Source organism: Schistocerca serialis, chromosome 12, assembly GCF_023864345.2.
Source record: "Schistocerca serialis cubense isolate TAMUIC-IGC-003099 chromosome 12, iqSchSeri2.2, whole genome shotgun sequence".
In the NCBI taxonomy this organism is placed as follows: Eukaryota; Metazoa; Arthropoda; class Insecta; order Orthoptera; family Acrididae; genus Schistocerca; species Schistocerca serialis.
The window spans coordinates 147,599,518-148,752,950 of record NC_064649.1 but is presented as its reverse complement, the minus strand read 5'-3'; the positions used below and the strand labels follow the sequence as shown (position 1 = coordinate 148,752,950).

Below are 1,153,433 nucleotides of genomic sequence, written 5' to 3'. Positions count from 1 at the left end.
GTCGGTAGGGTCGGCCCTTGCCGTGTGCTCAGTGGCAGAGGCAATTATCGGAAGGGCTCGCTGTCCAGGGAGCGCAGGGCCAAACAATTGGCGCCGGGACTTGGCCGTTCCTTTGTGATGTAGCCCGCAGGGTTCCGAGCGAATACATGCGTCCATCTCCCGTGGCGCGTCCTCTTTGCTAAAACGTGGCCCAATATGTGGGTACAAGAGGGAAATGGAGTGAGAAGCAGTGGCGTAGTGTGGTTTTTTTTTTAAAGGTTGGGGAGACTCTACACTTATTATAGGGAGACTAAATAGTGCAATAAACGATAATTTAAACAAATGAAACAAAATGCATCCAATAAAACAACAACTGCAACTTCTACTACTACTACCACAACCACTACCACCGCCACTAATAATAATAATAATAATAACAATGTCAGTAATTACAGAGGAGTGTCACTTCTGCCAGTGGCATACAAAATATTATCAAAAATTCCCCTCAACAGAGTGGTAGATACTTTAGACAAACAACTAGGAGAATATCAGGGTGGTTTTCGAAAGGGAAGATCCTGTGCAGAACAAATTTTTAATTTAAAGTCAATAATTCGCCATAGAATGTTAATCAGCGAACCAGTCATTTATAGATTTCAAGAAAGCATTTGAATGTATAGACAGAGAAACGATAGACAAGGTCATTAGAGGATTTGGTGTTAAATCAAAACTAGCAAACATAATTCGTGAAACGCTAACAGGTACAGTATCTAAAGTCAAATTTATGGGAGAAGTATCTCAGCCTTTTGAAATAAAAACTGGTGTTAGACAAGGTGATGGTTTATCACCTTTACTGTTTAACTGTGTTCTAGAAAAAATTGTAAGGATCTGGAATTCGGAGCTAAAAAATAAAAAAAATTGAACCAATAACTCTGGGTAGGAAAACAAATGGAATTAAGGTAAACTGCTTGGCATTTGCGGGTGATTTCGCAATACTTTCAGAAAACCTGACAGAAGCAGTTACTCAAATAAACATTCTGGAAAAATTAACAAACAGAAGTGGTCTCAAAATTTCAGCTGAAAAAACTAAATTCATGACAAATATAAGAAATGCACCAAAATACATAGAAACACAAATAGGTACAATAGAGCGAGTAAATAAATTTAAATATCTTGGAGAAACTATACGACAGAATGGACTAGAAAAATCTGCAATAGATGTAAGAACGAACAAAATGGAAAGAGCATATGGTTTGACGAAAAATATTTACAACAAGAAATGTATATCTAGAAAAACAAAACTAAAACACTACACCACAGTGGTACGACCAGAATTTTTATATGGATCTGAATGCCTAACGATGAACTATAAGATGGACAAACTAGAGGTACTAGAAAGAAGGATTATTAGAAAAATAATGGGTGCAATGAAAACTGCAGATGGTTGGAAAATAATAAATAATGAGGAGATCTACAAAAATATAGAGAAAATATCTGAAGTAATGGCCAAACGAAGATTATCCTTTTTTGGACATTTCTACCGAATCGATGGAAATAGACTAACAAAACAAATACTCCTATATTTCTGGAAGAAGAAATCGACAATAGCATGGATTACAGAAGTAAGAAAAGATCTTGAAGGAAACAACATAAAAAAACCAGAAATAGCAGAAAGAAACCGTTTTAAAAACAAAATACTAAATTTGGAAGGCTTTCAAAGCAGAAGAAATAAAAAATCGGGAACCGCATGGACAGAAGAAAGGAAGAGACTTCATGGGGAGAAAATGAGGGAATACTGGAAAAATAGGAAACAACAACAAAGGAAGAAGAGGAACTGAAGTTGTTAACGTGATCCTAGTTGGTCAATAGGACTGTAAAAAAAAAATAATAATTAACTTGTTCAAGAAACGATAGCAAATTGGTAAACTCCAGCAGCAAGAGAAGAATCACTTATATTTGCTTGTACACAAGTGCAATGCTCCTGTCTTTTCTTTCCACGAATAAGTCTATGACTCGGTCTACAAAGATCACTGGACAGCTCTCCAAGTAGTGTCTTTTCTATTGCTAACGTTCTGAAACACGACAGCCGGTTGTTGGACATTGAACTCCTTAAAGAATTCTTCACTCGTTTAAGAGTACTCGTGCTTCCTTCACTGCTTGCTGTAGTTGCGGGTAGGGTCAAAACCAAACGCAGGAACTTCGTTGTTTCTTCATAAACAGAGTCTACGCCATTGTTGACAATGTACTTTAAGAGGATTCTCGGAGATAAGCGTTTTTTCTAATCAGCGTATGTGTTACACAGTTCATTTTCAAGTGGTTCCTGTTTAAGGGTACTCTTCTAATAACTGAAGCAGTTTCATCTTTGGGAATTCTTTTTGATAGTTCGGAAAACACTTTTCGTTCAAAAGTTCAACAACATGAATTTGGGGAAAGTCTGAAAACTTCTTTCTATCTGAACAATTTGCAAATCCAGTATCTCGTAAGTTAGTGCCCTGAGAGATGTCTTTTGACTGTCACAGAATGATAAGTTGCCATTCAAGCACAAGCTGCATTTAATGCATTCATCAACGAATGTTTCTCTTCTTAATTGTTGTAAGTTTCTCAAAACAGTTCTTATTTCGTCGTGGCAAACAGTTATACTGACAGATTTAGACTGAAGAACATTAAAGAGATGATCAACATAAACAAAGCACCCTCGGTAGAAGCAAAGCAAGCGGACAAACGTAGGATCATCCATCCGTCGTTTCATTCCCACAGCACAGCTCAAAGATTTTGGTTCCTACTGAGAGTCTGTATCATTAATTATATAATTCAAAACACTATATAGTTCTGAGAAATGGCTAGATATTGTTGAAACTGCCCTGGCGAGTGTTGCTTGCATATGGCAGTTTAAATCCTTTCTCAGTTAGCAATACAGTTCGTTTTGATGATTTGCTGAAAAACGAATGGAATGCAGTAAGATCACTTACAAACATGCGTACTTTTCGTATGATCTTGGAGGTATATAACAGTACTAAATTCAGTTGGTGTGCGTAACAATGAATAAACAGCGCATAGGGACAGAACTGCTTCGCCAATTGTTGTAGTCCTCTTTCTCTGCCCGCGTTACTGAAGCGCTATCATATGTTTTACTAACCACTTTTCCTTTCACATTCCATTCTTTCAATACTGCATGAATAATGTTTGATAAACCTTCAGCAGTTTTATCTCCAGAAACATCGTAAAACCCAACGAATCTTTCCTCAACTTTATCTGCAATACAGTACCTGAATATTATACTCATTTGACTCTTGCATGACACGTCTAATGTTTCATCAGCCTGAATCGAAATGAAATTGCAGTTCTGAATTTCATATTTTATTTTCTCACTAACGGCCAGAGTTATCATTTCTATTACATCATTCCATATATGTGGAGAAGTTCCTTTGAAGGTTGAAGATGGTGACAGATGGTCTCGAATTAGCTGCTCTCCTTGAGCTAGTTACCTTTGTTGCTGGAGGATTGGTCTTCTCGATGGCTGCGACAGGGTAGTTCCTGTTTACAAAGAAATACAATTGCCTGCATAAGACGAGCCAGTACACTCTTGTAGGATGCAACTTGTTCGTTGTATTTTATTGCTGTCAATCGAGCGGCTTGTGGAAGGGTGTGCTCAATTCTACTTTTGCGCAATAACTGAAATGATTCTTTGTTCTGCAGGTGACGTTTTGATATCTGATGCTTTTGTGCTTTCCTGTCAAAGTTCTTTATTGTACATATGCCCTCATTGCATCATTCCTTTTCACCACCAAACAGAAGACATATATAACAATATAATCTGTTATTACTGCATTTTCAGTCAGCCTCGAATACTTTTCGTACCAGGCTGTCTGAAAAGTGCGTTTTTGGTTGGCTTCACTTAAAACTACACTTGAGTTTAGGAGTAGTTCGTTTGTCCTTCAATTCGCACTTTTTTTTGTACGTTAGTGTAGAAAAAGGCCTTATTAATAAAATTTCTATAAGGTGTTCAGTTGCTGGCTCACTCATGTTGGCGACACAACGAAAATATGCACTAAAATCGCACAAGAATGACTATGAACACAAACCGCAATACTGTTCACTTCCATGTTAAAAGCCAGCATAGAAGCGGCAGAGACTAGTCTCGTTACCTGCTAGAAAGTGCGGCGCACCGGCCTTCGTGGAAGAGGGAAAGTGGAGGGGAGCCGAGAATGCCACTAACACAGCCAGGTACGGGAAAGGAGGCAGAGACAGAGCAGTCAAGTCACAAGCACGGAAATACACCAATACTCAGGGTGTGGCGCGGGCTACAAAATTGATGTCTTCGCACATTTAGAGCTCTTAGGGGAAAGTTATTTATATTTTTGTTATGAACCACTATTGCATCTATTTTAAACACGAATACAGGGGAGACTAAGTCTGAAAGTCTCCCCTCACGCCACGCCACTGGTGAGAAGCCCCAACCTTCTTTAGCAGAAGGCACTGCTGTACTCACTCGTAGAAAGTTCACTGTTTTCCAGAAAGTAGAAATTAAAGATGAGCTAAACTGCGACTTCTCGACATCAGTAATTTCTGTGAATGCTACTATTCGGTAACGGCGATTTTTAGATGCGATTTGTCACAGTTCAAAATCGCGGTCAAGGAATTCACAACTTGCATCCTTCCGAACTCTACCATTGCTACGCTACACTCTAATAAGACAAAAACAACGAGACACCACCAAGGCATTATGTGAATGGGTCGGAAATCGGTAGATGTGATGTACACATGGAGGCAAACTAATCGTTACAATTTCAAGAAAAATTGGATGATTTATACCAGAGAAACTGCTACATAAGTTGAATAAGGCAAATGACGTGTTGAGATTAGATTAGATTAGTTTTTCGTTTCATAGATCAGTGCTGAGGAGATCCTCGTGGATGTGGAACATGTCAACTTTTTTTTGTTTTAAGCTGAAGTAACAATACTAATAGTATGAGTATATACAATATATCATTTTTAAGCTGAAATAACAATACTAATAGTATGAGTATATACAATACATAATTTGTTTCTATTAAAAAATTCGTCAATGGAGTAGAAGGAGTTGGCCCCTAGTAAGTCTTTCAGGCTCCTTTTAAACTGATCTGTATTTGTAACTAAATTCGCAACTGCTCCACCTCTGACCCTTACGCAAGCAGTTATTCGGCTTAGCATTGACTGGTAGAGTTGTTTGATGTCCTCCTGAGGGATATCGTGTCGAACTCTGTCCAACTGGCGCGTTAGATCGTAAAAATCCCGAGCTGGTTAGAGGGCCCTACCAATAATGCCCCAAACGTTCTCAGTAGGTGAGACGTCCGGCGACTTTGCTCGCCAGTGTAAGGTTTGGCAAACACGAACACAAGCGGTAGAAACTCACATCATGTGCGGGAGGGCATTATCTTACTGATATGAAAGCCCGGGATGGCTTGCTACGAAGGGCAACTAAACTAGGTCTATAATATTGTTGAGGGCATGCAGCTTTAATGTATGGTTAAATGATGATGCCGTCCTCTTGGGTAAAACATTCCGGAGGTAAAATACTCCCCCATTCGGATCTCCGGGCGGGGACTACTCATGAGGATGTCGTTATCAGGAGAAAGAAAACCGGCATTCTACGGATCGGAGCGTGGAATGTCAGGTAGGTTAGAAAATTTAAATGGGAAATGGATAGCATAAAGTTAGATATAGTGGGACTTAGTGAAGTCCGATGGCAGGAGGAAAAAGACTTCTGGTCAGGTGACTACAAGGTTATAAACACAAAATCAAATAGGGGTAATGCAGGAGTAGGTTTAATAATGAATAGGAAAATAGGAATGCGGGTAAGCTACTACAAACAGCATAGTGAACGAATTATTGTGGCCAAGATAGATATGAAGCCCATGCCTACGACATTAGTACAAGTTTATATGCCTACTAGCTCTGCGGATGACGAAGAAATTGAAGAAATGTATAATGAAATAAAAGAAATTATCAGATAGTGAAGGGAGACGAAAATTTAATAGTCATGGGTGACTGGAATTCGTCAGCAGGAAAAGGGAGAGAAGGAAACGTAGTAGTTGAATATGGATTGGGGGTAAGAAACGAAAGAGGAAGCCGCCTGGTAGAATTTTGCACAGAGCACAACCTAATCACAGCTAACACTTGGTTCAAGAATCATAAAAGAAGATTGTATACATGGAAGAAGCCTGGAGATACTGACAGGTTTCAGATAGATTATATAATGGTAAGACAGAGATTTAGGAACCAGGTTTTAACTTGTAAGACATTTCCAGGGGAAGATGTGGACTCTGACAACAACCTGTTGGTTATGAACTGTAGCTTAAAATGTACTTGAGGACAATATTATGGAAATGGAAGAGGATGTACATGAAGTTGAAATGGGAGATACTATACTGCGTGAAGAGTTTGACAGAGCACTGAAAGACCTGAGTCGAAACAAAGCTCCAGGAGTAGACAACACTCCATTAGAACTACTGACAGTCTTGGGAGAGCCAGTCCTGACAAAACTCGACCATCTGGTGAGCAAGATGTATGAGACAGGCGAAATACCCTCAGACTTCAAGAAGAATATAATAATTCCAATCCCATAGAAAGCAGGTGTTGACAGATGTGAAAATTACGGAACTATCTGTTTAATAAGTCACAACTGCAAAAATTCTAACGCGAATTCTTTATAGACGAATGGAAAAACTGGTAGAAGCCAACCTCGGCGAAGATCAGTTTGGATTCCGCAGAAATGTTGGAACACGTGAGGCAATACTGACCCTACGACTCATCTTAGAAAATAGATTAAGGAAAGGCAAACCTACATTTCTAGCAGTTGTAGACTTAGAGAATGCTTTTGACAATGTTGACTGGAATACTCTCTTTCAAATTCTAAAGGTGGCAGGGGTAAAACACAGGGAGCGAAAGGCTATTTACAATTTGTACAGAAACCAGATGGCAGTTATTAGAGTCGATGGGTATGAAAGGGAAGCTGTGGTTGGGAAGGGAGTGAGACAGGGTTGTAGCATATTCGCGATGTTATTCAATCTGTATATTGAGCAAGCAGTGAAGGAAACGAAAGAAATATTTGGAGTAGGTATTAAAATCCACGGAGAAGAAATAAAAACTTTGAGGTTCCCCGATGACATTGTAATTCTGTCAGAGACAGCAAAGGACTTGGAAGAGCAGTTGAACGGAATGGATAGTGTCTTGAAAGGAGGATATAAGATGAACATCAACAAGAGCAAAACAAAGGATAATGGAATGTAGTCGAATTAAGTCGGGTGATGCTGAGGGAATTAGATTAGGAAATGAGACACTTAAAGTAGTAAAGGAGTTTTGCTATTTGGGGAGCAAAATAACTGATGATGGTGGAAGTAGAGAGGATATAAAATGTAGACTGGCAATGGCAAGGAAAGCATTTCTGAAGAAGAGAAATTTGTTAACATCGAGTATAGGTTTAAGTGTCAGGAAGTCGTTTCTGAAAGTATTTGTATGGAGTGTAGCCTGGTATGGAAGTGAAACATGGACGATAAATAGTTTGTACAAGAAGAGAATAGAAGCTTTCGAAATGTGGTGCTACAGAAGAATGCTGAAGATTAGATGGGTAGATCACATAACTAATGAGGAGGTACTGAATAGGATAGGGCTAAGAGGAGTTTGTGGCACAACTTGACCAGAAGAAGGGATCGGTTTGTAGGACATGTTCTGAGGCATCAAGAGATCGCCAATTTAGTATTGGAGAGGGCAGCGTAGAGGGTAAAAATCGTAGGGGGAGACCAAGAGATGAATACACTAAGCAGATTCAGAAGGATGTAGGTTGCAGTAGGTACTGGGAAATGAAGAAGCTTGCACAGGATAGAGTAGCATGGAGAGCTGCATCAAACCAGTCTGTGGACTGAAGACCACAACAACAACAGTATTGTTGACGTACCTTTGTGCAGTAAGGGTGCCGTGGATGACAACCGTAGGGTGTTCTGCTGCCAAAGAATGGCACAGTTCCCACTTTCATTACTAGCTGGTTAACATATCCGTTCACATGTAGGAAAGGTAATCGTGAAGATTCAAGACGACTCTTGAAGAACTCGTTCCTTAAAAGAGCCATAATTGATACAATACGTGTGCGAAATGAGGTCTGGAGGACTGTGTCACTGAAGTCATAATGGGATTTGATAGATCGATAAATGGAAATATGCAATGAGTGAATAATGAAAATTCCATTTACCGCCGGCCGTTGGTGGCCGAGCGGTTCTAGGCGCTTCAGTCTGGAACCGCGTGACCTCTACGGTCGCAGGTTCGAATCCTGCCTCGGGCGTGGATGTTTGTGATATCTTTACGTTAGTTAGGTTTAAGTAGTTCTAAGTTCTAGGGAACTGATGGCCTCAGATGTTAAGTCCCATAGTGCTCAGAGCAATTTGAACCATTTTTTTCCCATTTACCCCTTGTTCAAGCTGTCTCATACCCCATGTAGTTATTGATGGAGACTTGCCAGGGTGACATATTGGACCATCCTCCCACTGCCCCCGCCTATCTTGGTTGTGATGGTACAGGGACCTGTAGTGTAACCCAAGGTTGGGTTGGAACATTGCGGGTTTGAGGCTGACGATGTGCAAGTGGAAAGTACTGGTCTTCCAGTTAAAATTTGACATCGAGAATACATACAAAGGAATAGCGTACCGGTGTACCGTGGTGTAGAAAAAAAAATTGGTAAAAGTTACATTGTGGACTGCTGATTGCCTTTTTAGTAGTTTATGTGTGAGATATGTCTACGACATGCACCAAAATACTCATCAGAGCATAGTACAGGATGTTTCACAATTCATGTTACTCGTGTTACACACTTCTAGAGTGATGTAGAGGGGACCTAGCACATCACATTTTACAGAGGAACCCATGTCCAGAAACGTCATCCAATGACGCTGCAGAGCGTCAGAGTTAAAAACGCCGTCGCCTATAAATGTACCGTGTGATCAAAAAGTCAGCATAAATTTGAAAACTGAATAAATCACGGAATAATGTAGATAGAGAGGTACAAATTGACACACATGCTTGGAATGACATGGGGTTTTATTAGAATGAAAAAAAATAAAAAAGTTCAAAAACTGTCCGACAGGTTGCGCTTCATCTGATCAGAACAGCAATAATTAGCATAACAAAGTAAGACAAAGCAAAGATGATGTTCTTTACAGGGAATGCTCAATATGTCCACCATCGTTCCTCAACAATAGCTGTAGTCGAGGAATAATGTTGTGAACAGCACTGTAAAGCATGTCCAGAGTTATGGTGAGGCATTGGCGTCGGATGTTGTCTTTCAGCATCCCTAGAGATGTCGGTCGATCACGATACACTTGCGACTTCAGGTAACCCCAGAGCCAATAATCGCACGGACTGAGGTGTGGGGACCTGGGAGGCCAAGCGTGACGAAAATGGCGGCTGGGCACACGATCATCACCACACAACGCACGCAAGAGATCTTTAACGCGTCTAGCAATATGGGGTGTGGTTTTTTTTTGGTTCTAATAAAACCCCATGTCATTTCAAACATGTGTGTCAATTTTTACGTCTCTATGTACATTATTCCGTGCTTTATTAACTTTTCAAATTTATACTGACTTTTTGATCACCTGGTATGTACGGGGTGGTTCCCTCATGATGTTACGAACTTTCAAGATGATTGAGAAGCATGAATGTGTTTGTCTGAGGTAAATGGAAATGCCGTATGGCTAGGGCCTCCCGTCGGGTAGACCGTTCGCCTGGTGCAAGTGTTTCGAGTTGGCGCCACTTCGGCTACTTGCGTGTCGATGGAAATGAAATGATGGTGATAAGGAGAACACAACACCCAGTCCCTGAGTGGAGGAAATCTCCTATCCAACCGGCAATCGACCCTGGGCCGTTAGGTATGACATTCCGTCGCGCTGACCACTCAGCTACCAGGAGGGGACAGTCTGAGGGAAGGGTCCCTGTACCGAGAATGGACGAGTCGGAAGTTACAAGCAAACACCTTTCTGATGCCTCTGAGAGTGGAATACGTGTACGGATACTTTTGTTGCTTAGATTGTACGGAACGAAACTTACAGAAGTGGTCGTGTGGATCAAAACAAGAAAAAGTGTCCGGTAAACATATGCTCTAAATGCATACCTGAGGAGCTGTGAGCTCACTCGTCTTTGCGAATTTCATTGTCATCTTGTTAAAACGATTTCATGACATCTGACCCTTCTACAGACGTTTTAGTTGGCGTTACTTTGATATGGCTTGTGAAATGACAGCATGGCTGCCATACCGTGAAAGGTGGCTACACTGAGCCACTGCGCCAGAGATTGCGCCAAAGAGTATTATTAAGCCGCCTCCACAGTGCTTGTCGAGAGCTCGTAGTAGTCAGTGCCTGTTAAGAACTCGTAGCAGTCAGTGCTTGGAGAGAGCTCGTAGTAGTCAGTGCCTGTTAAGAACTCATGGTAGTCAGTGCGTGGGCAGAGCTCGTAGTAGACAGTTCGTGTTGAGATGTGCGAGTGGGCAAGGCTTGTCGAGATGCTGTAGTAAGGAGTGTTTGTTCCATGTTTTATACAGTTATTTGATGGGAGAGATAGCAGATGATATTCTAATGAAGATATTGTAATGATCAGAGTGCATTTCGTCAATATATATGAAGGTAAAATATTGCGTGTTTTTTTTTCATTATTTCCATGTTTTAAATAATGCGTCATTACAGGTTCAGTCAACAAAGCATCTGGCTTGTGTTCTTGTATTAGAGTGTAATTCTACTTTCCTTCAGCAATTATAGTATTTCTAATTTTCTTTTATCACGTCAGTATAATTGGTATCTAAAAATTCTTGTCTTGTTGGAGAAGAACCGTGCCAGATGTGTACGTTGAGTCACACTCCCACATACAGAACAGTTATACTTGTGCTTTGGTTTAGTAGGTTTTATAGTTGCTGGGGACTTAATTAATTAATTGTGTTAACGAAAATTTTCATTTCATTCTTTGTTGTTGTTCTTTGCAGTCAGATAGCGTAATAATACTAGTCAGGGCCAACCGTTTACGAGACACAGCGTAATCGGACATACAGTTACGAAAACTAAAAATATTTTCAATCATATTTAATTAAGCCCCCATGCAACCGTCATACACACTACTGACATTTAAAATTGCTACACCACGAAGATGACGTGCTACAGACGCGAAATTTAAACGAAAGGAAGAAGATGCTGTGATATGCAAATGTTTAGCTTTTCAGAGCAGTCACATAAGGTTGGCGCCGGTGGTGACACCTACAACGTGTTAACATGAGGAAAGTTTTCAACCGATTTCTCATACACAAACAGCAGTTGACCGGCGTTGCCTCGTGAAACGTTGTTGTGATGCCTCGTGTAAGGAGGAGAAATGCGTACCATCACGTTTCCGACTTTGATAAAGGTCGGATTGTAGACTATCGCGATTGCCATTTATCGTATCGCGACATTGCTGCTCGCGTTGGTCGAGATCCAATGCCTATTAGCAAAGTATGGAATGGGTGGCTTCAGGAGGGTAATACGGAACGCCGTGCTGGATCTCAACGGCCTCGTATCACTAGCAGTCGAGATGACAAGCGTCTTACCCGCATGGCTGTAACGGATCGTGCAGCCACGTCTCGATCCCTGAGTTAACAGATGGGGACGTTTGCAAGACATCAACCATATGCACGAACAGTTCGAAGACGTTTGCAGCAGCATGGACTATCAGCTCGGAGACCGTGGCTGCGGTCGCCCTTGACGCTGCATCACAGACAGGAGCGCCTGCGATGCTGTACTTGACGACGAACCTGGGTGCACGAATGTCAAAACGTCATTTTTTCTGATGAATCCAGGTTCTGTTTATAGCATCATGATGGTCTCATCCGTGTTTGGCGACATCGCGGTGAACGCACATTGGAAGCGTGTATTCTTCATCGCCATACTGGCGTATTACTCGGCGTGATGGTATGGGATGCCATTGGTTACAAGTCTCGGTCACCTCTTGTCCGCATTGCCGGCACTTTGAACAGTGGATGTTACGACCCGTGGCTCTATCCTTCATTCGATCCCTGCGAAACCCTACATTTCAGCAGGATAATGCACGACCGCATGTTTGCAGGTCCTGTACGGGCCTTTCTGGATACAGAAGATATTCGACTGCTGCCCCGGCCAGCACATTCTCCTTACCTCTCAGCAATTGAAAACGTCTGGTCAATGGTGGCCGAGCAACTGGCTCGTCACAATACGTCAGTCAGTACTCTTGATGAACTGTGGTATCGTGTTGAAGCTGCATGGGCAGCTGTACCTGTACACGCCATCCAAGCTCTGTTTGACTCAATGCCCAAGCGTTCAAGGCTGTTATTGCGGCCAGAGGTGGTTGTTCTGGGTGCTGATTCCTCAGGACCTGCGCACCCAAATTGCGTGAAAATGTAATCACATGTCAGTTCTAGTATAATATATTTCTCCAATGAATAGCGGTACCCGTTTATCATCTGCATTTCTTCTTGGTGTAGCAATTTTAGTGGCCAGTAGTGTAAATAAAGCTGTGTATAATGGAAAGTATGGCCATCCTTTTCCCCTGCCTTTGCCACCGTCCGCAGTTCAGGATTGGCTGCAACCGCGTTATGTGACTTTGGCAGCCATTGTAGGCCCAAGCGTTACGTGTGAAGCATAGGAAGTGTTGTGTATCTTCCAAGTTTTAAGTAGAATAATGCCTCAGTGCTGTGCTTTTTGCTGTTCGTTTCGAGGCGAAAAGAGAGGAAAACTGTACAGAATTCCTTCCGAAGGGAGAGCTGCAACAAGAAGGAGAATGTTGGTCGCAATGGGAAAGGTTGCAGAAACTCGACTTAATTTTATTCATTTCTGGCCTTTTGTCTTTGTCTCCTTTCTACATTTCTGTCATGTACTTTCCACATCCATTCGAACAGTAAAAAAAGTCAGAAGAGCTAATAGGATGGTTTAATGGTAATTTAACTACAAAATAGAAATGCTAGAGTTGAAACTGCCACTGTTAGCACATAAAACGAAAAATAGTGAGTCGTACTAGTTATCATGACTGGTAAAAAATTTGACCTCATTGTTCAGTATGGTTTAAACTTATTTTACGATGCCCACAATAATAAATTGTACTTTGTTCCACACAATATAATGTACAAAAAAAAATTACACTAGGAAAGGTGCCGAACCTACGACACTTCATTCAGTAACTTTTAACCTTACCAGGAAACTATTATTACTGTTGCAACGTGGTCGCTAATCTACATTGTTTTAATACAAACACAGTTGTTACTCTTTCCCACAGCCTACTTTTGATCCAACACATTTTAAAAATATTGTATTCTCTTGTACTTTCGTAACCATTCTCCTGATGCCATAGAACAATTTACAGACAAAATTTTATGGGATAGATCTGACAAAAATGTAAAGCATGCGTAATCATATAGGCACTTTATCAATTCTATTTACCTAGGTACCGCGCATAATATTTGAATCCAATGCTTCATTTCGTATAACAAATGAGACATAGGGAAAATTTTCGTAGTGCCGAGTAGCAGGAACAAGAAGTAAGTTGATATAGAGCTTTAAATTAGCGATGGTTTTTTTTTTGCACTTGCGAACTAATATTGGTTCACTTTTGTCCTGCTGACTATTGGGGACGACCAGTTTAACGCTAGTTACGAAAACAGGTGTTCAAACTCGATACCGCAAGAGGAACTACGAAATCTGCTTCCGTTGTTAATAAAGGATAGCAAGGGAAAAACTGTTTCATTCTCGCCATAGCAAACGATTTTCGACTCATTTAGCTTAAATTTGTTCCTAAATATCCGACGTGTTCCGTTTCAAGCCACTGATCAGTTTTAGCAGTGCATTAGACTGTTGAGTGCACTTCTTTAGTATACACGGCTAAATGTGCTGCGGAAGCAAATGTATCATCAGCGGCGGTGTGGGCCCAAAATGGCAGTCACTGACAAGTTGGCTGTACTTTCCCTATACTTAGAAATAGAGAGCCTGTATAGGGAGAGAGTGGCCATAGGTGAAGTTGCCCGTGATTGGTTGATTAGCTTTGGCGCAATTTTTCTGCCAAACGTCTCTCGCGCTTCCCATGTCCGCCGTGCTTTTGAGTTGAATTGAAGTTCAGAGAACTTTTGGAAACGATTAAAAGGTATTTGAATTATTGGGAGACTGGTTATGCGTTGTGCATGCATTTTCGATTTAGTTGCATATCGTTTTCAGTACGTAATTAGCGTTTACGATCTTAAATACGAGTTGAAATAATGTAACTTCTTGCCGCAGTTTGAAATGCCCAGTCAGGGAGGCATGAGCAACTCTTGTAATAAAGTCCAGGTACAACCTTCTTAATGGTATATGTTATCCGAAATACACTCCTGGAAATTGAAATAAGAACACCGTGAATTCATTGTCCCAGGAAGGGGAAACTTTATTGACACATTCCTGGGGTCAGATACATCACATGATCACACTGACAGAACCACAGGCACATAGACACAGGCAACAGAGCATGCACAATGTCGGCACTAGTACAGTGTATATCCACCTTTCGCAGCAATACAGGCTGCTATTCTCCCATGGAGACGATCGTAGAGATGCTGGATGTAGTCCTGTGGAACGGCTTGCCATGCCATTTCCACCTGGCGCCTCAGTTGGACCAGCGTTCGTGCTGGACGTGCAGACCGCGTGAGACGACGCTTCATCCAGTCCCAAACATGCTCAATGGGGGACAGATCCGGAGATCTTGCTGGCCAGAGTAGTTGACTTACACCTTCTAGAGCACGTTGGGTGGCACGGGATACAGGCGGACGTGCATTGTCCTGTTGGAACAGCAAGTTCCCTTGCCGGTCTAGGAATGGTAAAACGATGGGTTCGATGACGGTTTGGATGTACCGTGCACTATTCAGTGTCCCCTCGACGATCACCAGTGGTGTACGGCCAGTGTAGGAGATCGCTCCCCACACCATGATGCCGGGTGTTGGCCCTGTGTGCCTCGGTCGTATGCAGTCCTGATTGTGGCGCTCACCTGCACGGCGCCAAACACGCATACGACCATCATTGGCACCAAGGCAGAAGCGACTCTCATCGCTGAAGACGACACGTCTCCATTCGTCCCTCCATTCACGCCTGTCGCGACACCACTGGAGGCGGGCTGCACGATGTTGGGGCGTGAGCGGAAGACGGCCTAACGGTGTGCGGGACCGTAGCCCAGCTTCATGGAGACGGTTGCGAATGGTCCTCGCCGATACCCCAGGAGCAACAGTGTCCCTAATTTGCTGGGAAGTGGCGGTGCGGTCCCCTACGGCACTGCGTAGGATCCTACGGTCTTGGCGTGCATCCGTGCGTCGCTGCGGTCCGGTCCCAGGTCGACGGGCACGTGCACCTTCCGCCGACCACTGGCGACAACATCGATGTACTGTGGAGACCTCACGCCCCACGTGTTGAGCAATTCGGCGGTACGTCCACCCGGCCTCCCGCATGCCCACTATACGCCCTCGCTCAAAGTCCGTCAACTGCACATACGGTTCACGTCCACGCTGTCGCGGCATGCTACCAGTGTTAAAAGACTGCGATGGAGCTCCGTATGCCACGGCAAACTGGCTGACATGACGGCGGCGGTGCACAAATGCTGCGCAGCTAGCGCCATTCGACGGCCAACACCGCGGCTCCTGGTGTGTCCGCTGTGCCGTGCGTGTGATCATTGCTTGTACAGCCCTCTCGCAGTGTCCGGAGCAAGTATGGTGGGTCTGACACACCGGTGTCAATGTGTTCTTTTTTCCATTTCCAGGAGTGTATTTATTTAGTTACGCCTATAAAAATGTTTGGTTCTTCACTTTGCTCAGAGAACTGTGATTTTAAGGTGTCAGTTTTTTAAGTATTTTTAGTCACGCAAAACAGGTAGGCCTATTACAATTTACTGCATTTTTAAGCTCTTATATCTTTAACAGTTCGTGCATACTGGTAGCATCACAAGCTTTTCTGGAGCCAATATCTGACAGTGCTTGCTGGAAACGGAACGTTCCTGTAATTGTTCTGCCATGCTCATTCGAGTTTATAGCGGGAAACTTTATTTCGTTCCGAATCAGAACACTGGGCATTATTTTGGTTTCAGTATTATTGCCTGACTGTTGACGCAGGCAAGATGTAAGCAAGTTTTCCGCAGTAGTGGTTGCTGAAACATTATTCGTAGTAAGTAATTGTACGTACTCTTGAGGACAGTTTCTAATAGGCCTACTTACTGTGAGGTAGAAGGAATACGGTAGTTTTTTTCTTATATTTCGTCGTTATTACAGTAGCCTACATTTAACATTACCTTATTTTTGTAATCTTTTTCGTTTGTTATCTACGAGAGGTATTGTATATTTATGAAAGTCGTAAGCAGTTGTTTACTTGTGACATGCAAAAAGTTTGAAGGCGTGACAAGAAGTACTAATACGTTTCACACTTTTTGCGTGTCAAGAGTAAACAACTGCTTACGACTTTCATTCACCTGACGTAATACAGGTACGTTAAATCTTTAGCGTTGTGCACTTCTGATACAAAACAAATGTCATACACTATATTTTTTTATTTACGTTACTTTCATTGCAATATGTCTAGTAAACGAACTTTAAAGGAGATAAATGCAAGTAACGAATAATTTTTACAGCCACTGTACCAAATTTTCCTGTAGACTACTATGAGTATATGATACCTGTAAAGAAAGGCATTTAACGAATGATTTCGTGACACTGTCTTGTGCTTTTGATTCGGTGAGTGTGTACTCCACTACTGGCCATTCGAAAGTTCCGCCCGCAGTTTGGCAGAAAAATGGCAGCCGTTTCGTCCGGTGGGCCACTCTCTCCCTATACAGGCTCTCTACCTAGAAATAGTGTGCAGCGCAAGATTTGTACCTGGAGGCCAAAAGTGGAACAAATTTTTTCCATCGTAAATCGGTTTCACATTAGCCCACCAGCATGTCTACCAAGTTTCGCTGCCACACGATAACTACACCCCAAACTGGACTTCCGTGTATAGCACCCTGTGGTGCATGAATTTCGCTGCAGTGGACAACTTTTAATGGTCAATTCTCTGCCGGTTTCAATCAGTCATGAGGCTGCAAATGCATGCAGGACACAACACCAGTAGGGACTGCCCAATGCAGTGAACAGTGTGCATTTGCAGCCTCAGGACTGATTGAAAATGACAAAGAAACGACCATTAACAGGTGTCCACTGTGGTGGACGCTATGCGCTACAGTGTTAAATTGTAACCACCCGGTTGTAAGAAACGTGGTAATGCGAAGGTTCCTTGTGGAAAACGTTCGATCAGAAGTCACTTAACCTCCATCTCTGATTCTACGCCCATATTTCAGACTTCGTAGTGCATCTACTGTGTGTGTCTCTGTCTCCATCTTGATCTGCCTCCAGACTTCCATACCGAGGTCCACCTGCGATGATACCATATTGATGGTCCGCCTGTGGTAGCTGAGTGGTCAGCGTGACGGAATGTCGATTCAAAGGACCCGGGTTCGATTCCCGGCTGGGTCGGAGATTTTCTCCGCTCAGGGACTGGGTGTTGTGTTGTCCCAGTCATCATCATTTCATCCCCATCGACGCGCAAGTCGCCGAAGTGGCGTCAAATCGAAAGACTTGCACCAGGCGTACGGTCTACCCGACGGGCGGTCCTCCTCACACGACATTTTTACCATATTGATGGCTTGGCAATACCTTGGGCTCATCTGCACTTAGCTGTTGGTTCTGTGGACGCGTGCATCTGTACCCACCTCAGCCTCCAACTGTAATACAATGGCGAGATCAAGCCAGAACTGTGTGATAAGGCGGGGGAACCTTAATAACGTATGTGCCTGCCATTGTACCATTTTCTAGTGATTCAGTTACGCCGAGCTTCACTCTGGAGATTCGTATTTTAACACCATTGCAGAGTTTACTTTCAACTTCGTTCACAGGTGTGATGTACTCTCTTCTGTAATGCTTTCTGTTTCCATTAACACCACGACAATCACTGGGGCTTTTGTGAGTTCAGATAATCCATTGGATGACTGTTAGTATGTTTCCCACATAACACCTCTCTCAGCACTATGGGTCTTTTTTATGAGGTCATCAGTCCCCTAAAACTTATAACTACTTAAACCTAACTAACCTAAGGACAACACACATCCATGCTCGAGGCAGGATTCGAACCAGCGACCGTAGCGGTCGCGCGTTCCAGACTGTAGCGCCTAGAACCGCTCGGCCACACCGGCCGGCTATATCTCAGATATTCCCAGGCCATATTATAGTAATGTCGTCATTATTTTGCATTTATCTGTCAATATTTTTATAAAATTTGTTGTTTGTTGTGGTCTTCAGTCCACAGACTGGTTTGATGCAACTCTCCATGCTGCTCTATCCTGTGCAAGCTGCTTCATCTCCCAGTACTTACTTCAACCTACATCCTTCTGAATCTAATTAGGGTATTCATCACTTGGTCTCCCTCTACGAATTTTACCCTCCACGCTGCCCTCCAATACTAAATTGGTGACCCGTTGATGCCTCATAACATGTCCTACCAACCGATCCCTTCTTCTGGTCAAGTTGTGCCACAAACTCCTCTTCTCCCCAATTCTATTCAATACCTCCTCATTAGTTATGTGATCTACCCATCTAATCTTCAGCATTCTTCTGTAACACCACATTTCGAAAGCTTCTATTCTCTTCTTGTCTAAACAATTTATCGTTCACGTTTCACTGTCAAACATGACTACATTCCATACAAATACTTTCAGAAACGACTTCCTGACATTTAAACCTATACTCGATGTTAACAAATTTCTCTTGTTCAGAAACGCTTTCCTTGCCATTGCCAGTCTACATTTTATATCCTCTCTACTTCGACCATCATCAGTTATTTTGCTCCCCAAATAGCAAAACTCTTTTACTACTTTAAGTGTCTCATTTCCTAATCGAATTCCCTCAGCATCACCCGACTTAATTCGACTACATTCCATTATTCTCGTTTTGTTTTTGTTGATGTTCATCGTATATCCTCCTTTCAAGACACTGTCCATTCCGTTCAACAGCTCTTCCAAGCCCTCTGCTGTCTCTGACAGAATTACAATGTCATCGGCGAACCTCAACGTTTTTATTTCTTCTTCATGGACTTTAATACCTACTCCGAATTTTTCTTTTGTTTCCTTTACTGCTTGCTCAATATACAGATTGAATAACATCGAGGATATGCTACAGCCCTGTCTCACTCCTTTCCCAACCACAGCTTCCCTTTCATACCCATCGACTCTAATAACTGCCATCTGGTTTCTGTACAAATTGTAAATAGCCTTTCGCTCCCTGTATTTTACCCCTGCCACCTTTAGAATTTGAAAGAGAGTATTCCAGTCAACATTGTCAAAAGCATTCTCTAAGTCTACAAATGCTAGAAATGTAGGTTTGCCTTTCCTTAATATATTTTCTAAGATGAGTCGTAGGGTCAGTATTGCCTCACGTGTTCCAACATTTCTGCGAAATCCAAACTGATCTTCCCCAAGGTTGGCTTCTACCAGTTTTTCCATTCGTCTGTAAAGAATTCGAGTTAGAATTTTTGCAGCTGTGACTTATTAAACAGATAGTTCTGTAATTTTCACATCTGTCAACACCTGCTTTCTTTGGGATTGGAATTATTATATTCTTCTTGAAGTCTGAGGGTATTTCGCCTGTCTCATACATCTTGCTCACCAGATGGTCGAGTTTTGTCAGGACTGGCTCTCGCAAGGCTGTCAGTAGTTCTAATGGAATGTTGTCTACTCCCGGGGTCTTGTTTCGACTCAGGTCTCTCAGTGCTCTGTCAAACTCTTGACGCAGTATCATATCTCCCATTTCATCTTCATCTACATCCTCTTCCATTTCCATAATATTGTCCTCAAGTACATCGCCCTTGTATAGACCCTCTAATACTCGTTCCACCTTTCTGCTTTCCCTTCTTTGCTTAGAACTGGGTTTCATTCTGAGCTCTTGATATTCGTGCAATTGGTTCTCTTTTCTCCAAAGATCTCTTTAATTTTCCTGAAGGCAGTAGCTATCTTACCTCTCGAGAGATAAGCCTCTACATCCTTACATTTGTCCTCTAGCCATCCCTGCTTAGCCATTTTGCACTTCCTGTCGATTTCATTTTTGAGACGTTTGTAATCCATTTGGCTGTTCATTTACTACATTTTTATATTTTCTGCTTTCATCAATTAAATTCAATATCTCTTCTGGTACCCAAGGATTTCTATTAGCCCTCGTCTTTTTACCTACTTGATCCTCTGCTGCCTTCAGTATTTCATCTCTCAGAGCTACTCATTCTTCTTCTACTGTATTTCTTTCCCCCATTCTTGTGACTCGTTCCCTAATGCTCTCTGAAACTCTCTACAACCTCTGGTTAAGTCAGTTTATCCAAGTCCCATCTCCTTAAATTCCCGCCTTTTTGCACTTTCTTCAATTTTAATCTACAGTTCATAACCAATAGATTGTGGTCAGAGTCCACATCTGCCCCTGGAAATGTCTTACAATTTAAAACTGGTTCCTAAATCTCTGTCTTACCATTATATAATCTATCTGATACCTTTTAGTATCTCCAGGGTTCTTCCATGTATACAACCTTCTTTCATGATTCTTGAACTAAGTGTTAGTTATGATTATGTTGTGCTCTGTGCAAAATTCGACCAGGCGGCTTCCTCTTTCATTTCTTAGCCCCAATCCATATTCACCTACTATGTTTCCTTCTCTCCGTTTTCCTACTCTCGAATTCCAGTCACCCATGACTATTAAATTTTCGTCTCCCTTCACTATCTAAATAATTTCTTTTATCTCATTATACATTTCATCAATTTCTTCATCATCTGCAGAGCTAGTTGGCATATAAACCTGTACTACTGTAGTAGGCATGGGCTTTGTGTCTATCTTGGACACAATAATGCGTTCACTATGCTGTTTGTAGTAGCTAACCCGCACTCCTATTTTTTTATTCATTATTAAACCTATTCCTGTATTACCCCTACTTGATTTTGTATTTATGATCCTGTATTCGCCTGACCAGAAGTCTTGTACCTCCTGCCACCGAACTTCACTAATTCCCACTATATCTAACTTTAACCTATCCATTTCCCTTTTTAAATATTCTAACCTACCTGCCCGATTAAGGGATCTGACATTCCACGCTCCGATCCGTAGAACGCCAGTTTTCTTTCTCCTGATAACGACGTCCTCTTGAGTAGTCCCCGCCCGGAGATCCAAATGGTGGACTATTTTACCTGCGGAATATTTTACCCAAGAGGACGCCATCATCATTTAACCATACAGTAAAGCTGCATGCCCTCGGGAAAAATTACGGCTGTAGTATCGCCTTGCTTTCAGCCGTTCGCAGTACCAGCACAGCAAGGCCGTTTTGGTTTGTGTTACAAGGCCAGGTCAATCATCATCCAGACTGTTGCTCCTGCAACTACTGAAAAGGCTGCTGCCCCTCTTCAGGAACCACACGTTTGTCTGGCCTCTCAACAGATACCCCTCCGTTGTGGTTGCACCTACGGTACGGCTATCTGTATCGCTGAGGCACGCAAGCCTCCCCACCAATGGCAAGGTCCATGGTTCATGGGGAGGGGGGGGGGGGTTATAAAAGTAAAGCATAGTAATTGCGATATGTGTGTCATTTAATTTTCCGCAGTCATTGGTTTGGAGGGTAACTTTACATGTTTAAACGACGCCTGCCAAGAGACGATGCTTCTTTAACCCTCGTAGCCTACCACAATTTTATCGACTTATTTCATTAACCTGGAGCTTCAGCTAACAGAATATTCTTTAAGGGGGGTACGACGTCAAACGGGCCGACTTGAAACAGGAGAGGCACCACAGGACATTTTAATTTCCACTGTCTATACTTTTACAAATAAAATCTTAAAAATTGGTCAACATGACCAGGAAGGATTCCGGATTCACACTCATAGCAGTGGAAGTTCAAAAACATAGCAAAATATAATTTTTTTTACATGTGAAATTTCATCATTTTTTCACTTACTGTTGGCTGCATTTGATGCTATCGGTACACTTTTTTTATAAGTAAGAGAAAGTCTTCGATCTTGCACAGCATACAAACCATACTTACAGGTGTATGAAACTCTAGAATTTATTTAATATATCAAAAAATGAATGAGCTGTTACGTTTCAAACTTCATGATTAGAAGAAACTCAAATTTTATGGTTAATTATCGCAATTTTTAATAGATTTGGAAACGTCTAGAGTTTTGCATTAATGAGTTGTATTTAATTAGCATACCAAGTTTGAAAGTAATATGATACTTATTTTGGACGTTACATGTACCTAAGTGTGGAAATTTGTGTTTTGGGGAAAATGGCTGTTAAAGTTTCTGCTTGGATTCGGCATTCTTTTAGAACTGTCCAGCACCATAAGCAGGCTTTTTTTCATTAGGTAAATCAGTTTTCTTCATTTTCACATTCCTATGATGGACTCATCTTGATTTGTTGTAAATCAGTTTTCTTCCTTTTCACATTCCTATGATGGACTCATCTTGATTTTGTCTCCTCCAAAAATGATTTATCTGCTTCCACTACACGCTCTCTGTCTGTCGCATACAAAGCTTTGACGCAGTTCACTCCGGGCTTAATTCCCATTTTCTCTAAAACGTATTTCCTACTTTGCACACCATCATTAAAACATGAAACTGCATCATAAACACCAACAACAAGCGCATTTCTTCCCACAAAAATGGTTTCTGGCTATCTTTTCCATACACATAGGTTAAAACTTTCATTCGGGTTTTGGGTACCGCCATGAAGACATTTCTTCAATAAGTCTTTATTTGCAAGGTCGCTGAAATAGGTTTGATGGGTTCCATTACAGCAAATGGTAGAGAATTCCTGTGATGATATTCTTCACTTACGTATGAAAAAATAATGCTGTGCAAAGGGTGTGGCGCTGCATCTTTGTATACTTCACACCAAATAACGTGCCTTATAATCCCTCAAATATATATATGTTTTATACATCAAACTATTCAGGAAGATGTGCGCTACAAAATATGCATATTACTGAAAAATCGAATTTTTTAAAATTTATGACGCCCTACCCCCCTCAACCCTTGTTCCTATTGACCTAAGGCCGTTGGCATACGGACCGTGCTGTCGACCGTCAGCGTTGGACGTGCAGGTTCAGTGTGCTGCTGATCCTCAGAAACGGTGAGACTTGTGCATATGGTACGTGTACCTCTACATGGTATTGACGATCGCAGCGCACTCCAACGGCAGTTGTCGGCTGTCTCTGGCTCGCAAATATTGTTTACGAAGTTCACGGTCGTAAAATTCCTACATCGGCTCTATTGGAACAGACATTTCCTCACTCGTCATTATGCTAGTCATGTTGTTCTGTCTGTAGAATACATAAATACAAGTTTCAGTATTGATGAACATGGTGTACGGCTAAAACGAAAGTATATGAGGATAGTATCTGTTATCTCGGACGTGTCCGAAAGAACAGATAAACAGATACCGCGTTCATACATATACATATACATACATATATATATATATATATATATATATATATATATATATATATATATATATATATATATATACAGGGTGGTCATTGATCGTGACCGGGCCAAATATCTCACGAAATAAGCGTCAAACGAAAAAACTACAAAGAACAAAACTTGTCTAGCTTGAAGGGGGAAACCAGATGGCGCTATGGTTGGTCCGCTAGATGGTGCTGCCATAGGTCAAACGGATATCAATTGCGTTTTTTTAAAATAGGATCTCCCATATTTTATTACATATTTGTGTAATGCGTAAAGAAATATGAATGATTTAGTTGGACCACTTTTTTTCGCTTTGCGATAGATGGCGCTGTAATAGTCAAAAACGTATGGCTCACAATTTTAGACGAACAGTTGGTAACATGTAGGTTTTTTTAAATTAAAAAACAGAACGTAGGTACGTTTGAACATTTTATTTCGGTTGTTCCAATGTGATACATGTACCTTTGTGAACTTATCAATTCTGAGAACGCATGCTGTTAGAGTGTGATTACCTGTAAATACCACATTAATCCAATAAATGCTCAAAATGATGTCCGTCAACCTCAATGCATTTGACAATGCGTGTAACGACATTCCTCTCAACAGCGAGTAGTTCGCCTTCCGTAATGTTCGCACATGCATTGACAATGCGCTGACGCATGTTGTCAGGCGTTGTCGGTGGATCACGATAGCAAATATCCTTCAACTTTCCCCACAGAAAGAAATCCGGGGACGTCAGGTCCGGTGAACGTACGGGCCACGGTATGGTGCTTCGACGACCAATCCACCTGTCATGAAATATGCTATTCAATACCGCTTCAACCGCACGCGAGCTATGTGCCGGACATCAATCATGTTGGAAGTACATCGCCATTCTGTCATGCAGTGAAACATCTTGTAGTAACATCGGTAGAACATTACGTAGGAAATCACCATACATTGCACCATTTAGATTGCCATCGATAAAATGGGGGCCAATTATCCTGCCTCCCATAATACCGCACCATACATTAACCCGCCAAGGTCGCTGATGTACCACTTGTCGCAGCCATCGTGGAGTTTCCGTTGCCCAACAGTGCATATTATGCCGGTTTACGTTACCGCTGTTGGTGGATGACGCTTTGTCGCTAAATAGAACGCGTGCAAAAATCTGCCATCGTCCCGTAATTTCTCTTGTGCCCAGTGGCAGAACTGTACACGACGTTCAAAGTCGTCGCCATGCAATTCCTGGTGCACAGAAATATGGTACCGGTGCAATCGATGTTGATGTAGCATTCTCAACCCCGACGTTTTTGAGATTCCCGATTCTCGCGCAATTGGTCAGCTACTGATGTGCGGATTAGCCGCGACAGCATCTAAAACACCTACTTGGGCATCATCATTTGACGTGTCACATGTGGCTGAACACTTCCTGTTTCCTTAAATAACGTGACTATCCGACGAACGGTCCGGACACTTGGATGATGTCGTCCAGGATACCGAGCAGCATACATAGCACACGCCCGTTGGGCACTTTGATCACAATAGTCATACATCAACACGATATCGACCTTTACCGCAATTGGTAAACGGTCCATTTAAACACGGATAATGTTTCGCGAAGTAAATACTGTGCGCCCTGGCGGAATGCTACGTGATACCACGTACTTACACGTTTGTAACTATTACAGCGCCATCTGTCACAAAGCGAAGAAAGTGGTCCAACTAAAACATTCATATTTCTTTGCATACCACACGAATATGTATTAAAAACGGCAGTTCCTGTTTTAAAAAAAAGTTGATATCTATTTGACCTATGGCAGCACTATCTGGCGGGCCAACCATAGCGCCATCTGGTTTCCCCCTTCAAGCTAGACAAGTTTCGTTCTCTGTAGTTTTTTCGTTTGACGCTTATTTCGTGAGATATTTAGCCCGGTCACGATCAATGGACCACCCTATATATATATATATATAAGGCTCACCGGCCATTAGACCCTATTCTTCTTTGCGGATGCACAAACAGTGCCGGAACTCACGAGAATCGGCAAAAAGCTGCGAGTAATGTGTATAATGGGCAGGGGCACTATGAATATAGTGCGAGACACTAAGTTGCGAATGTGGGTCTCACGGGAGGCGTGCCAGAGATAAGTCCCTGCAGTCGCACTATCCTCTGTGTCCTCTGTGGCTCAGATGGGTAGAGCGTCTGCCGTGTAAGCAGGAGATCCCGGGCTCGAGTCCCGGTCGGGGCACAAATTTTCAACTGTCCCTATTGACTTATATCAACGCCTGTATGCAGCTAGGGGTATTCATTTAATTGTAATTTAAAAAAGGAAAGTACCATATGCTGTGAATATGAGCATTGGTTTATAAACGTTCCAATACCAATGTTGCAATGCAAATTTGTAATAGTTCTCCACATGAGATACGTATTATCTCATCATTCTCAATTTTTGACTAAACCCTAACGTCATTCTTACCCGATCACTATTCCTATTCGGTAGCAGAATCTTTACAACATGTGAAACATGAAACATGAAACAAGCAGGTGAAAAATATGTTGTGGCAAGTAGTGCACACTGCCTTTTAGATAGAGCCTGTCCATCAGACTCACTCCTCAAGACGAGTTACTTATGTTTATGTAATATCAAGTACACTGAAGTACAAAGAAACTGGTATAGGCATGAGTTGTCAAATACAGAGATATGTAGGCGCAGAATACAGCGCTGCCATCGGCAGTGCCTATACAGGGTGTTACAAGAAAGTACGGCCAAACCTTCAGGAAACATTCCTCACACACAAAGAAAGAAAATATGTTATGTGGACATGTCTCCGGAAACGCTTACTTTCCATGTTAGAGCTCATTTTATTACTTCTCTTCAAATCACATTAATCATGGAATGGAAACACACAGCAACAGAACGTACCAGCGTGACTTCAAACACTTTGTTACAGGAAATGTTCAAAATGTCCTCCGTTAGCGAGGATACAAGCATCCACCCTCCGTCGCATGGAATCCCTGATGCGCTGATGCAGCCCTGGAGAATGGCGTATTGTATCACAGCCGTCCACAATACGAGCACGAAGAGTCTCTACATTTGGTACCGGGGTTGCGTAGACGAGAGCTTTCAAATGCCCCCATAAATGAAAGCCATGAGGGTTGAGGTCAGGAGAGCGTGGAGGCCACGGAATTGGTCCGCCTCTACCAATCCATCGACTCTGTTGTTGAGAAGCGTACGAACACTTGGACTGATATGTGCAGGAGCTCCATCGTGCATGAACCACATGTTGTGTCGTAAAGGCACATGTTCTAGCAGCACAGGTAGAGTATCCCGTATGAAATCGTGATAACGTGCTCCATTGAGCGTAGGTGGAAGAACATGGGGCCCAATCGAGACATCACCAACAATGCCTCCCCAAACGTTCACAGAAAATCTGTGTTGATGACGTGATTGCACAATTGCGTGCGGATTCTCGTCAGCCCACACATGTTGATTGTGAAAATTTACAATTTGATCACGTTGGAGTGAAGCCTCATCCGTAAAGAGAACATTTGCACTGAAATGAGAATTGACACATTGTCGGATGAACCATTCGCTGAAGTGTACCAGTGGAGGCCAATCAGCTGCTGATAGTGCCTGCACACGCTGTACATGGTACGGAAACAACTGGTTCTCCCGTAGCACTCTCCATACAATGCCGTGGTCAACGTTACCTTGTGCAGCAGCAACTTCTCTGACGCTGACATTAGGGTTATCGTCAACTGCACGAAGAATTGCCTCGTCCATTGCAGGTGTCCTCGTCGTTCTAGGTCTTCCCCAGTCGCGAGTCATAGGCTGGAATGTTCCGTGCTCCCTGAGACGCCGATCGATTGCTTCGAACGTCTTCCTGTCGGGACACTTTCGTTCTGGAAATCTGTCTCGATACAAACGTACCGCGCCACGGCTATTGCCCCGTGCTAATCCGTACATCAAATGGACATCTGCCAACCCCGAATTTGTAAACATTGCACTGACTGCAAAACCACGTTCGTGATGAACACTAACCTGTTGATGGTACGTACTCATATGCTTGATGCTAATACTGTAGAGCAATGAGTCGCATGTCAACACAAGCACCGAAGTCAACATTACCTTCCTTCAACTGGGCCAACAGGCGGTGAATCGAGGAAGTACAGTACATACTGACGAACCTAAAATGAGCTCTAACATGGAAATTAAGCGTTTCCGGACACATGTCCACATAACATCTTTTCTTTACTTGTGTGTGAGGAATGTTTCCTGAAAGTTTGGCCGTACGCTTTTGTAGCACCCTGTATAAGACTGCAAGTGTCTCGCACGGGTCAGAGAACATCTAACTACATTCCTAGCAGCAGCAGATGACGACGCCAACGACGCACCTGCCTTCTCAACCGAGGAGGCAGTGAAGGCCATCAAATCACTGCCCACAAAGAAAGCCCCAGGTCACGACCTACTCACCAATGAACTGCTTAAACACCTGTCCCAGCTAGTGATAGAAAAAATGACGGAAATCTTTAACGAAATCACGCGAACACAAAAATTCCCGAAGCAGTGGAAACACGCGGAAGTGGTCTTGATCGATAAGCCTGGAAAAGATCCCATCTTCACCCAGCGCCACCGCCCCATACGTTTACTTCCAACCCTCAGTACACTATACGAGCGCCTCCTACTGGTTCACATCAAACAGCACAGACACAGAGAAGAAATGCTCCCCAGTTCCAGTTCGGATTTCGCAACAGACACTCAGCACCACAAGAACTTATGAGAGTAGTCGAAGCCGCCACAGAAGCCTTCAACCGGAATGGCTACTGTGGCCTAGTGCTGCCAGACTTAGCCAAGGCTTTCCACAGTGTGTGACACACAGGACTGTTATACAAACTTTACACGCTAGGGTTCAGATGGTTCAAATGGCTCTGAGCACTATGGGATTTAACTTCTCAGGTCATCAGTCCCCTAGAACTTAGAACCACTTAAACCTAACTAACCTAAGGACATCACACACATCCATGCCCAAGGCAGGATTCGAAACTGCGACCGCAGCGGTCGCGCGATTCCAGACTGTAGCGCCTAGAACCGCTCGGCCACCCCGGCCGGCTTAGGGTTCCCTGGTCAAGTCGTTAAACTGCTGAGCATGTGAGTGTGGGGTTGATCTGCTATTCTGTTAGTCTGCGCAACGCATTAATATGAGATGTACCCTTTACCCTGTGGCTCCTGCAAGATGCAATTCCCACCCACACACTACTACAGAAGTCAGACAGACGCTCCTAACGTTCTAAAGAGAAATGCCTGAAAAACGTTCAGCAATAAATATCTTCTGCAGTCGTCCGCTGTAAGGAAATGACACAAAAATTCACAAAATTTCTTACGTAACTAGTGGGATACTTGGGTACTGGAGTAGTGCTAGTTAGTGTAAGAAAAACATGAAGCTAACGAAAATTATTATTTAATTTGCAAAAATTCTGAGAAATCACAATGGCACTTTTAATTATGAATTGAACAAGTTATATCCTGGTTCTTTTCGGAATGTGAAGTTACCTCTCAAGGATAGGATTCGCTAATGAAATTTCTATACAAAGTTTAAGATTATTATTGACTTGGCAGAATGGGTGAGAGGCGCGCCTACTCAACTTGAATAATTGTCCTTTAGAATGTTGCTAGGTATGGTCAAGGCTGTCGCGTATGAAATGCAGTGAAGTGTACTGTTGTGGAGCAAATATGGGGCTCGCATTAGCTGTAGCGCAGAATACCGTAAGCTGCGATGACTGCTGTCTGCGCCGCTCGCTGCTGACAAATAAGATAACTCTCGTTCTGTCTGGATTGACCTTCGCCAATCAAACTCTCCCCACGCCTTGATGAAGTCGAGGACTCCTATTCGTCCCTAGTCTAACTATTGGCGTGGTACACCGGTCAGAAAACCAGTCTACCACGATGCCACTCAAAAATTCGCTCGCAGGCGTTTAACTATAACTCTGTCCGTTTACACCGCACAATAAGTGTGTCGGCCAACACAGTGAACAACGGTTAATCGCAAAGACTCAATATACAGTCGCACTTCGATTCGCTCTCGACAGAGGTGGTCTCCCAGTGAAGTACTGAGGAGAAACTTGTTCCTCGCTCCAAGAGCGACAACGGAACGGCGCCTGTCCACGCCATACGTGAAGGGGTATATCTTTCGGTCTCTTCCATTATCCCTTCAGCTCAGAGCGTCAGAAATATCGTCTGCCAATCAGCATTGCTCTTCTAAAACGGGAGAATGACGTTTCGTTGAAGGCGACCAATCCAGAAACCTATACTATCGGCGTTTGGCGTTTGCTGTCTCCCTGTGAAAATCTCCGAAACTGCGTGCTATGTGTAAAGAATGCGTAGGTTGGACGCTCCCACACAATGTAGTGGAATATGGTTTTAAGCCGAACACGCTGTCTGCTCCAGGGGCGGCCGAGGTTGACTCGTCCCGTGAAGGGACCGGCCTCCCGGTGTGTGGTCTGCCTCTCCCGAACTAAAAGCTCCTGTGACTGTCGTGTCTCGAACGTGTGTGTGTACGCCAGCCTCGAGTATCTCAACCCCAGTGCACACTTGTTATTTGCGTATCGTTTACATGAATTCATACAACATTGACTTTATCTTATCGAGTTTGGGTTCGAATGAAGAGTCTTGATGTGCGGTATATGATTGTGAGGGCGGAATATGTAAGCAATGAAGGTCAGGAGACCACGACGTTTTACAAGCAATTACCTAGCCAGTCGTACATTCTGTGTCAAAGTCGGTGCAGGGAAGTCGTCCATACGGGGCATACTGGCTGACGTCCCACAGCGATCAGTGTTAGGACCAGTACTGTACAACTTGTAGACAGCCGACACACCGACTGCCCCACAGACGCTCACAGCTCACTATGCCGACGACACAGCATTCTTCGCCACTAGCTCCAACAGGCGCATAGTCACGCAAAGACTGCAGAACATCTTAAACAAAACAGAAACCTGGACCAGGAAATGGCGAATCACTATCAACAGCCACAAGACCCAAGCGCTGATGCTTACATAGACGATCCCCAGCACACCGTCGGCAGGAAAACGTCACCCTTAGGCTACACAGACGCGAAATTCCGTGGAGAGTATAACGGTACTTTGCGGGCAGGCGTGCCAATTAGTATCATATTAATTAAAATGGGGGATAAATAGACTTTATTTTGGAAGAATTAAAAAGGGGAAACTAATACGAAACTTTAATAACTGCACAGTCTTACTAAGAAGCAATTTAATGAAAAGTAATAAAAAGCAAAGTAGCAAAGACCAAGCGGGACAGATAGATATACGGGCGCGTTTGTTTTTTAGTACATATAAAACAACATGTAACACATTATTAAGCTCTCTACCGTCAGTTATCGCGATCGGGCTAGTCGATGAAAAAGTGGTACGCGACTGCGAAATTCGTTAAGGAGATTATTTAAAGACTCTTCAAGCACGTTTAAAATAGATTACGTGTGACGAAGTGATCAGAAACGTTTATTGTCGGGTGAAGTGAAAATGATTCCGACAACATAATTCGAACTTTGTGTTAGCTGGGAAAAATACTCGTGGGAATCTACACTCCTGGAAATTGAAATAAGAACACCGTGAATTCATTGTCCCAGGAAGGGGAAACTTTATTGACACATTCCTGGGGTTAGATACATCACATGATCACACTGACAGAACCACAGGCACATAGACACAGGCAACAGAGCATGCACAATGTCGGCACTAGTGCAGTGTATATCCACCTTTCGCAGCAATGCAGGCTGCTATTCTCCCATGGAGACGATCGTAGAGATGCTGGATGTAGTCCTGTGGAACGGCTTGCCATGCCATTTCCACCTGGCGCCTCAGTTGGACCAGCGTTCGTGCTGGACGTGCAGACCGCGTGAGACGACGCTTCATCCAGTCCCAAACATGCTCAATGGGGGACAGATCCGGAGATCTTGCTGGCCAGGGTAGTTGACTTACACCTTCTAGAGCACGTTGGGTGGCACGGGATACATGCGGACGTGCATTGTCCTGTTGGAACAGCAAGTTCCCTTGCCGGTCTAGGAATGGTAGAACGATGGGTTCGATGACGGTTTGGATGTACCGTGCACTATTCAGTGTCCCCTCGACGATCACCAGTGGTGTACGGCCAGTGTAGGAGATCGCTCCCCACACCATGATGCCGGGTGTTGGCTCTGTGTGCCTCGGTCGTATGCAGTCCTGATTGTGGCGCTCACCTGCACGGCGCCAAACACGCATACGACCATCATTGGCACCAAGGCAGAAGCGACTCTCATCGCTGAAGACGACACGTCTCCATTCGTCCCTTCATTCACGCCTGTCGCGACACCACTGGAGGCGGGCTGCACGATGTTGGGGCGTGAGCGGAAGACGGCCTAACGGTGTGCGGGACCGTAGCCCAGCTTCATGGAGACGGTTGCGAATGGTCCTCGCCGATACCCCAGGAGCAACAGTGTCCCTAATTTGCTGGGAAGTGGCGGTGCGGTCCCCTACGGCACTGCGTAGGATCCTACGGTCTTGGCGTGCATCCGTGCGTCGCTGCGGTCCGGTCCCAGGTCGACGGGCACGTGCACCTTCCGCCGACCACTGGCGACAACATCGATGTACTGTGGAGACCTCACGCCCCACGTGTTGAGCAATTCGGCGGTACGTCCACCCGGCCTCCCGCATGCCCACTATACGCCCTCGCTCAAAGTCCGTCAACTGCACATACGGTTCACGTCCACGCTGTCGCGGCATGCTACCAGTGTTAAAGACTGCGATGGAGCTCCGTATGCCACGGCAAACTGGCTGACACTGACGGCGGCGGTGCACAAATGCTGCGCAGCTAGCGCCATTCGACGGCCAACACCGCGGTTCCTGGTGTGTCCGCTGTGCCGTGCGTGTGATCATTGCTTGTACAGCCCTCTCGCAGTGTCCGGAGCAAGTATGGTGGGTCTGACACACCGGTGTCAATGTGTTCTTTTTTCCATTTCCAGGAGTGTATTATGGTTGTGGAACCCACGAAAGTTGTACACAACGGAAAACTATAGTTTACGTAATTCTGCATTTTATGAAATTGTGAAACGCGTGTGCGCCGAACATTAAGAGAATCTTATCCTTGGACGATTGCGTGGGTAACTGATACAAACAACGCGCCAGCATAAAAATAGCTCGCTTGGTAACTACCAGATATTAATTAACGGGGACCTAAATTACTAAAAACAGTGCGTACACCGTTAAATTGAACCCTGCGTGAGAAAGACAATCACATCGAACATTTTGAGAGCGAAGAACAGACATTTAAGTGCCGAATTGAGAGCCTGCGTCGAGTCGATATTTGGACATTATATGACACGCGTTATTCAGAACACGATATCGACCATTCTAATACTGAATAGAAGGACGGGATCATCACCTCCAATCCCGATTCATATTTCATATTTAGTTAGAGGAAAAGAAAAGTGTCAATAAACAAACTACATTTCAATTTTATCCACGATCTTGGCTTCATTACGTAGTCTTGACTACATGATAAACAATATCTGTGGAAGTTGTACGCAACGTATCGTCATAATATTTATCCAACCAGTATTGTGGGACACCAAAAATGTAAATGCATGTAATTGTTCTTACAGCGGATGTATAATGTGTGAGTGCGACGAACTATATTAAGAAACTAAACATCCATTACGTACTTGCATGTTTATCTGCGAAAATGGTCCTTGTCGTTACATCAGCATAGAGTTCGAATAGAATCGCTGGAACATTGCAAACCATTCAGATTAATCGAACATCTAAATACGCATAATGCTTGTATCACCAGGATGCGTTGTTTCTCCTCACCCCCGTGGCAGTAATTGAATTAAGAGTCAGCCGGGAATAACATTAAAATCAATTGGCGACCATTGAGCTAGCGTCACGAATTTTCGAACGTCCACTGCCATGTATGAGGGCGAGTGACACCACGAGTGCTAACGTCGATCGAGCGGTGACGTCGTGATCGTATTGAATGACACTGAGCGGTCACAAGAGGGACGGCTAAATACCTCGACCAACGCCTGACCTGGAGAGCACACATCGATGAACTCCGAAAGAAATCCAGCGCCAGGTTAAGGGAATTATACCCCCTGCTAAACAGCAGCGGCAGTGGAGGAAGGCTCTACTGCGCACTAGTGCGACCGATATTCGAGTACGCCTGTCCTGTGTGCGGATACGCAGCTCAGACGCACATTGCGCGGCTTCAAAAAAACACAAAACAGGGCACTGCGACGGGCATTACAGTCCCCTCCCTGTTTCCCACGGCCAACACACACGAGGCCGCGCGAATGAAAACACTTACGCAAAGGTTCTGAGAACTCGTGGCCGCCTTCTGCCATACCGCGACCACATCAGAGAACCCACTCATAAACAGCTTAGGGTATTATCCCGCCCATTAAAATAATTACAGGAGACCCAAATCCATCCTGCAGTAAACAAAAACTAATGTCTATAAACGACTGCTGCATTAGAAGTTAGGCTCCACGCAAAAAGTCAGGAGCATGCCAAGCATGCGAAGTATTATTCATATTAAGAACCTTCAACATCGCAGAGCGTCAGCAATCGTTTGTTAATATATTAAAAACTAGAAACTCACCTCGATTGCGAAAAAAGCACCTAGTGTTAACCTAGGTTTCGGCGTAGATAACTACACCTTCTTCAGAACAATAAAACCCACAAGTGCCTAAGAAAACCTTTGTCAATGATTAAAAGAACACCACAGCTATACATTTATAAACGAAAAAAAGGAAAACACAAACAGTACATACGTACGAAGTCTAAACCGTTACTTAACTTAATGGTGTAACCTCCACCTCACACCGGCCTATGTTCGATGGGCCATGACCTGCCATAAACTGTAGCTACAAATGGTCGCTCACTTACACGCCCGACCCCCTACCTATGCACATGCGCAAGACAAGGGAAGTTACTTGAATGCGCATGCGCATACGAATACGTGAAAGTTTATACATGGCTCGTGGCTAAATAGCCCTTATATTCCCAACCGTGGATCAACGTATATCAAAAAATAGAATGGATAGAATAAGTGACAAGCTGAATAGGAGATGAAGCTTAAAAATAACAGCACACGGTTGCTTATGCTAGGAAAAAATGGTTCAAATGGCTCTGAGCACTGTGGGACTCAACTGCTGAGGTCATTAGTTCCCTAGAACTTAGAACTAGCTAAACCTAACTAACCTAAGGACATAACACACATCCATGCCCGAGGCAGGATTCGAATCTGCGACCGTAGCGGTCTCGCGGTTCCAGATTGCAGCGCCAGAACCGCGCGGCCACTTCGGCCGGCTATGCTAGGAAAGAAACATATATGTAGCTACCTATGACAGCAGGAGGAACTCTTAAAAACTATACCTAAAGCCAATAGTTAGCCTGAGGGGGGGGGGGGGGGGGAGAGAGAGAGGAGCTGAGGGGACGTAATCTAAAGACGTCGTGGTAATAAAGATATAGGGATAAAATGTGAGGTGTTCAACGGGCTAAAATCACCTACATCATAAAGGAAATGAGGAAGAAAGAAAATAAATGAACAGCTTCACCAACCGCGCTCGCCAATCAGAGTACGCATGTGAAAATTCCCAGATCATCAGATTTACAAGTATGAAGAACAAATTAAAGGTGCGAAACCTTCAAAAAATTTTCTGTTTATTAGTAGGAGTTGGTCGTTAAGGATTTTGTCTTTATCATGTTGCAGATGCTTAAAGATCTGCATTTCTTCCAAAACATCCAGTTTTAAGCCCTTAACCTCGGCATGAAGTAACTCGATATTAACTGGAGGGCTCGGCGCATGAGCCGTTTGCACAAGGTGTTCCGCATAAGTAGAGCCCTTAGCACCGTCACCGCTTCTAGTAGGAATATGCTCTTTATACCTGAGATCCAGAGCTCGTCCCGTTTGCCCGATGTAAAATTTTGGACAATCCCTGCATGTAATTTTATATACTCCTGATTGGGAAAGTTTATCGCTCTTATTGTGCTAGGAGTGGATTAAATTCCTATGTAAACTATTATTAGTAGAATAGGCGACTCTGAAATTATGGGCTCTGAGTAAAAGCCCCAATTTGTAACTCATATTGCCTATGTAAGGGATAGATATCGTTGCCACTTGTTTGTCATCTAACGCATCCCCTAGGGTGGTAGAATTATTATTATTATTATTTATTTTCTTGTTATACATGCGTCTTACCATCTGAGGCCTATAGCCATTATTTGTAGCAATATTCTCAAGTGTGACCAGTTCAGTTTCTACCGCATCTGGTGCAAGAGGGATAGCTGTAACTCTGTGAATATTAGAGTGAAAAAAGGCCATCTTATGGGCGTACGGATGGGCCGAGTCTGCAGGTATTTTTTTCCTTTTTTTCGTTTATAAATGTATAGCTGTGGTGTTCTTTTAATCATTGACAAAGGTCTTCTTAGGCACTTGTGGGTTTTATTGTTCTGAAGAAGGTGTAGTTACCTACGCCGAATCCTAGGTTAACACTAGGTGGTTTTTTCGCAATCGAGGCGGGTTTCTAGTTTTTAATATATTATTCATATTGCTTAGAAGGAAATGTCCATCGACAATACCCTTCACAGCAAACATCTCGCCAATGCGAGGAAATGAAATACGCAGAGAGAGAGAGAGCGCGGTTGTTAGATCGGTTGCCCAAACTGCTGCAGATTTCAATGCTGGGCCATCAGTAAGTATCAGCGTGCGAACCATTCAACGAAACGTCGACATGGGCTTTGGGAGCCGAAGACCCACTCGTGTGCCTTTGTTGACTGCACGACACCTCGCCTGGGTCCGTCAACACCGACAATGGACTGTTGATGACTGGCAACATGTTGCCTGGTCGGACGAGTCTCGTTTTCTAATTGTATCTAGCGGATGGACGTGTACGGCTGCGGAGGAAACCCCGTGAATCCATACTCCCTGCTCGTCAGCAAGGGACTGTTGAAGCTGGTGGAGGCTCTGCAAAGGTGTGGGGCGTGTGCAACTGGAGTGATATGGGACCCCTGATACGTCTAGATACGGATCTGACAGGTGCCACGTACGTAAACATTCTGTCTGATCACCTGCATCCATCCGTGTCAATTGTGCATTACGGCGGATTTGGACAATTCCAGCAAGACAATGCGACACCCCAAGTATCCAGAACTGCTACACTGTGGTTCCTGGAACAATTTTCTGAGTTTAAAATCTTATGCTGGCCACCGAACTCCCCAGACGTGAACATTATTGAGCATTCTGGGATGCCTTGCAACGCGCTCTTCAGAAGAGATCTCCACCTCCTCGTACTCTTACGAATTTATGGACAATCCTGCAGTACTAATGGTGCCAGTTCCCTCCAGCACTACTTCAGACATTAGTCGAGTCCATGCCACGTCTTGATGCGGCACTTCTTCGTGCTTGCGAGGGCCCTACACGATATCAGGCAGATGTATCAGTTTCTTGGGCTCTTCAGTGCATTAGCAATTTAGAACAAAGTCATTGTGATTTAAAAACTGTGAAGTTACTATTTAAAACATGCTTATGGGTGGACGCATATATTACAGTGTGCCTAGGGGCGCAAAATTTTAAATCCACCACTGGGTGTGTTCTTTTTCAACCATGTCGATCGCCCCAGAACACGGCACGTGTACCTTACAAAACTGGGGGAGCTGTGGTGAAACCTTGAGCTGTTCTTTATTTTGCACAATTCGCTAGTAGTTTCGGTCAGTGACGATTATCAAGCTTAGCTTGCATAAACGGCGCAAAGTTATAATTTGAACAAAGATAATTTGATATTTTGAGTCCACCATAGCACGTAAAAATTTTTCGCAATAACAACAGTGTACAACAGTTTTAGTGAGGAAGCAAGCACACGTAGACAGCTAGTAAGACACTGAAATTCGCACTGGTGGACTTGCTTTCCTTCCGTTTATGCTAGCTAAGTTTGATAATGGTCACTGACCAAAACTAGTGCAGTCTGTCGGTAAACTGAAGAGCGAGCGAGCGAGTCCCCACTCTGCCTACACAGCTACGTCACAGGGCGCTTCTACAGGCTGTTTCACAACGCAGTACCGGCCCTGCCGCGGCGCGCGTTTCAAATCTGTGTTGACGCCGTGTACAGATACGTCCGAGCTGTGTTTATTTTTAGAGAAACGCGTTAAGAGTATAACGAAAACAAAAGACGATCGTTTCTTCGAAACAAATCATTATAGAGTAAATAATATTAACATAAGAACGGAAGTCAGGATTGTACTGCAAACATAGAACCGAATGCCTATTCATGTGAATGTATGTTCCTCTGTTCGTAAGACGAACCAGATATAGTGCAATCGATCTGTAGATTTAAGGCTTGTTCTTATTTTGTGTTTTTACTAAAAGGTAGAAGTTTTCTTTAAAGGGTTGCATTGAAACTTAACAATTCTTGCAACACGAAGAGTGTTTAAAAAGTAAGCAGAAATTTATAATTCCGTGTTTTGTATTAGTTCGATTCGCACTGCTTTTTTTTGTCACTGTCTTCGTAAACATGTCTGAAAAGTATCTGTGCAATGTTTTGCATGTTGAGTATTTACCCTGTTGTCGGTTGTCAAAAAAGTTATATGTGTTTTGGTTGCTTCAACTATTATTTGTTTTGTGTAAAAATAGATTAGAGAATCTGTACTAAATTTTGTTATAAGAATGGAATAAAGTCTATCAAATATTTTGGAATGTTAAATATTGCTTTTAGTGAGTCTCTTATGAGTAAACCAAGAACATACAAGTGGTATAAACATTTCAGAGTAGGCCTTAAAGGACAGAAGTTTTACAAGGATGGATGAGATTAAAAATGCAGTCAAAAGGCCTATGAACTATCCCAAGGAAACAATTCCTAAAGTGTTTTGGGAATTGGAAAAAGCCCTGGCATAAGTGTATAGCATGTACTGGGGAATATTTTGAATAGTGTGGTGTCACCGCCAGACACCGCACTTGCTAGGTGGTAGCCTTTAAATCGGCCGCGGTCCGGTAGTATACGTCGGACCCGCGTGTCGCCACTGTCAGTGATTGCAGACCGAGTGCCGCCACACGGCAGGTCTAGAGAGACTTCCTAGCACTCGCCCCAGTTGTACAGCCGACTTTGCTAGCGATGGTTCACTGACAAATTACGCTCTCATTTGCCGAGACGATAGTTAGCATAGCCTTCAGCTATGTCATTTGCTACGACCTAGCAAGGCGCCATTATCATTTGCTATTTATCTTGTGATGCATGTACCGTCAGACCGATGTTCACCAATTATGGATTAAAGTTAAGTATTCAAGAAGCTACGTACTATATAAGACCTTGTCATTTTCCAGACCTCACGCCAGCCTGCGTGAGCTTTAACGCGTGCCTTTCGGCTTCACCTCGTAGTGGCTTGGCTGTCTTGCCAAGTCACAACAAATAGGATAACATTGTTGTAGATTAGCAAGTAAAGTTCTTACCAAAAAATAAAAATTAATATGTGAACGCACCTTGTATGTCAATATTTTTACATAGAAGTCCAGAATCGGTACACATGTTTCGAAAGAAATTTCAGCAGTGTTTAGAATAGCTATTGCACACATGTTTTAAGCAATATTCCTTAGGATCATGTGAATAGTAACCGAGATAGAGTTTTAGTGACAGAATACAATCAAATGCTGCTGTTCTCTAAGCATCAAATGTTTTACGTGATTAGATCACGTTCTACTAGCGAAAAGTTAATTGATTTTAACATGAAGTTCTCAAGTGATAATGGTATTTATTGCTTTGGACCACATTTGACTGTATCTTGGAAAATCTTTTACTACCATGTAGTACATTTCTACCAAAAGAAACTTCATAGTGTATGAGCAGAGTCAGGCTTGAAAGGACACACAACATATTTTTCAAAAAAATATTCATTGCCTGTTTACATACATCGTATTTTAGAGGTCATCATCAACATTGTCACTGTCATTACTGTCGTCGTCGTCGTCGTCATCACTTTCTAAATTAATAACTATAGCGTCTATTATATCTTCCACAACCCCTTCCTTAACCCAGTACTCTCTTTCAAGTTTCTTCACGTGGAGGCAGTATGCACTCCAGTCATCTTGAGTTATCGTTTCAAAACCTGTAACAATTGGGACAAGTGTTTGTATACGCTCTCTTTCCGTTACGGCAAAATTTAGTTCGGAATAAAAAATGGAAGCTCAGAAAATGGATACATACCTTCTTTCACCAGCTGCAGCAACTTCGTCATGCAAATATCTCCAACAATATTTCTTCGTCTGACAAAATTCTTGAGCTTTGCCCACGCCATTTCAATTGGATTTAAGTCACAGTTGCACGGTGGAAGTCGCAGCACAGTGTGTCCATGAGATTCAAGTATTTTATTAATTTCAAATACTTTGTCTTCCGGTTTATGTTGTTCAATTAAATCAAATAATTTTGTTTTTCTCATTGTCAAATCAGCTTCCACCTTATTTTTTAATAACCATTCAATCATTTCATTTTTATTTGAGGACCTAGTTGGAGCTTTGTTGTGCTCCTTGTTGTGATATGAAGCATTGTCCATAACAATATTACAGTTCGGTGGCAGATTAGGAATTACTTTATTCGATATGCAATTAGAAAAATTTTCGTAGTTCATTTGCCCATGGTAGTCTCCTGTTGCACATCCCACTTTATAAATCAACTGTGCATTGGGTAAGAACCCATCTTTTGATCCAATATTCACCACTATAATCCTATTGCTTCCGCTAACATTGTTCACAATGCCATCAACGCCAGGGCCCTGCCAACATTTTCTGTAAATAATGTTGTTGTCCACCCAAGTTTCATCAATATAAAAGATTTTCTGCCTAGTTCCCTTAATTTCCTCACTTGGATCAGGTACTTACATCGCCAGTCAATTATATCCGTTCTTTCTACGAGAATCTTTCGTTTACTTACAGATCTTTTCCAGGTAAATCCCATTTCACTCAATGTCTTGTGTAAAACATCTTTCTGCCAAGGAAAATGTATTTTTTGTTTCACGGCAGTAAGTAATTTCCGTAATGTCGGCACTAGTTTTTGGTTTATGTAAAAGTTCTCCATCGTTTGTCGAACGACTGATTTTGTGAAACTGTCAATAACGATGGGTTTCCTCCCTAAATTATTAGTTTTTCTTCGCGGCGATTCCAGTAAACCATGCGGCTTGTTTTCGCGTTCCTTCCTAATGCGTCCTATTGTGGCGAGGCTGATGTTTGCTTATACTGCAGCCCTTTGATCGGGACTGGAAATATTAGCCAACAGTTCTTTTTGTGTCGCCTCCTTAACACACGCTGTAATAACGTTAGAGACGATCGAACGCTCGTTACTCCTCAAATACCTCCTCCTCTTCGTATTCTGCACATTTTCTTGCAATGCAGGGCGATTATCCATCACTTAGGGATACTGAAGTATATCAGTGAGTACACGAAGTCAACTGACTGACACTGGCAACGAAGATCCCACAAACAGAAACGACGTATATCAGTATATCACTGCAGGCCGATTTACACCTCTAGACAAGTAACAGGGCAACAGATTTTGGGTGGCCCTGTAGGCCGGTGGCAGCGTTCTTCTGGGAAAGGCCACTTCCCCCACCAAAGGCGCTGCTCGCTCTTGAGTTTACAGACAGACTATAGCGAACTGCGCAAAATAAAGGACAGCTGAATGTTTGGCCATGAATTTTATTAACAGATCCCCATCTGTAATCATACATAAATTTTTGATAAATACCTCAGCAATGTTGGTGACTATGCCGGAAAATAGCCAGTGAATCTACGAGTCTGAAAATATTCCAATAAACACTTCTTATTCAGCGATGTTTTTATTGTCTTCATCAGTCATCGGAACTTACGGATGCACCTAGTACGACCGATGCTGACCGTATTTCTGTCCTGGATTACCTCGGGGTCGTGGGAGACAATTATTCCCATGGACTCAAACCAGATGTATTTTTTTTTTTTTTTGCTTCTAAATATTCAGTGTGATACCTTATAATATGTAAGTTCAAAATATGTTCAGCGTCGAGCTTCTAGCAGTAAGCATGGTTCGGTCAACATTCAGTTTCCTTTAGACTGGTCACTTAACCCTACCTTGAATTACTTGTAAACTCCAGCCCAATTGTCTTGAGACTGGGGTTACACGTATTACTTGAACTTTGGTATTGTAGTGAGGTGTTGTATCATACACTACTGGCCTTTGAAATTGCTACGCCACAAAGATGACGTGATACGCTCGCGAAATTTAACCGACAGGAAGAAGGTGCTGTGATATGCAAATGACAAGCTCTTCAGAGCATTCACACAAGGTTAGCGCCGGTGGCGACACCTACAACGTGCTGACATGACGAAAGTTTCCAACCGATTTCTCATACAGAAACAGCAGTTGACCGGTATTGCCTGGTGAAACGCTGTTATGATGCCTCGTGTCAGGAGGAGAAATGCGTACCATCACGTTTCCGACTTTGATAAAGGTCGAATTGTAGCCTATCGCGACTGCGGCTTATCGTATCGCGACATTCTCGACATTGCTAATCGTGTTGGTCGAGATCCAATGACTGTTAGCAGAATATGGAATCGGTGGGTTCAGGAGGGTAATACGGAACGGCGTGCTGGATCCCAATGGCGTGGTATCACTAGCAGTCGAGATGACGGGCATCTTATCCACTTGGCTATAACGGATTGTGCAGCCGCGTCTCGATCCCTGAGTCAACAGATGGGGACGTTTGCAAGACAACAACCATCTGCACGAACAGTTCAAAGACGTTTGCAGCAGCTTGGACTATCAGCTCGGAGACCGTGGCTGCGGTTGCCCTTGACGCTGCATCACAGACAGGGGCGCCTGCGATGGTGTACTCGACGACGAACCTGATTGCACGAATGGCAAAACGTCATTTATTCTGGATGAATCCAGGTCCTGTTTACAGCATTATGATGGTCGCATCCATGTTTGGCGACATCGAGGTGTACGCGCTCTGGAAGCGTGTATTTGTCATCGCCATACTGGCGTATCACCCGGCGTGATGGTATGGGGTGCCATTTGTTACACCTCTCGGTCACCTCTTGTTGCATTGACGGCACTTTGAACAGTGGACGTTACGTTTCAGATGTGTTACGACCCGTGGCTCTACCCTTCATTCGATCCCTGCGAAACCCTACATTTCAGCTGGATACTGCACGACCGCATGTTGCAGGTCCTGTACGGGCCTTTCTGGATACAGAATATGTTCGATTGCTGCCTTGTCCAGGTCTGGTCAATGGTGGCCGAGCAACTGGCTCGTCACAATACGCCAGTCACTACTCTTGATGAACTGTGGTATCGCGTTGAAGCTCCACGGGCAGCTGTACCTGTACACACCATCCAAGCTCTGTTTGACTCAATGCCCAGGCGTACCAAGGCCGTTATTACGACCATAGGTTGTTGTTCTGGGTAGTGATTTCTCAGGATGTATGCACCCAAATTGCGGGAAAATGTAATCACATGTCAGTTCTAGTATAATACATTTGTCCAATGAATACCCGTTTATCATCTGCATTTCTTCTTGGTGTAGCAATTTTAATGGCGACATAATGAGTTGTACCTTGCTACGCTTAAGAATATTGGGAGCCAGCAAGGGCTCTCCAAGGTTCGGAAATGAAATACACAATGCAGAGAGCAGGCGAAAGTCGTAGTGTTTAGGTTACCAGAGATAAAAACGAGAGTTGCCCAGAAAGTAATGCACCGCATTTTTTTCTTCAACAGTTTTTTACTGGACATAACGAGAACTAGAAACCCGAAAGAATAGTGTTTTATGTACACACCCAATTTTTCCATGTAATCTCCATCCCTTTCGGTGGCCTTCGTCCAGTGGGAAACAAGGGTGTGTATGTTGTGTCAGTGCCAATCCCTGTCCCCGTGGTGGAACCAGTGCTTCACTGTGTGAAACACCTCCTCAGTGTCCTCAAAATGTCTTGCACGAATAGCATCCGTTACTGGCCCAAACGAGTGGAACTCTGAGGTGGCTGGGTCAGGTCTCTCGGGTGATAGGGTAACACTGTCCAACCTGTGTACAGCAGTCCTCAGACTTCTGTGGGACTGGGTGTCATCATGTTGCAGCCAAACATCTCCCGGGTTGCTGTGGCGCCGAAGTCGCTGCAAGTGCGTCTTGAGTTTTGTTAATATGTCAACATATGCTTCTGAATGAATGGTGCCGCTTCCTGGCATCACATCTTCGCAGTCCCAGAACACTGTGATCATAACCTTACCGGCGGAAGCAGTTGCTTTGAAGTTTTTCTTATGTGGGGAGTGGGAATGGCGTCATTCCATCGACTGTGGTTTTGTTTCGGGGTCAAAATGGTAAACCCAGGTTTCATCACCTGTCACCATCCGGGACAAGAAGGCCTCTGTGGTGTCACCGCCAGACACCACACTTGCTAGGTGGTAGCCTTTAAATCGGCCGCGGTCCGTTAGTACACGTCGGACCCGCGTGTCGCCACTATCAGTGATTGCTGACCGAGCGCCGCCACATGGCAGGTCTAGTCTAGAGAGACTCCCTAGCACTCGCCCCAGTTGTACAGCCGACTTTGCTAGCGATCGTTCACTGACTACAGACGCTCTCATTTGCAGAGACGACAGTTTAGCATAGCCTTCAGCTACGTCATTTGCTAGGATCTAGCAAGGCGCCATATTCAGTTACTGTGAATGTATTCAGAACAGATAATATTGTGAATCATGTTCCGTCAAGAGCGACTTTCATCATTACTGGATTAAATTTGGCTCTTCTGCCAACACAACAGCCTCCCCCTCAGCTTCAAAACGTTGCAACAAATCGAAACAAATGTTTTTTCTGTTCGATTTGTGGTCCATCGATAGAAATCGCGGGATACATCTTGCACACACTTTTGAATATGCACGAGTGCAGATAATTGCATCCACACTTCCTTTGCTGACTGACAGATGCAGCGCCAACTTCTGAGTCGTATTACGTCTGTCCTCGTGAACGACAACATCAGTTCGTTCAACATGTCAGGTGTGACAACCGTGGATGGTCTCCCCGACCGCCGCAAATCGTGGGGTTCCTTCGAACCGCCTTGCGATGACGTCACCCTCCGTGCCCAGCGACTAACTGTACTTCTGTCGACAGCAGATGCTCCATAGACTTTGCACAATCGTTTCTGAATATTGCTCGCAGTGAGAAATTCAATGATGGCACATTGCTTGTAACGTACATCACCTGCAGACGCCATTTTGAAACTGTCCTGCAGTTACGCCATCTGTCGGAAGTGACGGAAACTTGGCGGACTCACTCGAGACACTTCAAATAATATTTGCGTAATGTTTCAATTTCGTAGCATTGTTTCTGTTGTGTACATAGTTCCGCGTAGTCAGCGCGTACACAACTTTCCCACTAGAGCGCGCCCCGCTAAGCACAATAGCGCAGGCGCAGCGCTCGGCCGTCTCCGCACTACGAGATGGCGAGGCCATAGAGACAGACCAAATTCTGCTTCCGCCGATCTGCGTATTAATATGTAACGCAGCTAATGAGATTGCTGCTAATGTAGAACCTTTACTCCTCGTGGATCACACTCGCGCAGTGATACATGAACAAGCGAGGTATTATAACGAGTGTACAGACCTCCGATTAGTCAGTCTGTATTTGTTTGCACCAGTCTGTACCAGTCTGCATCAGTCTGCAGCAGTCTACAGTCAAGTTTCAGTCTGCGCCTAATAAGACTACCATATTCCTGTACATAGCCATGAAGATAAATGTGTAGACACTTTTGTCAAGTATCAGAGATATGTGAGAATAAGATTAACGTACCAATGCCAAAGGAACTTCAGATTGTCAATTTTAAGTAGCATCCATGTAGAGACTTGGCAAGACAGCCAAGCCACTCGGAGGTAGCCGAAAGGCACGCGTTTAAGATCACGCAGACTGGCGTGAGGTCTGGAACAATTAAAGGAGTTTATAGCAGCAAATAAAGTACGTAGTTGATGTAATACTTAACTTTAATCCATAATTGGTGTACATCGCTCTTGACGGTACATTAATAACAATCTCAATATAAACTGGTAATGGCGCCTTGCTAGGTCGTAGCAAATGACGTAGCTGAAGGCTATGCTAACTATCGTCTCGGCAAAACGAGAGCGTATTTGTCAGTGATCCATTCCTAGCAACGTCGGCTGTACAACTGGGCGAGTGCTAGGACGTCTCTCTAGACCTGCCGTGTGGCGGCTCTCGGTCTGCAATCACTGACAGTGGCGACACGCGGGTCCGACGTATACTAACGGACCGCGGCCGATTTAAAGGCTACCACCTAGCAAGTGTGGTGTCTGGCGGTGACACCACAACCCAGAACCAAGTTAAGTAATTTTTATGCTTGTTATTATTTTAATAAATGTGTGTGAAAATTAATGAGGTTCTTTTTAAAGTTGATCATTGTAAATCTGCTACTCTAAGCGTGCAAGTGGCATTTCTATCATCTGACGTAATGGCAGAAGATAAACACGCCACGATAAGACCACGAGACATATTGCTGACACTCGCCTACTTCGTCAGAGCGACAATTCAAATAATCTGATGGTGTGTGTACCGAAGGTCTTACAGTATGCTCACCACAGTTTCCGGCCGAGAAAAATAATGCGGTGCATTACTTTCTGGGCAGTCCTTGTAGTAACCCTAGAGCCATACAGACTGCAGACACTTTGGGCAGTTGTCCCAGGGGAGAAGTTCCGCTTCATAGAATTAACTGGTCACTCTATCCATCACCTAGACGGTGTCGTAAGACGTCGCTGGAGCTGGTGGCCACGTCATAGTAGAGGCAGCAAGCTCGATTCTTGCTCCTGAGACTTGCAGCGTCAGCAGCTTTACACGGGTCAGAGTGTTACTGCAGCAGCCCATACTCACAGCAGGACTGAGAGCAGGGCCGAGTGAATAAAAACACTGTTGTTGCTGGCCGAAATAGAATTGGCAGTGACATTTCGCTTGCGAGGTGCCGGGGCTAGCAGTGTATTTAACACTAAATTCTTCTAGAATCTTCACATGGAAATGATGCTCTAAGCCTCCCCATATTCTAACTCCGACTTTTGCTGTTGCACATGGATTAAAAGGAAACGCGAACTGACTGTAATAGACCCTGCAAGTGGAGTAGGAAAGAGTTTGGCACCTGCAATAATTTAGTTTGATAAATAAGTTAAATAAAGGAAAATTTCATTAACGTAGTGAGAAATGAAAGGGTTGCTCTACCCGTCAACAGAATGAAAGTTCTCTCCAAAATAACAATATGATTTATTATGACTAAACTCAAAATAATAAACAAAACTCATGAAACATTTACAATACATCAAATTGGATACTCAAATGCTGTGAAGTTGAAGTTGTCCATAAACTAGATTGTGACATTTATGACCAAGTGGTATGTGGAACCAATTCCTTGCAACTCAAATCTTAAGAGAAACACCCAGCCAACCCAACATTAATATCTGCTACAGTAGTGAGAACTCAGACAATGAACACCCGAGACGGAACCACGTTAGAAAAGACGAGAAGAGACGCGCTCTGCTGAACTCTGATTGTCACATAGCAAAATTCACTAATCTCCCAGTGTTGCGGACATACATTACCAAGCTGTCTTTTTAACTGCAAGGACACAATCTGGCGTACCGGAGGCGATGGCTGGTTGCTTCGACGTCCCGTCGTGTTGATGATAATGTCGCGAGTATAGCCCGAAACAAATCATTGTGGTCTGGTTGTTCCAGACTAAAGACTTCCTAGCAATACAAATGCGCCTCTGAGGGAGACGAAGAAGGCTCGCCACACAATCACTGACGGTACAGTGATTGATTTTAACAAGCAAAGTCACACAGTAACTCCGATACAGTCAACTTTCGCCAAAACTGCTCAAGACGGACAACATAGGCCACTTGTACGCAGAACGCTCAATTTCCAACTGTACTCGGAAAGTTACGTTGAAGTGGAAACTTCAGTAACTTCGTCAAACAGTTACAATTAAATGAAAGTATATGAGACAGCCAACGGAAGGCAGGCTGTCCAGAGCAGCGAGAGCTCAGTCTTGTAACCTACTCCGACCAAAAGGCGAGAGCCGACTCTCTCAAGAGCACCCGTACAAGTCGAACACAGAACATCGCCGCCCCCACGACAGTGGTTGTGGTTAAATGTTCCAATCAGCTACTCGAAAACCGGCGGAAAATTCCCCTCTATTGCCGACGCAGTACTATTCCACCAATGGAGATACTTGGCGCCAATTTCTGCGCCGATTTTGCTACGTCACGGAGCTATTCCCTGAGCAAGCCAATCACAGTTATGATTTTGCAGAAAACTCGGGAATTTGCCCGCCAAGACTGCCTGGGAACACAAGTCATTCCCACGCCTCGCTGGTAGCCCGCCAGAAAGTGTTTTCAGCAAGTTTCTGCGAAGTAACAGAATCTCTAGCCCAGCCGCTCCGTCAGACCCCTGTGGGCATGTCAGCCCCGCTCTTATGACAATGTCGGCGTCTGAAAAGCATTCACTTGACTCTCTCACACCCGTTGGCTTAACCCTCTCAAGATCAGGATTACCTGCCTGTCACCGGACCACCTGGGTGATGGGAGACGCTGTGTGGCAAGTCTGCGTATGAAGGAATAGCAACTTTTCACCGCATGCAATTAGAGAGGAAAATCGAATTAAGAGAAAGATAGAAATATGAGAGGGGGCTCATGCCACCTCTCAAGCTTTCAGCCGAACGCTCTTGATACCATACGTGGAGTCTGTTAATGAAAAATCCAGACGCATCCCTACCTACCGAGTAGGTGTCGGGGAGGAATCTAAACGTGGTTGGCCAGAGGCGCCCTGGAGGCTCAGAGCAACTCGCCAGATTGCCCGAAGCTCGTTAAGTACCGCTGGATTGGTGGGTCGGCTATAGGGAGGGAGAAGTGGGGCGCAGCCACGATTGCTTAAAAACCCATGTTTTTGTACTGAGATTGCTGGGGCGCCGCCTCCGTGTCGCTCGTGGCCAGCCTCGGTTAGCTCCGACATTTCTGTTTTCCCTCACTCTGAGTGCTGCTCTCAATTTTGCACTTTACGTCCTGCCAGTGTTCGCTACTTCCCTTTGTATCGGTTTTCGTGGCTTCAGATGCTTCTGTTATGCAACCAGTTGCCTCCTTTGCTTTTTCTAATGTTTAAAATTAGCCTTCTACATCAACGTCTACATCTACATACATACTCTGCAGTCCACCATACGGTGCGTGGCGGAGGGTGCCTCGTACCACAACTAGCATCTTCTCTCCCTGTTCCACTCCCAAACAGAACGATGGAAAAATGACTGCCTATATGCCTCTGTACGAGCCCCAATCTCTCTTATCTTATCTTTGTGGTCTTTCCGCGAAATATAAGTTGGCGGCAATAAAATTGTACTGCAGTCAGCCTCAAATGCTGGTTCTTTAAATTTCCTCAGTAGCGATTCACGAAAAGAACGCCTCCTTTCCTCCAGAGACTCCCAGCCGATTTCCTGAAGCATTTCCGTAACACTTGCATGATGATCAAACCTACCAGTAACAAATCTAGCAGTCTGCCTCTGAATTGCTGCTATGTCTTCCCTCAATCCCACCTGATAGGGATCCCAAACGCTCGAGCAGTACTCAAGAATAGGTCGTATTAGTGTTTTATAAGCGGTCTGCTTTACAGATGAACCACATCTTCCCAAAATTCTACCAATGACCCGACGACTATCCGCCTTGCTCACAACTGCCATTACATGCTTGTCCCTCCTCACATCGCTCTGCAATGTTACGCCCAAATATTTAATCGACATGTCTGTGTCAAGCGCTACGCTACTAATGAAGTATTCAAACATTACAGGATTCTTTTTCCTATTCATCTGCATTGTTGTTGTTGTTGTTGTTGTGGTCTTCAGTCCTGAGACTGGTTTGATGCAGCTCTCCATGCTACTCTATCCTGTGCAAGCTTGTTCATCTCGCAGTACCTACTGCAACCTACATTCTTCTGAATTTGTTTAGTGTATTCATCTCTTGGTCTCCCTCTACGATTTTTACGCTCCACGCTGCCCTCCAATACTAAATTGGTGATCCCTTGATCCCTCAGAACATGTCCTACCAACCAATCCCTTCTTCTAGTCAAGTTGTGCCACAAACTTCTCTTCTCTCCAATCCTATTCAATACCTCCTCATTAGTTATGTGATCTACTGATCTAATCTTCAACATTCTTCTGTAGCACCACATTTCGAAAGCTTCTATTCTCTTCTTGTCCAAACTATTTATCGTCCATGTTTCACTTCCATACATGGCTACACTCCATACAAATACTTTCAGAAACGACTTCCTGACAGTTAAATCTATACTCGATGTTAACAAATTTCTCTTGTTCAGAAACGCTTTCCTTGCCATGGCCAGTCTACATTTTATATCCTCTCTGCTTCGACCATCGTCAGTTACTTTGCTCCCCAAATAGCAAAACCCCTTTACTACTTTAAGTGTCTCATTTCCTAATCTGATTCCCTCAGCATCACCCGACTTAATTCGACTACATTCCAATATCATCGTTTTGCTTTTGTTGATGTTCATCTTATATCCTCCTTTCAGGACACTATCCATTCCGTTCAGCTGCCTTTCTAGGTCCTTTGCTGTATCTGACAGAATTGCAATGTCATCGGCAAACCTCAAAGTTTTTATTTCTTCTCCATGGATTTTAATACCTACTCCGAAATTTTTTTTTGTTTCCTTCACTGCTTGCTCAATATACAGATTGAATAACGTCGGGGAGAGGCTACAACCCTGTCTCACTCTCTTCGCAACCACAGCTTCCCTTTCATACCCATCGACTCTAATAACTGCCATCTGGTTTCTGTACAAATTGTAAATAGCCTTTCGCTCCCTGTATTTTACCGCTGCCACTTTTAGAATTTGAAAGAGAGTATTCCAGTCAAATTAACAGAATCTTCCGTCGGTTCTTGGTAGAACAACATTATAATAATAAATGAAAAGCACCAGTTTGCTTTTGTTCTACAATATTGTAGAACAAAAGCAAACTGGTGCTTTTCATTTATTATTATTCCAGTCAACATTGTCAAAAGCTTTCTCTAAGTCTACAAATGCTAGAAACGTAGGTTTGCCATTCCTTAATCTAGCTTCTAAGATAAGTCGTAGGGTCAGTATTGCCTCACGTGTTCCAACATTTCAACGGAATCCAAACAGATCTTCCCCGAGGTCGGCTTCTACCAGTTTTTCCATTCGTCTGTAAAGAATTCGCCTTAGTATTTTGCAGCCGTGACTTATTAAACTGAGAGTTCGGTAATGTTCATATCTGTCAACACCTGCTTTCTTTGGGATTGGAATTATTATTTTCTTCTTGAAGTCTGAGGGTATTTCGCCTGTCTCATACATCTTGCTCACCAGATGATAGAGTTTCGTCAGGACTGGCTCTCCCAAGGCTGTCATGTGCATTAATTTACATTTATCTATATTTAAAGTTAGCTGCTATTCTTTACAGTAATCACAAATCCTATCCAAGTCATCTTGTATCCTCCTACAGTAACTATTACACTTTAGTGTAATAGTTAGTCTGATCGCTAATAAATAGATTTAACCAGATCACTGAATTCCATTAGTTTCCTGATGCAAGGATCCCGTTGAGTCCTAAAACTTTAGGTGCCCTGTGACGATGTTAGGCGCTGATACAAGTCATCAACTTGTCTTCACTGGGAATTTGTCCTTCTGCATTTGCTCCTCACCGCTCGGAAATTGCGGACTGACCACAAACGCCATGTTTTCCCCTCTATCCTCTGCTGAGCCGGTAGCAAGCTGACAGGCCGTAGCGAAGCAGTCGAGCTTATCCCGTGACATTCCGGGATCGCGAAGAAGAGCGATAGCGGGAATCGATAGGAGGGCAATAGCCGGCCCGCGGCGAGCTCTCGAGATGCGAGCCCTCGTGTGGAGGGCGGCTCCCACTCGGGGGTCGAGCGCCCTGCTCCGGGCACAAGTTTGCAAAGGCAAGCGCCGAGCGCGGGGCAAGAGGGCAGGCCGGCACCCTCACTGCAGGGACCCGGCAGCTGCTGCGCACCATACACTCAGTTCCACAACAAAGTGTGCTTCGCTGACTGTGTGAAATAAATGACACTATTACAAACACACGTTTACGTGAAAATACTTGTTATTACGACACTACTGGCCATTAAAATTGCTAAACCACCAAGATGTGCTACAGACGCGAAATGTAACCGACAGGAAGAAGATGCTGTGATATGCAAATGATTAGCTTTTCACAGCATTCACAGAAGGTTGACACCGGTGGCGATACCTACAACGTGCTGACATGAGGAAAGTTTCCAACCGATTTCTCATACACAAACAGCAGTTGACCGGCGTTGCCTGGTGAAACGTTGTTGTGATGCCTCGTGTAAAGAGGAGAAATGCGTACCATCACGTTTCCGACTTTGATAAAGGTCGGACTGTAGCCTATCGCGATTGCGGTTTATCGTATCGCGACATTGCTGCTCGCGTTGGTCGAGATCCAATGACTGTTAGCAGAATATGGAATCGGTGGGCTCAGCAGGGTAATACGGAACGCCGTGCTGGATCCCAACGGCCTCGTATCACTAGCAGTCGAGATGACGGGCATCTTATCCGCACGGCTGTAACGGATCGTGCAGCCACGTCTCGATCCCTGAGCCAACAGATGGGGACGTTTGCAAGACAACAACCATCTGCACGAACAGTTCGACGACGTTTGCAGCAGCATGGACTATCAGCTCGGAGACCGTGGCTGCGGTTACCCTTGACGCTGCATCACAGACAGGAGCGCCTGCGATGGTGTACTCGTCGACGAACCTGATTGCACGAATGGCAAAACGTCATTTTTTCGGATGAATCCAGGTTCTGTTTACAGCATCATGATGGTCGCATCCGTGTTTGGCGACATCGCGGTGAACTCACATTGGAAGCGTGTATTCGTCATCGCCATACTGGGTTATCACCCGGCGTGGTGGTATGGGGTGCCATTGGTTACACGTTTCGGTCACCTCTTGTTCACATTGACTGCACTTTGAACAGTGGACGTTACATTTCAGATGTGTTACGACCCGTGGCTCTACCCTTCATTCGATTCCTGCGAAACCCTACATTTCAGCATGATAACGTACGACCGTATGTTACGGGTCCTGTACGGGCCTTTCTGGGTACAGATAATGTTCGACTGCTGCCCTGGCCAGCATATTCTCCAGAATTCTCACCAACTGAAAACGTCTGGTCTATGGTGGCTGGGCAACTGGCTCGTCACAATACGCCAGTTACTACTCTTGATGAACTGTGGTATCGTGTTGAAGCTGCATAGGCAGCTGTACCTGTACACGTCATCCAAGCTCTGTTTGACTCAATTCCCAGGCGTATCAAGTCCGTTATTACTGCAAGAGGTGGTTGTTCTGGGTACTGATTTCTCAGGATCTATGCACCCAAATTGCGTGAAAATGTAATCACATGTCAGTTCTAGTTTAATATATTTGTTCAATGAATACTCGTTTATCATCTGCATTTCTTGTTAATGGCCAGTAGTGTAGGTCAGTGATTAGTAACAAAAACATGGTGAATCAAATTTTATGTTTTAACATAATGATTAATCAAAAAATTAATTTTGAATTAATAATTCACACTTGTAAAATTCTAATTAGGCTGTTCGTAACCTGTTGGCAGCGGGCGTTGGGTGTATTGGATAGTAATGGGCTAAACTGACCATCCTACGGCGTACAAGTTTCTTGAAGTACGGACCAATTAAGTGTTTTTCGGGTCGTTTTAACGTCCATAACACAGCCTAGCAGCCGTAATATTTCGGCAGTCGTCATCCGAGGCTGTTGTGCAACGATTTCCAGGCGAGGCTTCGCCTGCTCCGTCCGAGTGCTGCCTCTTTCACCTGATGGTTGCGGGATGTGTCCTCTCGTTCCCACTCGCTGTAGAAGTAGCGCGCCAAAGGTCAAACCACCTTTTGCGCTTCCCACAGTACAAAACGTAACACATGTCCTACAGATTGTTCCTAAGCGTGTAGCATTTCACACAAATGACAACTTGGACAAATATACACTACTGGCCATTAAAATTGCTACACCAACAAGAAATGCAAATGACAAGCGGGTATTTATTGGACAAATATATTATACCAGAACTGGCATGTGATTACATTTTTCACACAGTTTGGGTGCATAGATCCTGAGAAATCAGTACCCAGAATAAATTGTTCAAATGGCTTTGAGCACTATGGGACTCAACATCTTAGGTCAGAAGTCCCCTATAACTTAGAACTACTTAAACCTAACTAACCTAAGGACGTCACACACACCCATGCCCGAGGCAGGATTCGAAACTGCGACCGTAGCGGTCCCGCGGTTCCGGACTGCAGCGCCAGAACCGCACGGCCACGGCGGCCGGCTACCCAGAACAACCACCTCTGGCCGCAATAACGGCCTTGATACGCCTGGGCATTGAGTCAAACAGAGTTTGTATGGCGTGTACAGGTACAGCTACCCGTGCAGCTTCAACACGATACCACAGTTCATCAACAGTAGTCACTGGCGTATTGTGACGAGCCAGTTGCTCGGCCACCATTGACCAGACGTTTTCAATTGGTGAGAGATCTGGAGAATGTGCTGGCCAGGGCAGCAGTCGAACTTTTTCTGTATCCAGAAAGGCCCGTACAGGACCTGCAACATGCGGTCAACAGTTATCCTGCTGAAATGTAGGGATTCGCAGGGATCGAATGAAGGGTAGAGCCACGGGTCGTAACACATCTGAAATGTAACGTCCACTGTTCAAAGTGCCGTCAATGCGAACAAGAGGTGACCGAAACTTGTAACCAATGGCACCGCATACCACCACGCCGGGGGATACGCCAGTATGGCGATGACGAATACACAGTTCCAATGTGCGTTCACCGCGATGTCGCGAAACACGGATGCGACCATCATGATGCTGTAAACAGAACCTGAATTCATCCGAAAAAATGACGTTTTGCCATTCGTGCACCCAGGTTCGTCGTCGAGTACACCATCGCAGGCGCTCCTGTCTGTGATGCAGCGTCAAGTGTAACCGCAGCCACGGTCTGCGAGCCGATAGTCCGTGCTGCTGCAAACGACGTCGAACTGTTCGTGCAGATGGTTGTTGTCTTGCGAATGTCCCCATCTGTTGACTCAGAGATTGAGACGTGGCTGCACGATCCGTTACAGCCGTGCGGATAAGATGCCTGTCACCTCGACTGCTAGTGATACGTGGCCGCTGGGATCCAGCACGGCGTTCCGTATTACCCTCCTGAGCCCACCGATTCCATATTCTGCTAACAGTCATTTGATCTGGACCAACGCGAGTAGCAATGTCGCGATACGATAAACCGCAATCGCGATAGGCTACAATCCGATCTTTGTCAAAGTCGGAAACGTGATGGTACGCATTTCTGCTCCTTACAAGAGGCATCACAACAACGTTTCACCAGGCAACGCCGGTCAACTGCTGTTTGTGTATGAGAAATCGGTTGGAAACTTTCCTCATGTCAGCACGTTGTAGGTGTCACCACCGGCGCCAGCCTTGTGTGAATGCTCTGAAAAGCTAAGCATTTGCATATCACAGCATCTTCTTCCTGTCGGTTAAATTCCGCGTCTGTAGCACGTCATCTTCGTGGAGTAGCAATTTTAATGGCCAGTGGTGTATAAAATTACACATATGAACATTTTCATTTCATTAATCTATGACAAAATATTGTTTAGTAAATTATACATTTCATGTCATTCTTCAGTTTCTCCCGGCGTATTTGTTGCTCGAACAGCCCACAGGTACACTGCCGGTTCATAGTATCCAACGGGCACAATACTTCGGCGATCAGACATGTCGCCATCGTCAGGTGCGCTGACGAACTGAGCTCCTGAGGGTGGGCAGCCGTTTTATATCACCTTCCCCCGCGGCCCGTTCTCTTCGCCGTCCGCTTCCGCGCGCCGGCGGTCGCGAAGAAGGGAGGCTATCGGAATTCGCACCAGGGAAGATCTTATCAACCGAGATTGCGGCTACAATCTCAGCAAGGCTTGGGTCCCGGCATTGGATGTAATTAAGAAGAGTCTCAGCCAGAAGTACGAATTGGCGACCAGGGCGGACGTAGCAAGCACATCGACGCTACGACAGATTCCGACGCCCACGTCTTCGCGACCGCCGGCGCGCGGGCGCGGACGACGAAGAGACCGGCCGCCCGCCCTCAGGAGCTCAGTTCGTCAGCGCACCTGACGATGGCGACATGCCTCATCGCCGAAATATTGTGCCCGTTGGACACAACGAACCGGCAGTATACCCGTGGACTGTTCGAGTATACATTTCATGTTTTTTTTACGTAAGTTACAAATAAACATTAGCAAAAAATCATTCTAACATCACATAAATCATACTTTTCAAATAGTCTTTGCATATCACACTTATATTACAACAAATTTTAAAAGCAAAATTTTTTTCTGTAACTTTAGATGAATAATTGAATAATGTTGTGGGCGTACACACACTTTCCACATGCTGCCGGGTCTGTGATGGCAGTACAAGAAAACGGGACGCGAGGGTTCTCTATCTCTAAAGGGAGATTAATTGTTAAAACAAATTTGCAGTAGTCTTGGGAAACACTACAGAGATCAATGTTAAGCAACACAAGTGACCCTTAGTCCATAAACGCAAATACGCCAAACAAGAATAAACAAATGGCGTGCAATTTTGTCCTAGAGAGAACGAGCCGTCGAATAGAAAGGAACCCTACCTCCACAGTTCTCAGACTCGCCATACTCGCGGAAATGTAGCAGGTTGGAGGGAAGCCAGTATCCCACTGACGTAACAGCGGCGTCTCCGTTTGTAGTGTGCGCAGCCATCAATGCTGAATTCGTACCTCGCTACGACTTCTACAACTGTATCTACATCTGCATACACATGCCGCAAGCCACCGTATGATGCCTAGCGGAGAGGGGGATGGTTACCTTGTACACGACTAGTTATTTCCTTTCGTCTTTTTTTTGGGAGGGGAGGTGGTCATCAGTCTACTGACTGGTTTGATGCGGCCCGCCACAAATTCCTCTCCTGTGCCAACCTCTTCATCTCAGAGTAGCATTTGCAGCCTACGTCCTCAATTATTTGCTTGACGTATTCCAATCTCTGTCTTCCTCTACAGTTTTTGCCCTCTACAGCTCCCTCTAGTACCATGGAAGTCATTCCCTCATGCCTTAGCAGACGTCCTATCATCCTGTCCCTTCTCCTTATCAGTTTTTTCCACATATTCCTTTCCTCTCCGATTCTGCGTAGAACCTCCTCATTCCTTACCTTATCAGTCCACCTAATTTTCAACATTCGTCTATAGCATCACATCTCAAATGCTTCGATTCTCTTCTGTTCCGGTTTTCCCACAGTCCATGTTTCACTACCATACAATGCTGTACTCCAGACGTACGTTCTCAGAAATTTCTTTCTCAAATTAAGGCCTATGTTTGATACTAATAGACTTCTCTTGGGCAGGAATGCCTTTTTCCATTGCTAGTCTGCTTTTGATGTCCTCCTTGCTACTTCCATCATAGTTTCTTTTACTGCCTATGTAGCTGATTCCTTAACTTCATCTACTTCGTGACCATCAATCCTCATGCTTGGCCATTGTATATATTTTATACTACCCATCTCATCCTATAGCTTACCCGTATTTTTCTCAGAATTTCGGTCATTTTGCACCATTTTATATTGTCGAACGCTTTTTCCACGTCGACAAATCCTATGAAAGTGTCCTGATTTTTCCTTAGCCTTGCTTCCATTATTAGCCGTAACGTCAGAATTGCCTCTCTCGTCCCTTTACTTTTCCTAAAGCCAAACTGATCGTCACCTAGCGCATTCTCAATTTTCTTTTCCATTCTTCTGTATATTATTCTTGTAAGCAGCATCGATGCATGAGCTGTTAAGCTGATTGTGCGATAGTGCTCGCACTCGTCAGCTCTTGTACTTTTCGAAATTGTGTGGATCATATTTTTGTGAAAGTCAGATAGTATGTCGCCAGACTCATACATTCTACACAGCAACGTGAATAGCCGTTTTGTTGCCATTTCCCTACATGATTTTAGAAATTCTGATGGAATGTTATCTATCCCTTCTGCCTTATTTGATCTTAAGTCCTCCAAAGCTCTCTTAAATTCCGATTCTAATACTGGATCCCCTATCTCTTCTAAATCGACTCCTGTTTCTTGTTCTATCACACAAGGCAAATCTACCCCTTCATAGAGGCTTTCGATGTATCCTTTCCACCTATCTGCTCTCTCCTCTGCATTTAACAGTGGAATTGTCGTTGCACTCTTAATGTTACCACCGTTGCTTTTAATGTCACCAAAGTTTGTTTTGACTTTCCTGTATGCTGATCTGTCCTTCCGATAACCATTTCTTTTTCGATGTCTTCACATTTTTCCTGCAGCCATTTCGACTTAGCTTCCCTGCACTTCCTATTTATTTATTTATTGCTCAGCGACTTGTATTTCTCTATTCCTTAGTTTCCTGGAACATTTTTGTACTTCCTCCTTTTATCGACCAAATGAAGTATATCTTCTGTTACCCATGGTTTCTTCGCCATTACCTTCTTTGTATCTATGTTTTTCATTCCAACTTCTGTGATGGCTATTTTTAGAGATGTCCATTCCTCTTCAACTGTACTGCCTACTAAGCTATTCCTTATTGCAGTATCTATAGCCTTAGAGAACTTCAAGCGTATCTCGTCATTCCTTAGTACTTCTGTATCCTACTTCTTTGCGTATTGATTCTTCCTGATTAATATCTTGAACTTCAGCCTACTCTTCAACACTACTATATTGTGATCTGAGTCTATGTCTGCTCCTGGGTACACCTTACAATCCAGTATCTGATTTCGGGATCTCTGTCTGACCATGATGTAATCAAACTGAAATTCTCCGGATGCTTGAACAGAGTATTCGCTATTACTAGCTGAAACTTGTTACAGAACTCATTTAGTCTTTCTCCTCTCTCATTCCGTGTCCCAACCCATACTCTCCTGCAACCTTCTCTTCTACTCCTTCCCCTACAACTTCATTCCAGTCTCCCATTACTATTAGATTATCGTCTCCCTTTACGTACTGTATTACCCTTTCAACATCCTCATACACTTTCTCTATCTCTTCATCTTCAGCTTACGACGTTGTCATATATATCTGAACCATCGTTGTAGGCATTGGTCTGCTGTCGATTATGATAAGAACAACCCTATCACTGATCTGTTCGCAGTAACACTCTCTCTGCCTCAATTTCCTACTCGTAACGAATTCTACTCCCGTTATACCATTTTCTGCTTCTGTTGATATTACCCTATACTCATCTGATCAGAAATCCTTGTCTTCTCTCCATTTCACTTCACTGATCCCTACTACATCTAGGTTGCGCCTTTGCATTTCCCTTTTGAGATTTTCTATTTTCCCTACCACGTTCAAGCTCCCGACATTCCGATTGTAGAACGTTATCCATATTCTCATGGTCACCTTCCCCTCTGCAGTCCCCTCCCGGAGATCCCCCTAATTTTCTCATCTTATGTTGGTAGTCTTTATGCGAAATGTTAAACTGGCGTCAGTAGAATCGTTCTGCAGTCAGCCTCATATTCCAGTTCTCTAAATTTTCTGGACAGTGTTCCAAAAAAAGAACGCCGCCTTCCCTCCAGGTCTTCACATTTAATTCCACAAAGCATTTCCGTAATGACTGCAAGTTGATCGATGCTAGCAGCTCACCTCTGAATTGCTTCGATGTCTTCGTTTTCTCCGAGCTGGTGGAGATCCCAAATATTCGAGCAGTAGTCAAGAAGGGGTCACACCAATTTCTGCATACAGTCTCCTTTATCAATCACCAGCAGCTCCTAAAATTCGCCCCACAGACTCATCATTCGCCTTCCCTACTAACGCCCTTACGTGCTTGTTCCTTTTTATATCAGTTTGTAGATTTACGGCTAGATATTTAACAGACGTGACTGGTCAAGCAGTACGCTACTAATGCAGTATTCTTACAGGCGGGAAGGAGCGCCTGGTCCCCGGCACGAATCCGCCCGGCGGATTTGTGTCGAGGTCCGGTGAGCCAGCCAGTCTGCGGATGGTTTTAAGGCGGTTTATCCATCTGCCTCGGCAAATGCGGGCTGGTTCCCCATATTCCGCCTCAGTTACATTACGTCGGCGATTGCTGCGCAAACAAGTTCTCCACGTAAGCGTACACCACCGTTACTCTACCACGCAAACATAGGGGTTACACTCGTCTGGTGTGAGACGTTCCCTGGGGGGTCCACCGGGGGCCGAACCGCACAATAACCCTGGGTTCGGTGTGGGGCGGCGGAGGGGTGAAGTGGACTGCGGTAGTCGTCGTGGGGTTGCGGACCACTGCAGCTGCGGCGGGGACGTAGCCTCTCTGTCGTTTCTAGGTCCCCGGTTAACATACAATACAATACAGTGCTGCATTCGAATATTATGCAATCATCCGCATTAACTTAAATTTTCCAACATTTAGAGCAAGTTGCCATTCATCACACCAAGCAGAAATTTTGGGTAAGTCATCTTGTATCCTCCTACAGTCACACAACCTCGACACCTTACCGTACACCACAGCGTCATTAGCAAACAGCCGCACATTGCAGCTCACCTTCTCCGTCAGATCGTTTGTGTACACAGGGTGTTCAGATATTCATTGCCCAAACAAACAGGGATGATGACGGAGACAAAAGCAGCTGTATTTCGTAAGGCAACCGGGTATCGGAAAAGCATATTGTTGGAGTACTGAGTGCCCTGGAGGCTATAGTGTGCGATTGAGAATAAAACGGCGTTAAACGTTTTTCATTGCTTCATTGTTCTGATCACTGTTACATTGCAAGACATGTTCAAAAGGACCAACATTAACTTGAGTGCAGAGCCGGTATTGACGTAGCAGTGAGTCACGTGTTCGCTGGAAAATACGTGGTGAAACTTCCTGGCAGATTAAAACTGTGTGTCGGACCGAGACTCGAACTCGGGACCTTTGCCTTTCGCGGGCAAGTGCTCTACCAACTGAGCTACCCAAGCACGGCTCACGCCCCGTCCTCACAGATTTACTTCTACCAGTACCTCGTCTCCTACTTTCCAGTTTCATATCAGCGCACGCTCCGCTGCAGAGTGAAAATTTCATTCTGGAAACATCCCCCAAGGCTGTGGTTAAGCCATGTCTCCGCAATATCCTTTCTTCCAGGAGTGCTACTTCGGCAAGGTCCGCAGGAGAGCTTCTGTGAAGTGTGGAAGGTTGGAAACGAGGTACTGGCGGAAGTAAATTGTCCAACCACTATACTGAATTATATTCCCCAAAATAACTGAACAGAACAGAAAACACACTCCACTGGCATCAATATTTACTACTACACAAGAAAATGGCGCCGAGTGAGCTAATCGCTGATTGGTCAAGATGAGGTACGGGACAAAACGCGCAAGATACCGCGGATCATGAGACATTTGAATCTAACCATGAAGTTTAACACAGGTTTTCTCAAGGATCTTGTGCCAAATGTGAATAACTGTTTCGTGAATTATGTTCTATGCATAAAGCTATATGAAAATACGTCCGCATCTCAATTTTCATTATTTTGGAGCATGTGAGTTATGACTCTAACCAACACATTTATTCCATATTTAAGGTATAATAACCAGTACACTGTTTTTGTTCTGCTGATCGGAAGAACGAAAACAGCGTACGAGTTATTCAGCTTTAAATTTGTGAAAAACGACAGCGGTCCTATCACTCTTTCCTGGGACACTACCGATGATACCCTTGTCTTTGATGAACATTCACCGTTGAGGATAACATTCTGGGCTCTGCTGATTAACGAATCTTCGCACTACTCGCATACCGGGTGGTTATAATTAAACTTTCCCTATTTATCACGTTATAACAGGGAAAGTAATTACCGTACGAGGACCAAACTTGGTAGCATTAATGTCAAGGACACGGGGAACAGAAATCATGCAGAATCAATTCAACTGAATCACTTTAAATGTGCTGCTACGGTACATCGTACCATTACATACCGGTACGACGTGTGAATGTTCCCCTCATAAAACCTGCCCCACAAACAGAAACTACAAGAAGTGAGATCAGTTTATCGTACCGGCCAGGCATTCGAAAACGATCGGCTGATAGTTCGACCGTTTCCAAATGTGTCTGATAAGCAGGTGAACTTCACGAGCAATGTGTGGTGCGGCCCTATCTTGCATGAAAACTTGAGTTCAAAGCGTCTCTCTCCTGTAGGGTGGGTACGACGTGCTGGCGAAGCATATCGCAATAACGCCGGCCAGTCACACTGCACGTCTTTGATCGTTGAGCGCCAACCTGTTCAAAAAAGAATGGGCCATTGATGAATGTAGCCGTGAAGCCGTACCGTATGGTGACACATTCATCATACAGAGGAACTTCATTGACACTGCCTGGAGGTGAGGACGCGCCACACTCGATAATTCTGTGTTCGCCTCACCTGACAGAAAAATGAGCTTCGTCTGTGTGGTGTCACCGCCAGACACCACACTTCCTAGGTGGTAGCCTTTAAATCGGCCGCGGTCCGTTAGTATACATCGCACTCGCGTGTCGCCACTATCAGTGATTGCAGACCGAGCGCCGCCACACGGCAGGTCTAGAGTGACTTCCTAGCACTCGCCCCAGTTGTACAGCTGACTTTGCTAGCGATGGTTCACTGACTACATACGCTCTCATTTGCCGAGACGATAGTTAGCATAGCCTTCAGCTACGTCATTTGCTACGACCTAGCAAGGCGCCATTACGTTACTATCGATGCTGTAAAACATGTACCGTCAAGAGCGATGTTCACCAATTATGGATTAAAGTTAAGTATTCCAACAGATACGTACTATTTTTGCTAGTCTCATATCCCTGACCTGATCCAGACCTCACGCCAGCCTGCGTGAGCTTAAACGCGTGCCTTTCGGCTTCCTGTCATAGTGGATTGGCTGTCTTGCCAGTCCACAACAGTCTGTCCATAGGATGGTCCAACTTCAGTCGTTGCGAGGAAGTGGAGAGCGAAATCAACGCGCCGTTGTGCGTCATGTACTGTACTGTGCGATATGGTTCATGTACGGGTACGATTTGAGAATGGTTCGAAACACGTTCCGTACAGTGGACCACGGGATGTTCAACTGTCATGACACAGCACGCGCACTGCCTGACGACCGGGAAATTCGCGCAGCCTTGTCTGCCATAACAACAGCGATTTCATCGACCACCTGTGGTGCAATGGGTTGTCGGCCTCTTCCCGGAGCTGCCCGGAAACTGCGTATTTGTGTTGTCCTCGTCATTTCATCATCATCATCATTTGTGACAGTGGTTAGATTGGATTGTGACAATAATTGGATTGTGTAAAAATTTGGTCTTTCTACACGCTGACGGCAGTTGAGCGCCCCACAAACCAAACATCACGATCACCATCTTCCCGGAGCGACGCCCAGTGTTCCAGTCGATTCGAACTTCTTCACCACGCTCCGTACAGCAGGTGGAGAAAGAGGACCCTTCCATAATCCTTTCAGCCGGCGATATTCTCGAAGTGCAGCTGCAGCATTACTGTTATTTTGATAACAGAGCTTCAGCAGTAATGCCCTGCCCCATTAGTCCAAGTTGGCACGTCAACAAGTGCAGTGGGCCTGGTCAGGTGTGTTAGGCTGTGGATCACGACGACTGATCACGGCAGCTGGTGGCCATAGTTGGAACTAGACGGTGGCGCTGTGATGACGCATGGAAAACGTGCATCCCATACTCCATCCATTAATGTTACCAAAATGGCTCTGAGCACTATGGGACTTAACAGCTGTGGTCATCAGTCCCCTAGAACTTAGAACTACTTAAACCTAACTAACCTAAGGACATCACACACATCCATGCCCGAGGCAGGATTCGAACCTGCGACCGGACTGCGCGCCTAGAACCGCGAGACCACCGCGGCCGGCTAATGTTACCAAGTTTGGTACTCGTACGGTAGTTAGTTTCCGTGTTATAACGTGTTAAACAGAAAAAGTTTAATAATAACCACCCGGTGTAAGGGAACCTACTCAGCATTCTCGGACCTTCAGCGGTGGCGCGCCATGTCAAACGCTTTCCGTATAATCTAGGAATGTAGAACCTGCCTGTTGCGTTCATGTTCGCATTTCCTTTGTAGTTATTTACATTAGTTGTTGCAAAAAAGGCTAAAGCTAGTTAAACAAAAATGGAATATTAAAGGGAACAGCTGCATGAAGATGAAAATGTTTGTTCGAAGCCGCCAATGGAGACTTTTTATGTAAGTAAATATCATTATTAATAGTATTTGGTTGATGTTTTCTTCTTTGCCACAATCATCCTGTAAGAACTTGCTTATTGACGCTTGTAACCAGTCTGTTTCCTGATGCGGCACTTAAAACGTTCTTAAGAAAGTATTTACACACTCCACTCCATTAATGTGACCACCACGTATGTTCGACAGCAAGTGGCAACACTAGCAGTGGAGGGTAAATAAAGGGTTTTGGGAGACGCGAAAAACAGTGCTGTCCTTGTAATTTTGAGACAATGATTTATCCGACGTCCAAAGGGGCATGACCCTTGGATGTCGGGCCAAGGGTGGAAGCTTTTCCGTAGAGGCTAAGTTTGTGAAAAGTTCGCGTTCCGCCGTGGTTGAAGTATATTGTGCATGGCAAAATGGCGCTATGCAAAACCGGCGCCGAGGCATCTGTGGTGGACGACAGGCCATGGATGACACGGGTTGACGACGCCTGTGAAGATGTGTACGGGCGAACAGACGTGCAGCTCTTGAGCAGCTGATTAGCCAGATGGACCGAGGGGCTACCGACAGTGTCTCCTCCACGACCTCTCAGCGCACGTCGCTGCATACGAGCCTCCGCAGTAGGTGCCAGGTTCATGCGCCCATGCTGACTGCTGTTCATGTGTGACGGAGGCTGGAATTTGCACGCCAATACCGCAACTAGACGTCCACAGAGTGGCCAAAGGTGGCCTTTTCAGACGAACCAAGTTTCATGCTCCATCGGACAATGGCCGTTGGCGTGTACGCCGGTGAAATGTCTGAAAGCAAACCTCGTACAGTCTTTCTGGAAGGCACCATGGATCAACACAAGTGTGGATATATCCTTGGGGACCATGTCCAATCCTACCTGTAGGTTTTTGTTTTTCCCTCAGCAAGATGGCATCTACCAGCAAGACAACGCAACGAGTCACACAGCACGCAGTGTACGTGTGTGATTCGGAAAGCGCAACGATGAGTTTACCGCTCTCCTCTGGCCATCAAACTTGCCGGATTTAAAACCCAATGGCGAGTCTGTAGGAGCATCTCGATCGGGCTGTTTGTACCATGGACCCTCGTCCCATAAATCTGGTGCAGCTGGACGCGGCACTGGGATCGGTGTGGCTGCACAGCCCTGTCCGTACCTCCCATAAATTCACAGACTCTTCCTACACGTCTCTCAGTGGTCAGCGCTGCAAAAGGTAGCTATTTAGGCTTTTGACAGATGCTCACATTAACGTGACTGGGCGGTGTATGTTTTAATTTGTCTCATTTTTTTTCGGTGATACGGAGAGCAACATACTTCTGCAGTGTCAGAATATCAATTTTTTTCCCAAATCATCTATGTACAAACAGAGAAAAAACACTGTTTTCTCATTCTCTGATTTGGCACCTAGACTGTTACCCATTTCCTCTCTACATAGGTTATGTGGTGCTATCGAAGAACGTTAGAAAACGCTATAAGGTATAGAAGGATGATGTCGTAAGAAAAATAGATTAGAAAATTATCTGTGTGTAACCTGAACCAAACCGCTGCTACACTACTGAAGAATAACTGAGTGAGAAGTAGAACGAGCAGAGGAGTGGAAAAAAAGAAGAAATGGACAAGGAACATAAATATGAAAAAGACATTACTGAGGTTACTGGTTGCAGCACACCCAACTACCGACCGAGTACATCATCAAACGATTCGAAACAGTGATTAAAAGAAAAAAAGTACAATTTTGAGCATTTGGAGCGGAACATTCCTTATCGCGTATGTGAGAGTAGTGCAGAATCTAAATACAGTAGCCCGTTATCGGTATCTGAAAGCGACGCCTACCCCAAGTGGGCCCAGCATTCGTGACACCAGTAGCATTCGTGTTTAACGACCCCTGTACCTAAAAATATACAGCAGCGATTGTTAAGGGAAATGTAGCAAGTCGGATAAGACCGATTGCTTCGAAATTCTCGGAATTGTTGCTGTAAATGAGTGCTGACACGCAAATACAAGTGCCGTGTGCCGATAAGCTACCGGATTTGTACCTCTAAGACCCTCGCCAGAGATAAAGCAGTCGGACAATAAACTCCGAAAAACAGTGTGCTTTCCGCACCATGACAGCGGCTTTCAGTATTAGACACTTCCTGCCCATCACTGGTATATCTCACCACTAATTACAACAATCACACAGGTGTCTAAGCAGTCACTCCTCGCGTGCCACACACGCGACTAGAACGGGGAGAAAGCCTAACATTAGGTAGCATGCTAAGTGCCCTCTGCCATGCACTTCGCAGTGTTTTACGGAATGGCTCACGTTGTCACTGTTCGAACGCCCTTTAAGTTCATCAGTTACAGGGGTATCGTCAGGAGTGTCCCAGGGAAGTGTGACTGCACCGCTGTTATAGTCTCAACTGAATGGTAAAAAATTCACTGTCCAAACTAACAGCGGTGCTACAGCAGACAAAAACAAATATGAGATTTTCACTCTGCAGCGGAGCGTGCGCTGATATGAAACTTCCTGGCAGATTAAAACTGTGTGTCGGACCGAGACTCGAACTCGGGACTTTTGGCTTTTCCCGGCAAGTGCTCTACCATCAAATTAAACTGATTCCTGTTATTGGCTTGATTTGCTCCTCCACGTAAGAATGTATACGACTCTTTCTTTGGAACTTAACAGTAAGGAATCGTAAATTCAATATTTTAAGTCCATTTTCGAAAAATAAACAGAATCTCACATCATAATAGGTACAAACCTTTAGTGCTGCCCCAGTATCCGACATGTCAACACCGTGGAGGAGCATTTAATTGCTGTTCATTTTCTATGAACGATATTAAAACTTTCATGATTTTTTTTATAAAACACCGGAAAGACATTATAAGAATCAGTTCATATTGAAGTATGTGGAAATTCGCAACGTTATCAGACGTCGACCTAGAAAAGACAAATCAAATCAAAACCAAAAGTCGCAGCTGCTTAGAACGACGAAATGTTTTATACGAAGCTCACAGAAAAATAAAGTTCCAGTTTGCATGTCAACCTTTATAAATATATTGGGAGTGCCACGATTCAGAATAAATAATATCACTAAACAGTTTGATCAGCAAGGTTTTGTACAAGACCGGAGAGGCGGCTTCTGGAGGGCGGCAGAGTATGAACCCAAGAGAGACTGTGTCATGAAGTTTATCAATAGTCTAAAGTGTGTAGAGACACATTACTGCAGAGGACGAACAGAAAGACAGTATCTGCCTGCGAGTAGGAACTGTAAAATGTTATGGAAAACATCCCAATGAAGCTATCTTACTTCAGGTACATCTTTCACACAAAATACAACGTAGGCTTTGGTGTTCTACATGCTTAAGCCTAGCTGAAAAGTTAAAACATGAGAGAGACCCTAACAAGAAAACTCAATTAAGTACTGAAAAAAGGTTTCATAAGTTAAAGTATACGGCATTTTTAACACCCTGAGAACAAAGACGTTGAGACGTTAATTCTTTCATTTGATTGTGAGAAGAATATTCCATTGCTCAAAGTTCCAGATCAGTCATGCTATTATAGCAGACAAATTTATGTCCAGAATTTTACCATTGTTAAAGGACACAGTAAATCTGAGTTAAACCGTTCCACTGTCACTTCTTATTGTTGGACAGAAAATGAATTCAGTGGAGATTCAAACACTATAGCCTCATGTGTGTTTGATACATAAACTCCCTAGACATATCCCATTACAAACAAATTCGATTGGTATGTGATGGGTGTGCTGTACAAAATAAGAATTCTACTTTGGTTGCGATGTGTATGTTTTGGCTTTCCGTGAAGTCTCCCCCCACATATCGATGGAATTCGAATGATTTTTTCAGTCACCAGTCATAGTTACATTCCTCCAGACCGTTTGTTCGGAAGTATGGAAAGGAAAATGAAAACAGTGGAAGTAATGGTACAGTCTGAGATAATTTCGTGTCAGTCAACATTGAAACTGGTAAGAAGAGACTCCAGTGTTGCCGACTTCAAGAATTGTGTTAAAATTGCATTACGAAATCCGGGATCATTTATCAATTGCAAGATGTAAGCGCATTTACATAAAGCGCGGAGTGGGAAATAAAATTCTTGTGTGTGGTGAAAAAACGTACAGAAATGACCTTGGAGTGTTTAGATCTGTGTTTAAATCTGGAGTAAATGCACTTACACATCCCGATCTCATCCAACCAAAGAATTCAATCTCTTTAGAGAAAATGAGGGATGTTGAAAAACTTCTGACTGCCCATTATGGGGAAAAGTGGAGAGAAATTGAGGAGCTCAAGTTCTATAAGCATGTCATTGATGAGAATACATGGGATCAAACTGATCATGAGTGTATGTGTGACATGATTCAAGAGGAACTTAATGTTGTGATATACACATAGAAGAGTAAAATTATTTTCAGTTTTAGAAGTGAATCTCCTTCAAATCTTCAGTTTTATTTTAGTAGCTTATTTTCTTTTGGTATTTGATAGTTTCTTTCTTCTCAAAAAATGCTTAACAAGTTTGAAGTATTTTCCTGATTATAATATTCTACTTTTCTTTGTGATCAATAATTAGTTCCCATCAATGGAAAATTTGTAAATTTCTTTGATCATTAAACTGAAGAAATGTGCACGGTAGACATTTCTTTTATGAAATTGCTAATGGTATTCCAAACTAGAGAATATCTTTTGTAAACTAACACAAGTAAAGTCCATAAAAGATGATTAATTGGTATTTATCACGATTAACATCGGAGTGTAATATTATATATACACTGTAGAAGAGAATGTGGCTTGCAATCGGAACCAAAAAGTGTTGCATATCGAGTCGCAACACGATAGTTCCCGCGAAACCAACATCGTCCAAAAAGCTCAGTACCAAAACTCACAAGATCCAAAATGCGGATTGTCAAAACTTACATGTTCCATAGCTCATTAACAAAACTCGCATGATCCATAATATAACCTTAAATAATTGTAATTTCTCAATAAGTAAACATAATCTGAAATATACATAATGATTTATAGCCATTGTTTTTGCACATACTGATGTCAATATATGGGACATGCGCACGACGCATGTAAAACACGTTTTTAGTCATTTGTGAAAATTTATGTTTTTGGAGCATGTGAGTTATGCTTCTAACCTACTCAATTGTTCTACCAAGAAATAATGGAAGAATCCATAAATAAGATTTTCATATACAGAAATGATTTGGTGGACAGGGTGGAAAGCAATCTGCGGTTGTTTAGTGATGATGTTGTGGTGTGCGCTAAGGTGTCGATGTTGAGTGACTGCAGGAGGATACAAGATGACTTAGACAAAATTTCTAGTTGGTGTGATGAATTCCGGCTAGTTCTAAATCTGGAAAGATGTAAGTTAATGCAGTGGAGTAGGAAAAACTAACCTGTAGTGTTTGCCAAGCAAGACACTGCTAATGCTATAGTCAGAGTCACGTCGTTTAAATATCTAGGCCTAACGTTGCACAGCGATATTAAATGAAACGATCGTGTGAGGAGTATGCTAGGAAACACGAATGGACAACTTCGGTTTATTGGGAGAATTGTAGAAAAGCGCAGTTCATATATAAAAACTAGAATACTAGACGCAAACATTCTTGAGTAGTGCTGGATGGTTTAGTGGTACAAAGTACCCTCCGCCATGTAGCAGTGAGTGATATGGGATCCCTGATACGTCTAGACAGGACTTTGACTGGTGACACGTACGTAAGCATCCTGTCTGACCACCTGCATCCATTCATGTCCATTGTGCATTCCGACGGACTTGCGAGAGTTCCAGCACGACAATGCAACACCTCACACTTCCAGAATTGCTACAGAGTGGCTCCAGGAACACTCTTCTGAGTTTAAATACTTCCGCTGGCCACCAAACTCTCCAGACAGGAACATTATTGAGCACATCTGGGATGCCTTGAAACGTGCTGTTCAGAAGAGATCTCCACCCCTCGTACTCTTACGGATTTATGGACATCCCTGCAGGATTCATGGTGTCAGCTCCCTCCAGCACTACTTCATACATTAGTCGATTCAATGACACGTCGTGTTGCGGCACTTCTGCGTGCTCGTGGGGGCCCTACACGATATTAGGCAGCTGTACAAGTTTCTTTGGTTCTTCAGGATAGAATAACCACATGTGGAAATATTTCCCAAAATATGACTTGTTTTTTTTTTAAGTGAATTCTTTCATATCTTTATCACAAGAATAATCATTATTGCCCTGAAAAAAGAATAATCATTATTGCCCTTTCCAGAAGCTGTTTCGCTATGATAAGCGCTACTTAGGAACATCATTCAAAGTCATCAGATAAATGTGTTAGAAACAGTTTGTATCCATAAACGACAGTTCGAAATACGAAATCAGATGACTGCCTTAAAGCACCCCTGCACAGATTGAGTAAATATGAGATTGGCTCACTGTTTATCTCGTTTGCTGCGAACTCATCAGCATTAACCATAAGTGCTTTACATTTGTCGCATCCATTTACCCGTTTTAATAAACAATGTGAAACGTATCCTCCAATAAGTCATTCTGAAAGTTTTCTGTCGTTTTGCAAGTTCATAAACATGACCCAAACGCCGAATATACACTTGTTTATCGCACGATCCCCAAGCAATGCCCATCTTTCAGTTTGTTTTTGATGCAAAGGCCTGCAAAACCGACATATTTGCTGACATGCACCCAACATCTGTCTGTAGCTACTGAACCTAGTCTCTAGAGGAATTGTTTGGAGCTCAACTAAGAAATAATATTTGCAGCGTACAATAGTGCTGGAACTGTATTCAGTTAAACGAATGATCGATGTTGTTGTATGTTGCATAGAAGAAACTGTACCAGGTGTTAAATTTCGAGGATGTTCAGAGACAGGTACAGTTGGTGGTTAGTTTTTGTGGAGCATTAGGACAACAAAATCTGTCTGAGATTGCAATGAAATTCAGACCTTTAGCTGCTGACAGGCGTTGATAAATACAGGGTTATTACAAATGACTGAAGCGATTTCACAGCTCTACAATAACTTTATTATTTGAGATATTTTCACAATGCTTTGCACACACATACTAAAACTCAAAAAGTTTTTTTAGGCATTCACAAATGTTCGATATGTGCCCCTTTAGTGATTCGGCAGACATCAAGCTGTTAATCAAGTTCCTCCCACACTCGGTGCAGCATGTCCCCATCAATGAGCTCGAAAGCATCGTTGATGCGAGCTCGCAGTTCTGGCACATTGTGTCTGTTCACTTCACCATTAAGAAAAAATGTTGCTTCATCACTGAAAACAAGTTTCGCACTGAACGCATCCTCTTCCATGAGCTGTTGCAACCGCGCCGAAAATTCAAAGCGTTTGACTTTGTCATTGGGTGTCAGGGCTTGTAGCAATTGTAAACGGTAAGGCTTCTGCTTTAGCCTTTTCCGTAAGATTTTCCAAACCGTCGGCTGTGATACGTTTAGCTCCCTGCTTGCTTTATTCGTCGACTGCCGCGGGCTACGCGTGAAACTTGCCCGCACGCGTTCAACCGTTTCTTCGCTCACTGCAGGCCGATCCGTTGATTTCCCCTTACAGAGGCATCCAGAAGCTTTAAACTGAGCATCCCATCGCCAAATGGAGTTAACAGTTGGTGGATCTTTGTTGAACTTCGTCCTGAAGTGTCGTTGCACTGTTATGACTGACTCATGTGAGTGCATTTCAAGCACGACATAACGCTTTCTCGGCTCCTGTCGCCATTTTGTCTCACTGCGCTCTCGAGCGCTCTGGCGGCAGAAACCTGAAGAGCGGCTTCAGCCGAACAAAACTTTATGAGTTTTTCTACGTATCTGTAGTGTGTCGTGACCATATGTCAATGAATGGAGCTACAGTGAATTTATGAAATCGCTTCAATCATTTGTAATAGCCCTGTACACTACTGGCCATTAAAATTGATACACCAAGAAGAAATGCAGATGATAAACGGGTATTCATTGGACAAATATATTATACTAGAACTGACATGTGATTATATTCTCACGCAATTTGGGTGCATAGATCCTGAGAAATAAGTACACAGAATAACCACCTCCGGCAATAATAACGGCCTTGATATGCCTGGGCATTGAGTCAAACAGAGCTTGGATGGCGTGTACAGGTACAGCTACCCATGCAGCTTCAACACGATACCATAGTTCATCAAGAGTAGTGACTGGTGTATTGTGACGAGCCAGTTGCTCGGCCACCATTGACCAGACGTTTTCAATTGGTGATAGATCTGGAGAATGTGCTGGCCAGGGCAGCAGTCGAACATTTTCTGTATCCAGAAAGTCCCGTACAGGACCTGCAACGTGCGGTCGTGCATAATCCTGCTGCAGTGTAGTGTTTCGCAGGGATCGAATGAAGGGTAGAGCCACGGGTCGTAACACATCTGAAATGTAACGTCCACTGTTCAAAGTGCCGTCAATGCAACAAGAGGTGACCGAGAGGTGTAACAAATGGCACCCCATACCATCACGCCAGGTGATACGCCAGTATGGCGATGACGAATACACGCTTCCAGAGCGCGTACACCTCGATGTCGCCAAACACGGATGCGACCACCATAATGCTGTAAACAGAACCTGGATTCATCCAGAATAAATGACGTTTTGCCATTCGTGCACCCAGGTTCGTCGTCGAGTACACCATCGCAGGCGCTCTTGTCTGTGATACAGCGTCAAGTGTAACCGCATCCACGGTCTCCGAGCTGATAGTCCATGCTGCTGGAAACGTCTTCGAACTGTTCGTGCAGATGGTTGTTGTCTTGCAAACGTCCCCATCTGTTGACTCAGGGGTCGAGACGTGGCTGCACGATCCGTTACAGCCGTGCGGATAAGGTGCCTGTCATCTCGACTGCTAGTGGACCACGCCGTTGGGATCCAGCACATCGTTCCGTATTACCCTCCTGAACCCACCGATTCCATATTCTGCTAACAGTCATTGGATATCGGCCTACGCGAGCAGCAATGTCGCGGTACGAATAACCGCAATCGCGATAGGCTACAATCCTACCTTTATCAAAGTCGGAAACGTGACGGTACGCATTTCTCCTCCTTACACGAGGCATCACAACAACGTTTCACCAGGTAACGCCGGTCAACTGCTGTTTGTGTATGAGAAATCGGTTGGAAACTTTCCTCATGTCAACACGTTGTAAGTGTCGCCACCGGCGCCAACCTTGTGTGAACGCTCTGAAAAGCTAATCATTTGCATTTCACGGCATCTTCTTCCTGTCGGTTAAATTTCGCGTCTGTAGCACGTCATCTTCGTGGTGCAGCAATTTTAATGGCCAGTATTGTATCAACGGTGACAGTTGAAAGTGTGTGCCCCGACTGAGACTCGAACCCAGGATCTCCTGCTTACATGACAGACGCTCTAGCCGTCTGAGCTACGGAGGACACAGACGAAAGTGCGACTGCAGAGACTTATCTCTCATACGCTTACCGTAAGACCCAGATTCCTAACTTACTGTGCACGCTCTACATTTGTAGTGTCCCTGCCCACCACATTCATTACTCGCAGCAGTCAATCTACAGATTGCCGTAAGAGTTCGGGCAATGTGAGTGCATCCACACTGAAGAAGATCATTGACCAGTAAGCCTATTCTATATGAAGATGGTACCTGTTCCTTCGGACATGTCCGAAAGAACAGGTACCATCTTAATGCAAAATCTGTCGTGTTCTTTCCTTTGGCGATTTTTTTATTCAGTAGAAACATGAACTGTCATGGAATAAGATTGTCCTGAAAAGAAAGAAGGAAGATAATGTGATGTCAGCTTGAGAATTGTCCTACGAACTGTTAGGAAAGACCATCTCTTCTTCTCATTTTAGTTACTGTGACTGTACCGAGCGAGGTGGTGCAGTGGTTAGACACTGGACTCGCATTCGGGAGGACGACGGTTCAATCCCGCGTCCGGCCATCCTGATTTAGGTTCGCTCCAGGCAAATGCCGGACAGTTCCTTTGAAAGGGCACGGCCGACATCCTTCCCTAATCCGATGAGACCGATGACCTCTCAGTTTGGTCTCTTCCCCCAAACAACTCCCCAACTGTGACTGTATACTTTACTGTGAAATGTACAGCACAAATTGTAGCGTTTCTCGCAGGCGCAAAACCTGCACAGTGAATCGCTGTAACAACTTAGTCCGAAGTCTGCTTATTCTGGAAAGGAAAACATTGAAAGATCGCCGTCTTTGGTCATTGTAATTTATAGCACAATCTGGTACATCGCAGGTAGGATTCATTTCCAGTACATAGAATAAGTAACGGAATTTCATCATTGCCGCCATGTCTTAGGAATCGTGATCCTTTCGTTATAAAAAATAAACAAACATCTTCTGGACCACAAATTTTTGTTTACTGGCTACTAATTCTCCTGTAATGCAGATCATCTTCATGTTTAGGTTGGAACAAAGGCAAAGATGGTAAAACAGAAGTGCTATGTTGCGAATGCTTGTCTCGTGTGTAGTGCAAGTAACAACACAATACTATGAAATCAACACAGTCCTGTCGTCGCAAACTGCACTTATCTATATCTACATCTACGTCTACAGTTGCATACGTACTCGGCAAGCCACTTTACGGTGCGTGGTAGAGGTCACTTCTATCACTATTAGTCATTTCCTTTCTCATTCCACTCGCAAACAGAACGAGGGAAGAACGAGTGTCTATGTATATGCCTCCATTCCCCATATCTTTCCTTCGTGCTCCTTATGATAAATACAGGGTATAAACGGTATAAGGCGCCAAAATTATACAGATGGTACATCTCGGTGTGCTTGACAAAAAAGTCTAATGACATTTTCTTGTATCATGTACTTTATTTTTGTATTATTAAAACCTAATGTTCGTAGGACAGGTAGTACACGGATTTCTGTTTACGTAGTCAACCGACAGTACACGGCGTACCGAGCTTATTGCCTACAATCACGGGGCGGCCAGGGAAAGGCAACGAGCCGACCAGAGGATTGGAATCATCAGACGTGTACAACGACGTGGTGTGATAATCAGGTGGTACCGAAAAAAAGAATGTAAACGGTTTTTGGGTTGTCAAGAATGTGTAATTCGCTTTACGTGAATTGAACACAACCAGTCTGTTTCTCAACGAGTCGATAACGAAGGTCGTAGTTGTAATGACAAGCTAATATCAAACACAATGTATTTCCATTAGTACAAATTCAGTCAATCACCAAGTAGATAGTTGTGCATTAATTACAATCAACTGTTTCACCTTTTTACGGCAATGTCGTAACGAATACTAAATTCGCATTATTTTCCTTCTGTATAACAACATCGTAACGAAAAGAAAACCCGTTACTTCGTTTCCTCTTACACCAATACTACAATAAATGTTCGAAGTGACCACCATTCGCTTCTACACACGCTTCATTACGGCGAACCCAGTTTCGTCGCACTCCTTCACACACATGCACATTGGCCTTTATGGTATTGGCAGCATCTAAAATCTTCTGCGTCAGTTCATATTATTTACTGGCTCAGCATAAAGAAGTTCCTTCATACGGCCCCAAAAGTAAAAATCCAGTGGATTTAAATCAGGGCTGCGTGCTGGCCATCGACGTGGACCCGAACGCCCGATCCATCGTCCTGGAAATCGACTATCCAAAAATCTGCGTACTCTGTGACCGATGTGGGGTGGAGCACCATTGTGGAGGAACCACATGTTATGACGTATGCCTAACAGAATGTCTTCTAACAACGTTGGTAACAATGTTTCCTCTAGAAACGTTCGGTAATAGTTACCAGTCAAACGTGCAGGTAAAACATAGAGCACAATAATGTAATTATCGAGCATACCCGCCCACACATTTACCGAAAATCGTCCCTGAAAATGTGTTGCCACTACGTGGCGAGGATTGTGTACACTCCGCGTGTGCACGTTATGGAAATTAGTTATTCTGTGGCGAGTGAAACACGCTTCATCTGTGACGAGTATTTTGTTGACAAAATCATGCTGCGCAGCCGGCCGCGCTGCAGTCCGGAGCCGCGGGACTGCTACGGTCGCAGGTTCGAATCCTGCCTCGGGCATGGATATGTGTGATGTCGTTAGGTTAGTTAGGTTTAAGTAGTTCTAAGTTCTAGGGGACTGATGACCACAGCTGTTAAGTCCCATAGTGCTCAGAGCCATTTGAACCATTTGAACCATGCTGCGCACTGTGTAAGAAAAACCACTCTGAGAATTCATGTCGCGCAGGGAAATCTTGTTCTTCCAATGCTTGTACGCATTGAATGTGGTAAGGCTTCAGACGCTCCTCTTGCAAAGTGCGATGAACGACAGTGTGCGATATACCAATGTGGCGGGCGATGCTTCTAGTACTCTGAGAAGGATCCTCCTAGATGCGGTCCAGAATTCTTTCCTCAGCTTCCAATGTAGGATTGGCACGTTGTGGGCTTCTGCCTTCTGCGCGGGGCAGTAAAGAGCCAGTATCTCTCAATCTAAGGAAATTAAATACGTACTCGTCAGTTGCATTGTGCCATCATGTAACAAAAACGGAAAGCATATCACAACAGAAGATACGTTTCGTATACGGACGAAAATTTACAAAGGTGCAGATAACTACCGTACTTTATTAAGATGTAAATGCATAATAATCGCATACAAGTAGAGAATTACAATGACACAAACGTTTGGGCTACAGCAGCAAATATCTTTTTTGCAGGAAGTCGTCGTTGTGGGAAGCGTTCTCGATAAATTCGTACAGCTGCCCTCGCAACGCCTTTTGCCTCGCCATAAATTAAATGCATATCGCATAGCTCAGCTATAGTAAATGTCCTTTCCATCCTAACAGTTAACAGAGTTGCAGTAACATGTGGACAGGTTACTCGCCTACTGTGGTCGCTCGGTGTATTACTATGACTCAGCTACTCAGGCCGCAGTTGCCTGTGTGTTTACGATTTACGCTCGCGATGTCAATACGCGCAGCGGGCAATAACAGGAACCGTTTGCTTACGTACGTGCACGACCAAGTATCTACTTTTCCAAAACCATTATCCTGAGAGCCGGCTGTGGTGGCCGTGCGGTTCTAGGCACTAGCATTCCGCCTCTGAATTGCTTCGACATTTTCCTTCTATCCGACCTGGTACGGATCACAGAGACCCGAGCAGTACTCAACAATAGATTCCATGTATGTCCTGCTCGTATATGCTATCTCCTTTACAGGTGAAACTTACTTCCCCAAAATTCTGCCAGTAAACCTAAACCGACCATTCGCCTTCCCTGCCACAGTTCTCACGTGCTCGTTCCATTGCATATCGCTTTGGAATGTTACACCCAGATATTTAAACGACTTGACTGTGTAAACCAGTACACTAGTATTACTATATCCTAACTTTACCGGTTTGATCTTTCTAGTCATCCGCATTAATTTACATTTTTCCACATTTAGGGATAGCTGGCATTCATTACATCTGTGGTGTCACAGCCACACACCACACTTGCCAGGTGGTAGCCTTTAAATCGGCCGCGGTCCGTTAGTATACGTCGGACCAGCGTGTCGCCACTATCAGTGATTGCAGACCGAGCGCCGCCACACGGCAGGTCTAGTCTAGAGAGACTCCCTAGCACTCGCCCCAGTTGTACAGCCGACTTTGCTAGCGGTGGTTCACTGTCTACATACGCTCTCATTTGCAGAGACGACAGTTTAGCATAGCCTTCAGCTACGTCATTTGCTACGACCTAGCAAGGCGCCATATTCAGTTACTATGAATGTACTCTGAACAGATAATATTGTGAATCGTGTACTGTCAAGAGCGACGTTCATCATTAAGGGATTAAAGTTAAGTATCAAACTAATTACGTCCGCTTTCTGAATTCTAATTCCTTGTCATATTCCAGACCTCACGTCACTATAGTTCTTCCCTCCTCACGCCCGTAACACGGTGTTGGCTCTTCTGCCAACACTACAACATCCACCAGAAATTTTGTCTTTCTTGTATCCTTTTACAGTCACTCAACTTCGACATCTTCCCATATACTACGACATTACCAGCGTGGTCACGCGCTGTCTACCACATAACGACACGCTAGATGTGTGTAAAAACAATAATAAAAGAAAAACCACATGGGAGAGATTGTCTATAATAGAACGTACAGTCACCAGTGAACTTTATGTTACAATTATTATTGCCTACTTTGGCCCATATGATCAGATACTCGTCTACATTGAGCTTCTTCCTTCTTCTTGTAGGCAGAGTAAACGGCTTGTCAGGCACCAAAGTCCCATAAGGAACTTCAGCAATGGGTCCGGGACTCTCTGCTATACTCCATGTCTTCCAACTCAAGATGTTAGCGTCTGGAAAAGCTTCAAGGCCACCATAGTCTGCGTGGTTGCTCCATACAACTGCCAAGGTAAGCCATGTACTGCCTCCTAAAAACAGCTTGACCATCGCAAGTTACCTCTATTCGTAGTCCACGAAACGCTTTAGGACTAGCCATCATTTGTTGTTTATTGAACTGTCCAGCCAGATCAATATCAATTGCTGAGGCACGGTAACACACAGGCTCTGCCACGTGGATATCGTCGCCGCTGGCGGGGCAGTGTTCCTATTTACAAGACATTGTAAATGTATGTGTTCAAAAAAAAAATGGTTCAAATGGTTCTGAGCACTATGGGACTCAACATCTGTCGTCATCAGTCCCTTAGAACTTAGAACTACTTAAACATAACTAACCTAAGGACATCACACACATCCACACCCGAGGCAGGATTCGAACCTGCGACCGTAGCGGTCGCGCGGTTCCGGACTGCGCGCCTAGAACCGCTAGACCACCGCGGCCGGCAAATGTATGTGTTCCTTGCAAACGAAATCACTATGTCCAGTCGAAAGGAAGGTATGGTTTGTCGTGGAGTGCTGTGACAGCAAAGGGAAGAGTGTGCCAAGTCATAAGAATGGTACAGACATTTCTATTTCCAGAGCCACAGCCGTCAACAGGGTGTACTTCCGATACCTCGCTCAGTGTTGAATGTCGTCCAATTGAGACTGCGATTGTAACATTTAATTGTAAATATAGCGACCAAATATGTTTGTGACTGCTTTCATACGATGGCCTGTGGCGTGAATGATTCATGTTTCTGGCTAACGGTAGAAGCTGTCCAACTAGAGAGGCATGTTGGGATGCAGGAATTTAGCTGATTTAGCTGACTTAACCGTGTCGTCCTATAGACGGCCGAACAGCGATCTAACACATAGTATGTGTTGGATAGCTTTCGTGATCGCATGGAAATTTGAGAAGATTCAGTATGGACGTGTATTTGCGCTATACCATTATTTCCTCCCATGTAAACTGTCCGCTTGATGCTTCAGTTTAATAAGTCACTGCTGCAAAATACTAACGCTAATTCTTTACAGACAAATGGAAAAACTAATAGAAGCCGACCTCGGGGAAGATCAGTTTCGATTCCGTAAAAATATTGGAACACGTGAGGCAATACTGACCCTACGACTTATGTTAGAAGCTAGATTAAGGAAAGGCAAACCTACGTTTCTAGCATTTGTAGACTTAGAGAAAGTTTTTGACAATGTTGACTGGAATACTCTCTTTCAAATTTTGAGGGTGGCGGGGATAAAATACAGGGATCGAAAGGCTATTTACAGTTTGTACAGAAACCAGATGGCAGTTTTAAGAGTCGAGGGACACGAAAGGGAAGCATTGGCTGGGAAGGGAGTCAGACAGGGTTGTAGCCTCTCCCCGATGTTATTCAATCTGTATATTGAGCAAGCAGTGAAGGAAACAAAAAATTCGGAGTAGGAATTAAAATCCATGGAGAAGAAATAAAAACTTTGAGGTTCGCCGATGACATTGTAATTCTGTCAGAAAGAGGAAAGGATTTGGAAGACCAGTTGAACGGAATGGACAGTGTCATGAAAGGAGGGTATAAGATGAACATCAACAAAAGCAAAACGAGAATAATGGAATGTAGTCGAATTAAGTTGGATGGTGCTGACGGAATTAGATTAGGAAATGAGACACTTAAAGTAGTAAAGGATTTTTGCTATTTGGGGAGCAAAATAACTGATGATGGTCGAATTAGAGAGGATATAAAATGTAGATTGGCAATGGCAAGGAAAGCGTTTCTGAAGAAGAGAAATTTGTTAACATCGAGTATAGATTTAAGTGTCAGAAGTCGTTTCTGAAAGTATTTGTATTGAATGTAGCCATATATGGAAGTGAAACGTGGACGATGACTAGTTTTTACAAGAAGAGAATAGAAGCTTTCGAGATGTGGTGCTACAGAAGAATGCTGGAGATTAGATGGGTAGATCACATGACTAATGAGGAGGTACTGAATAGAATTGGGGAGAAGAGGGGTTTTTGGCACAACTTGACAAGATGAAGGGATCGGTTGGTAGGACATGTTCTGAGGCATCAGGGGATCACAAATTTAGCATTGGAGGGCAGCGTGGAGGGTAAAAATTGCAGAGGGAGACCAAGATATGCCTACACTAAGCAGATTCAGAAGGATGTAGGTTGCAGTAGGTACTGGGAGATGAAGAAGCTTGCACAGGATAGAGTAGCATGGAGAGCTGCATCAAACCAGTCTCAGGTTGAAGGCCACAACAACAACAACGATGCTTCTACACATTTCGCGCTTTTGTTTAGTTGAGAGAACATCAATTGTGGCGTGTGCATCTAATAGGTGAAAGATGGGTAGAAGACACGACTTCAGATTCTCTAGACATGAGAAACACCTTAATTGTCTTTGTTAATTATTGGGATGATTTGGAATCTGCTACATCACCGACATCAGTATTCACAAGTGGAAATATCATTTTCTTCTATTTTTTTCTAGTTTTCACGTAAAGGTCTCTGCAGACGGGGTTAGTTACCTAATGGTTTACATCTCGCTAAGTTTTAGGTTTCTAGAGAAATGATTTCTAGTCTATATCATTGGAATTATGTTGTGTGAGTGATCGGTAGCATGCTGCTATGTGCTTGATGTCGAGAAGTATGGCGTAAATGGTATAATATTCTGGCAAACCCTGTGAAAATACATGTGTTCTTATACTCTCAGAGTCTGGAGATGTGTGTAGAGAGCAAGCAAGCAAGCAAATAGATCGGGGCCAGAAACACTGACGCCTTTGTGCCAAGGGAGAAAAACCCAGCCTTTGTACAACAGTCTTCACGGTATATGTGCTAGTGTCTGGTGGTCGCTACTGCGTGTCCTATCGTGAGGGAGCCATAGCTTCAGCACATCGATAGGCATAAGGGGAATGAAAAAAAAATTATGTGGGAAATTATGTGCGCCACAGACACTGAGATTCGTTACAGAACCACTGTCGTAAAGAGCAGACATATACAGTACATTGCTTGGTGTCAGACTGCGGCAGCAATCCTAGTATTTAATTGTAGTTACACTATAAATGTATTCGGGAGGACAACGGTTCAATCCCGCTTCCGACCATCCTGATTTAGGTTTTCCGTGATTTTCCTAAATCACTCCAGGCAAATGTCGAGATGGTTCCTTTGAAAGGGCACGGCCGACTTCCTTCCCCATCCTTCCCTAAGCCGATGAGACCGATGACCTCGCTGTTTGGTCTCTTCCCCCAAACAACCCAACCCCAAATGATAAATATGTGTCAGGTTCCCAATATTCTTGTGAGTCTGGAGATGGTTGTAGAAATTGTAGCAGCAAGCAAGCATGCTATCTTTTGTACACCGGTTCAGAGAGTCAAGTGGTTCAAATGGCTCTGAGCACTATGGGACTTAATATCTGAGGTCATCAGTCCCCTAGAACTTAGAACTACTTAAACCTAACTAACCTAAGGACATCACACACATCCATGCCCGAGGCAGGATTCGAACCTGCGACGGTAGCGCCGGCCGGTGTGGCCGTGCGGTTAAAGGCGCTTCAGTCCGGAACCGCGTGACCACTACGGTCGCAGGCTCGAATCCTGCCTCGGGCATGGATGTGTGTGATGTCCTTAGGTTAGTTAGGTTTAAGTAGTTCTAAGTTCTAGGGGACTGATGACCACAGATGTTAAGTCCCATAGTGCTCAGAGCCATTTTTTTGCGACGGTAGCGGTCGCTCGGTTCCAGACTGTAGCGCCTAGAACCGCTCGGCCTAACACCGGCCGGCGTTTCAGAGAGTCGCAGAAAGCTTTCGACTTACGATGATTTGGCTCGCAGCTCCCCTTGGATGGGTAAATAGTGAACTAATACCCGGTTTATACTGAGTTATCTTCGGGACCGCGTGTGTAATGTGTGTACTCTGCAGAAATTAGAGAAGATTCAAAACAACGAGTGTTTGGGCTAGGAGTATTGACAGCATTTGAACTCCTACTACTGAGATCCACCTGCTGTAAGGGGTCGCCCACGCCCAGTTGGACTCTCTTTGGTTGACACGCGCTTCCGTGGCTGCGGTCACAGGCTGCGTTTACGGTGGCACTGTCCTCCGTCAGCGCTGCGCTGCAGCATGGTGAGTATGTGGGATGTATCTGATGATCTGTAGGCAAATTTTGCAGGATTTAACTGTCAATGCAATATGGCGAACTGTACAGAATAGTTTTTTGCCGCTGAAAGTCTCGTCTGGAGAAAGAAAAAGGTGGACAGTGCTTCCACACCGGCAGCATCAGTAATTCGGCGGGTAAATTCAGTAGGAGCCGATCAGAATGCTCCATTCATTCGCAAGACATCCTTTGTGCTGGTACATAGGAGCCTCTGTGTAGTGGTGAGGACGTCTGCATTTTGGAGATGTTTGTTGAAAGCAGGACTTAACGATTTCCAGGAATGGCATCATATGGTGGATGGGGTGCCACGTTAGGACCATCAGGAGGAATGCATTTGGCGTTATTTTGAGCTATTTTCGTAAACAGGTTCTGTTTGGACAAGAATTTCCCCGCGAACAAGCTGAGACATCACGAAAGCTCCTACAAAAGTGACTTAACTATTTCTGCAACACTTTACAATTTCCGAGAGGTCGACTTGGCCCTTGTTTACATAGCTATGTGACGTGCATATTGTGGTGTCACCGCCAGACACTACACTTGCTAGTTGGTAGCCTTTAAATCGGCCGCGGTCCGTTAGTATACATCGGACCCGCGTGTCGCCACTATCAGTGATTGCAGACCGAGCGCCGCCACACGGCAGGTCTAGTTGAGAGAGACTCCCTAGCACTCGCCGCAGTTGTACAGCCGACTTTGCTAGCGATGGTTCACTGACACAATACGCTCTCATTTGCAGAGACGACAGTTTAGCATAGCCTTCAGCTACGTCATTTGCTACGACCTAGCAAGGCGCTATATTCTTCAAGAATGTATTCTGAACTGATAATACTGTGAATCATGTACCGTCAAGAGCGACGTTCATCATTAATCGATTAAAGTTAAGTATCAAACTAATTACGTCCGCTTTCTGAATTCAAATTCCTGGCCATGTTCCAGACCTCACGTCAGTATAGTTCTTCCCTCCTCACGCAAGCCCGGGTGAGCTAAAACGCGTGCATTTCGACCTCCGTTCGTAATACTGTGTTGGCTCTTCTGTCAACACAAAACATATAACACAGAGAACGTATTAGATGCGCCTGCGATGGCGAGTCGCTACCCGAACATTTCGCGACGATGCATCAGCCGCAGTAAATGCATGCACAGCGAGACTCAGCTTGCATGTCCCATTCGGAATGCAGCCTGTGGTATTCTGGGAAGCATTGGAACAGATTTCTATAGCGCGACCTGTGACGTCAGTATCCACAGGTAGAGAGGTATCGCGGCAGCAATAGTAAACAGGCGCGCGTGGCCAAGAGGTGTCTTGCATACTGGACTGGTGTGAGCGCATTGCCCGGCGTGCGCGCCTTGGAGATCTGTAGGGCAGCTGTTCGCCGATACGTCTCAGGTGGTGGTAGTTCGAAAGTGTTTCTTACGTGCAATGAGTGTTTGTGCACTGCATTATTTTTGGCTGTTTAAGCGTTGTGAACTTATTTACATAGCGTTACACACGTATTGTCTTTTGCCAATTTATGAGTTGTTTTCATGACTGTTGCATTATTTTGTGAACATGTGCGCAGGCTGTGCAAGCATGATTTTGACAGTTGACGATTAGCAAGCATGTTTGCAGAGCCTTTTGCATGCATTATTTTGACAATTTATTAGTTGTTTGCGTCTCTGCACATCAGTATATGTATTATTTCGGTGATTTACGAGTAGCTTGGAGGTCTGTAGACTATTTACTGCGACCTCAACCACCCCAGGGTGAGTCTTTTCGATTAGTCCAGTAAATAAACTACGTGAAATCCGTCCCTAAATAAGTTGTTCCAAAAACAAATAATGTACACTCTGTGCCGTTCCCCCCCCCCCCCCCTCCAGACCGCCATCTTGGATTTGTCATAGGAGGGATGACAGCACCCTCTGGTGGCAGTACTGAGTACTACATCAGTTGGACTCTGCACCTCATGATGGACACACTGAAAGGAGCTTCTACGTCAAATTGTTTAAATAAAGACTGTTTAGATACTTATGACCATCCTATGCAGCACAGGCTGTCCTTTTCCCGCCAATTCCTAGGAAGAGCTGGTGGTCAGATGAGTCAGATTAGTGGAGGTAGCCCAAGTGACCTATTTTCCCGCCATTTTTTTGGGTTAGTGTAGGTAGCCATGGCGTGTTGCATTGTCCTGCTGGAATTTCAACTTCCTACCATTTTCTGTGGGAGGGGAGGGGTTAAATTAGTGGAGGTATCCCAATTGTTTTATTTGCCCGCCAAAATTTGGATTTCCCGCCATGACATCATTGTGATATTGCCGTATGTATTGCGGCCATCTTGGATCCGCCATCTTGAATAAATTTGGCAACAATGGAGAGTGGGGTGACGCTCCTGGTGTTCCACTACTGGCGCTATGGTCCACTGCCGGCCGGAGTGGTCGTGCGGTTCTGGGCGCTACAGTCTGGAGCCGAGCGTCCGCTATGGTCGCAGGTTCAAATCCTGCCTCGGGTATGGATGTGTGTGATATCCTTAGGTTAGTTAGGTTTAGGTAGTTGTAAGTTCTAGGGGACTGATGACCTCAGATGTTAAGTCCCATAGTGCTCAGAACCATTTGAACCATGTAAGGTGCTGTGAACGTGCAGGCCATGGAATGGCGCTTCTACGACCAATCTACCTGTCATTAAATGTTCTATTTCATACCGCACGCGAGCTATGTGTCGTACATCCATCATGTTGAAAGTACATCGCCATTCTGTCATGATGTGAAACATCTTGTAGTAACATCGGTAGAACATTACGTAGGAAATCAGCATACATTGCACCATTTAGACTGCCATCGATAAAATGGGAACCAATTATCCTTCCTCCCATAATGCCGCACCATACATTAACCCGCCAAGGTCAAAGGTCACTGATGTTCCAGTTGTCGCAGCCATCGTGGATTTTCCGTTGCCCAATAGTGCATATTATGCCGGTTTACGTTACCGCTCCCCCCCCCCCCCCCCCGACCGCCCCCCCCCTCCCCACTATGAACCATGGACCTTGCCGTTGGTGCGGAGGCTTGCGTGCCTCAGCGATACAGATAGCCGTACCTTAGGTGCAACCACAACGGAGGGGTATCTGTTGAGAGGCCAGACAAACGTGTGGTTCCTGAAGAGGGGCAGCAGCCTTTTTAGTAGTTGCAGGGGCAACAGTCTGGATGATTGACTGATCTGGCCTTGTAACACTAACCAAAACGGCCTTGTTGTGCTGGTACTGCGAAAGGCTGAAAGCAAGGGGAAACTACGGCCGTAATTTTTCCCGAGGCCATGCAGCTTTACTGTATGGTTAAACGATGATGGCGTCCTCTTGGGTAAAATGTTCCGGAGGTAAAATAGTCCCCCATTCGGATCTCCGGGCGGGGACTACTCAAGAGGATGTTGTTATCAGGAGGAAGAAAACTGGCGTTCTACGGATCGGAACGTGGAATGTCAGATCTCTTAATCGGGCAGTTAGGTCAGAAAAGTTAAAAAGTGAAATGGATAGGTTACAGTTAGATATAGTGGGAATTAGTGAAGTTCGGTGGAAGGAGGAACAAGACTTCTGGTCAGGTGACTACAGGGTTATAAACACAAATTAAATTGGGGTAATGCATGAGTAAGTTTAATAATGAATAGGAACATAGGAATGCGGGAAGCTACTACAAACAGCATAGTGATCGCATTATTGTGGCCAAGATAGATACGAAGCCCACGCCTACTACTGTAGTACAAGTTTATATGCCAACTAGCTCTGCAGATGACGAAGAAATTGAAGACATGTATGATGAAATAAAAGAAATTATTCAGATTGTGAAGGGAGACGAAAATTTAATAGTCATGGGTGCCTGGAATTCGGCAGTAGGAAAAGGGAGAGAAGGAAACGTAGTAGGTGAATATGGATTGGGGGTAAGAAATGAAAGAGGAAGCCGCCTGGAAGAATTTTGCACAGAGCACAACTTAATAATAGCTAACACTTGGTTCAAGAATCATGAAAGAAGGTTGTGTACATGGAAGAAGCCTGGAGATACTGACAGGTTTCAGATAGATTACATAATGGTAAGACAGAGATTTAGGAACCAGATGTGGATTCTGACCACAATCTATTGGTTATGACCTGTAGATTAAAACTGAAGAAACTGCAGAAAGGTGGGAATTTAAGAAGATGGCACCTGGATAAACTGACTAGACCAGAGGTTGTAGAGAGTTTCAGGGAGAGCATAAGGGAACAATTGACAGGAATGGGGGAAAGAAATACAGTAGAAGAAGAAAGGGTAGCTTTGAGGGATGAAATAGTGAAGGCAGCAGAGGATCAAGTAGGTAAAAAGACGAGGGCTAGTAGAAATCCTTGGGTGACAGAAGAAATACTGAATTTAATTGATGAAAGGAGAAAATATAAAAATGCAGAAATGAAGCAGTCAAAAAGGAATACAAAAGTCTCAAAAATGAGATCGATAGGAAGTGCAAAATGGCTAAGCAGGCATGGCTAGAGGACAAATGTAAGGATGTAGAGGCTTATCTCACTAGGGGTAAGATAGATACAGCCTATAGGAAAATTAAAGACAGCTTCAGAGAAAAGAGAACCACTTGTATGAATATAAAAAGCTCAGATGGAAACCCAGTTCTAAGCAAAGAAGGGAAAGCAGAAAGGTGGAAGGAGTATATAGAGGGTCTATACAAGGGCGATGTACTTGAGGACAGTATTATGGAAATGGAAGAGGATGTAGATGAAGATGAAATGGGAGATATAATACTGCGTGAAGAGTTTGACAGAGCACTGAAAGACCTGAGACAAAAGAAGGCCACGGGAGTAGACAACATTCCATTAGAACTACTAACAGCCTTGGGAGAGACATTCTTGACGAAACTCTACCATCTGGTGAGCAAGATGTATGAAACAGGCGAAATACCATCAGACTTCAAGACGAATATAATAATTCCAATCCCAAAGAAAGCAGATGTTGACAAATGTGAAAATTACCGAAATATCAGTCACGGCTGCAAAATACTAACGCGTATTCTTTACAAACGAATGGAAAAACTAGTAGAAGCCGACCTCGGGGAAGATCAGTTTCGATTCCTTAGACATGTTGGAACACGTGAGGCAATACTGACCCTACGATTTATCTTAGAAGCTAGGTTAAGGAAAGGCAAACCTACGTTTCTAGCATTTGCAGACTTAGAGAAAGCTTTTGACAATGTTGACTGGAATACGCTCTTTCAAATTCTGAAGGTGGCAGGGGTAAAATACAGGGAGCGAAAGGCTATTTACAATTTGTAAAGAAACCAGATGGCAGTTTCAAGAGTCGTGGGACATGAAAGGGAAGCAGTGGTTGGGAAGGGAGTGGGACAGGGTTGTAGTCTCTCCCCGATGTTATTAAATCTGTATATTGAGCAAGCAGTGAAGGAAACAAAAGAAAAATTCGGAGTAGGTATTAAAATCCATGGAGAAGAAATAAAAACTTTGAGGTTCGCCGATGAGATTGCAGTTCTGTCAGAGACAGCAAAGGACTTGGAAGAGCAGTTGAATGGAATGGATATTGTCTTGAAAAGAGGGTAGAAGATGAACATCAACAAAAGCTAAACGAGGATAATGGAATGTAGTCGAATTAAGTCGGGTGATGCTGAGGGTATTAGATTAGGAAATGAGACACTTAAAGTAGTAAAGGAATTTTGCTATTTGGGGAGCAAAATAACTGATGATTTTCGAAGTACGGAGCATATAAAATGTAGACTGGCAATGGCAAGGAAAGCGTTTCTGAAGAAGAGAAATTTGTTAACATCGAGTATAGATTTAAGTGTCAGGAAGTCGTTTCTGAAAGTATTTGTATGGAGTGTACCCATGTATGGAAGTGACACATGGACGATAAATAGTTTGGACAAGAAGAGAATAGAAGCTTTCAAAATGTGGTGCTACAGAAGAATGCTGGAGATTAGATGGGTAGATCACATAATTAATGAGGAGATATTGAATAGAATTGGGGAGAAGAGGAGTTTGTGGCACAACTTGACAAGAAGAAGGGATCGGTTGGTAGGACATGTTCTGAGGCATCAGGGGATCACAAATTTAGCATTGGAGGGCAGCGTGGAGGGTAAAAATTGCAGAGGGAGACCAAGATATGCCTACACTAAGCAGATTGAGAAGGATGTAGGTTGCAGTAGGTACTTGAAAATGAAGAAGCTTGCACAGGATAGAGTAGCATGGAGAGCTGCATCAAACCAGTCTAAGGACTGAAGATCACAACAACAACAACAACGTTACCGCTGTTGGTGAATGACGCTTCGTCGCAAAATAGAACGCGTGAAAGAAATCTGTCATCGTCCCGTAATTTGTCTTGTGCCCAGTGGTATAACTGTACACGACGTTTAAAATCATCGCCATGTAATTCCTGGTGCATAGTGCGATGTCGCGTCATACGACCACAGCGCCGCCTAAGAGATATATCAGCCGGATGCGATTCTCTCGATAAACGGAACAGAATAACGGCTGTGTTAGCCAAAGAGTACAGAGCCAGTCGCAGTACTTATGCTCCCCGCGAGGCGCCGCTAGGCCACTTCGTGTGTAGCAGGGGTGTAGTGCAGTTGTGCCAGTCTACAGTTCGTAGACGCGCTCAGTGGTCAGCCAGAGCCGATGTTAGTCACTCATCGTCTGCAGGTCAGTCACTCCTGCCATCAAGTCTTTGTAGCCCAGTTGCAAGTCCAGATTCACCGGATTAGACATTCAAGATTACGAGAGATTAATTCGTCACTGCAAGATTTGTGACTCGTAAATTATGTCATGCTACAGATGCTTAGTCCAGTGACGTCTCCTATAATTGTCAACCAGCTGATCAAGGAGTACAGCAAAGTTAATCAATAAATACTTTCTTATTTTGTACTCCTGCTAATTAATTGTGTTTTCCTGTTGTGCTACTAAGCAGTCTTGGCATAGTAGAACTCACGTTTCCACCTCCTTGGCTACCTCATATTTGCCACCTGATGTTGATGGACTCGATTATGGTGGAAGATCGAGAGCCATCACATAGAAATATGGTAAGAGTGAAATCTTTGCAGATGACGCTGTCGTTTATCAACAAATAAAGTCATCAAAAGATCAAAACAAACTGCAAAACGATTTAGAAGAAATATGGGAATGGTGCGAAAAGTGGCAGTTGACCCTAAATAACGAAAAGTGAGGTCATCCACATGAGTGCTAAAAGGAACTTCGGTTACACAAAAAATCAGTCTAATCTAAAAGCCGTAAATTCAACTAAATACCTAGGTAATACAATTACGAACAACATAAATTGGAAGGAACACATAGAAAATGTTGTGGGGAAGGCTAACCAAAGACTGCGTTTTATTGGCAGGACACCTAGAAAATGTAACAGATCTACTAGAGAGACTGCCTACACTACGCTTGTCCGTCCACTTTTACAATACTGCTGCGCGGTGTGGGATCCTTACCAGATGGGACTGACGGAGTACGGTACAAAGAAGGGCTGCACGTTTCGTATTATCGCGAAATATGGGAGAGAGTGCCACAAAAATAATACAGGATTTGGGATGGACATCTTTAAAAGAAATCTTGTCACGAAATTCCAATCACCAACTTTCTCCTCTGAATGCGAAAATATTTTATTGACACCGACCTACATAGGGAGGAACGATCACCACGATAAAATAAGGGAAATCAGAGCTCGTACGGAAAGATATAGGTGTTCATTCTTTCCGCGCGCTATACGGGGATGGAATAATAGACAATTGTGGAGGTGGTTCGATGAACCTTCTGCCAGGCACTTACATGTGATTTCCAGAGTATCCATGTAGATCTAGATGTAAATGTGGAATTCTCAAACCCGGCGTTTTTTAAATTCCCGATTCTCGCTCAATTTGCCTGCTACTGATGTGCGGATTAGCTTCAACTGCAACTAAAACACTTATTTTGGTATCTTCATTTGTTGCAGTTCTTAGTTGCTTCTTCTTCTTCTTTGGCTGGACACTTACAGTTTCTTTAAATACATTATCTGACGAAAGGTCCGGACACTTGGATGCTGTCTGTCAGGATAACGATCAACATACATAGCACAAGCTTTTTGGGCATTTTGATCACAATAGCCATAAATAAACACCATATCTACCTAGTCTGCGAGTGTTAAACGTTCCATTGTAACAAGATTATGTCTTCCGCTTAAGTATTATGACTGCACAAACGTTTTTTTTTTCTTTATTGGCAGCTTAGTACGCCGCTCTTCAGGCTACAGAAATTTTAAAAACATTTTAAGAAGATAATAAATACTCTTAAATAGTAAAATGGCGGAAAATTGTGGAAGTTGCGATATAAAACAAGAGCTGGCGATGTTAATTAAAACACACAGTAAGCAGACAGGTACAAAAGTAGACAAACAATTAAAAGAAAGCACTGCGACAGTCTGGTTTCTGATCGCGGCGGATAAAAAAAAATCACACCTAGCGACGGTATGGGTTCTGTTTGCTACACTTCGTAAAAGATGCACAACACTTGACACTCACTTAAACACTGCACTAAAAAGTTGGGCACAAAGATGAGACACAAAAGCCTAAGGCAGATGTGTGGATGGGGGGGGGGGGGGGGGGGGGGACGACGACACCCGGACAGATGAGAGGAAAAAAAAGAAGCACCAGTGTGTTATCGTACCTAATTTAAGAAATAAATTGCGCACAGTGCTGTCGGCTGCGTTGCTAAATTTTTGAGAATGTTACAGCGTCATCCATCACAAAGCGAAACAAATGTTCCATATCAAATGGTTCAAATGGCTCTGAGCACTATGGGACTTAACATCTGTGGTCATCAGTCCCCTAGAACTTAGAACTACTTAAACCTAACTAACCTAAGGACATCACACACATCCATGCCCGAGGCAGGATTCGAACCTGCGACCGTAGCAGTCCCGCGGTGTTCCATATCAAACATTCGTATTTATTTACGTACTAGATATACATGATTACTTTGGAATTCACACTTAAGTGCCTGGCAGAGGGTTCATCGAACCATTTTCATACTACTTCTCCACCATTCTACTCTCGAATGGCGCGCGGGAAAAAGGAACACCAAACTCTTTCCGTTCGAGCTCTGAGTTCTCCTTTTTTTTATTATGATGATCATTTCTCCCTACGTAGGTGGGTGTCAACAAAATATTTTCGCATTCGGCAGGGAAAGTTGCTGATTGAAATTTCGTAAATATATCTCGCCGCAAAGAAAACCGCCTTTGTTTCTGTGACAGCCACCCCAACACGCGTATCATGTCAGTGACACTCCCACCCCTATTGCGCGATAACGCGAAACGAGCTCCCCTTCTTTTTCGATGTCCTCCACCAATCCTACCTGGTAAGGGTCCTAAAGCGCGCAGCAATATTCCAGCAGAAGACGGACAAGTGTAATGTAGGTTGTCTCTTTAGTGGGTTTGTCGCACCTTCTAAGTGTTCTGCCAACAAAGCGCAGTATTTGTTTCGCCTTCCCCACAATATTATCTATGTGGTCTTTCCAATTTAAGTTGCTCGTAATTGTAATTCCTTGGTATTCAGTCGAATGGACAGCCCTTAGATTTGTGCGATTTATCGTATACCCAAAATTTATCGGATTTCTTTTAGTACCCATGTGGATGACCTCGCTCTTTTCTTCGTTTAGTGCCAATTGCCACTTTTCGCACCATACAGAAATTCTCTCTAGATCATTTTGTAATTGTAATTAATCGCCTGATGATTTTACTAGACGGTAAATTAAGCGTCATTCGCAAACAGTTTAAGGGGGCTACTATACGAATATGTAATAAAAAATGGGGTACCTATTTTTTAAAAAAATCAGTTTCAATCATTTTAACCTATGGCAGCGGCATCTTGTGGGCCATCCACAGCGCCATTTGTTTACCTCCGTCACGCTGGAACAGATTTGTTCTTATTTTTTCGTTTGATGCTAATTTGGCCTGGTCACTACCAATGGACCACTCTGTATATAGAATGAAACAGGTTCTACCACACTTCCGTGGGGGCTCCTGACGATATCCTTATCTGATGAACACTCGCCGTCGATGAGAACATACTGGGTTCTATTACTGAAGAAGTCCTCGCGCCACTTACATATCTGGGAACTTATTCCATACGCTCGTAGCTTCGTTAACAGTCTGCAGTGTGGCACCGTGTCAAATGGGATGTGGAGTCTGCCTGTTGCCCTTCATCCATATTTCTCTGTATATCATGGGAAAAAATGGAAATCTGAATTTCCCACGAGCGATGCTTTCTAAATCCATGCTGATTCGTGGACATAAGCTTTTCGTAAAATTATTTAAAAGTGGTCTTGATCGCAGCCGTTTTAACTTCTGACCGATTTCGGCCCTTTAATTACGGGCCATCATCAGAGTTTGCACTGTAATAACAAAAGTCCTATATTACACGGAGAAGCCAGTTTTCTAAAAGTATACTCTACAACGACGCATCATTAGCGATCCGGATTCCGCCTGACCCGCTGTGGATGCTTCAGTCACTGTAACTGAGGATGATGGATAGGCAGCCACGCGTTACACAGAGTAGAGAGAGGTCGCTCCAGAGCATCAGGCATCTCCGTCAGCCAGGAAACGAGTTCATCTACGGTTCATAATCTATGTGTAATTCGTTAACTGAGGTTCAGAGCGTCGTCTGGACGAAATAATTAGCATTGTAAGGTCGTTAGTTCTATAGCTACTGCTATTTGTTCGTAATGGTTTCATTCACGAAACGTAAGCTGTACAAACCCATTCCTTTTTCTGCTTGCTGGTTCCAGTGAGAATTCCAAGGGTAGAAACTGTAGACGATTGGCAGTTCTCCCTCTCTCTTTATTCCTGTCAGTGTTGGAGCAGTCCACCACCAGCAATGGAGCATGAGACTTCGACAATGGCAGCCTCTCGTGCTGCGAAACGTCAGAAAAACCATTAGACAGACCTTCTCTAAAGAACCCGACACAGAAGCCAACAGCCAGTTGGTCAGTACCAGTTTCATTAAGATCAAGCACAAATTGGTTTGTAATGTCCTAGAGTCAACATGCGCACCAGGATATTGAAATGAACTGTTGCGACAAGTGAAATTACATTTTCGACCGTGTGCAGGCTCGTCACGATTGGGGAACTCTCCATCCACTTCATGCAATATGCTCCCAAAATTGTTATAGGTTTAGCTGAAATGAGAAGAGACGAATATTGGGTTCACAGTCACCCTGGATTTACAGATGAGTCTCGAATTTATTTCCAATGTATTTTTCAATCATCTTCATAATTTAACAAAAGTATTAATTATGTAGTCTTAGTCCCTACATTTCAAATGTAAGTTAACAAAATGCCTCTGAGCACTATGGGACTCAACTGCTGAGGTCATTAGTCCCCTAGAACTTAGAACTAGTTAAACCTAACTAACCTAAGGACATCACAAACATCCATGCCAGAGGCAGGATTCGAACCTGCGACCGTAGCGGTCTTGTGATTCCAGACTGCAGCGCCTTTAACCGCACGGCCACTTCGGCCGGCTTGTAAGTTAACATAAAGACTAATGTAATAACTACTTCTTTATCATTAAGCTCCAACACAAGAACATAGCAAGACACATAATGCACACAAATCACTTAACACACAGTTAACGTCGAATCGTCATTGTCTTTTGCCAGTAGTTTGACAATTCACAAGAACATAGGTATGGAGAGTTGAATGAGTTCTTCAAACTCATAGAAAAGGTGGTATTACATGTCAGACTGCCAATACTCGCCTTCGCTCAATATGCATTGAGAATACTAACAATATGTTGGTCAGCGTTAATACTGTTCGTTAGTATTTTTAGTATTGATGATATGGCACTTCTCACTGTCAGGTGGTCATTATACTGACGTACTGATAATACACTACTCTCTGGAAAAAGTGAAACACCAAGACCGAGAGATATGAAACTAAACTAAACTCCGCTCGAACAGGCCATGAAGGTCCGGTACCGACCGACCGCCGTGTCATCCTCATCCCATAGGCGTCAGTGGATGCGGATATGGAGGGGCATGTGGTCAGCACACCGCTCTCCCAGCCGTATGTCAGTTTACGGGACCGGAGCCGCTACTTCTCAGTCAAGTAGCTCCTCAGTTTGCCTCACAGGGGCTGAGTGCACCCCGCTTGCCAACAGCGCTAGGCAGACCGGATGGTCCCTCGTCCGAGTGCTAGCCCAGCCCGACAGCGCTTAACTTCGGTGATCTGACGGGAACCGGTGTTACCACTGCGGCAAGGCCGTTGGCTGAGAGATGTGATCGCAATGAAATTTTTTCCACCAATTAGGAACATAAATTATTAGCATTACAGAGATACATGCACCGTGACTGTGGAAATTCAGTATGGAGTAACGCCACCACGTGCTGCAGTCAGAGCCACTAGATGTCAGGGCATGAAATCAAAGAGTGCCTGAATATGCTGCTGGGGAAGAATTTGCCACAAGTTTTGTAGGCGTGTCTACAAAGCAGCAACTGTGGCTGGAGGAGGACCTAAATGAACAAGAGGCCGACTAACCACATCGCAGAGTTGTTCGACAGGCGATGTGTCAGGCAGATGGGTAGATCAGGGGAGCAGTGGTGCCTGTCATTCTTCAAAGAAGTCTCGCACGTACCTCGCCACGTGCGGCTGGGTGTTTCCTGCTGATATATGCCGTATGGAACAGCCTACAGGAGGGGCAGTGCCCCGGACTTAACACATCCCTGATGTAGCAGAAGCTGTTCAGACTATTGTCAAGAGATAGGAGGTGAGCTCACTTGATATATTCAATGGGACCCCAAACCATCACATTTGGCTTTTGTCTACTGTGCTGCTCGACAATACCATCTGTCTGATCAAGTTCATCACTGTGACATCGAACGCATATGCTGCCATGACTGTAGGACTGTGCCCATCACAGTCTGCGGCATTGGTGGTTCTCGTCAATGGACCCCGACACAGTGGCATGTGAGACACCAGTTCAGCTCACAGAGGACGACGTCGAACTGCTGACAAATACATGTCCACACCCATTGAGCGATCCAACATCATGCCAACAGTGTGGGACCGAGCGAAGTGATGCAGTGGTTAGCACACTGGTCTCGTTTCGGGTGGACGAAGGTTCAAACTCGTGGCTGGCCATCCTGATACAGGTTTTCTATGATTTCCCTAAATTGCTTCAGGCAAGTGTTGGGATGGTTCCTTTGAAAGGGCATGGCCGACTTCCTTACCCATCCTTACCTAAACCTATGGGACCGATGACCTCACTGTTTTGTCCCCTTCCCCCAACTCAACCAGCCAACCAACCAAAACTGTGAACGAAGCTGTTCTGTCCATTACGACTAAGCGGACAAGATGGCGGTCATCTCATGCTGTGGTCACATTGTGTCGTCCATTATCCTGTTGGCGCCCCACGAATTTCTTCTGTGGGCTGGACTGCAACCAATCACGGACCAGATCTGGCTGATGGGTCACCAGTTGTCCACCCATGGTCTGACTGCTGGTTCAGAACTGTTCGAGTGTCTACAGCATGTCGTGTTTTGGGCCTGTTGTTGGAAGAGCATAAGATGGAAGCCGTGTAGTGCACGGTTAACAGTGCTGTCTGTGGCAGCTGTCCACGCTATTGGTGGATGCATACGACGCACTGGAGAAAGTGGCACGGAAGCTGGAAAAGGTCGTGATTTATGAGCGCCTTCTGGTGCTGAGAGGCGCCAGGCAAGTGGTTATGCGTGTGTGGTGGCGGCGCCTCAAGTTCAAGGTATTTGTTGTGTGTCTCCTGTTTGCTCCAAAAAATTGTTTAACATTTGTTGAAACACACCAGATGCTTTTAATATGAATCATTGAATGTGTGGTGTCACCGCCAGGCATTTCAGTGCGTGTGTTTGTTTGTGTGTGAATTCTCAAGGCATCAAACTGCTGATGTCATTGCTCCCTAGACCTACACTACTTAAACTAACTTATGCTAAGAACAACACACACACACACCCATGCCCGCCCTCCGGCGGGAGAGGCCGCGCAATCCGTGACATGGTGCCTCAAACCGCGCGGTCATACCGCGCGGCCAGTGCGTATGTAGCAGAAAAACAATACAAGAGCGTGCACGAATTCGCCCATTAACCGACACCAACAGAAAGCTGCTTTAAGCGTGAAGCTTAAAATATGTGCTTGAGAATGAACCAAGGTTGAAACTGGCCAATTGCATGGATAATAAAAAGAATACACCCTAGTTGGACTACTGTTTTCATTCTAAAAGAAAAAAAATCAAATTTTTGTTGCCTCTAGAAGCCGTTATGTAGGCACCCTGCAGCTTGGATCATCAACTACTAACGACGATTAAGGATAGCTGGTTAGTAATGTAGATGTCTATAGCAAGAAACCGTGCTACCCACGATTAAGCAGAGAGCGCTTGTACATACTGACTGTACTTGTCTAGCTTCACCGTCGTTAATGGAATTCGGAAATGTATAAAGACGGCCGACGGTCTTCAGATGATTGATAGAAGCTACTGACAGCATGAATCAAGCACCGGGATTAGTCGTCTCTGCACTAGCTTGGTGACGTCACGCGGGCTACCTGTGTGTTGTCTTCAGGTCCTGTACTGCGAAGGCTCCTACACGACTCCAACACTAGAGGAGTTTACGTCACAGTTATGGTTCTGCTCGATGTTTCGAACGTCCCGTGATTTAGCGACTGCTGTTGGTATTGAAACTTCCTGGTAGATTAAAACTGTGTGCCGGGCCGAGACTCGAACTCGGGACCTTTGCTTTTCGCGGGCAAGTGCTCTACAAACTGAGCCACCCAAGCACGACCCACGGCTCGTCTTCACAGCTTTACTTCCGCTAGTACCTTGTCTCCACCTTCCAAACTTCATAGAAGCTCTCATGGAATAAAAGTAACTGTGAAATACGGAGTCCATTATCTTGTTGTGTCATACGTGACAAGAGAAACTAATAAATACACTGAGGAGCCAAAACATCATGACCACGTGATTAATAGCTTGTTTGTCCGTCTTTGGAACGAAATACGTTACTGATACAGCGTACCAGGTTTGTGGAGGTATGTGGCATTAGAAGGTCGTATATTTCGAATAAATAACGGCCGCTGATGTGCATACGCGGTGATGGCGCCAGATAGCGACTCAGCTGGGTTCCATAGGATTTACATCAGGCGAATTTGGTCGCCGAGACATTAACGCGAGTTCACTATGATGCTGCTGAAACCACTGTAGCACGCTTCTGGCACCGAGCCGCCGCCAGTCACCGGGAGTACCGGTATGAAATGAGCGTTAAGATACAAATGTGTCGATGGGGAACATTTGTCGTGAACGGCGCCTTTTTTTGTTTGTTTGGCTGGTATGACATCTGTCAATGATATTTAGCATACATCAAGTCATGGAACAAACATCATATGTTTTCATCGTGTTAACAATGTCGAATTTTGTACCAGAAAGTGATGATTTGCGGAAAGCATTAATTTTTTGTTTCCATTTGAAAAAAAAAAATGCTGCAGAGTCGCATCGAATGCTTGTCGAGGCATATGGTGATCATGCTCTATCAGAAGCAACATGCAAAAGATAGTTTCAACGGTTCAGAAATAATGATTTTGATGTAAGAAATGATGAACGTGGACGACCACCAAAAAAGTTCGAAGACGCCGAATTGCAAGCAATATTGGATGAAGATGGTACTTTGAGTCAGAAGCAAATGGCAGCAATGCTAAATGTTGCGCAACAAACAATTTGTGACAGTTTAAAACCTATGGGAAAGATCCAAAAGTGTGGAAAATCGGTGCCACATGAATTGAATGAAAGACAGATGGAAAATCGAAAAACGATTTGTCAAATTTTGCTTCAAACACATGAAAGAAAATCAGTTTTGCTGAGAATTGTTACTGGCGATGAAAAATGGATTTATTTTAAGAATCCTAAACGGGAAAAATCATGGGTTTATCCGGGACAACCATCAACATCGACTGCAAAACCAGATCGATTCGACAAGAAGACAATGCTCTGTGTTTGGTGGGATCAGAAAGGTGTGATGTATCATGATCTTCTAAAACCCGGTGAAACTGTGAATACTAATCGCTACAGAAAACAAATCATCAATTTGAACTACGCATTGATCGAAAAAAGACCAGAATGGGCCAGAAGACATGCCAAAGTAATTTTTTTACACGACAATGCACCTGCACACAAAGCAAAACTGGTTCAGGATACAGTCAAAACACTTGGCTGGGACCTGCTACCCCACCCGCCGTATTCACCAGACTTGGCCCCTTCCAACTACCATTTGTTTTCATCAATTGGACACGCATTGGCCGAGGAACACTTCGATCCCTACGAAGAAGTCGAAAATTGGGTGACTGATTGGTTTGCTTCAAAAGACGAACATTTCTATTTGCGTGGTGGCCACAAATTGCCAGAAAGGTGGTCAAAATGTGTAGAAATCAATGGTCAGTACTTCCATAAAATGTTTTTAGTTTTCAATTCAAAATTAGTGTTTCATTTTCACAAAAAAAGGCTCATTTCATACCGGTACACCTGGTATACTGTTGAAAGATGACATCGCCGTCGTGGAAGACATTAAGCGTGAAGGGATGCAGGTGGTTCGCACCTGTCAGCGTGTTTTCGATTACTGCCACGGGTCCCACGCGGGCACAGGAGAGTGTCTCCCATAGCGTAACACTGTTCCCACGAGCCTGCGTCTGTGGCGCGCTGCACGTTTCGTGGCGCCGTTCTGCTCGATGACGGCGTTTTTGGAGACGACCATTGACGTAGTGTAGCAAACATGCGATCCATCCAAAAAGCCGACACTTTTTCATTGATCGACGCTCGAACCCCGATGGTTCCGTGCCCAATGTAACTGCAATTGGCCGTGTTGCTGAGTCAACACGTGATCATGTAGGAGTGGTCTGCTGCGGAGCAGTGTCTTCCAAACAAATGTCCGTGCACCAGCTTTGTGCTCATTCGGCAGATGCCACAGATCGCCGTCCATCCTACTTTACAGAGCAGACAAGTCTCCAAGCCCCACGTTCGGACAAGAGTTGTGGACGTCCAGCCATTTAGCGTCTAGAGGTAGTTCCACTGACCTTTTCCCTCTTTCCTTAGATGCTCACGACAGTAGCACGTGAACATTAGACTAGTTTCACCGTTTTCGAAATACTAGGTCACAGGCTCTGCGTAATAAGAATCTGAAGTATGTCAAAGTCTCTTGTCTCAGTGTATTTCCCCATTTGCAGCCCATATCTTGGCTAGGGTGATCCCCCGTCTGTGTCTGCTCGTCTTACATACTTTAGTTACCGCCTCACGTCCCGACAACGCCGCGAGGCGGCATCCAGCGTCGCGTTGAGTACAAGTCATTACGTTCTGACTTATCAGTGTAAATAAAAAGATCCCAGTCACGATTCAGTCGCATTTTCCATTTTCGCTCGTCTCGCGAGCTAGCACCATCACTACAACGGGGTATGAAACTGTAATATATTCTCACAACAATACTTAAAATCAGTTTAATATGGCTTATTTCGTTCATACTTCAATAACGTTCTTTTTTGTTTCATTTGCATGTTACCACCTTGACACTTCCTGGGTGATTAAAACTGTGTGCCCGACCGAGACTCGAACTCGGGACCTTTGCCTTTTGCGGGCAAGTGCGTCGTGCTTCGGTAGCTCAGATGGTAGAGCACTTGCCCGCGAAAGGCAAAGGTCCCGAGTTCGAGTCTCGGTCGGGCACACAGTTTTAATCTGCCAGGAAGTTTCATATCAGCACGCACTCCGCTGCAGAGTGAAATCTCATTATGTTACCACCTTGTTTCCAAGCATTTATACGTTATACTAAAATGTGAACAGGGATCGAAATATTCATTTGCAGCCCAATTGGCTAATCATTACAGTCTCTGATAACCATATAAACTGTTGTGTCAGCTTGAGAATTAGTAATATTATTGGAAGAACAACATTTCTGCCTTTGAATGCTAGCTTTACTTTAAAATTATCATAATTTGTCCCAAATGGTGAGGCAGATAAGACAGACCACCCCGGATACATACAGAATGAACAAATGTATCGATGTGCGGTTTTCATCAAGTTATAGGACAATATGGCCAGTTTCCTAGTTTCACAGGTAATTTTCATCATTTATAGTCGCCGAATAGCATCATGCATTTTTTTTCTAATGCAACTAGGGGGTGTTCAAGAAGTCTCTCTGCAGTGCCGTATGATTGTTAGACGCAACGATTGTTCGCCTGCGTGGGTAACTTCCCTTCAAGTGGACTCTCCCAGCATTCCACTGTTTCATTTATCTCAGCCAGCGTCAGCAGTATCGTTGGTGTGTGTCGTTACGTCCTGACGTGAACGTTTAAGTTTACTTTCTTAGTTCGTTTGTTTCGTTTTTGTCACGGTTAAAATGCTAACCATTGAAGAACGTGTGTTTTTAGTCGAACAAGTTTTCAGAACTCGCGGTAAATACACGGTTTCAGTTCGTCAAACATTTAATTCAGTTTTCCCGGAGACAGCACTCCCACATCGCGATACCGTGCGACATTTGATTAACAAAATTCGTAGAACGGGCTCAGTGACAGATGAATCGAGAAGTGGTCGTCCTAGCGTTTTGTCTGAGGATAAACTACTCGATATTTTCGATGAAATGTCCATGAGTCCGAACGAGTCAGTAAGAAAACTCGCCAGGAAATCGATGTTAGTGTCGGAACGGCCCACACAGCTGTAAGGAAAAAATTAGAAATTTTTCCATACAAAGTGACAGTCGTGCAAGAACTGAAAAATACTGATCATGGCAAGAAACTGCATTATTGTCAATGGTTCAAAAATTTCGTTCAACAAACTGGAAGAGATATTCTTAATGAAACGTTTCTCACTGATGAGGCGTGGTTTCATTTATCCGGGTACAGAAACTCGCAAAATTCATGTATGTGGAGTACTGCAAATCCATTGTGTATTCATGAGGAACGGCTTCATTATGTGAAAATAGGAGTTTGGATTGCAATTTCTAGACGTCGGATTGTGGGTCCCATATTTTTCAACGAGACAATAAACGCACAACGATACTGCAGTGAGTTTCATTTCGGTATATTCACTGCGGCATACGGAACGTGCGGCTAACAATTATACGGCACTGCGGAAAGACTTTTTGACACCCCGTATATGCTTCTTCTGTGGCATTTGAAAGAGCGTCTAGGAGAACGTCAACGACATATCATGCGTGGGGCTTGATAAATAGTACAAGATGACAGCGCGGCAAATCACTTTGCCGCTGTCCGGAGTAAAGGTTCCACAAATGCCTGCCCTGCTATACCAAATGTAAGCAGACACGTAACTCAGGTACGGTTCGTTTGTTTATTATCACAACTGACATACCAAGTGCTCAAAATGTTGACTTTTAGAGTTGCTACATGCTATAAAGCGAGTGTGGAGAAACAATACTGCTTGTTGAATTTCATCTGCATTTTATCTACATGCCATTGTCATAGAGTCGTCTGTGTTTCCTAATAAAAGCACTCAGTCTTCAGGCCACGAGTGGCCTACCGGTACCATCTGACCGCCGTGTCATCCTCAGTGGAGGATGCGGATAGGAGGGGCGTGGGGTCAGCACAAAGCTCTCCCGGTCGTTATGATGGTTTTCTGTGACCGGAGCCGCTACTATTCGGTCGAGTAGCTCCTCAATTGGCATCACGAGGCTGAGTGCACCCCGAAAAAGATCTGTTAATTTAATTTCCGCCACGGATAAAAGTATACAGGTATTCCTTTCGTGAGTGTCCAGACCATTTTGCGTGTCCCGAATCCCTGAACGTCCATTCCAATACTCGCCAAATGTTTCCCTGAGAGGATCTGTTATTACACGATGGGATGGACACCAGTCATGTTGCCTTATATCCAGAGGAATGTCTAGTCAGTGAAGTAGGGACCAATGATGCGGGTCTCGAAACACTCAACAAACGCTAATAGACCAAGAGTGTTGTTTTCCCCCCTCATGGTTGACTTAACGTGGATTTTCAACTAACCGTTACTGAGTATTGCGAGCATTGAGTTGCACATAGCTTAAACAAAATTTTGTATAGCTATGAGCCATCACTTTGCACTTTCTGTGGATGACATTTGGGGAAACGGAACCAATTTTGGAAGTCACTGAAACGAAGCTGCAGATGAGGGCGAAATGTGAAGAGGAGAAATGGCTTGGCTCTGAGCACTATGGGGCATCTGAGGCCATCAGTACCCTAGAAGCCGCGCGGGATTAGCCGAGCGGTCTAAGGCGCAGTAGTCCTGGACTGTGCGGCTGTTCCCGCCGGAGGTTCGAGTACTCCCTCGGGCATGGGTGTGTCTGTGTTTGTCCTTAGGACAATTTAGGTTAAGTAGTGTGTAACCTTAGGGACTGATGACCTTAGCATTTTAGTCCCATAAGATTTCACACATATTAAAAAAAAAAGTCCCCTAGAACTTAGAACTACTTAAACCTAACTAACCTAAGGACATCACACACATCCATGCCAGAGGCAGGATTCGAACCTGCGACCGTAGCGGTCACGCGGTTCCAGACTGAAGCGCCTAGAACCGCCCGGCCACACCGGCCGGCAGAGGATAAATGCGGTAGTGAGTAATGTTCGCAGAACACTCGTGTGGTTGGTCCGCTTCGTACTTCCGAGGACCCTCTTAATGACGCCTGCATTGTGTGTTACTGCAGCTAAAATGTTAGTTTCATATCCTTCATCGGTTGCTCGTCTTTTTCTGTGGCGTATTTTATTCTCCGCCGAGCGGTGTAGACGCACGGTCTTGGGCGCCCTGTCACGGTTCGCGTGGCTCCCATCCGTTGGAGGTTCGAGTCCTCCCTCGGGCGTGGGTGTGCGCGTTGTCCCTAGTTTGTTTAAGTAGTGTGTAAGCCTAGGGACCGATGACCTCAGCGGTTCGGCCCCATAGGAACTGAGCACAAATTTCCAAAATTTTATTCTCAGTACTTTCATTTTCTTGGACTGTTAATTGTAATGTTTGCAAAGACAGTGAGGGCTTGGCATGACTGAATGTTTTAACTGACGAGATTTGCCTTAAACGATATTGAGTTTTTAGACTGCCGTATACATTGTATCTCAAAAGCTTCACAAGAAAGTGATCTGATTGCTACAACAGCAGAACAGACTGTTGACCTTCGAGCACACGTGTAAACAAAGGAACTATGCCCGAGTTACGGGTTTCCTTGCATTTGGTATACCAGGGTAGACGTTTGTGGAACCTCATCTCCTAACAGCGGGGGCAGTCGTTTGCGACGCTGTTATGTTGATAGCATTTGGTTAAGTTCAAATGGCTCGAATGGCTCTGAGCACTATGGGACTTAACATCTGAGGTCATCAGTCCCCTAGAACTTAGAACTACTTAAACGTAACTAACCTAAGGACATCACACACATCCATGCCAGAGGAAGGATTCGAACCTGCGACCGTAACGGTCGTGCGGTTCCGGACTGAGCGCCTAGAACCGCCCAGCTACCGCGGCCGGCTTGATTAAGTCTCATATGTGCTATGTCGTTGACGTTCTGCTAGAAGCATCCTTTCAAATTTCACAGAATAAAGTATACTTCCATTAGAAGGAAAAGTCGGTGTCGCAATTCGGCGACTATAAACGTCCTTGCGAACGTCAGTAAATTCGCCATATTGTCCGCAATAGCTTGGCGGAAATCCCTCCTCGATATATTTTTTCATTCTGGATTTATCTCGTGTGGTTTCTCTTAGCTCCTTCACCTGTAAAAGCAATTATGCTAATTTTTAAGTAAGAGGCAGAAATGTTGCCCCAGTAACTCTCAGCTTGTTGCAAAAATTTGTTTGTTTTTCAGAGACTGCAATGATTAACCAGTTGGAGTGCAAATGGACATTTCGATCCCTGTTCATATTTTGATATAATGCGTAAATACTTGGAAACTAGGTGGTAACATTCAGATGGAACTAGCAAGAAAGTTAATCAAGTATAAACGAAATAAGTCATATTATACTGACTTTAAGCACTGTCGTGATAGTAAATTACAGTTGCAACCTCGTTGCAGAGTCGCTATTAACAGACATCACTAGAATGTGAGTCAAGCGAAACTGGAAAATAGGATTGAATCGTGGTTGGGACCTTTTTACCTATTTATGTTTCTGTTGTCACATATGACACAAGAAGATATGAAATCCATATTTCACAGTTTTATTATTTAAATCTATAGGATATTCATACATCCTGATAGTGTCTGAGGAGTACTTTTGAAAATACATACAATGGTAGTATGTGCGATTGTACGATTTAATGCTATTTCCTCCTGTGTTTCATGAAGTTGTCAAACTGTAAACTCCTTAAATTAAATTTTCCATGAGATAATTAGTTTATTATCTACCATAACGTTGGAAGCTGAAGAAGTGAACTAAAATTGATGTTGGGCCTGGGACTCGAACCAAGGGCTTCTTGCTTATTAGGCAGATATGCTGACGATTACACTACCACAGCATTATGGTCAACATAGCTGCACGAACAACCCAAGCCAAGTACCCTACCCACCACAAAAAGTAATTCACATCTCGTGCGGTCTAGGGCTCCTTGCCACGGTTCGCGCAGCTTCCCCCGTCGGAGGTTCGAGTCCTCCCTCGGGCATGGGTGTGTGTGTGTTGTCCTTAGCGAAAGTTAGCTTAAGTTAGATTAGGTATTGTGTAAGCCTAGGGACCGATGTCCCATACAACTTACCAGAGATTTTCTAATCCACATCTCGCCTTATATTGTCACTATTACCAGGGCTCTCCGACATTGGAACAGCACCCCAGCATTGGACGTAATGGTGAAGTGCTGTACTGCATGTGATCGTATCTTCCAACGGGTTCGAGTCCCGACCGCAGCACAAATTTTAATTCACTACTTCAGCTTCCAACGTTATCGTAGAGTTATTACTTGTTGTTTCTCGCTTATCCCTGTCAGTCGCACCACCCTGTTAAAATGTTTCGTCATTGTCGGAGCAGCCTCGTTATTATATCAACTGCTGCTGCATATCGGGAAATGTCGAGCCCGTTCGGCCGCGAATGTCGTTTGTCAGAAGTTGGGCGAGTGTGAAGACAGTGTTGCAGGTTGCATCTATTAAAAATCAAGGCGCCACTGTTCCGTCATTACTATACCGCCTTCCTTTCTTCGCGCTCTATCTCAGAGAGAATAACGACGCAACAAGCTGGTGTTGTAGTCGCTTCATGCTCGTCGATTCGTTCCCTAATACTAAAGCCTAGAGGAGTATAAGAGCGGCAAGAGGCACAGGAGTTGAGTGCGCCGTCTTACTGATGTAGTGTACCACTGACAAAGCGAAAATGACCAACTCACAGGATGAAACTGGTGGAGAGTGTGAGACGAAAACCAGGTAATGTAGTGTACACAATTGCAAAATTTGCTCCATTAGAGTAAAAATCATTTATGGGAAAAGTTCGACGCTATACTTCACTGTTCAGATAAAAAACATAGAACGTTCGTCAACTGAAAACACTAATTAATTTACAGCAGTCTTCTAAATTATATATATATATATATATATATATATATATTAATGTATACGTGAATATACATCCATACACACAAACATAAGTACCTACACACACAATATATATACAGAGTGGTCCATTGATCGTGACCGGGCCAAATATCTCACGGAATAAGCGTCAAACGAAAAAACTACAAAGAACGAAACTCGTCTAGCTTGAAGGGGGAAACCAGATGGCGCTATGGTTGGCCCGCTACATGGCGCTGCCATAGGTCAAACGGATATCAACTGCGTTTTTTAAAATAGGAACTCCCATTTTTTATTACATATTCTTGTAGTACGTAAAGAAATATGAATGTTTTAGTTGGACCACTTTTTTCGCTTTGTGATAGATGGCGTTGTAATAGTCACAAACATATGGCTCACAATTTTAGACGAACAGTTGGTAACACGCAGGTTTTTTAAATTAAAATACGGAACGTAGGTACGTTTGAACATTTTATTTCGGTTGTTCCAATGTGATACATGTACCTTTGTGAACTTATCATTTCTGAGAATGCATGCTGTTACCGCGTGATTACCTGTAAATACCACATTAATGCAATAAATGCTCAAAATGATGTCCGTCAACCTCAATGCATTTGGCAATACGTGTAACGACATTCCTCTCTACAGCTAGTAGTTCGCCTTTTGTAATGTTCGCACATGCATTGACAATGCGCTAACGCGTGTTGTCAGGCGTTGTCGGTGGATCACGATAGCAAATATCCTTCAACTTTCCCCACAGAAAGAAATCCGGGGACGTCAGGTCCGGTGAACGTGCGGGCCACGGTTCGGTGCTTCGACGACCAATCCACCTGCCATGAAATGTGCTTCTCAATACCGCTTGAACCGCAGCGAGCTATGTGCCGGACATCCATCATGTTGGAAGTACACAGCCATTCTCTCATGCAGTGAAACATCTTGTAGTAACATCGGTAGAACATTATTTAGGAAATCAGGATACATTGCACCATTTAGATTTCCATCGATACAATGGGTGCCAATTAACCTTTCTCCCATAATTCCGCACCATACATTAACCTGCCAATGTCGCTGATGTTCCACTTGTCGCAGCCATTGTGGATTTTCGGTTGCCCAATAGTGCATATTATGCCGGTTTACGTTATCGCTGTTGGTGAATGACGCTTCGTCGCTAAATAGAACGCGTGCGAAAAATCTGTCATCGTCCCGTAATTTCTGTTCTGCCCAGTGGCAGAACTGTACACGATGTTCAAAGTCGTCGCCATGCAACTCCTGGTGCATAGAAATATGGTACGGGTGCAATCGATGTCGATGTAGCATTCTCAACACCGACGTTTTTGACATTCCCGATTCTCGCGCAGTTTGTCTGCTACTGATGTGCGGATTAGCCGCGTCGGCATCTATAACACCTACTTGGGCATCATCATTTGACGTGTCACATGTGGCTGAACACTTCCTGTTTCCTTAAATAACGTGACTATCCGACGAACGTTCCGGACACTTGGATGATGTCGTCCAGGATACCGAGCAGCATACATAGCACACGCCCGTTGGGCATTTTGATCACAATAGCCACACATCAACACGATATCGACCTTTTCCGCAATTGGTAAACGGTCCATTTTAACACGGGAAATGTATCAGGTAGCAAATACCGTCCGCACTGGCGGAATGTTACGTGATACCACGTACTTATACGTTTGTGACTATTACAGCATCATCTGTCACAAAGCGAAAAAAGTGGACCAACTAAAACATTCATATTTCTTTACGTACTACACGAATATGTAATAAAAAATGGGGGTTCCTATTTTAAAAAAACGCAGTCGATGTCCGTTTGACCATAGCGCCATCTGGTCTCCCCCTTCAAGCTTGACAAGTTTCGTTCTTTGTAGTTTTTCCGTTTAGTGCTTGTTTCGTGAGATATTTGGACCACCCATATATCAACACGTTTTTACATACCTACACATGTACATACACATTCTTACATAGAACGTGATTCTTATCAAATGTGGGGAAATATCCCAAAAGTGGCTGACAAGTGTTGAACACGTAAGGTCACCAGATGAGCTACCTCAGTACACGTGAAACCGTTAAGCCTGTCGCTCATACATTTACAGGTAGGGGCTGTGGTACAGATCACTGCACAACGATGCCAATTTCGAACACCTTTTTGTAAGTGTCATATGTTGTGAACGGAGAAGTTACAGAATTGCTGTCCTCGCTGTAACCAAGTAAAAGCTGTTGTTATTTTGTGTTTCCTTCCTTTCGTCTCTTCTATTTTTGCCTAGACATTACTTAGTAAGGACAGTGTAGGTCATTCAGCGGCATAGAGTTAATTCTGGAGCTTATGCTCATTTACTTTTGGCGCAATACGGTAGTTCTTTGTTGTGCTGCACTTTGCAATAAACCAGCGGAAACTGCGAGACCGGTAAATAAAATAACGAATGTTACCTCAGTGTAAACACTGAACTGACTAAGGCAACGAAAAAAATACTGCCTGCCACACACAAGACTCGAACCCTGAGCCCCACGCGCTCAAGTGGCGCACGTGAGCACTTTATCCGTATATTTTCTTTTTTTATATTTTTTATCTTTTTTTTTTCCGGGGCGGGATTCGAATGCGGATTTCCTGCTTACCGCGAGCGGTCGCCTTACAATTTTTATTTTTATTTTTGTATTTTATTTAATCAAAGACGCTACCATTCTGTTTGTTTTATTGCTTCTTTTTTTGCAGATGCCTTTACCACTTTTTTTTAATTTACTGCAAAGAATATAAAATAGCGACTGTCTTCCACTTCGGACGTTGGCCCCTATCACGCCATTCTACGCTCAAAAACACGAAAAACAAAGCTAGTGCCACCTCCACTTTCACCCTAAAAACTAGTTACGACGGTTGTTTGCCACCATTTCAGGCTCCGCCCACGAATAAAAATTAAATACGCCTCTGTACCTTTAGTCACAAAAAGTAAACGAAAAAGGAAAGGGTACAATATTTTTTTAAATATTCTTCCGGGGGTGTCCGCAGCAGCCACACGGCAGGATGTCCAGGTCGTCTTCACGTTCAGCGAGGGTGAAACACCCTATAATTACCTTTGATTTCTCTCGTATCCCAATGGTCTGGAGGCCGCGCGAACAACGACCCCAGGTAATTCGCAAAGAGCGAACCATAGCGATGCCTTGTGCCGTAAAACTGTGTAGTTGCTCGTTAAATAATGCCAAAAATCTAAGAACCGTCCATCGCTCTCACTAAAAAAGTATGACAATATCATACCCTTAACCGACACCGTGGCGTTGTGACGAGCAGCAGGGAAGTAAGCGACGTCGGGATGGATGAGTCCGGTGGGCTCTACCAACGCCACCCAGACTACAGGCGTGCGCGCAAGCTTGTGAGTCACATACTGGTGGCCGGGTCTGTATCGGAACGCTCCTTGTTGAGCCCTCTGCAGCTGTACGAACTTTACGAGTTTTAGAACTGAGACCGCATAGGGATTCTCGTGCTTTTCCTCTTCTACATGGCCTTGTAATGAAAGTACGGAAATTTATATCATTGCGTAAAGTAACTGAACAAAACTGCTCTATGTTATTTCAAGATGTAGAATTATTTTGACAATTTGCCTTAAATACGCGTTTCTAGACTCGAATAGAAACTGTAATTTTAAATTCCGTCTTTTACCTCAGGAGCTACGTTTTCTTGCAGTAACAACTCGGCAATGTGCAACAACAAGCAGACGTTTTCGGTTTTAAATAAAGCAGCTGCAGCTCCTACAGAATTTAAGAATTTGTTTCCCCGGTTATTTTCGTTAATTTTCCTCTCCACTTCAAAATATGCTGACCTCACACGACACTCAAATCATTCGACGAAATTGAGCACCGCCTGACGCAATGTTTAATAAATCAAAAAACCCGAAAAAATATTTTATTTCTCTTTTTCTCCAGAACTTTAGAACCTTAAACATGGAAAAATTGTTTCTCCTTTATCCTTGACTGAAATTCGTGTCACAGAGTGATGTTAATTTAATCACAATGCACTTTCATCGAAATTCTGCTTTCTATACTGCTTAATCTGTCGAACACTGAATTCATTAAAGCAATTTTCTAAGGTAGTTTACTCAAATTGAAATTATTTCCTAATAGCTGTATATGTAAAACTGAACAAAATCATTCTGTAGCTCTTCCAAATAAAAGTACTGGAAACTCAATAATCTGGAAGGAATGATGAGGAATACTAAACATTCTCGAGCCGCACTAATTAATATAAGTATTCTGTGTGACAACAGTTGCTTCGTATTAACCTCGCAGCAATGCTCCAGAATTTAGAAACAAATTATACTGGTACATGATACATTACTGCTTTTAAAAACAATTGGCAAATGTGGTGCAACGGAAACAAATAACACGCTATAAATCGTTTCAATAAAGACATGTTGCTGCTCAATAATACATCGGCTGACGTGACAGTCTTCGCCATTCCACTTTCGCAACAACTTCGTTGGAAAGAAGCCTGCTGCCACATCTTTGCGCTGGCGTTTGTCCTCACCATGGCAACCACTAGTTCGACTATCGACTTTACAACTTCAATGCAAAGAAACCTGCTGCCTCATCTTTGCAACGGCGTCTAACTTCACAATGGCAACCAGTGGTTCCAAATGGTTCACCAACAGACCTTGAGAGGGCAACCCATGTACTGCCAAATCGAAGTTCATTTTTCCTACATATTTAAATATTTTTAACGCTTCTTAATTGACAATAGCTGTTTAATAAGCTATGTTTAGTGTATATTTATTTTTAATTCTTGACAATGTTCTTTTAACTAAGAAATTTTAAATTGTAATTCGACTTATAACTCATTGGTGAGTAATGACATCATGCAGTCAGAAGTGGGTGGAGCCTCCATTACATATAGTAAGACGTGCACTGGTTTCTCCAGTAGTGATTCTCCAGCAGAAAGAGGTTCCTACTCGATGGTAATTCATCGTTTTATAGCTTTATAAATTTATATATTTTCTTTAATGCATGTAGCCCTCTAGTTAAAGCTTTGTATACAGCTTGTAGGTCTGAAGATAACCACAGTAGTGGTCGAAACCGGTCACCTTGATAAATAAATCGTGATCAAGACTGTTTTTAATAGTAATAACATTTTTTTGTCATTTACTTACCCTTGAATGATGCGGAGACACGAATTCCTGTCTCGGAATAGCTGTAATCCAGCCATTTCTCAACTTCACACATTTGGAAAATCGAAACATGTGCACTTCCATGCCTTTTTGGGATTTATAATTTCCCTGGCAAAAGGGAACGCAACACTTGTATCTCATACTTCGCAGAACTGTAGGCGAATACTGTATGAAATATATATCAGTTGCGCGTGGCACACACTTTCAACACAACATACAAGTCAACAGGACTGCCGACTAAAGATAAGATGGCCAACAGTTTGTGACGTCACGTACCAATATGGCCGCTGTGTGTAGGCCTTTTATCTCCACGGACTGACGCGTCCGTCGCAGCCACAATGCCGACATGCGCCATGTGAGGAGCCAACAGTCGGCAGCCGCACCACAAACGAATCGGTGCATGCTGGTGTCGACAGCCGGGCTCTGCGGCCGAGCGGTTCTAGGCGCTTCAGTCCGGAACCGCACGACCGCCACGGCCGCAGGTTCGAATCCTCCCTAGGGCATGGATGTGTGTGATGTCCTTAGGTTAGTTACGTTTAAGTGGTTCTAAGTTCTAGGAGACTGATGACCACAGATGTTAAGTCCCATAGTGCTCAGAGCCATTCGAACCATTCGATTTCGGTGTCGACAGCGGCGCATCTATAGCAGAGAGAATCCTCGGCAGGATGTATAATGTGTAAACGTTGTCGGGTGGGGAATTTTTCAGTCGTTGTTGTTGTTGTGGTCTTCAGTCCTGAGACTGGTTTGATGCAGCTCTCCATGCTACTCTATCCTGTGCAAGCTTCTTCATCTCCCAGTACCTACTGCAACCTACATCCTTCTGAATCTGCTTAGTGTATTCATCTCTTGGTCTCCCTCTATGATTTTTACCCTCCACGCTGCCCTCCAATACTAAATTGGTGATCCCTTGATGCCTCAGAACATGTCCTACCAACTGATCCCTTCTTCTAGTCAAGTTGTGCCACAAACTTCTCTTCTCCCCAATCCTATTCAATACCTCCTGATTAGTTATGTGATCTACCCATCTAATCTTCAGCATTCTTCTGTAGCACCACATTTCGAAAGCTTCTATTCTCTTCTTGTGTAAACTATTTATCGCCCATGTTTCACTTCCATACATGGCCTACACTCCATACATATACTTTCAGAAACGACTTCGTGACACTTAAATCTAAAATCGATGTTTACAAATTCTCTTGTTCAGAAATGCTTTCCTCGGCATTCCAGTCTACATTTTATATCCTCTCTACTTCGACCATCCTCAGTTATTTTGTTCCCCAAATAGCAAAACTCGTTTACTACTTTAAGTGTCTCATTTCCTAATCTAATTCCCTCAGCATCACCCGACTTAATTCGACTACATTCCATTATCCTCGTTTTGCTTTTGTTGATGTTCATCTTACATCCTCCTTTCAAGACACTGTCCATTCCATTCAACTACTCTTCCAAGTCCTTTGCTGTCTCTGACAGAATTACAATGTCATCGGCAAATCTCAAAGTTTTAATTTCTTCTCCACGGTTTTTAATACTTACTCCGAATTTTTCTTTTGTTTCCTTTACTTCTTGCTCAATATACAGATTGAATAACATCGGGGAGAGCCTAAACCCTGTCTCACTCCCTTCCCAACCGCTGCTTCCCTTTCATGTCCCTCGACTCTTATAACTGCCATCTGGTTTCTGTACAAATTGTATTTTACCCTGCCGCCTTCAGAATTTGAAAGAGAGTATTCCAGTCAACATTGTCAAAAGCTTTCTTTAAGTCTACAAATGCTACATACGTAGGTTTGCCTTTCCTTTATCTTTCTTCTAAGATAAGTCGTAGGGTCAGTATTGCCCCACGTGTTCCAACATTTCTACGGAATGCAAACTGATCTTCCCCGAGGTCGGCTTCTACCAGTTTTTCCATTTGTCAGTAAAGAATTCGCGTTAGTATTTTGCAGCTGTGACTTATTAAACTGATAGTTCGGTAATTTTCACATGTGCCAACACGTGCTTTTTTTGGGATTGGAATTATTATATTCTTCTTGAAGTCTGAGGGTATTTCGCCTGTTTCATACATCTTGCTCACCAGATGGTAGATTTTTGTCAGGGCTGGCTCTTCCAAGAGTATCAGTAGTTCCAGTGGAATGTTGTCTACTCCCGGGGCCTTGTTTCGACTTGGGTCTTTCAGTGCTCTGTCAAACTCTTCACGCAGTATCGTATCTGCCATTTCATCTTCATCTACCTCCTCTTCCATTTCCATAATATTGTCCTCAAGAACATCGCCCTTGTGTAGATCCTCTATATACTCCTTCCACATTTGCGGTTTCCCTTCTTTGCTTAGAACTGGTTTTCCATCTGAGCTCTTGATATTCATGCAAGTGGTTGTCTTTTCTCCAAAGGTCTCTTTAATTTTCCAGTAGGCAGTATTTGTCTTACCCCTAGTGAGACAAGCCTCTACATCCTTACATTTGTCCTCTAGCCATCCCTGCTTAGCCATTTTGTACTTCCTGTCGATCTAATTTTTGAGATGTTTGTATTCCTTTTTACCTGCTTCACTTGCTGCATTTTGTATTTTCTGCTTTCATCAATTAAATTGAGTATCTCTTCTGTTACGCAAGGATTTCTACTAGCCCTCATCTTTTTACCTACTTGATCCTCTGCTGCCTTCACTATTGCATTCCTCAAAGCTACCCATTCTTCTTCTACTGTATTTCTTTCCCCCATTCCTGTCAATTGTTCCCTTACGCTCTCCCTGACACTCTGTACAACCTAATGTATAATGTGTAAACGGTGTCGGGTAGGTAATTTTTCAGTCGTTATCATATACCACAGCGCCCTCACCGCCGTGGGAAGGAAAGGCGAGTGTATGTTACTCCACACCCGCCGCCAGCCAACTGCCGGATGTCGGCCTTCAATCGTATTAACAGGCAGTGTCAGTTGAAAGTAGCGGTAGAAGTTCTTGGTTCTAGGAGCTCGCGTAATGGGTAGCCATCCAACATTTAACTCATGACTACCAGATAAGTGCGAATGTGACACAGTGCTGGCGCGTTGTGTCCAATAGGGTTCGACGGCCGGAGAGACTGAGGCGCCGCCTCCTCAGTGTACCAGGCAGGGAGTCCTTGTCCGAAGGACGTAGGCGATGCATCGTCCGCACGAAGAGGGCGCGCGCCCTGTTGCGTACGTTTATCATTCCGATGCCGCCTGCACGTGCGGGCAACGTCAGTGCCTCGTAATGGTTCTTGAACACATTGGCAGTGAGCCACACCGACGTGGAATACTTTACTTTGATTGGTGTCGTGTCCCGAGAGGGAGTGAGAATGACACGAATGATAATCAGGGGCTTTGTGTTGGCATAAGAGCCAACACCGTGTTACTAGTGGAGGCCGAAATGCACGCGTTTTAGCTCACGCAGGCTGGCGTGAGGAGGGAAGAACTATACTGACGCGAGGTCTGGAACATGACAAGGAATGAGAATTCAGAAAGGGGACGTAATTAGTTTGATAACTTTAATCCATTAATGATGAACGTCGCTCTTGACGGTACATGATTCACAATATTATCAGTCCAGAATACATTCTTGAAGAATATGGTGCCTTGCTAGGCCGTAGCAAATGACGTACCTGAAGGCTATGCTAACTATCGTCTCGGCAAATGAGAGCGTATTTTATCAGTGAACCATCGCTAGCAAAGTCGGCTGTACAACTGGGGCGAGTGCTAGGAAGTCTCTCTAGACTAGACCTGCCGTGTGGCAGCGCTCGGTCTGCAATCACTGATAGTGGCGACACGCGGGTCCGACGTATACTAACGGACCGCGGCCGATTTAAAGGCTACCACCTAGCAAGTGTGGTGTCTGGCGGTGACACCACGGGGGTCTTACCTCGTAGAAGTAGGCGTGGGCAGGTTCTGCAACTGCGACAGCTAGAAGGAGGAAGCTAATGCTAAGGTGCAGCATACGGAACTCGGTGAGTAGTAGTTACTGCTGCAGGGCAGAATTCATAAGATCCCTATAGGTTGATAACTGAAAATTCCCTACTGGCACTATCTCGCCCTAATTTCCACCAGCAGAAATTCATAGTCTGGAATCTATCTCCCCGGTTGTAGAAGAGCCGAGGTATAGCGAATCTTTCTAAGTCCCCACGTCTGCCGTTGAACGACAGAGGCTGTGTCGGTTGTCGACTTCACTGCGACTGGTTGAATGGTCCTCCTGACCCCTTATTTATACCACCTTCCTGCATCACGGAAAGCTTCTAGAATGTTGTGGAATGTCCTATATCTCCGACTCAGAGGCTGACCAAACTTATGGGTACGTTTCCATCATCATGAGACGTGTGACAGCTATTTGGTTCCCTGTTATCGTCACATAAGCTTATTTGACTGTTGGCGCCGCTTGAGCCGGCGCTTGGGTAAACACTATCATCAAATACGCCCCCAGCGCTTCCGTTCTGGAACGTCCTGCTTCGTTGCTTTAAGAGCTCAATTATTCTTACTGCTGTTATTTTGTACTTGTTGTTAAGCTAGATTCGCAACATTGGGGTGAACCGGTGCGACAGATCTATAGTTCGCTGTGGTGTGCGTACTGAAGACCTTCGGTACACACACCATCAGATTATTTGACTTGTCGCTCTAACGAAGTAGGCGAGTGTCAGCAATATGTCTCGTGGTCTTATCGTGGCGTGTTTATCTTCTGCCGTTAGGTCAGACGATAGAAATGCCACTTGCACGCTTGGAGTAGCAGATTGACGATGACCAACTTTAAAAAGAACTTGATTAATTTTCACACACATATATTAAAATAATAACAAGCATAAAAATTATTTAACTTGGTTTTGGATGCTATTTACAATTGACAATCTGAAGTTCCTTTGGTCTTGGTACGTTAATCTTATTCTCCACTTGACAAAGTGTCTATTCATTCATCTTCATGGCTATGTACAATAATATGATAATCTTATTAGGCGCAGACTGAAACTTGACTATAGACTGGTACAGACTAATGCAGACTGATGCAGACTGGTATAGACAGGTGCAGATAAATGCAGACTGACCAGTCGGAGGTCTGTACACTCGTATTAATACCTCGTGCATTCATTTATCACTGCACGAGTGTGATCCGCGAGGAGAAAAGGTTCTAAGTTAGCAGCAATCTCATTGGCTGCGTTACATATTAATACGCGGATCGGCGGAAGCAGAATTTGGTCCGTCTCTATGACAGCGCCATCTCGTAGTGCGGAGACGGACGAGCACTGCGCCTGCACTGTTGTGCTTAGCGGGGCGCGCTCCAGTGGGAAAGTTCTGTACGCGCTGACTGCGTGGAACTATGTACACAACAGTCGCCATCTGGTGTCGTGACATGTTCAACATTACTCATCCTCTTTTGGGGTATTTCCTGACATTCGCTGCCCCTCATGTGTTGTATTAAAATACTTGTTGCATCGGCGTCTACGTTGCTTCTGAGATTTATAATCGTTAGACATTTTTCGTTCCGTATCTTCTCATAAATCAATCCCTAGAGTCTGAACACGGTGGAAAAAATCACCCCATCGAGTGATGTCTCGTGACTCAGGAGTGTAGCTCTGCCAGGGAGAGCCGCGATATTTTGTCTTTTAAAAATCAGCCCGGTTATACACTACTGGCCATTAAAATTGCTACACCACGAAGATGACGTGCTACAGACGCGAAATTTAACCGACAGGAAGAAGATGCTGTGATATGCAAATGATTAGCTTTTCAGAGCATTCACACAAGGTTGCCGCCGGTGGCGACAGCTACAACATGCTGACATGAGGAGTTTCCAACCAATTTCTCATACACAAACAGCAGTTGACCGGCGTTGTCTGGTAAAACATTGTTGTGATGCCTCGTGTAAGAAGCAAAAATGCGTACCATCACGTTTCCGACTTTGATAAAGGTCGGATTGTAGCCCACCGCGATTGCGGTTTATCGTATCGCGATATTGCTGCTCGCGTTGCTAGAGATCCAATGGATGTTAGCAGAATATGGAATCGGTTTGTTTAGGAGGGTAATACGGAACGCCGTGCTGGATCCCAACGGCCTTGTATCACTAGCAGTCGATATGACAGGCGTCTTATCCGCAAGGCTGTAACGGATCGTGCAGCTACGTCTCGATCCCTGGGTCAACAGATGGGGACGTTTGCAAGACAACAACCAACTGCACGAATAGTTCGATGACGTTTGCAGCAGCACGGACTATCAGCTCGGAGACTGTGTCTGCAGTTACCCTTGACGCTGCGATGATGTACTCGACGACGAACTTGGGTGCATGAATGGCAAAACGTCATTTTTTCGGATCAATCCAGGTTCTGTTTACAGCATCATGATGGTCGCATCCGTGTTTGGCGACATCGCGGTTAACGCACATTGGAGGCGTGTATTCGTCATCGCCATACTGACGTATCACATGGCGTGATGGTCTGGGGTGCCATTGGTTACACGTTTCGGTCACCTCTTGTTCGCATTGACGGCAGTTTCAACAGCGGACGTTACATTTTAGATGTGTTACGACCCGTGGCTCTACCCTTCATTCGATCCCTACAATACGCTACATTTCAGGAGGATAATGCACGACCGCATGTTGCAGGTCGTGTTGGACTGCTGCCCTATCCTGCACATTCTAGAATTCTCTCACCAATTGAAAACGTCTGATCAATGGTGGCCGAGCAACTGCCTCGTCTCAATACGCCAGTCACTACTCTTGATGAACTGTGGTATCGTGTTGAAGCTGCTTGGGCAACTGTACCTGTACTCGCCATCCAAGCTCTGTTTGACTCAATGCCCAGGCGTATCACGGCCATTATTACAGCCAGAGGTGGTTGTTCTGGGTACTTATTTCTCAGGTTCTATGCACCCAAATTGCGTGAAAATGTGATCACATGTCAGTTATAGTATAATATATTTGTCCAATAAATACCCGTTTATCATCTCCATTTCTGTTGTAGCAATTTTAATGGCCAGTAGTGTATTTTAGCCGAGCCTCGTATAGTCATTGGCAGTCGCAGCAGTGTTAAATTGCAGTTCAGCAGAGTCGCTGAGATGTGAGAGAATTCTGTAATGAATACAAAGTGTGCTCCCCCTCCTCCCTCCCGATGCATGTGATGCCTGGGGCGAGGTGCACCCCGTCACACCGGCGGTTCGCCCCTGGAGCAGCGGCGGCTGCGCGCTGGCAACCCCCACCACCCGCTCTTCCCCCCACCACCCGCCTTTCCCCCCACCACCGCGGCCTTCCCCCACTCCCCGCCGTCCCGACGCCCGGCGTCGCGACTTGGGCCCTCCGTCGCCAGAGCTAGGCCGCCCTTCGTCGCTGTCGGACGTCTCCGCACAGCCCGGCTTGCGTCTCTCTCAGACACGCTCCTCCCACACCTCCAACTCCGGCACGCAGTCTTGCAGTCGGGCCGAAAACACGACCCATGTGCGAACCACGGCGGTGAAGGCTGCGGCGCCGACGATGACGGCGTGGACGACGCGCGGCAGCGACGGCGGTGACGACCCTGACGTCGACTACAGAGGGGCGTTCGCTGTGCGACACATGTGCTGAACAGGCTCGCACCAGCGGTCTCTTGTCCTGCCACTACAGTGATCGTAAACAAAACAGCGCTGAAAACTTCCCGACACTTCACAACTTTCCTCCCTGTATTTTTTCCGGCAGCTACGTCGCCTCTGTGGGACAACCAACTGCAGTGCGACTGGCACAAACCAAAATCCAAAGTTGTGGAACACCGTAGGACCGCGTATAAGAGGCGAATCGGCCTTTCCTATTGTAGGGCCCGAAGCATTACTGTTGTTTACTACCACTCAATCTGGATGTCAATTGCTCTGTGCCATTGAAGCTGTACTGGTGGAAGGCAGATAAGTAAAAGTACACATCACATTCACGGAAACTTATTGTATCACTTTTTGAGTTACAGCAAAGAGAAGTCTCGGTAGTGAATGACCATATATATTTGTGCTATTTTTGTCAGCCAAATAAGTGTCACATTGCAGGCGGTTTGTTGATATAGTGCAGTGTGGGAGTATAACGACTGTTGTGTTTTCTTTAGGAGTTGTTGGCACAGACTGGAACAATTCTATGGTACACAGCTTTAACAAAAAATTGACTCTTTCCATGTTATTGAGAATCAATATCTTGGTTAGACGTGCCATAGCAACGTTAATACAAGGTTTACTAAACGTAAATTTCATCCTCTTGAAGATAACCTTCCAAGCGGCAGTTCTCTCTCTGAGGTAGACAAAGACCAGGAGATTTTCTGCGGAGTCAATAATTTGTTCGAGGTTGCCTTTAATCTGCCGTCGAATTTCTGCTTTTCTCGGAGCATTTCTAACAATTCTGTCGTTCTGGCAGTCTATCCAGGGCATTTCTGGATTTTGTTCTAAAAAGCAACGGACGTAGGTCGGAGTTATACAATCATTCGTGACGGAAAATCTCGGTGAAGTGTCATTTGCAGGAAGGACACAATAAATTTTAAATGCAAGTTTTGTCGCGGTCTTTTTGCTGAAAAGCGGATACGCTCGTGAGGGATTCATCTGCCGCTCGCACAAAAATATCTAGAGCGAAATTTTTTGCTTCGGGGTCACCGCCCACCGCGAAGACAATATAGAAGAATTTTCGTCTCCCGCATCGATTTGCGGCTGTGAAGCAGTAGACGCGTGCCGCAGCGTTTAGGGCACTGTGCGCCGAGGAAAATTCGCCAGAGTCGGAAAAGCGGGTGTCGTCGTACCAGCGGGCATTTCCCGGAGCGGGCCGCAATAGTTTTTCCGGGCAGCAGCGCAAGTTGCGGCCACCTGTTGCTGCGTCTGGAGTCCCGACCCGGCGCCAGCGTACGGTCGCCGGCGGACCTTGGGAGTCGACCGCCCACGCATTCGCACTCCCACGCAGCGTAAAGGGAAGCTGCCGACTCGCCGCCCGCAGCTGCGTGCAGACCGAGTGAGTAGCGCCCACCATCCGCTTACGTTTGCGTCGTCTCATGTTGTTGATGCTGTTGTTGTTGTTTGTAATGTTATGTGAGCCTCACTGCCCCTTTTTTTCTAACTAATTTGTGTCTGATTTTATTCTGAGAAGCTCAGTAATGTATGTAAATACCGTAAATGTAAATTTGATTCAAAAAGTTGTTGTTGTGGTCTTCTGTCCTGAGACTGGTTTGATGCAGCTCTCCAGGCTATCCTATCATGTGCAAGCTTCTTCATCTTCCAGTACCTACTGCAGCCTACATCCTTCTGAATCTGTTTAGTGTATTCATCTCTTGATCTCCCTCTACGATTTTTACCCTCCAATACTAAATTTGTGATCCCTTGATGCCTCAGAACATGTCCTACCAACCGGTCCCTTCTTCTCGTCAAGTTGTGCCACAAACTCCTCTTCTCCGCAATTCTATTCAATACCTCCTCGTTAGTTATGTGATCTACCCATCTAATCTTCAGCATTCTTCTGTAGCACCACATTTCTAAAGCTTCTAATCTCTTCTTATCCAAACTATTTATCGTCCACGTTTCACATCCATACACTCCATACAAACACTTTCAGAAACGACTTTTTGATACTTAAATAAATACTCGATGTCAACAAATTTCTCTTCTTCAGAAACGCTTTCCTTGCCATTGCCAGTCTACATTTTATATCCTCTCTACTTCGACCATGATCAGTTATTTTGCTCCCCACATAGCAAACTCCTTTACTACTTTAAGTGTCTCATTTCCTAATCTAATTCCCTCGGCATCACCCGACTGAATTCGACTACATTCTATTATCCTCGTTTTGCTTTTGTTGATGTTCATCTTATATCCTCTTTTCAAGACATTGTCCATTCCGTTTAACTGCACTTCCAAGTCCTTTGCTGTCTCTGACAGAATTACAATGTCATGTGCGGACTTCAAGGTTTTTGTCTCTTCTCCATAGATTTTAATACCTACTCTGAATTTTTCTTTTGTTTCCTTTACTGCTTGCTCAATATACAGATTGAATAACATTGGGGAGAGGCTACAACCCTGTCTCACTCCCTTTCCAACCACTGCTTCCCTTTCGTGTCCCTCGACTCTTATAATTGCCATCTGCTTTCTGTACAAATTGTAAATAGCCTTTCGCTCCCTGTATTTTACCCCTGCCACCTTCAGAATTTGAAAGAGAGTATTCCAGTCAACATTGTCAAAAGCTTTCTCTAAGTTTACAAAGGGTAGACACGTAGGTTTGCCTTTCCTTAATCTTTCTTCTAAGATAAGTCGTAAGGTCAGTATTGCCTCACGTGCTCCAATATTTCTACGGAATCCAAACTGATCTTCCCCGAGGTCGGCTTCTACCAGTTTTTCCATTCATCTGTAATGAATTCGTGTTAGTATTTTGCAGCTGTGACTTATTAAACTGATAGTTCGGTGATTTTCACATCTGTCAACACTTGCTTTCTTTGGCATTGGAATTGTTATATTCTTCTTGAAGTCTGAGGGAATTTCGCCTGTCTCATACATCTCGCGGGCCTGGCTCTCCCAAGGCTGTCAGTAGTTCTAATGGAATGTTTTCTACTCCGGGGGCCGTGTTTCGACTTAGGTGTTTCAGTGCTCTGTCGAACTCTTCACGCAGTATCATATCTCCCATTTCATCTTCATCTACATTCTCTTCCATTTCCATACTATTGTCCTGAAGTACATCGCCCTTGTATAGACCCTCTATATACTCCTTCCACCTTTTTGCTTTTTTCTCTTCGTTGCTTAGAACTGGGCTTCCATCTGAGCTCTTGATATTCATACAAGTGGCTCTCTTTTCTCCAAAGGTCTCTTTAATTTTCCTGTAGGCTGTATCTATCTTACCCCTAGTGAGATAAGCCTCTACATCCTTACATTTGTCCTCTAGCCATCATTCAAAAAGTACTTGAAGTGAAGCGCAGCTGGTCAGCAACAAACTCTTTACCGCGCAATCCCCGGAACGATAGTAATTGTGAATCTTTGGGTGTGGACTCTAAAAAAAATATAATTGATCTATTAAAAAAAAGAAGAGAACTGTTAATCTGTATCTTGTGGAAAGGGAGCGTGTAGCTAGGCCGTCGCTCAGAACGTATTGTTACATTTAATGAAAATATGTTAGTGATAAATCGAGTACAGTTGCCAAACATTTATGTATACAAATTTTCTGGATTATGTTCGTGTACAATAGTATGGTGCTGAAGTCCACTGACCAATTTTGATGCCGCAGGACGTGTAGTTTGAGGGAAGTTTGTGTGCCAAGCAGTCTCCTTTTCTCACGAAAAGCAGATTGCTATTTTATCTTATTTACTTACAACAGTGGTCCCTTAGGTATGTAAAGCTACGAAAACTTGGGCTCAAAGATATCCGCAATACGGCCAAGTAACTAACAGACTCGTATTTTCAACCTTAAAGAACAATAACTTCCTCCAAATTGCAATACGTCAACAACTGGTGCAGAAGCTATCCATTGAAGGAGGCAGCAACCAAAATTCTGGTACCAGTTGCGACTTAAAGTAAAAATCTCAATCAAAAATCAATCTACAAAACTGTTAAGGCTTTCGTGGCCACTTGTTGACAAACTGCCTATTGGCTTCTGTCTCGGGTTCTTCGGCCGACGTTCATCTAATGATTTTTCTGACGTTTCGCCATGGTGGAGGGTGAAGCTTTGACAATGCCAGCTACTCGTGCTGGCGAAACGTCAGAAAAATCATTAGATGAACGTCGGCCGAAGAACCCGAGACAGAAGCCAATAGGCAGTTTGTCAAAAATCAATCTCTCTCTCACTTTCTCTCTCCAAACACATATATAAATATTCACATAAAAATGGACATTTTATATTTTGTTGTTGTCTTCAGCCCGAAGGCTGGTTGGACGTACCTCCCCCACGATACTCTGTCCTGTGCAAGCCTCTTCATCCCCACATAACTATTGAAACCTTCTTGCATTTGAGTCTGCTCCCATTGTTTTCCTCCTTGGTGTTCCTCTACAACAGTGGTTCCCAACTTGGGGGTAATTACCCACTGAGGGGTAAAATCAAATTTTCTGACGCCTAAAAACTAAACGATTCGATTCTGTTTTAGTCACGAAACTAAATTATTTTAAAAAAATTGTTATTTTTACCACAGTTTTGTAAGACTCTATATATTAGTTATCAATAATTACCTTTTCTCAATTAATAGCATTAATATGATGGAGGTCACAGGTTGCTAACATAGTCCACTCACTACAGACATATGTTGTGCTTTGCCCCGTACATCACTGATGGTAATAGTGAGACACATACGTAAAAAATACTATATATGTGTAGAAAACGTCTTCTCCAAGTTCTAGATAGTGCTTGCAGCAGTACAGAAATTGCTTCATTACTCACTACAAAACAGATTGACAGCACGACACAGCAGTAACTACATAGGGGCTACTGTTTCGACGCTACTATGAGCGTCGTGTTCAGAATTAAACTAACAGTTCTAAAACATAATAGGTATATAAGACATTAATAAACTAAAGTGTGTACTGACTGGAAAGAGATGCATGAGGAAATCTGAATCAAAGATGAAGCAATGGCTTTATACAGTCGAAAAAGTTTTTATTTCACAGCTGCAGCTGTTCGTTGAGAATGAGGCCATCGTGACGAGTGAGATGTTTGAAAATCTCCAATTCCTCTAGAACATCTAACCTACGCCCCTTCCTTTCGGTATACTATTTCGACTGTATAAAGCCGTTGCTTGATCTTTGGTTCAGATTTCCTCATGCAGTTTGCCGAAATGCTCTTCTCCTGTTACGTCTTTGCTATTTTTTTGTACGTCATAACTGACGCTTTTTACGTTACAAAATGTATCTTTGTTTAAAACAGATAAATAACTAACTTCATCTTATTATTATTAGTGTTTACGTTATGCCTGAATCAGCTTCATTACGGTTTCATGTGTCTAATTTCGAACGTACAGTAGCCTAGTTGTTTCTGCGGCTACTAGATGGCGCTCGTAGCAACACCATGTTTACTTGTCCACACTTTCTAACGTGGGCACCTCAGTCTTGTTGCAACCCGTGTTCACTCAGGTACGAGCAGCCCTTAGCGGCTCACCACCTTATCTTATTTACAACTTTTCATGACGTCGCCTTTCTGGATTAGATAATTTTTCTTTTTTTTACAATGTGACTTGTAAGTACTGCATCTCTTTCCAGTCAGTACACACTTAGGTTTATTAATCTCTTATATACCTTTTATGTTTTAGAACGGTTTGTTTAATTCTGAAGACGATGCTCATAGTAGCGTCGATACCTGGTCAGTTTTGACTTAATATTTGTGACCGAGGGCATATTTGTTCTAATATAATTCTAACACGGTCACTGAACCTTAGCAGCTATGTTCAAAGTTTTATAATTATTTGTGATTAGGCACAAAGTATTAACAGCATGAAGTCTTCCAATTTCTGCCAGCTCATATGTAAGGAGCGCAGTAATGAAGTTATTTACGAATAATAAGTATAGTTCGTAAATAACTTCATTACTGAACTCATACTGCATAATAAGTATAGTTCATTCTTTACAGACGAATGGAAAAACTGGTGGAAGCTGACCTCGGGAATGATCAGTTTGGATTCCGTAGAAATATTGGAACAAGTGAAGGAAAACTGACCCGACGACTTATCTTAGAAGATAGACTACGGAAAGGCAAACCTACGTTTCTAGCATTTGTAGACTAAGAGAAACCTTTTGACAATGTTGACTGGAATACTCTCTTTCAAATTCTAAAGGTGGCAGGGGTAAAATACAGGGAGCGAAAGGCTATTTACAATTTGTACAGAAATCAGATGGCAGTTAGAAGAGACGAGGGGCATGAAAGGGAAGCAGTGGTTGGAAAGGGAGTGAGGCAGGGTTGTAGCCCCTCCCCGATGTTATTCAATCTGTATATTGAGCAAGCAGTATAGGAAACAGAAGAAAAATTTGGCGTAGGTATTAAAATCCATGGAACAGAAATAAAAACTTTGAGATTTGCCGATGATATTGTAATTCTGTCAGAGACAGCAAAGGACCTGGAAGAGCAGTTGAATGGAATGGAGAGTGTCTTGAAAGGAGGATATAAGATGAACATCAACAAAAGCAAAACGAGGATAATGGAATGTAGTGGAATTAAATCGTGTGATGCTGAGGGAATTAGATTAGCAAATGAGACACTTAAAGTAGTAAAGGAGTTTTGCTCTTTGGGGAGGAAAATAACTGATGATGGTCGAAGCAGAGAGGATATAAAATGTAGACTGGCAATGGCAAGGAAAGCGTTTCTGAAGAAGAGAAATTTAACTTCGAGTATAGATTTAAGTGTCAGGAAGTCGTTTCTGAACGTATTTGTATGGAGTGTAGCCATGTAGGAAGTGAAACATGGACTATAAATAGTTTGGACCAGAAGAGAATAGAAGCTTTCGAAATGTGGTGCTACAGAAGAATGCTGAAGATTAGATGGATAGATCGCATAACTAACGAGGAAGTATTGAATAGAATCGGAGAGAGGTATGTGGCACAACTTGACCAGAAGAAGGGATCGGGTGGTAGGACATGTTCTGAGGCATCAAGGGATCACCAATTTAATATTGGAGGGCAGCGTGGAGGGTAAAAATCGTAGAGGGAGACCAAGAGATGAATACACTAAGCAGATTCAGAAGGATGTAGATTGCAGTAGGTACTGGGAGATGAAGAAGCTTGCACAGGATAGAGTAGCATGGAGAGCTGCATCAAAGCAGTCTCTGGACTAAAGACCACAACAACAACAAGTATAGTTCACCCATCTGAACTTGTTTGATTTAAATTGGCGTTGCAGTGTGCGGCTCAAGTAAGTGCCGCAATGGCGAGGAGTAATGCCTGGGGAAGTGTGTTTTGTGACAAGTGTCTACTCCCACTGTGGATAGTTACCTTTCTTGTCTGAGAAGGAGTTGTGGATAGCATTTGCCATGCACCATGAATTGTTTCCTCATTTGTTCTAAGACACAGACACACAAAATATCATTCATGTTTCATCATTTTAAAAATAAAAGTGTTCCACGAAAAGTCTTTCATTCTACAGTTTAGTTAGGTGCTAAGGTTTGTGACGATGCGGGGGAGGAGGAGAGAGGGCGGGGGTATTAGGCAATGCCTGATTGCACTCAGGGGTGATGGTCTAAGAAACGTTGCGAACCGCTGCTCTAGGATAGTTTCTGGTTACTCCCCCCAACATTTCACTCTATTACCAAACTGACAGTCCCTTGATAAGTTGAGACGTGTCCTATCCCAAGTTGTGCCATAAATGTCTTTCCTCCTGAACTCTTTTCACTACTTCCGCATTAATTACGTGATCTATCCTTTTAGCTTTCAACGTTCCTTTATAGTACCAGACTTCGAGAGCTTGTATTCTCTTCTTGCCTGAACTGCTTGGTCCATAGTACTGCAAATTTTATGTGTGATAAGGAGCGAGAATCAAGTTCACTCCCATACATTTTATTCTTGTAAATTAATTTTATCCTATACTTTTATCTTGAAACTCTTCCACGGGTTCGTGTTTGCATAAAAACAGCAGTATGAGATTGTGGGTCCGCCTTAATGCAAGACACTTTTTTATTTATTTCCATACTAGTTTCAGTGACAATAGTGCCTTCATCACAAGGTTCTTTAATAAACGGCACATTTATAAACAATGTAAAACATTATTACATGCGTACTGCTTGTTTCCGTAATTTTTCAGTGAATAGTTGCAGAACTCGTTATTTACCTTACGTCACAGCATGGTTTATACGATTGTTGCCGCTGTTTCCGTAAAAATCATGCTGTGGTGTATAGTAAGTAAGGTTCAAATGGTTCAAATGGCTCTGAGCACTATGGGACTCAACTGGTGAGGTCATTAGTCCCCTAGAACTTAGAACTAGTTAAACCTAACCAACCTAAGGACATCACAAACATCCATGCCCGAGGCAGGATTCGAACCTGCGACCGTAGCGGTCTTGCGGTTCCAGACTGCAGCGCCTTTAACCGCACGGCCACTTCGGCCGGCTTAGTAAGTAAGGTATTATGAAACTGTTAACAGAAAACAAAATTTCAAACCAAGCAGTACACCTGGAACATATTATACAATGTTTATAAGCATTCTATTTTTGCATGTTTTAGAATGAAAGAACCTTCTGATGATGGCGCTGTTGGCTCTGAAACTATTTTGGAAATAAATAAATAAAAAAATTGGTTTGTATCAAGGTGAACCTACAGTTCACATTGTTGTAAATTTATTCGTGAACCCTGTCTTGACGTATATAATCTATTTTAGCAGTGCAAAATATGATCGAATAGTTACTTTTTACACCTTTATCGAAATCATTTTAGGCGCCTTGTATTTATCGTTATATACAATATGCTACGTATCTACGTTCCCCATTTTAGGGCTTGCAGAGAATACAAATCCTGTAGTTACGAGCCGGTGTCTTGCGATTTATTGTCCAAATTTGTTGTGCTGTTGGCTGTGTCATTATCGTTCAGTTTGTGCCTTCAGTGTTTTGTCATCACTTGCAATGTATACCCAAAGAAAGGCATATGTAAGATTGCTGTTGCCGCGATGTGTATGAGTACCCAAGCCAGTGGGAAACCTTTACAGAAGATAAAATATATATTTTTATGGCACCCTGTTACAGATGAATTTTCCTATCCTGTCCTCTTGCGGATTACGAATCTATCATCACCTAGAAAGCTGTATATTGTCAACAAATGTATAGTGTTGTGACATGCGGCTTACAACTGTTATTGCTGTAATGCACTGTCTCTTATTAGCGCACAGGCAGTCTCAAGTTGTGAATGCGTTTTCACGCCAACGACCTTAGCTTGCATGTGAACAGCATGCTATAACATTGACTTGTAGCGATTTACGAGAATGATGATAACATTGCAACATCTCACATAATTTACATCATATCACAATGCACTGCGCTTCGTACATATACATGTCAGAGTATTTTAAAATCTGACATGTGCTGAAGCAAAATGTATCTGATGTATTATTTTCACTATTTTTGTAATGTACTACTGTCTACTTGATATGTTTGTATAGCTCTGTACATTCGAGTACACCCTGTGCCTCAATTGCGTACTCTTTCACCTTTTGCAGTACCACTTGAAAATGGCCCAAATGCGAAAATTGCAACTGTGAAATCACTTACAGCCAGGGACGAATATGATGTCCTTCAAAAACAGACCATGAAAAGTTAATTATATGTACAACTCTACAACATATAAATATCTCGAGAAAAGACTTCCTAACACTTATGTCAGATTTAACAAATTCGCCTTTTTCAGATAGGTTTATTTTTTTTATTTTTTATTTTTTTATTTTTTTTTTCTACAGAGTAAGAGAGTGCCACCATATACACTACTGGCCATTAAAATTGCTACAGCAAGAAGAAATGATAAACGGATAAACGGGTATTCATTGGACAAGTATATTATACTAGAACTGACATGTGATTACATTTTCAAGCAATTTGGGTGCATAGATCGTGAGAAATCAGTACCCACAACAACCATCTCTGGCCATAATAACTGCCTTGATACGCCTGGGCATTGAGTCAGACAGAGCTTGGATGGCGTGTACAGGTACAGCTGCCCATGCAGCTTCAACAATGATACCACAGTTCATCAAGAGTAGTGACTGGCGTATTGTGACGAGCCAGTTGCTCGGCCACCATTGACCAGACGTTTTCAATTGGAGAATGTGCTGGCCAGGGCGGTAGTCGATCATTTTCTGTATCCAGAAAGGCCCGTACAGGACTTGCAACATGCGGTCGTGCATTATCCTGCTGAAATGTAGGGTTTCGCAGGGATCGAATGAAGGGTAGAGCCACGGGTCGTAACACATCTGAAATGTAACGTCCACTGTTCAAGGTGCAGTCAATGCGAACAAGAGGTGAGCGAGACGTGTAACCAATGGTACCCCATACCATCACGCCGGGTGATACGCCAGGTTGGCTATGACGAATACACGCATGCAATGTGCGTTCACCGCGATGCCGCCAAACATGGATGCGACCATCATGATCCTGTAAACAGAACCTGGATTCATCCGAAAAAATGAATTTTTGCCATTCGTGCACCCAGGTTGGTCGTTGAGTACACCATCGCAGGTGCTCCTGTCTGTGATGCAGTGTCGAGGGTAACCGCAGCCGTGGTCTCCGAGCTGATAGTCCATGCTGCTGCAAACGTCGTCGAACTCTTCGTGCAGATGGTTGTTGTCTTGCGAACGTCCCGATCTGTTGACCCAGGGATCGAGACGTGGCTACACGATCCGTTACAGCCATGCGGATAAGATGCCTGTCATCTCGACTGCTAGTGATATGAGGGAGTTGGGATCCAGCACGGCGTTCCATATTACCCTCCTGAACCCACCGATTCCATATTCTGCTAACAGTCATTCGATCTCGACCAACGCGAGCAGCAATGTTGCGATACGATAAACCGCAATCGCGATAGGCTACAATCCGACCTTCATCAAAGTCGGAAAAGTGATGGTACGCATTTCTGCTCCTTACACGAGGCATCACAACAACGTTTCACCAGGCAACGCCGGTCAACTGCTGTTTGTGTATGAGAAATCGGTTGGAAACTTTCCTCATGTCAGCACGTTGTAGGTGTCGCCATCGGCGCCAACCTTGTGTGAATGCTCTGAAAAGCTAGTCATTTGCATATCACAGCATCTTCTTCCTGTCGGTTAAATTTCGCGTCTGTAGCACGTCATCTTCGTGGTGAAGCAATTTTAATGGCCTGTAGTGTAGCATTCCACATAGTAACTTGCCTTGTGCTCGGACTAATCATATTAGTAGTTACTCTTTTATACACAGTCCTGGTTTTTTTAGCTCTTTTACCATTTTCTCAGTAAAAATAATTTTTCTTCTTTTAGACGCAAGAAAATGTTAAAACGGGGATCTATAACTGCATAGTCCGCCGACCAATAATTTTAGCGAAATTTATCGCTTTTCGTTCTTCACTGTAATGTGGACAATATTCACTGAATAATATATCTTGAGTAGGAGCGATGGGTACACTTATTGTCTTTCAGCATCGCGAGTATATTTTAGGCAGTACAAAGCTGGCATTGTGTATTACTGTTTATCACGTAGGTCGCAACTGGTGATGCGGTTTTAGGCCGCGAAACCGGTTGTGTATCAATAAAACAATTATATCACCCGTTGTGTGCAGAATTGTTCTTGATATTTTGTTGCTATTGTCTGTCTTTTTTTTTATGGCCATCGTCAGTTACTTTACTGCCCAAATAGCAGAACACATTTACTACTTCCCGTGTCTCATTTCCTAGTCTAATTTTCTCAGCATCGCCGGACTTAATTCGGTTACGTTTCACTAATCTCGTTATCTAAAACAGCATACCGTAGATATCACACATTAGGAGAGCAGGAAATGGATAAATAACGTATCAAACGATCAGAATGAGCTCTAGTTTTGTTCGGAAAAAAAAATAAAAAGACTTAATTTCTTGAAAATAGTCAGGATCGTTAAGAAAACTTATTTAGTGATTTGATGGAAATTGAAATATTTCACGAAGAGCTGCTGCTAGCTTTGTAAATGAAACGTCATAAAGTTCATCGTTTCATGTCCTAGCCATTTTTTTTTGGAGTAAAAATTACATAACTTTGATATTTAAATATCAAGAAAAGAAACAGGTCAAGCGTTCTTTAAAATGAGTTGTGTAAATATATGAAATAAAGCAGAGAAAGATTTGCCACGCCTTTTAATGATGCTCGAAATTTTGTACAACAGTTGATATGGCGTCCGAGTACTTGAAGTCCAATATGTAAGTTGGGATCTTAGAATTTTGAAAAGTTTTAGAGGATATTTGCTGTACCTAAGTTCGAGGATCATTCAAAGGAGCGTCAAGTGTTCCTCTGGCCCATTTTATTCGATACTTTGAGACAAATCATTTCACAAAACATTTGACCGTTTTTCTTTCAAAAATTTTGGTTTGCTTTACAGCCGGCTCAACGTACAGAGAGAGTAACTTCTGGGATAGGCTACAACCCTGTTTCACCCGTTTCTCAATAGTTATTTCCCTTCCATGGCCTTCGGTTATTAAAACTGCAGTCCTGTTTGTGTTCAACTTGTGAATAGCCTTCCTCTCTCTGTATGGTACCCCTGCCACATTCAGAATTTCAAATAAGTGCACTGCAGTCAACTTTGTCAAAAGCTTTCTCTAGATGATATAAACGTGAGTATGCTTTCCTTACCCTGTATTCTAAGAGAAATCGTAGGGTCAATATTGCCTCGCGCGTCCCTAAGTTTGTCTGGAAACCAAACTGACCTTCTCTAACATCACGTTCTTCAAATTTTTTCAATCCATTGGGTCATAGAGTCAAAATATTATTAAGACGCTTAGCCATTATGTATATCTATATCAGCCTACACGTTTTTAAATTTATTTTTAATACCGGTTTCAGTTGAAACCACATAAAGTTGTCACCTAATGATACACACTACTGGCCATTGAAATTGCTACACCGCGAAGATGACGTGCTACAGACGCGACATTTAACCGACAGGAAAGATGCTGTGATATGCAAATGATTAGCTTTTCAGAGCATTGACACATGGTTGGCGACGGTGGCGACACCTACAACGTGCTGACAGGAGGAAAGTTTCCAACCGATTTCTCATACACAAACAGCAGTTGACCGGCGTTGTCTGGTGAAACGTTGTTGTGATGCCTCGTGTAAGGAGGAGAAATGCGTACCATCACGTTTCCGACCTTGATGAAGGTCGGATTGTAGCCTTCGCGATTGCGGTTTATCGTATCGCGACATTGCTGCTCGCGGTGGTCGAGATCCAATGACTGTTAGCAGAATATGGAATCGGTGGGTTCAGGAGGGTAATATGGAACGTCGTGCTGGATCACAACGGCCTCGTATGACTAGCAGTCGATGTGACAGGCATCTTATCCGCATGGCTGTAACGGATCGTGCAGCCACGTCTCGATCCCTGAGTCAACAGATGGGGACGTTTGCAAGACAACAACCATCTGCACGAACAGTTCGACGACGTTTTCAGCAGCATGGACTATGAGCTCGGAGACCACGGCTGCGGTTACCCTTGACGCTGCATCACAGACAGGAGCGCCTGCGATGGTGTACTCAATTACGAACCTGGGTGCACGAATGGCAAAACGTCATTTCTTCGGATGAATCCACGTTCTGTTTACAGCATCATGATGGTCGCATCCGTGTTTGGCGACATCGCGGTGAATGCACATGGGAAGCGTGTATTCGTCATCACCATATTGGCGTATCACCCGGCGTGATGGTATGGGGCGCCATCGGTTACACATCTCGGTCACCTCTTGTTCGCATTGACGGCGCTTTGAACAGTGGACGTTACATTTCATATTTGTTACGACCCGTGGCTCTACCCTTCATTCGATCGCTGCGAAACCCTACATTTCAGCAGCATAATGCACGACCGCATGAGGGAGGTTGTATACGGGCCTTTCTGGATACAGAAAATGTTCGACTGCTGCCCTGGCCAGCACATTCTCCAGATGCCTCACCAATTGAAAACGTCTGGTCAATGGTGGCCGAGCAACTGGCTCGTCACAATACGCCAGTCACTACTCTTGATGAACTGTGGCATCGTGTTGGAACTGGATGGGCAGCTGTACCTGTACACGCCATCCAAGCTCTGTCTGACTCAATGCCCAGGCGAATCAGGACCGTTATTACGTCCAGAGGTGGTTGTTCTGGGTACTGATTTCTCTGGATCTATGTACCCAAATTGCGTGCAAATGTAATCACATGTCAGTTCTAGCATAATATATTTGTCCAATGAATACCCGTTTATCTTGTGCATTTCTTCTTGGTGTAGCAATTTTAATGGCCAGTAGTGTAAGTAGAACATTTATATGACTTGATTGCAATATATGAAACATAATGTAGCGTATAACCAAATAAGATAATAACAAGGGAAGAACTGTATGTGATAATTAAGGTGAGTACAGCATTTCAATAAAGGCACACATTTTTCATATGATATCTAATTATATAGGTTTCATGTTGAGGAATGTACATAACGAAGCATAAGGGAAGCTTGTAAAATTGTGACTTTCCCTACAAGAAAGATGGATGAAGTGGTATATACCACTGTGGCATGGTATATACGACTGTGGAACTGGATATTTTAGTGAAACTAAGACCTACTCTACAAGAAAAACAAGCTTAATTTTTTAAAACATTCTGTAGCGAAATTGCTCTAGGTTGATTACATTTATCGGCTTATCGTATGCAGCGAAACTTGGTAGATACTCAGTGCGTTGATGTGGAACCGATTTACGCTGCGAAACACTTAGTTCAACTTTGGCCACCAGGTGCAAATCTGGCGCTGTGAATGCAAGAAAGACGTAGAGAACTGTTTCAGGTGTTACGGATTAGGCAGAAAATGCCAAACAAATGAGAAATCCACAAAGTCGATTTTATCATTAACCGCCACTTAGAGAAGTCTTTCAATATGAGCACTGGAGACGTCGATGAGATGGTGCAACCGTAAAACGACGTGATCGAGATTTTCTCAGTTCCGATGGAATCTAAGCAGCGTGGTCTTGTATACCGGCCTTGAGACCAGGTAGAGACGGAACATGTCGCTGGTAGACGCATTGGTGTGGGAATCCTCAGAGCCGAAAGTCACGTGGAGTCAGGTCAAGTGAGCTTGCAGGCCGTGCATCTGGAAAAGCTCTGCACACAACACGTTCATGGGAGACTGCATTAAGCAGATGTTTCACCAGACGAGCAACATCGTGTGTTGCCCCCGTCTTGCGTGAAAACAGCTCCGCTATTCCAAAGCAGGAATCACACGCTGTACAGGGAGGTCTCGATGAAGTACACCTCACAGCCCCTCTGACAAGGGGAGGCGAGGACGTTTGGAACGCGGATTTACTTCAAACTTCGTACAGTCCACGAGGACAACAAAATGTGTTAGCAGTAGCGCGTACTTCTCAAGCCTTATTGAGAAAATCGCAAGATGATTTCGGTCGTCAAATATATATACCTGTGCGTGGCCATTTTTACCACGAAGCTGCGACAGCCGAGTGGCAGAATCGCATCTGAAAATTAATTAAACAAATTTTGAAAGGGAAGGATTCTGATAGCAAACATGGTAGCTCAGCGTGTTCGGTCAGAGAGCTGCTTAGCCTCTGTAATAAAAAACTGAGTGGAAGGATCAACAAACGAACTTTAACGGACGTCATGCGACGTCCGCAACGAACAAGCACAACGATAAACAACGAACAAAAGGCAAAAAAAAAAGTGCTTAGCGTTCAAGCCCCGTAATCGCTGGATCGGTGAATCGAGTCCCGTTCGTCTTTTTTTTAAATTTCTAACACAGTAATTTTCTTTACTATTTATATTACAATTGATATAATGGGAAAAATACGTGTAATCGGATCAACTTTTATTAAATATACAATATTATTTGACAGTCTACAAATTTTTATTACCTCAAATAAAATAATATTCATAACTACCGACTAGTAAACGGCCAAACGCATAAAGTGATACTGAAAATGTATGCTTGTCCGTGATTTGAGAAATCCCTTTATACCTGGAACGAGCCCGAAACGACTTGTTACCTCCAAGTTTTGACCGCCACAAACGGCTTCGAATGATGTACGGTCAATCGTCGCATTCGACTTTACGGGTACAAGTTGCAGGATGGTATTTTTCGTAAAAACATGGAAAACATAGGGTTAAACGGCACCAGCTGCATTCATTAAATGCTATGTTTCCGCATAACCAAAGTCTTTTGAGGCTTTCCGTGGAAAAACAAACATCGTTAACGTTTTCAAAAACCTCTGTTTCAGACGATAATTTGGAAGCAAACCATGCATAACGCAGCATTTCCTTAAATATCGGCGCTGATAATTAGTCATGCAGTATCGACTGTATTTTAATAGCGCCTTCACGAGAAGCAATTTCTCGTTCTCTTTCGGTTAAATACGAACAATTTTGAAGACAAGCGTACGTTTTCAGTATCACTTAATGTGTTTGGTCGTTTACTAGTCGATAGTTATGAATATTATATTATTTGTGATAGTAAAAATTAGTGACTGCCAAATAACATTGTAAATTTAATAAAAGTTCATCCGATTACACGTATTTTTCCCATTATATTAATGGTAATATAAATAGTAAAGAAAACTACTGTGTTAGGAATTAAAAAAGAAAAGAAACTGACGAACAGGACTCGATTCATCGATCCAGCGATAACGGGGCTTGAACGTTAACCACTTTTTTTTTTGCCTTTTGTTCGTTGTTCATCGTTGTGCTTGTTCGTTGCGGACGTCGCATGATGTCCGTTAAAGTTCGTTTGTTGATCCTTCCACTCAGCTTTTTATTACAGAGGCCAAGTAGCTCTCTGACCGAACACGCTGAGCTACCATGTCGGCTATCAAAAATCCTTCCCTTTCAAAATTTGTTTAATTTTCAGATGCGATTCTGCCACTGAGCTGCCGCCGCCTCACGGTAAAAATGGCCACGCACAGGTACATATATTTGGCGACCGAAATTATCTTGCGATTTTCTCAATAACGCTCGAGAAGTACGCGCTACTGCTTAAACATTTTGTTGTCCTCATGGAGTACTACGAGTGTACGAAGTCTGCAGTAAATCCGCGTTCCAAACGTCGTGGTCTCCCTCTGTGAGTGTATTGTCTTCAAAGGAGAACGGACTGCCAATAAAAGTGCTTGCGAATCCATATCGCACAGTGATTACAACGCCGGCCGCGGTGGTCTCGCGGTTCTAGGCGCTCAGTCCGAAGCCGCGCGACTGCTACGGTCGCAGGTTCGAATCCTGCCTCGGGCATGGATGTGTGTGATGTCCTTAGGTTAGTTAGCTTTAAGTAGTTCTAAGTTCTAGGGGACTGATGACCTAAGATGTTAAGTCCCATAGTGCTCAGAGCCATTTGAACCATTTGAAGTGATTACAACGAGAGCGATGGCTCTTCGTGCACAACACGCGGTTCTGTGTATTCCCTCTAATCTGCAGCGTACAGTGTGTCTCGACACACCATGGAATGTTGCCCAGCCAATCGTCATCAACTTAGATCTGTGCCAGAAACTGAAGAGCAAATTCAGAACGTCGCTGCGGATCATGAGGTTTCAGTTGCTGCGCCATCTGGACCTTGTGCAGGTACCAGTATATAAAAGACCGCAACACTGTTGACCATGGGATGGACGATTCTCTTGACGCTGTAAGAGTGTTAGCACTACCTTCGGCACGTACTGCATGGTCAGTTACAGCAACAGCAACCTCGTCAGTAACTTCCTCCGGCCCAGGACGACTTCGTCTTCGAGGTGCCACACCAGGCTCCCGCACCTCTTGCTTTCGAATTTCATCATCATCTTCCTCAAATCATTTTATGACATCGAGCCTCTCCTCAGACTTTTCTGTGGGCGATAGTGCACAGCGCCAGATTTGCAACTGGTGGCAAAAATTGAAACAATTTTTTTTTTCAGCGAAAATCGGTTTCGGATTAACGCATTAGCACATCAACCAAGTTTTGCTACCGTGCGATAATTAGAGCCCCCACTGCACTTCCATTGTACCCATCCACTGTATATGTGTCGTCCTCTTCAACAAAGTATAAATCACAATTTGGAGAAAGTACCGGGTGATCAAAAAGTCAGTATGAATTTGAAAACTGAATAAATCACGGGATAATGTAGATAGAGAGGTAAAAATTGACACACATGCTTGGAATGACATGGGGTTTTATTATAACAAAAAAGTTCACAAGATGCCCAACAGATGGCGCTGGACAGCAAAACGTCAGTGACTGCGCATGACAATCGTGTATAAAAGGAGCTGTAATGAGAGAGAGAATCAGATGCGCCAGCAGTCGCAGCATGTTGACGTTACCTGAAAAGGCGCTTTTAGTGAAGCTGTATTATCAGAATGGGGAATGTGCTAGTTCAGCGTTACGATCCTGTCGCCATAGGAAGGGGATTCGAACGGGTAAAGATCCGTTGACAAATGCAGCTGTGACGAGAATGATTTCGAAGTTCGAAGCCACGGGTTGTTTAGACGATAGACCCCGTAGTGGCCGACCAAGCACAAGGCGTAATGCTGCTGAGACAGTTCAGGAAGAAATGGAGACTGTAGCGGGTTCATCTACGCACGGGGAAGTCAGCGCTCGTGCAGTCGCACGTCGCACCGGCATTCCATACATTACTGTTTGATTGGAACTTAGGCGTACCCTCGGATGCTATCCGTACAAAATCCATCGGCATCATGAACTGTTACCTGGCGATTTAGTGAAGCGGAGGTGTCGTGTCCCACTGACGTGTCCTGAGAGGGAGTGGAAGGACTGCGGTGCTGCGCGTCAGAGAACTTACTTGGCATGAGGTCTCGGTGGTGTGGGCCGCCAACTCCTCACTGCTCCGTTGTAGAGAAGGCTGCAAGGTGAGCTAGAGTACGGAACCCGGATAGGATCTTAGGGAAGCTTTCATACATGGACACTCGATGTATAGAACGATTATACTGGAAGTACCCCTGGCACTTGTGATTTAAATAAGATTCTATATACAGTCTCCAATGATTGTCTATCTGGCTATGCAGTTGCCATCCCTAACTTCCCAAACCTAAGTCGTAATACAGCAGAGGCGAGCGCACCAGACTAAGTGTCAGCTGTGTCGATTCAGCCTAAGTCCCTATCTGTTGCTGTGCTCAATACTCTCCTGCAACTCTTGCAGCATCCCGACGCAGACTGACGTGGACCGGCTTCCTAAGTACCTCACTCCATCACTGTCTTTCGATCTAGCGGCTATCCGCTTTTATAGGGGTTAGTGCACCCGGCACCACTTGTTCTAGAAGGTTCTAGCACCCCGAACTTTGAGCCCTGAGTAGGCTAGTCACGCGGCAGCATGTGATGCCTACGTGATGAACTAGCCATTCTCCACTGTTCGCTGTGTCCACGGGTTGCCACTAACTGTGTTTGAGCCTCGTGATACTGCATACTCCGCTCTGGTTAGTCGAGTACACATTACACATTACACATGAGATAGTCTTGTCACGTCCGCCTCGCTTGATCTGTAGCGATAATTTTCCAGCCTACAGCCTACATGATTTTAATTCTATCTTCTACTATTCGCGACACCATCTTCTACTATTCGCGACACCATCTTCTACTATTCGCGACACCTCCCCATCCCCAGGGGAAAATTTTGTAAGCTCGGTCCCTCGAGATTACAAAATTTTCGTTTTCTACTCGCGGTGCCAGTAAAACTTACCAGTCTTTATTGCCATCAAGACTTGACGTTGTAAACATGAAAAATACATGGCACAAAAATAAAAAAACACAAGAAGTTATAAGATACAGTTGAGTGCCGTCCATAATGTGCATAGAACAAATAAAATTCATGTCACATATTCAAAAAATGCTGCAAATTTTTACCAAGAGCATACAGAATAGTTACATACATACAAAAGATCTGATTTGTCATCAATTTAGGATACATCAGGAGGGTAAGATTATCAATAAACATACAATTGTGTTATCTCCTGTCTGTTTTGGAGGTTAACAGCTCCATTGCTCTGGCACGGGGCTCTGAGAGTTGTGGCGTTTGACTCTGTTCTCTCCATTGTACCCTATCGGAGAGAGGAGTGCGACGTGTACAACTTAATTCATACTGTCCACCTTCTGCTGCCGCTTCACATTGCTCGGTTTGTCGGGCAGGGGTGTACTGAACACTTCGTTCCCAGCGGCCATCCGCTACCACTGTATTTGTCACACACACTTTAGCACAACAATGTCCTCCGATTTCACACAGTCTTTTGCCACACATACGGCAACACTTACAATAGATGCATAAACAACATGATATAATTAAGACAACTAACACTACTGAACCCGTATACCCCCATATGGAATATACGCTCTTAGACCATCCACTAAAGGCGGTTCGCTGCTGATATTCTATTTCACTCTGCAGTTCATCCACTTTGTGACTGGCTACCTTGAGGTCATCTAACTGTCTAACAATATGTTCTAAGGGTAGATCTATAGGTATACGTGTGACCTCTTGCTTTGTTTCGTCTATGATACAACAATCTATATTTAAGTTTAGCATAGGTACTATATCATTCTTACTTACATTAGTACTAATTATATGGTCAGCTTGTAACATGACCTGCGCACCGTATCCTTTACACTGACTCGTAAAGGTTAACTTTCCGGTACCCCTTACAATAAGGTCATTTGGGGGTAATCCGTTACATAATATTGTCAGTCCTTCATGCTTGGGAGCGACATACAGCCACTCATTGTCCTGTATCTGCGTCCAGATACTTTCGTTCAGTATGACATACTTTTGATTGCAATCTTTCGGAATTTCCCTTATAGGCTGTAGCATTCGAGCTTCACATCGCTCGTGATCATAGGTCGACATCAGAACGAACCGTTGTTTACAAATTTGATTTCTCGCCGTAACCGTTTTACACTGCAATTGGTCACGAGACAGTAGTGCGTACTGTCGTTTCGCATCGTCAATAAGTAGAAAGTTTCGTTCAGGCTCGATATACGCAAATAACTTCTTAGCTGTATCATATTCTGCGGGTAATGGCCATATTCTATATAAAGTGTATACACTACTATCTACTAAAGGTATATTTAGTACATAACTTAAGGTACTGCCGGCAAGAACTACATCTATATCTATTATACGAAGTAACAGATACCCTTGGTCCTTCGTGAGTTCAACGGGAAATTTCTTGTCTTTTAAGTCCTCCTTTATCAGTTCGAGATACGTGACTACTTGTACAGGGTTAATCAAGTGTGGTTCCAATAGCCCTTTCTGCGCATTAACTATGGCAGAGATCAATAGATCATATTCCCTTTCGAGCTCATTGAACATATTAGAGATTTGCATCAGTTGTTCCGTAATAGTCAAAACAATCAGGGTGTGTTGTATCTTCCTGTTGGTACTATTTTCGTAATCCTCGACATGTTTACTCAATTTCCTTATCCCATCCGCAATTATTTGAGTATTCCTGGTGACTGCATTAATTGTTTGGTTCACCCCCGTCAGTGACGCCCTCACAATGGTTACTTGTTCCTTGGACAATCGCAATAATTCCCTTTGCTGTTCCTCTAAAACATCTATCTTAGCTTTAAAGAATTCCGCATCATCCTCATCTAGTGTACCAAACAATACCTTGCTTGTTACCCCAATAAAGTTCAATATCCCCCTTTTGGTTCTGGGCCGTTCATGTCTAGCCAACTGGTCAATCAAGTCCTTTGATTTAGAAATCTCTCCCACCTGCCATTTTACAGTTTGTTGTACATTTTCACATTCTCCGGCATCTAACTTTGCTTGATTCATCGTACTTATACAATGTGCTATCGCTCTATTGGCCCCCACCTGTGTCTCTTCAAATTTGTAATGCAATTCCTTGAGGTTGAAATAGGTCACCACTCTCCACGTTGTGCTGTATAGTTTCACGCTGCCCTGGTTGTCGTAATACATTCCTGGTGCAGACTGGAATTTTTGCACTCTTACATCTTGTGGGTTTGCCTCGCGTCCTGCGAGTCCGACCTGCCATATACTCCCGAATATCGCTGTCATCCACAAAGTCCTCGTCAGTGGCATCTGTAATAGGAACGCACGTGTCCCTCTCATGTTTTGCTATCGCCTGCAATCTGTTCACTTCCTCTACCACGAACAACTAAAAGATATTCTTGCCTGCTTAGTAAAATTCCTTCAGCCTATTCGCGTGCACTTTTATACATTTATTTCCTTTCAGTCTAATTATCACGTTCGGTCCCTGTACATCTACTACCGTAAACGGTCCTCGCCACTGGCTGTCTAACTTCCTTGAGCGTCCCCGACGCACGCTTTCATCATACAGTAATACGCGATCGTCTTTTTTAAATTCCCTCGGGTTCTGGGTTTTATCGTAATCGCTTTTATTCCTGATTTTGCTTTCCTGTGTTGCCTTACGGGCCTCTTGTTGTACTAACTGCAGTCGCTGTCGGATTTCCGTCACGTAATCATCATAATTATAGATCACGTTGGCTAGCTTCTTCTGTAACCACCCAGGCAGATTACACTTCCTGCCGAAGAATAACTGGAATGGAGTGTATCCCGTGGTACTGTGTGGTGTTGTGTTGTACACAAAACATGCGAACGATACCCATTCGTCCCAAGCCGTCTGGTCCCGGTTCACGTAATGTCGTAACATCTCTGTTAGCGTGCGGTGCGTACGTTCTAATGCTCCGTTCGACTCCGGATGATACGCCGTTGTTTGTATCTTCTCTATTCTCAGTAATTTGCAGACTCGTCTCATCGTATCACCAATAAAATTACTCCCCATGTCACTTAATAGGGCGGTCGGAACGCCGAACTTCAAAATAATGTTTTCTACTAACTTTCGAGCGACTGTATCCGCGTCCTGTCGAGGTATCGGTTCAGCTATTACAAACTTCGTAAGAGAGTCTTGAAAGGTCAAAATATACTTGTGGCCAACTCGGGTAACTGGTAAGGGACCTACTATATCGATGTCACATCGCTCAAATATGAATTCGGGAGTCGGCGTTAGTTCCATCGGTTGCTTCGTTTTGGCTTGGGTTATCTTATTCTTTTGACAACTTTCACACATTCTTATGAATTTTTCTATATCGGCTCTCATACCCGGCCAGGTACAGTACTGCTTTATTCGCGCATATGTTCTTCCCATTCCCTGATGGCCTCCTATGGGAGATATGTGCATCTGTTTTAGGATTTCCAATTTGTCCTCTGCGCTTAGAACGTCTTCTTCGTTTATCGGCGGTGCGCCTCCGTCTTCACTTATCTCGGTCGCGTCAGCTGTTTCCTCGGGGTCTGTTATCTCAGCTGTCGCCACCGCTTCTGTCGCTGCTTCGTTATCTACTTCTCGGTTCTCGTCCCGCTGCGCGGCGTCCGCCTTTATTTCCTGCGGTACTTCCTTATCGCTGTCTTGTACACTTCGAATCCGTGATAATGCATCAGCTACGCGGTTTTGTTTCCCTTCCTTGTACAGGATTTGGTAATCATATTCCTCCAATTTTAGCCGAAGTTTCATTAATCGAGACGATCGATCTGTGATACTGCCTAACCACATCAGGGGTTTGTGGTCCGTGAGTATTTTGAATTTCCTCCCAAACAGATAAGGACGAAAATATTTAACAGCCCACACTATAGCAGTTAACTCTCGCTCTATTGTACTATGGTTTATCTCTGCTTTATTGAGAGTGCGCGATATATACGCAACCGGTAAATCTTTTCCTATAGGACCTTGACTCAGATACGCTCCTACCGCGTATTTGCTGGCGTCTGTGGTTACCAAAAATTCCTTAGTGAAATCCGGGTACTGTAGTATTGGAGGTTTGGTTAACTTCTCTTTCAAGGTCTGGAAAGCTTCCTGTTGCACTTCGCCCCATTCGTACGGAACTCCCTTTTTTAGTAGTTCGTGTAGAGGCTTGGCAATTTTATTCAAATTGCTCAGAAACCGTCGGTAATATCCGACCATTCCCAGGTAACATTTCAATTCCGTAGTTGTCTTTGGCGGCGGGTAATTTTCTATTGCCGTTACTTTCGTGGGATCGGGTTTCAAACCTTCTGCCGTTAAAACGTGTCCTAAGAACGTAACTTCTGTCCGCAAGAATTCGCATTTGTCGACCTGCAACTTCAGGTTCGCTTTTCTTAAATGTTCAAATACTTCTTCAAGGCGTGCGTTATGCTCCTCAAGCGACGCACCTACGATGACGATGTCATCTAGATAAATGAACACTTTATTCCCTTGCACGCCCGTCAGCACGGTGTTCATTAGCCGTTGAAATGTAGATGGGGCCGTTTTTAAGCCCATGGCCATTCTATTATATTCGTAATGTCCCGTCGGCGTACTAAATGCCGTTTTTTCCCGATCCTTCTCATCTATTAATACTTGGTAGTATCCCTTCGCGAGATCTAACGTTGAAAAATATTTTGCCTTTCCTAGACTATCTAGAATTTCGTCAATTCTAGGTAACGGGTAAACCATATTTATCGAGACATCATTTAGTTTCCTATAATCAACAACTACTCTCCATTTGGGTTTACCACTAGCATCAAGTTTCTTTGGCAATAATAACAAGGGGAAATTAAATGGACTGGTACTCGGCGAGATTATGCCGTCTCTCAACATGCCCTGAATTTCCGTTTGCAGTGCATCCTGCTGAGCTTGTGGGATGCGATACGGTCTTTGATTTATAACTGTTCCCTCAGCTTCCGGCGTTAGTGGGATCTGGTGCTTCACTACGGTAGTGTAGGTGAGCACGTCCCCTGGTAAGTGAAACACGTCGTTATACGCCAACCACAATTCCCGTATGGCGTTGTGCTCCTCCCGATTTAAGTGGTCTATACGCATATTTTCCGTTAACAACTTTTGCCGCGTTTTCCTCTCGATCCTCCTGTTCTGGGGTGCACGTCTAACTTTGTAGCTACTGGGCGGTGGGACCTCTTCTGCTAGTACTTCCGGCACCCTAAACCGCACTTCTTGGGTTCGGGTATTCATTACGCTCGTTATACATGTCCCATCTTGGACGGCCACTATGGCTTCTGGTATATAGACCCCTGGTCTAATCTCTTGTTTGGGAATTACTGCCTCCCTACCTATTTTTCGCGTCACGCGGACTCTTATAAACCTCTCTTGCCGGGGTCCTATCCTGACTTCTTCCAGATCCTCCGGGGCTAGCGACTTGTCACGCCTACTCGTCGTGATATTACAGGGCTTCTTTGCTCGTTCTGGCAGCTCTTCGTTTCGAATAACTTCACTGTCATCTGGCGTCGCACAATTCTTACAAGTTGGCGCAACCGGCACTCGGCTGTCTCGCCTCGTCGGGTATTTGGAGTAACCGCCACCCTTACTATCTGTATAACTTGGACCGCTATCTCTTATTTGTTTCCCAGCGACTGCGCGCGCACGCGTCGTAACCTCGACCGGCGCCTTATCTCCTCGCGCTACATCTGCGTAACTGGCTCTTACCTCCGTCCCAATCTTACCACTTTGCGCAACTAATCGATTTGCAGTGTCCTCTTCGCACGCTTCTCGTAATTCTACCCATTCGTCTTGCACATACATTCTCCGTCGCCCATAATCCAGCACGACTTTATGTTCGTCCATGAACTCCCGTCCAAGTAACCCATCAAACGGCAGATCAAGACATTCATTTACAACTTGAAACTGAGTAACCCATTTTCTTCCTATACCGCTACTTAATTCGATTAATACAGGACCCTCCGTCCTGACCTCTTCATTGACGATACTCTTTATTGTCACTGCCCTGTTGGTTTCCTTCTTTACACCATCCCTCAAAACCCTGGATTTAATGAGGTTAATGTGGGCCCCACTATCTATTAGTAATCTCGTCTCAGTTCCTTTTACATCTTTGCTCCTCACACATATATAGTCATTTTTGCCCGTGCATTCGTCAGCTCTTATTATTCCTGACGCAGCGTAATGGAACTGCGACATTACGCCCTCTTCTCGTTTCCCTGCATATTCTTCCCACGGATGTTAACCCATTTACTTCCGTGGCAATCGCGAGCATAGTGTCCGTGTCGGTGACACGTGAAGCATGTCACTGGTTTGGCTTTGGTACACGGGGCTGTGTGTCCCGGTAGGTTACATGCTGTACACCGTACGGGTGGAGGACACTGAGCTCGTCCCCCATTTCCCCTAAATTCCCGCACGTCAATTTCCTTGACTGGTAATCAATTTCGGTCTGTCCCCGGGGAGCCGCCCTTTACCACGTCTGTTTTTCGGACGGTATACTTTGTTCTACATTCACGCGCTACATGCCCTTCTTTTCCGCAACTAAAGCATTTCATACTACTTTTCCGTCCTGTCCTGCTTGCAGTCGCAACGCGGCGTTTATCTCGCTCGGACGTTATCGCACATTCCTCCGTTGCGGATAAGTCAATAGCCTCTGACAGGGTTATCCGTTCGCCTTGTGCCCGTATTACTGTTTTTATTCTCTCGTCGTATAATCCCTGTATGAACACGGCCCGTCCTAGCTTCCCTATCAGCGCATTGCATCCTGCAATCTCGTCCTCATCCATGACCCTCTTCATTGCCTCTCGAAAGTGGAACTGCATAGAATCAACGAGAGAGCCCCATTGAGCCACACTTTCACCGTTTCCCTGCCTACTATTAAACATAGTACAAGCATAGTAGTCAATTGTGGGTTTGCTCTCATAATTTTCCAACAATATAGACCTCACGGCAGACCAAGTCTCTGTATGATCCCTAACCAATAGTTTACTACGGGCTGAGCCCGTTATCTGACCAATAATGAACTTCAGAAACACTTGCTTATAACTAGGATGTACTAAATGGTAAGCATTATCGCAATTATCGATAAATTCGGACAATCTTTCTCTGTCCCCATCAAATTTATGGGGTACCAACTTGGTAGCCTCACTATAACTTAAATATAGCCTGCTTCCACTGGAGAGTGTCTGCGAGCCTTCGCCCGAATCTACTTCATTGGAGGTTGACATCTCCACTAACCTTGACTCCTGCTGGCTGGTGCTGAATGTGGCGCGTCGCGGTGGCGGCGCGTAGACCAGCTCGAGATGAGCGCGGTGCGAGACGGTGCAGCTGCTGGGACGGCGCGGACCGGCGCCTCTCTACCCCGGCGGCGGCGCGATGCGACGCTGGTGCTGCGTTGGCGTGAATCAGCACCTTCTGCTTTGACGTGCCGCGGCGACCCCCGGGACCCGCGACGGTGCGCTGCGTCGACCCTCTGGCTCCGCAGCTGCGCGATGTGTCGACCCTCTCGTTCTGCGACGGCGCGATGTGTCGACCCTCTCGTTCTGCGACGGCGCGATGTGTCGACCCTCTCGTTCTGCGACGGCGCGATGTGTCGACCCTCTCGTTCTGCGACGGCGCGATGTGTCGACCCTCTCGTTCTGCGACGGCGCGATGTGTCGACCCTCTCGTTCTGCGACGGCGCGATGTGTCGACCCTCTCGTTCTGCGACGGCGCGATGTGTCGACCCTATCGTTCTGCGACGGCGCGATGTGTCGACCCTATCGTTCTGCGACGGCGCGATGTGTCGACCCTCTCGTTCTGCGACGGCGCGATGTGTCGACCATCTCGTTCTGTGATGCTGGTGCTGCTTAACGCCCCTCTGCCTATTCCAGTACTCTATACTGTCGCTTCTTCACCCGTAGATACCTCACCTATACCCCACACCTGGCACCAGAAAAATGGTCTAAACCTCTGTCGTGTCCCACTGACGTGTCCTGAGAGGGAGTGGAAGGACTGCGTTGGTGCGCGTCAGAGAACTTACTTGGCATGAGGTCTCGGTGGTGTGGGCCGCCAACTCCTCACTGCTCCGTTGTAGAGAAGGCTGCAAGGTGAGCTAGAGTACGGAACTCGGATAGGATCTTCGGGAAGCTTTCATATATGAACACTCGATGTATAGAACGATTATACTGGAAGTACCCCTGGCACTTGTGATTTAAATAAGATTCTATATACAGTCTCCAATGATTGTCTATCTGGCTATGCAGTTGCCATCCCTAACTTCCCAAACCTAAGTCCTAATACAGCAGAGGCGAGCGCACCAGACTAAGTGTCAGCTGTGTCGATTCAGCCTAAGTCCCTACTTGTTGCTGTACTCAATACTCTCCTGCAACTCTTGCAGCATCCCGACGCAGACTGACGTGGACCGGCTTCCTAAGTACCTCACTCCATCACTGTCCTTCGATCTAGCGGCTATCCGCTTTTATAGGGGTTAGTGCACCCGGCACCACTTGTTCTAGAAGGTTCTAGCACCCCGAACTTTGAGCCCTGAGTAGGCTAGTCACGCGGCAGCATGTGATGCCTACGTGATGAACTAGCCATTCTCCACTGTTCGCTGTGTCCACGGGTTGCCACTAACTGTGTTTGAGCCTCGTGATACTGCATACTCCGCTCTGGTTAGTCGAGTACACATTACACATTACACATGAGATAGTCTGGTCACGTCCGCCTCGCTTGATCTGTAGCAATAATTTTCCAGCCTACAGCCTACATGATTTTAATTCTATCTTCTACTATTCGCGACACCATCTTCTACTATTCGCGACAGAGGGCATTTGCGGTGTGGGCGTTTCAAAAGATGGAGGAAGATGACGATTGGTCGAGTAACGTGTTGTGGACCAACGAAGCACATTCCATGCTCCGAGGGTCTGTGAACGCCCAAAACTCCAGAATTTGGGCTACCGAAAATCCTAGAACTGTCGTGGAAACTCCATTGCACGGCGAGAAAGTTACGGTATGGGTTGGATTTACCACATTTACCGTTATCGGGCCTTTTTTCTTCGAGGAAATGCGTGCCTCTGGTTTTGTAACTGCTACCGTGACGGGTGAGAGGTACGCCGATATGTTACAGAATCGCATCATCCCCAGCCTGGCTGATAAACACCTGCTGGAACGTACGATGTTTAAGCAGCATGGCGCTCCACCCCACATTGCTAGACGTTTGAAAGATCTCTTGCGCGCGTCGTTTGGTAATGGTCGTGCGCTCAGCCGCCATTTTCGTCATGCTTGGCCTCTCTGGTCCCCAGACCTCAGTCCGTGCGATTATTGGCTTTGGGGTTACCTGAAGTTGCAAGTGTATCGTGATCGACCGACATCTCTAGGGATGCTGAAAGACAACATCCGACGCCAATGACTCACCATAACTCCGGACATGCTTTACACTGCTGTTCACAACATTATTCCTCGACTACAGCTATTGTTGAGGAATGATGGTGCTGATATTGAGCATTTCCTGTAAAGAACATCAGCTTTGCTTTGTCTTACTTTGTTATGCTAGTTGTTGCTATTCTGATAAGATGAAGCGCCATCTGTCGGACATTTTTTGAACTTTTGTATTTTTTTCATTCTAATAAAGCCCCATGGCATTTCAAGCATGTGTGTCAATTTGTGCGTCTCTATCTACATTATTCCGTGATTTATTCAGTTTTCAAATTTATTCTGGCTTTTTTATCACCCGGTATTAACTGTAACAAATGTCTCGTTTAATTCGTCTTCATCTGACATGATTTTTACTAATAATTGAAACAGTTTCTCTTCTCGTGAGCGCCGATTTGAGAAACAAAGGGTGGCGTGGAATCTGTTGCCGAATCTGCCAGTGTCATGTGCCTTTTGCGTTGCGGTCCATGTCCGCTTTGTCCATTCCGTTTTTCGTTGTGTGCTACGAAAGTCACCGTGTGGTAGGTAGATGCTTAACCATTTTAGGGGTTGGTCTGCAACACCGACATATCCGGCTATCCACTGTATGATCGATCAGCTCACGCAGCCGTTTTACTCTATTGAGACTTCTCTGGACATCGCTTTCCGCGGGATTTGGGGTTTTTCCTTCCGCTGCTATCGTAACGGGATGTAGGGCGTTCGTCGAGGCAGTACCTACATCTATCCGGGCGGGAAGGAGCGCCGGTCCCCGGCACGAAACCGCCCGGCGGATTTGTGTCGAGTTCTGGTGAGCCGGTCAGTCTGTGGATGGTTTTTAGGCGGTTTTCCATCTGCCTCGGGAAATACGGGCCGGTTCTCCTTATTCCACCTCAGCTACACTATGTGGGCGATTGCTGCGCAAACAAGTTCTCCACGTACGCATACACCACCATTACTCTACCACGCAAACATTGGGGCTATACTCGTCTGGTGTGAGACGTTCCCTGCGGGGGGGGGGGGGGGGGGGGGGGGGAGGGGGGAGGGGCAACCGGAGGCCGAACCGCGGAATAATCCTAGGTTCGGTGTGGGGCGCCGGAGGGGTGAGGTGGACTGCGGTAGTCGTCGTGGGGTTGTGGACCACTGCGGCTGCGGCGGGGACGGAGCCTCTCCGTCGTTTCTAGGTCCCCAGTTAACATAGCATAACATAACCTACATCTACATCTACATTTATACTCCGCTACCCACCAAGCGGTGTGTGGCGGAGGGCACAATTCGCGCGAAAGTCATATTTCCTCTCCTCTATTCCACTCGCAGATCGCGCGAGGGAAAAACGACTGTCTGAACGCCTCAGTACGAGCTCTAATTTCCCTTATCTTTCAGTGGTGATCATTGCGCGATTTGAAAGTTGGTGGTAACAATATTTGCTCTACATCCTCGGTGAAGGTCGGATTTCGGAATTTAGTGAGCAGCCCCTTCCGCTTAGCGCCCCGTCTATCTGCAAGTGTGTTCCGCTTCAAACATTCTTTGAGATTACGGTATATTGATAATTTATACTTATGGACCGTCTGACAGCAACTGAATAAAACACAATTTTAGTGCCACACGCGTTTCGCCTTTATTTTCTGTAAGGCATCATCAGTGACCTGGAATATGTACATATATTAGCTATTTTATTTACATTTTTGTCACTGTGCCTATAGGTTATAAACAGTTCTGGTGATTGGTATTTCCTATTAAGTAGTAATGTTTTGAACTGTACTTACAGGTTGCGTGGACAGTTTCTTACATATTATGCTCTTGTTGCATTTTTGGTGTTGTTCTTCTTCTTATGAACGCCAATTTGCGGTTTTTTCCACATTCCACAGCACTATGCACTGAACGCTTGTTTTAATGCAATGTTTTGGCTTCTGTTGCCGACTGTCAAATGTTTTTGCCAAAGATCGAATCTTATTGCTAACCTTATGAGTGTAACTATTGAAGTATCTGTGGTCTGTTCGTGTATGCATTTGTGTGTGTGTGTGTGTGTGTGTGTGTGTGTGTGTGTGTGTGTGTGTGTGTGGGGAAGAGTTTTTTTTGTTTTATGTTATCATTTCCTTTATTTAGTGTAGTAGGGAGCCTGTGCTGATGTGTGTTTGTTCATTTATCACATGTTTGTTTTCTGCTATGGCTTTCTGGATGTGGAAGTTTTCTTGCATTTGTATAAGATGTTTGTCATTGTTGAAATTTGTAACGCTCTCGCGATGGCTAAATGTACCAGTCACGAATCTTGCCGCTCTTGTTTGGACCTTCTCAGTCTCTTGAATCAGACCCAACCGGTAAGGGTCCCATACGAACAATACTCCAAGACTGGACGAACTAACGTATTGCAAGCAGTTTCCTTTGTTGAAGGACTGCACCGCTTCAGGATTCTACCAATAAACCGCAGTCTAGAGTTCGCATTACCCGTTACTTGTGTAATCTGATCATTCCATTTCAGGCTGAATTTATCAACTCGTAAATGGACTGGTAAAGGTCCAACACCTCCGCGCTTAATACCGATGCCACCTACATTTACATGAACGTCAGTACTCCGTGAGACACTTAACGGTGTGTTGTGGAGGGTACTTCTGGCAGAACTAACTGATCCACCCCACGCTGCTCCGCTCGCGAATGGCGCGCAGGAAGAATGGTTGTCGGTAAGTCTTCGTGTCAGCTCTAATTTGTCGAAATTTCTCGTCGTGGTGGTTTCGCGAGATGTGCATGTGAGGAAGTACACTACTGGCCATTAAAATTGCTACACAAAGAAGAAATGGAGATGATAAACGGGTATTCATTGGACAAATACATTATACTAGAACTGACATGTGATTACATTTTTACGGAATATGGGTGCATAGATCCTGAGAAATCAGTTCCCAGAACCACCACCTCTAGTCATAATAACGGCCTTGATACGCATAGGCATTGGCTGGCGTGTACAGGTACAGCTGCCTATGCAGCTTCAACACGATACCACAGTTCATCAAGAGTAGTGACTGGCGTATTGTGACGAGCCAGCTGCTCGGCCACCATTGACCAGGCGTTTTCAGTTGGTGAGAGATCTGGAAAATGTGCTGGCCAGGGCAGCAGTCGAACATTTTTTGTATCCAGAAAGGCCCGTACAGGACCTGCAACATGCGGTCGTCCGTTCAAAGTGCCGTCAATGCGAACAAGAGGTGACCGAGACGTGTAACCAATGGCACCCCATACCATCACGCCCGGTGATACGCCAGTATGTCGATGACGAATACACGCTTCCAATGTGCGTTCACCGCGACGTCGCCAAACACGGATGCGACCATCATGATGCTGTAAACAGAACCTGGAGTCATCCTAAAAAATGACGTTTTGCCATTTGTGCACACAGGTTCGTCGTTGAGTACACCATCGCAGGCACTCCTGTCTGTGATGCAGCGTCAAGGGTAACCGCAGCCATGGTCTCCGAGCTGATAGTCCATGCTGCTGCAAACGTCGTCAAACTGTTCGTGCAGATGGTTGTAGTCTTGCAAACGTCCCCATCTGTTGACTCAAGGATCGAGACGTGGCTGCACGATCCGTTACAGCCGTGCGGATAAGATACCTGTCATCTCGACTGTTAGTGGTACGAGGCCGTTGGGATCCAGCACGGCGTTCCATATTACCCTCCTGAACCCACCGATTCCATATTCTGCTAACAGTCATTGGGTCTCGACCAACGCGAGCAGCAATGTCGCGATACGATAAACCGCAATCACGATAGGCTACAGATGATCAAAGTCGGAAACGTGATGGTACGCATTTCTCTTCCTCACACGAGGCATCACAACACCGTTTCACCAGGCCGTGTTTGGCGAAATTGCGGTGAACTCACATTGGAGGCGTGTATTCGTCATCGCCATACTGGCGTATCACCCGGTGTGATGGTATGGGGTGCCATTGGTTACACGTCTCGGTCACCTCCTGTTCGCACTGACGGCACTTTGAACAGTGGACGTTACATTTCAGATGTGTTACGACCCGTGGCTCTACCCTTCATTCGATCCCTGCGAAATCCTACATTTCAGCAGGATAATGCACGACCGCATGTTGTAGGTCCTGTAGGGCCTTTCTGGATGCAGAAAATGTTAGACTGCTGCCCTGGCCAGAACATTCTCCAGATCTCTCACCAATTGAAAACGTCTGGTCAATGGTGGCCGAGCGACTGGCTCGTCACAATACGCCAGTCACTACTCATGATGAACTGTGGTATCGTGTTGATGCTGCATGGGCAGCTGTATCTGTACATTCCATCCAAGCTCTGTTTGACTCAATTCCCAGGCGTATCAAGGCCGTTATTACGGTAAGAGGTGGTTGTTCTGTGTACTGATTTCTCAGGATCTATGCACCCAAATTGCGTGAAAATGTAATCACATGTCAGTTCTAGTATAATATATTTGTCCAATGAATACCCGTTTATGATCTGCATTTCTTCTTGGTGTAGCACTTTTAATGGCAAGTAGTGTAGTTGTCGGACCTTCAATATACTTAAGGGACCTCACATTATGAATAACTTTGGAAAAAACTCCATTTTGTGTATGGAGTGAGTGACTGATTCTTTTTAAATTTTTTTGTTTATTTATAGACACAATCACATGTTTATGAAACAGTCAAAATCGGTTTCGGCCATAGAATGACCATCTTCAGATGCTAAAGGCCGAAACAGATTTTGACTGTCATAAACATGTGATTGTGTCTATAAATAAAAAAAAATTACAAAAGAATCAGTCACTCACTCCATACACAAAATGGAGTTTTTTCCAAAGTTTTTCATAATGTGAGGTCCCTTAAGTATATTGAAGGTCCGACAACTACACTATAAATAAACAAAACAAATTTTTACATTATCAATACCACTGACAAAAATTGTCAGTTGACAACAAGATTTTACAAAATTTAGATGTCGGCCACCTAAAAGAAAGCGTATGCTGCACTTATATTTGCTATAGCTTACTAGCAACAAATAACAAGGAAAAAGAGGAGATGGGTCATAGATTGGTTGAAAAAAGCAGTAACTGTTCACATGTTAATTTACTGACTGAAATCGGAGACTTCTTAAATTATTTTTCGACAAATTATTTGTGTTGATACGGTATAAAATACATAAACACAATACGTTAATCAGAGAAGCAATCGCAGTCGACAAGAGATTAGGAGTAAGTTTGCGATATCTGGCGACAGACAGGTCGTTCTAAAGCTCGAAGTTTAGTTCTGTAATATCAGCACGCACAATTGGTAACACTATAGAAGCCTGTGAAGTATGTGAAGCATGTAGTATCAAGAATTTGATCTACAATTTGTATTGTAGGAATTATTATATTCATTGTAATCATATGAGAAAGAATGATTACAAACCGGCAGCGACCTCTTCAGGCAACTGATGTAAAATATTTTTTAAAGCTTTGTGGTAATGTGGAGAAATCGACGTGCATTTCGCAGACCTCTTACTAGTCATGCAGATATATGACGTATTTTTCGAAATGGGAACGTTTTTGAAAACTGCTAAGTAATACAGCAATCTGTACTATATTTTCAAATTAATGAAGTAAGCAATGTCACAGAGAATCCTGCGTTAATCATAAAGTAGCATATATATTGCTTACCCTTGCATGTTAGTGTTATTACGGTCTTCAGTCATGAGACTGGTTTGATGCAGCTGTCCATGCTACTCTATCCTGTGCAAGCTTCTTCAGCTCCCAGTACCTACAGCAGCCTACGTCCTTCTGAATCTGCTTAGTTCATCTCTTGGTCTCCCTCTACGATTTTTACCCCCCCCCCCCCCCCCCCACGCTTCTCTCGGGTATTAAATTAGCGATCCTTTGATGCCTCAGAACGTGTCCGACCAATCGATCCCTTCTTTTAGTCAGGTTGTGCCACAAATTCCTCTTCTCCCCAATTCTATTCAGCACCTCCTCATTACTTACGTGATGTACCCATCTCATCTTCAGCACTACTGCGTAGCGCCACATTTCACAAGCTTCTATCCTCTTCTTGTCTAAGATATTTATCGTCCATGTTTCACTTCCGAACATGGCTACACTCCGTACAAATACTTCCATAAATAACTTCCTGACACATAAATCTTTACTCAATGTTAAAAAATTTCTCTTGTGCAGAAACGCTTTTCTTACCATTGCCAGTCTACATTTTTTATCCTCTCTACTTCGACCATGATCATTGTTTACCAAATAGCAAAACTCATTTACTACTTTAAAGTGTCTCTTCCTAATCTGATTTCTTCAGCAATAGCTGATTTAATTCGACTACATTCCCTTATCCTCGTTTTGCTTTTGTTGATGTTCATCTTGTATCTTCCTTTCAATATACTGTCCATTACGTTCATAGTGCTATAAAAACTGTTTTGTATTAAAAGATTTCTTAAAACCGTATCTGAGGTAAGGTATACACGGCGATGAATTGAAAAAAAATAAAAAATAAAAAATGAAATAAACTAAAACAGTGCACACTACCACCATGTGGATGGTATATAAATATCTGCCAACATCTGAACGGAGAATGTTGTCAAACCATTAATAATTGACCTCAAACATTCAGTATGCGTTGACATACTGAGAATATTGTTTTGTAAATAAAAGAAAGTCTTCTCTTGTTGCACTATTTTATTCTCTTAAAAGCGTTCGCCTTTTTTCACTTTAAGGCATGATCAGTGGGATCTATAATGATACAGTTATCATACACTTTTGTTTTGATGTGATTTATTCGAAGATAATAAAATAGTTCACTTGTCGATTTTTACTTAAATAAAAGATTTATTACAGTTCATAGAGTTTTTAGTTGGCATCGGCGTTTCGTCTAATCTGGTCACAGGCAGGTCGCACTGCCACTCTATTTACAAAAGCACTCCGTCTTCAGGCCGGGACCATCCGACCGCCGTGTCATCCTCGGTGGAGGATGCGGATAGGAGGGGCGTGGGGTCAGCACACCGCTCTCCCGGTCGTTATGATGGTATTCTTGACCGAAGCCGCTATTATTCGGTCGAGTAGCTCGTCAAACGGCATCAGGAGGCTGAGTGCACCCCGAAAAATGGCAACAGCGCATGGCGGCCTGGATGGTCACCCATCCAAGTGCCGACCACACCCGACAGCGCTTAATTTCGGTGATCTCACGGGAACCGGTGTATCCACTGCGGCAAGGCCGTTGCCCCTCTATTTACAAAACGTGGGTTTGTTTTTGTGTTTCCAACATTTTTCTTCCAGCTTTTCATTTTGTTTGCCCTCGTTCTTGTGATGCTGTATCAGTCCTTTGCCACTAATCTCGACATAACACCAATATAAACAAAACTACTTTGAGTTCACTGTGCACCTCATGTTGTTTGGTCTGTGTATGCACACGTACAAGTTTCCAACCTAACGAAGTAGGTTGGCCACATGTACTTCACATTAGCACGGTGAATAATGATGATCTCCACATAGCGCTACAGTCCAAAGAGCGTCTAATGTGTCGCAAGTTAATACGCTTAGCCAGAACATTATCTCCGCCTACCTTACAGCCAGCATGTCCACCCCTGGCACGGATAACAGCGGAGGTGCGTAGTGGCACGGTTGGTTGCTGGAGGTAGTTGGCACCACATCGGCTCTCACCATTCACCTAAATTCCGAGGAGGCAGCGATGGGCTCTGATGCCACATACGAGGGTAAAGTCAATTATTATCCGCAAAGTAGTTATAAAATTTTATTGTAATCAAATAGGAAACTCACAAGAACATCATTTTTCGACATAGTCTCCTTGCGTTTCAACGCACTTGGTCCATCGTCGTACAAGCTTCCTGATCTCCTCATAAAAGAAGATTCACGGTTGAGCTGCGAGCCAGGAATGCACCGCTTCTTTCACTGCGTCGCCCAAGGCAAATCAACGGCCCCTTAATGCCTGTTTGAGTGGACCAAACAAATGATAGAGCGGACAAGATCGGGACTATATGGAGGATGATCCAGTACAAATTTTAGTTTCTGGAGTGTTTCAGCAGTGTGGGCAGCAGTATGCGGACGGGCATTGTCGTGCAACAACACAACACCTTTTGACAGCAATCCTCCGCGTTTGCTTCGAATTGCAGGCTTTAGCCAGGCAGTAAGCATCTCACTGTAACGTACACTGTTTATTGCTGTGCCCCTTTCCCCATAATGTTCCAGTACTGGATTTTGTGCGTCCCAAAAAACCGTAAGCATCTGTTTTCCTGTGGACGGTTGGGTCTTGAACTTTTCTTGCACGGCGAATTTCGATGTTTGCATTCCATACTCTGCCGTTTACTCTCCGGCTCGTAATGATGGATCCATGCTTCGTCACCAGTAATGATCCTGTCTAAGAAGTTGTCCCCTTCGTTACCATAGCGATCAAAATGTTTTTTTTTTTTTTTTTTTGCAGATGTCCAAGCCCGTTTCTTTATGCAACTGTGTGAGTTGTTTTGGAACCCGTCTTGTACAAACTTTATGAAACCCAAGTCTGTTGTGGAGTATTTCGTAGGCAGAGCCGTGACTACTTTGCAGACGATGTGCCACTTCGTCAATAGTTAATCATCTGTCTAAGAGAATCATTTCAGGTGAACGCTAAATGGTTTCTTCATTTGTGGCGGTAAACGGTCGTCCGGCTCCTTCGTCGTGCGTAACACTTGTGCGACCATTTAGGAATTTTTCAATCCATTCGTAGACATTCCGTTGTGGCAAAACACTGTTCCCGTACTGAACCGAAAGTCTTCTACGATTTGCGGCACCTGATACGCCTTCAGACCACAAAAAAGGGATCACTGAACGTTGCTCTTCTTTGGTGCAAATAGCGGAGCAGCCATGATTAACAGCACGGCAGCGATAATGAAACTAACCTAGCAGCTTGAAAAATGCAAAGATATAACAACAAACAAAAACATGCCTGAACAACGTAAAACGACAGTACTACCACAATAAACAAAAATATGTTGAGTGGAATACTCTCTTTCAAATTCTAAAGGTGGCAGGGGTAAAATACAGGGAGCGAAAGGCTATTTACAATTTGTACAGAAACCAGATGGCAGTTATATGAGTCGAGGGGCATGAAAGGGAAGCAGTGGTTGGGAAGGGAGTAAGACAGGGTTGTAGCCGCTCCCCGATGTTATTCAATCTGTATATTGAGCAAGCAGTAAAGGAAACAAAAGAAAAATTCGGAGTAGGTATTAAAATCCATGGAGAAGAAATAAAAACTTTGAGGTTCGCCGATGACATTGTAATTCTGTCAGAGACAGCAAAGGACCTGGAAGAGCAGTTGGACGGAAAAAACAGTGTCTTGAAAGGAGGGTGTAAGATGAACATCAACAAAAGCAAAACGAGGGTAATGGGATGTAGTCGAATTAAGTCGGGTGATGCTGAGGGAATTAGATTAGGAAATGAGACACTTAAAGTAGTAAAGGAGTTTTGCTGTTTGGGGAGCAAAATAACTGATGATGGTCGAAGTAGAGAGGATATAAAATGTAGACTGGCAATGACAAGGAAAGCGTTTCTGAGGAAGAGAAATTTGTTAACATCGAGTATAGATTTAAATGTCAGGAAGTCGTTTCTGAAAGTATTTGTATGTAGTGTAGCCATGTATGGAAGTGAAACATGGACGATAACTAGTTTGGACAAGAGGAGAATATAAGCTTTCGAAATGTGGTGCTACAGAAGAATGCTGAAGATTAGATGGGTAGATCACATAACTAATGAGGTGGTACTGAATAGGATAGGGGAGAAGAGGAGTTTGTGGCACAACTTGACCAGAAGAAGGGATCGGTTTGTAGGACATGTTCTGAGGCATCAAGAGATCGCCAATTTAGTATTGGAGAGGGCAGCGTGGAGGGTAAAAATCGTAGGGGGAGACCAAGAGATGAATACACTAAGCAGATTCAGAAGGATGTAGGTTGCAGTAGGTACTGGGAGATGAAGAAGCTTGCACAGGATAGAGTAGCATGGAGAGCTGCATCAAACCAGTCTTAGGACTGAAGACCACAACAACAACAACAATGACTATCTTGCGGATAATAATTGAATTACTCTCGTACATCACATCCCAGATGTGTTCGATTGCGTTCAGATGTGGCGAGTTGGGGGGCTAGTACATAAGTTGCATCAAGTGAAAATTGCCATTGTGTTCCTCGAACCACTCATCACGCTCCTGGCGTTGTGACATAGCGCGCTGTCTTGTTGAGAAAGGCCACTGCCTTCGGCAAACATGGTCGTCATGAAGGGCTGTACGAGGTCTGCAACCAGTGAACGACACTCCTTGGCCATCACAGTGCCTTGCACAAGCTCCATTGGACCCACGGATGCTCACTTGAATGTTCCCCCAGAGCATAATGGAGGCGTCCCCACCATGTCTCTGCCCTGCAGTACAGGTGTCAAGGAGCTGTTCCTTCGGATTCGCGCCCCCTCCCCCCCCCCCCCCCCCCCCCCACAACGACACGATGAAGTAGGTATCGCGATTCATCAGACCGTGCAAAGCTCTGTCGCTGCGCAAACGTCCAGTGGCGATGGTGACGTGCCCGCTTCAGTCGTAGGTGCCGATGTCGTGGTGTTAACGTTGGCACATGCGCGGGCCATCGATTGTGGAGGCCCACCGTTAGGAGCGTTCGGTGCACTGTGTGTTCGGACACACGTTTGCTCTGCCCTGTATTAAAAGTCTGATGCTAGTTCCGCCCCAGTTCGCCGCCTGTCTTGTTTTACCAGTCTGCACAACCTACAACGTCCGACATCTGTACTGAGAGATGGCCGCCCAACCTCACGATGTCTGGTTTCACGTAGGTTTCGCCACGTACTCAAGACACTCACTACAGCACTCCTCGAATACCCGAAAAGTCGCGCAGTTTCCGAAATCCCCGTGCTGAGCTACCGGGCCGTCAAAGTCTGCCCCCGGTCAAACTCAGACAGATCGCCCCGCCTTCCGCATTCTACACGCGGACAACACGCCCACAGATGCTACGTGCACTGTGCTTGTGTCTGACCAGCAGCCATTGCTCGCCAGTCGACGCTGCAATCGTCTGGATGGGTTTATGTACATAGTAGGTCGGTGGTCATTATGGTTGGTTGGTTGGGTTGTTTGGGGAAGGAGACCAGACAGCGAGGTCATCGGTCTCATCGGATTAGGGAAGGACGGGGAAGGAAGTCGGCCGTGCCGTGACGCGGGAGTGAGCCGTCCTGTGTCTAACCACTGCGCCACCTCGCTCGCCGGTGGTCATTATGTTCTGGCTGGTTAGTGTAAGTTACAGTTGAGCAAAACATTCTCACATTATCTCAATCTCCTATGATTCACACTTCACTCTGTTCATTTACACATATGCACACTTATACATCACATGTGGACTATACACAGAAGCGGAATTTAGTCCGCACCTCGTGGTCGTGCGGTAGCGTTCTCGCTTCCCACGCCCGGGTTCCCGGGTTCGATTCCCGGCGGGGTCAGGGATTTTCTCTGCCTCGTGATGACTGGGTGTTGTGTGATGTCCTTAGGTTAGTTAGGTTTAAGTAGTTCTAAGTTCTAGGGGACTGATGACCATAGCTGTTGAGTCCCATAGTGCTCAGAGCCATCATAGCCATCACAAGCGGAATTTAAATTTTTGGCTGCAACAAGGGCCCTAACAAAAGGTGATGCTCCAGAAATAAATTAATATGTGTCCCATCTTCCGTTTCAGACCTAGGTATTCAGGAGGCTTGCCTTGGATGTGTGGCGATGACCGATTCTGGTAATCCCGTGCCATTGATTCACATCTGGGATCCCACTATCAGCTTCTCTGATAATTGGCTCAATAGTACCACGACTCCTTAATCGGCGGAATCTCGAATAGTGGAGGAACAAAGAGATTCCACATTAATTGAAACGTCATTGCCCCTGCGCACACACCGCAGGAAGCACGTCCTAAGTTTACCAATAAATAAAACACAGACACAGTACATTGTGTAGCCTGATCTGCCGGAATATTGTAAACACAGTCCTACTTTCGACGTAAACCCGTCCAAACGATAGCAGCGTCACTTCGCGAGGAATGATTGCTAATCAGATACACACTGGGTACATGTACTGCCGGCCGCTGTGGCCGAGCGGTTCTAGGCGCTGCTGCTACAGTCGCATGCTGAAATCCTGCCTCGGGCATGGATGTGTGTGATGTCCTTAGGTTAGTTAGGTTTAAGTAGTTCTAAGTCTTGCGGACTGATGACCTCAGACATTAAGTCCCATAGTGCTCAGAGCCATTTGAACCATTTTGATACATGTACTATCAGTGACCACGCTGTATGTGTGTAGAATGGGGAAGGCTTGTGATCTTGTGATGGCCAAGAAGCTCGGCAGTAACATTCCGCAAACTGCACGACTTGTCGGACGTTCCAGGAGTGCTGTGGTGATTGTGTTTAACACTTGGCGAAACTGGGGTGAAACCACGTCCAGACAGCGTGGGGTTGGATAGCCACCACTCCCTACAGATGTCGGTGTCGTAGGCTGGACAGATTGGTGAAACAGGACAGGCGGCGAACTGTGGCGGAACTAACGTCAGACTTTAACGCAGAGTACAAGGGTGTCTCAACACACAGCGCACCAAACACTACTAATGGTGGTGCTCCCCTGCCGACGACCGTGCATGTCCCAATGTTAACACTACGACATCGGCACTGGACGTTCGTGCAGCTCTGATGAATCCCGATACCTTCTTCATCATGACGATGGGATGGCGCGAATCCGTCATCTTCCAGGAGAACAGCTCCTTGATACCTGTACTGCGTGACAGAGACAAGGTGGCGGCGGCACCACTATACTCTGGGGAACACTCAGGTGAGCATGCACGGGTTCAGTGGAGCTCGTGCAAGGCACCAAGACAGCCAAGGAGTGTCGCCCATTGATGGCAGACTACGTACACTGCTTCATGCCGATCACGTTTCCCGACGGCAGCCGCAATTCTCAACATGATAATGCGCACTGAAAGACCTGAGTCAAAACAAGGCCCAGGGAGTAGACAACATTCCATTAGAACTGCTGACAGCCTTGGGAGAGCCAGTCGTGACAAAACTCTACCATCTGGTGAGCAAGATGTATGAGACAGGCGAAATACCCTCAGACTTCAAGAAGAATGTGATAATTCCAATCCCAAAGAAAGCAGGCGTTGACAGATGTGAAAATTACCGAACTATCAGTTTAATAAGCCACAGCTGCAAAATACTTATGCGAATTCTTTACAGACGAATGGAAAAACTGGTAGAAGCTGACCTCAGTTTGGATTCCATAGAAATGTTGGAACACGTGAGGCAATACTGACCCTACGACTTATCTTAGAAGCTAGCTTAAGGAAAGGCAAACCTACATTTCTAGCATTTGTAGACTTAGAGAAAGCTTTTGACAACGTTGACTGGAATACTCTCTTTCAAATTCTAAAGGTGGCAGGGGTAAAATACAGGGAGCGAAAGACTATTTACAATTTGTACAGAAACCAGATGGCAGTTATAAGAGTCGAGGGACATGAAAGGGAAACAGTGGTTGGGAAGGGAGTGAGACAGGATTCTAGCCTCTCCCCGATGTCATTCAATCTGTATATTGAGCAAGCAGTGAAGGAAACAAAAAAAAAAAAAGAAAAGTTCTTAGCAGGTATTAAAATCCATGGAGAAGAAATAAAAACTTTGAGGTTCGCCGATGACATTGTAATTCTGTCAGAGACAGCAAAGGACTTGGAAGAGCAGTTGAACGGAATGGACAGTGTCTTGAAAGGAGGATATAAGATGAACATCAACAAAAGCAAAACGAGGATAATGGAATGTAGTCGAATTAAGTCGGGTGATGATGAGGGAATTAGATTAGGAAATGAGACACTTAAAGTAGTAAAGGAGTTTTGCTATTTGGGGAGCAAAATAACTGATGATGGTCGAAGTAGAGATGATATAAAATGTAGACTGGCAATGGCAAGGAAAGCGTTTCTGAAGAAGAGAAATTTGTTAACATCGAATATAGATTTAAGTGTCAGGAAGTCGTTTCTGAAAGTATTTGTATGGAGTGTAGCCATGTATGGAAGTGAAACGTGGACGATAAATAGTTTGGACAAGAAGCGAATAGAAGCTTTCGAAATGTGGTGCTACAGAAGAATGCTAAGGATTAGATGGGTAGATCATATAACTAATGAGGAGGTATTGAATACGATTGGGGGGAGGAGAAGTTTGTGGCACAACTTGACCAGAAGAAGGGATCGGTTAGTAGGACATGTTCTGAGGCATCAAGGGATCACCAATTTATTATTGGAGGGCAGAGTGGAGGGTAAACATCGTAGAGGGAGACCAAGAGATGAATACACTAAGCAGATTCAGAAGGATGTAGGTTGCAGTAGGTACTGGGAGATGAAGAAGCTTGCACAGGATAGAGTAGCATGGAGAGCTGCATCAAACCAGTGCCCATGCCACGTCGTGTTGCGGCACTTCTGCGTGCTGTTGGGGCCGGTACACGATATTAAGCAGGTGTACCAGTTTCTTTAGCCCCTTAGTGTATAATCGCAAGCAGCGCAAAAATGCTCCGCACAGAGATGGGGAATATATTCCCCTTTAAAGGCTCCGATAGAAAAGTGGGGAACCAGTTACCTCAGTCCTCATTCAGCCTTCTCTCCAAATATTTGCGAACACACTCGTACTGTTTTAACACAGGACGGTGTAAATCTTTGTACGCAATTCCTCTTTGTAGTTAAGCCGCCAAATCCAGCACCTCTTCTCACTGCCACCGTCTATACAGCGTGATTTTTTTCCACCTTGTAAAACTCTAAGGACTGATCGATGAGAGAATCCGGAACAAAAAAGGTCTAATGAACTTACGTCCAGAAGTGCGTGGTTTCCATGGTAGATGCCATTTATTCAATCGTACATTGTTACAGAGACTGCGGTCTAACACGCGCTGTACCATGCAGCCACAGTTACAATTTCTGTTGAAAATGGTTTCCATGTGCCTCAACTCATGCATAAAAGCACCGTAGCATGTTCCGTCTCACACGTTCACATCGGCCATCATCCGTAACAAAGGCAGCATGAAATCGTTGCCGCAGTTTCTCCACATCTGGTATGGGCTCTGCGCACACGATATTTTTGAGATGGTTCCATTACCAGAAATCGCACGAGTTGAGATCTGGTGAACGAGCAGACCACGAAACTGGACCATCTCTTCCGATCGATCAACCAGGGAAGATAGAATTAAATGCGTCCGAAAGTTAAGGCGAAGTCCGCTGGAGCTCCATCATGGAGCAGCCACGTAACCCTTCAGTTCATCAGTGGCATTTCTTCCAGCAGGGAAGGCAAAGTCATCCGCAAGAAACGCCGAAAGTTCCAGCCTGTTAGGAGACATCGAAGCAAAGCTGGTCCCAAAATACGGTCGCCAGTTATCCCGACCCACACATTCTGGCTGCACCTACACTGATGATTCGCTGTCACCGTACCGTGGGGGCTCTCGACAAAAAGGCTCTAAGCACTATGGGACTTAATATCTGAGGTCATCAGCCCCCTAGAACTTAGAACTACTTAAACCTAACTAACCTAAAGATATCACACACATCGATGACCGAGGCAGGATTCGAACCTGCGACCGTAGCAGCAGCGCGGTTCCGGACTGAAGCGCCTAGAACCTCTTGGCCACAGCGGCCGGCTGGTTCTGCATACTGGTGGTGGTGGTGGTGGTGTGTTGGGGCTTATGGGCGCTCAACATCGAGGTCATCAGCGCCCTGACACACATTAAAAGGAACGAATGTGGACAGACCTAAGAAAACTAAAGCACACACTCAAAGAAAGCAGGAGAAGAAGGAAAATATTACATAAGAAAGTAAAACCTAAGGAAAGGGGAAACGTAGCAACAAGAATGTCACAGGAAATTTATTGGCTGGCCACTTACATAAAATATGGGCGAGCTTGTCACACAGCGAGCAAATTAAAATCATCTCCCTAAAATCTTTGTAAAAACATTTGACAGGGCACATAACTTTAAAACTTTAACCACATTCGTCCGAGTGTGATTTGAATGCGGGGCCATCAACAAGTGTCAGCGTGCGAACCATCATCGATATCGCCTTTCGCAGCTGAAGGCCCACTAGTGCGCCCTTGATGACTGCACGACACTGAGTTTACGCCTGACCTGGGCTCATCATTACTGACATTGGACTGTTGATGAATTGAAACGTGTAGCCTGGTCGGACGAGTCTCGTTTCTAATTGTATCGAGCGGATACACACGTGCTGTTACAAAGACAACCTCATGAATCCATGGACCTCGCATGTCAGCAGGTGACTGTCGAAGGTGGTGGACGCCCTGTAATGGTGTGGGGCGTGTGCAGTTGGAGTGGTATGGGACCCAGAGCCGGCCGGAGTGGCCGACCGGTTCTACACGCTTCAGTCTGGAACCGCGTGACCGCTACGGTCGCAGGTTCGAATCCTGCCTCAGGCATGGATGTGTGTGATGTCCTTAGGTTAGTTAGGTTTAAGTAGTTCTACGTTCTAGGGGACTGATGACCTCAGATGTTAAGTCCCATAGTGCTCAGAGCTATTTATTTGGACCCCTGCGACGTGTAGATACGACTCTGAAAGGTGACACTTACTTAAGCATCCTGTCTTATCACCTGCATCCATTCATGTCCATCGTGTCTTCCGATGGGCCTGGGAATGCCCACGAAGTTAGAGGCGCCATGTCACTGATTGCGCGGCCTCTCGCGCCGGAGGTTCGAGTCCTCCCTCGGGCATGGGTGTGTGTGTGTGTTGTTCTTAGCATAAGTTAGTTTAAGTAGTGTGTAAGGGACCGATGACCTCAGCAGTCAGCAGCTTGGTCCTATAGGAATTCGCACACATTTGACCACTTTGCGACGGACTGGGCCAATTTCCAGCAGTACAACGCGATGCCCCACACCTCCAGAATTGCTCCAGGAATACTCTTCTGAGTTGAAACACTTCCGCTGGCCACCAAACTCCCCAGGCATGAAAATATCTGGCATGCTGTGTAACTTGCCGTTCAGAAGAGATCTCCACCGGCTCGTATTCTTACAGGTTTATGGACAGCCCTGCATTATTCATGGCGTTCCTTCCAGCACTATCTCAGAAAAAAATGTGTGTGACATCTTATGGGACGTAACTGCTAAGTTCATCAGTCCCAAAGCTCACACACTACTTAACCTAAATTATCCTAAGGACAAACACACACACCCAAGCCCGAGGGAGGAACCTCCGCCGGGACCAGCCTCACAGTCCGTGACTGTGGTGTCCTAGACCGCTCGGCTAATCCCGCGCGGTGCTATCTGAGACATTAGTCGAGTCCATGCCTCGTCGTCTTGCGGCACTTCTGCTTGCTCTTGGGGGAGGGGGGGGGGGGGCTATACGATTTTACGCAGGTGTACCAATTTCTTTCGCTCTTCAGTGTATACAGGTGTTACAAAAAGTTACGGCCAAACTTTCAGGAAACATTCCTCACACACAAAGAAAGAAAATATGTTATGTGGACATGTGTCCGCAAACGCCTACTTTCCATGTTAGAGCACATTTTATTACTTCTCTTCAAATTACCGTAATCATGGAATGGATACACACAGCAACAGAACGTACCAGCGTGACTTCACTTTGTTACAGGAAATGTTCAAAATGTCCTCCGTTAGCGAGGATACATGCATCCACCATCCGTCGCATGGAATCGCTGATGCAGCCCTGGAGAATGGCGTATTGAATCACAGCCGTCCACAATACGAGCATGAAGAGTCTCTCCATTTGGTGCCGGGGTTGCGTAGACAAGAGCTTTCAAATGCCCCCATAAATGAAAGTCAAGAGGGTTGAGGTCAGGAGAGCGTGGAAGCCACGGAATTGGTCCGCCTCTACCAATCCGTCGGTCACCGAATCTGTTGTTGGGAAGCGTACGAACGCTTCGACTGAAATGTGCAGGAGCTCCATCGTGCACGAACCACACGTTGTGTAGTACTTGTAAAGGCAAATGTTCTAGCAGCACAAGGTAGAGTATCCCGTATGAAATCGTGATAACGTGCCCCATTGAGCGTAGGTGGAAGAACATGGGGCCCAATCGAGACATCCCCAACAATGCCTGCCCAAACGCTCACAGAAAATCTGTGTCGATGACGTGATTGCACAATTGCGTGCGAATTCTCGTCAGCCCACACATGCTGATTGTGAAAATTTACAATTTAATCACGTTGGAATGAAGCCTCATCCGTAAAGAGAACATTTGCACTGAAATGAGGATTGACACATTGTCGGATGAACCATTCGCAGAAGTGTACCCGTGGAGGCCAATCAGCTGCTGATAGTGCCTGCACACGCAGTACATGTTACGTTTTGTGGACTGGCAAGACAGCCAATCCACTAGGACAGTTGGCCGAAGGGCACGCGTTTAAGCTCACGCAGGATGGCATGAGGTGTGGAGCAGGACAAGGTCTTTATAGTAGCAAAAATAGTACGTAGCTTCTGGAATACTTAACTTTAATCCATAATTGGTGAACATCGGTCTGACGGTACATGCATCACAAGATAAATAGCAATTGATAATGGCGCCTTGCTAGGTCGTAGCAAATGACATAGCTGAATGCTATGCTAACTATCGTCTCGGCAAATGAGAGCGTAATTTGTCAGTGAACCATCGCTAGCAAAGTCGACTGTACAACTGGGGCGAGTGCTAGGAAGTCTCTCTAGACCTGCCGTGTGGCGGCGCTCGGTCTGCAATCACTGACAGTGGCGACACGCGGGTCCGACGTATACTACCGGACCGCGGCCGATTTAAAGGCTACCACGTAGCAAGTGTGGTGTCTGGCGGTGACACCACATTCCTCCCCCGCAAATCGGCGTACGGTTGAGTTATGAGGCTTCCGCCCGCCGCGGGGAGGACCCATGTTGACGTATGCTACGAGGTGGGTAGCCTAACAACAGGCGAGGCTGTGCAACCCGCACCCTGCCATTCAGTCCGAGGGGAGGTAGGAAACGCCTGAAAACCTACTCCAGGGTACACGGCAACATGCGGTGTATGCGCCCGTAGAGAGAGAGGCCGAAGGGTCGACCTCCATCGGGGGCACCCGACGGGCGAAGACGACAGATGTTCCGGAGCGGGCAAGAGTTCCATGGCGGAGGACAACTGGTCACGGGAAGCGATCGGCGGCGCGTGACCCATGGAGGCGCCCGGCGGTGGCAGCGACGCGTCCACCGCGTGCGTCGCCGGCGGGAGAACAGGCGGCGGCGGCGGCGGCGGCTGCGGCGGCGCGTCGCCATGGGGCAAAATGGAAGGCATCGTCGGTAACACCTGGGGCTGAGGCGGGCCAGTAGATGGGTCCCCAGGGCGCTGACCGGACGGCACCGCCGCTGAAAGTGAACGGGGAGCGGCAGATCCTGTGCGACGACAGAGGCGCAGCTGATTGAGATGCCGACACACCTCACCAGAGGCCCCCAAAAACAGATACATAGCGCGGCCGAGGCAGCGAAGAATGCGCCCTCCGAGCCAACGCCGTGAACCTCGATAGTCGCGATAGTATACAACGTCGCCTGGAGCAAAAGCAGGTGGCTGCCGCTGCACAGGAACCTGATGCGGCGGGTGTAGCAAAGACATCAAGGTTCGATGAGGGCGACCGTGAAGCAACTCAGCCGGCGAATGACCATCTCGGGGCTGAGAGCGATACAAGGACAAAAAAGCAATAACGCGTCTTCCCGAAAATGCGACTCTTTCAACTTCAACATCTGTGACTTGAAACTCCTGACCAAAAGTTCAGCGCCACCGTTTGACTGAGGCGAAAACGGCGCGGACGTCAGATGTTGAATACCATTGGCCTTGCAGAATGACTGAAATTCTGCGGACATGAATTGTGGGCCATTGTCGGAAACAATAGTCTGTGGAAGACCTTCAATGCAAAAGATAGCGGATAACGCTTGGATGGTGGCAGAAGACGTCGTGGAAGACATCCGGACAACAAAAGGGAAATTACTGAATGAATCGACAACAACCAACCATCGAGCATTCCAGAATGGACCAGCAAAATCGATGTGTAAGCGTTGCCAAGGGGAAGTGGCTTTTGGCCATGCAAAGAATTTCCGCGGTGGTGCGGATTGTTGTTCGGCACACGCCATGCAAGAAGAACACATATTCGTAATCGCAGCATCGATTCCGAACCAAGTACAGTGCTGACGAGCAAGTTGTTTCGTTCGCACTATACCCCAATGTCCTTGGTGGAGAAGCCGTAAGACAGAGGACTGTAACGAACGTGGGACCCTGGACTGATCATTATCAGAACACAACAGCAAAACACCACGTCGTACAAAAAGTCTCTCCTTGTGAGCAAAAAATCGGCGAACCAACGGATCCCCGATCCGGGACTTTGACAAGGGCCATTGCGTAGCAACAAAACGCAGAACGGAAGCAAGGACAGGGTCGGCAGCTGTGGCCGTAGCGACCCGACGAAAATCAATCGGAAACGGTTCAACCACACCATTGGTTTCCGAATCAATGAACATGCAAGCAAGTTCGGAGGAATCGAATGCTCTATCCTCAGCAACAGGCAAACGGGACAACGCATCGGCGTTTCCGTGCTTAGCAGTGGACCGATACAAGATATCGTAGCGGTACTGCGAGAGGAAAATAGACCAGCGAATGAATTTCTGCGCTGTACGTGGAGGTACAGGCTTGTTCGGATGAAAAAGCTATGTCAAAGGTTTGTGGTCTGTGATGATGGTAAAGTGACGACCATACAAGAAATCATGAAACTTTGTAACACCAAATACGAAAGCCAATGCTTCTTTCTCGATCTGTGAATAATTTCTTTGCGCAGACGAGAGCAATTTGGATGCAAAGGCAATAGGGCGATCGTGCGAACCATCTTTGTGCGCAAGCACAGCACCGATCCCGAAATCCGATGCATCTACCATCAACAAAAGGGGCTTCTGGGGATCGAATGGCGTAAGGCAAGTATTGGAAAGCAACGCCGATTTCAACTGGCGAAAGGCGCGTTCGCATTCCGTCGTCCAGACGAACGGAAACCTTTACGGCGTAAGCGATGAAGCGGAGCTGAAATGGAAGAGGCGTGGCGCACATAGCGATGGTAGTAGTTTATTTTACCCAGCACACTCTGTAGCTGCTTCAAATTCTGCGGGCACAGTTTGTCAAAAAGATCTTCCGGGCGGGGTAAAGGAAAAGTTGCAGTCACTAGTTGTGGATTCACTGTTGCCTTGAAGTCCACATAAAGTCTCAATTTTCCTGAAGGTTTTTGCAAAATTACTAAGGGTGATGCCCAGAGAGAAGCCTGCACACGTTCAATTACACCTTGTGATTCCAAATCGTATAATGTTCTTGCGACCTCATCACGCAATGCGTGGGGAACATTGCACGCTCTGAAAAATTTCGGTTGCGCTTTTACTTTCAGTTCCAAATGTGCTTTATAGTTCTTATCACAACCAAGGCCCGGTGCAAAAATGTCTGCAAATTCTTCACATAGACGAGAAACACTGGCTGAAGGCACAGTCTGGTTCACTGATAGAACCTGATTTACTATAGACAAGTGAAACAATTGAAATACATCTAAACCAAACAAGTTCACTGCAGAAGAAGAACGAAGGACGTAAAATGACACAAGTTTTGTTTGTCCCTTGTATGTTGCAAGAAGGATGCACTGTCCTAACACAGGGATATTCTGACCAGAATAGCTAGTTAACTTAACATTTGTGAAACTGCAGCTCCGGTATCGAGCTGGAATGGTATGACCTTGCCATGAATGTCCAAGTCTACAAAATTTTATTGTCCTGCTGACGACAAGAGCGACTGTCTCGTGCAACGTGAACTGACACTGGTACAGAATCACTTGCGACCTGACGGGATTTCCTCGACGTCGACGCACGCTATTTGTGGGATGAACACAGTCACCGTTAGAGAGAGTGGCATGAACTACATGAACTTCCATAGGCGAAGTTTCACGAGCCTGAGTATGCTTGGTTCGATTCTGATTCCGGCGCGAAGCAAAGGGCCTGGAATGGTTTTGAGCGTCCGATCGGAGCTTTTTCTGGCAAACACTTTGAACATGTCTTCTTTTATTACAGAAAAAGCAAATAGCCTGGCGTGATGGGCAATTCTCACGCGAATGTCTAGTAGCACACCGCGGGCATGATTTTAGCACTGCATTTGCATGCTGGCGCGGCACACGTTTTGGAGAGCTTGGCGGCAGCTGCGCGGACGAGCGCGAGGGCTGTTTACTGTTCCGTGCAGCTCGCCCGGTGGGCCGGTTAACCCGACACACGGGTGGCGAAGTTTCAAATGATTCCTGAGCAAAGTCAAGTGTGTCCTGCCGATCCAATATGTCCATCATCTGTTGAAGGGAGGGACTGACTAGTTTCAAAATCTGTTCCCTTATACGAACATCAGAAACGTTCTGTGCAATTGCATCACGCACCATAGTATCTGAATAAGGGAGTCCACATTGACACTCAAAAGCACAATCCCCAGTAAGGCCTTGCAAGGTTGCAACCCACTCCCTATTAGTCTGACCTGCCGTACGTTTTGTACGAAAGAAGGTATACCGTTTGGCAACTACATTGACTGATTCTTTGAAATAAGCATCTAATGCAGACAAAATTTCTTCGTAGGACAGAGTTGCTATGTCGCGTCGGGGAAACAATTTGACTATCACACGGTACGTGGACACTCCGACACACGATAATAAGAAAGGCTGCCGCTCGTTACCTTGAATTCTGTAGGCGGCGAGATGGAATCCAAATTGGCGTGACCACTCCGTCCAGCTTTCCAGTGCAGCATCAAAAGGACGAAAAGTTGGTGCAACAGCGTGTTGTGGCTGTGGTAGCGGTGAAGCGGCGGCTGCGGCATCGTTTTGCATTGCACGTTGACCCTGGATGAGCTGTCCAACGGCATCCAGTAAGGCCAGCGTCTGCTGATTCTGCAAGCGATAAAATTCGGACAGTACATCTGGAGATTGTGGCGAAGCCATGACACAAGTAAATCAGGGCAATATCAATACGAACGCAAAATCCTCGTCGTCAACTGTTGTGGCTTGGCAAGACAGCCAAGCCACTATGAGGAAGCCGAAAGGGCACGCGTTTAAGCTCACGCAGGATGGCGCGAGGTCTGGAACAGGACAAGGTCTTTATAGTAGCAAAAATAGTACGTAGCTTCTGGAATACTTAACTTTAATCCATAATTGGTGAACATCGGTCTGACGGTACATGCATCACAAGATAAATAGCAAATGATAAGGGCGCCTTGCTAGGTCGTAGCAAATGACGTAGCTGAAGGCTGTGCTAACTATCGTCTCGGTAAATGAGAGCGTAATTTGTCAGTGAACCATCGCTAGCAAAGTCGCCTGTACAACTGGGGCGAGTGCTAGGAAGTCTCTCTAGACCTGCCGTGTGGCGGCGCTAGGTCTGGAATCACTGACAGTGGCGACACGCAGGTCCGACGTAAACTAACGGACCGCGGCCGATTTAAAGGCTACCACCTAGCAAGTGTGGTGTCTGGCGGTGACACCACAGTACGGAAACAACTCTCCATACAGTGACGTGGTCGACGTTACCTTGTACAGCAGCAACTTCTCTGACGCTGACATTAGGGTTATCGTCAACTGCACGAAGAATTGCCTCGTCCATTGCAGGTGTCCTCGTCGTTCTAGGTCTTCCCCAGTCGCGAGTCATAGGCCGGAATGTTCTGTGCTCCCTAAGACGCCGATCAATTGCTTCGAACGTCTTCCTGTCGGGACACCTTCGTTCTCGAAATCTGTCTCGATACAAACGTACCGCGAGACGGCTATTGCCACGTGCTAATCCGTACATCAAATTGGCATCTGCCAACTCCGCATTTGTAAACATAGCACTGACTGCAAAACCACTTTCGTGATGAACACGAACCTGTTGATGCTACGTACTGATGTACTTGATGCTACTACTGTAGAGCAATAAGTCGCATATCAACACAAGCACCGAAGTCAACATTACCTTCCTTCAATAGGGCCAACTGGCGGTGAATCGAGGAAGTACAGTACACACTGACGAAACTAAAATGAGCTCTAACATGTAATTAAGCGTTTCCAGACACATGTCCACATAACATGTTTTCTTTATTTGTGTGTGAGGAATGTTTGCCCGCATCTCGTGGTCGTGCGGTAGCGTTCTCGCTTCCCACGCCCGGGTTCCCGGGTTCGATTCCCGGCGGGGTCAGGGATTTTCTCTGCCTCGTGATGGCTGGGTGTTGTGTGACGTCCTTAGGTTAGTTAGGTTTAAGTAGTTCTAAGTTCTAGGGGACTGATGACCATTGATGTTAAGTCCCATAGTGCTCAGAGCCATTTGAACCATTTTTTTTTTTTGAATGTTTCCTGAAAGTTTGGCCGTACCTTTTTGTAACACCCTGTGTATTGACAGGTGTGCGGCTGTGACGTCTAGTGTTGAATTGGACGTTAGACAGGGATGTCCGGATACCGCCCATCAGCAGTGCAGCTAGAGGGACTGCCGCAACGTCACGTCTGCAGTGAGTGCACGGCTGTTGAGCTTTCTGCTGACGCACGCGGCGCGGAGGAATTGTCGGCCGGCTGTTTACCGCCAAGTGGCATAACAAGCCGCGCCAGCTGTGGCCGCTGCTCCAGAGGCGTAATTCGTCCGGCGGACGGGCGGATGTGATGATGTGATGCGACTTGATTGGTACTTTAGGACCCTAAACTGTGAGTTCATCAGCACCTTTACGTGACATAACTATTGACGACGCTCGTGAAAAACTGTTGTTGTTGTTGTCTTCATTCCTGAGACTGGTTTGATGCAGCTCTCCATGCTGCTCTATCCTGTGCAAGCTTCTTCATCTCCCAGAACCTACTGCAGCCTACATCCTTCTGAATCTGGTTAGTGTGTTCATCTCTTGGTCTCCCTCTACGATTTTTAACCCCCCCCCCCCCCCCCCGCGCCTCACCACTACTAAATTAGTCATCCTTTGCTGCCTCAGAACGTGTCCTAACAAACGATCCCTCCTTTTAGTCAGGTTGTGCCACAAATTCCTCGTCTCCCCAATTCTATTCAGCATCTCCTCATTAGTTACGTGATCTACCCATCTAATATTCAGCATTATTGCTGCTCCAATCTTCCCTCCAATACTAAATTGGTGATCTCTTGATGCCTTAAAGCATGTCCTGCACACTGATGCCTTCTTCTAGTCATGTTCTTCCACAAACTCCTCTTCTCCCAAATTCTGTTCAATACCTCCTCATTAGTTATGTGATCTACCCATCTAATCTATAGCATTCTTCTGTATTACCACATTTCGAAAGCTTCTATCCTCTTCTTGTCCAAACTATTTATCGTTCATGTTCCACTTCCATACATGGCTACAGACCGTACAAATACTTTCAGAAACGACTCTCCTGACACTTAAATCTATACTCGATGTTAACAAATTTCTCTTCTTCAGAAACGCTTTCCTGGCCATTGCCAGTCTACATTTTATATCCTCTCTACTTCGACCATCATCAGTTAGTTTGCTCTCCAAATAGCAGAACTCCTTTACTACTTTAAGTGTCTCATTTCCTAATCTAATTCCCTCAGTATCACCCGACTCAATTCGATTACATTCCATTATCCTCATTTTGCTTATGTTGATGTTCATCTTATATGCTCCTGTCAAGACACTGTCCACTCCGTTCAACTGCTCCTCCAAGTTCTTTGCTGCCTCTGCAAGAATTACACTCCTGGAAATTGAAATAAGAACACCGTGAATTCATTGTCCCAGGAAGGTGAAACTTTATTGACACATTCCTGGGGTCAGATACATCACATGATCACACTGACAGAACCACAGGCACATAGACACAGGCAACAGAGCATGCACAATGTCGGCACTAGTACAGTGTATATCCACCTTTCGCAGCAATGCAGGCTACTATTCTCCCATGGAGACGATCGTAGAGATGCTGGATGTAGTCCTGTGGAACGGCTTGCCATGCCATTTCCACCTGGCGCCTCAGTTGGACCAGCGTTCGTGCTGGACGTGCAGACCGCGTGAGACGACGCTTCATCCAGTCCCAAACATGCTCAATGGGGGACAGATCCGGAGATCTTGCTGGCCAGGGTAGTTGACTTACACCTTCTAGAGCACGTTGGGTGTCACGGGATACATGCGGACGTGCATTGTCCTGTTGGAACAGCAAGTTCCCTTGCCGGTCTAGGAATGGTAGAACGATGGGTTCGATGACGGTTTGGATGTACCGTGCACTATTCAGTGTCCCCTCGACGATCACCAGTGGTGTACGGCCAGTGTAGGAGATCGCTCCCCACACCATGATGCCGGGTGTTGGCCCTGTGTGCCTCGGTCGTATGCAGTCCTGATTGTGGCGCTCACCTGCACGGCGCCAAACACGCATACGACCATCATTGGCACCAATACAGAAGCGACTCTCATCGCTGAAGACGACACGTCTCCATTCGTCCCTCCATTCACGCCTGTCGCGACACCACTGGAGGCGGGCTGCACGATGTTGGGGCGTGAGCGGAAGACGGCCTAATGGTGTGCGGGACCGTAGCCCAGCTTCATGGAGACGGTTGCGAATGGTCCTCGCGGATACCCCAGGAGCAACAGTGTCCCTAATTTGTTGGGAAGTGTCGGTGCGGTCCCCTACGGCACTGCGTAGGATCAAATGGCTCTGAGCACTATGGGACTTAACTACTGTGGTCATCAGTCCCCTAGAACTTAGAACTACTTAAACCTAACTAACCTAAGGACATCACACACATCCATGCCCGAGGCAGGATTCGAACCTGCGACCGTAACAGTCGCGCGGTTCCGGACTGCGCGCCTAGAACCGCTAGACCACCGCGGCCGGCTGCGTAGGATCCTACGGTCTTGGCGTGCATCCGTGCGTCGCTGCGGTCCGGTCCCAGGTCGACGGGCACGTGCACCTTCCGCCGACCGCTGGCGACAACATCGATGTACTGTGGAGATCTCACGCCCCACGTGTTGAGCAATTCGACGGTACGTCCACCCGGCCTCCCGCATGCCCACTATACGCCCTCGCTCAAAGTCCGTCAACTGCACATACGGTTCACGTCCACGCTGTCGCGGCATGCTACCAGTGTTAAAGACTGCGATGGAGCTGCGTATGCCACGGCAAACTGGCTGACACTGACGGCGGCGGTGCACAAATGCTGCGCAGCTAGCGCCATTCGACGGCCAACACCGCGGTTCCTGGTGTGTCCGCTGTGCCGTGCGTGTGATCATTGCTTGTACAGCCCTCTCGCAGTGTCCGGAGCAAGTATGGTGGGTCTGACACACCGGTGTCAATGTGTTCTTTTTTCCATTTCCAGGAGTGTAGAATGTCATCGGCGAACCTCAAAATTTTTATTTCTTCTCCATGGATTTTAATACCTACTCCAAATTTTGTTTTGTTTCCTTTACTGCTTGCTCAATATACAGATTGAATAACGTCGGGGAGAGGTACAACCCTATCTCACTCCCTTCCCAACCACTGCTTCCCTTTCATGCCCCTCGACTCTTATAACTGTCATCTGGGTTCTGTACAAATTGTAAATAGCCATTCGCTCCCTGTATTTTACCCCTACCACCTTCAGAATTTGAAAGAGAGTATTCCAGTCAACATTATCAAAAGCTTTCTGTAAGTCTACAAACTCTAGAAACGTAGGTTTGCCTTTCCTTAATCTATCTTCTAAGAGAAGTCGTAGGGTCAGTATTGCCTCATGTCGTCCAATATTTCTACGGAATCCAAACTGATCTTCCCCGAGGTCGACTTCTACCAGTTTGAAAATCTGTTATAAATGACAATAAAGTTTGTATCCAAGTAATATCAACAAACAGGTATTTGAAGTACAACATCAGGAGGGAAATACAAGGCATGCCAATATTCAGACAGAACATAGCACAAATTCTTTGGTATGCACTATGTGATCAAAAGTATCCAGACACCCACAAAACATACGTTCTTCATATTAGGTGCATTGTTCTGTCACGTACTGCCAGGAACTGCATATCAGCGACCTCAGTAGTCATTAGACATCGTGAGAGAGCAGAATGGGGCGCTCTGCGGGACTCACGGGCTTCGAACGTGGTCAGGTGATTGCGTGCCACTTGTGTCATACGTCTGTACGCGAGATTTTCACACCACTAAACATCCCTAGGTCCACTGTTTCCGACGTGATAGTGGAAACGTGAAGGGACACGTACAGCACAAAAGCGTACAGGCCGTCCTCGTCTGTTGACTGACAGAGACAGTTGAAGAGGGTTGTAATGTCTAATAGGCAGACATCTATTGAGACCATCACACACGATTTCCAGGATCCACTGCAAGTACTATGACAGTTAGGCAGAAAGTGAGAAAACTTGGATTTCATGATCTAGCGGCTGCTTATAAGCCACCAAACGACGCCTGGCTTGCTGTAAGCAGCGTAAGCATTGGACCATTAAACAATGGAAAAACATTGTGTGGAGTGACGAATCACGGTACACAATGTGGCGATCCGATCCAATGGCAGGGTGCGGGTACGTCGAATGCCCAGTGAACGTTATCTGCCAGCGTGTGTAGTGCCAACAGTAAAATTCATAGGCGCTGGTGCTACGGTGTGGTCGTGTTCTTTATGGAGGGGGCTTGGACCCCTTGTCGTTTTGCGTGGCACTATCACAGCACAGGCCTACATTGATGTTTTAAGCACCTTCTTGCTTCCCACTGTTGAAGAGCAATTCGCTGATGTCGACTGCATCTTTCAACGCGATGGAGCACCTGTTCATAATGCACGGCCTGTGGCGGAGTGGTTACAGTGCAATACCATCCCTGTAATGGACTGGCCTGCACAGAGTCCTAACCTGAATCCTATAGAACACCTTTGGGATGTTTTCGAACGCCGACTTCGTGCCAGGTCTCACCGACCGACATCGACACCTCTCCTCAGTGCAGCACTCCGTGAAGAATGGGCTGTCATTCCCCAAGAAACCTTCCAGCACCTGATTGAACGTATGCCTGCGAGAGTGGAAGCTAAGCGTGGGCCAACGCCATACTGAATTCCAGCATTACCGATGGAGGGCGCCACGAACTTGTGTGCCATTTTCAGCCAGGTGTCCGGATACTTTTGATCACATAGTGTACATGAAGCAGAATGTGATAGTGTATTTCCAGTATCTCATCCCAAACATCTGAATCGATTTCAACCAAATTTTGCAGACAAACAGAACGCCTCAAGAATGTCAGGGCTGTTCGAATAGAGTAAAAAGGTGTTTCTTCAAGCCCATGTCATATAGGCTGCCCTGCACAACAGCCATATTGTGTGGAAACAGCATCAAGGTGCCAAAGCAAGCTGCTTTGCAGGGGAGCCTACATGTCATTGCCAAGTGGCAGTTTCCCTGGCGCCGACATTTAGACTGCCTTGCATGACAGGTGGGAACATGTTGGGATCGATAGAGGGGGGATGGACAGAATGAAGGGGAGGAGAAAATTGATGGAGATAGGTTAGAAGTGGAAGTGCATGAGATAGATGCTAGATGTAGAGGCATAGTGGGCAGGCAGAAAAGGAAGAAGTGGAGGAGGTTATGAGAGAGAGAGAGGGGGGGGGGGGCGACTATATGGTCAGAGAGAGAGGGGTAGGAGTATATGGCCAGAGAGAAGGGAGGACATAGACAGTGAGAGGCTGAGGACAGGGAGACTTAGGAGGCAGCTGGAAGTTGTAGTGGACAAGTGGAATATGAGTGAAGAGGATGACGAGATGGATAGAGAGAGGGTGACATATACACTACTGGCCATTAAAATTGCTACACCAAGAAGAAATGCAGATGATAAACGGGTATTCATTCGACAGATATATTATACTATAACTGACATTTTCACGCAATTCGGGTGCATAGATCCTGAGAAATCAGTACCCAGAGCAAACACCTCTGGCCGTAATAACGGCCTTGATACGTCTGGGCATTGAATCAAACAGAGCTTGGATGGCGTGTACAGGTACAGCGCCCCATGCAGCTTCAACACAATAACACAGTTCATCAAGAGTAGTGACTGGCGTATTGTGACGAGCCAGTTGCTTGGCCACCATTGACCAGACGTTTTCGTTAGTGAGAGATCTGGAGAATGTGCTGGCCAGGGCAGCAGTCGAATATTTTCTGTATCCAGATAGGCCCGAACAGGACCTGCAACATGCGGCCGTGCATTATCCTGCTGAAATGTAGGGTTTCGCAGGGATCGAATGAAGGGTAGATCCACGGGTCGTAACACATTTGAAATATAACGTCCACTGTTCAAAGTGCCGTCAATGCGAACAAGAGGTGAGCGAGACGTGTAACCAATGGCACCCCATACCATCACGCCGGGTGATACGCCAGTATGGCGATGACGAATACACGTTGCCAATGTCCATTCACCGCGATGTCGTCAAACACGGATACGACCATCGTGATGCTGTAAACAGAACCTGGATTCATCCGAAAAAACGACGGTTTGCCATTCGTGCACCCAGGTTCGTCGCTGAGTACACCATCGCAGGCGCTCCTGTCTGTTATGCAGCGTCAAGGGTAACCGCAGCCATGGTCTCCGAGCTGGTAGTCCGTGCTGCTGCAAACGTCGTCGAACTGTTCGTGCAGATGGTTGTTGTCTTGCAAACGTCGCCATCTGTTGACTCAGGGATCGAGACGTGGCTGCACGACCCGTTATAGCCATGCGGATAAGATGCCTGTCATCTCCACTGCTAGTGATACGAGGCCGTTGGGATCCAGCATGGCGTTCCGTATTACCCTCCTGAACGTACCGATTCCATATTCTGCTAACAGTCACTAGATCTCGACCAACGCGAGTAGCAATGTCGCGATACGATAAACCGCAATCGCGATAGGCTACTTTTATCAAAGTCGGAAACGTGATGGTACGCATTTCTCCTCCTTACACGAGGCATCACAACAACGTTTCACCAGGTAACGCCGGTCAACTAGTGTTTGTGTATGAGAAATCGGTTGGAAACTTTCCTCATGTCAGCTCGTTTTAGGTGCCACCACCGGCACCAACCTTGTGTGAATGCTATGAAAAGCTAATCATTTCCATATGACAGCATCTTCTTCCTGTCAGTTAAATTTCGCGTCTGTAGCACATCATCTTCGTGGTGTAGCGATTTTAATGGCCAGTAGTGTATGTGTCGATGGCCAACGCAAGCGAAGTTGGGAAAAATAGTTGTAACCCAAAATCGAGGATAAAGTAATAGCACATAGATTTAGAAAGTGGGTCTGCTTGGAAAAGATGGGTGGCCGAACCATTCTCCGACATACTATCGCACTCCCAGTATTGTGCGGAGGAGCCCTGGCGTCACACAAATGCGCGAACCACACTCGCCTTATTATCTGTTAGAATAGAGGGCAGGTACAGTGACAGACCAGGATCTGTCCTCGCGTAGTCGTACAAAACACAGCTGTGATACGTAAGAGAAAGCCATGTGTCAGTGTTCAGTGTCCCACAGTCCACCTCGTAAGGGTTTCGTATTCATCTCGTCACTGTCGGAAGGATGTAAGCCGCGGTTGCGCAGAGGATTTCAACGACCGCATATTACTGCTCTGCACTGCCAGCCACTGAACAACGCGGAGACGTGGCCCACTGATAGCGCGTCCGCCGAACAATACCGAGAATTAATTGGACGCCTGGCGTTCGTATTACCGTCCGGAATTGGGGGCAGTATTTGTTCCCTGCATACAAATTGCCGCCTGTCGCTCGATGTAGAGGCCAGTGTAAATGCCACGCGAATCTGGAAAGGAGGCTTTATAAACGAGCTATTGAAGTACAGTGGACCCAAAGTAGTAACAGCAGCAGCACAAATATTTTTAATAAAGTGAATAAAGGAGGTGAAGCACCCCAGTAAAAGATGATATCGTATACCAGTATGAAAGCTGCCCCTATTATAGCACAAAAAAGGGAATATGTCCTGGACAGAGTTAGGGATGTAAAATAAGAGAACTAGCTTTTCAACTTATCTGGGAACTTCAAAGACATTTGAAGTGAAGCACCTTGACATATTCCCGCGTTTTTAGTTGTTAGTGTTAGTACCCATGCATGTAATATAAGCATCGTTTCAGGAAGTGTAACATACTACGTGTAATACAACATTCCATTTGTCGCGTATTGCAATGTGACACAACTTATTAAAAATTAGGTCTTAGGCATCCCAAACTGGGATACTCTCTATTGAGGATGCACCCCCACTCTTGCTGTTGTAGATGGAGCCTGCTCTCACACTTAAATGTGTGTCTGTTTGCTCTTACTCAGCTTACCATACATGTAACAGGAAGTGAGTTTGGGGCAGAAATGGTCCCCTCTGGTAAAAATTAACCGCGTTCCCATCCAGAACTCTTTTTAGGGTTTCCTCCAGGAAATTCGATAGCTTTCGCCCATAAAAACTTCTTTAGCTATTACGGTATGCTCTTCAGCCATATTATGCATTGTTTACTGTCGCTGGCGAATCTTCTGGATTTGGGGAAAGGATCAGGGGCTTGAGGCTATACATTGCAAGATGTAGGCGTGCCAAGACATCGAAGCTAAGAGAGCACATTGCGGCGGGGAAGTAGGGGTTAACCCTAAAACAACGCGAATGTGTAAAGACGCTTTGATTTAAACGTATCTGAAGCTGCCAAATAAGTTGTAAAGCTGGGTCCTTTCATGTACATCCCAAACTCTATCCAGAGCATATTCGCCTCCTTTTGTGCTACGATAGGATAATTTTCCATTATGGTTGTTAACTTTTACTCTACCAAAATTTTGACATTACACCGCCATAATGTGGCAACTGATGTAGATTTTTGATGACGTCTGATCCGGTAGAAGTTTTTTAATTGTCTTTCTAACCATGATGCCTACATCGTGGCAAAGGACAAGGCTTTCACAAGAGAATATGAAGACCATTAGCGATATGAAGTGAGACAAGCATGAAATGGCAGTTGTGGGGAAGGCGGATAGTCGTCTTCGGTTCATTGGTAGAATTTTGGGAAGATGTGGTTCATCTGTAAAGGAGACCGCTTATAAAACACTAATACGACCTATTCTTGAGTACTGCTCGAGCGTTTGGGATCCCTATCAGGTCGGATTGAGGGAGGACATAGAAGCAATTCAGAGGCGGGCTCCTAGATTTGTTACTGGTAGGTTTGATCTCACGCGAGAGTTACGGTAATGCTTCAGGAACTCGGGTGGGAGTCTCTGGAGCAAAGGAGGCGTTCTTTTCGTGAATCGCTACTGAGGAAATTTAGAGAACCAGCACTTAAGGTTGACTGCAGTACAATTTTGCTGCCGCCAACTTATATTTCGTGGAAAGACCACAAAGATAAGATGAGAGAGATTAGGGCTCGTACAGAGGCATATAGGCAGTCATTTTTCCCTCGTTGTGTTTGGGAGTGGAACAGGGAGAGAAGATGCTAGTTGTGGTACGAGGTACCCTCCGCCACGCACCGTATGGTGGATTGCGGAGTATGTATGTAGATGTAGATGTAGATCTATTTGTCTGCCTTACAAAATTTAAAGATACGTAGAAGTGGAGTAAGAAAAAAACTCGTAAAAAACGTGTCTTTTGCACGTAAATTCCGAGCAGTGTACATGATGGCACCATTAACTGAGCATTTATTTTAGCCTGGCTAAAATGTTTTGCAAAAGGAATAAAAGCGATTTCGATAATTTGTCTGGACGCTGGTTGTGATTCGTTTTTCAAACCCTGTTTAATGTATTGTAACACAGCTGCAGTAATGGCTATACAAATGGCCGCTGCTCCAGGCCAAACCAAAAACTTTTTACGCTATGTGTGGTGTCACCGCCAGACACCACATTTGTAGGTGGTAGCCTTTAAATCGGCCGCGGTCCGCTAATATACGTCGGACCCGCGTGTCGCCACTATCAGTGATTGCAGACCGAGCGCCGCCACACGGGAGGTCTTGAGAGACGTCCTAGCACTCGCCCCAGTTGTACAACCGACTTTGCTAGCGATGGTTCACTGACAAATTACGCTCTCATTTGCCGAGACAATAGTTAGCATAGGCTTCAGCTACGTGATTTGCTACGACCTAGCAAGGCGCCATTACCAGTCACTATTGATGCTGTAAAACATGTACCGTCAAGAGCGATGTTCACCAATTGTGGATTAAAGTTAAGTATTCCAGCAGCTACGTACGTTATTGGCTATATTAATTACCTTGTCCTGTTCCAGACCTCACGCCAGCCTGCGTGAGCTTAAGCGCGTGCCTTTCGGCTTCCTCTCATAGTGGATTGGCGTTCTTGCCAGTCCACTACAGTATGTTCTTGTCTCACAAAGGAACGAAGCACCAAGACCCCCACAAAATGCGATTCTACACACCGCCTTTTCACACATATTTGTTACAGCACGTTCGCGCTGTAACGATTATCGCCATATACTGGGTGAATATTAATATAACCGAAAAACTGCAGGGACGGATTTGTGACCCGGAATGGAGGAAAGAAGGCCCTATGAACATATATGTGGAAATGGACGGTGTGCGTGCAACGGCAACAGATCGTCCCGGAACTCAGTACAGAGCTGCATCGCATCCACGTCACAACAGATGTCTAAAGTGGCCTCAATGGGATTTCAGGTGACAGGGATAGTAGCGGTTGTCATGCAGGATACAGATAATCGTACTTTGGCTTACACATGCCTGGAGCTTGTACTGGGGTTCGCCTTAATGTCCTGTAGAAGCCAGTCCGCCGCCTCCCTGCACATTCGACCGCCTGAAAGGACCCACGATCTCACAAACGACCAGAAAGGGCACCAGATGTTGTGTAATGTGGTTGGTGTGTGTGAAGGTACTTGTTTTGGTACAGCCGTGCTGCCTCTCGATCGTTTCCGTCTGCTTGGCCGTACACAAACACCATCTCGGCTTGTTCCCGACACGAATACCGGACCATCCTCCTACTTACAGTAAGCTGCGTCAATGACACAGCCTGCAACACTCAAGGGACACACGTCACATGCCATCTACGGTAGCAGCGATACATTTCCGGACCCATGTTCATAGGAACTTTTTTCCTCCATTTGCAGTCTGGAATCCGTCCCTGCAGTTGTTAATGTTCCCCTGCATAACCAATGGAGCAGGGGGGTTCCGACTTCTTGCACAGAAATGAGTGTAATTGTTGCGGTTAGCAGTTGTGGAACAATAAAGAACAAATTGGAAAAGATTGTGTGGTGTCACCGCCAGACACCACACTTCCTAGGCGGTAGCCTTTAAATCGGCCGCGGTCCGTTAGTATACGTCGGACCCGCGTGTCGCCACTATCAGTGACTGCAGACCGAGCGCCGCCACACGGCAGGTCTAAAGAGACTTCCTAGCACTCGCGCCAGTTGTACAGCCGACTTTGCTAGCGATGGTTCACTGACCAATTACGCTCTCATTTGCCGAGACGATACTTAGCATAGCCTTCAACTACGTCATTTGCTACGACCTGGCAAGGCGCCATTATCATTTGCTATTTATCTTGTGATGCATGTAGCGTCAGACCGATGTTTACCAATTATGGATTAAAGTTAAGTATTCCAGCAGCTACGTACTTTATTTGCTAGTCTCAATTACTTTAACTGTTCCAGACCTCACGCCAGCCTGCGTGAGCTTAAACGCGTGGCTTTCGGCTACCTCCTAGTGGCTTGGCTGTCTTGCCAAGTCACAACAGGTTGCACATGTATCTCAGGAAGAGTCGGGTTTTGCTGCTCTGTTGTTAACATCTTTCACGCCTGATGTGTCAGAAAATGGTCACAAAGAATGAAGACCTCCATTTGGTGTTGATTTAGGAAAGGTCAAGGAAGTTATTATGGACAGTGTTGGAAAACGTTAGTAGATGGTACATTTATAGAGATGGCGGATAGGTTGTACCACCAAACCGAGGCAGTTGTGAAGCTAGGTAGTAAGATATCGGAAAGTTTTAAAACAAGGGAAGTATTACGACAAGGACGAACTAGGTCACCATCTTTATTTAAGTTGTATTTAGAAGTTGTTCTTGATTACTGGAATAGACAGTGCATAAATTGGGGTGTAGCAGCACAGCATCTACATCGAGGGACAGGGGGCAATTTGTATGCAGGGAACAAATACTGCCCCCGATTCCGGACGGTAAATTCAATCCTGTTTACCGACAATCAAGCGCTTATGCTCTGGATAAGAATCATGTCACATATGAAGTCAGAACGTTAACGGATGCTAACAGACAATATGGATAAAAGAGAGAATCTTGTTGCTGGTAGTGGGCAGGATGACGATTTGGAGTTTGAATTTGGCCAGGCAAATGAATATGGAAGTGTTCAAGTATTTGGGTTTACTAGTCGATAGCTCGGGTCAATGTGACGTGCAAGTTTCACACAGGATAAACGAGAATGGCAATTAGATAAATAAATGGTGCCTTTTGGAGTCGGCACATATGCAGACGAACAAGGAAAGCATTCAGACTTATCGCCCAATGTTGGACACTCAACCAGAGACAGAAGGCGAAAATTCAGGCTGTCGAAATGCACGGGTTACGGGGCAGCATGAGAGGGACCCGCTTGACTCAGCTTGGGATGAATGGTTCAAATCACTCTGAGCACTATGGAACTTAACATCTATGGTCATCAGTCCGGAATCGGGGGCAGTATTTGTTCCCTGCATACAAATTTCCCCCTGTCCCTCGATGTAGATGCTGTGCTGCTACACCCCAATTTATGCACTGTCTATTCCAGTAATCAAGAACAACTTCTAAATACAACTTAAATAAAGATGGTGACCTAGTTCGTCCTTCTGAAACCTAACTACCCTAAGGACATCACACAACACCCAGTCATCACGAGGCAGAGAAAATCCCTGACCCCGCCGGCAATCGAACCCGGGAACCCGGGCGTGGGAAGCGAGAACGCTACCGCACGACCACGAGCTGCGGACTTGGGATGAATGTATACAATGAAGAGCCAAAGAAACAAGTACACATGCCTAATATCGTGTAAGGCCGTCGCGAGCACGCAGAAATGGCGCAACAAGACATGGCATGGACTCGGCTAATGTCTGAAGCAGTGCTGGAGGGAACTGACACCACGAATCCCGCAGGGCTGTCCATAAATCCGTAAGAGTACGAGGGGGTGGAGATCTCTTCTGAACAGCACGTTGTAAGGCATCCAAGATAAGCTCAATAATGTTCATGTCTGGGGAGTTTAGTGGCCAGCGGAAGAGATATGTAAACAGGCAACGCCAGCGGAAGTGTTTAAACTCAGAAGAGTGTTCCTGGAGCCACTCTGTAGCAATTCTGGACGTGTGGGGTGTTGCGTTGTCATCCTGGAATTGACCAAGTGCGTCGGGATGCACAATCGACGTGAATGGATGCAGGTGATCAGACAGGATGCTTACGAACGTGTCACCTGTCAGAATCGTATCTAGACGTATCAGAGGTCCCGTATCACTCCAAATACCCACGGCCCACACCATCACAGAGCCTCCACCAGCTTGAACAGTCCCCTGCTGACATGGAGGGTCCATGGATTCATGAGCTTGTCTCCATATCCGTACACGTGCATCCTCTCGATACAGTTTGAAACGAGACTCGTCCGACCAGACAGCATGTTTCCAATCATCAACAGTCCAATGTCGGCGTTGACGGATCCAGGCGAGGCGTAAACTTAGTGTTGTGCAGTCATCAAGGTTCCACGAGTGAGCCTTCGACTCCGAAAGCCCATATCGATAATGTTTCGTTGAATGGTTCGCACATTGACTCTTGTCGTTGGCCCAATATTTACATCTGCAGCAATTTGAACGATTCTCTTCAGTCGTCGTTGGCCCCGTTGTTCCGGCCGCAGCGATGTCGGAGATTTGATGTTTTGCTGGATTCGTGATATTCACGGTAAACTCGTGAAATGGTCGTACGGGAAAATCCTCACTTCACCGCTGCGTCCCATCGGTAGTGCGCCGACTATAGCACCACGTTCAAACTGACTTGATAACCAGCCATTGTAGCTGCAGTAACGCTTTAACAACGGCGCCAGCCACTTGTCTTATATAGGCGTTGCCGACTGCAGCGCAGTATTCTACCTGTTTACATACCTGTGTATTTGAATACGCATGGCTTTACCAGTTTCTTTGGCGCTGCTGGGTATGGAATGGAGATGGATGGTGTGGAGCTAGGTCAGGAGCGCGCGCACGTTTTCACAGGCAAAACATTGTCCAGTATAGAGGGCTATTCAAAAAGAAGGGACATTCAATGTGAGCACTCGACAAATATCAAAACGGTGGCTCATTTCCTGCCACACGCTAAGCAGTTGGTCTCTCATTATCGAAGTCACAGCTTCAACAGTGCGATGTAGCTGACTTTCAAGAGTGTCAGGCATAGGGGGAGAAAAACGCATGGTGCTCACATTAACTGCATAAAAATTTGAACTTTTATCTTTCCACAAAGGTTGGAATTGTGTTTATATATTTTGTAGTTTTGAAACACTAAATGTTTGAAATCTGTTCCTTTTTGAAACTTCGTAGCAGGTTAAAATTGTGTGACGGACCGCGACTCTATCTCAGGACTTTTGTATCTCGTGGACAAGTGCTCTACCGACCGAACTACCCAATCACGACGCACGACCCGTCCTCGCAGCTTCAATTCGGGCAGTACCTGATCTCCCACTTTCCATTGATTTTTGGACAACTTGGTTGTGGAGATGAGGCAGCGATTAGTATGATTAATGAATTATTCAAAAACAGTCTTAATCACATTTACTATTATTATTCCGCCAACCGGTTTCAACCTAACGTGGGGGTCATCTTCTGGCCGTTTACACCATTGGTCGACTGCTGGTGGTGTCACTCCTGTCTACATAACGGCAGGAAACTATTCGATACTTTCATGCCGTTATGTTGGGTTGAAACCAGTTGGAGGAATAATAATAGTAAATGCGATTAAGACTGTTTTTGAATAATTGTCCTACCTTCCAACTTCACATGAGCTCTCCTGCTGTTCCGTTTTTCGGAAAGCCTTGTATATAATTGGACCAGTCACATTAATCTTACAACCGCCTATGTTGGAAGTCACCGTGCAGTGACAACTCGCATACAACAGGTGGCAGCACTAACAGTGGAGGCTATATAAAGGTTGTTGGGAGGATGCGTGAAACAGTGAGGTCATTGTCGAAGTGTGGAAACAGAGCGATTTATTTGACATCCAAAAGGGCACGATCATTGATTTTAGGGCCATGGGTAGTAACAGTTTCGAAACGTTCCTGTGCCGCTGTGGTTAAAGTATATCGTGCGTGGCAAAATGGCGTTATCTAAAACCGGCACCGAGGCATGGGCCATAGGTGACAGGGGTGAACGATGGGTACGGAAATGTGTATGGGCTAACAGATGTGCGAGTAATGATGGAAACTCAGCACGCCTGTCTAGCCGCGCGTCTAACGCGCTGCTTCCCGAGCGGGATGGCGTGCCGGTCCCCGGCACGAATCGGTCCGGTGGATTAGTGTCGAGGTCCGGTGTGCCGGCCAGCCTGTGGATGATATTTAAGGTGGTTTTCTATCGGCGAATGCGGGCCGGTTCCCTTTATTCGGCCTCAGTTACACTGTGTCGGCAATTGCTGCACAAACACCATTTCCACATACGCGTACACCATAATTATTCTACCATGTAAACATCTGGGGTTACACTCGTATGCTATGAGACGTTCCTGTGGAGCGGCGGGGGGTCCACTGGGGGCCGAACCACGCAATAACTCTGTGTTCCGCCATGGTCGCAGGTTCGAATCCTACCTCGGGCATGGATATGTGTGGTGTCCTTAGGTTAGTTAGGATTAAGTAGTTCTAAGTTCTAGGGCAGTGATGACCTCAGATGTTAAGTCCCATAGGCCTCATAGCCATTTAAACCATTTTTTGAACCCTGGGTTCGGTGTGAGGCGGCGGTGGGGTGGGTGGACTGCTGTAGCCTGTTGTGAGGTTGTGAACCACTGAGGGCTACGGCGGGGACGAAGCCTCTCCATCGTTTCTAGGTCCCCAGTTTAATGCATACATACAATGAATACATACATGATGGAAGCTCAGTAAATGAATTAAAATTTATGCCGTGGCTGGGAGTCGAACCCAAGTCTACTTGCTAACTAGGCAGGAATGCTGACCATTACACCACCGCAGCAGTATGCACATTGCTGCACGAACTACTCAAGTCCAATGGCCTCCCCAACACAAACTTATTTTTCACCTAAATCATCACTATAACTTAGGTTCTTCGGCATTCGAATAGCACCCAAGTGTTGGAACGTAATGGGGAAATCCTGTACCTCAGGTGATCATATAGATCTTATAATTAAATTTTGCTCGAGACATGTAAGTCTCATCCTTATCTACTATAATGATGGAAGCTGAATAAATGCCCTGGTAATAGTGACGATTTAGGGGAAAAGTAAGCTGAAGATATGAATTGAAGTTTGCGTTGGGAAGAGCATTTTACTAGTCTACATCTGCATCTACATGGTTACTCTGGAATTCACACTTAAGTGCCTGGCAGAGGGTTCATCGAACCATTTTCATACTACTACTCTACCATTCCACTCTCGAATGGCGCGTGGGGGAAAAGGAACATTCAAATGTTTCCGGTCGAGCTCTGATTTCTCTTATTTTATTATGATAATCATTTCTCCCTACGCAGGTGGTTGTCAAAAAAATATTTTCACATTCCTAAGAGAAAGTTGGCGATTGAAATTTCGTAAATAGATCTCGCCGCAAAGAAAACCGCCTTTGTTTCAGTGACTGCCACCCCAACTCGCGTATCATATCAGTGACACTCCCACCCCTATTGCGCGATAACACGAAACGAGCTGCCCCTCTTTGCACTTTTCCATGTCCTCCGTAAATCCTACGTGGTAAGGATCCCACACCGCGCAGCAATATTCAAGCAGAGGACGGACAAGTGTAATGTCGGCTGTCTCTTTAGTGGGTTTGTCGTATCTTCTAAGTATTCTGCCAACAAAGCGCAGTCTTTGTTTCGCCTTCCCCACGATACTATGTATGTGGTCTTTCCAATTTAAGTTGGTCGTAATTGTAATTCCTGGGTATTTAGTCGAACTGACAGCGCTTAGATTTGTGCGATTTATCGTATACTCAAAATTTATCGGATGCCTTTTAGTACCTATGTGAATGACCTCGCAATTTTCTTTGTTTAATGCCGATTGCCACTTTTCGCACCATACAGAAATTCTCTCTAGATAATATTGTAATTGGAATTGATGGTATGATGATTTTACTAGACGGTAAATTGCAGCATCATCTGCAAACAATCTAAGAGGGCTGCTCAGATTATCACCTAGATCATTTATGTAAATCAGGAACAGCAGAGAGCCTACGACACTACCTTGCGGAACGCCAGATAACACTTCCACTCGATGATTTACCGTCTATCACTACGAACTGTGACGTCTCTGAGAGGAAATTATGAATCCAGTCACACAATTGATAGTCCATATGCACGCAATTTGATTAATAGTCGCTTGAGAGGAACGGTATCAAACGCCTTCTGGAAATATAGGAATATGAAATCGATCTGAGATCCCTTGTCAACAGCACTCATTACTTCATGGGAATAAAGAACTAGCCACGTTGCAAATTGAGATCAGTGATAGGGGTCTGTAATTCAGTGGGTTACTCCTATTTCCTTTCTTGAATAATGGTGTGACCTGTGCTACTTTGCAGTCTTTTTGGAACCGACCTTTCGTCAAGTGAGCGGTTGTATATGACTGCTAAGAAAGGCGCTACTGTGTCTGTATACTCTCAAAGTCCAAGCAGCAATGTTTGGATTGTTGCTGTGCGAGGTGCCAGGGCTAGTAGTGTATTTAACACTAAATTCTTCTAGAATGTTCATATGTAAATGATGCTCTAAGCCACCCCATATTCTAACTCCGACTTTTGCTGTTGCACATGGATTAAAAGGAAACGCGAACTGACTGTAATCGACCCTGCAAGTGGAGTAGGAAAGAGTTTGGCACCTGCAATAATTTAGTTTGATAAATAAGTTAAATAAAGGAAAGTTTCATTAACATAGTGAGAAATGAAAGGGTTGCTCTACCCGTCAACAGAATGAAAGTTCTCTCCAAAATAATAATTTGATTTATTATGACTAAACTCAAAATAATAAACAAAACACATGAAACATTTACAATACATCAAATTGGATACTCAAATGCTGTGAAGTTGAAGTTGTCCATAAACTAGATTGTGACATTTATGACCAAGTGGTATGTGGAGCCAATTCCTTGCAACTCAAATCTTAAGAGAAACACCCAGGCAACCCAACATTAATTTCTGCTACAGTAGTGAGAACTCAGACAATGAACACCCGAGACGGAACCACGTTAGAAAAGACGGGAAGAGGCGTGCTCTGCTGAACTCTGATTGTCACATAGCAAAATTCCCTAATCTCCCGGTGTTGCGGACATACATTACCAAGCTGTCTTTTTAACTGCAAGGACACAATCCGGCGTACTGGAGGCGATGGCTGGTTGCTTCGACGTCCCGTCGTGTTGATGATGATGTCGCGAGTATAGCCCGAAACAAATCATCGTGGTCTGGTTGTTCCACACTAAAGACTTCCTAGCAATACACATGCGCCTCTGAGGGAGACGAAGAAGGCTCGCCACACAATCACTGACGGTACAGTGATTGATTTTAACAAGTGAAGTCACACATTAACTCGGATACAGTCAACTTTAGTCAAAACTACTCAAGATGGACAACATAGGCAGCTTGTACGCAGAACGCTAAATTGCCAAATTTACTCGGAAAGTTACATTGAAGTCGAAACTTCAGCAACTTTGTCAAACAGTTACAATTAAATAAAAGTAATTTAGACAGCCAATGGAAGGCAGGCTGTCCAGATCAGCGATAGCTCAGTCTTGTAACGTACCCCGACAGAAAGGCGAGAGCTGACTCCCACAAGAGCACTCGTACAAGCCGAACACAGAACATTCCCACACCCACGACAGTGGCCGTGGTTAAACGTTCCAATCAGCAACTCGAAAACCGGCGGAAAATTCCACTCTATTGCCGAACCACTACCATTCCACCAATGGAGATTCTTGGCGCCAATTTCTGCGCCGATTTTGCTACGTACGGAGCTATCCCCTGAGCAAGTCAATCACAGTTATGATTTTGCAGAAAACGCGGTAATTTGCCAGCCAAGACTGCCTGGGAACACAAGTCATTCCCACGCCTCGCTGGTAGCCCGCCAGAAAGTGTTTTCACTAAGTTTCTGTGAAGTAACGGAGTCTGTAGCCCAGCCGCTCCTTCAGGCCCCTATGGGCGCGTCTCCGCCGCTCTTATGACAATGTCGGTGTCTGGAAAGCATTCACTCGACTCCCTCACACCTGTCAGCTTAACCCTTTCAAGATCAGCAGAACCCACCTGTCACCGGACCACCCGGGTGACGAGAGATGCTGCGTGGGAAGTCCGTGTGTGAAGCAATAGCGACCTTTCACGGAATGCAATTAGAGAGGAAGATCGAATTACTCAGATTAAGATAGAAATATGAGAGGGGCCTCATGCAAGCTGTCAGCTGCCATGGTGTAATGGTCAGCATTACTGCCTAGTCAGCAAGTCGGCATAAATCTTAATTCATTTATTCAGCTTACATCACTATCGTAGATAAAGAGGAGACTTAAATGTCTCGAGGAATATTTAATTGTAAGATGTAGACATGCAACTGTTGAGCAGCTCACGGCCCAGAACTGGATGCTGCCAGTGTCTCCTGAACGACCGTTGCTGCGTATAGGTTTCATCAGCAGGCGCCTGGTTCATGCACTTAAGCTGATTACTGTTCATCGGCGAGGAAGGCTGGAAACTTGCAGCTCAGTACCACAGCTGGACGTCCACCGAGTGGCGACAGGTGGTCTTTCCAGATGAACCACGTTGTGTGCTCCAGCTAACTAATGGTCGTTCCTCCAGTGGTTCGTAATTCACGTTTTATAGCTTCATGAACACGTTTCTGTATTACAGGCATTTGTATCACTGAAAGGTGGTTTTGGAATTCCAACACGCAGTTCTACGTCCATGGAGCTCTTTTCGTGTAGTTGTCATGCTGACTTCGTTCGCGAGTGCGACATTCAGTTCTGCTGTGACTTTTCAAGCTGTCGTCCTCTTTATTTTTCGTCAAAATGCCACGGAATGATCGTCTGTCATGCTCACTCTCCACACACTTTCCATCGCGTTGTGACCTGGGCAATGATGTTTCTACACTTTCCCTGAGTGCGATGTAGATCTTCCATACGGTGCCTCTTGAGACACGTAGCTCCGTAATCCAAAGCACTTAGCAACTTCCAACAAAGTTTACGCATGATATGAAACATTTTCGAAACGTTTACTCGCTGACTCCTTCACAAAACAACGTAACGGAGGAAGTTTATCGTTCACTGAATTTTCGCTGTTCATGCAGTAAAATTTCAGTGTTAGGCATGACGTTTTAATTTATTATTCCAAAACACTTTGCAGATAGTATTCTCGTACGCAACTCTATGCAAAATTATATCATTGTGCGCTACAAAGTTCAGACGATATGGCGCCATGAACATTGCGATCCGTGAAAAACTAGCATTTCTTAAGACGGGGTGCAAATTGTCCAGACTATATAACTATGTAGGCTTCCGCGGCCCCTATCATGATTATTAAAATTCTTCTGGCTGTTGTATCGCGTAATTGTATAAAATTCCTTAATTATACGAGGGTCGTTCAATAAATAATACCCCACATTTTTTTCCTCAGAACATATAATTTATTGTTGAGAGTTGTTGTCGTTTGGTGACAATATACATCAACATGTCTTGTCCGTGCCCTATTTGTCTACGTAGTCTCCACCGCCTTCCATGGCCGTACGCCAACTTTGTGGAAGAGCATGTAATCCATGCTGGTAAAAGCTCTTGTCCTGTAGGCGTAGCCATGCTTTCACTGCATGACTGACACTCTCGTCATCTTCAAAGTGTGTTCCCCATAGAGAAACTTTAAGCGGCCCAAACAGATGGAAGTCCGAGGGTGCCGGGTCTGGACTGTAGGGTGGATGAGGCAATGATGTACAACCCAATTTGGCGATGTGTTCCCGGGTTCTCAGACTTGTGTGTGCGCGTGCATTATCGTGTTGGAGCAAGATTTCTGCTTGATTCTTGTCCGATCGAACACGTCGAAAACGGTTCTTGAGTTTATTCAGTCTTCAAGTATGCCTGTGAATTCATGGTTGACCCTCTTGGCACCAAATCCACGAGAATAGCGCCATCACAATCCCAGAAGACTGTGACTTTTCCGGCAGATGGGGTTGTCTCGAGTTTCTTCTTTTGTGGTGAATGAGGATGATGCCACTCCATGGGCTGCGTTTTTGTTTCCGGAGCAAAGTGGTGCACACAGCTTTCGTCCCCTGTAACGATCCGTGTCAGAAAGGCCTCTCCGTCGGTCTCAAAACGCTCCAACAATTCAGATGAGATGGCCTTTCTTTGAATCTTGCGGTCCGCTATGAGCATTCGTGAAACCCACCGTGAGCATCTTTTTAGATATCCGAGAGCCTCGATCGTTGCAGACGCACTTCCAATGCTGACCGACAACTGTAGAGACAATGGGATCCGTACGATTCAGCATGTCTGGAGCAGTGGCTGTGACAGGACGTCCCGAGCGTGGCTGATCATGGATCTGTGTTTATGTATTTCCTGAGGCTGTGACTTTCTTTACCCATCGCCCAACTGTACTTCTATCAACTGCAGCATCGCCATACACCGCACACAAACGTTTGTGGATGTTCGCCACGGTTTCCTTTTTTGCAGACAAGACTCCAATAACAGCATGTTGCTTGTAACGTGAGTTGTATGAGGACGCCATTTTCAAGCTGTACTACGGCTCTGCCATTTGCCAGAAGGGTTCGAAATTTCTCCAGCGCATAGAACAAACATCAAATGTGAAGCACCAACAAGGACATTAGCCTATGTATATTAACGGCTTTTTAAAAAAATGTGGGCATTACTTATTGAACGACCCTCATACATCATTGTTAGGAAGATATAGCCCCGTAAACATTGCGACCAGTGCAAAATTGGCTTTTCTTAAAACGGGGCGCAAATTGTGCAGACTATGTAGGCTTCCGCCGCCCCTTTCATGACGATTAAAATTCTTCTGAGTGGTGTACGGCGTAATTGTATAAAATCCTTAGTTATAAAATGAACCCCAACGTTTCGATCGCACTATAACGGCATTGCTCAGGTTTATGTTGCCTTGAGGAAGGCCGTTGTAGCACAGTCGAACCGTTGTTTACCGTTTATAACTAAAGCACACTGACGGAAAAAAATCGCAGCGCTAAGGAAGGATTGTGCGAAACAAACGAGAGTTGGTAGGCTTATATCTACATCTGAAAGACGTCTATTCAGATTTCGCGCCAGTCACGTTAGAGTATCTCTAGTGGCGCCACTGTGAGAATACAAATCAGGTTTGCTTTAAATACACGCTGTAACGGTCGTGAGCCGTAGTTACGTTTGAGACAGGACGTGGTTGATGTCAGTCAAGAATGACTTTAAAGCGATAAAGACGCTGAGTTTCGACGAGTTCATGTAATAGGGCTACGAGAAGGTGGTGTTCCTTTTGTGATATTGCAGAGGGACTTGGCAAGATTGTAGCCACTGCACATGCTTGCTGCAGAGCTAGTCAGGAAAATGTTCGGTCCCAAGAAGACAGGGCTCGGTATGGCCACGTGACACTACCGAGACGGAAGACCATCGTGTTCGGCTATGGCTGTGGCGCATCATATTGCGTATGCAGCTCCAGTCTGAGCAAAAGATGGCACTACAGTGGCACAATGAACTGTTAAAAATCGGTTACTTCAAGGACAGCTCCGATCCAGTCGCCCTGTAGCGTGTATTCCACCGACCCCAATGTGCGGCTGGTCTCGGCGGAGGTTCGAGTCCTCCCTCGGGAACGGGGGTGTGTGTTTGTCCTTAGGATAATTTAGGTTAAGTAGTGTGTAAGCTTAGCGACTGATGACCTTAGCAGTTAAGTCCCATAAGAATTCACACACATTTGAAAATTTTGAACCGACGTCAAACAACCGCCCTTTGCGACTTCAGCGGTGTCAAGCGAGACCTAACAGGAGGGCAGGAGTGTTGTGTTTTGCCGGCGGTTGTAGGCGCTTCAGTCCGGAACCGCGCGACTGCTACGGTCGCAGGTTCGAATCCTGCCTCGGGCATGGATGTGTGTGACGTCCTTAGGTTAGTTAGGTTTAAGTAGTTCTAAGTTTTAGGGGACTGATGACTTCAGATGTTAAGTCCCATAGTGCTGAGAGCCATTTGAACCATATCTTTGTTGTGTTTTCTGACGAAAGCTGGTTCCGCCTCGGTGTTAGTCATGGCCGTGTGTTTGTTAGGAGGAAGCCAGTTGAGTGCTTGGAAGCAACCTGTCCGCACGATTGCCACACTGCACCTACACCTCAGTTATGGTCTGCGGAGCGATATCGTATGACGGCAGGAGCACTCTTGTGGTTATCCCACGCAGTCTCACTGCAAGTTTATACGGAAATTTAGCGATTCGCCATGTTGTGGAGCCATTCACGAACACTATTCAAGAAGAATATAATAATTCTAATGCCAAAGAAAGCAGGTGTTGACAGATGTGAAAATTACCGAACTATCAGTTTAATAAGTCACGGCTGCAAAATACTAACGCGAATTCTTTACAGAAGAAACTGGTAGAAGCCGACCTCGGCGAAGATCAGTTTGGATTCCGTAGAAATATTGGAACACGTCAGGCAATACTGACCTTACGACTTACCTTAGAAGCAAGATTAAGGAAAGGCAAACCAACGTTTCTATTATTTGTAGTCTTAGAGAAAGCTTTTGATAATGTTGACTGGAATACTCCCTTTCAAATTCTGAAGGTGGCAGGGGTCAAATACAGGGAGCGAAAGGGTATTTACACTTTGTATAGAAACGAAATGGCAGTTATAAGGGTTGAGGGGCATGAAAGGGAAGCAGTGGTTGGGAAGAGAGTGAGACAGGGTTGTAGCCTCTCCCCGATGTTATTCAATCTATATATTGAGCAAGCAGTGAAGGAAACAAAAGAAAATTTCGGAGTATGTAGTAAAATCCATGGAGAAGAAATAAAAACTTTGAGGTTCGCCGATGACATTGTAATTCTGTCAGAGACAGCAAAGGACTTGGAAGAGCAGTTGAACGGAATGGATAGTGTCTTGAAAGGAGGATATAAGATGAACATCAACAAAAGCAAAACGAGGATAATGGAATGTAGTCGTATTAACTCGGGTGATGCTGAGGGAGACGAGACACTTAAAGTAGTAACGGAGTTTTGCTATTTGGGGAGCAAAATAACAGATGATGGTCGAAGTAGAGAGGATATAAAATGTAGACTAGCAATGGGAAGGAAAGCGTTTCTGAAGAAGAGAAATTTGTTAACATCGAGTATAGATTTAAGTGTCAGGAAGTCGTTTCTGAAAGTATTTGTATGGAGTGTAGTCATCTATGGAAGTGAAACATGGACGATAAATAGTTTAGACAAGAAGAGAATAGAAGCTTTCGAAATGTGGTGCTACAGAAGAATGCTGAAGATTGGATAAGTAGATCACATAACTAATGAGGAGGTATTGAATAGGATTGGGGAGAAGAGAAGTTTGTGGCACAACTTGACAAGAAGAAGGGATCGGTTGGTAGGACATGTTCTGAGGCATCAAGGGATCACCAATTTAGTACTGGCGGGCAGCGTGGAAGGTAAAAATCGTAGAGGGAGACCAAGAGATGAATACACTAAGCAGATTCAGAAGGATGTAGGTTGCAGTAGTTACTGGGAGATGAAGAAGCTTGCACAAGATAGAGTAGCATGGAGAGCTGCATCAAACCAGTCTCAGGACTGAAGACCACAACAACAACAATTCCAGGGGGTGTTTTCCAACATGACAACTCTTGGCCACATACTGCTCTTGTAACCCAACATGCTCTACAGAGTGTTGACATATTGGCTTGGCCTCTCGATCACCAGTTGTGTCTCCAACCGTGCACATTTGGGACATCGTTGGAGAACGACTCCAGCGTCGTCCACAAAGAGCGTGAACCGTCCCTGTATTGACTGCAGCAGGCATGGAAATCCTGCCCACAAACTGACAACCGAAAACTGTACAACACAATGCATGCACGTTTGCACGCTTGCATGCAAGTCTCTTGCAGTTACACCGGTCATTAATGTAGCAGCATTTCACGTTTGCAATGGCTTTTCTCTCGGTTACGTTAACGTGTCATCTTGCAGTTTTAACCAGTGAGTATATTACCAAGACAAATATATTCCAGAAAATTCATGGCGTTGAGATTTTTTCCGTCAGTGTAGTTTATATACAGGGTGGTCCATTGATTCTGACCGGGCCAAATATCTCACGAAATAAGCATCAAACGAAAAAACTACAAAGAACGAAACTTGTCTAGCTTGAAGGAGGAAACCAGATGGCGCTATGGTTGGCCCGCTACATGGCGCTGCCATAGGTCAAACGGATATCAACTGCGTTTTTTAAAATAGGAACCCTCATTTTTATTACATATTCGTGTAGTACGTAAAGAAATATGAATGTTTTAGTTGGACCACTTTTTTCGCTTTGTGATAGGTGGCGGTGTAATAGTCACAAACATATGGATCACAATTTTTGACGAACAGTTGGCAACAGGTAGGTTTTTTTATTAAAATACAGAACGTAGGTACGTAAACATTTTATTTCGGTTGTTCCAATGTGATACATGTACGTTTGTGAACTTATCATTTCTGAGAACGCATGCTGTTACAGCGTGATTACCTGTAAATACCACAATAATGTAATAAATGCTCAAAATGATGTCCGTCAACCTGAATGCATTTGGCAATACGTGTAACGACATTCCTCTCAACAGCGAGTAGTTCGACTTCCGTAATGTTCGCACATGCATTGACAGTGCGCTGATGCATATTGTCAGGCGTTGTCGGTGGATCAAGATAGTAAATATCCTTCAACTTTCCCCACAGAAAGAAATGCGGGGACGTCAGATCCGGTGAACGTGCGGGCCATGGTATGGTGCTTAGATGACCAATCCAACTGTCACGAAATATGCTGTTCAATAACGCTTCAACCGCACGCGAGCTATGTGCCGGACATCCATCGTGTTGGAAGTACTTCGCCATTCTGGCATGCAGTGAAACATCTTGTACTAACATCGGTAGAATATTACGTAGGAAATCAGCATACATTGCACCATTTAGATTGCCATCGATAAAATGGGCTCCAGTTATCCTTCCTCCTATAATGCCTCACCATACATTAACCCGCCAAGGTCGCTGATGTTCCACTTGTCGCAGCCATCGTGGACTTTCCGTTGTCCAATAGTGCATATTATGCCGGTTTACGTTACCGCTGTTGGTGAATGACGCTTCGTCGCTAAATAGAACGCGTGCAAAAAATTTGTCATCGTCCCGTAATTTCTCTTCTTACCTGTGGCAGAACTGTACATGACGTTCAAAGTCGTCGCTATGCAGTTTCTGGTGCATAAAAACATGGTACGGGTGCAATCGATGTTGATGTAGCATTCTCAACATCGACGTTTTTGAGATTCCCGATTCTCGCGCAATTTGTCTGCTATCGATGTGCGGATTAGCCGCGTCAGCAGCTGAAACACCTACTTGGGCATCATCATTTGTTGCAGGTCGTGGTTGACGTTTCACACGTGGTTGAACACTTCCTGTTTCCTTAAATAACGTAACTGTCCGGCGAACGGTCCGGACACTTGGATGATGTCGTCCAGGATACCGAGCAGCATACATAGCACACGCCCGTTGGGCATTTCGATCACAATAACCATACATCAACACGATATCGACCTTTTCCGCAATTGGTAAACGGTCCAATTTTAACACGGGTAATTTATCACGAAGCAAATACCGTCCGCACTGGCGGAATGTTACGTGATACCACGTACGTATACGTTTGTGACCATTACAGCGCCATCTAGCTCAAATGGAAAAAAATACATTCATATATCTTTAAGTACTACACTAATATGTGATAAAAAATTGGGGTTCCTATTTAAAAAATAGCGCAGTTGATATCCGTTTGACCTATGGCAGTGCCATGTAGCGGGCCAACGATAGTGCCATCTGGTTTCCCCCTTCAAGCTAGACGAGTTTCGTTCTTTGTAGTTTTCTCATTTGATGTTTATTGCGTGAGATATTTGGCCCGGTCACTATCAATGGACCACCGTGTATACTGACGCGGTAAAATACCAGTAAGAATATACTCATCCAGTTGTTTTGAGCATAGGAGTCCGAATTTTAAAAGAAGCTGGTGTGGTGATTTACAGGTAGATCGTAAATAAGGCGCCGGTCTCAGTTGTCGTGACCGAGGTCACCAACGCCGTGCACAAACACCGAGGTTTGTTTTGATGTGTGTTTTTTTTCGTCCCTGTCCAGACATCACGAGTCTGTTATTGAGTTCTAAATCAAGGTGGAAAGTTTGTTACGAATTCGTTACGAATTTTCCTACAGTTACTCGAGCGTGACTCTGTGCTGTGCACAACAACATCATTAGCGATCGTTCAGAGTTTGCCTGCCGCATTGAATATGTATTTCTTGGCCGTGTCTGTTCAGTTAACTCTCATCGATACCAATCGTCGCAGTGTGGGATAATGCTGCGGCTCAGTGAGCTGAATAGTCTGCTAGGCGGTAACGTATCGCATTTCTGTATCTGCTCCGTGTACTGACATCGCTCTTGCCTGTCTGGGCTGTGGAGCGGCTTTCGAGAACTTAGCAGCGAGGAGGCTGTCTCTTCATTTTAAACGCAAGTAAGTGTCCTCCACTTAGATAATCTACATTTATATCTACAACTACAAACACACTCCACATGTAAGATGGTATCTTGTACTACAACTAGGAATTCCTTCTCCTGTTCCACTCGCAAATGGACTGCCTCCATTAGGCTGACCAGACGTCCCGATTTTCATATAGATCTCCCGGTACCCCGAGAAAATCATTCGGGATACATAATTGTCCTGGCTATTAATCGAGAGACAAAATACGCGCAGCAATTCTCATTTCATTAAATATTAGTGAAAAATAAGTTTCCTAGAAGTAGAACGTTTACCAATATATATTTCCACAGTACCCACTATAGGCCTTCTGTATTTGGCTTAACTCGTCTTATACCTAAAGAAAGAATAATTTGCCGACTTTCCACTTTATGGCTCTTGGGACAAGTAAAACCAAAACCAAAGGAGGTACAAGGGAGCATCATTTAAATCGTTTCTCCTAAGGGGACTGCAGCCTTATGGAAGTTAATTTTCTGAAAAATCTGAGCGATACGGCGTGTATTAGCAGTGCTTACTGAATATTGCTGAGCATGTATGCACGCTTGCTGTAACAGCCTGTAGTCAAACGAAATCTTAAATTTTAGTAAAAATGGTTCAAATGGCTCTGAGCACTACGGGGCTTAACTTCTGAGGTCATCAGTCCCCTAGAACTTTAGAACTACTTAAACCTAACTAACCTAAGGACATCACACACGTCCATGCCCGAGGCAGGATTCGAATCTGCGACCGTAGTAGCCGCGTGGTTCCGGACTAGAGCGCCTAGAACCGCTCGGCCACCGCGGCTGGCAAATTTTAGTACAAAATGTATAAGTTGTATCCGATTACTAATTAATAATGTTACCCAGTTATTAGGACTAATAAATTTTACCTAAGTAGCTAGTGAGTGACTGAACGTTGCAGAAAATATATCCAGGCTATTACAGTAAAAAGTAGCTATGTCTGTTTCATTTCTGAAGAAAAGAATTATATTTGTATGTAATGTACCCATATGTTCCATTCCAAATCACAAAAGCAACATACATTCTTGCTATGGATTTTTCAGCTGCTGCATCGTCGTAAGCCTGTTATCAATTTCAAAATATTGTGATAACTGACACGAAAGATAAGCGTAAGTGTATTAATGAACTTAGCCATCAAGTATATACCCACGTGTCCCGGTTTTTTCTCTGTGAAATCTGGTTAGCCCAGTCTGAATGCTTCCATTGTTGTTGTTGTTGTTGTTGTTGTTGTTGCTCTTCTTCCTCTTCTTCTTCTTGTCTTCATTTCGAAGACTGGTTTCATGTAGCTCTACACTCTATCCTGTCAAACCTCTTCATCTCCAAGTAACTAGTGCAAACTACATACTTCTGAATTTGCTTACTGCATTTATCTCTTGGTCTCCCTCTGCTATTTTTACCACCATACTTACCTCCAGTACTAAACTGGTGATACTTTGATGTCTGAGAATGTGTCCTATCAACCGATTCCTTCAATTGGTCAAGTTATGCCACTGATTCCATGTCTCATCAAATCTATTCAAAACGTCCTCATTAGTTACGTGATTGACTCATCTTATCTTCAGCATTCTTCTGTAGCACCACATTTCCAAAACTTCTGTTCTCTTCTTGTCGCTACTGTTTATTGTCCATGTTTGACTTCCGTACTTCTCTTTACTCCAGACAAACACTTTCAGAAAAGGCTTCCCAACACTTAAGTCTGTATTCGATGGCAATAAATTTCTCTTCTTCAGAAACGCTTTCTTGCCATTGCCAGTCTAAATTTCATATCTCGTATACTTCGCCCAACATCATTTATTTTGCTGCCCAAATAGCACAATCATCTACTTCTTTGTCTCGTTTTCTAATCTGATTCTCTCAGCGTCATCACGTTTAATTCGACTGTACATTGCATTGTCCTTGCTTTGCTTTTCTTGATGTAATATCCTCCTCTCAAGACACTGTTCATTCCGTTCAGCTGCTCTCCAAGTCCTTTGCTGTCTCTGCGACAGCTAAAATGTCATCGTCAAACCTCAGCTTTGATTTGTTCTCCCTAATGTTTAATTAGCACCCCAAATTTTTCTTTGGTTTTCATTACTGCTTGCTCAATGTGCAGTCGAATATCATCGTGTATAGACTACAACCCTGTCTCACTCCTTTCTCAACCATTGCTTCCCTTTCAAGCTCGTCGATCCTCGTAAATGTCGCCTGGTTTCTGTGCAAGCTGTACATAATCATGCGCTCTCTGTGTTTTACCCCCAGTACCTTCAGAATTTCTACCAGTGTATTCTAGTCCATATTGACAAAAAGCTTTCTGTAAATCTACAAAAGCTAAAAACGTCGGTATACCTTTCGAGAAGCTTTCTTCTAAAATTAGTCGCAGGGTCAGTATTGCTTCGCGTATTACCACATATTTGCGGCATCCAAATTGATGTTGCCCGTGTTCGGCTTCTATCAGTTTTTCGTATAAGTATTATACAGCTATGATTTATTAAAGTGATAGTTCGGTAGCATACGCATCTGTTTGCACCTGCTTTAATCGGAATTGGCATTTGAGGGTGTATCGCCAGTGTTATACATCCTGAAAATCAGATTGAGTAGGTAGTTCAGTTATTGCTGGCTCTCCCAATTAACATTTTGCAGTTTTATGCTACCATTGCCAGTTTGATAGATGGCAGTCATTCTTGTCAACATTGTTCTCCGTTTTAATGACACGCTCTTGACTACAGCACAATCGTCATTCGCAAATGCCTCGACTCAGATTCCTCAAGAACGATCCACGTGTCCCATATTTTACTCTCCCTCACGCGGGTTACCAATGCTTACTAAAATTATGAAGCTGGTGGTCAATTATACCTCTGGGGGTGCCAACGTAGACAGGTAGGACACAAAGACCAACTGTAGAAAAGCTAATTATATCACGGAATGGTATTTCTTGTCTACAGAGGGGTCCAGAAAAATATACACGCTCTTTGATACTTAATATCTTTGGAACAAATATCTACATCTACATCTACATCCATACTCCGCAAGCCACCTCACGGTGTCTGGCGGAGGGTACCTTGAGTACCTCTATCGGTTCTCCCTTCTATTCCAGTCTCGTATTGTTCGTGGAAAGAAGGATTGTCGGTATGCCTCTGTGTGGGCTCTAATCTCTCTGATTTTATCCTCACGGTCTCTTCGCGAGATATAGGTAGGAGGGAGCAATATACTGCTCGACTCCTCGGTGAAGGTATGATCTGGAAACTTCGACAAAAGCCCGTACCGAGCTACTGAGCGTCTCTCTTGCAGAGTCTTCCACTGGAGTTTATCTATCATCTCCGTAACACTTTCGCGATTACTAAATGATCCTGTAACGAAGCGCGCTGCTCTCCGTTGGATCTTCTCTATCTCTTCTATCAACCCTATCTGGTACGGATCCCACACTGCTGAACAGTATTCAAGCAGTGGGCGAACAAGCGTACTGTAACCTACTTCCTTTGTTTTCGGATTGCATTTCCTTAGGGTTCTTCCAATGAATCTCAGTCTGGCATCTTCTTTACCGACGATCAACATTATATGATCAATCCATTTTAAATCACTCCTAATGCGTACTCCCAGATAATTTATGGTATTAACTGCTTCCAGTTGCTGACCTGCTATTTTGTAGCTAAATGATAAAGGATCTATCTTTCTGTGTATTCGCAGCACATTACACTTGTCTACATTGAGATTCAATTGACATTTCCTGCACCATGCGTCAATTCGCTGCAGATCCTCCTGCATTTCAGTACAATTTTCCACTGTTACAACCTCTCGATACACCACAGAATCATCTGCAAAAAGCCTCAGTGAACTTCCGATGTCATCCACAAGGTCATTTATGTATATTGTGAATAGCAGCGGTCCTATGACACTCCCCTGCGGCACACCTGAAATCACTCTTACTTCGGAAGACTTCTCTCCACTGAGAATGAGATGCTGCGTTCTGTTATCTAGGAACTCTTCAATCCAATCACACAATTGATCTGATAGTCCATATGCTCTTACTTTGTTCATTAAACGACTGTGGGGAACTGTATCGAATGCCTTGCGGAAGTCAAGAAACACGGCATCTACCTGTGAACCCGTGTCTGTGACCCTCTGAGTCTCGCGGACGAATAGCGCCAGCTGGGTTTCACGCGATCGTCTTTTTCGAAACCCATGCTGATTCCTACTGAGTAGATTTCTAGTCTCCAGAAAAGTCATTATACTCGAACATAATACGTGTTCCAAAATTCTACAACTATCGTTGCAGTGTTCCATCATTCTCTGAACAGATCTTTGCGCGCGTTTTCCCGGAGATGACAGTACAGCAATGAATGAAGCAAGATTGTCGTCTGAGCAGCGCAATGCCGTATTGAAGTGGTAACGGAAGTAAGAAAACATGACGGACATACGATACCGATGCCGTAATGTGTACGGATCTCAGCCACCAACACGTACAATAGCTTATCGTATTCGGGATGGATCTAAAGCCGACGGTACTGTTCGGGATGTGCATAAGGGAAGGTCTGGCCGACGAACAACAAGTCGAGCTCACGGCGCTGCCGCGCTGCAACATTTTATCAGGTCACCTGAAAAGTCTGTGAACCAGGCCGCACGTGAAAGTGGGGTAAGCCGGTCAAGCGTACGACGAATTCCGACGGCTGCCAACTGGGGAGTGTACACTCCAAGATCGCTCAAGCTATGAGCGAGGACGACACGAATCGAAGGATGGAGTACTGCGAGTACTTTTAAGGCACGCTTCGCGAGGATGAACGGTTATCAGGGATGGTTATCTGGTCTGACGAGGCGCAGTTCAAACTGAACGGTACTGTAAACCGCCACAGTTAAGTGCACTGGGCTCCACATTCACGTGGATAAAGATGTTAGCCTGCCGGGTGTTAATGTGTCGTGTGGTCTATCATCGCGCGGTTTGATTGGTCCATTCTTCTTTGAAGGTACCGTAGCTGGTGAGGTGTATCTTCATACGCTGCAAACATCGAATCTACCTGTCATTCGAGAGCTGTTTGAAAATGGAATATTTTACCTACAACAAGATGGCTCTTGCCTCACTACCACAGAGATGTTAGAGCCTGTTATTGGGGTCTTCAGTCCTGAGACTGGTTTGATGCAGCTCTCCATGTACTCTATCCTGTGCAAGCTTCTTCATCTCCCAGTACGTACAGCAACCTAAATCTTTCTGAATCTGCTTAGTGTATTCATCTCTTGGTCTCCCTCTACGATTTTTAGCCTCCACGCTGCCCTCCAATACTAAACTGGCGATCCCTTGATTCCTCAGAATATGTCCTACCAACCGATCCCTTCTTCTAGTCAAGTTGTGCCACAAACTTTTCTTCTCCCCAATCGTATTCAATACCTCCTCATTAGTTACATGATCTACCCATCTAATCTTTAGCATTCTTCTGTAGCACCACATTTCGAAAGCTTCTATTCGCTTCTTGTCCAAACTATTTATCGTCCACATTTCACTTCCATACATGGCTACACTCCATACAAATACTTTCAGAAATGACTTCCTGACACTTAAATCAATATTCGATGTCAAGAAGTTTCTCTTCTTCAGAAACGCTTTCCTTGCCATTGCCAGTCTACATTTTATATCCTCTCTACTTCGACCATCATCATCAGTTATTCTGCTCCCCAAATAGCAAAACTCCTTTACTACTTTAAGTGTCTCATTTCCTAATCTAATTCCCTCAGCATCATCCGACTTAATTCGACCACATTCCATTATCCTCGTTTTGCTTTTGTTGATGTTCATCTTATATCCTCCTTTCAAGACACTATCCATTCCGTTCAACTGCTCTTCCAAGTCCTTTGCTGTCTCTGACAGAATTACAATGTCATCGGCGAACCTCAAAGTTTTTATTTCTTCTCCATGGATTTTAATACCTACTCCGAGTTTTTCTTTTGTTTCCTTCACTGCTTGCTCAATATACAGATTGAATAACATCGGGGAGAGGCTACAACCCTGTCTCACTCCCCTCCCAACCGCTGCTTCCCTTTTCATGTCTCTCGACTCTTTATAACTGCCATCTGCTTTCTGTACAAATTGTAAATAGCCTTTCGCTCCCTGTATTTTACTCCGGCCACCTTCAGAGTTTGAGAGTATTCCAGTGAACATTGTCAAAAGCTTTCTCTAACTCTACAAATGCTAGAAACGTGGGTAAGGTCAGTATTTCCTCACGTGTTAGAGCCTACTTGGCGTGAAATTTACCTATACGATGGATAGGTTGAAGAGGAGTTGTTGAGTACTTACCACGGCCTCCAGACCCTACACCTCTCGACTTCTACAAATGGAGGATCTTGAAAAATGAATTTCAGCAGCAGAAGCCAGCTACACTAAACGAGCCATCACCAAGGCGTCCTGTGTGGCTGTCACACCGGCAACGCTGTCAGCTGTGGTTCGATCAACAGTTCAGCTCATGGGGGTCTGTTTGACTACACAAAATCTTTCTCTCCGTGCAAGAATTGTATTGGTACATCATATTGTTGCATTAATATTAACTATAGAAGAGTCTACATTATTCTTTAGCCATCTGTATTTCACACACATCACAGGGTCTTCCTAAATAGCTGCACACGAGTTCTGTGAATCATATAAATTATTCAAGGTACGACCACATGACTACTTCAAACAATGGATGAGGCCCAGTTTACTGGCGGACGCTGTGGCCGATCGGTTCTAGGCGCTTCAGTCTGCTACGGTCGCAGGTTCGAATCCTGCCTCGGGCATGGATGTGTGTGATGTCCTTAGGTTAGTTACGTTTAAGTAGTTCCAAGTTCTAAGGGACTGATGACCTCAGATGCTAAGTCCCATAGTGCTCAGAGCCACTTGAACCCATTTATTTATCCAGAAATGCAAAAGTTAACTGTATTAAGCTTAGAGCTCATCTAAGATCTGTTGTGCTTAAGGCACCAAAAGATGGTGAGAAGCTCCATGATTGCACCAAAAGCCGAAAAATCCTAATTTCTGAGTTTAATACTGAGACTTAGAACAAACGGTGATCGTAACGAGGTTTAAACAATCAGTCGCCTTTAAGACAGTGGATTAAACACAAATAACATAATACGTCATTCCTACTGTCTTCGAATCTTTGTATGATGCAGACTATTCACTGGTTCCATGCTCACCCCCTGCAGTCCCGAGAACGAGTAACCAAAAGAAGGCGACCACCACCAGCGGTCGCTCTGCTTTCTCTGCAGGGGAGGCGCATCCGCTGAAGATGCATCTTTCACTGAAGTCACTCAAGCATTTAGACTGGCACCAGAAACTCAACAGCTAATCTAGATTCGATAATCTATCACCCAGCAGACGACAATTCCCACGCGAAAACTCAACATTTAATAATACATAGCAACATAGAGGCATAAATGTGATCTATGTATACAGAAGGCAGTGTCTTGATTGACTGACTTATCATCGCCGGTCCCAAACCGGTAAGGATAGAAACTTAAATCTGGTGAAGGTGTGGATCTTATACTGTAGGAGTCGTTTAAGAGGGCATATTTCGAAATTCCAACCCTAGGGGGGTGAAAGGGGATGTCGTTATTAAGCTAGACCTACGAAAACTGGTAGTTCTCGATCAGAAATGTTTCAGCATTTTTGTAAATTTATCCAAATGGGGGTGAAATAGTGGGTGGTAGCTTTTTTGTAACACATATCACTATTAAAGAACTACTACAATATTTTTAAAGCTACATCTACGAACACCAGTATTTGGTATCTCGGTTAGAAATAAAAGTACAGGTGTTTCAGCATTTCTGGGAATACAGTGCGGTAAGCGATGAAAATTTTTAAGAAACTGTTTCGTTTCATTAAAAAAAATTTAAAACTAAATTCATGGAAATTGATATTCACTTCCCGGTTAGATATAAATAAGTACTTGTTACAGAATGAAAGTTGCTATGGAAACATGTCGACAAGAGTGCAAAACGCATGATTAACAAAGACTTTGGACTCCAGCTACCACAATCGCTTCTTGGTCAGAACTACATTCGGAAAAGACTATGCTTATGTGGCCTTAATTAGAAACAAAAGCTTATAAGCTGCTGCATTTTGTGCAAACATAAAAATTCGATAAAATAAAAACAAAATAATCTGTGCAGTCCATATAGTCTACGCGAGCGGAGCGGCGGGCGTAAAGCTAGTATATAATAAAGATACAGAGTGATGCCCCTTCCTTCACAAGAGGCTCACAGAATAACAAGTGAACGGCAGGCGATGGCCTTGCCGCAGTGGTAACTCCGGTTCCCGTCAGATCATCGGAATTAAGCGCTGTCGGGCTGGGCTAGGACTCGGATGGGTGACCATCCAGTCAGCCGAACGCTGTTGGCAAGCGGGGTACACTTAGCCCGTGTGAGGCGAAGTGAGGAGCTACTTGGTTGAGAAGTAGCGGCTTCGGTCTCGGAAGCTGACATACGGCCGGGAGAGCGGTGTGCTGACCACATGCCCCTCTATGTCCGCATCCAATGACGCCTGTGGTCTGATGATGACACGGCGGTCGGTCGGTGCCGTTAGGCCTTTCCCGGTCTTTTCGGACGGAGTTTAGTTTGGTTCACATCTCTCGGTCTTGGTGTTTCACTTTCTCCAAAGAGTAGTGTATTATCAATACGTCATTGTAATGACCACGTGAGAGTGAGTAGTGTCGTATCGTCAATACTACACTACCGGCCATTAAAATTGCTGCACCACGAAGATGACGTGCTACAGACGCGAAATTTAACCGACAGGAAGAAGATGCTGTGTTATGCAAATGATCAGCTTTTCAGAGCATTCACACAAGGTTGGCGCCGGTGGCGACACCTACAACGTGCTGACATGAGGAAAGTTTCCAACCGATTTCTCATACACAAACAGCAGTTGACCGGCGTTGCCTGGTGAAACATTGTTGTGGTGCCTCGTGTAAGGAGGAGAAATGCGTACCATCACGAAAATGGTTCAAATGGCTCTGAGCACTATGGGACTTAACTACTGTGGTCTTCAGTCCCCTAGAAGTTGGAACTACTTAAACCTAACTAACCTAACGACATCACACACATCCATGCCCTAGGCAGGGTTCGAACCTACGAACGTAGCAGTCGCGCGGTTCCAGACTGATGCGCCTAGAACCACTCGGCCACACTGGTCGGCAGAGGTGGTTGTTCTGGGTACTGATTTCTCAGGATCTATGCACCCAAATTGCGTGAAAATGTAATCACATGTCAGTTCTAGTATAATATATTTGTCCAATGAATACCCGTTTATCATCTGCATTTCTTCGTGGTGTAGCAATTTTAATGGCCAGAAGCGTAGCTATCGATACCACACTGCATACAACGTAACTATTCTAAGAATAGGGAAAATGTCTTAATTTTGAATGAAAGGTGGAAATACTGGCAAAACTTCTGTATATTCTGAAACTTGAGATGTGCACGTTCACTGCCAACCCCGTGCTAATCCTGTTTGCTCAAACCGTATCATTCACGTTAGCAAGTTTATGGTAACGTATTCCCCGAATTCTGAACAACTTCTAAGCACGGATTCTTCTTAAATGAATATTCTCGCCATGCTATTAAGTTGATCAGTGTCTAATGCACTCACGTTTTAGCCACCGATCTGCTCAATATGGCACTCGGAATTACTGTCTTTTCTCGCACACAAAATAGCTTAAAAAATCAGTAATTTCTAAAAAACAAACCGGAATAAATATGCCTTCAGTTTAAAACACTTTTGGAACATGTACCACAACAAAAACCGGCAAATTACAGCTTCCTTCGGAGCTCATACTGCACCGAGTCTCTAGACTGCTGTATCTCCAAGGGAAAAGATGCACGAAGAATACTCCGTTCTGATTGATCAGTTTCCCTTAAGGCCAATAGAAAAACATTATTCTCCCGCTTTAGTCCGTGCTTTTCATCACTAACCAATCAACAAATAACACATTTTCGAACTGTACTTTCTCCCAAAATGAATATTTAACATTCTGATGTTTTGTTTATTATTAACTATTTTCATTTGCACTCGAATTAGCGTTCCTTTTACCATAAACGTACTTAACATATTATGATGCAAAATTCCCCGTCGTATGACGTTCGCCAGTAGCACAGTGATCCACATATTTACTTTAGACCACATTCACGCATCATTCACACTAAAGTCTATTCACCGAGAACTGCGGCGAAACAAACAGTGTCACGTGGGCGGCTACGCTCGTTTCCAGAGAAAGCATTCGGTGTTCACGTGATACGTAGGGGTGTGGAAAATCCTTGGCGCACGCTTTGCAGCTGGCGGCGGTGGCTGGCTGCCGAGCTATCACAGCGGACCGTGAGAAACCTTGGCAACAATGTACGAAATAAATTTAACACTAATGTTAAACTGAGTTCATTCTGTCGAAGCAGATTAATTTTCATTCAGGTTGCTAGCAAAACGCTCCATTCAAACACAGTTAATTGTTAATTTTAATAACAATACCAGTAATAATAATGATAAAGGACGAAACATGGTTCACTCTGTCGAACTTGAACTGTTTTCATTGAGGTTTATAACAAACCGCTCCTCTCTCTCCTCTATAATGCAGTCTAATTTCCACATTTGAGTTTCCACTTTTTCTACGACATGGAGGACGCACTTCTCCTCTGTGGTCACTGTTCTTACTGCTTCTTCTAGCAGTACTTCAACTTCCGGCATTTTGTATGTTTTGTTTTTCGCTGCAACATAGCCTTTGATTCTGGCCCACACTAACTCGATGGCGTTTAATTCACAGTGGTACGGAGGAATTCTGAGAACGGTTTTGCCTGCATTCTTCGCCATTTTATCTGTTGCGTATTCGTTGTGCGCTGTTCTGTGATTTTTACCTATATATAAAAGTTCTTTCTTCAACATACCGTCATCGAAATCGATGTTTTTAGATTTTAGCCACTCTGATATTTCGTGCTTATTGGAATTCGCATTGGGGACTTTTTCTTTTCTCCGAGAATGGTACGGCACGTTATTAAGAACAATAACTGCATTTTCCTAAAGCTGAGGAAGAACATCTTTAAACCACTTCTCGAAGGTTTCGGCGCGCATCTCCTCATGATAATCTCCACTTTTCTTGGATTCGAAAGTCCACAAACATCCTTCAACGAACCCTGCTTTGCTGCCAATGTGTGCGATAATCAGACTTTCCCTTTAACTGATGGGCCCTTGCTTCCGGTGGATAATGCGGACAGAAACGCTTGCTTTGAGGAATTTATAGTGTCATCTACCCAGACGTAACTTCGGGTATGACCTGCGTTCACCCACGTCTGGTCCAAATAGTAAATGGGTCTGCCTTCATCTCTCAATGGTGCGAAGATAACGCTGCCTCCATAAAATGATGTCATCCCTGTCTATTAACATGCTATCGCGCCCACGCCGGACATATTTGAAATTCATTTCGCTCAATAACTTGTAAAACGTAGTTCTCCGAAAACTGCCCAGATCTGCATCTTCGTTCACGACTGTAAGCACTTTGTCAATTATTGGCAATTCGTTACGAAAAAAAATTCGTGTACTTTCCTTCGTATCGCATTTCTATCGAAGTCATCAACACTTTCAGAAAGTTTCCGTCGTAATTTTCCTTTCTTGGGAGACTCCAAAGAGTGTGTGGCCTTGTACTCACTTATCACACGATACACTGAAGAACGTCCAACACCTGTAGCTGCAGATGTTTTCCAAACAATGTCACTCATCGACTGCTCTGGATGTAACAGTTCCGTTTTATACACATTAAGCACCATGTACTTCTCAGAAGAGCTTAATGATTTCTTCTTTGCTCGCTTCTTTGGTGGACTCAGAACTGACACGTCGACCTCGCTCGCTGAATCCGTGAATGACATAATGAGGACAGCCATATGTGATACTAATGAAATAGGTGAATATATGAAATAAGAAACCATGCGATGCTATTGGATGCGCACATAAACAGTGAATGCTCAGCGTGACTACAAACAACTAGTCTTTCAAGCGTCTTTACAGATGAACTAAATCGCCGCTGTACAGCACCCACTAACGAGCTCACACCTGCGACTGAGACGGCCACACTGACCGAGCGCCGCGCCTGCGAACCGCACAGTGCATCGCTCATAAAGGACAAACGGTTGCACCCATCGCATTCCAACAAACTACGAAATTAAATTCAAACCTTTCTAAAACTTTTTTTCGCTTACACCCCCCACAAAAAAATTTAATGGGGAAAGGTGGTTCATGGTTCATGTTGTGGGTTCCTGTAGTCATGTCCTAGTTGATAAATCACGGGCAACGTATGAGTGGCCAAGTAAGTGGTCCCGACAGTCGGGATACCAGTTACTTTGGAATAAGGCTGGGCATCTCGGACATATTCTGAGTCGTGGTCACCTTTGTGCTCATACGGCAAAGACTACCAAATCCACCGGTTAGTCCCTCAACTGTTAGGGGTAAAACTCAATGGGACTCGGGGCAAGTAAGGCTAGCAACCTACTTCCCTGGTACTTTAAATATGATGCTGGCAACAATCAGAGTAAAATGCCTCGGACCTTTGGAGGTGACGGAGTCCCACCTCTAACTGACAAACCAGGGACTCCTAAGATACGACTTGGCAAACAAATGGTAATGAGATGGGGAGCTATTAATATCAATGGGGGCTACTCTGGGAAGAAGGTAGAGCTGGCAGAGGTTGCAAGTAAGATGGGGCTGAACATTTTAGCTGTTAGTGACATTCGGGTAAGGGGTGAGAAAGAAGAGGAAGTGGGAGAATACAAGGTCTACGTCAGCAGTCAAAGCAGGAATAGCACAATGGGGTGTAGGGCTTTGGTGTAGGGCTTTACATCAGGAAAGAAATGGAACCCAGCATAGTTGCAATAAGGCATGTAAACGAACGACTGATGTGGATAGATTTGACAGTGTCTAGCAAGAAAATTAGGATTGTGTCAGTATATTCGCATTGTGAAGGGACAGATCAAGATAAGATGGATAGTTTTTATGAGGCACTCAGTGATGTAGTTGTTAGAGTAAAGGACAAGGACAGTGTTCTGCTCATGTGTGATTTTAATGCCAGGGTTGGAAATCGAACAGAAGGGTATGAAAAGGTTATGGGTAAATTTGGAGAGAATATGGAGGCCAACAGGAACGGGAAACAACTCTTGGATTTCTGTGCCAGTATGGGCTTAGTGATCACAAACTGCTTTTTTAAACATAAGAACATTCACCGGTATACTTGGGAAGGCAGGGGAACCAGATCTGTCATTGACTATATAATAACAGATCAGGAATTCAGGAAGGCTGTGAGGGACACACGTGTATTCAGGGGATACTTTGATGACACTGATCATTATTTATTCTGCAGTGAAATTGGGATTGTGAGGCCGAAAGTGCAGGAGGTCAGGTCCATATGTAGGAGGATAAGAGTGGAAAAACTTCAGGATAAGGAAATCGGGCACAAGTACATAACAGCGATCTCAGAAAGGTACCAGTTAGTTGAATGTAGTCAATTACAGTCATTGGAAAAGGAATGGACAAGGTACAGGGACACAGTACTAGAAGTGGCTAAAGAATGTCTTGGAACAGTAGTGTGTAAAAGTAGGATGAAGCAAACAGCTTGGTGGAATGACACAGTCAAGGCAGCCTGTAAAAGGAAAAAGAAGGCGTATCAAAAATGGCTACATACTAGAACTCAAGTAGACAGAGAAAGTTATGATGAAGAAAGAAACAAAGCCAAACAGATAATTGCAGCATCCAAGAAGAAATCTTGGGAAGACTTTGGAAACAGTTTGGAGACTATGGGTCAAGCTGTTGGAAAACCATTCTGGAGTGTAATTAGCAGTCTTCGAAAGGGAGGTAAGAAGGAAATGACAAGTATTTTGGACAGGTCAGGAATACTGCTGGTGAATCCTGTGGATGCCTTGGGCAGATGGAGGGAATATTTTGAAGAGTTGCTCAATGTAGGTGAAAATACGATCAGTAATGTTTCAGATTTCGAGGTAGAATGGGATAGGAATGATGATGGAAATAGGATCACATTTGAGGAAGTGGAGAAAATGGTCAATAGATTGCAGTGCAATAAAGCAGGTGGGGTGGATGAAATTAAGTCGGAACTCATCAAATACAGTGGAATGTCAGGTCTTAAATGGCTACACAGGATAATTGAAATGGCCTGGGAGTCGGGACAGGTTCCATCAGACTGGACAAAAGCAGTAATCACACCAATCTTTAAACATGGAAACAGAAAAGATTGTAACAATTACAGAGGAATCTCTGTAATCAGCGTTGTTGGTAAAATCTTCTCAGGTATTGTTGAAAGGAAAGTGCGAGTATTAGTTGAGGACCAACCGGATGAAAATCAGTGTGGGTTTAGGCCTCTTAGAGGTTGTCAGGACCAGATCTTTAGCTTACGACAAATAATGGAGAAATGTTATGAGTGGAACAAAATGGTTCAAATAGCTCTGAGCACTATGTGACTCAACTTCTGAGGTAATAAGTCGCCTAGAACTTAGAACTAAGTAAACCTAACTAACCTAAGGACATCACACACATCCATGCCCGAGGCAGGATTCGAACCTGCGACCGTAGCGGTCGCTCGGCTCCAGACTGTAGCGCCTAGAACCGCACGGCCACTCCGGCCGGCCTATGAGTGGAACAGGGAATTGTATCTATGCTTTATAGGTCTAGAAAAGGCATATGACCGGGTTCCTAGGAGGAAGTTATTGTCGGTTCTACGAGATTATGGAATAAGAGGCAAACTTTTGCAAGCAATTAAAGCGCTTTACATGGATAGTCAGGGCGCAGTTAGAGTTGATGGTAAACTGAGTTCATGGTTCAGAGTAGTTTCAGGGGTAAGACAAGGCTGCAACCTGTCTCCACTGTTGTTCATATTATTTATGGATCATATGTTGAAAACAATAGACTGGCTGGGTGAGATTAAGATATGTGAACTCAAAATAAGCAGTCTTGCATATGCGGATGACTTAGTTGTGATGGCAGATTCGATTGAAAGTTTGCAAAGTAATATTTCAGAGCTAGATCAGAAATGTAAGGACTACGGTATGAAGATTAGCATCTCCAAAACGAAAGTAATGTCAGTGGGAAAGAAATATAAACGGATTGAGTGCCAAATAGGAGGAACAAAGTTAGAACAGGTGGACGGTTTCAAGTACTTAGGATGCATATTCTCACAGGATGGCAACATAGTGAAAGAACTGGAAGCGAGGTGTAGCAAAGCTAATGCAGTGAGCGCTCAGCTACGATCTACTCTCTTCTGCAAGAAGGAAGTCGGTACCAAGACTAAGTTATCTGTGCACCGTTCAATCTTTCGACCAACTTTGTTGTATGGGAGCGAAAGCTGGGTGGATTCAGGTTACCTTATCAATAAGGTTGAGGTTACGGATATGAAAGTAGCTAGGATGATTGCAGGTACTAGTAGATGGGAACAATGGCAGGAGGGTGTCCACAATGAGGAAATCAAAGAAAAACTGGGAATGAACTCTATAGACGTAGCAGTCAGGGCGAACAGGTTTAGATGGTGGGGTCATGTCACACCCATGGGAGAAGCAAGGTTACCCAAGAGACTCGTGGGTTCAGCAGTAGAGGGTAGGAGGAGTCGGGGTAGACCAAGGAGAAGGTACCTGGATTCGGTTAAGAAGGATTTTGAAGTAATAGGCGTAACATCTGAAGAGGCACCAATGTTAGCACTGAATAGGGGATCATGGAGAAATTTTATAAGGGGGCTATGCTCCAGACTGAACGCTGAAAGGCATAATCAGTCTCAAATGATGATGATGATGATGATGATGAGGTTTGTCGCTTACTATATTTCAGATGATTATTTGGTAAAAGTTCTGCATCAGACGTGAGATTTTAATGTATTACTTCACTATTACTGACTCTATTTGCAGACAACATATACTACTGAAGGCAATTATAAAATTATTAAGCTGTGAGACACGCAGTTTAGCAGATATGGCGTGGTAAATATAGAGTAACGCGAAAAAACAACTTTTCCTGGAAGCTTAAATATTTCTCATTTTCAGTGACACTAAATTTTAATGTAATGTAAAAAAAGGTGTCGGAAGGTATTTCTCGGATCACTTTATCATGTTCAGGTGCCAAATTAAAAAAAAAAACACGACTTTAATTTTTTAATTTCTGACGCCCCAGCCAGCCTTGTACACCCCTCGACGGCAGCGCTGTGGTCACGCGCCTTGCGGTGTTTACAGTGCGTCTCTTGTTTCGGTGATGGAGTATACTAAAAGCATATACAAAACTGTACAAACATAAATTAACAAAAAAAAAAAACCTTCAAGAAATAAACAAGACAATTCACAAAAACATTCTCTTGGCCTGTTTCTTGAATGTCTCTGTCCCCTGCTGTCCTCTAGCAGGTGAAAACTTGAACCAAGTACTCGACTGAACCCACTTCAGACCATCTGTCATTGTGCACGCACGAGTCATTCTCCCGATACACAGGTTCTACACAGGAGCGATATAAGGCGCCACGCCTCAACTGTCCTTATACACCTTGTGTACCCGGTACTACTTCCATCTGTATGTGTGCATATCGCTATTCCATGACGTTGTCACCTTGCTGTATATGATGCAGGTAATAGGACAAGAAGTACGAACAGCACGGGTGTTTGACACAACAGATTAACACTCAACTGCTATAAAATGCGGTGCATATATTTTCTGACGTACAAGTTAAATGTTATTGTTCCTAGGTGGTCAAACTGTCAGGGCTGAGGGTAGGCGGAAGGGTATCTCGTGCGTAAACTGAACGCTGTTGAAGTCACTACAAGAATGATGTGACACTGAAACACGAACACCGTTACATCGTATGGTGTAGCACAGAGCCCGGACGAGTGGATACGATTGGACGTGAACGTACGCATACAACGACACCCTGTGACGCACACACTACGCGTGCGCCCGCCACGGCATCCCCACAGGTTCAGAGCACAGTGCGGGCTGTGTCAGTGTGAGTGGAGCACTTCAGAGGGGACGGTGGCACTCACAGCGGAGTAGCCGGCCTTGGCAGTGGAAAGTTACGTCACAACGAAGTCGTGAAAACGGTGTGGTGAGCTGTTTGCTGAGAAGTTTAATGGTGACAAAGAGTCCGATGCAACGCTTAGTCCGGACATGGCTTCAGACAAGATCTGTGTTAAACAAGTCCAACAGTATTCTGAAACGTGCCCAGACACCAGAAAATGTAGCTCCAGTTCACCAGAAAATGCTTCAGAGTCCTACCAAGTCAACCCTAAGCCTGTCGAAAGTGACCGACATCGATCGTGCGGACGAATACCCCACCTGGACCTGCACATACATCCCTAGCTAGTGTCTCTTGTTCGTGCCGGCCGAAGTGGCCGAGCGGTTCTAGGCGCTACAGTCCGGAAACGCGCTGTTGCTACGGTCGCAGGTTCGAATCCTGCCTCGGGCATGGATGTGTGTGATGTCCTTAGGTTAGTTAGGTTTAAGTAGTTCTAAGTTCTAGGGCACTGATGACCTCAGAAGTTAAGTCCCATAGTGCTCCGTGGTTTCACCTGAGTGCTCAGAGCGACAGAATGTCAATCCTAAGGGCCCTGGTTCCATTCCCGGCTGGGTCGGAGATTTTCTCCGCTCAGGGACTGGGTGTTGTGTTGTCCCAAACATCATCATTTTATCCCCAGTCGCCGAAGTGGCGTCAAATCGAAAGACTTGCACCCGGCGAACGGTCTACTCGACGAGAGACACTAGTCAAACGACATTAAAACCTGAGTTGTTATGTCAACTCGCACAATCATATGTTCTGGGCAGCGGAGAATCTGCATAACTTCCGTGAAACGACATTGAACGATCGAATATTTCCGGTTTGATGTGCACTGTGCACGTCGCATTTTTGGTCCCAAGTTCTTTCATCAGATTCTGTCGTAGGCGCGTTACATTGCCAACATTTTGAAGCCATTTGTGGCAGCATTAACGGAGGAGGAAAAGACGCGTAACCCGCCGAACCTCGGAGCACATTGATGTAATTATCGGGCCTGACAGTTGTTAGCACAGGCCAGTCTGGTTGCGGCTGTAGCTGGCCACCCAGGTCACCTCATCTGCCAGTGTGCGATTACTTTGTGTAGCGAGCCGTGAAGCCTAAGTCGTATTGGAAGAACGCTCATAGTCTTCAAGAAATGCGGCGGAACATTTCGGATGAGACTGCACCAATTCCGGCAGTCGAGCTCCGATCCGCCTTCAGCAACTTCCTGACCAGGGCACAAAATTGCCAAGAGATGAATGGTGGTCACTTTCAGCATCTGCTGTAGTCAGGTTAATGGTGTATTTCCTTTCCTCTGCTGTGTTTCCTTGTACTCTGGAATTCTGTTCCCCAGGCCAGTTTTATTTGCCCCACCCTGTATGTTGGGCAAACTCTGTGCTGTGTGCTGTTACCAAAAATATTCTCAGCCTATACACTACTTAATCAAAAGTATCCGGACACTCTCAAACACATATGTTTTTCATATTAGGTACACTGTGCTGCCATCTGCTGTCAGGTACTCCATATCAGCGACCTCAGTAGTCATTAGACATCGTGAGAGAGCAGAATGGGGTGCTCCACGGAACTCAAGGACTTCGAACGTGGTCGGGTGATTGGGTTTCACTTGCGTCATAGCTCTGTACGCGAGAGTTCCACACTCCTAAACATCCCAAGGTCCACTGTTTCCGATGTGATAGTGAAATGGAAACGTGAAGGGACACGTGCAGCACAAAGCGTACAGGCCGACCTCGTCTGTTTATTGACAGAGACCGATGACAGTTAAAAAAGTTCGCAATGTGTAATAGGTACACTTCACCCACACCATCATACAGGAATTCCAAACTGCATCAGTATGCACTGCAAGTTCTATGACAGTTAGGCGGGAGGTGAGAAAACTTCGATTTCATGGTCGAGCGGTTGCTCATAAGCCACACATCACACCAGTAAATGCCGAACGATGCCTCGCTTGGTGTAATGAGCGTGATCATTAGACAATTGAAGAGCGGAAAAACGTTGCGTGGAATGACGAATCACGGTACACAATGTGGCGATCCGATGGCAGGATGTGGGTATGGCGAATGCCCGGTGAACGTCATCTGCCAGCGTGTGTAGTGCCAACAGTAAAATTCGGAGGCGGTGATGTTATGGTCTGGTCGTGTTGTTCATGGAGGAGGTTTACACCCCTTATTTTCGGGGCACTATCACAGCACAGACCTACATTGATGTTTTAAGCACCTTCTTGCTTCCCACTGTTGATGAACAATTCGGGGATGGCGATTGCATCTCTCAACACGATGGAGCACCTGTTCATAATGCACGGCCTGTGGCGGAGTGGTTGCAGTGCAATACCATCCCTGTAATGGACTGACCTGCACAGAGTCCTGACCTGAATCCTACAGAACACCTTTGGGATCAGCAAATAATCGTGGGAGCAAGTCATATTTACTTTTGAATACATTATGGGAGTGACAGTGATGAATATGTTACAGATATTTTCTATTAAAAACAGTTTTGATCACAATTTATTTAGTACGGTGACCGGTTTCGACCACTACTGTGGTCATCTTCAGACCCATGAGTAAGAAACTCCTACTAGAGAATCACTACTAGTAATCGGTCACCGTACTAAATACATTGTGATCAAGACTGTTTTTAATAGTAAACACACGTCATATTTAGTACGAGCAGGCTTACGTTTTTCTAAATTACCTACGTAAGTCTGTTTTTACTAAATATCACGTGCCCTAGCATTTCATCAATATTTTTCTTAATTTGTGGCCAACTTTGAACTATACATCATCTTAAGTGTCCTGCAATATATGTTAAAGGCATAAAATCAAATATTTCAGAATGGCATAAAAGGCCGAATGTTGGGTTATACTAAAATAAACAATCGAACATGCAAATGGCGGTGTGTTCTTTTAAAAAATCCACAATTTATCTCCAAGTTATTTGCTGTCATTCCCTGTCAAGAAATATCTCATGGGTCAGCTGTGAGCTCGGATATATTGAAGCGCTTACTATCTCTAAAAGTGGCCACTTGCGGTTTGTTTTCTGGACATTGTAATGAATAGTTCATGCGGTTTTTGGACCCCGAGCAAATTTTCCACTGCTTCAGATTGACAGCCGCGGGGTTTCTTCGCGGAAGATATAGACTTGTTCCTTAGTTTCCGTTACTGCAAGTTTGTTATGAAACCTGGCGTGCCGCTATGCGTCCGGGCAGGCAGTAAGCCTCTGGCGGCTGCACTGTCATCGCTTTTTAGACGAGTTAATTACAGACAGTGTGGGGTGTGCGCGGTGCGGCCTGGGAGGTGGCAAACTACCCTCAAGTTAGTAACGACCCAAGTTGGGGCGTAATTCAGCGCGCCGTGAAATACTGCCTCTATAATGGAGCACCGGCACCGGCCCATCGCCGCAGCGCCGGCGCTTTTGTAATGAGAAGCATTGCCGTCCCGCGACTGATTGTAATTTGTAGACAAGAGCGGGTGCTACACATAGTTGCAGACCGTTTATTTGAGACTGCTGATAAACACTGCAAATAAAACTTGTCAAGTTACCTGGAACATGAATCACCTACTCTAGACTCATACCCATTCTGTTCTCAGGAGTGAGGCCTGAGCGAAACGTAAAGGAAAAACTTTATTTCTTTGGAATAATTTCATTTATTCCTCTACATTGTTGTTATCCCCTGAGGAATAGTTCCAATTAAGAGGTCGTGCTGAAAAGTAATGACTCCAAATTTTGCATGTGAAAACACTAACAGATTTGTAAATAAAACAGACGTTATTGACATTATACAACTTTGTTCTTCATTTCCCCTATTTGCAGCCGTCTGCCGCTAAAGGGCACCGGATTGTAGCGTTTAACGTGGTTGCTTCTTTGATTTGGGGGAGGGGAACAAACAGCGAGGTTATCTGTGACAACGGATTAGACAGGGATGGGTAAGGAAGTAGGCAGCGCCCTTTCAAGGGAACCATTCCGGCATTTGCCTAATGCGGTTGTGAGCGTGTGGCTGCTATTCTGTCATTCTGCGCAACGAATTAGTCTGAGATGTACCCTTTACCCTGTGGCTCCTGCAAGATGCAATTTCCACCCCCACACTACTACAGAAGTCAGACACACGCTCCTAACGTTCTAAAGAGAAATGCCTGAAAAACTTTCAGCAATAAATATCTTCTGGAGTCGTCCGCTGTAAGGAAATGACACAAAAATTCACAAAATTTCTTACGTAACTAGTGGGATATTTGGGTACTGGAGTAGTGATACTCAGTGTAAGAAAAGCATGAAACTAACGAAAATTATTATTTATTTTGCAAAAATTCTGAGAAATCACAATGGCTCTTTTAATTATGAACTGAACAAGCTATTTCCGGGTTCTTCTTGGAATGTGAAGTTACTTCTTAAGGATAGGATTCGCTAATGAAATTTCTATATAAAGTTTAAGATTGTTATTGACTTGGCAGAATGGCTGAGAGCCGCACCTACTCAACTTGAAAAATTATCCTTTAGAATGTTGCTAGATATGGTCGAGACTGTCGCGTGCGAGATGCAGTGAAGTGTACTGTTGTGGAGGAAATATGGGGCTCGCGAGAGCTGTAGCGCAGAATACCGTAAGCTGTGATGACTGCTGTCTGCGCCGCTCGCTGCTGACAAATAAGATAAATTCGCCAATCAAACTCTCCCTATGCCTTGATGAAGTCGAGGACTCCTATTCGTCCCTAGTCTAACTATTGGCATGGTACACCGGTCAGTGAACCCGTCCACCACTATGCCACTCAAAAATTCGCTCGCAGCTGTCCGTTCACACCACACAATAAGTGTGGCGGCCAACACATGAACAACACTTAATAGCAAGGACTCAATATAGAATCGCACTCCGATTCGCTCTCGACACAGGTGCTCTCCCAGTGAAGTACTGAGGAGAGACTTGTTCCTCGCTCCAAGAGCGACAATAGAACGCCCCCTCTCCATGCCAGACGTGAAGGGGTATATCTTTTGGTCTCTTCCATTACTCCTTCAGCTCGAGGCGTCGGGAATATCGTCTGCCAATCAGCATTGCTCTTCTAAAAAGGGAGAATGACATTTCGTTTAAGGCGGCCAATCCGGAAATCTGTAGCATCGGCATTTGGCGTTTGCTGTCTCCCTGTGAAAACTTTTGGAACTGCGTGCTATGTTTGTAAAGAATGCGTAGGCTTAGCACTCCCACACAATGTAGTGGACTTTGCTTTTAAGCCGAACACGTGGTCGTTCTCCCTTTTACTCAGGCAAATGCTGTCTGCAGGCAATCGGCGGCTGACGTAGATAGGCTGGGTCGTCCTCTGAAGGGACCGGCCTCCTAGCATGTGGTTTGCCTCTCCTGAACTAAAAGCTTTTGTGACCCTCGTGTCTTGAATGTGTGTGTGTACGCCAGCCTTGAGTATCTCAACCCCAGTGCACACTTGTTATTTGCGTATCGTTTACATGAATTCATACAACACTGACTTTATCTTATCGAGTTTGGGTTCGAATGAAGCGTCTTGATGTGCGGTATATGATTGTGAGGGCGGAATATGTAAGCAATGAAGGTCAGGAGACCACGACGTCTTACACGATTTAGCGAAATCACTATAAATCAGGATGGCCGGACGCGGGTTTGAACCGTCGTCCTCCCGAATGCGAGTCCAGTGTGCTAACCACTGCGCAACCTCGCTCGGTCGTGGCAGTAACTGTGTCGGTGTATTGCGAGACCCACAGAAAAGATAAAACACGAATTCAAAGGGTTCGCCGCCGTCTCCTTCAGAATGACAATGACAGATCACACACGACATCTGCAACAGTCAAACGCCTTGGGTTCTCTCTCATCCATCAATCGCCATACAGTGCCGACTTAGCCCCTTCCGATGTTCATCTGTTTCCAGATCTTAAAGGACGCCTTCGAGGACTTCACTTTTATAATGTAAGCAGAGGTGAGGTTGTTGCTTCGTCAACAAACATTCTAAAGTGACACTATCAGCAAACTGGTCTCTCGGTGGGAGAACTGTGTTCGTCGACAGGTTGACTGTTGATGAATAAATACACAACTGGCCATTAAAATTGCTATACCACGAACATGACGTGCTACAGACGCGAAATTTAACAGACAGGAAGAAGATGCTGTGATATGCAAATGATTAGCTTTTCAGAGCATTCACACAAGGTTGGCGCCGGTGGCGACACTTACAACGTGCTGACATGAGGAAAGTTTCCAACCGATTTCTCATACACAAACACCAGTTCACCGGCGTTGCGAGGTGAAACGTTGTTGTGATGCCTCGTGTAAGGAGGAGAAATGCGATCCATCACGTTTCCAACTATGATAAAGGTCGGATTGTAGACTATCAAGATTGCGGTTTATCGTATCGCGACATTGCTGCTCGCGTTGGTCGAGATCCAATGACTGCTAGCAGAATATGGAATCGGTGGATTCAGGAACGTCGTGCTGCATCCCAACGGCCTCGTATCACTGGCAGTCGAGATGACGGGCATCTTATCCGCACGGCTGTAACGGATCGTGCAGCCACGTCTCGATCCCTGAGTCAACAGATGGGGACGTTTGCAAGACAACAACCATCTGCACGAACAGCAGCATGGACTATCAGCTCGGAGACCATGGCTGCGGTTACCCTTGACGCTGCATCACAGACAGGAGCGCCTGCAATGGTGTACTCAACGACGAACCTGGGTGCACGAATGACGAAACGTCATTTTTTCGGATGAATCCAGGTTCTGTTTACAGCATCACGATGGTCGCATCCGTGTTTGGCGACATCGCGGTGAACGCACATTGGAAGTGTGTATTCGTCATTGCCATACTGGCGTATCACCCGGCGTGATGGTGTGGGGTGCCATTGGTTACACGTCTCGGTCACGTCTTGTCCGCATTGGCGGCACTTTGAACAGTCGACGTTACATTTCAGATGTGTTACGACCCGTGGCTCTACCCTTTATTCGATCCCTGGAAAACCCTACATTTCAGCAGGATAATGCACGACCGCATGTTGCAGGTCCTGTACGGACCTTTCTGGATAAAGAAAATATTCGACTGCTGCCCTGGCCAGCACATTCTCCAGATCTCTCACCAGTTGGAAACGTCTGGTCAATGGTGGCGGAGCAACTGCCTCGTCACAATATGCCAGTCACTACTCTTGATGAACTATGGTATCGTGTTGAAGCTGCATGGGCAGCTGTACCTGTACACGCCATCCAAGCTCTGTTTGACTCAATGCCCAGGCGTATGAAGACCGTTATTACGGTCAGAGGTGGTTGTTCTGGGTACTGATTTCTCAGGATCTATGTACCCAAATTGCGTGAAAATGTAATCACATGTTAGTTCTAGTATATTATATTTGTCCAATGAATACCCGTTTATCATCTGCATTTCTTCTTGGTGTAGCAATGTTAATGGCTAGTTGTGTATGTAGACACGACGAATAATGTAGAAAGTCAATAAAGTTTGTTTCATTTAAAAAGCTTGAAGAGTTTTCAGATAAGAACTTCGGCGGCATTACTGTTCACCATGCTCCAGATAGACATGGAAAACTTATGCTAGCGCGTTTTCCAATCGTCGAAACAGTTCTGCAACTTTTTATGTACACTCATGCTCATGAATTAAGGATAACTGCAGAATGTGGTGCCACACAACGTGGCACTACACAAAACTCGCGCTAATAGCATAGGCACATAGGGAACACACACGACACACATCTGTATTTCCACGATATTGGTGATAAGTTGAGAAAACCGTCCCGATACACATGTGCTACAAAACGCCACTTTTTCCTGTGCATGTATACCGATATCAATATGGGATATGATCACCGTGCACACGTACACAGGCCGCACAACGGGTTGGCATACTCTGGATCAGGTTGTCGACCAGCTACTGGGGTATAGCCTCCCATTCTTGCACCAGTGCCTGTCGGAGCTCCTGAAGTGTCCTAGGGGTTTGAAGACGTGCAGCGATACGTCGACAGCATCGTCGAGAGTATCCCAGACGTGCTCGATGGGGTTTAGGTCTGGAGAACAGGCAGGCCACTCCATTCGCCTGATATCTTCTGTTTCCAGGTACTCCTCCACGATGGCAGCTCGGTGGGGCCGTGCGTTATCATTCATCAGGAAGAAGGTGGGGCCCACTGCATCCCTGAAAACGCGGACATACTGGTGCAAATTGACATTCCGATACACCTGACCTGTTACAGTTCCTCTGTCAAAGACATGCAGGGGTGCACGTGCACCAGTCATAATCCCACCCCACACCATCAAACCACGACCTCCATACAGGTCCCTTTCAAGGACATTAAGGGGTTGGTATCTGGTTCCTGGTTCACTCCTATTCAGACTACACCTGGACTCGTCCGTGAACATAACCTGGGACCACTGTTCCAATGACCATGTACTGTGTTCTTCACACCAGGCTTTACGGGCTCTCCCTTGACCAGGGGTCAGCTGAATGCATCTTGTAGGTCTCCGGGCGAATAAACCATGTCTGTTCAGTGGTCTGTAGACTGTGTGTCTGGAGACAACTGTTCCAGTGGCTGCGGTAAGGCGCGAGCAAGGCTACCTGCAGTACTCCGTGGCCGTCTGCGGGCACTGATGGTAAGATATCGGTCGTCTTGTGGTGTTTTACATCGTAGACGTCCCGTACTGTAGCGCCTGGACATGTTTCCTGTCTGCTGGAATCCTTGCCGTAATCCTGAGATCACACTTTGTGGCACACGGAGGTCCCCTGCTACGAACTGCTGTGTCTGACCAGCCTCCAGTCGCCCTAGTATTCTACCCCTCATAACGTCATCAATATGTGTTCTTTGAACCATTTTCAAGAAACAGTCACCATTAGCACGTCTGAAAACGTCTGCACATTTACTGGCTGTACGGTACTCTGACATGCACCAACACACAAATGTGGACAGCTGCCAGCGCCACCGTGCGACGACCGCAGGTCAAATGCACCGTATGGTCATACCCCGAGGTGATTTAAACCCGCAAACCGCCCACCAGAGCGTTGTTTCACCATGTATCAGCATTATCCTTAATTTACGAGCATGAGTGTATTTTTCTGCTCCCTCAGTGATGAATTTTTAATGACATTTATGCTGTAAAACGACAGTCTTGTAGAGTTTTGTTACGATTTTATGTATATAGCCTGAAGTGGCGAGTGAAAATTTTTAGCGAGGCTCGGACTCGAAGCTCGAACGATAATCCCTTTTTTTACCTTGAGATTAAGAGTCTCATGCTTTACCGACTTTTTTTCTAATTGCCCTTCGCGGGCAAGTGCTCTACCAACATTTTTCCCTTCGTTAGCCACTTTTTTTAAATTTTAATACGTGACCTTCGCTATACGGAAACAATTGCAGCCTAGTGACCGCTTTAAGTTTGTCTTCTCGAAGAGTTGGATTCCACTGAGTCCACAATCGTGTCCTGATTCTTCTGTGCATCGTTTGCCAGATTTAGTTTACTATTTTGGCTCCTCGTATCTTGGAACGCGCCACTCGCCCGACGGTGCACTCTTGAAGTTGCATCGTCATTGCTCCAGATAATGATGAAGGTTCTGTCCTATTCTTTTTAAAATTTTTTGGTTGCAAGAATTTAACTGAAACAGAAATGATGGTTTCGGGCATACCTGTTGTCTGAGAGCTAAATGTGCCTTTACACTTTTCCAAAACACAAAACTTTATTCTAAAGGCACTAACCCTGCGCCGCGCACTTATCAATAAACAAAGTTTCTGAAAATTAAAGCATAGACTTTATGTGAATATAAAGAACCTCTTTCATATAGAATAACAATGCATGCAGCTTTACTGTATGATTAAATGATGATGGCGTCCTCTTGGGTAAAATATTCCGGAGGTAAAATAGTCCCCCATTCGGATCTCCGGGCAGGGACTACTCAAGAGGACGTCGTTATCAGGAGAAAGAAAACTGGTGTTCTACGGATCGGAGCGTGGAATGTCAGATCCCTTAATCGGGCAGGTAGGTTAGAAAATTTAAAAAGGGAAATGGATAGGTTAAAGTTAGATATAGTGAGAATTAGTGAAGTTCGGTGGCAGGAGGAACAAGACTTTTGATCAGGTGATTACAGGGTTATAAATACAAAATCAAATAGGGGTAATGCAGGAGTAGGTTTAATAATGAATAAAAAAATAGGAGTGCGGGTTAGCTACTAAAAACAGCATAGTGAACGCATTATTGTGGCCAAGATAGACACAAAGCCCATGCCTACTACAGTAGTACAAGTTTATATGCCAACTAGCTCTGAAGACGATGAAGAAATAGATGAAATGTATGACGAGATAAAAGAAATTATTCAGGTAGTGAAGGGAGACGAAAATTTAATAGTCATGGGTGACTGGAATTCGTCAGTAGGAAAAGGGAGAGAAGGAAACATAGTAGGTGAATATGGATTGGGGGGAAGGAATGAAAGAGGAAGCCGCCTTGTAGAATTTTGCACAGAGCATAACTTAATCATAGCTAACACTTGGTTCAAGAATCATAAAAGAAGATTGTATACCTGGAAGAATCCTGGAGATACTAAAAGGTATCAGATAGATTATATAATGGTAAGACAGAGATTTAGGAACCAGGTTTTAAATTGTAAGACATTTCCTGGGGCAGATGTGGATTCTGACCACAATCTATTGGTTATGAACTGCAGATTGAAACTGAAGAAACTGCAAAAAGGTAGGAATTTAAGGAGATGGGACCTGGATAAACTGAAAGAACCAGGGGTTGTAGAGAGTTTCAGGGAGAGCATAAGGGAACAATTGACAGGAATGGGGGAAAGAAATACAGTAGAAGAAGAATGGGTAGCTCTGAGGGATGAAGTGGTGAAGGCAGCAGACGATCAAGTAGGTAAAAAGACGAGGGCTAATAGAAATCCTTGGGTAACAGAAGAAATATTGAATTTAATTGATGAAAGGAGAAAATATAAAAATGCACTAAATGAAGTAGGCAAAAAGGAATACAAACGTCTCAAAAATGATATCGACAGGAAGTGCAAAATGGCTAAGCAGGGATGGCTAGAGGACAAATGTAAGGATGTAGAGGCTTGTTTCACAAGGGGTAAGATAGATACTGCCTACAGGAAAATTAAAGAGACCTTTGGAGAGAAGAGAACCACTTTTATGAATATTAAGAGCTCAGATGGCACCCCGGTTCTAAGCAAAGAAGGGAAGGCAGAAAGGTGGAAGGAGTATATAGAGGGTTTATACAAGGGCGATGTACTTGAGGACAATATTATGGAAAAGGAAGAGGATGTCGATGAAGACGAAATGGGAGATAAGATACTGCGTGAAGAGTTTGACAGAGCACTGAAAGACCTGAGTCGAAACAAGGCCCCGGGAGTAGACAACAATCCATTAGAACTACTGATGGCCTCGGGAGAGCCAGTCATGACAAAACTCTACCATCTGGTGAGCACGATGTATGAGACAGGCGAAATACTCTCAGACTTCAAGAAGAACATAATAATTCCAATCCCAAAGAAAGCAGGTGTTGACAGATGTCAAAATTACCGAACTATCAGTTTAATCAGTCACAGCTGCAAAATACTAACGCGAATTATTTACAGACGAATGGAAAAACTGGTAAAAGCGGACCTCGGGGAAGATCAGTTTGGATTCCGTAGAAATGTTGGAACACGTGAGGCAATACTAACCTTACGACTTATCTTAGAAGAAAGATTAAGAAAAGGCAAACCTACGTTTCTAACATTTGTAGACCTAGAGAAAGCTTTTGACAATGTTAACTGGAATACTCTCTTTCAAATTCTGAAGGTGGCAGGGGTAAAATACAGGGAGCGAAAGGCCATTTACAATTTGTACAGAAACCAGATGGCAGTTATTAGAGTCGAGGGGCATGAAAGGGAAGCACTGGTTGGGAAAGGAGTGAGACAGGGTTGTAGCCTCTCCCCGATGTTATTCAATCTGTATATTGAGCAAGCAGTAAAGGAAACAAAAGAAAAATTCGGAGTAGGTATTAAAATTCATGGAGAAGAAGTAAAAACTTTGAGGTTCGCCGATGACATTGTAATTCTGTCAGAGACAGCAAAGGTCTTGGAAGAGCAGTTGAGCGGAATGGACAGTATCTTGAAAGGAGGATATAAGATGAACTTCAACAAAAGCAAAACGAGGATAATGGAATGTAGTCGAATTAATTCGGGTGATGCTGAGGAAATTAGATTAGGAAATGAGACACTTAAAGTAGTAAAGGAGTTTTGCTATTTAGGGAGTAAAATAACTGATGATGGTAGAAGTAGAGAGGATATAAAATGTAGACTTTGCAATGGCAAGGAAAGCGTTTCTGAAGAAGAGAAATTTGTTAACATCGAGTATAGATTTAAGTGTCAGGAAGTCGTTTCTGAAAGTATTTGTATGGAGTGTAGCCATGTATGGAAGTGAAACATGGACGATATCTAGCTTGGACAAGAAGAGAATAGAAGCTTTCGAAATGTGGTGCTACAGAAGAATGCTGAAGATAAGGTGGGTAGATCACATAACTAATGAGGAGGTATTGAACAGGATTGGGGAGAAGAGAAGTTTGTGGCACAACTTGACTAGAAGAAGGGATCGGTTGGTAGGACATGTTTTGAGGCATCAAGGGATCACAAATTTAGCATTGGAGGGCACCGTGGAGGATAAAAATCGTAGAGGGAGACCAAGAGATGAATACACTAAGCAGATTCAGAAGGATGTAGGTTGCAGTAGGTACTCGTAGATGAAGAAGCTTGCACAGGATAGAGTAGCATGGAGAGCTGCATCAAACCAGTCTCAGGACTGAAGACCACAACAACAACAACAACAACAATGCATGCGTTAAAACAAAATCCTTGTGTAATGCGAGAAGTCAGTAAGACACAACTACATACGCAGACGGCGCTTTTTGCTTTGTCACGCTGTGTTCAAAACTGTCTGGAAATAGCCGCCCATCTTGGCTTTGCATTTTCTTTGCTGGAAAATTTTCGTGTACTCATGAATGAGGTCGTATTGAAATTCGACTAAGATTGGTCTTCCGCGCCAAGCTGAACTCTGCGATCTTACCCATTAGCCAATAGGTTGAAAGTCGTTTCTGGTTTGCATAACGCCATCCGGTGGGAGCGAACAGTTCTTACAGAACTGTATCGCCATCAGTTGCGCGGTTCGTGGTGGCCAGTTGATGTCGTGTCCATTGCCACACGTCGTTAGCGGTGAAGTAGAGTATCAGTTTTCTGACAGTTCAAGCATTGGTCGATGTTTGACGAGCCGATCTTAGCCACTGAGCCGTCTTGGCACAGCATTTCACACAAGTTCACGGATTACCTTGGCACGCCTTCCCCCTTGGTTCAGATGGCTCTGAGCACTATGGGACTCAACTTCTGAGGTCATCAGTCCCCTAGAACTTAGAACTAATTAAACCTAGCTAACGTAAGGACATCACACCTCACGGAAGTCATTCTCACTGCTGCTGAATATTCCATCCCTCACACTACTTCTTCTCCACGTCGCGTACCGGTCCCCTGGTGGACCGCAGCATGTAGAGACGCTTTACGTGCTCGTCGACGTGCTTTACGCACCTTTAAACGCCACCCTACAGTGGCGAATTGTGTCAATTATAAACGATTACGTGCTCAGTGTCGTCGTATTACTAAAGAAAGCAAGAAAGCCAGCTGGGCTGCTTTCACAAGCACCTTCAACAGTTTTACTCCTTCTTCTGCTGTCTGGGGTAGCCTGCGCCGGCTATCTGGCACTAAGGTCCACTCCCCAGTTTCTGGCTTGACGGTCGCGAATGCCGTCCTTGTGGCCCCTGAGGATGTCTCCAATGCTTACGGCCGCTTTTCCGCAGAGGTTTCGAGCTCCGCTCATTACCACCCTGCCTTCCTCCCCCGCAAACAGGCAGAGGAGGCTAGGCCACCTAACTTCCGCTCCTCGAATCGTGAAAGTTATAATGCCCCATTCACCATGCGGGAACTCGAAAATGCACTTGCCCGGTCACGGTCCTCCGCTCCAGGGCCTGATTCTATTCATATTCAGATGCTGAAGAACCTTTCTCCTGCGGGTAAAGGTTTCCTTCTTCGTACTTATAATCGCATCTGGATTGAGGGGCATGTCCCCGCAAGCTGGCGCGAGTCTATTGTTGTACCGATTCCTAAGCCGGGGAAGGACAAGCGCTTGCCTTCCAGTTATCGACCCACCTCGCTTACCAGCTGTGTCTGTAAGGCTGCTCGAATCTCGACGCCTACTTACCTCCCCCTCACTTATCGACCTTAATGACAGTGAAAAATTAAACCGCGTGTACCTAATGGAAATTTGGGAAAAGCAATCGTCACCGAAGTTAATCTGTCGGTAAAGAGGGAGGAAAGGGTTACATCTAAATGAAAGGAAAAATGCAAATGAAACTGGTGGAAATTAATTTTGAAAAGGGGTAAAGTTAATAAAGAAAGTAAATGTGCGGCCGTTACGTTAACAATTAACTAGCGGTAATTAGATATTTCAGATTTGGGGGAAATTACGGTCGCCAGTCCTATGGACAATTACTATAGTAACTGAAAAAGAAAGGTTATTACACATATAATTAGCACTAGAAGCGTGGCAACTGAAGGTTGACACGTGTAGTGTGAAAACTGAAAGTTTGTCAGAAGTAATAAATTTCGCTACACTCTGACTTAATTTAGCAAAAGAATTAATAAAACCGGAAAATCGAAAGTTAATTTAGTGACTGAAGTTAATAGTGAGCTTTCTTTCTGAAGCACATCGAAATTCAGTAAAATACGGTTAGTCTTGGACTACCTCAACAATCATTTCAAAAGCTACTTGAATCTACGCAATTTAGAAATAAGAGATTTAACTTTGAACTTGAATTAAATGATTCTGAACAATTAACAATAGTAAAATTTAGTACGTACCAACCTGAACTGCAGTCACAGGTAAGCTAAAATACGGTAACAAAACTCGCACTCTTAAGTTGTGCTTGTGTAATCTAAATATTGTAGCCAGCTATGAATTCCTTAACTGAACTTTGAAATTAAAGCAGTGAAATCGAATGCTTTTACTTTAATGCTTGTGTTTGAATTTCACCGACACTCGAGTTCATTCCGGAGAAGGAAGGGACCCTGCTTGGTAATGCAATTGGGACAATGAGCAACAAATGTTCATGCTAAGTTGCTGTAATTATAGTTACGAAAATGGAACAGTTTGAAAAGCTGAGGTCTGCCATACAGTTCTAAAACTTAACGTGCTTCCAGTCTTCCTTGTTGGTTGATTGAAGGTTTGAAGCCGTCGATCGAGGAGGTGGCGACAGTCACTCATTGTCGGCCGTCGCTGTTGCAGAAGCTGGATGTTGGCGCGCCTTCTTCTCGACATGGTCACCAGACGAAACGGGCTCTTGATGTGCGCCAGCTAATGATTCCCGTCCGCGACACCATGTCAGAAACTATCATAGCAAGTCGAGCGCAATTACATGCTGCCCAACCCCGAAAGCGCGGCAACTCGCGGGAGCGTCACACAACACACCTGCTCCATTCGCTACTCCAGCCAGACTCCTACAGCTCTGCCCGCGCTCCACGCGGCAGAGTTAACACTACCAAAGATCCTAAACACTTTGGTTCTCCACACGACCTATCGATGTATTCGTTCGATAGCATAGTTATCCCTAGGCCAGACCCAGCGTATAAATACAAATAATATTCACAAAACAAATCAACATAAATGCATATATATATATATATATATATATATATATATATATATATATATACACAAACAGTAAAACAATTACAATATATAAAGACACAGAAATGTCATATCTTCAGGTAACAAAATGAAAAAAATTTGCAGTGCAATATATGGAAATAGGAGGATATGCATTTCCAGCGTTACACAATGTGGATTTCTTAGGCGCCGCTCTGCTGTTGACCATCTGGCTACCTTGTCGACCTTCATTATGAATAACTTCTTGCGGAAGCGCCCGACCGCGGCTGTGTTCTTTGATTTGGAGAAGGCTTACGACACCTGTTGGAGGGCGGGCATTCTCCGCACCATGCATACATGGGGCCTTCGCGGTCGCCTCCCTCTTTTTATTTGTTCCTTTTTAATGGATCGACAGTTAAGGGTACGTGTGGGTTCTGTCCTGTCAGACACCTTTCGCCAGGAGAATGGGGTGCCACAGGGCTCAGTTTTGAGCCTCGCTCTCTTCGCCATAGCGATCAATCCAATAATGGATTGCCTCCCAGCTGATGTATTAGGCTCCCTTTTCGTGGACGATTTTACTATCTATTGCAGCGCGCAGCGTACATGTTTCCTGGAGCGCTTTCTTCAGAGTTCTCTTGACCGTCTTTACTCCTGGAGTGTCGCCAATGGCTTCCGTTTTTCTGCCGAGAAGACGGTCTGTATTAACTTCTGGCGCTACAAAGAGTTTCTCCCACCGTCCTTACCGCTCGGTCCCGTTGTTCTCCCATTCGTGGAGACAACAAAATTTTTAGGTCTTACATTTGACAAGAAACTTAGCTGGTCTCCACATGTGCTGCCCGTTGTACCCGTTCTCTAAATGTCCTCCGTGTTCTCAGTGGTATGTCGTGGGGAGCGGATCGAACCGTCCTACTTCGCCTATATCGGTTGGTCGTCCGCTCCAAGCTGGATTATGGGAGCTTCGTATACTCCTCTGCACGGCCGTCCATCTTACGCCGCCTCAACTCCATACAACATCGGGGTTTACGTCTTGCGATCGGAGCGTTCTATACTAGTCCCGTCGAAAGTCTTCATGCTGAAGCCGGTGAATTGCCACTAACCTACCGGCGCGATATACTGCTTTGTCGGTATGCCTGTCGGCTACTGGCAATGCCCGACCACCCGTCTTAACGTTCCTTTTTTGACGACTCTCTCGACCGTCAATACGGGTTGTATGTCTCTGCCCTGCTACCCCCTGGAGTTCGCTTTCGTCGCCTCCTTCAGCACCTTGATTTTTTACTCCCTGCAACCTTTCGAGTGGGCGAGAGCCACACGCCACCTTGGCTCCAGGCTCAGGTTCGCGTTCACCTTGACCTCAGCTCGCTGCCAAAGGAGGTTACCCCCCGTTCGGTATACCGCTCCCGTTTTGTCGAACTTCGCTCGAAGTTCATCCATATGACCTTCATTTATACAGGTGGCTCTAAGACCAATGGCGGTGTCGGGTGTTCTTTTATTGTCGGGGCACACAGTTTCAAATACCGGCTCCGTGGCCATTGTTCGGTCTTCACAGCTGAGCTATTTGCCCTCTACCGGGCTGTTCTTTACATCTGCCGCCGCCGACATTCTGCTTACGTCATCTGCTCCGATTCCCTGAGCGCCATCCAGAGCCTCAGTGATCCGTATCCGGTTCACACTTTCGTGCACCGGATCCGACGCTCTCTTCCGCAGCTGGTGGACGACGGTTCTCCGGTTACCTTTATGTGGGTTCCTGGCCATGTCGGTATCCCTGGGAACGAAGCTGCAGATGCCGCGGCCAAGGCTGCGGTCCTCCAGCCTCGGACAGCTTCTTGTTGTGTCCCTTCATCAGATTGTAGCAGGGTCATTTGTCAGCGCATTTTATCGCTGTGGCATGCCGATTGGGCTGCACTTACGGACAACAAGCTTCGGGCCTTGAAACCTCTTCCCGCGGCTTGGACGTACTCCTCACGCCCTTCTCGGCGGGAGGAGGTAGTTTTGGCCCGGTTACGAATTGGACACTGCCGGTTCAGCCACCGCCATCTGCTGACGGCTGCGCCGGCGCCGTTCTGCCCATGTGGGCAATTGCTGACGGTCCGCCACATTTTAACGTCCTGTCCGAATTTTAATACACTGCGCGTTGATCTTGGCCTGCCATGTACTCTGGATGCCATTTTAGCGGATGAGCCAGGAGCAGCTGCTCGCGTTCTTCGTTTTACCAACTTGACAAACCTGTCTAAGGACATTTGATTATGCTGTTCTTTTTAATCCTCTGCCTGTCTATGTTTTTTATAGTATTGTCCGTTTTAGTTGCTGTTTTAACCTTGTGCCTCGCGGTGCATTCCTAACTTAGTCTGGGCGCTAATGACCATTGTAGTTGTGCGCCCTAAAACCACAAAAAAAACAACATCCATGCCCGAGGCAGGATTCGAACCTGCGACCGTAGCAATCTCGCGGTTCCAGACTGTAGCACCTAGAACCGCACGGCCACTCCGGCCGCCCCCCCCCCCCCCCCCTTGATCCAAATTCTCGCTGCCTCCCCAGTCTACTTTAAATTCCCCTTAACACACGAACAGAATTGCCGAGGATCCCCATGTTCTGGAACATCGAATGTACCGGATGATCAAAAAGTCAGTAAAAATTTGAAAACTTTATAAACCTCGGAATAATGTAGATAGCGATGTAAAAAGTGACACACATGCTTGGAATGACATGGGGTTTTATTAGAACACAAAAAGAAATATCTCTTGCGCGCATCGTTTGGTGATGATTGTGTGCTCAGCCGCCACTTTCGTCACGCTTGGCCTCCCAGGTCCCCAGACTTCAGTCCGTGCGATTAATGGCTTTGGGGGTTACCTGAAGTCGCAAGTGTATCGTGATCGACCGTCATCTCTAGGGATGCTGAAAGACAACATCCTACGCCAATGCCTCAACATAACTCTGGACATGCTTTACAGTGCTGTTCACAACATTATTCCTCGACTACAGCTATTGTTGAAGAATGATGGTGGAGATATTGAGCATTTCCTGTAAAGAACATCAGTTTTGCTTTGTCTTACTTTGTTATGCTAATTACTGCTATTCTGATCAGATGAAACGCCATCTGTCGGACATTTTTTGAACTTTTGTATTTTTTTGGTTCTAATAAAACCCCATGTCATTCCAAGCATGTGTGTCAATTTGTACCTCTATATCTACAATATTCCGTGATTTATTCAGTTTTCAAATTTATACTGACTTTTTGATCACTCGGTACATGTCGCATGCAGCCAGAAACGCAGGTGCTGATGCTTATACAAATGAAGTGACACGGGTTCAGAGACTTCACTGGTCTCGTACAGATTTCTTTCACTTTTTCAGCGATATCACCGTCTGAGGGTACGGTGTCCTCACATGCCACGTTTGCCCTCTTCATTAATTAAAACTTCCGGGCTGAATTGCCTTGGTCCATATATAAAACTACTACTCCTTCCTGACGTTTCGTTGCCTACTGCGGGCAACACCTTCCGAGGTGAGTCGGCGACTGGCTGCTATGCGCTGGAGGTCCCGCTTATATAGAGCGCTTAGATGGCGCTACCACTCATCAAGTGCTTTCGACTTTAAAACTATCTCTGGCTAGTGCCATCTCTCTCGATTACAGGTAATCGATTGTCACTTTGTTGGTACAAAGTCGACCGCCATATCTTGTCTAGTTTTAATCCATCTTCTTTTTTATTAAAATTATTTTCGTGCTTGTAGATCTCTATAGCTTCTCTATACATGCGGGTATAATAATGTGAGATCCTAGCTATCACGTTTGTCTCACTAAATTTTATTTCGTGATCACCGTCTTTGGAAACGTGTTCCGCTACAGCTGATTTGTCAATTTGTCCCAATCTACAGTTCCTTTTGTGTTCCGTTAGGCGGGTATTAATACTCCTTTTAGTTGTTCCAATATAAACCATGCGACAGCTACACGGAATTTTATACACACCTGGGGTAGCTAAGAGGTGTCATGGGTCTTTCACCGATCTTAAACTTTCACTAATTTTCTTGGTAGGTCGAAAGATTGTCTCCTCTTGAAACTTGGCCAAAACTTTCACACTACGGTCCGTTATGAATAAATGGAAGAAAAACTTTTCCAGCCGACGGTTGTTGTCGTCGTCTATTTTCGGACACTTTTCTTCTAAGGTGGAGTGCTCGATCTATCTCGTTGTCAGTGTACCAATTTCTCTTGAAAGTCGTTCGCAAATGGCTTAATTCATCTTGCAAATAAATTGGCTCATAGACGTTACTAGCCCTGTCCACTAAAGTTTTTATGGCTCCTCTCTTCTGCCTAGGATGATGATTCGAATCTTTATGTAGGTAACGATCGGTGTGTGTTTCTTTCCTATATACCTTGTACCCTAAAGTCCCATCTGCCCTTTTAATATCCAATACATCCAAAAAATTTTGTTGTCCATTACTCTCTTCCTCCATGGTGAATTGTATCTTTGGATTGAAACTGTTTACGTGCACCAAAAAATCACTCAGTTCCTCTTCAGCATGATTCCATATTACAAAGGTGCCATCCACGTTCGATACCATTTCAAAGGACTTTTTTTGGCCGACTGCAACACTTGTTGTTCGAAAAATTCCATAAATAGGTTAGCAATAGCTGGGCTCAGAGGGCTACCCCTGGCCACCCCATCAATTCGTTCATAAAACTCGTTGTTATATTGAAAATAAGTCGAGGATAGACAATGTCGAAACAAAGCTATAATGTCAGTAGGAAACATGTCAGCCATGTAAGAAAGAGCTTAGTCAACAGGGACCATGGTGAACAGGGATACTACATCGAAACCGACAAGGATGTCACTTGGACTAACTGTGATCTCCCTCAGTTTTTCGATAAAATGCATGGAATTTTTAATAGGAGTGTCAGTTTTACCAATATACGGTTGCAACAAAGAAGCAAGATATCTAGCCAGCTCTTGAGTACGAGGCCCAATGGCACTTACTATCGGTCTCAATGGGACATTGGGCTTGTGGATCTTAGGTAACCCATACAGTCTAGGAGGGTAAGCTTCCGTTTTGCGAAGGTATTTTTAATCTTCTGTAGGAATGGAAGAGCTTTTTATTAATCGCTGGGTAGCACTTCACACTTTCGTTGTAGGGTCCTTTTTCAGTTTTTTATAGGTGGTAGGATCCAAGAGGTCACTGAACTTTCTATGATAATTCTCCCTCTTCAGCACAACAGTAGCATTACCCTTATCAGCAGTAAGTACAATAATATTCCTGTCCGCATTAATCTCCCGTAACGTCCTCCTTTCTCCTAGGGATAAATTACTGCTGGGTGGCTTGGCTTTACGTAATATCCTGGCTGTTTCCATCCTGAGAAGCTATAGAGATCTACAAGCACGAAAATAATTTTAATAGAAAAGAAGAAGGATTAAAACTAGACAAGATATGGCGGTCGACTCTGTACCACCGAAGTGACTATCGATTACCTATAATCGAGAGAGGTGGCACTAGCCAGAGATAGTTTTAAAGTCGAAAGCACGTGATGAATGGTGGCACCATCTAAGCACTCTATGTAAGCGGGACCTCCAGCGCCTAACAGACCAAACCTTCGCCCTTCCCATTAATTTCGTCCGTCTGATCGGCTCCTTTCTCTCCCACCGTCCTTCCCACGTCACCATCCATAACACGGATTCCTACACCTTTTTTCCCTCCGCCGGTGTGCCCCAAGGCTCCGTCTTCTCTCCCCTTCTGTACCTTTTATATACGGCAGACATGCTGCCGCCGTCACCCCCCGTCCACCTTTTCCAGTTTGCCGATGACACCGCCTTCCTTGCCCTCGCCCCCACCCTGCAGCGCTCCCAACACCTTCTCGAATCCCATCTTGACCAGTTCACCGCTTGGTGCAACCAGTGGCTGCTCAAGGTCAATCCCTCCAAAACCCAGGCGATCATTGTAGGCAAAACCACCCCTTCCTTCCGCCTCCTTGATTTCTATCTCACCATCTATGGCCGTCTTATCGCCCTCACCCCCACCCTTAAGTACCTTGATGTCACCCTCGACCGTCGCCTCTTCTGGACTCCCCATCTCCGGACAATCCAAGCCGAGGCACGCTCCCGACTCAGTCTCCTCAAGCTCCTCTCCAGCCGTACATGGGGTCTGGACCCCTCCACCATACTCCACACCTATAAATCCCTCATCTGCCATATCCTTTGTTACGCCCATCTGGCCTGGATCTCCGCCCCCCCCCCTACCTTTTATAAATCCCTTCAAATCCTTGAACGCCATGCTCTCCGCCTCGCCTATCGCATCTGTCTCCTTTCGCCCACGTGGATCCTGTACGATCTCATTCCATTCCCCAACCTCCTCCTTTTCCTTGAAAGGATACAGATCCTGTACATCTCCCGCAAACTCGATCCTCCTCACCCACTTGTCTCGCCCATCCTCTCCCGCCCCCGCCTGCTGCCGCGCCTGTATTCCCACGTCCCACCCGGTCTCCATCTCTCCACCCTCCTTACTCTCTCCCAAGGTGGCTTCCGCCAGCTCCCCCTCCCTGATGATGCCCTCCTCCCCTCCATCTACCCCTCCTACCAACTTTGATCCTCCCTCCCTCTTCCTGTGTCTGTTCCTTTGGGCACCCTCCCTCCCTCCTCCCTTTCTCCCCACTCCTCCCCCGGGCCTCCACTCCCCTGTCCCTCTACTCCTCCTCCCATCTTCTCCGCCACTGGTATCTCTGCTCTCCCCTCTCCCTCCCCCTCTCCCTTCTTCCCCTCTTGGCAGGTCCCCGGACTCGCACACGTTAAGTGACGTTAAGTGAACATTCTCGCGCCGGATATCATCGCCATCAGTGTCTCGTGTGTGTGACGTCGTTTTGTGTTTTTAGTGTCCGCCGTCACGCTTCTACGTTCACTTGTGCCGTCAGATTCATCAGTGTTATGTGCGCCGTGTCAACGTGTTTTCAGTGTCTTTCTCATCGTGTGTGAACGGCTCCGTGTTTTTTGTGTTTCTGTGACCACTATTTTTTTGCCCGTCACTCTGTTCATTCTGATTCTCCATTCTGTGTTCTGTTATTGTCAACACTATGGCTGAAGAGCGGCGTAGCATGCCGCTGACAGCCTACCTGCTTGTTCATGTATTCAAATAACAATAAAGGGGAAAAAAACGCCTAACAGCCAGTCGCCGACCCACCTCAGAAGATGTTGCCCGCAGTAGGCAACGAAACGTCCAGAAGGAGAAGTTTTATATATGGACCACGGCAATTCAGCCCGGAACTTTTAATTAATGAAGACGCCGGCCGTGAAAGCTTACATGTTATAATTTCCCTCTGTTAATAATAGGAGGTTCTCATTTCCGAGATCTAAAGTCTCTTCACAGATTGTCAGGCAAAGGTGGGCCATGGGACGAACTTGCCGACAACACGTTGCATTCCGAATGCCGTGTCAGGATTTCATGACATGTTAAGAGTCGTCTGCAATTTTCGATTGGCAAGCACAGTTTCGTTGAGATGAGCGTCGTCGGTAGACGTCGGAGGGCGCCCGTTCGGCCATTCTTAAGCCGTGTGAACCATTTGTAACACCGAGTACAGCTTAAGCACTCATCAGCGTAGGCTTCCTGCATCATTTTTTGTCTCTCTGTGAAGGTCTCCGTGAGTTCCACGCAAAATTCAATGCAGACGCGGTGCTCCTCTGCCGTCTCGAAATTCGTAAACTACACAACACAATGTTTACTCAATGTACCACTGAACAATAACTATATACGCATGCTGTTACAGCGCGATTACCTGTAATTCCACGTTAATGTAATAAATGCTCAAAATGGTGTCCGTCTACCTCAATGCATTTGGCAATACTTGTAACGACATTCCTCTCAACAGCGAGTAGTTCGCCTTCCGTAATGCTCGCACATGCATTGACAATGCGCTGACGCATGTTGTCAGGCGTTGTCGGTGGATCACGATAGGAAATATCCTTCAACTTTCCCCACACACGTCAGATGCGGTGAACGTGCTTCGACGACCAATCCACCTGTCATGAAATATGCTATTCAATAGCGCTTCAACCGCACGCGAGCTATGTGCCGGACATCCATCATGTTGGAAGTAAGCCGCCATTCTGTCATGCAGTGAAACATCTTGTAGTAACATCGGTAGGAAATCAGCATACATTGAACCGTTTAGATTGCCATGGATAAAATGAGAAAATGGGAGCCAATTATCCTTCCTCTCCTAATGCCGCACCTTACACTAACCCGCCAAGGTCGCTGATGTTCCACTTGTCGCAGTCATCGTGGATTTTCCGTTGCTCATATAGTTCATATTATGCCGGTTTACGTTACCGCTGTTGGTGAATGACGCTTCGTCGCTAAATAGAACGCGTGCAAAAAATCTGTCATCGTCCCGTAATTTGTCTTGTGCCCAGTGGCAGAACTGTACACGACTTTCAAAGTCGTCGTCATGCAATTCCTGGTGCATAGAAATATGGTACGGGTGCAATCGATGTTGATGTAGCATACTCAACACTGACGTTTTTGAGATTCCCGATTCTCGCGCAATTTGTCTGCCGTTGATTTTAGCATTAGCCGCGACAGCAGCTGAAACACCTACTTGGACATCATCATTTGTTGCAGGTCGTGGTTGACGTTTCACATGTGGCTGAACACTTCCTGTGTCCTTAAATAACGTAACTGTCCGGCGAACGGTCCGGACACTTGGATGATGTCGTCCAGGATACCGAGCAGCATACATAGCACACGCCCGTTGGCCATTTTCATCACAATAGCCATACATCAACACGATATCGACCTTTCCTGCAATTGGTAAACGGTCCATTTTAACACGGGTAATGTATCACGAAGCAGATACCGTCCGCAGTGGCGGAATGTTACGTGATACCACGTACTTATACGTTTGTGAGTATTACAGCGCCATCTATCGCGAAGCGAAAAAAGTGGTCCAACTAAAACATTCATATTTCCTTACGTACTACAGAAATATGTACTAAAAATGGTGGTTCCTATTAAAAAAAAACGCATTTGATATCCCTTTGACCTATGGCAGCGCCATCTAGCGGGCGAACCATGGCGCCATCTGGTTTTCCCCTTGAAGCTAGACGACTTTCGTTCTTTGTAGTTTTTTTTAGTTTGATGCTTATTTCGTGAGATATTTGGCCCGGTCACTATCATTGGACGACCCTGTATACAACAATGAAACTTCCGGTAGTTTCACATTAAACACAGGTGATTGCAGGATGTGTTTCGGTGAAACACACCATAGGCGCGAAATTACGGATGTTTGGGAATTTCTGAACAGACCTCGTAGATACAGTTATCGCTGAAGTTCCCCTTTGTGCGTATTGTAGCCGTAGCTACCAGTATAAGTTAGTCTTTGCTTGTTGACAATACTCTGGAGACCAGGTGGTGTTGTGGTGCGAGCTAGTTGCAGTTGGGCCCTCGGCCAAGACGGGGTGATTCGAGCTTGTATGTGCTTATGTCGATACTGGTCGGTAGCCTCTTAATGCTTTCCTTGCGTGTCCGCGCCGCGATCGGTATTTGCTCGAGTTTCAGTGTGGAACCAAATTGTGGCATGCAGATTAAAGAGCTGAATGTTATCATAGTGTTGATGTCTATTGAGTGTTTCAATAAACTGTAATTCGTGACCCCTTAACAGTCGATGTTCTGACTTGAAACACTCATAATAGCATCCCTGGAGGAATTATGGAATGAGATTAGCTGCATGGAAAGTTTGTCGGAAAAACAGGGACAGCGAGCGATCTAATACAGTGGGCCTAGAGGAAGACCGACCAGGCCGTTGTAACTTAACACTGCCCGCAGACCTTTGTTTTGCTCAGAGCAGTCTCATTTTATCGCCGCTTCCCTTTAAATGAATTAAACTTATGCAAAATAACAAATGAAAATATCAACTTCCTGTAAATTCTGACTCGAAATTGTTAGCAATGACGGCACCGTTAAAGAAAACTGGGGTCCCTCTTCATGAAGTATACTTCCTTCAATTATTCAAGTTATTTCTTTTACGTAAACTATTACATAATTTCAGTAGCCGCTTCAAAATAGCTACGGCCCACAGTTAGCTTAGAAGGTAGTTCTTTTGCTAATCTATAAACTGGCCGGGAAACTTAATGCTGCTTCCTTTCGGAAAAGAGTATACAGTTTACAATCGGACTTCGCAATGTAAAAATGATTGGAATCGGAATTTAAAGACAAGATAGCTGTGCATGAAATGGAGTGAAATTATACGGACCAAAAGAAAAGCTTCCTTATTTATTTCACAATGACCAACCATGTAAGGAAAGGACTGATACTTTAAATGAAGTATAAAATTTATTTAACAATATATTTTTAAGGTAATTGACACACACATTTACATTTGGCCATCACAGCGACTAATCGTTAGTTATGACGGAAAAATAAAAAAAATGTTGTCTGTGAACGTAGTACTCCATCCCTTTACAAAACTCGAGGCCCGTTGCTCCGCTCGCGTACACTGTATGGCCTGCAGATTTTTTAAAATATTTTTATGTCGTTCACAAATTGCAATACCAAAGCTTTTCACGCTAATTAAGGCCATATAAGCGTGGTCTTTTCCGAATGTACTTCTGACCAAAAAGCGATTCTGGTGACTGGATACCAAAGCTTTTGTTAATCATGCCTTTTTGAATTCTTGTTGAGGTACGTCAACAGCTACTTTCATCCCCCGAGAAAGGTGGTGCAGTGGTCAGCACACTGGACTCGCATTCGGTAGGACGACGGTTCAGTCCCGCGTCCGGCCATCTTGATTTAGGTTTCCCGTGATTTCCCTCAATCGCTCCAGGCGAATGCCGGGATGGTTCCTCTGAAAGGGCGCGGCCGACTTCCTTCCCCGTCCTTCCATAATCCGATGAGACCGATGACCTCGCTGTCTGGTCTCCTTCCCCAAAACAACCCAAATAATTCTTTATGTCTAACCGAGAAATGAAATACCAGTTACCATGAATTTAGAAGCTTTATAATTTTTTAAGGTAACGAAATATTTTCTTAAAAATTTTCATCCCCTATTGCACTCCCTTAGGGGTTGAATTTCTAGAAACACTGAAACACATATTTTTTAAGTTTCTAACCGGGAAGTGAAATACCAACTGTCATAGATGCAGCCTTGAAAAACCCTTAGTAGTTCTTTAGTAATTATTTATTTCCTAGAAAAGTATCACCGACTATTTAGCCACTTAGTGGTTGAATTTCCAAAAACAGTGAAACATGTATTTTTTTCATTTATAACCGAGAAGTCAAATGCCAGTGTTCATAGATGTAGCTTTAAAAATGTTTAAGTAGTTCGCTAATAATGATATATTTTCAAAAAAAGCTTTCGTTCATTATTTCATCCCCATAGAGTAGTATTTCCAAAAAGGCCGAAATACGTATATTTTTTTTATTTTCTGAGTGAGAAATCTAATACCAGTTTTCGTACCGTAGGTCTGATTTCCAAATTTCCTTAACAGCGAAATTTTTCAAGAAACCCTTCATCACGAATTTCACCCTCTTACAATTGTAATTTCGAAAAATCTTTTCTTAAACGACGCCTACAGTATAAGGTCCACACCTTCCGCAAATTTCAAGTTTCAGTTTGGACTGGACGCCGATCTGTCACTCAGCTAGCCAATCAGTCAGGACATTGCCTTTTATATGTATGGATTTTTTCCGGAATCTGATCAATCATTTATTCTCCAGATAAGAATTAAAGCTGAGCACTCAGCTAAATTAACATCAGTGCAAAGCTAGCGCAATTCAGAATCGATCGAGCTAACAAAACGAGCGAGAAAAATAAGCAGACGGTGAGACCAAAAAGTGAGTGCGTGGACCCTTGTACAATGGTTTATATATATATCTCTTATCTCAATGATATTCGTCCATTTAGAAATTACATTTACGTTTACAGCTTTGGTATCTCTGCTGCGGTTCATATACCCCTAAAATTTTATACTTCCCGTTTGCACACTTTACTGTGGCTGTTTCCACACGTTTTACATTAATAACATTCTGAGGAAAACTTTCCTCCGTGACACTACATCACGAAAAGCAAGATCTTACATTTATAAATCTTTGCTGCATTTATCCCGATCTTTTAGCAAAATTTAGTAGGAGAGTGTGCTGTATGTTGGAATACTCCACAGACATTCGCGCGTATCCGACCTTGTAATAGAAGTCTAAGATACTGCTTATTCCATTTTGAAATGGTAGCACTCACATCACCCGCGCTGCAGTCTTTTTCCGAAATCACAGAAATAAGGCTCCAGAATAGAAAAGCGTTTTCAAATGTGAAAGGCTGTTCAAACGTACAACATGATCATGTACGTAGGAATAAATATTCTATTCACCTCATCGGAGGTGAGGGTATCAGCTGGAGTGCCGCAGGGAAGTGTGGTAGGTCCGCTGTCATTTTCTATCTACATAAATGATCTTTCGGATAGGGTGGATAGTAATGTGCGGCTGTTTGCTGATGATGCTGTGGTGTACGGGAAGGTGTCGTCGTTGAGTGACTGTGGGAGGATACAAGATGACTTGGACAGGATTTGTGATTGGTGTAAGGAATGGCAGCTAACTCTAAATATAGATAAATGTAAATTAATGCAGATGAATAGGAAAAAGAGTCCCGTAATGTTTGAATACTCCATTAGTAGTGTAGCGCTTGACACAGTCACGTAGATTAAATATTTGGGCGTAACATAGCAGAGCGATATGAAGTGGGACAAGCATGTAATGGCAGTTGTGGGGAAGGCGGATAGTCGTCTTCGGTTCATTGGTAGAATTTTGGGAAGATGTGGTTCATCTGTAAAGGAGACCGCTTATAAAACACTAATACGACCTATTCTTGAGTACTGCTCGAGCGTTTGGTGTCCCTATCAGGTCGGATTGAGGGAGGACATAGAAGCAATTCAGAGGCGGGCTGCTAGATTTGTTACTGGTAGGTTTGATCATAACGCGAGTGTTGCGGAAATGCTTCAGGAAATCGGGTGAGAGTCTCTAGAGGAAAGGAGGCGTTCTTTTCGTGAATCGCTACAGAGGAAATTTAGAGAACCAGCATTTGAGGCTGACTGCAGTACAATTTTACTGCCGCCAACTTATATTTCGCGAAAAGACCATAAAGATAAGATAAAAAGAGATTAGGGTTCGTACAGAGGCGTATAGGCAGTCATTTTTCCGTCGTTCTGCTTGGGAATGGAACAGGGAGAGAAGATGCTAGTTGTGGTACGAGGTACCCTCCGCCACGCACCGTATGGTGGATTGCGGAGTACGTATGTAGATGTAGACATTTAAAAGTGTCCCAATCGACAAAATCGTGTCGGTACTGTATTTAGTACTCTGTATTATTGATTACCGGTGAGTAGTGGAGTAATAACGTAAGTGAAATTAAATTAAGGAGAAGTGTTGTCAAAAAGCAGTTACAAGTTAGAAACATTTTCAAATAGAAGCGCTTGGGAACTAATACAAATTATCAATTTAAAAAGACAAAGAAATTTGTTACGTCCTCAACGAAAGTCCGTTCATTTGCAAGTCTAAGGTGGTATGCAGCTAATGAAGTAAGGCTTAACCGTGCGAACGTTATGTGACTAGTTTTAAGAATACACAGAATTTTACTTACTATAAAACTCGGTAAATGAATAATGAACTGAGTCCCCCAAATTCGTTTAATACATTACACAACTCTTACATACGTAGAACTCGTATTATTTACAAGCGCAGCACAGAACACACCTGCGCTGTCGCACAACAAAAAAGGCAGAAAATCCTGGAAAGTGTTTGTGGTGGTCTCCACTGTGCATTCGAGCATGTGATTCCAAAATAAGTCGCCAGATGGAAACACCGACCAGAAAACATGTGTTGCTAGGCACTCTATCCTCTGGGTACAACTCTCTCAGCTGCAAATTCACTGATTCATTTTAATACGAAAGAAATAACTGCCGATACCACTAAAACACGTGTGACCTTTCTGGCAGCTGGCAAGAGGAGAAATTATTTTTTTTATTGAATTTAAAAATTTTACTTTCAAATACATAACCGGCGCTCCGACTTAGACATTTGTCGGAGCGTTATACCAAATTTCCAACACCATCGGCATAGAAGGCAGCCGCCTGTGCTTTCCGATAATTCTCTACGCTGGTCTACAGCGCGTAGCCTGCGCCCACCTGTTGTCTCCGTATCCAGAGCTTCATGTGAACAGAGGTGATACTCAGGACGAGCCAATTAGGGCCGTGTTGTGGGCGATCGAACACTTCCCATCGAAAAGGCTGCGGGAGCGCCTTCACTGCCCCTGCAGAGTGCGGCTGAGAATTGCCATGATGAAGGAAGTGCGTGGCAGTTGTGTTACGTGGACTGTTTTCATTCATCATCATCATCAGCATCATCATCTTGGACAGTTTCCAGCCACTGGCTGGGCCTGTCGGGAACACAAGCCTCTCCATCGTGTTCTGTCTTTCCACCATTCCCCCTCTTCCACCTTCGTCCAGTTCTCTCCTCTTCTCGTCACACATTCCTGCACTCCCTTCGCCCATCTATCTCTTGATCTTCCTCTGGGCCTCTTCCCCTCCAGTTGCAGATCAAACATCCTCTTTGGAATTCTTCCCTCATCCATTCTCTTCATGTGTCCATACCACTGCAGTCTTGATTTTTCTGTCCTGTCCTGTACTGGTTCCTCCTTTAGTCTTTCCCTCACATACACATTTCGCAATCTGTCTCGTCTTGTTACACTCAACCTGCTCCTCTGGAACTTCATTTCACTAGCCTGTATTCTACTTTTGTCGCTTTTGTGCATTACCCATGTCTCACTTCCGTATGCCAATATGGGGACAAAGTAGGTTCGGTATATAATTCCCTTGGATTTCTGTGGCACCTCCTTGCTCCAAATAAGCCCCCTAATGCATTTGTAGAACTGCCCTGCTTTTCTGCACCTTTCATTTATTTCCATTGCATTTCCCCCTTTACTTTCAATCATGCTTCCCAGGTACTTGAAGTTCTCTACCACTTGTAGTTTTTTCCCCTCCACAAGTTATATCCACATTTGGCCTATTCTTCTTCCTTGTTGTGACAATTATTTCACTTTTCTTTGCAGAGAAATGCATTCCATATTGTGCTGCCGTTGCCTCCCATACATCTAACTGCTCTTGCACCTCCTTCTCGCAATTTCCCCATAACATCAGGTCATCGGCAAAAAGCACTGCTTTCATTTTATGATCTCCAATTGCATCTGATACTTGCTGTAGGATTTCATCCATAACAATAATAAACAATAAAGGCGAAAGTGCACTTCCCTGTCGCAGCCCATTTTCCAGCTTGAACCATGCAGTACGTTCCCTCCCCACTTTCACACAACTCTCACTTCCCTCATACATTTTTCTGACTTTTCGTGTTATCTCTTCATCTATCCCTTTTGCGTTCAGCACATCCCAGAGCATGTCCCTATAGATACTGTCATACGCCTTCTCAATATCTAAAAAGGCCATGATTAAGTCCTTCCCGTACTCATAGTGCCTTTCCTGCAGTTGCCTTACCGCAAATATGAGGTCCGTTGTTGATCTTCCCGGTCTGAAACCATACTGCTCCTCTTGCAGTCTACTTTCAATACTGCTTCTTATTCTCTTCTCCAGGATCTTTTCATAGATTTTTCCACAGTGGCATAGCAGGGTGATTCCTCTGTAGTTCTCACATCTCCTTTTATCCCCTTTCTTGAAGGTCGGGACTATAATTCCTTTCTTCCAATCCTCAGGAATTCTGTTCTCCTTCCACACCACCCTCAGCACTCTGTATAGCCACTGGGTTCCTACTTCTCCTGCTGCTCGTATCATATCCATTGTTACTTCGTCCCAACCTGGTGCCTTGCCCCCTTTCATCCTCTTTATGGCTTCTTCCACTTCATTCCAAGTTAGATCATCAATTTCCCCACTATTATAATCGTCTGCTGCCTTAGGCTCTCCGTCGCTGTTAGTTACCCGCTTGGTGGCATTCAACAGACCTTCAAAGTACTCCTTCCAAATCTTTTTGAGCTCATGCATTTCCTCCACAACTCTTCCATTATTATCCATGATCCTCAGGCACTCGCTTCTGTCGTTCCTCTTATTCCTTACCGTGGTGTAAAGTACTTTTTTGTTCCCTTCACTGTCCTCTTCTAACATTCTTGTCCATTTTTCCATCCACTTCTTCTTCTCCGCCCTTACTATGGTCTGTGCCGCTTTCTTGCTTTCCTTATATTTTACCCTAGCTTCCTCTGTTCGGGTCTGGAACGATTCTCTGAAGGCTTTGTTCTTTCGAAGTACTGCCTCTTTACATATGTTGTTCCACCATGGGGTTTCCTTACTTCTCCTCTTTGTGCTAGTTCTTCCGCACACAGTCTCTTCCTGATCAGTGTCTGGTACTGGGTCCTCCGTTCATCCTCTTTCAGCATCCATGTCTTCAACCTTTTCTCCTGCATGTCTCTTGCCCTCCTATCTTTTTTCTCTCTCAGGGTGGCTACCAACAGCCGATGGTCACTGTCTAAGGCCTCAGATGGAATGACCTTAACATCTGTGAGGCTGCTCATCATCTGCCCATCCACTAGTACATAGTCTACTACTGAAGTTTGGGACCAGTCTCCACTGTACCAAGTTATTTTGTGGCTACTTCTCTTCTTGTACCAGGAATTTGCGATCGCCAGCCCATTCCTCTTGCAGAATTTCAGCAACAATTTTCCTTCTCTATTTCGGTTCCCCCAGCCCTCTGGTCCCATTATCTCCTCGAATCCTTTCCTGTCTGTGCCAACATGTGCATTGAGGTCCCCTATTATAATCTGATTACCTCCATTTAGCTGCTTTTGCATGTCATCTTCAAATTCCTCCTTCTTTTTTGTACACCCCACCTGTGGGGCATGTGCTTGGATGATTTCAATGCTTTTTCCTTTCACTCGTACTCTGGCTTTTATCATTCGATCATTGATACCATCCACCTCCTCCTGCAGACCCTCTCTGACCACTATTGCCACTCCATTTCTTCCCCTCTCATTCCCTATCCAGTACAGTTTACATCCTTTACTTAGTGGTTTTTCACCAACTCCTCTCCACCTAGTCTCAGCAAGTCCCAAGATGTCCAATTTCCTCCTTTCCATCATTTCTACAATTTCTTCTAACTTCCCAGTTAGAGTCCTTACGTTTAAGGTGCCCAGTCGTAAACCATCTCGTAATCCTTTTCCATTGCTTGGTCGGTTTCCTTTAAATCCGTTCCGTTATCCGAGGCATGTTCCCTTTTTGAAAGCAGTTGATTTATCCACTACTGGCTTGCTAGGCCTATCGCAGCTTCACCAGAGCCCCGTTAGCCGTCCGTCACGTTTCAGGGTTCCCATAGGGCCTTCCCAGCTACCGTAGCTGTCCTGGGGCACACGAAGTCCCCGCTGTACATCGCCCCTATAGGCAGTCCCCTACTTTGTGCCGTTGCCCATCTCCCACGACTTGGACGAGGGGTTGGACTTATGGGAGACACTGTTTTCATTAAATTTATGTTTTCATTAAATTTATGAAAATTAGTATTTCACTTCCCTGTTAGATATAAATAAAAATTTGTTAGGGAATGAAAGTTGCTATGAAAATATTTCCACAAGAACACAAAACGCGTGATTAACACAATCTTTGGACTCCAGCTACCAAAATCGCTTCCGCAAAGACCATGCTTATACGGTCTTAGTTAATGTGATAAGCTTAGAAAATATTACAGTTTATGAGCAACATAAAAATTGGATTAAATTAATACAAAAAAATCTGTGCAGGCCATACCGTCTACGTGAGCGAAACAGCGGGAGCGAAGTTAGTTTACTGGTATTACTACACACATCATAAAAAGTTTTGCATCACCTCGGTTCCGAGAGTTCCGGGACCTGTACAGAAGATTGGAATAGAGATCAACATAAACATGATTTCCGCCATTTTTATTGCTCATAAATACCACACATTGCATGTTGTACCACGATACAGCGAGACCTCCAGAGGTGGTCGTCCAGTTTGCTCTACACACCGGTACCTCTAATACCCAGTAGCACGTCCTCTTGCATTGATGCATGCCTGTATTCGTCGTGGCATACTATTCACAAGTTCATCAAAGCACTGTTGGTCTAGATTGTCCCACTCCTCAACGCCGATTCGGCGTAGACCCCTCAGAATGGCTGGTGGGTCACGTCGTCCATAAACAGCCGTTCCCAATCCATCCCAGGCATATTCGATAGATTTCATATCTGGACAACTTGCTGGCCACTTAGTCGAGCGATGTCGTTATCCTGAAGGAAATCAGTCAGAATATGTGCACGATAGGAGTGCAAATTGTCGTCCATGAAGACGAATGCCTCGCCAATATGCTGCCAATATGATTGCACTATCGGTCGGAGGATGGCACTCGCGTATCGTACAGCCGTTACGGCGCCTTCCGTGACCACCAGCGGCGTACGTCGGCCCCACATAATGCCACCCCATAACAGCAGGGAACCTCCACCTTGCTGCAGTCGCTGGACAGTGTGTCCAAGGCGTTCAGTCTGACCTGGTTGCCTCCAAACACGTCTCCGACGATTGTCTGGTTGAGGACATATGCGACACTCATCGGTGAAGAGAAAGTGATGCCAATCCTGAGAGGCATGTTGTTGGGCCCATCTGTACCGCGCTGCACGGTGTCGTGTTTGCAAAGACGGACCTCGCCATGGACGTCGGGAGTGAAGTTGCGCGTCATGCACCCTATTGCGCACAGTCTGAGTCGTAACACGACGTCCTGTGGCTGCACGGAAAGCATTATTCAACACGGTGGCGTTGCTGTCAAGGTTCCTCAGAGCCGTAATCCGTAGGCAGCGGTCATCCACTGCACTTGTAGCCCTTGGGCGGCGCGAGCGTGCCATGTTGTAGGGAAGCAGCCTACTCACGCCGTATCAAATTCACATCAGTCTTTTCGTTGTGTGCCAGCCTAGTCCGCGGTAACTAGCTCTGACGTCATAAAGGTTGCGCAATACTTTAAAAATCAAATAAATAACCTAAAATGTTTCTAGCATGTCAGGAGTAATACTAAATCAACCTGTGTTGAATGTCAGTTCAATAACTTGAACCATTTTCGAAATTTGGACGTTTTTCTGTAAACATCATTGGCGCAACAGAAAAGAGCCAGAGATTTAAAAATTTATACTTAGATTCCTTTTCAATAATAATTTAATAGAAACAGTACTTTGGATCTCACAAATTAAGATTTTAGTTGAAATTCATAATTTTCTGGTTTTTGTCTTGAAACTTAAGGAAGCAAGATAGATTAAGCAGGCTAATAAATAAGGCTAGGATGTTTAGATTTAAGTAGAATAGAGATCCGCTATAACCATAAAGATGTGAGAAGTTTCATTTGAATAACTATAAAACTATAGCGATAGCGTATCTCAAAAGGGCAAGTTCAGAGCTCGTCTACTGTGTGCAGTGTAATTAAATTAATTCTCTCGCCCAAAATATTTAACTTAGCCACGTCTAACTTTTATTATGATTACTTACCTGTGTGTTGAATGCACATTTAAACTGAGATTTTCATCGGCCATCAGCAAAAGAAGCTATAATTTATTCGGTAACTTAAAGTGGTGCATTACCAGCCCAGCGGCTAGTCGGGAGAGCCGATTTGATCAGGCATTCCCTTAGCCGTCCGCACCGCGGCTTTATATATGAGAACGCTGCGCGAGGAAAAAAGGCCCCAGTTCTCTCCAGACGCTGAATAGCACACCATCTGTGTCGGGAGTCGCGTCGCGTCGGTATCATTGCTATAAACAGCCTCGGATGCCGTATTAAGTTACTCGGGATACGCGTAACCATGAGATCATTTTCGAGTGAAGTGTTAATTCTGGGATGACTTTAATTATCTATCTTCAGTTTGCGTATGTCGTATTTTCACGTGCCGCCGCGGGACAGACATTCTACCATTATTTAGCGTGGCGTTTGATGTACATTATCATCAAATGATGGCGAGCATTCATTTAAACATTTAATTTGGACAGTTATAGTTGCATCAGCGCATTAGACTCTGAACTGCTTTGTTAGTCAGATTGTGTGGATTCTTCTTTTTTTTCATCTGTGACTTTCAGAATATACTGACCTATTTTTAATCAAAATCGTTTTTGATTATGAATCCCAGACAATCTCCTAATTTCTCAGAGCTATAAGCTGTAGCTATAAGTGTATTTCTCAGATGAAGTGGGCACTAGGAATTCTAATTACAGGCTTCACGTTTTGCTAATCACTTCCTGGTTGCCAAAATTGTAGTTAGATAGCCAGTGTTGAGAACGGCAAAACAACAGCATAAATAATAGGAACACTTGTATAACAATTAATTCCACCCACCGCCCCACATATGGTTAATCGGCTGAGGAGTGTTTCAACATTCAAACATTTATAGAACAGTAAGTAAATTTTCTCCTCCATGTCCGAACATAATTGGTTCACTGCGAGGCGCATGGACACTTCCCTTGTTAAGAAACTTTCCTGGCACAAAATAACAATGTGGACGCGATTGAACCGCGGTATTGCCCGTCTAGGCATGGTCGAACTGCAGAGTCGTGTACCTCCTTCCTGGTGGAATGACTGGAACAGATTGGCTGTCGAACCCCTTCCGTCTAATAAGCGCTGCTCATGCATGGTTGTTTACATCTCTGGGCGGGTTTAGTGACATCTCTGAACAGTAAAAGGGACTGCGTCTGTGATACAAAATCCACAGTCAACGTCTGTCTTCAGGAGTTCTGGGAAGCAGGGTGATGGAAAATTTTTTTTGATGTGTGTATAACAGGAAAAGCAAGGAAAGGGATCTTCAAATGAAACGCGGCTACTTGACATGAACTTAACATAATTATTCAACAAAAGCGTGCAAGTGTCACACACCGTATCTCGATAACGGAGGACAAAGGAGAAATGGAGCGAACAAGTCGCGTTCCGTTTTCTTATATCGTTAAACAAACGAAAGCACCCACTGCATTTTGTTTCACGGAGTTTTCTTGACACATTTTGGCTCATCGATATTTTTTACAAAATAATTCATGAGTAATTAAAAATACGTCATCTCATTAGTACATTCTTTCTTTCAATCAATATACAAATTTATTTTATATGTAAAAATTTTTAGTAAGATTTTCAGGAGGTAATTAAAATTGGGGCTACTTTTTATTCATTTATAAAGTAACAAAGGAAATTCTCGAACCCGTTCGAACGCGAGTACCATATCCCCAGCCCTAGTGTCAGGATACTTGTGATAACATAGTGTACTTGCGCAGAATTCAATATACATTTTTTTTCCTAAATTAATCGAGAGTCTAATGGGATATGACCATTGATTAACAGTATGAAAACATTACTAACAATTTCTTCGGATGCTCACCCCGAGTTAATTATAATACTTGTCATCTGTAAAAGAACTATGCTTGACGTATAGTATATGGAATGTGTCAGACTTTCTGGGGTATGTAGTGTTTCATGATTTCCAAAAAGCGTTTGGTTTAATGTGTATAGTGTTGATTTGTCTTTTGATTCTGTTGTGGTATGTGTATGTAGTTTGATGGTTGTTTTCTTGTCGAGTGTGCGCGTGCGGTAGTGCGTGGCCTGGGCCTACTATGCGAAAAGAGAATGTTTTGTGTGGGGGGGGAATCAAATTTCTTTAATCATTTGCGATGGCAGATTAAGTTATTATCTAGTCAGTTTATGTTCTACATCTCCGTTGTTATTTTAGTGTCTAACATGATAAGTGAGTTATTTATCTTGATTTGTTTCTTTCTTACATTTTTGCTCAGTGAAACGGTACTTTGCATGTGAAAGCTTTCCTGTAGGCTAATGTTAGGAGCTTTCTCTTTATATTTTAATAATTTTCACATTCTTTTTCCATGTTAGGTGGTTTATACCCGTGGTATCTAAACGTCTCAGCAGCTTCCATTACTTAAATGTTCTTCTAACCACTTATAGTGATATAACTCAGTGGACTAGAGAAAGGACACAGGCATGAAATATAGCCCCTCATGCGAACTTGCAGGTATTTAAGAATTCTCTAACAACGTTGAGGATACACTACTCGCTCGTACGACGAGTTATTACATATGTGTCCGAAATACGGACGATGATTGAAGCGGATATAGAAAGGGCATTTGCAAGAAAATTTTGGCGAAAAATTTACGGGGTTGTCAGAGAGCATGACATACAGAAGGTTACAGTAAGGGAAGATACAGTAAAATCAATAATCTCAGAAGGTACGCTGGCTAGGAGGCAACAGCACTTCCACACATCCCTCCATTTTTTAAAGAATCAAGCTCTCATGTATGAAACGGCTACAAACGTCCGAATCGTTTACATGTAAGTTAACGTGTTAAATATTTGACGTTAAACATGGTTTAAGACGAAAAACCCTAATTATGTTGGTATTATTAGTTCCCATAGAGTAATGAAATAGTTTAGAAGAGGTTTGAAATTACATTTAAAGTTCGTTGGAAATCGTTGAATTCTCTTCCCAGTTGAAACTGGTAAGCAACGTTTGTGTGCGTGCAAGAGCAATCAAACTGCGTGTATACGAGTATCGTCTCAGTTCTGCGACTGCATTCGTGATTTCCTGTCAGAAAGGAAGTCATTGAGTAAAACAGAAGTGGTTGTGGCATTCCCTAAGCAAGCATTACAGGTGCTGTGCTGTTTCTAGTCTATTACACTGACCAGCTGGAACATTATGACCATCTACTATCGCTGTAAACCCATCCAGGCGATAGCAGCGTCACCTGGCGAGGAGTGACTGCTAGTCAGACACATGCTCGGTGCATGTAGAATCAGTGAGCGTGCTGTCCGTGTGTAGAATAGGGAAGGCGTTTGACCGACGGAGATTGTGGTGTCCTGGAGACTCGGCACTCGTTTCGGAAACTGCATGATTTGTCGGGTGTTCTAAGAGTGCCGTGGTGAGTGTCTTCAATACGTGGCGAAACAAAGGCGAAACCATGTCGAGACGTCGTGAGGTTGGACGGCCACCCCTCATAATAGATGTCGGACGTCGTAGACTGGGCACACCGGTAGAACAGGACAGGCGGCCAACTGTGGCGGAACTAACATCAGACTTTAATGCTGGGCTGAGTACAAGTGCGTCTGAGCGCACAATGCAACGAACACTCCTAACGATGGGCCTCCACAATCGACAACTCGTGCCTGTGCTAATGTGACGTTGGTCAGTCAGCAGAGCATTGGACGGTCTGATGAATACCAATACCTTCTTCATTGTGCCGATGGGACGGCGCGAATCCGTCATCTTCCAGGAGAACATCTCCTCGACACCTGTACTGTGTGACGGAAATAAGCTGGCGGCGGCTCCGTTATGCTCTGGGGAACATTTACGTAGGCATCCGTGGGTCCAGTGGAGCTGGTCTAAGGCACCGTTAATGCGCCGTGTCACAAGGGCAGCAGTGTGATGGGGTGGTGAGTTCCAGTTGGCTCACTAGATCTGAACCTGATCGAACACGTCTGGGACGTGATTGAGTGTGGCGTCAGAGCTTATTGCCCCCCTCCCTGGGATTTACGGGAATTGGGTGACTTGCACGTGGAGATGAGGAGCCAGCTGCCTCCAGAGACCTACCGAGGCCTCATTGCTTTCATATCTGTGCCAGAGAGGGACATACCATACCAGCTGATCAGTGTAAACACTTTTGGAGAGCATCTGAGCACCCCTCTTAGTTTGTTTTCAGATGATGCAGTGAAGTCAGCAGAAGTTATTACTTAGAAAAGAGACCTGTATGTTGCGAAAAGTAGCAACTGACCCTAAATAATGAAAAGTGTGAGGTCCTCAACATGAGCACCTAAAGAAATCCTCTAAGTTTCGGTTATGTGATGAATCACACAATCTAAAGGATGTTAGTAGAACAGTCATTCGACATACCAACATATCCTATTCATCACAAACTTGGTACATGTGCTAATGCGTTAATGCGGAAACGATTTACTCTGAAAAAATTACTTTCATTTGCCGACACCAGGAATAATCCTGACGCTATATAGCCTACTGTTTGCTTCACGGTATGACATCTACACCATGCACTCTTAATTAAACTGTTTTATGTGAACAGTAACAATTCTAGTGATGAACTGAGAGAGCACTGCCGACTGAAAGGCCTCAGGAAAGGTCCGATGTCATTAAATGGTTTAAAGATGATGGTGATGATGATGATGATGATGATGATGGTGATGAAATTCGAAAACGCGCATCAGCTTGGTGTGGCACATGGAGGAGGAAGCCGTCCTATCGCCATGCAAATTATTGACGAGACTGCTGTTGCTGTAACTGACCAGGGAGCACGTACCCCGGATAGCGCTACTGCTTGGGCAGTGTCACGAGAATTATCCATCCCATGGTCAACAGCATGGAAAGTTTCGCAGTGTGTTTTACACTGGTACACGAACGAGATCCAGACGCTGCGGCAACGGAAACCTCATGATTCGCAGTAACGTTTTGAATTTGCTTTCCAGTTTCTGGCCGTGCTTTGGCTTGCGCAGTATGCTTGTAGATGTAGATACAGACCTTGGATGGAAAGTCGTTCACAGACATAGAAGTAACTTCAGGTGTGCCACAGACAAATGTGTTTGGATCCTTCTTCATTTTGCTTGTTAATGACATCACAGAGAATGTTGCTACTAACTTCAGAGTGTAAGGGATATAATGGAGTTATCGGCAATGAAGTACTGTCTGAGCAACGCTACACGAATATTCAGTGAGACACTGGTAAGATTTCAAAGTGGTGCAAAGCCTAGCAACTTTTTTAAAATGTTCAGAAATGTAAAATCGTGCACTTCACGAAAAGAAAAATACAGTATGCTATGACTATAGTAAACAAAGAATCACAACTGGAAGCAGTCACCTCCTACAAATAACTGAGAGTAACAGTTTGTACCAATATGAAAAGGAATGATTACAGTCAGTCATAAAAGGATAAAACGCTGCAGTCAGGGACTGTGCAGCTGGCCCTGGCGGAGGTTCGAGTCCTCCCTCGGGCACAGGTGTATGTGTTTGTCCTTAGGATAATTTAGGTTAGGTAGCGTGTAAGCTTAGGGACTAATGACCTTAGCAGTTAAGTCCAATAAGATTTCACACACATTTGAACATTTTTTCATAAAAGAAGGTGGCAAACTTCGGTTGTTTCATAGGCCAGTAGGAAAATGCATCAGTCTGCAAAAGACGGGTTCGACATGTCTTTGAATACAGGTAGTGGGTGTGGGACCTGTCCCAAATTCGAATAACAACGAATCCTGGGCGTTTACGAAGTGTCATCCTCTGCCAGTGGTACCATTGGATGGAGTATGTAGGGTCACATGCTCCGCTCACAGGTCTCCCAGCTCTTGTCGGGTTTCTTGATCTTGGAGCCGCTTGTACTCGGTCCAGGAGCTCCTCAGTTCGCTTTGCAAGGCTGCGTGCACTCCGTACCAAGGAAAGGTTTCTGGCTGCATCAGCAATTGGACGCAGATCCTGCACAGGCAGCCAGGCACTCTGACCACTGAGGTACGGAGCTGGACACACAGCATACTCAAGAACGTTGGAAATAGCTCACCCAGGCGGAAGAAAGGTACCAGCGTGTAACTGCAAACAAGTAGAATGGGATCCATCATGCGAATTATCCTAGTTTGGTGCCAGTGCATGTGCCCACAGACCCTGCAGTGGCGCTCCAATGGGTCAGAGGCCCTGTTTAAACATTGCATAGTGAACGAGTCATACACGTGACGATCACATCCCGACCTTAGGAGGACGTTAGTAGGTACAGGTAGACGTGTTAGGCGACGTTTCGTACTGTTAAGCGAGTTTCAGAGGGGCCTAGTGATTGGCAGGAAAACCCTAGTCCGGTCGACACGCCGTGTACCTCGCTAGCTCGATTGTGAGAGTGTTTAGATGATGTTGAGAGCAATGGACAGGAGATGGCACCAATGTGCGACGCACTGGGTACGGAGGGACTGGGAAGATGGCGAGGCCAGAGGATTGAAAGATCATGTGGCGAGCTATCAGGGATCCTGCAGTGACTGGCTCCACGATACAAGCAGATCTACATGTGCCAATTGTCCGACAAACCATTTGTAAACGCCTCGCAGATGCAAATTTCCAACGTTCTTGCGTATGCTCTGTGTCCAGCTCCGTACCTCAGTGGTCAGAGTGCCTGGCTGCCTGTGCAGGATCTGCGTCCAATTGCTGATGCTGCCAGGGACCTTTCCTTGGTACGGAGAGCACGCAGCCTTGCAAAGCGAACTGAGGAGCTACTCGACCGAGTACAAGCGGCTCCAAGATCAAGAAACCCGACAAGAGCTGGGAGACCTGTGAGTGGAGCACGTGACCCTACATACTCCATCCAATGGTACCACTGGCAGAGGATGACACTTCGTAAACGCCCAGGATTCGTTGTTATTCGAATTTGGGACAGGTCCCACACCGACTACCTGTATTCAAAGACATGTCGAACCCGTCTTTCGTAAGTAATCTGTTTTGCAGGCTTATGCATTTTCCTACTGGCCTACGAATGAACTGAAATTTGCCACCTCCTTTTATGACTGAGACTTCGTAATCGTTCATTTTCATATTGGTATATACTGTTACACTCAGTTATTTGTAACAGATGACTGCTTCCAATTGTGATCGTTTGTTTACTATAGCCATAGCATACTGTATTTTTCTTTTTGTGAAGTGCATAGTTTTACATTTCTGAACATTTAAAGGAAGTTGCTAGTCTTTGCACCAATTTGAAATCCTACCAGTCATGTACTGTCGTTAACAATGAGACATTAGTGAATCCATCTACAGTGATACCAAACCAGAACGATGTTGATTGTGTCATAGGTTAGTAAAACATGGTGGTTAGTGATGAAGCGTGATTCGCTTTGGGGATGGATGATAAATGCATGCAGGTATGCAGGCAACACAATGAGTTCCACCTGTACTGTAGCACGCCGCACTGCCTGCACAGCCAGCATAATTTTTGAGGCAGTCATGGCCTACAATAGTCAATCCAGAATTGTTGTATGTGGCCAGTCCTGTGTTCATCACGTCCTTTGATCTCACATGGGACCTCTCCTATCTGGTCTACGAGTGCACTTCTCCAGCAAACCAGTGCTCATCTGCATACAGCTCGAGTTGCTCAAGACTTCCTACATCCTGTTCAGACTCTTGCATGACTGGCTTGCTTCCTAAGCTTACACCTGATGCTAATCAACTCGACACTGGATCGTTCACACATATATTTCAACAAGAGGCGGTTCAACACATTGTTAATATTGTACTGTACTTGTCTGCTTGTACTCACTGTATTTGTTTACACGTCTTGATTTTCAGATCAAGTGAATCATTTGTACAATTATGACTGATAATGCAGAATGAGATTTTCACTCTCCAGCGGAGTGTGTGCTGCTATGAAACTTCCTGGCAGATTAAAACTGTGTGCCACGCCGAGACTCGAACTCGGGACCCTTGCTTTTGCGGGCAAGTGCTCTACCACTTTTTTTTTTTTCAGGAGGGCGGGGAGGGCAGAGTGATCAGGGGTCATAACCCGAGGCCTGGTCATAGTGTCCATCTCACCCGTCAAGGAATCAAGGAATCAGGGATGGTAAGGGGAAATCTTTTGTGGAAATTTTTATTTATTTTTATTTACTGTTTTTAATATACACTTCATTTGGTTTTACTTTATACCACAACAAAAATAAATGTACCCAGCACCGCATCGTGCTCCGAGTAAGGAAAACAATATCTCGGTACGTTCCTACACCGAGGTAATGCATATGGGGAAAACGAAAAAAAAAGTGGTGTGTACATGATGCAGAAGGGTGCGTCGCTACTCTCCTTGTGCTGCATCATCCAGATATGTCTTCACGTATGTCGTATGTTATTCCACCTAGAATCGAACTTAGTCTTGTTAGCTCACTCCCTAAGTAATTAGAAAAAGTCTGTATTTTGGGTTCTGTACGATCTTGTAATGACGTTCTTGTAGGTAGTTCCAAAAGTCGAATGCATCTTTAGGTCCATCGTGAAATAAGTAGTGTACCACATGTGCACGGATCCATGTGACAGCGTTGGTCTTGGTGCGCGGGAAATACTGTTGATCCGGAAATAGTAGAAACAGAGGTATAATGTGTTCCGGAGTCACTCGTAGAAAATAGGACAAAATTTGTCGCACCGAGCGCCATAAGTCTTCTGCTGCACCACATGTGAGACGGTGTTCGTCCGTGTCTTGTGTCCCGCAGTCTACACATAGAGGCGATTCCGCCATGTTTATCTTGTGGAGGCGTGATCGGACGTCTGTGTCCAGTGTAACCATGTGAATCATCTTCCACACCACCTTCCAATTAATCTGAGGGCTTTTGGCCTCCACGATGTTTGGTGGGCGCCTCTGTTGTAGGACATGATATATATCCGGCGCCGACGCCTGTTTCGTCGGTGGTACTGCGATACGGACATAGCTGTGTTCAATGTAAAAGTTCCCGAAGTAGTAGAAGGGTGGGGGTATGTCTTGCATCGTCAGTGGGGTCGGAGCTAAGGACTCCAACAGCCAACCTGTCAAACGTTCCGGGTGGTGGCGCCACAGCTTGATGTGTGAGCTGACATACAGGGCCACAGCTCTGTCGTGGACGTGGACTAGACCAAGACCTCCCCTTTCTGGGGGAAGGGTCAGTGACTCTGACTTTGAAGAGCATGCCTGTACTGACGTAGGCTTCGAATGCCGCTAATAGACGTCGAGCCATCAGTAACGGTATTGGAAGGACACGCGCTATGTGCGGAAGGTGCGATGCGAGGTAAACATTGACGAAGTGTGTCCTTTGGAGAATGTCGAGGGTCCACAGACGAAGGCTGAAGATCTGGACCCGAATTTGTTGTAATAGGCGGCGGTAGTTAAGAGCCGCAGTGCGCTGTATGTCGTCGTGAAATCCGGAGACATTTGATAGTGCCACGAAGCTGTAGGGGTTCGACACACGCTGGGGTCAGCACGTCTCCTACGGCCATGGCGACTGATTGAGCGACGTTGAGACAGCTGTCGGAATCCACCTGAGCTACCCAAGCACGACTCACGCCCCGTCCTCACTGCTTTACTTCTTCGCGAAAGGCGAGGGTCCCGAGTTCGAGTCTCGGTCCGGCACACAGTTTTAATTTCATTTCGATCTGACGGTCCCCTCTCGGAGCGCCGTCTACAGTGCGCCCGCGCGCTAACGCGGCCCCGGTGACGCCGGTGTTGCAGGAGGAGATGCGCCGGCTAGTGCTGTGGCTGGCCGCGGCGGCGCTGGCGGCGGTGGGCGGGGCGCAGGCGCGCGCCTTCCCGCACGCGGGCCACCACAACAGCTCGCCCGGCCGCTCGCACCACGGCCACGGCCACGCCAGCGCCAACGCCTCGGGCGCGGACGCCGCGGCCGACCCCCTGGTCGTCGCCACGACCAGCGGGCTCGTGCGCGGCCGCTCCGTCACCGTGCTGGGCAGGGAGGTCAGTAGCGCGCCAACGCCGGTTCTGTCCCATCGGGCTGCTCACCAGCCTGGAGGGACTGCCACAAGCTCTACGTGTACGATGATACAGCATAACATTATGAGCCCTCGGGTTGGTCTAACTTTGGAACCCTGTGGTGTGTACTGTAAGACCTTCGGTACACACACCATCAGATTATTTGAATTGTTGCTCTAACGAAGTAGGCGAGTGTCAGCAATACGTCTCGTGGTCTTATCGTGGCGTGTTTATCTTCTGCCGTTAGGTCAGACGATAGAAATGCCACTTGCATGCTTAGAGTAGCAGATTGACGGTGACCTACTTTAAACAGAACTTGATTAATTTTCAAACACATTTATTAAAATAATAACAATCTTAAAAATAACTTAACTTGGTTCTGGATGGTATTTACATATGACAACCTCAAGTTCCTTTGGTATTGGTACGTTAATCGTATTCTCACATATATCTCTGATACTTGACAAAAGTGTCTATAAATTCATCTTCATGGCTATGTACAGGAATATGGTAATCTTATTAGGCGCAGACTGAAACTTGACTATAGACTGGTACAGACTAATCCAGACTGGTGCAGACAAATGTAGATGCACTAATCGGAGATCTGTACACTCGTTATAATACCTCGCGCGTTCAGGTATCACTGCGCGAGTGTGATCCGCGAGGAGAAAAGATTCTACGTTAGCAGCAATCTCATTGGATGCGTTACATATTAATACGTGGATCGGCGGAAACAGAATTTGGTCCGTCTCTACGGCAGTGCCATCTCGTAGTGCGGAGGTGGATGAGTGCTGCGCATGCGCTGTTGTGCTTAGTGGGGCGCGCTCTAGTGGGAAAGTTGTGTACGTGCTAACTATGCAGAACTATGTGCACAACAAACCCAATACAGGATAGACTCTTAAGTCGCATGGTCGGTAGGTACGCAGAGAGCGCACAGGATAAGGTTACGGTTGTGGATGGGGCTTTAAACGGTTACTGTGAGTTGCACAAAGAAACACACAACTATGAACCACTTATTTACACATTGCTTTAAAAGATCACAATCAAACAATATGGTTGAAGGCTTAGTTAAGGAAAACTTGAGGTGATTTCTGGGCTGAAGGCCCAAAACCACACCAAAGACGAGAACAGCTGAAGGCCTGGCTTAGAAATCAAAAGCAATTAAAAATACAACATAAAATTTAAAAAAAAACATGCAATTGAAAACAATTAGCGGCTGAAGGCCTACACTACACGTCTGAAGGACAACTATAATTAAAACACATTAATAAACAATTTTTCTAACCAAGAAATTTCTTTTTAATCTTACAATAGAATGACCGGAAACCTAATTAAAGGAATATTAACTTGCTGCATGGCTGAAGGCCACAAATAAATTTGAATCAATGGCTGAGGGCCTAGACAACAAGTCAGACAAGCAATTTTAAATAAACCCCTTCCTTCTTATAAAAACCTTCCTTTAAAGAATAAACGCTGCTGAAGGCCTTATTAAAATGGTTGACATAAATGCTCAGCTGAAGGCCACACATAACACATCGAACAACTAATGGCTTAGGGCATGCATTACAAACAACTTCAGATAGAACAAATTTTAAGAAAAAAATTTTTAAAATAAAATCAATCTTCAAATTTTAGTTTAACACGGCTGAAGGCCTTTACGAAAAATTTAAAAGGAACTGAATTAATACACAGCCAAAGGCCTCACACAGTACTTCAAACTAAAATGAAAATCACAATCTAAAACAGACAGAAGAAGTGGTGCTCAGAAGTGTTCCAAGGGTCAGCCGGAGAAGGTAGCTCAAACACTGTGAGGTGAGAAAGGCAGCAAAAATCGGATGGCAACTCAAACTAGGGATGGCCCAAGGACCGACCAACAATTTAACCAATTCCCTTCTGTCCGACCAATGGCGCAATGACGGAAAATATTGGCTGAGTACGAGGATACGAGCAGCACTACGTCTTCAGAAACTGGCGTCTAAAAACAGCCAAGGGAACAATAACCACTCTAAGCAAAATATGAACCAAACAACTTAAAAGGCTGTCAAACTACACGCCGTGCCGCACAGCACCAACACAATGAGGAAAGGCACACTGCCAGAAAACTACGCTATGGACCAGGTCAGGTAACTGGGGCGTTAACGGCCACAGGGCAGAAAATACCGTTGGTGCACTTTACTGGCAAGTAACGGTCAATTTAATAATTAATCACAATATAGGAAGATGGCTGCAAAATTTCGCCGACTCCAATACACCATATGTTGCTGCTAGCTGGAGCAGCCCAGGAAGCAACAACTGGCAATGAACACAGTTGAGGTTTCATAACAGGTTAAATGATCACTCAACTTCATCATCCAGGTTCGATGGGCAACAAACGTTGTCGCTCTTGCAGCTGGCACCTCACGAACTGACAGCGCGTGCACGCCACCAGCAGTCCCGGCCTGGCCTAACGCCGCGGAGACTTCCTCACTGCTGTGTCCCAACCAGCTGACTCAATCCAGCTCGCAGACAGCATTAAAATAGGTGCTAAGTCAAAACCACACAAGCTACACACAGTTCCACGAAACACTTCAACAAGCAACTCGAACAATACTAAAACCAGTCACTGTAGAACAACTAGGAGGAATCAGAAGTCGATACACACAGAGAACCTGGAAGCAGTTGACGGCCAAATACATGTCGTCCAATGGAACGACTGACCGATCGACCAACCAAGGTCGTTCCCACCGAAATCATGCGTGCCGGGAACAGTCGGGCGAGTCATGGCTGTCCGGACCTCACTGCTGCTCCATCCCCACTGAACTCCCGATACATGACCCAGAAATACTGGGGTCACTCCAAAGATAGTATGACAGTGCTCTTATCGATAAGCGCTGATGCTGCCACTCATAGGCAGGCAAGCCAGCAACTTAGTGACACCAGTAAATCGAATAAGAAACAGGACAGCAGTACCGCAAAGACAAGATGTCAAGTTAATAAATGGCACAAACACAAGCTGTGAACAGCTCACCACTGTAGCACTATTCTGGTCCTCTATGCAGGAGAGTTATCCTACTGGAAAATGGCATCACCACTAGGGATGCGGTCCAGCATGGTGACATGTAATTGTTCTGGAGTATTTTTCACACAGTCCACAGCTGTTGTAATACTTTCATTACTACCACGGGTTCCAGGAAATAACAGGTGAATGTTCCCCATATCATAGAACTACACCTGACTGGCAATACATATTGGGCAATGCCTGTTTTGAGTAACCCTCCATCTGAGCCCGTCAGGTTAATCGTGTGGTCTAACGCACTGCTTTCTGGGAGGGAAGACATGCCAGTCCCCGGCACAAATCTGCCCAGTGGGTTAGTATCGAGGTCTGTCATGCTGGCCAGTCTGTGGATGGTTTCTAAGGCGGTTTTCCATCTGCCTCGGCAAATGTGGGCTAGTTCCTCTTATTCCGCCTCAGTTACACTATGTCGGCGATTGCTCCACAAACACTTTCTCCACGTACGCGTACGCCATTTTTACCCTATCACGCAAACAGAGGGGCTACTCTTGTCTCATGTGAGACGTTTCCTGGGGTCCATTGGGGGCTGAACTGCATAATAACACTGTGTTTGGTGTAGGTCGGTGGTTCGGTGACTGGACTGCTGTCGCCTGTTATGAACCACTGAGGGCTTTGGCGGGGACGTATCCTCTGTCGTTTCTAGGTGCCCAGTTCCATACAGTACAATACAAAAACCTTCCATCTGCATGATAGTGTATCTGGATACGACCTTCGACCTGATGTAACAGGAAACATAATTGATATGACTATGGAACACATTCCCATGGTGGGGTCTTGAACCTGTTTCCATTGCATGATCTGTCTGAGTCAATATGGGGATGCATAAGGGCGTCTGCTGTGGAGCCCCATGTTCAACAATGTGCTCTGGACAGTGTGCTCAGAAACACAAGGTCGTGCACCATCCTTTTACTCATAAGATATGTTCTCTTATACAGATCAGGCAAACCTTCGAGCTCCACATTCTGTGATGAGGAGTGGACCTTGTCGGCTACTTGCGCTTCCACTGTGCCTCAACCATTTTCCATAGATGCTCATGTGAGCAACATCTGATGAGCCAACCAGCTTCGCTCCTTCCAGGTTCCAAGCTATGAGATCTGCCGTTTGTTAAAATCACTGGACTTTTCCATCTGAGATCAGTATCATCGCTACAGTGATCCTCGTCTGGCTTGGTTATACTCTTTCATTAAGCTGTCTTTACACACATGTTTCTGAGTGAGAAGCACACCATACGTGATGTCCGTTGTGGTTGTTGCACGCTTTGAAACGACCTCTCTACGTCTCACAGGACACAACTTGCTCCCCATTGTGACCTCAGCGCTCTCGTGGCCGATAAATCACACTTTCTTTAGGGAAATAGACGTGCCTAAAATACACTGGACATCAGAAATGTAGAGACACTTCTTCGAAACCCTGTACTTACTTCACACTGCGACGTATAGCTTCTGAAATTGGCTCAAGAGGTGCCCACGGCCTTAATATCTAATGATAAAAAGGCGTGGCTCCTTACGACGTCATCCTTGAGGTCGGCGACGCCTCAAACAGTGAAGTCCCGACACACCCAAAAAAAAACATCAGAGCTTAGAAGTTCAAAGGATCTGAGAGGGGAGTTAATTGTGTCACGTGTGCGCCAAATATCACCAGGTTTATGCCCAACACCATCACGGATGTGTCACTGGATGGGAATGTCGTCGAACCTCTCTTACTCACATTTACCTCCTTCACACCTCCATGACAGAGGCTATAACAGAGACGCCCTGCGTTGAAATCACACTGTTTTCTTATCTATGGTCGAGGAAAATATTTCAGATACTCTCTCGTTCAGAATAGACACAGAAAGGCCTTCAGTGGTGGCATAAAAGCCCGCTTCCCTTGAGGTGTTGATCCCCACAGATTTTGAGGTCGAAAGCGATTATAGAATAATTGGATAAGCAACAGGGCGACGTCCTTTACAATTTTTGACACTGATGACTAGTGCACTGAGTGGAACTACAAGACACCATTTAAAACCATTCGACGAAATGCTTTGTCAGCCATCTTTGTTTGCACCATATTGTGATGTGATCGCAGAAGAATGCTACATCGACACATGCGTGAATTAAACGGCAAAGGTCCCTATAAGATCTCCAGTTCGCCAACACCTTCAATGTCACTCACCCACGTTTGTTTAGCTCCTTGAAAATGTATCTGCAGACACGACTTGTGACGAGAGTCCTAGGCGCCTGCAGGTAGGCAACAACTTGACACCTCTTACTTCTCGCGTGCATACCAGCAGGCGACTAGGGCTCTCACCACAGGTTTTCCCTGTACAGTAGATTTTTAAAGTGCTCAACAAACATACGCAGTTGGCTCTGGGGGATGATGCTGAGGTGGGGTTCTCATAGGGAGCTTTTGCCATTTTCGCAAACTTGGAGGCCTGGGAAAGCCTAAGCACCACTTGCTCTTTCGCATCGCGATTGGATGTCGTCGAACGGTTTTGAATGGCCTCGAGTAGTTCTACCCTGTGAACCAGAGCAAAAACTGAGGTCGCACTACATTCCAAAGGGGTGCAATCAGTCTGAATGCAGTTGTTGGACTATGGCGTCTTTAGAGAAGGCTGTTCAAAACATGCAACGCACCACAGACAAAGGACTTTGGAGGGAGTAGGCCTGTTCGGTTGTGTTCACAATGTGCGCCGGACCAGGATGGGAAAAAGGGTTTGAAAATCCGCTTCACTCATTTTCATATTGTAAAAACTCTTGGCTGTGCATAAGAAAAACAAAAACACCTCCTTCTCGGTTGGCGTGAGTTTTTAGTTTCCTAACGTTTATCAGTCGATTTTTGAAGGAAGTATGTGTGGTATCAACGATCGATACCACACTTGTTAGGGGTTGCAGATATCGACCGCGGTCCGTAATATATATCGCTGGACCCGCGAGTCGCGACTAGAGCCGCTAGCGCTTCCCCGCGGCTTGTGACAACTATCTAGCGAGCTCTCGTCCACTCTTGCTCGGGACGTGAACTAGGAATGTAGCATAGCCTTCAGCTGACATGAAGCAACCTCTATCGAGAAGCTTAATCAAGTATGGCATAAGTCATGCCTCTCTAGATATCTGTTTGTACGCGGCATATGAAGAAGCCAGTAACACAACTTAAGTACAATATATACAGGGCTATTACAAATGATTGAAGCGATTTCATAAATTCACTGTAGCTCCATTCATTGACATATGGTCACGACACACTACAGATACGTAGAAAAACTCATAAAGTTTAGTTCGGCTGAAGCCGCACTTCAGGTTTCTGCCGCAAGAGCGCTCGAGAGCGCAGTGAGACAAAATGGCGACAGGAGCCGAGAAAGCGAATGTCGTGCTTGAAATGCACTCACATCAGTCAGTCATTACAGTGCAACGACACTTCAGGACGAAGTTCAACAAAGATCCACCAACTGCTAACTCCATTTGGCGATGGTATGCGCAGTTTAAAGCTTCTGGATGCCTCTGTAAGCGGAAATCAACGGGTCGGCCTGCATTGAGCGAAGAAACGGTTGAACGCGTGCGGGCAAGTTTCACGCGTAGCCCGCGGAAGTCGACGAATAAAGCAAGCAGGGAGCTAAACGTACCACAGCCGGCGGTTTGGAAAATCTTACGGAAAAGGCTAATGCAGAAGCCTTACCGTTTACAATTGCTACAAGCCCTGACACCCGATGATAAAGTCAAACGCTTTGAATTTTCGGCGCGGTTGCAACAGCTCATGGAAGAGGATGCGTTCAGTGCGAAACTTGTTTTCAGTGATGAAGCAACATTTTTTCTTAATGGTGAAGTGAACAGACACAATGTGCGAATCTGGGCGGTAGAGAATACTCACGCATTCGTGCAGCAAATTCGCAGTTCACCAAAAGTTAACGTGTTTTGTGCAATCTCACGGTTTAAAGTTTACAGCCCCTTTTTCTTCTGCGAAGAAAACGTTACAGGACACGTGTATCTGGACATGCTGGAAAATTGGCTCATGCCACAACTGGAGACCGACAGCGCCGACCTCATCTTTCAACAGGATGGTGCTCCACCGCACATCCATCATGATGTTCGGCATTTCTTAAATTGGAGATTGGAAAACCGATGGACCGGTCGTGGTGGAGATCATGATCAGCGATTCATATCATGGCCTCCACGCTCTCCCGACTTAACCCCATGCGATTTTTTTCTGTGGGGTTATGAAAAGATTCAGTGTTTAAACCTCCTCTACCAAGAAACGTGCCAGAACTGCGAGCTCGCATCAACGATGCTTTCGAACTCATTGATGGGGACATGCTGCGTCGAGTGTGGGAGGAACTTGATTATCGGCTTGATGTCTGCCGAATCACTAAAGGGGCACATATCGAACATTTGTGAATGCCTAAAAAAACTTTTTGAGTTTTTGTATGTGTGTGCAAAGCATTGTGAAAATATCTCAAATAATAAAGTTATTGTAGAGCTGTGAAATCGCTTCAATCATTTGTAATAACCCTGTATTATTTTCACCAACGACTAATAATTATTTCAGTCGTTGCAGATACAGACTATGCAGCCAGCTCCCTACCGACTTCACTGCCAAACCTACAACATATGTTGTTTCTATTTAGCATTGGCCACCTGTCGTCATAACAACTGACGCCGAGAATCATAACAGTATGCAATTAAAAAATCTGATTTTTTAACACGTGCTAGTGTAGCATCTTAGCTTCTTAATTAACCATTTCCCTTTTTATAGTTCAAAACGGTATTGGTGAAATGACGTTATTTGTCAAGTACATCCACTTGATTTACAGTCTTATAGCGCAAACGCTTGATAGCTGGTAGCTCACAGTCGCATACATTCTGCACCACTCTTTATTACCGGTGAACTGTAGCTAAGAGTACAACAAAGTTTTTGAAACGCAGTCGCACTGGTATCGGTCGCTGTACCACGAGTAAACGCGAGTTTCTCTGTGGTGTCGCAGTTGCCATCGAAAGCCCATAGAATTCGCACGGGTTTAGCGTGATGTCAAACGCCGCAGCACTGAATAAACGGTTTACTAGCGGACTGTATCGGCCTGCTGTCGGCGCCTTGTGCTATTTTAATGATCCATGTAAAGGAAAATCCAAATCTAAGACAAAAAAAGGGCTCACCACTAAACAATTATCCGAATGTGATGGAAACTGGTTCATGTGGTGTACTAAGTGCGAGAATAGAGTAATTAGACTGATTTTATTTGCAATGTATGCCAACCTTGCAGGCTTGCGTAGACACAATATCTTTGACCTTGGTCTATAAGTTGCTTCTAGTCCAAGCGGCACATCGGTGCAAGTGCTCAGCCGTGAGTTGTGCTGTAATAAGTTAACATGTGTTTGTGTCTCTCGCCACAGAAATGGAACTGCATAATATTGCGCAACGGTACGCCATTTCTTTTTGCTTTAAATTGGGTGAAAAGGCGACGACAACTTACGGTAAGCTTCAGAAGGCTTTCAGGGAGTAGGTTATGTCAAGAGCTCAAGTTTTTCGTTGACATAAAATGTTTAGTAAAGCCAGAACGAATGCTGAAGACAACAGTGGACTTCACGGACGCATGTAAACTGTTCATAAAGAGTGGGTGCCTCCTGGACAAACAGTTAACCATTATTACTACAAAGAAATTTTAGAAAGACTTCATAAAAGAGTTCTTTGTGTCCATGCCAACATTGCTGATAATTGGATTCTGCATCACGAAAATGCGCCATCCCATACTGCTCTGTCAGCACAGAAATTTTTAATCTCAAAACAAATTTCAGTACTACCACAACCACCAGATATCGCTCTGTGCGACTTTTTCTATTTCCAACGGTCAAAACGGCGGTCAAGGGACACCATTTTCAAACAACGCAAGATGTCCAAAAAGCTGTGACGAGGGTCTTGGAGGATATAACAGAAGATGAGTTCCAGAAATATTACCACAAATGGCAGAAGCGATGGATCAAGTGTGTGCAATCATAAGGGAACTACTTTGAAGGAGGCAACACTAAACTTGACTAAAAAGGTAAGCACAAACAAATGATTACAGTTTCAGATAGACTGGATGATTAATTCAAGAGGAAGAGCTTCACAAACTGAGCAAGTCAATAACACGTTGGTACACCTCTGGCCCTTGTGGCAGCAGTTATTTGACGTGGCATTGATTGATAGAATCTGTGGATGTCCTCCTGAGGAATATCACGCCAAATTCTGTCCATCTGGCGCCTTAGATCGTCAAAATCCTGGGCTGCTTAGAGGGCCCTGCCGATAATGTTCCAAACTGGATGGAGATCTACCGAACTTTCTGGCCAAGGTATGGTTTGGCAAGCACGAAGACAGCAGTACCTTGCTGAAATGTAAATTCAGGATGGCTTGCCAAGAAAGGCAACAAAATGGGGCATAGAATATCGTCAACGTATTCCTGTGTTTAACGGTGCCAGGGAACAACCGAAGTGTCACCACTTTGAAATGAAATGCCACCCCATAGGTCACTTCTGGTTGTTGGGCAGTATGGTGGACGACAGTGTATTCCACTGTTGTCCGGGGTGTTTCCACATACGTCTTCATTGGTCATGAGGGTGCAGTTCGAAGCCAGAATGATCACTGAAAACAGTGCCAGTGGAGTTACTGAGATCCACGCCGAAGACATATCTGGTGAGTCCCCTCACAGCGGAGGGATACCAACACGACTGTCGCCCACCATACGGCCTGACAACGAAGAGTAATGGTCTGGGATGGCAGTTATTTTCACCGCAGGATCACTTTGGTTGTCATTCACAGCACCGTTACAGCTGAGGGAGACGTCGACGATATTCTTGGGCCCGTTTTGTTGCCCTCAGGAGAAGCCATCCTGGGCTTACGCTTCAGCAAAATAACGCCCGGCCGCACACGCTGAGAGTTTCTGCTGCTTGTCTTCGTGGTTGTCAAACCCTGTCCTGGCCAGCAACGTCATCATATCTCTCTCCAGCTGAGAACGTCTGGAGTGTTATTGGCAGGTTACACCAGGCAGCTTCGGACTTTGACGGTCTAATGCGCCAGTTGAACAGAATTTGGCATGATTTCCCTCAGAAGGACATCCAACAAAACTATCAATCAATGCCAACGTAAATAACTGCTTGCCTGAGGGCCAGAGGGGGCACAACATGGTACTGACTTGCTCAATTTATGGAGCTCTTTCTCTTGAATGAATCATCCAATTTTTCTGAAAACTGTATTCATTTGTTTGTCTGTACATGTACATGCTGTCTATCCATTTCTGTCCCATCTGGATGATTTATTTGTGGTGCGTTTTTTTTTTCTTACAGTGCATATACTATATTTCCCCTTGGCAGCGACGAATACACTGGCTGTTTTTTTTTTTTTTTTTTTACAATAGTCCGCACTTGACATTTTAAAAGGCAAAGAGTTATTTGTAGTCAACATCGTGCAGTTAGTGCAATGTACATTTCATATTTGGCTCTAGGCGAGAATGATAATCAACATACGATGAGACTTTTCTGGGGTGGCCTGTCATAAAAACTTGCGACATGCTGTGCAAATTTATGTACATGTACATATAAATAGCAATAATAATAAAGGGTACATAAATAAAAATATTAATGGAAATCAATTATTTTCAATTAATGCCCAAATTTTTGATTTTTGTAGTTCCTTTCCTTTGAGTCCGTTTAAGGTGAACTTACTTCTGATGTCCTTGGTTATTTTCATCTCCTTCCGCCATGAACATTTATCTGCTGACCGTGTCTGTAACAGTTCTTAATCGGGCTCCTTCTTCCGAATGCAGGCCGCTTGTGGACCTGACATTGAGATGATGCGCGGAAGAAAAGAAAACTTTCGTGGTTTTGCAGAAATTATAATTATTACTCAAACAACACAAATGGCTACCACTCACATCTTACAAAAATACGTCTTTTCCATTCGAGAACTCAAGACAGAGTCTCTCTAATAATTGACCAAAAATAGAATGGAATTTTCATCTTCTGTTATCCGCCTTTCGGCGTAGCAAAATGAATGCCGGACATTTGCCACACCGGACATTTGCCACGCCGGACATTTGCCACACTTGCCCCTTCGCCAGGTATCTGATCCCTCAGGTAAGGGACGCCCTTCCTCGTACTACTTCTGTCAGCTTTCAAACCGCCGTCTCCACATCTTACTCGATACAACCAGTACGTAAGGGACCTTCTTCTTCGACATCTTGGCCAAATATAGAGCTTCCTTTCCGAAATCGAAATATTTATAGCTTTTGGGAAACGAAAGCAATTTCGACGATTATGCCAGTATATAATTAGTTCTGCCAAGTATAAATATAGATCCCTTTGCCTGTACGGTAGCTCCCTTTCACGCTTACTGATTGCGATAGAAACAATCCATCGGCATGGGAACAACAAGAAAGGAACGATGAAACGAGAATGCAAATGTACGCTAATCATTTCTTTTTTATCACAGCATTTGTGCCTACTTTAATTACTACAACTGCATACCCAAAAGGCAATAGGGAAAGAATAAATGGGTTTGTGAATGTTTGAAAAGAAGAACGACATACTCCATATTAATTTACTCTCTAAAAACATTAGTTAATAAAGAGTAGCGGGACAATATTCAAAACATAGCTGTAAACACGTTCACTAAATAGAGATAAGAACATCTATGATTGACATGTCATCTAAAGTCGACTTACAGTTTTAAAATGTTAGAAATAAGGAAATGAAGTAATACAGAATGCTACGCTTGTAACATACGTTCTTGTTCTACATTGTTTAGCTCTGGTGTTTACAGGGTCACAGAGAAAGCATCTTAGGTTCTGGAGGGAAAAGCCGTAATTGAAATTATCTGCACTACAACAGAAACAAGAAGGACAACTTAAGGAAAAATAATGTAAGCTCACAATCGACTTTGAAGCAGGTAGTTCCTGTGACTTAGTATGGGCAGAGGTTATATTCGACAACTGGAATAAATTAATAACTGGCTCCTTTTACCGACCCCCGGTCTCAGATGAAACAGTTGCTGAGCAGTTCAAAGAAAAGAAAACTCGAGTCTCATCACAAATAGGTACCCTACTCATACAATTATAGTTGGCAGTTACTTCAATCTACTTTCCGCATGTTGACAAAAATGCATTTTCATACCCTGTTGTAAATAGAAAACAACTTCCGTAATTGTTCTAAATGCTTTTTTTAAAATTATTTTGAACAGTTAGTTGACGAGGCCATTCAAATTGTAAATGGTTACGAAAACACACTTGACCTCTTAGCCACAAATAATCCTGAGCATCACGACGGATACAGGGATTAGTGAACACGCAGTCGTAGAGAGGCTCACTTCCGTAACAAAGAAATTCACCAAAACTAAACGCGAAATATATCTATTTATAAAAGCAGCTAAAAATTCGGTTGACGTCTTTCTAAGAGATAGTCTCCAATCCTTCCAAACTATGTAAATGAAGACCATATGTGGCTTAAGTTCAAAGAAATAGTATCAACAGCACTCGAGATATTCATACCAAATAAATTAATGAGAGACGGAACTGGTCCCCCATGGTACACAAAACACGACAGAAAGCTGTTGCAGGAACACCGCAAAAGGCACGTATAATTTAGACGAACGCAAAATCTCCAAGATTGGTGAAGTTTTACTGAGGCTCGAAATTTGGTGCGTATTTCAATCCGAGATGGATTTAATAGTTTCCACAACGAAACTCACTCTAGAAATGAGGCGGAAAATCCAAAGAGATACTGGTCCCATGTTAAGTAAACCAGCGGAAAGGCTCAGTAAGTACCTTTACTGCGCGACAGCGACGGTAATGTTACTGATGACAGTGCCACTAAAGTGGAGTTAGTAAATGCATTTTACGAAATTCCTCCACCAAAGAAGTCAAGTAAATATTCCAGAATTCGAAATGAGAACAGCTGCAAACATAATGTAGAAGTAGATATCCCTGGTGTTGCAAAGCAACTGAAATTACACTGTCAGTGACAGAGGAAATGATCAAATATCTTTTCAAAAAGTCTCTAATGTATAAGAAAAGTAGGTCTAATACATTTGTTTCTGATGTTCTTTAGTAACAATTAATTTTCAGTAGTAAGCTCCTTGCTTTTACTGACTTGTTTAAAGATAATCAACAATTTAATAAGAAATTTAAATTTTTAAAGGACTATATCTAAATGTTCTTAAGTACATTTACATTTACTATAAATGTTTGCAGCTAAACTTAAATAAAAAATATTTGAGATGCCACAATTGTCAACCTTAGCATCAGATCAGTTTTGGGATGTCAATTTTAGGTTCAATTCAAAGGTTCAGTTCCCATTTTCTTTTACGAAAGCGTGTACTATCAGCTTAACAAAGCATGGTATTTTAGGTGATAGTTGCGATTCTGAAGCTTCAGAAAATTATTTTAGAACTCACAATTATTTAGTAGTATGGCCATAATATTGGAAGGCAGAAAAAAGTTATCTTAACGTGACAACAATAGGGATACTTTTGTGAGGCTTGAAAGACTTTTTAATTTTTACATTAAAGGCTGATTCGCATCACACTTTGCACAGGCTTTGGACCGTGAAAATGATAAATGACCATCTACCATTCTGGCGTGTGTAAAATCAGCCTAAACACGCTGAACTAATGCATACTGTATTTACAATTACAACTCAATATTAGCTGCGATAATGCTGCTTCAAAGTTTTAATAATTTTATCTCAGTAACCTGTGAGGACTCGGTGGTCTTCATAGTTTTTAATACATGATTTTTAACGTATTTTAGTCCAGTTTCTGAATATGGGCAATGGCTTTCAAGCAAGGCCTAATGTTGCCAGTCTCTTCATAATTCTTTATGATGCTCTCTATCCTCTCGTCCAGCTTCAAGTACTTCTTCTTCCTCTTCTTACCTTCAAGATTCAAAAAAATGGTTCAAATGGCTCTGAGCACTATGGGACTCAACTGCTGAGGTCATTAGTCCCCTAGAACTTAGAACTAGTTAAACCTAACTAACCTAAGGGCACCTGCCTCGGGCATGGATGTGTGTGATGTCCTTAGGTTAGTTAGGTTTAAGTAGTTCTAAGTTCTAGGGGACTGATAACCACAGTAGTTAAGTCCCATAGTGCTCAGAGCCATTTGAACCATTTTTAACCTAAGGACATCACAAACATCCATGCCCGAGGCAGGATTCAAACCTGCGACCGTAGCGGTCTTGCGGTTCCAGACTGCAGCGGTTTTAACCGCACGGCCACTTCGGCCGGCAAAAGGAAGGGAGCCAACAGCACCCGTTCAAGATTCATTTCCAATTTCATGTACATGCAGTTTGTGAGCTCTGCTTCCTTTTTCAAGCACTCCACCAAATAGTTGATTTTAGGGTGAGGGTTTCCAATAATACTATTTATTTTGTTGTGCCTATCCTTCAACAGCATTCGTCGTTCGGTGCCTTTTCCCGTAACAGTCCCACATTTCTATTGCGATATCCTCATTCTCTAGCCAGTTATCCACAAAGTAGTCAAAAAATTGAGAGAACCTTCCGTTATCAGGAGCTTCTGCGTGAATCTCAATCCATCCATTGCTTATGGCCTCCGGTTTTACAACTGTCAGCGCTGCACACATGCTGACGTGAAGTCTTAAATCCTCGTTCTAGCGGTACTCCTCAGTTAGACCGAGAACCTCGAGTTCTTCTCCATAAACTCTTCTTCATATGGAAATTGAATCCATTTATTTCAGTTGTGGGAAAAACTTGACGAATGGCCGATATCGCAGCTGCCTCAAAGTCCATCTACACTTGTTTAGGACACCACTGAGAGACTGCCTGTTTTATCAAACGAAACAGACGAACGTATGTGTCTTTCTTCTTATTAGGGAGCAGTGCAAATACAGTAGGAAGAATGTTTGTTTCTTTAATCGGGCCTCCTAAGTCTACGTGTATGGTGTAGATCTGTGCAAACTGCTTGCTGCATCTCTTAAATGTTCCACCCATAAAAAAATAGGAACATGTTTTTAAACTTTCTTTTCCTTTGCTTCCACTAAAAATCATTATTCTCACCTCTAATCTATCGTCTTCCAGAAGAAAACTACTGCCATCTCCCATTTTTAATAGATCTTCATGAAGATCAATTTCATAAGAGTTCTTAGGCTCTTGTCGGTTCCCCCACTCTTGACTCCATCGTCGACGCACGGTTCTCTTCATATATTCCGAATTAGGCATCACTGTAACAAAGTCATAAACTTTATTATGTAGATTTCCCATTTCATTCGCGTATATCTCCGATAACTGTGTAGTTTCTCCTCGAGACCTCCTCTTCGCTCTTTCCACTTGCTTTCTCACTTTCAGAGCTGCATCGTCAGGTGGTCCGCAGAGATGTTCTAATACGCTCAACACTTCTCCGTTCCTCGAAAGCAGCTTTCCCTTGCAACGATCCGCTTTTCGGCGTAAGCACATCCATGTAACAACACCTTCTTTAGATTCCGTCTGTTTAAGATACGCGTAACCTTTCTAATGAGCAGGAGGCGTGCCCTTGTTCGTTGTAATAACTTCCATACTGATGGTCACGTTAGGAACTTCGAAAGCAAACTGGGTGGGTGGGAGAGGAGGAGGAAGAGGTGGAGGAGGGACGGAGGCAAGGGACCCAACCCTCGGAGCAGGTAAAACCGTGGCAAATGTCCGGCGCGGCAAATGTCCGGACACCAGCAAAATATATCTTTATCGGCGCTGACAGCGGCCGCGCTATTGATTATTTTCATTGGTTTTAAATTTTTGCCGTTGCTTGTTGGGGCTTCTCCTTACGTACCAACACAGTGCTCCCTAACTGCTTTTTAGTTGGTGATGAAAAATGGCAGAGGTCAAGAAATAGAATTAAATTCATAGATGTTTCTACATCTAAATTAAGTAACATACGAGATGTATCGTTTTAAAATTTTCACTTTCGTATTTCTGTGAGTGGTTAGTACCGAAAGTAGTAAATAACTACATTGACACTATCTCATCTCTTAGGAAAAATATTTATTTTAAGAAATTCTTGTGATGAAACCAATGACAAGTGGAATTGCGTGTCAGTGTACATTTACCTGAATTGCTTGGTCATACTTCACCAAAATTTTAAACTCTGATCTTCCACCTTAAGCTTTCCATTTCGTTCTTTACATTTTAACAGGGAGAAGAAAGGAAGATTAGTATTAAATATCCTGTCGAAGTACAGGTCACTCGAGATAGTTAACAAAAAGAATAATGGACAGGTTCGGCGTACCCTCAAACACTACAGGGCAAGTAAACAAATTACTGTCGATCGATGCGGATGTGTGCATCTTTCTTTTTCCTTTGTCCCTTTGGCGGGCTGAACTGAACAGGCCAGGGAGTCCCTATTCTTCGACAGTTGACATTAAAGTTCGTAGACAATAAAGATGCTTTCGTTCAGAATAATTACTGAATTGGTATCGTTTTGAAGCACAGAAGATATAGGATGTGGTGGACTCACCCCGTAAATACGGATGCCATTTAGGAGAACGTTTTACTTTACATAAAGCAGCAGAAAGTTCCCTGAAATAACTTATTCGTATTACAGAATGAGTTATAATACGTTTTGTCATATGCTGCTTAACTTTCAAGACATGAGACACATCAGGAAGAAGTTACCGTCGTCCTCTTTAGTAATGTATGGCTGCGCTTTCATCAAAGGTATTTGTCCTTTTCGAGTTGCATATTTTCTTCTACGTTTTTCCCACTAGTTTTTTCTTTCTTTTTTCTTAATGATGCAGTAGTTGGCAGTGGCGATGGTTTATCGATTGGAGTCAGCAGCTGACCACACACCAGCGCTTTTCCATCGCCGACCAGTTCCGTGCTGTAAACGTGGTGCAGACTTCAATGTGAGATGCTTTCAATAGCTTCCGCAATGAAACTGTCTCGAAAGCTGACGGAAAGTCCAAAAAGATTCTGGTCGTATGCGAAGTACACCAGCGGCAAAACAAAAAAAAAAAAAAACAAAAACAAAAATACCGGTATCAATGGTAATATTACCGAAGACAGCAGCAGTAAAGTGGAGTTATTAGAGACAGTTTTCCGAATTTACTTCACCATACAACAGGAATTAAATATTCCAGAATTCGAATTGAGAACGACTGCCAAGATTAACTTAGGAATGGATATCCTCTTTGTAGCAAAGCAGCTTAAAGGACTTCATAATGGCAATTCCAGGTAACGTAAGAATAAGGTTCATATCAGAGTATGCTGATATAACAGCCCTATATGAAGGAATCTTGTGCAGTTGCCTGTTCGACGAAACATCCATACGAAAAGATTTGAATGCTGCAGAGAGCACACCAATACTCAAGAAAGGAAATAGGAATAATCTGCTGAATTTCAGACCCAATTGAATAATGTCGATTTCCAGCAGGGTTTTCGAACATAGACCGTGTGCGAACATTGACACACAATCAGCACGGATTCAGAAAATATCGTTCTTGTGAAATACAGGTATCACTTTATTCTCACCAAGTAATGAGTGCTGTCGACGGAGGATCTGAGTTTGATTTCATACTTTTGGATTTCCACAAGGCTTTTGATATTGTTCCTCACAAGTAACTTCTGATCAAACTACCTGCCTCTCGGGTGTCGCTTCAGTAGTGCGACTGGGTTCGTGAGTTCCCATCAGGAAGGTCTCAGTTCGTATATAATGACGGACAACAATCCAGTATAACAGAAGTGATATCCGTCATTGCCCAAGGAAATGTTATAGGCCCTCAACTGTTACTAATCTGTAGAAATGACTCAGTAGACGATCTGAGCAGATGATGCTCTTATTTACCGTCTATTAAGGTCATCAGATTTTTAAAAAGTTGCAAATTGGCTTAAACGTGATATCTGTATGTTTCGACAAGTGGCAGTTGTGTGTCAGGAAGGAAAAGTGTGAAGTCATCCACATCAGTACTAAAAGAACGCCGTTAAATTTTGTTAACATGATAAATCACACAAATTTAAAGGTTGTCTATTCGACATACCTAGGAATTACAATTACGAACAACTTAACAACTTTCACACAGATAATGTTGCGGGTGAAGCAAACTAAAGCCCGCGTTTTATTGGCAGAACACTTAGAACATGCAACAGATGCACCAGATTTACTTGACTGTCTGCATCACGCCTTTTAGTCCTCTACTAGAGTATTGTTGTAAAACAGGAGGTCGCTCACCAGATAGGATATCGAAACAGTGCAAAAAAGGGGAGCTGGTTTTGTGTTATCACGAAATAAGCGAGAGTGTTTACGGGTATGATAAGCGAGTTGGTGTGGGAATCATTAGAGTAAAGACGTATTTAGTTTTAGTGAGATCGTTCTACGAAATTACAATCACCAGCTTTCTCATTCGAATAAGAAAACATTTTACTCTCGTCAACCTATACAGGAAAAACTTGCAATCATCTCTATATATAATAGGCAATGTCCCAACTGACTGACTCATTGACCCACCATCGCTCAACCCAAACAGCTGAGGATAGAAACTTGAAATCTGATCTTATTCTGTACGAATCGTTCTGTAAGGAAGTGTTCGAAATTCAGCCCATAAAGAAGTGAACTACGCGATAAAATGTTTTTTGAAAATATGTCGTTATTAAGGCAGTTTTTGATTTCTCTATCAAAAATTCCCCCCCCCCCTTCCCCCCATGAATCATGGACCTTGCCGTTGGCGGGGAGGCTTGCGTGCCTCAGCGATACAGATGGCCGTACCGTAGGTGCAACCGCAACGGAGGGGTATCTGTTGAGAGGCCAGACAAACGTGTGGTTCCTGAAGAGGGGCAGCAGCCTTTTCAGTAGTTGCAGGGGCAACAGTCTGGATGATTGACTGATCTGGCCTTGTAACAATAACCAAAACGGCCTTGCTGTGCTGGTACTGCGAACGGCTGAAAGCAAGGGGAAACTACAGCCGTAATTTTTCCCGAGGTCATGCAGCTTTACTGTATGATTAAATGATGATGGCATCCTCTTGGGTAAAATATTCCGGAGGTAAAATAGTCTCCCATTCGGATCTCCGTGCGGGGACTACTCAAGAGGATGTCGGTATCAGGAGAAAGAAAAATGGCGTTTTACGGATCGGAGCGTGGAATGTCAGATCCTTTAATCGGGCAGGTAGGTTAGAAAATTTAAAAAGGGAAATGGATAGGTTAAAGTTAGATATAGTGGGACTTAGTGAAGTGCGGTGGCAGGAGGAACAAGACTTCTGGTCAGGTGAATACAGGGTTATAAACACAAAATCAAACAGAGGTAATGCAGGCGTAGGTTTAATAATGAATAGGGAAATAGGAGTGCGGGTAAGCTACTACAAACAGCATAGTGAAGGCATTATTGTAGCCAAGATAGATACGAACCCCACGCCTACCACAGTAGTACAAGTTTATATGCCACTTTGCTCTGCAGATGATGAAGAAATTGAAGAAATGTATGATGAAATAAAAGAAATTATTCAGATAGTTAAGGGAGACGAAAATTTAATAGTCATGGGTGACTGGAATTCGTCAGTAGGAAAAGGGAGAGAAGGAAACGTAGTAGGTGAATATGGATTGGGGGTAAGAAACGAAAGAGGAAGCTGCCTGGCAGAATTTTGCGCAGAGCACAACTTAATCATAGCTAACACTTGGTTCAAGAATCATAAAAGAAGACTGTATACATGGAAGAAGCCTGGAGGTACTGACAGGTTTCAGATAGATTATATAATGGTAAGACAGAGATTTAGGAACTAGGTTTAAAATTGTAAGACATTTCCAGGGGCAGATGTGGACTCTCACCACAATGTATTGGTTATGAACTGTAGATTAAAACTGAAGAAACTGCAAAAAGGTGGGAATATAAGGAGATGGGACCTGGATAAACTGAAAGAACCAGAGGTTGTAGAGAGCTTCAGGGAGAGCATAAGGGAACAATTGACAAGAATGGGGGAAAGAAATACAGTCGAAGAAGAATGGGTAGCTTTGAGGGATGAAGTAGTGGAGGAAGCAGAGGATAAAGTCGGAAAAAAGACGAGGGCTAGTAGAAATCCTTGGGTAACAGAAGAAATATTGAATTTAATTGATGAAAAGAGAAAATATAAAAAAGCAGTAAATGAAGCAGGCTAAAAGGAATACAAACGTCTCAAAAATGAGATCGACAGGAAGTCCAAAATGGCTAAGCAGGGATGGCTGGAGGACAAATGTAAGGATGTAGAGGCTTATCTCACTAGGGGTCGGATAGATACTGCCTACAGGAAAATTAAAGAGACCTTTGGAGAAAAGAGAACCACTTGTATGAATATCAAGAGCTCGGTTGGAAACCTAGTTCTAAGCAAAGAAGGGAAAGCAGAAAGGTGGAAGGAGTATATAGAGGGTCTATACGAGGGCGATGTACTTGAGGACAATATTTTGGAAATGGAGGGGGATGAAGATGAAATGGGAGATGTGATACTGCGTGAAGAGTTTGACAGAACACTGAAAGATCTGAGTCGAAACAAAGCCCCGGGAGTAGACAGCATTCCGTTAGAACTACTGACAGCCTTGGGAGAGCCGGACCTGACAAAACTCTACCATCTGGTGAGCAAGATGTATGAGACAGGCGAAATACCCTCAGACTTCAAGAAGAATATAATAATTCCAATCCCAGGTGTTGACAGATGTGAAAATTACCAAACTATTAGTTTAATAAGTCATAGCTGCAAAATACTAACGCGAATTCTTTACAGACGAATGGAAAAACTAGTAGAAGCCGACCTCGGGGAAGATCAGTTTGGATTCCGTAGAAATATCGGAACACGTGAGGCAATACTGACCCTACGACTTATCTTAGAAGCTAGATTAAGGAAAGGCAAACCTACATTTCTAGCATTTGTAGACTTAGAGAAAGCTTTTGAAAATGTTGACTGGAATACTCTCTTTCAAATTGTGAAGGTGGCAGGGGTAAAATACAGGGAGCGAAAGGCTATTTACAATTTGTACGGAAACCAGATGGCAGTTATAAGAGTCGAGGGACATGAAAGGGAAGCAGTGGTTGGGAAAGGAGTGAGACAAGGTTGTAGCCTCTCCCCGATGTTATTCAATCTGTATATTGAGCAAGCAGTGAAGGAAACGAAAGAAAAATTCGGAGTAGGTATTAAAATCCATAGAGAAGAAATAAAAACTTTGATGTTCGCTGATGACAGTGTAATTCTGTCAGGGACAGCAAACGACCTGGAAGAGCAGTTGAACGGAATGGGTAGTGTCTTGAAAGGGGGATATAAGATGAACATCAACAAAAGCACAACTAGGATAATGGAATGTAGTCGAATTAAGTTGTGTGATGCTGAGGGAATTAGATTAGGAAATGAGACACTTAAAGCAGTAAAGGAGTTTTGCTATTTGGGGAGCAAAATAACTGATGACGGTCAAAGTAGAGAGGTTATAAAATGTAGACTGGCAATGGCAAGGAAAGCGTTTCTGAAGAAGAGAAATTTGTTAACATCGAGTATAGATTTAAGCGTCAGGAAGTCATTTCTGAAAGTATTTGTATCGAGTGTACCATGTATGGAAGTGAAACATGGACGATAACTAGTTTGGACAAAAAGAGAATAGAATCTTTCGAAATGTGGTGCTACAGAAGAGTGCTGAAGATTAGATGGGTAGATCACATAACTGATGAGAAAGTGTTGAATAGGATTGGGGAGGAGAGAAGTTTGCGGCACAACTTGACTAGGAGAAGGGATCGGTTGGTAAGCTAAATGTATGAAAATTTGTATTTGGCATCTAAATAAATCTGTTAGAGGAAGAAAATTTCTATGGAAATAGCACCACAAAAACCTAAAAGGCGAGATTAAAAAAGTCTCTGAATCTAGCTGCCGGAATCACTTCTTGGTTAGACGTAAATTCGGAAAAGACGATGCTTCTATGGCTTTAATTAGCGTGCGGAGTTTAGAAGATGTTCCAGTTTGTGAACAACATAAAAATTCGGCTAAATGAAAACAAAAAAAGTCTCTGCAGACTATATAGTGAATGCAAGCGAAGTAGCGGGCGCTAAGCTAGTAGTAAAATAAGAGAAATCAGAGCTTGTACAGAAGGATTTAAATGTTCGTTTTACACATGGGCCTTTAGAGAGTAGACCAGTAGAGAAATAGTCAGGGTGGTTAGAAGAACCCTCCGCCATGCACTAAACTGTGAATTGCAGAGTAGTCATGTAGAAGTAGACCTGGGCAGCCGATAAGAGGCCCCTCATTTTCCATTAACGTGCAGTCCCCTCTCGCGGAACGAGTCGGACCGTCTGTGTGTGTGTCGGGGAGGGGGGGGGGGGGGGTGGACGGATATTCGGAATGCATGCGACGGATTTCAGGAGTGATGACTGTGTCTCACAGCAGGTGCGTTGTACGCTGCGACGTTTTATAGGCATTTTATTTATTGTAGTTAATTTTGCCACTTTGAAAGTAGTTCATATGTTCGAGAGAAAGTATAGACGAAGGAAGGAACACAGCTGAGGCCGTCACCGGCTGTTTAACCCTTTAAGTACAGTAATTGGTCATACCTGTAAAATAATGCACATAGAAGAGTTATCGGTAATAGTCTCCAACGATGAATGTAGTGCAAGCAAAATTTTATTGGCGCTCACTCTAGTGTCGGTTTATACAACTAATTCATCTTCCGCCACCCCTTTTTACGCTTCTCTTAGGAACGTACACCTTTCTGAGATTATTGAAGGTATTTTGAATGCGTCTGTGCAGCTACAATAAAACGCGTATTTTTGTTACCGAACGCATTTCGTTTTATTAAAATGATGCATCATCAGTGTCTGTGATGAAACATACTTGCGATCTGGCTGGCTTTTAGCATCTAAAAACAGTTGGTTACAAAAGACGTTGAGGTTACTTACAATATACTCGGTCGAGTCACGTTAATGTGAAGACATGTTGAAAGCCTGAACGACCACCTTTTGGAGCGCGGGTGTGATGAAGGCAGCCATCGAGGTTGTGGAGGGAACCGAGGGGAGTGTGGAGTCGTGCCGGCTGCAATGCCGTTGCCAGGTTTCTGAGTTGAGGATCCACGGTGCAAACAGCCCGGCCGAGCTGGTCCCACAGGTTCTCGGTTGCGCTTAAAACCAGGGATACGTTAAAAAAAGGGTGTCCACAATGAGACTCCAACATTTGAACTCACAAAATCTGACAGGAAACACAATTTATTGACGAACAAATACAGGGAAATCATACAGCAGCTCATCAAGTTTTCATACACAGGTGGACGGTTCAGCACACTTGAAAATAGGAGCCGCGGGTAGCGCGAAGAATAAGTCTATAATCGATTTCGTGCCATGTGTTGCGGAGCATCTGTTCTGTGACACAGTTGATGACAATTCTTATGCGCTGTTTCAAGTCTTGCAGGTCCTTTACTGGTGTAGCTTATACCCTGTCTTTCACATAACCCCACAAGAACAAATCGAGGGGTGTTATGTCGGGCGAACGTGGCGGCCAAGGAATTGGACTTCCACGGCCAATCCATCGTTGCGGGAATGTGTCATTTAAAATTTTTCGGTCATCAAGGCTCCAATGGGGTGGTGCACCGTCCTGTTGAAACATCACATTTGGCTGCAGGTCTGTTACCTGAGGCACGGCAAATTATTCCAACGTGTCCAGGTAGATAGCTCCATCCATAGTCGGCTCGTGAAATAAAAACGGCCCAACAATGCGGTTTGTCATCAAACCATACAACACATTAACTTTCGGACTGTCGCGCATGTGTTCCCTAGGTACATGTGGATTTTCGGACCCCCAGATGCGCACATTGTTACGATTGACAGCCCCTGACACGTGAAAGGTTGCCTCGTCAGTAAACATCGCGCGTGATAAAAATGTCTCGTCCGCGGCAATGCCATCTAACACGACACGTGCAAATTCTTCTCGCTTTGGTCTATCATCAGGCTTGATTTCTTGCACACACGTAATCGCTGATGAACCACTTTGTGCACCGTTGAACGTTTCATATGAAGTTCTCGTGCTGCCTGTCGCACTGACTTCTGTGGACTTTGTTCGAATGACCGCCACACTTGTTCCACACGATGTTCGCTGATCCCAGGCTTACCACCACCTTGCCCTTTCGCAACACTCCCAGTAGCCAAAAACTGATCACACCATTTTTTTATAGTTTTGAACGACGGGGGCGCTTTGTTGTAAACTCGACGAAAGTTTCTTTGCACTTGGGTCGCCGATTTTGTCTCTGCATACCACTTGTGCACGATCCTTCATATCCTCCATTTTGCTAAAACAATTTATCGCAGCTCCAATACGGACACTTGGCGTATCAGATTTGCACACCACGAACTTGTTGAGTAGCTCTGTCTGCCCCTTCAGGATTCACAGGTGCACCATCTGAAATGAGAAAGATATAGGATTTTTAAATGTTGGAGTCTTATTGTGGACACCCTGTATATTCGCAGTTGCTTATGTGGACAAGCATCAGCTGTAGAATGGAATGACGACAGTGAAAATTTGTTTCGACCGGGACTCGAACTCAGATTTCCCGATTATCGCGAGCGGTCGCCTTACAGTGTGGCTATCCGATCCACGACTGACGGCCAGACCCAAACGTATAGGCAAGTGGTAAGGCGACCGCAGGAAATCTAGGTTTGAGTCCCGGTCCATCTCAAATTTTCACTGTCGTCATCCCATTCTACAGCTGATGGTTGTCCATATCCCCAATTGTGGATACATTTAATGTATTTCTTAACGGATGTAGTCACCACAGTGCCTGCTCCTTTGGATATGCATGCATGTACGAAGAAAATTTGCACCGCAATTCATATATATATATATATATATATATATATATATATATATATATATATATATATATATACTGAAGCTCTTCGAACAACGCACGTACACTGCTAGTTGTCTGACACTTTTCATGCCCCGCTGGTAGATGCCAGTCTGCCGAAGTAAAACCAGACTGCAAGATGGGAGTGGGCATGGTTCCCAAGGATAGGTACATACTTGTGTTCATCCAATGTTTCTTCCAGAATGATGAGATAACCCAGTGAATGCCACGAAAACATTCCACAGACCACAATGGTCCATTGTCGAGCCTGGGCGCTGACGACGACTGTTCAGGATGTTTGCTTTCAAATGGCTGTAAGCAGTATGGCATTTACAATCTGAGGTCATCAGTTCCCTAGACTTAGAACTACATAAACCTAACTAACCAAAGGACAACGCATACATTCGTGCCCAAGGCAGGATTCGAACCTGCGACTGTAGCAGCAACGCGGTTTCGGTCTGAAGCGCCTAGAACCGCTCGGCCACAGCGGCCAGCGTGTTTGCTTTCAGACGTTTCATGCCGAGGGGGCATAGAGGTGGTCCATCTGAAAAGGCCACGTCTCCACAGTCAGTGGACGCCCAGTAGTGGTATCGGCGTGCGGACTGCAGCCTTCATCGCCGACGAGCATGAGTCGGCGTGGGTGCGTGACCAGGCGCCTGCTGCAGAGATCTATAAGCAGGAAGGCTCGCTGCTGGTAGGCGCTTGATTCATCTGGCCGGTCAGTTGCCCAACAGCTGCACCCTGTAACACCTCGGTTCAGTTTACAGTGATAAAAGCTATAGAAAGAATAATTTAAAATTAAGAATAGAAATAGTGTATAATCAGAGTTCGGTAATTGCAGATCCAAATTATTGTATATCAGCAAGTAGTTATACGTCTAAGTACACCAAAGCCACGGAAGCTCCGGCATGGAGAAGGCAGTGACGTTAAACTCTTGTGATGAAAAATCAATAAAAAGGCCTGATCGTCATTATTGCCGTCTTTTTTTCTTGATTGTTTCGTTAAAGGGCGGGGAACCCATGTCAGTCAGCGTGACAATAATTAGATTGGACATTATCGTGTTAAGATTTTTTTTTTCCTTTATTGGATTTCAATTCCCCCCGAAGGGGGCGCGCTGGCAGCAGCTTAGTACGCTGCTCTACAGCCTACAGACTTTTATTTTAAAAAATGGAAGAAGAAAAGAAACAGGAAAAACAGGCGATAAAACGGTGACGTAAAGTGTAAAATGGCGGAAAAATGCGGAAAGTTAAAACAGAAAGCAAAAGGGGTTGGCAATGTTAATAATAGACACAGGAATCAGACAAGTAACATAGTACACACACAATTAAAAAAACACGGCGACAGTCTGGTTTCTGTTCACAAGAGATAAATAGCACACCCAGCGACAGTATGATCGCCGTGTGCAACACTTCCCAGAAAACACAACACGGAACACTCACTGTAAAACACTGCACGAAAATGCGGCACAAAGATGACACTCCCGAGCCAAAGGCAGATTGGGGGGGGGGGGGACCTGGAGGAGGGGGAAGATCAAGGAAGGAGGAAGGAAGGAAAAAAAACGAAAAGGGGGGGGGCAAGGAGGGAGACAACTCATAAAGGGGGAGAGGGGCAGGGCAGACGCGAGAGGGAATGAGAGGAGGCAGAGGAGGGAAATGGAAAAGGACTCGGTGGAGAGAAGGGGGCAGAGAGAGGGGAGGTGGGGAAAAAAGACGATGGAAGGGGGGCAGAGGGAGCCCGGGAAAAGGACAGAGGAAAAGACGGGGAGCCGTGTTAAGATTCACGATAAACTGTTAGAATATTATGGAGATTAAAAGTGATGTAGGGTACGATCTCTGACTGTTGGTAGCAACGGAGTATTAAGGGGATTTTAGGACTTTAGTGCTAGATTGGAACTTTACTGACATATAGACGACAGAATCTCAAATTATCTGCTGATACGAGTGAATTCAGAGGTACCGGTATTCAGTTATTAACGTGTGGACTTTTGAAAGTGTCGTGTGGCGTTAGTTGCGAATCTGGACGTAGAGCGCGTGCATATCGGCATTTGCGGACTATTTACATTCCTCCAGGCCAGGAACCTTTTAAATAGGCCATCATCCATCACCATCTTAATCCTTGAATATAGAGTGAAAGTGAAATACAAGAGTCTTGTACTTATTTCATTTACCTAGTACTAATCAGTGAAGGTTCTACGGAACCAAAGCTATTGAGCAGTAAGTCAGCGCCATCTAGCGGAAAGCGTAGGCATTGACTAACACGCTAACTGAAGTGAACGTTTACGTGTTTTTCGGACTGCTTAATATGAACTTTTGTGGCTCTTTGACGTCCCCACTCCCTCCGAAATGTGGCGCACAATGTCTTAATCATAAAAGGGGAGAGTTTTAGCCGGGAAAATTACCAAATAAAAGCGATATTTCCAAGACTCGCAGTAATAGCAAAACCCAAGGCCCGCGCCTCATCGGAGAGTCGTCGCTGTCATGTCGGGAAGTAAAGCCGGACGATACATATCTACGAGCAGACGTCGACGTGGAGTACCTAAAAAGTGAACCACAACAGAGTTGGGGATGCTTCATCCTCTGTTCGCCCCGTCACATCTCTGCAGCCGTCCTTCACGCCTGTCTATGGCCCGACCTGGATTTCGCCACGCACGGTATGCTTTAACCATGCGGCACGCGAACAGTTAATAGACTTTGGAGAATCGGAAATGCTTCCACCCTTGACCCGAAAGCAAATGATGATGCCTGTCTCGATGTCAGATAAATCGCTCCGTTCCCGCATTACGAGAACTACTGCACTATTTACTCATTTCCCCGATTTGCTTTTATGTGCCCTCCGCTGCCAGTGCTGCCACTCGCCGTCTGTGAGTCGTTATTGCACATAAACGTCGAACATTGGCGGTGGTCACATAATATGACTGGATCATGTATTATGTCCGATTTCCTCTTACATCAAGAAAGCTTGGCTGCTTACATGTTTTGAGATATTTCGTCGTTTTCCAGTATTGTTAACACACTAAGTGGACAAAAGTCTCCGGACACCTGGCTGAAAATGACTTAAAAGTTCGTCGCGTCCTCCAACGGTAATGCTGGAATTCAATATGGCGTTGGCCCACCCTTAGCCTTGGCGACAGCTTCCACTCTCGCCGGCATACGTTCAATCAGGTGCTGGCGGGTTTCTTGGGGAATGGCAGCCCATTCTTCGCGGAGTGCTGCACTGAGGAGAGGTATCGATGTCGGTCGGTGACGCCTAGCACGAAGTCGGCGTTGCAAAACATCCCAAAGATGTTCTATAGCATTCAGGTCAGGGCTCTGTGCAGGCCAGTCCATTACAGGGATGGTATTGCACTGTAACCACTCCGCCACAGGCCGTGCATTATAAACAGGTGCTCGATCTTGATGAAAGATACAATCGCCATCCCCGAATTGTTCTTCAACAGTGGGAAGCAAGAAGGTACTTAAAACATCAATGTAGGCCTGTGCTGTGATAGTGCCACGCAAAACGACAAGGGGTGCAAGCCCCCTCCATGAACAACACTACCACACCATAACACCACTGCCTCCAATTTTTGCTGCTGGCACTATGCACGCTGGCAGATGACGTTTATCGGGCATTCGCCTACCCACATCCTGCCATCGGATGGCCAAATTGTCTACTGTGATTCTTCACTCCAGCCGAGCGGGATTAGCCGAGCGGTCTTAGGCGCTGTAGTCATGGACTGTGCGGCTGGTCTCGGCGGAGGTTAGAATCCTCCCTCTGGCATGGGTGTGTGTGTTTGTCCTTAGGATACTTTAGGTTAAGTAGTGTGTAACCTTAGGGACTGATGACCTTAGCTGTTAAGTCCCATAAGATTTCACACACATTTCAAAATCTTTCTCTTCACTCCACACAACGTTTTTCCACTGTTCAATCGTCCAATGTTTACGCTCCTTACACCGAGCGAGGAGTCGTTTGGCATTTACCGTCGTGATGTGTGGCTCATGAGCAGCCGTTCGACCATGAAACCCAAGTTCTCACCTGCCGACTAACTCTCATAATACTTTCAGTAGATCCTGATGCAGTATGCAATTCCTGCCACATCGGAAACAGTGGACCTAGGGATGTTTAAGGGTGTGGAAATCTCGCGTACTGACGTATGACACAAGTGACACCCAATCACCTGACCACGTTCGAAGTCCGTGACTTCCGCGGAGGGCCCCATTCTGCTCTCCCACGATGTCTAATGACTACTGAGGTCGCTGATATGACCTGGCAGTCGGTGGCAGCAATATGCACCTAAAATCAAAAACGTATGTTATTGGTGGTGTCCGGATACTTTTGACGACATAATGTATCTCTGTGGTGCTCATTTGGAATACTGTACAGAAATTTTTCAACCATATCTTTGTGTGCCCTATTTTTTATGCAGTGTCAGTTTTTACATACAAGGTATTTCACACTACAATTGTATAAATTTTTCGATGTGGTCATTGATCCACCCCTTCACTATACTTGTAGCAACTAAAACTTGCTGTCACCTGAAAACCACTCATTCATCAGTGGCAGGTTTCAATTATACCTACATCTCTCTGGTTACAATGTTAAAATTTCCTTTTGTCGGTAAAACAAAGTGGAGTTTAGACACTGATACCTCGCTAACATCCTAATATACCGGGTGATCAAAAAGTCAGTATAAATTTGAAAACGGAATAAATCACGGAATAATGTAGATAGAGAGATACAAATTGACACACATGCTTGGAATGACATGGGGTTTTATTAGAACAAAAAAAAAAAAAAAAATACAAAAGTTCACAAAATGTCCGACAGATGGCTCTTCATCTGATCAGAATAGCAGTAATTAGCATAACAAAGTAGGACAAAGCAAAGATGATGTTCCTTACAGGAAATGCTCAATATGTCCACCATCATTCCTCAACAATAGCTGTAGTCGAGGAATAATGTTCTGAACAGCACTGTAAAGCATGTCCGGAGTTATGGTGAGTCATTGGCGTCGGATGTTGTCTTTCAGCATCCCTAGAGATGTCGGTCGATCACGATGCATTTGCGACTTCAGGTAGCCCCGAAGCATGTCGGAAGTGGCGGCTGAGCACACGATCATCACCAAACGACGCGCGCAAGAGATCTTTCACGCGTCTAGCAATATGGGGTGGAGCGCCACCCTGCATAAACATCGTACGTTCCAGCAGGTGTTTATCAGCCAGGCTGGGGATGATGCGATTCTGTAACATATCGGCGTACCTCTCACCCGTCACGGTAGCAGTTTTGCTGTCCAGCGCCATTTGTCGCACATTTTGTGAACTTTGTTTTTTTTTGTTCTAATAAAATCCCATGTCATTCCAAGCATGTGTGTCAATTTTTACCTCTCTATCTACATTATTACGTGGTTTATTAAGTTTTCTAATTCATACTGACTTTTTGATCACCCGGTGGATGCAATTACGATAGAATACTGAGACAGCGGTTTATTAAACTTGGAACCGAGCAGAAATCATGTCGAAAACTTGTGAACAAGCACAATACCAGTATATATATAAAAGTGTAATGTCTTTACTTATCTTGTTGCAAAGCCATACTAGTTCACATTTCACTAGCTATCGATGACTGTTAAACAATTACATGATTCCTTTCCAAAAGTCTGCAGTTACTCATATACCAAAGTGGATAAGAAAGTTTCACGTGTTAACCATATGGCAAAATACTGTCCTCTTTGCGTGCTATCATTTGCCAAAATCTCGTTACGACATCTCAAACCGTTTGTGAGATATGACGGGTGTTTCGAGCATTTTGTTGTAGTGTTATCAGTGGAACGCGTGATACCAAATGTGTGGTCGGTATAACATAAGTTTTCTCTAAACTGGTGGTCGAGACCTCCTCTCAAGTCTTAAGAAAAATTCAATGTGTTAGCTAAATTTCGTACACTGCCATATATGGTCGAACTAATTTAGCGCCCGCTGCTTCGCTCGCATAGACTGTATGGCCCGCAGAGATTTTATTTGTTTTTATTTCATCGAATTTTTATGTTGTGACCAAATTGTAACACCTGCTAAGCTTTTCACGCCAATTAAGACCATATAAGCATTGTCTTTTCCGAGTGTACTTTTGACCAAAAAGCGATTCTGGTCACTGGAGTCCAAAGTTTTTGTTAATCATGCTTTTTGCGTTCTTGTGGAGATATTTCCATAGCAACTTTCATCCCCTAACAAATATTTATTTATATCTAACCGAGAAGTGAAATACCAATTTTCATAAATTGAGCTTTAAAATTTTCTTAACGTAACGAAGTATTTTCGTAAAAATTTTCATCCCTTATTGCATTCCCTTAGGGGTCGAAAGTCTAGAAACACAGAAACACTTTTTTTTTTAATTTCTCACCAACGAGTGAAATAGCAACTGTCATCGGTGAAGCCTTAAAAAAGGCTTTAGTAGTTCTTTACTAATTCTTTATTTTACACAAATTTTTTCCCTCTAAGTTACCCCCTTAGTGGCCGAATTTCAAAAATGCTGAAACACTTTTTTTTTTTCTGACCGAGAAACCAAGTACCAGTATCCGTAGTCCCAGCTTCAAAATGTACTTAATAGCGACATACTATAAAAAAACCTGAAGTATGAGATCCACACCCTATCCAAACTTCAAGTTTCTATCCTTAGCAGTTTAGGCTGGGCCATGATAAGTCAGTCGTCAGTCGGTCAGGACCTTGCCTTTTACACTGGAGTCCAAAATTAAAGCAACAAATGGAAATTTTCCAAGGCTGTGTTTATTTTGCTACAAAATACACTGAAGCGCCAAGTAAACTGGTATAAGCATGCGTATTCAAATACAGAGAGGCGAGGTACTGGCAGAATTAAAGCTGTGAGGACGGGTCGTGAGTCGTGGTTGGGTAGCTCAGTTGGTAGAGCATTTGCCCGCGAAAGGCAAAGTTCCCAAGTTCGAGTCTCGGTCCGGCACATAGTTTTAGACTGTATATAAGACAATAAGTGTCTGGAGCAGTGGTTAGATCGGTTACTGCTTCTACAATGGCAGGCTATCAAGATTTAAGTGAGTCTGAACGTGATGTAGAAGTCGACGCATGAGTGATGGGACAAAGCATATCGGAGGTAGCGATGAAGTCTGGGTTTCTCACGTACGACCATTTCACGAGCGTACCGTGAAAATCAGGCATCCGGTATGGAGACTACCTCGTGAATCCAGCACCCTTCATGTCAGCAGGGGAGTCTTGTAGCTGATGGAGGCTCTGTAATGGTGTGGGGCGTGTGCAGTTGGAGTGATATGGGACCCCTGATACGTCTAGACAGGTGACACGTACATAAGCATCCTGTCTGATCACTTGCGTCCTTTCATGTCCATTGTGCTCTCCGACGGACTTGGGTCATTCCAGCACGACACTGCGACACCCCATACGTCCAGTATTGCTAGAGAGACACTCCAGGAACACTCTTCTGAGCTTAAACACTTCCGCTGGCTACCGAACTCCCCAGACTTGAACATTAATGAGCACATCTGGGATGCCTTGCAACGTGCTGCCCAGAAGAGATCTCCATCCCCTCGTACTCTTACGGATTTACGGACAGCCCGTCAATTCCCTCCAGCACTACTTCAGACATTAGTCGAGTCCATGCCACGTCGTGTTGCGATACTTCTGCGTTCTTGCGAGGGCCCTACACGATATTAGGCAGGCGTACTGGTTTTTTTTGGCTCTTCACTGTAAACTGCCTCTAAAAGTGGAAGAACCAGCAATGATCAACTACATGAAGATGCAGAAGGCAACGGAAACCATTGCCTTAAAGACACGTAACGTGTATCCACAGGACATGTGGCCTGTAATTGAAAAACTTTCACGATGATCGCTCCGTTGTCAAAAGATTTGGGAATAGTCCCCTATTCAGATCTCTGGGAGGCGGTTGCCAAGGGGGACCATGAGAAAGGGGTTGAATAATAAACGAAAGGATAACGTTCTACGAGTAGGAGCGTGCAATGTCAGAAGCTTGAACGTGGTAGGGAAACTAGAAAATCTGGAAAGGAAAATGCAAAGGCTCAATCTAGATATAGTAGGGGTCAGTGAAGTGAAGTGGAAGGAAGACAAGGATTTCTGGTCAGATGAGTATCGGGTAATATCAACAGCAGCAGAAAATGGTATAACGGGAGTAGGATTCGTTATGAATAGGAAGGTGGGGCAGAGGGTGTGTTACTGCGAACAGTTCAGTGATAGGGTTGTTCTTATCAGAATCGACAGCAGACCAACACCGACAACGATAGTTCAAGAATACATGCCGAGTCGCAGAGTCGCAAGCTGAAGAGATAGAGAAAGTATATGAGGATACTGAAAGGGTAATATAGTATGTAACAAAAAAAATAAAAAATAAAAAAAACACTTCCTCCCGAACAAGCCATGAAGGCTCAGTAGTACCGACCGGCCGTCGTGTCATCCTCAGACCACAGGCGTCACTGGATGCGGATACGGAGGGGCACGTGGTCAGCACACCGCTCTCCAGGCCGTATGTCAGCTGACGAGACCGGAGCCGCTACTTCTCAGTCAAGTAGCTCCTCAGTTTGCCTCACAAGGGCTGAGTGCACCCCGCTTGCCAACAGCGCTAGGTAGACCGGATGGTCACCCATCCAAGTGCTAGCCCAGCCCGACAGCGCTTAACTTCGGTGATCTGACGGGAACCGGTGTTACCACTGCGGCAAGATGAAAATCTAATAGTCGTGGGGGGCTGGAATGCAGTTATAGTGGAAGGAGTAGAAGAAAAAATTACAGGAGAATATGGGCTTGGAACAAAGAATGAGAGAGGAGAATAACTGAGTTAAGTAATAAATTTCAGCTAGTAATAGCGAATACTCTGTTCAAGAGTCACAAGAGGAGGAGGTATATTTGGAAAAGGGCGGGTGATAGAGGATGATTTCAGTAAGATTACATCATGGTCAGACAAAGATTCCGAAATCATATACTGGATTCTATGGCGTACCCAGCAGCAGATACAAACCCATATCACAATGTAGTAGTGATGAGTAGTAGGCTGACGTTTAAGGCATTACTCAGGAAGAATCAATACGCAAAGAAGTGGGATACAGAAGCACTAAAGAATGACGAGATACGCTTGAAGTTCTCTAATGCTATAGATACAGCAATAAGGAATAGCTCAGTAGGCTGTGCAGTTGAACAGGAATGGCGAAAACAGAAGTTGGGGAGGAAAATATAGGTTAAACAAAGTAGCTAACTGCGAAGAAACTATGGGTAACAGAAAATTTACTTCAGTTGATGGATGAAACAAGGAAGTACAAAATTGTTTCGGGAGACTCAGGAATACAGTAATACAAGTCGCTGAGGAATGAAATAAATAGGAAGTGCAGGGAAGCTGAGACGAAATGGCTCCAAGAAAAATGTGAAGAAGTCGAAAAAGAAATTACTGTCGGAAGTACCGACTCAGCATACAAAAGTCAAAACAACCTTCGGTGACATTAAAAGCAAGGATGGTAACATTAAGAGTGCAACGGGAATTCCACTGTTAAATGTAGAGGAGAGAGCAGATAGGAGGAAAGAGTACATTGAAAGCCTCTATTAGGGTGAATATTTGTCTGATGTGATAGAAGGAGAAACAGGAGTCGATTTAGAAGAGGTAGGGGATCTAGTATTAGAATCAGAATTTAAAAGAGCTTTGGAGGACTTAAGATCAAATAAGGCAGAAGGCATAGGTAACATTCCATCAGAATTTCTAAAATCATTAGTGGAAGTGACAACAAAACGGCTATTCATGTTAGTGTGTGGAATGTATGTGTCTGGCGACATACCATATGACTTTCGGAAAAGAGAATTATCGCACAATCAGCTTAACAGCTCATGCACCTAAGTTGGTGACAAGAATAATATACAGAAGAATGGGAAACAAAATCGAGGATATCATAGATGACGATCAGTTTGGCTTTAGAAAAAGTAAAGGCACGAGAGAGGCAATTCTGACGTTCGGTTAACAATGGAAGCAAGACTAAAGAAAATCAAGACACGTTCATTGGATTTGTCGACCTGGAAAATGCCTTCGACAATGTAAAATGGTGCAAAATGATCGAAATTCTGAGAAAAATAAGGGTAATATACAATATGTACAAGAGACAGCAGGGAATAATAAGAGTGGACGACCAAGAACGAAGTGCTCGGATTAAAAAGGGTGTAAGACAGGGATGTAGTCTTTCGCCCGTACTGTTCAATCCGTACATCGAAAAAGCAATGATGGAAATAAAAGAAAAGTTCAGGAGTACAATTAGAATTCAAGGTGAAAGGATGTCAATGATACGATTCACTGATGACATTGTTATCCTGAGTGAAAGTGAAGAAGAATTACATAATCTGCTTCAGCAGATGAAGAATCTAATGAGTACAGAATATGGATTGAGATGAAATCAAAGGAAGACGAAAGTAATGAGAAGTAGCAGAAATGAGAACAGCGAGACACTTAACATCAGGATTAATGGTCTCTAAGTAGATGAGATTAAGGAATTCTGCTACCTAGGCAGCAAAATAGCCAATGACAGACGGAGCAGGGAAGATATCAAAAGCAGACTAGCACTGGCAAAAATAGAATTCCTGGTCAAGAGAAGTCTACTAGTATCAACCATAGGCCTTAATTTGAGGAAGAAATTTCTGAGATTGAAAGCTTGGAGCACAGCATTGTATGAAGGTTAAACATGGACTGTGGTGAAACCGGAACAGAAGAGAATAGAAGCATTTGAGATGTGGTGGTACGGACGAATGTTGAAAATTATATGGAGTGATAAGGTAAGGAATGAGGAGATTCTGCGCAGAATCGGAGAGGCAAGAAACATGTAGAAAAGACTGACAAGGAGAAGGGACAGGATGATAGGATACCTGTTAAGACGTCAGGGAACGACTTCCATGGCACTACAGGGAGCTGTAGAGGGCAGGAACTGTAGAGGAAGACAGATTGGAATACATCCAGCAAACAACTGAGGACGTAGGTTGCAGTTGCTACTCGGAGAGAAGAGATTGGCACAGGAGAGGAATTCGCGGTGTGTTGATGATTTCCCGCCCCCTCCCCCTCCAAAAAAAGGGGGTGTGATCACCTCTGGCATCAAACATAGACCAAACAACGACGCGGTTTGCTGTGAAAGATGACATCAGTCTCATATTGAGGCAATAAGGCTCATTCTTCCTGCAGAGCTGCTCGAAAGTCTTGGAGGGTGGTTGGTGGAAGCTGACGTCACGCAACCCGTCTCCCTAGTGCATCCCAGACACGCTCTATGGGATTCAAATCGGGAGAGCGAGCAGGCCGTGCCATGCATGCAAGATCTTCCATTTCCAAAAAAACGTTAACCATCTGTGCTGTATGAGGTTGTGCATTATTGCGCATCAGTACGAAGTCTGGACCCACAGCAGGCGCAACAACCGCACATGAGTTCCTCACGATACCTGATACCAGTAAAAGCTTCCCCATTCGCAATCGGGGAAAAAACATTGGCTCACTGTTCGAACATCCAGGTGGCATGTTGACGACTCCACTCTAGACGTTCCCTTCTGAGAAGATGCGTTAGAGGTAGATATACAGCTTGTCTCCAACAATAAAGGCAACTGTGCCGAATGACAATTACATGCATAGCTGTTCGAGTGGTCAACATAATCCCTGCCGACACCATCACAGATACTCCCAGATATCGGTCTCCTTACACAATGTTTGGATCCTGAAATCGTGTTCCAAATTCCGTCCAGATACGAATCCGTCGAGAATCACTCTCTAGACCAAATCGGGACTCATCTGTGAAAAATAACATTGGCTCACTGTTCGAACGTCCAGTTGGCATGTGGACGACTAGACGTTCCCTTCTGGAAAGACGCGTCAGAGGTAGACATACAGCAGGTCTCCAACAACAAAGGCCACTCTTCCGAAACTTTCTGCATACTGTTCGCCTCGCCACAACACGTCCAGTGTATGCTGCGAGGTCAGATGCCTGCTGTTGTGCAGTACTAAGGCGGTACTTCTCTCCCTGATGTCACACGTCGTCGGCCCTGCTCTGGTCTTCGTGATACAGTTTCGGTGTTCATAAACTGTCGCCACATCCGAGAGTGAACAGAACGGTTCACATTAAGCCCCCAGGCGACACAGGCTAGCGACTGTCCTGCTTCCATGCTTCCTATGCCTCTCAACCGCAAAGTGTGTGGTAGGCGTCTTCTCTGTGCCATACTGTACGGTCTGTACTGTGTACACAGCGATTGCGGATGTGGAACTACCTGACAAATACTACCCCGTTTGATGGGTGTCCTGACGTCATCGCTGGCCTGGTTGTCTGTTGACCAGAACGCTATCTTCCATGCGGAACACGATCTTACGGACACATGTTGACAGCTGGTATGGCTATATTTTGACTAACAAGAGGACGGCACGACCGTGGGGTCGGGGATTTGTCCGAAATTTCGTGTGGTGAAAGAGGACCCGTAACAGCTAACGTGGTTAAAATATTAGGACGCACTACCCGGAAAATCCCGTGAAAAATCGATCCAAAGTTTCTTAGGTGCCGTATGAGTATAAAATGTTAGTCCATTGCCGAGCCGCCCTCTGGTCTAGATGTTTAGAGGGCTCGGACCCTTATGCCAGAGATCTCTGGTTCTATTCCTCCTCTGGCACTTTTTTTCTTCTGTTTCATTTTCTTTTGTTATTCCACCAATTATTCAGAAAGTTTCCCAAACCTACATTATCTTCAACAAATTAGTTACATTATTGAATAAAAATTATTTTCTTTTTGTCCAACAACACAATTCATGGCGGTGGGTTTTCCATTTTTTATTGTAAATTATATGAGGAGAAACATTGGGTTTTTAATCAGAATAACAAAGGCGATTGAGAAACATTCAGTTTTTATACATATAATAATTATAAACAAGAACCGCAGTGGTAATTATCGTAAAAACGAACAAAGCAATAATTTTTGCGAAATCTTGCGCAACATATGAAAGCGGATTTTTTACAATCACAGGGCGTTTGCAATAAGTCTCTATAAAGACATGCCCCATTAACATTTACGAAAATGTTTTGCGTTTCTGATAATTTTGAGGCAAACCAGGCATATTGAATCATGTCTCGGAATGTTGGTGACGATAATAGATGGTGAATTATAGAATGAATTTTTATACAATCTTCCCGGGAATTAATTTCACGATTCTCCTGTAACAATGCGCTGCACTTTTGCAAGCAACAGAAGAAAAAAAAAAGTGCCGACGAGGAATCGAACCCGAGACCTCTGCCGTAAGGGTCTGAGCGCTAACCATGTTTTTTTAAATCTGATTTTGTTCGCTTTTGTTCGTTGCATCTGCTCGGGGCGGACGTCGTAAGACATCCGTTTAAGTTCGTTGTTGATCGATTAACTCAGTTTTTTATTACAGAGGGCAGCTAACCCTCTGCCCGAACACGCTGAGCTACCATGCCGGCGAAAAAGTGACGAACGCGACTCGATCCGACGACCTGCGATTACGGGGCTTGGACGCTAACCACTTTTTTTTTTAATCTGCTCGGGGCGGACGTCGCAAGACACTTGTTTCAGTTCGTCGTTGATCCATTAACTCAGTTTTTTTTTATTACAGAGGGCAGCTAACCCTCTGACCGAACACGCTGAGTTACAGTGCCGGCATAAAGGCCAGACGGCGGGTCGGCAATGGACTAACATTTTATACTCATAAGGCATGTAAGAAACTTTGGATTGATTTTTCCCGGGATTTTCCGAGTAGTGCGTCCTAGTATTTTAACCACGTGAGGTGTTAGGGGTCCTCCTTCACCACACAAAATTTCGGACAAATCCCGGACCCCACTGTCGTGCCGTCCCCTTGTAAGACGAACAGGACGCGGAAACAGCGGTTTGTTGCTTTAATTTTGGACACCGGTAAATATGAATTTTCTAACGTGCTAATTAGTTTGATCTGCTGAGCTTATTTGTTATTTGGTCCGCTCCTGGTAGCTGAGTGGTCAGGGCGACGGAATGTCATACCTAACGGCCCGAGTTCGATTCCCGGCTGAGTCGGAGGTTTCCTCCGCTCAGCGACAGCGTGTTGTGTGGTCCTTATCATCGTCATTTCATCCCCGTCGACACGCAAATCGCCGAAGTGACGTCAGCTGGAAAGACTTGCACCAGGCGAACGGTCTACCCGACGGGAGGTCCTAGCCATACGGCATTTCCATTACCAGAAAAGATGTATTTATGGCAAATCGGTTTACGTTTAAAGTACTTCTGCGGGATCAGAATCGAATCAAATGTTGTAATCTTACCAATTTCTGGATTAAATCTACGCTAGATACCGCAATTGAAGCTGTTATCCTCATAGATCCATCAGCTGCAGAGGTCTCCCTCATAAGCCATATACTAACGACCGTAACTTGTTTGCCCATTAATTTTAAGCATCTTCAGTTCCCAATCACGGATTGGTTGACAATAAACCACAATCAGTATCAGTGGCACGGGGGGGGGGGGGGGAGGGAGGGGTGAACAAATGGTTCAAACGGCTCTGAGCACTATGGGACTTCAGACCAAGTCTATGGGACTGCTGTGGTCATCAGTCCCCTAGACTTGGAACTACTTAAACCTAAGGACATCACACACATCCATGCCCGAGGCAGGATTCGAACCTGCGACAGCAGCAGCAGCAGCAGCGCGGTTCCGGACTGAAGCGCCTAGAACCTCTCGGCCACAGCGGCCGGCGTCCGAGTTGCAAAGTCAGAAGCGTGCTAAAATGGTTTGAGGGGCATTGCAGTGAACTCACATTGATGTCTTGCCCAGAAAATGTGCCTCATCTGTACCCTCTGGAACACATATCGTAATCCAGCTGCTCGACCGTAAAACAGCATCCCGTGATTTGCGGGGACTGGCTGTCCGGTGCGTAGGCATGTGGTTCCACATTCTTCTGAAATCCTGTCGAGGGCTTGTAGAATCCATGTCAAGCACAATCTGCGCTGTGCTGCGTCTCAGAAGAGGAACAACACGCTATTAAATACGTGGTCACAATGTTTCGGATCATCGTTGTATGTGCTGTTTTGGTTTCTTCCTTGCAGTCAGTTTAACCAGAAAAGATCCGCCCCTGGTAGCTGAATGGTCAGCGCGACGGAATGTCGTACCTAACGGCCCGGGTTCGATTCCCGGCTGGGTCCGACATTTTCTCCGCTCAGGGACTGGGTGCTGTGTTGTCCTAATCATCATCATTTCATCCCCGTCGACACGCAAGTCGCCGAAGTGGCGTCAACTCGAAAGACTTGCACCAGGCGAACGGTCTACCCGACGGGAGGCCCTAGCCACTCGGCATTTCCGTTTGTTTGTTGTTAGCTATATTCCAGTTTTTGAGCCGTTGCTACTTTGCTGAAAGCAGTGTCGGCGTTTCGGTTGCAGGTGCACATCTTCACGGGCATCCCGTTCGCGAAGCCGCCGCTGGGCCCGCTGCGCTACCGCCGGCCCGTCCCCGTGGACCCGTGGCACGGCGTGCTCGACGCCACCGCCATGCCCAACTCCTGCTTCCAGGAGCGCTACGAGTACTTCCCCGGTGAGTACACGCACCACAAACTTGTCTCAGCTCGCTCACTCACAAACTTCTAACAAGGGAACCTCCCCATCGCACCCCCCTCAGATTTAGTTGTAAGTTGGCACAGTGGGTAGGCCTTGAAAAACTGAACACAGATCAATCGAGAAAACAGGAAGAAGTTGTGTGGAACTATGAAAAAATAAGCAAAATATACAAACTGAGTAGTCCATGCGCAGCATAAGGAACATCAAGGATAATGTGAGATCAGGAGCGCCGTGGTCCCGTGGTTAGCGTGAGCAGCTGCGGAACGAGAGGTCCTTGGTTCAAGTCTCCCCTAAAGTGACCCCACTGCTAGTGCGGCGTGTACCACGCCCTGACCATCCTTAAAAAAAAAGAACAATTACTGTATATATTAATGCGTTGTGTGACAGTGTACAATTTTGTGAATTAAAAAAAAGCATGGATAAAACAAAACAAAAAAAGTGGAAACATGCTTGCCTCCCATGCAGCAGTCCCGGGTTCGTTTCCCGGCCGGCTTCGAGATTTAGAAAAAAAAAAAGAGTGAAAAGTTTACTTTCTTTATTTTCACAAAGTTATGATCTGTCCGTTCGTTCATTGACGTCTCTGTTCACTGTAATAAGTTTAGTGTCTGTTTTGCGACCGCACCGCAAAACCGTGCGATTAGTAGACGGAAGGACAGCCTCTCCAATGGGAACCGAAAACATTTGATCGCAAGGTCATAGGTCAACCGATTGCTCCAGAGGAAAACACGTCTGATATATTCTATACGACACTGGTGACGGCATCTGTGTCACATGACAGGAATATGTCGTCGACCCACTTAACTTGTACACTTGGCGAATGGGTAAAAAGATTCTTCTACCTTCCCCGATTTAGATTTTCTTGTGGATGTGATAATCACTCCTAAAAAAGTGATGAAAACATAGGAGTTTGTCACATAAACTGCAACAAATGAATGCAACAGTTTCACAGTCGCACAGTTTTCTCTGTGCTCTGTCAAAAAATGTGTTTTTAACGTTTTGAAATTTTTTCGAGTGCAGACCGTCAAATCCTGCATATGGCCAAGCAAATCTGTACATGTCCTGGAATTTTGGGGAGCGAAGTTGATTATGTGTGAGTGCCTGAACTTTGATAATTGTCTGAAAATAAAAAATTAAACTTTCCACTCGAGGGAAGACTTGAACGAAGGACCTCTCGTTCCACAGCTGCTCACGCTAACCACGGGATCACGGCGCTCCTTGACTCCCATTGTCCTTGGTGTTGCCCATTTGGCGCATGGACTACTCAGTTTGTATATCTTGCTTATTTTTTTTTCATAGTTCCACACAACTTCTTCCTGTTTTCTCGATTGATCTGTGTTCAGTTTTTCAAGTTCTATCCACTGTGGCAACTTATAACTAAATCTGAGGGGGTTGCGATGGGGAAGTTCCCTTGTAAGCTCTAAAGCCATCCACACACGGTGCGTGCATCTGAACCTACGCTTGCAGCTCGTCGACTTTCGCAACGTGACACCTGCACTCCGCGAAACCACCGTACGGTATTTGGCGGAGGGTACTTTCTGTACCTCTGTCACTTTCCCACCTTCCAGTTCCAGCATGCAGGAAGAACAACCGCTGGTTAGCCTCTTTGTGAGCTTCAATCCCTATAATTGTACTGTCACGTTCTTTTCGCGTGATATACGTAGGAGGAAGCAACGTATTGTTTGAGTCGTCTACGAACATACGCTCTCGCGACTTTTACAGGAAACTACACTGTGATGCAAAATGCCTCTCTTATAGCGATTGATACCGGAACTCGATAGGCATCACACCAATCCCGTTTTGTTTGGATCCCAGACTGGTGAACAGTATTAAAGTCCTGATCAAAAGACCTTTAACTAATGTGACTGCATGCAGTGAGTGTTCTGCACACCTGTAATCACATATTAATACGTTTTTCTGTCTGCTTAAAGGCAATACATAATATTTGTTTATGGTGAGGATGAACTGCCAAGCCCTGTGCCAGGAGTCGATCTGCAGGTTTTCCTGCATTCTGCCACAGTTTTCTAACATTGCCACTTCTCTGCATACAACTGCATCATCAGTGAAAAGTCTTTCGGAACTTTTGTCGTTACCCACTTGGTAGTATATAAAGTAGCATCCCCTCCCAAATCCCTGGATCGTTTTCAATCAAATCTGGTATGCAAACAGGAAACTTGGCCAGTATTAGCACTGTGGGGCTTAGAAACTCCTACCTTGAATAGGAGCAGATATACTGGTAAATATATGTTTTTTCAACCGCAGCCATGTAGGCTGTCGTCCATGACAGTAGGTGTTGGAGTAGTTTTGGTCTGCCTTATCGACCTGCTTTGTAGGGCAGCCGGCTCATTTGGTCCAAGAAACAGTTCTCCAGCCCTCGGCATGTAGGCTGCCCTGCACAAGCATTTTGTGTTCCTGTAGCATTTATCTGCTTTTTAACTTGTTTCGCAGTGAGTACATGTGCAGATGGGCAAGGCTGGGGGAAGAGTGAGATGGTTAGATGGTGGGATGATGGAGGGAGCATGAGGGGATAGGTTGGGAGAGAGGTAGTGTAAGGGGAGGGATGCAGAAATGTGGCAGGAGCAGATGAACAAAGGGGCCAGGAGCATATTGATACGGAGGGGTGGGGAGGAGGGGGAGGGGGAGAAGGAGGAGCAGAGGAGATCTGTAGGGAGCTGAGGGTAGCAGGAGGTGGAGGGAGGAAGAGAAATACAGTGAGGGGGAAGAGGAGATGTACACAGTGAGAGAAGAATGGATGAAGAGGACAGCGAAAAAGGAAAGAGTAGCACGTGGACAGGAAAAGAGGAAGGAGTGGTAGATGGAGAGAGGGGGGATAAGGAAATGATGGGTGGAGAGATGGTGGAGGAGAAGATGGAGAGAGAGGGAGCATGAGTAAATTGACAAAGCGGGGGTGGAGGAGATGGGAAGAGAGTGTTAGATGAAAAGGCAGAGAGAGTGGCTGGAATATACAAAAATGACCTGGTGGATAACATCGGAAGTTCACTGAGGCTCTTTGTGGATGATGCTGTGGTATATCGAGAGGTTGTAACAATGGAAAATTGCACTGAAATGCAGGAGGATCTGCAGCGAATTGATGCATGGTGCAGGGAATGGCAACTGAATCTCAATGTAGACAAGTGCAATGTGCTGCGAATACATAGAAAGAAAGATCCCTTATCATTTAGCTACCATATAGCAAGTCAGCAACTGGAAGCAATTAATTCTATAAATTATCTAGGAGTAGGCATTAGGAGTGATTTAAAATGGAATGGTCATATAAAGTTGATCGTCGGTAAAGCAGACGCCAAACTGAGATTCATTGGAAGAATCCCAAGGAAATGCAATCCGAAGACAAAGGAAGTAGAATACAGTAGGCTTGTTCGCCCACTGCTTGAATACTGCTCAGCAGTGTGGGATCCGTACCAGATAGGGTCGATAGAAGAGAGAGAGAAGATCCAACGGAGAGCAGCGCACTTCGTTACAGGATCATTTAGTAATCGCGAAAGCGTTACGGAGATGATAGGTAAACTCCAGTGGAAGACTCTGCAGGAGAGACGCTCAGTAGCTCGATACGGGCTTTTGTAGAAGTTTCGAGAACATACCTTCACCGAGGAGTCAAGCAGTATATTGCTCCCTCCTACGTATATCTCGCGAAGAGACCATGAGGATAAAATCAGAGAGATTAGAGCCCACACAGAAGCATACCGACAATCCTTCTTTCCACGAACAATACGAGACTGGAATAGAAGGGAGAACCGGTAGAGGTACTCAAGGTGCGCTCCGCCACACACCGTCAGGTGGCTTGCGGGGTATGGATGTAGATGTAGACGTAGAAGGAGTGGACAGATTAGTTTGAGGACGAGGTGGACAGAAAGATGTCGGGAGGAAAAGGTGGGCATAAAGATGATGGATCAGGTGAGATCTGCAATACATGTGTCGAATACATAAGTGAGAAAAGACGCAGGAATAGTTAATATATAAGTTAAAGGTCTTACAACATTCACTTAGAGCTCACAAAAGTTACCCTCACCTCTGAAAACATATATCCGTTAGAGTGATGCGTTGTCATTGTTCTCTTCTTGCTAGGAGCTGTCACTCGGATGATTTGGTATTTGGTACCCTCGTATTTTTTTCACTAGGCGACGAAGTGGAACTGTATCGAACGGCTTCTGGAAGTGAATGAGCATGACATCAATCTCAGGCTAGTTTATAGAGCCTGCTGGGTTTCTTTGGACGAACAAAGTGAAGTAGCCGGCTGCGGTGGTCTTGCGGTTCTAGGCGCTCAGTCCGGAACCGCGCGACTGCTACGGTCACAGGTTCGAATCCTGCCTCGGGCATGAATGTGTGTGATGTCCTTAGGTTAGTTAGGTTTAAGTAGTTCTAAGTTCTAGGGGACTGATGACCATAGATGTTTAGTCCCCTAGTGCTCAGAGCCATTTGAACCATTTTTGAAAGTGAAGTAGATTCCACACGATCGCTGTTTACGGAAGCTATGTTCATTTCTACAGAGGAGAATTTCGGTATCCGGAAATGTCTCAATGCGCGAGCGAAAAACGTGTTCTAAAATTGTTCCGACTGGCGTCACAGATACACGCGTGTCGTTTGTACATGTGTTGGACGAGGTATTGTAAAGCCGGGACTGGCCTGTGCTTTTTTTCCAGTTGCTTGGAACACTTCGCTCTGTCAGCGGCCAATGACACACTGATGCTAAAAGTTTAGCAACTTCATTCGGATATTGTATCTCAAAAGTGATATGTGAGATCACTGAAACCTCAAGATAAAGGCTGGGGTAGGAAAAGACTCACGTAGAAGGATGGGTCCACAATTATTGCATCATCTTCCAGTGATCACATTTATTTACAGTGCGCTTGATAGCACAGAATAAAATACAGTAATCACCAAATACCTTTGAACATAAGCGGCTGTTAAACAAGAATATGCCTTTTTAAATTTTAACCATAGACTGACATGACAAAAGTTTCAGTTATTGCTACCCCAAGGAATCAGTGCCAGCAACAACTAAAAAATACACGAGAACAAAACACCTCTTAAACAATAAGTAAGTAAGGGATAATTCTTTCACAATCATCTTAAACAGTCACAGTTGTTGAGAACTGGTAATTTAGAATAAACCCTCGAACATGGCAGATGTGACAAATGTTCTTACATCCATAGAACGGATACAATGACAAATTAAACTAAAGCAAAGAATGGCGCGTCATAATTAAAAATAGAAATCTAAGGAAATGACAGTCATAACGGAAATTACTTTAAAATTTTCCTCAGCGAAAATTTTCGTCCTCAGACTAACGACGAGTTTTCGAACTAGTGCAAGCAAACTGACATTCATGGCGTACTAGTATCAAACATCGGCATTAATTTGCGGAAGAACTCTGTGAGAATGTATATTTGGAGCACAGCGCTGTAAGGTAGTGGATGACGGCTCGTTGCACAAACACAAAAGAGAAAATTCGAAGCATTTGAGATGTGATGCTGTAGAAGTATGTTGAAAATTAGGTGGACTGATTTGTTAAGAGACGTGGAGGTTCCCTGCAGAATGGGTGAGGAGAGGAACGTATCGAAAACACTGAAAAGAAGAAGGGACAGCATGACAAGACATCAGGGAATGATTTCCAGGGAGCAGTAAAGGCTTAATTAATTTGTTTGTTTTATGTTCCGTGGGTCATTTCCCCAGAAATCATAGTGATGTGGAACGATTCATTTTACATGCACATCACAAATTACTTCGTAAATACATCTACATACATACTCCGCAATCCACCATTCGGTGCGTGGCGGAGGGTACCTCGTACCACAACTAGCATCTTCTCTCCCTGTTCCACTCCCAAACAGAACGACGGAAAAATGACTGCCTATATGCCTCTGTACGAGCCCTAATCTCTTTTATCTTATCTTTATGGTCTTTCCGCGAAATGTAAGTCGGCGGCAGTAAAATTGTACTGCAGTCAGCCTCAAATGCTGGTTCTCTAAATTTCCTCTGTAGCGATTCACGAAAAGAACGCCTCCTTTCCTCCAGGGACTCCCACCCGACTTCCTGAAGCATTTCCGTAACACTCGCGTGATGATCAAACCTACCAGTAACAAATCTAGCAGCCCGCCTCCGAATTGCTTCTATGTCCTCCCTCAAGACCTGTAGGGATCCCAAACGCTCGAGCAGTACTCAAGAATAGGTCGTATTAGTGTTTTATAAGCGGTCTCCTTTACAGATGAACCACATCTTCCCAAAATTCTACCAATGAACCGAAGATGACTGTCCGCCTTCTCCACAACTTCCATTACATGCTCGTCCCACATCATATCGCTCTGCACTGTTACGCCCAAATATTTTATCGACGTGACTGTGTATCGCTACACTATTAATGGAGTATTCAAACATTACGAGATTCTTTTTCCTATTCATCTACATTAATTTACATTTATCTACATTTAGAGTTAGCTACCATTCTTTACACCAATCACAAATCGTGTCCAAGTCATCTTGTATCCTCCTACAGTCACTCAACGACGACACCTTCCCGTACACCACAACATCATCAGCAAGCAGCCGCACATTGCTATCCACCCTATCCAAAAGATCATTTATGTAGATAGAAAACGACAGCGGACCTACCACACTTCCCTGGGGCACTCCAGATGTACCCTCACCTCCGATGAACACTCACCATCGAAGACAACGTACTGGGTTCTATTACTTAAGAAGTACGACTACATGCTGATCGTTGCCTGTATAAAGAAGGCATACAGACGTGAGTACTCATCACCTTTTACACATTATAGTAATAGAAATTCTTGTATGGAATAGAAGAAGTTGTAAAGGAAAACTTTGCAGTCTGGTACCAAATTTGACTTCGTTGTCAGTCAGGTATTCTGTATCACTGGGCTTCGTTTGGTTTAGTTTGTGCAGCATGTACTGAAGACAGAGACTGTAATACAGAAGTAATTCAGGACTTATGATGAACAAAAAATGTCGCAGCAGTACACCAACAAGGACACTACTACGACCAACTTCATGTTGCAAGAGCGCAAAGCTGGTGTGTGTCGTAGTCACGCCTACTGCCTTTATTGAGGCTGTGGAAGGGACAGGTACGCACCGAGGTCGGCTTTGTGCTGGGTATAACGTCAGCGGTTTTGTGGCGGGTGGCAGATGGGGAAGGGGAGGTGGCTGGCCGTTGTATCGGGGGCCGCGAGGCAGCTCCGCGCACGCTGCTAGAATATTTCCGCGCGGCGACCAAAATAGACCCTCACGGTCGAGCACGCTACGCGGCTGGGGCTAGCGCTCGCCTAGGACAGCCCTGTGAAGCTGACGTGCCAGGTGTGGGGTCGGCTAACCATGTGTTTGTATCTCATCGTAAAAGGATGTACACCGCCGCACATGAAAACTACCTTATTTGTAAATGGTATTAAAAAATGACCTAATCAGATATAGATACTTCCGGTTTGTGGCATCTACATGGGCTTTCTTTAATCCAGAGACTGTCTAGAGGCTAGACGGTGTTTTACAGCCCATTCGCACCAAAGCATGTCTACGATGATGGAGGGTATAACAGCTACAGTTCTGCTGTTGAGATCGCCAAAGTCATGTAAAGACGAGGCATACAGAGTGTCTGTAATGTAACCCCACAGGAAGAGTCCGCAGCTCGCCTAGGTTCGATTCCCGTCCGAGTTGGGGATTTTCTCTGCCCGGGGACTGGGTGTTGGTGTTGTCCTCATCATTTCATCATCATCATTTGTGATTGGACTGCGAAGAAAGTGGACTGTGTAAACAATTGAGACTTTGTACGGGCGCTGATGACCGCGCATTTGAGTGCCCCTCAAACCAAACATCATCACCTACGGGAAGAAATTAGAGGGGGTTATTAATTGGCAACCAATGCTGTACAGTCGCAATAAAGTCATGAGATGTTCAATAGACTATTTTATTAGAACCTGTTACGCGTTTCGTAATTACACCCATCTTCAGACATCTGTTACAAAAAAGTACAAAACATAAGTGAACAGCATGTAATGTCTCTTGCAGCGGACTCTCCGCGATATTTTCAGAAATTTTATAAATTATATAACTCAGTACATATCTCGAAATATCTCTTCTTATCTTACCGATTCCTAAACTTTTATATACGATGATTATCAAAGCAAAATAATGTCGAGCCCTATTATTCCTTGGAGCCCGCATTCACTCCATGGAATAGCTTCTCAGCTTTCTATGTTTTCTCTTATGAAAAGAAGGATTCAGATCTTGCCGATTAGCCGTGAAAGAAGGAAGATGTATATGTATGTATTGTTGAGCTAATCTTGATGAGATTCTGTATGAGAAGCAATTTAATACATGAACTAAACTAAAGTAAGTGTGTTCGCGTATTATTTAACTGATTATTATTGACAGTGTCTGCTTACTACGCTGTGTTGCACGGGATCAGTGGGGAACGTCTGATTTACACTGGACGAACCTGCCATTTTGTACGCTCAACATATCCAGTTTATTACTGTCAATAAATGGACTAACACGGTCTTACTAGCAGATCTCCGGTCTTTCCCATGGGATTACCGAAAGTTAATAATTATTACAAATGTTTTCAGGAGATCGACTGACAAATTTCGTCGCACCGAGACTTCGAAATTGCTTCACTGCCTTATGGAACTTAAGTTAAGCTCAATTTAATCAGGATAGAACAGTATGGAACTGTGTGAATGTGATAAGCCTGCTTTGTGAATGAATATTCCCTTAATATACGCATGTTTTTTACTATCCTGATCAGTGAAGCTAAATCAAGCAGGTGTAAGAGAGGTTTTTAAATTTTAGATCTCACAAAAAAAAAAAAATATTAAAAGCACACTCAACACGTCTCAACGTTACAGATAAAGATATCGGGTCATGTGAGTTACATACCACAAACTTCAACTCCTTCCTAACCAACCAGGCGCACAGCCTTGACAAGTGTCCAGTAACATATGACTACTACTGCGACACAGGCAGTCTTAGCGATACTGACGACAAACAAATCATCTAGCAGCGAAGCGCCCTCGGTAGGGGCGCTGCATGGTCATGTGCTCCATGCGTTCACATGTTACTTAATAATAATATACTCAAGGTATAACATCTAACAGGATGTAATTACGACTAGCAACCGGAATGGTACTTCCGTACACGTTAACGCTAAAGGATTTTAAAAAATTTTTTTAAGAAAAACTCCAAAATTTTTACATTGACATACTATACCTATAGCCAGTAGTGGCACTAAACACAACTCAAACCATATGTTAATGTAAAATAAATAATGGTGGTGGGGGCGGGGGGGGGGGGGGGGAGTTTCTTCATGAATAAACCTTTCAACTTCCCAAATCTCTAAAAGAATACCACCAAATTAAATATAACCAACATTATCCATGGTAAACTAAAACCCTCTGATCAGTTCGCGTAAGCAAACGTCTTACGTGCCTTCTGTTAAAGTTAACGGCAACCACGTCGGTGGCAGCTATCCGCCTATCAAATTACAGCCAAGTGGTATTCATGGTGCATGATTGCCCAAACAGAAGCCTTAAAACGACAACTTACACCGCCGTCCAGGGTGGCCGAGCGGTTCTAGGCGCTACAGTTTGGAACCGCGCGGCCGCTACGGTCGCAGGTTCGAATCCTGCCTCGGGCATGGATGTGTGTGATGTCCTTAGGTTAGTTAGCTTTAAATAGTTCTAAGTTCTAGGGGACTGATGACCTCAGAAGTTAAGTCCCATAGTGCTCAGAGCCATTTCAACCATTTGAACAACTTATACCCCTCTACCACATGGATAAACGTTCAATGGTGAGAGGAACAACATTTTCCTAGAATCCCAAAACACACACGTGGGTCATACCTCATACATTCCTTATATAAACTAGTGGCACGACAACTGCCCGAGCCCTACCTATGCTATTTGGATACTGGGGAGCTCTAGATTCTAAAAAAAAACAAGGAAGAAAATATTAAAAGTATTAAAACTTTAAAATTAATAAAATAAACCATTGTGTCACCAAGGACAACCCCAAGGGTACGGTGGTGAACGAATCCCTATGTGCCAACCTATCTACCCATCTAACTTTCCCCATATGACGTTAAACTAGCCAAAAGGGAAGATTTTATATAACCTCGAAGATCTGGAGATCTATGCGCGTATACAGCACGATGCCCACCCAGTCTTTAACGAACAGGCTTCCAGTGGGAACGATTGGTTTTTTGGCTTGTTTGAACGGATACTATTTTGAGTTTGGTGACTGTTAGCCCCTAATAATAAATTATGAAAGTGTATTTTATAAGAGCTCGTGGTGTTCTATGCACCTACCGTTATGATAGACTAGGTTTTTCGCTGTGTGGTTGCCTAGTTTAACATAACTCATATGACCCGATCTCTTTTTTTGTGATGTTGAGACGTGTTGACTGTGCTGTTCTCTTATGTTTTGTACTTTTTTGTAACAGACTTCTGATGGATGTAATCCCGAGTGTGAAATCTTATGGGACTTAACTGCTAAGGTCATCGGTCCCTAAGCTTACACACTACTTAATCTAAATTATCCTAAGGAGAAACACACGCACCCATTCCCGAGGGAGGACTCGAACCTCCGCCGGGACCAGCCGGACAATGCATGACTGTAGCGCCATAGACCGCTCGGCTAATCCCGCGCGGCGTGTAATCCCGAAACGCGTAACATGTTCTAATAAAAGAGTCAATTGAACATCTCACGACTTTATTGCGATATTACAGCATTGGTTGCCAATTATTAACATAAAAATGATCACAGGCCTCAGACGGGGTTTAATGTCCTGTATATCAAATGGGATTATGTCTGGAGACCACGGTGGCTGGTTGGTTGGACCATTTTATCCTATCCGTCGCTGTAGAAATGTTTGGTTCTGGACGTGCCGGATATGTAAATGTGGTTCGTGTGTCGATACCACCCCACGGGCCTCATATTGTTGCCACTGGAACTGCAAGTTTCTGTCTCACGCGAAAAGTGGTCGTGTGGAGTCCAGGGGATCCAGTGGTGCGCGCCCGCTGAGCCACGGCTCCAGCGGCTCCGTACCACGAGCGCGCTCTGGTGCGGCAGTGTAGAGGGGCTGGACCAATGAGTTAAAATTTCATAGAGTGGCTATAGGTCCGCCATGTTTGAAGCAAATTGAAGTTCTGGCCGCCATGTTTTCTTTAGTCAAGGCATTCGTCTGCTGTGTCCCGCCCCCTTGCAACTGCGTTTGACTTACTTGAAATAGCCCATACTAGCTTTATTTTTTCTAAAACAAGCAATAGACAGCAGTGATTTCAGTGTACACTGACAGCAAAAAGGGATGTTTTTGTCGAAATATGGCTAAACTTTTCGATGTAGATAACACTACAAGACAACTCAAATAAGTCTGTCCATCCACTATAACGTTACTTGTTGCCCATAAATTAATGCAATTAGAGCAGGTACCACCAGAATATTACGGTGAAACTTCCAAACATGCTGTGGTTAACTATTAGAAACAGTAACGGGCGCAGAAATGCGATATTTTTGTCGCTATGCCTTGGCAGAATAAAAGTGTAGGGTCAGGGCAAATTTCCTTATTTGCTGAGAATAATGGCATACTTTAGCACTGCACTTAAGTTCCAATAGCTCCTTCAACAAACCAACTACATGTTCACTGTTTAACATATCAGAAACTGAACTACATAGTCTTCTTCTCAAACCAGCAACTAAAGTCTGTAACTGCACTATTCTTCTTTTGTGTCGTACACTAAGTTGCTTCATTTGCTTTATCCGCTTCTTTAGTCGCACATTCTCTGCTTGTACTCTGTTATATTGTGTTTTCAATTTCTTAGGGCTTGGTAGACAGTAATTGGGGTCATCAGAAACAGATGTGGGTCCGACAGGCACTGAAAGAATGTAGTTACATCATAAGTTTAAAACAGAGTTACACCATAAGATTATAATAGAAAGTATGTAATTCAAAGTAATAAGAACACGGAGTAAAATTAAATTATTGACTTACTTTGTGCTAATGATGTCACTGTAATAGCACTATCTTGCAAATTGTCGAAAGATCGCTTTCTGGGTTGTGGTCGTAATACTTTATCTTGCTTTTGTAAATGTGGTGGAAAGTTAAAGATAGTCGGTACTGGTTTTGACAAAAGGCGCCTCTGGACATTTGTGTGGTACATATATTTCTCTTCAAAATGAGCTGAACAGAGGTAACTGACTGTAGTAGGAAACCAGTTTTCTCGCTTCATATTTATAACCCATCTTTTTGTAATTTCCTTATCTTTTAAAGGAAATCTGTAATCAACGATAAATAAATTACTTCCTGCATTTGTCTTAAGCATAATTACAGTTCCAATGCAAATGACTCTTTAATAAACATTAAAAAACGTGTGTCGTATTTCGGTACTAATATACTTACTTATAATATGAAATATTTGTTGTTTTATCGCTGCGATTTGTGCAGTTGAACGCTGAACACACTACAGGCATGTTGACTTTATATTTTGTAACAAAAAAGTTAAATATTGCAGTAACATCACAACAGCTGACACACTTCCAACACAAACAACAGTAACGCTTTCCTAATGTTTTGACTAAGGAGAACATGGCGGCCGAGTTAGCGTTGGTTGCCGCTAGGAGCGCTGTAACTAGTATCTCAGCCACTCTATGAAATTTTAACTCGTTGGGCTGGACACAGCCGCTCAGCCCGCTCCTCATTGGTCCCTCTCCACTGCGCAGCACTACACAGACGCAGACTAGTCACTGCCAGACAGTCTCATCCCTACTCACTCTGAGAACGGGTCTCTATTTCTTCCTACCGAGCGAGGTGGCGCAGTGGTTAGCACCCTGGACTCGCATTCGGGAGGACGACGGTTCAGTCCCGCGTCCGGCCATCCTGATTTAGGTTTTCCGTGATTTCCCTAAATCGCTCCAGGCAAATGCCGGGATGGTTCCTTTGAAAGGGCACAGCCGACTTCCTTCCCTGTCCTTCCCTAATCCGATGAGACCGATGACCTCGCTGTTTGGTCTCTTCCCCCAGACAACCTCGACCTCTATTTCTTGCTGCTTCATTTGTAATGAGTCTTCGTTCGCGTGACGAAACAGAAGTTAAGTCAAACTTCTGTTTGTTAAATGTGATTATTTCTGTTCCTGTCTAGCTTTCCTACGAAGACAGTTGCCACACGACTCTGTAGCCAACCTTCCCTCAGTATTGCGCACAAATCTGCGTGCGACAGTGAACGCCAGTGTGGTGGTGCGCTGTTCTGCTGGAAGATCACATCCGGATGAAGAGGGAGATACAGAGGGGCAGCATAATGCCGACACATGTTCAGATAACGGTTCGTGTTGCTGCTTGCTCGATGAAGGAAAGTCGTCCAACTGTATTTTCCGTCTCTGAAATATTCCTGAAAACTGTGGGGATTCCTGACACCAATACAGCAATACTGTGCCAGTTAACATCCACACATGTGTATGGGACTGCTTTGTCAGATAAAACGATATTTCCTACAGAACTGCCTAGCGGTTCTAGGCGCTTCAGTCTGGAACTACGCGACTGCTACGGCCGCAGGTTCCAATCCTGCCTCGTGCATGGATGTGTGTGATGTCCTTAGGTTAGTTAGGTTTAAGTAGTTCTAAGTTCTAGGCGACTGATGACCTCAGATGTTAAGTCCCATAGTGCCCAGAGCCAGTTGAACCTACAGAACTCGCATTTTGCCCAATCTAGTCAAACATCTCCTTAGCAAAAGCTTGATGAAGCTGCAAGCCGTTCCGTTTCAATGCTTCTATCATTTAAACTTCGTAAGCGTGCAAGTGGAGTCGTTTGTGCCTCTGCTTATCAATTTAAACATTTTTGGAAGATGACTGACAACAGCTATTAAGTAATGTATAAAATGCATATTTTATACCCGTATTATACCAGTTTCGGTCTTGGACCATCCTCATGGTTGAAAGGCTAAAAGCCGCCATATTACGTTAGTCATTCCTTAAAATGTGTAGTGCGTTTCATGAATATAAATATATAACACAGCACTTAAAAAGCAATTGTCCAAATACAAATTGTATACAGAGTCAATCTGAAGAAAAGGGATTAATACACTACCGGCCATTAAAATTACTACACCAGGAAGAAATGCAGATGATAAACGGGTATTCGTTGGACAAGTATATTATACTAGAACTGACATGTCATTACATTTTCACGCAGTTTGGGTGTATGGATCCTGAAAAATCAGTACCCAGAACAATCACCTCTGGCCGTAATAACAACTTTGATACGCCTGGCCATTGAGTCAAACAGAGCTTGGATGGCGTGTACAGGTACAGCTGCCCATGCAGCTTCAACACGATACCACAGTTCATTAAGAGTAGTGACTGGTGTATTGTGACGATCCAGTTGCTCGGCCACAATTGATCAGACGTTTTCAATTGGTGAGAGATCTAGAGAATGTGCTGCCAGGGCAGCAGTCCAACATTTTCTGTATCCAGAAAGGCCCGTACAGGACCTGCAACATGCGGTCGTGCATTATCCTGCTGAAATGTAGGGTTTCGCAGGGATCGAATGAAGGGTAGAGCCACGGGTCGTAACACATCTGAAATGTAACGTCCACTGTTCAAAGTGCCGTCAATGCGAACAACAGGTGACCGAGACGTGTAACCAATGACACCCCATACCATCACGGCGGGTGATACGCCAGTATGACGATGAGGAATAAACGCTTCCAATGTGCGTTCACCGTGATTTCGTCAAAGACGGATGCGACCATCATGATGCTGTAATCAGAACCTGGATTCATCCGAGAAAATGACGTTTTGCCATTCGTGCACCCAGGTTCGCCGTCGAGTACACCATAGCAGGCGCTCCTGTCTGTGATGGAGCTTCGAGGGTAACCGCAGCCATGGTCTCCGAGCTGATAGTCTATGCAGCTGCAAACGTCGTCGAACTGTTGGTGCAGATGCTTGTTGTCTTGCAAACGTCCCCATCTATTGACCCAGGGATCTAGACATGGCTGCACGATCCGTTACAGCCAAGCGGATAAGATGCCTGTCATCTCGACTGCTAGTGATACGAGGCCGTTGGGATCCAGCACGGCGTTCCGTATTACCCTCCTGAACCCACCGATTCCATATTCTGCTAACAGTCATTGGATCTCGACCAACGCGAGAAGCAATGTCGCGATACGATAAACCGCAATCGCGATAGGCTACAATCCGATCTTTATCAAAGAGGGAAACGTGATGGTACGCATTTCTCCTCCTTACACGAGGCATTACAACACCGTTTCACCAGGCAACGCCGGTCAACTGCTGTTTGTGTATGAGAAATCGGTTGGAAACTTTCCTCATGTCACCACGTTGTAGGTGTCGCCACCGGCGTCAACATTGTGTGAATGCTCTGAAAAGCTAATTATTTGCATATGCATATCACAGCATCTTCTTCCTTTCGGTTAAATTTTGCGTCTGTACGCCATCTTCGTGGTGTAGTAATTTCAATGGCCAGTAGTGTAGATGCAGGTCTCAATACAACAGGGAATGTTCTCTACAATCCAGTTTAGCTGCTGGCACATGCAGATGATACCGATGTAAATGCAAGAACGACAAGAACTCTGAAAGAAGGCCCTGGAAGTGTTGAAAACACTGCTAGAAGGATTAAGCGACAGATGTACAGGGTGCGGCGCTTAAATGCTGACCAATTTCAGTTTGAATTTCCCGCCATATCGTAGTTCCGCCAGAAGTCGAGATTGACGTTCTTGAAAGCCATAGGCATCTGGTAAACAGTCAGAACTTCAAAATGGCCGACATGTTACGGACAAGTGCGGAGTACAACAGAAGACCAGCGATCATAGAAAGTCTTCCCGCTGGGCGTTCGCCGAGTGAAATACATACATCAAAAAATTTTGCATCACCTCGGTTCCTAGAGTTCCGGAACCTGTACAGAAAATAGAATAGAGAGCAACATAAACATCATTTGCGCCCCTTTTACTGCTCATGGAAACCACACATTGCATGTTGTACCACTACACAGCGAGACTTTCAAAGGTGGTGGTCCAGATTGCTGTACACATCGGTACCTCTAATACCCGGTAGCACGTCCTCTTGCATTGATGGATGCCCGTGTTCCTCATGACATACTACCCACAAGTTCATCAAGCCACTGTTGGTCTAGATTGTCCCACTCCTCAACGGCGATTCGGCGTAGATCGCTCAGAGTGGTTGGTTGGTCACGTCATCCATAAACAGCCCTTCTCAACCTATCCCAGGCATGTTCAATAGGATTCATGTCTGGAGAACATACTGGCCACTCTAGTAGAGCAGTCGTTATCCTGAAGGAAGTCATTCACAAGATGTGCACGATGGGGATGCGAACTGTCGTCCATAAAGACGAATGCCTCGCCATTATGCTGCCGATATGGTTGCACTGTCGGTCGGAAGATGCCATTCACGTATCGTACAGCTGCTACGGCACCTTCCATGACCACCAGCGGCGTACGTCGACCCCACATAATGCCACCCCATAACAGCAGGGAACCTCCACCTTGCTGCCCTCGCTGGTCAGTGTGTCTGAGGCGTTCAGCCTGACTGGGTTGCCTCCAAACACGTCTCCGACGATTCTCTGGTTGAAGGCGTATGCGACACTCATCAGTGAAGAGAACGTGATGCCAATCCTGAGGGGTCCATTCGGCATGTTGTTGGGCCCACCTGTACCGCGCTGTATGCTGTCGTGGCTGCAAAGGTCGACCTCCTCATGGACGTCGGGAGTGAAGTTGCGCATCATGCAGCCCACTGCGCACAGTTTAAGTCGTAACACGACGTCCTATGGCTGCACGAGAAGCATTATTCAACATGGTGGCTTTGCTGTCAGTCTTACTCTGAGCCATAATACGTAGGTAGCGGTCATCCACTGGAGTAGTTATCCTTGGGCGGCCTGAGCGAGGCACGTCATCGACAGTTCCTGTCTCTTTGTATCTCCTGCATGTCCGAACAACATCGCTTTGGTTCACTCAGAGACGCCTGGACACTTCCCTTGTCGAGAGCCCTTCCCGGCACAATGCGGACGCGATCCAACCGAGGTATTGTCTGTCTAGCCATGGTTGAACTACAGACAACACGAGCCGTGTACCTCCTTCCTGGTGGAATGACTGGAACAGACTGGCTGTCGGCTGCTCATGCATTGTTGCTTACATCTTTGGGCGGGTTAGTGACGTCTCCGAAGAGTTAAAGGGACTGTGTCTGTGATACAATATCCATGGGATATGTTCAGGAGTTCTGGGAACCGGGGTGATGCAAAACTTTTTTGATGTGTGTAGGTGCTGCCACCTACTGCCAGATACCAGCAACCTCAGTAGTCATTAGCAGAATGGGGCCCTCCGCGGAATTCACGAACTTCAAACGTGCTCAGATGATTGGGTGTCACTTCAGTCATACGTCCGTACGTGAGATTTCAACACTCCCAAACATCCCTAATTTCACTGTTTCCGATGCGATAGTGAAGTGGAAACGTGAAGGGACGCGTACAGCTCAAAAGCGTACAGGCCGACCTCGTCTGTTGACTGACAGAGACTGCCGACAGTTGAAGAAGGATGTGATGTGTAATAGGCAGACATCCAGCCAGACCATCATACAGAAATTTCAGACTGCATCAGGATCCACTGCAAGTACTATGACAGTTAGGCAGGAGGTGAGAAAACTAGGATTTCATTGTCGAACGGCTGCTGAAAAGTCACACATCACGCCGGTAAATGCCAAACGACGCCTCGCTTGGTGTAAAGAGCGTAATCTTAGACGATTGAACAGTCGAAAAACGTTGTGTAGAGTGACGAATCACGGTACAGAATGTGGCGATCCGATGGCAGGGTGAGGATATGGCGAATGCCCGGTAAACGTCGTCTGCCAGTTGAGTAGTGCCAACAGTAAAATTGGGAGGCGGCGGTGTTATGGTGTGGTCGTGCTTCCGGAGAGGGGCTTGCACCCCTTGTTGTTTTGCTGGGCACTATCGTAACACAGGCCTACATTAATGATTTAAGCACCTTCTTGCTTCCCACTGTTGAAGAACAATTCGGGGCTGGCGACTGGATCTTTCAACACAGTCGAGTGCCTGTTCATAATGCACGGCCTGTGGCGGAGTGGCTACACGACAATAACATATCTGTAATGGGCTAAGGGTGGGCCAACCATATTTAATTCCAGCATTACCGAAGGAGGGCTACACGAACTTGTAAGTCATTTTCAACCAGGTGTCCGGATACTTTTGATCACATGGCGTAGGTCTGTCATGCAACATGGTGGTGGTGGAGGTGGTGGTGACACTAATCAGTATAAGACATTTCTCATTGATGTGTCTAGGAATCCTGCCTACTTGATTCGCTAGACAAACAATGAAGTCCTCTTAATTTCTCACTACTGCGTCTTGCTACTGCAGATGTTGCAGTGTAGGTATGGGCGTTGACCCGCTGACCCGCAGCTGCTGCAGCCTGATCACACTTCTGGTCTGCATTCTATGCCATTACAGTTTATCCCATTGCAATGGATTGGGTGGACAACATTGCCGTTACATCTCCACATAACCAGAAGCTCAATGCGTCCAGGTCCTATGGAATGGAGGGCTGTGTTACAAGGCCTCCTCGATGAACTCACTGCCCGTGAAACGTTACCGTCACATGGTCTGTAGAAAACAGGATGTTGCGCCATTATGCATAAATAACAGTCTGCTATTGTAGTGTTCTGCAATAGCGCTGGTAATTCGTCACGACAAAATCCTTGATACAGGATACCTGTAATTCTCTTTTGGAAAGTGTATGGCCCTACGAGTTCGTCACCGAAAATTCCTGCCTATACACTGATACTAATTCGATGCCTCATCTCTATCATTGCTAAAGCATTTGCAAATCCCAAACGTGTTTACTGTAGTAATTTTACAATGCCAAACTGTGAATCCTGCCTTAACTGTCGATAAAATGCAGGCTCATCTCAAGTAAAATGTATCTCAACTCATTTCGGTTTCGAGACACATACTCAGGTTCAGAGAAGACAGAACATATTGAACGGCTAGAGACAGAACGTTGATATTCAGCGCACTTGTGCCTTAATATGTTCTGCAGAGATGATGTGAATTTCAGTCACTTCGGTTCAGCATGTGTCCTGTTGCCTAGTAGGCATAGGGTCTGCCATGTGCCCCGATGACTTGTCTTATGCGTGTCTTCCGTCCTGAGACTGCTTTGATGCAGCTCTCCATGCTACTCTATCCTGTGCAAGCTGCTTTATGTGTCAGTACGTACTGCAGCCTACATCCTTCTGAATCTGCTTAGTGTATTCATCTCTTGGTCTCCCTCTACGATTTTTACCCTCCACACTGCCCTCCTGTACTAAATTGGTGATCCCTTGATGCCTCTGAATATGTCCTACCAACCGATCCCTTCTTCTTGTCAAGTTGTGCCACAAACTCCTCTTCTCCCAATTCTATTCAATACCTCTTCATTAGTTATGTGATGTACCCAAGTAATCTTCAGCATTATTCTGTAGCACTACATTTCCAAAGCTTCTATTCTCTTCTTGTCTAAACTATTTATGGTCCATGTTTCACTTCCATACATGGCTACACTCCATACAAATACTTTCAGAAACGACTTCCTGGCATTTAAATCTATACTCGATGTTAACAAATTTCTCTTCTTCAGAAACGCTTTCCTTGCCATTGCCAGCCTACATTTTATATCCTCTCTACTTCGACCATCATCAGTTATTTTGCTCCCCAAATAGCAAAACTCGTTTACTACTTTAAGCGTCTCATTTCCTAATCTAATTCCCTCAGCACCACTCGACTTAATTCGACTACATACCATTATCCTCGTTTTGCTTTTGTTGATGTTCATCTTGTATCCTCCTTTCAAGACACTGTCCATTCCGTTCAACTGCTCTTGCAAGTCCTTTGCTGTCTCTGACAGAATTACAATGTCATCATCGAACCTCAAAGTTTTTATTTCTTCTCCATGGATTTTAATACCTACTCCGAATTTTTCTTTTGTTTCCTTTACTGCTTGCTCAATATACAGACTGAATAACATTGGGGAGAGGCTACAACCCTATCTCACTCCCTTCCCAACCACTGCTTCCCTTTCATGCCCCTCGACTCTTATAACTGCCATCTGGTTTCTGTACAAATTGTAAATAGCCTTTCGCTCCCTGTATTTTACACCTGCCACCTTCAGAATCTGAAAGAGAGTATTGCAGTCAACATTGTCAAAAGCTTTCTCTAAGTCTACAAATGCTAGAAACGTAGGTTTGCCTTTCCTTAATCTAGCTTCTAAGATAAGTCGTAGGGTCGGTATTGCCTCACGTGTTCTAATATTTGTACGGAATCCAAACTGATCTTCCCCGAGGTCGGCTTCTATCAGTTTTTCCATTCGTCTGTAAAGAATTCGTGTTCGTATTTTGCAGCCGTGAATTGTTAAAGTGATAGTTCAGTAATTTTCACATCTGTCAACACCTGCTTTCTTTGGGATTGGAATTATTATATTCTTCTTGAAGTCTGAGGGTATTTCGCATGTCTCATATATCTTGCTCACCAGATGGTAGAGTTTTGTCAGGACTGGCTCTCCCAAGGCTGTCAGTAGTTCTAATGGAATGTTGTCGACTATCGGGGCATTGTTTCGACTCAGGTCTTTCAGTGCTCTGCCAAACTCTTGACGCAGTATCATATCTCCCATTTCATCTTCATCTACATCCTCTTCCATTTCCATAATATTATCCTCGCCATTATATAGACCCTCTATATACCCCTTCCACCTTTCTGCTTTCCCTTCTTTGCTTAGATGCTATCGACGCCTATAAGGCGCGAATGGCGTCCTGTGGTACAGCCATCCAAACTGCACTCACCTGGTTGCGAGGTTCATCTGTGGAGGTCCACACCGGGTCACAGCACTGCACCCGTCGTTTCACCACATCACACGCATTTGAGATTGGAGGCAAGTCTGGTGATCTGGCGGATCGAGGCCAAAGGCTGACATTCTATGATGCCAGGAAGGCGCACGTCCGCGCAGCAGCATGTGACCGTGCATTGTCTTGCTGAAAAATGGTGTCTGGGGTGTTGTGCAGAAATTGTATGGCTACGGGTCGCAAGATGTCATGCACCTAGGTCGGACTGGACGCGCACCATCTGTGATTTGTGGTTGTATCCAACAGCAACTCACACCATAAAGTCTTGAGTTAGTGCTGTAGCTCTTGTGCGAATGCAGTCACTGCGATGCCGCTCCCGCTGTCTGTGGCGAACCAAAATGCGGCCATCATTTTCCAACAATGTCGTCCGAAAACACTGTCTGACGCCATTTCCTGTCCGGAGTAACGTCGTTTCCTGCACGACCGCTGTCTAGCATGTTCTGCACATTCGACTAAGGTGGGCTGAGAAGTGGACGACGCGCAAGTAACCCATGCCGTAATAAATGGTGACGGACCGTCGCGCCTGATAATGTGTGATGTCCTACACTGTTGCAAGAGCCGAGGAGTACGCAGATCCGTTACCGCAATGCCATTCGGGTGAGGTGTTGATCTTGTCGGGGGTGATCTGGATGGTGGGACCTGACCCACCTGGTCGTGTCCTGCGGCCTTCCGTGAACCACTCTGCACACACCCGTTGCACTGCCGGAACACTTCACCGCACACGAGCAGCAGTTTCCCGGACGGATGCTGCCAATAATGTGCCCTGTTGCACACACTGAGTTGACAGTACAGGTCTAGGGTATGTCTACGAGGCATGCTGCACGCCTGCTCGACTCACACTGATCCATCACCTTCGGTTTGTAGCGACAGCGAGAGCCGCAGGCACATTTTACCGGTAGGTGCTGTCGCGCTCCCATATCGATGTTGCCGGCCGGGGTGGCCGAGCGGTTCTAGGCGCTACAGTCTGGAACCGCGCGATCGCTACGGTCGCAGGTTCGAATCCTGCCTCTGGCATGATGTCCTTACGTTAGTTAGGTTTAACTAGTTCTAAGTTCTAGGGGACTGATGACCTTAGAAGTTAAGTCCCATAGTGCTCAGAGCCATATCGATGTTGACCTTGAACTCACGTAACGACGTAGTTAAAATATCAATAATTTCTGCAGAACATACTAATGTACACGTCCTGTTAATATGAACGGCCTATCTCTATTCGTCCAAGGTGATCTGTTACTTTCTATACTATCTCCTGCATAAGTATGGCAATTTTTTTGATATCACGTTGTCCTCCGTCTCACAAGATGACACATTCATGGACAGTAGTGTGGTGGACTCGTAGTGAAACCTGAAAGGTAAGACTGATTTTTCTGTGATGACGGAGAGGGTTTCTTTCTTGTCCTCCACACTTTCGTAAGACATACGACTGATTTTTCTGTGATGACGGAGAGGGTTTCTTTCTTGTCCTCCACACTTTCGTAAGACATACGTTAGAAAAATATTTTTGTGTTTTAGAAACAATTTCATTCATTCATCTACGTCGATGACACCACCTTCAATGTAGCTCCCATTAGATATTATAAACTGACGTCAGCGCTTCTTCCAATATCCGGAGCACCTCTCGAACTCTATTTTTGCGATAACTTTAATCTCCCTCTGCGATGTGGTTTTCGTTTCGCCTATACTTGTAAAACTAGGACCCTTTAAGATTTTCTTTACTTTTGGCTGCACAAAAAATTACATGGAGGCATGTTGGGCCAATATGGAGGCGGGGTCAAAATTTCAGTATTCAGTTTCGACTTAAAAAATTTGCAAACAAGCAACGCAGTGTGAGGAGGTGCATTGACAGCAAATAGCGAGAAATCTGGACTACGAATACTCCACCAGAAGTACGATATATTATTGACTCTCTACAGGCACCTAAGGGCTTTGAACTCCCCACTTCATCAGTAGAAGCATATAAATCGCATACGAACGAGACACAGAGCCTGCACAAACAGAGTAAGCAGCCCGCCCCTAGCTGTGACTGTGGAGCGCGGAGCCAGACCGTCTGCCACATTGTCGTGCAGAGTAAACTGACAGCTTACCTGCGACACCCAAACAAGTTCTTCATGACCACAGCAACAAGCCTTGACTGCATAAGGCGACAGGACATCAGCATAGAATACCAGTTTTTAATATGTTCCCTGAATTTACACTGAAGCGCCAAAGAAACTGGTATAAGCATGCGCAATCAAATACATAAGTAAACAGAACACGGAGCTGAGGGCGGCACGCCTATATAAGACAACAAGCGTCTGGCGCAGTTGTTAGATAGGTCACTACTGCTACAATGGCAGGTTATCTAGATTTAAGTGAGTTTGAACGTGTTGTTGTAGTCGACGCACCAGCGATGGCACACAGCATCTACGAGGCAGTGATGAAGTGGGGATTTTCCCGTACGACCATTTCACGAGTGTAACTTGAGTGTCAGGAATGCACCAAAACATCAAACCTCCGATATCGCAGCGGCCGGAAAGAGATCCTACAACAACGGGACCAACGGCAGCTGAAGACAATCGTTCAACGTGACAGAAGTGCAACCCTTCTGCAAATTGCTGCAGATTCCAATGCTGTGCCATAAGCAAGTGTCAGACTGCGAACCATTTAACGAAACATCATCGATATGGGCTTTCGGAGTCGAAGGCGGACTCGTGTACCTTTGATGACTGTGGAACACAAAGCTTTATGCCTCGCCTGGACTCGTCAACACTGACAGTGGTGTGTTGATGACTGGAAATATGTTACCTGGTCGGACTAGTCTCGTTTCAGATTGTATGGATCGCATGGACGTGTACGAGTATGGACACAACCTCATGAATCGATGGACGCTCCATGTCAACAGGGGGCTGTTCAAGCTGGTAGAGGCTCTGTAATGGTGTGGGGCGTGTGCAGTTGGAGTGATACGCGATCCTTGATACGTCTCTAGATACGGCTCTGGCAGGCGACACGTACGTAAGCATCCTTTGTGATCGACTGCATCCATTGACGTCCTTTGTGCATTCCTACGGACTTGGGCAATTCCAGCAGGACCATGCGACACCTCACACATCCAGAATTGCTACAGAATGTCTCCAGGAACACTCTTCTGAGTTTAAACACTTCCGCTGATCACCAAACTCTCCAGACATGAACATTACTGAGCATATCTAGGATACCTTCCAACGTGCTGTTCCCCCACCTTGTACTCTTACGAATTTATGGACAGCCCTGCAGAATTTATGGTGTCAATTTCCTCCAGCACTACTGGATTCCTGACGTTGACTGTACACTCGTGAAATGCTCGCACGAGAAAATTACCCATTTCATCACTACCTCGGAGATGCTGTGTCCTATGCGCCGAATATAACAGCAGGTTCAAACTCACTTAAATCTCGACAACCTGCCATTGTAGTAGCAGTCACCGAACTAAGAGCTCAGACAGACGCCTGTTGTCTTTTGGAGGCGTTACACGTTTTCTTTTTATATCCGACTGCAATGGACAGTTGGTAATATGATATATATCGAAGTTGGGCAACTGTGGAAGATAAAATTCGTGGTGCAGTGGTGGTGTGCAGCAGAAGTGATGTAGAAATAATGAAACACTGCACGAGACACATTTTTTCTCATTCGTAGCACGACGAGTTCAGGAGATTCGTTGCCCTATGAAGTGGAGACAATCATTCTGGTGTTTTATGTGAGGCCTGCATGTGCGTTGCTGTGGTTGTCTTACTCTGCATTCGTCTTTTCCTGGTTTTAATGTACGCAGAAGCCATCAGCCAGTCAGTTTGGGTGAAATGATAAGTGATACAAAGATGTTAAGACAGTTTTGCTTCGCAAAGTGTTTGTATATAATCTAAGATGTCCCCTTTTCCGTGAATTACCTTACTTACATCAGGTTGTCACCTGTGACTTCTGTCAGTCATACCACCGATTACTTGAAACTACCAAACATGGTTTATGTTCTACTTTATGAAGGAATGAATTTATTTATGGATTTCCTATAGTTATTTGTACGCAGAAGAAACTTTTAAAAGAGTTAACCATTGCACTGTCTGCCTTGTCATCGAGAATTTTTTCTCCTGCTTTTCTGTGGCGTACAAAAGTTTTCATCTCGTCCCTTACGCCCATTCAATGTGATTTCCGGAAGCAATATACTGTCTTAAGATCTTTTGCTTAATAGGGTCTCTTTGGAGGAATGGTGTACATTCACGGACATGACAGGCACGATCATTCGAACCAAAAATGACCACGAGACATTGGCTCTACGCTGGTGAACCAGAGCATTATGAGCAATGGCCAGCGCGATTCTGCGGCCGCTGGCGGCTTTGCGGGCACGTGACGCCGTAACAAAAGTATGTAAGCGAAGCGGACACGGGCGGGGGATCACCCTAGCGAACTTGTTTAATTTTAAATGGGGTTGCAGTGCAGGTGAGGCAAGTGGGGTTGCAGTGCAGGTGAATCAAGTGGCACAATACAGAGGAGTAGTAAAGGATAAGTGAGTTTTGAAATTTTCAAATGTGCGTGAAATCTTATGGGACCTAACTGCTAAGGTCATCAGTCCCCAAGCTTACACACTACTTAACCTAAATTATCCTAAGGACAAACACACACACACCCATGCCCGAGGGAGGACTCGAACCTCCGCCGGGACCAGTCGCACAGTCCATGACTGCAGCGCCTAGACCCCACGGCTAATCCCACGCGGCTAAGTGAGTTTTGAAACAAGTGTCCACCCTCACAGTGGACAGCTAGCTGAGAAGGAGTTGTGGGTAGCAATTCCTTTATCATTCGTTCTACTAACATACCCACCCACCCACACCCACAGCCACACACCAACCCACCCAACCACCCACTCACCCCCCCCCCCCCCCCACACACACGCAACTAAATTTCATTCGTCTTTCATCGTTTTAAAAAACAAGTGCTCCAATAAAAATCTTTCATTCGATTCGACAGTTTAGTTAGGTGCTAAAGTTGGTGGTAATGTAGGGGAGAGGGGGGGGGGCGACAGGTGGCAGGGGGGGAGAGGGATACCCAAGGGTAATGGTCCAGGGAGGATGGGAACCACTGCTCTACGTCCTGCAAAATTTTTGCACAATCTTGTGGAAGCCGGCCGCTGTGACCGAGCGGATCTAGGCGCTTCAATCCAGAACCGCGCTGCTGCTACGGTCGCAGGTTCGAATCCTGCCTCGGGCATGGACGTGTGTGGTGTCCTTAGGTTGGTTACGTTTAAGTAGTTCTAAGTCTAGGGGACTGATGACTTCAGATGTTAAGTCCCATAGTGCTCAGAGCCATTTTTTGTTATGGAGACACGCTGTACGTAGCTCTATCCAGTAATAAAGTCAGTACTTGGAAGTGGGCCTTTTGATTTGACTGCGCCTTGCATAGAGCTTGTTATCATTTACGTATCGTAAGCCCAACAATTATCAATTCGTTTTGTTTGGTTTGTTCCGTTTGCTACATTACATTACTATTGAAACTGCCTTGTTATAGCTAGGTTTCTGTGCCCTTTTTTGTCATTTTTGACAGCATGTCATCAGCAAAGTAGTCATAAAGAAAATTCTTTTGCATTTGTGAAGGTTCATTAAAGTTTTAACAACAAAACATTGCACAGTCACGCATTTTTCATGTATAGTAAAACGCGTTTCAGGAATTTATTCCCACTATAAAGTGCATCTGTTTACACTGGTATTTAATGTGACGTCTGCGTGGGTGGTGTTCTTGCTCCCTTCACCTGTGTTTTTAAGGTACTGTGTTTCCTTTATTGTGCACAAATTCACGCATACGCAAACCTTCACTGTCACAGTTTGGGTGCAAAGACAATACGGTAGAAAGATACAAAAATGGCTTCCCTAACAGTTTGTATACACTGAACGTCTCAGCTCTTACAGACATAACCAACTTATTCAGTCAGCCGTAGGAATGGACACTCATTCACAGACAGCCTGCAGGGTTTCCCAGGTGGAATGGTCAGTATTCAGGGATGTGGCAAGGACGGTCATTCGAAGCAAAACTACGTACCTTAACAGCTGTGAGCGGTTGTTCAGTAGAAAGGATGTATTTCACAGAATCGAAAATGAAGTGCTTATGACTCTTCCAGCAGAAGAGCTTTGTTTCACAATACCGAAGATAAAGTTCACATACACTGATGAGTCAAAACATTACGATAGTATAGTGTGAACTCAGTAGCGCCGTGGTCCTGTGGTTAGCGTGAGCAGCTGCGGAATGAGAGGTCCATGGTTCATGTCTTACCTCGAGTGAAAGTTTAATTTTTTATTTTCAGTTTATGTGACAAACTCTTATGTTTTCATCACTTTTTTGGGAGTGTTTATCACATCCACAAGAAAACCTAAATCGGGCAAGGTAGAAGAATCTTTTTACCCATTCACCAAGTGTACAAGTTAGGTGGGTTGACAACATATTCCTGTCATGTGACGCACATGCCGTCACCAGTGTCGTATAGAATATATCAGACGTGTTTTCCTGTGGAGGAATCGGTTGACCTATGACCTTGCGATCAAATGTTTCCGTTCCCATTTTAGAGGCACGTCCTTTCGTCTACTAATCACATGGTTTTGCGATGCGGTCGCAAAACACAGACACTAAACTTACTACAGTGAACAGAGACGTCAATGAACGAACGGACAGATCATAACTTTGCGAAAATAAAGAAAGTAAACTTTTCACTCCATGGGAGACTTGAACCAAGGACCTCTCGTTCCGCAGCTGCTCACGCTAACCACACGACCACGACGCTCTGGTGCTGGTATTATCCTTGATGTTGCCTATCTTCCGCATGGACTACTCAGTTTGTATATTTTGCTTATTTTTTCATAGTTCCACACAACTTCTTCCTGATTCCTCGATTGATCTGTGTTCAGTTTTTCAAGGCCTATCCACTGTGCCTACTTATAACTAAATCTGAGGGGGGTGCGATTGGGAGGTTTCCTTGTGAGTGCCCCAAAACGTGGAAATCACAGCGACTCAGGACTGTACGTGGTGAGGTGTAGTACTTCCCACTTCCGCGACGCAAAAAGATGCTGTTGTGTCTGTTTGGTAGCTCGAGACCGGGCACGGTCGTGTAGGGTACCCCAGAGTTTATTCTCGGTTGCTGGCCACAGGCAGCGGAGGGCGTCGCAGTAATTATTGCAGTTCATCGCCCCTCCTTTGGGGAGGAAGTCCACTAGGGGAGGCCCCTGCTCATCGAAGAACAGTCACCATGACCTTGGCAGCTGATGATGTGGATTTTATTGGCTTTAGGCGACCCTGCATGCTTCCACTCCGTACTGTCACATTTGAGTGCCGGCTGAATCAGTGAGTCTACGGATTCATCTCTGGCAATGATCTTGGAAAGGGAATCATCACCCTTGTTCTGATATCGTGTCAAACGGCTCAGTGATACTCCCATTCTGTTGTGTCGCTGTTCCCCGGACAAACATTTGGGGACCCACTGAGCAGAAACCTTCCCACCAAATGTGTTGCGCACAATGGTACGCACACTGCCATGGGACACGTGTACTTGGCACTAATGACATCCAGTCAGTGTCTCTCTGCCATCACGATAACGCTGAGACGACTTCCTCACTGTTTTGTCTGAGACACACTTCACACCATACTCACTCCGCTCCGGGAGGAAGCGAATCACGCCTCACTCTTCTTCCTCGGTAACGTCTGTCGCCGGCTCCTCCGTTGGCGTGTCCGCCCAACACCGACTCAGAGGAAGGGAAGGCCTCGGCGCTCGTTGGTGACGTCACGTCAGCTAGGCACGGAGAACGCCAGGTCTGTCGCAGGCATACTCATAATGGTGGTGTCTCCCTCCCTGACACAGGAGAATGTGAGACTATTGGCGGTAGTTGGCCAACACACATTGTTCTGAGAGATTTCTGCAATCAATTAATTGTGCAATTCATTACACTTCTTAACAAATAGTGTACTCCTGAACTTAAATTTCCACCTCTTTTAACAAAACAACTTCATGGTCCAGCAGCAACGGAATTCGTGCTTCCTTACCTTATTTGTAAATCTGAGGAAGTTACTTTTGTACTGGGTTGCTTTTACAAGAAACTGTGAACATATTGGTGCTCTTCTTTAGGTATCTTGGTTGACTATGGGATGAGGAGCACTCAATGTTAGTGAAATATCTTGCGATTGTACACGTTGGGGGAGGGGGTGGGGGACAGAAGAAGAGGCAAAAGAGAGATACTTGTTTAATCAAATAAAATTTTTTATCTTATAAAGTTTCTCCTTTCAGTTGCAAGAGGGGAATATTTATCTTTTCTAATGTGCATGTTTAAAAAAGTTTAAACTCAGCAGTATTTTCGATGTATGAAGCTATTTTGGTTGCTCTTTAGAATTCCTTTCGTTGAAAACGACTGTAATCTAATGACTGGCAGCAGTTGGACATTTACACATGTAAATTAGTTCACATTACCAGTGACGATGTTAAACGAAAATAAATAGAAGAAAGGAGTTCATTGTAAGGGGGTTGGGGTAAGTTTCGATAGCAAAATGTATCAAGTAAATATAGTTACTTGAATTAAAAAATTCTGAAGCTTGCAATGGGGCAAAGCATCTTCTCATATTGATCTACGTTTGTTTCGACAGGATTCAGTAATACAGAACTATGATCTTCATTTGTAGCTTTACGATAGTAAGAAAATCTTTCATCTAAATAAAACTGCAGAATCCAAAACAATATCAAACATTTTGTCCAAAAATAAGACATTTATAGTGATAAGCACGGCCAGCCGTTTGTGCCTGCAACAGACGTGGCGTTCGCCGTACCTAGCTGACGTGACGTCACGAACAAGCGCCGAGGCCTTCCTTTGAGTCGGTGTTGTCCGCCCCGATAGCGCGGTAGCTCAGTGTGTTCCGTCAGAGAGCCGGTTGGCCTCTGTAATAAAAAACTGAGTGGAAGGATCAACCACCGAACTTGAACAGGATGTCTTGCGACGTCCGCAACGACCAAACACAACGATCAACAACGAGCAAAATAAAAAATATTAAAAAAATGTGGTCAGCGTGACGGAGTGCCGTCCTAAGGGCCCGGGTTCGATTCCCGGCTGGGTCGGGGTTTCTCCGTTCGGGGAGCGGCTGTTGTGTTTTCCTCATCATCATTTCGTCGTAATCCGGCGCGCAGGTCGCCCAATGTGGCGTCGAATGTAATAAGACCTGCACCAAGGCGGCCGGACCTGCCCCGTAAGTGGCCTCCTGGTCAATGACGCCAAACGCTCATTTCCATTTTTACCTCCATTGACGACACGACGCCACATTTTACCTGGAGGATAGAAATGAAATAATTGTGTGGCTTTGATGGCCGGGACCCCATCCTGGGAACTTCGGCCACTGAGTTGCAAGCCTTATTTCAGGTGACGCCACATTGGGCGACTTGCGTGATGAAATGACGGTGAAAACAACACGACACCCAGTCCAAGAGTGGAGAAGATCTCCAACCTGGCCGTGAATCGAACCCAGGGCTGCAGCGTAGTAGGCAAACACATTGCCACTCAGCTAAGCAATCTCTGCTAACGTGCCACGCCACACTCATGAGCTACAGAAGTAAAATTTGTTGTGGCCTGTACATAGATGGATATGAACAGTATACTGGAATAACATCTCCCCCAGCACATTGTCCGGATGTCTGCAATTGGAGGTTTCAATTTCACTAGCCTATATTACACTACTGCCCATTAAAATTGCTACACCACGAAGATGACGCGCCACAGACGCGAAATTTAACCGACAGGAAGAAGATGCTGTCATATGCAAATGATTAGCTTTTCAGAGCATACGCACAAGCTCGGCGCCGGTGGCGACACCTACAATGTGCTGACACGAGGAAAGTTTCCAACCGATTTCTCATACACAAACAGCAGTTGAACGGCGTTGCCTGGTGAAACGTTGTTGTGATGCCTCGTGTAAGGAGGAGAAATGCGTACCATCACGTTTCCGACTTTGATAAAGGTCGGATTTTAGCCTATCGCAATTGGGGTTTACCGTATCTCGACATTGCTGCTCGCGTTGGCCGAGATCCAATGACTGTTAGCAGAATATGGAATCGGTAGGTTCAGGAGGGTAATACGGAACGCCGTGCTGGATCCCAACGGCCTCGTATCACTAGCAGTCGAGATGACAGGCATCTTATCTGCATGGCTGTAACGGATCGTGCAGCCACGTCTGGGTCTCTGAGTCAACAGAAGGGGACGTTTGCAAGACAACAACTATCTGCACGAACAGTTCGACGACGTTTGCAGCAGCATGGACTATCAGCTCGGAGACCATGGCTGCGATTACCCTCGACGCTCCATCACAGACAGGAGCGCCTGCGATGGTGTACTCGACGACGAACCTGGGTGCACGAATGGGAAAACATAATTTTTTAGGATGAATCCAGGTTCTATTTACAGCATCATGATGGTCGCATCCGTGTTTGGCAACATCTTGCTGAACGCACATTGGAAGCGTGTATTCGTCATCGCCATACTGGCGTATCACCCGGCGTGATGCTATGGGGTGCCACTGGTTACACGCCTCGATCGTCTCTTGTTCGCATTTGGGGCACTTTGAACAGTGGACGTTTCATTTCAGATGTGTTACGACCCGTGGCTCTACCCTTCATTCGATTCCTGCGAAACCCTACATTTCAGCAGGATAATGCACGACCGCATGTTGCAGGTTTTGTACGGACCTTTCTGTATACAGAAAATGTTCGACTGCTGCTCGGGTCAGCACATTCACCAGATCTCTCACCAACTGAAAACTTCTGGTCAATGGTGGCCGAGCAACTGGCTCGTCACAATACGCCAGTCACTACTCTTGATGAACTGTGGTATCGTGTTGAAGCTGCACGGGCAGCTGTACCTGTTCACGCCATCTTAGCTCTGTTTGATTCAATGTCCAGGCGTATCATGGCCGTTATTACGGCCAGAGGTGGTTGTTCTGGATACTGATTTCTCCGGATGTATGCACCCAAATTTCGTGAAAATGTAATCACAAGTCAGTTCTAGTATAATGTGTTTCTCCAATGAGTACGCGTTTATCAGCTGCATTTCTTCTTGGTGTAGCAATTTTAATGGCCAGTAGTGTATTCTTCGCAGAAATAAAATTTGACACGTAGAAGCTGACGTATAGGTGCCGAAACATGTATCGTTGAGTAAAAACTTACTCGTTCTCCAGAGACTACAAGAACCACTGCCGAACTGCACAATAGAAAATGCTTAGGACAATCTATGGCAGGATAGATCGATATCATGCAACAGAACACGTCTGCGTTGCTGCTCCAGGTGTACCCAGCGTATTGGGGGGTGGGGGGATTCTGGAAAAGTACCACCAAATCTCACAAGGGGGGAAGACGCAATGAAAATGTCATGTAAGCTTTTCAATTCAGAGAACATACATTACGACAGCAGATTACACTTTGTTTTACACAATTAACCCCAGGCAAAGACTCTACAACGTACTCACTAATCTTAATGGACTCTCGGAACTGAACTGAAAGCTGTACATGTGTGCAAACCCAGAACTCCCCGATCTGAAACATAATCGGCATAACTATTCTCCACCGCGCCGATCGAAATCACTGCTACGCGTAGAAGACCGATGTTATAGTGTTTAACATCAATTTGTACCACAACTTTTATAGTGTGAATATTACACGGCATGCGGGCAAATCGAAACAGATGTCCGAGCAAGAAGTTGATCGTTTGTGGAAGGAAGCTAGGCTGAAATTCGCCGACAAGCATTGCCTCAGCGATCATATAAAAAACGAGATTGAGATCCTAGATAATCACACAGTCCAAAGGAATATACAAACAATGTTGTCTTTCCATCTGCAAAGTAAGTAGAGATTCTATGACACTTAAGTATACAACATAAAAGTAAAGGATCAATTTTCAGGGATATTTCACGTATATAATATATCAATAAAAGGTCAACTTTTTTGGGATCCTTCAAAACGGTTAATACTAACACTAGAAGGCTTTCGTACTCAAACAAATGTCACATTTAATAAGAAACTATGTACGAAAGTTAATCCACCAGCAATAGAGAGTTTTTTAAACCTTGTCAAGGAACAAGAGTGGCAGGATTTTTATAGTGCTGATAATATAGGTGATAACTATAGTGCTGTCCATAACACACATCCCATGCTTTCCATTAGAACATTCTAAACGGGTTGCTAGCAGTAATAGGCAGCCCGGGTGGCTGACTAGTGGGATAAGGATATCATGTAGAACGATGAGGGAATCATATCAAAATGTTAGAAGTAGTCATAACCAAGTTACAGTAGCCCATTACAAGTACTATTTTAAGGTGCTGAAAATGTTATTAGGAAGGCAAACAGTATGTGCTATGGAAATAGAATAGCTAATCCACAGGATAAAATTAAAACCATTTGGTCAGTTGTGATGGAATTGTCTGGTCAGCAGCACAAGATCAACGATGTGAAGTCAGTTCGCTGTAAAAATATTTCTGTTACTGATAAATCAGATACATGTACAGCATTTAACAATCATTTTCTGAGCATTGCTGGTGAATTAAATCAAAATTTAGTTGCTACACGGAATCATATAACTTTCGTGGCAAATAACTTTCCGACATTGATGTCTGATACCGACAAGAGTGAGACTGAGTCAATAATTAAATTACTGAAGACTAAGGAATCTCATGGATAGATGGAGTGCCTAGCAGAATATTAAAGTACTGTGCTGCCCATGTTAGCCATGTATTTAGCCATATTTGTAATTTTTCCTTTAAGAATGGTCAGTTTCCTGAACGATTAAAGTACTCAGTAGTAAAGCCGCATTATAAAATGGGAGAAAGGGATAATGTAGACAATTTTAGACCTATTTTTATGCCATCATTGTTTGATAAATTTATTGAAAAGGCTTTCTATGTAAGGATAATTGATCATTTTATATCACACGATTTGTTATCAAATGTACAGTTTGGCTTTAGAAGTCGTTTAACAACTGAAAATGCTAGATTCTCTTTTCTCTGTGAGGTACTGGATAGGTTAAACAAAAGGTTTTGAAAGCTAGGCATATTTTTTGATTTAACTATGGCATTCGATTGTGATGATCACAAAATATTGCTCCAGAAGTTGGACCATTACGGAATACGGGGAGTAGCTCACAATTGGTTCACCTCTTAGTGTAGCAATAGACAGCAAAAGGTCATTATTCACAATGATGAGAACGGCTGTGATGTGGGGTTTGAATGAGGTACAGTCAAGTGGGGGGGGGGGGGGGGGGGGGGGATGCCCCAGGGATCAGTGTTGGGGCCACTCCTGTTCCTTATTTATATAAATGATACGCCCTCTAGTATTACGGGGAACTCTAAAATATTTCTGTTTGCTGATGACACTAGCTTGGTAGTAAAGGATGTTGTGTGCAACATTGGCTCGGTTTCAAACACTGCAGTTCATAAATTCGTGGCTTGTAGAAAACAAACTAACGCTAAATCACAGTAAGACTTAGTTTTTACAGTTTGCAACAAAATATTCAACAAAAGCTGACGTTTGAATTTCACAGAATGGGCATGTTAGTGAAACTGAACAGTTCAGATTTCTAGGTGTTCAGATAGTAAACTGTCGCGGAAAGCCCATATTCACGATCTTATTCAAAGACTTAATGCTACCGTTTTTACTGTACGAACAGTATCAGAAGTGAATGATTGATCGACACGAAAATTAGTCTACTGTGCTTATTTTCATTCGCATATGTTGTATGGTATTGTACTTTGGGGTAACTCTTCACATTCTAAAACGGTATTTTTGGCTCAGAAACTGGCGGTTCCGCCAATAAGTAATGGAAGTTCATGAACCTCTTGTCGATTTCTATTCACGAGTCTAGGTATTTTGGCATTGTCGTCTCAACATATATACATTCCTTACTGTCATTTCTTGGTAACAGTATTAGCTTACTCCCAAGAATAAGCAGCTTTCACTCAGTTAATACTCGGCAGAAATCAAACCTGCTTCTGGGTCTGACTTCATTAACTCTTGTGCAGAAAGGTGTGCAGTATACTGCTGCATCAATTTTCAATAAGCTACTACAAGAATTCAAAAATCTTAGCAGTAATCCACGCACTTTCAAATCGAAACCGAAGTGTTTCCTCATGGGTCACTCCTTCTATTCTGCCGAGGAGTTCCTTGAAAAATTAACTTGATTCTTGTTGTATTGTTGATTGCGTTTACTTAAACTTATGGCTTGACTTTTTTCGGGTTCATAAACGTTTATTTTTATCTGTTATTACCTTTATGTTGTAATTTCATGTACTGGCCCGTTCCGTGACCTAGGACATAAATGCTCAGTTTAGTTCTGTGGAACTTGACGTGTAAATAAAAGTAAAAAAAAAAAATATTTTCGTAGAGCCTTTTTATCCGTTCTCTCTCTCTCTCTCTCTCTCTCTCTCTCTCTCTCTCCGTGTGTGTGTGTGTGTGTGTGTGTGTGTGTGTGTGTGTGTGTGTGTGTGTGTCCGTCAGAATATTACTTACGGTTGGAATGTTTAAAGTAAAATGTTTTTAATCAAGTGTTACAAACACTTTATACGCTTTATAAATGAAACATGATATTAGTAAAGTGTTGTAATAAACGTTTGAAACAAATTTAAATATTTTCAGTTGTACGTGTTTTTACCATATTACGGCGTGGGGGAGAGGGGTCCAATCACATCTCACTAAATCTCACGAATCAAGGGGCCCAAATTAAAAAAAAACTCACGTAATTAGTGGATGTCCTTGCCTCTGGCAGCTGCAAGTGTGATTTTGCAAGAAGACCCCAGGGCCTTAGACTGCATTAGCCGGTTTGGTAATACAGACTGCGCATGAAATGGAATCCAGGACTCGGCTGAACAGCCAGAATGAGACCAGTAATCGACAGACTGATGAAGAAGCAGTGTAGCCTGAGGGCGGTGCGACGCCCACCGCCGTGACGTCAAACGAAGCGCAGAGTGAATTTCGTCCCGCCGCAGTGTTTTGTGGTCGGCCAGCCCGCTGCTTCTTCTCCCCCGCTATGCACGTGCCCCCACCCCCCACCCCCTGCACGCCTGCCTCTGTGCCACAGGCCGCCCCCGCACACGAGAGGTTGTTAGAGTTATTTTTACGACCATTGTATTCCGGACGGGTCGGCCGCCGGTAACGATTTTGCGCTTGTGACGCCCCTCACCAGCTGCTGCTGGCGGGGCTCCCCAACTCCCCCTACTTCTCCCTCCCCTTTCATTCAACTCCGTTTCTTTTCCTCTCCTTTCCAGTGTAACGCTCCACTTCCCCCAACTTCTTGTCGCCCATTTCCTAACCTTGAACACCCCCCCCCCCCCCCCCCCCGCGCCATCCCACACCTCGACACGCATAACAATCAATTCCGTGTACCACCGCTACACCCAGAATACGTCACCTTCCCTTCACTCATCATAATCGACGATTTATGAAAACCTGTAACTGTGTCATTAAGGTTTGAATTGTTCTGAAAATCCACATTAAGCTACACATACGTTAAACGTTCCCAGAAATTGAACTTTTATTTTTTTATTATAGACAATATGTGATCAAAAGTATCCGGACCACGCCCCCCCCCCCCTCCCCCCCCCCAAAAAAAAATTCGTTTTTCATATTATATTAGAACAAATAAGCCTTCGGTCACAAATATTAAGTCAAAAATTGACCAGGTTTCGACGCTACTATGAGCGTCGTCTTCAGAATTAAACTAACTGTTCTAAAGCATAATAGGTATATAAGACATTAATAAATTAAAGTGTGTACTGACTGGAAAGAGATGCAGTACTTACAAGTCACACTCTAAAAAAATCTAAGCCGGATTCAGATTGTTGTTAGTAAAGAAGAGAAACTTCATAATTTTAAATCTATTCGCTTTCCTACAGAAAGTTCTGGCGTTTATAAGATAATCTGTGATACCTGCTCCTCCTATTATATGGGGCAAACCGGACGTGCTTTCACCATCAGATATAAAGAACATCTTTTTTTTGAGAAAGAACGGCACCAGTCCACTAAATTCATCCTTTGCCGATCATCTCTTAATTACTGGACACGTGCCTAAAGCCATAGGCGATAGCAATATTCTGCATACCGAAAAGAAGGGGGTAGGTTGGATGTTTCAGAGGGATTGGAGATTTTGAAACATCTATCTCGTCATGATGGCCTCGTACTCAACGAATAGCTGCAGCTGCGAAATAAAAACTTTTTCGACTGTATAAACCATTGCTTGATCTTTAATTCAGATATCCTCATGCAGTTTGCTGAAATGTTCCTGTTACGTCTTTGCTGTTTTCTTGTATGTCATAACCAACTTTTTTTTACGTTACAAAATGTATCTCTGTTTAAAGCAGATAAATATTTAACTTCATCTTATTATTATTAGTGCTTACATTATGCCTGAATGAGCTTCATTACAATTTCATGTGTCTAATTTTGAATGTACACTAGCCTAGTTGTCTCTGTTGCTACTAGATGGCGCTCGTAGCAACACCATGTTTATTTGCCCTCACTTTCTAACGTGGGCACCTCAGTCTTGTTGCAACCCGTGTTCACTCAGGTATGACCAGCCCTTAGCGGCTAGCCATTTCATGTTATTTACAACTTTTCATGACGTCGCCTTTCCGGCTTAGACTTTTTTAGAATGTGACTTGTAAGTACTGCATCTCTTTCCATTCAGTACACACTCTAATTTATTAATGTCTTATATACCTGTTTGTTTCAGAACAGTTAGTTTAACTCTGAAGACGACGCTCCTAGTAGTGTCGGAATCTGGTCAGTTTTTGACTTAATATTTGTGACCGAGGGCTTATTTGCTCTGATATAATTCTGACACGGTCACTGAACCTTAGCAGCTATGTTCAAAGTTTTCTTCATATTAGGTGCATTGTGCTGCCACCTACTGCCAGGTACTCCATATCAGGGACCTCAGTAGTCATTAGACATCGTGAGAGAGCAGAATGGGGCACACCGCGCAACCTACAGACCTCGAATGTGGTCAGGTGATTGGGTGTCACTTGTGTGATACGTCTGTACACGAGACTTCCACGCTCCTTAACATCCCAAGGTCCACTGTTTCCGATGTGATAGTGGATACGTGAAGCGGCACGTACAGCACAAAAGGGTACAGGCCGACCTCGTCTGTTGACTCACAGATACTGCCGACTGGTGAAGAGGGTCGTAATGTGTAATAGGCAGACATCTATGCAGACCATCACACAGGAATTCCAAACTGCGTCAGGATCCACTGCAAGTACTATGACAGTTAGGCGGGAGATGAGAAAACTAGGATTTCATTGTCGAGTGGCTGCTCGTAAGCCACACATCATGCCGGTAAATGCCAAACGACGCCTCGCTTGGTGTAAGGAACGTAAACATTGGACGACTGAACAGTGGAAAAACGTTGCGTGGAGTGACGAATCACGGTACACAATGTGGCGATCCGATGGCAGGGTGTGGGAATGGCGAATGCCTGGTGAACGTCATATGACAGCCTGTGCAGTGGGAAGAATAAAATTCGGAGGCTGTGGTGTCATGGCGTGGTCGTGTTTCTCATGGATCCCTTGTTGTTTTGCGTGGCACTATCACAGCACAGGCCTACATTGATGTTTTAAGCATCTTCTTGCTTCCCACTGTAGAAGAGCAACTCGGCGACGGCGATTGCGTCTTTCAGCAAGATCGAGGGCCTGTGGTGGAGTCGATACGCAACAATAACATACCTGTAATGGACTGGCCTGCACAGTCCTGACCTGAATCCTATAGAACACCTTTGGGAAGTTTTGGAAAGCCGACTTCGTGCCAGCCTCAACGACCTACATCGACACCTCTCCCCAGTGCAGCACGCCGTCAGGAATGGGCTACCATTCACCAAGGAACCTTCCAGCACCTGACTGAACGTATGCCTGCGAGAGTGGAAGCTGTCATCAAGGCTAAGGGTGGGCCGACACCGTACTGAATTCCAGCGTTACCGATGGCGGGACAAGCTCGTGTCGCCCTCTATGTTCAGCCCTGTGTCCGGGTACTTTTGATCACATTATGTACGTTAACGCCATTATACCTTCACTTTGCGGGTGAAAGACAACATTGCTTGTACTTTCCTCTGAACCGTGTGATTATGTAGCTTTTCAGTCTCGCTTTCTATATGAACACTAAGATAATTCTTGTCTGTGATTTGAGTTTACCTTCCTTCCAGAGTCGATCATCTTCTTCGTCGTACACATGCCGCTTAGTATACCTACTATAAAAGTTGCATTACAGATTTTTGTTAAACACTGTAACATCGATTTTATATGCATTGCAGTCATTTTGATTGGTGCTGTAGAGAACAATTATGTAGCTTCTGTTCTGGCTTTGCACACTTGTACAGCTTTCAGTTCAGTTCAGAGAGGCCATGAAGATTAGTGAGCACTTTGTACTGTCTATGCCTGGGGTTAATTGTGTAAAACAAAGTGTGATCAGCTGTAATAATGTATGTTCTCTGGATTGAAAAGCTTATATAACATTTTCATTGCCTCCCCTTAGCAGATTATGTGATATTTTGCCAAACAACCCCCCCCCCTCCCTTGTTTTCTTTTCAACTCACATAATTAGAGGACGTCCCCCAACAAACATTTTATTTTCAGAACTTCATACAATACTGGAAAAAATACGACACCGACTAGAACAAAGTCATTTTATTGACTAGTGAGCTGAACAAGGTAGGTCATTATTGTAAAAGCATATGAAAACAAATTTGGACCAAATAAAAGACACATATCACAGTAAAGGGTGACCAGACAGCTGCATCAATACACAGTGCATTCCTGCGGCGGCATCGCAGACGTACTGTCGCATGAAATCTATCTCTGCTGCGATAGCCTGTCCTAAGCAACTTCTTTGGTGCAGTTTGGGAATGGTTCTTGCAGGCTCTGGAGAACGACTAAGTTTACACTTCATCATGTTCCATACATGATCAGTTGGCGAAAGGTTTGGTGATCTGGTTGGCCAAGGCAGTTGTTGTAAACCACAAACAGCACGTTGTGTCGCAGTTGCCCTGTATGAATGTGCATTGTCCTGCTGAAAAAGCCCATCAGCTGCCTGTAGATGAAATGGCAGTAGCATGGGGATAGCAACCTGAACATTGTAGCAGGCACAAGTCACATTGCCTGCCCGAGTGGCCGAGCAGTTGTAGGCGCTACAGTCTGGAACCGCGCGACCGCTACAGTCGCAGGTTCGAATCCTGCCTCGGGCATGGTTGTGTGTGATGTCCTTAGGTTAGTTAGGTTTAAGTAGTTCTAAGTTCTAGGGGACTAATGACCTCAGAAGTTAAGTCCCATAGTGCCCAGAGCCATCTGAACCATTTGAACCACAAGTTACTTTACCATGCAGACACACCATATGTCGCTGCGTGTTGTAACTGATCCCACCCTACACCATGAAGCTTGGGACGGGACCCGTGTGTCGCGAGCGAATGCACTCTGGACGGGTACGTCTATCACTCGCGTGCAGGCAGAATCTGCTCTCATCGGAGAAGACAACAGTGCTTGTAGTGATACGTCACCATTCCTCGTTATGAGAGTTATCACATCCTTAAATACAGGGCTATTACAAATGATTGAAGCGATTTCATAAATTCACTGTAGCTCCATTCATTGACATATGGTCACGACACACTACAGATACGTAGAAAAACTCATAAAGTTTTGTTCGGCTGAAGCCGCACTTCAGGTTTCTGCCGCCAGAGCGCTCGAGAGCGCAGTGAGACAAAATGGCGACAGGAGCCGAGAACGCGAATGTCGTGCTCGAAATGCACTCACATCAGTCAGTCATAACAGTGCAACGACACTTCAGGACGAAGTTCAACAAAGATCCGCCAACTGCCAGCTCCATTCGGCGATGGTATGCGCAGTTTAAAGCTTCTGGATGCCTCTGTAAGTGGAAATCAACGGGTCGGCCTGCAGTGAGCGAAGAAACGGTTGAACGCGTGCGGGCAAGTTTCACGCGTAGCCCGCGGAAGTCGACGGATAAAGCAAGCAGGGAGCTAAACGTACCACAGCCGACGGTTTGGAAGATCTTACGGAAAAGGCTAAAGCAGAAGCCTTACCGTTTACAATTGCTACAAGCCCTGACACCCGATGACAAAGTCAAACGCTTTGAATTTTCGGCGCTGTTGCAACAGCTCATGGAAGAGGATGCGTTCAGTGCGAAACTTGTTTTCAGTGATGAAGCAACATTTTTTCTTAATGGTGAAGTGAACAGACACAATGTGCGAATCTGGGCGGTAGAGAATCCTCACGCATTCGTGCAGCAAATTCGCAATTCACCAAAAGTTAACGTGTTTTGTGCAATCTCACGGTTTAAAGTTTACGGCCCCTTTTTCTTCTGCGAAAAAAACGTTACAGGACACGTGTATCTGGACATGCTGGAAAATTGGCTCATGCCACAACTGGAGACCGACAGCGCCGACTTCATCTTTCAACAGGATGGTGCTCCACCGCACTTCCATCATGATGTTCGGCATTTCTGAAACAGGAGACTGGAAAACCGATGGATCGGTCGTGGTGGAGATCATGATCAGCAATTCATGTCATGGCCTCCACGCTCTCCCGACTTAACCCCATGCGATTTCTTTCTGTGGAGTTATGTGAAAGATTCAGTGTTTAAACCTCCTCTACCAAGAAACGTGCCAGAACTGCGAGCTCGCATCAGCGATGCTTTCGAACTCATTGATGGGGACATGCTGCGCCGAGTGTGGGAGGAAGTTGATTATCGACTTGATGTCTGCCGAATCACTAAAGGGGCACATATCGAACATTTGTGAATGCCTAAAAAGCTTTTTGAGTTTTTGTATGTGTGTGCAAAGCATTGTGAAAATATCTCAAATAATAAAGTTATTGTAGAGCTGTGAAATCGCCTGTACATATATCAGGGAAGACATGTTCGTGACTGAGGGTAGTCGATAAGTGGTTGGTTGGTTGATTTAGAGGAAGGGACCAAACAGCGAGGTCATCGATCCCTTCGGATTAGGGAAGGATGGGGAAGGAAATGGGCCCTGCCGTTTCGAAGGAATCATCCCAGAATTTTCCCAAAGCGATTTAGGGGAATAAAGGAAAAACCGAAATCAGGATGGTCGGACGCAGGTATGAACTGTTTTCCTTCTGAATGCGAATCCAGTGTGCTAAGCTCGGTCGTTGAGTGGTGAGCACCCCACTTTTGGGAGGTGTTTCAAATCGTACGAGCTGACGATCCAGTGGCTGTACGGAAATGGGTAACAGTCAGACGACTCTACCTGCTGAGGTGGAGACAGGAGTTCTACGGAGTGGGCGGTGCAGAAGAAAGAGCTCTGTGAACTCCAAGAACGCGAGATGTCGAAGATAGTAAATGTGCTGTTATTGTTAATTATCAAGTTGGATATCAAATAGTTTATTTGCGCAATACAGAGAGGCGGATACAAGTTGGGAGCTGTCTTCATTTATCAGGTGTAATTTTGAATACAAAATTTTGTACATGGCTGCACGTTCAGAGACCGTCATAGTTAAAATTGAAAGAAAACAACCCTCGGTCACTATTTTTAACGAATTAACTGGGTTTCCACACTGCTAGGAGTGTCTTCGTCAGAATTTAAATCAAAGAATGGTCTATAACATGGTCACAGAATTATTACTAAAAACGTATGATACAGAGTATAAGTACGGAATCATCGTGAAAGACTGGCAGTACTTATATGTCATTTTTTAAAAAAAAAGTATATGCCAAAAGGGCATTAGTCACAGAGATATTTAAGATAAAGAAAACTGTGATGGTGAGCCACTAAGGGCTGGTCGTTACTTGCGTGGTGCAGGTTGCAACCTCTGTATCATACATTTTTAGTCATAATTCTGTGACCATGTTATAGACCATTCTATGATTTAAATTCTGTGGAAGACACTCCTAGCAGTGTTGAAACCCGGTTAGTTCGTTAAAAATAGTGATAGAGGGCTGTTTTCTTTCAGTTGTAAATTTTGAAGATACGAGTAATATGTGGTAGAGTAAGTGAGAATTACAAGTTAATTTTCAGCAGCTTTATCTGCAGCCTGTATGGAGGCGAATTCTGAGCCAAGTTGGGGGAAGAAGACACCGAGATGCATGACATAGACCAGCTGGACTCTATTAATAATACCTAAAGGCGACCGAATATTCAATATGCAACATTCATTGTTTACGAGGGTTATTCGGAAAGTAAGGAACGATCGGTCCCGAAATGGAAAATACAGTGAAAATCTGATAAAGCTTTGCTCAGATGTGTTGGGCACTGTGTCCAGTACGCCTGTCGATCGCATCATGTCGCTCTTTTCAGATCTGAGTTCACAGCTAGAAATTAGCGTCTCCTGCGAAGTATGGGGGCCTGGCGAAAGATTTCGCCTGAAGCTATGCAATCCACACAACATAACTGTCATGCGGTTCGCTCTACACGGCAAATCTCGGTCGCACTCTGCAGGGGCAATGAAGACGCTCCTGCAGCGTTTTCGATGGGAAGTGTTTGATCACCCACAATAGAGCCCGTAATTGGCTACCCCTGAGGTTCATCTCTGCTCAGATGAATCACTGGCTATGAAGACAATATTTTGACACAGACAACGAGCTGCAGTCCAGAGTATAAAATTGTCGAAAAGCACTGGCGGCTGTCTTCTATAACGAGGGAATTGGAAAGTTGGTACAACGCTACGACAGATGTCTAAGTCTGACCGACCGGCGAATGTGTACAGAAGTAACCGGAAGTTGTAGCTAACAGTTGCAAATAAAACAGTTTATAATGCTTATCCATTATGGATATATTAGAACCATGACTGTATATTGAATGTAAATAAGTTATACAGAACTGCAACGAGTCACTTTTTTGAATAATTATGTTTTATTCCATGAACCGGTTTTCGAACCTCTTCAGGTTCATCTTCAGATGGTTTCAGGAAGTTACAGCATTATGCTAGGAAAAATACAAATTACAAATAAAACAGTACTGATTTTCACTGTCGTTTCCATTACGCGACCTGTCGTTCCTTACTATCCGAATCGCCCTCATATAAAAGCAGTGTTCAGGTGTCAACTTATCTAAGTGTTTGGTGCATGAGGCGAAGTATAAAAAACCAGCACGCAGTCAACCTGAAACACTGCAAGCTCCGTCCCACTCTCCAGTCCACTGTTTCTACAGTTGCGTAGCCATGCCTGGTGGTGTCAGCCTGGCCAGAGGCACACGTGATCTTAGTCCTGCTGCGAGAAGACAGTTCCGAATGCTCCCCGATCACAGAGTAGGTACAAATGTTCCTACATTTCATCCCTGCATCACTGCTCGCACAGTGCAACTGAGGAGCTACTCGACCGAATAGTAGCGGCTCCGATCAAAGAAAACCATCATAACGACCGAGAGAGCGGTGTGCTGACCACACGCCCCTCCTATCCGCATCCTCAACTGAGGATGACACGCCGGCCGGATGGTCCCGATGGGCCACTTGTGACCTGAAGACGGAGAGCTTTACTCCACCTGTACATTATGCCCCACGTGTGCAGCACTCCGTCGATACATTCCTGCAGGTCCACAACGCCACCCTTCTCAAGTAGCCGAAGCTGTTCAGTAGAACACTAACAGAAAAAACATCGCAACACCAAGAACGAGTTGTAAGACATAAACGAAAGTTGGTGTGTGTTTCTACGCATGAAAGACCAACTATAGTCAGATTTCATGCCAACTGGATAGAAGTCGCGCTAGTATGAGGGTGCAAAATGGTTCAAAATGGCTCTGAGCACTATGGGACGTAACTTCTGAGGTCATCAGTCCCCTAGAACTTAGAACTACTTAAACCTAACTAATCTAAGGACATCACATGCATCCATGCCCGAGGCAGGACTCGAACCTGCGACCGTAGCAGTCGTGTGGTTCCGGACTGAAGCGCCTAGAACCGCAAGACCACCGCGGCCGGCTATGAGGGTGCAAATCAGGTTTTCTTAAATACACGCTGTGACGATCGTAAGCGTTAGTTAGCTTTGAGACTGGACGTGGTGAGTTGATGTTAGTAAGAATTGCTTTAAGGCGACAAGAAATTATCAGCACCTCACTGAGATTGTGTAAGAGAGCCACGAGAAGCTGGATGTTCCTTCTGCGATACTGCGGAAAGAATTGTCAGGAATGTAGTCACTGTACATGGCTACTGGCAGCGGTGGTCATCAGAATGTACAGTCGTAAGAAAACCGGCTTCCGGACGCCCACGTGACACCACCGAGAGCGAAGACCTTCGCGTTCAGCTTGTGGCTCTGGTGCATCGTACTGCATCTGCAGCAGCAACTTGAGCAGCAGTTGGCGCCAGAGTGGTACAACGAACTGGTACAGATCGGTTACGTCAAGGAGAGTTCCCAGTCAGACGCTGTATGGCTTGAATTCCACTGACCCGAAACCACCGCCATTTGCGACTACAGCGGTGTCAAGCCAGAGTCCATTAGGGGACAGGGTGCAGCTCTGTTGTGTTTTCCGATGAAAGTTTGTTCTGCCTCTGTGCCAGTGATGGCTCTGTCTTCGATAGGAGAAAGTCGGGTGAGGGCCTGGAACCAACCTATCTGCGTTCTGGACACACTGGACTTACATCTGGAGTTATGGTATGGACTGCGATTTCGTTTGACAGCAGGACCACCCTCGTGGTTACCCCACGCATCTTCACTGCAAAACTGTACTTCTTTTGTGCTGCCATTCCTGAACGGCATTCCAGGGAGTGTTTTCCTACACGATAACGCTCGACCACGTAGTGATGATGCAGCCCAACATGCTCTACGAAGTGTCGACGTGTTACCTTGGCCTGCTCCATCACCAGATCTGTCTCCAGTCGGGCACATGTTGGACATAGTCGGACAATAGCTCCAGTGTCATCAACATCTAGCATCAACCGTCCCTGTATTGACCGACCAAGTTGCTACAGGCATGGAACACTATCCGGCAAACTGACTTCTGGCACGTGTGCAACACAATGGTTTCGATTTAGCATGCTTGCATTCAACCTTCTACCGGTTACACCGGTTATTAATGTACTAGCATATCACATTCGCAAAGGCTTTTCTCTCGATTACATTCATCTGTGATCTTGAAATGTTAATCACTTAAACATATAACTTACACAAATGTATTTCCGCAATTTCATTACTCTACATCGATTAGTTTTTGAAATTGCGTTTTTTCCCTCAGTGTATTTGTCGTGTTCACCTCTAAACTGAGCACAGTTAATGCCTGCTAAGCCAAAACAGAGGACGCACACACAGCCCTCCTCAGTGCCATCTTGAACTCAATGACCATGACAAATGAACCAGTAACACTACTACCATTCAGAATGACCGGCTACCACTGAACACAGTCCTTGAAGGTGCTGTAGTTGTTTTTTCTGGCAGCATGTAGTTATTGACCTGATGGTAATACACTACTGGCCATTAAAATTGCAACACCACAAAGATGACGTGCTACAGACGCGAAATTTAACCGACAGGAGGAAGATGCTGTGATATGGAAATGATTAGCTTTTCAGACCATTCACACAAGGTTGGCGCCGGTGGCGACACCTACAACGTGCTGACATGAGGAAAGTTTCCAACCGATTCCTAATACACAAACAGCAGTTGACCGGCGTTGCCTGCTGAAACGTTACCGACTTTGATATACGTCGGATTGTAGGCTATCGTATCGCGGCATTGCTGCTCGCGTTGGTCGAGATCCAATGACTGTTAGCAGAATATGGAATCGGTGGGTTCAGGAGGGTAATACGGAACGCCGTGCTGGATTCCAACGGCCTCGTATCACTAGCAGTCGAGATGAGAGGCATCTTATCCGCATGTCTGTAACGGATCGTGCAGCCACGTCTCGATCCGTGAGTCAACAGATGGGGACGTTTGCAAGACAACAACCATCTGCACGAACAGTTCGACGACGTCTGCAGCAGCATGGACTATCAGCTCAGAGACCATGGCTGCGGTTACACTTGACGCTGCATCACAGACAGGAGCGCCTGCGATAGTGTTCTCAACGACAAATCTGGGTGCACGAATGGCAAAACGTCATTTTTTTCGTATGAATCCAGGTTCTGTTTACAGCATCATGATGGTCGCCTCCGTGTTTGGCGACATCGCGGTGAACGCACATTGGAAGCGTGTATTCGTCACCGCTGTACTGGCGTATCACCCGGCATGATGGTATGGGTGCCATTGGTTACACGTCTGAGTCACCTCTTGTTCGCATTGACGGCACTTTGAACAGTGGACGTTACATTTCAGATGTGTTACGACCCGTGGCTCTACCCTTCATTCGATCCCTGCGAAACCCTACATTTCAGCAGGACAATCCACGGCCACATGTTGCAGGTCCTGTACAGGCTTTTCTGGATACAGAAAATGTTCGACTGCTGCCCTGGCCAGCATAATCTCCAGATCTCTCACCAACTGAAAACGTTTGGTCAATGGTCGAGCAATTGGCTCGTCGCAATACGCCAGTCAGTACCCTTGATGAAGTGTGGTATCGTGTTGAAGCTGCATGGGCAGCTGTATCTGTACACGCCATCCAAGCTCTGTTTGACTCAATGTCCAGGCGTATCAAGACCGTTATTACGTTCAGGGGTGGTTGTTCTGGTACTGATTTCCCTGGATCTACGTACCCCAATTGCGTGAAAATGTAATCACATGTCAGTTCTAGTATAATATATTTGTCCAATGAATACCCGTTTATCATCTGCATTTCTTCTTGGTGTAGCAATTTTAATGGCCAGTAGCGTATTTTAAATTCTGTCATCATCTACTCTACAACAGGCGTAATCATACGTAGAAAGGTTCTACAAAAAGGTAAGCATTGAAGTTAAAACGGTTATATGTCGGGACGCACCATATCCCAGAGCACGCAAATTAGACATGATTTATTTATGCATTACTTCCGAATAACGGCACTTAGCGACTTCGATCAAATTTTACATGTAATTTCAAACCTTTTAGAAACTTTTTTTCTCGCCGACACGGTCCCCTACCCCGATAAACTAATAAAAAGAAAAAAGTACATCGCTTACTATGTTTTTGCTGTTCATGCAGTAAAACTGCAGCATCGTGCATGACGTTATAATTTATTACTTCTTTACTGCCAGCTCTATTCGCAACTATTTTTGTAGACGGTATACCACTGAATGTACCTTCAGAAGTACGTCAGTGCACGACAGACGTTCGAGAAGTGTCACGTAATGAGCATCCACATGAAGTTTTTGTACTGCGCAAAGGAACTAAACGGTCACTTTTTTTGAAACACCGTGATTTTCTCTCATTACGACGCTGAATTGTGAAACTCAAATCGAAGGTGCCGAAAACCCTCCCCCTTAATGGTATAAAAGTATAGCGCCCTGCGATGCACCCTGGGGCTCGACGACGTTTCAAACTGCGAGGTCTAGACACGTGCCAAAGACAAGGCAAGAGCACCGGTAGGTGGGCTAATGTTGTCATGCCGGCACCAAGTGTTCCGAGGGAGGTGGGGGACTGCTTAGCACACTGGGCTCGCAATCGGGAGGACGACGGTTCAGACCCGCGTCCGGCCATCTGATTTAGGTTTTCCGTGATATCCCTAAAATCGCTCCAGCCAAATTCTGGAGTGGTTCGTTTGAAAGGGCACTGCTGATTTCCTTCCCCATACTTCCCTAATCCGACCTTCTGCTCAGTCTCTAATGACCTCGTTGTGGACGGGTCATAAAACATTAATCTCGCTGCTCTTCCTGATCGGAACCAAATGTGACCACAATTCTGTCCGACGGCACATGATGGGGACGTCACCACAGCCCTATTACCCATAGCCGGCCGGTGTGGCCGTGCGGTTCTAGGCGCTACAGTCTGGAACCGCGCGACCGTTAAGGTCGCAGGTTCGAATCCTGCCTCGGGCATGGATGTGTGTGATGTCCTTAGATTAGTTAGGTTCAAGTAGTTCTAAGTTCTAGGGGACTGATGACCTCAGAAGTTACGTCCAATAGTGCTCAGAGACATTTGAATCATTTATTACTCATACTTCACCTTTGACGCCTCTGCGATGGTGGTCAGAACCGAGACACCCAGCGTTGAATGCAGACAACCTCGTAGCTGGGACAACGACAGCCACCCTATCTGATCAAAAGAATCCGAACACCCCCAAAAACATACGTTTTTCATATTAGGTGCATTGTGCTGTCATCTACTGCCAAGTACTCCATATCAGTAATTACACATCGTGAGAGAGGTGAATGGGGCGCTTCGCGGAACTCACGAACTTAGAACGTGGTCAGGTGATTGGGTGTTACTCGTGTCATACGTCTGTGCCCGAGATTACCACGCTGCTAAACATCCCTAGATCCACTGTTTTTGATGCGATAGTGAAGTGAAAACGTGTAGGGACACGTACAGCACATAAGCATACAGGCCGACCTCGTGTGTTAACTGACAGAGATCGCTGGCAGTTGAAGAGCGTCGTAATGCGTAATAGGCAGACATCTATCCAGACCATCACATAGGAATTCCAAACTGCATCAGGATCCAGTGCATATACTATGGCAGTTAGGCGGGAGGTGAGAAAACGTGGATTTCATGGTCGCCGGCTGGAGTGGCCGAGCGGTTCTAGGTGCTACAGTCTGCAACCGCGCGACCGCTACGGTCGCAGGTTCGAATCCTGCCTCGGGCATGGATGTGTGTGATGTCGTTAGGTTAGTTAGGTTTAAGTAGTTCTAAGTTCTAGGGGACTGATGACCTCAGCAGTTAAGTCCCATAGTGCTCAGTGCCATTTCATGGTCGAGCAGCTGCTCATAAGCCACACATCACGGCGGTAAATGCCAAACGACGCCTCGCTTGATGTAAGGAGCATAAACATTGGATGACTGAACAGTGGAGAAACGTTGTGTGGAGTGAAGAATCACGGTACACAATGTGGCGATACGACAGCAGGATGTGGGTATGGCGAATGCCCGGTGAACGTCACCTGCCAGCGTGTGTAGTGCCAACAGTAAAATTCGGAGGCGGCCGTGTTGTGTGGTCGTGTTTTTTCATGGAGGGGGCTTGCATCCCTTGTTGTTTTGCGCGGCGCTATCACAGCACAGGCCTACGTTTATGTTTTAAGCACCTTCTTGCTTCCCACTGTTGAGAGCAATTTGGGGATGGCGACTCCATCTTTCAACACGATCGAGCACCTGTGGCGGAGTGGTTACACGACAATAACATCCCTGTAATCGACTGGCCTGCACAGAGTCCTGACCTTTACTAAGGTGCCGTGACCAGGGCATAATTCCGAAGTTTGCCAGATTAGTACATTTTATAAAATCGACGTCCATGAATAAGATTTTAACAAAAGCTGGTTCTGGAATGTTAAGTAGAGGATCCTCTTTACTCGGCAAAAATCTGACCTGGTTTGTGAAGAACATTATCGGCTGCACCTGAAGATGTCTGTAGTGATACCCTACGATTCTTGGAATTGGATTGATGGTACACTCCCGACTCTGCCTCCTCAAGCTCCTCTCTGGCCACACATGGGACCCGGACCCTCCGCCATCCTCCACACCTATAAATCCCTCATCCGCCCTATCCTGTGCTACGCCTACCCCGCCTGGATCTCCACCCCTCCTACTTTTACAAATCCCTTCAAATCCTAGAACGCCATGCTCTCCACCTCGCCTATCGCATCCGTCTCCCCTCCCCCACGCGGATCCTGTACGACCTTATTGTGTTCCCACACCTTGTCCTTTTCCTCCCGTAAACTTGATCCTCCTCACCTGCTTGTCTCTCCCATCCTCTTCCACTCCTGTCCGCTGCCGTGCCTGCATTCCCACGTCCCACCTGCTCTCCATCTCTTCACTCTCCATACCCTCGCCCAAGGTGGCTTCCACCAACTACCCCTCCCAGATGATGCCCTCATCCCCTCATCTACCCGCCCTACCAACTTTGATCCTCCCCTACCACACTGTGTTTTTTCTCAAGGGCACCCTCTCTCCCTTCTCTCCCTCCTCCCTCCCTCCTCCGCTGGGATTCCCCTACCCCCATACCTTCTTTCCTCCCCCTCCCATCTCCTCTGCACTGGCACCTCCACTCTCCCCTCTCCCTCCTCCCCCCCGTCTTCTCCTTTGGCAGGTCCCCGGACTCGTAGACGTACAGTGAACTGTCGCGCACCAGAGATCATCGCCATCGGTTCTTTGTGTGTGCCATCGTGTTGGTTGTTTAGTGTTTTACCGCCCACGCTCCATCATTCACATGTCTCATTTCAGTTGGCAGTGTTCGTGTACAAGTGCTGAACTTTTTTATTTTACTATACCGGTGAATGGCTCCCTGATTTTTACTCATGTGTCTACTGTTTTTTGTCCATCATTGTTTCGTTTTTCTATGTCTTCCTTGTTTGTCTATGTATTATCTGTGGCCGAAGAGCGGCGTAATATTGCCGCTGCCGGCCTACCTTTGTATAAGGTGTTAAAATAACAATGAAGAAAAAAACTGGAGCGGCAGTCTTGCGGCTCACTCTGAATATGGCTGAATGTTATACGGCCAAAATATTAGAAGAAGAAGGAGAATTCTTGCGGCTGCACACCCGAAACTTAATGGAACAATTTAGTATATTGTGAGCAACTGTTCACAGGGACAGTGTTAATCAATGATTGCCACTGCTGTAGCATTACGAGACGTTAGTTGTAAGAGGCGGCCTGGCCGGTGTGCCCGCAGGTTTCGAGGGCGAGGAGATGTGGAACCCGAACACGAACGTGTCGGAGGACTGCCTGTACCTGAACATCTGGGTGCCGCAGCGGCTGCGGCTGCGCCACGCCGCGCCCCCGGCCCCCGGCGCCGCACCCGGCGTGCCCATGCTGGTGTGGATCTACGGCGGCGGCTACATGAGCGGCACCTCCACCCTGGAGGTGTACAGCGCGGACCTGGTGGCCGCCACCAGCGACGTCATCGTCGCCTCCATGCAGTACCGCGTCGGCGCCTTCGGCTTCCTCTACCTGCCCGACATCGGCGACGGCGAGGAGGCGCCCGGCAACGTCGGCCTCTGGGACCAGGTGCGCCAAACGTCTGAGCACCACGAATGGTCGCAATTCTGTCTAGCACTAACAAAATCAAACTTTCTGGCAGATTAAAACTGTGTGCCGGACCGAGACTCGAACTCTGGACGTTTGCCTTTCGCGGGCAAGTGCTCTACCTATTTTTTTTTATTTTTATTTTTATTTTTTTTTTGCAGTTAAAATTTTTTGATGTTAGGTTCCCCAGTTATGCAAAACACCGTTTTTTCCACGTTCCCAAAGATGCTTCAGCCCCTCTGTACCATCATCAGTGGGTTTGTGTTTTATTCAGTCTGTAATGTGAACATTTTCACCAAATGATTGCAAAATTACGGAAATATTTACTTGAAACAATAATTTGTTTCTCTTAGTTAATACTTTTACATTCGGTTTGCATGGTTTTGCAGGACCACTTGCGTATTATTTGTTACAAGTGGCTTGTCATTTGCAACGAAACCATGTTGATGAGAAATTTTCCCGACGGAGGTTCGAGTCCTCCCTCGGGCATGGGTGTGTGTGTTTCTCCTTAGGATAATTCAGGTTAAGTAGTGTGTAAGCTTAGGGACTGATGACCTTAGTAGTTAAGTCCAATAAGATTTCACACATATTTGAACATTTTTTGAGAAAATTTGTTGGGAGTTAACCTGTCATTTAATGCTTTAAACGTAAATTAGTTAGTCGCGATATGTCGCCCATCTATTAGTTTTTAATTAAGTTTTTATTTAGCAAACCGTTTTTGTCAGCATCCTGATTAGGTGTTGTGAAGCACACGTAAATATAACCTATATTTTCCGAAATTTTCTCGATGTCTTTGTCCCATCAGTTTGGTGGTCTTCCTCTAGGCCTCCGGTGCTCTCTCGGACTCCACGCCAGTACTAGCTTCGTCCATCTGTTGTCTTTTCTTCTTGCGACGTGGCCAGCCCACTGCCATTTAAAGGAACCTACTGTCTCTAAGAAGTCGCTAACCTTCGTCACAGACCGGATGTCATCTGCCCTTTTCCTGTCCTTTCTTGTATAGCCCAGCATTGATCTCTCCATGGCTCTCTGTGCTGTCCTAAGTTTCCCTTTTGTAAATGAGTTCAGTGCCCATGTCTCGCAGCCATACGTCATCACAGCGAGAATGCATTGATGAAATACCGCTATTCAGATTTACTAGCATTTTTGATCTGAATACTGTTGAATTCTTCCCAAATGCTTGCCAGCCAAGCTTGATGCGTCGATAGATTTCTGGCCTTATGTCTCCCTTCATATTTATAATCTGGGCAAGGTAGACATATTCACTGACCTCTTCTAATAGACTGTCCTTGACTTTCACATCTCCAGCTGGGACCCATTTGTTGGACGTTACTTTTGTTTTGGAAAGGTTCATGTTCAAGCCAACCGGCTGACATTCCGATGCAAGATCTGTAACTAAGTTTTGAAGCTCTGTGTAGTCTTTGGGCAGTAAGGCAATATCATCAGCAAATCTCAAGTTGGTAAGCCTTCTTCCATTAATTCTAATTCCCTTACCTTCCCAGCTCAGCTTTGACATAGCCATTTCCAATACAGCAGAGAACAGTTTTGGGAAGATGGGATCGCCTTGCTTGACACCCCTCATGATGCAGAATTCTTTAGTTGATTCGCCGATGTTAACATAAGCTGAAGAATTCTCGTAGATTTTCCTGAGCACTTCAATGTATGCTGCTGCCACTCCTTGCTCACTCAAAGCTTGGAGGACAGCTACATGGCTAACGGAGTCAAATGCCTTTTCAAAGTCAACAAAGGCAATGCAGAGAGGCAGTTGGTATTCATTCGCTCTGCTTATCACTTCACTAACGGTCAGAATGTGGTCAATAGCGCTAAAATTGCTTCGGAATCCTGCTTGTTCTGTAGGTCGGGCTGAGTCTAGGGTGAAACTAACTCGGTTTAACAAAATCTTGGTGAAAATTTTGTGCAAAATTGAGAGCAAACTGATAGGACGTCAGTTTTTAATATTGTCAATACTTCCTTTCTTGTGTATCAAAATAATCTTAACCTTGTTCCACGATAGTGGGATTGAAGCATAGTGCAGGCAGGAAGTAACTACTTTTGCCAAGTGATTTATTGTTTGTTGCCTCTCCTGCCAGTTTGAGGATGTCAACACTGAGCTCATCACCACCCGGCACTGTTCCTTTCTTCATGCTATCTAGGGCACACTTGACTTGCGACGGGAGTATATATACACTACACTCTGCAAAGACTCGCCATTTTACACGCTAAAGGAACACCACGTAAAAGGCAACGCAAATGTCTAAGAAGCTTAGAGAACACACTCACGCACACACACAAAGATAAAATGTAAACAAAACCTAAATTTGGCGCCAAACTCACTGGTGAACAAATGAACACTGACTGGGCTGGGACACACAATAACCACGCTTACAGCGTGGTCAGGTGAAGTCGTAGGTGCTTTTTACGACCAAATTTCGGAAAATATGTGTTATATTTACGTGTGCTTCGCAACACCTCATCAGGATTCTGACAAAAGAGAGCTTGCCACACAAAAACGTAAGTAAAAAGTAAGGCATGGGCGAAATATCGCGACAAACTAATTTACATTTAAAGCATTATATGATAGGTTAACTCCCAACAAAACTTCTCATCAACATAATTTGGTTGCAGATGACCTCTAACAAATAATACGCAAGTGGTCCTGCAAAGCCATGCAAACCGAATGGAAAAGTTTTAACTAAAAGATACAAATTGTTGTTTGAAGTAAATATTTCCGTAATTTTGTAATCATTTGGTAAAAATGTTCACATTACACGTTAAATAAAACTCAGACCCACTCATGATGGCACAGAGGTGCTGAAGCATGTTTGGGAACTTTTAAAAAACGGTGCTTTGCATAACTGGCGGACTTTACGTTCTCTGGCTTGTTAATCTTGTAAATGACGTGGAAATTGATGCTTGTCACGAAGTGTGTATACTAGCTTCTAATTAACATCACTAACGAAGACAAACCATGTTTTTAAAAACAATTTGTGCGCTAGGAGTGAAGCTATGCAACAAAATAGCTGTACGCATTGAAGATTTTACTCCAGAACTAACTCCAGATATCTCGCCACATTCAGTATATTCTTGTTTGTGACAGGTACATAACGACCACCAAAATGCTATGAACTTCTGCTAAACTTAACTATTTGATGATGAGTCCCTAGGAGACTTCAAACTGCTAATGGCAAAAATTAAATATTCTACCATTACGAAAGCGCCTAATTACAAGTTACTTAAGACACGAAACAAAAGGAGAGCTAATGTGAATCGGAAAAGTCATGCATGCTCAGACACACCACAGAGTTCACGTTAGTACTGCATGACATCGATAATATAGAGGATGTATGAGACAAATTTTATTCCAGTATTATATTTTGACATGTCCTAAAACACATTGTGTTTATTCCATCTGCTAAGCTTTTCATTGAGATATAAGGTGTCGAAAGAAATGGCTTTTTTCTTTTTTTTAAATGTAATTTTTGTAGCAGAGTGTATAGTCAGATTATGTATCAATCTGTGTTGTTAAATGCTTTAATTGGCTTCTCAGTTTTTTACACGTCATGTGGTCATTGTCAAAATAAATAAAGTAATTTCGACACTCAAAATGCCTGTCAAGATATAATCAATAGATATGTACATGTAGCAAACATATTTGTAATTACTGTTCGTCAGAAAATTTTGTTTTCTGTATTATCCCGCGAGAATGTAGATTGAGAAGTATAGGAAGGCATGCCGAAAAGTAATACCTCCTAATTTGTTATGTGTAAATTCTTAAAGATTTTCCAATGATACAAACGTTATTGACATTCCACATCTTTATCGTTTATGTCTACATATTTGTTTCTCAACATAATCTCCCTGGCGACGAACACATTTCTTCCAATGTGGTACCCTCACTGACTTTGTTGACGGAGTGACAACCTCACCTCTGTCTGCACCGCTTCGCCACTCTCAAAGTGAAGTCCTCGAAGGTATTCTTCAAGTTTTGGAAACAGATGAAATTACGATGGTGCAAACTGGGAGCTCTATTATGGAGAGTGATTGATGACAGTGAACCCAAGATATCGGGTTGTTCCAAATGTCGCAGCGCTCATGTGTGGTCTGGCGTTTTCATGCTGAAGAAGAGGGCGACCCACGTGCGGACGAACTTTTAGAATTCGAAACTCGATAACAGCGTGATGTTTTCTACCCACCGACGTAGTTATGTTACAGGTTGTCACGTAAGACGCTACAGCTCGGAGCATTCTAGCGGTGGACGGGTGCAAACATGCACACATGAAGTATAAAGGCCGGCCGGAGTGGCCGTGCGGTTCTAGGCGCTACAGTCTGGAGCCAAGCGACCGCTACGGTCGCAGGTTCGAATCCTGCCTCGGGCATGGATGTGTGTCATGCCCTTAGGTTAGTTCGGTTTAAAGTAGCTCAAGGGTCTAGGAGACTGATGATCTCAGAAGTTGAGTCGCATAGTGCTCAGAGCCATTTGAGCCATTTGAAGTATAAAGGTGTACAATGTTAATAACGTTTGTTTTATTTAAAAAGTCTTAGGAGTTTTCACATAAGACATTCCGAGGCGTTACCTTAGATCACGCCCTTTTAATATTACCCACGTATAAATATCAAATGTAATTTTCTAATGTGTATAATTCCGTCCTCCCGTATTGTTTGTGGCGTTTGAGCGTATAAACTATAGGGTGCAAGGGAAGTAGGGACGGATATTAAAGAGCTATAGAACAAGCAAAATTTATTGAAAATTTAATTGTTTTTTTTCCCTTTTTTTACAAACACATTAAGTATCTTCTCCCATTTATATGCAAAAAATTAAAACCTCCGTATGACCACCCAAGGCCGCGCCGCAACGAGCAATGAGTTCATTGAAGTTACAATGAAATGAACACCCTTAGATGCTTACAGGCGTTGACATACGTCAACGGGGATAGATGAAAATGTGCGCCCCGACCGGGACTCGAACCCGGGATCTCCTGCTTACATGGCAGACGCTCTATCCATCTGAGCCACCGAGGACACACAGCATAGAGCGACTGCAGGGAATTATCTCTGGCACGCCTCCCGCGAAACCCACATTCTCAACGTATTGTCCCGCACTACATTCGTAGTGCCCCCGCCCATTATACTCATTACTCGCGGCGCGTTGCCGATTCCCGTAAGAGTTCGGGCACTGTTTGTGCATTCGCATAGACGAAGAAGATGGTCAAGCGGCCGGTGAGCCTTAACTATATATATATACTAAGATGGTATCTGTCCTTTCGGACATGTCCGAAAGAACAGATACCATCTGAGTATATTCATTAAAGTTCTCTATGACGCGTTCTCAAACATCTGGTGGAGTGCCGTTAACAAATCTTTTAATTTCATCCTTCAGTTGGTGCATCGCTTGTGGTTCGTTCACGTACACTTTTGATTTTACAAATCCCCACAAAAAAGTCCCAAGGCGTAAGATCCCATGATTGCTGGTTGCCATGCAGAGAGGCAATTTTTTGAGGAAACTTTCATTCAGCAGAGCAATGGTTCCACGGGACATATGACATGTCGCACCATCTTGTTAAAACCAAAAATCGTCATTTTGATCAATAAGAGGGAAAACCAATCTAAAAACATGTTTCGGTAACGGTCTCCGTTCACATTGTCGGCAGCTGCCTCATCATTTTCAAGAAAGTTCGGGCCGAACGCTCTCCCTGCCCAGACCCCACACCACACAGTCGTGCGTTGGGGATGCATCTCATCTTCCACAGTCACATGCGGATTTTCATTACCCCAAATTCCGCACTTCTGCTTATTCACGTACACACTGAGGTGGAAGAGCGCCTCATTTGACAAAATGAATTCCTTTTGTGAAGTCCTCGTTCTCCGCCTGTAGAGCCAAGACCCACTGAGCTAATCGATGTCTCTTTCCATGACCGGCAGGCTTCAATTCTTGTTGAAGATTAATCTTGTACCCACGTATTTTCAGATCTTTCGAAAGAATTTCATGCAGTGAATTGGGTGATAAATTCGATTGTTGAGCTCGTTGGCGAACCAATTTTCTGCGGCTTACGGTCAAACTGTCACACAGGACAGCAATGTTTTCTCGCGTACGAGCAGAGCGTGGTCGTCCTGTTTCATTAACGTCTGAAACAGAACTCTTGGTCTCAGATTGCCGGATCAACTTTCGAAGTGATGATCCGCTTGGAGCATCATTACGTCCGAGCGTCTCATGTGATTCAAGAAGGGTTGCCGTGGGACTTTCATTGTTCTTGTAACAACTTTTTATCACTTGGAGACTTTGCTCAGTTGTCATCTGCTCCATGACGAAGATAAACATCAAACAACAATGCTGACCACACAAAAGCTAAAAGGCTAGTAATGGGAACGATCGGAGACAACAAACATGAGAAAAACCACCGCTGTCAACCGTCACATGACAAAATGGTGCAACATTAAAATTCGTCCTTACTTCCTGGACACTCCATATTGCAGTAGCCATTACTTGACAAACAGTACTGAAGATGTACACGGCAAATTTCGTTATTATACACTCATAGTCATAAATTAAAGATAATATTGATACATGGCGAAACAACGCTCTGGTGGGCGGTTTGCTGGTTTAAATCACCTCGGGGTATGACCGTGCGGTGCATTTGACCTGCGGTCGTCGCACGGTGGCGCTGGCAGCAGTCCACATACGCAGAGGTGTGTTGGTGCATGTCAGACTACGGTGCAGCGAGTAAGTGTGCATACGTTTCCAGACGTGCTAATCGTGACTGCTTGTTGAAAATGGCTCAAAGAACAGATATTGATGACGTTATGAGGCGTAGAATACTAGGGCGACTGGAGGCTGGTCAAACACAGCAGGTCGTAGCACGGGCGCTCCGTGTGCCACAAAGTGTGATTTCAAGATTATGGCAACGATTCCAGCAGATAGGAAACGTGTCCAGGCGCTACAGTACGGGACGTCCACCGTGTACAACACCACAAGAAGACCGATATCTCACCATCAGTGACCGCAGACGGCCACAGAGAACTGCAGGTAGCCTTGCTCGGGACCTTACCGCAGCCGCTGGAAAAGTTGTCTCCAGACACACAGTCCACAGACTACTGAACATACATGGTTTATTCGCCCGGAGACCTACAAGATGCATTCCGCTGACCCCTGGTCAAGGGAGAGCCCGTAAAGCCTGGTGTGAAGAACACAGTACATGGTCATTGGAACAGTGGTCCCAGGTTATGTTCACGGACGACTCCAGGTATAGTCTGAATGATTCTCGCCCGGTTTTCATCTGGCGTGAACCAGGAACCACATACCAACCCCTTGATGGCCTTGAAAGATACCTGTATGGAGGTCGTGGTTTGATGGTGTGGGGTGGGATTATGATTGGTGCACGTACAGCCCTGTATGTCTTTGACAGAGGAACTGTAACAGGTCAGGTTTATCGGGACGTCATTTTGCTCCGGTATGCCAGCCTTTTCAGGGGTGCAGTGGGTCCCACCTTGAGTACCTTGAAACAGAAGATATCAGACGAATGGAGTAGCCTGCCTGTTCTCCAGACCTAAACCTCACCTAGCACGTCTGGGATGCTCTCGGTCGACGTATCGCTGCATGCCTTCAAACCCGTAGGACGCTTGAGGAGCTCCGACAGGCACTGGTGCAAGAATGGGAGGCTATACCCCAGCAGCTGCTCGACCACCTGATCCACAGTATGCCAACCCGTTGTGCGGCCTGTGTACGTGTGCATGGTGATCATATCCCATAGTGGTGTCGGGGTACATGCGCAGGAAACAGTGGCGTTTTGTAGCACATGTGTTTCGGGACGGTTTTCTCAACTTATCACCAATACCGTGGACTTACAGATCTATGTCGTGTGTGTTCGCTATGTGCCCTTGTTATTAGCGCCAGTTTTGTGTAGTGCCACGTTGTATGGCACCAGCTTCTGCGATTATCCTTAATTTATGAGCATGAGTGTAATATCCGGTACATGGTCTGAAACGCTGTGGACAGGAGGATAGGGGTTGTGAGTTTAGGCAGTTTGTGCTACAATGAGATCCTGTGTTGAGTGCTAAAAGGAAAATGTGAAATGGGCACAGAGGGGACTGGTGGCAGCCACTTGTAGAAAATCTCTGTCTGTGTTTCAATTTCACGGTGGACTAATGACCAGTCCCTCCCCCAAGGCACCGAAGGCTTCGTGTATGCAGATGATTGCGCCATTACCGCTCAAGCAGACAGCTTTGAAACTGTTGAACAGAACCTGTCAGAAGCCCTCGAACTGCTTGCCACCTACTATAAGGGGAACCATCTCGAACACAACCCAGGGGAAACCCAAACCTGCGTCTTCCACCTAAAGAACAGACAATCTGCAAGAAGACTACAACTTAACTGGAAAGGAGTGCCGCTGGAACATAGCGAAACACCAAAATACTTAGGCGTCACCTCGGGTAGAGCACTCACCTATAAAAAGCACTGCATGAACACTAAACACAAAGTAGCCGCGAGAAACAACATTGTGCGCAAACTAACGGGCACTAATGGGGGGCACAGCTGGAATAGTGAGAACCGCAGCTCTTGCTTTGTGCTGTTCAACACCGGAGTACGCGTGCCCCGTGTGGTACAATTCTAGTCACGCCCAGCAAGTGGACATACCGCTTAATGAATCCTTCCGCATCATCAAAGGTTGTCTGAGACCAACCCCGACTGATAAATTGCCGGCCGGTGTGGCCGTGCGTTTCTAAGCGCGTCAGTTTGGAACCGCGTGACCGCTACGGTCACAGGTTCGAATCCTGCCTCGGGCATGGATGTGTGTGATGTCCTTACGTTAGTTAGGTTTAAGTAGTTCTAAGTTCTAGGGGACTGATGACCTCAGTAGTTAAGTCCCATAGTGCTCAGAGCCATTTTTTCAACTGATAAACTGTACTGCCTGGCAGGCGTGGCCCCACCAGATATTAGGAGGAAAGTAGCGGCCAGGAAGGAAAAGACAAAGGCGTTGACTTCACCTGCCCACCCGCTGTACAAACACCAGCCAGCCCGCCGTCGACTAAAATCCAGAAGAAGCTTCGTGCACACAGCAGAAAACATCGTCGGGAGACCGCAGCAAGTGAGGCTGGCAATGTGGCGAGAAGAAAACGCGCACCTCGGGGAATGGTTAGTCGCAAACGAAGAACTCCCTCCCGGCCATATGGAACGATGGACGACATGGAAATCTCTTAACAGGCTGTGCTCTGGTGTCACACGATCCAAAGAGAATATGCGCAAATGGGGCCTCTCAAATGACTCGGCGCTGTGTGACTGTGCACACACTCAAACCACCATCCACGTCACGTAGTGTGTACTGTGCCCAAGCACCTGCACCATGAAGGATTTGATGAACGCCACACCGGAAGCGCTGGACGTGGCCAGGTTCTGGTTCAAGACTTCATAAAATAAGAAACTACTTGACCCTGCTTATACAGGGTGAGTCACCTAACGTTACCTCTGGATGTATTTCGTAAACCACATCAAATACTGACGAACCGATTCGACAGACCGAACGTGAGGAGAGGGGCTAGTGTAATTGTTTTTTAACACAAACCTACGTTTTTTTAAATGGAACCCCGTTAGTTTTGTTAGCACATCTGAACATACAAACAAATACGTAATCGGTGCCGTTTGTTGCATTGTAAAATGTTAATTACATCCGAAGATATTGTAACCTAAAGTTGACGCTTGAAACCTCCGACGTTCAGTTGCGTGTTGTAACAAACACGGGCCACGGTCGGCGAGCAGCATCTGCAGGGACATGTTTACGATGACGACCGTGTTTACGAGTGTGGCTGTAGTGCACTGTTGTGGTTTGGTCTAGCTGTCGCAGTGTCCGCATGTAGCGCTTGCTGCTATTGTTATTCTGCATTCGTCTCCGCACGCAGACCAACTGTAGTACACCGTGTTACCAGACGTCTGTGATAGTGTAGTGTTGTAGGAACTGTGACCATGGTGTATTCGAACTCTGAAAAGGCGGAGATGATACTCATCTATGGCGAGTGTCGACGAAATGCAGCTGAAGCCTGCAGGGTGTATGCAGAACCGTACCCGGACAGAGAGCATCCAATGTGCCGCACATTGCAAAACATCTACCGCCAACTGTATGCAACAGGTATGGTCGTAGCCCGCAAACGGATCCGTAACAGGCCCGTCAGAGGAGAAGCGGGTGCAGTTGGTGTGTTAGCTGCTGTTGGCATGAACCCACACATGAGTACACGGGACATTGCGAGAGCCGGTGGACTGAGTCAAAGTAGTGTCATGCGCATACTGCATCGTCACCGCTTTCACCCGTTTCATGTGTCGCTACATCAGAAATTACATGGTGATGACTTTAATCGTCGAGTGCAATCCTGTCAATGGGCATTAACAGAGAATGCGTTGCAGTTCTACCTGTTTACCGATGAAGCGGGTTTCACAAACCACGGGGCAGTGAATCTACCGAACTTGCATTACTGGTCCGTGGACAATCTTCGCTGGCTCAGACAGGTAGAGCGACAGCGACCGTCGACTGTAAATGTATGGTGCGGAATTATTGGCGACCACCTCATTGGTCCTCACTTCATTGCAGGGGCCCAAACAGCTGCAACATACATCGCGTTTCTATAGAATGATCTGCCAACGTTGCTCGAAAATGTCCCACTGGAAACGCGTCGACGTATGTGGTATCAGCATGATGGTGCAGCTGCACATCCCGCAATTAACACTAGGCTGACCCTAGACAGAACGTTCGACGGGCGTTTCATAGGACGTGGAGGACGCATAAATTGGCCAGCCCGTTCTCCTGATCTTACACCTCAGGACTTCTTTCTGTGGAGTACGTGTACCGTGATGTGCCTATAACCCCAGAGGATATGAAACAACGTATTGTGGCAGCCTGCGGCGACATTACACCAGATGTACTGCGGCGTGTACGACATTTATTACGCCAGAGTTTGCAATTGTGTGCAGCAAATGATGGCCACCACATTGAACATCTATTGGCCTGACATGTCGGGACACACTCTATTCCGTAATTGAAAACGGAAACCACGTGTGTACGTGTACCTCACCCCTCATGGTAATGTACATGTGCGTCAGTGAAAAAGACCAATAAAAAGGTGTTAGCATGTGGACGTAATGTGCTGTTCCAGTCTCTTTGTACCCAAGGTCCATCACCGTTCCCTTTGGATCCCTACGTAATTCGGTGCTCTTCGATACACACGATCGAACAGCGGAGGAGTGGTACTCAAGCGTCAACTTTAGGTTGCAATATCTCCGGATGTAATTAACATTTTACAATGTAACAAACGGCACTGATTACGTATTTGTTTATATCTTCAGATGTGCTAACAAAACTAACGGGGTTCCATTTAAAAAAGCGTAGGTTTGTGTTAAAAAACATACTTCCGTGCGTTTTTGTATGGCTTGTATTAACCAATTACACTAGCCCCTCTCCTTACGTTCGGTCTGTGGATTCGATTCGTCAGTATTTGATGTGGTTTACGAAATATATCCAGCGGTAATGTTAGGTGACTCACCCTGTGTATCTGTATACTTTTATACTCTTTTTGTATTTGTTATATACTTGATATGAATGTGTTAATCATTCTGATTTCATGTACGATGGTTCTGACACGATTAAATAAACAGTGGATGGGAGTTTGAAGGGAGTGTGACTGGGTGTGGGGTTGCAGGCGCTGGCGATCCGGTGGCTGCGCGACAACGCGCAGGCGTTCGGGGGTTCCCCGGAGCTGATCACGCTGTTTGGCGAGTCTGCGGGCGGCGGCGCCGTCTCGCTGCACCTGCTGTCGCCCGTCACCCGGGGGCTGGTGCGGCGAGGGATCCTCCAGTCCGGCACGCTCAACGCGCCCTGGAGCTACATGACCGCCGACAAGGCCAAGGAGGTCCGTCTCTTTCTAACTCTCTCTGTCTCTCTCTCTCTCTCTCTCTCTCTCTCTCTCTCTGTGTGTGTGTGTGTGTGTGTGTGTGTGTGTGTGTCTGTGTGTCTGTGTGTGTGTGTGTGTGTCATTTCTCACCCGTCTGATACGACCAACCACAGTTACTGTCTTGCTCCATCCAAGACTATACTCCGTTCATAAGAATAAACCTGATGTAAACAACCAAACGCGATGATTGGTCAGAAGCCGTAGAACACGTACACTGGTGTTGTTACGCTCGTCGAAGTACGTCCTACTGAAACGTCCCCTCAGAAAAGTCAGTGAATTACTGTGCTGATAAACCCCTTACGTTATTTGATTTTCAAACAGCTGAGCAAAACTGAACGTACTCAGACATTTCTCTCTTTCCGTATTCTGATCAACATCCATCTGGACGTGTGTCTATCAGAAAGAGTAAAACTCCGCCATCTCTTTCACCACATCCACCACTGCTGGCGGCTCACCTCCAACTGCGCAACGCTACGCGCTGTTCACATCCAACTGCCCAACACTACAATAGCATATACTCCAACAATGCAAACCAACCACGGCCTTCACACAGCAGTCAGTGATTTTCATACAGAGCGCTGTGTGGCGTTACCAACATAAAAACCTAAAAGGCCTACTTACACTACTTATGTATTAGACTATTACTGAGCTACTTAAAATGAAACTTTAAGATACTCAGATGTATTAGCAGCCGTCAATGTTTTTCTCAATCACGCTTTACGTGCGTAGTTTTTCTTCCAAAAATCGTGAACAGTCACAGCCTCTGCGCTGATGTGCTCTAATTCTCGCGCTGTTAATACGCAGTATGAAAATAGCTGAGCCTGCTGGCTGTTCCGTAGCAAAACACGCGTGCGGAACACGGATAAAACGTGCCGAGAATTAGGCTGTTATTAATGTTTTTCATAAATTTACACAGATAACCGGTTTTGAAGTTATCCGAGGGCTTGTGTAAGATACAATTGACACGTATATACAGGGTGTTACAAAAAGGTACGGCCGAACTTCAGGAAAAATTCTTCACACACAAACAAAGAAAATATGTTATGTGGACATGTGTCCGGAAACGCTTACTTTCCATGTTAGAGCTCATTTTATTACTTCTCTTGAAATCACATTAATCATGAAATGGAAACACACAGCAACAGAACGTACCAGCGTGACTTCAAACACTTTGTTACAGGAAACGTTCAAAATGTTCTCCGTTACCGAGGATACATGCATGCAACCTCCGTCGCACAGAATCCCTGATGCGCTGATGCAGCCCTGGAGAATGGCGTATTGTATCACAACCGTCCACAATACGAGCAATCCCAATCGAGACATCACCAACAATGCCTGCCCAAACTTTCACAGAAAATCTGTGTCGATGACGTGATTGCACAATTGCGTGCGGATTCTCGTCACCCACACATGTTGATTGTGAAAATTTACAATTTGATCACGTTGGAATGAAGCCTCATCCGTAAAGAGAACATTTGCACTGAAATGAGGATTGACACATTGTTGGATGAACCATTCGCATAAGTGTACCCGTGGAGGCCAATCAGCTGCTGATAGTGCCTGCACACGCTGTACACGGTACGGAAACAACTGGTTCTCCCGTAGCACTCTCCATACAGTGACGTGGTAAACATTACCTTGTACAGCAGCAACTACTCTGACGCTGACGTTAGGGTTATCGTCAACTGCACGAAGAATTGCCTCGTCCATTGCAAGTTTCCTCGTCGTTCTAGGTCTTCCCCAGTCGCGAGTCGTAGGCTGGAATGTTCCGTGCTCCCTAAGACGCCGATCAATTGCTTCGAACGTCTTCCTGTTGGGACACCTTCGTTCTGGAAATCTGTCTCGATACAAACGTACCGCGCCACGGCTATTGCCCCGTGCTAATCCATGCATCAAATGGGCATCTGCCAACTCCGCATTTGTAAACATTGCACTGACTGCAAAACCTGTTGATGCTACGTACTAATGTGCTTGATGCTAGTACTGTAGAGCAATGAGTCGCATGTCAACACAAGCACCGAAGTCAACATTACCTTCCTTCAATTGGGCCAACTGGCGGTGAATCGAGGAAGTACAGTACATACTGACGAAACTAAAATGAGCTCTAACATGTAAATTAAGCGTTTCCGGACACATGTCCACATAACATCTTTTTTTTATTTGTGTGTGAGGAATGTTTCCTGAAAGTTTGGCCGTAGCTTTTTGTAACAGCCTGTATATAACGTTTAATCGACCTACAAATAATTTTTTCCACCTATGGCGAAGCCTTAACGTCCGCAAATCGAGCGCCATGGCTGTAGTTGCGGGACCTCTTGCGGCCAGATCTGCTCCTTTGCGTGTAGCGGACACACTGCGATTCTTAGGACTCTATTTCGCAAGTAATCTGCGACGGACAGTTGCCCTCAAGTGCCGACGTCTACTTTCCCAACTACGAGCTGGGCTCTTAGATCACTGTTTACGGCCACTCGATCTTCTGAAACGTACACAATACGTAAATGTATGTTTGGCGTCACGTATCCCCCACGTGACACAGACACTTCCTACTCTGTCGTCCATGGCCCGGCGCATGCTAGCTGCACTTGGTTCCTTTGTTTGCCACGGCTTGCTATTGAAGTTCGAGACCCCCCCCCCCCCTCCAATTCTGCGATGCAGGGGCGGTTTAGGTCTGTACGTCGGTACTTTTAGGCCTGGCAGTGCGGCAGCCCTTTTCATTGCCTCTGACATGACGTTGCGACGCCGTTGTCCTACGTGCCCTACCAGCCTATTGCTGGAGGCTCTTGCGCCACACTCTCTCTCAGCATCTATCCAGCTTTCAGAAGTCCCGCCGCTCTTCTTTTACTTCCGCCACTTTTTCCTTGAACCGAGGTACGTCCGTAGTGTGATACTGCCCGCACACTTGACATCCACGAAGCCGATCTATGGTTTCCTTCAGCCGCACAGGTCACCGAATGTGGTTGATGGGAAGTTTCCCCAAGTCGATTGGCGTGCCGTTTCGCAATCGGTGTGGGCTTCTTATGTAGTGTTGGCAGAAGAGCCAACACTGTGTTTCTAGAGGAGGCCGAAATGCACGCGTTTAATTACACGCTGACTGGCGCGAGGTCTGGAACAGTTAAAGGAATTAATAGTAGCAAATAAAGTAAGTAGTTGATATAATACTTAACTTTAATCCACAATTGTAGAACATCGCTCTTTATTATACATGCTTCACATAATAAATATCAATTGAATACGGCGCCTTGCTAGGTCGTAGCAAATGTAGCTGAAGGCTATGCTAACTATCGTCTCGGCAAATGAGAGCGTATTTGTCAGTGAACCTTTCCTTGCAAAGTCAGCTGTACAACTGGCGCGAGTGCCAGGACGTCTCTGTAGACCTGCCGTGTGGCGACGCTCGGTCTGCAATTACTGACAGTGGCGACACGCGGGTCCGACGTATACTAATGGACCGCGGCCGATTTAAAGGCTACCACCTAGCAAGTGTGGTGTCTGGCGGTGACACCACATCTTATCTTGATACTGACGTCCAGTCAGCACCGTACCTTACTGTCAATGGGAAGCAAGTATGCCGGTCACGTCTTTACAGGATTCACCTCGCAGACACTCCATTCTGTGTCGAGTGTGACGTTATGGACACAGACCAGCACAGCATGATGTGCAGGTCGGCGAGAGGTGTCTGGTTCTTGGTGTGAAAGATGTTGTCCCTAATCAACCGTACGACTCCTCATCAGATTCCTACTCAACTACTCCTGTTTCCGGACGCTCGACACTTACCGCGAGCAAAGACGAATTCTGTGAGGTGGATTTGTGGAGCTCCACAGCTCACTACTTGTTTGCTGATGGCGAAAAATGTGTCCCTGACTTTTGGAAGTTCCTTAATGAACGACATTGTGCAGTTGTCCGCAATTCAGAATACAATCTTTCTCCAATTTCCTGTGCAGTGTGTTCCTTAACGCATCCTAGAGCTGGGGTATTGCTGTCATGAAGAGTTGATCCCCGTCTATTCCACACTTACAACCAATATATTCATTGGTAATCGGAATGTTCTTCTTAGTGTAACGTCTTGGTACGTCCTCTTCCTCACGTGACTCCGGTTTCCTGACATTTTCGGTGGTATTAATGAGAAAAATAACTAAATAAATAAAAATAACAAAAGAGAACGGAAAGAATGATAAATAAATAAACTATGTTCATTGAATCTGTACTCCACATTCCCTATGCTTTCGTTCGTTCCTGGAGGCTGAAACGGGACATGGTGGCCAGGCCTCGGGTTGCAACCCCTGCCCACTTTGCCCCACCGCTACCTTTGGGCACCGGGAAGGTTCCATTCAATAGTAAAAAAGAAAAACAATCGGTAGCGTTGTAGCCTGATAACTCCTTGCAGTACACAGTTCGCCGGCCGTGGTGGCCGTGAGGTTCTAGGCGCTACAGTCCGGAACCGCGCGACTGCTACGGTCGCAGGTTGGAATCCTGCCTCGGGCATGGATGTGTGCGATGTCCTTAGGTTAGGTTTAAGTAGTTCTAAGTTCTAGGGGACTGATGCCCTCAGATGTTAAGTTCCATAGTGCTCAGAGCCATTTGAACCATTTTTTTTACACAGTTCGACGATTCAAGTCTCACTGGAGACAACTTTTTTCCTTGTTCAATTTCAAATAAGTACATCTCGTAATTAGAAAATTCATTACCATTTTTTATGAATAATGCACCTCTTTTTGCTTTTTAATCACACATTGCACGCGAAATTTCTGTTTTCATTTCAAATATAAATTCTCCATTATCAATATTTTATGGTAAACTGTCAATAAATGTTGCTTAAAGTAAGAAAACATAACAATTTAATTTTTAAGGCAAAAATGAAAAACCAAGTAGTCTTTATTTTTACTGTGTCCATTGTGTTATACTACAGATGTAGATGCGTGTCGTGGAAACACGAAAAACAATCATTTTCACAGCATGGAGCACACCACGCAAATGCTGCATTTTTACATTTTTCCACTGGCACCATTAGAATATGAACCCAACAGAACTGATCTGGAGCCGAGTTAAGGGATTTGGCCCGAGAAATGACGTACTGGAACTGACGCACCCAGCTTATTCACGTGTCACTGCCGAACGTTGGCGGGACATAGAATGACACGTCGTAAGAGAAGCGGAGAAAATGCGTCGCCTGGCTGGCTTCCCGGATTCCATCGCTTATCGACTCGTTATCAACGTAGCAGATGACAGTTCCAGAACTGAGACGTACTTCTCGGATTCGAATAAGTAAGGAGGTAAGAGATTACCAGGCGACTGACTGTAATTAATACCTTCAGTGGCTTCAGTATTGCTGGCCGGCGTGGACGAGCGGTTCTAGGCGCTCCAGTCTGGAACCGCGCGACTGCTTCGGTCGCAGGTTCGAATCCTGCCTCGGGCATGCATGTATGTGATGTCCTAAGGTTCAAATGGCTCTGAGCACTATGGGACTTAACATCTATGGTCATCAGTCCCCCAGAACTTAGAACTACTTAAACCTAACTAACCTAAGGACATCACACAACACCCAGCCATCACGAGGCAGAGAAAATCCCTGACCCCGCCGGGAATCGATCCCGGGAACCCGGGCGTGGGAAGCGAGAACGCTACCGCACGACCACGAGATGCGGGCAATGTCCTAAGGTTAGTTAGGTTTAAGTAGTTCTGAGATCAACGGTACTGATGGTCTCAGATGTTAAGTCCCATAGTGGTCAAGAGCCATTTGCGCTTCGGTATTCAATCTTCGCATCACACACAGCTCGCTCAAAAAAATTACCCTGTCTTTGAGTCAGAAATTTGCATCAATCTTGTTTGTAATTAGAATACTATGCCAGGTGAGAAAGAGAGCATGTTATGCTTCCTTCTGATCACCTACGAAGCGCGCGGTACTGCTGGACTTTTGCCGAAAATTATTTCATTCTCTTTCAAAATTAGATGACGTTCGGGACTGTATAGCTTCTCTGCCCGTCTCTTTCTACGTTTGAACTGACATTGCTCACACCATTGAAGTTTAGTTGGACCGCTGGCTGGTCAGTGCTCTCCAAGATTAATGCGCCGGTAAAGCTGTTGTCGTGCACATTATCGCTCAGTGTATGTGCGTGTAACACAGCATAAAACGTATCCTAATGGTCGTACTTTACTGAACACAGCTGGGCTTCCGCTCCACGTGAAACGAAATCCAATGAGATTCAAGCAAACGCGAAAGAATGCATGGCGTAATGTTTACATCAGGTTTATTCTTATGATGAACACAGTATAACGACCGAGCGAGGTGGCTCAGTGGTTACACACTGGACTCGCATTCGGAAGGACGACGGTTCAATCCCGCGTCCGGCCATCCTGATTTAGGTTTTCCGTGATTTCCCTAAATCACTCCAGGCAAATGCCGGGATGGTTCCTCCGAAAGGGCACGGCCGACTTCCTTCCCCATCCTTCCCTAATCCGATGAGACCGATGACCACGCTGTCTGGTCTCCTTCCCCAAACCAACCAACCAACCAACACAGTATAACGCTTACACCCTACATTTGTAATTAGAGGGGCTTTGGTTCAAATGGCTCTGAGCACTATGGGACTTAACATCTATGGTCATCAGTCCTCTAGAACTTAGAACTACTTAAACCTAACTAACCTAAGGACATCACACACATCCATGCCCGAGGCAGGATTCGAACCTGCGACCGTAGCAGTCGCGCGGCTCCGGACTGAGCGCCTAGAACCGCTAGACCACCGCGGCCGGCAGAGGGGCTTTATAGCTGTCAAATAATTGTGAAACTTCACTATAGATTACTATTAGCTGCTTACTTTTATGAACTTCCAGCATGCTGGAGTAACTGTGGGTCAGCGACTTTTGTTAATCATTGCAACTGATGCCCTGTAGGTACTCGTTGCACATTTTTGACATAGTTTTCTTCAGAAATACATTTTTAACTATGTTACGATGGTTTGAAAACTGGGGCTCGGCCCGAAACTAGTCAGCAAGTGAATTTTAAAAAAAGTTAAATTTGCAAATAAACTGGTTTTTCGTTCTTGTTGAATCCTGCCTAGCTGTCAAAGATGGGATCTGCAACATGTGTGTTAGCTGCGTTGCATCTATCGCTTGCAGCTGTGGCGCCTGAGCAAGGTGTGTGCGGGGTGGGTTGCTCACATCGGAAGAGACAAATGCAATAAACAGACAAGGCAAGCAACAAAAATAAGCACACAAGCAAAGAATATTTCTGCTGCGCCCACCTGAAAACAGTGAATAGCGAAAACACTAAACGAGATATTATTAAAGCAAGTAAACACACCCCTGCAATGAAAAAGACAAAACAGAATTACGGCGCCAGCAAAACAGAAAAGAAAATCCATGGCCCCCACGCACTGGGTTCTTCTTAATACTCGTCACAAAAGCTGACTACTGTCTAGCTGTCAAAGATGCGATGTCTAGGAAACCTGCTTCTCTGATCTCTTGACAATAGTTCAAGCAAATCGGCCGCGCAGGATAGCCGCGCGGTCTAAGCGTGTGGTCACGGTTCGCCGGGCTCCTCGGAGGTTCGAGTCCTCCCTCGGGCATGGGTGCGTGTGTGTGTGTTGTCCTTAGTGTAAGTTAGTTAGATTAAGTAGTGCGTAAGCTTAGGGACCGATGACCTCAGCTGTTTGGTCCCATAGTACTTACCACAATTCCAAAGCAAATCGTATTAATAAGATTTATTAGGAAAAGTACATGACAGTAATTAACTTTGAGTTAAACAGATGTGTCGCAAGTAAAGGGCGACAGACAAAATAAATAATGTGCTACACCATACACAATTCCTAAGACGCTGGTCTTGAAGTGCCTAATCTTGATGCTGCTGTACAACTGGACCGCGGCTAGTCGCACGTGGCATTTACGTCCCCTTCGCATAGGGGCCGCTGCGGCCGTGTTGTCGTCTTGGAGAGAGGTCGGTCAGATTGCAATTGGCTGACGTCTTCTTCACACCACTCTCTGCTCTCTCGTTTCCGACTGGCGTGCCGGCAATTCACTTTACGCTTAACAGTTGTACTGTTTTTTATCCTTAGTGCTATCGGTTTCGATCAGGAGACCATTAGCCGAAGTGAAGCGTAACCAGCTTGTTACTAGAACACTTGAAATGAACAATTTCGATGTAGATAGAAAAAAATAGCTACTGTTACAATAAATAATGTCTGACAGACACGTATATGTACGACACGCATCATATACACACATCAAAAAAAGCTTTGCATCACCCCAGTTCCCAGAATTCCTGAAGATAGACGTTGACTGTGGATATTGTACCACAGACACAGTCCCTTTGACTGCTCAGAGATGTCACTAAACCCGCAAAGAGGTGTAAATAACCATGCATGAGCAGCGCCTATTAGACGGAGGGGGTCCGACAGCCGATCAGTTCCAGTCATTCCATCAGGAAGGAGGTACACGGTTCGTGTTGTCTGTAGTTCATCCATGCCTAGGCAGTCAATACCGCGGTTCGATCGCGTCCGCATTGTTACTTTGTGCCAGGAAGAGCTCTCAACAAGGGAAGTGTCCAGCCGTCTCGGAGCGAATCAAAGCGATGTTGTTGGAACATGGAGAAGATACAGAGAGACAGGAACTGTCGATGACATGCGGTTGGGTTGTTTGGGGAAGGAGACCAGACAGCGAGGTCATCGGTCTCATCGGATTAGGGAAAGATGGGGAAGGAATTCGGCCGTGCCCTTTCAGAGGAACCATCCCGGCATTTGCCTGGAGTGTCGATCACATGCCTCGCTCAGGCTACCCAAGGGCTACTACGGCATTGGATGACCGCTACCTACGGATAATGGCTCGGAGGAACCCTGACAGCAACGCCACAATGTTGAATAACGCTTTTCGTGCAGCCATAGGACGTCGTGTTACAACTCAAACAGTGCGCAATAGGCTGCATGATACGCAACTTCACTCCCGATGTTCACTGCAAGGTCCATCTTTGCAACCACGACACCATGCAGCGCGGTACAGATGGGCCCAACAACATGCAGAATGGACCGCTCAAGATTGGCATCACGTTCTTTTCACCGATAAGTGTCGTATATGCCTTCAACCAGACTATCGTCAGAGACGTGTTTGGAGGCAAACGGGTCAGGCTGAACGCTTCAGACACACTGTCGACCGAGTGCAGCAAGGTGGCGCTACAGTCTGGAGCCGCGTGACCTCTACGGTCGCAGGTTCGAATCCTGCCTCGGGCATGGATGTGTGTGATGTCCTTAGGTTAGTTAGGTTTAAATAGTTCTAAGTTCTAGCGGACTGATGACCACAGCAGTTAAGTCCCATAGTGCTCAGAGCCATTTGAACCATTTTGCAGCAAGGTGGAGGTTCCCTGCTGTTTTGGGGTGGCATTACATGGGGCAGATGTACGTCGCTGGTGGTCACGGAAGTCGCCGTAACGGCTGTACGATACTGAGTACCATTCTCCACCGTTAGTGCAACCACATCGGCAGCGTATTGACGAGGCATTCGTCTTTATGGACGACAATTCGCACCCCCATCGTGCACATCTTGTGAATGACTTCCTTCAGGATAATAACATCGCTCTAGTAGAGTGGCCAGTATGTTCTCCAGACATGAATCCTATTGAACATGCCTGGGATAGGTTGAGAAGGGCTGTTTATGGACGACGTGACCCACCAACCACTCTGAGGGATCTACGCTGAATAGCCGTTGAGGAGTGGGACAATTTAGACCAACAGTGCCTTGGCGAACTTGTGGATAGTATGCCACGACAAATACAGGCCTGCATCAATGCAAGAGGACGTGCTACTGGGTATTAGAATTGCTGGTGTGTGCAGCAATCTGGGCCACCACTTCTGAAGGTGTCGCTGTATGATCGTTACTATGTGCAATATGCGGTTTTCATGAGCAGAAGAAAGGGTGGAATTGATGTTTATGTTGATCTCTATTCTAATTTTCTGTACAGGATGCGGAACTCTCGGAACCTAGGTCATGCAAAAGTTTTTTTGATGTGTGTATTTCAAACTGTTACCTACATCAAATTTGTTCATTTCAAATGTTCCAGTGACAAGCTGGGTACACTTTGCTTCGGCTTTCTGGATGTCTTGCGATCTCTGTCGTCCTCTGCAGTTTTCACGCGCTCCATGTAGGTTCCTCTAGCGCCATAGAAGCCATACCTTCACCTCCATCTGCAAGCCACTGTATGTTGCGTGGTGGACGGTAGCTTGTACCATTACTTGTCATTTCCTTTCCTGATCCACTCACAAATCGAGCGAGGGAAACAAGACTATCTGTATGCCTCCGTTTGAGCCCTAAAATCTCTTCCTACTACTTACGCGAAATCAGTTTCTTTCTGTAGGGCACCACAGTCGTATAGTTGCTAAGGGACATTTTGACTTACTTCAACTCGGCTGTTTATTCACAAATATTCAATTTATTATAGTGAACGACAGGCTGTTTTCAAGCAGAGTGTAGAGACAAACAAATACAACGAGTTTATGCCTGGCTTACCGGGATACAAAAAATGTTTACAACGGACAGCCTGGAATTGTACGTAAATATGTTGGCGTTGCAAATTTTCCTGTTAACAAAGAGTGATATAGCCGATCTGAAGACGATCACATAATCCCCAAGCGTCAAGGTTAAGACCAGAAAGCTTACTGCATGCACTAATAGTTACCTTTAAAACTAATATCAAATTATAGGGCACTGTGTTTGCTCGTGTCGTTGTCGAACATCAACTGTCGCTTCTGTCCACCTCTAGAGCTTGGACTGAATAGAAGCAGAATATTTCCACTTGCCTGATGTGATGTCATGTGTACTTCCAGTGATTGAAACCGGCAAAGATCTCTCATCTCAACTTCCGTCGCAACGCATTCTCGGTCATTTGTCTAAATGACCTTTTTCGCTCTTTGTCCTGTCACATGGTTCCCAATAGGTTGTCCCCATTCAGCAAAATCGCCTTGAACGTATATGGGAGCTGTATACCAGCGCCAGAGACCGCTCTAGTTACCCTTATTTTCAGGAAGTCTGCGGAACACACTATCGATGCCAGGAGCTATCCTCCTTCCCTCTCGGCACAGGCTTGTTACTTGCAGACCACTACAGCAAGTATCGTCCATTTACATCGCTCCTCTCTATCTCTGCATCTCTTCTTCCCTTCCTCTGTCCATTTCCTTCTCGCTGTCTCTCTGCCAATCTGCACCTCCGCCCTCTCTTCTGGCCCCTCTCTCTCCCTCCTCCTATCCTCCTATCCTCTTTTTCTCTTTCTCAGACCATACCCTCCTCCCAGTCTCTCTGTCCATCTCCTTGTCAAAATGGTTGAAATGGCTCTGAGCACTATGGGACTTAACATCTGTGGTCATCAGTCCCCTAGAACTTAGAACTACTTAAACCTAACTAACCTAAGGACATCACACACATCCATGCCCGAGGCAGGATTCGAACCTGCGACCGTAGCAGTCGCGCGGTTCCGGACTGAGCGCCTAGAACCACGAGACCACCGCGGCCGGCATCTCCTTGTCCTCCCCCTGTCTCCATTCATTTTGCAAGAACACTCCACTTGTACTAAACCTCCAGAAATGTCTCACTTTAGCTGGCAAGTCAGTAGACGGCGGTATAAGGGACGTACGTTATAGCAGACCATGGTTTCCTACTCGCGTTTTGGGATAATTAAGTCGATCCGTCCTTCAATTGAGTTAGAGCCGTCGCGAGGAGTTCTTCCAACCTGTTACGTGGACATGCTCTCCAAGTTTTATGTCCCCTCACAGAGCCATTGGACACCGACACAATAGTTCAGTGCGTTGGATCAGCGGGTTAGCTGCGTTGTGTAACAAGAAACGTGAATGAATGGCTCAATGATGAACTTGAACGGGTGTCGTGGGATGTCCGCTGAGAACAAATGCAAGGAACAATAAAAAAAAAAGAAAGAGATCCTGAAAGTGGAATGATCTGATTATGTTTTACGTTATGAAGTCCGGAGGAAGCTTTTTACACCGATGCCATTATGGTGGGTTTATTTAAGAAACATTGTAAAATGTTAGATCCTCCGTAGTCATCAAATATGGCGCGTCAAGGAAAATTGCTTTCTCGGATCGCAAGACAACATTCAAACAAATCGTATCAATGAATTTTATTACGAAATGAACAAATACAAAACTTTGCGTTATACAGGTGTGTCGCAAGCAAAGGGCGACATGCTAAATAAGGAATGTTCTTCAGTATAAATTCGAAATTCTGACACTTATAGGGTTCAGGCGAAGTAATGAGCTTTGACGCTTCTATGCAAGTTGCTAGTCTTGAGGCTGCTGTTGGATTGGGGCGGGACCAGTGGGTCGCGGAGCTGATGTCCTCTTCGCATGGAGGCGTTGTCATCCTGGAGCGGGGTCGGTTACGGTGCTCACGTCTTCTCACAGCCGTCTGTGTTGTATCACTCCAGACTGACTTTGTTTGTGCCGGCGCTTGACTTTACGCCGTAACAGCCGACTATTAACAGTACGAGAGCACGGCCTACCGCACGGCTAGATCTAAAGGCATTCTATCGACGACTGTAGACTGTGGCGCACAGTTTGTAACGTGAGCGTACCATCGGTATAGTAAGTGTAAGATAGTACATCTTCGGTTGTGCCAAAGTTATTCATTTATTTATTAAAATCAACGTTTGCTGGCACTGTAAAATTACTGAAAAATTGCTGTTTATGACCTGTGGAGTCCTCCTAATGTCCGAGTGGCAAAGGCAACCTTTATTAATAAATATTTAACAATATCAATTACTTGATTCGCGCCAGAGTAAATGTACTTATATCTTTGATGACGTGATGAGAGATTTCTGGATCGGCATCAGATCCCACTGGCTCTGAAAGGGCCAGACGGCCAACCGCCTCTGCCGGCCAGCGTGGGAACCTACCAATCGCTTCTCACTCCTTACGTAGTGCAGTATTGATACAGTCACTTCACGTATGTGAAGCGGCAAACCTGGAAATAAAGTAAAATGCGCTTTTATATGCAAGTGAGGGGTACCTTACAATCTCGTCCTCTTCCCTTTCGCTGTCATCTTCCACCTCTATCTGTGCACCTTCCACCTCCCTCCCCCCATCACATCTGTGTCCACGTTCTCCTTCCCCCCTGCCCACTCCCCTCTGTGTCTGTTTCTCTTTCGGCTCCCCCTCTCTCTCTCCACATATTGTGAAATAGGAAATGTGGAAATAAAATGCGCTCTAATCTGCAATTAAAGGGTCAATCGCCTCGTCTTCTCTGACGCTGTCCATTTTCCCCTCATCTATCTGTCCATCTCCTCTTCCCCCCCCCCCCCCCCCCACTGTGCTTGTATCTCTCCAGGCTCCCCCTTGTCTCCCCACGGTATCACCTTGGCTCTTACCACTACATTATTTACAACTTCCGGGTACCAGAGACAGGTGTGCGACTGGTTGCGTGCCCGGCAGGTGGCGCGCCAGCTGGTGGAGGACTGCGGCTGCAACGCATCCCGCGTCGACTCGGCGCCGCTGCAGGCGATGGCGTGCATGCGCGCCGTGGACGCGCGCACCATCTCGGTGCAGCAGTGGAACTCCTACTGGGGCATCCTGGGCTTTCCCTCCGCGCCCACCATCGACGGCGTCTTCCTGCCCAAGCACCCGCTCGACATGATCGACGACGCCGAGGACCTCACCGACACCGAGATCCTCATCGGCTCCAACCAGGACGAGGGTGAGTACGCCTACCCCGCAGAGCTGCTCGTCTCGACCCCAGTGCAACGCCACAAAACTGTCGACACTGCTGTTAACAGCGCAGTCACAGATAGAGTCTGATTCGTCTTAATGGACTCAATATGTCTCCTCCGTCCGCTTCGTACTACAACCGTGCGGACCGCGACACCTACAGGACGAACCAAAGAGGTGTATCATCAAGATAGACAGACTATCTACGCGGTAACAGCGCTTTCGGAGAGAGCAGTAACCAACACCGGCCGCGATATTTTGTCACGTCAAGCACATCAGATATTTCAGAAGGGCGGCCCAAGACGTTGGGCTCACGGATTTACTTCCAGCTTTGTACACCTTCAGTAGGCCACCAGAACAAGGTGTACTGCACTCGCGATTCCGAGAAAATCTCCAGGAAAGCTCCACGCGTCTGTTACGTAACTGATGTACACTACTGGCCATTAAAATTGCTACTCCGTCTTCAGGCCACGACTGCCCTAACGGGACCATCCGACCGCCGTGTCATCCTCAGTGGAGGATGCGAAGAGGACGGGCGTCGGGTCAGCACACCGCTCGACCTGTCTTTATAATGGTATTCTTGACAGACGCCGCTACTATTCGGTCGAGTAGCTCCTCAATTGGCATCACGAGGCTGAGTGCACCCCGAAAAATGGCAACAGCGCATGGCGGCCTGGATGGTCACCCAGTGCCGTCCACGCCCGACAGCGCTTAACTTCGGTGATCTCATTGTAACCGGTGTATCCACTGCGACAAGGCCGTTGCCCATTAAAATTGCTACACTAAAAATGCTACACCAAGAAGAAATAGCAGTTGATAAACGGGTATTCATTGGACAAATATATTATACTACAACTGATATGTGATTACATTTTCAAGCAATTTGGATGCATAGATCCTGAGAAATCGGTACCCAGAACAACCACCTCTGGCCGTAATAACGGCCTCGATACGCCTGGGCATTGAGTCAAACAGAGCTTGGATGGCGTATACAGGTACAGCTGCCCATGCACCTTCAACACGATACCACAGTTCATCAAGAGTAGTGACTGGCGTATTGTGACGAGCCAGTTGCTCGGCCACCATTGACCAGATGTTTTCAATTCGTAAGACATCTGGAGAATGTGCTGGCCAGGGCAGCAGTCGAACATTTTCTGTATCCAGAAAGGCCCGTACACGTCCTGCAGCATGCGGTCGTGCATTATCCTGCTGAAATGTAGGGTTCTGCAGGGATCGAATCAAGGGTACAGCCGCGGGTCGTTAACACATCTGAAATGTAACGTCCACTGTTCAAAGTGCCGTGAATGCGAACAAGAGGTGACCGAGTCGTGTAACCAATGGAACCCCATACCATCACGCCGGGTGATACGCCAGTGTGACGATGACGAATACACACTTCCAATGTGCGTTCACCGCGATGTCGCCGAACGCGGATGCGACCATCATAATGCTGTAAACAGAACCTTGATCCATCCGAAAAAATGACGTTTTGGCATTCGCGCAGCCAGGTTCGTCGTCGAGTACACCATCGCAGGCGCTCCTGTCTGTGATGCAGCGTCAAGGGTAACCGCAGCCACGGTCTCCGAGCTGATGGTCCGTGCTGCTGCAAACGTCGTCGAACTGTTCGTGCAGATGGTTGTTGTCTTGCAAACGTCCCCATCTTTTGACTCGGGGATCGAGACGTGACTGCACGATCCGTTACAGCCATGCGGATAAGATGCCTGTCATCTCGACTGCTAGTGATACGAGGCCGTTGGGATCCAGCACGGCGTTCCGTATTGCCCTCCTGAATCCACCGATTCCATATTCTGCTAGCAGTCATTGGATCTCGACCAACGCAAGCAGCAATGTCGCGATACGATAAACCGCAATCGCGGTAGGCTACAGTCCGATCTTTATCAAAGTCGGAAACGTGATGGTACGCATTTCTTCTCCTTACACCGCCAAGCAACGCCGGTCAACTGCTGTTTGTGTATGAGACATCGGTTGGAAACTTTCCTCATGTTAGCACTTTGTAGGTGTCGCCACCGGCCCCAGCCTCGTCTGAATGCTGTGAAAAGTTAATCATGTGCATATCACAGCATTTGCTTCGTGTCGGTTAAATTTCGCGTCTGTAGCACGTCATCTTCGTGGTGTAGCAATTTTAATGGCCAGTAGTGTATCTGTGGGAAGGCGCCAGTTCTACCAGGTCATTGTGGTCTGCTGGGCGGCGGCACGGTAGCTCGGCGTTTACCGTGCGACTCCTCGTCAGGTAGCTGCTCAGCTGCTCCTGTTTCCGGACGCGGCACACTTCCCGCAACCAAAGAGGACCTCTGTGAAGTGGATGTGTGGACACGCAGCACACTACTTGTTTGCTGATGGTGGGAAATGTGTCCCTGACTTTTGGAAGTTCCTTAACGAACGGCACTGTGTAGCTGTCCGCAGTCCAAAATATAGACAATTTTTCTCCAATTTCCTTAGCAGTGTGTTCCTTAACTCGCCCTAGAGCTGGGGTTTTTCTGTCACGAACAGTTGATCCCCGTCTCTTCCCCACTTACAACCGATATATTCATTGGTAATCGGAGTGTTCTTCTTAGTCTAACGTCTTAGTGCGTCGTCCTCCTCACGTAACGGCGGTTTCCTGACATTTTCGGTGGTATTAATGATAAAAATAACTAAATAAATGAAAATAACAAAAGAGAACGAAAAGAATAATAAATAAATAAACGCTGCTTATTGTACGTGTACTCCACATTCCCTAAGCTTTCGTTGGTTCCTCAAGGCTGGGAACGGGATATGGTGGTCAGGCCTCCCGTTGCAACCCCTACCCACTTTGCCCCCATCCCTCTCTTTGGGTGCCGGGAAGGTGGGGGCTGACATAACTAAAAAAAAAAAAAAAAAAAAAAAAAAAAAAACTGAGTGAACGGATCAATCGTGAACTTGAACAGGTGTCATGGGGCGTCGGCACCGGACAAAATGTAAGGAGCAATAACGGACAAAATGAGATAAAAAAAGTGGTTAAGCGTTCGCGCTATGCGGGAATGTCCTGGATGAGGCAGTACTTCGAATCCCGCTGACGCTTACTTCCTATCTATATTTTTTTCACCACTGGTCACATTTTTTTTGTTTACATTACATTTGAGGGATAATATAATAAAAAAAGTGCATTTTTATGAAGTTGTAGTGAATTTTATATGTTATTTGACTATTGAATATTTGTAATTTTCAAGGACGAGGGACTGGCTTTCAGACCTCGATAAATAATTATGACGTCACTCAGTAATAGAGGAAGCCACAATGTGTCAGACCACAAGAGTAACGTACAATTACTCGTAGGATGTTCTATCGACATCACGCATTGCAGGACAGTTTTTGTCATGCAGACACGGACATCATAAATTGAAACTTCGTGCAAATACTTCCTGCAAATACATGTGAAGGTAGGAGACGATATACTGGCAGAAGTAAAGCTGTGAGGCCGGGGTGTGAGTCGTCCTTGGGTAGCTCAGTTGTAGAGCACTTGCTCGCGGAAGGCAAAGGTCCCGAGTTCGAGTCTCGGTCCGGCACACAGTTTTAATCTGTCAGAAGTTTCATATCACCGCACACTCCGCTCCAGAGTGAAAATCTCATTCTAGAGGCAACACATGCTGCAAAATCTTATTTCTTGAGGTCGAAATATAAGTTAAAAGTTTTTCTGTTGCTCATTCAACATGTCCAGTGTATGTGCAGTGTACTGTTGTTGATACAGCCGGAATTTCGTATTTCAGCCAGGCACCACCATGGTTTCGCACGTAACATTTTTATAGGTATCTCGTATTTTCTGGACCTTGATGGGCATCAGGAATGTCAGGCAGGTACTTTATAGAAGTGTGCCTCTCTACTGCATTTAGTGTGTCTTACTGTATCGATAATACATGTGTTTGGGGTGAGCAAAATTACGTGTTAAACGATATCTACAATAGGCATATGAACTGTGCATGTATATAAACTCTCATTAAGCTAGGCTTTGTTTTTTTGTACAGAATTTCATTGAAAAACAACCAGCTAGCGCAATACCAGGCAGTAACAAGTGGCAGTCTACTGAGAATGGCTATATACGCTCATCTTATGGCTTCTGATAAATGCTCTTCTCCGAAAAAAAACTAAAAACCTAACGCAATATGAGATTAAATATCGGAGCCCTACCTTGCATTACAACTACAACTGCTGACAGCTATACAGCACGCTAGAACAAAAAGCGCCGGCCGGAGTGGCCGAGCGGTTCTAGGCGCTACAGTCTGGAACCGCACGACCGCTACGGTCGCAGGTTCGAGTCCTCCCTCGAGCATGGATGTGTCTGATGTCCTTAGGTTAGTTAGGTTTAAGCAGTTCTAAGTTCTAGGGGACTTATGACGACAGCAGTTGAGTCCCATAGTGCTCAGAGCCATTTGAAGAACAAAAAGCTCTACTTCACATATCTGGAATTGTCGTCAACAGCAACGAAAATAGGCTTCCCATGCGCACACTAAACTGTTTACTGATGAGTATTATCGTCTGGTTTCTCTATAAATACCAGTTTCTTTGGTAGATACGTAAATTTTTATTAACATGGCTGTCAATCAGCGACTGTTGTGTAATACAATATTGCTACGGAATCCAAACTGATCTTCCCCAAGGTCGGCTTCTACCAGTTTTTCCATTCGTCCGTAAAGAATTCGCGTTAGTATTATGCAGCTGTCACATATTAAACTGACAGTTCGGTAATTTTCACACCCGTCAACACCTGCTTTCTTTCGGATTGGAATTCTTATATTGTTGTTGAAGTCTATGGGTATATCGTCTGTCTCATACATCTTGCTCACCATACGGTAGATTTTTGTCAGGAATGGCTCTCCCAAGCCTATCAATAGTTCATCTTCATCTATGTCCTCCTCCATTTCCATATTACACAGATCAGAAAATGTTTTGCATCACCCCGGTTCCCAGAGCTCCTGAACATAGACGTTGATTGTGGATATTGTATCACAGACACAGTCTGTTTCACTGTTCAGAGATGTCACTAAACCCGCCCAAACATGTAAACTATGAATGAGCAGCGCCTATTACACAGAGGGGGTCCGACAGCCGATGAGTTCCAGTCATTCCACCAGGAAAGAGGTACACGGCTCGTGTTGACTCAAATTCAACCATCGCTAGACGGTCAATACCGCGGTTCGATGGCGTCCGCATCGTTACTTTATCCCAGGAAGGGCTCTCAACAAGGGAAGTGTCCAGGCGTCTCGGAGTGAACCAAAGCGATGATGTTCGGACATGGAGGAGACACAGAGAGACAGGAACTGTCGATGACAGGCCTCGTTCAGGCCGCCCAAGGGCTACTATGGATGACAGATGCCTACGGATTATGGCTCAGAGTAACTCTGACGGCAACGCCACCATGTTGATAATGCTTCTCGTGCAGCCATAGGACGTCGTGTTACGACTCAAACTGTGCGCAATAGGCTGCATGATGCGCAACTTCTCTCCCGACGTCCGTGGCGAGTTCCGTCTTTGCAACCACGAGACCATGCAGCGCTGTACGGATGAGCCGAAAAACATGCAGAATGGACCGCTCAAGATTGGCATCAAGTTCTCTTCACCGATGAGTGTCGCATATCATATGCATACCAGACAATCGTCGGAGACGTGTTGGAGGCAACCCGGTCAGGCTGAACGCCTTAGACACACTGTCCAGCGAGTGCATCAAGGTGGAGGTTCCCTGCTGGTTTTGGGTGGCATTATGTCTGGCCGACGTACGCCGCTGGTGGTCATGGAAGGCGCCGTAACGGCTGTACGATACGTGAATGCCATCCTCCGACTGATGGTGCAACCACATCGGCAGCATACTGTCTTCATGGACGACAATTCGCCCCCCCCCCCCCCCCCCGTCCCCCATCGTGCACATCTTGTGAATGACTTCCGTCAGGATAACAACATCGCTCTACTAGAGTGGCCAGCATGTTTTCCAGACATGAACCCTATCGAACATGCCTGGGATAGATCGAAAAGGGCTGTTTATTGACGATGTGACCGACGTACCAGTTTGAGGGATGTACATCGAATCGCCGTTGAGGAGTGGGACAAGCTGGACCAACAGCGCGTTGGTGGACTTGAGAATAGTATGCCACGAAGAATACAGGCATGAATCAGTGCAAGAGGACGTGCTGCTGGGTATTAGAGGTACCGATGTGTACAACAATATGCCGCGCGGGATTAGCCGAGCGTTCTAAGGCGCTGCAGTCTTGCACTGTGGGGCATGGGTGTGTGTGTTTGTATTAGGTTAATTTAGGTTAAGTAGTGTGTAAACTTAGGGACTGATGACCTTATCAGTTAAGCCCCATAAGATTTCACACACATTTGAACATTTTGTACAGCAATATGGACCACCAACTCTGAAGGTCTCGCTGTATCGTGGTACAACATGCAATGTGTCGTTTTCATGAGCAGTAAAAATGGCGGAAATGATGTTTATGTTGATCTCTATTCCAATTTTCTGTACAGGTTCCGGAACTCGGAAGAAGAGGTGATACAAAACTTTTTTAATTTGTGTATTATGGGCAATGTTTTGGAAGTGGGAGAGAACTTGGAGGCTATAGATTTAAATAGCAGCATAGCTTGGTCCGTAAGTCCAGAGGTGGCTCGATAGCTTGGCTAGGAGCGCCTGCACAGCTGTGAGCTGCGGTCCCGCTGCGGAGTGGTTAGCCGCGCGGCCAGCGAGACGGTCTGAGCTGACGTAAGCTGGGGGCGGTAATGTTATTCGTCGGCGCCGTATTTCTGCCGCTTCCTGCCGCTCGCTTAGCGCTGAGTTAGCGCCCACTTGTTGCCGGCGCATTCACGGCGCCGGATAATTGCGCGAAAACCGACCTAAAAGTCCGCCAGCTCTTCAGCTGTTAACGCGAGAGCTGCGGCTTAATCTGCCCCGTTCCACTGCGAGACTGCTCCACAAAGCACGACACGGAAGTCTGAGCGAGCGTACTGTAAGCCCCACTCACAACTCTATTTGTGTGGTCGTCATTCTTCACCAACGCGATTCAACTACAGAAGCGACTTATATCACTAACATTTATTACCTTATGTAAGTCTGCAGTTAAAACCTTCTGGGTTGTTACTACGCGTCATATTTCCTCTAAATATTTTAGGTACCTATATATAAAGCTTTCGACAATGTTGACTGGAATACTCTGTTTCAAATTCTGAAGGTGGCAGGGGTCAAATACAGGGAACAAAAGGCTATTTACAATTTGTACAGAAAGCAGATGGCAGTTATTAGAGTCGAGGGGCACGAAAGGGAAGCAATGGTTGGGAAGGAAGTAAGACAGGGTTGTAGTGTCTCCCCGATGTTATTCAATCCGTATATTGAGCAAGCAGTAAAGGAAGCAAAAGAAACATTCGGAGTAGGAATTAAAATCCATAGACAAGAAATAAAAACTTTGAGGTTCGCCGATGACAGTGTATTTCTGTCAGAGACAGCAAACGACCTGGAAGAGCAGTTGAACGGAATGGGTAGTGTCTTGAAAGGAGGATATAAGATGAACATCAACAAAAGCAAAACGAGGATAATGGAATGTAGTCGAATTGAGTCGGGTGATGATGAGGGAATTAGATTAGGAAATGAGACACTTAAAGTAGTAAAGGACTTTTGCTATTTGGGGAGGAAAATAACTGACGATGGTCGAAGTAGAGAGGATATAAAATGTAGACTGGCAATGGCAAGGGAAGCGTTTCTGAAGAAGAGAAATTTGTTAACATCGAGTATAGATTTAAGTGTCAGGAAGTCGTTTCTGAAAGTATTTGTATGGAGTGTAGCCATGTAAGGAAGTGAAACATGGACGATAAGTAGTTTGGACAAGAAGAGAATAGACGCTTTCGAAATGTGGTGCTAGCGAAGAATACTGAAGATAACTAATGAGGAGGTATCGAATAGAATTGGGGAGAAGAGGAGTTTGTGGCACAACTTGACCAGAAGAAAGGATCGGTTGGTAGGACATGTGTTGAGGCATCAAGGGATCAGAAATATAGCATTGGAGGGCAGCGTGGAGGGTAAAAATCGCAGAGGGAGACCAAGAGATGAATACACTAAGCAGATTCAGAAGGATGTGTGTTGCAGTAAGTACTGGGAGATGAAGAAGCTAGCACAGGGTAGAGTAGCACGGAGAGCTGCATCAAATCAGTCTCAGGACTGAAGACCACAACAACAACAACAACACGGGAATTAGGTGACGTGTGTGCAGATGTGGTGCCAACTCTCTCCAGCGACCTACCATGGCGTCATTGCTTCCATGCCATGACGCGTCGCCGCTGTTACCTAAGTCAAAGGTGGAGATACCGGTTATTTGTAGGTGACCATAATGTTCTCGCTGATCAGTGAAGTAAGGAAATAGGTACCTAAGAACACGTATCCGAATAAAATTTGAAAGTGATTTGTGAAGAAATTTTGGAGAATATTTACATTTTTACTTGTAGAGATGAATCGTACAGCTCTGGCCAGCCGCTTCGTTTGAGATCCTGGAAGTACGGAGATGTGTAGGAGGGCCGGTCCGCAGGGTGTACAAGGCGAGAGCGTACGCTGTCGGTGAATGGCGCTCGCCCGGTCCTGCTTGGCTGCGTTATTGTCGAGACGCGGACACAGCACGGGCGCTGCTGTATATTCTGGCCCCGGCGCGCCGCCTGATGGAGCTCCGCTGTCGGCGTGCAGTTTTAATTAAGCCGGCCTGCTCTGCACTCCACGGGGCCCGCCAGCCTGCCGCCGGCTCTCCGGCTGTGTCTACTTCTAGCCGCGCCGCTGCCTCCGGAAATCGATTTTCGTGCGGGCGCCGCCCCCACAGTGCCTCAATTATTGTTCCGGCGCGACCCCCACCCGCCAAAACCTCCCCGCCTCTCCTGCGGCTCTCTGCTGTGACAGACTCCGCCTCGCTGCCTAGCCAACACCCGTAGGATTTTTCAATCTCTCTCGATACAGCTGTGCTTGTTTTGGTCATATCGGCCTTGTTGTATTCACCAAATGCACTTGCAGTCCAACATAAATATGCCAAGAAGAAAACCCTCTCCCAGTGCGTTCCTGTTCTCGTGTGGCTTCCTGGCACAAAACGAACATACAACTTCGTCACAGCTGGGTTAAGCAACAACTATGAGAAAAATGCATTCTGAGACATAAAAAAGCAATTACACCAATGGGACGGAAATGGTGAGATGTATTGTATGTTAACTGGGTGGCTAGAAACGACGGAGAGGCTCCGTCCCCGCCGCAGCCGCAGTGATCCGCAACCCCACGACGACTACCGCAGTCCACTTCACCCCTCGGCCGCCCCACACCGAATCCAGGATTATTGTGCGGTTCGGCCCCCGGTGGACCCCCCATGGAACGTTGCACACTAGACGAGTGTAACCCCTATGTATGCGTGGTAGAGTAATGGTGGTGTACGCGTACGTGGAGAACTTGTTTGCGCAGCAATCGTGGGTATAGTGCAACTGAGGCGGAATAAGGGGAACCAGCCCGCATTCGCCGAGGCAGATGGATAACCGCCTAAAAACCATGAACAGACTGGCCGGTTCACCGGACCTCGACACAAATCCGCTGGGCGGATTCGTGCCGGGGACCAGGCGCTCCTTCCCTCCCAGAAAGCCGTGTGTTAGACCACACGGCCAATCGGGTGGGCTATGGGGAGATATGGTGTACATGTACAAACAAACGACTGTAGTTTCAGAAAAACTGGATGATTTATTCAAGGGAAAGAGCTTTACAAATTGAGCAAGTCAGTAACGCTTTGACGCATTTCCAGCGCTTACGTAAGCAGTTATTCGGCAAGGCATTGACTGATAAGAGTTGTTGGTTGCCCTCCTGAGGGATGTAGTGCCAAATTCAGTCCAATTGGCCCGTTAGAACGTCAAAATACCGTCCCCATAGTGATCCCAACGCTCTGAACTGCGATGAAATGGGGGGACCATGCTGGCCAAGCTATTTGGTGAGCACGAAGACAAATAGAAACTCTCGCCGTGTGCGGTCGGGCATTATCTTGCTGAAATGTAAGCCCAGCGTGGCTTGCTATGAAGGACAACAAAATGGGACGTGGAACATCGTAGATGTGCCGCTATGCTGTGAGGGTGGCGCGGATGACAACCAAAGGCTCCTGCTATGAAAGGAAGTGGCGCTCCAGAGCATCACTGGCCGACTGCTGTGGCCGAGCGGTTCTAGCCACTTCAGTCCGGAACAGCGCTGCTGCTACGGACGCAGGTTCCAATCCCGCCTCGGGCATGGATGTGTGTGATGTCCTTAGGTTAGTTAGGATTAAGTAGTTCTAAGTTCTAGGGGACTGATGGCCTCCGATGGTAAGTCCCATAGTGCTCAGAGCCATTCGAACCATTTTGAAGATGCTGGTTGTGGGAGGTGACAGTCAGGCTGGCATCTCAACGCTGTCCGCTGCGTCTCCAAACACTTCTCCGGCCTCTAATCTCACTGACTGGAGTAAACGTGTCTTCTGTGATGATTCCTGCTTCGAACTGAGTCTGCATTACCAGCCCCTCTAGTGGTTTCAGCAGTTTCACTTAATCTGGGACAACCGACTGACACCCGTCTTTGACTGTTACGTCAGTTGTACGAAGGTTTTCACGCACAAACTACTTTAGCCTTTCTCGATTTATGTGAACCATGACTAGCATTGAGAAACTTTTTACAGGCAAATCAGGTATCTTAGAGGAAGGGTAAATAAGAAGAGTGTTACTGTAAAGAAAGTTGAAAGATTTCAGGCTGTAGTTAATCTGTTGGACACCGTCCCGCATTGCCGTTTAATGAATTACTGAGTATCGCAGCTGTCTTGCGATTGGATTCAAGGCTTTATTGCATGTAGAACTCAACGCGTCGCTCTTAACGGAACTAAATCGACAGATGTAAAGGTACTATCCGTAGTACCACAGGGAAGTGTGATAGGACCGTAGCTGTTAACAATATATATATATATATATATATATATATATATATATATATATATATATTTATATACAGTGTTATTACAAATGATTGAAGCGATTTCACAGCTCTACAATAACTTCATTATTTGAGATATTTTCACAATGCTTTGCACACACATACAAAAACTCAAAAAGTTTTTTTAGGCATTCAGAAATGTTCGATATGTGCCCCTTTAGTGATTCGGCAGACATCAAGCCGATAATCAAGTTCCTCCCACACTCGGCGCAGCATGTCCCCATCAATGAGTTCGAAAGCATCGTTGATGCGAGCTCGCAGTTCTGGCACATTTCTTGGTAGAGGAGGTTTAAACACTGAATCTTTCACGTAACCCCACAGAAAAAAATCGCATGGGGTTAAGTCGGGAGAGCGTGGAGGCCATGACACGAATTGCTGATCATGATCTCCACCACGACCGATCCATCGGTTTTCCAATCTCCTGTTTAAGAAATGCCGAACATCATAATGGAAGTGCGGTGGAGCACCATCCTGTTGAAAGATGAAGTCGGCGCTGTCGGTCTCCAGTTGTGGCATGAGCCAATTATCCAGGATGTCCAGATACACGTGTCCTGTGACGTTTTTTTCGCAGAAGAAAAAGGGGCCGTAAACTTTAAACCGTGAGATTGCACAAAACACGTTAACTTTTGGTGAATTGCGAATTTGCTGCACAAATGCGTGAGGATTCTCTACCGCCCAGATTCGCACATTGTGTCTGTTCACTTCACCATTAAGAAAAAATGTTGCTTCATCACTGAAAACAAGTTTCGCACTGAACGCATCCTCTTCCATGAGCTGTTGCAACCGCGCCGAAAATTCAAAGCGTTTGACTTTGTAATCGGGTGTCAGGGCTTGTAGCAATTGTAAACGGTAAGTCTTCTGCTTTAGCCTTTTCTGTAAGATTTTCCAAACCGTCGGCTGTGGTACGTTTAGCTCCCTGCTTGCTTTATTCGTCGACTTCCGCGGGCTACGCGTGAAACTTGCCCGCACGCGTTCAACCGTTTCTTCGCTCACTGCAGGCCGACCCGTTGATTTCCCCTTACAGAGGCATCCAGAAGCTTTAAACTGCGCATACCATCGCCGAATGGAGTTAGCAGTTGGTGGATCTTTGTTGAACTTCGTCCTGAAGTGTCGTTGCACTGTTATGACTGACTGATGTGGGTGCATTTCAAGCACGACATACGCTTTCTCGGCTCCTGTCGCCATTTTGTCTCACTGGGCTCTCGAGCGCTCTGGCGGCAGAAACGTGAAGTGCGGCTTCAGCCGAACAAAACTTTGAGATTTCTACGTATCTGTAGTGTGTCGTGACCATATGTCAATGAATCAATGAATGGAGCTACAGTGAATTTATGAAATCGCTTCAATTATTTGTAATAGCCCTGTATATATATATATATATTACGTAGTAAAAAGCGGTGGATACTCTTTAACGCTATTCGCAGGTGATGCAGTTGTCTATACCAAAGTAGCAACGCCACAACATAGTAAGAATTCGCAGAACGACCTGCAGAGAACTGATGACTGCTGCGGACACTGGCAGTTGACCCTGAACGTAAATAAATGTAACATGTTGCGCATTCATAGGAAAATAAATCGACTACTGGACAGCTACACTATTGATGACAAACATCTGGAGACAGCGTCTGCCGTAAAATATCTACGCGTAACCATCCAAAGGGACCTTAAGTGAAATGACGACATACAACAGATAGTGGGAAAAGCAGATACCAGACTCAGATTCATCGGAAGAATCTTAAAGAAATGTAACTCGTCCACGAAAGCAGTGGCTTATAAGGCGCTTGTTCGCCCGATTCTTGAGTATTGTTCACCTATGTAGAATCCGTGTCAGGACTGATAAAGCAGATAGAGAACATTCAACGAAGAGCGGCGCGTTTCGTCACGGCATCGTTTAGTTGGCGAGACAGCGTTACGGAGATGCTGAACAAACTCCACTGGCAGACATTACAAGAGAGGCGTTGTGCATCACGCAGAGAGTTTCTACTGAAATTTCGGGACAGCACTTTCCAGGAGGAGTCAGACAACATATTACTTGCCCCCACATACATCTCGCGTATTGACCACGAGGAGAAAGCTCGAGAAATTAGAGCCAATGCAGAGGCCTAACGGCAGTCATTCTTCCCACGCACTATTCGCGAGTGGAGCAGAGTTGGAGGGATCAGATAGTGGTACCGAAAGTACCCTCCGCCACACACCATTAGGTCGCTTGCGGTGTATGATGTAGACAACCGTAGATGTAGAACAGAAGAATTTCGTGGACCAAGACCTTACACCCCGAAAGGTTTAGCAGCAGTAATGTCATCCGGTCGTGGAAGCTTTCATTCTACAACGACTAATCCAGTTAACATGCAAAACTAGAACTAACTTCTATAATGATGTAAAAGACCGCTTGAACTGTCTGATAAAAATTTATTTACGATCCAAGTAGTTTGATGGCATTGGAGCCACATATTCAGGGATACGTATATATTTTATGACTGTACACAGATAACCGGTAGATGACCCATCATTCTTTGTCAGTTGAGATAACAATGAGATAACAATGTTTAACTGTGGAGAGGTCAGTGATCCAAGTTAAAATACGGCAGAAAGTCTCACGTTATCACGACGATGTTGCAGCTTTGTTTTCCCGCATCGGGATGACGATCTGCCTTGTTTAAACATGGACTACCGACCTCTCCACCATTGAACATTTTTATCATAACTCACAGAAAATCTTCGGTCATCTACTGGTTACACTCAAAGTAAGTCATGAAATAAATACCTGTATGTATCCCTGAAGATGTAAGCTTTAACGCCATGGAACTAGTTCGACCAGGCCTCTCCACTGGTCTTTTTCATCAGGATGCAACTCTACGGCTGTGGATGCCCACAAGTACAAAATTTGCTACAACTGACTTTATCGACTGTTTAAGTTTGCTACTCTCACAAACTTATTTGACCCGAAAGTGTGAGGTCATCCACATGAGTGCTAAAAGGAACCCTTTAAACTTTGGTTACACGATAAATCAGTCTAATCTAAATGCCGTAAATTCAACTAAATACCTAGGAATTACACAATTACGACCAACTTAAATTGGAAAGAACACACAGAGAATGTCGTGGGGAAGGCTAAACAAAGACTGCGTTTTATTGGCAGGACACACAGAAAATGTAACAGATCTACTAAGGACACTGCCTACACTACGCTTGTCCGTTATGTTTTAGAATACTCTTGCGCGGTGTGGGATCCTTACCAGATAGGACTGACGGAGTACATCGAAAAAGTCCAAAGAAAGGCAGCACGTTTTGTATCATCGCAAACTAGGGGAGATATTGTCACTGAAATGATACAAGATTTTTGATGGACATCATTGAAATAAAGGCGTTTTTCGTTGCCGAGAAATCTTCTCACGAAATTCCTCCGAGTGCGAAAATATTTTGTTGAGACCGACCTACATAGGGAGAAACGATCACCAAGATGAAATAAGAGAAATCAGAACTCGTACGGATAGATCTAGGTGTTCGTTCATTCCGCGCGCTATACGAAATTGAATAATAGAGAATAGTGAAGATCGTTCGACGAACCCTCTGCCAGACACTTATCTGTGATTTGCAGAGCGTCCATGAAGATGTAGATGTAGATGAAAAGAGTGAGTGAATAATTCAACCGACACGTAAAAGTTAAGAAAAAAGAGTCAACTGTTTTCCACCAGCCGAGTGAATCAATTGTTTTCATTCCGTCGTTACCATCAAATGCTCAATGGACAGACTCAATAACATTGGGGATAAGCTACGGTCGTGTCGCAGTCCATTCTCAACTACTGCACACCTTTAATGCATTTCCCTTCACTGCAGTATGGGTTTTGTCAGCAACTACTGTACTGATATTTCTCTACATGTGCGTAACCTGTTACGCAGATGGTCCCGGCGGAGGTTCGAGTCCTCCCTCGGGCATGGGTGAGTGTGTTTGTCCTTGGGACAATTTAGGTTAAGTAGTGTGTAAGCTTAGGGACTGATGACCTTAGCAGTTAAGTCCCATAAAATTTCACACACATTTGAACATTTTTGTTACACTGATGGTACGGTTGCAATCCGCTACTCTTTAGACACTTTGGGTGATTTCTCACTATATATATTTTCCAGTTCCTCTTTTTCCAGCCTGCGCTAATCTCTTGGACAAGAGAGTAAATACTTCCGTGACTCGGGAAGTTAGCGAATCGGGAGCCCAGGCAATTTGCACCGTCGATTTCAGAAAGGGTGACTTAGAGCTGAGGAAACGCGCAGACGTAGCGTGACCGACGGCGTTACTTGAGGAGCAGCCTGTAAGGGCGCTGCGGTGATAGGTGGTGGGGGGAGGGGGCGGCAGTGGGGGTGGGAAACTCAGTCTGAGCCACTCGCCGGGCGGGTTTATCCAAGCGCTGCGCCCGCCAAGTTTCTCTCGCGGAGAGAAGTTGGTGGAGTTGCCGAGTGCCGGAGTTAGGAGCTCCCAATGCCTGTCTGTGTACCCGCGACGCCGTAATAAGCCAGCAGAGAACGTGCCGCGGTTGCTACACTACTTCTAGAATTTACACGTGTTATTCCGTGGCAGAGCGTGTGCTTATGCTATAATTCTTCCTTTCATGCCATCCTAAATTCAGGAAATACTTTTTTTGCCATATATATATTATTAAACGAGTAAAGCGGTAACCCATTGGGAGTTGCAGGTTGCCTGTCTAACCGGTCAGGGGCAACAAAATTAATTTTTAATAATTCATACAATAATTCGCTGAATTTAAAAGCCGAAAATGCTGTCGTAAACTACTTATAAAGAGGTATAATTTTACAGTGAAGATTTAACGGTACAAGTCGACTACCAAAATTAGAAACTGTGCACTCACGGCGCGGAAATCACCCAAACTATATTCGTCCAGTATTTGAGAATGCGAGTTCTTAGCGTTTTCCAAGAAACTTTGTCGCGTACTACAGTTTCGTTGTTCATGCAGTGAAACGTCACCACCAGGCGTGACGTTTTAATTTATTCCTTCTTTACTACTAACTCCATTTGCAACTAATTTTGCAGACATTATCCGCATCACCATTGAATATACCTGCAAAATAATATGATTTATTAGGTATGACGTCATAAATACAGAGATGCATCAAAAATCAAATCGTTTGTAAACTAATCAGATATTTGAATCTGTTCGAAACGTGAGAATTGAATTGTTTTAGGAATTGGTGGGGGAAGGTGAGGGAATTACTGCTATATAGATGGTCCATCGATCGCGACTGGGCCAAATATTTCACGAAATAAGCATCAAACGAAAAAACTACAAAGAATGTTTTAGTAGGACCACTTTTTTCGCTTTGTGATAGATGACGCTGCAATAGTCACAAACGTGTGGCTCACAATTTTAGACCAACAGTTGGTAACAGATAGGTTTTTAAATTAAAATACAGAACGTAGGTACGTTTGAACATTTTATTTCGGTTGTTTCAATGTGATACATGTACCTTTGTGAACTTATCATTTCTGAGAACGCATGCTGTTACAGTGTGATTACCTGTAAATACCACATTAATTCAAGGAATGCTCAAAATGATGTCCGTCAACATCAACGCATTTGGCAATACGTGTAACGACATTCCTCTCACCAGCATGTTTGCACATGCATTGACAATGCGCTGACGCATGTTGTCAGACGTTGACGGTGGATCACGATGGCAAATATCCTTCAACTTTCCCCACAGAAAAAAATCCGGGGACGTCAGATCCGGTGAACGTGCGGACCATGGTACGGTGCTTCGACGACCAATACACCTGCCATGAAATGTGCTTTTCAATACCGCTTCAACCGCACGCGAGCTATGTGCCGGACATCCGTCATGTTGGAAGTACATCGCCATTCCGTCACGCAGTGAAACATCTTGTACTAACATCAGTAGAACATTACGTAGGAAATCAGCATAAATTGCACCATTTGGATTGCCATCGATAAAATGGAGGCCAGTTATCCTTCCTCCCATAATGCCGCACCATACACTAACCCGCCAAGGTCGGTGATGTTCCACTTGACGCAGCCATCTTGTTGGATTTTGCGTTGCCCAATAGTGCATATAATGCCGGTTTACGTTACCGCTGTTGGTGAATGACGCTTTGTCTCTAAATAGAACGAGTGCAAAGAATCTGTCATGGTCCCGTAATTTCTCTTGTGCTCACTGGCAGAACTGTACACGACGTTCAAAGTCGTCGCCATGCAATTCCTGGTACATAGAAATATGGTACGGGTGCAGTCGATGTTGATGTAGCATTCTCAACACCGACATTCCCGATTCTCGCGCAATTTGTCTGCTACTGATATGCGGACTAGCCGCGACAGGAGCTAAAACACTTACTTGGGCATCATCATTTGTTGTAGGTCGTGGTTGACGTTTCACTTGTGGCTGAACACTTCCTGTTTCCTTAAATAACGTAACTATCCGGCGAAAGGTCCGGACACTTAGATGATGTCGTCCAGGATACCGAGCAGCATACATAGCACACGTCCGTTGAGCATTTTGATCACAATAGCCATAAATCAACACGATATTTACCTTTTCCGCAATTGGTAAACGGTCCATTTTAACACGGGTAATGTATCACGAAGCAAATACCGTCCGCACTGACGGAATGTTACGTGATACCACGTACTTATACGTTTGTGACTGTTACAGCGGCATGTATCACAAAGTGAAAAAAGTGGTCCAACTAAAACATTCATATTTCTTTACATACTACACGAATATGTATTAAAAATGGGCGTTCATGTTTCAAACAACGCAGTTGACATCCGTTTGACCCATGGCAGCGCCATCTAGCGGGCCAACCATAGCGACATCTTGTTTCCCCCTCAAGCCAGACGAGTTTCGTTCTTTTTAGTTTTTTCGTTTGATGCTTATTTCGTGAGATATTTGGCCCGGTCACTATCGATGGATCACCCTGTATATATATACCGGGTGGAGTAAAATTGAGTCACGAAATTTTAATGCTGGATAGTTGATGCCAGAAGGAACCAAAATTACTAATGTTGTATAGATCGACAACACACCATTTTTAAACTAGGAGAACTTGGCGCCACGTGCTCTGTTTGGCCGCGGGACTGTACTGTAGCCGGATGCTCTGGACAACGCATGACTGAGAATGCTTTGCCTACCAGAGAGGCGATGTTTCCAAGGCTGCCCGGACGCTCGATGGTATCGCGCCAGCCTTCCGCTCTGGGTACCGACAAATTTATTGTAGTTTCATGATAAGTCGCACCGGAAACAAACTTGTCAACTGCTGTTAGTTCGAGTGCAGATAGTCTGTTACAAATTGTTTCGGTCCTATTGACGGCCTTATTTGTAGCTGGGACATTGTTTAGTTAAGCATGTGCTTGAAGTGGCGACCCTCTGTTGCAGCTCAAGCCAGGTAACGTCGAACGATATTTTGCCGAACTGCTGTCACTGCCCTGATGTGACTGGTGGCACGTTGAATGCGGTCCATTAATTCCTTTTCGCTTCTAAGTAGTTCGCTGCCAGGTGGGTGAACGAGACCCCTGAAGAATCCCCACAGGTAAAAGGCCAGTGGCGTGAGGTCTGGCGATCCCAGGGGGGGGGGGGGGGGGGGGCGGGCATGTCCTACGTGCACATTTGCCAATTACCCGGCCGTCGAAGACTTCATTTAAATCTCTGCGCGCAACACGACTGTTATGTGTAGGCGCCCCATCAGGCTGCAACCACATGCGAAATGGTTCAAATGGCTCCGAGCAGTATGGGACTTAACAGCTGAGGTCATCAGTCCCCTACAACTTAGGACTACATAAACCTAACTAACCTAAGGATAGCACACACATCCATGCCCGAGGCAGGATTCTAACCTGTGACCGTAGCGGTCGGGCGGTTCCAGACTGAAGCGCCTAGAACCGATCGGCCAGAAATTGAAGGTAATTTGCCGCGGTAAGTCCAGAAGGTAGACGGACCAGCCCAGTCAGATGGTCACCTACAATGCCTACCCAAATGTTGAGCGAATGCCGTTCCTGGTGGACGTACGTGACGTGAGGATTTCCCATTGCCCAGTAATGAACGTTTGCAGTGCTGTGAAGGCCATCCCCATGGAAGGTGCACTCGTCGGTAAACAACACAATAGTGAGGAAGTCGGGATCCCGTGCAACACGTCGCAGAAACCACCGGCAAAACCCTAGCCTGTGTTCATAGTCTGCCACAGGATTTAGGTCTCGGACAGGGTGGAAAATAAATGGATGCTGGTCGTCATCCCTCAAAACCTTCCAGACTAACCAATGAGTGATCACAACGTCGTGTGCAAGCACTGGAGTATTTGTCGTAGGTGCTTCCTCGAAGCGCTCGAGAACAGTCTGTTCAAATGCATCGGTTTGTTGTAGAATCATGGAACATATTTTGTGTTCAGACATAATGACCTTTCTAGTCTCTGAGAAGCTCATCTGCAGAAACCAGCAAGGTTTTAGGAAACAGCGGTCATGCGAGACACAGCTGGCCCTCTTTGTGCATGATATACAACAGGCTCTAGATACCGGCTCTCAGGTTCATACTATATTTCTCGACATTCGAAAGGCGTTCGACTCAGCTCCGCACTGTCGCTTGCTACAAAAATTGCGCGCTTACGGTCTATCTGATGACATATGCGGTTGGACAGAAAGTTTTCTAACAGACAGAGAGCAGTACGTCATCCTGAACGGGGTAACTTCAACAGAAACAAGAGTAACTTGAGGTGTGCCCCAGGGTAGCGTAATAGGACCTCTGCTTTTTACGATTTACATAAACGATCTGGTTGATGGTATTGACAGTGGCCTTAGACTGTTTGCCGATGATGCTGTAGTCTACAGGAAAGTAGTATCACACGAAAGTTGTGAACAAATCAATGAGGATTTGCAGAAAATATGTGCGTGGTGTAATGACTGGCAGTTATCTCTCAACATTAGTAAGTGTAACCTACTGCGTATAGCAAGGCGAAAATCCCCATTAATGTATGGGTACAAAATAAATGCCCAGTCTTTGGAAGAGGTCAAGTATCTGGGTGTGACTATTCGAAATGATCTCAAATGCAATGATCAGATTACACAAGTAATGGGTAAGGCGAACTCTAGATTGCGGTTTATTGGTAGAATCCTGAAGAGATGCAGTCCTTCAACAAAAGGAAATAGCTTACAATACGTTAGTTCGTCCAGTCTTAGAGTATTGTTCGTCTGTATGGGACTCTTACCAGTTGGGTCTGATTCAAGAGAATGAGAAGGTCCAAAGAAGAGCGGCAAGATTCGTGACTGGTACATTTAGCCATCGCAAGAGCGTTACAAATCTCATAGAAAGTTTGAAGCGGGACACACTTGCAGATAGACGACGCGCTAAACAGAAGGGGCTGCTCACTAAATTCCGAAATCCAATCTTCACCGAAGATGTAGAGCATATATTATTACCACCAACTTTCAATCGCGTAATGACCATCATTCAAAGATAAGGGAAATAAGAGCTCGTACTGAGGCGTTCAGACAGTCTTTTTTCCCTCGTGCGATCCGCGAGTGGAACAGAGGGGGGAAATATGACTTTGGCGCGAATTGTGCCCTCCGCCACACACCGCTTGGTGGCTAGCGGAGTATATATGTAAATGTAGATGGAGCATCCCGTCATGTTTGAGGTCTTCCAGCAGCACTACGATATCCCACTAACGAGGCTTTTTCGCCAAGTCGGCGGTGAACTGCAGTAAACGTTTGTGGGTGTTGGTGGAATAATCTTGCTGGGTTCCGTTCCTCATACATCCGTCGAGCTTCATGCGCATTACCGACGGCTAGTCCATAAACAAAAACCATATCTCGTTGTTCTTCAGACGAATACTGAGCCGCCACGTGTACTGTATGACTAAATGGCGGGTGACGTGTGTGTGCTCCGGAGCGAAGCTTCCGTGTGACTGCCTCTGACGTGAGATGAAGACAAACAGCAAGATCTATTCGACACGTGTGTGTATTACGTCGGGTCAGTGATGGGGCGAGGGACGTTTGTATGTGTGAACCGACAACCATAGCGCTGCCCGTCAACTGACGAATAGCAGCAGGGCAATCCCACGGCCAATCGGAGCGTGTGGCGCCAAGTTTCCATAGTTTAAAAATGGTGCATTGTCGACCTACACAACATTAGTAATTTTAGTTCCTACTGGCATCAACTATCCAGGGTTAAAGTTTCGTGACACAATTTTTCTCCACCCTGTATATATGCACAGGCTGCCCCACTTAAACGTTTCAGCACAAATATCTCTGGAAAAAATAGACATTGTAAAACTAGTTTTACGGTTATGAAGGTAAGTGTAGTGGACTGGCCAGACAGCCAATCCACTATGACCGGTAGTCGAAAGGCACGCGTTAAGCTCACGCAGACTGGCGTGAGGTCTGAAATAGTTAAGGGAATTTTTAGTAGCAAATAAAGTACGTAGTTGATGTAATACTTAACTTTAATCCATAATTGTAGAACATCGGTCTGACGGTACAGGCATCACAAGTTAAATATCTATTGATAATGGCGCCTTGCTAGGTCGTAGCAAATGACGTAGCTGAAGGCTATGCTCACTATCGTCTCGGCAAATGAGAGCGTAATTTGTCAGTGACCCATGGCTAGCAACGTCGGCTGTACAATGGGGCGAGTGCTAGGGAGTCTCTCTAGACTAGACCTGCCGTGTGGTGGGGCTCGGTCTGCAATCACTGACAGTGGCGACACGCGGGTCCGACGTATACTAGCGGACCGCGGCCGATTTAAAGGCTACCACCTAGCAAGTGTGGTGTCTGGCGGTGACACCACAGTAAGGAAGGGGCTCTGCGAGTCTCTTCGTCTCTTCATAACTCATGCAACCTACACGCATCTGAACCTGCTTACTGTATTCAAGCAGTGATTTGCTTCTACAATTTTTTTACCCTCTCACACTTCCTCCGATTACGAAACTAACAATATCTTCATGCCTCAGGATTTGGCCTACAAAAGTGGTCCCTTCTTTCAATTAAGTTTTTGTCATAAATTTCGATTTTCCATAGCTAAATTCATTTGTTATTCGATCTACGTATCTAATCTCCAGCATTATTCTAAAGCATCACATTTGGAAAGTTCCTATCATCCTCTAGTATGAATTGCCAATCGTCTTTGTTTCAGTTCCATACAAGCCTACACTTCAGAAGAGACTTCCTAATACTTAAATTTATATCAGATTTTAACAAATATCCTCTTTCTCCGAAATTCTTTCTCTTACTACAGGGAGTCTACACTTTATACCCATACGTCCTTGACGTCGACCATGATCAGTTATTTTGCTGACCACATAACAGAACTCATCTACTACTTTTCCTAACACTCTTACTAATCTAATACCCTCAGCTTTGCGTTGAGCACATTCCATTTTCCTCGTTTTACTTTTACAGATGTTCACCTTATAACCTCTTTTCAAGACACTATACATGTATTGAGTGGAAATTCATGATGGTGTATTTTAGATATGTCATTTTTAGTTTTAGTTTTAGGTTTTTAGTTTTAAAAGGTAGTTTTTGTGATTGGTCACTTGATGCAAAATGAGCGGGAATCCTCAATCCTTCCTGGTCAAATTTTCGGAGTAAATTTACTTTTAGAGTTTTGCCATTCTTTCTTATTCTGTTTCTATGTAACTTGATTGATAAGTTGATAATGCTATCGTTACTGTTTTATGCATACAGGCCTGAAGATGACACACTGAATCGTTGAAACTGGTTGCAACAAAATAAAATAAAATCATAAGAACGGCTGTAGGTGTTTTCTTTTGTCACAGTAGTAAACGGCCGTCGTCCCAGAGACCTCCTGCCAAAAGGATGGACATACAAAAACTATACATTTCGTTCAGTCAGTTGCCGACCGCAGCGCCGTATTCTGGCTGTTTACATATCACTGTATTGGAATACGCATGCCTATATCAGTTTCTTTGACGCGTCACTGTAGTATGCTGCAGAAATCAACGTTTCGACCACGGTTACAGTGGTCTACTGGGGTGTTTTAGCTGTGCGGATTCACTTAAGTTTTGTTATTACTGCTCGCTGGGAATGACGTTATGTCACAGTGTTAAAAGATAGTTTTTGTGATTGGTCACTTGATGCAGAAGGAGCGGGAATCCTGAATCCTTTCCTGGTCAGGCTGACAAATTTTTATGAATTTATTTGTAAAAGCATAGATAGTGGAAATTAAAATGCCCTGTGGAGCCTCTCCTGCTCCAAGTCGGCCCATTTGACGTCCTACCCCCCTTAATAACCCGTTATGTTCTGCACAGCACGGATGGATTGACCAAAGTAACTGCTTTCGCATTCCGCATGTTAGAAATCCCAAGGATCCTGTCCTTAACAGGGCGTACCATCTATCTTCCTAGGAGGTAGCAGAAGTTCTCAATGCAAAAGCAGTTACATCGGTCGGGACATCCTTACCGTTTCCAACGGCCGTGCAGAACGTCAACGCCACATGAAATATCGAAAACAGCTGATATCTTCAGTTGCTGAGCACAACCTCATAGACGAAACTAAAGCGTTGCGCAGGCTCCTACATACTTCGATTCTCTGATAAAAAGAGGCTATAGAAATAAGAACGTGCGAGAAGAAGGACTTCGAACGCGACAGCGGATATAATCTCAGCAGTGCGCAGAAGTGAGCTCTCGATGCAGAGAAGAACCGGAGTGATTCGTCGCAATTTTTACGCTTGTACGGAAGCAGTGGCGCCACTAGCGCACGCGTTAATACCATCTGCGAAAGCGTTACGTAATTACCGGCCCTTGACGAAGTACATGGAGGTAATTGCGGAAAGCTCGAGGTTTTACCCTGAACTAACGCTGCAAGAACTGCGAGAATGTTTCATACAACAGTGCCGTCGCAAAAGATTTCGTTCTCAAAAATGTATATTTTTCACTTTTTTGTCTGAGTGCTAAAAATTCTACAAATTTTCCCTAGATGGAACGTGTGACAAATACACTAAATTTTACTCACGTAAATCCGCAGTGCAAAAGAGACGTAATGATTTAGTAAGTCTCCTTGTCCACACTGTATAACAGTTCGCCTCCGTTCACAGTATGCTGATGCAACAGCTCCATACTTAACAATCATATAGCCCTACAATCGGTCGCTGGACGAAAGATCCGTACCCAAAGACTGAAAAGTTGCGGAAGTCACTCCAATATTCAAGAAAGGCAATTGGAGTAATCAACTAAATTACAGGCTCGTATCATTAACGTTAATACGCAGCAGGATTTTGCAACATACATTGTGTTTGAACATTATGAATTACGTTGAAAGACAACCGACTATTGACACACTGTCAACATGCAGTTAGAAAACATTGTTCCTGTGAAACACAACTAGCGTTTTACTCACGCGAAGTGTTGAGTTCTATTGACAAGAGATTTCGAATTGATTCCGCGTTTCTAGATTTCCAGAAGACTTTTGACACAAGCGGCTTGTAATGAAATTGCGTGCTTATGGAATATTGTCTCAGTTATGCGACTGGATTCGTGATTTCCTGTCAAGAGGTCACAGTTCGTAGTAATTGACGGAATGTCATAGAATAAAGCAGAAGTGATTTCTGGCGTTCCCCAAGGTAGTGTTACGTGTCCTCTCTCGTGCCTTATCTGTATAAACGGTTTGGAAGACAATCTGAGCAGCCGTCTTCGGTTTTTTGCAGATGACGCTGTCGTTTATCGTCTAATAAAGTCATCAGAAGATCGAAACAAACTGCAAAACGGTTTAGAAAAGACATCTGTATGGTGCGGAAATTAGCAGTTGACCCTAAATTACGAAAAGTGTGAGGTCATCCACGTGAGTGCTAAAAGGAATCCGTTAGACTACGATTATACGATAAGTAGATCAAATCTAAAGGTCGTAAATGCAACTAAATACCTGGGAATACAATTACGAACAACTCAAATTAGAAAGAACACACAGAAAATGTTGTGGGAAAGATGAACCAAAGATCACGTTTTACGCCAGAACACTTAGAAAATGTAACTGATCTACTAAAGAGACTGCCTACACTACGCCTGTCCGTCCTTTTCTGGAGTACTGTTTCGGGCTGTGAGATCCTTACCAGATAGGATTAAAGGAGTACCTCGAGAACCTTCAAAGAAGAGCAGCACGTTTCGTATTATTGCGAAATAGGGCAGAGAGTATCATGGACATTACACAGTATTTGGGGTGGACATCATTAAAACAAAGGCGTTTTTCGTTGCGGCAGAATCTTCCCACGAAATTTCAGTTACCAATTTTGTTCTCTGAATGCGAAAAAGTTTTGTTGATGCCGATCTACATAGGAAGAAACAATGATCATATTAAATTAAGGGAAATTAGAGCTCGCACGAGAAGATGTAATTTATGAAGTGCATATTTAAACTCACATGATGCAATTCTCGTCACAGTTACTTCAGCCTAATAGTGCGTCGCGATTTTTTGTTACCTCAGCGAGTGTTCGTTGTGAGAGATGGTCGAAAATTGTGTTTAAGACTAACACATAGCAAAAATAGAGACTTTCAAACGTCGTTGTTGTCTACACCATGCCGACAACTATTGCTATATTTGTGGGAAACCCACGCCAACATGTCAAAGAAAACCAGTCTCTGATTTCGTTAAGAACACATATAAACTCTATTTTGGTTTCCTGTTAGTGATTAAGTTAAAAAGTTTGCCCCTCGTATTGCCTGAGTAACCTGAACTATTACTTTGACCGAATGGTTAATAGGAAAATGTCGAGCCATGCCATTCGCTGTTCCAATAGTGTTGTGTGGGTCTGAAGACCGTTTTTGAGACTGTTACTTCTGTGTCACAAATGTTTCAGGGCATTCGATCAAAGCTACACGTAAAATAAAGTATGCAAATGTATCATCATTTTCCTGTGCCCCTAGATGAAGGCTAGCCACAGGTTTACAGGATAGGTTCACAAAATACGCTTTTTTTATGTCTGTGAGACAGCCGTGATACCAAGAACTGCTAGACAGCCAAAGAATGGCCTATAAGGAAATAATACTTCCCTAGAAAGGAAAATGTGAAAAAGCACTGTGTTGGTTGAACTTGATAAACTTATTTTGCCTCCTCTTTATCTCAAGTTTCACTTACGAAGAACGTTATAAAAGCTGTGGATAAAGGTCGTCGAGCTTTAAATCATTTCGCAGAAGTGTTTCCTAATCTCAGTGAACCAAAACTGAAAGAAAATAAGAAAACTGATGAAACATTCAGCCTTTGATACAGAGCTCCCAAATATGGAATTAACTGCCTGGACCTCTCTCGAAGGAACTGTTAAGGGAATTTAGGGAAACAGAAGAAATTAAAACTGTGTTTTCACTGTGAATGATGTGTACGAGGGTCGTTGAACAAGTAATGCCCACGTTTTTCCTCAGAACATATTTATTGTTAAGAGTCAGAATTTGGTGACAATGTAGAGAAACACGTCTTAGCCACCTCCTATTTTTCTACGTAGTCTCCATCACGTTCTATAGTCGTACACCAACGTTGTGGAAGAGCATGTATTCCCTGCTGCTAAAGCTCTTGTTCTGTAGGCGTAGCCATGCTTTCACTGCACGACTGACGCTCTCGTCAGCTTCACAGTGTGTTCTCCACAGAGAATCTTTGAGCGGCCCAGAGACATGGAAGTCCGAGGGTGCCAGGTGTGGACTGTAGGGTGGATGCGGCAATGATGTACAACCCAATTTGGCAAAGTGTTGCCGGGTTCTCAGAATTGTATGTGGGCGTGCATTATCGTATTGGAACAAGATTTCTGCAGGACTCTTGACCGATGGAACACGTCGCAAAACGGTTATCGAGTTTATTCACAGTTTTCACATATGACTGAGTTGATGGTTGACCCTATTGGTATGACATTCACGAGAATGACGCCATCACAATCCCAGAACACTGTCACCGTGACTTTTCCGGCAGAGGGGGTTGTTCCGAATTTCTTCTTTTTGGGTGAATGAGGATGATGCCACCCCGTGGACTGCCTTTTTGTTTCCGGCGCAAAGTGGTGCACCCAGCTTTTGTCCCCTGTAACGGTCCGTAACAGAAAGGCCTCTCCGTCGTTCTCAAAACGCTCCAGCGATTCAGATGAAATGGCCTTTCTTTGAATCTTGTGGTCCGCTGTGGGCATTCGAGGAACCCATCGTGAGCACCTCTTTGAATAACGCAGAGTCTCGAACATTGCAGACGCACACTTCCAATGCTGACCGACGAGTGTAGAGCCAGCTGCAGCATCGCCATGCACCGCACACATACGTTTATGGGTGTTCACCACGGTTTCTTCTTCCGCACACAAGGATTCAATAACAGCACGCTGCTTGTAACGTGAGTCGTATGTTGACGCCATTTTGATGCTGTACTAAGGCTCTGCCATCTGCCAAGTGGCGCACAAAACAAACATCACATGTGAAGCACCAACAAGGACGTTTGTCTATGCGTATTAATGGCTTTCTTTAAAAAAATGTGGGGCATTACTTATTGAACGAGGCTCGTAGACATCTACGAGAAGAAGTGGTATAGAACGCCGCTCAAAATTCACTTTTTACATTCCCGCCTTGAATTCTTTCCGGAAAATTTGGGAAACGTAAGCGATGAGCGCTTTCGGCGAGACACCGATATCAGGGTAACTGGAAAACCCTTCGAAGGTTGGCGACCACTGCTGGGGTCTTCATATGGAGAATGATGGAACGGCAAACGAAAGGAGAGTATTGTTGTCACATTTTTCCAATACGAAAGGACATGAAAGTTGAAAATATCTTGTGAACTGAGTGTCTACTGACACTGAGGAGCCAAAACATTCCTACCATCTGCTTAACAGCTTGTTTGTGTGTTCAAATGGTCCAAATGGCTCTATGCACTGTGGGACTTAACATCTGAGGTCATCAGTCCCCTAGATCTAAGTGACCTAAGGACATCACACACAGTCAAACCCGAGGCAGGATGGGAACCTGTGACCGTAGCAGCAGTGCGGTTCCGGACTGAAGCCCCTAGAACCGCTCGGCCACAGTGGCCGGACTGTTTGTCCGTCTTCGGAACGAAATACATCACTCATTCTGCGTATCAGGGATCTTACAGTTTGTTGGTAGGTTTGTGGAGGTATGTGGCATTAGATGTCTATGCATAGGCCACGTAATTCGCGCAAAAAACAGGCAGCTGAAACTCCCTGGCAGATTAATACTGTGTGCCGGACCGAGACTCGAACTCGGGACCTTTGCCTTTCGCGGGCAAGTGCTCTACCAACTGAGCTAAAGCACGACTCACGCCCTGTCCTCATAGGTTTACTTCTGCCAGTACCTCTTCTCCTACTTTTCAAAGTTTACGGAAGGTCCCGAGTTCGAGTCTCGGTGCGGCACACAGTTTTAATCTGCCAGGAAGTTTCGTATCAGCACACACTCCGCTGCAGAGTGAAAATCTCATTCTGGAAAGAGGCAGCTGTTTTGCGTACGCAGTGATAGCGTCCCGTAACGACCCTGATGGGTTCCATAGAATTTACATCAGGCAAATTTGCTGGCTGAGGCGTTAACGTGAGTTCACTATAATGCTCCTCAGACCACTTAAGCACGGTTCTGGCTCGGACACACGGAAAAGTTATACCGCTGAATGTTGATATCTATGCTGGGGAAGGCATCAGGCATTAAGGGATGCAGGTGGTTCGCGTCTGTCATCATGTCTTACTCAAGCGCAGGAGAATTTCTCCCATAGAACAATACTGCTCCCACCAGCCCGCGTCCCTGGCGATCTGCACGTATAGAGTCGCCGTTCGCCTCGATGACGGTGTTTGTGCAGACAGCCATCCACGTAATGCAACAAAAATATGATTCACCCGAAGAGCCGACACGTTTCCATTGATCGACGGTCAAATCCCGGTGGTGCTGTGCCCACTACAATCGCAATTGACGATGTCGTTGGGTCAACATGTGCACACGCAGGGATGGTCTGCTCCGGGGCTCCGTGTTCAGCGATGCGCGATGAACGGTTTCCTTCGAAACCGTCGTGCGTGCTCCAGTATTGCGTTCTTTTGGCAGAGATGCCACAGATCGGCACCTATCCTACTTTACAGAGCAGACAAGTCTCCGAACCCTACTTTCTGTGCAGAGTCATGGACGTCACCCGCTGTGTGAATGATTTTTATTAAATTTGCGACCGGTCTCGCACCACGTACCAGTGCGTCCTTGGGCAATATACGCTATTTATAACATACTAACGTTGCACATTGCCCTGTAGCCACTCCCGACCATTGACGTCCAATATACCGTCATCTGGTGAAAGCGATAGTTAAAATTTAAAAATCTTTTTAAAATGTCTTTAAATGATGGGACCGGCAAAGACCGTGTATGCTGAGAGGAGCCGCGCGGCAGTGGACACGGCCTGACTGCAGTGATAGTAGTTTTACTGCCCTTGTACCTCTTTTTGTAGATGCTCACGACAGTAGCACGTCAACATTCGACCAGCTTCTCCATTTTCGAGATACTCGTTCACAGACTCTGCGTAATAATAATCTGCCCTTTGCCAATGACTCGTACCTCAGTGGATTTCCCTATTTGCAGCCTATTTCTTCGCCAGGGTGATGCCCCGTCTGTACCTGCTTCGCTTACAGACTTCTGTTACCGCGTCACGTGCCCGAGAAGCCGCTAAGCGCGATCTTAATGTTTTGGCTCATCAGTGTGAAGTGTACATTTGATGATCCAAGCGAATTAGTGTAAGCTCATACAGCTCATATCACAGCTGGTAAAACATCATAGTACCATTAAAAATACATTTATTTTAGGTGACTGCAATGAAATAAGCAAAAGACACCACAGACACCGAGAGACCTTATACCTTAGCATGCGGCATACATTAAAATTTAATATATCTACCATTTCCTGAGAACAAGGGCTTTTTACACTCGGTAGAGAGGCAGAGAGAGACACAGAGACAGGCGACCGGACAATGAAGTGATCCCGTAAGCGTTGCGTTTTTGCCAATTAACGCACGAAACCGTAAAAATTAGTTAAAATCTTCTACATCTTCACTCTAAAATTATTTTTAGGTTTTTATTCAATTGTAAAACCGCAAATGTATACTAGGATACAACAAAAATGTTCTCGCAGAGTGTCGCCAGTTACTGACGAACCGGATCGACCACGAATAGCTTCTCTTCTATCCTGTCCCTTTCGGCATTCTCTTAGTGATGTTTTTGTTATATTTCTTTTTTCCCAAACTAAATTCAGTACCTCCGCATTTGTTATTCGATCTGCCTACTTAATTTTCAGCATTATTCTACAGCGTCACATTTGAGAAGCTTCTAGCTTCTACCTTCTTCTTGTATCAATTGCCAGTCATCCGCCTTTCACTTCCATACAAGGGTACGCTTCAGAGCAGACTTCCTTATACTCACACTACTGGCCATTAAAATTGCTACACCAAGAAGAAATGCAGATGATAAACGGGTATTCATTGGACAAATATATTATACTAGAACTGACATGTGATTACATTTTCACGCTATTTGGGTGCACAGATCGTGTGAAATCAGTACCCAGAACAACCACCTCTGGCCGTAATAACGGCCTTGATACGACAGGGCATCGAGTGAAACAGAGCTTGGATGGACTATACAGGTACAGCTGCCCATCCGGCTTCAACACGATACCACAGTTCATCAAGAGTAGTGACTGGCGTATTGTGACGAGCCAGTTGCTCGGCCACCATTGACCAGACGTTTTCAGTTGGTGAGAGGTCTGCAGAATGTGCTGGCCAGGGCAGCAGTCGAACATTTTCTTTATCCAGAAAGGCCCGTACAGGACCTGCAACATGCGGTCGTGCATTATCCTGCTGAAATGGAGGGTTTCGCAGGGATCGAATGAAGGGTAGAGCCACGGGTCGTAACACATCTGACATGTAACGTCCACTGTTCAAAGTGCCGTCAATGCGGACAAGAGGTGCCCGAGACGTGTAAGCAATGGCAGCCCATACCATCACGACAGGTGATACGCCAGTATGGCGATGACGAATACACTCTTCCCATGTGCGTTCACCGCGATGTCGGCAAACACGGATGCGACCATCATGATGCTGTAAACAGAACCTGGATTCATCCGAAAAAATGACGTTTTGCCATTCGTGCACCCAGGTCCGTCGTCGAGTACACCATCGCAGGCGCTCCTGTCTGTGATGCAGCGTCAAGGGTAACTGCAGCCACAGTCTCCGAGCTGATAGTTCATGTAACTGCAAACGTCGTCGAAGTGTTCGTGCAGGTGGTTGTTGTCCTGGGAACGTCCCCATTCGTTGACTCAGGGATCGAGATGTGGCTGCACGATCCGTTACAGCCGTGCGGATAAGATGCCTGTCATCTCGACTGCTAGTGATACGAGGCCGTTGGGATCCAGCACGGCGTTCCATATTACCCTGCTGAACCCACCCATTCCATACTCTGCTAACAGTCATTGGATCTGGACCAACGCGAGCAGCAATGTCGCGATACGATTAACCGCAATCGCGATAGGCTACAATCCGACCTTTATCAAAGTCGGAATAGTGATGTGAAACGTCCCCTTAGAAAAATTATACATGACTGTGCTTAAACTGACACACAATATTTTTTAGCGCAACGCAATCTCACTTCCAATAATCCCTACAAAAGAATGGCCCTGACTAACATTAACCTATACCTTTCACAAATCACTTACCTCACAAAAATCTTCGTTACTCGAACTACTGCAATACAGCGAGCGCCACTACTGGCAGCTAAATAAAAGATTCTAACTACTGAAGGCACTAAATACTAATAGGCATTGTTAGCAAATGAAAGATTTTGATAGAGAACAAACAATGTATTTACCTTAATAGTGTTGAAAAGTCATAGTATATATAGCAGTTCATGACATCCATTTTTACAAATGTACTTTTTCTAATGGACACACGTCCAGATCATCCGCTCTCAAAATTCCGCCATTTCTCTCCCCACATCCACCACTGCTGGCGGCTCACCTCCAACTGCGCAACGCTACGCGCTGTTCACATCCAGCTGCCCAACACGACAATAGCCAACAACAATGCAAACCAGCCACAGACTGCACACAGCACAGCCAGTGATTTTCATACAGAGTGCTACATGGCGTTACCAATAAAAAAACCTAAACAGCCTACTTACAGATGGTTAGCATTTCTCCTCCTTACACGAGGCATCACAACAACGTTTCACCGGGTAACGCCGGTTAACTGCTGTTTGTGTATGAGAGATCGGTTGGAAACTTTCCTCATGTCAGCACGTTGTAGGTGTCGCCACCGGCGCCAACCTTGTGTGAATGCTCTGAAAAGCTAATCATTTGCATATCACAGTATCTTCTTCCTGTCGGTTAAATTTCGCGTCTGTAGCACGTCATCTTCGTAGTGTAGCAATTTTAATGGCCGGTAGTGTACATTTAATCAGATTTTAACAAATACCTCTTTCTCAGAAAGTCTTTCTCTTACTATCGGCCGTCTGCATTTCATACTCGTACCTTCCTAACTTCGTCCATGATCAGTTATTTTGCTCGTGCGACGACTGTAACACCACGTTCAGACTCTCTTAAATCTCGATAACCTGCCATTGTAGCAGCAGTAACTGATCTAACAACTGCGCCAGGCACTTGTCTAATATAGGCGTTGCCAACCACATTGCCGTATTCTGTCTGTTTACAGGTCTCTGTATTTAAATACGCATGTCCTTTGGCGCTTCAGTGTATTTACGAGTGCCTGTTAGCTGTCAGAACTTTTGTGCTAAATAACAGAAGGTACATTTTAACGTTGGTGGACTGCGGAAAGATACTGGATTGAATTTGTAAAACATTGATTTAAAATCGCAACCAGACACCAAAAAGTAACATTCAGAGAGTCACTGTTACTGGGAAGTCACAGTTTAGCAAGTGTCCGACAAATCGCAAGAGGTCAACGAAAAGTAACATTCAGAGATTCACTTTTACTGGGCAGTCACAGTTTAGCAAGTGTCCGACAAATGGCAACAAGTCAACGAAAAGTAACATTCAGAGAGTCACTGTTAACTGGGAAGTCACAGTTTAGCAAGTGTCTGACAAATCGCAACCTGTCACCGAAAAGTAACATTTAGAGAGACACTGTTAGTGGGAAGTCGCAGTTTAGCAAATGTCTGACAAATTGCAACCGGTCACTGAAAAGTAACATTCAGAGAATCACTGTTACTGGGAAGTCACAGTTTCGCAAGTGTCTGACAAATCGCAACCGGACACCGAAAAGTAACATTCAAAGAGTCACTTTTTCTGGGAAGTCACAGTTTAGCAAGTGTCTGACAAATCGCAACCAGACACCGAAAAGTAACATTTAGAGAGTCACTGTTACTGGGAAGTCACAGTTTAGCAAGTGTCTGACAAGTCGCAACCGGTAACCGAAATGTAACATTCAGAGAATCACTGTTAGTGGGAAGTCACAGTTTAGCAAGTGTCTGACAAATCGCAACCGGACACCGAAAAGTAACATTTAGAGAGACACTGTTAGTGGGGAGTCGCAATTTAGCAAATGTCTGACGAATTCCAACCGGTCACTGAAAAGTAACATTTAGAGAATCACTGTTACTGGGAAGCCACAGTTTAGCAAGTGTCTGACTAATCGCAACCGGACACCGAAAATAACATTCAGAGAATCACTGTTACTGGGAAGTCACAGTTTAGCAAGTGTCTGAGAAATCGCAACGGGCCACCTAAAATAACATTCAGAGAATCAATATTACTGGGAAGTCACAGTTTAGCAAGTGTCTGACAAGTCGCAAGCGGTCACCGAAAAGTAACATTCAGAGGATCACTGGTACTGGGAAGTAATAGTTTAGCAATTGTATGACAAATCACAACCAGAGACCGAAAAGTAACATTCAGAGAATCACTGTTTCTGGGAAGTCACAGTTTAGCAAGTGTCTGACAGATCTCACCCAGTCACCGAAAAGTAACATTCAGAGAATATCTGTTACTGGGAAGTCACAGTTTAGCCGAGATCTTCCAGAGGCTATTCAGCGGTCTAGAGGCGACGGAGCGGAAGAGGGCTCTGCTCTGACGTCACATCAGGCTCGCCGGTTCCCGGAATTGTCCGGCCAGCGCAGAGCGGCAGCAGGCCGCCCGCTTTACGGCCTATTCCGGTGAATCATTCAGCGAGTTTGCCGGCCGGTCGGCGGCTGGCGTGACCGTGGCGCGCCGGGCCACACGTGGGCGGTCCAGAGTTTGGTCGTCCTCCATTATGTATCGCGAGCGCTGGCGTGACTGGCCCGTGGAGGGAGGGGGTTGACAACTTGCGCGCTGGTCACTCCACACTGCCCGCTGGCCTCAGAAGTGCGTCTGCTGGGTGTGGGCTAAAGTGTTGCTTTGCGATAACAGTGTACGATGTTAATGTTACTTTTCGGTAACTGCTATTTTTAGCTGTAGTACTTTATAACAGTTTTAAACCACTTTTTACGATAATGATAGAAGCTGAAGAAATGGGTTAAAATTTGTGCCCCAGCCGGGTCCTGAACCTAGGCCTCCTTGCTTCCAATGCACAACAGCAGTATAGCAAAGATGTCGTCACGGTCTGATGTAGTCCATTGCCACTCCCAACACTAACTTCAATTCACGTCGTCAGCTTATTTTCCCCTTCATAAATCGTCAAGGAAAATGTGATTATATCATAATTTTACGAATTCACATTCTGTATCCCTCATCCTCCCCTTAAACATCAAAATGTTCCCACCCTTACCGCTCTTCAGTACCGATAACCTAAGCAGTTTGGTCCCAAAATGTCTTACCACAAATTTACAAAATATGACTTTTCAGTAACTAGTATTTTTGGTTATAGCGTTTTATTACGGTTTTAAACCATATTTTACGAGTTGACAGCCTATATCCCTGTGCACTATTCCTATGCCAAAACCTTCCTGTCATTATCACTGTGGCTGTTATTCTGCAATGACTCATAAGTAACAGGCACTACAAACTGATTTATCTGTCTAGATGGACTGTGTCAGAGTAACGGGAGTGATATTTATCTCCTGCAAAAGTTCAAATAAAGCAATTATCTGCGTCCGTCACTCTTTTTATTTGATCCCACGATGCGTTTCGAGAGCTTACATTCTCATCTTCATGAGCAGAAAAGATATTATGTTACAATTTTCGGACATTTCGTCACGTGATAAGCCATAAATACATGTTTCCTCTTTTTTGTAAAGCCAATATCGAGGAGGAAAAGAAATCAGTACAGTGTTTTGTATACAATTTTTGTTTCAAAATACATACAAGGAGGAAGAAGATATGTGTGAGCAACAATTTATCTAAACGTTAACACTGCCTCATATCGTAACTGAAACTGACTGAGAGACGGAAATCTAAACCTCACATTGCCACGGAACAGAACAAAATTTTCTTTCCCGTTATGCGTTTCAACAGAAAATGTGTACATTATGGTTTTTAAAAAAAATTATAGCTTGCCATCTGAAAGTTTATTGGTGTATCGGATGACAGTCTCAGAGAGACTGATCAAGATTTTTACTAGATTTTTGGGAGCTACGTAGATCATATAAACCAGTAAGAATATTTTCACGAATATGATGTTCAAAAGTCAAAGGGTAAATATCTTTCTCGAAGAATAAATATTCTTCCCAATTCGTGCAATGTTTTTCAGGTCAATCAATATCTTGTAATACACGTTTTCTAAACTGACCTATGTTGTTCCTCGGTGTTCAGTCTATATTTACTCCAAATTTCGTCCAAATCGGTTTAGGCCTATGCCGTTCAGTTTTGAAAAGATGACAGAGTTAATTTCTCATGTATGATATTAGTATGGAAGTAGTGGCTAGTGTGGCTCATTATCTTAGTTCCACTTAGAAACTAAAAAAGTACACACTCCGAAATTAACTGAAAATATATTTTCCCTTCAGTTTAGATCTGCTAGTAAGTTAGTTAGAACTACTGACTATTGAGGACAAATACAATGATAAATTGTGTAAAGAAAATTGCAGGCACTGCCCCTCGTAATATTGGCTCTCTAAACTTCTTTGAAAAGTACTGAATGATAACAGGAATAGCTGGCGCACATATACGTCAGTCAGTCCGTAACAGGTAGAAGACTAAGAATGACGAATACATTTTCTAAAATTTTTCTCGTTTCGGCACTGCAACAGCTAATTGCGAACTCAGCTGTGTGGGCTATCATCCTGCGCCTTCAGCGTATGCATTCCCCGGTACTCTAAGCTGCGTGCGAGCTCCCAAGTTCTTAGTTGATTGCTTGAACCATACGATGACTGCAGTCATGAGACAATCTGTACAATTAAGTGACATTGTCAGTAGGGAAGCGATCTCTGAATTTGAAAAATGTAATCTTCTTACTAGACACGTTTTATTTGCTGAGATCCCAATAAATACATATGTAAACAAGAAGTGTCGGCAGATTAAATTATCATCTTCAAATCAGAAAAACGGGTACAATATTTTTTTATATTTTAAGTCTAATAATTGATATTATGAAAAAAAATTACAAATACGTGTATTACACACCATGCGCATAGATTAAGCTTTATGTAACGGTCATCTAGCCATAAATATATTTGGGTGCAACTGTAAGATGGTAAACAAAGTTATGGAAAATCCAACGTCAGGATTATAAATAAAACATGCCAGAATTACAGATACCTTGCTGAAGAAGGCTGTAATCTAACCCTCGCTCTTTGTTTGTTGTCGCTACTGTCCACGATGGTAAAATCTTTTCAGAAGATTCGAGAGAATATCACGGTATAAGTGTATATTTTTATTTTTATAATTATATATTTTATGATCTTGGATGGGGTGGCTTTAAATATTGTGGGCTAGCATGAGAATTTTAATTAACTTATGCCGCGATAACACTCGTACGGACATCGGCTGCCCCGAAGTACGTACGATATAATATTTTTTAAACACAGCGCGCGACTCACCGCCTTCTAATAAATAGTTTGCGTGAGCGCTGGTATTTAAAAAAGAAAATATGCGTATTCTGACGCAAACTGTAATTATTAATATGGGTCTCAGGGGCTACCGGTTATTTATGTACCAAATTACACAAAGATTAACTGAGATATTGCGGAATGCAGTGCTTTTCAATATTTCTTGTTCATTATTTGCCAGGCAAAACTGGAGAGAATTTCGTCTGCCGTTAGGCGGCCAAAATGAAACATACTGAACTCATTCAGTGCTGTGAATTTTGGTAACTGAAATTAATTTTAACTTCGAAATTAATGAAAGATCAAAATTGAGAAGTCTCTCGCGTTTACATTTAATATTATGACTTGAAATTTTAATTAAATAATACAATCAGCGTAATGGCCGGCTAAATCCTGCTATGGGAGATGAACTGGCTGCACTACGAAGTTCTGTAAAAATTTTGTTAAATATAATTAATGGTTGCAATCATGAGAGGTGACAACTAAGTCAATAATAGACACTTTCTAATAACAGTTTCTACTATATTTTTCAAAACTACAGATAAAAGTTACGTTAATTATCAGACAGCACTACAATGGCGGCCTACCGCTAGACGAAACAAAACAGGAGAGATCGTTCAATCAAAGCATTGTCTTTGATCTTCATGGCCTATGTTACACAGAGATTATACCAAAATAAACTGTGATTTGTTAATTACATCGATATTTGTGTTTTGATAATAATAACTTACGTTCTTTACTATTTGTTATACATCGCGCACACGTACACAGTCTTGAAATAATTTATAATTCACACATCTCATAACAAAAAACTTCCTTTTCATTTCTCCAAATGTCAATTTATGTGACGTACCGTCACAAGGACTAATTCTTGATTTCTAGGGATCTGATTCTTTAAGCTGAAATTCTCCCATTTTAGTTTCTCATGGTTCAGGTGATCTAAATAATTCTGAAGAAAATCTTTGCAGAATTTTTGCTTTCACGATGATGTATTGTGTCACATTTTACTACATCACAGTGTCTTTTGAATTTTCACATTAACAAAGCCGAAATTACATTGGTCGTCCAAAATACAAAAATACGTCCGATCATAAAAGAGGCATGCTTACTATTACTTCACTCTGCGATTAATAACAATATTCCAAATGATTACATTTTTTCTTGACAAATGAATTTCTATTGGTTTACGTTTACATTATTATTTTGTAAATGAATCCAGAAATAAACATAATAAACAGTACTAGATTGCGTAATTAATAATAGAAATTTTAAGTGTGCTAAATATTTCGTAGTTCACATGTTTCTAAAACAAAGCTGTAACTGTACATTAGAGCTAGTACACATCGACTGTAACAACGAAAATAAAGTAATTCCTGTTCATAAATTTTAGCTTGAAATATAACATATTGTGTATAAAATTATATGAAATTTTTCATAAAAACAGCTAAAATTATATTGGCCTGTCCAAAATTCGAAAAATATTACTGGTATCGAAACTACTGTCGAGGATAAGTAATGCTAGACGAGGATGTCAATTTACAAGGCGCACCAGTGTAACGTCATAGATCATGATAAAACGATACTTGTGGTGAAATTCACAAAAGTTTCTGGTGAAACACATTTGGTTTGCAGCGTTCCTGTGCGTACAAGCACAGTATGTGCTTCCATGTGTTATGCTTAAATATAAGGCAATGTTGTGCCAAGGAGTGATACAAACCGCTCTCTGACGTGCGTCTTGTGGTCACCAGTTTAGTCCACATTATTTCTTGCCTTTAATCGTAGAATTTTGTGAAATGTTTTTAAAATGGTTCAAATGGCTCTGAGCACTATGGGACAAAACTTCTGAGGTCATTAGTCCCCTAGAACTTAGAACTAGCTAAACCTAACTAACCTAAGGACATCACTAACATCCATGCTCGAGGCAGGATTCGAACCTGCAACCGTAGCGGTCTCGCGGTTCCAAACTGCAGCGCCTAGAACCGCTCTGCCACTTCGGCCGGCGAAATGTTTTTATGTTGTTGCTATAAATTATTTGTTTAATTTGAATCGTATACACAACGCTCCTGAGCTGCAAGCCTCTTGCAGCTGACTAGTATTGAAATCGTTGTAAATTTTAGTTGTAGATAAACGTACCTGTGTACTTACCATACAAAGACGAAAAATACACTACTGGACATTAAAATTCCTACACCACGAAGATGATGTGCTACAGACGCGAAATTTAACCAACAGGAAGAAGACGCTGTGATATGCAAATGATTAGCTTTTCAGAGCATTCACGCAAGGTTGGCGCCGGTGGCGACACCTACAACGTGCTGACATGAGGCAAGTTTCCAACCGATTTCTCGTACACAAACAGCAGTAGACCGGCGTTGCCTGGTGAAACGTTGTTGTGATGCCTCGTGTAATGACTCTTAGCAGAATATGGAATCGTTGGGTTCAGGAGGGGAATACGGAACGCCGTACTGGATCCCAACGGCCCCGTATCACTAACAGTCGAGATGACAGGCATCTCATCCACATGGCTGTAACGGATCGTGCAGCAACGTCTCGATCCCTGAGTCAACAGATGGGGACGCTTGCAAGACAACAACCATCTGCACGAACAGTTCGACGACGTTTGCAGCAGCATGGACTTTCAGCTCGGAGACCACAGCTGCGGTTACCCTTGACGCTGCATCACAGACAGGAGCACCTGCGATGCTGTACTCAACGACGGACCAGGGTCTACGAACGGCGAAACGTCATTTTTGTGATGAAGCACCATGATGGTCGCATCCGCGTTTCGCGACATCGCGGTGAACGCACATTGGAAGTGTGTATTCGTCATCGCCGTAGTGGCGTATCACCCGGAGTGATGGTATGGGGTGCCATTGGTTACACGTCTCGGTCACCTCTTGTTCGCATTGACGGCTCTTTGAACAGTGGACGTTACATTTCAGATGTGTTACGACCCGTGGCTCTACCCTTTATTCGATCCCTGGAAAACCCTACATTTCAGCAGAATAATGCACGACCGCATGTTGCAGGTCCTGTACGGGCCTTTCTGGATAAAGAAAATGTTCGACTGCTGCCCTGGCCAGCACATTCTCCAGCTGTCTCACCAATTGAAAATGTCTGGTCAATGGTGGCCTGGCAAATGGCTCGTCACAATACGCCAGTCACTACTCTTGATGAACTGTGGTATCGTGTTGAAGCTGCATGGACAGCTGTACCCGTACACGCCATCCAAGCTCTGTTTGACTCAATGCCCAGGCGTATCGAGGTCGTATTACGGCCAGAGGTGGTTGTTCTGGGTACTGATTTCTCAGGATCTATGCACGCAAATTGCGTGGAAATGTAGTCACATGTCAGTTGTAGTATAATATATTTGTCCAATGAATACCCGTTTATCATCTGCATTTCTTGTTGGTGTAGCAGTTTTAATTTCCAGTAGTGTATGTACACTGAGGTGACGCAGGCTATTGGATGCCTCCCAACATCACATCGGACCTTCTTTTGCCCGGCGTAGTGCACCAACTCTACGTGGTATGGTCTCTACAAGGCAGAAATATTGAAACTTGTTACCTATATAGCCGTTCATGATTGCGAAAGTATTGAAGGATTTTCCGCCTGAATTGACCTTCCATTGTGTCACATCAACGTGCGACAGGATTCATATCGGGCTATCAGGTTAGCCAAGTCATTCACTCGAACTATCCAGAATGTCCTTCACGCCAATCGCCGTGACAATTCCATCGTTGTTTAGCCGGCCGCGGTGGCCGAGCGGTTCTAGACGCTACAGTCCGGAACCGCGCAACTGCTACGGTCGCAGGTTCAAATTCTGCCTCGAGCATCGATGTGTGTGATGTCCTTAGGTTAGTTAGGTTCCAGTAGTTTTAAGTTCTAGGGGACTGATGACATCGGATGTGAAGTCCCATAGTGCTCAGAGACATTTGAACCATTTTTTCCATCGTTGTTTGGGAACATGAAGTACATGAATGGCTGTATATGACCTCCAAATAGCCCAACAACCCATTTCCAGCCAGTGATCGGTCTAGAGGGACCATAGACTCAGTCCATTCCATGTAAAGACAGACCATACCATTATGGAGCCACAACCAGCTTGCACAGTGGTTTGTTGAGAACGTCGGTCCATGGTTTCGTGGGGTCTGTGCCACACTCGAACCCTGCCATCGGCTGTTACCAACTGAAATCGTGACTCTTCCGACCAGGTCACGGTCCTCCAGTTGTCTAGGGTCCAACTGATACAGTCATGAGCACTGGAGAAGCGCTGAAGGCGATGTCGTGCTGTTGGCAAAGGCAGCTACGTCCGTCGCCTGCTACCATAGTCCACCAACATCAAATTGCGCCGCACTGTCCTAATGGACAAGTTCGTCGTACGTCTCACATTGATTTCTCTGGTTATTTTGCGCAGTGTTGCTTGTCTGATAGCACTGACAACGGCGCTGCTCTCGGTCGTTAAGTGAAGGCTGTCGCCCACTGCGTTGACCGTGATGAGGGACGATGCCTGAAGTCTGGTACTCTCGCACACTCTAGACACTGTGGATCTTGCAATATTAGATTCCCTAACAATTTCCGAAATGGAAAGACATCTAGCTCCAACTACCATTCCGCATTCAAACTCTATTAAATCCTGTCGTGCGGCAATAATCAAGTCGGAATCATTTTCTCATGGATCGCCTGAGTACAACTGATTGATTCGCAAAGAAACCGCCTTTTTACACTTCGTGTGCGCAATACTACTGCCATCTGTGTATATGCATATCGCTATCCGATCCCTTTTGCCACTTGAATGTATGTACTATGTTCCTAAGGGATTATTCTTTAGAAGACTACTGCTATTGGTGGTACCTTTCCATAACAAACAGTCCATTTGACCATTGCTCGGCTGTGTGCCGTCAGCTTTCGGTGTGAGTACGACAAAGAATACTCTACGGACCAAATGTGTCTTATCAGAAATTTTTGTGTTTATCACAAGAATGGTTTTATTATAAGGCAGTAGAGGTTACACTAATGCATCTTCTTCAACGAGGAATAAGTACCTCTAGCGTGTTCTGTTTGTAATCTTGATGTTGGATTTTCCTTAACTGTATTTGCCTATATTACACTTGCTCCCAAGTGACTTACGTTTATGCTTCTGGACTGCACTGAGTGATACGAGGGTTGATGTAGGTGGATGGTATGTAATACGCGCACTCGAAAAAAAAATCGTTAACGAAAATCGATTATTAGACTGTTTAGATTTTAAAAAGTTGTAACGCTTTTTTTCAGGTCAGAAGACAATTCAAATTACTGGAACTAGTTCTCTACACAGGATGTTCAAAAAAAGTGTAGAATACTTTGAGAGCTGGTAGTACTCATCGAAAAAAGAAAAATAAGTCCATTACATATTTCTTTCTTTTCTTTTGCTACTGCCTTTATCCCGCATTGCGCGCGGGGTTGGCAGGGTTAAGTACGGATCTGGTACGGTGAATTTTAAGGGGTGGCCGGAGCCCTTCCTGCCACCACTCCATACCCCCGGGACGGAATTAGCGTACCCCAGCCTTCTGCGTCTAGTGTAAATCGTGAAATAGTGTGAATGTGTTTCAAATGTCTGCGATTCGTGTAACTGACGCGGGACGTGGGGACGAGCCCGGTATTCACCTAGTAGGATGTGGAAAACCGCCTAAAAACCACATCCAGGCTGGCCGGCACACCGGCCCTCGTCGTTAATCCTCCAGGCGGATTCGATCCGGGGCCGGCGCGCCTACCCGAGTCCAGGAAGCAGTGCGTTAGCGCTCTCGGCTATCCTGGCGGGTTAAAAATAAGTCAATTACATGTGGGTCTGGAAACGCATAGTTTCCGACATAAACATGTGTTTATAGGAAGGGCTATGGAACCCTTTATTGCGGATACTAGCAGAGTCGTTGCATTGGCGCTCCGTCAAATGTGTCGGCAGGGTATTATGATGTCTTACTGACAGTACTCAATCTGCCAGTAGGCGGTCTGCCGTCAGGTCTGTGGTTCGAGTCGTGCTGTAGGCTACTTTAGTTTTCGTCGTGTTTGTGTGCTTTATTCTACGGTACTGTCAACACTGGGTACGTATCATGGAGTTTCACCTACTTCCAAACACGGATTCTCTCACCTGTTCACTGTTATTGCGCTGTTTCTACGTACAAATGGTGTAGTACATTTACGTTTTCTCTCTTCCCCCACTTGTTAGCAATGGAAGCCAACAACTCGACACGTGAAATGGCGGATATGATATGGTTTGGCAAATGGGTATAGCCTGTAAGCCCGTGCCCTCTACGCTGAAAAATATCCACAGCGCAGAGTGCCCTCTGATAAGCTGCTCGGCAGACTTTTCGAGCGTCTGAGGGACACTGGTGCCCTGGCACCACGGAACACTGGCAGTGGTGGGCCCGCACAGTCCGCTCGCTTGACGTGGAGGAGCGTGTGCTACGGTCTGTGGAAGAAACCCCTGGACCAGTGTGCGACGATTAGCAGCAGCAGAAGGCGTGTCTCACTCTCTGATCTGGGGCGAGGGCGGGAGCGGGGGGACTTAATGAACAATTGCTGTACCCATATCATCTACAGCGCGTTCAGGCCCTAAGGCCACAGGATCATCATGGCTGTTCATGGCTGTTGCAGAAGTGTGCTGCAGATCGACCTCATCCAAGATTTTATTTACCGATGAGACATTGTTCACAAAAGATGGTGTTATGAATTTCCATTACCAGCATGTATGGGCAGATATAGCGTAAAACCTTTCGCTTCAACAAAGTTAAAAAAAGCCACACTAGTTAAAACACAAATAACCAACAAAAGAAAGTTTAAAATAAACATAAATACGAGGGCTATCCACAAAGTACATTACGTTTTGGAATGAAAAATAATAAAATATTGGAAATTTTTTTTATTATATACAAATGAAAGCCACACTTAAATACTACTTTTCTACATAGTTGCCATTTAAATTAAGGCACTTATCATAGCGATGAACGAGCTTGGAAATTGCTTCGTCGTAAAATTCGGCCGCCTGCGCCTTCAACCACGTGGTTACCCCTTCTTTTGGGACAGAAAAGGTGTGATTTTTGTGGATTTCCTGGAAAGAGGCACTACAGTAAACTCTCGAAGGTATTGCAAAACTCTGCACAACCTCAGAAGAGCAATACAAAACAAGCGCAGGGGAAAGTTGGGCTCAAAGATCTTGCCGATTCACGACAACGCCCGGGCCCACACGGCAAATGCCACTCGTCAAGTTCTCGAATCTTTTAAGTGGGAGTTGTTTCCTCATCCGCCGTACAGCCCCGACCTGGCACCGAGTGACTTCCACTTATTCCCAGCAATGAAGAAGTGGTTGGCTATGCAGCGTTTTGATGACGACGCACAGCTTCAAGAAGAGGTAACCACGTGGTTGAAGGCGCAGGCGCCAGAATTTTACGACGAAGGAATTTCCGAGCTCGTCCATCACTACGATAAGTGCCTTAATTTAAATGGCAACTATGTAGAAAAGTAGTATTTAAGTGTGGCTTTCATCTGTATATAATAAAAAAATTTTCAATACTTTATTTATTTTTAATTCCAAAACGTAATGTACGTTGTGGATAGCCCTCGTAAATCATAAAGTATCAATACTAATTCTAGAAAAAATCTACATTAATGAATTCTAAATTCAACACATTAATCTGTCAAAATAGTAAATTAATTAATATAAATCAATAACATAAAAAATATTTTAACCATATGGTCCTTTGTAATAATATGGGTTAATAATCTTAGGATAGAAACCGACCTGGCTCACGCCGGTCTCAACTCAGATCATGTAAGAAGTTAAAGGTCGAACAGACCTAATCAACGGGCTCCTGCACCCAAAATCTTTCTTAAACCTTCGCGAGTAGCTCGTCTCCTACCTTCCACACTTCACAGAAGCTCTCCTGCGAACCTTGCAGAACTAGCACTCCTGGAAGAAGGGATATTGCGGAGACTTGGCTTAGCCACAGTCTGGAGGATGTTTCCAGAATGAGATTTTCACTCTGCAGAGGAGTGTGAAGTTTGGAAGGTAGGAGACGACGTACTGGCAGAAGTAAAGTTGTGAGTACCGGCCGTGAGTCGTGCTTGGGTAGCTCAGTTGGTACAGCACTTGCCCGCGTAGCGCAAAGCTGCCGAGTTCGAATCTCGGTCCGGCACACAGTTTTAATCTGTCAGGAAGTTTCATATCAGCGCACACTCTGCTGCAGAGTAAAAATGTCATTATGCAGGCGCTATATGAGTATTGATTGCGATCTGGGCAAACAAAAATGTTGTTAAACATTGCGTTTTTCACAGTCTTTACACTTACACAGAGTCATATTCGTCGCATCAGTTACTAACTAATAACTGATGAACTTTGCAGTTTCGAAGCTCTCGCAGCTTGCCAGGAACGAATCAGAGCGTAGGATCACTCTACAGGTGCCGCCTCATTTAAATGAAGGACCCCATGTGAGAGCAGTGCCGTGTTAAACAGCGATATCGGTAGCTTTTTCTCGACCGCACACATCGATCAATGCTTACTCCTGAGGTCGACTGTCTGTTACACCGCGTGGGGTGCTTCGAATAACGATGAGGGTCCCTTGGCCCGTACTGGCAGTTATTGGTTCAAAGTTAACATATATCGTGAGGAGGCGCGTTTCCCCTGCGCAAGCGTAATATTTATTCCTTGACTTAGCATTGCTCCATTGCGAGCGAGGAAATGTAAGAAAGTCGGTATGTGACCGGACCTTTGTTGCGAGACGGTGTATGAAATGTGTGCAATGAAACAGTCGTTGTTAGCCGCCATATTGTATGATTTGTGTTTTTTGAGATTCACAAGCGATATGTAACGTTAATGTGGAGTTTAGTAATAGCCATAATACAGTCTGGTGTATTTCAAAGGTAATTTCACGTACTCATTTATGATCAACAGATTCTGTGATGAACTGTAATGTACGAGAAGCTAGTACAGGACTTCGACATTTGGTGGTCGATGTTTGATGTAGAACCGGCTTCAATAACACAGTCAAAAGCATAGAGAAAGTTTTCTCTGCTAAAACGAACTCATTTCATTCGCAAACAATCATCGAAGGACCAAATGCAATTGGCAGTAACCGAATTCGAGAAGTTGCTGTAGAATTTTTCCCTTCTCTTAGATTTCAGGAATTTTACAGGCCGTGTCGGAAGCTGCTTTTGCACCACGAGAGTATCTTGTCTATGTGTACAAAATTACGTACGCTGTGGGAGAAGTTGACGTCGCTCTGGAAATTGATATTGTCCTTCACAGACATACAAACGGAGACACTACACACACTAGTTCAATAACAACGAGTTTAATATTACCAGCTTAAAAGCGTTAATTTCCTCTTTTGAGGCATAGTATTATAAAAATGGCGACCGTGACAGGACACAGTATAAGGATGAAAGTCCCAGGCGCCGTTTAGAACCAACGACATGTGGTGCGCGGCTTGGTTTAGGACGGTAGTTATGTCAGCTGGTGGAGGGGACGGAGACCGCTCGCCTGATTTCCCAGGTGGGTAAACGTCTCGGCACTCGCCAGGATTGCTTTCCAGGCGGCGACCCTTCAACAGCAACAGCTCTCACGTAATTTTCTTATTACCGCTACTGTAATGCTGAAAATGAAAATGGCGACAGCGTGACGGAAGTGTGGGATATGAGATTTATAGAATGCCCAAAGAGGCGTGTTTCATGGGGCAGTTGCTGGTCTGAAATATTGCCGGAATCGTTGAAAAAAATTTTTATGAGGTTAAATATACAAATGAAATGGTCGTAGGGTGTTATTCGCTGGGAGATTTTACAAAGGGTATTTTACATCGTTGGCCCCTTAGGTTAGTTAGGTTTAAGTAGTTCTAAGTCCAAGGGACTGATGACCTCCGATGTTAAGTCTCATAGTGCTCAGAGCCAGTTGAAGCATTTGGGAAGCTCATGTCCACGAGTCAGCATTGTTTTAGAAGGCATCGCTCGTGCGAAACTCAACTTGCCATTTTCTCACATGATATACTGAGAACTATGGATGAAGGGCAACAGGCAGATTCCATATTTCTAGATTTCCAGAAAGAATTTGACAGGGGAAGATGCGAGCATATGGAATAATTTCTCAGATGTGTGACTTCTTAAGTAATGGAACCAGCGTGTTGTCCTCGACGGCCAGTGCTTAGGAGAGGGAAGAGTGTTGTCAGGAGTGCCCCAGGGAAGTGTGACAGGACCAATCTGCGGTTGTTTGCTGATGATGATGTGGTGTACGGTAAGGTGTCGAATTTGGGTGACTGTATTAAGATGGAAATTGACTTAGACAAAATTTCTAGCTGGTGTCATGAATGGCAGCTAGCTCTAAATGTGGAAAAATCGAAAAGTTAATGCGGATGATTGCGGAAGATAGTCCAGTAGCGTTAGTAGTGTGCTGCTGGACACCAGCCAAGTCGCTTAAATATTTGGCTGCAACGTTGCAAAGTGATGTGAAAGGGAACGAGTGTGTGAGGACTGTGGGAGGTGTGATATTCCTGGCTGTCTCCGCCAGTATTTTATTTTGCTAGAAGGTCGGCTTGATACACAAGAAGAAGGGACAGTGTGACAGGACATCTGCTAAGATATCAGGGAATAACTCCCATGGTACTAGGAGGAGCTATGGAGGATAGAAACAGTAGAGAACGACAGAGATTGGATACATCCAGCAAGTAATTGAGGACGTAGGTTGCAAGTGCTACTCTTAAGATGAAGAGGCTGGTGTAGCAAAGGAATTCGTGGTGGACAGTCAGAAGACAGATAAAAAAAAAGCGTAATTGTATAATTGTGTAAAACAGACATATATATATAAGGAGATGAACAGACAGGGAAGTGGATAGACAGAGGGAGATGGAGGAGATGGATATAGAGAGAGGTGGAGGTATGGTTAGGTACAGACATGGAGGTAGATGAATAGACAGAGAGCTAGAGAGATAGATAGATGCATGGAGGGAGATGGATAGGGAGACGGATGGAGAGAGATGGATGGCAGTAGATTAGGTAGCACTAGAGATTGTTGCTGAGGGATAGACTGAGATATGGAGGGAGATGGGTAGATAGTGGAGGGAGATGGATAGGTAGATAGGTGGAGGAAGATGGATAAGCAGTAGATCAGGTAGCGCTAGAAATTGTTGTGGAGGGAGATGGAAAGACAGAGAGATGGAGGGAGATGGATAGACAGTGGTAGATAGAGAAGTGGAGGGAGATGGATAGGTAGAGAGATGGAGGAAGATGGACGGCAGTAGATGAGGTAACGGTAGAAATTGTTGTGGAGGGAGATGGAAAAACAGGGATGGAGATGGATAGACAGAGAGATGGCTAGATAGAGAAGTGGAGGGAGAGGATAGGTAAAGAGATGGAGGAAGTTGGATGGCAGTAGATCAGGTAGCGCTAGAAATTGTTGTGGTGGAAAGACAGAGAGATAGAAGGATAGATAGGTATCGTGTGACGTCCTTAGGTTAGTTAGGTTTAAGTAGGTCTAAGTTCTAGGGGACTGATGACCATAGATGTTAAGTCCCATAGTGCTCAGAGCCATTTGAACCATTTTTAGAAGGATAGATAGAGAGATGGCTAGGTAGAGAGATGGAGGAAGATGGATAGACAGAGAGATGGGTAAATAAAGAAGTGGAGGGAGATGGATAGGTAGAGAGATGGAGGAAAATGGATGACAATAGGTCAGGTAGCGCTAGAAATTATTGTGGAGGGAGATGGATAGACAGAGAGATGGAGATGGATAGACAGAGAGATGGAGATGGATAGACAGACAGATGGAGGGAAATGGATAGGTAGAGATAGAGGAAGATGGATGGGTAAAGAGATGGAGGAAGATGGACTGCAGTACATAGTGCTAGAAATTGTTATGGATTGAGATGGACAGATAGATGAAGGGCAGTAGATTAGGTAGCGGTAGAAATTGTAGTGGAGGATGATGTGTCGACAGAAGTGCCGACACAGTGTGGTTTGAGGAGACCGAAATGCACGCTATAAGCTCACGCAGGATGGCGTGAGGTCTGAAACAGGATACGTAATGAATGCTATAAAGAAAAGTACGTAGCTTCTGGAATACTTAACTTTAATCCATCATTTGTATACATCGTTCTTGATGAGACATGCTTCATACGAAAACTATCAATTGCTATGGCGCCTTGCTAGGTCGTAGCCATTGACTTAGCTGAAGGCCATTCTATCTATCTTCTCTGCAAATAAACGAGGCTTCGTCCGTTGCATCGCTAGCAAAGTCGTCCGTACAACTGGGGCGAGTGCTAGTATGTCTCTCGAGACCTGCCGTGTGGTGGCGCTCGGTCTGCGATCACTGACAGTGGCGACACGCGGGTCCGACATGCACTAATGGACCGCGGCCGATTTAAAGGCTACCACCTAGCAAGTGTGGTGTCTGGCGGTGACACCACAGAGGAAGTGTTGGAGATCGCTATAATGAGAGTCAGACTGCCATGAATAAATTACGTGGCAGCTTCGAGATTGAGCCTGGTTCGCCTGATATCTGCACACTAATTTGCCTCTACGTCTACATCGCCAAGCAGACCCCGACTGAATGGAGCATCCGTAGCCGCCATTACGGGCCGACTACGCCGCGGTGCGCTATCGCGCGGACCATCAGCGGCGCACAAAGATGCGGCTCCTCTCTGGTCTGGCAAAGGTCAGAGGTGAGATGGCCGCCGCCAGACAGCGACAATTAATATGAATTAGTGAGCGGCCGGTGCTGCGGACCTCTCGGCCAGGCCCGGCCCGGCCGGCGTGATGGCGTGCATTATTGACAGCGCCGGCCCCAGAATAGAGCCAGAGCCGGAGTCTGGCAGCCAGCGGCGGCCCGCGCGCTCACACACGTATATCCCTCCCTACACGGCCAAAACAGCTGACACGTCCAACACTCGCTGACCTTTTTTAACTTCGTCGTTTCCGTACTGTGTCTTCCGCCTAAAGCCGAGTGTCCATCTACAGCAGGGCCGGCCAGGGTGTGACAAACTGCGCGCGTGCAATGTGTGCGGGCCAAGTACCGGCTATCAGTTGGATTTGCTCGCGAGGTACAGCGCGACGTTTCATTGACTACTGCCGTGTCGCATTATTCGGTCGGCATAACTCTCTTGAGTTAGACAGAATCGTCGTGTCAGCATCTGTTCGCGCTTCACTATTCATTCGTGCTATGAAGAACGACACATCAAGCGGCTGTTGGATCAAAAAGAATCAGTCTAGCGATTTATTCCCACAATCCTTTTAAAATGAATGGGAATGGTAGAAGAGTTGTTGTTGTTGTGGTCTTCAGTCCTGAGACTGGTTTAATGCAGCTCTCCATGCTGCTCTATCCTGTGGAAGCTTCTTCATCGCCCAGTGCCTACTGCAACTTACATCCTTCTGATTCTGCTTAGTGTATTCATCTCTTTGTCTCCCTCTACGATTTTTACCCTCCACGCTGCCCTCCAATACTAAATTGGTGATCCCTCGATGTCTCAGAACATGTCCTACCAACTGATTCCTTCTTCTAGTCAAGTTGTGCCACAAGCTCCTCTTCTCCCCAATCCTATTCAATACCTCCTCATTATGTGATCTACCCATCTAATCTTCAGCATTCTTCTGTAGCAGAGAGGAATGAGAATTTCCAGTGAACAGGATGATTTTTTTCTACAGTATACAAACTCTAGGGACTGATCGATGAGAGGACACGGAACAAAAAAAATTCTATTTAACATATGTCCGAGAATGCATGGTTTCCATGCTAGAGACCATTTATTCAGACATACATTGTTACAAAGACTTCAGTCTACGCTGTGCCATGAAGTTACAGTATATGTTGAAAATGGCCACGCGGGATTAGCCGAGCGGTCTAGGGCGCTGCAGTTATGGACTCTGCCGCTGATCCCGGCGGAGGTTCGAGTCCTCCCTCGGGCATGGGTGTGTGTGTGTTTGTCCTTAGGATAACTTAGGTTAAGTAGTGTGTATGCTTAGGGACTGATGACCGTAGCAGTTAAGTCCCATAAGATTTCACACATTTTTTGGTTGAAAATGGTTTCCATGTGCCTCAACGCAAGCGTGTACGCACCGTATCCTGTTCTGCCTCACACGTTCACATCAGCCAGGCTGTATCCGGACAGTGTCAAAGGCGGCACGAATACGCTGCTCCAGTCTCTCCACATCTGGGATGGGCCGTGCATACACGACACTTTTGAGATGGTCCCGTAAACAGAAACCGCACGAGTTGAGATCTGGTGAACGAGCAGACCACGGAACTGGGCCATCTCGTCCGATCGCTCAACCAGGGAAGATGCGTCCGGACGTCAAAGCCGAAGTTCGCTGGAGCTCCATCATGTAGCAGCCACGTGACCCTTCAGTTCATCAGTGGCATTTCTTCCAGCGGGGAAGGCAAAGTCGCCCGCAAGAAACGCCGAAAGTTCCAGCCTGTTAGGCGACACCGAAGCAAAGCTGGTCCCAAAATACGGTCGCCAGTTATCCCGGCCCACACATTCCGGCTTCACCTACACTGATGATCCGCTCCCGGGTTCCCGGGTTCGATTCCCGGCGGGGTCAGGGATTTTCTCTGCCTCGTGATGACTGGGTGTTGTGTGATGTCCTTAGGTTAGTTAGGTTTAAGTAGTTCTAAGTTCTAGGGGACTGATGACCATAGATGTTAAGTCCCATAGTGCTCAGAGCCATTTGAACCATTTGATGATCCGCTGTCACCGTACCGTGGGGGTTCTGCATACTATCCCACTGATGACTGTTATGAAAGTTGAAGATACCACTCCACGTAAAGGTGGCCTCATCTGTAAATAGGATGAATGACACAAAATCGAGAATCGTCGTTGCCTGGTGAAGAAACCAGTCACAAAACTGCTCCCAATGTGGAAAGTCTGTAGCTAGTAAGCCTTGCACATGCTGTAAGTGTGAAGGGCAGCAACAGTTGTCATGGAGAATGTTCGACAAAAATGGTTCAAATGGCTCTGAGCACTATGGGACTTAACTTCTAAGGTCATTAGTCCCCTAGAACTTAGAACAACTTAAACCTAACTAACCTAAGGACATCACACACATCCATGCCCGAGGGAGGATTCGAACCTGCGACTGTAGCGGTCGCGCGGCTCCAGACTCTGGTTCCTAGAACCGCTCGGCCACCTCGGCCAGCAATGTTCCACACGGTCATCTGGCTTACCCTGAGTTGGCGGGCCAACTGCCTGGTGCTGACACGGCGGTCGCCTTCCATAGTGTTAATCACGTTTCCCTCCAAGCCTGGTGTCCGAACATTTCGAGTACGTCCTTCGTGATTTCCTACGCCCTAAAACGAACCTGTCCCAGACAAACGGCGAAATCTATTGCAAACATTGAATGCTGTGGTTGTGGTCGGCGGGTATAGGGCTCCCAATACAACCTTGCTGCTCGCCTCCCGTTGCCATTTGCCTCTCCGTAAGTAACACCATGTCGGCAAGCTCTGGATTAGAACCATTGTATGCAACGCTGTATCACATCCACTACAAGGTGGGTCAGCAGCAGAAGTGAGTCGGACAAAACATTACCAATTACTATGGCTGGAGAGAGGGCTACAGCATGACGTATGAGGAACAGTACCACCCTCTAGGATGAAGCCATACGTACTGTAACTGTAGCTGTACGGTACAGCGCGTATGAGACCGCAGTCTCTGTAGTAAAGCGTGACTGAATAAATAGTCTGTAGGATGGAGACCATGCATTTCCGGACATAAGTTCATTACACCTTTTTTCTTCCGCATCCTCCCATCGATCAATCCCTAGAGTTTGTACGCAGTGTAAAAAATCACCCTGTAATTTATACAGTCGTATAAGCGACGGGTAATGTAAATTTGCTCTGGAACAACATTACAGTACCGTATATAAATAATTTAAAGATTTAGTTGAGAATGAGAGACCAGAAAATTACAAAGATTGACAGACAGCATTCATTATCTTGTACCTCAAGAAGCACTTCGTGCTAAATTTGCAGGCATGCAGCATGTGAAGAAATTGGTAGTACGAACAGTAAAATTTCTGACCTCGCACGTATTTTCCGACAATCAGCTGCAACAGTTTTCGGTTTCATTCAACGAAGAGTACAGAGACTTTATATATTACTGCAAAGTTGGTTAAGTTAAGGGGAATGCCTGGAATGATTTAAAGCTCGCAGTTGTTGAATATATGTAGTAAAAAGGAGTGCAAGAACGAAAATTGGAACATTCGGAATGGATTGCAGACCTCGCACTTTAAGTAGACGTGACTGCAGACTTCCCACAGTGCAAGCTGAGAAACAATTTCTCTCTCATTTGGTGGGGGATGAATGTAAAAAGAGAATCGCGTTGTAGGAAGGACACATTCTGATGAACGCTGTCCAGTTCCGTAAGCTCACCGACATTAAAGAAAACGTCAGATTCCAAGAACTGATTGTGGCTTGAAAGAATTGCAAGGACGGTTTCGTAAACGTTTTGAGGTCAATGTAAATCTTATAACTGTTTTCAATCTGTTTTCGAAACCACTGGCAGTTTCTGTTGAAACTGCCCCTCTGTAACCGGTTGAACTTCAGTGAAAGACAAATAATTTTATGTTAAAACTGTAGAGGACGTCTACACTGTTTCCCTCAGGTAGGGTCTTGGTGTTTCCATAATGAGGCTGTAAACGTGCTATAATATTTCGAGTAATATTGTGGTGTCACCGCCAGACACCACACTTGCTAGGTGGTAGCCTTTAAATCGGCCGCGGTCCGTTAGTATACGTCGGACCCGCGTGTCGCCACTATCAGTGATTGCAGACCGAGCGCCGCCACACGGCAGGTCTAGTCTAGAGAGACTCCCTAGCACTCGCCCCAGTTGTACAGCCGACTTTGCTAGCGATCGTTCACTGACTACAGACGCTCTCATTTGCAGAGACGACAGTTTAGCATAGCCTTCAGCTACATCATTTGCTACGACCTAGCAAGGCGCCATTATCAGTTGCTGTTGATATTGTAAATAATGTACAGACAAGAGCTACGTTCAACATTAATGGATTAAAGTTAAGTATTCCACCATCTGCGTCCGTTTTTCTAAGTTCTAATTTCCTTGTCCTGTTCCAGACCACACGCCAGCCTGCGTGAGCTTAAACGCGCGCGCGCCTTTCGGCTTCCTCTAACATTCGTGGGTTGGCTTTCCTGCCAATCCACAACAAATATATGTGTGTGAAACACGCTTTTTCCATCATTAAACTGAAAGAGTTGCGATTACGTGTGTGAAAATCTGTCAAATTGCCCGTGTATAACTGTACGCTGTAAGTTAAGGCCGCCTGGTTAGCCGCGCGGTCTAACGCGCTGATTCCCAAGCGGTCCCCAGCACGAATCCGGTGTGCCGGCCAGCCTGTGGGTGGTTTCTAAGGCGGTTTTCCATCTGCCTCGGCGAATGTGGGCTAATTCCCCTTATTCCGCCTCAGTTGCACTATGTCGGCGCCGGCCGGGGTGGCCGAACGGTTCTAGGTGCTACAGTCTGGAACTGCGCGGCCGCTACCGTCGCAGATTCGAATCCTGCCTCGGGCATGGATGTGTGTGATGTCCGTAGATTAATTAGGTTTAAGTAGTTCTAAGTTCTAGGGGACTGATGACTTGAGACTTTAAGTTTCATAGTGCACAGAGACATTTGAACCATTTTTGAACCCTATGTCGGCGACTGATGCGCAAACACTGCGTCCACGTACGCGTACAGCACGATTACTGTACCACGCAAACATTTGGGGTTACAGGCTACACTCGTCTGATATGAGACGTTCCCCGGAGGGGGGGGGGGGGTTCCCACCAGGGGCTGAATCGCACAGTAACGTTGAGTTTGGTGTGGGGTGAGTGGACTGCTGAAGCCTGTTGTGGGGGGTTGTGTAACACTGAGGGCTACGGCGCGGACGAAGCCACTCTGTCGTTTCTGTGCCCCCAGTTCAAAAATGGCTCTGAGCACTATGTGACTTAACATCTGTGGTCATTAGTCTCCTAGAACGTAGAACTACTTAAACCTAACTAACCTAAGGACATCACACACACCCATGCCCGAGTCCCCAATACACAATACACACAATGCTGAAAGTTTGTCCCAGATCAAACTTGTAATGTCTTCAGTGCACCAAAATCAATTAAATGATACTGATAATGTGTTTTGTTTTTGATCCATGTTGTTGAGCAATATCAACTATAAAATCAAGTCGTATGCAGTTGGACTGCATTACCATTTAAATGGGGCGCATTCACTATTTACCCCCCCGCCCCCCGCAACCCGCCCCACCTTCGCAATCAGACAGTGCGTTGCAGTAGTGGGGGAAGTGTGCCAGCCAGACTGAGTGCTATGGCACTCATACCAAGGCATGGCTGGCGAGCCAAATTCTTCTCCACCCACGATCTACAGGGTTGGCGAGAGGTCTCCACACCACTGCAAGCGTGTTTAGCACCGAATGCTATTTGCAGGTTGAATGGTATGTTACTTCTTATCAACACTGTAGATAGCAATGGCACCACATCATCTTTTCAGATGAGTCCCAGTTCTTCATATAGGATTATGATGAAAGTACTCATGCCTGGACATTTCGCAGAGAGCTAACAGTACCATATTGACTCGTCGTCATCATATTGCCCCAGCACCTGGTGTGGTCCTCTGGTTCACACAACTACTGATATGAACATCAGATGTTACACTTCAGACATATTACTGCCAGCCCACTGCACCATTGTTAACAAGATAATGTATGACTGCATGTTGCCTGTGCTCATCTGACCTACATGGCACAGAGGCTGGTCAACAGCTGCCTTGGCCAGCAGATACTCCAGATATCTCTCCCAACATCTTGGCTATAGACTGGGACACCTCCACTCGTAAGATATCACAACTGACGCACTCTAGCAGCTTGGAATGACGTTCCTGCATGTTATCTTAGTTCACTTCAGGCTGTTTTCCAGCTGTGTTGGAGCTGCTATTGTTCCAAGACATGGCACCCTGTGTACTAAATTTTGCATCCTGTATATCCCCAAGTCACTTACATATCTGCTCTTGAATGCTTCCTCCAATAAACTCCCTGTATACATACACTACCTGAATCCCAATGTTGCTTGGGTAGCTGTTTGTTCTGAACTTCTGTTAGTGTATCTCCTCCTGTCCCTCTTTTTGTCCATCAACTCCTGCACCCTCCCTCTGTCCACCTCTTTCCCACCAACTTTGTGTCCATTTGCTCCACCTTCTCTGACCTCCTCCTCCCCTCTCTCTTCCATCCCCTCCTCAACACTCTCTGTCCATCCTATTCTCCCGTATCTTTCTACACATCTCCCCCTCTCGATGTCTCTGCCCATCTCCTACACACACCTCTATTTGCCTATTTCCTCTTGCCCGTGACCACCTCTTCCTCCCTCAACCTCCTCCCACCTCTGTCTGTCTCCTCCTCCTCCTCCTGATTCTCTCTCTCTGTCTCTTCTCCTCCTCTTCTCTTTGTCCATTTCTTTCATGCCCTCTATCTGGCCATATCTTCCTCCTCCCAAACTCTGACCATATCCTCCACCCCTTCTCTCTTTCCATCTCTGCCTCCCCCTTTCTCACCTGCCTCATGCTCTCCACCCCACCCCTCTCTGTCCATTTACCCCTGCCATTCACTCTGTCCACCTCCTCTATCCATTTCAACCTGTCCCCAGTCATGCTCATTAACAGATGTAGACCCTGTAATACAGTTCAAAAAAGCAGGCCAGTGCTGCTCCCACAACATACCTGTCGTGGAGGGCAAACTACACATCAAGGACTTGAAAAATCTGGTATCTGTCTCTGATGTACAGAACACCATGCGAAGCAGTTCAATTTAGCAGGCCGATACTACACCAACACAACGCACTTGTCATGCACAGCACTGCCAGAAAATGCCCATGACATGTATGCTGCCCTGCAGAGCACACTGATCTGGCAAGACGATACTTTTCCAACATAACATGCCTCTAGTGGAAGGGAGCATATACACCAGGGGCTGGGAAAAAGTACATTTTTGGCTTATCTCTCTGCTCTTATTGCAGCAAGGGGGTTATAAACCCTGACCTGCTAATACTTGTGAAACCTGCTGTTTCTGTATCAAATTTGGCTGAAATCTATACAGGGGTTTGGCCTCAAACCGACCAACACTCATATTACACACACACACACACACACACACACACACACACACACACACACACACACATATATATATATATATATATATATATATATATATATATATATATATATATATATATATATATAATGGGAATTAGTATGCGCTGTATGGTTTGATGGTTTGGTTTAGTGACGAAGCCCACATTCATTTGTATCGGTTTGTCAATAAGCAAAATTGGCACATTTGGGGCACAAAATCCACATTTCGCGATCGAGAAGTCTCTTCACCATCAGTGGGTGACCGTGTGCTGTGCGATATCGGAAAATACCTCAAAAGTGGATGACAGACGTCGAACATGTGATGTCACCAGACGATGTACCTCGCCGCGCCTCGCCGGTAGGGGGCATTGTTCCGCTAGGCTAATCTGTTTTCGAACACCTTTGGTAAATGTGATCTGTTCTAAACGTAAACGTTATAAAACTTTTGCCCTCGTGGTTATAAAGCAAAAAACTGTTATTATTTTCTATTTGTCTCCATTTGTTCCTTTGTTTTTTATTTGCAGACTTTATTGAGTAAAAAAAACAGGTAAATCTTTTACTGATAACGAAACAGTTCGCAAGCTAATACTTATTTACTTGTTACCCGGTATGGTAGGTTTTCGATGTGCTGTAGTTTTCCATTATCCAGCGGAAACCGCGAGACCGGTAAATGAAATAAAAGATCTGCTCTCAGCAGTATTAACACGCAACTGTCTAACCCAATGCGAAAAAAAAGTACTGCGTGGCGCACGCAGGAGTCGAACCCAGAGCCGTGGGCGCTAATGTGTCCGACGGAGGCCCGGACCCGCGCCGACCTTAACACTTGACTTGGGTTGGGATGATGTGCGACAGACTGATAGCCTCCCTCGCTGCACGAGCGGTGAGGCACGCCAGTTGGTGACGCCACACGTTCAACATTTCTCGTCTATTTATGGGGTATTATCCGATATTTGCATTAAATTAGCTATCTCAGCGTCGTCTACATACCTTTGGACGTTTTTTTGCCGGTGACATTGTAATTCTGTCAGAGACAGCAAAGGACTTGCAAGAGCAGTTGAATGGAATGGACAGTGTCTTGAAAGGCGGATATAAGATGAACATCAACAAAAGCAAAACGAGGATAATGGAATGTAGTCGAATTAAGTCGGTTGATGCTGAGGGAATTAGATTAGGAAATGAGACAGTTAAAGTAGTAAAGGAGTTTTGCTATTTGGGGAGCAAAATAACTGATGATGGTCGATATAGAGAGGATATAAAATGTAGACTGGCAATGGCAAGGAAAGCGTTTCTGAAGAAGTGGAATTTGTTAACATGAAGTATAGATTCAAGTGTCAGGAAGTCGTTTCTGAAAGTATTTGTATGGAGTGTAGCCATGTATGGAAGTGAAGCGTGGACGATAAATAGTTTGGACAAGAAGAGAATAGAAGCTTTGGAAATGTGGTGCTACAGAAGAATGCTGAAGATTAGGTCGGTAGATCACGTAGCTAATGAGGAGGTGTGGAATAGATCTGGGGAGAAGAAAAATTTGTGGCACAACCTGACTAGAAGAAGGGATCGGTTGATAGGACACGGTCTGAGGCATCAAGGGGTCACCAATTTAGTACTGGAGGGCAGCGTGGTGGCTAATAATCATAGAGGGAGACCAAGAGATGAATACACTAAGCAGATTCAGAAGGATGTAGGTTGTGGTAGGTACTGGGAGATGATGAAGCTTGCACAGGATAGAGTAGCATGGAGAGCTGCATAAAAAACCAGTCTCAGGACTGAAGACCACAACACAACATATACCTCATAATCTAATTTTCCCTGAAACATTTAAGTTTCATCTTTATCCTATTAGAGTTGGAAGCTGAAGAAATCAATTGAAATATGAGTTGTGGTTGGGACTGGAACCCTGGTCTTCTTGCTTGCTGGGCAGAAGCGCTGACCATTACACCACCACAGTATTATGGTCAATATTGCTGTACGAACTACACAAGTCTAATGGCCTCCCCAACACAAACTTCAGCTCATATCTCCAGCTCATTTTTCCTCTAGTTCGGGCAGCAAAGCTGATGATAGTTCTGCGGTGGTGTACTGGTCAGCATTTCTGCCTAGTAAGTAGGAAGATCCACCTTCGAGTCGCGGCCGCGTCACAAATTTTAATTCATATCTACAGCCTCCAATATCATCGGTACTAAGAATCACTCTGTGATGTCCTTATGACCTTAGGTTAGTTATTTTTAAGTAGTTGTAAGCGTAGGGGACTGATGACCTCAGATGTTAAGTTTCATAGTGCTCAGAGCCATTTGAACCATCCATTTGAACTCTGTATGCGTGTATATCTTCATGTCTACGAGTGCGACGGTGTTTGAGTGTGGATGGTCATTGTGTCCAGACTCATGTGGGAATCAGGCGAGCTGCCAGGAGGAGGCGAATTGACAGCGAATCTACTTGCGTACGCCAAGGTGGAAATTTGGGTCGAGTGGCAAGTGTACCATGACAGCCGAAGTGCTTAAGGTGACCCCTCGCGTTAACTGGGAAATCCGGGTTCGAATCGCGGTCAGGGACAAATTTTACACCTGTCGTCTTTCAATTTATTTCAGATCCCGCATGCGACTGATTTCATCGGTTTCCGTTAATTCATATTTGTCCTTGTCTCTGACGTCTACTAGATCGGACTGATGGTGGAAATACAGTAGTCTGTATGCCTGATTTTTCTCATTATGGGAGTACTGAAGAGCGGTCCATTTTAATCGTTAAAAAACGTTCAAAAACCAAGAACGCACAAATATTTTTTATTCAAGAGAACCGGTTTCAACACTTTTACCTGTCGTCTTTCAGGTCTTAAACATCTTTTGGTAGCACAATACCTGTCAGTTGTACGTTGTACGCCATCTAAAGAGGATTTGCACTGTGTAGTATGTCTTCAGCATATGTGCTAAATATTATCCACTTGACATCTTGTCCACGAGGTCAGTGTAAAATGAACATGTTTTACAGCAAAAAAAATTTTAAGACCTGAAGATGGCAGCTAAGACTGTTGAAACCGGTTGTCTTAAACAAAAAAAATATTTGTGCGATCTTGGATTTTAAGTAGTTTTTAGAAATTTCTATGAATATCCGAGTGTTTCTTCACAGGTTTATTTAGTAAGCTGTGAAGCATCACAGAGATGGTCATCCACCTCTAGCTGGATCATTTTTACATTGTTATTGGGCATTAATCTTTACCGATCTATTAAACTGTTTCATGGACTTGGCAACTACCGTTTCCGTCATTATCTGTCCCAAACAATCTTCTTACGGCAAGTAACCATACAATAATGATACACCGTTTGTATGTACGTGCATGGGGTGTTGCTAGCAAGAAAACAGAGTACCGGAAATCATTAGGAAAAAAAATGTGTGTGAAATGTTATGGGACTTAACTGCTAAGGTCATCAGTCCCTAAGCTTACACACTATTTAACCTAAATTATCCTAAGGACAAACACACACGCCCATGCCCCAGAGAGGACTCGAACTTCCGCTTGGCAAATCATTAGAGCTCTAGCTGTTGATCTGATTCAGTCTTAGGGAACGACGCAGCCCGATACTGTGACCCGCACACTGAGAGGTGAAGTTATGCAGATACGTAATAATGTCCGCGGGCTGCGAAATCTCCAAGATTGGCGATCTTTTACAGGAGCTGGAAATTTAGAGCGGACATCAATGCGATATGCTCGTAACAGTTTCCACAACGAAACTTTCTCTCGAAACCTGCCAGAAAATCGAAGAGATTCTGGTCGTATGCAAAGTATGCTAGCGGCGAGACACCATGTGTGTGATGCCAATGGAAATACTATCAACGACAGTGCTGCCAAGCTAGAGATAGTAACACACCTTCCGAAATTCATTCACTAAAGAGAAAGAAATAAATATTAGAGAATTCAAATCAAGAACAGCTGCCAAAATTAATTACGTAGAAGTAGATATCCTCAGAGTCGTGAAGCAACTTAAATAAAGAAAATCCTCCTGTGTAAACTGTGTATCAGTTAGGTTCCTTTCACAGTAAGCTGATGCAATAGCTCCATACTTAATCATATACAACCACTCGTTACCCGAAATATCCGTACCTAAAGACCGGAAAGTTGCATAGGTTACACCAATATTCAAGAAAGGTAGTAGGAGAAATACAGTAATCCACAGGCCCACATCATTAACGTCGATATGCAGCAGTATTTTGGAGCATATATTTTGTTCGAACATTACAAATTACATCGAGGAGAGCGGAGTGTTGACATACAGTCATCATGGATTTACAAAACATTGTTCTTGTGAAACGCAAATAGCTCTTTACACACAATAAATGTCGAGCGCTATTGACAAGGGATTTCAAACTGATTCCGTATTTCTACACTTCTTCTGTTTTGACGCTGTACCACACAAGCGACTTGTAGCGGAATTGCGTGTTTACACACTGTCTTCTCAGTTATGTGACTGGATTCGTGATTTTCTGTCAGAGATATCACAGTTCGTATCATTTGACGGAAATTCATCGAGTAAAACAGAAGTTATTTCTGGCGTTTCCCAAGGTAGTATTATAGGCCCTCTGCTGTTCCTTATCTATATAAACGATTTAGTAGACAATCTGACGAGCCATCGTAGCTGTTTCCAGATGATGTTCTCGTTTATCATCTAGTAAAATTCGTCAGAAGATCAAAACAAATTGCAAAAAGATATACAAAGGATATCTGCCGACAGTTAGTAGTTGACTTTAAATAAGGAAAAGTGTGAGGTCATCCACATGAGTGCTAAAAGGAATCAGTTAAATTTCGGTTACATGATAAAGTTGATCAAATCTGAAGGTCGTAAATTCAACTAAATACGTAGGAATTGCAATTAGGAACACCTTGAATCGGAAAGAACACATAGAAGATATTGGGGGGGAAGGCGTACCAAAGACTGCGTTTTATTGTCACAATACTTGCTAAAGAGACTGCTTACACTACGCTTGTCCGTTCTCTTTTGCAGTACTGCTGCGCTGTCTGCGATCCTTACCAGATAGGATTAACGGAGTACATCGAGAAAGTTCAAAGAAGAGCAGCACGTTTTGTATTATCGCGAAAAATGGGAGAGAGTGTCACAGAAATGATGCAGGATTTGGGGTAAACGTACTTAAAACAAGGGCGTTTCTCGATGCGGCGGGATCTGCTCACTAAATTTTAATCACCTACTTTCTCTTCCGAATGCGAAAATATTTTGTTGACGCCGACTTACGTAGGGAGAACCGACCATCATAATGAACAAGAGAAATCGCACGGAAAGATATATGTGTTCGTTTTCTCCGCGCGCTGTTCGAGACTGCAATAATAGAGAGTTATTGTTAAGGTGGTTCGATAAACCCTCTGCCAGGTACCTAAGTGTGAGTTGCAGAGTATCCGTGCAGTCCGTCATGTGTTGTCCACGTAACTTTAGAAGGCAGAGACACAATATGGAGAACAGTTTCGAACAGTGAGAATGATAAAGAACGCTGCTGAAACTTCTTTAATACAAAGTGAAGGGCCCTTGTTTCATTGCGTCGACAATGTTTCCAAACTGTCGCACGTAATTTCGTTTCAACTGTGTGGCTGCAGTAATTGAGTAAGTTTTCTTTTCATTAGAAAGTTTGTACTTGAATTAATACAGATTTACTGTACGTCCACAGTGGAGAGAAATTTGAATAACCTGATTTAGTGTGTGCAGAAGGGTTTTGGTTATCTTGTGGAAATGTGTTTGAGGCCCGAGTTTCGCTGTGTGACCTGGAAATATCTTACCCTTCACTGCTGAAGTGACCCTCAGACTGAATGAAGGTAACTTTAGATTGATCACTGCTAGCTCAGAGGCGCACAACCTGTAGTTATTCTTACTGTCGCTTATTGAGTGGGATAGGAGAAATCTTTAAAATACAGTCTGCTTCAGAGAGAATACTAAATACTTCAGGAGGTGGTGTTATTGTCTGATTCGATAAAACCATTCCTATAACACGTATCCAAGTGTACTGGTTACAGAGAAGCTGTTGCTTACAGATTTAAGTATCCATTTCGTGTATTCATAATCCAGTTCCTATGACTTTCTTTATCGTATCCACTGATGTTTCTGCGTTCAGTTTGTACTCAAGTTTACGCAACTGAATTTTATCAGCACTGTTTGTAATTGTGATTCCTTGGCTAATTCTACTGTATTGCTGAAGCATGAATTTTGTATTTACGAATTCTGGGTACGCCGATATGGTATCTGAGTATGGGTTTTGTAATTAGAGCGCTACTGCTGCTTGTAGCTATGTCCTAACCGCAGAGTAGCAGAGTCAAAAGTCTTCACTTGGACTGAGACTAAACTTTGTGCACTCCGCGGCAGCCATACTTTATGTGTCCTACCAATACACTGAAGTGATAAAAGTCATGGGGTAGCAATGTGCACAAATTACACATGGCGGCAGTATTGCGTGAACAAGGTATAAAAGGGCAGTGCGTTGGTGGAGCTGTCATTTGCAGTCAGGTGACTCTTGTGGAAAGGTCGACGGGAAGTAATAGACTTTGAAAGCAGCAAGGTAGTCCGCCAGGGTAGCCGAGAGCGCTAATGCGCTGCTTCCTGGACTAGGGTAGGCGCGCCGGCCCCCGATCGAATTCGCCCGGCGGATTAACGACGAGGGCCGGTGTGCCGGCCAGTCTGGATGTGGTTTTTAAGCGGTTTTCCACAGCCCACTAGGTGCATACCGGGCTGCTCCCGCCTCTGTTACACGACTCGCAGACATTTGAAACACGTTCGCGCTGTCTCATGGTTTACACTAGACACAGACAGCTGGGCTACAGTGATTCCGTCCTGGTGGTGGAGGGGGGGGGGGAGGGGAGTTACAGGGTGGCGACAGGAAGGCATCCTGCCACCCCTTCAATTAACCATGCCAAAGCCTATGATAACCATGCTGACCCTGCGAAAACTGTGGGACAAAAGCACAAGCAAAAGAAGAAGAAAGCAGCGTGGTAATTGGAGATAGATGCATGGCATATTCCATTTCGGAAATCGTCGGGGAACTCAATATTCCGAGATCCACAGTGCCATGAGTGTGCTGAGAATATCATACGTCAGACATTACCTCTCAGCACGGACAACACAGTGGCCGATGGTCGTCACTTAACGACCTAGAGCAGAGACGTTTACGTAGAGTTGTCAGTGCTGACAGACAAGCAATACGGTGTGAAGTAACCGCAAAATCAATGTGGAATGTACGACCAACGCATCCGTTAGGGCACTGTGGCGAAGTCTGACGTTAGTGGGTTATGGTAACAGACGACTGATGTGAGTGTCCTTGCTAACAGCACGACATCGCCTGGGTGCCTCTCCAGGGCTCTTTACCATATCGATTGGACCCTAGACGACTGGAAAACCGTGGCCTGTCCAGATCAGTCCCGATTAGGTGGCAGCTGTCATTTGCAGTGTGTGGCACAGACCTCACGAATCCGTGAACCAAGGTTGACTACAAGGCACTAGCTATGCAAGCTGGTGGTGGCTCCACAGTGGCGTGGGCTGTGTTTACATAAAATGGACCCTGCATGTCAGCAGAGGACTGTTGGAGCTGGTGGAGGCTCTGTAATGGTGTGGGGCGTGTGCAGTTGGGGTGATATTGGACCCCTTATGCGTACGTAAGCATCCTGTCTGATCACCTGCATCCATTCATGTCCACTGTGCTTTCCGACGGACTTGACCAATTCCAGCAGGACAGTGCGACACTTCACACGCCCAGAATTGCCACAGAGTGGCGCGAGGAACACTCTTCTGAGCCTATACACTTCCGCTGGCACCCACGCTCCCCAACATGAACATTATTGAGCATTTCTGGGATGCCTTGCAACGTGCTGTTCAGAAGAGATCTCCACCCCTTTTATGAACAGCCCTCGTACGGACAGCCCTCGTGCACTTACGGATTTATGGACAGCCCTGCAAGATTCATGGTGTCAATTCCCTCCAGCACTACTTCAGACATTAGTCGAGTCAGTGGCGTGTTGTGTTGGAGGGCACTTCTGCATGTTCAGCATGGCCCTACACGATACTAGCAGGTGTACCAGTTTCTTTGGCTCTTCAGTGCATTTACTCGGATAATCCTTTTGGAAGATACGATAAATCAAATTCGATTTTGCTTCTTTGTCTTTAATTTTCGTTGCTCTCAGATTTCCTTCATTCTTAGAAAGCGTCGTTCCTTTTTTCCCTCTCACAGACTTCATTTCTTTTTAAATTTTAGCTTTTGTGATGCTTCTCTAAGAGCTATTCTGTTCTCTATTCTGTCGATTCCAATTCCAGTGCTTTTCATATCTTTGTCAGTTTCGGTGAACCATGTGGGTTTATATTTGTAGCTGTTTAGTAAGTTGAAGATATGCTTGGTTAATCTTATTATCCATTTGGCATATGCGTCCATAAAACTGTATTCTCCTTTTCCTCAGTACATCAGTTACCTTTTCTAAAAGTCTTTGTATTTTCCTTAGAATTCTTCTTCCTACTTTTTCTAGTTTCTCAAAGATCCCCAAATCTTGTTAGTTAAAGTGCTTTTGCTGCATACGTTACTTCAGGCCTTACAGCTGTCTTAAGTTCTGTGATCGAGGTAAACTTGTTTTTGTTATATATTTTTTGACATTCAGAATGCCCTTTCCATTTTAGAGTTGAGTTTTATTGGTTCTGGTAATCATATAGTAGACAAATAGTACATTCTGATATAGGACAAATCAATGTATAACAAAATATAACATTAAATTTGCATTAATTTCATTATTTCTTCATTTAATGATCACTGAGTTACAATATACAGAGAAAATAAAGAGTCGATATTTTAAAGCAGAAAGAGCATGTACTATACTGCCAGATTAATATTTGTATTACAGCAAAATTTACATGGTAAATCATTAAAGTTCTAGTAACATTTATATGATACATCTCTAAGGCAAAGACACAAATCGTTAGTGAACTTCTTGAAGGAGCTCGTGGAGGCTCTAGAAGCAGTGATGAGTGAAATATGCTTTAGAAGTTGACTTGAAATTTTCCATGTCATTTATTGATTTAATATGTATGGGAAGTTTGTTATAGATAACTTTTCCATAATACAGGGGTCCTTTTTATTCAGGGTGGTACTGATGGGCTCTAAAAGAAAGTTTCCCTTTTGCCTGTTGTTATAGGAGTGGATATTTTCATTTTTCTGGAAGAGAGTGGGATTCTCCATTGAATATTTTTTCACAAACATAGTTATCTCATACACATATACACATGGGAGTTGGAGGATTTCTAGCTTTTTAAAGAGTGGTCTACAGGTTTTGTTCCGTTTTACACCTTCCATTATTCTTATAATTATTTTTTGTAGCCTAAAGAGCTTTTGGCTAAGTGAAGAGCTACCCCAAAAATAATTCCATATTTCAGTTGTGAGTATATATAGGCAAAATACACAGTTTTCAGATAATCTTTGTTGCAGTATCCCTCTAATATTCTCATTCAGTAGCATGTCGTGCTTAATATCTTACAGACGTTTTCAATATGTGTTCCGCATTTAAGATTACCTTGGAGTCATACTCTCAAGAAGTTAATGTTGTCTACATTTTGAAGGTCTTTGTCAGATATATGAATCTGAACAGTTTTCTCACCTTTATTCACATAATGTAAATTTAGTCCCACTGTCTTACTTGCATTTATTACCAATTTGTTGTGACTGAACCAATTTTAAATATGGTCCAGTGTCTCTGTTGTAGACTTCCGAAGCATTTCCATTTCTTTCCCACTCACTATCACAGTTGTGTCGTCAGCAAACTGGATGATGTTCTCACAGAATTTGTTTAGGTCATTCACATATTACAGAAATAGAAGAGGTCCAAGAACTGAACCTTGTGGCACTCCATTTTTAATGGTTTCATAGTCTGAATAGTGTTGAGTGAGTTTTATGAAATTTTGATGTTGCACTTCAACCAAAAGTTTTCGACTGCTTAGATATGACTTTATCCAATTGTTAGATGTTCCTCTACTCCCCATGTTGTCAACTGTAGGCAACAATTTTGTGTGATCTATTGTATCAAAAGCCTTAAAGAGATCTACACATATTCCAGTGACATTTTCGCCATTACCTAGTTTCTGAAATACTTCACTTAACAGTTCAAAAATTGCTGTACCAGTTGATCGGCCTTCCTGAAACCATGTTGTGCTGTGGATAGTATTTTGTACTCTTCCAGAAAATCTACTGCTCTTTTTTCAAAAAAAATTTCTATGATTTTTGAGAATACAGATAGTAGAGCAATGGGCCTGTAGTTAGCCACTCCATCCTTTTTACCTTTTTTGAATAGTGGTTAGAGCTTAGCTGTTTTTTGGCATGATGGGAAAATTCAGGTTTGAAAGTAATTATTGTAATGGTGTGCTAATGGTTCAATGATGAGATTTCAACATTTCTTTAATAAGGCTGTCTGAGATGCCATCTATTCCAATGGAATGATTCACTTTTAAAGTTCTGATAACTGACAGGACTTCTTTCTGGGTTTGCTGGAAAGAGAAACAGTGTAGTAGGATTTATGTTGGTATTTACAGATAATACTGGGCAGTTTATATGGCAAGGTTTGATTTCAGCTATTAATGGCTTACCTATATTGCAAAAATAAGGTATTGCACACATTTGCTATTTGTTTAGGATCATTAATTTCTTTGCAATTACAATTTAATTTAATATTGGAATTTTGAGGAGAAACATTGTTTCACTATACTTCATATAACTTTCATTTTGTTATTGGAGTTATTTATATGGCAGTCATTTGTCATTAATTTAGCTCCTGTGGTGACTATCTTAAGTATCATTTTATAATTCTTGAAATATGCAAGGAATTCATTGGATACTATGGAAGACTTGCAGATCTCATATAATCTTCGTTTTTCAGCACGTGACTTATTTGTACCTGTTGTCAACCAGCAATTTTTTCTGTTTAGCCTATTACACTTGATTTCTCTGATTTTTAGCTGGAAATGTCACGTTAAAATAATGTGTAAATATATCCAAAAAATGTGGGACTTCTCATCCGTGTTTTGTGTCTGTACATTTCAGTCCATGTTACCTTCTTTAGTAAATTCCTAATGAATCCAATGTTTTTATGGCTGATGGTTCTTCCTATTTATTGTTTCTGTTCGTTTAGTTAAGTTCAGCATCGAAGATTTCTCACGAATCTGTGCATAGTGGTCACTGAAACCTGTGTTGAAGTTTCTAGCTGCATATTCATGACTTCCCTTGTTTATCAGTATCATATCAATAGTGGTGCTGGATACACTTGTCACTCTGGCAGGGGAATTTACAATTGGGGCACGTTGTATGTTGCACAAATAACCATAAGATCATCTCTATCTCTTGAGACTTTGTTAAGTCAATGTTAAAGTCTCCACATATTATAACTGTTTTCTACATCTACATTTCTACATCTACATTTATACTCCACAAGCCACCCAACGGTGTGTGGCGGAGGGCACTTTACGTGCCACAGCCATTACCTCCCTTTTCTGTTCCAGTCGTGTATGGTTCGCGGGAAGGTCCCCGATACTATCAAGACTACCTTCAAGTTGGTTAAAGAATATTTTTATGTTTGAGTTTGGACTTCTGTACAGGGAAATGAAGATTGTTTTTATTGAGGTTAATTCTACAGAAGAAATTTCAAAATCACCTTTTTTTTCCTAACTTCGAAAGATTGTACCAGCTGGTACTGTGTTTCACAGATGTAGATGTTCCTCCATGTGTTGATATTTTTCTAGAGAAACGAGACGTCATAACGTAACCCTGTATACTTGTGATTGCTAACATCTCATCAGTTATCCAATGTTCACTAAAACGCATTACAGATACTTCTTTTAACTGATCTGATAGTAATACCTCTAGCTCATTTATTTTGTTTCGCAATGACTGCACATTCTGGTGGATAATTATGAGCTTGGGGTTTCTGCTTGGCATATCTGATTCATCTCTTACCCTTGTGTGTCTCTGCCTTCTTTTCGTTTTAATCTGAAGAACACTTCTGGGATAAACTATGGAGGTGCTGTCTTCATCTGTGGCCAGTAGAAAACCTCAGTTCTTGATGGTAGTTGTCTTGCTCTAGCAGGTTGTGTCCCATCGCTGTTGTTGGAAGCTCATAGATAGTTCAGTTCCTTAGAGAGCTTTCTTTAGTTATTTCACTAACACGATCACAAACAAACCTTTTCCCTTCATAGTTCAAATGCATTCCATGCTTCGTGTGCAGGTTTCGATGCAGCTTGCTTATATCCAGTACATCGCACGTAGGGTACTGAGAACACAGTTTCCTTATTTTAATGTTTGTTTTCCGAATTTCTTTGTTCACACAAGAACTAAAATTAGATCGTGCCTATGAGACAGTGTGGCATCTACGGTGTTTCTGCATTTTATGCAGTCTATTTTCTGTTGCTATCTTTCCTCTTTTGTTGCTTGTTATCCAATCTCCTAAGTATTTAAAACAGTTCATTTTAGATATTGTGGTGTTATGAATTTTGAGGTATCGAGGAGCATCGTTGATATTTGTCATGAAATGTGCTTCTTAAAATGATATTTTGTCTGCTTGTTTCGTAATACTGTGATTTGTTCTTTGGCACATCCAATGAGCCGATAATTAATGCCATGTTATCTCGAAAAGCTAGACAATCAACGGCGGTTTTATTTGAGTTTCTACTTATTCGAACGCCCTTAGTATTAATGGGTTTTCTCCGTTGTTTCACTACCCTCTCTAATGCGCAGTTAAAAGCAGGAGCTATAAACCAACTCCCTGTCTCACTCCTGATTTGATTTCAAAATAATTTGACAATTTTCCCACAAATTTGCTTTTTATGTTGTGTTAGTTACAGCTCATTTAATTATTTCTGTTGTTTTATTGTCGAGTCCGAATTCCTCTATAATGATGATTAATTTGTTACTGTTAATTGACTTATACACCATTTTAAAATCTACAAAAGTTATCATATATCTCAAGTTTCTCATTTTCGTCATTTCTGTTACATTGTTTAGATTTAGTATTTGCTCTGCAGAAGATCTTCCCTTCCTAAATCCTGCTTGATACTCTCGTAGTTGTCGGTCGTGTATTCTTTCAGCTCCGTTCGGAAGTGTCATGTACAAGATTTTATGTGTCACTGGCAAGAGGAAGATCGCTTTATAATTATTAGTATAAGTTTTGTTTCCGTTTTTACGTGGTGGATGTGTTACTACCGATAGCCAGTCCAATAGTAAGCTGTCTGTTGTCCAAATTTCATTAATGATATCTTTTATAATAATGTTATTACTAGAAACTTTCCGCAACTCAGCAACTACACTGCCTTTTCCTGATACTTTGTTATTTTTAAGTTTTTTTATGATTTCTCTGAAATCGTCTATTGTTGGTGGCTTTGAACCTCGCTGAATTTCGATTACATTACCAAAACGAAATTCTTCTTGTAAAGGATCGCAGTTATATAGTTCTCTGAAGCAGTCCACAAGTTTTCTGCAGTTCTCACTGTTGTTATTTACAGTTTTCTATGTTTTTGGATGTAGAAACTGTAAAATTAGTGGTTTTACTTTTTTTAACTATTTTTAATGTTTTATAAAATTTCCTTGTGTTGTTCTGTTTAAAGTGTCACTCGATTGACGTTAGTTGATTTTTATATGTTGTACATTCATCTTTTTGAGACCGTTTGATGCAAATTTCCTTGCTTCCATAAAATTTTTCCTGCTCTTACCATGTTTTATTTGCGATCCAGATAGTACAAACTCTTTGTATCTCTATAATTAACTCGTCATAATCATCATTCCGGCAAACATGTTACCATTTCTTTTTAAGAGGGATAGTTTCTGCTGCAGTCTCAATGACATTTTGTAGTTATTCCCAAAATTTAGGTATTATTTTCTGCAACTGCATTTTGCAACCATTTTCTCTAGATAATTCTCGTGTGTTACTCGATATTGTAATGACTGAAATAACGTCACATAGCTTCTCAACCCGTGAAGTTTCGTTTCACTTCCTTCCTCTCCGTCTCGACGCTTCACAATTATTGACAGGCAGTGTTCATTTGATGTTGACACGGCAGAATGACTACAGGAGCGTAAGTGATCCTTTAGAAAGTCTTTAAACATAAAACTCGAGGAAAAAGAAACAGAGGCGGATAAAGGCGAATTACTGTTCCTTCCAACAGCTTTTCTGCAACGTCAGATTTGAGTTGACGAAGTCACACTCGATCTTTTTCTTTTTTCTGCGATTGTCGCGAACTTGGGCCACTCTCAGCTGTCGAACGCTCTACTTCCCCCCCCCCCCCCCCCCCCTCCTACCTACTCCTTCACAACTCCTTTTATTGGCCAAGAAAGGGACTCCGAGTTCTATGGCCGAAGTTTGCGGCAATATATCAAAACTCTGCCCGGAAACGACCGGGACAATGGGCACTCGACAATGTGGCACGTGTCAGCCAAGTTCGTGGGTAACTTCGGGCAGGCGCGGAGTCGGCCGCGTTCACTAGCTGAATGATTAACGCAGTGTGAAGTGAAGCGAAGGACACATATTCGAACTCTTTTAACGCAGAACAGTATAAATCCATTTATCCACTCTCTCTTTGTAGTTATGCCTTCATACTCCGAATCTGCCTCCAGATTCCTCTCGCTATCTCTCTTTCTCAATGTCACCTTTGTCCCCTATTGGCTTACGGTGTTTCCCACTCCACTGTTTACTGCCTCATTTAAGCTGCCTCCTTTTGTCTTTCTTTCCCACTGCTACTGTTTCAACTATATCTCACCAGCTCAGAAATACTGTCGGATCGAAATTACGTTTCCCCCTATTTCTACACATTTAAAATTTCTGTTCAAAATGCGCCCTTCCCTGTATCTACATATATCTACGTTGCTGATTATCTTGCATATATTAACGACCTTGTACACAATATTAGTAGTAAAATCAGGCATTTTGCAGACGATGCAGTTATCTGTAATGAAGTACTATCTGAAAGAAGTTGCATAAATATTCATTCGGATGTTGATGAAGTTTCAACGTCGTGCAGAGGTTAGCAACTGGCTCTAAATGTTCATAAAGGTAAAATTTTGCAATTCACGAAAGGAGAGAAATTGTATCCTATGACTAGAATATCAGCGAGTCGCATATGGAATCGGCCAACTCATACTAATCACTTTGTAAGGATATGGAATGGAATGATCACATAGGATCAGTCATGGGTAAAGCAGGTGGTATATTTCGGTTTATTGGTAAAATACTGGGGACGTTCAATCAATCTACAAAGCAGATTGCTTACAAATCATGCGTGTGACCAGTTGTTCAGTATTGCTCAAGTGTGTGAGTCCCTTACTAGGTAGGACTGACAGGGGATACTGAATGTATAGGAAGAAGGGCAGCACGAGTGGCGACAGGTCTGCTTAATCCGTGGGAGAGTATCACACAAGTACTGAAGGAACTGAATTGGAAGACTCTTGAACATAGCCGTAAACTACGACGGTCGTTTGAAAAGTTCTGGGAACGGAATGGGAAAAAGGTACTTACATGACTGAAACTTCTTTTATTTTTCGATGTAGTCTTATCGTAGAATAATGCACTTGGTCCAACGATGTTCCAGTGTCTTAATCCTATCTCTAAAATGAGTTTCCTCCAGGCATGCAAAATAGTTGTCAACTCCGGCTATCAATTCTTCGTTTGAAGTGAATCTTCGCCCACCATGAAAATTCTTTAGGTTTTCGAAGAGATGGAAGTCTGACGGAGCCATATCAGGTGAATAAGGCGGGTGTGGCAACAATTGATACCTTAGTTGGTATAATTTTGTCAAGTCGAAGGCACATGTGTGCGGGCGCGTATTGTCTTGATGGAAGATCACTTTCTTCCTTTTTAAACCTGCCCTTTTTTCGCTTATCTTTTGTTGCAGTTTGTCCAGGAGGTTAGCATAGTCTTCTCCAGCAACCGTTTGTCCAGTGGGGAGGTAATCTACAAACAGAACGCTGATGCCATGACCTTTCCCGCTGGAGGAATTGTCTTTTCTTTCTTTGATGGCGGAGAATCAGCTTGTTTCCACTGCTTTGACTGTTGTTTTGTCTCTGATTTATAGTAGTGCACCCAAGTTTCATCTGTGGTCACAAACCGGCCCAAAAATACTTGTTAGTTTCTCCTTAAACGGGCCAAACATTGTTCCGCTATGCCCATTCTCATGCGTTTTTGATCCAGCGTCAAGAGTTGCGGCACCTGCTCAGTTTGTCTGTTTTAAGTTTAAAGTTTGGCCCTTGTACTGTAGGTTATCTGCAGAATTCCTGTTCTTCCGATGGGATGGTCAGTGGGCCAAGGGCTGTCCGAAACAGTTGACCCGCTGTCTCTTAGATCTCATTAACTCACGCTGCTTGTTGAAAGATATTGGTACCGTTCATTGTCATGCGTGGACCAGTTTTGTCACCCGACTCTGTAATTCCTTGCCGGCCGCGGTGGTCTAGCGGTTCTAGGCGCTCAGTCCGGAACCGAGCGACTGCTACGGTCGCAGGTTCGAATCCTGCCTCGGGCACGGATGTGTGTGATGTCCTTAGGTTAGTTAGGTTTAACTAGTTCTAAGGTCTAGGGGACTGATTACCTCTGCAGTTAAGTCCCATAGTGCTCAGAGCCATTTGAACCATTTTTGAGACAGCGATTACTGCAGACATCACCTGCGACTGTTTATTATCATTGTTTTAAATTGAAATCTGCAGATGCCAGTCCTTGAACGCCGTTCCGTATTTTGACTGGACCAGAGGTGACAATCTTCCTACACGTCGGTCAGAAGGCTGAAGGTGGCGTAATATATCGCCAAACTTGCAGCCCAATAAAATTACAATTTAGAAATTCAGACTACTGAAAGGTGTTTGATTTGACATTCTGAACTGAACAGCCGAGGCCCCGCATCCATCTGTGAAAAGACGGACATACTGAAAAAAAAAAAGTGTAACAACAAATTGTCAGTTTTAGATGCAGATTTTTCGCAGCACTCCTGAGCGACGTCAGTACGTGGATGGATATCCCGTTGCTCGGACGCGTGCTTGAAACCATGTAGCATACCATTGACGAGATCATCGATCCTGTCCTGGTCCGAATAGTCCAACTGTTCAGTGGCGACTGCCTAACACCCGTCCAGAAACTGCTCGTTTCAGTCGGTCTCACACATCTGCGTTTGGGTTCGAGTCCGAGGAGAAGGTAGGCGACTCCATTCTGGTGATGCTACAGGGTCGTGTTCACGAGGACAACACGATGAGTTTTCATCCATGACGATGAAACTGTCACCAAAACGTTGGCGATTGGGTCCGACTGCCGGCTGCGGAATCTCGTCCGTGTACCGCAGAGCAGTGAGTCTGCCGTCAACAGCCACAAGAGGTGTACGGTGGCTGCGTGAATGGCAGCCGAGCACAACACTCCACCACCACCACCACCACCACCACCTTACTGCACAGGTGGGACACAGTGCTTGAAGCGTCCGAGATTACCGGATGGTCGCAAACGTGCTGTCTGCATTTATCAGGGTAGGACCTATGAAACGTCCCCTTAGAAAAATTAACGAATTACTGTGCTTGGATACCCCTTACGTTATTTGATTTTTCAAACAGCTGAGCAGAACTGAACGTACTCGGACATTTCGCTCTTTACTTATCCTGATCAACACTAAACTGACACAGAATATTTTTAGCCCAACGCAATCTGACTTTCAATAATCCCTACAAAAGAATGGCCCTGACTAACAATAACCTATACCTTTCATGAATCACTTACCTGATATCCAGTATTACAAATTTACTCTTTCTGGCGGACACACGTCGAGATTGTCTGCTCTTAAAATTCTCCCATCTCTCTCCCCCCACATCCACCACTGCTGGCGGCTCACCTCCAACTGCGCAACGCTACACAAGCGAATATTTCAGCAATGCCAACGAGCCACAGACTGCACACAGCACAGTAAGTGCTACGTGGTGTTACCAACATAAAAACCTAAACAGCCTACTTACAAAACAAATCTGAGTTCCGTCCGTAAAGAATCCTGGGGTGTGCACGGTGCATGATATCTCGCCCGTCTCTAACAGACTCTAAGGTGCTGTGATTCATGGCGTGCTGCTCGTCATGGACTCAGGGGAAGGAGATACGCACCGTGCAGTTGTCTCCTAACAGTTTGATTCCATACGTGACATCCTGTAGCCTCGTGGCACGCGGAATGCAGTTCTTGTGCCCTCAGCGCGCGGTTCCTTTGACTGTTATTGTAGATATCGATCATCCGGTGCACCTGTGCAACGTGGACAGCCTTCAGCTAACAAGCGGAGGCCGCCAATTGTGAAAAAAAATGGTTCAAATGGCTCTGAGCACTATGGCACTCAACTGCTGTGGTTATAAGTCCCCTAGAACTTAGAACTACTTAAACCTAACTAACCTAAGGACATCACACACATTCATGCCCGAGGCAGGATTCGAACCTGCGACCGTAGCGGTCACGCGGTTCCAGACTGTAGCGCCTTTAACCGCTCGGCCACTCCGGCCGGCGCCAATTGTGAAATTCAGATTCGATTCATACTGCACATAATAAAAGTTCATGGCCAGAGGTGTAATGTGGCAAAGCACCAAGATGCACTTCTCAGCCGAGAAAATCGACAGTTAAAAGAAACCGTTGCCGTGAAATACTGTCTACGATTAATAATTTTGTACAGCGTCGTGGCGCAGCGGTAAGCGCAAAGGTTCGTAATCCGGAAGTCGCCGGATCGAATCTCGCGCCATGCAATTTCTTTTTATTATTAGTTTTTTGTAATTCAAATATATATATAAACAATTAATGAATTGCTTATGCATGTTGGTGAAGGCGGATCGCTCTCCAATTGTACCGCCTCCATTTTTCCGTTTTTTTTTTAACACGGTGATTTCCGACGATGTTATAAGTTGCGCTAGGGACCGCGACCGCATCTACCTTCTTTCGAAGTTAGCAGGCAACTACGCTGTTATGCAGCGGCTCGTTTCGGCCCATTCAACATCTGTCCAAGTGTAACGAGCGAGTAACGGAGTTTATATTTCATACCTGCCGCAGCAAGTTTGTGTTCGTGGGGTCTCTATTCTAATTCGAACGTTTGACTTACGCTATACGTATTCGTTTCGGAATACCGTTTCTACGTCTTCCGTTAACTATACGTGGTTAACATTATGAAGACAATTAATAACATTTGTTAAAAATACCAACTTTGTTTGCGGAAAACATAATGATGTTCGAAGTCGCCAGTTTTTCCACGACAAACGACTTTCAACAACTTATTATATGCATAATTGTTGCAACTGATTGCCGGGAATTGTATATATATATATATATATATATATATATATATATATATATATATATGCGCTAGGGACATATATATATATATATATATATATATATATATATATATATATATATATAAATATTTGAATTACAAAAAACAAATACTAAAAAAAAGGGTTGCATGGCGCGAGATTCGATCCGGCGACCTTCGGATTACGAACCCGAGCGCTTACCGCTGTGCCACGACGCTGTAGAAAAATATTAATCGTAGACAGTATTTCACGGCAACGGTTTCTTTTAACTGTCGATTTTCTCGACAACGGCTGAGAAGTGCATCTTGGTGCTTTGCCACATTACACCTCTGGCCATGAGCTTTTAGTATGCGCAGTATGAATCGAATCTGAGTTTCACAATTGGCGGCCTCCCCTTGTAAAACCAATTCCACGTCCGCACCACGTCATTATGGTGCATAACGTCCAGCATCTTTCCTGTTTCAGAAGCTTTTTGTGCGTAACGTGATAATGTGGACTGTATCATGGTTTCCACTACCGTTCGTGGCATGATGGATGTTCGCTCCACTGTTCCACGGACGTCGCTAATGCCTCCCTATTGGTTCTTTACTTTCAGCTGAAATGGTGCAGTCCATTGGAGTGTGTCTATACTCGTATACTTATAAAACAACGTCAAGGGTGACCTTCCAATCAGCACCGCAGCGGTTATGTTGGAAAAATATTTTTGTCGAAACAGGGTACAGCGCGTGATGGTTTGTTGTGGGAATTTGGTGAGGCAGATGGGAATCGAGTGTCTAACTGCTCGATACTGGCCAGCTGTAAACTTAATCCACTTGAACCTGTTGACTATGTTCGAACTTTGCCTCCCTCTATTATTTTCACTCCCCGCCTCTATCCACACCCCCACACACGTTTACTTCCATTACCAAACTGACGTTTCTTTGATGCCTCTAGATGTGTTGTATCAATATAGCCTATATAGTTTTTTAATATGTATGATAAATAAATAGGTATATAATACGATAATTGAAAACATTCTTAACAAAAGTCTCGAAAAGTTCTTCACCGTTTTACTTCAGACTGTTACACGATACTGTACTACAATCAGAGAGACATAGGCTACATATTTTATAAACAGAGATGTACAGCTTTTCTGTTAAAACTAACCGCAAAGAAGAAGATGATGTGCTGTGAAAGTGCGCTGTTTAGTTTCCTTTCTCGCATATACACTACTGGCCATTAAAATTGCTACACCACGAATATGACGTGCTACAGACGCGAAATTTAACCAACATGAAGAAGATGCTGATATATGCAACTGTTTAGCTTTTCAGAGCATTCACACAATGTTGGCGCCGGTGGCGACATCTACAAAGTGCTGACATGAGGAAAGTTTCCAACAGAATTTCTCATACACAAACAGCAGCTGAGCGACGTTGCCTGCTGTAACGCTCTTGTCATGCCTCGCGTAAGGAGGAGAAATGCGTACCATCACGTTTCCGACTTTGATAAAGGTCGGATTGTGGCCTATCGCGATTGTGTTTTATCGTATCTCGACTTTGCTACTCGCGTTGGTCGAGATTCAATGACTGTTAGCAGAATATGGAATCGGTGCTTTCAGGATGGTAATACGGAACGCCGTGTTCGATCCCAACGGCCTCGTATCACTAGCAGTCGAGATGACAGGCATCTTATCCGCATGGGTGTAACGGATCGTGCAGCCACGTGTCGATCCCTGAGTCAACATATGGGGACGTTTGCAAGACAACAACCATCTACACGAACAGTTCGACGACGTTTGGAGCAGCATGGACTATCAGCTCGGAGACCGTGGCTACGGTCACCCTTGACGCTGCATCACAGACAGGAGCGTCTGCGATGGTGTACACGACGACGAACCTGGGTGCACGAATGGCAAAACGGCATTTCTTCGGATGAATCCACGGTTCTGTTTACAGCATCATGATGGTCGCATCCGTGTTTGACGACATCGCGGTGAACGCACTTGGAAGCGTGTATTCGTCATCGCCATACTGGCGTATCACCCGGCGTGATGGTATGGGGTGCCATTCGTTACACGTCTCGGTCACCTCTTGTTCGCATTGACGGCAGTTTCAACAGTGGACGTTACATTTCAGATATGTTACGACCCGTGGCTCTAGCCTTGATTCGATAACTGCGAAACCCTACATTTCAGCAAGATAATGCACGACCGCATGTTGCAGGCCCTGTACGGGCATTTCTGGATACAGAATGTTGTGTCTAGACAAGACAACCTAGACACAATGAGAGGAAGCCGAAAGGCACGCGCTTAAACTCACGCAAGGTGGCGTGAGGTCTGAAACAGGATACGTAATGAATGCTATAAAGAAAAGTAGGTAGCTTCTGGAATACTTAACTTTAATCCACATTTGTAGAACATCGCTCTTGATGATACATTAATAGAATCTCAATATCAATTGAATACGGCGCCTTGCTAGGTCGTAGCAAATGTAGCTGAAGGCTATGCTAACTATCGTCTCGGCAAATGAGAACGTATTTGTCAGTGATCCATCTCTGGCTAAGTCGGCTGTACAACTGGGGCGAGTGCTAGTAAGTCTCTCTAGACCTGCCGTGTGGGGTGCGCTCGGTCTGCTATCACTGACAGTGGCGACACGCGGGTCCGACGTATACTAACGGACCGCGGCCGATTTGAAGGCTACCACCTAGCAAGTGTGATGTCTGGCGGTGACACCACATTCCTCCCCCGCAAATCGGCGAACGGTCGTGTTATAAGGCTTCCGCCCGCCGTGGGGAGGACCCCATGTTGACGTAAGCGACGAGGTGGGGAGCCTAATAACAGGCGAGGCTGTGCCACCCGCACCCGGCCGTTCTGTCCGAGGGGAGCTAGGAAACGCCTGAAAACCTAGTCCAGGGTGCACGTCAACATGCGGTGTATGCGCCCGTAAAGAGACAGGAGGGGCCGAAGGGTCGACCTCCATCAGAACGGGGCAGCCGACGGGCGAAGACGACATCTGGTCCGGAGCGGGCAAGAGTTCCCTGTCGGAGGACAGCCGCTCACGGGAAGCGATCGGCGGCGAGTGACCCAGGGAGGCGCTTGGCAGCTGCAGCGAAGCGTCCACTGTGGGCGTCGCCGGCGGGAGAACAGGCGGCGGCGGCGGCGGCGGCGCGTCGCTGCGGGGCAAAATGGAAGGCAGCGTCGGTAACACCTGGGGATGAGGCGAGCCAGTAGATGGGTCCCCAGGGCGCTGACCGGACGGCACCGTCGCTGAAAGCAGACGGGGAGAGGCAGAACCCGTGCGACGACAGAGGCGCAGCTGATTGAGATGCCGACGCACCTCACCAGAGGCCCCCGAAACCAAATACATCGCGCGGCCGAGGCAGCGAAGAATGCGCCCTGCGAGCCAACGCCGTGAACCGCGATAGTTGCGATAAAATACAACGTCGCCTGGAGCAAAAGCAGGAGTCTGCCGCTGCACAGGAACCTGATGCGGCGGATGTAGCAAAGACATCAAGGTGCGATGAGGACGACCGTGGAGCAACTCAGCCGGCGAGCGACCATCTCGGGGCTGAGAGCGATACGAAGACAAGAAGAGCAATAACGCGTCCTCCCGAGAATGCGACTCTTTCAACTTCAACATCTGTGACTTGAAAGTCCGGACCAATCGTTCAGCGGCACCGTTTGACTGTGGCGAAAACGGCGCGGATGTCAGATGTTGAACACCATTGGCCTGGCAGAATGACTGAAATTCTGCGGACATGAATTGTGGGCCATTGTCGGAAACAATAGTCTGTGGAAGACCTTCAATGCAAAAGATAGCGGATAACGCTTGGATGGTGGCAGATGACATCGTGGAAGACATCCTGACAACAAAAGGAAAATTACTGAAAGAATCGACAACAACCAACCATCGAGCATTCCAGAATGGACCAAAAAAATCGATGTGCAAGCGTTGCCAAGGGGAAGTGGCTTTTCGCCATGCAAAGAATTTCTGCGGTGGTGCGGATTGTTGTTCGGCACACGCCATGCAAGAAGAGCACATATTCGTAATCGCAGCATCGATTCCGAACCAAATACAGTGCTGACGAGCAAGTTGTTTCGTTCGCACTATACCCCAATGGCCTTGGTGGAGAAGCCGTAAGACAGAGGACTGTAACGACCGTGGGACCACGACCCTGGACTGATCATTATCAGAACGCAACAGCAAAACACCACGTCGAACAAAAAGTCTCTCCTTGTGAGCAAAAAATCGGCGAACCAACGGATCCTCGATCCGTGATGTTGACAAGGGCCATTGTGTAGCAACAAAACGCAAAACGGTAGCAAGGACAGGGTCAGCAGCTGTGGCTGTAGCTACACGACGAAAGTCAATCGGAAACGATTCAACCACGTCATCTGTTTCCGCATCAATGAACATGCAAGCCAGTTCGGAAGAATCGAATGCTCTATCCTCAGCAACAGGCAAACGGGACAACGCATCGGCGTTTCCGTGCTTAGCAGTGGACCGATACAAGATTCGTAGCGGTACTGCGAGAGGAAAATAGACCAGCGAATGAATTTCTGCGCTGTACATGGAGGTACAGGCTTGTTCGGATGAAAAAGCGATGTCAAAGGTTTGTGGTCTGCGATGATGGTAAAGTGACGACCATACAAGAAATCATGAAACTTTGTAACAACAAATACGAGAGCGAAAGCTTCTTTCTCAATCCGTGAATAATTGCTTTGCGCAGACGAGAGCAATTTGGACGCAAAGGCAATAGGGCGATCATGCGATCCATCTTTGTGAGCAAGCACAGCACCGATCCCGAAATCCAATGAATCTACGATCAACAAAAGGGGTTTCTGGGGATCGAATGGCGTAAAGCAAGTATTTGAAAGCAACGCCGATTTCAACTGGCGAAAGGCGCGTTCGCATTCCGTCGTCCAGACGAACGGAACACCTTTACGGCGTAAGCGATGAAGCGGAGCTGAAATGGAAGAGGCATGTGGGATATATTTATGATAATAGGTAATTTTTCCCAGCACACTCTGTAGCTGCTTCATATTCTGCGGCGAAGGCAAGTCTTGTATGGCACGGAGGTGCTCAGGACTGGGATGTATGCCTTGGGCATTGATTACATGTCCCAAATATGGTAAGTCACGAGCAAAAAACACACATTTGTCCTTCCGCAAGCGAAGACCATTTTGACGCAAGACCTGAAATAATGTTCTGAGATTGGCTAAATGTTCTTCTTCCGTCTTTCCGGAGATCACTATATCGTCCAGATAGTTTGCTGCAGTAGGGACCGACGCACAAACAGTTTGCAGATATTGCTGAAACAATACAGGGGTGGATGCACACCCGAATCGCAGTCTTTTGAATCGGTACAAACTAAGATGCGTGTTAACCACCAAGACACGCTGGGATTCTTCGTCCACTGGTATTTGCAAGTACGCATTTGCTAGGTCCAACTTCGAAAAATATTTACCCGGGCGCAGTTTGTCAAAAAGATCTTCCGGGCGGGGTAAAGGATAAGTTGCAATCACTAGTTGTGCATTCACCGTAGCCTTGAAGTCCACACAAAGTCTCAAATTTCTGGAAGGTTTTGGCAAAATTACTAAGGGTGATGCCCAGAGAGAAGTCTGCACATGTTCAATCACACCTTGTGATTCCAAATCATTTAATGTTCTTGCGACCTCATCACGCAATGCGTGGGGAACATTGTGCGCCCGGAAAAATGTCGGTAGCGCGTTGACTTTCAGTTCCAAATGTGCTTCATAGTTCTTAACGTAACCAAGGCCCGGTGCAAAAATGTCTGCAAATTCTTCACATAGACGAGAAACACTGGCCGAAGGCACAGTCTTGTTCACTGATAGGACCTGATTGACTATAGACAAGTTAAACAACTGAAATAAATCTAAACCAAACAAGTTCACTGCAGAAGAAGAATGAAGGACGTAAAATGACACAAGTTTTGTTTGTCCCTTGTATGTGGCAAGAAGGCTGCACTGTCCTAACACAGGGATATTCTGACCTGAATATGTAGTGAACGTAACATTTGCGGCACGCAAGCGAGGTGTGCCCAGTTGTTTGTACGTGTCTTTATTGATCAATGAAACTGCAGCTCCGGTATCGAGTTGGAATGGTATCACGGTGCCATGAATGTCCAAGTCGACAAAAAGTTTATTGTCTTGCTGACGACAAGAGCGACTGTCTCGTGCAATGTGAACAGGCACTGGTACAGAATCACTTGCTAATTGACGTGATTTACGACGACGTCGACGCACACTTTTTGTGGGACGAACACAGTCACTGTTAGAGTGGCACTGGGCGGAGTGGAATTAACTACATGAATGTCCACGGGCGAAGGTCCATGAGCCTGAGTGTCCTTGGTTCGATTCCAGCGCGAAGCAAAGGGCCTGGAATGGTTTTTAGTGTCCGATCTGAGCTTTTTCTGGCAAACACTCTGAACATGTCCTTTTTTATTACAGAAAAAGCAAATAGCTTGGCGTGATGGGCAATTGTCACGCGAATGTCTAGTAGCACATCGCGGGCATGATTTTAGCACTGCATTTGCATGCTGGCGCGGCACACGTTTTGGAGAGCTTGGCGGCAGCTGCGCGGACGAGCGCGAGGGCTGTTTACTGTTCCGTGCAGCGCGCCCGGCGGGCCAGTTAATGTGACACACGGCTGGTGATGTTGCAAATGATTCCTGAGCAAAGTCAAGTGTGTCTTGCCTATCTAATTTGTCTATCACTTGTTGAAGGGAGGGATTGACTAGTTTCAAAATTTGCTTCCGTATGCGAACATCAGAAACGTTCTGTGCAATTGCATCACGTACCATTGTATCTGAATAAGGGAGTCCACATTCACACACAAAAGAACAATCCCTAGTAAGGCCTTGCAAAGTGGCAACCCACTCCCAATTAGTTTGACTGGCCGTACGTTTTGTACGAGAGAAAGTATACCTCTTTGCAACGACATTGACTGATTCCTTGAAATATGCATCTAATGCAGACAAAATTTCTTCATAGGACAGAGTTGCGACGTCGCGGCGGGGAAATAATTTCACTATCACACGGTACGTCTGCACCCCTACGCACGCCAATAAGTGAGGCTGCCGCTCGTTACCTTGAATTCTGTAGGCAGCGAGATGGAATCCAAATTGGCGTGACCACTCAGTCCAGCTTTCCATCGCCGCATCGAATTGACGAAAAGGTGGTGCAACTGCGTGTTGTGGCTGCGATAGCGGTGGAGCGGCGGCTGCCGCATCGTTTTACATTGCACGTTGACCCTGGATGAGCTGTCCAAGGGCATCTAATAACGCCTGCGTCTGCTGATTCTGCAAGCGATAAAATTCGGACAGTACATCTGGAGATTGTGGCGAAGCCATGACACAAGTAAATTAGGGCAATACGAACGCTAAATCCTCTTTTGAGACTCGTCGCCAAATATGTTGTGTCTAGACAAGACAGCCTAGTCACAATGAGAGGAAGCCGAAAGGCACGCGCCTAAACTCATGCAGGCTGGCGTGAGGTCTGAAACAGGATACGTAATGAATGCTATAAAGAAAAGTACGTAGCTTCTGGAATACTTAACTTTAATCCACATTTGAAGAACATCGCTCTTGATGATACATTAATAGAATCTCAATATCAATTGAATACGGTGCCTTGCTAGGTCGTAGCAATTGTAGCTGAAGGCTATGCTAACTATCGTCTCGGCAAATGAGAGCGTATTTGTCAGTGAACCATTGCTATGAACGTCGGCTGTACAACTGGGGCGAGTGCCAGTACGTCTCTCTAGACCTGCCGTGTGGTGGCGCTCGGTCTGCTATCACTGACAGTGGCGACACGCGGGTCCTACGTATACTAATGGACCGCGGCCGATTTAAAGGCTACCACCTAGCAAGTGTGGTGTCTGGCGGTGACACCACACAGAAAATGCTCGATTGCTGCCCTAGCCAGCACATTCTCCAGATTTCTCAGCAATTGAAAACGTCTGGTCAATGGTGGCCGAGCAACTGGCTCGTCACAATACGCCAGTCACTTGATGAACTGTGGTATCGTGTTGAAGCTGCATGGGCAGCTATACCTGTACACGCCATGCAAGCTCTCTTTGACTCAATACCCAGGCGTATCAAGGCCGTTATTACGGCCAGAGGTGGTTGTTCTGGGTACTGATTTCTCAGGATCTGTGCACCCAAATTGCTTGAAAATGTAATCACACGTCAGTTCTAGTATAATATATTTGTCCAATGAATACTCGTTTATCATCTGCATTTCTTCTTGGTGTAGCAATTTTAATGGCCAGTAGTGTAGTTTTAACTCAGATAACGGAACATTTAAACCATTAGACACGGTTTCTTCGAATCTTCCTTACATAAAATTTTTGATTGCGTGCTTTTTTTCCGTTTTATTCGCAGTCGATTTTAAGAGAAAAGAAGAACGTTGTGCCTATGGCTTATCGACTTATGTTGATAATACATCTGTTGTGGGATCCTACCCACTCGTGTAATTAGAGTGCGTAGGAAGCTGCTGTCTCGGATAGGTAAAGAAGAATTCAAGTAAATCTTATTAATGGGGTTTATTACGGTAAACTGGATTGACAACACTAAACTTTGCCTTTTCACAAACAAGTGTCGCAAGCAGTTGGCGACATGCAAATAATCAGCGTTCTTCGATATATACAGGGTGTTACAAAAAGGTACGGCCAAACTTTCAGGAAACATTCCTCACACACAAAGAAAGAAAATATGTTATGTGGACATGTGTCCGCAAACGCTTACTTTCATGTTAGAGCTCATTTTATTACTTCTCTTCAAATCACATTAATCATGGAATGGAAACACACAGCAACAGAACGTACCAGAGTGACTTCAAACACTTGGTTACAGGAAATGTTCAAAATGTCCTCAGTTAGCGAGGATACATGCATCCACCTCCGTCGCACGGAATCCCCGATGCACTGTTGCAGCCCTGGAGAATGGCGTATTGTATCACAGCCGTCCACAATACGAGCACAAAGAGTCTCTACATTTGGTATCGGGGTTGCGTAGACAAGAGCTTTCAAATGCCCCCATAAATGAAAGTCAAGAGGGTTGAGGTCAGGAGAGCGTGGAGGCCACGGAATTGGTCCGCCTCTACCAATCCATCGGTCACCGAATCTGTTGTTGAGAAGCGTACGAACACTTGGACTGGAATGTGCAGGAGCTCCATCGTGCATGAACCACATGTTGTGTCGTACTTGTTAAGGCATATGTTCTAGCAGCACAGGTAGAGTATCCCGTATGAAATCGTGATAACGTGCTCCATTGAGCGTAGGTGGAAGAACATGGGGCCCAATCAAGACATCACCAACAATGCCTGCCCAAACGTTCACAGAAAATCTGTGTTGAGGACGTGATTGTACAACTACGTGCGGATTTTCGTCAGCCCACACATGTTGATTGTGAAAATTTACAGTTTGATCACTTTGTACAGTACATATTGACGAAACTAAAATGAGCTCTAACACGGAAATTAGGCGTTTCCGGACACATGTCCACATAACATGTTTTCTTTATTTTTGTGAGAGGAGTGTTTCGTGAAAGTTTGGCCGTACCTTTTTGTAACACCCTGTATAATTTCCATACAAGCAAAGTCACGACTAAAGAGTTAGGATGGCGGCTCGTCTTCCAGTGCGGCTCTTACAGTGCGACTCTTCTAGTGTTGCCGAGTCTGGTTGTGGCGGCGCTTACATTCTCTTCGTGTAGGTGCCGCTCCTGTCGTGGTGTCGTCCCAGTCAGCGCTCTACTGGCGGACGTCGTCTCTCAGCCTTCTCCGCTGTTACGTTTCTGGCCGACGTGCCGGCGCTTCATGTTACGCCGAAAGAAATATGAAATCTGAATCATCCTACACTTTTCAGTCATACCCATTCATAGATTAATACTATGAGAAATACTCCCATTGAAGCTGCTGTTCTCATAGATTCAGCAGCTGGACAGGTCCCTCCCATACCCATTGTATTGATGAACCCACCCGATTTACCCATTCGTTTTATGTGACATCGTTTCCCAAACGATGTTTCGTTTACAATAACAACAGACATGGCTCAGCGTTAGAGAGAGAGAGAGAGAGAGAGAGAGAGAGAGAGAGGGAGGGGGAGAGAGACGGAGAGAGATGGACAGAGAGGGCAGTGGGAGAAAATCGACAGAGAGATGGGCAGAAAGAGGGCTGAGGAGAAAATGAGAGTGGGGAGAGGAGGATTTCGGCTAGGAGAGAGGGAGGAAGATGAGGACAAGGACAAAGAGAGGGGGAAAAGAGGAGGAGATGGACCAAGGAAGGAGGAGGAACAGATGGACAGGGAAAGGGGCAAGAATAAGATGTGTATGCAATTCCCACTGCAACGCACTGGCGGGTTCGCTAGTGAGATTATATAACAGAGCGTGTTTGTTCACAATCCATTCATGTAAGAAATATGGGTCATTTTAAACATGCCAAAGGAGCTCTTGGGTTAAATCCTCTACTTTTCACCGATTTTGCTGTGTTAATTTTTAATTACTGTACGTGCTTTGAAATGATTCTTTGAGATACACAAGTCTGACTGCTATCAGTTTTCGCCCGCCTAGAATGTTAGTGGTGTACCTATCTCTTGACTTAATGCCACGGCCCCGCCTCCTTAGATTTCCTTAACAAGGACAAGGCGAACTATAGATACACGGACTTGATACTGTATTTAAACTGAGTTGTTTTAAAGAATCCCAACATGATTCACGGGACCAAAGTCCTGCACTGCGCTTGCTGACGTTTCTATCCGTTTGTTCTACGTAACAGAAATCGTTATTTGACGTCATCAAATATTAAGTTTGAGATTTTCAGTTGCTTTAATTAGAAAGACAAGACAATCAATATCATAAAGAGAGGGAGAATGCTATTGATATTTAAAAATATTCAAGTTTGTATGAAAATTGTTTCGCTCCACATTTTGTATTCGTTGATTGACACCCCGACGACTATTTACACTTCTTTGTTGTTCATTTCTTCATTTTTCTTTCCTTTTATTCTTTCCTATGCGCGTTTTTGTACGTTCTATTGCTCTCATATGCAGGAGAAAACATGTCATGACTTTACTTATTAAGGAAAGTACTATGTGCTGACGAGTAAAAATATGATATATAACTTTCTACAGTTAGAAAAAAGTCATGTGACTAGGGCGTCCCGGTGGGTAGACCGTTCGCCGGGTGCAAGTCTGTCGGTTTGACGCCGCTTCGGCGACTGGCGCGTCGATGGGAATGAAACGATGATGATTAGGACAACACAGCACCCAGTCCCTGAGCGGAGAAAATTACGACCCAGCCGGGAATCGAACCCGGGCCCTTAGGATTGACATCTGTCGCGCTGACCACTTTCTCTTTTTTTTTTTTTTTTTTTTTTTTTTTTTTTTTTTTTTTTTTTTTTTTTTTTTTTTCTCAGCTACCGGTGGCAGACTTTCTACAGCTGTAACTGGAAGTAAAAGAAGAAACTTATCTGCCGACACAGTTGCCGTGTTATAGAATAAGACACAACAGAACCAATTTATGAAGCGTTAGTCTAACGTTTACATGAATAAAGTTCTGATTAAAAGTCGTGAGTTTACAAATACTCAAGTACAGCTTTAAGTTTTTCAGCAGGACGGAAAATATTTGACATAACCAGAAGTGTGTTATAAATTGGTTCCTTGAGGAAAGTTGGGGAGCAAGCGCTTTGTCAACAATTGGTTCCAAGTAACACAAAATTTCTTACTGATTAGACAATTTCAACTGATAAAATTTTCACTAGATCTCGTTTAGGAGTTGTGCATTTTAGCGTAGTTGGTTTCTCATTACATCAGAGAATATACCACTAAACAAAACGATCATTATGTCGTTTTACCCACATTTTTCCGGATGGTATGTATTCCAAAACTGCGTGGATTCCAAATCAGAATGATATACTTCTCTGTTTTAAAGCGTCGGTAAACTAATACAACATCAAATAAGAGGAGAATGGAAAAACGTGTACAGTACGTAGTTGGAAGATGAGATTATGAAGTTTACCACGTGTACTGTTTTTGACAAGTATTGACTTTATTACATCTTGCACGATGACAAGTTTCAGTGGTAACGTTGAAGCGTCAGAACTGAACCCAGAAGTCGAAGACTACTATCACTTTGTGGTTTCAGTTCTGCCGCTCGCTAACGGTGTACTCCTCCGTTTTATAACCGGATAATTGTACAACACATTGACACCTACTGTGATTCAAAATGGCCTGTAACATGTAATAACGTGAATTCTTGTCAAAGACTGCTGAAGTGAAAGACTTCAACTTGTTCTTCAACAAATACACTACTGGCCATTAAAATTGCTACACCAAGAAGAAATCCAGATGATAAATGGGTATTCATTTGACAAATGTATTATACCAGAACTGACATGCGATTACATTTTCAAGCAATTTCGGTGCGTAGATCCTGAGAAATCAGTACCCAGAACAACCACCTCTCGCCGTAATAATGGCTTCGATACGCCTGGGCATTGAGTCAAACAGATCTCGGATGGCGTGTACAGGTATAGCTGCCCATGCAGCTTCAACACGATACCACAGTTCATCAAGAGTAGTGACTGGCGTATTGTGACGAGACAGTTGCTCGGCCACCACTGAACAGACGTTTTCAATTGGTGAGACATCTGGAGAATGTGCTGGCCAGGGCAGCAGTCGAACATTTTCTGTATCTAGAAAGGACCGTACAGGACCTGCAACATGCGGTCGTGCATTATCCTGCTGAAATGTAGGGTTTCGCAGGGATCGAATGAAGGGTAGAGCCACGGGTCGTAACACATCCTAAATGTAACGTCCACTGTTCAAAGTGCGGTGAATGCGAACAAGAGGTGACAGACGTGTAACCAATGGCGCCCCATACCATTACGCCGGGTGATACGCCAGTATGGCGATGACGAATACACGCTTCCAATGTGCGCTCACCGCGATGGTCGCATCCGTGTTTGGCGACACAGTAGCTGGATTCATCCGAAAAAATGACGTTTTACCATCCGTGCACCCAGGTTCGTCGTTGAATACGCCATCGCAGGCGCTCCTGTCTGTGATGCAGCGTCAAGGGTAACCATAGCCGTGGTCTCCGAGCTGATAGTCCCTGCTGCTGCAAACGTCGTCGAACTGTTCGTGCAGATGGTTGTTGTCCTGCAAACGTCCCCATGTGTTGCCTCACGGATCGAGACGTGGCTGCACAATCCGTTACAGCCATGCGGATAAGATGCCTGTCATCTCGACTGCTAGTGTTACTAGGCCGTTGGGATCCAGCACGGCGTTCCGTATTGCCCTCCTGAACCCACCGATTCCATATTCTGGTAGCAGTCATTGGATCTCGACCAACGAGAGCAGCAATGTCGCGATACGATAAACCGCAATCGCGATAGGCTACAAGCCGACCTTTATCAAAGTCGGAAACGTGATGGTACGCATTTCTCCTCCTTACACGAGGCATCACAACAACGTTTCACCAGGCAACATCAGCCTACTGCTGTTTGTGGATGAGAAATCGGTTGGAAACTTTCCTCATGTCAGCACGTTGTAGGTGTCGCCACCGGTGCCAGCCTTGTGTGAATGCTTTGAAAAGCTAATCATTTGCATAACACAGCATCTTCTTCCTGTCGGTTAAATTTCGCGTCTGTAGCACGTCATCTTCGTGGTGTAACAATTTTAATGGCCAGTAGTGTATATGGCTGTGCCACTGCACATGAAGAAAATGACGGAGTAGCGGTACGACAGTAGCACATCCGCAACCTAGTATCGAGTACTACACTAAACGTACCGATGGAGTTCTGCGCTAGTGTGTCACGTTACTGTCTGAGAGCTGTGTTTCTCCATGTAAAAGCTGATCTTGTTCCTACACAACTACGCCGCAGCAGTGGTCCATAGTCACCCACGCGCCTTGTTGGCCCTGCATGCAATCCATCTCTTATGCATGAGTTGTAATTGTATGACAACGTCAGGAGCGACGCGTCTACCTGAGAGTTTCTCACGGAATCGGTAACTACTGTACTCCGGCCAACTACTCAGTCCATTCGGACCCCTGTGGCCGGCCTCCATTTGTGTGGGGAGAACTTGGCCTGGACTTGGGTTCCGCAGTGTGAGAGGGGGCGTGCCGGCCATACATACTGCAGTCCCCGCCGCCACCGCGGGCACACACAGCGCAGGAGACAGACGACCTGTGCGTTATTCACAGAGCCTCTGCCTTCACACCAGTGCCCTGCCGTGCCAGCAGCCTACAGCCTTATCGACACAATACGATACGATGCAAAGTTCATTTGGATATGCATGCCTGTCCGAATGAAAGGGCACTGCGGTGACTACAGCCTGTAACAACCGTGACACTGCACTCGTTAAAGCCTGTACTACGGTAAGTGAGCGGGATTCACCTTATGAGAAAGGATTTTCGTATAGTTATCGACCGCGTGTGCCTGAATGTTGGCAAATCAGACTTACATCCACTCTGTAATAACAATGATCCGTCAAGTAAGTTCGAAATGCAGTTACACGTCAGGATGGATCAAAAGCAACCCAGAGGATGCTACCAGTCAGATAATAATACGGTCGCCAGCCTAATTAGGCATTAACTGAGTTTCTTCGCTGTACAAGTTGGTATATATTCATGCAAAACAACAAGTTGTAACACTGTATAATATAGTAGAATTTTAGAACCAGAAAATCTAATGGACCTGTAGTTTTACGTTCTGTACTGATATGGAAAACCATGAATACATAACACTACACTGTAATGTATACTACCAAACTTTATACTGTCTGTTAATCTGATTAAAATCGGGTATAGGTTAGCCTAGAAATTGCACTTTCGTGCCACACACGAAATGTCAATTTTGATAAAGATAAAAGACTGATAAATTTTGACTTTTATTTTGACTTTAACTTTTTCTGGTCAAGCCAATTTAGAACACTTCAGAATTCAAATGACTTAGGGTGGACCTCGAAACTGTTGTGATCGCTGTATTTAAAAAAATGATTACTGAATTTATTATGCGTTCAAGATTTCCAGTATATAAGTTACTACTCTTTTCATCTTATTTACTGCTCATTTAAATGCCTTTAAATCTGTCTCGAAATAATAAACTTCATTACTATATCAATACTAAAGTTACCTTTCAACTTCGTTATACCTTCGTTACTCATTTACTGGTTCATTAACAAAACATTTCTCTAAACACCATTCTAATATAGCTAGTTCTGCAAATAATTATTATTAACACAAATTTTAATTTTTATTTTATTTCGGGACACTCGGATCCCACAACATTTGGAAAGGACCCTGTCTAGGTTAGTTGTGAGGATAACTAAATGATGGAAAAGTTCAGATAAAATTTAGGTTATTATTGCACCAAACAAACACAGTTCACTCTCTGATCCACACGAATACAGTACTAAAAGTTTCAACCTGCTAGTATCGATGCGGCGGTTGGCGGGCGGCGAGATGGCGAGGCACAGAGCACACAGCTATGGCTCTTGACGTATCGGCACTTTAATTCCTCGTAGCGTCGCAATACTTTTCCATTTAGTGCCTGTGGAATTTTGCCATGCTGTGTGGGCGTTGGAACGGCTCTTCCAGGAGAGCCTCCTCGCTCCAGAAGGTGTTGCTCAGACCAGTGCCAAACTCCAACTACTACTGCTGAGCCCGTTATGCCGTGCCGCGCCCGTGTGCATTTTCCCGCGCTCGCCTGCCATCCACCTTTTACCGCTCCCTTACAGACAGGGTATTCAACCGAGGTTTTGCATTGTACATACCCTAGCACATTGCCTACGTATGGACCAGACGCACAGTTACAATTTTAAATATCTTACAACAGTTTCAACATTTGCTACATTTCAATTCTGTTACAATATTACTTGACATTTGACACAAACATTAATATTCACATTGAAACTTGTTTACAGTTTTCTTAACACAATGGCATGAAACAAAAAACAAAATTCAAATCACAACATCAATTACACAAGTTTATCGAAAAATCAGATGGGAAGGATTACTTGTTGTTGTTGTTGTTGTTGTTGTGGTCTTCGGTCCTGAGACTGGTTTGATGCAGCTCTCCATGCTACTCTATCCTGTGCAAGCTTCTTCATCTCCCAGTACCTACTGCAACCTACATCCTTCTGAATCTGCTTAGTGTATTCATCTCTTGGCCTCCCTCTACGATTTTTACCCTCCATGCTGCCCTCCAATACTAAATTGGTGATCCCTTGATGCCTCAGAACATGTCCTACCGACCGATCCTTTCTTCTGGTCAAGTTGTGCCACAAACTTCTCTTCTCACCAATCTTATTCAGTACCTCCTCATTAGTTACGTGATCTACCCACCTTATCTTCAGCATTCTTCTGTAGCACCACATTTCGAAAGCTTCTATTCTCTTCTTGTCCAAACCGGTTATCGTCCATGTTTCCTTCCATACATGGCTACACTCCATACAAATACTTTCAGAAATGACTTCCTGACACTTAAATCTATACTCGATGTTAACAAATTTCTCTTCTTCAGAAACGCTTTCCTTGCCATTGCCAGTCTGCATTTTATATCCTCTCTACTTCGACCATCATCAGTTATTTTGCTCCCCAAATAGCAAAACTCCTTTACTACTTTAAGTGTCTCATTTCCTAATCTAATTCCCTCAGCATCACCCGATTTAATTAGACTACATTCCATTATCCTCGTTTTGCTTTTGTTGATGTTCATCTTATATCCTCCTTTCAAGACACTGTCCATTCCATTCAACTGCTCTTCCAAGTCCTTTGCTGTCTCTGACAGAATTACAATGTCATCGGCGAACCTCAATGTTTTTATTTCTTCTCCATGAATTTTAATACCTACTCCGAATTTTTCTTTTGTTTCCTTCACTGCTTGCTCAATATACAGATTGAACAACATCGGGGAGAGGCTACAACCCTGTCTTACTCCCTTCCCAACCACTGCTTCCCTTTCATGCCCCTCGACTCTTATAACTGCCATCTGGTTTCTGTACAAGTTGTAAATAGCCTTTCGCTCCCTGTATTTTACCCCTGCCATCTTCAGAATTTGAAAGAGAGTATTCCAGTCAACATTGTCAAAAGCTTTCTCTAAGTCGTATGTACAATATTACAGAGTCGTTGTTGTTACAAGCCGTTATGAAACACATTAAATTTATTGGCAGTTGCGAAGTATGGAGAACGGAATGATGACAGTGAGAATTTGTGCCGGAGCGGGACTCGGAGCCGCATTCCCCGCTTATCGCGAGGCGAGCGGTCGTCTTAGCACTGGGCTATCCGCGCTCGACTCTCGGCCAGACCCAGACTCCCACATCTCGTCAACCGTGTGTCTCCAATCCGTACTCGCACGCCCGTTACGTATATTCCGTCACAGGTGAGACATTTTACGTGAAAGACACTTGCTCGGTGTCGGCGAATAAATGCGATATTGGAGTGTCTATTCTGCTGTTGGTGGTTATCCATATTCGCAATTGCAAATAAATTTAATGCACTTCATAACCATTCTAGTCGCTGCAGTGCATTGCAGTTCAGAATAACACAGCCACTGCCATATCGTATTTATCCGCCGACACTGGGCAAGCGACTTTCAAGTAAAATGCCTCATCTGTACAGAAATATACCGGGTGATCAAAAAGTCAGTATAAATTTGAAAACTGAATAAATCACCGAATAATGTAGATAGAGAGGGACAAATTGACACACATGCTTGGAATGACATGGGGTTTTATTAGAACGAAAAAAATACAAACGTTGAAAAAATGTCCGACAGATGGCACTTCATCTGATCAGAATAGCAATAATTAGCATAACAAAGTAAGAAAAAAAGCAAAGATGATGTTCTTTACAGGAAATGCTCAAGATGTCCACCATCATTCCTCAGCAGTAGCTGTAGTCGAGGTATAATGTTGTGAACAGCACTCTAAAGCATGTCCAGAGTTGTGGTGAAGCATTGGTGTCGGATGTTGTCTTTCAGCATCCCTAGAGATGTCTGTCGATCACGATACACTTGCGACTTCAGGTAACCCCAAAGCCAATAATCGCACGGACTGAGGTCTGGGGACCTGGGAGGCCAAGCATGACGAAAGTGGCGGCTGAGCACACGATCATCGCCAAACGACGCGCGCAAGAGATCTTTAACGCGTCTAGCAATGTGGGGTGGAGCGCCATCCTGCATAAACATCGCATTTTCCAGCAGGTGTTTATCAGCCAGGCTGGGGATGATGCGATTCTGTAACATATCGGCGTACCTCTCACTCGTCACGGTAGCAGTTACAAAACCAGAATCACGCATTTCCTCGAAGAAAAAAGGCCCGATAACGGTAGATGTGGCCCTGCGGTTCTAGGCGCTTCAGTCTGGAATCGCGTGACCGCTACCGTCGCAGGTTCGAATCTTGCCTCGGGCATGGATGTGTGTGTGTTAGGTTTAAGTACTTCTAAATTCTAGGGGACTGATGACCACTGATGTTAAATCCCATAGTGCTCGGAGACATTTGAACCATTTTGAACGGTATATGTGGTAAATCCAACCCATACCGTGACTTTCTCGTCGTGCAATAGAATTTACACGACAGTTCTAGGATTTTAGGTAGCCCAGATTCTGCACTTGTGGGCGTTGACAGACCCTCGGAGCGAGAAATGAGCTTCGTCGGTCCACAACACGTTACTCAACCAATCGTCATCTTCCGCCATCTTTTGAAACGCCCACACCGCAAATGCCCTCCGCTTCACTAAATCGCCAAGTAACAGTTCATGATGCCGATGGATTTTGTACGGATAGCATCGGAGGGTACGCCTCAGTGCCAACAAAACAGTAGTGTATGGAATGCCGGTGCGACGTGCGACTGCACGAGCGCTGACTTCCCCGTGCATAGACGAACCCGCTACAGTCTCCGTTTCTTCCTGAACTGTCTCAGCAGCATTACGCCTCGTGCTCGGTTGGCCACTACGGGGTCTATCGTCTAAACAACCCGTGGCTTCGAACTTCGAAATCATTCTCACCATAGTTGCATTTGTCAACAGACCTTCACCCGTTCGAATCCCCTTCCTATGGCGATAGGACCGTAACGCTGAACTAGCACATTCCCCATTCTGATAATACAGCTTCACTAAAAGCGCCTTTTCAGTTAACGTCAACATGCTGCGACTGCTGGCGCATCTGATTCTCTCTCTTTTTTTTCTTCTCTTTATTGTGATTTTAAACGCCTTATACAAAGGCGGGCTGTCAGCAGCACAATATGCCGCTCTTCAGCCACGAGTTTGACAAGTAGTACATAAAGGGGGCACAGAGAAGACAGTCAAATCGGCGGGCTAAAAATGTAGACACTAAAAATCGAAAAAACATGGAGCCGTTCAGGCTGGACGAGAAACATCACTAACACTAGGTGACACGGTGCCCATAACATGGATGATGGCGACGGCACGTGAACGGTGGTGGCGTGAAGGCGAACGACACTACACACAAACGAAGGCACACACACGAGACACTGACGGCGACGATCTCCGGCGCGCGAAAGATTCTCTCTCTCATTACAGCTCCTTTTATACACGATTGTCATGCGCAATCACTGACGTTTTGCTGTCCAGCGCCATCTGTCGGACATTTTGTGAACTTCTTTTTTTTTTTTTTTTTTGTTCTAATAAAACCCCATGACATTCCAAGTATGTGTGTCAATTTTTACCTCTCTATCTACATTATTCTGTGGTTTATTAAGTTTTCAAATTTATACTGACTTCTTGATTACCCGGTATATAGTGGGATATACTACGGGCTAGAGATACATGGCTGACGACATATGGAAATTTTGCTGTGGCCGTGACTTGTGCACGGATAGATAAATGGTAAGGCGACCGCTCTGGATAAGCGAGAAATCCGGGTTCGAGTCCCAGCCCGTTAAAAATTTTCATAGTCGTTCCATTCGAGAGCTGATGGTTGTCCATATTCGCAATTGCGGATACATTTAATGTCCGGGATTGACGGTCTTTGTGTGTGTGTGTGTGTGTGTGTGTGTGTGTGTGTGTGTGTGTGTGTGTGTGTGTGTGTGTTCCTCATCTTCTCCTAAACCATTGGACCGATTTTATCCAAACTCGGTTCAGTTATCACTTACTGTGCGCCTACGTCTGAAACGGATGGAGGAAGGGGTGAAAATGAACCGGAGCTCATGACATACAAATAAGCGGAATATATTCACCCAATATTTGAGAATGAGGAGCTCTTACACTTGCGACAAACATTGCACATAATCTCAAACCCTCAGCCTCTACGCGACATTTTCTAGCTCACTCCTTTCTCCCTTCCAACCCCAACCCGTCCGCAGCTCGTGGTGTTGTGGTTAGCGTTGCTCCATCTCGATCACGTGGTCCAGGGTTCGATTCCTCGTCGGGGTCGGGATTTTTTTCACCTAGGGACTGGGTGTTGGTATTATCATTTCATCATCATTCGGGAAAAGTGGCGAGAGTGGGCAGTGAAAAGACTATGAATTTGCACCGGCGCTGATAACCGTGCAGCTGAGCGCCCCACAAACCAATATCATCATCGTCATTATCATCATCATCATCATCATCATCATCTAACCCCACCCCAAAAAAATATGATGAAAGGGAAAAAAACGTTTATCGCTCTCTACATTTCCGCTATTCATGGAGTGAAACTGCAGCCTCAGACCTGAAATTTATTACTTCATTACTAGTAACTCTATTGGCAATGTGCCTGTAAAATGTATATTATTCTTTAACAAATAGTTTCGGGGACATGACGTCTTAAACGCTGATATACGTGAATAACAGCCGCATAATGCATGACGTTTTAATTTATTTTATGTTTTAGTGCTACACTGAACCGCCAAAGAAACTGGTATAGGCATGCGCATTCAAATACAGAGATACGTAAACAGGCAAAATACGGCGGTGCGGTCGGCAACACGTATATAAGACAACACGTGTCTTGCGCAGTTGTTAGATTAGTCACTGCTGCCACAATGGCAAATTATCAAGATTTAAGTGAGGTTGAACGTGGTGTTATAGTCGGCACACGAACGATGGGACACAGCGTCCCCGAGGTTGCGATGAAGTGGGGATTTTCCCGTACGACAATTTCAAGAATACCGCAAATATAAGAAATCCGATAAAACATCAAATCTCCAACATCGCTGCTGTCGCAAAAAGATCCTGCAAGAAAGGGACCAACGACGACTGGAGAGAATCGTTGAATGTGACAGAAGTGCAATCCTTCAACAAACTGCTGCAGATTTCAATGCTATCAACAAGTGTCAGCGCGGGAACCATTCAACGACCAGTCACCCGTATAGGATTTCGGAGCCGAAGGCCCGCTCGTGTACTGTTGGTGACTGCACGACACAGACGTTTACGCCTCGCCTGGGCCCGTCAATACCGATATTGGAATGTTGATGACTGGAAACATGTTGCCTGGTCGGACGAGTCTCGTTTCAAATTGTATCGAGCGCATCGCCGTGTAAGGGTATAGAGACAAGCTCATGAATCCATGGACTCTGCATTTCAGCAGTGGACTGTTCTAGCTGGTGGAGGCTCTGTAATGGTGTGGGGCGTGTGCAGTTGGGGTGATATGGGACTCCTGATACGTCTAGAAACGACTCTGACACGTGACGCGCACGTAAGCATCCTGTCTGATCACCTGCATCATTTCATGCTCATTGTTGCATTCCGACGGACTTGGGCAATTCCAGGATGACAATATGACAACTCACACGTCCAGAATTGCTGCAGAGTGGCTCCAGGAACACTCTTCTGAGTTTAAACACTCCCGAGACACGAAAATTATTCAGGCTATCTTTGGTGCCTTGCAATGTGCTGTTCAGAAGAGATCTCTACCCCTCGTACTCTAACGGATTTATGGACAGTCCTGCAGGATTCGTTGTGTCATTTCCCTCCATTACTACTTTCAGACATTAGTCGAGTTCATGCCTCGTCGTGTTGCTCGCCCCTATACGATATTCTGTAGGTGTACCAGCTTTTTTGGCTCTTCAGTGTATATTCGAAACACATTTCGCAGACAGCGTCTACATAAACCGTCGGACGTATCAGTAATATTATACAGCAGATAGTTCAGGAGATATGACGTCGAAAACACTGAGCTGCGTGAAAAAGAAACAACAGCGCGAAATTCGCTACTAGTACATGTGAAATAACTGTAGAAATACGTGTGGTATACTTTCATTACGTGTGAAATACCTATGTGACATATGCGTATGCGCGAAAAGCCGCGCGTAGAAAGTTGCTTCTGAACCCAGGGATCGATTTTAACCTAAGTTGGTACACATGTTACTATCTGGGAAGAAATACTGTGGGGGTGGCAGTGATAAGGTGGAGAGACAAGGGGAGGGGGTAAGGAGAGATGGATGGACAGAGAAGGGGATGGAGGAGATGGATGGAGAGATGGTCGGACGAGATGGAGGGGTTGACGAGGAGATAGAGGGGGGAGGAGTAAATGGAGAGAGAGGGAAGGAGCACATGGTCAGAGAGAGAGGGATGGAGGAAGTGAACAGAGAGGAAGAGGGAGAAGAAAAATGACAGAGGGGAGGGGGGGAAGTGGATGGACTAACAGAATTGGGATAAACACACACACGGGTGACGCTGGCTACTCGGCTACTCATACTAATAATAATGAAAATCAATAATTGAAAAGAAAAATAAGATAATATAGTGAAGTTAGACCACTGATATAATGTATACAGGGTGTTACAAAAAGGTACGGCCAAACTTTCAGGAAACATTCCTCACACACAAAGAAAGAAAATATGTTATGTGGACATGTGTCCGGAAACGATGTTAGAGCTCGTTTTATTACTTCTCTTCAAATCACATTAATCATGGAATGGAAACACACAGCAACAGAACGTACCAGCGTGACTTCAAACACTTTGTTACAGGAAATGTTCAAAATGTCCTCCGTTAGCGAGGATACATGCATCCACCCTCCGTGCATGGAATCCCTGATGCGCTGATGCAGCCTTGGAGAATGGCGTATTGTATCACAGCCGTCCACAATACGAGCACGAAGAGTCTCTACGTTTGGGACCGGGGTCGCGTAGACAAGAGCTTTCAAATGCCCCCATAAATGAAAGTAAAGAGGGTTGAGGTCAGGAGAGCGTGGAGGCCACGGAATTGGTTCGCCTCTACCAAACCGTCGGTCACCGAATGTGTTGTTGGGAAGCGTACGAACACTTCGACTGAAATGTGCAGGAGCTCCATCGTGCACGAACCACATGTTGTGTCGTACTTGTAAAGGCACAAGTTCTAGCAGCACAGGTAGAGTATCCCGTATGAAATCATGATAACGTGCTCCATTGAGCGTAGGTGGACGAAACTGAAATGAGCTCTAACATGGAAATTAAGCGTTTCCGGACACATGTCCACATAACATCTTTTCTTTATTTGTGTGTGAGGAATGTTTCCTGAAAGTTTGGTCGTACCTTTTTGAAACACCCTGTATAGAAGGTATTAATTGAGGATTGCAGCTGCCTAACGTAGACTTCTTGCGACGATATTTCAGCTGACAGCCATTCAGCTGTCGTCGGATGAGTGTTATGCACTGGAAACTGCTGGTTCACGTCAATATCTTTATACCCAAAAATTTGTGCGAAGACGCATGTGCAAGAAGTCGACGTCATTCAGCTGCAATCCCGAAACTTCACTGAACACTCTTTACGTTGGAAACTTTCCAGAATGACACATACAAGGTGTTTAAAAAAAGTGTCACATCTTCCTACATGAGGGCCGGCCGGTGTGGCTGAGCTGTTCTAGGCGCTTCAGTCTGGAACCGCGTTGATGCTACGGTCGGAGGTTCGAATCCTGCCTCGGGCATGGATGTGTGTGATGTCCTTAGGTTAGTTAGGTTTAAGTAGTTCTGAGTTCTATGGGACTGATGACCTCAGATGTTAAGTCCCATAGTGTTCAGAGTCATTTTGAACCTACATGAGACTGTATTAGTCGAAACTAGAAGTGCCTGTAATCGTCTCTAGAAACCAATACTTGTTGAGTTATGGAGAACTCTGTCTCCCTGTTCCCGTCTGCCTGTTACGTAGAGGCAGACACTATAGGGAGTGCTGTATGCGGTTACGTCCTTCAGCCCTTCTTCATAGCGTATCACGCACTCTTTCAAATGCACCTGGCTCCATTCGGATTGAGTGACATGCATTGGTCGCATGCCTGCACGTTGTCGATGGACTGGACATACACGATTGTCTCTAATTGTCGCCACAGGAAGAAATCAAACGGTTGTGGGTCGAGCGAATGCGCGTCTTAGACCAGTGCATCGTCCACGAAACGTTGCAGTGGGATACGGTCACACCATGCGGAGGAGATGGAGTTGTAGCCCATCGTGGATAAACCACAGTCTTCGTCCTGCTGCAAGGGTAACGTTCGACAACAACTCTGCTGATTCTTCGCTCAGGTGTTAGTCATACACAGCACCTCTTAATCTGTTTGCTTAATGTTTGGCGCTAGGAGTCCGTCACCGAAAATTCCTGCCCATACATTGATACTAAAGCTATCTTTGATCTGTCACGTCCACGACTGCTTAAGGACTTGTATTACACAAATGTAAGTATTGCTCTGACTTAATATGTCATCTCTTGTCAGTCCTCCGTCGTCTGTAAATAAAATTCAGGTTGCGAACAGCACATCATCAACGGCCTATTTTCGGACACGTATTTAAACGAATTTTTCTTCTTCTGTTGACCAGTACTGTTTCCTCTAGGAATATATGACAATGTTTTTAAACGTAGTGTATAGCTTATCAATCTTAAATGTGAATAAATGTACGTTCATGGAAATAGAAACTGGTGTGAATGCTATGCAGTTTGACTCAGATCTATTAAATATCCAGGCGGAATATTGCAAAGCGGTGTGAAGTTGAAGGAGCAAGTAAGAACCGGCTGCCAGGGAGACAAATGGTCGACGTCGGTTTACTCGGAAAATCCGAGGTGTATGTGCGTGTGCGTGTGCGTGTGCGTGTGTGTATCTATATAGGAGGTGACGTACAGAACACTGGTGCCACTTGATCTTGAGTACTGCTCGAGTCTTTGAGATTCTCGCCACGTCGAATTATGTGATATCATCTTAGCATTACACAGGCGGGGTGCTAGGTTTCTTATCGGTCGGCTAAATCAACACTAGAGATACAGAAATGCTGCATGTGCTCAGATGGCAGTTATCACAGCGAAGAAGACGATTGAAATCTGTGTTCGCACGACAGAGCGGATCAGATTGTGGAAAGAGGCCAAGGTCAATTACTGTTAGTTATACAAGAACACACACAACTTTATTCCTCAAACCGATGCACAGTTTGCTCTTTAAAACAACAAAGATCAATTCACGGCAGAGGGCCCAAGTAACTACTCCAGAATAAGTTAAAATGATTGCTTTTAAAACACCAGGATGTAAAGTAACGGCTGAAGGCCTTACTTAAGTAAAATTACAATATCTTCTTGGCTAAAGGCCGAAATAATATTTCAGGTCAGCTAAGGAAATTATTTAAAAGCCAAGCATTTACAAATTCCAGCTAAAGGCCATATTAAGGAAAATTCAAGTTAATTCTTCGGCTGAAAGCCCAATAAAAAAATAATTTCTTTACATAATAAAAGAGAGGCTTTAAAGATAAGCTTTAACACAGTACAACAGAAAAACATCTTAAGAAAACTTGAAGTATCTTGTCGGCTGAAGGCCCAAAACAATTTAATTAAAGACAACGTTAAGATAAAAATTTCCATAATACGGCTGAAGCCCGTTTCAAGAAACCAAGATAATTAAAGAGAAACATTCGGGCAAGGATTTACGTATTAAAGCCACAGATCCAGAAACAACGCGGCTGAAGGCATAAGTACAGAGCAACAAGAATTTTAAATCAAACACGACTGGGTGTTGTGTGCAGTCCTTAGGTTAGTTAGGTTTAAGTAGTTCTAAGTTCTAGGGGACTGATGACCATAGATGTTAAGTCCCATAGTGCTGACGGCCGCGGTGGTCTCGCGGTTCTAGGCGCGCAGTCTGGAACCGCACGACTGCTACGGTCGCAGGTTCGAATCCTGCCTCGGGCATGGATGTGTGTGATGTCCTTAGATTAGTTAGGTTTAAGTAGTTCTAAGTTCTAGCGGACTGATGACCTCAGATGTTAAGTCCCATAGTGCTCAGAGCCATTTGAACCAACCCCATAGTGCTCAGAGCCATTTCAAACACGGCTGAAGGCCGAATCTTAAAATAGTTGACATGAAGTTCGGCTGAAGGCCATATACTAAACATAAAACAGACAATATTAATACACGGCTGAAGGGCTAGCACAGTACCTGCGACCAAATAAAATGACAGCCCCCCCCCCCCCCCCCCAAAAAAAAAAAATGTTCAAATGGCTCTGAGCGCTATGGGACTTAACATCTGTGGTCATCAGTCCCCTAGAACTAAGAATTACTTAAACCTAACTAACCTAAGGACATCACAGACAACTATGCTCGAGGCAGGATTCGAACCTGCGACCGTAGCGGTCGCGCGGTTCCAGACTGTAGCGCCTAGAACCTCTTTTTTATTTTTTTTTTATTTTTTTTTCGTCTTCGTTCGTTTCATCTGCTTTGGGCGAACGTCGCAAGACACCCGTTTCAATTCGTCGTTGATCCATTAACTCAGTTTTTTTATTACAGAGGGCAGCTAACCCTCTGACCGAACACGCTGAGCTCCCGTGCCGGCATAACCTCTCGGCCACTCCGGCCGGCAAATCCCAAAGAACAAACAGTGGTGCTCAGAAGTGTTCGGTCTGGGAAGGAACCACTAAGCACAGCTTAGGTGAGACAGGCAGCCGAGAGTAACACTAAAGAATCGGGTGGCAACGCGACCTAGGGACGGCTGAAGAACCAACCAACAGCCTAATCGATTCCCTTCCAACCGACACACTCGCTGTTCTGTTACAACCGTCTCCAGTACGCATTCATCTGCTCAGCGGGCACACACGGTTGCACGTAAGCACAATTGCACAAGATCTGGAACAATCGTAAAAGCAATCACTGTGGAACAACAAGAACGAATCAGTTGGACACGCAGTTTCCACAAGCGGTCGGCGACCAAATACACGTCGCCCGATGAGACGACCGACCGAGCGACCAACCAGTGTCGTCCCCTCTCAAGTCGTGAGTGTCGGCAACGGTCGGGCGAGTCTTGGCTGTCCGGAGCTCACTGCAGCTCCAACCGGACTCCGGCGACCCGGGCACACTGGCTCGGACCCAACCATGCAGAGGTAACGCTTGCCCATTGGGCACGACATCTGCACAAGGAAGGAACCGACCCACGTCCGGCAAGGTGACCAACTGACAAGGCCCAGAAACGGTCAAAAGACCAAATACACGTCGCCCGATCAGACGACCAACCAACGGTCTTGCCGCTCTATTCTCCTTCCGTCGGACAGACGTCCCCAACCTCCGTCCCGACTGCTGCTCCTTGCCTAAATGAGCTCCCAACTGAACTCCAGACAGATGACGACTGGGAAGTACTAGCGGTCGCTCCAGAGATGGTAGGAGAGTGCACATATCGATAAACGCTGCTGCTGCCACTGACGGGCAAGGAAACCAGCAACCTAGTGACGCCAGTAAATCGAATTAAAGAAAAAACGAGGCGACAGAACCACAGAAACAAAATGAAGATCAATAAACGGCATGAGCGCGAGCCACGCGTGGCTCAACGATCTGTCGCGAAACGCTATTTAGAAAGTTTAGAGATCCTCAGAATGGGGTTGGGTTGTGTTGGGGAAGGAGACCAGACAGCGAGGTCATCGCTCTCATCGGATTAGGGAAGGAAGTTGGCCGTGCCCCTTGAGAGGAACCATCCCGGCATTTGCCTGGAGCGATTTAGGGAAATGATGGAAAACCTAAAGGCCTGGCCAGACAGAATCCGGCCTGCCGCTCCGACGGACGGCGCAGCTGTAGGCCGGACCCGTCAGCGGCCAGGGGCGCCACACAGGCAACGGCCGGCCGCAGCGACTCTCGATGCGTCAGGCTGTTACACTGTGGAAGGCGCCGAACCCCATTATTAAGCTTGAATGCGTAGCGCGATTGTCTTGGCGTTAGACGATTTGGAATCTTCATGCGGGTCACGTTATCTTTGTGCGAATTCGTTGTTTTTAAATTGCAGAAATGAGTAGCTCGCACTAACTATACGAAATGGCACCAAGAAGAGATGTTGGGTGCACGACATTGATAGCAAGAGAGAAAGCTTAGGAGAATACCATCGTCTGTGTATTGATCTAGAGTCTGACGAAGATAGGTTCTTCAAATATTTTCGTATGTCGCGAGAATGTTTCGAGAAACTGCATCGCCTGATAGAAAAAGGTAGCACCGAGAAGTGCACAAGGAACTGGAGAAAGCCAATTGATACAAGGCACACAGACTAGCCTTATGTTTGAGGTGAGTTTTACCGTTTGTGGCCTCTTTGTGCTTGACATAGAAGTCATATAAATTATTCCATTTCAGTTTTGCTGTATCATATGAAAGGTTCGGCGGAAGAAGTTACAAGAGGAGTGATAAATTTGTCTGCAGTGTTTACGAATACAGCAAACGGTAGTAACATCTAGTTCCGTATGTCCCGCTAGAGAGAACTTTCTACTTAATGGATTCTTTTGTTTCATTGTATTCATAACATTGTCATTGAATTTAAACAAACATATCTTTGCTCGTTAACTTATCTATTCGTTCTATTGGCGTGATTTATTTTAATCTTTTTCAGATACTAATGGCGGCAGTCACCAGAGCATAGCTTTTTCTTTTCGGTTAGGACGTTCAAGAATCTCAGAAATTTTGAAAGAAATGTGCCAGGCAATATGGACTGTTCTACATCCCAAGTATTTACCTACTCCTACAACAGAGATGTGGAAGAACTCTGAAGAAGGATTTCTAAAACTTTGGGGGTTTCCGAACTGCCTTGGAAGCATACACGGAAAACATATCAGGTTAAAATGCCCAAAGGATAGTGGATCCCAGTTCTTATGTTAGAAACAATTCTTTTCGCTAGTTCTCCTGGCGATTGTTGATCCACACTACGAGTTTACAGTAGTTGACGTCACAGTGACAACACTATTTCTGAGAATTCAGCTTTCTATCAAGAGTATATCGAGGGCAAAAGTATTCTTCCTCCAAATCAGGATCGCGTGTATCGTACAAAAAGTTGTATTGTGTCACCTCCTCTATAAGTCTTTCTGTGACCACGATGCGTGCACTACGAGCTGCAAGACAGAAACCGCCTCACGCCGCTGCTTCCAGTGTGACCACAGAGCAGCTGAGTGCGCCAACAGAGGCAGGCAGCCGCTCCGCTTGCGGCGAATCTGTGACCTGTGACAACCCGGCGGCGGCCGGTGCGGCAGGCTGGCTGCCGGTGCGTCAGAGCCGCTCTCTGGGTGACCGCCGCCATACAGTAACGAGCGATTCAACAGTGCGCCCTGCCGGCTGCGGTTCAAGGCCACAGGCCGGACGGCCAGGCCGCATTCTGTCTGGCCAGGCCTTAAATGAGGATGGCCGGACGCGGGATTGAACCGTCGTCCTCCCGAATGCGAGTCCAGTGTCTAACCACTGCACCACCTCGCTCGGTTCCTTGGAATGGACACCAAGTGTTTGTAGTCGTGCTGGAGCACTTGACCTCTTAGGGTTCGAGATGTTCCGCTCTAGAAGATTTCAGCTGCATCTCGTCTTTCACTCTGCAGTCGTTTCGCTTCCGGGCAGTATGAACATCTGTACGGCTTGGGGAGAAATACGGAATCACCAAGAAGAGATAACCGTGCCTACCACGGTGAAGTCATCCTGTTGTCATTCAAAACAGTTTCAATCATGTTGCAATGGACAGTCCTGTATAGATTTCAAGGGAATCCTACACCATTCTTCCTGCAAAGTAATGGCAGATCAGGTGACGATTATGAAGGTGAATAGCGATCAAGCATCCTCTCCAAAGGAGGCTCAAAAATGGTTCAAATGGCTCTGAGCACTATGCGACTTAACTTCAGAGGTCATCAGTCGTCTAGAACTTAGAACTAATTAAACCTAACTAACCTAAGGACATCACACACATCCATGCCCGAGGCAGGATTCGAGGTGGTGGTGGTTGGTGGTGGTTAGTGTTTAACGTCCCGTCAACAACGAGGTCATTAGAGACGGAGCGCAAGCTCGGGTTAAGGAAGGAGTGGGAAGGAAATCGGCCGTGCCCTTTCAAAGGAACCATCCCGGCATTTGCCTGAAACGATTTAGGGAAATCACGGAAAACCTAAATCAGGATGGCCGGAGACGGGATTGAACCGTCGTCCTCCCGAATGCGAGTCCAGTGTGCTAACCACTGCGCCACCTCGCTCGGTGGTGCAGGATTCGAACCTGCGACCGTAGCGGTCACGCGGTTCCAGACTGAAGCGCCTTTAACCGCACGGCCACACCGGCCGGCTCCCAAAGTAGGCCTCGAGGCTCAATAATATTGCGATCTGTTAACTGTGGGAAATACGAGAATGTGGTGTCACCGCCAGACACCACACTTGCTAGGTGGTAACCTTTTAAATCGGCCGCGGTCCGCTAGTATACGACGGACCCGCGTGTCGCCACTATCAGTGATTGCAGACCAAGCGCCGCCACGCGGCAGGTCTAGAGAGACTGACTGGCACTCGCCCCAGTTGTACAGCCGACTTTGCTAGGAAAGGTTCACTGAGAATTACGCTCTCATTTGCCGAGACGATAGTTAGCATAGCCTTCAGCTAAGTCAATTGCTACGACCTTTATCCTTTGCTATGTATCTAATGAAGCATGTACAGTAACAAGACCAATGTTCACCAATTGTGGATTAAAGTTAAGTATTCGAGCAGCTACGTACTTTTCTTTATAGCATTCATTACGTATCCTGTTTCAGACCTCACGCCAGCCTGCGTGAGTTTAAGCGCGTGCCTTTCGGTTACCCGTCACTGTTGACTGGCTGTCTTGTCAGTCCACTACAGAGAATTCGTATTCATGCTCACAAAACCAGTTCTGGACGGTGCGTGCTGTGTAAACAGGGGCACTCTCGTCTCGCCATTTTAGAACAAACACTGTCTACCGTATCTTCCTTCGTCGTCGGCGTTGTCGTTGTTGCCGTGAGGCACCGTTATACCAAGTGGAAAGGCGTCGGTCTTAGAGCACGAGATACGGTAACCTTGACTCACTGACAACACACAAGGGTCACGGTAGCACCTGATTCCAGAATAGCTGCAGTAGTTGGGATCTACGAGCTACCCCCTCTTGACCAGGTCCCCAAAACTTAACTCGTAACGAGATCCCTTCGAAGCAAATTGTCATAACGATCGTCTATAAAGGCTTCGTACAACGATAAGAAATGTTACAGTTTATGGAATAATAACACATACGACCAAACTGTCTTGTTTCTTCTGTTTTACTTAACGTAACTTTATTCACAGTTTTATTTCGCATTCACCACTCATTCACACTCTGATGTGGAGTATATGCGAGTGCCCGAACCCTAACTCCCAAGTTCCATCGAAACCCTTTGATGAACAGTTTTGGTTACTCGACATCAACAGTCAATGATAATGATACAGTGCCGGCCGTGGTGGCCGTGCGGTTCTGGCGCTGCTGTCCGGAACCGCGAGGCTGCTACGGTCGCAGGTTCGAATCCTACCTGGGGCATGGGTGTCAGTGATGTCCTTAGGTTAGTTAGGTTTAAGTAGTTCTAAGTTCTAGCGGACTTATGACCTAAGATGTTGAGTCCCATAGTGCTCAGAGCCATTTGAACCATTTTTTTGAATGATACAGTATTTTGTAACTGACTCTTCTAGTTTAGCCACCGCCTCCACGAATGTTTGTTAGGCGTAAGACAATTACATACTTTTCTCTCCGATCCGCAATTATTAAGAGTTTGCGTAAAAGTTAATGTTTTTCTCCTTTTCATAAATTGGAGCCCGCTCTCCGCGATATAATTAAAAAAAAAAAGTCTCAATACCGCGTCCCTCGTGAGATGCGTATAGATTTATCCCAGAATTGACCGCCCTGTAGGTGAACTCAATTTAATGACCACACTTCGCTATCCGCGATTTCGTGTAACTAAATGTCCTTTTGTTACTCTGATCGTATACCGTAGTTATTAGAACTCGACTCTGTATTTTTTCACTACGCATAATTAGCACTTCTTTACTTGTTTATTTCTAAGAGTAAACGAGAAAAATGACGCCGTATCATCGGCTTCGTCGATATAAAGCAAAACACGTCAATATGCCCAATTTTACCTCTTCTTATAGGATCGGCTATCTTACTCATTAATTTACTACATATTATTTCCAACAACACTAAACAGGTATCGCTGTAACATTTTATTTGTATTCAAAAGCATGTTATTATTATTACGACCGACCACATCGAAACAACTCGCGCGGCGTGCGTTTTTAACGATAGCTTTACACTCGCCCAGCCTTTATTCGTGCAATATTATATATAAATATACAGACAGGACCGAAAGATCGATCTCTCTACCGTAACCAATAGAGGCAAATACGCTATTCAAGTTCCGTTACATCTATTTTGACTCGTATTGTTACAACTGTACCGTGGGATGGACTGGATCAGCCATAATTGCCACATAATCCATGGTAGTGATGCGGCCTTGCAGAGTAACCATGAGACTCGTCGATTAGCACTGAACACAGGCTCTTGGGACGTAAACACCGCCAGAAGTTGAAAACAGTGCGAAACAAGGCATATCCTCCACGGTCCAGGTTTTTGTAACTTCGGCACCACATTTTCCTGTTAAGGGCATTTGCATCACTGACAAGTGGTTTTGGAATTTCAGCTCGCCCTGCTTTTGGAAATCCCTTCGTATTGTTTCGGAGCTGAAATGGTTCGTGAGTGCGACATTCAATTCTGCAGTCACTTTTGTAGCTGTCGTCCTCTTATTTTTCGCCATAATCCTTATCAGTGACCAACCGTCACGATGACTCAACACATACATTCATCCGTGTTCTGACTTAGGGGATGATGTTCTCTTTTCGCTTTTTCTGTATGCGGTATAAATCTTGAAACAGCAAACACTTCGCCTGCGTTGGTATTGGAAACACCGACCACAGGAGCAGCAACAATTTTCCCACGTTTGAAATCACGGCGTAACCACAACTGACACTCGCAACGTACTGAGAACACTGCGCAGGTGCCGTTCGTGGGCAAATACAACAGCGCAGACAGCAGGTTTGGCTAGCGACTCCATTTATGCTGAAGCATGCATTTCTGTAGAGGTGCAAAACAGATTTAATGTATTATAGCTGGAGGACAAAAGCTCACAAGAGATGTGCACAGAAGTAGCTAATACTGTCAAGGAGGCCGCAGGGAAACACATTCCCAAGGAAAGGAACAGCAAGAAGGCTAGATGGCTATCAGTTGAGGCACTGCAAGTTGCAGAAGAACGAAGGAAAGCAAAAATCAAAGGAGATAGATCAGCTATGTTTGAATTAAATAAGGATTTTCAGAAATTAGCTAGAAGAGATAAAAATATTTTCTTTAATGAACAGTGCAAGGAAGATAGTAACAGAATGGGGAAGACAAGAGATCTTCATAAGAAAATTAGAGAAATTAAAGGAAAATTCCGAGCAAAAATTGGAATGATCAAAGATAGAAACGGGAAAGATCTGAGTGAAGCAGAGGATGTTAAGGAAAGATGGACAGAATATGTAGAAGACCTATACAAGAAAGAACTGCATAATGACAGGGCTGCCACTGCTGATGTTAATGTTAATTTAGAACTAGAGCCAGATATTTTGGAGAGCGAAATCCAGTGGGCCCTTGAAAATATGGCTGATAACAAAACTAGTGGACATGATGAAATACCAGCAAAATTGTTTAAAGTCACTGAAAAGGATGCAGTGCAAGTGCTGCACTCAATGTGTCAAAAAATATGGATCACGCAGCAGTGGCCAGAAGACTGGAAAAGATCAGTATTCATCCCCATTCCAAAGAAGAGAAGTTCTAAAGAATGCTCAGATTACCGAACAATCGCACTTATCTCACATGCTAGCAAAGTCATGTTGAAAATCTTATAAAATAGACTTCGCCAATATCTAGATCGAAAGCTACAAGAAAAACAAGCTGGGTTTAGGAGAGGAAGAGGAACTAGAGATCAAATTGCTAACATTCGGTGTATTATGGAAAAAGCAAGAGAATTCCAGAGAGATGTGTAACTCTGCTTTACTGACTACGCCAAAGTCTTTGACTACGTCGCTCACAACAAATTATGGAACGTACTGAAAAACATGGGTGTACCAGATCACCTCATTCACCTGATACGGAGTTTATACCTTGACCAAGAAGCCACGGTGAGAATTATGCATGGAACAACGAAATGGATAAAGATTCAGAAAGGGGTCCGGCAAGGCTGCATACTTTTACCGTACTTATTCAATCTGTATTCAGAACACGTTATGAGGAATGCGAGACTAAATGAAGGAGAAACAGGAATTAAAATAGCTGGAATAAATATAAACAACCTCAGGTACGCGGATGATACGATCTTGTTGGCAGAAAGTGAAGAAGAATTGAGAACACTCTTGGTGAAGGTGAAAGACGAAAGTGAAAAGGCCGGTCTCAGGCTGAATGTGAAGAAAACGAAAATTATGGCAACTACACCTACCAATTCGTGGGATATAGCAGGAGAAACCATGGAGGTAGTGACCATATTCAGTTATCTCGGTTTCCAGATCTGTGCTGATGGCGACTGCAGCCATGAAATCCGGAGACGCCCGTTGCTCGGTAGACAGGCGATGTCAAACCTCGACAAGGTTGTAAGGTCCAGAGATATAACACTAGCAACAAAGATCCGTATTGTGAGGGCTGTAGTCTTTCCAGTTGTGATGTATGGATGTGAGACCTGGACCATTAGAGAGGTTGAACGGCGAAGAATTGACTCCTTCGAATTGTGGTGTTGGAGGAAACTTCTTAGAGTTCCATGGAGTGCAAAGAGAACCAACAGATCAATATTGGAGCAAATAAAACCAGATTTCTCCCTGGAAGGTCTAACGTTAAAACAAAAGCTGACCTACTTTGGACACACAATTCGAAGGCATGCCTCGCTGGAAAAAAACATTAATGCTTGGGAAGATTGAAGGAACCAGAAGAAGAGGACGTCAGAGGATGAGATGGTTCGATGGCATCCCAGAAGCAATGCGTTCCAACTTAGAAGGTCTACGGGAGGAAGTGCAAGACACTGGCGTGATTTGGTTCATGGGGTCACGAAGAGTCGGAATCGACAAAACGAATAGAGAGAGAGAGAGAGAGAGAGATGCATTTCTCACGGTGTAATCGTGTCAAACCCCCGTACCTAAGTACGTAGGCACGTTGTGTACTAAGCAGGAACTAAACGTCTCCAGAGTTTATGTGACCCCTGCGTCTTTTATTCCTGCTCTGTACTTATCTTTGACTTTCTGTTTGGTCTTCTCAACGACAAACAGCGAGTCTTTCTCGGTTCTGTTCTCAGTCAGGAACCGCGCGACTGCTACGGTCGCAGGTTCGAATCCTGCCTCGGGCATGGATGTGTGTGATGTCCTTAGGTTAGTTAGGTTTAAGTAGTTCTAAGTTCTAGGGGACTTATGACCACAGCTGTTGAGTCCCATAGTGCTCAGAGCCATTTGAACCATTTTTTTTTCGGTTCTATTGTGATCACATTTGGCTGGCTCTAAGCGCTATGGGACTTAACTTCTAAGGTCATGAGTCCCCTGGAACTTAGAACTACTTAAACCTAACTAACTTAAGGACACCACACACATCCATGCCCGAGGCAGGATTCGAACCTGCGACCGTAGCAGTCGGTCGGTTCCGGACTGAAGCAACTAGAACTGCTCGGCCACCGCGGTCGGCTGTGATCAGATTTCCCCAACGTTAATGGATCGTGTCGTTGCTGGTGACGGAGAGATATCCGTACACGCTGTAAGAGCGGGCAGATAACGCGTGCCGACTAGGGTGGACGCCCAGATAGGAGACAGAAATGTGCCGTGACGGCACGCAGGCCCGGGCAGTGATGTGGGGTCACGCCTCAGCCAACCAGAGCCCAGCTCGGTCCATCAGTCACGGCGTAAGGCGATTGTGTCCGGAGGTCGCAGTCGGCTGATAACTCCCGCTGCTACTGCTGGAGATAAGATTTAATCGCCGCAAAATGGCTGCTGTCGCTAATGGTACCTAACCGTCTGAAACGTGCGCTTGAATACCCAGCAACGTTGCACGGCAGAGTAGCCAAACAACCAGGTGACGTCATCGTGCCGCGTACGTAAACTGATAAACTCGCAGTAAGCTTCAGAATAGTTGACACAGTACGACCACGAATTTGTCATTCCCTAGAACAACGCGGTAAATTTCTCTGTTGAGGCGTTTATAAAATAAAATGCGTCAGCTGTGGCAAAATATACACACGACAGAGTGGAAGAAATTTCTGGACAAGCTTCAGACAACATCTGCAATCTTACTGGAATAAAGCTATCTTCGTTTAGCTCACACTTAAAATGAGCAAAAAGAATCAGCCAGTGACAAACATACACACCACTGAGAAAGGCAGCCCTCTAAAACTTTCGGAAGGAATGGAAATTTTCATATATTTGACGAATATATTTGTTTTGAACAAACAAACCAAGCTAAAAAAAAACTATCCAAAATTTCAGCAGTATTCTCATTAACCTTGTGTGATGAACGACATTCCTTTATTTACAAATTCCGTTAACAGAGATGATAAAATTTAGAAAGCCTATGACATAACTTAATGATTATGTTTGGATGTTAAGCATTTCGCCATTGACAAGTACATAACATTCGAAAATAATATGCTTATGCTACTCTTATATAATTAACTGATTATATGACTCTTATTAACAACAAGTATCTTTGGCGTGTGCTAAGACACAAGTATGTAAGGTAAGGTAGATTTTATGAAAAACTATCAGTCACATTAAGTAATACGAAATATCAAACACTGAAGATAAATATATTCGGAAAGGTTCTTTGTTTCCTGTAATGCGGATGCTGATACGCACGCGCTCTATACTTCTGACAGTAAATAAATAAATATAGGTATTGTTTACGGGGCAGCTTACATTAGCCCATTCATACATAAATATAAATGATGGTTTGTTCAAAATTGTATATCTCCCAAAGCTGTTCATTGATTGATTTGAAATTTTGACACAACTTTGTAATCGAATATGCGCGTTTTCATATATGTAATATATGTATACTGGGGGGGGGGGGGGTTGGGTTGCTTTTTTTTGGGGGGGGGGGGGGAGACCAGACAGCGAGGTCATCGGTCTCATCGGGTTAGGGAAGGACGGTGATGGAAGTCGGCCGTGCCCTTTCAAAGGAACCATCCCGGCATTTGCCTGGAGCAATTTAGGGAAATCACGGAAAACCTAAATCAGGATGGCCGGACGCGGGATTGAACCGTCGCCCTCCCGAGTGCGAGGCCAGTGTGCTAACCACTCCGCCACCTCGCTCGCTATGTATACTGGGGCTCCATATGGTATATACACATAAATGCAATATATCTAATGTATATATATATACAGTATAGTGTAAAAAATAGGCGTATAAAAATGCACGTGTATTCAAAAACAATTTTGTATTAAAATTTCAAAGCACTTGGTGAAGAACTTCCGGAGATTTAAGAGTTTGATAAACGTACATTAGACCCATATCTAGATTAAAAAAAGTAAATGTTCGTTTGTTCAAAAACTTTAATCTCCTAAAGTTCTTCTCAGATTGCTTCCAAATTTTGCATTCGCAGATATAGACTCAGATCACAATGTAGTACTGACGAAGGGTAGGCTGAAGCTCAAGTGATTAGTCAGGTCAGGAAGAATCAATACGCAAAGAAGTAGAATACTGAAGTACTAAGGAATGACGAGATACGCTTGAAGTTCTCTAAGGTAGATTTGTAGGCAGTACAGTTGAAGAGGAATGGACGTCTCTAAAATGGGAAATCACAGAAGTTCGAAAGAAAAACATAGCCACAAAGAAGTCAACTGCTAAGAAACCATGGGTAACAGAATAAATACTTCAGTTGATCGATGAAAGAAGGAAGTACAAAAATGTCCAGGGAAATTCAGGGATTCAGAAATACGAGTCGCCGAGGAAGGAAATAAATATGAAGTGCGGGGAAGCTAATACGAAATGGCTGCATGAAAAGGGTGAAGAAATCGAAAAAGAAATGTCTCTCAGAAAGATTGACTCAGGACACAGAAAACTCAAAACAACCTTGGGTGACATTAAAAGCAAGGGTGGTGACATTAAGAGTGCAACGGGAATTCCACTGTTAAATACAGAGGAGAGAGCAGATAGGTGGAAAGAGTACATTGAAGACCTCTATGAGGGGGAAGATTTGTCATACCTGATAGAAGAAAAAACAGGATTCGATTTAGAAGAGATAGAGGATCTAGTATTAGAATCAGAATATAAGAGAGCTTTGGAAATCTTAAGATCAAATAAGGCAGAAGGTATAGATAACATTCCATCAGAATTTCTAAAATCATTGGGACAAGTAGTAACAAAACGACTATTCACATTGTTCTGTAGAATGTGTGAGTCTCGGACATTCCATCTGACTCTTGAAAAAAAATCATCGAAACAAATCCGAAGACTGCAAGAGCTGGCAAGTGCGAGAATTATGGCACAATGAGTTTAACAGCTCATGCATCCAAGTTGCTTACAAGATTAACAGACAGAAGAATAGAAAAGAAAATTGAGAATGTGCTAGATGACGATCAGATTGGCTTTAGAAAAGACAAAGGCAGCAGAGAGGCAATTCTGATGCTGCGGTTGATAATGGAAGCAAGACTAAAGAAAAATCAAGACACGTTCATAGGATCTGTCGACCTGGAAAAAGCTTTCGGCAATGTAAAAAGGTGAAAGATGTTCGAAATTCTGAGAAAAATAGGGATGATCTATAGGGAGAAACGGGTGATATACAATGTGTATAAGAGTCAAGAGCGAATAATAAGAGTGGATGACTCAGAAGGGGGTATCTTCTGGTAAACCTTCCGGGATGTAAGGTCGTGGTCCATGAAACTCTTCAGCTCCTAACGTTTCGTCCAGAGCTGCGCTGGACATCTTCAGAGGGGTGTTTCTCCTCCGGTGAGTCTTGCCGACTGACGAGTCGGACGTCTGAGAGCCCCATACAACTAATGTCAATTGTTCTCATATCGTAGGGGACAGCGCATGAGACTGCTCTTTGGTTCGGGTTCGATCCTTACTAATGTCGCGCGACCAAGATTTGCATCGCCTTCTTGGTCGGTTGCAGGAAAGGAAACGAAGAACACGTTTGGCGTCACAATCTCTGACGGAATACGTGTCACTGCACACGCTACGATCTTCTGACTCACTTCAATGTTGTTTTTTTTTCAGTCATCATTTTTCTGAGTGTTTGATGCAGCCCGCCACGAATTCCCCTCCTGTGCCAACCTCTTCGTCTCGGAGCAGCACTCAGCACTTTGGACCTACGGCCACAGTTATTCGCAGCAAGTATTCCTATCTGTCTTCCTCCATAGTTTTTACCATCTATAGCCCCGTCTAGCACCATGGCAGTTATTCCCTGATGTCGTAACAGTTGTCCTACCATGCTGTCTCTTCTTCTTATCAGTGTTTCCACATATTCCTTTCCTCTCAGAGTCTGCGCAGAACCTCCTCATTCCCTACCTTCTCAGTCCACCTATCTTTCAACATTCCTCTGTAGCACCACATCTTCAATTCTCTTCTGTTCCGGTTTTCCCACAGACCATGTTCCACTAACACATCTGTGCTCCAGACGTACATTCTCAGAAATTTCTTCCTCAAATTAAGGCCGACATTTGATATAAGTAGACATCTCTTGGCCAACAATGCCCTTTTTGCCATTACTACTCTGTTTTTGATGTCCTCCTTGCTCCATCCGGCATGGGTTATTTTGCTGCCCAGGTAGCAGAATTACTTAACTTCACCTACTTCGTGACTATCAATCCTGATGTTAAGTTCTCGCTGTTCTCATTTCTGGTACTTCTCATTACTTTCGTCTTTCTTAGTTTTACTCTCAGTCCATATTCTGTATTCATTAGATTGTTCATTCCATTCAACAGATCATGTAATTCTTCTTCACTTTCACTAAGGATAGCAATGTCATTAGCGAATCGTAATATTTATATCCTTCCACTTTCAATTTTAATTCCACTCCTGAACCTTCCTATCATTTCCATCATTGCCTCATATATACAGGGTGAGTCACCTAACGTTACCGCTCGATATATTTCGTAAACCACATCAAATACCCACGAACCGATTTCACAGACCGAACGTGAGGAGAGGAGCTAGTGTAATTGTTTAATACAAACCATACAAAAATGCACGAAAGTATGTTTTTTAACACAAACCTACGTTTTTTTAAGTGGAACCACGTTAGTTTTATTAGCACATCTAAACATATAAACAAATACGTAATCAGTGTCGTTTTTTGCATTGTAAAACGTTAATTACATCCGGAGGTATTGTAACCTAAAGTTGACGCTTGAGTACCACTCCTCCGCTGTTCGATCGTGTGTATCGGAGAGCACTGCAACATACATCGCGTTTCTACAGAATGATCTGCCAACGTTGCTCGAAAATGTCCCACTGGAAACGCGTCGACGTATGTGGTATCAGCATGATGGTGCACCTGCACATTCCGCAATTAACACTAGGCTGACCCTTGACAGGATGTTCGACGGGCGTTTCATAGGACGTGGAGGACGCATAAATTGGCCAGCCCGTTCTCCTAATCTTACACCTCTGGACTTCTTTCTGTGGGGTACGTTATAGGAGAATGTGTACCGTGATGTGCCTACAACCCCAGAGTATATGAAACAACGTATTGTGGCAGCCTGCGGCGACATTACACCAGATGTACTGCGGCGTGTACGACATTCATTACGCCAGAGATTGCAATTGTGTGCAGCAAATGATGGCCACCACATTGAACATCTATTGGTCTGACATGTTGGGACGAACTCTATTCCACTCCGTAATTGAAAACGTAAACCACGTGTGTACGTGTACCTCACCCCTCATGGTAATGTACATGTGCGTCAGTGAAAAAGACCAATAAAAAGGTGTTAGCATGTGGACGTAATGTGCTGTTCCAGTCTCTTCTGTACCTAATGTCCATCACCGTTCACTTTGGATCCCTACGTAATTCGGTGCTCTTCGATACACAAGATCGAACAGCGGAGGAGTGGTACTCAAGCGTCAACTTTAGCTTACAATATCTCCGGATATAATTAACATTTTACAATGCAACAAACGGCACTGATTACGTATTTGTTTATATGTTCAGATGTGCTAACAAAACTAACGGGGTTCCATTTAAAATAACGTAGGTTTGTGTTAAAAAACATACTTCCGTGCATTTTTTTATGGTTTGTATTAACCAATTACACTAGCCCCTCTCCTCACGTTCGGTCTGTGGAATCGATTCGTCAGTATTTGATGTGGTTTACGAAATACATCCAGCGGTAATGTTAGGTGATTCACCCTGTGTATATATATATATATATATATATATATATATATATATATATATATATATATATATATATATATATAGGGTGTATCATAATTGTGGCGTAAACGCATACAGTTGAAAGTACGCGATAGTGGAAGCAAAAAAGTCCCAATAAACATAGGGTCGAATATGCATACCTTAAGACATACGAGCAATTTTTCATTTTAGATACTATGAAGCAAATCTCGTCTACAGCAAGCTCTTTGCTTTCCACATTTTGGGAAGTAGTAGTATGGACCAAAACAAGAAAAAATGTCCAGTGAACATTTGCTCCAAAATGCATACCTTAAAAGTTATGACCACTTGATCATTAGAAGAGTTGTGTTTGCAAGTAGCGAAGATGAGCACGTGTTCATAGCTCTTAAGGTATGCATTTTAGAGCACGTGTTTTTTCTTGTTTTGGTCTACATTTCCATTTCCCAAATTATGGAAAGCAAAGAGCTTTCACTAGAAGGGATTTGCTTCCCATTATCGAAAATGAAAAATTGCTCATAGCTCTTAAGGTATGCGTTTTCGACCCTGTGTTTCTGAGACTTTTTACCTTCTAGTATCGTGTACTTTAAACTGTATGCTTTTACGCCATTAATTATGATAAGCCCTGTATATAGTGGAAAATAAATGTCGTGTGACTAGGGCCTTGCCGGTACAATTCTTTCATTTTGACGCCACTTCGGTGATCTGTGCGTCGGTGGTGATGAAATGATGATGATGATTAGGACAACACGACAACCAGTCTCTGAGCGGAATCGAACCTGGGTTCGACCACTAAGCTACCGGGAGCGGACATAAATAGTGGTATTTATGGCTTAGAGGCTTAGGATTAGAATACTGTTATAAATGTGAATTTGCAATAAGAATAAATAAGGCTGAAGGTCAGAGAGTTGGGGACAGGGATAGGAGATGGGCAGAGGGGTGGGTGAAATTGGACGCAGAAAACGGAAAGAAAGAGATGGACACAGGGAGAGAAAGTAATTAGGACGTATATCCAAATGTTATACATGCTGGAAACGAGTGCTTTGTCCATTTTTATTTTTATTTTCCGTTTAACAAGACTGAGCCACAGCAAAATGTGACTGGCAGCAGATGGTGTATCCCTTATCAATAGGTCATTCAACACCCAGAGTTGCTCTATCCATGCAGACGGATGAAAAGCCGTCCGGAGTGGCCGATCGGTTCTAGGCGCTTCAGTCTGGAACCGCACGACCGCGACGATCGCAGGTTCGAATCCTGCCTCGGACATGGATGTGTGTGATGTCCTTAGGTTAGTTAGGTTTAAGTAGTTCTAAGTTCTAGGGGACTGATGACTTCAGATGTTAAGTCCCATAGTGCTCAGAGCCATTTGAACAAATGAAAAGCGTGCAAAAAGACAATACTCCTTCCCTGTGTAAGTGATCTCTCGCACTGAAGAGCCAGTCCTGAACTATGTTCCCCCACTGAGTTGGAAACAAAGTGTTTCGGATGGAAGAGTTAAGAATGATAAAAGCCTGCAAGTAAAGGCAGGAGTATGGCATTTAAAAAGGCAGAAACGAATAGGAAGAACAGAAATCCAAGAAAGGAAAATACTGATAGGAAAGAGAAGAAAAAAATGACAAGGGGAAGAAGTAAAATACATGAATGGAAACTAAGGTAAAGAAAGAAAAAGAAAACAAAGCAATGGAAGAGAGTAACGATTAAAAGGAAAGGGAGAAAGTAAGGTAAAGTAAGGAAAAATACGAAATGACATCAACAGAAATGAAGCAATGTGTGGTAAGTAAGGATGGAGTTGGAAGACAGGTGGAAGGACGGAAGAAGTGTAGGCAATAATTTAGACAGGAAAGAAAAAGGGAAGTATAGAGGAAAGAAGGGGAAAAGCTAGTTACTTAAAAGAAATGTAGCAACCAGCTACTTTTTACATAACTTTATTTAAGTAAAACGCGTTTCGAGTATTGGCCTATCTTCAGTTGGTGTAATACACTTTTATTCAGCCCAGCTACATTAATGTGACCTCTGACTATGTTCGACATCAACGCGCGATAACGATTCACAGACGACAGGTGGCAGCACTAGCAGTGGAGGATATATAAAATGTGTCGGGGGGACGTGGAAAACAGTGCAGTCGTTGACATAATGTGATGATTGGCTGAAGCAATTCCGAAGCGGCTAAATTTGTAAACTCTTCTGATGCCGCCGTGTTTGAACACCGTGGATGGCAAAATGGTACTATTCGGCACTAATGCACCTGTGGTGCAGCATAGACTATACATGGCAGTGGAGATGTGTACAGGCGAATGGACGCCCAACTGTTGAGCAGCCGAGCGCCCAGACGAACCGATGGGCTGCCAACAGTGCCTTACATTGCTTTGTATAGGTCTGGTTCATGAACCCATGCTTACTGCTGTTGAGCGGTAAAGAAGGCTGGGACGTCCATTGAGCGGCGACACGCGGCCTCTTCAGATGATTCATGTTTTATGTTCCATCAGACAGATGGCCGTTGTCAAGCACGGCCCTGCAACAATAGTCGGAAGGCTCCGGGTTGGAGGAGGCTGAGTTACAGTCTGGAGAACGTTTCTGTGGCACTCCCGTAGTGACCTTGTATTTTGGAAGGCACAGTGTGCAGCGATTTTGCTACACATGGCTAACAAAATCAGGACCTAACCTGCTATGTTATCTAACTCAGTTATGATCAAGCCATATAGAGGGTGTAAATTTTAAGTTGACAAACCAGAATAACTCGACAAATAATCTTCACACGAAAACATGTGTAGAATCCAAAGTTGATTATTTTCGATGGGGACATCTGCTGGTGCTAAAATTAGCCCGCCACCTCAGCCCCCTGGGGGTGGGGCGGAAGACAGCTTATAAATTTCAAATGGGAACCCCCACTTTTTATTGCAGAATAAGATTCTAGATAAAAAAAGCTACGTACATTTTGTCTTAAACTTTTGTTTTTATTCTTGATTGTTGGCGCTGTAATTCATGTTCTCATTTTTGCGTGGAAAATGGTTATGGATAAATAAAAAATATTTATTTACTTCGTAAATTTTGATTCGCTAAAACTAAAACTCTCTTTCCCCATAGGGTGGGGCTTGAGAGAGACGAGTTTTACAAACGGTGACCCAAATATTAAAGTTTGGTTTGTTTCGTGATCATCAGGCCACCAACTTTTAATTATCAAACAACCATCTGACTAGCTAACTAACTAACCTACTATGAAACGAATTTTAGAACTTAATTCCTGGCTAAATGCGCCATTCAGTCTCATGCCTCAAGGGCAAAAAAACTTTAATTTAAAATCGGCTGAAGGCCAGTAACCTAAGACTCAAAAACAGGAATTTGAATTTGAAAGGCAGAAGGCCTTATCTTAAAATATTTCTCTAAATTAGGCTGAAGGCCCAAACAATCTCACGCCCTAAGGGCGAAACAACTTTAATTTAAAATCGGCTGCCATACATAAACAAACAACAAGGAGAAATAAGAAAAGGCAGCACATCAAATGGCTTCCAAGAATCGGCCTGCAATTCAAACACTAACGCTCGCTTGGGTGAGACAGGCACTTGGCCCAACAATTCTCAATCCGACGACAACCCAACCGACAGACAGTCAACGGACCAAATGACAGGATAACGTCTGCTCCACCTGACCAGCACACAACAGGGAGTTCAATGGAACGACGGAGAAGGTATCGGCGCCCACAACGAATTACACATTCGGCTGTCAAACTACACGCTGTGCTGGACAGCCAGAATATGACGAGGAAAATACGCTGCCTGAATTTACGTCGACAGCCAGGGCAGGTAACTGGAACGTTAACGGCTACAAGGCAGAAGATTCCGCTGGTGCACTTCAATTGAAAAATAATCAAGTTAAGTTAAACTGCACAGGAGAGCGGCTAGAATTTCGCCAACTTGAAAACACACGTTGTAGCTCGCAGGAGTGTCCCAACAGCCGCCAACGAAATTCAAACGGCACACTGTGAACAGTTGGGGCTGGCTGGTAGATTAAGTAAAGACTCAACTTTCATGTCCGGGGTCGGTGAGCCACGGACCTCGTAGCAATGGGAACAGCTGCTCACACGGGACCGATTGTGGACTTTGCCAGCGGCCCCGGCCAGACACGTGCCACGGAGACTTCCTCGCTGCTCCACGCCAATCAACCAACTGCCCGCACACGGCACAGCCGGAAACTATAGGCCAAAGGTGGTACAAGGGTACGAATATTGATACACGCTGCTGCTGCGACTCACAGAGAGAGAGGATAACACCACAATTGCGATAACCGTGGGAGACTAATTACAGAATAGCAACCAAGGTTTAATGCAAAGCATAACACGAGCCAGCCACAGCTCAGAAGTCTTTCAGCGAATGGCCAGCCACGCTCAAGAAATAACAACATAAACTACAAATATCATTTCAGATCGATGGTAAGAGAGGGATAAAGGAGAGTGTCTCTGGAAGGGGGACAGTTACGTCATGAAAATCCCGTAGCAGATGCAGGACATGAATTTGCCACAGACGCCTATGTCCCACCATTCAACTTCTGCTAAAATGGTTCAAATGGCTGTAAGCACTATAGGACTTAACATCTGAGGTCATCAGTCCCCTAGCCTTAGGACTACTTAAACGTAACTAACCTAAACACGTCACAAACATCCATGCCCGAGGCAGGATTCGAACCTGCGACCGTAGCAGCAGCGCGGTTCCGAACTGAAGCGCCTAGAACTGCTCGGCCATAGCGGCCGGTTCAGCTTCTGCAAAACAGTACATAATTGGAGCCTTTGATTTGGTGAAGGCAACTGGCAACTTCAAGATTACGGCAATTCAGGGGCTAGTGGAGACGAAGGGAAAGTTGATTAAAACTCGGAAGCAGATGCTCGGAAGGGAGAGAGTCACGGCAGTTAGAATAGAGGACAGACGGGTCAGACAGGTCGTACTGGAAGTGGACAGGCAGCAGCAGTGGCAGAAACAGCGGAAGTTGTTAGCCGATCAGAGGAGAGCGGAGTACGTGCAGTGGTTTGGAGCAGTAGATGGAGTTCTAGCGGGGCAGGTGAGAACTCCTCTACAGGGTTATTACAAATGATTGAAGCGATTTCACAGCTCTACAATAACTTTATTATTTGAGATATTTTCACAACGCTTTGCACACACATACAAAAACTCAAAAAGTTTTTTAGGCATTCACAAATGTTCGATATGTGCCCCTTTAGTGATTCGGCAGACGTCAAGCCGATAATCAAGTTCCTCCCACACTCGGCGCAGCATGTCCCCATCAATGAGTTCGAAAGCATCGTTGATGCGAGCTCGCAGTTCTGGCACGGTTCTTGGTAGAGGAGGTTTAAACACTGAATCTTTCACATAACCCCACAGAAAGAAATCGCATGGGATCAAGTCGGGAGAGCGTGGAGGCCATGACATGAATTGCTGATCATGATCTCCACCACCACCGATCCATCGGTTTTCCAATCTCCTGTTTAAGAAATGCCGAACATCATGATGGAAGTGCGGTGGAGCACCATCCTGTTGAAAGATGAAGTCGGCGCTGTCGGTCTCCAGTTGTGGCATGAGCCAATTTTCCAGCATGTCCAGATACACGTGTCCTGTAACGTTTTTGTCGCAGAAGAAAAAGGGGCCGTAAACTTTAAACCGTGAGATTGTACAAAACACGTTAACTTTTGGTGACTTGCGAATTTGCTGCGTGAGGATTCTCTACCGCCCAGATTCGCACATTGTGTCTGTTCACTTCACCATTAAGAAAAAATGTTGCTTCATCACTGAAAACAAGTTTCGCACTGAACGCATCCTCTTCCATGAGCTGTTGCAACCGCGCCGAAAATTCAAAGCGTTTGACTTTGTCATCGGGTGTCAGGGCTTGTAGCAATTGTAAACGGTAAGGCTTCTGCTTTAGCCTTTTCCGTAAGATTTTCCAAACCGTCGGCTGTGGTACGTTTAGCTCCCTGCTTGCTTTATTCGTCGACTTCCGCGGGCTACGCGTGAAACTTGCCCGCACGGGTTCAACCGTTTCATCGCTCACTGCAGGCCGACCTGTTGATTTCCCCTTACAGAGGCATCCAGAAGCTTTAAACTGCGCATACCATCGCCGAATGGAGTTAGCAGTTGGTGGATCTTTGTTGAACTTCGTCCTGAAGTGTCGCTGCACTGTTATGACTGACTGATGTGAGTGCATTTCAAGCACGACATACGCTTTCTCGGCTCCTGTTGCCATTTTGTCTCACTGCGCTCTCGAGCGCTCTGGCGGCAGAAACCTGAAGTGCGGCTTCAGCTGAACAAAACTTTATGAGTTTTTCTACGTATCTGTAGTGTGTCGTGACCGTATGTCAATGAATGGAGCTACAGTGAATTTATGAATTCGCTTCAATCATTTGTAATAGCCCTGTACGTCTTGTCGTGGCGGCAGGCGCTCTTATTACTGACGCGTTCCTTTAACAGGCGGGGCGAGTCACCGTCTGCGTGTGAAGACTTGGCCTGTCGTGGATGCAACTCATTTAGAGCACATGTAGACTAAATTGAGGATGTCCTCTTGATAAAATCGGACGTTGTGAAACACTCAGCGTTCGTCTTTCAGCACTAATTCCAGTCCTGTAAGATTGACATTGTAAGTAATCCACCTTCACTGTACGGAGACAAATATGAATGAGGGCGCTGCACGAATAGTGGGTAAAGATCGTTGACTCTGTGTTCAACCCCTAGCTTCACAGGTCATTTCTTTGCCATATTCTGTCCCAGATGCGGTCTGTCAGACCGCTATGTTTAAATACACTCCTGGAAATTGAAATAAGAACACCGTGAATTCATTGTCCCAGGAAGGGGAAACTTTATTGACACATTCCTGGGGTCAGATACATCATATGATCACACTGACAGAACCACAGGCACATAGACACAGGCAACAGAGCATGCACAATGTCGGCACTAGTACAGTGTATATCCACCTTTCGCAGCAATGCAGGCTGCTATTCTCCCATGGAGACGATCGTAGAGATGCTGGATGTAGTCCTGTGGAACGGCTTGCCATGCCATTTCCACCTGGCGCCTCAGTTGGACCAGCGTTCGTGCTGGACGTGCAGACCGCGTGAGACGACGCTTCATCCAGTCCCAAACATGCTCAATGGGGGACAGATCCGGAGATCTTGCTGGCCAGGGTAGTTGACTTACACCTTCTAGAGCACGTTGGGTGGCACGGGATACATGCGGACGTGCATTGTCCTGTTGGAACAGCAAGTTCCCTTGCCGGTCTAGGAATGGTAGAACGATGGGTTCGATGACGGTTTGGATGTACCGTGCACTATTCAGTGTCCCCTCGACGATCACCAGTGGTGTACGGCCAGTGTAGGAGATCGCTCCCCACACCATGATGCCGGGTGTTGGCCCTGTGTGCCTCGGTCGTATGCAGTCCTGATTGTGGCGCTCACCTGCACGGCGCCAAACACGCATACGACCATCATTGGCACCAAGGCAGAAGCGACTCTCATCGCTGAAGACGACACGTCTCCATTCGTCCCTCCATTCACGCCTGTCGCGACGCCACTTGAGGCGGGCTGCACGATGTTGGGGCGTGAGCGGAAGACGGCCTAACGGTGTGCGGGACCGTAGCCCAGCTTCATGGAGACGGTTGCGAATGGTCCTCGCCGATACCCCAGGAGCAACAGTGTCCCTAATTTGCTGGGAAGTGGCGGTGCGGTCCCCTACGGCACTGCGTAGGATCCTACGGTCTTGGCGTGCATCCGTGAGTCGCTGCGGTCCGGTCCCAGGTCGACGGGCACGTGCACCTTCCGCCGACCACTGGCGACAACATCGATGTACTGTGGAGACCTCACGCCCCACGTGTTGAGCAATTCGGCGGTACGTCCACCCGGCCTCCCGCATGCCCACTATACGCCCTCGCTCAAAGTCCGTCAACTGCACATACGGTTCACGTCCACGCTGTCGCGGCATGCTACCAGTGTTAAAGACTGCGATGGAGCTCCGTATGCCACGGCAAACTGGCTGACACTGACGGCGGCGGTGCACAAATGCTGTGCAGCTAGCGCCATTCGACGGCCAACACCGCGGTTCCTGGTGTGTCCGCTGTGCCGTGCGTGTGATCATTGCTTGTACAGCCCTCTCGCAGTGTCCGGAGCAAGTATGGTGGGTCTGACACACCGGTGTCAATGTGTTCTTTTTTCCATTTCCAGGAGTGTAGATTAAAAATTGCATTCAGCAGTTTCAGTGAAACAGTTATGTTTTTTATGTAAAGGGCTACATTAATACGACAGAAATATATTCAAATAAATTTCAACGATTATTTCTTACGATAAAAAGGCATTTGAACGAACTGCACAAAATGAACACATTATTACATGATAATGTTAATGCTGTGGAAACTCCAATACCCTACACTATAAATTTTACTTTCTGCAATGTTTTTATGGTTTATTGTACATGTAATAATAAAAGCATAAAAACCCATAAAACATTTTAAAAAATTGAGAATTGCAGTAGTAATTGTCAGGTTTTTAGTTTCCTTCTCAGATGTATTCTTTGAACTCGCTGAAAACGTTTCTGGAGAAATCAAACTACACTACTGGCCATTAAAATTGCTACACCACGAAGATGACGTGCTACAGACGCGAAATTTAACCGACAGGAAGAAGATGCTTCAGAGCATTCACACAAGGTTGGCGCCGATGGCGACACCTACAACGTGCTGACATCAGGAAAGATTACAACCGGTTTCTCACACACAAACAGCATTTGACCGGCGTTGCCTGGTGAAACGTTGTTGCGATGCCTCGTGTAAGGAGGAGAAATGCGTACCATCACGTTTTCGACTTTGATAAAGGTCGGACTGTAGCCTAACGCGATTGCGGTTTATCGTATGGCGACATTGCTGCTCGCGTTGGTCGAGATCCAATGGCTGTTAGCAGAATATGGAATCGGTGGGTTCAGGAGGGTAATACGGAACGCCGTGCTGGATCCCAACGACCTCGTATCACTAGCAGTCGAGATGACAGGCATTTTATCCGCTTGGCTGTAACGGATCGTGCAGCCACGTCTTGATCCCTGAGTCAACAGATGGGGACGTTTGCAAGACAACAACCATCTGCACGAACAGTTCGACGTCGTTTGCACCAGCATGGACTATCATCTCGGAGACCACGGCTGCGGTTACCCTTGACGCTGCCTCACAGACAGGAGCGCCTGCGAAGGTGTACTCGATGGCAAACCTGGGTGCACGAATGGCAAAACGTCATTTTTTCGGATGAATCCAGATTCTGTTTACAGCATCATGATGGTCGCATTCGTGTTTGGCGACGTCGCGGTGAACGCACATTGAAGCGTGTATTCGTCATCACCATACTGGCGTATGACAAGACGCGATGGTATGGGGTTCCATTGGTTACACGTCTTGTGTGGTGTCACCGGCAGACACCACACTTGCTAGGTGGTAGCTTTTAAATCGGCCGCGCTCCGTTAGTATACGTCGGACCCGCGTGTCGCCACTGTCAGTGATTGCAGACCGAGCGCCGCCACACGGCAGGTCTCGAGAGAGTTCCTAGCACTCGCCCCAGTTGTACAGCCGACTTTGGTAGCGATGGTTCACTGACAAAATACGCTCTCATTTGCCGAGATGATAGTTAGCATAGTCTTCAGCTACGTCATTTGCTACGACCTAGCAAGGCGCCATTACCAGTTACTATTGATGCTGTAAAACATGTACCGTCAAGAGCGATGTTCACCAATTATGGATTAAAGTTAAGTATTCCAGCAGCTACGTACGTCTCATTTCCTTGACCTGTTCCAGACCTCACGCCAGCCTGCGTGGGCTAAAACGCGTGCCTTTCGGCTTCCTCTCATAGTGGGTTGGCTGTCTTGCCAATCCACAACACCTTGGTCACCTCTTGTTCGCATAGACGGCACTTTGAACAGTGGAAATTACATTCCGGATGTGTTACGACCCGTGGCTGTACCCTTCATTCGATCCCTGCGAAACCCTACATTTCAGCAGGATAATGCACGACCGCATTTGCACTTCCTGTACGGGCCTTTCTGAATACAGAAAATATTCGACTGCTGCCCTGGCCAGCACATTCTCCAGATCTCTCACCAATTGAAAACGTCTGGTCAATGGTGGCCGAGCAACTGGCTCGTCACAACACGCCAGTCACTACTGTTGATGAACTGTGGTATCGTGTTGAAGCTGCATGGGCAGCTGTACCTGTAGACGCCATGCAAGCTCTGTTTGACTCAATGCCCAGGCGTATCAAGGCCGTTATTACGGCCAGAGGTGGTTGTTCTGGGTACTGAATTCTCAGGATCTATGCACCCAAATTGCGTGAAAATGTAATCACATGTCAGTTCTAGTATAATATATTTGTCCAATGAATACACGTTTATCATTTGCATTTCTTCTTGGTGTAGCAATTTTAATGGCCAGTAGTGTACATTCCTCCCCTTCTCCTACGTAGGTAGACTTGCTTGTGGAGTTTGCATTAACAAACTCCAAGTTTGGTATTGACAGTGATTAGCTGAAAGCTAACCGTCACTGCCACTCATATGATGACCCACTGGACTCGCATTCGGGAGGACGACGGTTCAATCCCGTCTCCGGCCATCCTGATTTAGGTTTTCCGTGATTTCCCTAAATCGCTTCAGGCAAATGCCGGGATGGTTCCTTTGAAAGGGCACGGCCGATTTCCTTCCCCATCCTTCCCTCACCCGAGCTTGCGCTCCGTCCCTAATGACCTCGTTGTCGACGGGACGTTAAACACTAATCTCCTCCTCCTCCTCTCTCATATGATGACCAGCAATAACAGCGTTTCAGGTCACTTCCCCGCACTCCCCTCCCCCCCCCCCCTTCTGTGGGTGGAGACCGCTGCAGTAGCACCCTAACCTGCTTAAGCCCGCTGACGTCGCCGTTCTCACTAGCAAGCATCGAGCTTGCTGCCTCTGCTGAGACACGCCTTTTCGTGGTCATATTCTACAGTGACGCCTTACTACAGGGTCTAGGCAGTGTATGGAGTGACCAGTTGATCCTCAGAAGTGAAACTTCTCCCCTTGGGACAGCTGCATAGAACGTCTGCAATTTGCACGGGTCTGGTGTTACCATATATCTCCGGTAACCAAAACGCTACCAATTTTTCCTGTTATCTGCGTTGTGTCTCTGATTTCCTATCGTGGAGTACCCTTGATGGCTTTAATTAGCCTCAAGATATAAGTCATTATGTCGTCAATATGTGACAACGTGCCGCGAAGTCTGAGGCGCCTTTTAGGATGTTCGAGTTCTCTCTCGGGCACGGGTGTGTGTGTGACCCTTAAGCCGTCGGCACACGGGCCGTGCTGTCGAACGTCAACGTTGATCGTGCCAAGTTCAACGTGCCGCTGAACGCTCAGGAACGATGCGACTTGTGCATACGGTACGTGGGCCCCAACGTGGTATACGCGATCGCAACGCACACCAGCGGCAGTTGAGAGATGTTTCTAGTTCGTAAATCACACTGTTTACTCAACGGGCGCGCGTAAAAATCCCACGCTAGCTCTATTACAACGCACATTTCCTCCATCGTCCACGAAAAGGAAAGTACCATGTCCAATCAATAAGGACACAGGCTTATAAAAGTTCCATTACAAACAGTGCGGTACAAATTTGGAATACTTCTCCGCATAAGATAAACATTTTTTCGTCATTCCCACATTTTAGTAAAACCCCTGGGTCGATCTTACTTGATCACTGTTGCTACCCAGTAGCAGAATCTTTGCAACATGTGGAATTACGAAGCGCAAAAGAAGAAGGAGCAAAGTATCTTTATACAAGTAGCGCAAGCTGTCCTCTAGATTAAGATAATCCAACAAAGTCACCCCTAAAAAAAAGATGAAGTTGTATTTACATGCCGGCCGGAGTGGCCGAGCGGTTCTAGCCGCTTCAGTCTGGAACCGCGCGACCGCTACGGTCGCAGGTTCGAATCCTGCCTCGGGCATGGATGTGTGTGAAGTCCTTAGGTTAGTTAGGTTTAAGTAGTTCTAAGTTCTAGGGGACTGATGACCTCAGATGTTAAGTCCCATAGTGCTCAGAGCGATTTGAACCATTATTTTTGATGTGTCGACAGAAGTGCCGACACAGTGTTATTTTCAGGGGGCCGATATGCACGCTATAAGCTCACGCAGAATATCGTGACGTCTGAAACAGGACGCTCAATGAATGCTATAAAGAAAAGTACGTTGCTTTTGGAATACTTAACGTTAATCCATCCTTGTTGTATACATCGTTCTTGTTGAGACATGCTTTAGACGATAATTATCAAATGCTATGTAAGGCTAATGGCGCCTTCCTAGGTCGTACCATCGACTTAGCTGAAGGCTATTCTAACTATCTGCTCGGCTAATGAGCGATGCTTCGTCAGTGTAGTCGCTAGCAATGTCGTCCGTACAACTGGGGCGAGTGCTATTCCGTATCTCGAGACTTGTCTTGTGGTGGCGCTCGGTCTGCGATCACACAGTGGCGACACGCGGGTCCGACATGTACTAATGGACCGCGGCCGATTTAAAGCTACCACCTAGCAAGTGTGGTGTCTGGCGGTGACACCACATTCCTCCCCCGCAAATCGGCGAACGGTCGTGTGATAAGGCTTCCGCCCGCCGTGGGGAGGACCCCATGTTGACGTATGCGATGAGGTGGGGAGCCTAACAACAGGCGAGGCTGTGCCACCCGCACCCGGCCATTCGGTCCGAGGGGAGCTAGGAAACGCCTGAAAACCTAGTCCAGGGTGCACGTCAACATGCGGTGTATGCGCCCGTAAAGAGAGAGGAGGGGCCGAAGGGTCGACCTCCATTGCGTCGGGGTATCCGACGCGCGAAGACGCCACGTGGTCCGGAGCGGGCAAGAGTTCCATGGCGGAGGACAGCTGGTCACGGGAAGCGATCGGCGGCGCGTGACCCAGGGAGGCGCTTGGCGGCTGCAGCGAAGCGTCGAATGCGGGCGGCGCCGGCGGGAGAACAGGCGGCGGCGGCGGCAGCTGCGGCGGCGCGTCGCCATGGGGCGAAATGGAAGGCATCGTCGGTAACACCTGGGGAAGAAGCGAGCCAGTAGATGGGTCCCCAGGGCGCTGAACGGACGGCACCGTCGCTGAAAGCAGACGGGGAGCGGCAGAACCCGTGCGACGACAGAGGCGTAGCTGATTGAGATGCCGACGCACATCACCAGAGGCCCCCAAAACCAAATACATCGCGCGGCCGAGGCAGCGAAGAATGCGCCCTGCGAGCCAACGCCGTGAACCTCGATAGTTGCGATAGAATACAACGTCGCCTGGAGCAAAAGCAGAAATCTGCCGCTGCATGGGAACCTGATGCGACGGGTGCAGCAAAGACATCAACGTTCGATGAGGATGACCGTGGAGCAACTCAGCCGGCGAGCGACCATCTCGGGGCTGAGAGCGATACGAAGACAAAAAGAGCAACAACGCGTCCTCCCGAGAATGCGACTCTTTCAACTTCAACATCTGTGACTTGAAAGTCCGGACCAATCGTTCAGCGGCACCGTTTGACTGAGGCGAAAACGGTGCGGATGTCAGATGTTGAATACCATTGGCCTGGCAGAATGACTGAAATTCTGCGGACATGAATTGTGGGCCATTGTCGGAAACAATAGTCTGTGGAAGACCTTCAGTGCAAAAGATAGCAGACAACGCTTGGATGGTGGCAGAGGACGTCGTGTAAGACATCCGGACAACAAAAGGAAAATTACTGAAGGCATCTACCAGATCAACCATCGAGCATTCCAGAATGGACCAGCAAAATCGATGTGCAAGCGTTGCCAAGGGGAAGTGGCTTGTGGCCATGCAAAGACTTTCCGCGGCGGTGCGGATTGTTGTTCGGCACACGCCATGCAAGAAGTGCACATATTCGTAATCGCAGCATCGATTCCGAACCAAGTACAGTGCTGACGAGCAAGTTGTTTCGTTCGCACTATACCCCAATGTCCTTGGTGAAGAAGCCGTAAAACAGAGGACTGTAACGAACGTGGGACCACGACTCTGGACTGATCATTATCAGAACGCTACAACAAAACACCACGTGGAACAAAAAGTCTCTTCCTGTGAGCAAAAAATCGGCGAACCAACGGATCCTCGATCCGAGACTTTGACAAAGGCCATTGCGTAGCAACAAAACGCAAAACGGTAGCAAGGACAGGGTCAGCAGCTGTGGCTGTAGCTACACGACGAAAATCAATCGGAAACGAGTCGACCACGTCATCGGTTTCCGCATCAATGAACATGCAAGCAAGTTCGGAAGAATCGAATGCTCTATCCTCAGCAACAGGCAAACGGGACAACGCATCGGCGTTTCCGTGCTTAGCAGTGGACCGAGACAAGATATCGTAGCGGTACTGCGAGAGGAAAATAGACCAGCGAAAGAATTTCTGCGCTGTACGCGGAGGTACAGGCTTGTTCGGATGAAAAAGCGATGTCAAAGGTTTGTGGTCTGTGATGATGGTAAAGTGACGACCATACAAGAAATCATGGAACTTAGTAACACCAAACACGAGAGCCAAAGCTTCTTTCTCTATCTGTGAATAATTTCTTTGCGCAGACGAGAGCAATTTGGACGCAAAGGCAATAGGGCGATCATGCGACCCATCTTTCTGCGCAAGCACAGCACCGATCCCGAAATCCGATGCATCTACCATCAACAAAAGGGGTTTCTGGGGATCGAATGGCGTAAGGCAAGTATGAGAAAGCAACGCCGATTTCAACTGGCGAAAGGCGCGTTCGCATTCTGTCGTCCAGACGAACGGAACACCTGTACGGCGTAAGCGATGAAGCGGAGCTGAAATGGAAGAGGCATTGCGCAGAAAGCGATGATAATAGTTAATTTTACCCAACACACTCTGTAGCTGCTTCAAATTCCGCGGCGAAGGCAAATCTTGTATGGCACGGAGGTGCTCTGGACTCGAATGTATGCCTTGGGCATTGATTACATGTCCCAGGTATGGTAAGTCACGAGCAAAAAACACACATTTGTCCTTCCGCAAGCGAAGACCATTTTGTCGCAATACCTGAAATAATGTTCGGAGGTGTGCTAAATGCTCGTCTGCTGTCTTTCCGGAGATCGCAATATCGTCCAGATAGTTCGCAGCAGTAGGGACCGACACACAAACAATTTGTAAATATTGCTGAAGCAATGCAGGGGCGGATGCACACCCGAATGGCAGTCTTTTGAATCGGTACAAACCAAGATGTGTGTTAACCACCAAGACGCGCTGGGATTCGGCGTCCACTGGGATTTGCAAGTACGCATCTGCTAGGTCCAACTTCGAAAAGTATTTACCCGGGCACAGTTTATCAAAAAGATCTTCCGGGCGGGGTAAGGGAAAAGTTGCAATCACGAGTTGTGGATTCACTGTTGCCTTGAAGTCCACACAAAGTCTCAGTTTTCCGGGAGGTTTTGGCAAAATTACTAAGGGTGAGGCCCAGAGAGAAGCTTGCACACGTTCAAATGGCTCTGAGCACTATGGGACTCAACTGCTGAGGTCATTAGTCCCCTAGAACTTAGAACTAGTTAAACCTAACTAACCTAAGGACATCACAAACATCCATGCCCGAGGCAGGATTCGAACCTGCGACCGTAGCGGTCTTGCGGTTCCAGACTGCAGCGCCTTTAACCGCACGGCCACTTCGGCCGGCCTTGCACACGTTCAATTACACCATGTGATTCTAAATCGTGTAATGTTCTTGCGACCTCATCACGCAATGCGTGAGGAACATTGTGCACTGTGAAAAATTTCGGTTGCACGTTGACTTTCAGTTCCAAATGTGCTTCATAGTTTTTAGCGCAACCTAAGCCCGGTGCAAAAATGTCTGCAAATTCTTCACACAGACGAGAAACACTGTCTGAAGGCACCGTCGAATTCACAGATAGGACCTGATTTACTATAGACATGTTAAACAATTGAAATAAATCTAAACCAAACAAGTTCACTGCAGTAGAAGAACGAAGAACGTAAAATGACACAAGTTTTGTGTGTCCCTTGTATGTTGCAAGAAGGCTGCACTGTCCTAACACAGGGATATTCTGACCTGAATAACTATTTAACTTAACATTTGCGGCACGCAACGGAGGTTTGCCCAGTTGTGTGTACGTGTCATGATTGAGCAATGAAACTGCAGCTCCGGTATCGAGCTGGAATGGTATGACCTTGCCATTAAAGTCCAAATCTACAAAAAGTTTATTGTCCTGCTGACGACAAGAGCGACCGTCTCGTGCAATTTGAACTGATACAGGTACAGCAGCACTTGCTAATTGACGTGATTTCCGGCGACGTCGACGCACACTGTTTGTGGGACGAACACAGTCACTGTTAGAGAAAGTGGCACTGGACGAAATGGAATTAACTACATGAATGTCCATGGGCGAAGGTCCACGAGCCTGAGAGTCCTTGGTTCGATTCCGGCGCGAAGCAAAGAGCCTGGAATGATTAAGAGTGTCTGATCTGAGCTTTTTCTGGCAAACACGAACATGTCCTTTCTTATTACAGTAAAAGCATATAGCTTGGCGTGACGGGCAATTTTCACGCGAATGTCTAGTAGCACACCGCGGGCATGATTTCACTGCATTTGTATGCTGTCGCGGTACACCTGGTTTAGAGCGTGGCGGCAGCTGCGCGGACGTGTGCGAGGGCAGTTTACCGGGCCGTGCAGCGCACCCGGCGGGCCGGTTAATGTTACACACGGCTGGCGAAATTGCAAATGAGTCCTGAGCAAAGTCAAGTGTGTCTTGTCTATCCAATATGTCTATCACTTGATGAAGGGAGGGATTAATTAGTTTCAAAATCTGTTCCCGTATGCGAACATCAGAAACGTTCTGTGCAATTGCATCACGTACCATAGTATCTGAATAAGGGAGTCCACATTCACACTCAAAAGCACAATCTCTTGTAAGGCCTTGCAAAGTTGCAACCCATTCCCTATTAGTTTGACCGGCCGTACGTTTTGTACGAAAAAAAGCATACCTTTTGGCACCTACATTAACTGTTTCCTTAAAATAGGCGTCCAATGCCGACAAAATTTCATCATAGGACAGAGTCGCTACGTCGCGGCAGGGAAATAATTTCACTATCATACGGTACGTTTGCACCCCTACACACGACAATAAATGAGGCTGCCACTCGCTACCTTGAATTCTGTAGGCGGCGAGATGAAATCCAAACTGGCGTGACCACTCGGTCCATGTTTCCTGCGCCAGTCAAAGTTGCGAAACGGCGGTGCAACTGCATGTCGTGGCTGCGGTAGCGGTGAAGCGGCGGCTGCCGCATCGGTTTGAATGGCACGTTGACCCTGGACGAGCTGTGCAAGGGCATCCAATAACGCCTGCGTCTGCTGATTCTGCAAGCGATAAAATTCGAACAGTACATCTGGCGAAGCCATGACACATGTAAATGTAAGCAAGTAGAAAGAACAAGACCCTTTTTTAACTTGTCGCCATGTAATGTGTCGACAGAAGTGCCGACACAGTGTTATTTTGAGGGGGCCAATATGCACGCTATAAGCTAACGCAGAATATCGTGATGTCTGAAACAGGACGCTCAATGAATGCTATAAAGAAAAGTACGTTGCTTTTGGAATACTTAACTTTAATCCATCCTTGTTGTATACATCGTTCTTGTTGAGACATGCTTTAGACGATAATTATCAATTGCTATGTAAGGCTAATGGCACCTTGCTAGGTCGTAGCCATGGACTTAGCTGAAGGCTATTCTAACTATCTGCTCGGCTAATGAGCGATGCTTCGTCAGTGTAGTCGCTAGCAATGTCGTCCGTACAACTGGGGCGAGTGCTATTCCGTATCTCGAGACTTGCCTTGTGGTAGCGCTCGGTCTGCGATCACACAGTGGCGACACGCGGATACGACATGTACTAATGGACCGCGGCCGATTTAAAGCTACCACCTAGCAAGTGTGGTGTCTGGCGGTGACACCACAATTTTGTATTTACATAACATCAAATATTATAGTCTATACTTGAATTAAACTAATAAGAAAGTATCAGAACCTAACAAAAACTCGAATGTTAGAAAAAAAAATTGGTTGTGTCAGGACGCGAAACACAACCCCAACAAAAAAAATCATAATTCGACAGTGACGCTATTCATTACCCTAAACCAACATCACACCTTTCGTCCGTAACCATAGTATCTTACCAGTTGCTAAAAACATTAATCGTACATATGTTACTAACTTAAATTTAATTATAACAAATTGTACGAAGATCACTGCGTTTTGGTTGGATCTTAAGTGTGTCGCTGCCTCCAAATAGCCTACTCTCATAATACGCAAGTTACAATAATTCTTTTGCCACGAATATGATGTTTGTCATTATTTTATTGGAACGAATCACACAGTTAACAACGGGTTTCCCAGTGATTCTCAATTTGCTGGTGCTCAGAAACGGCATATATACATGTTGTTGTGGTCTTCAGTCATGAGACTGGTTTGATGCAGCTCTCCATGCTACTCTATCCTGTGCAAGCTTCTTCATCTCCCAGTACCTACTGCAACCTACATCCTTCTGAATCTGCTTTGTGTACTCATCTCTTGGTCTCCCTCTACGATTTTTATCCTCTACGCTGCCCTCCAATACTAAATTGGCGATCCCCTGATGCCTCAAAACATGTCCTACCAACCGATCCCTTCTTCTAGTCAAGTTGTGCCACAACGTTCTCTTCTCCCCAATCCCATTCAACACCTCCTAATTAGTTAGGTGATCTACCCATCAATTCTTCAACATTCTTGTGTAGCACTACATTTCGAAAGTTTCTATTCTCTTCTTGTCTAAACTATTTATCGTCCACGTTTCACTTCCATACATGACTACACTCCATACAAATACTTTCAGAAACGACTTCCTGACACTTAAATCTATACTCGATGTTAACAAATTTCTCTTCTTCAGAAACGCTTACCTTGCCATTGCCAGTCTACATTTTATATCCTCTCTACTTTGATCATCATCAGTTATTTTGCTCCCCAAATAGCAAAAGTCCTTTACTACTTTAAGTGTCTCATTTCCTAATATAATTCCCTCAGCATCACCCGAGTTAACTCGACTACATTCCATTATCCTCGTTTTACTTTTGTTGATGTTCATCTTATATCCTCCTTTCAAGACATTATCCATTCCGTTCAACTGCTCCTCCAAGTCCTTTGCTGTCACTGACAGAATTACAATGTCAAACGCGAACCCCTAAGTTTTCATTTCTTCTCCACGGATTTTAATACCTACTACGAATTTTTCTTTTGTTTCCTTCACTGCTTGCTCAATATACAGATTGAATAACATCGGGGAGAGGCTACAACCCTGTCTCACTCTCTTCCCAACCACTGCTTCCCTTTCATGCCCCTCAACCCTTATAACTGCCATTTGGTTTCTATACAAATTGTAAAGACCCTTTCGCTCCCTGTATTTTACCCCTGCCACCTTCAGAATTTGAAAGAGAGTATTACAGTCAAGATTGTCAAAAGCTTTCTCTAAGTCTACAAATGCTAGAAACGTAGGTTTGCCTTTCCTTAATCTAGCTTCTAAGATAATTCGTAGGGTCAGTATTGCCTCACGTGATCCAATATTTCTACGGAATCGAAACAGATCTTCCCTTAGGTCTGCTTCTACTAGTTTTTCCATTCGTCTGTAAAGAATTCGCGTTAGTATTTTGCAGGCTTGACTTATTAAACTGATAGTTCGGTAATTTTCACATCTGTCAACACCTGCTTTCTTTGGGATTGGAATTATTATATTCTTCTTGAAGTCTGAGGGTATTTCGCCTGTCTCATACATCTTGCTCACCAGATGGCAGAGTTTTGTCAGGACTGGCTCTCCCAAGGCCGTCAGTAGTTCTAATGGAATGTTGTCTACTCCCGGGGCCTTGTTTCGACTCAGGTCTTTCAGTGCTCTGTCAAACTCTTCACGCAGTATCATATCTCCCATTTCATCTTCATCTACATCCTCTTCCATTTCCAAAATATTGTCCTCAAGTACATCGCCCTTGTAAAGACCCTCTATATACTCCTTCCATCTTTCTGCTTTCCCTTCTTTGCTTAGAACTGGGTTTCCAACCGAGCTCTTGATATTCATACAAGTGGTTCTCTTTTCTGCAAAGGTCTCTTTAATTTTCCTGTAGGCAGTATCTATCTTACCCCTAGTGAGATAAGCCTCTACGTCCTTACACTTGTCCTCTAGCCATCCCTGCTTAGCCATTTTGCACTTCCTGTCGATCTCATTTTTGAGACGTTTGTATTCCTTTTTGCCTGTTTCGTTTACTTCATTTTTATATTTTCTTCTTTCATCAATTAAATTCAATATTTCTTCTGTTACCCAAGGATTTCTACTAGCCCTCATCTTTTTACTTACTTGATCATCTACTGCCTGCACTACTTCATCCCTCAAAGTTACCCATTCTTCTTCTACTGTATTTCTTTCCCCCAGTCCTGCCATTTGTTCCCTTATACTCTCCCTGAAACTCTGTACAACCTATGATTTAGTCAGTTTATCGAGGTCCCACCTCCTTAAATTCCCACCTTTTTGCAGTTTCTTCAGTTTTAATATACAGTTCATAACCAATAGATTGCGTCCACATCTGCCCCTGGAAATCTCTTACAATTTAAAACCTGGTTCCTAAATCTCTGTCTTACCATTATATAATCTATCTGAAATCTGTCAGTATCTCCAGGCTTCTTCCGTGTATACAACCTTCTTTTATGATTCTTGAACCAAGTGTTAGCTATGATTAAGTTGTGCTCTGTGCAAAATTCTACCAGGTGGCTTCCTCTTTCATTTCTTACCCCCAATCCATATTCACCTACTACGTTTCCTTCTCTCCCCTTTCCTACTACCGAATTCCAGTCACCCATGACTATTAAATTTTCGTCTCCCTTCACTGTCTGAATAATTTCTTTTATTTCGTCATACATTTCTTCAATTTTTTCATCATCTGTAGAGCTAGTTGTTATATAAACTTGTACTACTGTAGTAGGCGTGGGCTTCGTGTCTATCTTGGCCACAATAATGCGTTCACTATGCTGTTTGTAGTAGCTTACCCACATTCCTATTTTTTTATTCATTATTAAACCTACTCCTGTATTACGTCTATTTGACTTTGTATTTATAACCCTGTATTCGCGTGGACAAAAGTCTTGTTCCTCCTGCCACCGAACTTCACTAATTCCCACTATATCTATCTTCAACCTATCCATTTCACTTCTTAAATTTTCTAACCTACCTGCCCGATTAAGGGATCTGACATTCCATGCTCCGATCCGTAGAACGCCAGTTTTCTTTCTCCATATACACATAGGCTTGAAATGAATGCCAATATGGCGCCTCACAACTCCGTACAGAAGGGAGACGGCGTGCGTGTGACGTAAGTGGCGTTGTGCCATCTCATTGGTCAATGCTCAGACGCACGCTCAGAATATCTGACATGCCATGTATTGCTCTGCACTTTCGGAAAGACTGCCGAACGTGCTATTCCACGCTATGACGGCAGAAACGCGGCACGCTCAACGGTCAACGTTCGGATGCACGGTCCGTGTGCCGACAGCTGAACTTTCGACAGCACGGTCCGTGTGCCGACGACTTTAGTGTAAGTTAGTTTAAGTTAGATTAAGTAGTGTGAAAGCTTAGAGACCGATGACCTCAACAGTTTGGACCCGTGAAGAAAAAAAAAAAGTGTGATAACGTATTCTATGCAAGTCACGAGGACGGTGCATATCTTTGTGCGGGCCCTTCACGCAGACGTACCTGCTGCGCTGGACCTAAGGTCAGGCGACTGGCAGGATGCTCCGGGCGGCAGCTGTGCCACATTTTCCGGCCGGCGCGCCGCCGGCAGCCGCGGCGCGACCCCGCGCGCCCGGCGTCCGTCCTTGACCCCCGGCAACGACCCCTCCTCCCCCGCCCCCCCCTCGGTCACCCGGCTCACGCCCGGAGCCGGCCGGGGCACGCGGCGGCAGAGCGGCGCGCTGCTCGCAACAGCCCCTCTGGGAGCGGAGCTGCGTTCGATCTATCGATTGGCCTCGCCGGCAGGCACGCTCCCGCTGCCGCTGCCGCTGGCGCCCCTGCTGTCGATACGTCGCGGTCGACCGCCGCCGGCCGGGGCTTCCCCTTTAAGGGCCGCGACGGCGCCGGCAGCTGAAAACCCTCGCGCGGAGCGATCTCGCGGCGGTCCTGCGACGACCGCTAATTACACCGGCACAGCGCGGCGGCCCCGCCAATGCCCTCACGCGTCTGATTCCGTGTGCACCCACGTTCTCAGACCACACACGATCGCGAAGAGCAGCGCGTTTTTTCACGCTTTCGTTTAGATGGCGCGAGAGTGTTAATATGTAGTAAAAACCTAAGAAAACCTCCCGTTTTCGGCCGGCCGGTGTGGCCGTGCGGTTAAAGGCGCTTCAGTCTGGAACCGCGTGACCGCTACGGTCGCAGGTTCGAATCCTGCCTCGGGCATGGATGTGTGTGATGTCCTTATGTTAGTTAGGTTTAATTAGTTCTAAGTTCTAGGCGACTGATGACCTCAGAAGTTAAGTCGCATAGTGCTCAAAGCCATTTGAACCATTTGAACCTCCCGTTTTCGTCATTTCGAAAGTAATGCCAGATCGTCACATTGGTCGCTTTTCTCTCGGGAACGGTTATATTTATCGTCTGGAAACTTATGTCGCGTGCTGAGGTATCCAGTGGCACCTCTAGCAACAAAATAGAAGCGTCTAAGTTGATGCAATCGGCAAATAAGAAGTAGTACAAGTCAAGTTTTAGCTATCGAAAATTCAATTATTGGCCGGTTTTGGTGCCTTGCAGTTGATCGAGGACCTTAAGATTTTGCATGAAACGAGGTCTGGCAGTCACATTACACGAGAAAATGCGAAAAGTATTAAAGGTGAATTCACACTTGACGAAACACCTCTGTCACGTCCGTGACATGAAAACGTTCTCCTCTGCAGTTCAAATGGCGGCGCTCACACACGCCGTCATCGGAACGTAGTCGACACGTCACGTGACGTCACGTCAGCGTCACGTCAAGCTTTCTCGCGGAGAATGTTTCAACGTGCCACAGTGTAGCCTACTTGGCTAATACGAAAGCGTACCCCACTGAATGCTATTGCGAAGAGGTCTTAATATTTACTGGAACACAATACTAAGCTCAGGTATTTTATTTTATACACTGCAAAATCTTTAAATGGGATTAGAAATAAGAGATGGAGTTTTCCTACATCATTTATTGTTTCCTGATGATCAAGTGTAAGTAGGCTGTTTAGGTTTTTATGTTGGTAACACAACGTCACGTCGAAGTAGAGAGGATATAAAATGTAGACTGGCAATGGCAAGGAAAACGTTTCTGAAGAAGAGAAATTTGTTAACATCGAGTATTGATTTAAGTGTCAGGAGTCGTTTCTGAAAGTATTTGTATGAAGTGTAGCCATGTATGGAAGTGAAACATGGACGATAAATAGTTTGGACAGGAAGAGAATAGAAGCTGTCCAAATGTGGTGCTACAGAAGAATGCTGAAGATTAGATGGGTAGATCACATAACTAATGAGGAAGTATTGAATAGGAATGGGGAGAAGAGAAGTTTGTGGCACAACTTGACAACAAGAAGGGACCGGTTGCCAGGGCATGTTCTGAGGCATCAAGGGATCACAAATTTAGCACTAGAGGGCAGCGTGGAGGATAAAAATCGTAGAGGGCGACCAAGAGATGAATACACTAAGCAGATTTAGAAGGATGTAGGTTGCAGTAGGTACTGGGAGATGAAGAAGCTTGCACAGGATAGAGTAGCACGGAGGGCTGCATCAAACCAGTCTCAGGACTGAAGACTACAACCACAACAACGTCACGTAGCGCTCTGTATGAAAATCACTCGCTGTGCTGTGTGCAGTCTGTGGCTGTTTGGCATTGTTGGAATATTCGCTATTGTAGTGTTGGGCAGTTGGATGTGAACAGCGCGTACCGTTGCGCAGTTGGAGGTGAGCTGCCAGCAGTGGTGGATGTGGGGAAAGAGATGGCCTAATTTTTAGAGCAGACGATCTGGACGTGTGTCCATCAGAAAGAATAAATTTTTAATACTGGATATCATGGACTGATACATATATGATGACTTTTAACATTATTAAGGTAAATACATTGTTTGTTCTCTACCAAAATCTTTCATTTGCTATCTATGCCTATCAGTAGTTAGTGCCTTCAGTACTTAGAATATTTTATTTAGCTGGCAGTATTGGCGCTCGATGTATTGCAGTAGTTCGAGTAACGAAGATTTTTGTGAGGTAAGTGATTCATGAAAGGTATAGGTTATTGTTAGTCAGGGCCATTCCTTTGCAGGGATTATTGAAAGTCAGATTGCGTTGCGCTAAAAATATTGTGTGTTAGTTTAGTGTTGATCAGAATAAGTAAAGAGCGAAATGTCTGAGTACGTTCAGCTCTGCTTAGCTGTTTGAAAATCAAATAACGTAAGGGGTTTCTCAGCACAGTCATTCATAAATTTTTCCAAGGGGATGTTTCACAAGTAGTCGTAGCACAAGATGGAGAGGATGCTAACTATATGTGCAAACAACTAGCAAACTTGGGGTTTGAAGATTAATTACCAAAAAACAGAATACTTGACTAATGATTCAGACGAGCTATACATTGAAGGAAAGAAAATCAAAAAGATAAAGACTTTTTGTTATTTGGGATCCATTTTAAAAATCGAGGGAAAATCGGAGTCACAAATCAATAAAAGAATTATTAGCGGACAGAAGATAATTGGGATGCTTAACTCAGTCTTATGGAGCAGGAATATAATGAGCAGAACTAAAAAATTAATATACAAATCCATATTAGAGAGTGTGGTTCTGTATGGAACGGAGACCTGGACAATTAACCTGAAGCACATTAAAAAATTACAAGCTCTAGAGATGGAATTCTGGAGAAGATCGGCAAGAATCTCCAGGAAAGAAAAGATAAGGAACACCGAAATAATGAGGAGAATGGAAATAAAAGTAAGAATATATTACGCAATGGATAGGAAGAAATTACAGTGGTATGGGCATGTACGACGAATGGAGAAAACCAGAATACCAAAATTTATACTGGAGTGGGAACCGGAAGTGAGAAGAAGAAGACGACGACCTATGACCACCTGTCTCCAAAACGTACAGCACACAATGAGGAGAATGGTCGCAGAGGAAGAGGACACACAAGATCGAAACACCTGGAGGAATATTTTGAAAATATAGTTTAAGAACATTTATTCTTTGGAGATAAACCTCTGTTCAAATGGTTCAAATGACTCTGAGCACTATGGGACTTAACTTCTGAGGTCGTCAGTCTCCTACAACTTAGAACTACTTAAATCTAACAAACCTAAGGACAGCACACACATCCATGCCCGAGGCTGGATTCTAACCTGTGACCGTAGCAGTCGCGCGGTTCCAGACTGTAGTGCCTAGAACCACTCGGTCGCTCCGGCCGTAAGCCTCTGTAATGAGGAAAAGCTCAAAATAATAAAAAAAAATCTTTAAATGAAAAAGCAAGTTTACTGTTACCAGCCACTGTTCATTTATCTCCACGACACGTTTCACAGGTTTAAACCTCCATCATCAGGTGGCTTTACATCTATTAGTATGACGTGTGTGTGGCTGTGGTGTTATGATTTTTTGGAGGAACTTGTGGCACTGTCTAGTGCCTGTAAACACTGGAGGTACTATATTTTACTTACTTTATTTTCACCGCTAGATATGCGTTTAGTTTTTTGTCAAAAGAAACCTGAAACCATATTCTGAAATAGTGTTTTGTGTCTCCAACTAGACAGTGTCATAAGTTCCTCCAAAACATCGTGCTACACACACACACATACACACACATGTCACGCTAACAAATGTAAATCCACCTGACGATGGGGATTTAAACTAGATTTAAACCTTTGATACGCATCGTGGAGATAAATAAACTGTGACTGGTATCAGTAAACTTGTTGTTTCATTTAAAGCCAATAAATGTTCGCTTTTAAAAATACATATCTTGTTCAATGTACTTCATGATTTTTCCAGTGGAAAAACGAGAAGAAAAACCGGGGGTAAAGCTGATGTGGCATGCAGAAGTTTAAAAGAACATTCGTAATAAATTAACGACGAATAGCAGGTAGCAGAAATGTACATAAACATAACCAAAGTACACTAAAACGGCCCATCTACACTTACCGTAGGTAAACCGTCAGCTTCTGTCGAGGTGATATTGGACACCTAAATCTTGAACTTCTCTTAGTAACTTTTATTTGTATCTTGCCCAGAAGGTAAAAAAAAACTGTTCTTTACACGTTATGAAGTGTTTATATAAAAGATGACTCCTCCACTTCCAGCTCTTTGTAAAGAGTGTGGAACTCTCCTTCACTCTCTCGATTTTTTAACATTTTTCTAACTGAGACTCATTTTGCACTCTGTTTCTCATCATCAAGTGCAACAGAAAATATCGCAAACTGCTTTAAACTAAATTTCGGCATTTTAAAATGGTTCAATTGGCTCTGAGCACTACGGGACTTAACTTTTGAGGTCATCAGTCCCCCAGAACTTAGAACTACTTAAACTAACCTAAGGACATCACACACATCCATGCCCGAGGCAGGATTCGAACCTGCGACCGTAGTGATCGCGCGGTTCCAGACTGTAGCGCCTAGAATCGCTCGGCCACTCCGGCCGGCTTCGGCATTTTGCGACGATCTACCATGAACTACGAAACAGCGCCTCTGGTGAATATTTTATCAACTAGCTGTAAAGTCAAGACGTTTTTCTTTCGACGTTGGCCTGCCGTGTAGTATGAATGCTCAGAAATTGCTCTGACCGTTGACATTCACAAATGTCACTATTACGTGGCGGCGGCGTTCCGGCAATTGTGAATTCACCTTACGCCGGGTTCAAACACGCAACAAAATTGTCGTCACAGCTAGTCGCATACTGCAGTTGCATGTGTCAACTCCCAGTTTTTAGTGGCGCACCGTAAGGGAAGCAACTTTTGTGACGCCACAAAAAGTTCAACTTGGTTCTACTTTGTTGCGGCATTTTCCTTCCACCACTGCTCCCTGGCGGCAGTACTTCCAGACACGAGCATTGTGTCGTAGTTGTCGTGGAGTAGTTACTTCTGTACTCCATTCGATTTTCATTTCGTTTCTGAAAAAAGTGAAAACAGTGATCGGCAGGTAGACTTTCTCCGCTCCTGGAACTACAAGAACAACCTATGTTTGATTTTCTGCAGCAGTCTGCTTGCGTGTGTGTGTCTGTGTGTGTGTGTCCGCGTGTGTGTGTGTGTGTGTGTGTGTATGTGTGTGTGTGTGTGTATGTGTGTGAGTGTAAAGGCAGTATTTGCAAAACAACGACGTATCCCACAATTTTGGGCTGAATAAATAAATTAACGTAATATATGTAACCAAAACATTGTGTCCTACAAACTGCGTGGTCTGTCAGACCAGACATTGTACAAACTGTGCATTACATGCAGCAAATGGCTCCCAAATGTGGTGTGGCAGCTGTTAAACTGAAAATAAGGTTTTCGAAATGCCCATATCAACGAACATAATAAGATTCTAAAATCTTGGAAGAGTAGCATGTCTCTAGGTGATATTTACAGCAAACTGAGGAGCATGATTGAGAAGTAGGGGCTTCGGTCTCGTAAACTGACATACATCCGTGAGGGCGGTGTGCTGACCACACGCCGCATACGGTGACGCTTGTGGGCTAAGGATGACACGGCGGCCGGTCGGTACCTTTGAGGCTTCCATGTCCTGTTCGGGCGGAGTTTAGCTTTTTTGTTGGTTGGTTTGGCATTACAGACACCATTTTCATCTGTGAGTGTTATTTCCTGTACAAATGTGTTTACAGCCCCTGATTTACGCCTGTGCGAAATATATTTTCGGATGCAAATTTGTATTTCATCTTTCTTGTACTTAACTCCTCTCATATCTCTAAGGCCAAAACCTGCACTATCTCACATTCATACCAGGTGATATGATGTCAACTGACGCCACATTGAAAGGTGCACAACTACGTAGAATTTGTGGCGTCCTGTGTGAACAGTAGCTCACGATGCCACTACAGAAAGCCTCAAATTGTGGCGCCACATTAGTTGCCTGCGTGAACCCGGCTTTACAGAGATGGTCAACGAACTCAAGTGGCAGACGTTACAAGAGAGTCGTTGCGGGTCACGGAGAGGTCTGCTGCTGAGAGAGCGCACACCAGAAAGAGTCGCAAAACGTAATACTTCTCCCACAGACATTTCGCTTAATCACTACGACGACAAAATTCGAGAAATTAGAGCCTATACAGAGGCTTATCGACATTCATTCTTACCTCGCGCCAACCGCGAGTGGTACAGGGAAGCGGGGATCAGTTAGTGGTACCAGAATAACCTTCTGACACACACGGATGGGTGGCTTCCGGAGCACGATGTAAATGTAGATGTATGTTACAGGAGAAATGAAGAGGCTTGCACAAGACAGAGTTGCACAGAGAACTAACTCATAGCGTTCTTCAAACTGAAGACTACAACAGCTCATGGACAGCTGTCATTAGACACTAACTTCCGATGCATAAAGTAATGCCGCTTGCAAAAATTCAAATAATTTGCAGAAATAATTTCTCTTGTTTTGTTTGGCCAGTGGTCAATAGTTGACGCGACAGTGTTTTGTCCACAGGAATGAAGTTTTTAAACCGCCTGCGGTGGACACATGCAGCCTTGAGCGAATGTCGGAACAAGCTGGTGTGTGAGAGTCAGCCTTATTCGCGATGACAATACGCGATGGCTTCATACGAGGGACCGTACATCTACATCTACATACATACTCCGCTATCCACCATACGGTGCGTGGCAGAGGGTACCTCGTACCACAACTAGCATCTTCTCTCCCTGTTCCGCTCCCAAACAGAAGGAGGGAAAAATGGCTGCCTATATGCCTCTGTACGAGCCCTAATCTCTCTTATCCTTGTGGTCTTTCCGCGAAATGTAAGTTGGCGGCAGTAAAATTGTACTGCAGTCAGCCTCAAATGCTGGTTCTCTAAATTTCCTCAATAGCGATTCACGAAAAGCAAGCCTCCTTTCCACTAGAGACTCCCACCCGAGTTCCTGAAGCATTTCCGTGATGATCAAACCTACCAGTAACAAATGTAGCAGCCTGCCTCTGAATTGCTTCTATGTCCTCCCTCAATCCGACCTGTAGGGAACCCAAACGCTCGAGCAGTACTCAACAATAGGTCGTATTAGTGTTTTATAAGCAGTCTCCTTTACAGATGAACCACATCTTCCCAAAATTCCACCAATAAACCGAAGACGACTATCCGCCTTCCCCACAACTGCCAATACATGCTGTCCCACTTCATATCGATCTGCAATGTTACGCCCAAATATTTAATCGACGTGACTGTGTCAAGCGCTACGCTACTAATGGAGAATTCAAACATTACGGGATTCTTTTTCCTTTTCATCTGCATTAATTTACATTTATCTATATTTAGAGCTAGCTGCCACTCTTTACACCAATCACAAATCCTGTCCAAGTCATCTTGTATTCTCCTACAGACACTCAACGACGACACCTTCCCATACACCACAGCATCATCAGCAAACAGCCGCACATTGCTATCCACCCTATCAAAAAGATCATTTATGTAGATACAAAACAACAGCGGACCTACCACACTTCCCTGGGGCACTCCAAATGATACCCTCACCTCCGATGAACACTCACCACCGAGGACAACGTACTGGGTTCGTATGTGTCAAGTAACTCTGACATCCAAGCCTACACGAAGTACGTTCCTTTCCTGTAGTCGCAACATTCAGCTTCAAGGTACTGACACCCTCGCTGGACGCGAAGCGAGGTCCATCGAACGGCAGGAGTAGCTCGTAGAGAAACTGTTATCCATGTGGACTGTGGTATGCTGCTACGACGTGAAGTCAAGCGCGTGTACGCCAGTGGGGAACGAAAGAGAAGAGACGGCTGTGAGAATAAGTCAGCCAATAGCATACCGACCGACCCCTCTCCATGACGACAACGCGTCAGCGGCGGCTCCTAGGTGAACAGGACATAAGCGCTGCGCACGACTGATAGCGGTGCAGTTGAAGAGCAGCTTCAAGTCAACCAGCTTGCATAGAAGCACCGACTCTAATCACTTGCTTGTACTGTCTACGTAACACGGACTTGGGAATTGTTACACTGAAGAGATTTCTTATTTGATCTGTCACCCTTTGCTTCCGACACATCTATGTAACACAAAGTTAAGTATTGTATTTTATTCATTTTATAATAAAACTCATTAATACGATTTGTCTGAATGTTGTCTAGCGATCCCTAAAGGCAGGTTTTCTTCACACCCCATATTTGACGACAAAGCTGGGTTAAACAAGTGTCAGCTCATAGTTATCCCCGAACCATCACAGCTCATGCCAGCCACCAGTTCCACTGCTCACAACCGCTTAACATAGTTCGGAAGGGGCATAAAGGTTTTCCTGGTCCTGCTAAAAACGACAAACTATTGGCCAGCAATTCTTCAGCTGTACATTTTTGCTATGTTGTTGTGGTCTTCAGTCGTGAGACTGGTTTCATGCAGCTCTCCATGCTACTCTATCCTTTGCAAGCTTCTTCATCTCCCAGTACCTACTGCAGCCTACATCCTTCTGAATCTGCTTAATGTATTCATCTCTTGGTCTCCCTCTACGATTTTTACCCTCCACGCTACCTTCCAATACTAAACTGGTGATCCCTCAGAACATGTCCTACCAACCGATCCCTTCTTCTAGTCAACTTGTGCCACAAACGTCTCTTTTCCCCAGTCCTATTCAATACCTCCTCATTAGTTATGTGATCTACCCATCTAATCTTCAGCATTCTTCTGTAGCACCACATTTCGAAAGCTTCTATTCTCTTCTTGTCCAAACTATTTATCGTCCTTGTTTCAATTCCATACATGGCTACAGTCCATACAAATACTTTCAGAAATGACTTCCTGACACTTAAACCTATACTCGATGTTAACAAATTTCTCTTCTTCAGAAATGCTTTCCTTGCCATTGCCAGTCTACATTTTATATCCTCTCTACTTCGACCATCATCAGTTATTTTGCTCCCCAAATATCAAAACTCCTATACTACTTTAAGTGTCTCATTTCCAGCATCACTCGACTTAATTCAGGTACATTACATTATCCTCGTTTTGCTTTTGTTGATGTTCATTTATATCCTCCTTTCAAGACACTATCCATTCCATTCAACTGCTCTTCCAAGTTCTTTGCTGTACAACGTCATCGGCGAACCTCAAAATTTTTATTTCTTCTCCATGGATTATATTTACTCCGATTTTTTTGTTTTTTTTTTTGTTTCCTTCACTGCTTGCTCAATATACAGATTGAATAACATCGGGGATAGGCTACACCCCTGCCTCACTCCCTTCCCAACCACTGCTTCCCTTTCATGCCCCTCGACTCTTATAACTGCCTCTGGTCTCTGTACAAATTGTAAATAGCCTTTCGCTCCCTGTATTTTACCCCTGCCGCCTTCACATTTGAAAGAGAGTATTCCAGTCAAAATTGTCAAAAGCTTTCTCTAAGTCTACAAATGCTAGAAACGTAGGTTTGCCTTCCCTTGATCTAGCTTCTAAGATAAGTCGAAGGGTCAGTATTGCCTCATGTGTTCCAATACTTCTACGGAATCCAAACTGATCTTCCCCGAGGTCGGCTTCTACTAGTTTTCCCATTCGTCTGTAAAGAATTCGCGTTAGTATTTTGAAGCCGTGGCTTATTAAACTGATAGTTCGGTAATTTTTACATCTGTCAACACCTGCTTTCTTTGGGATTGGAATTATTATATTCTTCTTGAAGTCTGAGGGTATTTCGCCTGTCTCATACATCTTGCTCACCAGATGGTAGAGTTTTGTCAGGACTGGCTCTCCGAAGGCTGTCAGTAGTTCTAATGGAGTGTTGTGTACTCCCGGGGCCTTTTTTCGACTCAGGTCTTTCAGTAATATTTCAAACTCTTCACGCAGTATCATATCTCCCATTTCATCTTCATCTACATTCTCTTCCATTTCTATAATATGTCCTCAAGAACATCGCCCTTGTATAGAACCTCTATATACTCCTTCCACTTTTCTGATTTCCCTTCTTTGCTTAGAACTGGGTTTCCATCTGAGCTCTTGATATTCATACAAGTGGTTCTCTTTTCTAGAAAGGTCTCTTTAATTTTCCTGTAGGCAGTATCTGTCTTACCCCTAGTGAGATAAGCCTCTACGTCCTTACATTTGTCCTCTAGCCATCCCTGCTTAGCCATTTTGCACTTCCTGTCGATCTGATTTTTGAGACATTTCTATTCCTTTTTGCCTGCTTCATTTACTGCATTTTTATATTTTCTCCTTTCATCAATTAAATTCAATATTTCTTCTGTTACCCAAGGATTTCTACTAGCCCTCGTCTTTTTACCTACTTGATCCTCTGCTGCCTTCACTACTTCATCCTTCAGAGCCACCCATTCTTCTTCTACTGTATTTCTTTCCCCCATTCCTGTCAATTGTTCCCTTATGCTCTCCCTGAAACTCTGTACAACCTTTGGTTTAGTCAGTTTATCCAGGTCCCATCCCCTTAAATTCCCACCTTTTTTCAGTTTCTTCAGTTAGATTGTGGTCAGAGTCCACATCCGCCGCTGTAAATGTCTTACAATTTAAAACCTCGTTCCTTAATCTCTGTCTTACCATTATATAATCTAGCTGAAACCTGTCAGTGTTTTTCCTATAGTTTTATATTAATTAATTTTGCCGATGTTTTAAATTCGGCATAACTCTAAGGATTTTTCTATTTTTTAACTTGTAAGCATCAATTTCGGTGCACTCCTTCTCAGGTCGTACTGTGTTAACAAAAACCATGTGCTACAAAAGCTCGCTTTTCGAGTAGCCCGGCTTTGGCGCCTATGAGATAGACAACCGTACTAACTTCGGACATTTGCGGTTGCCTATAGGGTCAGGAGCCATATTATGCCGTTAGGCAAACGTGCGATATTACTACCAACAAAAACTCCTCCCTTATCATATGCTCATTTATACAGACTCTCTTCACGGAATTCTGCGCAAGAAAGCTTTCGCAAAAGTACTCGGCTGACGCAACAAATATTTTGTTCCGCGAGCAGGCAATATTAGATTTGTGTTTCAGCAGCGAACTGCTCTTGGCGGTGACTTATACGTCCTAACTTTTACGAGTTTCATCCTTTTCTACATCGACTGTCATAGAAATTTTGTGTAATACTCATTCCTCATATCTATTTATATTTTCCGTTTACACAACAGGTCTCTTGCCTGCTCGTCAGCGCGTTGTTCTAGGTCGCTTGATTAAGGCTAAAATGTAATTCCAAACTTTTTGTCCAACTCAATGTTACGTTTCCTCTCTAATGAGTTCCCTAGTTAGTTAGTTACGTGTTCCGTTGATCAATCTCACGGTAACCGTTACGATGTGAAACGTGTTAAGCGCACAAAAAATGCACACGTGAATCAAGGTTTTTTTTTTAAAAAAAGAAATAGCTTAAAATTTTTATTACCTAGCCCATGCATATACTATACATATATATTTATTTATTCCTATTCAAAAATTCATTTGTGGTATAGAAGGAGTTGTGAAGGAGATATGATTTCAATTTATCTGTTTGTCAGACATTTCATTTCATCTGGTAATTTATCGAAAGTTTTACAGCAGCATACTTTACACCTTTGTGTGTCAAAGATGGGTTAAATAAATGTTAGTGTCTTTCTTTCTTCTGGTATTATAATCATGAATGCCAGCCTTGTTTTTAAACTGGTAGATGTTGTTGGGAACAAATTTCATAACTGAGTAAATGTACTGTGAGGCTGTTGTGAGAATTCCTAACCTTTTAAACAGGTGCCTACAAGATTGGCAACTATGAGTCCCGCACATTATTCAAACAACTTCCTTTGAGCAGTGAATACCTTTTGCCTAACTGTTGAGTTACCCAGAAATATTATTCCGTATGACATCAGAGAGTGAAAGTATGCAAAGTACCCAGAATGCAAAGTATGTTAACTTACTAATTTCTATATCCTCAAAATTGGCAATTGTTCTGATTCCAAAAATTGCTGGACCTAGTCGCTTTAGGAGATCCGAAATATGACTTTTCCAATTAAAATTCTGATCTATATGAAAACCTAAAAACTGAGTATGCTTCACCCTGACTACTGACCCCTATTGGTGTGTTATATTTATTGAAGAAACTGTACCCCTTGCAACAGAAAATTGGATTTACTCTGTTTTTTTCAAAGTTCAGAGCAAGCCCATTCGCAGAAAACCAAATAATAACTTTTCCTAAGTCATTATTACTATCGTTTTCTATTGGAATTTCTTTTCCTGGATTAATAGTGTTGCTTGTATTACTATCAAACAGTGTCAGTTTAGCTTCCTGTTTCAGATAAGAAGGGAGGCCATTCACATGTATCAAGAAGAGAAGGGGACCCATGGTCGAACCCTGTGGAACACCTAATGTAATTTCACCCTAGTTAGATGAAGTGGCGAACTTCCTTAAATCACTTAAACCATATAAAGAAACTTCTTGTTTCCTGTTCTGTAGATATGACTTAAACCACTCAGATGCTGTTCCACTTAAACTGTAGAACTGTTATTTCTGTCACATAATGTCATGGTTCCCACAACCAAATGCTCTGAATAAGTGACAGAAAATTCCTGCTGGTGACATTTTATTATTTAAAGACTCTGTTATGTGTACAGTGAAATTGTATATTGCTGTCTCAGTGGAACAGCGTTTTTTAAATGCGAACTGTGGTTTAGTAAGTATCCCATTACTATTGAGACGGCTAAACATTATTTTCTCGACGATTTTTGAAAATGCTGTAAGCAAAGATACTGGCCGGTAATTATTGACACCTGTGGTGTCCTACATATCTGCTTGACATTTGCCACTTGGCGAATGGGATACTGCGTGATTGCAGCAGAGAAGCTAAGAGTGTGTGTTTCATGCATATATTCACGGTCTACAACTTACAGAATAAAAGACAGCCGCAGCTCTGAATTTCGGTCGAGTCAAATTAATGTATCCAAATGTCCGAATAACCACATTTTGCTGCACGGTTCGCTCCGATTCGTGCAGGAAGAGACTCGGCGAGGTTGTGGAAGCTACCGACAGGGTTCTGGAGCCATGCCGACTCCAGAGCGGTGGCCAGCTGCGCTATGTTGCTCGTCGGGATCTGTGGCGGGAACAGCGCGATAGAGGTGGTTCCACAGATTCTCGATATGGTTTTAATTCGGCAGTTTGGTGGGAAGGGGAGTACAGTAAGCTCATCTTGGTGTTCAAACAGTGCGATCAGTCTGACACGTTGCCTTGTCCTGTTGATATATGCCATCATTCCGAGCAAAAAATAAACGGCATGCAGGGATGAACAGGGTCCCCGAGGATAGGGGCATACCAGTCGCCACGCGCCGGTTTTGGATAGTTCCATATTGCTATGTACAGTGTACTTTAACCTCGGCGGAACGCCTTATCCGTTTCGCAAATGCTTCCACCGATGGCTCGAAAGCAAATGATCGTGCCCTTTTGGACGTCAAATATAACCGCATTACGACTGCACTGTTTTCTGCGTCTCCTCGATAGGCTTTGTGTTCCCGTCTGCCAAAGGCAGTGGTGAAACTTCCTGACAGATTAAAACTGTGTGCCGGACCGAGACTCGAACTCGGGACCTTTGCCTTTCACAGGCAAGTGCTCTACTATCTGAGCTACCCAAGCACGACTCACGCCCCGTCCTCACAGCTTTACTTCTGCCAGTACCTCGTCTCCTACCTTCCAAACTTTATAGAAGCTCTCCTGCGAACCCGAAGGTCGCGAGTTCTAGTCGGGTCCGGCACACAGTTTTAACCTGCCAAGAAGTTTCAATTCAGCGCACACTCCGCTGCAGAGTGAAAATCTTATTCTGGAAAGGCAGTGGTCACAGTAATGTAACTGGACCGGGTACAAGAGTATTACGCTAGCTAAAGATAGGCGAAAATCCGAAACGCGTTTTACTTAAATAAAGTTATAAAAAAAGTTGCTGGTTGCCGCATTTCTTTTCTTTTGTTTCCTTGCTTCCTAAATTGTTGCTTTCATTTCTTCCTTCCTTTCATCTGTTTTCCAATCCTCCCTTTTTTCTTTGTTTTCTGCCTTCCACATCTCGTTCCTTTTCCTTACCAAACATTCCCTCCTTTCTCTTCTTTTTATCCCAAATTTTTCTTACTTTACCTTTTTTCCTTTTCCTTTCTTCCCTTTTTTCATTTACTCGCTTCCATTGTCTTGGCTTTGTTTTTCTTTCTTTATCTTCGCTTCCTTTCATGTATTTTACTTCTTTCCCTTGTCATTTTATTTCTTCCCTTATTGTATGTTGACGTTGACGATAGTCGGAGGTGACATTACTGTGTTTGGACTATTTAATATGTAATATGTATTACATATTACTTTTCACCTGTTTTCCAATCCTTCCTTTTTTCTTTGCTTTCTGCGTTCCACATCTCGTTCCTTCTCCTTATCACACATCCCTACCCTTCCCTTCTTTTTATTCCAAACTTTTCCTTGCTTTACCTTTTTCCCTTTCCCTTAATACGTAATATATAAATATTCAAATATGTCAGTTTTATTTTCTTCGGGAACCTATTGTAAACACTCTTTTCACCATACTGAAACACACAACCCATCTGCGTAACACCACAATCTTCAGCATTTACCAGTACCCTTCCCCCGAGAGTGTTTTCCAGCACTGCATTATTGGGGCTATACTCAGCATCCGTTTTAAGAAGCCCATTTTTGATCCATCTCAATATTCACGACGTCAGATGACCCAACGTGTGTTTTGTGTGTGTGTGAATTCTTAAGTGACCAAACTCCTGAGGTCATCGGTCCCTAGTCTTACACCTACTTAAACTAACTTAAACTAAGGGACGACTCTAACCTCCGGCGGGAGGGGCCGCGCAGTCTGTGACACGGCGCCTCAAACCGCACGGCCATTCCGCGCGGCAATGTGTGTCGTACAGTGACACAATTTCACAGGCACATTCAGTGGTAAGTGTGAATATTCTCCGCAGACTGTGTTGCAAATACCCAATCTAGTAAAGAAGTAATAATTAAAACGTCGAGCCTTATGTTGAAGTTTTACTTCCTGGATAGCGATAATGTGGTAAACGATAAACTTTTTTCGTACATTATTTTATCGAGATATGTTAGGGAGTGAGAGTTTCGAGAATCTTTGAAATTACGTGGAAAGTTTGTCGGAAAGCCGCTGAGGCTCACCAAACAATAGATGTAAATAATCTCTGTTATTTGCGCCTCAAGAGTTACACTGACAGAGCCGTTCAGCGTCTCTGCTAAGGACAATATAAGCCCCCTTTCCTTTAATGCTGTAGGGTGCAGCTCTCGTGATATTTGTTGGTCAGGTGCGCGATACATACGGGTGTCTGGATACTTTTGTCTGATATCGTTGCAGCCCGGAGGCCCTGCAAAGGACGTGACTGAAAAGGCAGCGTGCAGAATCTTGGCGTTCGGTTCCTGTGTGACCTATGACCATGGAACAAAAAGTTCTTCATTTACCTCGGACCTCCTGTCATCTGTATTACTGTACCTATGTTACACGATATTAAGCAAGTTTTAGAAGGACGAACTGGAGCTGATGCAAAGGCAAACTGTGGGAATCGAGTAATCCCATTTACAAAAGATTTTAATTGCGCTGATATTAATGCTCAGCTCATAGCACCATTTCCATATGCACCGTTCGGATTTTACGAGCAAAAACCGTACTCTCGTTCGGATATTGCTAGCAGAAACAGTCACCCTTAAACAACTCTGGAACGGAGCGAGACTGAGCATTCAAATTTGGTCCACCCGTACATCGGACCGTGGTCTAAGATAAATTTTAACCGATTGAAAAATATCTTGCTTCCTTTGGATTTTATGTGCAAAAAATACATTTTTTCTGGGAAGTTATTGAAGCGCGCCACTTCTCAACTTTAGACTTGTACGAATCGGTTCAAACTTTTTAAATGGAGTAAATTCAAAACAATTTTTTAAACAGTTATCTTCATCCGTTGACGAGATGCGTTGAGCTAAACGTAACACCTAAAATTCTTCGTTACGTGAACTGAATGCGCGGAAACGGTTTGAACTAAATAAAATAGGTAAAAAATGCATTCTTACAGTAAAATTAAAAACTCGCTTCCAAAAATCTGGCTTCATTCGAATTTTACGTATAAAAAACACGTATCTGTGAGTTTTTTTCGACAGGCGCCACATCTATATTTCAACTTGTGGGAATCCGTTAAAATTTTGTGAGAAGATAGACAAATACAAGCAATTAATCGTTGTCCTGTTTCGTGATAGCTTAATCGTAGCCACGATGTAAGCAACATGGCTTCAAAGAGAATAACAGAAGTCTATATAGGATCGTTGTCCAACAAAAATCTATGTATGTTGTCAAGATATGATGGTCCAGTGTCAAAATTGTGGTAGAATAAAAGTTGAAAATCACAATGGAAAATGCCCCTATCGTAGTACAAAAAAGACGAATACACCACTGGCCATTAAAATTGCTACATCACGAAGATGACGTGCTACATACGCGAAATTCAACCGGCAGGAAGAAGATGCCGTGATATGCAAATGATTAGCTTTTCAGAGCATTCACACAAGGGTGGCGCCGGTGGCGACACCTACAACGTGCTGACATGAGGAAAGTTTCCAACCGATTTCTCATACACAAACAGCAGTTGACCGGCGTTGTCTGGTGAAACGTTGTTGTGATGACTCGTGTAAGGAGGAGAAATGCGTACCATCACGTTTCCGACTTTGATAAAGGTCGGATTCTAGCCTATCGCGATTGCGGTTTATCGTATCGCGACATTGCTGCTTGCGTTGGTCGAGATCCAATGACTGTTAGCAGAATGTGGAATCGGTGGGTTCAGGAGGGCAATACGGAACGCCGAGCTGGATCCCAACGGCCTAGTAACACTAGCAGTCGAGATGACAGGCATCTTATCCGCACGGCTGTAACGGATCGTGCAGCCACGTCTCGATCTGTGAGTCAACAGATGGGGACGTTTGCAAGACTATAACCATCTACACGAACAGTTCGACGACGTTTGTAGCAGCGTGGACCATCAGCTCGGAGACAGTGGCTGCGGTTACCCTTGACGCTGCATCACAGACAGGAGCGCCTGCGATGGTGTACTCGACGACGAACCTGGGTCCACGAATGGCAAAACGTCATTTTTTCGGATGAATCCAGGTTCTGTTTACAGCATCACAATCGTCACATCCGTGTTTGGCGACATCGCGGTGAACGCCCATTGGAAGCGTGTATTCGTCATCGCCATACTGGCGTATCACCCGGCGTGATAGTATGGGGTGCCATTGGTTACAAGTCTCGGTCACCTCTTGTTCGCATTGACGGCACTTTGAACAGTGGACGTTACATTTCAGATGTGTTACGACCCGTGGCTGTACCCTTCATTCGATCCCTGCGAAACCCTACATTTCAGGAAGATAATGCACGACCGCATGTTGCAGGTCCTGTACGGGCCTTTCTGGATACAGAAAATGTTCGACTGCTGCCCTGGCCAGCACATTCTCCAGCTCTCTCACCAATGGAAAACGTCTGGTCAATGGTGGCCTAGCAACTGGCTCGTCAAAATACGCCAGTCACTACTCCTGATGAACTGTGGTATCGTGTTGAAGCTGCATGGGCAGCTGTACCTGTACACGCCATCCAAGCTCTGTTTGACTCAATGCCCAGGCGTATCAATGCCGTTATTACGGCCAGAGGTGTTTGTTCTGGGTGCTGATTGCTCAGGATCTATGCACCCAACTTGCGTGAAAATGTAATCACATGTCAGTTCAAGTATAATACATTTGTCCAATGCATACCCGTTTATCATCTGCATGTCTTCTTGGTTTAGCAATTTTAATGGCCAGTAGTGTGTGTCGTGGGTAGAGTTAGAGTTGTAAAAGAAGTGAACTAGCTTTTCAACTTATCTAATAGCTTCAGAGACGCTTAAATCAAAACACCCTCACATATTCGCGCTATTTCGCGAGTTAGCCCTCCATCCTCAGCACCGTGAGCTCTGTTTACATATATGGTGAGGGATGTGAGAATAAGTACAAATTTATGAGCTTCTACAGAATGATATGCATCTCTAACAGTAAGTATCCTAGAATGGGGACGCATGCTTCTGCACGTCATGAGAAATGTCTTGTTGGGTGAAATGATGGCGTGTGTCACTTTACGCGACATTACATAATGTATCATGCTACTTTACTTGACACGATGCATTATATCACAGGACACGGGTATTAATACTAACGAGTAAAAAAGCGCGAATATGTCAGGATGTTTTGATTTAAATGTCTTTGAAGCTGCCAGATAAATCGGAAAGCCAGTTCCCATCTTTTATATCCGTAAGTCTACGCAGGACACAGTCGTCTTTCTTTGTGCTACGTGTGTGCCTTTCTCTTCTGGTACTGTATATGCCCAATAAGCAAAATTTCATTTTTGCTATCCTACATAATGTTGCAATTTTGATGGTCGGCATTATGGAAAGCAGCAGTTAGAGAACAGGGCTGAACGCTTTATACAAGCACCCGGGCGTATTATTCGGCTGAGCGTAATCCCGGCTGAGTGTCGCCCCTTCTTGAATCGAGCGCCGGCGGTCGATACCCGGCTACGTAACGCAAGTGCGCGCCTGCCGTCACGCAACCCTAGGAATACCTCGCAGCCGAGTTCATTCATGCGCCACAGCTGTAGGCGCTGAGGCGTCGCCCGACCGCGTTAATTATTCGCCAGCTCTTGTACTTCTCGACACGGCATTCTAATCGAAAATTGCCTCGTGTTCGACGGCACGGCGCCACACGCTTTGCACAAGGACAACTCGATTGAGCGCTCCACGTACAGCTATTACGTCCATCAGTGACATGTCTTCCACTCCCGTAGCAGTCTTCGAAGGTTTATGATCGCCATTCATCCCGTGCACTTCGTTCGTGTATTTCAGCAAACTGTCAGCATTAATACTGATGAGCCAAGGCATTACGACCACCTGCTTAAGGGGAGGCTAAAAAAATCGATTTTTTTAAATTGCATTTTTGGATCCATAAAAGTGTTTAGAATCCACCCCTGAAACGGTTTTTCCGAATACGGAATGGAAATGTTTGTTATTCGCGGTTGAACAAAAAATGCATCTGACTGAAATCAGTCTTTTTCACGCACCCGTTTTTTCCGCGAATTTCGACTTTGTAGCCACGAAAAATTATTAATGTGTGCTTGCCCATGACTAACAAGGAGACGGCACGACCGTAGGGTCGGGAATTTGTCCGAAATTTTGTGTGGTGAAAGAGGACCCCTAAAAACCTCACGTGGTTAAAATATTAGGACGCACTACCCGGAAAATACCGGGAAAAATCGATCCAAAGTTTCTTAGGTGCCGTATGAGTATAAAATGTTAGTCCATTGCCGAGTCGCCTTCTGGCCGTGATGTTTAGGGCTCGGACTCTTACGTCAGAGATCTCGGGTTCTATTCCTCCTCCGGCACTTTTTTTTCTTCTGTTTCATTTTCTTTTGTTATTCCACCAATTATTCAGAAATTTTCCCAAACCTACATTATCTTTAACAAATTAATTACATTATTGAATAAAAATTATTTTCTATTTGTCCAACAACACAATTCATGGCGGTGGATTTTCCATTTTTCATTGTAAAGTATATAAGGAGAATCATTGGGTTTTTAATCAGAATAACAAATTCGATTGGGAGACATTCAATTTTTATGCATATAATAATTATAAACAAGAACTGCAGTGGTAATTATCGTAAATACGAACAAAGCAATAATTTTTGCGACATCTTGAGCAACATATAAAAACGGATTTTTTACAATCACAGGGCGTTTGCAATACGTCTGTACAAAAATATTCTCCATTAACATTTACGAAAATGTTTTGAGTTTCTGATAATTTTGAGGCAAACCAGGCATATTGAATCATGTCTCGGAATATTGGTGACGATAACTGAGAGTAAATTATAGAATGAATTTTTATACAATCTTCCCGGGAATTAATTTCACGATTCTCCTGTAACAATGCGCTGCAATTTTGCAAGCAACAGAAGAAAAAAAAGTGCCGGAGGAGGAATCGAGTCCGAGACCTCTGGCGTAAGTGTCCGGGAGCTAACCACGTAGGCCAGACGGCGGCGCGGCACCGGACTGACATTTTATTCTCATACGGCACCTAAGAAACTTTGGATCGATTTTTCCCGGGATTTTCCGGGTAGTGCGTCCTCATACTTTACCTATGTGAGGTTTTTAGGGGTCCTCTTTCACCACACAAAATTTCGGACAAATCCCCGAACCCACGGTCGTGCCGTCTGCTTGTAAAACTGATAAAGTGATCAAGGAGCTTACGACGTACTACGGATTGGGAATCCGACGGCATTCCAGTTCGGTGGAACAGCTGAAGGAGGCAATTTGGACCACGTATTTCCACAAGTGTTCGGCGGATGACCACCCACAGCACCAAAATTGTCTTGCTGGGGAAAGTAGTCGGTGCAAGTGGCGCGTTGTAGAGGCTACCGGACATCTGGACGAATATGAACACGAGCAGCCGCTCTCCAAAGAAGTTCAAAAAGTGATTCATCCGATCTACGAGGCCGTTTCGGAGGACGCGTTATTGTACAATTGCTTGGGAGGAAGCCCACAAAATTTAAATGAAAGTTTGAACGCGTGTGTTTGGAAGTTAGCCCCCAAGCATTTGCATTCTGGTGCGAAGACTGTGGAGACTGCGACTTTCCTGGCAGTGAGCAGCTTCGACGAAGGGTATTCAGCAATTCTGAAGACCATGACAACGATGGACGTCACCCTGGGACTCTATTCGACGCAGTTCGCCAAGCATTCGGACGACCACCGGATTCGAGCGGCCGGAAACCGCCTGTCACCGGCCGTACGAGCGGCTCTGGAGCATCGTAGGATGGCCCAGATTGAGCAGAACGCCCTCTTATGAGGAAGAGGAAGGACTAGTTTATGGATCCGAAATAGCAGATTGAACGTAAGTTGCATAACATTGCCTTTATATGTAGTCAAAACATCAAACGCATTTTCCTCGAAATGAATTTTTTTTCTTTTTTTGTCGCGCGGTACGGTAACACCAAATCTACTGAAAGGATTGGCATGATTCTTTGTTTCCGACGAAAATAACTAAATTGTGTAGGAGTTTATTCCGATCCATCAATTAGAAAAATTTTTACTTGGCCGACGAAGTCGAAAAATTGATTAAAAACCCTATTTTTTTAAATGGCTGCCATTTTGTTTCCTATGGTCCAAATAACTTAAGCGAGGTGCAACTCCTAAAGAATCTTATACACTTCGCTAACGTCGACTTCTTATATACTTCGCTAACGTCGACTCAGTTTTGATTCCAGACGAGCTGGCTGACCTGTGACGTAACGCGCGTGGAGGTCTACATCGAAATTTTGTTTCGTTCCGACGGCACTTCCGCCTTTGCTCGTCGACATTTCCGATCGACAAAATTCCGATTTGTAGAGGAAATATCAATAAACATTTTGATCAAATTTGACATTGATATCTATAACACATCCCGAGAAAAAAAATTCTCAAAGAACATGCTTTTTTCGGGCCACAGATAGTAAACCTTCCCTTAAAAGCATATTGATCCACTTCCAGGATGCAGTGCAGCTATGATTGTGTGTGCCACGGATTCTACACGTACCTGACGGGTTTCCAGAGGTTTGTGGTACCAGATGCCTACGCACAGGTCATACAATTCCCGTAAATCACGAGTGGTTTGGTTGTGGGCGCGGAGCTGGCACTCGATAGCGTCCCAGTTGGGTTTCATCGGATTCAGATAAGCCGAATAAGATGGCAAAGACACGAACGTGAGTTTACTATCATGCTGCCCAAACGATTGCAGCAAGATTCTGGTCTTGCGACACGGAGAGTTATCCTGCTGGAAGATGCCACCGTTGTTGAGGAAGACCTCAAGCGTAAGGGGCTATAGGTGGTCTCTAATAACGTTCACGTAGTCCACAGCTGTCTTGTTGGCTTCGATTATTACCGCCAGGACCCATCGAAGCCCATGTGAATGTCCCCGATAGCATAATACAGCTTTCACCGGCCTGCGTTCGTGGCGCGATATACGAGGGTGAGTCAAATGAAAACCTCAAATATTTTTTGGAATATTATTTATTGTGCAGAAATGGTACAAAGCTGTATCACTTTTCAACATAATCTCCCCCACGCTCAATGCAAGTCCTCCAGCGCTTACGAAGTGCAGAAATTCCCTTAGAAAAAAATTCTTTTGGTAGTCCGCGTGGCGTACCTCTTCATCAGAACGGAACTTCTTTCCCCCCATTGCGTGTTTGAGTGGTCCAGACATATGGAAATCACTTGGGGCAAGGTCTGGTGAGTATGGTGGATGAGGGAGACACTCAAAATGCAGGTCTGTGATTGTTGCAACTGTTGTACGGGCAGTGTGGGGCCTTGCATTGTCATGTTGCAAAATGACACCTGCTAACAGCAATCGACGTCGCTTTGATTTGATTGCAGGCCGCAGATGATTTTTTAGGAGATCTGTGTATGATGCACTGGTGACAGTGGTCCCTCTAGGCATGTAATGCTCCAAAATGACACCTTTTTAGTCCCAAAAGAGATTCAGCATAACCTTTCCTGCTGATGGTTCTGTTCGAAACTTCTTTGGTTTTGGTGATGAGGAATGGCGCCATTCCTTGGTCGCTCCCTTCGTTTCCGGTTGGTGAAAGTGAACCCAGGTTTCGTCCCCAGTAACGATCCTTGCAAGGAAGCCATCACCGACTCGTTCAAAGCGCCGAAGAAGTTCTTCACAAGCATCAACACGTCGTTCTCTCATTTCAGGAGTCAGCTGCCGTGGCACTTTGTGAAAATGCACGTGGTGTGCTGACCATGACTAATCTGCAAACATGCTGCAATGTCATTCAGTGTCACTCGGCGATTTTCCTTCACTATGGCTTCAACTGCTACAATGTTGTGTGGAGTCACAACTCGTTGTGCCTGTCCTGGACGAGGAGCATCTTCCACTGAAGTCACATCATTTGCGAACTTCCTACTCCATTCGTAGACTTGCTGCTGTGACAAACACGCATCACCGTACTGAACCTTCATTCGTCGATGAATTTCAATAGGTTTCACACCTTCACTACGCAAGAGCCGAATAACAGAACGCTGTTCTTCCCTGGTGCAAGTCGCAAGTGGGGCGGCCATCTTTACATTGATACTGCGACGGTATGTGTGCAACGTTCTGTTTTATCTTACAGTTCTGAGTCGTTTCTTGACACCCGCCTCAATCTGTTAGTGAGCAGGCGCTGAAGACCTTGCCGTCGTGCGCCCATACAACCCTCTCCATCCATGAATCTGTGTGTTCATCTGCACTATGCTGCCACCTGCAGACCATTCTGCACGCTGTTTGTAGCACGCTTACCAACTTACAGGATGACGGCACGAAATTTTGATTTGTTATTACAAATTTAAGGTTTTCATTTGACTCTCCCTCATATACAGTCGATACAGAAGCACCACAACGTTTTCTCATTTTATGATCTGCATTACCCCTACTACGAAACAGCCAGTAAATCCTTCTATGAAAAAAGGAGTTAGATTTTGAATGTACAAGTAAACCGAATGCATAAGATTATATCCGAATGTAAGGACATTTGATACAGGTTTTTAGGAAAAAATTGTTGTTAATTAATGCAGAATTGACACTCTTATTTTCATTGACACTTACTGTCGAGTAAACTAATCGCCACCACTTGTGATAAATTTATCAGACGTCTAGTGTAAGGAAAAAATACTCGTAGTATGTCCTATATAACTGAAATGAATCGACAAACATTTAAATCAAGTCAGATTTTTACATAGACGGCACTTATCAAAACTGAAGGATCTTCTGGCTCCGTGTCTTCAGAGTCACTGTCGCTTGTTTCAGCCAGGTTCAAGAAATCAGTTTCTTGTAATGCTTCTGCGTGTTTTACGCACCTCTCCCAGTCCTGTTGAGTAACATTGCCAACAGCTTCCTGTGTTAGCTCCTAGACATGAGCAGGATTGAAAGTAATATTTCTGTTCGCTACTTCTCGCTTTACTTAGGCCCATATCAATTCAGTGGGATTATACTGCCAGTGATACGGTGGTAGGCGTACCACATGGTGTCTCATTTCGTTTGCCAGTTGATCTAATTCGTACGTCTTTTTTTTGCACCTACTATTTCTTCCTTAGACAGGAGTTCAGCCTTCGTTTCATCGACTGAAAATGAAACATCCTTTCTCTTTATCCACTCTATAATATCTGCCTTGCGCCAATTTGAACGTGGCAGCTTTACTGTCTGAATGGAATCGTAGCTGGCGTTATCCATCACGATAATTGACCCTTCTTCCAGCACAGACAACAGTTGAAGAAACCAGTTCTTAAAAACTTCTCCATTCATTTCTGAATGGTAATCGGATTCGTAAGAACTGGTAGAAGCGGACCTCGGGGAAGATCAGTTTGGATTCCGTAGAAATGTTGGAACACGTGAGGCAATACTAACCTTACGACTTATCTTAGAAGAAAGATTAAGAAAAGGCAAACCTACGTTTCTAGCATTTGTAGACTTAGAGAAAGCTTTTGACAACGTTAACTGGAATACTCTCTTTCAAATTCTAAAGGTGGCAGGGGTAAAATACAGGGAGCGAAAGGCTATTTACAATTTGTACAGGAACCAGATAGTAGTTATAAGAGTCGAGGGGCATGAAAGGGAAGCAGTGGTTGGGAAAGGAGTGAGACAGGGTTGTAGCCTCTCCCCGATGTTATTCAATCTGTATATTGAGCAAGCAGTAAAGGAAACAAAAGAAAAATTCGGAGTAGGTATTAAAATTCATGGAGAAGAAGTAAAAACTTTGAGGTTCGCCGATGACATTGTAATTCTGTCAGAGACAGCAAAGGACTTGGAAGAGCAGTTGAACGGAATGGACAGTGTCTTGAAAGGAGGATATAAGATGAACATCAACAAAAGCAAAACGAGGATAATGGAATGTTGTCAAATTAAATCGGGTGATGCTGAGGGGATTAGATTAGGAAATGAGACACTTAAAGTAGTAAAGGAGTTTTGCTACTTAGGGGGTAAAATAACTGATGATGGTCGAAGTAGAGAGGATATAAAATGTAGACTTTGCAATGGCAAGGAAAGCGTTTCTGAAGAAGAGAAATTTGTTAACATCGAGTATAGATTTAAGTATCAGGAAGTCGTTTCTGAAAGTATTTGTATGGAGTGTAGCCATGTATGGAAGTGAAACATGGACGATAACCAGTTTGGACAAGAAGAGAGTAGAAGCTTTCGAAATGTGGTGCTACAGAAGAATGCTGTAGATAAGGTGGGTAGATCACGTAACTAATGAGGAGGTATTGAATAGGATTAGGGAGAAGAGAAGTTTGTGGCACAACTTGACTAGAAGAAGGGATCGGTTGGTAGGACATGTTCTGAGGCATCAAGGGATCACAAATTTAGCATTGGAGGGCAGCGTGGAGGATAAAAATCGTAGAGGGAGACCAAGAGATGAATACACTAAGCAGATTCAGAAGGATGTAGGTTGCAGTAGGTACTGGGAGATGAAGAAGCTTGCACAGGATAGAGTAGCATGGAGAGCTGCATCAAACCAGTCTCAGGACTGAAGACCACAACAACAACAACAAGAACTTTTCCCACCACGAGAAACAAGTTTGGTCTCTGGTATGAAGCCTGTGGTTAATGACCAGCGTGGGCGATGATTGATCGGCGACCTCTACCAGTAGGCACCTCCAAACCGCGATTTCCTTTGGAGTGGTGCCATATATACTTAGTAGTGTGGTTCTGTGAAACCCAAGTTTGATCCAAGTACACTACAGGCCTGGTGTCTTCAGCACGCAATAAGTGCATTGTAGGCAAAAACTTCGCCTTTGCTGCTGCAATGTCTCTGCGTTCCATTAAGAATTTCCGTCCGTTATTACACTTCTTGAATCGGAAACCAAGGGAGGGGAGAATACGAAGAACGGAGGTGTCTGAGCCTGAGTAATTAATTGTTTGTCGCAGGTCAGCCTGTATTTTTTTAGCCGTTGGATACTCTCGTCTGTTGTAATATCTGATGTGTCGACAGAAGTGCCGACACAGTGTTATTTTGAGGGGGCCGATAGGCACGCTATCTAACGCAGAAGGGCGTGAAGTCTGGAACAGGATAACTATTGAATGGTAGCAAGAAAAGTACGTAGCTGCTTTATACTTAACTTTAATGACTCCTTGTGATACATCTCTCTTGATTATACAAATGCGACTCGTAAGATACATGCATTGTTACAATTGGCGCCTTGCTAGGTCGTAGCCATGGACTTAGCAGAAGGCTATTCTAACTGTCTCTCGGCAAATGAGAGGAAGGCTTCGTCCGTATGGTCGCTAGCAATGTCGTCCGTACAACTGGGGCGAGTGCTCTATCGTATATCGAGACCTGCCTTGTGGTGGCGCTAGGTCTGCGATCACTCAGTGGCGACACGCGGGTCCGACATGTACTAAATGGACCGCGGCCGATTTAAGCTACCACCTAGCAAGTGTCGTGTCTGGCGGTGACACCACATTCCTCCCCCGCAAATCGGCGAACGGTCGTGGGATAAGGCTTCCGCCCGCCGTGGGGAGGACCCCATGTTGACGTATGCGATGAGGTGGGGAGCCTAACAACAGGCGAGGCTGTGCCACCCGCACCCGGCCATTCGGTCCGAGGGGATCTAGGAAACGCCTGAAGACCTAGTCCAGGGTGCACGCCAACATGCGATGTATGCGCCCGTAATGAGACAGGAGGGGCCGTAGGGTCGACCTCCATTGCGTCGGGGTACCCGACGCGCGATGATGTCATGTGGTCCGGAGCGGGCAAGAGGTCCATGGCGGAGGACGGCTGGTCACGGGAAGCGATCGGCGGCGCGTGACCCAGGGAGGCGCTTGGCGGCTGCAGCGAAGCGGCGAATGCGGGCGGCGCCGGCGGGAGAACAGGCGGCGGCGGCGGCGGCGCGTCGCCATGGGGCAAAATGGAAGGCATCGTCGGTAACACCTGGGGATGAGGCGAGCCAGTAGATGGGTCCCCAGGGCGCCGACCGGACGGCACCGTCGCTGAAAGCAGACGGGGAGTGGCAGAACTCGTGCGACGACAGAGGCGCAGCTGATTGAGATGCCGACGCACCTCACCAGAGGCCCCCAAAACCAAATACATCGCGCGGCCGAGGCAGCGAAGAATGCGCCCTGCGAGCCAACGCCGTGAACCTCGATAGTTGCGATAAAATAAAACGTCGCCTGGAGCAAAAGCAGGAGTCTGCCGCTGCACAGGAACCTGATGCGGCGGATGCAGCAAAGACATCAAGGTGCGATGAGGACGACCGTGGAGCAACTCAGCCGGCGAGCGACCATCTCGGGGCTGAGAGCGATACGAAGACAAAAAAGAGCAACAATGCGTCCTCCCGAGAATGCGACTCTTTCAATTTCAACAGCTGTGACTTGAAAGTCCGGACCAATCGTTCAGCGGCACCGTTGGACTGAGGCGAAAACGGCGCGGATGTCAGATGTTGAATACCATTGGCCTGGCAGAATGACTGAAATTCTGCGGACATGAATTGTGGGCCATTGTCGGAAACAATAGTCTGCGGAAGACCTTCAATGCAAAAGATAGCAGACAACGCTTGGATGGTGGCGGAGGACGTCGTGGAAGACATCCGGACAACAAAAGGAAAATTACTGAAGGCATCGACCAGAACCAACCATCGAGCATTCCAGAATGGACCAGCAAAATCAATGTGCAAGCGTTGCCAAGGGGAAGTGGCTTTTGGCCATGCAAAGACTTTCCGCGGCGGTGCGGATTGTTGTTCGGCACACGCCATGCAAGAAGAACACATATTCGTAATCGCAGCATCGATTCCAAACCAAGTACAGTGCTGACGAGCAAGTTGTTTCGTTCGCACTATACCCCAATGTCCGTGGTGAAGAAGCCGTAAACCAGAGGACTGTAACGAACGTGGGACCACGACTCTGGACTGATCATTATCAGAACGCAACAACAAAACACCACGTCGAACAAAAAGTCTCTCCCTATGAGCAAAAAATCTGTGAACCAACGGATCCTCGATCCGAGACTTTGACAAAGGCCATTGCGTAGCAACAAAACGCAAAACGGTAGCAAGGACAGGGTCAGCAGCTGTGGCTGTAGCTACACGACGAAAATCAATCGGAAACGATTCGACCACTTCATCAGTTTCCGAATCAATGAACATGCAAGCAAGTTCGGAAGAATCGAATGCTTATATCCTCAGCAACAGGCAAACGGCACAACGCATCGGCGTTTCCGTGCTTAGCAGTGGATCGATACAAGATATCGTAGCGGTACTGCGAGAGGAAAATAGACCAGCGAATGAATTTCTGCGCTGTACGTGGAGGTACAGGCTTGGTCGGATGAAAAAGCGATGTCAAAGGTTTGTGGTCCGTGATGATGCTGAAGTGACGACCATACAAGAAATCATGGAACTTAGTAACACCAAACACGAGAGCCAAAGCTTCTTTCTCTATCTGCGAGTAATTTCTTTGCGCAGACGAGAGCAATTTGGACGCAAAGGCAATAGGGCGATCATGGGAGCCAACTTTGTGCGCAAGCACATCACCGATCCCGAAATCCGATGTATCTACCATCAACAAAAGGGGTTTCTGGGGATCGAATGGCGTAAGGCAAGTATTAGAAAGCAACGCCGATTTCAACTGGCGAAAGGCGCGTTCGCATTCCGTCGTCCAGAGAAACGGAACACCTGTACGGCGTAAGCGATGAAGCGGAGCTGAAAGAGAAGAGGCATTGCGCACATTCACTCACACCTTGAGATGCTAAATCGTTTAATGTTCTTGCGACCTCATCACGCAAGACGTGAGGAACATTGCGCGCTCGGAAAAATTTCGGTTGCGCGTTTACTTTCAGTTCCAAATGTGCTTCATAGTTTTTAGCGCAACCTAAGCCCGGTGCAAAAATGTCGGCAAATTCATCACATAAACGAGAAACACTGTCTGCGGGCACAGTCTGATTCACTGATAGGACCTGATTTACAATAGACATGTTAAACAACTGAAATAAATCTAAACCAAACAAGTTCACTGCAGTAGAAGAACGAAGGACGTAAAATGACACAAGTTTTGTTTGTCCCTTGTATGTTGCAAGATGGCTGCACTGTCCTAACACAGGAATGTGTTGTCCTGAATATGTGGTTAGCTTAACATTTGCGGCACGCAACGGAGGTGCGACCAGTTGTTTGTACGTGTCGTGATTGAGCAATGAAACAGCAGCTCCGGTATCGAGCTGGAATGGAATGACCGTGCCATTAAAGTCCAAATCTACAAAAAGTTTATTGTCCTGCTGACGACAAGAGCGACTGTTTTGGGCAATTTGAACAGACACTGGTACAGAATCACTTGCTAATTGACGTGATTTCCGGCGACGTCGACGCACAGTTTTTGTGGGACGAACACAGTCACTGTTAGAGAAAGTGTCACTGGACGAAGTGGAATTAACGACATGAATGTCCATGGGCGAAGGTCCACGAGCCTGAGTGTCCTTGGTTCGATTCCGGCGCGAAGCAAAGGGCCTGGAATGATTAAGAGTGTCTGATCGGAGCTTTTTCTGGCAAACACTTTGAACATGTCCTTTCCCATTGCAGAAAAAGCAAATAGCTTGGCGTGACGGGCAATGTTCACGCGAATGTCTAGTAGCACACCGCGGGCATGATTTCACTGCATTTGTGTGCTGGCGCGGCACACCTGGCTTAGCGCGCAGCGGCAGCTGTGTCGAAGTACGCGAGGGCAGGTTACCGGGCCGCGCAGCGCGTCCAGCGGGCCGGTTAATGTTACACACGGCTGGCGAAGTTTCAAAAGATTCCTGAGCACAGTCAAGTGTGTCTTGTCTATCCAATATGTCTAGCACTTGTTGAAGGGAGGGATTAACTAGTTTCAAAATTTGCTCCCATATGCGAACATCAGAAACGTTCTGTGCAATTGCATCACGTACCATTGTATCTGAATAAGAAAGACCACAGTCACATTCAAAGGCACAGTCCCTAGTAAGTCCTTGCAATGTTGCTACCCACTCCCTATTAGTTTGACCGGCCGTACGTTTTGTACGAAAAAACGTATACCGTTTTGCAACTACGTTAACTGTTTCTTTGAAATAGGCATCTAAAGCAGACAAAATTTCTTCGTAGGACAGAGTTGCTACGTCGCGTCGGGGAAACAATTTCACTATCACACGGTAGGTGGACACACCAACACAAGAAAGCAAAAACGGCTGCCGCTCATTACCTTGAATTCTGTAGGCGGCGAGGTGAAAGCCGAACTGTCGGGACCATTCCGTCCCCGACTCGTGGTTTTGATTAAACTGGCGAAACTGTGGTGCAACTGCATGTTGTGGCTGCGGTAGCGGTGAAGCGGCGGCTGCCGCATCGGTTTGAATGGCACGTTGACCCTGGACGAGCTGTCCAAGGGCATCCAATAACGCCTGCGTCTGCTGATTCTGCAAGCGATAAAATTCGGACAGTACATCTGGAGAAGCCATGACACAAATAAATGTAAGCAGTCAGAAAGAACACTATTCCTTTAAGCCGCGTCGCCAAATGATGTGTCGACAGAAGTGCCGACACAGTGTTATTTTGAGGGGGCCGATAGGCACGCTATCTAACGCAGAAGGGCGTGAAGTCTGGAACAGGATAACTATTGAATGGTAGCAAGAAAAGTACGTAGCTGCTTTATACTTAACTTTAATGACTCCTTGTGATACATCTCTCTTGATTATACAAATGCGACTCGTAAGATACATGCATTGTTACAATTGGCGCCTTGCTAGGTCGTAGCCATGGACTTAGCAGAAGGCTATTCTAACTGTCTCTCGGCAAATGAGAGGAAGGCTTCGTCCGTATGGTCGCTAGCAATGTCGTCCGTACAACTGGGGCGAGTGCTCTATCTTATATCGAGACCTGCCTTGTGGTGGCGCTAGGTCTGCAATCACTCAGTGGCGACACGCGGGTCCGACATGTACTAAATGGACCGCGGCCGATTTAAGCTACCACCTAGCAAGTGTGGTGTCTGGCGGTGACACCACAATATCCAAGTACAGTTCTACGCACGAGCTCTTTGTTAAAATCGTCAAAGTCAGTTAATTTCCGTTCACGTTCGTATCCCTTTCTTCGAGAATCGAAACACTCATTCGTGCCTTGAGATTCTGCCAGTGACACAGATTTGCTAATACGGCCTACAGTTGCCTTGGAGACACCAATCGCTTTAGCAGTAAGTTTACGAATTTGCGCAAAACATAAGTTATTCCTCGCGTCTTTACTGTCGGCCAGATCAGTAAAAAACTTGAGTACATTCGATATGATAATTTTCGATTGTTTACGAATGTCTTGACGCCCTTTACGCACACCGACCGGAGGAGTAATACAAGTAGGCCGTTGCTCCTGCATAGTTGTTCACCACCGAACACACGTCAAAGCACCTTTCTAAAGACAGTAAGACACTGAGATCAGACGTGAACACTCGATATAACACGGTAACACTAAGGTTTCAGCTGCTCTGACCTACCGCACCGCTAAAGCCGTCGGCACACGGACCGTGCTGTCGAACGTTAACGTTGAGCGTGGCAAGTTCAACGTGCCGCTGAACGCTCAGGAAAGATGCGACTCGTGCATACGGTACGTGGGCCCCAACGTGGTACACGCGATCGCAACGCACTCCAGCGGCAGTTCAGGAATGCTTCTAGTTCGTAAATCACACTGTTTACTCAACGGGCGCGCGTAAAATTCCCACGCTAGCTCTATTACAACGCACATTTCCTCCATCGTCCACGAAAAGGAAAGTACCACGTCCAATCAGTAAGGACACAGGGTTATAAAAGTTCCATTACAAACAGTGCATTACAAATTGGAATACTTCTCCGCATAAGGTAAGCCGGCCGGCCGTGCGGTTCTAGGCGCTGCAGTCTGGAACCGCGAGACCGCTACGGTCGCAGGTTCGAATGCTACCTCGAGCATGGATGTGTGTGATGTCCTTAGGTTAGTTAGGTTTAACTAATTCGAAGTTCTAGGGGACTAATGAGCTCAGAAGTTGAGTCCCATAGTGCTCAGAGCTATTTCCGCATAAAATAAACATTATTTCATCATTCGCACATTTTAGTAAAACCCCAAGGTCAGTCTTACTTGATCACTGTTCCTACCCAGTAGCAGAATCTTTGCAACATGTAAATTACGAAGCGTAAAAGAAAAAGGAGCAAAATATCTTTATAGAAGTAGCGCAAGCTGTCCTGTAGATTAAGCCAATCGAACAAACTCACCCCTCAAAAAAGGTAAACTTATATTTACATAACATCAAATATTATAGTATATATTTATACGAAACTAATAATAAAGTATCAGAACCTAATAAAAACGCGAATGTAAGGAAAAAATTTGGTAGTGTCACGACGCGAACCACCGCCCCAATAAACAACTTCTTTTAGGATAATAACGCTACTCATTAAGCTAAACCAGCATCAGACCACTTAGAGTATATCATATTATGTTACCCTTTGCTGGAAACCTTAATCGTAGATATGTTACTAATCGAAATTTACTTATAACAAATTGTACCAAGAACAATACGTTTTTGGTGGATCTTCAGTGTGTCGCTGCCTTGAAATAGCCTACTCTCATAATACGCAAGTTACAATTATTCTTTTGCCACGAATATGACGTTTGTCATTATTTTATAGGAACGAATCACACAGTTAACAACGGATTTTCAGTGATTCCCAACTTGCTGGTGCTGAGAAACGGCATATATACATATAGGCTTGAAATGAATGCCAATATGGCGCCTCACAACTCTGCACTGAAGGGAGACGGCGTGCGTGTGACGTAGGTGGCGTTGTGCCATGTCATTGGTCAACGCTCAAACGCACGCTCAGAATATCTGACATGCCAGATATTGCTCTGCACGTTCGGTTCAAAAAAATGGTTCAAATGGCGCTGAGCACTATGGGACTTAACATCTGTGGTCATCAGTCCCCTAGAACTTAAAACTACTTAAACCTAACTAACCTAAGGACATCACACACATCCATGCCCGAGGCAGGATTCGAACCTGCGACCGTAGCAGTCACGCGGTTCCGGACTGAGCGCCTAGAACCTCTAGACCACCGCGGCCGGCTGCACGTTCGGAAAGACTCCCCAGCAAGCTATTCCACGCCATGACGTCAGAAACTCGGCACGCTCAACGTTCGGATGCACGGTCCGTGTGCCGACGGCTTAACGGCACCTACATGGCAACGGAGGTGTAGGGCGGCCGAATCACAGCCTGCAGCCCCTGCCGGCGGCCACTCTGACATCTGTTGAGCCAAAGATCTGCTATGCCTACTGTAATCATAACTGACGATGTTGTTGTGTCAACATAGTAACACGTATGGGTCCTCCGCGGTGGAACACCATGTTCACACTATACGTTGAACGGTGAGCTCCAAAACACCCGTGCCTGCTCCGGCACTGCTCTCTATCGTCAGATCTGCCACAGGTCGCCGCCTGTCCTGCATTAGAGAGCGGGCCCCCATGCCCTCTGACGAGGTTTGGACGTCCAACTTCTTGTCGCCTCCCCGTGGTTCCAGCAACCTTCAGCCACTTTCCACACAGGCTCACGACAGTAGCACACGACCAGCCGACCATCTCCGCTGTTACCGAGATGCTCGCTCCAGACATCGGGCCACAACAGTCTGGCTTAAGTCGGCGCATTTTTGCATTTCGCCACTTACCGTCCCTACAACGACTCCCCATTCTTCTCTGCTCCGCTCAAATACACTACTGGCCATTAAAATTGCTACACCACGAAGATGACGTGCTACATACGCGAAATTCAACCGGAAGGAAGAAGATGCCGTGATATGCAAATGATTAGCTATTCAGAGCATTCACACAAGGTTGGCGCCGGTGGCGACACCTACAACATGCTCACATGAGGAAAGTTTCCAACCGATTTCTCATACACTAACTGCAGTTGACCGGCGTTGCCTGGTGAAACGTTGTTGTGATGCCTCGTGTAAGGAGGAGAAATGCGTACCATCACGTTTCCGACTTTGATAAAGATCAGATTGTAGCGGTTTATCGTATCGCGACATTGCTGCTCGCGTTGGTGGAGATCAAATGACTGTTAACAGAATATGGAATCAGTGGGTTCCGGAGGGCAATACGGAACGCCGTGCTGGATTCCAACAGCCTCGTATCACTAGCAGTCGAGATGAGAGGCATCTTACCTGCATGGCTGTAACGGATCGTGCAGCCACGTCTCGATCCCTGAGTCAACAGATGGGGACGTTTGCAAGACAACAACTACCTGCACGAACAGTTCGACGACGTTCGCAGCAGAGTGGACTATCAGCTCGGAGACCGTGGCTGCGGTTACCCTTGACGCTGCATCACAGACAGGAGCACCTGCGATGGTGTACTCGACGACGAACCTGGGTGCACGAATGGCAAAACGTCATTTTTTCGGATGAATCCAGGTTCTGTTTGCAACATCATGATGGTTGCATCCGTGTTTGGCAACGTCGCGGTGAACGCACATTGGAAGCGTGTATTCGTCATCGCCATACTGGCATACCACCCGGCGAGATAGTATGGGGTGCCACTGGTTACACGCCTCGGTCACCTCTTGTTCGCATTGACGGCACTTTGAACAGTGGACGTTACATTTCAGATGTGTTACGACCCGTGGCTCTACCCTTCATTCGATCCCTGCGAAACCCTATATTTCAGGAGGATAATGCACGACCGCATGTTGCAGGTTTGCAGGTCCTGTACGAGCCTTTCTGGATACAGAAAATGTACGACTGCTGCCTTGGCCATCAGATTCTCCAGATCTCTCACCAACTGGAAAGGTCTGGTCAATGGCGGGCCAGCAACTGGCTCGTCACAATACGCCAGTCACTACTTTTGATGAACTGTGGGATCGTGTTGAAGCTGTATGGGCAGTTGTACCTGTACACGCCATCCAAGCTTTGTTTGACTCAATGCCCAGGCGTATCAATGCCGTTATTACGGCCAGATGTGGTTGTTCTGGGTACTGATTTCTCAGGATCTATGGAACCCAAATTGCTTGAACATGTAATCACATATCAGTTCTACTCTAATATATTTGTTTATCATCTGCATTTCTTCTTGGTGTAGCAATTTTAATGGGCGGTAGTGTGCTTCTCTTACCGCGTCAAATGCTCTGAGCGCCACTGGCAGCAAACAATCTCGCGATGGATAGTCGAAACTTTCAGAAATTTGTGGACCAAATTGCTGAGGATGTAGGTCCCTAGGCTTGCACACTACATACCCTAACGTAAACTAACTTACGCTAAGGACAAAATACACATCCATGACCCAGGGAGGACTCGAACCTCCGGCGGGGAAAGCCGCACGAACCGTTGCATTGCGCCTGAGACCGCACGGTTACGCGGCGCGGCTGGTGGATAGTGGTCATAATGTTTTGGCTCACCAGCGTGGACGCCGCCACTCACCGTGCAGGCCATGAAAGAGGGTGCTTCTCAGTGTACAACTTCTTGGAACTCCTTAGCTTGGCTGTCGCGTGTGGAGGTCAGAAAGAATGACTGGTTAGAAGCTTCTGGGCGCACAAGAATTAGTATGATCTTGCCTTTACGGTCTCTAGAGGAACAATAAGTAGTAAGTTATTGTACTTTAGGGATGGGAAAAGCCGACTTGTTAAAACTGATACGGTAGTTTACTTTTGAATAATGGGTATCTTTCAGTATTTGTGTGGTCCCGGTTATAACAGGTGATTTTATATATATATATATTTTTTTGCTAATACCCGATTAAAAAATAGAAATATGTATTAGTCGTAGCAACAGTGCTAAAATTTTCGTTTTTAAATAAACGTTTTTAGATGGGAGTAATTTTTATTCGTAGAATATGCATTGGTTTCAAATATTGCGTTACTACAGAAAATGGGAAAAGCGATAAATGCTATTGTGGCTTGCGTACTGTAAGACCTTCGGTACACACACCGTCAGATTATTTGACTTGTCGCTCTAATGAAGTAGGCGAGTGCCAGCAATATGTCTCGTGGTCTTATCGTGGCGCGTTTATCTTCAGCCGTTAGGTCAGACAATAGAAATACCACTTGCAGATTAACGGTGACCAACTTTAAACAGAACTTGATTAATTTTCACACATATTTATCAAAATAATAACAAGCATAAAAATTACTGAACTTGGTTCTGGATGTTATTTACAATTGACAATCTGAAGTTCCTTTGGTATTGGTACATTAATCTTATTCTCACATATATCTCTGACACTTGACAAAAGTCTTTTATCTTCATGGCTATGTACAGGAATATGATAATCTTATTGGATGCAGACTGAAACTTGACTATAGACTGGTACAGACTAATGTGGAACTCGTACAGACTGGTGCAGACTAATGCAGACTGGTACAGACTAATGCAGACTGGTACAGACTGGTGCAGACAAATCGGAGGTCTGTACACTCGTTATAATATCTTGCGCTTCATGTATCACTGTGCGAGTCTGATCCGCGAGGAGAAAAGGTTCTACGTTAGCAGCAATCTCATTGGCTGTGTTACATATTAATACGCAGACCGGCAGAAGCAGAATTTGGTCCGTCTCTAAGGCAGCGCCATCTCGTAGTGCGGAGACGGACGAGCGCTGCGCCTGCGCTGTTGTGCTTAGCGGGACGCGCTCTAGTGGGAAAGTTGTGTACATGCTGACTACGCGGAACTATGTACACAGCAGCTATGTTAATAACAATGACAGAATAGAGTAACAAACACATGGCATAATAATTTGTTCAGTATAGCAGAGACAATAACGTCCCTGTTGCCGTATGTCGGGGCTTAAGGTACCCGCATGCAAAACTTGTCCCAACCTGATCTATACAGTAGTTTTCCCCTGTTGTCGCCGGACATACGTTGTATTGCAGAATGGTACCAACCCTAGTCTGCAAAAATTTTTGCAAAGTCTCGTAGCAGTGAAGTACAATGCTTTTCTATAAAATAATAAAAATAGTGCCGAAATTATGGTAAAAGTAATAATTTAAAATCTAACAGCAGTTCATCCTTAGTACACAATAAAAATAGAAAATAGCTGAATTGCTGCCAGTGTTTACATAATATGCCTTTATCTGCTTGTATCCCTTGAAAAGAAACAAACTGACACCAAAATCAGAGCTGTTCATCCTCAGTTTTCACCCTTTAGCATCGACTGTTAGTAATTCCCAAATACTGATATCATCCCCGACCACCACATGATGTTTGAGCAGAGTTTCAAAAAATTAGAATCAATAAGAGATTATTGGTCATTGCTTGTAGCAGTCAACTACTTATCACTTTTCCAGAAAAGAGCGAACAGTAGATGGACTAAGTACTCTTTTACTTACCTACTTCATTTAATATTTTGATTCTATATATCTCGAAGCTGAAGGACCCAATTTTATTCAATATTTATTCCGTTTCTACATTTACTACAGGAAATAATAGTAATAAAGAAATTGAAAATGGATTACTTCGGAACTGCGTTATTTTGAGCGGTATTAATAGTCATGTAGAACTGAAAAAAAAGGCTAGTACACATAGCCGTTATGTCGATGTATTTTGCGCGTGAACGTTCTTTCTATTCACTGACTTTGCCTTTTTGCCCAAGTTAGGTGCCCTCGCACGCTTTGGTAGCTTTCTTTTTGCTGCTGTCGTTACCTTTCTTCGTGTTGCTTGTAGGTGATGTAGTGATGCATTGGCAGTGGCCGTTTCGCTGCTGCCTTCCAGTTCTATGTGACTCTTAATCACGTTCGACATCTCGGTTATGATTAGCAAGAATTTTTATTGGTAAGGTCAGTTATGGCGCAATATTTTACGAGTTGAAATTTATACCCCTCGACACCTCCTGCAACACAAATGTGGCTCTGTGCTCCATAGTCCCGTTCGTGTACGTGTTCCTCTTCTTATTTTTAATTTATTCATTTATTGCTGTGCTTAATAGCAATTTATAAGTACACTAGTATGTAATTTACGCAGATTGACTGATGATGCGTAGAACACGCGAAATGCGTCACGTGTGAAGATTAAACAAATCTTATTTGTGCAACCAAGACTGCTTTTCCTGTTCTGTATTTGGGTCTGGAGATAACCTCTGGCGCAAGTCGAGGGCGGCATTCCGAATAAAGAAATTATAGATACGTTGTTTGTCTTAATTAAAGGTCAATATCATGGTTTCAACGTGACACTTTCGTGGTTGTTATTAGAACGAAACTATTTTCTTAAAAAATACGGTCACATAATGTATTTCAAGCACCTGACCTGAAGCATTTGTGTGTATTAGAGAACAGAGCACAGCAAAAGATTTTTCCTCTCGTTTCCCGGTACCGCAGTTCAACAGGAGGCAAAGAGCTCCACACAGACAGAACATGGCCAGTGAGATTGAAAACCGCAGAGAGCACTAGCGGCGTTCGCTGTTCGGGTTTTGTGCGACGAGGGCGCTCCAGCATCCTCTCTGGCGGGAAACGCGAGGGGTGGGGGCAAAAACAGGCGCCGCTCGTTACGGGCGAGTATCTCTGGTCAGAGATAACGACACCACTGCTCCACCACTAATGAGGAGCACGGCCACTTGTAGCGCTTCTATCAGGAGAGGAGAGAAAAAAAAAAAGATGATGGTGTACGGGAACTAAAGAGGGATGGAGGCAGTGCGCTGCACGAATTACTCCGAACAGGTTGGTTTTGTTTAAGACGTTGCGTACTTTGTGAGAGATACGCATGACAATTACCTACTGCAGCCTGTTTAAAAATGTTGGCTTGAGGATATGAATCAAAGGTCTATTCTCCCCCCCCCACCCCCTCCAGTAGGAGTCACAGCCATGATGAAGGTCATGATAACTGTTCAACAAATAGTTTAAGTGTTAATATCATGAATGTCTATAATATACAATTGCAAATGAGAAAAGAATCCTGCAAGTACTAGAAAAATTCATTATTCTTTATATAAATGAAATATCAGCATAAATTCCTTCGAAGAAAACTAGATCACAAGCTAAAATGGAGTCAACACAGGCAAAACAAGTAAATTAGTTTGACATGTTTTTCAAATATATTGCACCATACTGGCTTGAAACTTTTAAATTTTTTCCCACTATTTTACTTTCTACAGTGGCACGGAATGATATTTACAGGGAATAAAGAAGAAATAAATAATGTCTTTATTTAGGAAAAACGAACAATTAGAAGTATATTGCGTAAGGCACATTACCAGACACTTGGAGAGACTTCTTTAATGAACTTGAAAATCTTACTCTGACTTCTGAGTACATTTTCCCCTTGATAGAATATTAGGTTATAATGAGAAAAACTGTTTAATACCTACCACACATGTAGCTATTATCTACATTTTGCTTTTTGTCTTGAATATGAAGTCAGATTCTGCATTCTGGGATAAAGCTCGCAACAGACATAATGAAAGATAACGGGAATGCTTGCAAAATGAAAATAACATTATAAAGTATTTTATTGGCTCTTTATCAGGCAACGGCCTTGCCGCAGTCGATACACCGGTTCCCGTGAAATCACCGAAGGTAAGCCCTGTCGGGTGTGGTCGGCACTTGGATGGGTGACCATCCAGGCCGCCATGCGCTGTTGCCATTTTTCGTGGTGCACTCAGCCTCCTGATGCCAATTGAGGAGCTGCTCGACCGAATAGTAGCGGCTTTGGTCCCAGAAAACCATCATAACGACTGGAAGAGCGGTATGGTGACCCTACGCCCCTCCTATCCGCATCCTCCACGGAGGATGACACGGCGGTCGGATGTCCCGGTAGGCCATTCACGGCCTGAAGCATATTAAGTATTATCTGATTATCTGGGTCTGACGATTAAAGCCTCCTATTAACAGAGTGTAAGGCAGAGAAGTTCACTGCAAGCTAGTTGCCTCCCTTGCAGTTGAAGCCCAAGTATTGGCATGTGACAGATGTCACAATACGACACGATATGCCGTGTATATTTAGCTAACTACAGTGATCAAGCAGCGGCTACCCACAGTGTATTATTACGTCCAACATCGCTTAAAAATGACAGTGTTCAAATTAGCAGCTTCACCACTCGATTGCCTTCTGGAGACGGGATTAATCAGCTACCAGCTTTAAGATGTATTAATAGTTCAGTTAAGCACTTTGAAAAACATTAAATCTTATAGTATTTTTAACTGGAATCGTCATACATTTTGACGAAGCTGTTAGCGGGTTAATCACATCTCAAGATGTCATTCAGGTGCTAAACCGCTACTGTGAACACTGTACTTTTTCAGTCACCTTGAACGTAATGAATTATTATGAAAACATTTAAAATGTGCTTCCACTATCAATACGTCATTAAAAAAAGAAAGGACACCGAATAAATGGCAAAAACTGAGGAACAATTGTTTACTTATCAAAAAGAGTCTTGATCACAATTTATTTATTATGGTGACTGGTTTTGACCACTACTGTGGTCATCTTCAGACCAATGAGTAAGAACCTCCTTCTGCTGGAGATTAGTGATTCTCCAGCAGAAGGAGGTTCTTACTCATTGGTCTGAAGATGACCACAGTAGTGGTCGAAACTGGTCACCATAATAAATAAATTGTGATCAAGACTCTTTTTGATAAGTAAACATTTTGTAACACATTGATCACTATCAGTCCCATACTGTATTCAAAAGTGAGGAACAAATGGCTTTAATGTTGGTATCACTTTGTTAACTTATAGCTTAATCCATTCAGAGTATAACGATTCGATGATCATTAAGACAGTATATACACTGCAGAGCCAAAGAAACTGGTACACCTGCCTAATATCGTATACGACCCCCGTGAGCATGCAGAAGTGCCGCAGCACGACGCCAAAAGGACTCGACTAATGTCTGAAGTAGTGCTGGAGGGAACTGACACCATGAATCCTGCAGGACTGCCCATAAATACGTAAGAGTACGAGGGGGTGGAGATGTCTTCTGAACAGCACGTTGCAAGGCATCCCAGATATGCTCGATAATGTTCATGTCTGGGGAGTTTGGTGGCCAGCGGAAGTGTTTAAACTCAGAATAGTGTTCCTGGAGCCACTCTGTAGCAACTCTGGACGTGTGGGGTGTCGCATTGTCCTGCTGGAGTTGCCCAAGTCCGTCGGAATGCACAATGGACATGAATGGATGCAGTCGATCAGACAGGATGCTTACGTACGTGTCACCTGTCAGAGTCGTATTTAGACGTATCACGGGTTCCATATCACTCCAACTGCACACACCACACACCATTAGAGAGCCTCCACCAGCTTTGACAATCTCCTGCTGACATGGAGTCCATAGAGTCATGTGGTTGTCTCCATACCCGTGGACGTTCATGCGCTCAATATAATTTGAAACCAGACCAGGCAACATGTTTCCAGTCATCAACAGTCCAATGTCGGTATTGACGGGCCTAGGCGAGGCGTAAACCTTTGTGTCGTGCAGTCATCAAGGGTACACGACAGGGCCTTAGGCTCCGACAGCCCATATCGATGATGTTTCTTTGAATGGTTTTCACGCTGACACGTGTTGATGGCCCAGCATTTAAATCTGCAGCAATTCCACTTCCGTCACGTTAAACTATTATCTTCAATCGCCGTTGGTCCCGTTCTTGCAGGATCTTGTTCTGGCCGCAGTGATGTCGGAGATTTGATGTTTTATTGTGTTCCTGATATTCATGGAACACTCGTGAAATGGTCGCACGGGAAAATCCCCACTTCATCGCTCCCTCGTAGATGCTGTGTCCCATCGCTCTTGCGCAACGTTCAAACTCACTTAAATCTTGATAACCTGCCATCGTAGCAGCAGTAACCGATCCAACAACTGCGTCTTATATAGGCGTTGCCGACCGCAGCGCCGTATTCTGAGAATGATTCACAGGTCTACGTAGATCACCGCCGAATGCGTTTCTCCCAGAGTGGTCGTGGAGCACAGGGGGAGCGAGACCTATGTTGGTGTAATGTCACGAAAGTGGTTGCCAAGGGGGGGGAGGTGGGGGCGTACTGCCCGCACGCCAGCTGGTGTTGCGTGACTTCAACTCCCTCCCTCCGCTTTGCTGGGCCGCTCCACTAGGGGTCGGTCGTCTGGAGAATTCGTGCCTCCCCTCGGTTTAACAGCGACTAAAGCAGCTATTCACGAGGTCTGCACTCGAAACTGAATGGCAGGGCGCAGTGCTTTAGCTGAGACCACCACAGGTGGCGTGCCGAAAGAAATACTGGGCGCTGATAATACAGGGTTTTCCACAAGACTATCGATCGTGCACGGCAGTGCACGCTACCTATTCAGGGATGCGACAGGAACGATCAGCGGAAGCAAAAATGTCTAGTAAACTCGGGCTCTGAAATGCACTGCTTTAAGAGTTACGAGCACCCCTTCGTCTTCGATCCTGTGAAACAAACCTCTTTTACTGGTAGTTGGATCTCAACAAGATAGAGGTGTGCAGTAAACAAGGACTCTGAAGTCTATACCTTAAGGGGGGTAGGACGTCAAACGGGCCGACTTGGAGCAGGAGTGTCACCACAGGACATTTTAATTTCCACTGTCCATACTTTTACAAATAAATTCATAAAACTTTAACAGCATGACCAGGGAGAATTCAGGATTCATACTCATAGCAGTGGAAGCTCAAAAACGTAACAAAACACATTTTTTTACATGTGAAATTTCATCATTTTTTCCCTTACTACTGGCTGCATGCATCAAACCAGTCTCAGGACTGAAGACCACAACAACAACAACAACAACTGGCTGCATTTGTTGCTATAGGTACACTTTTCTTCCTAAGTAAGAAAGATTCTTCGATGAATTTTGCACAGCATACAAACCGTAGTTATAGGTGTATGATACTCTAGAAGTTATTTAATTTATGAAAAATGAATGAACTGTTACATTTTAAACTTCATGTTTAGAAAAAATTCAAGTTTTATAGTTAATTATCTCAATTTTTCCACAGTTTTTTAATAGATTTGGAAAATTCTAGAGTTTCATACACCTGTAACTACTGTTTGTATGCTATGAAAAATTCATCGAAGAATATCTCTTAGAAAGAAAAGTGTACCTATAGCAACAAATGCAGCCAGTAGTAAGTGAAAAAATGATGAAATTTCACATGTAAAAAAGGTATTTTTCTACGTTTTTGAACTTCCACTGCGATGAGTGTGTGTCCTCAATCCTTCCTGGTCATGGTGACAAAGTTTTATGAATTTATTTGTAAAAGTATAGACAATAGAAATTAAAATGTCCTGTGGTGACACTCCTGCTCCAAGTCGGCCAGTTTGACGTCCTACCCCCTTAATAACTAACGGTTGTACATGACAGTGTTTAAAAAATCCACGCGCGAAAATGAGATTTTCAGGGTGTCATTTCTCGAGTGCTACCGATCACAAAGCTAAGGGATCAAGTGTTTTGGGTAACTCTTTGCCTAGCGACCATTTGTATACTTATCGCAAGATTTGCCGTACTGTAGCTATCCTAGAGTACACGATCAAAATTTAAACATTAGACAATTCTCCAGCCCAGGCAGATTGGTTCTTTTGCTTTCGTGAAATCTTCTCGGGTGATCAGCCGAGTAAAGGCGTCGTCTTCTCGCAACGTTTCGAAGGGTTTCGTACCCATCATCTTCAAGCGAAGTGTCGAGATGCTGTGTTGCGCGGTCCTATAAAGGCTCCTGGACCAGTGACTGATTCCGGGCGCCGACCAATCAGGTACCTGCGGAATCGGCCGCCGCGCCAGTGGTGGAGGGTTCGCGGCGCGGACCGGGCGTCGAGTCCCTGCCGGTTCCTAATACGTCTGTGGCCGCTACCGTCTTCGTGCCGGAGCGTTCTCTTCTAATTTTAGTTATTGCGGGATTCCAAGCTGTACTAAGTTGGAAACCAGTGTCTCGATTGATCAGGTTGCTGTTCAACCGAATTTCTACAGCCTCTTTGAAAACTGAATCCCAAAATCCTTTAGCGTCACACAGCTTCTTCGTACCCTCAAAGAGGAAGGTGTGTCCTTCGTTAAGGCTATGTTCCGCTACCGCCGATTTTTCTGTCTGACCAAGGCGTACATTTCTAATGTGTTCCGAGCGCCTCTGCGTGATGCAGCGCTGCGTTTGTCCGATGTATTTCGTACCACATTCACATTCAATACTATATACGCCCGGAGTCTGCAGTCCTAGGTGGTCTTTGACTGAGCCAAGTATGTCCTTAATTTTACTTGGGGCATGAAAGTGGTTCTTTTGCGTTATCTGTCGTCTGGGATGGAACTTAAGCGGCTTATAAAAGCACCATTTGTTCATGAGTGATTCCTGGAGGGGAAAAAAAAAACATGATATTTGCGTACCGAAAGCACCAATTGTGGGGTGGCCGCTTCTGTAATTTCTATTCGTACAAATCATCGAATTTTTTTACCAAACGTTCTTAAAGGGGGTAGAACGTCAAACGGTCTGACTTCGAGAAGGAGAGGCACCACAGGATATTTTAATTTGCACTGTCTATACTTTTACAAATAAACTTTGTCAGCATGACCAGGAAGGATTCAGGATTCACACTCATAGCAGTGGAAGTTCGAAAACACGAAAAAAATATTTTTTAAATGTGAAATTTCATAATTTTTTTCACTTACTGTTGGCTGCATTTGTTGCTATAGGTACACTTTTCTTCATAAGTAAGAGATATTCTTCGATGAATTTTGCACGTCTTACAAACCATACATACAGGTGTATGAAACTGTAGAATTTATTTAATGTATGGAAAAATGAATGGGCTGTTACGTTTTGAACTTCGTGTTTAGAGAAAACTCGAATTTTATGGTTAATTATCTCAATCTTTACCATAGTTTTTAACAGATTTGAGAAGTTCTAGAGTTTTATACACCTGTAAGTATGGTTTGTATGCTGTGCAAAATTCATCGACGAATCTCTCTTAGTTATGAAGAAAAGTGTACCTACAGCAACAAATGCAGGTAATACCAAGTGAAAAAATGATGAAATTTCACATGTAAAAATAATTTGTTTTACTATGTTTTTGAACTTCCTCGGCTATGAGTGTGAATCCTGACTCCTCGCTGCTCATGCTAACAAAATTTTATGAGTTTATTTGTAAAAGTATAGACAGTGAAAATTAAAATGTCCTGTGGTGCCTCTCCTGCTCCAAGTCGGCCCGTTTCACGGCCTACCCCCCTTAAGATAATGATCTAGGAGAACCTTCAAATTTTATTAGATATCATTACCTATTACGAAGAGGTTCAATGCACTTAATATCCGGTCTGAGGCGCAAATGTAGTTTTAACTGACGTTGTAAGAAGGGTTGTGGGGTCCTCGCAAGGTTTCTGACGTTGCCAAACTATGTTTCTAGTCGCCATTTTTTTATCAATAAAAACTGAAGACATCTGTCGCTGTATAACTTCACGCTTATATTGTCCTTCTTGACCTGGAAATTATTCGATGGTGCAACGTGCCTGCGTAAGCGCCTTAAAAAGATATTCTGTCATACGAAATTCTTTGTTCTTGCTAATCAAACAGAGCATTTACTGGTATACTGTAGGTTAACCTAAAAAGGTGCATTTTTATGTAATGTTGTGTAAAGTAAACTTGTGTTGGATGGGATACAACTTTGTGTTAACCTTATATTATGCATATTTATTTGTTGTATGTGTCGAATACATTAATGAGGTGTCAAAACTATACTGACCTACAGAATTCATTTTATATAGGCACCACTCCCTGGCGTAACACAGAAAAGAAGGAAACTGGCAGCAGATGTTCCTGTCGGAGCACAAATAAGGGGAATATGTACCTCTTTAAAAGTGATTGACAGAAAAGTAGGAGACAGCTGCCTCAGTCTTTATTCCGCCTATGTCGTCAAAAGAATTAGCGTGCGAACACACTGAGTGTTTTTTATTCTGAAAGAGATTGCTAGATGGACAGCGATGGTGGAAGAGAGGAAGTGTCTGTGTGTGAGAGAGACAGATTAACATTAGTATTGGGAGCAAAAAAGAGAGCAGATATTGATGCTTAGTGAGAGACAGTGAGTCAAAAATAAAATAGGAATAGCTGGAGACAGAAGCAGTGGGAGCAAAGAAAGAGGAGACAGTGTAAATGGAAAAGAGCAAGGAATGGTGGCCATACATAGGCTGGCGAAAGGGTGTCTGGACTGCCCCAGACTGACTAACTTCAACACGAAAAAATTTGTCCACTATACCTATTTGTTAAAGTTCCTTGATCTGGGAGATAAAACGCTGAGGAATGCATCATCAGTGGTATGTGAGGAAGGAACGCAATGGTGGTTGTAGAGAAAGACAGCTGATTGTAACCGAGAAAGGAAGACGTAGCAGTAAAGGGAAAGGAAAATAGTGACACAAAGACGATATTAGTGAGACAGAGGCAGTAAATGTGGAAGAAAAGAAACCAGTGGTAAGGAAGAGTGAGAGGAAAGGATGAAGACAGTGACAGAGGGAGGAACAGGAGAAAGTGACAATGCGAGAACGAGACATATGTAGAAACATACAGTGAGACAGAGATGCTCAGTATGAAGGCTTAACTAAAAAGAAAGACTGGGTAAAAGGATGTGTAATGTACCGTGTTAAGAGTGTGCAAGTATGTCCACATGCCAAAATGTTTGGTGATGAGGGCGGAATGAGGATCGGGATCTAGACGCCGCTTTTGTGTCGTTCTTTAAAACAGGAGTATATTCGTCTTTGTCATGCTCTGAAAGGATCATGTTTGAGCTTGTTATTGTTGTGGCGTAACAAGCTTGCTACGCCACACTGAGAAGGGAGCCGAAAGGCACGCGTACACACTCGCCAACTGGCGTCAAGTCTGGAACAGGATACGTTATGACTGCTATAAAGAAAATACGTAGCTTTGGAATATACTTAACTTTTAATCACTCCTTGTGATACATCTCTCTTGACTATACAAATGAGACTCGTAAGATACATGCACTGTTACAATTGGCGCCTTGCTAGGTCGTAGCCATGGACTTAGCAGCAGGCTATTCTAACTGTCTCTCGGCAAATGAGAGGAAGGCTTCGTCCGTATTGTCGCTAGCAATGTCGTCCGTACAACTGGGGCGAGTGCTATATCGTATCCCGAGACCTGCCTTGTGGTGGCGCTAGGCCTGCGATCACACAGTGGCAACACGCGGGTCCGACATGTACTAAATGGACCGCGGCCGATTTAAGCTACCACCTAGCAAGTGTGGTGTCTGGCGGTGACACCACATTTATGAGTTTGTTGTTGTTGTGGTCTTCAGTCCTGAGACTGGTTTGATGCAGCTCTCCATGCCACTCTATCCTGTGCAAGCTTTTTCATCTCCCAGTACCTACCGCAACCTACATCCTTCTGAATCTGCTTAGTGTATTCATCTCGTGGTCTCCCTCTACGATTTTTACCCTCCACGCTGCCCTCCAATACTAAATTGGTGATCCCTTGATGCCTCAGAACATGCCCTACCAACCGATCCCTTCTTCTGGTCAAGTTGTGCCACAAACTTCTCTTCTCCCCAATCCTATTCAATACTTCCTCATTAGTTACATGATCTACCCATCTAATCTTCAGCATTCTTCTGTAGCACCACATTTCGAAAGCTTCTATTCTCTTCTTGTCTAAACTATTTATCGTCCATGTTTCACTTCCATACATGGCTACACTCCATACGAATACTTTCAGAAATGACTTCCTGACACTTAAATCAATACTGGATGTTAACAAATTTCTCTTCTTCAGAAACGCTTTCCTTGCCATTGCCAGTCTACATTTTATATCCTCTCTACTTCGACCATCATCAGTTATTTTGATCCCCAAATAGCAAAACTCCTTTACTACTTTAAGTGCCTCATTTCCTAATCTAATTCCCTCAGCATCACCCGACTTAATTAGACTACATTCCATTATCCTTGTTTTGCTTTTGTTGATGTTCATCTTATATCCTCCTTTCAAGACACTGTCCATTCCATTCAACTGCTCTTCCAAGTCCTTTGCTGTCTCTGACAGAATTACAATGTCATCGGCGAACCTCAAAGTTTTTATTTCTTCTCCATGAATTTTAATACCTACTCCGAATTTTTCTTTTGTTTCCTTTACTGCTTGCTCAATATATAGATTGAACAACATTGGGGAGAGGCTACAACCCTGTCTTACTCCCTTCCCAACCACTGCTTCCCTTTCATGTCCCTCGACTCTTATAACTGCCATCTGGTTTCTGTACAAATTGTAAATAGCCTTTCGCTCCCTGTATTTTACCCCTGCCACCTTTAGAATTTGAAAGAGAGTATTCCAGTCAACATTGTCAAAAGCTTTCTCTAAGTCATTTATGAGTATGAAAATTTAAATCACCATGCATTAAAGTCATCCACACAAAAAAAGGGCTAGTTGTGGAAGGACTGAGGGGACTGAACCGTGATTTATTTTCGAAGAATATTCTTAAGAATTTATTTTACTTACTAGCGATTCATCAAGAACATTAACTCTTCTAATCACACAATGTAAGCACGGAAGTAGTTTCCAGGGAGTAACTGACGAAATCATAATCAAATTCTTTTTAACAAATGGGAATTTTATTCACTTTAATAGTGCCTAAAAGCATTTTTTTAAAAGAACAGATTTAAAGTTATAATCAGAAAGAACCCTCTAAATATCAAAGTTACAATTTATTTTCTGCAGAGGCAGAAAGAGCTTTCGGGCAGAGAACCTTGCCGCTCCCTTTTGACACGGCCGTAGTTACGACTCACTGAAAGACTGCTCTGGTGCAGATCTGCAAAACACCAGATTACTTTAAACCAAGAGTTTTAACAATTTACACAAGCACACAAACTATGCACCCCCGCTGTGAGGGATGGAAATGGCACAAAACACTGACAATTAAAATATTAACCTTGCCACCGAAGGTGCAACTTGATTTTAACTTCTAAGAAAAGTCTTACGGTGAAAGGGTGGTAACTTTATAGACTAAAATGATCATTTAAATAAAAGCCCATGAAATGCAAACTTATATAAAATTCTACAAGGTTGGCCAAACAATAGTTAAGATGCTCTACAGTACACAGATACCGCCTCTCAAGATCATAGGCAATAATATCAAAGTTTCCAAAGATCAAAACATATTTCAGGTATTAGGCCGTTACACTCCAAGCAATAAATTCGTTAACACACCAGATCCGACAAACATGACAGAGGCAGCTACTAACGTACTGTAGATTGATAGGGAGGTTACCGAACAACCCGAACCGCAGGTTGCTCTAACCCGCCCTACTCCACAATGGAGAAACGGACCACCCAATTTATAAACAAACACCTTACCGCGGGTGGGCAAACGGAGAAGAATGGTGGGACGACCCCAAAGCAAAACGGCTGGTAACCTCATCAAGAAAACAAGTAGAATTTAACAAGAGTAAATCAAACAACATATCACCAATCACTTCTAATAAACTGCGATTTCTCGTGAAGACCTGGTGCAGCACCCCCAAATCGCTCTCCCGAACCATCCGCTGCCAGCCGCTTCAACGGACGCAGGAAGGCGCGCCGATCTCCCGTCTCACGGCGTAGCAGCTCGCACCGGCCAGACCGATGTCGTGAGTTGACTCCTGTTGCTCTCGTGTCGACCGCAATGTCACTACCCCTCGCTATACGCCGCGGCCCACTGGACTTACGTGGCGACCTCACATGCGCCGACGCTCAAGACGGAACAGTCATCTTGTGTCTCAGTGCGCGACCGACCAAGTGATCGATCCAACCGCCAATGACCGTTGCCCGAGCAAACTTGAGCAGGCTGGCGGCCTAACGCGCAGACTCAGATGCAGGAACTAAACCCCGACCGGGAGACCACTCGCTGAGTTCTCTTACTGGCGGAGTGACACCACTCTCATATCACCGGCTTTAAAGGTTGATCCGAACGACAGACATACTAGCACTCCGGACGCCAGACAGACACTAACTGCCTAACAAATGCGGACGAGAGATAGACTTGCAAGCCGGGGACGAGAGACTGACCCAGACTGACCGACTGGCGAGCTCATAGCGCCCCTTATATGCACTTGAAGAGGCAACCTTTCCCCTTTCCCACCAGAGGGAGACACCAAAGCTGCGATTGCCACAGCGGCGCCACCGCCAGAAACAGAGGGCGACTGCTTCACACTACGCACTGCGGCGCGCTCTTCAAAACAGCAATTTTTACCATGGTTCAGTACGATGTTTTTCCCTAAGTGATATTTGCTGGACTGATTTGCTGAAGATAATTCATCAGTGCGTTGCTCCGAGCATGCCAGTGTCCGCATATCGCGCTGTACGTGGCTCCACGCGCTATACGAGCTCTGATGCGCCTCGGCATTTCCTGCACGGGGGACGTGGTTTAGCTGAGTGCTTTAGCGACGGCGGGGTCTCTCAGACACACTCGCCGCGTGCCCCCTGGCAAGTTAGGCCGCTCGGCTGCAGGCTGGCGGGCCGCTCTGGGCTAATCGAGTTGTGCCCTATTGTAGGCGGCGCGTCGCGCGGCAGGCCGGTTTAATCAGCCGCCTCCCGACCCGCACCGGGATATTAGCCGGGACCCAGCACGCCCCCGCTGCAGGCGAGATCACACGGGTACGTCACGTGAGGGCGGGCAGTGAATGGCAGCCGCCTTTAAAGGGCGGTAAACGTAAGACATTGCCTATAGTTCAATTCTTTTATCTTGGCGGTTCGCGCATGCCCGCCCAGACGCGGGAGATTGCTGCGTTGCCAGTTGCACGAGCCAAGAGAAGCAGCGCCATTGTATAGTATAGTTCGCAAATTTATGTTTAGGGGGGAAGCGCGCAGTTTATGAAGTAAAGCCACCACGGCCGCATTAACCTTTTCGCTGCTACAGAGACGTTGTAATGGTACTTGAATTACGTAACCATTACGGCACCTCATCTGAACCTCTCGATACTAGTAATATTCTACTGTTTTTCTGTTAACTACTTTACATATTTCTGAGACAACATTCAGATTTGATTTCATTTGTGATACATCGATATGTTTATATTGCAATGATATTATTCTTATGTGTATTCTTTCTTTTGTCACTATGATCTTTGACGTACTTGTAACTCTGATTTTTGGGCGCGTAAGCGACAGTTAGTTAGTTGTTGAGTTGTTAGAGAGTCGGACCTTGAGAAGGTCAGGTCTTGGACGTCATGTCGGAAAGACGAATATTGTCGTCAGCTTATAAAATGTGAACCTTAACAGTGACTGTGAGGAAGATGTTTTCAAGTATGTTTTGTATTGTGAAGTGATGTTTTGTGTGTTACGTGATATTGCGGCAAAAGTAATAAAAAAGAAGTGTAACTTAAATTCGGAGTGCTGATTACTTTTTTACATCACCATTGTCCTGCAAAAGTGTAATCTTCAAGAATGGTTTGTGAAACACATCTATAAAGCTTTTGAATATAGCAGAATAAAACCTAGGCCTCTTTGCATTCGAGCTTGGAATCATAATCACCTAGATTTTTAACGATTGAGCCATGATAATACGAGCCCAGCGTGGGAAACACAAAAAGATGAGTGCCTATTTTTTTTCATTATTACATGAAATAACTTTATTAACTGTGCTCTAATGAGACCTACCACATAATATGACTGATGTTGCCCGAAAATGCAGTATTTAGCAGCATGAGCAACACCACAATCGTTATTAAAATTTTGACCTTTTTTGTGGTAGGGTTGTTAGAACGTGCTCCCCGCATTCCGCGCTGTGCGCGATTTTGTCATCACTGCACTGCTCGCCTGTACAGACACATGGTGTTCCGACTGCCTTGACACACTTATCATTCGATTTCACAAAAACTATTTCGCCCAAAAATTTGATTTCTACACATCTTCTTGACTGATACCTCCCCCCCCCCCCTCTCCCCCATGAATCACTTAATTTTGCTTCGATGTTCAACGCAGTTATTGTGCAGCATTAAATGTAGTACACCATTGCACGAAATTCTGAAGAGTTTGCAGGGGTAAAAGTCCACAGCGTACACTTTCCATATGATCGATTTTAGTTGCCACTAGAAATTTCAGTTGAACGGAATGGACATTGTCTTGAAAGGATGATATAAGATGAACATCAACAAAAGCAAAAGGAGGATAATGGAATGTAGTCGAATTAAGGTCGGTGATGCTGAGGGATTAGATTAGGAAATGAGACACTTAAAGTAGTAAAGGAGTTTTGCTATTTGGGGAGCAAAATAACTGATGATGATCGAAGTAGAGAGGATATAAAATGTAGACTGGTAATGGCACGGAAAGCGTTTCTGAAGAAGAGAAATTTGTTAACAACGAGTATAGATTTAAGTGTCAGGAAGTCGTTTCTGAAAGTATTTGTATGGAGTGTAGCCATGTATGGAAGTGAAACATGGACAATAAATAGTTTGGACAGGAAGAGAATAGAAGATTTCCAAATGTGGTGCTACAGAAGAATGTTGAAGATTAGATGGGTAGATCACATAACTAATGAGGAGGTGTTGAATAGAATTGGAGAAAAGAGGAGTTTGTGGCACAACTTGACTAGAAGAAGGGACCAGTTGGCAGGACATGTTCTGAGGCATCAAGGGATCACAAATTTAGCATTGGAGGGCAGCGTGGAGGGTAAAAATCGTAGAGGGAGACCAAGAGATGAATACACTAATCAGATTCAGAAGGATGTAGGTTGCAGTAGGTACTGGGAGATGAAGGAGCTTGCACAGGATAGATTAGCATGGAGAGCTGCATCAAACCAGTCTCAGGACTGAAGACCACAACAACAACAGAAATTTCAAAAAATTACATTCAAACGAATAAAATTCATGAAGTAAGACACAAAGAAAGTATTAGGCACCGAACAAGATTTATACTTGGAACCCTTTGCTTAGCACCTAAACACATAGCCATTACGCTAACGCAGTTCGTCATTCAACAGAAATCCTGGAGTACTTTAAGGAATCACTCAAAATACCGGCAAACACAGTTGGTATGACTATGAATTACTCACGTTTCGTCGAAGTACAATAGGAAATAAACAATTAATGCTGTTCTTTACTTCGAAAAAGCGGTTAGTGAGAATGAATTTCCTTGCTATCGCCTGAATTAGGAGGTTTATTTGCTTGTTTGGTTTAATTAATTAATAGAATATGAAGCAGCTGGTATAAAGAATGCTTTTTCCGAACTTTCTATAAAAGAAAGTCTGCTATCAAGACATTGCTTTTGTTCAATTACTTTATTTATGACTGAACGTTTCTAAAACTGAAGACACTCGTCCTTGTTCTGCACTGCAGTCGAGCTCTGGCAACGTCGTTCTCTGTTCATTGGCTGACTGTGTTCTGTGACGTCAGGTGCGCAGAACGAACCTAAACTCGGCCGCCGTCGGAAATGACGCGCACTTTAATAACAAAGAGCATGGCCTCATGTTACTACTGAACGATACAGAGCAGTCTGCTTACATCTTATAGAGCTGTTATACGGTACCCAGACTGGTTTGAAGACCAGCACCAAAGGACTGAAGTCCAACCCCATCTACAGATTAACTAGAAGACACCACCAGGAGAAAAATATAGGCACCCAAGAACCTAGAAGCACAGATTTCTGGAAACTGGCGCGATAACCTTGCAAAACTCACTGTGTGGGAAAATATTTACTCTGAGCTAGAAAGTTAATTGAGAGTAAGACATACCTTCAATACCCAAGCTGTAATTATTGTGCACCGTGGAATGCATGACATGAAGAATTTATGGGCCAAGTTATGAATCCTGAAGTGGGAAATTACAAAGAAATATAACTGATATGAGTGGAAGGTGTTAACAGAACAACCTTTGGATTAATACATTAATTTATTCAATTAAAACACAGTAAACGGATCTGAGTGTGAAATAATATCAGCTGACTCGAGAGGTGCCCTCTGTGTGAAATGTACCAACTAAACGTATTGGTTTTCACCATTACTTGAATCAACAAGAAAACATGTCCCAGTAGCATAAATGTATTTTTGTCAAGCTTTATGACTTGCTTCCCACGGTAAATCCTATCGCCACCTACTGGCTTTCGTGTACTTCTTTGATAGCATAATCGTCACAGTCAGTTTGGCACTGGTGCTATTCGAGTAGACAAAGGAAGTGTTATGAGATGATATCTATATTGTATGAGCTTTGTACTAAAATTTTATTTTAATTCAAGTATGATACTAATTGAAATTTATGTGTATTCGCCTACTTAGGCACATACTAATGTTCATCATCGTCATCTTGGACAGTTTACAGCCTCTGGCTGGGTCTGTATGGAACATAGGCCTCTCCACCGTATTCTGTCTTGCCACCATCTCTCTGTCTTCTCCTTTCTTCTGGACGCATTCCTCTACTCCTTTCAGCCATCTGTCTCTCGGTCTTCCTCTTGGTCTCTTTCCTTCCAGTTTCATCTGGTGTGTCCTCCTCCATTCTCTTAACGTGTCCATACCATCTCTGCCTGGATTTCTCTATCTCCTCCTGTAATGGTTCCACCTTCATTAACACTTCGATCCTCTCATTTCTTAACCTGTCACCCTAATACTGTTTCTCAAGAATTTCATCTTACTAGCTTGTACTTTGCTTTTCTCTCTTCCTTTCGTAACCCAGGTTTCTGATGCATTTGTCAGGATCGGGACACAGTATGACCGGTATATAACCTTTTTATTGATTTGGGGTACATCCTCGCTCCATATCAGGCTTCTGACACTCTTCCGAAATGCTTCTGCTTTTCTCCCATGTCGTTTATTTCTCTGCCGTTTTTTCCATCTTCCTCTGTCAGGCTTCCTAGGTACCTGAAACTCTCCACTCTCTTCAATCGTTCCCCACCAATTGTTATTCCCATAGTTCCTCTCTCCTTCTTTCTTGTTGTGATAATGATGTCACTCTTACTTATACAAATTTCATCCCATATTCTTGCGCTGTTCGTTCCCATACGTCGAACTGCTCTTGTACTTCTTCCTCCTTATTCCCCCAAATCATCAGATCATCTGCAAACACCATAATTTTTATCTTTGCTTCATCAATTACTTGTGCTGTTGTACTCATTTTATCATCCATCACTACAATGACGAGTAATAGTGAAAGTGCACTTCCCTGCCTCAAGCCATTCTTTTTTTCAGTCCAAGCTGATCTCTCTCCTCCCACTTTCACTTCCATGGTACATTTCCCTTATCCTCCAGATAATCTGTTTTGCTACTCTTCTGTTCTCCAGGGCTTTCCACACTTTGCTTCTATGTACACTACCATATACTTTTTCAATGTCCTGGAAGGTAATTGGTAGATCTATTCCATATTCATAGTGCTGTTCGTGCAGTTGTCGTACAGCAAAAATTAGATCCACTATGGACCTTCCAGTTCTGAAGCCATGTTGCTCTTCTCTCATTCTTCCTTCTACTCGTAATTTTTCCCGAATTCGTACTTCCAAAATTTTCTGAAAAATTGTAGCAGAATGACTCATCAATGTTATCCCCCCGATAGTTCTTGCACTCTCTTCTTCCAGTCTTCTCAATACAATTTTCATTACTCGATATAGCCATTGTATCCCAACCTCTCCTGCTGCTCTCAACGTCTCTATACTTAGCTCATCCAGACATGGTGACTTCCCTCTCTTCATGTTGCCCAATGCCTCTTCCACTTCCCCCATGTAAGGTCTTTTTTATTTGCTGTTCCTCTTCTTTTTTCTCCTCGGTTTGTTCCTCCTCACACACGTCTCCATTCGGGTTCAGGAGTCCTTCAAAATATTCCTTTCACATATTCTTGATTTCCTCCTTATTCTCTACATCTTGTCCACTTTTGTTCACCATTCGAACATAATCTGTCGTACCGTTCTTCCTTTTACTTTTAATCATCCCATGTAACACCTCCTCCATCATTCTGGTCCACTGTTCCATCCACTTTCTTCTTTCCTCCGCCACCACTCCTTTTGATTCTTTCTTTCTTGCCTGATATTCTTCTCTTGTCTCTACTGTTCTCCTCTGGAACCATACTCTAAAGGCTCTATTCTTCTGTACTACATCCTTTGTTTTATTATTCCATCAGGGTGTTTCTTTCCATCTCCTTTTGTTGCTTTTCCTGCCACATATTGCTTCCGCCGCACTTACTAATGTTCCCTTGAATCTACTCCATTCCTCTTAAACCGTTTTTGGTTCATCCTTTGGGATGCTTTACTTTACTACTTGTAGTTACTGTAGCCTACTTTCTAACTCCTTCAACTTCCATACCCTTGTACGTCTTTTCTGGTTTTCTGTCCCTTTATTATCCTTAGTCCCTCTCAGATTCATTACCAGCAAACGGTGGTCGCTATCCCACCTTAATGTCAATGATGCTCCTATTCATCTCACTATCGTACAGGAAGTAGTCATCTATCGACTTTCTCTTTAAGTCTTGACTGTACCAGGTAATCTTGTGGCTCTCTTTTTCTGAACCAAGAGTTCCCAACCTGGAAGCCATTCCTTTGACAGAACTCCAATAGTCCTTCACCTTCATCATCTCAGCATCCCAACCCTCTGGTTTAAGCATACTTTCGTAGCCTTATCTTTCTCTTCCAATGTGTGCGTTTAAATCCCCCATTAGTATAATATTCTTCCCATCTGATTCTGCATTTCCTCTTCAAACTCTTGCTTCTCCTTAGAAGTGCAACACTTTGTCACCTCTATGGTCGTTCCCTTGAGTGATATTTTGGTCTTCATCATCCTATCACTTATTCTCTTCACTTCCTCTTTTAATCCACTATTCAGACTGCATTTCTCCTTCTCTCCTCATTTCCAGCACAATCGGTAGCCTTTCCTCAGCTCTCTCCTTCCTCCTTTCCATCTCATTTCAGCTAACCCCAATAGGTCTAACTTCCTTCTTTCCAGCATGTCTACCATCTCCTCCAACTTTCCACTCAATGTTTGTATCTTTAATGTTGCAAATCTTAGTCCTTGTTTATAGCCAGTTCGTCGTCGATTTAATCTGTCCTTTCTGAGGCCCATTCTGTTTTTGAAAGCAGAAATCATAATTCACTACTGGCTTGTTGGGCCTATCGTAGCTTCGCCAGAGTCTCGTTAGCCGTCACTTTTCAGGGTTCCTGTTGGACCTTCACAGCTACCGTAGTGGTCCCGGGGCGCAGACAGTCCCCGCTGCACCTCGCTCCTACAGACAATCCCCTACTTCATGTCGTGGCCATCTCACATCTTGGACGAGGGGTTGGACTTGTGGGAGATTCATGTTATTACATACATATTTGCAATTATTAATTTTCTTGTACACTTCATTCCACATCTTCACTCTGACGATAAAATTTTGAAATAGGTAACGCTTAATAAAACTTTCTGTATCTCTAAGTTGTGCCAAATCTGAATGGTCGCCTCCGTCTACCATGGATGTGTTTCTCCATAAAGTAACGGAAACATGTCGCTTTCAAGTATCTGACGTCCTGAAAATTAATCATAAACTTTTATGTAAGTGCATACAGCCACTATTAACCTGATCGTTGTTGAGAAACTCGTGCATGTGCTAAAACAATGCTGGACTTGAGACTGATTATCACAATGAGCAAATGCGGATCAAAAGTTCGCAATAATGCTAGTGTTGCTAGTCGTGCTCACCGTAATCAATCAGCTTGAGACTCGTGGGACTCCACCGTCCCGGGCACGGCTCTGAGGTACAGAGTGAGGGCTGAGCTTCTGTTACCGCCAACTCTGCCCCCCTTCCCCCCCAGCCTGCTAGACGAGCACAGCTCTCCATCTATGAGCGAACGCTAGTGATTTGCGTAAGATGCTCACACCAACCCGTCTCACAGCAAAGGCCCAGACTTTTTAGCTTAAATGTCATCATCATCATAGTTTTCCAACTCGAGTTTCCCGGGTGTGGTGTACAAGCGCTCGACATCTCGTTCTGTTTTCATACATTTCTGTTCCAGGACAGCTTCCCGTTTGTGTCCTTTCTCCTCCAGCATATTCTTCGTCTTCCCCGCCGAGGTTCAGGGTGAAATACCTTTTGACAGGTCTCTGACAATCCACACAATTGAAGCCTGCGTTTCTTTACGACATTGGTAACATGAACCCCAATGGCAGCTACTTTTCTGTTCACCTCGTTCCTGATTTTGTCCTCTCTAGCTGTTTGATTCGTAGTTCTAATGAATTTCATTCTGTTGCCTGAATTCTGCTGAGGTCTTTGCTTAGTAGGGTGCGTGTTTCTAAACCATATAATAGCACTGGTACAAAACATGTGTGGTACATGGTCACTTTTGCTTTCCGTGGCATTTTATCGTCCCAGAGAAGATTTCTGATTTGACTGTAAAAATTGGATGCTTTCTGTGTGCTGCTGAGTATTTCCTGCTTAATGGTATTGTCTTTCTCGATCATGCTTCTTAGGTACTTGAAATATGAAACAGATTCTACTTTGACTCCTTCTAGAAATATATTTGACGTTGTTCCTTGCTTCCTGATTGTCATGTCTACTGTCTTTGTTTTACTTATTTTTAGTCCGAAGTTTTTAATCTGTTGTTCCAATCATTAAATTTCTTCTGTGCTTCAGATTCTGTGTCTCCCCATGAAATCAAATCATCAGCGAGAACCAGGGCATTTGGTTCGCTGTCTATTTTCTTGATAGTTTTTATGATCTTGTCCATTACTCTTAAAAACAGGAGTGATGATAGGGCATTTCCTTGTTGCTCACCTCTCTTTGTTTCAAACTATTCTGGTCGTCCGTTGCCTATCTGGACACAGCTGTAACACTTCTGGTACAGCATCTTGACTTTGTCGATTAGGTACTTTGGAATCTTTAGGTTTTCCAAACATTCCCACTTCTTGTTTCGAGAAAGACCGTCATACGCTTTTTCAATGTCCACAAGTACAATCCCAAGATTTCCTCCATTTTCCCCGTACCTTTAAGTCAACATTCTTACAGCAAAAATAAGACCCATAGTACCTCGGTCTTTCCTAAATTCATGTTGTTCTTCCTCAAACTTTTTTAGCAGCTTAAAGGTGCATGACAGCAGCGTGACGCCTCTGTAATTTCCACATTTTCGCCCACTGCCCTTTTTGAACAGAGGCATGATGACTTTAGCTGAAATGTACAGCCTGCTATTCCTTCTGTTGTGTCTAGACAAGACAGCCTAGACACAATGAGAGGAAGCCGAAAGGCACGCGCCTAAACTCACGCAGGCTGGCGTGAGGTCTGAAACAGGATACGTAATGAATGCTATAAAGAAAATTACGTAGCTTCTGGAATACTTTAATCCACAATTGTATAACATCGCTCTTGATGATACATGTTATAACCACAATATATATAGCAAAGGATTATGGCGCCTTGCTAGGTCGTATCAAATGTAGCTGAAGGCTATGCTAACTATCGTCTCGGCAAATGAGAGCGTAATTTGTCAGTGAACCATTGCTATGAACGTCGGCTGTACAACTGGGGCGAGTGCTAGTACGTCTCTCTAGACCTGCCGTGTGGTGGCGCTCGGTCTGCAATCACTGATAGTGGCGACACGCGGGTCCGACGTATACTAACGGACCGCGGCCGATTTAAAGGCTACCACCTAGCAAGTGTGGTGTCTGGCGGTGACACCACACCTTCCCGCCAAATACACATTCCCGTCAATCGCAGAGTATGAACGCTCAGCCGGCCAATGGCGATGTTGCCTCATGCACAAAAAAATCCAGCCAAGGAGAACGCGCTGTGATCACTTTTCGATTCGTCCTCCTTCTTCGAAAACAGCTGCTGCTCCTGCTCCATTTTCGCCCCGTCACAAACATTCTTACCAACTGCGCGTTTTCCCGCCCAGCAACTAACCTCGCAGCAGATGTCCTCTGAAAGTACAAAAACTGCACCCAAGGTTAGGTTCTTATTTTACTGCAAGCCGTCTTCCTTTAGGAAACCATAAGACTGTTATCTCCTGAAGGCGCTCTTTAGAACATGAGAAAGTGCCAGGCTCATGCCGACTGAGTCCGTCCTTCCCTTGTCTCAGTTCAGCCATAGGGCAGGTCCCCCTTCCCTCCATTCCCTCCGTTGTGGCCTGGTGGTGCTACCTTCACGTAGTCAACGCTAGAGGCTCCCTGCCTAACCCGATGCCAGAGGACTGCTTTCTTCGTTACATCGACCAATGCCTTGCCTATCCAAGATCCAGCATGCTTCCTCTTCCCACACACTAACACAAAGCTTAGGGAAAGACAAGGAAGACGTTCACCACGCTAAATATACACTACTGGCCATTGCTACACCACGAAGATGACGTGCTACAGAGGCGAAATTTAACCGACAGGAAGAAGATACAGTAATATGCAACTGATTAGCTTTTCAGAGCACTCACACAAGGTTGGCGCCGGTGGCGACACCTACAACGTGCTGACATGAGGAAAGTTTCCAACCGATTTCTCACGCACAAACAGCAGTTGACTGGCGTTGCCTGGTAAAACGTTGTTGTGTTGCCTCGTGTAAGGAGGAGAAATGCGTACCGTCACGTTTCCGACTTTGATAAAGGTCCGATTGTAGGCTATCGCGATTGCGGTTTATCATATCGCGACATTGCTGCTCGCGTTGGTCGAGATCCAATGACTGTTAGCAGAATATGGAATCGGTGGGTTCAGGAGGGTAATACGTAACGCCGTGCTGGATCCCAACGGCCTCGTATCACTAGCAGTCAAGATGACAGGCATCTTATCCGCATGGCTGTAATGGATCATGCAGCCACGTCTCGATCCTTGAGTCAACAGATGGGGACGTTTGCAAGACAACAACCAACTGCACGAACAGTTCGATGACGTTTGCAGCAGTACGGACTATCAGCTCGGAGACCGTGGCTGCGATTACCCTCGACGCTGCATCACAGACAGTAGCGCCTGCGATGGTGTACTCGACGACGAACCTGGGTGCACCAATGGCAAAACGTCATTTCTTCGGATGAATCCAGGTTCTGTTTACAGCATCATGATGGTCGCATCCGTGTTTGGCGATTTCGCGGTGAACGCACATTGGAAGCGTGTATTCGTCATCGCCATTCTGGCGTATCACCCGGCGTGATGGCACGGGGTGCCATTGGTTACACGTCTCCGTCACCTCTAGTTCGCATTGACGGCACTTTGAACAGTGGACGTTACATTTCAGATGTGTTGCGATCCGTGGCTGTACCGTTCATTCGATCCCTGCGAAACCCTACAGTTCAGCAGGATAATTCACGACCACATGTTGTAGGTCCTGTACGGGCCTTTCTGGATTCAGTAAATGTTCGACTGCTGCCCTGGCCAGCACATTCTCCAGAACTCTCACCAATTGAAAACGTCTGGTCGATGGCGGCCGAGCAACTGGCTCGTCACAATACGCCAGTCACTACTCTTGATGAACTGTGGTATCGTGTTGAAGGTGCATTGGCAGCTGTACGTGTACAGTCCATCCAAGCTCTGTTTGACTCAATGCCCGGGCGTATGAAGGTCGTTATTACGCCAGAGGTGGTTGTTACGGGTACTGATTTCTCAGGATCTATGCACCCAAACTGAAAATGTAATCACATGTCAGTTCTAGTATAATATATTTGTCCAATAAATACCCCTTTATCATCTGTATTTCTTCTTGGTGTAGCAATTTTAATGGTCAGTAGTGTATTTAATATGAAGTTAGTTATAAGGCAATATATACAGCCAATGTAATCCAGTTCAATGTAATGAAACATTACTATTACACAATTAGGTTCCTTTCAGGGTATGCTGATCCATTAGCTCCATACTTGACAATCATATGCAACCTTTTGCTCGACGAAACATCCGTACCCAAAGACTGGAAAGTTGCACAAGTCACACCAATATTCAAGAAAGGAAACGGTCTATTCACACACAGTCAACATGGGCTTAGAAAACATCGTTCCTGTGAAACACAACTAGCTCTTTGTTCGCACGAAGTGTTGATTTCAGATCGATTCCGTGTTTCTGGATTTACAGAAGGTTTTTGACACTGTACCACATAAGCGGCTTAGAGTGAAATTGCGTGCTTATGGAATATCGCCTCAGTTATGCGACTGGATTTATGACTCCCTGTCAGAGGGGTCACAGTTCGTAGTAATTGACGGAAAGTCATAGAGTAAAACAGAAGTGATTCCTGGCGTTCCCGAAGGTAATGTTATAGGCCCTTTGATGTTACTTATCTATGTAAGTGATTTGGGGGACAATGTGAGCAGCCGCCTTAGGTTGTTTGCAAATGATGCTGTCGTTTATCGACTAATAAAGTCATCAGAAGATCAAAACAAACTGCTAAACGACTTAGAAAAGATTTCTGAATGGTGTGAAAATTGGCAGTTGACCCTAAATAACGAAAAGGGTGAGGTCATCCAAATGAGTGCTAGAAGGAATCTGTTAAACTTCGGTTACACGATAAAACAGTCAACTATAACAGGTCGTAAATTCAGCTATATATATTTTTATATATTTTATTATTTTGGTATTTCATATATACTTCTACACATTGATCTTGCCAAAAGCCGAGAAGCGATTCTTCTTAGTGTTGTAGCCCACTGGTGCACTCTGGGAGGCTCTCTGGGTTACTCTGGGAGGCTCTCTGGGTTACTCTGGGAGGCTCTCTGGGTTACTCTGGGAGGCTCTCTGGGTTACTCTGGGAGGCTCTCTGGGTTACTCTGGGAGGCTCTCTGGGTTACTCTGGGAGGCTGTCTGGGTTACTCTGGGAGGCTCTCTGGGTTACTCTGGGAGACTCTCTGGGTTAGTCTGGGATGAAATTCATTCTTTATTATTTAATCTTTATTTATTGGCCGGTATGTAGCTGTGAAGCATAGTTATCTATCTCGTGAGATTTTTTTTTTAAAGTATACTTCAAGTTCAGCTTAAAATTCTTATCTTTTAGATCTATTATTTTTTAAATATTTATTCATCATAAACAATGTATGGGTTGCAAGGGTTCCGACCCCTGGGGAGGTAGGTGGGTGTTTATGCATGGCTGTGTTTACTTAGCTGCTGGAGCTACGTACAATTACCAACAACTTAAATTGGAAGGTTCAAAAATGGCTCTGGGCACTATGGGACTTAACATCTGAGTTCATCAGTCCCCTAGAACGTAGAACTACTTAAACCAAACTAACCTAAGGATAGCACACACATCCATGCCCGAGGCAGGATTCGAACCTGCGATCGTAGCAGTCGCGCCGTTCCGAACTGAAGCGCCTAGAACCGCTCGGCGCTCGGTTACCACGGCCGGCCTAAATTGGAAGGAACACATAGAAAATGCTGTGGGGAAGGCTAACCAAAGACTGAGTTTTATTGGTAGGACACACAGAAAATGTAACAGATCTACTAAGGAGACTGCCTACACTACACTTGTCCGTCCTGTTTTAGAATATTGTTGCGCGGTGTGGGATCCTTACCAGATAGGACCTACGGAGTACATCGAAAAAGTTCAGAAAGGGGCTGCACGTTTTGTATTATCGCGAAATAGGGGAGATAGTGACAGTGAAATGATACAAGATTTGGATCGGATATCATTAACAGAAAGGTGTTTTTCGTTGTGTCAGAATCTTCTCACGAAATTCCAATGATCAACTTTCTCTTCCCAATGCGAAAATACTATGTTAACGCCGACCTACATAGAGAGAAATGATCATCACGATAAAATAAGGGAAATCAGAGCTCGTACGGAAAGATATAGGTGTTAGTTCTTTCTGCACGCTATAGGAGATTGGAATAAATGAGAATCGTGAAGGTGGTTCGATGAACCTTCTGCCAGGCACTTAAACGTGATTTGCAGAGTATCTATGTAGATTTAGCTGTAGATTCTGCCCATCATTAATTAGTGTGTTATTCTTATATTAAACGACGCCATAACTGGGGCCCGCATCTCGTAGTCGTGCGGTAGCGTTCTCGCTTCCCACGCCCGGGTTCCCGGGTTCGATTCCCGGCGGGATCAGGGATTTTCTCTGCCTCGTGATGGCTGGGTGTTGTGTGCTGTCCTTAGGTTAGTTAGGTTTAAGTAGTTCTAAGTTCTAGGGGACTGATGACCATAGATGTTAAGTCCCATAGTGCTCAGAGCCATTTGAACCATTTTGAACCATAACTGGGTAGTAGAACCCTCTGTGTCTCAAAGTGTCTCGTAATAGTCAAGAAGAGCTTACTCAGGAAACTTGAGAGCAGAGAGATGATGATCGTGAGTAGAGAGTGCAGAAACGAGGATAACGGCGAGCTGTGCGTACACCAGACTGCCCTCATCACGAGTGTGACTGGCCTTCCACTGCCACTTGACCAGAACGGATACCGAAAGACTCACCGACAATGACAGGTAGCGGGAACACCTCCAGCAAATGGATTGTATCAAGACTGATCTGTAACCGTTTCAGATGCCACTACAGAAAACACAAGGCCGACTGTGGATGCAGCATCTCGTCATACAGGGACATTTCCCAATGCCTCTTACCAGTTACAAGAGCACAGGGATCAACATGGATGAGAGGAAGTTGGCTCACAGCTAGAAGATGAAGGAATACTAGGAGAAGAAAAGAATGGATTCTTTTCTGAAGAGCAGCCATGGTGGCGCTCAGTAGGCCATTAGGCGCGCTGCTTTGCCACAGGGTGCGTTCCTCATACAAACAGTCACCATCTCCCAACTGTGCACTACTGAGATTCGATTCCATACGGAATAGGTGTGCCCAGCGACTGGGTTTATTGAAAACTGAGAAATGTACAGCAATCAGTCGCTAATAATCTAGCTAGATTCGATCTACTGTGTTCCTATCGTCAGGATGGTAAGATGCAAGTAAAGGTGCCTGCACAAATGTCCCCTACTAGACTATCCATATTAGGAATTCAGTTCACACTCTCTGTACATAACACAATGCTGTGAAATGTGATCATATCCTTCCACACGTAGTGTCTTCTAAAGCAGAATAAGGCGACCGCTCCTTAACCATGAAATGCATTCACATATCATGATACCATCTCATCCCTACTTCACTGTTGGCACTACACATGATTACAGCTGACGCCGAGCATAACGTGACTCAGCACACCAACTAACTCGTTTCCAGTGTTCCACTGTCCAGAGCCGTTGTTCTTGACACCACCTCTCGCGTCGCTTAGCATTCGCTACAGAAACGTGGGCTGGTCCGCCATTGGTCCCCAATCCCTTCACCTCCCTACTTACAGCCATTGTGCTACTTGGAGTGCTAGTAGCACTTTACGAGGTCTGTTAAAACAATTCCGGAACTTGGTCCATAAAATTTTTATACGCTTATCTTCTACTTACTGTGCGTGGTCTACATCTACGTCTACATCTACGTGATTTACTCTGCTATTCACAAATAATGTCCCTGGCGGAGGGTTCAATGAACCTCCTTCAAACTCTCTCTCAACCGTTTGAACGGCGCGCGGGAAAAACGATCACTTAAATTTTTCCGTCCGAGCCCTGATTTCTCTTATTTTATCGTGATGATCATTTCTCCCTATGTAGGTGGGTGCCGAAAGAACGTTATCGCAATCGGAGGAGAAAACTGGTGACTGAAATTTCATGAGAAGATCAGGTCGCTACAAAAAACGCCTTTATTTTTGATTGCCACTCCAATTCACGTATCATGTCTGTGACACTATCTCCCCAACTTCGCGATAACACAAAACGAGCCGCCCTTCTTTGTACTTTTTCGACGTTACCCGTCAGTCCCACCTGATGCGGATCCCACACCGCACAGCAATACTCCAGAACAGGGCGGACAAGCGTGGTGTAAGCAGTCTCTTTAGTAGACCTGTTGCACCTTCTAAGTGTTCTGCCGATGAATCGCAGTCCTTGCTTGGCTCTACCAAACACATTATCTATGTGATCGTTCTAGTTTAGTTTATTTGTAATTGTAATCCCTAATTTCAAATGGTTCAAATGGCTATGAGCACTATGGGACTTAACTTCTAAGCTCATCAGTCCCCTAGAACTTAGAACTACTTAAACCTAACTAACCTAAGGACATCACACACATCCATGCCCGAGGCAGGATTCGAACCTGCGACCGTAGTGGAATCCCTAAGTATTTACTTAAATTTACAGTCTTCAGATTCGTATGATTTATCGCGTAACCGAAATTTAGCTGATTTCTTTTGGTACTCCTGTGAATAACTTCACACTTTTCTTTATTCAGTGACAATTGCCACTTTTCGTGCCATACAAATATCTTATGTAACCGATTTTGCAATTAGTTTTCGTCATCGGATGACTTTACAAGACGGTAAATGACAGCATCATCTGAAAATAATCTAAAACGGCTGCTCAGATTGTCTCCTATGTCGTTAATATAGATCGGGAACAATAGAGGGCCTGTAACACTTCCTTGGGGAACGCCAGATATTACTTCTGTTTCCGCCTATTCCTACGAACTGTGGCCTTTCTGACAGGAAATTACGAATCCAGTCGCACAACTGAAGCGATATTCCATAGGCACGCAGTTTGTTTAGAAGACGCTTGTGAGGAACGGTGTCGAAAGCGTTCTGGAAATCTAAAAATACAGAACCAATTTTACATCTCCTGTAAATAGTATGTGAGTATAAAGAGCTAGTTGTGTTCCAGAGTGTTCCTGAATCCGTGCTGACTACGTGTCAATAAATCGTTTTTTTCGAGGTAATTGATAACGATCGAACACAGTATATGTTCCAAAACCTTATTGCAAATCGACGTTAGTGATATAGGCCTGTAATTTAGCGGATTAATCCTACTTCCCTTTTTGGGTATTGGTGTGACTTGAGCAATTTTCCTGTCTTTAGGTGTGGATCATTCTGTGAGCGAGTGGTTGTATATAATTGCTGAATATGGAGCAATTTTATCAGCATACTCTAAGAGGAACCTGACTAGTATACAATATGGAACGGAGGCACTGCCTTTATTACATGATTTAAACTGCTTTGCTACACCGAGGATATCTATTTCTACGTTTCTCGTCTTGCCAGTTGCCCTTGATTGCAATTCAGGAATATTTATTTTGTTTTGTTTGGTGAAGGAGTTTCGGAAAACCGTGTTTAATAACTCTGCTTTTGTGGCACTGTGGTCTCCACAACTGAGACACGGCTCCACTTTCAGAAGCAGTCTCGGGACGCCTTTGCTGGATCGTACGAAGGGCCGCCTGCGAATTTTCTTTTAGTTCGACTATCGTTACAAATCTTTGTCCTTTCAACGGGGTTTTCAACTTTGGAAATAAAAAAAAGTCCGCAGGGGCCAGGTGTGGAGAGTACGCAGGGTGACGTAGCACAGTGATTTCATGACCCTCCTCCTGTTCTTCCCACAGTGGTCCGCGAAGCAAAGGGCTCTTACTTTTGACAAGTAGTCACATTAGTGGGACTTGACAGTATGTCAACTTTCTACTACAGGCTTGCTGGAAGCGGAAGTCTTCCAGGTTACAACACTCTCCCCTACTGACACTGTACCATTCTACATTACATATAATATAAGATCATAAGTGTCTGACATGCTGCAAAATTTTTTTTTCGATCATCACAACATACCCATAAACAAGTTGCGAAAGTAAAATTCTATGTACCGCCTTGACAGAAAATGCTAGGAAGTTCTGGTCTTACGTTAAATCAGTAAGTGGATCGAAACAGCATATCCAGACACTCTGGGATGATAATGGCATTGAAACAGAGGATGACACGCGTAAAGCTGAAATACTAAACAGCTTTTTCCAAAGCTGTTTCACAGAGGAAGACCGCACTGCAGTTCCTTCTCTAAATCCTCGCACAAACGAAAAAGTGGCTGACATCGAAATAAGTGTCCAAGGAATAGAAAAGCAACTGAAATCACTCAACAGAGGAAAGTCCACTGGACCTGACGGGATACCAACTCGATTCTACACGGAGAACGCGAAAGAACTTGCCCCCCTTCTAACAGCCGTGTACCCCAAGTCTCTAGAGGAACGGAAGGTTCCAAATGATTGGAAAAGAGCACAGGTAGTCCCAGTCTTCAAGAAGGGTCATCGAGCAGATGCGCAAAACTATTGGCCTATATCTCTGACATCGATCTGTTGTAGAATATTTTTTGCTCTCGTATCATGTCATTTCTGGAAACCCATAATCTACTCTGTAGCAATCAACACGGATTCCAGAAACACCGATCGTGTGAGACCCAGCTCGCTTTATTTGTTCATGAGACCCAGAAAATATTAGATACAGGCTCCCAGGTAGATGCCATTTTCCTTTACTTCCTGAAGGCGTTCGATACAGTTCCGCACTGTCGCCTGATAAACAAAGTAAGAGCCTACGGAATATCAGACCAGCTGTGTGGCTGGATTGAAGAGTTTTTAGCAAACAGAACACAGAATGTTGTTCTCAATGGAGAGACGTCTACAGACGTCAAAGTAACCTCTGGCGTGCCGCAGGGGAGTGTTATGGGACCATTGCTTTTCACAATATATATAAATGACCTAGTAGATAGTGTCGGAAGTTCCATGCGGCTTTTCGCGGATGATGCTGTAGTGTACAGAGAAGTAGCAGCATTAGAAAATTGCAGCGAAATGCAGGAAGATCTGCAGCGAATAGGCACTTGGTGCAGGGAGTGGCAACTGACTCTTAACATAGACAAGTGTAATGTACTGCGAATACATAGAAAGAAGGATCCTTTAGTGTATGATTATATGATAGCGGAACAAACACTAGTAGCAGTTACTTCTGTAAGATATCTGGGAGTATGGTATGCGTACGGAGCGATTTGAAGTGGAATGATCATATAAAATTAATTGTTGGTAAGGCGGGTGCCAGGTTGAGATTCATTGGTAGAGTCCTCAGAAAATGTAGTCCACCAACAAAGGAGGTGGCTTACAAAACACTCGTTCGACCTATACTTGAGTATTGCTCACCAGTGTGGGATCCGTACCAGATCGAGTTGACGGAGGAGATAGAGAAGATCCAAGAAGAGCGGCGTGTTTCGTCACAGGGTTATTTGGTAAGCGTGATAGCGTTACGGAGATGTTTAACAAACTCAAGTGGCAGACTCTGCAAGAGAGGCGCTCTGCATCGCGGTGTAGCTTGCTCGCCAGGTTTCGAGAGGGTGCGTTTCTGGATGAGGTATCGAATATATTGCTTCCCCCTACTTACACCTCCCGAGGAGATCACGAATGCAAAATTAGAGAGATTAGAGCGCGCACGGAGGCTTTCCGGCAGTCGTTCTTCCCGCGACTGGAACAGGAAAGAGAGATAATGACAGTGGCACGCAAAGTGCCCTCCGCCAGACACCATTGGGTGGCTTGCGGAGTATAAAGGTAGATGTAGATGTAGTGGCAGAGAGAGAAAGAGAGAGAGAGGGAGAAAGAGAGAGAGAGAGAGAGAGAGAGAAAGTAGAGGAGGAAAGACTGCGTGTAGCTTATGACGCTATAAAATTAAAAGTGGATACGTAGCGACAGTCCATTAGCTTTTCACGTCGCGACGTTGGCAGTACTGTTTATCGCATATTAATTCACCCCGGCAGCTGCCGGCGTCTGCTGTTGACGGCGGCGGCTCGGAGATTGCCGGGGCGGTGCTATCGGGAAGGGTGAGTGGGTAGGATGGGGCGAAGCGAGTCCGCGGAAAAGCGATTAAAGAAAAAAAAAAGTGGTTTGGCGGAAGAGGGGAGACGTGTCGCGGCTCGGAAAATTCTGCGGGAAAGCGACGTCGCCGGCCCAGCGGAGGGGGGACCGTGGAAATTTTTAACGACGCCCGCAAGGCAGAGCCGCACCCGGCGAGTTGAGTTTTTGTCTCGCTCTTTGTTTGCGTCTTCCTTCCCCGCACTCTGCGCCTCCTTTATCCGAGAAGAACAGCACACACAGGAACGGTGCGGGTAGAAAAAAAAAAAAAAAATCCGCCAGCAGATCCGCAGATTAATTCCGACGTAACAACTCCGAACTGTTACTGCGTAGCGGCAAACTGTGCTGAAGCTGTGCCGCGAACTTTTGGCTTACGAGAGGCTCTTGTTAAGTAAAGGCCCCGAGTATGTCGAGGTGATCAGTTTTAAATTCCAATTTATTTCAGCTTCGGACGAAGCAAATGTTGGGTTACAGGACTGAGCCGTAACATAAGGGGCGATCAAGAAGTTTCCATTCGAAGACCATAAACTATAGACCTTGTTGTTGTTGTTGTTGTTGTCTTCAGTCCTGAGACTGGTTTCATGCAGCTCTCCGTGCTACTCTATCCTGTGCAAGCTTCTTCATCTCCCAGTACTTACTGCATCCTCAACAGGCTTTCGCATAACCAGTGACAGTTTTTTCCTGTTATATACCGGGTGATCAAAAAGTCAGTATAAATTTGAAAACTGAATAAATCACGAAATAATGTAGATAGAGAGGTACAAATTGACACACATACTTAGAATGCCATGAGGTTTTATTAGAACCAAAAAAATACAAACATCCAAAAAATGTCCGACAGATCGCGCTTCATCTGATCAGAATAGCAACAATTAGCATAACAAAGTAAGACAAAGCAAAGATGACGTTCTTTACAGGAAATGCTCAATATGTCCATCATTCCTCAACAATAGCTGTAGTCGAGGAATAATGTTGTGAACAGCACTGTAAAGCATCTCCGGAGTTATGGTGAGGCATTGACGTCGGATGTTGTCTTTCAGCATCCCTAGAGATGTCGGTCGATCACGATACACTTGCGACTTCAGGTAACCCCAAAGCCAATAATCGCACTGACTGAGGTCTGGGAACCAAACGACACGCGTAAGAGATCTTTCACGCGTCTAGCAATACTTTGTTTTTTTGGTTCTACTAAAACCCCGTGTCATTCCAAGCATGTGTGTCAATTTTTACCTCTCTATCGACATTATTCCGTGGTTTATTAAGTTTTCAAATTTATACTGGCTTTTTGATCACCCGGTAGTTACAAATTCAGTATTTTCGGACATTTTTCTTTTACCTATACTGGATAAATTTTGCTTCTTCACAAATTTCATGATTCTACGCTGAAGATAAGGTTTTGATGAATGACTTTTCCTGTATCAAAATACACTGAAGAGCTAAAGAAACTGGTACACCTACTTAATATCGAGTAGGGCACGGGCGAGCTCGCTGAAGTGCAGCAGCACGAAGTGGCATGGACTCGACTAATGTCTGAAGTGGTGCTGGAGGGAACTGACACCTTGAATCCTGCAGGGCTCTCCATAAATCCGTAAGAGGGGGTCGAGATCTCTTCTGAACAGCGCGTTGCAATGCACCCCAGATATGCTCATTAATGTTCATGTCTGGGGAGTTTGCTGGCCAACGGAAGCATTTAAATTCAGAAGTCTGTTCCCGTAGCAACTCTGTAGCAATTCTGGACGTGTGGGGTGTCGCATTGTCGTGCTGGAATTGACCAAGTCCGTCGGAATGCACAATTAACGTGAATGGATGCAGGTGATCAGATAGGATGCTTACCTACGTGTCACCTGTCAGAGTCGTATCTAGACGTATCGGGGCCCCGTATCCCTCCAATTGCAGACGCCACACACCTTGACAGAGCCTTGAACATTCTCCTGCTGACATGTAGGGTCCATGGATTCATGAGGTTGTCTCTATACCCGTACACGTCCATCGGCGTTCACGGGCCCAGGCGAGACGTAAAGCTCTGTGTCGTGCAGTCATTAAGGGTGCACGAATGGGTCTTCGGCTCCGAAAGCGCATGGCAATGATGTTTCGTTGAATGTTTTGCATGCTGACACTTGTAGATGGCCCAGCACTGAAATCTGAAGCAATTTGCGGAAAGGTTGTACTTCTGTTACGGTTGGACGATTCTCTTCAGACGTCGTTGGTTCGGTTGCAGGATCTTTTTCCGGCCACAGTAATGTCGGAGATTTGATGTTTTCCCGGATTCCTGATATTCACGGTACATCCGTGAAACGGTCGGAAGGGAAAACACCTACTTCACCGTTACCCTCGGAGATGTTGTGTCCCATCACTCGTACGCCGACTGTAACACCACGTTCAAACTCACTTAAATCTTGATAACGCACCATTTTGTTGTTGTTGTTGTTGTTGTGATCTTCAGTCCTGAGACTGGTTTGATGCAGCTGTCCATGCTACTCTATCCTGTGCAAGCTTCTTCATCTCCCAGTGCCTACTGCAACCTACATCCTTCTGAATTTGTTTAGTGTATTCATCTCTTGGCCTCCCTCTACGATCTTCACCCTCCACGCTGCCCTCTAGTGTTAAATTGGTTATCCCTTAATGCCACAGAACATTTCCTACCAACCGATCCCTTCTTCTAGTTAAGTTGTGCCGCAAACTCCTCTTCTCCCCAATTCAATACCTCCTCATTAGTTATGTGATCATCCCATCTAATCTTCAGCATCCTTCTGTAGAACCACATTTCGAAAGCTTCTATTCTCTCCTTGTCCAAACTATTTATCGTCCATGTTTCACTTCCATACATGGCTACTCTCCATACAAATACTTTCAAAACGACCTCCTGACACTTAAATCAATACTCGATGTTAACAAATTTCTCTTCTTCAGAAACGCTTTGCTTGCCATTGCCAGTCTACATTTTATATTCTCTCTACTTCGACCATCATCAGTTATTTTGCTACCCATATAGCAAAACCCACCATTGTAGCCGCAATAACTGATCTAACAACTGTGTCAGACATGTGTTGTCTGCCGGCTATAGTGGCCGATCGGTTCTAGGCACTAGAGTCTGGAACCGCGCGACCGCTACGGTCGGAGGTTCGAATCCTGCTTTCATGGATGTGTGTGATGTCCTTAGGTTAGTTAGGTTTAAGTAGTTCAAAGGGGACTGATGACCTCAGAAGTTGAGTCCCATAGTGCTCAGAGCCAGTTTGTTATATAGGCATTGGCGACCACAGCGTCGTATTCTGCCTTTTTACATATCTCTGCATTTGAATGCGTATGCATGTACCAGCTTCTTTGGCGCTTCAGTGTACTTCTCAAATGAAACAAATTGCGAAAAATTGGTTTGGTCAGGGACACATCAACGTCAGGAGCTCAGTGAATAGGCAGGAAAGCACAATCCATAAATGTAAATAGACATGAATTTGAATAATTCATATACCAGAGATACAATTAATGACGGCAGACTTTTTGCATTGTTCTAAACCTCGTACTTTCTGAAAGGATGGCAACGGCGCCACAGTTTCTGCCGAAATGGGGAGAGCAGGGATTGTCTTTAGCAAGCTTCAGGACGGTGTAGGCAACCCGCATTGCGGCATCACAGCAGATACTGTGGCACGGCTTCAGTTTTTTAAACTCTTTAAGTACGTGTAAGGTTTACAGTAGTGAAACGATGTCTGCGATCAGTAATTATACATATAGTTTTCTTTTCGGTACAAAAAACATACATGTACCATTTCAACAAACAAAAAAAACAAAAAAAAAAGAAAAGAAAACGCAACTGTGTTTTGAAAGTGATGTTCGGTTACTTGTAGGGGCTGTGCATTCCTGCCAATGTGAGAGCCCCCGACATAGATACATCCCTGCGCAACTGCATTTTTCACATTTTTTTTTTAATTTCGGAAATATGTGAGATGGCAAATTTAGGCGCGACATACTGCGTATACTTACACCGATGAGCCAAAACATTATAACGATCTGCTTGCCTGTCCGTCTTTGGAACGAAGTGCATGGCTGATCCTGTGTATCAGGGATCCTAAGTTTGTTGATAGGTTTGTGGAGGTATGTGGCATTAGATGTGTAAACGCGGCTCACATAATTCGCGTAAATAACGGGCCGCTGATTTGCGTACTCGGTGATGGCGCCCGATAGTGACCCAGATGGGTTCCATAGGACTTACATCGGGCGAATTTGGTCGCCGAGACATCAACGTGAGTTCACTATAATGCTGCTCAAACCACTGTAGCATGGATGATCTACCTTCGAGACACAGTCAGTTATAATGTTGAAAGATGTTATCAAATGGTTCAAATGGCTCTGAGCACTATGGAACTTAACATCTGAGGTCATTAGTTCCATAGAACTTAGAACTACTCAAATCTTACTAACCTAAGGACATCACACACATCCATATCCGAGGCAGGATGCGAATCTGAGACCGTCGCGGTCGCTCGGTTGCAGACTGAAGCGCCTAGAACCGCTCGGCCACACCAGCCGGCAAAGACATCATCGATGTCGGAGGAGTTGTCAAGCACGGAGGTTCAAAACGGCTCTGAGCACTATGCGACTTCACTGGTAAGGTCCTCAGTCTCTAAGCTTACACACTAGTTAACCTAAATTATCCTAAGGACAAACACACACACCCATGCCCGAGGGAGGAGTCGAACCTCCGCCGGGACCAGCCGCACAGTCCATGACTGCAGAGCCTTAGATCAAGCACGTAGGGATGCAGGTTGTTCGCAGCTGTCAGTGTGTCTTCGATTACTACCACAGGTCTCATGCAAGTTCAGGAGAATGTCTCTCACAGCACAATACAGCTCCCACCAGCCTACGTCTGTGGCGCGCTGCACGTTTCCGGCCGCCGTTGACCTCAATGACGGCGTTCATGGAGACGACCATCGATCTTGTGTAGCAAAAATGTTATTTATCCGAAGAGCCGATACGTTTGCATTGATCGACGCTCGAATCCGGATGGTCCCTTGCCCACTCCAATCGTAATTGCGGATGTCGTTGGGTCAACATGTAAACACATAGGGGTGGTCTGCTGAAGAACTCCATGTTCAGCTGTGCACAAAGGACGGTGTGCTCCGAAACACGTGTGCGTGCACCAGGATTGTGCTCTTTCGGCAGAGATGCCACAGACCAACACCTATCCTACTTTACAGAGCAGACAAGCCGCTGAACCCTACGTTCTGTGAAGAATCGTGGACGTCCTACCATTCGGTGCCTAGTGGTAGTTTAACTGTCCTTCTACTTCTTTCCGCATACGCTCACGACAGTAGCACGTGAACATTCGACCAGTTTCGCCGTTTTCGAGATAGTTGTTCACAGGCTATACGTAATAAGAATCTGCCCTTTGTCGAAGTAGCTTATCTCAGTGAATTTGCCCATTTGGAGCCGATATCTTCGCTAGGGTGGTCTCCAGTCCGTGTCTGCTCCGCTTACATACTTTTGCTACCGCGCCACGTGCCCGAAACGCCACAACGCGGCGTCCAACGTCGCCGTGGGCAGTGGCCATAATGTTTTGGCTGATTAATGTATATACAGGATACAATGAAGAGCTGTGTAGCCTATTCCTGTTCGAAGGTATATTGGAATATTGTGTGACAGTTTGATGTACACGGGCTACAACTTTTCGATATTTTTAGTAACAATGACAACAAAACTTTTCATTATACAAGGTAGTCCATTGATAGTGACCGGGCCAAATATCTCACGAAATAAGCATCAAACTAAAAAAAAAACAACAAAGAACGAAACTTGTCTAGCTTGAAGGGGGAAACAAGATGGCGCTATGGTTGTCCCGCTAGATTCCACTGCCATAGGTCAAACGGTTATCAACTGCGTTTTTTAAAAAATAGGAACCCCCATTTTTAGTACATATTCGTGTAGTACGTAAGGAAATATGAATGTTTTAGTTGGACCACTTTTTTCGCTTTGTGATAAATGGCGCTGTAATAGTCACAAACGTATAAGTACGTGGTATCACGCAACATTCCGCCAGTGGGAACGGTGTTTGCTTCGTGATACATTACCCGTGTTAAAATGGACCCTTTAACAACTGCGGAAAACGTCGATACCGTGTTGATGTATGGCTATTGTGATCAAAATGCCCACCGGACGTGTGGTATGTATGCTGCTCCGTATCCTGGACGACATCATCCAAGTGTCCGGACCGTTCGCCGGATAGTTAACTTATTTAAGGAAAGAGGAAGTGTTCAGCCACATGTGAAACGTCAACGACGACCTGCAACAAATGATGAAGCCCAAGTAGGTGTTTTAGCTGCTGTTGCGGCTAATCCGCACATCAGTAGCAGACAAGTTGCGCGAGAATCGGGAATCTCAAAAACGTCGGGGTTGAGAATGCTACATCAACATCGATTGCACCCGTACCATGTTTCTGTGCACCAGGAATTGCATGGCGACGACTTTGAACGTCGTATACAGTTCTGTCACTAGCACAAGAGAAATTACGGGACGATGACAAATTTTTTGTACGCGCTCTATTTAGTGACGAAGCGTCATTCACCAACAGCGGTAACGTAAATCGGCATAATATGCACTATTGGGCAACGGAAAATCCACTATGGCCGCGACAAGTGGAACATCAGCGACCTCGGCGGGTTAATGTAGGGTGTGGCATTATTGGAGGAAGGATAATTGGCCCCCATTTTATCGATGGGAATCTAAATGGTGCAATGTATGCTGATTTCCTACGTAATGTTCTACCGATGTTACTACGTTTCACTGCATGACAGAATGGCGATTTACTTCCAATATGATGGCAATCCGGCACATAGCTCGCTTGCGGTTGAAGCGGTATTGAATAGTGTGGTGTCACCGCCAGACACCACACCTGCTAGGTGGTAGCACTTAAATCGGCCGCGGTCCGTTAGTATACGTCGGACCCGCGTGTCGCCACTGTCAGTGATCGCAGACCGAGCGCCACCACACGGCACACGAATATGTAATAATAAATGGGGGTTCCTATTTTTAAAAAAACGCAGTTGATATCTGTTTGGTCTATGGCAGCGCCATCTAGCGGGGCAACCATAGCGCCATGTGGTTTCCCCCTTCAAACTAGGCGAGTTTCGTTCTTTGTAGGTTTTTAGTTTGACTCTATTTCGTGTGGTATTTGGGCCGGTCACGATCAATGAACCACCCTGTATAGTAGTATAGCGTTATATAGCTAGGGAAGGCCGAAATGCACGCTATAAGCTCACGCAGGATGGCGTGAGGTCTGAAACAGGATACGTAATGAATGCTATAAAGAAAAGTACGTAGCTGCTGGCATACTTAACTTTAATCCATCATTTGTATACATCGTTCTTGATGAGACATGCTTCATACGATAACTATCAATTGCTATGGCGCCTTGCTAGGTCGTAGCCATTGACTTAGCTGAAGGCTATTCTAACTATCTTCTCTGCAAATAAACGAGGCTTCGTCAGTGTTGCATCGCTAGCTAAGTCGTCCGTACAACTGGGGCGAGTGCTAGGACATCTCTCTAGACCTGCCGTGTGGTGGCGCTCGGTCTGCTATCACTGACAGTGGCGACACGCGGGTCCGACATGTACTAATGGGCCGCGGCCGATTTAAAGCTACCACCTAGCAAGTGTGGTGTCTGGCGGTGTCACCACATATAGATCATTTCCTTCACACTGGCTTTGGGATGGTGTAGAAAAGAAAATTGGTGGTATTGTTTCGGTGTTTCCTCCGCCATGCAGAGTGCAGTGGCTTACGGAGTGTATGCGCGGATGTAGACAGTAGACGTGGGGGGGGGGGGGGGGGAGGGGCAGATTGTTAACGCAGGGCACGTACAGCCGGCCCTGACCCGGGCTGCAGAAATACGTAGCCGCACGCCGCAGTGGAGTGCGTGGACACCCCTGGGTGCGACTAGGCGGCCCCGCGAGCGCAGTTGTGGTTCCGGGCTGCGATACATCAAGCGGCCGCAACAAACGCCGGCCATTACCGCGGGCCGCCAGGGGGCGGCACCAGGCACAGCAAACGCGGCGCCACCCTGCACCCCGGCTGTGAATCCAGTCTGCTTGTGACCATTAAAATCGCAACAGCAGGAAGAGTGGCAAATAAACCAGCAACAGTATCCGGGCATCACTATGCAGTGACCGCTGGGTGTCACGTTAGGCGGACACGCCAGTACAAAATCAGGTGCGGACTTTTTTTTTTCTTTTTTTTTTTTTTTTTTTTTTAATAAGGGTGTGAGCCCCTCCACGCTCGCACAAGCATGGTGACCAACTCAAAAGGTCTAATGTCACCTCTGCATTGTTAGTGTTTAGAATCGAGGAGATCGCAGGAGCGAGGAACTGCGATGTTTTCCGTACCTCTGGGTAGGGTTACCCCTTAGTACGGGCGCATCTGGGTGATAGAAGTGGTCGACAAAGCTCGACAGAGTCAAGCTTGAAAGAAGAGCGGTTGTAAGGGCAGAGGGAAAAAAGTGCCAAGGGAAAAAAACCTCTGCGACAGTGTCAGGTTGGGTAGTAAGGGTAGTAGCGGTTTCTTGCTATCTGCGACAGATCGTGCAAGGTAGGGTTGTGTTAGTGGTTGGGTATTGAGGTGTGTGTACCGTAAGATCTTCGGTACGCACACCATCAGATTATTTGACGTGTCGCTCTAACGAAGTAGGCGAGTGTCAGCAATATGTCTCGTGGTCTTATCGTGGCGTGTTTATTTTCTGCCGTTAGGTCAGACGATAGAAATGTCACTTGCATGCTTAGAGTAGCAGATTGACGGTGACAAACTTTAAAGAGAACTTGATTAATTTTCACACACATTTATTAAACTAATAAAAAAAACGTAGATATTACGTAACTTGATTCTGGATGCTGTTTACAATTGACAGTCTGGAGTTCCTTTGGTCTTGGTACGTTAATCTTGTTCTCACATATCTCTGATACTTGACAAAGTGTCTATTCATTTATCATCATGGCTATGTACAGGAATATGGAAATCTTCTTAGGTGCAGACTGAAACTTGACTATAGACTAGTACAGACAAATGTATACTGGTACAGACTGGTGCAGACAAATGCAGACTGACTGATCGCAGGTCTGTACACTCGTTATAATACCTCGTGCATTCAGGTATCACTGCGCGAGTGTGATCCGTGAGGAGAAAAGATTCTACGTTAGCAGCGATCTCGTTGGCTGTGTTATATATTAATACGCGGATCGGCGGAATCAGAATTTGGTCCGTCTCTAAGGCAGCGCCATCTCGTAGTGCGGAGACAGACGAGCGCTGCGCCTGCGCTGTTGGGCTTAGCGGGGCGCGCTCTAGTGGGAAAGTTGTGTACGCACTGACTACGCGGAACTATGTACACAACAGGTATCGTGCATCAGTACCATAGAAGCGATGCCAGATTGTCGTGGAATGATCAGTCCTGTCGAGGAGGTGAGCGCTGCTGCTGCTGGGCCGACGATGTCTCCTGGGCCAGCTGCTGCTGCTGCAGCTCCTGTGTAGTGTTATTGCTCTGCAATTTTGGTGTTTGCGCAGTAATTTCGGCCTGTGAGTGAACAGAACTGCCTCGCACTTGTCGACGTTTACTTTGATATGCCACTTCTCCAAACGAGGCTCGACAGTTCTGAGTGCTGTCTGTAGTCTGTTATTAATGTTTCACGGTTTCCAATCTTGTGCAAGGATGGCCGTGTCATCCGCGTAGATGGCAACCATCGTGTTTTGTGTCGTTGGAATATCATTGATGTAGAGATTAAACAAGAGGGGCCCTAGGATGCTACCTTGGGGCACCCCTGCTTGGATAATATGTTGTGTCGATTGTTTACCCTGAATGTCAGTGTTGAAACTTCTGTTGGTGAGGTATGCGAGACATACGAGTCCGTCCCAGCTTCCGTGAATTTGCGGATGAGGCCATTGTGCCAGAGAAGATCGAAAGCTTTCTCGATGTCAAGGAACACTGACCCAGTTGCTTTGTTCTAAGAGGTGGGGACTATCGTTCTGCCAGTAGAAAATGAGCGACAGCAGAATGGTTCGGTCAACAGGGCTCACACCCCAACCTCCAGATGTCAAATCGGTACCAAACGTTGTGTGTCCATAGAGTATGAACTAAAACAACGACTTAGTTCGTGCCGTGTGCCGTCGTCCAGTAGAACATGCACTCCGTCTTCAGGACACAAGTGGCCCATCGGGACCATCCGACCGCCGCGTCATCCTCAGAGGAGGATGCGGATAGGAGGGGCGTGTGGTCAGCACACCGCTCGTTATGATGGTTTTCTGTGACCAGAGCCTCTACTATTTGGTCGAGTAGCTCCTCAGTTGGCATCACGAGGCTGAGTGCACCCCGAAAAATGGCAACAGCGCATGGCGGCCAGGATGGTTACCCATCCAAGTGCCGGCCACGCCCGACAGCGGCGATCTTACGGGAATCGGTGCATCCACTGTGGCTGTGAGTGACTGTTATGTATATCTCGCGTGGGTGAAAAGGTAGAGCGTTCAAACCACACTGAAAACAAATTTTATAACTGTTTACGCTTAAACTACGATACCGAAGAGCCAATAAAACTGATACACTGCGTAATATAGTGTAGGTCCATCGCGAGCACGAAGAAGTGCCGCAACACGACTTGGCATGGACTCGACTAATGTCTGAAGTAGTGCTGGAGGGTACTGACACCATGAATCCTGCGCGGCTGTCCATAAATCCTTAAAAGTACAAGGGGATGGAGATCACTTCCGAACAGCACCTTAAAAGGCATCCCAGCTATGCTCAATAGTGTTCATGTCTGGGGAGTTTGGTGGACAGGGGAACTGTTTAAATTGAAAAGAGTGTTCCCGGAGCCACACTGTAGCAATACTGGGCGTGTGGGGTGTCGCATTGCCCTGCTGGAATTTTGCGCGTCGGAATGCGTAATGGACATGAATGGATGCAGGTGATCAGACGGGATGCTTATGTACGTGTCACCTTTCAGAATCTGCACACGCTCCACTCCGTTACAAAGCCTCGACCAGTTTGAACAGTCCCATGCTGACATGCAGGTGTACGCAATCATAAGGTTGTCTCCGTACCCGTACACGTCGATCCGCTCGATATAATTTCAAAGGAGACTCGGCAACACGTTTCCAGTCATCAACAGTTCAATGTCGGTGTTGACGGGCTCAGGCGAGGCTTAGAGCTTTGTGTCTTCCAGTCATCAAGGCTACACGAGTGGGCGTTCGGCTCTGAAAGCCCATATCGAGATGTTTCGTTGAGTGGTTCACACACTGATACTTGTTGATGGACCAGCACTGAAATATGCAGCAATTTGGGGAGGGATTGCACTTGTGTCACGCTGAACGATTCTCTTCAGTCGTCGTTGGTGTCGTTGTTGCAGGATACTTTTCTGGCCGCAGCGACGTCGAAGATTTGATGTCTTACCGGATTCCTGATATTCACGGTACACATGTGCAATGGTCGTACGGGAACATCCCCATTTCATCGCTATCTCGAGAATATAGTGGAGTGGGTAGTGAGTAGAATAGTTCGAGATAGTCGCTTGCTAACCGGCCTATAGATAACACCATGTTAGATAGCTTCGTAAAAATAATCTTGAAAGTGAAGAAATAGTGAGTTAATTGCGGTTCGAATACGTCGTGACTGAAGCGACTGGAGTTACGGACGTTTTAATGAAAGTTTGGTGTTTCTAAATTAAATATCTTCTGGTAAACCTTCCGGGATGTAAGGTCGTGGTCCAAGACTCACCGGAGGAGAAACACCCCTCTGAAGAGGTCCAGCGCAGCTCTGGACGAAACGTTAGGAGCTGAAGAGTTTCATGGACCACGACCTAACATCCCGGAAGGTTTACCAGAAGATATGTCATCCGGTCGTGAAAGCTTTCATACTCTAAATTAAATAGTTTGAAAGTTATGAGCTTGTGAACTTTCTGGTCGTAGTAACAATTGCGCGTGGCACTATTCATGCTCTGTACTGAATACTTTGTGCGAGCACTTCTTTCGGAGAAGACCACTGAAACGACCGAATGCTTAACTCGCGAATAGTTGTGGGTCGGTAGTGGGCAAAATTTGAAAATTAGTGGGGTCGGACTTGCAAAAGTTCTGGCTGCTTCCCGAGTGAAACTAAGTTGTACAGATGGTGAACTTTGAATGATAGAGCATTAGTATATCAAATACCGACTTAATAGCCATTTCATGTGTTCCATATGAATAAACAGCAGATTCATTCTAATTTTAAGGTCTTTCTGCAAGTAGACAGCATCCTCAAATGGTTCAAATGGCTCTGAGCACTATGCGACTTAACTTCTATGGTCATCAGTCCCCTAGAATATAGAACTACTTAAACCTAACTAACCTAAGGATATCAGACATATCCATGCCTGAGGCAGGATTCGAACCTGCGACCGCAGCGGTCGCTCGGATCCAGACTGTAGCGCCTAGAACCGCTCGGCCACTCCGGCCAGCTGCATCCTCCAGAGCCCGATTTTTTAAATATGAATTCCAGGAACTGCCTTTCAACTTGAGTTACGCGACCTCTGAGTGGTAGGTATAAGGTAGTGGTTTCATCGACGCTGCTTTACACTGCCTAACACGTATCTGACACTACAGGGTGAAGCAAATCGAGGTAGATGGACTGAAGGAGAGGATGCAGACGACCGATCCCGCTCCGCGGCAAGTTGTTACTTCATTTTTACTTTCTGATTCTATATTCTGTGAAACTACAAATGTACTCTATAGGTTTACTGCTTTCAAAGAAACGAAGCAAAAGGAGACATTCCTGTGAACTTTTACGTGTCATGAACCCGTCGTTCCATGTAAGAGTTTCTCACATAATATGGTTTTTTTTATTCCACACAAACAGTAAGAAAAATGACTAGCTTACAATGAAATGACGTAAGAAAGGTAATAGCTAACTGTAGGCAGTAATTAAAGCATTCATAGAATGTTCATTCTTTAACAGTACCTCACATTTAGCGTCTTTACTGCCACCTTGAACTGGTGGCAGTTCAGCATGCATATTTTCTCCTTCTGCAGTATGAGGTAACTCTCCATCACTTCGCAGACCCAACTAAGTCATTCAGTAAATCCTTGATGTATGCTCCTAACTAAGTGGCTCTGAGCACTATGCGACTCAACTTCTTAGGTCATCAGTCGCCTAGAACTTAGAACTAATTAAACCTAACTAACCTAAGGACATCACACACATCCATGCCCGAGGCAGGATTCGAACCTGCGACCGTAGCGGTCACGCGGTTCCAGACTGAAGCGCCTTTAACCGCACGGCCACACCGGCCGGCTCCTAACTAAGTCTTCTTGGGGTTTTGAACCTGGGATCCTTGGATCGAGGGCCTAACGCTCTACCAACTTCACCACGGAAGCAACATAAGTTACGTATTCATAGTTACGTTTCACCTGTGCTTCGTAGTTCTGATGTTCCTTTGGTTTTTAATTAATTAACGTTTACACCAGTTCCGCTAGACAACAGCGCACAGTACGAACTAAATCGGAGTTTTGGTTGATACTCTACCGACATACGAGGGCTATTTGAAAAGTAAGGAACGATAGGTCGCGAAATGGAAACCACAGTGAAAATAAAAACTGTTTTGTTTCCAACAGTTAGCTATACTTTCCAGCTGCTTGCCTTCACAGTCTCTGCTCAGACTTAGACATCTGTCGTAGCGTTGTACCAACTTTTCAATTCCCTCTTCGTAGAAGACAGCCGCCAGTGCCTTCCGACAATTTTCTACTCTGGACTACAGCTCGTTGTCTGTATCAAAATATTGTCTTCACAGCCAGTTCATATGAGCAGAGATGAACCTCAGGAGTAGCCAATTACGGGCTGTATTGTGGGTGATCAGACACTTCCCATCGAAATATCTGCAGGAGCATCTTCATTGCCCCTGCACAGTGCGGTCGAGATTTGTCGTGTAGTTCGATCCGCATGACAGTTATGTTATGTGGATTGCATAGCTTCAGGCGAAATCTTTCGCCAGGCCCTCGGCGGGAGACGCTAATTTCTAGTCATCTTTACGTTTTCACTGTGAGCTCAGAACTGAAATGAGTGAGATGATGCGATCTACAGGCATACTAGACACAGTGCCCTATGCATCCGTGCAAAGTTTCATCAGATTTTCACTGTACTTTCCACTTCGCGACCGACCGTTCCTTACTTTCCGAATAACCCTCGTACAACGTTTGGTATCGACCTGACTGTCTGAAATCTGGAGGTTTTGGTGTCAGTAACTTCGAACGTTAACTAGCCACTGGATGAAACCTCAGTAATAGATATATCAGGCACATTCCATTCGTCCTAGAGCCGTTCAAGTCCACTATGGCTGACGTGACTGTGAAGTGGAAATCTGAAGGAACAACCACACCTATACCTAGACCAGGCATATACGATACTAATCTTCAGATGTCTTGACAACACTTCATTTCCAATATCGGCTTTCAGGTTTCGACATTCCGCCGTTTTCGAAAGCTATTAAGTGTGTCACATGACTGGTATCAAAATATATGATATTATGTTACATTTCATCATTGTATAATGAGTAGAAACTGATTTTGTACCTTATCAATGTTATATCAAACATGTTATAGTTAGAAAACATCGTTCTTGTGAAACACAACTAGCCCATTACTCACAAGAAGTGTTGAGTGCTATTGACAAGGGATTCCGAATAGATTCAGTATTTCTAGATTTCCAGAACACTTTTGACGCTGTACCACAAAAGCGGCTTTTAGTGAAATTGCGTGCTTGTGGAATATCGTCCCAGATATGTGACTTCGTGATTTCCTGTCAGAGGCGTCACAGTTCGTAGTAACTGACGGTAAATCATCGAATAAGACAGAATGATTTCTGGCATTCCGCAAGATAGTATTATAGGCCATCTGCTGTCCCTTATCTATATAAACGATGTAGTAGACAATCTGAGCAGACGTCTTAGGTTGTTTGCAGACGATGCCGTCGTTTATCGACTAGTAAGGTCATCAGAAGATCAAGATATCTGTATGGTGCGAAGACTGACAATTGACCCTAAATAATGAAAAGTGTGACGTCATCCACGTGAGTGCTAAAAGGAGTCCGTTAAACTTTGGTTACATAGTAAATCAGTCAAACCTGAAGGCCGTAAATTCCACTGAATACCTGTGAATGACATTTACGAACAGAACAAGTTGGAAAGAACAGATATAAGATGTTGTGGGGAAGGCAAACCAAAAACTGCCATTTGTTGGGAGAACATGTGGAGAATGTAACAGATCTACTGAAGAGAGTACCTACAATACTCTTGTCCACCATCTTTTGGAGTACTGCTGCGCGGTCTCTGATCCTTACCAGATAAGATTAACGAAGTCCGAAGAAGAGGAGCACGTTTTGTATTATCCCGAAATAGTGGAGAGAATGTTACGGATATGATACAGAATTTGCGGTGGACATCATTAAGGCGTAGGCGTTTTTCGTTGCGGCGGAATCTTCTCACGAAATTTCAATCACCGAGTTTCTCCTCCGAATGTGAAACTATTTTGTTGGCGCCGACGTGCATAGAGAGAAACAATCATCGTAATAAAATAGGGGAAAACAGACCTCGCACGAGAAGATACCGCGCGCTGTTGGAGATTGGAATGATAGAGAATTATTGTGAGGTGGTTCGATGACCCCTGTGTCAGACACTCAAGTGTGACTTGCAGAATATAACCATGTAGATGAGGATATGAAATTGTTCAAGAGATACATTGTATCTTGTCGACATTCTTAATAACTAGACAGGTAAGAATTGCTACCGAGGACAAAACCAGTAATGCATGATACATGCTGCATTTGTTTGTTCATAACAATGTTTTCGTCGCATTCAGTAATTTCATCAGTTTTCTGTTAAATGCTATTTATTAACTTTTACTGATCCTAGTAATTTGCACGCTGTAGTTTGTCAAAAACTGTTAACAGACAATTTGTCTTCTGTATCCTAGCGTCACACATGTTTTCGACTATTCAGTACAGCTGTACGCACTGTTTTGCTAAAGAAGGATATTCTTTTACACGATGAAAATGTAGTTACAACCAAACAAATGCATCGTCGCCTAACGGTGTAGTCCACACGCTCTAGAATTTGTTCATTGGTAGCAGATTGCACTTCTCTCGCTACTGAGAATGTCGACAAAATACAATGTATCTACTGAACAGTTTTATATGTTTGCCATAACAATGGTAAGGTAGAAAAGAATATGCTGCTCATAATACTATGTCCCTAATCAATGTGGAAATGTAACACATTTTGATATCTTATGACACCAGTTTGTGTTGTGTTTTTTAGCCTTTGAAAATTAAAGAATGTGGAAACGCGTGAGGTGATTTTGGAAGTAAAGTGTGGTCAAGATATCTGGAAGCTATCAAAGTGCGTCCAACTGGCCGCTTTGCCTCATAGAATTTTCATCTAAATATTGCAGATTTCATGTACTGATGGGTGGTTGTAAAAAGTAGCATAAAATCAGAGAATTCAATTACTCGTGACTTCTAATGTGCTGCCAGCAGTCCAACCAAGACAGTGACACTGCGTTAAAAAGAATGAGGCAACAGTGGTCGATCAACTCCTCATAGAACTAAATGTCGTCTGGCTAGGGCCTCCAGTCGGGTAGACCGTTCGCCGGGTGCAAGTCTTTTTAGTTGTCGCCACTTCGGCGACTTGCTCGTCGATGGGGATGAAATGATGATGATTAGGACAACACCCAGCCCCTGAGTGGAGAAAATCTCCGACCCAGCCGGGAATCGAACCCGGGCCCTTAGGATAAGTCACACATTTGCGTCGCGAGTGCTAAGCGACGTTTGCGGTGCTGTAAGGAGCGGCCCCTGTGCACGCTGGATGACTGGGGCCGAGTGATTTAGAGAGATGAATCACACGCCGTAGCGTGCCCATACGACACAGGGGTTTGGGTTGGCGAATAACAGCACAGCGCTACCTCACATCATGTGTGGCGCCGGCGGAAAAGAACGGAGGAAGTGTTTTGGTTTTTTTTGTGGTCACGGTGTGCTTTCCACTTAACAAAAACGCTAGCTGCATTCTTCTGTCCTACCGTCTCTTCCTGAATTCCCAGTTTGTTAGTTCGTCCAGTCTCTTTAAATATCGTTTCCACAGAACTCGCTGTAACAGAAAACATCTACCTTGTACACCTCTTAATTCTTTTTGTATCTGCCATTATTATTATTATTATTATTATTATTACTATCACACACATCAAAAAAAGTATTGGATCACCTCGGTTCCGAGTGTTCCTGAACCTGTACAGAAAACTGGAATAGAGATCAACATAAACATCAAAAAATGGTTCAAATGGCTCTGAGCACTATGGGACTCAACTGCTGAGGTCATTAGTTCCCTAGAACTTAGAACTAGTTAAACCTAACTAACCTAAGGACATCACAAACATCCATGCCCGAGGCAGGATTCGAACCTGCGACCGTACCGGTCTTGCGGTTCCAGACTGCAGCGCCTTTAACCGCACGGCCGCTTCGACCGGCCCATAAACATCATTTCCGCCCTTTTTATTGCTCATGAAAACCACGCATTGCATGTTGTACCACCATACAACGAGTCCTTCAGAGGTGGTGATTCAGATTTCTGTACACACCGGTACCTCTAATACCTAGTGGCACGTCCTCGTGCATTGATGCATGCCTGTATTCGTCGTGACATACTATCCACAAGTTCATGAAGGCACTGTTGGTCCAGATTGTCCCACTCCTCAACGGCGGCGTACATCGCTCAGAGTGGTTGATGGGTCATGACATCCATAAACAGCCCTTTTCAGTCTATCCCAGCCATGTTCGATAGGTTTCATGTCTCGAGAGCATGCTGGCCACTCTAGCCAAGCGATGTCGTTATCCTGAAGGAAGTCATTCACAAGATGTGCACGATGGGGGTGCTAATTGTCGTCCATGAAGACAAATGCCTCGCCAATATGCTGCCGATATGGTTGCACCATCGGTCGGAGGATGGCATTCACGTATCGTACAGCCGTTACGGCGCCTTTCATGACCACCAGCGGCGTACGTGGGCCCCAGATAATGCCACCGCAAAACAGCAGGGAACCTCCACCTTGCTGCACTCGCTGGACAGTGTGTCTATGGCGTTCTGTCTGGCCGGCCGGAGTTGCCGAGCGGTTCAAGGCGCTACATTCTGGAACGGCAGGTTCGAATCCTGCCTCGGGAATGGATGTGTGTGATGTCCTAGGTTAGTTAGGTTTCAGTACTTCTAGTCATGGACTGTGCGGCTGGTCCCGGCGGATGTTCGAATCCTCCCTCGGGCATGAGTGTGTGTATCAGGATAATTTAGGTTAAGTAGTGTGTAAGCGTAGGGACTAATGACCTTACCAGTTAAGTCCCATAAGATTTCACACACATTTGAATATTTTGTTTAAGTAGTTCTAAGTTCTAGGGGACTGATGACCTCAGAAGTTAAGTCCCGTAGTGCTCAGAGCCATTTGACCCTTTCAGCCTGACCGGCTTCCCTTCAGACCCGTCTCCGACGATTGTCTGGTTGATTGCGTATATGACACTCATCGGTGAAGAGAACGTGATGCCAATCCTGAGCGGTCCATTCTGCATGTTGTTCGTCCCATCTGTACCGCGCTGCATGGTCTCGTGGTTGCAAAGATGGACCTCGCCATGGACGACGGGAGTGAAACTGCAGATCACGCAGCCTGTTGCGCACAATTTGAGTCGTAACACGACGTCCTGTGGCTGCACTAAGCCATGTAACAACTCCATCAGACACTTGTTGTCTTATACAGGCGTTGCCGACCGCAGCGCCGAGTTCTGCCTGTTTATACAACTCTGTATTTGAGTATGCATGCCTATACCAGTTTCTTTGGCGCTTGAGTGTATCTACTTGCTGGTCATCATTCGGATCGCGAACAACACCTACCCTTCCTATTCTGTATCGTTACTGGCGACGAGAAGAGGTGTCCCTGTGCTAACAAAAAGAAAAGAAAGGAGTGGTCGAGCCCAAAAAAAGCGGCGAATGCCGGACATTTGCCACGCCGGACATTTGCCACACTTGCCCCTTCGCCAGGTAGCTTGAGTAGCGATCCCTCAGGTAAGGGACGCCCTTCCTCGTACTACTTCTGTCCGCTTTCAAACCGCCGTCTCCACATCTTACTCGATACAACCAGTACGTAAGGGACCTTCTTCTTCGACATCTTGGTCAAATACAGAGCTTCTTTTCCGTAATCGAAATATTTATAACTTTTGGGAAACGAAAGCTAAACCGACGATTATGTCAGTATGTAATTAGTTCTGCCAAGTATAAATATAAATCCCTCTTTCTGTACGGTAGCTTCCTTTACCGCTTACTGATTGCGATAGAAACAGTCCATCGGCAGGGGAGCAACAAAGAAAGCAACGATGTAAAGAGAATGCGAACGTAACGTAATCATTTCTTTTTGATCATTGCATTTGCGCCAACTTTAATTACTTCAACTGCATGCCCAAAAGACAATAAGGAAAGAAGAAATGGGTATGTGAATGTTTGAAAAGAAGAACGACATACTCCATATTAATTTACTCTCTCAAATCCGATGTCCCTTGCGGCGAAACATTAGTTAGTAAAGTGTAGCGGAGCAATGTTCAAAACATGATTGATAATACGCTCACTAAATAGAGATAAGAACATCGTTGATTGACATGTCATCTAAAGTCGACGATAGAAATAAGGAAATGAAGTAATACAGAATGCTGTCCTTGTAACGTACGTTGTATTTCTACGTTGTTTAGCTCTGGTATTTACAGGGTCACAGAGAAAGCGTCCTAGGTTTTGGAGGGAAAAGCCGTAATTGTAATGATCTGCACTACAACAAAAACAAGAAGCACAACTTACGGAAAAATAATGTAATGTGTGTTACAGCTCACAAGCGACATTGAAGCATAGTGTTCCTGTGACTTCGTATGGGTAGACGTTATATTCGACAACAGGATGAAATTAATAACTGGTTCCTTTTACTGACCCCCGGTCTCAGATGAAACAGTTTCTGAACAGTTCAAAGAAAGCTTGAGTCTCATGACAAATAGGTACCCGACTAATAGAATTATAGTTGGCAGTGACTTCAGTGTACCTTCCGTACGTTGACAAAAATACATTTTCAGACCCTATTGTAGATAGATAACAACTTCCGTAATTGTTGTAAATGCTTTTTTAAAATTATTTTGAACAATTAGTTCACGAGGCCATTCAAATTGTAAATGTTTACGAAAACACACTTGACCTCTTAGCCACAAATAATCCTGAGCATCACGACAGATACAGGGATTAGTGAACACGCAGTCGTGGCGAGGCTCAATTCCGTAACAAAGAAATCCACCAAAACTAAACGTGAAATATATTTATTTATAAAACAACTAAAAATTCGGTTGACGTCTTTCTAAGAGACAGTCTCCAATCCTTCCAAACTATGTAAGTGAAGACCATGTGTGGCTTACGTTCAAAGAAATAGTATCGACAGCAGTCGAGAGATTCATACCAAATAAATTAATAAAAGACGGAACTGATCTTCCAAGGTACACAAAACACGACAGAAAGCTGCTGCATCAGCACCGAAAAAGGCACGTATATTTTAGACAAACGCAAAATCTCCAAGATTGGCGAAGTTTTACTGAGGTGAACGGAGTGGAGAGCTGCGTTAAAACAATGTTCGCGTTGAAGACAAAACAACAGCAACTAGGACAAGGATAACAACGACAGGAACGACAACAACATTGTAGTGGCATACAGCAAAAATAGTGCTGTACGTCTACATTCTCGACAGAGTATGGTGGCTGCCGTCACAGCTCGAAAGCCGGACTCAGAATTCACAGTCACGAATCGGTGCAAACGGGCCGATTACCAGGCAGCAGCGGCGTGGCCGCGTCGGGACACAGTTGGCTGCAGGTCTTCCGGTTACACCCGGCCACGAAATTACGCTCTCTGCGACTCATTTGTTTCCCCGGAGCCGGCGAAAGATTCGCTGACGTATCGGAGCTCGCAGCGCCCGTGCATTCCGATTCCTGTGACAGGCTGTTATTTATCTCATTCGGAGCCGGTTTTTCCTTTTTGGCTCTATTTACTTTCTCCCTCCCCCCACCCCACGCCGGCGGCCTTCGGCGAGTAATTGGAAAAAGGCCGTGCAACCCCCCCCCCCCCCCCTTGTAGAATGCCCGCATCCTCTCCCAGGGCACGAACTCACCTCCTCCCACCCTCCCCTCACGACTACACTCGCTACATGGCTCCCATCAATTCCGCCAATCCGCGCTACCGAAACCGGATGACCTCATTCTTCCCTCCCAGCCCCAGCATGTTCCTCGTCGTTTCGTTTGCGCTCTGTCGAACGCTGTGTGCGCTGGCCCCTGCTCGTAATATTTTTTTTTCCGCTCACTTTCACATTTTCAGCTGCCGGGGGGGGGGGGGGGGAGGGGGGCGGGGGAGGGGGAAACGAATAGCGTTGGTCAATTTATACCTTCCCTACAGCAGCACGAGTTTTTCTTTCTTTTTCAGCGCTCACGCTGTTGCTACCATTAATTTCTTCATGTTGTACTGTATCCATATCGCCTGTTACGTGGAGTGTTCCGGTTTTCGGTCGTTCATATTTGTGAACCAATGGTGAAAGAGGAAAGCAAGCAATAACTATTAGATGTAAGCTATCATATGCAAATTGAAGGATAATAACGGTGCCGGCCGAAGTGGCCGCGCGGTTAAAGGCGCTGCAGTCTGGAACCGCAAGACCGCTACGGTCGCAGGTTCGAATCCTGCCTCGGGCATGGATGTTTGTGATGTCCTTAGGTTAGTTAGGTTTAACTAGTTCTTAGTTCTAATGACCTCAGCAGTTGAGTCCCATAGTGCTCAGAGCCATTTGAACCATTTTTTGATAATAACGGTGTCCAAACACGTACACGGATGAGCTAAAACATCATTACCGCCTGTTTATTAGCGTGTCTTTCGACTTTTCAAACATTCTATTTGGCACAGATTCCACAAGTCCTTGACAGGATTCCAGAAGCATGTAGCACCAGATGTCTACGCTCAGGTCAGGCAATTACCGCAAATCACGAGATGATGGTTTACAGGCATGCAGTTGGCGACCGATATGAGTTCCAGTGGGTACAGATCAGCCACATTTGCTGGCCAGGCTATCAATGTTAGTTCTCTATTTATTTTATTTTATTTTATTTTATTTTTTTTTTTTTGTGTCATCAGTCTACTGACTGGTTTGATGCGGCCCGCCACGAATTCCGTTCCTGTGCTAACCTCTTCATCTCAGAGTAGCACCTGCAACCTACGTCCTCGATTATTTGCTTGACGTATTCCAATCTCTGTCTTCCTCTACAGTTTTTGCCCTCTACAGCTCCCTCTAGTACCATGGAAGTCATTCCCTCATGTCTTAGCAGATGTCCTGTCATCCTGTCCCTTCTCCTTATCAGTGTTTTTCACATATTCCTTTCCTCTCCGATTCTGCATAGAACCTCCTCATTCCTTACCTTATCAGTCCACCTAATTTTCAACATTCGTCTATAGCACCACATCTCAAATGCTTAGATTCTCTTCTGTTCCGGTTTTCCCACAGTCCATGTTTCACTACCATACAATGCTGTACTCCAGACGTACATCCTCAGAAATTTCTTCCTCAAATTAAGGCCGGTATTTGATATTAGTAGACTTCTCTTGGCCAGAAATGCCTTTTTTGCCATAGCGAGTCTGCTTTTGATGTCTTCCTTGCTCCGTCCGTCATTGGTTATTTTACTGCCTAGGTAGCAGAATTCCTTAACTTCATTGACTTCGTGACCATCAATCCTGATGTTAAGTTTCTCGCTGTTCTCATTTCTACTACTTCTCATTACCTTCATCTTTCTCCGATTTACTCTCAAGCCATACTGTGTACTCATTAGACTGTTCATTCCGTTCAGCAGATCATTTAATTCTTCTTCACTTTCACTCAGGATAGCAATGTCATCAGCGAATCGTATCATTGATACCCTTTCACCTTGTATTATAATTCCACTCCTGAACCTTTCTTTTATTTCCATCATTGCTTCCTCGATGTACAAATTGAAGAGTAGGGGCGAAAGGCTACAGCCTTGTCTTACACCCTTCTTAATACGAGCACTTCGTTCTTGATCGTCCACTCTTATTATTCCCTCTTTGCTGTTGTACATATTGTATATGAGCCCTCTCTCCCTATAGCTTACCCCTACTTTTTTCAGAATCTCGAACAGCTTGCACCATTTTATATTGTCGAACGCTTTTTCCAGGTCGACAAATCCTATGAAAGTGTCTTGGTTTTTCTTTAGCCTTGCTTCCATTATTAGCCGTAAGTCAGAATTGCCTCTCTCGTCCCTTTGCTTTTCCTAAAGCCAAACTGATCGTCACCTAGCGCATTCTCAATTTTCTTTTCCATTCTTCTGTATATTATTCTTGTAAGCAGCTGCGATGCATGAGCTGTTAAGCTGATTGTGCGATAATTCTCGCACTTGTCAGCTCTTGCCGTCTTCGGAATTGTGTGGATGATACTTTTCCGAAAGTCAGATGGTATATCGCCAGACTCATCTATTCTACACACCAACGTGAATAGTCGTTTTGTTGCCACTTCCCCCAATGATTTTAGAAATTCTGATGGAATGTTAAATTCCGATTCTAATACTGGATCCCCTATCTCTTCTAAATCGACTCCTGTTTCTTCTTCTATCACATCAGACAAATCTTCACCCTCATAGAGGCTTTCAATGTATTCTTTCCACCTATCTGCTCTCTCCTGTGCATTTAACAGTGGAATTCCCGTTGCACTCTTTATGTTACTACCGTTGCTTTTAATGTCACCAAAGGTTGTTTTTACTTTCCTGTATGCTGAGTCTGTCCTTCCGACAGTCATATCTTTTTCGATGTCTTCACATTTTTCCTGCAGCCATTTCGTCTTAGCTTCCCTGCACTTCCTATTTATTTCATTCCTCAGCGACTTGTATTTCTGTATTCCTGATTTTCCCGGAACATGTTTGTACTTCCTCCTTTCATCAATCAACTGAAGTATTTCCTCTGTTACCCATGGTTTCTTCGCAGCTACCTTCTTTGTACCTATGTTTTCCTTCCCAACTTCTGTGATGGCCCTTTTTAGAGATGTCCATTCCTCTTCAACTATACTGCCTACTGCGCTATTCCTTATTGCTGTATCTATAGCGTTAGAGAACTTCAAACGTATCTCGTCATTCCTTAGTACTTCCGTATCCCACTTCTTTGCGTATTGATTCTTCCTGACTAATGTATTGAACTTCAGCCTACTCTTCATCACTACTATATTGTGATCTGAGTCTATATCTGCTCCTGGGTACGCATTACAGTCCAGTATCTGATTTCGGAATTTCTGTCTGACCATGATGTAATCTAATTGAAATCTTCCCGTATCTCCCGGCCTTTTCCAAGTATACCTCCTCCTCTTGTGATTCTGGAACAGGGTATTCGCTATTACTAGCTGAAACTTGTTACATAACTCAATTAGTCTTTCTCCTCTTTCATTCCTTGTCCCAAGCCCATATTCTCCTGTAACCTTCTCTTCTACTCCTTCCCCTGCAACTGCCCATGACTATTAGATTTTCGTCCCCCTTTACATACTGCATTACCATTTTTAATATCCTCATACACTTTCTCTATCTGTTCATCTTCAGCTTGCGACGTCGGCATGTATACCTGAACTATCGTTGTCGGTGTTGGTCTGCTGTCGATTCTGATTAGAACAACCCGGTCACTGAACTGTTCACAGTAACACACCCTCTGCCCTACCGTCCTATTCATAACGAATCCTACACCTGTTATACCATTTTCTGCTGCTGTTGATATTACCCGATACTCATCTGACCAGAAATCCTTGTCTTCCTTCCACTTCACTTCACTGGCCCCTACTATATCTAGATTGAGCCTTTGCATTTCCCTTTTCAGATTTTCTAGTTTCCTACCACGTTCAAGCTTCTGACATTCCACGCCCCAACTCGTAGAACGTTATCCTTTCGTTGACTATTCAACCTTTTTCTCATGGTAACCTCCCCATTGGCAGTCCCCTCCCGGAGATCCGAATGGGAGACTATTCCGGAATCTTTCTTCAATTACAGGCTACATGTCCTGTGGATACACGTTACGTGTCTTTAATGCAGTGGTCTCCATTGCCTTCTGCATCCACATGTCGTTGATCATTGCTGATTCTTCCGCCTTAAGGGACAATTTCCCACCCCTAGGACAAGAGAGTGCCCTGAACCTCTATCCGCTCCTCCGCCCTCTTTGACAAGGCCGTTGGCAGAATGAGGCTGACTTCTTATGCCGAAAGTCTCCAGCCGCCAGTGCTGATTATTTATCAAAATTTAGGCAGTGGCGGGGATCGAACCCGGGACCGAAGACGTTTTGATTATTAATCAATGACGCTACCCCTAGACCACGGGTACTATAATTACCCGCAAACCGCTGAAGCACGATTCAGACCTTGCAACACGGACTTTTATCCTGTTGGAAGATGTCATCGCTGTAGGCGAAGGCTTCAAGCATGAAGCGATGCAGGTGATCCTTAGTATGTTCACGCAGTTCGCCGCTGTCCTGATGCCTTTGACTGTTGTTGTTGTGGTCTTCAGTCCTGAGGCTGGTTTGACGCAGCTCTCCATGCTACTCAATCCTGTGCAAGCCTCATCATCTCCCAGTACCTACTGCAGCCTACATCCTTCTGAATCTGTTTAGTGTATTCATCTCTTGGTCTCCCTCTACGATTTATATCCTACACGCTGCCCTCCAATGCTAAATTGGTGATCCCTTGATGCCTCAGAACATGTTCTACCAACCAATCCCTTCTTCTAGTCAAGTTGTGCCACAAACTTCTCTTCTCCCCTATTCTATTCAGTACCTCCTCATTAGTTACGTGATCTACCCATCTAATCTTCAGCATTCTTCTGTAGCACCACATTTCGAAAGCTTCTATTCTCTTCTTGTCCAAACTATTTATCGTTCATGTTTCACTTCCATACATTCCATACAAATACTTTCAGAAACGACTTCCTGGCATTTAAATCTATAGTCGATGTTAAGAAATCTCTCTTCTTCAGAAATGTTTTCCTTACCATTGCCAGTCTACATTTTATATCCTCCATACTTCGACCATCGTCAGTTATTTTGCTCCCCAAATAGCAAAACGACTTTACTACTTTAAGTGTCTCATTTCCTAATCTAATTCCCTCAGCATCACCCGACTTAATTCGACTACATTCCATTATCCTCGTTTTGCTTTTGTTGATGTTCATCTTATATCCTCCTTTCAAGACACTGTCCATTCCGTTCAACTGCTCTTCCAAGTCCTTTGCTCTCCCTGACAGAATTACAATGTCATCGGCGAACCTCAAAGTTTTTATTTCTTCTCCGTGGATTTTAATACCTACTCCGAATTTTTCTTTTGTTTCCTTTACTGCTTGCTCAATATACAGATTGAATAACATCGTGGACACGCTACAACCCTCTCTCACTCCCTTGCCAACCACTGCTTCCCTTTCGTGCCCCTCGACTCTTATAACTGCCATCTGGTCTCTGTACAAATTGTAAATAGTCTTTCGCTCCGTGTATTTTACCCCTGCCTTTGACTAGCACCACATATGGAAACCCAATTCAATGCACCCCACAGCGTAATTCTGCTCTCAGCGGCGTCCATGGCGCAGTCCATGTTTCGTGCACCAACTCACCTGGATGACGGCGTGTAACGACGCAGCCATCGACCTGGTGTAACAAGACATGCGATTCATTCGACAGCCGACACATCACACATCCACGGTGGAAACTCTGTGATGGTGTGCCCACTGCAGTCGTAACTGACGATACAGTTATCATGTGATGAGGAGCTCCATGTTCAGCAGTGGCCTTTGAACAGTGTGGTCCGAAACACTGTGCCTGCACCAGCGTTTGTTCTCTGCCGTCGCCGGCCGCGGTGGCCAAGCGGTTCTAGGCGCTACAGTCTGGAGCCGCACGACCGCTACGGTCGCAGGTTCGAATCCTGCCTCGGGCATGGATGTGTGTGATGTCCTTAGGTTAGTTAGGTTTAACTAGTTCTAAGTTCTAGGGGGCTGATGACCTCAGACGTTAAGTCCCATAGTGCTCAGAGCCATTTGAACCAGTTTTTTACTCTGCCGTCAGATGATGATGATACTGTTGGATGTATGGTGCACTCAGCTGCGCGGTCATCAGCGCCCGCACAAAGTCCCAATTTTTACGCAATCCAAGTTTTTCACAATCCAGTCTATCCACTGTCACGTATTATGATGATGAAATGATGAGGACAACACAAACACCCAGTCCCCTGCCAGAGAAAATCCCCAACCAGGCCGGGAATCGAACTCGGGACCCCGTGATCCAGAGGTGCGTGTCAACAAAATACACTCTGGCCATTAAAATTGCTACACCACGAAGATGACGTGGTACAGAAGCGGAATTTAACCGAGAGGAAGAAGATAGTGTGATATGCTAATGATTAGCTTTTCAGAGCATTCACACAAGCTTGGCACCGCTGGCGACACCTACAACGTGCTGACATGAGGAAAGTTTCCACCCCATTTCTCATACACGAACAGCAGTTGACCGGCGTTGCCTGGTGAAACGTTGTTGTGATGCCTCGTGTAAGTAGGAGAAATGCGTACCATCACGTTTCCGACTTTGATAAAGGTCGGATTGTAGCCTATCGCGATTGCGGTTTATCGTATCTCGACATTGCTGCTCGCGTTCGTCGAGATTCAATGACTGTTAGCGGAATAGGGACTCGGTGGATTCAGGAGGGTAATACGGAACGGCGGGCTGGATCCCAACGGCCTCGTATCACTAGCAGTCGAGATGACAGGCATCTTATCCGCATGGCTGTAACGGATCGTGCAGCCACATCTCGATCCCTGAGTCAACAGATAGGGACGGTTGCAAGACAACAACCATCTGCACGAACAATTCGACGACGTTTGCAGCAGCATGGACTATCAGCTCGGAGACCGTGGCTGCGGTTACCCTTGACGCTGCATCACAGACAGGAGCGCCTGCGATGGTGTATTGAACGACGAACCTGGGTGCACGAATGGCAAAACGTCATTTTTTCGGATGAATCCACGGTTCTGTTTACAGTATCATGATGGTCGCATCGCGGTGAACGCACGTTGGAAGCATGTATTCATCATCGCCATACTGGCGTATTACCCGGCGTGATGGTATGGGGTGCCATTGGTTACACGTCTCGGTCACCTCTCGTTCGCATTGACGGCACTTTGAACAGTGGACGTTACATTTCAGATGTGTTATGACCCGTGGCTCTACCCTTCATTCGATCCCTGCGAAACCCTCCAATTCAGTAGGATTATGCACGACCGCATGTTGCAGGTCCTGTACGGGCCTTTCTGAATACAGAAAATGTTCGATTGCTGCCCTGGCCAGCACAACCTCCAGATCTCTCACCATTTGAAAACGTCTGGTCAATGGTGGCCGAGCAATTGGCTGGTCACAATACGCCAGTCACTACTCTTGATGAACTGTGGTATCGTGTTGAAGCTGCGCGGGCAGCTGTACCTGTACACGCCATCCAAGTTCTGTTTGACTGAATGCCCAGGCGTATCAAGGCCGTTATTACGGCCAGAGGTGGTTTTTCTGGGTAACGATTTCTCAGGATCTGTGCACCCAAATTGCGTGAAAATGGAATCACATGTCAGTTCTAGTATAATATATCTGTCCAATGAATACCCGTTTATCATCTGCATGTAGCAATTTTAATGGCCTGTAGTGTATGTCCACACTTTTCAGTGCTTTAGCTGTTCATAGTACCTTATTCTAAATTTTATGCTTGTCCTTGACACGCATATTGAACGACAGTCATTGACGTTTAATTGACGTACAATAAGTCTCCGTAGCTTTAGAAAAATAGAGCATAAGACAGTGTTGGTGATCTTGCTTTTCATATTCATCACAGATCATCTAGAGCATGTAACAGAACGTCTGTCTCTTCGTCTCATAACACTCTTGAACCTTGCCTGGTTGTTCCGATAACTGAGAACACAGTGTGCTGCACTCGCCACGTTCTTTTCGAGACAAATGGATTCGGCAGCATTTTTTGACGGCGGACGCTGCAGTGCAGCAGTTCTCTCTAAGCATAGGGACGTCGAGGTATTCATTCAAGTCTAGGACGTTAAAATCTACGAGAGGATATATTCTGACCTGGCCTAACCTAACCTAACCTGACCTAAGCTAACCTAACCTTTACTCCCTGACTTCGCCAAAAACTGACGAAGGGGATCGGCCTTGCGATTACCGAATGTAACGAAGGGCCGGACAACTCATGCACAGCCAGGTTAATTTTTAAATCTTATGATGAATTATATTAGGCAAGCAGCAAATAATTTAATCACTAGTGCTACTTTCTTACCACAAGCTTGTTTTGGCTATACACCCATTCTCCAGTAAACCTGTAGATGTAACAGCTGGCAAGTCTACATACGTTTATAAAAGTTGTACATAAAAAAGGTCAGTTTACATATATACTTACGTCTAGTTGGCATAGACGACCATACTGCATCAGTGGGTTAACTGTTTATTTCTAGACTGTTCTACATTTACATATATACTCTGCAATCCACCATACGGTGCTGGCGGAGGGTACCTCGTACCACAACTAGCATCTTCTCTCCCTGCTCCACTCCCAAACAGAACGACAGAAAAATGACTGCCTATATGCCTCTGTATGAGCCCTAATGTCTCTTATCTTTGTAGTCTTTCCGAGAAATGTAAGTTGGCGGCAGTAAAATTGTACTGCAGTCAGCGTCAAATGCTGGTTCTCTAAATTTCCTCAGTAGCGATTCACGAAAAGAACGCCTCCTTTCCTCTAGAGACTCCCACCCGAGTTCCTGAAGCATTTCCGTAACACTCGCGTGATGAACAAACCTACCAGTAACAAATCTAGCAGCTCGCCTCTGAATTGCTTCTATGTCCGCCCTCAGTCCGACCTGATAGGGATCCCAAACGCTCGATCAGTACTCAAGAATATATCATATTAGTGTTTTATAAGCGGTCTCCTTTACAGATGAACCACATCTTCCCAAAATTCTACCAATGAACCGAAGACGACTATCCGCTTTCCCCCACAAGTGCCATTATATGCTCGTCCCACTTCATATCGCTCTGCAATGTTACGCCCAAATATTTAATCGACGTGACTGTGTCAAGCGCTACACTACTAATGGAGTATTCAAACATTACAGGATTCTTTTTCCTATTCGTCTGCATTAATTTACATTTATCTATATTTAGCGTTATCTGCCATTCTTTACGCCAATCACAAATCCTGTCCACGTCATCTTGTATCCTCCAACAGTCACTCAACGACGACAGCTTCCCGTACACCACAGCATCATCAGCAAACAGCCGGACATTGCTATCCACCCTATCCAAAAGATCATTTATGTAGCCGGCCGATTTGGCCGTGCGGTTCTAGGTGCTTCAGTCTGGAACCGCGTGACTGCTTCGGTCGCAGGTTCGAATCCGGCCTCGGGCATGGATGCGTGTGATGTCCTTAGGTTGGTTAGGTTTAAGTAGTTCTAAGTTCTAGGGGACTGATGACCTCAGAAGTTAAGTGCTCAGAGCCATTTGAACCATGATTTATGTAGATAGAAAACAACAGCGCTCCTACCATTCTTCCCTGGGGCACTACAGATGATACCCTCACCTCCGGTCAACACCCATTATGTTGTAAGTCACACAGTTGCTATTTGTGAAGAATTTTTTCGTGAAATAATGTTACCAGCTAGGTTGACACTTCATTCTCGTTGATGCTTTATGTCTAGACTGAAATGTTTGCTAGTCAGTGATGTTAGTGTGCCACACTAATATTATAATTTTCTTATGGTTTGTATCTACAGTTATCTCGAAATAAATAGACAGTCGAGCTTGCCCACTGATGCAGTATTGGCGTCTATTCCAATTACATTTAAGTACAGGTGTAAACTGAACTTTATGTACAACTTCTATAAACTTAAGTAGACGCACCAACTGTAACACCTAGAGGTATACTGAAGAAAGGCCTATAGTCGAAGCAAGCTTATGGTCAGGAAGAAGCACTAGGACTTAAGCTATCTGCAGCTTGTCTGGAATAATGCATTATAAAATATCATCGTGTGGGCCCAGACGAAGAGAAAAATATTTTAAATTGTCTGCGTTGTGTTTTTTTTTTTTTGTCCGTTTTCGCGCCTCCTCTGTGGCCGCACCCTCGGCATGAGCCTACTCCACCACAGTGCTGGGTGAAGGTGGCCGTTGTAAGTAGAAGCGACAGCCACAGCATAAGTAACGGCGCCACCTTCGCGCGAGAGTTGGAGTGGAGGGTGATTCCCCCGCTTACGGGCTCGTGCAGGGGAAGCCCCGCAGCGCAGAGAGCGGGCTGCTGCTGGCTGCAGGCACCCCGGGGAAGCCCCGCGCTCCTAATTGCCAATCTGCGCGCCGCAGCCGCTGCCGCCGGTCCGCGCACCGCACCAGAACAGAAAAGCCGGCCAGCTCGCCTGCTGCTCACCAGCACACCTACACAGCGGCCAGCCCACACTGCGACCCAGCCGGAGACGACTCGGCGTTCAGACCGCTGTTTCCGGAGAACCGGCAGACCCACACCCGATACTGTAAAGAATCCAACTGCCTTATAAAGCGCGTTACAAAAACCACACGTAGAGGCACACAAACTATACTAATATACACTACTGGCCATTAAAATTGCTACACCACGACGACGACGTGCTACAGACGCGAAATTTAGCCGACATGAAGAAGATGCTGTGATATGCAAATGATTAGCTTTTCAGAGCATTCACACAAGGCTGGCGCCGGTGGCGACACCTACAACGTGCTGACATGAGGAAAGTTTCCAAAAGATTTCTCACACACACACAGCAGTTGACCGGCGTTGCCTGGCGCTGCCTGCAGCCAGACAGTCTGTTTAACAGCAGCGTCTTAGTGTCTGCTGTAGCTGCAACACCTTCCGTTAGTTTTTGGTTGTAAAATTTCTCTTGTATAATTAAAGCTGTTAACCCTTTACCATGCCCATCTCAAGGAAACGAGGGGCGCATTTGATATTGTATTGAATGAATTCTATTGTACTGAAGCGGGGACCTAGAAACTACAGAGAGGGTTCGTACCCCCGTAGCCCTCAGTGGTTCACAACCCGACAACAGGCTACAGCAGTCCACTGACTCCACCGCTGCCCCACATCGAACCCAGGGTTATCGGTCTCCAGTGGACTCCCCCAGGGAACGTCTCACACCAGACGAGTGTAGCCCAAATGTCTGCGTGATAGAGTAATGGTGGTGTACGCGTACGTGGAGAACTTGTTCACGCAGCAATCGCCGACATAGTGTAACTGAGGCGGAATTAGGGGAACCAGCCCGACCATCCATAGACTGGCCGGCACACTGGACCTCGACAGTAATCCGCCGGGCAGATTTGTGCCAGGGACCGGCACGCCTTCCCTCCCGGAAAGCATTGCGTCAGACCGCGCGGCTAACCGGGCGGGCTCATTTGATATTTGTCACTTATTTTCTTTTTTGAAAAGAACTTTGGCAGATGTCTCGAGCTGTTTATCTGTGATTTTCCAATGCCGAGGAAATGGAAAAATCTACCAGACCAGGAAAGATACCAGTAAAAAGAGTGAAATTTGGAAATTTGTGGTAAGTTCTTATGGGACCAAAATGCTGAGGTCATGGATCCCTTACACCTAAGTTAATCTAACTTACACTAAGGACAACACACGCACCCATGCCCGAGGGAGGATTCGAACGCCGGCCGTTGTGGCCGAGCGGTTCTAGGCGCTTCAGTCCGGAAACGCGCTGTTGCTACGGTCGCAGGTTCGAATCCTGCCTCGGCCATGGATGTGTGTGACGTCCTTAGGTTAGTTAGGTTTCAGTAGTTCTAAGTCTAGGGGACTGATGACCTCAGATGTTAAGTCCCACAGTGCTCAGAGCCATTTGAACCATTTAAGGAATCGAACCTCCGACGGGGGAAGCCTCGCGACCCGTGACAATACGCCAAAATTAGTGAAGTATGGGTCGAATGTGTTGTGGGAATGTTTGTGTAAGTTGCTTAACGCACACATGTGAGAAGCAAAAGTAATGTGTAAGGTACGAAAGTTGGCAATATACCGGGTGATCAAAACCTTCGTATAAGAAACTTCCTGGCAGATTAAAACTGTATGCCCGACCGAGACTCGAACTCGGGACCTTTGCCTTTCGCGGGCAAGTGCTCTACCAACTGAGCTACCGAAGTACGACTCACGCCCGGTACTCACAGCTTTACTTCTGCCAGTACCTCGTCTCCTACCTTCCAAACATTACAGAAGCTCTCCTGCGAACCTTGCAGAACTAGCACTCCTGACAGAAAGGATATTGCGGAGACATGGCTTAGCCACAGCCTGGGGGGCATGTTTCCAGAATGAAATTTTCACTGTGCAGCGGAGTGTGCGCTGATATGAAACTTCCTGGAAGATTAAAACTGTGTGCCCGACCGAGACTCGAACTCGGGACCTTTGCCGGCCGCGGTGGTCTAGCGGTTCTGCCGCTGCAGTCCGGAACCGCGGGACTGCTACGGTCGCAGGTTCAAATCCTGCCTCGGGCATGGGTGTGTGTGATGTCCTTAGGTTAATTAGGTTTAAGTAGTTCTAAGTTCTAGGGGACTTATGACCTAAGATGTTGAGTCCCATAACGCTCAGAGTCATTTGAACCATTTGGGACCTTTGCCTTTCGCGGGCAAGTGCTCTACCATCTGAGCTACCCAAGCACTACTCACGCCCCGTCCTCACAACTTTACTTCTGCCAGTACCTCGTCTCCTACCTTCCAAACTTTACAGAAGCTCTCCTGCGAACCTTTCAAAACTAGCACTCCTGAAAGAAAGGATATTGCGGAGACATGGCTTAGCCACAGCCTGGAGGATGTTTCCAGAATGAGATTTTCACTCTGCAGCGTAGTGTTCGCTAATATGAAACTTCCTGGCAGATAAAATCTGTGTGCCGGACCGAGACTCGAACATGTGACCTTTGCCTTTCGGGGACAAGTGCTCTACCATCTCAGCTACCCAACGACGACCCACAAAGGTCCCGAGTTCGAGTCTCGATCCAGCACACAGTTTTAATCTGCCAGGAAGTTTCATTATCAGCGAACACTCCGCTGCAGAGCGAAAATTTCATTCTGGAAACATCCCCCAGGCTGTGGCTAAGCCATGTCTCCGCTATATCCTTTCTTTCAGGAGTGCTAGTTCTGCAAGGTTCGCAGGAGAGCTTCTGTAAAGTTTGGAAGGTAGGAGACGAGGTACTGGCAGAAGTAAAGCTGCGAGTACCGGGCGTGAGACGTGCTTCGGTAGCTCAGTTGGTAGAGCACTTGTCCGCGAAAGGCAAAGGTCCCGAGTTCGAGTCTCGGTCGGACACACAGTTTTAATCTGCCAGGAAGTTTCATATCAGCGCACACTCCTGTGCAGAGTGAAAATTTCATTCTGGGAACTCAGTATAAATTTGAAAACTGAATAAACCACTGAATAATGTAGATAGAGAGGTACAAATTGACACACATGCTTGGAATGACATGGGGTTTTATTAGAACAAAAAAAAAAAACAAAAAAAAGTACAAAAGTTCAAAGAATATCCGACAGATGGCGCTTCATCTGATCAGAATAGCAATAATTAGCATAACAAAGTAAGAAAAAGCAAAGATGATGTTCTTTTCAGGAAATGCTCAATACGGCCACCATCATTCCTCATCAATAGCTGTAGTCGAGGAAGAATGTTGTGAACAGCACTGTAAAGCATGTCCGGAGTTATGGTGAGGCATTGGCGTCGGATGTTGTCTTTCAGCATCCCTAGAGATGTCGGTCGATGACGATACACTTGCGACTTCAGGTAACCCCAAAGCCAATAATCGCACGGACTGAAGTCTGGGGACCTGGGAGGCCTAGCATGACGAAAGTGGCGGCTGAGCACACGATCACCACCAAACGACGCGCGCAAGAGATCTTACGCGCGTCTAGCAATGTGGGGTGGAGCGCCATGCTGCATAAACATTGTACGTTCCAGCAGGTGTTTATCAGCCAGGCTGGGGATGATGCGATTCTGTAACATATCGGCGTACCTCTCACCCGTCACGGTAGCAGTTTTGCTGTCCAGCGCTATCTGTCGGACATTTTGTGAACTTTGTTTTTTTTTTTGGTTCTGATAAAACCCCATGTCATTCCAAACATGTGTGTCAATTTTTACCTATCTACATTATTCCGTGGTTTATTACGTTTTCAAATTTATACTGACTTTTTGATCACCCAGTAAGTGCAGTTTATAAGAAAGGTAGTGAGAAGATACGTGGAGTTAGTGTTACAACGTCTGTTGGTAGATTGTGTGGTCGCGTCCTAAGACAACGTACAGGGAATGCTGATGTACGTGAAGCAGCAAAATGTATTCCGGAAGGAAAGATATTGTAATGACAACATCTTTACATTAAGATGACTAATGACAACGAGACTGAAACGGAATCTGAGGAGCCATTTATTGTTCGTAGATCTCGAGAAGGCGTATGAGACTGTGCAACTGAGAAAGCTGCTTGAAGTCCTCAGGGACAGTGAGTTTGAAAAGACAGTCGCGAGTAGTATACGCAGCCTGAAAAAGTTTTCAAAATGTGGAATAACATGTCGTCATAACCTCTCAGAATTATATAAAGACTGAAGCAGAGATCCTGCTTCTCCGCTACAGTGTTTAAAGTGTAGATCCAAAAAGAATCGACGATGTCATAATTATTGGCAGTATTTCATAGTACAATGGAACAGAGAGCTTGAAGACCCTAAATAAGTAAATAAAGAAATGTGATTCTGCCAATTAAATATGCTTTACCACCAGAAGTTCGTCGTCGAAGTCACGACATACGCTTCCAGAAAATACGGCGCATTAATGATAACTGACACGGAAGTGGGTTAGGCCAGTTCGCAAGCTACGTCAATCGCCGGAGTGTGGGGAGCTGTTTCTAACTTTACCTGTTACGTACTTTATTGACTCACGCCGCCCCCCGGATATTAGGTTCGCCTATTTGGCCGTTACTGCCTGTCACTCCGTGCGCTCTTGTGGTCGACTCGATCCCGCTGGAACGAAGCAGAAACACTGTGGCAGAAAGGAAGCCCGCCACACAAACTTCCGCCTCGACTTGTGCTAGACACGGCAAGTTAGTCAGTGCAATTTCCCGCCGCAGTCCCACCGCCTGCCGGCGCAAAGTTGTCCGCTTCCGCGGGGCAGGTTAGCCGGCAGTTAGTGCCCCAGAGTTGGCACGCCACGCTGTCTGGTGGCCGCTTAAGGGGCCTTCCTCCGGGGCGTGGCTGATCGGAGGAGCCGAATGTTGCCAGGGGCCTGAGCAAACTTTCACAGCGCCAGCTGTAACGTGTAGACTGGCTGCCTCCCGGTCCACTGGCATAATCGTGGGCGGACGGATGGATGAACGAACTGGTGCACTTAATTCTTTGAGCGCCAAACAAGGTCATTACCAGCCGTTGGCAGCATTAAAAGCACGAGCACCTCCTATACAGGGTATTGCAAAAAGGTACGGCCAAACTTTCAGGAAACATTCCTCACACACAAAGAAAGAAAATATGTTATGAGGACATGTGTCCGGAAACGCTTACTTTCCATGTTGGAGCTCATTTTACTACTTCTCTTCAAATCACATTAATCATGGAATGGAAACACACAGCAACGTACCAGCGTGACTTCAAACACTTTGTTACAGGAAATGTTCAAAATGTCCTCTGTTTGCGAGGATACATGCATCCGCCCTCCGTCGCATGGAATCCCTGATGCGCTGATGCAGCCCTGGAGAATGGCGTATTCTATCACAGCCGTCCACAATAGGAGCACGAAGAGTCTCTACATTTGGTACCGGGGTTGCGTAGACAAGAGCTTTCAAATGCCCCCATAAATGAAAGTCAAGAGGGTAGAGGCCAGGAGAACGTGGAGGCCACGGAATTGGTCCGCCTCTTCCAATCCATCGGCCACCGAATCTGTTGTTGAGAAGCGTACGAACACGTCGACTGAAATGTGCAGGAGCTCCATCGTGCACGACCCACGTGTTGTGTCGTACTTGTAAAGGCACATGTTCTAGCAGCACAGGTAGAGGACCCCATATGAAATCATGATAACGTGCTCCATTGAGCGTAAGTGGGAAGAACGTGGTGCTCAGTCGAGACATCACCAACAATGCCTGCCCAAACGTTCACAGAAAATCTGTGTTGATGACGTGATTGCACAGTTGCGTGCGGATTCTCGTCAGCCCACACATGTCGATTTGTGAAAATTTACAATTTGATCACGTCGGAATGAAGCCTCATCCGTAAAGAGAACATTTGCACAGAAATGAGCATTAACACATTGTTGCATGAACCATTCGCAGAAGTGTACCCGTGGAGGCCAATCAGTTGCTGATAGTGCCTGCACACGCTGTACACGGTACGGAAACAACTGGTTCTCCCGTAGCACTCTCCATACAGTGACGTGGTCAACGTTACCTTGTACAGCAGCAACTTCTCTGACGCTGACATTAGGGTTATCGTCAACTGCACAAAGAATTGCCTCGTCCATTGCAGGTGTCCTCGTCGTTCTAGGTCTTCCCCAGTCGCGAGTCGTAGGCTGGAATCTTCCGTGCTCCTTAAGACGCCGATCAATTGCTTCGAACGTCTTCCTGTCGGGACACCTTCGTTCTGGAAATCTGTCTCGATACAAACGTACCGCGCCACGGCTATTGCTCCGTGCTAATCCGTACATCAAATGGGCATCTGCCAACTCCGCATTTGTAAACATTGCACTGACTGCAAAACCACGTTCGTGATGAACACTAACCTGTTGATGCTACGTACTGATGTGCTTGATGCTAGTACTGTAGAGCAATGAGTTGCATGTCAATACAAGCACCGAAGTAAACATTACCTTCCTTCAATTGGGCCAACTGGCGGTGAATCGAGGAAGTACAGTACATACTGACGAAACCAAAATGAGCTCTAACATGGAAATTAAGCGTTTCCGGACACATGTCCACATAACATCTTTTCTTTATTTGTGTGTGAGGAATGTTTCCTGAAAGTTTGGCCATACCTTTTTGTAACACCTTGTATAGTAAGTTCTTAATATCGCATCGGGTGCTAGAGCCAAACACACTTCGCTACATCTACATCTACATTTATACTCCGCAAGCCATCCAACAGTGTGTGGCGGAGGGCACTTTACGTGCCACTGTCATTACCTCCCTTTCCTGTTCCAGTCGCGGGAAGAACGACTGCTGGAAAGCCTCCGTGCGCGCCTGAATCTCTCTAATTTTACATTCGTGATCTCCTCGGGAGGTATAAGTATGGGGAAGCAATGTATTCGGTACCTCATCCAGAATCGCACCATCTCGAAACCTGGCTAGGAAGCTACACCGCGATGCAGAGCGCCTCTCTTGCAGAGTCTGCCACTTGAGTTTGTTAAACATCTCCGTAACGCTATCACGCTTACCAAATAACCCTGTGACGAAACGCGCCGCTCTTCTTTGGATCTTCTCTATCTCCTCCGTCAACTCGATCTGGTACGGATCCCACACTGGTGAGCAATACTCATGTATAGGTCGAACGAGTGTTTTGTAAGCCACCTCCTTTGTTGGTGGACTACATTTTCTGGGGACTCTCCCAATGAATCTCAGCCTGGCACCCGCCTTACCAACAATTAATTTTATATGATCATTCCACTTCAAATCGCTCCGTACGCATACCATACTCCCAGATATTTTACAGAAGTAACTGCTACTATATAATCATACAATAAAGGATCCTTCTTTCTATGTATTCGCAATACATTACACTTGTCTATGTTAAGACTCAGTTGCCACTCCCTGCACCAAGTGCCTATGCGCTGCAGATCTTCCTGCATTTCGCTGCAATTTTCTAATGCTGCAACTTCTCTGTACACTACAGCATCATCCGCGAAAAGCCGCATGAAACTTCCGACACTATCTACTAGGTCATTTATATATATTGTGAAAAGCAATGGTCCCATAACACTCCCCTTGGCACGCCAGAGGTTACTTTAACGTCTGTAGACGCCTCTCCATTGATAACAACATGCTGTGTTCTGTTTGCTAAAAACTCTTCAATCCAGCCACACAGCTGGTCTGATATTCCGTAGGCTCTTACTTTGTTTATCAGGCGACAGTGCGGAACTGTATAGAACGCCTTCCGGAAGTAAAGGAAAGTGTCATCTACCTGGGAGCCTGTATCTAATATTTTCTGGGTCTCATGAACAAATAAAGCGAGCTGGGTCTCACACGATCGGTGTTTCTGAAATCCGTGTTGATTGCTACAGAGTAGATTCTGGGTTTCCAGAAATGACATGATACGCGAGCAAAAAACATTCTACAACAGATCGATGTCAGAGATATAGGCCTATAGTTTTGCGCATCTGCTCGATGACCCTTCTTGAAGACTGGGACTACCTGTGCTCTTTTCCAATCATTTGGAACCTTCCGTTCCTCTAGAGACTTGGGGTACACGGCTGTTAAAAGGGGGCAAGTTCTTTCGCGTTCTCTGTGTAGAATCGAGTTGGTATCCCGTCAGGTCCAGTGGACTTTCCTCTGTTGAGTGATTTCAGTTGCTTTTGTATTCCTTGGACACTTATTTCGATGTCAGCCATTTTTTCGTTTGTGCGAGAATTTAGAGAAGGAACTGCAGTGCGGTCTTCCTCTGTGAAACAGCTTTGGAAAAAGGTGTTTGTATTTCAGCTTTACGCCATTATCATCACAGAGGGTCTGTATATGCTGTTTCGATCCACTTACTGATTTAACGCAAGACCAGAACTTTCTAGGATTTTCGCTTCACGCGTAGCTAACTTTGACATCGTTTGGCTTCTGTTTGTCTGAGAGATTTTGGCTGCGTTTAAACTTGCAGTGAAGCTCTCTTTGCTTTCGCAGTAGTTTCGTAACTTTGTTCTTGAACCACGGTGGGTTTTTCCCGTCCCTCACAGTTTTACTGGGCACGTACCTGTCTAAAACGCATTTTACGATTGCCTTGAACTTTTTCTATAAACACTCAACATTGTCAGTGTCGCTGTTGCAAGCTGCAACCCTCTGCTAGTAGAGGGTTCTGGACTGTAGCGTGGTTTTTAGGTGGTTTTCCATCTGCCTCGGTGAATGCGGGCTGGTTCCCCTTATTCCGCCTCCGTTACACCATGTCGGTGATTACACTGTCTTCACGTCCGCTTACACCATAGTCTACCACGCCAACATTTGGCGGTACACTCGTCTGGTGCTAGACGTTCCCGGGGAATGGGGGGTCACTGGAGGCCGAACCGCACAATACCCCTGGGTTCGGTGTGGGGCAGTGGTGGGGTGGGTGGACTGCTGTAGCCTGTTGTGGGTTGTGTACCACTGAGGGCTACGGCGGGGACGAAGCCTCTCCGTCGTTCCTAGGTCCCCAGTTCAGTACACAACACACACCCTCTCCCTCAGCACGACAATGCGAGACCACACGATCACTGTGACACCTGCAACAATCCTACACCTTGGGTCCACTGTCATCAATCGTCCTCCATAGACTCCTGACATGGCCGCATCCGGTTTCCATCTGTTTCCAAAGGCTGAAGAACCCATTCAAGAGCTTGACTTTGATATGAAGCAGTGGAAGTAGAGCTGAGATTTTGGCTAAACGTTCCACACCGACGATATCAACAAACAGGTCTCTATTTGGGGCGAATGTGTTCATCGTCATGGTGACTAGTTGAGAAATAAATGTCTAGACGTGAAAAATGAAAATGTAGAATGTTAATGAAGTTTAGCTTTATTTAAGAACTTTCAGCATTGCAGCGCGTCAGCAATCGTAAGTATCGAAATAATTATGAAAAATCCGCCTCGATTGCACAAACAATAAGTAATATTATTGACTTGGTACATATGTACCGTGTATTTGTAAAAAACAATTTGTGGGGTCTTGCCGCTGTAGGTGTTGATTTTAGCCTTTGAGTATGGCTATTTAGGCAAGCTGTTTTATATTTACAGAATGAGATTTTCACTCTACAGGGGAGTTTTATATTTGTTCTGAAGAAGGTGTGGTTACCCTTGCTGAAACCTAGGTAAAACACCAGGTAATTTGTGCAATCGAGGCGGATTTTTCATAATTATTTAATTTTATTTAAAAAGTTTTGACGTAAAAAATCTCTGAGGCCGTGCTTTTCAGCAAGCCCTCGTAGTAGAAATTATTAAAATTATATTCCCGTTTCCTGTGTTCGGCGGAGGGGACCAAACAGCGAGGTCATCGGTCCCATTGGATTAGGAAAGGATGGGGAAGGAAGTCGGCCGTGCCCTTTCACAGAGGAACCATCCCGGCATTTGGCTGGAACGATTTAGGGAAATCACGGAAAACCTAAATCACGATGGCCGGACGCGGGTTTGAACCGTCGTCCTCCCGAATGCGAGACCGGTCTGCTAAACGATGCGCCACTTCGCTCGGTATTAAAATTATAAAGTAAACATAATAGAGAAAGGCAAATCAAAAATTAGACTGCCTCACGAAAATTGTGAAGCACGTGGTCAACATGGTCAGATGTTATGTAATTTCGTACTCATAGCAGGTTGATCTACATCTACATCCATACTCCGCAAGCCACCTGACGGTGTGTGGCGGAGGGTACCTTGAGTACCTCTATCCAGTCTCGTATTGTTCGTGGAAAGAAGGATTGTCGGTATGCCTCTCTGTGGGCTCTAATCTCTCTGATTTTATCCTCATTGTCTCTTCGCGAGATATACGTAGGAGGGAGCAATATACTGCTCGACTCCTCGGTGAAGGTATGTTCTCGAAACTTCATTAAAAGCCCGTACCGAGCTACTGAGCGTTTCTCTTGCAGAGTCTTCCACTGGACTTAATCTTATCATCTCCGTAACGCTTTCGCGATTACTAAATGATTCTGTAACGAAGCGCGCTGCTCTCCGTTGGGTCTTCTCTATCCCTTCTATCAACCCTATCTGGTACGGATCCCACACTGTTGAGGAGTATTCAAGCAGTGGGCGTAATGTAACCTACTTCCTTTGTTTTCGGATTGCATTTCTTTAGGATTCTTCCAATGAATCTCAGTTTGGCATCTGCTTTACCGACGATCAACTTTATATGATCATTCCATTTTAAATCACTCCTAAAGCGTACTGCCAGATAACTTATGGAATTAACTGCTCCCCGTTGCTGATCTGCTATATTGTAGTTAAATGATAAAGGGTCTTTCTTTCTATGTATTCGCAGCACATTACACTTGTCTGCATTGAGATTCAATTGCCATTCCCTGCACCATGCGTCAATTCGTTGCAGATCCTCCTGCATTTCAGTACAATTTTCCGTTGTTACAACCTCTCGATATACTACAGCATCATCTGCAAAAAGCCTCAGTGAACTTCTGATGTTATCCACAAGGTCATTTATGTATATTGTGAATAGCAACTGTCCTACGACACTCCCCTGCGGCACACCTGAAATCACTCTTACTTCGGAAGACTTCTCTCCATTGAGAATGACATGCCGCGTTCTGTTATGTAGGAACTCTTCAATCCAATCACACAACTGGTCTGATAGTCCATATGCTCTTACTTTGTTCATTAAACGACTGTGGGGAACTGTATCGAACGCCTTGCGGAAGTCAAGAAACACGGCATCTACATGGGAACCCGTGTCTACGGCCCTCTGAGTCTCGTGGACGAATAGCGCGAGCTGGGTTTCACACGACCGTCTTTTTCGATACCCGTGCTGATGGATGTGTAAACCATCTGTGATGGAGCTCTCTGGAGAACACTGAACCGCCGCCCACATGTGTTAGTGTTGCTCCTGTCTGTTGCAGTTGCCATTCTTAGTAGGATACATATAAAGTGTACAGACAGCATCAGACGCTGAGGAATCTCTGTGAAAGACAAGGAGACGCAGCATACTCGTGCGACACAGCGTTATCAGCACCTGACAGACTTTTAAAAGGGTCTCCATTTGGCCAGATGGTCAAATGAAGCAGTGTCCAGTTTTTTGGGGCGTTCAGATGTGACATGGATCTAATGTTGGACAGCATAGAAATGTGAGGGCAGGTGTGGTCATTGTAAAGATTCAACTGGGTCTGATGACCACGGTAGGGTCGCCATTGTTGTGCACCAAGCGCATCGTGACCCATTCACATTTGTGGCTGCCCTGATAGGATATGTTATTGACTCACTGCAACATTCTGCTTCATCCTGGACCATTGATCGGCGACAACCAGCATATGGACTAGGGAATGACTGGCCCATGCTGCCAAACGCAGCACAGCGAAGACTGCATACATCGTTTTGCCGTCACTGGGGAGCAGAGACTGCTCATGAATGTTGGGCACTGTGTTGACTGGTGAACTGTGGTTTCACGCTGTGCCAGATGGCTGCAGTCGACGAGTATGGTGGTGAACAGAGGTGCCATTCTTCTAACACTCTGGAGAGGCACAGCAGTTACACCTCGCATCATGGTTTGGGAAGCCATTATGTATGATCCCAGGTCGGTGAGGGAACTGCGAAGGCATAACTGTACATCACAGGCATTTGGCGTCCTCATGTGTTAATCAAACATTCAAGAACAGTCTTAATCGCATTTATTATTGTTATAATACCGCCAACCGGTTTCAACCCGACGTAGCGGTCATGTTCTGGGCGTTTACACCATTGGTCCATTGGTGTCACTCCTGTCTACATAACGGCAAACCAATGGTGTAAACGCCCAGAACATGACCGCTACGTCGGGTTGAAACCGGTTGGCGGTATTATAACAATAATAAATGCGATTAAGACTGTTCTTGAATTATTGATTAATCATACTAATAGCTGCTTCTCTCCACAATCATGTTGTCCAAAAATCCTCATGTGTTACCTGTCGTGCAACAAAATCGTGGTGCAAATTTTAGTAGAGCACTGCTCTTCCACACATGGCACTTGCCTCTGTGCAGTGTCAGCATGCTGTTGAGGTACACCCGTCGCCGGCAAGATCACCAGACCTGTCCCAGACAGAGCATGCTGGATCAACTTGGACTTCAACTGTGCCTCATTGCCAGTATCTGCAGTATCAGTGACCAGTTACAACTTGCCTCAGAAGAGGATGCAACTGCCTTTTGTCTGTGTTGCCAACCAAATCAGTGAATGCATACAGGACAGTGGGTGCGCAGCGACATACCAAATAGTGTACTCATAGTTAAACAAAAAAAACTAAGCTCTGCCCAAACAGGCCATGAAGGCCCGACGGTACCGACCGGCCGCCGTGTCATCCTCAGCCCACAGGCGTTACTGGATGTGGATATGGAGGGCGACGTGGTCATCTCTGCAGGCAGTATGTCAGTTTCGGAAACCGGAACTGCTACTTCTCAGTCAAGCTGCTCCTCAGTTTGCCTCAAAAGGGCTGAGTGCACCCCACTTGCCAGAAGCACTCGCTCATCCATATTTAAAAGTTCTTTGTAAATCTGACTCGGTTTTTTTAATCATTCCACTTGGTCTGTCGTTACAGTGTCTTTGCAATACCCCAAAGTAAACCAGTTTACTGGTATGATAATCTTTGGTTCTCACGATGCTCTGGAAAACTACTGCAGATACACGTCTGGGACATGTTTTGTTAGATTCACCAGACCAATAACAACAAAATAAATGAAAATCGTGCTTTACTTTAACCTCATAGAGTTTTGCGATGTCTTCGTATTAGCGAGGTTGCTAAATTTCAGGCTGCACGGCCCCTCCCGCCGGAGGTTCGAATCGTCGCTCGGGCATGGGTATGTGTGTTGTTCTTAGCATCAGTTAGTTTAAGTAGTGTGTAAGTCTAAGGACCGATGACCTCAGCAGTTTGGTCCCTTTGGAATTTCCAAACATTTGAACTTTTTCTAAATTTGAGGCAAAATATTGTATTAGCCGTAACCTCGTAACTAAACATTTGCGGACCTATGTTTATATGAACTTTTTTCTTTCGTTTTACTTGTAGAAAAACATATTAAAATATTGGCGTATCTTCGTGAATCACCCTTTATGGGTATTGTGGTGTGAGACGACTTGCAACACTGATTGACAATATGTTGTAATATTTTAAAGCATAAGATCCCATAATGACACCATAAGTCTGTCGAAGCCGGTCACCCAACAGAACGCTTATTTAGCGATTTTGGCTTGTGAAGTTTTCTTCAATTAGGAATTTAATTACTGAAAATGAAATGAAGTGTGTGTGAAATCTTATGGGACTTAACTGCTAAGGTCATCAGTCCCTAAGCTTACATACTACTTAACCTAAATTATCCTAAGGACAAACACACACACCCATGCCCGAGGGAGGACTCGAAGCTCCGCCGGGACCAGCCGCACAGTCCATGACTGCGGCGCCTTAGATCGCTCGGCTTATCCCGCGCGGGCAATTTAATTACTAACCAAATATGAAAATTTAAAATACTCTCAGAAACTAATAATTAGGAAGTATTGTAAGTTTTCTATAAAATTATTATCTGTATGAGAGAAAGATATTGATATCTGCTCATCTAACATGTACTTTAGATAACGTATGCAGTTGCTGAGCAAAACTGACTGTTGGTTGGCGGTGTGTTGCGCTTGTGAACAACGTTGTGAAGGATAACTTTAAGCTTCACGAAATGGAAATTTGAAAAAAAAAAAGGAATGTAATTAAATGCCAAAAGAAAATAGTCATGTGCTCAATGGAAACTGTATAACTAAACCTCAGTAGTGGAGTACGTTATGCTCGTTGTGTTTTATGAAATGCAATGTTTGACTTGGAATATACACAAAAATAAATTACTGCTCTACTGGGAAGAAAGTAATTGTTTGAAATTACCAAAACTGTTCACTGGAAATTTATCCGCTTGCAAACACGACCTCTAACACTCCTGGCTACACACTGTTTGCTCAAGAACGGAAGGCGAGATCTGTTCTCAAATAAAAGTGACTTACTTCCAGCTCAGCAGGCTGTTTCTGTGTCTGGAGTGCTGGCGCTCTGCAAAACAAATACAAACCATCAGATGTAGCGGCCGAAGGAAAGTAATCTACTCTAAAATTTTTTTGCTTGTCAGAAACAATCTGTTCTTGTGTGTGGCATAAGCTGCATTGCACACGCGACAGAATTCAAAACTTTACTATGAATTACGGAGGTGGGTTTTATATTAGAAAACATCGTTTTCGAGAAATAAAACTCTGGTTTGAAACTTCCTGGCAGTTTAAAACTGTGTGCCCGACCGAGACTCGAACTCGGGACCTTCGCCTTTCGCGGGCAAGTGCTCTACCATCTGAGCTACCGAAGCACAACTCACGCCTGGTACTCACAGCTCTACTTCTGCCAGTATCTCGTCTCCTACCTTCCAAACTTTACAGAAGCTCTCCTGCGAACCTTGCAGAACTAGCACTCCTGAAAGAAAGGATATAGCGGAGACATGGCTTAGCCACAGCCTGGGGGATGTTTCCAGAATGAGATTTTCACTCTGCAGCGGAGTGTGCGCTGATATGAAACTTCCCGGCAGATTAAAACTATGTGCCCGACCGAGACTCGAACTCGGGACCTTTGCCTTTCGCGGGCAAGTGCTCTACCATCTGAGCTACCAGGAAGTTTCATATCAGCGCACACTCAGCTGCAGAGTGAAAATTTCATTCTGGAAACATCCCCCAGGCTGTGGCTAAGCCATGTCTCCGCTATATCCTTTCTTCCAGGAGTGCTAGTTCCGCAAGGTTAGCAGGAGAGCTTCTGTAAAGTTTGGAAGGTAGGAGACGAGATACTGGCAGAAGTAAAGCTGTGAGTACCAGGCGTGAGTCGTGCTTCGGTAGCTCAGTTGGTAGAGCACTTGCCCGCGAAAGGCAAAGGTCCCGAGTTCGAGTCCCGGTCGGGCACACAGTTTTAATCTGCCAGGAAGTTTCATATCAGCACACACTCCGCTGCAGAGTGAAAATCTCATTCTGAAAACTCTGGTTATTGAGAAAAAGACATACTAACACTCTAACAATTACGTAATTCTTTCATTACAAAAATTACAAACATACCTTTAAAATTCGTTCAAAGTCTTCTCCATCAGTACAAACAACAAGAAAGTATTATAAATGTGTATTCATCTCCGTAATAAAGTATTCCAGATACTTTCTCCTAGAGTCATAAATAACAGATCTCATTCTCTGAGAAACTAAATTTCTCGCTACTGTGCCTCAAACAAGAATGTCTCAGCGCCGCACAAGTGACTGACTGACTAGCAAGTCAACCACAGGCAAAACTAAACACGGAGTCAAGGATCTTATTCACTACTGATGCAGTCCGCTCATTCATCTTTGTCCCAGTACGGTGAAGATGAATTATTTACAATAGCAGAAAACGTATGAGAACCTTACAGTATAATCTTACGTGAAAGGTTTGGCAAAATAAGTCGTGTTAGAAGCTGTGTGTTTGTCTTTGGGCAGAGTAGCTAGCGGCATGCTAATTGCGCATACTATACTGATCGAGTATTTGACAATGGAAGGAATTAGTGTCTTCCAAAAAACTTCACAGGTATTTTAAGAACTCGTCAGATCTAAATCTCGCTGATGCCCTGCACAAAATAACGAAAGGAAAAACTGTTCATTGCTCACTACAGTTTTCTATGTCCTTGCGGTAAACGTTCAGCATCATACATGACGTTTTAACTCAGGCCTTCTTTACTACGAAGTCTGCTCGCTACACATTTTGCACCACTGAAAACACTTACATCGTTATACGATGTATAGTCCAGGAGATATTAGGTGATGAACACTCGGACGAGTGGAAAACTAGCTCCCGTTAAAAGTGAATGCGAATTGCCCAGACAATATTCATCAAATGTTCGATAATGAGGGGAATTACCGACTTCCAACAAACTTTCAACATGATTTGAAGCTGTTCTGTACATGAGATTTTCATTCTTTCAAGAATCTACTGTTGGTAACTCTCAAGCTGATGCCAATGAAGAGCTAAAAATTTAACTCCATCTTTTGTTCAAATGTAAATAATCGTGTTTCAGAAATCTTTTAATTGCCGAGATCCTGTTGATATACAGCGCAGGGAAAATTAAAGTGGCCTGGAGAACAGAGTTCCAGGGTACAAATAAACACAGCAGAGGTTAGGAAATACAGTCCTAACCTGACTATAGCAGATGCTAAAAGTGACCACCTCTCGTGGCACTTTTGGCCCCTGGTCAGGAAGTTGCTGAAGGTGGGTCGGAGCTGGACTGCAGGGATTGCTGCAGTGTCATCCGGAATGTTCTGCTGCAGTTCTTGAAGAGGTTGGGTTGGGTTCTTTGGGGGAAGAGACCAAACAGCGAGGTCATCGGTCTCATCGGATTAGGGAAGGAAGGGGAAGGAAGTCGGCCGTGCCCTTTCGAAGGAACCATCTCGGCATTTGCCTGGAACGATTTAGGGAAATCACGGAAAACCTAAATCAGGATGGCCGGACGCGGGATTGAACCGTCGTCCTCCCAAATGAGTTCTTGAAGACTAAGATACGCTATAAACTTGAGGGCTCTCCACACAATGTAATCGCACTATGAGACATCAGCTGCCTTGGGTAGAGAGCTGCGACCAAACTGACCTCTGCTAACGACTCTGTCAGGCGTGAAGACTGTGTAAATATGCTCCAAGTTCGGCCAGCTGTATGGGCAGTTGCTCCATCCTGTTGGAAGTCATACACTCCTGGAAATTGAAATAAGAACACCGTGAATTCATTGTCCCAGGAAGGGGAAACTTTATTGACACATTCCTGGGGTCAGATACATCACATGATCACACTGACAGAACCACAGGCACATAGACACAGGCAACAGAGCATGCACAATGTCGGCACTAGTACAGTGTATATCCACCTTTCGCAGCAATGCAGGCTGCTATTCTCCCATGGAGACGATCGTAGAGATGCTGGATGTAGTCCTGTGGAACGGCTTGCCATGCCATTTCCACCTGGCGCCTCAGTTGGACCAGCGTTCGTGCTGGACGTGCAGACCGCGTGAGACGACGCTTCATCCAGTCCCAAACATGTTCAATGGGGGACAGATCCGGAGATCTTGCTGGCCAGGGTAGTTGACTTACACCTTCTAGAGCACGTTGGGTGGCACGGGATACATGCGGACGTGCATTGTCCTGTTGGAACAGCAAGTTCCCTTGCCGGTCTAGGAATGGTAGAACGATGGGTTCGATGACGGTTTGGATGTACCGTGCACTATTCAGTGTCCCCTCGACGATCACCAGTGGTGTACGGCCAGTGTAGGAGATCGCTCCCCACACCATGATGCCGGGTGTTGGCCCTGTGTGCCTCGGTCGTATGCAGTCCTGATTGTGGCGCTCACCTGCACGGCGCCAAACACGCGTACGACCATCATTGGCACCAAGGCAGAAGCGACACTCATCGCTGAAGACGACACGTCTCCATTCGTCCCTCCATTCACGCCTGTCGCGACACCACTGGAGGCGGGCTGCACGATGTTGGGGCGTGAGCGGAAGACGGCCTAACGGTGTGCGGGACCGTAGCCCAGCTTCATGGAGACGGTTGCGAATGGTCCTCGCCGATACCCCAGGAGCAACAGTGTCCCTAATTTGCTGGGAAGTGGCGGTGCGGTCCCCTACGGCACTGCGTAGGATCCTACGGTCTTAGCGTGCATCCGTGCGTCGCTGCGGTCCGGTCCCAGGTCGACGGGCACGTGCACCTTCCGCCGACCACTGGCGACAACATCGATGTACTGTGGAGACCTCACGCCCCACGTGTTGAGCAATTCGGCGGTACGTCCACCCGGCCTCCCGCATGGCCACTATACGCCCTCGCTCAAAGTCCGTCAACTGCACATACGGTTCACGCCCATGCTGTCGCGGCATGCTAAGAGTGTTAAAGACTGCGATGGAGCTCCGTATGCCACGGCAAACTGGCTGACACTGACGGCGGCGGTGCACAAATGCTGCGCAGCTAGCGCCATTCGACGGCCAACACCGCGGTTCCTGGTGTGTCCGCTGTGCCGTGCGTGTGATCATTGCTTGTACAGTCCTCTCGCAGTGTCCGGAGCAAGTATGGTGGGTCTGACACACCGGTGTCAATGTGTTCTTTTTTCCATTTCCAGGAGTGTATTAGGTCTTTTCCTCGTCCGGTAATGTTGCAACAAATGGTTTCAAAATGTTGGCAATGTAACGCACCGAACTCAGCGTGTGATGAAAGAAGATGAGACCAATAATGTGGCGTGCAGACACTGCGCACCAGACCCAAACCTTCTGGTCGCGCAATGGTATTTCGTCGAAGTTACTTGGATTCTCCGCCGCCCAGAACGTGTGATTCTCTGAGTTGACTTTACCACTTAGGTGGAACCAGGCTTCATCAGATATAAGGAACAGATCCGTGTCCAAGCCATTCGTTGTTATCTCAGCGAACAGTTACTGACAAAAGTGCAGGCGCTGAGGAGCATTTGCTGGTTTTAATGTATGAGCAGCAGACCCTCGGTAGGGATGCACTTAAGGTACGTTGCCCAAGACGCGACGCACACTAGAGACTGCGACGGGTCGCTACGTGACGTCAGAAGTTTCCTGCTGGCGCATGCGCAGTTCGAGTTTGGGATGCGACGCGCGACTGTTGCGGCAGCTGCCGCAGCACTGCGCCAGTGGGCAGTGTTGCGACGGAAGTCGGACGACACAAAGACGTACGGCTGCCAGAAAGATGTCGAGCCAGTCGAGGAAAACTGAAATGAGCCACTCACAGGATGTGATGATCTGTGAGCTGGTCTCGCAACATCCTTGCCTTTACGATTTGAAGAACCCTAAATACAGGGACACTTTGTTCAGAGACAGAATTTGGGAAGAAATTGGTGCACAGTTGAAACTGGCAGGTGAGTGAAATATATAATATTTTCCCATTAATGCAAATTTTTCGATCCTGTTATGAAAATTAGTATAATCCAAGCAGATGTAGAATTAGAATGATGAAAATGAACTTGCAGGTGAATTTTCGCAATACTCTTTTTTGTGACGATAAAAATTGAAAACGGCAAGTACATTATAAAGCGAACAATCTAAAGTACAACGAGAAAGTTACATTTTACAATAGCTTCACTTTGAAAGTAAACGGTAGATTGGTGTCTTGATGATACCTTCCAGTTGTGAAAAACCACCACCAGATTGTTGTACAGCTTTCTGTAATCAATAGGTGTTAGTTTTTGAGGAAGGCGTTTCTCAACAGATTGCGCAAACAGTCTGCTGCAATAAGTAATTTGTCACATTCACTTCAATTCATTGGCAGAAGATGGTGCTCAAAAAACTTGTGCCAAAAGTGCACAACTGACACAGTTCACTATTGAAATTCGTCTTTTGTAAATCCTGGAGGTATCTTTTGAGTGCAGCTTGCCAAGATTAAATGTTCATGTCATCCATGACGATGTATGCTGTCAGAATATAAGAATATGGAAAGTCATTTGGATGGGAATAAAGAGTCAGTCGGCTATGAAAGTTGCCTTAGCTTGTTCCAAAAGTTTCTGCATGGGAGAAACTGACAAGTATAATTTGGGGAATTTTGTGAACAAGCACGGACATTATTCCTTCCACATTTCTGCCACTGTATACTGTCGACGTTCAGAATGAAAATTGAGAAACACGAGCCGCTACTGATATGTGAAGGTCAAATACAGCTGAGCGACACATGACATTCCCATCCGTACATATCGCGTGATGTACTGTGAAACGACAATGCGATACTCACGGGAAGTAATACTCAAACCCAGTGTCGCTATGATTTACATACCACATCATATAAAAAATATAATTGATGGCAAGGCTATATTAAACTAATTTGAACGTTTTTTTCGCTCTGTTGAAAACCGTAAATTTTTTACATTTGTTGGTTTTGTTAGGACGTCTACTTCTACTTGGGTATCCTCGTCCAGGTTCAGAAGAAAATACTAGAGGTGAGTAATTTATCCTCTTCCCAAGAATGAGAAGAAAATATATTGAAGGGAGCATGTTTTTACTTTTAAGAAACCTACATTTCGTGGCATTTTAAATGAAATTGTCAAGAGCATATGGAGAAATATTAGTAACTCATACCGGAGAAATATACGACATAAAATGGTTTCATTAGGTCCAAATGTGTCAGCGAGCCGGCCGCGGTGGCCGTGCGGTTCGAGGCGCTTCAGTCCGAAATCACGGGACTGCTACGGACGCAGGTTCGAATCCTGCCTCGGGCGTGGATGTGTGTGATGTCTTTAGGTTACTTAGGTTTAAGTAGTTTTAAGTTCTAGGGGACTGATGACCTAAGATGTTAAGTGCCATAGTGCTCAGAGCCATTTGAACTATTTTTTTTCTGTCAGCGAAACAAAACAAATGCGTTCTCTATCGTGTGATGACCACATGATTCACATTGCGCGTCGACGGAACTGGCGGCTAGTCGCGACGCTCCCGGAGATATATGAGCCCAAATCTCGGAAACGGAGATCGATGTCATTCTGATCTCAACTTTAAAAATAATTTCGATATGTTAGCTTCTTTTCATCGGCAACGATGTATGACCTAACGTGAATCATACGCAAAGTAGCCAGCGACCACATTTTTCACTGTACACAATTCAAATTTTGTGCAATAGTTTACCTGTAAATTAAGTATCGGAATAACTGTGACGAATATCGGAAAAATAGACATCTCATATCAAGCTGTGATGTGAAACTGTAAGATAAGCAAACATAAATTTTTTGTGCCTTTTACTTTCCTCACAATCGATAGAGAAGTAATATACAGCGAAAAAAACACGCAAAACTGGAAGAGATACTTTTCAGTTTTTTAAAGTAAAAGGAGAATCTATATCGAAAAACTAACTCTGGGAGCCGATGTAACTCTGCTTCATTAACATATAGTATTTTTTACAGCAAGAAAATCGGAATTCAAATTTTTCTTATGTATTTGAATCCGCCGCCGCCGACCAGAGCTTGGGAAACAGCGACGACTCCTGTAGTGTTGCGGCCGTGTCGCCGTCTGCCAGGGTGGGAAAAGAGGAGTGGAGGGGGCAGCGTCGCAGTCGCAGCCTACTGTTGCGTCTTGCACAACGTAGCTTTACGGATCCAGGTGGAGTATCCGTCCTAATGATCGATGTGATATGCCGGTGTCTTGCGACAGGCGTCGGGTTGATCTGATACGACTCTGAAGCATTTTCTGTTGAACTGGAGCCACATTTTCTGGTGAGCGAGGAAGTTTCAGAATGTGTTCTTGACTTGTTCAAAACAGGTCATATCTGACGCCGTTGTTGGATTAAGCGTTGCATGCCACTCTTTGCTGGCAATATGACGCCATTGAACTTCTCTGCAAACAGCTGACCACTCCGTTTCCACGACTTCGTTGTGACGTAACTTTCCACAGCCAACACCCGCTAGTGAATCACGTGGCGGGCGTACGCGTGGTGTGCGCGTCACGGGCTGTGGTTGTGTGCGTACACTCACGTCCAATTGTATCCACTCCTCCTCGGGCTCACTTTAATTTCTCCCGCCCTGTTAAAAATGAAAATCCAGTCAGTAACACTAGAAACTGTTATCTGTACGAAATAAAAGACACTATCATACGAGGGTCACTCCAAAAGGAATGCACACTATTTTTATAAAAATACAGTTTTCATTCTGCACATGTGAAAGTTTTACAGTGTGTGGATACATCCTTCCCCCTTGTTTTCAAACTCAGTTCAACCTGGTCCTGTGAGCGGCGCCGTCACAGCATGTCTTCAAGATGGCTGCTACACTTGACGTTCGTCAGAAGCAACGTGCTGTCATAGAATTCCTGTGCTGTGAAAACGAGACAGTTGGAAACATCCACAAGAGGTTGAAAAAGGTGTATGGAGATGCTGCTGTCGATCGCAGTACAGTTAGTCGGTGGGCAAGCAGGTTACGTGATGAAAGCGGGCACGGCAATATTGAGGATTGTCCTCGCAGCAGCAGGCCTCGTACTGCACACACTCCAGACAATGTGCAGAGAGTTAACGAGTTGGTGACTGCTGACAGACGCATCACAGTGGACCAATTGTCACGCTACGTTGGGATAGGGGAAGCAAGTGTTTGCAGAATACTGAAACTGTTGGCGTTAAAAAAGGTATGTGCCAGGTGGGTTCCCACAATGTTGACAATGGCTCACAAAGAAACAAGAAAAATGGTATGCAGCGAACTTTTGGAACAGTACGAGAATGGTGGAGATGAATTTCTTGGAAGAATTGTGGCAGGTGATGAAACATGGCTCCATCATTTTTCACCAGAGACGAAGAGGCAATCAATGTAGTGGCATCATGCTAATTCACCCAAGATATAAAAAAATTCAAAAGCACACCTTCTGCTGGAAAAGTTATGGCTACGGTGTTTTTCGATTCCGAAGGACTCTTGCTTGTGGACATCGTGCTAAGTGGAACCGCCATAAATTCTGATGCATATGTGACGACACGGAACAAACTTCAAGCTCGACTGAGTCGTGCTCGACCACGTCGGCAAAAGCAGAATGTTTTGCTGTTGCACGACAACGCACGGCCACATGTCAGTCAGAAAACCGTGGAAGCGATCACAAACGTCGGATGGACAACACTGAAACACCCGCCTTACCGTCCTGACCTGGCTCCATGTGACTATCATCTCTTTGGGAAACTGAAAGACTCTCTTCGTGGAACAAGGTTTGAAGATGATGACTCCCTTGTGCACGCTGCCAAACAGTGGCTCCAACAAGTTGGTCCAGAATTTTACCGTGCGGGTATACAGGCGCTGGTTCCAAGATGGCGTAAGGCAGCTGAGAGGGATGGAAATTGTGTGTAGAAATGAAAATATTGTTCCTAAAGGATGTATCTACACACTGTAAAACTTTCAAACATGTAGAATAAAAGAAGGATTTTTTAAAAAATAGTGTGCATTTCTTTAGGAGTGACCCTCGTAAATACATGTTTAGATGAAAATACACCTTATTACTAACTGTAGAATTACCTAATAGATAGTCCAATCGCCGCCATTATCGATTATAGCTCGGCACCTTTTCGCGAGATTTCCTGCATTTTTTATCGGTAACGGTCTGTATATCGTCCTGATTTTATATGGCAGCTGCTCCAACGTATATACTGGGTTTCGTTTAAGCTTCATCTTAGTATACGACCAAACATTTCGATCGGATTAGGATCCGGAGACACTGCAGGCCAATCCGTCGAGGACACGGCACTGTCTTGTTTACACGCTGTACAGAGACGGCTGCGATGTCTGGGATCATTATCCTCTTGAAGCACCCACTTCGCATCGTTCGAACCAAACAGCTTCTTTACGGACCTTTAGATGATTTCCAAGGAATACTGCTTGAGATATTTTTCACACATTTTAACCTGCAACCGACAAAACAAAACAAAAAAAAGATACAATCAGCTCTGATACTTTTTACCTATACACTGTGCGAAAGTGCCCTGAATACAGATTCGTGGCCACTGCCAAAGATGTCGCTGCGGACGTTACATTTAACATCGTGCCATACTCACTTTCTTGCGGAGCTGACTGTATGATGAGTAGACTTCTTACGTTTGTCACTGCAACCATACTCAAATCATTCTCATATTACACGCAGCTTGAATAAAAACTGGATATACCAGCAACAAGATTATTGCAAATTTTTTTTATATGTAACAGCACAATAAAAAGGAGAGTGGTTCTACAACATGATAATAAAATCATAGTCAATCGTAAAAAAAGGCCATCATTGGACCACGTGTTACCCACAACGTAAAACCAGCCTCATTTTCATTGTTCTGTTACAACTAAGAAATTTTTCAGTGAACTTGAGTGTTACGCAAGTCCAAGTTATTGCAGCATACGGTTACTGCTTACGTATCCAGGTTCTGTTCACACCGCATCTAGCAAGGATGTGGTGTGAAGATGGTTGCACCGATAACGCAAACTAGTTTACTCATCATATTTTAACTTTTATACTGGCTGAAACAGGTGCAAGTACTGGTACTTTTATCGTAGTACCAGAATACGTACATATATCACTTTGATGGTTGTCCTTTCTGTTTGTCAGGCAGTGCTCCAACAAACATGTCAACCGAGCGAGGGGGCGCAGTGGTTAGTACACTGGACTCGCATTCGCGACGACGTCGGTTCAAACCCGCCTCCTGCGATTTTGATTTAGGTTTTCCATTATTTCCCTAAATCGCTTGAAGCAAATGCTGATATGCTTCCTTTGAAAGGGCACGGCCAATTTCCTTCCCCATCCTCCCCTAATCCGATGGGACCAATGACCTCACGGTTTGGTCCCCTCCCCCAACCAACCAAACATGTCACAAACCTTACAGCCTCATGTTTCCTGCACGCTCTTAACGCCTGTCAGAATAGACTGAGCGCTTTGCATTCAGACTTAAACCCCTGACATACTGTGCAGGGGGAAAAATGCATTAATGGCTTGCTCTTGCCAAATGTACTTGCAGGTACTAACCAAACTGAAAACATTCGACTTATATTCGCTATAATTATTAGTCTGTCAATGAAATAAATACTGATATCACCAACAGAAATACCTGCACTTATGCGCATTTCACCTTGCGTATCCGTGCGATGTAGATAATTAAAAGATTTTTGATAAATGATATTTTTACATTTTAACAAGTTAGATAACATCGCTTTCTCTTCCCCTGTAAATCTCAGGACTCGCTTATTTCCGTCAGGTTGGTGCTTATAGGCTCCATCACGTGCGTAAGTTAGACCATAAAGGTTTGGGACATATGGTTTGTAGCGTAAACAGTAACAGCAAAGTTCATGTGTTTGATACGTTATTTCGGAGTGCTACAGTATCTTGAACACTGGCGGTGGAAATTGGGGATGGCGATTGTCGCTGAAACAACGGGTTTTGACTTACATTGTTTTTTTCTCCACGCCAGTCGGATCTGAATCTTAAAACCACTAAAAATAACAGGTTTATGAGATAGCCGATTTTACGTTTTTTATTCCTATTATGTTCTATTTTAAACCTCGAAATCGAACAAGTATTGAAGAAGTTTGAATCAGTTTCAAGATATATACAATCATAATATTCAGTTAAAGAGGCAAATAAATGAAAATTTAGTCTGTCCACCGTTCGCTGCTTTTCTCGAAAAGTGATCGAGTAGGACAAAAAAACATCAGGATTGTGTCATGGAGTATAGCCATGCATGGAAGTGAGACATGGACGATAAACAGTTTAGCCCAGAAGAGAATAGAAGCTTTTGAAATGTGGTGCTGCAGAAGAATGCTGTAGATTGGATGGGCAGGTCATGAAACTAATGACGAGCGGCAGAATAGAATTGGAGAGAAGAGGAGTTTGTGGCACAACTTGACTACAAGAAGGGATAGGTTGGTAGGACATGTTCTGAGGCATCAAGGGATCACCAATTTAGTATTGGAGGGCAGCGTGGAGGGTAAAAAACGTAGAGGGAGGCCAAGAGGTGAATACACTAAGCAGATTCAGAAGGATGTAGGTTGCAGTAGGTACTGGTAGATGAAGAAGCTTGCACAGGATAGAGTAGTATGGAGAGCTGCATCAGACCAGCTTCTGGACTGAAGACCACAACAACAATAACAACAACAACACTGTGCTCTTGATTCTAAGATTTTGAAACTCTGCTCAAAAATCATGTTGTAATCGGTGATCATGGCACTTTCTACATCTACATCTACATCTATACTCCGAAAGACACCTGAAGGTGTGTGGCGGAGGGTACCTTGAGTACCTCCATCGGTTCTCCCTTCTATTCCAGTCTCATATTGTTCGTGCAGAGAAAGATTGTCGGTATGCCTCTGTGTGGGCTCTAATCTCTCTGATTTTATCCTCATAGTCTCTTCACGAGATATACACAGGAGGCAGCAATATACTGCTTGACTCCTCGGCGAAGGTATGTTCTCGAAACTTCAACAAAAGCCCGTACCGAGCTACTGAGCATCTCTCTTGCAGAGTCTTCCACTGGAGTTTATCTATCATCTCCGTAACGCTTTCGCGATTACTAAATGATCCTGTAACGAAGCGCGCTGCTCTCCGTTGGATCTTCTCTATCTCTTCTATCAACCCTATCTGGCACGGATCCCACACTGCTGAACAGTATTCAAGCAGTGGGCGAACAAGCGTACTGTAACCTACTTCCTTCGTTTTCGGACTGCATTTCCTAAGAATTCTTCCAATGAATCTCATTCTGGCATCTGCTTTACCGACGATTAATTTTATAAGGTCATTCCATTTTAAATCACTCCTAATACGTACTTCCAGACAATTTATGGAATTAACTGCTTCCAGTTGCTGACCTGCTATATTGTAGCTAAATGACAAAGGATCTTTCTTTCTATGTATTCGCAGCACATTACACTTGTCTACATTGAGATTCAATTGCCATTCCCTGCACCATGCGTCAATTCGCTGCAGATCCTCCTGCATTTCAGTGCAATTTTCCATTGTTGCAACCTCTCGATATACCACAGGATCATCCGCAAAAAGCCTCAGTGAACTTCCGATGTTATCCACAAGGTCATTTATGTATATTGTGAAGCCGGCCGGTGTGGCCGTGCGGTTCTAGGCGCTTCAGTCTGGAACCGCGTGACCGCTACGGTCGCAGGTTCGAATCCTGCCTCGGGCATGGATGTGTGTGATTTCCTTAGGTTAGTTAGGTTTAAGTAGTTCTAAGTTCTAGGGGACTGATGACCACAGATGTTACGTCCCATAGTGCTCAGAGCCATTTGAACCATTTTTTGTATATTGTGAATGTGATGTCACCGCCAGACACCACACTTGCTAGGTGGTAGCTTAAATCGGCCGCGGTCCATTTAGTACATGTCGGACCCGCGTGTCGCCACTGTGTGATCGCAGACCGAGCGCCACCACAAGGCAGGTCTCGAGATACGGGATAGCACTCGCCCCAGTTGTACGACGACTTTGCTAGCGACTATACGGACGAAGCCTTTGCTCTCATTTGCCGAGAGACAGTTAGAATAGCCTTCTGCTAAGTCCATGGCTACGACCTAGCAAGGCGCCATTAGCCTTACATAGTTTGATAATTATCGTATAAATGTCTCAAGAAGAACGTTGTAAACCAACAAAGAATTAAAGTTAAGTATTCAAGGAGCTGCATACTTTTCTTATTAGCATTCAATAGTTATCCTGTTCCAGACTTCATGCCAGTCGGCGTGTGTGTACGCGTGCCTTTCGGCTCCCTTCTCAGTGTGGCGTAGCTAGCTTGTTACGCCACAACAGTGAATAGCAACGGTCCCACGACACTCCCCTGCGGCACACCTGAAATCACTCTTACTTCGGAAGACTTCTCTCTGTTGAGAATGACATGCTGCTTTCTGTTATCTAGGAACTCTTCAGTCCAATCACACAATTGGTCTGATAGTCGACTTGGGCGTTACGAACAGTGCAGGACGAACTGAGGTTGAGGAAGTCTATTTTTCGCGTTAATTTTTCCGTTTTCAAGGGCTACAAGCAGATAAAGGAGCATTATCTAGACACAGGCAGCAGAGGAGCTATACTATGAATGAATTGTTGTAAATTTTTAATTTATTACTGTTGAAATAATTTCCTTCCTTTTCCGTTACTTCATAGAAACAGCAGACAAATCTTTAATCTCCTAAAGCAAACGAAGTTATGTCACTTGATAAAAATATTTCCAGAGTACGGTTGGTACCATCCAGCAATACAGCGAATGTCCAGGGGCGACAGCGATAAGGTGCCGTAGAGACCAGGTGGGGGCGAGTCTCCCACACAGCATGTACAGGTGTATCTCAAAGCTCGACTCACGGCGGCAGATCCATTATTCTCGCATACTGTACCAATTATGACGCCATTTTTTTTGGTCACGTCTGTGGCCATTGTTACTAAAATACGAGGACTATTCGGAAAGTAAGGAACGAGTGGTCGCGAAATGTAAACCACAGTGAAAATCAAAACTGTTTTATTTGCAACGGTTAGCTACAACTTCCAGCTACTTATCTCCATAGTCGCCGATCCGACTTAGACGTTTGTCGTAGGGTTGTAGCAACTTTCCAATACCCTCGTTATAGAAGGCAGCCGCCAGTGCTTTCCTCCAATTCTCTATGCTGGCCTACAGCTCGTTTTCTGTGCCAAAATGTTGTCTTCATGGCCGGCGGTTCATGTGAGGAGAGGTGAAACTCAGAGGGAGACAAGTACGGGCTGTATTGTGGGTAATCAAACATTTCCATCTCAAAACGATGCAGGAGTATCTTCATTGCCCCTGCAGAATGCCACTGAGAATTGTCTTGAAGAAAAAAGATATGTAATGTTGGCTGCATAGCTTCAGGCGAAATTTCTCACCATGCCCCCGTACTTGGCGGGGGACACTATTGCTCTAGGTATCTTTATGCACTCCCTTTGATGTGCCTGCGTAAGCAGAAGAAACTAACGATCAAAGCCCGGAAACAATTTATTGGACTGTTCAGTTAACCAAAACAAATTCTCCAAGTATAACACCAATACAAAACAGTGATCCATCTTCGAATCACAACTACATACAAGAATAATATAGAAAACAATGGAAATAATTTCCTACTAGTCTCCGCCAGAGATTTCTCCGATATACAGAGCCTAATCAAGAGATCAGCGAGATGATCCAAGCTGGGCTGCCGGGGCGGCAGCTATCCACGTCTGCTGGCGGTCGATGAACTGCCGATGTGCGGCCGAGCGCCGGCCTTTATAGCGCTTCGGTGGATGAGTACCTCGGAACTACACTCCTGAAAATGGAAAAACGAACACATTGACACCGGTGTGTCAGACCCACCATACTTGCTCCGGACACTGCGAGAGGGCTGTACAAGCAATGATCACACGCACGGCACAGCGGACACACCAGGAACCGCGGTGTTGGCCGTCGAATGGCGCTAGCTGCGCAGCATTTGTGCACCGCCGCCGTCAGTGTCAGCCAGTTTGCCGTGGCATACGGAGCTCCATCGCAGTCTTTAACACTGGTAGCATGCCGCGACAGCGTGGACGTGAACCGTATGTGCAGTTGACGGACTTTGAGCGAGGGCGTATAGTGGGCATGCGGGAGGCCGGGTGGACGTACCGCCGAATTGCTCAACACGTGGGGCGTGAGGTCTCCGCAGTACATCGATGTTGTCGCCAGTGGTCGGCGGAAGGCACACGTGCCCGTCGACCTGGGACCGGACCGCAGCGACGCACGGATGCACGCCAAGACCGTAGGATCCTACGCAGTGCCGTAGGTGACCGCACCGCCACTTCCCAGCCAATTAGGGACACTGTTGCTCCTGGGATATCGGCGAGGACCATTCGCAACCGTCTCCATGAAGCTGGGCTACGGTCCCGCACACCGTTGGGCCGTCTTCCGCTCACGCCCCAACATCATGCACCCTGCCTCCAGTGGTGTCGCGACAGGCGTGTATGGAGGGACGAATGGAGACGTGTCGTCTTCAGCGATGAGAGTCGCTTCTGCCTTGGTGCCAATGATGGTCGTATGCGTGTTTGGCGCCGTGCAGGTGAGCGCCACAATCAGGACTCCATACGACCGAGGCACACAGGGCCAACACCCGGCATCATGGTGTGGGGAGCGATCTCCTACACTGGCCGTACACCACTGGTGATCGTCGAGGGGACACTGAATAGTGCGCGGTACATCCTAACCGTCATCGAACCCATCGTTCTACCATTCCTAGACCGGCAAGGGAACTTGCTGTTCCAACAGGACAATGCACGTCCGCATGTATCCCGTGCCACCCAACGTGCTCTAGAAGGTGTACGTCAACTACCCTGACGAGCAAGATCTCCGGATCTGTCCCCCATTGAGCATGTTTGGGACTGGATGAAGCGTCGTCTCACGCGGTCTGCACGTCCAGCACGAACGCTGGTGCAACTGAGGCGCCAGGTGGAAATGGCATGGCAAGCCGTTCCACAGGACTACATCCAGCATCTCTACGATCGTCTCCATGGGAGAATAGCAGCCTGCATTGCTGCGAAAGGTGGATATACACTGTACTAGTGCCGACATTGTGCATGCTCTGTTGCCTGTGTCTGTGTGCCTATGGTTCTGTCAGTGTGATCATGTGATGTATCTGACCCCAGGAATGTGTCACTAAAGTTTCCCCTTCCTGGGACAATGAATTCACGGTGTTCTTATTTCAATTTCCAGGAGTGTATTTTCCATCACGCGGTTTGACGTGTGAAAATAGTTCCGGGGTCTGCAGCGACCTCTTCCTTATGTTTATGTGGGCCGGTAGTGGCCCCTGGTGTCTTTGCTGTGTTGTTGTTGTTGTGGCCGTTCATCAATGTTGCCTGTCGGTTGTGTACTGCTTCGGCGTGCCTGCGAAGCGGGCAACCCGCGGCTGCAGGCTGTCAGTTTGGTTGCTGATACTCTAGGCGCCGTGATGTCTGGTGTAGAAGGCCACAGCACCCTGTGTGCTCAGAACTAAGAAGAACGACGTAATGCGATCGACGGGCATACTAGAGACAATGCCCAACACACCTGTGCAAAACTTCATCGGATTTTCGCTGTGGTTTCCATTTTGCAGCTGCTCGTTCTTTACTTCCTGTGGTGTGCGTACTGTAAGACCTTCGGTACATACACCATCAGATTATTTGACTTGTCGCTCTGATGAAGTAGGCGAGTGTTAAAAATATGTCTCGTGGTCTTATCGTGGCGTGTTTATCTTCTGCCGTTAGGTCAGGCGATAGAAATGCCACTTGCACGCTTAGAGTAGCAGATTGATGGTGACCAACTTTAAACAGAACTTGATTAATTTTCACACACTTTTATTAAAATAGTGACAAGCTAAACCTCACATCACTTGATTCTGGATGCTGTTCACAATTGACAGTCTGAAGTTCCTTTGGTCTTGGTACTAAACCTTATTCTCACATATCTCTGATACTTGACAAAAGTGTCTATACATTTCTCTTTATGGCTATGCACAGGAATACGATACTCTTATTAGGCGCAGACTGAAACTGTCTATAGACTGGTACAGACAAATGCAGACTGGTACAGACTAATGCAGACTGGTACAGACTAATGGAGACTGACTAATTGGAGGTCTGTACACGCGTTATAATACCTCGCGCATTCAGGTATCACTGCGCGAGTCTGATCTGCGAGGAGAAAAGGTTCTACGTTACCAGCAATCTCATTGGCTGCATTACATATTAATACACGGATCGGCGGAAGCCGAATTTGGTCCGTCTCTAAGGCAGCGCCATCTAGTAGTGCGGAGACGGACGAGCGCTGCGCCTGCACTGTTGTGCTTAGTGGGGCGCGCTCTAGTGGGAAAGTTGCGTACGCGCTGACTACGTGGAACTATCTACACAACACTTCCCGAATAACCCTCCCCTTTCAAAATATTTGAAATCAACGCAAATCGTACGAATAGAAACTATTCGTTTTTTTAAAGAAAGGTTTATTTAAAAACGAAACATTTTAGCACTTCTAGAATGGTGAGGATATTTCGTTTTTTTACTAGGTTCGTAGTAAAAAATAAAAAGACACCTGTTCCACATCTACATCTACATTTACACTCCGGAAGCCACCAAACGGTGTGTGGCGGAGGGCACTTCACGTGCCACTGTCATTACCTCCCTTTTCTGTTCCAGTCACGTATGGTTCGCGGGAAGAACGACTGTCTGAAAGCCTCTGTGCGCGCTCGAATCTCTCTAATTTTACATTCGTGATCTCCTCGAGAGGTATGAGTAGGGGAAGCAATATATTCGATACCTCATCCAGAAACGCACCCTCTTGAAACCTGGCGAGCAAGCTACACCGCGATGCAGAGCGCCTCTCTTGCAGAGTCTGCCACTTGAGTTTGCTAAACATCTCCGTAACGCTATCACGGTTGCCAAATAACCCTGTTACACGAGGGACCAAAGAAATACCGAAAAATACGGATTAACCAGGACTAAGATACTGAGGTTTGTTTAACCGGTCGGTTTTTCCCATCCCTAGTGGAAATCTCGCCAGTCAGCTCGCCCCTCCCCCACGTCAGTCAGTGCCTCCCCCTCCCCCCACCACCGGCCTACGGCCGCACCACGGCGGCCGCTTTGATATGCTAATAGTCGCCGCCGCCGGCGTGATTGCTCGGCGCGCCGCCAGCCGTCGCTGCCGTCGCGTGCCGGCGCTGACGGCCCCTGATGGGCGTCGGACGTGGACCGCCCAAATTAATTCCCGCCGTCCATCGGATAGCACTGAGCCGGCGGCCGCGATTGAGCGGGTCTGGCAGTCGCACGCGACGCCCACACAACCCAGGAGTCCGCTAGAGCGGAAACATGCCGACCGCGGCTCGACGTCAAAATGTCAGGCGGTTTGCGACGTTTGCGGCACAATGGAAGGTTTTTCACGGTGCGGCAGCCACAGAACTACACTGCTGAAAAAAAAAGTGCACCCTTTCAGAGGTTTCCAATTCACTCAAGATTTATTGCTGCTATAGAGCATACGGAGAACATGAAATGATTACATTTACAGATCAATGGCCCACCGATGGTAGTAGAGATGGGTAGTTCGCGAACGAACGGGTCCAAAGGAACGGTTCACCAAGATGAACGAACGGACCGAGGAACGAATTCCAAGGAACGATCGGTTCATAGTTCGCTTCGGTCGCGGCGGTCTACTAATAGTTCCCAGGAACGAGGAACGATCGGCTCACGGTTCACTTCGGTCGCGGCGGTCTACTTTAGTTCCCGGGAATGAGGAACGATCGGTTCACAGTTCACTTCGGTCGCGGCAGTCACTTGGGCAGTTCTCGTTCCAGCCTCGGTCGCGTGCTCGCCTCAGTCTCGGTCTCCCTCGGCCGCACTCGTCGTTCTTCGCGTGACCACCTGTCTCAGTTCCACTGCCGGCTGCTCCTACTTAGTTCAGTATCCAGTTGTTCGTTTCGTTCACGGCGCTCGCCTATTTTACATGTGTTCCAAACTGTTCTTGCACTTGCGTCCACGACCGGTAATCAAAAAGTATTTTATAGTTACCTACACTCCTGGAAATGGAAAAAAGAACACATTGACACCGGTGTGTCAGACCCACCATACTTGCTCCGGACACTGCGAGAGGGCTGTACAAGCAATGATCACACGCACGGCACAGCGGACACACCAGGAACCGCGGTGTTGGCCGTCGAATGGCGTTAGCTGCGCAGCATTTGTGCACCGCCGCCGTCAGTGTCAGCCAGTTTGCCGTGGCATACGGAGCTCCATCGCAGTCTTTAACACTGGTAGCATGCCGCGACAGCGTGGACGTGAACCGTATGTGCAGTTGACGGACTTTGAGCGAGGGCGTATAGTGGGCATGCGGGAGGCCGGGTGGACGTACCGCCGAATTGCTCAACACGTGGGGCGTGAGGTCTCCACAGTACATCGATGTTGTCGCCAGTGGTCGGCGGAAGGTGCACGTGCCCGTCGACCTGGGACCGGACCGCAGCGACGCACGGATGCACGCCAAGACCGTAGGATCCTACGCAGTGCCGTAGGGGACCGCACCGCCACTTCCCAGCAAATTAGGGACACTGTTGCTCCTGGGGTATCGGCGAGGACCATTCGCAACCGTCTCCATGAAGCTGGGCTACGGTCCCGCACACCGTTAGGCCGTCTTCCGCTCACGCCCCAACATCGTGCAGCCCGCCTCCAGTGCTGTCGCGTGAATGGAGGGACGGATGGAGACGTGTCGTCTTCAGCGATGAGAGTCGCTTCTGCCTTGGTGCCAATGATGGTCGTATGCGTGTTTGGCGCCGTGCAGGTGAGCGCCACAATCAGGACTGCATACGACCGAGGCACACAGGGCCAACACCCGGCATCATGGTGTGGGGAGCGATCTCCTACACTGGCCGTACACCACTGGTGATCGTCGAGGGGACACTGAATAGTGCACGGTACATCCAAACCGTCATCGAACCCATCGTTCTACCATTCCTAGACCGGCAAGGGAACTTGCTGTTCCAACAGGACAATGCACGTCCGCATGTATCCCGTGCCACCCAACGTGCTCTAGAAGGTGTAAGTCAACTACCCTGGCCAGTAAAATCTCCGGATCTGTCCCCCATTGAGCATGTTTGGGACTGGATGAAGCGTCGTCTCACGCGGTCTGCACGTCCAGCACGAACGCTGGTCCAACTGAGGCGCCAGGTGGAAATGGCATGGCAAGCCGTTCCACAGGACTACATCCAGCATCTCTACTATCGTCTCCATGGGAGAATAGCAGCCTGCATTGCTGCGAAAGGTGGATATACACTGTACTAGTGCCGACATTGTGCATGCTCTGTTGCCTGTGTCTATGTGCCTGTGGTTCTGTCAGTGTGATCATGTGATGTATCTGACCCCAGGAATGTGTCAATAAAGTTTCCCCTTCCTGGGACAATGAATTCACGGTGTTCTTATTTCAATTTCCAGGAGTGTAAATTACATAAAAATTACGTTGTATGTAATAAGTACGTCTTTTCAGGTAACAAAAGGGCAAATCAGCTCAGTTCATTATATCGATGAACAGCAGAAGACATACTAATAACAAGGCAAGTTGTTTTTGTTATTCATATATTTTTTGGTTTCATCGACTTGATTTAGCAGCTAACTTTCAATAATTTGCTTAATTTTTAGTGTAAGAAATTTAATATTTTCGTGTATCTTTCATATACAAAACATTACATTTAGGAAGTCTCTAATTACTTTTAAGTTTGGTTCTTTACAATTTGCATTACCTGCTAGTTTGGTTTCATTGAAAAAAAAGTGGGTTGTGGGTCATTTTGGCTCAGTAGGAAAAGCGGTGCCTCTCCATTTGAAAAGACATAGAATGCCATAAAATCGTATTTACTTATTATCTCAAAAACATATGTTCAGAAGGAGTTTTCAAACCAAAAACTTTATCACTGCAAACTTAATTGTTATTATTATTGCTGCATTAGCTTTAATAATGTGACATAAACACTTAATTTTTACTAAGCGTGTGATGCAAGTATGAGAAAACCACATTTTCTTTTGTGCTTCCATAAAGACTCTACTTCGCCTGCGAACTCAGAGACAACGTGAAGTATGTATAGGGTGTAAATGTTTATTGTTTACAACGTAGCATAGCTGTGTAGTGTAAGTCGAAACGAAGAATTTTATACAAGACACTTGTGGTCTATTAAGTTGGGAAACAGCCACCAACAGGTTTACGAGACTACATGTGCTATATAGCCCACGCGCGTCGCGCGAGATTTTCATGTTCTCTTCTCCAGCTCTCTACACATCGTCATCGATTGTTTCGCAATTGTTGCTTGCATTAGCTTGTTATTTCTTCACTGCCCAATTATTACATGTTTGCGGCAGGTCCCGACAGAGGCTCGAGTCCTCCCCCGGGCATGGGTGTGTGTGTTTGTCCTTAGGATAATTTAGGTTAAGTAGTGTGTAAGCTTAGGGACTGATGACCTTAGGCGTTAAGTCCCATAAGATTTCACACACATCTGAACATCTATTACATGTTTGTCTGTTTGTTGTATCTGCTCGTAACAGGCAGCACATCGTCCGTAATTGGCGAGCAGTCTGTACTCGGGGCCGGTTTTCCGTGCGCCACCCTATATTACACTCCTGGAAATTGAAATAAGAACACCGTGAATTCATTGTCCCAGGAAGGGGAAACTTTATTGACACATTCCTGTGGTCAGATACATCACATGATCACACTGACAGAACCACAGGCACATAGACACAGGCAACAGAGCATGCACAATGTCGGCACTAGTACAGTGTATATCCACCTTTCGCAGCAATGCAGGCTGCTATTCTCCCATGGAGACGATCGTAGAGATGCTGGATGTAGTCCTGTGGAACGGCTTGCCATGCCAATTCCACCTGGCGCCTCAGTTGCACCAGCGTTCGTGCTGGACGTGCAGACCGCGTGAGACGACGCTTCATCCAGTCCCAAACATGCTCAATGGGGGACAGATCCGGAGATCTTGCTGGCCAGGGTAGTTGACTTACACCTTCTAGAGCACGTTGGGTGGCACGGGATACATGCGGACGTGCATTGTCCTGTTGGAACAGCAAGTTCCCTTGCCGGTCTAGGAATGGTAGAACGATGGGTTCGATGACGGTTTGGATGTACCGTGCACTATTCAGTGTCCCCTCGACGATCACCAGTGGTGTACGGCCAGTGTAGGAGATCGCTCCCCACACCATGATGCCGGGTGTTGGCCCTGTGTGCCTCGGTCGTATGCAGTCCTGATTGTGGCGCTCACCTGCACGGCGCCAAACACGCATACGACCATCATTGGCACCAAGGCAGAAGCGACTCTCATCGCTGAAGACGACACGTCTCCACTCGTCCCTCCATTCACGCCTGTCGCGACACCACTGGAGGCGGGCTGCACGATGTTGGGGCGTGAGCGGAAGACGGCCTAACGGTGTGCGGGACCGTAGCCCAGCTTCATGGAGACGGTTGCGAATGGTCCTCGCCGATACCCCAGGAGCAACAGTGTCCCTAATTTGCTGGGAAGTGGCGGTGCGGTCCCCTACGGCACTGCGTAGGATCCTACGGTCTTGGCGTGCATCCGTGCGTCGCTGCGGTCCGGTCCCAGGTCGACGGGCACGTGCACCTTCCGCCGACCACTGGCGACAACATCGATGTACTGTGGAGACCTCACGCCCCACGTGTTGAGCAATTCGGCGGTACGTCCACCCGGCCTCCCGCATGCCCACTATACACCCTCGCTCAAAGTCCGTCAACTGCACATACGGTTCACGTCCACGCTGTCGCGGCATGCTACCAGTGTTAAAGACTGCGATGGAGCTCCGTATGCCACGGCAAACTGGCTGACACTGACGGCGGCGGTGCACAAATGCTGCGCAGCTAGCGCCATTCGACGGCCAACACCGCGGTTCCTGGTGTGTCCGCTGTGCCGTGCGTGTGATCATTGCTTGTACAGCCCTCTCGCAGTGTCCGGAGCAAGTATGGTGGGTCTGACACACCGGTGTCAATGTGTTCTTTTTTCCATTTCCCTGCGATCAGCCACACAAGGCTACGGTTGGCGAAACGACAGGTTCTTCAGAACCACAGAAATTACTTCTAAAAGTATGTCGAATTCAATAATGAATAAAAACTCTATACTCCAGGGGGGAGGCAAGTGCTCCCTCTTGGTGCCCTCCATGCTTCAGTCACCTACACTCCTAGTTTTCAGTGTTTCATAAGAACCATATACCAAGCACAAGTGAACGGTGAACGAGTAAAAATGAACGGTTCCCAAAAAAGAACGATCAGCAGTGAACTAGTTCCCAAGGATGAACGAGTTTGCCCATGTCTAGATGGTAGTACTTGGTGTAGCCACCACGGGCGGAAATGCAGGCGCTGATCCTGGCATCCAGTACTGATAGCGAATACTGTCGTGGGACACGTTATGCCACGCCCGCTCGATCTGTTCACGTACCCTATATGATCAAAAGTATCCGGACACCTGTGTCAAAATGACTTCGTGCTGCCCTCCATCAGTAATGCTGGAATTCAATATGGTGTTGGTCCACCCTTAGCCTTGATGACAGCTTCCAATTTCTGCGGTATTGCAGAACATTACACTAGCAGACATGACGGCGCAACATCCTGTTTCCTACAGACCATGTGACGGTACCTCACCGTAACGTTTCATGGGCAGTGAGTTCCTCGAGAAGGTCTTGTAACACAGCCCTCCATTCCATAGGACCTGGACCCATTGAGCTTCTGGTTATGTGGAGATGTAACGGCAATGTTGTCCACCCAATCCATTGTAATGGGATAAACTGTAATGGCATAGAATGCAGACCAGAAGCGTGATCAGGCTGCAGCAGCTGCGTGTCAGCTGGTCAACGCCCGTACCTACCTTGCAACGTCTGCAGTAGCAAGACGCAGTAGTGAGAAATTAATAGGACTTGTTTGATTGTTTGTTTAGCGAACCGAGTAGCCAGGATTCCTAGACACAACAATGAGAAATGTCTTATACCGATCAGTGTCACCACCACACCACCACCACCACCACCACGACCACCACCACCATAAGTTGCATGAGAGACCTACACCATGTGATCAAAAGTATCCGGACACCAGGATGAAAATGACTTACAAGTTCGTGGTGTCCTCCATCAGTAATGCTGGAATTCAGTATGGTGTTGGTCCACTCTTAGCCTTGATGACAGCTTCCAATCTCGCAGGCATACGTTCAATCACGTGTTGGAAGCTTTCTTGGGAAATGGCAGCCCATTCTTCACGGAGTGCTACACTGAGGAGACGTATCGATGTCGGTCGGTGAGGCCTGGCACGAAGTCGGCGTTCCAAAACAACCCAAATGTTTTCCGTAGGATTCAGGTCAGGACTCTGTGCAGGCTAGTCCATTACAGGGATGTTATTCATGTCCATTATAATTATCCGGGCTGTTATGCCGTGGTCGGTTGATGAATTCTGTGTCAATTCCCAACGTTTCGTCCCCGTCTGCGGAGGACATCTTCAAGGGGTCTGTAGCTCGATGGAAGGTCCAACACAGCCACTGGCTCGCCCAGTCAGTACCGAGCGACTTCCATCGAGCTACAGACCCCTTGAAGATGTCCTCCGCAGACGGGGACGAAACGTTGGGAATTGACACAGAATTCATCAACCGACCACGGTATAACAGACAAGATAATTATAATGGACAAGACATTCCCGGCAGTGAAAGTCTACATTTTAGTACCAGGGATGTTATTGTCGTGCAATCACTCCGCCACATGTCGTGCATTGTTAACAGGTGCTGGATCGTGCTGGACCGTCATGCAGTCGCCAAATGGTTCAAATGGCTCTGAGCACTATGCGACTTAACGTCTGAGGTCATCAGTCGCCTGGAACTTAGAACTAATTAAACCTAACCTAAGGACATCACACACATCCATGCCCGAGGCAGGAGTCGGACCTGCGACGATAGCAGTCGCTCGGCTCCACACTGTAGCGCCTAGAACCACGCGGCCACTACAGCCGGCTGCAATCGCCATTCCCGAATTGCTCTTCAACAGTGGGAAGTAAGAAGCTGCTTAAAACATCAATGTAGGCCTGTGCTGTGATAGTAGTACGCAAAACAACAAGGGGTGCAAGCCCTCTCCATGAAAAACACGACCACACCATAACACCACCGCCTCCGAATTTTACTTTTGGCGCTACGCACGCTGGCAGATGAAGTTCACCGGGCATTCCCCATACCCATACCCGGCCATAGGGTCGCCACAATGTGTACCGTGATTCGTCACTCCACAAAACGTTTTTCCACTCTGCAATCGTCCAATGCTTACGCTCCTTACACCAAGCGAGGCGTCGTTTGACATTTGCCGGCGTGGTGTGTGTCTTACGAGCAGTCGCTCGTCCATGAAATCCAAGTTTTCTCACTTTCTGCTTAACTGTCATAATACTCGCAGTGGATCCTGATACAGTTCGGAATTCCTGTGTGATGGTCTGGATATATGTCTGCCTATGTGAGTGTATTTTTCGCTACCCGTCTACACTACAAATGAAAGTACTGAAGAATCTGCGTGGTTTTAGCCATAATTAGTTGGCGTGGCATGTTTCTGAGCAAAGAAATCGCCGTTTTACTTCCTATAGGAACAGCACGAGCAGTTACAATCTTTCGAAAGTTCTTAAATAATTCAATACTGCAAAGAAATAAAAAACACCCTAGACAGATTACATAGAAGTAATAAATGAAAGAAATATCAACGCGGAGACTCGTTCCTGCGTGTATTGAATGAGAGGATACCACGTTATCCATTGTGCCTCGCAAATGTTGCAACTAAGACCTGTATGAGCGACTACTGCCACTGTCAGGGCAGTTCAGGCTACAGTCGCGATGGGTCTACAGGGAGAAACGAATCTCAGTGATGTGTCCACAAAAATAGGTAACGAAGTAACCTGTCTGGGAGTTCATTCAGGACGTAGTTGTGCATCTGCTTACTTTGTACGAGGAAAGTCCAGCGTTGTGGAATGTATAGTTACTTGTTTACGGGAACAGAGGTAAGAAGCGAACTTTGTCAGTTGAAATGGCTACAAAAAAAATGGTTCAAATGGCTCTGAGCACTATGGGACTCAACATCTTAGGTCATAAGTCCCCTAGAACTTAGAACTACTTAAACCTAACTAACCTAAGGACATCACACACACCCATGCCCGAGGCAGGATTCGAACCTGCGACTGTAGCAGTCCCGCGGTTCCGGACTGCAGCGCCAGAACCGCTAGACCACCGCGGCCGGCGAAATGGCTAGTTTTCAACAGCTCCTCAGAAGAAATTTACCAAATTATGCGCAATGCAAGGACTCAAAAGAAGTAGTTGTATAACGCAAATTAATTAACATAGACAAACATGTGAAGTTATGTTTGAATGTAGTCGTTTTGTATTTCGGAAAATTGTCGTTTAACTTCGAGTAATACAATTCTTGTGACGTGGTATTTATTGATTATACTATTATACTGCGTGCTGAAGAACAGACCTTCAGTAATATACGAGTAGTTCCATAAGTCAATACAAGTGAGAGCTTTCAAGTAAAAATACACTGACGGATAAAAAGATTGTAAAACCATAAAATATATAATTGTAGATTAATGAAATTTGTAAGATACTTAAGTTACTAACAAGGAGAGGCCGCCAATTGTGAAATTCAGATTCGATTCATACTGCGCATAATAAAAGCTCATGGCCAGAGGTGTAATGTGGCAAAGCACCTAGATGCACTTCTCAGCCGTTGTCGAGAAAATTGACACTTAATAGAAACCGTTGCGGTGAAATACTGTCTACGATTAATAATTGTCTTCAGCGTCGTGGCGCAGCGGTAAGCGTTCGGGTTCGTAATCCGAAGGTCGCCGGATCGAAACTCGCGCCATGCAACTTCCCGGCAATCAGTTGCAACAATTATGCATATAATAAGTTGTTGAAAGTCGTTTGTCGTGGAGAAATAATACTTGAAATAAAACACAATATCACAAATAATATTCAAGTGGATACAATTTATTGAAAAGTTCGGTATACACTCGCACATAATTAACAATTAGTGACCAGAAGTAGCTGGAGTATCGCACCAACCAGAGTGATAGTTATCGTAGAAACATGGAAAGCAGAAAACAGCACGACATCGAGCTCATCTGATAAAAGAATGCCTTTTTACAAGAACAATTGTTTTTTAAATTATCTATTGGGAAACTCACCTGATTGACATTCTGAAAAATTGTTCTATCGTTCGTCAGGTTTGATGCATACCACGCGTATCGTATCATATCGGCAAAAATCGGAGAAGAAAATTGGTGGTGGACGACGAATTGGATTTTTATACAATCGTCTCTGGAGTTGATGTCACGGTTTCGCTCGATTAAAAAAGCACAATTTTGAAGGCACTTGATCAAATTTTTTACCTGCCGGTAAAAATACACGTCACACGGTTGGACGAGAGGAGTGCACTTTGGAGGAATGACTTTTATAATGCACGTTGTTAACTTCTTATCGTCCTGGAACATCTCATCATATAACGCTGTGTTCGTTTGCCTACCCCAGGAGTCGATCAGAAGGAGAAATTCTTTCTTTTCTACGTATGGTTGCAAAGCATTACGCAAGAAGTCCATGAGCAAACCCGTCGTTAGTTTACAGGATTTGGAGGATGTAATAACAACGTTGGTATACTTCTTGGCGTACTCGTCGACTGTCTTCTGCACTTTGGGTCCAAACGTACCTGTGGGCTCTTGGAGGCAGACGAAAACAAGAGGCAAGACTCGTCCAGACATCGTGATTGAATATTGTGCCGTATAAGAATGCGTCACCTTGTTCATGTCGTGTCGCGTTACCAGGACAGCCTTTGACCCTTTTTCGGCCAGAGTTCTGTTGAACGTGGACTGGTACTGGCATCCTGACAAACAAAATATAAAACTATCGTTTATATAAGAAATGTACGAAATCTGTGTTGTCTATCATATATCAGATTATCACATTCTGTCATCATGTCATATGACATTTGTGAACAGCCCTTTACGTACCTGTTTGATCAGTATTAATTATGAAATCTTTGGCGAAGTTAGTTATCAACGTTCGCGTCTGAATCCGAAATGTGTCCGCTGCGGCCAAAATTTCGTCTTGGGTAGCCGTCTCTTTCCGGGAAACAAATTTTGTGATTTTCCGCTGCCGAATCCCATGCTTCTTTTTAAATTCGGTGACCCATGTTTTTGAAGCTTTGAAGTTGAAATCCGGGAACTGAGTTGCAGCGCCCAAGGCCCACTGCTGCAGGTTTCTGGTAGTAACTTGCTGGAAGTTTTGTCAAGCTTCTACGAAGCGATCATGCACCCATGAATCGATGGTACAATATTTATCAAATTTGCTACCATCAAGTTTGATTTGCTCTTCCCACCTGGATAAATAGCCCGTATTTGTCAAACGAGAGCACCCCTTTTTTTGTAGAGCTTTGAGACTCCAGCCTGGATGTTCTTTGGCCAGATTGACAGCTCTAATTTTGTAATCCAGAGAAATATAGTCGTACCCTTTTTTTTTCTTCTCGTCCGGCTCGTATTCGTCAGATGATTCGTTGGCAATGGAACTCGTTTCAACGTCTTCGTAGGCATTATTATCGTCGTTTTCATTAATGTCTATCAGTTCCTCATCATGAACGAGGGCTTTTTCGGCGAGCATTTGCAGAGTATTCTGGAACATTTGTTCCCCAATTGCCATGGCTTCTTTGTTGATTGATGATGGCGGTTCTGCTGCGATGCGATTACTGTTACGAAGGCGGCTTTCAAAATACACCAACGCATATTTCAATTGTTGTTTCGCCACTTCACTGTGTATAGAATCTTCTTCGATCACACCACTTTCATGCGAAGGGCCCGGATCGCTCTCCAATTGTACCGCCTCCATTTTTCCGTTTGTTTAACAGTGTGTACCAAAGCTCTCACGTACGCAATGATTTTCGACGATGTTATAAATTGCTTTAGGGACCGGATCTACTTTCTTTCGAAATTAGCAGGCAGCTACGCTGTTATGCGTCGGATCGTTTCGGCCCATTCAACATCTGTCCTTCACGTGTAACGAGCGAGTAACAGAGTTTATATTTCATACTTGCCACAGAAAATTTGTGTTCGTGGGGTCTCTATTCTAATTCGAACGTTTGACTTACGCTATACGTATTCGTTTCGGAATATCATTTCTACGTCTTCCGTTAACTATACGTGGTAAACATTATGAAGACAATTAATAACTTTTGTGAAATACAACTTTGTTTGCGGAAAACATAATGATGTTCGAAGTCACCAGTTTTTCCACGACAAACGACTCTCAACAACTTGTTGTTGTTGTTGTTGTTGTCTTCAGTCCTGAGACTGGTTTGATGCAGCTCTCCATGCTACTCTATCCTGTGCAAGCTTCTGCATCTCCCAGTACTTACTGCAACCTACATCCTTCTGAATCTGCTTAGTGTATTCATCTCTTGGTCTCCCTCTACGATTTTTACCCTCCACGCTGCCCTCAAATGCTAAATTTATGATCCCTTGATGTCTCAGAACATGTCCTACCAACCGGTCCCTTCTTCTTGTTAAGCTGTGCCACAAACTCCTCTTCTCCCCAATTCTATTCAATACCTCCTCATTAGTTATGTAATCTACCCATCTAATCTTCAGCATTCTTCTGTAGCACCACATTTCGAAAGCTTCTATTCTCTTCTTGTCCAAACTATTTATCGTCCACGTTTCACTTCCATACATGGCTACACTCCATACAAATATTTTCAGAAACGACTTCCTGACACTTAAATCTATACTCGACGTTAACAAATTTCTCTTCTTCAGAAACGCTTTCCTTGCCATTGCCAGTCTGCATTTTATATCCTCTCTACTTCGACCATAATCAGTTCTTTTCCTCCCCAAATAGAAAAACTCCTTTACTACTTTAAGTGTCTCATTTCCTAATCTAATTCCCTCAGCGATTATGGAGAAGGATAAATGTATCAATTTGAGATATGGGACCCTCCTCCAGAATAGCTGTGACAGTGGACTTTTTGCATGGTGAGCTCTTTCATTTCTGTATTTTGAGGGTAATATGTATCAAAACAAGAAATATTGATTGGTGAACGTGGGCTACAATGTTCGTCCCGTAAGAGCCATCAGCACTTGTTCATCTTTGCTGGTGTGAAATGCGTCCCTTTTACTGAACAATTGTTCAGATATATTAAAGTGGTCAGGTATGGGTCTGATGCATAATTCCGTCGTTGTACAGAGCAACGAGACAGGGTTACGCTTCTGAGGTGAAATATTGTCCTCCTTGCCCTCCATTATGAGGGGATACCCATAAAAAACCGGAATAACATTTCCGTGGGCGGACTTGTGTGGCAGGCATTTCTGCCGCTGTGCGTGTACAGCGCCACGTATTGCCAGTTCTGTGCCGCCTGTGTTGTCGACCTGGCGTGTTCTGTTCATCTGCAGTCATTGCCTTTGCTAGTGCTGCTTTGTTTTTGTTTCGTTTTTTTATTATGGCAAGTTTAAGTGAACAACGAACAGCTGCTATAATTTTGTTTTCTACTCAGTAAGAAATGCTGCTGAAATTGTTTTAATGTTGAAAACAGTTTGGCAAGATGACGTTATGGGAAAAATGTATATTGATGAGAAGACTCGTTCTGGACATCCATCAGCTTCCCAAATATTGAAAAATATTGAAAAAATTCCAGAGCTTCTGGTAAAATGATTCAAATGGCTCTGAGCACTATGGGACTTAACATCTATGGTCATCCGTCCCCTAGAACTTAGAACTACTTAAACCTAACTAACCTAAGGACAGCACACAACACCCAGCCATCACGAGGCAGAGAAAATCCCTGACCCCGCGGGGAATCGAACCCGGGAACCCGGGCATGGGAAGCGAGAACGCTACCGCACGACCACGAGATGCGGGCATGCTGGATCCCAACGGCCTCGTATCACTAGCAGTCGAGATGACAGGCATCTTATCCGCTTGGCTGTAACGGATCGTGCAGCCACGTCTCGATCCCTGAGTCAACAGATGGGGACGTTTGCAAGACAACTACCATCTGCACGAACAGTTCGACGTCGTTTGCAGCAGCACGGACTATCAGCTCGGAGACCGTGGCTGCGGTTACCCTTGACGCTGCATCACAGGCAGGAGCGCCTGCGATGGTGTACCCAACGACGAACCTGGGTGCACGAATGGCAAACGTCATTTTTTTTCGGATGAATCGAGGTCCTGTTTACAGCATCATGATGGTCGCATCCGTGTTTGGTGACATCGCGGTGAACGCACGTTGGAAGCGTGTATTCGTCATCGCCATACTGTTGTATCACCCGGCGTGATGGTATGGGGTGCCATTGGTTACACGTCTGGGTCACCTCTTGTTCGCATTGACGGCACTTTGAACAGTGGATGTTACATTTCAGATGTGTTACGACCCGTGGCTCTACCCTTCATTCGATCCCTGTGAAACCCTACATTTCAGCAGGATAATGCACGACAGCATGTTGCAGGTCCTGTACGGGCCTTTCTGGATACAGACAATGTTCGACTGCTGCCCTGGCCAGCTCATTCTCCAGATCTTAGCAATTGAAAACGCCTGGCCAATGGTGGCCGAGCAACTGGCTCGTCACAATACGGCAGTCACTACTCTTGCTTAACTGTAGTATCGTGTTGAAGCTGCATGGGCAGCTGTACCTGTACACGCCATCGAAGCTCTGTTTGACTCAATGCCCAGGCGTATCAAGGCCGTTATTAAGGCCGGAGGTGGTTGTTTTGAGTACTGATTTCTCAGGATCTATGCACCCAAACTGCGTGAAAATGTAATCACATGTCAGTTCTAGTATAATATATTTGTCCAATGAATACCAGTTTATCATCTGCATTTCATCTTGGTGTAGCAATTTTAACGGCCAGTAGTGTAGATCTTTATTGTCAGGAAGGAATGGGTGCTGCCGACATGGGAGGTCACTGATTCTGTATTTTTAGATTTATAGAAGGGTAATGATAGTGTTCCTCAGAATCGACTTACAATTAAATTGCGTGCCTATGCAGTATCGCCTCAATCGTGGACGTGGATTCGTCATTTCCTGTCCGTAAGGTCACAGTCTGTAGCAACTGACGCAAAGTGATTGAGTAAAAGTATTATGTGGCGTTTCCCAGGGAAGTATTATAGCCCCTCTCCTGTTCCTAATCTGCCTAAACGATTTAGGGGACAATCCGAGCAGCTCTCTTACATGATGATGTAATTTACTGTCTTGTAACGTCATCAGAAGATCATAACAAACTAGAAAATGATTTAAGCAACGTATCTGAATGGTGCGATAACTGGCAGTTGAATGTAAATAATGGGAAGTATGAGGTGGTCCACGTGAGTACTGAGGGGAATCCGCTAAATTTCGGTTACAGGATAAAATACACAAATCAAAAAGCCTGTTAATTCAACTAAATACTGCCGCGCGGGATTAGCCGAGCGATCTACGCCGCTGCAGTCATGGACTGTGCGGCTGGTCCTGGCGTAGGTTCGAGTCCTCCCTCGGGCATAGGTGTGTGTGTTTGTCCTTAGGATAATTTAGATTAAGTAGTTTGTAAGCTTAGGGACTGATGACCCTAGCAGTTAAGTCCCATAAGATTTCACACACATTTGAACAACTAAATACCTAGAGATCACAATTATGAATAACTTCAGTTGGGACGATCATATAGATAATCTTGTGGGGACGGCAAGCCAAAGCCTTCGTTTTGTTGGCGGACACTTTGAAGATGTAAAAGGTGTACTAGAGAGACCACTTACATTACGCTTGTCTTTAATGTACGGTATGCGATCTTTATCTCATAGGATTGACGGAGAACATCGAGAAAGTTAAAGAAAGGCAGCACGTTTTGTGTTATCGCGAAACAGGGGAGGGAATGCAACGATTACGGCACGCGAAATGGAGTGGGAGTCATTAAAACAAAGGCATTTTTCGTTGCGGCGGGATATGCTCATGAAATTTCAGTCACCAGCTTTCTTCTCAGAGTATGAAGATGTTTTTGGCGCCCCCTACGTGGGGAGAAATGACGATCGTTATAAACTAAGAGAAATGGCAGCTCGTGTGGAAAGAATTATGTGTTGGTTTTTCCGGCGCGCTGTTCAAGAGTGGTACGGTTGAGAAATACTTTAAAGGTGGTTCCGTGAGTCCTGTACCGGGCACATAATTGTGAATTGCAGAGTAATCACGTAGATGTAGAACACAACATAGGACGTAAGCTCGCAGTGGAAAATGTTAGTAACCTCCGTAAAGAGCATACATTGATCGGCCAGAACATTATGCCGCTATGTCCACCTTTCGGCACGGATAACAGCGGCGCGTCGTGGCATGGAAGCAAGGAGGCCTTGGTAGGTCCGTGGAGGAAGCTGGCAGCACATCCGCACACACAGGTCGACTAATTCCCGTAAATTCTGTTGCGGGAGGCGTGAAGCTCTGACGCCACGTTCATTCGCACCCCAGATCTGTTCGATCTGGTTCAGCTCTGCTAAGATGGGGGGCCAGCACATCATTTGGAACTCGCCACTGTGTTCCTTGAAGCACTCCGTCACACTAATGGACTTGTGATATGGCGCATTATCTTGTTGAAAAATGCCACTGTCGTCGGGAATCATGATCGTCATGAAGGGATGTACTTGGTTTGCAACCAGTGTACGATACTCCTTGGTCCACTGGACTCATGGATGCCACACGAATCTACATCTACATCTACATACATACTCCGCAATCCACCATACGGTGCGTGGCGGAGGGTACCTCGTACCACAACTAGCAAATTCTCTCCCTGTTCCACTCCCAAACAGAACGAGGAAAAAATGACTGCCTATATGCCTCTGCACGAGCCCTAATCTCTCTTATCTTTGCGGTCTTTCCGCGAAATGTAAGTTGGCGGCAGTAAAATTGTACTGCAGTCAGCCTCAAATGCTGCTTCTCTAAATTTCCTCAGTAGCGATTCACGAAAAGAACGCCTCCTTTCCTCTAGAGACTCCCACCCGTGTTCCTGAAGAATTTCCGTAACACTTGCGTGATTATCAAACCTACCAGTAACAAATCTAGCAGCTCGCCTCTGAATTGCTTCTATGTCCGCCCTCAGTCCGACCTGATAGGGATCCCAAACGCTCCAGCAGTACTCAAGAATAGGTCGTATTAGTGTTTTATAAGCGGTCTCCTGTACAGATGAACCACATCTTCCCAAAATTCTACCAATGAACCGAAGACGACTATCCGCCTTCCCCACAACTGCCATTACATGCTTGTCCCACTTCATATCGCTCTGCAATGTTACGCCCAAATATTTAATCGATGTGATTGTGTGAAGCGCTACACTGCTAATGGAGTATTCAAACATTATGGGATTCTTTTTCCTATTCATCTGCATTAATTTACATTTATCTATATTTAGAATTAGCTGCCACTATTTACACCAGTCACAAATCCTGTCCAAATTATGTTGTATCCTCCTACAGTCACTCAACGACGACACCTTCCCGTACACCACAGCATCGTCAGCAAACAGCCGCACATTGCTATGCACCCTATCCAAAAGATCATTTATGTAGATAGAAAACAACAGCGGACCTACCACACTTCCCTGGGGCACTCCAGACGATACCTTCACCTCCGATGAACACTCACCATCGAAGACAACGTACTGGGTTCTATTACTTAAGAAGTCTTCGAGCTACTCACATATTTGGGAACCAATCCCATATGCTCGTAGCTTAGTTAGGATTAGTGGGGCACCGAGTCAAACGCTTTGCGGAAGTCAAGGAATATGGCATCCGTCTGATACCCTTCATCCACGGTTCGCAAGATATCATGTGAAAAAAGGGCGGGTTGCTTTTCGCAGGAGCGATGCTTTCTAAAGCCGTGCCGATGCAGGGACAGCAACTTCTCAGTCTCAAGGAAATTCATTGCATTCGAACTGAGAATATGTTCGACAATCCTGCAACAAACCGATGTTAAGGATATTGGTCTGTAATTTTGAGTATCCGTCCTTCTACCCTTCTTATATACAGGCGTCACCTGCGCTTTTTTCCAGTCGCTCCGGACTTTACGTGGGGCAAGAGATTCGCGAAAAATGCAAGCTAAGTAAGGAGCAAATGCAGTAGAGTACTCTCTGTAAAACCGAATTGGAATCTCATCAGGACTTGGCGATTTATTTATTTTCAACCCATTCAGCTGCTTTACAACCCCAGGAATGTCTATCACTATGTCCTCCATACGGGAATCTGTACGAGACTCAAACGGCGGTATGTTTATACGATCCTCCTGCGTGAACGATTTCTCAAATGCTAAATTTAAAATTTCAGCTTTCGTTTTGCTGTTTTCCGTTGCCAGGCCAGACTGGTTCCCCAGAGCACAATGGAGACACCGCCAACATGTCTGCATCCCGCAGTACAGGTGTCAAGGAGGTGTTTCCCTGTAAGACGACGGACTCGCGCCCTCCCGTGAGCGCCTTGAAGATGTTACTGTACTGCCGTACTGCCACTGCGCCAACGTCCAGCGCCCTTTTCAGTCGTAGTTCCCGATGTCTTGGTGGTAAAATTGGCACACGAATAGTCGTCCGCTGCGAGTCCCATCGTTAGGAGTGTTCGGTGCACTGAGTGATCAGACCAGCATTAGAGTTCGATGTTAGTTCCACCACGGTTCGCCGTCTGTCCTATTTTATCAGCGTGTGAAGCCTACGACGTCCGACATCTGTCATGAGGAGTCGTTGTCCAACCCGACGTCGCCTGGATGTGTTTTGATCTTGCTTTCGCCACGTGCTGAAGACTAACACCACAGAACTCCAGGAACACACGATAACTCGTGCAATTTCGGAAATACTCGTGCCGTGCTTCTGGGCCATCATAATTTGCCCACCGTCAAACTCAGATACACTACTGGCCATTAAAATTGCCACACCAAGAAGAAATGCAGATAATAAACGGCTGTTTATTGGACAAATATATTATGCTAGAACTGAAATGTGATTACATTTTCAGCCGGCCTGGGTGGCCGAGCGGTTCTAGGCGCTACAGTCTGGAACCGCCTCGGGCATATGTGTGTGTGAAGTCCTTAGGTTAGTTAGGCTTAAGTAGTTCTAAGTTCTAGGCGACTGATGACCTCAGAAGTTAAGTCCCGTAGTGCTCAGAGCGATTTGAAGCCATTTGATTACATTTTCACGCAATTTGGGTGCATAGATACTGAGAAATCAGTACCCAGAACAACCACCTCTGGCCGTAATAACGTCCTTGATACGCCTGGGCTTGGATGGCGTGTACAGGTACAGCTGCCCATGCAGCTTCAACACGATATCACAGTTCACCAATAGTAGTGACTGGCGTATTGTGACGAACCAGTTGCTCCGCCACCATTTGCTCAATTGGTGAGAGGTCTGGAGATTGTGCTGGCCAGGGCAGCAGTGGAACATTTTCTGTATCCAGAAATGCCCGTACAGCACCTGCAACATGCGGTCGTGCATCATCCTGCTAATATGTAGGGTTTCGCAGGGATCGAATGAAGGGTAGAGCCACGGGGCGTAAAACATCTGAAATGTAACGTCTATTGTTCAAAGTGCCGTCAATGCGAACAAGAGGTGACCGAAACGCCCCATACCATCACGCTGGGTGATACGCCAGTATGGCGGTGACGAATACACGCTTCCAATCTGCGTTCACCGCTATGTCGCCAAACACGGGTGCGACCATCATGAAGCTGTAAACAGAACCTGGATTCATCCGAAAAAATGACGTTTTGCCGTTCGTGCACCCAGGTTCGTCGTCGAGTACACCATCGCACGCGCTCCTGTGTATGATGCGGCTTCAAGGGTAACCGCAGCCACGGGCTCCGAGCTGGTAGTCCATACTGTTGCAAACGTCGTCGAACTGTTCGTGCAGATGGTGGTTGTCTTGCAAACGTCCCCATCTGTTGACTCAGGGATCGAGACGTGGCTGCACGATCCGTTACAGCCAAGCGGATAAGATGCCTGTCATCTCGACTGCTAGTGATACGAGGCCGTTGGGTTCCAGCACGGCGTTCCGTATTACCCTCCTGAACCCACCGATTCCATATTCTGCTAACAGTCATTGGACCTCGACCAACGCAAGCAGCAATGTCGTGATACGATAAACCGCAATCGCGATAGGCTACAATCCTACCTTCATCAAAGTTGGAAACGTGATGGTACGCACTTCTCTTTCTTACACGAGGCATCGCAGCAACGTTTCACCAGGCAACGCCGGTCAACTGCTGTTTGTGTATGAGAAATCGGTTGGAAAGTTTCCTCATGCCAGCACGTTGTAAGTGTCACCACCTGTGCCAACCTTGTGTGAATGCTCTGAAAAGCTAATCATTTGCATATCACAGCATCTTCTTCCTGTCGGTTAAATTTCGCGTCTGTAGCACGTCATCTTTGTTGTGTAGTAATTTTAATGGCCAGTAGTGTACTTTGGCGGCAGTAGGATCGTTCTGCTGTCAGTCTCAAATGCTGGATCTCTAAATTTACTGAGTAGCGCTCGTCGAGAAGAACGTCTTTCATCCAGTGATTTCCATTTGATTCCTCGAAGCATGTTCGCGACACTTGCGTGTTGTTGGAAGCTATGGTTAGGATATGTAACAGCCCGCGTCGGAATTTCTTCGATGCGTTCCATCAATGCGACCTGATACGGATCCCAAACAGTCGAGCAGTACTCAAGGATAAGTTGCACCAGCGTCCTCTATGTGGTCTTCTTTACAGATGAACTACGGTTACCCAGAATTCCCCCAATAATCGGAAGCTCGACCATTGGCGTTCCCCACCACAGTTGTCATACGCTCGTTCCATTTCATACGGCTATGCAACGATATGCCCACGTATTTAAACGGCTTGACTCTGTCTCACAGCATCATCATCATCATCATCATCATCAGCCAATTCAATCATTAAATGATGTGGCCTCTTCGAGTCGTGGATTCAGGTAGACTTTCAGCAGTCTTCTCCAAGTGGGACGGTCTTGGGCAGTTCTCTGCCAGGTGTTACCAGCGATCTTCTTGATGTCTTTGTCCCACCTGTCTGGTGGTCTTCCTCTAAGCCTCCGGTGCTCTCTCGGACTCCACTCCAGTACTAGCTTCGTCCATCTGTTGTCTTTTCTTCTGGCGACGTGGTCAGCCCACTGCTATTTCAAGGAACCTACAGTCTCTAAGGTGTCGTTAACCTTCGTCACAGACCGGTTGGCTTGAACATGAACCTTTCCTGAACAGAAATAATGTCCAAGAAATGGGTCCTAGCTGGAGATGTGAAAGTCAAGGACAGTCTATTAGAAGAGGTCAGTGAATTTGTCTACCTTGGCCGGATTATAAATATGAAGGGACACATAAGGCCAGAAATGCCGGCCGGAGTGGCCGTGCGGTTCTAGGCGCTACAGTCTGGAACCGGGTGACCGCTACGGTCGCAGGTTCGAATCCTGCCTCGGGCATGGATGTGTGTGATGTCCTTAGGTTGGTTAGGTTTAAGTAGTTCTAAGTTCTAGGGGACTGATGACCACAGCAGTTAAGTCCCATAGTGCTCAGAGCCATTTGACCATTTAAGGCCAGAATCTATCGACGCATCAAGCTTGGCTGGCAAGCATTTGGGAAGAATTCAACAGTATTCTGATCAAAAATGCCAGAGAATCTGAAGAAAGCAGTATTTGACCAATGCATTCTTCCTGTGATGAAGTATGGGAAACTTATGACAGCACAGAGAGCCATGGAGAGATCAATGCTGGGCTATACAAGAAAGGATAGGAAAAGGGCAGATGACATCTGGTCTGTCACACAGGATGTGTGGATATACGGGGTGTTACAAAAAGGTACGACCAAACTTTCAGGAAACACTCCTCACACACAAAGAAAGAAAATATGTTATGTGGACATGTGTCCGGAAACGCTTACTTTCCATGTTAGAGCTCATTTTATTACTGGAATGAAAACACGCAGCAACAGAACGTACCAGCGTGACTTCAAACACTTTGTTACAGGAAATGTTCAAAATGTCCTTCGTTAGCGGGGATACATGCATCCACCCTCCGTCGCGTGGAATCCCTGATGCGCTCATGCAGCCCTGGAGAATGGCGTATTGTATCACAGCCGTCCACAATACGAGCACAAAGAGTCTCTACATTTGGTACCGGGGTTGCGTAGACAAGAGCTTTCAAATGCCCCCATAAATGAAAGTCAAGAGGGTTGAGGTCAGGAGAGCGTGGAGGCCACGGAATTGGTCCGCGTCTACCAATCCATCGACCACCGAATCTGTTGTTGAGAAGCGTACGAACACTTCGACTGAAATGTGCAGGAGCTCCATCGTGCACGAACCACATGTTGTGTCGTACTTGTAGAGGCACATGTTCTAGCAGCACAGGTAGAGTATCCCGTATGAAATCATGATAACGTGCTCCATTGAGCGTAGGTGGAAGAACATGGGGCCCAATCAAGACATCACCAATAAAGCCTGCCCAAACGTTCACAGATGTCAACACAAGCACCTTCCTTCAATTGGGCCAACTGGCGGTGAATCGAGGAAGTACAGTACATACTGACGAAACTGAAATGAGCGCTAACATGGAAATTAAGCGTTTCCGGACACATGTCCACATGACATCTTTTCTTTATTTCTGTGTGAGGAAATTATCCTGAAAGTTTGGCCGTACCTTTTTGTAATATCCTGTATAATGCAATGTTCAAGAATTACGGGTTTGCTTTTCCTTCTCATTTGCACTAACTTACATTTCTGTACATTAAGAGCCAACAGCCATGCATGAAACTAATGAGCTGTATCGTATCCTTCAGTATCTTGGTATGAGTGTGCTGCCTTAAGAGTTGGTTACATCGTATCTACAGAAGCTTGTATTCCCTCTTCCGCGCCGAATTGACGGTAGGCTAGAGACAGCCTCCTGGGAGTGGGTAATTTATTTTGAGCGGTGTGGTGTGTGCCCACCTGGGAGAGATGGACCTGCCCGGGACCTGGTCGGAGTGCCGGCTGCCGAAATGGGCGCGTGGCGGCCGGCCTGCGCCCGACTTGCGGGCCGGCCTGTGGCGGCCGGTCAGGGCCGCGGTGTCCGTTTTCGGATCGATGGCTTGTTTGCGCCGCCCAGGCCCGTGCCGGCCCCTCTGGCCGCCCTGCCGCCCAGCCGCCCACCGTACGCAGACGCCGCCCCTGATGACGGACGCCCACGCGAGGCCGCCGGCACGCGCCTCCTCGCCGCGCCTCCCCCCCCCCCCCCCCTCTCTCATCGCACGGCAGTTCAGTGTAGTCCAGTCTGTATCGACCACAGTGTCTGACAGGAAAAGTAAAGCCTCACAAGGAAACGAAGCTTCCAGGACAGAGAACCTATGTGATGTTTCAATAAAGAACTTGCCAGTATGAAGATGGTAATGATATATATACCTTCTATATTCATCGATATGATGGTCAACTGTGGTCCTGAAAAGGACCAAGATGATGTTTCTGGTGTGAAAGGATCAGCCCCCAGAGAAACCTGACGCCCAGGATGCTCCCGATTGCAAGTCTTATCTTGGTTGGAGATTATTGCAATCTTCATCACAGGTTGCTTAAGACCTATCCCAACTGATAAGCTATACTGCATGGCTGGAATAGCACCACCGTGGGTACGCAGAGCAGTGGCTGCCAACAAGGAGAGACTGAAAGTGGAACAGGACAGTGCCCATCCACTGCACGGACGTAATCCACCACAGCAACGGCTGAGATCGCGAAAGAGCTTCCTGAGGAAATCCGAGAACCTCACCATTTCACAAAGAGAAGGCAAGGCTGGAGTTACGGAAGAATTCGACGCCTCACCTGCAGACGCCAGAACTACCGCCTGGACACAACGAGATCTGGCTGGTGTGGAAATATTTAAACAGATTACGATCAGGAGTTGCATGATCCAGAGACCATCTGAAGAGGTGTGCTCCATAGCAGAAGATACGTACTGTGATTGTGGACAAGAACAAACTGCAAGACACATGCTCCAGTGCCTTTTGTGGCCTACATCCTGCATAAAGATTGATGGCCTGCAAGCCACTCCAAGCGTCTTGGAGGTTGCAAAGCACTGGGCACATCTAATATTTCTATATATATATTTACTATACATATTTATTGATGTGTATGGCTACTGTAAATTTGGATGTTTCTGACTCAAGAATAATAATAAAAGTATGAAGTAGCACCTCCAATCTCCACTACTTCCACTCCACCCACCCCAACACCCCAGCCTGAATGCATACACTGATTCAGTACAGAAGGTTGTCGAAAAGCGGTTGAATGCTCCCCTGCCTACAACTGTCGTAACTCGTCCTCCATATCCTGGGTACTTGCACTGGGCGGGAGTTGGCGTCCAAGCTGATCCCACACGCTTTCTGTCGGGGAATTATCTAGGTTGGTTGGTTGATTTGGGGGAAGGGACCAAACAGAGAGGTCATCCACCCCATCGCGTTAGGGAAGGATGGGGAAGGAAATCGGCTGTGCCCTTTCAAAGGAACCATCCCGGCATTTGCCTGGAGCGATTTAGGGAAATCACGGAAAACCTAAATCAGGATGGCTGGACGCGAGTTTGAACCAAGGGAAGAGATCAAACAGCGAGATCATCGGTCCCATTGCGTTAGGGAAGGATGGAAAGGAAATCGGCCATGCCCTTTCAAACGAACCATTCTGTCATTTGCCTGGAGAGATTTAGGGAAATCACAGAAAATTCTAAATCAGGATGGCCGGACGCGGCTTTGAACCAAGAGGAAGGGACCAAACAGCGAGCTCATCGGTCCCATTGCGCTAGGGAAGGATGGGGTAGGAAATCGGCCGAGCCCTTTCAAAGGAACCATCCCGTCATTTGCCTGGAGCGATTTAGGGAAGTGACGGAAAACCTAAATCAGGATGGCCGGACGCGGGTTTGAACCGTGGTCCTCCCGAATGCGAGTCCAGTGTGCTGACCCTGGCGCCACCTCCCTCGATACGTATCTAGGGATGTGAGTGCTATCGGAAAAGGATTTCAAATGCATTCCATATTTTTAGACTTACAGAAGACTTTTTTGACACTGTACCTCACAAGCGGCTTGTAATAAAATCGCGTGCTTATGGGATATCGTCTCAGTTATGGTACTGCATTCGTGATTTCTATGTCAGAGAGGTTCGTAGTAATTAACGGGAAGTCATGGGGTAAAAGAATCATTTCTGGCGTTCCCCAAGGTAGTGTTAGCAGGCCCTTTTGACATATAAACAATTGTAGGAGACAATCTTCCATTGTTTTTAGACGAAGCTGTAGTTTATCGTCTACTAGAGTCAGCAGAACATCAAACCACAATGGAAAACTATTTAGAAAAAATATCTGGTGCGAAATTTGGTAGTTGACTCTAAATAATCAATAATGTGAGGTCATCCACTAGAGTGCTAAAAGTAATCCGTTGAACTTCGATTACACGATAACTCAATCAAATCTAAAGGCCGTAAATTCAGCTAAATAGCTAGAAAGTACAATAACGAGCAAATTAAGCTGGAAATGACACAAAGAAGATGCGTAGAAGGCGAACGAAAGACTGCGTTATATTGGCAGAACGCTTAGAAGATGCAACAGATCTACTAAAGAGAAAGTCTACACTACTCTCGTCTGTCATCTTTTCAGAATACTGCTGTGCGGTGTGGGATCCTTACGAGACAGAATTAACGGAGTACATCGAAAAAGTTCGCCGCGCGGGGTAGCCGCACGGTCTAAGGAACTTGCCACGGTTCGAGTTCTCCCTCGGGCACGGGTGTGTGTTGTCCTAAGCATAAGTTAGTTTAAGTATTGTGTAAACCTAGAGACCGATGACCTCAGCAGTTTGATCCCACAGATACTTACCACAAATTTCCAAATAATTTCAAAGAAGGGTGGCACATTTTGTACTATCGCGAAATAGGGGAGAGACTGTCAGTGTCATGATACAAGATTTCGGTTGGACATCATTAAAGCAAAGACGTTTCTCTTCGCTACGGGATCTGCTCACGAAATTTCAGTCACCAATTTTCTCCTCCGAATGGAAAATACTATCGGTTGACACCTACTTCTATAGGGAGGAAGGATCATCATAATAAAATAAGGGAAATCAGAGGTCGCACGGAAAGATAAAGACGAGCGGTTTTTTTCAGCGCGCTCTTCGAGAGTGGAATAATGTAGAATTATTGTGAAGGTGGTTCGATGAACCCTCTGCCAAACACTTAACTATGATTTTCAGACTATCCATGTAGATGTAGACGTAGATGCGGATGTAGATGTAGATCTTGATGACCAGGTAAGTAACTCAACATCACCTGTGATGTTAATAGAACCTTTGCCATGTTCGTATGAGCATTGTCCTCTTGAAAAATGGTTCCACGGTACTGTCGCCTAAGAGGTAACACACGACGACACTGCATGTCATTCAGAGTTCCCTCAGTCATTAAAAGCAGTCACCTACCGCCGACAGCGACTCTAGCCGCTGTGCGACAGTCACCATGTGCTTTGGTCCACAATGCAGCGATAGATGGTCGACCAGACTCTTGCCCTCTCGTTCCCATGCACGCCAACATGAAAAAAATAAAAGAGTGAAGCTCGTAGGGCTGATAGTTGATAGACTGCACACTGAGGTGACAAAACTCACGGGATAGCGATGTGCACATACACAGATGGCGAAAGTACAGTGTGCATAACGTATAAAAGGGCAGTGCAACTACGTTGCACCATATGAAGGTTCATGCCTCCTGTGATCATCTTGGAGGAGACATGTAAATACCATATAATTCAGAAACTCTGAAGCAGCACAGACACACAAATATGATGCTATATTTGTTAATATATGTAAGTATGGGAATGTGCACCATGTCCTCTCATAAAATAGACGATCTGCCTTCTTTGTAATTGGAAGACACTCCATACGAAGTGATATAAAAAAGTAACGGGGATTTTTGATTTTCTTAAAGAATTTTCATTTACTCGCCATCAACATCAACTTGGCCCCCCTGGAAGCAATCCCCCTCAGATATAATAAACTTGTGACAGCGCTTTTTCCAATCTTGGAAGCACTTCTCCTGGGACTCACTTTTCGTTATGGGATTCAGCTCCTTCAGCAATTCTGTCTTTATATTATCAGTGGTGACAAAGCGAGGTCGTTTCGTGTTTCTCGAAGCCTCGGCAATAGAAAGAAGACGCAGGGGGCCACGTCCGGTGATGACGATGAGTGAGCCAACGTAACGGTTTTGTTTCTTGCCAAAAAAATCACGAACGAGCATTGACGTGTGAGTGGAGCATTATCGTGACAGAATTTCCACGACTTATTTTGCCACATTTCTGGTTTTTTTTTTCAGATTTCTTCACGCAAATGGAGCATAACATCCATGTAGAATTCATTATTAACCGTACAACCACAAGGGAGGAACTCATGATGCACTGGTTCATCACACATCCATGTCCGAGACAGGATTCGAACCTGCGACCGTAGCGGTCGCGCGGTTACAGACTGTAGCGCCTAGAACCGCTCGGGCATGATGCACTGTCTCATTGCAGTAGAAGAGAACAGTGAGAAGAATATACGTGATCGAAGGTGTGGGATTTTTTCGGCCTTGACTCTTCAGACAGTTTGCATTGGGCTGCTCGGGCCTCGGTTTCGGCGTTGTACCCGTATACCCCATGTCTCACCACCCGTGATAACCTTCTTCAGAAGCTCTCTATCGTTATGGAGTTCATTCAGCAATTCCTGAGCGATGCCTACGCAACATCGTCTTCGGTCGAAATTGAACAATCTCATAGCGAACATTGCTGCTACACGTTTCATGCCCGAAACATGCGAAATAATTGCTTAGCATGAGCCAAGAAGACGCCGACATCATCAGCAACCCGATGGTCAGACACCGATTTTCCAGAGCAGATTCCCTTGCTTGTTGCACATTGTCGTCGATAACTGGTATGCTGGAGCGTCCAGGGCAGGTGTTGTCTTCGTCGTCTTCACTGCCCACTTTGAAACGTTTATGCAACTCGTAAACTATTGTCTTACTCATAGCAGATTCCCCAAAAACCACAGTACACATTTCGAATGCGGTGCTGTACCTTATTCCATTTTCCAAACAAAATTTAATGTAGATTGTTTGATCCATCGTTTTTCAAAAATAAAAAGTCGCCGAGCCGGCCGAAGTGGCCGTGCGGTTCTAGGCGCTGCAGTCTGGAACCGCAAGACCGCTACGGTCGCAGGTTCGAATCCTGCCTTGGGCATGGATGTTTGTGATGTCCTTAGGTTAGTTAGGTTTAACTAGTTCTAAGTTCTAGGGGACTAATGACCTCAGCAGTTGAGTCCCATAGTGCTCAGAGCCATTTTTGAAAAAGTCGCCGAAACACTTACACTGTCAGCAGTAAACTAAATATTCAAAACAGTTAAAAATGAAAACAGACATCAGTAATATGGGATGAATTCTAGTGTCCGCTTCCATTCGTCGGCTTTGAGCAATGACGTCATGCCTAAGGCAATCACGTTACGTATAGGCAATTTATGAAAGCCACGGATCATACACATAAACAAACGAATGTAGCATACGATAAAATTATAATCACATTCACGCAGTTATTTTCTTAGTCATGGATTATATCAAAGCCAACTGAAGATAACGTAAATAATTAAAAACAAGAATTAAAATCAAATTTTCATGTCTGGGAAGAAGTATTCTTGTAATTTATGCGACTAGAAAAGCCCAGAGAACCTTTAAATTACATTACAGTAAAGCGCATGGCGAAGTCGTACTATTATAAAATAGCGTTAATTTTATACTACTTATTGAACCTAACAGGAAACTGGTGGTTTGGGCGGGGACAAACGGAAATGTATCAGAAAACGCGAAAATTAAAACTAGAATTAATCTATGTAGGTAAATTCCAGTTACAGATTCCAACCGCTCCATGAGTCATATCAAAATTATTTTTGCAGTTGTATGCAATGAAACGTTATTCCACTTGTACATCTGTAATTGCTCTATAAAGCTACTGCGGTGTATAACATAAACTGGAATCGGTGACTAGAACTGACCTTCTGTATAGGTCAATTCTAGTTACCGATTCCAATATTAGTAACTTTTTTCCAGTAGTTCAGAGAGTAATTACAAATGCAGAAATCGTATTAGCCTACATTTTAGTGCACGCGCGTGATGAAAAAGGGATCTAATTAATGAATCATCTAATGGCTGAAATCGGTAACTAGAATTAAATGATAATTAAATCGACACCCTAACTGCAAATAGGAGTTGATATACATCACTTGGGACATGTTGAAAATGTGTGCCCCGACCGGGTCTCTGCCATGTAAGCAGGAAATCCCGGGTTCGAGTCCCGGTCAGGGTACACATTTTCATGTCCTCAGTGATTTATATCAACGCCTGTTTGCAGCTAGGGTGTCGATTTAACTGTCATTTATTTCTAGAAAAGCTGCACGGTCATCAATGGTACCTGTTCTTTCGGGAACAGATCCTGCCTTCATACATAGTAACTAGAATTGACGTATATCGGAGGTGAATTCTACTTGCCGATGCCAACTTTTCGATGGTTCATAATGTTGGACATTTTTGCAGTAAATCTGTGGGCTATGTTTTTGTAGGATCTCTATATTTCTGACTAATCTCAAAACTATTACAAGAAAATAATGAATATTGTAGTTAAAGCTTCCAAAATTTTCTCTGTTTCAGACTAATGAAAATAGAAATATCATATGTAGAAATCCTGTCACACTTTAGTGCACACACTTGTTGTTAATACGATCTAAATAACGAACCGTGGAATGGTTGGAATCGGTTACTAGAATTAACCTACATAGGTCAGTTCTGCCTGCCGATGTGGCCGAGTGGTTCTAGGCGCTTCAGCCTGGAACTGCGAGACTGCTACGGATGCAGGTTCGAATCCTGCCTCGAGCATGGATGTGTGTGATGTTCTTAGGTTAGTTAGGTTTAAGTAGTTTTACGTTCTAGGGGAGTGATGACCTCAGAAGTTAACTCCCATAGTGCTCAGAGCCATTTGAACCAAGTGTAAGACGTCGTGGTCTCCTGACCTTCATTGCTTACATATTCTGCCCTCACAATCATATCCCGCACATCAAGATGCATCATTCGAATCCAAACTCGATAAGATAAAGTCAATGTTGTATGAATTCATGTAAACGATATGCAAATAACTAGTAAATCGCCAATGAGCACTGAGATTGAAATACTCGAGGCTGGCATACACACATACATTACGAGACACAACGGTCACAGGAGCTTTTAGTTCGGGAGACGCACACCGCACGCCGGGGCGCTGGTCCCTTCAGAGGACGAGTCAACCTCAGCCGCCTGTGGAGTGGACAGCGTTTGCCCGAGTGAAAAGAAGAACGACCCCGTGTTTGGCTTAAAAGCAAATTCCGCTACATTGTGTGGGAGCGCGCAGCCTATGCATTGTTTACAAATATATCATGCAGTTTCAGAGGTTTACCAAAGGAGGTAGCAAACGCCAAATGTGATGCTACAGATTTCCGGATTGGCCGCCTTAAACGAAATGTCATTCTCACGTTTTAGAAGAGCAATGCTGATTGGCAGACGATATTCCCGACGCCTCGAGCTGAAGGAGTAATGGAAGAGACCAAAAGATATACCCCTTCACGTCTGGCATGGAGAGGGGGCGTTCCATTGTCGCTCTTGGAGCGAGGAACAAGTCTCTCCTCAGTACTTCACTGGGAGAGCACCTGTGTCGAGAGCGAATCGGAGTGAGACTCTATATTGAGTCCTTGCGATTAAGCGTTGTTCACTGTGTTGGCCACCACACTTATTGTGCGGTGTGAACGGACAGAGTTATAATTAAACGCCTGTGAGCGTATTTTTGAGTGGTAAAGTGGTGGACTTGTTCACTGACCGGTGTACCACACCAATAGTTAGACTAGGGACGAATAGGAGTCCTCGACTTCATCAAGGCATAGGGAGAGTTTGATTGGTGAAGTTATCTTATTTGTCAGCAGCGAGCGGCACAGACAGCAGTCATCGCAGCTTACGGTATTGTGCGCTACAGCTCTTGCAAGCCTCGTATTTCCTCCACAACAGTACCCTTCATTGCATTTCACACGTGACAGCCTCGACTGTACCTAGCAACATTCGAACAGATTATTATTCAAGTTACGTAGGTGCGGCTCTTAGCCATTCTGCCAAGTAAATAACGATGTTAAACTCTGTATAGAAATTTCATTAGCGAATCCTATCCTTAAGAGGTAACTTCACATCCCAAAAAGAACCGAGAAATAACTTGCTCAGTTCATAACTAAAAGTGCCATTGTGATTTCTCAGAATTTTAGCAAAATAAATAATAATTTTGAGTTAGTTTCATATTTTTCTTACACTAACTAGTACTACTCCAGTACCCAAGTATCCCACTAGTTACGTAAGAAATTTTGTGAATTTTTGTTTCCTTACAGTGGACGACTCCAGAAGATATTTATTGCTGAAAGTTTTTCAGGCATTTCTCTTTAGAATGTTAGGAGCGTCTGTCTGACTTCTGTAGTAGTGTGGCGGTGGAAATTGCATCTTGCAGGAGCCACAGGGTAAAGGGTACATCTCAGATTAATCCGTTGCGCAGAATGAAAGAATAGCACCCACACGCTCACACAAGGTCACTTCCAGATACCGATTCCAGTATTTTTTAGACTCTACAGTTTGTCAGTTGCCGTTACTTGTGTGCTCGTCCCGTTAGATTTAACTATTAGTATGAAAAGTTAACGATGATTCATAATATTATGGTTTCATCATGAGCTATACTGTACTGGTTGTAAAGGTTCTCTGTGCTTTCGTTACTGGCATAAATTACGATAATAATTTCTTTCGGACATGTGTACTTCTCTTTTTCTGTTCTTATTTGTCTTCGTTACCTTCAATTCTTGTCGGTATAATTTTTGAACTGTGTTTATGGTGAGCTAAATTCGTTTGTTTACAAATATGATCAGCCGGGTTCCCACGGGGCGTGACACGCTAGCGTGAGACATGCTCTCGTGGACCACTACCCGTGTGAACGAAGAGACGTGAGTTTGGCTGTGACGTCACGGGCAGGCGTGAGGGCTCACGCTTCATATCAAACGTGTTTGATTTCCAGTCGTGAGTTTGCCTCGTCTGTGGCTGTGTCAGATTACAACATCTAATGCTACGAACAACAAGATGGCAACTAGAGCCATTAAAGGTCGTCTGATCAAGTGGCAAGACAGCGAAATATATGGAACTTTACGCTACTAAGCAGGTCTTGTATGATGTAAGCAGAGAAGAATACAGAGACCGAGATGCAAGAATGGCTGCTGCCAAAAGAATTAGTGATGTGCTCCAAATTCCAGGATTCGAACCGAAAGAAGTAATTGCGAAATTTAAAAACTTGAGGAGTTCGTGTTGTCAGGAAGTGAAGAAAATAATCGAAAGTGAACGGTCTGGAGCTGGCACTGACGAGGTTTATAAACCAAAAATCTTCTGGTTTGACAAGATGAATTCTTTCATTCGCCCATTCGTTCAGCAACGACCCACACTATCAAATCTGGTAAGTGAAATAAAAGTTTGTTTCCATATTTGAAATTTTATACATTTTCAAAATTGTTTCTTACATTTACATTATTGCAACAGTTTTTATAATGATTATACAGAATAGTAGGTATATCATAGGAACTGGACCAGCTTCTTTTAATACATCAATATCTAAAACTGTAACAATGCATTCTTATGATAAAATATATCTAGCAATGCATTTACTTTGTGACACATACTAATTGAAGACAACCATGTACAAAATAACTGAACACAATATTAACACTGATGTGCTCTACGGTTCTGAATTTGGAACGTCGCTGAGTTGTACATTTTACCAGGGCACAGCACCTTCATTATTAAAGTAATCACGGTACTTATCCCGAATTTTTTGTGCCTGTCGATGTGGATGTCTGTTAGCAGTTTGCGGAAGGTTCTGTAGGCCAGTAATTTCCTCTTGATCCAGGGAAAATGCGATGGTTTTCATCCTCGAAGTCAATTAAACCACGTGAGATGTATGCGGGATTCGTTTTCCGTAGCCAGTTGTGCAACGAGCAGCAGGCTAGTACTACTTTGTCCACCGACTTTATTTTTAAAGATATAACTCACCACAGCACAACTCTCGATAAGGGGCTCGCTCATGGCCGGCTTCGCGCGATCGACTGAATCACGTTTTCGCTGACACTCCACTCCGTGTGATCTGCCCACGGACCACGACTGATGGTTTCACTCCTGTCATGGCACGAAATCAAGCACGAAAGCGTGGGACACATTCGTGCTCACGCCCCGTGGGAACCCAGCTTAAGATTGACCTGTAACTTGTATACCAGCAAGATAGAAAAAAAAATTGAAAATGGAATGTATAAAGTCATCGAAATTAAATTCCTGTTACGTGATGATGTTGGAACAGCATTGCAGTCGCCGCGAAACGTTGTTCGGTTTGCTGCTGGTCCATGACGTGCATCAGCAGGTAATATCGTTGATGGATAACGGCTGTGCTGCGAGGTGTATTGCAGGACGGCCGAAGCAGCAGGGGTTTCGCCGGTAACGTGGTTTCCACTGCGGAGCCGATAGAAGGCGGGCGACAGCGCGCGTATCGAGTCCATCTATCTGATTGGTGGCACCGCAGAACGGAATTCACTGCCAGTGGGCTGTATACTCGCTACTGGTGGAGGAACATCTGTGTGTGTGTGTGTGTGTGTGTGTGTGTGGCGAGGGAAAAGAGGGGGGGGGGGGGGTTAGTGGCAGAGGGGAGGCGTGGAGATGTGGACACGAAAAAAATCGGAAAGCACTGCAAATAAAAGTAGCGTCACAGTTGTGTGTGTGTGTGTGTGTGTGTGTGTGTGTGTGTGATACTTCGTTACTCGGGCAGTTTCGTTGATACTTTGAGCAATACCTAGCGCACTGAACTGACTGAAAGATAACCGTATAGTCAAATGTTTTTTTATTCCAGTCTTTCATCACAATATAAATCTCTTTGACGATGACCGGTTTCGCTCAGTAATGACCATCTTCAGTCTGTTCTACACCGTGTCCTAATGTGATAAGATCGTAATGCAGATGGTGTAGGATAGATCTGAAGATGGGTCATTACTGACTGAAACCGGTCATCGTCAGAGGAATTTATATTGTGATCAAAGACTGGAATTAAAAAAAAACATTTGACAGTGTTGGATCACTGTTCATATTCACAACTATGTCGCAGCTGGTATAACCGTATAGGTCGGGCAACAACACCTAAAAAAACTTGTAATTAATATGAAGGACAACCAAAAAATTTAAAATCAGAGACGTTAAAGTAGACTATATTAAACTAAGTGAATTTCCAGGCCCACAGTAGCTGTTTATTGTGGTTTCACTGTATGACGAAAGATTTCGTATCCTAGAGGTGTATCTTAAGATAAAACTAATACTTCAAGTGCCACGACTTACAAGGCGGACGCGGGCATAAAAACGTGTTATTCCTCTGTAAAACCTTGGGTGAAACGGCAGATGGGCATCCGATGCGAACTTCGCATGGTTATTAATGATGCCCATCTGGCATTTCATCCTACAGAAGAGTAACATGTTTTATGCGCACTTCCGCCTTGAAAATCGTGGCACATGAATGTAGTTTTACATGACTTGAAGAAAAACCTCCGCGGTCTTAAATCGATCGTCATACAGTGAAAACATAATAAACAGCTATTGCGGATTTGGACATGCACTGAGTTTAATATAGACCTGAGAAAAAGAGTTTTTAACAGTAGGACGGACAGACAGACGAACAACAAAGCCATCCTATAGGAATGAGATTTTCACTCTGCAGCGGAGTGCGGGCTGATATGAAACTTCCTGCCAGATTAAAACTGCGTGACGGACTGAGACTCGAACTCGAGACCTTTGCCTGAGTCGTGCTTGGGTAGCTCAGTTGGTAGAGCGCTTGCCCGTGAAAGGCAAAGGTCCTGAGTTCGAGTCTCGGTCCGGCACACAGTTTTAATCTGCTAGGAAATTTCGATCCTACAAGATTTCCGTTTTTACCAACTAAGCTACGGAACCATAAAATCGGCAAAGACTCTAGCCTTCAGCATCTGTTAGTCATAATGCGAAGGACAACCAAACAATTTAAAAATCAGAGATGGTAAGAGGGTCATACTGTTCATAAAAATTGTAAATTTATGAGAGTTCAAAAGCTAATATCTCGGCAATGCCTTGGCCGATTGATATGAACAAAGTGTTTACGGATGCGGCTAACAGAGCTCCATTAACAAACGGTAGCGGATTAGCAGAATATGTACCATTTTTGAATGAGAGGCCGGAATATGAGATTCGACTGAGAGAAACCGTTTTTTTTGTAGTAAATAAATTTAAAGAGACGAAACCAGAAGCAGCATTCTTAAGGTTAAAGAAGCAGGTGAGTGATTAAGTATGTATTTTTATTTTTTTATTTATGTTTTGTATAAAAAAAATCCGGGAAAAGCAAAATCACGCCACAAGAACATTATTTGTAAAAAAAAAAAAAAAGGTGGGAGATACAAAAAATCGGACTTTAAATTGTTATTGCCCGCAAGATTTCCATGTTTTTCAATGTATCATATGTGTTTTTGTGTTTAGTTTTTGAATATTCGCAATTTTTTTTGTCAAACATTTCTTCGAGTTAGCAGTCGTTACGAGGATATATAGGGCGGCCATCTTAGGGGAGCTGAGTTTAAGCGACGCTAAGAGCCGGACGCGCCGCCCATCTGGGGGAGAGGACTGGGTTGGTACTCACGATCGGAGACAAGTATGTATCTAGCAACGTTCCGAAATGATCGAGCTGAGCGCAATATAGTGGTTTAAGACAGCAGAGAACAGTGCACTTTGTGAACTGTGGTGAGACTGTCGAGTGTGGTGATCGCGACATATGAATTTTATAGTGAAGTGTTATATCGTCAGTTACTAACGGCCGCGCTTACGTAAAAGTCCGTCCCTCAGAATGCATTTTAAGTATTTAGCCAATACATTGAAAACTATTTGTGGAAAAATAGAAGTAAACTACTTGTTCAAATTATAAATCAACGTTTGTAACTCAATATTTTAAATTTCACCGCAATACCTGCCTGCATCGATTTTTTATATACGAGGGCATTTCGAAAAGTAAAGATATAATGATTCGCAGTCCTTAAATAGAATATTTATTAAGAAAACGTCAGTTACATCTTATTAACTGGATTATTTGTTATTTTTCGACATAATCACCCCCGTCATCCAAACATTTGTTAAGTCGGTGCACAAGCTTTTGTATCCCACAGTCATAGAAGGTTGCCGCCTGTTGTCGGAACCACATTTCAACTTCATCTTTGATCTCTTCATCGTCGTGGAATGATTTGCCACCAAGATGTGACCAGGTAACGGAAGACATGGAAGTCGATGGGCGCACGGTCCAGGCTGTATGGCGGACGGTCCAATACGTTCCATTTGAATTGTTTGAGTAGTGCTTTGGTTACGAGCGCTGTGTGAGGCCGAGCGTTGTCATGAAGCAAGCGGACTCCACTTCTCAGCATTCCCCTGCGTTTGTTTTGAATTGCACTTCAAAGACGTTTCAAAGTCTGGTAATATGCAGCAGCATTAATTGTCGTTCCAGGAGGCATAAATTCCAACAGAAGAATGCCTTGTCTGTCCCAAAAAACAGAAGCCATGATTTTCTTCGCTGAAATCGGCGTTTTGCATTTCTTGTCTTTTGGTGAATTCGAATGGCGCCATTGCATTGATTGTTGCTCGGATTCAGGTGTATGGTGATAAACCCCCGTCTCGTCACCTGTCACAATCTGATCAAGGAACATTGCCTGCTTCAGCATAGCGTGTGAGGAAGTCGAATGTGTGTTGTCACCGCCAGACACCACACTTGCTGGGTGGTAGCCTTTAAATCGGCCGCGGTCCGTTAGTATACGTCGGACCCGCGTGTCGCCACTGTCAGTGATTGCAGACCGAGCGCCGCCACACGGCAGGTCTAGAGAGACGTCCTAGCACTCGCCCCAGTTGTACAGCCGACTTTGCTAGCGATGTTTCACTGACAAATTACGCTCTCATTTGCCGAGACGATAGTTAGCATAGCTTTCAGCTACGTCATTTGCTACGACCTAGCAAGGCGCCATTATCAATTGCTATTTATCTTGTGATGCCTGTACCGTCAGACCGATGTTCACCAATTATGGATTAAAGTTAAGTATTCCAGAAGCTAAGTACTATTTTTGCTACTATAAAGACCTTGTCCTGTTCCAGACCTCACGCCATCCTGCGTGAGCTTAAACGCGTGCCCTTCGGCCTCCCGTCCTATTGGATTGGCTGTCTTGCCAGTCCACAAAAGAGTGCAAAGCCCATCCTTTTCTTTTTGTGTTCTTCCGTTAACAGTTTTGGAACCCAGTCCGCGCACAATTTCCTGTACCCTAACTTGACAGTCACAACGTCATAAATAGTTGTCATTGACACGTCTGGTATGATCTGTAGCAATTCTTTCAATGTGAGACGTCTATTCGCACGAACTGCTTCCTCCGTTCTCCGAAGAAGGGCATCAGAGTTCACAGGTGGCCGACCTGTTCTTTGTTCGTCACGAACATCGGTCCTACCTTCAGAGAAATGACGACACCATTCCGTTACATTTTGTCGATTCATGATGTTCCCATAAACAGAAACAATTTCTTTGTGAATATCCGCCGGGCGCTGACCTTTTGCATGAAGGAAACGTATGACGGAGCGCGCTTCGCATTTGGCGGGATTCTGAATCGGCGCAGCCATTCTGGACACGACCTGCTCCAATCAGAAGCAACGTTCAACTGCCGAACGACCGCGAGGAGAAAGCTAACGGTTCAAGGTTAACACCAGTGTTGCCAACTTGCTCGCCAAAACTCTTCTGTTCCTCTGGCGTACAGTGTATCTTTACTTTCCGAAATACCCCCCGTGGGGCCGCTCAATGAAGCTGAATGTTGAGTGTAACAAAAATATATATTTTCGTGCCATAGCACGTGGGGGCTCGAGATAACTATTCAATCTAAACCAACTTTTTTTTAATCAAAAATCGGCGAACAGCACCAACACCAACTATATAAATATTTTCATCATTTTCAGCGAAGTTTTACAGTGCGTGGTACCCAGTACAATCGTAGCCTCTCGATTAAATTTTGATTTTATTAAGATTCAGCATATACGAGTGTATGTTCTGGTATTACAGCGCCAAGCTTTTGGTGGTTGCTTAGGGACGGTCAAGCAGTGTGAGTTCCCGAGATAGGTTTTCCCTGTGGTCAGACTGCTGCACTATTGTACCCTATTGCGTGGTGTGGCTGGCCAGAGTCGGTAAGCGGGTTTGGCGTGGCCTCCACTAGGCTCTGGGCGCACACACTCCACTCCACTCCGCTCCAGCCAACTTGCGGCCCGGCTGCAAATCCGGCTTACGCACTGGAGAGCGAGCGACGGGGTGTGGGGAGGCGGGAACCTGTGTCTGCCGGATGGCTCCGACTGTAGCAGACCAAAGGGAATACCTTCCCGACACAAACTGTTCACCGTGTCCGACGAGTCATTCCCTCAGCTGCTTGTGATGATGATGATGATGATGATGATGATGATGATGTTACGGAGTGGTAGGACTACATCGATTAGCTGCACTATGCCATATTGTCGAAAACTGACATATTGAGGCCGTGACTGTGTACAAAATACAAGTTTAATCATGCAAAGAACAAAACAGGAACCAGCAACTATTAGTAACGCTACCTACTTACGTAAATAGCGCCGTTACCGGTTTCGAACCGACAGTTTCATCTTCAGACGGCTGTTCATGTTCAGATTAATTATGACGTCGTTTACAGTACATGTCGCCTGTTTTCCACCCATGTGTTAAAATAGTATATATATTGGTTGGGCCTATTATTAACAGTAATACGCCTCTTTTTGGCTTCAGTTAATAAGAATAAGGGTATATTATTTACCAATCTTTCAGATCGAAACTGACTGCAATATGTCGCTTCTTATTTTATTTAAGGTTGATTGATTATAACAATACTTTTTGAATGCAACCCAAATGTTATAGTTAACTACAACCCTTTATTCTGCTCATTGTAAGGGTCCTTGACTGCATTCGTGATATAGCCCACATAATAGGACTAGTATAAAAAATATTGTTGATACTGTTCATATTATAATTTCTGATGTTTTGAAAATAATTGCAATTGGTAGAATTAGTGCGATTTATACATCAAAGATTAGAAAAATTACTGCGATTAGGAAGAATCGAAGGGAGAATAGTATTCGTGCTGATCTTTTTGGATCAAACCCACACTCGAATGGTGATCTTTTTTTCCGGTCGTTAATTAATTATTTTGATAGCGTTGTTGCAAGGATTATAACAATTATTGGAATAATAAATCTAATAAAAACTCTTGTAGATAGAATTAACATTGTTTTTCTTGATTTATATCAAGCTTTCTGATTGGAAGTCAAAAGTACTATTTATACTAGAAAAACAATTATCTACCTCATCAATAAATATAAATATATAAAAATAATCATACTACATCTACGAAGTGTCAATATCATGCTGCTGTTTCAAATCCAAAATGGTGAGTGTGGTGTCACCGCCAGACAGCACACTTGCTAGGTGGTAGCCTTTATATCGGCCGCGGTCCGTTAGTATACGTCGGACCCGCGTGTCGCCACTGTCAGTGATTGCAGACCGAGCGCCGCCACACGGCAGGTCTAGAGAGACTTCCTAGCACTCGCCCCAGTTGTACAGCCGACTTTGGTAGCGATGGTTCACTGACAAATTACGCTCTCATTGCCGAGACGATAGTTAGCATAGCCTTCAGCTACGTCATTTGCTACGACCTAGCAAGGCGCCATTATCATTTGCTATTTATCTTGTGATACATGTACCGTCAGACCGATGTTCACCAATTATGGATTAAAGTTAAGTATTCCAGAAGCTACGTACCTTTTTTGCTAGTATAATTACTTTACCTGTTCCAGACCTCACGCCAGCCTACGTGAGCTTAAACGCGTGCCTTTCGGCTACCGCCTAGTGGCTTGGCTTTCTTGCCAAGTCACAACAGTGAGAATTGGTTTATTAAGTGTCGAAGTAGACATGTTGTTAAGAAGATTGTTCCAATAATTACGTGGAGTCAATGGAACCCTGTAGCAACGAAGTATGTTGATCCTACGATAGTGAAAGGTGCTTCTCAGTATTCATATGCTTGAAGTATTGTGAAATATAATTCTAATAGTACTGTGAAGAATAGGCCTCGTAATGCTTGAGTGTGGTTAGATTCTATCAAACTGTGATGTGCTCATGTTACGGTTACTCCTGAGGCTAAAAGAATAGCTTTATTCAGTAATAGAATTTGTATAGGATTAAAAGGTTGAATTCGTATTGCAGGTCATCATATTCCTAGTTCAATTGTTGGTGCTAGTCTTCTTCTAAAGAAGAGCCGGTTGCTCGGCCACCATTGACCAGACGTTTTCAGTTGGTGAAAGATCTGGAGAATGTGCTGGCCAGGGCAGCAGTCGAACATTTTCTGTATCCGGAAAGGCCCGTACAGGACCTGCAACATTCGGTCGTGCATTATCCTACTGAAATGTAGGGTTTCGCAGGGATCGAATGAAGGGTAGAGCCACGGGTTGTAACATATCTCAAATGTAACGTCCACTGTTCAAAGTGCCGTCAATGCGAACAAGAGGTGACCGAGACGTGTGACCAATGGCACCCCATACCATCACGCCGGGTGATACGCCAGTATGGCGGTGACGAATACACGCTTCCAATGTGCGTTCACCGCGATGTCGCCAAACACGGATGCGACCATCATGAAGCTGTAGACAGAACCTGGATTCATCCGAAAAAATGACGTTTTGCCATTCGTGCACACAGGTTCGTCGTTGAGTACACCATCGCAGGCGCTCCTGTCTGTGATGCAGCGTGAAGGGAAACCGCAGCCATGGTCTCCGAGGTGAGAGACCTTGCTGCTGCAAACGTCGTCGAACTGTTCGTGCAGCTGGTTGTTGTCTTGCAAACGTCCCCATCTGTTGACTCAGGGATCGAGACGTGGCTGCACGATCCGTTACAGCCGTGCGGATAAGATGCCTGTCATCTCGACTGCTAGTCATACGAGGCCGTTGGGATCCAGCACGGCATTCCCTATTACCCTCCTGAAGCCACCGATTCCATATTCTGCTAACAGTTATTGGATCTCGACCAACGCGAGCAGCAATGTTGCGATACGATAAACGGCATTCGCGATAGGCTACAATCCGACCTTTATCAAAGTCGGACAAGTGATGGTGCGCATTTCTCCTCCTTACACGAGGCATCACAACAACGTTTCACCAGACAACGCCGGTCAACTGCTGTTTGTGTATGAGAAATCGGTTGGGAACTTTCCTCATGTCAGCACGTCGTAGGCGTCGCCACCGGTGCCAACCTTGTGTGACTGCTTTGAGAAGCTAATCATTTGCATATCACAGCATCTTCTTCCTGTCGGTTAAATTTCGCGTCTGTAGCACTTCATCTTCGTGGTGTAGCAATTTCGAAGTAGTGTATATTTCTTGAAACTTACGTTTGAGTTGGCATGTTCTGAGGCATCAAGGGATCACCAATTTAGCACTGGAGGGCATTTTTTCATGTTATTACTCTTGACGTCTTTCTCGATTTAATTTAGTCTACTTTCGTCTCATGTACTTTTAATTTCTTCTAATATCTTTCGAGAAATGTTTCAGGACTTTGTGGAAAACGTGCGATGTTTCTGCTATTCTGTTTCTGTTAAATTTCTTCCACGTCTGGATTCTACGTTCAATGACCTGCCTACAAGTTGCTTTCTACCATCTATGTTAGCGTTTCGTAGGAGGCTGACCCTAAGACATTGCATTCTGAACTGTCTCCGTGAGGACTGTCCAATTTCCTGTTGTATTTTGATTAATTTCTTCAATAATTTTACCGTTGTGTATCTTCGAGTATTCTGGGGCCGGTTTTGTTCTGCGCTGTCTTTCTGTTTCTTGGGATTGGCCTAATGTTTACTTGTAGCAAGTGATGATCCGACGCAAATAATCCTTTGCGTGTTCTCATGTTCAAAATTTCTCTTGTACGAGGTCTACGTGATCGTTCTGGAGTTCTTCCCATACGGTTTTGTGCGGTTTCCATGTTGAGAGTTTCCGTCTTGGCTTTTGAAGCTGTTACGATATATTTTTTAAGTTCAAATTTTGACAATAATGTATAGGATGTTGCACACTCTTGTTGGTGCGTGTGTATGCTGTGTGTGGTCCTGTGATTTGTTTGTATTCCTTCTCTTTGCCTAGTTGTACACTGAAGTCTCCAAATACAATTTTAAGAGGGGTACGTACGTCCTATACCTACAGTATTAAGTTTTCAATATTGATGAGCCATTCTCAGAACAGTTGAGAGATAGAGATCTGAAATTTTTCGGAAGTTTAGTTTCACTCCTTTTCTGATTACTGAACCAGGATCACAATATACAGACAATTAATTAGTTAATTATGATTTTTCATAATTATGTTCTTTTTTTTTTTTTTTAAATGTCCCCTGTCAAAAACCGGTACAAGTAGAGATGTTTTGGTGGTTCAGCAGGTGCAGTATACTAAGAGGTAACATAGTGTAAAATTAAGGATATTTATCTGTTATAGTTCCTGAGATGATGGGTCAAATAATTTTAAAAATGTCATTTCCAGCAAATCAAGTTTAAACATTTTATTTGATATTAACTTACACATGGAGGAATGCCAGCTTCTCGAAACAGCCAGGCCCATAATCAGCATCCTGTTATTGACTATCCTGCAAACCTAGAAGCTTCCTTCTTTTCCTGCCTCTTGTTGCTTTAGTGATTCCCTCTGCTGCACGCTGCACTTTCATGATCGTGAGTCGATCCATTCGCTGGAAGGCTTGGAATGTGTTGGCTCCTGGAGCGATACGAAGTTGCTTTAGTACCCTAATTCTTCCCGTACTGCCATCAGAAACACCCAAGCATATTCATGTCTACAAACACATTTTTTGGTCTGCAGATCCAAATAACATTACTGAAAGACTCATTCGCGTTTTGCGTTCGACCATGGGGACATTTCGAAAGAAGATCTAAATGAGCTAACTCTCTAGATATTGGCTTAATTACCTCCACCAGTGCGGATATTATGCTGTTTTTGTGCCTAAGTTGTTCCTCTTTACCCGCTGCCTGAGCTTAGCGGTCCTTGCACCATGAATCAGCACCAGGTGGGCGAAGACCATGTATAGGTGTATCGTCAGTGGATGATTTGTGAAAGCATGTAGCCCACACTGCTCTTTCCATTCCTTGTAGGTCATGTGTGTTGTTCCTTATTGCCATGCCATAATACTGCTTGAGTTCATCAGTGTTTTTGTCTGGAAGTCTTCCTTTACCATCTTTCCATAGGATAACTTCTCTTTTCCCTTTGTCTGCTTCGGTTTTCGAAGGCGTTTCCCCATCCGTTTTTGAACGTGGCCCACGCATTCAGTATTCAAACAGTTGGCTTTCCACAACTGATTTGAATGCCTTCTAATCGCCACCCCCAAAGCACTCAGTGTAGCACTCACCTCTTTCCTGCAGTCAGGATCTGAACACAGAAACAAACTGCAGCAGCCTCCATACCCCCACTAGTTCCCTCATAATTTGTTTGATGACTTTCACTTGTTTCATTGTCAGCTGATTCACACTGAGGCGGCAGTTAGTCAGCACTGTGATTGCACTAGTGACAGTTGCATCTGCATTTTTTGATGTGTGACCCCTCTTCTGGCATGTACCATCAACTGCCACAGACAAGTCCGTCGTGTCATTTAATTCTACTGCTTCTTTAGCAGCGGCTTTCATAGAAGCAACAGCAACGGATTTGGCACATTCACCAGTTACTTCTGTGTACTTACTTGATCTGGTTGGTGGGTTTGGCAAGTTCAGCGTCGCACATAATACTTGGGCTGCAGTCAATCCTTCACCTATGCATCTCATTCCATACAAGAATCTAAAATTGCTTTCACACTTTTGAGAAACCCTAAATGACGTAGAGAGCCTGCATAGTTTGCATTGAACAACAAGTTTGTTGCCGGCCGGTGTGGCCGAGCGGTTGTAGGCGCTACAGTCTGGAGCCGCGCGGCCGCTGCGGTCGCAGGTTCGAATCCGGCCTCGGCCATAGATGTGTGTGATGTCCTTAGGTTAGTTAGGTTTCAGTAGTTATAAGTTCTAGGGGACTGATGACTTCAGAAGTTAAGTCCCATAGCGCTCAGAGCCATTTGAACCAACAAGTTTGTTAGTTAGTCCAGTCCTTGCAGATGTGTCCTCAAAGATGCTAATTTGCCCACCACAGACCTTACACGATAGAGCATCTTGTAAAACGTACCCTAACACGATCAAATCTAATGAAACATAACCTAAACTATTTACATGATCTCATTTGTGAATAAATAAATTCTCATGGTTTCCAAGTTTCCTCCTAAAAGCACTAGTAGGCGTGTCCTTTTCGTGTGTCTGTGAAAGATCTATTTCAGGATCAGCACTGGATTCAGATCCAGTCGTATGCTGATTTCCGTGGAAACGTCGCTCCTTAAAAAAACTCTTTCTTATCGTCTCGTTGAAAAGAGATATGAGAACGTGTAATAGTACACCAAACCACTATGTTTACAGTTCAACACCTATAAAACATTACACCCACATAGTAAATCCACAAGATGCATGTGCAGTACTGCAATTTCTGTTTACAAAGTGTATCCAACCTCTTAACATGAATTCAAGGAATAAATAGCTGAAACCTACAGGCTTGTAGATTGAGTAGTGCCAGAGATAGCAAGTCGATGCAGAAAGACCGGATTTTTTTATACTTGCACTACGAGGGTTGTTTTTTAAGTAAGGGCCGTTCGCGCGTATAGTCCCGTAGTTGGCTTGGACGCCGCAACAAGCCACCGCGCCACTTGCCGGCATCCTTCCCGTTCACACTGATGCAAGCTGCAGCTCTGTAGCTGACGTGTACGCATCGCTGTGCTACTTTATAACGTTTACGATTATTGAATCGCCCGCCGCGTGTGAGATACGGTCAGTGATACGTTTTTTGACCGCGAGAAGCCTATCAGCTGCAGAAATTCATCGTCAGTTAACAGAAGTTTATGGCTCGAATGCAATGAGTGAAGGTAAAGTGCGTCAATGGGTTAGAGAGTTTAAAAATGGCCGTCAAAATGTCCATGACGAAGAACGCTCAGGCTGGCCCTCTGTGATCACTGATGATTTGGTGGCTGCAGTCGAAACAAAGATTCGTGAGGACAGAAGATTCACAATTTCCACTCTTTCTTTGGAATTTCCACAAGTTTCAAGATCGGTTTTGTACAAAATTGTGTCTGAAAACCTAAGCTTTAAGAAACTGTGTTCTCGGTGGGTACCCAGACTCCTCACAGAGGACCACAAAGGGAAGAGATTTGCCACTTCATTGGACTTTTTGATTCGTTACGAGGAAGAAGGGGATGACATGTTGAGTCAAATTGTCACTGGAGATGAAACATGGGTGTCCTATATCGCTCCCGAAAGCAAGCGACAATCGATGGAATGGCGACACACAACCTCACCCGTCAAGGTCAAAGCCAAACAGACGCTGTCAAAGCGCAAGATTATGGCAACTGTGTTCTGGGACCGGCGTGGTGTTTTGCTAGTGGACTTTATGCCACGAGGAACGACAATCAACTCAGATGCCTACTGTGTAACTCTAAAAAAGCTCCGCAGAGCAATTCAAAACAAAAGCGCGACATGTTGACAAAAGGAGTTTTGCTCCTGCACGATAACGCTAGGCCTCACACCTCTCAAAAGACTCGGGATTTGACTGATTCTTTTAGCTGGGAAGTTTTGGACCGTGCACCATACAGCCCCGACCTTGCTCCTAGCGATTTTCACCTTTTCCGGTACCTGAAACACCACCTTGGCGGGCAGCTCTTCAATCACGACGATGAAGTGAAAGCGGGCCTGAACTCTTGGCTGTCGGAGCAGGCGGCCGAATTCTTTGAAGAGGGAACTAAAAACTTAGTTGTACGGTATGACAAGTGCTTAAATAAACAAGGCAACTAGGTAGAAAAATAGGTAAAAGTGTGTAGAATCAGAAAATAAAAGTTTTTTACTAAAGTATTTGTATCTTTTTTGAAAAATAAAAACGACCATTACTTAAAAAATAACCCTCGTATTAACTTTGAAATGATAAAAAGTACACTTGCAAATGGAATTAATCTACAAATGATGCATCAAATTATTCAGGAGAGATCAAATATTATTAAGAGGTAATAATCGGAAAATGTAACTTTTTGACACATTATACCATATGTACGCCACTCAACATGTCTCTGTAGTATTTTGTTTGTTAATCCTTCTATGTCTTCCCAAAACTCTTAGACTTTTTGCTGTTTCTTTCTGTTGTTCAAAATGGCTCTGAGCACTATGGGACTTAACTTCTGAGGTCATAAGTACCCTAGAACTTAGAACTACTTAAACCTAACTAGCCTAAGGACATCACACACATCCATGCCCGCGGCATGATTCAAATCTGCGATTGTAGCGGTCGCGCTGTTCCAGGCTGTAGCGCCTAGAACCGCTCGGCCACCGCGGCTGGCCTTCCTGTTGTGATCGTTTGTCGGCGCACGTGCGTTGATGAGAGTGTATCTCTTGTTTCCAGACTTAAAGATTATTGTGAGGTTATTGTGAGGAATCGAAATGAACGATGCTGTCTGTGACTGATTTGCGTACTACGAATCCTGTGCCAAGCATTGTTGGTGCTCCGCTTCCGATGGCAATTTTCTGTGTTGAAGTTGTTTTCGTGCGTCAAACTGCGCTGCTTGTAATGCGAGGGTTTCAGTTTGAAAATTTTCTAGGACATTCGTAGCTGTTTAAGTTCGCCGATCTGGGCCACCGTATTTGTGTTGAAAGTACCTGCATAGTGTTTGCGAAGACCTTTCGAGAAGCTCCGACGCTTCCCCTTTCCATGATGTTCCTGGTACCCCCCCCCCCCCCCCCACCCCCCAAAATCCGACGACCGGACGAGTCCAAGGTATTCACTGGGGCTTGGGGTAGTGGATATTTGATATAATCATTTCTGAAAGGGCCTTATTCCAAATTTTGACTAAATGATTTAAGAACGTACCATATGGTATATACATAGATAGATCCATCTTTCTGGATGAAAAGGGGTTTATTCCGCACGTTGTGAAAGTGGTTTTGCAACTTTGCTACAGCGACGTCATTTTTGAAAAAGGGCTTCACTCATGAAATAATGCCTTTTCAGTATTCATCATCTTCGCATACCACCTATCGAACACAATGCACTATACTTTACGTTTCACTTTTCGTAGTTCAAAAATGGTTCAAATGGCTCTGAGCACTATGGGACTCAACTGCTGAGGTCATTAGTCCCCTAGAACTTAGAACTAGTTAAACCTAACTAACCTAAGGACATCACACACATCCATGCCCGAGGCAGGATTCGAACCTGCGACCGTAGCGGTCTTGCGGTTCCAGACTGCAGCGCCTTTAACCGCACGGCCACTTCGGCCGGCCTTTTCGTAGTTCAACTGTTGTTATTTTTTAACAGTGTTGGGATATGTAAAATGGCGTCAAGTATTTAGTTGGAGCGTAGTGAAAATACGAAGAATCTTATATTCCCAGAAGTGTGTATTGTTTTTAATTTTGAAAAGGCTAGACCAGTGTCTATTAACAGGAACAAGATGCAAGACGTGTAACATTTACTTGATTACATTCCGCAAGAATATACGTAATTCTGTGACGATTCGACGAGATAGACTGTACATAGCGTTTCTCCTGCTGATAGATATGATTATGCAAGTGAATTACATCCTCAAGAAAAGGACCTTATTCTAAGATTTTTGACTTATTGTTTTCAAAGAGATTGCAAAAATTTATAAACTCCAGTAATGACAAAATATCTGTTTCATACTATTCTTTAAACATTGGAAACTCCATCCTGTTACGTTCCACATACTCACCCGCACAATGTTTTCATTACTTCCTGAAAATTTAAGATTTTTGAATAAGGTCGTTTCCAATAGGACTGCATCCTCTGTCGTGTTGTTTCGTCATGATTATTTTCAAGTTGAAGCTGGTTGTGGTGATCTCTGTTGGAATCACCTATGTTAAAGCCTTGGTTGTTGAGATCAAGGCATATTTGTAGCAGCTCCGCCAGTGCACTGAACAGAAGCTGACTTAGATCCGCTGGATGCCGAGACACACAGTACTGAGTTTAGGCCCGTGCTAACATTTTGTCCACGCTTGGTTGTTTCAATTCCTCATTAGCACCCATACATGGGTGTCCTTTCCCATGTGCGTGACATGAAGGGGCGCCCGATGGAGATCTAAGAACCCCACATGCGGAAAATATGTTTTATATATTTTTTAGTATTTAGTGCTTTCATAATGACACAGGAATATCGACGGCACTGTCACATCAAGGAACATTCGCCATAACGTTTAGAAAATAATCGACAACATCTGCAGGTGGCTTGTGTAGTATTGCTGTAGATATGTTGATGTAGGTGTAAATAACAACAAAATTAATGTAACCGTGAACAGTTGTATGTGGATGAAGTTGTTGCTTCGAATCTCGTAACGGTTCCGTTCTCGTAAATGAAAAGTTTTGCACCACTCCAGTTCCCAGAAATTCTCAAGATAGACCTGGACTGTGGATATTTTATACAGACAGAGGCCCTTTGACTGTTCAGAGATGTCACTAAACCCACCCAAAGATGTAAACAACCATGCATGAGCAAAGCCTTTTAGACGGACGGGGTCCGACAGCCGTTCAGTTCCAGTCATTCCACCAGGAAGGAGGTACACGGCTCGTGTTGTCTGTTGTTCATTCATGCCTAGACGGTCAATACCGCGGTTCGATCGCGTCCGTATTGTTGCTTTGCGCCATGAAGGGCTCTCAACAAGGGAAGTTTCGAGGCGTCTCGGAGTGAACCAAAGCGATGTTGTTCGGACATGGAGGAGATACAGAGAGGCAGGAACTGTCGATGACATGCCTCTCTCAGGCCGCCCAAGGGCTACTGCTGCAGTGGATGACCGCTACCTACGGATTATGGCTCGGAGGAAGCCTGACAGCAACGCCACCATGTTGAATAATGATTTTCGAGCAGCCACGGGACGTCGTGTTACAGACTCAAACTGTGTGCAATAGGCTGCACGATGCGCGACTTCATTCCGGACGTCCATGACGAGGTCCATCTTTCCAACCACGACACCGTGCAGCGAGGTACAGATGGACCCAGCAACATGTCGAATGGACCGCTCAGGATTGGCATCTTCAACCAGACAATCGTTCGATACGTGTTTGGAGGCAACTCGGTCAGGCTGAACGCCTGTCCTGCGAGTGCAGTAAGGTGGAGGTTCTCTGCTGTTTTGGGGTGGCATTATGGGCGGCAGACGTACGCCGCTGGTGATCAATGAAAGGCGCCGTAACGGCTGTACGATACGTGAATGCCATCCTCCGACCGATAGTGTAATCATATTGGCAGCATATTGGCGAGGCATTGGTCTTCATGGACGACAATTCGCACCTCCTTAGTGTACATCTTGTGAATGACTTTCTTCGGGATAGCGACATAGCTCGACTACAGTGCCCAGCATGTTCTTCAGACATAAACGCTATCGGACATGCCTGAGATAGGTTGAGAAGGGCTGTTTATGGGCGACGTGATCCACCAACCACTCTGGGGGATCTGCAACGAATCGCCATTGAGGAGTGGGACAATCTGGATCACCGGTGCCTTGATGAACTTGTGGATAGTATGCCACGACGAATACAGGCATCATCAATGCAAGACTACGTGCTGCTACGTATTAGAGATACTGCTGTGTACAGCAGTCTGGACCACCACCTCTGAAGGTCTGGCTGTGTGGTGACACAACACGCAATGTTTGGATTTCATGAGCAATAAAAAATGGCGGAAATGATGTTTATGTTCATCTCTATTCCAATTTTGGTTCAAAAGGCTCTGAGGACTGAGAACTTAGAACTACTTCAGCCTAACTAACCTAACGACATCACACACATCCATGCCCGAGGCAGGATTCGAACCTGCGGTCGCGCGGTTCCAGACTGTAACTATTGCAATTTTCTGTACAGGTTCGGGAACTCGTGGAGCAGAGTTGATGCAAACTTTTTTTTGACGTGTGTAAATAGCAGTGTTAGCAGTGTCTGGTTCGTTTTCTACAAGAGCAAGCTTCTCTGGCGTGTACTGTGTCTGACAATATTTATTAAACACGGAAACGTGCAAAACAGTACATACGTTGTCGTAATGCGGAAACGGAGCAATTTATAAGACGTGCAAAAGGGCGTGATGATTAGCTTTCGGACCAGTCGGCTAACTTTGTAAACTGTTCGCATGCGGCAGTGGTTAAAGTATACCGTGCCTGGGTAAATGGCGCTATCCAAAACCGGCACCGAAGCAACTATGGTGCACCACTGGCCATACAACACAGGCATCAAACGACGGGCGAACAGGCGTGCAACTGTTGAACAACATACTGCCCAGATGAACAGAGGGGCTATAAACAGTCTCACCTCAAGAGCGTTGCTGCTTAGGGGCCTCCGGAGCAGCCGCCTGGTTCATGCACCCGTGCTGACTGGTATTCATTGGCGACGAAGGCTAGACTTCGCACGCCAGTCCTGCAATTGGACGTCCATTTGTGGCTTCTGGTGGCCTTTTCAGGTGAATCACATTTTATGCTACATCGGAAGCGAAACGACCGGAAGCAAAGAGCCTGCAGCAACCGTCGGAAGTCGGAGGAGGGGACGTTATAGTTTGTGGAATGTTCGTGGCATTCCCCGGGCGATCTCGTCAGTGTGGAAGGCACAGTGCATCAACACAGGTGTGCATCTATCGTCGGGGGCCATATTCAGGCTTTTGACAGGTGGTTACATTAATGAGACTGCACAGTATAAAATCTAATTGTAACTCCCTCTTGACTGGTGTGCTATTAGCTTCAAGTAGTCTTAAGTGGTGGATAAATAAAAAACACTTCTCTCAAACCCCAACCTATCGGGAGAGAGGGAGAGTTTCAGTTTTAGCGAATCAAAATTTACGAAGTAAGTAAGTCTTTTTTACGTATGTATCCGTAACCATTTTCCACGCAAAAATGACAACATGGATTTTCTTGAATTACAGTGCCAACTACCAAGAATCAAAACAAATGTTTAAGGCAAAATGTATGTAGTATTTTATGTAGAATCTGATTCTGCAATAGAAAATGGGGGTTCCCATTTGAAATTTTAAAGTTGCCTCCCGCCCCACACTCCAAGGGGCTGCGGTGGCGGGCTAATTTTAGCATCAGCAGATGTCCCCCTCGAAAATAATCAACTATGGATTCTTTCGTGTGAAGCTTATTTTTCGAGTTATTCTGGTTTGTCAACTTAACATTTACAACCTGTATATTACACACATTACCATCGATCTAATCTAAGACTTTTATTACCATGAATGAATGTAATCTATTTTATTTGTAGTATATGCATATTGTGTTACCAGTAACTTCATTGCTGTTCAATTCAAGTAATGTATCCTTGATGCCAAACGAAATAATAATAAAAAAAAACATCCCACACAGTTTTCCACGGTCCCTGTCCGGTAGTAAATGAGGTGTGCCTGCTCTTGGTTAATGCCTGGTTGTTCTTTCGCATCTCCACAATGACAACAGTCGACTTGGGCATCTTTAGAAGGGTTGAAGCGTCCCTCATGGATTTGCCACGTCTACATTCGAAGGCCGTGACCTCTCCTGCTGTCACCGCTTATCTACTGGAAACACGGACTCTTTTAATATCGGTGGGTCGGCCTCTCGTGAAGTCTACTGGTCAGTTCCTCGTTACACGAGCGTGTCCGGATACTTTTGATCAGCTGACGTACGCCCGTGTCAGTTGGCTTTGTGGCGGGCGGTGGGAGAGGAACCTTGCGAGTGGGTGACCCAGTTGGCGGTAAAGCGCCATCGGCCGGCGGCTCATCCGGAATTCCGGGCGCCACTCACCCGTGTCGATTGCAGGTCGATATCGGCCACAAATATAGTCAGTCGACCGGGGTGGGGGCGGGCGTCACGTGCGAGTGACCTCAACTGGGCGGCCTTGGGGCAGTCCAGAGTCCGGGAGCCGGCTCTGACCCACTTGTCCCCGCACCTGTCCAAACAGCGCGTTTACGCGAATGCCGGACATTTGCCACGCCGGACATTTGCCGCACGTGCCCTTAGCGCTAGGATTTCACCCGGCTCAAGTCCCGCCCATTCAACCCCCCCCCCCCCCTCCTCGCCTATTCGTAGTGTAAGCCCCTCCCCTAAACAGCCGCTAGTTCCACAAACTAGAAGCTACATCAAAGTTCTTATCGTCACAATCCAACACGTTACACTGAGATGAGATTCAGTAATGATAAGAAATTTAAAATTTTCATTAACTTATTCACTTATTATAATACCTTTATTTGAGGGAAACAGCAGAGCAAACATACAGTGGGAAAACAATGGTCTTGAATCTGTCATGTCTGTAGTAAAGCCACGGACGCAGTCGACTAACTCTGTTGTGTAAAATCAACGTTATATAGAAATAAGTGAAAGTCGTTTGTTTATGTAGGCCCTCATAGTAGGTCACGAAAATTAAAGAATATAAGAATGCCATAAAGTAAAAATGCCTAATGAAAGCAGTAAGATATTTGCTTCTATGCCATATTTCGTTAGTATTTGCATGGGTAATGGGTGAATTTTAACTTGTAAATTATTCCGATGCCATACCCGCATTGTGATAAGTGTCCTACATGCTGTTGCAAACGTCTCAGGAAAATAATCTGTCGTTATTCTTTGTCCTGTCTGTTTTTAACCACAAGATTTATTAATTTCGTAAATGTCATTCAAATCATTTTTAAAAAATAATAATGATTATGTGTATGTTTGTCACAGAGCAGTTATGGAGCAAATAAATACTGCAGTGTTTCACGGCTGTAAAACGTCCTTCATGCTGTGCTAGTTCTTCTTCCCCCTCCCCTAAAACTTTTCAGCAAAACTATTCTGTGAATAACACGCAAGAACAGCTTGGATCGACCTAGCATGAACAAAGTAATTTTCATGCCATCTGGTAGTGAACATTGGTGCTTGTTTTAACAAGTACTGTCTGAGTTCTGAAACGTAAGTGTCAATTATACCGAAGTTCCTCTTTCTCCAAGAAAATTATTCTTTGAGGGTAGGTTTATCCTGTTGCAGCTTTGGGAACTTTTTCTCACACAGAAGAATGTTTTTTCATAGGCTATTCATCTGAATACAGAGTTCTCGTTTTTAAAGAATTCAGTGCTAAATTGTTTTCCCTTATGTTTGCTGTGGAAGTATCTGGCACAGCTGAGGACAATTGTCCACGTTTTTTGTAACGTGTTTTGTAACTATCTGGCAAAATTTAAGACCTAGCAAGATATTAATTTAACTTTCACTCCAAGTGCAGCCGAACGCGGTAAACCACGTGGGTCAACTGAAACGACGGCCAGGCGCCGAACAGAGACCGGGAAAACCGGGGGGAGAGACGGCCGGGCTTGTTCCGGGTGAAATCCTAGCGCTACCGATTCCTGGACATTTGCCACACTTGCCCCTTCGCCAGGTAGCGATCCGTCAAGTAAGGGACGCCCCTCCTCGTACTTCTTCTGTCCGCTTTCAAACCGCCCTCTCCACATCTTACTCGCTACAACCACTACGTAAGAGACCTTCTTCTTCGACATCTTGGCCAAATACAGAGCTTCTTTTCCGAAATCGAAATATTTATAACTTTTGGGAAACGAAAGCAATACCGACGATTATGTCAGTATGTAATTAGTTCTGCCAAGTATAAATATAGAGCCCTCTGTCTGTACGGTAGCTTCCTTTCACGCTTACTGATTGCGATAGAAACAGTCCATCGGCAGGGGAGCAACAAGAAAGGAACGATGTAAAGAGAATGCGAATGTACGCTAATCATTTCTTTTTGATCACTGCATTTGTGCCTACTTTAATTACTACAACTGCATGCCCAGAAGACAATAAGGAAAGAAGAAATGGGTATGTGAATGTTCGAAAAGAAGAACGACATATTCCATATTCAGAATGAGATTTTCACTCTGCAGCGGAAACAGGCTGTGGCTAAGCCATGTCTCCGCTATATCCTTTCTTTCTGGAGTGCTAGTTCTGCTAGGTTCGCAGGAGAGCTTCTGGAAAGTTTGGAAGGTAGGAGACGAGATACTGGCAGAAGTAAAGCTGTGAGTACCGGGCGTGAGTCGTGCTTCGGTAGCTCAGATGGTAGAGCACTTGCCCGCGAAAGGGAAAGGTCCCGAGTTCGAGTCTCGGTCGGGCACACAGTTTTAATCTGCCAGGAAGTTTCATATTCCATATTAATTTACTCTCTAAAATGCGATATCCCTTGCGGCGAAACATTAGTTAATAAAGTGTAGCGGGACAATGTTCAACACATGACTGAAAATACGTTCGCTAAATAGAGATAAGAACATCTGTGATTGACATGTCATCTAAAGTTGACGTACAATTTTAAAATGTTAGAAATAAGGAAATGAAGTAATACAGAATGCTATGCTTGTAACGTACGTTGTTGTTCTACATTGTTTAGCTCTGGTGTTTACAGGGTCACAGAGAAAGCCTCCTATGTTTTGGAGGTTCAAATGTCTCTGACCACTATGGGACTTAACATCTGTGGTCATCAGTCGCCTAGAACTTAGAACTACTTAAACCTAACTAACCTAAGGACATCACACAAACCCATGCCCGAGGCAGGATTCGAACCTGCGACCGTAGCGGTCACGCGGTTCCGGCCTGAAGCGCCTAAAACCGCACGGCCACACCGACCGGCAGTTTTGGAGGGAAAAGCCGTAATTGTAATGATCTGCACTACAACAGAACCAAGAAAAACAACTTAAGGAAAAATAATGTAATTTGGGTTCCAGCTCACAAGCGACATTGAAGCAGATATTTCCCGTGACTTAGTATGGGCAGAGGTTCTATTACACGACCGGGATAAATTAATAACTGGCTCCTTTTACCGACTCCCGGTCTCAGATGAAACAGTTGTTGAACAGTTCAAAGAAAACTTGAGTCTCATCACAAATAGGTACCCTACTCATACAATTATAGTTGGCAGTGACACAAATACATTTTCATACCCTATTGTAGATAGGAAACAACTTCCGTAATTGTTCTAAATGTTTTTCTAATTATTTTGAACAATTAGTTCACGAGGCTATTCAAATTGTAAATTGTTACGAAAACACATTTGACCTCTTAGCCACAAATAATCCTGAGCATCACGACAGATACAGGGATTAGTGAACACGCAGTCGTAGCGAGGCTCAATTCCGTAACAAAGAAATTCACCAAAACTAAACGCGAAATATATCTATTTATAAAAGCAGCTAAAAATTCGTTTGATGTCTTTCTAAGAGACAGTCTCCAATACTTCCAAACTACACTCCTGGAAATGGAAAAAAGAACACATTGAGACCGGTGTGTCAGACCCACCATAGTTGCTCCGGACGCTGCGAGAGGGCTGTACAAGCAATGATCACATGCACGGCACAGCGGACACACCAGGAACCGCGGTGTTGGCCGTCGAATGGCGCTAGCTGCGCAGCATTTGTGCACCGCCGCCGTCAGTGTCAGCCAGTTTGCCGTGGCATACGGAGCTCCATCGCAGTCTTTAACACTGGTAGCATGCCGCGACAGCGTGGACGTGAACCGTATGTGCAGTTGACGGACTTTGAGCGAGGGCGTATAGTGGGTATGCGGGAGGCCGGGTGGACGTTCCGCCGAATTGCTCAACACGTGGGGCGTGAGGTCTCCACAGTACATCGATGTTGTCGCCAGTGGTCGGCGGAAGGTGCACGTGCCCGTCGACCTGGGACCGGGCCGCAGCGACGCACGGATGCACGCCAAGACCGTAGGATCCTACGCAGTGCCGTAGGGGACCGCACCGCCACTTCCCAGCAAATTAGGGACACTGTTGCTCCTGGGGTATCGGCGAGGACCATTCGCAACCGTCTCCATGAAGCTGGGCTACGGTCCCGCACACCGTTAGGCCGTCTTCCGCTCACGCCCCAACATCGTGCAGCCCGCCTCCAGTGGTGTCGCGACAGGCGTGAATGGAGGGACGGATGGAGACGTGTCGTCTTCAGCGATGAGAGTCGCTTCTGCCTTGGTGCCAATGATGGTCGTATGCGTGTTTGGCGCCGTGCAGGTGAGCGCCACAATCAGGACTGCATACGACCGAGGCACACAGGGCCAACACCCGGCATCATGGTGTGGGAAGCAATCTCCTACACTGGTGATCGTCGAGGGGACACTGAATAGTGCACGGTACATCCAAACCGTCATCGAACCCATCGTTCTACCATTCCTAGACCGGCAAGGGAACTTGCTGTTCCAACAGGACAATGCACGTCCGCATGTATCCCGTGCCACCCAACGTGCTCTAGAAGGTGTAAGTCAACTACCCTGGCCAGCAAGATCTCCGGACCTGTCCCCCATTGAGCATGTTTGGGACTGGATGAAGCGTCGTCTCACGCGGTCTGCACGTCCAGCACGGACGCTGGTCCAACTGAGGCGCCAGGTGGAAATGGCATGGCAAGCCGTTCCACAGGACTACATCCAGCATCTCTACGATCGTCTCCATGGGAGAATAGCAGCCTGCATTGCCGCGAAAGGTGGATATACACTGTACTAGTGCCGACATTGTGCATGCTCTGTTGCCTGTGTCTATGTGCCTGTGGTTCTGTCAGTGTGATCATGTGATGTATCTGACCCCTGGAATGTGTCAATAAAGTTTCCCCTTCCTGGGACAATGAATTCACGGTGTTCTTATTTCAATTTCCAGGAGTGTATGTACTTGAAGACCATATGTGGCTTCAGTTCAAAGAAGTAGTATCAACAGGACTCGAGAGATTCATACCAAATAAATTAATAAGAGACGGAACTGATCCCCCGTGTTACACAAAACACGACACAAAGCTGCTCCAGGAGCACCGAAAAAGGCACGTACAATTTAGGCGAACACAAAATCTTCAAGATTGGCGAAGTTTTACTGAGCCTCGAAATTTGTTGCGGATTTCGATGCGAGATGCATTTAATAGTTTCCACAGCGAAACTCTCTCTAGAAATGTGGCGGAAAAGCCAAAGAGATTCTGGTTCTACGTTAAGTAAACCAGCGCAAAGGCTCAGTAAGCGATGGGGAGTGGGGGCGGGGGGAGGGGAGGGGGGAGAGGAGGGACCCAACCCTTCGGAGCAGGTAAAATCGTGGCAAATGTCCGGCGTGGCAAATGTCCGGCGTGGCAGATGTCCGCACACTGTTTACGCACTCTCCCCAGATGCGTTGCATGCGTTGCACCGGCCGTCTCTTAGCAGCAGTGCGGTCAGCGCGGCGTACTGCTAGCCGAAGGGCTTCTGATGATGATGATGATGATGTTTGTTTTGTGGGGAGTTCGACTAAGCGGTCATCAGTGCCCATACACAATCTGTACACAGTCCAACCTTACCACTTTCATGAATGGTGATGTGATGATGAGACAACACAAACACCCAATTCCTGGGCAGAGAAATACCCAACGCGGCCGGGAATCGACCCCAGGACCCCGTGATCCAGAGATAGCAACGCTAGCCACTAGACCACGAGCTGCGGACAAGGGGTCCAGATTCGATTCCCCGACGGGTCGCAAATTTTCTCCGCTCGTTTAATGGGCACTGTGTGTTGCCCTTAGGCGTCAAAGTTGACTTATCGCTGTTGAGATGATTTCATGGGCACGTCCCGAAAACTATTAAGAAAATAAAAAAAGTCCAAAATCTTAAATCTAATAATATCGAAAACCTCAATACCGACCTGTATGTACCATCAAAATGGGCGCAGAATATAGAGTTCAAGCTCAGGTCATCCAAAGCGGAAGCGATATTGTTTGGTCAGTCTAGCATCATTAACCAGAAATACAGGGAATAGCTACCACCTTTAACTCTAAAGGGTACAAATAATCAACTTCTCTCCTCGGCAAACAGTCTAGGAGTTAACAACAGATGAAAATCTAAATTGGACTGAGTACGCAATTGCAATGTAGAAAAAGGCATCACCTACAAAAATATGAAAAGCTCATCGCCATTCACCAGGAAAACAAACTTGTATACGTCCAGGTAGTGGTTACAGCGATGTAAGGTCTTTCTCAGAAAAGCTTACGGCGAATGTAACTGGTTATGAATGCCTGCGCGCATTATATCTGTGATCTTCAACTCTCTGATCACTTTTCATCATCATATGGATTCCGTAGAAACACTGGAACACTGAGGCAATACTGACCTTACGACCTATCTTAGAAGAAAGATTAAGGAAAGGCAAACCTACGTTTCTAGCATTTGTAGACTTAGTAAAAGCTGTTGACAATGTTGACTGGAATACTCTCTTTCAAATTCTAAAGGTGGCAGGGGTAAAATACAGGGAGCGAAAGGCTATTTACAATTTGTACAGAAACCAGATGGCAGTTATAAGAGTCGAGGGACATGAAAGGGAAGCAGTGGTTGGGAAGGGAGTAAGACAGGGTTGTAGCCTCTCCCCGATGTTGTTCAATCTGTATATTGAGAAAGCAGTAAAGGAAACAAAAGAAAAATTCGGAGTAGGTATTAAAATTCATGGAGAAGAAATAAAAACTTTGAGGTTCGCCGATGACATTGTAATTCTGTCAGAGACAGCAAAGGACTTGGAAGAGCAGTTGAATGGAATGGACAGTGTCTTGAAAGGAGGATATAAGATGAACATCAACAAAAGCAAAACAAGGATAATGGAATGTAGTCTAATTAAGTCGGGTGATGCTGAGGGAATTAGATTAGGAAATGAGGCACTGAAAGTAGTAAAGGAGTTTTGCTATTTGGGGAGCAAAATAACTGATCATGGTCGAAGTAGAGAGGATATAAAATGTAGGCTGGCAATGGCAAGGAAAGCGTTTCTGAAGAAGAGAAATTTGTTAACATCGAATATAGATTTAAGTGTCAGGAGGTCGTTTCTGAAAGTATTTGTGTGGAGTGTTGCCATGTATGGAAGTGAAGCGTGGACGATAAATAGTTTGGACAAGAAGAGAATAGAAGCTTTCGAAATGTGGTGCTACAGAAGAATGCTGAAGATTAGATGGGTAGATCACATAACTAATGAGGAAGTATTGAATAGGATTGGGGAGAAGAGAAGTTTGTGGCACAACTTGACCAGAAGAAGGGATCGGTTGGTAGGACATGTTCTGAGGCATCAAGGGATCACCAATTTAGTATTGGAGGGCAGCGTGGAGGGTAAAAATCGTAGAGGGAGACCAAGAGATGAATACTCTAAGCAGATTCAGAAGGATGTAGGTTGCAGTAGGTACTGGGAGATGAAAAAGCTTGCACAGTATAGAGTAGTATGGAGAGCTGCATCAAACCAGTCTCAGGACTGAAGACCACAACAACAACATGGACTGTTATCGTGGCTGCTTGCAGACAAGCGCAGAGATTTCCGTGGCCTCTGTCTTCGCTATTGTCTTAAGAACGAACATCACCCCCATATCTGTCCTCGATCTTAACGCTCTTGTCTGAACAACATGGTAGAAACACCCATTCCCATCAGAGGAAAATCCATTTTGTTCCATTCCATAGTTTAACCACTTTCTCGAAATCGTTCTGAGTAGAGGGAAGCCGACTGTGGGCGAACCTCCCGCACTACACTAGAACATCTCCAGCTTCGGAAGACAGGACGTGACACACCTACTGAAGCAGTAACAATGATTACCATTGTCTCTCTATGAATTCGTTGCCCCAGTACGTCCTTCTTTCCAGCCATATCTTCCTCATTTGCCAGTATTCTTAACTGGATCAGGCTACTTAAACTTCCTTTTTCCACAACACGCGATATCAGAAAACAACTATTTTGTATACCTATTAATACTTATAACATCTGCCACTATCTTCATTTTTTTATTGCGAAGAAGCCATCTGAGGACCACGTTCCCATTTCAGTTCTTCATTCTTTGTTCTTTTCTTTTCTACCAGTGTGCTTTGGTCTGTTCACTGTGTTTCTTCTTCTGTCTTCAGACAATTTTGAACCAGCCTTATTAGCTACCCTGCGTTGGAATCGTTCCATTTTCTATACTTCTTCCCAAAAGGCTTCTCTGTTCTTTATATGTTATGTCTTGTTTCTAAGTGCTTTTTCACTCTGATGACTCAGCTTGTTGTGGAATACTTATCCCACAAATATTTCAAAATCTTATTAGTTAATCCACTGTTTTGTATTTGAAATAAATGGCCAAAAAATGTCTTCTGTTCCTTACTGGGTTAAAGTATTTTCTATATTTTGGTATACTTCAGCATTACTTCGTAACATCCGCTGTTTTGTAGTCCTAATATTTTCCTTATAATTCGCCTTTCTAGTGCTTCTAATTTACCTAAATTGTAATTTAATCCCAAGTGTTACTTTTATATGGGTATTCTGACTTCACTACTGTGCTGTAATGCCTTTTCTTTTTGGGTAGGCATTCTTTATTCTAGAGGTGTTTGGTGATTCTATTTGATGTTAGCCTTTCCTCTATTGTAAATTTTTCTAAAGAATTTTCTTGGATTATTTCCCCTAGGTATTTGAATTTTTTCGCCGTCTCTATTTGACCATTATTCTTTTTCAGGACTTTCGGAGCATCCTTAATGTTTATTAAAAATTTAGTTTTTTCTGCAGAAAAAACTCTGAAGTCAATTCTGCTGGCTGTTTCTTCCACGAGATTTATTTATGTTATCGCAGATGCCACATTTTCTGAGAGTATAGTAAATTCATCTGCAAACGAAGGACAGTTGATTTCGATCTTTTTGCTCCCCTTTCCTAACCCCGTAGGCGATATGTTGAGTTCAATGAGTTTTTAGTTTCAAATTCTCACTGTTTGCTCTAACACACTATTAGGAAGAATTGGGGATACGCCGTCACCTTGTTGTACACCTGTTTTTATTTTGAAAGACTGTGAAATTTCTCCCTTATATGCTACTTCATGGACTGTGTCTGTAAGTGTTCACGGATTATTTTATCTATATTTGCTCTGTCAACAGAATCAAAAGCCTTTTTGAAATCCGTAAACATAACTACAATGTCCTTTGAATTAAGTAATCTGTGGCGAATTACTGAATTAGATTAAATATTTGTTCTGAGCATGACCTTTCCTAAAACGACCTTTATATCCTGTTTTGTAAAGTATTGGAAAATACTTTATTATTATAATTATTACTATTATGACTGGCTGCAGCAACAGCAGTAGTAGAAGTACCACCAGTATTAACTTTCTTAGTTCATAAAAAAATGGCTCTCAGCACTATGGGACTTAACGTCTGAGGTCATCAGTCCCCTAGAACTCAGAACTACGTAAACCTAACTAACCTAAGGACAGCACACACATCCATGCCCGAGGCAGGATTCGAACCTGCGACCGTAGTGGTCGCGCGGTTCCGGACTGTAGCGCCTAGAACCGCTCGGCCTCTTAGTTCATAGTTGGTATTGTTTATTCATATTGTCTCTGTACTTAATAGAGTACACCCTATACTTGATATTGTTTGCCGCATTGAAATTATTACTTCTTAGGTAACTACGATAGAATAATGTACTGTATGTGTGAAACCCTGGTCCGAACGAAGAGAGGGCCTGAAAGTGCTAATCACCTCAGAGTAAAGATATAAATAAATAGATAAAAAAAGCAGTTTGTGGACGGTGTGTGTGTGTGTGTGTGCAGGCACGTACTTCATCCTGTACGACTTCGTGGACTACTTCGACAAGGACGCGGCCACGTTCCTGCAGAGGGACAAGTACCTCGAGATCGTCAACACCATCTTCAAGAACTTCTCACCGCTCGAGAGGGACGCCATCATCTTCCAGGTGAGGCAAAGAGCGCCGGCACTTCACTTTACACTAGCTACAAAGTTCATTCAGCCACTCTAAACGTGGCGCTATTAGAACAGCGACATGGAAATACGCGAACAACTGCAGCTGCATCGATACTCCGCAGTCAGCTTTACGGCGCCTAGCAGAGGGAACCATGTACAACTACGAGTAATTTCCTTTCCTGTTACACTCGCAAATGGAACGAGGGAAAAACGACTGCCTCTGTGTCTCTGTACGAGCCCTAATTTCTCAATCTTACCTACGTGGTCCTCACGCGCGATGTATGTAGGTTGCAGCAGAATCGTTCTGTAGTCAACTTCAAATGCTGGTTCTCAATATTCTTCCCTCCAGGGATTCCTATTTGAGTTCCCGAAGCGTCTATGTAACGCTTGCGAGTTACCACCAGTAACAATTATAGCTGCCCACCTCTGAGTTGCTTCCATGTCTTCCATTAATGCGACCTGTTGCGGATCCCAAACACTCGAGCAGTATTCAAGAATAGGTCACACTATCGTTTTATATGCGGTCTTTACAGATGAACCACAGTTTCCTAAAATTCTCCCAATAATCCAAAGTCGAGCATTTCCCTTCCCTACCACAATCCTCACATGTTCCTTGCATTTCATATCGCCTTGCAACGTTAGGCCCGGATATTTAAATGACGTAACGGTGTCAAGCAGGGTTTGTTTTTCCTACTCACCCGCATTAACTCAATTTTTCTACATTTAGAGCTAGCTGCTATTCATCACAGCAACTATGAATTTGGTGTAAGTCATCTTGTATTCCACTACAGTCACTCAACTTCGACAGCTTACCGTATACCACAGCATCATCAGCAAACAACCGAAGATTGCTGCTCACCCTACCCACCAAATCATTTATGTGTATATAGTATAACTGTGGTCCTATCACACTTTCCTGGAGCAGTCCTGACGATACCCTTGTCTCTGGTGAACACGCGCTATCGATGGCTACATACTGGGTTCTATTATTTAAACAAACTGGGTTCTATTATTTAAGAAGTATCCTAGCCGCTCACGTATATGGGAACTTATTCCATATGCTGGTACCTTCGTTAACAGCCTGTAATGGGGCGTCGTGTGAAACACTTTCCGGAAGTCTAAACATACCGAATCTGCCTGTTACCCTTCATCTATAGTTCGCAGGTTATCATGTGACAAAAGTCCAACCTGAGTTTCGCTGCTTTGTGGACATAAGTTTCTCGGTCTCAAAAAAATGTATTCTATTCTAACTGAGAATATGTTCACGGATTCACTACTAAACCGAAGTTACTCTTATTGGTCTGCAATTTTGGGGGTCGTCGTTTACACTTCTTATATACTGGAGTCACCTCCATTTTCTTCCAGTCGCTTGGGACTTTTTGCTGGGCGAACAACTGCATCAGCCTAATTGCTATGCAATTTGGACCGGAAGAAGTGCTTTTATTAAGTGATTTAAACTGCTTCACTATTGGAAAACACTGTTTCTAAACTGACCCTTGGTCACATGAATCGCTAGTTTTGAGGACCGTATATTGGTACACAACGAGCTGCAGACCAGCGTAGATAACTGACGCAAAGCGCAGACGGCTGCCTTCTATGAAAAGGATACTGGAAAGTTGGTACCACGCTATGACAGATGTACACTTTGTGATCAAAAGTATCCGGACACCTGGCTGAAAATGACTTTAAAGTTCGTGGCGCCCTCCATCGGCAATGCTGGAATTCAGTACGGTGTTGGCCCACCCTTAGCCTTGATGACAGCTTCCAGTCTTTCAGGCATACGGTAAATGGGGTGCTTCCCATTCTTCACGGAGTGCTGCAGTCGGTGAGGCTTGGTACGAAGTCGGCGTTCCAAAACATCCCAAAGGTGTTCTATAGGATTCAGGTCAGGACTCTGTACAGGCCAGTCCATTGCAGGGATGTTATTGTCGTGAAGCCACTCCGTCACAGGCCGTGCGTTATGAACAGGTGCTCGATCGTGTCGAAAGATGCAGTCGCCATCCCCGAATTGCTCTTCAACAGTGGGAAGCAAGAAGGTGCTTAAAACGTCAATGTAGGCCTGTGCTGTGATAGTGCCATGCAAAACAACAATGGGTGCAAGCTCCCTCCATGAAAAAACACGGCCACACCATACCATCACCGCCTCCGAAGTTTACTATTGGCACTACACACGCTGGCAGATGACGTTCACCGGGCATTCGCCACACCCACACCCTGCTACCGGATCGCCACATTGTGTACCATGATTCGTCACTCCACACAATGTTTTTCCACAGTTCAATCGTCCAATGTTTACGCTGCTTACACCAAGCGAGGCGTCGTTTGGCATTTACCCGTGTCATGTGTAGCTCATGAGCAACCGCTCGACTATGAAATCCAAGATTTCTCAACTCCCGCGTAACTGTCATAGTATTTTCAGTGGATCTATATCTATGTCTACATGGATACTCTGAAAATCACATTTAAGCGCCTGGCAGAGGGTTCATCGAACCTCCTTAACAATTCTCTATTATTGCAAACTCGTATTGCGCGCAGAAAGAACGAACATCTATATCTTTCCGTACGAGCTCTGATTTCCCTTATTTTATCGCGGTGATCATTTCTGTCAACAAAATATTTTCGCATTCAGAGGAGAAAGTTGATGATTGCAATTTTGTGAGAAGATTCCGTCGCCTTTCTTTTAATGATGTCCATCCCAAACCCTGTATCATTTCAGTCACATTGTCTTCCATATTTCATGATAATACAAAACGTGCTACCCTTCTTTGAGTAGAGAGAATGGATTGAGAGTAAACTGAAGAAAGATGAAGGTGATGAGAAGTAGTAGAAATGAGAACAGCGAGAAACTTGATATGAGGATCGACGGTAATGAAGTAGATGAAGTTAAGGAATTCTGCTACCTAGGCAGTAAAATAATGAGCGACAGACGGAGCAAGGAGGACATCAAAAGCAGACTAGCAACGGCAAAAAGGGCATTCCTGGCCAAGAGAAGTCTACTAATATCAAATATCAGCCTTAATTTGAGGAAGAAATTTCTGAGAATGTACGTCTGGAGTACAGCTTTGTATGGTAGTGAAACATGGACTGTGAGAATACCAGAATAGAAGAGAATGGAAGCATTTGAGATGTGGTGATACAGAGAAATGTTGTGGACTGATAAGGTAAGGAATGAGTATGTTCTGCATAGAATCGGAGAGTAAAGGAATATGTGGAAAACACTGATAAGGAGAAGGAACAGGACGATAGGACGTCTGTTAAGACATGAGGTAATCAGTTCCATGGTACTAGAGGGAGATGTAGAAAACTCTTTTTCCTGATTAAAGAACAGTTAATGTCTATGCAGCATTTCCATACATTTCTCCAGTCCAAAATGTCCACAACTCAGGTAAATAGGTATATAATATGGTCATGTCATATATAGCCTGCACTGGAATACAGTATACTTTTGCCACTTTAATTTATATTTCATTCATTCATTTCATTGTTGCCCTTATGGACAGTGTTTGAACTCGAAAATCACATGATGACACAATTTTCACTTCTTTCCTTTCTTCCTTTTCTCTTCCCAAAATCTCTTCATCCTTTGGCTGTGCTCCTGTTTCCTTCGCTCTGTCCATAACGTTCCTTTCTTCTTTCTCTCCTTTACAATAAATTTTGCACTCCTAACTTTGTTTCTGAAGTATTTCCTGTCTCCTATCATTTGCCTGTTGATCCCTATCTGCCTTAAGTCTTCGTCTATTTCATGATACCAATTTGTTTTCTTGCTTGAGCTGTTTACTACATCAAAAATTTTCTTTGTAAGTCGGTTGTTGTCCATTCTCTGTATGTGCCCATAGAAAGTTAATCTGCGTTTTCTGATCGCGTCTGTTAGTCTGTCAGTGTGCTGGTACAGCTCTTTGGTAGGTCGCTTCATCCATATGCCATCTCTGTGAATTGGTCCAAATATTTTTCTGAGAATTTTGCGTTCTATTTTTTCTGTGTCTATGATGCCTGATGCTCCAATTGTGGTTGTTTCTGACGCGTACAATGCTTCTGGTAATACAACTGTTTTGTAGTGCCTAAGTTTGGCCTGCCTCGATATGCTTTTCTTATTATAATGTGACCATGTGAGTTTGTATGCCTTCTGGAGTTTCTTCGTTCGTTCCATGTTAGCCGCCTTGTTTGATCCTCCCATTTGTATGTACTCCCCTAAATACTTAAATTTTTCGACTCTTTCTACGGATCCATATACCGTATGCATGGTGTGTACATTGTTGGTCTGTCGTTCCATATATTGTGTCTTCTCGTAAGATACCTGCAGACCTGTTTTGGCATCTATTTCATGCAAGCATTCCAGTGCTTCCTTTGCCTCCTGTGTATTATTGCTGAGTATGGCTATATCATCTGTAAATGCCAGACATTTTATGATTGTTTTGGTTTCACGTGTTCTTCCCAGCTGTATTCCTTTAACTTGTTCCTCCCACTGCTTGATAATTTTGTCTAACACCATGTTGAACAGGATTGGTGAGAGCCCGTCTCCTTGTCGGACACCTGTGTGTATGTGGAAGGGTTCCGAAATTTCTCCCATGAACTTAATCTTGGAGGTAGTGTCTGTAAGCGTCTGTTGTATAAGTGCCCTGGTTTTTCTGTCGATACCATATTCTTCCAGTACGTCAAAGAGTGTCTGTCTGTCTATGGAATCATATGCTTTTTTAAAGTCCACAAAGGTAACTACAGTGTTTCTTGCCTGTCTGACTTTCAAAAGTGTTCTCAAGTTCCAGATCTGTTCAATGCATGATCTCCCTTTTCTGAAGCCTGCCTGGTATTCCCCAATTTGCAGATCTGCTTGTGGTTCTAGTCTGTTTAATAGCACCTTAGAGAAAATTTTGTATGTAACTGGTACTAGCGAAATGCCTCTGTAATTGTTTGGATCTGACTTATCACCCTTTTTATGTAACGGATGGATCAATGCACATTTCCATTCCTCTGGCACTTTCTCTGTGATCCAAATTTCGGAGATAATCTTATGGATTTTTTTGGTGATGTTTTCATCTTGGAGTTTCCAGATCTCGGCGATAATACCATCTTCTCCGGCAGCTCTGTTATTTTTCCTTTGTTTTATGATTTCCTCTATCTCTTCTATTGTGGGTGGATCAGAATCGGCATTATATGTGGTCTTTTGGAATGTTAATTTTCCTGTAGGTTTTTTGCAATTAAGAAGTTTATCAAAGTAATGTTTGAGAATTTTACAGTTTTCTTTTGTGTTTGTTTCCAGGGATCCATCTGTTCTTCGGAAGCAGAGGCTAGGGGGTTGATAGCTCTTAATATTTTCTTTGAAAGTTCTGTAAAAATTTCTTGTGTTATTTCTTTTGAAATCTTCCTCAATTTCTTTTAGTCTGTTATTGTCATATGCTCGTTTTTCCCTTCTGATTTCCTTCGATGCTAGTTTCTGAACTTCGTGAAATTCTTTCCATGTTTCTGAATTTCTGTAGCTACTGAACTTGTCCCATGCTTGCTTTCTTCTCTCAATGGCTTCATCACACTTTGCGTTCCACCACCTATGTTTGCGTTATCTAGGTGGTTGTCCCCAGCACATAGTCTTCTGAACTGCCTTCGCCAGATCTGTCCATGTGTCTATTGAGTGCCTATTAATTTCTTCAACGATTTTATCCCTGTTTATCTTCAAGTATTCCGGATCAGGTTTGACTATTTTGTTTTGCGCTGTCTGTTTCAGTCTTGGGATTGGCCTAATCTTAACTTGTAGCAAATAATGATCAGACTCGAAGACTCCTTTACGTGTTCTGACATTTAGAATTTCCGGCGAATTTTTCTTGGATATGGCTCCCCACACTGTGTTGGGTGCTTTCCATGTTGTAAGTTTTCGCCTTGGTTTTTGAAATTGTGTTGACATGATTTTGAGGTTAAAGTTTTGACAATATTTTATGAGATGTTCCCCATTTCTGTTCGTGCGAATATGTGCTGAGTATGGGCCTGTTATTTCTCTGAATTTTCTCTCCTTACCAAGCTGCGCATTGAAATCACCCATTACAATTTTCACATGTCTTTCTGGTATGTTGTTAGTTACTTCCTCCATGTCTTCCCAGAAGTCTTCAATTTCTTGTGGCTTCTTTCTGTTATGGTCATTTGTAGGTGCATGTGCGTTGATAATTGTGTATGCTTTATTACCTGATTTTATTTATTTATATATATTATTTATTTATATATATTAATCTTTCTACACTCATGTGACAAAACATTATGACCACTTGCTTAACTATGAGTTTGTCAAACTTTGGAATCAAATATAGCAACAGTTCTGTATGGCATGCATTTGACGAATCCTTTATAGCGTTCATGAGGTTTTGACACAAAGTGTGTAAGTACAGGTCATACAATTCCCTTAAATTATGAGCCGGCGATTCATGGGTGCTGAGCTGGTGTCTGATCCTGCCACAGAAGTGTTGATCTGTTCCATTGGATTCAGATGGCAAGAATTTGGTTGCCAAGACACCAACGTGAGTTCACTATCATTTTTCTCAAAACGCTGCAGCACCATTCTGACCTTGTGATATGAATAACCGTTCTGCAGGACAATGCTATCAGCATTGCGGAAGATCATGAAGAGATGCTACTGCTATGCAGTAATGTTCACATCGTCCATAGCTCACAGGGTGCTTTTAATTACTACCATAGATCCCATGGAAGGCCAAGTGTATGTCTCCTATTATAATTCTGCCCCTATCGCCATGCATCTGTGGCATGGTGCATGTTTTGAGCAGCCATTCACCCGGTTGACAGTGCATCCACACGCTGTCACTGATCTGGTGTTACAAGAAATGTGGTCTAACCGACCAGGCATCATATTTCCATGATTCAATTAAATGAATCCACCACTGTAGCAGGGACTGCAAAATCTACTGCTGTCACTGTTAATAAATGACAGAAGTACAAAGACTAGTGTTTATCCTCACTGCATGATATATTTTTCAATGTGTCTTCTGTTAATGTGAATTTCAGACATTCTGTTAGAAGCTGTAGCATCGCAATACAAGAGGCAGCTGGGTTTCCTATTTCTTATAGTAATATTTAAGCACACCGTAGCTGTCAGTGTGTGAGCAACAGCATGATGCTCTCAAAATGGTGAGTGCCAGCAAGTTGGCCACACTGTGGCTGCATAGAACTGCACTCTAGAGGGAGAAGCAGTTTTGATATTAGCTGAAATAGTTGTTGATGGTTGCATGTTTTACAGTTCACTAGAGGATGTAATAGTTGGTCCCCGGGCTGGTTTGAAGTGACAGTGCCTGTGCCACTGATGAACTGCTAGGTATGTATGGGTATATTATAACTCTTTAATATTTTTTATAGTCTACCATCTGCATATAATTTTAATCCTTAGTACTTCTTCTTCATCATCATCTTCTTCTTCCATTGGCACTGCATTCCAGGATGGGACTCGGCCTCCTCGAGAATTTTCCACGAACTTGGGCAGAATCTTCTCCAACCTGATCACTCCATCTCAACCTTGGTTCATGCTCTTGCCCTTCTCCCTGCAGGATCCTGATGCAGTTTGGCATTGCCGAGTGATGGTCTGGATAGATGTCTGCCCATTACACATTACAACCCTCTTCAACCGTCGGAGGTGTCTGTCAGTTCAAGAGACGAGGTCAGCCTCTATGCTTTTGTGCTGTACGTCTCCCTTCACGTTTCCACTTCATTATCACATCGGAATCAGTGGACCTAGGGATGTTTAGGAGTGTGGAAATCTCGCGTACAAACGTATTGCACAAGTGACAGTCAATCACCTGACCACGTTCGAAGTCCTTGAGTTCCCCAGAGCGCCCCATTCTGCTCTCTCACGATGTCTAATGACTACTGAGGTCGCTGATATGGGGTACCTGGCAGAAGGTGGCAGGACAATGCACCTCATATGAAAAACGTATTTTTTGTGGGTGTCCGGATACTTTCGATCACATAGTGTGTAAGTTGGAGCAACGACTGTGTAGAGAAGTAGTTGGAAGCTGTAGCTGACTGTTGCAAATAAACTTTTTTCCATTTTCACTGTGGTTTCCATTTCGCGACCGATTCGAACCCTCGTAAACACCTATCTTCCTATTGGCCCCTTTCTAGCTGACAAGCTCGTAGCGCCATCATAGCCACGAGGTGTCACTCCAAACGACATACTTGACTATTACATACAACCGCTCTCCACTCGAGACATCCGTACCCAAAGAGGGAAAAGTTGCGCAGGTCAGACCAATAATCAAGAAAGGTAGTACGAGTAACGCACTAATCTATCATTAACGTCGGTATACAGGAGGATTTTGGAACATATATGGTGTTATGAATTACCTCGAAGTAAACGGCCTATTGACACACATTCAACACGGATTTGGAAAAGATCGTTCACGTGAAGCACAACTACTTCTTTACACATACGAAGTGTTGAGTGCTATTTCAAATTGATTCCATATTTCTCGATTTGCAGAAGGCTTTTGGCACTGTTGCACAAAAGCGGGTTTTAGCGAACTGCGTGCTTATGGAAGATCGTCTGTTATGCTACTGGATTCGCGATATCCTGCCAGAGAGGTCACAGTTCGCAAAGTCATTGGCTGAAACAAAAGTGATTTCTGGCGTTCCCCAAGACAGTGTTACAGGCTTCAAATTCAAATGTATCTAAGCACTATGGGACTTAACATCTGAGGTCATCAGTCCCCTATAACTTAGAACTACTTAAACCTAACTAACCTAAGGACATCACACACATCCATGCCCGAGGCAGGATTCGAACCTGCGACCGTAGCAGTCACGCGGCTCCGGACTGAGCGCCTAGAACCGCCGGCTTTACTACTTTTCCCGCCTGTGCCTGCCTCTTCTGCCAATGGCACTTCATAGGTCACATCATCGCCACAAGGTGCTACTCCAAACACTAATGAAATTTGGTGCAAATAACATTTCACATACTGTACACCGATCATTATACAAACTAGCGCACTGAGCATCAACTGGCCTTCAGCGTTGTACTTCTCTATCCGACAACTGTAAGTCTCTCATCTCAGGCCCTTACAATTTGCAAACTTAGAGAAAGCTTTTGACACTGTTGACTCAAATACACTCTTCAGAATTCTACGTCTACGTACATATTCATTCCACAAACCACCGTATGTTGCATGGCAAAGAGTGCCTTTTACCACTACTAGTTCCTCCCTCTCCTGCTAGGGTCGCAAACAGAGGAAAGGAAAAACTGCTATCTATATGCCCCAACAAGCCCTTATTTCTCTTACCGTATGTTCGAGGTCGTGAGTTGAACTTTATATTTGTGGCAGTAGAATCGTTCTGTAGTCAGTTTGAAACTCTGGTTGTCTAAATTTTTTCAGTAGTGTTCCTTGAAAAGAATGTCACCTCCGATCTGTGGATTCCCATATCAGTTCCCAAAGGCTCTTTCTAATACTTCCGTGTCGACTGCACCTTTGTTGTGGTCTTCAGTCCTGAGACTGCTTTGATGCAGCTCTACATGCTAATCTATCCTGTGCAAGCTCCTTCATCTTCCAGTACCTACTGCAACCTACATCCTGCTGAATCTGCTTAGTGTATTCATCTCTTGGTCTCCCTCTACGATTTTTACCCTCCACGCTGCCCTCCAATACTAAATTGGTGAAACCTTGATGCCTCACAACATGTCCTACCAACCGATCCCTTCTTCTAGTTAAGTTCTGTCACAAACTTCTCTTCTCCCCAATCCTATTCAATACCTCCTCATTAGTTATATGATCTACCCATCTAATCTTCAGCATTCTTCTGTAGCACCACATTTCGAAAGCTTCTATTCTCTTCTTGTCCAAGCTAGTTATCGTCCGTGTTTCACTTCCATACGTGGCTACGCTCCATACAAGTACTTTCAGGAACGACTTCCTGACACTTAAATCAATACTCGATTTTAACAAATTTCTCTTCTTCAGAAACGCTTGCCATTGCCAGTCTGCATTTTATATCTTCTCTACTTCGACCATCATCAGTTATTTTGCTCCCCAAATAGCAAAACTCCTTTACTACTTTCAGTGTTTCACTTCCTAATCTATTTCCCTCAGCTTCACCCGACTTAATTCGACTACATTCCATTATCCTTGTTTTGCTTTTGTTGATGTTCATCTTATACCCTCCTTTCATGACAGTCCATTCCGTTCAACTGCTCTTCCAAGTCCTTTGCTGTCTCTGACAGAATTACAATGTCATCGGCGAACCTCAAAGTTTTTATTCTTCTCCGTGGATTTTAATACCTACTCCGAATTTTTCTTTTGTTTCCTTCACTGCTTGCTCAATATACAGATTCAGTAACATCGGGGAGAGGTACAACCCTGCTTCACTCCCTTCCCAACCACTGCTTCCCTTTCGTGCCCCTCGACTCTTATAACTGCCATCTGGTTGCTGTACAAATTGTAGATAGCCTTTCGCTCCCTGTACTTTACCCCTGCCACCTTCAGAATTTGAAAGAGAGTATTCTAGTCAACATTGTCAAAAGCTTTCTCTAAGTCTACAAATGCTAGAAACGTAGGTTTGCCTTTCCTTAATCTAGCTTCTAAGATAAGTCGTACGGTCAGTATTGCCTCACGTGTGCCAACATTTCTACGGAATCCAAACTGATCTTCCTCGAGGTCAGCTTCTACCAGTTTTTCCATTCGTCTGTAGAGAATACGCGCTAGTATTTTGCATCCGTGACTTATTAAACTGATTGTTCGGTAATTTTCACATCTGTCAGCACCTGCTTTCTTTGGGATCGGAATTATTATATTCTTCCTGAAGTCTGAGGGTATTTCGCCTGTCTCATACATTTTGCTCACCAGATGGTACAGTTTTGTCAGGACTGGCTCTCCCAAGGCCGTCAGTAGCTCTAATGGAATGTTGTCTACTCCTGGGGCCTACTGCACCTACTGGCAACAAATCTAGCAGCCCACCTCTGAGTTGCTTTGATGTCTTCCTTAGGTCATAAATGGTGAAGATCCAAAACATTTGAGCAGTATTCAGAGTAGGCCGCACACGTGTATGAGTGTGTGGGTTTTATTTTGTCAAGTTGCGCAATGGATTGACCCAACAAGTACCCTTTGGCTCCTGCAAGTAACAGTTTCCACCTCACACTACTACAGAAGTCAGACAGATGCTCCTAATGTACCAACAAGAACTGCTTGAAAAACATTCAGCAACAATTATCGTCTGGAGTCGTCCGATGTAAGGAAAAGACACAAAAATATTCTATATTCTTTCATAACCAGCGGAAATCTTGGGTATGGGAGTATTGTTAGTTAGTGTAAGAAAAACATTAAACGAACGAAAAATATTATTTATTACAAAAAATTCTTAGAAATCAAGTGAAACCTTTTCTTATAAAATAATAATAAATTTCCGGGTTCTTTTCGGAACTGTAGATTGCCTCTTATGGACAGGAATGCTATTATTTTACGAAGTATGGAAAGGTTCTTTTCTCCATTTTCTTTAAGAATGTTATTTACTCGGCAGAATGGCTGAGAGCCGCGCCTACACAACTTGAATAACTTTTCTAGGTACAGTCAAGGCTGTTGCGTGAGAAATGTAGTGGGGTGTACTGTTATGGAGGACAGATGGGGCTCGCATATACCGAGCACACAATACCGTGAGCTGCGACGACTGCTGTCTGCGCCGCTCGCTGCTGACAAATAAGATAACTCTCGTTCTATCTGGATTGACCTTCGCCAATCAAACTTTCCCTATGCCTTGATGAAGTCAAGGACTCCGTTCCGCCCCTAGTCTAACTATTGGCATGGTACACTGGTCAGATAAACCAGTCCATTGCGATACCACTCAATACTGGCTCGCAGGCGTTTAACTATAACTCTATCCGTTCACACCGCACAATAAGTGTGCGGCCAGCACAGTGAAGAACGCTTAATCGCAAGTGACTCGATATAGAGTGTCATTCCGATTTGCTTATGACAGAGGTGCTCTCCCAGTGAAGTACTGAGGAGAGACTTTGTTCCTCGCCTTTTGCGTACATGTACGAGCACACTCGCTCTCGTTACGTGTTCCCACTCCAAGAGCGACAACGGAACGTCCCCTTTTTCTGGAAAAGTTGCAAGGGTATATGATTTGCTGCCTTCCCTCACTCCTCTGACCCTTTGCTTCAGAAATATTCCGCGAATCAGCGTTGCTCTTTTATACAGGAGAGTGACTTTTCGTTTAAGTCGACCAATGCGGAAATCTATAGCATCGCCGTTAGGCGTATAGTGTCCTCCTGTGAGAACTCCGTAACTACGCAGTTGGTCCGTGAAGAAATGCGTCTTCTGGGCGATCCCATACAATGTAGCGGAATTTGCTTTTAAGTCTTACATGGGGGTCGTTATCTCTTCGGTCCGGCAAAAGCTGTCTTCTCTCTGGGCGGCGTCGTCAGCCGAAGTAGGTATGTTGTTGAACTAGTCCTGTGAAGGGACAGTCTTCCCAGCGGGCTGGTTTCCTCTTTAGAACGAAAATTCCTGTGGCCGTCGTGTTGTGTAAACCAGCCTCAACTTTTTTCAACCTCGTTGCGCACTTGCGATTTACTTGTTAGATTTGCATATTGCTTACATGAATTCATACAAAATTGACTCTACCTTATTGAGTTGGGGTTCGAATGAAGCGTCTTTATGTGCAGAATACGATGGTGAGGATGGAGTACATAAGACATGAAGGTCAGGAGACCACGCCACATTACAGGTGTATTACAGATGGTCTCCTTTACAGGTAAACCACTTTTTCCTATGTTTTATTTTCTGGTTTCCTTTATAGATGAGGTAAACTCTCCTAACACTCTCCAAATGAACCTAAATCGACCATCTGCCTTCCCTTCTACAATCTTTACATACTCGTTTCATTTTGTATCTCTTTGCAACTGAAATATGGATACTTAATTGTCGTGAGTGTGTCAAGCAGCACATTACTAATACTATATTCGAACAGTGCAGGGTTGTTTTCCTACTCATCCTCATCCCACTCCAGATATATTAATGAAGAGACAAGCCTACACAGTAGGTTCCCAGACGCAGGGAGTTCCTCAAAGATTTACTAAGTAATTTAACCCAAGTACACTGTCTGCAATATCGAGTACTCATCAGAAAAAAGTATGCCCCACCGAAATGTGACTATTTTCTATGTACACCAATTTACATGTTTTCATGTTTAGATACAGCTGCCATTCATCACACCGGCTAGAATCTTGTCTCCTCTTACAGTGACTCAACGATGACGCCAGCCAGTGTACCACAGCGCCATCAGCAAATAGCCGGAGATTGCAGCTCACCCTGTCTGTCAGATCACTTGTGTAAAAAGGGAGTAATCACATTCTGCTGGAGCACTCATGACGGTGTACTGATGAGCATTCGACATTGCGGACCACGTACTTGGAGGTCCTTGGCTTCTATAGGAAAACTTCGAGGCACTCCCACATCTGGGAACCTAGTCCACAGGCTTGTACCCTCGTTAATAGTCTGCAGTGGAACACTGTATCAGAAACTGTTATTCTACATCTACATCCATACTACGCAAGCCACATGACGGTGTGTGGAGGAGGGTACCTTGAGTACTTCTATCGGTTCTCCCTTCTATTCCAGTCTCGCATTGTTCGTGGAAAGGATTGTCGGTATGCCTCTGTGTGGGCTCTAATCTCTCTCATTTTATCCTCACGGTCTCTTCGCGAGATATACGTAGGAGGGAGCAATATACTGCTTGACTCCTCGGTGAAGGTATGTTCTCCAAACTTTAACAAAAGCCTGTACCGAGCAACTGAGCGCCTCTCCTGCAGAGTCTTCCACTGGAGTTTATCTATCATCTCCGTAACGCTTTCGCGATTACTAAACGATCCTGTAACGAACCGCTCTGCTCTCCGTTGGATCTTCTCTATCTCTTCTATCAACCCTATCTGGTACGGATCCCACACTGCTGAGCAGTATTCGAGCAGTCGGCGAAAAAGCGTACTGTAACCTACTTCCTTTGTTTTCGGATTGCATTTCCATTTATTTCTGAAGGTAGTGCGGGAAATACAGGCACTGAGAGGTTATTGACGTGTTGTACAGAAACGAGACTGCGTTTATATGAGTTGAAACATAAGAAATAGAAGCGACAGTGGGAAAGGGAGTGACAGATTGTTGTAGCATCTTATTCAATCCGTACATTGCAGAAGCCGTAGAAGATACACAGCAGAACTTTGGAAAGAGAATGTAAGTTCACGAAGAGGAAATAAAAATTTCTTCGTTGCTATATTTAAGCAGTGATGTCGAGGCTTGCAGTGGATGGACTGGCTGGATAGCTGCATGATTTGGACTGAAGACCATAACAACATTACAATGCCACACAGCCTCTGTTGGTCCGCTGTCGCAATGAGGAACCTAAAATTCACAGACGTGTGTCTTAGTTACTGTGGAGAAGCCTGCAGAGTTGCCTGGGAGCAGTCTCGCCTGGACGAGCCTGTCTGTTCCCGCGGTGTCAGAAAGTAGGCCGCCACCTACAAAGGCGACCGGGCCCGCCTGTGTGAGCCAAGCGCCGCTAAGCGGTAACGAAAATTACAGCCTCAATAATTCAGCGCCGTGCCGGGCGGTCTTTCACGCGTCCACACAGCATGTGCCGCTGCTCGTCAACAGGGGCAGCAGGGCCACACACACACACACACACACACACACACACACACACTGTGGCTCAGGAGACCCGCTTAGCCACGGCTCCACTGACGTCAGCTGTCGCTCGCCATGCCTGCTCCACGAGTCACTAACCTCATGCGAGCCGCTGGGGGTTGTGGAGAGAATGCGGATTATAAGAGCCTCTCATATATCCGCAAAGTTTTTGTATTTTGCAGTCTGTACCCATAAATATTATAAAAATGGATTTAGATATGCATGAATAGACTAAGGAAAGGCAAACCTACGTTTCTAGCATTTGTAGACTTAGAGAAACCTTTTGACAATGTTGACTGGAATACTCTCTTTCAAATTCTAAAGGTGGCAGGGGTAAAACACAGGGAGCAAAAGGCTATTTAAAATTTGTACAGAAACCAGATGGCAGATATAAGAGTCGAGGGGCATGAAAGGGAAGCAGTGGTTGGGAAGGGAGTGAGACAGGGTTGTAGCCTCTCCCCGATACTATTCAATCTGTATATTGAGCAAGCAGTAAAGGAAACAAAAGAAAAGTTCGGAGTAGGTATTAAATCCATGGAGAAGAAATAAAAACTTTGAGGTTCGCCGATGACATTGTAATTCTCTCAGAGACAGCAAAGGACGTGGAAGAGCACCTGAATTGAATGGACAGTGTCTTGAAAGGAGGGTACAAGATGAACATCAACAAAAGCATAACGAGGATAATGGGATGTAGTCAAATTAAGACGGGTGATGATGAGGGAATTAGATTAGGAAATGAGGCACTTAAAATAGTAAATGAGTTTTGCTATTTGGGGAGCAAAATAATTGATGATCGTCGAAGTAGAGAGGATATAAAATGTAGACTGGCAATGGCAAGGAAAGCGTTTCTGAAAAAGAGAAATTTGTTAACATCAGGTATAGATTTAAGTGTCAGGAAGTCTTTTCAGAAAGTATTTGTATGGTGTAGCCATGTATGGAGTATCTTGAACACTGGCGGTGGAAATTGGGAATGGAGGTTGTCGCTTAAACAACGGGTTTTGAGTTATATTGTTTTTTTCCTCCAGGCTAGTTTGATCTGAGTCTTAAAACCACTCAAAATAACCGGTTTATGAAATAACCGATTTTAGGGTTTTATGCCTATTATGTTCTATAATAAGCCTAGAAATCAAATGGTTGAAATGGCTCTAAGAACTATGGGACTTAACTTCTGAGGTCATTAGTCCCCTAGAACATAGAACTACTTAAACCTAACTAAGCTAAGGACATCACACACATCCATGCCCGAGGCAGGATTCGAACCTACGACCGTAGCGCGGTTCCAGACTGAAGCGCCTACAACCGCTCGGCCACATCGGCCGTCAAACCTAGAAATCGAACAAGTATTGAAGAAGTTTAAAAATTCATTTAAAGAGGCAAATAAAAGAAAATTTAGTCTATCCATCGTTCGCTGCTTTTCTCGAAAAGTGCTAAGTGATTGAGTAGGACAAAAAAATCATCAGTATTGTACACTCCTGGAAATTGAAATAAGAACACCGTGAATTCATTGTCCCAGGAAGGGGAAACTTTATTGACACATTCCTGGGGTCAGATACATCACATGATCACACTGACAGAACCACAGGCACATAGACACAGGCAACAGAGCATGCACAATGTCGGCACTAGTACAGTGTATATCCACCTTTCGCAGCAATGCAGGCTGCTATTCTCCCATGGAGACGATCGTAGAGATGCTGGATGTAGTCCTGTGGAACGGCTTGCCATGCCATTTCCACCTGGCGCCTCAGTTGGACCAGCGTTCGTGCTGGACGTGCAGACCGCGTGAGACGACGCTTCATCCAGTCCCAAACATGCTCAATGGGGGACAGATCCGGAGATCTTGCTGGCCAGGGTAGTTGACGTACACCTTCTAGAGCACGTTGGGTGGCACGGGATACATGCGGACGTGCATTGTCCTGTTGGAACAGCAAGTTCCCTTGCCGGTCTAGGAATGGTGGAACGATGGGTTCGATGACGGTTTGGATGTACCGTGCCCTATTCAGTGTCCCCTCGACGATCACCAGTGGTGTACGGCCAGTGTAGGAGATCGCTCCCCACACCATGATGCCGGGTGTTGGCCCTGTGTGCCTCGGTCGTATGCAGTCCTGATTGTGGCGCTCACCTGCACGGCGCCAAACACGCATACGACCATCATTGGCACCAAGGCAGAAGCGACTCTCATCGCTGAAGACGACACGTCTCCATTCGTCCCTCCATTCACGCCTGTCGCGGCACCACTGGAGGCGGGCTGCACGATATTGGGGCGTGAGCGGAAGACGGCCTAACGGTGTGCGGGACCGTAGCCCAGCTTCATGGAGACGGTTGCGAATGGTCCTCCCCGATACCCCAGCAGCAACAGTGTCCCTAATTTGCTGGGAAGTGGCGGTGCGGTCCCCTACGGCACTGCGTAGGATCCTACGGTCTTGGTGTGCATCCGTGCGTCGCTGCGGTCCGGTCCCGGGTCGACGGGCACGTGCACCTTCCGCCGACCACGGGCGACAACATCGATGTACTGTGGAGACCTCACGCCCCAGGTGTTGAGCAATTCGGCGGTACGTCCACCCGGCCTCCCGCATGCCCACTATACGCCCTCGCTCAAAGTCCGTCAACTGCACATACGGTTCACGTCCACGCTGTCGCGGCATGCTACCAGTGTTAAAGACTGCGATGGAGCTCCGTATGCCACGGCAAACTGGCTGACACTGACGGCGGCGGTGCACAAATGCTGCGCAGCTAGCGCCATTCGACGGCCAACACCGCGGTTCCTGGTGTGTCCGCTGTGCCGTGCGTGTGATCATTGCTTGTACAGCCCTCTCGCAGTGTCCGGAGCAAGTATGGTGGGTCTGACACACCGGTGTCAATGTGTTCTTTTTTCCATTTCCAGGAGTGTATCATGGACTAGAGCCAAGCATGGAAGTGAAACATGGACGATAAATAGTTTGGACAGGAAGAGAATAGAAGCTTTCGAAAAGTAGTGCTACAGAAGAATGCTGAAGATTAGCTGGGTAGATCACATAACTAATGAGGAGGTATTGAATAGAATTGGGGAGAAGAGAAATTTGTGGCACAACTTAACTAGAAGAAGGGATCGGTTGGTAGGACATGTTCTGAGGCATCAAGGGATCACCAATTTAGTATTGGAGGGTAGCGTGGAGGGTAAATCGTAGAGAGAGACCAAGAGATGAATACACTAAGCAGATTCCGAAGGATATAGGTTGCAGTAGATACTGCGAGACGAAGAAGCTTGCACAGTATAGAGTAGCATGGAGAGCTGCATCAAACCAGCATGTATGTATGTATGTATGTATGTATGTATGTACACTACGTAATCAAAAGTATCCGGACCCCTGGCTGAAAAGGACTTACAAGTTCGTGGCGCCCCCTATCGGTAATGCTGGAATTCAGTATACTGTTGGCCCACCCTTAGCCTTGATGACAGCTTCCACTCTCGCAGGCATACGTTCAATCAGGTGCTGGAAGGTCTCTTGGGGAATGGCTGCCCATTTTTCAGGGAGTGCTGCACTGAGGTGAGTTATCGATGTCGATCGGTGAGGCCTGGCAAGAAGTCGGCGTCACAAAACACCCCAAAGCTGTGCCAGACGATTCATGTCGGGAGTCTGTGCAGACCAGTCCATTACAGGAATGTTATTGTCGTGTAACCACACCGTCACATTATGAACAGGTGCTCGATCGTGCTGAAAGATGCAGTCGCCATCCCCGAATTGATTTTCAACAGTGGGAAGCCAGAAAGTGCTTAAAACATCATTGTAGGCCTGTGCTGTGATAGTGCCACGCAAAGCAATATGGCCTCAATGCCTCGTCCAAGAAAAACACGACCACACCATAACACCACCGCCTCCGAAGTTTACTATTGGCACTACACACTCTGGCAGATGACGTTCACCGGGCATTCGCCATACCCACACCCTGCCACCGGATCGCCACATTGTGTACCGTGAATCCTCACTCCACACAACGTTTTTCCACAGTTCAATCGTCCAATGTTTACGCTCCTTACACCGAGCGAGACGTCGTTTGGCATTTACCGGCGTGATGTGTGGCTTATGAGCAGCCGCTCGACCATGAAATCCAAGTTTTCTCACCTCCCGCCTAACTGTCATAGCACTTGCAGTGGATAAACTTACGTTGATAAGTGTCTCCCATCTTTTTGTATTGAAAGAGGTTAATTAGTTTCTGTTGTATGGTAATGTAAATGTAAATGCCGTGTGGCTAGGGCCTCCGGTCTAGAAGGCCGTTCGCATGGTGCAATTCTTTCGAGTTGACGCCACTTCGGCGAAAGGCGTGTCGATTGTGATGAAATGATGATGATCAGGACAACACAGCATCCAGTCCCTGAGCGGATGATCCAGTCGGGAATCGAACCCGGGCCGTTAGGTGTGACATTCCGTCGCGCTGAACAGTCAGCTACCAGGGGCGGACGTATGACAATGTATGGTTGTATTTACTGGTATTTTGTTTATCTGGTAATGTGAAGTTGAACTCGTGGTTAGAGAAACAGTTAATTTCATATTTAAGTTTGTAAGTAATCTCGTAATTCTCGAAAAGTGATCTGCAATGCAAAAGTTAATCATAAATGCGACAATAAACTGTGTATTGCAACGCTGATGACGAGATTACAGTCTGTTCTGTTAAATTTAATAAAGATGTCGTGTTAGTGATAATACAAGCAGTCTGACCACGAGAAAAGAAAGGAAATATAAATAACTACCACAAATACCCCTGCCTGATATCTGACTTTTACCATTGCGACCCAGTGAGTCTGAAAGCAGAACTGCTAATTACTGTAATAATGGTCGGCTGCCTCCTACAAGACTTTGTCACATTTATGTTACTGAAATTAAAACACTCTCGAAAATGTGAAATATGTGGCACCGATACCTTGCCAGTATGTTTCGATAACGGAACAAATGGTCGAGATTCTTGGTTCTCGGAACGGATGAATTGTCTACTTTGAAAATTCATATAAATTATTTCATAATAACTACAGAGGTGATTGTAGTGACAGTTTGTAGGAAAATACATCAACTTGTGTCTCGCATAGTTCGCTAGTGCCGAATCGCACCGTAAGCAGCGCTAGCGGCAGTTGCGTTAAAGATGGGTGCCTTCACTGGATCCGAGCCTATAGGGTACCTGGACGTGCTACAACAATTTTAGATACCACAGATCGATGAGGATGACAAAGAACGAAATGATTATTTTATACAAGATGGTTCACCACCCCACTACCTGTCTGACGTCCGGGATTTTTTGAGTGACCGCTTTCCACGTCAGTGGGTTGGCCGTGATGCGCCAATTGCATGGCCCCAAGTTCTCTAACTGAACTTTAAAGCAAGGATTTACGCCGCCATTCAGGAAGTTAGACCTACAAGGCACAGTGAGTTTGGGAGAAATTGACATCCGATGGGATGTGTGCAGGATAACCAACGGATGCCACTTACAACATCTTTAGATCATTTTGTGTTTGGCTACAAAATAACACTAATGCCAGCTCTGTATCATCTTTCGATAAATTTGTATGAATATTCGAAGTTGTAAAGTCCTTTTTGAAACAGCGTGTGTATACATAATTAAATTTGTACGGAAACATCAGTGCACGAGTCTTTTTCGCACCTTGCCAATTTTCATTCCACTTGGCAGCAGTTGAATATGAAGGAGCAGAGTCCCCAGTGTGTTCTGAAAATCGGCATCGATTTTCTTACTCTTCGTACCTTTCCTAACGAAGCACTTAATCATTGCTCGAACGTCGACTTTTTCCATCTTCGCAAATTACTACACGGGAATAACAGGGACGTCAGTGCAATAGATCTCGACCCAGAACACAGACGCGTCACGTGCTTGCTCATAAATAATAACCGATTGAAACTACCTGGCAGATTAAAATTGTGTGCCGGACCGAGACTCGAACTCGGGCCCTTTACTTTTCGCAGGCATGTGCTCTACCAACTGAGCTACCCAAGCACGACTCACGCCCAGTCCGCACCGCTGCAATTCTGCCAGTGCCTCGTCTCCTACCTTCCAAACTTAACAGAAGCTCTCCTGCGAACCTTGCAGAACTAGCACTCCCGGAAGAAAGGATACTGCGCAGATATGGCTTAGCCACAGCCTGGAAGATGTTTCCAGAGAGATTTTCACTAAGCAGCGGAGTGTGCATTGATATGAAACTTCCTGGCAGGTTAAAACTGTGTGCCGGACCGAGACTCGAACTCTGGAGCTTTGCCTTTCGCGGACAAGTGCTCTACCATCTTCTTTTTTTTTTCATTTCGTTCGGTATTGTTCGTAGCGTTTGGTCTGGGTGGACGTCACAAGACATCCGTTCAAGGTGGTCGTTGACTCCTTTACTCAGTTTTTTACTACAGAGGGCGTGCAGCCCTCTGACCGAACCCGCTGAGCTACCGTGCCGGCGACCCTCTGAGCTGCCCAAGCACGACTGACGGCGCGGCGTGAGTCGTGTGCTTGGGTAGCTTCGATGATAGTTCCGCTTCGAGCGCTGAGCGGTAAGGTTCTTGTTTATTTCACTTGCCTCAAAGTCGCTTGCGTGATCCTCGTTAGTGTTGTTCTGCCTGTCGAGTGAGTCGTAGTGCCTCCGCTTCGTCTTACTGCCTGTTGATGTTCGTCTCATTGCAACGGTATCGGCCGCTCCGCTATGGCTACCACGGTTTCCACGTGTGTTCGACAAAAACGTACTGTGAGCTTTACTTTCGATAAAACAACGCGACACGTGCAGCCCGGGTCTCTAGAGATCCACATACAATTCATGTCAACTCTGATCAGGTCCAAACCGCTTATTTTAATGCAGACGAGTTTTACGTCAAATTTATAGATCCACTTCTCGCTGAAAGATTACTGTCGCGACAAGGTTGTCACGTCCCGTTCAAGCATCGCGATAATTCCGTTAGTATGGTGTCCCTCGCAGATGATGAAATCGAATATACCAATGTTCGAGTGTTCAACCTCCCGCCGGAAGTTAATGACAACTTTCTAAAGGACATATCCATCATTTTGATTTGCAGCTCCTTGTGTAGGCCGTGTTTGCAGTTAAAATTGATGGATGTGAGATCCGCCAGTTATGCAAAACACCTTTTTCTCAGTACCCAAACAAGTTTCGGCACCACTGTGCCATCACCAGTGGGCTTTCGTTTTTATTTGCTCTGCAATGTGAACATTTTTGTTAAGTGATTATAAAATTATGTGCATTCTTTAGTTCAAACAACAGATCGTATCTTTTTGTAAATACCGTTACATTTGGTGTGCATGAATTTTCTGTATCACTTGTATGTTAATTAGTACACGTAGCTTGTCATCTGCAACCAAACCATATCGATGATAATTTTTTTTTCTGGGAGTTAACCTATCTTCTAGAATGTAATTCAGTTTTCATGCCTATATTTTTAGTTACGTTTTCGTGTGGCAAGTACTTCCATTCTCCGCATAATGCTGAGGTGTTGTGACGCACACGTAACGTAGTTAAACACTTTTAACTTCACCAGAACACAGTGTGATTGTAGTTTGTTGTGTGTCCCAGCCCAGTCAGAGTTCATTTGTTCGCCAGAAAATTCGGCGCCGAATTTGAATTTTGTTTGCATTTTATCTTTGTGTGTGTGTGTGTGTGTGGAAATACTTGCCACACGAAAACGTAAGTAAAAAAGAATATAGGGATGAAAAGATCGCGAAAAACTGAATTACATTCTAGGAGATAGGTTAACTCACAGCAAAAAAGAAAAAAAAATTCTCATCAACATCGTTTGGTTGCAGATGACAAGCTGCCTGTAGTAATTAACACACAAGTGATCCAGAAAATTCATGCACACCAAACGCAAAGGTATTTGAAAAAAGAAACGATCTCTTGTTTGAACTAAAAATGCACAAAATTTTATAATCATTTAACAAAAATGTTCACATTGCAGAATAAATAAAAACGAAAACCCACTGATGGTGGGACAGTGGCGGCGAAACATGTTTGGGTACTGAGAAAAACGGTGTTTTGTATAATTGGTGGACCTCACATCCAACAATTTCTAAAGGACATATCGACTCTGTATGGTAACGTCGTGAACGCTGGCCTACTCAACACAGATTACAGTGTTACACTGGAATTCGTTCCGTGGAAATGCAAGTGGCCGGCCGGAGTGGCCGTGCGGTTCTAGGTGCTACAGTCTGGAACCGAGCGACCGCTACGGTCGCAGGATCGAATCCTGCCTCGGGCATGGATGTGTGTGATGTCCTTAGCTTAGTTAGGTTTAAGTAGTTCTAAGTTCTAGGGGGACTGATGACCTCAGAAGTTAAGTCCCATAGCGGTCAGAGCCATTTTGCATTACATGACCCTGGTTCTGAGGGGCAGGAAGCTGTGCCTATGACCCCTCCCACACCTCGCTCCAGTTCTACTGTAAAATGTGTATAGATAAAGTACAGATACACATGAGCGTCGACAACCGTTGCAACCAAATTGGGATTTTTCTTACTTTGCTATTTCTAATGAGATCTGGTTTCGTTTTCCTTCTACTTGTTGATTCTATTACAAACTATAAAAATAAAAACGAAACACAAAATAACAAAAAAAATTTAAAAATTACAAAAACCAATACAAAAATAATCTTGATACATATTGTTGTGTTGGCAGAAGAGCCAACGCCGTGTTACGAGTGGAGGCCGAAATGCACGCGTTTTAGCTCAAGCAGGCTGGCGTGAGGAGGGAAGGACTATACTGACGTGAGGTCTGGAACATGACAAGGAATTAGAATTCAGAAAGCGGACGTAATTAGTTTGATACTTAACTTTAATCCATTAATGATAAACGTCGCTCTTAACGGTACATGATTCAAAATATTATCTGTTCAGAATACATTCTTGAAGAATATGGCGCCTTGCTAGGTCGTAGCAAATGACGTAGTAGGTCGTAGCAAATGACGTAGCTGAAGGCTATGCTAAACTGTCGTCTCGGCAAATGAGAGCGTATGTAGACAGTGAACCATCGCTAGCAAAGTCGGCTGTACAACTGGGGCGAGTGCTAGGGAGACTCTCTAGACTAGACCTGCCGTGTGGCGGCGCTCGGTCTGCAATCACTGATAGTGGCGACACGCGGGTCCTACGTATACTAACGGACCGCGGCCGGTTTAAAGGCTACCACCTAGCAAGTGTTGTGTCTGGCGGTGACACCACACATATCATGTGAGCTTGCTGATGGTTTGTCGGCTATGTTCTCTGCTTATTTTCTTTTATTAATATTTTCATTTTTTTCTTTTTATTAATCTACATCTACATTTATACTCTGCAAGCCACCCAACGGTGTGTGGCGGAGGGCACTTTACGTGCCACTGTCATTACCTCCCTTTCCTGTTCCAGTCGCGTATGGTTCGCGGGAAGAACGACTGTCTGAAAGCCTCCGTGCGCGCTCTAATCTCTCTAATTTTACATTCGTGATCTCCTTGGGAGGTATAAGTAGGGGGAAGCAATATATTCGATACCTCATCCAGAAACGCACCCTCTCGAAACCTGGCGAGCAATCTACACCGCGATGCAGAGCGCCTCTCTTGCAGAGTCTGCCACTTGAGTTTATGAAACATATTCTGTTATCATAATTAATTTTTTCCCATTTGTAGCTTATATTACATGATGATTTGACTATGGTCTACTGAAGTGTCATGACAGTATCAAGTCATTCTGATAATAAAAAAAAAGATGGTAGAGCACTTGTCCGCGGAAAGGTGAAGGTCCCGAGTTCGAGTCTCGGTCTGCACAGTTTTAATCTGCTAGGAAGTTTCATATAATCGCACACTCCTCTGCAGAGTGCGAATCTCATTCTAGAATAACCGATTGTTACGCAGGAACTTCGTTACGGTATCACTGACATGTGGTCGTGATTTCGTTATATATATATATATATATATATATATATATATATATATATATAAATTCTAAAGGTGGCAGGGGTAAAATACAGGGAGCGAAAGGCTATTTACAACTTGTACAGAAACCAGATGGCAGTTATAAGAGTTGAGGGACATGAAAGGGAAGCAGTGGTTGGGAAGGGAGTAAGACAGGGTTGTAGCCTCTCCCCGATGTTGTTCAATCTGTATATTGAGCAAGCAGTAAAGGAAACAAAAGAAAAATTTGGAGTAGGTATTAAAATCCATGGAGAAGAAATAAAAACTTTGAGGTTCGCCGATGACATTGTAATTCTGTCAGAGACAGCAAAGGACTTGGAAGAGCAGTTGAACGGAATGGATGGTGTCTTGAAGGGAGGATATAAGATGAACATCAACAAAAGCAAAACGAGGATAATGGAATGTAGTCGAGTTAAGTCGGGTGATGCTGAGGGTATTAGATTAGGAAATGAGACACTTAAAGTAGTAAAGGAGTTTTGCTATTTGGGGAGCAAAATAACTGATGATGGACGAAGTAGAGAGGATATAAAATGTAGACTGGCAATGGCAAGGAAAGCGTTTCTGAAGAAGAAAAATTTGTTAACATCGAGTATAGATTTAAGTGTCAGGAAGTTATTTCTGAAAGTATTTGTATGGAGTGTAGCCATGTATGGAAGTGAAACATGGACGGTAAATACTTTGGACAAGAAGAGAATAGAAGCTTTTGAAATGTGGTGCTACAGAAGAATGCTGAAGATTAGATGAGTAGATCACATAACTAATGATGAAGTATTGAATAGGATTGGGGAGAAGAGAAGTTTGTGGCACAACTTGACCAGAAGAAGGGATCGGTTGGTAGGACATGTTCTGAGGCATCAAGGGATCACCAATTTAGTATTGGAGGGCAGCGTGGAGGGTAAAAATCATAGGGGGAGACCAAGAGATGAATACACTAAGCAGATTCAGAAGGATGTAGGTTGCAGTAGGTACTGGGAGATGAAGAAGCTTGCACAGGATAGAGTAGCATGGAGAGCTGCATCAAACCAGTCTCAGGACTGAAGACCACAACAACAACAACATATATAATTCAAACTGCTCTCACATTAGAGCACTTTGATTCATTTTGACGTGGGAAAGAGTATGGTCGCCAGATGAAAATTTTATTCTGTATTGTGCTTGTGTCTATGGCGATGGCTCTTGACATGTCGAAACGTATATCTCACTTCTTTCGGAGGCTTCCTTTCATTTGAGCAATTGAGTTTAACGGAGATTTCAGTGACGCTTTTTTTATCGTTATTGTCTGCCAGTAAAGTAATGTTCGGCAGCGACATACACACCTTGAACGGCTGCAGACAAAGGCAACTCTTTGTTCGGCGGTTTCGATCTCGAACTCGCAAGCCGCGGCGGGTTGGAACCGCCAGTGGAACGGACAACCCAACCTCACACGAGAACTCGAGGCAAACTGGGGCGCGCAGCGGTCTGCGAACTGACAGCGCGACCGAACTCGGCGTGGCGGCGTCCTTGAAAAGACGGCGGCGCCGACTCACCGCCCCCTCCCCTCTCTCATTACAGACCCGTGGGAACCCTGCAACTGACGCCGGCTCTGACGTCACCTGGGGATTACGTCACTGAGGCGAACGGTGCTGCGATCTGCCTGCCGCTCCCTCTCCCCCGCACGCCAACAACCTACATGTAATCCTGCCGCCAGCCACGCGATAGCCCGCCTCCCACGCAAAGCCCCTCACCTTACCCCCCTCCCCTCCCCCTCCTATGTCCCATCTCACTACCTCACCCTCCACATTTATCTTCACTTCTCCTATCGCGAACCTGCAACACATAGAGGCGTCGATTCAGGATGTGCCATATCAGCGCTGAAATAACATAACTTTAATGAAGCTAGAAAATTGTATAGACAAACTTTTTTTTGTATTCTAAATCGGAAGAAAGCAATCATTGATTACTACTGACGCCTGCATATTCAGCCATCTTGAGCTCAATTATTGATTTGGTAAAATTAGGGAGAGGCACATTGTCAGCAGTAACTGATATGCAGGGTATCCAAGGAGGAATGTCATCATTCAGGGACAAGATCGGGACGTTCATTAGAAACAAAAAAAGTCTGGTAAACGTACCTTAAGAGCTATGGGTAGTTGGTCGCTAGAACAGATTATTTCACACTAGCGAAGATGGACAGCTGCTTATAACTGTTAACAAATTGGCTTTAGAGTCGACGATACTGGACATTATTTCTTGTTTTGGGTCATACTGCGACCTCCCAGTATATGGAAAGCAAAGAGTTTGCAGTAGAACAGACTTGTTTCACAATATCTAAGATGAACGAGTATGCATTTTCGTGCCCGTGTTTACTATTTTCTTCGAATGACCCTTGCTGTCATATCCATGAATACTGACCATCCCTCCTCGATCGTTGTATTGATGACAGTGTGTCATTATCTCATTTTACTATGACATAGTGAACTCGAATCAATAACTGATCTGAAGAAGGATGAATAAAATTGCTGGAGCTCATCCAAGATCATCCTGCAGACACTTATTTAAAGAGCTAGAAATCTTCACTGTAGCCTCACAATATATACATTCACTTATTGTTGATAACAGTCGGAACGAATTCAAAAGTAATAGCAGTGTAGATGGCTACAACACTAGGAGAAAGGATGATCTTCACTACTGAAGGTTAAATCTAACTTTGGCTCAGAAGGGGGTAAATTATGCTGCCACAAAAGTCTTTGGTCACTTATCTAATAGCATCAAAGGTCTGACAGTTAGCCATATAGCATTTAAAAGGAAATTAAAAGAATCTCTTAATGGCAACTCCTTCTACTCATCAGATTAATTTTTGGCTGTAGTAAGTGGGTAATTTCCCCAACCCCCACAAAAAAATTAAAAATATTAAGTGTCATGTAATATTTTGTGTAATGTAATATCTTGTATAGACACCTTTTACTGACCTGACACGTTCCACATCATTACGAAGTGTCGTATTCATGATCTATGGAACAAGTACTAATCTAATGTAATGTAATGTAATATCCAAACGAGACTAGCAACCACCGAATGTTATACGTTTGCGATCTGGACTATAAAGGATGTTGTCTACAAAATTTTTAATCTTCATTAAACAATTTAGGTGGCTTATCTCCTTCCTGAGTCTGAAACAACACAGTTTTATATTTTTTATACACTCTTAAAAAATGGAGCACCACGAAGGAATTATGCGAATGGGACGAAAATCGTTAGATGTGATGTACATGTATAGGCGAACAAATGGTTAGAGTTTCAGAAGAATTGGATGACTTATTGAAGAGAAAGAGCTTCACAAATTGAGCAAATGAGTAACGTGTTGGTCCGCCTCTGGCCATTACGCAGGCAATTATTCTGCTCGGTACTGATTGAGAGAGTTGTTGGGTGTCCGCCTGAGCGATGTCGTGCAGAATTCCTGTCCAACTGGCGCGTTAGATCGTCAAAATCCCGGAGTGTTTGGAAGGTCCTGCCCGTAATGTTCCAAACGTTCTCACCTGGGAAGAGATCCGGCGACCTCGCTGGGCGAAGTAGGGTTTGGCGAGCGCGAAGACAAGCAGTAGAAACTCTAGCCGCTGCGGACGGGCACTATCTTGCTGAAATATAAGCCAAGGATGGCCTGCCGTGGAGGGAAACAAAACAGGCCGTAAACGCAGTCGCGGTACCGCTGTTCCGTAAGGGCGCCGCGGATGGCAACCAAAGGAGGCGTGCTGAGAAAAGAACCGGCCTCACACACCATCAGCCCTGGGTGTCGGGCCATGCAGCGGGCGGCAGTCAGCTAATCCCGCCGTCTCGGGCGACTCCGGACACATCTTCGGCCTGCTATCTCACTGACTGCAGTGCTCAGTAATGAGTTGCGCTTCGAACTGAGCCCCGACCACAAGCGAACATGAGTCAGAAGACGCGTCGACCCGCGAGATTTTGACGATCTTACGCGCCAATTGGACAGGAATTTTGCACGACATCGCTCAGGGGCACACCCAACAACTCTCTCAATCAGTACGAAGCAGAATAACTGCCTGCGTAATGGCCAGAGGCGGACCAACACGTTACTCATTTGCTCAATTTGTGAAGCTCTTTCTCTTCAATAAGTCATCCAATTCTTCTGAAACTCTAACCATTTTTTTTCTCTGTACATGTACATCACATCTACAGATTTCCGTCCCATTCAGCGGATAGTTTATTCGTGGTGCGTCCTTTTTTTTTCAGCGTATTTTATGCGACACAATCATAGTAACATTTCACGATGCCGTAATCGGTTTCCACCTGTCACTGTGCCATCTTCAGACAGGGAAATAATACCCTAACCGCATCATCACAAACTAAACGCCGCCTATAGAGGTCTCTAAGAGTTGCATAGCGGACGTGATAGACGAAATTCTGTTGAGGAACCCATGTGTGAAAATGTGTTGGGATACAGAATAGCTCTCGCTTCACTGTTCGCACACAAACTGGTAAGAGGCATCCATTGTCAGTGCCTCTTCTAATTATGACGTCAGATACCTTTTCCGTCCGACTACAGTAACGGCTGCGAGAAACTGGTGCTTTCGCAACTGGGGAGGGTGATTGCGTTGCTCCACGGACGTGCCGCATTGTCGACTCTGAAGAGGACGTCTTTCGCCTCGGCAAGACAACCCGATGAGCGAGTATTCCAAACGTTGCCCATGCCCATGCCACGGGATTCCAGCAAGACACACAGACCGTAGCGCATTGTCTTCACTGTGTCCGTGCCGTGAAGCGGCAGATACGAGAGTGATCCCATCTTCAAAAGTTACTTTACATCCAAACGGTACATCACAGGGCACGAGTTCTTTCTCAAAACTATGTCTTTCAAGTACCCTCTACGACCCCCAGAAGTCTGTAAGGGGAACTGTGAAATGGGCTGCAGATATCGGGTCATGAAGCACTTTGTCTGTGGTGTTTTGACAGATGTCTGACATTTCGTTTGTATAATGTGCAGCTATGGTCGTCCCAAATATTGTTCATGATGTCTTTGACGCGACGATCAGCGTCGACGGAAAGCGTCAGTTTGTAAGCATTACAAACGAAACTTATTTTTAAAGCGAAATTTTACGTGCCGATTCGACAGAGCTGTCGCACATTAGCGTAGTAGTACACTACTGCCTATTAAAATAGCTACACCAAGAAGAAATGCAGATGATAAACGGGTATTCATTGGACGAATATATTATACTAGACCTGACATGTGATTACACTTTCACGCAATTTGGGTGCATATATCCTGAGAAATCTCTACCCAGAACAACCACCTCTGGCCGTAATAATGTCCTTGATATGCTTCGGCATTCAAACAAACACAGCTTGGAAGGCATGTACAGGTACAGCTGACCATGCAGCTTCAGGACGATACCACAGTTCATCGAGAGTAGTGACTCGCGTATTGTTACCAGTCAGTTGCTCGGCCACCATTGACCAGACGTTTGCAATTGGTGAGAGATCTGGAGAATGTGGTGGCCAGGGCAGCAGTCGAACATTTTCTGTATCCAGAAAGGCCCGTACAGGACCTGCAACATGCGGTCGTGCATTAACCTGCTTAAATGTAGGGTTTCGCAGGGATCTAATGAAGGTAGACCTACGGGTCGTAACGCACATGAAATGTAAAGTCCACTGTTCAAAGTGCCGTCAGTTCGAACACGAGGTGACCGACACGTGTAAACAATGGCGCCCCATACCATCACGCTGGGTGATACGCCAGTATGGCGATGACGAATACACGCTTCCAATGTGCGTTCACCGCGATTTCGCCAAACACGGATGTGACCATCATGATGCTGCAAACAGAACCTGGATTCATCCGAAAAAATGACGTTTTGCCATTCGTGGACCCAGGTTCGTCGTTGAGCACACCATCACAGGCGCTCCTGTCTGCGATGCAGCTTCACGGGTAGCCGCAGCCACGGTCTCCGCGGTGATAGTCTGTGCTGCTGCAAACGTCGTCGAACTGTTCGTGCAGATGGTTGTTGTCTTGCAAACGTCCCCATCTGTTGACTCAGGGATCGAGACGTGGCTGCACAATCCGTTACAGCCATGCGGATAAGATGCCTGTCATCTCAACTGCTAGTGATACTAGGCCGTTGGGATCCAGCACGGCGTTCCGTATTACCCTTCTGAACCCACTGATTCCATATTCTGCTAACAGTCATTGAATCTCGACCAACGCGAGGAGCAATGTCGCGATACGATAAACCGCAAACGGGATAGGCTACGATCCGACCTTTATCAAAGCCGAAAACGCGATGGTACGCATTTCTCCTCCTTACACGAGGCTTCACAACAACGTTTCACCAGGCAACGCCAGTCAACTGCTGTTTGTGTATGAGATACGGGTTGGAAACTTTCCTCATGTCAGCACGTTGTAGGTGTCGCCACCGGCGCCAACGTCGTGTGAATGCACTGAAAAGCTAATCATTTGCATATCACAGCATCTTCTTCCTGTAGGTTAAATTTCGCGTCTGTAGCACGTCATCTTCGTGGTGTAGCAATTTTAATGGCCAGTAGTGTAGTAGTAGTAGTAGTAGTAGCTTTATTCATTCGCATACCTTGTCGTACAAGGATGTAGGACATGTCAAAGAATTTACAAGTTTAGACCAATTTAAAATAAGCTAATTCGTGTACACATACATTTACAGACTTCTAATTTGAGACAATCATTATATTTACTCCTGGTATACTATACTTCTTTTAAAAATAACTTATAAAATAATGTAGTGCCACGCTGTTCACTCATACCCGACCATCAGTCGCTGCACACCCGACACACACATTGCTTCATATCACTTCACTCGCTATACACACAAATACACACACACTGGTAATCTCTGGGCCATTTTCTGTTCCGCAACTTCCCATTTGAATCCTGAAAAACTGAGTTAGCATCCAGTCCAAGATTCTTCATCTCCCAGTACCTACAGCAACCTACATCCTTCTGAATCTGCTTAGTGTATTCATCCTGTGGTCTCCCTCTACGATTTTTTACCCTCCACGCTGCCCTCCAATACCAAGTTGGTAATCCCTTGATGCCTGAGAACATGTCCTACCAACCGGTCCCTTCTTCTTGTCAAGTTGTGCCACAAACTCCTCCCCAATTCTATTCAATACCTCCTCATTAGTTATGTGATCTACGCATCTAATCTTCACCATTCTTCTGTAGCACCACATTTTGAAAGCTTCTATTCTCTTCTTGTCCAAACTATTTATCGTCCATGTTTCACTTCCATACATGGCTACACTCCATACAAATACTTTCAGAAACGACTTCCTGGCATTTAAATCTATACTCGATGTTAACAAATTTCTCTTCTTCAGAAACGATTTCCTTGCCATTGCCAGTCTACATTTTATATCCTCTCTACTTCGACCATCGTCAGTTATTTTGCTCCCCAAATAGCAAAACTCCTTTACTACTTTAAGTGTCTTATTTCCTAATCTAATTCCCTCAGCGATTATGGAGTAGGGTAAATGTATCAATTTGAGATATGGGACCCTGGTCAAGAAAATGGTTCTAATAGCTGTGACAGTGGACTTGTTGTATGGTGATCTCTTTCCTATTCGTATTTTGGAAGGGGGGGGGGGTTAAATGTATCAAAACAAGAAATAGTGGTTGGTAACTGTCGGCTATAATGTTATAATGTTCATACCGTAAGAGCCATGAGCACTTGTTAATATTTGCTGGTGTGAAATGCGTCCCTTTTGCTGAACAATTGTTCACATATATTAAAGTGGTCAGGTATGGGTCTGATGCATAATTTCGTCGTTGTACAGAGCACCGAGACAGGGTTACGCTTCTGAGGTGAAATATTGTCCTCCTTGCCCTCCATTACGACGGGCTACGCATAAAAAACGGAATAACATTTCTGTGGGCGGAGCTTGTGTGGTACGCATTTCTGCCGCTGGGCGCGTACAGCGCCACGTATTGCCAGTTCAGTGCCGCCTGTGTTGTGGCGTGTTCTGTTCATCTGCAGTCATTGCTTTGCTAGCGCTGCTTTCGTCTTGTTTCGTTTTTTATCATGGCAACTTTAAGTGAACAACGTACAGCTGTTATAATTTTGTTTTCTACTCATTAAAAAATGCTGCTGAAATTGTTTTAATGCTCAAAACAGCTTAACAATGTGACGTTATGGAAAAATAATCCGGTGTATGAGTGAGGCGACATGTCCATTGACGAGAAGCGTCTTTCTGGACATTGATCAGCTGCCCAAATGGACGAAAATATTGAAAAAATTCGAGAGCTTGTGGTCAAACGGTTCAAATGGCTCTTAGCACGATGGGACTTAACATCGGAGGTCATCAGTCCCCTAGAACTTAGAACTACACTACTGGCCTTTAAAACTGCTACCGAAGCTGACGTGCTGCAGACGCGAAATTTAACCTACAGGAAGGAGATGCTGTGATATGCAAATGATTAGCTTTTCAGAGCATTCACGCAAGGTTGCCGCCGGTGGCGACACCTACAACGTGCTGACATGAGGCAAGTTTCCAACCGATTTCTCGTACACAAACAGCAGTATACCGGCGTTGCCTGGTGAAACGTTGTTGTGATGCCTCGTGTAATGACTGTTAGCAGAATATGGAATCGGTGGGTTCAGGAGGGTAATACGGAACGCCGTGCTGCATCCCAACGGCCTCGAATCACTAGCAGTTGAGATGAGAGGCACCTCATCTGCATGGCTGTAACGGATCGTGCAGCCACGTCTCGATCCCTGAGTCAACATATGGGGACGTTTGCAACACAACAACCATCTGCACGAACATTTCGACGACGTTTTCAGCAGCATGGACTATCAGCTCGGAGACCATGGCTCCGGTTACCCTTGACGCTGTATCACTGACAGGAGCGCCTGTGATGGTGTACTCAACGACGAACCTGGGTGCACGAATGGTAGAACGTCATTTTTTCGGATGAATCCAGATTCTGTTTACAGCATCATGATGGTTGCATCCGTGTTTGGCGACATTGCGCATTTGGAAACATGTATTCGTCATCGCCATACGGGCGTATCATCCGCCGTGATAGTATGGGGAGCCATTGGTTACACGTCTCGGTCACCTCGCACTGACGGCACTTTGAACAGTGGACGTTACATTTCAGATGTGTTACGACTCGTGGCTCTACCCTTCATTCGATCCCTGCGAAACCCTATGTTTCAGCAGGATAATGCACGACCGCATGTTGCAGGTCCTGTACGGGCCTTTCTGGATACAGGAAGGGATCGACTGCTGCCCTGGCCAGCACATTCTCCAGATCTCTCACCAACTGAAAACGTCTGGTCAATAGTGGCCGAGCAACTGTCTTGTCACAATACGCCAGTCACTATTCTTGCTGAACTGTGGTATCGTGTTGAAGCTGCATGGTCAGCTGTACTTGTACACGCCATCCAAGCTCTGTTTGACTCAATGCCCAGGCGTATCAAGGCCTTTATTACGGCCAGAAGTTGTTGTTCTGGGTACTGATTCCCCAGGATCTATGCACCCAAACTGCATGAAAATGTAATCACATGTCAGTTCTAGTATAATATATTTGTCCAATGAATACCCGTTTATCAAATGGCTCTGAGCACTATGGGACTTAACTTCTGAGGTCATCAGTCCCCTAGAACTTAGAACTAGTTAAACCTAACTAACCTAAGGACATCACACACATCCATGCCCGAGGCAGGTTTCGAACCTGCGACCGCAGCGGTCGCGCGGTTCCAGACTGTAGCGCCTAGAACCGCTAGGCCACTGCGGCCGGCACCCGTTTATCATCTGCATTTCTTCTTGGTGTAGCAATTTTAATGGGCAGTAGTGTACTTAAACCTAACCAGCCTAAGGACATAACACACATCCATGCCCGAGGCAGGGGTCACGTGGTTTGTAGTCACAGACCGTCGACAGACAATTGACCAACTATCAGAGAGTAGTGGGTTATCTTGGAGTTCGGTTTAGCGACTTGGGGCAGACAGGAGACTGGTTCTTCGAACACGACAAATCACGTGCACACACAGCCACCTCTGCACCTGCACACACAGCCACCTCTATCAGACAGTGTTTGGCCAAAAATGGCACGGTTCCGCTGCCCCACGCACCTTACTGAACCGGCGTGACTCCGTACGGCTTCCTTTATTTCCATGCATGAATAGGGACATGAAAGAACGTCGATTTGATGACATGGAAGAAGTCAAGCAAAACAACGAGGGAGGAGCTGTCAGCCATTTCTAAAGATGACCACAAAAAATGTTTGCAACAGTGGAAGCACCGGTGGGACAGCTGTATTAGTTGTAATGGAGAGTAGTTGGAGCGGATAAGGTTGTTTTGCAAACAATTTTGATCTTTTAAAAAGTAATTTAGGTTTTTTGGATACTCCCTCGAATACGGCATAAATGCAGTACTTACGATTTCTGTAGATGGAACTATATGTTAACTTGCCCGCCCGGTTAGCGGTGCTGTGAAACGCACGGCTTTCCGGAGCGGGAAGGAGCGCCTGGTCCCCGGCACGAATCCGCCCGGCGGACTTGTGTCGAGGTCCGGTGAGCCGGCCAGTCTGTGGATGGTTTTTGGGCGGTTTTCCATCTGCGTCGGCGAATGCGGGCTGGTTCCCTTTATTCCGTCTCAGTCACACTATACCCGCGATTGCTGCGCAAACACGTTCTTCACGTACGCGTGCACCACCATTACTCATACAGTTCTCTCTTTACTTATTCTGATCAACACTAAACTGACACACAATGTTTTTTTTTAACGCAACGCAGTCTGACTTTCAATAAACCCTACAAAAGAACGGGCCTGACTGGCAACAACCTATACCTTTCATGAATCACTTACCTCACAAAACTACTGCAATACAGCGAGCGCCACTACTGCCAGCTAAATAAACGATTCAAACTACTGAAGGCACTAACTACTGATAGGCATAGTCAGCAAATGAAAGATTTTGATAGAGAACAAACAATGTATTTACCTTAATAGTGTTCAAAAGTCATAATATATATATCAGTTCATGACATCGAGTCTTACAAATTTACTGTCTCTGATGGACACACGTTCAGATCGTCCGCTCTCAAAACTCCGCCATCTCTCTCCCCACATCCACCACTGCTGGCGGCTCACCTCCAACTGCGCAACGCTACGCGCTGTTAACATCCAACTGCCCAACACTACAATAGCAAATTCCAACAATGCCAACCAGCCACAGACTGCACGCAGCACAGCCAGTGATTTTCATACAGAGCGCAACGTGACGTTACCAACATAAAAACCTAAACAGGCAACTTACAGTACTACTGCAGTGGAGTACAGAAGATGCCTGAAAGAAATATGCAGTGAGACGAACATAAATGACATTTTTATTCACAGACAGTAATTACATATAAGTAACTACGACTAATTATGGGCCTTTAGGCATTACATCGTTGTTACTGGGGTGTCTGATCGCCACGGACGGCAGTGGATGTTATTCAACGTGATAACGTGCTGATCAGGTTTGCAACGAGCCATAGTAGCGGGGCGTTGCATTCCTCCACGAGCGATCATGCCAACTGCTGTCTGGTCGTTGGTGGATGTTGACGTCTCCCCAATGCATCCCAAAAAATGGTTCAAATGGCTCTCAGCGCTATGGGACTTAACATCAAAGGTCATCCGTCCCCTATAACTTAGAACTACTTAAACCTAACTAACCTAAGGACATCACACTCATGCATGCCCGAGGCAGGATTCGAACCTGCGACCGTAGCAGCAGCGCGGTTCCGGACTGAAGCGCCTAGAACAGCTCGGCCACAGCGGCCGGCTAACGCATCCCACAACTGCTCGATGGGACTGAAGTCCGGGCAACACCAGTCCACTCGCCGAAAATTCTCTCATTCCAAGAGCTCCACCTGCGCTGTTTATCATAACTGCAGATATTTGATGGTGATCCGGTTCACAGTTTTCGTGAAAGTTGTAAATCTAATCATTCAGCTTTAGGCTCCTTAAACATTATTGATTGGAAGCACTATGCGACTTAACTTCTGAGGTCATCAGTCGCCTACAACTTAGAACTACTTAAACCAAACTAACCTAAGGACATCACACACATCCATGACCGAGGCAGGATTCGAACCTGCGACCGTAGCAGTCGCTCGGCTGTCCGCCCCCGGTAGCTGAGTGGTCAGCGCGACAGACTGTCAATCCTAAGGGACTGGGTGTTGTGTTGTCCTAATCATCATCATTTCATCCCCGTCGACGCGCAAGTCGCTGAAGCGGCGTCAAATCGAAAGACTTGCACCAGGCGAACGGTCTACCCGACGGGAGGCCCTTGTCACAGGACATTTCATTTCATTTCATTTCATTTCAGTCGCTCGGCTCCAAACTGTAGCGCCTAGAACCGCACGGCCACCACGGCCGGTGGATTTTCAAGTATTTAGCGGTGTTGTATGGCACTTAGTAATACAAAACTGTGCCATGCTTTTACACAGAAATAGCCCTGGTTTTGCACGACTTCAGAGACGTCGGTCTGGAAGGAGTAAATGAAAAGACAGAATTACAACGTTGTTTTTCCTGTTTCTTGTGAGGCCAAAGTGGGTTGTGGATTCCGTGCCTTTTGGACCATGTTCTCCAATGTATTGTCGTGCCTCGCCCGTATTGCATCTCCCAGAAATCGAAGCTGCCTGGTTATTCGAACGTTCTTTGCAGTTTACGTGAAACATATTTTTTCCCCAAAATTCCCAATAACGCGATTTTTCATTACTTATTGCCTGTCTCCTACTACCCAGCAACAATGTCAACACCTATCTTCCATTCTATGCATTTGAAATGAAGATTTTCATGGGAAATGAAATAGTGTACACTGCTCCACCGTTACAGAGAGGGGAGATATCTAACGTAGACCTCAACGATCGGGCTCTACGGATCCGAAGTATGATGCCTGCATTCCAGACCCCGTCGGCCGGGAACTGTTTTGGACCACTTTTCTTAAACCGAGTTTCAAGGTGCGATTGTTGCACCGTTCTATGTAGTCACGATAGACTGCCTGCGTCGATACACAAAGAAAGAGGGCAGCTTCAAATATGGCGTCGTCATAGGCACACCCAGAAGCTATATTTCCGTTTCCCATTCTGTTACACCTTCACGAGTAGCCCATCTTTCTTGCGCTCATTCCAGACAACTGTCTGACATACGCGCACTATCACGACGTACGTCACGGTGGAAAATCGCGAGTTACCTATTCTACGAGGTGCATTCAAGTTCTAAGGCCTCCGATTTTTTTTCTAATTGACTACTCACCCGAAATCGATGAAACTGGCGTTACTTCTCGACGTAATCGCCCTGCAGTCGTATACATTTTTCACAACGCTGGCGCCATGATTCCATGGCAGCGGCGAAGGCTTCTTTAGGAGTCTGTTTTGACCACTGGAAAATCGCTGAGGCAATAGCTGCGCGGCTGGTGAATGTGCGGCCACGGAGAGTGTCTTTCATTGTTGGAAAAAGCCAAAAGTCACTAGGAGCCAGGTCAGGTGAGTACGGAGCGTGAGGAATCACTTCAAAGTTGTTATCACGAAGAAACTGTTGCGTAACGTTAGCTCGATGTGCGGGTGCGTTGTCTTGGTGAAACAGCACACGCGCAGCCCTTCCCGGACGTTTTTGTTGCAGTGCAGGAAGGAATTTGTTCTTCAAAACATTTTCGTAGGATGCACCTGTTACCGTAGTGCCCTTTGGAACGCAATGGGTAAGGATTACGCCCTCGCTGTCCCAGAATATGGACACCATCATTTTTTCAGCACTGGCGTTTACCCGAAATTTTTTTGGTGGCGGTGAATCTGTGTGCTTCCATTGAGCTGACTGGCGCTTTGTTTCTGGATTGAAAAATGGCATCCACGTCTCATCCATTGTCAACTGACGAAAAGAAAGTCCCATTCGTGCTGTCGTTGCGCGTCGACATTGCTCGGCAACATGCCATACGGGCAGCCGTGTGGTCATCCGTCAGCATTCATGGCACCCACCTGGATGACACTTTTCGCATTTTCAGGTCGTCATGCAGGATTGTGTGCACAGAACCCACAGAAATGTCAACTCTGGAGGCGATCTGTTCAACAGTCATTCGGCGATCCCCCAAAACAATTCTCTCCACTTTCTCGATCATGTCGTCAGACCGGCTTGTGCGAGCCCGAGGTTGTTTCGGTTTGTTGTCACACGATGTTCTGCCTTCATTAAACTGTCGCACCCACGAACGCACTTTCGACACATCCATAACTCCATCACCACATGTCTCCTTCAACTGTCGATGAATTTCAATTGGTTTCACACCACTCAAATTCAGAAAACGAATGATTGCACGCTGTTCAAGTAAGGAAAACGTCTCCATTTTAAGTATTTAAAACAGTTCTCATTCTCGCCGCTGGCGGTAAAATTCCATCTGCTGTACGGTGCTGCCATCTCTGGGACGTAGTGACAATGAACACGGCCTCATTTTACTACAATACTTATGTTTCTATCTCTTCCCAGTCTGGAGAAAAAAAATCGGAGGCCTTAGAACTTGAATGCACCTCGTACATAGTCGCGGTGCAGCAACCAGTATGTTATTTTAATATTGCTTTGTCTCGAAGTTCGTTCGCTTTTCGTTGCGGTGCAGCCACGAACAACGCCTAGGAGCACACCTCCCCACTGCACAGCTACGACTGGGTGGTTGCCGGCCTGTCTGCTTACGCACTTCACACGCAAGATCATGCATATAGTACCAGGGTTGTCCAGAAAGTAAGTTCGGACTGGTTACGAAATGGAAACCACTGGCAAAATCCGGCAAAGCTTTGCGCAGATGTGTCGCGCAGTGTCTCTAGTATGCCCGTCGATCGTGTCGCGTCGCTCTTTTCAGTTTTGAGTGAACAGTGATCACGTAAAGTATGGGGGCCTGGTTAGAGATTTCGCCTGTGTCATGCAGCCCGCAGAACACAACTGTCGAGCAGTTCCTTCTTCATGCCAATTCTCGGCCGCACACTCCAGGGGCAATGAAGACGCTGCTGCAGCACTGGGAAGTGTTTGATCACCAACAATACAGTCCGTAATTGGTTCATAAGAACCGCTGACTGTTGTTGTTGCTGTGGTCTTCAGTCCTGAGACTGGTTTGATGCAGCTCTCCTTGCTACTCTATCCTGTGCAAGCTTCTTCATCTCCCAGTACTTACTGCAACTTACATCCTTCTGAATCTGTTTGGTGTATTCATCTCTTGGTCTCCCTCTACGATTTTTACCCTCCACGCTGCCCTCCAATACTAAATTGGTGAACCCCTGATGCCTCAGAACATGTCCTACCAACCGATCCCTTCTAGTCAAGTAGTGCCACAAACTCCTCCCCAATTCTATTCAATACCTCCTCATTAGTTATGTGATCTACCCGTCTAATCTTCAGCATTCTTCTGTAGCACCACATTTCGAAAGCTTCCATTCTCTTCTTGTCTAAACTATTTATCATCCATGTTTCACTTCCATACATGGCTACATTCCATACAAATACTTTCAGAAATGACTTCCTGACACTTAAATCTATACTAGATGTTAACAAATTTCTCTTCTTCAGAAACGCTTTCCTTGCCACTGCCAGTCTACATTTTATATCCTCTCTACTTCGACCATCATCAGTTATTTTGCTCCCCAGATAGCAAAACTCATTTACTACTTTAAGCGTCTCATTTCCTAATCTAATTCCCTCAGTATCACCCGACTTAATTAGACTACATTCCATTATCCTCGTTTTGCTGTTGTGGATGTTCATCTTATATCCTCCTTTCAAGACACTGTCCATTCCGTTCAACTGCTCTTCCAAGTCCTTTGCTGTCTCTGACAGAATTACAATGTCATCGGCGAACCTCAAAGTTTTTATTTCTTCTCCATGGATTTTAGTACCTACTCCGAACTTTTTTTTTGTTTCCTTTACTGCTTGCTCAATATACAGATTGAATAACATTGGGGACAGGCTACAACCCTGTCTCACTCCTTTCCCAACTACTGCTTCCCTTTCATGTCCCTCGACTCTTATAACTGCCATCTGGTTTCTGTACAAGTTGTAAATAGCCTTTCGCTCCCTGTATTTTACCCCTGCCACCGCTGGCTATGAAGACAAAATTTTTTTCACAGACAACGAGCTGCAGACCAGTGCAGATAACTGGCCCAAAGCACAGGCGGCTGCTTTCTATGACGAGGATATTGGCAAGTTGATACAACACTACGACAGGACTCGAAGTTTGAGCGGCGGCAATGTAGAGAAGTAGGTGGAAGGTGTACCTAACTGTTGCAATTAAAACGTTTCTGGTTTTCATTGTGGTTTCCATTTCGTGACCGATCGGAACTTACTTTCTCGACAACCTACGTATAGCTAAATGAGGTGGCTTTGTTTTGCAAACTAACTATTTATTTTCTACAACATACACCATTATCGTCGACATAATATTGCCATTTGTCTCGAAGGTTATAAATGCCATTCTTCCAGAGTGTGGAGGGTTTTCAGGTTGATATGATCTTCAAGGTTCAGTTCCCAGTCGCCTAAGGAGATGAGGCGTTTGCCATTCAGGTAATTCTGGCGGCAACGGGAAAGATGAAAGTCGGAAGAGGCGATGTCTGGTGAATACGGCGGTTGGGGTAACACATCCCACTGAAAAGGACGCAGCTTTTGGCAGGTGTATGGTCTGGTGTTGCCTTGGTGAAATACGAGATCGTGTTTCTCATCAGCGACTGCCTTCAGAAGATCCAACTGCGACCAGTATGTCTCGGAAGTGAGAGTCTCATTCGGAAGAACTTCGTAATGCAGGACGACTTCGCACTCCCACAAGACTCGTAGCTGAATCTTTCTTGGGTGCATCCCAGCTTTAGGAACCGTTAGTAGTGGCTGCCCTGTCTCGACCTACGATTTACTCTACAGCAGTACACGATCCACCTCTCATCTGGAGTTACCAGCCGTTCCAGAAAAGGAGCATTCTGCTTGCGTCTCAACAAAGCGTCACAGATGGACACGCGCTGAATCCAATTCGCTTCATTCAGTTCGTGAAGAACCCATACATCGCAAATATTTACGTAAGCCAGTTTCTTCAGGTTCCTGGCTATAGTAGTACCAGCAACATTGAGCTCCAATACCAGCACCTGGGTTGTCATTTGCGGATTGTTGACTGTCATGTCGTTAAGTCATTCCATGTCCGTAACCGTTGGCCGTCCAGATTGAGGTTTTGTCTGTTAGGGCGAAATTCCCAGCTCGGAATCAATTAAACTACTTCTGACATACTCGAACCATTACTGCATCGTCCCACTAATGGACAGGGCAAAACGGATTTGTACGCCAGAACGTCTGGATACGGAACTGAATCATCTGGAACAGGCCTTCGAAAAGAATGGGTACCCAAACAAAGAAATTAATAGAGTTTTAAGACCTAATTACAGCAGGCCAAAGGACAACGATGGTACACAGCAATGGAAGAACACGGTCTCTTTACCTTTCATTAGTAAGGTGACAGATCGAATCGGCAAAATTTTGCTGAAACATAAAGTGAAACCGGTATTCAAACCTACCAGAAAAATAGGACAAGTACTTCGTTCTGTTAGAAGGCCACCATTATCATCTAGCGGTGTGTATAAAATTCCGTGTACTTGTGGCAAGGTCTGTATTGGTACTACGAGAAGGAATCAGGACGCGCTCAGTGTAAAGACACTTCAACTATCAAGATATTAGCAGTAAATTTTCAGAGTGTTCGGAATAGAGTTCCTGAATTTTCTGCCCTCCAGGAAGCGTGTGGCGCGCAAATTATTCTCGAGATTGAGATCTGGCTGAACCCTGAGATAGGAAGTTCTGAAATATTTAGTGAGGGTTGGAACGTGCATCGGAAAGACAGATTAGACACCGTAGGAGGTGGTGTCTTCATTGCAGTTGACAAAAATAATGTCTACTGAGGTCGAAGTAGAGTGTGATTGTGAAGTTATCTGGACACGTTTAACAGGGCTACGGGAAATAAAGTTAATTGTGGGGTGTTATTACCGGCCACCAGGTTCCACCGTGACAGTTCTAGAATCATTCAAAGGGAGTCTACATTCTGTACCGCAGAAGTACCCGAATCATGCTATATTAGTCGGAGGCGACTTCAGCCTAACTAGTATAGACTGGGATGTCTATGGATTCATTACTGGTGGTACAGACAAGCCGTCGTGTGAATTACTTTTGAACACATTATCCGAAAACTGTCTTGAGCAGCTAAATCGACCGCCAACGCGTAATGGAAATATTTTAGATCTGGTAGCCACGAACAGACCAGACCTCATCGACGGTGTCAGTGTTGAGACAGGGATTAGTGGTCATGATGTTGTCATTACGACTATGGTTACGAAAGTTAAAAAGTCGGTCAAGAAGGCTAAGAGAATATTCTTACTAGAAAGAGCAGATAAGCAGTTGTTAGCATCCAACTTAGTAAATGAATCGACTTCATTTACTTCCGGTACGATGGACGTGGAAGAATTATGGGCAAATTTTAAACACATTGTAAATCACGCATTGGACAAGTATGTGCTGAAAATCTGGGTTGCGGACAGAAAAGACCCACCTTGGTTTAACAACGCAATTCGAAGAATGCTAAGGAAGCAAAAGCAGTTGCATTCGCGGTACAAGAAAGATCGGGAGAATGAGGACAGGCAAAAGTTAGTAGAGATTCGTGCTGCTGTAAAAAGAGCGAAGCGCGAAGCATTCAACCACTACCACCGTCATACCTTAGCAGAAGATCTTGCTGAAAACCCAAGGAAATTCTGGTCTTACGTAAAATCGGTAAGCGGGTCGAAGGTTTCCATCCAGTCACTCACTGATCAGTCTGGCCTGGCAACGGAAGACAGCAAAACGAAAGCTGAAATTTTAAATTTAGCATTTGAGAAATCTTTCACGCAGGAGGGCGTACAAACATACCGCCGTTTGAGTCTCGTACAGATTCCCGTATGGAGGACATAGTGATAGACATTCCTGGGGTTGTAAAGCAGCTGAATGGGTTTAAAATAAATAAATCGCCAAGTCCTGATGGGATTCCAATTCGGTTTTACAGAGAGTACTCTACTGCATTTGCTCCTTACTTAGCTTGCATTTTTCGCGAATCTCTTGCCCAACGTAAAGTCCCGAGCGACTGGAAAAAAGCGCAGGTGACGCCTGTATATAAGAAGGGTAGACGGACGGATCCTCAAAATTACAGACCAATATCCTTAACATCGGTTTGTTGCAGGATTCTCGAACATATTCTCAGTTCGAATACAATGAATTTCCTTGAGACAGAGAAGTTGCTGTCCCTGCATCGGCACGGCTTTAGAAAGCATCGCTCCTGCGAAACGCAACTCGCCCTTTTTTCACATGATATCTTGCGAATCATGGATGAAGGGTATCAGACGGATGCCATATTCCTTGACTTCCGGAAAGCGTTTGACTCGGTGCCCCACTGCAGACTCCTAACTAAGGTAAGAGCGTATGGGATTGGTTCCCAAATATGTGAGTGGCTCGAAGACTTCTTAAGTAATAGAACCCAGTACGTTGTCCTCGATGGTGAGTGTTCATCGGAGGTGAAGGTATCGTCTGGAGTGCCCCAGGGAAGTGTGGTAGGTCCGCTGTTGTTTTCTATCTACATAAACAATCTTTTGGATAGAGTGGATAGCAATGTGCGGCTGTTTGCTGATGATGCTGTAGTGTACGGGAAGGTGTCGTCGTTGAGTGACTGTAGGAGGATACAAGGATTTGTGATTGGTGTAAAGAATGGCAGCTAACTCTAAATATAGATAAATGTAAATTAATGCAGATGAATAGGAAGAAGAATCCTGTAATGTTTGAATACTCCATTAGCAGTGTAGCGCTTGACACAATCACGTCGATTAAATATTAGGGCGTAACGTTGCAGAGAGATATGAAGTGGAACAAGCATGTAATGGCAGTTGTGGGGAAGGTGGATAGTCGTCTTCGGTTCATTGGTAGAATTTTGGGAAGATGTGGTTCATCTGTAAAGGAGACCACGTATACAACACTAATACGACCTATTCTTGAGTACTGCTCGAGCTTTTGGGATCGCTATCAGGTCGGATTGAGGGAGGACATGAAGCAATTCAGAGGCGGGCTGCTAGATTTGTTACCGGTAGGTTTGATCATCACGCGAGTGTTACGGAAATGCTTCAGGAAATCGGAGTCTCTAGAAGAAAGGAGGCGTTCTTTTCGTGACTGCAGTACAATTTTACTGCCGCCAACTTACATTTCGCCGAAAGACCACAAAGATGATAAGAGAGATTAGGGCTCGTACAGAGGCATATAGGCTGTCATTTTTCCCTCGTTCTGTTTGGGAGTGGAACAGGGAGAGAAGATGCTAGTTGTGGTACGAGGTACCCTCCACCACGCACCGTATGGTGGATTGCGGAGTATATATGTAGTTTGTAGATGTAGAAGTGTGAATACGAGGGTAAAGGAGCATAAAAGTCTTTGCCGACTGGGAAAAATAGATAAATTGGCCGTTGCGGAACATGCACTTCAATCAGGTGACCATGTAGTTAAGTTTTCTGAAACTACAGTTTTAAGTGCTACCACGAACTATTATCCACGACTGTATAGTGAGGCTATTGAAATTTATAAACATGAAGATAATTGTAATAGAAAAGAAGAGTCCTTGAAATAAAGCGAGATATGGACAGTGGCGTTACAGAATCGATAAGTGATTTTTATCTATGACAGACTATTATCGATAGTTACATTTTATCTTTGCATAGTTTTCTTTCTGCTACTATGTGCAAACTAGACCACGCCCACTTTCCTCGGTATTTAGGCCGCTCTCCGACGCCCGACTCGTCAGTCGGCAGGACTCAGCAGGACGAGCCATACCTCTGAAGATGTCCAACGTAGTATTGGACGAAACGTTACAAATAGAAGAATTCCATGGACCACGGCCATAAAACCCGGAAGAATTATCAACAACATAAACAGAATAATTTGTCGGAAAGGATTCTCTTTCTCTTCCCATTGTTTGTGAACACACGTTCACACTGTTGCATCCAAGGCCAGCCACAAACACATATTAACTTGTGCCTCTATGTCGTAGGGGCGATTAGATAACTGTCTAACCCTTGAGGGGGGAGGGGGCGGGGGGGCTGCTGCACACGGCTGTTCCAGGGTTTGCAGGCGCTGTAGATGGAACGTACAAGCAAAACGAACGAACTTATGAAATAACCCTAAACAATGAAAACTGGAATAATTCCGCATTCTGTCGAACTCACTCACATCATTACATCAGCAATGAAGAAGCGTATGCGCCATGGAGAACGTGTCGTTAGGCACGAGAACGAGAGCTAACGTTTTAAGCGTTTAGCTGCGGTCAGCCCCTGCCCCGGTAGGCTACCCGCCACGCGGTGCGGTTTTGCGGTTGCCCTACATACGGCTACAGGCGGAATGACATTTCCCATCTCGCTTTCGCTTCACCCTTTCGACAGTGTAATGCTTGGCCCCTCTTGAGTACGAGTTGCGAAAAAATGAGCTCTCGAAATACCGGTTCAACGATTTAACCTCAGCTGTGTGCTTCATTTTTAAGTAAAACGAGAGTCGTTTATGAAATACTGATGGATTCCAAGGGAGGCCATTTTGTCAATAACGCGAATAAAATATTTATTTATATGTAAGTTATTTTCTTTTGTTGGTGCCCTGATTCCTACTGATCTGGTGCAACTCTCCAGACTAGTCAATGCTATGCAAGACTTCATCTTTGCATTACTTCCGCAATCCACATCCGTCTGAATGTGCTCACTGTATTCATCTCATTATCTATCTCTACAATTTTCCCCCACCCCCCCTCCCTCTCACATTTCCCTCCATTACGAAATTTAGTATTCCTTAATGTCCCAGGATGTTTTGAATCAATCAATCCAGTCTTTTAATAGAGTTAAGCCATAAATTTCTAATGTGTGTACGTCTTCATTAGTTATCTCATCTAATTGAGTCAGCATTCTTCTGTAATATCACATATGAAGTGTTTTTCTCTTTATGTCTACACTGTAAGGATGCCTTAGGCACAAATATTGTTGGATGGGTATAAGATCATCACAAAGAGTGTTTACACAGAATAATCACTTGTGTAACTGCAGCTGACTCAAATTTGATTAACATCTGGCTTAAGTAATTATTTTTTCATGATTGCACATATGTGCACAACACGCAATACTGCAACACTATGAAAGGGACACAAAATACTGACATTCTGAGATCTTGGCTTTTCTCACGGATACCACGCTCAGTACTTCGACGACACTCGTCCTCGTCACGTGATACCTGAGACTGAAGTAATTCATGGGGTGAAAACACCCAGACTACACACGGTATCGCCGGCCGTGGTGGCCGAGCGGTTCTAGGCGCTACAGTCTGGAACCGCGCGACCGCTACGGTCGCAGGTTCGAATCCTGCCTCCAGTATGGATGTTTGTGATGTGCTTAGGTTGGTTAGGTTTAAGTAATTCCAAGTTCTAGGGGACTGATGACCTCAGATGTTAAGTCCCATAGTGCTCAAAGCCAATTGAACCATTCTGAACGCACGGTATCCCAGTGGGAATGATCAGTATTTTGGTATATGAAAGAAGCGACAATTTTAGCAAAAATCATTTCCCCTACTCTGAATGGTTTCCGCGGCAGAGCACTATTTAAATGTCCACTGTTATTTGTTTTCTGCATTATTCAATACACTACGGAACAGAAGTCGAGGGATACCTTCTAATATCACGTCGGACCTCCTTTTCCTCGACGCACTGCAGCAACTGGACGTGGACTCAAAAAGTCCCCTGCAAAAGTATTCAGCCACACCGCCCCTCTAGCCGTCCATCATCCCAAAAGTGTCACCGGTGCAGGATTTTATGCACGAACTGACCTCTCAGTTATCTCCCATAAATATTCAATGGGATTCATGTCGGGCGATATGGGTGGCCAAGTCATTCGCTCGAATTGTACAGAATATTCCTCAAATCAGTTGCGACGAATTGGGGCCTGGTGACATGCCGCATTGTCCTCCATGAAAATTTCATTTGTGTTTGCCAACATGTATGGCTGCAAATGGTGTCCAAGTAGCCGAAAGTAACCGTTTCCAGTCAATCTTCGGTTCAGTTGGACCAGAGGACTCAGTCAATTCCATGTAAGCACAATCCATAACATTATGGAGCCACCTCCAGTGCCTTGTTGGCATCTAAATCGACATCTACATCTACATACATACTCCGCAATCCACCATACGGTGCGTGGCGGAGGGTACCTCGTACCACAACTAGCATCTTCTCTCCCTGTTCCACTCCCAAATAGAACGAGGGAAAAATGACTGCCTATATGCCTCTGTACGAGCCCTAATCTCTCTTATCTTATCTTTGTGGTCTTTCCGCGAAATGTAAGTTGGCGGCAGTAAAATTGTACTGCAGTCAGCCTCAAATGATGGTTCTCTAAATTTCCTCAGTAGCGATGCACGAAAAGAACGCCTCCTTTCCTCTAGAGACTCCCACCCGAGTTCCTGAAGCATTTCCGTAACACTCGCGTGATGATCAAACCTACCAGTAACAGATCTAGCAGCCCGCCTCTGAATTGTCCTCCCTCAATCCGACCTGATAGGGATCCCAAACGCTTGGGTACATGGCTTCGTGCGGTGTGCGTCATACTTGAACCGTACCATCAGCTCTTACCAACTGAAATCGGGACTCATCTCACAAGGCCGCGGTTTTACAGTCGTCTAGGATCCAACAGGTAAAGTCACGAGCCCGTGAGAGGCGCTGCAGGCGATGCCGTGCTGTTAGCAGGGGCTCTCACGTCTGCTGTCTGCTGCCGTAGTCCATTAACGCCCAATTTCACCGAACTGGCATAATGGATACGTTAGTCGTACGTTCTGTATTGATTTCTGTGGTTATTGCACACAGTGTTGCTTGTCTGTTATCACCGACACCTCTACGCAAACGCCGCTGCTCTGGGTCAGTAAGTGAAGGCCGTCGGACAGTGCGTTGTGCGCGGTGAGAGATATTGCCTGAAACTTGGTACTCTCGGCACACTCTTCACCTAGTGGATATCGGAATATTGAATTCCATTTCCGTCATGGAATGTCCTGTGCGTCTGTCTCCAGTTACCATTCCGCGTTCGAAGTCTTAATTCCCCTCGTGCGGCCGTAATCTCTGTGGAAATGTTTCCACGTGAAAGAACTGAGTTCAAAAGATTGCTACGTCAATGCACTGCCCTTTTATACGAGGGTTCGAACTTCAATAGAGGCAACTATTTATTTACGTCTCGTACAAAATAGATACGTGTTTCAAAGTTTTACTGACCTTCAAAGTAGTTACCAGCATTGTGTATAACCAGTTGCCAGCGATGTGGAAGTCGTAGGATACTCTTAGCAGTGACAGTTGTGTTGACAGTTCGAGCGGCGTGGTCTGTTGACCGACGAATTTGTAGCAATTCTGAAGCGAATGCCGTCAAGTGTTTCCTTCAGAATGAGATTTTCACTCTGCAGCAGAGTGTGCGCTGATATGAAACTTCCTGGCAGACTAAAACTGTGTGCCCGACCGAGACTCGAACTCGGGACCTTTGCCTTTCGCGGGCAAATGCTCTTCCATCTGAGCTACCGAAGCACGAATCACGCCTGGTTCTCACAACTTCAGTTTAGAAATCGAGTTGAACTCACGAGGGCTTAAGTCAGGACAGTGCAGTAGGTGGTATAGCACTTAGCAGCCCCATCAGTCAAACAAATCAGTAACAGCTTGCACTGTACGTGCTTGAGTATTTTCCTGCAAAATGTTGGTCAGGACCTGCAGAAAGTGTCACCACTTATGTCTCTAAGCTGGTCGTAGGTTGTGTTCCAAAAAGCATAGAGACAGAAGTAATAACACTTTCTGCGGGAACTCACCATCATTTTGCAGGACAATGCTCAAGCACATACAATGAAAGCTGTTACTGATTTGTTTGCCTGATGGGACTGCTAAGTGCTATACTACCTACTGAACTCCCCTGACTTAAGCACTCGAGTGTTTAACTCGATTTCTAAACTGAGGGAAACACTTCACGGCATTCACTTCAGAACTGCTACAAATTCGTCGGGCAATAGACGGGTCCGCTCGAAGTGTCAACACAACTGGCACTGCTAAGAGTATCCTACGACTTCCATATCGCTGGCAACGGGTTATACACAATGCTGCTGACTACTTGAAGGTCAGTAAAACTTTGAAACACGTATCTATTTTGTACGAGCTGTAAATAAATAGTTGCCTCTATTGAAGTTCCAAACCTCGTATTTTGTGTGCACGGTACTAACCCCATATGTGCAAGTGCGTGTCACTGTCGTATGACTTTGTCACCTCTGTGTATATTGTCAGGTTTAGACGTGTACTACAGATAGTAAACTTACAACATTCTATTTTTAAAGTCTGTTTAAAAATACATATTTTGAACACATTCTCGTGTAAGCATTATGGTTCACGTCCCATTACATCTGTTGCACACTCCACAATAAGTTTTCGAATATCCCATCGTCACCTTCTATGCTTTTGTGTACTGTCAGGAGAACATGCTCGGTTTTTCTGTTCTGAGTGCCTCTGCACGTCCCCTACTGGGGACAGGAGCACCCACAATGCGACCAAGCAGTTCATCTCCCGTATTCACCATTCATTTGCGAACCTCGGACTTCATCCAACCTCGTAAACAAAAATCTAATGACATAAGGTCTTGTCAGTTAGTTAATTCTACCGCCACGACCAATCCAGTGGCCAGGGTGTGTGCGCATGAGATGTTCCCTAAGACGTCTGGTAAATTGTGGATGGGCCCAGTTATGCAGGACGTACATAGCAGACCGTGTGGGCAAAGGAACGTCCTGAAGGTGTTGAACGAACGAATTTTCCAAAAAACCCATGCTACTGTGTCCCGTCATTCGCTCCCTTAAAACGTTTGGACCTGTCACGATGTTACCGATCGTGCCGTATCAAAAATTGAGTGAAAAACGAACTTGAAACTGGGTTCTGCTGTGGCACGTGGAGTTTCCTGCGACTATTGGTAATCGATAATTATCACGTATGCTGTCGATTCTACTCCGTGTACACGTCGCTTCATCAGTGAATAGTATTAACAGAAGCAAATGACGATTGTGTTTTAACCAGGGACAAAATTCAAATAGTTTGCCATTGCCGCCAATGTGAAGATTGTGGACTCGCCCTATGTGAAAGGGGACAAGTTAGCCACACGTAACGTTCGTAATGGCCGTGTTTCTGGGACACTGATACAGTACGTGTAGAAATTCACCGTGTGCTGTCAGTGGGGCTAGGCTGCAACACTGCAACGTTGTGTGTCTGTTTCTGCACAGGTTGGTGAACTACACGTTCAGAAGAAAAATGGAAACTTCGAAGGAGACTTGGTTCACGCAATGTGCTGACGATTCTGGTAGACTGTCTACGATAAGGAATTCGACATTTCGGAAGTGTACATTAAATGTGTGCTATCTCAGAAACCATTCTAAATCGGACACATGTCCATATTTAGATTGTTACTTCAGATAATCGTCCTGTCATATCCCTCAATATTGACCACAGCTCCTGGAACAGCCTATATTCATGCAGTATTTGAGAATGAAAGCACTTAGCGTCTTCCAACGTACTTTAAATATAATTTCAAACCTTTTCTTCACTTTTTCTGGCTTACAACTATCATTCAATTGAGTAAGTCAGTATTTGTCGGAAGCTATAATGTTAAAATACAGTTTAATGGATTACCTTTTATAAATTACTTTTGCAAGGCCAAATCCAAAATACAGCGTTATTCTAAATGACGGACTCATTTTCAAAACTTCGTATTTATTCAGGTACAAATCGAAAATGAACAAGATTTACACCAATGAAAAGAGGAACTTTCAAAGATTTTTCATGTTTGACATGAGTTTAATGAATTTAATAATTTGCAATTAGTTTTTAATAATTATTTAATAATTATAAATACGATAATCTCACAAATGTTCAATGTGGTGACCGTTGGCTGCACGGCAAACATCGACATGGTAGCGAAACTCGTCCCACACGCTCGAAAGCGTATCTGCCGTTACTGAGTGCACGGCAGCAGTGGTGCGTTTCCGCAGATCGCTCAGAGTGGTTGGTAGAGGCGGGACGTAAACAGATTCCTTCACATCACCACACAAGAAATAGTCGCACGGTGTGAGGTCAGGAGATTTCGGTGGCCAGAAGTTCAGAGCCAGGTCCTCAAGTCCCCTGCGAACGATCGAGCGCTGAGGAAGGGAGTCATTCAAAAAGCCTCGTACATCGTGGTCCTGTTGGAAAATTAATTCCGGGGAATCTTCCATAACTTGAGGGAACAGCAATTTTTCCAACATGACCAAGTACGTGATTCGCGTTACAGTTCTTTCCGCAAAGAAAAATGGTCCGTAAACCTTTGCACGGGATGCGCCACAGAACACGTTGATCATAGGTGAGACTCTTTCGTGTTGCAGTGGTGAATGTGGATTATCGAAACCCAATATGCGATCACTGTGTCTGTTGACTTTTCCACTAACGTGGAACGTCGCTTGATGGCTAAAAATAACCCGTCAGTAGCCCGTAACCAGAGAATGGTCTCATAGTCATAGTTGTTGAGAGTCTGCAGAAGTTGTAGTCTGTAAGGGCTTGTACAGCAAACGCCGTCTCAGAAATTTCCATAGAGTTGGTTGGGGTATTCCAAGTTCTCTACTGGCTCTATTAGTAGACTTACCAGGACTGCGCACAGAACTTTCTCGAAGCCGTCTGACATCAACCAATGATACACGCGGTCAGCATGTGCTTTTTTCTTTGCACACACTCCCAGTCAGATTAAATTGCTGAAACGAATGGCTAATGCTTTTGGGAGTTGGTGGTTGAACACCGAATTTGGTATGAAATGCCCACTGCGCTGCAATTTGCGACTCAATTTTCGCGAACTCAAGAAAGCAGAAAACCTTGTGTGACGCCATCTCACAAGTGACAGTGAAACCGAATGACGGCCCTAGTGCCGCGCGAAGTCTACCGGCCGCTTCTGATGCCATCACCGCCCGCAAAAACTTTGCAACTTCCTGTTTTCATTAGTATAGAACTATTAGTATAGTACTTCAAAACATACGAATTTTTGAAAATGGGTCCATCATTTAGAATAGCCCTGTATATGGCTTTCAAATTCTTAAGGTGGCAGGGGTAAAATACAGGGAGCGAAAGGCTATTTACAATTCGTACAGAAACCAGATGGCAGTTATAAGAGTCGAGGGGCATGAAAGGGAAGCAGTGGTTGGGAAAGGAATGAGACAGGGTTGTAGCCTCTCCCCGATGTTATTCAATCTGTATATTGAGCAAGCAGTAAAGGAAACAAAAGAAAAATTCGGAGTAGGTATTAAAATTCATGGAGAAGAAGTAAAAACTTTGAGTTTCGCCGATGACATTGTAATTCTGTCAGAGACAGCAAAGGACTTGGAAGAGCAGTTGAACGGAATGGACAGTGTCTTGAACGGAGGATATAAGATGAACATCAACAAAGGCAAAACGAGGATAATGGAATGTAGTCAAATTAAATCGGGTGATGCTGAGGGGATTAGATTAGGAAATGAGACGCTTAAAGTAGCAAAGGAGTTTTGCTATTTGGGGAGCAAAATGACTGATGATGGTCGAAGTAGAGAGGATATAAAATGTAGACTGGCAATGGCAAGGAAAGCGTTTCTGAAGAAGAGAAATTTGTTAACATCGAGTATAGATTTAAGTGTCAGGAAGTCGTTTCTGAAAGTATTCGTATGGAGTGTAGCCATGTATGGAAGTGAAACATGAACGATAAATAGTTTGGACAAGAAGAGAATAGAAGCTTTCGAAATGTGGTGCTATAGAAGAATACTGAAGATAAGGTGGGTAGATCACGTAACTAATGAGGAGGTATTGAATAGGACTGGGGAGAAGAGAAGTTTGTGGCACAACTTGACTAGAAGAAGGGATCGGTTGGTAGGACATGTTTTGAGGCATCAAGGGATCACAAATTTAGCATTGGAGGGCAGCGTGGAGGGTAAAAATCGTAGAGGGAGACCAAGAGATGAATACACTAAGCAGATTCAGAAGGATGTAGGTTGCAGTAAGTACTGGGAGATGAAGAAGGTTGCACAGGATAGAGAAGCATGGAGAGCTGATCAAACCAGTCTCAGGACTGAAGACCACAGCAACAACAATGGCTTGACATTACGCACGTTTTTCCAAAACGATCTTACTGACTATACACGGTCCACACCGCCGGTTTTTTTTTTTTTTTATAGTGTGTAGTGTGGACTGAAGAGATCATCCTTGATGACTTATTCTTCTAGGAGGGGATGTAAGGGTAAAGGGAAAACACTTAATTTATTACACATTCAGTTAGGCTTGGACACGCAATGGGTCCTTCAGCCGGCTGTCTTTGGTGCTGTCTATCTCCTGTGGAGGGCGAGATGTGTCGAGGCTGTTATGTGTGACTGCTTCCTCGTGTTATGACAAATTGCGTATGGGGGGTGAGACGTTATTAACTTCGGTAGTCGATACTTGTGCCATCTTGCAGGGTTTACCGTTTCTACCGATTCTAATTGTCGAACTTCGTCCCTAAGGGCATCGATTTTGTCAAAAACTCTTAGAGCGTTGTCATGGACCTTCTCTTGTATAGTGGTCTCGTGGAGTGCGGTGAGGATATCGACGTTTCTTGTCCACCATGGAGCTCCTGTGATCCATCGATAGCAAATGTTTGTTGTAGTTGGAGACGCACGTAGTTCCCCACGAGGTGGAGCCATACAGCATTGTGGGTTCCACCGTTGCCTTATACAATTGGAGTTTAGTCTTAGGGTTGAGATCCTTACTCTTCAGGAACGGAATCAATGACCTGGCCATCTTCTGGGCTGCCGTCTTCTTGTCGCCAATATGCTGCGTAAAGGGTAATTTTTTGTCAAGGCAGACACCGAGGTACTTCACTCCCGGCGACCGTGTGATAAATTGGTCAGCTATTTGGAGTCTGTCGTTCAGAACTGGTTCCCTCCGTGTGAACAGAACGGCTGCCGTCTTCGTCGGGTTGATCGTTATCTTATTTTGCAGCGCCCAGCGTTCCATTACAGCAAGTTACCGTTGCATCCTAGCGATTAGCTGGTCCAAGTGTCGTCCAGTTGTCAGAAAGGCCGTATCGTCCGCATAAAAACTCTCCGTAACAAGGGCGACTGTTATATATAAGTTGAAAGCAGAGGCGAAATGACAGAGCCCTGCGGAATTCCCGCGGAGACCAGTTTCATTTCGGAGTTTTTATCGTCGACTCGGACATACAGTTTCCTGTCCTGCAGGAAACTGTCTACGAGGCCAATGTAACAATCCGCGATAGGGATAGTGCGAAGTAGTTTGACGATAAGGTTGGGCCACCACACCTTATCGTAAGCTTTTTCGATGCCAAGGAATATACCAATCGTGAAGTGCTGCTTGTTGTGTCCTTCTTGTATCCGTTCGGTGATCCGTAGAAGTTGAAGTTCGGCAGATAACTTGTCCTTGAAACCGAATTGTTCGGGTCGTATAACATCATGCGGTGTAAGCGTGTCATGGAGCCTCTTCAACAGCACTCTCTCGAGCACCTTGCCAAGGGTCGACAAGAGGCTAATTGGCCGGTAACTGTTGGGTTCTGCTGGATCTTTACCTGGCTTGGGTATTGGAACTACTCGAGCCGTCTTCCATGCCGTAGGAAAATATCCCTGCAGAAGACAGCCGTTGAGAATTCGGGTATGGAGCACAGTTGGCTTCCTGGGCAACTGTTTCAAATCGGTGTTGCTTATGGAGTTGTTGCCCGGCGCGTTATTCCGAGTCTTCCGGGTAATTTTACGGATCTCTGCTGGTGTGGTGAGTTGTGGGCGGCTCTACACAGGCGCAGTACGAAAAGCAGTCCATTCTGCTGTAAGGACGGCTTCCTGTTCTTGCAGTCGGCCGTCGTGCACGGGGGTCGCTGGTGTAGACATCTGTTCTTGGTAAGTCGTAGCATACAGCACCGCCTGGGCGAGGTCGTCATAGAGGAGGCCATCTGGTCCTCCACACCGCCTATGTTCGACATCAGCGTGCATTGGCCACTAGCAGACCACAGGTGGCAGCACTAGCAGTTGAGCGTATACAAAATGTGTCGGGAGGACGTGGAAAACAGTGCAGTCGCTGTGGTAATGCAGAAACGGAGCGATCTGTGTGACATCCGAAAGGACACGGCTTTCGCGCCAAGGGTGGAAGCATTCGCGAAATGGCTCTGTCTGTGAAGTGTTCGCGGGCCGCCGTGGTTGAAGCGTGCCGTGCCTGGCAAAACAGCGCTATCCAGTGCCGGCGCCGAGGCAACTGTGGCGCACCACGGGCTATACTTGTCAAGGTTGAACGACAGCTGCGGAGACGTGTGCGGGCGAACAGACGTGCAACTGACCGCCCAGCTGAACCGAGGCTGGGCGTCTACTGCATGGCGACAGGGGCTCTTTTCAGGTCAATCATGTTTTATGCTCCATCGGGCAGATGGTATGAGCGTCTTGAAGCAAACACGCTGCAAGAGTTGTCGGACGGGTCCAGCCCAGTGTCGTGAGTGTCATCGGGTGGGAGACACTTGTGAGGCGTTCCCTAGATGATCTCGTCATTTTGACCAACATACGTGTTCATCTATCCCTGGGGACAAAGTGCAGCCCACATGCATTCCTCAGCGCGATGGCGTCTACCAGCAGGACAATGCAACACAGCTCGCAGTGTACGTGCATGGTTCGAAGAGGACCAGGATGTGCTCTCCCGGCAATCAAACTCTCTGGATTTAAACACAATCAAGAATGTGTGGGACAACCTCCATCGGGCTGTTCGTGCCATGGATCCTCAGTAAGAAAATGGTTCAAATGGCTCTGAGCACTATGGGACTCAACTTCTGAGGTGATCAGTGCCCTAGAACTTAGAACTACTTAAACCTAACTAACCTAAGGACATCACACACATCCACGCCCGAGGCAGGATTCGAACCTCGACCCTAGCAGCAGCGCCGTCCTGGACCGAAGCGCCTAGAACCGCTCGGTCAAACGGCCGGCGATCCTCAGTCGACAAACCTGGCGAAGCTAGCCGCCGCTCTGGTGTCGGCATGGCTCCACACCCCTATCTGTACTTTCCAGAATTTCACTGACTCCCTTCTCACTCGCTTGTGACGCAAAACGTGGACCTGTTCAGGACAAATGACAACATAAAAATTTAGATGCATGAAAAAGTAAATTTTCTGACAACAGAACGTAAGTTATTCGGACTGTACTATTTAACAATCAGAACACTTAGTCTTCCAACATATTTCAACATGATTTTGTAACATTTTCTTTTTCTCGCCTACAGGTGTTGTTCAATTGAGTCAATCAATATTTGCACGAAATTATCTAGTTAAATTGCAAATTCAATGAGTTTGCTTTTATAAATAACTTTTTCTATGATTAAGCCCAAAATTTATTGTCTGATATTATCCACTATTTGCCAAAAAGCTCTTACGTGAACAAATAACGGTGTCATTACTCTTTCCATTGACCTGTTTTGGTTTTCAGTTTTTAAATTACTCATTCGCTGAAGAATCAAGAGCTAATAAAACTGACGATTAAGGTTTTGCACTTTGAATGAGAAAGGTTTCACATGCTTAATATCAAATATTCAACACGTAAAGTCATTTTTAAAGTAATCGGATTTTTTAAGGTGATTTATAAATGGAAGTTAGATTCATCAAAGTATCAGGGGTTAGTCCGCACAGAATACCATCGCTAGTAAATACGAAGTTAGTGGGGCATGCGAGGGGAGAGTGGTAGTGCTGGGCAGGTGTTGTAGGGGACATGCCGAGCACTGGCGGGGAAGTGCCCTTCCAAAGTGAAGCCTATGCTCGCGTTTTTTGTAAATAATAAGCGGAGTCCCTCCATGGTCACACTTGCATGCTGACCACTCAAAGATCTCTCACCTCTGCTTTGGTTCGTATCTAAGAAGAATTTCGCTGATAATGCAGGGATTTATTTTCGTCTGACTTCTTATCCATTTGTAACTTTCAGAGTGGCGAATTTTGGGTAAATTCTACACATTTCTCTTGTTGCCGCGACTAAATTTGCTTCTTTTGAAACACACGACGTAGTTTACAAATGAATGGTTCAAATGGCTCTGAGCACTATTGGACTTAACATCTGAGGTCATTCGTCCCCTAGAACTTACAACTACTTAAAACTAACTAACCTAAGGACAACACACACATCCATGCCCGAGGCAGGATTCGAGCCTGCGACCGCAGCAGCAGCGCGGTTCCAGACTGAAGCGCCTAGAACCGCGTAGTTTAGACAGTCTCAGCTCAGTAACATGTCGGGTGGACGCAGTTGCAAGATAATTATGAAACAGTGGTTTATTAAGTGAGGAACTGAGGAAAAGTAAGGTCAGTGGCTTATAAAAAGCACATCCTCGGTACATAATACATGTATAACGTCTTCACTTATGTTGTTCCAAAACCTATAGCATTTCTATGTTTCACCAGCTATCGATGACCCTTAAAAATTATATTCTTCTGTTAAAAACCTGTGTAGCTCACGGATATCACGTTAGACAATGAAGTTTTGCGTAATAGCCATAAGTTAAAATACTCTTCTGTTTGCGTGCCATTACTTGCCACAGTCTCATTTCAGTATCTCAAACCGTTTATGAAATATGAGGAATTTTGTGGATATTCCACTCTGGCTTTATCGCCAGAGCAGCAAGATTGAAAATAAGTGTGCTACATCTGATAAATTTTCTCGAGATTAAAGACAGATACAGACCTCCACCCAAGACTTAAAAAAAATCGATAAGTGTTAGCTAAATTTCATATGAAGCAAAATACTATGTAATATGCATCAAATGCAAAATCGTTGCGACCCTTATTTTCACTGTTACTTATAATCCGTCTTGATTGCAAAAATGTTTATTCACATGACGGGTTTCAGTTCCTCTACAACGATCTCCAGATCTGAAAATTCGGTTACAGGAGTAACCCATCCACACTCAGCAACCTTCGCATTGACGCAGCATGTGAAGGTTGCTAAGTGTGGACGGGTTACTCCTGTAACCGAATTTTCAGATCTGGAGATAGTTCTAGAGGAACTGAAACCCGTCATGTGAATAGCCGGCCGACGTGGCCGTGCGGTTCTAGGCGCTGCGGTCTGGAACCGCGAGACCGCTAAGGTCGCAGGTTCGAATCCTGCCTCGGGCATGGATGTGTGTGATGTCCTTAGGTTTAAGTAGTTCTAAGTTCTAGGGGACTGATGACCTCAGAAGTTGAGTCCCATAGTGCTCAGAGCCATTTTTAGCCGTCATGTGAATAAACATTTTTGCAATCAAGACGGATCATAAGTAACATTGTATAACCAGTGATTGCGGTATCCCTGCAGACATTATGTCTGTTTTTTTAAACCATTATTTTCGTTGCAGACTTTTTCAAATTAGGCACAGTATGTTATTTCCATGTAAATATCACAATAGTTATGACAACTAACGTAATGATGGGCACATCATCACGAACCTGACATACAAAGCAACAAGTAACGCAAAAATGATTTTTTTCCTTACCAAATAGTTTCTGTAAAATCGTTTGAGAAAGATTGCGGGGCGTGCACCTCGGTTCTGTTATTGCCGACCGGCTGAAAGGTGGCAAACGCTGTCAGCCTCCACTTTCGAACAAAATGAGTGAACTCGCCCAGTACTCTGTATGAAAACTGGTCCCTGCACATCAGCCACCATATGCTGTGTGCAATTTTGTTTCTTATATAAAGTAAGAACAAGTCAAAATTATGATATCATAATAAATAAAACATCATGAATTAAAGTAAATATAAAAACGTTACTACGAGTCTAAGTTTCAATTTAAATTAGGTGAAGATGTCAAGGTTCACTTGGATGAGTTTGAGGTTTGCAACTAAATACAACTACTCCTACAACTAGACCTAATGTTACTACACTGTGCTACATCTCACTGTCATTTATGATGTTTCAGAAACGCTTAGTTGTATCTATGCCCATTGGATGGCTATTGCATTTTATTACATTTTAGTCATTCCTACCATTCTGTACTATGGAAATAATATTTCCTCATATGCTTCTACTTGGCTCTGCCGATGTATTGGCATTAGTCTGATATTTGGAATGTCCACTTTATCTTAAAGACTGAGAGTAGAACTGTTGGTTTTCTGATCTGTGATATGAAATTAAATGAACTGTAGTACATAAGTTTTGGTCTATTTCTGCTGTTTGTAAATCACAGCCTATTTTCTGCATTTTCAGTCTAGATGGAAAACGAACCAATTTAAGAAGCGATCGTGCCTGCTCGTTCGCACTGGTTTCGTACGAATTTATGGGATATACCGTACTATTCCAGAAATGAAAGTGACAAAAGAAGGAGCACCAGATGGTTAAGTGTTTACAAAAAATGTGAATTTCACTGTGGGTTGGGTGAGGCACGAGCCATTCACATTAAGGGTAGTTTCCAGGCAGTGGCTGGCACAGGAGGAAGAGTACAGAATGGCAACCAGAGAGTCGATGGGTTGAGTCCCAACACACAAATCTTTTAATTAAAGTTTTAATGTTACTTAATCTGCAAATAAGCCGAAATACTGTTCTACATATTGTGTTTATTATTATTTTCATAAAGGCAGAAATTCTGAACTGCAAATAAATTTCCTGGTTGGAATCGTAAGGCATGCACAAACACTTTGTATATAAAATTAGATTTTTCTATTATTTTCCATTTCATAATTTACGTGTGCTATGGTGATATTCATCATGAAACAGGGGAAGAAGTAATTTTCTGGACATTATCAATGCTGCATTGTTATAATTACTTTGTTAGCCTACTTGAATTTTTTCTATAAAATAAGAAACGGTTTACATTCTTGTAATGTTCTCTTTCATTACACTGTACAGCAGAAAACCACATGTAACAAATCACTTCGCCCAATATTGGCGACCAGCTGTATTTTGGTGCAGTTCCACAGGATGTGAATTCTTTTCATCTTTTGACCAGATAAGTTTTGAAGCCTTTTTTATCAAATTCCTTACCTGACGATAAAACCAGGAAAAACAGACATCTCAAGGTTGCACTAGCGACTTTTTTTGCGGGGGGTGGGGGGATGGGGGGTGGGGGGGAGTAGTCACTTTGATATTCCATTACAGCAATCCGTCTTAATCTTGAAAAATCACATTGTATAAATGCGCATTTGATTGTCTTTCTCACGACTCAGTTAACAGAAGAAGTTTATCCTCCTTCATATAAGACTAATTAAAAAACATTTGTATAATGTTATTGTAAGTTTCCAACTTCTGATGGACTAATGACAATAGCCCTAAGTTTTGTCAAGTACTCATACAGCGAATTTTCCCTTGCCTTTCCTTCCCCTTCAGTTTATCGAAATAACTAAAACATGTGGAACGTTATTTCTTTGTATTGGCGGTATAAGTAATATACAAATCGAGGGAAAAAGAAAAAAAAAAGGATTCTGCACAGGGAGTCGACCCCACGACTCTGAGATTTCCGTTGTGTACTCTTTCCTCTGCGCCAGTCTAGACTCGAAAGTACCTTAACATAAATAGCTGATCCCTCGCTCATCTGCAAGAGAAATGCTGTTTTTCCTAAACGCTAGGCCATCTGAAGCTCCAGTAACTTCCATTTCTGGCCAGGCCCTGCATATACCGTAAATCTGGGCAAAATCTGTGATAAGTAGGCGTGGTCCCCTTGTGAGAACGATGTGATCAGTGTGTTACTACATCCCAGTCAATGTAAACGATTGGGGTTGAAATGTTAATAGGTGCAGAACACCTCCAGTAGGGGCAATGAAACACTTGCTGAGTATATTCCTAATGCTCAGAGAGCGTGGTAACTGATTGTGTGCTCTGCTCTCTCATGGCTGTGCAGTACACGGACTGGGAGCAGCTGGGAGATGGTTACCTCAACCAGAGGATGGTTTCGGACGCCGTCGGCGACTACTTCTTCATCTGCCCCAGCAACCTGTTCGCCACCAAGATGGCGGCTCGTGGCGCCACCGTCTACTACTACTACTTCACGCAGGTAAGTCTAGAACCATTACTGCACCACTACTACTAGTTCAAGCAGGTAGGTCTTCATCTTACAAGATACACTCCTGCTCTTTCAATTTACAATACTAGCGCCACAGGAGAGGCAAATGTGGAGCAGATGTTACGCAGATTGATTTGGACAGCGTCATGGAACAAAACGTTAAATTGCGTTAATATTGTTTGTAAAATAATGATAAAATGTTTTGATTGAATTTTCTCATTTGGGAGAACTGAAGTGCGATCTGTTTAATTGTTAAAAACCATTCAACAGCCAAGATCGCGTAAAATATTTTTTTTTCAATTTGAGACCACTAGTTTCAACATGTGCTGTCATCTTCAGGTCTGTAACAGTTTTAGATGGGTATTATCCGTTTGGCATCTTGCGTGTGAGGATAGCATAAAATGAACATGTTTTACATAAAAAAATTTAAGGTATGTAAATGTACATGTTCACTTCCGGTTTTTATAATACCAATCCAAAACTTTTATGTCAAATGTTACATCTTAATTTACGAGACATATTCCATGTATATGCACTTTCTTACAAACTTGAAGATGGCAGGTAGTCTGTTGAAACCGGTTGTCTTAAATAAAAAATATATTTTATGTGAACTTGGATGACGAATTGTTTTTAAGGATAAAACGTTTTGTATACCATTTCTGTTTATTCTTTTTTCAAGTTTCGCTCAATAATGTTTGAGTATGCGACGTCTAATCTTTTAACAGTTCAAAACTTAGTCTTGTGAAATTATATATACTTTTTAAATTTACTGCTGTAGGATGGTACAGTGGCAACTGTAGGAAATTTGCGTGCGCTTCTCTCTAATAGTGGAATCGAAATGTTTCTTCAAAAAATTAGTACATACCGTCTTCCTCTACGGAAGGTAAGACATAGGAAACTAAGCAGAGATGTGCACTTACTTGTGAGTTTACGTTTTCGCAGACCGAGGTTGCACACTGAATTACTACATGATATTTTATTAAAAATTAACGACGTAATTTTGTATCCACGCTAGAAGCAGAGCGAGATGTTACAAGCTATTGCTACTACTACTAATACTAGGGAACAGGTGCCCATATTGCACCGGTACCTAATGTGTATCGCTGCTATGAAACTCGCACCTCTTGTACTATCCGATATTTAGTGATATCAGCGTAAACTACCTGCTTCTTGGAGCTATATGGCCAGCTATAAGTTCTGTATATTGAGGAAAATTTCTATATAAATACTTATTTAATTTACAGCAGTGTTACTGAAGCATTCAGTTCATTGTTTATTAGGTTTTTCTTGGTTACTGTCTTAGAACTCATGAACGGACTCTGCTCTCACTAAGTTGGTTACTGGTCATGAAAGTATTTGAGGTATATACACACATGATTTTGTGGACTGGCAAGACAGCCAATCCACGAGGACGGGAGGCCGAAGGGCACGCGTTTAAGCTCACGCAGGATGGCGTGAGGTCTGGAACAGGACAAGGTCTTTATGGTAGCAAAAATAGTACGTAGCTTCTGGAATACTTAACTTTAATCCACAATTGGTGAACATCGGTCTGACGGTACATGCATCACAAGATAAATAGCAATTGATAATGGCGCCTTGCTAGGTCGTAGCAAATGACGTAGCTGAAGGCTATGCTAACTATCGTCTCGGCAAATGAGAGCGTAATTTGTCAGTGAACCATCGCTAGCAAAGTCGGCTGTACAACTGGGGCGAGTGCTAGGGAGTCTCTCTAGACCTGCCGTGTGGCGGCGCTCGGTCTGCAATCACTGACTGTGGCGACACGCGGGTCCGACGTATACTAACGGACCGCGGCCGATTTAAAGGCTACCACCTAGCAAGTGTGGTGTCTGGCGGTGACACCACACATGAAATTTTACAGTTTCTTCCTCAGAATTGGCTGGCTAGTGCGGCACCATTCAGGTGTAATACAGATTTACCTAGGCTTATCCGCAATGAATTACCCAGCTCGTACCTTACCCTTTTAACATTATCATTTAATGTAACCTACCTGGACAATCGAAACATGAGTCTGAAATAATGTCATGAGACCTAATCTTGTTTCTTTGTTGTACTTAATGGATGGATACGCTTTCTGTCCGGCATTGTGATTATGAAGAACCAGGGATCAAACACCGGTCGCTATGATTTAGAATTTCCAACTAGCTCTACAGTGTATTCCAGGGTAAACTCGGGTCTGTGTTACACACTTCATACTCGGAATCGACACGGATTGTTTCTTGCTGGCCTCGGAAGAGAGTTAGCTGTATATCTCATTATATACATTTTTATGGCTTATAAATGTTTATAATGTAGATGAAAGGCTAAATCGCGTTTCACTATTGAAGAATTGAAATAAAGAATTAAATGATTCGTATTACTCGCAATAATTTCAGATGATATAATAGCTGAACGGTTCGAAGAAAACATGAATTTCATTACAAATAAGTACCCCAATCATACAGTTACAATTGGTAGAGACTTCAATCTACCCTCGATTTGTTGGCTAAAATACATGTTCAAAGACGTTAGAAGACAGAAAACACCTTCCGAAATTGTACTAAATGCTTTTTCTGAGAATTACTTTGAACAATTATTTCATGAGCCCACACGGATTGTAAATGGTTGCGAAAACACACTTGACCTCTTAGCCACAAATAATGCTGATCTAATAGAGAGCGTCATGGCGGATACAGGGATTTGTGAACACAAGGTCATTGTAGCGAGGTTCAAATTCATATCAACCAAAATAAACGGAAAATATACCTATTTAAAACAGCAGATAAAAATTCGCTTGATACCTTCCCAAGAGAGAGTCTCCATTCTTTCCACGCTAATTATGTAAGAGTAGACCAGATATGGCTCAAATTCAAAGATACAGTTTCGACAGCAATAGATAGATTCATACCGCATAAGATAATAACAGGCGGGACTGATCCACCATGGAACACAAAACACATCACAACACTGCTGCTGAAGCAACGAAAAAAGCATGCCAATTTCAGAAGAACGCAAAATCCCCAAGACTGGCTAAGTTTCACGAAATCTCGAAATTTAGCGCGGACGTCAATGCGAGACGTTTTTATTAGTTTCCACAATGAAACATTGTCTCCAAATATGGTAGAAAACCCAAAGAGATTCTGGTCGTATGTAAAGAACACCAGTGACAAAACGCCGTGAATACTGTCACTGCGCGATAGCGATGGAGAAGTTACCGATGATGGTGCCACTAAAGCGGAGTTACTAAATACAGTTTTCCTTAATTCCTTCACGAAAGAAGACGAGGTAAATATTCCAGAATTCGAATCCAGAACAGCTGTCAGCATGAGTGACAGAAAAGTAGATATCTTAGGTGTTGCGAAACAAATCACTTAAGAAAGGCAAGTCTTCCGGTCCAGATGGTAAACCATTCAAGTTCCTCTCAGAGGATGCAGACACAATACCGCCTTTCTTAGCAATCCTATACAACCGCTCACTTGACGAAAGGCCTGTTCCTAAAGACTGGAGAGTAGCGCAGGTCACACCAGTATTCAAGAAAGGAAATAGGAGTAACCCACTGAATTACAGACCCATATCACTGACCTCAATTTGCAGTAGGCTTCTGGAGCATATACTTTGCTTGAACATTATGGATCACCTTGATGAAAATGACTTATTGATACATAACCAACACGGATTCAGAAAATATCGTTCTTTATTCCCATGAAGTAATGAGTGCTGTCAGCAAGGGATCTCAGATCGATTCCATATTCCTAGGTTTCCAGAAGGCTTTTGATACCGTTCCTCACAAGCGACTATTAATCAAATTGCGTGCATATGGATTATCGTCTCAGTTGTGTGACTGGATTCGTGATTTCCTCTCAGAGAGGTCACAGTTAGTAGTAATAGATGGTAAATCATGGAGTAGGACAGAAGTGATATCTGGCGTTCCGCAAGGTAGTGTCATAGGCCCTCTGCTGTTCCTGATTTACATAAATGATCTAGGTGATAATCTGAGAAGCCCCCTTAGATTGTTTGCAGATGACGCTGTAATTTACCGTCTAGTAAAATCATCAGATGATCAATTCCAATTACAAAATGATATAGAGAGAATTTCTGTATGGTGCAAAAAGTGGCAATTGGCACTAAACAAAGAAAAGTGCGAGGTCATCGACATGGGTACTAAAAGAAATCCGATAACTTTTGGGTATACGATAATTCGCACAAATCTAAGGGCTATCAATTCGACTAAATACCCAGGAATTACAATTACGAGCACCTTAAATTGGAAAGACTACATAGATAATATTGTGGGGAAGGCGAAACAAAGACTGAGCTTTGTTGGCAGAACACTTAGAAGATGCGACAAACTCACTAAAGAGACAGCCTACATTACACTTGTCCGTCCTCTGCTGGAATATTGCTGCCTGATATGGTATCCTTACCATGTAGGATTGACGGAGGACATCGAAAAAGTGCAAAGAAGGGCAGCTGGTTTCGTGTTATCGCGCAATAGGGGTGAGGTGTCACTGATATGATACGTGAGCTGGGCTGGCAGTAACCTAAACGAAGGCGGTTTTCTTTGCGGCGAGATCTATTTACGAAATTTCAATCGCCAATTTTCTCTTCCGAATGCGAAAATATTTTGTTGACACCCTCCTATGTAGGGAGCAATGATCATCATAATAAAATAAGAGAAATCAGAGCTCGAACGGAAAGATTTAGGTGTTCCTTTTTCCCACGTGCCATTCGAGAGTGGAATGTTAGAGAAGCAGTACGAAAATGGTTCGACGAACTCGCTGCCAGGCACTTAAGTGTGAATTGCAGAGTAACCATGTAGATGTAGATTGGAGATGCTGTTGTGATCCTATTTTTGTCTACAGCACAATGTAAGTAAGGCTGCAATATATTGAAAGCGGTGTTTCATCAAACTGCATTGACAACAGGTTAGCTCACTGGACTCGCATTCGGGAGGACGGCGGTTCAAACCCGCGTCTGCCCATCGAGGTTTAGGTTTTTTATCATTTTTCTAAATCTTCCATGCAAATGCCGGGACTGTTCATTTGAAACGGCACGGCCGATTTCTTTCTCCATCCCTGACACAATTCGAGCTTGTGCTCCATCTCTAATGACCTCGAAGTCGACGAGACGTTAAACCCAATCGTCCTCCTTTCTTCCTTCATTGATAACACGGAAGTTATACCGAACAAACTTAAAACTTACTTCCAGTAGCTAACTGCTGTCGAAAGCCGTATTATAAGTTGATCGATAGAAAAATTCCTAATTAAGTGACTCCGAGGTGCTGTTGTCATTTTTTACGTGGTTGAAGGTGCTTACTTTGATATGACTGGACAGTGGCTTGAAGATCACTTTGAGAGGTGTCTTCCACTCCACGTCACACTTCTTGCTAAACTTATTCGCTATTTTTCTTTTTCTACGTGAAAGGCAGCCATTTACTTTACACAAGTTTTCAACCTTGGGTCTATTCCGTTCGGTTCGGAAATAGCCGGGACGCAGCCCTGTTGGACCTGCAGTTTTCCTAGTACGCCTAAGTATGGCACTAGGGCTTGAGATAAAGAGAGCTCGAACCTGTCATTGGAGCCTCATATGGTTTCGTGGATATTCCTCAACTGTTTTTGCATCACCTTCTTTGCACTTTAAACTCCTTTGACTTGACACTCAGACGTAATAAAAAATGAGTTGTATTAAGAAAGCATTTTGGTACTGGAAAGTTTCCATTGTGTCCAGTATAAGCCCAAACATTTGGGGGCGGTGGGCGCAGGAACCCTGGGCGACCCACCCATGAGCCTCAAGGTGTCAGCGACTTCTCTATTCATGGGTGAATATATATAGAACCTGTACTTTTCAGACAGCCATGACTCTGTATTCGCTGTGGTTTAAGTGTACAAAACTCACAAAGGAAAGATGACAACGTTGCCTATAATGTACCAGTATGTTTTCGATATTGAACTGGTAGAATAAGAAATTTGCTCCTACTGTGAGCTGCAAGAAATGCGTTTATCATAAATAGTGCAACGTAATTCTGTGCAAAGATGTGATGGAACTCTCTAGTGCTTTCGTCGTCCTAAACTATTCATTAAGTAATTAATTTGTATTATAGTATTGCAACAGAATCGAATTAGAGAAAGTGGAGCACAAATGAACAGCATTTAGCTGTAAACTGTTACAGCAGGGCATTTAACTGGGTGTCATGCATTATATGAATATGCAGGCATAAGAACGTAAACGGCGGTATAAAAATTTTTGGGTGCAGAAAAAGTATCCTTTCGCTCCCCCCCGCCTCCCATGCCAATCTCCTCCTCTCCCTCTTTCCCTGTCTATCTCCTCCTCCTCCTCCTCCTCCTCCTCCTCCTCTTTTCTCTCTATTTTAAAACCATCTCTCTCTTCTGTTCTCTCTCTTGGTCCATCCCCTCCTCTGCCCATCTCAATCTTCCATCAGTCATGCCCATCCACATATGTAGCCCCTGCAAAAGAGGTCTATAAATCAGGCCTGCTTCTCCCAGAGCACACCAATCATGCCGCGCAGCGTACATACCAGGGGCTTCAAAACAGTACTTTGTAGCTAATGTATAGCACGCCTATCAAGGCAGGTGGATATGGAAGATCAATGCTGTTCTTACACAACATGCCTCTCATGCAGATCAGCCTACACATTGAGGGCCGAAACGCCTGGCCTCGTAGGCTGCCCAGCAGAGCAAGTGGATGAGGCAGGTACATACTGCTCCCATACAACACACGTCATGCAGTGTAGACCACAAGTCAGCGGATCAGTGCACTACGAGCCATAGTCCATTCCTATTGGAGCTAGGAGGTTATAAACTCCATAGTGCGATTTTCGTCAGAGAAACAGTAAGCATACCAGATTTAGTTGAACTCACTGCAGGGCTTCACGAAGAGATCCTGGACATACCTATGTATATGCTTTAGCATAAGTGCCGGCCGCGGTGGACTAGCGGTCCTAGGCGCGCAGTCCGGAACCGCGCGACTGCTACGGTCGCAGGTTCGAATCCTGCCTCGGGCATGGATGTGTGTGATGTCCTTAGGCTAGTTAGGTTTAAGTAGTTCTAGGAAACTGATAACCTCCGATGTTAAGTCCCATAGTGCTCAGAGCCATTTGAACCATTTAGCATAAGTACTAGGATTTTCCCTGCTGCTTCTCTCATGTATACATTTGACATGTATATTGAACACACCTCCTCTGCACCATTCTGTATGTCCACCTCTCTCCATCTCCTCCCCCCCCCCCCCCTCTCTCTCTCTCTCTCTCTCTCTCCGTGCACTGCTCCCCCTCTCTGTGACCACTCTTTCTCCCCTTCTCACTGCTAATATTCTCCCTCTCTCTTTGCAACTCTGCCTCCCCCACTTCCTTTTCCACTTGTCCACATTCTCTCTGCAGTTCAGATGAGCAATTTAGATTGTACATCAAGTATAACATTTACTAGGGACAATTAGAGACCTTAACTTTTCCAGGAGAATCGAATGTTCAAATAACTTACGGGTTTGCTGCCGGGTGACGTTGTCGAACAGCGCCGATATCTCGACAGGAGCACACCCTGCCATTCTGAAGGCACAAATGCAAGGCAGAAGAAATGTGCAAGGAAATTTAATACCTCGCTTTACAGAGGACAACCAAGGAAGATACCACGGACAGAACAAATGTCAACACAAACAAAGATAACCAACATCAGAAATATTGATAGTTACTATTAATCAACAGGTGAGGTAGCACTAAATCTGTCCCTCTGTTTTTTGATGAGAGACAGAGCCGGATTCCAGGCAGCATTTAAACAAAATCATCTCTGTTAATAAGGTTGCTTGATAGTTCGATTTCAACACCTTCCATAATGACACTATCCCAATAGCTGGACGTGCAAGCCAGAATCTCCGCGTTGTTGTCTTCCATAGGATGACAGGTGTCAAGGTAACGTTCTGCAATAGCGGATTTGCTCGGCTGTTGTAAGCGTGTGTGACGCTTATGTTCAATACACCGGTCTTCGAGTCCTGATTGTCTGACCAATATATAACATGCCACAACTGCAAGGAACACGATAGACCCCAGCCTTACGCAAACCAAGATCACCTTTTACGGACGCCTTAATCCTAGAAGGTAGTCGAAAAACACATTTCATATGATACTTCCGCAAAAGACGGCCAATCCTGTTGGAAATACTTCCTGCGTAAGGCAAAAAAGCCGTAGACTTAGGTGCCACTTCGTTGCTATCGTCACTCACCCGTTCCACAGAAGGCTGATAGCGCAAAGCCTGTCACTATAACCATTCTGACGAAAGGTGAGTTCGAGATGTGCTAGCTCAGCTGCCAAACTTTCAGGGTCTGAGATAACGTGGGCCCTGTGAACCAAGGTGCGAAGTACCCCATCACGCTGAGCTGGGTCATGACAACTATCAGCTCGAAGATACAAGTCAGTGTGGGTAGGCTTCCTATAAACAGAATGTCTCAACGTACCATTAGTCTTCCTTTTGACCAACACATCAAGGAAGTTCACTCAGAACCCATCCTGATATTGTTATTTTACCTGCGGACAAGGGAAATGCCACGGTTTTGTTGAACAAGCACGATTACATTCAAAATCGGTGCTGACCCTACTAAGAGTGTTGAGAGAATAATAACCTCCTGAAGAAAAGTTCTTTGTCACAGGAGTCTATCAAGAGCCTTAATTCTTACTGTGCTGTACCACCTAGATTATATGGCCGCCCTAAGGTCCATAAAGAGGCTGTCCCGTTGAGGGCTATTGTTTGTAATATTGGTGCTCCAACATATCGCGTAGCTAAACATCTTGGTAGTTTGTTGAACCCGCTAGTAGGTAGGTGTGAACACCACATTAAGAACTCTGCAGATTTCTTACGTCGCTTGCAGGGATTCCGTTTGAACGATTCTGATATTTAAGTCAGTTTTGATATGGTTTCTCTTTTCACTCGTGTTCCTCTCTCTGATTCGTTGCAGCTAATTGAGGTTAAGTTTGTTGTCGAGTTAAATTTGTTTCGACATGTGCTGACTTTCACTTACTTTTTATTCAATGGTCAGTACTACGAACGGACTGATGGAATTGCAATGGGAAGCAAAAATGTGGCACCTAAGTCTACGGCCTTTTTGCCTTACGCAGGAAGCATTTCCAACAGGATTGGCCGTATTTTGCGGAAGTATGATGTGAAATGTGTTTTTCGACTACCTTCTAGGATTAAGGCGTCGTAAAAGGTGATCTTGGTTTGCGTAAGGCTGGGGTCTATCGTATTCCTTGCAGTTGTGGCATGTCATATATTGGTCAGACAATCAGGACTGTCGAAGACCGTTGTATTGAACATAAGCGTCACACACGCTTACAACAGCCGAGCAAATCCGCTATTGCAGAACGTTACCTTGACACCGGTCATCCTATGGAAGACAACTACACGGAGATTCTGGCTTGCGCGCCTAGCTATTGGGACAGTGTCATTAAGGAAGGTGTTGAAATCAAACTATCAAGCAACCTTATTAACAGAGATGATTTTGTTTAAATGCTGCTTGGAATCCGGCTCTGTCTCTCATCAAAAAACAGAGGGACAGATTTAGTGCTACCTCACCTGTTGAATAATAGTAACTATCGATATTTCTGATGTTGGTTATCTTTGTTTGTGTTGACACTTGTTCTGTGTGTGGTATCTTCCTTGTTTCTCCTCTGAGAACCGAGGTATTAAATTTCCTTGCACATTTCTTCGTCCTTGCAGTTGTGCCTTGAGAACGGCAGGGTGTGCTCCTGTTGAAACATCGGCGCTGTTCGACGACGTCACCCGGCAGCAAACCCGTACGTTATTTGAACATAGGAACAATTTCTTGGCAGTAGTTAAAATTTCAATAATGAGTTGATGGACTGGCGAATATTTATTGGCTAATCAATTAAAGCAAATGAAACATTGTGATTGATTTCTACCCAACTCCGTAAAGTAATCCAGATTAGGGATGGTTTCGTTCTGTAATACAACCAATCTCTGGCGACAACAGTGAGAGACAGCTGTATAGAGAGACCAGGTGGGAGAAACTCTGGAACACTGCACGTATAATAGGCCACACCACATCTGAGCACGTACGTTATAGTCTCAGCCATGTGGAAACTGGAAATTTGTAGTTGCTATGCGACCAGACTGCTGAGGTCATCGGCCCCTACGCTTACACACTACTTAATCTAAGTGAAACTAATTTACACTAAGGACAACGCAGACACGCATGTCCGAGGGAGGACTCGAACCTCCGGCAGGGGAACCGTGGCAAGGCGCCGTGGACCGCGCTGCTACCCTCCACGACCAGCAGTGTGGTGCTGAACCGTACGTAATCTGTTAATTGCTGCTTTCTACCTGTCGGTGCTGTCGCTAAAATAGCACTGATCGCTTTTCCCACTTTCTGTAGCAACCCAATACTTAAAAGCAATGGAAATTTTACGAATAAAAATCAGTATTAAAAAAAAGTTTTACTTGAAAGTTGAGAATTTTAGCACATTTTATGGGAAAGTGATATACCGGTTTTCTTCCCTGTTGTCAGTAAATAATAGGAAAACTGTTGTACTGATATCAAACAAACAACGAAAAACACCGGTTATTCAGAACTGAAATGGCTTTAAGTGATCGGTGCTGCGTATCCTTATTGTGGTCCAGCCAGCACTCGCCCACAGCACTGCTGCCACTGTTCGACAGACACTGTGAGTGGGTGTTAGTACACTAGTGGCCATTAAAATTGCCACACCAAGAAGAACTGCAGGTGATAAACGGGTACTCATTCGACAGATATATTAAACTAGAACTGACATGTGATCACATTTTGGCGCAATTTGGGTGCATAGGTCCTGAGAAATAAGTACCCAGAACAGCCACCTCTGGCCGTAATAACGGCCTTGATACGCCTGGGCATTGAGTCAGAGCTTGGATGGCGTGTACAGGTACAGCTGCCCATGCAGCTTCAACACGATACCACATTTCATCAAGAGTAGTGACTGGCGTATTGTGACGAGCCAGTTGCTCGGCCACCATTGACCAGACGTTTGCAATTGGTGAGAGATCTGGAGAATGTGCTGGCCAGGGCAGCAATCGAACATTTTCTGTATCCAGAAAGGACCTGCAACATGCGGTCGTGCATTATCCTGCTGAAACATAGGGTTTCGCAGGGAAGGGTAGAGCCACGGGTCGTAACACATCTGAAATGTAACGTCCACTGCTCAAAGTGCCGTCAATGCGAACAAGAGGTGACCGAGACGTGTAACCGATGGCACCCCAAACCATCACGCCGGGTGATACGCCAGTATGGCGAAGACGAGTACACGCTTCCAATGTGCGTTCACCGCCATGTCCCCAAACACGGATGCGACCATCGTGATGCTGTAAACAGAACTTGGATTCATCCGAAAAAATGACGTTTTGCTATTCGTGCACCCAGGTTCGTCGTTGAGTACACCACCGTAGGCGCCCCTGTCTATGTTGCAGCGTCAAGGGTAACCGCAGCAATGGTCTCGGAGCTGATAGTCCATGCTTTGGAAACGTCGTCGAACTGTTCGTGCAGATGGTTGTTCTCTTGCAGACGTCCCCATCTGTTGACTCAGAGATCGAGACGTGGCTCCACGATCCGTTACAGCCATGCGGATAAGATGCCTGTCATCTCGACTGCTAGCGATACGAGGCCGTTGGGATCCAGCACGGCGTTCCGTATTATCCTCCTGAACCCACCGATTTCATATTCTGCTAACAGTCATTGGATCTCAACCAACGCGAACAGCAATGTCGCGATACGATAAACCGCAATCGCGATAGGCTACAATGCGACCTTTATCAAAGTCGGAAACGTGATGGTACGCATTTCTCCTCCTTACACGAGGCATCACAACAACGTTTCACCAGGCAACGCCGGTCAACTGCTGTTTGTGTATGAGAAATCGGTTGGAAACTTTCCTCATGTCAGCACGTTGTAGGTGTCGCCACCGGCGCCAGCCTTGTGTGAATGCTCTGAAAAGCTAATCATTTGCATGTCACAGCATCTTCTTCCTGTGGGTTAAATTTCGCGTCCGTAACACGTCATCTTCGTGGTGTAGCAATTTTAATGGCCAGTAGTGTATTTCAGTAGTGAGATCAGATTTTTCGCCGACGATGCAGTGGTTTATAATGAAGTGCTTCTTGGATAGAGCTGCACAAATATTCAGTCAGATCTTGGTAAGACGACAAAGTGGTGCGAAGACAGGCAACTTTGCTCAAATGTTCATAGATGGAACATCGCGCACTTCAAAAAACTAAAATTGTACAGTATCGTAAGTCCAGAGTAAGAACGTGTCACAGTTGGAATCGATCAAGTCATAAAAATACTTAGGTGTAACAGATCCTTGGGATATGAAATGGAACGATCGCATAGTTGTGGGTAAAGCTGGTGGCAGATTACGGTTCATTAGCAGAATCGTAGGGAAATGCAGTCAGTCGCCTAAGGAGCTTGCATACAAAACACGGTGTGGTCCAACCTAGAATGTTTTATATATGTGTCTGGGAATCGTACGTAGTAGGACTAACAACTTTTAGAAGGCAGCGTGAATGGTCAGGGGTTCAAATGGTTCTGAGCACTATGGGACGTAACATCTGAGGTCATCAGTCCCCTAGACTTAGAACTACTTAAACCTAACTTGTAGCGTCTTGAAGATAGGCTTAAAAAGTCGCGAGAAATACAGATATGCAGGAATGAATTGGTAGTTGCGAATACAGGCAACATCCAAATGTGTAACAGAATGCCGAAACTGAAAATTTGTGCCGGACCCGCACTCGAGTCCGCATTTTCCGCTTGTCGTGAGCAGCCGCCTTAACCATTCGGACTCTGACATCCGTGCGCGCTTCACGGCCAGACCAAAAGCGGGGGTTGAAAATTCCGCTTCAGTTGTGAGGTCCCCGGGACCTGATATGCCCATGATGACTGGAGCTTATAGTTTTTACACGCAGTAACACACACAAAAAAGTAAAAAGCTACATCTAATATTGTAGAAATCAGCCGTCGGACTAGGTGCGGTAAAACATAAGTCAATGGCAAAGCGACACCAGACAAATCTACGGATGACTGCCGGGATAAAGAAATACGCCATGAACACCAGGGCACTTTGAGCCACGGTGGACTAGTACAGGACGCGGTGTGCTACCAGCGAGCGTAGCATACACGAATGGGGAAACAAACGTCGTGTTTTAAATAAAAAGGACAAAGGACCTTACAATAGAAGCGGTATTTTCAACCCCTGCTTGAGGTCTGGCTGTGAAGCGTGCACAGACGTCGGAATCGTTAAGACGCTCACGACAAGCGGAAAATGTGGACTCGAGTGCCGGTCCGCCACAAATTTTCAATGTCGTCATTCTATTACACACTGGGATGTTGCCGTATTTGCAACTGCGAATACATTCCTGTATACCTGTATTTCCCGTGATTTTCTACGTCTGTCTTCAAGATGCTACAACATTTGTTCTTTCAGTATTCCTGTGACACTCTTGCACTAGTCAAACAAACACTACAAAATTACTGAACTACCTAAGCACGACTGCACGAGCCACACCCCATCCTCACAGCTTTTCTTCTGCCAGTACCTCGTGCCAGTGAGTCGTGCTTGGGCAGCTCAGGGGTAGCTCAGTGTCCGCTCAGGGACTGAGTGTTGTGCTGTCTTCTTCATCATTTCAATTGCCGGCGAGGTAGCTCAGCGTGTTCGGTCAGAGGGCTGCTCGCCCTCTGTAATAAAAAAAACTATGAGTAAAAGAATCAGCGATCAATTTGAACGCATGTCTCGTGACGTCCGCCCAGACCAAACGCAACGAACATACTGATAAAGAAAAAGAAAAAAGAAAAAAATGTGCTAGAGCACTTGCCCACGAAAGGGAAAGGACCTGAGTTCGAGTCTCGGTCCGGCACACACTTTTAATCTGCCAGGAAGTTTCACCTCAGCACACACTCCGCTGCAGTGTGGAAATCTCACCCTGGCTAGAAAATTAATTGGAAAGCGTTAAAAGTGCATTATCAGTGGTAAATGAATATACTGAACAGGGACTGTACGGAACTGTAGTGAAAGTAATTGGATAGCGGCGCATAAAATTTATGCATAAATCGGATAACACAATGGAAGTTTTTCCTCTTTTCACGTGCGACATGCATGTTTTTAATTTAGTTGTGATATATGTGCCGATGTGGAAAAACGCGCCACAGTCATGAGTTAAAAGAACGTACACATGTGCCGGTCTTATTAAAAAGCATCTCGCTACTGAACAAAAAGGTCTCAAAACCTTACAGTCCACACTGTCAAAAACTAGTATACCAATTAATAGCTAGCAGAAACAGCACTAAAGGGACGCATAAAAAGTGGTATCAATTCAAAAACTGCTAACTAAAATCCGACGACTCAACGAGGCTTGCACAAGATAAGACCTGAGACAAATTTACCATCATGAAAGACAGGCAAATTTTGAATTATTGGGGACACGGATAATGACGCACAATAATGCGCTATAGTTATAGAATAAAAAATTAAAAATATACAAACTTCCATTAAAAGAGGACATTTTAATGTAAGAGATACTGGATGGAGCGTGCACATCACACTATAGGAGACAGGCATATTCCGTACAGTAGCCAAGGCTGATTAAGGGCCACCAAAGCAATGGCGAAAAACACTGAAATTAGAACTACATAAACCTAACTAACCTAAGGACATCACACACATCCATGCCCGAGGCAGGATTCGATCCTGCGACCGTAGCAGCAGCGCGGTTTCAGACGGAAGCGCCTAGAACCGCTTGGCCACAACGACCAGCTTATAGGCTGATAAATTCGGTATTGTGGTGCGTATGTCTGAGTAGAATGGAATGTCTTTTGGGACATGCATTCATCGTACCTCTTCTAAACACAGGCAGTCCAATACTGTATTGAATCTCGAGAAAGTTTATTAACAAAGTTTCAAGGACAGGCTCTAAATCATGCCGCTAAGGGCCTTACCTATGGCTTACAATGTGGGTGGTAAGATTAGTTACTGAACGGACAGAGGCCCTCAAACAATCATTCCTCCACCGCTCCATACGTGCATGGAACGGCAATAAACCTTCATAACTGGTTCAGTGGGATGTACCCTCTGCCATGCACTTCACAGTTGTTTGCAGAGTATAGATATAAATGTAGATCTAGGTACGAAAATGTTTACTACGCTGTAGTAAGTGACTGAGCAATGGTGGCCAGCCGCAGAGAGAAATGATGGCACTTGCGTTCAAAACCGAAGTCCGCAGAAAATTGGAGGTAGAAGAGAGAGGTAGTTAGCGACAGTCTGTCGAGTAACAGACGCTCATTCGCCGGCACAGACTGCAAGCAGCGCTAGCAGACCGGTTATTCTAGCTTTTATAGAGATTTTCCGCCTTGTCAAAGGCGCAAGCGGTGACTATTCTGGTGGTACTCTGTTATTTTCCGGCATAAAACGGAGAAGCAAGTCGTCGTGAAATCCAGGCTGTTTCTAATGGACTCTGCAAGCCGGACAGTCATTAGGTTAGTTGTCAATGAAACCATAAAGCATTCCTTAGTGACCAAGTTACTAGCACCTGGAGTAACAGCCGATAAACAGTATAGAGCAACACGAAGGTTGCTTTGACTACTGCAGTGTTTCACTGGGCAGTAGAAGCGGAACGGCAGATCGAACCACGGTGCACTTTATCAAGCGCACACGTACAAATCGTTGGCATTGATGAAAATAAGCGGCGCAGAATTATGTAAACAACAAAATTGCGCCTCAACACACTGTCCGTTTATGTCAGTTCATTAAACGTCATGCGTGTAACGCAAATTCGATTCGAGTAGGCAGATTGTGAACTGTACATACACTACTGGCCATTAAAATTGCTACACCACGAAGATGACGTGCTACAGACGCGAAATTTAACCCACAGGAAGAAGATGCTTTGATATGCAAATGATTAGCATTTCAGAGCATTCACACAAGGTTGGCGCCGGTGGCGACACCTGCAACGTGCTGACATGAGAAAAGTTTCCAACCGGTTTCTCGTACACAAACAGCAGTTGATCGGCGTTGCCTGGTGAAACGTTGTTGTGATGCCTCGTGTAAGGAGGAGAAATGCGTACCATCGCGTTTCCGACTTTGGTAAAGGTCGGATTATAGCCTATCGCGATTGCGGTTTATCATATCGCGACATTGCTGCTCGCGTTGGTCGAGATCCAATGACTGTTAGCAGAATATGGAATCGCTGAGTTCAGGAGGGTAAAACGGAACGCCGTGCTGGATCGCAACGGCCTCGTATGACCAGCAGTCGGCCGGCCGTTGTGGCCGTGCGGTTCTACGCGCTTCAGTCTGGAACCGCACGACCGCTACGGTCGCAGGTTCGAATCCTGCCTCGGGCATGGATGTGTGTGATGTCCTTTGGTTAGTTAGGTTTAAGTAGTTCTAAGTTCTAGGGGACTGATGACCACAGATGTTAAGTCCCATAGTGCTCAGAGCCATTTGAACCATTTGAACTAGCAGTCGAGATGACAGGCATCTTATCCGCATGGCTGTAACGGCTCGTGCAGCCACGTCTCGATCCCTGAGTCGACAGATGGGGACGTTTGCAAGACAACAACCATTTGCAGGAAGAGTTGGACGACGTTTGCAGCAGCATGGACTATCAGCTCGGAGACCATGGCTGCGGTTACCATTGACGCTGCGTCGCAGACAGGAGCGCCTGCGATGTTGTACTCCACGACGAACCTGGGTGCACGAATGGGGAAACGTCATTTTTTCGGATGAATCCAGTTTCTGTTTACAGCATCATGATGGTCGCATCCGTGTCTGGCGACATCGCGGTGAACGCACATGGGAAGCGTATATTCGTCATCGCCATACTGGCATATCACCCGGCGTGATGGTATGGGGTGCGATTGGTGACACGTCTCGGTCACCTCTTGTTCGCATTGACGGCACTTTGAACAGTGGAAGTTACATTTCGATCCCTGTGAAACCCTACATTTCAGCAGGATAATGCACGACCGCATGTTGCAGGTCCTTTACGGGCCTTTCTGGATACAGAAAGTGTTCGACTGCTGCCCTGGCGAGCTCATTCTCCAGATCTTTCACCAATTGAAAACGTCTGGTCAATGGTGGTCGAGCAACTGGCTCGTCACAATACGCCAGTCACTACTCTTGATGTACTGTGCTATCGTGTTGAAGCTGCATGGGCAGCTGTACCTGTACACGCCATCCGAGCTCTGTTTGACTCAATGCCCAGGCGTATCAAGGCCGTTATTACGGCCAGCGCCGGCTGTGCTGACTGCTACCGCCGTACAGCAGTGCTGCCCAGTCGCTAGTGGAGTGCAGTTTGATATTCTCTGTGTTTTACTGTCCCTGTTAATACGTATCGGTAAAACGCATATCTCCCTGCCATAACTTGGGAAGCCTCTATCCAGTGGCCATGTAATATTCCGCTTTCAAAACTATTTTGTTTTTGTAACACAAAACTAAATGATGCTTTTGGTTTTTAATGTGTGTCGCATGGAAGATGAGCAGTATTTATTTGGGCTGACTACAGCTACACACAGCCGGCCGAAGTGGCCGTGCGGTTAAAGGCGCTGCAGTCTGGAACCCCAAGACCGCTATGGTCGCAGGTTCGAATCCTATCTCGGGCATGGATGTTTGTGATGTCCTTAGGTTAGTTAGGTTTAACTAGTTCTAAGTTCTAGGGGACTGATGACCTCAGCAGTTGAGTCCCATAGTGCTCAGAGCCATTTTTTACAGCTACACACTGTAAAAACTAAATTGGAAATATATGCCCAAAACACTGTACAGGTGCTGACAGATTGAGTACGGGAGTCCTTTATTTTCAATAAAAGAAAAGGGAATTTTTTTTAAATGCGTGAGCTATGGATGGCAATGGATCTTCACAAAGCTGTGCACGGGCCCTAGGTTGGCGACACATCAGATTTTTCCAGTATGTCCCGCTATCCCACGGCTTGTTCACGTGCTCGACGAACAAACAACCTTTCTGCTGACGGGGTGACGCTTAGGGAAGCGTCGCTTGCCTAGGCAGAGCTCCTACAGCAGCCAATCAGGAAGGTCCAGGAGATCACGTGTGAGACGTGTGGATCGCCCTCTTTTACTGATAGGCCCCCGACGAGATCAGACGCATTGGCCGGTTGCCTCCGTGCAGTTTTCGAGTCCCGGCTCAAACTGTTTGCGCCTTAGGGCGGCTAAACTCACATAATGTACCCTGGCTAGGTCAATAAGTAAATGTTTTCTCAGTAAACGGGATGCAGTTTGCCGACCGGAGTTGAAAACTTACGAGGTGCATTCAAGTTCTAAGGCCTCCGTCTTTTTTTCTAATTAACTACTCACCCGAAATCGATGAAACTGGCGTTACTTCTCGATGTAATCGCCTTGCAGACGTACACATTTTTCACAACGCTGACGCCATGATTCCATGGCAGCGGCGAAGGCTTCTTTAGGAGTCTGTTTTGACCACTGGAAAATCGCTGGGGCAATAGCAGCACGGCTGGTGAATGTGCGGCCACGGAGAGTGTCTTTCATTGTTGGAAAAAACCAAATGTCACTAGGAGTCAGGTCAGGTGAGTAGAGAGCATGAGGAATCACTTCAAAGTTGTTATCACGAAGAAACTGTTGCGTAACGTTTGCTCGATGTGCGTGTGCGTTGTCTTGGTGAAACAGCACACGCGCAGCCCTTCCCGGACGTTTTTGTTGCAGTGCAGGAAGGAATTTGTTCTTCAAAACATTTTCGTGGGATGCACCTGTTACCGTAGTGTCCTTTGGAACGCAATGGGTAAGGATTGCCCTCGCTGTCCCAGAACATGGACACCATCATTTTTTCAGCACTGGCGGTTACCCGAAATTTTTTTGGTGGCAGTGAATCTGTGTGCTTCCATTGAGATGACAGGCGCTTTGTTTCTGGATTGAAAAATGGCATCCACGTCTCATCCATTGTCACAAGCGACGAAAAAAAAGTCCCATTCATGCTGTCGTTGCGCGTCAACATTGCTTGGCAACGTGCCACACGGGCAGCCATGCGGTCATCCGTCAGCATTCGTGGCACCCACCTGGATGACACTTTTCGCATTTTCAGGTCGTCATTCACGATTGTGTGCACAGAACCCACAAAAATGCCAATTCTGGAGGCGATCTGTTCAACAGCCATTCGACGATCCCCCAAAACAATTCTCTCCACTTTCTCGATCATGTCGTCAGACCGGTTTGTGAAAGCCCGAGGTTGTTTCGGTTTGTTGTCACACGATGTTCTGCCTTCATTAAACTGTCGCACCTACGAACGCACTTTCGACACATCCATAACTCCATCACCACATGTCTCCTTTAACTGTCGATGAATTTCAATTGGTTTCACACCACGCAAATTCAGAAAACGAATGGTTGCACGCTGTTCAAGTAAGGAAAACGTCGCCATTTTAAGTATTTAAAACAGTTCTCATTCTCGCCGCTGGCGGTAAAATTCCATGTGCCGTACGGTGCTGCCATCTCTGGGACATATTGACAATGAACGTGGCCTCATTTTAAAACAATGCGCATGTTTCTATCTCTTTCCAGTCCGGAGAAAAAAAATCGGAGGCCTTAGAACTTGAATGCACCTCGCAACACTTGTTCTTTTTTAGACCCCACTTCCACCTCAGCCACATCCTGACATGCACAACACCATTGAAAATGTGCCTGTCGACTCTTAGGGACGGAAATCTTGAATACAGAGAGTGTTTCAAAGGTTTAGCATCAGGCGTCCAGGGGTGACAGATCACATCAGCGGAAACAACTCTTGCTACAGACATAATGTTCTCGTCAGTTCCCAGCCACACTGGGTGCCTTTTATGACTGATTGTGACCCTGAGAGGCAGAAAGGTGTAGGCTCACTGCAGTGTTCGTATGCAGAGTGTGTTGCCCGTAATCCAGTCATGTTCTCCGTGTGAAAGGGGTAGGTCACGCTTCTGAAATATCTTTCTCAACTCAGTATGGAACTGCAGTACCTGTGTTATTCTGAAGACGATGCAAAGTTCCTTTGGATATGGAGAGGCAGGCGAGTTTCATTAAAATGTCTCCCCTGTACGGGACTACACATAATGAACGTGTGAGGACAGGTTGTGGACTCATGGTCGACGACATACGGAAGTTTAGGTCTTGGCGTGAGTCAGCGCTGATAGCAAATGGCGTTATGTTTCCACGATTCCCCTACGGTAACAGAAACAGTCTCTGACTGTGCGCAGCGATAAGGGCATCCCAGCGGACAACATGGCTCTTTTCAGTTCAGTTCTCATTATCGGCATAGTTTTTGGCGTATGGGTCCCTTGTTTTTGTTGCTTCTTATATAACAAAAAGAAAAAAAATGTGATGGTGCACTGAAGGCGTAGGAGGAGAGAGACATCGTGGCTAGGCCTCGAAATTTGACCCCTACCAGCAATGATTCCTTGGTAGATAGCCTGGGTTAGATTTCCGGCCGATGCATTTGTTTTCAATTTATTGTTCCGTTTCCGTCTACAAGAGGTAGAAGAAATGCAGTAATCATTTTTACCATAAAGCAGACAAAACTGTTGTGACTTAGCAAGACAGCCAAGCCACAACGAGAGGAAGCCGAAAGGCACGCGTTAAGCTCACGCAGATTGGCGTGAGGTCTGGAACAGTTAAAAGGAAATGAGAACTTAGAAAATGGACGCAGTTGCTGTAATACTTAACTTTAATCCACATTTGTAGAACATCGCTCTTGATGATACATGCTTCACAATATTAATTATCAATTGAATACGGCGCCTTGCTAGGTCGTAGTAAATGTAGCTGAAGGCTATGCTAACTATCGTCTCGGCAAATGAGAGCGTAGTTGTCAGTGAACCTTTCCTTGCAAAGTCGGTTGTACAACTGGGGCGAGTGCCAGGACGTCTCTCTAGACCTGCCGTGTGGTGGCGCTCGGTCTGCAATTACTGACAGTGGCGACACGCGGGTCCGGCGTATACCAATGGACCGCGGCCGTTTTAAAGGCTACCACCTAGCAAGTGTGGTGTCTGGCGGTGACACCACAAAAACCTCTCTTTTTTCAATTAAAAAGTGACTAGTAGAAAAAGGAAAAAGTGCCTAATGCATCTAAAAAAGAAAATAAAGAAAAAAGTAAGCAGGAAATCCTGAGTAAAAAAACGTGGTTAAGAAAAAAATTGAAAAATGTGGTGACGGTGTTGGACTAGATGGCGGCCGCGCCGGGTTCGGAACTGTCTTATGCCATTTATTTTTTTAATCTTTTTTTTTCAAACATTATGGTAAGGCGAACGCTCGCGATCAGTGGGAAATACGGGTTCGAGTCCTGATCTGGCACAAATTTTCATTGTCGTCATTCAGTTCTACAGCTGCTGATGGTTGTCCATATTCCCAATTGCGCATACATTTAATGTATCTCATTCTCAAGGTTTTCTCGTTGAAAATCACTCTATCGGTTTACTGGGGTAGGTGTCCGCCCCCGGTAGCTGAGTGGTCAGCGCGACAGACTGTCAATCCTAAGGGCCCGGGTTCGATTCCCGGCTGGGTCGGAGGTTTTCTCCGCTCAGGGACTGGGTGTTGTGTTGTCCTAATCGTCATCATTTCATCCCCATCGACGCGCAAGTCGCCTCAGTGGCGTCAAAACGAAAGATTTGCCCCAGGCGAACGATCTACCCGACGGGAGGCCGTCGTCACACTAAAAAAAAAAAAAAATGGGTTTAGGTATCCTGTGCCCCTTGTCAGTCAGTAGGCCCTGCTTTTTCAGTGAAATGTCTTCGTCTGATTGCTGGCAGATTGAATGTCACAGTGGTTGGCATCGCCGGGAAGCGTCAGCGAACATCTTGACTCTAACAAAAGTTGTTGACTCCTAGGCATATGAAGCAAAGACTTCCAAGCACCTTGTATGTATGGTGATTCGCGTAAAACGTGACACGTCTTTCATTTCGAGGAAGGTTGACGGTACCGAAATAGGGCTTCTATAATATTATAGCACCCAAAGGAGCAGACAATTTTGTGGTGTGATTAAGCCCCTTAATGCTTGTATCAACAGAGCTATTCAGGAACGTATAGTGTGTAAAAATGGAACAATGTAATGCTTGTAACGACGTTCGAAACATGTTGGAATGAGGAGTATAGTTATATGACACTCCTTAATTTTTGCGTTGTAACTTTCCTCAAGACGTGCGCGATAATTCAAACGCAATGCCGCCTTGATGGGCTGTTGCGGTCTAAATTCTGCCAGATGGTGCTCCATTTAAGCTGATTACTTATACACGAGTATGTGTACTCATTTAAAATGCTTTTCCTAAGGCCGTTTTGGTACGCTAGAAGTTAGCACATAGTTCCCTTTATAACAATCGTCAATGGACCCATATCAATGTTGTATGAAGTAAGTCCAACATGGAATAAAATTTGTTTTAGTGGAACAGGTTTACCTTCTTCCTGCAAATAATGGCGCTATAAAGTAATTTCCTTTATTTAAGGAAAAAACCTTCTTTGAATATCTTACCTAATAAAAGAGTATGAAAAAAATCAAACGCCGTCTGAACAGGCCTTGAAGGCCCAACGGTACCGACCGGCCGCCGTGTCATCCTCAGACCTTGAGCGTCACTGGATGCGGATACGGAGGGGCATGTGGTCAGCACACAGCACTCCCAGTTATTATCAGTTTTTCTAACCGTTGCCTTACGTCTCAGTCAAGTAGCTCCTCAAATGGCCCACGAGGGCCGAGTACACCCCACTTGCCAAGAGCCCTCGGCAGACCCAGACGGTGACCTGTCCAAGCGGTAGCCAAGCACAGCAGCATTTAACTTCGATTATCTGACGGGAACCGGTGTTACCATTGCGGTAAGTCCATTTGCGGGAAAGAGTATCAACCATACAAGGATGTACGTGGCGCTCTGCGAACTATCATTTTCCTAAAATCTCCTTTCGATAAGTTGGAATGAAACCAAATGTATGCGTGTTTTAGATGATTCATAATTTTTCAAATAGAACTTTTTTTTCCTATGCTGTAACTGATGTACGACGCTTCTGTAAAAAATTCATTCGTTTTTATAGTTGTACATTTTATGAAGTATTGTGTCTACAAACATGATTGGTGCATGAATAGAACTGTAGAGTCACAGGGTGTGCATTGTGGTTACCAGTCGGCGTTACAAGTGCACCGCTGTGACCAAACGGCGACGAAGTAAGGGTAGAGTTTTTGTGTCTGGATACTCTAAGATGCTTACCTGTTACAACAGCGTAGCGTGCAGTCAGAAGGAATCATGGAAAAGTACCGCCGTAAAACAGACAACTGTGCGTTGCTATCGACAATTTAGTGTTACTGTTTGTCTCTATAAAAAGAAAATTTCCGCTTGATCAAGTGTGCCAGATGCAAGTGTGGAGAGGGTGGGGGTGAGGGGGGGGGGGGGGAGAGTTTGTTACGACGAAGTCCAACGGTTCGTGCCTGCCACGAAGTTAGAATACCGCAGCCAGCAAACTGTGTGGAAGATTTTGCGACTGTGGTTACATTTCGAACTCAACCGTCTGAGCTCATGCTACAATTAGAACCAGAAGGTTATGACGGGGCCCTTAAGTTTAGCATTACAACGCACGAAGCACCTGAGGATGAACATTTCGTCTCCCAGCTGACATTTAGCGTCGAAGAACCTTCCATTTATCAGGAAAGATTAATCGGGAAACTATGAGAGTGTGGGGCACTGAAAATGGTGATGGTATAGTGGTAGAGCTGGTAGAAGACGACCTCTGGGAAGATCTGTTTGGTTTCCGTAGAAATACTGGAACACCTGAGGCAATACTGACCCTACGATTTATCTTAGAAGCTAGTTTAAGGAAAGGCAAACCTACGTTTGTAGCATTTGTAGACTTAGAGAAAGCTTTTGACAATGTTGACTGGAATACTCTCTTTCAAATTCTGAAGGTGGCAGGGGTAAAATACAGGGAGCGAAAGGTTATTTACAATTTGTACAGAAACCAGATGGCAGTTATAAGAGTCGAGGTACATGAAAGGGAAGCAGTGGTTGGGAAGGGAGTGAGACAGGGTTGTAGCCTCTCTCCGATGTTATTCAATCTGTATATTGAGCAAGCAGTGAAGGAAACGAAAGAAAAATTTGGAGTAGGTATTAAAATCCACAGAGAAGAAATAAAAAGTTTGAGGTTCGCCGATGACATTGTAATTCTGTCAGAGACAGCAAAGGACTTGGAAGAGCAGTTGAACGGAATGGATAGTGTCATGAAAGGAGGATATAAGATGAACATCAACAAAAGCAAAACGAGGATAATGGAATGTAGTCGATTTAAATCGGCTGATGCTGAGGGAATTAGATTAGGAAATGAGACACTTAAAGTAGTAAATGAGTTTTGCTATTTGGGGAGCAAAGTGACTGATGATGGTCGAAGTAGAGAGGATATAAAATGTAGACTGGCAATGGCAAGGAAAGCGTTTCTGAAGAAGAGAAATTTGTGAACATCGAGTATAGATTTAAGTGTCAGGAAGTCGTTTCTTAAAGTATTTGTATGGAGTGTAGCCATGTATGGAAGTGAAACATGGACGATAAATAGTTTGGACAAGAAGAGAATAGAAGCTTTCGAAATGAGGTGCTACAGAAGAATGCTGAAGATTAGATGGGTAGATCATATAACTAATGAGGAGGTATTGAATAGGATTGGGAAGAAGTTTGTGGCACAACTTGACTAGAAGAAGGGACCGGTTGGTAGGACATGTTCTGAGGCATCAAGGGATCACAAATTTAGCATTGGATGGCAGTGTGGAGGGTAAAAATCGTAGATGGAGACCAAGAGATGAATACAATAAGCAGATTCAGAAGGATGTAGGTTGCAGTAGGTACTGGGAGATGAAGGAGCTTGCACAGGATAGAGTAGCATGGAGAGTTGCATCAAGCCAGTGTCAAGACTGAAGAGCACAACAACAGTGGCGCATGAACGAGATACCCTGAAGGTTGTTTTCTGTGGAGTTTCACAGATGAAGCTGCATGTGCCGTTTCTGTTCTGTGAGGAGACCTATGAGGGACGCCTTTTAGCTTGGTGTGTTGTGGTTGTCTTCAGAGAATTTTGTCTTCCAACAAGAGGAGGCGGCCCCCTCATTGGAGCATTGATGTTCGTCGCTACTTCAAGACCAAACTTCAGCATCGCTCGATTGGGCGCGGTGGTGCATATGATGTGGCTCTATTCCCTTAGGTGTTTGTGTATTTACGTATCCCCAGTACAGGGAACACGGGAACAGATCAGAGGGCGCATCATTACTGTTGTTATGACCGGAGACAGGATGTTGCTACATAAAGTGTGGAACGAACTTGACAAGCATATAGACATGGGTCGTGTGAATGGAGGGGCGCTCATGGAACATTAGTAGAGCGAAAATGCAAACTTGGTGGCTTTAGGGTTATTTTCATGCAGCAACCATATTTGTGCACGTAATACTTTGGAAATTGTACAACTTTGTCAGCGAATGAATCATTTACATTGATGCGCCAAAACATTATGACGACCTAATTAACAGCTTGTTTGTCCTTCTCTGGAACGAAATACATCACTAATTCTGCGGATCAGGAATCCGGCAGTTGTTGGTACGTTTGTGGAGATATGTGGCATTACACGCCTACGCACGGGTCATGTAATTCGCGTAGATAACTGGCTGCTGATTTGCGTAGTCGGTGATGGCGCCAGACAGCGATCCAGGCGGGTTCCATGGAAGTGGGTAAGGCGAATTTGGTCGCCGAGACATCAGCGTGAGTTTGTTATAATGCTCCTGGGACCACTGTAGCTCGGTTCTGGTTCCGAGATGCGGAAAGACTCCGAGACTGCTGAAAGATCACACTGCCGCCGGAGAACACATCCAGCGTGAAGGGATGCAGGTGGTTCGCAGCTGTTAGTATGTCTTCCATTACTACCACAGGTCCCATGCGAGTGCAGGAGAAACTCGCCCATAGCATAACAGTGCACCCGCCAGCCTGCGACCGTGGCGCGCTGCACGTTTCGAGCTGCCATTCACGTCGATGGCGGCATTTGGGGAGACGAGCAACGACCTACTGTAGCCAAAATGCGATTCACCCGAAGACCCGACACGTTTCCACTGATGGCCGGTGGAATGCTGATGGTCCCGTGCCCTCTGTATCGCAGGACGATTCGTCGGATCAACTTGCGAACACGTAGGGGTGGTCTGCTGCCGAGTTCCATGTTCAACAATATACGACGAACGTGAGTCTCCATCAGCGTCATCGTCTCTTGGCTGAGATGCCACAGATCAACATGTGTCCTATTTTATAGATCAGACACGCCTCCGAGCCCCATATTCTGTGAAGCGTTGCAGACTTCTAACCATTTAGCAGCTGGTGGTAGTTTCTCTGACCTTCTACCTCTTTCCGTAGATGCTCACGACAGTAGCACGTGAACACTCGACCAGCTTAGCCGCTTTCGCGATACTCGCTCACAGGCTCTGCATAATAATAATCGCTGCCTTTGTAAAAGTCGTTTATCTCAGTGGATTTCCCCATTTGCACCACACCATCTCCGCGAGGGTTATTCTCCGTCAGTGTCTGCTCCGCTTACATACTTTTCTGTTACCACGTCACGTGCTCGCAACGCCATCAGGACGCAACCAACGTAGCGGTGGGAACTGTTAATAATATTTTGGCTTATCAAAGTCTAGTAGACTTATATTTAAATCGTGTACCAATGAGTTTAAGGAAAACTTCTAGCAATATTAGTTAAAGAGCTAGATGCGTTCAAAGTTTAGGAGTTCTGAGGTCAGTGCTGCTGCGTCTTTACCGATGTGATAGCAAATCCAGCTTCGTGAGTCCATCTACTGAGGCTACGGCCGCGAGACCATACATGCATACAGAGCGTCTCCCAGTTTGATCCGTGGCTAGGCTGTTAGAAAAGCACGAATTGTTTTTCACATGACTGTTCACAACCCTTGCTAGCTGGTTTTGTAAGTCACTTCCTTCTACATATGCATCTACATCGATACTCCGCAAGCCACCGAACGATGCCTGGCGGAGGGTACCCTGTACCACAACTAGTCATTTCCTTTCCTGTCTCAGTGGGAGGGAGAACGACTGTTTGCCACCGTATGAGCCCTAATTTCTCGTACCTTATCTTCGTGGTCCTTACGCGCAATGTATGTTGGCGGCAGTAGAATCGTTCTGCAGTCAGCTTCAACTGCCGTTTCTCTATATGTCCTCACTATTGTTTCTCCAAAAGAACTTCGCCTTTCCTCCAGGGATTTCCATTTCAGTTCCCGAAGCATCTCCACAACACTTACGTGGTGTTCGAACCTACGGGTAACTAATCTAGCAGACGACGTGTGAATTGCTTCGATGTCTTCCTTCTACATCTACATCTACATGGATACTCTGCAAATCACATTCAAGTGCCTGGCAGAGGGTTCATGGAACCACCTTCACAATTCTGTTATTCCAATCTCGTACAGCGCGCGCAACGAATCAACACCTATATCTTTCCGTACGAGCTCTGATTTCCCTTATTTTATCGTGGTGATCGTTCAGCCCTATGTAGGTTGGTGTCAACAAAATATTTTCGCATTCGGAGGAGAAAGCTGGTGATTGGAATTTGGTGAGAAGATTCCGTCGCAACGAAAAACGCCTTTCTTTTAACGATTTCCAGCCCAAATCCTGTATCATTTCCGTGACACTCTCTCCCGCATTTCACGATAGCACAAAACGTGCTGCCTTTCTTTGAACTTTTTCGATGTACTCCCGTCAGTCCTATCTGGTAAGGATCCCACACCGCGCAGCAGTATTGTAAAAGTGGACGGACAAGCGTAGTGTAGGCAGTCTCCTTAGTAGGTCTGTTACGTTTTCTAAGTGTCCTCCCAATGAAGTGCAGTCTTTGCTTAGCCTTCCACACAACATTTTCTATGTCTTCCTGCTAATTTAAGTTGTTCGTAATTGTAATACCTAGCTATTTAGTTGAATTTACGGCTTTTAGATTAGACTGGTTTATCGTGTAAGTTTAACGAGTTTCTTTTAGCACTCATATGGATGACCCCATTCTTTTCGTTATTTAGAGTCAACCGCCACTTTTCGCACGATTGATATATCTTTTCTAAATCGTTTTGCAGTTTGTTTTGCTCTTCTAATGACTTTATTAGTCGATAAACGACAGCGTCATGTGCAAACAACCGAAGATTGCCTCCAAAATCGTTTATATAGACAAGGAACAGCAAAGGGCCTATAGCACTACCTTGGGAACGCCAGAAATCACTTCTGTTTTACTCGATGACTTTCCGTCAATTACTACGAACTCTAACCTCTGACAGGAAATCACAAATCCGAGACGATATTCCATAAGCACGCAATTTCTCTACAAGCCGCTTGTGTGGTACAGTGTCGAAAGCCTTCCGGATACTCAGAAATACGGAATCGATCTGGAATCCCTTGTCAATAGCACTCAACACTTCATGTAAATAAAGAGTTAGTTGTGTTTCACAGGAACGATGTTTTCTAAACCCATGTTGACTGTGCGTCAATAGACAGTTTTCTTCGAGGTAATTCGTAATGTTCGAACACAATATATGTTCTAAAATCCTGCTGCATATCGACGTTAAAGATATGGGCCTGTGATCTAATCTGTTACTCCTACTACCTTTCTTGAATATTGGTGTGAACTGTGCAACTTTCCAGTCTTTGGGTACGGATCTTTCGTCGAGCGAACGGTTCTATATTATTTTTAAGTTCGGAGCTAATGCATCAGCATACTTCGAAACGAACATAACTGCTATACAGTCTGGACCAGAAGACTTGCTTATATTTAGTGATTGAAGTTGCTTCACTACTCGGAGGATATTTACGTCTACGTTACTCATGTTGGCAGCTGTTCTCAATTCGAATTCTGGAATATTTACTTCGTCTTCTTTTGTGAAGACATTTCGGAAGGCTGTGTTTAGTAACTCTGCTTTGGCAGCACTGTCTTCGATAGTATCTCGATTGATATCGCGAAGAGAAGTCATTGATTGTTTCTTCCCGCTAACATACTTCACGTACGACCAGAATCTATTTGGAATTTCTGCAGGTTTCGAGGCAAAGTTTCGTTGTGGAAACTTCAATCCGACCTGCTGCGGATCCGAAACAGTTGAGCAGTATTCAAGAACAGGTCGCACGCGTCCTATATGCGGTCTCCTCTACAGGTTGCCCGCTCTTTCCTAAAAGTCTCCCAACAAACCGAGGCCGACCATTCATCATCCCTACCACAATCGTCCTATGCTCGTTCCCCTTCATACCGCATTGCAACGCTACGGCCAGATATTTAAACGACGTGACTATGTCAAGCAGGACGCTAGTAATACTCTGTTCGAACATTACAGGTTTTCTCTTTTAACTCATCCTCATTAACTTACATTTTTCCACATTTAGGTATAGCTGCCACTCATCACACAAACTACACTACTGGCTATTAAAATTGCTACCCGAAGAAGAAATGCAGATGATAAACGGGTATTCATTGGACAAATATATTAACCTAGAACTGACATGTGATTACATTTTCACGCAATTTAGGGGCGTAAATCCTGAGAAATCAATACCCAGAACAACCACCTCTGGCCGTAATAACGGCCGTGATACGCCTGGGCATTGAGACAGAGCTTGGATGGCGTGTACAAGTACAGCTGCCCATGCAGCTTCAACACGATACCACAGTTCATCAAGAGTAGTGACTGGCGTATTGTGACGAGCCAGTTGCTCGGCCACCATTGACCAGACGTTTTCAATTGGTGAGAGATCTGGAGAATGTGCTGGCCAGGCCAGCAGTCGAACATTTTCTGTATCCAGAGAGGCCCGTACAGGACCTGCAACATGCGGTCGTGCATTATGCTGCTGAAATGTAGGGTTTCGCAGGGATCGAATCAAGGGTAGAGCCACGGGTCGTAACACATCTGTAATGTAACGTCCACTGTTCAAAGTGCCGTCAGTGCGAACAAGAGGTGACCGAGACGTGTAACCAATGACACCCCATACCATCACGCCGGGTGATACGACAGTATGGCGATGACGAATACACGCTTCGAATGTGCGTTTACGGCGATGTCGCCAAACACGGATGCGACCATCGTGATGCTGTAAACAGAACCTGGGTTCGTCCGAAAAAATGACGTTTTGCCATTCGTGCAGACAGGCTCGTTGTCGAGTACACCATCGCAGGTGCTCCTGTCTGTGATGCATCGCCAAGGGTAACCGCAGCCACGGTCTCCGAGCTGATAGTCCACGCTGCTGCTAATGTCGTGGAACTGTTGCTGCAGATGGTTCTTGTCTTGCAAACGTCCTGTTGACTCAGGGAGCGAGACGTGGCTGCACGATCCGTTACAGCCATGCGGATAAGATGCCTGTCATCTCGGCTGCTGGTGATACGAGGCCGTTGGGATCCAGCACGGCGCTCCGTATTACCCTCCTGAACCCATCGATTCCATATTCTGCTAACAGTCATTGGATCTCGACTACCGTGAGCAGCAATGTCGCGATACGACAAACCGCAATCGCGATAGGCTACAATCCGACCTTTATCAAAGTCGGAAACGTGATGGCACGCATTTCTCCGCCTTACACGAGTCATCACAACATCGTTTCACCAGCAACGCCGGTGAACTGCTGTTTGCGTATGAGAAATCGGTTGGAAACTTTCCTTATGTCAGCATGTTGTAGGTGTCGCCACCGACGCCAAGCTTGTGTAAATGCTCTGAAAAGCTAATCATTTGCATATCACAGCATCTTCGGTTAAATGTCGCGCCTGTAGTACGTCATCTTCGTGGTGTAGTAATTTTAATGGCCAGTAGTGTATATGCGCCCTTTTATGAAATTCTCCCAAGAAACCGAAGCCGACCATTCACAGTTCTCGTGTAGTCGTTCCCCTTCATATCGCATTGCAACGTTACTCCCAGATGTATAAACGACGTGACTGTGTCAAGCAGGACAGTAGTAATACTGTATCCGGTCATTACCGGCTACATTCACATTTAGAGCTCGCTCCCATTCATCGCAGCAACTAGAAATTTTGTGGTAAGTCGACTTCGTGTAGTCACTCAACTTCGAAACGTTACAGTGCACCACAGACACCCCGTACTGAAGTGACTGTGTTTGAGATCATGACAGACGTGGAGTAGTCCAGTCCCTTCGACCTACCTCGTACTCCAGTGTCTTTCTTTGGAACCACGACAGGTATCGGTACAGGTGCAGTCATTGTAATGGACGAGGTGGGAGGTCAGTTTCTGCAGGTACGCTTTCTGCACTGCCCGAGTGCTGTTCTCCAGAGCTGGGAGGCCGGTGTTTTTTCGGAGCGGCGGCGAGTCCCCCGCGGCTCGGCCCCCGCGCCTCTGTTTCCGCTGCGCGCCGTGTTTCCCCGGGTTTTCCCTCTAATTAATGCGCCGCCCGCGGCCGCACAGCCCTGTGTCCACAGTACGGACGCCGGCTTCTGCCTTACCTCTGCGGACCGCCACTGCACGTGTACTCGTCTCATTAGCCTCTCCAGGAATTCAGGCAGCAGCGAAACCTGCCTCTGCCGTTACTGCTCCGCAGAGCAAACACGTTCTCGTACACACTGTGTGTAGTGCAGAGCCACCACACTGACCAGCCGCTCTAGAGGAGGAAAGTGCCCTAAACTATGCTCCCCCTCATAAACGGGTTCACTCAGTCTCTTGCCTCTGCATCGTTCTTGTGAAACACAACTAGCTTTTTACTCGCAAGAAGTCTTGAGTGCTATCGACAAAGGATTTCAAATGCATTGCGTATTTCTGGATTTCCTGAAGGCTTTTCATACTGCGCAACACAAGTGGCTTGCAGTAAAATTGCGTGCCTGTGGAGTATCGTCTCAGTTACGTCACTCGATTCTTAATTTCCTGACAGAGAGGTCACAGTTCGTAGCAACTGACGGAAAGTCCTCGAGAAAAACAGAAGTAATATCCGGCGTTCCGCAAGGTAGGGCTATAGGCCCTTTGCTGTTCCGTATCTATGTAGACTATTTAGGTTGTTTGCGGAGGACGCTGTCGCTTATCGACTATTAAAGTCATCAGAAAGTCAAAACAAATTACAAAACGATGTAAAAAAGGGTATCTGTGTGGTGCGAAAATTGGCAATGGTTCAAAAATGGCTCTGAGCACTATGGGACTTAACATCTATGGTCATCAGTCCCCTACAACTTAGAACTACGTAAACCTAACCAACCTAAGGTCATCACACAACACCTAGCCATCACGAGGCACAGAAAATCCCTGACCCCGCCGGGAATCGAACCCGGGAATCCGGGCGTGGGAAGCGAGAACGCTACCGCACAACCACGAGATGCGGGCAAAAATTGGCAATTGATCCTAAATAACGAAAAGTGTCAGGTCATCCACATGAATGCTAAAAGGAACCCGTTAAACTTCGGTTACACGATAAATCAGTCAAACCTAAAGGTCATAAATTCAACTAAATACCTAGGAATTACAATTAAGATCAACTTAAATTAGAAGGAACACACACATAATGTTGTAAGGAAGGCTAACGAAAGACTGCGTTTTATTGGCAAGACACTTAGAATAGTAGCAGACCTACTAAGGAGACTGCCTACACTACGCTCGTCCGTCCTCTTTTTAGAATACTGCTGCGCGGTGTGGGATCCTCACCAGGTAGGACTGACGCAGTACATGGAAAATGTTCAAAGAAAGGCAGCACGTTTTGTACTATCGCGAAATATGGGAGAGAGTGTCTCAGAAATGATACAGGATTTGGAATGGACATCATTAAAACAAAGGCGTTTTTCGTTGCGACGGAATCTTCTCACCAAAGTGTGAAAATACAGGGTGATTCAAAAAGAATACCACAACTTTAAAAATGTGTATTTAATGAAAGAAACATAATATAACCTTCTGTTATACATCATTACAAAGAGTATTTAAAAATGTTTTTTTTCACTCAAAAACAAGTTCAGAGATGTTCAAATGGCCCCCTCCTGACACACGAGCAATATCAACCCGATACTCCAACTCGTTCCACACTCTCTGTAGCATATCAGGCGTAACAGTTTGGATAGCTGCTGTTATTTCTCGTTTCAAATCATCAATGGTGGCTGGGAGAGGTGGCCGAAACACCATATCCTTAACATACCCCCATAAGAAAAAATCGCAGGGGGTAAGATCAGGGCTTCTTGGAGGCCAGTGATGAAGTGCTCTATCACGGGCTGCCTGGCGGCCGATCCATTGCCTCGGGTAGTTGACGTTCAGGTAGTTACGGACAGATAAGTGCCAATGTGGTGGCGCTCCATCCTGCTGAAATATGAATTGTTGTGCTTCTTGTTCGAGCTGAGGGAACAGCCAATTCTCTAACATCTCCAGATACTGTAGTCCAGTTACAGTAGCACCTTCGAAGAAAAAGGGACCAAAAACTTTATTGGCTGAAATGGCGAACAAATGTACAACTAAATGAAACTTTATAGCTCCCTTAATTCGCCGACAGATAGTGCTTAGCTCTGCCTTTTGTTGTTGCAGAGTTTTAAATTCCTAAAGTTGTGGTATTCTTTTTGAATCACCCTGTATTTTCCTGACGCCGGCCTACATAGGGAGAGACGACCACCTTGATAAAATAAGGGAAATCAGAGCTCGTACGGAAAGATATAGGCATTTGTTGCTTCCGCGGGCTATACGAGATTGGAATAATAGACAGTTGTGAAGGGAGCTCGATGAACCCTCTGTCAGGCACTTAAATGCTATTTGGAGAGTAGATGTAGATGTAGAACTGTAGTAGGAGCATCTGTAAATACTCTCACAGCGAATAAAACAAAACACAAAAAATTGTGGTAAAATCTTAGGGGACCAAACCGCTTAGGTCATCGGTCCCTAAGCTTACACACTACTTAATCTAACCTAAACTGACTTACGATTTGGACAACAAACGCACCAATGTCTCAGGGAGGACTCGAACCTAAGACGGCGGGAGCCACGCGGACCGTGACAACACGTCCCTCACCATGCGGCTTAACACAAAAACATAATTAATGAAGGGTAATGAAATTTAGGGAAAACATTTGTCTAAGTAACACATTTAAGTGGTTGAAAAAATGGTTCAAATGGCTCTGAGCACTATGGGACTTAACATACACTCCTAGAAATTGAAATAAGAACACCATGAATTCATTGTCCCAGGAAGGGGAAACTTTATTGACACATTCCTGGGGTCAGATACATCACATGATCACACTGACAGAACCACAGGTACATAGACACAGGCAACAGAGCATGCACAATGTCGGCACTAGTACAGTGTATATCCACCTTTCGCAGCAATGCAGGCTGCTATTCTCCCATGGAGACGATCGTAGAGATGCTGGATGTAGTCCTGTGGAACGGCTTGCCATGCTATTTCCACCTGGCGCCTCAGTTCGACCAGCGTTCGTGCTGGGCGTGCAGACCGCGTGAGACGACGCTTCATCCAGTCCCAAACATGCTCAATGGGGGACAGATCCGGAGATCTTGCTGGCCAGGGTAGTTGACTTACACCTTCTAGAGCACGTTGGGTGGCACGGGATACATGCGGACGTGCATTGTCCTGTTGGAACAGCAAGTTCCCTTGCCGGTCTAGGAATGGTAGAACGATGGGTTCGATGACGGTTTGGATGTACCGTGCACTATTCAGTGTCCCCTCGACGATCACCAGTGGTGTACGGCCAGTGTAGGAGATCGCTCCCCACACCATGATGCCGGGTGTTGGCCCTGTGTGCCTCGGTCGTATGCAGTCCTGATTGTGGCGCTCACCTGCACGGCGCCAAACACGCATACGACCATCATTGGCACCAAGGCAGAAGCGACTCTCATCGCTGAAGACGACACGTCTCCATTCGTCCCTCCATTCACGCCTGTCGCGACACCACTGGAGGCGGGCTGCACGATGTTGGGGCGTGAGCGGAAGACGGCGTAACGGTGTGCGGGACCGTAGCCCAGCTTCATGGAGACGGTTGCGAATGGTCCTCGCCGATACCCCAGGAGCAACAGTGTCCCTAATTTGCTGGGAAGTGGCGGTGCGGTCCCCTACGGCACTGCGTAGGATCCTACGGTCTTGGCGTGCATCCGTGCGTCGCTGCGGTCCGGTCCCAGGTCGACGGGCACGTGCACCTTCCGCCGACCACTGGCGACAACATCGATGTACTATGGAGACCTCACGCCCCACGTGTTGAGCAATTCGGCGGTACGTCCACCCGGCCTCCCGCATGCCCACTATACGCCCTCGCTCAAAGTCCGTCAACTGCACATACGGTTCACGTCCACGCTGTCGCGGCATGCTACCAGTGTTAAAGACTACGATGGAGCTCCGTATGCCACGGCAAACTGGCTGACACTGACGGCGGCGGTGCACAAATGCTGCGCAGCTAGCGCCATTCGACGGCCAACACCGCGGTTCCTGGTGTGTCCGCTGTGCCGTGCGTGTGATCATTGCTTGTACAGCCCTCTCGCAGTGTCCGAAGCAAGTATGGTGGGTCTGACACACCGGTGTCAATGTGTTCTTTTTTCCATTTCCAGGAGTGTATGTGGTCATCAGTCCCCTAGAACTTAGAACTACGTAAAGCTAACTAACCTAAGGACATCACACACATCCATGCCCGAGGCAGGATTCGAACCTGCGACCGTAGCAGCAGCGCGGTTCCGCACTCAAGCGCCTAGAACCGCTCGGCCACACCGGCCGGCCATTTAAGTGGCTACCATTGTACAATAACATGTTGATGTGAGCACGACATGAGCCGTTGCAAGTTTGAAACGCTGTCGCAATAACAAGTAGACTGTAAGCACACAAACATTCATCCATTGTGCCGTACAGGTGCGGGTTGTCAGTTTGTGGAATGGAGTTCCATTCCTGTTGCAGTTGGTTGGTCAATACAGGGACGGTTAATACTGTTTATCACTCTGGAGTTGCGTGCGATGATACCTCATACGTGCTCCGTCGGAGATAGATCTGGTGATCGAGCAGACCAAGGCAATATGTGGACACTCTGTACAGTGTACAGTACGTTGGGTTACAATAGCGGCATGTGCGCGAGCGTTACCCTGTTGGAAAATACTCCCTGCAATGCTGTTCGTGAATGGCAGCACTACATGTCGAATCACCAGATCGACAGGTGTGGGATAACCAGCCCCAGAGAGCCCCTGCTATCAAACGAGATCGCACCACAGACCATATCTCCAGATGGAGGCCCAGTGTGGGTAGCATGTAGAGAAGTTGGCTGCAGACCCTCAACTTCTCTGCTGCTGACCCACACACAGCGGTCAGTGCCACCGAGGACAACCAGCTTTTATCAGACGTCCACCTTGCCCTCCAAAGAGCTCTCGCGTGACACAACTGAAGTCACAAATGTCGGTGGTTTGAGGTCAGTAGAATGCAAGCAACAGGGCGCCTGGCTCGAAACTGTCCTCGAAGTAACAGATTTGTAACAGTTCGTTGTGTCACTGTGGTGCCGACTGCTACTCAAATTGCTGCTGCAGATGCGGTTTCGGTCTTCCGTGTCGTTAGTGGCGTGCAGCCGTCCAGAGCCCGGCCTTCCTGCGACCACCGCTGCCAGCAGTGGCTGCATTCCTGCCAAGTCTTCCTGCAGTGAGGCACATTCAACTTCTCATAGCCTGTTACACTATCTCGTTGAAATTCAGTGGCGTGTTGACAATGGCGTCTTTGTCGCCTTGTAGTGTGCGTACTGTAAGACCTTCAGTACACACACCATCAGATTATTTGACATGTCGCTCTAACGAAGTAGGCGAGTGTCAACAATATGTCTCGTGGTCTTATCGTGGCGTGTTTATCTTCCGCCGTTAGGTCAGACGATAGAAATGCCACTTGCACGCTTGGAGTAGCAGATTGACGATAACCAACTTTAAACACCCATTTATTAAAAATAATAAGCATAAAAATTACTTAACTTGGTTCTGGATGCTATTAACAATTGACCATCTGAAGTTCCTTCACATATATCTCGGATACTTGCCAAAAGTGTCTATACATTTCTCTTCATGGCTATGTACAGGAATATGGTAATCTTATTAGGCGCAGACTGAAACTTGACTACAGACTAATGCAGACTAATGCAGACTGACTAATCGGAGGTCTTTACACTCGTTATAATACCTCGCGCGTTCAGGTATCACTGCGCGAGTGTGATCCGTGAGGAGAAAAGGTTCTATGTTAGCAGCAATCTCATTGGCTGCGTTACATATTAATATGCGGATCGGCGGAAGCAGAATCTGGTCCGTCTCTAAGGCAGCGCCATCTCGTAGTGCGGAGACGGACGAGCGCTGCGCCTGCGCTGTTGTGCTTAGTCGGTCGCGCTCTAGTGGGAAAGTTGTGTACGCACTGACTGCGCGGAACTATGTACAGAACACGCCTTAAAAGCATTCTCTACTAACATCGGCTCACCACGTCCAGTCGCAAAGGTAACTAACGCCACAACCATTACAGCGTGTGTTTAAAACAAATCTAATTTGCATCCTTGTAGTAGTGCTAATAGTGTCAGTCTTTTGCGTAATGGCGGGAAATTCGTATAGACATCATCTTTCAGACGTTGAAGCACCCATACCAACTTTCGTTAATGTCGCATATATCCTTCTTGGTGTTGCGACATTTTCATCCCGTGTAGTAACGGCCTGACCAAAACGATATCGTCGACCTCTGCTTGACCACAAATGAGAATTACAGTAGCAGGGGAAATCTTAGCAGCTGACTTACCATGTGTGACGGCCTCTGTGTTGGTGTGCAGAATAATCTGTAGCACTCCGTCGTCAGGCCACGAGTGGCCTACCGGGACCACCCGACCGCCGTGTCATCCTCAGGGGAGAATGCGGATAGGAGGGGCGTGGGGTCAGCACACCGCTCTCCCGTCGTTATGGTGGTTTTCTTTGACCGGAGCCTCTACTATTCGGTCGATTAGCTCCTCAATTGCCATCACAAGGCTGAGTGCACCCCGAAAGATGGCAACAGCGCACGGCGGCCTGGATGGTCACCCATCCAAGTGCCGACCACGCCCGACAGCGCTTAACTTCGGTGATCTCACGGGAACCGGTGTATCCATTGCGGCAAGGGCGTTGCCCTCCGAATAATCTTTGCAATGTTAATTACGTTGGTCTACGTCTCTTTTGCTGTCACTGTCGAAATCGAAATTTGAATTAAAGTTACGCATGTGCTCAACCTACGCGGAAGTTACTTCACCATGACTCTATCTGAGCAAAACGCAAAGGTTATTTTCGAGACTAGGCGTAGCAACGATGACGCCATAGTGTCCCATTTGCCGTAACATCTAACATTGGCCATCCGTCTCCTTCACCACTGTGAAGCTGGTCACCATCTTTCCCGTAAAACTGGACATACTTGTGCTTAACTTGACCTTACTGATTCCCTAGCACTCGATTAACGCAAGTATCATAATATATACTTTTTGTCGCGGTTTTCTGTTTTACTAGAATTACACTGTTCAGTCACATTAATGTGAACACCCATCAGAAGCCTGAATAACCTCCTTTCGCAGCACGAACGTGGGAGTTGAGCGGCAAGATTCGTGACTGGTACATTTAGCCATCGCGAAAGCGTTACAAATCTCATAGAAAGTTTGAAGTGGGACACACTAGCAGATAGACGGCGCGCTAAACGGAAGGGGCTGCTCACTAAATTCCGATATCCGATCTTCACTGAGGATGTAGAGCACATATTATTACCACCAACTTTCAAATCGCTTCGCGCAATGATAACCATTCAAAGACAAGGGAAATTAGAGCTCGTACTGAGGCGTTCAGACAGTCGTTTTTCTGCAATGAAATTTTCACTATACAGCGGAGTGTGCGCTAATATGAAATTTCCTGGCAGATTAAAACTGTGCGCCGGGCCGAGACTCCAACTCCGCACCTTTTCCTTTCGCCGGCAAGTGCTCTACCAACTGAGCTATCAAAGCACGACTCATGCCCCGTCCTTACAGCTCTAAATCCGCCCGTACCTCGTCTCCTATCTTCCAAACTTCACAGAGGCTCTCCTGCGAACCAGGAGATAGGGGTAAAATTAAAAAGACCTTTGGAGAAAAAAGAACCACTTGTATGAATATCAAGATCTAAGATGTAAACTAAGCTCTAAGCAAAGAAGGGAAAGCAGAAAGGTGGATGGAGTATATAGAGGGTCTGTAGAAGGGCGTACTTGAGGACAACATTCCATTAGAACTACTGATACCCTTGGGAGAGCCAACCCTGAAAAAACTCTACCATCTGGTGAGCAAGATGTATGAGACAGGCGAAATACCCTCAGACTTGACGAAGAATATAATAATTCCAATCCCAAAGAAAGAAAGTGTTGGCAGGTGTGAAAGTTACCGATCTATCAATTTAATAAATCACGGCTGCAAAATACTTACACGAATTCTTTACAGACGAATGCATAAACTGGTAGAAGCCGACTTTTGGGAAGATAAGTTTGGATTACATAGAAATGTTGGAACACGCGAGGCAATACTGACCCTACGACTTATCTTAGAGATCCCGGCGGAGGTTCGAGTCCTCCCTCCGGCATGGGGTGTGTGTTTGTCCTTGGGATAATTTAGGTTAAGTAGTGTGTAAGCTTAGCCCATAAGATTTCACACACATTTCAACATTTTTGAACTTATCTTAGAAGATAGATTAAGGAAAGACAAGCGTACGTTTCTAGCAATTGTAGACTTAGAGAAAGCTTTGGCAACGTTGCCTGAAATACTCTTTTTCAAATTCTGAAGGTAGCAGGGGTAAAACACAGGGAGCGAAAGGCTATTTACAATTTGTACAGAAACCAGATGGCAGTTACAAGAGTCTAAGGACATGAAAGGGAAGCAGTGGCTGGGAAGGGAGTGAGACAGGATTGTAGCCTATCCCCGATGTTATTCAATCTGTATATTGAACAAGTAGTAAAGGAAAGAAAAGAAAAATTTGGAGTCGGAATTGAAAGCCACGGAAATAAAAAGTTTGCGGTTTGACGATGACATTGTAATTCTGTCAGAGACAGTAAAGGACTTGGAAGAGCAGTTGAACGGAATGGACAGTGTCTTGAAAGGACGATATAAGATGAACATCAACAGATCCAAAACGAGGATAATGGAATGTAGTCGAATTAAGTCGGGTGATGTTGAGGGAATTAGATTAGGAAATGAGACACTTAAAGTAGTAAAGGAGTTTTGCTATTTGGGAGCAAAATAACTGATGATGGTGGAAGTGGAGAGGATATAAAATGTAGACTGGCAATGGCAAGGAAAGCGTATCTGAAGGAAAATTTGTTAGCATCGTGTATAGTTTTAAATGTCCGGAAGTCCTTTATGAAAGTATTTGTATGGAGTGTAGCCATGTATGGAAGTAAAACATGGATGATAACTGGTTTAGACAAGAAGAGAATACAAGCTTTCGAAATGTGGTGCTACTAGATCGCTAACTTATGTGGACGTACTGAATAAAATTGGGGAGAAGAGGAATTTGTGGCATAACGTGACTAGAAGAAGGGATCGATTGGTAGGACATATTCTGAGGCATCAAGGGATCACCAATTTAGTAGAGGGAGACCAAGAGATGAATACAGTAAGCAGATTGAGAAGGATGTAGGTTGCAGTAGGTACTGGGAGATGAAGGAGCTTGCACTGGAAATATTAGAATGGAGAGCTGCATCAAACTAGTCTCTAGACTGAAGACCACAATAACAACATTTTATAATGATGTTAGTGACAACCGCATTGACAGTTGAGTTACTGATGGTACATGGTCAAAGTCAGTTCGCTTCCATGGTATTTTCTAGGCCATATTTTTGTCCTCAATAGCTATATTATACCGGTTGTTTTGTTCGTATTTGTGTGGTTCTAGGATAATATGTGAATTAATCCTATTGTTTGTGGTATTGGTTATACCAGATAGTGCTGTGGTGTGCTAGGTTCGCAACAATTTCCTGATGCTGTTTACTTAAATGGATGCCTTCCTGTGGTTTCTTTTAATTTCGTGATAACATGACCTTCACCAGAACCAGAACCAGAGGTTGTACAGAGATTCAGGGAGAGCATAAGGGAGCAATTCACAGGAGTGGGGGAAATAAATACAGTAGAAGAAAAATGGGTAGCTTTGAGGGATGAAGTAGTGAAGGCAGGAGAGGATCAAGTAGGTAAAAAGACGAGGGCTAGTAGAAATCCTTGGGTAACAGAAGAAATATTGAATTTAATTGATGAAAGGAGAAAATATAAAAATGCAGTAAATGAAGCAGGCAAAAAGGAATACAAACGTCTCAAAAATGAGATTGACAGGAAGTGCAAAATGGCTAAGCAGGGATGGCTAGAGGACAAATGTAAGGATGTAGAGGCCTATCTCACTAGGGGTAAGATAGATACCGTCTACAGGAAAATTAAAGAGACCTTTGGAGATAAGAGAACGACTTGTATGAATATCAAGAGCTCAGATGGAAACCCAGTTCTAAGCAAAGAAGGGAAAGCAGAAAGGTGGAAGGAGTATATAGAGGGTCTATACAGGGGCGATGTACTTGAGGACAATATTATGGAAATGGAAGAGGATGTAGATGAAGATGAAATGGGAGATATGATACTGCGTGAAGAGTTTGACAGAGCACTGAAAGACCTGAGTCGAAACAAGGCCCCCGGAGTAGACAATATTCCATTGGAACTACTGACGGCCGTGGGAGAGCCAGTCCTGACAAAACTCTACCATCTGATGAGCAAGATGTATGAAACAGGCGAAATACCCTCAGACTTCAAGAAGAATATAATAATTCCAATCCCAAAGAAAGCAGGTGTTGACAGATGTGAAAATTACCGAACTATCAGCTTAATAAGTCACAGCTGCAAAATACTAACACGAATTCTTTACAGACGAATGGAAAAACTAGTAGAAGCCAACCTCGGGGAAGATCAGTTTGGATTCCGTAAAAACACTGGAACACGTGAGGCAATACTGACCTTACGACTTATCTTAGAAGAAAGATTAAGGAAAGGCAAACCTACGTTTCTAGCATTTGTAGACTTAGAGAAAGCTTTTGACAATGTTGACTGGAATACTCTCTTTCAAATTCTAAAGGTGGCAGGGGTAAAATACAGAGAGCGAAAGGCTATTTACAATTTGTACAGAAGCCAGATGGCAGTTGTAAGAGTCGAGGGACATAAAAGGGAGGCAGTGGTTGGGAAGGGAGTTCGACAGGGTTGTAGCCTCTCCCCGATGTTGTTCAATCTGTATATTGAGCAAGCAGTAAAGGAAACAAAAGAAAAATTCGGAGTAGGTATTAAAATTCATGGAGAAGAAATAAAAACTTTGAGGTTCGCCGATGACATTGTAATTCTGTCAGAGACAGCAAAGGACTTGGAAGAGCAGTGAATGGAATGGACAGTGTCTTGAAAGGAGGATATAAGATGAACATCAACAAAAGCAAAACAAGGATAATGGAATGTAGTCTAATTAAGTCGGGTGATGGTGAGGGAATTAGATTAGGAAATGAGGCACTTAAAGTAGTAAAGGAGTTTTGCTATTTGGGGAGCAAAATAACTGATGATGGTCGAAGTAGAGAGGATATAAAATGTAGGCTGGCAATGGCAAGGAAAGCGTTTCTGAAGAAGAGAAATTTGTTAACATCCAGTATTGATTTAAGTGTCAGGAAGTCATTTCTGAAAGTATTCGTATGGAGTGTAGCCATGTATGGAAGTGAAACATGGACGATAAATAGTTTGGACAAGAAGAGAATAGAAGCTTTCGAAATGTTGTGCTACAGAAGAATGCTGAAGATTAGATGGGTAGATCACATAATTAATGATGAAGTATTGAATAGGATTGGGGAGAAGAGAAGTTTGTGGCACAACTTGACCAGAAGAAGGGATCGGTTGGTGGGACATGTTCTGAGGCATCAAGGGATCACCAATTTAGTATTGGAGGGCAGCGTGGAGGGTAAAAATCGTAGAGGGAGACCAACAGATGAATACACTAAGCAGATTCAAAAGGATGTAGGTTGCAGTAGGTACTGGGAGATGAAAAAGCTTGCACAGGATAGAGTAGCATGGAGAGCTGCATCAAACCAGTCTCAGGACTGAAGACCACAACAACAACAATGACCTTTACATGTTTGTATAATTTGATTTTATAAAAATCCCTATGGCATATCCAGTGACGGCTTTTGCGTGAGAGCACAAGAGCACGTGAACACCGTAACTTTTGATTTCTTGCTGATTTATTGGTTATTTTTCTTTGAATGCTGTTAAGCGTAATGTAGATGCGGTAATGTGAAATACACGGCATTAAATCTACCGCGCTGTGCTACACGCTGCTCCTGTGGACTCGGTGAATCTTGGTATCAGGGCACGAGCACACCTCCAGCTGTGCACGTTTCAAGGAGACCCTGTGCATGATCAACTCCCGTGACGTAATTGCCTTACGTGCCAAACACGTAGGGATTTGACAGGCGACGTGCACAGCTCCTCATCTACAAGTTTACACCAATGCCACCAGGTGGCAGCACGCTTGCACACAGTAGTACATTTCTGTATATGACAATTCACTCACTACATAGTAAAATTAGGTCGACATCAGTATATGTAATCGTTACCCTCATAGAAAAACCTGTTTTGTGGGATTCTGAATGATATATAGTATATTAACTTTGAGGTGCTGAGAACCATAAGGCACATCAATATCATTTATGAGACTATAGTATCCGTGGACGGACAAAACAAGAAGAGGTGCAGATACGGAAAGGTGTCCGACAAGGTTGCGCACTATCCCCTGTTACCTTTAACCTATACATTGAAGAGGCGCTGAAAAAGTAAGGGAAAATTCACAAGCAGGTGTAGTAATTCATGGCCAACGAATAGATATGACAAGATATGCCGATGATATAGCTGTTCTGGCTGAAAGTGAAGAAGATCTTGTAGTCGTACTGAATAGAAAGGATAAAGTTATGGGGGAAGAATATAATATGAGAATTAATAAAGCAAAAACAAAAGTAATGGCATGCGACAAAGAAGATCAAGTGAAAGTCCAAGTTCATGTAGGCAATGAACTGCTTGAACAAGTTGATAAATTTACTTATCTGGGCAGTAATATTACCAGGGATGGTAGGAGCAAGGCAGAAGTGAGAAGTAGAATAGCTCAAGCAAAGGCTGATTTTAACAAGAAGAAAAACGTATTAACATCTAAGAGCATCAGCCTTGAAATCGGGAAAAGATTTTTGAAATCATATGTGTGGAGTGTGGCATGCTATGGGTGTGAAACATTGACTCTCGGGACATAGGAAGACCAGAAGCTAAATTCTTTTGAAATTTGGTGCTATAGACGCATGCTCAAAATAAAATGTATCGAGAAGGTCAGAAATGAAGTGGTTCTGGAAAGAGCGGGTGAGAAGAGAAGTTTCTGGAGTTTCATTGTTAATAAGAAGAGTGCAATTTACAGGCCATCTATTAAGACATAAAGGACTCCTGAACACAATCACAGAGGGATATGTCGAGGGAAAAAGACGAAGAGGAAGACCACGACTGAGGTACATGAATCAAATCGTGAAAGATGTGGGATGTGACACCTACAAAGAAATGAAGAGAAAAGCTGAAAGACGCACAGAATGGAGACAAGCTGCCATTGTAGCTGTTGCAAACCAATCCTTGGATTGACCACTACAGAAGAAGAACAAGTATTTATTTATTCATGCTTCTGATGTATATTGATCTTATGGTGAATCAGGTTTACTGTGCTGTAGGCCCACATTGTATATATGAACATTAATGAGAATCTGTCTCACGCATTTGTTTTTTAGTCAAATGACCTTTGTTGATAGACAGTACTTACTTACTGCGTTGGCCAGACAAACCAGAGTCGGTCTTCCGCCACACCAATCAGCCTCCTCCATCGTCCCCTGTCCATGTGTTCTTCTTCAGACAGCCCCAGGGTACTCCTCTCTAACCTGATCAACCCATCGGGGTGGTGGTCTTCTTCCCTAAATCTTCCTCCGCTACCCCCATAACGATCTGTCCTTCTCGGCGTTTTACATATCCACACCTCTTCAGTCTTCTTTCTTTGATCACTGCCACGATGTCCACCGACTTGTATAGTTCCTGCAGTTCACAATTCTTTCTTGTCTTCCATTCATCCCCATCATTCAGCGGCCCAAAAATATGAGGACGGAATTCTCAAATGTCATGATTTTTCTTTCCATCTTTTGACTGATGGTCCAGGTCTCTGCTCCATATAAGACTACAGTTTGTACATTCTCTAGTAGATCCTGGTCTTTGAGGATCTCATTGAAGCCGGGACTTTAACAGCTTTCCCAGAGCAAACCAACACCTGTTTCCTGCTTGTATTCGTGCCGTAATTTCTTTTTATATCTCTTTCTTTTCGAGGATTATAGCCCCAAGATATTTAGTCTTTTACTCTTGCAAAGACTTCATCCTCCACCTTCCGAAGTCTGTCATCATTTTCTCTGCTAGCTACGAGGTATTTTGTCTTATTCATATTCAGGGCTGCTCTCATTGTCTCTTCCATTAATGTTCCTGTCATCTGAACGAGGTCTTGCTGTGCGTTGATCCTTCTTCCCAGCTGTATTCCTGTCTCTAGGTTTGTTACCTTTCTCACGACTCTCTCCAGTACCAGGTTAAACAGGACAGGGAGAGGCAGTCTCCTTGTCGCATTCTAGTCCTCACCTTGAACTTCTTCGATATGTTTCCATTTACTTTCATCATGCATGTTGTCTCCTGGGTGCTTATCTGTGTCAGTTTTATCAGTTATCTGGGAACTTGAGCCCTTTCCATTTTCTTGCCATATTGCTTCTCTGTTAACACTATCATATGCTTTTTGAAAGTCCACAAAGAGGCAGTGAACATTTTTACTGAATTCGCAGCTCTTTGCTAGCACTTGCCGTATTGTATGTAAATAGTCTACAGTTGACTGTCCCTTTCTCAAACCTGCTTGTTGGAATCCCTGTACTTTCTCGACATGTGGTATTAATCGCTTCAGTATGAACATGCTCAAGATTTTATAAGCTGTACAAAGTAGTCTGATTCCTCTATAGTTGCTACATCTCATTGGGTGTCCTTTCTTTAGTATAGGGCAGATGACAGACCCCTTCCATTCTTCTAGGATCCTTTCCTTCTTCCAGAATAAGCAGATTAAGTGGTATAGCCTCGCTTGTAGAGTAGCTCTTCGCTCCTTCAGCAGCTCTGCGGGTACGCCATCTATTCCTGGTGCCTTCCCACTCTTCAGCAGTATTATGCTTGTCCTTGATGTGTTGGTAAATGTGCCAACACCTTGTAGATAGAGGAGGCCGAAATGAAAGCTATCTAACGCAGACGGGCGTGAATTCTGGAACAGGATAAGTATTGACTTCTAATAAGAAAAGTATGCAGCTCCTCGAATACTTATCTTTTATTCTTTGAGGTGAATACAGCATTCCGGATGAGACATTTCATACGATAACTATCAAACTATGTAAGGCTAATGGCGCCTTGCTAGGTCGTAGCCATGGACTCAGCTGAAGGCTATTCAAACTGTCTCTCGGCAAATGAGAGAAAGGCTTCGTAAGTGTAGTCGCTAGCAAAGTCGTCGTACAACTGGGGCGAGTGCTATTCCGTATCTCGAGACCTGCCTTGTGGTGGCGCTCGGTCTGCGATCACACAGTGGCGACACGCGGGTCCGACATGTACTAAATGGACCGCGGCCGATTTAAGCTACCACCTAGCAAGTGTGGTGTCTGGCGGTGACACCACAGTCCTTATCTCTTCCATGCTTGGTAGTCCTTACTCCCATAACGATACAGTATCTCTGTTGTCTCTATATGATTCTTCTTGTTCATTTCCTATTGTAGCACTCATGGTGTTTTCATCCACATTCAGGACGTTTTCGAAGTAGTTTTCCCATACCGCCATAGCTTTCATTTCATCTGTGATTATCTGTCCTTCTTGACCTCTGATTACGTCAATCCTTGGATTGTATCCTTTCTTGAAGAAACTGACTGCCCTGTAAACGTCTCCTGTATTTCCTGCTGTCCGGTGTTCTTCTGCCAGTTTTAATTTACTGTTTATGAACTCTGGCTTTTCTTTTGGAAGGACTTGTCTTGCTTCTCTAGCTGCTTCCTTGTTCTTTCGTCCTGTTCGTTTGTCAGCCGTAACAATTTCGCTGCTCTTCTCTTGCTGACTGAATCTCTATAGCAATCATTAAACCATCCTCCGCTCTTCCTCCTTTTCTCCATTAGTTTCAGGACCTCACTTACAGTATCGATTAAACCTGTTTTGATTTTCGACCAAAATTTTTCAATATCGTCTTCTTCTTCTATGAGGGCAACGGCCTTGCCGCAGTGGATACACCGATTCCCGTCCGATCAGCGAAGTTAAGCGGTATCGGCTGTCGCCGGCACTTTGATGGGTGACCATCGGTCCCGCCATGCGTTGTTGCCATTTTTCGGGATGCACGCAGCCTCGTGATGCCATTCGACCGAATGGTAGCGGCTCCGGTCACAGAAAACCATCATAACGACCGGAAGAGCGGTGTGCTGACCACACGCCCCTCCTATGCGCATCCTCCGCAGAAGATGACACGACGGTCGGATGGTCCCGAAGGGCGGCTTGTCGCCTGAAGACGGAGTGCCTTCTTCTCCCACAGAAGCAAACCTGTTTTCAGTTCCAAGTGCATATCTTTCCTTAATGTGGTCCTCTTTCAGCACGTCTGCATTTATTTTCTGGTCTGCTTCTCTTCTCTTTGTAGAATTACTTGAATTCAATCATTGCCGCAAACGGCAATTTGTGTTTGGATTTGGTTGTTTACAGTGCAGGAATTGGAATAAGCAAAAATGTTATACAACAGATGCTATTAATTTCACACTCTCAGATTTATTTGAATTTCAGAGTTTGCGAACACTAAGAATGTGTACTTTCTAGCGGCTACTGGGTATATATTGTTGTTTTTCTTATACTCCTTCGTCGCGGTTACCTCACCAGCCTGGAACTGATCTTCGCGTGTTCTCTGCCTTATTGGTGAAAATCCAAACAAAAGTGGGAGAGGCCGGACTTGTATACTGTTCGTCCGGACACGTGGCAGCCCCAGCTGTGGCGGGGACAGCTGCTGCGCCACCGTGGCCGGGCCGCGAGACAGCAACCGCGACAGCAGCAACAGGTGTGCGCCGTGGCGTGCCGTCTGGAGCCGCTGTGTGGCTGCGAGCAGGTCCGCACTCGGCCCCTGCCCAGCGCTGCCGGTAAGTCGGGCCGTGGCCACCCCCAGCTCACGACAGCGCTGCATTCAGGGCTTCGTGTTAGGCAGGACTCGGCAGACGTCAACAGGTGCAGGAGTAACTGCAGTTTGCTGCAGGAAGTGTGTGGGACCCTTTCTTCTACATCAAGCTGGTATCTGTACAGATATCATTGGTGATTCCAGAACGAGATTTTCACTCTGCAGCGGAGTGTTCGCTGATTTGAAACTTCCTGGCAGATTAAAACTGTGTGCCGGAGCCAGACTCGAACTCGGAACCTTTGCGGGGCGTGAGTCCTCGTTGGGTAGCTCAGTTGGTAGAGCACTTGCCCCCGAAAGGCAAAGGTCACGAGTTCGAGTCTCGATCCGGCACACCGTTTTAATCTACCAGGAAGTTTCATCATTGCTGATCTGGCAGCTCTCGAAGAACGAAGTTAATGAAATCTCCTGAGACTGGTTTGATGCTGCTGTCCATGCTACTGTATCCTGTGCAAGCTTCTTCATCTCCCAGTACCTAGTGCAACCTACATCCCTCTGAATCTGCTTAGTGTATTCATCTCTTGGTGGCCCTCTACGATTTTTACCCTCCACGCTGCCCTCCAATACTAAATTGGTGATCCCTTGATGCCTCAGAACGTGTCCTACCAACCGATCCCTTCTTCTAGTCAAGTTGTGCCACAAACTCATCCCCAATTCTGTTCAATACCTCCTCATTATGTGATCTACCCATCTAATCTTCAGCATTCTTATGTAGCACCACATTTCGAAAGCTTCTATTCTCTTCTTCTCTAAACCAGTTACCGTCCATGTTTCACTTCCATACATGGCCACACTCCATACAAATACTTTCAGAAACGACTACCTGACACTTAAATCTATACTCGATGTTAACAAATTTCTCTTCTTCAGAAACGCTTTCCTTCCCATTGACAGCCTACATTTTATATCCTTTCTACTTCGACCATCATCAGTTATTTTGCTCCGCAAATAGCAAAACTCCTTTACTACTTTAAGTGTCTCATTTCCTAATCTAATCCCCTCAGCATCACCCAACTTAATTCGACTACATTCCATTATCCTCGTTTTGCTTTTGTTGATGTTCATCTTATATCCTCCTTTCAAGACACTATCCATTCCGTTCAGCTGCTCCTCCAGGTCCTTTGCTGTCTCTGACAGAATTACAATGTCATCGGCGAACCTCAAAGTTTTTATTTCTTGTCCATGGATTTTAATACCGACTCCGAATTTTTCTTTCGTTTCCTTCACTGCTTGCTCAATATAAAGATTGATATACTTCGCTGCTTACAGGCGTTGATAAATATCAACGGGGGCAGTTCAAAAATGTGTGCCGGGACTCGAACCAGGGACCTCCTTCGTATATGGCAGACGCTCTATTTTTTTTTTTTTTTTTTTCTAATCTCATTTTGTTCGTTTTCGTTCGTTGCATCTGCTCGGGGCGGACGTCGCAAGACACCCGTTTCAGTTCGTCGTTGACCCATTAACTCAGTTTTTTTTTTATTACAGAGGGCAGCTAACCCTCTGACCGAACACGCTGAGCTACCGTGCTGGCCCCTATCCGACTGAGGCACCGAGGACACAGTCAATAGTGCAACTGCAAGGACTTATCTCGGGCACACTCCCTGTGAGACCCACACTTTCCAACTCACTGTCCACACACAACATTTGCAGTGCCCTTGCCCACCATACTCATTACTCGCGGCAGTCAATCTAGCGATTCCCGTAAGAGTTCGGGCAATTTGAGTTAATCCGCATTGAAGACGATTGTTGGCCGGTAAGCCTTACCTATCTTAATCTCCGTGTCCTCGATGGCTCACTCGGATAGAGCGTCTACCATGTAAGCAGCAGATTCCGGGTCCGAGTCCCTGTCGGGACACACATTTTCAACTGTCCCCGTTGATATCTATCAACGCCTGTAAGCAGCTGAGGATTTGGATTTCACTGTAATTTCACTCTTCGAGAGCTGAAAGATCAGCAATGGTATCTGTTCTTTCGGACATGTCTGAAAGAACACATACCATCTTCATATAGACAAGGCTTATTGGCCAGTGGTCATCTTCAGTGTGAATTCACTCACATTGCTCAAACTCTTACGCGAATCGGTAGATTGACCGCCGCGAGTAATAAGTATAGTGGGCAGGGGCACTACACATGTAGTGTGTGGACAGTGAGTTGGAAAGTGTGGGTCTCACGGGGAGCGTGCCAGAGATAAGTCCCTGCATTCGCACTATTCTCTGTGTCCTCGGTGTCTCAGTCGGATAGAGCGTCTGCCATGTAAGCGGGTTCGAGCCTCGGTCGGCGCACACATTCTTCAACTACAGCCGTTGATATTTATCAAAGCCTGTAAACAGCGAAAGATCTAGATTTCATTATAAATTTCTTCTACATGTTGTATACTAACGATCTTATTCTAGCCTCATGCCATTCTTACCTGATGTAGTTACCTGCCGGTGTTTCAAAGAGGAAATCGAAAAATTGGTTTACTACGATTAGGACACGCGCAATCAGGGTTCCGTCCAAACGTACATGTACTTCATCCATCCTGAAAACTGAGAATATCAACGATTACGTTTTCTATATACACTGTACCGCCAAACAAACTGATACGAGCATGCGTATTCAAATACACAGATATATTAACAGGCGGAATAAAAGCGGTGCCGTCGGCAACGCCTATATAACACAACAAGTGTCTGCGCAGTTGTCAGATCGGTTACCGCTGCTACAATGGCAGGTTATCAAGAGTTTGGTGAGTTTGAACGTCGTGCTATAGTCGGCGCACGAGCCTTGGAACACAGCATCACCGAAGTAGCGATGAAGTGGGGTTTTTCCCATACGACGATTTTACGAGTGTACCGTGAATATCAGGAATCGGGTAAAACATCAACTCTCCTACATCTCTGCGGCTGGAAAAAGATCCTGCAAGAACGGGACCAACGACCACTGGAGAGCATCGTTCGACGTCACAGAAGTGCTACCCTTATTATGCAACTTGCTGGAGATTTCAATGCTGGGCCATCAACAACTGTCAGCGTGCGAACCATTCAACGAAACATCATCGATATGGGCTTTCGGAGCCGAAGAACCACTCGTGTACCCTTGATGACTGCACGACACAAAGCTTTGCGCCTCGCTTGGGTCCGTCAACACCGACATTGGAATGATGATGACTGGAAACATGTTGCCTTGTCGGAAGAGTCTCGTTTCAAGTTGTATCGAGCGGATGGTCGTGTATGAGTACAGAGACAATCTCATGAATCCATGGACTCTGAATGTCAGCAGGGAACTTTTCAAGCTGATGGAGTTGGAGTGATATGGAACCCATGATACGTCTAGATACGACTCTGACAGGTGACATGTACGTATGCACCCTGTCTGATCATCTGCATCCATTCATGTCCACTGTGCATTCGAACGGACTTGAGGAATTCTAGCATCACAATGCGTTTAAGCACTTCCACTGGTCACCAGACCCCCCCCCCCCCAGACACGAACATTATTGAGCATATCTGGGATGCCTTGCAACGTGCTGTTCAGAAGAGATGTCCACCCGCTCGTATTCTTACTGATTTATGGGCAGTCCTGCAGGATTCATGGTGTCAGTTCTCTCCAGCACTGCTTCAGACGTGTGTCGAGTCCATGCGACGTGGTCTTGCTGTGCTTCTGCGTCTCGCTGCAGTCCAACACGATATTACGCAAATGTACCGGTTTCTTTGGGTCTTCAGTGCAGATACTGGTATTGCGGGAATTCCAAGACTGTATCAAAATGTCTACATTAGTTCCCAGACTAGCCCAGACAGACAAATAGAAGCGAGCAGTGGACTTCAGTTTATATATGTGGAGATAGAACATTTAATAAAACATTTTTTGTTGCTTACTAAAACATGACAACAACATTTTATGTTAGAATTCAGTAATGTTTGTCTATTATGATTTTGACAGGACATGAATGCAATATCTTATGATTGCAAAAAGATATTTTTCGTTTTGTAATTACAATTTAACAATTTTCATATTTTTTCTCAGTTTGCTTCTACTAAAAACCTTGCTTCTTGCCATATCTCATGATTCGAGGTCACTGGGAAGTCCCGTATGGGTTTCGATGAGTGAGTTTCGAAGTATCGAAATATGTGACATAAATGGTCGAATCTTTTGACTGCATAGCCTTAGAAGCAGAAATATTTTATACCGCCAAGGGACCATGTAAGTAACATAAATTTGAATCTGATACGGCAAGATGTTTACGTGAAAAGAGGTCTCTGCAGTTTACAGACAAACAGGGGGATGAAAAGTGAGAAACATTTGTTTGCCTGTTATAATTACAAATTACCAATTGCAGGATTTTTTCCTTTATTTGTACTGTGAAACCTTGATTCTCGGTAAATTTTCCGGTTCTAGGTCAAATTAATTAAATTAAAAAATTCTGTGAAGAAGGAAGACCAAGAGAAATACAAGAGTCTCAAAAACAGAATCAACAGAGAGGCAAAACAAGCAAGAGAAAAATACCTTGATGGTCTCTGTATTTCAGTTGAGGACAACATGAGCAAGGAAAATATCGACAAGGCCTATAAATGTGTGAGACATTGCTTTGGAGACAGAAGAAACAAGTGTATGGCTGTGTTGGATGAAAATGGCAATATGTTGGATGACGGTGATGAAGTTGCAAGAAGATGGAAACAATATATAGGAAAACTGTACAGCGGACCAGACCTGTCTGAAAACATCATGGAAGAAGAAAGAGAAGTAGATGCACACAACATAGGTGAACCTATATTAAAGGAAGAGATTGAACTAGCTCTGAAAAAATTGAAAAACAACAAATCGCCTGGTATGGACAATATCTCAGCCGAACTTCTGAAATCTGGAGGAGCAAAACTGAATCAGGAGCTGTATAATCTTGTTTTCAACATGTACGAGCAGGGTAAAATTCCTACAGACTTTGAGAAAAACATTATGATCCCCATTCCAAAGAAGGCAAATGCTACAAGATGTGAAAATTATAGGACGCTCAGCCTAGTTACGCACGCCTCTAAAATATTAACCTCAATTATCCTAAAACGCATAGAAGAAAAAGTCGAAGTTACACTCTCCGAAGACCAGTTTGGATTCCGGAAAGATAGAGGAACCAGAGAAGCAATATTTGCTCTAAAACTAATAATAGAGAAACGACTAGATAAGAACCTGAAAACATACATAGCTTTCGTAGATGTAGAGAAAGCCTTTGATAATGTTAAATGGGATAAGATGTTTGAGGTACTCAAAAAAGTAGGAATAGACCACAAAGATAGAAAAATGATATGTACAAAAACGAGACAGCAGTTATCCGTGGACGGACAAAACGACAAGAGGTGCTGATACGGAAAGGTGTCCGACAAGGTTGCGCACTATCCCCTGTTATCTTTAACGTATACATTGAAGAGGCGCTGAAAAAGTAAGGGAAAATTCACAGACAGGTGTAGTACTTCATGGCCAACGAATAGATATGATAAGATATGCCGATGATATAGCTGTCCTGGCTGAAAGTGAAGAAGATCTTGTAGTCCTACTGAATAGAATGGATAAAGTTATGGGTGAAGAATATAATATGAGAATTAATAAAGCAAAAACAAAAGTAATGGCGTGCGACAAAGAAGATCAAGTGAAAGTCCAAGTTCATGTAGGCAATGAACTACTTGAACAAGTTGATAAATTTACTTATCTGGGCAGTAATATTACCAGGGATGGAAGGAGCAAGGCAGAAGTGAGAAGTAGAATAGCTCAAGCAAAGGCGGTTTTTAACAATAAGAAAAACATCTTAACATCTAAGAGCATCAGGCTTGAAATCAGGAAAGATTTTTGAAATCATATGTGTGGAGTGTGGCATGCTATGGGTGTGAAACATGGACTCTCGCGACATAGGAAGACCAGAAGCTAAATTCTTTTGAAATGTGGTGCTATAGACGCATGCTCAAAATAAAATGTATCGACAAGGTCACAAACGAAGTGCTTCTGGAAAGAGCGGGTGAGAAGAGAAGTTTCTGGAGTTTCATTGATAATAAGAAGAGTGCAATTTACAGACCATCTATTAAGAGATAAAGGACTTCTGAACACAATCATAGAGGGGTATGTCGAGGGAAAAAGACCAAGAGGAGGACCACGGCTGAGGTACATGGATCAAATCGTGAAATATGTGGGATGTAACACCTATAAAGAAATGAAGCGAAAAGCTGAAAGACGCACAGAATGGAGACAAGCTGCCATTGTAGCTGTTGCAAACCAATCCTTGAATTGACCACTACAGAAGAAGAAGAAGGTCAAAGGGAAGTGTATTATAATTTTTGATGAGTGAGATTTCTAGTATCAAAATGCGTGACATAAATGTCCGTATCTTTTGACATTTTTTCGCCTCCAAAGGGCCCTAGATATTAACATGTGACATAAATTTGAACTTGATACGCCTACTCGTTCCTGAGGAAAAGGTTCTTCACAGTCGCACAGACAGGCAGACACGGAACCTCCTTGCCACGGTTCGCGCGACTCCCCCCGTTGGAGGTTCGAGTCCTCCCTTGTGCATGGATGTGTGTGTTCTCCTTAGCGTTAACTTAGTGTAAGTAGTGTGTAAGCCTAGGGACCGATAACCTCAGCAGTTTCGTCTCATAGGAAGTTACAACAAATTTCCAAATTTGCGGAGAGACAGACAGAGAGATGGACAACAAAGCGATCCTGTACTGGTTCCGGTTTTACAGACTAAAGGGTGACATGGCGGCCGGTCGGTACCGTTGGGCCTCCCAAGGCCTTTTCGTACGGAGTTTAGTTTAGTTTTAAGTCACGAAACCCCAAAAACACATTTCAGCTGTTTAGTACAGACACACTAAAAAAGATAGAAACACGTCGCGCATGTTACTGCCAAGCACTTGATGTGATTTTCGGAGTGTCCCTGTAGACCTAGATGATAGGGGAAGATTCAAAGTTCTGACACAGCTGCGGTGTTGTTTCTTTGTAACAACAGGGTGACTGCACCACAAGAGGAATCATTTTGTGTCTTCGAATTTGCGGTCGGTCTATCCATCGTTCGAGTGTAACGCGCATTCCATTCAGCAAGAAGCCGCCTGTCACAAGGAGATTTATGTCTGGCATACAGAATTCTTGAAAGCTGGTTGCATACGGAAAGGGCAGACAACTGGTCGGCCACGCACGGCTGGTGAGAATGCCGAGAGTAACCGAGGTGCGTTCACACGGAGACCTCGGAAGCCCACAAGACAGGCAGTCCAGCAACTCAAAGGGCAGTGTGGGGTGTCCTGAAACTACGCCTCCGTATGAATCCTCAGAAGTTGCAGTTACTGCAATAACTGCGTCCCGGCGACAGTAACACGATGTACAAATTTTACATTTCAGTTCTCCAGGATATCGCGGGAAACACTTTCTCCGAAAACATGGAATGTATTCGCAGTTGCGAATATGGACAACCATCAGCAGTATAATCTGTGGACACCAGGCAAGTAACTTTCAAGTAAAATGCCTCACCTGTGGGGAAATATACGTAATCTATGTACGAGTACAGGCTGTAGACACATCGTTGACGACATATGGAGTACTATTTCGTCCACTAAGAAAACTGAGGATGAGTTAAATGACGGCCAGTTGGGTTTCAGGAAAATTAAAGACACAAGAGAGGCAATTGTGACGCAGCGATTGATAGTGCAAGCAAGACTCAAGAAAAATCAAGACGTATTCGACAAGAGAAATGATGGTAAGCCATAGCGAAAGACGGGTAATAAACAATACGCACTAGAACAAAGAGGGAACAATTTGCGTGGAAGACAAAGAACGAAGCGCTCGCATTAAGAAGGGTGTAATCGCTGTTGTGGACTACGGGTCGAGCGTATAGGGTCAATGGGCCAGGAACCTAAAGAGCGCAGAGGCTCGCGGGCGAGCACAGAGGTGTATACTCCTGCGCCTGACAGGGGCGTATGGGTACTAACAGGGGAACCTCCCCATCGCACCCCCCTCAGATTTACTTATAAGTTGGCACAGTGGATAGGCCTTGAAAAACTGAACACAGATCAATCGAGAAAACAGGAACAAGTTGTGTGGAACTGTGAAAAAAAATAAGCAAAATATACAAACTGAGTAGTCCATGCGGAAGATAGGCAACATCGAGGATAATACTAGCACCAGAGCGTCGGGGTCCCGTGGTTAGCGTGAGCAGCTGCGGAACGAGAGGTCCTTGGTTCAAGTCTTCCCTCGAGTGAAAAGTTTACTTTCTTTATTTTCGCAAAGTTATGCTCTGTCCGTTCGTTCATTGACGTCTCTGTTCACTTTAATAAGTTTAGTGTCTGTGTTTTACGACCGCACCGCAAAACAGTGCGATTAGTAGACGAAAGGACGTGCCTCTCCAATGGGAACCGAAAACATTTCATCGCAAGGTCATAGGTCAACCGATTCCTCCACAGGAAAACACGTCTGATATATTCTATACGACACTGGTGACGGCATGTGCGTCACATGACAGGAATATGTTGTCAACCCACCTAACTTGTACACTTGGTGAATGGGTAAAAAGATTCTTCTACCTTGCCCGATTTAGGTTTTCTTGTGGATGTGATGATCACTCCCAAAAAAGTGATGAAAACATAAGAGTTTGTCACATAAACTGAAAATAAAAAATTAAACTTTTCACTCGAGGGAATACTTGAACGAAGTACCTCTCGTTCCGCAGCTGCTCACGCTAACCACGGGACCACGGCGCTCCTGAGCTCACTGTGTCCTTGATGTTGCCTATGCGTCTCGTGGACTACTCAGTTTGTATATTTTGCTTAATTTTTCACAGTTCCACACAACTTCTTCCTGTTTTCTCGATTGATCGCAAGGTCATAGGTCAACGAATTCCTCCACAGGAAAACACGTCTGATATGTTCTATGTTTTTCAAGGCCTATCCGCTGTGTCAACTTATAACTAAATCTGAGGGGGGGGGGGGGGGGGGGGGGTGCGATGGGGAGGTTCCCTTGTAAGCTTACTGCCGCGCAGCCTAGCTGTAAGGAAGAGTCGTGCTCGGATACTAATGGTACGCTGGCACGGCAGCTCAGCTGTTTCCTGTAATTAAAAAAAAAATAAATAAATAAAAAAAATTGAGTGAACGGATCAAAACTGAACTTCAACGGGTGTCATCGGACGTCCGCCGCGAACAAATGCGACGAGCAATATCGAACAAGAAAAAGTAGAAAAATGATAAGGCGACCGCCCTGCGATAGGCGGGAAATTCGTGTTCGAGTCGCGGCCCGGCAAAAATTTCCACTGTCGTCATTCAGGAACACAGGCACTGCAGTATCGTACTTTTTCCGAATGTCTCATGTCTTCGAACGAATCGAAGTTTCATCTGTCGGGTAAAGTAAATCGCCATAATGTAAGAATTACGGGGTGACAATATCCTGGCGCCTTTGTCGAACACGAAACTCAACGAAACAATGTGTTTTGTGCCGATTTTGTTCGCAAATCTTTTGGACCTTTCTTTTTTGCGGAGGAAGTTGTGACTGAAGTGTCATGTGTGGACATGTTAGAAAGTTAGTTGTTTCCTCAACTTCACGACGATTCCAGTGATTTCATTTTTATGCGTTCGTCCTGACGTAGGGCGTTATCTTAACAAGACCATCCTACAACGTTCGATTTGAAGCTGTGGCCAACAAGTTCTTGTTCATTGCTCTTGGCCTCTGAGCTCACCTCAGACATCGCTATTTTTTTGCTGTGGAGCTATTCTCGGCCCCACCTACAACAGCTAAACAGATCTGAGATATCCAACTCTTAAAGCCGTCTAGTCAATAAACACAGACTCTTTGATTCGTCTGTGGAATGAAATGCACTACCGTTTCGATGTTTCTCGAGCAACGCATGGTGCTCCTGTTGGTGTAGTATCTGTCCGACCATAAAACTTACTGCATCCACTGACATGCGCAATTGTGTTTCTATCTTTCATAGTTTATCTGCAATAGACAATTGAAATCTGTTCTTTCTTTTTGAATCACCCTGTACCATACGACTTTTTCAGTCCTGGCTCTTCTCACCGGGTCTGATACGGTCCACTAGGAATTCCTTTCCTATGCTAATCTCTTCACATCAGAATAGCTCTTGCACCCTACGCGCTATTTACTTGTTGGATGTACATGGTGGTTATACACTATGTGATCAAAAGTATCCGGACACCTGGCTGAAAATGACTTACAAGTTCGTCGCGCCCTCCATCGGTAATGCTAGAATTCAATATGGCATAGGCCCGCCGTCCACTCTGCCACAGGCCGTACATTATGAACAGGTGCTCTACCGTGTTGAACGATGCAATCGCCATCCCCGAATTACTCTTCAACGGTGGAAGCAAGGAGGTGCATAAACCATCAATGTAGGCCTGCGCTGTTATAATGCCACGCAAAACAACTAGGGGTGCAAGCCCCCTCCATGAAAAACACGACCACACACACCGTAACACCACCGCCTCCGATTATTTCTGTTGGCACCTACACACGCTGGCAGATGACGTTCACCGGGCATTCGCCATACCCACATCCTGCCATCGGATCGCCACATTGTGTACCGTGATTCGTCACTCCACACAACGTTTTTCCACTGTTCGATCGTCCAATGTTTACGCTCCTTACACCCAGCAGGGCGTCGTTTGGCATTTACCGGCGTGATGTGAAGCCTATGATCAGCTGCTCGACCACGTAATCCAAGTTTTCTCACCTCCCGCCTAACTGTCATAGCACTTGCAGTGGATCCTGATGCAGTTTGGAATTCCTGTGTGATGCGCTATATAGATGTTTCCCTATCACACATCACGACCCTCTTCACCAGTCGGCGGTCTCTGTCACTCAACAGATGACGTCGGCGTGTATGCTTTTGTGCTGTACGTGTCCCTTGACGTTTCCACTTCACCATCACATGGGAAGACTGGACCTAGGGATGTTTAGGAGTCTGGAAATCTCGCGTACAGACGTACGACACAAGTGGCACCCAATCAGCTGACCACGTTCGAAGCCCGTGAGTTCCGCTGAGCGCCCCATTCTGCTCTCTCACGATGTCTAATGACTACTGAGGTCGCTGATATGGGGTACCTGGCAGTTGGTGGCAGCACAATGCACCTAATATGAAAAGGATGTCTTTGGGGGTGTCCGGATACTTTTGATGACATAGTGTTATTAAACGACGGCTACTGGAGAGGGTTCCCATTACAGCCGACTGATCGTTTAACAATGAAACTATGTGCAAACATTTTGAAGGACAAGCGGAAGAGAAGAAACGGACAAACCACTGAAGGAAACAAATTTTTGTTTCCACATGAGAGGGTAATACTTGTTATTGCGTACCGTACATCTTCTTCTTGTCAGTGTTTTCCATATATTCCTCATCTCACCGCATCTGCGAAGAAGCTCATTCTTCACTGAATCAGTGCGCCTAATTTTGAACGTTCTTCTCTGGCACCACAGTTCAAACTCCTGGAATCGCTTCTCGATGTTTCACAGCCATACAGTGATGTACCCCAAACGTAGCTTCTCAGACATAATGCCCAGCGTGCTGGATTTTTTTTTTTTTTTTGGTTTTAGATTAGTGTAAACACGTATTGTTTAAGTGTTAATACAAAAAATATGCTTAAACGATAAGTGGATCCTTCCTTTCGAATTGTTACCTAGTAATTATACTGCGTCATGCCTAATTCAGTTCCTCGAGTAGAAGTAGATGAGCGAAACATCTGTAGTGAAACCATGGTAGAACGAAAACGGTTCGTTTTCGTACGTGTGTTCCTATTCAAAAATATTATTAACCACTTCCCTTTACAATTTCTAGAAGTTTTTAACGGGAATTTCCGAGCTCCCTGTATTTGTTCCCTCATGTGGTTTGTTGTAAATAACGGACTACAGTTCAAAAGAATAATGCACATAATTACAATACCAGAAGGAAAAATAACGTTTATTACTCCACATTACAGTTGGCTTTGGCGCAGAAAGAGACGCACAATGCTGCAACAAAAATTTACCAGCGCTTATGCAGTGATATAAAATGTCTGACAGACAGCAAAGTAAAATTTGGTGACAAACTGAGGTAGTTTTTCCGTAACAACAGCTCCTTCTATTTTATAGAAGAATTTCTTTTCTGTAATGTCTAAAAGGTGGTGGGTAGGAATTACACTACTGGCCATTAAAATTGCTACACCACGAAGATGACGTGCTACAGACGCGAAATTTAACCGACAGGAAGATGATGCTGTGATATGCAAACGATTAGCTTTTCAGGCATTCACACAAGGTTGGCGCCAGTGGCGATACCTACAACGTGCTGACATGGGAAAAGTTTCCAACCGATTTCTCATACACAAACGGCAGTTGACCGGCGTTGCCTGGTGAAACGTTGTTGTGATGCCTCGTGTAAAGAGGACAAATGCGTACCATCACGTTTCCGACTTTGATAAAGGTCAGATTGTAGCCTATCACGATTGCGGTTTATCGTATCGCGACATTGCTGCTCGGGTTGGTCGAGATACAATGACTGCTAGCAAAATATGGAATCGGTGGGTTCAGGAGGGTAATACGGAACGCCGTGCTGGATCCCAACGGCCTCGTATCACTAGCAGTCGAAATGACAGGCATCTTATCCGCTTGGCTGTAACGTATCGTGCAGCCACGTCTCGATCCCTGAGTCAACAGATGGGGACGTTTGAAAGACAACCACCTGCACGAACGGTTCAACGACGTTCGCAGCGGCATGGACTATCAACTCGGAGACAGTGGCTGCGGTTCCCCTGACGCTGCATCACAGACAGGAGCGCCTGCGATGGTGTACTCAACGACCAACCTGGGTGCACGACTGGCAAAACGAAATTTTTTCGGATGAATCCAGGTTCTGTTTACAGCATCATGATGATCTCATCCGTGTTTGGCGACATCGGGGTGAATGCACATTCTAAGCGTGTATTCGTCATCGTCATACTGGCGTATTACCCGGCGTGATAGTATGGGGTTTCATTGGTGACACGTCTCGATCACCTCTTGTTCGCATTGACGGCGTTTTGAACAGTGGACTTTACATTTCAGATGTGTTACGGCCCATGGCTCTACCCTTCATTCGCTCCCTGCGAAACCCTACATTTCAGCAGGATAATGCACGACCGCATATTGCTGGTGAGCGCCTGCGATGGTGTACTCAACGATCAACCTGGGTGCACGAATGACAAAACGAAATTTTTTTGGGTGAATCCAGGTTCTGTTTACAGCATCATGATGATCTCATCCGTGTTTGGCGACATCGGAGTGAATGCACATTCTGAGCGTGTATTCGTCATCGCCATACTGGCGTATCACCCGGCGTGATGGTATGGGGTGCCGTTGGTTACACGTCTCGATCACCTCTTGTTCGCATTGACGGCGTTTTGAACAGCGGACGTTACTTTTCAGATGTCTTACGGCCCATGGCTCTACCCTTCATTCGCTCCCTGCGAAACCCTACATTTCGGCAGGATAATGCACGACCGCATGTTGCAGGTCCTGTACGGGCCTTTCTGGATACAGAAAATGTTCGACTGCTGCCCTGGCCAGCACATTCTCCAGATCTCTCACCAATTGAAAACGTCTGGTCAATGGTGGCCGAGCAACTGGATCGTCACAATACGCCAGTCACCACTCTTGATGAACTGTGGTATCGCGTTGAAGCTGCATAGTCAGCTGTACCTGTACACGCCATCCAAGCTCTGTTTGACTCAATGCCCAGGCGCATCAAGGCCGTTATTATGCCAGAGGTGGTTGTTCTGGGTGCTGATTTCTCACGATCTATTCACCGAAATTGCGTGAAAATGTAATCACATGTCAGTTCAAGTATAATATATTTGTCCAATGAATACCCGTTTGTCATCAGCATTTCCTCTTGGAGTAGTAATTTTAATGGCCAGTAGTGTATTAACTCTCATCTATATATATTTTTATTCGACAGGAATGTTCGGAATGTAACCATTAGTACAAATTAATTTGCGATGTGAATTGCAGCTGGCCGGAGTGGCCGTGCGGTTCTAGGCGCTACAGTCTGGAACCGAGCGACCGTTACGGTCGCAGGTTCGAATCCTGCCTCGGGCGTGGATGTGTGTGATTTCCTTTTTTTTTTTTTTTTTTTTTTTGTTTTACAAGAGGTGGAGCCCCTCCACGCCCACACCGGCATGATGGCCAACACAAAAGGTCTACTGCCATCTCTGCATAAGGGTTAGTATTCACTAAAGTGAGGTGTCGCAGGATGTGGGTACTGCGATGTTTGCGTACGTCTGGTTAGGATTAACCATTAATACGCGCTCATCTGGAGATAGATTGGTCGAAATCTGACGAAGGGTAGCGGTTTGAAGGGCAGAGGAAAAAAGGTGCCAAGGCAAGAGCCAAGGGAAAAAAACCTCTGCGAAAGTTAGGTCGGGCGGCAAGAGCAGTAGCGGTTGTCTTGCTGCCTGCGATAGGTTGTGCAAGGATAGGCTTTGTTAGTAGTGGGTATCATGCATGTCGATACCTTGACGTTGTGCGTTTGTGCTGCTCGGCGGCTGGCGCTGGGTGCTGGTACAGAGTCCTCGTTCAGCGTCCTGCAACCTGCAACAGTTATGTTTGTTATCGGTCTTGTGTCCGATAGGTCATATACCGGAAGCACAGTGTGAGGGAGTGTTGGCAGATTGTTCGTGCGTCTGTGGGCGAGCTCGTCGGTGTCCCTGCTGTGGCCTGTTGGTCGGCTCTAATAGCAGCTGGTAGTTACCAGTCAGTATTGCTGATATGCAGGGGCTTACCGACGTTTGTCGCTGTTTGCGTATGTTAGTTTACCATAGGTGGTTATGCCCTAGCTAGCAGTGTCTTTGGTCGCTTGTGTTTCCACCTGTGGTTGTGATCGTAGTTTCCCAGAGTGAGGATGAATGGATTGTTCGAGTGTCTCGAGTTCCTGTATAGTCGTGTGGCGTGTTTCTTGAATACTTCCTTGAGGGTATCAAGGCGGTATTCATGGTGAAGATCCACGGTGCGTGTGTAGCGTGGAGCATTGCTAATGATTCGTAGCACTTTGTTCTGTATGATCTACGGGCGGCGCAGTCGTGTGGGAGCTGCATATCCCCAGACGGGAGCTGCGTACGTCATCAGAGGTCTAATCAGTGTCGTGTATAAGGACCTCGACACCCTCCTATTCAGTGTGCTTTCCCTGTTGAGCATTGGGTAGAGCTGTTTGAGCCTCGCGTGCGCTCGGTAATGTGTGATTTCCTTAGGTTAGTTACGTTTAAGTAGTTCTAAGTTCTAGGAGACTGATGACCTCAGAAGTTGAGTCACATAGTGCTCAGAGCCAGCCATTTGTGAATTGCAATGACTTTTTCGATTCCATTAAGCTCTGTCGCGGAAAATGATCCATGAAACGTGTAATTAAATAACTAACTAACGAACCAGGTGACTAACTAAGACATATCGGAACCGAAGTACTGGAAGCAGGGGGCCATTAAGTCAGTGCGTCTGTGGGAGAAAAAACATACGCTTTCAGAAAACGAACTACGATCAGTAAAGACACCACTACATAACTTGACGTTACTTTGGCTGTGCTCGGATGCAAGTGCTGGTGGAGAAAGACGTGCGACTGACGGCCGTGGTCATGTGTGACGACATATGGTTAAAAGAAGAACACATGTTGTTCATTTCAACATTTTTGTTAAGAATTGCCGCACGGGATTAGCCGAGCGGTGTAGGGCGCTGCAGTCATGGACTGTGCGGCTGGTCGCGGCGGAGGTTCGAGCCCTCCCTCGGACATGGGTGTGTCTGTTTGTCCTTAGGATAATTTAGGTTCAGTAGTGTGTAAGCTTAGGGACTGATGACCTTCGCAGTTAAGTCCCATAAGATTTCAGACACACATTTTGTTAAGAATCACCAATACTATCGCCCCTCAAAGACGTACGCGCCTCCGGACTCACCGCATATTTGCTTGGGATACATTATAACAGCTGCACCTCTAACTTATTTATAACTGGAAATATCTTATTGAAGTGTTCTATTCGTATTACTCTCTAGTACCATATCCTGATACGTACTGTTTCGGTAGGAACTACCTGTAGGTACTTCGCTTATTGTACGAATGAAATAGAACAGAGAAATGACTGGAACTAACCTCCACCACCCACTGCAAATTAGCTTCCGCAGAATAAACGGAGATTTACATGTGGATAACTGCTAAATCTACGACGAGAGCTCGAAAGGCCATCCATCAGTGTCACTGAGAACTACGCCATCTGACAGGACTCGTTGCGTTGTGTAGCGAAAGTCCCCGGCGTTGTTCGTTCATGCGCTGGACGAGTAAATAAAAGACAGCTACGGCACTGGAGTGATGGGGTACCTGGCGTAACCGGCTGATGGAATGAAGTACGTGCCAAGTTTCGAGCTCCACACTCACACCCTGAGTGTCAGATATTTTAGGCGCGGGCGAAATACACGTCGGCACGTCATTCGGAGCCATCCATCTTTGGCGGACAACACCGACCGTGTGGAGAGATAAAGTGCGACATCTACATGTGTACTCTGCAAGACTCGTTTCGATGTCAGGTTCAGTTATGATTCATTCCTGCTCTATTCGCAGCCAGCACGGTGGCGCAGTTGTTAGCACACTGGAGTCGCATTCGGGGGGACGAAGGTTCAAACCCGCTTCCTAACATCCTGATTTAGAAACTTCCTGACAGATTAAAACTGTGTGCCTGACCGAGACTCGAACTCGGGACCTTTGCCTTTCGCGGGCCAGGAAGTTTCATATCAGCACACACTCCGCTGCAGAGTGAAAATCTCATTCTGGAAACAACCCCCAGGCTGTGGCTAAGCCATGTCTCCGCAATATCCTTTCTTTCAGGAGTGCTAGTTCTGCAAGGTTCGCAGAAGAGCTTCTGTAAAGTTTGGAAGGTAGGAGACGAGGTACTGGCAGAAGTAAAGCTGTGAGTACCGGGCGTGAGTCGTGCTTCGGTAGCGCAGAAGGTAGAGCACTTGCCCGCGAAAGGCAAAGGTCCCGAGTTCGAGTCTCGGTCGGGCAAACAGTTTTAATCTGCCAGGAAGTTTCATATCAGCGCACACTCCGCTGCAGAGTGAAAATCTCATTCTGGATCCTGATTTAGGTTTTCCGTGATTTCCATACATCCAGCCAAACGCGGGGGTGTGCTCCGTCTCTATATACTTCGATGTCGACGGGGCGTTAAACCCAGCCTTCCTTCCTTTTTTCTTTTGTTTCATTCACGAACAGTACACAGGTGGACAACAGATGCTAAGACTCCGTCTCAACTCCAATTTCTTTTACTCTTCCGCGTCATCTTATGGGAGGTGTGTTTGGAACGTACTGAACCGTGATTTATTTTCAAAGAATATTCTTAAGAATTTATTTTATTTACTAGCGATTCATCAAGAACATTAACACATTTAATCACACTATGTGAGCGTAGAAGTAGTTGCCAGGGAGTAACTGATGAAATCAAAATGAAATTGCGAATTTTATTCCTAAAGGCTTTCTTTTAGAAACAAGTTTAAAATTATAAGCAGAAAGCACCCTCTAAATATCAAGTTACAATTTATTCCGAGGCAGAAAGAAACAAATTTTTGAGTCTATGAGCTTTCGGCTAAGAACCTTGCCGCTCCCTTTTGACACGGCCGTAGTCACGACCGCTCACAACAACCTCTGAAAGACTACACTGGTGCAAATCTGCAACACACCAGATTACTTTAAACTAAAAGTTTTAACAATTCACACAAGCACGCAAACTATGCACCCCGTAGGAGGGATGCAAATGGTACAAAACACTAAAATTAAAAGATTAACTTGCCTCCGAAGGTGCAACTTGGTTCTAACTTCTACGAAAAGTCTTCCGGTGGAAGGGTGGCAACTTTATATACTAAAATGACGATTTAAATAAAAGCCCATGAAATGCAATCTTACATAAAATTATACAAGGTTGGCCAAAGATGCTCTACAGTACACATATACCGCCTCTCAAGATGATAAGCAAGACAAAAACATATTTCATGAATTAGGTTGTTACACTCCACGCAATTAATTCGTTAACACACCGAATCCGAAAAACATGACAGAGGCAGCTATTAACGTACGGCAGATTGATAGAGTTATTACCGAACAACCCGAAACGCAGGTTGCTCTAATCCTCTCCTACTCCATAAGGGAAAACGGACCACCCAGTTCATAAATAACCACCTTTCCTGCGGGTGGGCAAACGGAGAATGGTGGGACGACCCCAAAAGAAAGCGGCTGGTGACCTCACCAAGAAAACAAGTACAATTTAACAAGTAAATCAAACAACATATCTCCAATCACTTAACTTCTAATAAACTGCGATTTCTGGCGAAGACCCGGCGCAGCACCAACCCTCTCCTGTAGGAGGGAATCTGACTGTTACTGTGAGCCAGTCTTCTGCAGATCTAGCAGTTGTTAAGCGAATATTGTACTTTGTGATATGAGGATACACATCATTGAGGACATACAGAAATGTATGCTCATCCATTCTTAAGTAATTGATGTACAACTTGACGTTCTCCACTAGAAGCTAAAAAGTTTTGTTGAATGCTTTTATCGTGTTGTCGTAAAACCCACGGCTTCACCCAGGTATGTTTCCGTTTTTCCCCCCACTTCTCATCCGCATGTGCACACACTGCAATTGTGGTACATGCAACTGTTGCGGTTAATAACAAGTTGTTGTTGTCAGCCATCTTGAACTTTGACGAAAAATATGATGACAGTGTAATACCCCTTCTAGCGCTACGTCAAAGATCTTTGTCAAATATATTTGACGGAATATTTGATCACATCTCTGATCAAATCTTTGACAAAGAAATTTGATAGTGTAATACCGGCCTAAGTACTGTGCATCCCCATAGCTGAGTGGTCAGCGTGGCGGTCTGCCACGCCAAGGGGCCTGGGTTCGATTCCCGTCTGGGTCGGAGATTTTCTCCTCTCAGGGACTGGGTGTTGTGTTGTCCTCATTATCATTTCATCATCACCAGTGGAAGGCAACGGGAAACCACCACTGGATTCACTTCCCTAGATGCTCATGCGCTGGACCTCTCTGACGAGGCTTCCCCCATGACAGGACCTGCCGTAAGGCAGAACACGAAGTTATCTAAATGCTCGGCGTTGCCCAAATATGTATTTATTGCAGTTCTGTATTGGTCCGTCTATTGTGCCCCCCTTTCTCCAATTGTCTCCCCCCTCTCTGTCCATCTTCCGCATCCCCCACTCTCAGCCCATCTCGTTCCCCTCTCCCTATCCATCTGCTCCTCCCTCTCTGTGCCCTACTCCCTCCAAATCTCTGCCATATCCTCCTGCCTCCTCTCTCTCTGGTAATCCCCTCCTCCCCACTCTCTCCCCCTTCTCTATCCATCAGCTCCTCCCCATTGACCGTCTCCTTCTCCACCATCTCTTTGTTCTTCTCCTCCTCCTCTTTCCTGTCTCTATGCATATCCTCCTCGCTCCATCTGATCCTTCCCTCTGTTGTATCCATCTTCCCCTTTTTGGTCTGGGAGTCCTCATCTTCCCCCTTGTAACTCCATCACCACATTATCACGCCCACCCCAACAGGAAGTTCGTGGTTTCCACCCACAACAGATAGTAAGTAACATACGTATCAGGAAACGCAAACACTGTCTCAACAGGCCTTGAAGGCCCAACGGTACCGACCGGCCGCCGTGCCATCCTCACACTTAGGTGTACACCAAATGCGGATACAGCGAGGCATATGACGAGCACACCGCTGTCCCAGTCGTTGACGGTGTTCGTGACCAGCGCAACTACTTCTCAGTCAAGTAGCTCCTCAATTAGGCTCACAAGGACTGAGTCCACCACGCTTGTCAACACGCTCGGCAGGCAGGAAGGTGACCCATCCAAGTACTAGCCAAGCCCTAAAGCGCTTAACTTTAGTAATTTGACGGGAACCGGTATTACTGCTGCGGCAAGAGCGTTGGAAATTTCTCCTAACGTAGGAAATAAGGAGAAACTTTTTTAGCCATGATTTGCCTGGCTCCGCAAATCTCACATATATTTTACCTGTATTTAACAAAATGGTTCAAATGGCTGTGAGCACTTTGGGACTTAACATCCGCTGTCATCAGTACCCTAGAACTTAGAACTACTCAAACCTAAGGACATCACACACATCCATGCCCGAGGCAGGATTCGAACCTGCGACCGTAGCAGTCGCGCGGTTCCGGACTGAAGCGCCTAGAACCGCTCGGCCACCGCTATATTTAATATATTTCTGACATATTTGTACACATATTTCACCGGCATCTCTAGCTAATTTTACCTAGCAATTCCTTTTTTACACAGCTCCATTTTTATCACGACATATGTCATGTACGATGTATTACACAACACAGGGTGAGTCACCTAACGTTACCGCTGGATATATTTCGTAAACCACATCAAATACTGACGAACCGATTCCACAGACCGAACGTGAGGAGAGGGGCTAATGTAATTGTTTAGTACAAACCATACAAAAATGCACGGAAGTATGTTTTTAACACAAACCTACGTTTTTTTTAAATGCAAGGTTCGCAGGAGAGCTTCTGTAAAGTTTGAAAGGTAGGAGACGAGGTACTGGCAGAAGTAAAGCTATGAGTACCGGGCGACAGTCGTGCTTCGGTAGCTCAGATGGTAGAGCACTTGCCCGCGACAGGCAAAGGTGCCGAGTTCGAGTCTCGGTCGGGCACACAGTTTTAATCTGCCAGGAAGTTTCATATCAGCGCACACTCCGCTGCAGTGTGAAAATCTCATTCAAGTAGAACTGAATTTGAAAATAACTTCAAGAATTCACTTTTCTACATGAATTAGCATTCCTAACAGATTTTACAAATCATTTAAATAATTTGAATTTGCAAGGAACGGAACACACAATTTCTGACATGTTTATGGGTTTAATGGATTTCAGTATAAACTTACGCTTATTAAACTGCAACTAAACAATAAAATTTGTGTCATTTCTTGAGTTGCTGTGGCCTTAAAGAATAACACGTGAAGTAAAATTTTGAAGATTTAGTTGTGGTACTGCTGAAGTCTGCGATGAGTTTCATAATCGTTTCAGAAATTTTAAATCTCTGGAGCCGATAAAATTTTCCTTAACAATGCAACGAAAATTAGTCTCGGAAGTGTGCAGTTTCAAAAATGATCAGTTAAAGCTATCCAGAACAGAGAAAGGTGTAGCAATTTTTGAAGTCATGCCACAATATCGGTACCGAAAACTCGCAGACTTTACTCCTAAAATCAGATCTTTTTTACGATCGATACACATTTCTGGAAATATATTTTCTTCGATGAAGTGCCTCAGATCTGCTCAGGGTAATGCAGTAGCCAATGAGTCATTCAGATCGTCGGGTACGTTGCGCTACGTCGCAATTTAAAATCAATATTGCATAACTTGTCAAGACCAAAACAATATAGTCCACGTCCAGCTAGCAACTACCTAAGTACAGGAAACCTACTAGACTAATTGCAGTCAGGTTTCCGTAAACATAGCAGCTCAAAGTCCGCCTTAACTGATGTAACAGATAACTTGAAGCTTTCCATGGCTGCACAAGAGACGGTTATCGCGTTCTTCTTAGACTTACGTCCGCAGCTCGTGGTCTAGTGGCAAGCGTTGCTCTCGACCACGGGGTCCCGAGCTCGCTTCCCAGCTGGGGGTCCCGGGCTCGCTTCCCGGCTGGATTGGGGATTTTCTCTGTCCGGGGGCTGAGTGTTTGTGTTGTCTTCATCATTTCATCATCATCATCATCATCATTCGTGATAGTGGCTCGATTGGATTGCGTGAAACATTGGACTGGGTAAAAATTGGGACATTGTACGTTCGCTGATGACCACACAGTTGACAACCCCACAAACCAAACATCATCATCATCATCATCATCTTAGACTACAGAAAGCCTTTGGCGCTGTCAATTTCGACATTTTACTTGCCAAACTTAGCAGCCTAAATTTCGCACGAAGTGAAGTTCAAAATGGCTCTGAGCACTATGGGACTTAACATCTGTGGTTATCAGTCCCCTAGAGCTTAGAACTACTTAAACCTAACTAACCTAAGGACATCACACACATCCATGCCCGAGGCAGGATTCGAACCTGCGACCGTAGCACGAAGTGAAGTGCTATGGTTTCTTTCATATCTGATGTCTCGCCAGTTATGCGTTATGTCCGACACCGTTAAGTCACAATGGACGCAGGTAGTATCAGATGTCCCCCGGGGTTCGGTATTGGGTCTTACACTCTGATCATTCTATCTGTGTAAGTGACGTGGCGTCGGTTTTGTCGCACTGCAAATACCACATATACGCTCATGACTTGCAGTTCTATATAATTGCAAAAGCAACGAACCTGAAGGCAGCTATCGAGAACCTCAATACTGACGTGTGTGCAATATCAAAATGCGCGCTGGATTTGGGATTAAAAGTCAACCCATCCACCAAACCCAGGCGGCACTAGTTGGTCATTCTGGGCTCATTAGCTCGAAATACCGGAAATACCTGCCATCTTTAACCTTAAATCGGACAAATATCAACTTCTCTCCTTCAGCAAAGAGTTTAGGAGTAATAATAGACGAAAATCAAAATTGGAATGAGCACGTAACTGCAATTTGCACAAGGCATCAGCATTTCACCACCTCCTACAAAAATATAAAAAGCTCTTTACTATTGGCCTGAAAAAGAAGCTTGTATATTTCCAATTATTGATTACAGCGATGTTATTCTGCTAGATCTTTCTCAGAAAAACAGCACGTGGTAGTCGTTATGAATGCCTCATCATCATCATTTGTTTGGGCCTTTGTCCCACTGCATCGCGGGGTCGGCCTTGTTACTATGGATTTGGCGATGCCGGATGCCACCCGTACCCCTGGGGGGGGGGGGGTATTAGTGTACCCCAGCGGTCTGCGTTTAGTGTAAGCCACGAAACAGTGCGAACGTTTTCAATTGTAAGCTAGTCGTCAACTGAGGCGGCACATGGGGGATGTGGGATGTGGAAAACCGCCTAAAAATCACACCCAGGCTGGCTGGCACACTGGCCTTCGCCTTTAATCCACAGGGCGGCTCCAATCCGGGGCCGGAGAGCCTACCCGAGTCCAGGAAGCAGCGCATTAGCGTTCTCGGCTAACCTGGCGGGTTTGGTTATGAATGCCTGTGTTGGTTATATCTGTGATGTTCGACTCTGCTATCATATTTCGCCGTCATATCCACAGCTGTCCTAGCTGGGTGCAGACAAGCCCAGAGATATCCTGTGTCTTCTCTACTATCTCATCAACGAACACTGACCACTGTATCGCCTTTCAATCTCAACGTTCTCGTCTGAACAACGTAACAGAAACACCCTTTCGCATCAGAGAAAATCCTTTTCGCCCACTCCATAGGTCAGCCACGTACTCGAAGTCCTTCTCAGTATCGGGAACCCGGCTCTGGAATAAATGCCGGCATTATACCAAAGAACCGACAAGCTTCACAAGACACGTCTACTACATGACTGAGGATTACCCTTGTCTCTGTACGCACTAGTTACCTTGCACATCCTTCTTCCCAGCCAGATATTTCTCTTTTCCCACTATTCTTAGCTGATGCTGTCTCCTTAAATTTCTTTTCCTCAATATCGCTATATCAGGAAACATTTTGCACATATACAAATTCTTTTTATATCTGCCACTATCATTATTTTTATTATTATCATTATTATTACTATTAGAAGTAGTAGTAGCAGTACATTGAAGAGCCAAAGAAACTGGGACACGCGCATAATATCGTGTAGGACACGCGCGAGTACGCAGAAGTGCTGCAACACGATGTGGCGTGGACTCGACTAATGTCTGCAGTAGTGCTGGAGGGAAATGACGCCATGAATCCTGCAGGGCTGTCCATAAATCCATATGAGTACGAGGGGGTCGAGATCTCTTCTGAACAACACGTTGCGAGGCATCCCAGATACGCTCATTAATGTTCATGTCTGGGGAGTTTGGTGGCGAGCGGAAGTGTTTAAGCACAGAAGAGTGTTCCTGGAGCTACTCTGTAGCAATTCTCGGCATGTGGGGAGTCGCATTGGCGTGCTGGAGTTGCACAAGTCCGTCGGAATGCACAGTGGACATGAATGGACGCAGGTGTTCAGACAGGATGCTTACTTACGTGTCACCTGTCAGAGTCGTAACTAGACGTACCAGGGGTCCCGCATCACTGCAACTGCACACGCCCCACACCATTACAGAGTCTCCACCAGCTTGAACAGTCCCCTTATGACATGCAGGGTCTATGGATTCATGTGGTTCTCTCCATGCCCGTATACGTCCATCCGCTCTGTACAATTTAATACGAGACTCATCCGACCAGCAACAAGATTCCAGTTATCAACAGTCAAATACCACTATTGATGGTCCCAGGCGAGGCGTAAAACTTTGTGTCGTGCAATCATCAAGGGTACACGAGTACTCCAACAGCCCATGTCGATGGTGTTTTATTGAATGGTTCGACGCTGACACTTGTTAATAGCCCACCATTGAAATCTGCAGCGCCGGCCGCTGGTGGCCGAGCGGTTCTGGCGCTACAGTCTGGAACCGCGCGACCGCTACGGTCGCAGGTTCGAATCCTGCCTCGGTCATGGATGTGTGTGTTGTCCTTAGGTTAGTTAGTTTTAAGTAGTTCTAAGTTCTAGGGGACTTATGACCTCAGCAGTTGAGTCTCATAGTGCTCAGAGCCATTTGAACCATTTTTTTGAAATCTGCAGCAGTTTGCTGAAGGCTTGCACTTCTGTCACGTTGAACTATTCTATTCAGTCGTCGTTGGTCCCTTTCTTGCGGGATCGTGATGTTTTACCGGATTCCTGATATTCACGGTACACTCGTGAAATGGCCGTATGGGAAAATTCGCACTTCATCGCTACCTCGGAAATGCTGTGTTTCATCGCTCATGCGCCGACCATAACACCACGTTCAAACTCAATTAAATCTTGATAAACTGCCACTGCAGGAGCGGTAACCGATCTAACAACTGCGTCAGACACTTGTCTTATACAGGCGTTGCCGACTGCACCGCCATATTTTGCCTTTTTGGATAGGGTGGATAGCAATGTCCGGCTGTTTGCTGATGATGCTGTGGTGTACGGGAAGGTGTCGTCGCTGAGTGGCTGTAGGAGGATACAAGATGACTTGGACAGGATTTGTGATTGGTGTAAAGAATGGCAGCTAACTCTAAATATAGATAAATGTAAATTAATGCAGATGAATAGAAAAAAGAATCCTGTAATGTTTGAATTCTCCATTAGTGGTGTAGCGCTTGACACAGTCACGCCGATTAAATATTTGGGCGTAACATTGCAGAGCGATATGAGGTGGGACAAGCATCTAATGGCAGTTGTGGGGAAGGCGGATAGTCGTCTTCGGTTCACTGATAGAATTTTGGAAAGATGCGGTTCATCTGTAAAGGAGACCGCTTTTAAAATACTAATACGACCTATTCTTGAGTACTGCTCGAGCGTTTGGGATCCCTATCAGGTCGGATTGAGGGAGGACATAGAAGCAATTCAGAGGCGGGCTGCTAGATTTGTTACTGGTAGGTTTGATCATCACACGAGTGTTATGGAAATGCTTCACGAAATCGAGTGGGAGTCTCTAGATGAAAGGAGGCGTTCTTTTCGTGAATCGCTACAGAGGAAATTTAAGAACTAGAATTTGAGGCTGAGTGCAGTACAATTTTACTGCCCCCAACTTACATTTCGCGGAAAGACCACAAAGTTAAGATAAGAGAGATTAGGGCTCGTACAGAGGCATATAGGCAGTCATTTTTTCCCTCGTTCTCTTTGGGAGTGGAATAGGGAGAGAATATGTAACTCTTCAGGCTTTCCCGGCGATCTAATGACATCTTGGGTTGTCGGGTCTTCTGCCAGATATCAGCGTCGTACTTGCACGATATTTCGGTCACGTAGCTCGTAACCTTCATCAGGTGAGACCTGAGACCGCACCTGATGAAGGTTACGAGCTACGTGACCGAAATATCGTGCAAGTACGACGCTGATATCCGGCAGAACACCCGACAACCCAAGATGTCAGGGAGAGAAGATGCTAGTTGTGGTACGAGGTACCCTCCGCCAAGCACCGTATGGTGGATCGCGGAGTATGTATGTAGATGTAGATGTAGATCTCTGTATTTGAATATGCATGCCTATACCAATTTGTTTGGTGCTTCAGTGTAGTATCATCGTCATTATTAATGGCAGCAGCTACAGTAATAGAACTATTGCTGGTGTTACTGTGGTGTCACCGCCAGACACCACACTTGCTAGGTGGTAGCCTTTAAATCGGCCGCGGTCCGTTAGTATACGTCGGACCCGCGTGTCGCCACTGTCAGTGATTGCAGACCGAGCGCCGCCACACGGCAGGTCTAGAGAGACTTCCTAGCACTGGCCCCAGTTGTACAGCCGACTTTGCTAGCGATGGTTCACAGACAAATTACGCTCTCATTTGCCGAGACGATAGTTAGCATAGCCTTCAGCTACGTCATTTGCTACAATCTAGCAAGGCGCCATTATCATTTGCTGTTTATCTTGTGATGCATGTACCGTCAGACCGATGTTCACCAATTATGAATTAAAGTTAAGTATTCCAGTAGTTACGTACGTTCTTTGCTACTATAACATTCCAGTTCCAGACCTCACGCCAGCCTGCGTGAGCTTAAACGCGTGCCTTTCAGCTTCACCTCGTAGTGGCTTGGCTGTCTTGCCAAGTCACAACAGTTACCTTTATTAGTTGATAGTCTTTATTACTTACTAAAGTGAACTCTGCCCGAACAAGACATGAAGGTCCAACGTTGCCGACCGTCCGCCGTGTCATCCCCAGCCCACACGCGTCACTGCATGCGTATGTGGAGGGGCATGTGGTCAGCACACCGCTCTCCCGGGCGTATGTCAGTTTACGAGACCTGAATCGCTACTTTTCAGTGAAGTAGCTCCTCAGTTTGCCTCACAAGGGCTGGGTGCTCCCCGCTTGCCAACAGCGGTCGGCAGACCGGATGGTCACCCATCCGAGTGCTAGCCCAGCCCGACAGCGCTTAACTGCCGTGATCTGACGGGAGCCAGTGTTAGCACTGCAGCAAGGCCGTTGGCATTTACTACTTACTGGAATTTCAATTTCGTACACATAGGTTTTTAAAATTATTTCTTAGAACATAGTATAAAAAAGGCACTGTGTGCGCGAAACCCTGATCCGATGAAAGAGTAGGCCGGCCGGTGTGGCCGAGCGGTTCTAGGCGCTTCAGTCTGGAACCGCGCGACCGCTACGGTCGCAGGTTCGAATCCTGCCTCGGGCATGGATGTGTGTGATGTCCTTAGGTTAGTTAGGCTTAAGTAGTTCTAAGTCTAGGGGTCTGATGACTTCAGATGTTACGTCCCATAGTGCCCAGAGCCATTTGAACCATTTGATGAAAGAGTAGGCCTGATGGCCACAACCAGATCTGGTTAAGGGGGTATGACGTCAGACTGGCCGACTTGGAGCAGGAGAGACACCACAGGACATTTTAATTTCCACTGTCTATACTTTTACAAATAAACTCATAAAACTTTGTCAACATGACCAGGAAGGATTCAGGATTCACACTCATAGCAATGAAAGTTCAAAAACATAACAAAATAAATTTTTTTTACGTGAGAAATTTCATCATTTTTTCACTTACTATTGGCTGCATTTGTTGCTATAGGTACACTTTTCTTCACAAGTAAGAGAGATTCTTCCATGAATTTTGCACAGCATACAAACCATACTTACAGGTGTATGAAGCTTTAGAATTTATTTAATTAATGAAAAAAATGAACGAGCTGCTACATTTTAAACTTCATGTTTAGAAAAAGTCAAATTTTATGGTTAATTATCTCAATTTTTAGCACAGTTTGTAATAGATTTGGAAAATTCTAGAGTGCTGTGCAAAATTCATCGAAGAATCTCCCTTACTTATGAAGAAAAGTGTACCTATAGCAACCAATGCAGCCATTAGTAAGTGAAAAATGAAGTTTCAGAAAAAACAAAACTCCTTATATATAAGAATAATTACATCCCTATTGTCACCTATGGTGGGGAAACATGGACAATGACAGAAAGGGACTGGAGCAGACTGCAAGCAGGGGAAATGGAATTTCTCAGAGCAGTTAATGGAAAAACAGGAATGGACAGAGTAAGGAATGTAGAAATTAGAAAGGACCTCAAACAAGAAAGTATGAGAGAAGAAACTGAAAGAAAGAGATTAAGATGGCAAGGGCATGTTAAGAGGATGCATGGGCAGAGACTCCCCAAAATTATGGAATAACTAAAGATGGATGGGAAAAGACCCAGTGGGCGCCCGAGAACACGGTGGAAAGCGGGAGTGAGAATATCTGTAGAAAGAAGAGGTGTGACCAGGCAGCAAGTGGAGGAAGAAAAGTGGTGGGAGGACCAAGACAAATGGCTCTACTCATCAGCACCAAGACCCGGCAGTAGCTGGAGCGGGATTCGGGTATAGATAGATAGATAGATAGATAGTAAGTGAAAAAATGATATTTCACATGTAAAAAAATATATTTTGTTATATTTTTGAACTTCCACTGCTATGAGCGTGAATCCTGAACCCATCCTGGTCATGCTGACAAGATTTTATGAATTTATTTGTAAAAGTATAGACAGTGGAAATTAAAATGTCCTGTGGTGCCTCTCCTGCTCCAAGCTGGCCAGTTTGACGTCCTGCTCCCCTTAGATAAATAAAATAAAAATATCACACTGGGGAGGGGCAGGGCAAAAGAAGTTAAAAAGAGTGTAAGGCAGAGGTGTTGCCCCCCCCCCCCCCCCCCGTTTTCCCACACCAAGCTACGCCTTCACTCTCCCGAGCTACCTGCTAACCTGCTAACAAGGGAACCTCCCCATCGCACCCCCCTCAAATTTAGTTATAAGTTGGCACAGTGGATAGGCCTTGGAAAACTGAACACAGATCAATCGTGAAAACAGGAACAAGTTGTGTGGAACTATGAAAAAAGTAAGCAAAATATACAAACTGAGTAGTCCATGCGCAACATATGTAACATCAAGGATATTGTAAGCTCAGGATCGCCGTGGTCCCGTGGTTAGCGTGAGCAGCTACGGAACGAGAGGTCCAGGGTTCAAGTCTTCCCTCGAGTGAAAACTTTACTTTCTTTATTTTCGCAAAGTTATGATCTGTCTTTTTTTTTTTTTTTTTTTAATCTCATTTTGTTCGGATTCATTCGTTGCATCTGCTCGGGGCGATCGTCGTAAGACATCCGTTTAAGTTGGTTGTTGATCGATTAACTCAGTTTCTTTTTTATTACAGAGGGCAGTTAACCCTCTGACCGAACACGCTGAGCTACCGTGCCGGCGACCGTTCGTTCATTGACGTCTCTGTTCACTGTAATAAGTTTAGTGTCTGTATTTTGCGACCGCGCCGCAAAACCGTGCGATTAGTAGACGAAAGGACGTGCCTCTCCAATGCAAGGTCATAGGTCAACCGATTCCTCCACAGGAAAACACGTGTGATATATTCTATACGACACTGGTGACGGCATGTGCGTCACATGGCAGGAATATGTTGTCGACCCACTTAACTTGTACACTTGGAGAATGGGTAAAAAAAATTCTTCTACCTTGCCCGATTTAGGTTTTCTTGTGGATGTGATAATCACTCCCAAAACGTGATGAAAACATAAGAGTTTATCACATAAACTGAAAATAAAAATTAAACTTTTCACTCGAGGAAAGACTTGAACCAAGTATCTCTCGTTCCGCAGCTGCTCACGCTAACCACGGGCGGCGCTCCTGATCTCACACTATCCTTGATGTTGTCTACCTTGCGCATGGACTACTCAGTTTGTATATTTTGCTTATTTTTTTCATAGTTCCACACAACTTGTTCCTGTTTTCTCGATTGATCTGTGTTCAGTTTTTCAAGGCCTATCCACTGTGCCAACGCATAACTAAATCTGAGGGGTGTGCGATGGGGAGGTTCCTTTGTGTTTCCAGCAGATGTCGACGCCGCCACAAATCGAGTATCAGTGCACGTGGCAGCCGGCCGTGGCTGTGCGTCGGACGCCTGCCTGCCACAGGCCACGTGTTTCAGAGTTACAGACGAGCACGTGCGAACGACAGCTGGATATGTCAGAGGTCACGCGAGAGCAAACTGTAGGCGCGCATTGGCCCAGTTTCGCAGTGCGAGTGTGTGTGTGTGTGTGTGTGTGTGTGTGTGTGTGTGCTGGGGCTAGAGAGGGCGGCCCAGCAGGCAGTGGGTGGGGGAATTAGCTGGAGATGGCAGGTGGCAGGTGTTGCAGAGGCCTGGAGTTGGCGGCGGGGAAACTGAGTTAGCCGAGTCGATGTGCAGCGTCAGGCGCCTGACACAGGCAACCGCGGCGCCACCTCCGGGGCGCTCACCACGTCACGTTCGTCGTTTGGGGTTCAGCTTGACTGCCTGCTGCGAGTAATGATTCTGCTGCGTGCTGTACTGAAAGGACGACTTCGAAGAAATGGCCCCATAGCCGCCTAGAGCTAGGGTGTGCAACCTTTTCAGTCGATGCTGTACAGTTAACACATTTAAGTAATTTGGAATTTATTAACTTACGATTTTTTAAATTCTACACTGCTGACCATTAAAATTGCTACACCAAAAAGAAATGCAAATAATAAACGGACACTCATAGGGCAAATATATTATACTAGAACTGACATGTGATTATATTTTCACGCAATTTGGGTGCATAGATCCTGAGAAATCAGTACCCAGAACAACCACCTCCGCCCGTAGTAACTGCCTTGATACGACTGGCCATTCAGTCAAACAGAGCTTGTATGGCGTGTACAGGTACAGCTGCCCATGCAGCTTCAACACGATACCACAGTTCATTGTGACAAGCCAGTTGCTCCGCCACCATTGACCAGACGTTTTAAATTGGTGAGAGATCTGGAGAATGTGCTTGACAGGGCAGCACTCGAACATTTTCTGTGTCCAGAAAGGCCCGTACAGGACCTCCAACATGCGGTCGTGCATTATCCTGCTGAAATGTAGGGTTTCGCAGTGATCGAATGAAGGGTATAGCCACGGGTCGTAACACATCTGAAATGTAACGTCCACTGTTCAAAGTCCAGTCAATGCGAAAAAGAGGTGACCGACACGTGTAACCAATGGAACCCCATTCCATCACGCCGGGTGATACGCCAGTATGGCGATGACGAATACACGCTTCCAATGTCTGTTCACCGCGATGTCGCCAAACACGGATACGACCATCATGATGCTGTAAACAGAACCTGGATTCATCCGAAAAAATGACGTTTTGCCATTCGTGCACCCAGGTTCGTCGTTGAGTACACCATCGCAGGCGCTCCTGTCTGTGATGCACCGTCAAGGGTAACCGCAGGCATGATCGAGCTGATGGTCCGTGCTGCTGCAAACGTCGTCGAACTGTTCGTGCAGATGATTGCTGTCTTTCAAACGTCCCCATCTGTTGACTCAGGGATCGAGACGTGGCTGCACGATCCGTTACAGCTGTGCGCATAAGATGCCTGTCATCTCGACTGTTAGTGATACGAGGCCGCTGGGATCCAGCACGGCGTTCCGTATTACCCTCCTGAACCCACCGATTCCATATTCAGCTAACAGTCATTGGATATCGACCAACGCGTGCAGCAGTGTCGCGATACGATAAACCGCAATCGCTATAGGCTATAGGCTAATGAGTGAAAATAGGCGTAGTAAGCTAATTTACTAAGAATTTTGGTGATAAACATCTTAGTAAATTAGCTTACTACGCCTATTTTCACTCATTGCTTTCATATGGCATCATATTTTGGGGTAATTCATCACTGAGGAATAAAGTATTTATTGCACAAAAGCGTGTAATCAGAATAATAGCTGGAGTCCACCCAAGATCATCCTGCAGACATTTATTTAAGGATCTAGGGATATTCACAGTAGCTTCTCAGTATATATACTCTCTTATGAAATTTGTTATTAACAACCAAACCCAATTCAAAAGTAATAGCAGTGTGCATAACTACAATACTAGGAGAAAGGACGATCTTCACTATTCAAGATTAAATCTAACTTTGGCACAGAAAGGGGTGAATTATACTGGCACTAAAGTCTTTGGTCACTTACCAAATAGTATCAAAAGTCTGACAGATAACCAACAAGTATTTAAGAAGAAATTAAAAGAATTTCTGAATCACAACTCCTTCTACTCCATAGAGGAATTTTTAGATATAAATTAAGAAAAAAAATAAAAAAATAAAATAAAATAAAATAAAAAATAAAAACAAAAAAACACAAAAAAATTAAGTTGTTATATTAACTTAAGTATGTTGTTAAATTAACCTAATTATGTCATGTATTGGAAAATTCGACTCGTTCCACATCATTACGAAATATCGTATTCATGATCCATGGAACTAGTATTAATCTAATCTAATCTAATCTAATCTAATCCGACCTTTATCAACGTCGGAAACGTGATGGTACGCATTTGTCCTCCTTACACGAGGCATCACAACAACGTTTCACCAGACAACGCCGGTCAACTGCTGTTTGTGTATGAGAAATCGGTTGGAAACTTTCCTCCTGTCAGCACGTTGTAGGTGTCGCCACCGGCGCCAACCATGTGTCAATGCTCTGAAAAGCTAATCATTTGCATATCACAGCATGTTCTCCCTGTCGGTTAAATTTCGCGTCTGTAATACGTCATCTTCGTGGTGTAGCAATTTTAATGGCCAATAGTGTACAAAAGAGTAAGACAGAATAAATTTGACACTTTATATATGAGATTTCATTAATGATTTTACATACCGGTGCAGGGTGTTTCACAATTCATGTCATACACGTCTAGAGGTTGTAGAGGGGACCTAGTAGAGGAAATTTTGACCTGGGAACCCACGTCCGGAAACGTTCATCGAACGGAGCCGCGTAGTATCAGAGTTATAGGCGACGGTGCCTGAAAGTGTATGTATATACATGGTGTTTCCTTGATGACGTTACAAATTTTCTAGGACGGAGACCAACGCTTCGAAAGTAGTGAAGCAAAACCATTCAGGTAACTCTGACAGTGGAATACACGTGCCGATACTGTTGTTGCTAGGAATTTAGGGTAGGCAACTTTGAGGGGTTATAGTAAGTACCAAAACAAGGAAAAAATCTCCGGTAAACATGGGCTCTAAAATGGGTATCTTAAGAGCTGTGACCACCTGCTCGGTAGAGGAGATTTGTTTCACAGTAGCAAAGGTAAACAGGTGGTGATAGCCCCTCAGGTATGCGTTTTAGAACCCTTGTTTACTGGACATTTCTCTTGTCTTGGTCCATACTGCCACCTCCGAAAGCTTCCTGCCCTACATTCTTAGCAACAACAGCACCACTACAAGAACTTGAAAGTCGCTTGCCTCGTGTCGACAGATTATAAAGCTGATGGTTGTCCATATTCGTAACTGCGAATACATTTCTTGTATGTCATAACTGCTTTCAAGCAAAATGTCTCCCTGTACGGGAAGATGCATAATGGAAGTACGAGTAGAGGTTGTAGACCAGTGGCTGACGACAGATGGAAGTTTGGATCTGGCCGTGAGTCGTGTCCGGACAGCCCGATGGTTGCTTCGTTGGTCGGTTGCTTGATTTGGAGGGAGGCGACCAAACAGTGACGTCATCCGTCCCATCGTATTACGGAAGAATGAAGAAGTGTACTTTAACCACGGTGAGACGCGAACAGCTTACAGACCTAGCCGTTTCGGAAATGCTTCCACTCTTGGTCCGAAAGCCAATGATCATGCCCTTTTGGACGTTACACAAATCGCTCCGTTTCCACTTTATGAAAGGACTACAATGTTTGCTGCGCACCTCCCCCCCCCCCCCACCCCCCCACCCCCCCACCCACCCTGGAAGAGCGTTCAAAAATTTAACAGGACATAGAGGATGAGCCACTGAACAATTTGAGGTAGAGAATTTGGCGTCGGAGAAGCCAGCTTAAGGAGATAATAGGAATCAAATCACATTACTGTACTGATTACTTTCTTCGTTACATTTCTTGTATGTCATAACTGCTTTCAAGCAGTTATTGAATGATCGTCCAGTTTAGGTGTGTGGAACAAATGATGCAATATGCATATCGTACAAACGAACAGGGTATATTTTACATGGAAAATTTGCTATGTCCAAGCTTTGTGCACGTTGTATGCTGCATTTACTGTCTGTTGACCTAAAGCAAAGGAAAAAAGAGAATTTGGATTGTGTTAAAAGTAGTCCAAATGATTATGTACGCCGATTTGTTAGTCCATTACAAGTCAGAAATGATATCGAATAAGTGGGAGATACCGCCTCACATTACACCATCATTGAGACTGTTGTGTCTAGGAATCCTGCCTACTCGATTCCCTGGACAAACAATCAAACAACTCGTATTAATGAGTTTGATTACAATCAGAAAATTACAACTAATCAAATACAGTACTTAACTTTGGCATTTACACAGATGTGTCGCAAGCAGAGGGCGACATACGAAATAATCTGTTTTTGCAGTGACTGCTGATCCCCAACTGTCAAAAGTCTTTCCTTATCTGCTTGCTGCCGGTTTCGGCGGCCGGGCGGTTCTTGGCGCTTCATCCCGGAACCGCGCTGCTGCTACGGTCGCAGGTTCGAATCCTGCTCCGGGCATGGATATGTGTGATGTCCTTAGGTTAGTTAGGTTTAAGTAGTTCTAAGTCTAGGGGACTGATGACCTCTGATGTTGAGTCCCATAGTGCTCAGAGCCCATTTATCTGCTTGCTGTCGAAGTGCCTAACGTTGACGCTGCTACCCAAGTCGTTAGTCTTGAAGCTGCTATAGAACTGGGCTGTCACCAGTCGGGCACGGCGGTTACGCCCTCTTCACACAGGAGCCGCTGCTGTCGCGTTGTCGTCCTGGAAGGGGCTCGTCCAGCGTGCGACTGGCTGACTTCTTCTCAGAGCCTCCTCTTCTCTGTCGGTCCCCATTGGAGTGCCGGCGCTTGACTTAACGCCGTAAGAGACAGAATGAACGCACATTTGTACTGCATCTCACAAAAAGTGCTCAAACTGATAGCCGCTGCAAGCACGTGTGATGAGCTCAACCCACAGGAAAAATAATTATCGAAATCTGAACTGTGAAGTCATCCAAAATTCTAGTTGGAAAACCACACTCTTTGTTATACTTGTAAATTGGTCACGATCCCACTTTGTTTATGAACTGAAAACTCTAATAGTCACGAGAAACTGGTCTGAAATTAACCTGAACCGACAAAATTGTGTATCTATTCTCTGAAACTTCAAAGACATCTAAGACAATACCTGAAAGGAATTAGAAAAAGTGACAAAATTTCGTGAATCACACACAGTCCTGTTAATAATTGCATGAACATTGGGGGGTTTCACCATACACCATACCCACTTTTGAGTAAAACCAGTGTGTCTTAATACTACGACTCGTAGCAATACAATATCAAAAACTTTTATTACTGGGTAAACAGTCCCTACGTGATTTGACAGCTGACATTTATAATTCAGGAAATGCACCAATACGGGAATAGCAGCTTTTACGGTATTGGTCAGAACGAAAGCAATTATGGCGGTCGCCGTAATTTTCCAGCGACGCCATATTTCGCGACAAAATACTCTTATTAGTCACTGTCATATATCTAGTCTCATAACAATACATAAAACTACATAAAATAACTAACATGCAAAGAGAATTAGTTCTAATGAGAGGAAGAAGTTTATATTTACTGGCGTTTCAACAATGACTACCAAGCAACTTTTAATTCACTGATTGTAATTTTATTTTCGTTAGCAGAAAGCAAACATAAACTAAGCAAAGAATTTATTTGAATAGAGTCTGTAATTCTTATACTTTTAACAGAGAAAGAAAGTTTCTAGGTCAGGGGATAGCTTTCGGCGAAATCTCTTAACTTTTTGTTGCATACGAAGCGTTGCGTTGGGCAGCACGGTGTCTGCGTGTTACGATGACGAGAGCAGGGTACAGGCAGTTCCGCTGGTTAATCTTCTCCGGCGAAACGCAAATAAAGTTCCGGCACAGCTGTATCATCAACGCCGTGGTGATTAGCAAACCACAAGACGCCAGTATACGAACGTTGTTGACATGTCCTCTCTTTCAAAGTACATGACGTAGACATCGCTCGTTTTTACACTTTATGCACTGTCCGTGACGATATCGTCCATAATTACACGGTTCGTCACATTCATATAGTCTTAGCCACAAATACACAGTTCATAGAGTTGTTCTTGTGTGTAAAACACACCGTAAACAATTTCCACTCTGTTCTCGCATTTCAAACTTCGACAACGTCACTGAAAGCCATTTATATTGCACAGTTAATTAAGGTCTTCACTTTCACAGCGTCATAGAATACCAGCAAAGTTCATTCGCATAAAAGCACTGTTCGTGTCGGCCACAACAAAGTATTGTTAGCCGCACTTTCACAGTCCGATTTATTTGCTCTTAAAGTTCGCTGGCGATGGCATTACATACCGCAGTGGTAAAGAGAATTAACAATCTGATAGTTCCGTATCACTGTCCATACAATTACGTATGCTTTTCATAAAACACAGTACTATTTTTCCGGAGCATGCTTCACAGACACACCATCCACCATCCCCTCTACTACACAACCACCTTTCGACTATCGATATCACTATCGCTGCCCCCTGTCTATAGATGTTGTTGTGACTTGGCAAGACAGCCAAGTCACTATGAGAGGAAGCCGAAAGGCACACGCTTAAGCTCACGCAAGCTGGTGCGAGGTCTGGAACAGTTAAGGGAATTAATAGTAGCAAATAAAGTACGTAGTTGATATAATACTTAACTTTAATCCATAATTGGAGAACATCGCTCTTGACGGTACATGTTTTATAATTTCAATATTAACTGGTAATGGCGCCTTGCTAGGTCGTTGCAAACGACGTAGCTGAAGGCTATGCTAACTATCGTCTCGGCAATTGAGAGCGTATTTGTCAGTGTAGCATCGCTAGCAAAGTCGGCTGTACAACTGGGGCGAGTGCTAGGACGTCTCTCTAGACCTGCCGTGTGGCGGCGCTCGGTCTGCGATCACTGACAGTGGCGACACGCGGGTCCGACGTATACTAATGGACCGCGGCCGATTTAAAGGCTACCACCTAGCAAGTGTGGTGTCTGGCGGTGACACCACAGATGTTATATCGTTATCGTAAATTACATAAATCTTTATAAATGTTATTGACTGCATTTTTCACAATTAATAATATTCCAAAAGAGAACTTTACAAACTTTACCACAGGTACAAAGCAAGAAACATATTTATCCATTGGCAAACGAAATAATCACAATTACGCCTTTACATTTAAAAACCACAGCAGAATGTTACATAATCACAATTAGAAATGCCCATATGAACAAAAGAAAAAGAATAGAAATCTAAAGAAAATCACGAAAAAAAAATTTATATGCGTAATTAGCAATGCCTTCACACATGACATCGGCGAACAAGATTCTGACGCACCCTGACCTTGGTGTGTTTGGAATAAGTGTCCAAGGAATAGAAAAGCAACTGGAATCACTCAACAGAGGAAAGTCCACTGGACCTCACGGGATACCAACTCGATTCTACACAGAGAACGCGAAAGAACTTGCCCCCTTCTAACAGCCGTGTACCGCAAGTCTCTAGAGGAACGGAAGGTTCCAAATGATTGGAAAAGAGCACAGGTAGTCCCAGTCTTCAAGAAGGGTCGTCGAGCAGATGCGCAAAACTATAGACCTATATCTCTGACGTCGATCTGTTGTAGAATTTTAGAACATGTTTTTTGCTCGCGTATCATGTCGTTTTTGGAAACCCAGAATCTACTCTGTAGGAATCAAGATGGATTCCGGAAACAGCGATCGTGTGAGACCCGACTCGCTTTATTTGTTCATGAGACCCAGAAAATATTAGATACAGACTCCGAGGTAGATGCTATTTTCCTTGACTTCCGGAAGGCGTTCGATACAGTTCCGCACTGTCGCCTGATAAACAAAGTAAGAGCCTACGGAATATCAGACCAGCTGTGTGGCTGGATTGAAGAGTTTTTAGCAAACAGAACACAGCATGTTGTTATCAATGGAGAGACGTCTACAGACGTTAAAGTAACCTCTGGCGTGCCACAGGGGAGTGTTATGGGACCATTGCTTTTCACAATGTATATAAATGACCTAGTAGATAGTGTCGAAGTTCCATGCGGCTTTTCGCGGATGATGCTGTAGTATACAGAGAAGTTGCAACATTAGAAAATTGTAGCGAAATGCAGGAAGATCTGTAGCGGATAGGCACTTGGTGCAGGGAGTGGCAACTAACCCTTAACATAGACAAATGTAATGTATTGCGAATACATAGAAAGAAGGATCCTTTATTGTACGATTATATGATAGCGGAACAAACACTGGTAGCAGTTACTTCTGTAAAATATCTGGGAGTATGCGTACGGAACGATTTGAAGTGGAATGATCATATAAAATTAATTGTTGGTATGGCGGGTGCCAGGTTGAGATTCACTGGGAGAGTCCTCAGAAAATGTAGTCCATCAACAAAGGAGGTGGCTTACAAAATACTCGTTCGACCTATACTTGAGTATTGCCCATCAGTGTGGGCTCCGTACCAGGTCAGGTTGACGGAGGAGATAGAGAAGATCCAAAGAAGAGCGGCGCGTTTCGTCACAGGGATATTTGGTAACCGTGATAGCGTTACGGAGATGTTTAACAAACTCAAGTGGCAGACTATGCAAGAGAGGCGCTCTGCATCGCGGTGTAGCTTGCTCGCCAGGTTTCGGGAGGGTGCGTTTCTGGTTGAGGTATCGAATATATTGCTTCCCCCTACTTGCACCTCCCGAGGAGATCACGAATGTAAAATTAAAGTGATTAGAGCGCGTACGGAGGCTTTCAGACAGTCGTTCTTCCCGCGAACCATACGCGAGTGGAACAGAAAAGGGAGGTAATGACCGTGGCACGTAAAGTGCCCTCCGCCACACACCGCCAGGTGGCTTGCGGAGTATTGACGTAGACGTAGACGTAGACACATCACAGGCAGTTACAATTCTGGCAACTAATTCTATCTCCGTATCCACTGGGGTCTCACACACAACTGACTTTAGATATCCTTACAGGAAATAGTGAAGGGATTCAGGTCAGCTGACTTCGCAAGCCATGGAATGGGACCTACCCTTCCAGTCCACCGCTCGGAAAAAACAGCAATGAGATGCTTGCAGACATCCACTTTAAACTGGGGAGGTGCCCCGTCATGTATCCACATCCTGTCACGAACAGACAAGGGTACGTTTTCTAACGATTCTTTGCACATAGAGGTTGTCATTCAGTCGGCCAGTTACACTTCCCACTAGTCAGGCTAGTTCTCCTTTGAAGGAAATAAAGAATTTATACGTAAATAAACAGCAGTGTACGTGTAAACTTGTACGCATGTTCGTTGTAAATGAGCTGGAGAACAGTAATGCTAGACAAAGCGGTAGACAAGTTAGATTCCATATCCCGTTAAGTTGGCTTGTCCGACCCCATGTTCCCTACCTCCAATTGTTCAGTCGAGCATTCTCTCTAGCCTGTTACATTTTTGCTCGCTCTTAACCCTCTATACCCTCCGCTGCTTGTGCTGCCATGTGTCGTCTGTGAGTGGCCATTGAACACAACGCACATAGGGGACGATCATATTAATGTGACTGCTCTGTGTATGTGTTCTGAGTGTGACTAATAATGTCACATTTATGCCTGAAGACGGTGCGAAACTGGTTGTGTTATTAAGGGGTGTGCGTACGTCCTAGACCCACAGAGTTAAATTTGCAATATTGGTGACCCGTTATCTCAGAACCTGTGACAGATAGAGATCTGAAACTTTTGGGATGTATAGTATCACTCCTTTTCTGATTGCTGTTGTTGTTGTTGTGGTCTTCAGTCCTGAGACTGGTTTGATGCAGCTCTCCATGCTACTCTATCCTGTGCAAGCTTCTTCATCTCCCAGTACCTACTGCAGCCTACATCCTTCTGAATCTGCTTAGTGTATTCATCTCTTGGTTTCCCTCTGCGATTTTTACGCTCCACCCTGCCCTCCAATGCTAAATTTGTGATCCCTTGATGCCTCAAAACATGTCCAACCAACCGGTCCCTTCTTTTTGTCAAGTTGTGCCACAAACTCCTCTTCTCCCCAATTCTATTCAATACCTCCTCATTAGTTATGTGATCTACCCATCTAATCTTCAGCATTCTTCTATTTCGAAAGCTTCTATTCTCTTCTTGTCTAAACTATTTATCGTCAATGTTTCACTTCCATACATGGCTACACTCCATACAGATACTTTCAGAAACGACTTAATGACACTTAAATCTATACTCGATGTGAACAAATTTCTCTTCTTCAGAAACGATTTCCTTGCCATTGCCAGTCTACATTTTGTATCCTCTCTACTTCGACCATCATCAGTTTTCTGATTACTGAACCAGAATCAAAATGTACAGAGAAATAATTAGCTAGTTATGATTTTTTAAAAATGTTGTTCAATATTTTTTTTCAAAGTTCACTTTTTCTTCCGTAAGTAAAAAACCGTTAGAGGTAGAGATATTTTGGGAGTTTCAGTAGCTGCACTATACTTAGTGGTAACATAGTGTAAAATTAAGGATATTTATCTGTAATAATTCCTGAGATGATGAGTCAAATAATTTTAAAAATGTCATTTCCAGCAAATCAAGTTCAAACATTTGATTTGATATTAACTTACACATGGAGGAATGCCAGCTTCTAGAAACAGCCAGGCCCATAATCAGCATTATCTGGATCCTGTTCTTGACTATCCTGCAAACCTGGAAGCTTCCTTCTTTTCCTGCCTCTTGCTGCTTTAGTCATTTCCTCTACTGCACGCTGGGATTACGTGATCCTAAGTCGATCCATTCGCTGAAAGGCTTCCGGTGTGTTGGCACCTGGTGTGACACCAAGTTCCTCTAGTACCCCAATTCTTCCCTTTATACCATCATTAAACGTAATCACAGCATCACAAACACCCAAGCATAGAGTTTTCCTTCCTACAAAGACATTTTTTGGTATGCGGGTCCAAATTACATGATTGAAAGACTCACTCAGGTTTTGAGTTCGACCATGGAGACATTTGGAAAGAAGGTCAGGATTAGCTAATTCTCTATATATTGGTTCAATAGCTTCCATCACTGCAGATGGTATGCTATTTTTGTGCCTAAATTGTTCCTCTGTACCTGCTGCCAGAGCTTTGCGGTACTTGCACCATGAATCAGCACCAGTTGGGCAAAGACCATGTATAGGTGTGTCATCAGTGGATGATTTGTGGAAGGATGTAGCGTACACTGAAAGGGTACAGTACCGCCCGACATTGAAACTAGGTACAACATACTTCATTATTATTGTCAGAACAACACATTTTTTTTGTAAAATAACTCAATTTCAATTAATACAGCGAAGGCGGATACCAGTGTGGGAAAGAATGACAATTTATTTATTTAATTGATCACATGTGCACTCCCACAAAGTAAATACCTACATCCAGTTTGGTGAGATCTGTGAAATGAATGAATGTATGGTCGTCTGCTAACCGCAGATAGTGAATGTGAATATATGATCATCTTTGAGTCAATCCTTTGGCCACCTTTGGTGGGACCAAAGAGATGAAATTTGCCTGAGCTTTGAGCGCCTGAAATGTGGCTGACCAATACGGTAGCAAGGTGCTCCCCCACTTAGACAGTGGGAGAGAACCTCAAGAACGGCCATGTTTCAGCACTCTGCCGCTGGATCTTGTGCTGTTAAGACCTGTTTTAGTTGTGCTCCGTAATGATGAAAGAGTGGAGACATGGTATGCATGTGGAATATTTAAGAGTAGTTTGAAATAATAATTTCTCTATTTCAGGAACTTTTGTGGGGAGAATTAAATGTCAGGCAGGTAATATTAAAGGGATTGTAGTAATCTTCGGAAGTGACCAACGGTCACGATGAAACCACGTGTAGCAATAAGTTGAAATACTTCCGTATGCTTAAGTTAAGCTGAATTACTAGCGTGTGTACAATAAGTTGAAATATTTAAGAAATAGCGTGTGTACCATAAGTTGAAATATTTAAGAAATGGCGTGTGCAGGACTTGAAATTAGAGACGAGTACTTCCACGTGGTGAGTACTGTGTGAGTCTCAATCTGTGTATGGGACAAAGGATAAAGAGAAGTACTCGTCCATGGTATCAGTTGAGGACTCGCGTGTGTGATGAATACTTTCTTAATATTACCTTACGTGATATAATTCCGTGTGACGCTAGATTCAAACTCTGAGAGAGAAGCAAGGTGAGTCGGCCGTCTATCCAGCAACGCCACTTGGCTTGCATTGCACAGGAAGACGTGCATATATCTCCAGAGTTCATAGTAGGAAAGTAGAATTACGAAGTGGGGCAGCGTCGTGTGAAACTGGGATAAATATTAATTGAAGTGGGAAAGCTGAAAGTGATAGTGTTGTGACTATTTAGTGTTTTATATTTGTTATTGCAGTGTGATGTATGTCATGTAATTTGGGTATGTGTGGTTTGCATGGGAGAGTAGCAAGGTAGTTTCAAAAGATTAGTGGGTTATGCTTGTTCCTTCGGTACCGCTCGGTCTGGAGGAAAGTTTCGTGATGATGATTGTGAGAGTCGAAGTGTGAGGTATAATAAAAGATCCACCATTCTATCCAGAAACTGCACTGTAGCGTTAAATAATTACGAGACCATAATATAGAGATACACCATTGTAAAGCCATGCCCACTGGGCGGAATTTCTCATGTGATATTGTTGTAGGTTATAGAATTTGTGTGTTTAGGTTAGAGAATTTATCGGAATAAATAGGATAGTGAAAAGAAAAAGATTGGTGGCCTTTTCCTACGAATTGTATGTTGTCATAATGTCCCGAATTTATAGTGTGTGCGCCATTCATATTCAGTGCGGTGGCCACGTGTTGACAAAAGCCGTTAAATAAAAAAGAAAGAAAATGTGGTATTGCCAGTGCGTAGTGTACAGTCAGAGTTCTGCAAATTACTGGTAGTCAGATGCGTGTTTCCGTTGCGTATTAATCATATAGGAGGATAACTTGTAACTTAAGTGTGAGTACTAGAGTTCATGTTACTCGATAAATAAGAATGAATCCACTCGCTTGGCAGACCACTCATCTTGCAGGCCTGACTGCTTGATGCCACAGTATGAGCAAGGCATGTGGGTGTCTCTCAACACTGCTCGTTTCATCCCTTGTAGGTCATGTGTATTGTTTCTTATTGCCATTCCATAATAATGCTGGAGTTCATCAATGTTTCTGTCTGTAAGTCTTCCTTTACCACTTAGAGTCTTTCCTTCTCTTTCCTTTTGTCTGCTTCAATTTTCGGAGACGTGTTCCCATCCGTTTTTGAACGTGGCCCACACATTCAATCTTAACAATCTGATTATTACCATAAGGTTGGCTTTCCACTACTGATTTGTAAGCTTTTGAGTCACCATCCCCCAAGTACTCAGTGTAACACACACCTCTCTCCTGTTGCGAACGTCTGAACACAGAAACAACTTCAGTAGCCTCCATACCCCTACTAGTTCCCTAATAATTTGTTTTATGGATTTCACTTGTTTCATCAACTGATTTACACTGATGACAGTATTTAGTCAGCACTTCAATGTCTAAAACTTTATCTGTGTCAACACTAGTGACAGTTGCAACTGCATTTTTTGATGTGTGACCTCTCTTCTGGCATGTGCCATGAACCGCCACAAATAAGTCTGTTGTGTTCTTTAATTCTATTGCTTCTTTAGCAGCAGCTTTCATAGAAGCAACAGCAACAGATTTGACACATTCACCAGTTACTTCTGTGTACTTACTTGATCTGGTCGGTGGGTTTGGCAAGTTCAGCGTTGCACATAACACGTCAGCTGCAGTCAATCCTTTCCCAATGCACCTCATTCCGTACAGGAATCTAACATTGTTCTCAAACAAGTCATTCTTGCACTTTTCAGAAGTCCGAAATGATGTCGAGAGGCTGCACACTTCGCACTGAATATCAAGTTTGTTAGCCAGTACAGTCCTTGCAGATGAGTCCTCAGAGATGCTAATTTGCCCGCCACAAACCTTACATGACACAGCATCTTGCAAGTTTTAACACATTCAAATCTAAAAAACACATAACCTAAACTATTTTGATCTTTGCCCATAAATAAATCCTCATGGTCTCCAAGTTTCCTCTTCGAAGCACTAGTACGCGTGTCCTTATCACGGGTCTGTGAAAAATCTATTTCAGGATCAACACTGGATTCAGATTTTGTGATATGCTGATTTCCATGGAAACGTCGCTTCTTAAAACAACCCTTTCTTTTCGTAATGTTGAAAAGAGGTATAAGAGCGTATAATAACACACCAAACCACAATGTTTTCAGTTCAAAACTTATGAAACACATCCACCACAAAGTAAATAACCAAAATGCATGTGCTATACCGCCATTTCTGTTTACACAGTGCATCCAACCTCTTAACACGAACATCAACATGATTTCAAGGAATAAATAGCTGAAAACCACAGCCTTCTAGATTGAATAGTTCAAGAGATAGAGATACTTAGGCAAGTCAGTGCAGAACGACCGGATAATGTTACACACACACTATTAACTTTTAAATGATAAAAACTACACTTCCAATTGGAATTTTTTTGACAAATAGTGCATTAAATTATTCAGGAGAGATCAAATATTAATAATAGATAATTGTGGTGTCTCCGCCAGACACCACACTTGCTAGGTGGTAGCCTTTAAATCGGCCGCGGTCCGTAAGTATACGTCGGACCCGCGTGTCGCCACTATCAGTGATTACAGACCGAGCGCCGCCACACGGCAGGTCTAGAGAGACTTCCTAGCACTCGCCCCAGTTGTACAGCCGACTTTGCTAGCGATGGATCACTGACTACATACGCTCTCATTTGTAGAGACGACAGTTAAGCATAGCCTTCATGCTACGTCATTTGCTACGACCTAGCAAGGCGCCATATTCAGCTACTAACAGATAATATTGTGAATCATGTACCGTCAAGAGCGACGCTCATCATTAATGGATTAAACTTAAGTATGAAACTAATTACATCCACTTTCTGAATTCTCATTCCTTGCCATGTTCCAGACCTCACGTCAGTATAGTTCTTCCCTCCTCACGCCAGCCTGCGTAAGCTAAAACGCGTGCATTTCGGCCTCCTCTAGTAACACGGTGTTGGCTCTTCTGCCAACACAAAAATAATAATCCGAAAATGTCACTTTTTGACCAATTCCGCCATACGTGCTCCCCTTAAACAGTACAGCTGTGGCGGATCGTGATTTTTTCCAAAAAATTTCCAGAATATGTTAACCATCGACCCCGTCAAAATTCTGGTGCGGCGCCCTGCTTTCGAAAGACGCACGCCCAGCACGGTGACCTTAAATCGCTAGCTCTACTGCACTGCCAGGCCGCTTTGTTCCGTGTTTCACCCGAACGACCGTGACATTGGCAGGACTGGCCGTGTTTACAAACGATAGTTACGGTCAGCCGCAAAGGCGAACCTAGCCTGTTGGGCGGAGAATGATACCTCGTCACGGCTTACTAAGCCGTATTACTTGCTGGACGGCACACACAGGCTGCTTTGAGTTTATGTAGTCGAGGGGCCCTTGTCGAGATTTCAACAAGGCAGGAGGCGGTGCAGCTCAAACAGACGGCATGGGAGGGATCTGTGTTGAGGGGTTGAGGGACGGGGGGGGGGGGGGGTAGCAGTGCTGCTGACGAAGCGCCGTACGAGTGCGTCTGGACTAATTAGCGCCCGCCGGTGGCAACACAAACGGCCAGACCAGAGAACGGGGCGCGCAGCACAGCCGCGGCATCGATCCCGCGACCCCCTAGCCGCGCGCCCGGCGCTGACCCCTGACCTTTGCGCCCTCGCACGTGCGCTGCCAGCCCCCAGCCCCCTTCCACGTGTTGGTACGGCCCGCCACGCGGGAATTGTAACCGCAGGCGGACGGCCGTGTGTTTCGCGAGCGGAGCAGTAGCATCCGCCACCCTGGGGAGAGAGCTAATTACCGCTGCCACACACGCTTTGTTCGGCGTTTCTGGGAAGGAGCCACACACGTACAGGCGGTCACCAGCTTCAACCCTTAGACTACCAACTTTTAACAAGCCGATGCCCTCGCAGAGTACAGTGTGTCCAACTGCAAATCCCTGAGCCGCTGCAACTGAGCGACTGTTTTAGCGCCTGAGGGTCAGGCAACCCGCACATAAGGGGTATTAAAAGGATTGCCGACTATTAGTCGCTGGAGCAGCTGAGAGACGCCACTCAGTTGAATGCGTGACAGGTGATTTTTTGACGTTCTCAGCAAAAGGCGATTGGTGGGCACCGAGGGTGTTGGCGAACTTGGAGGTCTTACGAAGACATTTTCCCTCTTATTTCACACACGTGTTAATATTGCACCCCATTGTGATCATGTCGCAAGAGGTCGCGAAACAGGATGACTGAAAAAGCATAAACACCTGTAAGCATAAACACTGGTAGGCTTAATGAAATTTTCTCTGGCTTCCGTCCGCGACACGTGGTTAAAATCCCACGAGCTTTCGACCGAGCTCTCCCCTGTCATTGTCAAGTGGTAAGATTTTAACCACCTGACGCGGCTGGAAGCCCGAGATAATTTTATTAGTTCATATCGCCGCGAAACCATACATTCATACCTGTAGGCTTGTCCTCAGCTCGTCGTCCAGTGGCTGGCGTTGCTGGCTCTGGATCAGGGGGTTACGGGTTCGATTATCGGCCGGGTTGGGGATTTTCTCTCCCCGGAAACTCAGTGTTTGTGTTCTCATTTCATCATCGTCATCATTCGTGACAATGACTACCTTGGACTTAGTAAAAAGTTGACCTGTGTAAAAATTGGGACATTGTACGGGCGCTGATGACCGCGCAGTTGAGCACCCCACAAACCGGACATCATCATGACCTGTAACCTTTCTACAAAATTTGTCTATAAATGAAAATACTTGATATTCTATTTTCGAAAACTTTCTCCTTGGGTAGCACAAGCTTCCCATATCGTATTCGGCTGGTGAGCCGTTCGTTGGCCCTGTGTTGCGCATGTGAATAGCGTCATGAAAAAAAAATTTTAAGATATACAAGGGGAGGCCACGAGGTTTGCAATGCGGATTTACTGCAAACTTCGTACACTCGTAGTACTCCACGAGGACAACAAAATGTGTAAGCAGTAGAGCGTACTTCTCAAGCGTTAGTGAGAAAATTGCAAGATAATTTCGATCGTCAAATATATACACCTGTGCGTGGCCGTTTTTGCCAGGAAGCGCCGCCAGGCGAGTGGTTAGCGTTCAAGCCCCAGTCTGCTTTCGGCAGGGCAGCAGTGCGCACCGCGCTTGGCCGTCCACGCCGCTGCGCGCGCGGAGTGTTTTGTTTACTTCCTCGTCACAGCGCTTCTCAGTCGAACAAGCTGTAATGGCCAACTCTTACAGGAAGAACACTCTTAACTTCACCTTCTCAAACGAATACGCACGACCCAAAGCACTGGCCGTCGAACGCTTCCTACGCGAAGACGTGAAGATCCCGCGTGACGAACTCATCGGCATACACCTATCGATCATTAGCAGCGTCGTTTATGTTAAGATGACTTCCGACGCTGCCTGCAACGAGATCATTCAAAGGACGCGACATGGACTAAAATTTCGGCACTCCGACGGAAACGTCGGGCCTGTGGATGTCGACCATGCAGGACTTGGCCTTCGGACGATCCGTGTATTCGAACTGCCTTTCGAGGTGGCTGAAGATGAAGTCATCGCGGCGCTAAGTCCGTTCGGAAAAGTCCAGAGCCACGTAGCCGAGACATGGGCACAGTTTACGACGTATCCGGTGCTTAATGGTGTGAGACAAGTCCGAATCGATCTCAAACGGCACGTTCCATCGTACATTTCTATCGGCGGCTGCCGTGCGGTGGTCATTTACGACGGACAACCTCGAACATGTTCCGGTTGTGGCCAAGAAGGCCACGTCCGTAATGAATGCCTGCAACGCCGCATCACACAACTAAGGCCCGACGATACGAACACCGACAGAACCGTGACCACCCTTCCAGTCACCTATGCGGCGACACTGCACGTCCAGCCCTCACAAGGCGCCGTTCACGAGCGTCTCTCTGGTCCGTTACACCCGGAGGCGTCCCAGCACCTTGACACCGGCGATGCCGCCCGTGAACATGTCCAACAGCCGGACACACCCACGCTAGAAGATCACAAGGATACCAATGAGAGTGTTCTGGAGAATGAAGACCGCATCATAGCACCCGCGGCTTTTGTACCGGAACGACGTGAATCTCTTCCTTCCTCAGACACCGAAACTCATTGCCGAAAGCAGAAGTCGCCCAAACGACGAAAAAAACGCCGCAAGACATCAGAATCGACCATTGAGCCCCCTCCGCAGGACGAAGAAATGCCACATCACTCCGACGGAGAACACGATAACACTTTCTCCTCTGCCACGGAGACGCGTCACCCACAAGACGGTGAACCGTCCGACAGAGATCGTGCGCAAGCCCCGCGCCCAGAAGCCATGCAACATAGCACGCCTGTTGTCACTGACGCCATTGAGCCGACTCGGCCAGCGCTGCCACCCATCGCCGATGTCAAACCTGTCGGACACCTTTCATGGGCGGATGACACGGATTTCCCACCTCCATCTGATGCGGAAATGAGATCTGTTTCTCCGTTAGACCAAAACTAAAATGGGGGAAGTTTCTACGGCGAATCCTGCGACTTCTATGGACTTCCAGCATCCACAACAACAATCTTCACCAACTACGACCCTATCAACAGCACGGATCTCCCATCAGGCGTACCGAATAGCTACTATCAATACTAATAATATCGGCTCCCATGCTAAACTTCAACTGCTCCGTGACACGCTAAGAGCAGCGGACATCGACATCGCCCTGTTACAAGAACTGAGGACAGCGACTTGGACTGGGTGTTATGGATATGAGACGTACGCCGCCCCTGCAGCTATGGAACACACAGGCGCAGCCATCCTCCTCCGAGAAGGAATTGCAGTTTCCGATGTCGCATACCTCCCAACAGCGCGAGGGGTGGCCATAACAGTTGAAGGACTCAAAATCATAAATCTCTACGCCCCATCGGGCACTGATAAACGGAGGGATCGCTCCCAGTTCTACGCAGAAGACATCACGCCTTTATTCCTCGGTCGATACGATCATCTCATCGTAGGTGGAGATTTCAACTGTGTTCTCGAGCGCACAGACCAATACCCCCATTTCACCACATGTCCCGAACTTCGCTTCCTCGTCCGCCGCCTTCGTCTCCTCGACACTTGGCGAGTGATACACGGCGACCGCCCGGGGTATACACACATCACGAGCCACTCCACCAGCCGACTTGATAGAATATACATCTCTAACGCTCTAAAATCAGTACTCCTCGACGCGGAACTTTGTCCGTCTGCCTTTTCGGATCATGACATCTATATCTGTACCATGAACCTACGTCGACAATCTACATGGCGCAGTGCAGGACCCTGGAAACTCAATGTCGCGCTACTGCGGGACCCTGAATGTCGACAACAGGTCACCGACACGTGGCACACCTGCGTTCAGCGCATTATGCGTTACGAGACCACACTGCAGTGGTGGTTGCTGTGCGCCAAACCGGCCATCCGACGCACATTGACACACTATGGCAGAGCCAAAGCCAGGTGGAATCACCATACCACTGATTTCTACTATAGCGCTCTACGTGAACTCATGGATCATCCTCCATCCCCGGATCGCCTCAAAGAAGCTCAACGCATCAAGGCAAAGATTTTATCCTTGACCAGATGCCGTCTAGAGGGAGCCATTGTACGAGCCCGCAGCCAAGACGGGATTAATGGTGAAGAACCTTCTATGCATCATATTGTTCAAAATGTTCGTCGACGCCGACAGGCTTTAATGACAACTTTAGACTTACCTGATGGACGACGGCTGACTTCGCAAGCTACCATTGCGGATGCATTCACAACGCACTATAGACTTTTCTATCAAGAAGTACCTGCCGGTGCAGAGGCCATTGCTGAGGTTGCCCATGAGACACTTGGTACTCTAAACGCAGCAGCTGCAACCCTCCTGACTGCTGAAGTGACCACCGACGACGTCCAAGGCGCTGTGGCCAAGGGGTCTCTGAATCGATCTCCCGGCCCGGACGGTTTACCTCTCGAATTTTACAGAACCTTCCAAGATTTGATGATGCCACGATGGAGGGACATGTACTGGGAACTTTTGTCCGGCGCGGCGGACCCGCCACCAATGTTCATGGAAGGCTTACTTGTACCAGTCCCGAAACCCGCAGGAGGAACACGACTCGACAGTTATCGGCCGATCACGTTACTCAATTCGGACTTCAAGATATTCACACGCCTTCTGGCAGTGCGACTCAAACATGTATTACGGGACATTGTCTCCCACGAACAAACATCCTTAGGCGGCGATCGTAATATACAGACGGCCCTCAGTGACTATCGAGATGTGATCGCTGTGGCAACACACTCGCGACTGCCAGGCGCTTTCATCTCCATCGACTTCAAACAAGCGTTTGACCGCGTCAATCATGCATTCCTCAACGCAGTGATGGACCGAATGGCAATTCCCCCGACGTTCACGCACGTGATTATGCGGCTCCTTCGTGGAGCAACGTCCAGACTTCTCGTCAACGGCAGACTTACAGAACCTATACGGATTGAACGCTCAGTACGGCAGGGTTGCCCTTTGTCGACGGTACTTTATGCCATTGCGATGGAACCACTCATTTGCGGATTACGGCGACGTTTGACAGGTATTCCACTCCGGGATCATATGTTCCGCTGCCGAGCTTACGCGGACGACTTGGCCCTCGTCGTACGTTCAGCGGCTGAAGTACAAGCTGCGATGCAGTGGATTACCCATTACAGTGCAGGGGCAGGGAGCGCTATGAACGTGGCAAAATCATGCGCCATGAAGATCGGCCGCGGCCTTCCCGCAGGCAGCGTAGTTCCATTTCAACTGGTAGACACCATTCGTTGTCTCGGATTGGTGTACACGCGAGACATTCGCCGCACCTCGGCGATCAATTTTCGTGCGCTGCTGCAACGCATCCGGGCCAACATACAAAATCACATACTACGCCCGCTGAATATGTGCCAGAGAGTCACCTTCGTCAATACCCATCTGGCAGCTCGGATACCCCATATAGCGCAGATTCTGCCCATCACTGCGACAATGGCGGCCAGGTTACAGGCGGCATTCGGCTATTTCATTTGTTCTGGACACATCTTCAAAGTCCAGTATGAAGCTCTCATCTTACCGAAGCGGGACGGTGGCCTCGATCTGGTTAATGTGAGAGCCAGGACATCGGCACTTTACACTAATACTATGCTCCGGTTATGGAAAAGCCAAAATGCTAGTTTTACTGGAATGTTGACCACCGAGCTCGCGCCTGTTTCGAGACGCCCACCGACGTCTTTGGCACACATCCCACCTCCGATGTCACATATCGGCCGTTTCTTTTTGGAGTACAGCTACATATGCACCGAGCTCCCCAGGACCAGGAAGACGACCACCCGCGACATCTACCGCCTTCTCCGAAAGTCTCCACCCCGCAACCCCGTCGAAACACGTCACCCCCAGGTTTCATGGCCTACAGTTTGGAAAACGATCCACCAACCATATCACACCACTGACACCACCTCTATGTGGTACCTTCTCGTCAACGGCAAGTATACTACAAGACAGAAACTACATCGCATCGCACTGGTGGACTCACCCCTGTGCCTCAAGTGCAATGTCGAGGATACAGATTTACATCGTTTTGAGTGTGGGCCAGCAGCAGCTGTCTGGACCCTCGTACAGAAGATTGTGGCTTTCTACCTCCGAGTACCACCACATCACGTTTCTCCCACTATGATGATATATCCCGACACTACCTACTTTCCATCGGCTAAGTGGCACGCCATCACATGGATCAGTGGCATGGCTGTCGACTACCTCTTCCGAGACGACATCGTCGATCCGGCGGACTTTTGGACACGCCTCCAAGTGTATCACCACACCCTTCGCCGGCATCGACACTATCGGGCCACTTTCGCGAACTATTTACAGAGCATTTTCACCAACCCGCCTCAAAGCTGGAATCTCAACGAACCGTGCCAGCCAAGGCTGGACGATCCCACGTTCCCCTTCAATGGTCAATGATAGAATGCATTTTGTTCTGCTGGCGCGCCAAAGTGGAGCATGGCGCGGAAAGTATTCCTATTTTATTTCAGTTCTCTTTTCTCCCCCTCTTCTAAGTTTTTTTTTTCTCCTTACACATGTTTATCCCTTTCATACATAGCTCTCTATCTGCAACCTATTTGTTTTCTTTCTCTTGTGCTCAAAAAAAAAAAAAAATGCTGCTGATGGTGAGACTGTACACTCATTTATGTTACCAAAAAAACATACAAATACAAAAGAAGGCCGTTGCGGTAATATAGCTACCTTTTATGTTTTACGTTTTCAAAGGATATTGTGTTATTTATGAAGAACGTCGTCTTTTATTTTCATACCCAAGAGGTTTTTATTTGTTTTCTTTAAAAAAAAGTAAAAAAAACAAAAAAAAACATAAAAATAAAAACAAAAAAAAAGCCCCGTAATCTTAGGGTCTCTGGATCGAGTCCAGTTAGTCAGTGTTTTTTTTTTATTTTCAGCACAGTCATTTTCCTTACTATTTATTTTACAATTGATATAATGGGAAAAATACGTGTAACATTCTATTAAATTTACGATGTTATTTGGGAGTCTACAGATTTTTATTATCACCAATAATATAATATTCATAACTATCCACTAGTAAACTACCAAACGCATGGAGTGATGCTGAAAATGTATATAAAAAAAAAAAGCCCCGTAATCGCTGGGTCGCTGGATCGAGTCCCGCTCGTCAGTTTTTTTCTTTTTAATTTTTAACACAGTCTTTTGGTTTACTATTTATATTACAATTGATGTAATGGGAAAAATACGTGTAATCGGATGAACTTTTATTAAATTTACAATGTTATTTGGCAGTCTACAAATTTCTATTATCACAAATAATGTAATATTCATAACTACCGACTAGTAAACGACCAAACGCATAAAGTGATACTGAAAATGTATGCTTGTCCGTGTCTTAAAAATTGTTCGTATTTAATCGAAAGAGAACGAGAAATTCCTTCTCGTGAAGGCGCTATTAAAATACACTCGAGACTGCATGACCAACGATCAGCGCCGATATTTAAGGAACTGCTGCGTAATGCATGGTTTGCTTCCAAATTATCGGCTGAAAGAGAGGTTTTTGAAAATGTTAACGATGTTTGTTTTTCCACGGAAGACGTCAAAAGACCTTTCGTATGCGGAAACGTAGCAATTATTCAATGCAGCTGGTGCCGTTTAACTTTATGTACTACATGTTTTTACGAAAAATACCATCCCGCAAATTGTACTCGCAATGTCGAAAGCGACGATTAGCTGTACCTCTTTTGAAAGCCTCCTGTGCCGGTCAAAACTCGGAGGCAACAAGTCGTTTCGGGCTCCTTCCACTTATAAAGGATTTCTCAAATCACGGACAAGCATACATTTTCAGTATCACTTTATGCGTTTGGCCGTTTAATAGTCGGTAGTTATGAATATTATACAGGGTGATTCAAAAAGAATACCACAACTTTAAAAATGTGTATTTAATGAAAGAAACATAATATAACCTTCTGTTATACATCATTACAAAGTATTTAAAAAGGTTTTTTTTTCACTCACAAACAAGTTCAGAGATGTTCAATATGGCCCCCTCCAGACACACGAGCAATATCAACCCGATACTCCAACTCGTTCCACACTCTCTGTAGCATATCAGGCGTAACAGTTTGGATAGCTGCTGTTATTTCTCGTTTCAAATCATCAATGGTGGCTGGGAGAGGTGGCCGAAACACCGTATCCTTAACATACCCCCATAAGAAAAAATCGCAGGGGGTAAGATCAGGGCTTCTTGGAGGCCAGTGATGAAGTGCTCTCTCACGGGCTGCCTGGCGGCCGATCCATCGCCTCGGGTAGTTGACGTTCAGGTTTCATAACTAACCTTTTTCGTAGGATTCTCCATACAGTTGATTGTGGAATTTGCAGCTCTCTGCTAGCTCTGCGAGTCGATTTTCCTGGGCTGCGAACAAATGCTTGCTGGATGTGTGCTACATTTTCATCACTCGTTCTCGGCCATCCAGAACTTTTCCCTTTGCACAAACACCCATTCTCTGTAAACTGTTTATACCAACGTTTAATACACCACCTATCAGGAAGTTTAACACCATACTTCGTTCGAAGTGCACGCTGAACAACTGTCGTCGATTCACTTCTGCCGTACTCAATAACACAAAAAGCTTTCTGTTGAGCGGTCGCCATCTTAGCATCAACTGACGCTGACGCCTAGTCAACAGCGCCTCAAGCGAACAAAAGTACAACTAAATGAAACTTAATAGCTCCCTTAATTCGCCGACAGATAGTGCTTAGCTCTGCCTTTTGTCGTTGCAGAGTTTTAAATTCCTAAAGTTGTGGTATTCTTTTTGAATCACTGCCAAATAACATTGTACATTTAATAAACGTTCATGCGATTCCACGTATTTTCCCATTAAATCAACTGTAATATAAATAGTAAAGAAAATGACTGTGTTGGAAATAAAAAAAAACTGACGAGCGGGACTCGATCCAGCGACCCAGCTTGAACGCTAACCACTCGGCTGCCGGCACTTCCTGGTAAAAACGGCCACGCACAGGAATATATATATTTGACGACCGAAATTATCTTGCGATTTTCTTAATATCGCTTGAGAAGTACGCGCCACTGCTTACGCGTTTTGTTGTCCTCGTGGAGTACTACGAGTGTAGGAAGTCTGCAGTAAATCCGCGTTCCAAACGTCGTGGCCTCCCCTTCTTAGTGAAATACGGAATTCGAAGTATTGAAAACTAACCTAAGTAAATGCCAAAAGAAACCTATTTTGTACTCAATGAAAAATGTATAATTTTATGTATTTGTAGACTGTAGCGGTGAGTGAAAATTTGTGCCGAGGCTGGGAATCGAACCCGAGTCTCCCGCTTACAAGGCAGGTGCTCTAGCCACTAAAGCACCTCGGCACAGGTGCTCGCACGATGGCACGATTCTCTGGCACATCTCCCACCTCACTGCCGCCCCAAAATTTCACCTTGCACATGAACAGAATTGCCGGGGCTCTTCGTGTTCTGGCATACCACCTTAGTACATATTCTCAAATCGAATATAATAAATTTTCTTGAGAATGAGAAGCTTAAGTCCACGGATCAGCACACTTCTATAAAGCATCGCTCGGGTGAATCTCAGCTTGCTTTTTGGACACATGATACACTGCAAGCTATGGATGAAAGGCGACAGGCGGATTCCATAATTCTAGATTTCGGGAAAGCGTTTGACGCGGTGCCCCATCGTAGACTGTTAAAATACGAACGTATGGAATGGTTTCACAGATATGTGACTAGCTCGATGATTTCTCGAGTTACGGAACCGAATATGTTGTCCTCGATGCCGAGTGTTCATCAGTGACAAGGATATCGTCAGGAGTGCCTCAGGGAAGTGTAATAGGGCCTATCTCTCTCTCTGGATGTTCATTGCAGTATCCTGCAAATATTTGAAATAAATCAGGCAACTACTTTTGGAGATTATTGCTAACAACTTTTCTCCTTTCTACGTAATATATATGACGCTATGGTTGGCCCGCTAGAAGGCGCTGCCATAGGTCAAACGGATATCAGCTGCGTTTTTTAAATAGGAACCCCCATTTTTTTATTACATATTCGTGTAGTACGTAAAGAAATATGAATGTTTTAGTTGGACCAATTTTTTCGCTATGTGATAGATGGCGCTGTAATAGTCACAAACGTATAAGTACGAGGTATCACGTAACATTCCGCCAGTTCGGACGGTATTTGCTTCGTGATACATTACCCGTGTTGAAGTGGACCGAGTTTGCAATTGCGGAAAAGGTCGATATCGTGTTGATATATGGCTATTGTGATCAAAATGCCCAACGGGCGTGTGCTATGTATGCTGCTCGGTATCCTGGACGACATCATCTAAGTGTCCGGACCGTTCGCCGGATAGTTACGTTATTTAAGGGCACAGGAAGTGTTTAGCCACATGTGAAACGTCAACCACGACCTGCAACAAATAATGATGCTCAAGCAGGTGTTTTAGCTGCTGTCGCGGCTAATCCGCACACCAGTAGCAGACAAATTGCGCGAGAATCGGGAATCTCAAAAACGTCGGTGTTGAGAATGCTACATTAACATTGATTGCACCCGTACCATATTTCTATGCACCAGGAACTGGATGGCGACGACTTTGAAAGTCGTGTACAGTTCTGCCACTGGGCACAAGAGAAATTACGGGACGATGACAGATTTTTTGCACGCGTTCTATTTAGCGACGAAGCCTCATTCACTAACAGCGGTAACGTAAAACGGCATAATATGCAGTATTGGGCAACGGAAAATCCACGATGGCTGCGACAAGTGATACATCAGCGACCTTGGCGGGTTAATGTATGGTGCGGCATTATGGGAGGAAGTATAATTGGCCCCCATTTTATCAATGGCAGTCTAAATGGTGCAATGTATGCTGATTTCCTACGTAATGTTCTACCGATGTTAAAAGATGATCCGCACGTTCACCGGATCTGACGTCCCCGGATTTCTTTCTGTGGGGAAAGTTGAAGGATGTTTGCTATCGTGATCCACCGACAACGCCTGACAACATGCGTCAGATTACGGAAGGCGAACTACTCGCTGTTGAGAGGAATGCCCTTTCACGTATTGCCAAATGCATTGAGGTTGACGGACATCGTGTTGAGCATTTATTGCATTAACGTGGTATTTGCAGGTAATCACGCTCTAAAAGCATGCGTTCTGAGAACTGATAAGTTCACAAAGGTACATGTATCACATTGGGACAACCGAAATAAAATGTTCAAAGGTACCTACGTTCTGTATTTTAATTTAAAAAACCTACCTGTTACCAAGTGTTCGTGTAAAATTGTGAGCCATATGTTTGTGACTATTTCAGCGCCATCTGTCACAAAGCGAAAAAAGTGGTCCAACTAAAACATTCATATTTCTTTGCGTAGTACACGAATATGTAATAAAAATGGAGGTTCCTATTAAAAAAAAACGCAGTTGATATCGGTTTGACCTATGACAGAGCCATCTAGCGGGCCAACCATAGCGCCATCTGGTTCCCGCCTTCAAGCTAGACAAGTTTCGTTCTTTGTAGTTTTTTCGTTTGACGCTTATTTCGTGAGATATTTGGCCCGGTCACGATCAATGGACCACCCTATATATAACCCCGTGTCATTCCAAATTGTCATTAAAGTAACATGTAAAAATCTGGAGTAAATCGGTCAAGAGCTGTTCGTGATTTTTGGGAACAGATAAACCGAGGTGACAAAAGCCATGGGAGAGTGATACGCACAGATACGTATTGTGGTAGCATCGTAAACACGAGGTATAGAAGGGCGGTGCACTGGGCAGGCTGTCATTTGTAGTCAATCGATTAATGTGAGGAGGTGTCCAGCCTGGCTGTGGCCGCACCACGGGAATTACGAGACTTTGAACGCTTAATGGCGGCTGGGGCCAGAGGCACGGGACAATGCATTCCGGAAATCGCTGGGGGATTCAGTATTCCGAGATCCACAGTCACAAGGGTGTGCCGAAAATACCAAAAGTCGGGCATTACCTGTCACCACGGACAACGCAGTGGCCGACGGCCTTTACTTAAAAAGCGAAAGAAGCAGCGTACGTGTACTTGTCAGTGCTAAGGGCCAAGCGTGAAATAACCTGAGGCATCAGTGTGGGACGTACGACGAACGTGGCCGTTAGGTTTGGCGATAGTGGGCTTTGGCAGCAGACAGCTGACGCGAGCACCAGCCTGGAGTGGTGGTCTCTGGTGGCTTTTCATTCCGTAGCAAGAAGCTTTGGTTATTATTCCCGGCACACGTCCACATACTCTGCGTCCCGTTATGTTACTGTTCATAGCAAGCGATCCTGGGCTTACATTTCAGCAAGATAATGCCCGCCCGCATACGGCAACAGCTTCTACTGCTTGTCGTCGTGTTTGCGGAACTCTACCTTGGCCATCAAAGTCGCCGGTCCCCAACTGAGAACATATGCAGCATTACGGGCAACACTCTTCAACCATTCTGACGGTATAACGCGCCAATTGGACAGAACTTAGCACGATATCCCTGAGGAGGATATGCAAAAGCTCTATCAATCAATCCTAAACCGAATAACTGCTAGCGTAAGGGTCAGAGGTGGATCGACGTGTTTTTGACTTGCTCAGCTTGAGAAGCTCTTTTTCTTGAATAACTTATCCATTTTTTCTGAAATTGAAATCATTTCCTTGCCTGTACTTGTACATCACATCTACCGCTTTTCATGCCAATTGCATAATACCTTCGCGGTGCGTCTTTTTTCTTCTCTTCGAGTGTATGTCCAAGCAGCCGTTTTATATGGGGTTTCCATATTTCTGTCCAATACCCGTACAGATTGCCTCTCGGAACATGGTCCATATGCAGGGTAGCTACTGATTGTATGCCAACGCACCACAGACACTTGTCGACGTGGAGTTACCGGCACCCTAGGCCATAGTGTTTGGTAATTCACTTTCAAACAAAATGTTACAGGCCAGGAAAGGAACGTGTTTGGCTGTACTCCAGTCTATAACGTAATAAGGAATCAGGAGATGTGGGACATATATTTGCCGACAGTGAAAATATCAGCTTGGTATCTGCCGGCCTACAAGGTAGTGAGACAACCAACAAGAGGCACTTTTTTTTTCTCAGAATCTAAACGCGGATCCTAGACAGATCTGCAGATTGCGCCTTTGTACACTGAAGAGCCAAAGACACTGGTACACCTGCCTAATATCGTGTAGGGCCCACATGAGCGCGAGCACGCAGGAGTGCCGCAACACGGCGTCGCGTGGACTCGCCTAATGTCTGAAGTAGTGCCGGAGGGAACTGACACCACGAATCCTGCAGGGCTGCCCTTAAATCCGTAAGAGTACGACCGGGTGGAGATCTCTTTTGAGCATCACAGATATGCTCAATAATGTCCATGTCTGGGGAGTTCGATGGGCAAGAAGTGTTAAAACTCAGAAGAGTGTTCCTGGAGCCATCTATTAGCAATTTAGGACGCGTGGGATTGTCCTGCTGGAAATAGCAAGTCCGTCGGAATGCACAATGGACATGACGTTGATGATCAAACAGGATGCTTACGTACGTGTCACATGTCAGTCGTAACTAGATGTATCAGTGGTCCCATAACGCTCCAACTGCACAGGCCCCACACCATTATAAAGCCTTCCCCAGCTTTAAACGTCCTCTGCAGGGTCTACAGATTCGTGAGATTGTCTCTGTACCCGTACACATCCATCCGCTCGATACAATTCGAAATGAGACTCGTCCGACCAGTCAATATATTTCCAGTAATCAACATTCGAATGTCGGTGTTGATGGGCCGAGGCGAGGCGTAAAGCTTTGTGTCGTGCAGTCATCAAGCGTACACGAGTGGGGCTTCGGCTCCGTAAGCCCATATCGATGATGTTTCGTTGAATGGTTCGCACGCTGAAACTTTTCGATGGCCCAGCATTGAAATCTGCAGCAATTTGCGGAAGGGTTGCAATTCTGTCACGTTGAACGACTCTTCAGTCGTCGTTGGTCCCTTTCTTGCAAGATCTTTTTCCGGCCGCAGCGATGTCAAAGATTTGATGTTTTCCCTGATTCCTGATATGCACAGTTCATTGTTGAAATGGTCGTACCGGAAAAGGCCCAGTTCATCGCTATCTCGGATACGCTATGTCCCGTCGTTGAGGCGTTGATTATAACATCACGTCCAAACTCACTTAAAATTTTGATAATCTGCGATTGTATGAGCAGTAATCGATCTAACAACTGCACCGGACACTTGTTGTCTTGTATAAGCGTTGCCGACCCCAGCTCTGTATTGCGACACTTCACTTATCTCTGTATTTGAACACGCGCGCCTGTACCAATTTCTTTGGCCTTTTGTGTAATTCGCAAAAGAACCTCAATACTCTGCAAGTATCAGTCCTGATCAGAACAGTCTTCTGTATATCTGAGTATGCATCATATGGGAGCTAAGTGAAGTCCAGCGCGGGCAAAACGCTGGTGCTCGAATGGTGCGTTCTTCAGTGACCAAGATGGCAGAAGTGTTTGTTTTTCTGACGACGCACCGTATCGATGGGAAAGCAGGAAAATATCACTCGTGAAGTCACAACGCGGACGTACGTGTGTGTCGAATGAGCATGATGCACAGTCATTGGATAGGACTGTAAGGAAACATAAGGAGACGACAGCTGCTAGAGCCAGTGCAGAATTGAATGTCGCACTCGCCATTCCCGTCACCACCAAAACAACACCGAGGAAGCCCCATAAGCAGGCAATTGCAGGGCGTACTGGAATCGCAAAACCACTCATCAATGATGCACATGCGCGTAACAGGAAAATGTGATGCTGAAGCCATAAAACCACGAGTATGGGGTGGTTGGAGAAATTCATTTGGTCGGATGGATCTTGCTTCACATGTTTTCCAACTTCCGGTCGAGTTTACGTCCGAGAGTGAAACACTTGGGGGTTCGCTGATAGTTTGGGGATTTATACCGTGGTATACCATCGGCCCTATGGCTCCATATTTGTACATTAATACCGTGGTATACCATGGGCCCCATTCTTACTCTGCAAGGTCGAATTACTGCCTAGGACTATGTGATTAATTTGGCTGATCAGCTCCATGCCACGGCCCAATGTTTTCTCCCCAATGGTGACGCTCTATTACAAGACGACAAGGCCCCTGTTCGCACAGCTTTCATCATCAAGGACTGGTTCCGTGAGCGCGAGGATGAATTGTCGCGTCTTCCCTGGACACCACAGCCATCAATATTATGAGCCTTTGTGGTCTACTTTCGAGGGAAAGTTGCGTGGTCCATCTGCTTTACCTGAACTTGCCACTACTGTTCAGGAAGAATGGTGCAAGGTTGCCAGAAAACCATACAGCGCCTTATGTTATCCAGTCCGAGACGAATGAAAGGTATTTTGAATGCCAGCGAGTTCCTATAAGGTATTAACCATGCCAACGTGTTTTTGGCATTTCCATATTTAGTCCACCCCATCCACCCCGTGCATCCCCCTTGGTCGGAAAGAAGATTGACATTCCGGACCTTATTTTTACACCACTGCACATTAAAATTCCTACACCACGAAGATTACGTACTACAGACACGAAATTTAACCGACAGGAAGGAGATGCTGTGATAAGCAAATGATTAGCTTTTCAGAGCATTCACACAAGGTTGGCGCCGGTGGCGACGCTTACAACGTGCTGACATGAGGAAAGTTTCCAACCGATTTCTCACACACAAACAGCAGTTGACCGGCGTTGCCTGGTGAAACGTTGTTGTGATGCCTCGTGTAAGGAGGAGAAATGCATACCATCACGTTTCCCACTTCGATAAAGGTCGGATTGTAGCCTATCGCGATCGCGGTTTATCGTATCGCGACATTGCAGCTCGCGGTGGTCGAGATCCAATGACAGTTAGGAGAATATGGTATCGGTGGGTGCGTGCTGTATCCCAAACGAGTCGAACACATCTGGGATGTGATTAAATATGGCGTCAGAGCTCATTGTCCGCCCTTCTCGACGTTACCGCCCTTTGATGGCTTGTGCGTGCAGATGTGGTGCAAACTCCCTCCGGCGACCTACCAAAGCCTCTTTGCTGCCATGCCTGGCGCTGTTATCCGAGCCAAACAAAGGTGGACATACCGACTGTTAAGTAGTTGGTCACAATGCTCTGGCTGCTCAGTGTAAGGCCGACCGAGTGTACAGGTACAAGCCTGAAGTCTAACACTTGCACGCATGGCCACCGAGCGTCCGTGCGGTTTCGAAGTGTGGAATCACTGAGCCCGTCTTTACCGGTTCGACGTGGCTGGCCCGCGTCTTCTACATCTACATCTACATCTACATCTACACCAATACTCCGCAAGCCACCTGAGGGTGTGTGGCGGAGGGTACCTTGAGTACCTCTATCGATTCTCCCTTCTATTCCAGTCTCGTATTGTTCGTGTAAAGAAGGATTGTCGGTATGCCTCTGTGTGGGCTCTAATCTCTCTGATTTTATCCTCATGGTCTCTTCGCGAGATACACGTAGGAGGGAGCAATATACTGCTTGTCTCTTCGGTGAAGGTATGTTCTCGAAACTTCAACGAAAGCCCGTACCGAGCCACAGAGCGTCTCTCTTGCAGAGTCTTCCACTGGAGTTTATCTATCATCTCCGTAACGCTCTCGCGATTACCAAACCATCCCGTAACGAAGCTCGCTGCTCTCCGTTGGATCTTCTCTATCTCTTCTATCAACTCTATCTGGTACGGATCCCACACTGCTGAGCAGTATTCAAGCAGTGGGCGAACAAGTGTACTGTAACCTACTTCCTTTGTTTTCGGAATGCATTTCCTTAGGACTCTTCCAATGAATCTCAGTCTGGCATCTGCTTTACCGACGATCAATTTTATATGGTCACTCCTAATGCCTGCTCCCACATAATTTATGGAATTAACTGATTCCAGTTGCTGGCCTGCTGTACTGTGGCTAAATGGTAAGTGGTCTTTCTTTCTATGTATTCGCAGCACATTACACTTGTCTACATTGAGATTCAATTGCCATTCCCTGCACCATGCGTCAATTCGCTGCAGATCCTCATGCATTTCAGTACAATTTTCCATCGTTACAACCTCTCGATATACTGTAGCATTATCCGCAAAAAGCCTCAGTGAACTTCCGATGTTATCCACAAGGTCATTTATATATATTGTGAACAGCAACGGTCCCAAGACACTCCTCTGCGGCACACCTGAAATCACTCTTACTTCGAAAGGCTTCTCTCCATTGAGAATGACATGCTGCGTTCTGTTATCGATAGCAACTCTTCTATCCAATCACACAATCTGTCTAATAGATGCTCTTACTCTGTTCATTAACGACTGTGGGGAATTGCATCGAACGCCTTGCGGAAGTCTAGAAACACGGCATCTACCTGGGAACCCCTGTCTATGGCCGTCTACGTTTCCTGGACGAATAGCGCGACCTGGGTTTCACACGATCGTCTTTTTAGAAACTCATGCTGATCCCTACAGGGCAACGGCCTTGCCGCAGTGGATACACCGGTTCCCGTGAGATCACCGAAGTTAAGCGCTGTCGGGCGTGGTCGGCACTTGGATGGGTGACCATCCAGGGCGCCGTGCGCTGTTGCCATTTTTCTGGGTGCACTCAGCCTCGTGATGCCAATTGAGGAGCTACTCGACCGAACAGTAGCGGCTTCGGTCAAGAATACCATCGTAACGACCGGGAGAGCGGTGTGCTGACCCCAAGCCCCTCCTATCGGCATCCACTGAGGATGACATGGCGGTCGGATGGTCCCGGTAGGCCACACGTGGCCTGAAGACGGAGTGCTTTTTTATGCTGATTTCTACGGAGTAGATTTCTACTCTCCCGAAAAGTCATAATACGTGTTCCAAAATTCTACAACTGATCGACGTTAGAGGTACAGGTCTATAGTTCAGCACATCTGTTCACCGTCACTTCTTGAAAACAGGGATGGCCTGTGCCCTTTGGCAATCTTTTGCAACGGCACGCTCTTCTAGAGACCTACGTGATTTGCTGTGAGGAACGTCGCAGTTCGTAGTAATAGACGGCAAATGATCGAGTAAAACTGAAGTGATATCGGGTGTTCCCCAGGGAAGCGTCCTGGGACGTCTGCAGTTGTCTTAGGTTGTTCGCAGATGATGCTGTAATTTACCGTCTAGTAAGGTTATCCGAAGACCAGTATCAGTTGCAAAGCGATTTAGAAAAGATTGCTGTATGGTGTGGCAGGTGGCAGTTGACGCTAAATAACGAAAAGTGTGAGGTGATCCACACGAGTTCCAAAACAAATCCGTTGGAATTCGATTACTCGATAAATAGTACAATTCTCGAGGCTATCAATTCAACTAAGTACCTGGGCGTTAAAATGACGAACGACTTCAGTTGGAAAGTCCACACAGATAATATTGTGGGGAAGGCGAGCCAAAGGTTGCGTTTCATTGGCAGGACACTTAGAAGACGCAACGAGTCCACTAAAGAAACAGCTTACACTACACTCGTTCGTCCTCTGTTAGAATATTGCTGCGCGGTGTGTGATCCTTAGTAGGTGGGGTTGACGGAGGACATCGAAAGGGTGCAAGAAAAGGGCAGCTCGTTTTGTATTACCACGTAATAGGGGAGAGAGCGTGGCAGATATGATACGCGAGTTGGGATGGAAGACATTAAAGCAAAGACGTTTTTCGTCGCGGCGAGATCTATTTACGAAATTTCAGTCACCAACTTTCTCTTCCGAATGCGAAAATATTTTGTTGAGCCCAACCTTCATAGGTAGGAATGATCATCAAAATAAAATAAGAGAAATCAGAGCTCGAACAGAAAGGTTTAGGTGTTCGTTTTTCCCGCGCGCTGTTCGGGAGTGGAATTGTAGGGAGATAGTATGATTGTGGTTCGATGAACCCTCTGCCAAGCACTTAAATGTGAATTACAGAGTAATGATGTAGATGTACGGTACAGCCGCTGCAAGAAAGGGGGCAAGTTCATTCGCGTACTCTGTGTAAAATGGAACAGGTATCCCATCAGGTCCAGCGGCCTTTCCTCTTCTGAGCTCCTGCGTGACACGGAAGGCCCTGGTCACACGACATCTACATTCACTTGCCCTGCTGGGCCCCACGGCCGGCTACCGCCGGCTGCAAGTTCACGCCACACGCGCCAGGCGGCCATCGATTCTCAGGCCGGCGCCGCTCCTGGTGGTACCTGGGTCCCCATTTAGACCATCAGAGGCAGCCAGCCCACGTACACAGTCCTCATTACCTCCTGTCACCTTCCCAGCGCCCGTTACAGTCGCAAATTTATGGAAAGCGTCTCAGTGGCGGAGAGACTGGAAGGTTTCAACCTATATGACGTACTTCCACACCTCATTGACTGGGTACTCGCGAGCCATAGAAATCCATCTTGAGGCAAGATCCAGGGCGTGAAAATTCATGTTCCATATCCTGAATACTCGTATTTTCATACAACTAGCGGAATTGCTAAATATGTATGCGAATTGGATGTACGTTCTGACCTTCCAGAGCATGATAATACGATAGTTCCATATTTAGCTATTAGATACAACCGCGCGCTCACATAAAGATCCACACCTAAAGAGTGGAAAATTGCTCTAGTCACACCAATACTCAAAAAGGGAAATAGCAGTAATCCGCTGAATTACAGGTTGTAATGATCCCCATATGAGGGAAAAGAAGTATGGAAGTATACGATACTGAGGATAAATTACGATTTTTCAGTAAATAAAACTCAAATTTGGCTACGAACTCAAATTAGTTAAAATTCGTATGGGTGCAATTATGATGCAATGTTTTTCAGTGTCATTAATATATAATATTTCGATCCAAAAGAGATTGAAAAAGCAAAGTACATTTATTTAAACTGTTTTAACACGTTCATTAGGAACTGTTATGTTTTGCTCACATTGGCTTATTCAAAGTGTCAACCTATGTCACTACGAAATTGCTTGCTATAAAATTTGGCCAGGAAAACTTGATTATTCACTACACTTAGTATCAAAAATAAATAAGTTTGATAATACTTTTGTACTGTATACTCACGTAATTTGCAGATTTGCGCTTTTTAACTCCAATATTATGCAAATGAGAAAGGTCATATTCAACACATTGTAATCCAGATATTTCACTTGGTTGACACTTGTAATTATTTGTGAAATGCACCATTTATAGTTTTAATCTAAACACCTGAGCACCAGAATCATTTGTAACTATTTCATGTAAATAATTCATTTAATAACAATTTAATTGACTCTAAAAAAAGAGACCCCCCTGAACCATGGACCCTGCCGTTGGTGGGGAGGCTTGCGTGTCTCAACGATACAGATAGCCGTACCGCATGTGCAACCACAACGGAGGGGTATCTGTGGAGAGGCCAGACAAACGTGTGGTTCCTGAAGAGGGACAGCAGCCTTTCCAGTAGTTGCAGGGTCAACAGTCTGGATGATTGACTGATCTGTCCTTGCAACACTAACCAAAACGGCCTTGCTGTGCTGGTACTGCGAACGGCTGAAAGCAAGGGGAAACTACAGCCGTAATTTTTCCCGAGGCCATGCAGCTTTACTGTGTGATTAAATGATGATGGCGTCCTCTTGGGTAAAATATTCCGGAGGTAAAATAGTCCCATATTCGGATCTCCGGGCGGGGACTACTCAAGAGGGCGTCGTTATCAAGAGAAAGAAAACTGGCGTTCTACGGATTGCATCGTGGAATGTCAGATCCCTTAATCGGGCAGGTAGGTTAGAAAATTTAAAAAGGGAAATGGATAGGTTAAAGTTAGATATAGTGGGAATTAGTGAAGTTCGGTGGCAGGAGGAACAAGACTTTTGGTCAGGTGAATACAGGGTTATAAATACAAAATCAAATAGGGGTAATGCAGCAGTAGGTTTAATAATGAATAGGAAAATAGGAGTGCGGGTAAGCTACTACAAACAGCATAGTGAACGCATTATTGTGGTCAAGATAGACACGAAGCCCACGCCTACTACAGTAGTACAAGTTTATATGCCAACTAGCTCTGCAGATGATGAAGAAATTGAGGAAATGTATGATGAGATAAAAGAAATTATTCAGATAATGAAAGGAGATGATAATTTAATAGCCATGTCTGACTGGAATTCGACAGTAGGAAAAGGAACAGAAGGAAATGTAGTAGGTGAATATGGATTGGAGCTAAGAAATGAAAGAGGAAGCCGCCTGGTAGAATTTTGCACGGAGCATAACTTAATCATAGCTAACACTTGGTTCAAGAATCATGAAAGAAGGTTGTATACATGGAAGAACCCTGGAGATTCTAAAAGGTTTCAGATAGATTATATAATGGTAAGACAGAGATTTTGGAACCAGATTTTAAATTGTAAGACATATCCAGGGGCAGATGTGGTTTCTAACCACAACCTATTGGTTATGAACTGTAGATTAAAACTGAAGAAACTGCAAAAAGGTGGGAATTTAAGGAGATGGGACCTGGATAAACTGATAGAACGAGAGGTTGTACAGAGCTTCAGGGAGAGCATAAGGGAACATTTGACAAGAATGGGGGAAAGAAATACAGTAGAAGAAGAATGGTAGCTTTGAGAGATCAAATTGTGAAGGCAGCAGAGGATCAAGTAGGTAAAAAGACGACGTCTAGTAGAAATCCTAGGGTAACAGAAGAGATACTGAATTTACTTGATGAAAGGAGAAAATACAAAAATGCAGTAAGTGAAGCAGGCAAAAAGGAATACAAACGTCTCAAAAATGAGATCGACAGGAAGTGCAAAATGGTTAAGCAGGGATGGCCAGAGGACAAATGTAAGGCTGCAGAGGCTTATCTCACGAGGGGTAAGAAAGATACTGCCTACAGGAAAATTAAAGAGACCTTTGGAGAAAAGAGAACCACTTGTATGAATATCAAGAGCTCAGATGGAAACCCAGTCCTGAGCAAAGAGGGGAAAGCAGAAAGGTGGAAGGAGTATATAGACGGTTTATACAAGGGCGACGTACTTGAGGACAATATTATGGAAATGAAGGAGGATGTAGATGAAGATGAAATAGGAGATATGATACTGCGTGAAGAGCTTGACAGAGCACTGAAAGACCTAAGTCGAAACAAGGCCCCGGGAGTAGACAACATTCCATTAGAACTACTGACAGCCTTGGGAGAGCCAGTCCTGACAAAACTCTACCATCTGGTGAGGAAGATGTATGAGACAGGCGAAATTCCCTCAGACTTCGATACGTTTCTAGCATTTGTAGACTTAGAGAAAGCTTTTGACAATGTTGACTGGAATACTCTCTTTCAAATTCTGAAAGTGGCAGGGGTAAAATACAGGGAGCGAAAGGCTATTTACAATTTGTACAGAAACCAGGTGGCAGTTATAAGAGTTGAGGGGTATGAAAGGGAAGCAGTGGTTGGGAAGGGAGTGAGACAGGGTTGTAGCCTCTTCCCGATGCTATTCAATCTGTATATTGAGCAAGCAGTAAAGGAAACAAAAGAAAAGTTCGGAGTAGGTATTAAAATCCATGGAGAAGAAATAAAAACTTTGAGGTTTGCCGATGACATTGTAATTCTGTCAGAGACAGCAAAGGACTTGGAAGAGTAGTTGAACGGAATGGACAGTATCTTGAAAGGAGGGTATAAGATGAACATCAACAAAAGCAAAACGAGGATAATTGAATGTAGTCGAATTAAATCGGGTGATGCTGAGGGAATTAGATTAGGAAATGAGACAAAGTAGTAAAGGAGTTTCGCTATTTGCGGAGCAAAATAACTGATGATGGTCGAAGTAGAGAGGATATAAAATGTAGACTGGCAATGGCAAGGAAAGCGTTTCTAAAGAAGAGAAATTTGTTAACATCGAGTATTGATTTAAGTGTCAGGAAGTCGTTTCTGAAAGTACTTGTATGGAGTGTAACTATGTATGGAAGTGAAACATGGACGATAAATAGTTTGGACAAGAAGAGAATAGAAGCTTTCGAAATGTGGTGCTACAGAAGAATGCTGAAGATTAGATGGGTAGATCACGTAGCTAATGAGGAGGTATTGAATAGAATTGGGGAGATGAGGAGTTTGTGGCACAACTTGACCAGAAGAAGGGATCGGTTGGTAGGACATGTTCTGAGGCATCAAGGGATCACCAATTTGGTACTGGAGGGCAGCGTGGAAGGTAAAAATCGTAGAGGGAGACCAAGAGATGAATACACTAAGCAGATTCAGAAGGATGTTAGGTGCAGTAGGTACTGGGAGATGAAGAAGCTTGCACAGGATAGAGTAGCATGGAGAGCTGCATCAAACCATTCTCAGGACTGAAGACCACAACAACAACAAAAAAAGACATAATTTGTTGATCTCTTTGGAGGGTTATAAATACGAGCACTGTCAAAGACCAGAGCAAGTTGGCTCAGTGTCGTTGTGAAAGTCACGTCGGTCAGTGCTTTTAGTGCTGGCTAATTCCATTGTATCTAAACATGTGTGGATCGCAGAACTAAAGAGGTTGATGCACAAGATGTAAATGTTTTGTCAGAGACGCCATGTAAACTTTACGTGTGTTTTTAAAGAGGAATAAAAAGGTGTGCTGACTTTTATAAAACTACTAGATGTCTCCAGCCTTACCTTTTTTAAAAATCCGGACCTCTTATAAATATATAATACTCTAGGCAACAAAAGTGAAGAGCCGTAAACTTTATGTTGAAACTGTATTAAATGGTTCAAATGGCTCTGAGCGCTATGCGACTTAACTTCTGAGGTGATCAGTCGCCGAGAACTTAGAACTAATTAAACCTAACTAATCCAAGAACATCACACACATCCATGCCCGAGGCAGGATTCGAACCTGCGACCGTAGCGGTCGCTCGGCTCCAGACTGTAGCGCCTAGAACCGCACGGCCACTCCGGCCGGCTAAACAGTATTATTCAGCGTTGTGACGACCACCCTGCGAACATCTTTGAAATCTTTTGATGAGAAGTTGTATTCTCCTAAAGCATAAACATAAAACTGAATTTTCATCGTATTAAGGCAGGGGGCCATTACAAGGATCATATCACTAACGTCGAATTGCAGTAAGAACATATACTATTTTCGAACATTATGAATTACGTCGAAGGAAACGAGTCACAAAATATCATTCTTGTGAAACACAAGTAGCTCTTTATACACATCAAGTAATGAGTGCTGTCGACTGGGGATGCCAAATTGACTCCATATTTTTAGATTTCCAGAAGGCTTTCGACACTCTTCCCCACAAGCGCCTTCTAATCAAACTGCGTGCCTACGGAGTATCGCCTCAGTTGTGCGACTGGATTCGTGTTTTCCTGTCAGAAAGGTGACAGTTCGTAGTAATAGACGGAAAATCATCGAGTGAAACAGAAGTAATATCCGGCGTTCACCAACGAAGTCTTATAGGCCCTCTCTCGTTCCTGATAGGAGACAATCTGAGTAGCCCTTTTACATTGTTTGCAGATGATGCTGTCATTTACCGTCTTGTAAAGTCATCATATGACCAAAACGAATTGAAAAATTATTTAGATAAGATATGTGTTTGGTGCCGAAAGTGGCAGTTGACCACGTATAAAGAAAAGTGCGAAGTTATTCACATGAGTACTAAAAAAAATCCGCTAAATTTCGATTCCGCGATAAGTCACATGAATCTGAAGACTGTAAATTCAAGTGATTACGTGGGGATTACAATCACAAATAACCTAAATTGGAACGGTCACATAGTGTTGTCGGTAGAGCAAACCAAATACTGCGATTCATTGGCAGAACACTTAGAAGGTGCAACAGGTCTACTAAAGAGACTGCTTACACTACGCTTGTCCGCCCTATTCTGGAGTATTGCTGTGAAGTGTGGGATCCGCATCAGGTGGGACTGACGGGTGAAATCGAAAAAGTACAAAGAAGGGCAGCTCGTTTTGTATTATCGTGAAGTAGAGGAGATAGTACCACAGTCATGATACGTGAATTTGAGTCGCAATCATTAAAACAAAGGTGTTTTTAGTTGCATCGGGATCTTCTCACGAAATTTCAATCACCAGCTTTCTTCTCCGATTGCGAAAACATTCTATTGGTACCCACCTACATAGGGAGAAATGATCATCACGATAATATAAGAGAAATCAGGGCTCTCACAGAAAAATGTAAGTGCTCGTTTTTCCCGCTTGCCGTTCGAGAGTGGAACGGTAGAGAGACAGCACTCTATTGTGAATAGCAGAGTTATCACGTAGATGTAGATTTCCCTCTCCCCACTAGGGTACGTTGAGCACAGTCCGCATATTTTTATAGCACACCCTTTTTTGGCGAATTAATTAAATGAGTTTCATTTTCATTTTTAATTAATGGAATTTCAATTTTTAATCAACTTTATTTATGAAGATTATCGGGCGTGCAATTATTGTAATTAAAAAGTAAAATAAATTCAATTACAAATCAAAATAAACTCAATATAAAATTAAAATTCAATTGAATTAATGCGCCAAAAAAGGGTGTGTTATAAAAGCATTCCAACGGCGTTCAATGTATCCACTTACTATTACTGCATAAAAATCCACATCACTTTTGAACGCACTGAAATTAAATTTTAAATAATAATTTGAGACCCAAAATTAAACCAAACGTAAAGAAAAGCGCCTTACTTCACTCTCACCTACTTTTTCAAAGCAACTAAATTTTATGAATTATTATCGTCTCCAATTATATGTGTATTTGGGTGAAAATTGGTTAACATTCTTCTCAAGCTCCCACAAACTAAAAAAATAAAGTTTTAAGAAAACGATAAATGGATGTAAATAATTAAAGTTCATAAAATTATTCGCGTTTACCTCAAATTTTTCTTTAATAAGATTTCAAAAACAGCATAACAACCGCCCCACTACCCTCCAGAGAACCTGTGTGTGTTTCGGACTCCTCTGACCCTATGTACATTGGGGCCGGTGTTGAGTACATTGGTTGTTTTAGACAAATGGCAGCACTCTCTGCGCATTATGTTATTATAGTGACTTCTGGTAATGCGTGCTCCCTTTGGTCAACGTATGTAGTAGAATTTGGCTGGAGTAAAGAGTCTTGAACGTTGTATATATAGGTGGTGTTCGAATGACAAACTTGATTCGCATAGAGTCATTTTCGACAGTTTATGGTGCAAAGGAATTATTTTCTGCACGTTATTGTGTTTTATTTGAAGAGACGAAATGCAAATAACATGTGATTACAATACTCAAATTAACACTAAGAAAAGAATGATTTATATTTAAAGTGAAGCATGTGCCCCTATGAATGTAAATGGAAAATCTGATAAATTTTTTAAGTTAAAATGTGTGGTGGCGCCATTTCTCTACACAGATATAATTGAAATTTTCGACTGATTCTCAGATTCTCCGAAATTTGTTTTTGTGATAACTCTTTTTATTTTTAGGGAAAACTGAATTTTGATTGCATTTTTTGGACAGCGTCTGTACCCCTGAAAACCCGGATGTAAGTTGGGTTGCAGATGTAGCAGGGGCAACGAAAAATTATATCAAATTTAAACAGACGGAAAATCTCCAAGATTGGCGATCTTTTACAGAAGCTCGAAATTTAGCGCGGGCATCAATGCGAGATGCTCCTAATAGTTGGTACAACGAAACTTTGTCTCGAAACCTGGCAGAAAATCCAAAGAGATTCCGGTCGTTTGAGAAGTGCGCTAGCTGCACGACACAATAAATACCTTCTCAGCGAGATAGCAAGACAGTGATCCAAAAGCGGAATTATTAAACATAGCTTTCCTAAATGCTTTCACAAAGCAAGACGAAGTAAATATTCCAGTATTGGAATCACGAACAGCTGCCAACATGAGTAACGCAGAAGCAGATATCCTGGGAGTCGTGGAGCAACTTCAGTCAATTAATAAAAACAAGTCTCCTAGTCTAGAGACTGTATACCAGTTAGGTTGCTCTCCGAGTAAGCTGATGCAATAGCTCCATAGCTCCGTAGCGTAAGTTAGTTTAAGAGAGATCAAGTAGTGCGTAAGCCTAGGGACCGATGACTTCAGAAGTTTCCTCCCATACTCCTTACCACAAATTTCCTATATTTTTCGTGGTCATAATGTTTTGGCTCATTTGTGTATATTATCCGTCCTTTACCTTACTCCTATTTCTGTCGGGACGTCGAATGTGTTTCGCATTTTGCACTGCTGAACTGTTTTTCTGCCCATTTCGAGACGAATTAAAAATCGTCAGTGTAGAACATGAATGATATAGTAGACACCCCGTCCATCTGTTCGTAGAACTCGTTGTTATACTGGAAATACGTTGTCGTCAGGCAGTGTTTAAATAAAATAAATATACTAGATTTCTGTCAAAGCGCCAGTGAAGAAGGTAATGTTTTTACTGTTTCTGGGAGACACAATTGCTTCGTTCGTCTGTGCTGGAAGTGCTGTGAAACTGAAGGGCAATGTCCAGGGGTAGGAAGGACAAGCCGCAGTGAGGGATGTGTCCCTCGCACTCCCCTGCCCCCCCCCCCCTCTAGTGATGGTGCTCAATAAGAGAAGAGACGTGCGTGGCCGGTGGCCGATGCCGCAGCTGATGCATTATTCTGGCCGCGCTGTGCTCAGGTGCCGGGCACTAACCTAACCCTAACCCAGCGCACTGCGCCGGAGCGGACAGCGGCTGCCAGGGTGTTCCCACTGACCGCCGTCCAGGCGGCAACACTCGGCTGCAACGTCCGAACGGGGATTCAGGCGGGCAATAACTTAACAGTTTTTGCAAATTTGTGGTGAGGTCTTACGGGACCAAACAGCTGAGGTCCCTAAACTTACGCATTACTTTTTTTTAAAAAAAAAATCTTTATTTAACCAACAATAATAATTATACAACATAACCCACTTCCTTATATGATTAGTGGGTCTTAGTTTGTAAGTTTGTTAAATATCAGTTGCAGCTAACTGTAATTTAATTGATTGTGAGCTACAGCTGTACTCTAATTACAGTGGGCAGCTAAATTCTTACAAGTATTAGTATATAAGATCTTAACTAACTGTACTCCCTGCAGCGTCACAATTGTGTCATATATATATATATAAACCTACTTTATTGCCTTGACCATCGAGCTAATCCCGATGGGCGTGTTCCTGACACTGGGTAGCACAAGATGTCATTCCCTGCATGTTCCTAAATAACTAATTTCCTAATCTAAGTCCTACAGACTAGTTCTAACCTAAGTCAATTCCGGTGCTTTGTCTTGTCCGTGATATTGTTCCCCACTCCCCCTAGTCCCGCACGTGGTGGATTCCAGACTACTGAGGTCGGCCTATCCACGCGCAGGCGGTATAGGAGTAGGGCGCGTGTTTGGTATTTAGTACATCTCCAGTTTTACTCTAATTTATGTTAATTTATTTCCCTCAGGTGTTCCTTTAGCACTTTTCGTGATACCTCATCTGCTAGTTTATTAAGAGTTTGAAAAGTGTCTCGTTGTCTTATGAGGTGGTATGTGTCACGGTCAGGTAGTTGGTCACGTAGTGTGGAAGCAACATCATTGAAGAGGGGGCACTCGTAAATCACGTGATCGAGAGTACCCTCCGGTGCACCACATTCACACGCGGGTGTGGCCCTTTTCCCGAACCGACATAAGTATGTCGGATATGGCCAATGGCCAGTGAGAAAATGGATTAGTCCTCTAATGGGTTCAAAGTTTCATTTCATTTTCAATCGTTCCCTAATGTTTGGAAGAAGTTCATATGTCCTACGCCCTGTTTCATCCGCCTCCCATAGTCGTTCACCCCTTTCCCGAATCTCACCCTTGTCCCCAGCCCCAGTGCCTAAAATCTCTTCTATCTTCGTGATGTTCCCTTTCTTGACCCAGAACCACGCAGCCTGCTCTCTAATTTTGAGGCCGAAGGGGCAGAGCCCCATTATAACTAATAGGGCGACCCCTGGAGATGTTCTGTAGGCCCCCACAGATCTGGGTATCCTATTACTTTGAACCCTTCTCACTGTCATGGCGGGCACAACCCTCGTGAGCCTGTGTGCCCATACTCCCGAGCCGCAACCCACTATTGATGTTAAGATGCTATTATGGGCCGGCCGCTGTGACGGAGCGGTTCTAGGCGCTTCAGTCTGGAAGCGCGCGACTGCTACGGTCGCAGGTTCGAATCCTGCGTGTGGATGTGTGTGATGTCCTTAGGTTAGTTAGGTTTAAGTAGTTCTAAAGTTCTAGGGGACTGATGACCTCAGATGTTGTCCCATAGTGCTTAGAGCCATTTGAACCATTTTTGCTATTATGGTATAGTTTTATGAGATGAGGGGGAGATGAAATCTTTTGTGTCCGATGTAAATGAGATTGTTTAGTGTTTGAAGGGGTTTCTGAGTTACGGTTTCAATGTGTTTCCCGAAGTTCCACTTCTCATCAATGGTGATTCCCAGGTATCGTGTGTCACTTCGCCGAAGAACCGGCGAGCGCTCAATTCGTACAGTCGGGTTTCTGATTAATTGTCCCTTTAATAACAGGTAGGGTGTTTTGGCACCATAGCTGTAGTTTGTTTAGGGCACTTTCTATTTTGGGTTCTATGTCTTCGCGGCTACGGCTGCCGACCAACAGGAGGAGGTCATGTGTATAGGCTATCACCTCCAGCACTTCTTCACTTTGTTGTAAGGTGTGTGGTAATGGCTCCATGTGGATATCCCAAAACAGGGGCCCTGACACGGAACCCTGGGGACAGCTCTTTTTTATAGATTTTCCAATTCTCCCGCTAAGGGATGGTAGCCAGACCTCCCGCTCCTCGCAGTAGCTCCTCAGGCAACCATATAGCGGCCCTGGACACTCCTTCTCCCGCAGGCAGGAGAAGAGCGAAGGCCACCACAGGCTGTCGAGGGCGCCACTGATGTCAACCATGTTGCCCACCACGTACTTTTGCGGGGTAGAGCCACAGACCTCGGCCGCCAGGGCGATTGCATCAGATGCCGATCGCCCCGGCCTGAAGCCGAACTGCCTGCTGCTCATCCCACACAGCACTCGGTGTACGGCCAGTCTGTCAGCTAGTAGCTTTTCTAGTATTTTGCCGAGTATGTTAACCGAGCAAATTGGCCTATAACATTTCGTGTTTGTTGGGTCTTTATCTGGTCCTTTTCAGATAATAACTACGTTCGCTGTCTTCCATACCTTCGGAAACTTTTGTTGTCTGAGACACTCATTGTATAGGTGAGTGAGTGGTGCAGTTAGCTGGGGAGCTAGGAACTGCACCACCTCGGCTACAATGCCGTCTGGCCCGGGAGCTTTACCCCTCTTAAGTGACTTTATGTGGGCAGCCACCTCTTCCTCTGAGAAAGGGTAGACTGCCGTGTTGTTATTGTATTCATTAAGGAATCGGTTGCTAGGACATATCCTGAGGCATCAAGGAATCACCAGTTTAGTATTGGAGGGCAGCGTGGAGGGTAAAAATCGTAGAGGGAGACCAAGAGATGAATACACTAAGCAGATTCAGAAGGATGTAGGTTGCAGTAGGTACTGGGAGATGAAGAGGCTTGCTCAGGATAGAGTAGCATGGAGAGCTGCATCAAACCAGCCTCAGGACTGAAGACCACACCAACAACAAGGTTATCAAGTCTTAGTTGTTGCTGTTGATCAGATTCCCCATCCGCGCTATCATCAGGCAGCAGGGACCGGAGGAGGACCTCGGCAGTCTCCTGCCAGGATTCCGTCATCCTGTCCCCATGCCTGACTGTTGATAATTCCAGTGGAGAGCAGATCTTCTCTCTGACTAATTTATATGGTGTGCCCCAGGGGTCCAACGCCAATTTGCTGTGGACGAAATTTTCCCAGCGTTGTGTTCTGACAGCTTGTAGTTCCTTCTGGAATCTGAATTTAGCCTCCCGATATTGCAGTAGCCATCTTTGCCGTTCTGGCCAGACGACACTGCGCTGGTACAGCCTCCTGAACCTTCTGAGAGACCAGTGCATATTCTCAAGTTCAGGCGACCACGGTGATGGAGAGGCACTACTTAATCTAACTTACGCTAAGCGTAACACACACGCCCATGGCCAAGGGGGGACTCGAACCTCCCACGGGGGGAGCCGCGCGGATCGTGGCAAGGCGCCCAAGACCGCGCGGCTACCCCGCGCGGCAACTCAATAGTTCCCCTTACCTAAACTGCCTGACAAAGAATAAGTGAGCTGTTCGATGAGATGCCGGGATTGCAGCCGGATCATGTCGACTTCTTGCCACGATATTTCGGCTGGCAATCGTCCAGCCATCTTCAGGTGAGTGTCCGTCACTGGAGACTGCAGGTTTTTTTTTTCTTTATTGTGATTTTAAACACCTTATACAAAGGCGGGCTGTCAGCAGCACAATACGCCGCTCTTCAGCCTTGAGTTTGACAACAAATAGTACATAAAGGGGGCACAGAGAAGACAGTCAAAACGGTGGGCAAAAAATAAAGACACTAAAAATCGAAAAAACATGGAGCCGTTCAGGCTGGACGAGAAACATCACTAACACTAGGCGACACGGTGCACATAAATGGATGATGGCGACGGCACGTGAACGGTGGTGGCGTGAAGGTGAACGACACTACACACAAACGAAGGCACACACACGAAACACTGATGGTGATGATCTCTGGCGCGCGAATGTTCACTGAGCGTGTGCGAGTCCGGGGACCTGCCAAGAGAGGAGGAGGAGGAGGAGGAAGGGGAAGAGACTGCAGGTTTTTTTTTTCTTTATTGATTTTCAATTCCCCCCGAAGGGGGCAGGCCGGCAGCAGCTTACTACGCTACTGTACAGCCGACAGACTTTTTTTTAAATAAAAGAAGAAGAAAGAAACAAGGAAAAACAGACGATAAAATGGCGATTTAAAGTGTAAAATGGCGTAAAATTGCGGAAAGTTAAAACAGAAAGCAAAAGGGGTTGGCAATGTAGATAAAAGACACAGGAATCAGACAAGTAACATAGTAGGCACACAATTAAAAAAACATGGAGACAGTCTGGTTTCTGTTCACAATTGATAAAAAGCACACCCAGCGACAGTATGATGGCTGTTCGCTACACTTCTCAAAAGACACAACACGGAGCATGCACTGGAAAAACACACTGGAAAACACTGCACGAAAAAGGAGGCTCAAAGATGGCACTCCCGATCCAAGGCAGATGGTGGGGGGGACCTGAATTAGGGGGGAAAACAAGGAGGGAGGAGAGGGGAAAACGAAATGGGGGGGAGCCAAGGAGGGAGAGGACTAATAAAGGGGGAGAAGGGCGGACGCGAGAGGGAATGAGAGGAGGCAGAGGAGGGAAATGTAAAAGGACGCGGGGGAGAGAAGGGGGCAAAGAGAGGGGAGGTAGGGAAGAAAGAGGATGGAAGGGGGGAGAGGGAAAAGGACAGAGGAAAGGAGGGGGAGTGAGGATCAGGGTTGATAGGAGGGATAAATGGAGGGAGAGAGGGCATCATCTGGGAGGGGGAGTTGATGGAAGCCACCTTGGGAAAGGAGGTGTAGGGTGTAGAGATGGAGGGTAGGGGGGACACAACGGTGAAGACGGGGCAGGGGCGGGGATGGGAGAGGAGAGGAGCAACGAGGGGGTGAGGGGGCTCAAAACGGCGGGAGGTGTAGAGGATGCGGATATGTTCGAGGAATAGGAGCGGATGGGGGAAAGGAATGAGATCATAGAGGATTCACATGGGGGATAGGAGGTGTATACGGAAGGCGAGGCGGAGTGCATGACGCTCAAGGATCTGGAGGGACTTATAGAGTTTGGGGGGGGGGGGGAGGGAGACTGCAGGTTCCCCGAGTCAACTTTATAGCAAAAAACTGGCGAGAAAACGCATGCGCATTGGCCTCCGTCACAGCAGCGTCCTCTATCGACATCCGCGCCCTCTGGAGATACAATCTGTGGAGCGCGGTCGCGTGCATAAAGGTGTAAACTACATGTCCGCCCTCTGTCGGAATGCGCGCCCGCGGCGATAAAAAGAGACGTCAGATGTCGCCAGACGTGTCTTTATGAATAAATTGTCTTCTCTCAGAGGAAATTAAAGAGATCACTGGGTCCCAAGTCTTGTCCAGTTGAAAGCCGCCATCACGATTTATAAAATTTTGCGCTAGGCGTATCTCCATAGATTCTTTAATTACTGAATCGGAGGAAGTTTTCGCTGGGGCCAAGATTTTCGTGGCAGTGTTGAGCCTTCAGCCGATTTTTAATTTAAGTTCTTTGCTCTTAAAGTGTCTGATTCTTTGGGCCTTCAGCCTAATTAAGGAACTGTTTTAAGATAAGGCTTTGCCTTTTAAATTTGTGATTTTGTTGAGCTTTAAGTTATCGACTTTCAGCCGTTCTTAAATTAAAGTGGCCTTGCCCTTAAGGCGTGAGATTGTACAGCGCATTCAACCCCTAATTAAGTTCCAAAACTATAGCTGTGTTCTTTTTTTTAAAAGAAATTTCTTAGCTCTTGTAACGATTGATCAAATAAAAGGTTGTATATTAACAGAATCTTCCGTCGGTTCTTGGTAGAACAACATTATAATAAATGAAAAGCACCAGTTTGCTACTCAGTAAATGTTTGAAGATGGCCTTGTAAGCCGAAAACCGGTTTACAATAAAAGTAATATTGTGGAACAAAAGGAAACTGGTGCTTTTCATTTATTACTAAAGGTTGTGCGTTTGAGTGTAACTGACAGCCGCTTATTTTGCCCCCTTTCCTATCCAGGGCGCCTCAACTGTGCCTTCCAGATTACTCTCGGAATATCACCAGTCTGGTCCTTTCCGACGATTATTGCACTGTGTTTGCTTTCAGACATTTCACTCCGTATTCGCCAATGGCCACCTGTGGGAAGAAGTACAGGGTTATTACAAATGATTGAAGCGATTTCACAGCTCTACAATAACTTCATTATTTGAGATATTTTCACAATGCTTTGCACACACATACAAAAACTCAAAAAGTTTTTTTAGGCATTCACAAATGTTCGATATGTGCCCCTTTAGTGATTCGGCAGACATCAAGCCGATAATCAAGTTCCTCCCACATTCGGCGCAGCATGTCCCCATCAATGAGTTCGAAAGCATCGTTGATTCGAGCTCGCAGTTTTGGCACGTTTCTTGGTAGAGGAGGTTTAAACACTGAATCTTTCACCTAACCCCACAGAAAGAAATAGCATGGGGTTAAGTCGGGAGAGTGTGGAGGCCATGACATGAATTGCTGATCATGATCTCCACCACGACCGATCCATCGGTTTTCCAGTCTCCTGTTTAAGGAATGCTTCTGCTTTAGCCTTTTGCGTAAGATTTTCCAAACCGTCGGCTGTGGTACGTTTAGCTCCCTGCTTGCTTTATTCGTCGACTTCCGCGGGCTACGCATGAAACTTGCCCGCACGCGTTCAACCGTTTCTTCGCTCACTGCAGGCCGACCCTTTGATTTCCCCTTAGAGAGGCATCCAGAAGCTTTAAACTGCGCATACCATCGCCGAATGGAGTTAGCAGTTGGTGGATCTTTGTTGAACTTCGTCCTGAAGTGTCGTTGCACTGTTATGACTGACTGATGTGAGTGCATTTCAAGCACGACATACGCTTTCTCGGCTCCTGTCGCCATTTTGTCTCACTGCGTTCTCGAGCGCTCTGGCGGCAGAAACCTGAAGTTCGGCTTCAGCCGAACAAAACTTTGAGTTTTTCTACGTATCTGTAGTGTGTCGTGACCATATGTCAATGAATGGAGCTACAGTGAATTTATGAAATCGCTTCAATCATTTGTAATAGCCCTGTATAAAACATGATTCATCTGAAGAGGTCACCCGTCGGCACTGATTGGTCGTCCAGTTTCGGTACTGGTGTGTAAAGCCCAGACTTCGTCGGCGATGAACAACAGTCAGCATCGACGGGTGCATAAACCCGGCGCCTGCTACGGAGGTCCATATACGAGAACGTCCGCTGAACAGGCGTCGAGAAGACGTTGTGGACGGCCCCGCGATTTACCTGGGCGGCCGGTTTCTCAACAGCTGGATGTCTATTCGGCGGCACACATCCCCGCAGCCGTCATCAATCCCTATCATCTGTGGCTCGTCGTGCATCACAATTGTCTCAACGTTAGTGTTGGACGGCGCCATTGCACCATACCGCATCAACCGTGGCGTGCGAATACTTTACCAACTTGACCGTTTCGGAAAGCCAGTGACCATGTCCTTTTGGTCGTCGGAAAAATCACGAAGTCTCCTCATTACGACAACGAAAGCGGTGCGTCCTGCGCCCTTCCGACGCGCTTTATGTACCCTCCACTGCCAGTGCTGCCGCTTGTCGTCTGTCAGTGACTACCGCTCATTGACGTCGAAGATACGCATTGATCACATTAGTGTGACTGTACCGACTATAATTACGAGGGGCTGTCAAAAAATAACCGGAATTATTCTTTTTCTTCTTGCATTTTAATGCACCCGCGCTTGAGATTGGTGTTAGCAGTACCGCAGAGGTCTGATCTTGAGTCACGTAGTACCATACGCTTCGGTCACCTGGCGTTATGCAGTTGGAGGGAAGCAGGAAAAGTGAACGGGCGCGTCAATTACATACGAGGGTCGTTCAGGAAGTAAGCTCCGATCGGTCGCGAAATGGAAACGACTATCAAAATCCGATAAAGCTTTGCACAGATGTGTTGGGTAGTGTCTCTAGTATAACCCCAGTTAGCATCACGTCGCTCTTCTCATTTCTGAGCTGGCAGTGAGTGCGTAAAGATGTCTAGAAAATAGTGTCTGCCGCCAAGTACGAGGGCCTGGTGAGAAATTTCGCCTGAAGCTATGCAGCTAACATTACATAACTGTCGTGCTGTTTCTTCTTGAAGACAATTCTCAGCCGCATTCTGCAGGGGCAATGAAGATGCTCCTGCATCGTTTTCAAATGGAAATGTGAGATTACCCACAATACAGTCCGCAATTGTCTCCCCCTGAGTTTCATCTCTGGTCACATGAACCGCTGTCTTTGAAGACAACATTTTGACACAGACAACGAGGTGTAGGCCAGCGTGGAGAATTGGCGGAAAGCACTGGCGGCTGCCTTCTATGATGAGGCTATTGAAAAGTTGGTACAACGCTATGACAAAAGCCTAAGTCAGAACGGCGACTACGTAGAGAAGTAGCTGAAAGGTGTAGCTAATTGTTACAAGTAAAACATTTCTGATGTTCACTGTGATTTCAATTTGGCAATCAATCGGAGCTTACTTTCTGAACAGGCCTCGTATATTAGATATTGCGCTTTGTCAAAACTCACAAACATTGGAAAAGTTGCAGCAAGCCTAGAAAGTGAAAGACATGGGGAAAACACACGGCTCTGAATGATAAACTACTGGCCATTAAAACTGCTACACCACGAAGATGGCGTGCTACAGACGCGCAATTAAACCGACATGAAGAAGATGCTGTGGTATGCAAATGATTAGCGTTTCAGAGCATACACACAAGGTTGGCGCCGGTGGCGACACCTACAACTTGCTGACATCAGGAAAGTTTCCAACCGATTTCTCATACACAAACAGCAGTTGACCGGCGTTGCCTGGTGAAACGTTGGTGTGATGCCTCGTGTAAGGAGGAGAAATGCGTACCATCACGTTTCCGACTTTGATAATGGTCGGACTGTAGCCTATCGCGATTGCGGTTTATCGTATCGCGACATTGCTGCTCGCGTTGGTCGAGATCCGATGACTGTTAGCAGAATATGGAATCGGTGGGTTCAGGAGGGTAATGCGGAACGCCGTGCTGGATCCCAACGGCCTCGTATCACTAGCAGTCGAGATGACAGGCATCTTATCCGCATGGCTGTAACGGATCGTGCAGCCACGTCTCGATCCGTGAGTCAACAGATGGGGACGTTTGCAAGACAACAACCATCTGCACGAACAGTTCGACGACGTTAGTTGCAGCGTGGACTATCGGCTCGGAGACCATGGCTGCGGTTACCCTCGACGCTGCATCACAGACAGGAGCGCCTGCGATGGTGTAGTCAACGACGAACCTGGGTGCACGAATGGCAAAACGTCATTTTTTCGGATGAATCCAGGTTCTCTTTACAGCATCACGATGGTCGCATCCGTGTTTGGCGACATCGCGGTGAACGCACATTGGAAGCGTGTATTCGTCATCGCCATACTGGCGTATCACCCGGCGTGATGGTATGGGGTGCCATCGGTTACACATCTCGGCCGCCTCTTGTTCGCATTGACTGGACTTTGAACAGTGGACGTTACATTTCAGATGTGTTACGACCCGTGGCTCTACCCTTCATTCCATCCCCGCGAAACCCTACATTTCAGCAGGATAATGCACGACCGCATGGTGCGAGTCCTGTACGGGACTTTCTCGATACAAAAAATGTTCGACTGCTGCCCTGTCCAGCACATTCTCCATATCTCTCATCAACTGAAAACGTCTGGTCAATGGTGGCCGAGCAACTGGCTCGTCACAATACGCGAGTCACTACTCTTGATGAACTGTGGTATCGTGTTGAAGCTGCATGGGCAGCTGTACCTGTACACGCCATCCAAGCTATGTTTGACTCAATGCCCAGGCGTATCAAGACCGTTATTACGGCCAGAGGTGGTTGTTTCGGGTACTGATTTCTCAGGATCTGTGCACCCAAACTGCGTGAAAATGTAGTAACATCTCAGTTGCAGTATAATATAATTGTCTAATGAATACCCGTTCATCATCTCCATTTCTTCTTGTTGTAGCAATTTTAATGGCCAATAGTGTATAAACGACTTTGGGAGGGTAGAAATCACATTGCAGATACTACACGACTCGGAAGGCCCTGAACTTCTAAGACTGAAACCAACGTCAACAGAATTTATTTCATGTGCGGTAAGACGGTCGTTTATCGTTAACAATGATTTCAGAGATTGTGAATGTATCCTACGGGTCAGCTGAAGACTGTACGAAATGTTACAGCAAAGTGGATGCCTCGTTTGATCAGTGACGAATCGTAGGCTCACCGTATGATGGCGTATCAAGAATGGAAGGGAAGGCTTCAGCGAGAACCATGTTTTCTGGTTATGTCATCACGCGCGACGCATGCTGATTCCATCATTATGACCGAGAGACAAAACAGGACAGTGCGCAATGCAAGCATCCATCAAGACCAACACCCAGGAATCCCAAAGTTCAGCCACGTGCCGCAGAAGTTATGTATCATGTCTTCTTCGATTTTGTTGTTGTTGTTGTGGTCTTCAGTACTGAGACTGGTTTGATGCAGCTCTCCATGCTACTCTATGCTGTGCAAGATTCTTCATCTCCCAGTACTTACTGCAGCCTACATCCTTTTGAACCTGCTTAGTGTATTCATCTCTACGTCTCCCTCTACGATTTTTACCCTCCACGCTGCCCTCCAGTACTAAATTGGTGATCCCTTGATGCCTCAGAACATGTCCTACCAATCGGTCCCTTCTTTTTGTCAAGTTGTGCCACAAGCTCCCCTTCTCCCCAATTCTATTCAATACCTCCTCATTAGTTATGTGATCTACCCATCTAATCTTCTGTGGTACCACATTTCGAAAGCTTCTATTCTCTTCTTGTCCAAACTATTTATCGTCCATGTTTCACTTCCATACATGGCTACACTCCGTACAAATACTTTCAGAAACGACTTCCTGACGCTTAAATCTACATTCATTGTTAACAAATTTCTCTTCTTCAGGAACGCTTTCCTTGCCATTGCCAGTTTACATTTTATATCCTCTCTACTTCGACCATCATCAGTTATTTTGCTCTCCAAATAGCAAAACTCACTTACTACTTTAAAAGTGTCATTTCCTAATCTAATTCCCTCAGCATCACCCGACCTAATTCGAGTACATTCCATTATCCCCGTTTTGCTTTTGCTGATGTTGAACTTACATCCTCCTTTCAAGACAGTGTCCATTCCGTTCAACTGCTCTTCCAAGTCCTTTGCTGTCTCTGACAGAATTACAATGTCATCGGCGAAGTTTTTTTTATTTCTTCTCCGTGGATTTTAATACCTACTCCGAATTTTTCTTTTGTTTCCTTTACTGCTTGCTCAATATATAGATTGAATAACATCGGGATAGGCTACAAACCTGTCTCACTCCGTTCCCAACCAGTGCTTTCCTGTCATGCCCATCTGGTTCCTGTCCTAATTGTAAATAGCCTTTCGCTCCCAATATTTTACCTCTGCCACCTTTAGAATTTGAAAGAGAGTATTCCAGTCAACACCGTCAAAAGCTTTCTCTAAATCTACAAATGCTAGAAACGTAGGTTTGCCTTTCCTTAATCTTTCTTCTAAGATAAGTCGTAAGGTCAGTATTGCCTCACGTGTTCCAACATTTCTACGGAATCGAAACGGATCTTTCCCGAGGTCGACTTCTACCAGTTTTTCCATTCGTCTGTAAAGAATTCGTGTTAGTATTTTGCTACTGTGACTTATTAAACTGATAGTTCGGTAATTTTCACATCTATCAACTCCTGCTTTCTTTGGGAGTAGAATTGTTATTTTCTTCGATATTCTTCGATAAGGAAGCCATTATGTACGATCAGGTGGTGGATGAGCAACATATTGTTACTGCGGATTACTACTGTGAAGTAGTGGAGGGGCCATTAATCATGAAAACTGCAACGAAAGACCACATTTTGGTCAAATGGGATGGATCTTTCATCACGATAATGCACCGGCTCATCGCGCCATCGAGACTCAATTAACAATCACTGAATTATGCACTGAGGTGATGCTGCATCCAGCTTATTCACCAGACCTAGCGCCGTGTCACTACCACACATTTCCTGCATTGAAAAAAGAACTTCGAGGTCATTATTGTCAAAGTGATCTACAGCTAAAGAATCAAATTTCGGGTGTTCTGAACAGACTATCAAAAACGGACTTCAGGGAATGTTTTTAACATTGGACTGAACACTGGAGTCGTTGTATTGCGTCCGAGGTAGGTTACTTTGAAGATCTGTAATGGATTTGAAAAAAGGTGAACAGTGTTTTCCACTAAGTAAATAATCCCGGTTATTTTTTGACACCACCTCTTATATCATTTAAGTACCTAGGAGTACATTAAATTTATTTTGTAGAACAGTTTTGTATGTATCACTTTTGTACTGTCTAGTTCTTTAAGGGTACGATGATTCCAGTCCGTTTGAAGCTGTTTTCAGCATTATAAACAAACAGCAGTAACAAGCTATCGAAAAACACGTTATAATAGTCGCAGCATTTCGGCTGTACTACGATAGCCCAGCGCGAGAATTTCGTCGGCGTACTGCTAGTACCGCTGCATTGATGTTGCACAGAGTAGGACACAGACTGCGTAGCATCGAAACGGCCGAGTGCAACGTGTAATGCGACTAGCCCTGTTCAAAGATGCTGCCACGCTCTCAGGGATAGGACATCAGAAGGAGAACGAAGGTAACAGACGCCCTAGAGAGAGTTGCAAGTGTGAACAGCCAAGGGGTCGGACACATAACTCGACACTGCTACGGTAGGTGGGTCTGTAGAATTGTTCACTGGCCGCGAGAAAGGTATTGGAAGCCAGCAAAAGAGGTGGTTTGATGACGTGAAGCTGGTGGGTGGAACTCGATGATAGTAGCTGGCTGAAAGCCAAGGGCAACGTTGATTTCACGCGTCGAGTATTTACAGTATTCATATGATCGACCTAAGTCGAAACAAGGCCCCGGGGGTAGACAACAATCCATTAGAACTACTGATGGCCTTGGGAGAGCCAGTCCTGACAAAACTCTACCATATGGTGAGCAAAATGTATGAGACAGGCGAAATACCCTCAGACTTCAAGAAGAATATAATAATTCCAATCCCAAAGAAAGCAGGTGTTGACAAATGTGAAAATTACCGAACTATCAGTTTAATAAGTCACGGCTGCAAAATACTAACGCGAATTCTTTACAGACGAATGGAAAAACTGGTAGAAGCCGACTTCGAGGAAGATCAGTTTGGATTCCGTAGAAATGTTGGAACACGTGAGGCAATACTGACCCTACGACTTATCTTAGAAGCTATATTAAGGAAAGGCAAACCTACGTTTCTAGCATTTGTAGACTTAGAGAAAGCTTCTGACAATGTTGATTGGTATACTCTCTTTCAAATTCTGAAGGTGGCAGGGGTAAAATACAGGGAGCGAAAGACTATTCACAATTTGTACAGAAACCCGATGGCAGTTATAAGAGTTGAGGGACATGAAAGGGAAGAAGTAGTAGGGAAGGGAGTTCGACAGGGTTGTAGCCTCTCCCCGATGTTATTCAATCTGTATATTGAACAAGCAGTAAGAAAAGCAAAAGAAAAATTCGGAGTAGATATTAAAATCCATGGAGAGGAGATAAAAACTTTGAGGTTCGCTGTTGACATACACTCCTGGAAATTGAAATAAGAACACCGTGAATTCATTGTCCCAGGAAGGGGAAACTTTATTGACACATTCCTGGGGTCAGATACATCACATGATCACACTGACAGAACCACAGGCACATAGACACAGGCAACAGAGCATCACAATGTCGGCACTAGTACAGTGTATATCCACCTTTCGCAGCAATGCAGGCTGCTATTCTCCCATGGAGACGATCGTAGAGATGCTGGATGTAGTCCTGTGGAACGGCTTGCCATGCCATTTCCACCTGGCGCCTCAGTTGGACCAGCGTTCGTGCTGGACGTGCAGACTGCGTGAGACGACGCTTCATCCAGTCCCAAACATGCTCAATGGGGGACAGATCCGGAGATCTTGCTGGCCAGGGTAGTTGACTTACACCTTCTAGAGCACGTTGGGTGGCACGGGATACATGCGGACGTGCATTGTCCTGTTGGAACAGCAAGTTCCCTTGCCGGTCTAGGAATGGTAGAACGATGGGTTCGATGACGGTTTGGATGTACCGTGCACTATTCAGTGTCCCCTCGACGACCACCAGTGGTGTACGGCCAGTGTAGGAGATCGCTCCCCACACCATGATGCCGGGTGTTGGCCCTGTGTGCCTCGGCCGTATGCAGTCCTGATTGTGGCGCTCACCTGCACGGCGCCAAACACGCATACGACCATCATGGGCACCAAGGCAGAAGCGACTCTCATCGCTGAAGACGACACGTCTCCATTCGTCCCTCCATTCACGCCTGTCGCGACGCCACTTGAGGCGGGCTGCACGATGTTGGGGCGTGAGCGGAAGACGGCCTAACGGTGTGCGGGACCGTAGCCCAGCTTCATGGAGACGGTTGAGAATGGTCCTCGCCGATACCCCAGGAGCAACAGTGTCCCTAATTTGCTGGGAAGTGGCGGTGCGGTCCCCTACGGCACTGCATAGGATCCTACGGTCTTGGCGTGCATCCGTGCGTCGCTGCGGTCCGGTCCCAGGTCGACGGGCACGTGCACCTTCCGCCGACCACTGGAGACAACATCGATGTACTGTGGAGACCTCACGCCCCACGTGTTGAGCAATTCGGCGGTACGTCCACCCGGCCTCCCGCATGCCCACTATACGCACTCGCTCAAAGTCCGTCAACTGCACATACGGTTCACGTCCACGCTGTCGCGGCATGCTACCAGTGTTAAAGACTACGATGGAGCTCCGTATGCCACGGCAAACTGGCTGACACTGACGGCGGCGGTGCACAAATGCTGCGCAGCTAGCGCCATTCGACGGCCAACACCGCGGTTCCTGGTGTGTCCGCTGTGCCGTGCGTGTGATCATTGCTTGTACAGCCCTCTCGCAGTGTCCGGAGCAAGTATGGTGGGTCTGACACACCGGTGTCAATGTGTTCTTTTTTCCATTTCCAGGAGTGTAGTAATTCTGTCAGAGACAGCACAGGACTTGGAAGAGCAGTTGAACGGAATGGACAGTGTCTTGTAAGGAGGATATAAGATGAACATCAATAAAAGCAAAACGAGGTTAATGGAATGTAGTCGAATTAAGTTGGGTGATGCTGACGGAATTAGATTAGGAAATGAGACTCTTAAAGTAGTAAAGGAGTTTTGTTATTTACGGAGCAAAATAAGTGATGAGGGTCAAAGTAGAGAGGATATAAAATGTAGACTGGCAATGGCAAGGAAAGCGTTTCTGAAGAAGAGAGATTTGTTAACATCGAGTATAGATTTAAATGTCAGGAAGTGGCTTCTGAAAGTATTTGTATGGAGTGTAGCCATGTATGGAAGTAAAACATGGACAATAAATGGTTTGGACAAGAAGAGATTAGAAGCTTTTGAATTGTGGTGCAACAGAAGAATGTTGAAGATTAGATGGGTAGATCACATAACTAATGAGGAGGTATTGAATAGAATTGGGGAGAAGAGGAGCTTGTGGCACAACTTGACTAGAAGAAGGGACCGATTGGTAGGACATGTTCTGAGGCATCAAGGGATCACAAATTTAGCATTGGAGGGCACCGTGGAGGATAAAAATCGTAGAGGGATACCAAGAGATGAATACACAAAGCAGATTCAAAAGGATGTAGGCTGCAGTAGGTACTGGGAGATGAACCATCTTGCACAGGATACAGGATAGAGTAGCATGGAGAGCTGCATGAAACCAGTCTCAGAACTGAAGATCACAACAACAACAACAACAACAACAACATGATCGAATTCTTTCTGTCTTATCGTTACTGAGTGCAAGACTGCCACGGATTGCATTTACGCTCTGCTTTCAACCAACGATTTCGTCTTCTTTAAGTTTAAACGTAGCCCCACTGCATCGCCGTCTTCACTAACAGTGTTTAGTAGTTACTGGAGGTATTTCACCCTGGCTGCATGTAAGGCAGTGCCATCAGTATACGTTGTGTTACTGATGATAATGGCATTAACCACCACTCCTTTATAATTTCCATCAGAGCATCTCGGAAAATCTTTTCAGAATAGCGGCTGAAAAATAATGGGGAGATAATGCAGCCTGTGTGCACTTTCATAATCGATGTTTCCTCTGACAGCTAACCACTGAAATGCACGCCAGCTGTTAGTTCCCAGCACAGATTGCCAGTCAACCATCTAGCCCCAGTTTCCTTAACATAAGCATTACTTTATCACGCTGTGTCAAAGATAGCTTGTATTGTCTCGAATTCCTTGTCATTTTCAAGACAAATTTCACACTAGTTTATTGTCTGATAGTTAGCTTTAAAACATAGTGAAGATTTGGAAGAACTGAAGAGAAGCATCCATGAAGTAAAACTTCCCTATGCAATGACTGCCGTGGAAACGAACAGCAGTAAAACAAAAGTACTAAGTCCAGATAATCAACCACTTACAGCCGTAAACCATTGTATCGAAGCAGTTTATGACTGAATCTACTTGGGCCACAAATCGAGATTAGAGAAAAATAATCAAAATGCAAAAAAAAAAAACAAAAAAAAAAGGTTCAAATGGCTCTGAGCACTATGGGACATAACATCTGAGGTCATCAGTCTCCTAGAAGTTAGAACTACTTAAACCTAACTAACCTAAGGACATCACGCACATCCATGCCCGCGGCAGGATTCGAACCTCCTACCGTAGCGGTCGCGCGGTTCCTAGAACCGCTCGGCCACACGGGCCGGCAATCAAAATGCAGAAATTCCCCACAGAATAGGACTGAGCTAGGCAGCATTCCAGAAATTAAAATTTATCCTCACCTACAAGGATGTCGTAAATAACGTAAAGGCTAAGGTCTATAATACGTCGTGCATACTGCCAGTTACAACCTGCAGTCTGGAGACTCTTACTAAGGCAAGTGCTCAGAAACTAAGGCGTACATCGATCTATGGAGTGACGTTTGCTAGGAGTCAGCCTGAGGGATAGGGCCTGATGAGAGGACATCAGAAGGAGAACGAAGGTAACAGACGTCCTAGAGAGAACAGGCAATGGGGTCACACACACACACACACAGCGGACCTCTCTAATTGTTCACTGGAGACCGTGGGACCGCAACAGAGGTATTGGAAGCCACGAAAAGAGGTGGCTTGATGACGTAAAGCTGGTGGATGGAACATGATGGTACTAGGTGGCTGAAAGTCAAAGGCAACGGAAAGACGAGGTTTGTCCGGAAAATACGTAGAAAAGTTGAATAATAACTTTATTTTACAATTATTCAGGTATTACAATATGGTCTCCTTCAAAGTACTCGCCCTGAGACGCGATACACTTCTGCCAACGCCGTTTCCACTGTTGATAACATTGCTGAAAGTCTTCAGTTGTGATGTTGTTCAGTTGCCGTGTCGTTTCCGCCTTGATGACTTCCACATCTCCCAAGGGCCGTCCCCGAAGCACCACTTTTCATTTCGGGAACATGATGTCACACGGGGCTTAATCGGGTGAATAAGGCGGGTGGTCTGTCACAGTGATTGAGCTTCGGGCCAAAACTCGCGCACAACGAGCGACGTGTGAGCGGGCGCATTGTCGTGATGAAGGATCCCCCTGCCCCCTTTTGCCAACTCCGGTCGAACTCGGCCACACGAGCTCTGAGACGTGTCAGAACTTCGACGTAAAAATTTCCGTTCACTCTCTGACCGGGAGGGACAAAATCCTTGTGAACAATGCCCCTAGAATCAAAGAAAACAACCAACATTGTCTTCACATTGGACCTTGATTTTCGCCTTTTTTGTTCTCGGTTCTCCTGCTAGTTTCCATTCCTTGCTTTGAGATTTGAGCTCCACGTCGAATTCGTAAAACCAGGACTTGTCTCCAGTGATGACTCGGTTGAGAAAGTCCCCTCGTTCCTCTGCTTCCAACCAATCCTCACAGCACTCAACCCTCTTTGCTTACTGTTCTGGCGTCAAGAGCTTCGGTACGATTTTCGCACACAATTTCTTCATTTCAAGTTTTTGTGTCAGGATTTCGTGAACGATTGTTTTGGGGATTGACAGCTCGTCAGCAATCATTCTGACTGTCAATCTACGATCTTTAAGAACACAAGCCCGAATTCGTTCAACATTTGCATCGGAACTCGATGTCGACGGGCGTCCTGGGCGAGGGTCATCGCTCACTCCTTTTTAACCACTTGTTCACGGTCGGTTCCTTCAGAGAATTGTCTCCGTAAACCTGTTTCAAACACTCAAGGATCTCACGGCCATTCTCGCCTAGCTTTGCAAGAAACTTGTTGTTGACGCGCTGTTCCTCAGTCGGAGAGAGCTCCGTGCCGACGGCAGGTGAAGAAGGGTGACTGTCAGCAAGCTGCCGCACACTCCCACCTTCACGCAGAGCGCTCTGACTCGAACGGAGCGTTGATGGGATTGATTACAGCAGTAGTCCCACCTGGCTGTGACTGCAACTTGTAACACAAAGACATTATTCAACTTTTATACGTATTTTCCGGACAAACCTCGTATATGGAAGAGGCCAAATTCGGCAGCGGACTGAGAAAGACTGGACAACAATAAGAAGAAGAGAGGCAGATGTACGTGAAAATATAAACTCCCTCATTCCACTGTCCCCCTAGAACTCATACCAGAGCGCACTGTAATTGGCGACCCCGCCAGGGACGCACTATGCATTTAAAAAGTAATGACTCGTCACTCTGTGGAGTCTCCGCAGAGTGAACCACAGTGCACAGGCCGTCTCCTCCCACCCCTTTCCCTCCCCCCCCCCCCCCCCCCCCGTGGCCCCGCGATCCGCGGTGCATGCGGCAGCCGTGCTGTGTGGATGGGACAATGGCCCCCCAGCCCCCGGGGATGCACTGCGGCAGGACGCACTGCGACGCCGACGCCGACACCGCACACTACTTGGCAGCAGGCCACGTCCGCACTGCACTCCTCCCCCCCTCCCCCCTCCCCCCTCCCTCACTCTCCCCTACCTCTCCTCTATCTGCTCACTTCGCTTCCTGTAGAGCCACCTATGTCTATACGTGCGTGTACTCGGCTCGTATTTTACGGCTATATGTTGCCCTGAGTCGTGCTGCAATGTAGTTGCAACCTTGTTCTGTGGTCTCGCAATATTGCTGATCATCATGCTGATCCAAGTATTTGCCGACATATTTCCGAGGGCTTGTCAGTGTGCTGATGCAGTAGTGTTGCCATCAAAGTTGATGCAATATAGCTGCAACAGTGTGCTTTCAGCTGTCAGTGTGTTGGTGCAGTAGTGTTGCCATCAATGTTGCTGCAATATAGCTGCAACACGCTACAATTTCGTGGTATGGCTGGACAATGTTGCTCATGTTGCACACTGTTTCAGATAGTTTCCGACGTACTGCCGAGGGGTTGCCGCTGTTGTACACCAACGGTGCTAAATATTTCGGATTGCTAGGCAATATATATTTCCCTCCTTATCTGTATATGCTCCCCCCTCACTCTCAACTTTGTTTCCTACTTCTGTCACTGACAGCTACACTCCCTTGTCTGAGCGAAAACAATACCGCATTTCTGGACTGTTCCATCGGTTCTTGGTAGAATATTTTGTACATTATGAATGGAACACCCACAACACTGGTGTAATATTCTACAATATTTATTATTTGTTACTCAAATAGATTTTCGGCTGTTATGCCATCATTGCTACAAAGATACATGATGACACTTATTGAAGTATATGAAATAAAATCACGATAAGCTGCGACATCGTCGCGAAAAAAACACAGTGACCCGTGTATCTAATAAGTTTCCCTTAATTTAATGGTCACAATCTTTTTGTTTAACAGATTGCTGGTTTCGGTCTTTAATGACCATCATCAGATCTGTTTCATAAAGACAATGTCCTAATGCCTTAGTGGCATCGTCAAATATTAAATACGGAATCAGCACCAGCATCGTCAAATGTATATGTATTTGACGATGCTGGCGCTGATTCCGCATTTAATATTTGACGATGCCACTATGGCTGCAGTACATTAGGACTTTACGAAACAGATCTGATGAAAGTCATTAAAGGCCGAAATCGGTAATCTGTTAAACAAAAAGATTGTGACCTTAGACGTAAATTAAGGGAAACCCTTTTAAAATCGTGGTAACTTCAAAACAGTTTGCGTTAGGACCTTCAAACTGCACGGCCGGCCGGGGTGGCCGAGCGGTTCTAGGCGCTACAGTCTGGAACCGCGCGACCGCTACGGTCGCAGGTTCGAATCCTGCCTCGGGCATGGATGTGTTTGATGTCCTTACGTTAGTTAGGTTTAAGTAGTTCTAAGTTCTAGGGGACTGATGACCTCAGTAGTTAAGTCCCACTTTCATTTGGATGTGTTCGTCAATAAGCAAAACTGGCGCATTGGCGGGACTGAGACTCCGCATTTCGCTATCGAGAAGTCTCTTCACCCTGAGCGGGTGACTCAGTGTCCAGTGTCCAGTGTCCAGTCACGAGATAACCGGGGCCATATTCCTTGATGGCACGGTCACTACCGAACGGTACATGAAGGTTTTGAAAGATGATTTGATTCCCATTATCAAAAGTGACCCTATTTCGACAAGATGTGGTTCATGCAAGACGGTGCTCGACCCCATCGAAAGAAAAGTGTGTTCGATGTCCTGTAGTAGCGCTTTGGGGATCGCATTCTGGCTCTGTTGTATCCAGAGGCCACTGGCTTGGGCGTCGATTGGCCGCCATATGCTCCGGATCTAAACCATGCGACTGCTTTTTTCTTTTTTTTTGGGGCTGTATTAAAGAGCTGAAAACAGCCATTCAGAAGGTCATAGGCAGCATCGATGTTCCACACTTCATCGGGTCGTGCAGAATTCCGCTGTTCATCTGCGCCACGTAATCGCCAACGATAGCAGGCGTATCGATTATCTGTAGTGACGTTTACATGTAGAATAAAGTGTGTGCACACCGTAGTTTGTAACTAATTTACGTTTTTTCCATATAGTTCAATAATTGTCACCCTGTATGAGAGAATCTTGATTTTTGTTCAGTCTTGCTTTAATTATCAACCGCAACGTTAGAACTGCCTCTTTGAAATCCACACTGACGTCATCTAGCAGATCCTCAATTTTCTTTTCCTTTATTCTGCATATAATTCTTGTCAGCAATTTCGATGAATGAGTTGTTAAGCTGACTGCCTGATAATTCTCCCACTTGTCGGCTCTTGTAATCTTCGGAACTGTGTGGATAATATTTTTCCGAAAATCTTATGGAATATCGCCAGATTCATATATTCTACGTGCCAACGTGAATAGTCGTTTTGTTGCCACTTCCCCACAATGATTTTAAAAATTCTTATGAAATGTTATCTATCCCTTCTGCCTTATTTGATCTTAAGTCTTCCAAAGCGCTTTTAAATTCTGATTCTAATACAGGATTCTCTATCTCTTCTGTATTGACTCTAATTTCTTCTTCCGACATGTCATAAGACATTTCTTCCCGCTCATAGAGTTCTTAGATGTACCCTTTCCAACTATCCGCTCTCCTCTCCAGTTACTACTGGTATTCCAATTGCACTCTTGATGTTACAGCCCTTCCTTTTAGTTCCACCAAAGTCTGTTTTGGTATTTCTGTGTGCTTCCGACAGCCATATCCCTCTCAATTTTTTCACATTTTTCATGCATTCATTTCACTTTAGCTTCCCTGAACTTTCTATTTATTTCATTTCTAAGTGACTTGTGAATTTTCGTAAATATTTTTGTACTTCCTTCTTTCATCGATCAACTGAAGTATTGTTTTTGTTACTTGTGGTTTCTTTGGAGTTATCTTCCTTGTACGTACGGTTTTATTTCCAACTTCTTGACTGACCTTTTTAGAGATGGCCATTCCTCCTCAACTCAGCTGCCTACTGAGCTGTTTCTTATCGCAGTATCTACAGCGTCAGAGAACTTGAAGCGTCTTTCTTCATTACTTAGTACGTCAGTATTCCGCTTCTGTGCGCGTTGATTCTTCCTAGCTAGTCTCTTAAACTTCAGCCTACTCTTCATCATTACTACATTATAATCTAATCTGCTCCTGGGTACGCCATACAATCAAATATCTGATTTCGGCATCTCTGCCTGTCTACGATATAATCTACCTCGAATCTTCCAGTATCTCCCGGCCTTTTCCAAGTATACTTCCTTCTCTTGTGATTCTTGAACAGAGTATTCGCTATTACTAGCTGACTTTTGTTGCTGAACTCAATTAGCCTTTCTCTTCTTTCAATCCTATTACTAAGCCCATATACCGCCGTCACCTTTTCTTCTACTCCCTTCATGACTGTTCGCCGGCCGAAGTGACCGTGCGGTTAAAGGCGCTGCAGTCTGGAACCGCAAGACCGCTACGGTCGCAGGTTCGAATCCTGCCTCGGGCATGGATGTTTGTGATGTCCTTAGGTTAGTTAGGTTTAACTAGTTCTAAGTTCTAGGGGACTAATGACCTCAGCAGTTGAGTCCCATAGTGCTCAGAGCCATTTGCACCATTTGAACCATGACTGTTCGATTTTGATGTCCCGTTACATAGTGAATTTCCCGTCAAATTCCGCATATATTTTCTGTATCTCTTATCTTCGGTATTCGACGCCGGCTCGTAATCTTGAAGTGCTGTTGTCGGTGTTGGTTTGCTGTCGATTCGGATGAGAACAATCCTATCGCTGAACTGTTCACAGTAACACAATCTCTACCCTACCTTCCTATTCCTAAAGAATCCTACTCCCGTTATATAATTTTATGCTGCTGCTAATATTACACTATAGCGTAAGATACCAGAAATGCTTGTCCTTTGCCTTCTCACTTGATTGACCCCGCTATATCTAGACTGAACCATAGCATTTCCCTTTTCAAGTTTTCTTGCTCCCTCACCCTGTTCAAGCTTCTGACATTCCACGCCCCGACCAGTAGAACGCTATCCTTTCGTTGATTATGCAGCCTTTTTCTCACGGTCACTTCCCCTCTGGCAATCTCTTCCCTGAGATCCGAATGGGGACAAGTCCGAAATCTTTCGCCAATGGAGAGATGATCATGACATTTTTCTAATTACAGCCATGTCGTGTGGACACACGTTACATGTCTTTAACGCAATGGGTTCCATTGCCTTCTGCATCCTCAGGCCGTTAATAATTGCTGATTCTTCCACCTGAGGAGGCAGTTTCTCACCAGAAGAGAGTGCCCTGAACCACTGTCCACGCCTCAACGCCTTTTGACAAGGCCGTTGGCAGAACGAGGGTAACTTGAAGTCTTCGGCTGCCATAGCTAATGATTATTATTCAAAATTTAAACAGTGGCTGGGTTCGTACCTGAGGTCGAGGACATTTTGGTTACTAGTCAAAGACGCTACCCCTCCCCCCCCCCCCTGCTCTTTTTCCGTTGAGTTTTCTCGCGGTGGACGTCATATGACACCTGTTCAAGGTCACTGCATTGTTCCTTTCACTAAATTTTCTTATGCCAGAGGGCAGTCATTTCGCTGACAGAACACCCTGAGCTGCCGTGTAGGCTTCCCGTTAGACCACTAGCCACTTCTTCTGGTATATGCTCATATTTGTATAGAATTTAGGAATTCTCAGGCCAGTTGCTTGTAGAAGACATTCGAAACCGTGTTTCGACATTCTGTTAAAATTCTGGAAGAGAAATGCCTCCAGCGTCAGCTCACGAGCTAAATTTTCTGAAGCACTCTGCTTATTTTTAAAAAAATCACATCCCCCAAAATCTGATTTGTGTTGTTTAAGAATTTTTAACATATTGCAGCTCCGTCAGCAACTGTGATAGACTAATATACAGGGTGTTACAAAAAGGTACGGCCAAACTTTCAGGAAACATTCCTCACACACAAATAAAGAAAATATGTTATGTGGACATGTGTCCGGAAACGTCTGGCACGATTTTTTTTTTTTTTTTAGTAGTTTAATTGAAAGCTTTGTTGCTTTGGTAAAAATAAAATTGGTTCTTTTTGTCATGACAGAATAAATTACTATTAATCACACCAGATTTGTCGGAGAACAGCAGCAACATGTGTAACTGATACAGCTTTAAGAAATTCTATTACCTTTTAGCGGAAAATTCGTGCGGTATTCTCCGACGTTAGAAAAGTCGTGGTGTTCCGTTCGGAGCAGGAGGCGGCTGTCTTTTCTCATTCGCGATATCGAAAATTACTAAAAAATGAACAGAAATTTTTTTTTCGGAGGAAGATCGCGCGGAGAAAACAGACAGAAGTTACATGAAAGAAACCTAAGGGATCAACTAATTGGATTTGTACGAACATATAAACGGAACTGAAAGAACTTGGAATAAATACTATAACGATGTCGTCACGACAGCCTCCTGTTCCGACAGAACACACGCTGGATCATAAGCTGCATAAATCTTTTAAACAGGAAAGATTATCACAAGTATAATTAATGAAAATAAGGTTGAGAGATTTTCTTTGAAATTAAATAAACTTCAAGGCTTCAAGTATTATATTATGAAACGGAAACTTACATTAACATGGCCACCCATTGTGGCGATGGAGCGAATTTTCATGATACACATTCTCGCTTGTTTGTGGCTACATATATTTTTAATCACTTAAACTCTTAAATTTACAATAAAATGATTATATCAGTATGGAGCACAATACTTTTGCTTCCGACTCGCAACACATTCACAGAAGAACAGCTAGACAGCGGCGCGGCTCCCTGCAGAAATAAAATTGGCAATTGTTATTTTGAAACATAGGTGCATCGTTTTTTTACTGATCGATAGCAGCGTATAACAGTTTATAGCTATCGTGATATTCTGCGCTTTTCAGGAGCGCGGCAAAGATATCTGGTTACAACATTCATTGGTAATGTTAAAAGTTCGCACATACTGACGCGAATACAGAAAAAAACTTTTACATGTTAAAAATCGCAGTGATAAAGGCTGTAATGTCACAAACGCTTAATTTCCATGTTAGAGCTCATTTTAGTTTCGTCAGTATGTACTGTACTTCCTCGATTCACCGCCAGTTGGCCCAATTGAAGGAAGGTAATGTTGACTTCAGTGCTTGTGTTGACATGCGACTCATTGCTCTGCAGTACTAGCATCAAGCACATCAGTACGTAGCATCAACAGGTTAGTGTTCATCACGAACGTGGTTTTGCAGTCAGTGCAATGTTTACAAATGCGGAGTTGACAGATGCCCATTTGTTGTATGGATTAGCACGGGGCAACAGCCGTGGCGCGGTACGTTTGTATCGAGACAGATTTCCAGAACGAAAGTGTCCCGACAGGAAGACGTTCGAAGCAATCGATCGGCGTCTTAGGGAGCACGGAACATTCCAGCCTATGACTCGCGACTGGCGAAGACCTAGAACGACGAGGACACCTACAATGGACGAGGCAATTCTTCATGCAGTTGACGATAACCCTAATGTCAGCGTCAGAGAAGTTGCTGCTGTACAAGGTGACGTTGACCACGTCACTGTATGGAGAGTGCTACGGGAGAACCAGTTGTTTCCGTCCCATGTACAGCGTGTGCAGGCACTATCAGCAGCTGATTGGCCTCCACGGGTACACTTCTGCGAATGGTTCATGCAACGATGTGTCAATCCTCATATCAGTGCAAATGTTCTCTTTTCGGATGAGGCTTCATTCCAACGTGATCAAAGTATAAATTTTCTCAATCAACATGTGTTGGCTGACGAGAATCCGCACGCAATTGTGCAAACACGTCATCGACACAGATTTTCTGTGAACGTTTGGGCAGGCATTGTTGGTGATGTCTTGATTGGGCCCCATGTTCTTCCACCTACGCTCAACGGAGCACGTTATCATGATTTCATACGGGATACTCTACCTGTGCTGCTAGAACATGTGCCTTTACAAGTACGACACAACACGTGGTTCGTGCACGATGGAGCTCCTGCACATTTCAGTCCAAGTGTTCGTACGCTTCTCAACAGCAGATTCGGTGACCGATGGATTGGTAGAGGCGCACCAATTCCGTGGCCTCCACGCTCTCCTGACCTCAACCCTCTTGACTTTCATTTATGGGGGCATTTGAAAGCTCTTGTCTCCGCAACCCCGGTAACAAATGTAGAGACTCTTCGTGCTCGTATTGTGGACGGCTGTGATACAATACGCCGTTCTCCAGGGCTGCATCAGCGAATCAGGGATTCCATGCGACGGAGGGTGGATGCATGTATCCTCGCTAACGGAAGGCATTTTGAACATTTCCTGTAACAAAGTGTTTGAAGTCACGCTGGTACATTCTGTTACTGTGTGTTTCCATTCCATGATTAATGTGATTTGAAGAGAAGTAATAAAATGAGCTCTAACATGGAAAGTAAGCGTTTCCGGACACATGTCCACATAACATATTTTCTTTCTTTGTGTGTGAGGAATGTTTCCAGAAAGTTTGGCCGTACCTTTTTGTAACACCCTGTATATTGAAAAATCCGCCTCAATTGCGAAAATTTTCTGGTCTTTACCCAGGTTTCGGCTAGAATAATCAAGCCTTCTTCAGAGGCATAAAATTACTATAACATGCCCGAGTAAGGCAAAGTCAACATTAAAAATTAAAACCTATAGTTCCGTGGTACCGGGTCGCATTAAAACTGCTTAACTGAAGTAAGCAGCCGGCCGAAGTGGCCGTGCGGTTAAAGGCGCTGCAGTCTGGCACCGCAAGACCGCTACGGTCGCAGGTTCGAATCCTGCCTCGGGCATGGATGTGTGTGATGTCCTTAGGTTAGTTAGGTTTAACTAGTTCTAAGTTCTAGGGGACTAATGACCTCAGCAGTTGAGTCCCATAGTGCTCAGAGCCATTTTTTGAACTGATGTAAGCCTCGGCAACACTTCACCACGCGGTCGGTTGGCAGCGGCAACTGCGTTGGCACTGACCGTTGCACGCTCGACTTCATGTTGTTCTTTGTAACTTCATTTATTGTGTGATGTTCAAAGCAGTAGGGCTACTCCCATTATCTTGCGTTCGTCCGGTCTATGACAACAGTATGTTCCCGTGTAAACGCGTCTGGTACGGAAATGTATGCCGGAAACATTTCCGGACAACAATGTCCGGTAATGTTCAGTACATGTGGCTGATATTCGTGTGGCCGCAATGTTGTCGGACAACATTGTGGGGATATACTGTCGGCAATATGCAATATTTATGGTTCGCGTAGACGTACCATTCTGCAGCATATACAGTAGCAGTGTCTGCGGAGTGAGGATTCAGAAGAAGCAGTAAAAGAATAGCTGAGGTGTTGGAGTACAGCACCTTTGGAGGAAAATTAATGGTCTACTGTAAGGGATGTCAAACATTTCAGCCGTCTAGTTTCCAAACTTATATTATTTGGCTGCCAGTTACAGCGTTTTACTTCAGGCCCCTGACCGACGTGTAGGAAGATTCTACCTTGGTTCTCATCAAAACAGGGACCAGCATTACTGGTAATAGCAGCTTTTCGCTATAGCGATCTCGTCAACCATCATCGGCAGATGCTGCCGCCTGTTTTGATCAGAACCGAGGTAGAATCTTCGTATACGTCGGTTAGGGGCCTGAAGATTGCGTGGTGAAACGCTGAAGCTGGAAACGAGATGGTTGAAAGGTGTTTAATTTGATATCGTACATCGAATAACCGAGTGCTGCAACCATCTCTAAACAGATGGACATATCTACATCTACATCTACATCCATACTCGGCAAGCCACCTGACGGTGTGTGGCGGAGGGTACCTTGAGTACCTCTATCGGTTCTCCCTTCTATTCCATTCTCGTATTGTTCGTGGAAAGAAGGATTGTCGGTATGCCTCTGTGTGGGCTCTAATCTCTCTGATTTTATCCTCATGGTCTCTTCGCGAGATATACGTAGGATGGAGCAATATACTGCTTGACTCTTCGGTGAAGGTATGTTCTCGAAACTTTGACAAAAGCCCGTACCGAGCTACTGAGCGTCTCTCCTGCAGAGTCTTCCACTGGAGTTTATCTATCATCTCCGTAACGCTTTCGCGATTACTAAATGATCCTGTAACGAAGCGCGCTGCTCTGCGTTGGATCTTCTCTATATCTTCTATCAACCCTATCTGGTACGGATCCCACACTGCTGAGCAGTATTCAAGCAGTGGGCGAACAAGCGTACTGTAACCTACTTCCTTTGTTTTCGGATTGCATTTCCTTAGGATTCTTCCAATGAATCTCAGTCTGGCATCTGCTTTACCGACGATCAACATTATATGATCATTCCATTTTAAATCACTCCTAATGCGTACTCCCAGATAATTTATGGTATTAACTGCTTCCAGCTGCTGACCTGCTATTTTGTAGCTAAATGATAAAGGATCTATCTTTCTGTGTATTCGCAGCACATTACACTTGTCTACATTGAGATTCAATTGCCATTCCCTGCACCATGCGTCAATTCGCTGCAGATCCTCCTGCATTTCAGTACAAGTTTCCATTGTTACAACCTCTCGATACACCACAGCATCATCTGCAAAAAGCCTCAGTGAACTTCCGATGTCATCCACAAGGTCATTTATGTATATTGTGAATAGCAACGGTCCTATGACACTCCCCTGCGGCACACCTGAAATCACTCTTACTTCGGAAGGGTGTTGGATGTTGTCAAAGCATTGATACTGAATTCGATTGCAGCATCGCCAGCTACTTATCGATGATAAGACTAAAATACACTACTGGCCATTAAAACTGCCACACCAAGAAGAAATGCAGATGATAAACGGGTATTCATTGGACAAATATATTATACTAGAACTGACATGTGATTACATTTTCACGCAATTTCGGTGCATAGGTCCTGAGAAATCAGTACCCAGAACAACCACCTCTGGCCGTAATAACGGCGGTGATACGCCTGGGCATTGAGTCAAACAGAGCTCGGATGGCGTGTACAGTACAGCTGCCCATGCAGCTTCAACACGATACCACAGTTCATTATGAGTAGTGATTGGCGTATTGTGACGAGCCAGTTGCTCGGCCACCATTGACCAGAATGTTTCAGTTGGTGAGACATCTGGCGAATGTGCTGGCCAGGGCAGCAGTCGAACAGTTTCTGTAATCAGAAAGGCCCGTACAGGACCTGCAACATGCGGTCGTGCATTATCCTGCTCAAATGTAGGGTTTCGCAGGGGTCGAATGAAGGAAGGATAGAGCCACAGGTCGTAACACATCTGAAATGTAACGTCCACTGCTCAAAGTGCCGTCAATGCGAACAAGAGGTGACCGAGACGTGTAACCAATGGCACCCCATACTATCACGCCGGGTAATACGCCAGTACAGCGATGACGAATACACGCTTCCAATGTGCGTTCACCGCGATGTCGCCAAACATGGATGCGACCATCGTGATGCTGTAAACAGAACCTGGATTCATCCGAAAAAAAATGACATTTTGCCATTCGTGCACCCAGGTTCGTCGTTGAGTACACCATCGCAGGCGCTCCTGTCTGTGATGCAGCGACATGGGTAACCGCAGCCATGGTCTCCGAGCTGATAGTCCGTGCTGCTGCAAACGTCATCGAACTGTTCGGGCAGATGCTTGTGGTCTTGCAAACGTCCCCATCTGTTGACTGAGCGATTGAGACGTGGCTGCACGATCCATTACAGCCATCCGGATAAGATGACTGTCATCTCGACTGATAGTGATACGAGGCCGTTGGGATCCAGCACTGCGTTCGGTATTACCCTCCTGAACCCGCCGATTCAATGTTCTGCTAAGAGTCATTGGATCTCGACCTACGCAAACAGCAATGTCGCGATACGATAAAAGGCAATCGCGATAGGCTACAATCCGACCTTTATCAAAGCCGAAAACGCGATGGTACGCATTTCTCCTCCTTACACGAGGCATCACACCAACGTTTCACCAGGCAACGCCGGTCAACTGCTGTTTGTGTATGAGAAATCGGTTGGAAACTTTCCTCATGTCAGCACGTTGTAGGTGTCGCCACCGGCGCCGAGCTTGTGTGAATGCTCTGAAAAGCTAATCATTTGCATATTACGGCATCTTCTTCTTGTCGGTTAAATTTCGCGTCTGTAGCACATCATCTTCGTGGTGTAGCAATTTTAATAGGCACTTGTGCATCAGTGTTTCCTAGATGCATGTGTATATTGGCACACAATGCAACATGAAATGGTTCAAATGGCTCTGAGCACTATTGGACTTAATTTCTGAGGTCATCAGTCCCCTAGAACTTAGAACTACTGAAACCTAACTAACTTAAGGGCATCACACACATCTATGCCAGAGGCAGGATTCGACCCGTAGCGGTCGCGCGGATCCAGATTGTAGCGCCTAGAACCGCTCGTCCACTGCGGCCGGCCAATGCGAAATACAAATAGCTGAAAATCTTTTTATATTTCCGGTTTCTAGTCATATAATGATTCATGGGCCATATCTCCGCCATTTGACCAGAGAGTTTCTTTATTTAATATTAATAACATGATTTCGGGCGTAAGCCATTATCAAGTACACCACTGAAAAAATAAATTGTACAAATGCATATAAAGTGGCAAGGACCAAAATTTGTCATCAGTATGCCCTTCTAGCGTGAGTTTAAAAATTATCGACATACTACTACCTACATGTTGGCTATAATTTGTTAAGTGAGGTCATCGTCAAGTTTATTAACTGCGTGTCCCAGCGTGTAGGTAAGTACAAAATCAACAAAATGTACGACTGACAGGTATCGAACACGTTTTCCAGCCATAGAAGAACTGAGCCACGGAATGAACACCAATGCAGTGGTTACACGTGCAGTGAACATGGTCTGAAAATATACGTGGGACACCTAGTTCAATAAATTTTGACGATGACTTCACTTAACAAAGGCTAACTATACCTAGCATTGCTATACTTGTTAATAACTTAAGACCGAAATCGTGGTAGCAGTATAAAATAAAGAAGGTGTACAGTCAAACGGCGGAAATAACATTCCAACAAATACAAACAGGTGCATCTAATATAATTTGTATTAGTCGTTAACAACAACAGTAATTGGCATTGGTTGTTGTTGTGGTCTTCAGTCCTGAGACTGGTTTGATGCAGCTCTCCATGCTACTCTATCCTGTGCAAGCTTTTTCATCTCCCAGTACCTACTGAAACCTACATCCTTCTGAATCTGCTTAGTTTATTCATCTCTTGGTCTCCCTCTACGATTTTTACCCTCCACGCTGCCCTCCAATACTAAATTGGTGATCCCTTGATGCCTCAGAACATGTCCTACCAACCGATCCCTTCTTCTGGTCAAGTTGTGCCACAAACTTCTCTTCTCCCCAATCCTATTCAATACTTCCTCATTAGTTATGTGATCTACCCATCTAATCTTCAGCATTCTTCTGTAGCACCACATTTCGAAAGCTTCTATTCTCTTCTTGTCCAAACTATTTATCGTCCATGTTTCACTTCCATACATGGCTACACTCCATATGAATACTTTCAGAAGTGACTTCCTGACACTTAAATCTATACTGGATGTTAACAAATTTCTCTTCTTCAGAAACGCTTTCCTTGCCATTGCCAGCCTACATTTTATATCCTCTCTACTTCGACCATCATCAGTTATTTTGCTCCCCAAATAGCAAAACTCCTTTACTACTTTAAGTGCCTCATTTCCTAATCTAATTCCCTCAGCATCACCCGACTTAATTAGACTACATTCCATTATCCTTGTTTTGCTTTTGTTGATGTTCATCTTATATCCTCCTTCCAAGACACTGTCCATTCCGATCAACTGCTCTTCCCGGTCCTTTGCTGTCTCCGACAGAATTACAATGTCATCGGCGAACCTCAAAGTTTTTATTTCTTCTCCATGAATTTTAATACCTACTCCGAATTTTTCTTTTGTTTCCTTTACTGCTTGCTCAATATACAGATTGAACAACATCGGGGAGAGGCTACAACCCCGTCTTACTCCCTTCCCCACCACTGCTTCCCTTTCATGTCCCTCGACTCTTATAACTGCCATCTGGTTTCTGTACAAATTGTAAATAGCCTTTCGCTCCCTGTATTTTACCCCTGCCACCTTTAGAATTTGAAAGAGAGTATTCCAGTCAACATTGTCAAAAGCTTTCTCTAAGTCTACAAATGCTAGAAACGTAGGTTTGCCTTTCCTTAATCTTTCTTCTAAGATAAGTCGTAAGGTCAGTATTGCCTCACGTGTTCCAGTGTTTCTACGGAATCCAAACTGATCTTCCCCGAGGTTGGCTTCTACTAGTTTTTCCATTCGTCTGTAAAGAATTCGTGTTAGTATTTTGCAGCTGTGACTTATTAAGCTGATAGTTCGGTAATTTTCACATCTGTCAACACCTGCTTTCTTTGGGATTGGAATTATTATATTCTTCTTGAAATCTGAGGGTATTTCGCCTGTTTCATACATCTTGCTCACCAGATGATAGAGTTTTGTCAGGACTGGCTCTCCCACGGCCGTCAGTAGTTCCAATGGAATATTGTCTACTCCGGGGGCCTTGTTTCGACTCAGGTCTTTCAGTGCTCTGTCAAACTCTTCACGCAGTATCATATCTCCCATTTCATCTTCATCTACATCCTCTTCCATTTCCATAATATTGTCCACAAGTACATCGCCCTTGTATAGACCCTCTATATACTCCTTCCACCTTTCTGCTTTCCCTTCTTTGCTTACAACTGGGTTTCCATCTGAGCTCTTGATATTCATACAAGTCGTTCTCTTATCTCCAAAGGTCTCTTTAATTTTCCTGTAGGCGGTATCTATCTTACCCCTAGTGAGATAGGCCTCTACATCCTTACATTTGTCCTCTAGCCATCCCTCCTTAGCCATTTTGCACTTCCTGTCGATCTCATTTTTGAGACGTTTGTATTCCTTTTTGCCTGTTTCACTTACTGCATTTTTATATTTTCTCCTTTCATCAATTAAATTCAATATTTCTTCTGTTACCCAAGGATTTCTACTAGCCCTCGTCTTTTTACCTACTTGATCCTCTGCTGTCTTCACTACTTCATCCCTCAAAGCTACCCATTCTTCTTCCACTGTATTTATTTCCCCCATTCCTGTCAATTGCTCCCTTATGCTCTCCATGAATCTCTGTACAACCTCTGGTTCTTTTAGTTTATCCAGGTCCCATCTCCTTAAATTCCCACCTTTTTGCAGTTTCTTCAGTTTTAATCTACAGGTCATAACCAATAGATTGTGGTCAGAGTCCACATCTGCCCCTGGAAATGTCTTACAATTTAAAACCTGGTTCCTAAATCTCTGTCTTACCATTATATAATCTATCTGATACCTTTTAGTATCTCCAGGGTTCTTCCATGTATACAACCTTCTGTCATGATTCTTAAACCAAGTGTTAGTTATGATTATGTTGTGCTCTGTGCAAAATTCGACCAGGCGGCTTCCTCTTTCATTTCTGTCCCCCAATCCATATTCACCTACTATGTTTCCTTCTCTCCCTTTTCCTACACTCGAATTCCAGTCACCCATGACTATTAAATTTTCGTCTCCCTTCACAATCTGAATAATTTCTTTTATTTCATCATACATTTCTTCAATTTCTTCGTCATCTGCAGAGCTAGTTGGCATATAAACTTGTACTACTGTAGTAGGCGTGGGCTTCGTATCTATCTTGGCCACAATAATGCGTTCACTATGCTGTTTGTAGTAGCTTAGCCGCATTCCTATTTTCCTATTCATTATTAAACCTACTCCTGCATTACCCCTATTTGATTTTGTGTTTATAACCCTGTAGTCACCTGACCAGAAGTCTTGTTCCTCTTGCCACCGAACTTCACTAATTCCCACTATATCTAACTTCAACCTATCCATTTCCCTTTTTAAATTTTCTAACCTACCTGCCCGATTAAGGGATCTGACATTCCACGCTCCGATCCGTAGAACGCCAGTTTTCTTTCTCCTGATTACGACATCCTCTTGAGTAGTCCCCGCCCGGAGATCCGAATGGGGGACTATTTTACCTCCGGAATATTTTATCCAAGAGGACGCCATCATCATGTAATCATACAGTAAAGCTGCATGCCCTCGGGAAAAATTACGGCTGTAGTTTCCCCTTGCTTTCAGCCGTTCGCAGTACCAGCACAGCAAGGCCGTTTTGGTTATTGTTACAAGGCTAGATCAGTCAATCATCCAGACTGTTGCCCTTGCAACTACTGAAAAGGCTGCTGCCCCTCTTCAGGAACCACACGTTTGTCTGGCCTCTCAACAGATACCCCTCCGTTGTGGTTGCACCTACGGTACGGCTATCTGTATCGCTGAGGCACGCAAGCCTCCCCACCAACGGCAAGGTCCATGGTTCATGGGGGGGAATTGGCATTATATGTACCACAAATATTTTTCTTTATTATCTGTTGGCAGTTCCCGTAATCCAGGTGTAAACAAATTCTTAGTGCTCACTCCACATGTGACGAAACACGGAATTCTCCTGCAATTTTGTAGTGCGTCTTGTAGCAAGTTTGCTCTAAAAATATCGACAAAGTGCGAGTAAGAATCGAAGTCAATGAGTTCTGTAAAAACTTAATTACGGAGCTACACACATAACAACCAACTTAGCGCCCACTGCTTCGCTCGCGTAGGTTGCGTGGTCTGCATAGATTTTTATCCGCTTTTCTTTAATGGAATTTCCATGTTTCTCAAAAACTGCAAGATCTTCTAAACTTCTGACGCTAATTAAGGCCTTAGAGGCATGGTCTCTTCTGAATGTGCTTCTGGGGGAAAAAAAATCTGGTAGCTGCAATCGGAGGTCTTCGTTAACCCTACCTTTTGAGTTCTTGCGGTGATATTTCCATAAAACTTTTATCCCCAAACATATATTTCTTTAGAAGTCAAAAACTAATATTCAGAAACATCTCTTTAAATGTGTTTTAGTAGCTATACCAAAACATTTTTATAAAAATTTTCATCACCTTTGGCATTAAACATTGAAACATTGAAACGCTTATTTTTTCATTTCCAGTTGAGAAGCCAAATACAAATTTTAAATGATTTAGTTTTAAAAATGCTTTCATATTGAAATTTTCTCATAAAAGTTTTCAACTCCTATTGCACTTCTATCGGGGTTGAATTTCCAAAAATAGTGAAATACATACCTTTCCCCTTTCCAACCAAGAAACAAAATACTAATTTTCAAAGATTTAGCATTAAAATTCTCTCACAATGAAACAATTTCATAAAACATTTCGCCCCCTATTTCAGTTCTATAGAGTTTCAATTTCCAAAACAGCGAAATACGTATTTTTTCGTTTCTAACCGAAAAGTAACAATCAATTTGCGTAGATGTAGCTCTAAAACTACTTTATAGTGCTTTAATAATGATTTATTTTCAAAAATCTTTGGCTCATTGTTACAACCTCATAGTGGTTAAATTTCCAAAAATTCTGAAACTCTTGTCTTTATTTGTGACCCAGAAAGCAATTTCGTAGGTCTAGTTGCAAAATTGCCGTAATAATGACATATTATGAATGTTCTATTTCAGTTCCTTAAACCTGTTCGTAAACAATGCCTACAGTATAAGGCCAACACCCATCCAAATTTCAAGTTTCTGTTCTTAGGGATTCGCGCTCGATGACTGTGAGTGAGCCAGTCAGGACATGGCCTTGTACACTGATCAGCCAGAACATTTGCATCACGCACTTAGTAGCCTGTACATCCACCTTTGGCACGGATAACAGCGGCGACGCATCGTGGCATGGAAGCAGTGTCGCCTTGATAGGTCACTGGAGGGATCTGGCACCACATCTGCACACACACACACACACACATACACACACACACACGCGCGCGCGCGCGCGCGCGCCACCTAATTGCCGTAAATTCCGATGAGGGGGCCGATGAACTCTGACGTCATGTTGAATTAAATCCCAGATGGGTTTGATCGAGTTCAGATCTTCTGATTTGGAGGGGGGGGGGGGGGGGGAGCACATCATTGAAACTCGCCACCGTGTCCCTCGCACCACTCCATCACACTCCTATAACATGGAGCATTATCTTCTTGAAAAATGTCACTGCTGGCTGGAAACATAATCGTCATTAAGGGGTATACATGGTCTGCAACCACTGTACGGTACTCCTTGGCCGTCATAGTGCCTCGCACGAACCCCATGAACCCATGGATGCCCACGTGAATGTTCCACAGTGCGTGATGGAGCCGCCGCCAGCTTGTCTCCGACCCGAAGTACAGTAGTGAACACCAAAAGATCCTGAGGAAGATGCCAGCAGAGGGGTCGAATCGTCGAACATTTCAGAAGAAACATGACGCGGCCTAATAACCCAGAAGATTTTAACTTCGCGAAGTACAGGTGTCAAGACGTTGTTATCCTTGAAGACAATGGCTTCACACCCTCTGATCGTCGTGATGATGAAGGTATCGTTATTGATCAGACCATACAACGCTCTGCCACTGCGCCAATGTCCACTGTCGATGTTCACGTGCACATTTCAGTCGGAGTTTGCAATGTCTCGGTGTTAACATTGGCGCATGCACGGATCTTCAGCTGGTGAAGACCATCGTTCGGAAAATTTGTGCTAAGGTCTTACGGGACCAAACTGCTGGGGTCATCGGTCCCTAAGCCTACACACCACTTAACCTAACTTATGGTAAGGACAACACACATATCCACGCCCGAGGGAGGACTCGAACCTCCGACGGGCGGAGCCGCGCGAACCGTGACAAGGCGCCTGAGACCGCGTGGCTACCCCACGCGGTCCATCGTTTGGACTGTTGGGTGCACTGTGTGTTCAGACAGACTTGTACTGTGCCCAGCATTAGTCTGGTGTTACGTTCGCCACAGTTCGTCGCCTGTCCCGCTTCACCAGTCTGCCCAGCCTACGACCTCCGATATCTGTAATAAGGAGTAGCCACCCCAACCCCACGCGATCTGGACGTGTTTTCACCTGGGTTTCGTGACGAGTTGAAGGCACTCACCGCAGCACTCCTAGAGTTTCCGAAATGCTCGCGCCGAGCCTTCGAGCCATCACGATCTGCCATTGGTCAAATTCAGAGGGATCGCGCACCTTCTCCATGATACTACACGTTCACTGGTACTACATGCACCGTGCGTGTGTGTGACTAGCAGTCATTCCTCGTCATGTGACGCCGCTATTACGTGGACGGGTCTATATCGATAGGAGGTCGTTGGCCATAATGTTCTGGCTGATCAGTGTGTATACAGATATACAGGGTGTCCCATTTATCTCGACCACCCTAAATAACTGTTTGTCCAGATGCAAATTACAAAATGTTTCAAGCAAATGTTCTTTAGCCGTCATGGGGAGATCAATCAGCATGATTGATGTCCCCCTGACGGCTAAAGAACATTTGCTTGAAACATTTTGTAATTTGCATCTGGACAAACAGTTATTTAGGGTGGTCGAGATAAATGGGACACCCTGTGTAATAATATCGTGTGTCTCACTGCCCAAGTCCAAGTCTTTCTATTGTCCGCCACGTCGCTGACTGTCGTGTCCCTAACCAGTTACCGTGGGAGGTGAAGGCCAGGTTAGAAATAAGACTGAAATTCACGTGGATCCATCGAGAGACGATTCCACGAGCTCTCCGGTTCTGTAGTCGACGGTAAGTGGTGCTGGAAAAGCTGTAACGAGCGGAACCACTGGACCGTGGATGATTGTGAGTGAGTGATTTTGAGCGATGAATGAGGCTGTACCCTGTAGCAACCCTGTGGTGTCACCGCCAGACACCACACTTGCTAGGTGGTAGCCTTTAAATCGCCCGCGGTCCGTTAGTATACGTCGGACCCGCGTGTCGCCACTGTCAGTGATTGCAGACCGAGCGCTGCCACACGGCAGGTCTAGAGAGACGTCCTAGCACTCGCCCCAGTTGTACAGCCGACATTGCTAGGAATGGTTCACTGACAAATACGCTCTCATTTGCCGAGACGATAGTTAGCATAGCCTTCAGCTACGTCATTTGCTACGACCTAGCAAGGCGCCATATCATTTGATATTTAACTTGTGATGCCTGTACCGTCAGACCGATGTTCTCCTATTGTGGATTAAAGTTAAGTATTCCAAGAACTACGTTCTTTTCTTTATAGGATAATTACTTTACCTTGTTCCAGACCTCACGCCAATCTACGTGAGCTTAAAAGCGTGCATTTCGGCCTCCTCTAGCAACACGGTGTTGGCTCTTCTGCCAACACTTCAAATCCAATGCAAGATTTTGGATTTGGTAAGTGCTTGGCGAACGTTACTTACCATCACGTGCGATGCAACAGTGAGAGGTGTTGTTCTTCGTGATTGTGGCGCATTCCCTCATTACGCTGAAGTAAACGGAAAATACAGAAGGACATGAATTTATATTTCCCGAGGGCATGTAGCTTTACTGACTGGTTAAATAATGATGGCGTCCTCTTGAGTAAAATATTCCGGAGGTAAAATAATCCCCCATTCAGATATCCGGGCGGGAACTACTCAGGAGGACGTCGTTATTAGGAGAAAGAAAACTGGCGTTCTACGGATCGGTACGTGGAATGTCAGATCCCTTAATCGGGCAGGTAGGTTAGAAAATTTAAAAAGGGAAATGGATAGGTTAAAGTTAGATATAGTGGGAATTGGTGAAGTTCGGTGACAGGAGGTACAAGACTTCTGGTCAGGTGAATACAGGTTTATAAATACAAAATCAAATAGTGGTAATGCAGGAGTAGGTTTAATAATGAATAGGAAAATAGGAGTGCGGGTAAGCTACTACAAACAGCATAGTGAACGCCTTATTGTGGCCAAGATAGACACGAAGTCCACGCCTACTACAGTAGTACAAGTTTATATGCCAACTAGCTCTGCACATGATGAAGAATGTAATGTATGATGAGATAAAAGAAATAATTCAGGTAGTGAAGGGAGACGAAAATTTAATAGCCATGGGTGACTGGAATTCGATAGTAGGAAAAGGGAGAGAAGGAAACATAGTAGGTGAATATGGATTGGGGGTAAGAAACGAAAGAGGAAGCCGCCTGGTAGAATTTTGCAACAGAGCATAACTTAATCATAGCTAACACTTCGTTCAAGAATTATCAAAGAAGGTTGTATACATGGAAGAACCCTGGAGATACTGGAAGATGCCAGACAGATTATATAATGGTAAGACAGAGATTTAGGAACCAGGTTTTAAATTGTAAGACATTTCCAGGGGCAGATGTGGACTCTGACCACAATCTATTGGTTATGAACTGTAGATTAAAAGTGAAGAAATTGCAAAAAGGTGGGAATTTCAGGAGATGCGACCTGGATAAACTGACTGAACCTAAGGTTGTACAGTGTTTCAGGGAGAGCATAAGAGAACGATTGACAGGAATGGGGAAAAGAAATGCAGTAGAAGAAGAATGGATAGCTCTGAGGGATGAAATAGTGAAGGCGGCAGAAGATAAAGTAGGTAAAAAGACGAGGGCTAGTAGAAATCCTTGGGTAACAGAAGAGATATTGAATTTAATTGATGAAAGGAGAAAAAATAAAAATGCAGTAACTGAAGCAGGCGAAAAGGAATACAAACGTCTCAAAAATGAGATCGACAGGAAGTGCAAAATGGCTAAGCAGGGATGGCTAGAGGACAAATGTAAGGATGCAGAGGCATATATCACTAGGGGTAAGATAGATACTGCCTACAGGAAAATTAAAGAGACCTTTGGAGAAAAGAGAACCACTTGTATGAATATCAAGAGCTCAGATGGAAACCCAGTTCTGAGCAAAGAGGGGAAAGCAGAAAGGTGGAAGGAGTATATAGAGGGTCTATACAAGGGCGATGTTCATGAGGACAATGTTCTGGAAATGGAAGAGAATGTAGATGAAGATGAAATGGGAGATATGATACTGCGTGAAGAGTTTGACAGAGCACTGAAAGGCCTGAGTCGAAACAAGGCCCCGGGAGTAGACAACATTCCATTGGAACTACTGACAGCCTTGGGAGAGCCAGTCCTGACAAAACTCTACCATCTGGTGAGCAAGATGTATGAAACAGGCGAAATACCCTCAGACTTCAAGAAGAATATAATAATTCCAATCCCAAAGAAAGCAGGTGTTGACAGATGTGAAAATTACCGAACTATCAGTTTAATAAGTCACAGCTGCAAAATACTAACGCGAAATTCTTTACAGACGAATGGAAAAACTAGTAGAAGCCGACCTCGGGGGAGATCAGTTTGCATTCCGCAGAAATATTGGAACACGTGAGGCAATAGTGAGGCTACGACTTATCTTAGAAGATAGATTAAGGAAAGGCAAGTCTACGTTTCTAGCATCTATAGACTTAGAGAAAGCTTTTGACAATGTTGACTGGAATACTCTCTTTCGAATTCTGAAGATGACAGGGGTAAAATACAGGGAGCGAAAGGCTATTTACAATTTGTACAGAAACGAGATGGCAGTTATAAGAGTCGAGGAACATGAAAGGGAAGCAGTGGTTGTGAAGGGAGTTAGACAGGGTTGTAGCATATCCCCAATGTTATTCAATCTGTATATTGAACAAGCAGTAAAGGAAAAAAAAGGAAAATTCGGAGTAGGTATTAAAATCCTTGGAGAAGAAATAAAAACTTTGAGGTTCGCCGATGACATTGTAATTCTGTCAGAGACAGCAAAGGACTTGGAAGAGCAGTTGAACGGAATGGACAGTGTCTTGAAAGGTGGATATAAGATGAACATCAAAAAAAAGCAAAACGAGGATAATGGAATGTAGTCGAATTAAGTCGGGTGATGCTGTGGGTATTAGATTAGGAAATGAGACACTTACAGTAGTAAATGAGTTTTGCTATTTGTAGGGCAAAATAACTGATGATGGTCGAAGTAGAGAGGATATCAACTGTAGCCTGGCAATGGCAAGGAAAGCCTTTCTGAAGAAGAGAAATTTGTTAACATCGAGTGTAGATTTAAGTGCCAGGAAGTCGTTTCTGAAAGTACGTGTAGGGAGTGTAGCCATGTATGGAAGTGAAACATGGACGAAAAATAGTTTAGACAAGAAGAGAATAGAAGCTTTCGAAATGTGGTGCTACAGAAGAATGCTGAAGATTCGATGGGTAGATCACATAACTAATGAGGAGATATTGAACAGAATTGGGGAGAAGAGGAGTTTGTGGCACAACGTGACTGGAAGAAGGGATCGGTTGGTAGGACATGTTCTGAGGCATCAAGGGATCACCAATTTACTGTTGTAGGGCAGCGTGGAGGGTAAAAATCGTAGAGGGAGACCAAGAGATGAATACACTAAGCAGATTCAGAAGGATGTAGGCTGCAATAGGTACTGGGAAATGAAGAAGCTTGCAACACGATAGAGTGGCATGGAGAGCTGCATCAAACCAGTCTCTGGCCTGTAGACCACAACAACAACATGAATTTGTTGTACCGGACTGTGTACTGGGTACCGTACAGGAACATTTCGGAGAGCATTATACCAAGAGGACAATACACTCTGTCACAAAGCAGCATAGGTGGGGCATTGGTTTGCGGACAGTAACATTTCTGATATTCTCTGGGTTGCCCAGAGTTCCGACCTGAACATAATGTAGCAGCTGTGGAGAGGGTTAGAACGTCTACACAAAGGAATAATAGGCATTAGACGCGAGTGGGCATTAATTGAAGCAATGGGGAAAGTTGAAAATTTTGCTGGGTCTCGTGCTTAGTAGCGAGATGATCTGACCAGTAAACCACGGAAAACCGTGGCGCGCCTGCCTAGATTCTCTACTTATCCACACTACAGATGTGGTACCCCCTGTCCATTATCCTCATTATTCACAGTGTTTCACCGATTCCAGTAATCCGAGCCTGGCGTGCATCTGCGTCATTAATAAGGCTGTTATACGCTGATAAGCCAGAACAGTACGACCGCTGCCCACAACGACGCTGGATGCCGTCTGGTGGCAGTGGGGGAACGTGACGCGGTAACAAAAGTATGTACGCGGAGCAGACACGGACGGGGAATCACCCTAGCCAAGATATGGGCTGCAAATGCGGTACTCCATTGAGATAAGCGACTTTGAGAAGGGGCAGATTGTTACTGGCAAGGTTCCTGCACTTATTTAGGATCCACTTAGCAACCAATAAATACACGAAACCCCCCTTTGCAAAATTTACCTTTATTGTAATTTTAATTAACGTGGAAGCCATAAAAACGCCAAACGTGGAGGCAAAATGTACGCATCTAAGGCTACTTAAAAAGGGAATAAAATCACTTACATTTGTTTCCACAAGAGGAGAATACAACGTCTCAATTCGGTCCTCGCTAACACATTTTACTGATATTAAATATAACAAGATAAATAGTCATACATGTGAGCCGGCAGAAGTGGCCGAGCGGATCTAGGCGCTTCAGTCTGGAACCGAGCGACCGCTACGGTCGCAGGTTCGAATCCTTCCTCGGGCATGGATGTGTGTGATGTCCTTAGGTTAGTTAGGTTTAAGTAGTTCTAAGTTCTAGGGGACTGATGATCACAGCTGTTGTCCCATAGTGCTCAGAGCCATTTGAACCATACATGCGACGAGATCAAATGAATAACACTATCAATCTTTACAGAAGAGAATACGACTATATCCACGAAGGATCGCGCCCTGGAAAGGGCGATACTTAACTTCAACATATAAGGTGGTTACAGTAAGCCCTAATTCCACTCGACAAACGCAGTAACGATATAAGCGAGACAGATGTACTGAAGGAGGATCGCCGGATGTGCCGTAGTAAAAAAAGGCCACTATCAACCCCGTCAGGACGCGACCCCCGTGAACACGTCATTTTCAGCTACCTGCAACATACACAGAGTCATTTGTAGCTTCTTAAAAAACAATTAACATGAAAAGGCACAACGCGTGACACACTAATAAAATATAAACGACTACTTCGCAGAACTAGCTCCTCTTTAGACAAGGCAAACAGCAGAATATTAATAACACGTAAAATACTTGTAACCTATAACAAACAAAGGTAGCACGTAATCGAATATCGTCTTGAGCTCATAGAATACTGAGTTTGACTTGCCTGTTTATAGGCCTTACAACTCAACAGCGTCAACTTAAGTAAACCCGCGAATACAAAACTCTAAATATGACAGGAATAATGACTGAAGCCACTGACAGTGCTAGGCTGCCACACAGAGGAGACAACAGTAATTTACAGCGGCACACAACCGACCTTACATCTTCAATTTAGTATAATCAGAATAAACAATTTTGTGTATAGTAATTACTTACAGTAGCATGACAACCTCTGAATAACACTTATTACCCAAGATAGGTGCTGGTATGAAAAGGCACCTTTAGTAATACAGAGTTCGAGTGTGTTCACTCATTGGAAGGCTTTCAACTTTACATCCCTCTCCACATAGCTCTCCGTTTGCACATTTCTATAAGTTCTGCAACTACAGAAGTGCATATAAATGCACTTATAACTGACACAGATTTATGCAGAATAAAACAGTACCCTAGTATGGAGCTAATGGCTTCATTTGCTTTACACGTGGGATATCTTCACCATTCAGTAATTCCGAAATATATTCAACAACGCGTGAGAGCAAGAAGTCGCCGTGGTATCAGCTATTTCTGTAGAAAGGCACTCCGTCTTCAGACCACGAATGGCCCATCGTGACCATCTGACCGCCGTGTCATCCTCAGCTGATAATGCTCTCCCGGCCGTTATGGTGGTTTTCTTTGACCGGAGCCGCTACTATTCGGTCGAGTAGCTCCTCAGTTGGCATCACGAGGCTGAGTGCACCCCGAAAAATGGCAACAGCGCCCGGCGGACCGAATTGTCACCCATCCAAGCGGCGAGCATCACACATTTCCTCCGTCACACCAGAGACACATCTCAATTTCTATGACCAGTAACAAGAATCTATACATGCAGAAAAGCCCCAAAACACAACAGTGCACAAACCCGAGGTCCCATCAAGTCACTGCCGGGATCTGTCTCTGACCCTGCCCATAGCTACAGGCGTCCTACCAAACGCCTCACGGTAAACGTCAACAAGCCACCTCCGCTGTCTGTCTTCTCTCCCCGTTAACCAACCGACCACCGGCCTGAATCGCGGAAGTCAAAGATGTTGTTGTTGTTGTTGTTGTGGTCTTCAGTCCTGAGACTGGTTTGATGCAGCTCTCCATGCTACTCTATCCTGTGCAAGCTTACTGCAACCTACATCCTTCTGAATCTGCTTAGTGTTTTCATCTCTTGGTCTCTCTGTACGATTTTTACCCTCCACGCTGCTAAATTTGTGATCCCTCGATGCCTCAGAACATGTCCCTCTAACCGGTCCCTTCTTCCAGTCAAGTTGTGACAAAAACTCCTCCCCTCCCCGATTCTATTCAATACCTCCTCACTGGTTATGTGATCTACCCATCTAATCTTCTGCATTCTTCTGTAGCACCACATTTCGAAAGCTTCTATTCTCTCCTTGTCCAAACTATTTATCGTCCACGTTTCACTTCCATACATGGCTACACTCCATACAAATACTTTCAGAAACGGTTTCCTGACATTTAAATCCATACTCGATGTTAACAAATTTGTCTTCTTCAGAAACGCTTTCCTTGTCATTGTCTATCTACATTTTATATCCTCTCTACTTCGACCATCATCAGTTAGTTGGCTCCCCAAGTAGCAAAACTCCTTTACTACTTTAAGTGTCTCATTTCCTAATCTAATTCCCTCAGCATCACCCGACTTAATTCGACTACATTCCATTATCCTCGTTTTGCTTTTGTTGATGTTCATCTTATATCCTTTCAAGACACTGTCCATCCCGTTCAACTGCTCTTCCAAGTCCTTTGCTGTCTCTGACAGAATTACAATATCATCGGCGAACCTCAAAGTTTTTATTTCTTCTCCATGGATTTTTCTTTTGTTTCCTTTTGTGCTTGCTCAATATACAGATTGAATAACATCGGGGAGAGGCTACAACCCTGTCTCACTCCCTTCCCAACCACTGCTTCCCTTTCATGCCCCTCGACTCTTATAACTGCCATCTGGTTTCTGTACAAATTGTAAATAGCCTTTCGCTTCCTGTATTTTACCCCTGCCGCCTTTTGAAAGAGAATATTCCAGTCAACATTGTCAAAAGGTTTCTCTAAGTCTACAAATGCTAGAAACGTACGTTTGCCTTTCCTTAATCTAGATTCTAAGATAAGTCGTAGGGTCAGTATTGCCTCACGTGTTCCAGTATTTCTACGGAATCCAAACTGATCTTCCCCGAGGTTGGCTTTTACAAGTTTTTCCATTCGTCTGTAAAGAATTCGCGTTAGTATTTTGCAGCCGTGACTTATTAAACACATAGTTCGGTAATTTTCACATCTGTCAACACTTGCTTTCTTTGGGATTTGAATTATATTCTTCTTGAAGTCTGAGGGTATTTCGCCTGTGTTATACATCTTGCTCAGCAGATGGTAGGCAAAGATGGTGACCCTATAATCGATGCTAGTGATGCCATTCTAAGTGCGAGAACACTGGTGCCCGCCGCGCCACGGCTGAGTTACTATGCAGAGCCCGTGAACGAGTATCTCAAAAACGTGCAAGGTGTGTCGAGTCTTGACATGCTACTGTGGTGAGCATCTTCAGAAAGAGGTCAGTGTAACTACCAGCAGGCGCTAAATCGTTGGACGTCCACGACTCTTCACAGAAAGTGGGGTTCCAAGGCTCGTCTGCTCGTTAAAGAAAGGTAGATGGTGATCTGCGGCATCTCTGCTGGTGCACGAACAAGTGTTTCGCAGCAGACCGTTCATCGTACTCTGTTAAGGAGCTCCACAGCCGACCACCCCCACGTGTTCACATGTTGATCGAATGACATCGTCAGTTACCACTCCAGTGGGTGTGGGACCATCGGGATTCGACCGTCGATCAATGGAAACGTGTGGAATCTTCGGCTGAATCACATTTTTGCTATACTACCTCGCTGGTCGTCTCCACAAACGCTATTGTGGAAGTAAATGGCGGTTCGAAACGTGCAACGCGCCATGGACAAGGGCTGGTGGCAGCAGTATTATGCTATGGGAGAGATTCTGCTGCTCCTGCATGGGACCTGTGGTAGTAATGGAAGACACGCTGACAGCTCAGAAACCACCTGCACATCTTTCTTCCTTGGAAACATTGCTTCTTTGTGGACGATGCTTCGTAATTGCTTGACAGGTTTCTCGTCTGATTTCTTCGGCGGAATCCTCTGATAGTGTTCGGACAGCTTCTTCAATGGCACTGATTTAAGATGATATCGGCAGAGTCTTTAGAGTAGGGGCATAATTTAGCCCTTTACTTTGCGAGGTGCCGGGGATAGCAGTGTATTTAACACTAAATTATTCTAGAATCTTCATATGAAAATGATGCTCTAAGCTCTCCCTTTTCTAACTCTGACTTTTGCTGTTGCACATGGATTAAGAAGACACGCGAACTGACTGTAATCGACCCTGCAAGTGGAGTAGAAAAGAGTTTGGCACCTGCAATAATTTAATTCAATTGAAATTAATTAGATAAAGGGAAGTTTCATTAACGTAATGAGAAATAAAAGGGTTGCTCTATCGATTCACAGAATGAAAGTTCTGTACAAAATAACAATTTGATTTATTATGACTAAACTCCAAATAATAAACAAAACACATGAAACATTTACAATACGTCAAATTCGATACTCAAATAAATTTGTGAAGGTGAAGTTGTCCATAAACTAGCTTGTGACGTTTATGACCAAGTGGTATGTGGAGCCAATTCCTTGCAACTCAAATCTTAAGAGAAACACCCAGCCAACCCAACAGTAATCGCTGCTACAGTAGTGAGAACTCAGACAATGAACACCCAAGACAAAGCCACGTAAGAAAAGACGGGAACAGGCGCGCTCTGCTTAGCTCTGATTATCACTGAGCAAAATTCCCTAATGTGCCGGTGCTGCAGACGTACATTACCCAGCTGTCTTCTTAACCGCAAGGACACGATCTGGCGTACTGGAGGCGATGGCTTGTTGCTTCGACGTCCCATCGTGGTGATGATAATGTCGTGACTATAGCCCGAAACAAATTCTCCTGGTCTGGCTGTTCCAGACTAAAAACTTTCTAGCAACACAAATGCGCCTCTGAGGGAGACGTAGAAGGCTCGCCATACAATCACTGATGGTACAGTGATTGATTTTAACATGCGAAGTCACAAAATAACTCTGATACAGTCAACTTTCACCAAAACTGCTCAAGACGGACAACATAGGCCGCTTGTATGCAGAACGCGGAATTGCCAAATGTACTCGGAAAGTTACGTTGAAGTCGAAACTTCAGCAACTTCGTCAAACAGTTACAATTAAATAAAAGTATATTAGACAGCCAACGGAAGGCAGGCTGTCGAGAGCAGTGAGAGCTCAGTTGTGTAACCTACTCCGACCAAAAGGCGAGAGCCGACTCTCACAAGAGTACCCGTACAAGCCGAACACGGAACATTCCCGCCCCCACGACAGTGGCCGTGGTTAAACGTTCCAATCAGCAACTCGAAAACTGGCGAAAAATTCCACTCTATTGCCGACGCACTACTATTCCACCAATGGAGATACTTGGCGCCAATTTCTGCGCCGATTTTGCTACGTCACAGAGCTATCCCCTGAGCCAGCCAATCACAGTTATGATTTTGCAGAAAACGCGGGAATTTGCCCGCCAAGACTGCCTGGGAACACAAGTCATTCCCACGCCTCGCTGGTAGCCCGCCAGAAAGTGTTTTCAGCAAGTTTCTGCGAAGTAACGGAATCTCTAGCCCAGCCGCTCCTTCAGGCTCCTGTGGGCATGTCGCTCCCGCTCTTATGACAATGTCGGCGTCTGGAAAGCATCCACTCAACTCCCTCACACCCGTCGGCTTAACCCTTTCGAGTTCAGCAGAACCCGCCTGTCACCGGACCACCCGGGTGACGAGAGACGCTGTGTGGCAAGTCCGTGTCTGAAGGAATATCGACTTTTCAGCGCATGCAATTAGAGAGGAAAATCGAATTACCCAGAATAAGATAGAAATATGAGAGGGGGCTCATGCCACCTCTCAACTTAAGACCGACAACGTAGCTTCGTCCAGATCCTACCCGTCAAATTTATGACAGGGCATCGAATAACTGAGTCCACCTGAGAAGGCTGGCCCATTCGGCTGTTAAGGTGATCTTCCGGCCCCCCAAGAAGATTGCAGCTTTACTCGGCTCTGTGAAGGACGATTTACTGCTTCACAAAGCAGGTGTGTATAAGATTCCTTGCGGAAATTATGAGAAGTCGTACACAGGTCAAACAACACGCACCGTTCATGAGAGGTGTGTGGAGCACCGAAGATACACACGCTTATTACAGCCAGACAAGTCAGCTATGGCCGAACATTGTATTGATACAGGGTACTCAATGATCTACAGTGATGTGAAGATTTTAACATCCATATCTTCTTTTTGGAAACCTGTCTTCAAGGAAGCTATAGAGATTAGATTAGCTAATAAATGCTTCAAATGGCTCTGAGCTCTGTGGGACTTAACATCTGTGGTCATCAGTCCCCTAGAACTTAGAACTACTTAAACCTAACTAACCTAAGGTCACGACACACATCCATGCCCGAGGCAGGATTCGAACCTGCGACCGTAGCAGTCACGTGGTTCCGGACTGAGCACCTAGAACCGCTAGACCACCGCGGCCGGCATTAGCTAATAATTTAATAAATAGAGATAATGGTTTTAATTTGGATAATACATGGAATCCAGCTCTTGGGATAATTAAACTGAGGGAAGTCGTCACGGTGTCATTGCCACTGAACATACAACGATAAGCGAGTCGAATGTCTGTGCGCCTTCGCCACAGGCAGCGCGCGTGTAAGCGTATTTCTTTGCCGCCGACCAGCATCTGTGACTCGCATGCGCAGTTCCGCCGCGGTGGAACATATAAGGCCGTGCTTGGCATCTTGTCGTCAGTCTTCTGACTCACTCTGAGGATGGCCGGACGATACGCGGCCGAAATATCAGTGGAAGAAATTTTATTTGCGCGGCTGCATGCCCGAAATTTAATGGATTAATATTAATATTGTCCGCGTCTCGGAGCCAGAACCGTGCCACAGTGGTTTGACGAGCGTTATAGCGATTTCACGTTGATGCCTCGGCTAACAAAATCGCTTGATGTAGATCCTATGGCCATCTGGATAGCTATCGGCCACCATCACCGTGTATGCAAATCAGCGACCTGTTATTTATGCGGATTACCTGACCTGTGCTTAGACATCTATGCCACACACCTCTACAAACATACCAACAAACTGTCGGTTCAGTGATGTATTTCATTCCAAAGTTGTACAAACAAGCTGTTAAGCAGGTGGTCATTGTGTTTTGGCTCATTTGTCTTTCCGACATGTCCGAAAAAACTGAATGAGGTGTCAGGTCAGAGGGGTGTTCTGAACACAATTTCGACACAAAGCAGCTCAATAGGCTGTGGAAGGGGTAGGCTAGCAATAGAACAGTGCATCACCATTGAATAGTCACTCATTATTGAACACATAAGTCAGGTATTACCCAAAAGGAACAGTCAGTACAAAATTACAAAATAATATTCTTTTCCTTTAAGCCACTCAAACATTTAAACAGGCAAATAGCAATCATTTAACTGAAAGCCTTTTAAGAAAGCAAGACTAGAAAATTTGAATGATGAGTTAAAATCATGATTAAATAAGGTCTGACCGAGCACATATTTTAAAACGAAATACTTCCTTTAAGGAACCAGCGATCAAAATTAATTACATAATCCTCAACAACCATATTACATCCAAGACATTTATGATTAAACAGTAATATATAACATCAGAGAGCTGCAGTCCCAAGTTTTAAGCAGCACGTTTCAGATGGACTGCTCTGCAACAGTACAATACAAGTCCCTCAGAGGATCTACCCACACAGGAAATTATTGCAGCAATCGATAAAATATCAACATGATTCCGTGTAGAGACCTAAAACAACTAAAAGCTCTCTTAAGTTTGGTACAGTTAATTCCCTTTCAACATATACATCACAAGTCTAGCCCAAGCACCGACACCCCGCAATTTAGCACGCGAGAAACTACAGCGATGCACCCATCACGTATCCTTACAAAATCCAAGAACAGAGAGCCGGCTCCCCAATAGCGGAACATTTAACCACGCGCAGCGTGCGGGTTTGCGGGGTGCTGATCTCGCCCTTAACCTCAACATCAGATCAAATACTAGTCAGCCTACAATCTTAAACCATCATACACATTCCTTCAGTTACTGCATAGAAAGCCAATGTGATAGGCAAACAGACCAGCATATGATAAAAGCTTAAACAATTTCCTTACTAGACAACCTTTGTGAATAGTAGCCGTAATTTTTTTTTAACGTGAGCACACCCACAATCAAAAGACAAACAACGCCAAACATAAGGACAGTAGCACGTAAGTAAGTAGGAATGGTAACTTCTGCTTAGATTGGCTACAAATCAGCGCGTGATTTAACACACCAGAGAACAGTCTTTACAACATAACCATCAATACAATAGCAAATTACTCACACGTGTACTCCCCTACGATTTCGACTCGCAAAGCCATAGACAACACGTGGAGAAGGTGTCACTTAGACCCCTCAGTTACCCCAAATAACTGACTCCCTTAGTTGCACAGCAAAGAACCAGACCTAACGAAACCACCACAGTTTTCGCCTCTAAATTGTCACAGTACAAGTGAGACTCAATCACATATGTAATTTTACATCACCAGTTCCCGTATAGTCAATACAAGTGCCTGATTTTCACCCGTTTATAACGGCAGGCAGCAACATCGTACGGAAAAGAGTGTAGACACGAGCTCTTACGAATTCTCCTCTCCGAAAGCAGCCACCGCAACTCTCGGGAACCACTGGGACATCCAGTGCAAAAATCGTTCCTCCTTCTCACAAATTAGAGGACGCCCGCTTCCCGCTGCTTGCTACGGCGCCTTCCGTTCAGAGCCAACTTGTATAGATCCGTGCGATAGGTGCGGTCCCACACTCGCTGCGTCAACCAGACAGCCGTCTTCCACCACGTCCCGGAGCACACCCCACAGGACGTCGCCTCGTTACTCCTCGCGTAGGCCCCAGAGGGGCATGACCATGGCAGGAAAGATAAACCACCAGAGGGGCGCTATCGATGTGAGCCGCCACGGCTCACTGAACACCACATACATATATTTAGAACGTATACCCAACTGACCGCTTAACATCATCATGACCTTCTCTAATTTCGGCTGTTAAAGAAGTATTTACAGACGAATGGAAAAAATGGTAGAAGCCGACCTCGGGGAAGATCAGTTTGGATTCCGTAGGAATGTTGGAAAACGTGAGGCAATACTGACCTTACGACATATCTTACAAGAAAGATTAAGGAAAGGCAAACTTACGTTTCTAGCATTTGTAGACTTAGAGAAAGCTTTTCACAATGTTGACTGGAATACTCTCTTTCAAATTCTAAAGGTGGCTGGGGTGAAATACAGGCTATTTACAATTTGTACAGAAACCATATGGCAGTTATAAGAGTGGATGTACCTGAAAGGGAAGCAGTGGTTGGGAAGGGAGTGAGACAGGGTTGTAGCCTCTCCCCGATGTTATTCAATCTGTATATTGAGCAAGCAGTAAAGAAAACAAAAGAAAAATTCTTAGTAGGTATTACAATCCATGGAGAAGAAATAAAAACTTTGAGGTTCGCCGATGACATTGTAATTCTGTCAGAGACAGCAAAGGACTTGGAAGAGCAGTTGAATGGAATGGACAGTGTCTTGAAAGGAGGACATAAGCTGAACATTAACAAAAGCAAAACGGGGATAATGGAATGTAGTCGAATTAAGTCGGGTGATGCTGTGGGTATTAGATTAGGAAATGAGACACTTGAAGTAGTAAGGGAGTTTTGCTGTTTGGAGAGCAAAATAACTGATGATGGTCGAAGTAGAGACGATATAAAATGTAGTCTGGTAATGCCCAGGAAAGCGTTTCTGAAGAACAGAAATTTGTTAACATCGAGTACAGATTTAAGTGTCAGGAAGTCGTTTCTGAAAGTATTTCTATGGAGTGTAGCCATGTATGGAAGTGAAACATGGACAGTAAATAGTTTGGACAAGAAGAGAATAGAAACTTTCGAAATGTGGTGCTACAGAAGAATGTTACAGATTACGTGGGTAGATCACGTAACTAATGAGGAGGTTTTTGAATAGGATTGGGGAGAAGAGAAGTTTGTGGCACAACTTGACTAGAAGAAGGGATCGGTTGGTAGAACATCTCCTGGGCCATCAAGGGATCACAAATTTAGCGTTGGAGGGCAGCGTGGAGGGTAAAAATCGCAGAGGGAGGCCAAGAGATGAATACACTAAGCAGATTCAGAAGGATGTAGGTTGCAGTAGGTACTGGGAGATGAAGAGGCTTGCACAGGATCGAGTAGAATGGAGAGCTGCATCAAACCAGTCTCAGGACTGAAGACAACAACAACAACAACAAGGAAGTATGCGCACCCATTGCTCGACAGGCACCTCCTTCAAAGTGTCCGCCGGCAGGAGTGGCTGATCGGTTCTAGGCGCTTCAGTCTGGAACCGCGCGACCGCTACGGTCGCAGGTTCGAATCCTGCCTCGGGCATGGATGTGTGTGATATCCGTAGGTTAATTAGGTTTAAGTAGTTCTAAGTTCTAGGGGACTGATGACCTCAGAAGTTAAGTCCCATAGTGCTCAGAGCCATTTGAACCATTTCAAAGTGTCCCCAACAGTGTTCAAGCCGTCATGAAGCGTGGAGACAGCCGACGTTAATGATTGAGCAGCTGGTGTGTTTGGAGGAAGGCGAACAGTATGCTGACACGGACACGCAGCGTTGTGCAGGGGTAGCATAATCCGTGCATCACTGACATTGTGGTGGGGGCGTGCCGTGGTTCCACCCACGCGCCGGGTCTATTTCCGGCGGCGGGGTTGGCAGCGTCGGAAATTATTCAGACCGCGGATCGGCTGCTGGAATGGCGTACAAGCCGGCCACGTCACTCTGACGTCACCGGCCGGGGTCACTCCATTCACTGCGGAAGAACGGCCCGGTGAATGCTCGCCTCTGTGGCGGTGGCAGTAAGCGGCCACCGTCCAGCAACCGTATCACTGCGGTCGCTCCGTGGACGTATACGAGATGTGCTCGCAAAATAACGGCGTCTTATATCGTCACATGGCAACAAGGGCCGTTATAAATACTCTTCATATCACTATTTCGTATGTCAAATCCCGCAATCGCTAAAAGCATGTGCTGGAAACTAATGCCTCTGACTTTTTGTGTGGAACCTCTTAGGGTAATGTACGCAAAACAGACTTCATTAACATTCTACACCTATATTCTAAATACTTATTTCTAATCCTGGCGACGGACACATTTCTGCCAACGAGAATGCAGTTTATTATTTTTGGAAACATTATTAGAGAAATCAGTGATAAAAATACACTACTGGCCATTAAAATTGTTACACCAAGGAGAAATGCAGATGACAAACGGGTATTCATTGGACACATATATTATACTAGACATGACACGTGATTACATTTTCACGCAATTTCGGTGCAAAGATCCTGAGAAATCAGTACCCAGAACAACCACCTCTGGCCGTAATAACGGCCTTGATTCGCCTGGGCATTGAGTCAAACAGAGCTTGGAAGGCGTGTACAGGTACAGCTGCCCACGCAGCTTCAACACGATAACACAGTTCATCAAGAGTAGTGACTGACGTATTGTGACGAGCCAGTTGCTCGGCCACCATTAACCAAACGTTTTCAGTTGGTGAGAGATCTGGAGAATGTGCTCGCCAGGGCAGCAGTCGAACATTTTCTGTATCCAGAACGGCCCTACAGGACCTGCAACATGCGGTCGTGCATTATCCCGCTGAAATGTAGGGTTTCGCAGGGATCGAATGAAGGGTAGAGGCACGGGTCGTAACACATCTGAAAAGTAGCGTCCACTGTTCAAAGTGGCGTCAATGCGAACGAGAGGTGACCGAGACGTGTAACCAATGGCACCCCATACCATTACGCCTGGTGATACGCCAGTATGGCGATGACGAATACACGCTTCCAATGTGCGTTCACCGCGATGTCGCCAAACACGGATACGAACATCTTCATGCTGTAAACAGAACCTGGATCCATCTGAAAAAGTGACGTTTTGCCATTCGTGCACCCAGGTTCGTCGTCGAGTACACCATCGCAGGCGCTCCCGTCTGTGATGCAGCGTCAAGGGTAACCGCAGCCACGGTCTCCGAGCTGATAGTCCGTGCTGCTGCAAACGTCGTCGAACTGTTCGTGCAGATGGTTGGTGTCTTGGAAACGTCCCCATCTGTTGATTCAGGGATCGAGACGTGGCTGCACGATCCGTTACAGGCATGCCGATAAGATGCCTGTCATGTCGACTGATAGTGATACGAGGCCATTGGAATTGAGCACGGCGTTCCGTATTACCCTCCTGAATCCATCGATTCCATATTCTGCTAACAGTCATTGCATCTCGACCAACGCGAGCAGCTATGTCGCGATACGGTAAACCGCAATCGCGATAGGCTACAATCCGACCTTTATCAAAGTCGGAAACGTGATGGTACGCATTTCTCCTCCTTAAACGAGGATCACAACAACGTTTCACCAGGCAATGTCGGTCAAGTGCTGTTTGTATATGAGAAATCGGTTGGAAACTTTCCTCATGTCAGCACGTTGTAGGTGTCGCCACCGGCGCCAACTTTGCGTCAGTGCTCTGTAAAGCTAATCATTCGCATATCACAGGAACTTCTTCCTGTCGGTGAAATTTGCGTCTGTAGCACTTTTTCGTGGTGTAGCAATTTTAATGGCCAGTAGAGTATCATCTGTGAAAATAATTATAACAGTCTCGATGCCAAGCACATTTATTGAAAGGTGACCGGTTTCGATCACCATGTTATCGTCTTAAGACCTACAGCTGAAATACACTGAAGTGCCAGAAAAAATGGTATAGGCATGCGTAATCAAATACAGAGATACGTAAACAGGTAGAATACAGTACTACGGGCGGCAACACCTCTATAAAACAACAACTGTCTGACGCAGTTGTTAGATCGGTTACTGTGCTGCTACGATGGCAGGTTCTCACGACTTAAGTAAATTTGAACGTAGTGTTACAGTCGGCGTACGAGTGTTAGGACACAGCATCGCCGAGGTCTCGATGAATTGCGGATTTTCCCTTACTACCATTTCAGGAGTGTACCGTTCCGGCCGGAAAAGATCCTGCAAGAAAGGGACCAACGACGACTGAAGACAATCGTTCAACGTGACAGAAGTGCAACCCTTCCGCAAATTGCTGCAGATTTCAATGCTGGGCCATCAACAAGTGTCAGCGTGTGAACCATTCAACGAATCATCATCCATATGGGATTTCGGAGCCGAAGGCCCACTCGTGTACCCTTGATGACTGCACGACACAAAAGTTTTCTCCTCGCCAGTGCCCGTCAACACCGACATTGGACTGTTGATGATTGCAAACATGTTGCCTGGTCGGTCGATTCTCATATTAAATTTTATCTAGTGGACGAACTTGATGGGGTATGAAGAGAACCTCATGAATCCGTGGAACCTGCATGTCAGCAGCGGACTGTTCAAACTGGTGCAGGATCTGCAATGGTATGGGACATGAGCGGTTGGAGTGATATTGGACTCCTGGTACGTCTAGATACGACTCTGACATGTGACACGTACTTAAGTATCCTGTCTGATCACCTGCATCCGTTCCTATCCATTGTGCATTCCGAAGGACGTGGGAAATTCCAGCAGGACAATGCGACAGCGCACGCGTCCACAATTGCTACAGAGTGGCTCTAGGAACACTCTTCCGAGTTTAAACACTTCCGCTGGTCACCAAGCTCCCCAGACATGAACATTATTGAGCGTTTCTGGGATGCCTTGCAACGTTATGTTCAGAAGACATGTCCACCCCGTCGTACTCTTTCCGAGTTATGGACAGCCCTGCAGGATTCACGGTGTCAGTTCCCTCCAGCACTACTTCAGACATTAGTCGAGTCCATGCCACGTCGTGTTGCGGTGGTTTTGCGTGTTTGCGGGGGCCCTACATGATATTAGGCAAGTGTACCAGTTTCTTTCGGTCTTCAGTGTGTAATACAGGGTAAAAATTCAGCGATATATTAAAAGTATTTAAAATTAGCTATAAAATTACAAAACGTAGATATACGCATATTGATGAACAACGGCTGCGCATGGAGCTGGAACCGGTGATTGACGATAGTCAACTGCTGGAGAAAGCAGTACAGCTATTTCTCAAATGCTGGAAGCCCTACCTACAGCTGACAGCATGATATCAGCATAAGCCAGTCAGGTATAAGTCGAGAAAATTATGTACAAAAAGATGTACCTGTAAGTAAATAAAACGTGAAAAATACGTAGAATAGTTTTACAATAAAGAAGAAACACACTGCTGTTGTCAAATAAATATATTAACAGCTTTAAAAAGGAAACAAATTAACTTCACAGTCGCTGTGTGATAGACGCAGTACCATAGGTATTGCATCACATATCGCTATTCATAGCTATCTCTTTGGGAATCACCGTGATGTTACATCTTTGGTACGGCTTTCATCATCTCCATAGAAACCAACAACGTCGTAATTATTTTCCAGCATGTCCAAGAGAGCAACCTACACAAAGCGACTGTGATGTTTATTTGTTTGCTTTTTAAAGCTCTTAGTATTTATTTGACAATAGCTGTGGTAACAAGCTCTTTCTTCTTTATTGAAAAATTATTCCAGGTAATTTTGACGTGTTTCTTTACTAATAAGTGCATGTTTTTGTACACAATTGTCCTGAACTACACTCCTGGAAACGGAAAAAAGAACACATTGACACCGGTGTGTCAGACCCACCATACTTGCTCCGGACACTGCGAGAGGGCTGTACAAGCAATGATCACACGCACGGCACAGCGGACACACCAGGAACCGCGGTGTTGGCCGTCGAATGGCGCTAGCTGCGCAGCATTTGTGCACCGCCGCCGTCAGTGTCAGCCAGTTTGCCGTGGCATACGGAGCTCCATCGCAGTCTTTAACACTGGTAGCATGCCGCGACAGCGTGGACGTGAACCGTATGTGCAGTTGACGGACTTTGAGCGAGGGCGTATAGTGGGCATGCGGGAGGCCGGGTGGACGTACCGCCGAATTGCTCAACACGTGGGGCGTGAGGTCTCCACAGTACATCGATGTTGTCGCCAGTGGTCGGCGGAAGGTGCACGTGCCCGTCGACCTGGGACCGGACCGCAGCGACGCACGGATGCACGCCAAGACCGTAGGATCCTACGCAGTGCCGTAGGGGACCGCACCGCCACTTCCCAGCAAATTAGGGACACTGTTGCTCCTGGGGTATCGGCGAGGACCATTCGCAACCGTCTCCATGAAGCTGGGCTACGGTCCCGCACACCGTTAGGCCGTCTTCCGCTCACGCCCCAACATCGTGCAGCCCGCCTCCAGTGGTGTCGCGACAGGCGTGAATGGAGGGACGAATGGAGACGTGTCGTCTTCAGCGATGAGAGTCGCTTCTGCCTTGGTGCCAAAGATGGTCGCATGCGTGTTTGGCGCCGTGCAGGTGAGCGCCACAATCAGGACTGCATACGACCGAGGCACACAGGGCCAACACCCGGCATCATGGTGTGGGGAGCGATCTCCTACACTGGCCGTACACCACTGGTGATCGTCGAGGGGACACTGAATAGTGCACGGTACATCCAAACCGTCGTCGAACCCATCGTTCTACCATTCCTAGACCGGCAAGGGAACTTGCTGTTCCAACAGGACAATGCACGTCCGCATGTATCCCGTGCCACCCAACGTGCTCTAGAATGTGTAAGTCAACTACCCTGGCCAGCAAGATATCCGGATCTGTCCCCCATTGAGCATGTTTGGGACTGGATGAAGCGTCGTCTCACGCGGTCTGCACGTCCAGCACGAACGCTGGTCCAACTGAGGCGCCAGGTGGAAATGGCATGGCAAGCCGTTCCACAGGATTACATCCAGCATCTCTACGATCGTCTCCATGGGAGAATAGCAGCCTGCATTGCTGCGAAAGGTGGATATACACTGTACTAGTGCCGACATTGTGCATGCTCTGTTGCCTTTGTCTATGTGCCTGTGGTTCTGTCAGTGTGATCATGTGATGTATCTGACCCCAGGAATGTGTCAATAAAGTTTCCCCTTCCTGGGACAATGAATTCATGGTGTTCTTATTTCAATTTCCAGGAGTGTATAACTGATTGGCTAACGCTGACAACAGGCTGTCAGCTGTATATGGAGCGTTCAGTATTTAAGAAACAGCTGTAGTGTATTCTCCAGCAGTTGGCTGCCGACATTCAGCGGTTTTAGCTCGATACACAGCCATTGTCCATGAATATAGGTAGATCTAAGATTTGTAACTCTATAGTTAATATTAAGTTCTTTTAATTGGCCTGTACAGGGTGGTCCATTGATAGTGACCGGGCTAAATATCTCACGAAATAAGCATCAAACTAAAAAACAAAACTACAAAGAACGAAACTCGTCTAGCTTGAAGGGGGAAACCAGATGGCGCTGTGGTTGGCCCGCTAGATGGCGCTGCCATAGGTCAAACGGATATCAACAGCGTTTTTTTTTAAATAGTAACCCCCATTTTTAATTACATATTCGTGTAGTACATAAGGAAATATGAATGTTTTAGTTGGACCACTTTTTTCGGTTTGTGATAGATGGCGCTGTAATAGTCACAAACGTATAAGTACGTGGTATCACGTAACATTCCGCCAGTGCGAACGGTATTTGCTGCGTGATACATTAGCCGTGTTAAAATGGTCCATTTACCAATTGCGAAAAAGGTCGATATTGTGTTGATGTATGGCTATTGTAATCAAAATGCCCAACAGGCGTGTGGTATGAATGCTGCTCGGTATCTTGGGCGCTATCATGCAAGTGTCCGGAACGTTCGCCAGATAGTTACGTTATTTAAGGAAACAGGAAGTGTTCAGCCACATGTGAAACGTCAGCCACGACCTGCAACAAATGATGATGCCCAAGTAGGTGTTTTAGCTGCTGTCGCGGCTAATCCGCACATCAGTAGCAGACAAATTGTACGAGAATCGCGAATCTCAAAAACGTCGGTGTTGAGAATGCTACATCGACATCGATTGCACCCGTACCATATTTTTATGCACCAGGAATTGCATGGCGACGACTTTGAACGTCGTGTACAGTTCTGCCACTGGGCACAAGAGAAATTGCGGGACGATGACAGATTTTTTGCACGCGTTCTATTTAGCGACAAAGCATCATTCACCAACAGCGGTAACGCAAAACGGCATAATGTGGACCATTGGGCAACGGAAAATCCACGATGGCTGCGACAAGTGGAACATCAGCGACCTTGGCGGGTTAATGTATGGTGCGGCATTACGGGAGGAAGGATGATTGGCCCCCATTTTATCGTTGGCCGTCTAAATGGTGCAATGTATGCTGATTTCCTACGTAATGTTCTATCGATATTACTGCAAGATGTTTCACTGCATGGCAGAATGGCGATGTACTTCCGACATGATGGATGTCCGGCACATAGCTCGCGTGCGGTTGAAGCGGTATTGAATAACATATTTCATGACAGGTGGATTGGTCGTCGAAGCAGCGATATTTGCTATCGTGATCCACCGACAACGCTTGACAACATGCGTCAGCTCATTGTCAATGCATGTGCGAACATTACGGAAGGCGAACTACTCGCTGTTGATTGGTCGTCGAAGCAGCGATATTTGCTATCGTGATCCACCGAAAACGCTTGACAACATGCGTCAGCTCATTGTCAATGCATGTGCGAACATTACGGAAGGCGAACTACTCGCTGTTGAGAGGAATGTCGTTACACGTATTGCCAAATGCATTGAGGTTGACGGACATCATTTTGAGCATTTACTGCATTCATGTGGTATTTTTTTAATCATACAGTAAAGCTGCATGGAACACGTGAGGCAATACTAACCTTACGACTTATCTTAGAAGAAAGATTAAGAAAAGGCCAACCTACGTTTCTAGCATCTGTAGACTTAGAGAAAGCTTTTGACAATGTTAACTGGAATACTCTCTTTCAAACTCTGAAGGTGGCAGGGGTAAAATACAGGGAGCGAAAGGCTATTTTCAATTTGTACAGAAACCAGATGGCAGTTATAAGAGTGGAGGGGCATGAAAGGGAATCAGTGGTTGGGAAGGGAGTGAGACAGGGTTGTAGGGTCTCCCCGATGTTATTCAATCTGTATATTGAGCAAGCAGTAAAGGAAACAAAAGAAAAATTCGGAGTAGGTATTAAAATTCATGGAGAAGAAATAAAAACTTTGACAGAATTACAATGTCATCGGCATACCTCAAAGACAGCAAAGGACTTGGAAGAGCAGTTGAACGGAATGGACAGTGTCTTGAAAGGAGGATATAAGATGAACATCAACAAAAGCAAAACGATGATAATGGAATGTAGTCAAATTAAATCGGGTGATGCTGAGAGAATTAGATTAGGAAATGAGACACTTAAAGTAGTAAAGGAGTTTTGCTATTTAGGGAGTAAAATAACTGATGATGGACAAAGTAGAGCGGATATAAAATGTAGACTGTCAATGGCTAGGAAAGCGTTTCTGAAGAACAGAAATTTGTTAACATCGAGTGTAGATTTAACTGTCAGGAAGTCGTTTCTGAAAGTATTTGTATGGAGTGTAGCCCTGTATGGAAGTGAAACATTGACGATAAATAGTTTGGACAAGAAGAGAATAGAAGCTTTCAAAATGTGGTGCTACAGAGGAATGCTGAAGATTAGATGGGTAGATCACACAACTAATGAGGAGGTATTGAACAGAAGTGGGGAGAAGAGGAGCTTGTGGCACAACTTGATTAGAAGAAGGGATCGGTTGGTAGGACATGTTCTGAGACATCGAGGGATCACCAATTTAGTACTGGAGGGCAGCGTGGAGGGTAAAAATCGTAGAGGGAGACCAAGAGATGAATACACTAAGCAGATTCGGAAAGATGTAGGTTGCAGTAGGTACTGGGAGATGAAGAAGCTTGCTCAGGATGGAGTAGCATGGAGAGCTGCATCAAACCAGTCTCAGGACTGAAGACCACAACAAGAACAACATGTGGTATTTACAGGTAATCACGCTGTAACAGCATGCGTTGTCAAAAATGATAAGTTCACAAAGGTACATGTATCACATTGGAACAACCGAAATAAAATGTTCAAACGTACCTAAGTTGTGTATTTTAATTTAAAAAACCCACCTATTAGTCTTCAATTGTGAGCCATATGTTTGTGACTATTAGAGCACCATCTACCACAATGCGAAAAATGTGGTACAACTAAAACATTCATATTTCTTTACGTACTACACGAATATGTAATAAAAAATGGGACTTCCTATTTAAAAAAACGCAGTTGATATCCGTTTGACCTATGGCAGCACCATCTAGCGGGCCAACCATAGCGCCATCTGGTTTTCCCCTTCAAGCTAGACAGGTTTCGTTCTTTATAGTTTTTTCGTTTGACGGTTATTTCGTGAGATATCTGTCCCGGTCACGTGGAATGGACCACCCTGTATTCCTGCAATTTATTTCCCATATTACATTACACCTGTAGGTGGAAGATGATCATATTACGATCGAAACCGGTCACCTTAAAGAAATGTGGCTTGCGATCTAGACTTAAGTATTTTCTAAGAGTCCAGTTTGTTGACACCGTCTGTGTAGAACGTTTGGCTTTGTTGACGGGGCCACAACATTACTACTGCTTGCACCTCTTCATCACTATGAAGTGGAAGTCCTCGACGGTGGCCTTTTAATTTTCGGAAACCAATGAAAAACGGGCGGGGGCAAGTGGGGACCGTACTTTGGACGATCGATGCCGGTGAACCCAAAGCGTCGGATTGTTGTAGATGTAGCAGTGCTCGCGTGTGGTCTGGCATTATCGTGCTGAAGGACGAGGTGCTCCATGTGTTGACGAATTCTCCTGCGGTTAGCAGGCTGTTTGTCACGCACCGACACACTTACGTTAGACATCGTCGTGTTACACTCTCCAATTTGGAGCCCTCTAGCGGCAGAGGGCAGCTAATATCTAGACATGAAGTACAAAGACGTAAAATGTTAACAACGTTTGCTTTCTTCAAGGAGCTGCTCGAGTTTTCACATAAAAAATTCGGAGGTATTACTTTTCAACACGTCCTCGTACAAAATATTCCCACTATCGGTTTCAGTACATTATTCTCATTTACACATGTGTTGTAATTAATCCACAAACAGTTTTCTTATGATATATAAACTCTAGTTATAAGCATAATGAACATCTTGTAACAGTAAGCACTAAATCCCTGATTCTTTAACGCTTTGAGTGCCAAAAATTACAGGTACAGTAGAGTCTCGATTATCCGACCTAAACCGGCCGCGGCAAGGTCGGATAAGCGGGAAGGTCGGATAACACGGAAAATAATACAAAAAACACAAAAATTAAACTAAAGTATTTCAAATGAGTTAAACATTTAATGCAATAGAAATCAAATTAGACTGAATAGATATGTACTGTGTGAAGAAGTTAGTAATTGTCTTTTGTTTGCCTGCTGCGTGCCGTTTCTTTGCCGCTAAATCACGTAGTCTCTTAAGAAGTAAAACCTCGGTAGACGACGTTTCCTCCCGTTGCTCTACATATTTTATAGCGGTTTCTAAGGCCTTGTGTCCTTCGTTGTGAGAAATCTTGGGCGCACTTTCCTCCATTACATCCGCTTCTTCGTCTTCTTCTTTTTACTGTACGATGTTATTTCTTCATCTGTCACTTCAAGCCGGCAATTGTGGCCGAGCGGTTCAAGGCGCTTCAGTCCGGAACCGCGCTGCTGCTACGGTCGCAGGTTCGAATCCTGCCTCGGTCATGGATATGTGTGATGTCGTTAGGTTAGTTAGGTTTAAGTAGTTCTAAGTCTAGGGGACTGATGACCTCAGATGTTAAGTCCCATAGTGCTCAGAGCCATCTGAACCATCTGTCACTTCAAATTCTTCATCTTGGACACTCCATTCATTTATATCATTGGACAATCCATTCATTTATACCATCTTCTGTGGCGTTAGCACATCCAGGAAGTTTTCGTAACAATGAAAGCAGAGTAGTATTTTCTGGTTCGGTCTGCTGCTGTACATTTTCATCATCTGGAGAATGTTCTTGATTTTCCTGTAGCAAAATTTTCCAGGATTTCGCAACTGTATTTGCTCCAACACTCTCCCAAGTTTGGGCCACGTCATAAGCTACGTCTTTCAGATTAATGAGGCGCAACTGCTCCAGCATGTCTTCTCCCTTGTCCATAGCATTAATTAAATAGGAAAGCAAGTTTCTGTGGTAGTTTGTCTTCAGTGTCTCTAACGTCCCTTGATCCATAGTCTGACGTAAGGCTGTGACATTTGGAGGCAAAAACATGGCCTTCCTATCTTGATCTTGAAGTTCATCTTCATTAGGATGACAAGTGGCATTGTCCAGAAGCAACAGTGCTTTGCTGGGCAAGTCGTTATTGTAAGTTAGTGCTGAGCAGTGAGGAGTAGCAGACGGCGACAATGAACTGAGTACTAAAATGTAGACTTTCACGGCCGGAAATATCATGTCCATTGTAATTATCCGGGCTGTTATGCCGTGGTCGGTTGATGAAATCTGAGGTGATTCCCAACGTTTCGTCTCCGACTGCGGGAGACATCTTCAAGGGGGTCCGTAGCTCGATGGAAGGTCCAACACACTCTCTGGCTCGCTACTGACTGCCGCTAAATTCCGTGTCCGCGCGCCCCCGCGCCGCGGCGTGACGTCACGTGTTTTGGAAACGTCAGTGCAATTGGCAGCTGTCGGTCGCCGTCGATCGCCGTTGCCATCACCCAGTAGTGGACGGGTGGTACACATCTTCTTTAACACCGGCATCCATATACCGTTTAATTTCACGCCCTCCTCCTTTCGGTTGAAATTATTTGGGTGTTTAGCGATTTCGATTGCCTCCCTGTAGAGCCTTAATTAAACGGTATATGGATGCCGGTGTTGAAGAAGATGTGTACCACCCGTCCACTACTGGGTGATGGCAACGACGATCGACGGCGACCGACAGCTGCCAATTGCACTGACGTTTCCAAAACACGTGACGTCACGCCGCGGCGTGGGGGCGCGCGGACACGGAATTTAGCGGCAGTCAGTAGCGAGCCAGTGGGTGTGTTGGACCTTCCATCGAGCTACGGACCCCCTTGAAGATGTCTCCCGCAGTCGGAGACGAAACGTTGGGAATCACCTCAGATTTCATCAACCGACCACGGCATAACAGCCTGGATAATTACAATGGACACAAATGAACTGAGTATCAACAAACAACACGTCAGTCGCTGACCCGTCGTCGGCTGGCGCACGGCCGGCGCGGTGAAAGGGTCGGATGACACAGAAGGTCGGATAACGGAAGATCGGATAATTGAGACTCTACTGTATATTAAACAAGTAATTTTAAAATTTCTCGCAAAATTGACGTTTATCATCATAAGAAGCAGCGAATAGAAGAAGAAATTCATAAAATCATTTTAAGGAGGCAGTTTCACGTTGGAATGTAATTTTAAAATCTTTCACAAATGTATTATCATAATCAGCCATGAACACAAGAAGAAATTGGCAAAAATTAACACTCAATTCTCTTAAAGTACTTGTTCCACTTCCACATGGGCATACCGTACAGCTTTCAAGGACTGATCATCACATGATCTTTATTTGAAAGTAATTTCACGTTTTTCCTAGAGACAATCTTCCATGAACTCATAATGCCTAAAATAAACTATTTTCCTAAAATATAGGCAAAAATGGGCCCAAAATTTAATAAAATTGTCTCAAAAGTACGTACTGTTCCGGTGGTTTCATTTCGAAACCGCTCATGCCAGGTAGTACAAACTCAAATGTACGCTGCAATAACTTTCAGTGCCAACGATCTCCTCAAAACGATCACTAAGACATACACACAGATTGTAACTGTAACACTCGCCTCACTGTGTTAAACCTTTAACGTCATATTATACACTGTCCGGTAACATTAATGTGACCGTCTGTGAAACCCGGCATAACGGAAGGCACTGACAGGGACGTGGAGCCGTTCCGGCTGCAGCGTCGCGGCCAGCTGCGCCAGGTTCCTCGGTTGAGGATCCGCGGTGCGAACTGTCCGACCCAGGTGTAAATCCGAGAAACTTGTTGGCCAGTGGAGTACAGTAAAGTCATGCCGGTGCTCTTCGAACCGCGCACGTCTACTGCGAGCCGTGTGACGCGTTGTACTGACTGTCCTGTGCCGTCGAAAAACAAGTTACGAATAGAGGTGAGCATGTTCCCCAAGGATAGACGCATACTTGTGCTGATCCAGTGTGCCTTTCAGAATGACGAAATCACCCAGGGAATGTCACAAAAACGCCTGCCGCACCATTGCACAGGCAGGGTGTTTGCTTACCGCATACACCATCAGTCATCTGTCCGATGTAGCATATTTATTTATTTATTTATTTAGCGTATGGCTCATAAAATCACTGTAAAAATTACAGAAACAACACGATTAAAATAATCACATATGTGTAAACAGAACAATAAATAACAATTTGTATATAAGGACAACACCAATTGTAAATTTACACTCACAAAAGAGCAATCACAAACGAACGTCCAGCTTAGATAATGGTCGCCATTAGGGAATCCTATGTGTCTCCCTCGTATGCCCTTAGTGGGCATTCATGCACGACGTGTTTGACCGTCTGTCTCTCAGAGCCACAGTCGCAAGCGGCCGAAGGAAGTTTACCCCATCTGTGCAAGGAGGAGTCGGCGCATCTCCCACAGTTGGTTCTGATGCGATTAAGAGTTGACCAAACTTTGCGAGGGCAGTCAAATCCTTTTGGCTTACTAAAGATGCACGGCATACTGTGGCAGTTTACTGCTGTTCTGCTCTCCCATTCCACTTTCCATCGGTCATTTATTTTAAAGTTGGTTTGGTGCAGCGCCTGTGCCGTCTTTAGTGGAGGATGCCTAGACCGGAGTCGGTTTCCTTGGATGTCGTATCTTCATGGATTTGTAATTGAGGGTTGGTCAGGATTTTTTGAAATTCTCTAACCAGGGCGTGTTCTAGGCGCAGGTTAGGAGGGGCTGTGTTACTGAGAACGGGCAGCCACACACCTGACTGTGCCTGATATAATACGCATTGTTGTATTAAGTTGGCTGCCTACCGTGTGTGTGTGTGTGTGTGTGTGTGTGTGTGTGTGTGTGTGTGTGTGTTTGCTGTTGAGCCACACCGGGGCACAGTATTCTGCCACTGGACACACCAAGCCAAATGCAGATGTTCTTAAGGTGGATGCTGAGGAGCCCCAAGTGGTGCCACAGAGCTTCTGCAATATGTTGTTGCGTGTTCCAAGTTTCGCCGCAGTTTTCGTCAGGTGTTCTTTGAATGTTAGTGTCCTATCTAGGGTAACCCCAAGGTACTTTGGGTGTTTGTTGTGATTTAGTATTTTCCCGTTACATATACATGTAGTTCTCTGTTGGCTATTTTGTTGTTCAAATGGAAGGCAGATACTTGCGTCTTTGTAGCACTAGGTTGTAGCCTCTATTTTCTAAAGTACTCGCTGAGAATCCCTGGGTCACTCGTATCTTCAGCAATTTCTATGTTTCTGTGGGCTGTTGCCAGAGCCCAGTCGTCAGCATAACCAAATTTGCGCGATCTGGTTGCAGGCATGTCAGCGATGTAAAGGCTGAAAAGAAGGGACAGCCTTGTGGGAGTCCATTATTTTCATCTGTCTACTTCTCTCATTCCGCATTATTATGGTTCAAATGGCTCTGAGCACTATGGGACTCAACATCTGAGGTCATCAGTCGCCTAGAACTTAGAACTACTTAAACCTAACTAACCTAAGGACATCACACACATGCATGCCCGAGGCAGGATTCGAACCTACGACCGTAGCGATCGCGCGGTTCCAGGCTGAAGCACCTAGAACCGCTCGGCCACACCGGCCGGCCCGTATTATTACTTGGAAGGTTCTATTTGACAACATATCAGCAATGAGGTTGGTTATCTGGCACAGATTAATTTGTACATGAGTCCCTGTTTCCAGTCCGCAGCTCGTGGTCGTGCTGTAGCGTTTCCGCTTCCCGCGCCCGGGTTCCCGGGTTCGATTCCCGGCGGGGTCAGGGATTTTCTCTGCCTCGTGATGACTGGGTGTTGTGTGCTGTCCTTAGGTTAGTTAGGTTTAAGTAGTTCTAAGTTCTAGGGGACTGAGTCCCATAGTGCTCAGAGCCATTTGAACCATTTGAACCCTGTTTCCAAACTGTATCATAGACTGCTGTTAGGTCTATGAATGCTGCAGCTACTTTATGTTTCTTCTGCAACCCCGCCTCTATATATGTTGTCAGTGATAGGACTTGACCTGTACAGCAGCGATAGGGACGGAATCCTGCTTGTTCGATAGGGATTTTTTTGAGTATAGTTTGGCCTATTCTGTTGACACCATACCGAGAAGGGCAATGGGGCGGTAACTCTCTGGTCTATCGCCTCGTTTACCAGGTTTCAGGACTGCGATGATCTTTGCTCGTTTAAGTGAGGGACGAATGTTACCCACTTGGAGAATGCCCGTAAAGAACTCGGCCAGCCATTGGTTTGTGTAAGCTCCGACATGTATGAGAAACTCAGGGTGGATACTGTCAAAACCCCGAGCTTTGCCTCGTTAAACCTTCTTCAGGGCATTGGTAACCTCCTCGATACGAATATCTGATGAATATTCTGAGCCCATTGCACTGGTCCTTTTTGATGTTTTTAAGTCCTTCTTCACTTTTGTTGTGTCCTTTCTATCTCGTGGGGCTATAGACGCAGAAACTATGCGGGATGCAACCTTGTTGGGAGATATTTCGTCCTTTCTATGTTCAGGTGGATTTAGTAAAGTTAGTTCGCCTCTACGTGGTGCACCCTGGGTAACGCTAAATGAACTGACACAACTGGCGGCAGATCGAACGAAGAATTCCTGCCCCGCATCACAGTGAAACAGAACGATGTAGCATAAAGGGTGATTCATGTGCAAACACCGCCTGTCGCCACTCAGTGGAGCTGTGGCGCTGGTGCGCAAATTCCGGCCTTGTTCGCCTATGAACATCAGTCAGTGTGGCTGCTAACGAGGCCCATACGCAGCAACGTCCGCTGGATGGTCGTTCAGGAGGCACTGTTGGGAACCCCTTCAATCATCTGAACGGTCAGCTGCGGGATTTCAAAAAGAAAAAAAAAGACTGATGTGATGGTGTGACCCTCGACTACGTAGCCTCCAACTCAGAGCTGAAATATTAAAAGTTTTGGCTGGTTTCGTCGTCTAGGGGCTGGGATACGTAGTTGCCTTATTACAAGCCAAATACTGCTGAGGCTACAGTATGCAATATGAATACACACATCAATCGAATGGTCGAAGGTTCCTATCACTCGGCAATTGCGAATTAATTTAGAAATTTATAAATAAAGATTCCAATTAAATAAAATGTTAACGGCTTTAAATGATGAGTACGATAGTACAATTACTTTTGAGAATGCGATATATTTCTGCAAAACACTTATTGGTATAGGTGGTCCAGCAGTTAAACAAAATATCAATTGAATAACATGGAAACAATAGATTCCTACTGCACGTAGTTAGCTATGAACAACAACATAGCTCGCGAGATATTCACTTCTAAACGCACACTCCGTCTTCACTGTATAGGTCACGTAAATCTCACAATAGCACGAGTCGGCACTCCGAATTATTTCTATCTCCCGCGACGACGCGCAAACCGCTCCACACTCTCCAAGTCTCTGCCGCGACCGAGCGTCCGTCGCGCCGATACGTCCAGCACTCTCCGTGTCCTGTGCCGTACTCTTTAGAACTGCCGCCCTGCTCGTAACTACCTCGTGTACTCCCCGAGACGATCGCTGTGATTGGCTAGAGCGCTCCCGCCATGTCTGCAAGCCAACGCCCACTGACAGACGTAATTACACATACGAAATGCTGGAGTTACATTTAAATAATTTGAAATTAAATAAATATTCCTACGGCTGGACCATAAACACGCTCTAACACACGTTATTAGATACATAAACAAATTAATTAAACATATATCAAGGGAATAGAACAAAAGGTAGGCCAGTAGCCTAATGTCTCTGTGCTTTCTAAAACACAGAAAATATTTAAGCAGTTTCTTCACGAATAGTATATATCGGTTATAAACAAAGACATAGATGAATATGTATATTTATAAGCATGCTGCTACTGTTTTTTCGTGTAACTGTGGAGTACTTACGGCCTGACGCGATCGATAGTAATCGGCCACATTCACCTCCTATACCTCATGTACTATTCAAGTTACATGCCTGTAATTAGGTAATTTAGGTTTATTCTAATAGCTTTCTAAAGACACGTCGATCAACGAAATCGGATGAAGCGTTTACATTTTGGATATTCGTTGCTGGGTGTTACTTGTCTGCTTTACAGTCAGATACTAAACTTTACACTAATAAAGACTTCACAGACTTTGCCGTTTCGGAAATGCTTCCACGCTTCACCCGAGAGCCAGTGATCGTGCCCTTTTAGATGCCAGACAACTGCTTTGTTTCCGCACTACGACGACGAATACACTGTTTTGCGCGTCCCCGACACGCTTCTTAAATCTCCACTGCTAACGCTGCCATCTGCCATATGTGGCTGATTATCGCGTGTTGACATCGAACATAAAGTGGTGGTCACGTTAATGGTTCAAATGGTTCAAATGGCTCTGAGCACTATGCGACTTAACTTCTGAGGTCATCAGTCGCCTAGAACTTAGAACTAATTAAACCTAACTAACCTAAGGACATCACATACATCCATGCCCGACGCAGGATTCGAACCTACGACCGTAGCGGTCACGCGGTTCCAGACTGAAGCGCCTTTAACCGCACGGCCACACCGGCCGGCTCACGTTAATGTGACTGGACATTCTATATAAAAAATACATACCGTATGTCAGTTCGTATGTTCATAACGGTAAAGTGTAAATATTAAGTATATCGCTCAAGTAGTTTTCGCGATGTTTGGTAAAACCGTTAAATAATTTGTCTTTACGAAACCGTTTGTCGATGAATCATGACATCTGACGGTAGTATAATATGCTCAAACTGGTGAGGTGAATAACTTTAGTACCTAGGCAATCTTGGCATAATAAATTATAATTGTTTTTATTTTTGTCAATAATTTTCTTTAGGTGTCTGTGTGAATATGATCCACTTCCAAATTAATCAAAGTTACCTGTTGCCCACCTATGGCAGCACTTATTCCAAGACTCGAAAACTTCTGGAAGTCAGTTTTTAAATACCTTGTAGCTCTGTCAACGATGTGAAAGGGGCAATGATTGACAACAATTAAATATGAGTGGTTATTGGATATATGTCCAAATCTCCTTGGCCTGCTTCTCTGTGTCCATCTCCTCTCCCTCTCTCTTTTAGCCCACATCCCTTCGTCGTCATCTACCTTTGTCCATCACCTCCTCACCTCCCTGTATCCGTCCATCACTACCTCCGCTCTGCCAATCTCCACCTCCTCCATTCGCCTTTCTTTTCTCCTCACTTTCTGTTCACCCCTCCGCCGGCCGCGGTGGCCGAGCGGTTCTAGGTGCTACAGTCTCGAACCGCGCGACCGCTGTGGTCGCAGGTTCGAATCCTGCCTCGGGCATGGATGTGTGTGATGTCCTTAGGTTAGTTAGGTTTAAGTAGTTCTAAGTTCTAGGGGACTGATGACCACAGCAGTTAAGTCCCATAGTGCTCAGAGCCATTTGAACCATTTGTTCCCCCCTCCCCGGCCTCTGATACTGATTGTGGTTTATTGTCAACCAATCTGTGATTGGGAACTGAAGATGCTTAAATTTAATGGTCAAACAAGTTAGGGTCGTTAGTATATGGGTTATGAGAGAGGCCTCGCCATTTGATGGATCTGTGAGGATAACAGCTTCAGTTGCAGTATCTAGCATAGATTCAATCCAGAAATTGGTAAGATTACAACATTTCATTCGATTCTGATTCCGCTGAAGTATTTTAAAGGCAAACCGATTAACCATAAATACATCTTTTCTGGTAATGGAAATGCCGTATGGCTAGGGCCTCCCGTCGGGTAGACCGTTCGCCTGGTGCAGGTCTTTCCAGCTGACGCCACTTCGGCGACTTGCGTGTCGATGGGGATGAAATGACGATGATAACGACAATACATCACCCAATCCCTGAGCGGATAAAATCTCCGACCCAGCCGGGAATCGAACCCGGGCCGTTAGGTATGACATTCCGTGGCGCTGACCATTTTTTAATACAAAATTAGGCAGTTCACAAACAATAAATGAAATGCATCCTCTGAAAAAAATTTTAAAAAATAAAAAAAATTAAAGAATCATTGTAAAACAAATCACAAATTTAAAGGAACAGGGATGTTGTTTTTATTTATTTATTTATTTTCCATAAAGATCACTCTGTTAAAAGGAACATGTAGATCGTTTCATGGTATAGTATGTGCATTACATTTTGAGCGGTGACAGAAGCGTGAGGTTCATTATCAGCTGTCAGATGTGCACGCCGACTGCACCCGGCACATCCAACTGCGTAGGGGGTCGTGGAAGACTGCCTGAAGATAGTTGGCAAAGGTTTCCCGATAGTGTGACCTTCTATGAACCTCATTGTGGGCTTGCTGCAAGAAATACCAAAAGTGAAGTCGCGACTTGGTAGCATCCCCATAGAGGTACGCGATTGTCCAACCTTGAACCCGGATGATCGACTTTAATTTAGTCGCCGGAAAGTAGTCACTCTCCGGATGTAAGAAGGAAGCAGGTGTAATATGTTGCGGCGTCACACGGAGGTAGCAAGCCACCATGTGTCTTCCTAGGAGCCATACGTCCTCCGCCGCGATACAAGTTAAGCGGTGATGGTCGTCATCCACTTGGCGACATTTCGGGCATAGTGGAGTGTCCACTAGTTCAATTGCATGGAGCCGTTGGTTGGTGCTGAACTTGCCACAGGCGACAGAGAACCACAGTGCCCGAACGAAGGTAGGAAGGAATTTTTGGTGCACATGTCTCCAATCTTCGGCCAATGCAACTTGGGGTGTTTGAGTTCAATGACATTACGACGTATCCGTCGTAGCAGCCAAACATGAAAAGCCTTCGCGCATGGCGGTCTCGTGCGCGGAAGCTCGTCTCTGATATAACTAAGTTCCACGATAAATGTTGAGACATGCGCAAAATGTGGCGTAATGTTGCCCACCGCCACCGGAGGTGTGAGGGACGCTGGAACCAGGAGATCGAGTAGGCGGGATGTAAGGGAATCACGCCCGCTGCGCCACTGCTTGTACATCGTGGCTAGAAGGAGCGCCGTCGCTCGGCAGTGAACATTCGTGAGTCCGAGTCCCCCCTTGTCCGTAGGGAGCGTGAGCATTGCGTATCGCACCTTGAGGGGCGACCCAATCATCACAAAATAGCCTAGTGCTGATTGAAGTCGACGTCCGAGCGTGAGTGGTAGGGGCAGGATCTGCGAAATATGCACCATTCGAGAAACCACATAAGTGTTCAGATATTCGACTCGCTGCAAAGGATCAAGGCGCCGTAGGAGATGTAGTCAGACCATGGTTCAAAATGGTTCAAATGGCTCTGAGCACTATGGGACTTAACATCTGTGGTCATCAGTCCCCTAGAACTTAGAACTACTTGAACCTAACTAACCTAAGGACATCACACACATCCATGCCCGAGGAAGGATTCGAACCTGCGACCGTAGCAGTCCCGCAGTTCCGGACTGAGCGCCTGAACCGCTAGACCACCGCGGCCGGATATCAGACCATGGTACGTGTTGTCTGTAAAATACGTCGGTAGTTAAATGCCGCCGTATGTTTTACAGATGAGGTAAAGTCTATGCCGAGATAGCGGAATCGTTGTTGCGCTGACCATTCAGCCACCAGGGGCGGACCTTTACTGGTTAAACTGACTGCAAGGGAGAATCAAAAACAGCACATACACCGATGATCCGAAACATTATGACCACGTGTGTAATAGCGTGTTGTTCCTCTTCTGAGACGCAGTGCAGCGGAGATTGAGCTTCGCATGGGTCCTACAAGGCCTCGACACGATTTCAGAAGAATGTGGAACCATATGTCTGCGCACAGGACAGTCAATCCCCGCAAATTACGGGATGCTGGTTTACGGTCAAGCAGCTGGCACGCGATATGTGTTCCACTGGGTCCAAATCAGGCATATTTTCTGGCCAAGATATCAATGTGAGTTCACTACAATGCCCCTCAAAGCACTTTAGCGCGATTCTGACTTTGCAACACGGACGCCGGCCTCTGTAGCCGAGAGGTTCTAGGTTCTTCAGTCCGGAACCGCGCTGGTGCTTCTGTCGCAGGTTCGAATCCTGCCTCGGGCATGGATGTGTGTGATGTCCTTAGGTTAGCTAGGTTTAAGTAGTTCTAAGTTCTAGGGGACTGATGACCACAGATGTTAAGTCCCATAGTGCTCAGAGCCATTTGAACCATTTTTTAATGAAACCCCAAAGAAAGAACTCTAGTGATGCGAAGTCTGGGGAGCGAGGTGGCCATGCGAATGGCCCTTGACGGCCAACCCACCGACCAGGAAACCTCAAAAAAATCTGCTTACACACTACTTAACCTAAATTATCCTTAGGACTCGAATCTCCGCGGGGACCAGCTGCACAGTCCATGACTGCAGTGCCTTACACCGCTCGGCGGGAAACCTCAAACTTTCGTGAGGAAATGAGATGGTGTACCGTTTTGCTGCTACTAAACCTTCGCATGTCGGTCATCTTCATCGATCTCTGGAACTAAAAATTTTTCGAGCATATCCAGGTACAGAATGACAGTTTTCTCCATGAAGAAGAGAGAGTCGTACTGTTTCAATTTGCTAATGACATATGAGTCATTAACTTTGGGACTGTCACGAACATATTCCAGGTTTTGGTGCCCAATATTCTACAGTTGTGGGTGTTCACCGTGCCACTGATATAAAATGTTGACCCATCGATCAAGGTTATTGGGTTCAGGAGTGTCTCGTCCTCTTGTATACTATGCAACATTGCCGCGCGGAATTGCCCACGACCAGTCTTATCACTAATGTGTTGTGCCACTGTGCGTCTGTACGGTTCCAAGTGTAAACGTCTACGCAGTTCTCGCCCAACAGTCGTTTGCTGAATGCCGGTCTCGCGGGACGCACAACGAGTTGATTTTTGTCGACTGCGAGCAAAGCTCTCCTTAACCTGTTCGACATATTCATCAGCACGCAGCCTGCGTGATGGTTTATCGTGTCACATTGATCAACCCGTCTCAACAGAGTTCCGTTGCCAAGGGTAAATTATAGACCTGCTCCGAGGATCTTTAGCCTATTCGGTGCGAAATTTACTCCGAAAAATTGTGGCAGAGTTCATTTCATGAAATCAAAACACGCAGCGAGCCGGCTCTGCACCACTGGAAGAAGCTGTTTTAACTGTGCACTGCGCTGGCACTTATCGTTGTGGAAAGCCCTACTGATGCACCACATGAATCAAATTTGAGGTTGTTTGCTACAAAATTACAAGAAAATGGTGTAATATTGCTACATTAATTTGGTATGATGAAAGCGGTACTGACTGACAATAAAACTGGGTTAAAAGCTGTGAGCTGTCTGGGGAGAAGTTAACCGTGCATTACTGCGCAACTGTTTCACCAGGTAACTAGTCTAGGTTTACCACATTACCAATCAGACTAACATTGATTATAATCTTTTACAGTCATACAACAACCGGTAATATATCTATATATAAAAAGGAGAATTTAAATAAAAAGAAAGAAATCAGTTTATATTTGGAAATTTATTTTAAGATTGCTCATTGAAATTTCAGCATATTATTCGTGAGTTATAACTGAGCTGGTGCCTTGTTTAAGGATTGTAAAAATGTGAGATTTTAATCTTACGGAACACATCAAATATGGAGCCAAAATTGGGAGACTGTATACAACACTGCATTCACAAAACAACACCCAAAGAACGTTGAAACATAAGCAAGAAGAAATTAACCACAACCAACAGATTCAGTTTCACCCAAAGAAATTACGTTCGTAACACAATCCTGTCCGTCATGTAATTACCACACACTGGTATACTAAATTCATATTAACTCTTTGTGAAATCTTCCCAAAAAGAATAGCTGAAGGCTACTTTGATGATTACACCACATGCTCCACGTGGTCAACTTGGTTTACAGAACGCGTATAACTCCACAGTAATTTTGATAATTAAAATAAATTCGATCGAAAAGCAATTGACAAAAGAAAAACCTTGAACTGGTTACTAACGTCTTACTATTAACCTGATGGGTCAAACAGTTATATAAGCACGTGGTACTGGTCTCGCAAAGTACTCTCCACGTGGGTTGAACATAAAGAGAAGCATAAAGAAAAGTTGCTATATTGTAAAATATTGTCAAGATGAGACGTTATAATCACACAAGCATTCACATTTAAGATTGATGAACTTAGTTAGAGTTACTGATCAACACGTGGTTCCACTTTACTCACAAAGTAATGACAAAGCAACTACCGCAAAATAATCTGAACTTCACACGAGAATTACACTACGCTGCAATTTAAGATAGCATTAGATATTTTAGAGCTAAATCTGAAATCAAGGTATTAAGTTTTCAGTTAGGCTGAACTTAAGAAATCCATTGTCCTACGGACTTAGCAGACACGCGCTTAGCCAGAGATCTTACCACTTCAGACGCTCGCCACGGTCCCACAGCAACTGCCCTACTGCCCAGCGTGCTTCCTGAGGGTGGCTCACAAAGACAAACGGAAGTGGCCAGAGGGGCAGCTTCCTATACCAACATGACAACGGACGGACAGAACCATACTAAGGATAGAAACCTCTCTGCTTTAAGAAAGCGTAGCTACCTGTTCCGACGTTGGTCCTACTGTTCTCTAGCAGACAGGCTTGTCTGCTACCCTCAAGCATGCAACTACAAATACATTTGCTCATTCATACTCTCACACAGAAGGGAAGGGGGATGACAGTATCTTATCATATACAGTATATAAAAGAAAGCGGATGTAGGTTCCGTATGAGACTGTGTGACATGAATTACATATAAACTGTGTTTTAAAGTGTAGTAGTGTGACAGATCATTCTTGTTTATGTGTAAAAGTAACACGTTCCACTAGTCAGTCTCCTCCCAGATAGTCAGAAACGCCACAGTAAATTTAGGAGAGGAATTTACTCCATAAATGACAACAGATTTAAGAAATTAAACATGAAAGGAATCCAACAGAGACCTTTCAATGGTTCAAATGGCTCTAAGAATTATGGGACTTAGCATCTGGGGTCATCAGTCCCCTAGATTTAGATCTCATTAAACCTAAGGACGTCACACACATGTATGACCGAGACAGGATTCGAACCTGCAACCGCAGCAGCAGCGCCTAGAACCGCTCGGCCACAGCGGCCGGTTACAAAATTACACATCCACCGATTGTGTAAGTGAGAGATATCGGACGTCATAGGCTGGGCGAACTGGCAAAACCGGACAGGCGGCTAACTGTGGCAGAACTAACATCAGACTTTAATACTGGGCAGAGTACAGGTGTGTCTGAACCCACAGTTCACCGAGCACTCCTAACGGTGGGCCTCCGCAGCCGACGACTCATGAATGTAACACTACAGCATCGGCAACTACGACTGAAATGGGCACGTGACCATAGGCACTGCACATTGGCACAGGGGTAGAGCGTGACATGATCTGATGAATCCCGACACCTTCCCCATCATGCCGACAGAGGGTGCGAATCCGTCGCCTTCCAGGGGGACAGCTGTACACCTGTACTGCGGGGCGGAGACAAGCTGGTGGCGTCTCCAGTGTGCTCTGGGAAAGTCACGTAGGCACCCATGGGTCCAGTAGAGCTCGTGCAAAGCACCGTGATGGGCATGGAGTACCGTACACTGTTTGCAGACCACGTACGTCCCTTCATGAGGATCATGTTTCGAAACAGCAGTGGCATTTTTCAGCAAGGTAATGCGGCACGTCACAACGCCAGGAGTACGAAAGAGTGGTTTGAGGAGCCGGCCGGTGTGGCCGTGCGGTTCTAGGCGCTTCAGTCTGGAACCGCGTGGCCGCTACGGTTGCAGGTTCGAATCCTGCCTCGGGCATGGATGTGTGTGATGTCCTTATGTTAGTTAGGTGTTCGTTTTTCCCACGCACCATTCGAGAGTGGAATGGTAGAGAAGTAGTATGAAAATGGTTCGATGAACCCTCTGCTAGCCACTTGAGTGTGGATTGCAAAGTAACCATGTAGATGTAGATGTACACAACAAATGCCGTATTCTAATTTACAGGTTCAGGATCTTCCTTGCACGTCAGTATACCTTTATAAAGTATGCCCTGAATAAAAGTCAACTAAATTTGTATCTTTTTACAATTCTTTGTGGTTTTCATGAACTCCTGACCCCATTGGAGTACACATTATGGCATTATGCATTGGTATTGCTGAGATTTCCCTGGGAGATAAAGTATTTTCAGATTCTCGATCTTACTTACACATGTATTTTCAGATTCTCGATCTTACTTACACATGTATTTTCAGATTCTCGATCTTACTTACACATCAGTACCTATTTAAAAAGAACATTGTTAATGAAATTTAACGACAGTTAATCAAATATGTTTTATTTATTTACTAGCTGATAATAACCCGCTTCGCTGGGTTTACTATTCTGTCAGTAATGTTGTAAATATAATAATGGACAAAAAATTTCAATGGAGGACTTTCTCGTTTAGTTTTTTTTCACTATATCAGAATATCGTATTACTGAGGTGCAGTGAACCTTCTTTCATGTTCGCCTGTTGGTCTCTTATCAGCTCGAATTATTATTTTGTAATTATCTGCGACTATTTTTTTGATTTGATTTTTAACCATTCGTAACAATTCCTTAATTATATGTAGGAAACGTTGTAGATCCAGAATTGTATCTGGAGGCAGTCCAGTGATATTCAAAGAGCCCTTGTCGGCTCCATCATCTTCGTTTCCTACAAAGTAAACTTGTAAAAACTTAGGCGTTTCATTTGGAAATGGCAAGAAAGTCAAACTTGTCCTTGGATTCTAGACACCGGATTAAATCCTTCCTCCTTGGTTATTACTGTTGCTCCTGATGATGATATTTGGAAGCAAGCGTTATAGCGTGTTATTTTTTTTTTTCAAAAAGTCCTTTGATATCATTGTTTCGCCTTTCATATATTCAAAAAATTCAATTGGAGGTAATTTTAGTGCCGGCACTGTAATTTTACAATTTGGGTAGCATATACTTCGTGTTTGTCCTTTAAAATTTTTCGCCTTACGGTATTTACGTAGTTTATCTAGATTGCTATAGTTGGCTGTCGATTATATTTTATAGTTGGACAGTAATGAAATGCCTAATTTTTAAGACAATGACATCCTTGCCGCCCTGATCATGCATGTCTTCAGTGATTATGGCGCGACGTGATTTCCTAAGCGAAAATTACTTACTACTTCTGTATTCTGTTCATCACTTTTATTGCTATCCGGTCTTTTTCCTGTTTTTCTGTATGAATACTTCCTTCTCCCACCTGTCTCCCTAATATTTTCACATTGCTCTTCAGCTAGATTATTTCTTCTTCGTTGAGACTCTTGTCGTAACACTGCTACACGTGCTTCTGTCTGTTGGTCGGCTTCGTAGCTCCGCGACGTCTTTTGTCTTTCTAACTCAATTCGGGGTCGTGAAAAGTTGGTTTTAGGCTTGGGCAGTTTACTCCAATATATTTTCACGTTGTTTATTATTACACGGAGATATTAATTACTCTTCGCTTAAATGTTGAACTGGAATTGCATCACAGTTTTCGTGATCAGTTTTTCCTTTCATACTTTTTCCTGCGATTAGGCCCATTATAAATAACATTGATGGCTCTGTGCACTATGGGACTTAACATCTGTGGTCATCAGTCCCGTAGAACTTAGAACTACTTAAACCTAACTAACCTAAGGACATCACACACAGCCATGCCCGAGGCAGGATTCGAACCTGCGACCGTAGCAGTCTATATATATATATATATATATATATATATATATATATATATATATATATATATAGTGCGTCTCAATATTATTGCCGGCCGCGGTGGTCTAGCGGTTATATATATATATATAATTATTGTTTTGCCCTTAAAGAGCTGCCCAAACTTCCCTCATTCGCTCGCTGTGTTTCTGTTTCCGGTCCTCTGCCCATGCTTCTTGTCGGCTTCGTGTCTTTGGCTTCATCTTGATTGCCTTTTTGGTTGCCCATAGTTCTTTCATCTTCCGGCTGTGATCTTGCTTGCGTTCTTCGGTAGATTTTACACCTGTTCGTTTATCACATTTCTTAATGATGTTTCTGAATTTTATTCTGTCGTTTATTGTGTCTGCTGTTACGTCGAGTTGGTTCAGGTCGTTTTTTACCTCTGCCACCCATTTGTTGTTTCTAGTGGTTACCCAGTCAAAGATTTGTTTGGTCAGTCTGTGTGATGGCATTCTGTATAGGTGTCCATAGAATTGTAGTCTGCGTTTTCTAATCATTTCTGTGATTGTCTCCGTATGTTTGTACAATTCCTCTGTAGGTTTCTTGATCCATATTCCATTGTTGTTACTTGCGCCAAATATTTTCCTAAGTATCTTCCGTTCTACTTCTTCTAGTTGTCTGATACGTGTATGCCCTAGGATTAGCGTGGTGTCTGCTGGATATAGTGCCTCGGGGAGCACCACCGTGTCGTAGTGGCGTAATTTGGCTTTTTGTGAGATAGACTTGAAAGGTCTCTGTTGGATTCCTTTCATGTTTAATTTCTTAAATCTGTTGTCATTTATGGAGTAAATTCCTCTTCTAAATTTACTGTGGCGTTTCTGACTATCTGGGAGGAGACTGAGTAGTGGAACGTGTTACTTTTACACGTAAACAAGAACGATCTGTCACACTACTACACTTTAAAACACAGTTTATATGTAAATTCATGTCACACAGTCTCATACGGAACCTACATCCGCTTTCTGTTATATACTGTATATGATAAGATACTGTCATCCCCCTTCCCTTCTGTGTGAGAGGATGAATGATCAAATGTGTTTGTAGTTGCATGCTTGAGGGTAGCAGACAAGGCTGTCTGCTAGAGAACAGTAGGACCAACGTCGGAACAGGTAGCTACGCTTTCTTAAAGCAGAGAGGTTTCTATCCTTAGTATGGTTCTGTCCGTCCGTTGTCATGTTGGTATAGGAAGCTGCCCCTCTGGCCACTTCCGTTTGTCTTTGTGAGCAGTCTCAGGAAGCACGCTCGGCAGTAGGCAGTTGCAGTCTGGCGGTGGCGAGCGTCTGAAGTGGTAAGATCTCCGGCTAAGCGCGTGTCTGCTAAGTCCATAGGACAATGGCTTTGTTAAGTTCAGCCTAACTGAAAATTTAATCATCTTTATTTCGGGTTTAGCACTAAAATATCTAAGGTTATTTTAAATTGCAGCGTAGTGTAATTCTCGTGTGAAGTTCATATTAGTTTCCGGTTGTTGCTTTGCTACTACTTTGTGTGTAAAGTGGAACCACGTGTTGATCAGTAACTCTAACTAAGTTCATCAATCTTAAATGTGAATGCTTGTGTGATTATAACGTCTCGTCTTGACAATATTTTACAATATAACAACTTTTCTTTATGCTTTTCTTTATGTTCAACCCACGTGGAGTGTACTTTGCGAGACCAGTACCACGTGCTTATATAACTGTTTGACCCATCAGGTTAATAGTAAGACGTTAGTAAACAGTTCAAGGTTTTTTTCTTTTGTCAATTGCTTTTCGATCGAATTTATTTTAATTATCAAAATTACTGTGGAGTTATACGCTTTCTGTAAACCAAGTTGACCACGTGGAGCATGTGGTGTAATCATCAAAGTAGCCTTCAGCTATTCTTTTTGGGAAGATTTTACAAAGAGTTAATATGAATTTAGTATACCAGTGTGTGGTAATTACATGACGGACAGGATTGTGTTACGAACGTAATTTCTTTGGGTGAAAACTGAATCTGTTGGTTGTGGTTAATTTCTTCTTGCTTATGTTTCAATTTCTTTGGGTGTTGTTTTGTGAATGCAGGGTTGTATGCAGTCTCCCAATCTTGGCTCCATATTTGATGTGTTCCGTAAGATTTTCACCATCCTAAATAAGGCACCAGCTTGTTACGAATAGAATTTAATATGCTGAAATTTCGATGATCAATCTTAAAATAAATTTCCAAATATAAACTGATTTCTTTCTTTTTATTTAAATTCTCCTTTTATATATATATATATATATATTACCGGTTTTGTATGACTATTAAAAGATTATCATTAATGTTAGTCTGCTTGGTAAACCTAGACTAGATACCCAGTCGTGAAACAGTTGCTTAGTAATGCAAGATTAACTTCTCCCCAGACAGATCACGGCTTTTAACCCACTTTCATTGTCAATTAGCACCGATATCAGCATAGCAAATTAATGTAGCAATATTACAGACTTGTGGTTGTAATGATTCCACATTACTTTGTATGCCTTGTGCAGTTTAGTTTTTCTTTCTTCGTTTGAGGCTCTGTTATGTCCACTCACCGAGGTATTTGAAGTTTGCCGTTTTGTAAACCGTGCCATACTTTGTGTTCAGAGATGAGAGTTTCTTTGTGCTTATAAACTGTGTCTTTTCGTAAGACATCTGTAGTCCAGTTTTGGAATCGATTTCGTGTAGTTTTTCAATAGCGTCTTTTGTTTCTTTTATACCTTTCGTGACAATCGCGAAATACTCGTGTGTATATATATATATATATATATATATATATATATGGAGAGAGAGAGAGAGATATATTATTCATAATAGGCCTAATCGCAGGAGAAAGAATGAAAGAAAAAACTGCTCAAGAAAACTGTGATTCAATTCCAGTTCAACATTCAACCGAGGAGTAATTAATTTCTCTGTGTAATAATAAAGAACGTGAAAATATATTGGAGTAACTGCCCAAGCCTAAAAGCAACTTTTCACGACCCCGAATAGAGCTGAAAAGACAAAAGACGTCGCGGAGCAATGAAACCGACGAAGGAAGGGAAGCACGTGTAGCAGTGTTACGACAAGAGTCTCAACGAAGAAGAAATAATCTAACAGAAGAGCAACGTAAATATATATGTATATGTACGTTTATTTTTGTGGTATCCACTCGCCGCCCGTTCGGTAGTGAGTTTTAGGAAAATACATTGGTACTGATAGACTTGTCGTACTTTAATTCTGAACCCCCCCCCCCCCCCCCCCCCCCCCAGAGCTGTCAGAAACTCGGTGGTGTCTGACTGTGCCCCCTTTTGGTTGTGTGCCGGCAGCGGACGAGCAGCAACCCGTGGGGGCAGTGGATGGGCGTGATCCACGGCGACGAGGTGGAGTACGTGTTCGGCAGGCCGCTCAACCTGAGCACGCCCTTCACCGAGAGCGAGCGGGACCTCAGCCTGCGCATGATGCACAGCTTCGCCACGTTCTCGCTCTCCGGGTGAGTACAGCGGCGGCGACTCTTCTCCGTCATGTTTACGCTCATCAAGTACATTGCCGGGGGGAAAAACTTCAACACCCTTGAAGGACAAGTGAGATCACAGGTAGCTCACCGATAGATCTGTACCTACACGATTGGAAAGGTCGGACCAGTGTTTAAGAAGGGTAGTACGAGTAATCCATCGAACTACAGACCTCTATCATTGACGTCGGTTTGCAGTAGGGTTTTGGAGCATATACTGTATTCAAACATTATGAATCACCTCGAAGGGAACGATTTATTGATACGTAATCAGCACGGTTTCAGAAAACACCGTTCTTGTGCAACGCAGCTAGCTCTCTATTCGCACGAAGTAATGGCCGCTATCAACAGGGGATCTCAAGTTGATTCCGTATTTCTAGATTTACGGAAAGCTTTTGACACCGTTCCTCACAAGCGACTTCTAATCGAGCTGCGGGCCTATGCGGTATCGTCTCAGTTGTGCGACTGGCTTCGTGATTTCCTGTCAGGAAGGTCGCATTTCGTAGTAATAGACGGCAAATCATCGAGTAAAACTGAAGTGATATCAGGTGTTCCCCAGGGAAGCGTCCTGGGACCTCTGCTGTTCCTGATCTATATAAATGACTTGGGTGACAATCTGAGCAGTTCTCTTAGGTTGTTCGCAGATGATGCTGTAATTTACCGTCTAGTAAGGTCAACCGAAGACCAGTATCAGTTGCAAAGCGATTTAGAAAAGATTGCTGTACGGTGTGGCAGGTGGCAGTTGACGCTAATAACGAAAAGTGCGAGGTGATCCACACGAGTTCCGAAACAAATCCGTTGGAGTTCGATTACTCCATAAATAGTACAATTCTCAAGGCTGTCAATTCAACTAAGTACTTGGGAGTAAAAATTACGAACAACTTCAGTTGGAAAGACCACATGGATAATATTGTCGGGAAGGCGAGCCAACGGTTGCGTTTCATTGGCAGGACACTTAGAAGATGCAACAAGTCCACTAAAGAGACAGCTTACACTACACTCGTTCGTCCTCTGTTAGAATATTGCTCCGCGGTGTGGGATCCTTACCAGGTGGGATTGACGGAGGACATCGAAATGGTGCAAAAAAGGGCAACTCGTTTTGTATTATCACGTAATAGGGGAGAGAGTGTAGCAGATATGCTACGCGAGTTGGGATGGAAGTCATTAAAGCAAAGACGTTTTTCGTCGCGGCGAGATTTATTTACAAAATTTCAGTCACCAACTTTCTCTTCCGTATGGAAAATATTTTGTTGAGCCCAACCTACATAGCTGTACCGTAGGTGCAACCACAACGGAGGGGTATCTGTTGAGAGGCCAGACAAACGTGTGGTTCCTGAAGAGGGGCAGCAGCCTTTTCAGTAGTTGCAGGGGCGACAATCTGGATGACTGACTGATCTGGTCTTGTAACATTAACCAAAACGGTCTTGCTGTGCTGGTACTGCGAACGCCTGAAAGCAAGGGGAAACTACAGCCGTAATTTTTCCCGAGGGCATGCAGCTTTACTGTGTGATTAAATGATGATGGCGTCCTATTGGGTAAAATATTCCGGAGGTAAAATAGTCCCCCATTCGGATCTCCGGGCGGGGACTACTCAAGAGGGCGTCGTTATCAAGAGAAAGAAAACTGGCGTTCTACGGATTGGATCGTGGAATGTCAGATCCCTTAATCGAGCAGGTAGGTTAGAAAATTTAAAAAGGGAAATGGATAGGTTAAAGTTGTATATAGTGGGAATTAGTGAAGTTCGGTGGCAGGAGGAACAAGACTTTTGGTCAGGTGAATACAGGGTTATAAATACAAAATCAAATAGGGGTAATGCAAGAGTTGGTTTAATAATGAATAAAAAAAATAGGAATTCGGGTAAGCTACTACAAACAGCATAGTGAATGCATTATTGTGGCCAAGCTAGACACGAAGCCCATGCCTACCACACTAGTACAAGTTTATATGTCAACTAGCTCAGCAGATGATGAAGAAATTGATGAAATGTATGATGAGGTAAAAGAAATTATTCAAGTAGTGAAGGGAGACGAAAATTTAATAGTCACGGATGACTGGAATTCAAGAGTAGGAAAAGTGAGAGAAGGAAACATAGTAGGTGAATATGGATTGGGAGAAAGAAATGAAAGAGAAAGCCGCACAGAGCATAACTTAATTATAGTTAGCAGTTGGTTCAAGATCATAATAGAAAGTTGTGGAAGAATCCTGGAGATACTAAGAGGTATCAGATAGATTATATAATGGTAAGACAGAGATTTAGGAACCAGGTTTTAAATTGTAAGACATTTCCAGGGGCAGATGTGAACTCTGCCCACAATCTACTGGTTCTGAACTGTAGATTAAAACTGAAGAAACTGCAAAAAGGTGGGAATTTGAGGAGATGGGACCTGGATAAACTGACTAAATCAGAGGTTGTACAGAGTTTCAGGGAGAGCATAAGGGAACAGTTGACATGAATGGGGGAAGGAAATACAGTAGAAGAAGAATGGGTAGCTCTGAGGGATTAAGTCGTGAAGGCAGCAGAGGATCAAGTAGGTAAAAAGACAAGGGCTAGTAGAAATATTGAATTTAATTGATGAAAGGAGAAAATATAAAAATGCAGTAAATGAAGCAGCCAAAAAGGAATACAAACGTCTCAAAAATGAGATCGACAGGAAGTGAAAAATGGCTAAGCAGGGATGGCTAGAGGACACGTGTAAGAATGTAGAGGCTTATCTCACTAGGGGTAAGATAGATACTGCCTACAGGAAAATTAAAGAGACCTTTGGAAAAAAGAGAACCACTTGTATGAATATCAAGAGCTCAGATGGAAACCCCGTTCAAAGCAAAGAAGGGAAAGCAGAAAGGTGAAAGGAGTATATAGAGGGTCTATACAAGGGCGATGTTCTGGAGGACAATATTATGCAAATGGAAGAGGATATAGATGAAAATGAAATGGGAGATACGATACTGCGTGAAGAGTTTGATAGAGCACTGAAAGACCTGAGTCGAAACGAGGCCCCGGGAGTAGACAACATTCCATTAGAACTAATGACAGCCTTGGGAGACCCAGTCCTGACAAAAAGCTACCATCTGGTGAGCAAAATGTATGAGACAGGCGAAATACCATCAGACTTCGAGAAGAATATAATAATTCCAATCCCAAAGGAAGGAGGTGATGACATAATTCCAATCCCAAAGAAAGCAGGTGTTGACAGATGTGAAAATTAGCGAACTATAAGTTTAATAAGTCACTTTGTGGTCTTCACTCCAGAGACTGGTTTGATGCAGCTCTCCATGCTACTCCATCCTGTGCAAGCTTCTTCATCTCTCAGTAGCTACTGCAGCCTACATCCTTCTGAATCTGCTTAGTGTATTCATCTCTTGGTCTCCCTCTACAATTTTCACCCTCCACTCTGCCCTCCAGTATTAAACTGATGATCCCTTGATGGCTCGGAATATGTCCTACCAACCGGTCCCTTCTTCTTGTCAAGTTGTGCCACAAACTCCTCTTCTCCCCAATTCTATTCAATACCTGCTCATTAGTAATGTGATCTAGCCATCTAATCTTCAGCATTCTTCTGTAGCACCACATGTCGAAAGCTTATATTCTCTCCTTGTCTAAACTATTTATCGTCCATGTTTCATTTCCATACATGGCTACACTCCATACCAATACCTTCAGAAACGACTTCCTGACACTTAAATCTACACTCGGTGTAAACAAATTTCTCTTCTTCAGAAACGCTTTCCTTGCCAATGCCAGTGTACATTTTATATCCTCTCTGTTTCGATCATCATCAGTTATTTTGCTCCCCAAATAGCAAAAGTCCTTTGCTACTTCACATGTCTCACTTCCTAATCTAATTCCCTCACCATCACCCGACTTAATTCGACTACATTCCATTATCCTCGTTTTGCTTTTGTTGATGTTCACCTTATACCCTCCTTTCAAGACACTGTCCATTCCGTTCAACTGCTCTTCCAAGTCCTTTGCTGTCTCTGACAGAATTACAATGTCATCGGCGGACCTCAAACGTTTTATTTCTTCTCCATGGATTTTAATACCTACTCTGAATGTTTCTTTTGTTTCTTTTACTGCTTCCTCAATATACAGATTGAATAGCATTAACGTGAAGACATCAACTTCCAAAATCAACACGAGCAGTTCCTATGGTCTCTGTTAAGTCGCATGTGACTTTGCTAGTAGCACTGAACAATAAATTCTACTTGCATTTGCCCTGACTGAAGATGTCCTGTGTGCAAAGGAAATTCAAAGTAAATAACGTTTTTATTACGCGTTCTGATTGACCTCGGGAATGGTCCGGCACAGATACGGATACGCAACGCAGCCGACATTCTTTTTGGTACCTGAAATAATCTACTGTTCATTCTGAGATGCAACAATGAGGCTGTCGACGAAGGTCCGACCATACGGTTTATGTTCTGCGGTGCGAAAACTTTTCATGGGATAAAGCCCATTTTGTTTTCCTGCACGGCTGCTGTTCGCCACAGACACCCGTATCGTGGCGAGTGTCCCAGGGAAGTCTGATAGGACCGCAGTTATTACGTAAGTCATCTGACGAAATGGGTGAGCAGCAGTTTATGGCTGTTCGCGGATGATGCTGTGCTGTGCGGAAAGGTGTAACCGTTGGGTAATTGCTGCAGGATGGAGGATGAAGTAGATAGAATTTCTAGCTGATGTGATAAATGGCAGCTAGCTCTAAATGTAGAGAAATATAAGTTAATGTGGAGGAGTAGAAAAAACTGTCTTGTAACGTTCGAATTCACCTGAGCTGCTTGATACACTCAGATCGATCGAACATGTGGGCGCAACTCTGCAAAGCGATATGAAATGGAACGAACACGTCAGCTTGGTGGTATGGATAGCGAACTCTCGACTTCGTTTTGATGGGAGAATATTCGAAAAGTGTAGCTCATCTGAAAAGTTGTTGGGAAATGGAACATTAGTGCTCGATCGTTTGGGATCCCCATCACGTTGGATTAAACATCGAAACAATTGAGAGACGGGCTGCTAGATTTGTTACTGGTAGGTTCGATCAGCACGCAAGTATTACGGAAATGTTGGTTCTGGTAAGCCTTTCGGGGTATAAGATCGTTGTCCATGAAACCCCTCTCCCCGTAATGTTTCTTCCACAACTGCGCTCGACATCTTCAGAGGCGTTGCTCCTCCGTTGGGTCTTGCCGACTCACGGGTCAGACGCTTGAGAGCGACATGTGATTCTTTCGTCATTCTGCAGTATCGCTAATCTGGTATTTATTTTTGACAAGACGAGGGCGTTAATTAAGTTTTATCTTTGAAAAGGACAGAATCACTAAACAGTTTTTTATCTTTGACAAGATGACAATCGGTAGTTAAGATTTATCTTTGACAAAGATCATTTCTGCTTATCGCGTTCAACTCGGGCCACGCCCCTTTTTCTATACTATACATGCCACTGTCAAACGTCCGACCTGTCAGTCGGCAAGACTCAACGGAGGAGCGAGGCCTCTGAAGACGTCTAGTGCAGTTCTCGTCGAAACGTTACGAACACAAGATTTTCCTGAACCACTACCATAAACTCCAAAGATTTGCTAGCAGCAATGTCATCCGGTCATGAAAGCCTTCATTCTATCATTACTGACATACTTCGGGAACTCGAAATGGAATCTTAGGCGGAAAGACGACGTTGGGTAAATTTAGAGTACAGGACTTTGAAGTTAACTGCAGAACGCTTCTACTGCCACCTACCTACATTTCGCTTAAGGACGACGAAAGGAAGAGAAATTTAGGACTCCAAAGCAGGCATATACACTGCTCGCCTTAAAATTGCTACATCAAGAAGAAATGCAGGTGATAAACGGATATTCATTCGACAGATATATTATACTAGAAGTGATATCTGATAACATTTTCACGCAATTTGGGTGCATAGATCCTGAGAAATCAGTACCCAGAACAACCACCTCTGGCCGTAATAACGGCCTTGATACGCCTGGGCATTGAGTCAAACAGAGCTTTGATGGCGTGTACAGGTACAGCTACCCATACAGCTTCAACACGATAGCACAGTTCATCAAGAGTAGTGACTGGTGTATTGTGACGAGCCAGTTGCTCGCCCACCATTGACCAGACGTTTTCAGTTGGTGAGAGATCTGGAGAATGTGCTGCCCAGGGCAGCAGTCGAACATTTTCTGTATCCAGAAAGCCCCGTACAGGACCTGCTGAAATGTAGGGTTTCGCAGGGATCGAATGGAGAGTAGAGCAACGGGTCGTAATACATCTGAAATGTAACGTCCACTGTTCAAAGTGCCGTCCATGCGAACAAGAGGTGACCGAGACGTGTAACCAATGGCACCCCATACCATCGCGCCGGGTGATACGCCAGTATGGCTTCCACTGTGCGTTCACCGCGATGTCGCCAAAAACGGATGCGACCATCATGATGCTGTAAACAGAACCTGGATTCATCCGAAAAATTGACGTTTTGTCATTCGTGCACTCAGATTCGTAGTTGAGTACATCATCGAAGGCGCCCCTCTCTCTGATAAAGCGTCGAGGGTAACCGCAGCCACGGTCTCCGAGGTGATAGTCTGTGCTGCTGCAAACGTCGTCGAACTGTTCGTGCAGATGGTTGTTGTCTTGCAAACGTCCCCATGTGTTGACTCAGGGATCGAGACATGGCTGCACGATCCGTTACAGCCATGCGGATAAGATGCCTGTCATCTCAACTGCTAGTGATACGAGGCCGTTGGGATCCAGCACGGCGTTCCGTATTATCCTGCTGAAGCCACCGATTCCATATTCTGCTGACAGTCATTGGATCTCGACCAACGCGAGCAGCAATGTCGCGATACGATAAACCGCAAACGCGATAGGCTACAATCCGACCTTTATCAAAGCCAAAAACGTGATGGTACGCATTTCTCCTCCTTACACGAGGGATCACAACAACGTTTTACCAGGCAACGCGGGTCAACTGCTGTTTGTGTACGAGAAATCGGTTGGAAACTTTCCTCATGTCAGCACGTTGTAGGTGTCGCCACCGGCGCCAATCTTGTGTGAATGCTCTGAAAGTCTAATCATTTGCATATTACGGCATCTTCTTCCTGTCGGTTAAATTTCGCGTCTGTAGCACGTCATCTTTGTGGTGTACCAATTTTAATGGCCATTAGTGCAGATAGACGATTCGTCCTTGCTTCATTGGCGGGTGGAACAGGAAAGGAAAAGACAAGTAGTCGTATATTGTACCCTCTACCACGCATGTACGCTGACGTATAGCGTATGTACATATATGTAGAAGTGGCCTAGTAATGTTCTGGCCTTTGTGGCCGAGCGGTTCTAGGCTCTTCAGTCCAGAACCGCCTGACCGCTACGGTCCCAGGTTCGAATCCTGCTTCGGGCATGGAAGTGTGTGATGTCCTTAGGTTAGTTAGGTTTAGGTAGTTCTAAGTTCTAGGGGACTGATGCCCTCAGAAGTTAAGTCTCATAGTGCTCAGAGCCATTTGAACCAAGACCGTAGCGGTACCGACCGGCGACACTTGATGCGGATATGGCGGGGCATGTGGTCAGCACACGGCTCTCCCGGCCGTATCTCAGTTTCCGAGACCGGAGCCGCTACTTCTCAGTCAAGTAGCTCCTCAGTTTGCCTCACAAGGGCTGAGTGCACCCCGCTTGCCAACGGCGCTCGGGAGGCCAGATGGTCACCCACCCAAGTGCCAGCCCAGCCCGACAGCGCTTAACTTCGGTGATCTGACGGGAACCGGTGTTACCACTGCGGCAAGGCCGTTGACGTTTCTCAATACTACCATCTGGAAAAACCATTCTTCATTTGAATTGAACTGAGGAAAGAAACGAAATGGCAATGAAGACATGAGATTTTCTTTTAATTTTAGGGCTATTATTTGATCCTTAAAAAAAAAAAAAAAAACAAGGATGCTACAAAGAACAAACAGGTCGGTGTTACATGATTTGCGTGATGTCCTCAGGACAGACGTACTCCGTAAGTCTGAGAGACTTGTAACTATGGGATATGCTGCACCCGATCACGAATCAGAAGCAACACGAAAACAAAATGACATCTGTCCGTCGGTCATCGTAACCGCGAGCACCACTCTTCTAGTTATGTGCTAATATTGCCTTAGCTACACTGTTCCCATATAGCTTTGTGTTGCAGAATAGGTTCGTAAAGTGGAGCTTCATATATTTTTTATAATCACATCGTCAGTACAAAACTATTACTGTCTTCACACATGGCTGTCTGTCTTGCAGTATATCGGTGGTAGTCAATGAAAACTTCGTAACTCCATTTTGCTAAATTTTACAGGAGAAGCGAAAACGGTTTCTTAAAAAAACATATAAAGTAATGCAGATAAAATTGCTATACGCGTAACTATATTGTAGAAGCCTAGTTACTGACACATCAGAGAAATTCATGCACTGTCAAATTTCTTTGACAGTGGAGTTACTGATGACTGGAATTAAGGGTTTTCACCGTCAGATGGTCCTAGGAGCTTTTGTCATCGCCTACAATCGATATGTTAATGTAGGCGCTCTCTTTACCACCCCACCTCACTTATGAGCAAAACATAGCTCTACCTCAGAGCTGCAAAAACGGAACAGGCTGAAGCAGTAGGCTTTTTTTCCTTCCTTCAAAGCGTAGAAGCCGTGTGCGGCGGCCACGCCCTCGCTAGAAATAGGCCGAAGCCAAGGCGCTTCGAGTACCTCAGACTGATAAGATTGCTACGTAAAATCAAAGTACACGGAAGATTGCCGATGGTAATGGACATCTTTGAATAAAATAAATAAACAGAGAAATAAAAATTCGTTTGACTGGGCCCATACCGCAGTGCACTTCACAAAGTAACGTTTTTAACATTTTGAAAAGGCAACGTCGAGCCCATCTGCAATAAGTCTAATACTCGTCCTGACAACTTTTCCAGCTTTATTGCCTTTTTTAAGTAACGTGTAGTTTCCATTGCATCTATAGTAAACTGTCTAATTCGTAGTGATTACGTGACATGTAGTAATTATCAACGTATGGTATATGTTTTGACACTTATTTGATAGTTCCTTTACTATAAAGCACGGTTTTTTATTTGGCAGTTCGCTTACTATGACGCTAAGTATGTGATCAATCTACATGTCATTTGAGAATGGCAATAAAGCCGAAACAGCTATCGTAAAGAGTATTAAACTTATTGCAGACTGTCTGGAACTTCACCTTAAAAGAAAATTAAAAGCCACCTTTGAAGATTACAAGAATTCAGAGTCTTCTTAAACAAAAAACATTTAATTACTTAAACTAAATCACCAACAGCTGAATTGGTAGCAAATACCTGGAAAAATTAGAGCGATAATAAAAGAGATAAACAGCATTCTGAATGAAATAGAAAGTGTACAACAGATCAAGTATTTTCTACAGTCTAAGGCATTCTATCCAGGTCAAAGGTAAAATTATTACCAGAGATGTTTGCCAACTCGTGTGAATGGGGTACGAATTTGTTATCTCAATGGATATAACGGCCTCCCAAGGTCGTGAAGGGGGTTTGGGCGTTATATCCTTTCAGCGGAAGGTCATGCTTTGATTCCTGAACAGGACTCTGAAAATGCTCCAGATGTGTGCTGCGAATATTACGGCCTCACCGTTTATAACATGCAAGTCGAGGACTCCAGATCCTAACATTGCGGCTACAAATTTCGAATTAAAATACATCCGAAATCATTTTGTCGAAATGAGCTACATTGAAAGATTGCACAAAAATAAAGAAACTGTAATCAACACATCTATCCTTGGAACGCGTCTATCCTTGAAACACGTCTATCCTTGAAACGAACAGTTGCGAAGAACGAATAAAGCGAAGGCGAAGAATCCAACAACGACAGAAAATGGAAGAACATATATAGAAATATGACAGTACGTTTTAACAACTGAAATAAGGTCTACTTGGTACAGGGTGATCACTTACTTCATACCAGCAAGTAATAACTCCCATGCAACAGGATTAAGCACTACCAACTTGTGTCTTAAATATGGGCTAGTGGACATGTTAATACATCATTCCACATGCAGTTGTTACACCACTGTACGTGGGATAATAAGGGGAGATGCGTTACTGTGATGTAATTGATTGCAACAATTGAGATGTTTCCCAGAACAGAAGAATACTGTTGTTTGGGCTCTACAGCAAATTTGTTAATAACGTGATGTATAAAAGAGTCTTGGACTCAACCGAGGAAAACAAATTTTTCACAAAAGTTGAATTTTTTAAAGACTATACAACATCAAAACAGAACGTGGTAATACGTTAAAAATAATATTTCATATGAAAAAATAGGAAAAGCAAGACAGTCTGAAACCAGAACTATTGAGCACTGATGAATTCCACACATTCAGTAAATTTGTTTAAATGCTATATGATGTATACCATTTATGAGTTCTTTCCCATCTGGAGGGTTATATAAGGAATTATAGAGCGACCTGTTTTGACCAGACCACAGAACATAGAGAGTGGACAGTAGCTGACTGGGGGCTATAGTGCAATCCGGCCAATTGTGTATTTTGCCTCTTTACGAATGAAGTAAAGTGTCGAACACACCAAAGGCCCAAAGAGAAGTGTTTGCAGGTTTTTGGATTATAGTTTACAGGATTGTAGTACATTGATACACACTTATCAGCCAGAACATTAGTAGAGGCACAGAGTATGTTATGGTGCATTTTGTTATTGTGGGTTGCCTATATCAGGGGGAGGTATGCACTCAGGGTCAAACCTATTGTTCTGTTAATTGCTTTTCCATGTCAACCTGTTGTTCTGTTAAGTGCTTTTCCGTGTCAACCTATTGTTCTCCTTTGATTGACAGGTATTTAGCAGAACAATAGCTTAAGTACCTGTCAATCAAAGGAGAACAATAGGTTGACACGGAAAAACACTTAACGGAACAATAGGTTGACATGGAAAAGCAATTAACAGAACAATAGGTTTGTCCCTGAGTGCATACCTACCCCTGATCTAGGCAACCCGCACTAACAAAATGCACCGCAACATACTCTGTTCCTCTACTAACATTATGGCCATCTACCTAACAGCCAGTATGCTCACCTTTGCCACGGATAACATTGGCGACACATCATGGCACAGAAGCAATGAGGCTTTGGTAGGTCGCTGGACGAGTTGCCACCAGATCTGCACACACAAATCACTTAATGCGTGTTAATTCCAGGGAGAGGGCTGATGAGCTCTGATGCCATGTCATTACATCACAGATGTGATCGATCGGGTTCAGATCTGGCGGGTTGGGGGGCCAGCACATAAAATACAACTCGCCGCTGTATTCCTCGAATCACTGCATAACGCTCCTGGCCTTGTGACACGGCGCATTATATTGTGGAAAAATGCCATTGCCGTCGTAAGACGTGATCGTCACGAACGGGTGTACGTGGTCTTCAACCAGTGTACGATACTCTCTGGCTGTCATTGTGTCTTGCACAAGTTCCAATGGACCCACAGACGCCGAAGTGAATGTTCGCCAGACCATAATGGAGCCGCCGCCAGAGTGACTCCGTCCTGCAGTACAGGTGTCGAGAATCTGTTCCTTAGAGGACGACAGATTCGCAGCCTCCCATCGGCCTGATGAGGAAGGTATCGGAATTCGTCAGACTGTAAAACGCCCTGCCACTGCTCCAATGTCCAGTGCCGAAGGTCAAGTGCCGATTTCAGTCATAGCTGCTGATGTCGTGGTGTTAACGTTGGCACATGCGCAAGCCGCCAGCTGCTGAGACCCATCTTTAGGAGCGTTCGGCGCACTGTGTGTTCAGACACACTTCTTCTCTGCCCAGCATCCAACTCTGATGCTAGTTTCGCCACTGTTCGCCGCCTGTACTCTTTCACCAATCTACCCAGCCTACGACGTCCGACATCTGTAATGAGAGGTGGGCGCCTAACCGCACGACATCTGGACGTGGTTTCACCTTGGATTCGCCACGTGTTGAGGACACTCACCACAGGACTCGCCGAACACCCGACGGGTCGTGCAGCTTCCGAAATGCTCGTGCCGAGCCTCCGGGCCATCACGATCTGGCACCAGTCAAACTCAGATAGATCGGGCGTCTGGCCCATTCCACATACGGACAGCCCGCTCACTGGTACTACACTACTGGCCATTACAATTACTACACAACGAAGATGACGTGCCACTGACGCGAAATTTAACCAACACGAAGAAGATGCTGCGATATGCAAATGATTAGCTTTTCACAGCATTGACACGAGGTTGGCGCCGGTGGCGACACCTACAACGTGCTGACATGAGGAAAGTTTCCAACCGATTTCTCATACACAAACAGCAGCTGAACCGCGTTGCCTGGTGAAACGTTGTTGTGATGCCTCTTGTAAGGAGGAGAAATGCGTACCATCACGTTTCCGACTTTGATAAAGGTCGGATTGTAGCCTATCGCGATTGCGGTTTATCGTATCGCGACATTGCTCCTCGCGTTGGTCGAGATCCAATGACTGTTAGCAGAATATGGAATCGGTGGGTTCATGAGGGTAATACGCATCGCCGTGCTGGATCTCAACAGCCTCGTACCACTAGCAGTCGAGATGACAGGCATCTTATCCGTATGGCTGTAACGGATCGTGCAGCCACGTCTAGATCCCTGAGTCAACAGATGGGGACGTTTGCAAGGCAACAGCCATCTGCACGAGCAGTTCGACAACGTTTGAAGCAGCATGGACTGTCAGCTCGGAGACCATGGCTGCGGTTACCCTTGACGCTGCATCACAGGAGCGCCTGCGACGGGGTACTCGACGACGAACCTGGGTGCACGAATGACAAAACGTCATTTTTTCGGATGAATCCAGGTTCTGTTTACATAATCATGATCGTAGCATCCGTGTTTGGCGACATCGCAGTGAACGCACATTGGAAACGTATATTCGTCATCGCTATACTCATGTATTACCCGGTGTGATAGTATGGGGTGCCATTGGTTACACGACTCGGTTACCTCTTGTTCGCATTGACGGCACTTTGAACAGTGGACGTTACATTACAGATGTGTTACGACCCGTGGCTCTACCCTTGATTCGATCCCTGCGAAACCTTACATTTCAGCAGGATAATGCACGACCGCATGTTGCAGGTCCTGTACGGGCCTCTCTGCATACAGAAAATGTTCGACTGCTGCCCTGGCCAGCACATTATCCAGATCTAATTGAGAACGTCTGGTCAATGGTGGCCGAGCAACTAGCTCGTCACAATATGCGAGTCACTACTCTTGATGAACTGTGCTATCGTGTTGAAGCTGCGTGGGCAGCTGTACCTGTACACGCCATCCAAGCTCTGTTTGACTCAATGCCCAGGCGTATCAAGGCCGTTATTACGGCCAGAGGTGAATGTTCTGGGTACTGATTTCTCAGGATCTATACACCCAAACTGCGTGAAAATGTAATCACATGTCAGTTCTAGTATAATATACTTGTCCAGTGAATACCCGTTTATCATCTGCATTTCTTCTTGGTGTAGCAATTTTAATGGCCAGTAGTGTACATACACCGTGCCTGTGTCTCTGACAAGGGAACCTCCCCATCGCACCCCCCTCAGATTTAGTTATAAGTTGGCACAGTGGATAGGCCTTGTAAACTGAACACAGATCAATTGAGAAAACAGGAAGAAGTTGTGTGGAACTGTGAAAAAATAAGCAAAATATACAAACTGGGTAGTCCATGGGCCACATAGACAACATTATGGAGACTGGGAGATCAGGAGCGCCGTGGTCCCGTCGTAGCGTGAGCAGCTGCAGAGCGAGAGGTCCTTGGTTCAAGTCTTCCCTCGAGTGAATATTTTACTTTCTTTATTTTTGCATAGTTGTTATCCGTCCGTTCGTTCATTGACGTCTCTGTTCACTGTAATAAGTTTAGTGTCTGTGCTTTGCGACCGCATCGCAAAACCGTGCGATTAGTAGACGAAAGGACGTGCCTCTCCAATGGTAACCGAAAACATTTGATCGCAATGTCATAGGTCAACCGATTCCTCCACAGGAAAACACATCTGATATATTCTATACGACACTGGTGACGGCATTGGCGTCACATGACAGGAATATGTTGTCGACCCACCTAACTTGTACACTTGGCGAATGGGAAAGAAGATTCTTCTATCTTGCCCGATTTAGTTTTGTTTGTGGATGTTATAATCATTCCCAAAAAAGTGATGAAAACATAAGAGTTTGTCACATAAACTGAAAATAAAAAATTAAACTTTTTACTCGCTGGAAGATTTGAACCAAGGACCTTTCGTACCGCAGCTGCTCACGTTACCACGAGACCACGGCGCTCCTACGTTCTTCTTGCTCTTGATGTTGGATATCTTGCAATGAACTACTCAGTTTGTATATTTTGCTTATTTTTTCACGGTTCCACACAACTTCTTCCTGTTTTCTCAATTGATCTGTGTTCAGTTTTTCAAGGCCTATCCACTGTGACAACTTATAACTAAATCTGAGGGGGGCGTGCGATGGGGAGGTTCCCTTGTGAGTAGCAGTCCTTCCTCGCCAGGAGACGCTGCTATCGGCTGGACGGGCTTACGTCGATAGTCGGTCGGTGGTCTCCATGTTCCGGCTGATGAGTGTACAGTGTACTGAAATTAATAGTTCGTACGCAAATGAGTTGTTAATCCAAGACAGCTGTTAATGTAGTCTATAATAAGAATAAAAAACGTACTATAATTTCGGAGTTATAATGTACCCACTCGGTTTCTGAAAGATAAATTGTTAACACAGGTTTAGTACTAGTGCTCAAAAACCACCGTGAGCTGTCACTTTGTCTACTTCGGGTTCTTCGATTGCGTCAGCATTTGGCTGCATCGCTGCTTCTACAGTTTCTTGAAAGGTGATTTCTTGCGAATCATCCACGAGAGTCCATTCATCCACGCCGGGAACTTCTTTGACCACATCTGACAAGTTTTAAAATTTTCTCACTTGTCTACTGCAATCCCATAACCACAGTTTGTTCGGCACCTTCCAGGAGTATCTGCTTTCACACTATCCAAGCTTGCGCACACCAATAAATTACGTTCTATTGAAATCTAGACCTTTCGCTGCTTACAGCCGTTGATAAATACCAACGGATCAATTCAAAAATTTGTACCCCGACTAGAACTCGAACCCGGGGCCTCCTGCTTAAATGGCAAACGCTCTATCCGACTTTTCTTTTCTTTTTTTAAATCTCATTTTGTTCTATATTTTTCGTTCAATTTGTTCGTGGCGGACGTCCGATGACACTCGTTCAGGTTGTTCGTTGAATTATTCACTCAGTTTTTTTTTATTACAGAGGGTAGCTAACCCTCTGACCGAACACGCTGACCTACCGTGCCGGCTAAATGCAAACGTCGTGTGACTAGGGCCTCCCGTCGGGTAGACCGTTCGCCGGGTGCAAGTCTTTCTACTTGACGCCACTTCGGCGACTTGCGCGTCGATGGGCATGAAATGATGATGATTAGGACCACACAACACCCAGTCCCTGAGCGGAGAAAATCTCGGACCCAGCCGGGGGAATAACTGACCCACGGATGACACAGGCAATAATGTGAGTGAGGGGACTTACCTCTGGAACGCTCCCCGTGAGCCGGCCGTGGTGGCCGAGCGGTTCTAGGCGCTTCAGTCTGGACCCGCGCGACCGCTACGGTCGCAGGTTCGAATCCCGCCTCGGGCATGGATGTGTGTGATGTCCTTAGGTTAGTTAGGTTTAAGTAGTTCTAAGTTCTAGGGGACTGATGACCTCAGTAATTGAGTCCCATAGTGCTCAGAGCCAAGCTCCCCGTGAGACCCACACTTTCCAACTCACTGTCCACGCAGTACATTTGTAGTGCCCCTGCCCATCATAATCACTACTCGCGGCAATCAATCTATCGATTTCCGTAACAGTTCGGGCAATTTTGAGTGCACTGAAGACGATCATTGGCCGGTAAACGGGACTCAAATCGGGGATCTCCAATGGGATTTGTTGTTTCAGACATGTCCGAAACGACAGGTACCATCTTCATATAGATAAGGCTTACCGGCCAATTATCTTCAGTGCGGATGCACTCACATTGCTCAAAAAATGGCTCTGAGCACTATAGGACTTAACTTCTGAGGTCATCAGTCCCCTAGAACTTAGAACTACTTAAACCTAACTAACCTAAGGACATCACACACATCCATGCCCGAGGCAGGATTCGAACCTGCGACCGTAGCGGTCGCGCGGCTCCAGACTGTAGCGCCTAGAACCGATCAGCCAGTCTGGCCGGCCGTTGCTCAAACTCTTACGGGAATTGGTAGATTGACTGCCGCGAGTAATTAGTGAGTAGGGGCACTACAAATGTGGTGTGTGGACAGTATGTTGGAAAGTGTGGGTCTCACGGGGAACGTGCCAGAGATAAGTCCCTGCAGTCGCACTATAGCCTGTGTCCTCGGTGGCTCAGTCAGATAGAGCGTCTGCCATGAAATGATATCTGTACAGATACCAGCTTCAAATAAATTACGTGTTTCACGTCTCCTGCCTTCAGCGTATCATTCATGTTTTTGTTTTGCATATCGCTATCTTGCAATATGGTTCTCACAAATAGTCCGCAGTAATGTCGTTATGTGCCGCTATTACGCCCTGATCCAGTGGCTGAATTAGAACGATAACATTTTGGGAAAGGAAACGCACAACAATATCGCCACTTTTTAACTCTCAGTGATACGTAGGCGCGTTGTCAGTTAATAAGATGATATTTTCAAGCAGACCTGTTATGGGGAAAAAATTTTAAACTTTCGGTACAAACTGATCACTAATCCATTCGGCAAAGACTTCCTAAGACATCCGACAACTTTTCTGGGCTGTATAAAAATACTGGTAGCGCATTTTCGGCATCCTTCAAGGCTCGAGGTTTTCTCGACTTCCCGACGCACACCAGGGGCAGTCTGTGAGCCAGATGCGTTTAATCCCACAAGAAAAGTCATCCGTTCTTTTTCTCATTTTCTGTCCTGGGGATTGGCTTCCTTTTCAGGAAGCTAAATGAACTTCCACTGTTAAATGTAAAGGGGAGAGCGGACATACAGAACGAGCTCACTGAAGGCCTCTATGAAGGTAAGATTTGTCTGATTTGGTAGAAGAAGAAACGGAAGTCGACATAGAAGAAGACATAGGGGATCCAGTATTGGAATTTAAGAGAGCTTTAGAGGACTTAAGACCAAATAAGGCAGAAGAGAGAGACAACAATCCATCAGAATTTCTAAAATCATTCGACGAAGTGGCAACAGAACGACTATTCACGTTGGTGTATAGAATGTATATGAGTCTGGCGACGTACCATCTGACTTTCGGAGAAATATCATCCACACAGTTTCGAAGATTGCAAGAGTTAAAAGTACGAGAATTATCGCACAATCAGCTTAGGAGCTATGCATCCAAGTTGCTGACAAGTATAATATGCAGAAGAATGGAAAAGAAAATTGAGAATGTGCTAGATGACGATTAGTTTGGCTTTAGGAAAGGCAAAGGCCCGAGAGAGCCAATACTGACGTTGCGGTTGATAATGGAAGCACGACTAAAGAAAAATCAAGATACGTTCATAGGATATGTCGAGCTGGAAAAAGCGTTCGACAATGTAAAATGGTGTAAGATGTTCGAAATTCTGAGAATAATAGGGGTAAGCAGTAGAGAGAAACGGGTAACGTACAATATGTACAAGAACTAAGGGGGATGAATGAGAATGGACGACCAAGAACGAAGTACTGAGATTAAGAAGAGTGTAAGAGAGGGATGTAGTGTTTCACCCCCTACTGTTCAATCTGTACATCGAATAAGCAATGACGGAAATAAAAGAAAGATTCAGGAGTGGAATTAAAATTCAGAGCGGAAAGATATCAATGATAAGATTCGGTGATGACGTTGCTATCCTCACTGAATGTGAAAAAGAATTAGACGATCTGCTGAATGGAATGTACAGTCTAATGAGTATAGAATATGGGATTGAGAGTAAGTCGAAGAAAGACGAAAGTAATGAGAAGTAGCCAAAATGAAACGAGCAAGAAAGTTAACATGAGGGTTGATGATCAGGAAGTAGATGAAGTAAAGGAATTCCATTACCTAGTCAGCAAAATAACCAATGGTGGACGCAGCAAGGAGGACATTGAAAGCAGACTGGCACTGCCAGAAAGGGGATTCGTGGCGAAGAGGAGTCTACTAGTATCAAACATGTTTGAAAAAACAGATACCATCTTCATATATATATAGTTACGCCTCATCGGCCATCTTCTGTGCGGATGCAGACACATTGCCCGAACTCTTAAGGGAATCGGTAAAGCCGCGAGTAATGAGTGTAATGGGCAGGGGCACTACGAATGTAGTGTGGAACAATAAGTTGGGAATGTGGGTCCCACGGGAGGCGTGCCAGAGATAATTCCCTGCAGTCGCAGTATCTTATGTGTCCTCGGTGGACCAGATGGATTGGACGTCTACCATGAAAGCAGGAGATCCCGGGCTCGAGTCCCGGTCGAGGCACACATTTTCAACTGTCCCCGTTGACGTATATCAACGGCTGTATGCAGCTAAGGGTATTCATTTCATTGTATTGATTTAATTGTAATTATATCAAACATATGCCTCAATTTGAGGAAGAAATTTCTTAGAATGTACCTCTGCAACACAGCATTGTATGGTAGTGAAACATGGACTGTGGGAAAACAGAGAGAACAGAAGAGAATAGCAGGATTTGAGATGTGTTGCTACAGAAGAACGTTGAAAATTAGGTGGACTGATAAGGTAAGTCTGATGACGTTCTGCGCAGAGTCGGAGAGCAAAGGAATATGTGAGAAACAGTGACAAGAAGAACGGTCAGGATGATAGGACATCTTTTAAAATATGAGGGAATGAGTTCCATGGTATTAGAGGGAGCTGTAGAGGGCAAAAACTGTAGAGGAAGACAGAGGTTGGAATACATCCGGCAAATAACTGAGAACGTAGGCTGCAAGTGCTACTCTGAGGTGAAGAGGTTGGCACAGGAGAGGAATTCGTGGCGATCCGCATCAAACTGAAAAAAAAGTGCAGCCTTCGGTGTTATATTGTAACTCTGTTTTGAGAACATCATATTTGATCCACATGCATTCAATTGCCGAATGTCATATCTGGTTTTAAGTCTGTCTAACAGCCCGGAGCTTGAAAAAAAAGCCTTTTCTTCCTGTCTTAACAAATTAGCCAACATTTAGCTTTTGTTGCAGTATAGGGTGAGCCAAAGACGTGTCTTTTTCTTGTTATTGGGCGAAAAAAAAAGATAAGGGGATTCGCCTGCTTTTTCAAAGTCAAATGTCTCCAGTGTTCTTCTATGAGGTTTTTTGATAGCTTTCTCTAGAAATTTAGATACCGAGTTCACCCATTCTAGAACGGTACAAACACCAACACCATCATTAGCCGCACTAGTTTTCAATAATATTCCTCTTTCAACCATTTGAATGCTTCAACCATCGGAATGCGCAGTTGTTGGCAGTGAAGCTTTGTTAAGACTGGCAAGTCGCTGGGTGGGGAAGCAACTCAGGCCCAGCCGTTAACCTCTCCCCTCTAACAGAAACTCACGGTATAGGTCTGAGATTTTCAGAGGCGTTTCCTATAACCCGGGTTTCGGTTATCGAGATTTTACTGCACCTTCAAGTATATGTGGCAAGAGCAGGCCATTAATGCTTACTTTCCCCTGGGCAGTAGGACAGGTGTTGAAGTGTGGAGACGTGGACGAAAAACGGTTAGTCTATACTGAATGGCGTAGTCTACCTAAAGCGTCCGTGCAGAAAACATCTGGTAGTCAATTATGTGGCGTGTTTAGGGGACGCCTGTTAGACGCAGAGGAAGAGCAACTAGTTACACTGTAGGAAGTACTGCAACCTGTCACAATTATTCCCTGCGATGTAATTTACGAAAACAGCTGCGGTGTTCTCCAACCACAGTGGACAAAATAAAAACAACTAACATGCTGAAGTGAGTACACAGTAAGATACTAATTATCACAATATCTATCCCTAACACCCTGTATATACGGGACTTAAAATGAACATATATTACCGTATCTCAGATGGAAACCCAGTTCTAAGCAAAGAAGGGAAAGCAGAAAGGTGCAAGGAGTATACAGAGGGTCTATACAAGGGCGATGTACTTGAGGACAATATTATGGAAATGGAACAGGATGTAGATGAAGATGAAATGGGAGATATGATACTGCGTGAAGAGGTTGACAGAGCACTGAAATACCTGAGTCGAAACAAGGCCCCGGGAGTGGACAACATTCCATTAGAACTACTGACAGCCTTGGGAGAGCCAGTCCTGACAAAACTCTACCATATGGTGAGCAAGATGTATGAGACAGGCGAAATACCCTCAGACTTCAAGAAGAGTATAATCATTCCATTCCCAAAGAAAGCAGGTGTTGACAGATGTGGAAATTACCGAACTATCAGTTTAATAAGTCACAGCTGCAAAATACTAACGCGAATTCTTCACAGACGAATGGAAAAACTAGTAGATGCCGACCTCGGGGAAGATCAGTTTGGATTCCGTAGAAATGTGGAACACGTGAGGCAATACTGACCCATCGACTTATCTTAGAAAATAGATTAAGGAAAGACAAACCTACGTTTCTAGCATTTGTAGACTTTCGACAATGTTGACTCGAATACCCTCTTTCAAATTCTAAAGATGGCAGGGGTAAAACACAGGGAGGGAAAGGCCATTTACAATTTGTACAGAAACCAGATGGGAGTTATAAGAGTCGAGGGCCATGAAAGGGAAGCAGTGGTTGGGAAGGGAGTGAGACAGGGTTGTAGCCTCTCCCGATGCTATTCAATCTGTATATTGCGCAAGCAGTAAAGGAAACGAAAGAAAAATTCGGAGTAGGAATTAAAATCCATGGAGAAGAAATAAAAACTTTGAGATTCGCCGATGACATTGTAATTCTGTCAGAGAGAGGAAAGGACTTGGAAGAGCAGTTGAACGGAATGGACAGTGTCTTGAAAGGAGGATATAAGATGAACATCAACAAAAGCAAAACGGGGATAATGGAATGTAGTCGAATTAAGTCTGGTGATGCTGAGGGAATTAGATTAGGAAATGAGACACTTAAAGTAGTAAAGGAGTTTCACTATTTGGGGTGCAAAATAACTGATGATGGTCGAAGTAGAGAGGATATAAAATGTAAACTGGCAATAGCAAGGAAAGCGTTCCTGAAGAAGAGAAATTTGTTAACAATGAGTGTAGATTTAAGTGTCAGGAAGTCGTTTCTGAAAGTATTTGTATGGAGTGTAGCCATGTATGGAAGTGAAACATGGACGATAAATAGTTTGGACAAGAAGAGAATAGAAGCTTTCCAAATGTGGTGCTACAGAAGAATGCTGAAGATTAGATGGGTAGATCACACAACTAATGAGGAGGTATTGAATAGAAGTGGGGAGAAGAGGAGCTTGTGCCACAACTTGATTAGAAGAAGAGATCGGTTGGTAGGACATGTTTTGGGGCATCAGGGGATCACCAATTTGGTATTGGAGGGCAGGGTGTAGGGTAAAAATCGTAGAGGGGGACCAAGAGATGAATACAGTAAGCAGATTTAGAATGACGTAGGTTGCAGTAGGTACTGAGAGATGAAGAAGCTTGCACAGGATAGAGTAGCATGGAGAGCTGCATAAAACCAGTCTCAGGACTGAAGACCACAACAACAACAAACCGTATCTCTAGCGAATTTCGTTCTGAAGTTTCGTCTTTATTCTAAAGAAACTTTTAAATCTGCCGGTGAGTGATCCTCGTTTCGAGAAAAAGGACTACCGCTGGCAACTGTTTTATTCTCCGCTGTTTTGCTCCGTGCGGTGCTACAGAACACATTAATTGTTTCTGTGGCATTTAACGGAGCGGAGTGATATTTGGCCCCGAGACAGGCTAAAATGTAGCCTCGTTGCAATGTTGATTCTCAAGATGTGGCTGATGCACTGAACAACGCAAATAAGAGGCAGATTGCGATCCAGACTTTCATTGAAGTCTCTCCAAGTCAGCTAATTGCACTAAAGAAACACCAACAGCTTGTTCCTGCACGTTTTTACATGTCGCCACTTCTAACCGTCACCCCAACCCCCAGCGTCAGTAGAGGGTGTCTTATAATCACACTGTTTTATACAAACGATGAATTATGTACATACCAAATTTAGTTGAAGTTGCTCCAGATGCTCTTCCGTTCTACTTTTCTGTGATCTCCTTTCACCACAAAACGACACCCATAGTGGCGCAGGGGCGTCGTACTGTCACCGTCAATTTTTCCAGACAGACAGCGATGTGTGTGACAATTTTGGTAGGTATTCCTTCATGCGTCACAGAGATATGCTGATAATTGATATTTCACTGAGTTTGTACGCCCCCCCCCCCTCCCCGTCCCGCCTGCATCATCACGATTATCATTAATAAGCCTAGCGATCCCAAAAACTTGTCCACTAATAACGACCATTGTATTTCTACATGTTATGTCTTCCAACCCCTGCCGCCACACCTAGAAAGGTTTTGTAGTGTGTTACCCCGACGGTATTTTTATTCAAATAATGCGTCGCGTGTGTAGAAAATTTGATTGTAAATGACCGGAAATTCTTTATTACGCTTTTATTTAGCGAGGAAACCATATGTCACTGCTAACAAAGAAATTTGCAAGTTTCAACTCATTTACTCGGTTTGTGTCGTACTGTACTTTACAATAAACCAGCGGAGACCGCGAAACTGCCGCGAGTGATTAGCCGAGCGGTCTAGGGCGCTGCAGTCATGGATTGTGCGGCTGGTCCCAGCGGAGGTTCGAGTCCTCCCTCGGGCATGGATGTGTGTGTTTGTCCTTAGGATAATTTAGGTTAAGTAGTGTGTAAGCTTAGGGACTGATGACATTAGCAGTTAAGTCCCATAGGATTTCACACACATTTGAACACACCGCGAAACTGATAAATAAAATAGTGGACCTTTCGCAATGTAAAAGCGTTATTGCCTGAAGCAATGCGAATGAATACTGCCTGCCATATGCAGGGCTCGAACCGTGATCAGCAAAGCATAGGCCCGGACCCGCACTCATGTGAATACCTCACTTGCGTTGAGATGATCAGGGGTTCCACCGCTGCACGTGCAGCGAGGTACGTCATCTGGTGACGTCGCATGTTCAACTTCCGTCATCCATTTTTGGGGTATTTCCAGACATTTAAGACCCCAGGTGTCTTAAATTATTTGTCTCAGCATCATCTACATCGCTTCGGGGGTTTTAACGTTAATGAGAATCCCTCTCTATGTTAGATATAAAGAGACTACAAAAAGGAAAACAAAATTTGTAACAGGCGTAGCATAAAAACAAATAGATGTCCACCTTTCTGTGTTATGTGGGAAAAGAACAGGTATTTGTTTTCCTCCATTAATCTGTAAGCAGCTAACGTTCCCAGAATCAGATACAGTATAATTTGCATGTGATTTCCCTATTTGATGGAAACCTTAAATTCACCCAAAAACACAGGGAAACTTCAAAACTGAAGATCCAACATTTGGTGACGAGTCCTTGACGCACCTTAAGCCCGGGTTCTCATTCAGATGAGCAAAAAATAGGCGAAGTTTGGAAATTATTTTTGAGTCAATGAAAAGACATACAAAGGATCTGTTTGGGGATTATGATGGGTCAAACTTTGAACTTTATTGTCTATTATCAATACAAAAAAATGAGACCCATAATTATGGTTTGATGAAGGGCCTGTGAGTTTGAAGTACAGTAATTGTGTGCAGTGTAGCTTCTCAGGAGTTATCTGAAACGAGAAATGGATAACATCAGTAGATACTGCATTAAATTTATGGAAGCTTATACCTTACCAGATTGAAATAACCTTAAATTCAACGATATGGTGCTAACTCAATTTTTGAGTTCGATTTTGGGGTATTTTTCACAGTTTATGACTTTATAAAATATAGTTAATATTAACAAATTTCATACATTGTAGGTATAAGCTCCCAAGAAAAGTGTTCACTTTTAGGGGACCAAAGGTAGAAGTTAATAAATTGATTTGTTTTTATTTTATGCTGCATGCAGATGTGAAAAATCTTTTCTCGAGGAAAATATGTTTAAAGATTAAGGAAATTTTGTAACATTATTAGTAGTTCTATTATGTCTCCATGCTCGTCATCAAATATTATGTCTCTATGCTCATCGTCAACTATGTCGAGTCTAGGAATCCTACTTACTCAGTTTGCTAGATAAACATTTTTTTTCTTTATTGTGATTTGATTCCCCTGCCCCATATGGGCAGGGTAGGGCTGTCAGTGGCACAATCCACCGCTCTTCAGCTGAGTGACATGACAGCTAATACAAGAAGAAAATGTTACAAATGAAGGCAATAAAAAGTGGGTATAAAACAGAGTAAGGGGAGATAATGGAGGTAAAAATGCACTGACATGGAGACGTTCATGGGGGGACAATTAAAAAAGTCGGCATAAAGTTAAAAAACACAGTTGGGTATTTGTAGAGCACAAAAAAGAGACTGAAGTCGCATGCACAGGTTAAAAGTTGGCCACAGTATTAAAAACTCTCCAGAACAACACACTTTAAATCCACTTGGAGCACACACAATGAAGAATAAAACTGGCAGGTGGGAACTGCTGAGGGAGAGGCCTGAGAGGATGGAAAAGGAGGGGAGAAAAAGGTGCAGCAGGGGAGTGGGGCAGGATGAAAAGAGTAGGGGTGTCAGTGTGTGCACCAAGAGGCAGGAGACAGGTGGGGCAGGAGATGAAGAGGGAAGACAAGTCAGGAGATAGTGCAGAGAAACTGAAGGTGAGCAGAGGAGAGGGAGGGAGCGTAGGAGGGGAAAGTCGCTAAGGAGGAGGGAGGGGGAGGAGAGGGAGCCCTGAGGAGGAGGCAGGAGGAAGGTCAGGTTAGAGTTGATAGGAAGGGTAGATGTCAGGGTGAAGCTCATCTTCTGGGAGGGGCAGATGCTGGAGGTTGTGTTGGGAAAGGAGGTGGAGGGTGTGGAGATGGAGAGAGGGTGGGACACAACGATAAAGAAGCAGCAACAGACTGGGGGTGGAGAGGAAAGGAGACACCAGGGGGTGAGGGAGATCAAGGAGTGGACAATATATAGGGTGCAGATATGTTCAAGGAAAAGGAGAAGGTGGGGGAAGGGGATGAGGTCGTAGAGGATGCACATGAGGGAAGGAAGGTGGATGCAGAAGGTGAGGTGGAGGGCATGGCGTTCGAGGATTCAGAGGGCTTTATAGAATCTGGGAGGGGCAGAAATCCAAGCAACGCTGGCATAACAAAGGATGGGGTGGATCAAGGATTTGTAGGTGTGAAGGATGGTGGAAGGATGCAGACCCTATGTCCAGCTGGACAGGAGTTTCAGGGGGTGGAGTCTGTTGTGAGCTATGTGTCGGATGGTAAGGAGATTGGGAGTCCACGTAAGATGGTAGTCGAGAGTGAGGCCAAGGTATTTGAGGGTAGGAGTGAGGTGGATAGGACGGCCATAAATGGTGAGGTAGAAATAATGAAGATGGAAAGAGCGGGTGGTGCGGCCTATGATGATCACCTGTGTCTCGGAGGGGTTGATACGGAGGAACCACTGGTTGCACGAAGCAGTGAATTGGTCAAGATGGTTTTGGAGGGTACATTGGGACTGTCGAAGTGTAGGATAAAGAGCTAGATAGGTGGTGTCACCAGCAAATTGGAGGAGATGAACAGGCAGGGGAGGTTTGGGCATATCAGCAGTGTGCAGGACATATAGGATAGGGGAAGGGACAGAGCCTTGAGGCACTCTGGCAGAGGGATAGAAAGTACAGGAGTTGGAATTGTGGATAGTCACGTAGGAGGGACAATGGGAGAGGAAGGCAGCAATGAGACAGACAGAGTTGCTAGGGAGAGCATGGATCTGGAGTTTGAAGAGGAGCCCGGGATGCCAGACACAGTCGTAGGCGTTCTGAAGGTCAACGGAAGCAAAGATAGCAGAGCGACGGGAGTTAAGTTGGAGAGAAAGGAGATTGGTAAGGTTAAGGAGCTGGTTGTCAGCTGAGAAGGAAGGCCGGAAGCCACACTGGGTATGGGGAAGGAGGTGGTGCTGGTTAAAGTGGCGGTGAATACGGCGAGAGAGGATGGTCTCAAAGACATGAACATGGAGCTGAAGCAGATGGGATGAGGTATCAGAGGGGGGGTTTGTTGGGTTTAGGGAACAGCAGGATACGGGAAGTCTTCCACAGGTTGGGGTAAAATCCAGTGGAGAGGAGGACGTTGTAAAGGCTAGCAATGACAGCCAGGAAGGATGGAGGCGATTCTGTGAGGTGGCGATAGGTGACACCATGATGACCAAGGGCGGTGTTGCGTTTGGAGTGGAGGGCGAGTGTGATGCCGTGTGCAGTGCTGAGAGTGTTGATGTCAGAGGGGGGGGGGGGGGGGTAACTGATCCAAGTACTGGAAGCTAGGGGCGAGCGGTGGGACAGAGGTATCAGTGCGGTCAAGGACAGCGGGGAAGAGAGAATATTCAAAATGGGTATCTTCAGGACTGGAGAAGACCTCGGAGAGGTGGGATGGAAAATGGTTAGCCTTACTGAGGTTGTCAGGAAAGGGTTTATCGTCACGGAGGATGGGGTAATGTGGGGTAGGATGGCTACCAGTACGGTGGTGGAAGGCTGACCAGTACTTGGAGGAGTTAACAGGGAGGGTGGAGTTGAGGCGTGTGCACGTGTGGTGCCAGTTTGATTGCTGTAAAGAGGCTCCAGATGTGTCGCTGTAATTGCCGGTGGCGGGTGAGTGTATCCCGGTCACAGGTGTGGAGGAAGGAGCGGTAGAGCCTGTGGGAGACAAAAATTCAAACAAATCATATTGATGAGTTTTATTAGAAAAAAAGTAAGTGGCACTTCTTTACTTTGACAATTACACAGAAGTGTCACAAGCTAAGTGCGGCATGCAAAATAAGCAGTCTTCTTCACGATCACAAGTCTGTGGTACATAGACAGTATAAGCGAAGGGAACAGAGTTCACACTTCTATCCAAATCACTAATTTTAAAGCTACTACTCAATTATGGCGTCGCCAGTCGGGCGCGGCGCTTACGTCCTCTTCACACAGGGGGCGCTGCCGTCACGTTGTCATCCTGGAGAGGGGTCGGTCAGTGTGCGACTGGCCGACATCTACTCACAGCCTTCTCTTTTCTACCGTTCTCGACTGGCGCGCTTTAGTTTATGCCGCAACAAGTTCAATTAGCGTACTAATGTTGTCATATGTTTTTCATGTCGCTGAACACAAATATTAAGTTAGATTTTCAAAATTCATAATAGCTAATAAAATAATGGCAGACCAAAAATTATACCAATTTTGGCCAAAATTTGACCGAAAAAACTGTTTTTGTTTCTTAGGTTTATTCTGCAATTCCAGAACTGTATATCAACCTATCCTCTAACTCGAATTGTTCCTGGAGGGCAATTCCCGCGTTCTTCTTGGTGAGAAAAGCCGATCTGACTGACCTAGTTATACTGCGTGAGACTGCCTGCACACGTTGTTCGTCGGCTTTTTCGGCGAATATGTTTGCATGCATGTTGCAGTACAAGTCACTTTGTCAATGTGCGTCACAGTACAAGTTTTCTGTACAGTGGCCGTGACACTGCTTCGAACAATGAACCGTAGAAACGTTTTTAACGCACAGGTTAGAATACCTTTTTGTCCCAACATTCTAGACACATATATCTTTCAAAAAAAAAAAAAAAAAAAAAAGCAATAAAAATGGAATTTTCGACCATATTGATTGAGAACCTGGCGTAAAACTCTTGTCCCCCTGAAACACGCCCTTATCGTTCGGAGTGCTCGCTACCCCGATATCAAGGAGGGACTTCCAGAGAAAGGCTGGAACTTGCCTGGAAATGCTGGAGAGCACTTGCTTGCGTGCCTCGCGCGCCTGCGACATTTCTGTTGCTAAGCTCATTAGCCCGGCCCTAGGGCTATTATGGCAGCGCAACGCCCTCCCCCTTTCTGCTAGCGCTATCGACTACACAATCTCACCAGCTCCTCCCCCACTTCTTTTGCACATTAGCTCTTGAGAACGAGCACAGCGAGACAGAGCGCCCTGCACAACGCAAGAGCCATTCTGTCCCGCTGCACGAGAAACTTATTTTTAAAACTCCGCTCCGTAATCGCAGCTTGGCTTGAGACCAAAGTACCCGCTCTGATTTCACAGCAGTAGTTTCTGAATTTATTAGTTTAGTTTGCGATGGTCCGCTTCGCTTCTCACTTCGATGATAATTTAAAAAATGGTACAGATGGCTCTAACCTCTATGGGACTTAACATCTGAGGTCATCAGTCCCCTAGACCTTACAACTACTTAAACGTAACTAACCTAAGGACACCACACACATCCATGCCCGAGGCAGGATTCGAACCTGCGACCATAGCAGCAGCGTCGTTCCAGACTGAAGCGCCTAGAACCGCTCGGTCACAGCGGCCTGCCGTTGATAATTACTCCTTTTCTTATCGGTGATGGATTGTTTCATCATTACTATTATTTGGTAATCGGTTGGATGAAATTCTTTAAGCACAACGGACTGAAATGCCATTACTAATTTATTATGTCATTTGACCAAAGGTTTCATTGAGCTGTTGTTGTTGTGGCTGTGGTCTTCAGTCCGAACACTGGTTTAATACAGCTCTCCACACTGCTCCACTCTTTGATATCGTCTTCATTTCACAACAAATTCTGCGACCTATCATCTTACTGTATTCATGTAGAGCTGTCTCTCTGCAACTATTACGCCTCACATTGCCTCCGATACTAAACTGATGCTTCCTTGATGGCACAGCTTGGGTCCTGTCAACACATCCTATCTCTTAGTTTGTTCTGCCACAAATTTCTCTACTCCCCAATTCTGTTCACTACCTCCTTATTACGTACGTGATTCGGCCATCTAATCCTCAGCATTCCTCTGTAGTGCCATATTTCAAAAACTTCTGCTCTCTTCTGCCCTGCACTGCTAATGGTCCATGTTTCACTTCCATATATGGCTACACTCCAGACAAATACATTCGGAAAAGACTTCACAATACTTAAACTTATATTCGACATTTAACAGATTTCGCTTATATAGAAGCTCTTTTCTTGCCGTTGTCAGTCTGTATTTTATATCATTTCTACTTTCGCCACCATCAGTTATTTTACTGCCCAAACTCCAACACTCGTCTACTGGTTTGAATGACCCATTTTGTAATCCACTTCCTTCAGCATCACCTGATTTAATTCGACTACATTCCATAACCTCGCTTCCAGTTTGTTAAAAGACTCCACAATATGTAAATTTACATTCGACGTTTATTCAGAAATGCTTTTCTTATCATTGTCAGCCTATATTTTATTTCATTTCTACTTCCGCCACCATCAGTTACCTTACTGTCCAAATTCCGAGCGAGGTGGCACAGTGGTTAGCACACTGGACTCGCATTCGGGAGGACGACGGTTCAAACCCGTCTCCGGCCATCCTGATTCAGGTTTCAAAGCGCGCTGCCGATTTCCATCCCCATCCTTCCCTAATCCGTGCTTGTGCTCGGTCTCTAATGACCTCGTTGTCACTGGGACGTTAAACACTAATCTCCTCCTCCTCCAACACTCATCTTCCACTTTTAATGTCTCATTTCCTAATCTAATTCCCTCGGCATCTCCTGATTTAATTCGACTACTTTCCATTAACCTCGTTTTGCTTTTGTTGTTCATCTTACATCCTCCGTCGGCGACACTGCCCATTTGTCACCTCCTCTTTCTTTTCTATGACCGAGTTACAATGCCATCGGGAAACGACTAAGGTTTTATTTCGTCTTCCTCAAAATTAATTTCTGTGGTTCACTTTACTGCTTGCACAGTGCACAAGTTGAATAATGTCGGGGATAGGCAACAACCCTGTCTCAGTCAGTGCTTCCCTTTCGACTTTTATAACTGCCGTCTATTTTCTATAGAAGTTGGAAATAACCTTTCGCTCCCCGCATTTTAGTCCTGCTGCCTTCAAAATTTCAGAGAATATATTGCAGTCTGTATTGTCAAAAACTTTAGCTAAGTTCAAAAATGCTGCAAATGCAGGTTTGCCTTTCTTCAAACCTTCTTCTAAGATACGAAGTAGGATCAGTACTGCCTCGCGTGTCCGTACATATTTCCGAAGCCAGTAACGAATTGATGCCACGCGATTCGCATAAAAGTTCAACTTTCGCAAGTGCCTAGATCTGGGACGACATTCCCTACCTGCGAGCTATTGTTCAATATTCCTCCGACACGCGACCGCAAAATTCAGTACACTACTTTCTATCGAATACTCCCTCGGAGCGAATGTCCTCTATCGACCCGATCTGAAGACTCTACATTAACGACTGTAGCGGTGGCCTGGATTAAAAAACAAGCCACAGTAAAACTCATTCTTGAGCCTAGAGATGCTTACATGCACGTTGCCGCACCTTAAGAAATTGTTCTCGTATCAGTCGAGATGCAATAACGATGAAGTCGTAAGGTATTACGCGCACACGTCAGAAGTTCAACACACCAAACTCGCATCTGTCGGAAAACTCCATGGAGGTATCAGTAAATGGATATACAAAGAAAATGTATTGCTGTAGTTTGACTCCACGTATTCAGTAATTTCCTTTGCTTTAATGTGTAAAATTGAAGCAAATAATCACAGTAATATAAAGAAATAATTGATGATGCACAAAGTAGAAAATTCTGACAATACCAATGTGATCATTTCTTGAAATGTGGTGCCACAGAGGACAGCTGCAGGTTATACGAATGAAATCGATGACTAATGAGGAATGCCGAATCGAAACGAATATAAAAGAGTCTTATGAGAGAATTGGCCTAAAAAGATAAGAGTTTTAAACATGGCTGTCTCTCACCAATCACCTCTAAGGATTTCTTCATCTGAATGAAACCCTATAAAATACTACATACAAAATTAAGTACTATAAAAGGACATTAATCAACATGAGAATTGTCATGACGCACAAAGGTTAGTTAGTTAACAGTACATTGCGAGAAAGCAGTGGTCAGAGTTTGGAGCAGATATGCTCAAGTCAAACCTAAAATAAGGCACGTTCCAGCCTTTGGCACGTGTGCGTAGCTAGGAGCAACATCGGACTGATCGGCCCAGTGGCTTACATTGTTGCTACGAGAACAATACAAGCAGCGGACAGTGACGTGTGCCCGTTCTAAACATTAAAACAGGAGTAATTGAAAAAACATTTAATTATAAAAATTAAAATACAAAGGAAAAGAGCCTCATGTATTTTGAAAATACACTACCAGCCAGTAAAATTGGTACACCAAGAAGAAATGCAGATCATAATCGCTATTCATTGGACAAAAATATTATACTAGAACTGACATATGATTACATTTTCACGCAACTTGGGTGCATAGATCCTGAGAAATCAGTACCCAGAACAACCACCTCTGGCCGTAATAACGGCCTTGAAACGCCTGGGCATTGAGTCAAACAGAGCTTGGATGGCGTGTACAGGTACAGCTGCCCACGCAACTTCAACACGATACCACAGTTCATTATGAGTAGTGACTGGCGTATTGTGACGAGCCAGTTGCTCGGCCACCATTGACCAGAATGTTTCAGTTGGTCAGACATCTGGCGAATGTGCTGACCAGGGCAGCAGTCGAACATTTTCTGTCTCCAGAAAGGCCCGTACAGGACCTTCAACGTGCGGTCGTGCATTATCCTGCTTAAATGTAGGGTTTCGCAGGGATCGAATGAAGGGTATTGCCACGGGTCGTAACACATTTGAAATGTAGCGTCCACCACAGTTCATCAAGAGTAGTGACTGGCGTATTGTGACGAGCCAGTTGCTCGCCCACCATTGACAAGACGTTTTCAATTAGTGGGACATTTGGAGATTGTGCTGGCCAGGGCAGCAGTCGAACATTTTCTGTATCCAGAAAGGCCCGTGCAGCACCTGCAACATGCGGTCGTGCATTATCCTGCTGAAATATAGGGTTTCGCAGGGATCGAATGAAGGGTAGAGCCACGGGTCGTAACACATTTGAAATGTAACGTCCACTGTTCAAAGTGCCGTCAATGCAAACAAGAGGTGACCGAGTCGTGTAACCAATGGCACCCAATACCATCACGCCGGGTGATACGTCAGTATGGCGATGACGAATACACGCTTCCAATGTGCGTTCACCGCGATGTCGCCAAAGACGGATGCGACCATCGTGATGCTGTAAACAGAACCTGCATTCATCCTAAAAAATGACGCTTTGCCATTTGTGCACCCAGGTTCGTCGTTGAGTACACCATCGCAGGCGCTCTTGTCTGTGATGCAGCGTCAAGGGTAACCGAAGCCATGGTCTCCGAGCTGCTGTTCGTGCATATAGTTGATGTTTCGTAAATGTCACCATCTGTTGACTCAGGGATCGAGACGTGGCTGCACGATCCGTTACAGCCATGCGGATAAGATGCCTGTCATTTCGACTGCTAGTGATACGAGGCCGTTGGATCCAGCACGGCGTTCCGTATTACCCTCCTGAACCCACCGATTCCATATTCTGCCAACAGTCATCGGATCTCGACCGACGCGAGCAGCAATGTCGCGATACGATAAACCGCAATCGCGATAGGCTACAATCCGACGTTTATCAACGTCGGAAACGTGATGGTACGCATTTCTCCTCCTTACACGAGGCATCATAACAACGTTTCACCAGGCAACGCCGGTCAACTGCTGTTTGTGTATGAGAAATCGGTTGGAAACTTTCCTCAACTCAGCACGTTGTAGGTGTCGCCACCGGCGCCAACCTTGTGTGAATGCTCTGAAAAGCTAATCATTTGCATGTCACAGCATCTTCTTCCTGTCGGTTAAATTTCGCGTCTGTAGCACGTCATCTTCGTTGTGTAGCAATTTTAATGACTAGTAGTGTATCGATCCCCTAGTCGACGGGTCGATTCTACCCTTACGCTTCTTTGCGACATCGCAGCGGCGTCGCTAACGTGGATGCACCGTAGTTGGCGCCTGGAGATCGCTTGGCGTGAAGGGGTGAGTCAGAACTATCATGCGTGTAGAACAAGTAGGACACGAATGAGAGAAGCGATCGTGGTCACAATAATGATTATGAAGTTCAGGATTAATTTCATATCGGGGGAGGAGCTACATAATTAAAAGGAGATCTTACAGTAAACAAATCGGCAATGGTAAACTTATATAAGCTCTCGACACACGAGTGAGTGTAATGGTAGTGTGGGCGCGATCAGAACAAGCAAGGACGTGACACTGGAATTTCAAGCGAAATAAACTAACTCTGTCAGACTAACGTGTTCACATGTCGCAGCCTCTTGATTATAATTAGAATTTTTGCAAGTGAGTGACTTATGAAGCAATGTGAGAGAACAGGTAGGACATGCGTCATAGGCTCAGCGTCAGAACATTAGTTACTGACGCATGTATCTTAGGAGTAACTTAGCGCTCTCTAACTGGCTACTTATTAAGGTCTGATGCCTAATTTTCAAACCAGTCAGACTAGAGTAAGTAATAATCAAGTGCGTATCAATGAGTTGTGACGTAACCCCGCAACAGAAATTTGATGTACTTCCTTATGTCATTACGAAATGATATAATGCTCTGTATGTCTGCTGCAGATTTTTTTACGAAATTACAAAAATTTCATCAGAAAAGTTAGGTTTTCCGGCCTGTGAAAATCTCTCCCGATGTACATGCTCGTGTAGATGAATATCGGGTATTATTGGATAGTCGGAGATTAAGTAATACCGCGAATTCTCATAAATCGAATGCTGCTCCCTAGTAAGACGTGAATCATCTATTTTAAAATGTTTCCGTGATTCTCTGCAGCGAGTGCAGTTCTTCTCCAAACACCGTGCGAGTCACGACGCAGAAAAACTATTTTCGTAGTCTGACAAAATTTTTGAACGGAAGCTTTCAAAAAGACGCAATAGTTGTTGTAAACTTATGGTGACGATTAAAACTACGCAGTTTATTTAGTAAAAGTAGTAGACCATTGCGTACTGTTCAGGTTTTGGCTATGGGTACAGTTCGTTCTGTTTTTATGTCGTGATGTGCAATATGCCGTGTATGGAATGCGTGTTATTCCACAAACCCACCTTGACTGTACTGGGGCTGAGATTAACATTAGATGTCTGTCTTCTGCAAGCTAAAACTAAACTCCGTCCGAACAGGCCTTGGAAGGCCGAAAGGTACCGACCGGCCGCCATGTCATCCTCAGCCCACAGGCTTCACTGGATGCGGATGTGGAGGGGCATGTGGTCAGCACACCGCTCTGCCGACCGTATGTTAGTTTACGAGAGCAGAGCCGCTACTTCTCAGTCAAGTAGCTCCTCAGTTTGCCTCACAAGGGCTGAGTGCACCTTGCTTGCCAACAGCGCTCGGCAGACGGAATGGTCACCCGTCCAAGTGCTAACCCAGCCCGACAGCGCTTAACTTCGGCGATCTGACGGGAACTGGTGTTACCACTGCAGCAAGGACGTTGGCCCACTTCTGCAAGCAGATGAACGTAGAACTTCAACTACATAAACAAATACCTGTTTCAAAACTTTGTTTTGAAGTTAATAAACTTAACAGATTTGCTATTGAATCAAATTATTTTTCAGTCAGTAATAAATAATTATTTTATAAGTTTAATTTTCTGTACATTAAATATGTTTTTCCAAATATACGTGATAGCTGCATTTTTCCTATCTTATTACATATTTCCCTAGTATTCCACTTTAGCCTCGAAGTACAATTTCTTTCTAATTTTTCTTTGGGTGATAATTTTTTGAAATATTTTTGACAGAACTATAAATACTTATTGCCACAAAGCTGATGTTTATCATAAAGTGCATTTGAGAGCTGTGAATTACTTCAGTTTGCATATACAACTGAAAAAGTAAATGGTATGCCTTAATATCCGAACTTCATACTCAAGTTTAGAAGCATTTGAGTCGAGAAAATCTTCTCCGTATCATATTTAATAGTCTGTGTGTCACAATATCTCTTTATTACACACACAAAATCAGTAAAAGTTACTGGCAACTAATCGAATTTCCCTTTTCAAGACAGGAAAAGTTGTTGGGCCATTAAAGAAAGTCATTTCATTTCTAGATATAACGCATTCCAAAGCAGATGACCCTATTTCGTTTCACCGAACAAGATGGTGCACGTTTAGCGAAATATAGCTTAATTGTTCACATGTCCTATGTATCTAGCTTTTTTAAAAAATCGAGTATTTTTTTCACCATAAAATACAGAAACCGAAAAATTAACGATGTCCTCCAACTACCTTTAATACACCGTATGGCACATAAATATGCAAATTCGTAATATTTACAAACGCTGTATACACACAATCTCATGCCTTACAACAACAAAACCCACGCAAAATGGCGGTAGCTGCTTACGGCAGTCTCCAGTGCAAGATCTTCTTGTTACTCTAAACTCGGCAACCAGAATAAAATACCGACTAACGTCCCCGTACACCACTCTCCCATACTGTATTGTATTCTACCGCATATTCCATACTTTTGTAATCTGTACTCTCTTATATGCTATGGCACTCAATTCTACTGGTTGCAGTCACGCTACATTATTACATTATCTTTTTATTATATAGTCACTATATTATCTTTTTTAAATTTTTTTTGTTACTATTTTACATTGTTAATGTACTATCTTAGAACAATGGCCTCATCGTCAATGAACAGTTATAATTACGTAACAAACTACTCGCGGAATTCTGAATCCTCTATTTTGCTGCCACAGGTACCGAAACATCATTTTCTTCGAATCTCATAGATCTATACTACTAAAGTTGCCTTCATGCAGATATTATTTGGAAAGTAAAGTAGTAAGCATAATTTTTTTAAAATTATTCTCTCCTTTACGTAATAGTAACTTCTGTAAAGCCTAATAGATGTCTCTTAGTTATACTTCATTTGCTTGACTACTATGTACACTAATGGCCATTAAAATTACTACACCACGAAGATGACGTGCTACAGACGCGAAATTTAACCGACAGGAAGAAGATGCTGTGACATGCAAATGATTAGCTTTTCAGAGCATTCACACAAGGTTGGTGCCGGTGGCGACACCTACAACGTGCTGACATGAGCAAAGTTTCCAACCGATTTCTCGTACACAAACAGCAGTTGACCGGCTTTGCCTGGTGAAACATTGTTGTGATGACTCGTGTAAGGAGGAGAAATGCGTACCATCACGTTTCCGACTTTGATAAAGGTCGGATTGTAACCTATCGCGATAACAGTTTATCGTATCGTGACATTGCTGCTCGCGTTGGTCGAGATCCAATGACTGTTAGCAGAATATGGAATAGGTGGGTTCAGGAAGGTAATACGGAACGCGGTGCTGGATCCCGACGGCCTCGTATCACTAGCAGTCGAGATGACAGGCATCTTACCCGCATGGCTGTAACGGATCATGCAGCCACGTTTCGATTCCTGAGTCAACACATGGGGACGTTTGCAAGACAACAACCACCTGCACGAACAGTTCGACGACGTTTGCAGCAGCATGCACTATCAGCTCCGAGACCATTTCTGCGGTTACCCTAGAGGCTGCATTACAGACAGGAGCGCCTGCAATGGTGTACTAAAGACGAACCTGGGTGCACGAAAGGCAAAACATCAGTTTTTCTGATGAATCCATGTTCTGTTTACAGCATCATGATGGGCGCATCCGTGTTTGGCGACATCGCGGTGAACGCACATTGGAAGCGTGTATTCGTCATCGCCATACTGACGTATCACCCGGCGTGATGGTATTGGGTGCCATTGGTTACACGACTCGGTCACCTCTTGTTTGCATTGACGGCACTTTAAACAGTGAACGTTACATTTGAGATGTGTTACGACCCGTGGTTCTACCCTTCATTCGATCCCTGCGAAACCCTATATTTCAGCAGGATAATGCACGACCGCATGTTGTAGGTCCTGTACGGGCCTTTCTGGATACAGAAAATGTTCGACTGCTGCCCTGGCCAGCACATTCTCCAAATGTCCCACTAATTGAAAACGTCTTGTCAATGGTGGGCGAGCAACTGGCTCGTCACAATACGCCAGTCACTACTCTTGATGAACTGTGGTATCGTGTTGAAGCTGCATGGGCAGCTGTACCTGTACACGCCATCCAAGCTCTGTCTGACTGAATGCCCAGGCTTATCAAGGCCGTTATTGTTGCTAGAGGTGGTTGTTCTGGGTACTGACTTCTCAGGATCTACGCACGCACATTACGTGAAAATGTAATCACATGTCAGTTCTAGTATAATATATTTGTCCAATGAATACCCGTTTATCATCTGCATTTCCTCTTAGTCTAGCAATTTTAATGGCCAGTAGTGTTTTTGCATCTTTACAAGGAGTGGTGAAAGTGCGACAAGTCCTCTCCACTATAACGTAGTCTACATTTACATGAATTCTCTGCAATTCACAATTAAGTGCGTGGCAGATGGTTCATCGAACCACATTCAAGGTATTTCTCTCCAGTTCCACTCTCTGATAGCGGGCGAGAGAAACGAGCGCTTAAATCTTCCAATCTTCCTGTGATAACTCTGATTTCTCTTGTTTTATCATGCTGACCATTTCTCGCTACGTAGGTGGAAGCGAACAGAGTACCAGGTGTAGATGTACGAAACCAGAATTTCCCTATAGACGGCGCTAGCCGTCAGTGAAGAGCACGTGAGACCGCGTCTGCAGCGCCATCTGCTTCCTGTAGCGGCTGACTATGAATGTCAACACACAGTAACCCAAGTTACATACATCGGAATCTGTTTAAAACGAGTAAACATGTCGAGTTTCGTGCCTAAGAACTATGATTTGCCGACAGCATTGGTTTCCTGTTATCATTTGAAGAACATTCAGAATCACATCGAATACTCGTCGAATCTTTCTGCGAACATACTCTTGTCAAAATACAGTGTTTCTAGTGGTTCCAAAAATTCAAAAATGATGGTTTTGTTGTGAGAAGCGATAAGCGCGGGAAACCAGCGAAAAAGTTAGAAGACAACGAATTGTAGGCCGTATTGGATGAAGATGATACTCAAACTCAAAAAGAACTCGCAGAACATTTGAATGTGTCGCAGAAAGCCGTTTGTCTTTGGCTAAAAGTAATGGGAAAGGTGCATAAAGTGGGAAAATAGATTCCGCATGAAATGAAGGAGAAAAGTGGAAATTTGTGGTAAGGTCTTATGGGACCAAAATGCTGAGGTCATCGGTCCGTAAGCTTACGAACTACTTACTCTAACTTAAACTAACTTATGCTGAGGACAACATACACACCCATGCCCGAGGGAGGAGACGAACCTGCGACGGTGTAGAGGGGGGGGGGGGGGGGGGATGCTGCTCGCCAGATTTCTCCATCGAATATGGTTCAAATGGCTCTGAGCATTATGGGACAACGTCTGAGGGCATCAATCCCCTAGAACTTAGGACTACTTAAACCTAACTAACCTAAGGACACCACACACATCCATGCCCGAGGCAGGATTCGAACCTGCCGCCGTAGCGGTCGCGCGGTTCCAGACTGTAGCGTCTAGAACCGCTCGGCTCTCCATCGAATAGTGACAGATGATGAAAAATGGATGTATTTTGAGAATCGTAAGCGTCGCAAATGATGGGTAATCCAGGCAAACTGTCGACATCCAGTGCAAGACCAAATCGCTTTGGAAAGAAGACAGTGCTCTGTGTTTGGTGGGATCAGAAGGGTGTCATCTATTATGGGCTCCTAAAAACTGGTGAAACCGTTAATACCGATCGCTACCAACAGCAAGTGATCGATTTAAATCGATCATTACGTGAAAAGCGAAGGAATGTGCAAAAAGGCAACACAGTCATATTGCCCCATGACGACTTCCCCCATCACGCACAGCAAAAGGGTTCAGGAAAACGATCGAGGCGTTCAGTTGGGAAATACTACGGCATGCGGCTTACTCTCCAGACTTGGCTCCGTCCGATTATCATCTGCGTTTGCATCACTGTGACACGCTTTCGCTGAACAACGCTTCAATTCGTATGAAAATATACGAAAATAGCTCGCTGACTGGTTCGCGTCAAAAGAAGAACTGTTTCTTTGGCATCGCATTCATAGCCTGCCGGACAGATGGGCGAATTGTATAAATAGCAGTGGAGATTATTTTGAATAAAATATATAGGAGTTTCAAAAATCAGACGTGTGATTATTGCAACCAAATTCCGATTTTATACTTCTACACCTGGTGTATTGACGTTCGCAGGAGAAAGTTGGTGATTGAAATTTCACGAGAAGAATCTGCTACAACTAAAAATGCCTTCGTTTTAATAACTGACACCCTAATTGACGCACCATGTCCGTTGCACTCTCTCCCCGTATCACGATAGTAAAAAACGAGCTGCCCTTCTCTGAACTTTTTCGATGTCGTCCGTCAGCCCCATCTGATGCCGGTCCCACGCCGCACAGCAAAACTCCGGAAGTGGGTGGACAACTGTGGTGTAAGCACTCTATTGGATATGTTGCGTTTTAAGTAATCTACCAACATTTCACAGACTTTGATTTGCTTTATATTATCTATGTGATCATTCCAATTTATCTTATTCGTAATTGTAATCCCTAAGTATGTAGTGGAGTTTACAGCCTTTTGGATTTGTGTTATTTATCGTGTAACCGAAATTTAACGGGTATCTTTTAGTACTCATGTGGACAACTTCACACTATTCATTGTCTAGAATTAACTGATACTTTTTGCACCACACAGATATTCTGTCTAAATCATTTTGCAGTTGGTTTTGATCATCTGATGACTTTACAAGACGGTAAATGACACCAACATGTGAAAACAATTAAAGAGGGTCACTTAGATTGTCTCCAATGTCGTTTATGTAGGTCGGTAACGGCAGAGGGCCTATAGCACTTCCTTGTGGAACACTGTTTTACATTCTGTCAGTAACGAAACACTTAAAGTAGTAAATGAGTAAAGTAGTAAAGGAGTTTTGCTATTTGGGGAGCAAAATAACTGATGATGGTCGAAGTAGAGAGGATATAAAATGTAGACTGGCAATGACAAGGAAAGTGTTTCTGAAGAAGAGAAATTTGTTAACATCGACTATAGATTTAAGTGTCAGGAAGTCGTTTCTGAAAGTATTTGTATGGAGTGTAGACATGTATGGTTCAAAATGGTTCAAATGGCTCTGAGCACTATGGGACTTAACATCTGAGGTCATCAGCCCCCTAGAACTTAGAACTACTGAAACCTAACTAACCTAAGGACATCACACACAACCATGCCCGAGGCAGGATTCGAACCTGCGACCGTAGCAGTCACGCGGTTCCGGACTGAAGCACCTAGAACCGCACGGCCACCGCGGCCGGCAGCCATGTATGGAAGTGAAACATGGACGATAAATAGTTTAGAGAAGACGAGAATAGAAGCTTTCGAAATGCAGTGTTACAGAAGAATTCTGAAGATTTCATGGGTAGATCATGTAACTAATGAGGAGGTACTGAATAGAAATGAGGAGAAGAGGAATTGTGGCACCAGTTGACTAGAAGAAGGGATCAGTTGGTAGGGCATGTTCTGAGGCGTCAAGGAATCACCAATTTAGTAGTGGAGGGAAGTGTGGAGGGTAAAAATCGTTGAGGGAGACCAAGAGATGAACACACTAAGCAGATTCAGAAGGATGTAGTGGGCAGTAGTTACTTCGAGATGAAGAGGCTTACACACGATAGAGTAGCGTGGAGACAACAACAAGAACAACAACTACAACTACCATGTTTTTTTTATTGTTTGATCTTGCACATTTCGATAGTTCTCATGCATTTTGAAGCATTATTCATGCATATTTTAAAGTTTTTATGATGCATATAATCCGTTCTCTAGACATAACCATTGTTATCGCGCACTGAAGTTTCAAGTCACTGTCAGTTCCTTCTAGAATTTATGTGACAAAGTGGAAGCTTCGTGATGGTTTGGAACTTCACAAATGAATGCTAGTCATCCGAAACGGGTCGTCAACAAGCTGTAAGATGCACATGAAGCTGTGTACTACACACTGTCGGTCCTTGGTAAGCCGCAGTGGGTACTGATTTGGCTGCCCTCTGTGTTGGCCGCGCGGGGTAGCCGCGCCGTCTCAGGCGCCTTGCCACGGTTCGCGCGGCTGCCCTCCCTCGGACATGGGTTTGTGTGTGTGTGTGTGGTGCTTAGCGTAAGTTAGTTTACGTCAGATTAAGTAGTGTATAAGCCTAGGGACCGACGACATCGGCAGTTACCGCAAATCCCCAAATTTCCGTGTGTGTTGACAGGAGGCCGGGTGATGACTGGCCGACGTACTCGTCGGACAGCCCGACCTACTACGTCTTCAACGCGGACACGAAGGGCACGGGGCGCGGGCCCAGGTCCAACGCGTGCGCCTTCTGGAACGAGTTCCTGCCCAAGATACGCAACCACCCAGGTGAGTGCGAGTCCGCGCACCGTACACCCACTGGCTGCGGGCGCTGCCAGCCTCACACTACCCCAGACCAACACACGGGGCGGGGCACCTGTTGCTTCCAGTCGGCTAGAAAATGGTGACGTCACTTGTGGAATATTTTGATCCGGAAAACAAACACAGTCTCCACTCAGTACGTCCCTCTCACTCAGCCACTGGTAAGAGTGTGTCGCACGCTAGGTTATCAGCGAACCGGTGGCAGTTTACTGCGTGTCACAGCAGTGCACCCACGTGTCGAACTGTTTTCTGTAAAAAAAATTCTCACACCACGTCACTGATAGCGTCATAGCTGTGACTGTCGCATGAGAGACTCGTTTATAAATTAAAGCAGTTACAACCCTCGGTCACAAAATTTAAGTCTTTTGGCCAGATTTCGACACTTCTACGAGTGCCTTCATCAAAAATTAATTATTCAAACTGGCCTATAACATAAATACACTACTGGCCATTAAAATTGCTACCCCAAGAAGAAATGCAGATGATAAACAGGTATTCATTGGACAAATATATTATACTAGAAGTGACATGTGATTACATTTTCACGCAATTTGGGTGCATAGATCCTCAGGAATCAGTACCCAGAACAACCACCTCTGGCCGTAATAACGGCGTTGATAAGCCTGGGCATTGAGTCAAACAGAGGTTGGATGGCGTGTACAGTTACAGCTGCCCATGCAGCTTCAACACGATACCACAGTTCATCAAGAGTAGTGACTGGCGTATTGTGACGAGCCAATTACTCGGCCACCATTGACCAAACGTTTTCAATTAGTGAGAGATCTGAAGAATGTGCTGGCCAGGGCAGCAGTCGAACATTTTCTGTATCCAGAAAGGCCCGTACACGACCTGCAACATGCGGTCGTGCATTATCCTGCTGAAATGTTGGGTTTCTCAGGGATCGAATGAAGGGTACAGCCACGGATCGTAACACATCTGAAATGTAACGTCCAGTGTTCAAAGTGCCGTCAATGCGAACAAGAGGTCACTAGACGTGTAACCAATGGCACTCCACACCATCACGCCGGGTGATACGCCAGTATGGCGATGACGAATACACGCTTCCAATGTGCGTTCACCGCGATGTCGCCAAACACGGATGCGACCATCATGATGATGTACACAGAACCTGGATTCATCAGAAAACATGACGTTTTGCCATTCGTGCACCCAGGTTTGTCCTAGAGTACACCATCGCAGGCTCTGATGTCTGTGATGCAGCATCAACGGTAACCGCAGCCATGGTTTCCAAGCTGATAGTCCATTCTGCTGCAAACGTCGTCGAACTGTTCGTGCAAATGATTGTTGACTTGCAAACGTCCCCATGTGTTGACTCAGTGATCGAGGCGTGGCTGCACGATCCGTTACAGCCATGTCGATAAGATGCCTGCCATCTCGACTGCTAGTGATACGAGGCCGTTGGGATCCAGCACGGCGTTCCGCATTACCCTCCTGAACAAACCGATTCCATATTCTGCTACCAGTCATTGGATCTCGACCAACGCGAGCATGAATGTCGCGATACGATAAACCTCAATCGCGATAGGCTACAATCCGATCTTTATCAAAGTCTGAAACGTGATGGTGCGCATTTCTCCTCCTTACACGAGGCATCACAACAACGTTTGACTAGGCAACGCCGGTCAACTGCTGTTTGTGTACGAGAAATCGGTTGGAAACGTTCCTCATGTCAGCACGTTGTAGGTGTCGCAACCGGCGCCAACCTTGTGTGAATGCTCTGAAAAGCTAATCATTTGCATAGCACCGCATCTTCTTCCTGTCGGTTACATTTCGCGTCTGTAGCACGTCATCTTCGTGGTGTGGCAATTTTAATGGCCAGTAGTGTATTAGTCGAATCCATGCCACGTCGTGTTGCGGCCACTTCTGCGTGTTCGCGGAGCTCCTACGTGCGACAAGTGTACCAGTTTGTTTGGCTCTTCAGTGTATAAGTCATAAATGAAAATATAAGGTGTGGCAAGGAAGAAACCGGACTCTAATTCTTTATTCGAAAAACTTTCACAACTGAAATGTTGTCCTCTTCAGTGTAGTCCCCTCCCCGATCCCCGATAATATTCCACAGTTGGTAACAGTGCTGGAATTATTTTTCGGCTATGCTAATGAGGAGGCTCGTTGCTTTTTCCTTCACTGCATCTGCCGACTTGGACCTGGTTCGTTTGAACGCAGGCTTCAGTTTAGGGTAAGAGAAAGAGGGCGCGTAGTGCTAGGTCAGATGAATGCGGTGGATGGTCCATCACGGGAATGTTGTTTTTTTACTAAAAACGTTTCCGCAAATATTGCGTTATGGGCTAGCGCCTTGTCCTGATGAAAAATCCGCGAGAGATTCTTTCACAGATATGCTCTCCATCGTCGCACACGTTCACGCAGGGTCTTCTGAACAGTTACGTAATAAGCTTGATTGACAATTAAACCATCAGGAACCCAGTCAATGTAGATAACTCGTCGGATACCGAAGAAAACCCTCATCATTGCTCTGAATTTTGATTTGCTCTTGCGCGCTTTCTTTTTGCTGGGAGACTCAGGGCTCTTCCAACGCATGGATTGTCGCTTCGTATTGGATGGTATCGGAACATCCACGTTTCATCACATGTAATTACTCTGCTGAGGTACTCAGGGTCATTGTAAATGTTTTCAAGGGTGTCACCATTCGATGTTTGCTTTTGCTCTGTTTTGAGGATTCTTGGCACCACTTTAGCACAAACCATTCTCATGCCCAGATCATCGTGCAAAATCTGTGTAACGGTTTCCTTATTAATGCAGGCAAGTTCCGAAATTTGCTGGAATGTTGAAGTGGCGATGTTCTCGAACAATTCTGCAAACCTTTCTCCACATTCTCTTCAGTTTTCGAAGTGGAAGGACGGACCGAACCGATTTCGGACTGCCTTCGACGTCTTCCCCACCGTCTTTGAATCATGTAACCCACTCGTACACTTACGTACGACATAAAATTGGGTACATTTACTATTTCGTGTGGATATTTCCTTGAATGAATATAAATTTCCAGTTCTTCGAGAGTGTTCATAGTAAGCCCCTTCGGTATTTTGTGTGATATTGCAATTTTCTCCACTTTGTAGTGTTGAGTTTTCAAGCGCAAGTAATAGCTTGACGGATTACCATCACTGTCTCTAGTATGTTCTTTAAATCTGGTGTAAAAATTTCGTCCGCTTTTTCCAATATAAAGATTGTTGCAATTGCCACAGTTGATTTTGTATATTCCAGAAGTGGCATATTCTGAGATTTTGGTTGTGCTTGAACGTCATTTCTTTATAAGATTTTTGTTTGTACGGAAAGCCTTTTGTACGTGTGTGGATTTAAGTAGTAGATTTATCTTATTTGATATTCGTTCTAGGTAAATTGTAGGCATGTAGGTTATCTATGTTTTGTAAAGATTTCTCTGGTAAGATGTATGTCATTACGTATCGTGATGGTTTTTTGTTTGGCGTGTTTTTTTTTTATATACAATTTTGTTACGATATCTGGATCAAAATCGTTTGTGTAGGCTACGTAACAGAGTGTTTTCAGTTCGTTTTGTATACCTGGTTGTTCTACAAGTAAACTGATTACTCTATTAATCATAGAACAACCCACATAGCCGGCCGCGGTGGTCGTGCGGTTCTAGGCGCAGCAGTCCGGAACCGCGGGACTGCTACGGTCGCAGGTTCTATTCCTGCCTCGGGCATGGATGTGTGTGATGTCCTTAGGTTAGTTAGACTTAAGTAGTTCTAAGTTCAATGGGACTGATGATCTAAGATGTTAAGTCCCATAGTGCTCAGAGCCATTTGAGCCAACCCACATACTTTCAATTTACGTACCACAAATATTAAATATGATAAATTCACTACGTACATCCACACACATACAGCAGTCTCCCCGTACAAGCAACGGTCTTATAACGAAATTACGGTCACACACAACCAGAATCTCAGAATATGCCACTTCTGGAATATACAAAATCAACTGTGGCAATTTCAACAATTTCTATATTGGCCAAACCGGAGGATATTTTAACACCAGATTTAAAAATCACTCTAGAGACAGTGATACTAAACCGTCAAACTACTATTTACCCCTGAAAACTCAACACCACAGAGTGGAGAAAATTGAGACTGCGTTGGAAATATTATACGAAATACCGAAAGGACTCACTATGAACATCCTCGAAGAACTGGAAATTTATATGCATACAAGGAAATATCCACACGAAATTGTAAATGAACACACAGATTTTAAACATAAATAGTATCTAAAAAACTTTATTGAGGTAATAGAACACGAAAAGACATGTTGTTGTTGTGGTCTGCAGTCCTGAGACTGGTTTGATGCAGCTCTCCATGCTACTCTATCCTGTGCAAGCTTCTTCATCTCCCAGTACCTACTGCAGCCGACATCCTTCTGAATCTGCTTAGTGTATTCATCTCTTGGTCTCCCTCTACGATTTTTACCCTCCACGCTGCCATCCAATACTAAATTGGTGATCCCTTGATGCCTCAGAACATGTCCTACCAACCGATCCCTTCTTCTAGTCAAGTTGTGCCACAAACTCCTCTTCTCCCCAATTCTATTCAATACCTCCTCATTAGGTATGTGATCTACCCACCTAATCTACAGCACTCTTCTGTAGCACCACATTTCGAAAGATTATATTCTCTTCTTGTCCAAACTATTTATCGTTCGTGTTTCACTTCCATACACTGCATACAAATACTTTCAGAAACGACTTCCTGGTATTTAAATCTATACTCGATGTTAACAAATCTCTCTTCTTCAGAAACGTTTTCCTTACCATTGCCAGTCTACATTTTATATCCTCCATACTTCGACCATCGTCAGTTATTTTGCTCCCCAAATAGCAAAACTCCTTTACTACTTTAAGTGTCTCATTTCCTAATCTAATTCCCTCAGCATCACCCAACTTAATTCGAATACATTCCATTATCCTTGTTTTGCTTTTGTTGATGTTCATCTTATTCCCTCCTTTCAAGACACTCTCCATTCCGTTCAACTGCTCTTCCAAGTCCCTTGCTGTCTCTGACAGAATTACAATGTCATCGGCGAACCTCAAAGTTTTTATTTCTTCTCCATGGATTTTAATACCTACCCCAAACATTTCTGTTCCCTTTATTGCTTGCTCAATATACAGACTGAATAACATCGGGGATAGGCTACAAACGAAAAGACGTAATAAAATGGTAAACAAGACTTACTCGATCCATAAACTTGTTTCATCAAATCGTAGGTTTCTGTGGCGGATTTCCTAAGTTTTGTGAGGAATTTGATGTTAACACGTAGTTCCACTTCAGAGCGTAGCTCAATTCCATCGCAGCTCAGACTGACGACTGGCTTTTAAGAAGGCTCACAGTCAGACTAACCACCACAGCGGCGTGAGATTTTGCAGGCGTGTCAGGGAGAATCCTCAGGTTCTTTCCACTCTCTCGTCTTTGTCATCGACGAATCCGGAAATTCGCACAACAACCAGTCCGGTTTCTTTATTACCACACCTCGTACACATGATCATTAATGTTATTACCATGGGGACATAAGGCTCCAACATAAAAATACTAGTGTGACACAAGGATATTCATAAGTACCTTCGGGATTCCATAAGACGGCTGCACGAAAAAACTGCTAGACATACAGAAGAAAAAAACACACACCAATGGTCAGAGCATCGCTGCAAGTTTAGATTTGTAATACCCCCTATGGCGTAGTTGCTGAGCTTATCACTTGGGGGCAGGCATGTAAGAACATGTTGACAAATCACACAGTCTGTGTTCTCGAATCCAATTAATCCGAGGCTGATGTCAGACAACCCAATGAACAGATTTGGAAAACGAGCCACTGTAGCGTCTCACGACAGTTCGTGTCAAAGACACGCACGCACACATTGACGTTTGCTGCATCACAAACAGAGGTCACATTGAAAAATTGTAATGAGAGTTGAAAAGTTGGGGAGTTGCTCTGCGCTCTGATGACTGCCTATTTCCTTCGTATTCCTACCTCTGACTATGATTTTAATTAAAATAATCATACATTAATGTCTTCCAGTGTGAAATAAATTGATGCTTTGAGATTTATAGTTACCTCATCAGAGGATGCTGAGTTACATTAACAGGTAACTATGTTAATAAATTTGTAGTTAGTGTAACAGAAAATATTGAGGTGGGTTAACAGGCAACTTATAACACTACTGTCCGCTACTACTATACCATAACCTCTAAGCTGGATGCAGTTCGTATAGTGAAATTATTTTTATTAAAGCAATTACAGTATAAAGAAGCAGAGCAGTGTTACCCTCTGAGAGGAATTTCGTTATGTTGACCGTGGTTTACCTAACGGAGGTGGCTTATCGGAAGTGAAAGTCAGAATTACGTAAATATTTAAACAGTAACAAACAATAATTTACTTATCTACAGCGTCCAAATGATAGTAAAGAAAACGGTCGCCAGCTTAATTAGGCGTGAGAATGATTAACATTCTTGTTCAAGAAAATAGTTATGAGTAACTTTAATGGACAGACACAACCTATACTTTGCCACACGCGAGTGCAATGAAATCTGACACCTGCATATGTTAACGTTATGGTTGGAACTAACAGCTAGAGCAGAACAAACTATTTGCATAAATATAACAGATAACGAAAGACACTATTACCTTGAGGATGTAGTCAAACTGAATGGTCTCAATAATGTTACTATTAATATTCACTGCAGGATCGTAATTTGGACATAGGCTCAATATTACTTTTCAAACATATTCATTTCTGACATGAAATATGGGTATGGTTCACAGTAAAATTAGTTATTGTGCATAGATTAAGTCTTTCAATATTAAACACCTTTCTACTTAGAATGAAAATTAAATGGAGTTCACTAACAGATTACTTCTCACTGAATTTTGAATAAAAAATAGTTACTGTTTTCATAGATAGTTGTCTTTCTATTAATTGTTACTTATCATGAGCATAAAGGATAAACTGTGGATCCTATTACACTATTAATATGCACTGTCAATACACAAGAGGAACACAATATTGTACAGAATTTATGTTTAACAGCAAGAGTAATTAAAACTTTCTATAATTAAGTAACTTTGTGCATTTGAACTACTTTCAATGGAGGGGGGGCCTTTAATCTTGACCACTGTAGCAGAGCAAACTAAACACACTTTCAACACACTTTCAATACACTAGAGAAACAAGTACGTATCAAGTATGAACATATAACTCTCAACAGTTGCAGTTCAGAACTTTTACTGCAGTGAAATACAAATCTGAGATTATTGTAAGATCCTTTCGACAAACAATATTAATTTTAGCACACTCTAATGCCATATTAACTTGAATATGCCTTCAGTAAAGGACACTCGGTAAACACTTTATCGTGGGAGGGACCCTAAGTGGATATGTGACTGAGGATAAATCACGGTAGAGGCATTGGAAAGCGTCAGGAAAAGCCTCTCTCGGCACTAGCACAATACACAACTTTTACATGAGCATTTGATAGTTTGGTAGCTCGTCCCCGACTGACTCTTGGTTCCACCTTTTCTACCTAGGCCAACCACAATTTGCGCACGCTACACAGTTCCGTTCCTGAGGGGAACCTCAACACCTTTTACATACAAAATAACTAGGAACCCTAAGTGAAGGTCAGCAGTTTACATAACACCAACCAAACATATTAAATAAAACAGAACCTTTGCACATATTGACACTTCTATAAAAATTATTTAAACATAATTATTCAACATCAAAGATAACCAAAGAGGTTATATGAGAAAGACAAAACATCATTTGCTCATATTGTACATATTACAGAGATTACCCTTTATTACAGTATCGAATTAATTATACACTAATTACAGAAGTTCAACAATGGGATGTTGAACATCAAATAAAACAAAAGGCAAAATAAATCAGTAGAGCATTAGAGCTATGGTGTTACAAACTGTAAGTTGCGAGTTGTACTGTCCTCTCATCAGAGGTTGCCGGGTTACATTACCAGGATATTCTTGCGGTGGCATGTCACATCAGTTGCAATGTTAAAGTGCCTTGAGATGAAGGCGTTGTTGCTTCTAAGTCTATAGCAAATTAATTAAAACAATAAGTACGGTTGAGTGGAAGAAAAGCAGATAGAGCATAACAGCAAACAGCCTGTCCTAAACATTTACACAATGTTTGTTGCGCGTATGAAGAGTCTTGGGAGAGATGGCTGGATATTTTTAGCAACCATTCATACATGAGATTGCAGGTTCGAGTGCTGTTGTCCACGTCTCTTCCCGTACACGTCGCATTCAATCTGAAACAATTCTGCTATTTCAGTATTTCCAAAAATACTAATAAAGGTCGTGGTGCTCACCTTTGTTCTCATGAAATAATAACGGTTTATTGTGTCTCTTGTACAATTCTCCACATAACATCAAAAGAAGCGAACAGAGAACTCTAGTTACCCTTAGTTACAAGTAAACCACAGAGAGAGTAATATTCTGAGTCAACGATATAATTATCATAGAGTCTCTCAGATAACGTCTTTGCCACTTAGCTTTCTCACAGTCGATTCAGTACATTACATACTTATTACACTACACATGCCTCCCTAGGAGTACGTAAGAGTACTGAAGGTCGATTATGAACTCCTACCCACAGTTGTTCATTATTTAACACACATGTATAATATCAACAAACTGATAACACTTTTTAATATTTGTTTTGAGAATGATGGTATTATATGGTGTGTGTGTGTGTGTGTGTGTGTGTGTGTGTGTGTGTGTGTGTGTGTGTGATTGTGTCTCCACTACAGTTCTCAATACTGGAAAACAAAAAGACAGTCCTGGATTTATATCTTGCCTCCTCATTCGAGCATGGATAATGGGAAAACCAGGCAAAAAACCACATCGGGGCCTCCAGTATTGAGAATTGCAATGGTTTTCTTTATTTGGTTGCATAATGACACATAGATCTTTAATTGTGCTGAATAGAGGAAAACTTTAGATGTTTTACAATCTTCTGCTCCAATACGTAAAATTATTCTCTTCAAACGTAAACGAACGATGCTGGTCGTGGTGAGCGACGTTGCAGACGATGGGAAGATGAGACCAGGATCGGGATGGAGTTTCTGGGTCAGGGTTGATGACATACATGAACTCTACTCTTGGATGGGATTGGTTTGGGACTCAGCTCATGGATAGGACATGAAACATTCGAAATTAAATAGTTTTACGATAGTACTCGATATACCTGTAACATATGGATGAATTTACATATCAAATCCATTCTCACATGACGAATCTGTGATCTTGGGAGATTCGGATTCAGAGTTCATTGTCATGAATTCCCCAGACAACACTGTAAATGTTAATATTCAGTTCGCACAGTTGAGTGAAACCAACACTCAATAAAGTTAGTCAAAATTAAACCAACAATTGTCAAATGTCACTATTATAGGTTTTGTGAGAAATTATAGCTTATCACTTTAGGAAATGCGATGTTTATTGCAACACGACTGCTCACTCAAGTTTGTGTGAATAGAGTTTGGATCATATTTCATGACATTGTATGAGCGTTCATGTCAGATCACATCACATTGTGTGGCAGCACATTTTCCCACCAACACCCTGTTCAAACTTTGCACATAAATACAGTTCTCCACTGAAACACATAATAATGTGTCCATTTAAGTCATTGCACAGGAATATAAATCCGCAGAACAATCCTTATCAAACACTGTGTCTGAATATCTGTAGAAAACAGATGGTCCCACATTCACAATTTTCGGATGGTCTATTACTCTATCATACAATTAAATTAAAACTTAAGTAACATGAATACTTTGATATCACATTGTGTACGTCCCCATATCCATGTCTACCGACTAATCTCAAGGGCAAAAGACTTCCTAATACGTCAAGTCACAAAAGGATTAACTCCTCCCCAAGAGAGTTAAATAAATACTCATCTCGATTCCATTTACGTAAGGATAGATAGACACAACCCTAACTTAGTCTCCTTTATGTGCTGTGTATGAAGTTCAATGGCAAAGCACTTATATTCATAACCACTAAATTATAGAAACATCACCTTAAAAACACTTAACACTAACATACAAGATCAAATAACACAATACCACTAGTACAATATACCAATTAAAGCCAAACTTTATCGTAGATCATTGACTGTATCAGTCTTTTGAGAAATATGGCTTTAAATCTTCATGCGGGTACATGCCCTTTACTTTGTTAGTCGTTGGATGTCCTAGAATATAGGCTCATGGATTTGCCATTGAAATTACTCTGTAAGGCCCAGAAAAAATTAATGACCATTTCTTATTCCTTTTCTTGAGAAATGATTTTGGAATGTGTCTTGAGTAACACCTTCGTCCCAGTCTGAAATGTCTTTGTCCTTTTTAAACTTTCATCATAATAAATATTTCTCTGTTGAGCTTTTCTTTTGATCACTGATAGTGCCTGATGAATCTTTGCCTCCCTAGATTCTTCATTGATTGATAATTTACATAGACAATTTATCCACTCATTACTTCCTTTTCTATTAAACATCAATTCTGAGGGTGTATAGTTGGTTGAAGTGTGTGGTAAACTTCTTCAAATTGTTTTAAATAGTCCCCCCACAAAGTTTGTTTATGGTGACAATAAGTTCTTATAAATCTGTTAACTTCTCAGAATAGCCTCTCAATTGGACTGGCTTCTGGATGAAATCTACAAATTAATAGTTGTTTAATCCAGCTTTCCTTCAAGAATCTTTTCCATCTGTATCCACTGAAATTTGATGCATTATCAGATAATAAAACGTTGGGTTTTCCAACACCTGCGATATAATCAGTGATGATTTTCTTAATAATTGCCTTTGGAGTACAAGTCTGGATCGGGTACAATTTTACATACTTGGTGAATAAATCGTAAAATGCGACAATGTACTTAACATTCCCTCTGGCTCGTGGCAGGGGTCCCATTACATCAACACTTACTACCTTCAAAGGTTCCTCAGATGCAACAGTTCCTTTGCTCCATGATTCAAAGACTTTTCCTTTTGGCAAATCTGACAACTCCTTATGGTAGTTTGTACAACCTTTCTCAAATTAGGAATGTGACAGTATCTACCTATCTTCTCTGTACATTTACTTACCCCACAATGTCCCCAGACTATGTGTGTATACCATACTAATTTCCTTTCATAATCGTGTGGAATGCAGACACACCATTTGTTCCATTGGCAATGTCTTCTATGGAATAAGACATTGTCATGTAATTGATACATCTCTTTCAGTTTAGGTGAGTCGTTTGCCTGTATCTTTTGAATTATTTGTGTCCATCGAGGATCTTCTAGTTGTAAATGGGTCATGTCTTTGCACATCTTAATGTAACCTCTTCTGTTTTCAACGTTCTTCATTAATAAGACTTTGAATTCTGTTGTTTGATCTTCTATTTCTTCAGATTCAGTTAATCCTTCTGGTACTCTGGAAAGAGCATCAGCTATAATATTCTCTTTCCCATTGACATATATCACTTCAAAGTTGTGCTCTTGATGTATTAGTATCCATCTTGCTAATCTTGGATGAAGGAGTTTACAGTTGTTTAGAAAACTTAGTGCCTGATGGTCACAGTACACTCTTGTATAAGCACCAGCTAGGTGACAGTGGAACTTTCTAAATGCCCATATAATTGCTAAGGCTTCAAGCTCTGTGATTGTGTATGCTCGTTCACAGTGAGTGAGTGTCCGGCTTGCAAAAGATATGGCAGAAAAAGTAGATTTATTGTCAACCATCTGAATTTGAAATAAGCAAACTCCTAAACCATATGACGATGCATCTGTCATTAGTCCAAAATCCTTTGTCATGTCGGGATGGTGCAGTATGCGTGCATTGACAAGTGCCACTTTGATTCTGTTGAATGCTTCTTCACAATCTGGAGTCCATTGCCATGACACATTCTTCCTAAGTAAGGATATTAATGCTTCTGAATTAAGGTCCTGTGTCGGTATAAAACGACGATAAAATCAAGCTAATCCAAGAAATGCCTTTAATTGTGTTTGGTTGCGTGGTGATGGCGCGTTTTCTATTTCTTCTTTTGAGCTGGCAAAATCCCATAGGATGTAATTAGATGTCCTAGAAAATTGATTTCATTCAAGGAAAACTTGGATTTCTTCAAGTTAGCAGTTACTCCTCATACTCTGATAATCTAAAACTTTCTAAGACTCTTCTAAGGATTACATTATGTTGCTCCCAGTTGGTTGTAGCAATCAACATATCATCCACAAATGGGGTAACCAATTCATGCAGCTCAGGTCCCAAGACAGTATCCAGCGCTTAAATAAAAACACCTGAACTCATGTTTAAACCAAATGGTAATACCATGAATTGATAACTGCAGCTGTTGTAAAGGAATGCTGTATAATTCCTTGCTTCCATGTGTAATGCAACCTGCCAAAGTGAGGATTTCAAATCAATTGTAGAAAAAAATTTGACACCCGAAAACTTATGGATTAGTTCTTCTATATTGAGAGGTTGGGTTCTCACAGGAAGAACAATTTTGCTAATCTCCCTAGCATCCAAAACCAAACGTACACTACCGTCTAACTTTGGTACTACATGTAGTGGACTGAAATAATGACTGTTGGATGGTTCAACGCCCATGGAATGGAGTAATATCCGTGACAGTAAGTTTTGTATGGCCTAATATTTAAATGGCACACATAATTTTTGATAACACCCGGTTTCTTATCAAATACCATGGTGTAATTGCTTAACAATTGTTTCAACTCATGTTTCTGTTGAGATGTCAGGGCATTTGCTTCAGTTACTTTAACATCAATCTGTTCTCCTATAGTTAACTCTGATTTTTCAGTTAGAGGGTTAGAAATCTTCCTGTTGAAACATCTCTTTATCACCTTAATTTCGATCCTACATCAGTAGTGTTCATGCATTTCCTGCTTTTGAATTAAATTAACTGTCAGAGGTACACCATCAATAGTCAACATGAGTTTACTGGAGGCGAAATCAACAATTGCATTTAACTCTCTCAGTAATTCATGTCCTAAAATTAAGTCTACGACAAGATTTCGGACAATTAGGCACGTGCAATCAATGGCTCGATTACCTAAATTAATTTTAATTCTTGTCTGTAGCTTCACTGACTTGGAGCGTCCTCCTACAGCACCTAATATTTTGCAGCTTGCCACGGGTAAGGTCGGTATATTTGCTCGTTCCTGTAACCTCTTCATGAGAGCCGTGGATATAGCATTTATACTTGCACCTGTGTCTAGTATTGTGTGAATTTAAAACCCTCAATATTAACTTCTATAGCCGCTTGTGGCTTAAAGTTACAAGTTTTATCACCTTCAAGCAATTCTTCCCTGATATCAGCATGGTTGTATCTAATAAATTTTATTTTATTGTCACGACTCCATTCACAAGTTCCGATCAGCCTTTCGGGGCTAAAGTTGGTCGATTTTAGTTTTCCTGTCCACTGTTAGGTGAGTTGTGTTCATCACTAACATCAGTAATTATTGGGAAATAATCTCTCCAATTATTGCTGTTATTGTTGTGATTGTGTGGAGTATTGTTGTTATTGTGTGACTGGTTCCAACCTGATGTTCTGGGATTTTGACGATATCCAGGAGTACATCTTATTCCCTGTTTCCTGTTGTTATGGGATTTGTAACCCTGGTTGTTACCATTATCCTGACGAGAATTACTATTTGATCCGTAACTCTGTCCTTGTTGCCCATTATCGCTGTTTAATTGTTGTTGCCTGCTGTTGTTGAGATTACTATTGCTGTAGTTCCTTTCATTTAAACCATTGATCTCATGTGGATTGTAGGACATAGCTTTAATATCCTCTAATAGCATATCGACTGCATCGACTGCTGTCAAGAATTCTTCCAGGTTATTGTCGTTGACATGCAGCAATTTTGTTTGTATGTCAATCGGCAATCTGTATTTTAATACTGTAATCAAGTCTTTGGAAGAAATTGGTTCAGACAAATATTTTGTTTTGTTGAGATATCGCTCAAAATATTTCCTGAGTGTTCCAAGTCTTAAATTATATGGTTCTGGGTTATATACTTGCTTTCTTATCCTTTCCTGTATTGCAGGAGACCAATATTTGTCGATAAAAGCCTGCTCAAAATCTGAGTACATAAGATAAGTGTCTATTGCCTCACTACTCCACATAGCCCCGTCTCCTACCATATGTCCACTTACATAACTACTTTTCTGTCTTTCTGTCCAAATCCTGGGTAAAACTCCTTTAAATGATTTTATGAACACGATGGGATGAATAGTTTTCTTTTCTCGATTGAAAGTTGGAAATTTTCTATATTTAATAACTTTTTCCTCCATATAAAGTCTTGCATAATGTGATGCACGATCCTGCATGCCACTACTATATTGAGAATTGTCAGTATGTCGATGTTCATGTACACCAGCATTTTGTTGGATGCGAGATGGATTAACTCTCTCGCTTGTGTAGATGTTCTCGGAACCTACTGACTGATAATCTTGGTCAGACTGACGCATATCGTCATTTTGTTTACGCACCTCTTGCAGCACTTTGAAAAATCCTTTCGGTGCAAGCTCTGTGTCTGTCAGTACTTCTTCGAATTGTTTCCGAAGTTTGAATAAGTCGTTTGATAATTCTTTGTTCTGGGAATCTCTGTCATTTATAGCTTTGGTGACTGCAGACTGAACTTTCTGCTCAACAGCGTCCGCTAATTGAGAATCACGCTCACCGAGCCACTGATTAAAAACATCGCAAAACTGTTCCATCTTATGTGTAAGCTGTTGCTTAACCACGTTAGCTTGCCCTATTGTAACGTTATGTAATTTCTGTGACAGTTCTGTAACTGTGGCCGATAGCTGCTCTTGCTTTTGTGACGCTTTATCAAATTCTAACTGAAGATTGTTAACCGCTTCGGGTAGGTGCTTGTGTGCTTCCCGAAAAATTTCAAACTCTGTTATTAAAGATGTCTGCGTAGGAGCAACTTGTTCTATTTTAGTGTTGTGTCTCTTGTACAATTCTCCACATAACATCAAAAGAAGCGAAGAGAAAACTCTAGTTACCCTTAGTTACGAGTAAACCACAGAGCGAGTAATATTCCGAGTCAACTGTATAATTATCATAGAGTCTCTCAGACAACGTCTTTGCCACTTAGCTTTCTCACAGTCAATTCAGTACATTAAATATTTATTACACTACAAAGCCTGCGCCATCAGAAATATTAGTTTTCGACCATTGGTTATCTGTAAATATTCAGCTCAGGAATCTGCTTTACTTTAACTTTAAAGGTTTGTGATACCCTGCATATGAAGACCGTGTCTATACGCCTTTCCTGCCACATTAGTCTCCATGTTTTCTATGCTACCACGATTGTACGCTTGCTTAGAAACAGTACATTTCCAGTGAATCATTTCTGTCTGAGAACAGAGACCTACAAATATGTCGTCGGTGACTGCATAGCAGCAATGTTGCTGACAAAATTAAAATCTGTAATAGCTATGTATAATGGCATTTCGTATTCACTGACGCGCCTAGTTGCTTTCCACAGGGCGTGTGTACATGTTGAATTGTACTATAACCACTATTGAACCCAGCTTGTTCTAAGGATAGCACTGAAGCGCTTTGTCAACACTTAAGTGAACACTTTGTAGGTAACAGGGAGTAAACGATGCGGCGGGAAGTCTTCAGACCGTGAATACTTCCCTTTGGGTCTCGAACGGCTATCTTTATCGTTCCAGGAAACGCGAATGGCGCCCTTTTGTATACGAACACTAAAGATTATAGCCAGATATTATTGTGTTTCTTCACTACTAAGATTAAGTACACTCCTGGAAATGGAAAAAAGAACACATTGACACCGGTGTGTCAGACCCACCATACTTGCTCCGGACACTGCGAGAGGGCTGTACAAGCAATGATCACACGCACGGCACAGCGGACACACCAGGAACCGCGGTGTTGGCCGTCGAATGGCGCTAGCTGCGCAGCATTTGTGCACCGCCGCCGTCAGTGTCAGCCAGTTTGCCGTGGCATACGGAGCTCCATCGCAGTCTTTAACACTGGTAGCATGCCGCGACAGCGTGGACGTGAACCGTATGTGCAGTTGACTGACTTTGAGCGAGGGCGTATAGTGGGCATGCGGGAGGCCGGGTGGACGTACCGCCGAATTGCTCAACACGTGGGGCGTGAGGTCTCCACAGTACATCGATGTTGTCGCCAGTGGTCGGCGGAAGGTGCACGTGCCCGTCGACCTGGGACCGGACCGCAGCGACGCACGGATGCACGCCAAGACCGTAGGATCCTACGCAGTGCCGTAGGGGACCGCACCGCCACTTCCCAGCAAATTAGGGACACTGTTGCTCCTGGGGTATCGGCGAGGACCATTCGTAACCGTCTCCATGAAGCTGGGCTACGGTCCCGCACACCGTTAGGCCGTCTTCCGCTCACGCCCCAACATCGTGCAGCCCGCCTCCAGTGGTGTCGCGAAAGGCGTGAATGGAGGGACGAATGGAGACGTGTCGTCTTCAGCGATGAGAGTCGCTTCTGCCTTGGTGCCAATGATGGTCGTATGCGTGTTTGGCGCCGTGCAGGTGAGCGCCACAATCAGGACTGCATACGACCGAGGCACACAGGGCCAACACCCGGCATCATGGTGTGGGGAGCGATCTCCTACACTGGCCGTACACCACTGGGGATCGTCGAGGGGACACTGAATAGTGCACGGTACATCCAAACCGTCATCGAACCCATCGTTCTACCATTCCTAGACCGGCAAGGGAACTTGCTGTTCCAACAGGACAATGCATGTCCGCATGTATCCCGTGCCACCCAACGTGCTCTAGAAGGTGTACGTCAACTACCCTGGCCAGCAAGATCTCCGGATCTGTCCCCCATTGAGCATGTTTGGGACTGGATGAAGCGTCGTCTCACGCGGTCTGCACGTCCAGCACGAACGCTGGTCCAACTGAGGCGCCAGGTGGAAATGGCATGGCAAGCCGTTCCACAGGACTACATCCAGCATCTCTACGATCGTCTCCACGGGAGAATAGCAGCCTGCATTGCTGCGAAAGGTGGATATACACTGTACTAGTGCCGACATTGTGCATGCTCTGTTGCCTGTGTCTATGTGCCTGTGGTTCTGTCAGTGTGATCATGTGATGTATCTGACCCCAGGAATGTGTCAATAAAGTTTCCCCTTCCTGGGACAATGAATTCACGGTGTTCTTATTTCAATTTCCAGGAGTGTATTTCATGACTCGCTGCTGTGGTATTGCACATTTCATTTACAGCTTTTCTTATTTCTTTTGTGAGGAATTCTGCAACTTCACCTTTTTTATGCATAAGGTGCATTTGCTGAAGGCACGTTTGTGTGATTGGAAATTGTAACAAATACTAACAAAGTGTTTGCGACAATTTAATGTCGATATTCATGTTTTAAACTGCAGCAGAATTTAGCTAACGACATTAATTTAAATTTTCTTGTTATGATTACTCAGCCGTCAGTTCAATAAAAGTTCCTTATTTTTCTGCTGATATTGTTGATGGTCGTACATTAACAATAAATGTGTTTCTAATCCATATTCATCTTGATGTTTAAGCTAATTTTCATTTAGAGACTGCTGTTTAAACATAATTCACATTAGGTTTTCTTAGGTGTATTAATCTTTATTGATGGTCAAAATGTCTGTTTCTTTATCTTCATATTACACGCATGCATCTCTGTTGGAACAGACAGTGTTCTGAAAATTACTGCTGTGGTAAATATTACGAAATGGATTCACATTTTGCGAATCAGCATCTGTTTACGATATATGAAAATGTGAGCCAGATCGGGAGTCAAACCCGAATTTCCCGCCTATCGCGAGTACTGAGGTGTGAAAATTACACATTTTACAGTTTAAAAACATTTATTCACCAAGTGAGAATACTTAGTACTTTGTGTGGATGCCTTTATTCTTAATGAGCAGTTACACACGTCTTGGCATTGTTTCCAAGAGTCTTGAGCATGAATTTTTGACAACTTTATCATGATTCCATATTTGGATCAGTTTCTTGATGAACTGCAACCTCGTTGTAATGTTAATCTACCTCAGCTTCCATTTAACAATTGACCACAAATTCTCTATAGGGCTCATGTCTGGACTATTCCAGGCCATTGTAAAGTTTCTGCATTGTTTTTGGCTAAGAACTGTGAAACTGACTCAGTTTTACGGCAAGGTGCACCATCGTGCCTAACCACAAATTCACCGTCGCGAAACCATTCCTTCATCGGAGATAAAAGCCTCTTTTCCAGCAGTTTTCTATGCTGAATTTGATTCATAATGCCTTCCACAATGTAATGATGGCCAGTACCCTTTGCTGGCATGACACTTCATACCATAACAGACGTGGGATGTTTTACGGTTTGCGCTATGCAAAACTCGGAAAACTCTTCTTCAACCGTTCTTCGCACATACTGGCTACTTTATTGACGTATGGGGAATATAGACTCGTTAGTAAAGCAGACGTGAAAGAAAAAAAAAGGTTAATCACAAAAAAATCCATGATGTCAGATTTTGTATGCTCATATGAACAGAAGAAAATAAGTCAATTTTTCAATGTCTTTTTTTATATTTTGTTGAAAACAAACAGTCATGCTTCAAAAGAAATATTCACATACGGATTCTCAGTTGGTTTAAATAAAGTTTATTTACCTTGCTACAATTCTCTCCAAACTGATTTCTAGCCTTATGAGCCCATCTAAGTCTCTTTGCACTCATTTCAGGGGTAAGTTTTGCGGACTGTGGAGGTACAAACACCGACTCCAAAGCTCTCCAGAGCCTTCTTCAAATCTTGACTGGTAGCTCTGCTGTTGTTTTTCGCCATCTGGACGAGTTTGCGATGAGTTCTAGGGGAGAGTTTTCTCTTGTGTCCACATTTTCCTCGACGTGCAGGACTGAAATTAAGGCCGTCTTTCACGGCCTGGCAAATTCGACTGATAGATTTTTGTGAAATTTATAACCTGTTTGCTATTTAACGCTTCGATTACCGTTTTTCTTCGAGTAACAATATTATTGTAGCAACTTTTCTTGGTGACAGATCACTTTTCCGATCCACATCAACAAATATCTGACGGACAAAATGATTATTGATAATAACCAAAATTATTTCTATTTAATGGCTAAAATGCAAGTAGATATACTCATCAATTGTTTTATGATGCATTAAACATAAGATGCACCTTAAGTAAGTTTCAGCTAATTAAACTGTCTACAAAACAGCTGCTACCATGCAATCTCTGCTTCAACAGTAACAGTTAATTGCTTAGAGAGTGCTGTCAACATTGTTGTTGGCACAGTACTGCCAATAGCAAAGATAAATGTTGTCATATATGTGCAATCGAGTGAAAATGCCGATATCACATGGCTGAATAATTCCAGAGTGAGAGAAACTAGAAAATACCAAACTTTTCATTTTGAGTCTAATAATTTTCACACCTTAATAGTTACGTTAACCACTTAGGCTGTATGAACAAGCCTCCAGGACCGATCCAAACTTCCATATGTCGCAGAGTCTGGGTAAGTGGGAAATACAGGCTCGATTCCCAGTCTGTGATGATTTTTCCTGTGTTCTAAACAGCTGGCGTCAATCCAGACTCGGAAAATGCCAGTCCATGTCGTAGTATTTACTTTATTTAAGTTACTTTTTTGAATGTTACGAAAAATGGCACGTAGATTTCGTGGAACCCCACAGTGAGGTCCGGGAAATTCTGGGGCTCTGCAGGACAGTTTTGGGTTGTTTCGTATGATGTCCAGCTGACTTTCAAGCATGTTTACCTTTCTCCGCTAAACACTAACTGCCCGCTTCTTTTCAGATCTGCAGCGAGGGTGCAGCGGAACACTGACTAACGTCTCTGGAGACGCCAGCGCCAGCGTCCCGCTGTGGCCACTTCTGGCACTACTGACACCTCTGTCCCTCGGAGCTGCAGGGCTCCCTGGCACGGTCTAAACATGGCGGCTGTCGACCGCCTTGGGCGCCGGTGCTGTCAGCACCCTGCGAAATTAAAAAAGATTAGAATAACGTCGACTATTTACCGTATATAAAGGAGGTGCAGGAAGTGTTGTGGAGGATCGGGTACGTTTAACGTATGTCGCAATGTCAAAGGTAGGGTGAATATTTGGAGTAACATAGATCAAAGAGCTTTTCTTGAGACTAGTAGCTTCGCAGGAGTTGAGTTTGCTGTGTAAGCTGCAGTTCAATGAATAGCGATCACTTTGACTGCAGCGGTCAGTCAGGTCTTGTATCTACCACTAGAGGAGGTGATTCAAAAACAAAAATGCCAAAAAATCTCAGATCTATCGCAGTGGAGCTTTCTTATCGTGTTGTACACTTTCGATTCGCACTGGAGATGCCCATTTTCATGTAATGGGCATGATACTGTTGTACTCCTTTTCTAAGGAGGTAGCTATGTTTACATTATACATGAATGGGTTAAGGAAGGAATAATAACACGAATTATTACATAGTCCACAGATGAACTATAGGTTACTGTTCAAACTATTAGTTTTTACAACGAAATTTGTAAGCAACTTGTGGACTATAACAAACTAATTTGTAGGATTTAGTAATGCCTTACATCCCATATATAAATATAATTATTGCACATAGTCTTTATAAGAATTTCTACAGAAAAACTGTATCACCATTACAAGAGTATGACAAATGACATATCAATACATTATTTACTGTTTAAACAATCAGCTGACATTAAGCTCTGGATATTTTCCAGTTGATAATTGTACTGTACATATCATGATAACTTCGAATGAATTCAGACAAATCTTCAAACATATCACTAATGTGTAAGAAATTTCTTAATATAAGTAATGAATCAACTTTTTACAAAGAAATAACTAAAATGGAATGTAACATTCTGCTAGCGCATTTTTTCAGAGGAAATGGTATGTAACTTTTTGAAATGACTAATGTGGGATTCGAGTTTTTTCTACTGAAATTGTGGCCAATGCCATGCCAGTGGAGATATAGTAGTACTTAAAGTATTTTCAGAATTTATTCTGACGTGGGCGAAATGGTCTTCTTCGTAGAAACTGTACAGTGCAAAAAAAAGGTGTTTGGATGTCTTCATTTTTCTACTGTATACTCAACGTCTGGGATGTTGATGAAGTACTTTCAAGAACCTGCCTACAATAATGTCTCGTCTAGGATAGCGTCTAGTGCCTAAACATTTTATCTCTTACTATGGAAAGAAGAAGATAGTTCTGTAGCTACATATTCTGTTACTGATACTTTTCAGAGGAAGTTGTTCACTATAAAGTAGGTCTCATGTGAATTACATTTCATGTATTCCTTCACTGCGAGCACAGAGATGCCTGAATTTCTACACACAATATGCTTTTGTCGAATAAATAAAAGGCAATATATAATTTTGATGATGAACACAGGGAAACGCAATAATTCGTAAAGAAGTCTCGTGTAAATGAAATATTTGAAGTTTGAACAGTGGGCTAAAAATGTGGAAAGTGATTTTAAATTGCTGTGACCTTTAAGGAGTAAGGGTATCCTCTTCACTGCATAGCATGCTTATTTTATTCATACCCCTTTTATTCATCCTACTACCTGGTAGTTAACATAACAATATTCCTTTTTTTGTCATTAGTCTTCAGACTGGTTTAATGTGGTCAGCCGCGAATTACTCGCCTGTACCAATCACTTCATGTGAGATTAGCAAATGCAACCTTCGTCCTCAATTATTTGCTGGATGTATTCCAATCTCTGTCTTCCTCTAAAGTTTTTACCCTCTGCAGCTCCCTCTAGTACCATGAAAGTTATTCCCTGATGTCTTAGCAGATGTCCTACCATCCTGTCCCCTCCTATTGTCTGTGTTTTCCATATATTCCTTTACTCACCGATTCTCCGGTGAATCTTCTTATTCTCCTGCAGATATACATTTGAGGTTCATGGAGTGATTAACATGTGTTTTGTTTGTAATTGTAGAGTAAAAGAGAAGGACAGAAACAGCTTCATTGTTACATACTTCCTAATTTTTCGGAAGTAGTTTCCAAATGGGTACCATGTAGGTTTATTGCGTTACCCAATTTAACCGAATGATAACACAGTTACAGTACAGAAAATCAACAGAGTATATCATAAACACTGCAACAGATTATGTCATAAACAGTGGAGCGAATTGTAATCAGAAGGCACACCAGTGAATAGAATGGTAAATATCAGTAAGTGAAATGCAATAGAAAATGCAAAAATGAATTGTATTACACCAGTCAAATGAGGAAGTGAAATGAAGTCGCATTAACAAAAAAGAAGAATGGAAAACAGTGAATCAGTTACTGAATATATGAATATATTAACATGAAAAGGAACTAAAGATATCGTTGAAATGCTGATGGATACATTAAACTTTTTTGTTGGTAATTGTAGTGACACTTAGCCGTTTTCTGCAGTGTAATACCTTCACTCTGTCTTTCATTTCCTCTAAGGTCAATTTAATTTTAATCCCTTTGACAGTGCAAACAGTCAGTAATACAATGAGATTAGGGTACCATGATTAAAACTATGTGGACTTTGAGATTCACGTTTGTCTAAAGAAATATACCTTCCGTATTTTCATGACAATTGCGAAACCTCGTATAGCTTCAATGAGTGAACTATCGCTTCTGGCTTCATGACGTAAACAAAAATTCAGATTCCATTAATAGTAGTTAACATCGAGGCATTAATGCTGATGTTTCGTGGTAGCAAGCGTCTTTTACCTGAAAATCCCATATTTTTCTGTGGTAGTCTGCTTCTTACATCCACGTTCCTTTAATCATTATGTGCCATTTTCATTTCCACTGTAGCTGAATTACATCACTAGATTTAATGTTAAGTTTATCACAAAGCTCATTCGTACTTCTCCTCATTAGTTTCATCATCCTTTGTTTTACTCTCAGTCCGTAGTGTGTGCCCTGCAAATCTTCTTCACTTCCACTGAGAACAGCATTATCATCAGAGAATCTTTTCGTTGATATCCTTCCACCCTGAATTTTAATCCCACTCTTGACTAAACCTTTTTTTTATTTCTGTCTTATACACTTTCTGATCTGAGCGCCTCATATTTGGTTTTCCATTCTTATTTTTCCATTTTGGTTCTTGTACACGCCTTATGTTACAAATCTTTCCATATAGCTTAAAAGCGTTTTCGTGAGGATTTCGAATATCTTGTACTACTTAAAATTGTAGAATACTTTTTCTAGGCAGATAAATCCTATGAATTTCCTTTTCTTCACATTGGTCGTCACAGAGATAAAGTTATTACAAGAAGGTAGGAATTTTTCCACGTCTGCTGTATTTATTTTATTGATTCACGACTAGTTTCCGTCTTTTGGACAATTTTGAAGTGATGTTCTATATAAAAGAGCGCACAATACGCTACCTCCACGAATAGAAAGATATAAGTGAAACTTTTTAGAAACACAGACAGCACATATGTGAACCAAACAAAGAGAGAATGTGAATTTAAAGACTCTGTCATTTCAGTGCATATATTTTTACAACAGGTAACCATCCGTCTAATAAGTTGCATTCACACTTTTACGCTTCTATTCGTGACAGTAATATAGTATGCTCTGTTTTCTACATATATTCACTTGAAAGTGACCTAAAAGGCAGAAAGTAATCGTGAACCAATAAAATAGTTACAGCAGACGCGGCAAAATGCTACCTTCTTATGAATATTTCTTGGTTTTTCTTAAGATCTGTTTCCAGTATGAAGCGGAACTTTTGAAATGTCTCTCTGATGCCTTTACCTTCCTTAAAGCCTAACTGGTTGCCATTTAACAGATACAGTAAAACGTGCTTCTAGAGATGGTATCGAAGGCAATGAAAACGTTGTGACTATCTGATCGCCTGAGGATGAGCTAGACATAACCGAAACATTGTTGCCGAGCCAACTAGTGAAATATGCAAGGAATTTAAGTGATTCGAAGTTTATTTGGAATCTCCGAGCCGCCGGTTAAGGTATGCTCGGCCGTTGCTTGACGGTGGGTCTACAGAGAGAGGGCGTCTCTGCCAGACGCCGAGTGGCTGTGGGTGTGTCCGAGTTGAAGGCCAGCAGGAGGTTTGGGCTGTTCCTTTTTCGCCCTCTTTTGACCGCCGCAGGCGTCGCAGTCGATAGATCAATACCGGGGGGCCGGAGAGACAGCGGCAGGGGCAGGGGTAGGCAGCCCGCGGCGCACGTCTCACCTCCACAACTTGCTCCTCCACTCCACCCTGCTCTCACACTACTGCTCCTCTTCCCCCCCACAAATCTTGCCGCAGTCTGCCGCCCTCGAGACAGGAAGGAAGGGCTCGGTTGCCTCGGTGGGGATCAGGGCCGACCGGGGCCACCCTTCCGAAGAGGGCCGTCATCTTCTCTGGGGCCAGCACTCGCAGTCCTCTCGGGGCCTCGACAAATGGTGGCACTGAGATTCTTTTCTGCGAATGCAGTGCAAAGTGCGGCCTGCACGTAACGAAAACTAACAACGAGTCGCACCTGTGACAGTGGACTCCACCTTTCCTGAAATGAAGACATTAATTAAACTGATACATCTTTATTCAATGACATCATATTCACCACTTACTTATTACAACTTCTACGATCGCAATTTCGACCTTGGGTAGTTCCCAAGTTATTACAGATGTTGAAAACACATCATTTGTCAAAATCAATAATATGAATAACAATCATTAATTAAAACTTCCGAGCTGAATTGCCGTGGTCCATATATAAAACTACTTCTCCCTCCTGATGTTTCGTTGCCTACTGCGGGCAACATCTTCTGAGGTGAGTCGGCGACTGGCTGCTAGGCGCTGGTGGTCCCACTTATATAGAACGCTTAGATGGTGCCACCATTCATCACGTGGTTTCGACTTTAAAACTATCTCTGGATAGTGCCATTTCTCTCAATTACAGGTATCGATTGTCACTTCGTTGGTACAAAGTCGACCGCCATATCTTGTCTAGTTTTAATCCTTATTTTTTTTTTTATTAAAATTATTTTTGTGCTCATAGATCTCTATAGCTTCTCTATACATGTGAGTATAATAATGTGAGGTCCTAGCTATCACCTTTGTCTCACTAAATTTTATTTCGTGATCACCGTCTCTGAAAACGTGTTCCACTACAGCTGATTTGTCAATTTGTTCCAATCTATAGTTCCTTTTGTGTTCCGTATTATATTGGAACAACTAAAATGAGTGTTAATACCCGCCTAACGGAACAGAAAAGGAACTGTAGATTGGGACAAATTGACAAATCAGCTGTAGCGGAACACATTTTCAAAGACGGTGATCACGAAATAAAATTTAGTGAGACAAATGTGATAGGTAGGACCTCACATTATTATATTCACATGTATAGAGAAGCTATAGAGATCTACAAGCACGAAAATAATTTTAATAAAAAAGAATGATTAAAACTAGACGAGATATGGCGATAGACTTTGTACCAACGAGGTGACAATCGATTACCTGTAATCGAGAGAGATGGCACTAGCCAGAGATAGTTTTAAAGTCGAAAGCACGTGATGAGTGGTGGCGCCAACTAAGCGCTCTATATAAGTGGGACATCCAGCGCCTGGCAGTCAGTCGCTAACTCACCTCAGAAGTTGTTGCCTGCAGTAGACAACGAAACGTCACGAAGGAGAAGCAGTTTTATATATGGACCACGGCAATTCACCTCAGAAGTTTTAATTAATGAAGACGCCGGCCGTGAAAGCTTACATGTTATGATGAATTACAATGTTGCAATTAGTATTGGCAACTGCTCTGTTTTCAACACCTTTAACCACCTGAAAATGGACCTTTGGTCGTAATTGCAATCGTGGAAATTGTAATAAATAGTATAGTCCATGACGAATATGGTGTAATTTTTAAAAAAATTCTTAGTCCATGATATGACAACAAATACAACTGTGATCATCTTTGCTTCAAAAGCTTCCCGTCATGTAGACTTCCTTGAAGGAACTTTTTTGCCTGTGATTATCCCATTCATTTGGGTAGTCAACAAAAGGCGGTAGAGCTCCAAGCTACAGCCCCCCTCGTTTCAGTATCGATTAAAATTGTTAAAAATTATCACTTTAAAATATTATACTGTCTGCAACTGTAACTTTTTTATTCATGGTACTGTTGTACATTTTCGGTCATAGACCATTTTATAGTATCGAAGTAAACGGAAGAAACAGCAATCCAGTTCACTAATAATAAGTTAGAACTTAAATGCAGTCATTAATCAGATAATACAATATCCCTGGATTAGTAAAAGCTTACGGTAAAAAAAATTATGCGCTGGCACATTACGTCATGCAAGTATCTGCACATGTTGTATTTGAATGGTTAGTTGTCATAAAACCAGTATTACAAGGTATACTATTACAGGTGCACTTCACAATTTTAAATTTATATGTCTTTCGACATACCATCGCCGTTCCTCTTAGGAATTAAACAGCTGATAGCACCCTTCCTATAAGACGTGACCTCTACCTGTTGTTGGCAACGCAAATGAAGCTTCTTGTCACATCCTGCATGTGCTTTGAGGCACAGTTTTATTATTTCAGAACGAATTTTTACTGTGCAGCGCAACAGATGTGATTTAAAACTTACTGGCTGATTAAAAGTGTGTGTTGGCCCTTGACGCTAACCTGGTGTCGTTGCCTTTCACAGGAAAGTACGAACTAAGATACCCGAACGTAATTCAAGACCCGCCTTACAGCATTACTTTCGCCATTACCTCATGTTCTACCTTCCAAACTTCACAGAGGTGCTTCTGCGTACTATAAGAGACTAGGACTCCCGTAAGAGAGAACACCGCTGAGCTATGTCTTATTCATAGCTTGGTAGGACTGTCTCCAGAGTTAATGTTGCGCTGTAGCGTAGAGTGCGCTGATTTGAAACTGAATGTTACAGTGTCAATTCACGGTTCGGCACACAATTCTAATCTTCCAAGCAGTTTCAATTGCATTCATTTCTTTTCTTTGCATGGATTGTTATTTGGAAGATCTCGTAGATTCCGCAACAATTCTTCCTGCCTCGTTTTTCGTATCTACAGACAGATTGTTAATGATCACCGACTGGTACAAACAGGTGATTGTTGTCGTAAGAAAATAAAAGGAGAAAGATTCAAGTGGTTTTAGGGTGCCCACCGCTATTGAATACATGAATAAGTTTCGTCTCTGTAATGGCATATTATGTGGTAACGTACCTTGTGAGTGCATGTATGATAATGCTTGATTCCCGTATCGCTAATTGTTTTCAAAGTATTTGAAGTCAGTTCCTGCTGCCGTCAGAATCACTGTAGAACTTGTGTTGCGTACGTAGTTTCACTGTTTACTTATAACAAGGACTCCGATAACGGCTGATCAGCGTTTAATAGTGAAGTATCTGGTGCCTGCATCCTTATTCTTCATACAGCTGGTGAGAGGTCAAAAATTAGGCATCGCAACTTTGAATTCTTGATATATATATATATAGCTTGGATGAAATGCTGCGCCGTTGTCTGATAGCCTGTTACTGATGAAATGCGCTAATAGCTCTCCATTTATATCTGACCTGATTGTTGTGTTTATACATTCGCTTCTTAGGGTGTTAGGGTGTTTATTGAACGGATAGGGTGCCCTCTTCTTTATGCAGCACAGTTTTTACGTGTTGACTTTATCGAAGGCTCTTCCCAAATCAAGACATGCTGAGTTCGTCTCTCGATTGAACTGTACACGTTTTCAATTATTTGTTTCATCACAAACACTGCGTCTATTGTCGATGTTCCTCTACGAAAATAATTTTTTTTTTCTCTCGTAATAGTTTGATGTTACTTTTAATGTCCTGTTCATGATCCCAGCGCAAAACTTTTCTGTTCATGGGCTTAACTGGTAGCTGGGAACTTGCAGGGATATTTTGAAAAGAGAAAAAAATGCAATTGAATAATAATCCACCAGAGATGCTTTCTTTATATTTTATTTGCTGCTACGAGACCGATGGCTCGCTCATTGTCAAGTGGTAGCTAGATACAATCAAACTGTATATATTACATAAATGTATAATGTTTGGTTGCACTATAATTCTTTCTTACGTTATAAAATGTTAAGTATTATTTTCAAAGATGTCCCGCTTTTTGTCGCACTTGTGCGTCGTTGTTAACAATTTCGATTTATGTGTCGGAGATATAGTTTGTTCTTAAATTTATATCTTGAACGAAAATCGATTTATAGCCCGTGGTAAATTTAAAACTGAGTTTCATTGCACGAAAATCGATTTGTATCGAGTCAAAAATTTTAGATGCGATACAAAATTATTTTCGTCAAACATATGAATCTATAACTTGATGGTACGTAGGCACTGCTTGGCAAGGAATGCTCGAAAGGAAAAGAAAAAAACAGTCACTCTGCAACATTGATCACGTACCTAGGCCAGCTTAAAGGAATGGGACACAAGCATGCGATACACTTGGACAGAAGCGAGGTATATTCTCTGCCTCGAGTCTAGCTATTCCATCTTCGCTCCGTCGGCACAAATTCTATAGAACAGCTTTTATGCTTCGCAGACGTTACTCGGAAACGTTACGCCGATGAAACTATTACCGTTTATCATCCGTTCCTTGCTATCCGCTATCTGCTCTTGTGGTATTTCCTCTTTTTTTTTCTCCTACTGAACTACGCCAAATTTGTTACGTCGCTGTTTCTTAAGTGATGTCGGACAGTTTCTACATCTTGATTGACCTTTTGCGCGACTAAAGCGTAGTAAATTTTTCTTATCTCGTCCGTCCAGAACTCGCCGTAATCACTCAAGTTAAGCATAAAAACTGCACACAAGTGCCCTGTAAACGTGCACATTAGTTTACTCGGTCGCAGTGTTATGTAGGTCAGCCTCGACTGCAGACATCTTGTCGCACCGCAAAGGGCTCGCATTCGCCTCCAAGTTTCAGAATTTAATCTCCCCCCACCCCCCACACACACACACGCACACACTCGTCACCCTTTTTGATCTCCGCCATTCACTGCGGCGCATTTCATTACGTTCCGGATGACGTCAAAGTCATTCCTCTCTTTTTTTTCGGTCACGTCCTTTCAAGAGCCAGTCTGAATGTGGTACCGCGCAATGTGGAGTAAAGCAAATGGCGATAAACGTGTTTCGTCTGTGGAGTTAGCGGGAGTGAAATGGAAAAACTGCGATGAAGGGACTAATTAATTGGCGCATTTGTTTCCCTATATTCGTCCGCTGTTGCTTTGCGCGGTACTTTCATACACCTGGCCTACACTCAGGTACGGGAATAAATTTACATTGGCAGAATTCATTAGCTGCCTCTTCACAGAATTTGTTCTCTAACTGCGTAACGGAATCTGAAAGCGCTATTTGGCATCCAGAGGTAACTCTTCATTTACTTTAGTGCCGATACTTTCTAGGGCATTACTGTATTAAAGGGGTACACATTGTCGTCATGGAATTTTGACAAATCAATGTTTGGAATGTTGTCCATGCCACAGAATATACAGTCTTGTCCACACCCTACGTCGTTCGTATACCGTCTGTGCAAACCTTTGTATGGAATTCCTCTACTGAGCGTTCATTTGGATATAAATATATTTTAGCTTTCGCCCGGTGAGGCAATGGAACTAGCTAGGCCAGCCATTACCAAAACTCTTTTATGACACTGTAATGGACTAAATGTTTTCCTTATTTATGTATTTAACATCATTAACACTGATACATATCCATTCATTTCCAGGTTTCCCAAGACGATGTTCCAAAAGGGTGAAGTTTGAAATTGTAATTTTTGACTAGCAGAAAACTGTCACGTTCGTAATTGTGTCCTCTTTCTTACAACTTATGTGTTTGGGAAATACGTACACATCAATTTCGTGTAAGTGCTCAGCATGAGAATCATGATTTACAGTTAATACTATCGTTTTACTGCTTTCTTCGATGGATTTTCTACAATAACGTTGCTATTCTACAACACCACACCTCAAACACGTTATCCTCTTTTTCGGGGCCCCGCACATTCTGATCCACTTCCATGTAGTGACTTCTCACCAATTTCATTCCCGAGTTAAGGCCTATTACTCATATTGATATGCCTCTTTTAGCGACATGTTTGTCAGAATTACGTGTAATATCAAGTACTGGAAAATCTGCCCATATTTCGTGCCTATGCCTAAGTCAAAATATATCCTGTTATATCGTATATATACAGTAGTTCGATATTCTCGCGTACAAAAAAATGTTCAGATGTGTGTGAAATCTTACGGGAATTAACTGCTAATGCCATCAGTTCCTAAGCTTACACACTACTTAACCTAAATTATCCTAAGGACAAACATACACACCCATGTCCGAGGGAGGACTCGAACCTCCCCCGGGACCAGCGGCACAGTCCATGACTGCAGCGCCCTTAGACCGCTTGGCTAATCCCGCGCGGCTCTCGCGTGCAAATGACGCTGGGGTCCGAACTGTAAATGTTGTGACTGAATTAAAACCGATTAAAACAATAAGCTAGATTGCCGGGTAAAATCTTATGGTGTAGAGTCTGTGTCGAGTGGGAGTTAGAACTTGAGGTTTCGAAAATATCAGGAGTTGACTGTTTGCTGGGAGCAAACTCTGCCTCATTTATAGCGATATTCAAGCTTGTTATTACTCGAGTGACTATTGGAAGATTGACATTAGCTGGAGCCGAGCGGTCTCAGGCGCTGCAGTCATGGACTGTGCGGCTGGTCCCGGCGGAGGTTCGAGTCCTCCCTCGGGCATGGGTGTGTTCGTTTGTCCTTAGGATAATTTAGGTTAAGTAGTGCGTAAGCTTAGGGACTGATGATCTTAGCAGTTAAGTCCCATAAGATATCACTCACATTTGAACATTTTGAACATTAGCTGGAGGATGGAGACCACATGCGCAAATGTGGAAAATGAACATCTCCTGATGAAGAACATGGTGAATATCTTCGAAAGTTCGAATTATAACTCGCCTTTGACACGGTACGTACGCTGGAAAAATTTTATGAGAGGATGCGTCCGCGAAAACCTTCGATTAAAAGGTACATTTTATGTGGTAGTTTGTGCCAAATTTATGTTACAACAACACTTCACTCGTGTTGGCGCACGTATAATTCACGTTTAATATGTTCTGGATGTGGTTTTACAAATATTCATGAGACCCCTTGTATCTAATGTTGTTTTTATTTTGATACGTATGTACAGTGTTACAATGTCCCACTGTGATCAGTTCGTGCATAAGGACATTTATTTTTCTCTGCATTATGATCTCCTACGCATTACCTTCAAATTAAAGCTCTTAATCTTCCGTTACACTTCCCTTTTCTATCAGTATTTACTCATAGTTTCAGTTTTTCCTTCCTTCAGACATTTTCTTCCACCACTTGAATAGAGCTGATTATCCATTACTTTTCCTTAAGGTATTTGAAGATCTGCTTTGTTAGTTTATTGTCATTCATTCTGTAAGTATGTCCTCTCCTCTGTCTTATTGTTTCTAATATGTTTTCTATGTTCTGATAAATTTCACCTTTACTTTTAATTTCCAATGCGATGCGTGCTTCTGAGGACCTATTATTTTCAGTACAGTTCTTCTTTCTAATGATCTCTACTTTATCATGCTTATAGATTAGTACGAGACATTCGCCAGCATACAGGGATTTTGGTTTCACTTCTACGTCGTAGGTCTTTAAGTTTTTTAGACAACAACTTTTTAGGCATTCTTAGTTATACCATACGTCTTTTCCATCTTTTGTATCCTTTCCTCTGAAGCAGCATTTTTTTAATATTATCCCCAAAATTTTTGATACTTTTTACATTTGGATTTGACCTGTATCTGTTATTAAATATTTTGGAGCACTTCTTATATTTATCATAAAATTTGGTTTCTATGCAGGGATTCTTAAGTCTGTCATGTTGACTGTTCTTATATTTATCATAAAATTTGGTTTCCATGCAGGGATTCTTAATTCTGTTATGTTGCCTCTGCCAGGCTTTCAAAAAGTGTAGCAAAATCATCAGCAGGTGTTAGGCAGTATATAATAATCTCTTTTTGTTCTTTGTCCCTAGGAAAAGTGGCAGCATTTTAGGTACCTTTAGTTTTTGATTCCCAGTTACATATTTTCACTGTGGATTTTTGCTGATATGTTTAATTTTTCTTTATTTATATGTGATAAGACTGCTACCTTTAGTGAAGAATAATGAACACCTTGGATCCACTCAGATTCTTTGGTTGAGATATAGAAATGATTATCTACGTCCTTACGTCGTCGAAATAATGGGAATGATCAGTACCACTTTATTCGACCACTACGTTAAATGTTTAAAGATTTTTTAAACAGCTGGTACTAATGAAGGTCGCAGTTCCAGAATGCCAAACTATGAAAGGCTAATGAAAGCATCATACAGTTGCCTGAGAGTGCTGGCTCGTAGCAGACATAGATCGCCTCAGCTGGTAAATGCACCAGAGTTTCACTCCAGACTTTAACCCAGCTGATACTTCGGAGAAACAGCGATTTCGCCTGGCCGCCTTCCACATACTTTGGCACCGCTCCAGGCTGACCCTGGAAAAGTTTTGTAAGGTTCGCTGCGTGTTAGGAAACAGGGACAAATACACTTCCTCTAAAGGAAACAGGGACAAATACACTTCCTCTAACACTCCGACAACATTCTCCGATGGAATTTTTTTCTTCCCGTTGCTCTCTGATTCGTGTCTACATAACACTGTCTCTCAGCTCGGAATCATTCCAGAATTGAATTACCATCATTAGCAGTAGCAACATCGTCATCGTCCTCAAGGATCAGGGCTTTTGGCCTTTTCCGCCTCTGAAGTGCTCACGCCAACTCTTCAAGAGACGTCCAACGTTTCTCCTTGTTATTAGGGTTACACGGTATTGCAGCTTTAGTTATCTAATTACTAGACGCATGTTGGACTTGGTACTGCCAGTTCAGTTTGTCGTTTTTCAGTTATAGTTGTAATATATTCTGCATTTCGATCCTGTCTGCTATTTGTGTTTCTTTTATGGGCCAGTAATGAATATCCTTCTACAATGCAGAGAAATTTCATTTAATACCGGAAATTTTGTCCCATTCCATTCAGTACGGTTCCTTATTTTATTATTTACGAATAATGAACGAATTTCAGTAATAAGATGTTCTGGAACTCGCGTTTCATTTAGTGACTCCCACAACATAGTAATTCGGATAACAGGAGGGTGAATCAAATGGTAATATTAGTTATTTATTATTAAGCAAGTAAGATAATTCAGGACAATTCCACCGCTTCGGAAATGCACGGATACATCGTTAGAATTCTTTTGGTTGTGAAAGCAGCCAGTTACGCATCGCGGTTTTCACATTTTCATCGCTTCTGACATGCTTGCCGTCCAGCGCTCCGAACACATGAAAGTATCTCTGAGCGAGGTTTGGTGAGGAAGGCGGGCGTTCAAGACATTCAGATTTCATATCCTGTACTGTTGCTACTGCTGAATGGGCAGTATAGGGAAGAGCATTGTTGAGCTGCAACAAGACACGTGCTGTCAGAAGCCCTCGCCATTTACTGCTGACTGCAGGGCGAAGGTGATTTCGTAGCAGCTTTGAATGTGAGCTGCTGGTTTCCGTTATTACCTTTTCCGTGCAATGAACCAAAATTACCCCTTTTACATGCCAAACTACAATGAGCGCGAGTAAGCCTGCCGATGGCTGAGTGCGGTATTTCTTTTTGTCTTAGCAACGTGCTGTGGCTTCATTCCTCATCCAACCTTTTAGTTTGAGGTTCGTGACAGTGTAGCCACGTTTCATGTTCAGTAACAGTTCTGTCCAGAAATCAATTAGCTTCAACTTGGAAACGACACAAAAACTACGCCCAATCACCGACGTGACGATGCGTCAATTCATCAGTCTACTGACATGGTACCATCTTGCGGACACTTTATTGGTTCGCGGCATATCACGGACAATACTGTGTGCTGAACCAACAGTAATATCCACTATAGTGGCTTTCTCATCCACAGTATTACGGCCGCTTCCAAACACAAGCTCTTCCACTGCGGCAAAGTGTTTGTTCGACAGCACACGCAGTTCCTCACGCGTGAACACGGAGCATCTTCCAAACAATTTACGCCTTTTTTAAACTTCTTTTTACAGAGTACGTATTAGAGTGCTTGTAACAGTGCCTTATAACTCACTGAAATAAATTATGAGCATCGGTGGTCCCCATATGCACCCCTCACTCCGACTATCCCATGTTAATTGCCAATAAACACACGTACAGAATACATGCTAAGGTGTACAGATAAGAAGATTGCTGCATAATTTCTTGCAGCTGCCCCTATACAAATTCAGCGTCACTGCAGATATAATTTTTTTCTGGTTACGCAAGAGTCTGGTAGGTCTGCAAACCGAAGAATACCATATGATAATCGAGAATGAGAATTTTCGATTATTTAAACACTATAAAACACTAAAATTACTGACTGATAACAGCCACTATAAAAACACAAGTTCGGCAAAATATTCTCACATTGCCTTCAAATATCTTACATAGTTCGTTATTGATTTATAATAATAATGATAATAATAATAATAATAATAATAATAATATATTATTTTGGAGCATTATAAAGGACTGTCTGATCGTATAGGAAAGGAACGGTTTTTCGAAATTGTAATATTTTCTGTAGATTCTATTGGAACACCTTTCACACTAAGCAATACTACTATACGTTATGTAAAACGGTTATAAAATTCGTTGTCATAAAAACACACGTTTGTTTAATTTTTTAACATTCTTCCACCCTTTGCATTTTGGTCTTTTAAACCTTTGGATGGGTGCAGAGTACAAAATTAACACGTTCTGTTCTACTTTGTCCAAAAATCTCTCAACTTGTTTCTTTTTGAAACCTGCTACTCGCTGCAAGCTCGAGGATTCTGCTATTCTAAGCCATGTCTTCATGTCTATTCATAGAATCATAGTGCAAGTCTTTATTCGCTTTCATTTTTGTCTTAAGCAACAGCATTTAATTTTCAATTACTCTGCATATACATACACCAGATTTAAGAACTCTAATTTACACAAAAGTAAAAGCTGGCTACCCAGTTGGTTAATATCATCATCAATACGGATTCCTATCATATTTCTTTGATTACCCGTAAAGCTTCCTTAAATCTACCAATCTACTTACTGGAACTAAAATATTTCCTACTCGCTTCCCTAATTGTCGTTTGAAGAAACATGACTCTCTACGGCCTCCTTCATGTTATTTCCATCCCATATTTATCCCCTGACTTATCCATCTTGACGTTTTAAAAAGAAGCGTATAATTTTTAGCTTTTATGATACTACTTTGTCCTGTAGAATACGCAATTGCTTTGTCACAACACTTGGCTGCTACATGACCCCTGCCTACGTCACACGTTATTCACAGGAAAGCAGCGTTTTATTAAAAAAGTTCAAAATTTTTCGCTTTATTAATAATGAATTGACCTCCATTTCGTAATCAAATAAAACAACAATTGCTGTCCGATGCATTAAGGCTTGTAATGCGTTCGTACGACCGTAGACCGTGAAATAATTTTTTCCCCACGTAATAGGTCACACATGAACGGACGTTTTGTAATTACGTGTGACGAAAACAATAACATTTCGCCGTGCATACGCGATATAGGCGCCCAGAAAGGCTCGCGGAAACAGCTGCCACTAATTAAATCCCAAGCGAAACATTTGTTTGCATTTTTGTGTATTTCCGTTTTATTGGACACGTTGTTACACGGGGCAGTTCGATAATTGCACATGAGGCGTGTGTTCGGGCAACATGCCGAAGGCTACAGAGCTAATAACAGAGACACAGCCCTTCCCATCTTCTGGTTCCCCTCTTGTGGATACTCAGCGGGTCGATTGGGCAGTCACGTTGCAAAATGTCGGGTACTGCTTGCTTTCTTCTTAACTATGCCTCTCCACGGCCGAGAGTCCCTCTGTGCAGTAACATAGTAGACCTACTAACGGGTAACACAGTATGATTCTAGACAGTTAAGTAAACTGAATGCGTTTCGAAGACTTTTCCGATCGTCATGAAGTGAAACGTGGTTGATGGCAATTTTATGAAGCTCCCCCGGAAGTTAACCTGAGACGAACAGCGGTTTAAATATTTATTTTTTCAGTTTCATCTGCAGATTGTCAGAAATGATTGTTCATCTAGATCACTTAATGATCATCTTCTGATCTAATTAATCACGAATTGTAAAAACTCAAAAATGTTTTGAAAAGGAAATCGGCCATAAGTTTTAAAATTAGAGGAATAGCTGTATGTCAGGCTTGTAACAGCACTTAGTGTTTCCAACATATTAGTAATAACACTCGATAAACAGACACTAAAATCGCATTATGGAAAAGTGTACTTTTGTGTTATTTTGGTTTTTTTAGTTCAGTGTCCCTACCATATTGTGGATAGCTATAAACTACGAGAAATTGAAAATACTTGTAACTTTTACTTTGTTGAACATATCTTTGATTTAAAAGAAAGTAAATCAGAGCTATAAATTATTGTGCTTTGACAATCATTAAATCACTTAAAAATATCTGAAACTAAAAAAATAAGTTGAAAATTATATTGTTTGGCATTTTCGTTGTTGTCTACACTGTCCGATGGTGTGAAATAATCGTCACACGAGGGATAAATTTGTGTATCTCGTACTTTCAGTCTGAGAATGTCTTTTATTTCAGGAAACAATGCTGACAGCATAGCTGTCAGTATATTAATATGAGAGTATACAGCTGTAGGAACTTTTCAGTGTTTATTTATTTTTCTGAAATATTCCTCAATATGTCCACTTCTTTATTTCTTGAGTTTTGATGCTCTTTTTTTGGCTATAAAGCCGTTGATCCCTTCACTTCTTTGACTGCAGCAACTTTTCCAATTAGTTTATTTTATCATCATTACAATTACTCTTATTTATTACTTTTACTCATGCTCTGACAGATTTTGAATTCTTCTTTTCATTTCCACTACATAGAATGGTTCCACAAAGCGTACTTCTCTTATGATCTTCTAGCGCTGCTCTGGTGTCTAAGTATGGCCTCTGCATCTTCCTTTTTTAATGAGTCAAACGACAGTTTCGGTCAATTTGTAAGAAGGTATATACTACTATGACAGAAGATTACGCTTATCATACAGATGCAAACAAAAACAGCATTATATAAGTGGCGAATTGTGGCAGTTTTGCCCTGTCGTGAACACGAATCTCAAAATAATACCAACATTCTTTTTCAAAAATGTATAGTACAACTTCAATACGGCTTACAAACAGAATGACACATCGGAATAACGTGTGGATTTCGCACTTGAAGTCACGTAACACGTAAATGTGGTGTTTACTTTGTGTACATGAATGCCAAGTTATACATTCGTGTCTTCTGTTGTATGAACATTCTAAATTTCGTTAATATGATTAACTATGACGCTGTTTTGTATATTAGGTTTGTAGTAGGAGGGCCAAAGTAATGTCGAAATTAGTAAATACTAAAGAAACTCTGTGCTTTGTTACTACAGAATAGAAAAAAGTCATTATACTGACATCAGTTATGATTAGAATCTATTCATCTTTAGATGTGGGTAGATTACTGTGTGGCATTGAGGATCTTAACAATATAAACTGCGCCACTTTTGATAGTTGGCTTTTGGAAGGTGTGATATATATTTTCTGGTTGGTGTATAAGTGGAGAATTCTGTACTGGGCTCTCAAAAGTTTTTTTAGTTAATTAACTCTTCTTGGATCACACACGATACAGTAATTGCAAGACACAGAATTTTAGAGCAGTAATACTGCGTAGCAGAACTTTTACTGAGCTGACGATGCGTAATCACACGCCACTTCTATTTTCTGGAAAAATTTCGTGTTATATAGATAACACACAACAACCTTTGAACGTGCTGCAAAATGGTCGCGAAAGATCGTGTAAAGATTACGAGAGAAGTGTAAGGATTGTAGTCGCAAGATCTGATCGCCGCAGAACGAGACAGCTCCGACCTTTCGCGTCTAAAAGGCGCCGGAAAGCTGATAGGGTCGGTGGCGGATTTAGCGGGCCGGCGATGGAGATCCGCGATAGCGAATCAGTGGTTGTTTGCGAGGTGTGTTCTGGGGTCTTCGGAGCGCCGACGGGTTATCTGAGCGCCCCGTAACGAGCGCGGCCTATCACGCGATCCTGCGCGACCCCCAGCCGCCGGTAATGCCGCTCACCCCTCCGGCCGCGAGCATTCTAAGCCCTGGCTGTTATGTGGCCAGCACGGCGTCTGAGTTGTGCGGGTAGCGTAACTAGTAGGTGCTCGCTCTGCACTTAAGCGCCTAGGTTTATATGGCCAGTAAACGAATTAGCAAACGCAAGGACCGTAAGAACTAGGCATTTTTAGGACGCTGTTACATTGATCCGCACATTTCTCTTAGCCGAAAGCGTAGCGCGTCTTTACTGAAACGTGGCAAAGCTGTAAAGAAGTCTTTGCTGTCACCTTGTGCGGCTGACCATCCCCAGCAAAGAAAGCAATTTCATTAGAACCTGCGATAGTCGACAATAGACAAACAAACATAAAACAGTTCCTATTAGCACATACGATGTATTATATATCTCAACGTGCATTAATGATCGAGATGAAAAAGAAGTAAGTCTAACAGTCGTTCAGCAGAATGATTGTTGACGGTGACTCAGTTCTCAGCACTGTAATACTTAAGCTGAATATTATAGTTGCAACACTTCATACCCATCAATAGTCAGTAATAATAGCATAACCTTAATATATTTGATTTTTACCGTAAGATTGTTCTGCTCACTGCAACTTTTCTTCGTACATTCGAACACAGATTTGGAGTGGTATAGGACATGTGAAATATTCCTCAGAGCCAAAAATTTACTGCGTCAAATTGACATGTCAAGACTTTGTTGTTATTTGTAATTAATACCTACGAACTACATCAAACTTCTCCGGCTTTGGTAATAGAGTACGCATGAACATTGCCAAAACTAAAGAAACAACTGCATATAATTTCAGTTTGCCTACATCGATGTACTGAAACAGAGTTTAATGAACCTTACACCTTCATTAATAGTTAGAAAGCCAGAACAACACATTATTTTTATTCATCTGAATGAAAACTCCCGTAGTAATAACAATAATAATAGTAATAATAATACAGGATTATTAGTGAAAACATCTATGAATAATGCCCTACTCAGGGCATCTTTGCTTTCACACCGCGATGCTCCATTACATCATTGATGTGTTCTTTCCAAGGACGTCGAGTTCTACCATTTTTACGTGTGGCACGCGATTTCCATTCAAAAATTTTCTTTCGCCACTGTCCTGAGACACGTGCAACATTTCCCCTGCTGCTGAACACGAATCCAAGGCACGATAATGCATTTGTGGATGGCCTACGCAGTGATATGGTGTTGGGGCGCCGGAATTTCAATGTACACCAGAATTTAGGATACACCTGTAAACAAACCTGAATTAACTTAGTTTTTCGAGGTGGTAATTAATACATCACGAATTGCCCTCGTCAACATCACAGTCGTAAGGTGTTCTGCTTATTGGCAGGCACCTAACACAATCACCATCTCCATCTCATCCTGTTCCAGGCTAACTCCCTTACAGTCTTGTCGTCATCATAATCTTGAACAGTTTCCAGCTCCAGCTGGGTCTCTTTGGAACATAAGCCTCGTCGTCTAGTTCTGTTTTCTTCAACACACTTCTCCACATCTTCAGCCTTCTATCCCTCAGTGTTCCACCTAGTCGTTCCCTCTGCATCTCCATCTCGTATATTTTCTTCAGAGCCTCTTATTTTCCATTCTCTTTAAGTGCCCATACCGTCTTAGCCTTGATGTTTCTATCCTGCTCTGCAAGGGCATCTATTTCACTATTTCCCTTACCTTTTCATTCCTTGTTATTCCTATCCTATTTCTGAGGAACTTCATTTTACATGCCTGTAATCTGCTTACATCTCTTGCAGTCTTTTTTCTACCTTTTGTCATTTCGTCCAGCAATTTTATGCTTCTCCTTTTGACTTTCCACTATACGTGTTGTTAAAATTCCTTTTCCTTTCACTATAATGTTCCACCCAGATTGATTTTAATTTTCTTAACCCGGTTTACGAGAGTTCTTTCTCTCTTAACCTTTTCTATCACTTCACAATTCTTCACTTTATCCACCCTTTTTATTTTCCCCACTCTCCTACAAACAATTTGAGTTTTTCAATTTCGTCTCTTTCTCTGTCTTCTCCAGTGTCTAGCTTTCTCAACCATGCAGATAACAGTCCACACGAACCTCGTACTACGTCCCTTAACCTTCTCAGACCTCAGCTTATATTTTACGGATAAATACCTTTTACTGCTGCTTATCGCATTGTTCTGGGACAAAATAAGACTCAAATACGACATTTAAATAAATGGTGTGATCCACCAAAATTTTAGAACATGTTCAGTGTGATCACTATCTATGTTAGAAAATATTTGCAATAATCATAAAGCTCAACGTTAAACAACTAAAAATTCTGACAACAATTCCACTGTAAAATGAAAGTATAGGTAGTGGCAGAATGTAGCCCTAGTGCTAATATATCGCTGCCTTGTTGTGATGAAATAAAAACTTCCTCGCTATTGTAGGGTATATTACCACATTACAGCATGTTCTAAACCTATTCTTGTTTGAAATTAACAAAAATTACTTTTCTTCTCGAAGACAAGTTGACACTGCAATAAACAGCTTTCTTTAAAGAGATGCCACCACCCCCTGGGAATATACAGAAGCGAAGACAAGCGACCCACTAAGAGCACATGGTGGTGTATGCTACAATCAGGCACAACGAGTTTAAGAGGGGTAGGACGTCAAACGGGCCGACTTGGAGCAGGAGAGGCACCACAGGACATTTTATTTTATACTGTCTATACTTTTAGAAATAAATTCATAAAACTTTGTCAGCATGACCAGGAAGGATTCGGGATTCGCACTAATAGCAGTAGAAGTTCAAAAACATAACAAAATAATTTTTTTTTTTACATGTGAAATTTCATCATTTTTTCGCTTACTATTGGCTGCATTTGTTGCTATAGGTACATTTTTCTTCACAAGTAAGAGAGATTCTTTGATGAGTTTTGCACAGCATACAAACCATACTTACAGGTGTATGAAACTCTAGAATTTTCCAAATCTATTAAAAACTGTGGTAAAAATTAAGAAAATTAACTGCAAAATTTGATTTTTTTCTAAACGTAACAGCTCATTCATTTTTTCATAAATTAAATAGATTCTAGTGTTTCAGACACCTGTAAGTAGGGTTTGTATGTGGTGCAAAATTTATCGAACAGTCTCTCTTACTTATGAAGAAAAGTGTACCTATAGCAACAAATGCAGCCAATAGTAACTGAAAAAATTGATGAAATTAGACATGTAAAAAAATATTTTGTTATGTTTTTGAACTTCCGCTGCTACGAGTGTGAACCCCGAATCCTTCCTGGTCATGCTGACAAAGTTTTATGAATTTACTTGTAAAAGTATAGACAGTGAAAATTAAAATGTCCTGTGGTGCCTCTCCTGCTCCAAGTCGGCCCGTTTGACGTCCTACCCCCCTTAAGTTATTTCCTGAGATGGAAAGAAATTATATTTGCATGTGGTATATATGCTACGTGAGGGCTGAGGAGCTTAACTTACCCCTCGTAGGTAGCAGAAACAGCGAACTACTGATGTGACGTTTCCACACTGTGGCGCGTTATCAGTATCACAAATCGTCGCTTTCTTGAGTCTCGCACTCGCCTTCATTTGTCTGCGTAACCTCTTGCCGCCGTCGCCTGTCGCTCTCCCACCAAAGGCCGGTAACGTTTCGACCCTGTTCCCCGTCGTCAGCGGTGGCTGCCCTTGACCTAGACGGCCGGGTTAATTGCCTGCTGGACGCCTCCTGATTAATCCGCGAGTCGCGTGCTAGTCCCGCCGCGCAGCGCACAGGTCACAGGTCATAGGTCACAGTCGGGGTGCACCCCTGCAGTCGGAGCCACCCCCGCGTGCACAATTTCCTGCCTACTGCTGCGGCAATTACCACCGTCCTGCTCGTCGTCCTAATAACCACCCAGCCGAAACCCCTCAACCTCTCTCTCATTCGCTGCTCCATTATCATCTGCAACACACTCCCTTTCCTTCTTTCTCTTTATCACTTGTTCTCTTATTTTGCGCGACAGACGAACTACTAACAATATTTACGCTTTTCTGTTTCTCACTACTGCATATTTTCACTTTCTTCTATTTCTTGGCCTTCGTATGCAGCTAGGGAATTATTCTTTTTTTTATTTTTTTCTTCCCAATTCATCGTAAATGCATACGTTTTACAGCACATGTCAGATGCTTGTGATTTATTTGCGTTAACAGTCAGTGCTTCTAGTGAAAACTACCGAGCGAGGTGGCGCAGTGGTTCGCCACTGGACTCGCATTCGGGAGGACGACGGTTCAATCCCGCGTCCGGCCATCCTGATTTAGGTTTTCCGTGATTTCCCTAAATCACTCCAGGCAAATGCCGGGATGGTTCCTCTGAAAGGGCACGGCCGACTTCCTTCCCCATCCTTCCCTAATCCGATGAGACCGATGACCACGCTGTCTGGTCTCCTTCCCCAAAAAACCAACCAACGAACCTAGTGAAAACTGAAAAGGCCAGGTGGATACTGAACACCAATGCCGCCCACACTGTTGAAAGCGTCATCCTAAAAAGTAAATATCTAACTCCTTACACGCATCTGATGATGCATTTCAAATGAATTTATATATATATATATATATATATATATATATATATATATATATATATATATATATATATTCCCGCTATTTAAGTGGCCCTGGACCTCTAAAGCCATTTTACGTCATAGCAGCACTACACTAATTTAGGAAACAAACACCTAGTTCAAGCTTGACGTGTTATGAAGATGGACTCATTTAGATCTGGACGGTAACAAAGTTATGTCATCGTTCTCAGTAATGTGCGATATCGTAAAGTGTGATTGTGAAGGTACCTCATGCGTACTGAGAACTTTGCAGCGCTGAAATCCTAAAGTTTCAGCTGTTATTAAACGCACAAAAAGTCTTCTTATGAAACTTCTGCCACCTTATAGCTGGTAAATTTTATCATTTCTCGCGGATAATTACCTTACTCGCCTCTCGGAAGAGCCTTGTCAGTGTCCCTAGTTTTTATGTTGTATTCACGTAGGTGGTACATAGTATATGTGTTTCTCGTGTTGCCGCATTTTATAAGTTTATTTTTAATCGTAAAAGCTTTGGTCAGTGGTCCATAGAACGAAATAAGAAAATGAAGGAAATACGCGAAGATTAAATTGAAGCTATTTCGTGTATTTCGTGTGTCACGAATATAAAGACATTAGAAATTGTGTCAGTCGAAGTGAAACTTTTACCACAAAGTAATAAAATTGTAAATTACTGTTAAATATCCATTTAATAAAGGCTAATGAATTAACAAATTTAGTTACAGGCTTGGATGTCGAAGAATATAGAAGTAGCAGGAGTGAGAATTACGTGGGTTACATTTCTTGAAGTGCGAATCTAGAAGATTTTTCTTTGATGTAGCAGATTAACATTTCGTGCACGGATGAAGGTGATAAACTGAAGCACATGGGACGTCCCCTTCTCCCCCATCCCACTCCCCCCCCCCCCCCCCACCCACCCCCCCACCCCGCAACCAGACACACACATAGTGGATATGGTGGATACGCAGCTGTGAATAAATTAACCTCTGGTTCTGCTGGTCATCAGATCAGACTAAAATTCATGTGTTTAAGTTAGATTATTCCTGAAACTGCAATTGCTCATAGTGATTGACCAAATGCTAAGACAGTAAGATTTTCTGTCGCATGTGTATTAAAAATCATGATCCATGATACCCAAATTATATTTAATATAAATGAAGACTTACAGTGAAATTGCATATGTCACTTTCTATAAAAATAATCCATTCGGGACAGTAGAAGGATATATCTGTGATAAAGCCGATTGTATATTGTTCTAAAAGAGCACTGAGTTACAGTAAAATTCTGTTCTTTGTCCTGTTGAGTATATAATCATGGGTTAAAATTAAGTAAATGTAAAGCTGTGAGAAAGTAATAGTTACAGGTTTAATACTCTGTGTGATAATTCATACTAATAGCCAAAGAGGTATTGTAATGTTGTGGCATTTTTACGTATCATCATATTAATACCAGTAATAGTATTTTCCACGTTACGCGTATTAAATGTCTCGGTGCCCTTTCAGAATAATGTTTATCGGTTTCATCACAAGGATTTTTTTTAACGCCTTAAGTAGTTTGTTTCCGTTTGTAGAGGGTGTCATACACAGCGTTGCTGTAAGCGGTCATTAATTTTAAACTGGTTGCCAACATTGTACGCCGCCGTCTAACACACTAAGATTGAAAATATTATTTCTTAATATGTGTTGAAGGGCTATGAGCGTAATTTCATGTATAATCTATCTTAAGCACAAGAACTTTAATCTGTTCCTACGACGGATTGAGTTTTGACAACTTGCGGTACGCGAGTTCTGCAGTGCTGTAATGTAGTGTCTGGAAAAAAAGTCAGCCGTGTGAACTGGTGTGTTGAAGACGGTATTGGCAATCTCTAGATCAGTTATGGAATAAGGAATTTAAAAGCCATCCTGTTTGCCCGAGCCTGGTGACTAAAGATGGAGTAGTTCCGTAAAAAATATTCGTGACGTGGAAGTTACAGCCACGATCACGCTTTGACCAAATGTCCGCAAGTAACTCTACATACACTCTCAAGTTGCCTGTGGTGTAGAGCTGAGAGGTTGCGAGAGGTTTTGCAAGCGGCCGTATTGGAGCTCGGCCTATTTCTCGTGCTTCGCGGTGGGCACGTTGACACGAGTTAGCGAAACGGTAGCCTGTAGTGCCATCTGGGAACGGTATAAATTATCCCCGCTAAGATATGACGGACGGCTGTCGTAAAAGCGGCCCGACCCAGTCCTGCCCGTGAGTCCGCACGCGAGCGCGCGCGCACACACACACACACACACACACGCACGCACGCACGCACACACACACACACACACACACACACACACACACGCTCGTCTTGCCGACCGTCTGCCTGGGTCGCTTAAGGAGCGAGATAAGGCTTTTCGCGCGCCTCTTCCATAATTTGTTCTCCCTCTCCAAACAGATGAGGCAGTACATACCAGCTGAATGTGAGTGTCTCAGATAGCACATCGCCACCCGGAAGGTATACGAGGGCCATCCGTAGTCGTATTTCATACACGACGAACATCAACAGGCCCAATAGCAGATAAGCGATCCCAAATGCGAAGGTTTAAGGCAGCATGTTGCATGCAAAGAGACGGGCACCCTGAAGCGAAATGATATTATCTCTTCTTTATTTCATGAAGTAGCTTATCATCCTGATGCGCATGGAAGCTCTTCTTTACGCTCTATCCGTGTTCGCTAACTAAATTTGTAAAATGTGACCTTCGTACTAGAGCAGTTTTATTTGCCCAGAGCGCAGTAATTGCGTATTTAGACGATTAGTTTCGGCAGTTTGAACCGCCATCTTCACATACATAACATCTTGTGCAAATCCATGTAGTGCCCTGACATCTAGTCATAAATATACCTGAAAGCGACTCGTCGGAGAAGGTTTATAACAAAACGGTACTCAAATGGGAATACTGAGAAATCTCGCATGTCCAAAAACTAAAATTTTCAGAAGATACAAAAAATATTCCAGGCCTTAAAATTATGCCGAAATTCCGGTTTTCTTCTCTTTTTCGTTAAAATGAGCTACAGGGAAGAATGCCAATGCATTGATACGTTTTCTTGACGTTAAGTTAAAATTTAGATAGTGAACATGTGAGCTATCTCGATGTTTTGTAATATATAAGCTTAAATGATTATTTAACTCACAATTTATAGGTAATATCGACAAAAATCAAACAACTTGCACCTATTTTCCACGCCCTTTGCAGTTATACTGCACACATGATTCATTCTTTGACACATGTTGGCCAATTGTATAAGTCAATGTAGAAGTTCCGATGGTTCAACATTTTTACAGTAATGTTAGAAACCGTCTTACGTCTTGCATTTTTTGCTATTTATAGGCACATATCAATTATTCTCTCTGTTTAAAACCTTGCTCGCAACATAAAATTTTGAAAGAGCCCATGTCTTAAGTACGTGTGGGGGTTTCTGTTCGGTTTGGATGAAACAGTGGCCGCGTAACGACATGGAAAATGCCAAAACATGTCGAATTTCTCTATATTATGATCTGACTATATATTTAAAACGCAAAATCATTGGTAACTCAGTTTTGTGAAAAAAAATGGACCTGAGGTATTTCTCAGTATTCCCATTAATTTGTGGCACAGACTCACAAAAGTTTCTGATAAAATACATTTATTCTATAGGGTATTGCTTGCTGTGTCTGTACCGACAGCTGATGGCAGCTGTGAACCAAATGCATTGTATCAGAAAATTTTGTGAGCGTTTACCGCAAGTATGGTTTTGTTATATACGACGTCACACAGATGCATCTTCAACGAGTTGCTATCAAATACGTTTATGGCTAGAGACAGAGCGCTATATTGAGTGTCAAGGTATCTGAGGTGTGTAGATGATGTGGAGTTGGCAATTTAAATTGGCGAAACTATTAGTCTATATATGTAATTATTGCGATCTGGACAAATAGAACTTCCGTATTCGGAAGATTACATTTTTCAAATTCAGAGACTTCTCTTTTTATGACAATGTCAAGCAAACATAAGAAAATTTGTATGTTAAAACTCGATATTTCTGCAAAAAAACATATCCCGACATCTGTGGGTCATCTCAGGGCTTCGATTTATTTCTGAAATTTCGAAGGTGGATCTGTACAGGTCAGCTTGCATTTATGCTTTTATGTCACGTTTTCCGCCCTGTTGTGCGTCATCGATGTGTGTTTGTTGTTTTGATTGTGGTCTTACGTACTTTGTCACGCCTTTCGCACTCTACCCTGACCTGCTCTCTCACGTTTTCGAATACAGAACGGAGTTTGGGAATAAACTTGCAGACGTAAATTTATTTCCGAATCCTCTTCCCACCAAGGCATTTGGGAGTACACATCCGTCGCCAAATTAATTTTCTAAATGAATAAGGCGACTTAAGTGTACTCCAAAATTCCGTTCTGCGTAGATGAGGAAAGAGAGCAAGACAGATGATGGACGGGGAGGAGCCTTGAAATTTGAAGTGGACCGGGATGACTGGACTCAATGTCGGAGAAGGAGAATCCCCAGCTGAAGACCTCGGCTGTAAAAAAATTGTAAGCAACATTTTGATTATTTCGAGAAAGTAAAGATTCAATAAACTCTTATAAATTACATATTGCATGTACATCCCATGTGATTTTTATCGAGATACATAATTGTTTTCACATGTATCTATCGTAGCGACGTACTTTTAAATTGGTAAATTCCAACTACAACTTTATTCTTAAAATTTCGTCGATGGGTGCTTAACATTGTTTACTTGCAGACCGAGTGCGATTAGCATGAGTTACCGTCGTCTTATCAGTATTTACTTGCTGCGCGAATTAACGAAACATTACTGCGAAATCTCTCCAAAATACAAATTTAAAAAGATCGTTTTACGCATATCACTTCTTGGGGTAAACAAACTCGTAGGCGCGCATTTTACGTATCGTAGCAATTCAGGTGCTGGAGTTTCCTGAATATGCGTTGCTTGTCTTCTTCACTTAGGGGCTCGAAACGTTATTTAGAGCATTCAGACGGGGAGCCTACATGTTTTATGAAAACGACTGCTCTACCGAGGCCCATATTTGTTATGTACTCCTTGTCTTCCTTTTCTCCTGGACACCGTGTTTTCCTTCTTGCGATCGTTCTGTTGACTCCACTGACCATTTGCATCAGGTTGCGTCTAACTCCAATATGTTAGCACCTGTTGGATCTTCGCAAGGATGCATTTCTGTGACGTTTCTATAGAGCTAAGAAAAAGTCAGGGGTATAAGCTTAGCATCCTCTACATGTCTCACAATAATTTCACGCAGAAAAGAAAAATACATCCATCAATAGTTTTGTAGTATGTAGTCGTTAACACATTCATGCATACGCCAAATATAAATACACGCGCAACGTAGGCCTTCAGGATACACTGTGTGATTAATCTGCCCCTACCTATTGGTTTCATGCAACCTGCAATGCCATCAAACACCACACACGAGATTTTCATACTCTCTCAGTCGCTACGCAGATACCGTTAGTCCTACAGAAGAAATGAATGGGACCTTTTTATAGGAAATTTAATGCACTTAAATTCTGTAACTGGGGTACATTTTCGGTAGAGGCCATAGATTTATTCAAGAAAAACGTACGAAAGTAACCGTCAAAAGCGTTTTTCCTGAATAACTCGAAAACCGTGGTCTCGAGTTAAAAGGAATCTCAGTACAGAATTTAACAATATTAACTTTCCTACAGAAAGATCCCGTTCATTTTTTTCTGTAGGGCTAATAGTTCGCATGTAACAACCTAGAGAATATAAAACTCTCACACGTGGTTTTTGGAGGCGTTGAGGTTGCAGCTGGCTCACCATGTTTCATATGCATAAGCACATAAATACATAACTGACTTTTGTCCATATGGTTTGCAAGATATGGATGCATTTGTAGATCATGCTGTACAAGAAACCAACGCAAGCACCTTTCTACAGTATGTCAACAATGTCAGGACAGGCGCTTCAGATGCCTGCCATCAGACTCTCACGTAAACGCAAGTAATGTATGGCAAGCGACGCAACATAACGTTGTTTACTTGTTAAACGAAGTATGCACATTTTCCTGATAAGTAACACGCATTGAGACGCATTTCCGTTCAGAAATAAGTGCAGAATATTTAGTGAAGGTGTTTCTATATCATCCTAGGATTCGTATAGCTTGTTCCTAGAAAGCACGAACACCGCACACTTTACGACTAGGGATGGAAACAATACATCAATGTGAACATATGTGCGTTTGTCATCGATGTTTCGAATTAGAAAATAATCGATGTTATTTTGAACCATGTTTCATATCGATGTTTCCTTTTCACATATGAAACAATGCTCTCGTTTGTCAGTTGCTACTCACAGTAAAAGTTTGCTTGATTTATAGCTGTTTCTATACTTTTTGTGAAACTGGTGACCTACAAAACGGGGTACGTGTGCGATAAATAAATTTATTAACAGTAACTTCAAATATTACCACGAATAGCTATTTTAATCTTAGTTACGCAAGTCAACAAATTCAGTAAGAAATCAGATTCTTGTAAGTCAGAAAAAGAAGACAAGACTTTTGATATATAGAACTGTTGTAAAATTCAACAGATAGTAACACAAAGTTTGGCCGTCGCCATGTACTGCTACAATGGAGACCGAAATTGAAATGTGTATCGGTTCAGCCGTTATTCCGATCACTCTGAATCCTATTGAAACGTTTTAAGACACGAAGTCTGTGTTCCCGGAGCTGTAAAGTACGCCATGAAATATTTACCATTTGTACCAAGGTCGATTCCAAACGAACGACTATTCCAAAAGTGGTGCGACAAATAACAACGAAATTGTTTGACAGCAAAACGGATTTTAGAACTTTTTTTTAATTCAGTTTCTAAACGGTAAAACACGGCCTTGATTACTAAAGACAGAAAATAATTTTGTTACTAATTACAGCCATTTGTTGTTACGTATGTACTTTTTTGGGACCTGAATTTGAGAAATCATCGATGTTTCGATGCACCGATACTTTTATGCTATGTTCATTTTCATCGATGCAATTTTCGGAAGTCCATATATCGATACATGGGTGGTTTGCATAACGTTACGATTAAAGGCAGCCACTTTTGTTGCACATCCTGTCAAAGTGACCAGTAGCCAACATCTGAATCTCAGGATAGAGCTGCTATTGGTTGGATTATCGTGAAACTTTCAACCAATTGGGGGAAAGCACTTCACTTACTATTTTCTGCGTGCAACATCCCACTGTGTGTTGCTTACCATTGTTTACAGGCAAGGTCTTCAATTGATGAAATACGTTTCATCTTTGGGATCGAATTTCTCACGACTGCTGTCCGTGTCTTAAATATTCTCAGTTTACTTGCCGCTTCAGAACTGAATAAAAGCTTGATCGTTCGGCGAAATATTCCAACGCCTTCGTTAGAAACAACTGACTATCGTGGTTGCTGCTGCGGTGACGATTAATAACCCACAGACGGCATATGTTTTGTCGGCGTACGTTATTCGTTACGTCTTACGGCCAAAGATTGTACCTATATCTGAACTGGTGGTGTCACCGCTCTGGTAGCGAATTTCTCTGCGACTTCTCATTACGAGAATTCATCGCTCCATTCGGCTTATAGCCACTATTCCGGCTGAAGTGATGATAATATTTAACTAATGAATCGAAGTATTCAGAAGCGCGGGACAAGATTTTAATTTCACCAAACATTGTTCTGTATTTATTTACCTTGCTGTGCTCAGCAACTGCTGATTTCTCAAGTTATCGATTTGTAATGTATCTTTCGTACCGATTTAGTTACCTCCTCAGTGACATGGAGTATTATAAATTTCTGAGATAGAAACTGTGTCCTCAATGGGGTACAGAATCTCTTTCATCTTTTGGGGCAGTCGGAAAATAGGCCTTACGCCTCATCTTTACAAGATCCCACCTGCTTTGCTAGATACAGTACTGCAGAAAGGGGAAGGCGCAGTAGGTGGTTCGTATGCCATTTTCAACATTTTCGAGTTTTCGTAAGAGTTGCGTGCCTTCTTGTCACTCACAAACAAACTTCCAAGCGTACTTCACTCACTGTGCCTTCTTTTAGAGACAAACAAAGCTTTCATAGGTATTTAGTTTCTATCAGCTACGGTTTGTATTTCTCCAGCGCCAGAGACATTTTTAATTAATTATACTGTCAATACTGTTTCGTTAGATTACCTTCTTCATAGTGGAATCCATTACAATTACCCCAGTGTAAGAATTACCTGTTAGCGAATCCATAAAGTAAGGCATAACAGATGAAACATTTCGATCACCAGAGGTAAATCTGTACTTCTGAATAATTGAAGATAAAATAAGAGATAAAAATCCAAAAGGAAGGACATGTTCCACAAATAATTAGATTTTTTCTACAAAAAAAATAATGTTGTAATCAGGCATCTCTGTGTTTCGTATTTCCAGTATGACGATATCGCAGTTCGAGACGGTTTTTATAGCTTTACTATAACAGTAGCACTCCTGTTGGGAAGCCCTCCCAACAAACAAATATCCTCTTCTTCAAAGGACGTACCACTGTTTAGAAAGTCAGACACATACGTTTTCTTCTTAGACATATTACAGTATGTTTCTACTGGGATTTCCTGTACAGGGAACAATGTATTTATAAGACAAAAGAATTTTACACAAAATACCAAAGTAGTTTTGCACTCACCTATTTAGTGTCCGTGAAAACTGTGATAGAGTTAAGTACTAAATACATAACTACAGTTCTGCATTAACGTAGAGTTAAGGTAAGCGGCTATCTAACTATGGCTCTCGAAAAACCATATTCTGTATGCTTACAGCGCGACAATCACTTAATATTGTGCTTTAATCTCGTGTTTTTTAGATGAATAGTTATTCATTTAGAAAGAAATTCTTAACTTGTATATTAAAGTTCACATTTGCCCAAGAAGTGAAATATTTTAAGCTTTTTGATCCTCTGTACTTGCTTCCGAAATTTCTTAAGATTGTGTGGTAATTAGAGCGTGAAAGATAAAAAGTACTTTTGACTCACGATTTACGTAACGTTGGGATATTTGCCTTTGTCTTTTTGAGGCTGTATCAAGAACGAATACAGGATAAGAATACTAGCAAAGATTGGATGAAGTCAAAGCATATCAGAAGTTGCCTTAAATTTTAAAATATTTTAGAGACACGTTTGTACAACACCTTTAATTGTGATAGTCTTTCGAGAAAGATTATTTACAAGATTTTTAAAGCAATGTTTTGACTTTGTTGCCAGTGGTACGTCTAGAGAACACAAAATTGGAGACGAATAAAGTTGATTTATGTCACAGAAATGAGTTTCTAGTATGACACATATGTTGTACCGCTACTGCCTTGCCTTGTATATTTTAACTGAATTCAGTCTTTGCTCGAAAGCTGTACTGTCTTGTTCTACTTTATGAGCAAACTATTTGTGTACATATATCTAACGACTAAGTCTTTTCCTATCTGTGAACAAACAAAAGAAATTGAGCATTCTGTAAGAAAATCCATTACCCGATAGTATATTTATAGTGATATGTTTTTTCTATGCAAAACATTAATGTAAACTAGTGTAAGACATTGTTGAAAGCTTTTATAGCGCTCATATCTAACGAGCGAAGTATTTTTATTAACTTACAACGTCGCATTATTTGGAAAGCTGTTCCAACTATGAACTCTTCACAAGAGCCCCACCTGTAGATAGAGTATTCTTTGTTCAGTTCAAAAGTGTAACAATCATGTAATATCGTGCTGTACAGGCAACGATGCTTTACAGGAGTGTAATAGAAGACGAGAAAGACAATGTATATGGCTCCATTTAAGATACATATGTAACTAGTACATAGGAACAAAGTACCTTTATGTAAAAGGACGCGAATAGCGCAAAGTGTTAATCGATACATATCATTAATCTATCAGGCCTATCTCTCACTAGCTCATTTTCTACTGAAAAAGAGTATTAATACTGTAATTATTGTTAATAGAAGTGTAAGTAATGAATTATAGGGTGTGATGTCTTTGTGTACGTCATTGGCTCCACAGCAGCTGTTTTCACACAGATGAAAAACGATTTATAAATATATAATGTATTAGCTAATCCAGATTTAGAATAATCGTAGCAATGAAACGAACAATACTAATGTAAGTTACCTACATAGAAGCACTAAACAGTATTATTTTCCGCAATAGAATGAAGCTACGGCTGTTACAAATAGTACCATGCTGAGCAGAAATGTGAAGCAGATGAATACAAAATGCTGCAAGCTGAAAGTTTAGTTTTTTCTCTTGTTTCTTGATTGGAACGTAGAAGGACTCGTTTTGTAATATTTAGAAAATGTATAAACTAAGAAAAATTTTTTCATTTTATTTGGTAAATGATATTTGAAATTAGGTTCAGTTACACAATGATAAATTGTGAAACGGTTGAGGGTAATATTGCTGAGTTCATTTCATTAGTGAAAACGGAACATGAAAAACAATAATTAATTACTGTTAAAAACTTCAGGGTTTCGTCGTGAGTCTGAAACCTATGTGTGCTACCATTAAATGAATGTATGGTTAAGTTGTACCAGATTTCTTACAAAGTTCTTTTTAATGTGTGTTTCAGCATCCCGTATTAGTAATATTATTATTCGGCCATATTGAGTTAGTACCAAGGATGTCAGTACTGAAACTTTTTAGTATAAAATATGAAATAATCTAAAGAAAATAATGGTTGGGGTTAATTACCTAAGAATCATAGGAACGGTGGTATTTCGGCTCATACAGTCCGATGCCTCCGGTACGTAGACAGAGTCGCAGCTGCGACTATACGCCTTGTCTGGTAGATGTTCTCGTAGTACCTGCAGTTCGAGTAGTTCGTAACGTAAGGTTGTAGGTGTGTAGGCCTAACGTAAGAATCGTTTCCTGTTACTAACAATTAAACATATCAAGTGGAACACGTGGGTCCACATGTCTATTAGCCTACATGGCAGCTTCTTGTAAAGTCGCTATCAACTGTATTTTTGTTCAATTTTTTACTAGAGATGTCACTGCTTATTTTAAGAAAATTTCTATGATTGATGGATTGTTAAAATGTGTAAGCAATGTAAAAACGTTACAAATAAAGGTTTCTACCGTTACTGTGTCCCGTTTCATTTAAGTAATGGAAAAAAATCTAGTAATTTATCTTTGACAAATGAGTAAAAACACTTCTTTATCTTCACCACAATCTGTTTTGTCAAAACTGAATATCTTTTTTCATGTACACAAACAAAATACAGCGTATTTTCTTAGTACTCTTAAAAAAAGTAAGAAGTCATTGCCGTCTTTTTGCGAAATGCAAGTTAAACTGTTGTATGAGAATAAAAAAGAAAAATGTTACGGAATCGAAAAATCACTAACGTAACTGCCGAATGCCAGTGAACACACAGAATATGCGAGAATGAGATTTTCACTCTTGTCGTGAAGTGTGCGCTAATATGAAACTTCCTGGCAGAGCTAAAGAGCACCTGCCCGCGAAAGGCAAAGGTCTCGAGTTCGCGTATCGGTGCGGCACACAGTTTTAATCTGCCAGGAACTTTCCCACGGAATATGTTTAATCTTCATCACAACCCACAAACACTTGTTCTACTGAAACTGTAAGGTGACGATATCTGCAGACGTGACCGATGTCACCTTCCATTTCAGTGACAGACAATTGGATCAGAGAACTGCAAAAGTGGTCATGTCCCAGAAAGTAAATTTTTCAGGTAACACAAAAAACTATTTTACTACACAGCGAATTTGAGCACGTTGCCATGTAGTAATCTGCCTTAGGGTGAAACAACATTCACCATTACAACATACTCTAGCCATCGATTATGGTCAGTAATCGAGTTTGAGTGTACTGGAGATGACCCCTTTTCGATCCTGATGATGTTGATGAAGCAACTAGCAGCAGAAAGATATTGTGTTACGCAAGTTCATATTATTCATATTCATTGTAGCAAAAAAAGGAATGTGTATGAGCATACTGGTTTGTTCATAATGTACCCAAATTACCACGACAAGTAAAACACAGCAAAGTAGACAGTGCTCCATTTTTATCTTGTCCATCCCTCGCTGGTCACTGGCGGATATTGCTAGAAAATGGTTTGATCTCGTCAGGTACGTATTGTAGAATTTTCTTTAGTTCGTCTAATTTCTTCTTTTTTTTACTGGAACAGGTCCACTATCCAACTGTTTATATTCACATGGTCCGTTCTCTAACTCGATACCATACGAACGAGCACTTCTGTTGATCAGTCCTGATATACCAAAATATGCGTACAGACGTAAAGATCAGTTATCTCCGGTAAGCGTAATCCGGAAAAAAGTGGATATGAACACTTTTGTAACTCATCGATTAAATTAAACTTTGTATATGTGAAGTCCAACTTAAATCTGAGTTTAAACCCCAGAGTATGTAGCTGCCTGATTGGAAGAAAGCATCACCCAGAAACTGAAATTAATGAAAGAGTATTGCGATCGTTGGCAAATCATGTAGTAAGTGGAAATCATCGCACATGATTCGGGTTGCTACCTGAGGTGAGTGAAGGGGGAGTGCAGGGCAGTTGGGGGGTGTACCTGGGTAGTCCACGGAGTAGTGTTAAACGTGAAGAGAACACTGGCGAATGATGCCATATTATGTGAAAAAATAGTGAGATAATTAACAGTTTTGAGACAAAATACTGAAGGCGGAAGTTAGCGTTAAATACTGAACTTAAAGCACTCGAGTAAATTTATACTTAAAGTGCAGCATTGTGAAAAAATATTGTGCAGAGATAGTGTCAGCGTATGGTAACAGTTTGTACTGTAAAATAAAAATGGAAAATATAAGTGATGTTGCAACGCTATTACGTTAGGTCTGTCATATATCAGTAAATCATTGGCCTCCACATTTACTTCAAGAAAGGGTCGATGTACTCCATCGAAGCTCAACTCGCAGCATATAAGACGAAGAAAACAAATTGGGAATGCCAGTGTTGTTTGTACGTCACATAATCGCTAAATAACTTACATTGGAGTCAAATTCCATTCATAAACACGGTCAGGTTCATTAATGTGGTCAGACATATAAATTCCGTCGTTTAAGAGACAGTTAAGAGTAGGTATACCACACTTGGCTTGCTGTCCCAAAATAAACAATGTATAACGATAATTATACACTGCTGTGACAAAGGCCGTGGGGACACCACCTAATATCGTGTCGGACCCCCTTTTCCCCGGCGCTGAGCAGTAACTCGACGTGGTATGGGCACAACAAGGTACCTGCAGAAATATTGAGCCATGCGGCCTCTATGGCCGTCCATAACTGCGAAAAGGTTGCCAGCGCAGGATTTTGTGCAAGAACTGGCCTCTCGATTGTGTCCCATAAACGTTCGATTGGTGACCAAATGATTCAGTCCAATTGTACAGAATGTTCCTCAAACCAATCGCAAACAACTGTGACGCGGTGACATGGTGCATTGTCATCCATAAAAATTCCATCGTTTGGGAGCATGAAACCATGAATGGCTGCAGATAGTCTCCAAGAGTGGTACAATTTTCAGTAAATGGTCGGTTCCGTTGGACCAGATGCCTCAGTCCAGTCCATGTAAACACAGCTCACACCGTTGTGGAGCCACCAGCAGCTTGTACAGTGCCCTGTTGACAACACGGGACAGCCCCGTAACTTTCTGGGGTCTGCGCTACAGTCGAACCCCAGCAGCCCGCCGGGGTGGCCAAGCGGTTCTTGGCACTACAGTCCGGAACCGCGCAACCGCTACGGTCGCAGGTTCGAATCTAGCACCGGGCATGGCTGTGCGTGATGTCCTTAGGTTAGTTAGGTTTAAGTAGTTCTAAGTTCTAGGAGACTGATGACCTCAGAAGTTAAGTCCCATAGTGCTCAGAGCCATTTTTTTAACCCTAGCATTGTTTTCAGTCACTAGTCTTCCAACTGGCTTTAGGCGGCCTACCGTGATCCTTCTCCTGTGCCTGATTCTTCATCTCAGAGTAGCAACATGCTTGGAAAATTATTTAGTAGATATATTCCAATGTCTGAGATGCTCTACAATTTTTGCTCTCTACAGTTCCCTCTAGTACAGGGCTTAACAACTGGCCGGCTTTGAGCACGAGTACTCACGTCTGCTCAGGCACGTGCTCGCGAGCAGGTGCAAGGTCTCGGAGTAGGGAGGGAGGGGAGGGAGGGGAAATGGGCGCGCACTTGAATAGGGCCGCAGCGTGCCTATTGAATTCGCGCCGACTGTGTAACGTGTAAAGTACTACGATCAGCTCTAACAGTCACTGCGCTGGTTAAGAATCATGTCAAGTCGCCGTTGTGTAACCCCAACCATGCTTTCGGCAGTTCAACCCCCACTGGGAGGAATTTTATCTGTTTACAGAAAAAGATGGTGTTGCAAAATGCTTAGTATGTCACAAAACGCTGAATTCTTTTACGAAATTTAATTTGCAGTGACATTATATGTCGTACCACGCGAAAGACTACGGACGTGCAAATGTGATAGACCAGATCGTGCACAGGAAGTTATTAAACTTAAAAGGAAGCTATCCGAAGAAGATCTGGACGACGAACAAAAATCAACTGAGGCAGCTCTCAGAGTGAGTTACAAAATCGCTTTGCTTTTAGCAAAATCCCTGCGCCCCTTCACTGATGGCGATTTAATAAAAGAATGTTTGGTAGTTGCAGCGGAACATTTGTGTCCATCTCAAGTTGAACAGTTTCGGATTGGGCCATTATCTGACATGACCATTATGCGTCACATACAGGACATGGCAGAAGACGTCCAGAGCCAGCTTGCAAATATCTGTAAAGATTTTATGGCGTATTCTCTAGCTCTGGACGAAAGTGTTGATACCACTGGAACAGCGCAGCTTGCCACATTTATTAGAGGTGTTAATAGAGTTCATCAGGTGAGGGAGGAGCTCCTCGATGTAGTAGCCATGAACACTGCAACTGGAGGTGATATTTTAAGTAGTGTTGAAGAAAGTGTTGAAAATATAGGATTGTCGTGGAATTCTTTAGTTTCAGTGTCTACAGATGGTAGAGGCATACACTAAGCTAATAAAATTATGTGTCAGGTGTACATTCTCCTTTATTTGTTTCATTTGTCGCAGTAATAATTCGTGAGTGATATCCCTGCAGGTGGCCGCGGATTTACATTGACTGGCGGCAGCTGTAGTGTGCCCCACCTGACTCTCCCCACTCTCCGCTCTGGCCCGGTAGTGGGGGTAGCGTGCTCGCGCTGCTCCGTGCTCGCGCCTTGCTGCTCACAGCTTGCTCCGCGAGCACGTTTGTTGTGAAGCCCTGCTCTAGTACCTTGGAAGTTATTCCCTGATGTCTAACCAGATATCCTGTCCTTTCTTCTTGTCACTCTTTTCCACATATTCCTTTTCTCTCAGATTCTGCGCACAACCTCCTCATTCCTTACCTTATCAGTCCACCTAATTTTCAACATTCGTCTGTAGCACCACCTCTCAAATGCTTTGATTCTCTTCTGTTCTGGTTTGGTTTGGGGTGCCATTGGTTACGACAACCGACCTCGCCTCGTACGTATTGCGGGCACTTTGAACAGCAGCCGGTACTTAACGGAGATTACGCACCCTGAGGTTCTCCCCCTCCAACAGGCCACATTTCAACAGGACAACGCCCGGCCACGTATTGCACAGTGCGACGGGTGCCATTGCTTTCCCAGCCACGTTCGCCAGACAGGTCGTCCATCGAACATGTCTGGGATGTGGTTGGTCGGCACCTGGGGCGTCACGATCCTCCGGTAACTGCACGGATTTGTGGGCTCGGATATAAACTGCGTGCAGGGATATCCCTCAGCAGGGGTATTCAGAACCCTACTGATTCAGTGCCACGGCGAAGAGCAGCTCTAAGTGCGGCGCATGGTGGCCACACAGCGTACTGAATAGTAGGGCTCACAGGACATGTACAGATTTAAAACGGTTATCATTTTTTACTTTTCATGTACCTAACCTGTGGTATTAAATTAGTTGAATTCACGCGTTTCCTTCTTGGTGTTGCAGTTTCCGAAACGGTAGTGTACGTGCACGCGATATTAACACATGAACGGCAAACTACACTACTGGCCATTAAAATTGCAACACCAAGAAGAAATGCAAATGATAAACGGGTAATCATTGGACAAATATATTATACTGGAACTGACATGTGGTTACATATTCACGCAATTTGGGTGCATAGATCCTGAGAAATCAGTACCCAGAACTCTAGACGTAATAAGTCTGGATGATTGACTGATCTGCCCTTCTAACAATAACCAAAACAGCCTTGCTATGCTGCTACTGCGAACGGTTGAAAGCGAGGGGAAACTACAGCTGTAATTTCTCCCGAGGGCATGCAACTTTACTGTATGGAAAGGAGAAAATATAAAAATGCAGTAAATGAAGCAGGCAAAAAGGAATACAAACGTCTCAAAAATGAGATCGACAGGAAGTGCAAAATGGCTAAGCAGGGATGGCTAGAGGACAAATGTAAGGATGTAGAGGCTTATCTCACTAGGGGTAAGATAGATACTGCCTACAGGAAAATTAAAGAGACCTTTGGAGAAAAGAGAACCACTTGTATGAATATCAAGAGCTGAGATGGAAACCCAGTTCTAAGCAAAGAAGGGAAAGGAGAAAGGTGGAAGGAGTATATAGAGGGTCTATACAAAGCCGATGTACTTGAGGACAATATTATGGAAATGGAAGAGGATGTAGACGAAGATGAAATGGGAGATATACTGCGTGAAGAGTTTGACAGAGCACTGAAAGACCTGAGTCGAAACAAGGCCCCGGAGTAGACAACATTCCATTAGAATTACTGACAGCCTTGGGAGAGACAGTCCTGACAAAACTCTACCATCTGATGAGCAAGATGTATGAGACAGGCGAAATACCCACAGACTTCAAAAAGAATATAATAATTCCAATCCCAAAGAAAGCAGGTGGTGACAGATGTGAAAATTACTGAAGTATCAGTTTAATAAGTCACGGCTGCAAAATACTAACGCGAATTCTTTACAGACGAATAGAAAAACTAGTAGAAGCCGACCTAGGGGAAGAGCAGTTTGGATTCCGTAGAAATATTGGGACGCGTGAGGCAATACTGACCCTACGACTTATCTTAGAAGCTAGATTAAGGAATGGCAAACCTACGTTTCTAGCATTTGTAGACTTAGAGAAAGCTTTTGACAATGTTGCTTGGAATACTCTTTTTCAAATTCTGAAGGTGGCAGGGGTAAAATATAGGGACGCGCGAAAGGCTATTTACAATTTCTATAGAAACCAAATGGCAGTTATAAGTGTTGAGGGGCATGAAAGGGAAGCAGTGGTTGGGAAGGGAGTGAGACAGGGTTGTAGCCTCTCCCCGAAGTCATTCAATCTGTATATTGAGCAAGCAGTGAAGGAAACAAAAGAAAAATTCGGAGTAGGTATTAAAATCCATGGGGAAGAAATAAAAACGTTGAGGTTCGCCGCTGACATTGTAATTCTGTCAGAGACAGCAAAGGACTTGGAAGAGAAGTTGAATGGAATGGATAGTGTCTTGAAAGGAGGATATAAGATGAACATCAACAAAAGCGAAACGAGGATAATAGAATGTAGTCGAATGAAGTCGTGTGATGCTGAGGGTATTAAATTAGGAAATGAGACACTTAAAGTAGTAAAGGAGTTTTGCTATTTGGGGAGCAAAATAACTGATGATGGCCAGAGTAGAGAGGATATAAAATGTAGACTTGCAATGGCAAGGAAAGCGTTTCTGAAGAAGAGAAATTTGTTAACATCGAGTATAGATTTGTCAGGAAGTCATTTTTGAAAGTATTTGTATGGAGTGTAGCCATGTATGGAAGTGAAACATGGACGATAAATAGTTTAGACAGGAAGAGAATAGAAGCCTTCGAAATGTGGTGCTACAGAAGAATGCTGAAGATTAGATGGGTAGATCACATAACTAATGAGGAGGTGTTGAATAGGATTGGGGAGAAGTTTGTGGCACTACTTGACTAGAAAAAGGGATCGGTTGGTAGGACATGTTCTGAGGCATCAAGGAATCACCAATTTAGTATTGGAGGGCAGCGTGGAGGGTAAAAATCGTAGAGGGAGACCAAGAGATGAATACACTAAGCAGATTCAGAAGGATGTAGGCTGCAGTACGTACTGGGAGATGAAGAGGCTTGCACAGGATAGAGTAGCATGGAGAGCTGCATCAAACCAGTCTCAGGACTGAAGACCACAACAACAACAAGCCTGGGCATTGAGTCAAACAGAGCTTGAATGGCGTGTACAGGTACAGCTGCGCACGCAGCTTCAACACGATACCACAGTTCATCAAGAGCAGTGACTGGCGTATTGTGACAAGCCAGTTGCTCGGCCACCATTGACCAGACGTTTTCACTTGATGAGAGATCTGTGCTGGCCAGTGCATCAGTCCAACATTTTCTGTATCCAGAAAGGCCCGTACAAGACCTGCAACATGCGTCGTGCATTATCCTGCTGAAACGTAGGGTTTCGCAGGGATCGAATGAAGGGTAGAGCCACGGGTCGTAACACATCTGAAATGTAACGTCCACTGTTCAAAGTGCCGTCAATGCGAACAAGAGGTGACCGAGACGTGTAACCAATGGCTGCCCATACCATCACGCCGGGTCATACGCCAGTATGGCGATGAGGAATACACGCTTCCAATGTGCATTCACCGCGATGTCGCCAGACACGGATCCGACCATCATGATGCTGTAAACAGAACCTGGATTCATCCGAAAAAATGACGTTTTGCCATTCGTGCACCCCGGTTCGTCGTCAAGTAGACCATCGCAGGCGCTCCTGTCTGGGATGCAGCGTCAAGGGTAACCGCAGCCATGGTCTCCGAGCTGACAGTCCATGCTGCTGCAAACGTCGTCGAATTGTTCGTGCAGATGGTTGATGTCTTGCGAACGTCGCCATCTGTTGACTCAGGGATCGAGACGAGGCTGTGCGATCAGTTGCAGCCATGCGGATAAGATGCCTGTCATCTCGACTGCTGGCGATGCGAGGCCGTTGGGATCGAGCACGGCGTTCCGTATTACATTCCTGAACCCACCGATTCCATATTCTGCTAACAGTCATTGGGTCTCGACCAACGCGAGCAGCAATGTCGCGATACGATAAACCGCAATGGCGATATGCTACAATCCGACCTTTATCAAAGTCGGAAATGAGATGGTACATATTTCTCCTCCTTACACGAGGCATCACAACAACGTTTCACCAGGCAACGCCGGTCAACTGCTGGTTGTGTATGAGAAATCGGTTGGAAACGTTCCTCATGTCGGCACGTTGTAGGTGTCGCCACCGGCGCCAGCCTTGTGTGAATGCTCTGAAAAGCTACATCATTTGCATATCACAGCATCTTCTTCCTGTCGGTTAAATTTCGCGTCTGCAGCACGTAATCTTTGTGGTGTAGCAATTTTAATTTCGAGTAGTGTAGCTTCACTGCTTCCGAGATCTACATCTACATCTACATAGATGCTTTGAAAATCACACTGACAGAGGGTCCATCGAAATGGCTTCACGGTAATTCATTGTTATTCCACTCTCGAACACCTAAATCTTCCCGTGCGAGTACTGATTTCCCTTATTTAATTTTTATGATTGTTTCTGCGTGTCTATGTCGGCGTCAACAAAATAATTTCGCATTCTGAGGAGGAAGTTGGTGATTGGAACGTCGTGAGAATATCGCACCGCAACGAGAAACGCCTTTGTTTCAGTGACGCTCCCCCCAAATCCTGCCTCACCTTTGTGACACTCTCTTCCCCATTTCTCGGTAATAGAAAACGTGCTGCCCTTCTTTGAACTTTCTCGATGTATTCCGTTAATCCTATCTGGTAAGGACACCAAAGCACGCAGCAGCACACCAAAAGACGACGGCCAAGAGTAGTGTAGGCCGTCTCTCTACTAGATCTGCGTGTTCTTCCTATAAATCGCAGTCTTCTGTTTGCCTTCCCCACAACATTTTCTGTGTTTTCTTTTCAGTTTAAGTTGTTCGTAATTTTAATTCCTAGGAATTCCTAGGAATTTACAGCCTTTAGATCTGATTGTGTCGCGCGGGATAGCCGTGCGGTCTGGCGCCTTGTCACGGTTCACGCGGCTTCCCCCCTGTCGGAGGTTCGAGTCCTCCCTCGGGCATGGGTGTGTGTGTTGTCCTTGGCGTAAGTTACTTTAATTAGTGTGTAAGCCTAGGGACCGATGACCTCAGCAGTTTGGTTCCATAAGACCTTACCATAAATTTCCAAAATTTGATTGATTCATGGTGTAAGCGAAGTGTAAATGATTCCCTATAACAGTCAGTTTCGATTGTTTAGGGTCAACTGCCAATTTCTGTGCCATACACAGATCTTTCCTAAATCGTATGGAAATTGTTTTGATCTCCCTACCTTGGCGAACGCCAGATATCACTTCTGTTTTACTCGATGACTTTCTATCAGTTATTACAAATCGTGACTTCTCCGACAGGCAGCCACGAATCCAGTCACACAACTGTGACTCAACTCAGACGATGCTCCGTACCGCCCTAAGGACCTGGCTTTCGTCGAAGCCGCCTACGCCAGCGGATTCCCCCGTTTGTCGCAACAATGACTCCCCGTTCGTCTCAGCCTGGTTTACCTTCTTTCCTTACCGCGTCACTAATCCGCATCGGCGCGAGACGGTATTTAATTGCTCCGAAGGCAGACATAATGCTTTGACTGACAGGTCTGCAATTCTAAATCCGAGGTATTAATTTTTAAATGCTAATTCCAACTGATGATCGTTTTGGAACACACGCTGAAATACCCTGCGAGCTCTGCCTGTAAGTAGTTCCTTTGCTTTTTGTTTCCATCCATTTTGGCATTATCACACAAGCAACGAAAAATAAAATACATACAGTTGTCTTTATATTAATTAATATTTGCTTAACTACACCCTCACTCCTTTTTATGTGCGAGAAGAAAACATACCGTCACCTTCTGCGGAAAATGAACGTAGTTCTGTCAGTTGAAAACCTCGAAGAAAGTGACACGCTGCACTCTCCTTCCGGCAGACCACATTCTCTGCTCTTGCTCTTTGTGTGTTATCCTTTTAGTTTTCAGTACGGCGAATTTATCATATTATCGTACACTGGCTGGTATTTTCCCTATCCTTTAACATTTCCTCTATTCGCAGATCCCTTTCAACTTCCTTACATTCTGGTTTCGTCAACTGCCCCATCGGATTTCTTTCCATGTTCTAGATAGACAAGTGAGGTGTCTTCCTCCATTCGTCATTATTTTGTCTCTGCAAGTCACATCTACTTTCCTCCAGATCAACGTCTCAAAAGTTTATAAATGCTGCTCCTTCCGTTGTACACACATAAAACTACGATGCACATGAAATAATTAACTAACCTTTTATGGAATTCTTTATCAAGTCTCTTCATAAAATTATCTTCGCGGTCTCCATTTTTTTACTTATTCTTCACAACTTATATCACTTGTTGTTCCACATTCAAAATAATTGTAACTATCCTGTTTCTCCTACATTTGTTCTCCATTTCTCACACTCCTCCTCGCTCTTAAGGGGAGCCGGAGGTGGTAAAATCCAAAAAATTACGATTTTTCTTGCTACCGAAAATTAATTGGAACATTCCTCTTTAATGTAAACTCTGAATTATTGTTCTATTCACCCTAGAAGTGGAGTTATTACCATTTTCCCCCACGCCTGCAGAGGAAATGGGCGGCCGCTGAATGCATCGAACACCCTCTCGTGACTTCCTGGCGAACTGCTTGGGATTTTCTCGGCCTGTTACGCATACAGCGCCTTATGTTACGCATACAGCGAGTGTGCAAGGGTTGGCTACATTGTTTTCTGTGACAAATGAAGCGCTAAGAGCGCGGAACATCGTCTCTTTGCTGTTTACCATTTCGAATTAGTTCAGTGTTGCGCCTGTTGTTGGTAGTATTATACTTCTTGTGTAAAGCGTTGTTCTGGTTACGATGCCACGTTTTAGTAACCGTGTATATAAGAAGAGGAAGAACGTAGGGAAAAGAAAATTAACACTAATGCCAAGTTGCGATACTGCAATTACTGAAACAGTGTGTTCTTCTGCTAAGCAGCACATGGCCGGCCATAGCCCTGTGACATCTTCTAGCAAATACTACCTTGGGGATGGTGACTCCAAAGGTTTCAAGACTATAGAGGAACTGAAACCATGTGCAAAAGCGTACGGGTGCACGGCTTCGAAGGCTCAAACAAACTTTGGGTTCGAGTAAGCTCAGAGATGGAAAGACAATAGGAGGGAGAGGCAGGCTTACTGATGAGGTGATTGACGTCTACAGAGATACTATGGGTATGCTATAAGGCAAAATACTAGTAATGTTAGTGACATGCGAAAAGCAGTGTGGGCATTGTTCCTTCATACTGCCTCTTCCAATGAATACCCTCAACACAGCCTGTGCCCAAAAGATTCCTGGTGAAAATATAATGCAAAAAAGGACTATGATCACAAACACGGTTTGCCAGCAGCTGTGATAAATGCAATAAAATCTATTTTTCATGTCTTAGCACAGCCAGAATTGTTACACAAATGTCTACACGGAAAGACGCAGAATCCTAATGAGAGTGTAAACAATTTTATTTGGAAAGTGATTCCTAAGAGGGTGTTTGTTAGCATAAAAACACTGCACTTTGGCATTTATGATGCAATAGCAACCTACAACCAAGGGAACAGTGTGAAGTGTGAAGTTCTGAAGGCATTAGGATTTACAGCTGGGGTGAACACTGTACGAGCACTAAGAAATATTGACAGAGAAAGGATAAGAGGAGCAGAAAGAAGAGAAAGGCATACGAAGTATGATGGAACAACAGGCCAGAAAAGAAGACAGAAGAGGAAGTTTTTGGAGGATGAAGAAGAAGACCCTGATAATCCATCCTACAGTGCAGGAATGTATTGAGAAACTTCGATAGCCATTTCCCATAAATTAGAATTTTTCGAATATAAGGAACATTTTCTCAAAATCCACTCAAGCTAGAGAGATGAAATTTTTATTTGGCACTCCTAGTGGTCAAACTTACATTGTAACACAGCCATTGGGCAATATGTTCAGTAGTTTCATTTCAGTTTAATTATAAATCAATTATTTGTAAAAAAAATTTGGGTCATTAATAAAATAATAATTGGAAGGAAACTATAAAAGATACTCCAAAATCCCTCTGTCATAACTGCAATACTAAACCACTCTATATGTAAAAAAATTCAAATTTTTCTACTTGGTAGTTTATTCATAAATGTTCCTCAAACATAGTGATTTTAACATGGGCAGCATAGGCACCTCTGGCTCCCCTTAATAGAAATTTATCAGTCTTTTTTTTTTTTTAAATATGTAATCTTTTTGTTTGTTATTCCCTGATGTTGTTCGATTCCTTCCTAATTTCACTTATGGTCTTCTCATTTTAATTAACAGTATCACATCATGTACGAAAACTTTTGTAAATGACATGGTTGCATTTTCATATCTGCACTGCCTGAGAAGAAAGCAAATCATATTTGAACCATCAGCTGTTTTTATTTTACGTTGAAACATCTAGTGATTTTGGTCTCGGACCACCTTCACCGATGAAGGGTTTAAATGGTTTAAGCCACCTTATTCCATCAGTCATTACTTAAAATGTTCGGGAGGACGACGGTTCAATCCCATCTCCGGCCATCCTGATTTAGGTTTTCCGCGATTTCCCTAAATCGCTTCAGGCAAATGCCGGGATGGTTCCTTTGAAAGGGCATGTCCGATTTCCTTCCCCATCCTTCCCTCACCCGAGCTTGCGCTCCGTATCTAATGACCTCATTGTCGACGGGACGTTAAACACTAATCTCCTCCTCCTTAAAATGTGTACTGGTAGTGCGTGCAGTGAATGCAAATATATGACACAGGACTTCAAAACCAAACATACAGGTACTAAATCTCTACCATCCTCTCCCGCCCCCCTCTGCTGCCCCACCTGTATTTCCATGTCCCACCTGCTCTCCATCTCTCCATACCCTCCCCCAAGGTGGCTTCCACCAACTCCCCCTCCATGGTGATGCCCTCATCCCCTCCATCTACCCTCCTATCAACTTCGATCCTCCCTCTCTTCTCCCTGTGGTTCCTCTCCCATCTCTCACACCTCTGTCCCTCCCTCCTCCCCCCCGGGCTTCCCCTACCCGCGTCCGCGTACCATCTTCCCCCCCCCATCTCCTCTGACACTAGCATCTACACTCTCCCCTCTCCCTCCTCCCCCACCTTTTCCCCTTTTGGCATGTCCCCAGGCTCGCAAACGTCACGTGGACATTCGCGCGCCAGAGATCGTCACCGTCGGTTCTGTGTGTGTGCCGCCATGTTTGTGCTTCAGTGTTTTCACCGCACCACGCTCCATCGTTCACGTGTGTTCTCTGTCGTCAGTGTTCGTGTACAGTGCTGACCTTTTTCTATCTTTTACTCCAACTGTGAACCGCTCCGTGTTTTTTAATTAATGTGTCTCCTGAAACTTCCTGGCAGATTAAAACTGTGTGCCCGACCGAGACTCGAACTCGGGACATTTGCCTTTCGGAGGCAAGTGCTCTACCAACTAAAGCTACCGAAGCATATATCAGTAAATCATTGGCCTCCAAATTCACTTCAAGAAAGGGTCGATGCACTCCGTCGAAGCTCAACTCGCAGCATATAAGACGAAGAAAACAAATTGGGAATGCCAGTGTTGTTTGTACGTCACATAATCGCCAAATAACTTACATTGGAGTCAGATTCCATTCATAAACACGGTCAGGTTCATTAATGTGGTCAGACATATAAATTCCGTCGTTTAAGAGACAGTTAAGAGTAGGTATACCACACTTGGCTTGCTGTCCCAAAATAAACAATGTATAACGATAATTATACACTGCTGTGACAAAGGCCGTGGGGACACCACCTAATATCGTGTCGGACCCCCTTTTCCCCGGCGCTGAGCAGTAACTCGACGTGGTATGGTCACAACAAGGTACCTGCAGAAATATTCAGCCATGCGGCCTCTATGGCCGTCCATAACTGCGAAAAGGTTGCCAGCGCAGGATTTTGTGCAAGAACTGGCCTCTCGATTGTGTCCCATAAACGTTCGATGGGTGACCAAATGATTCAGTCCATTTGGCCAGAATGTTCCTCAAACCAATCGCAAACAATTGTGACGCGGTGACATGGTGCATTGTCATCCATAAAAATTCCATCGTTTGGGAGCATGAAACCATGAATGGCTGCAGATAGTCTCCAAGAGTGGTACAATTTTCAGTAAATGGTCGGTTCCGTTGGACCAGATGGCTCAGTCCAGTCCATGTAAACACAGCTCACACCGTTGTGGAGTCACCAGCAGCTTGTACAGTGCCTTGTTGACAACACGGGACAGCCCCGTAACTTTCTGGGGTCTGCGCTACAGTCGAACCCTAGCAGCCGGCAGGGGTGGCCAAGCAGTTCTTGGCACTACAGTCCGGAACCGCACGACCGCTACGGTCGCAGGTTCGAATCCAGCACCGGGCTTGGCTGTGCGTGATGTCCTTAGGTTAGTTAGGTTTAAGTAGTTCTAAGTTCTAGGGGACTGATAACCTCAGAAGTTAAGTCCCATAGTCCTCAGAGCCATTTTTTTAACCCTAGCATTGTTTTCAGTCACTAGTCTTCCAACTGGCTTTAGGCGGCCTACCGTGATCCTTCTCCTGTGCCCGATTCTTCATCTCAGAGTAGCAACATGATTGGAAAATTATTTAGTAGGTATATTCCAATGTCTGACGTGCTCTACAATTTTTGCTCTCTACAGCTCCCTCTAGTACCTTGGAAGTTATTCCCCGATGTCTAACCAGATGTCCTGTCATCCTGTCCTTTCTTATTGTCACTGTTTTCCACATATTCCTTTTCTCTCAGATTCTGCACACAACCTCCTCATTCCTTACCTTATCAGACCAGATGCTAGTGGCAGAGGAGATGGGGGGGGGGGGGGAAGATGGTACGCGGACGCGGGTAGGGGAAGCCCGGGGGGGAGGAGGGAGGGACAGAGGAGGGAGAGAAGGGAGAGGAGCCACAGGGAAGGGAGAGGGAGGATCGAAGTTGATAGGAGGGTAGATGGAGGGGATGAGGGCATCACCATGGAGGGGGAGTTGGTGGAAGCCACCTTGGGGGAGGGTATGGAGAGATGGAGAGCAGGTGGGACGTGGAAATACAGGTGGGGCAGCAGAGGGGGGCGGGAGAGGATGGTAGAGATTTAGTACCTGTATGTTTGGTTTTGAAGTCCTGTGTCATATATTTGCATTCACTGCACGCACTACCAGTACACATTTTAAGGAGGAGGAGGAGGAGATTAGTGTTTAACGTCCCGTCGACAACGAGGTCATTAGAGACGGAGCACAAGCTCGGGTGAGGGAAGGATGGGGAAGGAAATCGGCCGTGCCCTTTCAAAGGAACCATCCCGGCATTTGCCTGAAGCGATTTAGGGAAATCGCGGAAAACCTAAATCAGGATGGCCGGAGACGGGATTGAACCGTCATCCTCCCGAACATTTTAAGTAATGACTGATGGAATAAGGTGGCTTAAACCATTTAAACCCTTCATCGGTGAAGGTGGTCCGAGACCAAAATCACTAGATGTTTCAACGTAAAATAAAAACAGCTGATGGTTCAAATATGATTTGCTTTCTTTCTCAGGCAGTGCAGATATGAAAATGCAACCATGTCATTTACAAAAGTTTTCGTACATGATGTGATACTGTTAATTACAATGAGAAGACCATAAGTGAAATTAGGAAGGAATCGAACAACATCAGGGAATAACAAACAAAAAGATTACATATTTAAAAAAAAAAAGACTGATAAATTTCTATTAAGGGGAGCCAGAGGTGCCTATGCTGCCCATGTTAAAATCACTATGTTTGAGGAACATTTATGAATAAACTACCAAATAGAAAAATTTGAATTTTTTTTACATATAGAGTGGTTTAGTATTGCAGTTATGACAGAGGGATTTTGGAGTATCTTTTATAGTTTCCTTCCAATTATTATTTTATTAATGACCCAAATTTTTTTTACAAATAATTGATTTATAATTAAACTGAAATGAAACTACTGAACATATTGCCCAATGGCTGTGTTACAATGTAAGTTTGACCACTAGGAGTGCTAAATAAAAATTTCATCTCTCTAGCTTGAGTGGATTTTGAGAAAATGTTCCTTATATTCGAAAAATTCTAATTTATGGGAAATGGCTATCGAAGTTTCTCAATACATTCCTGCACTGTAGGATGGATTATCAGGGTCTTCTTCTTCATCCTCCAAAAACTTCCTCTTCTGTCTTCTTTTCTGGCCTGTTGTTCCATCATACTTCGTATGCCTTTCTCTTCTTTCTGCTCCTCTTATCCTTTCTCTGTCAATATTTCTTAGTGCTCGTACAGTGTTCACCCCAGCTGTAAATCCTAATGCCTTCAGAACTTCACACTTCACACTGTTCCCTTGGTTGTAGGTTGCTATTGCATCATAAATGCCAAAGTGCAGTGTTTTTATGCTAACAAACACCCTCTTAGGAATCACTTTCCAAATAAAATTGTTTACACTCTCATTAGGATTCTGCGTCTTTCCGTGTAGACATTTGTGTAACAATTCTGGCTGTGCTAAGACATGAAAAATAGATTTTATTGCATTTATCACAGCTGCTGGCAAACCGTGTTTGTGATCATAGTCCTTTTTTGCATTATATTTTCACCAGGAATCTTTTGGGCACAGGCTGTGTTGAGGGTATTCATTGGAAGAGGCAGTATGAAGGAACAATGCCCACACTGCTTTTCGCATGTCACTAACATTACTAGTATTTTGCCTTATAGCATACCCATAGTATCTCTGTAGACGTCAATCACCTCATCAGTAAGCCTGCCTCTCCCTCCTATTGTCTTTCCATCACTGAGCTTACTCGAACCCAAAGTTTGTTTGAGCCTTCGAAGCCGTGCACCCGTACGCTTTTGCACATGGTTTCAGTTCCTCTATAGTCTTGAAACCTTTGGAGTCACCATCCCCAAGGTAGTATTTGCTAGAAGATGTCACAGGGCTATGGCCGGCCATGTGCTGCTTAGCAGAAGAACACACTGTTTCAGTAATTGCAGTATCGCAACTTGGCATTAGTGTTAATTTTCTTTTCCCTACGTTCTTCCTCTTCTTATATACACGGTTACTAAAACGTGGCATCGTAACCAGAACAACGCTTTACACAAGAAGTATAATACTACCAACAACAGGCGCAACACTGAACTAATTCGAAATGGTAAACAGCAAAGAGACGATGTTCCGCGCTCTTAGCGCTTCATTTGTCACAGAAAACAATGTAGCCAACCCTTGCACACTCGCTGTATGCGTAACATAAGGCGCTGTATGCGTAACAGGCCGAGAAAATCCCAAGCAGTTCGCCAGGAAGTCACGAGAGGGTGTTCGATGCATTCAGCGGCCGCCCATTTCCTCTGCAGGCGTGGGGGAAAATGGTAATAACTCCACTTCTAGGGCGAATAGAACAATAATTCAGAGTTTACATTAAAGAGGAATGTTCCAATTAATTTTCGGTAGCAAGAAAAATCGTAATTTTTTGGATTTTACCACCTCCGGCTCCCCTTAAGAGCGAGGAGGAGTGTGAGAAATGGAGAACAAATGTAGGAGAAACAGGATAGTTACAATTATTTTGAATGTGGAACAACAAGTGATATAAGTTGTGAAGAATAAGTAAAAAAATGGAGATCGCGAAGATAATTTTATGAAGAGACTTGATAAAGAATTCCATAAAAGGTTAGTTAATTATTTCATGTGCATCGTAGTTTTATGTGTGTACAACGGAAGGAGCAGCATTTATAAACTTTTGAGACGTTGATCTGGAGGAAAGTAGATGTGACTTGCAGAGACAAAATAATGACGAATGGAGGAAGACACCTCACTTGTCTATCTAGAACATGGAAAGAAATCCGATGGGGCAGTTGACGAAACCAGAATGTAAGGAAGTTGAAAGGGATCTGCGAATAGAGGAAATGTTAAAGGATAGGGAAAATACCAGCCAGTGTACGATAATATGATAAATTCGCCGTACTGAAAACTAAAAGGATAACACACAAAGAGCAAGAGCAGAGAATGTGGTCTGCCGGAAGGAGAGTGCAGCGTGTCACTTTCTTCGAGGTTTTCAACTGACAGAACTACGTTCATTTTCCGCAGAAGGTGACGGTATGTTTTCTTCTCGCACATAAAAAGGAGTGAGGGTGTAGTTAAGCAAATATTAATTAATATAAAGACAACTGTATGTATTTTATTTTTCGTTGCTTGTGTGATAATGCCAAAATGGATGGAAACAAAAAGCAAAGGAACTACTTACAGGCAGAGCTCGCAGGGTATTTCAGCGTGTGTTCCAAAACGATCATCAGTTGGAATTAGCATTTAAAAATTAATACCTCGGATTTAGAATTGCAGACCTGTCAGTCAAAGCATTATGTCTGCCTTCGGAGCAATTAAATACCGTCTCGCGCCGATGCGGATTAGTGACGCGGTAAGGAAAGAAGGTAAACCAGGCTGAGACGAACGGGGAGTCATTGTTGCGACAAACGGGGGAATCCGCTGGCGTAGGCGGCTTCGACGAAAGCCAGGTCCTTAGGGCGGTACGGAGCATCGTCTGAGTTGAGTCACAGTTGTGTGACTGGATTCGTGGCTGCCTGTCGGAGAAGTCACAATTTGTAATAACTGATAGAAAGTCATCGAGTAAAACAGAAGTGATATCTGGCGTTCGCCAAGGTAGGGAGATCAAAACAATTTCCATACGATTTAGGAAAGATCTGTGTATGGCACAGAAATTGGCAGTTGACCCTAAACAATCGAAACTGACTGTTATAGGGAATCATTTACACTTCGCTTACACCATGAATCAATCAAATTTTGGAAATTTATGGTAAGGTCTTATGGAACCAAACTGCTGAGGTCATCGGTCCCTAGGCTTACACACTAATTAAAGTAACTTACGCCAAGGACAACACACACACCCATGCCCGAGGGAGGACTCGAACCTCCGACAGGGGGGAAGCCGCGTGAACCGTGACAAGGCGCCAGACCGCACGGCTATCCCGCGCGACACAATCAGATCTAAAGGCTGTAAATTCCTAGGAATTCCTAGGAATTAAAATTACGAACAACTTAAACTGAAAAGAAAACACAGAAAATGTTGTGGGGAAGGCAAACAGAAGACTGCGATTTATAGGAAGAACACGCAGATCTAGTAGAGAGACGGCCTACACTACTCTTGGCCGTCGTCTTTTGGTGTGCTGCTGCGTGCTTTGGTGTCCTTACCAGATAGGATTAACGGAATACATCGAGAAAGTTCAAAGAAGGGCAGCACGTTTTCTATTACCGAGAAATGGGGAAGAGAGTGTCACAAAGGTGAGGCAGGATTTGGGGGGAGCGTCACTGAAACAAAGGCGTTTCTCGTTGCGGTGCGATATTCTCACGACGTTCCAATCACCAACTTCCTCCTCAGAATGCGAAATTATTTTGTTGACGCCGACATAGACACGCAGAAACAATCATAAAAATTAAATAAGGGAAATCAGTACTCGCACGGGAAGATTTAGGTGTTCGAGAGTGGAATAACAATGAATTACCGTGAAGCCGTTTCGATGGACCCTCTGTCAGTGTGATTTTCAAAGCATCTATGTAGATGTAGATGTAGATCTCGGAAGCAGTGAAGCTACACTACTCGAAATTAAAATTGCTACACCACAAAGATTACGTGCTGCAGACGCGAAATTTAACCGACAGGAAGAAGATGCTGTGATATGCAAATGATGTAGCTTTTCAGAGCATTCACACAAGGCTGGCGCCGGTGGCGACACCTACAACGTGCCGACATGAGGAACGTTTCCAACCGATTTCTCATACACAACCAGCAGTTGACCGGCGTTGCCTGGTGAAACGTTGTTGTGATGCCTCGTGTAAGGAGGAGAAATATGTACCATCTCATTTCCGACTTTGATAAAGGTCGGATTGTAGCCTATCGCTATTACGGTTTATCGTATCGCGACATTGCTGCTCGCGTTGGTCGAGATCCAATGACTGTTAGCAGAATATGGAATCGGTGGGTTCAGGAAGGTAATACGGAACGCCGTGCTCGATCCCAACGGCCTCGCATCACCAGCAGTCGAGATGACAGGCATCTTATCTGCATGGCTGCAACTGATCGCACAGCCTCGTCTCGATCCCTGAGTCAACAGATGGCGACGTTCGCAAGACATCAACCATCTGCACGAGCAATTCGACGACGTTTGCAGCAGCATGGACTGTCAGCTCGGAGACCATGACTGCGGTTACCCTTGACGCTGCATCCCAGACAGGAGCGCCTGCGATGGTCTACTTGACGACGAACCGGGGTGCACGAATGGCAAAACGTCATTTTTTCGGATGAATCCAGGTTCTGTCTACAGCATCATGATGGTCGGATCCGTGTCTGGCGACATCGCGGTGAATGCACATTGGAAGCGTGTATTCCTCATCGCCATACTGGCGTATGACCCGGCGTGATGGTATGGGCTGCCATTGGTTACACGTCTCGGTCACCTCTTGTTCGCATTGACGGCACTTTGAACAGTGGACGTTACATTTCAGATGTGTTACGACCCGTGGCTCTACCCTTCATTCGATCCCTGCGAAACCCTACGTTTCAGCAGGATAATGCACGACGCATGTTGCAGGTCTTGTACGGGCCTTTCTGGATACAGAAAATGTTCGACTGATGCACTGGCCAGCACAGATCTCTCATCAAGTGAAAACGTCTGGTCAATGGTGGCCGAGCAACTGGCTTGTCACAATACGCCAGTCACTACTCTTGATGAACTGTGGTATCGTGTTGAAGCTGCGTGCGCAGCTGTACCTGTACACGCCATCCAAGCTCTGTTTGACTCAATGCCCAGGCTTGTCGTTCTTGTGGTCTTCAGTCCTGAGACTGGTTTGATGCAGCTCTCCATGCTACTCTATCCTGTGCAAGCCTCTTCATCTCCCAGTACCTACTGCAGCCTACATCCTTCTGAATCTGCTTAGTGTATTCATCTCTTGGTCTCCCTCTACGATTTTTACCCTCCACGCTGCCCTCCAATACTAAATTGGTGATTCCTTGATGCCTCAGAACATGTCCTACCAACCGATCCCTTTTTCTAGTCAAGTAGTGCCACAAACTTCTCCCCAATCCTATTCAACACCTCCTCATTAGTTATGTGATCTACCCATCTAATCTTCAGCATTCTTCTGTAGCACCACATTTCGAAGGCTTCTATTCTCTTCCTGTCTAAACTATTTATCGTCCATGTTTCACTTCCATACATGGCTACACTCCATACAAATACTTTCAAAAATGACTTCCTGACAAATCTATACTCGATGTTAACAAATTTCTCTTCTTCAGAAACGCTTTCCTTGCCATTGCAAGTCTACATTTTATATCCTCTCTACTCTGGCCGTCATCGGTTATTTTGCTCCCCAAATAGCAAAACTCCTTTACTACTTTAAGTGTCTCATTTCCTAATTTAATACCCTCAGCATCACACGACTTCATTCGACTACATTCTATTATCCTCGTTTCGCTTTTGTTGATGTTCATCTTATATCCTCCTTTCAAGACACTATCCATTCCATTCAACTTCTCTTCCAAGTCCTTTGCTGTCTCTGACAGAATTACAATGTCAGCGGCGAACCTCAACGTTTTTATTTCTTCCCCATGGATTTTAATACCTACTCCGAATTTTTCTTTTGTTTCCTTCACTGCTTGCTCAATATACAGATTGAATGACTTCGGGGAGAGGCTACAACCCTGTCTCACTCCCTTCCCAACCACTGCTTCCCTTTCATGCCCCTCAACACTTATAACTGCCATTTGGTTTCTATAGAAATTGTAAATAGCCTTTCGCGCGTCCCTATATTTTACCCCTGCCACCTTCAGAATTTGAAAAAGAGTATTCCAAGCAACATTGTCAAAAGCTTTCTCTAAGTCTACAAATGCTAGAAACGTAGGTTTGCCATTCCTTAATCTAGCTTCTAAGATAAGTCGTAGGGTCAGTATTGCCTCACGCGTCCCAATATTTCTACGGAATCCAAACTGCTCTTCCCCTAGGTCGGCTTCTACTAGTTTTTCTATTCGTCTGTAAAGAATTCGCGTTAGTATTTTGCAGCCGTGACTTATTAAACTGATACTTCAGTAATTTTCACATCTGTCACCACCTGCTTTCTTTGGGATTGGAATTATTATATTCTTTTTGAAGTCTGTGGGTATTTCGCCTGTCTCATACATCTTGCTCATCAGATGGTAGAGTTTTGTCAGGACTGTCTCTCCCAAGGCTGTCAGTAATTCTAATGGAATGTTGTCTACTCCGGGGCCTTGTTTCGACTCAGGTCTTTCAGTGCTCTGTCAAACTCTTCACGCAGTATATCTCCCATTTCATCTTCGTCTACATCCTCTTCCATTTCCATAATATTGTCCTCAAGTACATCGGCTTTGTATAGACCCTCTATATACTCCTTCCACCTTTCTCCTTTCCCTTCTTTGCTTAGAACTGGGTTTCCATCTCAGCTCTTGATATTCATACAAGTGGTTCTCTTTTCTCCAAAGGTCTCTTTAATTTTCCTGTAGGCAGTATCTATCTTACCCCTAGTGAGATAAGCCTCTACATCCTTACATTTGTCCTCTAGCCATCCCTGCTTAGCCATTTTGCACTTCCTGTCGATCTCATTTTTGAGACGTTTGTATTCCTTTTTGCCTGCTTCATTTACTGCATTTTTATATTTTCTCCTTTCATCATTTAAGTTCAATATTTCTTCTGTTACGCAAGGATTTCTAGCAGCCCTCGTCTTTTTACCTACTTGATCCTCTGCTGCCTTCACTACTTCATCCCTCAAAGCTACCCATTCTTCTTCTACTGTATTTTTTTGGCCCATTACTGTCAGTTGTTCCCTTATGCTCTCCTTGAAACTCTGTACAACCTCTGGTTTAGTCAGTTTATCCAGGTCCCATCTCCTTAAATACCCACCTTTTTGCTGTTTCTTCAGTTTTAATCTGCAGTTCATAACCAATAGATTGTGGTCAGAGTCCACATCTGCCCCTGGAAATGACTTACAATTTAAATCCTGGTTCCTATATCTCTGTCTTACCATTATATAATATATCTGAAACCATTCAGTATCTCCAGGCTTCTTCCACGTATACAACCTTCTTTTATGATTCTTGAACCAAGTGTTAGCTACGATTAGGTTGTGCTCTGTGCAAAATTCTACCAGGCGGTTTCCTCTTTAATTTCTTCCCCCCCAATCCATATTCACCCCCCGTTTCCTTCTCTCCCTTTTCCTACTACCGAATTCCAGTCACCCATGACTGTTAAATTTTCATCTCCCTTCACTATCTAAATAATTTCTTTTATTTCATCATACATTTCTTCAATTTCTTCGTCATCTGCAGAGCTAGTTGTCATATAAACTTGTACTACTGTAGTAGGCATGGGCTTCGTGTCTATCTTGGCCACCATAATGGGTTCACTATGCTGGTTGTAGTAGCTTACCCTCACTCGTACTTTTTTATTCATTATTACACCTACTCCTGCATTACCCCTATTTGATTTTGTATTTATAACCCTGTATTCACCTGACCAAAAGTCTTGTTCCTCCTGCCACCGAACTTCACTAATTCCCACTATATCTAACTTTAACCTATCCATTTCCCTTTTCAAATTTTCTAACCTACCTGCCCGATTAATGGATCTGACATTCCACGCTGCGATCCGTAGAACGCCAGTTTTCTTTCTCCTGATAACGACGTCCTCCTGAGTAGTCCCCGCCCGGAGATCCGAATGGGGGACTATTTTACCTCCGGAATATTTTACCCAAGAGGACGCCATCATCATTTAACCATACAGTAAAGCTGCATGCCGGTATTTAGCTCAAAATGTATCAGAAACGATTTGTTATCTTTACAGAAAAAACTTGTAAAACAAAGTTCTTTTACCAAACTTGAAAAGTTGTCCTATTTGCGTCCCCTACTGAAACGTCTTGCAAAAGCTGTATTAACCGTTTAAAAACAATAATAATAAGGATATCTGATCTGATTCACCCATTACACAAGAAGGATGATTTGACTGACCTCAACAATTATACAGGGGTCTCAATGATACGAGTCACCTATAAGATATTATCTAAGGCATTATTGAACAGAGCCGAATCTCAACTGGATCCAAAACTTGGAGATTTTCAGGATGGTTTTACAAAATGTCGTTCCTGTGCTGAACAGATCCTTAACTTGAAGTCAGTATTAAGTCAAATTAAACTACTTTTGTTGACTTCAAGAAAGCATACGATTCAATCGGCAGACATACTGTTATGAGAATTTTGCAGGAAATGGGCCTGGACAGAAAACCCACAGCCTTAACCACAAGACCCTGAGTGACACTAGATCACGAGTAAAGTTCAGGGGAACACTTTCAGAAAGCTTTGAGATAAAGACAGGAGTTAGACAGGGACACCTCTTCAGCTGTGCACAGGAAAAGATGATCAGAGAGTGGCGAAAAGAAATGGAAGTACAAAATATACAGAGCGGTATTTACGTTGGACAGAAACGGAAGGGACTAGCAGTATATTGTTTAGCTGTTGCAGATGATCTGGCACTTATAGCGAGCTCAGTGGAAGTTGCAGTAAAGCAGCTCAGTATGCTCAAACTCCAGGCTGCCATGGTAGGACTTCAAGTGTCACTAGAAAAAATACCTCACCAACATCAGTGATACTCCCAGTGAACTACAGTTGGAACAAGGTCAAATTGAGAAAGTTGACAGAATCAAGTCTCTAGGAGAATGGTTGGAACCCAACCTATCAGAAGGAACAGCACTGTCAAGTCGGATTAATGAATTACATTTAGCAAATCGATTAACCAAGAACATCTATAATAAGAAATGCCTATCTCGCAATTCCAAACAAAAACACTACCAAACAGTTATCCGCCCTGGAGCCATATATGCCTGAGAATGCTTCAATCTGAACAGGAAAGGCCTGACAGATAAACCCGAGATTCAAGAGGAAGATCATGAGGAAAATTATGGAACCTGTCAAAATAGATGGTGAGTGCAGAAGACAATCGAACCAGGAGCTGTACAACCATACCGAGAAAATCACAGCTAGGAAGAGGCGTCTCGCTTTCGACGGACACATCACAAGGGTGGACCAAATAAGACTAACGAACTGATTTCTCAACTACTGAAAGAGCAAGAATGTGACACCGTCGCTGATAGATGTCAAGAAAGACATCCAGGAACTGAACGTAATTGATAGTGACATTAGAAACCGAGTACTTCTCAGAAGAATACTAAATGAAAAGAGGTTTCAGGACAGATCACCCTGTAAAAAGACCGGCGCCCTGTAGACAAAGGAGAAACATAGCCATAGAATGCGGGATTACTGGGCAAACATCAAGTCCCTCACCAGGCTGAAAAGTTGAATATCGTAGTCCTTAGCTGGTCCATTCGAAAGAAGAAGAAGAATAAGGACATGTTACAATATTTATTTATATTACATACAGGTTACAAACGTCAATTTTTGGTACAAAAAATATTGATACGTAAGTGTACGATTATTTTTTACCCTTACAACAACACTCGCACATCTTCATTATCCTCGCTTCTACTGGAATCTTGGTTTGGGACATCAGTTGTCATCAGAGTCATTGAATATTTCCAGTTTTGTTTTCTTTTTTTAGCGGTTTCTTTACCTTTCCTGGCAACGTCTTCGGAACTAGATCTAACCGTTATGTCACATTACGATTGGTTTTCTCTTGAGATTGTAGTAGTTCCATGTTGTAAGGTGAGCCTGTAATGAGAGAAGCACTGCATCGTCGCTTAGATAAAGATGAATGGATAACTTGCACCCCTACCATATCTCTTGGGTTGATTGCTGTTATCTGTCGCATAGGTGTGCTGCTTGAAGGTTCAGCGGCTGGACAGGCGAGCTGTACAGCTGCGCTTGTTGAGGGTTGATTTTTTGGTGTGGGTCAGGAGCTGAGGAGGCGTCAGCAATCGCCAAAAAGCCTTCTGGGCCAAACAAATTCGGGTTGTAAGGCAGAATCCCTGTTTTTACAACGGCCGCCTTTTCATAGGCTTCACTGAATAGCTGTGCAATCTGCAGGTTACCAACAATCCTGCCAGCCAATCTTCTATTGCCTGCGCATAAAGTGTTTTAAAAGGAAACATGAACGACACAGTTTTGGAGTGAAGATTGCAAGCAGACCATGGCAACACCATTATCACGAGCAATGTTAATAACATTCACATTGCGAGAATGTGAATAGTCTCCGTCGAATGTCAATACAATAGGTTCTTGCTTTGATGGCTTTACAATTGAAATGAAATGTCGAAACCAGTTTTCAAAAAGATGACTTCTGATCCACCCAGACTCATTCGCTGCTCCTATTGACCCAGGTGGACATCCATCCATGAGTTCCTTCTTCATCAGCCTTCCGGGAAAAATCGTAAGAGGAGGTACAAATGCACCTGATGCCGAAATGCACAATACAACCGTCACTAGTGCAACTCTCTCTGGAGACGACACTTTGTGCACAGACTTCTTCCCTTTCGCAGCAACAGTCTTTCTTCCTTTGTGTTGCACCACTGTGATGCCTGTTTCATCTACGTTGAACACTTTCAGTCGATTAAATCGTATTTTCTCCAACTCGGGATTCAAAATAGAGAAAAGGTTCTTAACACTATCCTCGTGGAAACCTTGGACCCTATCCAGTGACAAGGATTTCGGCGTTCGTGTAGAAAGTGTCGGATGTCTCTGAAGAAAGAGACGCCAATACCTCCGCCCAGCTGTTTTTTGTCCGACTGAAAATGGGTGAGCAACATCATTGCGTGTAGCAAGCTGAAAGGCCATTCGCCTAAGATCATTCAGAGTAAGGCATAGAAATTTTTCTCCATGTCCTTACAAGAAGGCACTACCTCAGCCTCTAACTCACGTGAAAAACCTTGTTTTCTACCAACAGCTTTTTCAATTATCTCTTCAGCACTTTTACCTTCTCTTTTCTTTATATAATCTTTGAGAGTTGCCCTAGGCACACTAAACGTCTTACTCGCAGCTTTATATCCCTTTTCCTTGTTTCTCATCGTAGTTACTGCCGATTTCATCATCTCTCTGTCCCACTTCTTCCTAGGCGCATCTGAAACAAAATTTCGTCCCCTGGACGAATTTAGGAACAGATGGGCGGACGAAAATAGGATCATCCTTCTTGCCAATATGGCGGCTTCCTACACTGGGTGAAGTAAACCAAACACGGCAAAACACTAAGATCATTCACTTCATAGCTTTCCCTAAACAGATATGTCAAATACAACTAAATAAACACATTACAATAATTCAAAAAGAGCATTTACAAATAGTATTTCGACAAGTCATCTTTTGACAAATTAGAATATGTTTTCTCAAACGGACACGCAGAGGACTGGACGCATGAAACTTTGACAACCAATTGGTGGCCGTGAGCACACCTAACGAAAAATATCACAGATGACGCCCTTACCGGCAGAGCAGAGAACCTTAGGAGGACAATATTGGGCACGGAGACGAAATTTGGCGCATTTACCTTCTATACACTCATTTTCAGAAAAAACAGAGCTCCTTGAACGACTAGGGACAGGACGTTCATATTCACAGGACATGTATGTTAATATACGAGGAGCATTCAAGTTCTAAGGCCTCCGATTTTTTTTCTCCGGACTGGAAAGAGATAGAAACATGAGCATTGTTTTAAAATGAGGTCGTGTTCATTGTCAATACGTCCCAGAGATGGCAGCACCGTACGGCAGATGGAATTTTACCGCCAGCAGCGAGAATGAGAACTGTTTTAAATATTTAAAATGGCGACGTTTTCCTTACTTGAACAGCGTGAAATCATTCGTTTTCTGAATTTGAGTGGTGTGAAAGCAATTGATATTCATCGACAGTTGAAGGAGACATGTGGTGATGGAGTTATGGATGTGTCAAAAGTGCGTTCGTGGGTGCGACAGTTTAATGACGGCAGAAAATCGTGTGACAACAAACCGAAACAACCTCGGGCTCGCACAAGCCGGTCTGACGACACGATCGAAAAAGTGGAGAGAATTGTTTTGGGGGATCGGCGAATGACTGTTGAACAGATCGCCTCCAATGTTGGCATTTCTGTGGGTTCTGTGCACACAATCCTGCATGACGACCTGAAAATGCGAAAAGTGTCATCCAGGTGGGTGCCACTAATGCTGACGGACGACCACATGGCTGCCTGTGTGGCATGTTGCCAAGCAATGTTGACGCGCAACGATAGCATGAATGGGACTTTCTTTTCGTCGGTTGTGACACTGGATGAGACGTGGATGCCATTTTTCAATCCAGAAACAAAGCGCCAGTCAGCTCAATGGAAGCACACAGATTCACTGCCACCAAAAAAATTTTGGGTAACCGCCAGTGCTGAAAAAATGATGGTGTCCATGTTCTGGGACAGCGAGGGCGTAATCCTTACCCATTGCGTTCCAAAGGGCACTACGGTAACAGGTGCATCCTACGAAAATGTTTTGAAGAACAAATTCCTTCCTGCACTGCAACAAAAACGTCCGGGAAGGGCCGCGCGTGTGCTGTTTCACCAAGACAATGCACCCGCACATCGAGCTAACGTTACGCAACAGTTTCTTCGTGATAACAACTTTGAAGTGATTCCTCATGCTCCCTACTCACCTGACCTGGCTCCTAGTGACTTTTGGCTTTTTCCAACAATGAAAGACACTCTCCGTGGCCGCACATTCACCAGCCGTGCTGCTATTGCCTCAGCGATTTTCCAGTGGTCAAAACAGACTCCTAAAGAAGCCTTCGCCGCTGCCATGGAATCATGGCGTCAGCGTTGTGAAAAATGTGTACGTCTGCAGGGCGATTACGTCGAGAAGTAACGCCAGTTTCATCGATTTCGGGTGAGTAGTTAATTAGAAAAAAAATCGGAGGCCTTAGAACTTGAATGCACCTCGTACTGCTCATACTGTAGGAATCAAATGGTCTATGTAAGGACAATATTAGCAGGAAATGCACAAGTGCCTATAAGCGTAGGCCAAACACGAAGGCATACCAAGGTAGCCAAAAAGTGAAGATCAACAGAAAAAGCCTCATTACAATCTCTTTCATTACTTTTGTTCACTTCATAGACTTTCTAATCAATGATGTATACAGGGTCGTCAGAAACTTATTCGTAAACATGTTAATGTCACGATTAATAACAATAGTGCAGTGACAGTACGTGTGAAACGCAGAAGTGAAATCCTAAAGATGAGGACTGAGATCGGGGAAGCATACAAGAATAAAGGAAAATATAATTTGGAAGCATTCAAATTTAGTTACTTTTAGGCACCTTGCTCTCGCCATTACATTTCTCATGTATTTCAAAGGTGTTAGTAACGTTGTGGCAACGAACAGAAAAAGGTCGCAGTGAGACACAGAGAGAAAACTTCCAGTTTACAGTCGAAGCGTAATGAAACAGCAGACGAAAAGCGGGAAGGCAAACGCTAATCTGCGGACAAGGTGGTCACTCTCACGAACATAAAAATGACAGATAATGAAATGGATATTCTGAATAAGGATAAACATTTCAGTAGTACTCCGAAATTGAGCCCAGGCATAATTAAAAATACTGTTTCAGAAGTAAAAGTTTCTTGTGACGTGGCTAATCTCAATAAATTTGATCAAATGATCATAGCACTAAAAACTAACAAATGTATGTCCTAAATAGGTAGCTACGAACGTAATAATGAAAAACATTTAGACGTACTTAAGAGCCTAAATAAAAAATTAGAAATGGAAAGTACTTTGGTTACGAGGGCTGACAAAGGAAATTCGGCTGTCGTAAATTACGGTTGCGACTGCATCCAAGACGTAAAAATATCTTGCAGATAACAACATAGTCAAACTCTAGAGAAATCCTGTGAACAAATTTCAATCAAAACAATTGGGAACAGTATCTTTTTGTTTGCAGATGAGAAAGAGAAACGTAGATTAAAAATGATGCATCCGTCCATTCCTGTGCTTCGCCCGCATATTTAATTACACAAGAGAGGAAAAGCGATTCAGACGATTATTAACAAAATACCATGTCCGAATTACAAATTGAACCGGGAATGCAAGGAAAAACAGAGCAGCGTATACTTATAAAAAGTCATTCAAAGCCAAGAATAGTTATGAATTTGTGATTGATATTAAGGATGTAGCTGGAGCTACATTGGTTTCTTTTGACATTGTTAACGTGTGTACCAACTTCCCATTAAACGATACGTTGGAGGTTATAAATAACAAGTTGCTAACGTACAGGAAGATTAATCAAAGCGAAAAAGAAGAATTCTTGGAAATTTTAGAACTTGTGTTGTCATTTAATTCTTTAAGTTTAACGATAATATCTTGTATCAAAAGGACGGACTCGCAAAGGGCAACAGTTTGTCTGGTACTTTAGCTGAGATATTTGTAAATGAGCCAGAAACAAACGCCTGATTTCTGCGTAAAAATTGTCTGTTACAGACGCTACGTGGACGACATCATACTACTGTACGAAGGTCACGAAAGTAAAATGCGCGAGGTAACAGAAGGAATGGGTGAGGTGCACGAAAAAATTAAATTCACAGTGGAACTGCAAGAAGGAAGTTTTTTTGGATCTTAGGTTAACTAAAAGGGACGGGAGGCATAAGATTAGCATATTTAGGAAGATGCCGGCTGCTGACACGATTATAAATGTGGAATCCTGTCACCCTAAGAAGTGTAAGTAGGCTGTTTAGGTTTTCATATTGGTAACGCCACGTAGCGCTCTGTATGAAAATCACTGGCTGTACTGAGTGCAATCTGTGGCTGGTTTGCATTGTTGTTAGCTATTGTAGTGTTGGGCAGTTGGCTGTGAACAGCGCATAGCGTTGCGCAGTTGGAGGCGAGCCGCCAGCAGTGGTGGATGTGAGGAGAGAAATGGCAGAGTTTTGAAATTTGTAAGACTGGATGTCATGAACTGCTATATATATTATGACTTTTGAACACTATTAAGGTAAATACATTGTTTGTTCTCTATCAAAATCTTTCATTTGCTAACTATGCCTGTCAGTAGTTAGTGCCTTCAGTAGTTTGAATCTTTTATTTAGCTGGCAGTAGTGGCGCTCACTGTATTGCAGAAGTTGGAGTAACGAAGATTTTTGGTGAGGTAAGTGATTCGCGAAAGGTATAGGTTAATGTTAGCCAGGGCCATTCTTTTGTAGGGATTTTTGAAAGTCAGATTGCGTTGCGCTAAAAAAAAAATACTGTCTGTCAGTTTAAGCACAGTCATGCATAATTTTCCTAAGGGGACGTTTCATATGGCGACCCTGCCAGGATTCGAACCTGGAATCTTCTGAATCAACATTCTTCAGAGCCATGATCAACAGGATGCTAAAACTGCCACTCACCCCTAATGACGACGTGCAAGAATTAAATGTGGTTAGACAAATAGCTGACGCAAACCGATGTAAGGACCATGATGTACTGAACCTTCATAATAAACTAAAGTCAACAATATGTGAAAAGAAGGAGACAACAGAACTAGAAGGCAAGAAGTTTGTTGCTATGTGGTACAATGGTGCATTTTCGTACAGGAATGCACAAGCTTTCAGAAAGACGACAGTAAAAATTGGACTCCAAACTAAAAGTACAGTTGGTTTTAGGCTGCGCCACAAAGTCAGCAGCAACAGCAACAGATATTTGGCATCTGGTGTCTGTAATTAGGTTGCGTAGGTTTTTATGTTGGTAACACCACGTAGCTCTCTGTATGAAAATCTCTGACTGTGCTGTGTGCAGTCTGTGACTGGTTGGACTCATTGTCGGAATATTCGCTATTGTAGTGTTGGGCAATTGGATGTGAACGGCGCGTAGCGTTGGGCAGTTGGAGGTGAGCCGCCAGCAGTGGTGGATGTGGGGAGAGAGATGGCGGAGTTTTGAGAGCTGATGATCTGGACGTGTGTCCATCAGAAAGAGTAAATTTGTAAGACTGGATGTCATGAAAAAAATGGTTCAAATGGCTCTGAGCACTGTGGGACTTAACAGCTGTGGTCATCAGTCCCCTAGAACTTAGAACTACTTAAACCTAACTAACCTAAGGACATCACACACATCCATGCCCGAGGCAGGATTCGAACCTGTGACCGTAGCAGTCGCGCGGTTCCGGACTGCGCGCCTAGAACCGCGAGACCACCGCGGCCGGCGGATGTCATGACTTCTGAAGACTATTAAGGTAAATACATTGTTTGTTCTCTATCAAAATCTTTCATTTGCTAACTATGCCTACAGTAGTTAGTGCCTTCGGTAGTTAAAATCTTTTATTCAGCTTTTATTCGCTGTATTGCAGTAGTTCGAGTAACGAAGATTTTTGTGAGGTAGGTGACTCATGAAAGGTATAGGTTATTGTTAGTCAGGGTCCATTCTCTTGTAGGGATTTTTGAAAGTCAGACTGCGTTGCGCTAAAAATATTGTGTGTAAGTTTAGTGTCGATCAGAATAAGTAAAGAGAGAACTGTATGAGTACGTTCAGTTCTACTCAGCTGTCTTTGTATCAAATAACGTAGAAGTTTACTAGCACAGTCATTCATAATTTTTCTAAGGGGACGTTTCAAGATCAACTGTCAAGACTGACAGGTTTTATATCGGTAGGAATGAATTTCAAGACTCGTTTTAAAGAGCACACGTATAAAATAAGAGCGCTATCGGTACGCTTTGTGACAGAGGAAAACATTCGGCGGGAGACAAAGAATAATATGAAAGTGTTGCATAGGGCGCCGAAGGGGCAGTTACTGAACCTACTCGGGGAAATGCAGATTTATGTACGCAGAAAACGGCAACTGGAATTACTGCTGAATGAACAGAACAAGTTTAACCTGAATGCTTATTCTTATGTATTCAGTAACCTACTACACTACTGGCCATTAAAATTGCTACACCAAGAAGAAATGCAGATGATAAACGGGTATTCATTGCACAAATATATTATACTAGAACTGACATGTGATTCCATTTTCACGCAATTTAGGTGCATAAATCCTGAGAAATCAATACCCAGAACAACCACCTCTGGCCGTAATAACGGCCTTGATACGCCTGGGCATTGAGTCAAACAGAGCTTGGATGGCGTGTACAGTGTAGTGGGACGCGAAATTGAAGCGTTACCCATCCACCAGTGTCAGCCCAGTTTGCAGGTGAATATAAGTTAATTTAGTGTTTTTTATGTCTTTTTGTAATATTTGTAATAGTTGTGAATTGTCTAAAGTTTTGTATTTAATTTTTTATGTTTCATGTACGGAGAGGGCGGCGCAACGAACAGAGACAGCATCTTCACTGCCGGGACCAGAGAGAAAATTGCTGGCCACTATACGCCGCGGGTCGACAGCCAGAGAGCAATAGAAGATTCTGAAACCGAGTTGTTGCGTCGTGCTTCTAAAAACTGGAAAAAATAAGAATTTGTAATGTTTCTACAACAATGATGTCATAGAAAGTTTAATCATGTTGTAAATGTTCAGTCCTATCTTGTCAAGGCTCAGGTTCACGTCTATATGTAGGAAGATAATAAACTAGTGGATGCTACCGAAGTTTAAATACGTGTTCCGAGAATTTATTTATGAAGAATTATGTTAATGAATTACTAATTTATTTGACAAGATTACTAATTGTGACAACGTTCATCGCGAGTTTGAATCTGGACATAGTCAGACGCTTGTTTTGCCATGTCAAGTAATCTTAATCAATGACTACTCATATCGCATTTTAACCATTACATTTACGATACTGGTTAATCATGTACCCCAGCTATAGTGGCCCCTACTGGCCTCGGTTTCCTTGTATAAATACCAGACGCATTCTGAACATCTCCCTAATTGTCGCAGTCTATGGTTTTTTCTGTCCGCAAATTTTTACGGTTTTTTATCTCCATTTTACAGTCGCCCCTTTTTTGTCTATTGTCTCCCATGATGTTCCCCCTTTTTTATATCTATGTTCACCATGTTTTCTCCTTTGTTATTTTTAAATGTCTTCTATTGTTTGTTCTATGTCTTTCGGCTGAAGAGCAGCGCATATGCTGCTGCCAGCCAGCCCCGATGGGGAATTGAAACACAATAAAGGAAAAAAAAAAACATATTCATCACCACCACTTCCTGTGTACCCACATGTTTAGTTTGGCTTTGATACTACATCAGAATATTTTATTGTATGTATGGGTGGAATACATGGCTGTTAAAGGGGCTAGGGCGTCAAACGGGCCGACTTGGAGCAGGAGAGACACCACAGGACATTTTAATTTCCACTGTCTATACTTTTACGAATAAGTTCATAAAACTTTGTCAGCACGACCAGGAAGGATTCAGTATTTACACTCACAGCAGTGGAAGTTCAAGAACATAAAAAAATTAATTTTGTTTTACACGTGAAAGTTCATCATTTTTTCACTTACTATTGGCTGCCTTTGTTGCCGTAGGTAGACTTTTCTTCGTAAGTAAGGGAGATTCTTTGATGAATTTTGCACAGCATGCAAACCATACTTACAGGTGTTTGAAACTCCAGAAATTATTTAATTTATGAAAAAATGAATGTGCTGTTACATTTTAAACTTCACGTTTGGAAAAACTCAAATTTTATAGTTAATTATCTCAATTTTTACCACAGTTTTTAATAGATTTGGAAAAGTCTAGAGTTTTATACACCTATAAGTATGGTTTGTATGCTGTGCAAAATGCATCAAAGAATCTCCCTTACTTTCGTAGAAAAGTGTACCTATAGCAACAAATGCAGCCAATGGTAAGTGAACAAAAGGTGAAAAAAATGTAAAAAAATGTAAAAAAATAAATTATGTTCTTATATTTTTGAACTTTCACCGCTATAAGTATAAATCCTGAATCCTTTCTGGTCATTCTGACAAAGTTTTATGAATTAATTTCTGAAAGTATAGACAGTGGAAATTAAAAATTCCAGTGGTGTCTCTCCTGCTCCAAGTCGTCCCGTCGACGTCCTACTCCCCTTACGTAAATGCTTTTTATCTTTCTGATGTAGCACTAGGACTTTTACAGATTTAGCGTCAGCAAAGTGAACCCTGTTCTTGTAACAGGTCTGAAGATGGCAGTAGTCGAAACCGGAAATAGTGAAGTGTAAAAGTTTTTGTGTGATAAAGACGGACCTGTAAGGGAAGAAGTGGTTTCATTGCTGGTACTTCCTCAGGCTCGATCCCGAGCGGTGGTGTGTCTAAAATGTTTTCTTCGCCCACCCATAAGGAAACAGGGTGATTTGAAAGCTAGGTGCTGTCGTCCTGAATTTCTTCGCAGATGCGTCAAGAGAGGTGACGAGGGTAACTGCGGTGGGGTGCAGGGTCAAGGGGCTGATGACCTTCCCATCGTGTGGCATTGGGCAGAACTGTGGTGAAATTTCCTGCCAATGTTCATCCGTCAATCCACCTTGCACATCAGATGAGGTTCTGAGCTCTGGCATTTTTACACATGTTTTGTACATCTACATCTACATCTACATCCATTCTCCTCAAGCCACCTGACGGTGTGTGGTGGAGGGTGCCTTGAGTACCTCTAGCAGTTCTCCCTTCTACTCCAGCCTCGTATTGTTCGTGGAAAGAAGGATTGTCGGTATGCCTGTGTGTGGGCTCTAATCTCCCTGACTTTATCCTCACGGTCTCTTCGCGAGATATACATAGGAGGGAGCAATATACTGCTTGGCTCCTCGGTAAAGGTATGTTCTCGAAACTTCAACAAAAGCCCGTACCGAGCTACTGAGCGTCTCTCTTGCAGAGTCTTCCACTATCATCTCCGTAACGCTTTCGCGATTACTAAATGATCCTGTAACGAAGCGCGCTGCTCTCCGTTGCATCTTCTCTCTCTCTCTTCTATCAACCCTATCTGGTACGGATCCCGCACTGGTGAGCAGTATTCAAGCAGTGGGCGAACAAGTGTACTGTAACCTACTTCCTTTGTTTTCGGATTGCATTTCCTTAGCAGTGTTCCAATGAATATCAGTCTGGCATCTGCTTTACCAACGATCAACTTTATATGATCATTCCATTTTAAATCACTCCTAATGCCTACTCTCAGATAATTTATGGAATTAACTGCTTCCAGTTGCTGACCTGCTATATTGTAGCTAAATGAGAAATGATCTTTCTATGTATTCGCAGCACGTTACACTTATCTAAATTGAGATTCAATTGCCATTTCCTGCACCATGCGTCAATTCGTTGTAGATCCTCCTGCATTTCAGTACAATTTTCCATTGTTACAACCTCTCGATATACTACAGCATAGCAACGATCCTACAACACTTCCCTGCGGCACTCCTGAAATCACTCTTACTTTTGAAGACTTCTCTCCATTGAGAATGACATGCTGCGTTCTGTTATCTAGGAACTCTTCAATCCAATCACACAATTGGTCTGATAGTCCATATGCTCTTACTTTGTTCATTGAACGACTGTGGGGAACTGTATCGAACGCCTTGCGGAAGTCAAGAAACACGGCATCTACCTGGGAATCGGTGTCTATGGCCCTTTGAGTCTCCTTGACGAATAGCGGGAGCGGAGTTTTACACGATCGTCTTTTTCGAAACCAATGCTGATTCCTACAGAGTAGATTTCTAGTCTCCAGAAAAGTCATTATACTCGAACATAATACGTGTTCCAAAATTCTACAACTGATCGACGTCAGAGATATAGGTCTATAGTTCTGCACATCTGTTCGACGTCCCTTCCTGAAAACGGGAATGACGTGTGCCCTTTTCCAATCCTTTGGAACGGTACGCTCTTCTAGAGACACCTCTGCAAGAAGTGGGGGGGGGGGGGGGGGGCGGCAGGTTCCTTCGCATACTCTGTGTAAAATCGAACTGGCATCCCATCAAGTCCAGCGGCCTTTCCTCTCTTGAGCGATTTTAATTGTTTCTCTATCCGTCTGTCCTCTATTTCGATATCTACCATTTTGTCATCTGAGCGACAATCTAGAGAAGAAACTACAGTGCAGTCTTCGTCTGTGAAACAGGTTTGGAAAAAGACATTTAGTATTTCGGCCTTTAGTCTGTCATCCTCTGTTTCAGTACCATTTTGGTCACAGAGTGTCTGGACATTTTGTTTTGATCCACCTACCGCTTTGACATAAGACCAAAATTTCTTAGGATTTTCTGCCAAGTCAGTAAACAGAACTTTACTTTCGGATTCATTGCTGTTTGAAGCGCCACCGGTCCAGAGGGTGACGCCACATGGAACCACACTTTTGCACCATCACAGAGGAAGGCTGTAGGCACTTATGAGCTAAATTTAACACTACTGCGTCACAGTGGGTGAAAATGATGGCGATTCTATTGTGCACAATTAGAAAACAAAACAAACGAAACTGTTATGCTGTCGTGTGTCGTAGCAGGAGCAGAGGTGATACCCATGTGGCATATTTCAGGTTGCGAGACGCAGGCTTGAGCGAAATAAGATGGTTCTCGTGCACCAAACACAACATACCCGCAAAACATATGAAGGCACATCTCGATCTCGACAATCGAGTCTTAATTTTGCGTCATTATCTTAAAGATCATCCAGATTTATATCTTCAACTTGTAAAATTGACTAAATGGAGCATGTGGTGTCACCACCAGACACCACACTTGCTAGGTGGTAGGCTTTAAATAGGCCGCGGTCCGTTAGTATACGTCGGACCCGCGTGTCGCCACTATCAGTGATTGCAGACCGACCGCCGCCACACGGCAGGTCTAGTCTAGAGAGACTCCCTAGCACTCGCCCCAGTTGGACAGCCGACTTTGCTAGCGATCGTTCACTGACTACATACGCTCTCATTTGCAGAGACGACAGTTTAGCATAGTCTTCAGCTTCGTCGTTTGCTACGACCTAGCAAGGCACCATATCCAGTTACTATGAATGTGTTCTGAACAGATAATATTGTGAATCATGTACCGTCAAGAGCGACGTTCATCACTAATGGATTAAAGTTAAGTATCAAAGTAATTACGTCCGCTTTCTGAATTCTCATTCCTTGTGATGTTCCAGACCTCCACAAGAAGGGCTGGGATACGAGCTGCCAAAACCTGGTGAAACGCTTAGCACTGGTCGCTACCAAAAGCAAATGATCGATTTAAATCGAGTATTACGTGAAAAATGACGGGAATATGAAAAAAAGGCAACACAAAGTAATATAGCTCCATGATAAAACCCCATCACACACAGAAAACAGGTCAGGGAAACGATCGAAGCGTTCATTTGGGAAGCGCTAAGCCATGCGGCTTTTTCTTCAGACTTGGCTCCGCTCCATTATCGTCTGTATGCAACACTGGGACACGCTCCCGCTAAACAACGCTTCAGTTCGTATGTGAGAATGTACGAAGATGGCTTGCTGACTGATTCGCTTGAAAAGAAGATTTTTTTTTTTTTTCTTTTTTTGCGTGGCATTCGCAACCTGCCGGAGAGGTGGGAGAAATGTAAATTTAAAACAACAGACGTGTAACTATTGCAACCAAATTCCGGTTTCATACTTCTGTACCCGGAATGAATACTTGGGACTGCCTTAGCAGTAAGGAAAGCGCCTTTAGATTGAGCTGCAGACTTCATATCACCATCTGAAAGAATCTCGTTTCTTTCACTGAAATCAAGCAACAAAGCGCGGGGTTAGGCGAGCGGTCTGAAGGCGCTGCAATCATGGACTGTGCGGCTGATCCCGGTGGAGGTTCGAGTCCTCCTTCGGGCATGGGTGTGCGTGTTTGCCCTTAGGATAATCTATGTTAAGTAGTGTGTAAGCTTAGGGACTGATGACCTTAGCAGTTAAGTCCCATAAGAGTTCACACACATTTTTGAACAAAGCATGTTCACTGACGTGACTGCAGTTATGGGATAGCGATATGGACATACACAGATCGCGGTAGCGTCGCATACACAAGGAATATAAGGGCAGTGCATTGGAGGAGATATTTGTAGTCAGGTGAACATGTGAAAAGGTTTCCGATGTGACTGTCGCCGCACGACGGCAGTTAAGAGACGTTGAACACGGAATGGTAGTTGGAGGTAGACGCATGGGACTTTCCATTTCAGAAATCGTTCAGTATGTCAATATTCCGAGATGCAGGGTGTCAAGAGCGTGCCGAGATCGGATTTCAGGCATTGCCTCTCACCACAGGAGAACGCAGGGGCCGGTGGCCCTCACGTAACGACCGAGAGCAGCGGCGTTTTGCGTAGTGTTGTCAGTGCTAAAAGACAAGCAACACTGCGTGGAATGACCGCAGAAATCAATGTGGGACGCACGACGAAAGTATCCCTAAGGACAGTGCGGCGAAATTCGGTTCAAATTGTTCAAATCGCTCTAAGCACTGTTGGACTTAACATCTGAGGTCATCAGTCCCCTAACTTAGAACTACTTAAACCTAAGTAGCCTAAGGACATCACACACATCCATGACCGAGGCAGGATTCGAACCTGCGACCGTAGCAGCAGCGCGGTTCCGGACTGAAGCGCCTAGAGCCTCTCGGTCACAATGGCCAGCGCGAAATTCGGCTATTTTGGGCTATGGCAGCAGACGACCGAGGCGACTGCCTTCGCTAACAGCACGACGACGCCTGCAGCGCCTGTCCTGGGCTCGTGTTGGACCCTAGACTATTGGAGGACCGCGGCCTGGTCAGATTTTGCTTGGTAAGAGCTGATGGTGGGGTTCGAGTGAGGCAAAGATGCCCCAAAGCCACTGACCCAAACTGTCGAGAAGACACTGTGCAAGCTTGGTGGCTCAGTAATGGTGTGGGCTGTGGTAACGTGGAACTGACTGGGTCCTCTGGACCAGCTGAACCTGTCATTGACTGGCAACGGTTGTGTTCGGCAACATCAAGGCTATCTGCAGCCACTCCTGTACCTCATGATCCCAAACAGTGGAACAGTCCACTGTGTCAGAACGTTCTGACAATACGAGTTAATGATACCGCCACCAACATCGTTGTTGTTGTTGCCTTCAGTTCTGAGACTGGTTTGATGCAGCTCTCCATGCTACTCTACCCTGTGCAAGCTTCTTCATCTCCCAGTACCTACTGCAAACTACATCCTTCTTAAGCTGCTTAGTGTATTCATCTCTTGGTCTCCCTCTACGATTTTTACCCTCCACACTGCCATCCAATGCTAAATTTGTCATCCCTTGATGCCTCAGAACATGTCCTAGGAACCGGTCCCTTCTTCTTGTCAATTTGTGCCACAAACTCCTCTTCTCCCCAATTCTATTCAATACCTCCACATAAGTTATGTGATCTACCCATCTGATTTTCAGCATTCTTCTGTAGCACCACATTTCGAAAGCTTCTATTCTCTTCTTGTCCAAACTATTTATCGTCCATGTTTCACTTCCATACATCGCTACATTCCGTACAAATACTCTCAGAAACGTCTTCCTGACACTTAAATCTACACTCGATGTTAACAAATTTCTCTTCTTCAGAAACGCTTTCCTTGCTATTGCCAGTCTACATTTTATATCCTCTCTACTTCGACCATCATCAGTTATTTTTCTCCCCAAATAGCAAAACTCGTTTACTACTTTAAGTGTCTCATTTCCTAATCTAATTCCCTCAGCATCACCCGACTTAATTCGACTACATTCCATTATCCTCGTTTTGCTTTTGTTGATGTTCATCTTATATCCTCCTTCCAAGACACTGTCCATTCCGATCAACTGCTCTTCCCGGTCCTTTGCTGTCTCTGACAGAATTACAATGTCATCGGCGAACCTCAACGTTTTTATTTCTTCTCCATGGACTTTAATACCTACTCCGAATTTTTCTTTTGTTTTCTTTACTGCTTGCTCAATATACAGATTGAATTACATCGGGGAGAGGCTACAACACTGTCTCACTCCCTTCCCAACCGCTGCTTCCCTTTCATGCCCCTCGACTCTTATAACTGCCATATGGATTCTGTTCAAAATGTAAATAACCTTTCGCTCCCTGTATCGTACCCCTGCCGCCTTTATAATTTGAAATAGAGTATTCCAGACAACATTGTCAAAAGCTTTCTCTAAATCTACAAATGCTAGAAATGTAGATTTGCCTTTCCTTAATCTAGCTTCCAAGATAAGTCGTAGGGTCAGTATTGCCTCACGTGTTCCTATATTTCTACGGAATCCAAACTGATCTTCGCCGAAGTTGGCTTCTACCAGTTTTTCCATTCGTCTGTAAAGAATTCGCGTTAGTATTTTGCAGCTGCGACTTATTAAACTGATAGTTCGGTAATTGTCACATCTGTCAACACCTGCTTTCTTTGGGACTGGAATTATATTCTTCTTGAAGTCTGAGGGTATTCCGCCTGCCTCATACATCTTGCTCACCAGATGGTAGAGTTTTGTCAGGACTGGCTCTCCCAAGGCCGTCAGTAGTTTCAATGGAATGTTGTCTACTCCCGGGGCCTTGTTTCGACTCAGGTCTTTCAGTGCTCTACAAACTCTTCACGCAGTATCGTATCTCCCATTTCATCTTCATCTACATGCTCTTCCATTTCCATAATATTGTCCTCAAGTACATCGCCCTTGTATAGACCCTCTATATACTCCTTCCACCTTTCTGCTTTCCCTTCTTTGCTTAGAACTGGGTTTCATCTGAGCACTTGATATTTATACAAGTCGTTCTGTTTTCTCCAAAGGTCTCTTTAATTTTCCTGTAGGTAGTATCTATCTTACCTCTAGAGAGATAAGCCTCTACATCCTTACATTTGTCCTCTAGCCATCCCTGATTAGCCAATTTGCACTCCCTGTCGATATCATTTTTGAGACATTTGTATTTCTTTTTGCCTGCTTCATTTACTGCATTTTTATATTTTCTCCTTTCATCAATCAAATTCAATATTTTTTCTGTTACCCAAGAATTTCTACTAGTCCTCTTTTTCCTACTTGATCCTCTGCTGCCTTCACTACTTCATCCCTCAGAGCTACCCATTCCTCTTCTACTGTATTTCTTTCCCCCATTCCTGTCAATTGTTCCCTTATGCTCTCCCTGAAACTCTCTACAACCTTTGGTTTAGTCAGTTTATCCAGGTCCCATCTCCTTAAATTCCCACCTTTTTGCAGTTTCTTCAGTTTTAATCTACAGTTCATAACCACTAGATTGTCGTCAGAGTCCACATCTGCCCCTCGAAATGTCTTACAATTTAAAATCTGGTTCCTAAAACTCTGTCTTACTATTATATAATCTATCTGATACCTTCTAGTATCTCCAGGATTCTTCTATGTATATAACCTTCTTTTAAGATTCTTGAACCAAGTGTTAGCTATCATTAAGTTGTCTCCCCCAATCCATATTCACCCACTATGTTTCCTTCTCTCCCTTTTCCTACTCTCGAATTCCAGTCACCCATGACTATTAAATTTTGGTCTCCCTTCACTACCTGAATAATTTTTTTTATCTCATCATACATTTCATCAATGTCTGCGTCATCTGCAGAGCTAGTTGGCATATAAACTTATTCTACTGTAGTAGGCATGGGCTTCGTGTCTATCTTGGTCACAATAATGCGTTCACTATGCTGTTTGTAGTAGCTTACACGCACTCTTATTTTTTTATTTATTATTAAACCTACTCCTGCATTACCCCTATTTGATTTTGTGTTTATAACCCTGTATTCACCTGACAAAAGTTTTGTTCCTCCTACCACCGAACTTCACTAATTCCTACTATATCTAACTTCAACCTATCCATTTCCCTTTTTAAATTTTCTAACCTACCTGCTCGATTAAGGGATCTGACATTCCACGCTCTGATCCGTAGAACGCCAGTTTTCTTTCTCCTGATAATGACGTCCTCTTGAGTAGTCCCCGCCCGGAGATCCGAATGGGGGACTATTTTACCTCCGGAATATTTTACCCAACGGGACGCCATCATCATTTAACCATACAGTAAAGCTGCATGCCCTCGGGAAAAATTACGGCTATAGTTTCCCCTTGCGTTCAGCCGTTCGCAGTACCACAACAGCAAGGCCGTTTTGGTTAGTTTTACATGGCGAGATCAGTCAACACCAACATCACTCAACATGAATGTCATAGAACGTTAATGGGGCTTAATCGAGAGGTCAGTTGGTGCACAAAATCCTGCACCTTACTACATTTTCGCAATTATGGATGGCTGTAGAGACAGCATGACTTCCATCGACTTGCTGAGTCCATGGCACGTACAGTTGCTGCACTACTCCCGGCAAAAGTTGGTCCGACACGGTATTCGGAGGTATCCCACGATTTTTGTCACAGCACTGGATGTCGATAGATACTGACGCTCCAGCTCGCTGTGATGTCTGGAAAGATACTCAGAAAGCGGAAGACCTCTGGGAAACGCTAGAGGAAACTACAAACTAGATCTCCAAAATTGACCCCCTATTTATACTACTTCGTGCGTCACGGAAAGCTTCTAAAATGTTCTATACCTCCTCCCTGGAGGCTGACCACGTACATGGTTTATTTCCATCATGTGATGTTAGAAAGCTACTTTGATCCCTGTTGTGCATTCGGCTATAGTGTCCAGCTAGTCACGTAACGCTATTTGTCTCTTGACGTCGCTTCGTCGGCACGGCCCCTATCACCGACAAATACTGTCACAATGGTTCCGTACCGGAATGCACGCCTAGCTGCTCTCCCTCTGAATAAGTCCTAATATATTTAATTTGTACTCGTCACTCATTGAGATTCGCAACAACATTGTGAAAAATCTTACTAGATGATTTTAACGCACACATTGGCATGGAGAACAAATACAAATAAATATTAGATTTCATTCACTGCATTAGCGGACGTATAATAATGTAGATCATCTAATAAGGTTTAGTACATCATTTGTACTGATCCTTGTGTCTACAAAGCTTACGAGACCTTTACTCACGAAGGTGATCTGGAGGTCTCCAAATTCATTATTAGTTCCAGATTGATCGTGTCGCAGTTTATGCAGGAAGATGGTTGAGATCCGAAACTTCGGAGTGAAGTTGTTGATTCAGACCACTACTTAACATAAATCGAAACTGCGTTCTCACCGCCGGCCGGAGTGGCCGTGCGGTTCTAGGCGCTACAGTCTGGAGCTGAGCGACCGCTACGGTCGCAGATTCGAATCCCGCCTCGGGCATGGATGTGTGTGATGTCCTTAGGTTAGTTAGGTTTAAGTAGTTCTAAGTTCTAGGGGACTGATGACCTTAGAAGTTAAGTCGCATAGTGCTCAGAGCCATTTGAACCATTTTTGCGTTCCCACCGCACAGATCCAGACCTAATGGAGCCATCTGTCCAAGAGTTGATAGAGGTTGTCGGAAGAACAACGACGACGCTTTCCCTCGTGACATGACCAGATTTTTGCACCACATTACAAACATCAGCCATGAAACTAGGAAAGCCATCCAGCAAAGGTAAACACAGATGTTGGCACACAACCCGTGACGGACCAGTCGACGTGAGAATCTAAGCATGAATTCACTGGAATGGGCATGAATGACGTGGTGGAACACGATCTGTGATGAAGTCGTCGACGAGTCAATCAAAGCATGGAACCACTGGAATGATCATTAAACAGTTGAAAGATCGGCGTCCTTCCTCAAAATACAATAATCAGCCTAAACAAATTTTGTCACCAAAAACGTGCCTGCGACAGAAGCAGGCTGGTAGAAATCAAAGTTCCATAAAAACGACTCCCCAAATTTCTGCACGAATTTATCTGGTTGCAAATCGCTGAGTTTTCGCCAGATTAACAGAAAACGACACACAAAAAATAAGGGGAACTGCGTGATACTGGCTGACCATTTTCAAAATTTACTTGAGTGTGATCTGCCAGGGGAAAGATGGAATTCTGAAGGACCTGTACCAATTACAGACTACCATCCCCAACAATTCAAGAAGCAAGAATGACAAATCACTCAAAAATAGCAAAGCTCCTGTAGTGGATGGCAAGCCTGCAGAAATGTTAAAAATAGAAGGAGATGACCTCATGAGAAGAATTCATGCACTCTTGACAGAAATGTGGAAACCTGATCTGATTTCAGAGGACTGGAAGAAAGCTATTATAAAGGGTGATTATAACTAAAGTTAAACTTTCAAAACGCTGTAGAAGTAACACCACTGTTCAGAATGACGTCAAATTGCAACGGAATATTATAGGAGAAGGGGGAAAACGTATGGCAGAAGAAAACAAACAGTGTGAAAACTGATCAATAGATGGCGCTGTATATGTCAGAATACGTAAATGAAAACACCTGTCGTGCGCACGACCCACTGAAGTTGGTATAAACACGCCGGGTACACCGGTTTCCCTGCTTTCGCGTCTGCGACGTTCGCCGTGACTGTTTCGATGTAGGATCGCGCCCTGCGTGTAAAGCTGTATTACAAGGATGACGACTGTGCACACGTCGCTCTGCAGAGGTTCCGGATACCGAAGAGTTTGAAAAAAGGCTTTGATTCGATGACTGCCGTGGGTCTGAAGAAAATGATTCGGAAATTCGGAAAGACGGGTTCCTTTGGTGTGCAACCTGGTAGAGGGAGGAAACGAATTGATTCGACGGCAGTGGAAGCAGTGGCCACAGCAATGCAGGAGGAGACGAGTGGTGGTGTGCAAACGTGTAGTGCACGGAGAATTGCCCGAACATTGGACATACCCGTGAGCACGGTGCGTAAATCCTACGAAATACCCTTCTTTGCTATCCATTCAAAATTACCCACGAGCACGAGTTGCTTTCTGTTGATCTGCTATCAAGAAAGACCGTTGCTTTAGAATTTCTTGCTCGAACGGAAGTGGACAATGACTGGCCCGGGAAGATTTTGTGGACAGACGAAGCCCAGTTCCATCTGACAGGATATGTCGATACACAGAATTGTCTAATATGGGCGACGGAAAATCCACACGCTAATCAACCAGCACCACTTCATCCTGAAAAGGTCACTGTGTGATGCGGGTTTACGGCATCATTTATCACAGGGCCATATGTTTTCGAAGAGACAGGTGCTTCTGGTCCTGTTAACTTTACCGTCACTGGTAAGCGCTGTGAGTGTCTTTTGCGCAACCACGTCATTGCAGCTCTCCAACAGTGTGGATGTGTGGATGGGAACATTTTCATGCAAGATGGCGCACCTCCGCACATTGCAAATCCAGTCAAGCAGCTGCTGAAGCGCCATTTCGGAAATGCTAGAATTATCAGCCGCCATTTGCTTACAGCCGCCATTTCCGTACCTGATCTTAGTCCGTGTGACTTCTGGCTGTGGGGAATCTGAAAGATGTTGTGTTCAGTGTTCCGATTCCAAACGTAGCTGCACTGAACGCACACATTGCGATACACATTCTCAACGTAGCCCCGAAAACACTTCGATCAGTTGCGGAACATGCTGTTTCTCGATTTCAACTTGTTGCAGAAAACGGTGGACAGCATATTGAACATGTTTTGCACCAGTCACACGGAAATTAATAAGCCGATTTGATTTTGATTGATACTTTTTATGCTGATTTTGGACTCAGGACAATTAAAAACCGATGTAATTAACGCTTTTGATGCCGTTTTGGGCCTCAGGACAATTAAAAACATGACCTTGCTGTGGTGGATGGGCTTATGTAACTAACAGTATCACACCTGTACACCCATGCACACTGAGTACTACAGTTTAACGTCAAACGTACATTTTAGGCATTGTTGTATGATTTATTTATCATTTGCAGTCGACAACTATTAGATTATGATCCTTATAGCACCATATATTGCTACATTTTGTAACTATTTATTTTTCTTCTGCCATACGTTTTCCCCGCCGGCCGGTGTGGCCGTGCGGTTCTAGGCGCTTCAGTCTGGAACCGCATGACCGCTACGGTGGCAGGTTCGAATCTTGCCTCGGGCATGGATGTGTGTGATGTCCTTAGGTTAGTTAGGTTTAAGTAGTTCTAAGTTCTAGGGGACTGATGACCATAGAAGTTAAGTCCCATAGTACTCAGAGCCATTTGAACAATTCGAACGTTTTCCCCCTTCTTCGATAGTATTCTACTGGAATTTGACGTCATTCTGAGCAATTTCTATAGCGCTTGAAAGTTTAACTTTAATTGTAATAAGTTTAACTTTAATTATAATCGCCCTTCCATAAGAAAGGCGGCAGAGCAGACCCCAACAACTGCAGAGTTCTACCTCTTGCACCAATCACACACGAAATGCATTCAGATCACTGTTATACGAGTTGAAAGGCAACCAGAGCATTTGATTGTGGATATCAAGCAGGCTTTAGGGAAGGCGGGTCGTGTGCTGAGCAGACGCCTTACGTTAGTGTTAACGTCGAAGCACGAACCCATATATCGTCCTTGTGCACTTTAAGTAGGCGTATGACTGTTGGCAGACAAATCGCTTTGGGCACGTTACAAGAGCTCAGAGTAGACAGGTAGACTCTCACAGGCACAACATCTCAAGTGAAGTTTCTAGGAGAAATGTCTGATCCTTCTGAACTTCATACAAGAGTTCGACAATGAGGTGGCCTCTCCCAGCTTCTCTTTAATACTGTATTAGGCAAAGTCTTCCAGAATGGGAGAACAAAATTAAAGGGTGCAAATATTGGGACCTCAGGGTAGAGAATCAAAACGAAGTGCTTCGCTTTTTCTGACGATCTTGCTACCTTCTGTAAGACTAGTGAAGAAACGAACTGTTCCATCAGGAGCTACATGAGAGAGTATCAAAGAGAGGCCTCCAAATATCACACGCAAAGAATAATTGGACGCAAAATTTACGTAAAAATATCGGATCCCTACTATAAACGAAATATGGGACAGTTTCCTATGTGTCTTTTTTTAAGTACCATGGGAAAAACGTCAATTTAGTAAGAGCTACCAAACCCAAAAAGCGTACATAAGAAGACATGAAATGACTACAATAAGCGAGTGGTGTCCTGCAACGCGCAATTTCGACATTACGAGACAGTTGTCTTGCCTGAAGCATTATACACTCCTGGAAATTGAAATAAGAACACCGTGAATTCATTGTCCCAGGAAGGGGAAACTTTATTGACACATTCATGGGGTCAGATACATCACATGATCACACTGACAGAACCACAGGCACATAGACACAGGCAACAGAGCATGCACAATGTCGGCACTAGTACAGTGTATATCCCACCTTTCGCAGCAATGCAGGCTGCTATTCTCCCATGGAGACGATCGTAGAGATGCTGGATGTAGTCCTGTGGAACGGCTTGCCATGCCATTTCCACCTGGCGCCTCAGTTGGACCAGCGTTCGTGCTGGACGTGCAGACCGCGTGAGACGACGCTTCATCCAGTCCCAAACATGCTCAATGGGGGACAGATCCGGAGATCTTGCTGGCCAGGGTAGTTGACTTACACCTTCTAGAGCACGTTGGGTGGCACGGGATACATGCGGACGTGCATTGTCCTGTTGGAACAACAAGTTCCCTTGCCGGTCTAGGAATGGTAGAATGATGAGTTCGATGACGGTTTAGATGTACCGTGCACTATTCAGTGTCCCCTCGACGATCACCAGTGGTGTACGGCCAGTGTAGGAGATCGCTCCCCACACCATGATGCCGGGTGTTGGCCCTGTGTGCCTCGGTCGTATGCAGTCCTGATTGTGGCGCTCACCTGCACGGCGCCAAACACGCATACGACCATCATTGGCGCCAAGGCAGAAGCGACTCTCATTGCTGAAGACGACACGTCTCCATTCGTCCCTCCATTCACGCCTGTCGCGACACCACTGGAGGCGGGCTGCACGATGTTGGGGCGTGAGCGGAAGACGGCCTAACGGTGTGCGGGACCGTAGCCCAGCTTCATGGAGACAGTTGCGAATGGTCCTCGCCGATACCCCAGGAGCAACAGTGTCCCTAATTTGCTGGGAAGTGGCGGTGCGGTCCCCTACGGCACTGCATAGGATCCTACGGTCTTGGCGTGCATCCGTGCGTCGCTGCGGTCCGGTCCCAGGTCGACGGGCACGTGCACCTTCCGCCGACCACTGGCGACAACATCGATGTACTGTGGAGACCTCACGCCCCCCGTGTTGAGCAATTCGGCGGTACGTCCACCCGGCCTCCCGCATGCCCACTATACGCCCTCGCTCAAAGTCCGTCAACTGCACATACGGTTCACGTCCACGCTGTCGCGGCATGCTACCAGTGTTAAAGACTGCGATGGAGCTCCGTATGCCACGGCAAACTGGCTGACACTGACGGCGGCGGTGCACAAACGCTGCGCAGCTAGCGCCATTCGACGGCCAACACCGCGGTTCCTGGTGTGTCCGCTGTGCCGTGCGTGTGATCATTGCTTGTACAGCCCTCTCGCAGTGTCCGGAGCAAGTATGGTGGGTCTGACACACCGATGTCAATGTGTTCTTTTTTCCATTTCCAGGAGTGTATGTCTTAGAAATTACGTCTCTAGAAGGCTTCTCAGAAGTTGATGAAATTGCGAACGAAGAATTATAAGAAAAGTTTATGGTGAGACTATTGTAAATGGCGTACGGATTAGAAGAAAAATTACAGACCTATTCACAGAAATAGACGAATTCACTATACCAATACGCAGAAAGCGCTTGGAGTTCTATAGTCACACTTGCGGAATGATCAACAATGGATTAACGAAAAAAGTACTGAATTCAATAAACTCGAAAAAGGTAAAAAACATTCAACTAGAAAACGTTTGCAGGACTTACGACAAGTCAATGCCACAGAAGAGACCCTCTCAGAACGCAAAGCCTTTGGAATGCTAGTTGCAAATCACCCAGTCGTAGAGAACACTAAGAAGACCACTGGAAACCAGCGGACAGAAGAACGCAAAAAAGAACACAGCCAATCCGTAAAGATCTTCTGGAGGCTCTACACACCAACTTTAATCCCCGCTCGGTTCCCACTCACCCCAATGACTTTTGGAATGTCCCTCCCTTCTGCCCTGTTTGGTCTCAGGCCTCGTAGAACCATTTCAGATTCTGTCTGACTCTAATGCTTGATCCTTTATGGCTTCCATATGGACTCCACTTTCTTCTTCTACCACGTCATCGGACAAGTCGTTCCGCTCACGGGGGCCTCCAGTGTACTCCTCCTCTCATCTGCTCTCTCCTCTGCGCTTAACTGTGGGATTTCCATTGCACTATTCAAGTTACCACCCCTGCTTTTAATTCCACCGAAGGTTGAATTCACTTTTCTATATGCTGAGTCAGGTTTCAAACTGATATGAAAATCTAAAAGTACTGATGAGCATCGATCTTACTTAAAGAATGGAATTACCTGTTTTCGTACAAACAAGTGGTTTATTGTCAATTGTAGGTAGTACACTAATTGTGAACGTGTCACACATTTACCCATGTAACCTCTACAAAGTGTATCTGACCGAGGTTACATGTTACCCTGCCACATGTCACTTTTTTAAATTAAGGTGGCTAAAACAACTAAAAAAGCTCTGGTCTCTGTTGCTTGACCAGGAAGAGAGCAGGACTCCATGCAGAACTTAAGCTAAGGCCTCCATCTCCTTGAGTAAATTGTGTGTCTCTCCCTGGTCAAACAACGGAGTGACTCAGTTAACGCTAAGTTTGAACTGACTGAAATTTGCTGATGATCTTTCTCTCCCAGCCAACAATGTTTAAGAAACCAAGCTACAAGCCAAATCACTACAAGAAATAGCACAGATAATTGGCTTCAGAATATCATTTGAAAGAACAGACATTATGCTACCTGATCCACCACTTGAAAACAAGATTACAATAGGTGAATAAGAAATCAGAATTGCTTATAAATTTAAATATTTAGTCAAAATCGTAATTTACAATCCAAATCACGGCAAAATACAATCAAAATTGAACAACGCTAATTATATTACCAAAAACACATACACCAATGAAAGCCTATCCATAGCTACAAAATTAAAACCTTATAAAACAGTTGCACCACCAGAAACAACTTACGCAGCTGAAAACATCTTCAAAACACCTAATACAACAGAAATTGACAAAATACCAACGATAGAAGAGTAATTACGACATGCATAAATAAACAATATCAACTAAATGGGTGTCGTAGAATAGCTTCAGATGAAACAGAGTACAAGAAAATAGAACCAGTAGCGAGCACGATCAGGAAGAAACGTATCTCATTCTTTGAACATCTGATGAGAACACCAGAAAACGGAATTAGTAAGGGAATAATAGAAAAATTGTAGAATAGTATGAATAACATTAAATGTATCGCAGAAACTAAGAAAAATATAAGAGAACTTCAAATTACAGTAGAATAAAAAACAAATTGGAGAAAAGTAGACTACTGCAAGACACACAAAGCAGGCTACAAAAGAAGATCAACAAATGGGCAACAGGAAGAGTGATCTTAGACGAAGAAAGAAAGAAAATATCTGAAAGAATTAAGGAATATTGGGCAGACCGAAGAGGAAAACACCATTCGTATAATAATAATTTATAATAATCCCTGTGTAACCACTGCACTATTGAACTGTCTTATTGAACAGTTATTGAACTATATTGTACCATTGAATAATAAAAACCTGTGTAAACCTTCGTATAACTGACTACAGTGGTCCAATGAATGCAATAAACTAATAATAATATTCTGTGTTGGTAACGTCTGACTTCATTATCTTCGATTACGTGGTAGCGTTAGTGTTTGCGACGTTTGTGTGTGTGTGTGTGTGTGTGTGTGTGTGTGTGTGTGTGTGTGTGTGTAAGTGTGAAGTCGGAATTGTGCTTTTTGTAGTCAATTTCGTTGCAATTTCAGTGATTCATGGTCAATGTGAAGCTCCAAAGATTATAGGAAACCTGCAGTGGTGCATCGGAATCTACAATGGGACTCCCAATAAAGGTCCAAAACGTAGACTGTGTTTGGCGGTGCTCCCCCTGGACAGAAGTCGGCATTGTGTCCTTTGTTATTCAATCCCGATGCAATTTCTTTGTTTCATCGTCAATGTGACGGTCCAAGGGTTACAGCAGTAAACCTGCAGTGGTGCATCGCAATCTACTACTGGACTCCCAGGAAAGGGTCAGCACAGACTGAAGCGTTAGTCCCAATGGAAAGAAGTCGGAATTGTGCCTCTTGTATTCAATCTCGATGTAATTTCTGTGTTTGATCGTCAATTTGATGGTCCAAGGGTTACAGGAAACCTGCCGTGGTGCAACAGAATCTAATTCTAGTCCCCTAGTTACGGTTCCAAAACAGACTGTTTGAGGCGTTACTCCCCCTGGATGGAAGTCGTTATTGTGCTTTCGTTTTCAATCCCGATACAGTTTCTGTGTTTCATCGTCAATGTGAAGGTCCAAGGGTTACAGTAAACATGCAGTGGTGCATCGGAATCTACTACTGATCTCCCAGGAAATTTTCAAAGAACAGACTGTTTGAAGCGTTATACCTCCTGGACTGAAGTCGGAATTGTGCATTTTGTATTCAATCCCAATGCAATTTTTGTGTTTCATCGTCAATGTGAAGGTGTAAGAGACACAGTAAACCTGCAGTGGTTCATCGGAATCATCTACTGGATACCTAGGAAAGTTTCGAACACAGATGGTTTGAAGCGTTACTCCCCTTGGACTGAATTTGGCAATGTGCCTTTTGTATACAATACCTATGCTATTACTGTGTTTCATCGACAATGTGAAGGTCCATGGGTTACAATAAGCCTCCTGGTCTCCCAGGAAATTTTCAAAGAGCAGACTGTTTGAAGCGTTACACCCCCTGGACTGAAGTGGGAATTGTGCCTTTTGTATTCACCCACGATACAATTTTTGTTGTTCATCGTCAATGTGAAGGTCCAAGGGATACAGTAAACCTGCAGTGGTGTATCGGAATCTACTACTAGTCTCCCAGTTAAGGTTCAAAGCGCAGACTGTTTGATGCGTTACTCATCTTGGACAGAAAACTGCATTGTGCCTTTTGTATTCATTCCTGTTGCAATTTCTGTGTTTCATCGTCAATTTGAAGGTCCAAGGGTTACAGTAAACATGCCGTGGTGTATCGGAATCTACTATTGGACTCCCAGGAAATTCAAAACACAGACTATTTGAGGTGTTACTCCCCTTGGACAGAAGTCGGCATTGTGCCTTTTGTATTCACTCACGATGCAATTTTTGTTTTCATCGTCAATGTGAAGGTCCAAAGGATACAGTAAACATGCCGTGGTGTATCGGAATCTACTATTGGACTCCCAGGAAATTCAAAGCACAGACTATTTGAGGTGTTACTCCCCCTGGACAGAAGTCGGCATTGTGCCTTTTGTATTTAATTCCGACGCAATTTCTGTGTTTATTCGTCAATGTGAAGGTCCAAGGGTAACAGTAAACCTGCAGTGGTGCATAGGAATATACTATTGGACTCCAAATAATGGTTCCAACACATACTGTTTGAAGCGTGACTCTCCCTCGGAAGAAGTCGAGATTGTGCCTTTTGTATACAATCCAAATGAAATTTCTGTGGCCCCATCGTCAATGTGAAGGTCCAAGTGTTACAATAAACCTGCAGAGGTACATCGGGATCTAATACTGGTACCCAGGAAATGTCCAACACAGACTGTTTGAAGCGTTACTCGCCCTGGACAGAAGAAGGCATTGGGATTTTTGTATTCAATCTTGATGCTATTCCTGTGTTTCATCGTCAATGTGAAGCTCCAAGGGTTTCAGTAAACCTGCAGTGGTCCATCGGAATCTAATACTGGTCTCCCACGAAAGGTTCAAATCTGAGTCTGGTTGAGACGTTACTCACCCTGGGTAGATGTTGGCATTATGTCTATTGTATTCAATCGCGATGCAATTTCTTTGTTTCATCGTCAATGTAACGGTAACAGGGTTACAGTAAACCTGCAGCGTTGCAACGGAACCTACTACTGGACTCTTAGGAAAGGTTTAAATCACAGTCTGTTTGAAGAGTAACTCATCCTGGACAAGAGTCGGCATTGTGCTTTTGTATTTAATTCCGATGCATTTTTTGTGTTTCATGGTAAATGTAATGGTCCAAGAGTTACAGTAAACCTGCCGTGTTGCATAGGAATCTACTACTGAACTCCCAGGAAAGGTTCCAAACACAAACTCTTGGAAGCGTTACTACCCTTGGACAGAAGGCGGCATTGTGCCATCTGTTTACCATATCGATGCAGTTTCTGTGTTTCATCGTTAATGTGAAGGTCGACGGGTTACAGTAAACTTGCAGTGGTGCATCGGAATCTAATACTGGTCTCCCAGAAGAGGTTCCAAGCACATACTTTTTCATGAGTTACTAGCTCTAGTCAGATGTCGGTATTGTGCCTTTTGTATTCATTCACGATGCAATTTCTGTGTTTCATCGTCAATGTAAAAGTCAAAAAGTTAATAAACCTGCAGTGGTGCATCGGAATTAACTACTGGACTCCCCGGAAATGTTCGAACACAGACGGTTTGAAGCGTTACTCCACCTGGACAGAAGTCGACATTGTGCCATTTGTATTCCATCGCGATGCAGTTTCTGAGTTTCATCGTCAATGTGAAGGTCCAAGGGTTACAAAACTGCCGTGGTGCTTTGGAATCTAATACTGGTCTCACAGGACAGGTTTCAAGCACATACTGTGTGAAGCGTTTCCCCCCCTGGTCAGATGTCGGCATTGTGCCTTTTGTATTCATCCCCGATGCCATTTATGTGTTTCATCGTCAGTGTAAAAGCTGCAGTTGTGGATCGGAATCTAATACTGGCTTCCAGGAATGTTACCATTGTGTGTGTGTGTGTGTGTGTGTGTGTGTGTGTTTGTGTGTGTGTTTGTGTACTTTATCGTTCCGGATATGGGTACTGAGCTTTTAAATTATACTGCACAGCTTGCTTGCGTTAGACTTGTATTGACTTTCGAAAAGTATCAACTGCTGTCCACGGCATCACCAGCCTGCATTCTCGCAACTTATTTGGAAGTTTTCAGTTTCGTTAGAGTTATTGTTAGACAGAAAACGTTTCGGTCGCAAATCGATTTATCGATGCGTGTCGATATATCATCATCATTTATGGCTGTGGTAGAAACAAAGAAGTACAAGATAAAAAAAATTACCTGAGTAAAATATATACGGACTGTGAATAGCAATTTACAGCCGGCCGGAGTGGCCGTGCGGTTCTAGCCGCGACAGTCTGGAGCCGAGCGACCGCTACGGTCGCAGGTTCGAATCCTGCCTCGGTCATGGATGTGTGTGGTGTCCTTAGGTTAGTTAGATTTAATTAGTTCTTAGTTCTAGGCTACTGATGACCCCAAAAGTTAAGTCGCACAGTGCTCAGAGCCAGCAATTTACATCAACAGTTACAATGAAATACAAAAGCAAAGTGAACAAAATGAGGCACATAAGGTACTGTAAACATTGCTCTCATATCACTGCAACCAGGCGCCAAACTGACCGTACATGGTACCTTCATGGCTTTCTTAGTGGTTACGTTGTTTGATAGGCAATTGTTGGCTGTACGGTTGCTAACACTATCTGTGGCGAGCATTTGTTTTCCTTACCACTAAGTTTCCCGATGTACGATCAGTTTAACACCTGGTTGTGGACAAAATTGTGCGAACACCAAAAACACATTACCATGCGTAATACGGCGTAGGAAAACCGTGGGCATTGAAAAGAACTTCCAGTCGTCACGGAATGAATATTTGTAAATACAGGACCTGTATGCAGAATGATATTTTTCACTCTGCAGCGGAAAGTGCGCTGGTATGAAACTTCCTGGCAGATTAAAACTGTGTGTCCGACCGGGACTCGAACTCGGGACCTTTGCCTTTCACAGGCAAGTGCTCTATCGTCTGAGCTAGCGAAGCATGACTCACGCCCCGTCCTCACAGCTTTACTTCTGCCATTACCTCGTCTCCTACCTTCCAAACTTCACAGAAGCTCTCCTGCGAACCTTGCAGAACTAGCACTCCTGGAAGAAAGGATTTTGCGGAGACATGCTTAGCCACAGCCTGGGGGATGTTTCCAGAACGTAATTTTCGCTCTCCAGCGGAGTGTGGGCGGATATGAAACTGTGAGGACGATGTGTGAGTCGTGTTGTGACCGTAGAAAATTTTAATTTTTATTCTTGCTTTTGTGACGATAATAAGAGTCCAGGCTCCATAGGCAAAGAGCCAGCCGACATTAAGAAATAGTCCACCAGGACATAGGGACAAGATAAGCGGCGGATGCTGCCAAATACGGCTTGTTTATCAAATAACTTAGTGTTTGACTTCCTGCCGGAGGAAGCAGCATGAACCAACATTGCGCAATGGAAGACGCAAACACCAGGACGATAATACAGCAAGGGAGAGAGTGTGTCAATCACGTGCGGAAAAGACTCGTGTGGAACCAAATTAAGTTGTGTGCAGCTAGAAACGGAAGTGTCGTGTGGAACCGAAGGCATTCTTGTGTAAGCCGACCAATTAGAAACGAGAGTGTTGTGTGGAACCGTAGGCATTCTTGTGCAATGCGATCACTTAGAAATGAAAGCGTCGTGTGAAACAAATTAACTCGTGTGCACCGAAGTACATGAGAAACGAAATAAAAGTCCAAGCGACGGAATAGCTAGAGGCAGAGATTTAGATGCAGATTCAGAGCCAGTACCGGCAGTTTGGAGATTTCGCAGCGAGACGCCAGCAGGGCCGAATAGGCCCGTAGCAGCCGATACAGCTGATACATACTTCAACTACGAGAAGACGGTGATAGACTCTGGTGGACACTCAGGAACTGCAGGTCAAGTAGGATTCTTAGAGTTTCATTGGAATAGTGTTGAACAGAGGCTGTCAGACTTTGTCTCATTTACTTAGAGAGATTTCGGTGCTAACCAAGATCTAGTGATTGCTTTGTACTTCTTTCTTATATGTACCAGCAATTAGCTTTGAAGTAGCAAGTCTGAATAAATAGACTGAATCTTACTAAGGGGTTTATGGTCCAACACCTCACATAAGTATATGGGAGGATAAACTTGATAGAAACTAACCCATCTTTTCTGCCTATTGCAATTCTGTTCAAATGGCTCTGAGCACTATGGGACTTAACAGCTATGGTCATCAGTCCCCTAGAACTTAGAACTACTTAAACCTAACTAACCTAAGGACAGCACACAACACCCAGTCATCACGAGGCCGAGAAAATCCCTGACCCCGCCGGGAATTGAACCCGGGAACCCGGGCGTGGGAAGCGAGATATTGCAATTCTGTAACCTATTTTCAGGAAACTTATTTGCTTCAAACGAAGGAGATTCTCTCCCTCTTATCTCCGATATAAAGGTTGACAGCAATTTATAACCAACCCATTGTCGTTAACGTCCCGATTAACGGTTCACACTTACTTCATTCTGTAGTGAGGCTGTGTCGGGACGCGACAGTCATGCTTGGGTAGCACATATGGTAGAGCACTTGCCCGTTAAAGGCAAAGGTCCCGAGTTCGAGTCTCGGTCGGGTACATAGTGTTACTCTGCCAGGAAGTTTCAGGACCTTTATGATTTTTAGGGGAATTTTACGCCATTCCTTCTGGAAAATATTGGCGAGCTGAGGTAACGACGATGCAGGAGCACAGAGATCACGCATCTTTCTGTCCAAAGTTCAATAATACTGGGATCTGGTTAGTATGGTGGCCAGGCCAGATGCGAGAATTCATCGTGGTGAGCACAGAAACATGCCTGGGTGGTGCAAGCTCTGTAAACAGGGACCCTGTCGTCTTACAACTTGGCTTCACCACTGGGAACAATCACTGTAACATGGGCTTGACCCGATCAGCGAAAATGGCGACCCTACAACGTAAGTATGCGACTCGGAATAGCACGACACGCCTGCGTAAATCATCCCTGAACTCTTTCCATAACTCTTTCCATACTTCATTCTTGTGACGTAAACTCGGCCAGAAGTTGGAAGCGGTATGAAACAACACACCTCCGACCAAATGACTTCCTTCTGTTGCCCTGGAAAACTACGTTTCATCCCACCATATGAATCTTACAGCAACCCCAAGTAGGTGAGCTTGAGAAAACCCGGAATAAAATCCCAGCGAGACACAGCGGAATAACTAAATAAAATCATGGATAAAATGAAACTTCCTGGCAGATTAAAACTGTGTGCCCGACAGAGACTCGAACTCGGGACCTTTGCCTTTCGCGGGCAAGTGCTCTACCATCTGAGCTACCGAAGCACGACTCACGCCCGGTACTCACAGCTTTACTTCTGCCAGTATCTCGTCTCCTACCTTCCAAACTTGGATAAAATGCCTGTAGATGCAGTTAAAAAAGGGACAAATAACCGTGGCTACATCACGACTTAGAAATAAATACGTGACCCAGCCACTGAGTGACACATTCAGATCTCACACCCAGTATTTTGGCAACGATTGCGGACAACACATAAATTTTTAAGACACGAACAACAGTCGCCTCATTATCAGTTAAAATAGAGGGAAGTGACACGTCCTGCTAAACCCACATGACAGGACAAGTAGTAGGAATTGTGGAAGGGGGCCAGAATGAGCGGCTGTCAGTTATACTCCAAACATAATACTTTATTTAGTTGTCCAAACATTACAGCGCAACTCCTAAGCTTGACTATCGACAGAAAACGCATTCAATTCTAAAACGGCTGGAGGCCCATGAATTAAATACAACTGCTATAATTTTTTTTTTTTTTTTTTTTTTTTTTTTTTAGATAGAACGCTCTAGTATTTAAGGCCAAGCGATGTAAGACTTGACTAGTCAGACAGATTTAGTTTTTTAGAGCGGCTGAAGGCCGATAAATTTAAAACAACATAATTACAATAACCTTTCAATAGCCAGAAGGCCCAAGCTTTATGACCAATAAGAAGCCTTACTCCAAAACGGCAGAATGTTTTTGTTCAAAAAAAAGAAAACTGCAACCAATTTTCCAAAGCAGAAGGCCCAAAGCTTTTAACCTTAAATTGTATTTAAGCCAAGTGATGTAAAACTTGATAAGTAAGAATCCAAAATTTTAAACGGGTGCGGGCCCATTATTTTAAGAACAAAACAACTACGATGAATTTTCAACAGGCAGAAGGCCCACAGCTTTATCTTCCATAAGGTAATACTTGATAAGTAAGATCCTTAAAACTTAAAGCGGCTGCAAGCCGATGCTTTAAAACAATACTATAAATTTTCACCAGGCAAAAGGCCTAAGCTTTATCTTCAGACAATGTAAGACTTGCCCAATTTAGAAAAACTTACTTTTCAAACGACTGAAGGCCTTTGATTTTAAAAACAATTACAAGCATACAAATTCCAACCATCGGCTATGAGCCATTAAAAATACACTGTTGTGTTGGCAGAAGAGCCAACACCGTGTTACGAATGGAGGCGGAAATGCACGCGTTTTAGCTCACACAGGCTGGCGTGAAGAGGGAAGGACTATACTGACGTGAGGTCTGGAACATGACAAGGAATTAAAATTCAGAAAGCGGACGTAATTAGTTTCATACTTAACTTTAATCCATTAATGATGATCGGCGCTGTTGACGGTACTTGAGTCACAATATTATCTGTTCAGAAGACATAGTAACTGAATATGGCGCCTTGCTAGGTCGTAGCAAATGACGTAGCTGAACTCTATGCTAAACTGTCGTCTCTGCAATTGAGAGCGTCTGTATACAGTGAACCATCGCTAGCAAAGTCGGCTGTACAACTGGGGCGAGTGCTAGGAAGTCTCTCTAGACCTGCCGTGTGGCGGCGCTCGGTCTGCAATCACTGATAGTGGCGACACGCGGGTCCGACGTATACTAACGGACCGCGGCCGATTTAAAGGCTACCACCTAGCAAGTGTGGTGTCTGGCAGTGACACCACTTACACAATTACAAGCCAACAGGAAAGGCAGTCAGAAGTTTCCAGGGGGCTCGGTCTGCCGTTGAAATCTTAACGTCCGCTTAGGTGAGACAAGAATTCGGCCCAAGTGTACTCGATCCGCTGGCAACACAACCAAGACACAGTCGGGGACGCATCGACAAGACGACTTGCTAACCACCGACCAGTATATGAGGATTCCAAAGCCAAAACGCTACAGACATAGGCGCCCACAACCAAATATACATTAAGCTGTCAAAAACTACACACCATGTTGGACAGCGATAACAGGTGAGGAAAGGACACTGTCTGAATTTACGTCAGCGACCAGGGCAGGTAACCAGAATACTAACGGCCACAACGCAGAAAATTCCGCTGGTCCACTTGACTTTCAAATCGACAAATATAGTTAATTGCACCACAAGCCGGCTAAATCTTCACCGACTCGAACACTCGCTGTTGCTCCCAGGAACACCGCCAATAGCGAACCACCAATCAATGGAACAACGTGAACGGACTTGGGTTGGGTAATAAAATCACCACTCAACTTTCACGTCCTGGGTCGGTGAGCCACGAACTTCGCAGCCCTCGGAACAGCCCCCACACACCCCGACACTGCGTAGAGACCGCCAGCGGGCCCGGCCCACTGCGCCGCGCGGAGACTTGCTTGCTGATCCGCTCCAGCCGACCGACTCACTGCCAGTACGCCGACAACATTTAAAACAAGTTGTCAGTGGATGATAGTGCAAGGACCTAAAAATGAGGGGTAAATTTACTAAGATTCCCTCCACGCGCCTGCCTCCCTTGGAAATTGCGGACATAAACATGGTCCCCTGGACTGCCGTCAGCGGCAGTAGCAGCGGCTATCGATAGAGCCCTCACATGTTATCTTTGCTGTACTGGCGTTACTTTCCAGTTGTCGTCTGTTGTGGAGTGAGTTGGAACGTGCCAGGAGGGTAGTTCGGACCTGCCCTTAGAGGTTTCCCCATTACGATTATAATGCTCCACTTGCTTATTATGAGCTCTGAGTATGTTACGCCTGGCCCAGTTCCACTTTTCGCTGATAACACGCAGATTAATGTCGGCTGGAATAAGGTCTTGAATTCCCCACAAGTTCGGGAGAGAGGAATTAACTGGGTAGGAAAAGATCAAGGGTGCAGCCGTAGCTCGCAAGGCCTCATGACTGGCGGTATTAAAGGCAAAACTAAGGCAGGGAAGACTGGAGTCCCATTTACTGAGGTTTCCTGATGATAAATAATCAGAGCAGGCTTAAGAGTCCGATTAACTTTCTCCGCAAAGGACCCATGGGATAATACGGGGTGGTGGTGACATGCTTGACAGCGCTCTGAAAACAGGCCTTTAAACGTCCTGAAAGAAAGGCAGGAGTTGTATCGCTAACTAACTACTTGGGTGTCCCAGAACCACTGAAGATACTAGTTAGGTGATTAATGGTGGTGGTGGCAGTGAAGTTACGGCTCGGAGGGAGCCAAGTAAATCTAGAGAACGCATTGATTACAACTATTACATATGGATGCCCTCTTTTAGTGCGAGGCAAAGGCCTTAAACAATCAATATGGAGCTTGTGCATGGGAGAGGACTCTCATTCAGAACTCAACCACCCTTGTTGCATTGCTGGGTTTGGCTACATTACACAAGTAGGATTGGGATACCATTTCTCTCTCATCCTGGTCCATGGAGGGTGAAGTTAAACGCTCCTTGATGTTTTGGAGAGTCTTATAAGTCCCTAAAGGGCCGCCCACCAACGAATCATGAAAATAACGAAAGACCGGACACACCAAGGTTACAGGCAAACAGATCTTAGATTGCTCAACATTGCCGACCTTCCTGCAAAGAATACCCCCCTTTACCTCATACTCGTCGGACAGCTACACTCACAGTTTGACGAACACTTGCACGAAGACTTGAACGACACTCAGCAGTGGCTGTGCAATCACGAAGACAAATCGAGAGTCGATAGACACACAAACACAGCCAACCCATAAAGAATCGGCGAACCAATTCACGTCGTCCAGTAGGAAATGGTCTGGCGGGCCATGGCCATCCACGCCTCACTGCTGCCTCCCAACCCGACTGAACTAGTGCTGCGTTCCAACTCCAGGACTGGAAGGTCCAAACTGCCCTCCTGGGACGTTCCAATTGATGGTGGTGGTTAGTGTTTAACGTCCCGTTGACATCGAGGTCATTAGAGACGGAGTGCAAGCTCGGGTTAGGGAAGGATTGGGAAGGAAATCGGCCGTGCCCTTTCAGAGGAACCACCCCGGCATTTGCCTGAAACGATTTAGGGAAATCACGGAAAACCTAAATCAGGATGGCTGGAGACGGGATTGAACCGTCGTCCTCCCGAATGCGAGTCCACGTTCCAACTGACTCCACGACAGACGACAACTGGGACGTTATACGATTACAGCAAAGATAACATGTGAGGGCTACATCGATAGGCGCTGCTGCTGCCGCTCGCGGGTGGACAAAGCAGCAATTCAGTGACAACAGAAATTGAAACTAACATAACGAAGTGGCAACACAGAAAAAAGGATGTAAAATAAGAGATGGCATGAGCGCGAGCCACGCACGGCTCGGGAAGATCGTGTCGGAGACCCAGTTTAAGACCCAGGTCGTCATATAAAACACTCTCAGTTAAAGTATGTCGTACTGACAGCTGTGTTCCGCATTTCTAACATGCTGGGGCCTGCTCCAGACGTAAGAGGAAGCGCTTTGTCAATGCACAATCTCCCACTCTGAGCCGAGAAAGGGCTACTTCTTCAGACCGTAGCGAGCGGAAGGAGGTGGTCCATGGTCGCACTGCAGTCTTAATGGAGCGCAGTTTATCATTCCAGCCACTGAGATTCCCACCAACATATGGCCTATCCCGGTCACAAATGAAGCGTCTGCCCGCAGAGGGCCTGAACAGCGAACAGCAGGAGGGAGGGAGCAAGCCTCATTGGCAGCAGCATCAACGAGTTCATTTCCCTGGAACCCAGCAAAAAATGATTTCCTTGTTTCACCTGTGCAAGAGAAGGAGGGCATCCTGTACCTGTTGCACCATCGGATCTGCTGGGTTCATCTCTCCAACAGCGAGAAGGGCACTTTGAGAATCAGAGCAGATGATAAAATTTTTGTCACGACAGCGTCTCATTTGCTCCATTGGTCTCAGTATGGCAAACAGTTCGGCTTAATAAACTGAAAACTGCTACGGGAGCCCTACCCCGAGGACGATGTCGGGGAACACGACAGAACACCCGAAAACATCCCCATCTTTAAATGGTTCAAATGGCTCAGAGCACTATGGGACTTAACTTCTGAGGTCATCCCTCCTCTAGAACTTAGACCTACTTAAACCTAACTAACCTAAGGACATCCCACACATCCACGCCCGAGGCAGGATTCGAACCTGCGACCGTAGTGTTCGCGCGGTTCCAGACTGTAGCGCCTAGAACCGCTCGGTCACACCGGCCGGCTCCCCGTCTTTAGAACGATCCGTGCAGACAGTAATAAAATCTGGGTGGCTACGTAAAATCTCATTAAATGTAATTTTAAAAACACAGACTGGAGTACAATGCTTCTTGTAAGCAGTCTGTTCTAAAAGCAGTCTGGATCTTGATAGTAGCCGGGGGGCTGCCCTACTCCACCATGGCTTTGGACCTGAATGCTCCCCATCTGGAGTAACTCGAGGCTCTTCCTTGCACAGGTCCCAAATGGCCGTGTGGCTTGTGGCCAATGATCGAACAGCCGTTCCAGTGCCGGCTGAACACCGTAACTGGATGCTGTCGATGTGTGAATGGACGCTGTCATATACGCTTGGCGTACCACAAGAAGACGACGTCGAATAGACAGCGGAGGCTCACCAGCCTCTGCTCACAGACCAGCTACAGGGCTCGTGCGATAGGCCCCTCTAGACAGCTTAATACTCTCCTGGTGAACAGCATCCAGTATTTTAAGGTATGAAACCCTGGCTGATCCCTAAATCTGGCATCAGTATTAAAGCCGGGGTCGCACAAAGGCCTTATAAATTTGGAGCACACGCGCCCTGCCGGCTCATCCAAGTCTTCGATGCGGTGCCTCTTGAAACACCAAACTCTTTGGCTGCTACGGAAGCACACGCCATACGAATACCAACACTCTGCCCACGTTCCAATTCAGTTACCTCCGACTACAGAGCGCACTGTTCTGACCACTAGCGACACCTACAACATATTTAGGACCCTGCGCGGGCGCCGTTCGTTGTTCAGTACAACATCGCACCAGCAGGCTTGCCTAGCACCTGCATTTATGTTCATGCCGGCATTTCTCGAGCTCTTCCCATAGTTTTGTCCATCATGTCTACATTTTAGTTTTGTCCATCCCCTGAATATGGGAACTATGTTTTCAGTACCTCTTTTGTTCGGCTTGTTTTTGTTCTTCATTGTAAGTACTAGGACTGTTGATATTTTTAAAAATATCGTGTATCGGATATATCGATATTCAAAAATATACCGTATCTGGCTCTCTAGTTATACAAAAAAGAATCGATATATGAACGGAAAATCATGGACCTATTTGTCTATAAAAATATACGCTGCGCACTGTAAATATACTGCCGGTTTTACAGCCTGATATTATTATTAGCTGTTCGCCGGCCGGAGTGGCCGAGCGGTTCTAGGCGCTACAGTCTGGAACCGCGCGACCGCTACGGTCGCAGGTTCGAATCCTGCCTCGGGCATGGATGTGTGTGATGTCCTTAGGTTAGTTAGGTTCAAGTAGTTCTAAGTTCTAGGGGACTGATGACCTCAGCAGTTAAGTCCCATAGTGCTCAGAGCCATTTATTATTAGCTGTTCTGTACAACAAGAAGTTGGCAGCTCTCCTACCCCCTTAGGGCAAGAATGAAAAGGAAGACGGTACACTTTCACGCTGGGCAATAACCAGTTTGCTAACAATGGTAAAGTGAATATAAGTGGCACAATAAAAGGTGTCCGATAGATGCATCGTTCGGTTTCGTCACATTTCTGATAAGTCCGGAACACTTCGTGTCCACTTCCTAGTTTTTTTTCATTTCTGCAAGCACCAGCGACCTAGCAGTTATAGTGTCAAAACTGCGTGGTGAAGCTAAGCGTCGCAGTTTCTGTTGGCAGCGCCGGTCGCCTATTACATGAGCATTCCCCCCTCACACCTCTCCGTCCCCCATAAAGACCAATCTGGTTCTTTAGATCTTTGTTCATCATTTTCAGAAATTGTTTTTGAAGAATCCCAGTGTGAAGAAAGAGCACACTAGCTGCATTAAAAATGGAAAATAATTTTCTAACGCAACTGGTGTGATACTCCACTCACTTACTACCCCCCCCCCCCCCCCCCCCCAGCACCAGTGCAATCCGACTTCTTTTGTGCCGCCTATATTTGTTTCGCACAATCAAACAGCAAAGGCTAGGCGTGATCAAACCTCAAAAAGTGGTAAGACTCCTTCACACTGTCAAAGTAGACTCAGTATTGTCATTTTGATATCCGTATATCGATATACTGTCGGATATTTATCGATTATTTTTGGACAATATCGAAATATGGATATACTGATATTTTATTAACAGCCATAGCTACTAGCTAGTGATAGAAACAGCTGTCCGCTGTGGACATACAGCCGAAGAAACTGGTACACCTGCCTAATATAGTGTAGGGTGCCCGTGAACAAGCAAAAGTGCCGCAACACGACGTGGCATGGGTTCGACTAATGTCAGCAGTAGTGCTGAAGGGAACTGACACCATCAATCCCGCAGGGCTGTCCATAAATCCATATGAGTAGGACGGGGTGGAGATCTCTTCTGAACAGCACGTTGCAAGGCATCCCAGACACATTCAGCAATGTTCATGTCTCGGGAGGTTGATGGCCAGCGGATGTATTTAAACTGAGAAGTGTATTCCTGCAGCCACTCTGTAGCAATTCTGGACGCGTAGGGTCTCGCAGTGTCCTGCTGGAATTACCCAAGTCTGTCGGAATGCACAATAGACATGAATGGATGCCGGTGATCAGACAGGACGCTTACGTACGTTCAAATACACTCCTGGAAATTGAAATAAGAACACCGTGAATTCATAGTCCCAGGAAGGGGAAACTTTATTGACACATTCCTGGGGTCAGATACATCACATGATCACACTGACAGAACCACAGGCACATAGACACAGGCAACAGAGCATGCACAATGTCGGCACTAGTACAGTGTATATCCACCTTTCGCAGCAATGCAGGCTGCTATTCTCCCATGGAGACGATCGTAGAGATGCTGGATGTAGTCCCGTGAACGGCTTGCCATGCCATTTCCACCTGGCGCCTCAGTTGGACCAGCATTCGTGCTGGACGTGCGGACCGCGTGAGACGACGCTTCATCCAGTCCCAAACATGCTCAATGGGGGACAGATCCGGAGATCTTGCTGGCCAGGGTAGTTGACTTACACCTTCTAGAGCACGTTTGGTGGCACGGGATACATGCGGACGTGCATTGTCCTGTTGGAACAGTAAGTTCCCTTGCCGGTCTAGGAATGGTAGAACGATGGGTTCGATGACGGTTTGGATGTACCGTGCACCACCGGGGACCCTCGACGATCACCAGTGGTGTACGGCCAGTGTAGGAGATCGCTCCCCACACCATGATGCCGGGTGTTGGCCCTGTGTGCCTCGGTCGTATGCAGTCCTGATTGTGGCGCTCAGCTGCACGGCGCCAAACACGCATACGACCATCATTGGCACCAAGGCAGAAGTGCCTCTCATCGCTGAAGACGACACGTCTCCATTCGTCCCTCCATTCACGCCTCTCGCGACACCACTTGAGGCGGGCTGCACGATGTTGGGGCGTGAGCGGAAGACGGCCTAACGGTGTGCGGGACCGTAGCCCAGCTTCATGGAGATGGTTGCGAATGGTCCTCGCCGATACCCCAGGAGCAACAGTGTCCCTAATTTGCTGGGAAGTGGCGGTGCGGTCCCCTACGGCACTGCGTAGGATCCTACGGTCTTGGCGTGCATCCGTGCGTCGCTGCGGTCCGGTCCCAGGTCGACGGGCACGTGCACCTTCCGCCGACCACTGGCGACAACATCGATGTACTGTGGAGACCACACGCCCCACGTGTTGAGCAATTCGGCGGTACGTCCACCCGGCCTCCCGCATGCCCACTATACGCCCTCGCTCAAAGTCCGTCAACTGCACATACGGTTCACGTCCACGCTGTCGCGGCATGCTACCAGTGTTAAAGACTGCGATGGAGCTCCGTATGCCACGGCAAACTGGCTGACACTGACGGCGGCGGTGCACAAATGCTGCGCAGCTAGCGCCATTCGACGGCCAACACCGCGGTTCCTGGTGTGTCCGCTGTGCCGTGCGTGTGATCATTGCTTGTACAGCCCTCTCGCAGTGTCCGGAGCAAGTATGGTGGGTCTGACACACCGGTGTCAATGTGTGCTTTTTTCCATTTCCAGGAGTGTATGTGTGAAATCTTATGGGACTTAACTGCTAAGGTCATCAGTCCCTAAGCTTACACACTACTTAAGCTAAAATATCCTAAGAACAAACACACACACCCATGCCCGAGGGAGGACTCGAACCTCCGCCGGGACCACAGTCCATGACTGCAGCGCCACAACCGCTCGGCTAATCCCGCGCGGCGCTTACGTACGTGTTACCTGTCAGAGTGGTATTTAAAGTATCAGGGGTTCTACATCACTCCAAGAGCACACGCTCCACACCATTACAGAGCCTCCACCAGCATGAACAGTCCCCTGCTGACATGCAGGGTTCACGGAGTCATGGCGTTATGTGCATACCCGTACACGTCCATCTACTCGATTTAAATTGAAACGAGAGTCGTCCGACCGGGCAACACGTTTCCAGTCATCAACAGTCCAACATCGGTGTTGAAGGGCCCATGCGACGTGTAAAGCTTTGTGTCGTGCAGTCATCAGTGTGTCTTCGATTCTGAAAGCCCAAATCGGTGACGTTTCGTTGAATGGTTCGCACACTAGACGATAAACTTGTAGATAGCCAAGAACTGAAATCCGCAGCAATGTGTAGGGGGGTTGTACTTCTGCTACGTTCAACGATTCTCTTCGGTCGTATTTCCCGTTCTTGGAGAATCTTTTTCCGGCAGTAGCTATGTCGGAGATCCGATGTTTTACCGGATTCTGATATTCACGGCACACTCGTGAAATGCTGGTACGGAAAAATCCAAACTTCATCGCTACCTCGGAGATGGTTAGTCCCATCGCTCGTGTGCCCACTATAACACTGTGTTCAGACTCACTTAAACCTTGAGAAACTGCCATTGTAGCAGCAGTACCCGATCTAACAACTGCGCCAGACACTTATTTTATATAGGCATTGCCGACCTTAGCACAGTGTTCTGCCAGTTTACATATCTCTGTAGTTGAATACGCATGTCTATACCAGTTTCTTTTGTTCTTCGGGGTATTTGAAAGTAAATGACGAAGAGCTTTGAATGGTTTTTGATTCTGAGCCAACAAACATTTACATTTTTACTCCCATAGACAGATGATTTATTATTGATATGTTGTCCGCCCTGGTAGCTGAGTGGTCAGCGTGACAGACTGTCAATCCTAAGGGCCCGGGTTCGATTCCCGGCTGGGTCGGAAATTTTCTCCGCTCAGGGACTGGGTGTTGTGTTGTCCTAATCATCATCATTTCATCCCCATCGACGCGCAGGTCGCCGAAGTGGCGTCAAATCGAAAGACCTGCACCAGGCGAACGGTCTACCCGACGGGAGGCCCTAGCCACACGACATTTCCATTTTTTATTGATATGTTGAGTACCTGTGGCACGTTATTAACGGGCGGGGGAATTACAGTAACTTCTGTAGGGGTCGTGAGAGGAGGGACAGGCGGTGGTAAACGCAGACGTCCGCCTCCAGAGCGGAGCCTGGACGCCTGGACGCCCGCCTGCTATGACGTCGCGTGTGGCTGGAGAGCAGAGCAGTGGTCCACAGTCCACAGGCGCCGCCAGCACAGTGGAGAGGGCCGCTGTATCGACCAATGGCGGAGAGGCGTCACCCGGCGACCTCCGGGTCACACCGCGGCTGGGGGAGGGGGGAGGTGTTATAGGGGACGGGGTGGGGTGCGCCGGCTCTCGCACCCCCTGCTGTGCGCCGTAAACACGCCGCGGCGGCGACTGCCCTGCCGGCGAGAGCCCTGGCTGACCGACCATTCGGCGTCCCACACGCCTCCGAGCTAGAGCTACACTCAGCGTCACCATTTCACTTTCCATAGCGTTAACTCCTTTTCATTCCTCAATTTTGCCGCTGGATGCCCATTCGTGACACGACAGTGGCCTAAAGGGAGCGAAGTCATTCTAGCCATCTCAGATCTAGAAGGAAATTTGTGACGGGATTGAAGAGGTTTTGGTTGTGGAGACCTGGCGTAGCCTCTGGGATGGAGAGTCATTGACCGATGCAGAAGCGCGTCGTCTAAATGTATATGATTACTCTGCAATTCATAAACGGCTCTGGGCACTATGGGACTTAACTTCTCAGGTCATCAGTCCCCTAGAACTTAGAACTACTTAAACCTAACTAACCTAAGGACACCACACACACCCATGACCGAGGCAGGATTCGAACCTGTGACGGTAGTGCAATTCACAATTGACTGTCTGGCAGACGGTTCAGCGAACCACCTTTAAGCTACTTCTCTACCGTTCCACTGTCGAACACTGCGCAGGAAAAACGAACACTTAAATATTTCCGTGCAAGCTCTCATTCCTCTTGTTATCTTACGATCATCATTTCCCCCTATGTACGTGGGAGCCAACAAAATATTATCACACTCTGAGGAGAAAGCTGGTGTTCGGAAAGGTCCTGTCGCAGCAAAAAACGCCTTCGTTTAAATGACTGATACCCCAATCCGCATATCATATCCGTGTCACTCTCTCCCTTATTTCGCTACAGTACAAAACGAGCCGCACTTCTTTGGAGCTTATCCATCTCCTTTGTCAATCTTATCTGATGCGGATTCAACACCGCACAGCAGTACTCCACAAGAGGATGGACAAGCGTCATACACTATTGGCCATAAAAATCGCTACACCAAGAAAAAATGCAGATGATTAACGGGTATTCATTGGACACATATATTACACTAGAACTAACATGTGATTACATTTTCACGCAATTTGGGGGCATACATCCTGAGAAATCAGTACCCAAAACAACCCCCTCTGGCCGTAATAACGGCCTTGATACGCCTGGGCATTGAGTCAAACAGAGCTTCGATGGCGTGTACAGGTACAGCTGCCCATGCAGCTTCAACACGATACCACAGTTCATCAAGAGCAGTGACTGGCGTATTGTGACGAGACAGTTGCTCAGCCACCATTCACCAGATGCTTTCAATTGGTGAGGGATCTGGAGAATGTGCTGGCCAGGGCAGCAGTCGAACATTTTCTGTATCCAGAAAGGCCCGTACAGGACCTGCAACATGCGGTCGTGCATTATCCTGCTGAAATGTAGGGTTTCGCAGGCATCGAATGAAGGTTAGAGCAACGGGTCGTAACACATCTGAAATGTAACGTCCACTGTTCAAAGAGCTGTCAATGCGAACAAGAGGCGACCGAGACGTGTAACCAATGGCACCCTAAGCCATCACGCCGGGTGATACGCCAGAATGGCGATGACGTATACACGCTTCCAATGTGCGTTCAACGCGATGTCGCCAAACACGGATGCGACCATCATGATGCTGTAAACAGAACCTGGACTCATCCGAAAAAAATGACGTTTTGCCGTTCGTGCACCCAGGTTCGTCGTCGAGTACACCATCGCAGGCGCTCCTGTCTGTGATTCAGCGTCAAGGGTAACCGCAGCCACGGTCTCCGAGCTGATAGTCCATGCTGCTGCAAAAGTCGTCGAACTGTTCGTGTAGATGGTTGTTGTCTTGCAAATGTCCCGATCTGTTGACTCTGGAATCGAGACATGGCTGCACGATCCGTTAGTCATGTGTGTAAGGTGCCTGTCATCTCGACTGCTAGTGATACGAGGCCGTTGGGATCCAGCACGGCGATCCATATTACCGTCCTGATCCCACCGATTCCATATTCTGCTAACAGTCATTGGATTTCGACCGACGCGAGCAGCAATGTCGCGATACGATAAACCGCAATCGGGATAGGCTACAATCCGACCCGGTACGCATTTCTCCTCCTTACACGAGGCATCACAACAACTTTTTACCAGGCAACGCCGGTCAACTGCTGTTTGTGTATGAGAAATCGGTTGGAAACTTTCCTAATGTCAGCACGTTTTAGGTGTCGCCACCGGTGACAACCTTGTGTGAATGGTCTGAAAAACTAATCATTTGCATATCACAGCATCTTCTTCCTGTCGGTTAAATTTCGGGTCTGTAGCACGTCATCTTCGTGGTGTAGCAATTTTAATGGCCAGTAGTGTATATTGCCGGCAGTAGTATCGTTCCCCAGTCAGCTTCAAACGCTGGTTCTATAAATTTCCTTAGTAGTGCTCCTCGAAAAGAATGTCGCTTTTCCTCCAGGGATTCCCATTTGAGTTCCAGAAGCATCTCCGTAACCCGTGTTGTTCGAACCTACCAGTAACAAATCTAGCAGCCCGTCTCTGAATTGCTTAGAGGTCTTCCTTTAATCAGACCTGGTACGGATCCCAAACACTAGAACGATACTCAAGAATGGGTCGCCCTAGTGTCCCATATGCGGTCTCCTGTACAGGTGAACGACATTTCGCTAGCATTCTCCCAATAAACTGAAGTCGGCCATTCTCTATTGCTACCACAGTCCTCAGACGCTCGATCCAGCTCATAACGCTTCAACCAGATATTTACATGACGTGACTGTTTCAAACAGGACACTACTAATACTCTATCCGAACACAACGGTTTGTTTCCCCCACTCATCCGCATTGACTTCCTTTTTTCTACGTTTAGAGATAATTGCCATTCGTCACACCAACGAGAAATTTTGTCTTAAGTCATAGCCTTCTAAAGTCATTCAATTTCGACACCTTGCCGTGCACCACAGCATAATCAGCAAACAACCGCAGATTCCTTCCCCACCCTGTCCACCACAAATGGCTCTGAGCACTATGGGACTCAACTGCTGAGGTCATAAGTCCCCTAGAACTTAGAACTCCTTAAACCTAACTAACCTAAGGACAACACACACATCCATCCCCGAGGCAGGATTCGAACCTGCGACCGTAGCGGTCGCGCGGTTCCAGACTGTAGCGCCTAGAACCGCTCGGCCACCAGCGGCCGGCTGTCCACCACATCATCTACGTACATAGAGAACAACAACGGTCCTGTCACGTTTCCCTGGGGCACTCCTGACAATACCCTGAATACTCGCCGTTGAGGACAACATTACTTAACCAGTCTTCGAGCTTCACACATATCTCTGAACATGTTCCACATGATCGCACCTTTTTTGACAGCCTGCATCTTTCACCGTGTCAAATGCTTTCCTGAAATATTAGAAATATGGAATCTGCCTGTTGCCGTTCGTCTAAATTTGCCAGTATATCATGTGAGAAAAAGATAAGCTGAGTTTTTCGCGGACGACGCTGATTCGTAGAGTTTCTCGGTCTCACGAAAATGTTGCATTCGTACTGAGAATATGTTCAAGGACTGTGTAGCCTTCCGATGTTAGGGATATTGGTGTGTAACTCTGTGGGTCCGTTCATTTGCCCTTCTTACACACAGGAGTCTCCTTTGTTTTCCTCGCTTGGAATTTCCACTGGGTGAGAGATTAGTGACAAATGCAAGCTAGGTAAGGGGCCTATGCCGTAGAGTACTTGTTGTGACTTGCCAAGACAGCCAAGTCACTATGAGAGGAAGCCGAAAGGCACGCGTTTAAGCTCACGCAGGCTGGCGTGAGGTCTGGAACAGTTAAAGGAATAGAGACTAGCAAAAAAGGTACGTAGCTTCTGGAATACTTAACTTTAATCCATAATTGGTGAACATCGGTCTGACGGTACATGCATCACAAGATAGATAGCAAATGATAATGGCGCCTTGCTAGGTCGTGGCAAATGACGTAGCTGAAGGCTATGCTAACTATCGTCTCGGCAATGAGAGCGTAATTTGTCAGTGAACCATCGCTAGCAAAGTCGGCTGTACAACTGGGGCGAGTGCTAGGAAGTCTCTCTAGACCTGCCGTGTGGCGGCGCTCGGTCTGCAATCACTGACAGTGGCGACACGCGGGTCCGACGTATACTAACGGACCGCGGCCGATTTAAAGGCTACCACCTAGCAAGTGTGGTGTCTGGCGGTGACACCACAGTACTCTTCATAAAACGGTATTGGGATTCCACCGGGAACTGGTGACTTATTTGCTCTCACCTCGTTGTTTCTCTACGCCTGGGATGCTTATTACTATGTCGTCCATAAGGGAGTCTGTTGGTAGTCAAACGACGGTACGTTTGTCCTGTCTGGCTGCGGACACAAAGCTTAACGTACTTAACGCCAAATGTTTAACACATAAACTAGATTGTAAAGTAATCAGGCATTTGAAGCAGTTTTATATATGGGAGGTCGATTCCTTAAAGAATTTGTGTCACTTTTACGAAGGACACTCCTCATTGCAACCCTCTCAGATTTAGTGGTAGGACGGCACAGAGGACAGCCCGTCAAAAACCGAACACAGATCAAGAATGAAAACAGTAAGCTGTACTGAGCTGTAAAAAAAAAAAAAAAAAATGTCACACTGAACGTCCAAGCCTAACAATCCAACGCCGTACAACCTAACACAACAATGGTGTCGTGGTTATGTGGTCACGGTGTCGGACCGCCATGTGGACGATCCGTATTCAAAACTCCCTCGTTCCAGTTATCTTTATCTATTTTTCCACAACATTATGAACTGTCCGTCTAGTGACTGAAATGATTGTTCTCTTTCTGTAGTCTTCGCAGTTGATATTCGATATAGAATATGAGTCATGTGGTCAGAATACTTCACCGTTGCAAGTAAATGTGATGAATGGTGACAGTAGGCGAGATACCACGTAGACGTCTCACAGAAATGAGAACAACAAATAAATGGGTGTGAATTGTGTTATAACAAAGGAGTTCAAGAGCCAAAACTTATAAAACGGTACGGAACTTCAAAAATATGTTTTGCTGTTGTCTTCCATCCAGAGACTGGTTTGATGCTACTCTATCCTGTACAAACCTTTTCATCTCCAAATAACTACTGCAACCTACATCCTTCTGAATCTGCTTAGTGTATTCATCTCTTGGTCTCCCTCTACGATTTTTATCCTCCACGCTTCCCTTCAACACTAAGTTGGTCATCCCTTGGTAGCCGACCGCGGTGGCCGAGAGGTTCTAGGCGCTTCACCCCAGAACCACGCGGCTGCTACGGTCGCAGGTTCGAATCCTGCCTTGGAAATGCATATGTGTGATGTCCTTAGGGTAGTTAGCTTTAAGTAGTTCTAAGTCTAGGAAACTGATGTTGTCCCATAGTGCTTAGAGACATTTGAAGCATTTGATTTGATCCCTTGATGCCTCAGAACGTGCCCTACCAACCGATACCTCCTCCTAGTCAAGTTGTGCCTCTCCTCCCCAAATCTATTCAGTAACTCCTCATTATTTACGTGATCTACCCATTTAATCTTCATCATTCTTCTGTAGCACCACATTTCGAAAGCTTCTATTCTCTTCTTGTCCACACTATTTATCGTCCATGTTTCACTTCCATACATGGTTACACTCCAAATAAATACTTTCAGAAAAGACTTCCTGATGCTTAAAGCTGTACTAGACGTTAAATTTCTCTTCTTCAGAAACGCTTTCCTTGCCATTGCCAGTCGACATTTTACATCATCCCTACTTCGACCATCATCAGTTTGCTCCCCAAATAGCAAAACTCCTTTACACACTTTAAGTGTGTCATTTCCTGATGTAATTTCCTTAGCATCGTCTGATTTAATTCGCTTTTGTTGATGTTCATCTTATATCCTCTGTGGTGTCACCGCCAGACACCACACTTGCTAGGTGGTAGCCTTTAAATCGGCCGCGGTCCGCTAGTATACGTCGGACCCGCGTGTCGCCACTATCAGTGATTGCAGACATAGCGCCGCCACACGGCAGGTCTAGAGAGACGTCCTAGCACTCGCCCCAGTTGTACAGCCGACTTTGCTAGCGATGGTTCACTGACAAATTACGCTCTCATTTGCCGAGACGATAGTTAGCATAGCCTTCAGCTACGTCATTTGCTACTAACTAGCAAGGCGCCATTATCATTTGATATTTATTTTGTGATGCATGTACCGTCAGACCGATGTTCACCAATTATGGATTAAAGTTAAGTATTCCAGAAGCTCCGTACTTCCAGACCTCACGCCAGCCTGCGTGAGCTTAAACGCGTGCCTTTCGGCTACCCGTCACTGTGGATTGCCTGTCTTGCCAGTCCACAACATCCTCCTTTCAAGACACTGTTCATTTCGTTCAGCCGCTCTTCCACTTACTTTCCTCTCTCTGACATAATTACGTCGTCGGCGAACCTCAAAGTTCTTATTTCTTCTCTATGGATTTTAATTCCCACTCCAAATTTTTCTTTTGTTTCCTTTACTTCTTGTTCAATATACAGATTGAATAACATCGCGGATATGATACAACTCTCACTCCCTTCTCAGTCACTGCTTCCCTTTCGTACCCTTCGACTTTTATAACCGGTATTTCTGTACAAATTGTAAATACCCTTTCGCTCCGTGCGTTTTACACCTACCACAACGTTTTGACACAGATAAACTGTGTGACTGTGAGACTGTTGCGTTCAGTTGTTGCAGTTTATGTGACAAACTGTAATATTTTCATCGTTTCAATGGGAGTGATCACATTAATATTCACATGAACACCTAAATCGGGGAATGAGGCATATCATTCATCAGACCTACAAATTAGGTGCGCCGATAAGACATTCCCATCATATGACATACGTGCTGTCACTAATGCCGTGTATGACACACCACACGTGTTTTCCGGTGGAGGATTCAATTGACTTATCGCCTTGTTCTCAAACATTTGTGGTTCCCACTCGAAAGCCACTTCCCTTCAATATAAGTCCCTTCCTTACTCCTCGCTGTTGGAAACGGACGTTACACCAGTACACAGAAACAAGTTTGAATACAGCGAAAAAAAAAAAGAAGAAACAGAATGAAATTTGCACTAGGGATCTTTGAACACGCCTTGCCAGTTAGGCAGTTCAACACCTTGACCACTTAACCATGACGCTATTTCTCTTCCAGGCTGCTGTATGTTGCGCTTCTTGTGCTTGTGTGTGAAATCTTATGGGACTTAACAGCTAAGGTCATCAGTCCCTAAGCTTACACACTACATTATCCTAAGGACAAACACCCAGGCCCATGGCCGAGGGAGGACTCGAACCTCCGCCGGGATTCTTGTGCTTAGACCGTTCACTATTTTGCTCTTTTTACACAATTGAGTACACCTTCTTGCTGTTTTCGTGCATATCTGTGTTCAATTTATGACGGGCTGCCCCCTGTCTGAGGGGGATGTGATAAGAAGTTTCCCGTTTGAGACAGCAGCTTACAGTGTGGGGTAGGGAAGACGGACGACTGAGTGGCGGGTTGCCTGCACGTCAGGGGCGCAGCATATCGTGTCGTAATAGCAGCGAGTCGAGGGGCAAAGGGCGTGTCCGCCAGCCGACCTTCGGCCCCGCTGCGTGGGCGTCTGTTGTGTCTGCGGCGGCTCCGTGGCGTCGCGTAGCGTACTGTAGTAGTAGTAGTAGTAGTAGTACTCGCTGCAGCTGGCGGGTTCTCTGACCTCACCTGACATGACGTCCTTCCATTTCTCTCTGTCCCACAGCTACACGTCGCTGGCTATTCCAGATACAGGCATCTCTTGCCATGCGCTGTGACTTATTTTGTAAGCATTTTCTCTACTCCTACGTTCTATAAACTCTTTCCTACGTTTGGGAGGGTCAGTCTGAAAGAACTGGAGGCTACCTTTCCTAAAACGACGAAGAAGTTATTACATAACCTCAGATCCTGAGCACTATACCTCAGCTTGAATGCATATCATCATCATCATCATCATCATCATCATCACCACCACCACCATTGCCGCGACAGCCTTCCTGGGCCTTGGCGTTGAGTAGAAGATTATTCCATTCTTTCCTGTTTGGTACCAATTCTGATTGTCCAATTCCGATCTTCAGTCTTCCCTACATTCTCTCTGACATCTTTGTCACACCTGCCCTCCTGGTTCCTTCACACACTACCTTCTTAATGATACTGACGTTTACAAGTCCTGCCTCTTTAATATTAATGTAACTGGCACTACCTGGTACATTATACAAATTACGTAATTCATAGTTGAATCTCCTCCTCCAGACACCATTTTCATCAGCTGGGCCAAGAATTCGTCTCCACAGATTTCTTTCAAATACGCCAAGTTGCTTTTCATCCCATTTCGTTGGTGTCTAGTTTCAGCACGCTGTCTTAGCACCGGACACTAAAACTGTCCTGAACAGCAGCTAATGTTCGATTTTGTAAATGAGAGGGTCACTGCTTTAACAAGACTAAAAGAAAATCTCCTGAGGAAAGTAGTGAAAGGTCACAACTGAGGTCCTAGATTCACACCCGACTGCAATGAAATATTCTGCCACTACCGACACATCAAAATCTGGACAAAATTATTTGGAAATAATCTGGGCACACTTCCACAGTAACGCATTTTTCACTTGTGCTGGCGTGAACTTTCACCAGCACACCAGTCGGCAAAGAGATTGCAAGAAGATCGATAATAGGCGCTAAATCAAGCGCTCCTCTCAGGAGAGAGGCCAAAGACAGACTCGCAAGCAACGTGCCGACAACGCCTTCTCGACAGCAAGTGTTTAGATCGCAGCCGTGGGCCGGAGGGCGCAGTCAGTCAGTCACAGTTACTATCTAAGTCACTAATCTAGTTGGCGTCTGTCAGTTCATGTCACCGGCTACGAGAGTGTAGTGTTAATAGTGGGCCACCGGCAGTGACGCTAATGTGGACTGTTACCTAACTTACTCAAAGATAAGTAGCTTCTCGTTTTTGTTAATAAAAGCACTCCGTCTTCAGGCCACGAGTGGCCTACCGAGACCATCCGACCGCCGTGTCATCCTCAGAGGAGGATGTTGATAGGAGGGGCATGGGGTCAGCACACCGCTCTCCCGGTCGTTATGATGGTATTCTTGACCGAATCCGCTATATCCGGTCGAGCAGCTCCTCAATTGGCGTCACGAGGCTGAGTGCACCCCGAAGAAATGGCAACAGCGCATGGCGGCCTGGATGGTCACCCATCCAAGTGCCGGCCACGCCCGACAGCGCTTAACTTCGGTGATCTCACGGGAACCGGTGTATCCACTGCGGCAAGGCCGTTGCCTTTGTTAATAAAGAAGCCTGTTAATACATGTGTGCAGTTGTGTTATAGAAAGTATATATACCGGCCACCAAACGACATTCTGTCCCTTGTTTCTCCTGGTACAAGACTAGATTGTCAACGACGACACAGAAGTACTGGAAATGATTAACTTCTGAAGAGGAACATACATTTCTTAAAGAATGTTACAAGCACTGCGCCTCAGATAATGGAACTTAC

The 1,153,433-nt window shown here is 44.6% G+C and overlaps 1 protein-coding gene, 1 non-coding gene and 4 pseudogenes across 2 annotated transcripts; 2 read left to right on the top strand and 4 right to left on the bottom strand.

Annotated features, from left to right (window-relative positions):
* Positions 1-94,438: 94,438 nt before the first annotated feature.
* LOC126428520 (5S ribosomal RNA) lies at positions 94,439-94,556 on the bottom strand (annotated as a pseudogene).
* A 166,697-nt stretch (positions 94,557-261,253) lies between these two features.
* On the top strand, positions 261,254-1,041,709 carry LOC126428011 (acetylcholinesterase-like). Its single transcript, XM_050089893.1, has 10 exons — positions 261,254-261,487; positions 301,676-301,826; positions 353,458-353,792; positions 365,484-365,693; positions 379,151-379,412; positions 713,654-713,796; positions 775,254-775,406; positions 979,516-979,679; positions 1,020,997-1,021,145; positions 1,041,055-1,041,709. Exons 1-10 carry the CDS (start codon positions 261,254-261,256, stop codon positions 1,041,186-1,041,188), a joined length of 1,935 nt encoding a protein of 644 aa, XP_049945850.1. The 3' UTR covers positions 1,041,189-1,041,709.
* Positions 358,753-358,826, bottom strand: Trnat-ugu (transfer RNA threonine (anticodon UGU)). The gene has a single exon. It is a non-coding gene; the product is annotated as a tRNA-Thr (tRNA).
* On the top strand, positions 886,933-887,050 carry LOC126428659 (5S ribosomal RNA; annotated as a pseudogene).
* LOC126428587 (5S ribosomal RNA) lies at positions 987,353-987,470 on the bottom strand (annotated as a pseudogene).
* Positions 1,041,710-1,153,099: 111,390 nt separating the features above from the next.
* Positions 1,153,100-1,153,217, bottom strand: LOC126428671 (5S ribosomal RNA; annotated as a pseudogene).
* Positions 1,153,218-1,153,433: the final 216 nt, after the last annotated feature.

Excerpts from the sequence above, each read along its gene's own strand:
- LOC126428011 (XM_050089893.1), top strand. The coding sequence starts at position 261,254 with ATGCGCCGGCTAGTGCTGTGGCTGGCCGCGGCGGCGCTGGCGGCGGTG. Across the intron at positions 379,413-713,653 it reads CGGCTCCAACCAGGACGAGG|GCACGTACTTCATCCTGTAC; the intron begins GTGAGTACGCCT and ends GTGTGTGTGCAG. Across the intron at positions 775,407-979,515 it reads ACTACTACTACTTCACGCAG|CGGACGAGCAGCAACCCGTG; the intron begins GTAAGTCTAGAA and ends GTGTGCCGGCAG.